The following is a 1,153,433-nucleotide window of genomic DNA, read 5'->3' as shown; positions in this document are numbered from 1 at the left end:
GATGGGATCTGTCCATGCTTTTGAACCTTCATTCATGCTTAGTTTACATCTACTGAGTCAAGTGTACATACCATCTTACTGAGGGAAGTATGTATGTGAGAATTAGTCACGTGATGTTTGTAAGTGGTTTAAGTCCGCTTGGGAGGTAAACCCTCATAAAATGAATTTCGATAAACTTTCTATGGCCATGGAATCGCACAATTCTACCATATCATTATATCATAGAATCTCTTTTTCTATGATATTCTTTTATTTTTTTACTATCATGTATATCCCCCACCATCAAACAAGTTCTTAAGCCACGTTTGATTTTTTAAAAAGTCCACTTCGTTGGAACTAACACATTATATTTAATTTCACACGAGCTGTAGTCCCACTTGTAGACAATTTACCTACTTCCTGAGAGTAAATGCCGCACCCGTGCAAGGTTTAATTGTAACACATTTGTGCCCAGTGTCAGCATTAATAATTCTGGGTAGAGGCCGCAATGAAATGAAGAAATTGCCTGAGCTAGGGACCACAAATGCCTAATGTGTGAGACAGGCATCTCAGTGAAACAAGTGCATGACATACTTTTTCTTTCCAAATGAGGCAGCACTACAACTAAAAAGCCAGCTTGCCTTTCGCTTTCTAAAATATATCTTGCTGGAGACAGCGATTGCTTCATCGGATCCTTCACCCGCGGAGATGCCATTCGGAAAAGTCTAGCACGAACGACAGCCCCTCTGATGGATTTATAAGTGGCCCTCCCACACCGTCCCAGTGTGGAGCCAGAAATATCACCTTCAACATCAAGATTGTTCCAAGCTGTTTCTGTGGTTAGTCTTGTAATTCAGCTCACTGGGACGCTTGTTGCTGTTTAGTCCCTCAGTAATATCTGACTCTTTGTGACTCCATGGACTGTAGCCCGCCAGGCTCCTCTGTCCATGGGATTTTCCAGGCAAGAATATTGGAGCAGGTTGCCATTTCCTCCTCCAGGGGATGTTCCTGGACTAGGGATCAAACCTGTGTCTCCTGCATTGACAGGCAGTTTCTTTACTGGTCAGCCACCAGGAAAGCCCCATTGGAAATCGTAGGCGAAAGCACATTTCTCTTAATCTGAGGAGTAGGGTGGAAAAAAAAAGAAAAAACTCATAGAGGAGGAGGAAGGCAAAGGAGCTGAGTGGCTGGGGGAACGTCACAGAGGACAGCCTGGTGGTCCAAGGCTCTTGAGAATTAGACGTGTTGATCTGGTCTGAATGGAGCTTGGGCAGGAAAAGGAATAGAACTCATCTACACGAAAGTGACTGATGCCTAGGAGAAAAAAAAAAGTATTTAGTGTGGTAGGAAGGGTGATCAGGGTAATGGGGTGAAACCAAAAAAGGACGTCCTGGAATTTCATATTAGAAATTAACTTTCTAACAGGGATGTGTCTGTCAGAGTGTGAAATGGACTTATCAGAAAAAGAACTAGAGATGGGTTCTTCTGACATTGCCCAGAAGGTTAGAAGGAAAAGTTGATGAACAGGATGAACTAGCAAATAAAGCGTGTGTTGGTGGAGCGTTGGGCCAGGTGCGGGCCCGAGAAACTATATGGCTCTTTTGCAGACACCCCTCCAAGCCAAAAGATACTGGGGAAGTCAGGTTTATACTGCACCTCTGTCTGTGAATCCGGAGCTGTTTCTAAAGCTGAGCTTTTTGTCACCTTAACACCCGTCGTCCCAAGCTTGACCACCGATGTTCCTCCGAAAGCCTCTTTATGACTGTTACATCGTGTTATGGAGGTCACAACCAGGAGTGACATGAATGGTCATAATGGTGCACTTTTTCTGTTATTACACCTTTGGACTTTTCAAATAAGTTGCAGAATTGTCATTAATATCTATATATTTTCCGTGATAACAGTAGTTCATTAAAAGTACCCGGAAATGCCCCTGCTGGCTCCTGGCATGTTCTGGCTGGATTTGTTTTTTTTCCCCAGCAGGCACGGAGATTTATTCCCACAGCAGGGGTTTCCGGTGTCATGCTGACAGTCTTGAGACCATTCTCCCTGGCTTCGTGTGTGTACTGACTGGCTTTTAAAACAGTCCTGTCACAATGCGAGGTAGGCAAAGTCATGTTTCTATCACAAGGGAAGATCACCTTTTCCCGACTTGAAAGGATTCTGTGAATCACTCTTAGTTTTGACTATGCTGGGTCTTCGTGTGGGCTTTCTCTGGTTGTGGCTCTCGGGTCCTAGACCGTGGGGCTCAGTAGTTGTGACACACGGGCTCAGCTGCCCCACAGCAGGTGGGATCTTCCTGGACAAGGGATCGAACCTGCATCCCCTGCACTGGCAGGCAGATTCTTAACCACTGGACCACCAGAGAACCACCTACAATTGCTTTTTAAGAACGGCATGGAATAAGTATCTGAATCAGAGAGGAGGCCCGGGCTTCCTTCAGATTCTCTAGGCAGCAGCCTCAGTGTCTGGGTGGATTTTTCCTCCATCCCTCCTTCCCCGCTTGCTACTTTTCTTCCCAGATATCTCCCCTTCCCCTTCCTCTTTGTCCTCTTGCTTTTTCTCCTGAGTCCTCAGCTTCTCTTTTCTCTGAACTTTTTTCTTTTTTGTAGACAATGTACATAACCTGCTTAAAAAATATAAGAAAAATATTTTTGTGTTTTTGCTTAAAAAAAAAAAAAAGACACTAATTCAACAGTGAAACCACCCTGGATATATTCATCTACAAGAAGAGAAGACCAAGGGAAGCAGCAAATCACAGAAACACAATTATTTTATTCTTTTTTCCAATGATGGAGTGACTCAGAGAGGATGTCCCTCCCACCAAGCGGGCCATGTGTGGTCTGTGTTAGGTGGTCCCAGGGAAAGAGATGGGTCAGAGCTCAGGTGAAGGGGAGGAACAGAAAAGCCACGGTGCCCTGGGTGGTCCATGACTGTGTGCTTCCCAGAGCAAGACCGTGGGCCAAGCAGGGGAAGGCTGGTTAAGGAGAAAGGGTCCTCGGGCTCCCCTGGAAGAAATTTTATAAGCTGCCTGCTGCAGGGACAGGCTTGTCTCAAAACCCCACCTTCCCTACTCCCAACTCCCCCAGTTTGCTCTGAAAAGAGGCCTGAAATCCTGCTCTGAGAGTTTTATGAACACATAAGCCTCCTCCAGGTGTGTTCACTGCTGGTCTGGGAGGCTGAGCCCAGGGTCCTGATGCCCACAGGCCACCTCCCCAGTCTCTCCGGAGAAGGGTCAAGAGCTGGGGCTCGGCAGACTGGAAATGCAGTGCAGGTGTTAGGACTCGCAACAGGCCTGGAGGGAGTCCCTGGGGGGCCCTCAGGGACACAGGAGAGCTGAAGGAGGGAGACCCAGGCTCCCTAAAGTGCATGCTGGGGGAGAGGAGCCTTCCCCAAGTGGGAGTCATGAGCCTGCGGTCCGAATCTCTTCCGCTTAGTGTGAGCCCAAACATCCAATACTGAAGACAGTGCCCTCTTGGCTTTGAAAGGCTCCATGGGCAGGAGATGGCAACTCACTTCTTGAACACGGATGAGGTGTCCATGATGCTCCGGACAGGGTGCTCAGGGCTGGGAAGGCAGGTGTCCTGGAGAGCTTACAGTCAGGCCAGACACACACGGATCTGTGGACCAACAACCTCTGTGGAAGGCGCTGCCTGGGCTGTGGGTGGGGGCTGCTGATTTAAACAGTGATGAAGGCGGCGGCGTAGGAAGGCAGCGATGTGGGTTGTAGCAACAGAGGTCAGCCATCCTTCCCGACTCTTCACTTGCTGTCATCTGCAGCCAGTTAACCACCTCCCGCTCTCCACCCCAAGGCTTCCTTCTCCCTCAGTGAAGGTAACAAGAGAAGCAGCCTCAGAAGTTTGAGGCGAGTCAATATGGTACACAAAGCGCCTAGAACGGGACCTCAGCGAATGGTACTGTTGGTCTTTGTCACCTCGTGGTACCCATCCGTGCCTCCCCTGGAACTGTGGTGAGGCCCAAGCTCCTGCTACCTGAAAAGCTGCACACTTGTGGGCCCATCTATCAGATTTTAACCCAGCGCCAACTCAGACCAAACACCATGCTGTGAGAGGATAAGACACAATCGAGCCGGACCGAGCCTGTCTCGACACTGGTCACCCAACTTCTCGGAGGCCTATGTGTCGAGGTGACAACATGTCCCAGGGAGAGGTGACAGGAGGTGACTTTCAAACCGCAAAATGACATTTGAACTTCCATTCAAATGAGGGGTGGTAGCATCTAAAGAGAGAAAGGCTCACTCCATCTCCACCAGTTTGCAGGGCCACGGGCACCAGCAGGGCCCGAACGCTGGCCCCCGGCACAGAAGGCACGCAAGAGAGCTAGGGAAGCCGCGTCCAGGGCACCGAGGTGAGTCTGGGTTTGAGGACAGAGACTGGGCTTTGCTTCCCGTTGGCAAGAGGCAAATATAGATCACTCCAAACGCTAGGCTTCTCACTGAATCTGAGTGAAAAATCACAATGGTTTCCAAGCGACTCCTGGAAATAAACTGTGGGTGAATAGCATCTACTTAAAGCCTGGAAACCCAGCTTCCTTTGGTTTGTGTTTTTAAATGCTTTGTCAATGTGGTTTGCTTCTCTCCAAGAACAAAAAGAAAAAAAATAGTAAATAAAGGCTGACAGCGGAGTGAGATCTACAGCTGAGCTCTGCTAATTGTCCGCCGTCACCTGGGGGCAGGGCGGTGCGGGACGAGGACAGTTGGTGCAGACACGAGATCTGTCACAAAGGCACCAACCCCAGTGTGGAGAAGAAGACGCATCTCATCAGGGGGGAGTACTGCCAGCCTGCGGACGGAAAATGCCAGTGAGGGTGTTTTGAAGGATTGCTTCTGCCTTGTCACCGAATGGAGACGTTTGTGCTTGTTCACTGCCAAGTGTGGACGGCGGCTGCTCTTGTTTCTTTGAAGTGATTAGGGCTCCTTGCCTAGAAGCAGGCGACCGACGGCAGAAAGCAAGCCTGGCGGGAGTGTCACATAATCAACACAGTGGGAACGGCGGCAAGGACAAAGGCAGCCCAGGAGGGAGGCACACGCGGCAGGGCCTGTCACCTCCTGGCCTTTTGGTCTGTGACAAAGGCCACAGGCCACTGGGAAGGGGCCTGCCAATGTGGGAATCCCTCTGATGTGCTGAAATGTTTGAAGATTTCACGTCGGATTTTGCAGGCTTGCCTGCCCATTCTAGAATCGTGCCATCAAAAGTGCTTTAGTGCTGTTCCATAACTCCTTTTTTCTTGATCTGTCCTTCTCAAAACCAGTCTGTAAAGGAAATTGGCTGATTAGCTGTCCCTGGGACCCTTGTGCGCTAGCTTTGAACTTCTGTCTGGAGGTCAAAGGAACAGGCAGGACGAGATCTCTCAGAATCCAGAAGCAGAGGCCCCTGGGTTTGGGGAACAGGGAAGCCCCTCTCTCCCACCCCTCCCCAGATTCCAGCTTTCCTGGTGCTTAGGCACTGGTTTTGGTAATTTCCCAAAGGAAAGCCACCACCCGGGCAAGAAGAGAACTCTTAATAAATGAAGCCCAGTTGTTTTTGAGTTTAGAAAAGGAATCAAATGGCTGCTTCTCATTAGACACAGAGCAGAAGACAGGACACATTCTTGTCCTCTGCTTGTTCCTCAGGGCCCTGTTATGCTTCCTTTTCTAGCTGCTGTGTCAGACCCTGGTGGGGATTTCCTCTGGGCTGGCTCTCCTGGGGTTGAACAACAACCTATATGGACAGATTTTATGCTACATCTTAAAAAAAAAATGATTAACAACAAAAGACTTGGGTTTGGGGAGAAGCCCTTTGTAAAACAAACTATGAAAAGTAATTGATGAGTAGTGGCAGTCTTTGAGAGCATTTTTTCTGTACCCCTTTACAAATTCTGTTTCTAACTGCATGTAAATTCCTGAATTAATATCCTGACGCTGGTACCCTTTGACTTCTACAATGTGAATTAAGGTAGAAAGTTCCTGAGAAACAGAGTTCTTACTTAGAATGTACATTTTGGTCCTGTAACATCAACGACCATTTCCCTTTCATTTTGAAAGATGTGTGTGGTCCCAGGCATGAGGTTGTGTGGTTCAAGCGTGCTGTTGGCTGCAAATTTCACTTGGGTCTGCTACGGCTTCTCTCAAGCTGAATTTGTCTTTGAGCTTAATTTTCATTTTCAACAAATTAGACAAGATGAAAAGTGATCTTTGGGAAAGAGTGAATGAGTGACTAACAGATTCTTTAAACTCATTTCTTGTGCTGGTGCAATGGTGGTGAATCACTAAACCATCTCCATAAAATGTAAAGCACGAATACATGGTCCCCAAACAGACTGACACGACTATCAGACCACGTTCCTGATGTGAAGATGTTTAAAGGCTGATGTTTTTCTGGGATATTTTACTGCTCCTTCGCGGGGACTTTTGCTGAGACAGTTTTCATCGTGGTAAAACTTCTGGTCTCACTGTGGGTTTTCCTTGAAGTGGACACTGTCAGGTGTTAAGCGAAGGACAGTTCTTCTTATCAGAATGTTGTTTCCAAGACATGCTGCGTGAAGCAGTGAGTTAGGGTTGGGACCCCTCTCTATTTCAGGAAGCATCATGCTCCTCTGAGCTCAGTTCACCGTGGTTTGCTGGTTCTGCCACAATCCCTGTAACCCAGTGTGAAAGTGGGCTTCAATTCCACTTTGTCACCCTTGGCCCCACTTTCTTTTTAGTCAGTCTTAAGTAAGGAAGTGAGAGGACACGGAAAGGATCTGTGTTCAGTAAATAAGAGTTAAATCTTTGCAGATTTCTAGGCTGGAAATCAACAAACCAAGATCTGCTCACAGAAGTGGTTACCTCTAAACTAAGTATAGGCTGGAGATAAATCTGACAACCTCTGACATCTTTAAATGTCAAATCCACCGCACGGCATAGATGACATTGTACCTAATGATCGAACTCTCTTTAAAATATACTTCATGTAAATACATTTTTTGTGAAACCACAAGCTATTTCTCTCAGTTTTGTTTTCAGTTGGCTTTGATAAAGAGATTGGTTGGCATCTTACAGCTAATTAAACAGCTTTCAAGCCAACATCAATGAAGGATTTTTAAACTCAAAAATATACTATGCTATTCATGATCCAGGGTTATTCACGATGCTTTTAATGATGCTAACAGACCCTGTCAGAGGGAGAATCATTTAGCTCAAACCTGAGTTTGCAACACACATCATCCTATTTCTGATGCTATAGACACAGGGTCTGATCTCTGTCAATTCACCAACATTTAGGTTGAATTCATACTAACAAGAAAAAAAAATTGTAATGCCTGTGTTCCTTTAGATTTATTAATATTTAACATATTGCATATTTCCAGTACTTGTTACATATTTCATTGGGGACTAGAGAGCTATTTGGTTTTTTCCTTGTGAAAAATAGAAAATGCAATGTGAGAGACCTTTGTTTTCAGGGCAAAGATTCTGAACTTTTTTTTTCACCCTTGTCTGTCTGGTATTTTTATTTTCTTTTTTCCAGAGGCAGTTATTTCTGGATTCTGGAAAATTATTTCTTGCTTTCAAGAAAAAAATGGTTTGGTTTCTAATTTTAATTTTACAGTAGAACCTGTCCTAACTTTTAAAGCCAGATTGCTCTAACAAAATTGTTGTCATTTCATACACAACAGATTGACTCCCAGTAAAAATGTGTATCTAAAAAATGGGGGAGAAAACCCTTACTTACACCTAGGAATGCCTCCAAATATAACAATGGTATTTCAACACCTTGGTGTTAACACATGCATTTTGTAAAAAAAAAAAAAAAAAAAAGAAGAAGAAGAAGAAGTTAGCTAGTTGTAGGTGAAGTAATTGTGCTGAGAACATGAAATTTTCATATGGTAGAGTCTACCTTTTTGATTTTTACACTTGTCAAAAAAGTGGGAGTATTTTTTTAAAAAAGTGCTTTGAATCTTTCTTCCATGAAAGCTTTTGTCCTGTGCCACCCTGCTCATGAGAAATTCCCAGGTTACAGATACAACTGAGGGTGAACTTGAATTTGTTCCGTGAGCACGGCCTTTTTTACTTGTGGTAAAAGAGTTTAAATGACAACGGTTCTGAAGAAAGTGCTTAAAGACCAATGTCATGTTTCACTCTTTCCAGATGACTAAAATCACCCTCATTTCCCAAGTCTTATGTCGGGGGAAGGGGAGATATGTGGTTTAAGAGTGGCAAGTATTGGCTAAGGTCAGGGTTTTTCTGAATGTGAATATTCGATTATGCTGGTTAAGGGTGAGGGCAGATATTCTAGGGTAAAAGACTCATACAGAAAATGTCTGAAAGTAACAAATTCAGGTGATTACCATAGCCTTCTTATTCCCTGTCATCTTTCATCGTAGGGTTCATTCAAGGTTTTTTGGTTTGTTCTAAAATGCTGTTGCCTTACGCAAGTCAGGCTGCTTGCTCTCAAGTATCAGAACAGTCCCATAATACTGAAAGAGCTGGATCATAAAATCATAAAGTGTGTAAATTCTGAATCACATGTTTTAGGTCTGATGTCAAAAAGCCTAACCAGAAAATGTTATTACATTGATACTGTGTTCGCTTCAAGTTTCCCCAAAGCTATGCTGATCACTCTCTGAGAATGCCTGAAACTCACCACAAATGAGTTCATCCTTAAGGACTGAAAATTCCTCCTGTTAAGTTTTCTGTCCATCAGTCTGTGTTCTTGCTGAGTTGTGCTATTTGTTTTTAGTTCTTTCACTGTTTATCTTGCTGCCCTATGTTTTAGGAAGAAATGACTTCTTACTGTCTGTGGGTGTTTACTTTCTTTATTATCTTAAGAATTTTAATGTAGGAATAGATTAGGAGAATATATATTTGTGCAAAGAACTTGGTGAGGGGAGAATGAACTAAGTTTTAAATTGTTTGAAATCAGGGGACTGCTGGACTGGATCTTTTGGGGTTTTTCAAATTGTTCCTCAATTTAATTAGCCAAAGCCCTGAGTAGTATTTCTTTCTGCTATAGATGTTGAAAACATATTAGCTTTTCTAAATGTAAATAGCAAGGACTCTTAGTATTGCTTGCAAAATCTAGAAATATCTGCAGGCTGTTGTGAACAATTCTGTCTCTTTATGGGGAGTTGTTTGGGCTTTTTAGAAACTCATTAAATTGATTGTGAGTGCCTGAGTGTTATCAGGAAAAGGAGCTTTAGAAAATGGTTTCAGAATGTGTCATTTTCTCCTTGGTTTAATCTGAGATAGTGTGTGGGCATGCTGATATTTTAAAAGGCTAAAAATGTACATAATGCTGTGCCTTCAAATATGAGATAGGATTGCAAACAGAGAAGAGTTTTCTTAAGTCTTCTGTCAGAAATTCTGCTTTTCTTCCAGCTAATGCTTCTTGGATTTTTAGCAAGGAGTCTTTCATCCTTGTTTCATCTTCAGTTTGTTGTTGGAATTAAGCAAAAACAAATTTTGAAAAGCCAGGTTAGCTTTCTCTCATTTTGATCTGAATACTGAATGTTTCATCAAGTAAAACCCTGTGTTTTCATTTTAACTAGTTCATTTTTTTTTTTTAATGAAATGATTTGTGGTAGAAGACTGCTCTTTGGTTTCAATATTAATATATAAGATGAACTACGTGGGTGTCATTTATTTTCAGTAGTAAATAAGTGCTTAACCGATTCTTTGCCTTTAGCAGAATTTAATTGACTCCTTTAGAATTTGGCTGTGCAGGTTCAAACAGTATTTGATGTGTGTGGATGTAAAATAAAAATTACCTCTTGTGTCATTAAAAGCTCTTTTCATGGTGTCCTGTGGTCAGAATCGGGGAATGTTGTGTAGTTGGTTTCAAAATCCAGTCAGTAGGTTAATCATTAATTATTCTTTTTTCCAGGAAATTCTGCTTAGTTTATTTCAGAATTTGAATTTGCTCGAATTCTTGTTTTTAATCTTTTATGTGTGTGTCACTTTAACCTTAAAAAGGGGTTAATGTAGCCAGATTAGGTACCTTTCTGTTTGTATTGTGGCTTCTTCAATTTCTCATAAACTATTTGGTAGCTAAAATGTTGAAAGCAGTTTGGGAACAAAATGTCTGCTTCAACCATGACAAAATTGGCCACAATTTGCCGATTGGGCTGATAACAAAAGCCAGCAACACAAAATAGGTAGAAAAACAGTTTGTTCGGTGATGTGAGACCACTGCAGGACTTTTTGCATGTTATTTTTTTCATTCTGCTGTTTATGTTGTGCCGGCAGAACGTGGAGAGAGATTTTTGCTCACCCATGATTTTGATTAACCATTTCATCCAGAGGATTTCTTTGAAAACTTCAGAAAACAAGCTGCTTACCTGGCATCTGAGACCCATTTGAGTTAAAATCCAGCTTTGCATCTCAACCCCAGGTTTCATCCCAGCTCAACTGCTTGGAAAGTATCTCAAGGCTCAGAATTGGATGTTTTCAAGAAACTCTTCAATTCCCCTTTTTTAAAGACTTCAATATGGAAATATATGGCTGGGACTGCATTGCTGCAAGTGTAAAACAAAATCATGAAAGTTTGCAGCTTTAAAAAAATAGTTCTCTACCTGAGCCTACAGTGGACCAAAGTTTTAACGACTCAAAGTACCCATTGCCTCTCATGTAGCTGTTACAGGCTGTAAACAAATATTAATGTTTGACATGAGACAATACATTTTTTCAAGTGATAGGATGAGATAACAGGACCGTCTCTCTCCTCTCTGTTGTTTTGAATTCTCATGACTTGAGTGTGTGTCTGATGCTGTTTCTTTTTTCTTTTTTTGTCTGAAAAATCAGATACTCCAGGGCAATAATTAGGATGAGGTTTATGTTTCTACTTATCTAATCTTTGTTTTCACAAATAAATACAAATAACTCAAACTGAAACTTGATGGCTTTGGTGATAATAAAATAGCAGCCACGGGGAAATTTTCTTCATTTTAATGTTCTTTCACAACCCACATTCAGTTTCGGTAGGAAAATTATTAACCTTTTCAAGAGCATGCTAAAACATGGTTCACAATAGACGCCTGAGTATGATTTGCAGGTTTTGGTTCTATTTTGAGATTTTGGGGTGTGCAGAGTTTTTTTTTCTTTTTCTTTTTCTTTCTTTCTTTCTTTTTTAAATGGCTTTCTTTGACAGCGATAGTCATGACTTGGAGTCATTTCGTTGGTGTATTTCCAGTGTGGGCACATTGAGAGCGTTTGTATTTTTTTTTTTTTTTTTTTTTTATGATGAAGAGGGAAGATTCCTGTTTCCTATCCTCTTACTATTTTGTGCTATGAAAGAGGAAATGTTCTTGAGTCTCATTGTTTTTCCTCATTTGAATTCTTGGGTGGATATTGTGAGTTCCTGGCCCCCATTTGAAAAAAAAAATCCATTTGAGCCATATTCAGGGAGGGCAGATGGCCCGGGTTTAGGGGTCCTACATGAGTCCTGTCTGCCTTGGGTGGCCTCATGTCCATGCCCTTGAAACCAAAACAAGGCTGGCCAGTTTGGGTTTGTGGTCCTGAAGGGGTGCCCAGCCACCGGCTTGGGTGGAAGGCCTGGGATGGTGGGGTCTGCCTAGCTGACTGCTATTAGCTTTGGAAGGCACGTGGGGTGCGGTGAGCATGATCTGGTCTTGACCTGAAACACACAAAGGGCAGAACGTGGGACAGCAGGGGCGGACACGGGGGATGCTCTCGGAGAGCAGTTTCCGTTTTAGGCGTCTTCTTCTCCAGGTCTGGCTGGGACCGCCAGCCCCGCCTGGAGGGCCCTGGATGGGGCGCCGTCCTCCCTCTGTGTGTGGCAAGGCTGTGCCTCGGGCCTCACGGTCCCTTTCTCTCCTGCAGCCCCCCACTTTGTAAGTCCCCACCTTGGCCCAGTGCCCTTCCCTACCTGTTCCCACCACCCCTGCGAAGTGGGAATGGGGACTGCAGGGCCTTCCCTTGGTTTGTATCCAAGGCTGCCACTTTTGGCGCTGTAGCCTGGGGCTGTGTTTTTCTTCTTCTTCTTCTCATACTTCCTGTATGAGGTTAGTTTTTTTAAAATGATAAACAAACTATTTTTTTAAACCTTTTTTTTTGACCTGGTCATGTGTTGCCAGCTACCTATCCGGCTGTGAGCCTTCAGCCGTCAGCCCCCTACCTGTGCACCACCGGGCGTGAGCGGGGTTCCAAAGCAGAGGGGGTCTGTGCTCCCCTCTTCTCTCAGAGTGGCAGTCAGGTAAAGGCACTCTCAGGTCTCCTATTTGAGAGCAATACCGATAGACATCATGGCTCAAGGATTCTCCCCAGGCAGAGAGCGTGGGGGAGAGGAAGGCAATGTGTGGGAGGAGAGGGCTTGGCCAGGAAAGAGACGTGATGTGGTAGGGGATTCCCGGGTACAGGTGTAGAATCCCACGGTGTCAGTCCCACGCTCTGCAGACGCGCAGCGTCTGGGAAGGAGGATTACGGAATGAGCTGTGCCGGCCTTTCTCCCCAGGTCAGCCCAGGCCGTGCTGCCGGTCTCAGCTGGCTTCGGGGCTGCCGGTTCTCTCCTCCCACTGCGGCATCTCAGGGCAGAGCCATCCCGTGAGGAGCCTGGCGCCAGCTGACCAAGCAAAGAGCATCAGTAGACAGCTGACCTGCCGTGGCCATGAGCCCACGGCCCGGGTATCACGTGCCACTGGTGATACTCGGGTGTGTGTCACAGTCACTCGGGCATTTGTGAAAAGAGACATCCCTGGGTTCCATTGCCAGAGTTTCCGATGTAGAAGGGCTAGGGCACACCCTGAAAATCTGCATTTATGAAAATTCTCAGATGATACTTTTGGTCCAGAGGTCCATATTGAGGACCATTAGTTAGGGCCATGGGCCAAGGGTGATTGGAAAACCTAAAGGCCTAAAGATTATCTCTATTTTCCCCTTTAACGCTGAGATTCCCTTCATGTGTTCTAGTCCAACTTTAGTGGTAAAACCAGCTTTAGCAAGGTTACCTGTAACTTTGACATTTTACAATGTCAACCATACTATAGATCTGCTAAAATGTTTTTGAGGTTTAATTCTTTGAAAACAGGATTTTTTTAGTGGATAGAGAAGATGACCAAGGGGAGGGGGTGGTATTGACTAGACCAGGAGATAGTTGAGTGAGGCCCAGTCCTTGGGCTGCCCACCCTTGTCTCCATTCGTGGAAACATTTAGCATTAACAGAGGGAGGTATTTTGTGGGTCCCTTTTGGTACCAGAAGGTGGACAAATTTCCGAGATCTTCGGGGCTCAGGGTGAATCACCAGTGAAACTCCTGTTCATCTTAGAAGGTGGAGGAACATCACGATCAGGATGCTGGACTGGAGGCTGAGTGCTATCAGGTACCAGCTGGTGGCTGAACTTCCCCTGCCTCCCAGGTGAGAAAGATGCTCCTGCAGCAGCAATCTGAGAGGGCAGATGCTCGCAGAAAGCACACATCCAAACTAGTATCTGGGATGGGATGGGATGAGCTCAACACAAGGGATGCTGCTTGTGTCTGGGGCAGCCCTGGGACAGGCTCGCACTCTGCTGATGGCTTTGTTAAAGGCTGAGACTTCCTGAACCATGGGTTGGTCTGTAATGATGCATGGAACACTTCGCAAAAACTGCTTCTCGGGGAGGTCCCCTCAGAAAAGTTTTTATGTCTGCTCGGGGTTATGTGGCTTTTGTTCTAAAAACGGGGCCCTCCCCAGAAACAAGGGGAGGGGGCCTCTCAAAGGTGGCTCCTCTTTCCCCTGCCCTGAAATCTCTCGTAGCACAAAAGCTGAATCATTGACACAGGGGATCCATATTACTTATCCTTAAAATTAGTTTGCAAGAAACAACGATGTCTGCTGAGCGTGTCCTCTAGCTTTTCGTTTTCTGAGAGCGTGCACCTTGGCATTGCCAAGCTTACCACACCCTCCTGGCAACAGTTTCAAAAGCTCAAAAAGTTGGCTTCCAACCCCATCCGAATCCGATATGAATCAACACGAACAGGATGTGAGCGCCTGGCCCATCGTTTTCCCAGGAGCTGACAGAGCCCTTGAAGGCTCGAGTATGTGTTTTGCACCTGGGTGGTTGGGGGCTCTGCTCTGGTGTTTTGGTACTGGGGTTTCGGCAGTGTCAAGGATGTTACAGCAAGTTGAAGTGTGTGCTCTTTGCTTCCCCATTTCCCTGTCCAGGTATTTGTTGTTGTTTAGCTGCTAAGTCCTGTCCCGCTCTCTCTGCTGGCTCAGCGGTAATGAATCGGCTTGCCAATGAATGAGACTCAGTATAGATGTGGGTTTGATCCCTAGGTTGAAAAGATCCCCTGAGGGAGAAAATGGCAACCCAGTCCAGTATTCCTGCTCTATTCCTACCACCTGGGAAGTAGAAGCTTGGACGGAATCGAGGGGAAATGCCCTGACCTGTGACCCATCCAGTCAGGGGGTGGATGTCTGAGCTCTGTCTCCACTTCTCAGTTTCCCAGGCTGAGGACTCTCCTCTGCCATAAGGAGCCAAAAGGGTGTAATCTGGGACCTGGCTTGGGGAGCATCCAGGGAATTGCCTGGGCTGCATCTCAGGTCCCTGATGAGAACTCATGTTCACAATGTGATGTACAGATTTGAGGAAAAGTGGAGCTGGGTACCCACAGTGGGGCGAGCGCATGGGCGTGCCCTGAATGCTGGAGACTGCAGGGAGAACACAGCTCCATCGAGCTGGGAGTAGGAGTAAAGGAGAAACGTGTGACCAGGAGTTTCTCTAGAGCATCCCAGTGCAAAAGAATTGCCGGTGGTCTCTGCCCCATCCCAGTGTGTGCTGGCGTATGGGAAGCCATCTGTGTGGTCAGCTCTGAATTAGGGGCAAAAAGAGTCCCTGGATGTGAAATCTTTAGTTTCTTCAGTGATAACTGGACAGCCCGGTCAATGTGGAGTCACTCAGGATTTGACTTACGCATGCAAAAACTCCCACACCAGCTGGATCAGGTTTTACAGTGGAAAGCTAGAATTCAGAATCTAGGGATGAAGGTAGGAGAGACCCAGGTCTCATTCCCAGCAACGTGTTTTCCAGAGTGACCCTGAAAAGACTGCCAGCTTCCTCACTCTGTGTATCTGTAAAATGTAGGTTGACCAGATGACACCTCTCCCCATCGTTATTTTGGTCCATGTCCACATGGTCAAGTGATGCATACCAAATCCTGCCTGGGCTCTTGCACTTTGGTTTTTCCTTCCCACTCAGAACTGGAGAGGAGCATAGGTTCCTTAGCTGCCTCTCTATTTCAAACTAGAGGAACCAGGTCGCCCCTTCCACCCATGTCAGCCACTGATGCGTGTCATAGTTCCTGTTTCTCTTTGCCCACCCAGGAAGGCACTGCGTATAAAATTTTGGGCCCAGATTCAGATATTAAGTCACATTAGAAAATGCTAGCTCATTGAACACACAGTAGGAAACTGGTATTCCCAACAGGCTCAGGTGGGCAGCATTCTCCCCAGGATATTAGCAAGCACACAGCCAGGTTCATCATCACTGAGAAAGGTCACTAGCAAAGGAGGCTTATGAGAGAGAAAAAAAAAGAGGCTGCAGGAGTTTGTGTGATTCAGTGAACTTGTATGTGGGGGACCTTAGAGGGAAAATATTGAGGAAAAGCAATACAGAGTTCCAAGAAATAGACTGTCACAATTGCCCTGTGATGTCAGGACAGCAAGGACTCGGTCTAAGGAAAGCTCTGCTCTCTGTTGCCCAGTGGAACCCTGTCGGCAGAGATTCCAGTGTAAGAGGGGTTCCACTCTAGATATGTTTGAGAAGCACACAAGAAATTAATTTAAATGGCTTTCTTTGTTTCCTAATTTCTCAGGGTCTTCTCCATGTTACTGTCATTGTGAATGAATCTCTTCCAGAAGGATGGAGCTTTTCCAAAATTATGCAGCGCCCCCTGCTCCCAACCTTTTTTGCAGAAAGTTTTGTGCCATGAACAAAAGTCAGGAAAGGGAGAGGGGCCCGGGCAGCTGGCTTTCCGAGTGAACTCAGGGTTGCATCCAGGAAAGATGGCATGTGGAAGGGATGACAGGGTATGCAAGGAAGTTCTGAGCAGTCCTGGGCAGAGTGCATCCCCTCTCTGACCATCAGGGGTGGCTGGTCAGAGAATGCGATGGGGAGGAGTGGGCAGGTGTGGGTTTGACTTTGCTCCCAAGAGAGTGCTGTCTCCAGTTCTTTCTTCCTCCTCCAAGGTCTGAGCGGTAGATTGAAGTGCAAAGCCCATTTTTTGGGAGAGGTTGGACTGTTTGTAATCATGAATCAAGCCATCCCTCTGTCTGTCTCTGTACCTGTCCCTTCACTTGTGTGGGAGAATTAAGGGTGAGTTTCCACAATGTACTGCTTGGGAGCCAAACCATACCACCAGCCTCAAGTGGACAAAGCAGTTTTCAATAGAATCATAGTGTCTGGAGTTGTCTTCAGCCCTGTGCTGTCCTTCAGGGTCTTTGCTTGGACAAGACCCCCCCTCTTACCACCTTTCCTTCCCCCTACCTCGCTGAGGCTGCTCGGTACAAGCTTGTGTGCTCATAATGCTGTGAGGTCCCTGGGAGACCAGCTGTCTTGAATGGGAAGAGGAGAAGGGACCAGAAGTTCAGACACTATCGTCCGCATCTACCTGCATCCAACTACAGTTCCATGGTGATTTCTTTTAAGTCTCTTTGGACCCCTGAGGAGAGGCTCTCAGTATCACCTTGGCCAACACCAGGGTTGTCCAGGGAGTCCTGTCTGACTTCAGCTAGACCAACACGGGCACATAGGGGAAGGGCCATGGTGTGCCCCAGACTTAGACCTGGACCCAGAGGAGGCAGAATTGACTTCAACTTTTCAGTAAACAGGCAGTGGGCTTCTGGGAACATCTGCCTTTACAGCCTCTTTCTGAATTATTTTTGAACAGATGCTCCGCCCACCCCCATCCCCACCGCAGTTTTTGTTGATTATCACCATTTGAATAGATGCTGATAAATTTGATTCCCCATCTTACTGTGGCATTTACGATCTGTCTTTCCCTTTTCGGTTTCCATGTACTGGAGTGACTGTGTCTCAATGCGGTTGGCAGTGACCTGTGTTTTTCGTGCATGTTTTTGTTTCAGAATAACTGGGAGATGAAACAGGAAACTTTATGACACACTTGCTTGAAAATGACACAGGACTCAGCCCTTCTGCAACACCTCTACCTGCTGCCCACAGCCGAGTGCGGGGGAAGGGCTGGCCCTGGGACCTGATTCCAACCGCCGTGGACTCGCCGTCCAGTGGGATGTGTCTGCCATATTGCGGTCACGGTCTAGTCTGGTCGGTTTCCTATGTAGCTGGCCACCCTTGGTGTATCTTTGCCCCTTTTCCCTCATTAAAAGCATAACTAAAGAAAAATGGATTGCTTGCTTATCGTTGCTGTTCATGCTCTAAGTTGTGCCTGCCTCTTTGAGACCCCATGACTGTAGCACTCCAGGATTCTCTGTCCTCCACGATCTCAATAGCTCTGTTTAAATCTCAATGTGAAGGAGACCAAATAACGTTTGAGAGTCATTTCTCTAGGACCACAGGGAAACCATGTCATAACCACACAGCTCATTATGACAGCTTCTAGAAGAAGTGTGTTGAACTTGAATCACTTATTACTCAGTCTGGTCTGCCCTGCCTTTTCTTCTCTCTCTGGAAGCCCGCTCTTGAATCAGCACTGGCGAGCTGACACTTGAGAAAAATACTGGGAGATATTTGGAAGTCTCTTCCCACACCCTCTCTGATCATGGCCTACAGACGGTGCCCCCGAATCATCACCAGCCTTGAGCTTGCTACTGCACACTTCTGTCTTCTCAGCCGCCCCCTGCCTGCCTCTGCACATCAGTCACCCGTTCACTGTTTCATGCCACAAGGGTTTTTTGGGCTTCTCTGTGCCAGGTTCTGAAGACAAGGGTGATGATGGGGTCAGTCTGCTTGGCCTTCCAACACCTCTAGTCTACTTCTGGGTGAGCCTCTCTAGGCTTCACTCACCAAGTGTAGTGGGTGCTGGACGGTTCATTACAGACCATAGATGCCCAGATTTTTTAAACCCACCCTTCACATTGGAGCCCCTGCAATTGGCAGCTAAATATTCCTTAAAATGAGTAAACATCAGCACGTCCATTCTGCTGGATCACACTCTCTTCCCCAGCTCTTGGTAGGACGTTTCCATGCTCTTGGGGACCTGGCCAAAGAGGCCATTAGGAGTTGCCTTCCAGAAATTCCCGTCAGTCTTTGTGTTTAAGCTTAGCAGACACATAAGAATAATTTGAAATGACTTGTCCTACTGTTTCACACATTTCAGAATTAATTTGTCAGTAGACCATGATGATCATATCAAAACCTCCTACTGCCTTGAACAGTATATACAAAATGTATATCTAGGTCTCAGCCCAAACGTCCCCAAGTCAGGGGGGCCTCTCTGACCAGCTGTCCTGAGAGACCCCATTCCCTCTACAATTACGGGGCTTGTTCACGTATTAGTTAGCTATCACTCTCAGCTGCCCCTCTGGATTCCAGTTCTCTAAAGGCAGCCTCTGATCTGTCTTACCCCTCAGGTTGTCCCCAGCACCTGACACTCTGCTCAGGGACAAGGTATTGACTGGATCCGTCATGACACTGCTTCTCAGAGTGGCCCTGTGAGGTTGAGCACCTTGTATTCTAACCACTGTCTGCTGGACGAGGAAACTGCCAATCCCTTTATTCTGATGAGCTAAGGAGATAAACAGGGTACTCCCAGAGAGGACCCAATCTTCCTGCCAGGTCACTCTGCCCAGCAGGAAAGGTTGATCATGAACCACGTGCCCTCTGGATACTCAGACCCTCATCTGAAACCAATCTTTGCATTTCTTGTGTTGTTTTCCAGTCGCTAAGTCATGTCCAGCACTTTGTGACCCCATGGACTGCAGCATGCCAGGCTTCCCTGTCCTTCACCATCTCCTGGAGCTTGCTCAGACTCATGTCCATTGAGTCAGTGATGCCATCCAACCATCTCATCCTCTGTCATCCCCTTCTCCTCCTCCATTGCTTATGAATATCCTAAAGTTACACTGTGTTCACTCACATTCCAGAAGGTGACAGTGACCTCCACATCCCAGTGAAGGGATGTGCGGGGTGTCTGGAGGACACAGCTCCCATCCTGGTTCTGCCAGCCTTTGCCTTGGGCAAGTCCTCGAACTCGGGACGCCAGTTTCCTTAACGGAACACTAGGAAGAGTGGGTGAAAAGATTCCTGAGGCCCCACCCTACCCTGAAGTTCTTTTTTTCCACCTCCCTCATTACGTTTCCCTGGGTTCTAGAAGAGGGAGAGACTCTGCAGAAAAGTATGGAGCAGCAGGGACAAAGCCCCTGAGAGTGCCAGCAACCCAGGACCATTCATGGGTTTGTGGCTGTGCCCTGTGGGTAGATGTTTGGAGTAATGGTTCTGAACCCAGGCCAGACGTTAGAATTGCCTAGGAGTTTAAAAAAAAAAAAAAACACACACACAAAAACTCAAATGCCCAGGCTCCACCAGGACTAATCACACTAGAATTTGGGGTGGGGGGACTGATATCAGTATTTTTAAAACTCCCCAGGTAAGTCCATAGTGTAGCCAAGGTTCAGAATGATTGGTCTAGGATCGTATGGACAAAAATGGCAGCCACTCACCATGAGAATCCATTGAAAACTTAAAATGTGACTAGTGTGACTGAGGAGCTAAAATTTTAATTTATTTTTGTCTTAATTAATTTAAATATAGATAGCCACCTGTGACTTATGGCTGCTATATTGGACATAACAATAGAACCTTCATATTGTCATAGGAAGTTCTACCAGGCAGCTCAGTCTAGGGCCACTCTGAGGCCTATAACTACCAAATAAAATTATACTGGCCCTCTTGAAAGAAGTTTAAGGTCATTATCCCTGTCTGTGACCTTGACTAAGACCTGCTCTCCTGTCTTTCATTTAGCAACTAAAAACAATGTATTTTTCACCTAACTTGTGAACCGGGGCTTGTATAGCAGCAAGAGTGGTGAGACCGAAAAAAATTTAAAATCGTTGCAAAAGTCTAAGGCCCCAACTGAAGTCATTTGGCATCCACTCTGGCCATTTACCTGGTTACATCTTTAAAGACCCGGCTCTGGAAAGGGAGCTTTCTGAAGGATTATTTAATCAGTGGAAAGCTGATCTTCCAGAAAGAACTTTTGGAAAAGCAGATGGGCAGAAGAGGGGTTTGGAGTCCGAGAGGCATTTAGGCTTTTGAAGCTGGGCTCAGCTAATGCTGAAGCTGAGGCTCTGATACTTTGGCCCCCTGATTCGAAGAGCTGACTCGTTGGAAAAGACTCTGATGCTGGGAGAGATTGAGGGCAAGAGAAGGGGGCAACAGAGGGTGAGATGGTTGGATGGCAATTCAATGGGTGTGAACTTGGGAGAACTCCGGGAAATGGTAAGAGATAGGGTCACAAAGAATCGGACTAAGCGACTGAACAGCAACAGTGGGGCAGCTTGCAAGCTCTACCAATTTGGGGTTAGAGCTGGAGAAACAGAACTCAACGCTGAATCACTTTCTGCTTATCACTTGCAGTCTGTCAGATTTTTTTCTTTCTTTTTTTGGAGGGAAAGCACCTTACAACAAATAATAACACTATTTTGAATTTCAGAGCTTTCCCTTTTTCAAAGCACTTTACCACCTCTGACTTATTTTGTCCTTACAACAAGGTCACCCCGTAAGTAGGGAAGGGATTTTTAGGACTTGTCTCACACACTGAAGAGCTTTAATATTATGGAAAGAATTTACAAGTAAAGATGAAGCCTTTGAGGTGTCATTTTGTCGTTTCTGGCCGCACTCAAGTACGTAGTAGCACAGCTAGAATCAAATGTGCCCTGATTTTGTGCTCCTCCAGTGGATTGTGATTTGAAAGGAAATGTAAGGCTTCACATGGGTTCTCTCTTGTTTCATCCCAGTTTTCCAGCTCATGTGAGTGAGCCATTTTTTCCTCAGAGGTCTTGTGGTCTGCAAATTCAACAAATATGCTTTCAGTGTCTCCCTCCAAGCTATATTTTAATTAATCAGTTTTAATTGAAGCGTACTTGGTGTTGGAAAAGGAGATGGCCGCCTGCTGCAGTGTTCTTGCCTGGGAAATCCCACAGAGGAGCCTGGTGGACTACAGTCCATGGGGCCTCAGGAGTCAGACGTGACCAAGCAACTAAACCCCCACCACCATGGTTGATGTACAATGGTGTGTTAATTTCTGTTGCACAGCAAAGTGATTCACTTATACACACACACACACTCACACACGTGTTTCTTTTTGCTTTATGGTTTGTCAAGGAAGTTGAATATCATTCGCTGTGCTTTACAGTAGGACCTTCTCTTAAGTTGAATGGTGACTGCACAGAGCCCTCTCGGCCTCCATGGGAGCATTTCTGCTCCCTCTAGTAGCTAGAACTGGTGCAAAACCAGCCAGAGACCAGCACTGTCCCCTTGGAGTTTTTAGCCTCCTCTAGGTGAGCTGCAGAGAACCATTTCAAACCACACTTGCCACAAGGGAGAGAACTCTGCAGAGTCCAACAAAGACCTCCGGGGCGGCCGTCCTGGCCATCTCCGGCAGCCGCGGTGGGACAGGAGGCAGCAGGGCTGACATGCTGTGCGTGGGCTCCTTCGGGGTGCTCCTGCCATCAAGCGTGGACTCTCCTGGTCACACCATCCTTTGGACCATTTTTTGTATCTTACGTGCATAGGATCCGATGAGAGGTTTTCAGATGCTTTACTGAAAGCAAGACACACTTTCTGGGGCATTCCCCTAATTGACTGTTCTGGTGAAGCTCGTCAAAACAGGAAACGAGGTTAGCATGGAATGACTTTCTCTTAGAGAACTTGCCCTGCTCCTCTAGAGACCACCACTTTCCTCCAAATGCCTCACGCCTTTCCTGGGTTTGCCTGGAAATTGGAGCAAGTCTGCTCTTCTGGAGTTTTTAGAACTGGTTCTTTTTTTTTTTTTTTTTCTTTTTGTATTGGGATATAGCCGATCAACAGCACTGTGATGGTTTCAGGTGAACAGCAAAGGAACTCAGCCACACATATACGTGTATCCATTCTCCCTCCAATCCCCCTCCCATCCAGGCTGCCACATAACATTGAGCAGAGGTCCTGTACTATACAGCAGGTCCTTGTTGGTTGTCTGTATTAAATATCGCCGTGTGTACATGTCCATCCCAAGCTCTTAACTACCCCTTCACTCCATCTTTCCCTCTGGCAAGTTCTAGAAACCATTCTGTTAGGAAGTGGTGGTGATATTTGCTTGTCCCCGATTTCCAGACCCTCTCCTTTTCACTCCAGGATCTGTAAGATGTTTGCAAGTTGCCCTGCAGTTACATCTGCACAAACACAACCTTAGCACAAACATGACTGAGCGAAGAGCTCCGGGTCCTTGACCAGGATGGATGTAGTCACCCTTGGGATCCTGGGCTGCAGGTGACTCTCTCCTCCTGCTGGCTGGCCCAGGGGTTCCCTTTCCGTCAGAGATGCCAGTAAGAGAGGATGAATCCAGCGGAGATGAAAACTTGGTGTCGGGAACCGATGTTCCTCCCCTGCTCCCCACGTGAGCACCTGGCTCAGAAAGGCACCGTGATTGAAAGGCTCGGCTTGACTCACGTGAATCCCCACATCGGGTTCTGACTCTGTTTATCAAAAGCTGTGAGCATTTCATAGTTTTAGGCGCTCTGCCACCAGTGTATGGAGACTGAGGCTTTCTGATAAACAGCGCTACTTGAAATTTCTAGATTGAAATGTCTTTTTGCTAAGACTGAAGTACTTTCCAATCACGTTTGTTTCCTTTGATCCCGTGGAAGGGAATCTACGTCGGGGGAGGTCTAGACTTGACTACCAGGTGCGTGGGGCGCACTGACGTCTCCAGATGTGGCACTTGGAGCCCCTCAGGAAGGTCTGCCTGTGTGTGATGCTCTCACTACTGCAATCCCGGGACTCTTTCTCTTTCCCCGGGACTTAGCTGGACCTCGAAGCCATCTGAGTCCCCGTGGCTGGGATGGGGCACAGCCGCTGCACGGCCCCTCCTTTAGTCAGGGGTCCCTGTCCCACTCTGCCCAGGTCTCCAGGTACTGCGCTTCCAGTGACGACGGTCCAAATAGACAGATTAATAAAGGGGCACCTTGAGAATAATCCCACTCTTTGGTGATTCACAACATTATTTCCAGTTCTCATAGCCGGCCACAGAGGTGGAATTATCATCCTTTTTTTCAGTTAAGAAAACCGAGTCTCATTTTGCTCCAAAGCACAAAGTTAGGAATGTGATGGCACACCCTAACTGACGTCCAGAGCGGTCTGGCCTCACCTGTCCTCCGCTGTTCTGTCTCTGAGTTTTATGAACACGTGCCGGCTGGCGCCGCTTCTTTCCTTGCGAAGGGCTGTGAACCCTAAGCACCAGCTGGAAGATACGAGAGCACCACTGAGGGCGTCCCTGGTGGCTCCTCAATAAAGAACCCGCCTGCCAGTGAGGAAGAGTTGGGTTTGATCCCTGGGTCGGGAAGATCCTCTGAAGGAGAAAATGGCAACCCACATCAGTATTCTTGCCTGGAAAATCCATGGACAGAGGGGCTTGGCAGGCTACAGTCCAAAGGGTCGCAAAAGACTCGGACACGACTTAGCAACTAGACAACAGCAACAGGGCATCCCTGAAAATGGGGCGATCGGAAGTCAGATGACCCCTGTGAGATCCTGGTTCCCTTGTGGGTGCAGCAGCATCCCTGCAGGTGGGTGGCAGCACCCAGACATTTTCTAGGGTAACTCAGTGACCCCGGGGGAACTCAGTGATGCTGGTCCTGCCTCCTGGTAGATGCAGCTGAGGATGCCCAATCACTAAAGGGCCAGGATGTGGACAGGTCTGTTCTCTGCAAAGTGCCTACTTCTCAAAGCATGGTGGGAGGGTTAGTCAAAAAGGCAGAGGCCCCACCCGGGCCCCTTGGCACCAGAGTCTGCTGTTCAACAGGATCCCAGGAGACCAGGGAGCACAGCTGTTTGCTCTGCTTTCTGGGCCCCTTGAGGTCAGAGCTCTGTGGTCACACCTTTCACCTCCAAAGCCCAACATATGCCTGCCTGACGTAGGTGCTACAGAAGTTCTGGTAAAGAGAATTTGGTCTTTATTCTTCTGAGGAGCTTGTGGGGTGGGCGGAGTGGGGAAATCAGTTAGACAGAAGCTCCTGGGGCCCCAGGCAGACCTCCAGCCCTCAGCTCGTGGCAGCACTCTTAGAGAACATTGAGATGGGCTAAGGAACCGTGAAAACAGCTCCACCAGTAGAAGTGGTCCTCCCTGCCCTTTAAGAAGACAAGCAAAAATGATGGAAATATATCATCCCAAACTATTAGTGTTCTGAATTTGTGGTTGTCAGAAGGGGAAGGATGGGAGGGGGGAGGGGAGTTTGAGATGGACATGGACACACTGCTGTATTTAGGATGGCTGACCAGTAGGGACCTACTGTATAGAATAGGGAACTCTGCTTAATGTTATGCGGCAGCCTGGATGGGAAGGGAGTTGGGGAGAGAATATGTATGGATACATACATACATGGATACATACATATCCATACATACATGGCTGAGTCCCTTTGCTGTCCACCTGAAACTATCACAATATTGCTAATTGGCTATGCTCCAGTATAAAATAAAAAGTTTTGCCATACATTGACATGATTCATGTCAATAATGGCAAAACCACTACAATATTATAAAGTAATTAGCCTCCAATTAAAATAAATTAATTAAAATAAAATAAAATGTTAAAACAAATACCGTTGTGTCTCCAGCTCTTACTGATTCTTATTCCATTAATTTTATCATTTTTTTTAAATCTCTGAAGCCTCTAGAGGCAGCAGAGCACAACTGTGGAATGACTGTTCCTGGTCCCTTTAGGGGAGGAAGACTTGGGTCTGCCCGGGACACCCCCATCCATGCCTGTCAGACATCAGTTAGAGCCTGGTAATGCCTTCCACTCTGCCTTTCACTCTCAAGCGTGTCCTGGTTTGGACAGTAGAATAGTGGTTACTCTTTCTTTAGGTCACATTAGGGCTGCTTTTTCGTTTTCCCAAGAAGTTGCTTTGCATGTGTGCCAACTTGCTTCAGTCGTGTCCGACTCTGCGACCCCATGGACTGTAGCCAGCCAGGCTCCTCTGTCCATGGGATTCTTCAGGCAAGAATACTGGAGTGGGTTGCCATGCCCTCCTCCAGGGGACCTTCCCGACCCAGGGATCAGACTCGCATCTCTTATGTCTCCTGCACTGGCAAATAGCTTCTTTACCGCTAGCACCCCCTGGAAAGCCTAGGAAGTTGCTTTACAAACACTGAACTCCTTCACACACCCATCCTCTCTTCCAGAAGGAAGGCGGTTTGGCAGCTCACCCCTTATTTCTGGTGCCCCTGAATAAGGAGAGTCAGCGACGAGGGAGGATGCGTGTGTGCATGCGCTCTGGTGTGTGTTTGTGTGCTCGCACACATGCGGTGTGGTCATGTGAGCTTTGTGTGGATGGCACGCGTGTGGTGTGGGCATAGGTGTCTACGGCTCGTGTGTGTGTTCAGTGTGCTTGTGTGTGGCGCGTGTGCTTTGTGTGTAGCTGATCGTGGGTATCTGTGGCACATGAGCACCTGTATGTATGTGTGGATGTCTGCACACTACATGTGCAAAGTGGGTGTGGGTGTGTGGGACGGACTCTGTGATGTGTGTGCCTTCTAGTGTCTGTGATGTGTGCGTACATGTGTGTGTGGGTTGTGTGTGTTGGGGAGGATATCTGTGGAGTGTGTGTGCGTGTCCATGGTGTGTGTGGAATGGGTGTGCTTCTTGACCCCTCAGGGGTTATTGGCAGCCCCGCTTCAGGCTCACAGGATGCCACAGAAGGGGAGACCTCTGCCCCTCCTCTCCCCTTGGGGCACTTCAAGGAAGCCACTCAGAGGCGACACGGATTGGAGGCACAGGGACACCTTCTGGGCCTGGTGAGCACAGGCCCTGAGCCATCTTCATCCAGGAGCCTGGGGGCCATCCCTGGCCCCACTGTTCATGCCTGGCTGGTGACTGGCACATAATAGGGCCATAAGAAGGATGTGCCCACAGCAGATTCATTTTGGAAGCCCCTTCTCTCTGCCCTGCACAGGTGCCTGGAGGAGTGTTCCTGGCTCGAGGGTTCATGCCTGCTGCCTGTGTCGGAGGAGAACTGAGCTGCCAGCTCCAGCTCTGCGTCCCTGGCTGGCACCCCAGGACTGCCTCCTCCTGGACAGACTTGCAGAGGCCACACAGCCCAGCCTGGTGGGGCCCTTCTCTCGTTAAGGCCAGGTTTCCACCATGATCAGCACAGCAGCGAGGTGCTGACCACAGGTGAGGATAGCTGGCCTGACCCACGGCTGGCATGTTCCCCTGCCCGGCCCTTACCCACCACACCCTCTGGAAGATCATTGCTCGTGTTAGCAGAGGGACACCTGACTTTCCTTGACCCGTTCCTTCCCGAGGCAAGAAGAACCCAGGAAAGTACTTCTGAAAAGCTGGTCAGTCCTGGGGCTCTTCCTCTAAAGCAGAGAAATGAAGCCATGAATTCCAGCCCTTGATCTGTTGGGTCCCAAGTCTGGTCTGCCCTGGTCTTGGTCTGCAAGTTCGATCTCTCTGAGTCTCGATTTCCAAAACCATCGACTATGGAGAGCAATGCTTCCCAGGCTGGCACACGCGGGTATTTGCCGCAATGTATGAAAGCACTTCCAGACTCAGGCATGGAAGGGACCTGCATCTCCTGTGTGTCCTCCAGTGCGAGCAGATTCTTGGCCTGCTGAGCCATCTGGGAAGCCCTCTTATAAAGCATTTGGCCCAACATGAGGCACAGAGTACAGAATCAATAAACGGGACTATCATCTTAATTATTTTAATACATGAATGTGGAGACTTTTTTTAAAGTCACAGTTATAAAGGAAGTGGTAGAAATAGGCCGTCAGCAAAATTACTGGGATGGGGTCTTAGTGACCCCAGCCATAAAATCATATCCAAAGGAAGAGAAGATCTAGAAAGTGAGAGAAGCAAAGACGGCAATACAGGAAAAGAAAAAAAAAGGAAAAACCCAGTGGTCGACAGAGTGAGCTGGAGCAGTGTGGGGCTGGCCAGCCAGAGTACGGCTTTCCCTGCTGCAGGGGCATGACAAGCAGCCGATCCGAAACCTACAGCGCCAGACGCGGGAGGCAGACTCTGATTGGCTTTAATGTAAATATTTTGATGTCTTTCTTTTTCCTGAACTTTTAACCTTGCTGGTAAACAGGATACATACAGTAAATGAATTGTTTTTCTGAGAACTGCCTTTTGAGGAAATAGGAAGAAAAAAAAAAAGGAATTTTTTTATTAGCTGATTGTCAGTCTCGTGTATGATTGAAAGCCTCATTATTCTGCTTCTTAACTCGGCTTCGGGAGACGCTTGGCCAGCAAAAATTAATGAAAAAACACTTTCAAACTGTCTAAACAGAGCAGTTCAAAAAAGCACAAACCTCACCCAATGAAGGGAGACAAGTCATTCTGTAGAAGGTTTTCTGAGACGACAAAAACAGCCAGTCCAAATTCTGGTTTGTTGTTTATAATTAGAAACTCCCTGACCTTCATTTCCCTGTGGATTCAGGCCCTGGTGACCATCACAGTCCATTTCCAGCCCTTGTAACTTCTAAGACCTTGTGGTTGTTCAGGCTCTCAGTCCTGTCTGACTCTTTGTGACCCATGGGCTATAGCACACCAGGCTTCCCTGTCCTTCACCGTCTCACAGAGTTTGCTGAAATTCATTTCCATTGAGTCAGTGATGCCATCCAACCACCTCATCCTCTGCGACTCCCTTCTCCTCCTGCCTTCAGTCTCTCCCAGCATGAGGACCTTTTCCAATGAGTCAGCTCTTTGCATCAAGGTGGCCAAAGGGTTGGAGCATCTGAGAAGTTAGTGGAAGTCAAGAGGGTGTCTCAAGTCCTGGCAGCTTAGACTGAGCCTTAAGATACATGTGTAATCGCCTTTATTTCTGCAGACAGGTGGCTGACAGCCGTCGTTGTTTACTAACACTGTCCCAGAGGGTGGATTGTGCAAGAGCATTTTGTGATAAAGGAGAACCAGGACAAGGAACTAACCAGAACAAGGAAGACCTGGGTTGTAGCATGAGCTTTTCACTTGAAACTGTCATTTAACCTCTACCCTATAATTTCCTTAACTGTTACGTGAAGATAGGACCTTTGGGCTTTCAAGCCCTGGGGAGATGTGCTCAAAACACCAGATCTGGAAGCTGCTTTGAAATAGAGGAAAAGAGGAGCCCTCTCTGTATCAGGCTGTACTGTGTCTCTTCAGCTGAAGGCTGGTGGAGTCCATCTTTCAAACCATGCTCCCACTGGAAGAGAAACTGAGGACACTGAGAATATTCGAGTCCCCTAAGATATAGAACAGGGTTAAGAGGACCTCTGGGGTTTCCCAGTGGCTCAGAGGTTAAAGTGTCTGCCTGGAATGCGGGAGACCTGGGTTTGATCCCTGGGTCGTGAAGATCCCCTGGAGAAGGAAATGGCACCCCACTCCAGTACTCTTGCCTGGAGAATCCCATGGAGGGAGGAGCCTGGTGGGCTGTAGTCCATAGGGTCGCAAAGAGTCGGACATTACTGAGTGACTTCACTTTACTAAGAGGACCTCTAAGAAAGTTTCTTTCTGCTCCCTTAGAAAAGAATGAAGAAACAGAGGAGAAGGAGGCAGAGAAGATGAAACAAATTGTCAAAGCTTTAAACATATTTGTTTATTTTTATTGACACATAGTTGCTGTACAATATTATATAAATTTCAGGTGTACAACATAGTGATTCACAATTTTTAAAGATTATATTCCATGTATAGCTATTGTAAAATACTGGCTATATTCCCCGTGTGGCACAACATATCCCTGTAGCTCATTTAGTTTATGCATCGTGGTTTGTACTTAACCCCCTACCCCTATCCTGCCCCCTTTCCCGCCCTCTGCTCATTGCTAGCCACTAGTTTGTTCTCTATACCTGTGAATTGGTTTCTTATTCGTAATAGCTTGTTGTTGTTTAGTCACTGGACCCCGTGGACTGTAGCACACCAGGCTTCCCTGTCCTTCACTATCTCCCAAAGTTTGCTCAAATGCATGTCCACTGAGTCAGTGATACTCTCTAACCACCTCATCCTCTGCTGCCCTCCTTTCGCCTTCAGATTTTTCCAGCATCAGGGTCTTTTCCAAGAAGCTGGCTCTTCCCATCAGGTGGCCAAATTATGGGAGCTTCAGCTTCAGCATCAGTCCTTCCAATGAGCATTCAGGGTTGATTTCCTTTAGGATGGACTGGTTTGATCCAGAGGACTCTCAAGTCTTCTCCAACACCACAGTTCAAAGGCATCAATTCTTCGGCACTCAGCCTTTTTTATGGTCCAACTCTCACGCTTGTACACAACTACTGGAAAAACCATCAGTTCAGTTCAGTTTTTATTTCAGTCGCTCAGTCGTGTCTGACTCTTTCCAACCCCGTGGACTGCAGCACGCCATGGCTTTGACTATACAGACGTTTGTGGGGAAAGTGTTGTCTCTGCTTTTTAATATGCTGTCTAGGTTTGTCATAGCTTTTCTTTCAAGGAGCAAGTGTCTTTTAATTTCATGGCGAGAGTCACTGGCCACAGTGATTTCAGGAAAATAAAATCTGTCACTGCTTCCACTTTCCCCCCTTCTGTTTCCCATGAAACGAAGGCACTGGATGTCATGATCTTAGCTTTTTGAATACTGAATTTTAAGCCAATTTTTTCAGTCCTCTTTTACCCTCATCTAGAGGCTCTTTAGTCCCTCTTCACTTTCTGCCATTAGAGTGGTATCATCTGCATATTTGATGACATATCTGTATTTTTAGATTCCACATATAAGTGATATCACAGTGTCTTTCTCTGCCTGACTTATTTCACTAAACATAATGCCCTCGAGGTCCACGCACGTTATTGCAATTGGAAGAATTTCATTCTTTTTTTAGAAAAAGAGAATGAGTAGTATTTCACTGTACACAAGGACCATTTTTCTTTCTCTGTTCGTCTGTTGATGGGCACTTAGATTGTTTCCATATCTTGGTTATTGAAATAGTGCTGCTATGCATGCTGGGGTCCATGTACCTTTCTGAATTCGTGTTTGGGTTTCTGTTGATGTACACCGAGGAGTCGAATTGCTGAGTCATATGGTAGTTCTAGTTTTATTCGTTTTTTCAGAAACCTGCATGCTGTTTTCCACAGTGGCTGTGCCAATCTACATTCCCACCAGCTTAAAAGATGGGGTTGAAACCAACCACAAAATGTGTTAAGAGAGGCAGCCTGTGAAAAATCAATACTTCAGGCTCTGGGTTCCCTTCATTCTCAACTTCTTTTCTTTCGGAATAAAGAATGGGCTAAAGCCCAGGTGTTATATTTTTATCTGATGAATGAGCTCATACATCAGAGCTTATCTGTCCTTATAAAGCACCCCTTCCTGTTCCCCAGGCACCTCGCTTCTGTAAATGTCATGAGCACACACAGATATGAGTCTGCTCTGTAGAAATCATAAAGAGGTTTTGGTCTCCTGGAATCCATCACAGGTTTAGTTCTGGAAGATCTGAGCTGGCATTACCAGCAGGCTGTTTCACACACTGCAATAGCTCTGCGAATCACCGATGTCTCAAACCAAACAAAGGCATGCACTTGTAAATGCTACAGAATGGAGCCTTCGCCTTCCCTTCCTGATCTTTCTAGTTGACACAGGTATCAGTCAGTACAATGTTTGTTGGGACTGGTAAATCTGAAGATTCACATGTAAGACTTTATTTGTAAATAAAATATTTTTCAGAAATTCAGTTGCTGTGGTCAATACTGTCTTCCCCCTTCCTTGATTCATTTCAAAGTATTTATTTATTTGCTTATTGTCTTTAAAAATTTTTTTAAATGTATTAAGCTATAGTTGATTTCTAATACTGTGTTAGTTTCAGATGGACAGCTTCAGATTCTTTTCCATCATAGGTTATTACATGATATTGAATATAATTCCATGTGCTGTATAGTAAGTCTTTGTGGTTTATCTGTTTTATTCATTTTTGTTGTTTAAGTCACTAAGTCATGTCCGACTTTTCTACAACCCCATGGACTGCAGTCTGCCGGGCTCCTCTGTCCATGGGATTTTCCAGTCAAGAACACTGTAGGGGGTTGCCATTTCCTTCTCCAGGGAATTCTCCCGACCCAGGGATCGAACCCCTGTCTCCTGCAATTGGGAGGCGGATTCTTTACCACTGAACCACTGGGGAAGCCCGGTCATTTATACATACCGGACTGTATTAATGTATCTATTCATCCCATACTCTTAACTTATCCTTTCCCCTCCCCTTTCCCCCTTGGTAACGGTAAGTTTGTTGTCTATGTTTGTGAATTGGTTTTGGTTTTGTAAATTAGTTGATTTGCATTGCTTTCATTTCATACTACTGAAATTGGAAAGAATTGTGTGCTGCTTTAAGATGTATCACCTCGAAACAGTAATTTAGCTGCGATGGTGTTGCTGTCCACATTCTAGCTGGTTGGCTGATTCTAGTATTTATAAGGCTTTTCGTCCCTGGGCTCCTAGTAAAGCTCAGGCTGCTGGCTCTCCAGCCAGATGATGAAACAGGAGTTTTTAAGGCCAAGACTGCATGGGTAGTGTTACTAAATATAGTTCCTGTGTGTGTGCCCATGTGTGTTTCTATCTCAAAAGTGCTTTGCAAAATTACATACATACTTGTTGCGTGCACCAAGAAAAGTAGATTCAAAACTATCCCTTCCCCTGGTAATAAATCTTCCCCAACAATTCATCATTACAACTGCTGCTCACATCTGATTCTCCTCTCCTAAACCTCTGCGAGGAAAAAGGGGTTCCCGGATGTGGCAAATCGGGGGGGCTGTTACTTTGAGTCTACCTCTTTTTATACTGAGTTCAAACATTAAAATTCTAGAGCTTACTCGGGGAAAAAAAGCAGTTCTACTTTATATCTGTTGTGCCACACTGGTTTAGATGACAAAACAAACAAACATGGGTACTGGGAAGTCAGGCCTCTCTCAAAGAAAAGGTTGTGAAATGACAGGGTTCAAATGAGGCAAAAGCTTCAAATCCTGTAAGAGTCACATTTTGGGGTGTCATTTGGATCCCCCTCCAGTGCTTGTAAAAACAGAAAGACTTTTAGCTGGAGTTAGGCCAGTGTTTTTAACTTCAGCATAAAACACAATCTCCTCTGATCCCTCCCTAAATTCAAGGAGAAATACATCTTTCCATCAAATTGAGACATGAATCTAACAGTTATTGAAAACCATGAAACATACCTGTTATGAAAAGCACATCCCTCCACTCTTTCATAGCCCATTTCTCCCCATTTTAAGATAGGGAAATGAAGACTCAGAGTGGGCAAATGACTTTGTCCCCAGTGACCCAGTTAGGAAGCAGCAAAGCTGATACTCAGAGTGGGTTTTTCTAACCAAACTGCTTAAAAACGTGAACTTCATTTATGAAACAACCTTACGTGGTTGGTATTATTATCCCCAACTTTTCACCCACCATCAGGCCCAAAGCAAAGTCATATAACTAAAGACCAGCAGGACCAGGGGGCTTCCCAGGTGGCGCTCGTGGTAAAGAACCCACCTGCCAGTGCAGGAGATGGAAGAGACCAGGTTGCATCCCTGTTTGGGAGGGTCCCCTGGAGGAGGGCGTAGCAACCCACTCCAGTATTCTTGCCTGGAGAACCCCATGGACAGAGGACCCTGGTGGGCTACGGTCCATGAGTTTGCAACACGTCAGACACACCTGAAGCGACTTAACATTCACATGTGCACACACAGCAGGACCAGGGCACGGGCGATGAATGCTTCTGAGCACTGTAGGTTTTACATGTCCTTGCCCCTGGGTCCCAGTGTAGGATGGATGCTGCGAGAGCCGCATTGTAAGGAATCCCCTTCTGGAAAGAGGCTCCTCTCTGAGAGCCAATGTCTTTCCCTTACTCTGTGGGATCAGAAGTTTTGTTCTGCCTAGACTGGCAGAAACCTGTGGCTCTTCTTTCTATGTCTTATCACAGGAGGGAGGAGTGGGAACTTCGGAAATGGGAGGCCTCCCTTTTCTGGAGTCATCAGGAATCAGTTCCAAGAACCTGAAGACAAACCCTTGGCAGGGGCGTGGGGGCCTCGACTGGGGATTCTCTGAGTCCCTCGTGCAGTGGCACAGTGGCCAGACGCTCCTGATTCAACGTCAGGCCCGTGATGTTGTTTCAGTCGCTCAGTCAGGTCTGACTCTTTTGTGACCCCATGGACTGTAGCCCACCAGGCTCCTCTGTCCACGAGATTTCCCAGGCAAGAATACAGGAGTGGGTTTACATTTCCTTTTCGAGGAGATCTTCCCGACCCACATCTCCTACGTGTGTGAATGGCACTTAATACAGCTTTGTCCAAACTCGGGCAAAGCAATGTGGTCCTTCAGCCCCACTGTAAACCCTAGCCCCGCTGACATCTCATCCGATTGCTTCTTAGTTCTTGTTGCTGTTCAGTCACTCAGTTGTGTCGACTCTTTGCGAACCCAGGGTCTGTAGCACAAAGACAGGGTCAGGCTTCCCTGTCCTTCACCATCTCCCAGAGTGTGCTCAAACTCATGTCCATTGAGTCACTGATGCCATCCAACCATCTCATCCTCTGTTGTCCCCTTCTCCTCCTGTTCTCAGCCTTTCCCAGCATCAAGGTCTTTTCTAGTGAGTTGGCTCTTCACATCAGGTGGCCAAAGTATTGGAGCTTCAGCATCAGTCCTTGCAATGAATATTCAGAGTTGATTTCCTTTCAGATTGAATGATTCGATCTTGCAGTCCAAGGGACTCTCAAGTGTCTTCTCCAGCACAATTCAAAAGCATCAGTTCTTTGGTGCTCAGCGTTTTTTACGGTCCAACTCTCAGATCCATACATGACTACTGGAAAAACCATAGCTTTGGCTATATGGACCTTTGTTGGCAAAGTGATGTCTCTGCTTTTGAATATCTTATCTAGGTTTGTCACAGTTTTCCTTCCAAGAAGCAAGCGTCTTTTATTTTCATGGCTGCAGTCACTGTCCACAGTGATTTTGGAGCCCAAGAAAATAAAATCTGTCACTATTTCTACTTTTTTTCCCCACCTATTTGAGAGCAAAACTATGAAGGTCAGATAGAGGATCTGAAGGCGTTTAAAAAGGCTCTGCACACTCACCCCCAAATCAGGACCTTGATCACTGTGGACTGACATTGTATTGTGGAAAGACGGAGGGGAAAATCCTTCTTTCCCTGAAAGTTCTCATCCATCATTGAGTAAACGTCCTAAATCCATGGCAGAGCAGGCTGCCTGTACTCCAGTTAGCTCCTGCTACAATTTTAGCTTCAACACTTAATGCTCTAAATGCAAATAACGTCGTAACCCAGCACAGGTCTGGTTAAGGAGGCAGCTTTGCCAGCCTCAGGGTCAGAAAGTGGCTCCCTCATGCCTTCCTATTCCCCGTGGCTTGGTAACCACTTCAGCAAATTTCCGCATTAAATATACAAGGCCATCGAGTGCAATAAAACTGAAAGGATGTGGCAGGTAAACACCAATGTGTCTCCAGGCAGACCTCGCTGGGTGACACAGCAGCTCTGCTCATTTGCCCTCCAGAATCGGAGACGCCCCGTCAAGGATGCCAGCATCAAAGCTGATCTCCTTATGCTTCGCCCACTGCTCACCTCCAGGTGCACTTCTAGGACGAGCTACTTCCCAGGCGGTCTTTTGGTTTATACATGGGGTGGCTCATGAGCCCTGTTCACCTGTGACATGATTGATGCCCACATTTGAGAACCAGGCTAAGGATCACCCTCAGGAGGTGACCTGAATTATTAGCACCTAACACCCGACCAGGGAAGAATGGGGCTTTTGTCTTGCCCAGATAATGCCAACACCCCACGTATAATAAGTTCCCCTGAAGGATTCCTGGGTGGAAACCATAGTTGTAAGCTCTTAATACACACTGGGCACACTTAACAAGAAATGTTGAGTTTCCTGTGAGGTGGCAGAGGGTCTTTTAAAATTTATTTTGGTCTTCTTTGCTGCCCGCAGGCTTTCTATAGTTGCAGCGCGTGGGCTTCGCATTGCAGTGGCTTCTCTTGTTGTGGAGTATGGACTCTAGGCTCGAGGACTCAGCAGCTGCAGCTTGTGGGCTCTAGAGCTTGGGTTCGGTAGTTGTGGTGCATGAGCTTAGATGCTCTGTGGCATCTTCCCGGACCAGGGATCACAGGGGCCACAGTTTGAGATCCCATTCTTTTAAACTCAAGCCATCATTAAAACACCTTAGAGTTTCAGACACTGGGTCCGTCTAAACTATCAGAAAAAAGGCTGGGTGTCAGGGTCCTTGGAGTACAGCAGCACAAATTATCAACTGTTTAAGAAGCACTGTGACCAACATCATTACTCTCCCCAGATGGCTGGACCAGCAGGTCTCAGCATGTGTTCTGCTGGGAGACAGCAACAGGTGTCTTGCCAGAAATGAGTTCTCTGAGTTAGTAAGTTTGGGAAACCTTGAGTTACAGAATTGAACTATTTCCACTATTGCAAGACTTCTCGAGGTCTTCACTGTGCTAAAAATCATGGAAGGGAAAGCAGTTCCTAAAGTCTGGCCTTCTGTCCTGACCCTTGTGGACAGCCCTCCATGCGTACAGCATGTCTACACAGTATCCTCTGGGAAGTCTGTGTACCCACCTCAGTGGCTACCACTCACACAATATATCTACTCTATCGTCAGGGCAACAATGGAGTTCAACCAGGAACTCTGGATGCTGTCTCCTCATGACCCAGTGTAGATGAGCTCAGCTTGGAGGATGTGAGGACAGGGGTGAGAGTTGGTGCATCTCTTTCCTCCATTTCTACAACCAGCTGCTTGAAGGTCTGGTGTTTATGATCTTCTAGAATGTTCCAGAGCCTTACAAGTCTCCTGTGCTCCTGCATTGAGAGACTAGATGGAAAATCTCCATAAGAACACAGGCTCAGAGCTTCATGAAGCCTGATACAGGAGCAGCTGGCTTTAGTCAGGAAACCCAGGGCCTCTGATGGGAGTCTGCATATGGGACATTCGTGCCCAGGAGGTTATCACTTCCTGAAATCTCAGTGAGAAGATAGGAGTTGAGGTCAGGAGTTGCTGCTATTCTGGAGAAACCAACAAGGGAGGGTAGTCTGGGGCAAGACTCTTAGCTCTGAGATGATTTTGGCGTGTGCATGCATGCTTGGTTGCTTCGGTCGTGTCCAAATCTTTGTGACCCCATGGATTGTAGCCTGCCAGGCTCCTCTGTCCATGAGATGCTCCAAGCATGAATACTAGAGTGGGTCGCCATTTCCTCCTCCAGAGGATCTTATTGACCCAGGGATCTCTGAAATAGATGAGAAAGGTGGCCAGTCCAGGCTTGGAGCATGGGAGGTGGGGGTGGGGTATGTGAAACAGCTTCAAAAAGAAGGCTTAGGTACTATTTGGAGGAAGAGTTTAGGGGCAATTCAGACCTTTCTAGGTCCTTCTGAGGAGTGAGGCATTGTGGCAGACTTTGCAATTTGACTTACAGAACATGCTTTTTTTTTTTTTTTCATGTTTAACTAATTCATTTGATGTTTGCTCCCATTTCAATCCTTGATGCATGTTAATCGCCAGATGTGAAATATAGTGGTCAGTTTAAGAGTCCTTAATGAATGACAATATTTTTAAAACATGCTTTATAAATACAAATATCTCCAAAGCAAAGAGAGAAAACCATGCTTCTTTTTTTAATATATTTTTTAAATTGTTATTTTTACTTTATTTTGCTTTACAATACTGTATTGGTTTTGCCATACATTGACATGAATCAGCCACGGGTGTACGTGAGTTCCCAATCCTGAACCCCCCTCCCACCTTCCACCCCATATCATCTCTCTGGATCATCCCCGTGCACCAGCTCCAAGCATCCTGTATCCTGTATCGAACATAGACTGGCGATTCGTTTCTTACATGATAGTCTACATGTTTCAATGCCATTCTCCCAAATCATCCCACCCCCTCCCTCTCCCACAGAGTCTAAAAGTCCGTTCTATAGATCTGTGTCTCTTTTGCTGTCTCGCATAGAGGGTTATCATTACCATCTTTCTAAATTCCATATATATGTGTTAGTATACTGTATTGGCGGAGAAGGCAATGGCACCCCACTCCAGCTCAGTTCTCTTGCCTGGAAAATCCCATGGACGGAGGAGCCTGGTGGGCTGCAGTCCATGGGGTTGCTAAGAGTCGGACACGACTGAGCGACTTCACTTTCACTTTTCACTTTCACGCATTGAAGAAGGAAACGGCAACCCACTCCAGTGTTCTTGCCTGGAGAATCCCAGGGACGGGAGAGCCTGGTGGGCTGCTGTCTCTGGGGTCGCACAGGGTCGGACACGACTGAAGCGACTTAGCAGCAGCAGCAGTAGCATACTGTATTGGTGTTTTTTTTCTGGCTTACTTCACTCTGTATAATAGGCTCCAGTTTCATCCACCTCATTAGAACTGATTCAAATGTGTTCTTTTTGATGGCTGAGTGATACTCCATTGTGTATATGTACCACAGCTTTCTTATCCATTCATCTGCTGATGGACATCTAGGTTGTTTCCATGTCCTGGCTATTATAAACAGTGCTGTGATGAACATTGGGGTACACGTGTCTCTTTCAATTCTGGTTTCCTCAGTGTGTATGCCCAGCAGTGGGATTGCTGGGTCATAAGGCAGTTCTTTTTGCAATTTTTTAAGGAATCTCCACACTGTTCTCCATAGTGGCTGTACTAGTTTGCATTCCCACAAAACCATGCTTCTTTAGGCATGTGCTTTAGTCACCAGCATTGAGCCTACTCCTCAAAAGGAAGCAGTAACTATGAGAGGACTCCAAGGCCTCACCCAGCCCATAGAGGCCTCCAGCCCTCGGGGTGCAGTGGGCAGCTGGGAGGTCCTGTCTGCAGGGCAGTGGTCAAGGGGCTCCTGAGCCTCATTTATAGTGTGTACATGTTACTAGGGTACTGTGAAGTATTTCTGTAAGTGAGAGCTGCATTTTTAAAAAAGACAAAGGGAATCAGGAGAAAAAATGTGACTTTAGGCTCAGACTCACTTCCATCTCAAAAAGATGGGCGAGGTCCATGAAAATGTCCTTAGATTTGTTGTCTGCTGTTATCACCCAGTTTTGCTTCTCTCTCTCTCTCTTTTTTTTTCATTTGGGTGGCCACCTGACTTTCCTAGTGGTGATTACTAAGAAAACTCCTAAACTCAATCAAAACAAGGATGAAAGCTAAAACAACCAACCAAACCAGCCCCAGGACCATCCAGACCCTCTTGGCTGGCGTGGGTTTTCCACAGGCTGGCTTTGTGTTTCAAATGCACCTGCTTCCTTTTTTCTCTCTTATTTCCCTGGGTACCACTGAGAAGCCCTCCCTCTTTCCCAAAAGGATCGCTCCCTGGGGCGGGACCTACACTGGCCTTGGGGCCCATCCTCCTTCCCTCAGCACTCCCCACCCCAGGATGAAGGGCTTTCACCGCTAAGGCTTCCCCTCCCCCCGGGCAGGTGCCTGGTCCTGAAGACAGCTTTCAGAGAAAGCTTCTGTGGCTGTCTCCCTCAACCATGGAATCTTGGTGTTTCAGGGGAGACTTTTTTTTGTCACACCAGGCAGCTTGTGGGATCTTAGTTCTTCGGCCAGGAATCAAACCCAGGCCCCCTGCAGTGGAGGTTCAGAGTCCTAACTACTTGACCCATAGGGCATTCCCCCAGATATTTTATAGCCAAATTGACTCCCTTCTTATGAGAAATCTGTCCACAGGAGATACCACCCGTCAGTGGGGCCCTAGTATTTCCTGCCTAGAAAGTACAGTCCCCGGTTTCCTCCTGGGAAGAGAGAAAAGGGGTTTAAGCCTTCCATTTCCACAGCCTCACCTCCCGTCTCCATTTTACCGGTGAGAGTTTCCGGACCTCTATCTGACCCAGGCAGGTAAGGTGAGCGTGGCCTTGGCCCACTGCACTGAGCCAGGCGAAAGAGCTAGCAGGTAAGAGCCGGACAGGCACAAGATCAAATCCCAGCCCTGACCCTGACCAGCTGTGTGAGCCCAGGCCGCTCACCCAAACTCTCTGAGCCTCAGTTTCCTCATCTGTAAAATGGGAACCCGGCCAGACTGTGGGTTTGATGTAGGGAAGAAGTGAAGCAGTGCCTGTGCAGAGCCTGGCACTGGTGCCCAGTTGAGGGGTTTTCAACCGGGGCCTGACAGCTCACCAGGAAAGCCTGTGGCCCGTCCATCCTGGGGAGGCTGTACCAGATCAGAGGGAAGCTCAATAAGCCACTTGAAAGGGACCTTGACTCATTTTGTGGTAACTGAATGTGCAGTTCAGGAAGTGCTTTGCGAGAGCGAACTGGGCTCCAGCTGCCCCCTCGTCCCCCTGTCCCCTGCTCCGCATCCTCCGCGCCTTGCTGTTCCCAGCAGCGCTCCCGGCTCAGCCGGTGCGCATGCGCAGAGCATGGCCCGCAGGACCCGCGCCTGCGCGCTGAGCACTCACTGAAAGCTGATAAGGGTGGTCCATGGCTAGGCACGCCACACGACCGCCTGGGTCTTTCATGAGGCCAGGTGCTCACTCTCTGGGCCTCTTATAAGTAGTGCCCCAGCATATCAGGCCAGCGCCTTTCAGTTCAGTTCAGTTTAGTCGCTCAGTCGTGTCCGACTCTTTGCGACCCCATGAATCGCAGCATGCCAGGCCTCCCTGTCCATCACCATCTCCTGGAGTTCACTCAGACCCACGTCCATCGAGTCAGTGATGCCATCCAGCCATCTCATCCTCGGTCGTCCCCTTCTCCTCCTGCCCCCAATCCCTCCCAGCATCAGAGTCTTTTCCAATGAGTCAACTCTTCACATGAGGTGGCCAAAGTACTGGAGTTTCAGCTTCAGCGTCATTCCCTCCAAAGAAATCCCAGGGCTGATCTCCTTCAGAATGGACTGGTTGGATCTCCTTGCAGTCCAAGGGACTCTCAAGAGTCTTCTTCAACACCGCAGTTCAGAAGCATCAATTCTTCGGCGCTCAGCCTTCTTCACAGTCCAACTCTCACATCCATACATGACCACAGGAAAAACCATAGCCTTGACTAGACGGACCTTAGTTGGCAAAGTAATGTCTCTGCTTTCGAATATGCTGTCTAGGTTGGTCATAACTTTTCTTCCAAGGAGTAAATGTCTTTTAATTTCATGGCTGCAGTCACCATTTGCACTTGACATTTAATAGTCACAAGCAGCTCCCTTGGGAAGTATTAAACTCACCATTTAAGGATGGGGAAACTGAGGCACCCAGAGGGTATGAAATGCGCAGGCCCGTGGAGAATGATGAGTCTGGACCTGGGGTTTGAACCCGAGGAGCTGGACTCCAGACGCTGCTTCCCACCTAACCCCTGGCATCTAAAACCTGCCACACGGGAGGTTCCTAATAGGAGTGGGGGTTCAGCCATGCCGTGCAATGCACGTGATGTTGTGAGTGTGGTGGGAAAGAAGGATGTGGGGTGGCCTCAACCCCTGCTTCTGCTTCCCGCTGGGCGGGGGAGGAGCTCTGAGTGTGGGGGAGCCTTAGGGCATGTCGCAGGGCTCCCATGTGTCCAGTACCAGATGCCCTGGGAGTTGGCATGGTTACGGCCCCTCCACTGCATTCTTTTGGACCCTCCAGCCCCTCAGGGCCTTTGAACACTCCGTGGACACTGACAGCAGGAGCCCACGGAGCAAGTACTGAGGTCATTGGAGGAAAACCGTGGGGTGACCTGTTGGGAGGCCGCTGCCACTGGAGACCAGAGGCTGGATGGGCTGGGGGGCCTCTGAGAGCAACAGACTGCCTGGCCATTCGCCCGGGTCCACTCCCACCTACCTTCCCCAGGCGCTGGCCGTGTGGGGTTTCTGGGGAGAGGGAAGTGGGCAAGTGAAGTGATGTGGGAAAGTCGGTGGCACAGAATTGCAGCGCTAGCTCCCAGGTCCTGAGAAAAGCAGATCCTCCTCTGGCCCCTGCCTCCCAGGCCTTGGGGAACCAGATCTTTGTAAACTGAGCTGTACGCCTGCTGGGAAGTCAGGGCCAGTCCTAGTTCCTCATTCAAGGCGCACACCCTCATCCCCAAGGCAGTTAAAAGCCCCGAGTTGCCCAATTTGACAAGGGAAGGCTGGCCCGCCGTCCCGCTCACCCTTGGAACCTGAGCCCTGGCCTGCCAGGCCTGGTCTATCTGGCCTCCAAGGCCGGACAGTGACCCTTTCCCTGCATCCCAGAGCCCACGTGTCGAGGAGGAAGCTGCCATTCTGACAGCCCAGACACATCTGTTCCCCATTCATCATTGTCCAGCTCTGATGTCTTTGGGGACTATTTTGAAGGACAGTTTTTACTGTTGTAACCAAAAAAGCAAAAGGAAACAAACAATTGCAGTCCTCCTTTATTTCAGAAGTTTTGTTTTTTCTGTGTTAGTAGAAAACCATTCCCGTAAACAGGAGCTTGGACCAAATTACCCTCCCCCACAGTGTGGCTAGAGAATCTCCCTCCCCCTGCTTCACACCTCATTGTGCTGAGAAATTTTGAGATATAAATACGTTTGGGCTGAGGCTAGGATGAAATGAGCAGCAGAAAACGTTTTGTTCCCACCTGCGCGTGTGTGTGCGTCTTTCAGAGGATATTGATGAAAGCCAGCATGCCTGATGCTTGGTGATCAAAATGCCTTGAGTAACAGCAGCTGCTCTGAGGGCCCTCCCCATCCTCTGCCTTCTGAGTCTGCAGCGACCCCTACTCTGATCTGGATGTTTCCAGTATGCACTTGTTCATACAATGGATGTGCCAGTTCAGACTCATGGAGACCGTGGAGACACCCAGATCAGCCCGGAGAGCTCTTGGGCTGTTTCCATTTTGTGCCCTGGCAGGTGCATTAGTGAATACAGAACAGTCGTAAAATGCCCCGTATGCTGAAGGCTGAGGGTTGGTGAGCAGCCCTCTTGGAGCTGATGAAGGACCACTGCTTTTCCCAGGGCTCTGCTGAGCCCCAGGGCACCCTGAGTTGGGACTCCAGGAGGATGCTACCCAGTTGAAGGCAAGATCTGGATTCCTAGGATGTGACAAGTGAGCCCCTGGATCCCTCTCTATCTTCCTGCTTGTTGCGTAAGATGTTTTCATTTCCTCTGGCTGGTGTAAACACCCTGGGTGACTTAAAACAACACAAATCTATTCTCTGACAGTGTTGGAGGCCAGGCACCCCAAATCCATCTCACTGGGCTCAAGGCAAACCCTCATTCTTTTTTGGAGGCTCTAGAGATACAGGGCTTCCCAGATGGCTCAGCTGGTAAAGAACCTGCCTGCAGGAGGTTCAATGCAGGAGATGCAAGAGACACGAGTTCAATCTCTGGGTCAGGAAGATCCCCTGGAGAAGGAAATGGCAACTTGCTCCAGTATTCATGCCTGGAAAATCCCATGGACAGAGCAGCCTGAAGGGCTACAGTCCATAGGGTCACAGAGTCAGACACAACTGAGTGTGCGCACACACACACACACAGAGATTCCTCTTCCTTGACTGTTCTAGAGGCTGCCTGTACCCCTGAGCGGTACTTGCAGAAGCCCAGTTACAGAGGCAACGAAGCCTTGTCAAGAGAGCTGCAGCGTATCAGGGCTACCTGTGTCTGCTCCACCCAGTTTCCTCTGGGGCCATGCCCCTTCCTTCCATTGTGTGGCATCTTGGGGAGGGAGTGACTCCGAACGCCTCCTCTCTCCGTATAGCCTGGGGATTTGCTGGGGGGTGGGGGTTGGGGATATGCCACCAAGCTCTGTCTTTGGGATGCTGTTGTCTGAGACTTTGGGGCTTACCTTATTCAACACAGCAGTGCCCTCCTGGACCACATTACTCCTGCCTCAGGCCTATGTTTGCCATTCCTGTTCTCTCCCCTGCCCATTCCCAAACCCAGTGATTCGGCTTTCCCCATGATTCATGGAAACCCCAATCTCTTAGCATACAGGCCCTTTGTGATGGAGTTCACAGATGCAGATTCTGTGACTGGTGCCCCAAACCTGTGAGACAAGGACTGTCTTTGTTGCTAAGTCATGTCTGATTCTTTGCCACCCCATGGACTGAAGCCCGCCAGGCTCCTCTGTCCATGGGATTTCCCAGGCAAGAATACAGGAGTGGGTTGCCATTTCCTTCTCCAGGGGATCTTCCTGATCCAGGGATCAAACCCATGTCTCCTGCATTGGCAAGTGGATTCTTTACCGCTGAGCCACCAGAGAGGCCCACAAGGATTGTCAACTGTGTTGAATAAATGGAAGACTTGAAGATTCATTTTGGTGCCATCTTGCAGATGTCTTGATGTATCTGGGAAACCTGGTCCCGGCACCAAGGCTCTGGCTGCTGGTCAGTGAAGCGCGTGCTGGGAGTGCATTGGGGGAGGGGTGGTGATGAAGGATGGCATGGGTTTGACTCATTTTTGCTCCTAGTGCCCTATTGTCCAACAATAGGCTCTTTGATTATCTTAGATGACATCATTATTGCCAGAGCCGTGATGAGGTTCAGAATATACTACCCAAAAATATATGGTAGCTGGGCGTATTGAGTATTTTAAACTGAAGGTACTTGAGAAAATAGCAGCTGCCCTTTTCTACCTCTACTTGCACTTCTTCCCTGAGACACATCGTAAAATCCTTCTGTGAGAGGCACCCTCCCTTTACCTGGAAGATCATCCTTATCTCTGAAGATAAAGAGAAGAATCCTAACAAACAGGCCTTGCTCAGTTTCCCCCAGTTTATTACACTCACGTCTATTCCTTCACCTGTCATATGCTCCACACCTGGGCATCCTCCTCAAACCCAGCACAAAACACTCAGGTCTAACTTTTGCTTTGGGTCTTCATTTCCTTCTGATGGCTTCTAGATCATGTAAAATGTGCTTACTTAATAAACGTGTATGCTTTTCTCCCGTTGAATCTTTGTCAGTTTAATTTTCAGACCCAGGCAGGGTCCCCCATGATGGTCAAAGAAAGACTTTTGCTTTTCCTTCAGCCTTGAACTTGCTCACTGGACTCCCACATACCCTGCTGTGTGAAGGACACAGAAGGTACAGAAGTGAGCACAAGGGTTAGTCACAACAGGCCAGGACCTTAATGAATGCTGGCAGTGTTTTTGTTTAGTTTCATCTCTAAAGCACTTTGACATGCAATGCATATTTGTTGAATGAATGAGTAAATGAAGGTTGTTGCAGTCCAAACCAGCCTTCTTGCCAGTGGACTGCCGTGCCATTTAAAGTTACAGGTACCGCTTCAGCAGTGAGCCCGCAAACTCAGCCGGAGATCAGCGAACGTTGCTCATGTCCTTTTTGTTTTGTCTCTCTATTTTACCACTTTAGGACTCCCATGGACCGGAAACAAGGCAGAAACGCGAATCCCCAGCTCAGGCGTTTACTCGAAGGTAAGAGGGCCCTGAAGCGGGCAGTGAATGCTGGTGTTGTACAGTTTTAAAGCATTTTGAATGGCATAGATCTGAAGACAACAACAACAACAAGTGAATGTTCTTTGTCATCAGAATGGTTCGCTGTGAAATTTACACGTAACTTACAGTTGTTAGTAACTCTTAAATTATGGGTCTTCTGGGAACCTAGCCTTGTGTTCTCGGGCTGGAGGTACCCAGAAGGGCCCAGACAGGGTGACTGTAGCTGAGATCCAAGGAGGCATGGGATGGGGTGGATGACATCGAACAGAACTCAAAGCCAGGAGAAAAGGCCGAAGCAGGCAGGAGTGGGGGGGCATCCATACCTAGAAGCCTTTTGAACAGAGGCTCTAGGACAGGAAGCAGCTGCCCTGGGGAGAGGAGCACAGCCTCCTACCGACCGCTCTTGACCTGCTAGCAGGGTGACTGAGAAACCGCCAGGGATATGGCCTCTGAAAGCTGAAGCAGGGACAGTCGCAGGGCAGCCAGGACGGCTGGTCACTCAGGTTCCAAACGGTCTCTAGAATTCTCTAGTGATGAAAGAGCCTCGGTCCCCTGGGGCCACCGGGATGTCTCTGCCACCCGCTGGTTATGCTCAGGGTGGGTGGTGAGAATAGGGACGGGGACGACCCTACCATCCCCTCCTGGAGCAGAAGCCAGAGCTTTTCCAGGCTTTTGGACTCTGTGGATGGTGAATGCTTCAAAACCTTTAGGATCCCACGGGACTGTTAAGAGTTTCATTTATTAATGACAATTAATTTTAATATTCAAAAAAATTCAGACAAGTTTCTCAGAGTTGGTACTGAGTCAGTGTAGAAAATATCCTTTCTTGGGGAAGGACTGGGAACATGGGATTAGCAGATATAAACTGTTACACGTAGGATGGATAAACAACAAGGTCCTACAGTATATTCAACAGCCTGCGATAAACCATAATGGAAAAGAAAATGAAAAAGTATCTATGTATTTAACTGTGTCATTTGACTGTACAGGAGAGATTGGTATACATTGTAAATCAACTATGTGAAGTGAAGTGAAGTTGCTCAGTCGTGTCCGACTCTTTGTGACCCCATGGACTACATGTAGCCTACCAGGCTCCTCTGTCCATGGGATTTTCCAGGCAATAGTACTGGAGTGGATTGCCATTTCCTTCTCCAGGGGATCTTCCTGACCCAGGGATTGAACCCAGGTCTCCCGCATTGTAGACAGACGCTTAACCGTCTGAGCCACCAAGTTAAATATATATATAGTTTATATATTAAACATGCATTTATAAATAATTCCTGTATTAAATACATATTTATAAATAATATAGAATTTACATATTAATATATAATAAATATAATTATATATTAAATATATAATACATATAATTTATTGTATAAATTTATGCTATATATATAATGACATTGACATTCTATATATATTGAAGCAACTTAGCATGGACACACATACATAAATTTATATATTAAATATATATAAACTTAAATATGAGGTTTCCCTGATAGCTCAGTTGGTAAAGAATCTACCTGCAATGCAGGAGACCCGGATTCAATTCCTGGGTTGGGAAGATCCTCTGGAGAAGGGAAAGGCTACCCACTCCAATATTCTGGCCTGGAGAATTCCAGGGACTGTATAGTCCATGGAGTCAGAAAGAGCTGAACACAACTGAGCGACTTTCACTTTCAAAGTTAAATATAAAATATATGTATATATATGTGTGTGTGTGTGTGTGTGTGTGTGTGTGTGTGTACTGTGCTTAGTTGCTCAGCTGTGTCTGACTCTCTACGACCCCATGGACTGTGGCCCCCTAGGCTCCTCTGTCCATGGGGATTCTCCAGGCAAGAATACTGGAGTGGGTTGCCTTGCCTTCGTCCAAGGGATCTTCCCAACCCAGGGATTGAACCCAGGTCTTCTGAATTGCAGGCAGATTCTTTACTGTCTGAGCCAGTAGGAAAGCCATATATATAAGAAAATATCCTTTCTCTGGAGGTAAAACTGCACAGGGGTTCTATTTGAATTTCAAAGGGAGAACAGCTTGCTTTGAGCCAGTACAGCTCAAAGAAGCTTAGTGTGGTACATCTTATCACCAGGACTACACCATAGTGTAAAGGGCCCCTGGAATCTAGATTTGGAGTCCTTGAGGTCTCCAGACACTGTTTCCTCTTCTTTCTCCCCTAAGGCTGCTTCTCCATGGGCCGCTCCTCACATTTTAATCCTCTAGAAACGCACAAATAACTCAATTGCATGTCAGAAGGGCAAAAAAAAAAATTGACTTTCATTTTCTAAAATATCTAAGTTCATCTTGAACTCCAAGCCCTTTTCCTACTGGTAGCAACCAAATATTTCATTTTACTACCTGAAGAGTCCTCAGTTAGTAAAACTAACTGTAAAACTTAGACAGTGAGATCTAAGGTTTTGATATTGCTCAAGGTTTCTTTTCCACTTTTCCAAGACACAGTCCGGGTGCCAGAGTGGACCTGTGTGCCCTGTCACATTCAGAAATCTTTGTCTGCCCCAAGACTGCAAAGATCGTCCATGGGTTTCATAGCTTCAGGATTTTACTTTTAAGTTATAAATGGTAAGCCTAAATATGTGTTGCTTAATTTTTGTTTGAAGATTTTTCTAGATACTTGTTGATAAGGTCTAATTCCAATTGGTCAGAGATTCATGCGGTATGATATCATGGCAAAAACAATTACTGGCTGTCTCTAAAATAAACTGCAGAAGGACAGAAAAGTAGTCTTTTATTTTGCTCACATATTTACCATTTTTGGTAACTTTTCCCCATGTTGAAGACCCAGGTTTCCTCCTGGTGTCATTTCTCATCAATCTGAATAACTTCCTTTCACATTTCCTGATGAAGAAGTTGCTCAGCTTCAGCTGGCTAAAAATGTCTGTTTCCTGAATTTTTTGAAGAATGTATCTTACTGGATGTAGAACTTTAGCACTAATCATTTCATTATCTTATCATCACATGATCTCTTGCTTCTTTGCTTCTGATAAAAACTCAGATGTGACTCCTGTCATTGGTCTTTTGTATCTGTGTCATTTTCTTCTCTGGCTGGTTAAGACTTCTTATTTTTCAGCAGTTTGACTATGACATACCTTTCTGTGGTGAGTGTGTATGTTTATCTTCTCTGGAGTTTTATTACGATTCTTGAGTTTAGAAGTTAGTGTTTTCCATCAGGTTTAGGACATTTTCAGCCATATTTTTCAAATGCTTTTCCTGCTCATTTTCCCTCTCTTCCTCTCTGAGATTCCAATTACACTTATATTAGAATGCTTGATATTGTACCAAATGTCACTGAAGCTCTTTCATTTTAAAAAATCTGTTTTGTTTTGTGTTTTTAAGACTGGCTTATTTGAGTAAAGATATCAATTAAACCAAGAGAGAATGCTTTTTGACCACATGCTTCTATTTCATAGCCATGCCATGCAGCATGTGGGATCTTAGTTCCCCAACCAGGGATTGAACCAATGACCCCTATCTTAGGAGTTCAGTGGCTTAAACACGGGACTGCCAGGGGAATTCTCAATTTCTTTCTAAAAGAGCTCTTTTTGCTTTAGATTTATCATAGATCACATTGCTCGGGCCCTATGCCTTTATTTATGCACTGAATGGCATAATCTTTTTGAAGGCAGCTTAAAAAAAGATTGGCTTGTTTGTATTGGCCTGTCTTCTAGTTTACTTACCCATTTTTCTTTTTGGGGTATCCACTGAATTTTTCAGTTCTGAGTCTTGTCAGTTCTGGAACTTCCATTTGATTCTTTTTAAAGAATTGTTTCCATTGCTCTGCTGAGATTCTCTCCCTGTTTTATGGCAATGTTGTTGTTTAGCCACTAAGTTGTGTCTGACTCTTTGTGACTGCACTGACTGTAGCCCGCCAGGCTCCCCTATCTATGGGATTTCCCAGGCAAGACTACTGAAGTGGGTTGTCATTTCCTTCTTCAGGGGATCTTCCCAACCCAGGGATCAAACCTGAGTCTCCTGCATTGACAGGTTTGTTTTTGTTTTTTTTTAACCACTGAGCCACCTGGGAAGCCCATCACGGCAGTGTTTTCCTTTAATTCCTCAAATATATTTAGAATCGCTACTATAAATTTCTTATCTGCTGATTCCAGCATCTAGGTTACCTTCGAGTTCTGTTTCTATTGCTTGATTTTTTTTCTTGGGTATGTGCCACATTTTTCTGTTTCTTTGCATATCTAGAAATTTTTTATTATATTTTTTTGTGAACAGCGGGTTTAGAGATTCTGTATCTCTTGTCTGTCTTTAACGGTATCAGGCAGGTAATTATGGCATATCAACTTGAAGTTATGGAAGCTTGATTTTGATTGTTTTTAATTGAAGGATAATTGCTTTACAGTATTGTGTTGGTTGATTTTTACTCTTTAAAATGGGTCTGTTTTGGATAGTTTGCTTAATGTGAGGGAAATATCTTCTGTCTTGGGACATAATCTTTGATTGTCTCCCCTCCTTCTTCTCTGATATCAATAAAATGTTAAAGGTGTTTATGAAGTCTCTCCTGGAAAAGTTGGCAAGATTCAAACTCTACATTCTTGTCTCTCTCAGCATTTGAAATCTCTATTCAGTTTTTAAAATTTTTAGCTTCTTTCAGGATCTAGCTCTTTGATTTTCAGCCACTCTGACAGCCCTGAACTCTGTCCTCTGACACTTCAAACAGTTAAGATTGCAGCTTTCTGTCTGGCAGGCTGAGGAGTGCCCTCATCAGAAAACTGTCTAAACATAGGTCTCATCCTGTGTGGTTCCTTTTTTGAAAGGTCAAAGTCCCCTTTGGTTTCTGCCTGCTTCTGGTTGCTCTCCAGTGCTTTCACAGCTTTCCTTTCTAAAATATTTTGTTTTGAGTTGTTACTTGTTATCTTCAGGAGGTTTGATCTGATAGGAAGAAACCACTCCATCCACCATTATTAGCACTAGAACTTCTTCTATACCCATTTAAGGATTTTAAAATGTATTGCAAAATTGGCCTTGACAAATATTGTCCCAGATTTTATTCTTACTGGTAGTGGATGAGAATTCTTAATATCCATCCTCCCCCTTGGCATCCAGAATATCTGAAGCTAAATATCATGGAATGTTAGAATCTTTGAGACCACCAGATACAGTAATTCCAAGTTCAAGGTCCCTGGATTTCAAGAGGATTCCAGAAGATAGTATACAGTTGAAGGACAATTTTTGTAAGTTATAAACACTGTTTCCAAATATGAAATACATAGTCAACCCATTTTGAGTGGCATTACTTTTGGTTAACTTTTCCCTGGTGGCTCAGACGGCAAAGAGTCTGCCTGCAATGCAGGAGACCCAGGTTTGATCCCTGGGTCAGGAAGATCCCCTTAGAGAAGGGAATGGCTACCCAGTATTCTTGCCTGGGAAATCCCATGGACAGAGGAGCCTGGCAGGCTATAGTCCATGGGATCTCAGAGTAGGACACAACTGAGCAACTAACACTTTTGGTTAAAATGACACCCTATTTTTCATGGAAGCATTGATTTCTTTTGATGACTTTCTGAAGAAGTAATCAACCAGGACTTCTGCTTGATAGTTTAGTTATGTTTTGGGCCAACTCAAACAGGCAAAATGCGTTATTACTGATAAGTGAAGTGTGGCTTTTATGAAATAGGAACCTTGAGGAGAAAGCAAATCAAAAGAATTGCTGGTGGCCCTGGACCCTTTGAGCAGTGATGGGCACTACCTGCCGATGAATTTAAACTTCATCTTTGAGTGTCTCTTTATCTGGATAACTTTGTTGGCTATGGCTTAAGTATCTTTCTTTACTTAGGCCCAAAGAGATCAAGGGCTTCCATGGTGGCTCAGCAGTAAAAAATCTGCTTGCAGTGCAAGAGATGCAGGTTCGATCCTTGGGTCAGGAAAATCCCCTGGAGAAGGGAATGGCAATCCATTCCAGGACGCTTGCCTGCGAAATCCCATGGATGGAGGAGCCTGGTGGGCTGCATTTCATGGGGTCACAAAGCGTTGGACACGACTTAGGGACTAAGCAACGACAACACGAAGAGATAAAGAATTTGCCTGGAGTTCCACAGAATTACTCCCACTGTGGGTGCAGAGATCAAACCCAGCGTCACACTTTCTTCTTATCACTGACATACATCTTAACTGTGAAGGAGTGATTGTTCTATCTACCGTGGTTCAGAAAGAAAAACAGAAAGCAGTGAACTGGGAGAAGAAGAGCTTGTCCTGGGAGCCTTTTCATGGTAGGACGGGCAGCCATGTTCTTTGAAGTGCCCATGACTCCCTTGTCACTAACTTTCAGAAGCAAGAAAATGTCTCTAGAGTCCAGGTGAACAGATATTTGCAGACCCATTGTATCTTACTAGGTTTTCTTTTTTTTGCTGCAATGTTCGTTTCTTATATTTTGACACTGGATTTGGTTTTGTGTGTGTGGATTCACTGCAGTCTTGTTTCCTAGATTTCTAAGGGCAGACACTTCCCATCTTTCGTAATCACCGGAAATGACTGGAGTCATGTAAACACATAGCTTGTTTTTCCTTTTATCACTCCTCCAACATCCAGGCAACTGGCACATATTCCTTAGTGTGTATTTTCTGTAGCTAAACTTAGGTCTATTTCAGCACTTGCTTTTTTCCAGGAAAATCGGTGTCCCTATTGGAGGCAGCAATCATGAAGCCACAGAGACTTTGTCAAAGTCTTATGGGTTTAAAAGGACTTAGATCAACTTTAAAAAAAAAAAGTTTAGTTTGCTCTTTTTACAATTTTTATTTGTTTGTTTAGCTAGGTTTTGGCCGCGCTGGGTGGGTCTTCTCTCTAGCTACGGGAGCGAGGGCTGCTCTCTGCTTGCCTGTGTCGGTTTCCCGCTGCGGCGGCTTCTCTAGTTGTGGCGCGCAGGCTCGAGGGCCTGCAGCTTCAGTAACTATGGCTCCCAGGCTCTAAGCACAGCCCCAATAGTTGTGGCGCATAGCCTTAGCTTCTCTGTGGCATCTTCCTGCACCAGAGATCGAAAAACCGGTGTCCCTTGTGTTGCAAGACAGATTTGTAACCACTGGACCACAAGGGAAGCTGGAGTTCAGTCCTCTTTGATGAAAGGTCCAGGACACCAGCAAAAGGAGGCCTGGAGCCTGTGTCCTCTCCACCCTGAACCTGGTGAACTCAGTCAAATCTTCCTTTTTCAGTCTGGGACCTGGCTTGTCTATCTAGAGAACAAGGCTGGAGGCAGACCAGGCCGGTGGCCTCTCCAGTTGTGGGATGCCAGGCCTGAGGGTGGGGCATTCACAGGTAAGATGAGAAAGGGGTCTGTTCCCTATCCAGGCCCTGCAGTCCTCTGAGCCAGGTAGACGATTCCCATTGGGGCTTCAGATCCACTCGGACCGTCTCTTAAGGAATTATATGTGGGGTAAAAACAGGGCCAGGGCACCTCTTAGACTTCATTTGGGTCTGTGAATTGTGTGTTTTCCCCTCTACTTTCATCTGGGCTCTTCAAATAAAAGGATTTGAGAAGCTGAATGCTTTGGACTGTCGACAGAAATAATTGATAAACAATCTATAATCAGAATCAAAAAGAGTTTTATTTGAGGCAAACTGAGGACTGTATAGCCCAGAAGAAAACCTCTCAGAGGATCTGCTTGGGAGAAGCATGGTTTTCAGCAGTTTAATATGTTGTCAGAACAAAGAACATTAAATGAGTCATGGATACAGTCCTTCAAGGTTTAAAAAAAGAAGATCAGCATGTATAAAGTGAGTCAATATGGCCTTGGCACCTGGGGGGAGAGTCATATCATCAAAGGAGGACCCGCATGGGCATCGCAGGAAGAGGGGTTTGATCTTTATTTTTAATATAGACATGCTTTACTTCTGACCAATGAACCTTTTTCTTTTATAATTAAAGTAGATATACAGTGTTTATCTACCACAAACAGGCTATGATAGTCAGCATGAAATTCAGGTTAACTCATGTATAAGGCAGAATGACCTCCCCATACCTCAATATGTGAAAATGTCTTTTATCAGGACACATATAAAAATATGTGTGGGCCCTGAAGCCAGAATACTTGGCTTAATCCTAGCTGCAACACATACTGGCTGTGTGATCTTGGGTAATTGCTTAACTTGTCTGGTCCTCAGTTTCCTCATCTGTAAAATATGACAATAGTAGTCCCTATCTCATCATCATTAGGATCATATTAGCTATTATGTATGACAGATTCTCCCCCCCTCCCCCACCCCCGCCACCCCTGGCATACGGGAGCTTAGTTCCTTGACTGTGGACCACACCCATGCCCTCTGCAGCGGAAGTGCAAAGTCTTCGCCGCTGGACCATCAGGGGAGTGGCAGCTGTTATGCAAGAAATTCTTCAACAGGACCTGCCATGTTGAAGGAAATGGCAACCCACTCCAGTATTGTTTCTAGGAAAATCCCATGGATAGAGGAATCTGCTGGGCTACAGCCTGGGGGGTTACAAAGAGTCAGGCATGACCGAGCGACTGAGCACATACGCACATTTACAATTGATATAGAAAGTACTATATAAACATGAGCCATCATCATTTTTTACAGTTATTATTTTGCTTCCTTTCTCTGTGTTTATTATACATTTCTAATTGCTAAAAGAGATCCCAATTTTCCATTTATTAAGACAAAAGGAAAGCTTAGCCACCCCCTGCCCCCTTGGCCCTGGCCTGTGCATGCTCTTCATCCAGGCTTTTTTTGCTGGAGCCAAAGACACACAATTCTTGTCCCCATGCCCAGGTAGGGGTGTTGAGACACAGAGCAGATGTCCCTCCTAGACTGTGGTTTGGGTCCCTGTACAGTCTTTCAACTTCTTTTCTTGGTCTTTCAACTGTCTTTTCAACTCTGTAATTTTTTTCATCCTCATTAACGAGGGTAGTCTTTTGTCATAATTATTTCTTGAAAATTAATATATACACATTGTAAAAATCCTCAAGCACAAAAAGCCCCCTAACTCTGATCCAAAGGTTGATTTTCTTCTCCTGTTTCCAGTTTCCTACATATCCTTCCAGGCTGGTTCTAGGACAGCATTCCTTTGTTGTCTTCCCTGCTTACTGATCAACACCATTGGTGCAGGCCTGTAAATGCGTGTGGGTGTACAGACTAGAGTGAGACTGACCTCTGGGCTCACCTGCCCACTTCCCCACAGCCAAGGCTGTCTGTTCGTGCCTGCAGGTCATCAAGGTTATGGACCTCGGGGCAGGGCCTGTCTTAGTCCAGACGAGTTCAAGACCCAGTTTAGTAAGCTGCATGTCATCTAGGTCATTGGCTGGTCTTGCAGCCAAGTTCTAAAATCCACCCTCTGCCTTTGTTCTGGTTCTTGAACCCCTCCAGCCTCTTCCCTTGAGCTTGGCTCTTTGACCTGAGAGCTTGCTCAGGAGCTCACCCTGTCCCCTCCAGTCCTGCCCAGAGCCCACAGAAGAGACCAAGGCTGACCCATTGCAGCCGCAGCCCATTCCTCATGTCTGGTCCCCCTGGTCTGTCTGGGTCACTGGGCTCTCTCTGCCAGGACCCTTGCTGGAACCTACTGACACTGTCCCTGTCCTGCACTGCCTCTGATTCTGTGGTCTCCACACTCTATGGGAAGACTCCCTCTCCCTGGCTGATTCTAATCCCAAGCACCTTAGGATTCAAGACCAACCCATGTGACTGAGAGATTCACTTAACCTCTTATGACCCTCAGTTTCTTTATCTGTAAAATGGGCCTGATAATCCCTGCATAATCCACAGAGTTGGTTAAGAGCCTACTATTAAGCCCTGCCCTGTAGATAGAAATCCCTTTGGCTTCCTTCCACCCACCTCAGTGGAGATATCGAATTTCCAGGTCCCATCAGCTTCCTCTCCAAAGAGCCCTGGCTGCTCCCTGGCTGCTCACCAAGCTCCAAACTTCCACTTTAACTTAAGGCTTGAAACCAATGAATCTCAGTTGACTTAGTTTTCATTCCTCCCAGACTGGTCATCAGAACAGTTCCAGAAGAAGATCATCTCTAAGGTTCTTGAAGGGTGACTAGCAATGACGTCATAATAAAAATGGTGGTCAGTATTCGCTGAGCAGTAACTGTATGCCAGGTATTCTGCCAGGAGCCATACATGAATGACCTCATGAATCCTTTGTGACCAGCTATGGAGGCAACCCCACTGCCATTGACTCATGACTGAGATGCTCGGACAGAGGCTCAGAGTCTGGAAGTGATCTGATAAGGCGGCTCCGCTAACAGGTGGGAGAGGGGCGTTTAACCTGTGGGAAGACTCCAAGATCAGCCGAAGATCAGAGCTTGCTAGAGAAAGGGGGCCAGCCACCATCACTTGCATGTAGCAGAGACTCAAAGGCAGGGTGATGGGAAAGCTTTATAGTAAGGGAGGGGTGAGAAGGGATCAGAGGCTGTCAGCTGACAGGGGATCTGGAGGCTGTTGGCACAGGGGATCTGGAGGCTGTTGGCACAGGGGATCTGGAGGCTGTTGGCACAGGGGATCTGGAGGCTGTTGGCACAGGGGATCTGGAGGCTGTTGGCACAGGGGATCTGGAGGCTGTTGGCACAGGGGATCTGGAGGCTGTTGGCACAGTGGATGTGGAGGCTGTTGGCACAGGGGATCTGGAGGCTGTTGGCATACTGGATCTGGAGGCAGGCTACATAGGACTGGACATCCTGTGTAATTGATTAGGGCTTATATCTGGCTTTCTCGTTGGTCCTAAGTTGGGTGTGGGGACAAAAATTAGAGAAGCTGTCAGTGATTCATCAGCTCCTTGACATTTTGGCTGATGGTTACAGCAATGACTGTTTATCTTCCTGGATTTTCAAGCAAGACAGCAATCTGGGTTCCTGTGAGTCTGACTTAGAGCAGGCTGGTTTCGTGGGCTGTTGGCTATGGATAAGGATTTGGTTTCCTGGGCAGGTTGCTATAGGTTATGGGGCAGAATTCTGCTTTTATTTAATTAAAAAGAAATTTTGTTTATGCCCACAGCATGCAGGATCTTAGTTCCCCGACCAGGGATCGAACCTGTGTCCCCTGCAGTGGAAGCAGAGCTCTAACCACTGGAAATCCCAGAGTTCTGTTTTTATATTAGGCCTGGTCACTGTCCATTTGTATATTCAGTCTCTCAAACCTGAGGAAGTCCAACTCCATATTCTTGGAATCTGGAAAACTCCATAAGGGCTAATTCAAGAGCATCTCAGCAGAGTCCTAGATTCTGAACCTACTAATGGTTTAGTCTGCTTCAGGCTGCTGACCTCTGTGGCTCCCAGGTGGGCCTATTTCTACCGTTTCAGAAGTCTAATGCCTCAGTGGCTCCCAACAGCGGCAGCTGCTGTGTTTCTTGGGGGTCTGAGCCCCTCTCCACCTAGAGACCAGGCACACAGCCGCACCCTGAGCAGACCCCAAGCTCCTGCCCCCACGCTAGGGTCTGCAGAGATCAGCACTCCAGACTGGCCGGCTCGACTCAGCTAAAGCTGCCAAGACAAGTTTCTGCTGGGCACATTTTCTGTGTGGTGTGTTTTTCTTTCTTTGGTAGCTCATAAAATTCCCCTGCCTGCCCTGGGCCTCTCGGTCTTTAATCTTCAACCTCTCTTGGAGCTGTCCCTATTTCTTTTTAATTGTGGCTCTTTTTTTTTTTTTTCTAAATGGAAGTTTCCTATTGACTTTTTATGACAATATAGAGACGTGGACGGACTCCAACAAAAATGAAATCTTTATGGAATAGTCATCTGTCTCCTGGAGCCTCCTGACAAATGTTCCTCCTTGGATACCCAGACATCTGTACATATTGGTGGGGAGCAGGGGGCCGTGGGGAGTCGCTCTGGTCTTGGCTGAAGTATCACAAGCACGGAGGGAGGGGTGTGCAGCTCAGCCAGCGGGAGAGGGGGAGGGGACATGAGGGTGACATGAGATATGGAGCAGGAAAAATAAATCTTTCCCAGGTACAATCCCTTTGCCTTAGTGTCAGCTGGACTGGCACTACTCCCTAATCCCGAACAACCTGGCTGCCTGGCTGCACGTGGGATACACGCAGGGTGACATGTCCGGTGACCCCTTGCTCAGCGTCTCTTGCCTTGGGCCCCCAGCCTGGCCTGGAAAGTTTTTGTCTTTGGGTCCTAATACCAGACATGACTGTCTGGGGTCGTGGGCTCGTTTCCCTTGGGCAAGCTTCCCAGAGTGTGGTCTGGGAATGGCTTGGGACCCACTGATGGTTCTCCTGGGATCAGGAGCCTATGCAGGCATGAGTTACTTGTGCCAGGAGGGGAGGAACAGTTCCCCACTTACAAATCAGTATTAGAAACCACCCACACCACATGCCTGGCCCACATCTGGGCACTAGGTCCGAAAGGTCACGGTCCCTGGTCCCATGGAGCTGATGTTCTTGAAGGAGGAAACAGGCAAAAATTAGAAGCCACGCCCCCCCTTGCCAAAATCAAGTAAATATGTAAATGATGTGACATTGTCAGATTGTGGGGAGTGTGTGGGACAAACAGAGAGGGGAGAGAAGGCTGCTGCAGGGGAGGAAGGGCATCCGTTTTAGACAACAGTCAGGGAAGCCTGCCTGCTGACACTGGAGATGAGCTCAGGTCAAGGAAAGAGCAGTTCAAGCAGAGAGTCAGCAAGTCCAGAGGCCCTGAGGCACTCGTGGATTCGAAAGCCAGAGAGAAAGTGAGGGTGGCTGGAATGGTGTGAGCCCCCAGACGAGCAGAGGGAGAGGGGGCTGGGTCAGGCCTGGGGCTTTGCGAACGAGCCTTCCTGATGAACACGTCTTGTTTCAAGTACAGCATGAGCCACTGTGTGGATTTAGGGAGTGGAGGCCTGACACAACCTGATTTTCGCTTTATTTATTTATTTTTAATTGGAGCGTAATTGCTTTCTTGGGCAAACTCTGGGAGACGGTGAGGTACAGGGAAGTCTGGCATACTGCAGTCCATGGGATCGTGAAGAGTCGGATACAACTTGGTGACTGAACAACAACATAATTACTTAATAATGTTGTGATAGTTTCTGATGTACAGTGAAGTGAATCCACTATAAATACACACATATCCTCTCCCTCTTGAGCCTTCCACCCCACCCACCCCTCTTCCCCTAGGTGATCACAGAGCCCCAAGCTGAACTCCTGGTGGTATACAGCAGCTTCCCGCTAGCTATCTATTTTACACACACAGTGTTAAACAGTGTTAGTCACTCAGTCATAGCTGACTCTTTGCAACCCCGTGGACTGTAGCCTGCCAGGCTCCCCTGTCCATGTGGTTCTCCAGGCAAGAATACTGGAGTAAGTTGCCATTTCCTTCTCCCTTTTACACTTGAGTGAAGTGTGAGAGAAAGTCGCTCAGTCGTGTCCGACTCTCTGAGACCCTGTAGACTATACAGTCCATGGAATTCTCCGGGCCAGAATACTAGAGTGGGGAGCCTTTCCCTTCTCCAGGGGATCTTCCCAACCCAGGGATCGAACCCAGGTCTCCCGCACTGCAGGCGGACTCTTTACCAGCTGAGCCATCAGGGGTGTATATATGTCAACATTGCTCTCCCAATTCATCCCACCTTCCCCTTCCCTCTCTGTGTCCACACGTCTTTTCTCTATGTCTGCATCTGTATTCCTGCACTGCAAATAAGTTCATCAGTGCCATTTTTCTAGCCATAAAAAGAAACAAAAGGGGGTCATCTGTAGAGATGTGGATCGGACATGACTTAGCGACAGAACACGCGTGGATGAACCTAGAGCCTGTCATACAGAGTGAAGTAAGTCAGAAAGAGAAAGACAAATATCATATATTAACCCGTATATACATACCTACATATATATATGGAACCTAGAAAAATGACTTTCATTTTAGAGATGCTATTCTGACTGCTGGGTCTCTAGAATGGACTGTAGAATTGTACTAAAACCAAGCTGCCAAGGTTTTGGAGCTTTGAGAAGGCAGCACAAGGCTTCTACTCAAGGGGTTTGGGGAGGAGGGAGGTGGCAGGGTGGCTGTTTCTTTAGGTGGTTTGGGTCTAGAACTGCTTCCTTAAACTTCAGGGCCTCCTATGAAGCTTGTCCACAGCCTGAGTTTTGAGGACAACTGAGAAGTTATGTAGGGGATAACTGATAGTTATGGTTGCCTCTCTGCCAATAACAGGCTTTCAGGAGAGGACAAAGCACTGTAGCCTCAGATGGGAATTTTGTCAAAGAATGGGATCTCCTCCGTGAGTGCTAGCTGTCTACCCAGTAGGAGGAAAGGTCATATACATCTTAGTAAGGGAGGAACATGTTTCAGCACCTCTGTGGCAGGCTCTGTCCCATATCTTATAACTGCCACCACTGCCCGGAAAAGTACTGTTAAATATGAGATCTGGGACTTCCTTGGTGGTAGAGTGGATAAGAACCCACCTTCCAGTGCAGGCGACACAAATTTGGTCCCTGGTCTGGGAAGATTCCACCTGCCGCAGAGCAACTAAGCTTGTACACAACTGCTGAGCCCACGCACCCTAGAGCTTGTGCTCTGCAATGAGAAGTCACCACAGGGAGAAGCCTGCGCACAGCCAGTGGAGAGTAGCTCTCCCTCACCGCAGCTGGAGAGAGCCCCTGCAAAGCAGTGAGGGCCCACCACAACAACCACGAAAACTATGGAACCTGGAACCAGAGAGCTTACGCAACTTGCTGACGGTCACACAGCACCAAAAGGCAGAACTGAGGCTGTGAGTGGCCTTGGAGAGCATCCACGTGCTGGGGGCTTGGTGTGCCCCTCCCATAAACACTGGTATGGTTCCTCAGGGAGAATGAGGATCATGCCTGGGAGAAGCTGGGGAACCCTTGGGAGACCCTTGTGTCTTCCTGCCATGGGCCTAAGGTCACAGAGCCTGCCTGAAGTCTGCAAGCTTTCAAGAAACATGCTTGACACTGGCCCAGAGAATTAGCTTCAAAGTCTAAGAAGAAAGCTGCAAAGTCACAGCCAGGAATTTAGATCAATAGAGAATAAGAAAACTGAAAGATGTTGTTTTAGCTCCATTTCTTCCTTCTACACTCATCTCTGCCTTTTACAGCTCCAAGTGTCTGACCTCCATCACTTTCCTTCTGCCTCAAAAACCCCTTTTAGCATCCCCTGCAGGGTACATCTCTTGGGAATGAACACCCTCTGTTTCTGTTTCCTGAGAAAAATCTTCCTTTATCCTTCACTTTTTTTTCCCAATTAAAGTTTCATTGTGAGGTAATTGAAAATTCATATGTGTTATAGGAAATAAATCAGAGAAATCCTGTGTACCCTTAATGCCACTTCCCCAAAAGTACCATCTTGCAGACCCATAGTAAGATATCACAAGCAGAATACGGACATTGTTGCACTTTCATGTATATTCATTGGTGTGTGTGTGCACACACAGGTGCACATGCATGCAGTTAGTTCTGTTCAATTATATCCCATGAGTGCGTTTGTGTATCCATCACGACAGTCAAAGTATGTTTTATTTCCTTCACCAGAAGGATCTCTAAGTCTGCCCTTTTATAACCCATGCTCCCTCCTACCCACTCTCTCCTCTCCCTCAACCCTGGCAACCAGTGGTCTGTTCCCTTTTTATAATTTTACCATTTCAAGAATATTTTATAAATGGGGTCATGGTCCATATGTTTTTTTCGCTCAGCGTAACTCTGGAAATTCATCCATGTTGTTGGGTGTATGGATACCCAACCTCCCTCTGGATTGCTGAGGGCTATTCCATGATAGATGTACCATGATTTGCGGTGTTTAACTGCCCATCACCAAAGGACATCGAAGGCTGTTTCCCATTTGGGGGTAGGGAGATCAGGGAGAAAATGGTCCAAGAGAGGATGGAGAAAAGAGTCCCCACCAAACCAACCAACTAACCAACCAACCAACCAACCAAATGAGCTGGAGAAAGAATAAGCAAGCCCGTGCAAGCCCGTGCAGTGAGTGATGGTGGGGCGGGTTCGGGGGGGGGGGGAGTTGGTTGGAGGGAGGTGGAAGTGGCTGCTCCAGGAGGGCCTATCCGGGATGAAGAGAGAATTACAGAGTGGAAAGTCATGAAATAAATTCTCATGCCCCTGCAGGTGCCTTATTTTCAGTAAAACCCGTATTCTCATACAAGAATTTGCATAGCAGACGTTTCTCCTCTTGGGAAGAGGCAGCCCAAGCCAGCGCGGATCACCTGCAGCTCCCAGCCCTGAATGCACACACTCCCTCATTTGCTAACGTGCACATGCTTCTGCACACATGCACACAAGTCCAGGGCTTTCCTGGACTTCCGGGTTGCTCAGCGGTAAAGAATCCACCTGCCAATGCAAGAGACACAGGAGACTCGGGTTCGATCCCTGGGTCAGGAAGACCCTCTGGAGGTAGAAATGGCAATCCACTCCAGTGTTCTTGCCTGGAAAGTCCCATGGACAGAGGAGCCTTGCGCGCTGCAGTCCATGGAGTTGCAGAGTGGGGGCATGGCTGAGCAGCTGAACGACAACGAGGCCGGCCCCAGTGCCGCCATGCTGGGAGGGGCTCCACCTCCTCCTTTCTTGAGGCAGATGTTCTTGCAAACATCAGAGCAAGGTCTCTTCATATATTAATAGCTTCTGATCACCAGCCCCCTTGCCCGCTGATGCCTCTTGTGGGTTGGGGGATGAGGCAGTAAGAGTCATTTATTCTTGGTATCCTGATTAGAACTTGGAATTTAGTGCCTGCTAGTTTCAGATCCTGAAAGATGATGCTGTGAAAGTGCTGCACTCAATATGCCAGCAAGTTTGGAAAACTCAGCAGCGGCCACAGGACTGGAAAAGGTCAGTTTTCATTCCAATCCCAAAGAAAGGCAATGCCAAAGAATGCTCAAACTACCGCACAATTGCACGCATTTCACATGCTAGTAAAGTAATGCTCAAAATTCTCCAAGCCAAGCTTCAGCAATACGTGAACCGTGAACTCCCTGATGTTCAAGCTGGTTTTAGAAAAGGCAGAGGAATCAGAGATCAAATTGCCAACATCCACTGGATCATCGAAAAAGCAAGAGAGTTCCAGAAAAATATCTATTTCTGCTTTATTGACTAGGCCAAAGCCTTTGACTATGTGAATCACAATAAACTGTGGAAAATTCTGAAAGAGATAGGAATATTGGACCACCTGACCTGCCTCTTGAGAAATCTGTATGCAGGTCAGGAGGCAACAGTTAGAACTGGACATGGAACAACAGACTGGTTCCAAATAGGGAAAAGAGTATGTCAAGGCTGTATATTGTCACCCTGCTTATTTAACTTCTATGCAGAGTACATCATGAGGAACGCTGGGCTGGAAGAAATGCAAGCTGGAATCAAGATTGCCGGGAGAAATATCAATCACCTCAGATATGCAGATGACACCACCCTTATGGCAGAAAGTGAAGAGGAGCTAAAAAGCCTCTTGATGAAGGTGAAAGAAAAGAGCGAAAAATTTGGCTTAAAGCTCAACATTCAGAAAATGAAGATCATGGCATCTGGTCCCATCACTTCATGGGAAATAGATGGGGAAACAGTGGAAACAGTGTCAGACTTTATTTTGGGGGGCTCCAAAATCACTGCAGATGGTGATTGCAGCCATGAGAGTAAAAGACGCCTACTCCTTGGAAGAAAAGTTATGACCAACCTAGATAGTATATTCAAAAGCAGAGACATTACTTTGCCAACTAAGGTCTGTCTAGTCAAGGCTATGGTTTTTCCTGTGGTCATGTATGGATGTGAGAGTGGGACTGTGAAGAAGGCAGAGCGCCGAAGAATTGATGCTTCTGAACTGTGGTGTTGGAGAAGACTCCTGAGAGTCCCTTGGACTGCAAGGAGATCCAACCAGTCCATTCTGAAGGAGATCAACCCTGGGATTTCTTTGGAAGGAATGATGCTAAAGCTGAAACTCCAGTACTTTGGCCACCTGATGTGAAGAGTTGACTCATTGGAAAAGACTCTGATGCTGGGAGGGATTGGGGGCAGGAGGAGAAGGGGACGACCGAGGATGAGATGGCTGGATGGCATCACTGACTCAGTGGGCGTGAGTCTGAGTGAACTCTGGGAGATGGTGATGGACAGGGAGGCTGGTGTGCTGCGATTCATGAGGTCGCAAAGAGTCGGACACGACTGAGTGAATGAACTGAACTGAACTGAGAAATAATGCATGGAGCATGGAGTTTTAGAATTACGTCTTTTGTGGAATGTCACAGAACTCTGGTCACCCCAAAACGTTTTTGTCTGTGGGAAAATGTACCTTGAGCTCCATCTTGCCAGTGAATTTTTATGGGTTTGAGTGTTGTGTAAACTCTTCATATTATCCAGCAATATGTGTTTATTGTAAAAAAAAAAAATCATCAAGGATAAAGAAGAAAATAAATATAACCCATGGTTTTTTTATTGCATTTTTTCTTACAAAAAGATTATCATATTGCACATACTATATATCATATCTGGCCTTAGTTGGTAACTATATAATGCAGAATTGTAAAACTGGTCCCCCAAACTTCTATGCCTAAACACCAGAACCTATGAATATCATGAGCTACCATGCCCATGAAAAGATTACCTTATTTGACATAAAAGAACTTGGTAGGTTTAATTTAAGGTTATTAGTTGAGTTTAATATAAGCAGGTGATCCTGGATTGTCTAGAAGATTCCAGGAGGAATCCCATGTGCCCTTAAAGGCAAAAGGAGAAGTCAGAGAGACTCAAATCATAGGAGGGATTTAATGTCCATTGGTGTCTTTGAAGATGAGGCCACAAGCTAAGGAAACAGGGGAGGCATCTCGGAGCTGAGAAAAATTCTAGCTGGCAGCCAGCAGGGAGATGGAGATCTCAGCTCCAGAGTCACAGAGAACTGAATTCTGCCAACTTTAACCTCAGGATAAGTGCATAGGCTAGCTGATACCCTGATTTCAGCTTGTGGGACCCCAAGCAGACACCCCAGTGAGCCTACCTGGACTGTACACCTACAGAACTGTGAGATAATAAATGGGTGTTGCTTTCCACTGCCCACGGAGAAGGCAATGGCACCCCACTCCAGTACTCTTGCCTGGAAAATCACATGGACAGAGGAGCCTGGTAGGCTGCAGTCCATGGGGTCGCTAAGAGTCGGGCACGACTGAACGACTTAACTTTAGCTTTTCACTTTCATGCATTGGAGAAGGAAATGGCAACCTACTCCAGTGTTCTTGCCTGGAGAATCCCAGGGACGGGGGAGCCTGGTGGGCTGCCGTCTGTGGGGTCACACAGAGTCGGACACGACTGACGCGACTCAGCAGCAGCAGCAGCAGCAGCAGCAGCAGTTACACTGCTCAGGTTTGTGATAAATGGCTCAGTTCAGTTCAGTTGCTCGGTCGTGTCTGACTCTTTGCGACCCCATGAACTGCAGCACGCCAGGCCTCTCTGTCCATCACCAACTCCTGGAGTTCACTCAATCTCATATCCATCGAGTCGATAATGCCATCCAACCATCTCATCCTCTGTCGTCCCCTTCTCCTCCTGCCCCCAGTCCCATCAGGGTCTTTTCCAATGAGCCAACTCTTCATGAGGTGGCCAAAGTATTGGAGTTTCAGCTTCAGCATCAGTCCTTCCACTGAACACCCAGGACTGATCTCCTTTAGGATGGACTAGGTTGGATCTCCTTGGTGCAGTCCAAGGGACTCTCAAGAGTCTTCTCCAACACCACAGTTCAAAAGCATCAATTCTTTGGTGCTCAGGCTTCTTCACAGTCCAACTCTCACATCCATACATGACCACTGGAAAAACCATAGCCTTAACTAGATGGACCTTTATTGGCAAAGTAATATGTCTGCTTTTCAACATGCTATCTAGGTTGGTCATAACTTTTCTTCCAAGGAGTAAGAGTCTTTTAATTTCATGGCTGCAATCACCATCTGCAGTGATTTATACAGCATTAAAAACCAATCCTGTCATACAGCACAAGTGTTTTCCATGCCAGTGAGCTTATTTGACATGTTTTGGTGGCTGGCTGCAGAGTATTCTATTACATGGATGCCCCATACTTCAGTGAGTGTCTTTAATGATGGACACTAAATCATCTCTGAGTGTAACACATTCATTTGCAGAGGGCACTCTCAAACCGAGACCTCACATATCTTACTCTTACTTACCAGGGCAGAGGTTTCTGAGAAATACCCTCCGCATCCGTGGGCCTCAGCCAGAGCAGACTAGACTCATGATTTCCGATGTGTGCTGGGTCTTGCTGACACTGTACCCTGACTTCCAACAACCTCTCTCCCCATGCCCTGACTCATTATAGCAGACACACTTTTCCAAAAGCAGAGCCTCCATACTTCTAATCACAGTGAAATGGGGTAACAGGGACCAGATTTATCCTCTTGTATGAAACAAACAAATATGGCAAAACTATATGAATCTGCAAAAACTTACTAGAACTGAGTCCAAAAAAGGGCAGGATCTAAGATCAATATAAGAAAATCACTTGCATTTTTATGTACCAGGAATGGACAATCAGACATTGAAATGAAAAATACCACGGATAGTAATCTAAAAAATAGGAAGTATTTAGGAATAAATCTGGCAACAGATTTGAAAGTATGCTGGAAACTGGGCTTCCCTGGTAGCTCAGCTGGTAAAGAATCTGCCTACAATGCAGGAGACTCCAGTTTGATTCCTGGGTCGGGAAGTTCCCCTGGAGAAGGCATAGGCTACCCACTCCAGTGTTCTTGGGCTTCCCTGGCGGCTCAGACGATAAAGAATCCGCCTGATATGCAGGAGACCTGGGCTCAATCCCTGGATTGGGAAGATCCCCTGGAGAAAAGAATGGCAACACACGCCAATATTCTTGCCTAGAGAATTCCCATGGACAGAGGAGCCTGGCGGGCTACAGTCCACGGTTGCAAAGAGTTGGACTTGACTGAGCAACTAAGCACAGCACATGCTGAAAACTACAAAGTATTGCTGAGAAGAATGAAATAAAACCTAAATACATACAAAGATATACATGTTCTGGGTCAGAACACTCAATATTTTTAAGATGATTTTTCTCTAAGTTGATATATTAATTCAATGCAATCTCGGTCAAAAATCCTCAAAGACTGTGTGTGTGTGTGTGTGTGTGTGTGTGTTTAGAAACTGATAAACTGATCCTAAAATTTAAAAGAAAACCTAATAGACCTGGGATAGCTAAAGGATTTTTGGAAAAGAAGAACAAATTTGGAGGAGTAACACTATCTGATTTTAGATCTTATTGTAAAGTTATAAGAATGAAACAATGTGGTATTGACACGCAGATGAATCAACAGGACAGAATCTGTGTTTTAGAAGTAGATCAATTGATTTTCAACTGGGATGCAAAGGCAGTTCAGTAGAAAAAAGATACTCTTTAAACAAGTGAAGCTGGAACCATCGAATATCCACATGCATGAAAGGTTGAATTTTGATGAATATCTCGCACCATATACAAAAATTAACTCAAAATGAATCATAGGTCGACTTTTAAAACCTACAGCTGGGTGGGATGATTTGAGAGAATAGCACTGAAACGTGTGCATCACCCTATGTAAAATAGACGACCCGTGCAAGTTCGATGCATGAAGCAGGGCACCCAAAGCCGAGGCTCTGGCACAACCCAGAGGGACAGGGTGGGGAGGGAGGTGGGACAGGGGTTCAGGATGGGATGACACATGTATACCCATGGCTACTCCATGTTGACGTATGGCAAAAACCATCCAATATAGTAAAGTAATTATCCTCCACTTAAAATAAATTTTAAAAAAACAACAACCCTACAACTGTATAACTTCTACAAGAAAGTACAGAAGAAAATTCTAGGCAGAAGAGAAAGTCAGAGAGCCTCTGAAACTGAAACTGAAATTCTGGGTTAGGCAAAAAGATTTTAGGTGTCTGACAACAAAAGCATGACATATGAAAAGTTGGATTCATCGGACCTCATAAAATTTAAGGACTTCTACTCTGTGAGAGACATTGTTAAGAAGACGAAGAGATAAGCCATACACTAGAACATAGTTGCAAGTCACATATCTAACAACAGATTTGCATCCAGAATATTTAAAGATGAATTCAAAGTCAGTAATAAGAGAACAACCTAATTTTATAAATGCGAAAAAGAACTGAACATGCACTTCATCAAAGAAGACGTATGAAGGCCAAATAAGCACAATATCGTTGGGAATTAGGAAATAAAGTGTAGGCTACAATGCAAGACAACACTCCACACCCATTAGAATGTCTGAAATTGAAAATACTGATGGAAATGTGGAGGAGCTGGCGCCTTACATGCTGCCAGTGGGCACGCAACATAGCACATCCACTGTGGAAATCAGATGGGCAGTTTCCTAGAAAAATAAGCATACAGTTGCCCTGTGACCCAGCCACTCTACTCTTAGTATTTGCCCAAGAGAAATGAAAGCACATGTCTACCCGGCTTTACTTTTTAAAAATATCTAATTTTTGATGCGGACCATTTTTAAAGTCTTCGTTGTTTCCGTTTCTGTAGAGTCAATGTTGTTTCTTTTATGTTTTGGTTCTTGGGCTCAGAAGCGTGTGGGATCTGAGCTCCCCATCCAGGGGATGAACCTGCACCCCCTGCATTGGAAGGCCAAGTCCTAAACTTGACTGGACTGCCAGGGAAGCCCTAGCAGCTTTGCTTTTAATAACTCAAGACTAGAAACAATCCCCAAATAGAGCGACAAGTAAACAGATGAACAGTGATGTGTCCCTGTAATGGAATCCTGAGATAATAAGAAAGCTGTTACCTGTCGGAGTATGGGAAATGAAGCCCTGAGTCGTGAAATCTGAAGCTGAAGGGTTAGACACACGGATGGCAGATCCTGGGAGCCAGGTTTCTCTTCACTGGAGTGGGAGGGTACAGACAGGCCAGGGGAGAGGCTGAAATGATCCATGGAGAGGTGGATTAGCAATGTAGACCTCCACAGGGACGCATGTTTAGCTTGATATTGATACAGATGGACGCATACAACATATTTATAGACATAAAAGTGAAACTGTTAGTTGCTCAGTCATGCCCGACTCTGTGATCCTATGGACTATAGCCAGCTCCTCTGTTGGTGGGACTCTCCAGGCAAGAATACTGGAGTGGGTAGCCATTCCCTTCTCCAGGGGATCTTCCTGACCCAGGGATCGAACCTCATCTCCTGCATTGCAGGCAGATTCTTTACCGTCTGAGCCACTAGGGAAGCCCACTTATAGATATGGGTTAGTATAAATACCCAAGTTTACGTTTTCTGAGTCTTTTATTTTTATGTATTTTACTGTGCTGAGTCTCAGTTGCGGCATGCGGAATCTTTAGTTGTGGCATGTGGAGTCTCGTTCCCTGACCTGGGATTGAACTTGGGCCCCCTGCATTGGGATCATGGAGTCTTAGCCCCTGAGCCACCAGGCAAGTCCCAATTTGCAGATTTACTTGCTCTGTCAGCTAAGAAGTCCTGAAAGAAATGCCATCCCTGTAGCAAGTGAGCACACCTTGTGCCCAGGACTTAGGCTTTACGACAATTCTCCAGTAAAAGGGACTAGGACTTCTTGGAGAAATGGCTGTTTCTAGGATGGGCAGGATGAGCCTGAAGCATCTTCTGGGGTCAGAGAGTAAGGGCTCAGCACAGCAAACAGCAACAGGCAATGATGGAAGCGCGTCCAAGGAGCACAGCCACTGTGAGAAAGAGCTCCCATTGGCCAAAGTGGAAACAACGTGAGCAATAAAATAGTCTTGGATTATAAATAATCCAATATAAAGTAAATATGGAAAAGTTCATACTGACAATATGAATAAACAGGTGGAGAATAGGTAAATCTCCCACACAGTGGGATATCAGATAATTAACATAGATGCTCTGCCCCAAGGAGGTGGAGCAGAATTCCTGTACACAGAAACTTCCTTTCAAGAGTGCAGTGTGGAAAGGGAGGCAAAGAACCTGAAGGACTTCTCAGGTGGCCCAGCGGTAAAGAATCCACCTTGCAATGCAGGGGACACAGGTTCGATCCCTGGTCGGGGAACTAAGATTCCACGTGCACAGAGCAACAAAGCCCATGCTCCGCAGCTACTGAGCCCACACGCCATAGCTAGAGAGCCCATGAGCTCCAACAAAGATCCTGTGTGCCACAACGAAGGCCCAGAGGAGCCAAGGAAATAAGCTTCAGAGAAACTCAACACACACTACCTTGGCCAGAAGATCCAGGTCAACATCAAGAGTACTAAGGCGTCTTGAATGCATGTGCCCTTGCTGTAATCTGATGAGAAGGGCGCTTGACTTCTGGGTTTTCCTCCCAGAAATCCATAATCCCAGCCTAATCGTGAGAGAACGCCAGGCGAATCCAGATTGAGGAACACTCTGCAAAATACCTGAGCAGGGCTCCTGCAAAATGTCCAGGCCAAATGCAAGGACAGTCTGAGACAATGTCTCAGCGAAGAGGGGGTTTGGAAGACAGGACCACTTCATGCAATATGATGTCCTGGATGGAATCCGAGAAGAGAAGATGGAGACAAAACTAAGGAAATCTGAATAAAGTGTTAGGCACTCGGTCATGTCCAACTCTTTGTGACCCCATAGAGCCTGTCAGGCTCCTCTGTCCATGGGATTCTCCAGGCAAGAATACTGGAGTGGGCGGCCATTTCCTCCTCCAGGGGATCTTCCCAACCCAGGGATCAAACCCACATCTCCTGCCCTGCAGGCAGATTCTTTACCACTGCACCATCTGGGAAGCCCTCAAGGAGTTTATGAAATCCCAAAGAAGTTCCATTCTCTTGGGAAGGTATCTGCAGAGAGGCAGCCATCCAGTTTCCTCCAGCTGTCCTTCTGGACCGCAGCCGATTCTCCACACACGCCCGTGGCACCTGAACGTGTGGGCAGAAACGCGTCTGCTGAGTGGAATGAAACCCTGCAAGTGCTCTGAGGGTTGAAACTTTGAAGAGGTTGACATCTTTGAGAGCTGAAGAACCTTTGAATCTCCCTTCGGCTCCCTCTACCCTGACCACAGCCCTTCTCTTGATGTAAAACACGTGCTCAGACTGACAACAATAAGGCATGTGGCTGAGCCAACAGGTCCGTTTTGCTTTTTGCTTCCTCAGTGGTTGGAAACAGACCTTCCTTGAGGATCTGCAGGATGCTGCAAATGCGTGATCCACCCCCCCACCCTCGATCGTATCTATGGAGTTGCGACAGGGAGCAGGGACTGGCCTCTCTGCAGCTGGGAACAGAGTCTGTGTGGCTGGCTGTACTGGGGTGGGGTTCTCACAGCTTTGGAGAAGATGGAATGAAGGTGCCTGGCCTTTCTTGGAGGCATGTAAAGGTTAAACTGAAATGTCCAGGAGCCCATAGAGGGAACCTTCCAGAACAGGGTATGCATGACCCCCCTCATCCACACCAGTTCTACAGATGGCATCCTTCTCCTTGTGATAGACAGCCTGCCTTCAAACCAGGACACCAGGCTTCCACGCTCCCTTCTGCCGCAGAACCAGCTGTGCCATCCTGGATGAGTCCCATGACCTCTTATCAAAGAAATGGACTGAGTATTTTCTAAAGAATCTTCCCAGTCTCAGAAGCCTACAGGGTCGTTTGTTTCTGAACAAATGGAAAATTGGCTACACTTCATCCTCCTCTCTGTATGATCCAAATTGCATTCATGCATGTGTGCTCAGTGGAGTCCAGCTCTTCATGGCCCAACGGACTATAGCCCTGCCATGCTTCTCTGCCCATGGAATTTTCCAGGCAGGAATACTGGCTGAGTTGCCATTTCCTCCTCCAAGGGATCTTCCTGGCCCAGGAATCAAACCCGAGTCTCCTGCTTGGCAGGTGCATTATTTACCACTGAGCCCCCGGGGAAGCCTTATTGATACTCACTGGGACCTAGTTCCTCACCTGGGTATGCTAACACTAGAAGCATCCTTCATAATGTCCATCGTGTGAAGGCGTTTTCAGGTCTCCTCCTGGAAACAAATTGGGATAACTGGAAAATTCGCAAGAGGCCAGGTCTGTAAGTTGTTTAAATAAGAGGGATTGTTCTACACCATGGTTTCCAGAGAGTCCCACCTGTGCCCAGAAGGGGAAGCAGATGCTTTCATTGCTTTGGAAACCTTATGGGAGAAATAAACAATATAATTTCTGTTGAGAACAAGGCAGCGTAAGGATTCCAAGAAGGAAGTCTGAGCTGAGAACTCCTGAGCTATGCTTGCCTTGCTGCAGTTCATGGGGTCACGACTGAGCGACTGAACTGAACTGAACTATGGAGTCTCGTTCCTGGGCCCCCTGCACTGGGAGTGTGGCGTGTAAGCCACTGGACCACCAGGGAAGGTCCATGATGTTCTCGTCGTGTGCACTTCTCTGTGCCCAGATTTCCCCTTTTAATTTTTATAAGGACATCAGTTACATTGGCTTAGGAGCCCAACCTAATTCAGTAGGACCCCACCTTAACTAATTACATTGGCCATGACCCTCTTTCCAAATAAGATCACATTCTGAGTTTCTGGGGGTTAGGCCTTTAAAATGTGAATTTAGGGGGACATAAAGTTTCCCTGGTGGCTCGATGGTAAAGAATCCATCTGCCAATGCTGGAGATGTGAGTTCAGACCCTGGGTTGAGAAGAGTTCAGTCACTGGAGAAGGAAATGGCAACCCACTCCAATACTCTTGCCTGGGAAATCCCATGGACAGAAGAGCCTGGCGGGTTACAGCCCATAGTGTTGCAAACAGTCAAACATGTGACTGAACAACAAATCAACCCATCACAGCATCCTTTCCGCACAGGGAACCAAGTTGGAGGGCCCATCAAGTCACAGGCAGGGAAAGGGATGTGGTGGGCGCGTCCCTCGGTGTTGGAAGCAGTTCTGGATGCTCTCTGCTTCCCCCTTCCCCTGGGCCAGACGTAAGCTGAGCTCAGGTCCCCGGCAGAGTCCGCTGTGAGCTGACATCAGCGCCCCTGCTGGGGGCCGGCACCGGGGCAGGGCTCTCAGGCCCACCCAGAGGAGAGCAGGCAGAGCAGGATTTGTGATGCTGGCTCACGCAGCCCCACTGTGCCTCAACTTCCCCCTGTGAAACGGGGGTGATGCTACGCCCTGCCCTGCCCACCTAGGCTCAAAGTGTTGATCGCATAGTCGTGTCTTGACACTTTGAGACCCCATGGACTGTACAGCCTGCCAGGCTCCTCTGTTCATGGGATTTCCCAGGCAAGAATACTAGAGTGGGTTGCCATTTTCTTCTCCAGGGGATCTTCCCGACCCAGGGTTTGAACCCAGGTCTCCCACATTGCAGGCAGATTTTTTACTGTGTGAGCCAGCAGGGAAGCCCTAGGGTCAGGCCAAGCCCAAATAGGAAAGCTAGATGGACCGGCTTTGAGAAGACCCCACACCCGGCGACCCAGGGGGCATGCTGACTGTGGATGCTCTGTGCCAGCTGGCTGTCTCATCTCCTCGGGGCATACCCTGTGCCGGCTGGCAGGGGCACTGACTGATGACTAAGACATACCTGGCCTTCCCTGGCCCTGCTTCACACACCGCAGAGGCTCAGCCAGCCCCCATTGGCAGCCTGCCCGCCTGTCCAGCTGCTCAAAGCGGAGGCTGAAACCCCCCTGGGTTGCATTTCAGGAGCCCCAGCCTGCTCTCCCTGGGCACTGAGCGCTGAGCAGCACAGACTCTGGGGCTGCGCTCTGCCCAGGTGAGCCACCTGTGGCTAAGGTTTCTCCCTTGGGGTCCCCCTCTCTCCCCACCAGCCTTTTCCCCCCAAATCGCCTCCATCCTGCAAGATTGACAGCTGACTCTGGGCTGGGAACAGAGGATAGGAAGTGGTCTTTGCCTGACGCCCGTTGCCTTATTTACCCTGGCCACCAGGCCTCTCCCAGCAGCCCTAAGAAAACAGAGGACCGTCCAGAATCAAGTTCTTGCGTGTTTTCTCCCTGGAGGTGGATCGGGTTTTAAAGAAAGGTTTCCTGCGGCCTGCAATACCGTTTTGCTTTGTTTTACCTGTCTCCACCTGCCGGGCAGGGAATTAACCTGCTGGCTGGGGGCCGGGCCGGCAAACTCCATCAGGGTGAGGCGAGCACAGCTCAGGGGTGTGGGTCTGACAACGCGCGGAGGAAGCCTATTCTCCTCCACAGAGCTTTGCGCACAGGAGGCCCAGGCCCCGATCTGAGTGGGGCTGCAAGTAACTCGATATGTTTTCTTACGTTGCTGTGGACACGGTGTGCGAGATTTAAGTCTCCCGCATCTGTGTCTGTCTGTCCGGTTGTTGCAGGGGGAGGGGGCAAGGGGGAGGGTTATCGGGGGAGGGTTATCAGAGGGAGAGGGGAGCGTGTCCCTGTGTCCTTGGTTTTTCCCTATCCGTCTTCCTTTTCTCTTGCCTGCACTGCTCACTCTTTGCTGTATATAACCTGCCACGACTGTTTTCATGTCTCAACCCCTAACCCTTCAGAGACCACTGTGCTCTGTGCCTCCTATAAAGCAGCTTTACAGACGCCTTCAGGGTGTCCTGTCTGGGAAGCCCTGGCGCTGTCAGGGTTAACAGCAGGCCTCTGGAAACTTGAACTTCCCCAGAAGTGCTTGTGCAGCAATTAGCAGAGCCCCACTCAGATACAGAAAAAAAGTCCCCTCGATTATAAATAAACAAGCAGCCAAGGGTATTGGAGCCAAGAGTCACCACTGTGTGCCCCAGGCCTGTGGCGGTTACCCCCTTTGCAGAAAAGCCCGCACCTTCCAGAACTGTGATGGAGAAGCCGGATGCTCTAGCAGGATTCTGAGGAAAGGTGGGAATCTGCTGTCTGGTGAAAACCCATCAGGCTGGGCCTCACGTGTAAGATACCCAAGGTGCACTGGCCTGAGGATGGTAGAAAGGGCCACGCATTGCAGCCTGGGATGATGGATGGATGGCCTTTTCTGGGTGCATAGGAGCCTTGCATTGCTTTGCTTTGCTGGAGGGAGATACCAGGCTGGCAGACTGTTTGGCATTGCCTAAAGAGTGGTGGGCAGAGATAGCGCCTCACCCAGCACCGCACTCAAGGTGGGCAGACGCCATTCCTAAGGCCCCAAGGCCCTGTAGGACCAGGGCACAGGAATGAAGAGCCGGTCTCTCTGTTTATTTCTTCCAGCCCTCACAGAAGTGCTGCAGAATACAGAACCGCAGGTCTCCTTGCGAGGAGAAGATGTCTTGGGTCATCCTGGGCTATATTTAGAATGGAAAATGTGCTGGCTCAGAGAAAACCGATCATGTGCCCTTCTCCAGGATTCATGCTGAGCTGGGAACCCTGCCCCATCACCCGCCCTTCCCATCCTTCCCACAACCCTGCCACCTACTTCCTCCTCCAGGGAGCCCTCCCAGCTTGTCGGGAGACCCTGCAGGGAAAGGCCCAGTTTCTCTTGTGAATAAACTTCACAAGCATCTCCCTCTCGTGAGGACCATGAGGATACTGTGGAGGGCTGTGTGCAAGGCTGGCTGAGAACTCAGAGCTCAGAAGGGGGTGTTTGACCTGATTGTGAGAATTCCTCGGCTTTCCCCAATCCCCACTTCTGCTTCTCCAGGTGTGAAGGCTGGGGACATCGTGGCAGGGAGTGGACCATCCTGGGTCCAGCCCCTCGGTTGTGCTCTGGGCAGTATTGCCACCCTAAGACTCCTGAGAGTCCCTTGGACATCAAGGAGGTCAAACCAGTCAACGCTAAAGGAAATCGACCCTGTTGGCAGGACTGGTGCTGAAGCTGAAGCTCCAATACTTAGGCTACCTGATGCGAGGAGCCAACTCATTTAGAAAAGACCCTGATGCTGAGAAGGATTGAGGGCAAGAAGAGATGGAGATAACAGAGGATGAGATGGTTAGATAGCATCACTGACTCGATGGACATGAGTTTGAGCAAACTCTGGGAGATGGTGAAAGAGAGGGAAGCCTGGTGTGCTGCTGTTCATGGGGTTGCAAAGAGGGGAACAAGACTTAGCGACTGAACAACAGCAACGGGCACGGAGAGCTTCGTGATGGTGATTGTTGGGCCAGTCCCCGTCAGCGCCCTGTCAACTTTTCGCAACCATCAGAATGTTTTTAAGAACCTGGAAGCTCATTGCATCACTGTTTTGCTTTTGGAGCTGCACGTGATTTCTCAGAAGGAGCGGCCCAGACCCGTCCTGTCTCCGATGCTGACCCAGCCACGAATTTCCACTTTACTGGGAACAAGGGGTCAGAAGGGGCACCACTGAAGGCAGCGTTTGCTGCCCGTGCCCATGGGGACAAGGAGGTGTTGGGGACACAGTGACACTCTGAGCTCTTGGGCACATGTTCTGGGCTGGGGCGCCACCTCCATTTCTGATCTCCACAGCCCCTCTGAGAGGTGGGAATTATTGCGTCCATTTTCCCATGGAGGAAACCGGGGGTTAGATGCCTTGTCATGGACCATTCCCCCACCCTTCTTGCCCAGCTCCCCACCATGGTCTTGCTGGTTCTCCCTGTGACATGCAGCCCTTGTTCTCCTGTGACATCACCCACTTGGCCCCCAGTCCAGCCTCTCGCCCCACTGGACTCATTCTCCACACAAACCAGCTTGACCTTTGGGAAAGACTCTGAGCTGTACCCTTCTCCTTCTTAGAACCCAATAGTGGCTTCCTGTTGCCCTGAGAACGGAATTCTGACTCCTCCCTGTGCATGGCCAGCAGCTCCCCTAGGTCTTGGCTGTGGCTCACCCCCTCTACTCAGGCCAGTCCAGCCTCAGGGCCTTTGCACCTGCCGTCTGTGTCCCTGGTGTGGACCCTGGACTCAGTGCATTCCTGTCTCTTTCCAGCAAGGGCTGAGGCCCTGTTCTAGTTGTGGTTAACTCTAAAACCCCCTCTTGCACATCTGTTCTCTCAGGCAGGAAGCAGGCATTCAGGCTCCCACACTGTGAGGCTGGCACCTCCATCCCCAAGATGCAGGCCTTCCCCAGAAGCCTGTAGTCTGCTTCTTTGTCCCAGGGTGAGACAGGCTCCCAAGAATCAAGTCACTTGCTTCCTTCTTGCACAGGTTGTGATGGATGTGATTCTTCCACCTTGGCCCCTTGGCCAGAACTGAGGCTCTGCAATTAGGGTGATATAGCTCCTCGTTCATGGAGCTTTAGGAAATGAACTGACACATTATGTCCCCAAGGTCTATCCAGAGGGGAAGCGGACCACCTCCACGTGCATTAGATGGCCTTTCTTAAACCCAGCACACTGACGTGCTTTCTGCACTTGGATTTTCCTATTCAAATATTGCATCATCTCAGAAGACAACTCTCTTATAACGAGTGAAGCTTGGGCTGGCTTGACCATCCTGCTCCTGCCCACACACCATTTGATCTATTGTTTTTGTTTAGTTGCTAAGTTGTGTCCAATTTTTTGTGACCCCATGGACCATAGCCCTGCCAGGCTCCTCTGCAGGTGGGATTTGCTGGGCAAGAATTCTGGAGTGGATTGCCATTTACTTCTCCAGGGGATCTTCCTGACCCTATTGCTTCAAAATAATTCATTCCCAGTTGTCAGGCTCCTGAGACCCACCAGTCACCTGGAAGCAGTCCCATATTCGTTGCTCAGAAAAACTGGCCCTTTCAAAGGGCTCCTCTAGGGTGGCCTGGGACAGTGGCCACCTGGAGGAGACTCTCTGAGACAACAGCTGATCCTTTGCACAAGGTGGTATTTGAGGCCCTCATAGAGGCTTCCCCAGTGGCTCAGCGGGTAAAAGAATCCTCCAGCAATGCAGGAGACACGAGAAACACAGGTTGAATCCCTGGGTCGGGAAGATCTCCTGGAGGAGGAAATGGCAACCCACCCCAGTATTCTTGCCTGGAGAATCCCATGAACAGAGGAGCTTGACGGGCTAGAGTCCATAGGGTCGCAAAGAGTTGGGCACGACTAAGCATGCGTGCCTGCAAACAGGGCAAATAAGGTTCCCTTTCTCTTACCCTCTGCTGGTTTGACCAGCTTCCCCATCTCTGTGCCTTCTAGCTCAAAACCAAAAATTTCAAATGAAAAAAGAGACAGAAGACAAACATGAAGTAACATTGACCAGTTCGTCGAAGCCATCTGTCAGCCATATTTTACGTCCCTGATTTATTTTATAGCCCTAGTGTCAAACCTTCCTTGTCAGTTTAACACGTGAACATTTTTTTTAATTAAAATTCAGTATCATCAAGCAGGTTATAGAGTGTGAGCAATATTCTCTTTGTTCTAAAAATCCTCATGTAATGAAGCTGCCATTCACAATTGTTTTCCAATGACCTGCTTATTAAAAAAAAAAAGAAGTAGATTTTCAAGGAACAGAAAGAGGTGCCTTTTCGCAGCATGCGGTCCAGCAGGAATGAGAAGCTTACCAAGCCCCTGGGAGATGCCGGGGGTGGGGGATGTTGTCAGATGTCAATTTGGACTGAGTGTTTCTGAATACATGTGACTGCTCTTCTTGGGTTCCCTGTGGTGCATTTTATAGACTGATGTCACTTTTTAAGAGAGAAATTATTAGATGAATGTTGATAAATGAACATACGTTCAGTGTACTGGAATTGAGATGAGAACTCCAGTGAAGAAGCAGGAAAAGGCTTTAGAAGAGAGTCGGGGACCAGGGGGCTGGGCTGGGCTGGGGCACATTGCCCATGACCAGGGCCTTCTGCATCAGAGACAGACCCCTGGAGTCCACCCCCCCCGGTGAGCAAGCCAAGCCAAGGCAGCCTCTGCCGAAAGCCCCAAAGACCCACAGCGAGGGTTGCAGATCACAGCCGGGCCTGGTTTTTTGGGTTTGTTTTCAGTTCCTGAGCCAACATGTAGAAATCTAGTGACTTCTGCATTCGAAGCACTTCAGTCGTGCCCAGCTCTGTGACTCTATAACCCGTAGCCCACCAGGCTCCTCTGTCCATGGGACTCTCCAGACACCAATGCTGGAGTGGGCTGCCATTTCCTACTGTCAGGGATCTTCCCCACCCAGGGATATAGCTCCCATCTCCTAAGTCTCCCACACTGGCAGGTAGGTTCTTTACCACTAGCGCCACCTGGGAAGCGCTAATGACTTCTGGTTCTTTCCAAAAACCAAAGGATCTGGGGACTTCCCTGGTGATCCAGCGGTTAAGAGTCCATGTGTCCATGCAAGGGATGTGGGTTCAATCCCGGTCAGCGAACTAAGATCCTACATGTTGCACATCACAGCCAAAAGATCAAACAAACAAAAAACCCTACGATCTGGGCTCACAATGTCTGTATCCGTCCACTTAAGCCACTTATTAGCCGCCCAAGGCCCCTCACCTCTTAGCTGCTGAGCCCTATAGTTCTCTGAATTGTGGCCTCACCCCAAGGAATATTTAGGCAGGAGGAACAACCTTTCTTCTTTGGAACACCTCACTCCCTCCGGCTAGGGTGGTCCTGGGCAAATCATCGTCAGTCTTCCCATCTCTATAATGGGATGACAGTGGGACCTCATAGCTATGTGGTATGTGTTCACTCGCTCAGTCATGTTTGACTCTTTGTAACTTCATGGACTGTAGCCTGCCACGCCCTCGTGTCCATGGAATTTTCCAGGCAAGAATACCGGAGTGGGTTGCCATTTCCTCCTCCAGGGCATCTTCCCGACCCAGGGATCAAACCCACATCTCTTGTGTCTGCTGCCTTGGCAGGTGGGTTCTTTACCACTTGTGCCACCTGGGAAGCCCGGGCCCTCCTAGAGTGTCAGTTAAAGCCCCCTCCCCTCTGCTGCAGGTCTTTAGGGGCCACCAGGGTATTTTTAGGGAGGGAAGACAATTGGGTGCTCTGTGTGCCAGCAGCCTCCCTGCTGGCCTCCTCTTGAATGTCTTGTTGGAGGAGTGAAGACAGAATTATTCAGAAACAAGTGATTTCCCAGCTGTAGGCTCCTCTGTGATGACAAAGGACTCCCTCAGCCCAGATTGGTGGTGAGGCAAGAATTACATACTGCAGAGAGGCTGCTGGGACCATCTTGAGTTTGTTTGTAACTAATCTCAAATAATTTAGATCTTTTTAATTCGCAGCAAATCCTATTCCCTCAACAACATCTGCGGTAAAATGGCAGGAACATGTGTGGAGACCAAGTGTTGGGGGGTGGGGAGGTGCTTTTTGTTTTCCCACCACTGAATCCATAGTTACCCTCTCAGTTGAAATCTTATCATATTTAACTGGTTCCACATAAACAGATCTGTGTATATTTTCAGTAGTTTCATCTGAAACCGGTTAAGAACAGATGTGCAGAAGGTTGCTCAGCACTGATCCATTTAAATGTATTTTTCCACGAGCAGTGTTTTTCCTTCAGCCCTTCCTTGAGAGAGGAAGACTTAGGAAAGTGGGACCTTTATTAAGATGTATATTACATGCTTCTAAGTCTCAGCAACCAGTGCTTTGCTATCGGTTTTCCAACAGCTCTTTGGCACATGGGGCTGTGAGTACTGGGTGTGCATTGATGTGATGGGGGGTGTCTGCCCCGAGCCTCTGTGGCTGGCAGGATGGGCTCTTAGCTCTTCTGGATGCCGCCCATGTGAAGGTGGGCCAGTCTTTCCCAGCTGCTGCGGAATCAAATAGCCTCTGTCCAAAGGCTGGAGTAAGTTATCCGCTTCTTTGACCCTTTAATTTTTTTAAGCAGGGGGAAAAAAAAAAGAAGAGGGAGAGGGGAATGTAAAAAACTCCTCTAACTCAATAGCAACCCAAACCAAATCATCTGATTTTTAATTGGGCAAAGGACTTGAATAGCTATTTCCCCAAAGAAGACAAGCAAATGGGCAACATGAAAAGATAGTATCACTGAGAATTCGTGCTCATACTCAGTTGCTAAGTCATATCTTTGACTCTTTGTGACCCCACGGACTGCAGCTCACCAGGCTTCTCTGTCCATGGGATTTCCCAGGGAAGAAAACAGGGCTGGATTGCCATTTCCTTTTCCTGGGCATCTTCCAGACCCAGGGACTGAACTCGAATCTCCTGTGTGGCAGGCGGCTTCTTTACCACTGAGCCACCAGGGAAGCCCCACTGAGAATTAGGGAAATGCAAATCAAAACTATAAGGGGATATCACCTCATACCCAAGAGGAGGGTTAGTATTAAAATTAAAAAAAATAATAAATAAGTATTGGCAATGATGTGGAGAAATTGAACCCCTAAACACTGCTGGTAGAAATGTAAGATGGTACAGCTGCTTGTAGAAAATGCTATGGAGGGTCCCCCCCAAATTAAAAATAGGACAACCATGTGATCTAGCAATTCCTCTTCTGGGTATATGGACAAAAACATTGAAAGCAAGAGCTTCCCAGGTGGCTCAGTGGTAAAGAATCCACCCGCCAATGTAGGAGACGCAGGAGACGTGAGTGTGATCATTAGGTGGGCAAGAACCCCTGGAGGAGGAATAGCAGCCCAGTCCAGTATTCTTTTTTTTTTTTTTTTTAATTTTTTATTGGACCAGTCCAGTATTCTTGCCTGAAAATCCCATGGACAGAGGAGTCTGGCAGGCTACAGTCCATGGGGTTGCAGAGAGTCGGACACGACTGAGCCCGCATGCATTGGAAGCAAGATCGCAAAGAGACTGTTTCACACTCATGTTCACAGCAGCCGTATTCACAACAGCCAAAAGGTGAAAGCACCCCAAGCATCCATTGACAGATGAATGGACAATCAAATGTGGTCCATTCATACAATGGAAAATCATTCAGCCCTTGAAAGGGAACTCAGACGCATGCCACAACATAGATGGACCTCAAGGACATCACGCTAAGTGAACTAAGCCAGTCACAGAGAAGACAAATCCTGTATGATCCCACTTAGAGTAGGCAAATTCACAGAAACAGAAAAGGGAGTGGTGGCTGCCACGGGCTGGGAGGTGGGAGGGGGAAATGACTGTTTAATAGGCACAGAGTTTCAGTTTTGTGAGATGAAAAAGTTCTGCAGACCTGTTGCATAACAATATTTATGTATTTACCTTTGAATGTACACTGAAAATGATTAAGATGTTAAAAATAAAGCTGGGGGAGGGAGGATCTAATCACGATACTCATCTTAGGGATGGCGAGAAGATTCTGTGAGATAAGGCACACTTAGCAGGATTTTGCCTTTTCATACTGTAAAAAAAAAAAAGCTGTGACAAAACTAAACAGCATATTAAAAAGCAGAGATATTACTTTGCAGACAAAGGTCCGTCTAGTCAAAGCTATGGTTTTTCCAGTAGTCATGTACAGATGTGAGAGTTGGACCATAAAGAAAGCTGAGTGCCGAAGAATTGATACTTTTGAACTATGGTGCTGGAGAAGATTCTTGAGAGTCCCTTGGACAGCAAAGAGATCAAACCAATCAATCCTAAAGGAAATCAATGCTGAGTATTCATTGGAAAAACTGATGTTGAAGCTGAAGCTCCAATGCTTTGGCCACCTGATGTGAAGAGCCGACTCATTGGAAAAGACCCTGATGCTGGGAAAGACTGAGGGCAGGAGAAGGTTGGATGGCATCACCGACTCAATGGACATGAGTTTGAGCAAACTATGGGAGATGGTGAAGGACAGGGAAGCCTTTGCGTCCATGAGCTCCCAGAGTCAGACATGAGCGAGCAACTGAACAATAGCAAGAAGCAGGGCTTTGTCTTGCGGGCCGTGGAGATGATAACTGAGGTGAGATGAGGTAAAGTGGATTGTTTTCCCGGTTTTGAATTTCTGTTTTCCAGAAGGTTCCTCTCCCACTTCCTACTGCTCATGGGACAGAGTTCATCCAGCCTCCCAGGTCCCTGTCATAGGCTGAGCCCCCTCGAGAAGTGTCCCTGTGGGGCACTGTGGGCCTCTCAGCCCATGCCTCTGGGGCGCAGAGTTCTGCCCCTCCGGCCGGTTTCCTTGCGGCTGGCACTGGCTGTGAGACACTGCCGGGCTCCTTCTAGTGGCCTCTGAACAAGCCGCAGAGCCCCCAGCGCCTCCTGTCTGCAGGCGCTCCTGCCACTGTATTTGCCCTGCGTTGGGAGGAGGGGAAAGAGGGCCTGAGCAGGTGGCATGATAACAGGCGAGCCTCAGGGCTCCGTGCCACCTGCTTGCAGTCCCAGTTCTGCCTCTTGTGGAACCATTGAGCCCCGTTGTGTCGCAGGCGCAAAGGCTGGGGCATAGTGGGGCTTCATCCGCTAAAGATTCCAGATCTTTCAGGGGGCTTTTCCTCCTGATTTCTCTCCAGCCTGCTGCCTTCTGCAGGGCATAGCATCCAACACGCTGGACGTGCCTGAGTTTGCTCGGTCCCTAGCAGGACACTGGGAGCATGTCTGTTTTTTCACAGGAGCTGGGGGTGGTATGTTCTGGGCTCTAAGAGCAGCGTGAGGCTTGGAGGCCCCTGGCAGAGCCATGGAAGGGTGGTCATTGGCAAGACTGGCATTTCTCTCATCTGACTGGAGGAGACCCTCTGGCAGGGCTTGGACTCAGCTGAGCAGAAAGATGAGCAGTTGACTTGGGATGTGACTTTACATTCCTGGCAAAGTAACACCACATTTGTCTTAAAGAGGAGGAAAGAACAAAATCAAACCGTTCATTAACATTTCAAGGAGGTTAAAAGAGCCACTTGGGTTCCCACTTGAGTTCCTCTCCTGGCCAGCTCTATGATGAGGGGATGCCAAGGGCTTCTCTTGCTGGTGGAGAATTGTGGGGCGTCTCTCTGCTACCAGGGTCCCAGCCTCTGATCCATTTAGGAGACGGTTCTGGGAATTCACACTTGTCTTTGGAAAGCTTGATCTTCTCCAAGTTTCTCATATCCCTTCTGTATTTCTTTCCCAAGCAGATTCTCTTGCTGGCTGTTTTTGCTGTTGTTTTCAGAAGTTAGTATTCACAAGCTTTGATTTCTAGGACCAGTTCTGGACTTTACAGAAGTGAGAATCAACAGGCTCAAAACTCGGCTTCGTTACTCATTGGACTCAAATGTGTTCAGGGCAACACCCCGAGCCACTGCCAGAAACGAACGTCCCCAAAGTGGAGCTCTTGCCTGGAATCTCACCACTCAACCAGGAGACCTGAGCACACTTAGCCAAGTGAGAAAGATGCCCGTCTCTTCCCTCTGGAATAGAGATCCCAAGATGGGCCTGGGCACTGTCCCACTCTGCCTCCGTCTTCTCCAGCCTGCTTCCAGATTCCTTTCCTTTATTCACGTTGCTACCCCATCATCCACCAGGATTTTCAGAATCCACACACACATTCATCCATCACTCCCGTTTCCAAATATTATCTTTATCAATACAGTGGTATTTCCCTAAAATGAATGACAGCTCCGTGACCTTTCCTTTCAGCCACAAATGAAAGGGGGCTTAAAAGTGTGTGTGCACGTGTGCTTGAGTGCAGGCCTGCTCCATGCACATAGTGCTAATGGAGACCAGGGTAAATTACAGAGAATGGTCACATAATGATTACAAAAACGTACACGAGGCATAACCCATTAGTGAGCTACATTTTGTTCAAAGCTGAGCTACGCCTTTGTGCCGGAACGCAGTCATCTGTAGCAATGACTAATAATATAGTTGAGGATCTGTTCACATTTTCCCCCTTTTGTGCCTATTTTCATAAGTTAATAACTCAAGCATGAAATTGTTTCAGGCTGAAAACTTGGTGGTGAGAGCACGGCAAACTGTGTGGGAAACAGCTTTGTGTTGTTGTTGTTACTTAATTTAGCTTGGCTGTTTTTTAAGTTACGGGAGTAGAAATGTCCATACGGGTTTTCTTGAGCCGTGTGTGTTTGTGAAGCCCAAGAAAGTCTGGGATTGTGTTAGACAAGGCACATTTTTAATAGCTACAGAGAGAAGCCGTCCTTCGTGCATGTGTGTGCTTTAGCTTAGTACAAGTTGATTTTGTTGAGGTGGGTAGGTTTGGATGATATTCATTCAGAATGCCATGAATGACATCATCCTGGATTCACCTGCCTTCAACGAGAAAACTTCTGTCCTAGATCAAAGAGCCTGGTGAGCACACAGCTGCCTTAAACAGATGAGGACAGGAAAAGGGATGGAACCTACCGCTGGGTCTTATTAATAGTAAATTCCTAAAACAGTGGAAGGAGCAGAAACAAGATGCACGGTCGCTCATAATTGTTCGTCCCTCCTGGCGCTGGATTTGCTGGGCATTGTCCTGTGTCTCCCTGGTGGTTCAGATGGTAAAGAATCTGCCTGCAATGCAGGAGACCTGCGTTCAGTCCCTAGGTCAGGAAGATTCCCCTGGAGAAAGGCACGGTTACCCGCTGCAGCATTGCTGCTTGGGACAGTGACCTCTGTCATGATCCTTTGACAGAGGAGTCTGGCGGGCTACAATCCATGGGGTAACAAAGAGTCAGACACGACTGAGCAGCTAACACTCACTGCATCTTGAACCAGAGAAAGTCCACCTGCTGGAGACCAGAGTTTCTATAAGTCTTTACAATCTTTTTCTTTCCTTCTCTTTTACTGGGGCAGAAGACTGAAAAATGCAGAGAATAATAAAACAAAGGCCTAAGTACCCACATTCCAGAATTTGCAAAGGTTAGTATTTTGTAAGGATGACTCTAACATTGCTCATAAAGTTGTTCCCTTTATTTCACAGATGGGCAAAGTGAGGCGAAGCAGGAGGGGATAGGATGTGACTGAGCCGTACAGCCTCCAGCATCTTGCTCCTGGACGGACTGGATCCTACAGGGAGACTCTGGAGCTGGTAAGACAAGCATTCTTGTCTGACTTTAAAGATGAAGAGCTTGGAGCCCCCAGTGCGTGCGGGTGTGGTCCTCCATGTTCTGAGCCCTGTGCTGGACTAGGAGGACAAAACAGAACGCAAAGCCCACAGCAAGTGGGACCTCCATGATGAGGGCGCAGAGAGTGCCTGCCTGGAGGGGAAAGGCTCCCTGCAGCCAGGGCCAGCTTCCCCAGGCTTCTGATCCAGGCGCAACCCAGCAAATGCTTCCGGAGATGCCCCATAGAAAAACTGTGTACTTCCTGAGGCATATCTTAGCCAATGGCTCAAATTATGGATCATTACTGAAGAAAAACACAATATCCTGCCATCCAGTGAGATGATGTGATGCTTTTTATTTTTACTAGTAGATTGCTCCATTTATAAATCTTTGATAAAATCCTACCCCCACCAAAGAGCATCTGAATCCATCAATTAAAAAAAAAGTGAAACTGACGAGGAATGAGAGCTGGCTTTCTGTGAGTTCCTAGCTTCTCAGGCTACAATTCCGGAGTGGCATCAGTGGAGCCCGTGCTAGGTTGCATCATATTGTGCTAAGCCACCTGCGTTCTGAGAGCGACAGGAGCCGGCTCGGGGTCCACCAGCTGGAATCTCAGAAAGCCTGTGCTCTAAAAATACCCGGCTCTGCAGATTCACCTGGGGCCCAGGGGGCTTCTTGATTGATAGCTCCCTTAGGCACCAACCCAAGTTCAAAAAGGAAAAAAAACACTGCCTTTTCACCTTGATTGATTTTAGCTCCGGAGAGTTTTCACTGGTCCTTTCAAAGGGATAGAAACTCCCCGGAATTATTTTAGGAAAAGTAAAAGACAGCAAAATGAAGCTAGAAGCCAGGCTTCATCAGAGGCTCGGGCTCCAGCGTGCAGGACAAGACGCCCAGCCTCCCTCCCCACAATCAAGGTCACGGTTAGGCGGCACTGGCATCTCCGCAGGGTCTGGCACACTGGGACAGGACGCGAGGCTGGTGGTGGGGCTGCAGCTGGCCCCTCTCCACCCCAGCCTGGAGGCTAGCTCTTCCGCGCATCCACGGAGCAAGAGGAGGGCATGTAACTTTCCAGTCCCATCGTGTAAGGGAGAAAGCCTTGTCCAATTGGTCTGAAATGAAGCACACAGCCCTGGTGCTCAGGGTCTCAGCGTCCTGGTGTGTGCAAATGAGCTGTCCCCGCAGCGATATACAAAGCACTGTTTGGGAAGAAAAGTACCTCCTCCTAGTCTTGTTGCTTCAAAGACAAAAACCACAGGTTCCTGACAAGGGGCATGGGCTTTATCAGCTACAGCAGGCCCTTCCTGGCCTCAGCCTGATCGCTTCCTCTCACCATAGGCAGAGACACAGACGGAAGGCACAGCTCAGGCCCTGACATAGTCGCCGAGTTGTGTTCAATCCTCAAAAAAGCATTCCGAAGAGTTTGCTGAGTCATGATGTAGTCTGCCTTCCTCCCTTCAGTTGGGCTGGGCACTGAGCCGCCTTCAAAGTCACCTCAGTCCAAAGACAAGCAGAACTAAAGAGGGCAGGACAGTTGAAGACACCATACTAACTTCATAGACTCCCCTGGTGGCTCAGCGGTGAAGAACAGCCTGCCAACCCAGAAGACGAAGGTCAGTCCCTGGGTGGGAAGGACTCCCCGGAGAAGGAATGGCAACCCATGCAAGTATGCTTGCCCGGAAAACTCCATGGATAGAGGAGCCTGGTGGGCTACAGCCCATGGGGTCACAGAGTCGAACACCACTGAGCAACTAGACAACAGCAGCATGCTAACTTCATAGTCTGGTGCCTCCAAGAAAACACAGATCTCTGGAAAGACTGTTTCTAGATCCACTCCAGATTGCTTTCAGGTGAGAAGTTTTCTGCTGCTGGAGGTGGCCTTGTGTGACCCTGGGAAACTGGCTCTGTCATGGCCCTGAGAAGAGGCAGGGAAGAAATTAAGACAGTTACTTGAATGGATTCCTTGAACACGGTTTGAAAAGATTTGCTTAACAATTGCCTCATCGTTTGTAAAACTCATCAGCCAAGGGTGAGAATTCCGGTTGCTCCATGTCCCCATTAATGTTTACTATGGTCAGGCTTTTTGTTCTAGTCATCCTAATGCATGAATAGTGAGATCTCTTTGTGATTTTAGATTCCCTGAAGTAGATAACAGTAGCCCACTCCAGTCTCCTTGCCTGGAAAATTCCACAGACAGAGGCGCCTGATGGGCTGCAGTCAGTGGGGTTGCAAAGAGCTGGACACGACCAAGTGACTGAGCACATACACACATAGAATTTAAAGACTTTCATTCAATTAAAAAAAAAAAAACACCTCATTTAAAATACTGAATTTTCTAACCTATGAGCACTGCTGCTGCTGCTGCTAAGTCGCGTCAGTCATATCCGACTCTGTGCTACCCCATAGACGGCAGCCCACCAGGCTCCCCCGTCCCTGGGATTCTCCAGGCAAGAACTCTGGAGTGGGTTGCTATTTCCTTCTCCAATGAATGAAAGTGAAGAGTGAAGTCTCTCAGTTGTGTCCGACTCTTAGCTACCCCATGGACTGTAGCCCACCAGGCTCCTCCGTCCATGGGATTTTCCAGGCAGGAGTACTGGAGTGGGGTGCCACTGCTTTCTCCAACCTATGAGCACAGTGTCTATTTATTTGGGTTTTTTAAATTTCTCTCGGCAGTGTTTTATAATTTTCAGTATATAGCTATTGTCCATCTTTTGTCAGATTTGCCCAAAGTATTTTATGCTTTTTGATACTATTGTAAGAGCTATTTTTAAAATCTCAATTTTCAGTTGTTCACTGAAAGTATACATTTTTTATTCATTAATCTCTTACCCCATATCTTCACTAAAGTCACCATTTACATTCTAGTAACTTTTTGTTTCTATAGGATTTTTTACATAGATTCTCAGTTCAGTTTAGTTCAGTTCAGTCGCTCAGTCATGTCTGACTCTTTGCAACCCCATGAACCGCAGCATGCCAGGCCTCCCTGTCCATCACCAACTCCAGGAGTCCAACCAAACCCATGTCCATTGAGTCGGTGATGCCATCCAACCATCTCATCCTCTGTCGTTCCCTTCTCTTCCTGCCCTCAATCTTTCCCAGCATCAGGGTCTTTTCAAATGAGTCAGCTCTTCGCATCAGGTGGCCAAAGTATTGGAGTTTCAGCATGTCATCTGCAAATGAGGATGGCTTTACTTCTCTAGTTCCAATCTAGAACTTTTTATTTTTATTTCTTGCCATATTTCACTGGATCAAATCTTTAGTACAATGTGGAATAGAATCTGTGAAAGTTTCTCATCTTAGGAGGAAAATATTCCATCTTTCACCATTAATAATGATGTTATTAGCTATTAGTTTTTAGTAGATGCCCCTTATCAGATAGAGAAAGTTCCCAACTATTCTTAATTTGCTGAGAGTTTTTATCAGGAATATTAACTGGATTATATCAAGTGACTTCTTGCATATATTGAGACCATAAATTTCTAGTGTCATCATTTAGCAACTTTGAGTCAAGTCTAGAAGATTTACCTCTTAATATATCTCTTTTCCCTTCCTGTTTATAACTGTCTTAAGTATTTCTTCTATATATATTGTGATTCTCATTAGCAGTGTTACATTTTTTTGTCACAACTGTCAACATAATTTAGAAAAATGAAGAAAGAAAGGAAAGTCCATTGTATTTACCAGTATTACCAATATTTTTGCTTATTGTGTTATTTCTTCCTTATTGGTGTTCCAGAAGTCTTTCTTTTATTGTTTCTTTTTTTTTGTCCAGGAAACTTCTTTTAGCCCCTCTTACATGGTATATCTGCTAGTGACAAGTATTCTTCATTTTTTGGAAATGTCTTAATTTCCCTTTCATTTCCTTCCAGTGAAGGATCCTTCACTGGAAAAGACCTTTCAACTGAATACAGGAGTTCATGCTAACAGTTCTTTTCTACATATATTGGAGCAGTTCTTTTCTTTTAGCACTGGAAAGTACTCTGGCCTCACTGGTTTCTAATGAAAATGTGCTGTCATTCAAATCTTTTCTGCTGTAGGCAGTGTCACTTCTCTGTTTTATATGCATGTATATGTTCTATATGTATGTATGCTTTATATATATCGGAGAAGGCGATGGCGCCCCACTCCAGCACTCTTGCCTGGAAAATCCCATGGACGGAGGAGCCTGGTGGGCCACAGTCGGTGGGGTCGCTAAGAGTCGGACACGACTGAGTGACTTCACTTTCAATTTCACTTTATATATATGTGCTTTATATATATATATATGTGTGTGTGTGTGTGTGTGTGTGTGTGTGTGTGTTGTGCTTAGTCACTCAGTCGTGTCTAACTCTTTACAATGCCACGGACTGTAGCCCACCAGGCTCCTCTGTCCATGGGAATTCTCCAGGCAAGAATACTGGAGTGGGTTACCATTCCCTTCTCCAGGGGATCTTCCTGACCCAGGGATCTTCCTGACCCAGGGGATCTTCCTGACCCAGGCGATCTTCCTGACCCTGGGTCTTCTGCATTACAGGCAGATTCTTTACCGTCTGTGAGCATTTATCAGTTGCTTTCTTCATTCAGTTTGAGATGACCCTGGTTCTTGGTATGATGAGCAATTTTCTACTGCAAACTTGACATTTGGGGTGTTCCATTTAGAGATTCTGTCTCTTATTTCCATCTGTTTTCACTGGCTCCCTCTGACGCTGCAGGCGAATGTGCAGGAGGGTGGGGGTGGCAGTGAGCTGCCGCATTACTGCCTGTGGGGGTGGAGGTCCAGGCCTCTCACTTGGCCTCTGTTGACACCAGAGGAAGGGGTCTCCTTACTGCTGCGTGGGAGTGAAGCTCAGCCCCCTGCCTCGTGCTCAGCCTCCGCTGATAGCGCCCCCATGGGGAGGTGTCACAGTGCTTCGTTGCTATTCTCCACATGGCCTTGTTGCCCCTGAGAGGTAAAGAGGGTCCTGACTCACCAGTGGGCCTCCCAGATACCACCCTCACTGGGCAGGAAGGGGCTCCTTGTTGCTGTGTGTGGGGATGAAAGTCTAGGCTCACGATGAGGTCTCCACTGACCCTGGGGAGGAGCTTGCTACCACTGGGTAGGGATGGAAGTTGTAGCTCCCTGCTCAGCCTTCTCAGATACCACCCGGGGATGGGTGGCAGGTAGGGTGGTTTGGGGCACCTGGTTTCAGCCTGGTCTGACAGTGGATGGACAGCTGAGCTCCCCATGGCCTTTGCTGACTGAACTTGGGTCTCCTGCATTGCAGGCAGATTCTTTACCATCTGAGCCACCAGAGAATCCTGATGATGTAGTTTCTTTGATGCTTGGCAAAACTGGAACAGTTATTGCCTAAAACTTTTATTTCTTAGTGGGCTGCCCTTTCCCAGGCTCTTTGGCTAGAGAGAGCAGTATTTTGTGGGGACTTCTCCTGTGTCTGCTCTCTTTCAGAATTTGAGTTCCCAGCTTCTTCAGTGCGATGTCTAGGATACACAAGACAAAAAGAAACCAGAGATCTCACCTCTCTGTTCCACTGGTCTCAAGGTTCCTATTAGACTGTCTTTTCTCTACTTTCTAGAATCCTCTTAATGTTTGTTTTGTATATGATATTCAGGGTATTTAGTTGTTGAGAGCAGGAGAAATGGATAAATATGTCTGTTCCAACTTCCTGGAAGAGAAAGTGCTCATCTCACTTTTGGGATGCATTTACAAGTAAGTTGCAAAGATTCACTCTTAAATACCTCAGCCTATGTATTATTAATTACAGTTCAATATTCGTAAGAGACACGAGTTCGATCCCTGGGTTGGAAAGGTCCACTGGAAGAGGGCCTGGCAACCCACTCCAGTGGTCTTGCCTGGAGAATCCCATGGACCGAGGAGCCTGGTGGGCTACAGTCTATAGGGTCACAAAGAGTCAGGCACAACTGAAGTGACTTAGCATGCATGCATGCACATTTGCTTATATCTTTCTAAGTTAAACATTGTACATACATGAAAAAGTACAAATCTTAAGTGGACCATTTGATGACCATAGCCCACCCTCCATTAAGATATAGAGTGGATCCATTACCTGAGAAATTCCCTCGTGCTCCTTCTCAGTCAGTCCTTGCTGTCAGTCACCCCCAGAGGCAAACATTGCTGTGCTTCTTTTAACATCCTAAATCAGTGTTATTTATTCTAGAATGTCACATGGATAAAACCATGCATCAGACACTTTTATGTGTCTGGCTTTCTTCTTTCAACATGATATTTTGAGATTTATCCATGTTTCGTCCTTCATTCTGTTTTACTGCTGAGCTGTATTCCATCGCACGAATATACCACAGCTTGCTGATCCATCCTCTTGTTGATGGACACCTGAGTTGTTTCTAGGTTTTGGCTGTTATAATCAAGCAAAGGATAATGCTTTTAACTTGAAGCATATTTTTAAATTTTTTTTTATTTAAAATTTTAATTTATTTATTTTTGGCTTCTCTAGTTGTGGCAAGTGGGGGCTACTCTCTAGTTGCCCCCTGGCATGTGGAATCTTCCCAGACCAGGGATCGAACACTGCATTACAGGTGGATTCCTAACCACTGGACCACCGAGGAAGTCCTGGAGCATATGTTTTAATGGTCTGAATCAACCTTCATCTGAATGCAGGGTCATGTTTGAAAATGTCACCTACAGCTCTGATATACCAATTTTTATATTTTTCTGAAATTGTATAAAGAATCATTCCTTCATTTGTTTGTTGAACCACTATTTAGCGAGCCTGTTCTCGTGCCAGAAATGACAGTAGGCCTTGGGATTAGTGCAGAGGAGGACAGACTCAGGCCTCTGCCTGGTGAGCTGGTATTCTAATGAGGGCAGAGGGGAGGCACAGTAAGCCAAACAACAGATATATAACATCCATTAGCAATGTGTGCTCTGAAGGAAAAAGAAAGCCAGGTCCATGGGTGGAGGAGGCAGACGGGTGGCCCAGGGTTAGGACGGTGTTATTTTCAGCTCTAGGGGTCAAGGGAGGATCTTAGAGGGAGGCAGGGAGGATAGTTGGAGAAGGTGAGGTTTGAAGACACAGGACCTTTTTAAAAATTTATTTTATTTAAATTATTCCTTAAATCTTTAGCCATACTGCGTGGCATGCAGGATCTTAGTTCCCCTACCAGGGATGGAACCTATCCCCCCCTGCAGTGGAAGTACAGAGGGTTAACCTCTGGACCGCCAGGAAAGTCCAAGACTTTTTAAAAAAAAGTCTATGTCTTTTAAGCACATCATGCCTTGGAATTCATGCACTTCAGAAAAGATTTCCCTGTCACCATTAAAGGGTGGGGAGATTCAAGGCCCTGAGGGGGCAGTGGGCCAATTATGTCTCAGGGACTCTGAATCAGCCAGATTATAGGTGCTTGCCCACTGCCTGGGTGTTGATGAGCTGAGCTTCTTAGCTTCCTGAAGGGGAGCTTTCAGTCTCCCCAGCCTCTCTGCCCACCCCCTCCCCACTCCTGCAGGTGCTTCCCCAGGAAGTGCTAGCGTGGAGTGAGAAAGACACCGGCAGGCTGAGGTCTGGGGCTCTCTGGTCTGTGTGTCCTTGAGCAAACCCTCTCCTCTTGCTGGGAGGTTCAAGTCACGTCGGTGGCGGGACACCCCCCTCCCATGTCCTCCTCCCCTTATCACCTTTGTCGCAACATACCCTTGTTGCAGCGCTGCAGCTCCTGTGCACACGAGTCGGGAGCACGTTCTGTTTTATTTCATTTAACTTGCACACCCACCCCGTGGGTAGTTGCTCCATTGTTACCCATGGGAAACAGGAGTGGGGCATTTGCTGAAGCCAAAGCAGAATGCTAAGCTGACTGTGTCTGATCTTAACCAGAATGCTTTGAGCTACTGCGTTTTATTGTTAACTCAGTTCTGAACAGAGGGAACCTGTGCCCTTTGGGCATATGAGTTTGCAGAGGTCAGAGGGAAGGATATGGAAAAAAGCTAAAGGATGTTTCCAGGGGAGGGTTGGGGCGAGGTGGACCTGCGTGGGTCTGAGAGAAGAAGCCTTGTGTGGATGTCCACGGGGAAGGTGGGGAAGAATGGGGAGTTCGATAGGAAGGAGCTGGAATTCAGAGTTGGAAAAGCCTGAATTCCAGCCCGACTCCACACTAATGCCACGGATGGTGGGATTTGGGGCAAATCCTGTAAGTCCTCCAACTTCCCCTTCCACATCTGTAAAATGGATAATGGTATTTCTCTCTCTCGAACCTTGCTGGGTGAGTCCGATGAGGTGACGCATGTAAAGTGCTCAGAAGGTGCCAGGCTTACAGTAAATGCCCAATAAATGCTGGCTGGCTTGTTGTCTAAAAAGTGGCAGCACTACAGACTCGGAAATGTTAGATGCCGGGAAGCAGTGCAGTGAAAGCAGGGCTTGCATCTTACCTGGGAGCGGGGAAGGCTGGCAGCACCCAGACGCTCGCAAGAGGATGCCTGCAGGAGCCTGGGCTTCCTGCGTCGGGGGAATGAGTGTGCTCTGGGTTGTTTTCCAGCTTGAAGTTGTTGCTTAGTGCTCAATCATGTCCAGTTAATTCTTTGCAACCCCACAGACTGTAACCACCAGGCTCCTCTGTCCATGGGATTCTCCAGGTAAGAATACTGGAGTGGGGGGTTGCTATTTCCTCCTCCAGGGGATCTTGACGAGCCAGGGATCAAACCTGTGTCTCCTTCCTTGGCAAGCGGATTCTTTCCACTGAGCCACCAGGGAAGTCCTGTCAAACTTGGAGACGTCCTGTCCTTTCAAGTCTTTCTACTGTAGCAGCGGCAGCTCCAGCAAGGGAGGGTGCAGCACCTTCTGTTGGCTCCCAGACACCAGCTGGGGTCTCTGGGAACGTGTTTATCCAGCCCAGAGGGAAGCGGACGAGTAAGAAGGGAGCACCAGGCTTTCCGAGCCCTGGCCTGTGAGCTCTGCACTGGCGCACGGACACCCGGCCAAAGCAGCGTCACAGCCGGCTAGGGCGCGCTGCGCGCTCACTGCACCAAGATGTGTTTTGCAAACTTATTATAAACATCTTACATTTCTTATCCTAATGTGGCTGTTGGCAAGCTGCCCGTGAGTTTTAGCCTCCGGGAGAAAAACAATTGCTTGAGCCGAGTGTTGGGTACTTTTACTTTCCATACGCTACTCAGGGCTCCTTGGAGTCCCTACTCCAACACACACGCACACACGCACACACAGGCACACACGCACACACACGCTGCCGTTCATATAGACGTGCAGTCGTGGGCCACTGGCCCCCATCTGCTGCTGAGGTGTTCTGCCACCACATGTGTATCTGGGGATCTAGGACCTGCTAATATTTTGGGTTTTTTTTTCAGGAAAAGTCCTGAAAACTGTACATGTTCATATTGAACAAACTCACTGACTTCCGCTTCCAGGCTCTTCTGCTGCCTCAGTTAAGTGCCTGAATGGTCCACTTTGTTGATTAGTGCCTTTTACAAGGAGAAGGTGGGGCCAGGGAAGGGAGATCATTTGTCCAAGGTCCCCAGCCATTCGCCTCAAGGGTTCTCCAGCAGGTCCCCCCATAAACCATGACACTATTGTGAGGAGACCCTTTCAGCCACCACGACTGTCTCCTTGAGGCCGCAGTCCAGAGCCCAGAGCCGATCACAATTAACTGCTGGGGATCTGAGACCTAGCCAGCCAGACATGCTGCAGGGAGCCCTGGGCAGTGGGGCCCCTTGCTCCTTCTCATCAGCCCGCACGCAAGTGATCTTAAGAGAGGAATGGAGTGTGGGTCTGCACCAGGCTCCCCGCCGCCCTCTCCACGCCCCGCCCTCCAGGTCTGCAGCCCCTCCTCTTCCCCTCCCTACCCTCTCTCCCTCCTCTCTCTGTCTCCCTCTCCTTCCTTTCTTCCTCCCTTACCTTGTCCTTAACCAGGAATGCCAGCAGCTGCGCTTCCTGCTCAGCATGGCCCTACATTCCTCCTGAGCCAGAAAAGTGGGCACAGAACGGGTGCCCAGGCTGGGCCTCTGAGAGGCCCCACTTCAAAGCCTCAGGAAAGAAGTCTGTTTCCCTGTCTACTGACATGTCGGCTGATGTCTCGCCAGGCAGTGCCTCTGCCTGAGGAAACAGCCCTGCTGGCCACACCGGGCACCTGGGTGTTTCGGTCTTGCACGGCAGGTGGCCAGTCTCTCTGGGCCTTTCCTCGTGTAAAACGGCTGATGAACCAGAAGCTGATTCTAGTCCTTCAGACCATGGGGCAGACATGTACAACTGCCTGGCGCCCGCGTGGACACGGTGCACACATGTGCACACTCAGCCCGTGTGCAAGGATTCACACACATGCACATGCTCACAGATGCACACGCACCCACACATACACTAGGCTCATCCACAGAGGGGTGGCTTCACGCCTCTTACTCAGCACTTCCTTAGCTCATCTAAAAACAGAAAGACAAATATATGTGAGACCGCTTATATGTGGAATCTAAACAAAAAAAGATACAAATGAACTTAAGAAACAGAAGTAGACCCACAGACATATAGAAAACAAGCTTACGGTTACCAAAGCAGAAGGGCAGGGGGTGGGATACACTGGGAGACTGTATTAACAGATACACGCCACCAACCATACATAAAATAGATAACCAGCAAGGACCTACTGCATAGCATAGGGGACAACACTGAGTGTTTTGTGATAACCTGTACGTGAAAAAACCTGAAGAAGGGTGTGTGTGTGTGTGTGTGTGTGTGTGTGTAACTGAATCACTGGGCTGCACACCTGAAGCTGACACAACATTGTAAATCTAAAAAAAGCCATATAATCTATAAAAACTATAATATATAAAATCTAATTATAATATAATCTAAGTATATAATACATATTTAATATGATATATAATCTAAATATGTAATCTGATTGTATAATATAATCTACATATGATATGTAACATAATATAAATATATAATCTATATAATCTAATTATATAATATATAACCTAAAAGGCCATATAATCTATAAAAACTATAATCTAAAAAAAGATATAATCAAAAAATCCTTTCCTGCTGAAAATAGACAAATGAATGAATAACACACAACAGTCTCTCAGGCTCTTTGTATGTTTTAAGAACTAACCAGTCTCTCCCAGATTCTCTGCTGGAGCCACCTGAAAGCCGGCCTTGAGTGGGGCCTCAGGGAAGCCCTAAACAGAGGCCAGTGCTTCCAGAGGGGTCCAGACAGCCTTCAGCATCTGTGCGCATCCATGGGCAGTCTGCCAGGCCTGGAGGACACCCGTCCTTTGCGGCATGGCCGCTCCCGCCAGCCCCTCAGTGGGTGGACTCTGGGTCCCCGTCCCAGGAGTCAGGGAGCCGACTGCCAAGCCGGGCCTGCTGAGGACTCGGCAGCAAGCCGCCACCCAAAGCTGCAGGGATTCAGAAGACAGAAGCTGAGCCAGAGAGACGAGTGTGGTGACACGGCGACAAAGTCCAGAGCTACAGCACAGCCCTGTCCCTGGAGAAGCTGCAGGGCCCTCCGTGGGCTCACCCCGCCTCGGGGTGCAGCATCAGTGAGAGTTTGCTTCTGCCTGGGGCACAGAGAAGAGCAGACTGAAGGGCTTCATTGGAAACCTGCCCTGGGGAGAGGTCGCATACGGGAACATGGAGCTGTGAATGATGCCTTTGGTCCTGAACTTGTTCCCCATCTGTGGGCCCCCAGTACCTAAGTTGCTCAGTTGACTCTTTGCAACCCCATGGCCTGTAACCTGCCAGGCTCCTCTGTCCATGGGATTCTCCAGGCAAGAACACTGGAGTGGCTTGCCATGGCCTGCTCCAGGGGATCTTCCTGACCCAGGAATCAAACCCTGGGTCTCCTGCATTGCAGGCAGATTCTTTACCATCTCAGCCACCACGGAAGCCGCAGTACCTAAGAGGCACAAGCAACTGCGACATTTTAATTATTTCAGATTTAAAATATGTCCTCCTCTGCCTGCCTCCAAAATAATTTGAAAGGCTACAGAATTCACCACTAATGTGTATGAATTAATTCATAATTAGATGACAACTTGTGAGCAGAGTTCCAGCAGGCCCCACGCATGAGGTGATGGCCACAAGTGAGCGTGGAACACGCCTCCACATAGCACACAGCTGAGGCCCCACACTCACCTTCCACACTGCCGTCCTGACAGCTGGGACACCCGGCCAAGCAGTGGTGACCCAGCCAGGAGACGGGGCACCTAGGCACGCAGCCACTCACCTGCTGACTCTTACTGGAGAGAAAGAAGAACAGAGATATCTTGCCTTTTTTAAATTTTAAAAAGAATTTTAAATCAATAACCATTGCACGTGGTCCAAAATGTCAAAGATTCAAACCAACATGGAGAGAAGACTTCCTCTCAGCCTAACCCCCAAACCTCCCTAGAGGCAACCATCATCTTCAGATCCCTTCATGTAGAGAAGACTCCATCTCAGCCTGACCCCCAGAACCCTCCTAGAGGCAACCATCTTCATCAGATTCCTAGGGATCCTATTTTTTACATGAACCACAGCTTTATTTTGTTACATAAAGGATAGCATACTGTGGTAGTGGTTTAGGTGCTAAGGCATGTCTGACTCTTTGTGACCCTGTGGACTGTAGCACACCAGGCTCCTCTGTCCATGGGTCTTCCCAGACAAGAATACTGGAGTGGGTGGCCATATCCTTCTCTAGGGAGAATCGTGACGTCGTGAAGTCGCTCAGTCATGTCTGATTCTTCGTGACCCCATGGACTGTAGCCCACCAGGCTCCTCCACCCATGGAATTTTCTAGGCAAGAGTACTGGAGTGGTTGCCATTTCTTTCTCCAGGGGATCTTCCCAACCCAGGGATCGAACCTGGCTCTCCTGCATTGTGGACAGACGCTTTACCATCTGAGCCACCAGGGAATTGCTCCAGGGAGAATACTGTACTACTTTTTATGTAACTAATTGCAGAATATTAGACGTTTGGGTTGTGTCCCATCTTTGGCAAATGCAGACCATGTTACCTAAATGTCCTTATAGGTGCACGTGGCTTATACGTGTGTAAGAATTTCTGTAGATGAATTCTCAGATGCCAAGTTCCCAGGTAAAGGGGATAAATGCACTTACAGTTTTGACATATGTTGCAAAATTACTGTCCACCAAAGCTGTACTATTCTACAAATTACTAGAATGAATAAAAGTGCCTGTTTTCAAACATCTTTTTTAATATAGCATGGGATTAAAGTTAGACCATCTGAAAGGTGAAAATGATATCTTGGTGTAAATGTGAATTGCATTTCTCTTTCCATGAATGGTGCTGAGTGTTTCTTCCAGTGCTCAGGGCCCCTGGTATTCCCATTCCTGTGTCTTGTCAGTTCACCTCCTTTGCCCCTTTTTTCTCTATTTTGACCCCACATTATAGCCCACCAGGCCTCTCTGTCCATGGAATTTCCCAGGCAAGAATACCAGAGTGGGTTGCCAGGGGAAGATCCAGGGGATCTTCCCAAGCCAGGGATTGAACTCCCATCTCTTATATCTTCCGCATTGCCTGGCAGATTTTTTACCACGGAGCCACCAGGGAAGCCCTTCTCTGTTTGACTGTTGGTCATTTATTGATTTAGAAGAGTATTTATATATTAGGGGTATTTGCACTTTTTCAATAGTGTTTATCAGTTTGACATTTGCATTTTGAGTATGTCTCTGGTAGGTTTGGCCATGCAGGGAAAACTTGATTTTTATGTAGTTATTTTCATCAAATTTTCTCTTTTTGGTTTTGTAATTGGTGTTTATGTTCATAGAAGTATTCTTCCTTCTGAAGTGAAAAATTATTTTCTTTCAGTACTTTTATGGTTTCATATTTTTACATGTAACTATTGGAGAAGGAAATGGCAACCCACTCCAGTGTTCTTGCTTGGAGAATCCCAGGAACGGGGGAGCCTGGTGGGATGCCGTCTCTGGGGTCACACAGAGTTGGACACGACTGAAGCAACTTAGCAGCAGCATTTGATCTATATGGGCTTCCCAGGCAGCTCAGTGGTAAAGAATCCACCTGCCAAGGAAGGAGATGCAGGTTTGATCCTTGGGTTGAGAAGATCTCCTGGAAAAGGAAATGGCAACCCGCTCCAGTATTCTTGTTTGGAAAATCCCATGGACACAGAAGCCTGGCAGGTTAAAGTTCATTAGGTTCCCAAAAAAGTCAGACATACTTAGCGACTAAACAACAACAGAATTTGATCTCTGTAACTTTTAGCTGGGTATGTAATTATTGTATGGATTCATCTTGTACTGAACGCTAGACCATGTGCCCAACACACAGCGAGGTCAAGCCAAAATGTCAGTTTCGAGCACAGAAGGCTTCGTAGCAGGGCCAGGCAAAGAAAACGGCTGGCTCATGTCCAAAAAACCCAAACTCCCTGAAGGGTTTCAGCAAAGACCTTTTAAAGGCCAGATGAGGGCAGGGCATGGAAGGTTGTTGCAAACTTCTTGGTATAGGAATCCTTTGTTCTTGCAGCTGTCCTTGTAGGTCAGGTCATGATGTTCCTATAAACCTCAACAACTCAAATGTTATTCTCTATTCTGCAACTTTTTATCTCTATGTGAATGGAAAAGTGTTATAACCCTTAAAGGTCAGAGCTTTAAGAAAGGGCTATCCTGTATATTTCAGGCTGTAGGCAACATTCTTAACTCAAAGCAAAGGCTACAGAACACAAAGGTTGAAGTAAAAGACACAGATTAAATGAGTCATATGTGTTCTTCCCTCTTACCGCCTTTTCTCCAGATGGCTGCTCTGTGGTCCCAGCACTATTCCTGAATCGCCCACTTTCCCCGCTGGCTTTGCTTGCCTCTGGCTCTCTCTGGACTTCCCACCCTGAGGAGCAGAGATGCTTGCTTGTAACTGAGCAACAGCTAACACACAGGCTCAGAAGCCCAGAGCAGGACATACCCTCAGAGGCCATCCCTTTTAATCTATGGCTTAAAATACAAAGAAACTTGCTCCTTGCTTTAGAAGATAGAACCTTTTCTGTTTGTTTACCTTTCTATCCTGTCACATTTTAAGCCTTCCTCCGTTGCGCTGCCCTCACCCTACAGGCCCACCGCCGTGGTTTGACGGTGAGCACTCATGCCGCTGGCCCTGTGTGAAAGGTTCAGGACTGGCTAGACTCCGTGACGTCAGCAGGAATGGGTCTTAGTCACTCCATCTCTCTGCTTTGTCTCACTCTTAGCCTCCCTGCCCCCAGAGGTCCCATGAATTGGCTGCCAGCAGTCCAGCCCACAGCCTGATGTGGGCTTAGCAGCCCACATAGCAGATGTTGAGGAATGTCGGTGACTGAACCAGCTGCCCACCCTGGACTGATCACTGGGACTGGATCTTGGAATGTACTGGTATTGGTGCCAGGTCACATGTTCACATTTTGAATCAGGCAACCCGTCTGAATAATGTGGGACTTTGGGGAAAGTAAGTTAGAAATAGCTGACCCAGTTGAGAGCCCCCTTCCTCCTCCTGTGGCACGTGGGTGTGAAGCGGAGCCCCTGCAGCCATCTTGTGCCCTTGAGGACAGAAGCCGGTGCTATGGTGGTGGGGCAGAAGGGCAGGGAGAAGCAGGCCCTTCTATGGGTGTGTCTCATTAGGGGCCCAGACATTTCTATTTATTTGTTTTAAACTGAGGTATAGTTGTTTACAATGATTCAGATGTACAGCGAAGTGATCCAGCTATGCTTTCCCATTGCAGGTTACTACAAGGTATTGAATATAGTTCCCTGTCCTAAATAGTAGGCCCTTATTGCTTACCTGGACTGCAAGGAGATCCAACCAGTCCATTCTGAAGGAGATCGGCCCTGGGTGTTCTTTGGAAGGAATGATGCTAAAGCTGAAACTCCAGTACTTTGGCCACCTCATGCGAAGAGTTGACTCATTGGAAAAGACTCTGATGCTGGGAGGGATTGGGGGCAGGAGGAGAAGGGGATGACAGAGGATGAGATGGCTGGATGGCATCACCGACTCGATGGACGTGAGTCTGAGTGAACTCCGGGAGTTGGTGATGGACAGGGAGGCCTGGCGTGCTGCGATTCATGGGGTCACAAAGAGTCGGACACGACTGAGCAACTGAACTGAACTGAACTGATTGCTTATCTGTTTTACATATAGTAGTGTATATCTGTTAATCCCAAGTTCCTAATTTGTCCCTCCTCCCTTCCCCTTTGGTAACCATAAATTTATTTTCTATGTCTGTAAGTTTATTTCCGTTTTGTAAGTAAGTTCATTTGTAGTATTTTTTAGTTTGTGCATATGAATGACATGAAATGATATTTGTCTTTGACCTGCTTCACTTAGTACAACAATCTCTAGATCCATCTATGCTGCTGTAATTGGCAAAATGTCGTTCTTTTTCATGGCTGATTAGCATTCCATAGTATGCGTGTACCACATCTCTGTATCCATTCGTCCACTGATGGACATTTAGGTTGCTTCCATGTCTTGGCTACTGTAAATAGTTCTGCCACATACACTGAAGGACATGTATCTTTTTTGAATTAGAGTTTTCTCCAGATATATGTCCAGGAATGGGATTGCTGGGTTACATGGTAACTCTATTTTTAGTTTTCTGAGGAACCTCCAGAGGCTTCCCTGGTGGCTTAGTCGGTAAAGAATCCGCCTACAATGCAAGAGACCTGTGTTTGATCTCTGGCTTGGGAAGATCCCCTGAAGAAGGAAATGGCAACCCACTCCAGTATTCTTGCCTGGAAAATCCCATGGACAGAGGAGCCTGGCGGGCTGCAGTCCGTGGACTTGTAAAGTTGGACACAACTTAGCAAGTAAACCAACATACTGTTTTCCATAGTGGCCACCAATTTACATTTCCAACAACAGTGGGGGAGGGTTCCCTTTCCTCCACAACCTCGCCAACATCTATTATTTGTAACCTTTTTAGTGATGGCCATTCTGACCCGTGTGAAGTGGTTCGTAACTGTAGGTTTGATTTGCATTTCTGTAATAATTAGTGATGTTGAACATGTTGTCTTGTGTCTTTTGGCCATCAGTGTGTTTTCTTTGGAGAAACCTTGGATGGAGAGTGGATTCTGGGTGCCATAACTGCTTGCCTCCAATACTTACCATGACCGTTGTGGTCAGTGATGTATATTCTTTGTTGATGATTAATCGACCTCCCACTTGGAAACCTATGACGCAGCCTCTACTCCTGGGGTTAGGTCTGATCTGTATCACTGGATTATCTTCTTCTTTTTAACCCAGTTTTTACAGATCTAATCTACTAAGGAAATGTCTGAATTTTACTCAACCAATGACTTCTGGTCTAGTTTTGTCTCTGCTACGAGATGTCACAGAGCAGCAGGGTGGAAGCAATGAACCCAGCCTTCATTCCTATATGAAACAGACGATTCCTGAGAATGACGTTAGTCATTCCCTCTGGCATACTGTTAGTCTGCTGATAATTACACTGACCATCCTCTTTGTTCCATAATTAATACTTTTATGGGTTTCCATCTTAAAGAGAAAAAAAAAAATTTATCAAATCCAAATCCCCAGAAAAGGTGGGTCCATACCTGCTCTCTTGGACCAAGATGGGATTCTTCCTCAAGGGCCCAAGTATGGTTTCAAGCCCCTTAGGACTCACAGTCCTACTCTCCCCAGGATGGCCAGTCATTGAGGGGCAAGTGACATGCTGTTCCAGAGGGCAAAATCGGGGCACAGGGCTTCCCTGGTGGCTCAATGGTAAAGACTCTGCCTGCCAATGCAGGAGACCCTCCCTGGTCCGGGAAGATCCCACATGCCGCGGAGCAGCTCAGCCCATGCTCTAGAGCTGGGGAACCGCAGCTACGGAAGCCAGCACCTAGAGGCCACGCTCTGCAACGAGAGAGGCCAGTGCAATGGGAAGCCCGAGCACCGCAACTAGAGCGGAGCCCCAGCTCTCAACTGCGGTAGAAAGCCTGCACAGGAGAGAGGAAAGACAGCCCAGTGCAGCCAGAAATGGATAAATGTAACAGAAGCAAAGAAAAGCAGGGCGCACCTCGGTGTGGCATCCCTCTACTTGTGCAGGCAGATGTCACAGCCCCACATGACCTTGTGTCTTGCAGACGGCACATCATCTCCAGCTGTTTCACGTCATTCAAGGTTTCCAGCAATCTAAACTCACCAGTTGACATTGTCAGGGCACAATATATGACACTTTGTTTCATTTTAACTTCGTTTGGTTTCAATACCATCTTTGTCCCTATAGCTTTTGTCTTTACTTTAAAAAAAAGTCACCTATAAAGCTCATTACCTAGAGATGACTACAAGAAAGAAGAAACAAAATGTTAACTATTTTTTTTTCTATATATAAAAAGTATATATGTATTTTACTTTACAATGTTAGGATCATAATATCTCCAGCAGTTTACATTAGGAAATAGTCTTGTATAATATGCTTAATGTCTGTGCAATAGCTCACCTTACAAATATATCATGATTTATTTAGCCATACCCTGCTGCTGCCGCTGCTGCTAAGTCGCTTCAGTCATGTCCAACTCTGTGTGACCCCATAGATGGCAGCCCACCAGGCTCCCCATCCCTGGGATTCTCCAGCAAGAACACTGGAGTGGGTTGCCATTTCCTTCTCCAATGCATGAAAGTGAAAAGTGAAAGTGAAGTCACTCAGTCGTGTCCAACTCTTAGCGACCCCATAGGCGGCAGCCTACCAGGCTCCTCTGCCCATGGGATTTTCCAGGCAAGAGTACTGGAGTGGGTTGCCATACCCTGCTGGCTTGCTGCTAAATTAGAAAAAAATTCCTTGAAGTCTCACCGCTGGGTGAGGGTAATTTCAGTCAATCCTCTTGACAACCCTGTCAGATAAGAATTATGATTATTTCAGTTTATAGCTTGGAAGGTTAAGTAAATTGCTCAAAGACACTCAGCCAGTGAGTGCCCAGGGGAGAATCTAATTAGCACCCCTGCTGATACCGTTGCCTGGTCACTGGATCCTTGTATATGATGGTGCTGATTTAGTTGCTAAGTCGCTTCCCACTCTTCTGACCCCGTGGACAGTCACCCTCCAGGCTCCTCTGTCCATTGATTTCCCAAGCAAGAACTGGAGTGGGTTGCCCTTTCCTCCTCCAGGAGACCATCCCTACCCAGGGATCAAATCTGAGTCTCCTGCACTGCACAGGGACTCTTCACCACTGAACACCAGAAAAGTCTACCCATGTATATACCGTCATTTATTTTTGCCATCTTGAAAGAGAAATGTTACCTTACTGTTTTTATTTGCATTTATTTGGTTGTTGGCAAATCTGAGCGTCTTTTAAATTCTCATAGATCGTTGGCATTAACTTTCCTTTAAAATCTTTGCTTGTATTTTTTAGTCTGTTTTTCTGTTAGTCTTATCCTTGGCACACACATGGGCTTCTCAGGGGGCTCAGTGGTAAAGAATCTGCCTGCCACTGCAAGAGATGCAGGAGACATGGGTTTGATCCCTGGAGCAGGAAGTGGCAACCCACTCCAGGATTCTTGCCTGGGAAACCCCACAGACAGAGGGGCCTGGCGGGCGATAGTCCAAGGCGACGCACAGAGCGGGACAACACTTAGCGGTGAGCCCTTGCACATGCGTGTGTGTCCATATACACACGCACACAACTACCCACTCTCTGATACATATGTTCCCAGTTATTCTCTTGTCTTTTAATTTTATTATGTGATTTAAGAACCTGAAGTTTTAAAATTTTTATGTCTACCGATATGTTCCTTTATGATCATTCCCAGGAATTTTATCTTTAGGGTGTTTTCACACCTCTCAGATGCAGATAAATATTTATTCTTATTTTCTTAGTGGTACAGGCAGTTCACTTCACATTTCATGTCTCCATCTGTCTGGAAGGTATTGTTAATTGTCTTCTCACAAGGTGAGTCCAGAAGTATGTGAGTCAAAGTTTGTGTGGGATAACCACGCCTATGACCTGTTCCATCATGCCTGTTACCTAAAAGATGAGCTCTTAGCAGATTGCCACACCTGGGTACCTGCACTGGCCCCTGAGGGCAGACCATTATAGAGACATTATACTTCTATGGATACAACTGAAGCTACATTGGCTTTTAGCACTCCCATCCAGGACTCACTGACAGTAACTTCACGGCAACACAGGCTGCCAGACTTTCTTTTCTGCTAAGAGGGTGAGGGTATAACTTTCAGAGAAGCATTTCCGCCGATTGCTATAAATTGGCATGTAACACTTCTCCATAACTATATCCATCCAGTAGATAGTATTTGCTCTTTGATTTCTTATCTTGTAACATAATTTCCATTAATATATCTAGGTCAGTATATTCTTCAGAACTGTGCACAACATCCCAGCTCACTTCTGTTCCTTAGCTCTTCCACATGTTGGAGTGCGGGGTTATTCCTTAGATACTGTCACACAGAGAGCTGAGGAAATAACCAGGCCCTCCGGTGCATGTTCTGTGTTGCATTTTTAATACTCAGTGTTTTTATTGACATATATTCTGACTCGATTTTTACTCGTCTTGTTAGTTGGCCTCTTATTCCAACCAGCTGAAATGAGTTTGTGTCATTGGTGATTTGGTTATTTATGATATATATTGTCTTTCTCAGCTTCTGGTTGCCCACATATTTGACACTAGTGCCTTTGACGTCTTTGTTCAAGGCTTTGAAAGCCGTGTCCGTAGACGAGGAAACCGGGGCTCGGACTGGTGGAGTGACTGGACCAAAGTCACATGAGTATGCGACTTGGAGCCAAGGTGGGGATCCAGGTCCTGTGCCTCCCCAGTCGGGCACTGGGGTGACCAGCACTAGGTGTTGTTTAGTCACTAAATCATGCTGGTTTCTTTGTGACCCCGTGGACTGTAGCCCGCCAGGCTCTTCAGTTCATGGGATTTGCCAGGCAAGGATTCTGGAGTGGGTTGCCATTCCCTTCTCCAGGGAACTTTCCCAACCCAGGGATTGAACCCATGTCTCCTGCTTGGCAGGAGCATTCCTTACCCCTGAGCCACCAAGGAAGCCTTGAAATCCTTTGCGGTTACAAGTGATAGAAACCCAAAAAGAGAGCCTACTGGCTCAGGGGATTTTTCCCTCAAGCCAAGTCTGAAGGTCAGCCATTTTCAGGCACAGCTGGATCAGAACCTGTCCGTGTCCCCAGGACTCAGATCTCTCCATCTTTCTCTGCTGCTGCCTACGTTGGGAGTGAGATAGTGGCACAATCGCCTCCTATCTGCTCCCCTTACCCTGTGAGACCCTGGCGCCCAACCCAGCAGAGCCATGTAACATCAGACAGTAGAGCTTGGCTCCTTGCCCTAGGAACTGGCACCATGCCCAGAAAAGGGGGCGCTAGGCTCTGAATTTGGGAGCTGTACTTCCCAGAAAGCAGAGTTCAGGAGACTCCCTGAATGTGAGTGATTTCACGGACACTCCTGGGAAGGCACCTCCTCCACTCTGCAAATGCGGCTCTTTTCCAGCAAGACAGACCCCATCAGAGTGGAGAAAGATGACCCTGAGCCTCGTGTACAGGTCTCACTTTTTACTCCCTCCTTCACCCCACCCCATCCCTTGACGTTCATCTCTGACACCTGCTAGACTCCTTCCTGTCCTCCCCTCTGCTTGGTCCTGATGGCTGGTAATTAATTGACTAATTCTTTGTCCTTTAACCCCATCTGTGCCTTCCAGATGGCTTTTGCACACCTGGTATCTGACCTTCGAGTCACCCTCAGCTCTGCCCAGTGGGCTTACTGGACCCAGTCTTATATTTGTTTGCTTCTTCGCAGTGCACTCTTGGGCTGTCCTGGTACAAGTCTGGTCACTCCATGTGCCTATAGTGTGACGTCTGTCACCTACGACGCCGGGCATCATTGTTTTGTTGTTGTTGTTCAGCTGCCAAGTCGGGTCTGACTATTCATGACCCTGTGGACTGCAGCCTGCCAGGCTTCCCTGTCCCTCACCATGTCCTGGAGTTTGCCCAAGCTCATGTCCATTGAATCAGCGATGCCAACTAACCATCTCATTTTCTGCCACCCCTTTCTCCTCTTGCCCTCAATCTTTCCCAGCATCAGGGTCTTTTCAAATGAGTCAGTTCTCAAATCAGGTGGCCAAAGTGTTGGAGCTTCAGCTTGAGAATCAATTCTTGCAATGAGTATTCAGGGTTGATTTCATTTAGGATTGACTGGTTTGATCTCCTTGCAGTCCAAGGGACTCTCAGGTGTCTTCTCTAGCACCACAGGTCGTAAGGATGAATTCTTCAGTGTTTATCCTTCTTTATGCTCCAGCTCTCACATCCGTACATGATTACTGGAAAGACCATAGTCTTGACTATATGGACGTTGTTTTTTAATAGCCTGGAATCCCTTCCTTTGTGCAACTCCTTGACCCTTTGTGACCTGACCTTGACTCATGTGCCGTGTCAGTGGACCAGAGAGTCCAGGTGCTGTGTCCCTTGCAGCGGAGTAGAAAGGTGGTCACAATCTGTCTGCAGGGCCGTCTCCTCTGCCCTGGAGCAGCCCCAAGCCCAGCTGAGTTCAGCAGCCTCGGAGTGAGCAGCAACAACCCATTCATCTCCCACGGAGACACCCGACAGTGGGAATGTTTCTGTCCTGGACTGCACAGGCTCTGAGCTCAGAATCCAGCTTTCCTGCTGCCCCTGCGAGCGTCTCTGTAGCTTCTAATAACATTTTCCCTTTTTCGCTTGAATCAGCAAGAGCAGTTTCCTTTGCTTTCAAGGACCCTAGCTGATATTCTAGGGCCGTGCCTCATCTTTTCTGGTTTTGTCGATTTATCGGGGCTTTTTAAAAATGCCTCCCTCCAAAGCTTCTGTTCAAACTCTTTCCGGTCACACTGGCAAGTCTCCTGCAGCGTGTTCTCGGATTTGGTTCATACATCTTGCTTGCTGCCAGGACCCCGCTGTTCTGGGGTGGATCTGGGCTGCAGTCCAGGAGACACAATTCTCCACTCTGACACCATCTACATGCCCAGATGTTCCTTCCATATACTTCCTCTCTCCTCCTTTCACTGCCAAAGTCACGAACTTCCAGTGAAAGAAGGAATGAAAACACCACCTGTAACACCAGTTCCTTCAATTTCCTCCCCAGAACTTCAAAGTAAATAGAAATAGATTGGATTTAGACTCATGGGCTCACAGACCATCCCACTTGAAAGAAAACTTAGAAACCATCACAGTCTTTACTCAAGTGCCATCTTCAATGGATTGGTTGTGCCTAACTGGGTTTTACATCTGGACTCTGAAAGGTGCTGTGAGGGATTGATGATGCCTGTCTGGGTGTGGTAATGAAAGTACCAGCCTACAATCTGATGATTTGATGATTCTCTCTCTTCCAGGTACCTGCTCTGCGTTTTACAAACGAGGAAACTGAGTCACGCACATAGTGTACTAAGTTGTCTAAAGCCAGGACATTATAGGAAGCCAGGGCAGATTTGAAGATAGAGTTTAGGTTGTCAGACCTTTCCTATCAATGACAGTGATTTCTCTTCTGGTTGGAGTCCAGTCTCCTGTGACTTTGTCAAAGTCGGCTTGTGGGTTTACATGCTGTGGATTCTATGCTCAGCCACTCCTGCACATTCCAGCAGGGTCTCGTGGGTGCCTATGGGGCAATATTCACAGAATATTTCATAATCTGATGCCCTCAGGCAGTCTAGGGGGTGCCGGGCCTGAGAGCTTACCCATTAAGAGGGGACCTTTTATCAAACCGCAACTGGAAAACTTCAGAAACTGCTGTCCCAAATGAAACATACTCGAGTTCAGTTCAAGTGGGCAGAAAACAAACACCCAGGAGACCCTGGCCCAAATGCTTAAAGCTCATCACACTTGAGACGTGAAACTGGGTCCAAGTCTAGGCCTGGCATGACTCTGGGAGCTTGCTATGGAGAAGGGGAGACAGAAGGTCTTCAACCTTCCTGGGAACACCAGCTCCTTAATTTTAAACTCTTTTTTTCTTTTGGCTGAACTACGAGGCATATGGGATCTCAGTTCCCAGACAGATCTCACATGGCCTCGGCCAGCAACGTCTTGGAGCGGGGCGTGGGTTCCCAGCCAGAGACTGGCCTGGGTTTCAGCAGTGAAAGCACCAGATCCCAGCCACTGGACCAGTGGTCAGTGACAAGTACCGTGGTCCTTCGATTTTGCAGGAAAGAATTTCCACAAAGATGGAAAGTAGTGAAGCAAGTAAAATGTTTATTAAGAGGAAAAAGAGTACAGTAGGTATGGACAGACACACGGGCAGACTCAGAGGGACAGTCCCTGAGTTGCTAAGTCGCACCCTCATGGCAGGTTGAATTGCTTTTATGGGGCATTTCTTCTGGGTTTCTTTTGGCCAGTCATTCTAATTTGCCTGGTTCACAGTCCATATTGGTATACCTCAGAATCTCTCCATGCGTGTGTACACATCTCTTAGCCAAAGTGGGTCTTACGGAAGAGGCATAGGGGTAGAGTATCCCTTGACATGACTTCCCTTTGACCTCCAAGGAGCCTTTTCTATGCATGTGTGGACGGGAGGTCTCCTGACTTCCAAACGAGAAATATGTGGCCTGGGCAGGGTTCAGTGTCCTCCCTTAATTGTCCAGCTGTTCTCATCTTGGAGTTTCAGTCAAGAGAGAATCAATCTCCAATTACTTTACCCTGGGGGGTGCCCATCTGCCTCCTGCCTGAAGACCAGGGATCGAAATCACCCCCTGCATTGGAAGCATGGAGTCTTAACCACTGGACCACCAGGGCAATTCCTAGTACCTTATTTACAAGCACCCATTCTGTTTAAGAGACCTGGGTTTGATTCCTCGATGGGGAAGATCCCCTGGAAAAGGCAATGACAACCTCCCCCAATATTCTTGCCTCAAGAATCCCATGGACAGAGGAGCCTGGTGGGCTACAGTCCATGGGGTTGCAACAATCAGACATGACTTAGCGACTAAACCACCACCACCATTCTGTTGAAATGTCCTAACAGGCAAAATGCACTGCTAGAATTAGCAGGAGGGGGCGCGCTCAAGGACGGTGAAGACCCTGCAGAAGCACTCAGCTCCAGGATCTGGAGTGGCCGCCTGCAAACATTAGCTTAGCAAGCCCCTGGGAGACTGGCTTTCCTCCTGGGCCAGCAGCCCCCAGCGATAAGCATCACAAGACTGATGCTCTGTGGGGGTAGGCAGTTCTGGACTGGGGCCCATTCTCGGGACAGTCGTCAGCGGCCTTAGTAATGGGACAGCATCCTGTTTTATTAAAAGCCTGTTGCTGGCCAGGAAAACTGTCTGCTGTGTGGGCAGCGGCCCAATATTGCTGCGGGCAATTCCAAGTCAGTCCTTTGAGTTGACATCAAACCAGGAAAGAACAGGACTATTTTTCAGTTGATGAAGCAGTACTTTTTCTTTCTCTCTTTTTTCAAGCGGTTCTCTCTCGTGTTCCACCGTGCACATTTTGTCTGCGCCGGACGCACGCGAATCTTCGAGCCGGCTGCAGTTGGAGTCCACCTCCCCTCCCCCTCCTGCCCCTCTCCCACGCCTCCTTCCTCTCCCCTCCCCCAGAGCCCCACCCTTGCCTCCCTGGCCTTCCCAGCCCCCAGCCCCCAGCCCCCCGGTAGACACCCTGAGCGGAGGGAGGCCCAGACGTGGCCTGAGGCTATTTACAGGGTGGGGGTGGGGAGGGGAGGGAAACCGACTGCTTTGTGTATCTTCGGAGTCTGGAAACTCTACAGAATTCCTCCATTTCCAAGGAAGCCCTCATTTGCAGGTTTCCAAAAATAAAAAATAAAAGGAGACGCACTTCAAAAGGAACCAGAGGAAAAGCTGTTTTCTCTGTGAGCCGATTTATTATTATTTTATTCTCTAGCATTAGATTTGTTGAAGGTAGGCAAGGACTGTCATTTTTTCCCCATATTTTTATTTTGCTTTCCTCTTTTTTTTTGCCTTATCAGTGTAGAGGGCAAATAATATTTGAAGAGATGTCTATGAAATACTCATTTCATACATGTCTGTGGGAAACAGGTTTTGTGTAAACTTTTATATTCGGATTTTCAGCTGAGGTTATGGATGACTGGAATCTCCCTTCAGGTTGTAAATTAAAATCGCTCAAATGGTGTCACTTTTACAAATTAGAAGAAATTAAATGTGCTTCAACACAGATTTTTAAAATAACTTCAAGAAAGTTATAAAAGCAGTTTCAATATGCTGGTTAGTTGTGTGTACCTGATTTTGCTGGCTCTTTGGAAAATTTGGAGTGGATAGTGCCCATAGCAATAAAGAGTATGTTAATTTACTAGCTGCTTTTTAACCCTGCATTCAAGCACTAAACTTCATGTAGTGCCAGAAAATGGTACATGTTTTTAATATTTCTAAAGATAGTGGCATTAAGAGTAATTCAGAAAAGAAAAACTATAAAATGCACTTGAAAATGTGTTACTTCACCTGTGAACACTGAATTTCAACTTAAGGATAAACATATGCCATTTTTAAAGTTTCTTTTATTTACCACATTATTTATGAATCACTGTACTGATGTAAGCCCGAAGTCATGTAAACTCACAGGTTTTGCTACATATTTTAATATTGTATGCATTCAATTTAGAGTTGTTTTCAAAATCTTGGGAAGAGATAATATCTGGCACACCAAAAAGAGTGATATAAATCATGTTAAATCTGGTGTACTTTCTCCTAAATTGTGTCTTCAAGATGTAGGAAAGTCAATAGATTGGATTCTTGCCCCCATACTCTCTGGTTACTTAAGAGAAATGAGATTATCTCTATGGTGAGGGAAAAGGTATAGAACACGGTAATTTTTTTTTTTTTTTTTGGAGAGAGGGAAAGGCTTGATCAGCTCACAGTGTACTGGCTACTGTGTCATTGTGGTAAAATCCAAACATTAACTCCAAGCTTTAATAGTGCACTTTCCTGCAGGTCACTGGGCCGAAAGCCCATCCAATATTGTCGGGCAAAGGCCCAAGATGAGAAACAAGTAAAACACAGATGCAGGGTCTTTCCTCATGCAGCTAAACATTTGTAATTAAGAAAACTCCAGTAGTTCCACAGTAATCTCTCTCTAGATAAATGTATTCGTAACCTTCGGCTCCCAAGGGAAAAAAAAGAACCCTTCCTTCTGTTGCAAGAAGGGGGACCCCCTTCCAGGACCTGAAACTGGGCTCTTGCCTAACATTCGGAAATGAATTGTCAGAGGAGACACATGTGCTGACAAAGCAAGAGATTTTATTGGGAAAGGGCACCCGGGTGGAGAGCAGTAGGGTAAGAGAATAGAAGAATAGCTGTTCAGGAGAACAGCTCTGCCACGTGGCTAGCAGTTTTATGGGATTAGTTTCTGGGTTGTCTTTAGCCAGACATCTGACTCAGAGTCCTTCCTGATGGTGCACGCCTTGTTCAGCCAAGATGGATGCCAGAGAGAAGGATTCTGGGAGGTGGTCTTGTTAGCGGAAGCACACTGATTGAAACCACCCACCCTGGCCAGGCACCATAGTAACCATTTGCATGAGTTGTTTTATGACAGGAGATCCTGGTAAGGAATACGGAACTAGTAAGCCACCACCAACCAGAAGAGTTTGGGAAAGGTCTAAAGGAGACACCACATGTCTGTCCACTTCCCAGAATCCCTCTCGCTAGCATCCATCTTGGCTGAGCCATGCATGCACCACCAGGAAACACTCTGAATTAGAATGACTGGCCAAAGACCACCCGGAAACTAATCCCATCACCATAAAACCCGAGACTGCGAGCCACGTGGCAGAGCAGTTCTCCTGGGTTCCCTTACCCTACTGCTCTCCACCGGGTGCCCTTTCCCAATAAAATCTCTTGCTTTGTCAGCACATGCGTCTCCTCGGACAATTCATTTCCGAGTGTTAGACAAGAGCCCAGTTTCGGGTCCTGCAAGGGGTCCCTCTTCCTGCAACAAATGGCGACTCTGGCGGGGACTCTTCTTCGCTGAGACTGACATCCTGACCACTCGGGGTACTCAGGGGCCAGCTTGCTTGCCTGCCAATGGACCAGACCCAGTGGCCACAACTGGGACCCTTTTGTCCCTGGTCTCCTCCTGACACGGACAACTGGCCAGAGTGCCCCGACCGGTAAGGAACGAGAGACTTTATTGACCCCTCTCCCCGTTCCTCTCTCTTTCCTCTCCTTAACCCTTCCTATCCTTCCCTGTTTTTCTAGTCCCCTGGTCCTGAACGCAGGAATCTGGTCGAGGGCCCTCAGCCTGAGCTGAGGATTGGAGACTGATCACCTCCTCTTGGCAGAGAACTCGAATTCTGGTTCTGGTCTGGCCTGATTTCTGGTAGGGCCGAGTTCCAGTCCTCCCTTCTCTGGAGGCCCAGGGAAAAGTCCCATAACGCCTGAGCATCTGTAGGTGGCAGGAGACGTCTGTAAGGCCACCCCTTTCGCCCCCCTCTCCCGCCTCTTCCCCCTTCTTCTTTCAACCTGGCTTCCTTTCCTCCCTTGAAATTTTTGAAGACTTGAGATATTTTACTTGATCAGAAATTCTGTGTCTCTATAGGAGGTTTCTGAGAGACTGTATTCTTGTGTTTAAGGGAGTGTCTGATGAAGACTGCCAGGTTTATATGTGTGTGTTTTAACTCTGTGTGCTGTGTTGTGATCTTTGATGGCCATTTTGCTTTGGCCACCATTTGGTTTAGACCTGCCGCCATTTTGTTAGAACTTGATTTTCTTTCCCTGTGCCTTGAGATGAGGGCTCTCAGGAACACTTACCTAGACCATCTCTAACTTCTGACACTGAGGAAAAAGGGAAAAGAGACTTGAAAATTTTTATTTATTTCGACTTTTTTTTTATAAACTAGTAAATTTTATATTGTAATCTCTAATTCATGACTAAACTTAGAAAATGAAGCTAGATCTTACACTGTGTCTGTCTGAATATGTCTTGGTATGTCTTTGTCTCTGGGTAATATTTTTGAGGTTAATTTGTAAATGAGCTCTATTTAATTGGCTTAAAAAAAGGTAAGCACTTACAAATCAAATAATTCTAAATTAAACAATAAATTCCAGGTTCATGTGAACTGGGAAATATTCAGTATTAAATACCTAATATTAATATTTGTTTGTTGACCTGTCTAATATAGACATGTCTTAAAGTAATTAACATTAAGTAGAATATTTTCATTGTATCTGTTACAAGTTTGTCAACAAGGAAATTACCTCAAGTGAAGAAACTTGTAAAAAATGTAAATGAGATATGAGCTATAAACTCTATTAAGAATAATTATTCTTTAAAAACATCTGTCTAAAATAGTCTCTCCAGATTGGCGTAACTTAAATTTCTAAGGGTTGTGCCAAGTGTGCTGTGTTGGAAGTCTATTGAATAGTTAGGTCATTTCCAAATAAGATAAGATTTTAAGAAGAGATAAGAAAGCCTTCTTCAGCTATCAATGCAAAGAAATACAGGAAAACAACAGAATGGGAAAGACTAGAGATCTCTTCAAGAAAATTAGAGATACCAAGGGAATATTTCATGCAAAGATGGGCTCAATAAAGGACAGAAATGGTATGGACCTAACAGAAGCAGAAGATATTAAGAAGAGGTGGCAAGAATACACGGAAGAACTGTACAAAAAAGATCTTCACTACCCAGATAATCACGATGGTGTGATCACTAATCTAGAGCCAGACATCTTGGAATGTGAAGTCAAGTGGGCCTTAGAAAGCATCACTACGAACAAAGCTAGTGGAGGTGATGGCATTCCAGTTGAGCTGTTTCAGATCCTGAAAGATGATGCTGTGAAAGTGCTGCACTCAATATGCCAGCAAGTTTGGGAAACTCAGCAGTGGCCACAGGACTGGAAAAGGCCAGTTTTCATTCCAATTCCAAAGAAAGGCAATGCAAAAGAATGCTCAAACTACCACACAATTGCACTCATCTCACATGCTAGTAAAGTAATGCTCAAAATTCTCCAAGCCAAGCTTCAGCAATACGTGAACCGTGAACTCCCTGATGTTCAAGCTGGTTTTAGAAAAGGCAAAGGAACCAGAGATCAAATTGCCAACATCAGCTGGATCAACGAAAAAGCAAGAGAGTTCCAGTAAAACATCTATTTCTGCTTTATTGACTATGCCAAAGCCTTTGACTGTGTGGATCACAATAAACTGTGGAAAATTCTGACAGAGATGGGAATACCAGACCACCTGACCTGCCTCTTGAGAAATCTGTATGCAGGTCAGGAAGCAACAGTTAGAACTGAACATGGAACAACAGACTGGTTCCAAATAGGAAAAGGAGTACGTCAAGGCTGTATATTGTCACCCTGCTTATTTAACTTATATGCAGAGTACATCATGAGAAATGCTGGACTGGAAGAAACACAAGCTGGAATCAAGATTGCCAGGAGAAATATCAATCACCTCAGATATGCAGATGACACCATCCTTATGGCAGAAAGTGAAGAAGAGCTAAAAAGCCTCTTGATGAAAGTGAAAGTGGAGAGTGAAAAATTTGGCTTAAAGCTCAACATTCAGAAAACGAAGATCATGGCATCTGGTCCCATCACTTCATGGGAAATAGATGGAGAAACAGTGGAAACAGTGTCAGACTTTGTTTTTTTGGGCTCCAAAATCACTGCAGATGGTGACTGCAGCCAAGAAATTAAAAGACGCCTACTCCTTGGAAAAAAAGTTATGACCAACCTAGATAGTATATTCAAAAGCAGAGACATTACTTTGCCGACTAAGGTCTGTCTAGTCAAGGCTATGGTTTTTCCTGTGGTCATGTATGGATGTGAGAGTTGGACTGTGAAGAAGGCTGAGCACCGAAGAATTGATGCTTTTGAACTGTGGTGTTGGAGAAGACTCTTGAGAGTCCCTTGGACTGCAAGGAGATCCAACCAGTCCATTCTGAAGGAGATCAACCCTGGGATTTCTTTGGAAGGAATGATGCTAAAGCTGAAACTCCAGTACTTTGGCCACCTCATGTGAAGAGTTGACTCATTGGAAAAGACTCTGATGCTGGGAGGGATTGGGGGCAGGAGGAGAAGGGGACGACCGAGGATGAGATGGCTGGATGGCATCACGGACTCAATGGACGTGAGTCTGAGTGAACTCCGGGAGTTGGTGATGGACAGGGAGGCCTGGCGTGCTGTGATTCATGGGGTCGCAAAGAGTCGGACACGACTGAGCGACTGAACTGAACTGAACTGAACTACTAAACACATTTTCTTTTACAGAAAAACTAAAAAAATTTGAGACTATAAATAAATAATGTTTGGTGCCATCCTAAAATGTTCTCAGAAACCAAGGGTTTTAGAAATTATCACTGGTATTTATGTTCACCCATCTATAAAATGCTAATATAAAAGTTAGTTCTTGGTTGCTAAAGAAAAGTAAAAAGTGTTTTCGGTAAAAAAAAAAAAAAAAAGAAAAAGGTATGAAAAAATACTAAAAAGAGTTATGCATGGTCAGGATTTTCTAAAATTGGATTACAATTAGTTAGATAAATGGATTTTGTTGGGAATGACACAGCCATAAGAAAACTAGTTAGAGCCAATTAGGTCCACGATGGCGGAGCTGACTGTGACTAGACCTTGAGCCTTGGTATTTACGCCCATTGTGACATATCAACAAGCTAAATGATACACCCATCAACTAAATCTGACCAAAGTTCTAAACCCTTTTGATTGATCTTTTCGATAAAACTTCCTAAATCGAATTCTTTTGAAGTTCTTTTGACCTCTAGTTAACTTTGAGGTGCTTCAGAGGGCCCCTGAAACATCCCAAAGAGAGATATTAAACTGTGCTTATTTGGTTGGTTAAACTACATGAAAAAGATTATCAAATGAGTAATAAATCCCCTCATGTTAAATGTATGGTAAAATTACTAATACAGATATCCTAGAAATTATATGGAGTTCTTAACATTCTGATATGTCCTGGTATTCTAATGGAAAACCCGATGACTTCACAAAAGTTAGTGGAAGGACTGAATGAACCAGCTAATATGCTTATAACTTTTATGGTTTCTATCTGAAAAATTACAGATTTGAATCTTATGTTTTCGGGGAGTAGGGAAAACCTTCCTCTCAGACTAATTATGACAATACTTTGGTAAAATTAAACATTATAAACAAAACAATTATATTTTCTCCCCATCTGACTCCTCCAAAAATTGGAAATTCTTAGGTTTCCAGTAAGTTTATCAAATGAGTTACGAAGGTTACCTCACGGGTACAAAAATCTCAAGAAATTTTTGAGACTTTAAAAAGGGAAGAATTCACCTAGATTTGTTGGCAAAATCTGTGCTAAGCCTTTGGTGTGAGTTTCCCAGCCCTGTTTCATTTTAAAAGTTCAGTCTGAGACTATAAATGTTTCAGCAAAATAAAAATTCTATGATCAATTATGGTTATATAAATTATCAGACCAAAATTAGTGAGAACAGACCTATTTTGCAAACAAACTAGCCTTAATTTGGTTATATTTGATAAAAATGAGGGCAACTTTAGGGAGAAAAAGATATTTCAAAAAATGTTAAATCCCAGTTTGTTAATGGAGGTCTGCATCTAGTAAGACTCATCTCTTAGACAGTTCTTTGCTGTTATGTGATATTCATGTAAAATTTAATTGAATTCTTAAAGAACACCCTAAGTTTGTTTCTGAAGCTCATCTCAGTAATCTGATGAAGATCAGATGCCTCATGACCTGCAACCAGGACTAGAAAAAGACATAATTTAAGGGGCTGTCTCCAGCCTGGATGGAAGGACTTTTTTATCAGGAGATAAAAAGTCTGAGAAGATGACGACATCAGAGGTAGACAGCTTCCCCAAGATGCTGGACCTGATTCGTATGATCATTTATGTTTTCTTGACTTCTTAGACCTTTGCATATAAATCAAATGCTTTTCAATCATAGGCCTATACTAGTTTTAAAAATCAATCCAATTGTTGGGTTTGTGGCCAATTACCTGTGTCTAGTTCCGGGTTACCTTGGTAAATTTCTCTACTACCAGACTCTAACTGGTTGGCCCTGAGAAAATTTACTTTAAAAAAAATCATAGTCATATTTAGGTCACTGTGATATTACTAGATAGGATCCCCTTACTGGGCCAATTAATAATGCCTGCTCTGACTCTGGCCATAAATTTGAGCTTTTTTCTATTACCCAAGCTCAATCAGAACAAGAAAAGTTTATGCAAAGGAGGGAAAAATCTCCCACAATTATGGTATGGACTTATATAGATAACACCAAGCTATAGTAATTTAGGTTTAAAGTCTCCTCTGTGTTGGAAACAATTAAATCATACTAAAGATAATCAGTCTAGTGACACTAGAAAACTGGGCTATGTGCCTTATAGACAGTGCCAGTATATAATTTCCCTGGAAGATAAAGATTCTACAGAGCAGACTAAGTCAGATGACCTGAGATATTCTGGGCTACATCTAATGCAAGCTCTTAACTTAAGTCTTACTTGTAACTTTACTAATACTGCTGGCTATGTTATTTGTATTTCACTTGATTTACAAAACTGCTGTTTCTTACACTGTCAAATGTGTGTCTGAGGCCTCTAATAGAATAATATATAGTCCCATATGAGATCGATGATGATAACAGTGTAACTCTAGATATGGGAAGAAGCAAAAAGAGGGAATATTTTCCTGGACCAAGAGGCTAGTGGTCCAGAGAATTTTGGATACTATTTTATGGCCTAGTCCAGTAACAGCACATTGAGTGGCCTGTCAACAAAATCTTTGTCAAACCTGAGAATGGACATTCTTAGCACCATGGGATAAAATGGTCATGAAATGCCCCCCTTAAAATCATGGTCAGGTTTATGAGCAAAAAGGGGCTCTGCCAACTGAAGACTGACACTTGCCATCTACATCTACAAAGATTAAATCATGGCCACTGCAACTGCCGACTTTCAACGCCCCTGAAAGGAGTTCAGGGTGAAAATCAGGAATGAGGCATTCTGTGCTCTGGGAAAAACTGGCAGAACAGGCCTTCAGATAGATCTTTTCAGGAGAAGATTTTATGAGTCCCAATTCTTGTATCTTCTCATACCTAGAGAAACACTGATATCATTAACGGTGAAATCTGCTCTGGTTATTAAGGAAAAGTTTACAATTAAAAGTCAAAATAGTGTAGCTTATGGTTCAGATATCCTGGGAAATAACTAGGTGATGCTATGGGTGTACTTTCAGATTAGACCTTGTATCACTAAACACTTGAGTTTTCTGAGTCGTGTCAGGCTTGGATGCCACCATTCTCAAAACAATGTCTGCTGGAAGCTACTAACCTTACTTTTTATAAAACTAGGCAACTGGCTACATGGCTACAAGTCTTCCTGAAGTGCCAGGTCCAGACAGGGTTTCAGGCCTATTCTTCTAAAAAGATATGAGATTTATTTTGTCTAGTAAATTCCAGTTATCACTCCTCCAACTATTTCTAATTGGGTCTGTTACACCAAAATGGCAGACCAAGGGATTGAGATTTTAATCATACAAGACTCAGATGTAGAACTTGGAACTCAGAAATACTTCCAATTCAGTGTCTATACTCCAAGCTGAGGCAGTCCTATGCTCCATTTTGACAGGAAGTTATCTCAGTCATAGTTGCCTAGTTCCCTAAATTAAAACTGAGTGGAACTCTGTGGGGCTCTGGAGTAGAGATCTGTTCTGTGTTCTCCATTGCTTGTCTGTAGGATATGGGCTTCATTCAGCCTCCTTGACCTTTCCTGAGGTCCAAAGGGTGGATTTAAACAATTGCAAATCAGGGAAGGGAGGGGATACAGAAACAGGAGAAACAATCAAAGGTTGGTACAGCCTCCAGACAGAGTCCTGGTTCCTACTCAAAGAAATATGCATAGCAATGTCTTTGAGCCCCCACCCAGGCGGAGGATGGGAACTTCAGACTGAACACAAGATTCCTGGAGCACAGCTCTGTTGCCTCTCCACCAACCAATCAAAAAGGGTCACAAACCCTGCAATCCTCACCCCAAATGTTCCCTTCTGTTTCCGGGGGCCAGAGACGATCATCCTGTTTGGCCCTTGTCTATTTCATCTCTGAGAGGGGCCGACAGTTTCAAACTAAATTGCTGTTACTACAAGGGTGGAAGCTGGTTTCAGATGTGGAACATTCCAACTTAAATCAGGTAGAGACTTCTGTTCTGCTAGGCAGGCCTACGCCCATGCACAGCAGGAAGAAGTTACAGAAGAAAGAGACCTCCGCCCCAATTCCCAAGAAGTATCTTGAGTATGAAGTCTCTCGGGGGAGTTGTTAGGGGAAGCACACTGATTGAGACCGCCCACCCTGGCCAGGCACCATAGTAACTATTTGCATGAGTTGTTTTATGACAGGAGATCCTGGTAAGGAATATGGAACTAGTAAGCCAGCACCAACCAGAAGAGTTCGGGAAAGGTCTAAAGGAGACACCACATGTCTGTCCACTTCCCAGAATCCCTCTCGCTAGCATCCGTCTTGGCTGAGCCATGCATGCGCCACCAGGAAAGACTCTGAATTAGAATGATTGGCCAAAGACCACCCGGAAACTAATCCCATCACCATAAAACCCGAGACTGCGAGCCACGCGGCAGAGCAGTTCTCCTGGATTCCCTTACCCTACTGCTCTCCACCCGGGTGCCCTTTCCCAATAAAATCTCTTGCTTTGTCAGCACATGTGTCTCCTCAGACAATTCATTTCTGAGTGTTCGACAAGAGCCCAATTTCGGGCCCTGGAAGGGGTCCCTCTTCCTGCAACAGTCTGAAATGTGGTGTCTTCTTTTGACCTTTACTGAACTCTTCCGGTTGGTGCTGGCTTATTAGTTCCGTGTCCCTTACCAGGACCTCCTGTCCTAAAACAACTCAGGCAAATGGTTACTATGGTGCCTGGCCAGGGTGGGCGGTTTCAGTCAGTGTGCTTCCCCTAACACTTCAAGACACTGGATGAGGAATGGGAAGAGCTCAAAGAAAAGCCATTTTCTGTGTTACAGGCAAGTATTTACATTACGAACCAACTTTTGATCCAGGAAAGAAGTGATAACCTGTTTGGGTTTTCGAAAGCAATTCAATATCCTGGGGTTAAATACAGAGCAGGTTCTCAGAGAAACCTTGAATAATGCAATTGATCTCTTCCAAGAAAGCAGAGGGTGGCGTTGTGGTCATAGGAAGCACCATTGATAGTTTTTTTTTTTTTTTTTCCTGGAAAATCAACTGGGAAAGAATATAATCTCTGAAACACTTTAAAAATAGGCTGTCTTGGCATCTGGTTCTGCAATGAGATGGTGTAGATTCACTTTCCCTCCTCCGTTTCTCTAAGTTCAACTAAAAACCCTGGAAGCTATTCAGTGTGTGTGTGTTGGTTGCTCAGTCACCTCTAACTCTGCGACCCCCTGGGCTGTAGCCCACCAGGCTCCTGTATCCATGGGATTCTCCAGGCAACAGTACTGGAGTGGGTTGCCATTTCCTTCTCCAGGGGATCTTCTGAACCCAAGGACTGAACCCAGGTCTCCTTTACAGTTTGAACTACCCAGGAAGCTACTTAATAGGCAATGATAAAAGGATTCTGAAAGTTGGAAAAGTAGAAGGTAGACTGGCAGGAATCCTCAAGAGTTGAGAAAACAACTTTTTGAGTTCCCTGAGCTTTTTAATCTTCCATATACCCTGAACAGAGCACCAAAGAGGCACGCCATGTAGAATCACCAATAGGCTCAGACAAAACAAACAAACGAAAAACCCCAAGAGTATCCTGCTATCTCTGGCCAAAGTCCAGGAAAACAAAAACACAACAGAGACCAATAAGAAGTTCCAGCCTCCTCTTTACAACCCAGGGTTCTTGCAGACAGTCCAATCAACCGGCTGCAGCAAAGCCCTGGACACTCCTGGCTCCTGGTTCAAACTGAGATACCATCAGGTGGTTAGAGCCACAAACAGCTGCCACTGCAGTGAAGCCCTCAGTCTCCTTGGCCTCTGTGCAGTGGCATACAGAAACCCGGACCCACCAGCCTCTTCCTCATTCCCAAAGGTTTCCCAGCGGCATAGTCTCCAAACAAAATAATAACCAAGAAAACAATATGAAGGGATACACTGAAAATACAGTTATATCCAAAAGGAACTCTAAAATTGTTCAGGTCACCCAGAGAAAGTCAGTTAAAAAAAAGAAGACTGATGAACAGAAAGAACACACAGAAAACAAATAAAGTATCAGACTTGCTCCTCATAGGCCAGCGCTTACGAGTGTGGTAAGTCGTGTCCAACTCTTTGCGACCCCATGCACTAGCCCACCAGGCTCTTCTGTCCGTGAGATTCTCCAGGCAAGAATACTGGAGTGGGTTGCCATGCCCTCCTCCAGGGGATCTTCCCAACCCAGGGATCAAACCTATTTCTCATGTCTCCTGCACTGGCAGGTGGATTCTTTACCACTAGTGCCACCTGGGAAGCCCCAAGGAAGCCCCATTTAAGGTCAGTAGTTACCTTCAATGTAAATGGTATAAGTAAACCAATTAAAGGTAGAGACTGGCACAGTGGATTTAAAAAAGATAACCTGACTGTGTTATTTACAAGAAACTCACTTCAAATTCAATGACATAGGTAGACTGAAAGCAAAGGAAAGGACAATATATACCATGCAAACATTAATCAAAAGGAAGTGGCTATGTTAATATCAAAGTAGACTTTACAGCAAAGAAATTTACCATGGGCAAAGAGGGAAATTATATGATGACATGTAGGGTTATTCCGGGGTTTCCCTAGTAGCTCAGCTGGTAAAGAATCTGCCTGCTCTGCAGTTCGATTCCCAGTTCGATTCCTGGGTTGGGAAGATCCCCTGGAGAAGGGATAGGCTTCCCACTCCAGTATTCTTGGGCTTCCCTGGTGGCTCAGATGGTAAAGGATCTGCCCGCAATGTGGGAGACCTGGGTTCGATCCCTGGGTTGGGAGGATCCCATGGGGGAAGGCACGGCAACCCACTCCAGTATTCTTGCCTGGAGAGTCATGGACAGAGGAGCCTGGCAGGCTACATAGTCTATGGAGTAGCAAAGAGTCGGACACGACTGAGCGACTAAGCACAGCACAATCCAGGGAGAAGACATAGCCACCCTGTGACCCGAACAACATATTTCACAATATGTGAAGCAAGAAGTAAGACAACTGAAAAGAAAAACATAAAGCCACTGTCGTGGTTGGGAGCTTAAATTTCCATTCACGTCCCACTCTGGACTTCTAGAATTACTAAAGAGAAAATCAGTGAAAACATAGAAAAGAAAAAAATACAGGACTCAACAATACCATCAGCTGAACGGATCTAACTGACATTTATAGAATGCTCTGTACTTCAGCAGCAGAATATACATTCTTTTAAAGGGCCCATGGAACATTTGCCAAGATAAACCATATCCAAACTTCAACAAATTTGAAAGAACTGAAATCATATGGAGCCTGGCCATAGTGAAATTAAACTAGAAGTCAAAACCAAGAAAATCTCCAGACCACTGAAAACTCAATAATAAACTTCTAAATAAGTCATGGGTCAAACAGGTGATGTCAAAGGAAATTTTAACAATACATAGAACTAAAGAAAGTGAAAATAAATATATTGTGAGCTGCAGCTAAAGCAAAGCTGGAAGGGAAATTTATTGCACTAAATGCTTACACTGGAAAAGAGTTATCTCAAGTAACTAAGTTCTTACTTTGGAAAATCAAAAAAGAACAAAACACACACACACACAAAAGAACAAAACAAAATAAACTCAAAGCAAACAAAAGGAAGGGAATAAGGAGCAAGAAAGCTGGAAAATAATAGAAAAAATAACTGGAATAAAAAAAGTCTTCAAGAAAAAAAAAATCAATAAAGTTAACAACCTCTAGGAAGATAGGCAAAAAATAAAAACGGAAGAAGACACAAGTAACCAGTATCAGGAATGAAATGAGATACTACAACAAATTCTGGAACCTTTAAAAAGATAATAGGAAAGTACTACACACAACTCTATGCTTACAGATTCAACAATTTAAAAGAAATGGGCCAGTTCCTCAAAAACCACACAATAGCAAAACGCAGCCAAGATCAAATAGATAAATTATTTAGTCCTATAACTGTTAAAGAAATTGAGTTGTAGTTAAAATAATATCCCCAGATAATCTTCAGTCTCAGATATTTTCCCTGGAAAATTTTACCAAACATTTAAAGAACAACTAGGACTTCCCTGATGGTCTGAATGCGGGGTGTCCTGGGTTTGACCTCTGGTCAGGGAACTAGATCCCACATGCCACAGCTAAGGCCCAGAACAGCCAGGTAAATAAATATTTTTTAAAAAGAACAATTAATGACAGTACACAATCTCTTCCGGAAAATAGGAGATTTTTAAAAATATGATTATCATTTCTGACATCAAAACCAGCAGAGGCAGTTTAAAAAAAAAAAAAAAGCTAAAGACCAATATTTCTCAAGCACTTAGATGCAAAAATTATCAACCAAATTTGACTATCCAAATACAGCAATTTATAAAAGAATAAGGCGCCATGACCAAGATGCGTTAATGACAGGTATGCAAGACAGAGTCAATATTTGAGAATCAATCAATATAGTCCTCTATATAAATAGATCAAAGAAGAAAAAGCATATGATCATATTCATTGATTCAGAGAAATCATTTGACAAAGTTAAATACCCATTAATGACAAAAAGACATCCTCTCAGTACACTAGGAATAGAGAGGACCTTCTTCAACCTCATGCACCCTATATCAGACTTTGTATTTCATAGTGAAAGGCTGCATGCATTCACTCTAGTTTCCGGAACAAAGCAGGGATGTTTGCTCTCACCATTCTTACTCAACTCAGTATTGGAGGTTCTAGCCACTGCGGTGAGGCAGGACAAAGAAAGACAAGTCATACAAATTGGAAAAGAGGAAATAAAACTATCTTTCGTTGCAGGCAACGTGATTTCCCACATATAAAGATAAGCTGTCCTCCTTTCATCGGCTGCATTGGCCGGGAAAGTGTTCCCTCTTGTTCAGCAGACTGGCATAGGGCCTGAGAGCACAGCTTGGGCGCGGCAGACCAGGAGGACCCCAGCACCCCCATTCCCAGCTGCGCACCCTGGGCGCTTCCCTTGACCTCCCTGGACTTTGGTCCCCTCGTCTGAAGTGGAGGTTATGATAGACGCAGGGGCCTGTCATTGTGAGTACTGAGTGAGAGCAGAGCACACGAGACAGGGTGGCATACGTGCTGCAGGTGCTGCCGCTGTTGCGTGTGATCCTGTATCATCCGCTGTGCTGCCCTCAGGACTGTCACTGGAGCAAGAAGCCTCATTCTCTTGCTCAGTGGTCCTGTGACTTCTCAGTTCACTCAACTATTCTGAGCCTCAGTGCTTTTATTTATAACATGGGGAGGATAACCCCTTTCTCATAAGATTCTTGTTAAAACCAGACGAAACAACACATTTTTAAAGTTCTCTGAGCACTTTATAATATTATAATAATATATAATAATGTTTTTAATAATAATATAATAATGGCAGATAGAATTTATTGAATACTTCCTAGCACCAGTGCCATGGTTTGCTTTTCACTTACAATTTTTTACTTAATCCTTATAACCGTGAGTCTTTAGTCTCATTTATGTAGATTGGGAAACTAAGGTCCCCGAGAAGTAATCTGCTCAAAGACACAGCCTGTAAGCAACAGAATCCAGACTTGGACCCCTCACCCCAGATCTGGGCTTCCCAGGTGCCTCAGCAGTAAAGACTCTGCCAGCCAACACGGAAGACACAGGTTCAGTCCCTGGGTTGGGAAGATCCCCTGGAGAAGGAAATGGAAACCTACTCCAGTCTTCCTGCCTAGGAAATCCAATGGGCAGAGCAGAGGAGCCTTGTGGGCTACAGTCCACGGGGTCACACAGAGTCAGACACAGCTTACGGACCAACCGCAACAGCAGCAACCACCCTAGGGTCTGGCTGTGCCCGTGCTTCACAGAGGAAGTAAGCCGGGGAGGGAAAGAGCAGCGTGGCACGGGGCTCACTCCCACTAGCAAGGTGAGTTTAATCCAGAGAGGGGGCCTCAGGAGCAGTGTGTGACAGGCCGTAGGGGGGCCAAGAGTCACCCTTGGCAGGGGCAACTGGCTCCGAACTAACCACCTGTCTGAGAAATACGGTTCTCTCTGGTAGGACACTGTAGCTAGTGCAGGATGTTACTCAGAGAGTGCCTCCATCTCCTTGAAGGAGCCAGTGATTAGACCGAGGCTGACTACGTGCCCAGGTTTAAAAATAACTCTATGACTTCTAATAAGTACTCAGTTGGGACTGAAGTCATCCTTTCAGGTGCAGAAAAGGAAAGCTTGTTTGTACGTCATGGACTTAAAATAGGAGTGGGGTCAGAGGGCCAGCTGGGGCTCACGGGTGCCAAGTGGGCAGTTTCTCAGCTGGTATTTCCTGATATTTCCTGCTTTGGACAGCAGGTTTCTGCCTTTGTTTTTGAGTTGAGAAGGGGTGAAAACGTGCGTCTAAAAGTTCACTTGCTTTTCTTTCTCCTTCTCCACATGTGCCCTTTTCATCCATAACCCACATTCTCCTTGAGCGGTTGTTCATGCATTGTCCTGAAATATACTAGGTACAGAAATTAAAACAGGTTAAAACAGGCTACTTTGCTTCTTTCTCCTTAGCTCTATGCAATGGGTACATGAAGTTTTTCTTGAATATCTTTGCCCAGAGTGAAACAAAGAGGCCACTAGTTGAATAAATCCCACCATCCCATGATGTGCTGAGGTCCCTATGTGTGGGCGGGTGCTCTATGGAAAAACCTCCTTTGCGAAGGAGGGTGGGCCAGAGCCTAAGATCCTAACAATTCTGAGTCTGGGACTTGTTTCCTTTTTATAGTCTGGCTATATTTAGGTCAATGAATTGTAGTGAAGATGGACTCATCAGTGATTTCTTTCATTCATGAAATGAATTGTTTCATTCAGAAGTTATTGAAAGGACTTCTGCTCCAGATAGAATAGCATAAAATGGTTCTTCTCTTCTCTTCTCCCACCTTGGGATAAATGATAAACTCTGGAAAAAATTCAAGCCACCATTAAGAATGAAAAGGCAAGCCGCAGTGGGAGAAGATATTTGCAAATCCGAAAACTGAGAAGGGGCTTGTATCCAGAATAATTAAAAATTTCCACACATCCAAATGAGTCAAAGATTTGGACAGGCACGTCACCAAAGAAGTTACACAGTTTGCCAAGAAATATGAGCAGCAGAGTGCAACGTGAAATCCCAAGGATACACGTCTATGTATCCACCAAAGTGGCTGAGAATAAACAAACTAAATAATACAAACTGCTGGAGAGGATGTAAGGCAAATACACCTGCCATCCACTGGCTAGTAGGGGTGTAAACTGGCACTTACCATCACTTTGGAAAACTGTTTGACAGCACTGAGTGCTAAGCATTGTATATCCCATGGCTCAGCAATTCTACCCCTCTTTATACACCCAACTGAAGTACATACTCGTGCGCACTCAAGACATATACAAAACTGCTCATGACCATCCAGTTACAATAACAAAAGACTGAAAACACCCCAAACATCCACCAGCAGTGGAATGGATGATTCTATTGTGGTGTCCTTCACGATGAAATTGAACAATTGGATGCAACACACAATAACACGGAACTGAAATCATGCTCGATGAAAGAAGACAAAGAAGAGGGTACCGTGCGGGATTCTGCATACTCCAGGTTCAAGAAAGACAGAGTCAGTCAACGAGGACTGGCACCTAGATGGTAGTTATTTGGAGGGTGTGACGGGAAGGAGGCAAAAGGTGGGGTACTTTGGAGGTGCAGCAAATGTCCTGTTTCTAGATCTGGGCAGTGACTTCATAGGTTTGGGCACTGAATATTTGTCAAATTCTTATGCTTATCATTCATCTATTTTTCTCTATGTAGGTTTCACTTCAATAAACAGTTTACTAAAAGAATGTACTTCAGTTTGCCAAGTTGAAAACAGCTACAATATCTTCATTGCCTTGAAAAGAGTTTTTTTGTTTTGTTTTGTTTGCCATTCAAAAACACGAGAAACCAAGATGCTGGTCTCCTACTCTGAACCAATAAGCAAACAAATTAATAGTAAAGTAAGTGGGTTCACGGGCTTCCCAGGTGGCGCTTGTGCTGGAGAACTTGCTTGCAATGCTGGAGACGTAAGGGACTTGGGTTTGATCCCTGGATTGGGAAGATCCCCTGGAAGAGGGGATGGGATCCCACTCCAGTATCCTCGCCTGGAGAATCCCAAGGACAGAGGAGCCTGGCGGAGGCAGTCCACAGGGTTGAAAAGAGCTGGACACAGCTGAAGTGACTTAGCACACGTGCAAGCGGGTTCACAAGTGACTTACTTATAGACAGCTTACACCCAGTGTCCTAGTATCTCCCACCCACAGGCAAGCCAGCCTTCCTTTCAGCAGAGTAGCCTGCTCCCCTCTCAGCCCATCTGCATCACCGAGTCCACGGAAGGTGGTTACCCCCAGCTCCAGCCCTCTCAGCCCTGTGCTGGTCTGTCCACCTGCTCACCAGACACCGTGACCAGTGACAGGGGAGACGGGGCCACAGTCAGCCCTCTTGTCACCATACAGCTCACTGGTGGCCCATTCTTTTCATTCCATGCTGGTGCCCCTGACTTGTAGAATTGGGGATAGAATTTTTTTGGGATTTCCTCTCTCCAGAAACCTCTAGAGAGCTTTTGCTGAGATACTCAGGATACTAAGGTGTCTTTCCTGAGATACTTGGTGAAAATCAGCCAGGCATTTTTGGGGGGGCTGCGCTCTTTGTTGGCGAACACTGGCTCTTCATTGCTGTGCACGGGCTTTCTCTAGTGAGCGGGCTCCCGAGTGTGAACTCAGTAGCTGTGGTGTACGGGGTTAGTTGCCCTGCGGCATGTGGAATCTCCTCAGACCAAGGATCGAACCTGTGTCCCTCACATTGGCCGGTGGATTCTTAACCACTGGACCACCAGGGAAGTCCCAGGCTTTTTTTTTTTTTTTTTTTAATGAGAAGAGGGACTCTAATTTGGAAGCTACATCTGCTGAAGGAATGGGCCCTACGGGGCTGCTTTATTTCATCATGAAATCTTAGGGCCTTCCAATTAATCCCATGCTCTTATCAACTCACAGGGTGAGAGGTGTTGGTATAACAAACTGGACCTTTTTTACAAGCCATCTTTGCGTGGCCCATCATCATCCCTTCCCAATAGGTTGCTGAAGTTATAGTAAAGCAAGCGGGCCTTCGAGAACCCCCAGTATTGCCTCCTGGCTTGCAGAGAAGGACCCGGGCGGAAAAGTGGAGCAGTAGAAGACAGGTCTTTGGGGACACCTGATCAGGGATCCCAGGACAGAGCAAGTCTCATTGTTCCAGAAGTAGCTGTCACCTCCTCTCCTTGATTTGTTTTCTTCCTACCATCAAAGTCAGGTTCCAGAAGCCTCCCTAGGAGGGACCAGGGAGCTGGCTGTGCCTCCTCCTAGGAGCAAATGGGCTCAGGCAGCCTCAGCTGAGATGGGCTGGAGGAGAGAGGAAGCCATGTGGACAAACGGGCAAGAAACGTGCATCCTGAGCCGCCTTGCAGGGGCTGCATGAGGAGTGAGGGTCTCGGCTTCTGCAGGTGAGCCTCATGGGTTGGAACCCCACCCCGCCTCCTGTCCTCTGGGCCCCCGTCTCCCTACCTGTGAGGTAGGGATGGTGGTAGAATCCACTCTGTTGGGTTGCTGGGAGTGATGAAGAGCATGTGAAGCACTTAGAACACCACGAGTGATGCTAAAATGAGGGTAGATGACCACCAGCAAAGGCAAGGGTACGTTCTTCCAACTAATGAGGCAAGACAAAGAGGCAGACCCAGCGTTTGGTACTTGCTTCCCAGGTGGCACAGCGGTAAAGAACCTGCCTGCCAGTGCAGGAGATCCCTGGGTCGGGAAGATCCCTGGAGAAGGAAATGGCAGCCCACTCTAGCCTGGGAAATCCCATGGACAGAGGAGCCTGCCAGGCTACAGTCCATGGAGTCACAAAGAGTCAGACATGACTGAACACACACACACAGGAAGATAGAGCCTGTCTATTGCCCAAGCTAACCACTGTACCACCTGGCCTTAGTGGAACCCTGGCCTCCCAGTAGGACCACCTAGGTATCCAGCGACCACGTGATGTGGCTCCAGAGTTGAAAAAGAAAGAGTCTGATGAGTGGATCACTAGTTGGGGCTGGCAATGGCGCCAAAGGAAAAACCGAGGTCACCTCTTCAACTGGTCAGCTCTAAGGGATATTTCTAATCAGCACCCAGCCTGGAGGATGCTGGCAGCTGGGGGTGGACAGGGGGCCAGTGGGGAGTCTCTCTGCGGAGTGACCAGGGACAGCCTAAGGTGCCCAAAAAGTTGGTGGTGTCTTTCCCCCAGGAAAATAATTCCCTCCTGGGAACTGTCAGTTGATGATTGCAATATCCGCTGTTAGAGAACTATTTCTTTGGCTTAATATTTGATTTTCTTTTAAAAGCAGAACCCTCACTGGCAGAGGAGAAGACAAGTTCACCTTGATTCCTAACTCAGTTGCATGCCATAGGTTTTAAAGAAAGTAAGGGAGAAAGCTTTAGGGATGCCTCCTATCTGAAAGGAAAGAACCATGACAAAACAATTCATAGAGACCAGCCGGTTTTCTGTGCTGCCCCAGTTTTAGCTGTGCTGGACTCAGTCGCTAAGTCATGTCTGACTCTTGCAACCCCATGGACTGTAGCCCACCAGGCTTCTCTGTCCATGGGATTCTCCAGGCAAGAATATTGGAGTGAGTAGTCATTCCCTTCTCCAGGGGATCTTTCTGACCCAGGGATTGAACCCGGGTTTCTCACATTGCAGGCAAGTTCTTTACAGTCTGAGCCACCAGGGCCTGCAAAATGGGGGCAATAGTGCCTCCCACTCTTGGAAAACCTATTGTATTCTCTGGCATCTTGGGAGTTTCCCAGCGTGCTTTGGCCCAGCTCTGGTTCAGTGTGCTCAGCAAATCAAGTGCAAATAAGGCCTGGCTTTCTAGCTCCCATATCCCTACCTTGGAATGGCCCCTCCCCAGCAGCTCGTTGCCACATCTGTTCAGTAAGCTGCCTGCCAGAGGGTTTTCACAAGCTGTCCTGGGTCCTGGGCTAAAGGCACAGTGCCTGACAGGAAGGGCACTCAGTAAACCATAGTTGCCCTGAACTACTTTTCTGTTCCTGATTTACTTCCAAGTCTTGCTTATGTCACTTGCTGTGCCACCATCTAAAGTGACATGCTCCCTCCGAGGAGTGAAAATACAATGAGGTGGGAATTCCCTGATGGTCCAGTGGTTAGGACTCTGCGCTTTCACTGCCAAGGGTATGGGTTCAATCCCCAGTCAAGGAACTAAGATCCCACAAGCCGCATGGTGCAGCCAAAAACAAAAAAAGATAGAAGAGGAAGGAATCCTGTGTCCCAGGCAAAGCCAAACACAGTTGTGCCTCCCTGCAGAGGACTCATGGAGAAGGCGATGGCACCCCACTCCAGTACTCTTGCCTGGAAAATCCCATGGGCGGAGGAGCCTGGTAGGCTGCAGTCCATGGGGTCGCACAGAGTCAGACACGACTGAAGCGACGCAGCAGCAGCAGCAGCAGATGACTCAAGGGCCAGAAGCCTGAATGCATCAGGCTCCCTAGAAGTCTACCTGGCAGAAGAGAAACATTTTGGGCCCCTTTCAGCAGTGTGCGGACAGGGCCCCACAGGGAAAGCACACAGGGCAGCTGGATTCTGTTCTCTCTGAAAGTTAAAGTTGTTCAGTCATATCCGATTCTTTGGAACCCATGTGCTGTAGCCCGCCAGGGTCCTCTGTCCATGGGATTCTCCAGGCAAGAATACTGGAGTGGGTTTCTCCGAGATTTCCTCTCTAGCCCTGAGGTTTCCTCCCTAGGTGACTGTTGGGGTCAATCCTCCCCATGTACTCTGACTCGAGGGAGGGTGGCCTACCACCAGCTCTAACCTCCAGCGTGTCGAAGATTTATTTTCTCCCAACTTGCAGGCAGTCATCAGGACAAAGGAGTTCTCACCCTTCTGCTCCTAACTTGTTATGTAAGTAAGCCACTTAGCCTCTCTGAGACCCAACCTCTCCTGCAGGAGGTGGGTGATGGGCTAGACTTGATTCTAGAACCACAAGACATCAGTCTGCCTTTTAAAAGGGTCGTCTGGGGACATTACTGTCAATCAGACTCGAGACCAATCACAGCCGTCCTTCAGTATCATTGGGGGGTTGTTTTCAGGACCACACTTGCCCCCATGGATATAAGAATCCACGGATGCTCAAATCCCTTATGTTAAATGGCGCAGTACAGTCTGCCCTCCAGATTCGAGGGTCCACAAATACAAGGGTGGGCCAGTTGCCCTTGAGAATCTGGTGGAGTGGGACCAGGGGCTCCTATGTGCTGGGGACAGAAAGGAATTCTGGAATGGATGCCTCCTCCCTCCTCTCCCCGCACTGACCTCAGTAGAGGCCAAGCACCCCCCCCCCCCCCCCCCGCCACTTCCTCTATGCCCACCTAGTCCTGCTTGTTGGGGATTCTTTTCCAGACTCAGGGATGGATGTGTTCAAGCCCCATGTCCCTGAGAGTGGAGGGCTTCTCTGGTGAGTGGTAAAGAGTCTGCCTGCCATTTCAGGAGACCTAGGGTCCATATGAAGGTTGGGAAGATCCCCTGGAGAAGGAAATGGCTCATACCCAAGAATACCCACTCCAGTATTCTTGCTTGGGAAATCCTATGGACAGAGAAGCCTGGTGGGCTACAGTCCATGGGGTCACAAGAGTCGGACACAACTGAGCAACTGAACCACCACCACCACCACCTCAGGAACATGTCAGCTCACTTTCTCCGCCTACTTCCGTGGGGGTGTAGACATAGGTTCCTGCAGGACAGGTGTCCAGATCGCTATGGGGATGACTCAGAAGCTGTGGGCCTCCAGGGCAGTGTGGGCGGGTCCTCAGGACTCTGGAAGTCTTCCCAAAAGACAGTGACAACAGTTCTTAAGAGTTTTGAAAAGGAGGGACCCCTGACTGTCATGAAGGATCCTTCTGATGCTGACAATCTCTTGTTGTTGTTAGATGTGACTATTTCCACACAGGAATGAGAAATGGCCCCCTGCCCTTTCTCTGCTGGCTGAGAAATAGGGCATCAGAAAACACCACCTTTCCAGTACATTATGTTTCTTCTCTTTCCTGATGCTCTCTCCAGCCTTGTTGTTTTCTCCTTCCTTTTCTTATCTTTTCTTTGGGCTTTTCATCTCCTTTCCCATCCTTCTCTTCATGCTTCACACTCTAATCTTTACTTAATTTTGAGTGTTCTGCCTGTGTTGGCTTGGTCCTGACTCAGTTCAGTTCAGTCGCTCAGTCATGTCCGACTCTTTGCGACCCCATGGACTGCAGCACACCAGGCCTCCCTGTCCATCACCAACTCCTGGAGCTTACTCAAACCCATGTCCATAGTGTCAGTAGTGCCATCCAACTGTCTCATCCTCTGACATCACCTTCTCCTCCCACCTTCAATCTTTCCCAGCATCAGGGTCTTTTCAAATTAGTAAGTTCTTTGAATAAGGTGGCCAAAGTACTGGAGCTTCAGCTTCAGCATCAGTCCTTCCAATGAGTATTCCGGACTGATTTCCTTTAGGATGGACTGGTTGGATCTCCTTGCAGTCCAAGGGACTCTCAAGAGTCTTCTCCAACAACACAGTTCAAAAGCAACCGTTCTTCAGCGCTCAGCCCTTTTTATAGTCCAACTCTCACATCCATACATGACTACTGGAAAAACCATAGCTTTGACTAGACGGACCTTTGTTGGCAAAGTAATGTCTCTGCTTTTTAATATGCTGTCTAGGTTGGTCATAACTTTTCTTCCAAGGAGGAAGCGTCTTTTAATTTCATGGCTGCAGTCACCATCTGCAGTGATTTTGGAGCCCAAGAAAATAAAGTCAGCCACTGTTTCCATTGTTTCCCCATCTATTTGCCATAAAGTGATGGGACTGGATGCCATGACCTTCATTTTTTGAATATTGAGTATTAAACCAGCTTTTTCACTGTCTTCTTTCACTTTCATCAAGAGGCTCTTTAGTTCCTCTTTGCTTTCTGCCATAAGGGTGGTGTCATCTGCATATCTGAGGTGAGTGATATTTCTCCCTGCAATCTTGATTCCAGCTTGTGCTTCCTCCAGCCCAGCGTTTCTCACAATGTACTCTGCACAGAAGCTAAATAAGCAGGGTGACAAATATACAGCCTTGATGTACTCCTTTTCCTATTTGGAACCAGTCTGTTGTTCCATGTCCAGTTCTAACTGTTGCTTCCTGACCTGCATACAGATTTCTCAAGAGGCAGGTCAGGTGGTCTGGCATTCCTATTTCCTTCAGAATTTTCCAAAGTTTGTGGTGATCCACACAGGCAAAGGCTTTGGCATAGTCAATAAAGCAGAAGTAGATGTTTTTCTGAAACTCTTTTGCTTTTTTGATAATCCAGCAGATGTTGGCAATTTGATCTCTGGTTCCTCTGCCTTTTCTAAAACCAGCTTGAACATCTGGAAATTCATGGTTCATGTACTATTGAAGTCTGGCTTGGAGAATTTTGAGCATGACTTTACTAACATGTGAGATGAGTGCAATTGTGTGGTAGTTGGAGCATTCTTTGGCATTGCCTTTCTTTGGGATTGGAATGAAAACTGACCTTTTTCAGTCCTGTGGCCACTGCTGAGTTTTCCAAATTTGCTGGCATACTGAGTGCAGCACTTTCACAGCATCATCTTTTAGGATTTGAAATAGCTCCACTGGAATTCCATCATCTCTACTCGCTTTGTTTGCAGTGATGCTTCCTAAGGCCCTCTTGATTCCAGGATGTCTGGCTCTAGGTGAGTGGTCAAACCTGTGGTTATCTGGGTCATGAAGATCTTTTTTGTACAGTTCTGTGTATTCTTGCCACCTCTTCTTAATATCCTCTGCTTCTGTTAGGTCCATACCATTTCTGTCCTTTATCGAGCCCATCTTTGCATAAAATGTTCCCTTGGCATCTCTAGGTTTCTTGAAGAGATCTCTAGTCTTTCCCATTCTGTTGTTTTCCTCTATTTCTTTGCATTGATCGCTGAGGAAGGCTTTCTTATCTTTCCTTGCTATTTTTTGGAACTCCACATTCAAATGGGTATATCTTTCCTTTTCTCCCTTGCTTTTCACTTCTCTTCTTTTCACAGCTATTTGTAAGGCCTCCTCAGACAGCCATTTTGCTGTTTTGCATTTCTTTTCCTTGGGGATGGTCTTGATCCCTGCCTCCTGTACAATGTCACAAACTTCCATCCATAGTTCATCAGGCACTCTGTCTATCAGATCTAGGCACTTAAATCTATTTCTCACTTCCACTGTGTAATCATAAGGGATTTGAGTTAGGTCACACCTGAATGGTCTAGTGGTTTTCCCTACTTTCTTCAATTTAAGTCTGAATTTGGCAATAAGGAGTTCATAATCTGAGCCACAGTCTGCTCCCGGTCCTGTTTTTGCTGACTGTATAGAGCTGCTCTATCTTTAGCTTCAAAGAATATAATCAGTCTGATTTCAGTGTTGACCATCTGGTGATGTCCGTGTGTAGAGTCTTCTCTTGTGTTGTTGGAAGAGGGTGTTTGCTATGACCAGTGCATTTTCTTGGCAAAACTCTATTAGTCTTTGTCCTGCTTCATTCCGCATTCCAAGGCCAAATTTGCCTGTTACGCCAGGTGTTTCTTGACTTCCTACTTTTGCATTCCAGTCCCCTATAATGAAAAAGACATCTTTTTTGGGTGTTGGTTCTAAAAGATCTTGTAGGTCTTCATAGAACCATTCAACTTCAGCTTCTTCAGAGTTACTTGTAGGGGTATAGACTTGGATTACTGTGATATTGAATGGTTTCCCTTGGAAACTAACAGAGATCATTCTGTCGCTTTTGAGATTGCATCCAAGTACTGCATTTCAGACTCTTTTGTTGACTATGATGGCTACTCCATTTCTTCTGAGGGATTCCTGCCCACAGTAGTAGATATAATGGTCAGCTGAGTTAAATTCACCCATTCCAGTCCATCTTAATTCGCTGATTCCTAGAATGTCGACGTTCACTCTTGCCATCTCCTGTTTGACCACTTCCAATTTGCCTAGATTCATGGACCTGACATTCCAGGTTCCTATGCAATATTGCTCTTTACAGCATCGGACCTTGCTTCCATCACCAGTCCCATCCACAACTGGGTGTTGTTTTTGCTTTGGCTCCATCTCTTCCTTCTTTCTGGAGTTATTTCTCCACTGACCTCTAGTAGCATACTGAGTACCTAACGACCTAGGAAGTTCATCTTTCAGTATCCTATCATTTTGCCTTTTCATACTGTTCATGGGGTTCTCAAGGCAAGAATACTGAAGTGGTTTGCCATTCCCTTCTCCAGTGGACCACATTTTGTCAGACCTCTCCACGATGACCCGTCCATCTTGGGTGGCCCTACATGGCATGGCTTACTTAGTCTCATTGAGTGAGACAAGGCTGTTGTCCATGTGATTAGATTGGTTAGTTTTCTGTGATTGTGGTTTCAGTCTGTCTCCTCTCTGATGCCCTCTCAGCGCCTACCATCTTACTGGGGTTTCTCTTACCTTGGATGTTGGGTATCTTTTCACATGATGTATATGCAGAGTACATCATGTGAAATCCCAGGCTGGATAAAGCACTAGCTGGAATCAAGATTTCCCAGATAAATATCAATCACCTTAGATATGCAGATAACACCACCCTTAAGGCAGAAAGCAAAGAGGAACTAAAGAGCCTCTTGATGAAAGTAAAAGAGGACAGTGAAAAAGCTGGCTTAATACTCAACATTCAAAAAATGAAGGTCATGGCATCTGGCCCATCACTTTATGGCAAATAGATGGGAAAACAATGGAAACAGTGACAGACTTTATTTTCTTGGGCTCCAAAATCACTGCAGATGGTGACTACAGGAAAGAAATTAAAAGACACTTGCTCTTTGTAAGAAAAGCTTTGACAAACCTAGACAGCATATGTCTTCCCTGGTGGCTCAGAGGTTAAAGCGTCTGCCTCCAGTGCGGGAGACCTGGGTTTGATCCCTGGGTCGGGAAGATCCCCTGGAGAAGGAAATGGCAATCCATTCCAGTATTCTTGCCTGGAGAATCCCATGGACTGAGAAGCCTAGAAGGTTACAGTCCATGGGGTTGCAAAGAGTCGGACATGACTGAGCGACTTCACCTTACCTTACCTTCACCTTAGATAGCATATTAAAAAGCAGAGATATCATTTAGCTGTATAGTCAAATCTATGGTTTTTTCAGTTGTCATGTGAGAGTTGGACCATAAAGAAAGTTGAGTGCTGAAGAACTGAGGCTTTTGAACTGTGGTATTGGAGAAGACTCTTGAGAGTCCCTTGGACCGCAAGGAGATCCAGCCAGTCCATCCTAAAGGAAATCAGTCCTGAGTATTCGTTGGAAGGACTGATGCTGAAGCTGAAGCTCCAATACTTTGGCCACCTGATTCGAAGAACTGACTCACTTGAAAAGACCATGAGGCTTGGAAAGACTGAAGGCAGGAGGAGAAGGAGAAGACAGATGATGAAATGGTTGAATGGCCTCAGCAACTCAACGGACGTGAGTTTGAGCAAGCTCTGGAAGTTGGTGAAGGACGGGGAAAGCTGGTGTGCTACAGTCCATGGGGTCTCAAAGAGTCGGACATGACTTACTGACTGAACTGAACTGAACTGAGGTTATTCTGATCCATCTTGAAATTTGAAAAACCATTGCTTCCAGTGCCTATGTATCTCAACAATTTTACCACATTTCACTGTACAGTTCAGTGGCATGAAGAGCATCACACTGTTGCGCACCTCTTACATCCATCTCTTGAAGCTTCACCTTCCTAAGCTGAAATTCTGCCCCTATTAAACATGAAGTCCCCATTCCTCCTCCCACCCCTCTATCTCCGGCCCTTGGCATCTACCAATGTACTTTCTAACTCTATGAATTTAACTATTCTAGGTACCTTGTGTAAGTGGAATCAAGCAGTATTTGAACAGTGACAACATTTAGCGTATGGTAGATGATAATATTTTATTATATTGGCTCCAGATCTTTCTAAAGAGCATGCAGTTGGACCCCCCCACCACCAATACCCCCACTGTTTACTAGGTTTAATGGCACCCCAATCCTGTACTCTTGCCTGGAAAATCCCATGGATGGAGGAGCCTGGTGGGCTGCAGTCCATGCTAAGGGTTGGACACGACTGAGCGACTTCCCTTTCACTTTTCACTTTCATGCATTGGAGAAGGAAATGGCAACCCACTCCAGTGTTCTTGCCTGGAGAATCCCAGGGACGGGGGAGCCTGGTGGGCTGCCGTCTATGGGGTCGCACAGAGTCGGACACGACTGAAGTGACTTCACCTTACCTTACCTTCACCTTAGATAGCATATTAAAAAGCAGAGATATCATTTAGCTGTATAGTCAAATCTATGGTTTTTTCAGTTGTCATGTGAGAGTTGGACCATAAAGAAAGTTGAGTGCTGAAGAACTGAGGCTTTTGAACTGTGGTATTGGAGAAGACTCTTGAGAGTCCCTTGGACCGCAAGGAGATCCAGCCAGTCCATCCTAAAGGAAATCAGTCCTGAGTATTCGTTGGAAGGACTGATGCTGAAGCTGAAGCTCCAATACTTTGGCCACCTGATTCGAAGAACTGACTCACTTGAAAAGACCATGAGGCTTGGAAAGACTGAAGGCAGGAGGAGAAGGAGAAGACAGATGATGAAATGGTTGAATGGCCTCAGCAACTCAACGGACGTGAGTTTGAGCAAGCTCTGGAAGTTGGTGAAGGACGGGGAAAGCTGGTGTGCTACAGTCCATGGGGACTCAAAGAGTCGGACATGACTTACTGACTGAACTGAACTGAACTGAGGTTATTCTGATCCATCTTGAAATTTGAAAAACCATTGCTTCCAGTGCCTATGTATCTCAACAATTTTACCACATTTCACTGTACAGTTCAGTGGCATGAAGAGCATCACACTGTTGCGCACCTCTTACATCCATCTCTTGAAGCTTCACCTTCCTAAGCTGAAATTCTGCCCCTATTAAACATGAAGTCCCCATTCCTCCTCCCACCCCTCTATCTCCGGCCCTTGGCATCTACCAATGTACTTTCTAACTCTATGAATTTAACTATTCTAGGTACCTTGTGTAAGTGGAATCAAGCAGTATTTGAACAGTGACAACATTTAGCGTATGGTAGATGATAATATTTTATTATATTGGCTCCAGATCTTTCTAAAGAGCATGCAGTTGGACCCCCCCACCACCAATACCCCCACTGTTTACTAGGTTTAATGGCACCCCAATCCTGTACTCTTGCCTGGAAAATCCCATGGATGGAGGAGCCTGGTGGGCTGCAGTCCATGCTAAGGGTTGGACACGACTGAGCGACTTCCCTTTCACTTTTCACTTTCATGCATTGGAGAAGGAAATGGCAACCCACTCCAGTGTTCTTGCCTGGAGAATCCCAGGGACGGGGGAGCCTGGTGGGCTGCCGTCTATGGGGTCGCACAGAGTCGGACACGACTGAAGTGACTTAGCAGTAGCAGCACACATTAATATAAATGGAGGAATTCTGCAATACGCTTTCTTGTTTCCATGTTGCTGAATTCTACTTTTATTGCTACCCCTGGACATGGCTCATTCTCACCCCTTCTCATCCTGATGGGCATTTAAGTGAGGATCCTGGTCAGTGTTTCCATGTGCTCAGGTGGGAGAGTAAACAATGGAAGTAGGCAATTATCTTTAAATATATTTAAGAAGAGGGTTGTTTTTTTTTTTTTTCAACCAGTTTAAACAGAAAGGCCTTCAGATACACAGCTGGGGCTACTCCATCAGTTTTCCAAGAAAAAAATTTCTTTGTCCATAAGCCCAGACTCTTCTTCTGTGCCTCATTCAGCCAGTCATGGATGAGCAGCTCGCCTGAGTCAGGCGCTGTGCTGGGTGCTGGGGAACAGCGGGGGGCAAGTCCTAGAGGTCTATAGAGACTGCAGGGTCAGGATGCCTTTGTGTAGGTGGCAGAATATCCATCTGGTTGCCTTGGCAACTCCAACCTAGAAAATGAATGAGCCCATCACATCCTGTCCCCCTGTTTCTAGTTTTCCTGAAATCCAAGCTGCTCCATGGAAACAGACGGCCCTCCACCCCAAGTGTCAAAACTGTTCGGACCCACCTGCTCTCCGGGCGTGGAGGACCCACCCTGCCGGGGGCGGTAGACTCCGCCTGCCAGCTACTCCGAGTGAACGACTGACTCCGTCCAGCCGGAGGTCCATATTCAGTAAACGGAGGGCTTCTCACCCTTTGCTTATTTGGTTTTGGCTGTGCTGGGTCTTCGTGGCTGTGCGGGCTTTCCTAGTTGCGGTGAGCATGGGCTACTCTCTAGTTGTAGCGAGCGGGCTTCTTGCTTCGGCGGCTTCACTTGTGGCGGAGCATGCGCGCTAGGGCACACTTGGGCTTCCGTAGTTGCCCCGCCCAGGCTCTAGAACTCCAGTTTGGTCTGTGGCACACGGGCTCAGATGCTCCATGGTAGGTGGCATCTTCCTGGGTCAGGGATCGAACCCGTGTCTCCTGCATTGACAGGCGGGTTCTTTACCACTGAGCCACCAGGGAAGCCCTCATGCTTTACTTCTGAGAGTCCACTCTTTCCAGCCCTGTAGGGGGCACCGAGGATGAATTAGTAACTCAGACCGACTTGGACCTCTCCCACAAGAGGAGAACCCTATGGCGTAATGGAAGTGAGGGAGGACAGGGGCCGGGGGAGCCCAGGGGGCTCCTAACCTAACCTTGCGGGTGCAAGAGAAGCCCCGCAGGCTGGGATGGGAGGAAGGAGGAGACAGGCTGCAGTGTTAATTTTTTGTATCAGTTTGATTGGGCTAACAGATGCACAGAGGCAAAGTCAGTTAAAAAAAAAACACCTACAATGCAGGAGACTGCCTTCCAATGCAGGAGACTTAGGTTCGATCCCTGGGTCCGGAATATCCCTGGAGAAGAAAATGGCAACCCACTCCAGTATTCTTTGCCTGGAAAATCTCATGGACAGAGGAGCCTGGCAGGCTACAGTCCATGGGGTTGTAAGAGTTGGACACAACTTATTGACTAAGTCACCAATGGGTGCCCAGATAGCAGGGGAAACATGTTTGGGGGTGTCTTTCAGGGTGTTTTTTTAAAAGACCAGCATTTCCATCATTAGACTGAGAGAAGCAGAGGTCCTCCCCAGCATGGGGGAGCATCACCCTCGACCCCAGGGCACCCGAATGGAACAAAAGAGCAGAGGAGGGGTGGGTTCACTTTCTCTCTGCTTGAACTGAGACATCTGTCTTCTCCTGCCCTTGGACATTGCTCCTGGTTCTGGGCTTTTCAAGCTCAGATCAGGACTTAGTTCATCTATCCCCTCAATTCTCAGGCCTCTGGACTCAGGTGAATCACACCAGTGCCTTGCCTGGTCCTTCAGCTGGTGAGCGACAGTTCATTTCAGCCTCTGTATCTACATGAGCCAATCCCTGCAATAAATCCCCTCTTGTATATATCGCCGTATGTCTTAATGATTCTGTTTCTCTGGAGACCCCTGACTAATTCACAGGCTGGGAGGGAGGAAATGAGTCCCACCTTGAGCAAGGGCCAGAGCCTGGCCTCTGCAAGATCTGAAAGGAATTCAGGGCAAGGGTCAAAGCCATAACGGTGGCAGGGCAGGAGGAGAAGGGGCGACAGAGGATGAGATGGTTGGATGGCGTCACCGACTCAATGGATGTGAGTTTGAGCAAGCTCTGGGAGTTGGTGATGGACAGGGAAGCGTAGTGTGCTGCAGTCCAGGGGGTTGCAAAGAGTCGAACGCAACTGAGTGACTGAACTGAACTGTCCCTGGAAAGACAGAGAAGCAAAGGCAGAGTGTAAATCAGTTCTCAACCCATCCCTGGGCCTGGAGCTGCCTCCTGGGTGGGGCAATGGCACACAGGACCCTCCTGCTTGCTTGCCTTTTGCACCTTCCCAGTATTTCCAGCCACCGCTGAGGGTGGGGGAGCTGGGGAGGTTGAGGATGCTCTGTTACCTCCTGGCGGAGAGACCCCGTGCTCAGCAAACGTGTGCACACGACCCTCATCCTCTCTGTTTATTTATCAGGCTGTGTTAGACTCTGGTCCATTTGGTGGCCAGACGCTGGGCCCATCCTCCCGTGTAGCTGAGAGCAGGCCGATGGGCAGGTGCTGTGGTCGAGGTTCAGGGCTGCAGACCGTGGCAGCTTTAATCCCATGAGGGGGTTTGAAGCCAAGTCTGAAATTAAAGGACGACTCTTTACTCAACTCACCCTCTTATCCAACCAACCAGTGAGACATTGTGATGTCAGGAAACCTCACAGATGTCTGTCCATCTCAGATTTGATGGAGGCCGCAGGCTTAGGATGTAAACTTTTCACTTTATTTGAAGCCCTCTTTTGGTTCAGGTAGCTGCTCCAATGCCATACTTCCACCTACTTTAAAATGATGTTTACATCTCTGTTTTCCTTGGAGTATGCAGATGAATAAGCCAAGATAGGGTAGTTTGCTAAAAAAAAAAAAAAAACCACCAAAACTAAGATCATGGCATCCAGTCCCATCACTTCATGGCAAATAGATGTGTAAACAATGGAAACAGTGACGGATTTTATTTTCTTAGGCCCCAAGATCACTACGGATGGTGCCTGCAGCCATGCAATGGAAAGATACTTGCTCCTTGGAAGAAAAGCTATGACAAATCTAGACATATTAAGAAGCAGAGGCATCACTTTGTCGACAAAAGTCCATCTGGTCAAAGCTATGATTTTTCCAGTAGTCATGTATGGATGTAAGAATTGGACCCTAAAGAAAGCTGAGCACTGAAGAATTGATGCTTTTGAACTGTGGTGTTGGCAGAAGACTCTTAAGAGTTCCTTGGCCAGAAAGATGATCAAACCAGTAAAATCCTGAAAGACATCAACCCTGAATATTCATTGGAAGGACTGATACTGAAGCTGAAGCTCTGATACTTTGGCCACCTAATGGGAAGAGCTGACTCATTAGAAAAGACCTGATGCTGGGAAAGATTGAAGGCAAAAGAAGAAGAGGGTGACTGGGGATGAGATGAAGGTTGGATGGTATCATTGACTCGGTATACAGGAGTTAGGCAAACTCTGGGAGATAATGAAAGACAGGGAATCCTGGTGTGCGGTAGTCCATGGGGTTGCAAAGAGTCGGACACAACTGTGCAACTGAACATTAACAACAAAGGATGGTTTTCATGTCCAGACACCAGTTTTCATTTGGGGTGAAGCTTCCACTGTGTAATTGCTTGAAGTCCTGCTGAAGAAAATAATCAAAGTTGACACGAAAGCAGCCTTCCTCCCCAAGGGAAAAAGAACCCTTGGTTTGCCGTGGGGCTCGGGGAAAGACTGAGGCCCCTCTGCCATCCCCTGCTTCCCAACTGCCATCCTCCCACCTCCTCCTGTCCAGAGACCTCTCTCCCTGCTGACTGCAAGTTTCTGTCCTATTTATTCCTCTATTTAGAAGTCTGGGAAGACAGGAGGGAGTCGTAGAAATACCTGCAAACCATTGCTTCTGGGGTCTAATGAGGGGAATCTGTCAGCATTCACTGCAAACCCCACTTGGACCCACTGGGATGAAAACTTTCCCAAGGATGGACTGAGAGATGCCCCCAGGGGCGGCTGTGCTCACTGGTGTTGATCAGACAGTCACCAGTCTCTTTCCTGCCAGGATCCTCTCCCTCCACCTATGAGACCAAATATCCCTCGTGTTGGCCCAGATAGGGGTGGTGGTGGGGGCAAAGTGGGAGCTGACTGAGAAGATGGAGAGAAGCTCGGTCCTCTGGCTGGAAGTCCCTGCAGGCTTTGGAGCTTCATCATCCAGTCACCATGTTTTCTCTTTCTTTCTTTAAAGAATTTTTTTGGCTGTGGCAGGTCTTTGTTGTGGAATGCAAGACACTGGGTCCTTAGTTGTGGTCTGTGGGATCTAGTTCCCTGGCCAGGGATGGAAACCCAGGCCTGTGACCCTGGGATCACCCCGTCTTAGCCACTAGATCCCCAGGGAAGTCCCATGCCTTCTCTTTCTTTGGAAAGCTCCCATTCTGTGGGCATGGAGGGCCAAGGGTGGTTCTGGATGGCACTGTGACCCCAAGGCCAGAGTCTGGGGGTGTAGGACCCCAAGTTCAATAGGAAGAGGGAACTCGGCAGTGGCTGTGAATGCCCAGAAAGCCTCCAGGACCAGGCAGGGGCGAGGGCAGGACAGGTGTCAAGACCATGAGGGCAGCCTGCACAACCTTCCCGCAGTCCCCGGCTTCCCTTTGACTCCCAGTAAGCACGCGGGACACAGGCCCAAGAATAGACTCAGAAGCAGCAGCAGGAAGGAAGCTGCCAAGGGGCGACGACCGCGTCAGGAGCCAGCTCGGGTGCAGCTCCGAGCTTCCTGGTGAGGAAAGGGGAGAGCAAAGGACAAACAGAACGGTCTGCAGCCCTCATTGTCCAGCAAAAGGAAACACACCAGTTCTGTGGGGAACTCTCTTTCTCTCCCTGGCAACAAATTCTTGGAAGAATTTATGTGACAGAGCACCCCAGGCGGAAATCCTTGGGTTGTTAAGGAGGCCACCTAGTCTGAGAGGCTGTGGAAATTCCAGCTGCGCACGTGAGAGGTGGACCAGGACGGGCCACCGCGACGGCCCAGCGGGCTCCAGGGAAGGAGGTGCTGGGGGTGGGGGTGCTCAGAGGATGTGCCCTTGGGATGAGGGAAGGGGCTGGCCTGACGGCCCCAGGGACTAAAGGTGGAGAACACAGGACAGGACAAAGTCCCAGGGCCTCTGTGAGATCAACGCTTGGGGAGAGAGTCTGTGCTGGAGCCAGGAAGGCAGGACCTCGCTCCCTGGCCTGGGCTGGCTGGAGCAGGTGAACCACACAGCTCAGGAAAGTGGTCAGTAATTCCCCAAGGCCGGGAGAGCAGCTCTGGGTGTCTGGGAGAGAGAAAGGAGCCTGTGGAACCTACGAGATGTGAGGCCTGCAGCTCCCCGGGCTCTTCCGGCTCAGGGTCCTAGGGCGGGTCAAGGCTGAGCAAGGGACACTTGGAGGAGAGATGGAAGGGGAAAGGCAGGGAAGGGAGCAGGAGAGGCAGGCAGAAACAGGAAGCTGGGAGAACACAGCGCAGAGCAGAGATGCGGCTCAGGGCAGGAGGCTGTGACAAGGCCGTCCGGCTTTCAGTGTTGGCCCAGGGGAATAAAAGCTCAGTGCCACGGGCAGGTGGGGGTGTCAGAAGCTGTCCACGTGAGGGGCCTTGGGAGGGGGCTTCTAGGGAGGGTTCCTGTTGGCCAAGGGAGGAGCAGTCAGGGCCTTCAGGGGAATTATTGTGCATAAAGGGATCTGGGCAGGGTTTCCTGCAGATGTCGACCTGGGTGGAAGGGGGCTTTGCAGAAGCCATGGGTGATTCTGGCTCAGGTTCCCCTCATCCCCTAAACATCACGGCACACTCAGAGGTGATGAAAGTCACACCAGGTTGGGGGAAGGAGGGAAGAGAAATATCTGTCGATCAAAGGGTTAATAAGTGCCTGGGAGACAGAGGGGTGAGAATATCCAGTCTGCGGAGTCTGAGAGGAGCAGCCGTGGCTGAGGTCTCACCTGAGGCTCCCACCTGGCTGGCAGGCCTGCAGGCAGAGAGAAACAGAAACGGTCTGCCTGCTTCTATGCCTCCTGGCTTCTCCACCCACTGGTGTGGCTCAGGCTCCCCCAGGGCACCCCAAGAGGAGCTGGCTCTGGGGTCTTTGTCCTCTCCTGCCTAGGCATTGGAGGGGTGTGGAGGGATTTGGCCTGCACAGAGTGAATGAAGTAGGCCCAGCATCCACCCCAGTTCACACCGCCGGAGCCCCCTGCACCAGGGCAGAGAGCTAAAGAAATATACTCCAGCTGCCCCCACAGATCCTTCATGTCACCTGGACAGCGTAATCCAGCCACCCAAGGCTCCAGAGGACTCAGCATGGCTGAGAGTACTGTCAGCCCTCTCCACCCTAGAAAAAGCAGAGATACTTCAGGAAACAGAAAAGTGTCTCAAGAGATGCTCAGTTTGACTCCTTGGAGATTTCAGGAAGAGGGTCTGTTCCCAAACTAAACAACCCATCTACCAAACTGCACAGAAAAATACCTTAATCACATTTTGTGTGAGCTGTGAAATCTCTCACCCTGCATACTCCCTGTTAACTTGTATCCACTCCTTCCTTCCTACCAAATATAGAGCAAACTGTACTTTGGAAGTAGATTTAGTGGTAAAGATCCCACCTGCCAGTGCAGGCAACACAGGAGATGTGGGTTTGATCCCGAGATCGGGAAGATCCCTGGAGGAGAAAATGTAAACCCACTCCAGGATTCTTGCCTGGAAAATCTCATGGACAGAGGAGCCTGGCAGACTATAGTACATGGGGTTGTAAAGAGTCAGACACAACTCAGCAACTGAGCACACACACACACACACTTCAGATGTTTAAATATATGAACCACCATTTGTTACTTTACCATGAGTGAAAAATAATTTTTTCTGCATTAAACATTTTGAAATTCTTACAGAAAATTACAAATTTTCATCAAAAAAACAAACCAAAAAAAAGATCAAGTTCTACTAGAAATCACATTTTCTAGAAACGTCCAGATTTTTCCCAGACAGATGGCCTCAGCTTCGAGGTTTACCGTTGGTGTCAACAGCTGAGCCATGTCCTTGAAGCAGCTGTGACTCAGCTGGTTCGAAATAAACTTGAGTGTGAATTCTCCTCTCTGAAGATTTGGGAGTCATCCTTGGCAGCCGCCCTGTGATCACTGCGTCACCTCAGTCACATCTGCTCAGGAATGTCGCAAGTCTCCCTGACTCATGGGGGAAGCACAGGCCGCAAACGGTTGAGGAGCTCATGCACGTGGGGTGGGGGGCATGTCACCTGCAGGGTGAGTCAGCAACCTACAGAGGCCGCCATGGAGGGTCAGGAAGAAAAAAGAGAGAGAGTGGCTGGTCCCCGAGAAAATACAATGGCAAATGTGTTTTATGATTTGCGGGAAACGCTGCTGATCAGGAGTGAATTGTCATGTTCTTCCACCAAGCAGTTCAAAACGGGAACAGCTGTTCCTTTGGGCAGGCAGAGGTTTCTGTGTGCCCTTGAGCCCTGGGCTGGGCCCAGGCGCCGTCTGGGGGACTCCTCTGCCCTCCATGGGCTTGGGTCGGCTCCCACCCCTGCAGTTCCTCCTGCCATGATCACAGGGCCCCTTGTGACTGCAAAAAAGGGAAGTCTCAGGCAGGAAACCAACTGAGTGTTTTGTGCCCCCTGTCAGGGGCACAATGACCCTGACCCTATGACCCTGCTCTGCAGACAGTCCCGTCACTTGCTTTTGGAAACGGCTCGCAGGGTCAGGGAGCAGGGCCCCATCCTCTCAGGCCCATTGCAACTCAGAGCTGAGAGAGGTGAGAGTTTGAGCTTTGGTGTTTGGAAGGTCAAGGGTGTACCCAGCTCCAGAGACGTCTGCCCATTTTGTCGTCACGGGCAAAGTTAGGGGAGGACGTTTGGCACAGCTTAGCTTTTGAATACACACACAGAGGAGGGCAACAGGGCAATAGTCCATGTGATGGACAGCCGGTCCTCTGGAGGGTCACCTTCTGAGAATCAGAGGGTCCTTGGTCCTAGCTAGGGAGCCAGGTCCAGCCACTCAGAGCATCTGTTATGTGTCAGAGCCATCTGGCCTCTCTGGGCCCAAAGCTGCTCTGGGGTGGGGATGGAGAGGGGGAGCCCAGGAGGGGAGAGGCTGGGCTGTCAGGAGACCCTGGAGGAGGCTTTGGGGCTAAGGGTCATCACTCGGGCTGGGCTTCAGCCCAGGCCCATCAGTAGGCAGCTTTTGCTCTGAGCTTTCAAAGTTGAATCCAAAGCTCCCCGATTTGAATTCTTTTTCTTCTGTCCTTCTTTCAGATTCTGGGTTTCTCCACCTTGTCCCTCCACAGGCCAGGGCTTCAGCGTGAGTCTCTGACACCCACAGCCTCCTGCCCCTGGTCCTGCGCAGGCCTGCCCTTTAATCCCATCTCTGCCCTTCATTCTGTAGCCACATCTCTCGTGCCTCCTTACTGGGAGAACCTTCTTCCTAGGAGCCCCAGTATTGAATTCTTAGGGTCTGATCGATCATTCTGATCATTTCCCAACTGTGCACACAAATCAAAACACAAAACAAAGCGACTTCCCTGGTGCCCCAGTGCTTCTGACTTCTTCTAATGCGGGCAGCTCGGGTTCGATCCCTGGTCCCAAAGATCTCTAAGATCCCACAGGCCAAAAATCCAAAGCATACAACAGAAGCAGTGCTGCAACAAATTCAATAAAGTCTTTTTTTCTTAAAGCATTAAAAAAAAACCATAAACCAAAGACACAATTTTAGGACATTGAAGGCACCCTGAATCTAGGTTAGGTACCCCTGGATGCATTAACCTCTGATCCATATATATAGGGCTTCCCAAGTGGAACCCACCTGCCAATTCAGGAGTCTAAGAAGAGATGTGGGTTTGATCTCTGGTTCGAGAATATCCCCTGGAAGAGGGCAGGGCTATCCACTCCAGTATTCTTGGCTGGAGAATGCTATGGAAAGAGGAGCCTGGTGGGCTACAGTCCACAGGGTCACAAAGAGTTGGACACAGCTGAAGTGACTTAGTGGGAGAGCATCCACACACACACATGCCGTATGGATAACTTCCCACGTGCACGCTGAGCTTTCTAGTAGCAAGTATGAGATGAGCCCTCATCACGAAGGATCTTTCTTGAGCCTGATAGATGTTTTTGAGAACCTACTGGAAGCCTTGGAATTTTTTTCTCCCATAAAATGCATATATCCAAATACATCTAAATTTTAGCTTTCCTTTTCAGAAATCTCATACTTCTCCTGCGGCCCATTCATGAGAATTTAACTCTGTTTTCTAATGATACTCAATCAATTCTGAGTCTAAGCATCCCCTCCCTTGATGCCCCATTTAGGATGTTTCCTCCTCCATGGGATCTCCTCTGAATCCCCAGCTGGAAATCCTCTCTCCTTCCTCGGGGTTTCCACACTCTGTGGCTCTTCACCCCGTGACCCCCCAGGGGTAAATGCTATGGGTTTCCCGTACCTCTTGCCGTGGCACCTAGTATGGTCAACATTTCATTTTTTCATCCATTCTGTTTTCAAATGGGGTTCAGGGAATGAGGGGTTACGGTTTTCTTCTTTAATACATTGAACATTTGGATCTCTCCCACCTAAATGGCTGGATTTAAGTTTGTTTATTGGGTCAGAAATGTATCCAAATTAGGAGAAAGACAGTGGATAAGACTTGGTATGAGGGGACATCAAAAAGACGGAATTTTTCATCTATGAAGATGACAACTGAAAGGGCATGTATGTAATACAACGGAAATGATGAAAGCTTACAATAATGCATACTGGGATTTGCTCACCATAATTGGAAATGCTTAAATTAAGGCGGTCTGTAAAAAAGGGATACAAACAGCATCTTCTATTGGCTTTAACACTAACTTGTGTAGTGGGGAGGGAAACTTGGCTGTCAGTATCCTGAGAGACTACGTAAGTTATAGACATAAACAGGCTCAAGAAAGATTGGGCAATTGCTACAAGAAGTTAAAGAAGACCTAGGTAAATGGAAAGGCACCCTGCATTCATGAATGGAGAGGCTTAATATGGTTGAGATGTCAACACTACCCAAAGCAATATGGAAACAATCCAAATGTCCATCAGCAAATAATTAGATAAGTTATATATGGTGTATACTTACTGTGGAATATTATTCAGTCTTAAAAAAGAATGAAGGGCTGATTGTTACTGCAACATGAATGAACCTTAAAACCGCTGTGCTGATTAAAGTGAGTCAGACTCAAAAGGGCAAATAGTACATGATTCCACTTACAAGAGGTACCAAGAGCAGGAAAATTCATAGAGAAAATAGAATGGTGATTAACAGGATCTGGAAGAAGAGGGACTGAGGGCTTATGGGTTAAATGCACAGAGTTTGTGTTTGAGTTGATGAAAAATTTTTGCAAACAGATACGGTGATGATTGCATAACACTGTGAGTGTCCTTAATGCCATGAGGCATACACTTTTCAAAAAAGACATGTTTAGAGAATTATATGTCACAGCATAGGTCATCAAGAGCGTGGAGGGATGAACCACTGGCCTTGGCAGTGGCCTTTGGCCCAGAGCTTCATTCCTCACCAGTGATAAGCTCTGGTCTCAGCTGTGAAGGCACCCCTGGGATCCACAGGACTAGCTTGAGGGTGAGCTTTCAGTTCTGCAGGGACCTGTCCTGGGAGGTCCACAGATACGGTGATTGCTGGCATCCCTCAGGCAACATGAAACGGCTTTGTGCATTTCTGAAAGGTCCAGAGCTGCTGGCCAGTGGAATGTTTTGAAGTATTAGATGTTTCGCAGCTAGGGAAGGTCCTCCTGGCATGAAATCCTCACTCCTTCAGGGGAATAACAGCAACAAAGGGAGCGACGTTTTATTAATTTGCTGGAAAGAAAGAAACACACACCAACACACACCCACACATATGCAGACTCTCCCCAAAGATAGAGTTATCAATTACAGATATTAGCAATGACTACTCTCTATTAGTGGGGCTTCCCAGCTGGCTCAGTGGTAAGGAACCCGCCTGCCAAGGCAGGAGACACAGGCAGGTTCCATACCTGGATCAGGAAGATTCCCTGGAGGAGGAAATGGCAGCCCACTCCAGCATTCTTGCCCGGAAAATCCCATGGACAGAGGGGCCTGCCGGGCTACAGTCCATGCAGTTGCAAAGAGTCGGACGTGACTTAGAGACTGAGCACGCATGCTTGAAAACCTGGTTTTAGGTGTAATTTTACAAACCCAGGCTGCTCCAAAGGGCTGGGAAAGCAACAGGCACAGTCCTTTCCTCATAGAAGAGGCTGTCTGTCCCAAGTCCCAGCTGGACCCTCTGCCCATTGGTCCCTGCATCACTGATGCTGATGTCACACTCCGGGTGAGGACCTGATTGTGTCACACACTCCTCTGTGACTGCCCAAGAGCAGAGAGAGAAAGGTTCTGCTTCCCCGACTTCCGTGGTTGATGGTGACACCTACAATATTCTCCACCAGCCCCAAAGGCGATGGAGGAGGAAGTGCCCCCAAAAAGGAGGCTGGGGGCCAACCAGAAGCAGGACTGCATTGGGACAGCCAGAAACCCATTGAAATGTGAAAGTGTAGTCACTCAGTCCTGTCCAACTCTTTGGGACCCCATGGACTGTAGCCTGCCAGGCTCCTCTGTCCATGGGATTTCCCAGGCAAGAATAGAGGAGTGGGTTGCCATTCCCTTCTCAAGGGGATCTTCCCGACCCAGGGATCGAACTTGGGTCTCCTGCTTTGCAGGAGGATTCTTCACCATCTGAGCCACCAGGAAAGCCCTCAGAAACCCAATACATACAGTAAATCATCGCCCTCCTGGAAAAACATTCAGTTCCCACTGGACTAAGAATTAAGGGTCAGGACCCACATGAGGCTTTAAAGATATTTCCTCTCTCGGAGTCCCAGGGTGTATTTGTGCATCTGCAGGAGCTGGTACCTGATGGAAAATTCGTGGGTTTCTGACTTTGGCAGATGCTCCCTCTGCTTTCCCACAAAAGATGATGCCCTGGCTGCCTTATTCTTCAAGTCTTGTTAGCAGGAGCCCCAAGTCCTCCCCGCCAAGGCCAAGGCCCAGCAGACTGCTCCTGGCATGTCAGTGGTGGGGTGGTGCTTCCCCAGGGCAGAGACTGTGGCAGTTTGGTGATATCACCCCCTTTTCTGGAGCAACTGACCCCTGGGACACAGAAATGACTTAACTGGAGAGAGTGACAAGCGTTACTTGTTCCTGGTTGCGGCAATCTGCACTTCTGTGCAGCTGCCAGGTCAGAGGTGGGGCAGGAAGCCAGGAGAAGAGTCAGGGCCCAGTTGGCAGAGAGGGGCACTCCACACCCATGGGTGGCAGGTAGGGTGTGAGAGCTTGTTCACCCACAATAGGGCTGCAGCAGCAGGGGCTGATAAGTTACAGGGGGAGGAATCCCAGAGAGGGGTCGGGCCAGGTGGGCAATCAAGAGGCCTGTGCCAGGCCTGTTACCCGAGGAAATGGGCCAACTCTCAGACAGTCCCTGATGGGCAGATGAGAAAGTGGGCAAGGCATCCTGCTTTCCCAGGGCAGGGCACTTGGCCAGCGAGTGTCAGAGACAAGGTTCAAATCCCAGTCCCTCTTGGTCAGACAGAAAGGCAAGCAAAATACAAACAGGGATTGACAGGGATGTAGGGACAGTGTGTGTGTGTGTGTGTGTGTGTGTGTGTGTGTGTGTGTGGTGGGGGCCAGTAACGCAGTGAGTACCAGGTCTCAGAGACAGATCCTGGTTCTGGTCGAGTCTATTGTGTTGGATTGACCACAAAGTTCATCAGGGTTTTTCCATAAGATGGTATGGAAAACCCCAAATGAACTTTTCAGCCAGCCCAACAGTTCGTGACTGGAGGATCCTAGGAGTTCTGCCACGCGGGGCCCAGAGGACCCAGAATCAATGCCCCCGTGAACGTTGGGAGCTTCCCTGGGATGGGGCTGGGGGTTCATTCCAACGCCACTGCCCTTGGAGGTGCCCCCAGAGCTGCCCCCCAGCAGGGGCTGACAGCGGCTGGGCAGAAGCAGGGGAGGCGCCAGACCCTGCCCACACAGGTTCAGAGGGCCCCCGGAAGGTGTCTTCAGAGTTCCTGTGGCTCCTACCTCACCCCTATTAAACCCCAAACCTGGTTGCTCTCCCTCTCAGCTGCTATAGGCAGAAGTGAAAACCTATAGTCCCAAGTACCCTGGAAAGACCTTCAAGTATCTTCCTCTGACCTCATAAATGTGAGTGAAGCCTCCCGCACCCCTACCCAGAGGGCCTCCCTGTCCCAGAGTGTCCCCGTGCCTACCCCGTGGCCTTCATCTCACAGTCTCGGGGACCTCAAGCGGAAAGCTTACTTTTCCCCCTGCTTGGGTGCCTTTCAGATCATTCTTATATATTTATTTATTTAAATTTTTTATTGGAGGGTAATTGCTTTACAATGTTCTGTTAGTTAATGTTGTGCAACAAGGTGAGTCAGCTATCTTATTGTTCAGTTGCTAAGTCATGTAGGACTTTTAGTGACCCCAAGGACTGCAGCATGCCAGGCTCCTCTGTTCTCCATTATTTCTTGGAGTTTGCTCAAATTTATGTTCATTGAGTCAGTGATGCCATCCAATCATCTCTGCCACCTGCTTCTCCTTTTTCTTCAACCTTCCAGCATCAGGATCTTTTCCAATAAGTTGGCTCAGGTGGCCAAAATATTGGAACTTTAGCATCAGTCCTTTCAATGAATATTCAGGGTTGATTTCATTTAGGATTGACTGGTTTGATCTCCTTTCTGTCCAAGGGACTCTCAAGAGTCTTCTCTAGTACCACAATTAAAAAGCATCAATTCTTCAACACTCAGCCTTCTTTATGGTCCAACTCTCACATCTATACACGACTATTGGAAAAACCATTTATTGGCAAACTGATGTCTCTGCTTTTGAATACCCTGTCGAGGTTTGTCATAGCTTTCCTTCCAAGGAACAAGTGTGTTTTAATTTCATGGCTGCAGTCACTGTCCGCAGTGATTTTGGAGCTCAAGAAAATAAAATCTGTCACTGTTTTCACTTTTTCTGCTTTTATTTGCCATGAAGTGATGGGGCCAGATGTCATAACCTTAGTTTTTTGAATGCTGAGTTTTAAGCCAACTTTCTCACTCTCCTCTTTCACTCTTATCAAGAGGCTCTTTGGCTCCTCTTTGCTTTCTACCATTAGAGTGGTATCATCTGCTTATCTGAGGTTGTTGATATTTCTTCCAGCAGTCTTGATTCCAGCTTGTGAGTCATCCAGCCTGGCATTGTGCATAAAGTACTCTGCATATAAGTTACATAACCAGGGTGACAATATACAGCTTTGTCATACTCCTTTCCCAATTTTGAACCAGTCCATTGTTCATGTTTGGTTCTAACTGTTGCTTCTTGACCTGCATACAGGTTTCTCAGGAGACAGGTAAGGTGGTCTGGTATTCCAAGAATTTTCCAGTTTGTTGTGATCCACACAAAGGCTTTAGCACAGTCAGTGAAGCAGAAGTAGATGTTTTTCTGGAATTCCCTCACTTTCTCCATGATCCAGCGTATGCTGGCAATTTGATCTCTGGTTCCTCTGCCTTTTCTAAATCCAGCTTGAACATCTGGGAGTTCATGGTTCACATACTATTGAAGTCTGGCTTGGAGAATTTTGAGCATAATCTTGCTAGTGTGTGAGATGAGCCTAATTACTGCACAGTAGTTTGAACATTCGTTGGCATTGCCCTTCTTTGGGATGGTTTTGATCACTGACTCCTGTACAATGATACAAACCTCCATCTATAGTTCTTCAGGCACTCTGTCTATTCGTCTCCTCCACTGTATACTCATAAGGGATTTGACTTTGACTTTGAATCAGCTGTATGTATACATCTCTCCCCTCCTTTTTGAGCCTCCCTTCCCCCTCACCTCCCATCCCACCCCTCTGTGTCATCACACAGCACCAAGCTGAGCTCTTGTGCTAGACAGCAGCTTCCCCTAGTTATCTATTTCACAGATGATGGTGCATATATGTCAGCGCTACCCTCACAGTTCATCCGGAGCTTGGCTCATACTTAATACCTTCCTTTTGCTCTTCATCAGCTTCAAATGGATCAAGATGTCCTGGGGGCAAAAGAACTGATTTAGCTCTCTGATTAGAAGGAACACTCTCTGCCTAAGCCTCGCTCATTTTGAAATGCTGACATTCATGGGGAAAATCACTCAAGTTCTCTCTTTACTTCCTGTGCTTAATTAAGTGTCTCTGCAGGTGACTCAAGCCTTTTATTTTGCAGAATGACATCAGACTTATTTTCCATTTTAATAGCCTGGTTACTTCATTGATTTTTAAAAAATCCAATTTCACTTTCTAGTGCAGGTTTTTATCTGTTTTTTTTACCCCCCTCCACCCCAGGACATGTTAACTCCCTCGGTGGCTAAACTCCAACTGTCAAAAGTACCTCCATTTTTTTTTTTTATTTTTGAGTCCAGGGTCCAAAATCAGAATTTGAAGAAGAAATTAGGGCTGTAATTTTTTTTTTTTTTTTGCTGATTACCTACATAATTTCACCAAGTGATGGAGTTATTAATATAATTAACAATCTGATGCTATCTCTGACCGGCCTCCCCAAGTCCTGGGGGTGGCATGTGGGTCCCTGCAAGAAGCTACACCTGCTCTGAGAGCCCTTCTTGCCCACAGGGACCTCTCCGCTCTCATCAGTTGCCCCTATCCATTTTCACAGGATGATCCCAAACTCATACACTTGTTTCCCAGCTTCTTCAGATTTTATCAGGCAGCCATGTGACATTTATTCATCTGGAAATGAATTGTCAAGGCTGTTTGGTAGATTCTGCAGGTTTTTAGGGAGACCCAAGAATTAGTCATCTTACTATAACACCGTTTGGACTCAGGAAAAGCAGACGTCTCTCCTTGGCATGTGGCATTCATTGCCTGTGTATCTTCAGTTTGCGTTTTTATTTGTTATGATCCTCGGGTGAACTGGGTGATTTCATTTTCTGCCCTTGCTGAGGGGTTTTCCTCCATTGCCTCCTCGTGACCTGCTTCAGTTTCCCGAAACAAGCCATCCTGGTGAGAGCCGGGAGGGCCCTCATTCCAGGCCCTGTGGAGCCACCGGGCTCCTCTGTGCATGGGATTCTCCAGGCAGGAATACTGGGGTATGTTGTCATGCCCTCCTCCAGGGGATCTTCCTGATCCAGGGATTGGAAACCTCATCTCTCACAGCTCCCGCACTGGCAGGCCGGTTCTTTACCACTAACACCACCCTGGAAGCCCCATAAATAGTAATGTGTGTCTGTTAACCCCAAATTCCCAATTCGTCCCTCTCCACCTTCCCCCTTTGGTAACCATGAGTTTGTTTTCTAAGTCTGTGAGTCTGTCTGGTAAATAAATTCATTTGTATCATTTTTTAGATTCCCCGTGTAAGTGATATCACGGGGCTTTTTATCTTTCTCCTTCGACTGACTTCTCTGAGAATGATCATCTGTGGCCCACCCACGTTGCTGCAAATGGCATTATTTCATTCTTTTTATGGCTGAGTAATAGTCCACTGTATATATGCACCACCTCTTTAACCATTAGTCCATTGATGGACATTTAGATTGCTTTTGTATGTTGACTATTGTAAATAGTGGTGCAATGAACATGGGGTTAAAATGCTTTTTTTTTCAACCTTGGGTATGGATGCCCAGGTGTTCATTTTATTAATATGATGATTCTTTAAACTGCTCAGATCCGTTTTTTAACACATAATACATTTTATAGCGTATCTGCGTGATGTGTTTCACAATGAAAGCCGTTTATAAGGCGCACTCTCGCCGTGACTACCTCCTCGCCGTTTCTGCCAGGCCAGGCAGCCCTGCGGTCTGAGGAGGGCACCCTGTGCCACTGCTGCCGCCTTCCCTGCCTTCACACTGACCTGAGCCACATCGAGTCCTGACCTCGGGCGCAGAGCAACTTTCCGGACACCCCACTGTCTTCCCCCTTGCCCACTCGTGGAGCACAACACTGTTGCTGCTGTTCAGTCACTAAGTCATGTCTGTCTGACTGTCTGCGACCCCACGGCCTGCAGCACGCCAGGCTCCCTTGTCATTCACTTTCTCCCAGAGCTTGCTCAAACTCATGTCCATTGAGTCAGTGATGCCATCCAGCCATCTCATCCTCTGCTGCCCCCTTCTCCTTTTGCCTTCAATCTTTCCCAGCATCAGGGTCTTGATTGTATTGCAGAGAACTCTGCTTCCAAAATTGGAATCTCCCTTCATCCCAAGTTTCTGCCCAGTCTGGTGAGTCTGTTTAGGAAGGGATGGTGACTTTCTAGAACGTGCATGGGGCCAAATGACCACCCAGAAAGTGCCTGAGGTTGGGAGTCAGGCAGCCTGAGCTGGCCCCTCAGCTCTGCCCCGAGTGGGTGGCACACCTGATTCTTCCTCCGCTCTCCTTGGGTGTCTCTTCCAGGACTGAGCGACACCCTTGCTCTCTTGCACTTGACCTTCCAGGTCATCCCTCCACCTCCATTCAATGTGCCATCCCCTGACTACCTACTCCACCCTGCTGCCGGCTCAGGGCTCCCCTGTCCTCACCTTGGCCCTGACTGTGAACTTGGTGAACATCCCTTGACAGTTGTGGAGTCTTTCTGCAAAATGATCAATGCCAAGGAAAGTCTGGGCAAATGAATATTTAAACTACCACCTCCAAGTTTACACAGTTGATTACTGGGCTGGCCTCAAGAGCCCTTCATGGCCTTTTGGACCCTGAAGCTGGGTCATTGATCCCACTGACCAGACATACACTTTCCCTTTGAAGTGTCTACAAGGTGGATATATTGAACCAAAGCTAACTTATGGATGAGAGGGAGGGGGCATTTGAATATTAGTTGATTGCAGCCAATGCTTAGTTTGGCAAACTTTTTTTTTTTTTTTGCTTTAGTATTCAGTAAGAGTTTATTAAGTGAATTATGTTCTCTCTAGTTTCTGTTCCACAGTTCCAAATAAATGGTGACATGTTGACAAGTGATAAAAGTAATGAAGATATGAGAAAGTGGTCCACAGAAAATTGTGATCTAATTGAGATCACATTAAAAAGTTAACATTTCAAGTTATCAGGACCTTCTAACTGGAATATCTGTCCTGTGTGTCTGCAGATCCTTAATGAGTATCCCAGCTCAGCTAGCAAGGGCATGGGCCATCGGCTTGGACTTGCTCTCCCGTCCATGGGATACAGCCTGGTGTGGATGCCTTAGATGAGCCTGTGTGTACACCCTACCCCTGCCAATAGCTGTGTGCTCTTACGCAAGTTGAGTAGCCTGACCGAGCCTTCATCTCATCACGCATTGTGTGGGGGTAACAATCTCCGCTTCACAAGGTTGACGGGGCTTACACGGGATCACTGAGGTTACCCACCAGCCCAGTGCTTAGCTGGTCCTCAGGCTGCGTCAGCTTTCTCCTGCCGCCCTCTGTCTGTCTTTGCTCTGCACTCCAGGGGGCATTCGCCTGTGTAAAGGAGACTGTGTGCATGCCTGTCTGCTCAGCTGCTCAGTCGTGTCCGACTCCTTCCGACCCCATGGGCAGTTGCCCACCAGGCTCCTCTGTCCATGGGATTTTTCCAGACAAGAATATTAGAGGAGGTTGCCATTTCCTCCTGCAGGGGATCTTTCCAATCCTGGGATCGAACTCATGTCTCCTGCATTGGCAGGGGGATTCTTTACCACTGGACCACCTGGGAAGCCAAAGGAACGTGAAGCTACCAGGACACCCAGGATTGGCCTGTGTCTCTGATGATCCCAGGAACTAGGTAGTCCCAGGCGCAGAACCCATTCTGCTTTCTCACTTGTGGCCTCGGTCAGGGGACTACCCCGTCCTTGGAAGCCTGATCCCAGACAAGTACTTTATCCAGCACCCTGGCCTCATGCAAAGAGCCCCGACTGAGGTCTGAAACCACAGCAGTTGAGAGCCAGGAGCCACTGAGCCTGAACCTAAATTCTGTGGAGGCAGAAATAGACCTCCACTAGCTTTGTTCATAGGAGAAGGCAGTGGCATCCCACTCCAGTAGTCTTGCCTGGAAAATCCCATGGACGGAGGAGCCTGGTGGGCTGCAGTCCATGGGGTCACACAGAGTCGGGCACGACTGAGCGACTTCACTTTCACTTTTCACTTTCATGCATTGGAGAAGGAAATGGCAACCCACTCCAGTGTTCTTGCCTGGAGAATCCCAGGGACAGAGGAGCCTGGTGGGCTGCCGTCTATGGGGTCACACAGAGTCGGACACGGCAAAAGTGACCTTGCAGGAGCAGTTTTGTTCGTAGTGATGATGTGCTGGACGAAGCACAAGCTGGAATCACAATAGCAGGGAGAAGCTTCAATAACCTCAGCTGTTGCAGATGACACCACCCTTACGGCAGAAAGTGATGAAGGTGAAAGAGAAGAGTGAAAACAAAGATCATGGCATCTGGTCCCATCACTTCACGGCAAATAGATGGGCAAACAATGGAAACAGTGACAGACTTGGACTCCAAAATCACTGTGGACAGTGGCTACAGCCATGAGGTTAAAAGACACTTGCTCCTTGGAAAAGAGCAGTGACAAACCTGGACAAAGTATTAAAAAGCAGAGATATTACTTTGCCGACAAAGGTCCATGTAGTCAAAGCTATGGCTTTTCCAGTAGTCATTTATGGATATAAGAGCTGGACAAGAAAAAAGGCTGAGCACCAAAGAATTGATGCTTTCAAACTGTGTTGCTGGAGAAGACTCTGGAGAGTTCCTTGGACTCCAAGGAGATCAAATCAGTCAATTCTAAAAGAAATCAACCCTGAATATTCATTGAAAGGACTCATGCTGAAGCTGAAGCTCCAATACTTTGGCCATCTGATGCGAAAGAGCTGACTCATTGGGAAAGACCCTGATCCTGGGAAAGATTGAAGGCAAGAGGAGAAGGGGACGAGAGAGGATGAGATGGTTGGATGGCATCACTGACTCAATGGGCATGAGTTTGAGCAAGCTCTGGGAGCTGGTGAAGGACAGGGAAACCTGGCTTGCTGCAATCCACGGGGTCGCCAAGAGTCGGACACGACTGAGCGACTGAACAACAAAAGAAAGAGACCAGGGAGGCCAGCACATCTACCCAGGGCTGCCAGCACCTCTGCCCAGGGAGGACAGCACCTCTACCCATGGAGGCCAGCACCTCTGCCCAGGGAGGACAGCACCTCTGCCCAGGGCTGCCCAGTTCATCGGCATCACAGCCCACCTAACGCGACCTTTTGGTCACACTGCCCTGTGCCCTCCTAAATATCCTTCGAGTTGGTTTTTGGTCATTTCCCTTGGATAGTTATTTCCCTATGATAGCGATGAACAGCTTCCTGGGGATCCCCTAAGTAAAGCCAGGTAAATTTTAGAGCTGTACTTGAAAACTAAAGTGGCACACTGTGAAGGGCAGACTGTGGACAGAGCCTGTGATGGCCAAGTGGAAGTGTTAGTCGCTCAGTCGTGTCTGACTCTTCATGACCCCATGGACTGTAGCCCACCAGGCTCCTCTGTCCAAGGGATTCTGCAGGCAAGAGTACTGGAGTAGGTAGTCATTTCTTTCTCCAGGAGATCTCCCTGAGCCAGGGATCAAATCAGGGTCTTCTGCATTGCAGGCAGGTTCTTTCCATCTGAGCCACCAGGGAAGCCCATTGGTGATAAAAGATGCCAGCAAAATGATGGCAGGGGTCTGTTCTGCTGACCGCCAGGCTCACTGCCCGCTTGGGCTGTGCACAGATGAGATGTGGGCCTCTGCACCCTCGGGTTTCCTTCCTACTGAGAAAGTCTCACAGATTCCATTATTCAGTCACAGTTTTGTACAAAGCTTAGGAACAGTCAAGTCAAATAGTCTTCAAGTCGACAGCCGGGATTGATGTGGGAATAACATCCCCAACCAAGAGTTCAGCTCGGGGCTGGGCAGCAGGGCTGTAGCCGATCTGTCCTCAGTGGGGATGAGTGGATGCCCTGAAGGTTCCATCCTCAGACTGGCCATCAGCTATGGCTCGTTTGCTACCTTAGCCTTCGGAAGCTCGTTCGTGCTTCCTGGACTCTGGAGCTTGTCCCCATCATGACCTCCCCAACCAGAGAAGCCCCCTGGCCAGGCAAGTCATCATCTGGGGGTCAGCCATCACCTGAAAAGTTGAAGGCCAAGAACATCAGGTGAGCTTAGACTCATCCTGGACACTGCCTGAGTCCAGGCTGCACAGTGTTTCTGGTACTTGGCACCTGCCACAGTGCCTGGCGCACAGTAGGGCTGTTTCTCTTTGAGTGGCAGAGGGATGGGGCATGTCAAAGCTAGCAGGCACGGGAGCTTTGCTTGGATTTCATGAGGCTAAGAAAGTGACGGTGGGTCACTAATATCACACAGCTGGTTAGGGACCATGCTTGAAGCATTTCAGGATGGATCTGGCATGCAGCCAGCATATTTTTATCGAGCTGTACAAAGTACCAGGCACTATATTTGAGCTGAAGGTCCAGTCCAGAATAAGACTGTCTGGAGAAAGAGAAATCCTGTCTGGAGAAGGAGAGATACCATCTGACATCCTTCATATGCGGGATCTAAAAAGAAACGATGCAAATGGACTCATGAAGTGGCAGCAGACTCACAGACTTAGAGAGGGAACTCACAGTTGCCCAGGCCAAGGAGGAGGGGAGGCAGAGTTAGAGAGTTGGGGGTAGGCACGTATACACTGCTGTGTTTAAAATGGATAACCAGCAAGGACCTGCTGTGCAGTACAGGGCACTCTGCTCCATGTTATGTGGCAGCCTGGGTGGGAGGGGAGTCTGGGGAAGAATGGATACCTGTATATGTATGCTTGAGTCCCGTTAGCTGTTCACCTGAAACCATCACAACATTGTTAACTGGCTTATCCCAATACAAAATAAAAAGTTTTTTTTTTTTTTTTAAGAAAAGAATAAAGCTGTCTGTATTTTGTATTTACAGGGCACAGAGCCTATTATGACAACAAAGGTTAAACAACTAAATAGAAATAAATTGTGTACAGTCAGTGCTAATACAGTGGGTGCCAGGTCTGGAGAGAGTTCTCTCAGGCAGTGAGGTTTAAGAGGCAGCAGTGTTGGCCATGTCGGCAAGTGAGAGGAGGGTCTCTGGCGAGAGAACAGCTTGTGCAAAGGCCCTGGGGAAGCCTGCCTGCATTCTGGGAACTGGCGGGAAAAGAACAGTGGGAAGAGGCAAGGCAGGGAAGTTATGGGCCATGTCACCAAGGGCCTCAGGATGGGCAGGAGTTTGGGTTTTCCTTGGCATGTATCAGGACACTCCCAAAGGCCCAGTGATGGTCCAACTTGAATTTTATAAAGGGCAACCAGCTACTGTGCTGACTGGAGGGAAAGAGAGGGAAGCTGATGGCTCCATAGGAGATGTTTGCACAAGCTGGTGACGGATGGTCCCTGTCACTCACCAGATATGTGATCATGACAAGCAACAGGGTTTCTCAGCTTCCATTTCATCCATGTGACAGGGACGGTCACGGCTCACGGGACTGCTCTAGGGGCCTGCATGTTGGTAGGGGCCTAGTGCCCTGCCCAGTACCAGTGCTGCGTGCCGTCACTTCAGTCATGTCTGACTCTTTGCAACCCTACAGACTGCAGCCTACCGGCCTCCTCTGTCGATGGGATTCTCCAGGCAAGAATACTGAGTGAGTCGCCACTCTCTCCTCCAGGGGATCTTCCTGACCCAGGGATCCAGTCCATGCCTCTTGCGTCTCCTGCGTTTGGCAGGGACTCTTCCATTCTTTCCCACCAGACCCTTCCTCTGGCTTTTTTTTTTTTAAATAATTAATTAACTTGGTTGCTCTGGATCTTGGTCGTGGTTTGTGGGATCTAGTTCCCTGACCAGAGATCGACCCTGGAATCCTTGCATTGGCAGCGCAGAGTCTTAGCCACTGGACCACCAGGTAAGTCCCTCCCCCTAGCTTTCAACAGGAATTATTCAGGACCCAGGAAACTCAGACTTTAGACGCTGGTTTCCCTCTTTGTTTTAAGATGGAGAGAAGCTCTTTATCTTAATGTGGTTTGTGCTTTTTGTGTCTTGCTGGCTCAGATGGTAAAAGATCTGCCTGCACTACAGGAGGCCTGGGTTTGATCCCTGGGTTGGGAAGATCCCCTGGAGGGGGCGTGAAAACCCACTCCAGTATTCTTGCCTGGGGAATCCCATGGACAGAGGAGCCTGGCAGGCTACAGTCCATGGGGTTGCAAAGAGCTGGACACGACTAAAGCAACTTAGCACAGCACATGCGTTCTTTCTTCCCTACCACAGTGCCATGAAGATATTTCTCTTATGGTTGGAAAGTTTCATTTTTACATTCAGTTTTAGTCCCTCTGGAATTTGGGTCTGACTGTGAAAGCCAGCTTCCCGCTGCTTGGCTGTGTGACGCTGAACATCTCAGGATCCCCGTGTCCCCACCTGACAGGTAGGAGGCTAGTTTAGGTCATCTCCGAGGCTCCTTCCTAAAGTGCAGTTGTGAGAACTCGGTCCTCCTCTCTTCAGCCTGAAACCACAGTGATGGTCCAGCCAGTGTGAAGCTAAAATCAATCCACAGATTTCCAGTAACCCTACAAAGATGCGGTAATGGTCACACAGGGTCAGCTGCCCTCCTGTCTCTCTGCCTTTTTCTCCTCCACAAATAAAAGAAAGCGCAACGAGGCAGGTTTCTTAATGCCCACTTCCTGGCTTTTAATCTTTCCTCTTTGACATTTCAGTTTTAACCACACTGCACGTACCAAGCCAAGAATGGAGGAGAAGCCTCCGTAACTAGAATTGTTATGAAAACCAGATATCTGACTTTACTGGCATTTCTGGAAGCTCCAGTTTGCAGGACTTGTAAGTATAATCGTTAAAATCTTTCAAACTTGCCCTGAAGGGGACTCTGAGAGATACCATTTCTGTGCAGGTTAGTGATCACCTCAGTGGAACTATGTCTCTGGAAGCAAGTGTCTGATGATAAAAAATACATATATATATATATATACACACACACACACAAGTAAAAACCCAGTTTCCAGTTTTCACCCTGATTGTTGTCACAAAATGGAAGGTGGAAGACTCTGTGGCAGGCCAGTTTGCTGGGGGTGACCCAGCCCAATGGTAACAGCTCGGGATGCGGGAAGGTCCATGAAGACCCCATGTGGAGGAAGGGCCTGATGGAAAGAAGCCAGTGTTCACAGGGGCTGTGGGGGTGGTGCAAGTAAAGAAATGCACCCCAAGCTCATTTAAGGGAAAAGGGGCCCCCATGATCATAGTACAGGGGCTGAGAAGGATGGTGTCTTGAGGGACTCAAGGGCTGGGAAGGAGGGTGCAAGGGCATCTGGAAAGAAAATCTCCAATCCACTGGGACCCAGATCCTGCCCAGACAGAGACCAGGTGGTCTCCCCATTCTCAGTGGGAAATTCATTTAGAGAGGGAATTTGATTGACAATGGACTGGGCCACGGAGTGCCCAGATGTTCGATCAAACATTGTTCTGAGTCAGGTGTTTCTGAGAGGGCTTCTCTGAATGAGTTCAGTGTTTAAGATTAATAGGCTGAGTAAAGCAGGTTGCTCTTCCTACGGTAGGTGGGCCTCATCTCATCAGCGGAAGGTCGGACTAGACCACAAAGGCTGACCCTCTCACACGGAGGGCACTCCTCCGGCTCCGCTGCCTCTGAGCTGGGACTTTGATCTTTTCCTGCCTTTAGACTCAAGAGGAAGCCCAGCTCTTCCTGGGTCTTGCCTATGCTGGCTTTCACAGTGGCGCTCACACTGCTGAAGCTCTGCTTCTCAGGTTTTGGCACTTGGACCAGGAGTACATTTGCAGCCCCTTTGTCTCTAATTTAGTGAATGCAGTTACTGGAACTTGTCAACTTCTGTAGTCATGCGAGCTGAGTCCTTATAATAAAACACTCTGTGTGTGTGTCCCATGGACTCTGTTTTTCTGGAGAACCAGACAAAAGAAAGAGCCCGTGGAGCATGTGCTGCTTAAGACTCCCCTCTGTGATGGGGAGGCAGTTCTCCAGCCAGAGGACGTCTGAGCTGAGCCAACACAAAAAGAGGCCTACATGGCCATTTCACACCAGAGCCCTCCTCTGTGTTCCAGGAGCATGTTGCCTGGGTACCCATGTAACCTTGCTGCTGCTAAGTCACTTCAGTCATGTTCGACTCTGTGCGACCCCATAGACGGCATCCCATCAGGCTCCCCCATCCCTGGGATTCTCCAGGCGAGAACACTGGAGTGGGTTGCCATTTCCTTCTCCAATGCATGAAAGTGAAAAGTGAAAGTGACGTCGCTCAGTCCTGTCTGACTCTTAGCGACGTGTAACCTTATGTGTGCGTGTATCCAATCTCTGTGCTCCGCAAGGTCAGTGGTTCAGCTCTGGAGCAGTGCTGAAGCCTTTGTAGGTCAAGGCTTAGTCCAAGGCTGAACAAGGCTCAAGTGTGGCTTTTGAGTTAATGGGGTCTGAGGTGGCTGTCAACACACAGGGCCAGAGGACCCCAAGTCCCCTGACCTGTGGTGACAGAAAGGGCCTGCACCCCAGATACTTCTCTCCCTCAGGACAGGCAGAAAGGCCATGCCCTCTGTCCTCACTTTAAGTTAAAGCTTCGAGGTGTCCCCTGCCCCCCAGGCACATAGTGCAGGGCCAGGAGGAGCTGCCCAAGCAGACTGTGCGACACCAGGGCAGCCATCCTCCAAGCCCAGCATCGGGACTTGCTGTTGCTATTTTCAAATGATTTCAAGACTGGTAGAAACTGAAGGGGCCTCTCGAGGGCTGTGATTCTCTTTCACCTAAGACTTACTTGCAGAGGAATGACTCCAGCCAAAGCCCAGGCAGCCGCCGTCAGCCGTGGGCGTCCGCCGGAGGGCCGCCGCTTGCCTTACACTACCCCTGGATCACTCCTTTCCTTCCAGAAATCTTTGTTCAGAGCCCGGTGGGAGGAGGTGTCAGCGGGAAACAAGAGGACATCGCCTCTTGCCCTGCCTGCTGCTCCACGGGCAGCGGCAGAGGGCTGTGCCGCAGCCCGTGAGTCCCCGGGCCTGGCACGTGTCCCCTCCGGCCCTTCCCCTTGTGCTGCTTCCTCCTTCTCCATCAGCGTGCGTTCTCCTCCATGAATAACTTGGTGCCATCAGCTGTGGCGTGGATCCCGGTGGCACTGGGTCACACCTTCCCGTCTCTGTTCTGATGGTCCTGCATGTCCTTGGACACCAGAGCTGCATAGACATAAGACTCTGAAGCCTGAGGACCTTTTGGTGATCTCTGATCTCCTCTCTTGATGCAGGTGAGAAGTTCCAGAAGAACCCAGCAATGAGGGGACCAGAGACACTCTGTGTCCCATGTGTCCTCTCCAGGGTACCCTCACAGAGCTCCCTCTCAGTAACAGGCACCTCTCATGCCCCCCTCACCTCCCAGCACGGCTGTGAGTCACATGTTCATGCACGTGCTCACACTGTCCATGCGGGGGTGAACAGTGTCCCCCTAAATCCATGTCCACCCAGAACCGCAGAATGTGACCTAACATATTTAGTAATAGGGTCTTTGCAGATATGATTACTTAAGATGCATGCACGCTAAGTCGCTTCAGTTGTGTCTGACTCTTTGTGACCCAATGGACTGTTACATACCAAGCTCCTCTGTCCGTGGGATTCTCCAGGCAAGAATACTGGAGTGGGTTACTGTGCCCTCCTCCAGAGGATCTTCTCGACCCTGGGAACAAACCTGCATGTCTCATGTCTAACCTGCATTGGCAGGTGGGTTTTTTACCACAAGCACCACCTGGGAAGATAAGGACTTCCTAAAGTGGCAGGTGGTGTATGCATGATTTTATTTTGACGGTCGTATATATCCAAAATACACGAACAGCTTATACTGCTCAATATCGAAACAAAAACCAAAAACACCACCCAATCAAAAAATGGGCAGAAGACCTAAATAGACATTTCTCCAAAGAAGACATACAGATGGCTGACACGCACACGAAAGGATGCTCAATATTGCTAATTATTAGAGAAATGCAAATCAAAACTACAGTGAGGTACCACCTCACGTCAGTCAGAATGGTCATCATCAAAAAGTCTATAGACAACAAAGGCTAGAGAGGGTGAGGAGAAAAGAGAACCCTTCTAACTCAAAGGGAACCCTGGCATGCTGCCTGGCTCATGGGATGCTCAGCAAATGAGGTGACCTTCACAGGCTCTGCTGGGAGCCCTCTTGTGAGGCCTCCTGCAGGGCCCCCTCCTGTGGTCCACACCACTTCCATCCTTCCTCGCCAGAACTGTCTGCTTCATGGGAAGCAGCAGGCTTGTCCTGGAGGGAAGGCAGAGGCCCTTCAAGGTTGCCTAGGCAACCAGAGGCTGGCTTGTGAGCACCTGGTGATGAACGACAGCTCTCCTTAGTCCCTAACTCCTGGGTCACGGTTCACACCTGGAGCCATCACGCTGTGACCACGCTTTCACTGTTGGAACTTTGGAATAAAGGGATGCTGGGTCACTCTGGGGCTGAGCAGGGCAGAGATACCTGTTGTGCTATGAGATTGGACTGGAGCATGCTCTCTGGAAAAGTCTGGAAAGAAGGCAAGGAGGCCTCTTGCTTTCCTGGTGGCTCAGTGGTAAAGAATCCACCTGCAGTGCAGGAGACCCAGGTTCTATCCCTGGGTCAGGAAAATCCCCTGAAAGAGGAAATGGCAACACGCTCCAGTATTCTTGCCTGGGGAGTCCTATGGACAGAGGACCCCGGCAGGGTCCATGGGGTGGCAAAGAGCCACACACAGCTGAGCGACTAACACACAGGCCTCTTGCCTAGACAACCGTGGGAAAGATCCTCCTCCAGACTCTGTCTGCAAGGAAGGGCTTGTCGAGAGACCCGAGTGCCTTGTCCCCAGGGTCACCAGCATGTCCCTGGTGCAGCCACACAGACTGTATCCCAGAGCCGCAAGCACGCCTGGCCTCACTGGCATCTAGTCTGGACACCTCCCAGGTCCCCAGGCCCAGCATGGCCCCGCTTCCAGTCTCTTCCAAACGCAGTCACCACGCCCCAGACACACGACCTGAGAATCACTCCTTCAAATAATATTCTCATTAAAATATGGGCTTCGTTTGATGGATTCCTGATACTTGTGTGACAAATATCTGATATTCATTTATGGTGGATTTTTTCTTATTGTGGTAAATCTACGTAACATAAAATTTACTATTTTAACCAGTTTAAAGTGTACAGTTTAAGGCTCACTATTTCTTTTAATAGTAAATCATTCTTTTAAAGTCTTTATTGAATTTGTTACAATGTTGCTTCTTTTTTTTATGTTTTGGTTTTTTGGCCACAAAGCCTGGGGGATGTTATCTCCCCCGACTAGGGATTGAACAGGCACCCCCTGCATTGGAAGGCAAAATCCTAACCACGGGACCACCAGGGTGGTCCCAGACCTATGATTTGTAATGAACCTTAATCTGCGGACATTTAGTAAGGCTTGGATAGGTGGAGGAAATTCACCTCTGCTCAAGGGCTGTTAAAGGGCTAGATGGAGATTGAAACCCAGGCTGCCTGATCTCAAAGCTGTGCTTATCACGACGACAATGAGAACCAGAGGAAGGACAAAAAGAAAACCAATTAATATTTATGGAGCCTTCACTGTGCGCCAGGCACGGTTCTAAGTACGTGAACAATTTTTGTCTTCATTTATTTATTTATTTATGTGGCTGCCTAGGGCCTCAGTCACAGCACATGGGGTCTCCCCTTGCGTCGTGTGGACTCTAGTTGTGGTGTGGGCTCGCTTGCTCCACAGCATGTCAGATCTTAGTTCCCTGACCAGGGATCAAACCTGTGACCCCCACATTGCAAGTCAGATTCTTAACCCCTGGATCATCAGGGAAGTCTCTGTTAAGTACTTTAAACAGTATATGTATTTATAATGTCATAGATATTTATATCTAAAATATAATTTATGTATAAATATATATACAATTATATATATATACACTCTTATATAATTCATTTATATTTGTATATATAATTTCATATATACACATGATATGTATATAGATACATCTGTGTATACACTTAAAACCTCATATAATCCTTAGGTCAACTCTGTGAGGTCGGCCTCATTTTCATCCTATTTTACAGACGAGGAAACTGGCCCAGTGAGTTGAGCTGCCCAGGATCACGTGGAGGGTTAGGAGCTGGGAATCTAGCCCAGACTGGCCGGGGGCTGTTGCTGTCGCCTCGCCCAGACCTCCTTCGTCATGGGCTGAGAAGAGCGCATTGATGGTCTCTATCTTGAGACCCTGCCATGGCACCCCCTGCAAACAGAGAGGCCAAGAGACTGCCCACACTGGGCCATGTATGGGACTTGGTCCCTCTCACCTAATGGGAAGCATGGAGCAAACCATGTCTGGCTTAGAGCTGAGCCAGGGCAGAGAGGGAGACGCTCCAGGTACCCAGAGGCGCCGGGCCATGGGCATCTGTATGCCAAGTGCTTTGGGAGGACAGCCATGGGTGTGAGGCTTCAAGGTGCCTCCCCAGAGATGAAAGTATTAGTCCCTCAGTCATGTCTGACTCTTTGTGACCCTATGGATGGCAGCCCGCCAGGCTCCTCTGTCCATGGGATTCTCCAGGCAAGAATACTGGAGTGGGTAGCCACTTCCTTCTCCAGGGGCTCTTCCTGACCCAGAGATCCAACCCGAGTCTCCTGCACTGCCAGATTCTTTACTGTCTGAGCCACCAGGGATGGGGCCCTCACATAAATCAAAAACCAGCTAAACCTTTGGAGAAAGTGGATCTGTGGGTAGCCTGGGCAAGGCAGTGGTGGGGAGACACTGCCAAGAGTCCCCAGGTCCTTCAAGACAATTCTCCATCCTCCCGCAGACCCTGGAGTGAAGAGGAAGCAGGGAGCAGGGCCTGGCTGGGTGCGGCAGACTGGCTTGCCTGCAGCAGCCCCCATGCTGAGCACCGCCAGGCCAGCGCAGCATCTCTGTGAGCTGCGGGCAGCCTGTGAGCAGGGCCTCTGGGGCGGGGGTGGGGAGAGGTTCCTGGCTGGTGTCTGGAGAGACTGCTGCTCCGCAGGGCCCGTGTCTGTTACCTTTCAGCTGCGTCGGAACATGAGGTTTCTGGCTCCGTGTATTTATTTTCTGGTTCTGGCTCCTGGCCTGCGTCTCCATCCGCCGGCAGCACTGGAGCTCTGGGCTTCTAGAAACGTGCACCTGGGAGCAGCCAGGAAAATAAAACACAGCCAGGAGCCAGGCCCTCATGCTCGCAGCTTGCTTCTGCTGCAGGAGCAGCTGCCACAGGGCGCCGTCCTGGGTGCCGCCTGCCTCTCTGCCTGGACACAATGCTGTAACCGTTTAGGGGGTTTCCTAGGGCCTTTACAGAACCTTCTATTTTAATGGGACCTTCTAAGAGTCCCATATGCAGGAGATGTTTTTCTTTGCTCCCTTCAACACATAGCAAGATACAGCAGGAGCAAAGTATCTGCCTTTTCTTCCCTGGTACCCAGGCCTTCACTAGCTTCTATCCAGCAAAGCCCTTGACCTTGAAGCTTCCTCTCCTGGCTACATGGCTGAGAAGCAGGAGATGGGCGTGAAGATGGGTCTGGGAGGGGCCCTTCTCTGCTCTGCCCAGCTCCAGGCCCCACTCGCAGAGAGAGAAGAGCCTGAAGACCCTAACCTGGTCAGCCATGTGGGGGGCTGGCTGTGCTTCACTGCCATAAGGAGGCAGACGGGGCTTAATGCTCCCAGCTTACAGAGGATGAAAGACCCCTGCCCCGATGCTGGACGCCTTTCTGGAAGCATCACATGTTCATTGGGTGTTTGCAGACTGGCGCGGGTAAGTATGGGGTGAGCAAAGGCCCTGTTGTTCCAAGCCCAGCTCAGATCACAATGGAGCTGCACATGGTGGGAAACTTTGCTTCATGCCTCTGGGTCCTCACTTCTAGATCTAAAGAAAGGGCTGGTCTACTGTTTACAATAGCCAGGACATGGAAGCAACCTCAAGTCCATTAACAGAGTAACTGATGTGGTACATAGACACACAGTGGAATATTACCCAGCCATAAAAAAGAATGAAAACAATGCCATTTGCATCAACATGGATAGACCTAGAGATTGTCCTACTCTTTGAAGTAAGTCACACAAAGAAAGACAAGTATCATAGGATATCTCTTATATGTGGGCTCTAAAATATATGGTACAAATAAACTCTTTTTAAAAACATAGAGTCACAGATATAGAAAATAATCTTATGGTTACCAGGGTGGTCGTGGGGTAGATACTGGGAAATTGGGATTAACACATACACACTACTATGTATAAAATAGATAACTAATAAGGGCCTACTTTATAGCACAGGGAACTTGACTCAAAACTCTGTTATATATTGGAAAAGATTCTATAAAAGAGTGGATATATGCATATGTATAACTGATTCATTTTGCTGTACACCTGAAACTAACACATTGTAAATCAATTACACTCCAATAAGAATATATGTTCTTTACATAACAGAGTTATATAAACTCCAAGAGTGGACTCACTGGAAAAGACCCTGATGCTGGGAAAGATTGAAGGCTGGAGAAGGGGACGACAGAGGATGAGATGGTTGGATGGCATCACCGACTCAATGGACATGGGTTTGGGTAAGCTTCAGGAGTTGGTGATGGACAGGGAAGCCTGGCGTGCTGCAGTCCATGGGGTCGCAAACAGTCGGACACGACCGAGCGACTGAACTACACTGATATACACATAAAGGATGGGCTGATCGTGCAGATCCTGGCAGAATGGTTGGGAGATGAGGAGACGAGGCATCTACGGTGGGACTCTGCACAGACGGGGGCCATGGAAGTGCACAGCTCTCTCAGGAAAGAAGCTACATCGGCTGTACTTGTGACGTATGCTCGCCCGCTAGACTGAATTTCAAGTCGGAAACCCGGTCGTTGTCCAATCAACTCAACAGCCCCCCGGAATCCAGAGCAGCCCGGCCTTCTGTGATGTCAGCAGAGAAGCAAGCTGGGCTCTGGCTAGGGGTGTGGACGCCCCAGCCAGTAGCAGCCTGAGGTTTCCAGAACTGACCCCAAGAGAGGGGCCCAGTACCACCCACCTTCCAGCACTGCCAAGTGTGTGCCGACACAGATGAGTGTGTCACACTCATTCACACACACAGACAAATCCATCCATACACAGAAACACACCCACACCCGTGTTCACACAGACATGTGCATAGACACACCCATTCACATAGACATTCACACATGTTCACATGCAAACTCACACACACACAGTGAAAGTGAAACTGTTAGTCACTCAGTCGTGTCTGACTCTCTGTGACCCCGTGGACTGCAGCCCACCAGGCTCCTCTGTCCGTGGGATTTTCCAGGCAAGAATACTGGAGTGGGGTTGCCATGCCTCCACCAGGGAATCTTCCCCATCGACCCAGGGATTGAACCCGGGTCTCCTGCATTGCAGGTGGATTCTTTACCATCTGAGCCATACAGAGACACACTCATTCACATACATATTCACACATGTACACATAGACACAACTGGACACATACATGCACAGATTGACTTTCACACATTCACACACAGAGGCACATAAACAGACGTGCAAATTCACACACACACATATACAGAAACTCAAACTCACTCATGTGTACACATGTACACACAGACACACAGTTCACACATAAACATATCTACACATACAAACACTCAGACACATACACATATGCATAGGCACACACAGACACGTTCACTCAAGTGCACACACATGCATATAGACGCTCACGCACACCATCAACAGGCTGACACACAGTGTTGGCCTTACTTTTAAAAACTCAGACCTCTGCCATCATGCCCTCCTGTTTCCCTCAGATGCCAAGAGGTGTGCCCCAGGGCCGCCTTCAAGCAGCGGAGGGCCCATGTGGGGCACTTCCGGGAGGGCTCAAGGGAGAGCACAGTTGTGGGGCGCTGTCCAGCTTGGCTTCGCGGCATCAGGCCTCTTGCCCTGCAACCACACACATCCCTCCTTGTGCGGCGGGCCCTGTCGCCACGGAGGGCACTGCGGTCTTGGATCCGCTTGCCCACTAGCCAGGCCTGGTGTGGCACTCGTGAGTGGTTGCTTCCTGAGCCCCCAGCTTGGGGCGGCCACTGCTCACCCCTGCCTGCTGCAGGCTCCGGAGCGGCTGTCCGGAGGGCCCACTAGCTGCCGTGCAAGGCCCCTGAAGCTGGTGCAGTGAGGTCGCGGGTGTGATGGATGAGAGACTGGCTAAGGGCTCCTGTAATCTTAGGAGATGAGCCAAAGGGAAAGCAAGGTAAAACCAAGGTGTTTGGGGCCAGGAGCCTCCTTCCCACCCCTGTCCCTACAGTCGTCTGATGCTCTTCGGCAGGGCAGACACATAGCCTGTCCCTCCCTTGGTGGCCTGGTTCCATCCCTGCCTCCCACAGTCTGTTAGATTGGCAGGGTACCTTTTATTCAATGGCTGTTTCACCTTTAATCTCATAAAGCCAGTCCATAAAAGTCGTTACCTGCCGAGGGAGGGACAGAGAGCAGCAGGACAAAGAGACGTGCGCCCAGGCATGTACACACGTGTACACACGTGATCATTCGTATGCTGGGGGCAGTTCATGGCAATGGAGGAAATGAGATGCACTCTTTGGAGAGAAAACCCAGCCGACCATCACCATCATACAAGAGAGGAAGCCCATGGTGGGTGCCCTGGGGTCTGCAGGGGGGGATTCCTGGGGGGCCTAGTAGTAAAGAGTACACCTGCCAAGGTGTACACCTGTCTCCTGCAGGAGACATAGGAGACGTGGGGTCAATCCCTGGGCTGGGAAGATCTCCTGGAGTAGGAAATGGCAACCCACTGCAGTGCTCTTGCCTGGAAATCCCATGGACAGAGGAGCCTGGCCGGCTACAGTCCGTTCCATGCAGCCGCAAAGAGTCGGACACGACTAAAGAGACATCGCAAGCACACACGCACAGTCTGTAGATGAATCGTAAGATCATTTGACTTTACCCCTAAATCATCCTGGAGGGCCACCGGTGCAAGTCCCCGAGCTTTCTTGCAGACTCCACAGATCACCAGAGAAAATAAAATAATCTTTCTCCTACTCAAGACCACAATGTGGAAAAGTCTCTCCCAGTTGGAAAGGGGAAGGGGAGCAAGGGGCAGGAGCCAGGGAAATTTCTTCAAGAGGAAAGAAAAACAGGAACCCTCATAACTCTTTCCCCAAACTGACAAATTTGACTTGTCAGATGCAGGTCCAGCTTATGGACAGCCCACTCACAGCTGATAATCTCCATGGTAACTGCTGTGTCACATGACGCCACAGCAGCATGGAGATGGCCCTGCTGGCAGATCCCCCGAGGTCAGCCTAACTAAAAGTGCGGAACAGAGACCTCAGTTTAGATCATTGGCAGATGTCCTTAAAGAAGAACGAATATGTTCCAGCGTCTTCTCTTCCCATTCATGTGCCTAGATCGGGGTGGGTGGGGTTGCAGGGGCAGAGCTGCAACCTGGTACCCCCTCATCCTTTGTCCTGATCATCTCCCAAATACCAAGCAGCACTCTAAATGCTATTCTTTGTGGCACCCTGTCCGGAGGAAAACTTTAATTCTTCTCTTGAGGCTTTTAAAATATCAGAAATTGTGAGAGAGAGAGTCAGGAATATGCCTCTGAAGGATCCCAATAGCTCTTTTGATTTAAGACGATAAATTTCTACTTCTTTAATTTCCCACTTCTTCTCTGAAAAATACAGATATGATGTATTGAAAGCTCTCCGTCTGTGATGACATTTTGTTCATATAAAAAAATGCTGTCTCCTTCCCAAGAGGTATCTCTTTAATGTAGGTCTGGTGACTTGATGAAAGTGGAAAGAGGTTAATTTCCATAGGCTCAAGGAGTGAGATGCCTTTTGGCTGCTCAGAAGCTCTGTGGCTTCTTCCAGTGAGGAAGTGACCTCCCCTGGAGGTGACCGGACGGCTGGTAGCCCAGCCTGTTTGCGGTCAATGGCTGCCCCTTCCATTGCCAGCCTCGACACGCGGGAGCCTGTGCCCAGGCCACTCAGGCAGCTTCGCTTGTCCCAGACTCCAGCATTTTGCTCTGTCTGCCCTGGGACAATTGCCCCATTGTCTCCAGGTTAATAAAGTTTCTGGTCACAACACAATGATTTCAAACATCCCTTGGGCCCCTTTACCATTCATCTGGGACAGACTGGTCCATCAATTGTCCAAACTGCCTCCTCTGAGTGGGTTCTGCAGTCACTGTGAGCCTGGGGGCAGGGAGGCAACCCCAGCTGGAAATGAAACTGTGTGTGAGGGTGTCTGAGCCATGGAAATGAACAAAAACCTCCTAAATGAGAACAGGCAAAGGCTGTTTGCATGGTTACGTGCTCAGCCACTCAGTCATACCTGACTCTTTGTGACCCCATAGGCTGTAGCCCACCAGGCTCCTCTGTCCATGGGATTCTCCAGGCAGAAATACTGGAGTGGGCTGCCATTTCCTCCTCCAGGGGATCTTCCCGACTCAGGGATTGAACATGCGTCTCCTGCACTGGCAGGCGGATTCACTGCACCACCTGGGAAGCCCCAAAGGCTGTTTAAAGGGAGCTCATCCTAGCAAGTGGGTCAGACACCATCACTTGTGTTTGGCATCACTGAGGCAGGCAGGGCTGGGAAGGAGCTTCATGGAGGAAAAGAGGGAGGGTTCCATGTGTGCCCTTCTTGGAGGCTGTTTTGGGGGGAAGCTGGAGGTGGCAACTAACTGTAGGAGAGACATCCTTATGGGATAGATTAGGGGTTTCTCTTAAAGATCTTAAGTCGGAAGCAGGGACAACAGTTAGGGAAACTGTCAGTTATTATCAAGCCTTGACATTTGGGGCCAGTGGCTATGGTTTAACTTGCTGCAGATGGTGGGTCCGAGTTCTATCTTACCTATGGTCTGGCCATTATCCATATGTATGTTCAGTCTCAGAGTATATACAAGACTGTCTTCTTCCAGAACCTGCTTGAAACTCTTAAGAAGTTGAACAGGTCAAGGGTGGCAGAAGAAAAGTCATCTTTTTGCAAATAGTAGGATGTGGAAATTCAGGATGCTTCTGAGATAACTGAGTTCAAGAGAGTCTACAGCAACTGCTTGGCACAGGTGAAGGCTGCCTCATGGTCAGTGGCCTTTCTCAGGCATTGTTGGGGACTGAGGATCTATGTTAGAGGCCAACTTTGGGTCCTACCTTGGACCAGAATGGAAACCATGAAATAGATCAAGATAGCCTCCAGACACACCTACCTCTCTCTTCGGGGCTCCCAGGTGGAGCATTGGTAAAGAACCTCACTGTCAATGCAAAAGGCACAGCAGACGTGAGTTCAATCCCTGAGTCCGAAAGATTCCCCTGGAGGTGGAAATGGCTATCCACCCCAGTATTCTTGCTAGAAAATCCCATGGACGGAGGAGCCTGGTGAACCACAGTCCATGTGGTGGCAGAGTTGGACACACCCTAGCACACACACACTCTTTGTCTTTCCTCCCCACTCTGTCCCACCCCAGGGAACCGGCTTACCGCCAAACCACCACATGTCCAACTTCAGTACCTTATCTTCAGACTTACTGCCTTTTACCAAGGGAGGAATTATTGAGAAGGCTCCTCTATTTTTAACCAGGAGACAAAGCCCAAAGACAAGAACTCCGTCCCTGGTTCTGGACTGTCACACCCCTGGCAACACTTGGTGGGTTCTGAGCTGCCGTGGTGCAGACAGCAGCCAACTGTGCCCACCTGTCAGGCAGGTGACAGTGTTTCCAGAAGTACTCCTTGTTTAGACAAGGAGTTTCTGTCCCCAGTAACATGCCTTCAAGCAGCAAAGCGATTCTCAACCTTTCCAGAGGTCACAGACTGGAGGCTTGGGGAGCATGTTCAGTCTGGAGATGTATTTTGCTTGGCCCATGTGTGTAAAAGCTTTTAGATTACTTGTCAAGATTTAAAAATCAGGAGCTTGCCTTGCACATGAAAAGAGGCTGTGTTTTCCAACTTCTTTTCGAAAATGGGATGATCTGGCAATGCTGGGTCGTTGCTCTATCCAAGGATGCTTGGCACCTTGGCACCTCCAAGGATCCTATTTTCTTCTCCACCACAATCCCCGTTTGGCCTACCGATTTTCCCTGTTTGTGAACTAGGGGTGTGTGTGTGTGTGTGTGTGTGTGTGTATGTGTGTGTCCGTGTGAGACCCATTCCTCCCATCTGGCCAAATTCATGTTGAAACCCTAACTCCCAATATAAGGAGACGGGGCGCCTTAGAAGCGATTTGGTCTTGATGTCAGAACTCTCATGAATAGGATTAGAGAGACAACACTAGAGGGTCTCTCATCCTCTTTCTTCCCTGTGAAGATACAATGAGAGTACAGCAGTCCAAACCCACTCCTGGACATATATCTGGGAAAAAACGATATATAATTGGAAAAGACAGTGTTCACTGTAGCACTATTTACAGTAGCCAAGACATGAAAGCCACCTAAACGTCCATCAGCGGAGGAATCGATAACGGAGATGTGTACACACGCACAGTGGAATGCCCGTGTGCGTGTGCTAAGTCGCTTCAGTCAAGTCTGACCCTCTGTGATCCTAGGGACTGTAGCCTGGCAGGCTCCTCTGTCCATGCGACTCTCCAGGCAAGAATACTGGAGTGGGCTACCATGTCCTTCTCCAGGGGATCTTCCTGACTGTTCACTTCCAAAGAGAACTTCTGAACAGGTTTGCCCTGAGAGACAGAGGTCTGCTTCCCTCCTCACAATTTAGGCCGAAGATCAAAGTAATAAGGACTCATGCCAAAAAAAGAGAGCCTAATGCAGATGCCTCCTGAGCCTCGGTGCGTAAGGCGAGGTCTTCACACCCAGTCACGGCTTCTCTCAGGGTTTCAGTGGGACCGGCACGTGGGCATATTCAGTGCGCTAGCTTAATGCCGACCCCATCAACAGGCCCTGTCCAGTGGAGGAGGCAGAGCCGACTCAATTCAGTGAAAAAAGTAAAAGTGTGTCAGTTGTGTCTGGCTCTTTGCGACCCCATGGACTATAGCCTAACCGGCTTCTCTGTCCATGGAATTCTCCAGGCAAGAATACTGGAGTCGGTAGCCATTCCGTTCGCCAGAGGATCTTCCCAACCCAGGGACTGAACCCAGGTCTCCTGCATGGTAGGCAGATTCTTTATCATCTAAGCCACCGGGTTCCCCCATAAATTAAAGGTAATACTCATGTTGACTTGAGACTGTTATTATACAAGGAATGCTACTGAATACTTCTCCCAAGGTCTGATGAGAGTTTGCCTCTTTGGGCTGTGGTGTAAAGGCTTCTTTGGGGGATGGTGTATAGGTTCTTGGGGGGTGACCGTGAACTCTGGGGAAGTATAACCTTGGTCTGCTCCCCAGCAGGGAGCAGAGAGTGCTGTTTCCCCACTGCCCCAAGACTGATGAGTGTCCATGGATATGAAAGACCTCTCTGATATCCGTCTTTCAGCCTCAACCTGAGGCCTATCTAAAGAAGACCAGGAAGAGGCAGCTGAGAAGACTGTGCTATAATCACAGAGCCCAGAGACCTTAATCCCAAGGCACTGTGCCTGCTGGTGATCTGATGTCCTTTGACGAAAAAAAAAATGAGGGACTTCCCTGGTGGTCTAGTGGTTAAGAAGCCACCTGCCAACGGAGGGGACACAGGTTGAATCCCTGGTCTGGGAATACTTCACGTACCATGGGACAACTCAGCCCGTATACCACAACTACTGAGGCCCACACTCACAGGCCAAGCTCTGCAACAAGAAGCCGCTGCAATGAGAAGCCGGAGCATCGCAACTAGAGGGCAGCCCCCGCTCGCCTCGATGAAAGAGAGTCCGTGGGCAGCGACCAAGGTCTTGCACAACCAAAAATAAATACATTAATGAATTACTGCATTAAAGAAGGAATGAGAAAATAATTTTGGAACTACTCTTCCCGCTGGCAAAGAGCCCCTGTGGTGATGCTGAGCCCTCATCCTGTCCCATACCCTCTTTGCAGCACTTTCTGGGCTTTGCTTCATTTAATCTCTGCAATAACCTATCAGATAGCTACTATTATGATTTCCGTTTTACAGATAAGGATTATTCTTTGCTCGGAGTAGCCTGAATGTTGTGAAACTCCCTCAAACACTGCAGCACCTCCAAAACAGCCTCACTTAGGGCTGCATACGTGGTAGGACAAAGGTGTCACGCCTCCCCAAGTCCCCTTCTTCTCGGGGGGGGGGGCATCATCCCACTTCCCACTTCCCCCGATAGAAGCTGGGGTCGTCACAAACCCCCTAATCTGTGCGAGGCCCTGATGTGAGGGCTGGACAGCACTCAGCTAAGACACATGGCTCTGTTCCACCCTCCACTCTGCCCCCTCTTCCTCATATAAAGTCATTTAAAACGGCCAAAGCCACACGGAGCTCACAATAGCAAAGCTGAGAGGCAAACCATGCAGAGCAAGCTTTGTGCCACTGGCAACTGCATTGCCTCCTGTTATAATATGATTATAGTGCAGCCCAAATCTGAAAGACCACCCACTGCTTGCTTTATTGGATCCTTCCAACAAACTGGTCATGCTGGTAGCACAGTTTCTGAAGGAAATAGAAAATGACTATTATAAACTCAGTCTGGAGGATACACCCAGCCACAACGTGGGAGGCGTTTTATACAAACACAACCAGAGCCTTCCTCTGCAGCCAATCTGTGCTCAGAGCTAAGGATCCAGGTCTTAGCCACCAAGGCAGAGGGTAGAGGCCGGGGGAGAGGCAAAAAATGCCAGCTGGCAGCAAGAGGCAAACAGGGCAAAGAATGAAAAGGATTTAAAATGCAAATAGAATTCTGACAGCTTCGAATGCCCTTGTGAAGGACTCAGGCTCAGTGGGCAGGGCTTGCGGGGGCCACATTGGGTAGGGCTTGTTTGCATAATACTCCACATCAGCTAGGCTAGAAGTGCATCATTGACCAGCCTCTTTCTTTTTTTTTCTGTTGAATTACTGATTTTTTTTTTTTTCAAGCTTCATATTTTATACTGGAGCATAGGCTTAGCGGTAAAGAATCTGCCTGCAATACAGGAGAAGCGGATTTTATACTTGGGTCGGGAACATGCCCTGGAGGAGGAAATGGCAACCCATTCCAGTATTCTTACCTGGAAAATCCCATGGATGGAGAAGCCTGACAGGCTACTGTCCATGGGGTCACAAAAGAGCCGGACACGACTTAGTGGCTAAAGAACACAGACAGTTCACAATGTTGTGATGGTTTCAGGTACACAGCAGAGCAACTCAGCCACACAGACACAGGCAGCCATTCTCCCCCAGACTCCCCCTCCCCAGGCTGCCGCGTGACGTTGAGCAGAGCTCCGTGTGCTACACAGTGGTCCTTGCCGGTGACCCATTTCCAATACGGCAGCGCGAACGTGCGCACTCCCCGCTCCCATGCTTCCCCCTGGCAGCCATAAGACCATTCTCTAAGTCTGTGTGTCTCTTTCTGTTTGTAAGTTCATTTGTATCATGCCTTTTTAGATTCCACATATAAGGGATGTCACATGATATTTTTCCTTCTCTGTGTGACTTACTTCATTCAGTATGACACTCTCTCAACTGGACCTGGGTCCTAAAGAAAACACTTAACCTCTGATCCTTGGGGACTGTTTCTGAAGACCAGAAATATGTAGTCACAAAAAATGCTAGAAGAATAACATGCATTATTTAAGCATTTTAAGCCATCCCTTGATGCTTGGCTTCCCTGGAACTTGGCCTCCTAGAAACACCTTGACTTAAAATGTGCCATTACAGACAGTGACAGGGCCAGGGGGAAAGGGTTATTTTAACATTTCATTCACAATCCCATAGATTCATCTGGAGAGCACTGTCGGGATCATTTCAAACCTGAGTCTTCTTTCTTAAATACAGCAGTGCGTACATGTCAGTCCTAAACCCTCCCCGACCCTTCCCCTCCAGTTCATAAGTTCATTCTTTAAGTCTGTGAGTTTGTTTCTTCTTTCCTAGTGATCACCATCGCCTGAGAAGGGGCATTATTAACCCTTGCATGTGGGGGAACTAAGAGACATGAGCCTCCTGGCCTGGCCGAATGGGGCAGAATTCTTCACCGGGGCCCGGGTCCTCTGTAGCTGCCACTGTGGTTTGACCCCCCATTCTGGAGACATCGCTTAGATTAGGTAGGGGTGGAGGAGGGAGGGAAAGGATGTGTTGCATGGGAGAGGGGAAATGGGAATGCCAGAGGGGAGACTGGGCAAGAGGAAGCTGGGATGGAAGAAGAAGGAAGCCCCTGCCGAGGCACTGAGGGCTGGGAAGAGCTGGGCGGGGGCAGGGGAGCAGAGAGCTGGCGGGGGCCTCCGTCAGGACCAAAATCACCGTTAACGCCGGCTCAGCAAGAGAAACTGCAGCGGCCTCGGGGTTCCAGAAGCCTCCTCCAGAGAGCAGGGTGCAGAGCCCTTCCCCCTCTACCCTCCCCAACCCTGCTCTCTGCAGAGGCTCTCCTGTCTCTACGCTCAAGACTCTCCTCTCCTCAGCCCCTCTGTACCTGGTGCCCCTCTTGGCTCTAGAAGCTGTGCGTGAACCCCGCAGTCACACCGGCTTCTAGGAGTTACTTCTTTCCCGTTTCCTGCACTGGTTTTCCAAGTCACCTCAGAAATGCCTTTAAAAATAAGGCTCTAGACTAGGAGGGCATTATGCTAAGTGAAAAAAGTCAGACAGAGAAAGACGAGTACTGTATGACATCACTTATATGTGGAATCTAAAAGTACAATGAACCAGTGAATGTGACAAAAAAGCAGCAGATGCACGATACGGAGAATAAACTAGTGGTTACCAGTGAGGAGAAGGGAAGGGGGTGGAGGAGGGGCAAGAGAGAAGCGGGGAAAGGGGGGCCCAGACCCCTGGGTGTGAGCAGGCTGAGGCCGCACTGCTCGACACGGGGACCGCAGACACAGTTTTTAACATCTGAAAATGGAGAGTAACCTTTAAACCTGTATAAAAATTAAAAACATAAAGGAAATCAGGAGTTCTGCTCACCACAACTCCACAGAAAAAGTGGCAGGCTCGGCTCTGGCCGTTCTGACAGTTTCGCTAGACTGCACACCAGGTTAGGTTTCCTGAGGTAAGGGGACCTGCCCGCCCCTCACAGGCCAGGCCTTCCCTGTGTGAGGCTGGGTGTCAGGCAGTGACCTCCCTCAGCCCTGCCTGTGCACCCTCTGGGCCCACGTGCGAGGTACAACTTTCCCCACACACCGCTTTAGAAAACCGGAAACCCTGACAGACAACTCTATCTGAAAGTCGGGTTCAATCTCATAAAGTTCATCAAACTTCTCCCCCCACCTTTTTTCCTGCCAGTGTTGAGGCACAGCTGACACATAGCACTGTGAATGTTGATGGCGCCCAGTACCATGAGCTTTGTAAGCGTCATGTATTGACGTGTGTGACTGCGGGCTGCGCTGGATCTGTGCTGCCGCTCAGGCTTGCTCCAGCGGCACGGAGCAGGGGCTGCCTCTGTTGCGCTGCACGCGCTTCTCACGGCGGTGGCGTCTCTCACGGCAGAGCGCAGGCTGCAGGTGCTCGGGCTTAGTGGTTGCAGCTCTCAGGCTGGGTGGTTGCGGCACACGGGCTTAGTTGCTCCACGGCATGCGGGATCTTCTTGGACCAGGGATTGAACCTGTGATGCCTGAAATGGCAGGTGGATTCTTATACACTGTGCCACCACGGAAGTCCCAGAATCATGATTTAACTTACATACTTTGTGAAACGATGACCATCTTAACTCTAGTGAGCATCCATCGTCTCATACTGCCAAGTAAAAGAAAATATTTTTTTCTTATGAGAAGAACCTAGGATTTACCCTCTTAGCAACTTATATATAAATATAAGTTGTTCTTATATAGCCAACAGCAGTGTTCATTATATTGTACCTGACATCCCTCAGATTTGTTCTTAGAACTGGAAGTTCGTACCTTTTAACCACCTTCATCCAATTTATAAAAGTTTTACAATCTTAAATCCCTAGACTTGTGTTTTTAAAAAAGCAGAATTTGGGGCTTGTCTGGTGGTTAAGACTTGGCCTTTCAGGGCGGGGGTGACGGCTCAAGTCCTGGTTGGGGAGCTGAGGCCCTGCGTGCTTCTTGGCTGAAAACCAGAGCATATAGTAATTCACAAGCAATAGTGCTACAGATTCAAGGATTTAGAAATTCGTTCATTTAAAAGTTCAAGTGAATTCAATTCAAAAGTGGCCCACACGCCCTGCCCCCACCCCCTGAAGCAGAAACTTTAAAAAAAGCAAAACTTGGTAGATTTGGTCAGTATTACGGTATATGAGGAAGCTCCGCGAGACCAGAAGGTCATGAGGGAGCCAGATGCGCGTCTGCGTGTAACGGAGAGCAAAGGCCCTGAGGGGCCGAACGTGGAAGCGCACCAACAGCTACCTCTGTTTCGCTTGGCAGCGCTTTCCCCATGATGACGGAAGTTTCTAGATGGAGTCCTCTCCACTCTGCAGACTGGAACACTGTAGTCCAGAGAGGAACGGGGGTCGCTCAAGGGGCCCCAAGAATGAGAGGCAGGGCAGGGGGGTCGCATCCCTGGCCCCTGACCCCACCTACTGTTGTTCACTTCACCACATTACTCCTTAGGAGGCCAGGAGGCCTGATCCTGGAATTTTACATGAAGAAACGATGTAGAGAATCTGCCTGCAGTTCAGGAGATCCGGGTTTGATCCCTGGGTCGGGAAGATCCCCTGGAGAAGGGAAAGGCTGCCCACTCCACGCTGGTCTTCACACTCAAGGGAGACACGAACCCTAAAGGGAGGGGCAGTTTCTCCTCCACTTCCATATCAAGATCTGTGTGACATCTTAACATTTCCACTTCGCATTGCAGACCTGTAATTAACTCATCATGATCAGTGAGTGGATTTTCCATTTTGTGTATTTTTCTGAAACAGCTGGGGCTCTTTGCTTTTTGTGGTAAAACCAGGAGGAGAAGGAAAGTTAGTCATAAAATGATCAAGATTGGGAGAAAGATGCACCACTGGCCTATCTGAGCACAGCGCAAGTACCCCTGATGTCAGAAACTCAGCCTCAGTGCACCGGTGCCAAACTGAATCTTGGCAACTTCAGGGGGAGTAGGCTTCCCAGGGAGAAGGCGATGGCACCCCACTCCAGTACTCTTGCCTGGAAAATCCCATGGACGGAGGAGCCTGGTGGGCTGCAGTGCATGGGGTCGCGAAGAGTCGGACACAACTGAAGCGACGTAGCAGCAGCAGCAGCAGCAGCAGCAGGCTTCCCAGGTGGCACTAGTGGTAAATGTTATGCACCGAGCCCATATCTCCGACCTGACCAAGAGAGCAAGTCCACCACAGTAATGCAAAGGCAAGAAGGGAGTTTATTTCTAGCGCGCTAGGGCCCAAGTCTCTTCCAGCACAGTGGAATCCGACAAGAGCCCCGAACAAAGGAGTATGGCGGCTTATATACAGGCAGTTCTTTGTCTCAGTTACAGGAGTAGTTGGCGTTACATGACTGGCCAGGCAGGATGATTGCATGTCCTGTCTCTTTCTGGTAAACATGACTCAGGTCCTAGAGCCTGTTGTTTGGTCCCTAACAGTAAAGAACCTGTCTCCCAATGCCAGAGGCATAAGAGACTCGGGTTCGATCCCTGGATGGGGAAGATCCCCCTGGAGAAGGGCATGACAACCTGCTCCAGTATTCCTGCCTGCAGAATCCCATGGTCAGAGGATCCTGGCAGGCTACAGTCCATAGCGTCACAAAGTGTCAGATGCCACTGAAGTGACCTAGCACACACACGCAGAAAAGCTTTATTGCTTTGCCGGGCAAAGGGAGATACAGTGGACTCGTGTCCTGAGAAACTGTTTGTCCCAACCCCGGCTGGGATTTGGTGAGGAGTTCAATTGCAGTGGTTCAAGGGTAGGGTGCTGATAAGGAGCAGGGTGTGTGCAGGCCCTGCATTCCTTTAGTCTGGCCTCAGGAGGTCTCCTGATGAGCTGAATGAAGAATGCTTCATCACGTAGTTAACAACTTGCATTTCTTGGGGTTTTTACTTCTGCTGCTGTTGTTCAGTTGCTCAGTCGTGTCTGACTCTTTGACCCCATGGGCTGCAGTAAGCCAGGCTTCCCTTGCCCTTCACTATCCATCTTGCCCTCTGCTGTCCCCTTCTCCTCCTCCCTGCAATCTTTCCCAGCATGAGGTTTTTGGTTTTTTTTAATCCAATGAGTGGGCTCTTTGCCTCAGGTGGCCAAACTGGAGTCTCAGCTTCAGCATCAGTCCTTCCGAAGAATATTCAGGGTTGATTTTCTTTAGGATTGACTGGTTTAATCTCCTTGCTGTCCAAGGGACTCTCAAGAGTCTTCTCCAGCACCACAGTTGGAAAGCATCAATTCTTTGGCACTCAGCCTTCTTTACGGTCCAACACTCACATACATACATGACTACTGGAAAAACCACAGCTTTAACTACAGGGACCAAAGATACTGTTATGTGTATTCCTTGAGGCAGAGCCAGGATCCCACACCAAGACTGTACTATTGCTTATTGGCAGCCCCTCCCTTATCTCTGCTTTCCCTACCCTCGCTGACAAGCAACTGTTTGAACCTGCCCTTTGGAACTCAGGGGAAGCTCTTGGAGGCTGGAGTCTATTCCCCACAAACAAGAAATGGGGGACACAGAAAGCATTCATACCTAGGAGCTGCAGAGAGTCCTGCTTGGTTTCACCCCCAACCAAGAGAGTTGGATGCAGGATCCATGCTGGGAATGCTCAGATGCTCAGTTGTGTCCGACTGCGACCCCATGGACTGTAGTCAGCCGGGCTCCTCTGTCCATGGGATTCTCCAGGCAAGAGTACTGGAGTGGGTTGCTATTTGCCTCTCCAGGGGATCTCCCCAACCCAGGGATCAAACCCACACCTCCTGTGCTCCTACACTGGTAGGTAGATTCTTTTTTGTTGTTGTTTAATTAATTTACTTTTTTAATTGAAGGATAATTGCTTTACAGAATTTTGTTGCTTTCTGTCAAAATCAAGAAGAATCAGTCATAGGTATACATATGTCCCCTCCCTCTTGAACTTTCCTCCCATCTCGCTCCCCACCCCACTCCTCTAAGTTGTTACAGAGCCCCTGTTTGACTTTCCTGAATCATACAGCAAATGCCCATTTGGTTATCTATTTTACATATGGAATTGTAAGTTTCCACGTTACTCTCTCCGTGCATCTCCCCCACCTCCTCCTTCTCTCCCTCCCCCCACCCCCCGTGTCTGGTAGGTGGATTCTTTACCACTAGTACCACCTGGGAAGCAGGATCCGTGTCCCCTCCTAAAATAACTGTGAGTCCCACATATATGAAACTTACAAGAGGGGAAATAACATGGCTTGTGAACTTGGTCTTAGGGACCATGTTTTCAAGTCACTGTTGAGGCTGAGTTTGTTTTCTGTGGCCTGTCTCCACTGCAAAAAGAGATGTCACTTTTTCTGCTGGTGGATATTTCCCTTGGGGAAATAAAACGTCATGTGGAAAACAGTCACTCCCAGAAATGCTGGATAAACAGAGCGGGCAAATGCCCTCCTCGTTTTCCAAGGAGCAGACTGTGTAAACCAGAAAGGGGTACTTCACATGTTAATCTTTGGCAAAAACTCTCAAATGAATTAGCAAATAGTGACTGGAGATAAAGTAAAACTTGGTTCAAAGGTCAACCTCTGAAATGATTCAGGTTGCTCTCCACTCTCTGCCTTGGCAGGGAAGGGCAGGTCCCAAAGGAAGCAGCAAAGAGTACACTCTTCCAGGAATTTGGGAAGGAGCTCCTGACTCCCCACAGCAAAAACAACCTTGAAGAGAGACATGCGGGATCTGGGGCCAAGGGGGCTTTTCTCAGCCCCGGGAGATGTGCTGGGTGAACTGGCTCTCCACTGAAGAAAGACCAAAGTAGAAGGAGAAAAGCTTAGGACAACATGGTTATGACCTTGGAGCTGGAGTGGGCACGGCCTCAAGCAAACACAAATCACAAAGGCAAACAGAAAGAGTGATGTCAGCCTTTATCAAAACGCAGAACTTCTGATTCAGAATCAGAAATCACTAGAAGCTGAGATAAAAGACAAGCAACAGAGTTGGAGAAGGTGTTTTACAGAGATGTGTGTGCATGTGAGTTCAGTTGCTTCAGTCATGTCTGACTCTCTGATACCTCCGGGACTGTGGCCTGCCGGGCTCCTCTGTCCACGGGATTCTCCAGGCAAGAATACTGGAGTGGGCTGCCATTGCCTCCTCCAGATCTTTCCAGCTCAGAGATCAAATATACATCTCCTGTGTCTCCTGTATAGCAGGTGGATTCTTTCCCACTGAGCCACCAGGGAAGCCCGTAAGCTGTGTGTGCACATGTATTTATGCATATGTGTGTGCACATATGCAGATACATTTATGTATATGCAGAAACGGACACACATACACATAAAAGCTGGATTATTATCCAGACTTTGTTAAAAACTACTATCAACCTGCAGGAAAAAAGACCAAGACCAATAACCCAATGGAAAAATAGATAAAAAGATGAGCAGCCAGTTCATAAGATGGGAGGGTCCAGAGAGACCTTTGTTTTATCTCTACAGTGCAAATTTTTAATACTTCCAGTGAGGGTTTATTCTTACACGAAGTTTATGAAGAAAATAAAGAAGAAAATCATCCAAAGATGAAACCCAAGCCATGAGATGTATTAGCTTGCCAGCATGTAGGGAGCACTTAATCTCTAAAGTATGAGCTCCTTGGCAACTACAGGGCAGCAAAGACCAGAGCTGGACCCAAACAGAATGCTAAGAGGGAGGCCCAGCCACTCTCAGCTCTGTGCCTGGCAGCCCGCAGGGGTCTTGGCTGTGCCAGGGTGCTGAGAAGGATGGACTCCAAATTTAAGACCCTCTGATCACCATTCTTCTTGACATTGTACAGGAGACAGGGATCAAGACCATCCCCATGGAAAAGAAATCCAAAAGCAAAATGGCTGTCTGAGGAAGTCTTACAAATAGCTGTGAAAAGAAGAGAAGTGAAAAGCAAAGGAGAAAAGGAAAGATATAAGCATCTGAATGCAGAGTTCCAAAGAATAGCAAGAAGAGATAAGAAAGCCTTCCTCAGCAATCAATGCAAAGAAATAGAGGAAAACAACAGAATGGGAAAGACTAGAGATCTCTTCAAGAAAATTAGAGATACCAAGGGAATATTTTATGCAAAGATGGGCTCGATAAAGGACAGAAATGGTATGGACCTAACAGAAGCAGAAGATATTAAGAAGAGGTGGCAAGAATACACAGAACAACTGTACAAAAAAGATCTCCATGACCAAGATAATCACGATGGTGTGATCCCTCACCTAGAGCCAGACATCCTGGAATGTGAAGTAAAGTGGGCCTTAGAAAGCATCACTACAAACAAAGCTAGTGGAGGTGATGGAATTCCAGTGGAGCTCTTTCAAATCCTAAAAGATGATGCTGTGAAAGTGCTGCACTCAATATGCCAGCAAATTTGGAAAACTCAGCCGTGGCCACAGGACTGGAAAAGGTCAGTTTTCATTCCAATCCCAAAGAAAGGCAATGCCAAAGAATGCTCAAACTACCGCCCAACGGCACTCATCTCACATGCTAGTAAAGTAATGCTCAAAATTCTCCAAGCCAGGCTTCAGCAATACGTGAACCGTGAACTTCCAGATGTTCAAGCTGGTTTTAGAAAAGGCAGAGGAACCAGAGATCAAATTGCCAACATCCGCTGGATCATGGAAAAAGCAAGAGAGTTACAGAAAAACATCTATTTCTGCTTTATTGACTATCCCAAAGCCTTTGACTGTGTGGATCACAGGAAACTGTGGAAAATTCTGAAGGAGATGGGAATACCAGACCACCTGACCTGCCTCTTGAGAAACCTATATGTAGGTCAGGAGGCAACAGTTAGAACTGGACATGGAACAACAGACTGGTTCCAAATAGGAAAAGGAGTACGTCAAGGCTGTATATTGTCACCCTGCTTATTTAACTTCTATGCAGAGTACATCATGAGAAATACTGGGCTGGAAGAAACACAAGCTGGAATCAAGATTGCTGGGAGAAATATCAATAACTTCACGTATGCAGATGACACCACCCTGATGGCAGAAAGTGAAGAGGAACTCAAAAGCCTCTAGATGAAAGTGAAAGAGGAGAGTGGAAAAGTTGGCTTAAAGCTCAACATTCAGAAAATGAAGATAATGGCATCTGGTCCCATCCCTTCATGGGAAATAGATGGGGAAACAGTGGAAACAGTGTCAGACTTTATTTTTGGGGCTCCAAAATCACTGCAGATGGTGACTGCAGCCATGAAATTAAAAGACGCTTACTCCTTGGAAGGAAAATTATGACCAACCTAGATAGCATATTCAAAAGCAGAGACATTACTTTGTCAACAAAGGTCTGTCTAGTCAAGGCTATGGTTTTTCCTGTGGTCATGTATGGATGTGAGAGTTGGACTGTGAAGAAAGCTGAGTGCTGAAGAATTGATGCTTTTGAACTGTGGTGTTGGAGAAGACTCTTGAGAGTCCCTGGGACTGCAAGGAGATCCAGCCAGTCCATCCTAAAGGAGATCAGTCCTGGGTGTTCATTGGAAGGACTGATGCTGAAGCTAAAACTCCAGTGCTTTGGCCACCTCACGTGAAGAGTTGACTCATTGGAAAAGACTCTGATGCTGGAAGGGATTGGGGGCAGGAGAAGAGGATGACAGAGGATGACAGAAGATGAGATGGATGGATGGCATCACCGACTCAATGGATGTGAGTCTGAGTGAACTCCGGGAGTTGGTGATGGACAGGGAGGCCTGGCGTGCTGCAGTTCATGGGGTTGCAAAGAGTCAGACACGACTGAGCAACTGAACTGAACTGAACTGATCACCATTCTACCATTAATGTTCCATTATAGATGTCGTTTGGTAACTAAGGCATGTTTGACTCTTTGCGACCCCATGGACTGTAGTCCTCCAGGCTCCTCTGTCCACGGGATTCTCCAGGCAAAAATATTGGAGTGGGGTGCCATTTCCTCCCCCAGCGGATCTTCCCAAGCTAGGGATCGAACCCACATATCCTGTCTCCTGCATTTTCAGGTGGATTCTTTACCACTGAGCCGCCTGGGAAGCCTTGAAGTGTCTCTGCCACCCACCTCCATTCCCCTGGCCTTGATTACCCTCTGGCCTCTCTGTGAGAGCTTGGTTTCTCAGCCCCACCAGTACTCAGGGGAGCCCAGCCTGGCACCCGGCCATCCAGTCTTGTTTCAACCAAAGCTGGAGTGGGATTGGGGAGTGTCTCCACCCTGCGCATTGTGGCCAACCGAACTCAGGACTTTCACACATGATCAGAATCTTCTAGCTCAAGAGATTGTGGTTCACGGTGCCAGAGCCTAGCAGGCGGGGTATCCAGGATCATGAGAGTATCCTGCCTTCCCCTCTGTGGCTGGCTGCCCAGGAGGACTATAGATCGGCTGAACACTTCAGAACGAACAATAATGACAACATTTTATTTCAAACACACCTTGATTTTTTAATTTTTCAATTGCAGTATAATTGCTTTACAATGTTGTGTTAGTTTCTGCGTACAAGATCATGTGATTGTATACATCAGCTGTACGTATACCTAGATCCCCTCTCTCCTGAGCCTCCCTCCCCCGCTCTAGGTCATCACAGAGCACCCAGCTGAGCTCACTGTGCTATGCAGCAGCTTCCTGCTAGCTGAAATGATGTGGATGAACATAGAGCCTATCATAGAGAGTGAAGTCAGAAAGAGGAAAACAATACTGTAGAGTAATGCACGTATATGGAATATAGAAAAATGGTACTGATGAGCCTATTTGCTAGGGCAGGAGTAGAGGGGAAGAAGCAGAGAATGGACTTGTGGTCACGGGGTCGGGGGTGGGGGGAGAATTTCATTGACATATATACACAGCTTGAATTTTATCCTATTCTCAGGAGGCCCAAAGGGATAAAGTCCCCTAGTTCCACACCCGAGGTTCAGAATTGAGAACTCACCCTGCCTTGGAACGGGAACTTTTATTTTGTAACTCCTGTCTCTGCTCCTCTGTGCCTGGGGTTCTGTTTGGGAGTCTCCCCAGGGTGATGGTGCCTCCAGATAAAGTCGTAATGAGAGAGGGGGAGGGAGACAGTGAAAAGGCCGGGCAGAGAGCAAACAGACCTTCTCCAATCCAAAGTCTAGACAGCAGGGCACTCAGTAGGTCTACAGAGTGACTCCTGACTGCCTATGAATGCCCTCTATTCAGGAATCCAGGCTTTTGTTTAAGGGTGAAGAGCGTTCTGAAGTGTGGAGAACTGGCCAAACTGGTCTGGCCACTCAGCAGAAGTGAATACTTCGCCCTGGGGCCAGGACTCAGGTGAATGATGTCATCGATATTTTCGGGGCAATTCTAATCTGTGATTAACTTTTATCTCTGCTGTGAAATAATGGCCTCCTTTTCAGACTGCTAACAAGAAGTAAAACTGGCTGCCTGGAGCGGGCTGTTTCCTACTCAGCTCAGACCCTGGAGGGCAGCTCTAAACAGAGGCAGCCTTGAGAAGGCTGATGGGGTACCCCTGGGGAAAGCCTGGGGTGAGGGAGGCTGGGGATGAGGGGGGAGACGGGGACAGGAGTCCTCCAAGTCCTGGCCTTGGTTATTCCAGGATCCTCTGTCCATGGAATTCTCCAAGCAAGAAGACTGGAGTGGGTAGCCATTCCCTTCTCCAGGGGATCTTCCCCATCTAGAGACTGAACCCATGTCTCATGAATTGCAGGCAGATTCTTTACCATCTAAGCCATTTGTTATTCCAGTGTACCCAGCTGTCCTGACCTGATTTCAAAACTAAGCTTCCCCAAAGCAGACAGGCCACTTCCTCCTGTCCTTTCTTCTTGTTTAACCAGGAAGCTTTGCTAGAACCCATCTAGCAATTCTTGAGTCCTGCCTCATTCCGCCCTGTGTTGAATCCCTCTGTGAGCACAACACCACCTCGGAAGGCCTCCGCATGACCTCACCTTTGCTGGAGACTTAATTTTTCAGCCCACATCAGGCCTCAGACAAAAGAAAGCCAGAGTTGTTTTTCTAAAAGACACAGTTGGGATTTCCCTGGTGGTACAGGGGATGGGACTCCGCCTGCTGATGCAGGGGCCACGTGTTCGCTCCCTGGTCCGGGCAGATTCCGCATGCTGCAGGGTGACTGGGCCCTCACGCCACAACTGCTGAGGCCTGCATGGTGCAACTATCGAAGCCCACGCAGCTAGAGCCCACGCTCTGCAGCAAGAGAGACAACTGCAATGAGAAGCCTTCATACTGCAGCTAGAGAAAGCCCACACACAGCAACGAAGACCCAGCACAGCCAAAAATTAAACCAAATAAATAAAATAAAAGATATGCTTGTGTCTGTCTAAAGTTCCTACTATAGGGACACCAGAACTTGGCATTCAAGACCCTTCACAGTCCATAAATGAGAACCTTGGGTTGTGGATCTCAAGACCATTGGGACAATCATGGGTGAATCAGACAAGTGAATCCAGGGCTTTCTTTTAGTCAATATTTTGTTTACTCCATTTTGATGGAGACAAAATACCATATCTATGTGACCCCACATAGATAAGAGGGCAAAGGAGGGGTCTGTTCAGGTCAGCAGGGCCAGTGCAAGGGGCCATGCCCGAGGCCTTGGGGGCTGTGGAAATTAATTACTATACAGCTTGGTGGTGCTTTTCTCCAGAGAGGGGCCTGGCCCACGTCCGTTCCAGTGGGTTAAGTTCCTCTCCAAGAGACCTATTGACAGGAAAAGAATTGAGTCACTCATGTGGGTTGACCCTTATGACCTCAGCACTGAAAACCCTCAGGTTTTCAACCTGTTTCTTAAACGGGGCTGAGAAATGAGAAAAGGACCCTGGGGGCAGCAGGAAATAAGACTGAGATTTTCCACTGGGGTTACAGGTCCCAGGGACTATTCTTAGGACCCAAGGGTTCTGGCAGATGGCACCCCAGAGGGTTTCATGCAGGTGAGTCACTTGGAACAAAATCAGTGCTGTGTTCCTCCCCACCCTCTGCATGTAGAGGAGGAGACCTTTTAGCATAATCAGAGGCATTTTCTTTAAGGACGTTGTTTTCTCTCGGTGGTGATATGAAGCCAGCCAGAGCCAGCTGTTTCTCCATCAGGGCTAGGATGGGCTAGAAAAATATCTGACTCAAAGTGAGTTTATCAACTGGCCACTTGTTAATATTTTTCCTTGTAAGACGCATAAATGCAGTGAATTCTATCTGCTTTGTGAGCAGCGGGTCTCCTGGATAAAGATGGAGCCACATTCAGGTCAGACCTGGGAAGGAGGACATGATGGACCATAAAGGGAACAGGCACCTTCAGTGAAGCCCAATCTCTTGGTCCCTGTCCTCTGTCATCATGGCCTTGTTGATATTGATTAGAAGGCGTGTGTGTGAGAGTTGTGTGTGTGTGTGCTTAGTCGCTCAGTCGTGTCTGACTCTTTGCGACCCTATGGATGTAGCCCACCAGGCTGCTCCGTCCATGGGATTTTCCCAGCAAGAATACTGGCATAGGTTGCCATTTCCTCCTCAAGGGGATCTCTCAGGCCCAGAGATCAAACTAGTATCTCTTGCGTCTCCTGCACTGCCAGAGGATGCTTTACCTCTGAGCCCCTGGGGAAGCCTGATTAAAAGGTGGACATGAAATAAACCCCAGAGGGCCAGCCCCGCCAGCGCCTGAACCGCAAGGTTCTTCATTCTGCTCTTGCCACTCTCAACACCAGTTCTGGGACTTTGCTCCAGCACCAGGAACCCAGAGGCATGACTCAGCAGAAATCACAGGAATATTTGGAGGATAAAGCTGATGATCTCAATAAACTGCTTTGAGTCTGGAAAGAAAGAAGGTGGCTGGTAATAAAGGAGAATGGAGCCTTCCAGGCACACAAGGGCGGTGGAGCTCCAGGCCAGTGCCTGGTCCAAGGAAGCATTCCATACAGATCGGGTGTGGGAGTGTTTGCAATCTCACTTCCGTGGTTGTTGCTGGGCCTCCAACACTCACCACCTGGGCGTCTCCGCAGGCAGCCTCAGGACATTGTGGCTGGCGACCCTAGGCTGTGTGACCCCAGAGGGTGAGAGAGTGCCAAAGGTAAAAGCCACAGTCTTTTCATAGCCCGATATCAGAAGTGGCGTAATGGCACCTTCCTGGTGGTCCAGTGGCTAACACTCCAAGCTCCCAAGGCAGGGGCCCAGGATTGATCCCTGGTCAGGGAACTAGATCCCACAGGCCGCAGCTAAGAGTTTGCAAGCCACAGCTAAAGATCCTGCACACTGCAATGCAGATCGAGGCTCCTACACGCTGCGACTAAGACCCAGAGCAGCCAAGTATCAATAAATAGGTAGATACTAATAGAAAGAGTGAGAGAAAATCATCTGTGCCCTCTTCTACTCATTAGAATTAGAAGCAAGTCATTTAGTCCACCCCACACTCAAAGGCGTAGATACACGGAAGTTTGGATCACTGGGACCGTCTAAGAGCTTGCCAACCACAGGACCCCTAATTGTTTCTCTGAAAACAAAAGGAGAAGAAAGAGAAAGGCCCGCTATTGTACATTTCTGCTTCCCTCTGAATCCAGGTCTGGGCCTGGTGTCTACTTTCTTTCATGGTTTAAAAGCCCACTCCCATTTCGCTGCGAGGTTGTCAAATAATCACAAAGAAAAGGATTACTTTCAAGAAACTCTCAGTCCCTCCTACCACTCCTAGCGTTGTCTACAGCGCTGTTGTGGGGCAGAGGGAACACTCTCTTCCAGGGGCCTCTGTCTGAATCCATATGCTTAAACACAGACAATGAAAGGGCTTCCATGAAAAGCAGTTTGAGTGCCTACTGGACACCAGGCTCCACACTAGTCTGCGGCCAGAGTGTCAGGCTCCATAGAGGAAGCAGTGTGATGCGTAAGAGAAGAGCTGAGAGTCACCTGCTCAGAATGCCACCGCCCCTGTGCTATTACAGGATGAAGGATTTCGGGGGAGCTACTCTGACCCCCTAGTCATTTGGGCTTCCCTGGGGGCTCAGATGGTAAAGAATCTGCTTACACTGCAGGAGACCTGGGTTTAATCCCTGAGTCAGGAAGATCCCCTGGAGAAGGGAATGGCTACTCACTCCAGTATTCTTGCCTGGAGGATTCCAGGGACAGGGGAGCCTGGCAGGCTACAGTATATGGGGTCACAGAGAGTCAGAAGCAACTAATACTCGACCTTCAGGAACCTCAATTTCCAAATCATCTTAACTGAGAGATTGTGTCTGTAATGCCTCAGAGGCACACTGGAGTCAGGGTGCTCCACCTAGGTCTCTGGGAGACGTGGGTACCCCCGACACAGTGGTAGAGATTACCCTGCAGAACCACTTCGCATCCGGGCCAGCCTGAGACTGCACTCAGTGGGTCTCAGTGGGGGTTTGAGCAAATCCATATCCCCACACCATGGGAGGCTCTCAGAGGGGTCACTTCAGGGCCTGATGGTCCTGGTCCCTATTCAGGTACAGGCGGCAGATGGGCCAGGGTGGGCGGGATTCAGGGCCTGGGGGCTCTCTTGGCCAGTTCTCCTAAGACCTAGGAAAGGGGAGCAGCCCAGTTGGAGAAGGTGGTTTTCAATCCTCGTCCTTTCCTAACGCTTGACTCTTGCTTCCTGTAACCCTGCCCAGGGGTGAGTCACCTGGCCCGTTGCTCCTGGCTGGAGAGACCTTTAAGAAGTTGTGAATTCTAGGTGGGTCCGGAGTTAACCTCTGCCACAGGAAGTCTCTTTGGCTCTCTGTGTTCCATCCCCACGCCCACATCCTGCGCTGCAGACTTCACATGCAGGTCTTGTTCACCAAGGGCTGGAATCCCATGGCGGGTGTCAACCTAAGGCCCATCAGAGGAGCCTTCAGCTCGCCTGTCTAGAGGAGACCATTAGGTTCCAAGAATATGGGGCTCCCAGGCCAGGGCAGAGTGGGCGTCAAGAGTGTGTCATTCTGAAGGTCAGCGTCACATGGGGAAAGCAGTGGGCTCTGTGCCCCGCCCCCTTCCCAGCCCCCATACTATCTTGGATAATTCCTTTAGCTTCTTTTAGATGTTTTCCCCATTTATAAAGCAGAAAAAGTATTAAGAATCTGACAAAATAATAAACACAGAGGAACTCTGAAAACAACCTAATTCAACAACAATAAACACAGAGCACATCTGGTAAGTGTCAGGCTGTGTTCTGAGCACGAAGCCAAGACGGAGCTCTTGGTTTAGAGGAGACACAGATGCGAAACAAACACACACACGCAGAGCACCCTGCAAAATGACCGCGCGAGCTGGAGGAGAAAGGAGGGGCTAAGAGATTCAGGAAGGAAGCCTAGACCTGCTCGAGATGAGTGCGGAGCCATGTCCCTACCTGTGAGAAGAACGTTCTAGAAGGAGGAACAGCCAGGTGGCCCAGAAGGAAAGTGTGTATGCTGGTAACAGTGGCCCACTTGGAAATCTGCCTCCAGCTCAGTGATCCATGGAAACAACAAAGCATCTGGGGCAATGCAGACGCTCGCAGCAGCCGTGGCAGCATTCAGGGCGTCTCCAGCTGGGGTTTCCCTGCTGGCCCAGGGGTTAAGACTTCATGCTTCCATTGCTGGGGACACAGGTTTCATCCCTGGTTCGGGAGCTAAGATCCCACACAGTGTGGCTGAAAGAAGGAAAGTGTTAGTCGCTCAGTCACGTCTGACTCTGTGACTCCATGGACAACTGGAGCCCACCAGGATCCTTCATTCTTGGGATTTCCCAGGCAAGAATACTGGAATGGTTTGCCAGGCCCTTCTCCAGGAGATCCTCCTGACCCAGGGACTGAAGTCTCTACCGTCAGACTCTACCGTCTGAACCACCAGGGTGTCTTCAGCTGATTTGTTGAAAATAAGATCTAGAAAGGGCTTCTCTGGTGGCTCAGATGGTAAAGAATCGACCTGCAATGCGGGAGACCTCGGTTAGATCCCTGGGTTGGGAAAATCCCCTGGAGGTGGGCATGGCAACCTACTCCAGTATTCTTGCCTGGAGAATCCCCATGGACAGAAGAGCCTGGTGGACTACAGTCCATGGGGTTGCAAAGAGTTGGACACGACTGATCAACTAAGCGCAAGATATAGAGATCAGTCAGCAAGAATGTGATGCATATCAACAGGACGAATTCCAAGTCCAAACTCCCTCCACAGACCAGCCCAACCCCCTGCGTCTCCCACCACATACCCTTCCAGCCTGCTGGTCTAAGCAGCAGACTCCTCACTGGTCCCCAGCTTGCCTCCAGCCTCGGCTGTTTTGGTTACAACCCCCAGCCCCGCCCCGTGCCTATTTTTAAAGAACCACTGCAAACATCACCACCTCTGAAGACTCTCACCCCCTGGTGTTCACCTAGGCAACTGGTCACTCCACCCAGGCCTGCTCCTGCCCTTGGACATCCCTCCATGGTGATCCTACTGCGCAGGGCCTCTGGGAAGTACCCGAGTACCTTCCCCATCAGGAGTATGAGAGAGTGTTTGTGAGAAGTGATCACCCTAGAGATGGAGCAGAGGTGTCCGCCTGTGATGTGGAACCACCAGAGGACCACTGTCAGCTCAGAGTTACTCCAAAATCCTCCTAGTAAATTTGTTTTAATTTTATCTTTATTATTAGTGATTTTCGCATCATTGCAGAACAAAAGGGTGATCTCCGTTGCACAGTCTGGAACTGGCTTCACACATTCTTCGACTGTCTTGCTGTGTCTCTAGGGGTCACACACCACTGCCTTTCCTGCTGGAAGCTGTAGGGGATGTGTCGTCTCTGGACAGGATCCAGTGGCCGTCTGCTGGGCGGTACATACAGGGCGGGCCTGCCCACCCTCGTCTCACTGAGCACAGAGCGTGGCAGCAAGGAGGGCCAGCGATCATGTATTGAGATCAAACACCTGCCCAGCACTCAGCCTCCTGCTTTCTCCCTCGGAGCCAGCGTCCCAGCTTCCTCAGCAGTGATGGAAAAGGAAGCCGACTCTGACCCACAGAAAGAGTCTACTTCCTTAATTCCAAGGCACACAGTTGTCCAGATTTTAATTATTCTGGGTTCAGGATATGTCTTACAATTAGTCGGTACATTGCATGGGGTGTTTCTTTTTCTTTTTAAAATTCCTCCCACAGACAAAAAAAGGCTGTTCCCAAAACAATGCCATGTCTTACAATTGATGGCATCTTAGAATCAAAGAAAATAGGAGTGGAAATCACGGGGCGGCGGCTGAAGTTCCGCCCGTGTGAGACTTCTAGGAGCCATCGTGAAAACTGCTTTGTTCTGCTGTAAATGTTTCCGGTGTGAGTGCAGGGCGACCAGATTCCTAGGGCCCCAGGGTCCCCTGGCCACGCCAGAATCACGAAGCAGATGAAGAAGAGTGTAGCCTGGGTCCTGCCCACGTGTGGTCAGCCATGCCAGCCTGGCCACTGGGTTTTGTATTTTTCATTCCCGAATTCCTGGAGATGGCTGCCAGGGCCGAGAGGTAATATCGGGACACACAGGCTTTTCTTGGGCCTTGGAATTCCGGAAGTGGGTGGCTAGAGTCTATGGAGCCAGACAGAACACATATGGGAATACAATTACAGGGAAGTCAGCCTGGCTGGAGCGAGGAAGAGGGCCCGGGTGCACGAGGGGCCCGCGTGGAGAGCAGGCCCAGGTCTGGTGCTGGCTCGTGCAACCGCAGCTCCTGGACCACATTTCTCACTGTGCACCCCCTCAGCAGTCTTCTTGAGCAAAGATACCCCACGGTCTCAAAAAGCTTTAGAAATGCTGCAGGAACCGTCACCCTCTGGAGAACCACACACGTTAAGGGTCCTGAGAAGCCTTGCAATAGAGAAACACGAGAAAGGGGGCTTCCCTGGCGGCTCAGTGGTAACGAATCTGCCTCCAGTGCGGGTTCCATCCCCGGTCTGGGAAGATGCCACATACCTCAAAGCAACTAAGCCCATGCGCCACAGCTGTGAGCCTGTGCGCCAGAGTCCAGGAGGCTCAGCTACCAAAGGCCACGCTCTGCAGCCAGAGAGGCCGCCACAGGGAGAAGCTCGCACACCGCAACACAGAGGAGCCCCCGCTCGTTGCAACTAGAGAAAGCCCGAGCACAGCAACGGAGAAATCAATCAATCAATAAAATTATTTTTAAAGAAGAGCTGCATTTAAAAAGAAAAAAACAATGATGAACCTCTGTTGAATGTTCTCCCAATGTCTTTGATCACAGAACACTTTTATTCAAGTCTCATCTTATAAAATCTGAAGATACAAATTGTCTTCAGAGCAGCTGCTGGGCAATAGTTCTGTCTTAGCCGAGCCATTGAGGACTGAGAATACTTTCATCACTCTCCAGCTGATCATGGGAAGGAGAAAGCGGGAGTAGAGAAGTGATGGGCAAGACCCCAGAAGAGACCCTTTCTGGGATCCTGGAGCGTGACCCCACTTGCCCGCTGGTCTCCTCCAGGAAGTCGGCTTTGGCTGTCACAGGTGGCCCCAGGGCAGGACGCTGCCAGCACTGGTCTGACAGGTATGAGAGCCAGGGAGGAGGGCTAAACATGGTCTTGGCACATGGGCGGAGTCACTTTTGGAAGGATTTTTTCTGGAACAGGAACTGGCACACACAGAAACAGCAGCAAGACACAAGGCCACACTCACCTTGAAGTTAGTTCTCTGGTTCCTTGTGCAAACCCAGGACAGACCTTGTAGAATGAGAGCACTGCAGGGCATGGGATTCAGAGCCAAACAGAGAGGACTGTTGCTCTCTGAATTAGGAAACACATCTATTGCCGGGCGCTTCCCAGGTGGCGCAAGTAGTAAAGAATCCTCCTGTCAATGCAGGAGACACAAGAGATGTGAGTTCAATCCCTGGGTGGGGAAGATCCCCTGGAGAAGAGAATGGCAAAGCATTCCTATATTTCTTGCCTGGAAAATCCCACAGACAGAGAAGCCTAGCAGGTTATAGTCCATGGGCCACAAAGAATCAGACAACACTGAGCATGCACACGCCATGCCAGATGCTGCTTGCAGGCCTCTGGAGAGCTGAAAGGACTGATGGTAGGTGACACTGGTTGACGGCCTTCCCCCAGCGGCTCAGTGGTGATGAGTCCGCCTGCAGTGCAAGAGATACAGGAGATGCGAGTTCAGTCCTTGGGTTGGGAAGATGCCCTGGAGGAGGAAATGGCAACCCACTCCACTATTCTTGCCTGGAGAATCCCATGGACAGAGGAGTCTGGCGGGCTATAGTCCATGGGGTCACACACACACAACACTGGTTGATAAGCAAGGCCTGAGCTTCCTAGCTTTTCTATAAGTCCTTGGTGACTACCTCCTGGGTGCAGGATAAACAGAACTCCAATGTGTTGATAGTTTAAGCTGCAAACGGGTCCCTGGTGCCCAGGAAGAGGCTGCAGCCCTGGAGAGGTCACGACAGCAAAGGTAGGAAATGGCTGATGTTAAACCCTCCCAAAGACAGCTGTGATCAGGGAAGGGCAGCTAGGTTTTTGCAGAAGATTCACTGGAAGCTTTGCTGTTCACTCACTAAGTCACGTCTGACTCTTTGTGACTCTTTGCAACCCTTTGGACTGCAGCATGCCAGGCTTCCCTGTCCTCCACTATCTCCCAGAGTTTGTTCAAACTCCTGTCCATTGACTCGGTGATGCCATCCAATCATCTCATCCTCTGTTGCCCCCTTCTCTTCCTGCCCTCAATCATTCCCAGAACCAGGGTCTTTTCCAGTGAGTTAGCACTTTGCATCAGGTGGCCAAAGTATTGGAGCTTCAGCTTCACCATCAGTCCTTCCAATGAATATTCAGGGTTGATTTCCTTTAGGACTGACTGGCTTGATCTCGTCACTGTCCAAGGGACTCTCAAGAGTCTTCTCTAGCACCAAGTTGGAAAAAATGAATTGTTTGGTGCTCAGCCATCTTTATTGTCGAACTCTTACATCCATATGTGGCTACTGGAAAATCCATTACTTGTGCTAAGTTTTGAAGGGTGGATCCTGGGGAGTTAGGAGTCACAGGCTGCAAACACAGCCGAAGCAAAGACAGAGAGGCAGAACAATCAGAATTTGCTCTTCGAGTGGCGAGCAGGTACTTGGCACCCCAGGACACCAGGTGGGAAGGTGCAGACACCAGTCAGGAGTTTGGACTGTTCATAAAGAAATCTCTTGAGTATCAGGTGCCACCAGGGGCAGGGTCTCTTAGCTTCCCAAAGATGGCAGTCAGGAGGGAGCCACTGAGTGCTGGGTTGGAGTTGAGGACCTCTAGGGCAAGGAGAGATGCAAGCCAAGGGGTTTGGTGCAGTGGCCATTTTTTAGTGGACAAGCATGTTCATAGAAGCAGGAGCCCCTAAGCCAAGAGAGTTGAAGTGGGAAATAGTTCAGTATCAGGCCTGGGGCTTGGGCCAGAAGCCCCAGGAGAAGTAGGGGAGATGGGGTGGAGATATATCCCCATGCCCTGGTGCCAAGATCATGGTTATGGCTGAGGCCAAGGAGAGAAGGATGGTGGGGTGGGTGAGGGTGAGGGGGTTGTTGTGGCCCCCACCCAGGATTCCACTGCAGCTGTGTTTTTCTGAGCTGCATAGTGGTTATTAAAGAGCTAGGAAAACCTCATGTAAGTGTCTAGATTTCTGGCTTCCCTTGAAAGCCCTGGATTTCATGGCTCCATTCCTAGAGTGCTGGCCAGAGCTGGTCACACAGCACCTGGGGCTTGGCCCTCCAGCTTCCACATCCCCCCTCTGCTACCATCTCTCACTCGGCCAGCTTCTCTCCTGTCCCTTCTTGGCCCTACTGGGTTCCTGACACATGGATTCACAACCTGGATGCAGGTCAGGGCACAGGAGGCTGCCGTTCACAGCATGGAGCCAGGGGTGAAATCCAGCTGACACCCAGGTCTCCCAACCCTAGCAAGTCCACCCCTCACCCCTAGAGAAGAGGTGCCTAGCCACACAAAGACATAGAGATTAAACCTGGCCCTGACCCCAAATTCTCCCACCTAATCCTGAGTTCCCATTGGACCCAGCGGGTCAGATGGCCGCGATAAGGAGGATAAGGCATGGTGGGGTGGGCGGGGCGAGGCACTGGGACTCAGGAGGGACGAGTTTTCAGAAATCTTTGTCAACTACAAATTGGCACTTGCCAAGAATGTTTGCCACCTGCCTCTGCGGAGACTGAACTCTGTGCTGCGGCAGCTACTGACCTTCAACATTCCTGAGGGGGCTCAGGGTGGAGAGTGAGGCGCTCTGGGCTCCAGGGAATCTGGTGGGACAGGTCTTCAGATAGTTCGATATTTCCAGGAACTGATCTCATGACCCCAGTCCTTGCACCTCTTCACATCCCTTCCTTCGTGGTGACATCAGCTCCTCGTGACTAGCAGGAAACCTGTTATAAAGCAAGCGCTGGACTGCGCTGAGCTTCCCCCCACCAAAGCCTTGTATCCTGACCTCCCCCCACCGCCTCCTGGGAGCAGTCTCTCCGAGCTGTTGAGGTGCTCTATCCCGGGCTGCAGTCCTCGTTTTGCCCCACATAAATCTTAACTTCAACTCTCACATTATGTACCCTCTTAGTCGACACCTTTAAAAATGTGCAGAGATCAGGATACCGATGCTCAATAACTCTCAGCTTTGAGGAACAGTCTGGAAGCATCTAACAGAGCTTGGAGGACATTTGCACTGTTGCTACTACAGTAATTAGTGATCATTGACTGCCTACAAGGATTTTGATTCTGACTTCCGGCTTCATATATCATGGTTATTTTTATTTCTCTGTTTTGTTAATGAGGAAATGGAAGCTCACAGAGGTTAGTGATTGGCCCCAGGGCACTGCCCATCAGGCTAATAGTAGTGTCAACAGTCACTGCCCATGGGGGCTGAGCTGAGCACTTCACATTCCCCATGACATAGCCGATGCTACTCCTCCCATCTCGACAGGGAGGCTGAGGCCTGGAAGGGTCTGTGTGAGTTCTAGGCCACCTCCACTAACAAGCCCATGCCTCAGAGCTAATTATGAAGCACAAACATGGGATTAAAACCTCAGTCTTCAATCAAGACTTTCCTGCTGGCTCAGAGGGTAAAGAATATGCCTGCAAAGCAGGAGACCTGGGTTTGATCCCTGGGTCGGGAAGATCCCTTGGAAAAGGGGATGGCTACCCACTCCAGTATTCTTGCCTGGGAAATCCCATGGACAGAGGAGCCTGGCAGGTTACAGTCTGTAGGGTTGCAAAGAGTCGGATGCGACTGAGAGAATCTCTTTCTGTACTTTACAATGTTGCATTTAGTTTCTGTTGTTCAGTGAAGTGAGTTAGCCATAGCCTCCTGGTATCCTGAGCTGAGACTGTTCATACCGATTACACATTACATGGTTCGGTTCAGTTCATTTCAGTTCAGTCGCTCAGTTGTGTCCGACTCTTTGCGACCCCATGAATCGCAGCACGCCAGGCCTCCCTGTCCATCACCAACTACTGGAGTTCACTCAGACTCACGTCCATCGAGTCGGTGATGCCATCCAGCCATCTCATCCTCTGTCGTCCCCTTCTCCTCCTGCCCCCAATCCCTCCCAACATTAGAGTCTTTTCCAATGAGTCAACTCTTTACATGAGGTGGCCAGAGTACTGGAGTTTCAGCTTTAGCATCATTACATGGTTAGCAAACCCTAAAATCTGAGCATTAACCACACGGTTTCTAATAACTGGGAATCTGTGCCTTTCCTATGAGACAGACCACCCATGTGCAATGCTGGTTAAGCTCGGGCCTGAGTCAGTCCACCTATGTGCAATGCTGGTTAAGCTCGGGCCTGAGTCACTCCACCTATGTGCAATGCAGGTTAAGCTCGGGCCTGAGTCAGTGAAACCTGAGTTCTAGCCCTGCTTTGCACCTCTGGCTGTATGACCGCGGCCAGTCCCTTACCTCCTAAGGTCCCCCCTGTCTCTCCTGGGATATGAACACTGCAGCTCCTGAGCCCTGGGCTGTGAGGTCCGGAGAGGTCCTATGTTGGTGGGGTTCAGCTCTGGCACACGGCTATCCCACTGAGGATGCGGATGCGAAGGAGTGTGTTTCTCATCACAGGCAGAGGGTTGAGCATTGTCCACCAGTGAGGCCGGTGAGTTTTGAGCCATTTCAGAGCAAGGCCACCAGTGGACCCAGGAGCATAAGCCAGCTCCAGGGACAGGGTGGAGGGGCAGCCTCTTCATCTTGTCACACGCAGCCACACCCCCTGCAGAGTTGAGCGGGGGGGGGGGGGGGGGGGGGCGGGGGGGCTCCCAACCACTTCCTGCAGAGGAGCACCGCCCTTGAGAAGGGGGGTCCAGCCACCTGCAAAAAGGTCTGCCCCGGGACCTACACCCTCCCATCCCTCCCCACCTTAGACACCTGGCCCATGTTCCAGGATGGTCCCAGGCAGCAGGTAGCACGTGACCGGCCTCCTAACAGTAGCAGGCATTGAGCCATTATGCTCTTCCAGAAGCTTCTAGGTCCCAGACCAGTCAGTTATTTTTGCTCTGTCCCTGGAGTTGCTGCTGTGTGTTAGTGTTAGTTGCTCAGTCATATCTGACTCTTTGCAACTGTATCCCGCCAGCTCCTTTGTCCATTAGATTCTCCAGGCAAGAATATTGGAGTGTGTTGCCATGCCCTCCTCCCGGGGATCTTCCCATCCCAAGGATCGAACCTGGGTCTCCTACACTGCAGGCAGATGCTTTACCATCTGAGCCACCAGGGAAGCCCATGGTTGCTGCTGGGTTTATGACAAAATCCTCCTGCTCAGGACTCGGGGAGAATAGGAGCCACATGCCCACCTCCCAGCTGCCTTTTACCCGCAAGGCCCTGCAGGTGTAGAGGCTTAGCTCTGCCCCAATGGGAACCCCCTGTGGAGAGGACTATTGGTTTCCCAGCTGTTGAATCATGCTCCAGCATCCTTGAATATATTAAAATCTGCTTAAAAGAGAAGAAAGAGGAACTCTACTGAATATTCTGTAATGATCTATATGGGAAAAGAATCTGAAAAAGAGTGGATATATGTATATGTATAAAATGATTCACTTTGCTGTATACCTGAAACTAACACAGTGCTGTAACTCAACTATTCATTGTTGTTCAGTCACTCAGTCATGTCTGATTCTTTGTGACCCAATGGACTGCAGCACACCTGGCTTCTCTGTCCTTCACTATCTCTTGGAGTTTGCTCAAACTCATGCACATTGAGTTGGTGATGCCGTCCAACCATCTCATTCTCTATTGTCCCCTTCTCCCCTTGCCCTCAATCTTTCCCAGCATCAGAGTCTTTTCTAATGAGTCGGCTCTTTGCATCAGGTGGCCAAAGTATTGGAGCTTCAACTTCACCATTAGTCCTTCCAATGAGTATTCAAGAATACTCCCATAAAAATTTTTGAAAAAGAGAGAGAGAGAAAAAAAACAACTCCACTCCACTCTGTCGTGCTCAAGCAGCTCCGAGTAGCATCAGGTCAGAAGAGCAGGGGTGAGGGCGGAGCTGCAGCAGCCAGAGGCCTTGGCAGTCTTAGATTGCTTGTCCAAGTACATCCTGTGAATATGTGAGGCTCCTGGCCCCTGCCCAAGGCCCAGCTCCCATCCATCATGCATTCAAACACTTGAAAGCAGTTACAGTAGTTGGAGCTGTCGGCCTGGGCTGTTTTTCCCTAAGCAGACAGTGTCCAGGTGCCCATCCCCCCGGCAGAGGGGGAAATGCCAGGATGAGGAACCAGGTCAGAGCACCGGAGTGGGGGGAAGGGAGGGGGGTGAGACTGGGGACCTGGACCAGGGATGGGAGGGGCTCTGGAAGGCTCAGCTGTAAGGAATAGAAAGGCAGTGGTGTTCCCTTCCCTGAGAGCTGAAGAAAGGAAGGGAGCAAGCAGCTGGGAAAAACGTAAAAGAACAGGACAGATATGCGGGGGGAGTGAGAGAGAGAGGGTGGACTGGACAAGAGCTCCAGGTCCAAGGGGGCAAAGTGTGTTTGAAGAAAGAGTGTGCAGATCCTGGAGGAAGGGAAGGAAGTGAGATGTCTGAGGTTTTGCTGAAATTTTCAGGTGCAAATGATCTCTCATTAAAACAGCCGCAAGAGGGGCAGGAGGGAGGTTCAAGTAGGAGGGGACATGTGTATACTTATAGCTGATTCACGCTGTCGTATGGCAGAAACCAACACTAGATTGTAAAGCAATTAACCTCCAATTAAAAGTTAAAACAAACAAACAAACAGCCACGAGAGAGAAGCTGCCACCAACTCATCTTTCTGGGGAATGGGTGGTCGGGGAGGTCTCGGGAGCGAAGATGTCTCCATGGAGACTGAGAACCAACATGGGGTCAGGGAGCTTTTGGAGCCAGAAGGCACCTGTCATGAATGAGGAAGTTGAGGCCTGGGGATGGTGAAGTGACATTAAAATGATTTGCCCCAAATAATCCAGCCTGAATTCAAACACTGAGTCCAAACCAAGAGTATGACACAGATATAGCAAATACAACCTGAAACAAATGTCGTGTGTTAAGTCCATTGTTGTCCTTTACCCTAAGTTGTGTCCAACTCTTTTGGGACCCCATGGACTGCAGCCCACCAGGCTCCTCTGTCCATGGGATTTTCCAGGCGACAGCACTGGAGTGGGGTGCCAGAGGCTTCTCCAGCTTTCAGAGCTCTCCACCCACAGTTCACTCTCATTCCTGAATGCCCATGTAAGCCAGACTCTGGTGTCAGCCATGATACATAGGACAGAGCTCCCGCTCTGTACCTGGTAAGCGCAATGCCAGCTTTAACCACGGTAGTGAAAGGGGGGTCTGGGAGCCCAGGAGGCCAGGACTGCAGCCGAGGGCTCAGCTAGGATGGATGCACGGCAGCTTCACACTGTGCTTTCCAGGGCAGACATCACTAATCAATCACAGCATTCTTTCCCATGGAAGCTGGATCAAGCACAGTCTTTGCCAGCCTGCCTTGTGTCCAGCAACCAGAAGAAAAATTGGGGACCTGGAGCAGGACCTGGCTATGTTCACTGGCCAGGAGCAAGCGTGCCCAGACCTTCAGCCATACTCCCATACTCAGGGAGGCTGTGGGACAGCACTGTAGGACTTGAGTTTTTGACAGGAGAAGAACTGTTGAGTCTCCCAAGTGTTGGGGGAGGAAGGAAAGCCTCTCTGGAGTGCTGAGCGTGGGCCAGTAGGGATGGGCGGGTGGTGGGGAGTAGGGGCGATGCTGAGGAAGGGGCTGAGAATGTGCCATGAAGCAGCAAGGGAGGAGGGAGCTGAAGATTTGACAGAGGGCATGAGGGTTTTCCAAGCAGAAAACCTGGGGAGGAGCAGAAAATTGAGAGAGAAGACAGTTTCTGTGAAGATCCTCCACGGGCAGTTTAAATGTGGGTTGAGAACCTGAGAAGCAGTCAGGGATGCAATGATAGACTGGGAGCCCAGCCACAACAGGAGTCCCAGGGAGACTTCTCTTAAGGCGGTGGTCCCCATCCTTTTTGACACCAGGGACCGGTTTGGGAGAAGATGATTTTTCCGTGGACCAGGAAGCAGGGGGACGGTTTGGGGATGATTCAAGTGCATTACATTGTGCACTTCCTTTTCTGATCTAATGTCATTGCTGATCTGAAAGGAGGTACCGTTGTGTAACCCGGAGGTTGGGGACTCCTCTCTTAAGGGACCTCCACTTGGGAAGACAAGACCAATGAGTAGAGCCATCAGCCCCCAAAGTGTAATTCTACCTGCAGAGGGGCTGAATGGAGGTGCATGGCTGCAGAAATGTAGCTTGGGTACGGGTGGGGAAAGGAGGCAAGGAGGCACTTGAATTGGATCTGAGGGAGGAATAGAACCTGCTTAGAGGCAGGAGATGTGAGCTAAGTTGGGGGAGGGCCCCAAAGACCTAACTGAGCCCCAAGGAACAGAGAAAAATGGGTGGGAAGTTGTGAGCATGGAATACTAGGTCTCAGTGTGGGTGGAATTTAGGAGCAGATGAGTTGGAGACATGGTTCATCCAAGTGCTGAACCACAAATGAGAAGGATGGTGACAGGGAAACGCTTCCTCTACTCACAGTACTTCTCACTGCAGACATGTGGGTTTTCCACAGCAAGAAATTCTTTAATTCTCTGCAGATATTGACTGATGTCCTATACTTCAGTTAGATTCTAACTGCCCAACAGACCCCACTGGTTAAGGGCTCAGTTCCATAAAGCTCTCTGGGTATTAGACACCAGTCACAAGTAGTGGGCCCTCAGGTTACCCACATTTCTGTCTGGTTTGGCTACCAATTAGAGGTTCCCCTGACCTCTTCCTCAGGCTTAACAATTTGCTTTAACAGTACATAGAACCCAGGGAAATAATTTCACTTATTATTTCTGGTTTATTGTAAAAGATATTGCAAAGAATACAAATGAATGACTGGATAAAGACGACCTAGGCAGAAGATCCTAAATGTAGGAGCTCCTGTCCCCCCCCATGAACTTTGGGGGGCCCTACCTTCCCAGCATACATAGGCATTCCCTAACCCAGAAGCTCTCCAAACCTATTCGTTCAGGGTTTTTGTGGAGGTTCCATTATGTAGGCAGCTTTGATTAAATCCTTGGCCTTTGGTGATTAATTCAGCCCCCAGTATCCCTCCCCTCATGGAGGTTGGACATGGATTGAAAGTTCCAACCCTCTAATCACATGGTAAGTTTCTCTGGCAACCAGCACCAGTTCTGAGATAGCGTTATCAAGAACTCATCTCCTTAGCATAAATTCAGATCTGGTGAAAGGGCTTATTATGAATTACTCTCGGTTAGTATAGTGGTTAAAAACATGATCTTGGAGCCAGACAGCCAGAGTTGGAATCTCAGCCCCACCACTCACTAACTGTGACCTTGGTCAGACTCTGGGCTTCCCACGTGGTGCTAGTGGTAGAGAACCCACTGCCAATGCAGGAGCCGCAGGAGATGTAGGTTTGACCCCTGGTTTGGGAAGATCCCCTGGAGGAGGGCATGGCAGCCCACTCCAGTATTCTTGCCTGGAGAGTTCCAGGGACAGAGGAGTCTGGTGGGCTGCAGTCCATCGTGTCGCAAAGAGTTGGATATGAAGAGACTTAGCCACGTGAATCACTAAGATGCTCTTCTCATCCCTACCATTTAGGAAATTCCATGGGTTTTTGGAGATCCTGTGCCCAGAACAGGGGATGAAAATCAAATATCTATTTCTTGTCATATCACAATGTCACAGTGCCAGAGGACTCAGCCCTTGTCCCAGAGCAGATAGGGAATACAGAAGGCTCACTTCCATCTAGAACTTCCTTCTGGTGTTCAGCTGGGGCTGTGCCGAGTCAGTCTCTCACCTTGGCCTCCCAAACAGCCCACCTGCTCCTTCATCAGTCTTTCTCCCATCCAACCCTCCCCCATCAGAGAGGTCTGGTTCTCACTTTTCATCCTCATAGATCTGTCACTTAACTGCATGCCAGGTACTCTGCTGGTTGCAGAGCAGCTCTCCACCCTAGTTGGGACCAACAGAATCATTGCACTTCATTTGGCTGCTAGAGACCTGACTTAGATGTCTGGGCTTTCCTAGTGGGTGTCCAGCTGCCACCTGGATGTCTCCGTTGATGTTAACCCTTTACAGATAATCTCGCGCCGTGGAGGAGGCACCCGCAGGGAGGCCCAGTGTGCATGCCTTCCTTTACGATTCCAGCTGCTTTCTGTTCTTCCAGTTTCAGAAGGAAAGAGCCAGCTGGTCCCTCCTCGTAATAAATGCTTCTGTGTGTTTGAAGACAGTAGTTAAGTCATTCTTGAGCTTTCTCATCTCCAAACTAAACAATCCTGGCCCCTGTAACCTTTCTTGGCAAATCTGAAGGCCCATATGCAGAGAGAAAGCAAAACAAAACCATCTGATGGGGGAGGCCTCCTATGTCCAAGCCAGACTGCGTTTGGAAACTCGGTCTTTAATTACATGTAAATTCAGTAGCTTCTAGCATCTCAGCCAGTGAGAGACCAGGTGCTCATCAAGCCCCCTCATGTGTTTGGCTGCCAGGCTGTCAGCGCCTGGCTGAGGCTGGCATTTCTTCTGTGTTCAGATGCATTGGGAGGATGAAAAGGTACATCGCCCAGGGAGTGAGCTGGGAATACAGACTGCTGAAACTTCCTGCCTCAAGTGCCTAGGATTCCTGGAGAGTCAGGCAGCCTGCTAGGAAGGCTGCCCTCTGACCCCACAGAAGAAGACCAGTTTCCCGGGAACTCTAAGTGGAACTTAGAGTTAGAGTAACCTTAACTTGTCAGCTCTCCCCAGACTTCCTGCTGCTTCTAAATGGGAAAGGCTGACTGTGGGTCCTTGGATCACATTCAAATTCCTCCCCTTGGTGGTATTCCTGGGGGTACTTTTCTCAGGAATTCACTAGGTGTCTTGGGAGACCCCAGGTTGATGTCTCCTGACCTTGGGTTTTACTGGCTGTGGACCAATTGTCCTTTTGGTCTCTGGGGCCTCTTTTTTCCTTCAAAGCCCAGTGTTTGTAGGTCGGGCCCAGCTTCCAGGACACAAGAGGCATACTGCAGGCTCATACCATCACCTAATAAATTCAACACATTTTTCTAAAGAAATAAAAAGTTATTTGGACAGTGGCGATACTCTGTGTGTCCTTCTCATTACACCTGGAAGTGGACGTGGAGGGGAGGGTCCATTAGGGCATCCCTCTGTCTGTCTGTCTGTCTGTGCTGTTCTTCCTGCTGGTTGCTCAAGCTGTGGGCCCCTGGTTTTGCAGTAACAAAATTTACCCATTTTAAGCATTCAGTAGGTTTTTTAAAAAAATTATTTTATTGAAGCATAGTTGATTTACAATGTTAAATGTACAATATGTTAACTTCTGCTTACAGCAAAGTGATTATTTTATATATATGTATATATGTATTTTTTCACACTTTTCCAAAATGGTTTATCACAGGATATTGAATATAATTCCCTGTCCTGTACAGCAGGACCTTGCTATTTATCCATCCTGTGTATAATGCTTTGCATCTGGAAGAACTTTGAGTATTTTTACAGTTGTGCGCTCATCATCACCCCAAAGTGAAACCTTGTGACCATTTGCAGTGACTCCCACCTAGGCAACCGTGAATCTACCTTCTGTCTCTACAGACTTGCCTACTCTTGTCATTTCATATAGATGGAATCATACAATATGTGGCGTTTTGTGACTGGCTTCCATGACACAATGTCTTCAAAGTTCATCCAAGTTAATGATATTCCGTTGTCTGGAGAGACTACATCCTGTCTATCCCTTCATCCGTTGGTAGACATCTCATGGGCACATTTTGTGTGAAAAGGTGTTCAAGCCTCTTGGATATATACCTCACAGTGGAATTACTGGGTCATCTGGTAACTCTGTTTCAAGGACGCACCCACTGTTTTCCAAAGTATCTACAGCATTCTACATCCCCACCAACAATGCATGAGAGCTCCAATGCCCCCCACATCTTTACCAATACCCTTTGTTGTCCATCTTTTTTTATTCTAACAGTCCTAGCAGGTGTGAAGTGGGTTTCGGTTTGCATTTCCTTAAGAACTAATGACAAACAGCGTATTAAAAAGCAGAGACATCATTTTTCTGACAAAGGTCCGTATTGTCAAAGCTATGGTTTTTCCAGTAGTCGTGTATGGATGTGAGAGTTGGACCACTAAGAAGGTTGAGTGCCAAAGAATTGATACTTTTGAACTGTGGTGCTGGAGAAGACTCTTGAGAGAGTCCCTTGGACAGCAAGGAGATTAAACCAGTCAATCCTAAAGGAAATCAATCCTGAATATTCATTGGAAGGACTGATTCTGAGGCTGAAGCTCCAATACTTTGGCAATCTGTGTGAAGAGCCAACTCATTGCAAAAGACTCTGATGCTGGGAAAGATTGAAGGAAGGGGGTGACAGAAGATGAGATGGTTGGATGCCATCACCAACTCAATGGACATGAGTTTGAGCAAGCTCCAGGAGAGAGTAATGGGCAAGGAAGCCGGGCGTGCTGTAGTCCACGGGCTCGCAAAGAGTAGGACACGACTGAACAACTGAACAACAACAAAGAAATAATGATGGGGAGCGTCTTTTCCTGGGTTTTGGAATCTCTGATATATAGATTGCATTTTAATCTTCCAAAGAGGACAGTAGGCAGTCATTCCTAATGCATGGGACCACGGTTCATCCTTGCACAGGGCAGCTCCTGGAATGTGAGCTTTCAGTGCAGAACTAGAATGCACTGCTCCAAAGCTGTCTGTGTGCAACAATGTGAGTTTGGGGACCATCTTTAGGGTATTATTTTTACAAGCTTTTATCAAAGTAGAAAATCCTTAACTCTTTGCCCTTTTACATGGAACTTTGTCAAGGGTAATTTTGGCTAAAACAAAAAGGGAAAAGAAGTGACCTCCCTGGCAGTCCAGTGGTTAAGACTTTGCCTTCTACTGCAGAAAGTGTGGGTTCGATCCCCGGTTGAGGAACAAAGATCCCACATGCCTCATCATGGAAAAAAAAAAAAACCCACATAAAACACAAGCAATATTGTAACAAATTCAATAAAGACTTTAAAAATGGTCCCCACCCCCCCAAAAAAAAATCTTAAAAAAAAGGGAAGGGCTCCCCTGGTTGCTGAGTGGTAAAGAATCTGCCTGCCAATGCAGGAGACATGGGATCATTCCCTGGTCTAGGAAGATCGTGCTGCAGAGCACCGAAGCCCCGGCACCACAACCACTGAACCCTTGATCTGGAGCCTAGGCCCCACAGCTACTGAGGCCCACATAGCTGGAGACTGTGCTCCAGAGCAACAGAAGACCCCGCAAGGAGAAGTCCTCACACCTGACTTAGAGAGTAGCCCCTGCCAGCTGCGACTGGAGAAAGCCCGAGCAGCAACAAAGACCCAGCACAGCCAAAAATAAATAAATAATTGTTTTTAAGGGAAAAGGAGGCTAAAATCTATCTCCTTGAAAAATTATACAATTTCTGTTGTTTGATGGAGAGGGTTGAGGAAGTTGGACCCCCTGTGTCCCTTCTCGCGGCCACCAGTGGCCAACTCCACAAGTTGGCCTCATGCTTTTGCTTCCGAAATGGTTTGGGCACAGCTGGAGACATGGCAAAAGGCAGAGTTGTCTCAGCTTGACTGGGACTCCAGGTTCCCAGAGGTCACTGCACGGAGACTTGGAGGCACACCAGTGCCAGCTCTGTCCCAACACAGGTAGTGGCGAGATCCTGGGTGTCCTGGGCTTTATCAGCCAAGCAGGCCAGAATGTCCCAGGTGCTGGAGAAGCAGCGGCCATCTGCTGGTCTGTCCACTGTTCTGGTGTCTTCTCAGGACCAACTTTTCTTTGTGAACCATGACCTCAGCTGGCCCTATAAGGGTCCATGCCTCTGATTTCTGGGCGTGTCTCTGCTGATCCTGTGATGATGGGCTTTGATTCTCTGCTAGCGCCTTCCTGAAGCTCAGTGTGGTCTCCAGACACGGTACCCATCTTTCCCCACTGTTGACCTGCCTCACAAGCCAGGCATGGCCTTTCATCTGAGCCCCACGAGAAGCTGAAGTTTTCTCCTCAATGTAATTCAAATGTGTCCCTTCTTTGAACATCCAAAACCATGATAGGGGATTGTTTTTTGTTTTGTTTTGTTTTTTAGTAAAGAGATAGGGATGAAAAGGGGGACATTTGAGTTCTTAAATTTTATAGGCACACCCTTGGCTGAACCTACAGGTGACTGGTTTTTGCATAAGCCGCTGTATAACTGTCTTCCTCATCTTCCTTGTGGAGGCAATGACACCTACTTCTGTGGTGATTTTCTTGAGTCACTTTTCATCACGTCTATCCTCTCCCTCTGAAAAATTAGTATAACTGGTCAAGCTGGGTTGTCCAGGCCACACTCTTGGACTCCTGAGTCAGGGTTGCCCTCTTTCTTATCTGTGCCCAGGCAGGAGCAGCCCACAAGGCTTCCCCTCCCTCCAGCCTCACTGCCTAAAGGGACACACGGCCCTCCAGGATCTGGGGACAGGCAGAGCCCAGAAACCTCACACGCCCTGCATTCTTTCATAAAGCAAATTATAAAACTTCTTAATTTACTTTATGATTGATGTTGGTTATTGCTGTAGTGGGGTTGGTGTCCAGACAGGCATATAGACCGATGGGACAGAGTTAGGAAACAGAAATAGAGCCACACTTACATGACTGATTTTTTTCTGGCAAAGGCACCAAGGAAATTCAGTGTAGACAGTATGATCCTCAACAAGTGGTGCTAGAAAAAATGGGTAGCTGTAAGCAAAATAATAATAATAATCATTACTGGACATTATATAAAGAATCAACTCAAAACAGATTATAGATAGAAATAAATGTAAGCGCTAAGGCTACAGAACTCCTAGAAGAAAACATATGATATATCTTAGTTACCTTGGTTTGGGCACCAATTTGTTAAACTCTACATATAAAGTATAAATCATAAAAGAAATAATCTATTGACTGGATTTTATCAAAATTAAAAAAATAAGCTTTGGCCCTTCATAAGACACTTAAGAAAATGAACAGGAAAGCCACAGACTGAACGTATCTGCAAAGCACACACATGACAAAGGACTTGTACTAAAACTTATAAATAAGTTATTTATGAGAAGACAACGTCATGTTTCTAAATGGTCAAAAGATCTGAACAACAAAAAAAAAGCTTCACCAAAGAATGTATAGAGCTGGAAAATAAACACATGAAAAGAGGCTCAACATCATTAGTCACCAGGGAAATGCAAATCACAACCACAATGAGATACCACCACCAACCCACTTGAGTGGATAAAATGAAAAAGACTGGCCATACCAAATGTTTGCGAGAGTGTGAAGCAGTTGGAACAGCCATTCACTGCCGGTGGGAATGGAAAATTGTATGACCACTTTGAAGAGCATTTTGTCAGTTTTTTTTTTTTTAAGTTAAAAATATATCTACCATATGACTCAGCCATTCCACCTCTGTTTATTTACACTCCACAAAAAAAAAAAAAAAGAGAGAGCCTATTTTCACAGTGTTCACAATTGCTTTATTTGAAATGATCAAAAATGGAAAGCAGTCCAGGAGAATCCCAAAGCATGAACAGATTAACAACTTTTGACATATCCGTACGATAGAATGATACTCACCAATAAAGAAAAGGAACAACTGATGTACACAAAAGCATGACTGAATCTCAAAATAATTATGCTAAGTATGAAAAAAGGCAATAAAAAGTAGATACTATGATTCTAGTTGTATAAAATCATAGAAAGTGCAGGTAATCTACAGCAAGAGAAAGCAGATTGGCGGTTGCATTTTGGGTGGAGGGAGTCAGAAAGCTGGAAGAACTACAAAGTGCCAGAAGGAAATGTTTGAGGGTGAGGTATATATGTTCATTATCTTAATTGTGATGACAGTTTCAGAGATGTATAAATATGTCCAAACCATTCAAGTGTACACTTTAATTATATAAGGTTTATTAAGTGGCAATTACACTTCGATAAAGTTGTCACCAATAAAAAGAAAAAAGAGCCCTTATCTTCTAGAGATAGACATTGAATGTGCTACAAACAAAGTTATCTAAGTACTGAAATTTGTTTCAAGATAGGAAGGAGTGTGAAGTAGGTGGTAGATACAGGGTGACATAGAAGATGGACCACCAAATGACACAGGCTGAGGATGGGCTCGTCTGCACGCGTGTTTGCAACATCACATTCAAAAAAACGCTGACTAGAAAATGTGACTTTACCCTAAGAATGCGGGGCAGCTTTCTTTGGCTTTCTTTCTTTAGTCAGAAACCTCATTAGCTTTTATTTAGTTTAATAAAAATGTGTAGGGGTGACATGGTCTAAATAAATTGGTTAAAATTGATGTGAAACAATTAATAATTAATCAAGGCAGGTCTTTAGGCAGGCTGGATTTTGTCAAAGAAGACAAAATCTTCTTTGGGGAGAGGATCTTCAATGAGAGAGGATGAGGTTGCTGAGAGGCCACCCTTTTATAGCAGTTTACAGATTGATAGAATGCATGTACATGGCGGTGTGAAATAATGGAGAAATATGGATAGAGAACCGTGAAGGCTTCCTCGGTACCTAGCTCCTGGGAACCTAATTCCTACCTTCTCCCTGGGAGAAGCATCAGTATCCCAACCCCATGCTCCTGCAGGATCAGCCTTGCGGCCCAGAGTGGAGGGGAAGTTCCAAGCCTGCTAACAATTAGGACAGTGCTCCTCTAATAAAAGGGCCTGTCCATGAAATCTTCTGGACCGCCTGATGAGCTCCCACGTTAAATTCTCAGCGGCTTTTACTCTCTGTGAGGGTTTGGGAACGTGTAACGAAGGAGAAGCATCCAGAAGGGCTCTGGGCTGTTTGATGGGTATCCAGGGTAGGGAGTGGAGACCAAGGCATACTACTGCCTCAGCGTCTGTGACGGCAGCAGAAGAAAGCGGGTCAGAAAAGGTATACTGGTCTCGACTCTACTCAAATCCACAGAAGTTTGCTTATAGGGACCAGGCATATTGTTAAGGTTATCTGACATGTGTTGATATAATTTACGTTTTTAATTTTATGTTGTTTAGTCGCTGAGTCATGTCTGACTCTTTGCAACCCCATGGACTGTAGCCCTCCAGGCTTCTTTGTCCAGGAGATTTCCCAGGCGAGAATACTGGAGTGGGTTGCCATTTCCTACTCCAGGGGATCTTCCAAATCCAGGGATCGAAATGGCGTCTCCTGCAGTTCTCTTACATTGCAGGCAGATTCTTTACCTCTGAACCACTGGAGAAGCCCCTGGATTTGCCATATGTCCCAGCAGTTCCACTCTTGCATATATAGGAGAACTGAAAACTTATCCACATGAACTCTGGTGCATGGATATTCATAGCTTATTCTTTATGATAATGTCCATCAACTGGTACACAAATAAACACAATAATGGGATTCAACATTCACTATAGAAAGGGATGAAGTATTAATGCATGCTAAAGTATGGAAGAACTTTGAAAGCACATCGCTGAGTGAGAGAAACTGGTTTAAAAAGTCCATATAATTTATGGTTCCATTTATATGATATGCCTAGATAGACAAATCCAGAGACAGAAAGCAGATAAATGGTTGTCAGGAGCTGCAGGAGACAGAGATGGAGAATGGCTGCTAATGGGACTGGGTTTCTCTGGGGAGTTATGCAAATGTTCCAGAATGAGATAGTGGTGATGGTTGCATGTGTGTGTGTGTGTGTGTGTGTGTGTGTGTGTGTGAGTCGCTCAGTCGTGTCTGATTCTTTGCGATCCCAAGGACTGTAGCTTGTCAGGTTCTTTCGTCCATGGGATTCTCCAGGCAAGAATACTAGCGTGGGTACTTCCTCCAGGGGGTCTTCCCAACGCAGGTATCAAACCCAGGTCTCCCGCATTGTGGGCAAATTCTTTACCATCTGAGCCACAGAGAAGCCCTGGTTGCATAGGCTTGTGAATATACTAAAAGTCACTGAACTGCACATGTTAAAGGGGTTAATTTTATGATATGGAAAGTAAAAGAGAAAGTCACTCAGTCGTGTCCAACTCTTTGCAACCTCATGGACTATACAGTCCATGGAATTCTCCAGGCCAGAATACTGGAGTGGGTAGCCTTTCCCTTCTCCAGGGGATCTTCTCAACCCGGGGATCAAACCCAGGTCTCATGCGTTGCAGCTGGATACTTTAGCAGCTGAGCCACAAGGGAAGTCCAAGAATGCTGGAGTGGGTAACCTATCCCTTCTGCAGCAGATCTGCCCAACCTAAGAAATGAACCGGCGTCTGCTGCACTGCAGGTGAATTCTTTACCAACTGAGCTATCAGGGAAGCCCATGATAGGTAAACTATATCTCAATTTTCTAAAAAGGGAATGCGATCTAATGATTCAAATTTCAAGACACAAAAGAGTCAGCAATGACAAGTCTCCCTTCTTCCTCTGGGAGCAGCTACCTATTGCCCCTGCAACCCTTTGGATCCATGTTGATCAAGGAATCAGTTTTCTATTATTTGTGGTGTTGTCTTATGCACAACTTTTTTTTTTTTTTATTATACTCACTGCTTTCCAGTTTGCTTTTTCCCTGGTTACAATCTACTAGTCCCTTTTTTTAAAAAATTTTTCCTTGCAGTATAATTGCTTTGCAACGTTGTGTTAGTTTCCGCTGTGCAACAAAATGAATCAGCTGGGGATACATATATCCCCTCTCTCTGAGCCTTGCTCCTACTCCCCAGTCCTACCCCTCTAGGTCATCAAAGAGCACCTAGCTGAGCTGCTTGTGCTATACAACAGCTTCGCACTGGCTAGCTGCTTAATACATGTGTGTGCTAAGTTGCTTCAGTCATGCCTGACTCTGTGAGACCCTATGGACTGTAGCCTGTTAGGGTCCTCTGTCCGTGGAATTCTCCAGATGAGAATACTGAAATGGGCTTCCATGCCGTCATTCAAGGGACATTCCTGACCCAGGGATCAAACTTGCATCTCTTACGTCTATTGCATTGGCAGGCAGGTTCTTAACCACTAGCCCCACCTGCGAAGCCCATTTAATACATGGTAGTGTATATATGGGGCCTCCCTGGTGGCTCAGATGGTAAAGAATCCGCCTGCAATGCCAGATACCTGGGTTCGCAAACCAGCACAGCACACAGTGTATATATATATATATATATATATATATATATATATATATATATATATATATGTCAATGCCAACTCTCCCAATTTGCCCTGCTCTCTCCTTCCCTTATATTAGATGTACTGGGACAATCCGCTGCAGGTGACTATGTCCTGCAGATTAACATGAGATAGCCATCTATAATAATGGTGACGATTATATCGTATCACGAGCATCAGTAAGTGTCTTTATCAAGCCCAGACCAGATTAAGGAGTTTGAATTAAATTTGGTCTCATCTGGGCTGATTGAATCTGGGTCTTGGCCAGGACACCCCGGGGCTTGCCTGGGATTTTGTTTTCAGCAGAGTTTGAGGTTATATGATTTTTGGTGACAATGTGCACAGTCAAATGAGTCTTTACTCTTCAGAACATTTTTGTTCCTGAAGGCTCACGAGGGAACTGCCAAATCCAGTGAAATGAATCAAGAGACCATCCTGCCTTGGGCCATAGTAAGCAAAGACCAAACACGCAATTGAGAGCCACCTTCAGCTGGCTACTTACAGTTACCTGGCCTAGATGCCCACAGACCTCTCAGGCTAGGACAGTTGGAACTGCAGGTACCATCACAAAGTTCCCCACTCACTCTCCCAGGGATCAGATTGCTAATATTGTGCCTGGTCCCTTAACATCTTTAAGGACTGAGGCCTTGGACTTCCCTTGTGGTCCAGTGGTAAAGAGTTCGCCTGCTAACACAGAGGACACAGGTTCGATTCCTGGCTGGGGGACTAAGATCCCACATGCTGTGGGGCAACTGAATTCACCACAGCTACTGAGCTCAAGCATTATAATGACTGAAACTCATTCACCCTAGAGCCCATGCTCCACAACTAGAGAAGCCACAGCAATGAGAGGCCCCTGCACCACAACTAGAGAGTAGCCCTGCTTGCTGCAACTAGAGAAGGTCTGTGAGCAGGGATGAAGACCTAGCCCAACCAGAAACAAATAAATATATGGATCAATTTTTTAAAGAGAATTGAGGGGACTTCCCTGGCGGTCCAGTGGTTAAGGCTTCACCTTCTAATGCAGGGGGTACAGGTTCACTCCCTAGTCAGGGGCCTTGGGGCCAAAAATACCCAAAATGTTGTAACAAATTCAATAAAACTAAAGCTAAAGCTAAATCTAAGTCGCTCAGTCGTGTCCAACTCTTTGTGATCCCGTGGACTGTAGCTCACCAGGCTCCTCCATCCATGAGATTCTCCAGGCAAGAATACTGAAGTGGGTTGCCATTTCCTTCTCCAGGGGATCTTAAAAAAAAAAAAATGGTCCACATTAAAAAAAAAAAGTCAAGGTCTTGTGGTCTGTTTTGTCCATTTGTTCATTAGTAGAGTAGAAATTTCTCTCTAAAACAAATAAACCAGTGAGCTTGAATGGGATTAGTTGTCCCCTCTGCAGTTTTGCTGCTGTTGGCCCTGAAGGTGCTCCTACACAGAGTCCCCGAATGTCCCATTCTTTATGAAGTTAGTAGGACATGTGCCCTGAGTGGTTCTCTCACCACGGTTCCCAGTCACTTCCCAGGGATGATCTCTCTGTGCCCTGATGCCACCTGTGTCAGTAGTAAGCATGAGTGCAGGTCACTCTTGTTAGAGCTGATGAAGCCCCGCGGGTGAGGAATGCAGGAGCTCCCTCCAGGCCTGGGCAAGAGGCATGGAAGGGGACAGGTTAAAGATGCTGTGGGGTTGTAAAGCTGGAGGGGCTGAATCCATCAAGGAGGCACCAAATACTAAGAGAACCTACTCCCCAGCTTTGTGGAGAGGATCCATTGCAATGAGGCACCCAACGTGCTTAGAACAGTTACTGCTCAAGAAATGTTGGCTTTAGCAGGTGAAGAGTAGAGTCAAACAGCTATTTGCCAAAAAGGATGTCCATTGAAGAAACTATTTTGCAGAAACCACAGAGGCCATCTGGCCTTGGATTAAGGGTTTGATGAGGACCCAGGGCAACTACTGTTGGGGCTGTGACAAGGAATCCACGGGAAAGAAACCAGCAGCTCAGCAGCTGTGAGAAATGCCCACTTGAGGATAGAGAATCATGGTGGTGTGAACATGGCTTATTGGCGAGTGATTCTCAGAACTCTTGGAGAAGGAAATGGCAACCCACTCCAGTATTCTTGCCTGGAGAACTCCATGGACAGAGGAGCCTGATGGGTTACAGTCTGTGAGCCCACAGAGAGTCGGACATGGCTGAGCAACTAACTAACTCTCAGAACTCTAGAGTTCTTACCCATTAAGTGGGCATAATTATATTACCTAACTCATGAGATCACTGCAATATTTGTAAAGGTGAGTCCTTTGCCTGACAGAAAATGTTGTTTGTTGTTTAGGTGTTAAGTCGTGTCTGACTCTTTTGAGAGTTGTAACCCACCAGGCTCCTTTGTCCATGGGATTTCCCAGTCAAGAATATTGGAGTGGGTTGCCATTTGCTTCTTGATGACAAAATGAGCATGCGGTAAATGGTGGCAGGGGTGGAGGTGATGTTTCTTGGAAGATTTTATGAGACTCCTTGTAGGGCAGACTCAATCTGTTGGGCAGATGTTTTGAGCTCATGTAGGTAAAAAGCAAGGGCTGGCATGTAGGCTTTAGAGGGGCAGAGGAGCTGCTGTAATTAAGAGAGGAGGGACTCAGTTTTCCTGGGTTGAGGATGGGAATTCTAAGAGGAGGAGCATCAAGGATGAAGTCTCAAAAGACAAAGAACTTTGGGGAATGTGGGGGGCTTTGAAGTCTGCCCCTTCCTTGAGTTAGTTCCTCAACACCATCTGTCAAGTCTATGCATCTCACTAAAAGTTTTGAAGAAGTGGACTCTTTGGTTACCTCGAAGAGAGGTTGAGTTCTGAGTTCAGTTAAGCAGGTGATAAGTCAGACTGACCCACGGACACAGGATCCGGAAGCTAGGGAACTGCTGACACTTGGGGTATATTGTTATAGCTATGATCATGGCGAATCTAGAAGACGGATCAATGGTTGGGGCCAGGAGATGCAGATGTGGGCTAAGAGCATGGCTGGGGAGGTGGGGGAGGGCAGAAACCTAGTGACTGTATGTTCTTTGAACAAATCCCCAAAAGGAATCCAGGAAGAAGAAAGATGGTTTAAACCTCAGAGGAAGGAAGAGGAACATGGGGGTCCAAGTTACACCAGGATGGAGGTCATGAGCCAAACAGCAAACAGACAGCCCCTCCCCCTGTCGTGGAGGTGACTACGTCTGAGAATCTTGGTCTTGGGCTGTAACTGAGCAGGATCCTATGAGGCCTTCTAGAGCAGCCACTCCCTCCATATCCTCCACTTTAGCTCCGCTCTGAAGGACCTAGAAACTATCTGATGCACATTTCCTGAGTTGTTTTATGATGCTAACACCATCACCCAAGGGAAGAAATTAACTACCTGATAATCCTGAGCACTAGCCTCCAGACTTACTGGCACCTAAGGATTGATAATGCTCACTCCCGTGACATGGCCCTATTATCTCGCCGTCAACCAATCAGAGTTGTGCTGGAGCCACCTCACACCCTGGGACGCCCCTCCCTCACCTGGCCTTTAAACATGCTTTGCTGAGGGGACTTCCTTGGCGGTCCAGTGGTTAAGACTTCACCTTCAAACACAGGAAATGTGGGTATGCGGGTTTGATCCCTGGTGGGGGAGCTAAGAAACCACATGCCTCTCAGCCAAAAAACCAAAGCCAAAACGTAAAACAGAAGCAAAATTGTAACAAATTCAATAAAGACTTTAAAAAATTATTTATTTAAACAATAAAGACTACAAAATCGCTTTGCTGAAATCCATCAGGGAGTTTGGGCTTGTTGAGCACTGGCTGTGGTTCGTACCCAGCAACAAATGCTGCATTTCCTTTCTCTGCAACCTGGTGTCAGTAAATTGCTTTTACTGCGCGTGGGTGAGCAGACCCAAGCTTGGTTCAGTAACAGGGTGAGGAGTGGACAACCTTGGACTTGCGTCAGGAGGCACCACGTGCATAGATTGCACTTCTTTTTCTTGTGGTGGTCTTGGAAACGGGCCACATTCTTCAAGCCCTAGTGGCTGAACTAGGCCTTGTGCATTAATGATGTAAGGTAAGCTGACCCTGATGCCTGAAGAGTCAACTAGAACATAAACAGTTTAGGGAAGAGTTTCCAGGGATAAGAAGTGTTGGGGGGGTCTGATTGTCAGGTTTACGGTCCCAGATGAGAAGCATTATTGAGGCCTACTGTGTGCTGAGCATCATCCACTTGTTTCCATGTTGGAAATGCAGAATTCCTTCAATCCAACTAACAAATATTTATAAGTGCTGACTAGGGCTTCCCTCATAGTTCAGTCGGTAAAGAATCTGCCTGCAATGCAGGAGACCCGAGTTTGATTCCTGGGTTGGGAAGATCCCTTGGAGAAGGCAATGGCAACCCACTCCAGTATTCTTGCCTGGAGAATCCCATGAACAGAGGAGCCTGGTGGGCTACAGTTCATGGGTCGCAAAGAGTCGGACACGACTGAGTGACTATACCACCACCATATAGTTGTAGGTCCCACATACAGAAAATGGTCTAAGATGCCTGGGATATGACCTTCCTGTATTAAAGTTTATTTATAATTCCCTCACCATTAATATACAGGCTTCCCAAGTGGGTCATGGGTAAAGAATCTGCCTGCCAATGCAAGAGACACAGGTTCGATCCCTGGGTGGGGAAGATCCCCTGGAGGAGGATATGGCAACCCACTCCAGGATTCTTGCCTGGGAAATTTCATGGACAGAGGAGCCTTTTTGGCTATGGTCCATAGGGTCGCAAACAGTTGGACAGGGCAAGTGACTAAGCATGCACACAACATTAATTTTACCAAAGAGGCGCTTGGTTTAGCCAAAAACAACACAAAACTGCATATACTCTTGCCAGTCTGAGACTGGAAAGTCAAACGTGACCTTCTAGTATGATTTATTATACTTCCCCATCCCAGCCCCACTGGCCCATGAAGAGAATCTGGTTGGTAGCTGTTTTCTCTCAGCAGTACCCTGACCACAATCTGAATTATATCCAATAATGTTGGTAAGATGATTTTAAATTACATTATCTTTAACTTTGTTTTATCAAGGAGGCTGTGAAATCTCTGACCCTGGTCTTGTCTTTTCATTTGGAAAGAGCCAATTGTCCTCTTTGTAAAAAACCTCAAATTCTTACTGGACCCATGGATGGAATTTTAAGCAATAGTGTTAAAGAACCTGCCTGCCAAGGCAGGAGATATAAGAGACTCGGGTTTGATCCCTGGGTCATGAACGCCTTTTTATCAGATTGCGGAAGTTCTCTTCTATTTCTTATTATCTAAGAGTTTTTATTACGAATGAGTCCTGAATGCTTTTTTGTACCCATTGAAATAATTATATAATTTTCTCCATCATTCTGTGAACTGGCTAATTACACTGATCGATTTTTCTAATATTAACTCAACTTTCCGTTTCTGGTATGGAGCTTTCCTAAGTATTATACTTTTTTTTTTTTTTTTAGTATTATACTTTTAACACATGACTAGTTCAAGTTGCTACTATCTCACTTAAATTTTTTGTAGCTGTGTCTCTTTTTTTTTTCCTAATGCCTTTGTCAAGTTTTATATTAGAATTATGCTGACCTCATAAAATCAGTTTTGCCTCCTTTGTTCTCTGAAAGTTTGTGAAAGGTTTGTGTTATTTCTCTCTTAAATGTTAGAACTAATGAAACGATCTTAAGCAAAGTTTTCTTTATGGAATATTTTTAAAATAAATTCTTTTCCCTAAATACAGGGTTATTTAGATTTCTATTTTATCATATCTGTTACGGTAAGTTGCATTTTTCAAAGAATTGTCCATTTCATCTAAGTTGTCAAATTTGTTGGTTGTCATAAAAGTTTTTACATAAGATTTTCTTACCATTCTTTCAATATCCAGAGCATTTTCAGTGTTGACCCCTCTTTTATTCTAATGTTGATAATTTTCATTCTCTCTCCTTTTTTGGTTGATCTAACTAGAGTTGATCTTTTCAGTGAACCAACTTTTGGCCTTATTAATTTTCTTTATTCTTGATTTTTAGGTCATCTATTTCTGTTCTTAGTATCTCTTTACTTCTACTTACTTTAGGTTTACATTTTCTTCTTTTAGACTCATTTTTTAGATTCTCAAATTAGAACATGAAGCCATTGTTTTTGACCTTTGTTCTTTTCTGATGTACATATGTAAAACTATGGGCTTCCCAGGTGGCGCTAGCGGTAAAGAATCTGACTGCTAATGCAGTAGACCAAAGCGACTGCGCTTAATCCCTGGGTCAGGAAGATCCCCTGGAGTAGGAAATGGCACCCCACTCCAGGATTCTTGCCTGGAAAATCCCATGAGCAGAAGAGCCTGGAGGCTTACAGTCCATAGGGCCACAAAGAGTTGTATACAACTAAGCCACTGAGCACACACATACTCACACACGTAAGACTATAAATTTCCCTCTAAATTTTGCTTTAACTACAGTTCATGAATATTACTATGTTGTATTTTTATTATTATTTTGTTCAGAAGTTTTCCTAATTTTTCTTTGGGGTTATTTAGAAGTATGTCATCTGATTTCCAAATATCTAGAGCCATCCTAGATTTCTTATTATTGATTTCTAATTTGATCCTATTGTGGACAGAGAAAATGCTCTGTGGGATTTCAGTCTTATTCTGTTTATCAAGACTTCTTTTGTGGCCTAACATATGGTTTCTCTTGACAAACGTTCTACATGTAACTGGAAAGAATGTGCATTCTTCAGATGCTGGGTGTAGAGTTCTATAATTATCAACGGGTCAAGGTGGTGACGCTTTTGAACAGATTGTCTACGTCTTCACTGATTTTAGGCCCAGTGTTTCTATCAATGAGAGGTTAGCGTTTCCAGCTATGGTGGTGGTATTTTCTACTTCTCTTTTCACCTCTGCCATTTTTGCTCTGGTATTTTGAAGCTCTGTTGTTAGACCCATATATTGTTAGCATTGTAGTATCTTCCTGTAGAATCAATGCCTGTCATTAGGACATGTCTCTCTCCATGTATGGTGTTATGCCCAAGTCTCGAAATCTCCCAATGACCACCAGGGAGCCCGTATCCGATGCAAAAGCAAGAGAGTTTTTATTACCAAGCTCGCGCTGGGGCTCCCACCGATACCGATGCAGCAGCTATAGGGAGGAGCCCTGAGCTCTGGGTTACATTGCTTATATAGGGTATTATCGTGCGAAAAATTCGAAAAACAGGAGTCTCCGGGTCTGATTGGTCACCTTCTGGTGAAGGGTTAGGTGTTGAGTTCTGATTGGTTCTCCTTTCCTGGGCTTGACTCGAATTTCCCAGGCTGGCCAAGGGTTCTGATTGGTTCACAGGTGGTGGAGTGAGGTCAGGGGATTTCCAAAGGCTCTCTTCCCGGAACCTTACAAAATGGAGTAGCTTAGATTCTTCAATGGTAGCACTCTTTACCCTGAAGTTAACTTCAATCTGATACTGATATCACCACTCCAGCATTCTTGTGCTTACTATTCCCATGGTATTTCTTTTTCCATTAATTCTCTCAGTGGACTTGTTTTTTTCTATTTAAAGTCTGCCTCCTGTAGACAATGTTTCTATCCATTCTGACAATCTCTGCTTCTCATTGGACTTTTCAGTGCATCAGCATTCAATGTAATTATTGATATTTTTGGAGACAGGTCTTCCATTTTACTATTTATTTTATGATTGCAGCCTTTACTTTCCACTCTTGTTTTCTTTTAAAATTATGTAATAGATTTTAAAATTACTTCTTAATGTATCTATTGACTTTTTAGCTTTACTCTTTTGCATTTTTTAACCATTTGCCTATAGATTACAATGCATTTCCTTTCCTTTTGCAATCTGTGAGAGTTAAGGTTGTACCACTTTACATAAACTGTAGAACCTGACAATCATATAGAGCCATTTACACTCAACCGTTCTTTACACTATAAATCTCATATGTACTACATTTATATAATTATAAATCTCACAAGACAGCATTATAAATTTTTCTTTAAATAATCATATGTGCTTTAAATAAAGGGGAAAAAAAAAAGTCTTTCTTACTTATCCTGAAATTCACCATTTCCAACAGTATCATTTCTTTTCAGCCAGAAGAACTTTCTTCGTTTTTTCCTTACTGTGCAGTTCTCCGATGATGCACTGTCTTGGTTATCTGAATTGTTTGTAATTTGTTTTTATTCTTGAAGGATATTTTCACTGTGTATGAAACTCTGGGCCAACAACTCACTTCTCACAGCAATTTACGGATGTTGTTTCACTGTCTCCTGGTCCCTGTTGTTTCTTTAAAAAAAAAAAAATTTCACCCTGAGTCTCAGTTGCCGCACTTGGGATCTTTAGTCGCAGCATGCAAACTCTTAGTTGCGTCATGTGGGATCTAGTTCCCCGACCAGGGATTGAACCTAGCCCCCTGCAATGGGAGCATGGAGTCTTAGCCACTGGACTCTGGTGTTTCTGATAAGAAGTTAGCAGGAACTGCAAGAGAAGGTTGGTTCTGTTGCCCACAGGAAGTCGTGTCTACATACATATATGAATTCACACACCAGAAAGAATCTATTATCTTTGCTGACAATGACGTGCAGCATTTAAAACTCTATAGTCAGACCCAGTTCTCAAAAATTTAGACCTAACTTAACTCTGGCCCAGCAAAGATTTTAGTTGGAAATTAAAGTTTTAGCCTAGGAGCTATTTTCCAAAGATCTTTAAGGCTTATCAATGATGACAATGATAACAACAATGGTGAGCATGATAATAGCATCATCACCAATAGCTGCTCTAACCTACGATCCCATAGTACGTGATCACAGGTTCTCTCCATCATCTCAACAACTCATTCTGCAGATGAAGAAACAGACTTATCAGTGAAGTAAGTCCCAAAGAGAAAAACAAATATCGTAAATTAATGCATACATGTGGAATCTAGAAGAATGGTATAGATGAACTTATTTGCAAAGCAGAAATAGAGACAGAGAACAAACAAGGATACCCAGGGGGGAAGTGGGGTGGACTGAGTTGAGAGAGTAATATTGACATATATTCACTACTGTCTAAGCTTCCCGGGTGGCTCAGATGGTACAGAATCTGCATGCAGTTCAGGAGACTCAGGTTCGATCCCTGGGTCAGGAAGATTCCCTGGAGAAGGGAATAACTACCCACTCCAGTATTCTTGCCTGGAGAATTCCATGGACAGGGAAGCCCGATAGGGTATAATCCATGGGGCTGCAAGAGTAGAACATGACTGAGCAATGACACTTTCACTTCCTTCACTCTCACCGTGTGTAAGATGGATAACTAATGAAAACCCACCTGATAGCACAAGGAACTATACTCAGTGCTTCACGGTGACCTAAATGGGAAGGAAATCCAAAAAAGAGGGCACATATGCGAACATGTGACTGACTCACTTTGCTATACAGCAAGAAGCTAACACAACATTGTAAAGCAACTACTTCAGTTGTTTGTCGCTAAGTTGTGTCTGACTCCTTTGCAACACCATGGACTGTAGCCCACCAGGCTCCTCTGTCCATGGAGTTTTCCAGGCAAGAATACTGGAGTGGGTTGCCATTTCCTTCTCCAGGAAATCTTCCTGGACCAGGGACTGCACCTGTGTCTCCTGCATTTCAGGCAGAGTCTTTACCGCTGAGCCACCAGGGAAGCCCCCAAATCCTCGAATTACAGAAAAAAGAAGAAGCAGCAGACTCAGTGAGCATATGATCTCTGCTCATGACTAATGGAGGCGGGATTCAGTCAGTGTGGCCCTAGAGCCCCCCCTCCCCACCTTTTTTCCACTGTACCACAGTACTGGCCTCCTGGGCTGGGATGTTACCTCAGACCAAAACCGCACGATGACAGCCATTTCCTCCAATGGGCCTGAGGATATTGTTTTTTTTCTTTATTTCTCCATCTCACAAGGGACTTGTCTCATGACTCAGAGGTCCTGTGTTTTAGCTCTGAGAGTCGATTACCACCTGGAGGTGTCCTGGGCAGAGGACTTGATCCAGCTCCTTTCTCTCTAAACCCCAGATCTCAGCTGCTGGGTGAAAACTCCACTCTGAGACCCCAGCTACAGCCCTGGGGGAAAGTGGAGAAAACGGCAGGGCGTAAGTTGGAAAGAGAAATAGCTGGCTTGCATGCATGCTAAGTTACTCAGTCATGTCTGACTCTTTGTGATCCCATGGACTGTAGTCCCAGACTCCTCTGTCCATGGAACTCTCCAGGCAAGAACACTGAAGTGGGTTGCTATGCCCTCCTCCAGGGGATCCTCCTGGCACAGGGATGGAACCCATGTCTCTTACGTCTTCTGCACTGGCAGGTGGGTTCTTTATCATTAGTGCCAGCTGGGAAACCCCTAGAGCTGACTCAAAACTCAACATTCAAAAAACTAAGATCATGGCATCTGGTCCCATCACTTTATGGCAAATAGAAGGGGGAAAAAGTGGAAGCAGTGACAGATTTTATTTTCTTGGGCTCCAAAATCACTGTGAACAGTGACCGCAGCCATGAAATCAAAAGATGCTTGTTCCTTGGAAGGAAAGCTATGACAAACCGAGACAGTGTGTTAAAAAGCAAAGACATCACCTTGCCCACAAAGCTCCATCTAGTCACAGCTATGGTTTTCCAGTGGTCATGCACAGATGGGAGAGAGCTGGACCATAAAGAAGGCTGAGCACCAAAGAACTGATGCTTTCAAACTGTGGTGCTGGAGAAGACACTTGAAAGTCCCTTGGACAGCAAGATCAAACCAGTCAGTCCTAAAAGAAATCAACCCTGATTATTCATTGGAAGGACTGTTGCTGAAGCTACAGCTCCAACACTTTGGCCACCTGATGCGAAGAGCCGATTAATTGAAAAAGACCCTGATAGAGGGAAAGATTGAAGGCAAAAGGAGAAGGGGGTGGCAGAGGATGAGATAATTGGATGGCATCACCAACTCAATGGATGTGAATCTGAGCAAATTCAGGAGAGAGTGAAGGTCAGAAGAGCCTGGCATGGGGTCACAGAGTTGAGCACAGCTTAGTGACTGAACAACCAGCTGGGCTAAGCTTCGAGGTTTAGATGTGAAAGGTAGTTAGTTTACATGGCTGGAGTGATGCCTTCAGGGTCCTAGAGGCTGGTCAGAAACCCTGATGGTGCTGGAAACATCTGAGCTGCAGTCCCCTCAGATATGACTGAGACAGGAGCTTTGGTAAACATGTCCCTGAAGAGCTTGCTCATTTCTTGGAAAAGGGACTTCCAGAGAGTTCTCAGAGCACAAAAATAGCAGGGCCACACAGACAAAGGTAACCATTCAAGGAATAGAGAAGTATGTTCTCAAAAATCACACTCCAAGCCAGAGCTGTGGTTCAGAAAGGGGGTTTTATGCTGTTGCTGTTGTTGTTTCATTGGCCTCAGAAACGATGCGCTGGGCTGCTGCCAACAGACTCCAGACAGTGAGAAGGGGTGTGCCTCACGCCGGTGGGCAGAGACACAGGTACCAAGGGCCCATCCCGGCCAGGCTTGGGGTGCCCTTAACGGAGCCCTGGGTCGAGTGAAGAGCATTTCTGTTTAGAAGCAAGCACCTGGGAGATGTTTCTGTGTTACCAGTCATGACTTGTCATGCAGTTTTCTCCCCGCTGCCTTCCAGCTGGGATTGCCATGCCTGTTTGACGAACCAGGAATCTAAGTCTTGAGATGAACTCTCTCAGCTCTGAGCAGTTAACACCCAAAGTGAGAGGGAGCGCCAACGTGGCCAGGGGCACTTGGAGGTGAAACCCTCAGGTCCTCTCAGATCCCGTTGCCTTGTTGGATTCCTAGGTTAATTTCTGCACTTCATCAACATCTACGCCAGGCTACCTTCCACTACATGCCATATTCTGGGCCATGCCCCGTTGACAACCTGCTTATTTCCACTAATTGCTAATGGGAGCCAAAGTCAGAAAAGCAAAGAACCAGCAGAGTTCCTGTGAATGTGTGATAGTCAAACTTCACCTCTCCAATGGGCTCCTTCCCAAGTGGCCATTCCTACTGTCTGGGAAGCCAGATCTCAGAGAAGAGAGCGGTGTGATCAGAGATGACCCTCCCTGTGCTTTGCGGGCAGCCACTGAACCAGAAAATGTGCCTCCGGGGAAAGTCTCATTTGGGGAATGAAGAGGCTAAAATTCTTTATTTTGAAAACAGAGAACAATCTTCCTCACGCCCCTCTTCCTTCCAACCAGAGTATCGGCCCCTCTTTGCCAAATATGAAGCGTTAGTGAAATCTGAGGGACATCTGAGTGATGATGAAAACCAGCTGGAGGATAGACTCTCGTCTATGCACTATGAGTGTCTGAATGGTTGGAGGCAGCTACTCCGCAGGGCAGAGACCAAGCCCTGCCTTCACCCACTGAACACCCTCCGTGCACGGGAGCTCGAAGCTCCCGATGGATGGACGAAGCCAGTGAGGAAGCAGCGAGAAGAGGAAAGGAAAGAATCACAACATGGACTTGCCAGTCCCTATTGTCGAACTGTGGAGAGAACCAGCCTGCCTGCCTTCTACCGCCTCCACCCACCCACACACACACACACACACACACACACACACACACACACACACACACACTCACTCTGCACCCTGGCCCCGTAGTCCCTGTTTGGAATCTGAAAGCCCATCTACATCAGATAGTGCTGAACGGGTCACCAAGTCATCTGAATATATAAGACAGCAAGGGGCACAGGAAATCTAGGGACATATGATACCACCTCAAGGCAGGTGACGACAGGATGGGGATCCACGCTGAAGTCTGGGGCAGTGAGGCTCAGGCAAGGGCTGGACTGGGCTTCACTGACCTTGTGTGTGGTATTCTCCTTGCCGGACAGCAGCTCATTCAAGGGGTTTACAGGTTGGGTCTAATTAGATCTCTTGTTCATGTTCTAGATTGGAGGGACAGCATATGATGATTTCGTTGTTGTTGTTTAGTGGCTAAGTGGCATCTGACTCTTTTGCAACCCCATGGACTGTAGCCCACCAGGCTCCTCTGTCCATGCGATTTCCTAGGCAAGAATACCAGAGTGGGTAGCCATTCCCTTCTCCAGGGGATCTGCCTGACCCAGGGACTGAACCGTGTCTCCTGCATCGGCAGGCAGATTCTTTGCCACTGAGCCAGTATGGAAGCCTATGGTGATTTTAAGATTAACTGTGTAGATAACTTTCTCAATCAGGAGTTTTCTAAGCAGTGCTTTGATCAACCTTTAAGACTGTCAAGAGAATAGTTACAAGTATCTGTTTAACTGGTGAGAGAGTGACAAGTTCATATTTAAAATAAGACATGAGTTTGGAAATGTTTTTTCTATCTTCCCATTCTTTACAGCGCTGATTCTTTACCGTCTGAGCCACCAGGGAAGCCCCTTAGTGACCCTGTCAGCATCTAAAACTAACCTTCTCTGAGGATGTTGGAGCCAACGGTTCTTTCCCAGATATGACTCTGTGCTTCAAACTAAACTGTTCAAAATTATTAAGCAAATTGGTGTCCTCTAATGTGAAAAGCTTTAGGAGAATTTCACTCTAAAGTGACTTCCTCTTCTGCAGTGAGTTCAAAAACCCAAGCAAACCTGGTTGTAGATTTGAATATATCTCAAAAGCAACTGGGGCATGGTTTAGTGTGTTGACAAGCTCACTGTGAAGGTGACCAGTGCCTTAGCAAGTCTGGACCTGAGGGCTGGACCTCTTGAGCCTGGAAGGGCCAACAGAGATGGGCTGAGACTCTGCGGGCCCAGGGGACAGCAGGCTGTCCAAGGCTACACAGCAGAGACCACTAGGCTGAGGCCCAACACAGCTCTCTTGACTCAAAGCCTCTTCCCAGGGCTTGCCCTTCCCCCTAAATATATGTGCCCCAAATTGTCACCAGATCTCAGGAAAGCACTGACTTTGTCTGGAATAAACACTAGCCCCACAGTACACCCAGTCATTATCAGATGGTCAGCTCTCCTCTAGGTCTTGTGGCTTTCTTGGGTTTTCTCGGGTGTCTCTCTCCCAAATCTTTCCCCTTTCCTTTGATTATACTCACATAAACATTCAGCTCTGTAGCCCTTATGCACTCGCAAACACCACTCAGGTTACCCATCTGGAGTGCCTGGTGGGGTCCCCTCTGCAGCTGCCTGTCAGCTGTTGTCCCAGGTCCATCCCCAGGGGCCCGCAGCATGTCCGGCGGCTCCGCCTTCTCCTCTCTCCCCCACTCCTCTCCTGGGAAGATCTCTGCCAGGATCCTGAAGGAGGAGACCTGAGGTCTAGATGGATGACATAATTCCTTTAAGTCTTACAAAAACAACCTTGTGGCTCCTGGCTCTCTCGGCCTCTCATTTTGGTGGCCTCGCGGCACCGGGCAGTGGGCCAGGGCGCCCAGCCCCAGCGCGGAGACTTGCTGAACTCCAGGAGCTCCGGCACTGCGGCAGCCCGCCCCCTCCCTGGGCCAGGACTCGGCCCGGCCCGCAGAAACTGAGGGCAGGCCCCGAGACAGGCCCTGAAACTCCCCTGTGCCTCCCAGCCTGAAGCCGCTTAACCCCACACTGCTTCGTACTGACTTCCCCTTCCCCACTTTGTGTGTTTTCACTGATGAGCTGACTTCATATAATTTGATGTTAGACAGGGATTCAGGTGCGGCTCTAGTCCCGGCAAAGAGCAGGTCCCATAGAAGGCTGAACGCCTATTATTCCGAATCACCTGAAAGAGAAGTGAGGTGTCTTGAAGACAAGATACTGAAGGGTGCTGAATTTGGGTAAACTCCAGGAGTTGGTGATGGACAAGGAGGCCTGGTGTGCTGCAGTCCATGGGGTCGCAAAGAGTCGGACACAACCAAGCCACTGAACTGAACTGGAGGGAAAAAGTCCAAATATTCATAAGGAGTGGAATGGATCAATAAATCACGGCATAGTCCCACAATGAAATACTTGTTATTCAGTTGCTAAGTCATGTCTGACTCTTTGCGACCCCATGGACTGTAGCACACCAGGCTCCCGTCTTCCACCATCTCGCACAGTTGGCTGAAACTCATGTCCATTGAGTCAGTGATGTCATCCAACCATTTCATCCTCTGTTGTTCCCTTCACCTCCTGCCTTCAATCTTTCCCAGCATCAGGGTCTTTTCCAGTGAGTTGGCTCTTTGCATCAGGTGGCTAAAGTACTGGAGCTTCAACTTCAGCATCAGTCCTTCCAATGAATATTCAGGCTTGATTTCCTTTAGGATTGACTGATTTGATATCCTTGCAGTCCAAGGGACTCTCAAGAGTCTTCTCCAGCATCACAGTTTGAAAGCATCAATTCTTCAGCGGTCAGCCTTCTTTATGGCCCAACTGTCACATCCAGCTTTGACTAGATGGACCTTTTTTGGCAAAGTGATGTCTCTGCTTTTTAACACACTGTCTATGTTTCCATAGTTTTCCTTCCAAGGAGCAGGCATCTTTTAATAATGGTATAGATTTAGGTTTAATTCTTTTGCCTCTGTATCTCCAGTTACGCCAGCACTGTTTTCTGAAATGGTTACTTTTGATCCATTGAATTCCCTTTCCACCTTTTGACAAAAATCAGTCGGCCAGGGCTTCCCTGGTGGTCCAGTGGTTAAAAATTCACCTTGCAATGCAGGGGACACTTGTTTGATCCCTGATCCAGGAAGATCCTACATGCTGGGGAGCAACTAAGCCTGTGGCCCGCAACTACTGAGCCTGTGCGCTAGAGCCCACAAACCGCAAACCGCTGAGCCCACAGGCAGCAACTACCGAAGCCCGAGCGTGTAGGGCCCGTGTTCTGTAACAAGAGAAGCCACTGCAGCGAGAAACCTGCGCTGCCAGGGGAGGCCCACGTGCAGCAGCGAAGACCCAGGGCAGCCAAACACAAGTGTCTTTTTACACACCAGTCGGCTCAGTTCTGTAGGTCTCTGTCTGGATTTTCCAACATTGATCTCTTCTGCCAATACCACCCTGACTCGGTCATCGTTACTGTACAGGACTCCTTAACGGTGAGTAGTTTTCTTCTTGCCTTATTCTTTTTCAGAATTGCCTTAGTTATTTTAGTTCCTTTGACTTTCCATATAAATTTGAGAATAACTATCTGTAGCTACAGAACATGTTTCCGGTAATTTTATAGGAATTTTGTTAAAACTGTAATATATATCAATGTAGGAAGAATTGATATCTACTATGTTGAATGTTCTAATCCATAAATGTGATCTGTCTCTCCATTTATTTAGATCATGACTTTGAGTTCTTGTATAGCTTTCAGCATACAAATCCTGTACATATTTTCCTAAATTTCACCTATTTCTCTTTTCTTGTGTGAGTGTGTGATTATAAGTTGTAATATAATGTATTTTATTTTTTAAACATCACTGTCTTTTTAATGCTTCATTTACTTATTTATTTGCAACACATGCAGCATGAGGGATCTCAGTTCCCTGAGCAGGGATGGAACCAATGCCCCTGCAGTGGAGATGGAGAGCAGTCTTAACCACTGGACCACCAATATCCCTCATAAATAGAGACATAAAAATTGTTCATTGCTATTATATACACAAACAATTGATTTTTGTTATGCTAATCCTGCGCCCTTGCTGAAATCATTTATTAGTTCTAAGAGCTTTTTGGTAAATTCCTTAGTATTTTCTACACACCCCTTTAAGAAATCTGCACATAGACAGTTTTATTTCTTCTCTTCTGATCTGCTTGCCTGTTATTTCCTTGTCTTGCTTTATTGCACTGGCTAGAACTTCTGCTGCTGCTAAGTCACTTCAGTCGTGTCTGACTCTGTGCAACCCCATAGACGGCAGTCCAAAAGGCTCCCCCGTCCCTGGGATTTTCCAGGCAAGAACACTGGAGTGGGTTGCCATTGCCTTCTCCAATGCATGAAAGTGAAAAGTGAAAGTGAAGTCGCTCAGTCATGTCTGATCACCAGCGACCCCATGGACTGCAGCCTTCCAGGCTCCTCGGTCCATAGGATTTTCCAGGCAAGAGTGCTGGAGTGGGGTGCCATGGCCTTTTCCCGGCTAGAACTTCTAGTACTATGTTAATTAACTTTCCCTTGTTAATGGTCTTGGTGGGGAAAGCATTTAGCTTTTCATGGTCAAATATGGTGTTAGCTGTAAGTTTTTTACAGATGTTTTTATCGAGGAGATTTCTCTTTATTTCTATGCTTGAGAGTTTTTATTATGAATAGGTATTGAATGGTGTGTGTCTTACGTGCATCAGTTGAAATGATCATGTAATATTTCTTCTTTAACCACACAATGAAGTGGATTACATCTAGAAATCTGAACCAGTCTCGTATCTTTGGGATAAAATTTACTTGGTCATGGAGTATTATTCTTTTTTCATGCTGCTGAGTTCCATTTGCTAATATTTCCTTAATAATTTTTCTGTCTATATTAATTTGTACTTTCTTTGTCTGGTTTTAGTATCAGGGTACTAGTGATCTCATAAAATTAATTAGGATAACACTGTAAAATCAGTGTCACTTCCTCTTTAATTGTTTGATAGAATTGTCCAATGAAACCCTTTGAGCTTGAAAATTTCCTCCAATGGCATTTCTAGATAATGAATTGAATTTCCTTAACAGTTATAAAGCTGTTTATATTATCTACTTCATGTTGTTGAGTTATGGTAGTTTGTGCTTTTTAAGCTTACATTTTTTCATGTAAGTTGCCAAATATATATATGCAGTTATTTATACTATTTTCTTATTAACATTTTAATGTCTACAGGACATGTAGTGATTTTTCTTGCTTCATTCCTGGTATTAGTAATTTGTGTCTTCTCTCCCTATTTTGTTCAGTCTTGCTAGAGGCTTGTTTCATGAATTTTATCTTGTTTCATGAATTTTTCCTCTCTTTGTTTTTTGCTTGCTTTCATTTTCATTGTTTTCTGTTCATATATTTTTCTTTTCTTCTTTTTGCTTGCTTTGAGATTATTATTGCTCGCCTTTTTCTAGTTTCCTGAGGTGACAGGCTAGATTATTGATTTGAAAATGTTCCTCTTGGGACTGACCAGTGGCTAAGACTCCATGCTTCCAATATGGGGGGTTCAATCCCTGGTTGGGAAACTCAGCAAAAAATAAAAATAAAGAAAATGTTCCTCTTTTCTAATGAAAGGATTAGCAGTATAAAATTTCTTCTCAGTATTGCTTTAAAAGCTCCACAAATGTTGATGCAACATATTTTCATTTTCATTCAGTTCAGTGTCTATCCCTTGAAACTTCCTCTTTGACCCATGGATTATTTGGAAGTAGTTGCTTAGTTTCTAAATATTTCAGAGTCTTCTGCTGTATTTCTGTTATTGATTGCTAGTTTGAGTCCATTGTAGTCAGAGAACACACTTCATGATTTCAATTATTTTACCTTTGCTGAGGTTTGTCTTATAGCTAAAGATATGATGTTTCTTGGTATATGACCTGAGAGCACATGAGAAAAAGACGTTTATTCTATTAGTCTGGGGCTATTTTATCAATACCAGTTAGATCCTGTTGGACAATGGTAGGATTTTTAAAAATATTTATTTGCCCATGTCAAATCTTAGTTGCACGTGGGCTCAGTAGTTGCCATGCACAGGCCTTGTTGCTCCATAGGATGTGGGGTTTCAGTTCCCCAACCAGGGATCAAACCCATGTCCCTTGCATTAGAAGGTGGATTCTTAACCACTGGACCACCAGGGAAGTTGATGGTGTTGTTGAGTTCTTCTCTATCCTTGCTGGTTTTCCACTGATTTTTCTATCAATTGTAGAGAGACAAGTACTGAAGTATCCAACTACAATGGTGACTGTATTTCTCTTTTCAGTTCTACTAGTTTTGCTTCACATATGCTTCATTCTGTATTAAAAAGCAAAGACATGACTTTACTGAAAAAGGTCCATATAGTCAAAGCTATGGTCTTTCCAGTAGTCATGTATGGATGTGAGAGTTGGACCCTAAAAAAGGATGAGTGTTGAAGAATTGATGTCTTCAAAATGTGGTGCTGGAGAAGACTCTGAAGAGTCCCTTGGACAGCAAGGAGATCAAGGAGTACGTCAAGGCTGTATATTGTCACCCTGCTTATTTAACTTCTATGCAGAGTACATCATGAGAAACGCTGGGCTGGAAGAAGCACAAGCTGGAATCAAGATTGCTGGGAGAAATATCACTAACCTCAGATATGCAGATGACACCACCCTTATGGCAGAAAGTGAAGAGGAACTCAAAAGCCTCTTGATGAACGTGAAAGAGGAGAGCGAAAAAGTTGGCTTAAAGCTCAACATTCAGAAAACGAAGATCATGGCATCGGGTCCCATCACTTCATGGGAAATAGATGGGGAAACAGTGGAAACAGTGTCAGACTTTATTTTTTGGGGCTCCAAAATCACCGCAGATGGTGACTGCAGCCATGAAATTAAAAGACGCTTACTCCTTGAAAGAAAAGTTTTGACCAACCTAGATAGCATATTCAAAAGCAGAGACATTATTTTGCCGACAAAGTTCCATCTAGCCAAGGCTATGGTTTTTCCAGTGGTCATGGATGGTGTGAAAGTTGGACTGTGAAGAAGGCTGAGCGCCAAAGAATTGATGCTTTTGAACTGTGGTATTGGAGAAGACTCTTGAGAGTCCCTTGGACTGCAAGGAGACCCAACCAGTCCATTCTGAAGGAGATCAGCCCTGGGATTTCTTTGGAAGGAATGATGCTGAATCTGAAACTCCAGTACTTTGGCCACCTCATGCGAAGAGTTGACTCACTGGAAAAGACTCTGATGCTGGGAGGGATTGGGGGCAGGAGGAGAAGGGGACGACAGAGGATGAGATGGCTGGATGGCATCACTGACTCAATGGACATGAGTCTGAGTGAACTCCGGGAGTTGGTGATGGACAGGGAGGCCTGGCATGCTGTGATTCATGGGGTTGCAAAGAGTCGGACATGACTGAGCGATTGAACTGAACTGAAGGGAAATCAACCCTGAATATTCATTGGAAGGACTGATGCTGAAGCTGAAGCTCCAATACTTTGGCCACCTGATGCAAAGAGCCAACTCATTGGAAAAGACCCTGATGCTGGGAAATATTGAGGGCAACAGAGAATGAGATGGTTGGATAGCATCACCAACTCAATGTACATGAGTTTGAGCAAACTCTGGGAGATAGTGGAGGACAGGGGAGCCTGGTGTGCTGCAGTTCATGGAGTCACAAAGAGGCAGACACGACTTAGTGACTCAACAGCAACAACAGTTTTGTTTGCAGGTTGGACTCTGGGCCCTGAGGTATGCAAAGTATTAGCTGGACTGGTGGGGGTGTAGGGGTGGGACACGCTGGGCAGGGGATATGACTTTGAGGAATGAAACTACTCAGCTTCCCAGAGTCCTAAAGCTGGCACTGAGGCAGCAGCCAGATGGGCCCCCGAGGTAAAGCAACAGGAGATTCATTCTCTGTTGATCAGAACTCCAGGACAAAAATAGCAGGGTGATTAGGGGCAAAGGCTGGACCCTGCAAAGACCACATATTTCTCGTTACTGAAGTCAGGAGACCTCCCCAACCACACAAGTGCAGAAAAGGATCCTTGGAGACCAAAGAGGGAGCAATGTCAAGGGATGGTCTATGGCACTTTTCAGTAGGCTGCATCTTGGCTAAGAGCCGCATGCGCACATATGCAAGATCCTGAGATATACCAAGTATGGACTGTGCACCAGGCCAATCAGAATGACTGGCCAAAGCAAACCCGGAAGAAATGCCCCATGAAGGTACTCTAACCTGCCACGAGGGCCAACTCAGCAACTCAGGGATTTTCTCTCTGAGTCTGCCCATGTACACTTTTTCCTCCTAATCAAGACTTTACTTGCTTCACTACTTTCCATCTTTGTGGAAATTCTTTTCTGCAAAGCCAAGGGGCCAGGGCCCTTGTCACTGACCACTGGCCTAGTGGCTAGGATCTGTTGTTTTTGCCGCCACCACCCAGCCCAGTCTTTGGTTGGGAATCCAGGCCCCGCTCCAAGGCATTGCAGGTCGAGGCCACCTGAGATTAGTACCATCAGGACTGTGGTCCTGACACTGGGCAGTGGCACCAGCCAGATCCCTGAGGCCTGGGGGGGGCTGGGCAGCTGGGTGGTATTTGGCCTTTGGTGTGAGGGCAGGGGTACCCATGTAGGCAGGAGAGCAGGGGAAAGATGGGTTGGAACTGTCACTCAGCAGGCCCGAAGCGGAGCAGGAAGCCTCAGAATGGAGGTTCAGGGCTGTTTCAATGTTTTACACCTTCCAGATGCCTCATTAGCATTTTAATAGGGCTTTCCAGTCCACAACCCCCGGCGTTGCTGAGGCACCCCAGGCTGCCTCTTCTGAGCTCTGAGAAGAGGATGGGAGTTGAAGTGGGTCAGAGGCTCCCCAGGGTTGATGCTGCCTCCAGGGCAGACAGGGAGAGTGAAGGCTGGAAAGGAACTTGAGGAGTGTGCAGAGTGGGAGTGCTGTCATCCCCGGGGAGCGGCAGGAAAGACGGACTGGGCATCAGGAAGACAGAAGTAGATTAATTTTATTCTCTCATGGATGAATGACTATGTCTGCCCAGAAACAGAGGCAGGTTCCAGCGCTGTGACTGTGTTAATTGCCATCCAGGCAGGGACAAGGAGGAAGGACATGGGCTGGTTGGGGGGGTGGGGGGGGCTGGGGCTGGGGGAGTGCCTCAAAGCCCTTCTTTTCTCTGTGGGAGAAAAATACTGGTCGTGGGAGAAGGAGCGGAAGCGGTGGTGGTGCGGGTGGCGTGTGTGTGTGCGTGCGTGTGTGTGCGTGCGTGTGTGTGTGTGTGTGTGTGTGTGTTATGTGTAGAAGTGAGGAGGAGCCCTTGGAATTGAGCCTGAGAATAACACTAAGTGGGCTTCCCGAGTGGTGGTGGTGGTAAAGAACCCACCTGCCAAGGCCGGAGACCTGAGAGACGCGGGCTCCATCCCTTTCCCTGCAGAAGGGAACGGCAACCCACTCCAGTATTCTTGCCTGGAGGATTCCATGGCCAGAGGAGCCTGGTGGGCTTCAGTCCCGTGGGCTCGCACAGTCCGCGGAGTCAGACACGACTGAAGCAACTTAGCAGGCAGGCACAGCACAGCACTAAGCAGTCTCACGTCCTCAACTCTGGCAACTTCAGAGACTGGGGCTGACTCAGCCGATGCCATGGCCTCCTCCCCAGATGAGCTCTGGGCCTCTCCCCCACCTCCCTCACCCTGCAGTGCCCCCAGCACTGGTCCACCTTTAAGTCCCCGGTATTTTCCCACCCACCTTCCTCTCCCCCAGCTGGCTCATTCCCAGCCGACCAACTCCTGCACCGCTTGGAGTTCCAGCTTCCGGCCCCGCCCATTCTGTGTTCATGACCATTTTGGCTTTCAGGGCTTCTCATTTCTAGTCCTTCGCTCCATCATCTCTGAATCTATCGCTCTCATACCACCTGCCCAGGAAAGCGCCAAACCTCAAGAGCGATCCAGCTGGCCACGCCCAGGATGCGGAGGGCCGGTGCAGAAACCACCCGGGTAGATAAGGGGTGGAGCTTGGTGGCTCATCCCTGCCGGAGGGAGACGCGGTGCGCAGCGCCGCGCTGCTTCTCCCCAAGGGCCCCGGCAGTCCCCCTCCGGGACTCTTAGCTTCTCAGGTGTTCTCACCCCTTTCAGCAAAAAACCCCGCCCTCCACGCCGCTGGAACGAACTCTTCTCAAGCCCATTCCTGTGCGAAACCTCACTTCCCTCCTTCCTCTCTCTTCCAGCGGAATCTAAACCCTGGGATCACATCCCTCCCCCTTTTCAGAACCAGCTACTCTCCCCATCAGCCTCCCTCTCACCACCTCCCTTTTTTTTTTTTTTAATTGGAGTATAATTATAATGTGTTAGTTTCTGCTGTATAAGAGCTGAATCAGCTATATGTATACATGTATCCCCTCCCTCTTGAGGCTTCCTTCCACCCCCTCATCCCAGCCATCTAGATCATCACAGAGCACCAAGCTGAGCTCCCCGCACTATACAGCAGCTTCCCGCCAGCTATTTATTTTACACAAGGGAGGGTATATATGCTTCCCTGGTGGCTCAGTGGTAAAGAACCACCTAAAATGCAGGATATGCAGGTTCAATCCCTGGGTCAAGAAGATCCTATGGAGGAGGAAGTGGCACCCCACTCCAGTATTCTTGCCTGGGAAATCCCATGGGCAGAGGAGCCTGGTGGGCTACAGTCCAGGGGGGTCGCAAAGAGTCAGACCCCACTTATCGACTAAACAACAACAAGAGTGTGTATATAACAATGGTCCTCTCTAAATTCGTCTCACCCACTCCTTCCCCGACTGTGTCCCCAAGTCTGGTCTCTACTTCTGTGATTCTTTGCCTGCCCTGCAAATAGGTTCATCAGTAGCGTTTTTCTAGAGTTCATGTATCAACCTCTACTTGAGAAACAGCCAGTGGGCGTAGAGCTCAGGGTTAAGGCATCGGACTGCAGAAACACAGTCATTTACCAAATCTCTCCGAGACCAAAAAGCTGACATATTTAAAATCAATTTGCCAAGTGACCAATTCCGCAACTACCTACATCCAGCCCCCCTCAACGTTTTTCTCTTAATTACTTAGAAAATGTGTCATCATAAGTGTTGCATGTGTACGTGCTAAGTTGCTTCAGTTATATCCTACTCTTTTTGACCCCATGGACTGTAGCCTACCAGGCGCCTCTGTCCATGGGCTTCTAGGCAAGAATACTGGAGTGGGTTTCCATGCCCTCCTCCAGGGGATCTTCCTGACCCAGGGATCGAACCCACATCGCTTATGTCTCCTGCACTGACAGGCAGGTTCTTCACCACTAGCGCCATAGGAAGTTTCAAATGTTGGATGATGCTTTTCATCATTTTGGCTCTTGGATTATTTTTTTTAGATTAGAAGTTTTATTTTTGGTTTCACCACCACATTTTATATTGGATTTATGGATTTATGATTCACATTTCTAAAGCTGACTACTTCTCAAAAGTTACTCATAAAGGTTTTGATAATACATGAGCCTTTAAAAAAAATTTAACCTTTGGTTTGCAGAGAAAACAGTTTGACCCTTCAAGTGTAATTTTACACCAATTTGCAACTTCTCTTTCTCTCTTTTTCAGTGGTTTGGCAGTCAGCCAAATAAAAGTTTCTTCTGCATGTCCAGTTCAGTTCAGTCGCTCAATCGTGTCTGATTCTTTGCGACCCCATGGACTGCAGCATACCAGGCCTCCTTGTCCATCACCCACTCCCAGAGCTTACTCAAACTCATGTTCATTGAGTCGGTGATGCCATCCAACCATTTCATCCTCTATCGTCCCCTTCTCCTCCCTCCTTCAATCTTTCCCAGCATCAGGGTCTTTTCAAATGAGTCAGTTCTTCACATCAGGTGGCCAAAGTATTGGAGTTTCAGCTTCAGCATCAGTTCTTCCAATGAGTATTCAGGACTGATTTCCTTTAGGATGGACTGGCTGGATCTCCTTGCAGTCCAAGGGATTCTCAAGAGTCTTCTCCAACACCACAGTTCAAAAGCATCAATTCTTTGGTGCTCAGCTTTCTTTATAGTCCAACTCTCACACCCATACATGACTACTGGAAAAACCATAGCTTTGACTAGAGAGACCTTTGTTGGCAAAGTAATGTCTCTGCTTTTTAATATGCTGTCTGGGTTGGTCATAACATTTCTTCCAAGGAGTAAGCATCTTTTAATTTCATGGCTGCAGTCACCATCTGCAGTGATTTTGGAGCCCTCCAAAATAAAATAAAATAAAATAAACACTGTTTCCATTGTTTCCCCATCTATTTGCCATGAAGTGATGGGACCAGATGCCATGATCTTAGTTTTCTGAATGTTGACTTTTAAGCCAACTTTTTCACTCTCCTCTTTCACTTTCATTAAGAGACTCTTAAGCTCTTCTTTGCTTTCTGCCATAAGGGTGGTGTCATCTGCATATTTCTCCCGGCAATCTTGATTCCATCTTGTGCTTCATCCAGCCCAGCGTGTCTCATGATGTACTCTGCATATAAGTTAAATAAGCAGGGTGACAATATACAGCCTTGCCGTACTCCTTTCCTGATTTGGAACCAGTCTATTGTTCCATGTCCAGTTCTAACTGTTGCTTCCTGACCTGCATATAGGTTTCTCAGGAGGCAGGTCAAGTGGTCTGGTATTTCCATCTCTTTCAGAATTTTCCACAGTTTGTTGTGATCCACACAGTCAAAGGCTTTGGCATAGTCAATAAAGCAGAAGTAGATGTTTTTCTGGAACTCTTTTGCTTTTTCGATGATCCAACTGATGTTGGCAATTTGATCTCTGGTTCCTCTGCCTTTTCTAAATCCAGTTTGAACATCTGGAAGTTCATGGTTCACGTACTGTTGAAGCCTGGCTTGTAGAATTTCGAGCATTACTTTACGAGCGTGTGAGATGAGTGCATGTTAATTTTTCACATATCCATGACAACCTCCCCAATGGCAAAATCCCAAAGTGGGAGCAATAGTTCAATATAGGCACAAGTCTTTAAACTAGAGTTGACAGTAAATGCAGTTGAGGGACAAATCCACCCATTGGCATATATATGTATGTATATATGGTTCCATATATATGGGTTCCATTCCTGGTCTGGGAAGACCCCATATGCTGCAGAGCACCACAACTACTAAAGCCCATAGCTCCTGAGCCCACGCTCCAGAGCAACAGAAGTCACCATGATGAGGAACGTGCACACCACAACTAGTGAGTAGCCCCCACTCGCTTGCACACAGCAATAAAGACCCATTTATTTACTTTTGGGTGGCAAAAAAAAAAAAAAAAATTAAAAAAAGAAGTGCCCTGCTCCTGAAATATGAAAACCCACATAAGACTGACCTTTATCAGAGCTGGACTGAGAAATCCATAGGAAAATATCTGGTAAAAATAGACCTGAAAACCTGCAAACCAAGCTAAACTACTAAACATAAATGAAAAAACAAACCAAACTTACAGAAAAATCTTCAGTGTTGTATCAATCACGCACACAAATTTTTATATTTTTAAAAGTAACTGACCAAAACAATTTTGAGGGGAACTCCAAGGATCACTCATCAGGGAAATGGGTTCTTCAGCAAACTGATTTTCAAGAAATCAGTTTTCAGTTCATTGGACTTTGGGAAGCAGTGATTGGTTATTTGGCAAATTGACCTACTTTTTCAACCTCTCCATCTTTCCTGGGTCTTCTTCTCTGGAAGCCACCATCAGGCTACCCGGGACTCCCATAACTGCTTCCTGTTACAGTCAATAAAATAGGCTGGAATAGGATGTGGCCACATCAGCCTTTAACCTAGTACTTTGTACCCTCTTCTGGGCTTCCCTGGTGGCTCAGATGGTAAAGAATCCGCCTGCAATGCAGGATTCCTGGGTTCAATCCCTGGGTCGGGAAGATCCCCTGGAGAAGGAAATGACAACCCACTCTAGTATCCTTGCCTGGGAAATCCCATGGATGGAGGAGCCTGGCTGGCTGTGGTCCACGGGGTCGCAGAGTTGGACATGACTGGGTGACTTTCACTGTACTCTTTTCTGCTGGATTTGCCCCCTCATGCACACTCTTAAGTCATAGGACTGTTTTCTTCTCTTTTCCCCACGTTGATCTAAGACTCCCAGCCCTGATTAAGCCCCCAGAACCCCACTTTCAAAATTTACTTAGGTATGACCGACTTTTACTGAGGTTTTAGGCCATCCGGCCAAGCAGGTAACTTCAAGTGGATGGCGAGCCAACCCAGCTCTACCAATACCACCTGTTTTCCTCCAGGCATGCTGTGGGCTCCTCCCCTTCTCAGTGCCTCCTTTTTGCTGCTCACACTTCCTCCCTCTCTCTGGTCCTTCTTCAGTCACTCCTCTTGAGTTTTCTTGTAGAACACCACTCATCCATCCTGTTTACTACTTCCACACACGGATGGGAGATATTCACCTTCCAGAACCAAAAAGGAAGCTGCTGGGAAAGAAACCTGACCCTTCCCTCACAAGAGAGAACAGGTTATGTCTATATGTTGCAGTGGAAAGAAACCCTCTAGCCATCTCCATGCACTGACATCTCCCACCCTGACACATCCTTTCTCATGACCTTGTATCCCCTCTCCACCCTCATCCTAATTTCCTTTCACAACCAAGCTTCCTAGACTAGCTAGTGATACCATTTCTCCTTTGTCCCAACCAATAGACACTTCCTGATCTTTTTCTTTCCTAACACCCTTGCAACATTTGACAGAGTAGATACCTCCTTCCAGACACTCTCTTCTGTGCATCTTCTCTGGCCTGGGCTTCTCAGTCTCTTTTGCACCATCCCTTTCCCCTGTTATCATCTTAGAGGGCAGTGAGCCTAGCTTTGGCCTTAAGACTCACCTGTTCTATAAGCGGATCCTGGCTGGTCCCACCGACTCACACTTAACCACCTCTGCTGTGCTGCTGTGGGGTCTCAGGTCATTGTCTTGGGCCATGATCTTAATAGTTCAAGACAACACTTGGATGTCTCCTTGGGGTCTAGAATGAAACACACATGAAGTGAACTTGTTCTCTTTCCCTCAAATATGTGTCTGTTGCCCAAACCAGGAAGTTCCTTTCCCACCATCACCAAATCCAAGTTGGGCAGCACCTCTGCTTTAATGTCTCTGAAAGCCACTTTGGCCTCCTCATTCTATTGCTCCTGGCTCGGCACAGGCAGTCATTACTCGCTTCTTGGGATAAGACCAGTTCCCTTGGCTTTCTGATCTTCTAATCTGCACCCAACATGGTGGCCAAAGGTATCTCCTTAATGCAAGGTTAGTCATACCCTCCCTCCCCTGGCTTGCCTCTATGAGGCTTGGAGCTTTCTTTTATTTTATTATTATTTATTTATTCATTTTGGCGAGGCTGGCTGCCTGGCCTACTCTCCAGTTGCAGTGTGCAGGCTCTCATCGTGGTGGCTTCTCTTATCGTGGGAGACAGGTTCGAAGGGTGTGAAAGCTCCAGTAGTTGTGGCACGTGGGCTCAGTAGTTGGGCTCCTGGGCTCCAGAGCGCAGGCTCAGTAGTTGCGGCTCCCGGGCTCCAGAGCGCAGGCTCAGTAGTTCCGGCTCCCGGGCTCTAGAGCGCAGGCTCAGTAGTTTTGGCTCATGGACTTAGTTGCTCCATGGCACGTCGGATCTTCCCAGACCAGAGATTGAACCTGTGTCTTCTGCATTGGCAGGTTGGTTCTCTACCACTGAGCCACCAGGAAAGCCCATATTTTTTTCAAAAGATTTTTTTTTTTTAAGATGTGGATCATTTTTAAAGTCTTTATTGAATTTATTACAATATTGTTTCTGTTTTATGTTTTGGTGTTTTGGCCACAAGTTATGTGAGATCTTACTTAGCACCCTGACCAGGGATTGAACCCACACCCCTTGCCTTGGAAGAAGTCTTAACCACTGGACTGCCAGAGAAATCCCAAGTCTCAGAGATTTCAAGAGAACACTTCAAGATATGGAGCCTTTTGTAATTTAACATTCTCTCTCCAGCTCCAAAATTCAGCTTAGGCTCCTAGAAAACTTGCCTGATCCCATCCTGCAAGGTGTCCTGTAGAGCAGAACTCTCAGCTCACATTACTCTGATGAGGGTCTTCATTGTTTGTGAGCTTCTAGACAGCAGGCCTGGTCTGACTCAGTTTTGCCTCTCCAGAATCTAGCTTATGGAGGCATTCAGAAGTGTTTGATAAAGAGACCTGAAAAATCTTGGGCTTCTTGGCCCATGGTGTTTGACTTTGACATTGTGCAGGAAGAAGAGACAGGGATCCCTATGGGGAAACCCAAAATTCCAAGTCACAGCTTGACTGGGAGACTTCTGAGGGCAAAGGCAATTGGAGACAGTGCAGCTTTTCCTCCTAATTGCACGCTTGCTCAGTCGTATCTGACTCTTTGTGACCCCATGGACTGTAGCCCACCAGGCTTCTCTGTCCATGGGATTTCCCAGGCAAGAATACTGGAGTGGGTCGCCATTTCCTCCTCCAGGGGATCTTCCTGGCCTCAGGATCGAACCCAGGTCTCCTGCATTGGCAGGCAGATTGTTTACCACAGAACCACCTGGGAAGGCCTTTCCTCCTAACTGGGAAGATGTAATTTCCATCATTCTGCTTCCCTGGGGCTCTGCCCTGCAAAGTGAAGGTGGTTCATTTGGCAAGGTCTGTCCTGCTGTGAAGGCAGTCAGGGCGGCTTGGGCAGTGTAAAGGTGCCACAGGCATTTGCTGACTGCATGCATGAAGTGCTTTTGGCTTAACCTCGAGGCAGGCGTGCATTTTTGAACACCCAGACCTCCCCTTCTGCCCTGTTATGCTTGACTTAGAGGGACTCCGGCCCCCTCGAGGAGTGCCTTCTGAGCACTGAGGTGACAGCATGGCGCCATGGTGGCAGTCAGAGGGGACACGTGCTTTAGAGTCTTCTTTGGTGAGGCCACCAGTCCTCGAGGTGCTTTGCTGCGGGGCCGCTCCTTAGATGCCACTGACCTGGGACCAAACGGTCCAGGTAGATCAAATACGTTCCCAGCCCAGTGGCCACTGGCATCCCAGGTCAAGGTGTCATCAAGAGGGCAGCCAAGAAGCAGGCAGCACCTACCTAGCGCCCGAGTCCAGTCCAACAGGCCAAAAGAGACGGGTGACTAATTCACTATGACAGCACAGAGCCCGTGCCAAGTCCTTCCTGAGCGGGGCGAGAGTCACTTCCAAGGAAGCATAAAGCTGAGTCTATAAAGCATGGCGCTCTTGGCCTCAGTGCTCACAAGTGACAACCCTGCCAAAGCTCTGCGATGCATGGCGTGCCTGGCATCCATGGTTAGAGGCAATGAGCTTGCCAAAATGCTGTGAAAAATCACTTTCCAAGGTAGAGAGACTAAAGGGAAAGACTGTAGGTATTTCACTGGCTTGCAGCCATGGCAGCTTAGCTAGTTGATGGAAAATCAGCCACCATTCACATTCACATCAAATGGAAAGACCCATAAAGCAGTACGCTTTGGTCTAATACACTAACAAAAATGAACATTTTAAGGACAATTCACAGTGTTGAGAAGGGTATGGTATAACTGCTGTCTTCACACACTGCTCTCAACGGCATGTATTTGTACAACCTCCCATAGAGGGCAATTTATCATTATCTGTCAAGAACTGCAAGAGTTCATGACCCTCTCTCCAAAGAAAATAAAGCAAGATATGGAGGGAAGTTCCATTCGAGTGTTAATTGTCATTTTGACAGAGGTTTCAAGTGCTCAAATTGTAGTGCATGACAAACGTTTTAATATTGTGTTCAGTACCACAAGGACGATGGTGAGCACAGCATGACAACATGGAAGAGTGCCTGTGGCAACCACAGGACCCAGCTCCACGTGTGTGTGTGTGTGTGTGTAAGGATGACAAGCGAGTGAAACAGCCTTCACAGGAAAGTGGAGTCTGGGTTGGTCCACCAAAATGATCACTGTGGTTGTGTCTGGGAGTGGGAGTGATGGGGAGTTATTTTTTCTCTTTCAAATTTAGAATAATGCAATAGAACACAAAAAAACTTTTTTAAAGATGTGAGGGTTGCCAAGTAGAGATAAAAAAGGCAACTGAGGGACTCCCCTGGTGGTCCAGTGGTTAAGACAACACACTTCCACTACAGGGGGGCCTAGGTTCCATCTCTGTTTGAGGAACTAAGATCCCAAATGCTGCATGGTGCGCCAAAAGATAAAAATAAATTAAAAAAAAAAAAAAAGGCAACTGAGGGACTTCCTGGTGGTCCAGTGGCTAAGAGTCCTTGCTCCCAATACAAGGGTCCCAGGTTCAATCCCTGGTCAGGGAACTATATCCTATGTGCTATAACTGAAGATCCCCACATGCCACAACTAACCTGATGCGGCCAAATAAATAATCTTTTTTTTAAAGGCAACTGAGAATCCTCATCTGGTGGGCAGGAAGGAGCCTTTCAGGAAAGACAGGGTGCTCGACCTCCCAGAGCTGGGTTTCACTTTGGTTTGGACAGGGCAGGCTGCAGGCTGCCATAAAAGCAAGGACAGGCCTTTGTTGACTGCTTTCTCTTGGAATCTTAAGACATCTAGGGAAGAGACAAGCTGATCTTGATTGGGAAAGTTTGGAGACCTCACACATGGCCTGTGTGGGAAACCTTCTGGCTCCAAGATGAGCAGTCTCTCAACATATCTGCCGTGGGCCCACGAGGACCCCAGGGGAGCCTCAGGAAGTGACGATATCAACTCTGGAGAAGCTTCAAGGAACTGGTGACGAAGAAGACAAAGGAGAAGGGATGGGTGCAGGGTGGCGGGTAGGAAGCTCTGATGCTCTCCAGGGCAGTGACAGTCCCAGTGCCTGGGCTTGGAGAAGCAGGAGGAGGCATCCTGGCCCTCCAATAGCAGGAGGGAGGAGCATGGCTTTGAGAAGTCTTCATGATTGTGTCTTAAGAGAGCAGGCTCAAAGAGCTTATGGTTGCTGGGGGGAAGGGATATTTAGGGAAGTCGGGATGGGCATGTACACACTGCTATATTCAGGGTGGATAACCAAAGAGGACCTGCTGTATAGCACAGGGAACTCTGCTCAGTGTTGTGTGGCAGCCTAGATGGGAGGGGAGTTTGGGGGCGAATGGAGACATAGATGTATGGTTGAATCCCTTATGATCAAAACATTGTTAATCAACCATGCATGCGTGCTGAGTCGCTTTAATCGTGTCCGTCTCTTTGCGACCCCATGGAATATAGTCCGCCAGGCTCTTCTGTCCATGGGATTCTTCAGGCAAGAATACTGGAGTGGGTTGCCATGCCCTCCTCCAGGAGATCTTCCTGACCCAGGGATCGAACCCTCATCTCTTATGCCTCCTGCATTGGCAGAGGGGTTCTTTACCACTGGCACCACCTATTCCAATACAAAATACAAAGTTTTAAAAAATAATAAAATGTATACTAACAGTGTCAGACTTTATTTTTCTGGGCTCCAAAATCACTGCAGATGGTGATTGCAGCCATGAAATTAAAAGACACTTACTCCTTGGAAGAAAAGTTATGACCAACCTAGATAGCATATTAAGAAGCAGAGACATTACTTTGTCAACAAAGGTCGGTCTAGTCAAGGCTATGGTTTTTCCAGTGGTCACGTATGGATGTGAGAGTTGGACTGTGAAGAAAGCTGAGCACCAAAGAATTGATGCTTTTGAACTGTGGTGTTGGAGAAGACTCTTGAGAGTCCCTTGGACTGCAAGGAGATCCAACCAGTCCATTCTGAAGGAGATCAGCCCTGGGATTTCTTTGGAGGGTATGATGCTAAAGCTGAAGCTCCAGTACTTTGGCCACCTCATGCGAAGAGTTGACTCATTGGAAAAGACTCTGATGCTGGGAGGGATTGGGGGCAGGAGGAGAAGGGGACGACCCAGGATGAGATGGCTGGATGGCATCATGGACTCGATGGACGTGAGTCTGAGTGAACTCCGGGAGATGGTGATGAACAGTGAGGCCTGGTGTGCTGCGATTCATGGGGCCTCAAAGAGTCTGACATGACTGAGCGATTAAACTGACTGACTGAATGCTTGAAAAAAATAAAAGCCATTCTTACATGATGGATCTATTAAAAAAAAAGAAGTCCCACACATCAGAATATTTGAAAAAAAGAGAGCCAGGCTCCGGTTGAAGAGGATGCTAGGCCAGGTCCTTAGGGCACACATGTAGCCCAAAGCCTAGTATCAGAACTTTGTATAGAAAGAGGCAGCTGAATAAACGGATGGTTGATTGAGTGAATGTTTGAGGCCTTATGTAAAGCACTGGGACGTGATAACATGGTTTTAATGGGATCTGACACTGTCTGAGCTCAACCCACCATGTGTCACAGCAGCTAGCTCTAAGAAACATCAAAACATGTATTTAAATAATCCCTCTGGAGAAAATGTATCAATCACCCAGGAAGCATGGATGGAGATACTATGAGTTCCTTAGAGCCACGCCTTGCAGGATACAAAAGGAGCCCAAGACAGACTTCTGTCCTACTAAGGGTGCCTCATCACTGTCCTACCCCCATATGTTCTTATTCCTGGGTCCTGTCTGAAATTCTTTAGGGCCAGTGCTACAAAACCAGGGCCATCCTATTTGAAATCAGTAATCTGTGAACTGACTTCCCTGGAGTCACTGTGGGTAAGTGTCTGCCTGCCAATGCAGGGCACATGGGTCCGATCCCTGGTCTGGGAAGATCCCACATGCCGCGAGCAGCAAAGCCTGTGTGCCACAACTATCGAGCCCACGAGCTACAACCACCAGGCTCACACACTGCAGCTACCTAAGTGCGGGCGCCGAGAGCCTGCGCTCTGCAGAAAGAGAAGCTACTTCAACCAGAAGCCTGCGCACTACAACAGAACGGCCCCGCTCGCTACAACTAACGAAAGCCCATGCAAAGCAACAAAGATCCAGCCCAGCCGAAGATAAATATCAATAGACAAAATTATTGAATAAATAAATACTTAATACATGGTGAGGTATATTAAGAAAAATAATCTGTGGGTAACGGAGAAGTGTCTATCTACAAAGTGAGAACCAAATCGGAATGTAAATCAGGTGAAGGCAAATATCTTTCAGACTTAAGCGCAGACAAGAAACTATGCAAAATGAGGGGGAACTATTTCATCTTCACGAGCTCTGCTACACTGGGAGTGATTTTAACTCACCAGCTTATTTGCATCTGGACAAAGAGGAACCTAAATCACTTTCATTATCGTAAGAGGGCGATTAGCCAGCTGAGAAGAACGTTCCTCCTGACAGCAATTAATCTTGGTCGGCCTCCTCTCTGCTCCCAGGCCATTGCCTTGCTGAGTCATTCCACTGAGCTCTGTCCCGGCCACAGCCCAGCTGCCATCTGCTCACCAGAGGCACCGGGGCCAGCTGACTGCAACCACCAGGAACCCTAGGATCTCACTACTGGGGTTGTTTTCATTGCTGTCACTTTGTTGGTTTGTGCGTGTGTGTGTTTAGATAAAAAGTATATTATTTATGTAAAACTATGCATTTAGGTAAAAACCCATAGTTAAGACCATGTCAAATCTTAAAATTTTTACAATGGCACGTTCTTGGAATCCACACAGAAAGAAACTTCCTTTTCATCCGGCTTTATCTTCTGCTTCTAAACAGCTATTTATTCTGTTTTATAAAGATCTTCAAGCAGAATGCATAAGTGAAAAAGAGGAAGCAGCAGGGGCAAAAAGGTATACCATAACATCAGTTTGGTCAACGCACACACACATACGGACAGGCACATACGTATGTGCTTAGACATGAAGAAGCCTTACTAAAAAGCCATACTGAATGCCTCACTAAGCCACCGAGAGCTGTGATCTCCGGGGCTGAGAAGACAGAGGAAGCTCATTTTCTAAAGTTTGCTTTTTTCTGATTTGTGACTATTTTACATTGAGTTTATATTCCTGTTGTAACTAAAACTGATAGAGATCGAATGTTAAAGATGGTCACACACTAAGACTCCCGTTGCATGGGAGGTTTGCCTAGTGATGGAATATCGTCCCAGTTAGACTACATGCTTTCTCTCTTAGAACAATTTATTCTCATTTCCTCCTTGCTTTTGTTTTTTCTAGAAATGAAGAAAGTGACCAGCATCCTCTAGATCAGAGGGATCTATGAATTTGTCTTTCCTTTTTCTTATGAAAATTTCAAACATAACACAAAGGAAGCAGAAGAGCCTAATGAGCCCCCATGTTTATATCACCAGCTTCTATAGTTATCCACTTTCTACTGCTCAGGGTTCATTTTTGTCTTCATCTATCTTCCACCCCCATCTCAAACAAATTAATTTGTATGCATATATTTCTTTTTGGCTTTGAAGTAATAATTTATATACTGTGAAATGAATAAAACAGAACACTTAAATTCTGAAAAGTAAACATGTCTGTGTAACTCACACACCTATCAAGATATAAACAAACTTCCCATCATCCAAAAATATGCTCCTGTACCCTTCATAGTCAATCTCCTCCTCACTTTCTTGACTTTTCACCACAGTTAATTTACTTGCCTGTCCTAGAACTTCTGTTCATTGGTTTTTAATATAATAAAACTATTTTCATTATAAAAGCTGTACATGTTAAAGAAAATATTGAGAGTTAAAAAAAAAAACTACAAAAACAGACAGAAAGGAATAATGAACAGTCCCATGACACAAAAGGAAAAATATTTAAAACTTTTATTTTCTTTTAGGTTTTAAGTAAGTGAAGTGGGTCAGTCGTGTCCGACTCTTTGCGACCCCATGGACTGTAGCCTTCCAGGCTCCTCTGTCCATGGGATTTTCCAGGCAATAGTACTGGAGTGGATTGCCATTTCCTTCTCCAGTGGATCTTCCAAACCCAGTGATTGAACCCAGGTCTCCCGCGTTGTAGACAGACACTTTACCGTCTGAGCCACCTTTCTAGGTATATATTTTTCTTGTTTTGTTTACTTGTGATTACTTACTTCATATGACTTTTCATAATAATTTCATAAGACAAGCATCTCTCCTATAATATTCTTAAAGGAAAAAAAGACCTATCAACTTAGAATTTAATACCCCAACAAATATATCATTCAAAATAGAGGCAAAATAAAGATTTTTGTAGACATACAAAAGCTGAAAGAATTCTTCAGAAGCAGATTCATACTCTGTGTGTGTGTGTGTGTGTGTGTGTGTGTGTGTGTGTGTGTTAGCCACTCAGCTGTGTCCAACTCCTTGTGACCCTGTGGACTTTATCTGTCTACGGGATTCTCCAGGCAAGAATACTGGAGTGGGTTGCCATTCAGTCCATCAGGGAAGCCAGCAGGGAAGCCCCACGGTAAGAATGGTTAAAAGAAGGCTTTTAGGCAGAAGGTAAATGACATCAGATGGAAGGATGGACCTGCACAAAGCAATAAAGAGCACTAAAAACGGTGGGGCTTTCCTGGTGGCTCACTCGGTAAAGAATCCGCCTGCCAGGCCAGGAGACACAGGTTCAGTCCCAGGGTCAGGAAGATCCCCTGGAGGAGGGCATGCCAGCCCACTTCCAGTATTCTTGTCTGGAGAATCCCGTGGACAGAGGAGCCGTGCCGGCCACAGTCCATGGGGTTGCAAAGAATCAGACACAACCGAGTGACTAACACACACACACACACACACACACACACACACAGAAATGGTAAACATGTGAGTAAATACATAGGAATTTTATCTTAGTATTTACTGTCTTTAAAAAACCCTTAAGGATATCCAGTTCTAAGAAGGAGTAGCCCTATTCAGCCCAAGTCCAAGCCTCTTACAATGAAGATTCGCTGGATAGAGCACAGCACAGCCAACAGATGACTCTGACAGGAGTGTGAAAGAATAGAGTGAACTGCCTAAGGGCTGCAGGACTTGAGGGGCAACCCAGCAGTGGCGGCTTTCTTAACAAGCTTGTGTTTGCTTGTTTTGTCTCCTACCTATCCTGATGAAGTACCGAAACTGTCAATAAGCAGATTAAAAACTTTCAGAAAAGTCTGCCTCTCTAGTCAAAGACCCAATAAAGAGTGGCATAACTGTAGAAACTGTAGTTTGATCACACTTGCCCTACTCCAGCCAAACACCAATAGAATTCCTGTGCCCCCTCCCATGATCTTGCTCAAAGAATCCCTCCAGGGAGCCTGTGGTTCACCCCCTTTACGGCAGCGGCAGGTGATACTCCGAGTGCCCCTCTGGGGTTGCACTAGAAGGGTCCAGGAGGGAGCTGAACCTCCTCATCCCCTCACCGGGCACCAACAAGACTGACAAGGCAATGGAGTGAGGCTGGTTAGCACCCTGCTTTTCTACAGATGGTGTCAGCATGACTCAGAGAGGGCCTGAGTGCCCATCCCCACACGGTAGCAGCGAGGTAGAATGAAGTGGTCCCAGGAACACTGTGCCGCCAGCACAGAGAGGGGGCTGAACTTACACTGTACTCAGTGCCAACAGGAGGATGGGAGTCGACGCTCCAGCTTCATCAGGAAGGTGCTAGCTGGGCCAAAAGGGGGAATCTAACATCTGCCCTGACCATAACCTGCTACTCTACCTAAACAGGTGACTGCCTGCTAACAAAGAACATTAACTAGAATCCAAAGTCACACAACATGGTAGCCAAAATGTCAAGGAAATGATTTTTTTTTTTAATCACATCAATAAAAAATCTTGTTAAACCAAGAACCAGGAAAATCACACTTGAAAGAGAAAAGACAATCAATCAATGCTTACACCAAGATGACTCAGTTGTTGGACTATTCTGAAGAGCATTTTTTAGAGCAGCAATTATAAAAATTGCACAATGAGCAAGCTAAAACACTCTTGAAACAGAAGAAAAAGAAAATCTAAGCAAAGGAGTATAAATTATTAAAGAAATAACAAATTGGAAACGATAAGACTGAAAGATCCAATAACTGAAATAAAAACCCAAAGGATGAGCTCAAGAGTAGTCTGGAGATAACAGGGAATGAATGAATGAAGTTGAACACAGATAATTGGAAATGACCCAGTCTTCACAATAAAAAGAAAATAAACTGGGGAAAAAAAAAATCAGAGTCTGAGAGATTTGTGGAATGGTAACAAAAGATCTCTGATGCTGGGAAAGATTGAAGGCAAAAGGACAAGGCAGCCTCAGGGATGAGACGGTCATATATGATAGCATCACCGACTCAATGAACAAGAATTTGAGTAAACTCCGGGAGATAGTAAAGGACAGAGGAACCCAGTGTGCTGCAGTCCATGGGGTCGCAGAGAGTCGGACACAACTTAGTGAGTGAACAACAACAGAAACAACAGAGCCAGCACTGGGATCATGAACATTCTAGAGAGGGTAGAAAAAGTGTGCAGCTGAAAAATGCTCAAATAAATAGTGGCTAAAATTGTCAAGCATCTACAAATAAAATATTAAAAACATGAAAGTATAGCATATAATCGTATTTGTATAAGCCATATAACCAACACACACACACACACACACACACACACACACACACACACACACACACACATTTGGCTGTTTTCTGACCAAGCTGCAAAAACAATTCAATGGAGAAAGAACAGGCTTTTTAACAATTGACACTGAAACAAGTGGATGCTCATGTACAAAAGAAATCAACTTGAGTCCATAAATTGCATTACATAAAAAAATAATTCCAGATGGATTATAGAGCTCAATGTAAAATCTAACACCTAAATCTCTAGATGAAAAACATAAGGAGAGTATCTTTGTGATCTTGAAGTAGGCAAAAAGCTTTTAGATATAACACCAAGTACACAATCTAGGAAAAATAAATTGATAAATTGAACTTTATCAAAAGTAAAACTTCTGCTCTTTGAGAGAAAGAACAGACAAACCAGAGACTGGGAGAAAATTTTGCCAAGCATATACCTGAAAATGCACTTATGTCTAGACTATACAATAAACTCTCAAAACTCAACAGCAAAAAAATGGAAAGTCCAATTAAAAATAAAGTGGACAAAAGATCTGAACAAACATTTCTCCAAATAAGTCCAATGGATGGCAATGAGCATAGAGCATTAGGTTTTGAGGAAATGCGAATCAAAATCAGACTGTGATACCATTGCACACGTTATATTGCTGTTGTTGTTTGGTTGCTAAGTTGTGTCTGACTCTTTTGCAATCCCATGGACTATAGTCCATCAGGCTTCCCTTCTTGTCCCAGGCAAGAATACTGGAGTGGGTAGCAATTTCCTTCTCTAAGGGGTCTTCCTGACCCAGGGATTGGACTCAAGTCTCCTGCTTTGGTAGGCAGTTCTTTACCACTGTGCTCCCTGGGAGGTCCTCACATATATTACAGAATGACTGAAATTAAAAAGATTGATCACATTGAATGTTGGAGAGGATTTGAAGGAACTGAATCCTGATACGCTGCCGTGGAAATGTAAAATGACACAACTACTTCAGAAGTTTAGAACTTCTCAAAAACTTAAACATGTAACCACATGTCCCAGACATTCAATTGCAAGAGAAAAGGAAGCAGATGGCCACACAAAGACCTGGACACAAGTGTTCATAGCAGGTTTATTTGTAATACCCCCAAACTGGCAACAAACCAGTGTCCCTGCACAGATGAATGGAAAAAACAGTTGCGGTCTATCTATATAATGGACTGCTTCTCAAGGGGGAAAAGAAAAAAAAGAAATGATTTACTGATAACACAGTATGGATAAATCTCAAAAATAATTACATTGGTACTAATACCGAATGCTGAAGAGGATCTGGAGAAGAGGGGACCCTCCCGTACTACTGGTGGGATTGTAAGTTGATGCAGCCACTGTGGAAAACAATATGAAATTGTCTCAGAAAACTGAAAGCTGAGTTTCCACATGGCCCAGCAATCCCATTCCTGGGCATGTATCTGGACAAATCTGTAATTTAAAAAGATACATGCACCTCTATGTTCATAGCAGCACTGTTCACAACAGGCAAGAAATGGAAATAACCAAAATGTTCCTTGAGAGATGAATGGATGAAGAGGTGGTTCATACATACAGTGGGATACTACTTGGCCATAAAAAGAACACAATAAAGCCATTTGCAGCAACATGGATGCAAGCAGAGATTATCATACTAAATGAAGTTAGAAAGAGAAAGACAAATACCATATGATATCACTTATATGTGGAATCTAGAATACAACACTGATGAACCTATCTGTGAAACAGAAACAGAATCTTGGACATAGAGACACACTGGGGGTTGCCAAAGGGGGCAGGCTTGGAGGAGGTAAGCAGTGGGAGGTTGGGGTTAGCAGAGGTAAGCTTTTACACAGAGAACGTATAAACAACAAGGTCCTACTGTATAGCACAGGGGACTGTACTTGTTCTTCTGTGATAAATTATAACTGAAATATTATTAAAAAAATATATACATCACATATATGTATGTATGTATAACTGAACTATTTTGCTGTTCAGAAATCATAAAACAACACTGTAAATCAACTGTACTTCAATAAAGATTCCCCTGGTGGTCCAGTGGTTAAGAATCTGCCTGTCAATGCAGAAGACACCAGTTCGACCCCTGGTTTGGGAAGATTCCACATGCCGGGGAGCAACGAAGCCCGTATGCCACAACTATTAATACTGAGCCACACCTACTGAAGCCTGCGTGACTAGAGCCCGCACTCTGCAGCAAGACAAGCTGCCTCAATACGAAGGCTGTGCACGGCAAGGAAGAGCAGCCCCTGCTCTCTGCACCCAGGGAAAGTCCATGCGCAGCAATGAACACCCAGAGCAACCAAAAATAAATAAAAATTTGAAAAACTATACTTCAATCAAAACAACAATAACATTAGTATAAATTAAATAATGATGTCAGGGGATTCCCTGGTGATCCAGTCACTCTGTGTTCTCAAGGCAAGGGCCCCTGGTTCAACCCCTGGTCAGCGAACTAGATTCCAGATGCCTTAACTAAGAGTTCTCAAGTCACAGCTAAAAATCCTGTGTGCCACGTGTCGAATATCAAAGATCCTGCGTGCTGCAACTAAGACCCAGCACAGCCAAATGAATGAATAAATAAAGGTAAATATGAAAAAGAGAGACATTCTTTAAAAAGCATTAATATTGAGTACTAGAAGTCAGACCAAAAAAAGACTACACCCTGTATACTACAATTATACACAACTTTAGAAAATGAAAGTCTTTAGTGACATGAAACCAACAAATAGGAATGGAGAGGAAAGAGAAGGGAGGCCTGGGAGAGAATACAAAGGTTCATGAGAAACTTTCCAGGGGTGATGGAGATGCTCGCTCTACAGACCACTGTGATGGTTTCACGGGTGTATACATATGCGAAGACATATTATACACACTTATGGTTGCCAGGTGAGAGGGTGAGGGAAAGGGATAGTTAGGGAGTTTGGGATGGATACGTACACACTGCTATATTTAAAATGGATGACCGACAAGAACCTGCTGCACAGCACAGAGAACTCTGTCCAGTGTTATGTGGCAGCCTGGATGGGAGAGGAGCTTGGGGGAGAGTGGATAGATGCAATTGGCTGAGCCCCTTTGCTGTTCACCTGAAGCCATCTCATTGTTTGTGAATCAGTTGTACCCCAATACAAAATAAAAAGTTTAAAAAAAATGTGCACAGTGTTTTGTATGTCAATATTGTAATGAACTGCTTCCAAAAAAAATAACAGTAAGGCCATGGAAGGTGTCAAGACTTTACTCTCAATAAGACTGTTCTCTATCTGGTCTACAAACAGGTGCACACAAAATCTATACTTTTGGCTGGAGCCTGCCTGACGACAGCTCTGTAACATTATGCAAATAGCCGTGAGAAAGAGACAATAATTACGTTCAAAACCACCAGCACATGTTTGTTTCCACACATATTTTTTTTTGTTTATTTTCAGATATGGGTTGTCTGCAGCATGTGGCTGTCAGTTAACCCAAGTCGGGGCTTTTCTGTTCAGTTTAGAGAATCTGAAATTGAGCTCTGCTGGGGTTTAGGACCATGTGGTGGTTCATGGGCGTGGAAAGTACCTATGGCTGACCACAGACTAGAGTTCCCTACCACTGCATTAGTCTCAAAACTAACGCTTGTCTTCTAACTTTGTTTTAAAACAATCCTATAGTCTTCATTTTAATTGCTTTTAAATAATCTATAAAATATGCTTCTTTTTCTTGTTCTTGTTTTTTCCTAACCTTTCAGATTTTTCTATTTTCACTCTAGGGGAGATCTTAATCTCACTGGAGAATGATTTCAAGATCACATTCAGTCTCTCCTCTCCTGTGCTTTTCTGAGCAGACCTCCTAACCCAAATGCTGTGAAGGGGCCCAGACTTAAGGATTGTTCTTGGCATCCTAAATATGCCAGGTCTTGTCACTAAGGTGGCCCCACCTGGGTATAGCCATCTAAGAGCAACAGTCTTACTTCTTACCAGAAAATCTCCAGCCTCAGTAAAGCCTTTTCTAGAATTAACCAGACCACAGGGAGATGTGGAGAAGGGGCTGAGCACCTCTGAGCCTGGCTTTACAGAAGCCCTCATTTCTTCAGCTCATCTCTGTTTTGTAATGTGCTCAGGGAACCGCTGGCCTTTGTACTGGAGGGAGAAGGGGGAAAAGGCCACAGACTGCATCTCTGCCCCTGTGCGGGAAAGGATGCTATGTCAGATAATCACATGTGCAAACATCCAAGGTCAGTATCACTCCACGTGACAGATGAAGCCCAGAGAGCCTCGGGGGCTCCCACGCCCCAGGTCTCAGTGGGACGGAGCAGAGCAGGGGCTTGGTCCCGGGACGGGGGACCCATGTCCTTCCCCGGCTCAGCACATTGTCTCACCGTGACTGCCAGGCCACCGTCACTCTCCATGACCACCTGACCGTCAGTCTCTGTCTCTTCCAGGGCACCAGCCTTCACTGGTCTTATCCCCCAGATTTCCCTGTGGATAAACCCATTCATCCATGAGGTCAAGGAAGCAGGCAACGGCCCTTTACACAGAATCTTTTAGGCTGGGTAAAGAGTTTGGATTTTAGCCTCAGAGAGGATTTTTCTCAGAAGGAGTAATATGATCATATCTTTCAAGAAAAGATGCTTGTAAGATATTGAAGCAACCTTAATGTCCGCTGACAGGTGAACAGATAAAGAAGATACGGTACATATACAACGGGATATTCCTCAGCCATTAAAAGTTGGAGTAAAAGGCGTAGCCATTTGCAGCTGCAAGGATGGCCCTAGAGATTATCGTACTAAGTGAAGAAGGTCAGGAAGGTAAAGACAAATACCACGTGATATCGCTTAGATGTGAAATCTAAAACAGGACACAAACGAACCTCTCTATGAAACAGAAACAGACTCGCAAACACAGGGTACAGACTTGTGGTCGCCAGGGGGAGGGGCGGCGGGGAGGGAGGGGCGGCGGGGAGGGAGGGCCTGGAGCCTGGGGTCAGCACACACAAACTCTTATGTACAGGACAGATAAACAGTCAGGTCTTATTTTTATAGCATAGGGCTTCCCTGGTGGCTCAGATGGCAGGAGACCCAGATTCGATTCCTGGGTCGGGAAGACCCCCTGGAGAAGGGAAAGGCAACCCACTCCAGTATTCTTGCCTGGAAAACTCCAAAGACAGAGGAGCCTGGCAGGCTACAGTCCATGGGGTCGCAAAGAGTCAGACATGACTGAGCAACTAACACTTTCACTTTCCCCTTTATAGCATAGGGAACTATCTTCCATATTCTGTAATAAACTATAATGGAAAAAAAAGAATGCTTAGAGATCAGCCCAGTTCCCATTGCAGTAGCCCAGGCTAGAGAGGATGATGACTTGAACTTGAGTGGTGATAGTAAGAATGGAAGTGGGTACACTCAGAAACTGTTTCAGAGAGAGAGTCAAATTAGACTTGTTGAAGAAGCCCTAGATGTGGGGAGCAAGGGTAAAGAGCAGAACCAAGGCTGACTCAGGGGATTTTGTCTTGAGAAACTTTAAAAACCAAGACAAGAAAGAGTCCAGGTTCGATGCATGAGACAGGGCGCTCGGGGCTGGTGCGCTGGGATGACCCTGAGGGATGGGATGGGGAGGGAGGTGGGAGGGGGGCTCAGGATGGGGACACATGTACACCCGTGGTGGATTCATGTGAATGTATGGCAAAAAAACACCACAATATGGTAAAGTAATTAGCCTTCAACTAAAATAAATCAATTAATTTTTAAAAAAGAGTGAGGTAAAATCAGAAGTGGGAAAATCTTGTGCTGCGTTTGGGACAAATTTGAATGGTAAATATCTATTAAAATAGAAATAGGCCACAGAGTATAAGAACATGGACTCTGGATGGATGTAGAAATGAACGAGTCATGAAAATATCGATGGAAACATAAAGCCGTGAGAGTGGATGAGATCACCAAGGGAGAAAGAGGGGTGTGCAATGAGCCCTGAGGACTTCCTTGCTGGTCCAGTGGCTAAGGCTCTGTGCTTCCAATGCAGGGAGACCAAGTTTGATCCCTGGTCAAGGAGTCAGGTCCCATATGCTGAAACGAAGACTGAAGATCCTGCCTGCTGCAAACTGAGATCCAGAACAGTCAGATTAATTAATTGGTGGTGATGGTGTTTTAGTCATCAAGTTTGTCCAACTCTGTGTAGCCCGCCAGGCTCCTCCTTCCATGGGATCTCCCAGGCAAGAATACTGGAGTGGGTGGCCATTTCCTTCTCCAGGGGATCTTCCTGACCCAAAGGGCTGGGATCGAACCAGCATATCCTGCACTGCAGGCAGATTCTTAACTGGAGAGCCTAGTGAGGCTCTCCGAAAACAAAATAGAAAACTCTAAGGGAAACAAAATTAGATTTAACTGGATGGCCATTGTGTCCGAGTAGAAAACGATGCCTAAACGAAATAGCACAGGGACTGCCTGCAGAGTAGGAACTTGGGGGCAGGAATATTTGAATCAGAAAAGACCGTAATGATCTGCTTTTCCTTGTGCAGTTATAAAAGGTTTTAACTGAACACCAGCAAAAAAACGGCAAAAGAAAAACAGACAGCAAAGAAAATCAAAGAAACCCACTGAAGAGGGAACTTGGGGGCCCAGTGCACACTTGGGACCCCTAACCTTCTCCATCCCCTGGAGAAGGGAATGGTTCCCCACTCACTCCGGTATTGTTGCCTGGAGAATTCCACGGACAGATTACAAAACCAGAAAGGAAAGAGGTGAGAAAGGTATACGACTGAGCAGAGCTTTAGGGGCTTCCCTGATGGTTCAGCAGGTAAATGCAGGAGATGCAGGACACATAGGCTCAATTCCTGGGTCGGGATGGAGGAGGAAGAAATGGCAACCCACTCCAGTATTCCTGCCTGAAAAACCCCATGGACAGAGAAGGCTGGCAGGCTATAGTCCAAAGGGTCGCAAAGTGTCAGACACGACTAAGCGACTGAGCACACACACAACCTTCCCCATCAGCAACATATGCAGGTAATGTATGTTAAATAAAAGTGAGGTTGGGAGTTATTTGCCCAAATTTCATTATCTGACATTAAATCTCAGAGTTCTTGTTAATTTTGCTGGAAATACAACTACTATAATGGATTTAGAAAATATATAAATTGTATTTTCTACCTGAACATCATTCTAATTAACTTTTGATCTTTTGTCTAGCTAAAGACTTAAAAAATTACTGAAGTCAAATCTTACTTAAGGGACTTCCCTGGTGGTCCTGTGGTTAAGAATCCTCCTTGCAAAGCAGGGGATGCGTGTCTGATCCCTGGTTGGGGAGCTAAGATCCCAAATGTTGCAAAGCAACCAAGCCTGCAGGCAGCCACTACCAAGCCCACATGCTCTGGGCCTGCACGCTCTGGGGCCGGATCCCACAACTAGAGAGTCATTGCGTTGCAATAGATAAATAAATATCTTTAAGAATCTTATTTAAACTATTTCTTACTTCTTCTCATCATAATAGAAGAAATTTGCGTCTTCATTTTTAATACCAAATCGCCTTGAAGATTTATTTAATACTGAATTTCGATTCTTATCCTTTGGACCAGTTATTTGAAGAATTATGGTTTTAATGCAGAGAATCTGGAAGGGATAAAACTGCAACTCCTAGTAATTGTCATATTGCTGCCAGTAGAAATACACAATGCCAATTTATTTTGGCAAAAGCCATTTCTAATGGACAAAAGATTTAGACAAAAGAGGATGTCTAAATGGCCGATTAGCACATGAAAATGTTCTCAAACCATTATTCATCAGGAAACGCTAAATTAAAAGCATGAATGAAATATCAGCATACCATCCCTCAAATGGATAAAGTCAAAGAGACAGACAACACTGAAAGTCAGCAGAGATACAGAGCAAGCAGAATGGTCGCCGCTGGCAGGAATGCAAAATGCTACAATAACGCCAACACTTTCTTCACATTTTCTCGTAAAATAAAACATTTCCCTTCCAAATCAGCCAGCAACTCCACTCCTAGGTGTTTATCAAAGAGAAGTGATTGTAAATGTTCCCCAAACTGTTTACAAGTTTAATTTGTGATAGTTAAAAATAAGACACAACCTATATATCAAAATCCTTTAAGACAGGCTCTAATAGTATGTGAATCCAGCACTTCCAGATGTACAAGCTGGATTTAGAAAAGGTAGAAGAATCAGAGATAAAATTGCCAACATTCACTGGAACATAGAAAAAGCAAGAGAATTCCAGAAAAATATCTGCTTTATTGAATGTGCTAAAGCCTTTGACTGTGTGGATCACAACAAACTATGGAAAATTCTTAAAGAGATGGAAATACCAGACCACCTTACATGCCTTCTTAGAAACCTGCATGCAGGTCAAGAAGCAACAATTAAAACCGGATGTGGAACAATGGACAGGTTCAAAATTGGGAAAGCAGTCCGTCAAGGCTGTATATTGCCACCCTGCTCACTTAACTTATATGCAGAGTTGCTGTTGTCATTGTTCAGTTGCTCAGTTGTGTCCAACTCTTTGCGACCCCATGGGCTGCAGCATGCCAGGCTTTCCTGTCATTCACCATCTTCCAGAGGACAGGGAAGCCTGGTGTGCTGCAGTCCATGGGGTCACAAAGAGTCGGACATGACTGAGCAACTGAACAACAACAACGCATCATACAAAATGCCGGGCTGGATGTTTCACAAGCCAGAATCGAGACTACCTGGAGAAATAGCAACAACCTTAGATACGCAGATGATACCATCCTAATGGCAGAAAGCAATGAGCAACTAAAGAGCCTTTTGGTGAAGGTGCGAGAGAAGAGTGAAAAAGCTGACTTAAAAACTCAACATTCAAAAAACTAAGATCATGGCATCCGGTTCCATCACTTCACGGCAAATAGATGGGGGAAAATGGAAACACTGACAGACTTCATTTTCTTGGGCTCCAAAATCACTGCAGATGGTGACTGCGGCCATGAAATTAAAAGACACTTGCTTCTTGGAAGAAAAGCTATGACAAACTGAGACAGCATATTAAAAAAGCAGAGATATCACTTTGTCGATTAATATCTGTATAGTGAAGCTACGATTTTTCCAGGAGCCATGTACGGATGTGAGAGCTGGACAATAAAGAAGGCTGAGTGCTGAAGAATTGGTACTTTTGAACTGTGGTGCTGGAGAAGACTCTTGAGATTTCCTTGGACTGCTAGGAGATGAATTCAGTCAATCCTAAAGAAAATCAACCCCGAATATTCATTGGAAGGACTGATGCTGACGCTCCCATTTGGCTACCTGATGCGAAGAGCCGACTCATTGGAAAAGATTGAGGGCAGGAGGAGAAGGAAGTGATAGGGAATGAGATGGTTAGATAGTATCACTGATGCTATGACATGAATTTGAGCAAACTCCGGAAGACAGTGAAGGACAGGGAAGGCTGACATGTTGCAGTCCACGGGGTCAAAAAGAGTTGAACAAAACTGAGAGACTCAACAACAACAGATGTTCCATTTGGGGAGGGAGGGAGCAGAAAGGAGTGCCCTGCTGTTAGGGAGATAGATGGGGGGGAGGGGGGACCCTGGCTGGGAAGGGAGGACAGGGGGTATGCTGCCCAGGCTCTGCTGGTCTTCACTCTCCTGGGAGGAGTTGAGGGTAAGGAGGGAAGTCAGGGTAACTAACTAGAGGTCATATTTGCCCTGTGTTTGGGACACTGCTTGAAAGGGAGCCCCCTCCAGGTGCAGTGGTCTTGGGGATCGGGGCAGAAAATAAGCATCCTGTGTTTGCGCACTTGCTTTTAGGTGTCAATATCAGTAGCAAGTCCCGGGTGTAGATGTCTTTTCCTTCGAGCCTGAGTCCTACAGCCTCTTGGGTTGTACGCCCCCAAACTTCCCGAGGATCTTTCCCACAGGTTGTGACTTCTAGGTTGTCAGCGGTGGGATTAATTCTGCCAGGGCTCATGGGAAGGAGGAAGGATTCAGAGAGTCTCACAAAAGTGGCAACTGCTCAACTGTTTTTTTAAAAACGTTATACCTGGCTGCCTCAGGTCTCGGGTGTGGCACATGGGCGCTCTCATTGTGGCGCCGTCTAGCTGTGGCTCATGGGCTCAGCACACAGGCTTAGCCGCTCTGCCGCATATGCAATCTTCCCCGACCAAGGTTTGAACCCGTGTCCCGTGCATTGGCAGGCGGAGTCCTATCCACTGTATCAACAGAGAAGTCCTGCAGTAACTTTTTAAGGTAAAGATACATGGCAGCTTTACACACAAAAGGCAGGGTGAATTAAATCAAAATCCTTTTATTTAATTTTGTCCCAAATTTCTTAGAACCGAAAACAAAAAGAAAAAAAGGAAAAAGATGGTGATTACTCGTTAATACACTTGTTCTTCTGGAAGATTCTAATTCTCACACTCAGTGAATTTGCCAAGAAGCGCCAAGGATGGGCACAGAACCCTCCTGGATCTGGAGAAGTGGGTGACTTTGAAAGCCATCACACTGTACTGATGTTGCGAGTTTGCTAGTGGTCAGAGACCATTTTGTCACCACAGACAAAAGGCATTCACTCCTTCCTAAATCTTTTTGAGTGAAACAGTGCCTCGGTCTGATGCCCTCTCTCCTTCAGGAAACAGCATCTCTTGATCAGTAAAAATCCCTTTGTGCCTTTAAAAAAGAATGTGACACTCCAATACGAACAAAGTGTTTTGGGTTTTCTTTCAATCTCACCCCAAATGCAAGCATGAAAAAAAACACAAGAATTTAGAATGAGAGAAAAGTAAAGTCGGGGTTTGTTTGGAAAAATACCTTTAAAAGTTAAATATGAGTTTTTGAACACTAAAAGTATTGATAAAATCACACCTCTGAAGTAAAACACTCTCATCCACCTCACCGATGTTTCCTGTTTTGGTTAACACGTTTTAATTACCTTCTTTGGAATTTCCGCTGCAGCTCTTCCACCTACCTTCATGTCTGGACAGAGTGCCACATGTGCTGGCCAGTAAACCAGAGCCCCGGGGGCTCCAGCAGAGCCTGGAGTCACTGCCTGATGTGAACCAATCTTGCTCAGTTATCAATCATCTCAGTCACTTACTACCAGAAGCTGGACACCAGAGAATTCAGCACAAACCTGTCATTTATTTCTTTGACCCTGTGGCTCTTAAGCCTGGGTGCTCACCAGTCATCAGGAGAATTTTCCATAAGTTTGGGACCAGCCCATGTTCCAAGATTGGGCTTCAAAGTGTCTGCTGGGGGTTCCAGACGTTGCTTTGCTTCCTACTGGCTTGACCTCCCTCCATCAGGGCTCTTATTCTGTAATGTGATTCCTCTTCTGGGAGAAGAATGCTCTGTATCTGATGGATCCACCTTTAAGGGACTGTTTCTACGCTGCTGCCAGTTGTCTTTTATAAGTTCCCACTTCTTGAGGTTTTCCTATGGGCGGGCCCTAGACCCTTCAATCAAATGGCACACGGGAACTAAATGAATGGAGGCCCCACTGCAGTAACAATTTTAGTCAAGCTTTTCCATAGCATGCTTTTCTCCTATCTCTACGTGGCTTTTCAGAATCTTTTGTTTTGATGTCAACAGTAGAATTATTGTATTACATTCACTAAAAGCAATTACACACGCTCTTTGCAAGTGGGCAGAAAAAAAACTGCTGATAAAGAAACATCTTTCGGTTCGGTTCAGTTCAGTTCAGTCGCTCAGTTGTGTCCGACTCTTTGCGACCCCATGAATGGCAGCACGCCAGGCCTCCCTGTCCATCACCAACTCCCGGAGTTCACTCAGACTCACGTCCATTTCTCCTGATGACTGGTGAGCACCCAGGCTTAAGAGCCACAGGGTCAAAGAAAGAAATGACATAGGTAGTATTCCCAAATGGACATAACACAGTATGTTTGTTTTTTCAGGGAAAAGTGGGTGAAGTATCCTTGGTGTGGTTGATGGTTTCCTAGCATGGCCACCATCAGTTCATTCCTTCCTCGAGGCACCTACTGAGATGTAGGATCAACTCCCCTCCCCAGTCTGGGCTGGTCCTGTGATTGCCTTATCCAAAAGATTCCTGCAGAAGTGTGTCCTGGGACTTCTGAGTCTAGACCTTAAGTGGGCTGCTGACTTCTGCGTCCTTCCTTTTGAACCTCAGTCTCTATGATATGGAGGGACACAGAAAATTATTTCCACTCAATAGACTGCTGAGTGGAAAAAAGTATATCTCCTAGTGGATACCCTGTGATGATTCTATTTTGCTTATTTCTCTGTGTATCGCTCTCTATGCATACACACATCCACACATACCTTTAAAGGACATATACCAAAATGTCAACAATGGCTATCTCTGATAGTGTTTCATTTTTTTCTTCTTGCATATAATTATTTTTAAGCTTTTTCAGAAGAAAATGTGAATTTTTTTTAAAGAACTTTTTATTTTGTATTGAGATATAGCTTGTTAACAATGTTGTGACAGTTTCAGGTGAAGACTGAAAGGACTCAGCCACAATTATACATGTACCCATTCCCCTCCAGACTCCCCCCGCATCCAGGCTGCCACGTGACAATGAGCAGAGCTCTGTGCTGCACAGCAGATCCTTGTTGGATTTTGTTGTTGTTAGGTCCCTAAGTCATGTCCAACTCCTTTGCGACCCCATGGACTGTCACCCACCAGGCTCTTCTGTCCTTGGGATTTTTCCAGGCAAGGACACTGGATTGGGTTGTCATTTCCCTCTCCAGGGGATCTTCCTGACCCAGGGATCGAACTCATGTCTTCTGTGTTTTCTGCCTTGGCAGGTGGATTCTTTACCACTGAGTCGCCTGAGAAATCGGCTTGTTCATTATGCATTTTAAATATAGCACTGTGTACAGACAACAACAAATTCACTAAGTCTGTGAGTCTCTTCTGTTTTGTAAGTAAGTCCATTTGTATCAAGAAACACATGAATTTTATTAAAAAATAAAAAAAGCAGGGGAATTCTCTGGAAGTCAACTGCCTGGGTTCAGTTCCTGGTTGGGGAACTGAGATGCTGCAAGCTGTGTGGCACGGCCAATAAATAAAATAAAATAAAATAAAATTAGTGTTAATAGGAAATAAAAAAAAAAGACAGTGAAGGAACCAAGAACCCCAGGGGAGTAAATTTGCTTGTGAGTCTATTCAAGACCCAGCTTCTCAGGCAGGGAGCCCACAAGGACAGCCACTTGCTCCCCTGGCCACCCCAAGCAAAGACTCATCCTACTGGCTCAAATGATCAACCTCACTTATTGAGAATGTTCTTTCTTTTAAAAAATATTCTTTCTTTTTTTTTTAACTTTTAATTTTGTATGGGAGGGCTCAGTGGTAAAGAACCTGCCTGACAATACAGGAGACAGTTTCAATCCCGGGGTTGGAAAGATCCCCTGGGGAAGGAAATGGCAACCCACTCCAGTATCCTTGCCTGAGAAATCCCATGGACAGAGGAGCATGGCGGGCTACAGTCCATGGGGTCGCAAAGAGTTGGACACAGCTTAGCGACTGAACAATAGCCGATTAACAGTGTGATAGTTTCAGGCAAGCAGTGAAGGGACTCGGCCACACATATACAAGTAACTTTTCTCCCCTAAACTCCTCTCCCATCCAGGCTGCCACATAACGTTGAGCAGAGTTCCCTGTGCTATACAGTAGGTCCTTATTGATATCCATTTGAAATAGAGCAGTGTGTGCATGTCCATTCCAAACTCCCTTGAGAATATTCTTGATGCTTTCATGGCTCATTTTCTGGAGAGAAAGCACAGCTACAGAACAGGTCGATTCAGAATGAGACACTGAGGTGGGCATCTGCTTAAGCTAGCAGATAAAGAATCTTTCAACCTGCCTCAAGGTAGGTCAGGGTGTGTCCACCCTGGCTGGATAGTTCTTTGGTGACCCTATGAACGGACATTTTCCCCATCACCACCCAGTTTTTATCTGTTATTTCTGAGGCAGCATAGATGGTGGCCTCCCAGAGTGGACAATGGATGATTGGGAGGGCCCCCGGGCACCCTAGCCCTTGGGCACTGGCTTTTCCCCCAGCTCGGCCTGCCTTCCATCTACCAGGAAGGGCAGCCAGTGCCAGAATGGGCAGGGACTTGAAGTCCAGAGAGCTGGGTGGGACATAAGGGGATAGAGGGAAGTAAAGGTAAGCAGGCCTTTACTTATCACCTGCACAAAGGGGTACTGGAGAAGCTTTTGCTCCGCTGGGCTGCACAGACTTAAGATGTGCGTGGAAACTGCCCGAATGCCCAGCCCCTACGGTGACTGAGTCACATGGTTGCCAGAGCCCAGACAAAACAGGAAAACACTCACAAGAAGGTAACTTCCTCACGGGCGGGGGTATTGGCGATACTGGTCTGCTTCCTTCGCTGCTGTCTGCCCAGTGTCTACAACAGTGCCTGGCACAGAACGCACATTGATGAATAAACTCACCCATGAGGGTGTGAATGAATGGAATTTGCTAGTAATCAAAGGAATGCACATGACCACAATAATGCGGTATTGTTTTGTATATTAAGCTGCCCCCAAATAGTGTAATGGAAACACTCAGTCCTGGTGAAATCCGATGGGATCTGCCGTGTATCTACTATTTAAGGCAACTTTTGTTGCTGTTTAGTCACTAAGTCGTGTCTGACTCTTTGCAAGGACTGTAGCCCGCCAGGCCCCTCTGTCTACGGGATTTTTCAGGGAAGAACACTGGAGTGGGTTGCAATTTCCTTCTCCAGGGGATCTTCCCAACCCAGGGATCAAACCTGTCTCCTGCACTGCAGGCAGATTCTTTACCACTGAGCCACCGGGGAAGCCCATAAATGGCAATATGTATTCATATAAATGTTCTGGAAAGCAGCTTGGTAACAGAGTTATTTAAAAGGGGCTACTCAGTAGTTCTAGTTCTAGAAATTTATGTTAAACAGACAAATCAGAAAAAGGACAGAGCTGCCTATATAAACTATCCCTTGAAATGTTATTCATAACTGTAAAGAGATGGGAGCAGTCTGAGGGGCTAGGACACTGGATGATCAGATAGCTTGTGGTTATGGAGGCCCATGAAATAGTGCAGGAAATAGGCAGGGATGCAAAAGTGTCCATGTAAATTGAGTGTGACCATAAAATGTATTCTGGGGGAAAGCCTGGAAGGATAGAGTTTATGGATTTTTTTGCCCCCTCCAATTTTTGTCATCAAAATATTTTTAACCAGAAAGAGCGTACCCAAATAAAACCTTCCTACAGGACACGATGGGCTCCCTGGTGGCTCAGTGGTAAAGACTCTGCTTGCTAATTCAGGAGACACAGGTTTGATACCTGGGTCGGGGAAGATCCCCTGCAGAAGGAAGTGGCAACCCACTCCAGTATTCTTGCCTGGGAAATTTCATGGACAGAGGAGCCCAGCGGGCTACAGTCCATGGGGTGGCAAAAGAGTCTGGCACGACTTGGTGACTGAATAACGACAACAGACACCGTGCACCAGTAAACGCGCACGTGGCACCTGGTGAGCTCACAGCTTACACAGCCCCCCAGCGAGCAGCCTGCCGTCACCCCCGCCCACCCCGCTCGGGCGGGCCTTCAGCCTCCAGGGTTCAAGCCACTGGACAGCAGAGGCAGCAGAGACTTTTTGGCAGAGTCCACCCATCTCTGAGTAACAACCAAGTGCTGCTGTGGGAACAACAGTATTTAGCACCATCTGATCACAGATTGGAGAACATTTGCTAGAAATAACACTTTGGGCTTTGGCAAAGCAGGTATTGAGTTGCGCTTTCTGATGGTGGTTGAATAAGCACTACAGTTGCTTTTTGATGATAAGACCATGCATACATCAGGACACACTTCCCTTCCTACTGCAGGAGGGCTATAGCCAGATCACCTACAAGAGCTATCAGGTTACAAAAATGTAAGAAGGGGGTCACAGCCCATGGAGAGCCTCTGGTTTGTGCTGATTCAGCATTAGGTGAGGGTTCTTAAGTGAACAGAAGCCACCTGGGAAATTTAAACATGGACCCTTTGCTCCCTGTTGCAGAAATTCCGATTGAACTGGTTTGGTGAACCGTCCAGAGCACTGGAAATTTTGAAAGCTCCAAGATTGTTTAGACGAGGATTCAGGGTTGAGATCCACTGTCTTATGGTATCAACAGGTGAGCCCTCTGGAAACATTCAGATGTTCTGAACGGCCATAATCTCTGTGCAAAGATGAGCAAGAATCCATGCCACTTTTTGCAAAGGTTTGCTGTGTGTTACTAGCCAGAGGAAGCAGAGCAACGGGCTGGGAGGCCCAGGAGCTCAAGAATCTCAGACACGGACAGGATGGGCGCTAAGTGTGACTCTATCTTACTGGCTCTGCAACCTCAGGCAAGTTACTCCCCCTCTCTGAGTCTCTGTTTCCCCCTCTGAAGAGGGGATGCTGGTCACCATGCCAACTTCACAGGGTTGTTCAGAATGGGATGCGTCTGTGCAAAGGGATACAGGAGCATAGCTCTTCCCCAGATCACGTGAGCATGTGGAAAGAATACCATTACCGTGAGCTCACAGAACTGCGCCTCCATGGATTTGATGGAGAACCACACACCCCCGGCTTATGTATTAAGTGAGACATACACCTAGTAGACTAGTGGGTGTGTAATTTATAGGAAATAGGGGAAATGGAAATAGGGCAGTTTCACTGCTGTGAAACTCTCCCAGATCTCCACCTTCAGCGTGAATTCAAGTACATTTAGAAGGATCGAAGCCCACTCTCAGCAGGGCACCTGACCGGTTTAAGAGCAGACAGATCTCTCTTTCGTTGTTCAGTTGCTCAGTAGCTCAGTTGTGTCTGACTCTTTACAACCCCATGGACTGCAGCCAAAAGCCTGGCTGCGGTCCTTCACCATCTCCCAGAGTTTGCTCAAACTCATGTCCATTAAGTCAGTGATGCCAAGCAACCTTTCCCACCTGCCCTCAATCTTTCCCGGCATCAGGGTCTTTTCCAGTGAGTCAGCTCTTTGCATCAGGTAGCCAAAGTACTGGAACTTCAGCTTCAGCATCAGTCCTTCCAGTGAATATTCAGGGTTGATTTCCTTCAGGATGGACTGGTTGGATCTCCTTGCTGTCCAAGGGACTCTCAGGAGTCTTTTCCAGCACCACAGTTTGAAAGCATCAATTCTTTGGCACTCAGATCTCCCTTCAGAAGGCAGACAAGCAGAAGGTGCTAAGATTTCTGGCACCCACTCAGGAAGAGAGCTTCTGACCCCATAAGATGTAGGGAAACTGCCAGGAGACCAGGAGGCTGGCCTCAGAATATTCCTGAATCTGGATATGTCTTAATGATGAGATATGTGTGTGTGTTCAGTAACTAAGTCATGTCCGATTCTTTTGTGACCCCATGGACTGTAGCCCGCCAGGCTCCTCTATCCACGGGATTTAACCAGTCAAGAATACTGGAATGGGCTGCCATGTCCTCCTCCAGGCAATCTTTCTGACCCAAGGATTGAACTTGCGTCTCCTGCATTGGTGGACTCTTGACCACTGAGCCACCTGGGAAGCCCAGTGATGAGATAAATGTTCTTGAATCTGCCTGACATGGGGAAAAAAAAAAACCAAGGCCTGAAAGTCCTGGTGGAGGACTGAGCCAGCACTGCAGTGCCGTCCCAGGCCCCTGACAGTCACCTCCCTGGGGAGCCTTTTCGAGGAAGATGAACCTCCATCCCTTTAGTCACTCAGCAGAAGTAGACATGCTACACTTCAGGAAACCTGCGATGGCCCTCGGTCACATGGATGCTAATTACTCCTCCTGTCCCTGAAGCTGGGTTGAGGTTTCCTAGGTGACTAACATTAACTGGAGAATCACATCTCTCTGGCTGGCCGGCCGGGAAGGGGTCTGGCCTCTGGCATCGTACATGTGGCTGCCACTCACTGATGCGGCTCCTGGCTTCCCGGTTCAGCCACAGACGTGGCTCTAGGCTGAGGCCATGGCCCAGGGCAGCCCACCCCGCCTTGGCTGCCAGCCTCCTCTCCCTCCTTGCGGCCTATTTATTGCAGCAAGCAATCTCCAGGTTGTGTTGAATTCTGTCTTGTAGGTTTATTTTTTTAAATCTTTAAAAAAAAGTATGTGTGTTGTAACCATGGAAACTCTCTTCTGCATTCACTTGTGTTTTTAAAAAAATCCTCCTGTGTGTCTGTCTGGCTTGTGCTGTCTGCACTGAACTATGGGCTCCCAGGGGAGGGATGCGTCTTGGCAGGGAGTCTGAGAGAGGCTCCTACCATCTCCATCGGCAGGTGGGGCCAAGGCTCTGGCTTCCTGATCCTAAGGAATCCACAAAGGGCAGCTGGAAACAAAGACATGCCCCTCCCCCACCCCCACCCTTGGAGGCTGAGGTTCTGGTATCACACCTCACTTCATTATTGTGACACTGTGATCACACCCCCATCATTATCTCTATTTTACAAGGTACCTTTTTTTTTTTTGAGAAGCAAAGCTTGAAAATTAGTGTCTCAGTCCCTCTGTGGAGCTGGTTCTAGAAGGAAACCCTCCAGTGGCTGCACATAGAGCCAGAGGGCTCCCAGCTGGACATCTCTGCCTTTGAAGGACCTAGCGCTTCCATTCAGCACACTTGTATTGAGCCTTTGCTGCAGGCCAGGCAAATCAGCCTGGCCCTGCCCACCATGCCAAGGAGGTGGCTCCTGGGCTGGGCATAAAGCCCACACACACGGCTTGGGGGGACCCAAGCAGAGGGTCCAGGCGGCTAGCAGGGCAAGAGACACCCCAACTGGGGACCCAGTCAAGCCTGGGTTTCCTTCTGCATCAGATGTACAATGCGGTAACAATAACGCCTGCCTGTCTCCTTTGCAAAGTGGTACTGGTGGCTCAGACGGTAAAGAATCTGCCTGCAATGCAGGAGATCGGGGTTCCATCCCTGGGTCAGGAAGATGCCCTGGAGAAGGGAATGGCAACCCACTGCAGTATTCTTGCCTGGAGAATCCCATGGACAGAGGAGCCTGGTGGGCTACAGTCCAGTTGTCGGATACGACTGATTGACTCACACACACACACAAGGAGGTGGCCATCGCTGTGAGATGCTCTCCAGAGGCTGAGACCACAGGCTGCGGAGCATTGTCACTGTGCTCTTCTGAGCAGAAGAGAAACAATACAGGCCACAGTGGTGACAGGGCCCGCCCTGGGGGCCCAAGGTAGGAGGGCACAGGCCGGGGAGCTCAGTCGGAAGATAACGCAGTGTGTGTGAAGTCAGGTGTTAGTTGCTCAGTTGTATCTGACTCTTTGCAACCCCATAAGCTGTAGCCCACCAGGCTTCTCTGTCCATGGAGCTCTCCAGGCAAGAATACTGGAGTGGGTTGCCATGTCCTTCTCCAGGGAACTCTTCCTGACCCAGGGATCAAACCTGGGTCTCCCGCATGGCAAGCAGTTTCTTTACCGTCTGAGCCATCAGGGAAGTCAGAGTGTGTGGATGCCTTACTTTCAGTGTTCGATGCTTTCCATGAGAGAGGAGGAGAAAATAACATTTCTAAAGGATCCCCCGCCCTTCCCTGCACATGCCTATTTTTCTTGGTATGTGATTTGACGGTCAGAGTCTGCACTCACTGAGGACTCAGTGTGTGTTGTCTGGGGGTCTGTTTGCACTGAGAGAGCCGCAGGGGACGTCTGGTTGTGCGGGGCAGGGGAGGGGAGGGGATCCAAGCTGGATAGCTGCCCTGGCTGCAGGATGAGCCAGGATGAGGTCAAGACTGAGTTTTCCTGCCCAGGCCACTCTATTCAAGAGACTCTGGAGGTGAGGAGTTGGGTGCGTATTCACGGGTCTGCGTATTAAGGGAGCTGACTGAGCTGGTCAGAGGAGCACAATGGGGAGACGCCTCAGGCCAGCAGGAGCTGTGCCCTGCAGAGTTTGCCTCAGTGGAGTTCTGCGAGGGGGCTGCCCCTAGCAAACCTGCGAGAGCTTCACAGAGCGCCCTGGAGGGGAACGTGAACTGAATGGGGGTGGGACTGCCTAACAGTCCCTTGAGCAGTCCTTCAGTTAAAGCCACTCAGCCCCTATGGCAAGGTGGCCAAGCCAGGCTTGGACCTCTGGAAGAGGCTCAGAATGGGGGAAGTAATTAACAAAGAGCCTGGGCCCATGAGGCATCAGAGCAATCCCCACCCCCACCAGCGCCACCGTCATCGTCATCACCACCATCATGATCAACACCACCGTCCTCAGTATCATCGCCGTCTTCATCACTGCCATCCCTTACATCATCATCATCGCCCTCCACAGCGAGGCTTAGTGGCTAAGAGCAAGGCCTGGGGAGCCTCGCTGGGTCTCTAGCCTAGCACTGTCACTCACAAACACTATGAGCTTGGGCATAGTTTTGAACTTGCCTGAGCTTCATTTTCCTCATATACAAACTGGGGTAATTTTAAAAGATAATAAAGCTCTTAGCATCTAGCCTGTAAGTTGGTTATCATGATCACTGTTGGTGTGTTCGTGTTTTCATCATTAAAGAGCCTTCTAAGTGGAGAGGCTCTGGGTCATTACGGTAGTTCCTGAGTGACAGAGTGGAAATGAGGCTGGCTGGGTCCCACTTTTCAGATAAGGAAAGGGAAGCTCTAAGCAGTGAAGAAGTTTGTCCACGTGGCTCAGCTCACAGCCCGGGCGGTGGATGGAAGCCGAGCAGCCCCCTCCCACAGTGCCTGCCTCCTTCACCCTTGTCCTTGGGCAGAGCCCCACGAGCTGGGATGCGCTCCAAAATGCCCATTAAAACACACAGTTATTTTATGGTTTGTTTGCTCCTAAAGACATAAAATCCAAGCTTATCAAACAAAAGTCACACTTACCCCTGCTGACTTGAACGCTAAAGTCCAGCATTATCTATGCTCCTCAGCCCCCACAGAGAACACTTAGTTCCCCACGGAGCTGGCAACATGCTCCAGGGCTGACCTTTGGCAGTCCTCACCCCTCTAGCCATGAACCAGTCACAAGGCAGGTGGGGTGGGGAGTCAGGCAGGTGGGGAGAAGCCCAGAGATCCCGCTTACCAGCTGGACACCTACAGTAAGTTTTTAAACCTCTCTGAACCTTCCTTAACGTCCTTATCTGTAAAATGGATTTCATGATGGGAACCTCTTCACTGAGACCTTTAAGTGGGAAAGAGCTAGCGTGAGAAAGGAAAGTAAAAATGGAAAGAAGGGTTCAAGAGGGAGGGGACATAGGTATACTGAAGGCTGATTCATGTTGATGTTTGGCAGAAACCAACGCAATACTGTAAAGCAAGTATCCTTCAATTAAAAAAAAATAAAGTTAAAAAAACCCAAAAAAACAGAAATAAAAGCAGTATCTCTGAAGACTATCCTGAGCTGAGGCTACAGCTGTGCTTTCTAGGCTGTGTTAAGTGTGGATTCAAGATATATTAGAGAGCAAGTCCACAAGACTTACCAATGGATTAGATAAGAGAAGATGAAAGAGATTATATAACCTGGAGAGCAGGCACCATTGTCTGAGATGGGGAAGTCTAGGGAGAGACGGGACAGGTCTTGCCGGGGTGGGGGGATTTGCATCCACTCTGGATGTGCTAGTTTTAGAATGTCTGAGATTTCCCAGTGGAGATGGCAGTGGGTGGTGGGAGCTGCAACTCTGCAGGAAGCTCCCAGAAGTCCACGTTGAGAATTCAGACTTGGGATGATTGTCATAAGAATGGTATTCATTTATTTATTTTTTAATATTTATTTGGTTGTGTTGGGTCTAAGATGCAGAATGTGAGATGCAGTTCCTGGAACAGGGATCAAACCTGGCCCTACTGCACTGGGAGTTCAGTCTTAGCCGTTGGACCACCAGGGAAGTCCCAAGAATGGTGTTTAAATCCAGGTGGCTCAGCGGTAAAGAGTTTGCCTGCAATGCAGGAGACAGGTGCAGGAGACACAGGTTCCATCCCTTGGTTGGGAAGATCCCCTGGAGAAGGAAACTGCAACCCACTCCAGTATCTTGCCTGAAAAATCCCATGGACAGGGGAGCCTGACAGGCTGCAGTCCATGGGGTTGCAAAAGAATCGGACATGACTTAGCAACTAACAACACTGAAAGGTATCTCTTGGGAAGTGAGCAGGGAAAGTGAAGAGAGAGAGCCCAAAGGGCTGTAAGGAGGACCACCATTCAGGTCTCAGAAAAAGGAGGACCCCATGAAGGGCTGACCGGTGAAGTCAGAGAAAAATTGGGAAAGTGTTCAGTTTAGGAACTGAGAGAGCAGAGTGCTTCTGGAGGGAGGGAGGGAGCAGCCACCGGTGATGAAGGACTAAGATGACGCTGCAGAGTGGGTGGGGCTGGACGGCAAGAGGGGGTCATGGGTGGCCTTGACTGAGAGGCATCAGAAGAGCGTTGGGAGCAGAGCCAGGCTGTAGTGGGGCTGGGCGTGCATGGGGCTGGGAGAGCGGGGGCCATGTGTGCATGGAAAGAGAATGGAGGAGTCAGGAGGTGGCTGTTGAGGGAAGGAGGGGCTCTGGGAGGAGGAGAGGGGCATGTCTGTGCACTGATGGAAGTCGCCTGGAGAAAGGACCATGAAAGTGAGTGGGAGCTCCTTGCAGAGGGCACCCCTGCAGGAGTGCAGTCCTTTTTTTTTTTTTGGTGGACCATTTTTAAAACCTTTATTGAATTTGTTGCAATATTCTTCAGTTTTCTGTTGTGGTCTTTTGGCCACAAGGCATGTGGGATCTTAGTTCCCTGACCAGGGATCGAACCTGCACCCCCTGCATTGGCAGGCCAAGTTTTACCGACCACCAGGCAAGTCCTGGAAGCGAAGTTCCTGAGTAGCTGGAGGGATGAATCCAGAGTGCAGGGGGAGAGACTTCTCTCCATCCATCTAGGAAGAAGGAAACAGAAGAGGTGCCGGTCTGGGTGGGACTGGTGAGCTTGTTGGTGGGAAGATGAACGTTTGGAACTACGGGGAAAGTTCCGGGCGGAACAGGAGGTTGTGAGCATTGTCGTCATCCTGTGGCAGGGGGTGGGGGGGAGCAGACCTCCAGAGGGAACAGTGGGGTCTCCTGGTGGCACCGATGGCTGCTCACAGACTGAGATCACGAATTCAGAGCCAAGAAGCCAATCGTATCATCTGACGATGTCCAGAAACACTCAGCAGCCCAGCGCAGGCCAGAAGACGGTGGGTGGGTGGGGTTCACTCAGAACTGGGACTTTGCCAAAGGGTTGTAACCTACAAGAGAAAGGCTGAGTTACTGGGGAATTCATGTTGAAGAAGAGGCTGGATGGCAAGAGAAGAGAGGCATGGAATGAGTGGGCGGGGGCTCAGTGCTCTAAAACCAAAGTAATAGGGCAGTGGGCGGGGGGGGGGGGGGGGCGGTTTGAGCGGCGGGGGTGGGAGGATGAGGACGTACTGGAACCCAGATTTGAGGACGGGGCGGTCCAGGTGTGAGATGTCCCGTCTGATGCGACATCACCCTGAATGAGGGCAGAAGGCCCCGACCAGGAGGGAGGTGCGGTCGTTGGTCTGCTGTGCCTGAGCTCGGAGAGCCAGGCCGGGTGCTGCTGGGATTCCCGGCAGGCTCTGCAGCCCCCTGCCCAGATCCTGGCCACTTTCTAGATGCGGGACCCAGAGACTTATTTCCCCTCTTGGTGCTTGAGTACCTCTACTTGTAAAAATGAGGCCAATAATTTGTACTTGTCTCCTCAAGCTATTATGAAGACTAGAGGAGATAATTCAGATAAAGCACCAAACAGTGCTGGGGCTAGTTAAGTGCCAATAAGTGTTCAATATGGAGCTATGACAAACCTAGACAGCATGTTAAAAAGCAGAGACGTCATTTTGCCAACATAGGTCAGTATAGTCAAAGCTATGGTTTTCCTAGTAGTCATGTACAGACGTGACAGTTGGACCATAAAGAAGGTTGAGTGCAGAAGAATTAATGCTTTCAAATTGTGCTACTGGAGAAGAATCTGGAGAGTCCCTTGGACTGCAAGGAGATTAAACAGTCAATCTTAAAGGAAATCAACCCTGAATACTCATTGGAAGGACTGATACAAAAGCTGAAGCTCCAATACTTTGACCACCTGATCCAAAGAGCCGACTCACTGGAAAAGCCCCTGATGCTAGGAAAGACTGAAGAATGAAGACTGAGAAATTGAGGGTTGTGTGCGTGTGTGCTTAGTCACTCAGTCACATCTGACTTTTTGCAACCCCATGGGCTGTAGCCCACCAGGCTCCCTTGTCCATGGGACTCTCCAGGCAAGAATACTGGAGTGGGTTGCCATTCCCTTCTCCAGGGGATCTTCCCAACCCAGGGATCAGATCCAGGTCTCCTGCATTGCAGGCAGATTCTTTACCATCTGAGCTGCCAGGAAGCCCCTAGATGAATGAAGGCGATCAGTAAATATCAGGGTGTCCCTCCCTACCTCCACCATGCTGGAATGTGTACACACACACACGCACATGCATGCACACAGGCACGTTCTTTTGGGATAAATGTTGCTTTGCACCGTAAGTTATTTTCTGAAGCATAGCCTTTGCTCAGTGTCAGTTCAGTTCAGTTCAGTCGCTCAGCCGTGTCTGACTCTTTGTGACCCCATGAACTGCAGCACACCAGGCCTCCCTGTCCATCACCAACTCCCGGAGTTCACTCAAACTCATGTCCATTGAGTCGGTGACGCCATCCAGCCATCTCATCCTCTGTCGTCCCCTTTTCCTCCTGCCTCCAATCCCTCCCAGCATCAGAGTCTTTTCCAATGAGTCAACTCTTCGCATGAGGTGGCCAAAGTACTCGTACTCAATAAGAGATGCCGCTACCAATGGTCACATATGTGCAGATGGCACAAACCCACACTTACGTATGAAACATGCCAGGTTGTCCAGAGCAGCCCTCAATATCAGACACAGTAATGTCAGAGAGGAGGGTGGGATGCCTTCAGACTGTGTCCACCCGGGGGGCAATATGATGGAGGAGGTGCCCTTCCCGGAGGAGGTGCCCTTCAGAGGCTGGGCCTGGGTCTATGAGTTCTGAAGACCTGGGGCACAGATGTGCAGGAACAGAGACTGGCCCTCCTTGGAACTCTGAGTCATCTGCTAGCTTTAACGAGAACTAACCCTCAGAGAGGGGCTTCCCTGGTGGCTCAGATGGTAAAGAATCCTGCTGCAGTGCAGCAGACCTGGGTTTGATCCCTAGGTCGTGAAGATCCCCTGGAGGAAGCCACGGCAATCCACTCCAGTATTCTTGCCTGAAAAATCCCACGGACAGAGGAGCCTGGCGGGCTATAATCCACGGGGTTGCAAAAATTTGGACACAACTAAAGCGACTGAATATGCAGGCAATCCTCAGAGAGGAGCTGGAGTAGGGAAAAGACAGACCGGAAGAGAAAGTATAGGGACTCCAGTCTGTTCCACTGATCAACACAGGTCAGTATCTTGTGAGTTTCAAAGCTGGACCCCTGAGAGGCTGACCCTGTGCTGGGCAGTCCTCATAGCTGTTCTCTGGACCAACATTTGATCCTTCTCAGTCACGGGGCAATGAAGCGTCCTCCTCCACTTACCCGCAAGGTTGACTTCCACTGTGGATATTTTCAGTGAAACTCATGGCCAGCTTAAGGCAAATAACGTTCAGTCACAGAAAACATGAAAAAGAAGGTTCTTGGCATTTGGGAACACGGGGAAAGAATTCTGTCTTTCTGAGACTGGAGTTTTATTTGATGTTTCTTGGAAAGAAACCATCTAACTTGCTTTATATAGTCCTTCATGTCTTCAAAGGGTTCAGAATCAGACCAAAAAAAAAAAAACCATAAATAATCCAAAAAAATGCTGTACTCTACCTTATGAATGCTGTTTCCTTCCTCCTCATAAGGTAGGAATATTTATGAACTCTGAAAAGTAATTTCGGGGGAAGAATGCAACCTTAGTCCAGTTTTATAACAGTGAAAGTGTTTGGTTCTTGCCTTCTGGATTATTTTTAAGGCAGTGCAGTATTATTTATACAAGTTGACATACACAACTCACCGAGGCCAAAGTCCTTCAGATTTATGTCTGCCTTCCTGGGTGTTTATGCTTTTAGAAAAGGGGATTTGCGGCCCGGGGATGTGTATGTTAATCCAAACAGGGCTCCTGCTCACTGCTTCAGACCCCAGATGTAGACTTGACCTATGGGTCCAGCCCTCGGCACCTCCACGTCCAACCCGCTCCCCCGATCCATGTGGAATCACCCACACTGGGCACAAACTGAGTTTCAGCCACAGGAGCAAGCTCTCTCATCTCAGCCTGTCTGTCTGTCTGTCTAGACATTCCGAGCCCCACCAGGCAGGTCAGTCCCAGGGCTTGGACCCAGGTGGCGGTAACAGGGTCACGACCCATGAGAATGGCTCAAAGCCCAGTCTCTCGGATGCTCTGAGGACAGTTCCCTGTGGCCTCTTCACAGACAGCCATCAGATAAGAGATGTAATATCCCCCAGCTCCCCTGGCCGTCTGGTGGGCAAGTATTTTAAGCCTGATTTCTTCTGGAAGGAAAGTTTAAGAAACTTCTGCCACGGGACTTCCTGGACGGTCCTGGTTTGATTTCTGGTCGGGGAACTAGATCCCACAGGCTGAAACTAAAGATTCTGCATGCTGCAACAAAGATCAAAGATCTCACGTGCCACAAGTAAGATCTGACATAGCCAAATAAATAAATTTAAAAAAAGACGAAAAGGAAACTTCTGCCTTGATGCTCTGATCTGGGCACAATAAATGACCACAGGCGACTGGGTCCGTGAAGGGAGCCTCTGAGGTGTCTGGAGGGAGATGAGTCTCTCCTGTTCCCACCCAGTTCAGCACTGTCTCTGCTTTACCTGTTTTTTGTTGCTGCGCTCGGGCTTTCTCTAGCTGCAGTGAGTGGGGGCTCCTCTTCGTGAAGCTCCAGCTTCTCACGACGGTGGCTTCCCTGGCTGCAGAGCAAAGGCTCTCGGGTGCACGGGCTTCAGCAGTTGCAGCACCCAGGCTCGCAAGTTGTGTCTCAGGGGCTTAGTTGCTCCACGGCATGTGACTTCGAGGCATCTTCTTCCCAGACCAGGGATCAAACGCGTGTTCCCTGCATTGGCAGGCAGATTCCCATCCACTGGACCGCCAAGGAAGTCCATTCCTCTCTTAACTTGTCAGGGTGTTCAGGTAGCCATGCTCTTTGGCTAAAGTGAGAACCAGGTCATCCCACACCTACTAAGTGCAATGCTGGAGAAGCAAGAAATGGGACTCCTACACCCATAGTTCTCATGGAACATATAGCCCAGGCCTTTCCAATCACCAGGCCCCCAGAGAAGAGGACCCAGGTCCCTCACTCTTGTCCCACGGCCACTCCAAGCTCCCCAGGTTCCAACACACACTCAAGCTGGGGCTCTGGGAGCATGTGAGAAGACTTACTGCCCAGAGGATGAAACTGAAGGTGGGACTGGATGGGGCAGAGGGGAAGGCCAGGTCAGGAAGGGGCTATTTGAACAGAAACATTAAAATGCCAACCCTGTGCACATCTGAGCATTTTAGGAAGACGGGCAGCAAGCCTGTGATGCGGGAGTGAGCCTGGGGTCATCCAGGAGACAGCCCAGGCTGTTGGGCTTGCGTCCAATTAAAGCGTCATTTTCTTAGAATCAGTGTGAACTTCTGCTTCATGTGCTTAGTTGCTCAGTCGTGTCCAACTCTTTGTGACCCTCCAGGCTGCTCTGTCCATGGGATTTCTCAGGCAAGAATACTGGAGTGAGTAGCCGTTCCCTACTCCAGGGGAAATCTTTACCCTGGGATCGAACCCATGTCTCCTGTGTCTCCTGCCTTACAGGCAAATTCTTTACCCACTGAGCCACCAGGGAAGCTCATTCTGTTTCATACTAGCCACCAAGTTTAGACAGAAACTTAAGTTTTCAAAATATACATGTCATCAGAGTTGCAAGATGTTGCCTTCATCAAGCCATTATTGGTCATTCATTTGCCAGGGAAACTGATTCACCAGAACCCTGCCAGCAACATGCTCCAGCAGCAGCTATTAAAGGAAGGGGTTTAGAGGAACCTAGTGGCCTGGGGACCTGAGTAGGTGGAGTGCGGAAGGAGGAAGGGACCACCTCAAAGCAAAAGAGGGGCCCTAAAAGGAGAACCATTTGGCCAAAGACTGGACTTACCTCTTAAAACGGATGTCTGGGATGTGAATCAGCCCAGGTTCTCACTGCTCATTTTTTAAGTGGGGAAAAGCGCAAATTGTGGTCAGCAGCCCAGAACAAAATCCGGCTTTCAGAAAAGAGGATTTGCCATGAATCCTAGTCAGACATTTAGTTGGCACCCACCCGTCCCATGGTCACCTGTTGAGTGAGTGCCTGGTGCCAGGGACCACGCTGGATAAGAGGGGCTGCCTTGACCCTTACAGTTTAAAGCCCAGAGAGACACGATTGCCATGTCATTATTAAAATCCCCGGGTGGGGACAAGAGCATGCGTGCGTGCTAAGTTGCTCCAGTCATGTCTGACTCTTTGCGATCCTAACGGACTATAGCCTACCAGATTCCCCTATCCATGGGATTTTCCAGGCAGGAATACTGGAGTGGGTTACCATTTCCTCCTCCAGGGGATCTTCCCAATCCAGGGATCAAACCTGTGCCTCCTAAGGCTCCTGCATTACAGGTGGATTCTTGACTGCTGAGCCACTGGGAGAGCATTTACCTGCAAGCTGACAGCAGGTCGGCCCCAGAGCTTGGTGACTGGGGGCCTGAGTTAGGCCCAGAGATGCTCGGGATCGGGAGTGGAGCCCAGGGGAACGCCAAGGCTGAGCCCATGGAGGCTCGCCCAGGGCAGTTTCTGGATGGCTGATGCAGCATCCTTGCAAGGCCCTGAGCAAGTCCAAGTTGACATCTCCTTGTGTGTGTGTGCTCGGCCCCTTCAGTCCTGACTTACTCTTCACGTCCCCGTGGACTGTAGCCCATCAGGTCCTCTGTCCATGGGATTCTCCAGGCAAGAATATGGAGTGGGCTGCCATGCCCTCCTCCAAGTCCCTATTCCAGCTGAGGGGTAACATGGACTGTGATTTCCTTCCCAGCTCAGGTGACCATGTTCCCCCTCTAAGTCCTCAGATCTCATCCCCAAGCACACACTCTCAGGGCAGGCGGTGTGTCCGCCCACCCTGGTTTCTCAGGGGACCAGGAAACATCTGGATTCTGAGACGCTCTCACGTGCCACGCCCACCAAGCTCTGGAAAGTGAGGGTCAAGCACACCGCCATTTACCCCTTCCTTCATGACCTGCTCAGCAAGCCAATTCCATCCCGCCTCTACCCCTACCGAGCCCAGCCTTGGCCCCTTCCTGCCCCTCTGACCTTGCTGAGCCCTTTGGCCTTGTCAGTGGGAGGCTCTGTCCTACTTGATGATGGACGGGGCTCTCCCTGGGCACACAGCCTGGGGCAGCCTCACCTACACCACGCCGTGGCCTTGGCCCCGGGCCCTCCAGCCCACTCTGCCCTCCCACTCATCCTGGATTTGGCAGGACGCATGGACGCCGGTGCCAGGGCCAACTGGCAAAGGGAAACAGAAAGGAGGACTGAACGTTTTGCAACTATAACAGAAAACTAAACAAACAGAAAGCACCTTGTTGAGTGTCGTCTTTCAGAGATTTCTCCCTAGGGTGACGCACTCGCCATATGATGCTGCTGCGGGCCCAGGGTTTCTGCAGACACCTGAGTAAGCCCCCAGTACACCCAAGACATTGTCACACTGGGTCATGTATTGCTAATGTTGCTGAGTTGCTAAGTTGTGTCCGACTCTTTGTGAGCCCATGGTCTGTAGCCCACCAGGCTCCTCTGTACGTGGGATTTCCAGGCAAGAGTACTGGAGCAGGTCGACATTTCCTCCTCCAGGGGACCTTCCCAATCCAGAAACCGAATCCGCATCTCCCGCATTGGCAGGCAGACGTTTTACCACTGAGCCACCAGGGAAGCCTGGGCGCTTTAAAAAAGAGCTTTTATTTTTTTCTAAAGAGAGCTTTAAAAAAATTACTGCACTGGAATCCCACTGGAGTTTTGGAGTGGTTGCTCTGTATGTGGGTATTTTGTATAAGCCCCTGCTAAGTCACTTCAGTCGTGTCTGACTCTGTGTGACCCCACAGATGGCAGCACACCAGGCTCCCCTGTCCCTGAGATTCTCCAGGCAAGAACACGAGTGGGTTGCCATTTCCTTCGCCAATGCAGGAAAGTGAAAAGTGAAAGGGAAGTCGCTCAGTCGTGTCCGACTCTTCGTGACCCCATGGACCACAGCCTACCAGGCTCCTCTGTCCATGGGATTTTCCAGGCAAGAGTACTGGAGTGGGGTGCCATCACCTTCTCCAGTATAAGCCCCTGGTGGAGTCCAGTGTCCTCTAGGGTTGAGGGCTGCCCACCCCCCTCTCCATGCAGCATCCGGGCTGTGTCCAGTAGATGCTCCATATAGTCCTTAAGGGAGGCATGGATGGTCCTCCATCTCGTGATTAAAGACCCGGTTTCCTCCAGTTTGTGTTTTGCAAAAAGTGTTTCATTAAAGCAAATGCCTCAATATTTACGCTGTATCCTTTCTTCAAGCTGCCAACAGTTTACAGTCCAACTGCCTGGGACTGCTCTCCAAAAACCCAACATTTTCCCTTTAAAACGAGCTGATAACACTGTTTCTGGATCAGCCCCTAGCTGAGCTGGCAGCTCAACAGAACAGAACTCTCCATGAGCCCTCCCTGCCTTCCCCCGCCCCTCCCCAGCCTCTTCCTCCCCCACCCCCGTTTCTGGACTCAGGAAAGGCCACCCTTCCAGTTGCTCAGGTCCAAGTCCGCGGTTAGGACTGTCCTGTCTCCCTCCTCACGGGGAGGCCGGGTCTCCTGACTGCACAGCATCTCTCCCTGGGTCCCGGGTCCCCCAGGAGGACTCCTGACTGTCCTCCGTGTGCCCATGCTTCTGCTTGGTGCCACCATTTAGGCATAGCCGGAAGGTCTTACATTTTTCACTTTTCATTTGGACATCCAGATTGCAAAATAGTGCAAACAATTTCCTTAGGGTCCCCACCAGATTCCCCAAAAGTTGACATTTTGCCCCGTTTCTCTATCCTTTTCCCGTGCCCCCAAGATACAACCCACGTGTTTGCCTATGGAGTGTCTCTCTGAAGGTCAGAGTAAACTGCAGACAGCAATGACCCTCATCCCTGACAACTTCAGTGTGTGTCTCCCAAGAATAAGGACATCCTCTCAAACAACCATGGTTCAGTGGTCAAAATCAGGACATTAACCTTGATGCAATCCTACTATCTAATCCAGCAGTACCCAACTTTGTGGCACCAGGGACGAGTTTCATCAGTTCAGTTCAGTTCAGTCGCTCAGTAACGTCCGACTCTTTGCGACCCCATGAATCACAGCACGCCAGGCCTCCTTGTCCATCACCATCTCTCAGAGTTCACTCAGACTCATGTCCATCGAGTCCGTGATGCCATCCAGCCATCTCATTCTCGGTCGTCCCCTTCTCCTCCTGCCCCCAATCCCTCCCAGCATCAGAATCTTTTCCAATGAGTCAGCTCTTCGCGTGAGGTGGCCAAAGTACTGGAGCTCCAGCTTTAGCATCATTCCTTCTAAAGAAATCCCAGGGTTGATCTCCTTCAGAATGGACTGGTTGGATCTCCTTGCAGTCCAAGGGACTCTCAGGAGTCTTCTCCAACACCACAGTTCAAAAGCATCAATTCTTCGGCGCTCAGCCTTCTTCACAATCCAACTCTCACATCCATACATGACCACAGGAAAAACCATAGCCTTGACTAGACGGACCTTAGTCGGCAAAGTAATGTCTCTGCTTTTGAATATACTATATAGGTTGGTCATAACTTTTCTTCCAAGGAGTGAGCGTCTTTTAATTTCATGGCTGCAATCACCATCTGCAGTGATTTTGGAGCCCAAAAAAATAAAGACTGACACTGTTTCCACTGTTTCCCCATCTATTTCCCATGAAGTGATGGGACCAGATGCCATGATCTTCGTTTTCTGAAAGTTGAGCTTTAAGCCAACTTTTTCGCTCTCCTCTTTCACTTTCATCAGGAGGCTTTTCAGCTCCTCTTCACTTTCTGCCATAAGGGTGGTGTCATCTGCATATCTGAGGTTTATTGATATTTCTCCCGGCAATCTTGATTCCAGCTTGTGTTTCTTCCAGTCCAGCATTTCTGATGATGTACTCTGCATAGAAGTTAAATAAGCAGGGTGACAATATACAGCCTTGACGTACTCCTTTTCCTATTTGGAACCAGTCTGTTGTTCCATGTCCAGTTCTAACTGTTGCTTCCTGACCTGCATACAGATTTCTCAAGAGGCAGGTGGTCTGGTATTCCCATCTCTTTCAGAATTTTCCACAGTTTACTGTGATCCACACAGTCAAAGGCTTTGGCATAGTCAATAAAGCAGAAATAGATGTTTTTCTGGAACTCTCTTGCTTTTTCGATGATCCAGTGGATGTTGGCAATTTGATCTCTGGTTCCTCTGCCTTTTCTAAAACCAGCTTGAACAACAGGGAGTTCACAGTTCACGTATTGCTGAAGCCTGGCTTGGAGAATTTTGAGCATTACTTTACTAGCATGTGAGATGAGTGCAATTGTGCAGTAGTTTGAGCATTCTTTGGCATTGCCTTTCTCTGGGATTGGAATGAAAACTGACCTTTTCCAGTCCTGTGGCCACTGCTGAGTTTTCCAAATTTGTTGGCATATTGAGTGCAGCACTTTCACAGCATCATCTTTCAGGATTTGAAACAGCTCAACTGGAATGCCATCACCTCCACTAGCTTTGTTCGTAGTGATGCTTTCTAAGGCTCACTTGACTTCACATTCCAGGATGTCTGGCTCTAGATTAGTGATCACATCACCATGATTATCTGGGTCATGAACATCTTTTTTGTACAGTTCTTCCGTGTATTCTTGCCACCTCTTCTTAATATCTTCTGCTTCTGTTGGGTCCATACCATTTCTGTCCTTTATGGAGCCCATCTTTGCATGAAATGTTCCCTTGGTATCTCTAATGTTCTTGAAGAGATCTCTAGTCTTTCCCATTCTGTTCTTTTCCTCTATTTCTTTGCATTAATCGCTGAGGAAGGCTTTCTTCTCTCTCCTTGCTATTCTTTGGAACTCTGCGTTCAGGTGCTTATATCTTTCCTTTTCTCCTTTGCTTTTCGCCTCTCTTCTTTTCACAGCTATTTGTAAGGCCTCCCCAGACAGCCATTTTGCTTTCATGGAAGACAGTTTTTCCCCGAATGAGGGGTGGATGATCTCTGGATGATTCAAGTGCATTACATTTACTGTGCATTTTATTTCTAATTTAAAGCTGCTGCTGGTCTGTGACCAGAGGTGGGGACCCCCTTGTTTAATCTAAGTATCTGATACAGATGTTACCATCTGTTCCAATCATGTCCTTTATGGCAAAAGGAAAATCCCTCATCACCCAGCAGTCAGCCATCATGTCCCTTCAATATACCTTAATCCGAAATTCTGAGGAGTCTTTCTCAAATAATTCGTATTAGGTTATGTTGGCTCTGTAACAAAAGGCCTTCACTGCCTTGTGAATTTAAAGGGAGCCCAACCAGGAATTCCCTGGTGGTCCAGTGGCTAAGACTCAAAGCTTCCAATGCAGGGCGACCTGGATTTGATCCCTGGTCAGGGAACTAGATTGCACGTACTGCAAGGAAGACTGAAGATCCTGCATGCCACAGCTACAACTCAGTGCAGCCAAATAAATAATAAAGAACATTAAAAAAACAAAGGGAGCCGGTCTCTCAGATGTGACCCACTCGGGCCCTGCGGCCCCACCCCAAACTGCCCCCAGGCCACTTGCTTCTGGACGCAGATCAGTTCCAGCAAGTAACTTTTGAATTAAGTATTCTTTTAACTTTCCACGTTTAAAAATTCCAAAGTTATACACAAGTAGAGACAATAGTATAAAGTACCCCCATGTTCACGTCACCCAGCTTTAATAGTTACTCACTCGTGGCCAGTCTTGTTCTATCTCTACCCACATCTGTTTCCCACTTTCTGTATTACTGTGAAGTTCAGCTGTTACTGCCTCTAGGTTGGGACGGAAGAGAGCAGGGAGGGACTACTGGATCCTGGAGGAGAGAATTCTGTATTCAGTGACACCTTCAGAGGAGCCGTGACCTTCATCAAGGAGCACGGAAACCCCAAGGTGATCTCACAAGAAGGCAGGCAAGGGGCAGGGATATTCCACCTTATTCTTCTCTCTGTCTCTGATCTCTAGGTGGGGCTTCCTATTCTCAGACCCTAACTGGATCCAGAGGGCAAGAATTCCTTCCCCTGATGCAAGGTCAGTTCAGTCAGTCAGTCCTATCTGGCTCTTTGCAACCCCATGGACAGCAGCATGCCAGGCTTCCCTGTCCATCACCAACTCTTGGAGCTTGCTCAAACTCAAGTCCATTGAGTCAGTGATGCCATCCAACCATCTCATCCTCTGTTGTCCCCTTCTCCTCCTGCCTTCAATCTTTCCCAGCATCAGGGTCTTTTCCAATGAGTCAGCTCTTCACATCAGGTGGCCAAAGTGTTGGAGCTTCAGCATCAGTCCTTCCAATGAATATTCAGGACTGATTTCCTTTAGGATTAACTAGTTTGATCTCCTTGCTTGCCAGGGGACTCTCAAGAGTCTTCTCCAACACCATAATTCAAAAACATCAATTCTCTGGCGCTCAGCCTTCTTTATGGTCCAATACTCACATCCATACATGACTATTAGACAAACCATAGCTTTGACTAGACAGACCTTTGTGGGCAAGGTGATATCTCTCCTTTTTAATATGCTGCCTAGGTTTGTCACAGCTTGCCTTCCAAGGAGCAAGCGTCTTTGCTGTCACGATAGGTGACATGGGGGTTCTGGGACCAGGTGGGGGTGGGATGAGACACCCAGGGGAGCTGCAGCCCCCTCACTTCTCCAGGCTCCCCTGCATGGTAAGGTGGATTCTCAATCACCAGACCACTAGGCAAGCCCCTAAGCACATTTGTATTTTCACATGCACCTAGGAGATTGGTACGATCTTAATAAACATACTTGGGTCAAATGAATTGTTTAGGAAAATGACCGCCTAGAGCATGGGTCTGCAGTCTCTGGGACCTAACGCCTGATGATCTGAGGTGGAGCTGACATAATAATAATAGAAATAAAGGACACAGTAAATGTAATGCACTTGAATCATCCTGAAGGCATGCCCCGCCCCCTGGTTCACAGAAAAATTGTCTTCTGCAAAACTGGTGCCAGAAAGGTTGGGGACCACTGGCCTAGACAACTGAAAATGTGATGAGGTGGTGTAAGCTCTCAGAGGTCCTTCTGAGCCAGAAAGTCTACAACGGAACGTGGCATCTCTGGGGTGCATTTTAAGAATGGTCCTCCAAATTTGAGCTTGTTTAGTCAGTAGGGAAGGGGTTGCTATGCTGTGCTGCGTGTTGTGCTGAGGCATTTCTGACTCTTTGCCATCCCATGGACTGTAGCCCGCCTTGGCTCCTCTGTCCTTGGGATTCTCCAGGCAAGAATACTGCAGTGGGTTGCCATGCCCTCCTCCAGGGGATCTTCCCAACCCAGGGATCCAACCCAGGTCTCCCGAGTTGCAGGTGGATTCTTTACCACCTGAGCTACCAGGGAAGCCCAGGGAAGGGGTTCCCTTAGAGCTAAGTGTCCCCAATTCTGCTTTAAGGAGACAAAGATGAGCAGCTATTATAGTTTTGCCTTCTTGAATCCCTTTTGGAAATGCATGTCATATACAGCATTGGGGAAAGGAATGGAAACCTACTCCAGTATTCTTGCCTGGAGAATCAGAATGGACAGAGGAGCCTGGTGGGCCACAGTCCATGGGGTCACAGAGTCAGACATGACTGAGCACGCAATACAGGACAGAACGCTGAAAAGCAGGGCCTTCGACCTTCCACGGTATCTTCTCCTTGGCGACTGATTCTCCTAAGGGCTTAGGCTTGGCTCAGGAAAGTGCTTTCAGGAAAAGGAGACTCAGTGGGAGAAGTGAGAGAGGATGAGAGAGCGTCCTTTGGCCTTGTCATTTCCTGTCTTCTCAGAACGCCATCTGGTCTCACCCAAAGGGGAATTTTAACCTCCAGCCTATCACTGCACACCTTCTGAATGTGTACTGTTTATGGAGGACTCCTTATCATCCTTTGATTCAGCCCTTCCTGACAGGTAGGAATGAGTCAGCGCTTATGGCTGCCAACAACGGCGTCTGACTCCGACTGACTTAGCACAGAGAGAACTTCCAGGAGGGACCCTGAGCTCCAGGAACAAAGAGGAAGCTGGGAGACCAGGCACGAGCATGCTAGCGACAGGGCAGCGGGTACCCCGGCCAGTGGGTGCCACGGCCAACGTGCCCTGTGCCACTCCCCACCCCCTTAGCCACGAGGACGCTGCCCTCCCATCAGCCCCTTCTTGCTCGCTTGCTCCAGGTTCAGGGTGCTGGGAAAGTGTTGGACTGGCCCAACATAGGCCATGGCTGCCCTCGGCTGTCTGGGGGGTGGGTTGTGGGGGGAGAGAAAGTTTTGAGGGTGGAAGGGAGCAGCAAGAGGCAGGCACACAGAGAGCAACTGTGGTGGAAGTAAGGAGGTGGGGAGTGCAGGGTTCACAGCAGCGCCATTTACAACCGCCAGGGCACGGCAGCAACCTGTGTCTATCAGCAGAGGACCGGATTAAGAAGATGTGCTACGTGTATACAATGGAATATTACGCAGCCGTAAAGAGGAACACAACTGTGCAATGAGCAGAGACATGGAGAGACGCAGAGACTGTCCTGCAGAGTGAAGTCAGAAAGAGAAAAGCAACGTATCACTTATATGTGGAGTCTAGAAAAACGGTACAGATGATCTTATTGGCAAAGCAGGAATAGAGGCATGGACATAGAGAACGATGGACACCAAGGAGGAAAGCAAGGCGGGAGGAGCTGGAAGACTGGCACTGCTGGGCTTCCCAGGTGGCATGGTAGAGCGCCCACCTGCCAAAGCAGGAGACACAAGAGAAGCCAGCTCGATCCCTGGGTCGGGAAGATCCCCTGGAGAAGGAAACGGCAGCCCACCCCAGTATTCTTGCCTGGAGAATTCCATCAACAGAGGAGCCTGGTGCGCTACAGTCCGTGGGGTTGTGCAGAGTCAGACACAAGTGAAGTGACACGGCACGCACACAACACACTGCTACGTATTAAACAGACAACTAATCAGAACCTGCTGCGCAGCACAGGGGACTCTGCTTGGCGCTCTGTGGAGATCTAAATGGGAAGGAAATCAAAAAAAAAAGAGACACACGTATACACATGGATGGTTCACTCTGTTGTGTGTACAGCAGAAACTAACACCGCACTGTAAAACAACTATATTCCCCCCATATTTTTTTAAAAGTGGGGAGTGGGCAGACTGGATGCCGGATACTCCCCATTCCTCCCCCTAGACAAAAGCTCACACAAAATGTGCAGGATACGTGGGAAGAAAAGTCACGCACTAACAGCACCAAAAACAAGCCTAATAGAGCAAAATATGACCCACCTTGAAACCCTCTTGGGAAAATGGCAATGCTCCCTCAATGAATATCGTCACTGTGCTTCCAAACCAGACCCGTACCGAAGTTTTCTAATTCCAAAATGCACGTGAAAGACACAACGTGGAATGGCCAGGACAGTCTTGAAAAACACGGACAAGAAATTCAAAACAGAAATCTGGCAATTAGCACAACGTAGAAGAAATGAAAGATCACCGGAAAAGGAAAGAGTAGAGAAACAGAACCACATAATGTGAGAATCTGGTGGATGTGAAAGAGCCACTTTAGGTGAAGATCAGAGGAAAGTGCTGGCTGTCAATGGCGAAAAGTAAAGTTCGATTCATATTGTATCATTAAAAAAATCTGGATAGATTAAAGATGAAAACAAACCACAGCACTATATGAACAATGTATCAGAAGATATATTTAAAACTTTGGCCTAGGGAAGGGCTCTTAAAGTACAAAAGAAAACATCTATGTAAGAGGGGTAAATCTGACTTTCAAAATCGTGACAACTGCGTCAAATACACCACAGCAGTTCAAAGACACGCAGTGGAATAAAACCTACACTCACAAAAAGATGTGTTCAAGAATATTCGTAGATTTATTCAGCCTAGCCCAAACTGTAAGAGCTCAGGTGCTAATTAATAAGCGGAGAAAAGTGTGGTTTGTTCAGACAATAGAACATTACTGGGCAAGAAAAAGGATTACTGTTGACGGTAACATTATGCTGAGAAAAAACGGAATCAGACACAAAAGACCACATTCTGTATGATCCCATCCCATTCAAACTCAGGAACTAATTTATGCTGGGAAAAAAATCGGAACTGAAGTCACCCCTGGAAGTGGGGCCAGCGGCGGGGGTGGGGGGGTGGGGGGGTGGACTGGATGAGAAGGAACATGGAGGAACTTTCTGGAGTGACAGCCATGCTCTTTATCTTGATTCAGGTTTGGGAGACAGCTGCATCCTCGGTCAAAACTTAGCAAATGCACACTGGAGAGTTGTATTATATGCAAATCTTATCTCAAAAGAAGACTGATACAAAATTAATGAACTCTAAATCATATGCATATGGAAGCATAAAGTTGCCAATGACTATGATTTCCTTGGAAATGTATCACAAGGTAAGATGAATGAATGGATGGACAGATATACAATCAAGCAAGTAAAATGAAAAAGGCAGAATCCAGTTGGTGGGTGTTCTCTGTATATTTCTTTCAACTTTTCTGTATGTCTGAAAATCTTCATAATAAAATATTGAGAAAAGACTGGAGAAAATGTATTTCCAACAAATAAAGAGACTTTTACCCAGAAAATACAAAGAGCTAATTATGCTTTTGAATTGTGGTGCTGGAGAAGTCTCTTGAGAGTCTGCTGGACTGCAAAGAGATTCAAACTGGTTAATCCTAAAGGAAATCAACCTTGAATATTCACTGGAAGGACTGATGCTGAAGCTGAAGCTCCAATACTTTGGCCAACTGATGCAAAGAGCCGACTCATTAGAAAAGACCCTGATGCTGGGAAAAAGTGAAGGCCAAAGAAGAGGGTGGCAGAGGATGAGATGGTTAGATAGCATCAGTGGACATGAATTTGAGTAAACTCTGGGAAATGGTGGAGGACAGAGGAGCCTGGCATGTTGCAGTCCATGGGGTTGCTAAGAGTCCACACAACATAGCCACTGAGCAATTATTGATAGGAAAAATTAAAAACTCAACTAAAAATAAGCACAGGCCATCAGAGAGAAAAAAGCAGACGTCAACTATGTCTGAAAAGATCATCCTACACAGAAGTGGAAAATTCACATTCGGCCAACACCCCCACTCCAGGCTGTTGCTGCTACTGCTAAGTCGCTTCAGTCGTATCCAACTCTGTGCCACCCCATTCCAGGCTGGTATCACCCTGCAAAGGCTTGGCAGAGCATTAGCAGGTGGTCGTATGAAGTCGGACAGACAATACGGCAGCATGTGTGAGTCTGTTTCAGCCCATCACCCAGCATCTCTCCTGCAGGCTGGCAAGGTATGGACCAAGCAGAGAGGCCGCAGCAGGACACCAGGGAAAGAGACCTTATTCCTGCTCGCAGTGATCAGAGTGGAGTCACCATGGAAAAACCTACGACCTCTGCTAAGCCAGAGCCACATACTGACAGTACAGCATTTACAGAAAAGCAAAACTGCTGAGTAAGTAAACACACGTACACATGCGCGTGTGCTGTGGAGAAAAAGGGCTGGAGAAACACCAACTCCTGTCTTGGCAAGGAAGCAAGATTAAACAGGAGCCAGAACCACCACTCGATTCGAGATAAATGTGTGTGTGTGTGTATATATTTATCTGTGAATCTGTTTCACAGGTTCGGGAGAGGAATGCACTAGGAGTTAGGGGTTGTGTGTGTGTGTGTGTGTGTGTGTAGATACAAACTGTTACATACAGAATGGATAAACAAGAGTTCCTCCTGTACAGCACCGGGAGTTATGGTCAACAGCCTGTGATAAACTATTGGGCTTCCCAGGTGGTGCAAGGGGTAAAGAACCTGCCTGCCAGTGCAGGAGACACAGGACACTGGTTTGATCCCTGGGATGGGAAGGTCCCTGGAGAAGGGAACGGCAGCCCACTCCAGTATTCTTGCCTGGGGAATCCCATGGACAGAGGAGCCCGGTGGGCTACAGTCCATAGGGTAGCAGAGTGGCACGCAACTCAAGCGACTTCAGTTGTGTGAAGTGTGTGAAGTTCAGTCGCACAAAACGTCAGTTGTGTGAAGTTGTGTGACGTGACTTCAGCATGCAATAAACTAAATGGAAAAGAACATCAAAAAGAATGTACGTATGTGTGTAACGGAGTCACTTTGCTAAAGAGCAGAAATTAGCATAACACCAAAACAACTATAGCTCAATAAAAAACAAACTTTAAAAATGTAGACACATGTACTCACGTAATTGAAAAGCATGAAGCTATTACCTGCTTAAAACAAAGCTCACCCAGTCTTTTAACTTTCCCAGCACTTATTTCAGAGTAGAAGTGGCAAATTATGTAATTTGTTTATAGGATTTACAGGAATTCATAGGATTTTATAAACTGTATCCCCAAAGTAGACCGTAATTTCTCTCTGGCACCCCTACACCAGCTCCCACCTGCCACGCAGCACAGGGCTCCCCAAACTCCACGGCCCCTTTAGAAGACAGCAGTGATGACTTCACCACAGATCGGGGCATTTGTTGATTTCTGGCTTCAAGCAGGTGCTATATAGATAAGCTTAAGAGTCAGACAAGACTTCCATTTTTTGAATGTTCTTCAAACTACCAAGACAGGCTGAGATGGCAGGGTATCTGCTATAATCACTAATCAATATAGTTTAGACCTGTGACCTCATACTCCACAGCCAGCCCAGGTGCTGAGTCATACCTGACTACGTGGGCAGAAAACTCTGCAGTTGCTCTCACCAGCCACTTCAAAACGTTAAAGAGCGGTTTGCTTTTAAGTATACTACACAGATTTGACTTCAAGCGACAATTCACAAAATCTGCATGTTGGTAATACATTCAGTGAATGATAAGGGCAGAGTGTGGGTGTGTACGTATCCATGATTTCAGCTGCTTCTCCACCATTTTGTGAAATAAATCAAACAGCTCGCCAAAACTAGTTGAAAGTTTTATTTATATAAAATTCATTAAGAACATAAAAGATTGGGTTTCTTAAAAAAAAATCTGCAATTATTTACAGCAGTATTGCACAAGTAAAGTGGCAATTACCCTGTCAAAATCCATCAGTGCAAAACACAAGCCAGGGAAACTGCAATACCAATGCTACATACGCTGGGTCCTAGAAAGAGAGTTACAGACAGATCAGTGCTATTTATAAATGAGTACCTGATGAGTTCTGATACAGTAACTAGTGGTCACAGAACCTGGACACACAAATTAAAGAGAGCTTCTAAGGTCTGAAATTCCCAAATCAAAGTAGTCAAGTTATTTAGCTGGGAGCTTGAGGGTGCTTCTTACGCACGATGCCGTCTAGAGCAGGGCAGGTGTTACCCCAGCTGGTTTAGCGACACGTGTGGTCATGTCACTGCACACGGGCATGTGCAGACTGGACACACACAGGCACCAAGCTAAATCAGCAGGGATGACGAAACCATCAACACAGAACCGCTAGAAAATCTTTCAAGCTTTCACCTCTTTGCACCCAGGCCAGTGGGGTCCAGACCCCCGCTTGAAGGCTTTGGAGAAGCAGAAGGAAGGCGTCACCCTGAAGACACAAGGTGGATCGAACGCTGGGACCAAATGGTTCAGGGCTAGGGTGGGGGGCGCGGGCCTGTACAGTTAGTTCCTGAAGATACATAGCAGAGTCTGCACCTCAAAGCATAGGAAGCCACAGAGCACGGTTGGGGGCGGCGGAATTCAACTAGTCACCAGCTGCCAACAAAGGTCAGTACTGTGAAGGTAGTCCAGTAGTCACTTGGGAAGCAGGGCAACTGGTCAACCCGGCCTTCAATCTGCCTGGCCTCTGCCTTCAACAGTCTCATGGCAACACCTCAGAAGTGGACGTGTGAGCCTCTCTAAACACTGAGCTGTCAGGGATGAATCTTCAATGGAAAGGTCTTTCCCACTGCTAACGATGAGTATTTTGTTTTGTAAGATATGGCCTAAGTTAACAGCACTTGTTTCTATGAGAAGCTAGCTGTTCAGGAATTAAAGAGTCACTGGAAAGTTCTAGAGGAGAATCTGATAGCCTATCAGATTTCTGGTCTCTCATTATGCTGTCTAAACACAAACCTCATCATGAGGACAGCAAACCCTAAGAATTTAAACCCACTGGACTAGAACCAGGAAGCAAAGCTGGGGAGGGCCACCCTGGGGAGACCACATGGCCAGCCGAGCGCTGACCAGTCACCACCTCAAGAGTTAAAGCAATTAACAGGACAGCAGGGGGCAAAGGGGAAAGGGAGGTCAACACTTTGCAGAACTTAAGACATTAAATAAGCCAGAAATAAATATACAACATTCCTACAAGTTACAGCATTATGAAACAGTAGGACACATTACATAGAAAAAGAATCTACAATATTTACAATCAATTCTGAAAAAGTTGAGTAAAAACTGATTTTTTTTTTCTTTTACTCATTTAGGCTGTACAAAATTTTACAAGGACACATAATAATTGCACAGACATTTGGCTCAGTTGATAAGTAAAATACGACTTCCTAATCTAATAAATAGTCAAAATATATACAATATTAAGAAGGAGAAACAGGCGAAAGTTGTAGTTTACTATGTACATTTTTTTTTAAACCAAGAAAAAAAAATCTTCATCAATTCAGGTCTAGGGAGGGGTCCAGGTAATTAGCAAATTCACTCATGAAGTTAATTTCACGTGTTTATTGCATTCCTGTGAAAAGTCACAGGCCACTTTCTATAAACGTCACATGAGACGGGGTGATCAAGGCACAAAACCTGCATTAAGTTTCCAACAAGGGACCGAATTATTTTTGCTTTCTACTTAAAGTCAAAGGAAGGAAAAGTAAGACATCAAAGGTACACCCAGCCATGGGCATACCTTCTGCAGGAAGGAGGCATCATGATCAACAGATACGTACAGTACAGGGATGTCTCGTCACCTCTCAAGTCCCGGGGGCAACATCCTCGTTTTAATACTTCTACAGTTCATAGAATCTCTCATTTTCTCACCAGCTGCTTCCACGGCCAGCCCAGGGGGCCTGGAGGCCCCCAAGCCCAAGGTAAGCTTGCAGGTGGGTGAGCAAGCGCTCGGCCCCCCGGGGCACCGGTGCTGAAGGAATAAAGTGCTCCAGTCCAAGAGACTGGCCGTGAATACGGGGATCCTGGGGGGAGCGGCCCAGAACCAAATACGTCTTTGGTGTGTGTGTGCAGCAGGCCCACAGCTGCAGTTCCATGGACCGCCTTAGCCGTTTGCACGGACTAGAGGATCCAGCGGACGGGCTCAAGACAAAGGGTCAAAGGACACGCAGGCTGAGACTCAACACAGCTTTTAGAACAATTCAAGACCCCAAAAAGCTACTTGGGGAAAAGAAAATGTTTAGAAGGAAGAATATTTGGAGTCAAATCTCTCTCTACCTAAGGAAAAAGTACATATGTAACATATATATATATATATAAAAACTATAAAGATACAAAAATGAGTCCACTGTTCCAACCGATAAGGAGAAAACACTGGTCCTCGTTGGGCCCAAAGCAAACATGACAGTTGTTGCTGGCACTGTTGACTTGTTTGAAACATCATGTATGTCTTTTAAAAAGCTGTTTAATCAGTTGAGGTTTCAAAAACTGTAAGAGCGATGGGATTCACAGAATGACCCCCACCTCCCTGCTTGCAACGCTCCCTCATCTGTCTGTCCTGGGTCTCCTCGGGAGTTTATCTGCCTTTGAAAAGACTGAGCAGCTCCTGAGCCTGCATTCTCTGCCTTCCTCCTGGCAGGTGTGAAGGAAGAGCACCCCCAACAAAAGTGGCTGCAGGAAAGGGGGCCTGACAAAAACCCAGCAGTCCAGGAGGTGGACGACTGACACAGACAGCCCTGCGTCTGATGGTATTCTGTATGAGAACTGCTGAGAGCAGAATGAAGCCTTTACTTCAAAGAGCAGTTAGCCAAGAGCCACTGAAGGCCAGAGGGACTCTGAGTTGGATGAAAGGCCAGGATGCCCAGAAAACAGCTGCTTAAAGCCCTGCCACAGCCTCTGCCAATTCCCACGAGGGCTCGAGTGTGGCCCCCTGCAGCTGAACCTGGCCACAGGCGGGCATGCTAGTCACCTGGGGCCTTAGGCCGAGTGCCCACCCTGTGCTATAGGAAAGCCGCAGCAAATCTGGTGTTATGACTGCCCTGAACCTCTGCGGAACACGTCTAAACAAGTCCATCAAAGCAAGCGAGAACCGCCAGCGAGCACTCCCCAATGGGTGAGCTACCAAGAGACAGACAGACCCATGTCTGATACAGACCCGGGCTCAGACCCAACTGCCTTTTACCACAAAAACAGCGGACCAGATGTGTTCCTCAGTGCCCTGACAGGCTGGGAGAGCATCACCGAAGGATGTAAGCAAAACACACACACACACACACACAGAGTAAAATTTTGCCACAGATATAACTGAATTTTAAGGAGGTAAGTAGGTATTTACACAAGGGGAGTGGCATGTCAATACAGGCTGACAAAGGACCTCTCTCTGCCCCTTTTACCAGTTCCATTTCATAAAAACATTTTTGGTATTAATAATAGTGATTAAAAAAAAAAAAGGTCCAAGAGGCAATGGCAGGGAAGGGAGGGGCCATGCCATACCTCTCCCGTTTAAAAATGCTGTATGGTGACCTCTAAAAATAAACTAAGGCAGCTTTATAAATGAGCTGGCTCAGTTTCCACTGCAGAGTTTATATACTCCTCTGACAGCAGGCAAAAGGTTCTTAAAATTTTACTACAAAAATCACTCATGAGTTGGTTAAAAAGTTTCCATTTCCTTTTTGAAAAACCTGCTCTTATCAAAGGTGGGAGAAAAAAACACACACACTGCATGTAAACACCATTCTTGCATAAAATCTTGTTCCAGAGAACCATGATTTGTACATTGTTTTTTAAAAAAAGAGAATCCCTCCCTCATTTACATTCACATCAAGCTTCCGTTGGAAATTCGGCCGCATGGTGATGAACAGACAAAGGTCAGGTCCACGTGCAGCTTGGTGTCCTCCAGGGACATGCCGGCTGGCTCTCTGCCCACCCTTCCAGCAAAGGACTGCTGCACAGCAAGGGCACTGAAGCGCCGCGACCCCGCGGCGAGGGGCTGGTCGGTCTGAGAAGAGCGGAACGTCTGCATGCGCCGTCACTGCATCCTCCACACCAGACGCACAAGGTAGCGCAAGACGCGCAGGAGGACCATTTGTGGGTGGCCCTCAATCGCCTGGTGACGCACGAAGACCTGCAACGAGAAGACAGGAGCTGCTTACTGCCCAGCCCTGACTCGCTTCAGGCGGGACTGGGGGTGGGGGGGGAGGAGGGCACCCGCATTTACGGGAGCGATCGTCCTGTGGGGACCACTGAGAAGGGCGCCAGGCCACCCAAGCGCCAGTTCTTCCCAGAGCTGTCACCCCCTAAGGAGCAGCGGCACTGAGGGATGCTCTTTATAAAATGACTGAAAGGCTGTTTGGAGACTCAAAGAGGACCCCTGAATCTGCTTCTCTCTCTAAACACCACATAATTCTGGAGTACCTCCCTGGTGGTCCCGCAGCTAAGGCTCTGCGCTTCGAAGGCAAAGAGCAGAGGTTTGATCCCCTATCAGGGAACTAAGGTTCCGCCTGCTGCGGTCAAAAACAAAACAGCAACAATAGAAACTGCACATTCTTTCCACAGGTGACGTCCCAGCTGACCAGAGCGGCCTGGACTAGGGGAGGCAGCAACCACTGGCAAGGGACAACCCAGCGCAGGGCGAGAGCAAATCAGCCAAGATGGCGTGGCCAGGCCCTCTCGGCCCATGTTTTGTAAATAATGGCTGTGCAACAGCTCAGACCATTCACAGCGCTGTGGACGTGCGTCACGAGGTGCCCGCTTGGTCACGGGTTGCTGTGCACTGCATGCCTGTGTGAGCTTCACGGTGAAAGCCCTGGCTGCTGCTGCACCAGGGCTACACTGGAGTGGTACCGTGATGTTATATGACGGTACATTTTGGCTATGTTACGGTTATGTTGTGGCTGCTGCGCCAGCCAGGAGAGAAGAAACGTGTCTGCAGTTCCTGAGGCCCCTTGCGTCTCCTTCCAGCCTCTGAGCTCAGGCCTTGCCTGCCCCGGGTTCAGCGAACAGCGTAGAGAGTGTGGACAGCAAGACAAATGGCGTCACGAACAGGATGAAGAGCAGTAACATCCACCACCTCTGCACAGGCGCTGAGAAATGTCACCCCAAGTTGGGGTCCCGTGAAGAGAGGCATGGGTAAAGCAAATGGGAACCCGGTGGCTGCAAGTGACTAACTAAGTCACTGACATTCAAATAGGTTTCAGGCTCCCTTAAGCATGAGTCTCGGGGTGATCTGCCCCAAGAAGCTAAACAAAGTGAAGTGCTGACGCGCCTCCCTGCCTCTGGCGTGCGGCAGCTCTTCTGAGCGCGTGCTGTCAGCCCGGCACAGCCGCCAGGGTCGATAAACAGGTGGACTCAACCCTCGCCCCTCCAGCCTTCACCCCTGAGTGGCAGGCAGAGTGTGACCGAAGATAGAACAGGTCTATCTGCCGGTGACCCCCACAGGTTTAGGACAAGCCGAGATAGTGCTCAGAAGGAAACTGGCAGGCTACTGAACGCCTCAAGGTCCCCATGTCTTCCAGAGCACGCCCACCTTCGGGTCTAATCCATTTTGCAGGTAAGTGCAGGGTGTAAAGCCTTCCCCGATCAGTGGCTCATCAGTAAATAACCCACCTGCAGGAGATGCAGGTTCCATCACTGGGTAGGGAAAATCCCCTGGAGGAGGGAATGGCAACCCACTCCAGGATCCTGGCCTGGAAAATCCCATGGACAGAGAAGCCTGGCGGGCTACAGTCCCTGGGGTCCCAGAGAGTTGGACACAACTGAGCAACCGAACAAGAAGCAGCAAGCAGGGTGCACAACCAGACCAGCCAAAGCTGGAAACAGACGACCCACTTCCAGCCAGGAGCTGTTTCTCTGCTCAGGCCTGAACGCAACACCCCGGGCCCGCTCCCTGTTCTGTCTGAAGCTCTCCATCAACCCCTCTCCTCACTCTGGCGGGCTGGTCTCTTCCGATGCAGAATCGTGGGACCACTGGCCATGGGGCAGGCTGAGGACGGGCGTCCCCTCCCAGACCTAACTGCCGCCTGCAGATGCCAGCTGCAAGCAGGGCTCCCTGCTGGCCACTGTTTACAGAGCCCTCGGGGGCGTGCTGGACGGGATGGGACTGTGATAAGGCCTGAGCACTTCCCTTGCTCCTTCCAGAACCAGACTGGAGGAAATCAGCTTTATGTAAGCGATTCCTGTAGAGGCGTTCCGTAACCACAGTCTGCGATTTTTATCTGCTCGACACACAAGATTGCTTTGTTTTGATTTAACTTTCTAAATTACTTTGCTTCTTTGGGGTGAGAATAATTTAGGGGAAGGTTAATTTTAGTTGAGACTAATATTAACAGGTTGAAAGAGGCTTATTCAAAATAAAACCACGATTTACTAAAATGAAGAAAGTGTACATGGGGCTGGGCTAAGCCACTGCTTCAAGATGGGGAAAGCCGTCTTAAAGCCGTCTGGCTGTCCCTGGTGGCCTTCAGGTGGACCAGAGAATGGAGTCAAGATGACCCCATGAGGGGACCGGGTCACACAGTAGGGATGGACCCTGCTGACCCTTGGCCAATTTTATATTCCAGAAATGGAATTATCTAAGAGGAGAAAACCTTCCACGCACACTATGAGGACAACAGGTGCAAAAAAATTTGTCATTAACAGTGTTGCTTTCATCTCGCATGAGAAGAATATGCGGTGGAGATACAAAGACGTGCCAGGGTGGCAGGGGAACGCAGGAAAAATTTGGCGAAAGGGACACCCAGCCCCTGACCAACGAGGAGATGCTGCAAGGCCTGAGTGAGCGAAGACGGGGCACACCTGGCCCCCCTGACGGCCTGCGGGACAGCCCGGTACACGCCATCAAGCCAGTGAACCACCGATTCTGGACGCCATTCAACGGAGGAAGCCATTACTGCTGATTCCGAGAGCTGTGCCAGCCCAGAAAGCCCTTGACAGCTGGCCCAGCCAGCCAAAGCTGCTGCTGGCTCAGCGTGGACAGCTCACACCTCAGACAGCTGGAGGACGGGCAGCTCCCATCAGGGCGGACACGCTGCCCCTGACACCTGCAGAGGGCACAGACATCATCTCGCCAGGGGGAGTCACCAACACACACTGTCTGCAGCGCGGCGAACGAGAGGCCTTGGCTTCTGGCCTCCAGGACTGTGAAAGAAAGCTGTTTCCGCTGTTTAAGGCCCCCTGCCTATGCTCCAGCCACCCTAGCAAACTAATATACCCGTGCATGCTCAACCATTGCTCCTAAGCCTTTGCCCTTAAGTGAAAACCAGCGCTTCCTGGCTCAAGAACTGCATAGCGCTGCTTTAGTCTAAACCATAAAAACACTTTAAAAAGATATATGACAATGCTACATTTGGAGGGAAAAAGATTAAAAAGCTAAACACGCTCCTAGGTTCAAATCCCTTCTCTCTCTCAGTTTCCTCTTCTGCTCACCCACACGCACACAAAGCACAGCACGCCATCCCACCGGGACGCCTGTCTCCGGGGTCTACACCCAGGTCCCCCTCACGGTCCTCGCTCCTCTCTGGCCGAGGGGCTCTGGCAGCCCTCACATGGGCCCGCATCACAGGACACCTGACTTCAAAGCCTGTCTGCATGCAGGAGGTCTCGCGGGCACTCCCGAGTCACAGCCCACCGCACAGGGCGCCTGCGGCACTGCCATCAGTGGGAACAGCTGCAGAGAAGGCCTGGGCCCCAGCCCAGAAGCCAGGCGCAGGCACGTGCAAGTTCCCGCCCTGCAGACTGAAAAGCACCCACGCGTGCCAGCGAAACCAAGGCCCGCGCAGAACAGAGCCAAGATACGGGAGGTCCTTCCTGTCCAAGGAGCAGACGGGGCAACGCGCTGTGGCACTGATCGCTGTGGCAGGACACAGCACCGGCCACCAGCAGGGCTTCAGCTCTGGGACCACCAACCACGGGTCGGGGAATTTTAATTCCATCCGCAGACCAAACATGCTCTCTTGCCTGGGAAGCAGGCATGCAGGATGCAACACAGATCTGGAGAGACCTCCCTGGTCATCCAGTAGCTAAGACTCTGCTCCCAAGGCAGGGGGCCCTGGATCGATCCCTGTTCAGGGAGCTAGATCCCACATGCCTCAACTAAAGACCCTGCATGCCTCCACGAAGACCAAAGATCCCACGTGCCACAACCAAGGCCCCAGCACAAACAAATAATTTTTTTAAGGGAATTTATTTAAAAAAAAGAGGGGACTTCCCTAGCGGTAGAGTGAGTAGGAATCCGCCTGCCAACACAGGGTACATAGGGTGGATCCCTGACCCGGGAAGATCCCACGTGCCATGGACTCCTGGTCCCGTGGGCCACAACCACGAAGCCTGCACTCTAGAGTCTGTGAGCTGCAACTACTATGCTTGCGTGCTGCAAATACTGAAGCCTGTGCATCCAGAGTCTGTGTCCCAACAAGAGAAGCCACTACAATGAGAAGCCCAGGCACCGTAACTGGAGAATAGGCCCCCTCACCACAGCTAGAGAAAATCTGCTCAGCAACAAAACACAGCACAGATAAAAAATAAATAAATACTTTTTTAAGAAGAAGTCTTTTAAAATACTCTCCCAGCCTGCCTGGGAGAACTGGTCAGGCTGACCACGCACGCCCGCAGAGGGCAACGGATTCTGCTTTCCTGTCCTGCAGGCATCGAGGAGCCCGGACCCTTCGAAGCCCACAGGACACACCAGGCCTTCTGACTTCATGCGCCCGAGCCTGGGGACTCATAGCATCTCCCACTCTCACCGCTCAATGGAACCACGACCTCTGAGCCAGCGTGGCTCTCCTGCGTCTCACAGACCGAGCCTCCAGATCAGGAAACACCAGGTGACCCCACTGCTTGCCTCGAGCTCCAGCACAGCGCAGGACACACTCAGCAATCTGGGCTCCACAGGCAGGGCCAGACCTCACTGGGCCTGATGACTCAGTAAGCACCAGCCGCAGGTTCACTCAGCATCATCACTCAAGGGGGCTTCCCATCAAAACCACAGAGATGCACAAAGCTCAGTAGAAATAAAGGTTGGGTAAGACCATAAACATGAATAAGAGACTAAAAAAAAAAAAAAAAAGGAAAAATGAAAAGGAAAAAAAGGGAACTAGGGAACTAGGACTGAGATTTGGTGCCACAGAACCACAGTTTACTTAGGAGTTTTCTGGCAGGCAAGGTAACAATGGCAACACGACACTATCTTCACCATCTTATCAAAACAGAGCACGATACCAAACTCTTGGAGACAAACCAAAAAGCAAGGTATACCAGAACTCTGAGACTCTGAGTGATTTAACTTGTTCAAAAGCTTCCTTCTTAAGAGAATTTCAACATGAATGCCTAAGACGTCCCAAACTTTTTTTTTTTTAATACAGATTTATCTCTAAGTGGTCATTTGTTATAGGAGACTGAATTCTAGACTCTTGAGACCAGGAAGGACTCTTACAGAGAGAACCTCTGCTCCAGTTTGGGCAAATGCAGATAGAGTGTCTGCCCGGATGTACGGTGTTTGCTCTGCATCTTCCAAAACAAGGCTGAACACTTACCATCGCAGGGGACAGGCTGAGGCAAGGGGCAGAGCGGCCCCACTGTTGGATGGAAGACCCCCTCTGCCCACTCATAACCCACCAGTCTAAATGTTCTTCTAAACGACCAGCCTGTGAGACTACAGGTCAGAGAGAACAGGGCCCGTGCACAATGACTCGACGTGGAGCCCGGAAAGACGACTTGGCCTCTCCACTTTAAGACCAGACTCCAGGGGCGACTCGGCTGGGATTCCAGCACAAGCTCCACGTGCACCGCTCTTCTCAGGTGTCAGACTGATGCTGCCCCAAGGCCAAACTCACTTTCTATCTGTCACCAAGGCAACAAGGGTATTTGCATAGCTAGTGCCGAGCAAGCTTTGTTGTCAACACAGCTGTGGAAAGAGCGCCAGGGGATCCCCTCGGCCGGATGTGGTGCCCCCTCTCACAGCCTCCCAGCACCAGGAGTGAGATTTCCCACAGCACTGCACCCAGCTCCCACCAGGGAGGCAAGCGGTGCCCCAACGTTGCAGGAAGACCGTGTCGTCATGAATCCCACCTTCTGACTGTCAGCATCACTTCAAAGCATCTATCACAGGTGATGCTTTCGGTAGGGCAAATAGCCACTTCCCTCACTGACCTGTCATGCACCAGATTTTCTTAGCTCAGTATCACCCCTACAAATAGAAAACTTGGTTTCCAGGCCCCATGTTGGCTGAAATGAAGAACCCTGGCCCATGACCCTCGAGGGGTATCGCTGTGCCAACCACAGAGAAGCCAGAGATGACAATGAACACTCCAGCACAAGACACCACTTGATGAAATACTTGATTCAGAGCAAGCATATGTGCTTGTGAAAGGCCCAGGCTCCAAAAAATGCTAATGAGACAGACACACTTTAACCACAGCCCAAACCCCTCTGCTTTGGCTCAGCCGGGAGAAATCGAGCGGAGGATGACGTGATAGGCTGATTATTTCTGTACGTCTGCAGGAGGGCTGAGCCTCCAGGGTATCATCATTTCCTCCTCAAGAAATTAAAAAACCCCAGTTAGCCCTCTCTGAAGTCCCCCTCCAGGCACCTGCATCTCCAAATGGTTATGTGCTGACGGCCTCCAGTCCCCCAAGGGCCAGGCAACCGTGCAGGTGTGCCCACCTGCCACAGCACGACGGTGCCCTCACGGGTGATGTGAGCGAGCCCATATCCAGCTTGGTGCCCACCCAGGCATGCACCCACACATCAGCGCCTCAACCCCAGCTCACAGCTGTGTGGCCCAGATACACACAGCACGTCCGGAGTCCCCCCCACCCAGGTCCAGCCCCCCAACATTTCCTTTAACAAACTGGGTACTTATCAGACAGGTGAACAAAGTTACTAGCCTCTCTCCTTCTATAAAGATCAATGAAGAAAAGTCAATTACAGTTCAGAGTGAGAGAGAACAGCCCTGGTGGAAGACAGCATTTTCTAGATCCATCTCTCCACGCTTTAGATTTAACTGTCACTACACATCCCGAAAGATCTTCCCTGGTGGCTCAGAGGTTAAAGCGTCTGCCTGCAGTGCGGGGGACCCGAGTTTGATTCCTGGGTCGGGAAGATCCCCTGGAGAAGGAAGTGGCAATCCACTCCAGCACTCTTGCCTGGAAAATCCCATGGACGGAGGGGCCTGACAGGCTACAGTCCATGGGGTCGCAAAGAGTCGGACACGACTGAGCAACTTCACTTTCACATATCCCGAAGAGACTGACTGAATACAGGGCTCCCGAAGGTGAAGGGACGGAGTCAGGGATCGAGGCCCCTGCACTCGCCCATGAGCTGTTTCTTCCTGCGAGATCACACTTCACCCTCCATAAGAAAGCCCTTACCTAAAAAACCCACGATCCACAGCTGCTGTCTTGATGGAGGTAATCTGAACCTCATGCTCTCCGAGAAGGCATGTGTGCAAGGCTCTAAAATCCACAACTGCCTCATTCAACTCCAAGGAAGACATTCACCAAGCCTGAAGACTGTATCACACATAAACGGTAGACGTCAATTTACGTTTCCTAATCACAGCTGTTTTTGCTACAAAAACTGTCACTCTATCAACGTGTGAGTCAAGTGAGAAGCACCATCTCGTGAGATACCATGGGTCTAGTTTCAATGTTTAAGATGCAGATTTTTCCTTATTCTTTTTTTCAGACAGTAATATAGAGCATTTTATTTTGTTTGACTCCAACATGCAATTAACGAAGGCCTCAAAAGAGAACCGTCTGAGAACATGCATCTCTGCGTGTACATGTGGTTTACGTTATTACCAAACAAGTTGCAATTTTGACCTCTCCCTGTCCACTATCTACAGAAGACAGGAGAATATCACTTTTAAAAATAAGGGTCAAACAGCAGGTTCATGTATCTTACATATGATCCTTGAACAAGATGGCTTTGAACTGTGCAGGTCCACTTACGCATGGATTTTTTTCAATATAGTACCTAGTTTTCATTCTGTTGATCTCTAAATTAGCTAAGTGTGCGGAAAAGTTTGTGTTCAGTTAGAGATTATACTATGTGGAAACAGTTGAGTCCCGATGCCATCCAAACTGCTTCAGCCTCCTGCCCTTGGGTGAGTCGTTTACTAGTTTCTCTGTCTTGAGGCAGAGATGGTAATGATGGATTTCTGTCTGAGTGCAGGGTCGTGCCCCAAGCCCCTCCGATGTTCAAGGGTCAACTAACATGAAAATGCTAATGTGTTGATACCAGTTTTCCTGTTGCTCCCCTCAAAACCAGCCTCTAAGCCCGTTTCTCTTCTCTACTTCGTCTACTTCAGGGATGCACTTCCGCTGGAGGGTTGGGTCAGTTCATGCCGGCACACGCCCAGGACCAAAAGTAGGCTGACAGCCCCAACGAAAGACACACTGTTTCCTGAGATCAAACAACGCAAGGGTTTTCATCCACTTCTGGCCCATCTGGACAGCCTATCCGATGGGCATCAGGTGTAGCTGTCCACTGCAGGCCCCTACCGGGACATCCCCAGGTCACAGCCTACCTGAGCGCAGAGTGACTTAGGCTGGGTCACCTGATGCCTAGGAAAGAAGGTGAACGTCCCAGTCTGGGTACTGGGAAGGGCAGGCACGCAGGTTAGAGAATGGGGGAAGGGGCCTAGTCATCCCAAGAGCACATGTTTTTACATTCCGAAGGGTCTAATACCCCCGTCACAGCCTTGAACTACAACCCCAAACAAACCTGAGAATCCCACCCAAGTGGACGGCATCCTTGAGAACTGGCCATGAGCACAAAGCATCCCATGCCTGCAAGGGACCAGAGTCCCTGCTTGCTGACACTCCCTCCAGCAGAGGATCCTGGACTTGCACTCAAGCAATTTCTGAATTGTGGACGAAGCCAGAGGCAATCAAGAACAACAGGAAAGCAGGCGGCCTGGGGGAGGAGGAGGCAGCAGTGAGCAGGGCGACTGAAGCACACAGAGGTGCTGCTGCCCCCGGGCTTCCTGCCAGCTCCTCGCCCTCTTCAGAAAGCCCCAGAGAGAGATGTGGCTTCCCTGCAGGTCCACCGACAGCCCTGGCTGCCCAGAGTTCCGAAAGAGCTCTCTCCTCCCTCCTCAGGGTCCCAGAGAGGAGGACACGGGGAGCCGTGCAGCCAGGACACTGTGTGGCTGCAGGTCACCCACCAGCAAATCCCAGAGGGACTCCAGAGCTCCATCGCCTCTTCAGCCCCTTAGGTTCTGTCCCACTACAAGTCTGCATGTGACTGGGGTGCCGAGGCACTTCAGTGCCTAATTACGGCATGGAGACACGCCGGAGGCTGCCACTAGCCAAATCTGCCACTAGCCAATTGAGCATCAAATTAGAGTGAGCATGCTCAGTCACTTTAGCCATGTCCAAATCTCTGCAACCCCATGGACTGTAGCCCACCAGGGTCCTCTATGAGAATTCTCCAGGCAAGAATACTGGAGCGGATTGCCTTGCTCTTCTCCAGGGGATCTCCCACCCAGGGATGGAACCCGAGTCTCCTGCATCTCCTGCATTGGCAGGCAGATTCTTTACCCACTTAGCCACCTGGGAAGCCTGAGAGAGATGTGTAATAACCTGCTGAACTGATCAGGGACCCAGGAACTTATTTTGATAAATGAAGCAAACACGGGAAATACACTCATGAAATAACCACACTTTCCTTCCATCATGAATAGGAAAGTACTGATTTGTAGTAGAGAACACCACCTCTGACCAGGGGCTCCGGAATGAGACGGATGGACACCCTGTGCCTCCTGATACAATGCGCGCGGGAGGACACGACGTCACACTGCTGGGACAACCGGCAAGGTCTGCAGGCAGCCCACAGATGACACAGCTCTGTGATGCTATTCATTTCCCAGCCGTGCTCGCTACACTGTGGTTACTGGTTACATAAGAGAATACGCTTATTCATAGGAAGGACACGCTGATGAATTAAGAGAATAAAGGAGTATCGTGCCTGCAACTTCTCCAACAGTTCAGAAAATAGTCTGCACACAGGTAGGTGTGAGAAAAGTGAAAGCCACTCAGTCGTGTCAGACTCTCTGTGACCCCCTTTGTGACTGCAGCCCACCAGGCTCCTCTGTCGGTGGGATTCTCCAGGCAGGAGTACTGGAGTAGGTGGCCGTGCCCTCCTCCAGGGGATCCTTCCAATCCAGAGACTGAGCCTGCATCTCCTGTACTGCAGGCAGATTCTTCACCATTGGAGCCACCAGGGAGCCCAAGGTTTAAGGGAGGAGGATGTTAACCACATGTGGCAGAGTCAGCAGCAGGGGCTTGGGTGGCAGATACAAGCGGGGTCTCTGTACCATTTTGCAACTTTGGTGTAAAACTCTGCAATTATTTCAAAACCAAAAGTTAAAACACAGCATGCATGGAGCAATAAAACTCCCATCAGGTAGGGTGAAGGGTCCCCCTGCCCAGGCAGGGTGGTTTGGGGAGATGACATAGAGTCCCTGGAAGAGAAGGGAACATTCACCTGGGCTTTGAGCTCACCTGGGCCTCTCTCACCTCCTGCTTCAGGGATTCAGCCTCCAAAGCTTCGGCCCACAGCCCGCCCCCCACCCTCCTCAAGGCCACTGACCACACGACAATTTCCCCTAGCGCTCTAACTGCGAAAGGGGAATGCAGCCTGTCAGGCTTTGCAAGGCTTGTGGCAACAAAAGACCAACACTCCACAAAAGGTACTGTAGCCATATTAAGTAGCTAAGGACACCAAATATTTAAAAGGCCATGACCCACCATAAAGTGGCTAAGCGGTAATGGACTCTGCCTGCCAAGAAGTGACACCTCCCGGGGACAGACAGTGCCTAACTTGAAAGCAAAACGCCTCCCATTTCCTGGTAAGATGTCCACCCCCAGCTGCACCCCCCGCCCCCCCCCGCAATTCTGCAACAATGGACCACTCGGAATCTGACAAGTTTCAAGACAGGCGACCACAGGCCTGGGGTCACTGGGTCACCACTCCGGGTTTTAGTCTGCCACTTTGAACCGGCTATTTATAAGATCTGGAGAATATGCTTCATTTTAGAAAAATCACGTTTTAAGTTATAGTCCGTCCCCTACTCTTCCCCCAATATTCCAGCCTTCATAGAAACCTAGTCTCTTAAATGATTAGCAAGTGCATTTTTGCATTGGTTCTTTTTTTAAAAGAGAGATGCCAAGTAAGGTTTATAATTACAAAATATTGCAAGATATTGCAATGAAACTAATTTCTACTTATTTTACCCAAAACACTGAGAATCTGATTTGAATAAAAAACAAAACATGAACACCGTCTATATTAAACCGTGCAATAACACTGGGCAGGGGAGACAGAGCGGGAAGCATGAAGAGTTAGAGGCTGCTTTGCCTTCTTCAATGGAGAGGCAGGTAACAACACGGCCAGACAGCCTGCGTCTCCTTTGCACACGATCAGGACTGGCCACCACCTCGACCGCCTCCATGTGCAGATGGCTGTGCCCCGACCCCACCACGTTAGTCCTTCTCTCCACTGACCACTGAGGGCCACCACGGAGATGCATCGACCAGGCCCATCTGGGAAGGCTCAGGGAGACCTTTGTAGAGTCACCGGTATCTCCTAAGGGCTTCCCCGGTGGCTCCGACGGTAAAGAATTCACCGGCAATGCAGGAGGCCCAAGTTCAAGCCCAACGTCCCTGGAGGAGGGAATGGCAACCGACTCCACGTAAGTTTAAAGAGAAACTTGGGCAAAATCTCCTTAAACCCATCTGGCTCTGTGGTCAAAGGCTCTCAGTCAGCTCCCAAGAGGATGGAGCTGACGACTGTTCTCTGTGTCCTGAGCTTTCCGGACTCTGAAGGCACCAGGGCCCAACAGCCTCACCTCTCCTGGGGAGCCCCACCCAAGCTAGACCTGAGTCCCAAGGCTATCCTCTGCCCCAAAAGATGGGGGGAGGCAAGGCCAGTGTGCTGCTCAGTCACAGCCTTGCCCACCCTGTTCGGCTGCCACGGCCACTGAAGTCACCTCTTCCTGCTGGATCTGTGACACACGCCCGAATCACGGTGGATGCATTTGGCCTACCCCTCGGAGGGACACATGTCCTTCTCCCCTCAGCACCAGGACCAACATCCCAGATACCCTGGGGCCCTGCTTCTGATCACTCTCCAAGTCCAGCGGGAAAGCCAAGTCCATACACACACACAGTAACCCCAAAATTCCACCGGAGAAACCGAGGCAGAGGACTGGGGGAACACTACCTTTTGTGGCCCGTTACACAACAGTGCACCTTGCAAAGAGGAGTGCCGCTGCAGACCTAGGCTGAGAGGGGGTTATGTTCTGTGAACGGGTTCCCATCAGGGTGCGGGGCATTCTGCCCGCTAGACACAGCATCATAAGGAACCCTGAAGCCCGTTCATCCCTGTGACATCTTGCATCTAATGACAGGCTCGTACAGTAGCACGTTTCCCATCAAACACACATATACACACCCAACAGAAGGTATGAAGCAAGTAAGAGCATTCTGAAAGCCCTTAACTCCTTGGTGGAGATTCTATACTGGAGAAATAAATAACTTGTAACTGGAAAACATCTCCATGTATGTTTACAAAAGCTTAGAAAGCATCGTATATAACAGGAAAATAAGAAAGGCTGAAAGCAATTTTACAGGGACCATTCATTTACTCAGCAAAAGCTAGCTACAAAAAAGACTAACATTGAAAACAGGACAAAACATTGGGGTGTCCAAAGCATAAATTCCATCCAGAAGAAAGAAAAAAAAAGAGTCTTTAAAAGGAGTTTATATGAAGCCATGATGTCTGGGAAAAAAGGAGTCAGATGAGAAGGAACACAGAATGACATTAAATTTTATTTTGTAGAAAATAATTAAGTGCTTCCTTTTGGATAAATCAACACAAATACCTTCATACACGGGAAACAGAAAAAATGTTATATTGTCACTGTTTAGTCACTAAATCGTGTCCTGCTCTTCGTGACCCCATGGACTGTAGCCCACCAGGCTACTCGGTCCATCGGAATTTTCAGGCAAGAATACTAGAGTGGGTTGCCATTTCCTACTCCAGGGGATCTTCTGGAACCAGGGATCAAACCCGGGTCTTCTGCATGGGCAGGCGGGTTTATTACCACTGAGCCACCAGGAAGCCCAGAATAAAGGTAAGCAAGCCGAAACCACATTCTCTCACGCGTGTGTTGGTGAACCCCTATAAGAAGCAGTCACACATGCTTCTAGGAGCCTAACTCCCTGAGTTAAAGCCTACACGATTTAACACGTCTTCCATGAGAATAAGATGTCCAAAATGGTCACATACATTGCCACTGAGCAAAACAAATACAGTGTCTGCAGCCCAAGATCTAAGGCTGATTTTTGTTTTTCTTTTAAACCAACAGCACGCCTCAAAAATTCCAGTGCTATCAATTTGAGGTATAAAAAAATTTATACCCCGAATTATAGGCTGAAGGATTGGCCTCTAAATGCATTTCAATAAATGGAGCACTGAGAAGAGCAGTGAGGACTGGAAGGGCAGAAGGCGCTTCTGCTCCGACTCACTGCCTGGCAAACCGCGGGGGAGACTGCTACCTTTTTTCCCCCTCATCTTCTTGACTGCATCCCACAGCAAGCGGGATCTCAGTTCCCTGACCAGGGATTGAACCCGCAACCCCTTCATTGGAAGCACAGAGACTCAACCACAGAACCATCAGGAAAGTCCAAGACTCTTACTTTAAAGCTGGCATCATTCCCTTTGGCTGCGTAAAGATGGAAATTTAAAAATTTCTTTACCTCTGACCCAAACTGCTTCAAGGGAGGACAGAAAGAGCCCCTCTGGCTTGAAGACTACATTAATATTTTTGTGGAAGTATTTCAAACATATAAATACTTCCTTTTCTTCTAGCATGGAGGGTTAAAGGTTTATGCTCCTACAACCCCCCTTGGCTCATACTGTATTTTGTCTAATTGCTATCATTTAAGTTCAGCTATAAAAGAAATGGAAAATGGGAATGGAGAAAGAAGAGGAGGTCACACCTAGGTAATACTGCTCATTTCCAGAATAAGCACAGAATCAAAAAAGGAGGTAAAGAAAACATCATTTACCCTTCTTGGGTAATACGCATTAAACTCGTCTCCGATACGCCGTAGCTCTTGGGCAATCCATATCTCTGGGCGTGTATCTGCAGGTACAGCCTGAGACTGCCTCATGGAAGCTGCATGAAAACAGACAGAACAAAAATCACATTGTTTTCCATGGATCATTCAGTCAGTCCCGAGGTCAGTTTCCAGAAGTCAGCCCATCTTACACATGGGATGTTCCCAGAAGTCAAGAACTACGATCACACATTCAAGATTACAGTGGCAGGCTCTGCTATGTAACCTCTGGTTCATGAATAAGAGATACTGGAGACTCAGAAGTGCCAAATTCACATATACTGCAGCGGATGAATTACACACCTCTATTTCGTGAAGGCAAGGACAGGCGGAAATGGTACAATCAACACTGCCCAAGAGCCTTGACACACGCTACAGCTGCTGTTTAATCACTAAGCCATGTCTGACTCTTTGAGACCCCGTGGACTGTAGTCCACCAGGCTCCTCTGTCCATGGGATTTCTCAGCTAAGAATACTGGAGTGGGCTGCCATGTCCTTCCCCAGGGGAATCTTCCTGACCCAGAGACTGAACCTATGTCTCTGCACTGGCAGATGGATTCTTTACCACCTGAGAAGCCACTTACCCTTGAAACATACAAGAACGTAAGTTAGGCTGTCCAGACAATAACTATATTTTGATCATAAGGTAAGGTGAAATTCCTAGGAAAATGTCAAAACGACACAGAGGAATATGAGATGAAATGGCTGTCCTACTCAAAGTGAAGTCAGAAAAAACCTGAGAAATGAATGAGTTGGTTTCCATGGAAGGAGGCCAAACACAGCCAGTCCACACCAGCACCACTACGGGGCCAAATGAAAGCATAATTGCATGTTTTGTCTTGATATTAATGCAGTTAACAAAGATGGCCTCAAGTGTGCAAACATCACAGGGAGAGAGGAAATGCTCTGGGGGTAAGAGCGAAAGCCCTTCTGGAAGGACAAAGAGGAGGGAGGTCCGCCCTTTCATTAAGCTGTCATTCCCGAACACACCCAGTACATTCAGCTGCTGGCTAATGAGCCCGCTGCCAAGCCAAAATATGGAGCATGCAAAAAAGTGATTTGCCCAGAGATCCCAGGAGCACTAAGGAGATGGTGTCCTCCAAGGATCGCGAGGAAAAGCACTCGCCACACTCAGAGGAGTACAGGCAGGCGACACGGGCAACAGGCAGAGAGAGGAGATCCTTGGATCTCAGCTGCTCTTCACATGCGGCTTCTAACTTCCTGTTAAAAAGGGCATGCTGCACTGGCAATTAAGGCGCACACGCTCCCCTTTGACCACAGGGAAATACTTAAGCACCTATGATAATCAGATTCTGCCATAACATGAGTACAGCTTCCTGTTCTGTGTTTTCGTTAAAAAAATTTTTTTTCTTGTATGTCGTATCTGGAGTTCTATTTATCGTTACAAACAACGGTGGTGTGGGTTCTGAGCTCTGTAAGATAAGTTAAAAGTAAATTTTTTGAGTTTTTGCCATGTCCTCTTAATTTCTTGCCCCAATTTCTCTGTCCCCCAGCCCTCACCCGAGGGAAAGAGATGACCCCGAAGAGGCTGAAAGAAGCAGGGTGCCCTGCGTGTGTGCCCGCGCCATGTGCACAGGAACACTCGTGGATCCTCTCCCGGATTATCCGTGCTGGGCACGAGCCAGAGGGGACCCTCCCCAAGCACCCCGCATAAAGAACACGAACACTGGCGTCAGGGAAGCTTTCGGGAAAAGCCAGGCACGTCCCCTGAATACCTCTCCCGTCACACAGAAAACTGCCTGGCCTACCTTTATCACACACACAGTTCCATCGTTACTCTGTATAAGCCTATTAAAATTACATTTTAAATGGCTAAACTGGCAGAAAACAGTTTCAGTTCAGACATGATGCCAGATGGCAGGCCACAGTTCACTCCGATCTCCTGGGTTTGCAGCTCTTTAAGGATTTTGTCTATCAGAGGGACCAAACCATTACTGTCTTTTTACATTATCAGTGATCATGAGCTTTGCCCTTGAACTTAGAAGCTGCTGTTACCAAGTTAACTGACCCTGGAGGGAAAGGAAAGCCTCTTTTCTGTGAATGCCCACTGTGAATCTGTACCTCTGGGACTATCTCAGGGAGGCACTGATACACCTGAGCAAACCAGCACCCAGGATGCCACGTGGCTGCTCAGAGCCAACCAGCATCCGCCTCTCCGGGATCCCAGCGCCCCGCTCATTTCTCACTATCCTGGGCTCTCTCTGAGAGAGTAAGTCTGCCTCCAACCCTAGAGTCAGAAATGAAGACAGTGCCGATTATCCAAAGAGTCTGTGAAATCTAGACTGCGTGTTTTCCAAAGATGAGAGACTGGTAAAAAAAAAAAAAAAACTGCTGGCAAGTTACCCGAAGTTTAGCAAAGTAAGACACTCACTAATTTACCCAACAAATATGAATGCCCATGAGCTAGACACTACTCAGGAGATGGCCTGGATACAGCAACCAGAGGACCCAGCCCTGCTCCATGGGCTTACACTCCTGTGGATTATAGGCTAAATTTCAACTAAACGCTAAACAACTTCTGGACAGCGATACTCCTCCTTTGTATTTCTGTAACACGAAACAGATGTTTGCTCCTTGGAAAAAACGCTATGACAAAACTATACAGCATGTTAAAAAGCAGAGACATCACTTTGCCAACAAAGGTCTGTATAATCAAAGCTCTGGTTTTTCCAGTAGCTACATATCGATGTAGCTGAGCGCCGAAGACTTGATGCTTTTGAATTATGGTGCTAAAGAAGACTCTTGAGTGTCCCCTGGACAGCAAGGAGATCAAACCACTCAATACTAAAGGATATCAACCCTGAATATTCATTGGAAGGACTGTTCCTGAAGCTCCCACACTTTGGCCACCTGATGTGAAGAGCCAACTCATTGGGAAAATACCTCATGCTGGGGAAGACTGAAGGCAGGAGAAGGGGATGACAGGGGATGAGATGGTTGGATGGCATCACTGACTCAATGGACATGAGTTTGAGCAAACTCCAGGAGACGGTGAAGGACAGGGAAGCCTGGCGTGGGGTCACAAAAAGTCAGAAACGACTGAGCAACTGAACAACACAGAACAGAGGAAGCTCTCTTGGTAAATTTCCCCTACGCAGTAGATGAAATTTATTCAATTCTACCGATATTTAAAACCCCCACTGACGTGTGCGGTTAAGGAGGTTCTATCTGACTCACGTGAGGTCTGGAGGCTGGAAGCACCACGGGAGCCTGTTCAGTATCAAACCGAGCACCCAGTGACTGCATCAACCCAGCACCTGGAACTTTGGGGACCAGATGCGACTTACTCACCTTAGAGATAAACGTCTTGCTATTTATGGGGTAAGGAAATAAGCAGATGCTTCTTCGACAGAAAGAAGAGTTCTGTAATGAACTGTTAGCATCGATAAACACACAGAAACATATCTACCAGGTCTGGCCAGGAGATTCAGGTGGGTTGTGTCTGCAGGTGGCCCCTGAAGCCACATTCTTACATAAGCTCCTGGAACAGACTCCACAGACCAGACCTTGAGAAACACTGAGCAGAAGGGGAAGAAGCCAGGGATCAGTCCTGGGGCCCAGACCTGCGTCTGCAGAGAACACTCAGGAGCTTGAAATTCTTCTTAACCTTAGATAATGGCCAGGTTAGACTAGGCTTAGCACCTGCTAACTGATAACAGATCGGTAAGAGAGCTAGCCACTGTTCTTGCTGCTCTTTAGCTGCTCAGTGGTGTCCAGCTCTTTGTGACCCCATGGACTGTAGCCCACCGGCTCCTCTTTCCACGGGAGGAGCAAGAATACTGAAGTTGGTTGCCATTTCCTTCTCTCACAGGACCTTCCCAATCCAGGGATCAAACCCATGTCTCCTGTATTGATGGGCGGATTCTTTACCACTGAGCCGGCAGGGAAGTCCAGCTACTGTTCTTAGGAGTATTTTTTAAGTTTCTATAGAACAGTGACATACAATACAAATTAACTTTTACAAAGGAGACTGATCTGTCTGGGCTACTCTATCACCATTTGGGGCAGTTTTTTGAGTAAATACTTTCTCGTTGCTTGAATTTATAAACCTAAAGTGTTTAATGACCAACATGCATCCTGCAATAAAGACTAGCCAATGTGTATACAGAGTATTGGTTTTCAAGTAAGACTGTAAGGCAAAAATTCTATTTTAATTATTTTCAGAAGCATCCTATTCCTGTATTTTAGAAAGGTACTGTTAATCTGTAATACGATGGACTTTTCCACCTAAGTTTCAGAGACTATTTCTTAAGTGACAAAAGTCTCCTTTTCGGGGGAGGACGGGAAGCCTTTTCCTAGCTTCCTCACTAGTTTAGTGTCTGTCTGCCCTATGTGGCCTCATGTCACTTGAGAACCTAGCAAGACAGAGAGGGGGTCTGGCTGACCTGAGAGTCAGCTTATCAGTCCCAGGCCAGCACTGGTTGGAGCCAGAACAAAGGTTTTTATTTCCTTTACCATCAGTTTGTGGAATTCTTCTCCACAGTGACCAGAGCATTGACCACTGCAGTGAGGAAGGGATCCACGGCTCTGTCTTCTGAAGGTGAGCCTGGAGCTGGTGGCATTAAAGGCCAGGGGATACTTGGAAAAAAAACAAACCACCCTCAATCCTACAATCCTTTCTAGATACTTTATCTGCCTGCTCCCCTCCGCATGTACTCCACTTATCAAAAAGATAAATTAATATCTCTATAAGAAAGAGAAACATCATTATGCTGTCTGCAATGTGCTTAATAGCCATAAATGTTACCTGGGCTTCCCTTGTGGCTCAGCTGGTAAAGAATCGCCTGCAACGCAGCAGACCTGGGTTCTGTCCCTGGGTTGGGAAAATGCCCTGGAGAAGGGAAGGCTACCCACTCCAGTATTCTGACCTGGAGAATTCCATAGACTATATATAGTCCATGGGGTCGCAAAGAGTCGGACACGACTGAGCAACGTTCATTTTCACTAACAAATTGTGTTTCTACTGGAAACAAAAGCTTTATTACTACGCAAAAAGATCACATTTTAAAATTAGTTTTCTTACATACACATAAAAGCTTCTTCAAGGGGGAAATAATAGTGATGAGGCGTATTTTCACCCACAGAAAATGCAGTTTCAGCATTTAAGAAAGCATTTCATTCATAAAGGTGGGAACTAAAACGGGAGAGGGGGCGGAGGACAAAAAGGCACAGCCAAACAGGAACTGCTCTCAACGTAAAACTGTTGTCCTGTCGCTCAGCTGTGTTTGACTCTTGGCGACCCCATGGACTGTCGCCCGCCGGGCTCCTCTGTCCACAGGATTCTCCAGGCAAGAACACTGGAGTGGGTTGCCATTTCCTTCTCCAGGGGATCTTCCCACCCCAGGCACAGTATCTGCCCTGGCAGGTGGATTCTTTACCCACGGAGCCACAAGGGAAGCCCAATGCAAAGCTACTACTGCCCAAAAGCTGTAGCCAGAAGCCCACACAAGGCCAGCTCTGACCCCACAGCGTCTTCCTGAGCTCGGGAACTGGCTGGGAGCCCAGATTTCCAACCAAAGCCACTCATCCAAACTTGTAAGGCAGGACTACCCTGGTGGTCCCGTGGTTACAGAATCCGCCGGCTGGTGCAGGGGACACGGGTCCAGCCCCTGGTCCAGGAACGAGGGTCCCGCATGCCACAGGTCACCTACCGCTGCCCGAGCATCACACTGCTGGGCCTGCCCACCCTAGAGCCTGTGCTCTACAGAAGAGGCCCCCGCGGCGAGCCTGTGCACACTCTGACCAGAGAAAGCCCGTACACCGTGACGAGGGCCCAGTTCAGCACCCCACAAAGGCTTAGCGCGCAGCTGCGCCAGAGGCGGCGAGCCAGCAAACTGAGACACGCTCAGTACAGCTCATTGACCCTCCTGCAGACAATTTTATGGAATCTGGCACTTACCGGTAACCCGATTTCCTACAGGGAAAAAAACAAACCCACAAGGTGCATGATTAATCTATTTTTCTCTACCAGTGTAGAGGCAGGTAGAAAGCAGGACCTTTTTCAACACCAAAGAACTCTCTAGTTACTGAAAGATGTGCAGTGTTTGATTAACAGACTGTTGTGGTTCAGCTACAGAACTAGTTTCCAGCCCAAAGGGTAATTCCAAATCTTAAAAGTTCAACAACTGAAAAAAAATTAATATCGTGGTTAAGTGGCTGATAGTGAAATCAGGCTGAGGCTTTCGGAAAGGGCTTTCTGTAGCGCTGCCAGCAAGAGTGGGAACATTAAAAAAAAAGAAAACGAGATTGCCACTGCGTAAAGAGCTTGACGTCAGTCAAGCCAAACCTGATTTCTCCTGAATGCTCAACCACCTCACCCCACTGCTCCGAACGGCAGGTGTTCAAAGGCACCGAGGTCCCAGCCTGACATCCACTGCCATCCTTCCACACCCAACCAGGGGGCTGCGAGCATCCGGGGGCGGGGCTAGGGGAGCGCAGGGTATACCTGCGCGCACACCGCTTTGGTCCTCCTTGGGGACAGGATGTTCTCACATCCCTGGGCCAGCAACGGTCTGAGTTCCCAGCATGTCACTACTGGAGCTTCAAGTGCAGAACTGGAAACCAAACAGAAACCCACAGGAACATGCACTCTACACTGTTCTCAGGTGTTCAGTGGATTGCAAGCACTGGGGTAAAATCGAGATCAGATTTTCAGCTAACCAATGTGAATCGAGCTCTGAATCAATTTCCAGCTCAGGGCTGAGAAAGGAGTTCTCTTCCTTGCAGAGATGCTGAATGTATGACTGAAGAGATGATTGTTTTTATTTTAAACACACCACAGCATGTACTGAGGCAAGTAAGAGCTCATTGTGCCTATTTACCAGGGACTATGGAGCAGCAAGCAAGAATGGAAAGACAGTCCCTCCTCCTGGCATTTAGGGGCTGAACCAAAAGCCATAAAAGAGCCACTTTGTAGGCTCTGAAACCAGGGCTAAACCAATTCTGAAACAGATGCTCCAGAAATTCTGAGGAAGCACTGATTCTGCATGCGGCCCCTTAAGATTATTCATTTAAGGAAGTAAAAATTCTGGGATGTTTATCCAACCCAACAGTCTCCTGACTTAGGGGGCTATCTTCGGAAGTACCTTTATTAACGAAGATTTGTCCACAGCTGACGAGGAGGATGAGGAAGTCACTAGCCATCCGGCCACCATTTCCACTGGAAACCCATCTGAGGGGCTGAGCGGTCTCGGACGCTTCTGGATCCCCAGCCCCAGGGTAGAAGGGCTGCTGCCGTGACAGCTCAGCTGCAGCAATGCTTTCAGAAGTCACCTTCCACTCTGATGGTTCTCACAAAGCAAATGAGCCAGAGCCCAATTATCTGCAGACACACACCTCTCTCTGGATCTATTATTTCCCAACTGCCTCATCTTGTTATTGAGACTCCTCTATCAATTCCACTGAGCCACTGGATGAAAATGAAAGGGAACTGAAATAAAGCGATGGCACACAGCATCATTACTCATCAAGTTTTTACACCTGTTTTTCCCTGGCACACATGTAGGTTAACCTCTAAGCAGTTGCATGAATTCAGGATGGTGCTTTATAAACAGCTGCTGGGATCAAAAAACAAAAAGAAAACTTAGGAGCTGCAGCCAGTGTGTGTTGCCCACTGCTTTTACGTGACTGTGAGTAAGAAAATCAAAATAAGCTACTTCAATCAATTTCCAGTCTGACCGTGTGGAAACTGCCAGAAAGCCAAGGCCATGAGGCTGGAAATCAGTGTTTGTATCTTTTCCCTGTGACAGCTACCTGTTTCTTACAATGAACTATGAATTTAAAAGCATTAGGATGAATGTTATGCCTTCTTACTAGCTATGCAACCTCTAATGAACTAGCTCCCCATATCACCCGAGCTGTCCCCCACAATCCATGTTTTTCCAGGAGCCAGTGACATGCCAGAAGCAAACCCCGATTTTGAGTTTTTACGTCTATGTCCAAGGACATACCAGCTAACTCTGAGTCACAGCAGGAGCCAGCAGGTGGGGACGTGGCAGAAGCTTCCTGTACCGCAAGGCCTGCACCCTGGCCTGGGACAGGTGCCCCGCTTTTCCTAAGGCACCGCAGTCCTGCTGACGGGCACTGGGGGCTGCAGAGTTCCTCCTTCTGGGAACCGGAGCTTTCCCTTCTAACCCCAACCCAAATCTAGACTCTGTCCCCTGGGGCTACAAAGATAATCCCTCTCAGTCACCACCCTGCCTTTGAATCATGAAGCTGCTACCATGTGCCCCACATGTGGTCCTGAGTCAGATCCTTCCATGTTCCTTTCGTGGCAAGGTGCTCCATCTGGTCCGGCTGCATCTGTTCCCCAGCACGCGCTGCTCTGAGCAGTGTGGGGCCATGGTCTCACTAGGTCTGGACGGGCGCAGGAAGACAGGTGACGGGACTGTTCCTCGCTTTCCCCGTATGCACCTCGCCCCACTGTCCCCAGGACCGCTGTGTCTCTTATTCCTACAGTCTTAACAATTCTTCCCAGTCAGTCCTAAAGGAAATCAACCCTGAATACTCAATGAAAGGACTGATGCTGAAGCTCCAATACTCTGGCCACCTGATGTGGAAAGCTGACTCATCGGAAAAGACCCTGATGCAGGGAAAGACTGAAGGCAGGAGGAGAAGGGGACGACAGAGGATGAGATACCTGGGATGGCATCATCGACTCAATGGACCTGAGTTTGAGCAAACTCTGGGAGACAGTGAAGGACAAGGAAGCCTGGCGTGCTGCAGTCCTTGGGGTCGCAGAGTCAGACACTACTTAGCAACTGAACGAGAAGATTCCTTCCAGAATATCGTGGAGGACTTGGCTGTGCAGTCTTCTTTTGAAAAACAAAAATAACCTCCCAGATAAATATAGTCCAAGCTATGCTCCTTCCACTGACAGCAGAGACAACTTCCTATCCACAAAATTTATTTCACCACTTATTCCAGCAAAACTACGAAAAGAGAAATGCTTTTTGAAGACCCTTGACAAGTAAACATACAACTCTACATGTTAATTCACTTAAGACCATTCCTTAGAAATAAAGTGTTAAAAATTTTGAGGTTGCTAGCTTTTGGTAACCTGGGTTCCTGGCCCATCATCAGATCTAGGGGAGGAAACAAGAATTTACACTACGAATATAAAAAATTTCTGACTAGAGAGCGCATGGGGCTTCCTCTATGAAATTTAATGCTGGCGGCAGGAAACAGGTGATGAAAATCTCTTCTCCTCAGTTCACATGAAGGTCTTAAGCATCATAGTGTTTTGTCTTAATAACAGTGGAGACCCAGGCAAAGGGGCCAAAACAGAATCCTGAAAAGCTGCATCCGAAACAGCTTTCCAATTAAGACCTGTAAAACCCTATAATTTTATTTATGCACTTAAAGTTTATCAAGGCCATGTGCTAAGTGAAGCGCTTAGCTGTTAATGCAGATATATGGTGACTGATAACACACTCGAAGGATGAGGTATAATGAAAGCTTCCCACTTAAAACAAATTCACAAGAGCCAGCTGCCTCTTCTTATCCCACATCGTATCAAGAGAGAAAACATCACACCTCAATTCCAGACACTGTTTTGCATAATCACAAGGACGGAATCATTGTGTTTGGACATTTGATGGTTTAAGTATTTGGCCTCAAAACACATGTCTGTCTCAGTTGGGCTGTCTGATTCCTCTCCCCTAGAAAATTCACAAAGCTTCTGTGTCTAGAAGACACATTGATGCTGAACGCAGGGGCGGGGGCAGCGAGGAATCCCTCCAAGGGACACAGGCGAACACAGCCCCAAAGCCTTTTGTAGAAAAGCGTTAGTCACTCAGCCCTGTTCGACTCTGTGACCCCATGGACTGTAGCCCGCCAGGCTCCTCTGTCCATGGAATTCTCCAGGCAAGAGTACTGGAGTGGTTGCCATTCCCTTCTCCAGGGGAGCTTTCCAACCCAGGGATCAAACCCAGGTCTCCTGCATTGAAGGCAGATTCTTTACCATCTGAGCCACCAGGGAAGCCCTTTTTATAAAAAATCCCATGATAAAAAGAAACACTGTAAGAATTGAACCCTGCATAAAAAATAAGAAAACCAAAAGGCTCAAGTGAGCAGAGAATCTGATTGGTGTGGTGAGTAGTCCATCAGAAAGATGGTTGGAGCCCAAGTTCCTTCATCCATGGACCAGCCTGTACCAACCCCACTGAAGGCACCACCTAACCTCTACATGACAAGGCAATTCCTGGGGAGGAGGCAGTGACCCTAAGGCCTCCTCTGCAAACCACAAGAATGTCCTGTCAACGGCTGTGCCACGTCCCCATGCAGGACAAGAACGGAAGCCGGTCACTGCTCTACTGCTCCGTGGGCTCCGATCCTGGGCGCAGCAGTCTGGCTGCCCCTGGGCATCCGAGGTGGCACTCGTGGTGAAGAACTTGCCTTCCAGTGCAGGAGACAGAGAGACACGGGTTTGATCCCTGGGTCAGGAAAATCCCACGGAGGAGCAAACGGCAACCCACTCCAGTATTCTTGCCTGGTGAATCTGACGGACAGAGCCCGGCGGGCTACAGTCCATGGGGTTGCAAAGAGTCGGATAAGACTGAAGTGACTTAGCACAAGCTTAGAAACCCAATGTGCAACACCGATTAAACAGGGTCACTCCAGTTCAGTGTAGCCTCCACCAACCAACTCCCTACAGTGCCCCTCTGACCACTGCAGACTGGCTGCGACACCCTCCCGTTTCAGGAGGACACAGGTCCCCAGCCAGCTGGAGAGACCTGCCCCGGGGACTGCACAACATCAGAGAAGGGTCACGACTGGCCTGGGTCACTTGCCGGAAGTGTCCACTCCAACACTTCCTTCCTACCAACTATTAGAAATAAGGACCTGAGAGAGCACGGAGCATGGTTGGTGTGTGCGTCAGGCTTCCCTTACAGAAGGAACCCAGTTCTAAGCTTCCAAGGCTCCCAGGGACAGAATCCACGTGACAGGAGACAGGGAATCTCAGACACTCATCCACGCTTTAATATCAGCAAACTCTTTTTAAACTGACAAGTATATGAGCTTGTTCTCCTTATCACCACAGTTCCTTAGGCTGGCAAGTTGTCTTGACCAGTTTAGCAGAATTTATACTCACTGCAGGCTTCCCTGGTGGCTCAACAGTAAAGAATCTGCCTGCAATGTCGAAATGTCAGGTTCGATTCCTAGATCAGGAAGATCCCCTGGAGGAGGGCATGGCTACCCATTCTAGCATTTTTGCCTGAAGAATTCCATGGACAGAGGAACTTGGTGGACTACAGTCCACGGGGTCAACAAGGAGTCAGACACAAATGAGCAACTACACATCCCCAGAGATCTAAATTCAAACATTTACTAAGATAGCATAGATCCAGAATTCAACTCCAGACTACCCTGCATTAAGAAATTTCTCAAAGGAGGAAAAACCAGACAATAAACAAGAACCCTTTAGTCTCTCCCCCAGCACTTATTCCACAGAAAACTCACCTAAACTAAGGCTGTCAAGTGTGGCTCATCCCATACACCGCCACCCGCCCCTCTAAGACACACATCTGCAAGAGAGAAACAGGTCCCTACCACACAAGCAAGTTGCTGTGAAAAGTCGCAGGTCACTCACTGAACTGATAAATCGCTTACATCCAAATGTTTTAGGAACTGGAGTGGGACGCATGCTCTGGTCTAGGAACGGGACTCATTTTTGGGGAAAAAGGTCCCCAGAGCAACTCAGCTGAGCAGCATCATGTCGAACCAGTATTTTTACCATACACCCTCTTGGACTGAAATGGTTCATTTCTTTTTTTTTTTTTTTTAAGAAATTTTAGCTCCAAAATCATTTTCACGCCTAAAGGCCTCAAAGCCCAAACTAAAGGGAGCGCTGCGTCCTGTGCAGAGCGCCAGGCTCAAGGCTCTGGGTCCAGGACAAGACAGGGCTGCAGGCAGCCCTCCCCCATCAGCCTGCGGGCACGCGTGGCCAGGCAGCCCTTCTTAGGAGCCGGTCGGCTCACCACTGGTTAAACCCTCGTGAACCACCGGGATGTGATCCAGGGTTGCAAACAGAGGAAATGCAAAGTGAATGTGGGGTTACCATAGGACGCCGGGAATACCGACTCACTCTAAGCAAATACTTGAAACCACGAAGGCCTAGCCTCTTACACACTGGGCTTCAACCTGTCCTCCCAGGAACCCGTCAGCTCACAGCGTGTACAGAAAAGTTCTCAAGGGTTCATGACTCATTCACTCAGAAGTAAAAACCAAAATTTAACAATGGCCAAGAAGCAGAATTTGCACAGGGAAAAGGAAAAAAAAGCTGTTTTAAAATTCTCAATTCTATTCATGTGTGTGCACTGAGTCACTTCAGTTTTGTCTGACTCTGTGGGGCCCCATGGACTGTAGCCCGCCAGGCTCCTCTGTCCACGGGATTCTCTAGGCAAAAACACTACAGTGGGTTGCCATTTCCTACTCCAGGAGATATTCCTGACCCAGGGATTGAACCCATGTCTCTTACGTCTCCTGCACTGGCAGATGTATTCTTTACCACTGGGACCAGCTGGTGAGCCCCTTGTACAGACCAGGGGGCACCCACCACAGGCTTCATCTCTCCTGAGATAAGCAGGCCAGTGGCTGGATTCTCTCTCCAGTAAGCATATTTCATTTCCTCCATTGCCATGAACTGCCCACAACACACTAACGATCATGTGTGTGCATGTGTGTTTGTGCCTGGGCGCACGTGTATTAGCCCTGCTGTTCTCTGTCCCTTGGCAGGTAATGACTTTCACAGACAGGCTTCCTGAACCTGGGAAGGAACCCAAGTGTCTCACATCTCCTGCGCTGGCAGGCAGGTTCTCTATCAATAGCACCACAATTCTGTTTAGCCAATGACTACTGCTAACGTTAAAACAGTGAGCAAAATACCTCTTATTTTGAAAAAAGTTGCAATAACTTCTAACTGCAGGAAAAAGCAGTTCAAGCCTGTCTTAAGTGTCCAGATCTTTCTTTCTCCAAATACAAGTCTTGAGCTACAGTCAAGTTTCTGCCTAAGTCAACAGGCCATCCTTCTCAGGTGTCCCTGACACAGACCTGGTTCCAACAGAGCCGGTGCAGTAGGGGTTTCCAGATGTTTCTCCATGGTCCAAATATCTGCCAAGGTTCTTCTCAGGGTGATGTGCAGGTTCATGGGCAGGTCAAGGGTGATTTGGACCTCCCCTGCCCTCTCAGGCCACTTCCTAGAAAAGATTTTCTTTCCTTTTTTGCTTGTTTGTTCTGGGGCCTGGCAGGGTTAGAATTACAGCTCATTTCCAGATGAAATGACTTCCTTGTGGGTTTCCTAAAGTCCTAAAATGACAGCTCCTTCCCATGGAAAGGAGGAAGGAATGTTTCATTCTGTCACGCTCAGGGTCCTGCCGGAGCCTCCACAGTCCCTGAGCAAGGAAAACAGTGACCAAGTCCCTGCCAGCTGCTCTCTGCCCAGGAGCTTATACAAAAGCCCTCAACTCTTGAGATGTGAGCACTTCTGTCTCCATCTGATGGATGAGGAAATCGAAGCTCTAAGAGACAAACAGATCTGCCCAGGCTACTCGTGGGGCTGAGAACAGCTGGGCACCACCCAGACCCCACTCCAGACCCATGTGCAGCCCTGAGACAGGAAGGCAGTCCTACAGGTGCCCAATCAACGCTCACCCTGCCAGCCGGAGCTCTTACACCATGACTCAGGTGGCACCAGAGGTAAAGAATCCGCTTGCCAATGCAGGAGACCTAGGTTTGACCGCTGGGTTGGGAAGCTCCCCTGGTGAAGGGCATGGCAATCGAGTCAAGTATTCTTGCCTGGAGAATCCCGCGGACAGAGGAACCTGGTGGGCTAGAATCCATGGGGTCGCATGGAGTCGGACACGATTGAAGTAACCGAGCATGCACACACTCACTTTGCTAAAATAAAAGGGAGACCCCCAAAGAGAACACTAGGAGGCGAACGTCCACCTGGAGTACTTGTGATGAGCCAGAAGCTTCATCTCACCTGGATCAAATGTTTACCAACATAACGCATGTGGCTGTTAACACTAAGCCATACAAGTTAACGCTGAATTACACACGCCATAGTGACAAGCTGCTGGTCAAAATGCCAAAAGTGAAGGTTAAAAAAATTTTTTTAAGTCTTTTTTAATTTAAAATTAAAAATAATCTTTTTAAGATTTTTTTTTTTGATGTGAGCCATTTTAAAAGTCTTTAATGAATCTGTTATAATATTACTTCTGTTTTATGCTGGTTTTTTTGCCCTGAGGCATGTGAGATCTTATCAAACCCACAGCCCACCCTTCCCCGACCCCCACATTGGAAGGCAACGTCTTAACTACTGGGTTGCCAGGGAAATCCCCCCTCAAATTTTAAATATATACATTATGCATCAATTATATTATAAATGCTACTCATGATGGTTTTCCAAATACCAAAAAAAGAAAAAAAAAAGGTAAGAAGGTTAAGACCACCTGTGAGTTGAATACAAAAATTTTCACTATTAACATTTTCATGTATTTTTCTTCTAATCTTTTTGTTATGCTTATAAACTGCTTGAACACAAAATTACGTGCTATGGGGTACATGTTCATGTCGCCCATAAAATTCACCTCCAGTGTGATGTACATGGAGGTGGGGCCTATACAGGGTTATCAGGTCATGAGGGCGGAATCTTCGTGAGTACAGTTAGTGCCCTTAGAAGAAGGGGTCAAGGAGTTAGCTTCCTGTCTTCCCACCTCGTGACACAGGAGCCACCTACGAGCCTGGAAGAGGGTCATCGGAGCCTGACCATGCCAACACCTGGATCTCAGACTTCCAGCTTCCAGAACTTCAGACAAATGTTTATTATCAAAGCCACCCAATCTACGGTGTTTTAGTTACAGCAGCACAAACTGACAGTAACACTACGGTGTCATCAAGAACTCTGTAACTCTGTAAAGCTTAACATTACGCCAGGAGCATTTTCCATGTGATTATTCTTTTTAGCATCTTTACGAAGACAGCTTCACAATCACAGCCCAGGGATGTGTAGTAACGTAGAGGTTTTCCTATACCATGAGTACTGCCATGGTTTTCCGGTTGGTGTAAAAAACGCCATGATGTACGCTCTGCACATACGCTTCCGCCAGCATTTCCTGTGAAAGGAAGGACTGTCAGGCCCTCTTCTGTGCCCACCGAGCAGGGTCTGCAGGCAGGTGGGTGACACAGGGCTCACAGCCCAGTGCCCGACACAGCACAGCACAAGTCTCTAAGGACAGACATTTGCTTTGTGTCCACAAGAACTCCACAGACCAGGAAAGCAGCCTAAGGCCACGTGCCCTGGCCCAGGTCCTGGCCACTGATGTGAATGACCAGAGGACAGTGACGGCAGCGTGAAAGCGGCTGGGAGTCCGTCTCGGGAGGAGTATGTCGAGGCTGAGGCTGACCCAACGAAGGAAAAGCAAACACCGCTGGACTCTGGTGTGGGCAGTGGGGGTCCATGGGGAGTCCTGCCCAGAACGGGGGGGCGACCACAGACCAGGAGTGTGTGGACACTCGGGCACCGGACAAGTGCTCTGAATCACTGGTTTGAAAAGTAGGTCAGGAAACACTGTGTCAGATGGTCTGGCATTCAACTGGCAATTATGTGCGTATGCAGATCTAGAAATCTAACACTGCCAAGGTCCTAAATATTAACTAAGACAAATCAATGGATGATCAGTCTTCTTCCTGCTTTACAGTAGAGTCCAGTCATTCCAAGAACTACAGGACTTACCATTTTCCTTAATGAGAAGTTCCTCTGCAGCACGCGCTGCCAAACTTGAGTTACCCATACATTTTCAGGCAGTGCATATGAGGGGGGCCTGCTGGGTACCCACTGAGGGTACACTACCAGAGGATTACAAGACTGAACACTGCAGTTAGTAACTGAAAAACATGTCAAGGATTACTGTTCAATCTCTTCCGACACGAAAAGCCTATCATCCCATATAGAGTAAAAATAAAGGGCGAAACACACGATTTCTCATATGTAGTAGTACTGGGTTGGCCAAAAAATTAGTTTGGGTTTTTCCATTAAGATGTTACAGAAAAACCTGAATGAACTTTTTAGCCAACCCAGTACTTTGAAACCAGAGCCAGTCAACATCAGTTGTGAGCACTTGGTGAAAAGAAAATAAAGGTTTCTAGTTTCACGAAGGTGGGGTCTCCCTGTTCTCCAAGGTCCTCCTTTCTCACAACTAAAAACCCTGGATTTTAACAGGCAAGCACAAGGTCTTCCCTGGAGGCTCAGTAGTAAAGAATCCACCTGCCGAAGCAGGGGACATCAGTTTGACCCCTGGTCTGGGAAGAGGCCACACGTGGTTCAGCAACTAAGCCCACGCGCCACAACTAACGGGCCTGTGCTCTAGAGCCCGGGCATCAGTTGCAACTACCGAAGCCCTCTCACCCTAGAGCCTGTTCTCTGCAATAAGCAAAGCCAAAGCAACAAGCAACCCACACACTGCAACCAAGAGCAGCCTCCGCTCGCCGCAACTAGAGAAAAGGCCTGTGCAGCTGTGAAGACTCATCACAGCCAGAAAGAAAAACACAAATAAAATTAACAAAATAAGTAAAATAAGCACAGAGGACTGAGCGGGAAATGAGAGTGGGCTCCCTGGGGACCGCGGGATTTGAGGAATGACGTGGGGGTGACTCTCCTGGATCCTCTGATTACCCTCCATACCCCCAGCCGCAGCACTGCAGACGCCTGCAATGCAATCTCCAACAGGCCGAGGAAAAACACAGCAAGGAGAGCCTGTCTGCCTGAGCCTAAGGACGGGGGATGGGGCTCCCCCAGAGCAAAGTCTCTTAGCCACACCCACCCGACTGCAGAGGGGCACTGCGCGCCACCCATCCCCCACCCAGCAGGAGTGCCCCCTGCTCTGCAACCAGCCAGCTGGTGCGGCAGGTCAGGTGCGGAGCTGGCCTCCCAGGTGATGCGCAGAGGAAACAGAAGGTGCTGCGGTCCCACCCTGGGGGCCGCATGGAGAGCTGACCCTGCTGTTGTTTAGTTGCTAAGTCGTGTCCCACCCTTTGTGACCCCGTGGACTGCAGCCTGCCAGGCTACTCTGTCCTTCACTGGCTCCTGGAGTTTGCTGACCCGCCACCCTGACCAAGCAGCACGGAAGCAGTAACAGGCTGGGGGAGTCGCCACCACCCATGTGTGTGTGAGCGCACACACACACACGCCCACACACACGCACGCACACACACATGCACGCACACACACACGCACGCACACGCACACACAGTAACAGGCTGGGGGAGTCACCACTACCCATGTGCGTGTGAGCACACACACACACGTGCACACACACACACGCACACGCACACACATACACAGTAACAGGCTGGGGGAGTCGCCACTACCCATGTGCGTGTGAGCGCACACACACACGCACGCACATGCACGCACGCACACACACAGTAACAGGCTGGGTGAGTTGTCACTACCCATGTGTGTGTGCGTGTGCACACACACACGCACGCACATGCATGCACACACACACAGTAACAGGCTGGGTGAGTCGTCACTACCCATGTGCGTGTGAGCGTGCGCACACACACGCGCACACACACACATACACAGTAACAGGCTGGGTGAGTTGCCACTACCCATGTGCATGTGAGCACACACACACGTGCACCCACACACATACACAGTAACAGGCTGGGGGAGTCGCCACTACCCATGTGCGTGAGCGCACACACACACGCACACACGCACACACACAGTAACAGGCTGGGTGAGTTGTCACTACCCATGTGCGTGTGAGCGCATGCACACACACACAGTAACAGGCTGGGTGAGTCGCCACTACCCATGTGCATGTGAGCACACACACACACACAGTAACAGGCTGGGTGAGTCGCCACTACCCATGTGCGTGTGAGCGCGCACACACACACACACACACACGCATGCATGCATACTGTCCGTGGGCCCAGCCCCCACCTCCACCTAACGCTGATGAGCAATGAGACAGAACAAGTCAGAGTGAGTCACCCTTACCTGCGTCAGGGGGAGGGCTAGCGGGAAGCTGAACCTGCCCACCCCCTGGCAGCAGTAAGACTGAAGGAGGCAGCAGGAAACCCACTGGCCCCCCATCTCAGCCTTAAGAGTCAGCAGGACCCGGTGGGTCACCAGGTCTCCACAGCCACCCAGCAGGAAGGGGGAACCAGGCGTGGCAGGCAGGGCTGGCGTTCGCCCCCCTCCAGCCTCCACTGGTGTCAACAGGGAGCAGAGAGGAGCTGAGCCTTACCCCCCCGCCCCCGCCCCGCGGAAACAAGGCCTGCAAGTCAGTCCTCCACCTTTTCCCCTCCTCGAATCGGCAGGGCAGGGCCGAGGGAGCGTCCGCCCCCAGTGGGGCTCCGTGAAGCCGCACAGTCAGTGCCCTGCTGCGCTGGGAAGGGATCCGAAGGGATCTGAACGTCCACTCCCCAACCCCGGCAGGAGCAGGCAAAATCTTAGAACTGAAAAATACATTTAGAGTAAAAAAGCACTGGATAGGACCAACAATAAGAGTGGAAGTGACAGAGGAGAGTTGGCTGACATGAACCTGATCAACAGAATTTCATCAGAAGAGAGAGGGTACGTGATGAAAAATGAACAGCCATCTCAGGGACCTGTGAGACCCCAACACAACACTAATACTCTCCTACAGGAGTCCCACAAGAGGCAGGAAGGGACTGGGAAAGTATCCAAAAATGTAACGGCTAAAAACTCCCCAAACTTGGCACAAAACATCAAATCACAGATTTAAGAAGCTGACTGAATCTCAAAAGAGATAAACCTAAAAAATCCAAGCCACATTAAATTTCTAGAAGCTAAACACAAGGAAAACCCCCAGAAGCAGCCAGACAGAAACGACACATCACTTATAGGAAAACAACTTGAGTGACAAAGGATTTCTCACCTACAACCATGAAGGTCAGGAGGAAATGACATGTTTTTCAAGCACTAAAAAAAAAAAAAAGCAAACAAAAAACCAACAGCTATCAACCACAAATTCTATATCCAGTGAAGATATCCTCTGGGGTGCAGGGGAAATAGATTCTCAGACGAAAGAGAACTAATGATTGTTGCTAGCAGGCCTGTCACTGAAGAATGATCAAAGGAGTCCTCTAAATAGGAAGGAGATGATGACGCTCTTGGGACTTCAGAAAGGAAAGAACAGTAGGAAGGGAAAAAAATGGAGGTACATCCAATAAACTAGCCAACTTTTCAGGAGTTTGTTATATTTGATGGTCAAAGCAAGAATAATAATAATAATACTAGTGTCATCTGACATAGTACTCGGTGCATATGGAAGAAATATTTTAAGACATTTAAAAATCAGGGCAGAAGACTTCCCTGGTGGTCCAGTGGTTATCAATCTGCTTTCCAATGCAGGAAACATGGGTTCGAGCCCTAGTCAGGGAACTAACATCTCATATGCTGTGGGGCAATTAAGCCCACATACCACAACTATGGACCCCGTGTGATCTGGAGCTTGTGTATCACAACTAGAGAAGCCTGTGCACCTCAACAAAAAGTCCCACATGCTGCAACTGAAACCCAGAAATAAACTGAAAAAATTTAAAGAAATAATAAAATAAAATAAAAAACAGGGCAGGATAAAGGGACCTAAAAGGAAGAAGTAAGGTACCTATGCTGAGCTGAAGCCGTGTAACAGTGGTGTCACTGAGAGTCGCAGATGGTAGCTACAAGTTACACATGTACAGTGTAACCCCAGAGCAAATTTGACAGCCTCCCCAGTGGCTCAGCGGTTAAGAGTCACCTGCAGTGCAGGACGCTGGGGTTCGACTTCTGCCTCAGGAAGATCCCCTGAAGGAGGAAACAGCAACTGACTCCGGTATTCTTGCCTAAAAAGCCCCATGGACAGAAGAGCCTGGTGGGCTACAGTCCATGGGGTCACAAAGAGTCAGACTCGACTTAAGCGACTGAGTGCGCAGGGCAGTTATGTGTAAAAAGACTACCAAAAAAAGAGAAAAAAACAAGATGGAGTCGTAAAAAGTGCTCAAATAATTCTTAGTAAGACTGAAAAAAAGCAACACAAAAAACGGAGGAAACAGAAAGATGGTGAGCTGGCAGACTCAAGCTCTAACACATCAGCAGCCACCCTGAACGCAAGCGGTCTTAGCACACAGCTGAGAAGACAGGCTGAATGCGGGAGAAAAAACAGGACCGTCTAAAGATACACTGCGTACAAAAAACACCCGTACTGCAAATACAAACACTGCTAACATCTTTCACAAAAAGCAGGAGTGGCTACATTAATATCTGATAAAGTAGACGTCACAGCAATGATAGAAGGATCACTCTAACAGGAAGACATAATTCAAAATGTGCTCACACCTAACAGTGCCTTGCAGTATATGGAAGAAAGTCTGACAGATACGAAAGGAGAAACAGACAAAGCCACTGCTACAGTCGGGGACTTCAACACTGTACTCTGAGCAACTGACCAGACAACTAGACAGAAACTCAGGAAAGATACAGAGGCGCCAACGACACAAGCAGCTGGTAAGATCGAATGGACAGATACAGACGGACACACCATCCCACAGCAGCAGGAGACGAACGCCCCAGCCCACGGGCACTCATGGGCCATTCCCCAAACAGACCATGTCTTGACCCACAAAACAAACCGCCACAAATTTAAAAGAACTGGATTCATTCAGAGTGTGTTCTCTGACCATATTGGAATCACACAAGAAAACATGAGAAAGACAAGACAATCTTCGAGTACTTGGAAATGAAACAACACATGTCTAAATAGTCTAGGGTCAGAGGGTCAAAGGAAATAACACAGAAGTCAATGAAAATGAAAACAGAATATATCAAAACATGTGGGATACAGTTAAAGCAGGGAAGAAGAGAAATTTATGACACTAAATGCTTACAGTAGAAAAGAGGAAAGGGACCACTACTCTCAACTCCTACCCTCAAGAAATTAGAGAAAACAAAACAGACACAAAGTAAACAGCAGAACGATGAAACAACAGAATTGAAGACAGGAAAATAACAGAGGAAAGTAAATGAAACCAAAGGCTGGTTTAAAAAAAATCAAAACAGACACACTCTAGAAAGACTAAAAAATCCAGAAAGATTGAAAAATAGGAAAATACAAGTATCTGGATGCACGCTCTGCTGTGATAGCCCATTTCATCCCTGATATTGGTAGCTTATAGTTTTCTATAAGTTATAACCAGGACCGAGACTAAAACAATATTGGAAAATTGCACACTCTGGGAAACTGTTTGGCAGTTTCTTAAAAAAAGCTAAACTACCATCTGACCCAGCGATTGCATTTCTGGACATTGACCCCAGAGAAATGAAGACTCACGTTCACACACAAACCTGTACAGGAACAGTTCTGTTGTGGCGAACGGCCATCTCATAGGAGGGCGGACAAACAGACACCAAAAACCATTGCGTGCCACCAGCACCCCAGTGTTCCTGCCTGGAGAATCCCAGGGATGGGGGAGCCTGGTGGGCTGGCGTCTGTGGGGTCACACGGAGTCGGGCACCCTGAGCAACTCAGCAGCAGCAGCAACAGCAGCAGCGCTCCAGTGAGCTGTCACCATGCACGCGTCAGGTAGTGGCCAGGCTGGCAGCGAGGCAGCGGCTTAAAAATGAAGGCCGGTGCCCGTGGCTTTCAAATGAAAGCTGCCCAAAGACATACCAGAGGGCACAGTTTGATGTCCAGGGTGAGCTGGCAAATGCCCCAAGTTCCAGCTATGCCAGGTCTCTGCCAAGGCCTGCCAATAGCCAATGTCCCTCAAAAGGCCAACAGGGAAACGGAGGCATGTGCAATACACACAGCGTCCTGGGTGGACCTCAGTGGTTTCATGCTGAGTGAAAAGAGCCAAGTTCCAAGAGCCACTTACGGTATGACATTTTGATAGCATACTTAAAAGGACAGAAGTGCAGACATGCCACTCAGATTCATGGCTGTTGGGGGTTAGGGAGCAGAAGGAAGGTGGCTGTGACTATAAAAACGTGCAAGAGAAACCGAGGGATGGAATTCTTCTGGATCCAGACCGTCCTGGGGGGGTCACTCAAACCTACACATCTGATAAAATGGCACAGAACATACTCCCACGCACACAAACGGAGTCCATGTGAAGCTGCTGAAATTTACAAAAGGCAGCGGGGTTCTAAAATGTCCCGTGCTGGCTATGATGTCGTGGTTGTTAGTCACTCAGCTGTGTCTGACTCTTTGCGACCCATGGACTGTAGCCCGGCAGACTCCTCTGTCCATGGAATTCCCCAGGCAAGAATACTTAAGTGGGTTGCCATTTCCTTCTCCAGGGGATCTTCCAGACCAAAGGCTCGAACCCACGTCTCCTGCATTGCAGGCAGATTCTCTACCGTCTGAGCCGCCGGGGAAGTCACTGTGCTATTTAAACAAGATGCTGCCACCGTGGTAAACTGGGTAAAGGACACCTAGGACCTCTGTTATCTCTTCCAACTGCATGTCAATCTATTTTTACCTCAAAGATTTTGGTTTTTTTAATAGATGTAACTTAAAAATGTCTAGAAAGCTGTAAATTACTAAGTTGTTAGGAACCAGTGAAGAAGCTGTTCACTCTGTCATCACTTTCTGCCCCTACACAGGACACAGTAATACAAACTACCTGTTTCTCTTGGTGTCTGAACCAGAGACCTTGGGGTTTGGAGGCCAGAACCAAGTCTTCAGCAAAGAAAACTATCATGAGGATTTGTGGGCAGACTTATGGTGCCCAAGGAACCAAATCACTCCACCTTCCACCTTCTCAAAACCTGCATGGATCACAGAGTTTAAAGAGGTGAAACAAAACCGATATTTACATTTACCTGGAGAGTAGATCTTACAAAGCTCATCTGATGTTTAAGATGCTTACAAGATTAGGGTGATTACTTTCACTCATCTAAGTCAACAAAAGAAACCAAAGGAGTAAGTTCCATGGAAATGAGGTGCTTTGAGAGCAAGAGTCAGGTCTGGCTGCTAAAGCACCAAGCTGTGTCCAGCTCCCTCATCTGCAAGGCCAACCCATTCTGTTAGAGCCCAATGCTAGCCACAGACCTAATCTGACTTTTTTCTAGCAGTCCCACTTAAAGAAGTAAAAAGAAACTGGTAAGATTAATATCAAAAAATACTTAATGCCCAACAAACATATGAGAAGATGCTCAACGTGACTAACCATTAGGGAGCTGAGAGTCTAAACCACAAGCAGTTATCACCTGACTCCTGTTAGAATGGCTACTGTCAAAAAAGATGACAAATGCTGGTTGAGGATATACAGAAAAGGAATATTGATGGTGGGAACGTAAATCAGTGCAGCCACGGTGGAAAACAGTTATCAGCTCAGTTCAGTCGCTCAGTCGTGTCCGACTCTTTGCGACCCCATGAATCGCAGCACGCCAGGCCTCCCTGTCCATCACCAACTCCCGGCGTTCACTCAGACTCATGTCCATCGGGTCAGTGATGCCATCCAGCCATCTCATCCTCGGTCGTCCCCTTCTCCTCCTGCTCCCAATCCCTCCCAGCATCAGAGTCTTTTCCAATGAGTCAACTCTTGGCATGAGGTGGCCAAAGTATTGGAGTTTCAGCTTTAGCATCATTCTTTCCAAAGAAATCCCAGGGCTGATCTCCTTCAGAATGGACTGGTTGGATCTCCTTGCAGTCCAAGGGACTCTCAAGAGTCTTCTCCAACACCACAGTTCAAAAGCATCAATTCTTCGGTGCTCAGCCTTCTTCACAGTCCAACTCTCACATCCATACATGACCACAGGAAAAACCATAGCCTTGACTAGACGGACCTTAGTCGGCAAAGTATTATCTCTTCTTTTGAATATGCTATCTAGGTTGGTCATAACTTTTCTTCCAAGGGGTAAGCGTCTTTTAATTTCATGGCTGCAGTCACCATCTGCAGTGATTTTGGAGCCTGTTTCCACTGTTTCCCCATCTATTTCCCATGAAGTGATGGGACTGGATGCCATGATCTTCGTTTTCTGAATGTTCCTTAAAAAACTGAAAATAGACCTACTGCAGGACCCAGCTACCCCACTTTTGGGTATGTATCTGAAAGAATGGAAAGTAAGATCTCAAACAGAAATATGCACATCCATGTTCACAGCAGTATTATTCACAACAGCAAAGAGATGAAAGCAACCCAACGTTCACCAACAAATGAATGGATAAAGAAAGTGTGGTTTATACATACAACGGAATCTGATGCAGCCTTAAAAAGGAAGGAATCTGCTTCACGGATTACAATGTGGATGACTCCTCAGGACATTGTGCTAAGTGAGATAAGCCAGTCAGAAAAAGTCAAATACTGTGTGATTCCACTCACTGCTGCTGCTGCTGCTAAGTCGCTTCAGTCGTGTCCGACTCTGTGTGACCCCATAGACGGCAGCCCACCAGGCTCCACCATCCCTGGGATTCTCCACTCACATGCGGTACCTAATTAGAGTCATCAAAAATCACACAGAAGGTAGAATGGTGGCTGCCAAGAGCTGGGTGGGAGAGAGAAACGGGGAGGTGCTTTAATGGCTACCAAATTTCAGTTGTGTATGACGAGAAAGCTCTAAGAACTGGCTACACAGCAATGTGAAGACGCTCAACATGACTACAGAGTATTCTCAGGAACAGTGAAGACGGTACGTTTTGTGTTTATTATGATAAAAAAATATATAATTTAACCCACTATATTCAAGATATCTCAGCTTACAATTCATACAAGAAAGACTGAGGCATTTTACTTTCTTTCTTTGACACTAAACCTACAAACCGCAGCGCTCGCGGACACTGAGTGACCTCTCGGCTGCACTAGTCCCAAGGCAAGAGCTCGATGCTCCCGGGCGGCTTCCCCGCTGGGCCTGTGCTCCCGCCACCCATACCCATCACTCCTGCACGACACACCTGAGAGCTGGACCTAAATAACAAAACCTATTTTTTGACAGGCGTGGGCAAGGTCATCTTCCTGCAAAGACTTTTTGGGAAACCTTATTTGTCCCTGGTCAGCTCTCTGGAAAGGCAAAGCTTGAATGACTCTAAATATCCTCTAAGCACCTCCTCCTCCTCTCCAGGTCTCATCAGGACCTTCGGGATGTCATGTCCCCACTCTGAGAGCTCATAGTTTAAAAGAGGGGCCTGTTACCAGCTATAAGGATCGCAGGCACAAGATGCTGAGGGATGGACTTGAAGAACAACTCAATTAACTCCCACCAATGGATTCTAATGCGCCAGGAACAAGTATAACATTTACCACAGAAAGTATGGGAGCTGTTAATAACCAGCATTCACCTATACTCAGCCTTTCTGAGCTTTGATCTGCAACTTAGACTTCATCTTCAAAGCATATGAACTTATACAGAATTTAGTGCACATCTGAATCAAACACATCCATGGCACACTCTCCAGAAAAGGCACCCTGCCAATCAACACCTCTGCTGGTGATTCTGATGAGAATACACAGCTCACTAATTTCAGATAGCATTTGCCAAGGTCAATCCTCCCAGGGGGTAAAGAGAATAAAAATCTGGTAAAAATGAAAAAACTGTCTCTCTTACAAATATTTTTTGAAGATACCTTCAGAAAAATTGAGGACGAAGAAGACAATGGAAAGACATTTATAGCTCAAACATCTGTTGTATATCCTAGACAAGGCTTTACATTCTCAGGACAAAATCACAACATACACGCTCTCCACCCCGTCACTCAGCAGAAAGCTGTTCTGTGGCCAAAGGAAGCCCTAAGGAAGGACCTCTTTCTAACCTCCCATTTGTGCTGCCGCTGGTTGAAAGCAGTCATAATGACCCCTTTGTGAAAAATGTACTTTGCGACAAATTATCAGAAGCTTCATTGAACATCTTAATGGGTATGGCTGAGCAAGGAGTGCTACTCGTGGCCATGCAGAGAACAAGTTGATCAAATCATCACACTGAAGTGGTCCCCAGGCACTGAAGTATTTTAAGAATAGCCAGGAAAAAAAGTTATGGACTACGAAAGATGCAAGTTTTATTCTTTAACACACTCACATCTTAATCCCCTCCCCCCATCAGTAACTCACTCCAATCCCAATAAATCTCCCAAGAACTTAATACTGAAAACTTGATGCATTATCCTCAGACAAACCCCTCCAAACTTATCATTTAATCCCGTGCATTAACCTCTAAGTTATCACACCAACCTGTGCGAATGCAGTTAATACTGTAAAATCACACCTCAGGATCCATTATTTTATATTTCACAGGTCAAAACCGTAACTTCGCTTAATAATTTAGATTGTGATCTTGCTAAAGCTGTACATCTGTTATCTCAAGTAACAGTGCTTACCTTATAATTAGCTTGCTAAACATCACCAGAAAAAGCACTCATGCCCATCCCTACTTAAACAAAAACACAAAACTACCACACCCACTATTCCTGGTTGAAGGAGGAATATTCCAGGCAATGAGAAACTATTTCCATGCACTAAGCTACCTGCAGAAACTGGTTCAAAGGTCTGCAGGGGGAAACTATAATAGCTTCAGAAGGATCCTTCAAAAAAAAAAGGCATGGTGTTTTTAAACATCCACAAGCTTCCCTGGTGGCTTGGATGGTAAAGGATCTGCCTACAATGCAGGAAACCTGGGTACTATCCTGGGTCGGGAAGATCCCCTAGAGAAGGGAAAGGCTCTCACTCCAATATTCTTGTCTGGAGAACTCAACGGACAGAGGAGCCTGGCAGGGTTACAGTCCATGGGGTCAGCAAGAGTCAGACATCACTGAGCGACTAACACTTTTCACATTTTCACTTAAACATGTACACTGTAAAACCACATTAACTCATTTAGTAACTCATTATGTACCTATAAATGCTCCTACAGTCAAGAGCATTTTCAAGGGCAGAAAAACATATGCGAACACCAAGACCTTCTAAGGCTGAAATGAACTCGGGAATAGCAATAACTAGAATAATAGTAAAACTTCCAGTTCCTTTCCCTAAGGAAGGGGTCCTAATAAAGCCACTCAGCATTCAGCAGGAGGTAAGCAGCAAACACATACAGCTGCTGGTGTTTGTGTCATGTGTCTTGTCACTTCCCAGGTGTGCCCAACTTCTGAGGTTCTTTCTAATTTTGCAACGTGGGGACAGACCTGCACGGCTCATCCTACTGAAGATTTTATAGACAGAGCTCTGTGGTATTTGCAAAACTAAGATTTGTCATTGCGGTCCAGCAGTCACATGTCTACCCTGATGATTTCATTTTAATTAGCTTTTGACATGGTGTCACCTATGTTTTAAACAGAACCTATGCTGGATTTCTTAATCCTTATTGCTGCCAACTTACTTATATCTCAACACAGAAGAGCTAATCTGGATAAATGGTAAGTGAGATTCTGGTGAATCCTAATCAAGATAAGAACCTTTTCTACTACTGAAGAGCAATGATTTGAACCAACCCATGTACCCGCTGATTATTAAACCTTTTCCACTACTGAAGAACAGTGATTTGAACCAACCCATGTACCCGCTGATTAGGGTGGCTAGAACTGCAGATACTCAAAATCACATGCTGGAAGCTCAACTGGTCAAATCAAGGCCACAGATGTTTTTATGTGGCTTGTACTGTGCTTTCAAAGTTCTAAATGAGTTACATAGTTTAATAAGCAGATTACAGACATCAAGCTCTGCATTCTCAGACCATCTGGCCTGGAGGAAAACCTCCAGGGGATCTTCCTCACCCAGGTATCAAACCTGGGTCTCCTGCACTGCCTTCAGATTCTTGACCATCTGAGCCACCAGGGAAGCCCCTTCACATAGGAAAACCTCCAGCTAGAGACCACGCAGCCACACAGCTACACCTGGGGGCACCCAAATGGACAAGGGCAAATGCTCTTCTAGCTGGCACACTCTCCTTCCCTCTGTCAGGGCCCTCACCAAAGGGACTGCCTGACTTTTCTGGGCATCATGCTTGCCACTCCTCCTTCAGACTCTAGACTGCCTTTAACCCCTGAGATAAACTTCCACAATCTAATCTTGTTAGTACTACGTCCAAACCCCTAACCCCTAGAAAACAAAAGAAGTCTAAAGAGAAATCTAAGTAGAAAACAAACTGTTTTCATGGTTCTATGATGGGAAGGCAGATATGAACTAGTTCATCTTTATAAAAATATCATTTTTTAAAATGATGAGCTTCTCATCTCTTTCTCCACAGTTTGGGTTAGGTTCTCACGCTATCTGCCGTAACTGATTGTGGAGTCCCTTTCAAATGGAATGTCATTAATGAGTACATCTTGAGGTGCGTCTTAAGCATGCAGCCGCTAAGACACTTTACAAAGGCACCGTGGGGTATGATACACGATACATACTCCCCAACAGGCTGATGCATGGACATCAACTCACTGCTGCCACAAAACTTAGCAACATGCTTTTTAAAATGTTGGTTGGATGTTTTACTTGACATGTGCTCCATTCCCAACAGAACATGAAACAAATCAGTAAAAGGAGTCTAAGCAGGGGGCTGCTCTAAATGCACCCACGCATGCACAGTCACCTCCCCGGTATTGCTTACCCATTGCACTGAGATAATGGTTGAAGGCCTGGCAAGGAGGGCTTGGGGTCTGTGTGGATTTGTCACAACTCATGGGTGCCGGGCTCCTGTCTGTGTCAAAAGAGAAATACCCGCTGGAGGACCGAGACAGCAAGGAGGATCTTCTCACGAAGATGAAGAGCGGGGATCTGGTAGCGAAAGGGCCGGGGCTGGCCGGTGGGGCCAGCGGGCCTTGCGGGCTGCCTTGGGGGCAGCGGTCCCCTTCTCCTTCAGGATTACCTTGCCGCTCTGTCTGTAAAGAGGTGGGGGCCCCTGGTCTGAGCTGAGGAGGCCTCTCGGCAGGCTGCAATTGTCCACCGTCTCTGTCACACTCAGAACTTACATCGGAAGGTTGCTTTGCCATTTGGTCTTTTTTTCTGCAAGGAAAATTAAAACTAGGGTTATCTTAAGCAAAGTAACAATTACAACGAATACCTAACTGGGCAAACTTTCACCTCTTCATGACAAATTCTTAGAATTAACACCCAATACTTTAACATTGTTAAAGTCATTACTAATAGAGTAGTTCTCCGTAAGACCTTCCAAAATAATAGAAATAACCTTAAAAATAAAGGTATCATTTTGGGGGTGGGGGGTGAAGTGGGGAGAGGGACTAAACTTCCAGCCACCAAACAAAACAGCAACAATGTCAATTACTCCTGGAACCGGTGCTGTAACACACACACACGTTTTAGAAGAGGCTGCTTGTCTGAGATCTATTGACAAGTGTTCTCTGCCCAGGGCCCACTAGAATAAGTCAGAACCTCCCCGCGGGCTCTGGTTTCCCCGGATCAGATACAACACTGGAGCCCAGGAGCGGGCGCAGATGCAGCGATTGCAGGCGGCTGGCCGCGTTCCCCACTCCGGCCCCATTGTTCTGCCGAAAGTGCTGAGGACAGCAAGTCTGGGGAAGGTTTGGCAAGGGCCGTCAGTCGTAGTAAGTGCGTCACAATAGAGTTTGTAACTCAGCGCGGCTCGGCTCGGCCCCGGCTCTCCGCCCGCCCGCAGTCCCTCCCGCTCCTGGTCCGCGCGCCCCTCCTCCCGCGGTGAGGGGCGGGCGGGGGCGCGGGCAGCGCGCCACACCGAACCCGACAGAACTTCTCCGAGGCACACCCGCGCTGTTGGGTGCACACCTCCGAATGGGAGGAAGGTCCCCCAAGCCGGCTCCTGGCGACCCCAGCCAAATCCACAAGTAACTCCGCACGCTGAGCGGCATCAGGGCGCGCGGCTCCCGCACCACCGAAACCCTCCCTTCCTAAGGCAATTAGGCCGAAATTCACGTCCGCCCCTTCCCTTCCGACTTGCGTCCGAGCCCGGGCCCCGCGGCGCCCAGCCCGCGCCCTTCGCCGACCTGAAACCCCCGACAGTCCACACGAAGGCGGCGCGGGAAACAAAGCCCAAGACTCGCGCTCTGAGCTCCCCGGGCAGCGCAGAGCCTGCAAATCGCCGTCCGCCCGCCGCCGCCGCGCTCCGCCGGGCAGCCGAGGGCTCCGCGCGCCTCGCCTGTGGCCCGCGCTGCCCCGGCCGCAGCAGCCGGGAACATCCTCCGCCTCCTCCCGCTCCTCCCCTCGCGCACTGCGCCCGCCGCCGCCGGCACCGCCGACCTCCCCGCGCCGCCGGCGCCGGGTGCCCGCGCTCCCAATTGGCCCTCGCGCGGTCGCTCGGAGCCGCAGCCAATCGGTGGCGGCGGCGGGGGCGGCGCCTGCCAACAGGCCGCCGAAGGCGAGGCGATTGTTGACAAACTCGCCGCCGAACGCGGCTCGGGCCCTGACTGCGGCGGGAGCGGCGGCGGAGGTTTCCGGGGCCTCTGGGACCGGGCTGCCCAGCCAAACCTGCCCCTCCCCTCCGTCAGTCCTGGCGCCGCGCCCGCCTCTGCAGCTCCAGCCGCCCTCAAGAGCCGGTCACCTGAAGACAACAGGACCCGCAGAGCCGACCCCAGACTCCAGCCCCGGCCGCCGACCCCAGTGCAGGCCCGCTGGGGTGGGCACCCTAAAGGCCACCCTCTCCCCAGCCGAAGCCCCCATCCTCCTCCGACTTCCTCCTTCTTTCTCCCCATGCGCCACGGGACACGCACCAAATGGCCACCGACGCGCACATCCGCGACCACCGACAAGAAATATATCCACACCCCCATCGCCGGGGTCCAGTGGGCATTCCACTACCTGCGCCAACCCCGAGTAACAGGCCCCCGAGGGCACGGTACAGCCAGCCAGCCAGCCAGGACTGCGAGTGGATCGAGCGGCGAGTGAGCACACCCGAATCGCTAAGAGGATCGGGCCCCACGGGACCGGGCCGGTCCTACAGCCAGCGGCTTGTCCACCGCGTGCCCCGGCGGTCGGGGGAGGCCCTCTTGTCTCTGGCTGTCTGTGGATCTTGCGTCTGGCATCGTCCGCAGAGCGCCCGCAGACGGGGCAGGACCCCCAAAACGTCCCAGAGAGAGGACGAACGCAGCAGCAGCCCCAAACTTCGGCCTGAATGAGTAAAAAGAAAAGCCGAGTCCCGTCAGTTTAATCACCGTCGCTGTTCCATAAATCCTTCACAACGAGCCTGCGTCCCCAAAAAAAGCCGAGACGCGAAACCGGCTGGTATCTCGCGGCCGCTGCTCAGGACCCGTCGGACCTGGCGGGCGGGCGAGACTTCACGGGCGGGCGGTCAGCCTGGTCCGGCGCGGCTGCCCCCAGCTCCCCAGTCAGCGCGGGGCGCACGCGCTGCCTCCCCCAGTCGACCGGGAGAGGCTTCACCATCCCGGTGCGCCGCATCCCCGCCCGAGCCGTTAAGTGCTCGCAGCCTCAGTGCGGACGACCCTCCCCTGCCTGCGGCACGAACTCGACCCACACCGGTGACCGCCTCCCACCCGACAACACGCGGGACGAGGACGCGCGCCTCTAACCGCACGTGCGCGGGAAGCGGGCTGGAGGTGGCGCCGGGCTGGCTCCCGCGGCAATCTTCCATCCGTACCCGGCCTGCTCCCCGGGACTCGAAAGTATTTACCTTACGTTTCTCAGTTCGTGAATTAGGGTCAGACATTGGGGGGCGAGGGCCAGGGGAACGGCACCGAGGCGGTGGCACCGGCTGCGGCGGCGGCGGCGAGAGCGAGGCTAACCCAAGCAGCCTGAAACGGTGCTGGCCGCAGAGGGCAGGGTGCGCAGGGCGGTTGTGAGAATCCGAGGACCGCGGCGGCGACGGCGAAGTGGGACAGAGCGCTCCTGCAGGACCGAGACCTGGCGGCTGCTCGGAGCGAAGTGAAACCTGCGCGGCTCTGCTGCCCAGCTCTGGCTGGCGGCCCCAGGTCCGGGCCCAATCACCGTGGGCTCCGCCCCCGCTAAGTCCCGCCCGGCGCGCGGGCTGGCAAGCCCCGCCCCCGCGGCGCCGCGGCCGCCCGCGCGTGCAGGCTCGGACAGGTAAAGGCGGGGGCGTCCCCGCCGACTTCCCCGCTGCGCGCGCCGCCGGCCCTGCCCCTGCCGGGCGTGTTTACCCGGGAGACTTGGGCTACGGACTGCTCTGCGCGCCCCCATCCCCCATCCCAAAGTGCACTCTCTCCTCCCCACACCCTCCGCAATTCACTGGTGGCCAAGGCGTGCGAGTGGAACAGAGGGGGCGCTCCGGGCACACTCTGAGCCAGGCCCGGCCTCTGCCGCCCGCGGAAAGCCTCAAGAGGCGCCCCTGAGCCTTGGCTCTGCCTCGGGAGTTTCCCTTCTGAGCTGTCCTGGGGCAGGCGCCGAGACTGGGTGGGTCCTCGGGAACGCGCAGGTCCAAGGGTGAGAGGGGTGTCTCTTTAGTTCTCCTCCCTTCCAGATGAGGGGGCTCTGCGCTGGACCCCCATCTGCCGACTGCTCATCTTCCTCTCTCTCGCCTAACGCGGTACTCTTAGGCGCCCTCTCTAAAGCCACCCCAAGCTGCATCCAGCTTTTCTACCAAGCCAAATCTCCCCTGGTAAGAGGTAAAGCCTGTAATGGGGAGATGAGAAAAGGACCCAGGGCGATCCCCGGATGCGTTTTTCCGCAGCCCCGCTGCGAAACTGGGAGTGAACGCTGAGCAGGTGAAATAGGGAAATGAAAAAATCTTTAAAGATCCTTTTAAGAAAAAAGGACTGGGAAGAGTCGTGGCCTCCAGATGGGAGATGGGATGGTGCCTCCACTTGGTTGGGTCCTCGAGAATTGTTGGGCTCTCAGAGAACCGTCCAGGAATGGTCCCCTGGCGTGTTAAGGTCAGAGAAGGCAGCGCCGAGAGCCTCGGAGGGCTCGTAGAGAGCAGCAGGGAGAGCGCAATATACCCCTCCTCCTCCTCCCTGCGGGTCCCCGTCCCCTTGTCTTTAGAATCCGAAGCCCCACTCCACTCCTTCCCCAGAAGACCAAAGTCTGTGAACGCCGTGGTCCGCACGCCTACGGCCCTTCCAATACGCATTCTGCATCCCCACCTCCGCCCTTCCCTGGGCTCCCCTAGTTTTGAGACGCCCGCAGCCGGAGTAGTGGAGGGCAAATCGGTTACGAGATGGAACATCCCGCCGCGGGAGAGATCAGGCTAGATGGATTACAGACTCAATTTAGGGGCCTCCCTAACCCGAACCCCAGATGAGTGCCTCGGTGCAGAGAAGCAAATCAGCGAGGAATGATCCCGCCGTCTAGCCACCTTGGTCAGTTTTTATGTTTTATAAGCAAATGCGGAACATTAACAGCACAGCCCCAGGTTTGTTTTCTCAGCGCATCCTCCCGCGAGTCCTGAGCGAGGTGAAGGAGGCCGAGGGGCTGGAGGACGCGCGCCGGGCTCCACCCCGGGATTTCGCTGCAGGAGGGAAAGGACGCTCGCGGGTGTCCGCAGCTTGGAACTGCCATCAGTGGCTAACAGGTGGCGGCCGCAGGCAAACTCTGCGCCTTAACCTCCTATCGCGGCACTCGGGGAAAAGAGACCAACCTTCTGTGCCCGAGAGGAGCCCCAAACCCGCTGCGCGCCCGAGTGCTCCGCGCTCTCCGTGGGGTTGGACGATGAAGACAGGGACCGGAAAAGAACCACACAGAAGAAACCCCGATGGTTGTTTTTTGCTTCTGTGCAGCTCCGCCGCCCCCGCGTCGTCTGCTCTGGTGACCCTGTGAACACTTAAAAAAAAAAAAAAAAAAAGGAGTCGGAGAAAGCAGCTGGCTACATGCTCTTATTTGGGCCACAAGCAGGCGGTCGGCTCGGAGGTGGCAGTTCGCGCAACCCAGACTGTGCTGAGGAGCTTCGACCAAGCGCCTGACGTCGGCGCTTCACGCCCTCTCCCGCAGAGCCCCAGCCTAGGGGAGGGCGGGTAGGTGCGAGGTCTTGGCCCCTGTCCTGTGGTCAGAAGCAGAGCGGCGTCCCCTTCTGCCTCCTCCGCGAGATGTGGAGAGGGAAAACGGAGGGCATAGACTGAAAGCAAGAGTGAAGTCGGGCGACATCTATGGCCCTAGCTGGAACCACAGGCGTGTCTCTCCAAGTCCCGAAACCAACTTAACTACTGTGGATCGCCTCGCTCACCTCCCCGTGCTCAGCAACCTGCGGGAACCTTCCCGACGCCTTATTTCATTACGAAACTGTCTCTCTGTCTGTGCTCTTCTCAAGAACACATTACACTTTAATATGGTAAAAATGTTTCCGAGCTTCGTCTGGCGGTCGGTCCGGAAGCTGCCAGCCTGGAGGGACACGCCCGGGTTCATGCTTTGCCCAGAGCAAGACTCCAGGTTCACACTCCCCTCTCCCGGCTCGTGTGTTTCCTCGCAGGGCGCACCGCACCACCCCCCCGCGCCCCCCCCACCCCCCCGGTGGGGACTGGGAAAGCGTCACTTGCTGAATTGAACCTTTGCCTACGGGCGTTTCATTTTTAGACGTTTATTTTTCCTCCAGCACCACAGTCTTCCCAAATCACTGGGAACCTGAATCACCACTAGCAGCGGGAGACCTTGGATGGCAACCGGCTCTGCAGCGCGCCCAAAGGAAAGCCCACTCGGTGTAGTGCCCTAGGCGGCAAAGGGCATGGCCCGGCGAGTCGGGGTTACTTGGGGAGGATAAAAGGCCGCGCGTTCCGGATTGGAAATGGGGCTGCCGCCTCCCAACAGCCTAGTGGCCTGGCCAGCCTCAGCGGGAACCCCATTCCATGACCGAAATCCCTGAGGGCCGCAGCGCAGCGCAGCGCGTGCCAGCCGGCCTCCGGCCCCAGCTCCAGGCGTCTGAGAAGCATTCTGGCAGCTGCGGGGCGGGCCACCACCCTGGCCGCCCCACCCGCTTACAGCTTGGCTCCCAGCTTGGGCCGCGGAGACCGCGCTCTTTCCCCGGCTAGGGAATGCTGTGGTGCTGGGTACAAAACCCAGGCGGCCTTCGGGTTGGCGATTCCAGCGATCGGTGCGTGGAGGGAGGCGTGGGAGATGTTAAAGGCAGAGATCACCCTTAGGGCATCATCCTTCACTGAGTTGCACAAATGGAGCAACTGCAAAAGACAACGGAGGGGAACGGGTCAGATGTTGGCTCACTCCGCCAGCCGCTTTACGCCCACCGCAAGCACCCGCACACCCAGCCGTCGCTGACGCTAGTTTCCCTTCCGATTTCCTGGGACCCAGGAGGGTAGAGGCTGTTGGTCACCGTCACAAGCCTTCTTCATCTTAGAAATTCCTAGCTGTTGACATTTAGTCTGGCAGAAGCAAGCTTATTCCTCGAAGGCGTGGGCGTGGGCTCCAAATTCGCTGGGGGCCGGAGACCAACACCTAGAGAATCCCCCTTTCCAGCCTCCATTCCCCTTCCTCCATCTCTCCTCCGGTTCTTTCCCTTTCCCTCCACTCTACCTCTGGAGTGACTGGGGTGCCACCCTCTGGCACACAGAGGCAACTGAAGAGCAAGAGCATCAGAAAAAGGTGAACCAGTGGAGACTTCCCGCTATTCCACAATGACCAGCACCTCCCACCCCTGGCTGGCAGAGGCCACAGTTCCTGAAACATCTGCACAGTGGAGCTGGGGGACCAAGGCCAGGCATTGGTACCTTTGCGCACCTCCCACCCCCGCTGCTGTGCAGGAAATATACCTGCGCAGGAAATATAACACAAAGGAACCCCACTGACACCCTTGTGTCCTGACAAAAGTTGGAAGGCACAGATAAGCTTTTCCTGCAGAAGAGAAAGGGAAATACAGGCCAGGGATTTTGAAGGAGCTGCACTGAGTGTATTTTTATTTCATTTCCCATGGTTTAGGTGCCAGAAAAAAAAAAAAAAGCTCTTAAACATAATAGATTGTTTTCCTAAACCTTGACAAGGGCAGGGCAGAAGAACTACTTTCCTTTCCCACTTACTAGCTACACAATTTACTCCTCCATTTTTCAAGTTTTCATCCAGCCATAAATTTCTTTCGCTCACTAAATTACAGGTAGCCCCCAGGTTTTTATGGTTTATTTTTATGGTTTTTAAAACATCACTTATACCAACCCCACCTTTGCCCTCATGGTGGCGGTCATCGCTGAGTTACGCTAATGCTGTGAAGATGACAGTTCTTTGCAATAGTTCAAAATGCCTCTTCAGGTGTTCAGAGACAATGAGAGTGGGGAGAGTGGGCTCCCCAAGGGGGGATGGGGAGTAGGTGGGGAAAGAACATGAGTTTTAATAGTCTAACAATCCATCTTCCCTTAAAACTTGCTCTATTACATCAGTATTTTCTAATGAAAACCTTCATTCTTTACACACTGTGGTTAAGCATCATCAAATCAGTACTGAAAAGACTTTGATCACATTCACAAGGTACACTATGATGAACTTTCACTGACCAAGATTTCAAAGTTTGTAATTAATACTCTTGACAAATCCCTGACTAATCTGTCAACTCTGTGTCTGCCCACACAGTTCAAAACCATGAGATGGTGTGCAAGTCCCTAAAGCTTCCACACATTGTAATACCATTACTGGAGACAAATTTTCCTTTCGGTTAGCACTATGAACCTCAACCAATTCTGTAGTATATTCTACAACAGGGAAAAATCAATTATTCCAATGAATATTGCTTGGAAGAGAATATGGGTTTGGTTTGTCTGATGCCGATCACAGAATAAGGATCCAGAGGTAGAAATTATAAGAGGCAGATTTCTTTTCTTTCTCTTTTGGATAGGTGTCGGTATGTGTACGCTTAGTCATGTCCAATTCTTTGCGACCCCATGGACTGTAGCCCACCAGGCTTCTCTGTCCATGGGATTCTCCAAGCAAGAATACTGGAAGGGGTTGCCATTTCCTTCTCCAGGGGATCTTCCAGACCCAGGGATGAAACCTGTGTCTCCTGCATTACAGGCGGATTCTCTATATTAGCCCCACTAAGGAAGCCAAAAAGTGGATTTATTTAGAGAGAAATGCACTCCACCGAGTGTGGGCCATCTCAGGAGGCTAGAGGATGGGAAGTAAGGTGTGGTTAGTTTTTAGGGACTAGGTAATTTCATAGGCCAATGAGTGGAAGGGTTATTCCAGCTATTACAGGGGAAGGGGGTAGGGATTTCTAGGAGTTGGTCCCCCACCCACTTTTTGGTCTTTGATGGTTGGCCTCAGGAGTGTCATGGTGCTGGTGGGTGTGTCATTTAGCTTGTTGATGTATTTCAAAGAACCTGTACTGACTCTTCCCTGATGGCTTAGTGGGTCCTCAATGCAGGAAACACAGGAGACAAAGGTGTGATCCCTGGGTTGGGAAGATCCCGGTGAGGAGGAAATGGCAACCCACTCCAGTATTCTTGCCTGGAGAATCCCATGGACAGAGGAGCCTGGCGAGCTACAGTCCACTGAAGTCACATAGAAGCAGATATGACTGAGCGCCTGAGCACGAACGCAAAATAGCCCTCCTTCTTTCTTTCTCCATTTGTCACAGACTGCAACACAAACCCCAAATGACAAGTGTTCAGATGGAAGGGTCAAGCAGCATTCCTGTTTGACTCTGATCCCAGGCAGCCTCCTACCTCTGGGAGGGATGATAATGATGATGCTCATCCTTCCACTTACCAAGCGTGCACTGTAGTCCCCAGCTGTGTTGAGGACATTCTGTGCTCTAGAGTAGGGGTGCACACTGCAGAGACAGGCTCCGACATCGCGGCGCTGCAGTGTGGTTTTAGACACTTTTCACAAGTACAGTTCTTCATATAACGTAAGCGGTAGCTAATATAGCATTGATTTTTCTTGCGCTTCCCTGCTGGCTCAGTGGTAAAGAATCAACCCCAAATGCAGGAGACATTGGTTCCATCCCTGGTTTGGGAAGATACCCTGGAGAAGGCTATGGCAACCCACTCCAGTATTCCTGTCTGGGAAATCTCATGAACAGAGGAGGCGGGCAGGCTATAGTCCATGGGTCACAAAAGTGTCAGACACAATTCAGCAACTAAACAACAGTAACAACAGCATTTTCATATTACTGTTGCTGCTGCTGCTAAGTCGCTTCAGTCGTGTCTGACTCTGTGTGACCTGATAGACGGCAGCCCACCAGGCTCCCCCCGTCCCTGGGATTCTCCAGGTAAGAACACTGGAGTGGGTTACCATTTCCTTCTCCAATGCATGAAAGTGAAAAGTGAAAGTGAGGTCGCTCAGTTGTCTCCGACTCTTAGCGACCCCATGGACTGAAGCCCACCAGGCTTCTCCGTCCATGGGATTTTCCAGGCAAGAGCACTGGAGTGGGGTGCCATTGCCTTCTCCGATACTTCTATACTATAAGTATAAAATGATACATATTATAACTTCTTTTCCCCCACTCTGTCCTGCCAGTGAGCCAACGGTGCTGGACAGAGTACCTCGAGTCCATTCATCTCTTTGTAAGGAGTGTTGACCAGTTTTTGGAAAAACATCAATGGAGAAGTGCCCTTAAATATAAGAGAATATGGACAAGTTATAAATTCTTGCAGAAATTTTTTAAAAGGACAGGCCAAAAGCAGGGGAAGTATTGGTCTAAAAATAAGAACATAAAATCTGGGACTTCCTTGGTGGTCCAGTGACCAACTAGACCCCATAAGCTGCAACTAAGAGTTCTACTGCAACAAAATGTAAAAAAAAAAAAAAGAACGGAAGATGCATTGAAGTATTGGGTGAGGAGGATTGGAAATATCTACTTTAAAGAAAGAGGAAGCACTCCATAATGGAGGGACAGTATGTGGATATGTGAATATGTGTATTGGAGGTGGGGTTTATAACGTTGATTTTTGCTTTCCACCCCTACCTGGTTGCAGTGGATTAGTTTTTTTCCCTCTCTCTGACTCACCTTGCTTTTTTTTTTATTCCAGCTGGGAGAGCAGGAAGGCCTAGGCTGGGCAGTGACTAAGCTTTATAGTCTTCTAAACAAACTGTATTTTCTATGGTGTTGGTGTTAATTATAGAACAGACACCCAAGTTTCAAAGTGCCCAGTGCACTCACAGTAGCACCCAGCTATTCCTGAGACTCTCTGCAGGCTTGCCTGCCTCTTCCCATATCCCCGTCTCTGTTCCCAGCCCCAGATGACCTCAGACTGTTCTCTGTGTGGAGTCCCTTATCCCAACTTGAAATGTCCATTAATTAGCTAATTTCTTGCTTGGGCTCCATGATAGAGCCTTTTCCTCCTTGAAAATAGAGCCCTTAAACCTGGGCTGCCTTGTGACTTGCTTTGACCAATAGAATGTGGAGAAAGTGACGCTGTGTGTTTCAGAGCCTGGGTTTCAAGAAGGCTTCCAACTTCTACTCTCCCTCCCTTGGGACCCTGAGACCCCTTGCTGTGCAGAGGCCCAGCCCAGCTTGTCAGAGGATGAGTGGCCACGTGGGGGAAGAGCCAGACCCACAGCTAGACATGTGAGTGAGGCCATCTCAGACCCCTCAGTCCTATTAAACTTGGATTGCAGTTATCATACCAAAGGCTAGCTCAAGAATTACGCTAGAACCCAGGTTGCCTACCCAGAGAATTGCAAAGAATAAGCAACTTTTACTTCATGACACTAAGTTTTAGAGATGTATATTATACAGCGATAGGCAACTGAAACAAAAAATTTAATTCAACTTTCCATCCACTGGGGTTATCTTCAGCTTCACTTCTACCTTCCTGCTTTAGTTATCTGAGGACAATTTTATAATTATACAAAGTAGTTGACAGGTGTAGAACTAAAGAGCCTCCTGAAGAAGGTGAAAGAGGATATAGAAAAAAAGCTGACTTAAAACAACATTCAAAAAATTAAGATCATGGCATCCAGCCCCATCACTTCATGGCAAATAGAAGGGGAAAAAGGGGAAACAGTGACAGATTTTATTTTCTTGGGCTCCAGAATCAATGTGGACAGTGACTGTAGCCATGAAATTAAAAGATGCTTTCTCCTTGGAAAGAAAGCTATGACAAACCTAGACATTGTATTAAAAGCAGAGACATCACTTTATCGACAAAGGTCCACATAGTCAAAGCTATGGATTTTCCAGTAGTCGTGTACAGATGTAAGAGTTGGACCATAAAGAAGGTGCTTTTGAACTGTGGTGTTGGAGAAGACTCTTGAGAGTCCCTTGGACAGCAAGGAGAACAAACCAGTCAGTCCTAAAGGCAATCAACCCTGAATATTCATTGGAAGGACTGATGCTGAAGCTGAAGCTCCTATACTTTGGCCACCTGATGTGAAGAACTGACTCATTTGAAAAGATCCTGATGCTGGGATTGAGGGTAGGAGGAGAAGGGATGACAGAGGATGAGATGGTTGGATGGCATCATCAACTCCATGGACATGAGTTTGAGCAAACTCCAAGAGATAGTGAAGAACAGGGAAGCCTGTTGTACTGCAGTCCTTGGGGTTCCAAAGAGTCAGACATGACTTAGTGACTGAACGACAACAGGTGTAGCTGACAGGTTTAATGGAAAGATAGAACATCAGTCCTGAAAGAATAAAGCTAAGTGAGCACCCAGTGGTAGGGTATGTGGGAGAGAATTTGAACAGCAGGCTGGAGATCTCACTGCAGGCCACGATCCAGCCCACTTCCCTCGTGTAGTTTAGAAGGCAAATCACCAGAACCTGCCTTAAAACCATCCTCCACTCCTTCAGCTTCTCTCTGAGGGGTTGCTGTTGTTGTTGTTTTAGTCGATAAGTCATGTTCGACTCTTTTGCGACCCCATGGACTGTAGCCCGCCAGGCTCCTCTGTCCATGGGATTTCCCAGGGTATCTTTGCAATCCAGGGATCAAACCTGCGTCTCCTGCATTGGCAGGTGGATTCTTAAACCACTGAGTCACCAGGAAAGCCGAAGAACCTCCAACAAAAATTCTCAGTACAAGCCAAGTGTCCGGGATGGGGAAAAAAGAAAGTATTTGCAACCAGCGATCCCAAGTCTCGTAACTGCTTAAGTTCTCTTGGGCCATCAGTCAAGGGAAATGGATGGGGCCTGCTCGGGCCGAACCAGAAGCAGTTGGTATGATGGATGGGTGCCTCTTTATCACCTTACTTCAGCAGGAATGTAGGATTTCCTGACTCCCAGAGCTGTTTTAAACAAGGATGGCCCAGGACATCCCCATGTGGTCCAGTGGTTAAGACCTCACCTTCCAATGCAGGAGGTGCAGGTTCGATCCATGGTTGGGAAGCTAAGATCCCACAGGCCTCATGGTCTAAAAAACTAAATACAAAACAGAAGCAATATTGCAACAAATTCAATAAAAACTTTGGCCCACCTCAAGAAATCTTAAAAAAAAAAAAAAACCATTTAAAAAGAACAAAAGAACAAGGATGGCCAGGAGGGGATCATCTCCAAGGTCTGGAGTCTGTCTGTTCTAGAATGTGGATGAGAGGATGGAGTGAGGTAATTATGTGAAGGTCACAGTGTAAGGTGCAAAAGGCAGGAAAGCAGAAACTTGTCAACTGTTTATCCCCAAAATGCCATCGTCAAGGCCTCTAAAGGTTTCTAAGAAACTTCTATCCAGGAAGTTTCAATGCAAACCTGTCCATTTACACATAAAGTCGGGGGCCGACATGACAGGATGTGAAATCAGGCGTGGGTAACTGGATGCATAACTTGCCACTTCTATCCAGATGGATTGCTCTTTATTCTCTGATGCTCAATATTTCTCACTTGAAACCGTTTTAAAGAGCACTCTCCTTAAAGAAGAGGGTCTATACACCAACACGTTGGCCTTTCATCCAAGGCATTGCTGGGCTCCACCTGGGAGGTGATGGCAGCTAGACAGTGACAACCTGGGAAACAGGCGTAGAGACACCTTCTCTTACGAGTCCCCTCTGTGAGATGTGCAAAGCCTTCATCCTGATGTGCGTGCGCAGGTGTGTGCGTGTGCAGGTGTGTGTGTGTGTGTGTGTGTGTGTGTGAAACAATATCAGGTTGTGTTGTTTCATTTCAGAGCAGGAACAACCTGCTCCAGATGGTTGTTGAAAATGTTAAACGAAACAGGGTATCAGCATATATCCCTCAGATACACTTCAAACATTTCTCATCAAAGGAAGGGTCAATTCATTTTTGTTGTCTGTCTTCATCACCCATGGAAAGTCATCCAGGCTTTCTCTGCTCTATTGATTTTTATCCTGGAATCTGGCGTGAGAACTGCCCCCACTCTCCTCTGTAGTCCCTTCAATTCAGACTTTCATTATGTTCTCTAGATATTTGCGGGGCTACCATAGTGGCTCAGATGGTAAAGAATCTGCCTGCAATGCAGGAGACCCAGGTTCGATCCCTGAGTTGGGAAGATCCCATGGAGAAAGGAATGGCAACCCACTCCAGTATTCTTGACTGGAGAATCCCATGGACAGAGGAGCCTGGCGAGCTACAGTCCACGGGGTCACAAAGAGTCAGACATGACCGAGCAAGTGACACACATAGATTCTTGCTGCCCAAAGTTACCTTCCGTGAGTATCTTTCAAAATAATTTTATTTATTGCTTCTGGCTGTGCTGGGTCTTCGTTGCTGCATGGGCTTTTCTCTAGTTGTGGCAAGCGAGGACTCTTCTCTAGTTGCAGTGCGCGGGCTTCTCATTGCGGTGGCTTCTCTTGTTGTGGAACATGGGCTCTAGGGCATGTGGGCTCAGTAGTTGCGGTACACGGGCTCACTAGTTGCAGCTCCCGGGCTCAGTAGTTGCGGTACACAGACTCAGTAGTTGCAGTTCCCGGGCTCAGTAGTTGCAGTACACAGGCTCAGTAGTTGTGGTACACGGGCTCAGTAGTTGCGGTACACGGGCTCAGTAGTTGCGGTACACGGGCTCGGTAGTTGCAGTAGGCGGGCTCGGTAGTTGCGGTATGCGGCTCGGTAGTTGCGGTATGCGGCTTGGTAGTTGCGGTACGCGGGCTCGGTAGTTGCGGTACGCGGGCTCGGTAGTTGCGGTACGCGGGCTCTGTAGTTGCGGTACGCGGGCTCGGTAGTTGCGGTACGCGGGCTCGGTAGTTGTGGTACGCGGGCTCGGTAGTTGCGGTACGCGGGCTCGGTAGATGCGGTACACGGGCTCAGTAGTTGCAGCTCCTGGGCTCAGTAGTTGCGGTACACAGACTCAGTAGTTGTAGTTCCCAGGCTCAGTAGTTGCAGTACACAGGCTCAGTAGTTGCGGTACACAGGCTCAGTAGCTGTGGTACACAGGCTCAGTAGTTGCAGTACACGGGCTCGGTAGTTGCAGTACACGGGCTCGGTAGTTGCAGTAGGCGAGCTCGGTAGTGGCGGTATGCGGCTCGGTTGTTGCGGTACGCGGGCTCAGTAGTTGCGGTACGCGGGCTCAGTAGTTGCGGTACGCGGCTCGGTAGTTGCGGTACACGGGCTCAGTAGTTGCACTACATGGGCTCAGTAGTTGCGGTACACAGACTCAGTAGTTGCAGGTCCCCGGGCTCAGTAGTTGTGGTACACAGGCTCAGTAGTTGCAGGTCCCCGGGCTCAGTAGTTGCGGTACACGGGCTCAGTAGTTGCAGTACACAGACTCAGTAGTTGCAGGTCCACGGGCTCAGTAGTTGCAGTACGCAGGCTCAGTAGTTGCGGTACGCGGGCTTAATAGTTGCAGTACGCGGGCTCAGTAGTTGCGGTATGTGGCTCGGTAGTTGCAGTACATGGGCTCAGTAGTTGCGGTACACGGGCTCAGTAGTTGCGGTACACGGGCTCAGTAGTTGCAGGTCCCCGGGCTCAGTAGTTGCTGTACGCGGGCTCAGTAGTTGTGATTCGTGGGCTCAGTAGTTGCGGTTCGCGGGCTCAGTAGTTGCGGTACGCGGGCTCAGTAGTTGCGGTTCGCGGGCTCAGTAGTTGCAGGTCCCCGGGCTCAGTAGTTGCTGTACGTGGGCTCAGTAGTTGTGATTCGCGGGCTCAGTAGTTGCGGTACGCGGGCTCAGTAGTTGTGATTCGCGGGCTCAGTAGTTGGGCTCAGTAGTTGCGGTACGCGGGCTCAGTAGTTGCAGGTCCCCGGGCTCAGTAGTTGCGGTACGCGGGCTCGGTAGTTGCGGTACGCGGCTCGGTAGTTGCGGTACGCGGGCTCGGTAGTTGCGGTACGCGGGCTCAGTAGTTGCAGCTCCCAGGCTCCAGAGCATTGGCTCAGTAGTTGCAGCACAGGGCTTAGTTGCTCTGCGTCATGTGGGATATTTTGGACTGGGGATTGAACCCATGTCTCCTGCACTGACAGGCTGATTCTTTACCACTGAGCCACCAGGGAAGTCCCGAGTACTCTTTTTTTACCCCCCTGGTCATTCTTCTTCCCCAAAGTCTGGAATCACCCACCTGCTTCTCAGGTTAAGGGAAAATGACCGATTGTGAACTTGAATCCTTTAGCGGTACTCAGTATATTGAGTTCCCAAAACTATGCTAGTTTCATCACGCACTATCCATGCACAGTCTGCATTTCCTACTTGCACCAAGGAAGCTTATCCTGCCTTCCACCAGCTGCTCTCCACTCTCGGGAACTGGGCCACCTTCCCATTCTCCCTCGCCTGACACACCGCAGCTTGACCGGGTCTCTTCCAGGTCTTGTGCACTTAGTTACAGTGTTGTTGCTTCTGTAAAGCCATCCTCAAATACTTGCTATGTTAGTCGAGACAACCTGGACAGGTCATTTCATTTTGCCAACCCTCAGTTTCTGCATCTGTAGAAAGGGAATATTATCTGTCTCGGGGTTTTGTAAGGATTAAGTAATAAACATGTATATATTTATATCATAATAAAGCATTTAGCATGACTGGCTTTGTCACATAGAAGATACTAGCTAGTTAATGATCCCCTCCATTTGCTTTTCTGTCACGTTCAATTTTCCTGAACACCTAGTTCTGAGCTGTATATCGATGTATGACTATTATATATATATGACTGTTGTATGTATATAGATTCAGTTCACAATTTTCATTTGCTCTTCTTTACAAGTTTGATTTCTTTGCTGCATTTTATGATGGCTGCTTTAAAATCATCAAATAATTCCAACATCTCTGTCATCTCAGTGTTGGTATCTATCAACTATCCTCGAGGTCTTCCTTATTCTTGGTTTGATGACTGATTGTCAACTGAGACTTGGACGTTCTGGGGCATGACGTTGGGAGATTCTGGTTCTTATTTCAATCTCTGGCTGGAACTGGTCTCCTCTGATGGCGGTTTGGCAGTGTCAGGCAGCAAAAGGTCGTTATCTTTCTATCAAACTCTTCTTCCAGAACTCACTCTTGGGTCGGTAACAAGACGTCAGGACACAGGAGAAGTACACAGCTGCTCTTGGCAGGCGATACGGCGTCGTTCAGGCTTCTGCTCTACTTGTCGAGGACGAGCAATGGCCGGGTGGCTGCCCGCTGTGCTCTGAGACCCCCTCTGATTTGGGCTACCTGGAAGACTGCGGCCACGACCGGGGGAGTTCCGCCCATCACCTTCGGAATGCCCCCTCCCCACGCCAAAGCTGACCTCAAGAAAAGGACAACCTGCTTTACAGAAGGATAGCAAACCCACTGGATACATATCCATCTTATTTTTAAACTGTATTTTATTTTTCAGTTTATTTGTATTTATTTGGTAAAAACAGGGCTTCCCAGGTGGTGCTAGTTGTAAGTCTATGGGGGCATCTGACCCCCTGTTGCCTAGGAAATCAGGAGTGATGGGTTGGCAGAGAATTCTCTTATGAAAGTACACCAGGCAGCCAAAGTATAAAACAAGACTCCACCACTCTCTCAACCTGTGACCATGAGCAAATAACCTTTCCTGACCTGTTACTTTACGTGTGAGGTGACATCATGTGTGTGTCCTAAAGCTGATTTGCAAGAGTGTCCTTCTTGGTACTAGTCACTATAGCTGGTAAAAGCACAGAAATGGAAACTTCAAACCTTACCAAACCAAACCACAAATATACTTGTTATAATACAGCAATTACACATACTTTTCAAAAGGAATGTCTAAGTAGCCAGCCTTTATCTTCCAAGGCATTGTTGGATATTGATGGGCTATTTGTGTAATTTTCTGCCCCCATTTTTTCCAATTGACTTGATTTTAGATTAACTAGAAAATGAATCAGACACTTTTAAAGAAGGGGAACCTTAAAACAATCAACAAATATTTTTAATCTAAAAGATAGGATAAGGAATAAGTCTGAAGCGGTTGGTGAGATGAGGTCTCCCTATGTGGCTGTCATTCATGGTCTTTGCTGCTGCTTTGACATATAACTGAGATTCTGCCAGGAGTCTCTGGGCATCTGTGTCTGCCTCTAGCCTCCTCTGCTATTCCATGCTTGCACTGTGCAATCCTAGTCCCCAGTGGACAAGTCACAGATCGGTACCCCCACCCTTTGCCCAGGATTCACATCTCCCACATAGTATCTGTGCTCCCCACACTCCATCCTAGATGGCTTAGCATGCAGAGATACAGAAGGAGTCACTTGGCTGCCTTGGTTTGGCAGCTTCCCTGCATCTCCAGCGTCTTTATAACAACATTGTGCAGCGGCTCAGCTGTGTGACCTGGATGTTCTGTGCTCTGCTCCCTGGGACAGCCATTTCCTGAATACCCACCATGTGCCAGGAGACAGACGAGGTCTTTATATTAACGGTCTCCTTCAGTTCTCACAAAAACTCTATCAGGCACCAATCCATTTTACAAATGAGAAAACCAAGGCTTAGAGAGTCTAGGATTTGGCTCCAGATCATATACCTCGTAACTGGGACAACTAGGGCTTTCATCCAGAGCTTTCTGCTGCCACAGCTTCCGGTGTGCCTCCATCTCCCCCTACGTCTCCCGTGCCTCACTGTTTCCAGAGCCTGGAGGGCAGAGGTGTTGCTCTGAGGAAATGCCTGCAGCGTGGCAGCGAGCACGAGACCCGTGCTGCTTCTCTCTAAGTCAGAGCCCATGTTCCATATGTGTCCAGCGTGGAGAGCACGGATCCGGCCAGCCACACTGGGTCCGATTCCCCATGGGGACCAGGGCAGTAATGGCGGCCCCGGGGGCTCTGGGGTTTTACCACTGAAGACAGTGAGTTCAGAGCCAGCCACCATCATGTGAAAGGGCCAGGCTGATGATCTGGGGCTCTTCCCAAGAAGGACAACGCTTCAGCTGTCCAGAAAACAAGCCGGTGAGACTCAGATACAAGGGTCTTCAAGAAACAATAGATTCTAATGGGACTCCCCTGGTTGTCCAGTGGCTAAAACGCCACGCTCCCAATGCAGGGGGCCTGGGTTCAATCCCTGGTCAGGGAACTACACGGCACACGCCACAACTAAGAGTTCACATGCTGCAACTAAAGACCCTCCACATCGCAGCGAAGACTGAAGTTTCCGAGTATGGAGACCAGGACCCGGCACAACCAGATAAAACTAACAAACAAACAAATACATATATATACAAAGGAAAAACAGACTCTCTGAGGGAGGGCCACATGCTCTGTGGATTCTCTTCTCGCACAGGCCTTCCTGCTTCTCTGGCCCGCACCTTAAGCCACCAAACACAGTTCAATCCCTTCAAAGAACAACAGTGCTCAGACGCTCCGTCGTGCCTGACTCTTTGTGACCCCATGGACTGTAGTCCGCCAGGCTCCTCCGTCCATGGGGTTCTCCAGGCAAGAATACTGGAGTGGGTTGCCATTTCCTTCTCCAGGAGACCTTCCCAACCCAAGGACTGAACATCTGGCATCGTCTGCATTTGCTGGGGGATTCTTTCCCACTGGCACCACCTGGGAGGCCCCAAGAGCGCATGCCATGAAGCAACTGAGCCTCTGCACCGCAGCTAATGAGCCTGTGCTTTCGAGCCACGGCCCAGGAGCTGCAGCTGCTGAGCCCCGGTGCCACAACTAATGCAGCTGGCGCGCCCGAGAGCCTGTGCTCTGTGATAAGAGAAGCCGCTGCAACGCAAAGCCCGCACGCTGCAATGAAGAGCAGTCCCGGCTCACTGCAACAACAGAAAGCCCACGCGGCCATGAAGACCCAGCCCAGCCAAAAATAAATTAAAAGAGAAGAGTTCACTCCCTCTATAGGCAAACATTCTCTCAGGAGTCAGAGTGGTAGGCCTGTAACAGCCAATTTGCCACCTGAGCCCCAAATGCCAGGTTGGTGATCAACCTAAAGAGAGACGTACCTGAAGCCTTTGCATGGAGCGTAATTGCGCTGCGTGCTGTGCTTCTAGCTCTGTCAATTGACCTAGGAAAGGGGAGCGCTGCTCCTGTTTCGAATGACCACTGGCCAGGTCCTCTAGGCGGGACCAGACCTTAGCTTTTCAGTCCCCAGAACATACATTCTCATGGTGGCTGTAGCCAAATTTCATTAGCATGGAACGAAATTCTGTGGTTCCATTAAATAATCATGACTTCAGCTTAATATTTTCCCTGAATCAATGTAAAGTATATTTATGCTGATTACTTCTTCGTCTGATAAAAACATTCAGCATTGTCTGAAATGTTAGAATCTTAAATCGCCTTCCTTACCAAACAACAACAAAAGTGCCTTTGCTTAGCCCAACTAGAGAGTTTAGTTAGATGAGAGACAAATCCACCTTCATAGTGTTCTTCCTGTTGCGATGCTTCTCGACCAAAGAGTACACAATTCCATTATTTTCTAAGTGCTACTGACAAAGCCCATTCCAGAGAAGGAGTGGGACTCTGCTGATGTGATGACCTCCTTACCTCTACAATGTTAACATCAAGTGAGTTTGGCAGAGTATTTATAAATATGATTATTACTGTGTGTTCTTAGAAATAAAAAGCAATTTCTTTATAACTCTGGTATTTTCTAAAACCAAGTCTGCTTAATCATCATTACCTAAATCAAGAACGCTGAGACAGAAGTATCAACTTTAACCACTTAATAAGAACTTCTGACATTTATTCATCCTGCTACTGATTCATAAGAGGAAAAGTTTAAAAAGAAGACAAGTGCATATAGCCTTCCCTTTAGAATACAGGAAACCATATAAAAGTATTGGCAATGGAATTAAAGTAACCACAAGGCCGCCCTTGGTAGCACTGTCTACAAAGACATTTACATGAAACGAGAAAGAATATTAAATTAGGTGGTTAAAATAAAACTTCACTATTAGCTTCACACGTTTTCATACATGAGATTATGGCATTTAAATCAGCTTTAATTTGTAAGTACAGACACAAAGACGTGTGAACATACCGAAGAAGGAATAATTTTCATTCAGACTAATTTTGTTTTTTCAAGAAGCGGAAGCTCCACAAACTGCCGGAGCTAAATATACAGCAAGAGTCCAAAGTTATTCTGCAGAAATTCTGTGTCCGTGAGTCCTGGAATTTTGGATTTCATCAGCCAAAGGATTTCAGAAGCAATTTGGGAGGACTTCTAGTTAAGATGTAAAAAGATTCAAGAGAACTTAGCTCTCATGGTAACAACCATAAGTTGAACCCAACATTTAATCAAAGATTTCTGAGACGCTGTTCAACATCCTTCCAACTCAGCTGCTGCTAAGATCAAAAGATAATATGGGAATGTGGTGGGGGTTGGGCTAGGCACAGTGACCTCAATCTAATTAAAGCAGCTTCTGCTCAGCTTGACTCTAGGTGGAATCCTAGGGATCAGTCTCCCACCCTAACCACTGCTGCTGCTGCTGCTAAGTTGCTTCAGTCGTGTCCGACTCTGTGCGACCCCATAGACGGCAGCCCACCAGGCTCCCCCCGTCCCTGGGATTCTCCAGGCAAGAACACTGGAGTGGGTTGCCATTGCCTTCTCCAATGCATGAAAGTGAAGAGTGAAAGTGAAGTCGCTCAGTCATGTCTGACTCTTAGCGACCCCGTGATGGCAACCCACTCCAGTGTTCTTGCCTGGAGAGTCTCAGGGACGGGGGAGCCTGGTGGGCTGCTGTCTATGGGGTCGCACAGAGTTGGACACGACTGAAGCGACTTAGCGGCAGCAGGACTGCAGCCCACCAGGCTCCTCCGTCCATGGGATTTTCCAGGCAAGAGCACTGGAATGGGGTGCCATCGCCTTCTCCGCTAGGCAAAGGAAAAGGAAATACACAAGAGAACATAAAATCTATTATACATCATGTCTGGAATATAATAAAAAGGTATAGGATCTGCAAAGAAGCTGGAAAATACAACCCTAAATAGAATTATCAGTACCATCTTTCTAGATTCCATATACATGCATTAATATACGATATTTGTTTTTCTCTTTCTGACTGGTTTCACTCTGTAAAATAGGTTCCATCTCATTATAACTGACTCAAATGTGTTCTTTTTTTATGGCTGAGTAATATCTGCAGGGCAGCAATGGAGACGCAGACATGGAGAGCAGACTGTGGACACAGTGGGGGAAGCAGAGGGGGGATGAATGGAGAGGGCAGCACGGAAGCATATACGTTATCACATGCAAAAGAGAAAGCCAGTGGGAATTGGCTCTGTGAGTAGGGAGCTCAAACCCAGCACTCTGTAACAACCTAGAGGGATGGGATGGAGCGGGAGGGATGCTCAAGAGGGAGGAGACATATATATACCTATGACTGATTCAGGCTGATGTATGGCAGAAAGCGACACAATATTGTAAAGCAATTATCCTCCAACTAAAAATAAACAAATTAAGATATATATAAAATTTTATATATATATAAAACCCAAAATCCAGAGAAAGCACAATTGGTAAAAACAGACCAGTTATTAGAATTAGCAAATTGTTTTATAAACAGTTATTATATGTACTTGGGCTTCCCAGGTGGCACCAGTAGTATAGAACCTACTTGCCAATGTAGGAAACATAAGAGGCGTGGGTTTGATCCCTGGGTCGGTAAGATCCCCTGGAGAATGAAATCACAACCCACTCCAGTATCCTTGCCTGGGAAATCCCTGGACAGAGGAGCCTGGTGGGCTACAGTCCATGGGGTCACAAAAGAGTCAGACACGACTGAGGAACTCAACAACAGCAACCAATCTACTGGATTTTCACAGACAAACACACTCCTGTAGCCATACCTAGATTAGGAAAGAGAAAACTATACTCCAAGAGGCCTTGCCTAAAGTCATCCTGACTCGAGCTGCCTGGTGTTTCTCACGCTGTCTCAGCAGCAGCCGATGTGGTGAGCAGAATTAATACCTGGTGGTCTGAGGCATTAATCTGTGATGCGAATGACCAGCTGTCCAGGGAAGGAGGAGCCTGAGGGATTTCGGTGTTCTGTAGACCGACGGGTGCTGACAAGCGAGTCCTGTCCCTTCTCTGTCCCTCAAAACGGGGATATCCCTCCTAGCTGGCTTTGTGTGATTTACTGAGTACCAAGGACTTTGACTTGTCCAGAGGAAGGAAGAAGTGGAACAAGACCCAGCAGTATCTAGTCTCTAAAATTAAAGGAAAAGGGCAATTTCCCATCAGACAAAGAAAAATTACACGTTATTTTGCTAGGAGTATTGATTTCTAGCTAGACTATTAATTTCCACCAAAGTGGATACACTGGGCATCATTTCTATTTCCAGGTCAGTAATTCATTTAAATTTTGTTATTATGAAATCATAATAAAACCCACCTTGTCCTTAACTGTGACTCGGGTCTGCCCCATCTGTTTGACTCAACTGAATTCTACCTTCTGGAAGGTCTTTTTAAAATATAACACAGCTACTCTTAGGAACAGATCTCACCAATAGGAAACTTTCATTGGGCATGCAGGAGTGAGGGGATGTCCTCAAATACTCATGGAGAAGGACACTCCAATTAGCCAGTACTTCAGGCGTCTCTCCAAGGAGCCCAGGATAATGCAACTGCTAGAAAAACTCAGAGGCTGGAGCTCAGCAAAACAAGTTACTCTCCCCTGTGGTTATAACAAGTCATCCTTCAGTGAGTGAAACAGAATGAGCATGGCTCTCCCCGATACACAAAGCAGTACTGTGAGGCATAGCGCGAGAGTCGACCAGATGGCTGCCATGCAGAACCCAGGTTGCAGAGGTGGTGACCTCAGGGTCTGTTTTACTGGCCAAACTGAAGAAATACATCCCACTTGTATTTTCTTAACCCCTGTTGAATGGCCTGCACTGATAGGTTCAACAGTGTATTTTATGCCACTGAAGAGGTAAAGGGAAGAGGGAAGGAAAAGAGAGTTTTCTCCTTGTCTTAGTGGACTCTGTTAAGACTGATACGTTTTTTATCTGCTTAGTTTGAGAGTTTTGGGCTCTGGAAATGGAGGCTAGACCAGGATACATCAATATTTTGGATCTTGTCATCTCCTGGAGGTGAATCAGTGGTCTTACAGTGGTAAAAGGGAAGTTAAAGCCAGTTCTGGGGGTATTTTCAAACCAAAGTAGATTTTAAAATTGATGCAATTGCATTCCCTGTAAAACCACTCCATTGTGATATCATTTCAGTGACACCCTGGCTCCTTGACCAAGGACCCACCATCAGGAACCATCCCTCCCCACTCTGATGGAACGGGTATTTGTGGCTTCTGTTCATACCAGCTTCTCCACTCAGCCTGGAGGACACAGCCAAGTGTTCTCAAAACCTCATCACTGACTTGCAGCCAAGTCAGATAGACCATACTAGGTGGGTGGAATGGGGATGGGGGAACCAGAGATCTTTTCCCAAGTTCCTTACAAAAAAAAAGAGAGAGAGAGAGAGAGAGAGAGAGAGAGAGAGAGAGAGAGAGAGAGAGAGAGAGAGAGAGAGAGAGAGAGAGAGAGGGAGAGAGGGAGAGAGAGAGAGAGAGAGAGAGTCTGTAGGTAGTAGGTGAAGCCAAGGGACAGAGAAAGTCTTCCTCCCTTTCCCAATCCAGTGAATGTTTGCAATACCCTTTGCCTAAAATCTCAGTTCATGTTGCATTTGGTTCCAATATCTGAACATCTGTTAAGCTGCCTTGATCCAGGTGTTTGGAGAAATGGAAATAGAAGGATAGGAAATCTGCACGGCCATTTAAATGAGAAACAGTTAATGCAGCACGGAAGACAGCCAACTCTGTTGGTAGGGAGAGAAGCGCACCGTTTCTAAGCCCAGGGGTATGAGCACAGGGTACCTGCTCTTGACGTAGGGAGAAGGGTCAATATCCCAATACTACCTTTCCATCTTGGAACTCTCCTCCAAGTTTTTCTTCCCGTTTTGTCTCTTTCACTCCAAGTCTATGGCACAGGGCAACGACTGCATTTATATTTTGCACACAGTTTGAAACAGTAAATAAGGAGCACCCACCCTCTAAATTCGAAGGAGCCAAGTGGCGTCCTAGTTTGGGGTTTGGTATCTGCCACTCTGCACATTCTTACTCCCAGCTCATTTCCTAAGAATAAATTGATGTGTTGGTGGCTTCAACTCAGGGCTACTTCATCAACTCAGAGCTACTTGAATCTGTCAGCCAACAGGCTTGCATGTTTTTCCTTCTTAACGATTCAGCTGGGAAGCCCAGTAAAGAACTGGCCTGCCAGTGCAGGAGCCTGGGGGGTACGTGGGTTTGATTCCTGGGTTCCCAACCCACTGTAGTATTCTTGTCTGGGACAATGCCACGGACGGAGAAGCGTGGCAGGCTATAGCCCAGGGATCACAAAGAGTTGGACATGACTGAAGTGACTGAACATGTGTGCATGAAACTATCTGATGGACTAAACTGAGCCTAAGACCCAAATCTTAATGGTTGTTTTAGACTTGAGCAAGTATAGCAGAAGAGCCAAGATCACTTGCCATCAACAGGCTCCCCCTGCCCCCCTTGCTGTGGCTGAGTATCCCAGCAGTTCTCATTCCAGGAGGGAAAGAAAGATTCCTTTTACTGGGGTAGACTAAGGCTGTTAAGGGCTGGGTCCACCTCTGTGTCACTTGCTGTTGAGGGTACAGAACATGACTTGGGCTGGTGCTGGTAATCTGGGTTTCACCCTAACACACCAAAATGCAAATGATTGGTCTGGAGGCATGAGAGAAGGACTCAGGTGGGAAGAGGGGCCAGTCATCCACTGCTCTAACAGGAACAGGGCACTTAGGAAGGAAATGGTTGGGCAGGACTCAAGCCGGCCATCAAGGCAACATCTGGGTGAAGGCGTAACAGCTGTGGGTACCGTGTGATCAAATGCTGTGGAGATGTCATGACTGCTTGGCTGTGGTCATGATCAGTATTTATTTTCTTTCTTCCTGAATGAGTTTTGGGTTTTTAGCTGGGTTTCCCTTACAGGCAGCCTCCTGTGCCCTCTGGGAGGTGGAGAGGAGTGCCCCTCCTCATTGCTGTGCTGAGTTACACAGCCCCCCCTCACTTCCCTGAAGGTCCCTTAAAACCTCCTTTCTCACACGGTTCCATGATTTGGGCTCAGGGCAGGAAGCATAACCTGATTCAACATTTTTCTAAGTATTATTTTCACCATGTTGAATAGGGTCTTTTTTGATCTGCAGGCCACAGCTGGGTTGTGGTTCTCTCGACCCAGATAGACTGAAACGCTTCCTCCCATGAGGATTTCCGAGTGAGAGCTGACCACACGTCCACGTACATGCTTCTCTGAACATCAGCAAGAGCCACTGTTCCCAAACCAGTGGGCTTGGACAGAGCAAGACTGCTGTGCCTGGGAGTTTAGGGAGCAAACACTCCAAAGAGAAACACGAGCCAGCTCGAAAACTTAGTTTCCTTTAAGGGCTGGTGTAAAATAAGGTGGAGGACTCAAGGCCAAATATTCCTTTCCATTAAAATACATCATTTTACAGAGTGAAGGAAGTCAGAAAGAGAAAAATAAATATTGCATATTAATGCATATATATGGAATCTAGAAAGATAGTACTGATGAACCTTTTTGCAGGGCAGCAATGCTCAGTGGTAAAGAAACTGCCTGCCAAGCAGGAGACCCAGGTTCGATCCCTGGGTCAGGAAGATCCCCTGAAGACGTATCTGGAAACCCACTCCAGAATTCTTGCCTGGGAAATCCCATGGACAGAAGAACCCGGCCGGCTACAATCCACAGGGTTGCAAAGAGTCAGAACGACTTAGCGACTAAACAACAACAATGGAGACACAGACATAGAGAACAGACTTGTGGACACAGGGGGAAAGGAGAGGGTGGGACGAGCGGAGAGAGCAGGGTGAGACGAGCGGAGAGAGTAGGGTGAGAACATACACGCTACCGCGTGCAAAACAGACAGCCAGGGGAGTCTGTTCAAAGAGCGCAAACTGGGGCTCTGTGACAGCCTGGAGGGGTGGGATGGGGTGGGAGGTGGGAGGCAGGTTCAGGCAGGAGGGGACATATGTGTGCCTACGGCTGAGTCATGTTGCTGTATGGCAGAAACCAACACAATATTGAAAAACAATGATCTTTCAATTAAAAGTACTTTTAAAATTAAAAAATTAATAATAATAAAAAGGAAGACACAGACACCTGTATTCGGGAAAACATACACACAAAACTTCGTCATTTTATAAAGCTGAAGTTTTCGTTTCGTTTCATCTGTTTTTAAGCAACATGAAGTTGGTTTTAGTGGAGATACACGACTGGTAACTTATTTTGAAAGATTTTCCCTCCTGAAAATGAGAGTTAGCTGATAGTTCCTCCTTAATGCTGATAATTATCTAAAGCAAAATTAGTACAAACATCAATGTTAATGAAAACTGAAATGGGATAAGGCCCGGACACTAAGTTTTCCAAGAACAAAGCACACAATTGTTCCAGACACATAAGTACTTAATGGCAAGTACAGAGCTCTTTTCTTGAGGGCCTTGTTATGATGGAGCCCTGAGGGCACCATCACTAGACGCCTTTGAGCCAAAGTCCCTCAATGAGGCACAAAGGTGGAACCACCCCATTCTACAGTTCAGGCCTGCGAATGCTAGAACAGCAGGAAACCCGAGTCTAGAAGCCTCACCTTCCCCTCTCACTACCCCAATCACAAATCAGCCTCAGCTTCCCCATCCCTACAGAGGATTAGCAGCTATTCACACGAAAGCATGTGACTAGGGGATTACACTGGCTCATGAAAGTGGACCATTTCACACCAGTCAGAAGGGCTGTGATCCAAAAGTCTACAAGCAATAAATGCTGGAGAGGGTGTGAAGAAAAGGGAACCCTCTTACACTGTTGGTGGGAATGCAAACTAGTACAGCCACTATGGAGAACAGTGTGGAGATTCCTTTAAAAATTGCAAATAGAACTGCCATATGACCCAGCAATCCCACTGCTGGGCATACACACCGAGGAAACCAGAATTGAAAGAGACATGTGTACCCCAATGTTCATCACAGCACTGTTTACAATAGCCAGGACATGGAAGCAACCTAGATGTCCATCAGCAGACGAATGGATAAGAAAGCTGTGGTACATATACACAATGGAGTATTACTCAGCCATTAAAAAGAATACATTTGAATCAGTTCTAATGACGTGGATGAAACTGGAGCCGATTATACAGAGTGAAGTAAGCCAGAAAGAAAAACACCAACACAGTATACCAACACATATATATGGAATTTAGAAAGATGGCAATGATGACCCTGTATGCAAGACAGCAAAAGAGACACAGATGTATAGAACAGACTTTTAGACTCTGTGGGAGAGGGAGAGGGTGGGATGATTTGGGAGAATGGCACTGAAACATGTATACTATCACGTAAGAAACGAATTGCCAGTCTATGTTTGATGCAGGATACAGGATGCTTGGGGCTGGTGCACGGGGATGACCCAGAGAGATGATATGGGGTGGGAGATGGGAGGGGGCTTCAGGATTGGGAACTCATGTACACCCATGGCGGATTCATGTCAATGTATGGCAAAACCAATACAGTATTGTAAAGTAAAATAAAGTAAAAATAAAAATTAAAAAAAAAAAAAGAAAGTAGACCAACTCTGCTAACACTGATGCTCCAGACAAAAGAGAGCAGGTACATATCACAGCCAGGAAAGGCTTGGGAGGTTGGCTCAGTTTTTTTTTTGAAATAAGTAATTTTTATTGGAGTATAGTGCTCCTGCTCAGTAACTTCTGTCATGCCCAGCTCTTTGCAACCCCATGGACTATAGCCCAGGTGGCGCCAGGGGTAAAGAATCTGCCTGCCAATGAAGGAGATACAAGAGACACAGGTTCGAGCCCTGGGTCAGGAAGCTCCCCTGGAGAAGGAAATGGCAACCCACTCCAGCATTCTTGCCTGGGAAATTCCATGGACTGAGAAGCCTGACGGGATATAGTCCACGGGGTCCCAAAAGAGTCAGACAGGACTTAGCGACTAAACAACAAGAGTTAACTAATGCAGCCTTTATTCAGATTTATCAGTTTTTCTATGAACGTCCTCTTCCTGTCCTAGGACACCATCCAGGTGCCACACTGCATTCAGTCACCACGGCTCCTTCTTCATCTGGCTGCAGATGCTTTCTCAGCCCCTCCTTGTTTTTCACCGACTGACAGTTTGAAGAGCACCAGTCTGGTTCTGTGTGGACCATCCCTCAGTTTGGTTTTGTGTGACATGTTTTTTCATGACTGGACTGGGGCCATGGGTTCTGGCAAGAGAGAAGCGCTCTTCTCATCACGTCATATCAGAGGTCCCCATCACCAACATGACTTATTACTGATGATATTAACCCTAATCACGTGGTTAACGTGGGATCTACAGATTTCTCCACTGTAAAGAAACGCTTTTCCATTTCCAAACTTGATTCTTTAAAATAGAAGAAAGTTTCTAAGTCCAACTCACTATCAAGGGAAGGAAAATGAAGCTGCGGAAGGGGCCATTATCATTTGGAATTCTTTAAGGAAGACTTGGGGCTTCCTTGGTGGCTCAGAAGGTAAAGAGTCCACCTTCAATGCAGGAGACTGAGGTTCGACCCCTGGGTCGGGAAGATCCCCTGGAGGAGGGCATGGAGATCCACTCTAGTTCTTGCCTGGAGAATCCTGTGGACAGAGGAGCCTGGCAGGCTACAGTCCATGAGGCCACAAAGAGTCAGACATGACTGAGTGACTAACACTTTTACTTTATCTCTTTTTCCCATTTATATTACTTGTTTAACTATTTGCTTACATGATTACTGGCTTGTGTTTAGTTACTTTATACTTCGGGTTATAATCCAAAACTACACTATCTATTTTCTTGCTCTAAGTGTTGCAGCTTTGGCCCCTGGGAGCTCTTTCAGTAGGCTCTTTCCCACATCCCTTGGACATATCCCCACGTTTTTCTATTGCTTGAGACTTCAGTTAAACTGGACTTCAATTAATCTGTCCTAAGTACTCCCATTTTTATGATTTTGCTCACTTCAACAACCCCAGGCAGTGCTTTACTCAATATGCCAGCAAATTTGGAAAACTCAGCAGTGGCCATACGACTGGAAAAGCTCAGTTTTCATTCCAATCCCAAAGAAAGGCAATGCCAAAGAATGTTTAAACTACCGCACAACTGTACTCATCTCTCACGCTAGCAAAGTAACACTCAAAATTCTCCAAGCCAGGCTTCAACAGTACCTGAACTGAGAACTTCCAGATGTTCAAGCTGGATTTAGAAAAGGCAGAGGAACCAGAGATTAAATTGCCAATATCCACTGGATCATAGAAAAAGCAAGAGAATTCCAGAAAAACATCTACTTCTGCTTCACTGACTAAGCTTTGACTGGGTGGATCACAAAACAATTGTGGGAAATTCTTCAAGAGATGAGAATACCAGACCACCTTACCTGCCTCCTGAGAAATCTGTGCACAGGTCAAGAAGCAACAGTTAGAACTGGACATGGAACAATGGACTGGTTCCAAATTGGGAAGGGAGTATGTCAAGGCTGTATATTGTCACCTTGCTTATTCAACTTATATGCAGAGTACATCATGCGAAATGCCAGGTTGGATGAAGCACAAGCTGGAATCAAGATTGCTGGGAGAAATATCAATAACCTCAGATATGTAGATGACACCAGCCTTATGGCAGAAAGCAAAGAGGACCTAAAGAGCCTCTTGATGAAAGTGAAAGAAGAGAGTGAAAAAGCTGGCTTAAAACTAAACATTCAGAAAATGAGGATCATGGCATCTGGGCCCATCCCTTCATGGCAAATAGATGAGGAAACAATGGAAACAGTGACAGACTTTATTTTCTTTGGCTCCAAATCACTACAGATGGTGACTGCAGCCATGAAATTAAAAGACACTTACTTCTTGGAAGAAAAGCTATGACAAACCTAGACAGCATATTAAAAAGCAGAGACATTACTTTGCCAACAAAGGTCCATCTAGTCAAACCTATGGTTTCTCCAGTAGTCATGTATGGATGTGAGAGTTGGACCATAAAGAAGGTTGAGCACTGAAGAATTAATGCTTTTGAACTGTGGTGTTGGAGAAGACTCTTGAGAGTCCCTTGGACAGCAAGGAGATCAAATCAGTCCATCCTAAAGGAGATCAATCCTGATTATTCATTGGAAAGACTGATGTTGAAGCTGAAGCTCAATACTTTGGCCACCTGATGCAAAGAGCTGACTCATTGGAAAAGACCCTGATGCTGGGAAAGATTGAAGGCGGAAGGAGAGGAGGACAACAGAGGATGCGATGGCTGCATGGCATCACCAACACAATGGACATGAGTTTGAGTAAGCTCCAGAAGTTGGTGATGGACAAGGAGGCCTGGCGTGCTGCAATCCATGGGGTTGCAGAGTCGGACATGACTGAGCAACTTGAGCAACAACAACAACCCCATCTGAAGGTTCACTTGCATTTCTTCCTCCCCATTTGAATCTCTCCCTCCACTGTGAATTTTCCCCTCTTCAAGGCTGAGCAAAGAACACCATTAATTCCTACTGTTAGCCTCTCAGTCGTGTCCCGCTCTTGGCAACCCCATGGTCTGTAGCCCACCAGGCTCCTCTGTCCATGGGATTCTCCAGGCAAGAGTACTGGAGTGGGTTACCATTCCCTTCTCCAGGGGATCTTCCCAACCCCAGGGATCAAACCCAGGTCTTCTGTATTGCAGGCAGATTCTTTATACTGTCTGAGCCCCCAGGAAAGCCCATTAACTCCTAAGTGTCCACTGAACTCAAATTATTCTTGTGGTCAAGTTCATTAAAGAGCTCCATTTTCTTGTGTTATTTGTGTTAATAAAGGCAGTTTTGTGTCCCCAGCTATAATAGGCTCCCTACAGAGACTGACAATATACTTGTGTGTATTTTTCAGTGTCTAACAGGGGGCCTCGGAGAAGGCAATGGCACCCCACTCCAGTACTCTTGCCTGGAGAATCCCAGGGATGGGGGAGCCTGGTGGGCTGCCATCTCTGGGGTCGCACAGAGTCAGACACGACTGAAGTGACTTAGCAGCAGCAGCAGCAGCAATGGGGGGCCTGGAAGAAAGGGGAAATCCAGAAAATGCTTCTGGCTGATTATGCTTGTTTGATGGCCTTTTTCTAGAGTGGCATCTTGGGGATGATCCGCTGGCTTTATCTTCATTTTCAGGTGCTCTGTGGTTGTCATACTGAATTCCAATTGCAACTACTGACAAAATACCACCAGGTCTTTTTTCCAAATATAAAGAGTGACTTACTAGGCTTTGGTAAGAAGTAAGAAAATGAAAATGATTTCATACCTCTTTTTAATCTTTTTACAACACTTTCGATTCCCTCCTATCCGTTACACATTAGAAGTTCATCCAACAGTGGGAGGGAGGCTCAAGAAAGAGGAGTTATATGTACACTTACAGCTGACTCATGTTGTTGTTCAGCAGAAATGAAGATAACATTGTAGAGCAATTATCCTTCAATTCAAAGCTTTTTAAAAAAGAAAAAAACTGAATCACTTCCTTGTCACTTAAACTCTGAAGTGTAATATGATCACGGTAGGCAATGAAAACACATATGCGAAATCCCAGAGGCATAAAAATTCATGAGTGGAAACCATCAACAAAAGACTGGCAAGAGTGTTTTCTAAAAAAGCAAAGAGCCGACAGCTGAGGTATGAAGGGTTTCTTCTGCACCCCGGGGGGATTCTTACCTGACGCCTAATCCTCATGCTTGTCATGGGAGTCAAATATTTATGTTCCAGATACCAGGCTCGCTCCTGGAACACAAGCTTGGTTCCATATAGCAGACAAAACTAAGGGTTGTGGGGGGAGGAAAGAAATGGAAGAATATGTTAGAAATTGCAGAATCTAAGGAAGTGAATGAGAAAGAACATAATATACTTCCTAAAATCAGAAAAGCTAATACATACTTAATGTAAAATGGTCACATTTAAAAATTTTTTATTTTCTATGGGATATAATTGATTAACTTTGATGTGTTAGTTACAGATATATAGCCAAGTGATTCAGTTATGCCTGAACAAATATCCATTCTTTTTCAAACTCCTTTCCTATTTATGCTCTTACAGAATACTGAGTCTAGTTCCCTGTGCTATACCGTAGGTCCTCGTTGGTTATCTGTTTTAAAGATAGCAGTGTGTACCTGTCCGTCCCAAACTCCCACTCTATCCCTCCCACCCAATGCTTTCTCCCTAGTAACCATAAATTCACTCTCTAAGTCTGAAAATGGTCACATTCTGGACATGCAGTTTATGTTTTATGTTTTGAAACCACTCTATGGAGATATTTGAAGCATAGATAAAATTATTAAAAAATAGTGTAATCAACTTCCATGTCTCCATCCTCCCAGATCAACAAATATAAGCTCACAGCCAGTCTTGCTTCATCTGTAATCTCTAATTCTTTCCTATCCCAGGTTACTTAGAAGCAAGTGTTAGTCACTCAGTTGTGTCCAACTCTGTGATCCCATAAACTGTAGCCTCTCTCCATGGAATTCTCCAGGCAAGGATACTGGAGTGGGTAGCCATTCCCTTCTCTAGGTTTAGAAGCAAGGTCCACTCATAACATATTTTAAAAGATAAATGTAATGTATCTGTTTGCTTTTTTCTTGATCCATGAAAGAATACTCTAAACACACATTCTGAATAATATCATCTTGATATTTTTCATTGAATATGCTATTTGATTCAACCTTCATAAAAACAGCACTCCTCATTTGCATTTTATTTCAGTATATTTTTTCTATCATATTTCTGAAACCTTCACACAGACCTCCTTCATGATATCAGTGGCATCCAGCAATAATAGATGAGTTTTACTGTATCAGCAAGTAATTATTTTATTTTATTTTACTTGGCCACACCATGCAGCATGTGGGATCTTTCCCAACCAGGGATCAAACCTGTGGCCCTGCACTAGGTGCACAGAGTCAACCAATGGACCGCATGGAAGTTCCAGCAAGTAACTTCTGAATTAACTGTTCTTTTAACTTTTCACATTTAATAATTCCAAAATTATACAAAAGTAGAGTGGGGGCATGAGGAGAAGGGGACGACAGAGGATGAGATGGCTGGATGGCACTACTGACTCGAAGGACACGGGTTTGGGTAGACTCCGGGAGCTGGTGATGGACAGCGAGGCCTGGCATGCTGCGGTTCATAGGGTCGCAAAGAGTAGGACACGACTGAGTGACTGAACTGACCTGAACTGAGAGACAATAGTATAAAGTACCTCCGTGTTCACGTCATCCAGCTTTAATAGTTACTCACTCGTGGCCAGTCTTGTTCTATCTCTACCCACATCTGTTTCCCACTTTCTGTATTACTGTGAAGTTCAGCTGTTACTGCCTCTAGGTTGGGAGGGAAGAGAGCAGGGAGGGACTACTGGATCCTGGAAGAGAGAACTCTGTATTCAGTGGCACCTTCAGAGGAGCTGTGACCTTCATCAAGGAGCACGGAAACCCCAAGGTGATCTCACAAGAAGGCAGGCAAGGGGCAGGGATATTCCACCTTATTCTTCTCCCTGTCTCTGATCTCTAGGTGGGGCTTCCTGTTCTCAGACCCTAACTGGATCCAGAGGGCAAGAATTCCTTCCCCTGATGTAAGGTCAGTTCAGTCACTCAGTCCTATCCGACTCTTTGGGACCCCATGGACTGCAGCACGCCAGGCTTCCCTGTCCATCGCCAACTCTCGAAGATTGCTCAAACTCAAGTCCATTGAGTCGGTGATGCCATCCAACCATTTCATACTCTCTTGTCCTCTTCTCTTCCCACCTTCAATCTTTCCCAGCATCAGGGTCTTTTCCAATGAGTCAGCTCTTTGCATCAGGTGGCCAAAATATTGAGCTTCAGCTTCAACATCAGTCCTTCCAAAGAATAATCAGGATTGATCTCCTTTAGGATGGACTGATTTGATCTCCTTGCTGTCCAAGGGACTCTCAAGAGTCTTCTCCAACACCACAGTTCAAAAGCATTAATTCTTCAGTGCTCAACCTTCTTTATGGTCCAACTCTCACATCCACACATGACTACTGGAAAAACCATAGGTTTGACTAGATGGACCTTTGTTGGCAAAGTAATGTCTCTGCTTTTTAATATGCTGTCTAGGTTTGTCATAGCTTTTCTTCCAAGTAGTAAGTGTCTTTTAATTTCATGGCTGCAATCACCATCTGTAGTGATTTGGAGCCAAAGAAAATCTATTTGCCATGAAGTGATGGGCCCAGATGCCATGATCTTCATTTTTTGAATGTTGAGGAACTGTACAAAAAAGATCTTCACGACCCAGATAGTCATGATGATGTGATCAATAATCTAAAGCCAGACATCTTGGAATGTGAAGTCAAGTGGGCCTTAGAAAGCATCACTACGAACAAAGCTAGTGGAGGTGATGGAATTCCAGTTGAGCTCTTTCAAATCCTGAAAGATGATGCTGTGAAAGTGCTGTACTCAATATGCCAGCAAATTTGGAAAACTCAGCCGTGGCCACAGGACTGGAAAAGGTCAGTTTTCATTCCAATCCCAAAGAAAGGCAATGCCAAAGAATGCTCAAACTACTGCACAATTGCACGCATCTCACACGCTAGTAAAGTAATGCTCAAAATTCTCCAAGCCAGGCTTCAGCAATACGTGAACCGTGAACTTCCTGATGTTCAAGCTGGTTTTAGAAAAGGCAGAGGAACCAGAGATCAAATTGCCAACATCCGCTGGATCATGGAAAAAGCAAGAGAGTTCCAGAAAAACATCTATTTCTGCTTTATTGACTATGCCAAAGCCTCTGACTGTGTGGATCACAATAAACTGGAAAATTCTGAAAGAGATGGGAATACCAGACCACCTGACCTGCCTCTTGAGAAATCTGTATGCAGGTCAGGAAGCAACAGTTAGAACTGGACATGGAACAACAGACTGGTTCCAAATAGGAAAAGGAGTACGTCAAGGCTGTATATTGTCACCCTGCTTATTTAACTTCTATGCAGAGTACATCATGAGAAATGCTGGACTGGAAGAAACACAAGCTGGAATCAAGATTGCTGGGAGAAATATCAATAACCTCAGATATGCAGATGACACCACCCTTATGGCAGAAAGTGAAGAGGAGCTGAAAAGCCTCCTGATGAAAGTGAAAGAGGAGAGTGAAAAAGTTGACTTAAAGCTCAACATTCAGAAAACGAAGATCATGGCATCTGGTCCCATCACTTCATGGGAAATAGATGGGGAAACAGTGGAAACAGTGTCAGACTTTATTTTTCTGGGCTCCAAAATCACTGCAGATGGTGACTGCAGCCATGAAATTAAAAGACGCTTACTCCTTGGAAGAAAAGTTCTGACCAACCTAGATAGCATATTCAAAAGCAGAGACATTACTTTGCCGACTAAGGTCCGTCTAGTCAAGGCTATGGTTTTTCCTGTGGTCATGTATGGATGTGAGAGTTGGACTGTGAAGAAGGCTGAGTGCAGAAGAATTGATGCTTTTGAACTGTGGTATTGGAGAAGACTCTTGAGGGTCCCTTGGACTGCAAGGAGATCCAACCAGTCCATCCTAAAGGAGATCAACCCTGGGATTTCTTTGGAAGGAATGACGCTAAAGCTGAAGCTCCAGTACTTTGGACACCTCATGCGAAGAGTTGACTCATTGGAAAAGACTCTGATGCTGGGAGGGATTGAGGGCAGGAGGAGAAGGGGATGACAGAGGATGAGATGGCTGGATGGCATCACGGACTCGATGGACGTGAGTCTGAGTGAACTCTGAGAGATGGTGATGGACAGGGAGGCCTGGAGTGCTGCGATTCATGGGGTCGCAAAGAGTCAGACACGACTAAGCAACTGAACTGAACTGAACTGAGTTTTAAGCCAGCTTTTTCACTCTCTTCTTTCACTTTCATCAAGAGGCTCTTTAGGTCCTCTTTGCTTTCTGCCATAAGGCTGGTGTCATCTACATATCTGAGGTTATTGATATTTCTCCCAGCAATCTTGATTCCAGCTTGTGCTTCATCCAAATTGGCATTTCGCATGATGTACTCTGCATATAAGTTGAATAAGCAAGGTGACAATATACAGCCTTGACATACTCCCTTCCCAATTTGGAACCAGTCCATTGTTCCATGTCCAGTTCTAACTGTTGCTTCTTGACCTGTGCACAGATTTCTCAGGAGGCAGGTAAGGTGGTCTGGTATTCTCATCTCTTGAAGAATTTCCCACAATTGTTTTGTGATCCACCCAGTCAAAGGATAGTCAGTGAAGCAGAAGTAGATGTTTCTCTGGAATTCTCTTGCTTTTTCTATGATCCAATGGATATTGGCAATTTAATCTCTGGTTCCTTTGCCTTTTCTAAATCCTGCTTGAACATCTGGAAGTTCTCAGTTCAGGTACTGTTGAAGCCTGGCTTGGAGAATTTTGAGTGTTACTTTGCTAGCATGAGAGATGAGTGCAGTTGTGCTGTAGTTTAAACATTCTTTGGCATTGCCTTTCTTTGGGATTGGAATGAAAACTGAGCTTTTCCAGTCGTATGGCCACTGCTGAGTTTTCCAAATTTGCTGGCATATTGAATAAAGCACTTTAATAGCATCATCTTTTAGGATCTGAGACAGCTCACCTGGAATTCCATCACCTCCACTAGCTTTGTTCATAGTGATGCTTCCTAAGGCCCACTTGACTTTGCACTCCAGGATTCCTGGCTCCAGGTGTGATACAAGTTATGAAGATCAATTTCCTCGGCCCAGAGTAGGGTTGAGAATGGTGGAGAAGAAGAGATGGAGAGGCAGATGGAGGATGTCTGGCATATGTTCCATCCCTAATGACCGCCACAGGTGGTCATCCAGCCTTAGTCCAGTTCTATCTCAAGTTCAAGATCACTTGGAGCCCCTCACAGACTCCAACTTCTGGCACTATTCCCAGACCTCTTCCTAGACTGCCATCTTAAAAAAAAGTCATTCATGTATAGTTGATTTACAATGTTGTGTTACTTTTTGCAGCATAGAATAGTGATTCAGTTTTATATGAAATGAACTGATCTAATGAATTGTGTTAATCACTTAGTTATGTCTGACTCCTTGTGACCCCATGGACTGTGGCCTGCCAGGCTCTTCTATGGGATTCTCCAGGACAAGAACACTGGAGTGGGTTGCCATTCCCTTCTCCATGGGATCTTTCCCACCCAGAGTTCAAACCCATGTCTCCTGCATTAGTAGATGGATTCTTTGCCACTGAGCTACCAGGGAAGCCCCATACATATGTACATATATCTTCTTTTTCATATTCTTTTCCATTTTGGTTTATCACAGGGTATTGAATACAGTAGCCTGCGCTACAGAGTTGGACCTTATTGTTTACCCATTCCATATATAATAGCGTTACGCTACTAATATGAAACTCCGAATTCCTTCTTCCCCTCTCCTCCTCCTCGGCAATGACAACTGTGTTTTCTATGTGTGTGAGTCCATTTCTATTTTGTAGATAAGTCATTTGCATCATATTTAGCTTTCATAAATAAGTGATATCCACAGTATTTTTCTTTTTCTGACTTACTTCACTTAGTATAATAATCTCTAGGTCCACCCATGATGCTGCAAATGGCATTATTTCACTCTTTTTCGTGACTGAGTAATGTTCCATTGTATATATATGAGCCACATCTTCTTTACCCCCTTACCTACCAGACTGCCCTCTTTCACCAGGGTCACGTCATGCTCCGTGACTGTTCGGCCCTACGGCTGCTCTGCCCTTCTGTCGACTCCTGACTTGTCCTCCTGATGATGGTTCGCGGCTCTGGTGTATCTGATGCTCAGGGCCACTTCTCTGGCTTTGAATTTCTGCTTTTCTCCTTGAACACAGTTCAAACTCTTCTTTGGCTAGCCTCTTGCTTGTCTGGGCAAACAAGCATCCTTGTTCTTGGTTGCCACCAGAACACCACCTCCAAACACCATCAGCCCAGCCTTAGATCCTTAAAGAGAACCTGAGCATATTTCCTTTTATGTTCCAGAGATGGGAGCTCAGTGCCATAGAGGCATCCAGTTCTTCTATCTACTCTTGGAAGAACCATTGCCTACTGAGCATTTGTTTATGTGGAACCTGAATTTATGGAGTGCTGACTCTGTCAGAAAGGGGCCTTGTCCTGCTCATTTCTGTGTGCCTAGGGACTGGAAAAGGAGCTGGTAGACGGTCAGAGACTGGCTGACATCCAATTTCGTATACTTCCTGGCTTTTAATCCTATAACTTTTGCTGCCTAAGGAGCAGAGCAGGAACATACGAAGGTATCCAGACAACAGCTCTTAACCAGTGTAAAGATAAGTTTCACATCCCTACTTAGTCTTTCTCCAGACGATCAGCCTTCACAGACTGTCATTTTTCTCACCTTGCAGCTTCCAGCTCTTGTGCCACCTTGAACCTGCTGGCTTCTTTTAAATGTGTAATTCTCTTCGCCAAGGTGTCTCACGGGATGAGCACAGTACCCAGGTGTTTTCTCATCACTAGTGTTGGGGCACTATTGCTGTCCTGCTCTGGACTCTAAACTTTTACAAGCAAGGTGAACAGAATTTGCTTTTATGAGAGTCACATAATGGTTTTTTGAAGAAATGACTGAAAGAATATGATGCAAATTTGATTTACATTGAATGCTTGCTCATTTGACACTCCTACTATGTCTTATTCTCCATGAACTGTTTTCAACCAACTTATACGTACATATACACATCCCACCTACCTCAAGTCCCCCAAATCTCTAAGAATATTGATTCAGTCACCTCACATGTTTGTATCATTTTACAAATTGTTAAGTCCCACCTATGTCTTTATATGCTAGAACCCAACTGACGGGTCTAAAACTTTTTGTTCAAATATTTGAGAATCTCTTTAATAGACTATCATTTAACTCATATTCCTCTAGCTTGTACATAAGGATATCCTAAGGGTCTGGAAGGTGTTGGCCAAAATCAAGATACATCAAGTATTTAGTATTCCAGTAACCTGATTAAGAAAGGAAATAAGATTAGTTTAGCAAGAGCTTAGCCATAGTGAACACAGACAGGCTCCTCGTGACCATCTTTTTCTCTCTTTCTTTTAATACATATTTAGGAAGGTATAGCTATTTGGCTGAGACAGGTCTTACTCTGTGACATGCAGGATCTTCCGTCTTTGTCACGCCATGCGAGGTCTTTGGTTACAGCATGTCACCCTGGCCAGGGATGAAACCCAGGCCCCTGTATTGGGCGTGTGGAGTCTTAGCCACTGGAGCGCCAGGTAGGTCCTATGGCCATCTTTCTCTAATTGCTCATAAACTACTACGACTCACTTTCCCTCACATTTTAACTTGGATTTGTATCAGTCTTAAGTTCCATAGTTTCCACAGCCATTGTTTCTTTCTTTAAAACGTGGGCATTTGCTTGTTTATGGTTTTCTGACGTCTCTTCTGTCCTCTGTAGTTTCACGTCTCCTAACTGTGTCCTTCCCGATTTAGAGAGAAGACGGGAATTTGGGAGACAGGTAGGACTGCTTTCTCTTTGCATTTATGAACATCAAAGCTTTCTTCCCCACACCAGTCATCTGTCTCCTCAAACTCTGAGCGTAGCTAAAAAGAGACTTTGACATCTTCATCAGAGTATTTGTCAAGCCTCACGTTATACTGGGATTTGAGCATGCTGACATTTATTAAATGCTACCCTTTGTATTTGTCCCTGGACAAGCATTCCCTCATCATCCCATTCCCCATTCATACAGTGTCCTTAGACTTACGGTCATCAGGGTGCCCTCTCTAAACAGCTCTTGGTTTCTTTACATGTATCTCAAATCACACCTTCCCTCATGTATCTACTGTACTGTCAGAATAATATTTTACTGTTCTTACTCTTAAGTACATGTGCCCCTTGGAAATCTCTGTCCGAAGAACAGTAATAACCAGTATTTATTAAGCATCTACTATGTGCCAGGCACTGCAAGGAATTTTACACGCATCTCATTCAGTTCTCACAATAATCCTGAATGTAGCCACAGCTCCTGGACAGAAAGATGGAGAAGTGATTTGAGGCACTGAAACATCATAGTAGGCAGACTGGGGAAGAAGACCAGAATTTAGAGTACCACCAAACAGCTGGTGAGTTTAATTTTTTTTCCTAGTCCTCAAGCTGCTTGTCCTTGGAGTCATATGCAGCAGACCAAGGATGGGAAACGGAGCCCTGAGGAAGCAGAGAGTAGGTCATGGAGAGGGAGCCCCAGAAACGTGCTTATGAACTTCTGGACTCAACCCCAGGTGTGCATACACGGATCTAATGCTCATCAGCACACGAAACATTCTGACCACTGAACTAGCAAATAAACGAGATCCAGGTGTCCGACTGGCCACTGTGTGGTGCGTATGTGGGACAGAACAGAACAGAACTGCAAAGGCTTTGAAGACCAAAGTGACACTGAAACCACAGTGAACGAAAGGTGAGCTGAACACAGCCCCCAAACCAGACATACTCACTGCTGACACGAAAATACTAACATTCTTCAGTGGGGTTCTAAAAAGAGTCTCATAACATAATATTCAAAATGCTCGGGAAATGGGGAATTCCCTGGTGGTCCAGTGTTTAGGACTCTGCACTCTCACCACTCAGGCCTGGGGTTTGATCCCGGGCTAGGGAACTAAGATCCCACAGGCTGTGTGGTACAAAAACAAAAACGTCCGGAAAGTAATTTTTTAAAGTTCAGCACATGAAGGGCAAGGGAAATATAATCTATGTAGAAAAAGACAATTAACACATTCCAATGAAAAATGGCATGGATGTTGGAATTATTTGGCAAAAGCTTTAAAACACCTTTGATAGCACAGAGTAAAGTTAGTCATAAAGAGAACAAATAATGTATATTAATGCATATATGTGAAATCTAGAAAAATGGTAAGTAAAAGTGTTAGTTTCTCAGTCACGTCCAACTCGTTGCAACCTCATGGACTGTAACCCGCCAGGCTCCTCTGTCCATGGAATTCTCCAGGCAAGAATATTGGAGTGGGTAGCCATACCCTTCTCCAGGGGACCTTCCTGACCCAGGGATCAAACCCATGTCTCCTACACTGCAGGTAGATTTTTTACTGTCTGAGTCACCAGGGAAGCCCAGAAAAAATGGTAGAGAGGATTTCATCTGCAAAGCAGAAATAGAGACCCGGATGTAGAGAACAGTCACATGGACACCAAGGGGGGGACTGAGGTTGACATGTATATATACTATTGACATATATATATATATACTATTGACATGTATATATACTGTACTATTGAGATTGACATATATATGTTGATTGACATATATATATACTATATATTGAGATTGAGATTGATATATATATACTATTGACATGTATATATACTATTGACATGTATATATACTGACATATATATACTATTGACATGTATATATACTATTGATATATGTATATATACTGACATATATATACTATTGACAATGTATATATACTATTGACATATGTATATATGCTGACATGTATATATACTATTGACATGTATATACACTATTGACATGCATGTATACTATTGACATGTGTATATACGCTGACATATACATATACTATTGACATATACATATATATACTATTGACATGTATATATGTTGATTGGCATATCTATCACACTATATACTGAGACGGAGATTGACATATAGATATACTATTGATACTATGTATAAAATAGATAACTAATAAGAACCTACTGTATAGCACAGGTAATGCTACTCAGTGCTCTGTGGTGACCTACATGGGTAGGAAATCCAAAAATAAAAAGGAGGGATGTATGTATATGTATAGCTGATTCACTTTACTGTACAGTAGAAACTAACACATTGTGAAATGACTACACTCCAATAAAAATTAATTTTTTAAAATGTAAAAAAAATTCTTTAACAAGTGATCACAAACCATCTTGAAACAAAAGGTAAAGTAATAGGTTTCAGTGCAGAAATAAAAGATACAAAAGAGAATGGAAATTTTAGAACTAAAAATTACAATGATCAAGAGAAAAATCAACAGCATTAGGATGGGGGAAACAGAGGTAAGAGTTAGTGAGCTGGATGGTGGAGCAATGGAAATTACTCTACTTGAACAACAGAGAGAGAAAATAGACTGAAAACAAGAGAGTCTCAGGGACCTGTGGGCCTATGATAAAAGATCTATCCTTAACATCATTCCAGAAGGAGAAAGGAAGGATACAGGAGTGGAAAAATACTTGAAGATTTAATGGCTGAAAAAGTCTTCACATTGCGGGGGCGGGGAACTCTACAGATGTGCAGGTTTCAGAAGTTTAGTGAACTTCAAAGAAATCCATGCCCAGATACAACGAAATCAAACATCTTGAAATGAAAACAAAGCCAAAAAAACCTTGAAAGCAGCTGGAGAAAAAATAATACATTACCTCTAGGAGAAAAATAATTTTAATAACTGGATTTCTTATCAGAAACCTTGGAGGCTAGAAAGAAGTGTTGCAACTTTCTTTTTATGTACTTAAAATAGCAGGTACATCCCAGGAGTGAATAAAAATATTCTTCAGGACTGAAAATGAGATAAAGATATTTTCAAATGAAGAAACACCAGTAGCATTTGTTATCAGCAGACTGCTCTAAAAGAATTGCTAGGAGTTCCTCAGTCAGAACAACTATATGCAGCAAAAATTAACTAATAAAAAATAATAAGACAAAACAAAACAAAAAAAAGAGTTTCTCAGTCAGAAGAAAACAGTAAAAGGAAACTTGCAATATCAGGAATGGAGGAAGAGCAATAGAAATGGTAAATATCCGACTATTTTTCTCTTGAATTCTTTTAAAATGTGTGTAATGACTGAAAGCAAAACCTATAATATTGTCTGATGTGGTTTCCTATGTACGTAGATTACTTACAAGATGCTTATGATACACAGAAGGGAGAGGGTGAAAGAAACTCTATGATGGTAAGGCTTCCTTATTCCACCTGAAGAGGCCAAATATTTATTTTAAGTAGACTGTAAACAGTTTTATAGTTATTTTATAATCCCTAAGGCATCCATGAAAAGGAAAAAAAAAAAACCACTGTACATAGAAATATAGGTAGCTCAAAACCCTGAAGAATGCTCAAATAACCCCAAAGAGGATGTGTATTGTAGGCTGAGTGATGGCCATTTAAGGATACCAGGTCCTAATTCCTAGAATCTGCAAACATTACTTTATAAGGAAAAAGAGTCCTTGTATGTGTGATCAAGTCAAGATTCATAAAATGAAGAGATAATTCTGCATTAACTGGTGGGTCCTAAATACAATCACATGTATCTTTATGAAAGGGAGGCAGAGATACTTCCCTGGCAGTCAGTAGGAAAGGCTCTGTGTGCAATGCAGGGGGCACAGGTTCAATTTTTGGTTGAAGAACTAACATCCCACATGCCATGGAGCACAGTCAAGAAAACATAAACAAAAACAAACAACAGAGAGGCAGAAAGAGGGTCTAAAGACAGCATGTGAGCATGCTAAGTCACTTCACACTCTTCGCGACCCTGTAGACTGAAGGCCACCTGGCTCCTCTGTCCATGGAATTCTCCTGGCAGGAATACTGGAGTGGGCTGCCATGCCCTTCACCAGGGAACCTTCCCGACCCAGGGATCAGTGGCGCATCTCTTTCTCTCTGTCTCCTGCATTGGCAGGTGAGGTCTTCACCGCTGGCGCCACCTGGGGAGCCCCCGACACAAAATAGGAGGAAGCAGTGTGACTGCAGAGCCAGAGACCAGAGTGAATGGCCACGGGTCAAGAAATGCCAGCAGCCAGCAGCCTCCAGAAGCTGAAGATGTGAGAAACGAATTCTCTGGAGCCTCGAAAGGCAGTGCAATCCTGCCGACACCTTGATTTGGCCCAGGGATGCTGAGTGCAAACTCCCAGCCTCCAGAACTACAAGAGAATACATTTCTGCTGTAATCCACCAAGTTTGTTGTCATTTGTCACAGCAGTTAGGAAACTAATTTAACATATAAGAGAAAGTAAAAAATAAGACTGTCTGTGTTTACAGACAACATATTTGTTTACATACAAAAAAACACAAGAGTTCTACCAAAACCCCCCAAATCTCTAGAATTAATAGGGAGCTCAGCAAAGTCATGAGACTCAAGGTTGACATACAACATTTCAATTGTACTTCTAGATACTAGCAATGTACAGTTAGAAGCCAATATTTAATACAATATATCCTTTATAGTCATTGCTCAGTTGCTAAGTTGTGCCCAACTCTTTGGGACTCTATGGACTGCAGCACGCCAGGTTCCACTGTCCTTCACTATCTCCCAGACTTTACTCAAACTCGTGTCCATTGAGTCAGTGATGTTATTTAACCGTCTCATGTTCTGCTACCCTCTTCTCCTCTTGCCTTCAATCTTTCCCAGCATCAGACTGTTTTCCAGTGAATTGGCTCTTCACATCAGGTGGCCAAAGTATTAGAGCTTCAGCCTCAGCATCAGTCCTTCCAATGAATATTCAGGGTTGGTTTCCTTTAGTTCTAACTGGTTTGATCTCCTTGCTGTCCAAGGAACTTTCAAGAGTCTTCTCCACACACCACAATTTGAAAGTATCATTTCTTTGGCACTCAGCCTTCTTTATGGTCCAACATTTTATAGTAACTGCCCCCAGAATGAAATATTCAGGTATAAATTTACAAAAATGTGTACATTATCTTTATGCTAAAAATTAAAAATACTGATGAAAGAAATCAAGGAAGAACTCATAAAGTAAATTGGCAATGTCAACAAAGGACATTTGCCAGTTCTCCCCAAAGTGATCCATAGCTTTTCTATAACTCCAGTAAAAATCATAGCAAACTTTTTTTGTTGATAGAATAAAGCAAATTCTAAAATTTATATGGAAAAGCAAAGAAACTAGAATGACTAAAACAACTGCAAAAGAAAAATAAAGCTAAAGAAATTATTCTGTTTGATTTTAAGACTTACTATAAAGTTAGAATATTCAAGATAGCATGGCTTTGTCCAGAGATAGACACAGAGGCCAACTGGACAAAAGGAAAACAGAGAGAGCCAAGAATAGATCTGTGCAAATGTGTGTGAGTGATTTTGATAAAGATGCAAAGGGGATTCAATGCAGGTAAGATAGTCCTTTCAATAAATGATGTGAAAACAACTGGATAGCAATAGTCAAAAGATAAATAAATCTTGACCTAAGCCTCACACCTTATACACAAATTGGTTCAAAAGGAATCACAGATCTAAATGTAAAACACAGAAGTCTAAAACTTCTAGAAAAAGATATGGGGAGAAAACCTTCAAGACCTGCGGCTAAGCAATTATCCTTTTTTTAAAATTAATTTATTTTTTTATGGAAGGATAATTGGTTTACAGAATTTTGTTGTTTTCTGTCAAACCTCAACATGAATCAGCCATAGGTACACATATACCCTTAATAGCTCCTCCCTTAAAGGAAGCTTCTTAAAAAAAACAATTTTTTTTCAAGGTAAAAAAATGTTTATTTACTTATTTATTTCTGGCTGTGTTGGGCCTTCACTGGCTTCTCTCTAGTTGTGGCGCATGGGCTTCTCACTGAAGTGGCTTCGCTTGTTGGGGAGCACGGGCTCTAGAGCTTCTGCAGCCGTGGCACATGGGCTCTGTAGTTGCAGCCCCCAGGCTCTAGAGCACAGACTCAGTAGTTATGGTACACGGGCTCAGTTGCTCCATGGCACGTGGGATCTTCCTGGACAGGAATTAGACCCGTGTCTCCTGCACTGGCAGGCTGATTCCTCACCACTCAGTCACCAGGGAAGCCCTAAGCAAATACTCTCAGATAAGACACAAAAAGCACAATCCATAGAAAAATTGATAAACTCTGTCAAAATTAAAAAATTGCAAAACACTTTAAGAGAATTAAAAGACATGCCACCAATTGGGAAAAACATTTGCAAATCACACATGCAAGAAAGAACTTGTATCCAGAACTAATAAAGAACTCTCAAAACTCAACAGCCGGAAAAATTATCTGATTTTAAAATGGGCAAAAGATTTGAACAGACTTCATGAAAAAGGACACACAGATGACAAAAAGGCTCATTAAAAGATTTTCAACATCATTAGGAAATGCAAATTAAAACCAGATGAGATATTCCTACACCCCTATTGGAATGGCCAAAAAAAAAATACTGACAATAACAAGTGTTGGTGAAGATACTGAGCAATTGTATCTCTCTACGTTGGGAATGTAATGTTTCTTACAAAATTAAATGTACACTTACGTGTGACTCAGTAAATCCACTCCTAAGCATTTACCCTAGAGCAGCGGTTCTCAACTGTGGATGAATTTTGTCCCCAAGAGACATTTGGCAATAACTGAAGACTGGAATCTATTAATAGTAACTAGATGCCAGGGACACTGTGAAACACTCTACAAATTACAGGACAGCACCCTCAACAAAGAAGTACTGACCCAAAATGTCAATGTTGCTGAGACTGAGAAATTGACTCTAGAGAATACTTGTTTATGTAACATAATTTATGTAATACTTGTTTATGTAATATAATAACATGTACATATATATATACCATCTCTACTCATAATCATCAGAAACTGAGAACAATTCAGTCATTCCCTGGGTGAATGATTAAACAAACTGTGGTATATCCATACAATGGAAAACTGCTCAGCAATGAAAAGGTATAGCTGTAGATGCATGGAATGACTTAGCTGAAACTCAAATAGAGAGTGAAGGAAGTCAGTATCAAAGGTTACATATTGTACGATTCCATTTCTATAACATCCTCACAATGACACAACTATAGTGCTGGACAATAGATTATTGGTTGCCAGGGTTTATCAGAAGAGGAAGAGAATGATTATAAAGCCATATCATAAAGGATTATTTCAGGATGGTTAAATTGTTCTATATCCAGGTTGTGACGGTGCTTATACGATTCTATGTTGTTATTGTTCAGCTGCTAAGTTATGTCCTACTCTTTGTGACCCTATGGACTGTAGCCTGCCAGGCTCCTCTGTCTTCCACTATCTCCTGGAGTTTGCTCAAATTCATGTCCACTGAACCACTGATGCTATCTAAATATCTCATCCTCTGCCACCCCTTTTTCTTCTGCCTTTAATCTTTCCCAGCATCATGGTCTTTTCCATTGAGTCAGTTCTTCATATCAGGTGGCCAAAGTATTGGCGCTTCAGTAACAATCCTTCCAATGAATATGCAGGGTTGTTTTCCTAATTTAGGATTGACTGGTTTGATCTTCTTGCAGTCTAAGGGACTCTCAAGAGTCTTATCCAGGACCACAGTTTAAATTCATAGAGTTACATACACCTAAACGAGACCATTTTGCTGTATAATAATTTAAATATATCATCTTTTATGTATATACCACCTCCTTTTTGTTATGGCAGACTCCAAGCTGAAAAGGCTATATTCTGTAAGTGTTTCCTATATCAAAGTTTTGTCCAAGGACCCTTCCCTGATTTCCTCCCAATGAAAGTTACCCTTTCCTTTCCAGGGTCCTCATAGCACTGTGTTTTTCCCTATTTCATATTCTGCTGTTGGTGTAATTATTTGCCCATTTGACTTTCTCCCTGATCACAGTGTGAGGAGGAAGGCAGGCATTGTGGCTCATGCATCTTGGAATGTCTGCAGCCCTAGCCCAGTATCAGGGTTTAGCATGTGCATTTGTAGAACTGAGACCCTTAGTTCCCAAGAGCATACACCTATTGGGCCAATGACAGAAAGAAGGGAGACTGCCTGCAATTTATGCCAAGTAGGCAGCCTGTATCCATGGCCTGAGATGCATAATAAGCAAAGAAATGAAGCAAAAGGACTAAGTTGGACTTCCAGTGTCAGAGAAGATGAACAAAGCTTATTAATTCACAGTAATACCAGCATGATTTCAGAACATTTTCCCCCAGCAACAACCTAGTTATCTCAATGTGATGTAGTGCTCTGCCTTCTGCCTCAGACTTTAGCCACTTGGGATCTGCATACTGCCTTGTAAAATTGATGGGCAGTGGCATACTCTCTTAGTTTAAGGAATTTCTGCCAGCCTTAGCAAAAAATATTAGCATTGCAATTTCTAAGGGCATTCTTTTGCCATAGAAAAGTGATTAACAATTGGACCAGACTGGAACAATGCCCAGCTCGAATTCGTATAGTTCGCCTGCCCTGTCTGCTTCATGCCATCTGCTCCGGTGTGAGCTCATCAGCTTCCACAGGTGAGGGAGTCTTATTTATATTACACTGGAAAAAGGCTGGAGAGGGGGTAATCAACATTAATGTCTTTTTCTTGAGCAGCCAAGGAAGTTCTTCAGATCAATGTCTCTTTTCCTTCTAAGCTGCCTGAAGATGTTAATTTTTTAAAAAGAAGATCCAATCTGCCAGATGTTTCTTGTGTCTTAAAAGCCTCTCTTTTTGAAAAAAGTGACAGACAGTGGCAGCTGGATCATTCTGGTAGAGCTGGTGCTCTAGGAGAGAAGAGGTAAGGATGAAGGTAATCTTTTCTTTCTGAGTCTTTGCAGACTGAAGAGCCGAGATGCCTCTCTGTCCACCACCACCTTGGGCAGAGGACCTAGTTTAGAAAAGTGATGGTGTCATAGCAGATCAAGGGCAGAGGGTGCAGTAGGAGACAGGGATGGACAGCCAGCCAGACCCAAAGCATGTTCTGTTTTCTGCCTCATTAGGAGACACAAGAGACGGGTTCGAACCCTGGGTGGGGAACCCTGGAGGAGAAAATGGCAACCCACTCCAGTATTCCTATCTGGAAAATTTCATGGACAGAGGAGCCTAGCAGGCTACAGTCCATGGGGTCAGAAAGAGTTGGACACGACTGAGCATACATGCACGGAGAAGCCTAGACTTAGCTCTATTTTTGCTTTTGAAGATGCTGGGAAGTGAAAAGTGCAGAAAATCCATCCACAGGAAACAGAAACTCAGCAAGCCAAAAAAGGAGACAGAATGGAAAGCTCTAGAGAAGGTAACCTTGAGATATCTCTTTTTTTTTTTCAGCTTGCTGCATGTGCATGGACAAAGGGGAGACTGGAGTTCTGCTGCCTCTTAACCCTAAGGGTAGACTGGTACTTGGGGAGTCTTCTATCTGGCTGCAGAATCCAAGCTCTTCTGTGATTGCCAAACCCTGGCAAACCCACTCTCTACTACTTCGTAGCATTGCAGTGCACTGTCCATAACATGTCCAGGAGAGGTAGGAAAATTCAGAAACCACAGCTTTGCAGGTAGAGATGAAGCTATTCCCTCTGGGGCTCCTTACACACCTTCTTACAGACTGACTCAGAATCATACCCTACAGCCCTCCATCCTGGAGGGTAGCCTTCAGCAGCAAACCTCCGTGTGTGCATGCTCAGTCATGTCCGACTCTTTGCAAGCCTATGGACTGTAGGCCACAGAATACTAGAGTGGGTTGCCATGTCCTCCTCCAGGGGACCATCCCGACCCAGGGATGAAGCCTGCGTCTCTTAGGCTCTGCACTGGCAGGCGGGTTCTTTACCACGAGTGCCACCTATTCTTTCAGTGGATACCAAATCCACAGATGCTCAAGTCCTTTATATAAAATTGCATAGTATTTCATATATTCTCCGCTATAGTTTAAATCATCTCTAGATGACTTATAATACCTGCTGCTGCTAAGTCGCTTCAGTCGTGTCCAACTCTGTGCGACCCCATGGATGGCAGCCCATCAGGCTCCTCCATCCCTGGGATTCTCCAGGCAAGAACACTGGAGTGGGTTGCCATTTCCTTCTCCAGTGCACGAAAGTGAAAAGTGAAAAGGAAGTTGCTCAGTCGTGTCCGACTCTTAGCGACCCCATGGACTGCAGCCCACCAGGCCCCTCCATCCATGGGAGTTTCCAGGCAAGAGTACTGGAGTGGGTTGCCAGTGCCTTCTCCAAGATGACTTATAATACCTAATACAAGGCAAATGCTATGTGAATAGTTGTAAATACAATGTAAATGCTGTAAATAGTTGCTGGTGTGCAGCAAATCCAAGTTTTACTTTTTGGAAATTCCTGGAATTTTTTTCAAATATTTTTGATCTGCAGTGGGTTGAATCCTTGCATGTGGAATCTGTGGGTATGGAGGGCTGACTGTACTTTATGTAGACAGTTTGGCAACTTGTGGAGGAGCTTTCAGCCAGGTCCTTCCTTCTGATTTATTTTAACCCAGAACTGATCCCAACTTCCTCCCATTCCTGGTTCCTCATCTGTTATTGGCTTTGCAACCAAAACCACCATCTGTCTCTAGAATTTTTTTCATCTTGCAGAACTGAAATTCTGTACCCATTAAATAATAACTCCTCATTCTCCATTTTCCATGGTCCTTGGAAAGGGACTATTCTATTGTCTGTCTCAATGAATTTAACTACTCTAGGTACCTCACATAAATGGATTCACACAGTATATGTTCTTTTGTGTCTGACTTTTTCAGTTCAGTTCAGTTCAGTTCAGTCACTCAGTCGTGTCCGACTCTCTGCGACCCCATGAATCACAGCACGCCAGGCCTCCCTGTCCATCACCAACTCCCGGAGTTCACTCAGACTCACGTCCATCGAGTCAGTGATGCCATCCAGGCATCTCATCCTCAGTCGTCCCCTTCTCCTCCTGCCCCCAATCCCTCCCAGCATCAGAGTCTTCTCCAATGAGTCAACTCTTCGCATGAGGTGGCCAAAGGATTGGAGTTTCAGCTTTAGCATCATTCCTTCCAAAGAAATCCCAGGGTTGATCTCCTTCAGAATGGACTGGTTGGATCTGCTTGCAGTCCAAGGGGCTCTCAAGAGTCTTCTCCAACACCACAGTTCAAAAGCATCAATTCTTCTGTGCTCAGCCTTCTCCACAGTCCAACTCTCACATCCATACATGACTACAGGAAAAACCATAGCCTTGACTAGACAGACCTTAGTCGGCAAAGTAATGTCTCTGCTTTTGAATATGCTATCTAGATTGCTCATAACTTTTCTTCCAAGGAGTAAGCGTCTTTTAATTTCATGGCTGCAATCACCATCTGCAGTGATTTTGGAGCCCCCAAAAATAAAGTCTGACACTGTTTCCACTGTTTCCCCATCTATTTCCCATGGAGTGATGGGACCAGATGCCATGATCTTCGTTTTCTGAATGTTGAGCTTTAAGTCAACTTTTTCACTCTCCTCTTTTACTTTCATCAAGAGGCTCTTTAGTTCCTCTTCACTTTCTCCCATAAGGGTGGTGTCATCTGCATATTTGAGGTTATTGATATTTCTCCCAGCAATCTTGATTCCAGCTTGTGTTTCTTCCAGCCCAGCATTTCTCATGATGTTCTCTGCATATAAGTTAGATAAGCAGGGTGACAATATACAGCCTTGATGTACTCCTTTTCCTATTTGGAACCAGTCTGTTGTTCCATGTCCAGTTCTAACTGTTGCTTCTTGGCCTGCATACAGATTTCTCAAGAGGCAGGTTAGGTGGTCTGGTATTCCCATCTCTTTCAGAATTTTCCACAGTTTATTGTGATCCACACAGCTTTTTCCATGAGCCAGTGGATGTTGGCAATTTGATCTCTGGTTCCTCTGCCTTTTCTAAAACCAGCTTGAACATCAGGAAGTTCATGGTTCACCTATTGCTGAAGGCTGGCTTGGAGAATTTTGAGCATTACTTTACTAGCATGTGAGATGAGTGTAATTGTGCGGTAGTTTGAGCATTCTTTGGCATTGCCTTTCTTTGGAATTGGAATGAAAACTGACCTTTTCCAGTCCTGTGGCCACGGCTGAGTTTTCCAAATTTACTGGCATATTGAGTGCAGCACTTTCACAGCATCCTCTTTCAGGATTTGAAAGAGCTCAACTGGAATTCCATCACCTCCACTAGCTTTGTTCGTAGTGATACTTTCTAAGGCCCACTTGACTTCACATTCCGGGATGTCTGGCTCTAGAGGAGTGATCACACCATCATGATTATCCGGGTCGTGAAGATCCTTTTTGTACAGTTCTGCTGTGTATTCTTGCCACCTCTTCTTAATATCTTCTGCTTCTGTTAGGTCCGTACCATTTCTGTCCTAGCATAATGTACATAGTTGGGGTTCCTCCATGTTGTAGCCTGTGTTGGAATTTCCTTCCCTTTTTAAGGTTGAATAACATTCTGCTGCATGTATACACCACATTTTTTACTTATCCATTCATCCATCTGTGGACACCTGAGCTGCTTCCACATTCTAGTTGCTATAATTAGTGCTGCTATGAACATGGGTGTGCCAATACCCATTCAAGCCACTATTTTCAACTCTTTGCCCAAAAGTGAAATTTCTGGGTCATATGGTAAGTCTGTGCTTAATATTTTGCCAGCGTTTTCTGTTCAAGAATACTGGAGTAGATAGTCATTCCCTTTCTCCAGAGGATCTTCCCAACCCAGGTCTCCTGCATTGCAGGCAGATTCTTTACCAGTGAGTCAACTGGTCCTGAGGTCTGTTTTCAGAGTTTTACTATGGTTGTTTTTGTACATCATGTCCATTATTTTCACTGAACTTAGCAGAAAGAATAGGAATAAGAACTTTCCCTTCTTCATCTTCCTGGAAGCAGGGGTCTGCATTGTTGTATACGTCGTGCAACTGGGTTTTGTTTTTCACTCCGTCTGAGAGCCTTTCACTTTTAATAGTAGGTTTATCTCATTTATATAATCAGTCTTAATCCTAACATTTAATATTATATTTTCTGTGAAAGTACTTCCAAAATATTATATACTAATCAAACAATTACCGATAGATTATTCCTAGCTGCCCTTCCCATCAGACAAAAGTTTGAAGAACACATCAAGTTGTCTAATCCCCATCTTGTTCTTTTCACAGTCCTAGAAGAGATTAAGATGGAAAGATCTTCCCCAAAGGGAAAACATTCCACCAGGAGACACCTGAGAAGTAGTAGTCAGGTGACTGGTACCTTCATGCTGGCTGTTTTCCTGGCACTTATTCCACAAGTAAGTTTCTCCCTGCTTTCTCCCTCTCTCTTCCCCTTTCTTACCTCTTGAGAGCTGACTGTGTGCCAGGCATCTTGCCGGGTCCTAGGAGCGGAAGGGAGTCGAGCTAACTAATCTTTTTCTTTTTTCCTCTCTCAAACTTGATAACCATGCCGTGTGTGTGTGTTTCAGTAGACTTTTGAATGTAAAGGTAACCCAAAAGAGACCAGCTAAAATTTTAGTAGGACCTCCCAAGTGGCTCAGTGGTAAAGAATCTGCCTGCCAATGCAGGAGACACAGAGACCCAGCTTCAATCCCTGGGTCAGAAAAATCCCCTGGAGGAGGAAACAGCAACCCGCTTCAGTGTTCTGGCCTTGAGAATCCCATGGACAGAGGAACCTAGCAGGCTACAGTCCATGGGATCACAAAGAATCAGACACGACTGAGTGATTGAGCACACAACGTTTAGTAAGGGAAAGAAGAAGAGTTGTGTAGGTCCAGGGAGCAGAAATCTTCAAGTCTCATAACATTTCCGGTTTTCAATCAGAGCACAAGCGTCTCCGGTTGCAGGCAAGGAAGCTGCCTGAGTATGAGAGCCCAGCTCTCCCCCTCCATCAGCTCCATCCATCATGAGCCCCCATATAACCTGAATACAAATGTTGCCTTCACTGTGTGCTGGGAAAGCCACTTGACAATCCTGTTAATGTCTAGTAGCCTCGACTCAGGGCTTCCCAGGTGGCTCAGCGGTAAAGAATCCACCTGTCAATGCGGGAGACATGGGTTTGGTCCCTGGGTTGGGAAGATCCCTTGGAGAAGGAAATGGCAATTCACTCCAGTATTCTTGCCTGGAAAATCCCATGGACAGAGGAGCCTGGCGGGCTACAGTCCATGGGGCCTCAAAAGAGTAAGACTCAACTTAGTTACTAAACAACAACAAGCCTGGACTCACAGCCCTAAAGTTCCCTGATGAAATTTCTCCATATTCTGGGTAAGTCACTCGAGAATTCTCCTGCACACTTCAGCATCTTGATCTCTTTATTTAAATGGCAAAATGACAACTCTGGGGCCAGGCCCTGTTTTCTCCTCCCACTAATTTTAGTTCCCTAGGGCCAAATTTTGCTTTCATTTTCCTACAGATGGCTTTCAGCAGATTTGTCTAGTCTTCTTGTCTCCAGTGATTTCCTCTCCCTCTTTCTCGTCTTCTAGAAAAGTCTGAAATGAAAGCTGTCCCCTAGAGCCGTGCACAGACGATGTGGAGGGGAGAGTGTTCGGGTAGGAGCTCCCTCCGCATGACTCGGGCTGGCTGGCGGAAGCGGGAGTGCCCCCACAATGATGCTCTCTGCACTCGGGGAAGTGCACTGCCGTTCGGAACATGGCTTTTCTGCTCTCCAGCTGGCTTTCCACTTAGATATTGATTTAGACGCTTGACAAAAGAGCGTCAAGGGCAGAGCAGGTGTAATGTCTCACCTATCGCTCCATTCATCCATGCAGCCATACGCTCCTCTTAGGTAATCAGGCACGTGTGCAGTTTTCACATGACAGCGTTTGAACACAGAAAGCCGTCAGTCCGTTTCCCCTGACAGGGGAGGTTTGTGGAGGAGGTGGATGATGGCTTCTGCTACATTCCCTCTCAGAGACACCTGAGTCTGACATTAACCTTCCGAACCAAAAGAAGGAATGCTGAACGCTGGAATTTCAGGATTGCTAGAGCACACAGGGTGGCTCAGTGGTAAAGAATCTGCCTGCCAATGCAGGAGATGCAGGTTTGATCCCTGGGTCAGGAAAATCCCCTGGAGGAAGAAATGATAACCCACTACAGTATTCTTGCCTGGGAAACCCTAAGGACAGAGGAGCCTGGCGGGCTATAGTCCATGGGGTTGCAGAGAGTCGGACACGACTGAGCAGGCACAGAGCACATGGGGGAAAGGTGCATGGCCAACAAGGATAGAAGCTTCTGGAGACCTCTCCCCTGAAGTGGCAGCTGGCTGGGTCCCCTACTGCAGCAGCCAGCTCTCAAGACACACATCGGTGCACCTGAAACACTCTATAAATGGAAAATACAGAGCACAGCTTCTCACACTGACCCCACCAGTGAGCACAGTGGAACCCACACAGCTGGTTAAATTTAATTTCCTGCAGAAACTTAACACAAATGCCACCTCCTCTGGCAAGTCTTCTCTAACCTATGCTGCGTTGGGCACCCCAGCTGAATGCTTTGTTAACACCCCCAGTTTCCTCCCTTGTACCACGTAGCCCACTACAATGTGCTTGCTTATTGGGGAGTCTCGTCTAATAGTCAGGGAGCTGAGGGTGAGGGCCAGGTCCTACTGATTATAACACCCCCAGGGCCTAGCACGTAATAGCCAGCCACTCATGGATGTTTCTGAAGAGGGGCTGTGGCAGGTATGTGCAGACAGCCAACAAAATAACCCTTCCGTTGACCTATCAGGGGGCCTGGAATTCTGCTGGGCGTTTACTTCCTCGAGTTGAAAAGTTACCCCCAGGCACCGAAGATTACTTCCAAAATTAAAATTTCACTAGGAGGGATAAACGCACCTGAGATTTGGGGGCATTGGTTTGAGATGCCCTGCAGAGCCTTGGCATGAACTTGACCTTGTGGGGAGAGAACTAGGAATGAAGGGAAGGAGGCATTCTAGGGCCTTCATGGCATGAAGGTATAGGAATGAAGGAAAATCATTTACGGCTGGAACACTACATCTGAAAGTTGATTTCTATGTCACCTGTAGCTCTTTCCCCTTATTAAATATATATTTAAAAGCCTGAAATACATTCTTCAAATAAGCCAGGTACTAGAAAACCATCACTTGGCCCACGATGGGTCCTCAATGGACATGGCAGAACAGCTGCCTCAGAAGGTTTTCAGCCACACGCTTGCTTCTTTCTGTGTGGCTCTGACTTGAAAGGAGCAGAGAAGGTAGCAGGAAAACATTAGAGAAAAGGATGGGGTTGCACCCCTGCAGACAGCACCACCCTTAATGATCTCGGCTCATGGAGTTTGCAGCACGGACTGACCCTCTTCATGCTGGACTGGGCCTGGAAAATGGAATCAAGCCCCAGATAGGAACTCTCCTTTCTGTGTGGGAGGCCTGAGCCCTTGACTGGCCCCAGATGCTTAAGCGGGGGCTGCGGGCATGCGTGGTGCACACACACAGGATGTTTGCTCTTGTTTCCTGCCCTGGGGCCCAGGACACTTTCAAAGGCAAGGGGCCATGCCGGGGTCCTCAGGTAGGAAAAGGGCCACTGAAGGAAAGGAGGACGTCCCACTTTTCCTGTGCACTCAGAGGGAGGCGCTGGCCATCACCTTTGGCTGCTGGGTTTGGTGCTTAGACCAGCTGCCACCTACACGTGTTTAGAAAAGGAAGAAAGAGCAGTTAGAATGAAGGAAAGAGGGAAAAACCCCACCTCGCCCACTTGACAGGCTCCAACTGCCGCTGCCAGCCGCCTGTGAGCTGGGGACGGTCCCCTGCAAAGCCCCTGCCTGACGCTGGGACTGCCGCAGTGAGCGCTGCAGGAGTGGAGGCCTCCTCCACAGCACAGAGGCAGACAGAAGGCCCCTCGAAGGGCAGTGAGCCATTCCCCAACCCGGACGCTGCTCCCTCAGCCAGCCACACGGAGGGAACAGGCCAGCTGAGGCGAGCTGTGGGAGAAGCCAAGCAGAAAGTGTCACTGAGACAATGACAATTGGAAGAACACATGATAACCAGCTTGCTGGGGTGTTTCTAAGCCTTTGAGGGGAGGTGAATCAGTGGAGCGCTCATGTGGAAAACTCCCTTTCTCCTCAAGGCTCTGCCAGTCCCGTGCTAAAGTACAGTCATCATTTTTCTGTTGAAAACTCTCAACAGTTTCAACAATCCTGGCCTGTTAACATTCCACCACGTGGGGAAAAAAGGCCCATTTCCAGGAAGAACTTGTATTTTGTAAACTTGGGAAATGGAAGGGTCAGGCCATGTCACTCACTAGGGGGCTTCAAATTTCAAGGAAGACTTGTGTGTCTGAGTTCCTAGAACATCATGAGACAGAGAAACAGCCCCATTGGGCCAGACCACAGTGGTGAGGAGAGGTGGAGGAGGAGGGCTTGGCCTTCTTCCCTCCATGTCTGTCTGGGATTGCCTGTGCCTTTAAGGGCAGCGTGAATACTTGGGAGCCGATGAAAGTGCTCAGGAAGCTCGCATGCCTCTGGTCCGTGGAGGCTTCCCTGGGAATCAGCTCTGCGGGTTTTCTTGGCCTGGGCCTCAGCACCCCGAAACTGTGCCCTCCACCATGACGGGCCCCTGCACGTGCCAGTCGGGCAGAGAGCAGATGCTCAAACTGCTCTGCTTGTGTCCAAAGGTCTAGGTATCGTCGGCCTTGCCACAGACGGGCTGTCCGTCTGCCCATCAAATGGAGACTGGCCGGAGCATCACTGCTGGTGTGACAGCCCCACCAGAGGTCTGCGGTTTGCGGAGCAGAGAGTCAAGATGGCTCTATTTACTCCTGAGCAGGCAGCTTGGCTCTTGTTACCATTTTCTATAGTCTATGGGGTATGAAGGGGCTTCCCAAATGGCGCTAGTGGTAAAGAACCTGCCTGCCAATGCAGGAGACATAGGAGATGAGGGTTCAGTTCCTGGTTCTGGAAGATCCCCTGGAGGAGGACACAGGAACCCTCTCTGGCATTCTTGCCTGGAGAATCCCATGGACTGAAGAACCTGGCAGGCTAGGGTCCATGGGGTCACGAAGAGTCGGACACGACTGAAGCGACTTAGCATGCACGCACATGTGGTATGATATCAAAAAGCCAATCTTGAACTTTATACAGTGCTTCCGGCCAGAGCCCAGAGGCAGAGCGGCTGAGGCAGGACTGCGCTGGGGGCTGCAGTGTGGGAATATTCCAGGCACTCACTCAGCATCCCTGGAGTGGGGAGGTCTGGCTCTGAGACAACCCTTCAGTTATAGCAGGTCAAGTAGAAGCTCCTTCGCTAGCTCTGGTGCCCTGGCCCAGGGGGAGCAGCACAAATCAGCAAGGGCTACTTTCCCCAGATCATCCTACTTGCTTTTCCAAAGGGAGGCAGGGAGACCCAGAGGGTTACCATCTTGTGATGTTTTTGTCCCAGTGAGGGTCCTTGCTGGGCTGCTGTCTCATACCCAAATTGCAAACAGCTGCTGCCAGGTGTGGAAGTAAGTCCCCAGGGAACAGACTAAGGCACTGTGATAATTTATATTTGATTTAGAAAATGATGGTCCAGATGTGGACTGGTACCAAGGAGCCTGTCTTATGGCCAGTTTCCATCACTGAAAAGAGGAAGCAATTAAAAAAAAAAATCTTTATTTTGGCTGTGCTGGGTCTTAACTGCAGCATGCAGGATCTTTTAGCTGTGGCACATGGGATCTAGTTCCCTGACCAGGGATCAAACCCAGCTCCACTCTGCTGGGAGTATGGAGTCTTAGCCAGTGGACCACCAGCAAAGTCCCCCCAGTTTTTAAGAGGAGACCATCCTGGAGGTAGGGGGGCGGTGACAGGGACCAGCTGAATCGAACACTGAGAACAAAGTCTGATAGGCAACCTAGAGCCATTTGATGAGAAAGGGATTTTGGACCTGATTCAAAAACAGGCTCATCGGATGCCTGGATTCACCTGGGACAGTCAGGGTTTATGTTCAGTCATCCAAGCTTAATTTTTACCAGTGCCCCCTTTCACTCTCAGAGTCCATGTTTAAATGCAAGTTCTGTGATCTCCCTGTTTCAAAGGATAGAGGAAGTTAGGGCCGGAAACTGATCCAGAGAGGGACACGAAGGCTCATTTGGCTGACCCCGAAGTAGGGAGACAGACAGTTGAGGGCCAGCGCCATTCATTCTCAAGCATGTTTAGAACTGCAAGCTTGTCAACAATGTCCAGGCACAGATTTTCAGAATGTGGTTGCTGGATGGGTCTTTGAAATAATCACATTCAATCTCTCTTATCAGAAGAGGACACTGGGCTGAAAGAGGTCAAAATGACCTGCCAAGGTCATACGTTGGAGCCTGGTAGAGTAGAGACCAGTCTTGCCCCCAATGGACCAGGCCCAGCTGCTCTGTTCTGAGACAGAGGAAAGGGTTAACTCTGAAAGATGCTGCCAAGGGTACGGATGCACCGGCTCTGGCTTGGCAACCCCCGGACAGAGCTGTGAATGGTTCACGGCCCGAGGCTGAGGAGACAGGACAGAGACCAGAGACGGGAGGAGGGTCCAGCTGCTGCATGAGCTCAGGCGTGGGGCTGCGGCTCACGCGCGATCTGGAGCCGCAGGGGAGTGGGGAGTGGGGCAGAGGCGAGGAGCAGATGAGCTCTCCAGGGTGGTGACAGCAAGTAAAACTAGGAATGAAAGAAGAGGGACTTCCCTGGTGGTCTAGTGGCCGTCTCTGAGCTTCTAATGCTCAGATGATGTGGGTTCAATCCCTGGTCGCAGAACTAACATCCCACACGCCAGGGCAACTAAGCTCCACAAAGAAGCCAGCATGCCACAGTGGAGCTCCAGTGAGGCCAAGGTGAAAACAATGAAAAAGAATGAGTGAAGAAACCGTCAATACAGGGACTGAAAGTGAATGGGGTCATAAGTCATCTATGGGATCTAAATCTTTTCTGTGGTTCGAATCGTAATGAAATCTGCCTACGAGGCAAACCGTAATGACAGCCGTCCTACCCTTGGCATCTCTTCTCCAGCCCCTTAATAGGGCCACAATGGTGGGAAAAACCAAGTCATCAATAGCCTTGACCTCTACTTGGCATCTGGAGGAGGAAATGGCATCCCACTTCCGTATTCTTGCCTGGGAAATCCCACGGACAGAGGAGCCTGATGGGCTACAGTACATGGGGTCTCAAAGAGTCAGACACAGCTGAGCATGCACACAGCTGGGGAAACTGAGTCATGGAGGAGCCAGCTTCTTCCTGCCTCACAGTATTCTCAGAAAACGGGGTGTGACTGACAATAAGCCGAGAGAGGGATCCCACGCAGCAGCCACAGCACGGCACCTGTGGCGTCATTGGTCTTACCTCCTGTGTGGCTCTGCTGTGGCCAAGGTGGCAGGTTTTCTGTGAATCTGCTCATCTGGGCAGAGGTCCCAGCAAGAAGCTCAGACTGAGGGTCCACAGCACTGGCTTTGTGGCCCCAAATCTACTGCCCATCAACTAGCAGAGGACCACGGCTTCTCCCCGCCCTGCTCTTCTTGGCTGTCACACGAAGGCTCTGGTTTCTGCCATCTCCAAAGCCTCCCTCTCTGGCTCTGTTTTCCCAGGGGTATCAGACATGGGCTCAACTGCTATGTGTTCATCTTTTGCATCTTCCCTGCACTCTGTTTCTAGAGCAGCCTCACAGATCGTGAAATATCCACCCTTAGGTCTCAAGTGGGGGCTTCCCAGGTGGCGCAGTGGTAAAGAATCAGCCTGCCAATGCAGGAACTGCAAGAGATGTGAATTTAATCCCTGGATGGGTCGGGAAGATCCCCTGGAGTAGGAAATGGTAACCAACTCCAGTATTCATGTCTAGAGAATCCCATGGACAGAGGACCCAGTCAGGCTACAGTCCATGGGGTCACAAAGAGTCAGACACAACTGAAGCGATTGAGCACGCACACACAAGTCTCAAAATATCCGGAATGGTGTAAGAATGTCACAGTACACATGCAAATATAACTTTTAAAAAACATCAGAGCCAGTCTCCAGCTGCAGTTTTTTGCCTTCAACAACTTTCACCCAATGAGGTGCGGGTAAATATTTAAGCTGGTTGCAGAGAATATAGGAAGTGAACAGCTCGCCCAAGTAAACAGAAACTGGACCGCAGGCTGGTTGTAGTTAGAATGATCTACTGTCACCCTGAGCATGTTCTCCCACAGAACCATCTACAAAAATCCTGCACACCACTGTCACGCCTACGTGATGTGCTCTGATATGTGACATTAAAAAACCTCAATCTCCTGAAAAAAAAAATCATAAAACAGTTTCAGTATATATGAACTGAGCACTCATTTTTGTTGAGTGAAATTTCTTTGATGATGCCGGTTCAAAAAACTACAGATATTGAGAAAACAGCCACAGACATCATCCTCGGTTGCAACAGCCACACAGTCTGCAGAGACTAACGGGAAAGACATGAAATATTCAATGTCACTGGAGATTATTCCAGGACACCTCGGGCTATCTGAACCCTCTTCCGCTCCCAACTGCTAGTTTTTTTAAAATTAATTTTTATTGGAGTATAGTTGAATTATAAGGCTGTGTTAGCTTCAGGTGTACAGCAAAATGAATCAGTAATTTTAATACATATGCACATAGTCACCCTATTTTAGAATCTTTTCCTATATAGGTCATTACAGAGTATGCAATTGTTAGTTTCTAGCCAAATGTTCCCAAGGAGACAGCCTGGGGCATTATGTGCATGGCAGTGGGGGGAGGGTGAGAAAGTAAAAGGAAGGGACTTTCCTGGCAGTCCAGTGGTTAAGACTTCACTTTCCAAAACAGGGTGTGCAGGTTCGATCCCTGGTCAAGGAACTAAGATCCCACATGCCTTGTGGTCAAAAAACCAAAACTGTCAAACAGAAGCAATATTGTAACAAATTCAATAAAGACTTAAACAATGGTCCAGATGAAAAAAAGTCTGTAAAGAAAAAGAAAAACTGAGAGAAGGAAGAGGCTTTGAGTGGCATCTCTCTCTATATTCTCTCTATGGATGTGAAGAGAGTGGCCACAGCATCTCAGTCGTGGAGGCCTCGGGGACAGTGAGACGCAAGCCTGGTCTGGTCTCCTGGCACTGGGCTCCATGCTCTGACCTCTCCATCCCCATGCTGCCTCTGAGATACCCAGGTAGCCTCCATGCAGGGCTCAGGAGCAGGATCAAGCGGCACACAGTCGGTTCAGCCCACAGAGGTATGGAGAGGGGAACACAGGGCAAGATGGACATTCAGAGGAGAATAAGAAAGAAACAGGGAGGAGGAGACGGTGGGAGAAAATGCTGGACCAAACAAGAAGAAAGAACCAAAGGTGCTGGAAGGTGACTGGAAGCAACCTAAATGTCCATCAGCAGATGATGGATAAAGATGTGGAACAGCAGAGTATTACACAGACATTGAAAGGAACAAAACTGGGTCCTCTGCACAGACGTGGATGAACCTAGAGTCTGTCATACAGAGTAATGTTACGTCAAAAGAGAAAGACAAATATCATACTAACACATTAATGCATATTTATGGAATCTAGAAGGGCTTTTCAGGGGGCTCAGTGGGTAAAGAATCCACCTGCAGTGCAGGAGACAGAGGAGATATAGGTTTGACCCCCTGGGTTAAGAAGAGCCCTTGGAGGAGGGCGTGGCAACCCACTCCAGTGTTCTTGCCTGGAGAATCCCACTGACAGAGGAGACTGGTGGGCTACAGTCCACAGGGTCACAAAGAGTTGGACACAATGGAAGTGACTGAGCATAGCACACACAGCATGGGATCTAGAAAGAGGGTGCAGATGAACTCATTTTCAGGGCAGGAATAGAGACGTGGGTGCAGAGAGTGGGCACGTGGACACGGGGTGGGGGGACTGGGGCAAACTGAGAAGGTGGAACTGACATACATGCCCCATGGCATGTGAAACAGAGCCTGCGGGAGCCCACTGTGTAACACAGGGAACTCAGCCCGGTGCTCCGTGACGACCTCGTGGGGTGGGGCAGGAAGGCCAAAGAGGGAGGGGATATAGGCACACATAAAGCTGCTTCACTTTGTTGCACAGCAGACACTAACACAACATTGTAAAGCAATTATACTCCATTAATAAAATAACATTTAAAGCATTTACATTTTAAAAAAAGAGGTGAGTGTCTGGGACCCAAGAGCTACTCTACGATCACAGCAATACTGCCTGTACCTGGCAGGGAAGGTGACCCTTGGGGAATGGGCCTCGGCGGGGAGTGCCAAGAACTTGGAGTGGACGATCTTAAAATGCCAAGCAAAGCTCCTGTGCCTCTGTGGAGGCCATTCAAAGTCAGCGTATTAGAACCAGGACTCTGGCGGGTCAGTTCTCCCGGGCAAGCCCAAAGTTTGGTATCAGAACTTCTGTTTATAAAATCAACATTACTGAAAGCTTAAAAAAAAAAAAGACAGACTGAAAATATCACATCTTAGGCAAATGAGTTGAAAATCCCTTTTAGTGACGCCCTCTATTTTCCACCCATTTCTAAAGTCAGAGAACACCTGGCATGGTATTCAGGTAAAGAAATGCAATCCCTGGCACACGTGGTTTCCTGACAACACAGAACTGCAGTGACATCACGGAAATGCAGATGCCTCCTGGTCGGCCCAAGGAGAGTTTCCAGGCAGGAACAGCCTTAGCCTTGGGTGGAAAAGAGTGCTTATTCCTTAGTTATCTGCTGGTGTCTACCGCTTCCTGCCTCCAATGGCCAAGTTTTAATTAAATGCAGGCAGGGTGTTGGTCAGGCTTTCTCACACAGTTGGCTCAACCCAGATGTACAACCAAAACGTAGATGAGACCGCACCTGTTCTCCTTTGTCCATTTGGAAGGAAACAAAGCGACGGTCACCAAGAAAAGAAAAGTCTTCCTCCCACTCGAGAGGGAGGAAGCGATGACGTCGATGCCCCTTCCCATGGCTCATATGAACAGTCTCATTTGTGAAGCGTCCCCCACAGTGGCGAAAGTGAGGATGCGGCAGACTCGGGGCGCACGGAATCCTCTGTCTTAATTAAAAAGTGCGGTGAGAGTCATGGGATTTGGCCAAGCCTCGTAAATCCGCTCAGAGAATCAAGGCTCTGTCAGATAAGCTTAAGCAGAACCCCCTGAGCCCTCTGGAGAACTGCATGGACCCCCGCTCGTGGCTGACACCCACTTCCCCGTCACTTTGCTGTTCTCTGAGGAAAGCGGCCGTGCTCATTAACCAGCAATCCTCCCAGCCGCTGATGACAAGTGTATCCCCGAGGAGCGCAGAATTCAGAGATGATAAATTTACTCCTGCCTGTAAGAGTGAATCTCTCCTTAGGGCAATAAAAGTGCTGCGAGGCTCTCGGGCATCAGGGCTTCCTTTCGGGAACATACCTTCTTTAACAGAGCCTGGTCCTCCTGGTCAGGACAGTTCCTTACAGCCAGGCAGAACTGCTCTAAAGTAACTGGAAAGGAAGAAAAAGAAAGAGTGAGTGGCCTCCCTGTGGGCCCTGAGGCTCTCTGTACAGAGAAGGACATTGTGGTGTTAACCCACAGAGGTGACATGCCACCGTCTTTCCTTGGTGATACATTCGAGGGGAACAGAGCCTGCCCTGGGGAGGTGGGGGGCAAGGCTAGCACAACCACTTCACCCTTGTCAGGTGGGGTTATCACATGAGAGCCCGGGCCGTGACCATCAGCAAAGCTCCATCCTAAAATGGTACCAATGAGCTTATTTACAAAACAGAAAGAGAGTCACAGATGCGGGAAACAAACATGGTTATCAGGGTGGGGGGGAGGGGGAGGGGGATACGTTGGGAGGTTGGGACTGACATACACACTGCTGTATATAAACCAGATGACTAATAAGGACCAAGTGTATAGCACAGGGTGTGTGTGTGTGTGTGTGTGTGTGTTGCTCAGTTCTGTCTCACTTTTTGCGACCCCGTGGACTGTAGCCCGCCAGGCTCCTCTGTCCATGGAATTCTCCAGGCAAGAATACTGGAGTGGGTTGCCATGCCCTTCTCCAGGGAATCTGCCCAACCCAGAGATCAAACCTGGGTCTCCTGCATTGCAGGCAGATTCTTTACCATCTGAGCCACCAGGGTATCCCCAATAATAAATACTAAAAACCAAGCCACCGGGAGGGTCATATGGCCCGTCCTGCCCCCCATGACCACACTGCACGTCCGTTCCCTGTGACCACCATCTAGAGGACGCCACCCGCCTCTGTAAATCTGGCAGCACTGCGTTTTCTGTCTCAAGTTTCCATTGTGATCTCCGTACAACCCCCAGCAAGTCTTCTCTTGGTATGAATGATGGGACCCCAGTGTTGACCTGAGCAAACACCACTAACTCGCCCAAATATTTCAGGTTGAGTTTCCCCAACCATCTTTCTCCAACAAGATGGTGGAGAAAAACCAAGAATATTTGCAAAACAATATTCACAATCCATCTTAGCTGGCCATGAACACTCTAGGAATGTTAACCAAGATGATTTACACAAACGACACTCCCCTTCTCCATGCTGGTGGCCTCGATCTCACTCACGGCCACTCATGTGAGTACCCTTTTTTCTTTCAATCTAAATAAGCACAAAACCACAACTGCCTCCCATGCACGCTGCTTTGACTGTGTTGTTTCACTCTTAAAAGTGCTCCCATGATTCCCTGCCACCCTCAGATTACTTAAATCCACCTCTTTTGACAAGCATTAAAGCTTTAACTGAGTGAACCCAGGTAGACTTCTTTCCAGACTCAAAGCTGTGTTCACTCTGCCTGTCATCTCTCTTCACTGTCATCTGCTGGGCAGTCTCACCTCCTGCCTTTGAGAGCAGCATAGCTTACCCTTCCCATCCAACTGCTCCAAACTACTCACCATCCCTCAGGCCTAGCCCATCCTCCGCAGAGCCCACAAAAACTGGTAGAAACATACCAAGGCTCAAGACAGAGGGACGGTCTGATTCCACTGTTCTGACCCCCAGGTCTAGAAGTCTGTTTAGACATGCAGATATTTTTAAAAGCATTATATCAGCAAAAGTGAATTGTCATCAAGCAAGCAAGCATGGTCTGGGAATTTTTTATTATACTTTTCAATGTTACAATTCTCTACAGAGTTTTCCTCTATGACTACAGTCCTCTGCAGTCGTCACTGTGGTTGGTTGTATCCCATGCTGAAGACTTCTCCCAAGTTTAAAGTTCTGCTCTCATCTGAGTAAAACGTGCTCGGGTTGTGTCATGGGCTCCTCTGTTGTGGTGTGTGGCCTTCTTGCTGTGGCGGCCTCTCGTGTTGCAGGGCAGGGGTTCTAGGGCATGGGTGCTTCAGTAGTCGTGACAAACAGCCTTAATTGCCCCTGGCACGTGGAATCCTCCTGCACCAGGGATCGAAACTGTGGCCCCTGTGTTGGCAGGCAGACTGTTACCCACTGTGCCACCAGGGAAGTCCCAGCTGGGGTTTTAGCCCAAACTTCATTCTTTGCCCATCCTGCCCGACAGGCCTCAAGTCACAGCCCAGTTTTTGGAGCTGGGCAGAAGTACATTTGTGGGGACACAGGGCTCCCCAGGGAGGGGAGTAGGAGGGGAGCTCCTCCTTAACTGGCCGGCTCCATTTCATGAATCGATCACCCCTCACACCTTCGATACAGACAACAAGAGCCCATCCTGACAATGGCAGGTCAGCAGGAGCAGGGCTCACCGAGTCCTCGGCCGTTCCGTTCCCCTCGCCTTAGAGCCAGTCAGGGCAACACGTGCTCTCGTGCCCAATGCTGGATTCTTGCCAGCCTCCTCCATTCTGGTTTCTACTGAGGCCAGCTTGAAAGAGGAAAGAGGGGCAGAGACCACTGAGGGAGTGGGGAGAGGGAGGGCGGGCCTGGGCCCAAGTCATCATTGCAGCATCGCACAGCGACAGACACACGGGGCTTCACTGCCCTCTGCTCCACCTGCCTCCACGTTTAAACAGGCAGAAAAACCCAAACCCTCACAAAGAAAGCAGCTATGGTATCTACTTTCTTCTCCTTCAGGGCTGATTCAAGGAGCTGCCTGCCTCAGGAGGAGGAAAGATGTAGCCAAACCCCACTCAGGGTCACTCCGGGTCTCTTCCTTAAGAGACTCGAGGTAGCTTTCTTCCCGAGCACACATCCATCGTCGTAACTGCTCCTAAGTGTCCCCCTGCTGTTCATTTCAGTGGCGGCCACAGAGGCTCCCACCTATCTGAGTAAGTCCAGCCCTCTTTGGTTCAGCCTTTCCACCTTGTGCGACAAAAAGATCCGCCTGCCGATACAGGCAGAACAGTAGATTTTTAGATAACATACCTGTTAGCTGTGAGGTTGTTAGTTTTGAGGTTGGGGGGTGAGGCGAGGGTGCTGCATAGAAAAAAATGACCAAGTGAAGCAAAAAAAAAAAAAAAAGGAAAATGGTAGTTTGGGAGGAAAAAAAAATGACAGGCCAGCATGAAACACACACGCCTCTTCCTCTATGGGCTGGTGGATAAATTACCTACAATGGCCAAACCTCTGCAGCCCATTTCTGAAAGACAGACAGGACTCTGCAACACGGTGCATACCCTACACCTTACACAAATGCCTCTGCCTTGATGCCATCATTAGGACACGTTTACACAAGCAGCTGGGGAAAGCGAGATGAGCCACACGCACAGCGTCTTTGTCCTTTTTGCAGTCAGGCTGGTGAGACTGGGCACCATCCTCAAGTTCGTTAGCAGGCACAGCTGGCCTGGACATACGACACGTGGGGCTGAGCCGCTCAGCAATCTTGTCTCATAACTCTCTTTAGAGCTCTCTCTCAGTCCCAGCTGGCTGATTCAGGCCTGCCTCTCCCTGAGGGCCCTGGGGGGCGAGGGGGTGGGGGCAGGCGCCCCTGGTGTCCGTGCCCGGGGCTCCAGCACAGGGACCCTCACTGGTTCTGTGGCACAAGGTGGGAGACGGCAGTGGCTGTCCCTCAGCCGTCGCCTCTCACCTGCGCACGACAACGGCGCCCTCAATTCATCTTACAGAATGACTTGTCCCTCCAGCTTCTGAAGTCCCCCATCCACCTCTTCTTGACAACGTTTAACAGGGAGATATTGAAAGGAAAAGAGTGAGAGAGTGGTGTAAAGGCTGCATCTTTGCCAGAAGAGCTCCAGCTCTGCATTCAGAATCAACACAGAGCGGGAGGAGGGATGTTTAACTTCTCGGTATCCAGAAGCTGTAGCAGTTCCGGCTTCCTGCCCACGGGGACGGGCTGTAAGGGCACGGGGTGGGCCTCTGTGCCAGGCAAAGGCCGTGGCTCACCGCTCCCCCTTCCCTGTCCTTGTCGCTGCCCTGCCGTGCCTGCTCACCTGGCTCACAGGATCCACCCCACTCTCCTGTGTCCCACTCTCCTCTCGGACTGTGAGCAAGACAGGAACTCAGAGGTGCCATTTCTCCAGGCAGACAGGCTCCGGCTCTGTGTAACCAAGTCTCACCAGCTCCTCTGCCTGCATGCTGGGGCCACAGCCCTCCCATGGGCCCTCTGCTTCTCCAGGGCAAAGCACCCCTTCAGGCCCGATGACCACTATCTCCCTGCAGCTCCGTCTTCTTACTTGCTGGCCACACTCACTGGTTTTGGGCTCTGTTCTCCACCCATCCCCACCCGGGGCCCGTCTCCAATGCAGGATGTCCCCTGGGACCAAGAAAGTCCCCCTCAAGAGAGGCTGGGTCAGAAGGTCCCTCTCCCCTTTAGCCCCTCCACTGACGCCCTACTGTCTACCCAGGAAAGGGCAAGCTCTCCAAAGCAGCACCCGACCCTTGCAGCCCACTCTCTCAGGCTCTGTCTCTCAATGCTCTCCCCGGCCTTTCCCCGAAAAGCCTCCCTTTCGGAGGCGCGGGGGCCCTGGCACTTCTGGACCAGCCCTTCACTTTATCACCTTCACCTTCGTCGGCACCAGCCTCCTCCCAGAATGCACTGCTACACTCTCGACTCTGGATCCTGCCCACACTTCAGGACCCAGCACCGAGGGGCCCTCTGCGGAGTCTCCTGGGAGTCTGGCAACGTCTGCCCACCCTGGGACCTCTCCCAGGCTGTTACATGCTCCAGGGTGCCTTCATGCCCCATGGTAAGTCTTCTTGGCTAACTTACTCTTTCGGTTTTTGTGCTTTTGCCCTACAGAGCTCAACAGGGAAAGGTTTATGCCTTCTGGATTCCAAGTCCTTTTAGCTGCCCTCTTGGACACAGAACCATATTCACCTATAATTACAGAAATCTGTGGGAATTTGTTTCATTTTCTAGGCTGCCTATTAAAAGAGAATTTCTGAGTAATTTTTAGGGGAAAAAAATCACAATAGATAGCTTTGTCCATCTCTGTTTACAATGATGTTACATGAAGTTTCCCCATCAAGGATTCAACAAGCACTTAGATGGCTCATACTGGGGTCCTGAGTCAGTAAGAGAAGGTAAAATACTGATGCAATACTGATGAAAACCTTGCTTTTAGTTATATTATGATCATTTTCCCATCTAACATTTGATGCCACTTTGAGCATATATCAAATCTTGTTAAGCTACTATAGCTCAAAGGAGTGCCTGCTTTCTTTTTCTGCTTCAGCTCTCACGTTTCTGAGTAAAAGCCATCATTTTCCAGTTAATAAAGTATTATATTTTCTCTGCAAACAAATTCCCATAATTTACAAGCAAAGAGAAAGGGAATTCATGAAGAGGAGACACTGCACTATTTTTCCTTCTGACATTTGGGATCTACCATGGGTTAAAAATGATGGTTTTATCTCTGGTGATTTATCAAACTCCGGATTCCCTAAAAGATGAACAGATGCACTGAAGAAAGAATGCATCACCTTAATGCTTCATTTTGACACTCTGGGTATCTAAAAAGAACGTATTTTGAATCTCCCCCCTCCAGAAACTCAGTCATTCCCATGATTTACACATTGAATTCTTATTTTCCAAACACACTTATGTGAGAACATGCCAGGAGACACACTGAAAGAAAATGGTCACATTTGAAACATACAGATTATTTATAGACAGAAAACTCAAAGAACTGAAAGAAAATCTGGTTGTCAACAGACAGTTGCTTTTTCTATGTTTTCTCTGTAGCTCATTTTGGGTTTTGTGTGGGCGGCTCATGTGAACTCAAAGGTTATTTGCTAAATGTTTGATGAGATTAGGACACGTTGTCTTCTAAAACCTAAATGTAAGTTTGTGTACATAGCACATATGTTTAACTTTAGAATATGGATAACTTTTTAAATATAGAAAGCCATACCTAGAATTGCTGTTATAAGACAAGATTTCCTACACTTCTATTTTTATTCACAGTTTAGAAGGTCTTATTCATATTCCTAGTGGAGTCTCATAATAGTTATGCAGTGGAAATTTTTGGGTTTTTACCTTTTGGGTTAATTTCATCTGCCAACTTGGGCACTCTGTTAGAAAGTACTTAGGTACCAGGAGCTGGAAAGTCAGTGTGGCCTGCAGCTCAGATCTTTGCAGTTCATCATATAAACTACATCTTTGATTATATAGTGTACAAAGGAGGAAAAAAACACACTTTATTTTAAAGGCAAATAAACGAGGGCTTATTTATTTATTTACTTATTTGCCTCTTTAGCAATGCTCAGCCATTAGATTCAGGTCCAGCAAGCACTTACAGGCCCCACAAAGTGGGCAGATGGTAGCACTCTGCCAGGATTTGAACCCCGCTTTCTGCTGTGTGGCCCTGGGCAACTCAGGAAGCCTCTCTGAGCCTTAGCCGCATGGGTGGATGGTGGTCCCTCCCTGTCTGCCTTGGTGGGAGACTAATAAGTGCTCGTTAATCTTACAGAAAGTCTGTGAGATAGCAAACAAAAATAAAAAGCACGATTCGGCGACCAACGCAGTAAGAAGAGTGAAAAAGAGCATAAGCCAAGTTTAACCTCAGAAAGTACGCGCCAAATAAAATACAAAGTACCCCCCCCCCCCGCCTCGCCCCGCACCACTGGAAGTTTAAGAACGCTAGAATGCCCATTCTTTAGGGTTTATCTGTAGGAAGGAAAGCCCTTGGGGAGTTGGGGGTGAGAGGGCATCACTCAAAATCTGATGCTAGAAAGCCGTGGGGGTCAGCCAGCCCCCAGGGCAGAGTTCCAGCCCCACATCTTAGACCTGTGTGGTCACAGGCAACTGTCCACCCCTGAGCGGAGCTTCCTCAAGGCTAAGTGAGGTTGTCGTGGGGACTGAAGAGGGTGACAGGAGCCGGGCACTCAGCATGGCCCTGGCTCAGGGCAGCACTGGAGAGGCAGAGACAGGGGCCATCAGTCCAGTCAGCCAATGTCCCCAGGGTCAGGAAGGTAAGTGGCGTCTTACTAGAGTCTGGGTCAAGTACAGCTGCTGAATTCTGTCCGGAAGCCTGCCAGCGCAGGAGACATGGGTTCAATTCCTGAGCCGGGAAGATCCCAAGCCCGTGCCCCACACTACTGAGCTCCAGCCCCAGAGCCAGTGCTTCACAGTGAGAGACGTGACCCGAATGAGAAGCCTGTGCACTGCCCACGAGGCAGTGAAGACCCAGCACCGCCAGAAAAACCAAAAATTGCTTTTAAAAGTGTAAATCTGCAGTGGCAAAGTTGCACACCTGCCCAGGGTTTCAGTGCTGCAGCGCTGTCAGCTAAACTAATTCTCCCTTTCAGGAGCCAGCATCTACGGGAGCTCCTGCCTGCAACGGCCCCCATCACCAGGGCTTGCCCTCTTCTCTCTCCCATGCTGCTGGTGCTGTGCCAGTCCTCACCGTCTCTTCTCCCTGAGTACTGCCACCTCCTGGGCCGCCAGACGGAGTCTCTCCATTGTTCCAGACTCCAGGCATTAGGGACAGTGGACACTTGCGTGGCCCTCTCCCAGCCGCCACACCCTCCGACACTGACCCATCAACCCGCTTTGCTCTCAGGAGTGATGAGTCTGAGATGTGTCCCCCACGTCAAAAGGACAGAGAAAACGAATCTGAAGACAATCCTTTTTTTTCTCCAGTGTTGAGGTCTCCAAGACGCTGGTCTGCTGGGATCTGGTGGCAAATAGCACCTGCTCACCCTTGGCTCCCCAGACCACATCACCGGCCGCTCCCACCCACATGTCTAAGGGGCGTTAGAGGAAGACGAAGGTCAGCAGCTGGGCAGCGGGACCCAGCGCCCGCCTCCCTCCCTCAGAGCACCGCCTCAGGGGCTGCGCCACAGCTTCTGGGCCAGCAGAGGGCGCCAATGGCAGAGGAAGGCTCACAGGTTGCCACAGCCAATGGAGTAGTACCCGTGTACTCCCCCTCCCCCACCCGCCAGACTTCCCACTTCCTGCGGTAACCACAGAATGTTCCAGAAACTCATCCAAAGAATGAGATGTGCTGCCTTTTGACTTTTAGTTCCACTGCACAGGTCATGTTTGCCCTTCAAGCTGGGAGGACCCAGGGTTCGGAGGGTCCTCTATAGCCTTGAGTCTGAGTTGAGTCTAAGTTTTGTAGTTGACTCTAAGTTCCTTGAATATCTGCAAGTTCATGGTTCCCATGCTGTTGAAGCCTGGCTTGGAGAATTTTGAGCATTACATTGCTAGCATGTGAGATGAGCAATTGTGTGGTAGTTTGAGCATTCTTTGGCATTGCTTTTCTTTAGGATTGGAATGAAAACTGACCTTTTCCAGTCCTGTGGCCACTGCTGAGTTCTCCAGATTTACTGGTATATTGAGTGCAGCACTTTCACACGATCATCTTTTCGGATTTGAAATAGCTCAACTAGAATTCCATCGCCTCCACTAGCTTTGTTCGTAGTGATGCTTCCTAAGGCCCACTTGACTTCACATTCCAGGATGTCTGGCTCTAGAGGAGTGATCACACCATCATGGTTATCTGGGGTCATGAAGATCTTTTTGTACAGTTCTTCTGTGTATTCTTGCCACCGCTTCTTAATATCTTCTGCTTCTGTTAGGTCCAGACCACTTCTGTCCTTTATTGTGCTCATCTTTGCATGAAATGTTCCCTTGGTATCTCTAATTTTATTGAAGAGATTGCTAGTCTTTCCCATTCTATTGTTTTCCTCTATTTCTTTGCACTGATCACTGAGGAAGGCTTTCTCATCTCTGCTTGCTATTCTTTGGAACTCTGCATTCAAATGCGTATACTTTTCCTTTTCTCCTTTGCCTTGAGCTTCTCTTCTTTTCTCACGTATTTGCATTATTTGTCCAGATGTTCAAGCCGGATTTAGAAAAGGCAGAGGAACCAGAGATCAAATTGCCAACATCCACTGGATCATCAAAAAAGCAAGAGTTCCAGAAAAACATCTACTTTTGCTTTATTGACCAAAGCCTTTGACTGTGTGGATCACGACCAACTGTGGAAAATTCTTAAAGAGATGGGAATACCAGACCACCTGACCTGCCTCCTGAGAAATCTGTATGTGATCAAGAAGCAATAGTTAGAACTGGACATGGAAAAACAGACCGGTTCCAAATCGGGAAAGGAGTATATCAAGGCTGTGTATTGTCATCCTGCTTATTTAACTTCTATGCAGAGTACATCATGTATAATGCTGGGCTGAAAGAAGCACAAGCTGGAATCAAGATTGCCGGGAGAAATATCAATAACCTCAGATATGCAGATGACACCACCCTTACAGCAGAAAGCAAAGAAGAACTAAAGAGCCTCTTGATGAAAGTGAAAGAGGAGAGTAAAACAGTTAACTTAAAGCTTAACATTCAGAAAACGAAGATCATGGCATCTGGGCCCATCACTTCATGGGAAATAGATGGGGAAACAATGGAAACAGTGACAGATTTTATTTTTCTGGGCTCGAAAATCACTGCATATGGTGACTGCAAGCCATGAAATTAAAAGACACTTGCTCCTTGGAAGAAAAGCTATGACCAACCTAGACAGCATATTAAAAAGCAGAGACATTACTTTACCAACAAGGTCCATCTAGTCAAAGCTATAGTTTTTCCAGTGGTCATGTATGGATGTGAGAGTTGGACTATAAAGAAAGCTGAGTACTGAAGAATTGATGCTTTTGAACTGTGATGTTGGAGAAGACTCAAGAGTCCCTTGGACTGCAAGGAGATCCAACCAGTCCATCCTAAAGGAGAGAAGTCCTGAATACTCATTGGAAGGAGTGATGCTGAAGCTGAAACTCCAATACTTTGGCCACCTGATATGAAGAACTGACTCATTTGAAAAGATCCTGATGCTGGGAAAGATTGAAGGTGGGAGCAGAAGGGGATGACAGAGGATGAGATGGTTAGATGGCATCACGGATGCGATGGACATAAGTTTGAGTAGGCTCTGGGAGTTGGTGATGGACAGGGAAGCCTGGGCGTGCTGAGTCCTTGGGGTCGCATAGTCAGACACAACTGAGTGGTTGAACTGAACTGAATGAAATTCCTAAACTCACACATGACTTTGGGATGAATTTGTGGCATTTTTATCCTGCACTTGCAGAATACTCATTCAAGTAATGAGCTAAAGTAACGCTCATTCAAGAAGGTGGTAAGTGTAGTTCCACAATTCCCTGGAAAATGAATGCCAAAGCTAAAACTAAATCAAGGTGAATGTCATTTGCCTAAAGAAGAGCCCCATTAACCATGGGGAGGAAAATGGTGATCCCATGAAGAATATTGGGAAAAGGACGCATAGCTAAAATGCAGAAATAATGCTTTAATAATACAAGTGATCACATTTTTATTAACGAAGTCTCCTAAGCAAGGAAGCAAATACATCCTTTAAAGGAGTCTGAAATTAATCTTGATAGGCAGAAATCTACACTACTCAAATATTCTAACTATAGTTGCAATCTGAACTGAATGCCTACATTCTAAACTCTTAGTCACTTTATTAAGAACCAGAAAAGGGACTTGCTGCAATACAATGGGAACTCCTCTTAGTTTTTCTCTGAGAAAGAGAAAAACTAAGAGACAACTCAGCATGGAGCTGAAAATGCTGGATGTGATTTATTTAATTAATTAATTTAATTTATTACATTCATTTCATAAAATTATTCTTTTTGGTTTTTGGATTGGGACACTCTTAAGGATTCAAACAGCACCATGTTTCAGCACTGCTATTTCCAGGGCAAGATCAAAATGCGTATCAGAGGAAAGTAATAATTCATCATCGTAATAGTTACATCCCACTTTAGAAACCACTAGAGACTGCTTAACATTCTTATTTCCAACATGGTCTTCCTGAGTTTTCAGGTGACAACTGGAAACTGATGCCAGAAGGCTTTTTTCCTGTTTGTTCCTGATGAAGAGGGCTAGATGTGGAGTTCATTTTCATCTGGGGTGACACTCAGCTCTGAGCTTCCGCCCGCCGGCTCCTTCCCTTCCCTGTTTGCGCCACTCCTTTGAAAGTCTCCAGGGGCAACATCTGGGTCCAGTCACTGAAAACAGATGGGCTATTCTACCTCCTCTCTGGTCTCCCTGGAGACCTCTGCCCGGCGGGGGGCTGGGGAGGGGGTGGGGGGAGTATGCTCTTGGACCCTAATGACATGCTGACTACATTTTTCCTGTGTCTGTATCTGTACAGCCCTTCTCATTACGGACGGATTTCCCTATTTCAAAATCTTCCTCAGATTTCTTGATGTTGTCATTGGGTCCTATTATTTTTCTTGCTGTTATGATTTTTCTTCTGTGACTTTCTACAGCCAAATCCTCTTCATCTGTCATGGAACCAGAGGCCAAATTTCCTGAAAATCATCACTTTAGCTTACGGTCACTTTTGCTTACCATCATTTATTGCTTAATCAATAGCAGGTTCAGAATCAGTCTGGATTTCTCCAGCGCTGTGGAATATCAGCTCTTTGATGTCTCTTCCTGGTGTTAAGACTTCATCCATTGGCACCAAGCCCCTTTCTCTGTTTCTTCCTCTTAAGGAAAAAGATCTAAATGTTCCACTTTGGTTATGGGAACAAAGGCTTTTGTAGATTAGTAATTAAGAGTAATAAAAAAGTTTTATTGAACACTATGAGTCAGGCTTCTCTGGTGGCTCAGCAGGAAAGAATCTGCCTGCAATGCAGGAGATGTGGGCTCGATCCCTGGGTTGGAAAGACCCCCTGGGGAAGGATATGGCAACCCATTCCAGTATTCTTGCCTAGGAAATCTCCTGGATAGAGAAGCCTGGCGGGCTACAGTCCATGGGGTCACAAAAGAGTCGGCCCTGAGAAGCAGAAGGCATAAACCAAACAGTCTGGGGCGCAGATGAGGCCTTGGTTATCACAGGGTGTGGGCACCGTGTTTAAAGGCTGGCCCTGGGTGTGACGCTCTGGCAGCCTCACTGACCCTGGGAAGAGCCTGTGCTCTTGCCAAGTTCACCTAAGCACCCACGTCCCACTCCTTATTCCTAAGCCCAGGGCCACAGGCTACCCCAGGTCCCAAGCACTGGACTGCACTCAGATGGCAGAGGCCCTGGCACTCTTCTCCTGAATGCCTGGCTAGGAGGCAGGGTGGTGGGCAGGCCAAGATACTGGACAGGAGGCAAGCACTCCTGGGTCGCTGCTGTGACTCTTTCTCTTCTGGCTGTGCTGGGTCTCTGTTGTTCCATGGGCTTTTCTCTAACTACAGCAAGTTGAGGCTATTCTGGAGTTGTGGCATGCAGGTTCTAGGGCTTCAGAAGCTGCAGCTCCTGGCTCCAGAGCACACGCTCCGGAGTTGTGGTCATGGGCCTAGTTGCCTTGCGGCAGGTGGAGTCTTCCCAGACCAGGGATGGACCCCAGGTGTCCTGCACTGGCAGGCAGATTCTTATCACTGAACCATCAGGGAAGCCCAGGCTTGACTCTTAACAGAGCCCATCAAGGAGTTCCATACTCTGGACAGCGCCCAGGGATGTACTAGGGCCATTAGCCAGGCTCCAGAGCTGAGACGGTGGTCAAACCCGCCCCTGCTTTCTGGGAGCCATCAGTGACCTCAGTATGATGGAAAACTCTATGCAGCAAACAACAGTCAGCGCCTCTGCTTTTCATACTTTCCCCCCACGGAGGATGGGGCTCCCTGGTGGCTCAGTGCTAAAGAATCCCCCTGCAGTGCAGGACACGAAGGAGACACAGGCTCAGTCCCTGGGCCGGGAAGATCCCCTGGAGGATGGCATGGCAACCCACTCCAGTGTTCTTGCCTGGAGAATCCCACAGACAGAGGAGCCTGGTGCACTACAGTCCATGGGGTCCCAAAGAGTCGGACACGCCTGAGCAACTGAGCACACAAAATTCAGTAAGGGAAAGAGGAGGAGTTGGGCAGGTCCAGGGAGCAGAAATCTTCATGGATCTCACTCTTGACGTCAATGTTTCATTTTACTTTCTGTGATTTTGAGGCCGAAATGAAATTCACACTTCCTGGCCCTTGGGGGCTAACGCTTTGGCCCGGATCAACTTTTTGTTTCAGAAGCAGGGAGGACTGTCCAGTGCAGTGTCCCTGCCTCCACCTGCTAGCAATTCCTGCTCAGTTGCAACAACCAAGACGTTTCCATCTGTCAACAAATGTTCCCTGGAAGACGCAGTCACCTCTGGTTTAGAATCACGGCTTTAAAAGGCAGAACCAGTCCTTGCTAAATTTGGGGGGTAGGTTTAAGCAGTTTTGGTCCTCAAACTTCTTCAGGTAGTGATTGCATTAAAACATCCTCACTTTACCCACCCCTCATTTGTTTGTTTGGGAATGACAGTCACCACTGGGCTGAGGGCCACTGCTGAGGGACTGCGCTTGGCCAGCTGGATCCTGGCAAATTTAGCATTAGGTTCTGTGGGTGTCATTTGGTCAGTGTAAGTGGGGAGTAACTTGGGGACCCTAAATTCAACACAAGGGCTCAGACCAGAGTGGGGACTGTTCTTTCTCTGCAGAGTCATCCTCCCAGATAACCTGAGAGTCACTCAATCCCAAATATTTGACAAGAGCCACTGACCTTGGTGAATATGTGCCAGAGACAAGCAGGTGATGTGGTGAAGACATGAGTTCCAGGCACTGAAAGAGTCCTCCTTCTCGGTCATCACCTGCCAAATTGACAGAAAAAATAAACAAACAAACAACGGCTGATGATATTCTTAGAGAATAGAACTTATTAGCAAGGCAGATGGCAGACAACGCACATCTCAGTACCACCATTAAGCAGGGGTATGTTGCATGCAAGGCCTACTGTTACTCCTAAAATGCCTGTCACCCCTAAAAGCTTCAGTTAGATGAAGAAATGCCATGACATGCTGTGAGTCCAGTTTACATGTTTCTATTAATCCCTCACTCGTATCAAGCGTGGTGGTGCATCCGCCCTCAGTCACTTCAGTTGTTTCTGACTCTTGGCGACCCCACGGACTGTAGCCCACCAGGCTCTTCTGTCCATGGGATTCTCCAGGCAAGAATACTGGAGTGGGTTGCCAGGCCCTCTTCCACGGGATCTTCCTGACTCAGGGACCAAACTCAAGTCTCCTGCACTGCAGGCAGATTCTTTACCACTAAGCCACTGGGGAGGCCCAAGCATGGCAGTGCCACGCTGCATTTCTTGAGATGTGACCAGCGATGAAGAAACAATTTGAAGGAGAAGGACAGAGAATGTGAGATGGTTTTAGTCAGGTCACTCACTGCCTGGAAAATTCTAAATAACAGAACTAACTAAATCTAGTCTGCAACAAAACCCACCCACCTTTCCACCCTCCTTCCCCATATTGTAGTCACATATTGCCGGGTTTTCAAACTTTTTTTCTTTCCTCTTCTTGTCTTTTTTGTTTTCTTAAGAGCTTTCGCTTGAAATTCATTTCCTGACCATTCTAGAGGCGGGAAGTCCAATATCAGGGTGCAAGCACAGTCAGGTTCCGGGGGGACTCTTTTCCTGGCTTGAGGACGGATGCCTCCTTTCTGTTTTTGCACAGCTGCCCTGCTGCTGCTAAGCTGCTTCAGTGTCCAACTCTGAGACCCTACGGATCTTAGCCCGCCAGGCTCCTCTGTCCACAGGCAATAATACTCGGGTGGATTGGATTGCCATGCCTTCCTCCAACCCAGGGATCAAACCTGCATTTCTTATGTCTCCTGCATTGGCAGGCAGGTTCTCTATCACTAGCTCCACTTGGGATGCAGAGAGAGTGATCTCTCTCTCTTCTTATGGCATCTAATCCCATTATGAAGCTCTCACCTTCATGGCCTCATCTAACCCTATTGACCTCCCAAAGGTGACATCTCCAGATCCATCACATTGGGAATGAAGGCTTTGACATTTGAATCTAGAGGAGGGATGCAGACATTCAGTCCACAACAATATTCCTTTCGATTTTCATTATAGAATTATATGTACTAATTCTTAGAGGAATCTTATAAGAGAAAGGCCATAGACTTTGGAGCTTGAGAAATAAAAATTGAAACTACAGCCCGATTACTATCTACTTTGGTGGTGTGGACAAATTATTTCACTTCTGAGACGTTAAAAATTTTCTTAAAGTCTGTCATATAGAGTGAAGTAAGTCAGAAAGAGAAAAACAAATATTGTAAACATATATGTATATACATACATATCAAATATCATATGTTACCACACACATATATATATGGAATCTAGAAAAAATGGTACTGATGGACGTATTTGCCGGGTAGGAATAGAGTCGAAGATTTAGAGAATAGATTTGTGGGCGTGGAGAAGAAGGGGGGTGGACGAACTGGGAGAGCAGCATTAATATATGCACACTACCATGTGTGAGACAGCGGGCTAGCAGGAAGCTGTTGTACAGAACAGGAAGCTGAGCTGAGTGCTCTGTGATGACCTAGAAGGGGTGGGATGCGGGGTGGGGGGAGAGAGGCTCCAGAGAGAGGGGATATGCGTATAATACAGCTGATTTATATGCAGAAACCAACACCACACTGTAAAGCAATTATACTCCAATTTTAAAAATGCAACACCAATTTTTAAAATTTAGATATTGTTGACAATAATATATTAGTTTCGGGTGTACAATATAATAATCTGATATTTGTGTATACTGTGAAATGACCACCACAGTGAGTCTAGTTAACATCTGTCACCATAGTGACACGTTTCTTTCTTGTGATGAAAGCACAAGGACTAGTTAATAACATAACTGCTTGTATATTTGAAAGTTGCTAAGAGAGTAGATCTTCCAAATTCTCCTCAAACTGTTTCCTGGATACCTGCCACGTCTCTAGCATTGGCATGGGTGGTGGCCGTGTCTGACCTGTGTGAAGAATAAACGCAAAGATGGAAACTGGACTCAGGATGATTATGCTCTTTATTCATTTAGGGAGTATATTTTTCAGCTTTACTCTGTGTGAGATGGTCTTTCAGTCACTCTAACGAAGGAAATGGTTTGCTTTACTTGGTTTTCCAATCAGTGGGAAGTGAAGAAATAGAATTGGAATAAAATAAGAAGGAAAAGGATAAACAGAAAAGAGAAAGATGCCTAATCGCAGAGTTGGCAGTTAGAGTTGTGTCGGTGGAGTTTGGAGGCAGATTCTTATCTGACCAGAGCAGAGTGTGAAATTTGGCACTTCTGGGGTTTCTTTGTTTCTTCTTGCCTTTGTTTGGAAAACCTAAGGGCTTGATATTTAAACTTTCAGCAATTTTCTTTGCTCAGAGAAATAATACTCAAGTTGAAAGCTAGAATATCATTGGAAGGACTGCTGCTGAAGCTGAAGCTCCAATACTGTGGCCACCTGATGCAGAGAGCCAACTCAATGGAAAAGACCCTGATGCTGGGAAAGATTGAGGGCAGGAGGAGAAGGGGATGACAGAGGATGAGCTGGCTGGATGGCATCACCAACTCGACAGACATGAGTCTGAGCAAGATCCAGAAGTTGGTGATGGACAGGGAGGCCTGGCGTGCTGCAGTACATGGGGTCGAAAAGAGTCAGACATGACTGAATGACTGAACTGAACTTGGACTGTGTATATGCTTCCCATTTTTCTTCAGCCCACACTCTGAGTCTTCTGGTTGCAAGGTCATCTGCCTCCCACTGCTTCCCGGTTCCTGCAGGGCCTGGAGGTCAGACTCCTCTGTAAAAACCCTCCTATAACAGAGTGCTTTGTGCTCCAGCAGAAAAGTTGGCACAGCAGAAACTCTCTGTCCATGTATAATTTCGCATGATCACCTGGGGCAGCAGGCATAGCTCAGAGGATCATGTGCGCCTGCGGTCCCCACCCAACTGGGGCATCTCATGAGAGTGGAGGGAGAGGAAAGTGTCTGTCTTGCTCCCTGCACTGGTGTCACCATCACAACTGAAAGAGCACGGTAGAGATAGGTGATACTCAAGCAATAGCTCACAGAGCACCTTTCGCAGAGGTGAGGACAAGAGCTGGCCAAACACTCACGGACCAAAACCGCCCCATCACACTGCAGAGGAAAAGGCCAAGAATCCACACCAAAGCCTGGTGGACAGGCTCTCCTAAACGTGCTCTGGCTGCCCCCACCATCACACGGGAGGGAGAGAGGAATCTCCGTGTATCCAATATAACGTGGATGTGTCCAAATAGAATTGAGGGACAATTTTAGATTTTTTAAGGCGTCAGTGGATAGAGTAAGTTTTCATGAGCCTGGTCAAGAACAAAGCAGAGAGAGAAGACTGGCTGGGCTACACGGAACCCTGAAGGAAGCAGGCACATCAGATGGGAGAAGCTTACAGACGGCCCTGGCAGAGCTGGCTATGGCTGAGCCCTTCCACCAGGATGTTGCTGTTGTTTAGTCGCTAAGTCCTGTCTGACTCTTTGCAACCCTGTGGACTGTAGCCTGTCAGTCTCCTCTCTCCATGGGATTTCCCAAGCAAGAATACTGGCGTGGGTTGCTAGTTTCTCCTCCAGGGAATCTTCCCGACCCAGGAATTGAACCTGCATCTCCTGCATTGGTAGGTGGGTTCTTTACCACTGAGCCACCAGAGAAATCCCCAAGAGGATGAGAGTGAAGATCAAGTTCAAGTTAAGGAGAAAGGCCCCTGGCAGCCAATTCCTAAGTGCTTTTCCTTATATGTCAGCATCATGGTCCTGCAGCAAGACTCACTGGAGAAGGCTCAGAGCAGCCTCATACTTGCTGGCAAGTGGCCCCGGCCCTCCACTTACCAGATGGAAAGGTTGGCACGACTGCCCCCTACCCTCCACAACTACCCCCAGACCTCCACTGAAGGACAGCACCCAGAAGGTGGAATGTGTTGATAGGAAGGCAGCTTCATGAGGGCAAATGCCCAGAAAAGTAACCAACGGAGAAGCCCCTGGTCCCTTGAGTTAGCTGATGGGCGGGAAGCAATAAGCTGAAGCCACACAGGTCCATACACTGAGGCAGGGTGGCCTTTGTGTGTGGGGTGTACTTCATCCCACAATCAGGTGGTCCAAGCGAGCAGACCAGGAGATCAAACTCTATTCAGCCTCTAAGTGTAGACTCAGTGCTAACTGCAGAATATCACTGTCAGCAGCTGTAACCCTGCCGATAACTGTAACCCAACTCCAACGCACAGAATTTTTACATTTACTTACTGCGCAAAAACATGGTAGAATGATAGAAATCAACTATTTAACCCTCCAAAGTTAAAATGTCTTAACCCAAGGTTTCATTAAAGATGGCATGGTGGGACTTTCTGGTGGGACAGTGGTGAAGACGCTGCGCTGGCAATGCAGGGAGCGCAGGTTTGATCCCTGGTGGGGGAACTAAGACCCCTCAATGCAGGGCAGAATGGCCAAAGGATTTTTATTTTTTAATGGCATGGTTGTTCTTTACGTCAAGCAGTAAACCTCCTATTGAAAACTTGTGCATCAATTAACCTTCCCCGTGCTCAGTGGTGTCCGACTCATTGCGGCCCCAGGGACTATATACCCCACTGGGCTCCGCTGTCCGTGGAATTTTTTAGGCATAAATTAGCCTTATGAAAGCAAATCCTTCTTAAAATGCACCAAGCAACAGACACTGTCTCAAACCCTTAAGTTGCACTTGCTCATTTAGCCTTCAGAAGCCCTGGAGATAAGTGTTATTGACATCTTTTACTATCTTCATTTTGCAGATATAAGGTTGAGGAATTTGCCCAAGGTTGCAGACCTGGGTTGGGACTGGGTACCCAGTTTTATGAGCTCATATTTCTAGTCACAGGATACACTGCCTCCCAACAGACTGATGGAGAATTAGCTCCCTGTCCCTCCCAAATGCATAGTTTATAGAAATATGTTGTCACACCTGGTCATGTTTGATGTGAATGACATCCCACATATTCCCTCTAAGGGAAATAAATGCTTACTTCCTAATAAGTCATCATACAGCTAAGATGGAACTGAACTCATAAAGAGACCCCTGCTGCCTCATCTTTGGTGAATACCCATATCCATTCCCCCCTTTTGCTTTTCTAGCTGCTACTGCTAAGTCGCTTCAGTTGTGTCCGACTCTGTGCAACCCCATAGACGGTAGCCCACCAGGCTCCTCTGTCCCTGGGATTCTCCAGGCAAGAACACTGGAGTGGGTTGCCATTTCCTTCTCCAATGCATGAAAGTGAAAACTGAAAGTGAAGTCGCTCAGCCATGTCCGACTCTTAGCAACCCCATGGACTGCAGCCTACCAGGCTCCTCCGTCCATGGGATTTTCCAGGCAAGAGTACTGGAGTGGGGTGCCATTGCCTTCTCCGTTCTTATCTAGAAACACCCCCAAATAGGTTGGGCAGCTATATAGCCAGTTAAAAACACTTAGCTCCCTACAGAGGATCTATTAAAAAAACTCAGCTAACATCATATGTAATAGTAAGTCTTCAGTGCTTTCCCTCTGAATCAGGAAGAAGATGAGAATGTCCATATCTCCACTTCTATTCAACATTACTGCAGGTTCCAGCCAGGGCAATAAGGCAAGAAAAAGAAACTAAAGGCCGAGAGTTTGGAAATGAGTTAGACTGTCTTCACTACAGAAAGATGTGATTTTTACACAGAAAATCCTAAGGAATATACAATAAAACTACTAGAATTAAGAAGTCAATTAAGCAAACTGATAAGCCTTTGATATACAAATCAAAAGTGAAAGTGATAGTCAATCAGTTTTGTCTGATTCTTTTCGACCCTATGGACTACACCCCGCCAGGCTCCTCCATCCATGGAATTCTCCAGATAAGCATACTGACAAGGGTAGCCATTCCCATCTCTAGCAGATTTTCCTGACCCAAGAACTGAACAGTCTGAGTCGCCAGGGAAGCCCATACAAATCAAAGTCAACTGTATTTCTGTATTCTAGGGATGAGTAATTGGAACTTGAAATTGAATCCACTCGCCAACACAGAAGACGCAGGAGCCGTGAGCTGAATCGCTGGAGCAGGAAAGTCCTCTGGAGGAGGGAATGGCAGCCCACTCCAGTATTCTTGCCCAGAGAATCCCATGGACAGAGGAGCCTGGTCGGCTGCAGTCCATGGGGTAGCGAGAGCTGGACACGACTGAGAAACTAAACCATCACCGCTGCCCAGCCACATGGAGATGTTTCCTGTGCTTTCGGCCGTGTGAGGCCTCCTGCTCGCATTCAGCAGGTGCTCTGTGAGACTTGTTCCATGCATACAGCTGTTTGTGATGCGTCTGTGGGTGGAGGTGGGCAGACGTGAGGTCCGTGTCCTTCAACTCCACCATCTGATTAGACCCCCTGGGCTCCTGTCTCTGGCAGCATTTAAAACATTTCTACCTTTGTATTCAGCTCCAAATCTATTTGCTGCGTCCTTTGAATTTGTTTTCCATGCTGTTTTAAATCTGCCCTCTTCCTTTTTGTTTTACTGTGGAGAGAAGGTGGAATCAGTTGGGGCGGGGAGGGCGGGAAAGAGTCTAGGCCTGACCAATAACCATGTAGGCCTTTATAAGTTTGCTAAGCTTGGATATCAGATTCTACAAAACACTTTAGGTACCATATGTCTTAAATTATATCCATCCGATATGCGGAATAATACAACATGCATTTATTAAAAAATTTTTTTTAATATAAATTTATTTATTTTATAGAGAAGTAAAGTAGGTCAAACAATGATTTTTCCTTACTTTCTGCTTCTCCGGCTGTCCACAGAAGCCCACTCCCCTAGACTTGTGAGCCTTTGTCCAGGAGGAAGTAATCTTGCCCAGCAGATGAAAGTGAAACTGTCTGTCACTCAGTCACGTCGGACCCTTTGCTACCCCTGGACTGTAGTCCATCAGGCTCCTCTGTCCAGGGAATTCTCCAGGCAAGATTACTGGAGTGGGTTGCCATTCCCATCTCCAGGGGATCTTCTCAACCCAGAGACTGAACCCAGGTCTCCTGCATTGCAGGCAGATTCTTTACCACCTGAGCCACCAGGGGAGAAGCCGAGTAGATGACCACCTGGTAAAGTAATGGAAATGGTGCACCCCAACCCATACAGGGTTTCTCCTCCTTCTCCTTTAGCTTCTCTTCTTTCCCTTCTCTCGTAGGTGGACCGTGGGGTCTGGTTTCCCCACACTTACCCCACCTGCAGCACACGCTCACCTGGCCTCTCAGCCCTTTCGCTGCAGACTCCTCTGTGGCCCTCTGTAGCCTGGCAGGAGAGGCTGGGGCCTGCCTGGGTCCCGCCTGCATTGCTCTCTGTGACTGCACCCTGGGTGCGGCTGGAGGACGAGTGCCCCTCTAGCACCCCGGAGGCTAGTCCTCGCCCGGTTGGCCCGCGTCTCCAGCTTCCTGCCTCTCCGCCTGTCTGACTTTCTGTGTGGGGGCGTGCACGTACACGCACGTGTTCTTAATATATTTTCCCGCCTTCCAGTATTTTTTATGTCTATCTTTATTTCATTTCTCTGTATCTCCCTCTCAAGATGAGTTCTTTCTTTCTCTCTCTTTTAAAAAAAATTACTTATTTATTTGGCTGCATTGGGTCTTAGTTAACCATGGCATGCGGGATTTTAGTTCCTCTCCCCGGGACTGAACCTACATCCCGTGGACTGGAAGGTGTATTCTCAGCCACTGGGCCACCAGGAAAGTCCCTCTCTCTCTCTTTTTGCAAACTTCCTTCACCACTTTTCACTTGTCTATGTATCTTTAATGTTCCCACAGTTCTCTGCCTTTCTGCATTGTCTTTATTTTTCTGGGTTCCTGCTCTGGTTTTTTCCTCTCCTATTTCTATGTCTGCAGTTCTTGCTTTCCTGCATTGTCCCATCTGTCTTTTCTCCTGTCTCCTCTTTCTTTCTGCTCTTTTGTGCTTGCCCACTACATTATTTCTTCCTTTACTCTTTAGGCTTGCTTCCAGATTAAGCTTGGTTTCCTCTGTGCGGCTTTGGAGAGAGGACCCGTCTCCTGGCCACCAGCAGCCGCTCCCTGAACTCTGCTCTCCCAAAGCTCTGTTCTTGCATCGGCGGGCAGGGGCTGGTTTGTCTGCCGCTAGCAGCTCAAAGAAAGCAAGGTGGCTGGGTCCACCAGCTGTCAGCTCACTGGTGGCTTCCTGAACTGGGAATATGGGATTCTTTATACCATTACCCTAAGCTTTGAACCTGAGCTACAATTCCAGGAGAGCCAGATAAATACATCTCATCCAAGATCTTGCTACCCATGCCAAAAAAAAAAAAAAAAAGTGAGAAAGGACACAAGATGCCCACTGCTCCTGCTTGTTCCCTACGAAAAGGAGAAGTAAATATTCTCCAGATGCCCCAGAGATGACTGTGCCTTGGCTTTGGGGACCCCAGGGGAGGGGCTAGTTGTGGAATTCATGATGATCTCAGAGCTTGGGTCAGAGTTTGAACCCAAGGCCCTCCGCTCTACCACCATCCCAGAGACCCTTGCCAGGCCCCAACTGGGCACCAGAACCTCACTCCCTTCCCTCAGAGGTGGCCAGTGGCTGCACTGCAAGACCGAGGTGGGTGGAGGAGCCCTCCTCTAAGGATATGAGCTGAGGGGGTGCAAGGCTGGGGTTCCCAGAGGAACACACCATCAAAATGATGGCTGGTGTGATGTCATGTAGAGGCCCAGCATCTCGGATCTTCACAGCACACCCATGTGCCCCGTGGCGCTGGCCCTGGGTTTTACAGTGAGTCCCAGGAAAGTCCAGTAACAGGCTCTAAAGCTGGAATGCAGATGTATCTGTTGGCCAGGTCACACCTCGTCCCCCACTGTCAACAAAGCTTGTTCAGCACAGCCACGTGGCTGCAGACCTGCCCGCCCCCCACACACACACACCCTGACTGTTCACACAGGAGCCTCTCCTCCAGACAGCCTGGGCCACAGCAGCAGAGACAGCATCCTCCTCACCTGCGTGGGGAGCAGGTTCTCCATTCAGTTCAGTTCAATTGCTCAGTCGTGTCCGACTCTTTGCGACCCCATGAATTGCAGCCCGCCAGGCTTCCCTGTCCATCACCAACTCCTGGAGTTTACTCAAAGTCATGTCCATTGAATCGGTGATGCCATCCAACCATCTCATCCTCTGTCGTCCCTTCTCCTCCTGCCCTCAGTCTTTCCCAGCATCAGGGTCTTTTCAAATGAGTCAGCTCTTCGCATCAGGTGGCCAAAGGATTGGAGTTTCAGCTTCAACATCAGTCCTTCCAATGAACACCCAGGACTGATCTCCTTTAGGATGGACTGGTTGGATCTCCTTGCAGTCCAAGGGACTCTCAAGAGTCTTCTCCAACATCACAGTTCAAAAGCATCAATTCTTTGGTGCTAAGCTTTCTTCACAGTCCAACTGTTAGATCCATACATGACTACTGGAAAAACCATAGCCTTGACTAGACGGACCTTTGTTGGCAAAGTAATGCTAGCTTGCCTGCAAAGATGCCTGCGCGTGACACACACGGCATGGCTCCTCTCCATCCGGAACCATCCAATCTCAGGACACACGCCCTTGCCTACTTCAGAGTGGTGTATGGACCCTTCTCTCTGCCTTCGCCACCCACTGCTCCCTCCGAGTTTCTCCTGGGAGCTCCCCTCCACATCATGGTCCAAATGTGCACCCTCTGGTCTCCACCAAGCTTGTACATCCATCCATTGGAGCCCTTCTTGTCACACTGCTCTGACTAGAGCAGGACTGAGATTTGCCTGGTACCCAGCCGAGTTGGGCAGGGCCAGTGGGCACATATAAGACTCCCCTCTCACAGATAGGTGGTGGGGGTAGAGGTGGATTCCAGGCGAAGGGCTGGAATGCAGCTGGATGCAGAGGGCACAGAAACACAAGAGGAAATTTTGTAGAGAGGAGTATAGGCGATCAAGATGTGTAGGGCTCCAGGTCAGGCTTCTCACTGCAGGGCAGTTATAGAGACTGCAGCTTTGGGGGGATCTTCCAGGGTCTCCGCAGCTTCTTCTCTCACCAGTGCTGCCCTCCAAGCTCTGGTCTGGATCCTGGCAGTACGAACAGACCTGACTATTTTTGTCCGGGAGTGGGTATGGGGCAGGGGGGACATATGTGCTTGATCTGACCTGTTTCTGAATCTTTTCACCACTCAGGCTTGGCTGAAATTGTTAGAAGATGAAATCAATAGGCTCTTGGCAAAGGGCTGCTATAATTGAATACATTACATCCCAATTTCTCCTCCTTTTCCCTTTTTGTGTCAAATGAAGAGTCTGCTTTTTATTACTGAGTCTTTCAGAACAGAAAACGAATATCAGATGATACAGCTTCTTTGGTCATTTAGCCTACATTTGAATACATGCCCCTGAAATTGATCTTGATCATTTCCAACAACGGATATGTCAATAAACAGATGGATGCTGCCTTCATCCTTTCCTAGCAGTGTCCTCCTCTTGAAACCGCTTCTAACTGTTCCAGTGGAGGAGGAATACAGGTGGGGGTAGGGGGTGGAAATCAGGAGACTATAAATAGATTTTACAGGCACTGAAGCATGCATTTGGAGTACCATCAGCTAGAAAGATCTTGTTTCAAGAACACGATCTTTGCATTTAGCTGAAGACGACGTTATGGAACCTGACAGCCCTTAGTGACTGCCTAAAGCTGTCATAAGGCAGAATAATGTACATTTAATATGGGAAAGAAATCAACCCTCAGGATCTTTGTTTCCTGATTCTCTGCAGCAGCTCAAATGGTGTTTGGCCCATAAGACAGCTGGTGGAGGTGTTCTTGGGACTGTGGGGGAAAGGCCAGGGGTGCGGCATACAGAAAACTCACCCCACGGGGGTCTAGAGTGAACACAGGAAACGAGAGTCTGGGATGAAGAGCACAAAACCCACTGCAATTTGGACTCCACAGGGCTCTGTGCCTCAGTGGCCACCAGTGACATCGGATCTCCCCCAGAAGCCCTGGGGGCACTCCGGACTCCACCTTCTGCGTTCTCTCCATTAAACTAGCCCAAGTCTCACCCCCTACCCCTCACACTCACTGCTGTGCATGCCAAGTTGCTTCAGTCATGTCCAACTCTGTGTGACCCAAAGGACGGTAGCCCTTTGCCACCCCTCCTAGTTCAGATTAGATCCCAACTTCTCTGGGGTGATGGTTTCTGTGACCTCCCAAAGGGCCACCCTCTCATCACTGACTCCAGAATGATCTTCCTGACACCAATGTGCTCCGGCCACTTGCAGGGAAGGTAGGGTGCACAAGGCTCCCTGCAGCGAGGACCCAGCACCGCTGCAGTCACTCCGCCAGTACCATCACCCCACTGCAGTTTCTGCCGGACAACATGAATCAGCTCATAGTGCATAGACACCCCCTCCCTTTTCAGTCTCCCTGCTGCCCCGCCCACCCCACCTCTCTACGTCATCACAGAGCGCTGAGCTGAGCTCCTTGTGCTGTACAGCAGCTTCCTGCTAGCTAGCTATTTTACACATGGTAATGTAGATACTAAAATTAAAAGACGCTTACTCCTTGGAAGCAAAGTTATGACCAACCTAGATAGCATATTCAAAAGCAGAGACATTACTTTGCCAACAAAGGTCCATCTAGTCAAGGCTATGGTTTTTCCTGTGGTCATGTATGGGTGTGAGAGTTGGACTGTGAAGAAAGCTGAGCGCCGAAGAATTGATGCTTTTGAACTGCGGTGTTGGAGAAGACTTTTGAGAGTCTCTTGGACTGCAAGGAGATCCAACCAGTCCATCCTGAAGGAGATCAGCCCTGGGATTTCTTTGGAAGGAATAATGGATGCTAAAGCTGAAACTCCAGTACTTTGGCCACCTCATGCGAAGAGTTGACTCATTAGTAAAGACTCTGATGCTGGGAGGGACTGGGGGCAGGAGGAGAAGGGGACGACAGATGATGAGATGGCTGGATGGCACCACCGACTTGATGGACGTGAGTCTGAGTGAACTCCGGGAGTTGGTGATGGACAGGGAGGCCTGGCGTGCTGCGATTCACAGGGTCGCAAAGAGTCGGACACGACTGAGCGACTGAACTGAACTGACTGAATGTAGATATGTTAATCCCAACCTACTTGGTACATGAAAGGATGCTCCACATCAGTAATCATCAGGGAAATACAAATCAGAACCACTACGAACTGTCACCTCATACCTTTTAGAATAGCTATTATCAAAAAACAAGAGATAAAAACTGTTGATGAAGATGTGAAGAGAAGGGAATCCTTGTGTACTGTTGGTGGCAATGTAAATTGGTACAGCCACCATGGAAAATAGTATGGCCATTTCTAAAAAATTAAAAATGAAACTACCATATAGATCCAACAGTACTACTTCTGGATATTTATCTGAAGGAAATGAAATCACTGTCTTGAAGGGATCTCTGCACTCCTATGGTCATTGAAACATTATCTACACAAGCCAAGATATGGAAGCGATCTAAGTATTCACACACACACATGCTGAAATAGCCATTCATCATGAGAAAAAAGGAAATCCTACCATTTGCAACCACACAGATAGACTTTGAGGTCATTATGATAAGTAAAATAAGTCACACATAGAAAGACAAATACTTTACAATCTCATTTATATGCAGAATCTAAAAAGGCTGAAGTTGGGACCTCCCTGGCAGTCCAGTGGTTAAGACTTCGTCTTCCAATCCGGGGGTGGGGTGGGGGAGTTGGCAGTGCAGGTTTGATCCCGGTTTGGGGAACTAAGATCCCACAGGCCTCATAGCCAAAAAAAAAAAACAATACATAAACCAGAAGCAATATTGTAACAAATTCAATAAAGACTTTAAAAATGGTCCACATAAAAGAAAAATTCTTTAGATAAATAAAATTAAAAAGATTAAGTCACAGAGAGGGAGTAGAAGGATGACTATCAGGGGTTGGGGGCAGGAGAAATTGACACGTGTTGGTCAAGGGGAAAAATGTCTGGTGACCTAAAGTACAGCACGGCGACTACAGCTAACAGTATTATACTATATACATACAAGGTGCTAGAAAGTACATTTTCAATGCCTCACTCTCTACCAAAAATGCAGCTATGTGAGCTGATGAGTGTTAACTAACAATAGTGTGTTAATCAGTGCACAACATATACGAATCATCACACTGTACACCTTGAAATTACACAGTGTTCTATGTCAATTATATACAACGAAACTGGAGGAAAAATAGCAGGAGAAACTCCAGAAAAGAAACAGCTGTTCAGTATTCAGTCATTTACACCAAGTCAAACTCACCAGTAATTAGCATCCCATAAACTAGAAAAGTGTGCTGTCTATGCTCTGCTCTTCAACCATGAGCCCTGAGTTTGCTACATGCACCCATAAATCTGCGTGTCTCTCAGACTAAGCTCTGTCTTGTCCCTTGCCCTGTCTGGATGATTTGCCCCACTGTCCATGCCTGAGCCTTTCCTACCACCTTGGCCAGGGACCTGCTTCCCATGGTCCAGACTCTCAGATGTCAAGATCTCTGATAGAAGGTTCAGAATCTTTAGGCTCCATCTGCCTGACTTTGGGGCCAGCCCTCAATAGCTCACCTCCTGCCAGGCTCCTTTAACTTTGCCCAGACCTCCCTGTCATCTGTCACCATGCTCTGGATTCCATGCTGCTGGCCGGTCCGGGTGCCCACAACTGTGTTTTGGTATGCAACTGAAAACTCTCTAGCACAGAACTGATACTTGGTGAATGTTGTTGCTGTTTGCCATTTCTTCTTTTCCCCAATTAGCATATCAAGATTCAGTGGTTGAATCTTGGAAAGTTCTGAGTCTCCCATTTCATATAAGAAAATATGATAAGTGCCTGCAATGCAAACAACCTAACTGCTGCGAGGCACCACTTAAGCTGTATCTTTAAATATTTTAATCGAAGTATAAAAAGCACACAGTCAGATGCATAAATCTTAAGTTGACAGCCTGATGATTTTTTACATGTATGCACCCATGTAACCATCCATACCAAGATAAAGAAATTTCCCAAACCCTGTACTGTACTCCCTCCCAGCCCATACCACACTCTCTCACTCTCTGATCCACAGATCACCACCAACTAATTTCACCCCTTCTTGAATGAATGTCATATAAATGGAATCATACATTATTAACTTCTTTCCAGGCTTCTTTCACTACACATAACATCTGTAAAATTCACTTATGTGGCTGCATGTAACAGCAGTTTATCCCTTTTCATTGCTGGATACAATTCTCTGGTATGAAGATATTACAATTAGTTTATCTAATTTCATGCAGATGAACATTTGAGTTGTTTCCAGTTTGGGGCTATTATTGATATAGATGCTATAAACATTCTTGTAAAAGTCTTTCTGTGAGCAGAATTCCATTTCTCTAGGTATTTACATAAAAACCTAGGGGGAAAAGCGCTGGCTGTAGGGTAGCTGTGTGTTTAACTTTATACGGAACTGCCAAACTGTTTCCCAGATCAGTTATCACTATTTTACAGCAACGACCAAAGCTCCCCTTGCTCTATACTGTCACCATGATTGACTTGCACCCTCTTGCTTAACACACTGCAGTGGGTGTGTCGTGGTATTTCACTGTGGTTTTAATTTCAATTTCCCTGATGACTAATAAGATTGAGCGAAGTTTCATGTGCTCATCACCATTCTTTTATCTTCTTTTTTGAAATGTCTTTCAAGTCTGTTGTGTAATTTTTCTTAGATTGTGTCTTTTTGTTACTGGGTTAGAGAAGGTCTTTATTTTGGATAAGTCTTTTGTCAGATACATGTGTTACAAATAATTTTTCCAAGTTTATGGATTGTCTTTTTGCTTTCTTACTGATGTCTTTTGGAGAGCAATATTTTAATTTTGAAAAAAAATCTGGTCAATATTTAATTGAATGATTAGTGCTTTTTATCTTTTTTCACTAAAAAATCTTTGTCTACACCAACTCCAAAGAAATAGTCTCATGTTTTCTTCTAAAATTTTAAGTGTTCACTTTAAGTCAATTTCAAGTTAATTTTTCTGTATTATATGAGGAATGAATTTTTTCCATTTGGATATTTAGCTGTTTTTCACACAATTTGTTGAAAAATTTTTTCGTCACTTAATTCCCTTTGTATCTTTGTAAATGAACATATATTTGTGAGTCAGTTTTCTGGACTTTATACCGTTCCATTGATCTATTTGTTTATCCTTATACCAAATCCATACTGTCTGAGTAATTGCAGCACAAACATAAACTCTGAAATCAGGTACTACAAGGCCTCCACCTTTCTTCAGCTTTTTTCAGTCATTTTGGCTATTTCAGATTATTTGTATTTTCATATGAATCGTCACATCCTCTTGTGAGTTTCTACAAAGATGTCTGCTGCAAATCTGACTGAGATGGAGTCAGATCTACAGACCCACTTAAGGAGAATGAACATCAGAGCAATATTGGATCTTTCCATGCATAGATACGATATACTTTCCCACCTATTTAAGTTCCCGTTAATTACCTTCCACAATGTTTTATAGTTTCCTATGTATAGATCTTGCACTATTTGAATTTTTGTTGCAAAATATATTCCTAAGAATTTTATGTTTTCTAATGATGTTGTAAATTTAATTTAATTTTACATTGTGTTTTCTAATTGTTTATTGATAGTGTATAAAAGTAAATTTATTTTGGATATTGAGTTTGTATCTTGTTACCTGTAGTGATTTACTATTAACAGCTGTGTTGCAAATAAATAACATAATCTCACTGAAGGAGAAGGAAAAAAACATACTGAAGTAAATTTGGAAAATACTATTTTTTTAGATACTGTAAGCTACATGCAAGAATACACAGAAGAACTGTACAAAAAAGATCTTCACGACCAAGATAATCACGATGGTGTGATCACTCCTCTAGAGCCAGGCATCCTGGAATGTGAAGTCAAGTGGGCCTTAGAAAGCATTACTACGAACAAAACTAGTAGAGGTGATGGAATTCTAGTTGAACTATTTCAAATCCTAAAAGATGATGCTGTGAAAGTGTTGCACTCAATATACCAGTAAATCTGGAGAACTCAGCAGTGGCTACAGGACTGGAAAAGGTCAGTTTTCATTCCAATCCCAAAGAAAGGCAATGCCAAAGAATGCTCAAACTACCGCACAATTGCACTCATCTCACATGCTAGTAAAGTAATGCTCAAAATTCTCCAAGCCAGGATTCAACAATACATGAACCATGAACTTCCAGATGTTCAAGCTGGTTTTAGAAAAGGCAGAGGAACCAGAGACCAAATTGCCAACATCCGCTGGATCATCGAAAAAGCAAGAGAGTTCCAGAAAAATACCTATTTCTGCTTTGTTGACTATGCCAAAGCCTTTGACTGTGTGCCTCACAATAAACTGTGGAAAATTTTGAAAGAGATGGGAATACCAGACCACCTGACCTGCCTCTTGAGAAACCTATATGCAGGTCAGGAAGCAACAGTTTGAATTGGACTTGGAACAACAGTCCGGTTCCTAATAGGAAAAGGAGTACGTCAAGGCTGTATATTGTCACCCTGCTTATTTAACTTATATGCAGAGTACATCATGAGAAATGCTTGGCTGGAAGAAGCACAAGCTGGAATAAAGATTGCTGGGAGAAATATCAATAACCTCAGATATGCAGATGATACCACCCTTATGGCAGAAAGTGAAGAGAAGCTAAAAAGCCTCTTGATGAAAGTGAAAGAGGAGAGTGAAAAAGTTGACTTAAAGCTCAACATTCAGAAAACGAAGATCATGGCATCTGGTCCCATCACTTCATGGGAAATAGATGGGGAAACAGTGTCAGACTTTATTTTGGGGGGCTCCAAAATCACTGCAGATGGTGATTGTAGCCATGAAATTAAAAGATGCTTACTCCTTGGAAGGAAAGTTATGACCAACCTAGATAGTATATTCAAAAGCAGAGACATTACTTTGCCAACAAAGGTCCATCTAGTCAAGGCTATGGTTTTTCCAGTGGTCACATATGAATGTGAGAGTTGGACTGTGAAGAACGCTAAGTGCCGAAGAATTGATGCTTTTGAACTGCGGTGTTGGAGAAGACTCTTGAGAGTCCCTTGGACTGCAAGGAGATCCAACCAGTCCATTCTAAAGGAGAACAGTCCTGGGTGTTCATTGGAAGGACTGATGCTAAAGCTGAAACTCCAATCCTTTGGCCACCTCATGCAAAGAGTTGACTCATTGGAGAAGACTTTGATGCTGGGAGGGATTGGGAGCAGGAGGAGAAGGGGACGACAGAGGATGAGATGGCTGGATGGCATCACCAACTCGATGGACATGAGTTTGGGTGAACTCTGGGAGTTGGTGATGGAGAGGGAGGCCTGGCGTGCTGCAATTCATGGGGTCACAAAGAGTCAGACACAACTGACCGACTGAACTAAACTGAACTGAAGCTACATTCACAACGAAATACTGTGTTCTAGTTGTAAATGTGTTTCTCACAGAGAGACGGACTAGCAATTCTGAAACTACTTAATGTGTATACTAGGGAAGATCAAATAAATAAACACACTAGACAGTCAAAGGCAGATTTCTCACTTTCTCAGAGAAAGAGGTTACAAATAGGAAAGAGGGAAGGCTTGTGGTTTGGGATTGGAATCAGAAGTACCAGTAAAAACTCGTGGTTTCTAACATAAGTAAGTACAAATCCGTGTGAGAATGTGTGAGTAAACCTCCATCTATTTTCTAGCTCAGAACAAGCCTAGAAATTGTGATATTCCAGTAGCAAATTAGCATACTCAGCAACCAGATACTGGTTTTTAAATGTTATTCTCCAATAAAAGGACCAGGGACTCTTGGAGAAATGGTTGATTACAGGGTGGGCAGAGAAAATAAAAGATGAGCCTAGGACCTTTTGTGGTACGCAAAGTACAGAAGTTCTAAAAAAAGAATCACGGGGACATAACAAGCAGACATTTGGACTAGCTAACGTAAAAGGAGCTCTCAATAGACAAAGTGGAAACAGTCTGAGCAAGAAAACAAAATATGTTAGAATTGGATGTGGCCCAAATATAGAATATCCATCAATCTGAACTGATATAAATAATACTAAATTGAATAAATAAATGGTTGGTGGAGAAGTGACATCTCTTTCTTCTAATAAAGGAATGTAGCCAGAAGGAGGGAAATTGAAAGTCCTCACTAGTAAACATCTCAGGGGGCTTCCCAGGTGGTGCCGGAGGTGAAGAACCTGCCTGACGATACAGGAGACATGAAACATTTGCTCCGTGGGTACGGAAGATCCCCTGGAGGAGGAAATGGCAGCCCACTCCAGTATTCTTGTCCGGAGAATTCCACGGACAGAGGAGCCCGGCGGGCTGCAGTCCATGCGATCACAGACTCAGATGTGACTGAGCACGCACGCACGCACACACGCACAGAACAGAAGCGTTTCCTGTGACCAGGAACAACCAAGACGGGAGTGCCAGTCCACACAGGAGGCGACACAGGCAGCCTCGGATCTTCCTGTCTGCTCACTCGGGGCTCTCTCCAGACCACCATCTGCCCCTCCTCAGCACCATGTCAGCTCACTGTGACAGGGAAGTCAGTTACGCTTTCCCTCTCTTGAGAGTTGCAGGGGTAGAAGCCTTACCTCTCATTGAGAGATGGGAACATGTCCCCCATTAAAGGAATTTCAAGCCCCAGTCAGCAGAGGAGCCTCACTTTTGTACAAGGTGACTATTGCCCAGGCAGCACCCAGTGCTCAAGGACACAAAGACTGTCCATCAGGTGGCCCTGGTCTCCGGCTCATCCTCCCAGCCCAACTAAACCACCGGAGTTAGAAGATGCAAGATCAACGCAGACCAGTGACTCAGGAAATTTAGTTTCTAATCCTGTTTCCTGTCTTTGATGATCTGCCTCTGGAACAAAGCTCTCGGCATTTCTGTACCATGAGATTTTTCGTAAAACATCTGCACTTCAGGCTGCCCTGAAATGCAGCTTTTAAAATGGTAACAAACAGAACCCAGTGGCTGTTACTCTCTATTTCCTGTCTCTGCTCTGAAACTCCCAGAGAAGTACAAGCAAAGAAGATCAGATTTTCTCTCTAGGTTCAGTGACCATGGTGGCTCAGATGGTAAAAAAATCTGTCTGCCATGCAGGAGACCTGGGTTTGATCCCTGCCAGAATTTGTGTCTGGGAAATCTAACGGACAGAAGACCCTGGTGGGCTACAAGTCCATAGGATCACAAAGAGCTGGACACAGCTGAGTGAGTAACACTTTACTTTTTTGGTGATAGTGGTATTTTCCAGCTCCTCTCTGATTTATCAGATATCACTGGACCCACTGAGCTTCGATGGTGGGTCAGATGGTAAAGAACCCGCCTGCCAATGTAGGAGAGGTGGTTCGATCCCTGGGTCAAGAAGATCCTCTGGAGAAGGGCATGGCAACCCTCTCCAGTATTCTTGCCTGGAGAATTCCATGGACAGAGGAGCCTGGCAGGCTATACAGTCCATATGGGGTGGCAAAGAGTCAGACATGACTAAGCGACTAACATTGGACCAAGTTCCTGAAGACCTGTGACTGAGGAGACTGTGGCAGCTTGACCTCCAGCACACGCCATGGGTGTGCCATCCAATCACCGACACGGACAGCTTGCATTTTCCACAGACAGGAACTCAAGGTTCTAAACGCCAACCAGGTGACCTGGGCAAAGAACCTGTTAGTCTAAAAGTATAACAAAATAGTTGGCATCACCTATTAGAAAGATAGTCTTCAGTGGTACAATGATTTCATTATATTTTAAAGATCTAAAGAGTGTTAGAGTCACACACACACACACAGAGCAGTCAGGTTGCACTGACCACAACAATAAAAACTGTAGGTGACAGTCAGAAAGTTCTAGGGACTCCCTGGTGGTCCAGTGACTAAGACTCCACACTGCCCATGCAGGGGGCCCAGGTTCAATCCCTGGTCAGGGAATGAGATCCCACATGCCAACTAAGAGTTCATACACTGCAGCTAAAGGCCCTGTGTGCTGCAATGGAGACCTGGTGCAGCTGAATAAATAAATGAATGAAATAAACAGAAAGCTCTACAAAGTTACATCACCCGAAACCTTATTTCCAACCCCCACTAACTCTTTTCCAACAAAATCTCAAATTCTTAATAAGGAAAAATAACTTAGGGTGGTTGTTCCCAACTTAGATGACAGCCCCGGGATTTTGAGGATGATTCAGTCTTTACTTGTCGGTACAAACCACTTCTCTTTTCCTTTTGACTCAGCCTTGCAGTGGGAAGGAGGGCATCATGAATCAAATTTTTAAAATCACTCATACCTAGCTGATTTCTACACACTCTGAAATGGAAGAACTACCAGTGCAGTAGAGGAATATTACAGGTGATGACAGAATAAACTGGTTAGCCAGAAGGATTTTCATCCCACCTGAATTACCATCCCTCTCCCTGCCCAATTTTTATTATAAACACATGAAAGTCAGCAGTCATCTGTTATATATATTGATTACTGAGGGTATCCATTTGTCTCCTTTAGATTTTTCTTTTATAAAATGACTGAAAGTGTTAGTCGCTGAGTCGTGTCCGACTCTTTGTGATCCCATGGACTGTAGCCCACCAGGCTCCTCTGTCCATGGGATTCTCTAGGCAAGAACACTGGAGAAGGTTGCCATCTCCTTCTCCAGGGGATCTTCCTGACCCAGGGATGGAACCTGGTCTCCTGCATTGCAGGAAGATTCTTTACCATCTGAGCCACCAGGGAGGCCACAAATGATAGAAGCCCTTAATAAAATATTCTCAGGGTGACAAGTTTATTGTCTTCTCCCTGCCCCGACGAATGGGGAAATGATGCAGTGACCTTGATGAGCAATGCTTGCAAGGTGATTTTAGAGAACTGGAGAAGTGGGGCTTCCTAGGGGAGCTGTGGGGTTGGGCTCCCACCATGGTTACCAGAACACAGAAGGACATTTCCTGGTCCCATTGGAAGTTAAATTCTGGCTGCACCAAGGAAGGAAAGAAATGATCGGATGGTAGGGCTCTCTTTTATTTTAATCAGAGCAGAATTACTTAACAGTATTGATACATCAACATGAATCGGCCATAGGTATGTATGTGTCCCCTCCATGTCCCTCCCCATCCCACCCCTCTAGGTTGTGACAGAGCACCAGCTTTGGGTCCCCTGCACTGACAGGTCTTTTGGGAGAACCCGGGAACCCTCAGCACTCATTCCAGACCATGAGGGAGATGGACTGTCTAAGGTGTGTGGGCCAAGGGTCTCCAAAATAAAATGCGCATGTGAGGAAAGTTAAAGTGGGTCAGTGGTAAAGAATCCACCTGCCCATGCAGGAAACGCTGGAGACATGGGCTCACTCCTTGGGTCAGAAAGGTCCCCTGGAGAAGAAGATGGCAGCCCCCTCCAGCATGCTTTCCTCCCTGGGAAACCCACGGTCAGAAGAGCTGGGAAGGCTAAGGTCCATGGCATCGCAAAAGAGTTGGACATGACTTAGTGACTAAACAACAATGACTATGTTGTTTATTTAACTCTATTAAGAATAAAATACTAAAACTTATATTAGCCCGTTATTATATTAACTTATATTAACTCTGTTAATAATAAAACAAATAAAACTATTTAACTGTTTAATTATTTCAAAACACATAATTATTAGCTGGCTGATCCACAGGGACCACCAATTTTTTTATAAATCTTTAAAAATTTTTTTTAAATTTTCAAGTTGGAGGATAATTGCTTTACAATATTGTATTGATTTCTGCTGCACAACAACACAAATCAGTCATAACTCTATGTATATCCTCTCCTTCCTGAGCTTCCCTCCCACCCCCGCCCATCCCACCCCTCCAGGTCATCACAGAGTGCCAGGCTGGACTCTCTGTGCTATGCAGCAGCTCCCCGCCAGCCAGCTATCCTACAAGGCAGTGTACATGTTAGTGCCACTGTCTCAATTCCTCCCACCCTCTCCGTCCTCTGCTGTGCCCATGAGTCTGCTCTCCATGTCTGTGTCTCTATTCCTGCCCTGAAAATAGGTTGATTTCCTTATTTTCAAGTTATTAATTTTGATTCTTTTTAATGTCCTTTTGAGTAGGTCTTTGAATAATTTTCAAGGAAGGCCATGGGAGTAAGGTAAGGTGAAGGCAAAGTCGCTCAGTCGTGTCCGACTCTTTGCAACCCTGTGGACTGTAACCTACTAGGCTTCTCCATCCATGGGATTCTCCAGGCAAGAATACTGGAGTGGATTGCCATTTCCTTCTCCAGGGGATCTTCCCGACCGAAGGACTGAACCCGGGTTTCCCTCATTGGAGGTAGACGCTTTAACCTCTGAGCCACCAGGGAAGTGAATTGCTTCTAATTCTTAGATATTTGAAGATATCTTTCCACTGCCTGTACTCATGGATTAAATCTGGCTTGGAATGGTATGCTTAGATCATGAGGTTTCCTCTTTGTAGGAGCAGGTCTTAGTCCATTTGGAGCTGGTGAATAAGAATTGAAGCTAGTCTTGTCTTTTTTTAATTTGTTGATAAACTATTACTTTCTGTCTGGTTGCTTAAACGATATTCTCTTCACTACAGAATTGCAAGCTATCCTCAGGTTGGGTATTTTTTCCATTAAAATTTTGATTTTTTTTTTACACTAGGGAAGATTCTTTTCTTCTGTGTTGATTATTATGTCTGCTCCTTTGTTCCTGCATTTTCAGGAATATTTCCCCTCTGTAGGTTGCATTTTGCCTGCTTCCACTCTGTTGACTGTCATCTCGTGACCTTCATCCTTTACTTCTGCATTCTTGGAAGGCTCATTCGTAGGTTACATAGTCTCCATTGTTCTGCTCACTAGCGCCTCTAGACCGTCTCGACGGCACCCTCCTCTTATGTTGGCTGGGACCATGTTTGATAACGGCAGGGAATGCGGAATGACTTAAACCCACCTGAATATGCCCTTGGCATCGGCCAGGGCTTCACCTCAGACCTACGCCTGGAGGAAGGACCAATTTGCACAAACTTGGTCCAGCTTCCAGTGGGTATGCATCAGTCTGTCTTATTCCCCCGAGTGGGTCTGGACCACTTCTGCTCCAGGGCTCTTCTGCGGAAGAGCGTTTCCTAAGAGAATACCCATCCCGCAATGTGGCATGCATCCTCCTCCCGCTCTGTGTTATCCTTGGTGATGCTGTCCTGAGAGATGTGGTCTTGGTATTCATATTAAAAGAGATGAACTGAAGCTTGGGGGAAGTTTCATGGGAACCAGTTCTGGTCCTCTTGGAAGCTAATTCCTTTGCAGAGGAGAGCAGTGCTCTGATTCCAGGCTATGGTAGTCCCGAGTCTCTGAGTCCGGGCAGAAAGTAGGTACGTGAGCCTTCTCTTAGGGTCGTCTTGTCTATTCCATGTTGGGACTAGGAGATGAAACAGATATTTCTGGGGTGGCGGTGGGGGTGGGGGTTTCCTCCAATAACCCCACTGGCACCGTCCTTGGCGGAAACTACCTCTAGACTTCCATCCACGCTGGTGCAAGGTTTTATGTTTTTTCAGAACATCATGGGCACGTCAGTAGGAAACAGAGTGCATCTCAGGTGAGCCCAGTGGTTAATTTCCACATGTGCCTGATGTACTCTGCTCCCCCACAAAATAATGTATTTGTTATTACAGACAATGATGCTTCGGTTTCAGTAAGGATTAAAAATTACTCCACTCATCAATTCCCATTCTAAAGATGACACACAGAGTTCATCAGTAGCATCAGGGCCTCTGCAGTAAGCAACGCTGTCATGCAAAACGGCTTATAGAAATTCTAGCTGTTTCCAGAAGCTTGTAATTATTGCCGCATGGGTGCTAAGTCATTTCAGGTGTGTCTGACTTGCTGACTCATCCTCTATTACATTTAGCAGGGACAGGAAGATCCCTTGGAGAAGGGAATTGCTACCCACTCCAGTATTCTTGTATGGGAAATCCCATGGACAGAGGACTCTGGCGGGCTACAGTCCATAGGGTCACAAAGAGCCAGACCCAACTAAGGGACTAACACTTTCACCAGCAAGAATATGCCTTACACACATGTTAGAAGGAAAAATATTATTATAACACAATGTATCTTTACCTTATAATAAATCCGGGCCACCAAACCCCGCTGAAGAGTCCTTTCACGAAAATGCACTGCTTTCAACAGAAAGGTGAGGTTACCAACTGTGTCCATGTTAAATGCCAGGAAACTGAAAAAAAAAAGCACAGTGACCATCATTATTATTTTGTCATCACCAAAGTATTTCAGTTTGAAAGAAACAGATGGGATTTTTTTTTTTTCAAAAAGAACTTCCTCCCGATAGAGAGTGTGAATACACATAATTATCTCCTTGATCTCTCACTTGCTGTATTTTGGGCCTTCTCTTGGTAATTTTGTCGATGAATGCCCGGGTCAAGTTATTCTACGTGGTCATCCTTGTGATGTAAAGATAATTTGGTTTACTGCTTTTTCTACTTAGTATTTTTTAAAACTTTTTTTTTAATTTAACCATTTTTTTTTGGCCACACCTCACGGCATGTGGGATCTTAGTTCTCCAATCAGGGATTGAGCCCTTGCCTCCCTCAATGGCAGCACAGAGTAATAACCATTGGACCACTGGGAAAAATCCCTAAGAGATATTTTTTAATTGAAGTATAGTTGATGTACAATATTATATAGTACAGGTATCCAATATAATGCTTCACAATTTTTAAAGGTTATACTCCACTTATAGCTATTACAAATGGGCTTCCCAAGTGGAAAAAGTTCTGTTTCTCATAAACTAAACACACATAACCTGTGACTCAGCCATTCCATTCCTACTATTTGCCTTAGAAAAATAAAACACGTTCACGAAAACACTTGTATACAAATATATTCACAGAAGTTCTACTCAGAGAAGTGAAAAATTAACATCCCAGGTATCTCTCTGTCAAGAGAAAGGAAAATAATACAATTACACACCAATAAAACTGACAACCCAGACAAAAAGAAAAGTTCCTAGAAACATATAATCTTTGAAGACCAAATGAAGAAGAAATAGAAAATATGAGCAGAGTAATTACATGTAATAAAATTGAATCATTGGAAAAATAAAGATCTCCCAACAAACAAAAGTCCAGGGCCAGATGGTGTCATAGGTGAATTCTACCAAACATCTGAGGAAGTAACACCTATCTTTCTCAAACTATCCCGCAAAAATTAAAGAAAAAAGAAAATTTCTGAACTCATTCTAGAATGCCTGAATTGGGCTGATACCAAAACCAATAAAAATATCACACACAAAAAGAAAATTACAGACCAGTATCTGATGAACATAGATCCAAAAATCCTCAATAAAATATTAACAAACCAAACAAAACAATACACCAAAAAGATCACACACCATGATCAAGTGGGATTTATCCCAGGAATGTAAGGATGGTTCAACATCCACAAATCAGTGTGATCCACCACATTAACAAACTGAAGAATAAAAATCATCTGATCATCTCAGTAGATGCAGAAAAAGCTTCCCCCCAAAATTCAAAATTATGATAAAAACTCTCAACAAAGTGGGTACAGAGGGAACAAACCTCAACATAACAAAGGCCACATATATGACAAACCCACAGCTCACATGTATATACAATTTTTGCCAATTATTCCTCAACATAGAAATTTGAAAAAAAAAAATTTTAAACAGAATGGAAAACAAACCTTAGTATGAAAGTGAAAAAATGAAAGTGTTAGTTGCTCAGTCATGTCCAACTCTTTGTGACCCCATGGACTATAGCCCTCCAGGCTCCTCTGTCCATGGAGTTTTCCAGGCAAGAATACTGAGTGGGTAGCCATTCCCTTCTCCATGGGATCTTCCTGACCCAGGGATTGTACCCAGGTCTCCTGCACTGCAAGCAGATTTTTTGCTGCTGAGCCACCAGGGAAACCCCATGTAACTTCTGCATAAGCAGAAAAAACTGTAACCAAATACTGAAATTTAGTTAATAACGTCCATTCCACATTATTCAGAAATATGCTAATGTCTGTAGTTTACTTTGAAATGCATCAGAGAAAAAAAGGTTAATTGAAGGATGAATTGAGGGCTTGACACATGGATATATATGTGGTACAGTCAGCACAGTCACATGTTACTAGTTGATTCTATGGTGGGTATGTGAATGCTCCCTAATATTATTTCAATTCTCCTGAGCATTTGAAAATGTTCATAATATAAGTGACACAACATTCAAGTACAGTACAGAGACTTGATTTTCCTCCACCCTCACATCCTCTGAGGCATCCATGGGTAGACGAGAGCACTGAGAGGCCCGGTGGCAGCCCCTTAGGGGAGGGCACAGGGCAGCACACACTGGCACAAGAAAGGGCAGAATGGAGCTGTTTGCAGAAGGAAGCTCAGCCCCAATCAGAGCCTAGCCCTGCCCTCCTCACCTGGCCACATGGAGTCTTCCCAGTACCATGACTGACTCCTCCCACAGCTCAAATGAAGGGTAGCCTCTGGGAGTCCATACAAACAGTCACCTACTTGGAGGGATTTCAGGGACCATCGTTCCTCGTGTTCCCATCTGCTCACTTCTCTTGTGAGTTGTCAGTATGACTGCCATCCAGCTGCTTTACCTGCATCAAAGTTTCCTGAAAGCTGAGAACCCAAGGTCACTGCTGTGTCATCAACACCTGAAGTAGTGCCTGGTACAACGTGTGTGCATGGAGATGTGTTGGATGACAAAGGCTTTTCTTAATATACATAAAAGTGAGAGTGAGTAAGGTTTGGGGACATAAGGAGAAAACTGCAGCCAGACTGAACCAGTAAAACCTGGATGTGTGGGAGAGAGGAGTGTACTGTTTTGGAGGATAATAACCGAGACAAAAATAAATGGACTGGAACTTTCGAAACATTTACACTTGGAATACTGCCTTTGGCACATCTCAAGTCTATCTTGGAAGATTTGCTAGGGATATAGATTTGCATATGGGTGAGAATCTGTTTTTCTTTTGAAATGATGGAAACACCCCTGTTCTGCTATCTGGAAGAGAAATGGAGGGGCAGATGGTATGTAGGTAGATGGGGAACTTGTTTCCTGAATGGATGGAACTGGTTCTGGTGGGAATTGTACAGTTCTTTCAACTTATATGTTGTAAATTTTCCAGCTAATAAATTGTGAGGGAAGCTATCAGTTCTATAAAATGCCCATTCAGGGCTGTGTTCTCAGCCGCAGTCAAGTCTGACTCTGTGGCCCCATGGACTGTAGCCCACCAGGTTCCTCTGTCCATGGGATTCTCCAGGCAAGAATACTGGAGTGGGTTGCCATCTCCTCCTCCAAGGGATCTTCCCGACTCAGAGATCGAACCTGCATCTCCTGCACTGGCAGGTAGATTCTTTACCACTAGCACCAACTGGGAAGCCCACAGAAATGTTAAAAAGACTTACTGACTTTGTAGAGTGTGCAAATTGAAATATAATCAAAGAAAATTATATAAAATTAAAAGATTAAAAAACACCCCCAAACAGAGGGAGATTTAAGTGAAACAATCTTCGGATACGGGAGCTGCTATTTCCAGCTTTAAGACAGCCTACAGTTTGAATAAATAGGAACATGAGTAGTAGCTTACAAAACAAGAGAAAAAGGACACATTCATGCCAACCAATGTGAAAAGTCTCAGGCGTGTGTGCGTGCCCGCTAAGTCACTTCAGTACTGTCCGATTCTTTGCGACCCCATGGATGTAGCCTGCCAGGCTCTTCTGTCCATGGGATTCTCCAGGCAAGAATACTGGAGTGGGTTTCCATGACCTCCTCCAGGATTGAACCCAAGTCTATTGCGTCTCCTGCATTGACAGGTGGATTCTTTACCACTAACATCGCCTGGAAAGCCCCCAAAGTCCCATACTGTCATTTAGTGTATTTCCTCTGCCTCTCATCAGGATTGTAAGATTATACTTTTTAATGAATAGTTGCTTGAAAATTAGTTTATTTGGGTTATAAAGACCAAAGTCTTCCTCCAAATAAAAATGATAATTTAAAAATTACACAGAAGGGAAAAGTACAATAAGCGCCTCAGAAGTAGAACGAAGAAGATAATACATTTATGAGCCTCAATCAATGAGGTAAAAGCAAAGGTATGTCAGAGGATCAACAAAGGGAAAAGTTGGTCATTTGAAAAAAATGATAAATTAGACAAACATCTGGTGAGATTAAACAACAACAATAAAGGAGAGGAAAAAAACACCATAAATAATTTTAGGAATGAAAACTGGGACCTAACTACAGATCTAAAGAGCCTCCTGATGAAAGTGAAAGAGAGTGAAAAAGCTGGCTTAAAACTCAACATTCAGAACACTAAGATCATGGCATCTGGTCCTACCACTTCATGGCAAATAGATGGGGAAATAATGGAAACAGTGACAGACTTTATTTTGGGGGGCTCCAAAATCACTGCAGATGGTGACTACAGCCATGAAATTAAAAGACGCTTGCTCCTTGGAAGAAAAGTTATGACCAACCTAGACAAAAGCAGAGACATTACTTTACCAACAAAGGTCCATCTAGTCAAAGCTTTAGTTTTTCCAGTAGTCATGTATGGATGTGAGAGTTGGACTATAAAGAAAGCTGGGTGCAGAAGAATTGATGCTTTTGAACTGTGGTGTTGGAGAAGACTCTTTAGAGTCCCTTGGACAGCAAGGAGATCCAAACAGTCCATCCTAAAGGAAATCAGTCCTGGAAGGACTATGGGCAGAGGTGTGTGGCAGGCTACAGTCCATGTGATCTCAAAGAGTTGGACATGACTGAGAGACTAAACAACAGCAACATGATAAACCTTAGACCAGTAAATCTGAAATCAAACGGACAAATTCCTAGAAAAATATCATTTACCAAAACTGGCAGAAGAAGAGAAAGCCTAAATGGTCTTAAAACAATTAAACTAATTGAATCAGTTGTTTAAATATTACCCAGACCCAGAGAGTTTTCAAATAACTTCTCAGATTCTTCTACAGAATAAGAAACTACTCCCAAAATAACTTCTGTGGCCAGGAAAACTTCTGATTGATATAAATCCAATCAGGGAAGTATGAGAAAGGAAAACAATAAGCTAATAAGTACACAAAAACCCTAAAAATAATACTAACAAGTCAAACCCAGGAAAATATAAAAATAATAATACAATATGACAACCCTAAGTGTTTCTTAAGCACACAAGTGTTATTTATCAAAACAGGATAAGAAGAAATAACATGATAATTTAATAGACAAAAAATCATTTGCAGTAAAATTCATCATCAAATAATGATAAAAACATGTTAAAAATAACAGTAAATGGAGCTTCCTTAGGAGTAAAGTATGCCTATCAAACACTTTAACAAATGTATTCTTAACAGTGAAATATCAAACTAATTCTTTTAAAAATCAGGAATAGGGCACCTTCTCACAAAAACAAACAAAAGAAGCAATAACTGGAAAAGAAGGAATAAAATTTACTATTTGCAGATGGTATGGCTGTCTATGGAAATCCAAAGAATCTATCAGCACATTTAAATGACATTTTTTATGGTCAGGTTTATATACAAAAGTCAACAGTGTGTATAATAAATCAAGAACAAAAAAAAACATAATTTAAAAAATGTTCTTTTTATGGCAACAACAAAATTATAAAGGACCCAGTAATAAATCTGTCCAAAGTTGTACTATGTTGGAAAGAAATTATAAAACTCTGGAAGACAGTTGGGAGGTTAAAATCTTTGAGAGGAAGTTCAGTTTTACAAGCATGTCAATTTTTCTGCAAATCTATAGATTTAACACACTTCCAAAGAAAATTTCAGTAGATTTTATAAAAACTGTGGTAAAATAAACATAACATAAAATCTGCTACCTTAACCTTTTTAAGGGTATAGTTCAGCAGCATTAAATGCATTCACATTATCATGTAACCATTACTATTACTCATCTTCAAATCTTTTTCATTTTCCCAAACTGAAATTCTGCAGCCAGTGAACACTATGCCCATTTCCTCCTCCTACTGGCCCCTGGTAACCACTGTTCTGCTGCTGCTGCTGCTGCTAAGTCACTTCAGTCATGTCCGACTCTGTGCAACCCCATAGATGGCAGCCCAACAGGCTCCCCTGTCCCTGGGATTCTCCAGGCAAGAACACTGGAGTGGGTTGCCATTTCCTTCTCCAATATATGAAAGTGAAAAGTGAAAGTGAAGTCACGCAGTTGTGTCTGACTCCCAGCGACTCCATGGACTGTAGCCCACCAGGCTCCTCCATCCATGGGATTTTCCAGGCAAGAGTACGGAGTGAGGTGCCATCGCCTTCTACTTTCTTCTTTTTAAAGATTTTTTTCCCCTTAAGGTGGGTCCTTTTTGAAAGTCTTCATTGAATTTGTTACAATATTGCTTCTGTTTTATGTTTGGATTTTATGGTTGCTAGGCAGGTGGGGTCTTAGTTCCCCAACTAGAGAGCAAACTCTCACCCCCTGCATTGAAAGGTCTTAACCATCAGACCACAGGGAAGGCCCACTATTCTACTATCTGTCTCTACGAACTTGACTACTGTAGATAATACCTCACATAAGTGCAACCATGTAATATTTGTCCTTTTGCTGTATGTATGTTCTTTTCTTTCTTTCTTTTTTTTTTTTTTGGAGGAATTGGACAAACTTACTCTCACACTTGTAAGGATGTACAAAAGACCCAGAATAGCCACCACAATTCTGAATTATATTTTAGATATAATAGTATAATATGTAATATGTACCACATAATACTATTACACTGTTATAAATCTAGTGGAATTGAGACAGTGTTTTGTTAGATTCCAAATATTCAAACAGGGACTTCCCTGGTGGTCTAGTGGCTATGAGTCCACCCTCCCAATGCAGGGGGCCCAGATCCGACCCCCAGTCAGAGAACTAGGTCCCGCGTGCCACAAATAAGAGTCTGCACTCGCAACCAAAAAGATCCTGTGTGCTGCCCTGAAGATCAAGGATCCTGTGTGCTGCACTGAGACCCGGAGCAGCCAAACTAACTAACCCACTTAAAAAAGCACACACAAGCAGACCAGGAAGAAATGGACTTCCATATATGTAAAAGTTTAATGAATGCCAGCAGGGCATTCCAGATCACTAGAGAAAGGCAGAGAATTCAGAAAATGGGGCTGGAAAAACTGACAATCCCCACAGGAGAAAGAAAATGAAATGAAATCCCTTCCTCACACCACGGACAGAAATTTCTAATGGATTCAAGAATTCAAGGCAAAAGGTGAAACTCTCAAACTCTCAACAATATTAAAACATATGTATTTCAGAAAGTAGACAAGATACAGGAAGTGTGGGATATAAAAGAAAAGATTAATAAATTCAACTGTAATTGAAGAATTTATGTTAATCAAAGACATCATAAAGAAAACAAAAGACAAGCCACAAACTTGGAGAAGATAGCTGTAACATCTAAAAATCAATACCAAGACCAAACAAAACAAAAACAGAAAAACTGACAAAATGCATGACCAGCATTTTGCATAAGAAGAAGTACAAATGGGAAAGAGAATGTGAAAGCATGCTCAACTATAATAATAATAAGAGAAATGCAATTCTCAGGCCCTAGTGAGGGACTTCTCTGGTGGTTCAGTGGCTAAGACTCCGTGCTCTCAATTCAGGGGGCTCGGGTTCAATCCTGAGTCAGGGAACTAGATCCCAAATGCCCCAACTAAAGATCCTGCTGCTGTAACTAAGACCCGGTGCAGTCAAATAAAGAAATAAAAGTAAATATCTGACTAGATTCTAATGAGGTGGACAAACCTAGAGCCTATTATATGAAGTGAAGTAAGTCAGAAAGAGAAAGCCAGATATGCTGTATTAACCCATATACATACATATATATATATATATGGAATCTAGAAAAATGGTACTGATAAGATGGTACTGATGAACCTATCTACAGGGCAGCAGCAAAGATGCAGACAGAGAGAACAGACTTGCACACAGTCGGGGAGAAAGAAGGTGGGACGATTTGAGAGAGTGAACTGAAACATACATGACCGGATGGAAAGCATACAGCCAGTGGGAGTTTGCTGTATGACACAGGGAATCCAAGGCTGGTGCTCTGCGACACCCTGGAGGGGCTGGGGGTGGGGAGGAAGGTGGGGGTGGGGGGAGGTTTAAGAGGAAGGGAACATATGTATACCTACAGCTGATTCACGTAGGGCAGAAACCATCACAATACTGTCAAGCAACTATCCTCCAATTAAAAATAAAATAACTTTAAAAAGCCACAGTGTGAGATCTTTATCTTATACTGACAAAAATTAAATCTGACAATGCCAAATGTTGGCGTCATAAGACACAGGCTGTTAGTGGGGATAAAAAATGTATGCAGTCACTTTGAAAAATAAATCGGCGTGATCTAGTCAAGTTCAATTCTGGCATGCCCACAACACAGCAATTTCACACCTGGGTAATATACGCTATTAAGGAGTGTTTTTTCAGGCAACAGATTGAAAATCGCTAAAAGGGCACATGAAATCAGTTTAACTGATTGAGATCAGTATTTTTAAAAAACAAAATTAAAAAACATCAGAGAACATTCCGAGTACTAGGATGAGCACTGTTTCACAGCATGTTTGTTTCATCTGTGTCTGTGGTGGCGAGGAAGGGAAGGGGACTCTATGGGTGTGTGGGTGTCCATGGTGACATAAAACGTATTTCTCACTCTGAGTCATGGCAACTAAGTTTGAAAGCCCTGTAGAAATTCTTGCCCACGTTCTGCAGAAGACATGTACAAGATTTTTCATAAGAGTGTTGTGCAAGATATCAAAAATACAACCCAAATATCCACTGATATTGGGGATTAGAAGGCATAAGTAACTTGTAGCACAGACACATGATCAAATATTATGAGCAGAGACAGAAGCTCTTCAGCCACACATGATAAATTGGATGAACCTAAGAAACGAAATATTGAGTGAAAACAGGAAGCTACAGAATACCACACACATTACACCTTATTTATCAAGCTTATAGATAACACGAAAGATCCGTGAAAACAACCCGAAGCATGGATCCTGGAGCCCAACTGTCTGGATTCAAATTCTAGCTTTGTCACCCGCTGGCACGTAATCTTGGGCAAAATGCTTAACCTCTGTGTCTGTTTCCTCATCTGTGATATGGAAATAACAAAAACCTGTAAAGTCCTTGCAACAGTGGACGTGCTAAAAGGAACACATGTAGAAGGAGCAGAATCAGCAGTCTTCTGTCCTTAAGGTGGATTGTGGGCACGTGAGTATTGAAATTACGTATTCATATGTATGTTTCCACATATCAGTATTTTTTTAAACACAAAGGTATGGGTTCAATCCATGGGTTGGGAATATCCCCTGGAGCAGGAATGGCAACCCACTCCGGTATTCTAGACTGGGAAATTCCATGGACAGAGGAGCCTGGTGGGCTACATCCCATGTGGTCGCGGAGTCGGACACGACTGAGCAAGCATGCACATAGTCGATGGACAATGTCGGTTTAGTTTCAGGTGTACGGCAAAGTGTTTAGTTATATCTGTTCTTTTTCAGGTTCTTTTCCCATATAGGTTATTACAGAATATTGAGCAGAGTTCCCTGTGCTATTCACTAGGTCCTTGTTGATTATCTGTTTTATATCAATATTCTACATTTAAACAAGAGTGAACTGTACAAGGCTCTGTATACTCAGGCTCAAGAATAAGACTCCAGGTCAAGGATGGTAGCAGCCTGAGTGATCACATACCTGGTTCTCAGCCTGTCACTCCCTGATTCCGCCCAGTTTCGGAGCAAGCTGGAAACCCGTCTTTCTTCACACTGCTTAGTGTACTGAGCCAGCAGTTCCCGAACCACAACCTGCACACAGTATAAGCCAGTTGTCAGCCACTTGTGAAAAATGTAACAAACACCAGGGTGTTCTTAACTGCTGCAGCCAGATACGGTCCAGTGGCTTCCACCAAAATTTGTGCTCAGTGGTGTCAGACTCTCTGCGACCGCATGGACTGTAGCCCACCAGGCTCCTCTGTTCATGGGAATTTTCAGGCAAGGATATTGGAGTGGGTTGCCATTCCCCTCTCCGGGTGAAGCCGACTCTCCTGAATTGAAGATGGATTCTTTACCCACTGAGTCACCTGGGGAGCCCATGTCTTACTATATATATATTTGAAAGTCGCTCAGTCGTGTCTGACTCTTTGTGACCCCACGGACTGTAGAGTCCATGGAATTCTCCAGGCCAGAATACTGGAGTGGGTAGCTATTCCCTTCTCCAGGGGATCTTCCCAACCCAGGGACTGAACCCAGATCTCCTGCATTGTAGGTGGATTCTTTACCAATGCAGCCAGCAGCGAGGCCCAAGAATACTGGAATGGGTAGCCTATCCCTTCTCCAGCAGATCTTCCCGACCCAGGAATCGAACCAGGGTCTCCTGCATTGTAGGCAGATTCTTTACCAGCTGAGCTACCAAGGAAGCCAGTGTTTTACTATATAGTCAGGTTTATTACACATTCCTTTTGTTTCTTTGAAGTATTGTCTTGAATTCTTGAAATCATATCTCTAGATAGATATTACCCATGAATTCATTTCAGGATAGAAAAGGTGTCACAAAATACTGACTATGAAAAAGAGGGCATGAGGATCACTGTATTAGGGGTCAAAGGACATAAATATTTTTGTAGTCCCTGCTGTACACAGTTGGGCTTCCCAGGTGGTGCAAGTGGCAAAGAAACCCCCTGCCAACGCAGGAGACATAAGAGACGTGGGTTTGATCCCTGGGTTGGGAAGATTCTGTGGAGGCGGGCATGGCAACCCACTCCAGTATTCTTGCCTGGAGAATCCCATAGACATGGCAGCCTGGCGCACTATGGTCCACAGGGTCAAGAAGAGTTGGACATGACTGAAGCGAGTTAGCATGCACGCATGCTCTACAAAGTAAGTGTGAAAATCAAATACTGCCAGCAACAGGGAACATGGGGGGGGGGGTGGGGGGGGGTGGGCCGTGGGGATCAACTAACTCTGACTAGAATAAAAATCAAAATGATATGGCCCTCAAGGTCAGTTTCACTGACATCACTGGGATTAAGACATCGTTTGTTTTTGCTCACCTATTAAATTTACAATGGCTCTAACTCCATCACCCTCTTGGTGGACAACAAACAACACTCCCAACGTTGAACATTGCTCTCTGATTCCCACGCCTCCACTCCAGACCTTCACTGCCTTTTTATTTTTCCACACTGAGTTTATTGCTACCCAAGGACATGAAGCGTTACAACTTGCTGCTGTTTTCTCATCCTTCTGCCTCCGGAAGGCAAGCGCCACAAGGTCAGAGTTTGTTCACGTTCGCTCCATCAAATGGCTATGGGAGTTGAGGAATCTTTCTTGAATAAGTGAATGAATAAATAAATCCCTTTTCTGTGTTCAGCATCTCCTCTGATCCACTCAGTTCCTTAACAATTTCCTTTAACTTCTGTCACTATGTCCACCTTTCTGATTTTGTTGTTGTTCGGTTGCCCGGTCGTGTCTGACTCTTCACAACCCCAAGGACTGCAGCACACCAGGCTTGCCTGTCCTTCACTATCTCCCAGAGATTGCTCAAATTTATCTCCACTGAGTCGATGATGTCATCCAACCTCCTCCTGCCCTCAACCTTCCCCAGCATCGGGGTCTTTTCCAATGAATAGGCTCTTACCTTTCTGATTTAAGCAAATTAATTTGGGAAAACAAATGCATTTTAACTAGATTTAAAATTAGAAGAACATCGGGGCTTCCTCCGTGGTCCAGCACTTAAGACTCCATGTGTCTGCTGCTAGGGGTGAGGGTTTTATCCCTGCCTGGGGAATGAAGATCCTGTATGATGCACAGTGTAGCCCAAAAAACTATTAATTTTTTAAAAATTTCTAGAACATAATAATCCAGTTTAGGTGTTAAACTTAAAAGATAGACACACTGGGGCCTGGCTAATATCACAAAATTCCTCTGTTTAGATCTTCACTCTTTTCTTTTTCCTTTTTGCTCCTCGTTTTTGGAATTGTTCCTTTTTTCCTAGGTCATGAGACAAGAAAAGCTGATTTTTTAAAATGAGTCTATTTTCTGCTGCTGATGCACTTTGGTGAAGTTTAGATTAAAGAGTTGGAGCTACCAGCTACCATGGGGTTTGGTCAGGACAGTCTCTACATTCAATACTTTATTTGATAAATGACCTGGAGAGGCAAAGACAGATCCATCAGTCTCTCAACTGAGCATGCAATGAAGACGTGATTTTTTAACTTCATATATGTGTTCCTGAATATGTTATAATATACCATATACTATATATACATTATATAATAAGCAACAAAATGAAAAATATAAATAAATTATATGCCATTATGTAAAATATATAATACAAACACACACACACACACACACACACACACACACACACACACACACACATATATATATATATGAGTGCAGAAGACACAGGTTCAATCCCTAGGTCGGGAAGATCCCCTGGAGTAGGAACTGACAATCCACTCCAGTATTCTTTTTTCTTTTTTTAAAATTTTTCTTTTTTTACATCAGTATTCTCACCTGGAAAATTCCATGGACCGAGGAGGCTGGTGGGCTACAGTCCATGGGGGTCACAAATAGTCAGACAGGACTGAGCACATAACACCCCCCTACACATACATATAATTTTTAATTTTCTACTTTAAAATAATTATACACACAAAGGTTGAAAAATTAAAATGAAACAGAGAGGTTTTGTCGAGCCACAGCCAGAATACCCCCAAAATGATATTTTACACAGCAACGTGTGTGCGTGCTCTTTGTGACCCCATGGACTGCAGCTTGCCAGGCTCCTCTGTCCATGGGATTCTCCAGGCAAGAATACTGGAGTGAGTTGCCATTTGCTCCTTTAGGGGATCCTCCTGACCCAAGGACTGAACCCACATCTCCAGTGTCTCCTGCACTGGCAAATAGATTTTTTTTTTACCACTGAGCCACCTGGGAAGCCCTCACATAGCAATAGTGATGATCAAAACTAGGAGAGTCAGTAAAATTTGTATATACTGAATGTTTGAGTTGTAGCAGAGAGTTCATTACTTAAAAATGAACCTGGTAGTAAAAGAAACCCATTTTATAAAATAAAATATACTTCCCCTCAATACAAATAGTCATATCCTCTAGGTCTGGTGTTTTGAAAACTTACACCAGATTTTCTTAAGACAACTTGTGATGTTATTTCGTTCCAGATGATGGTTTCTGTGGCTTTGGACACAGTTCTCTGGCTCAAAAGATGAAGACTCTTTATTTTCCTTTATCCACTTGATTAATTCCCAGGGCCTGAGTCCCGCTGCACCTGCTCAGGAGTCCCTTCCTTAAGAGAACTCTGGGGAACTGAGCAGCCAAAATAGCTATACTCTTGCCTTTTGTAAAAGACCCCACCTGCAGAAGGAATCAAGTGAATCTACAGCCGACATTTGGAAACCATGAGTCTGAGTAGTTATGCAGAACAATGATGTCACAAATATGCATGTATAATGAATATCCTATGCATCAGAGAACACTGATTATATAGCACAATTACAAATAATTTTCTAGGTCGAATGGCTTCTCAAGGCATCTACGAAGCGACTAGCATGTCTGCACACTGAGTATTTCACTGATTCATGTCAGCTACAGAGAAACTTGGATTAAAAAGCCTAACGAGTTGTGTCTGCTGCCAAAGCAGAAACACTTAGAGTCGATTAGGATAGAAAGCACGCTCTCTAAGGAAAAGTCAGCCTACGTTATCCTCTCTACAGCAGGACAAGCCAAGCAGCAGGCAGCACTCAGGCTTATACTGAGGAGGACAATGGCTTCCTTCCAAGTGGCCGTACCTGTGGCACTGGGGTCCCAGACCATGCCCTTGGCAGGACTGGCCATAGGACCCAGGGCAAAACAGAAGTGCAGAGCACCTTGTTCAGAAATGATTAAGGATCTCAAGACAGTGAGAGCAGAGCAGCAAGCCAGCATAGGCTCTTCTTTTCCAAACATTTCATTTCGTATTAGGGTAGAGCCAATTGGCCATGCTGTGATAGTTTTAGGTGAACAGCGAAGGGACTCAGCCATACATATACGTGTGTCCCTTTTCCTCCATACCTGACTCCCACCCAGGCTGCCACATAATCCTGAGCAGAGTTCCCTGTGCTATACAGTGGGTCCCTGTTGGTTATTCATTCTAAATATAGCAGTGTGTACATGTCCATCCTGAACTCCCCAACTGTCCCTTCCCCCCATGTTTCCCCTCAGTAACCATAGGTTCATCCTTTCCGTCTAAGTACAGGCTCTTCTGACCACAGGTTTCATCCCAAGAAGCTGGATCTGGCCCTCCAGGCCCCGGGAGGATGGGCAGACACAAATGGGGCTGCGTGTCCTGAGTTTTTCTTCCATCCACATCTGGCAACATGAGCTAGCTAAGGGCAATTCAGGTGTCCCCTGGGGAGTGAGGCTGAAGAAAAGGCCAACTGGGCATTATCTCCCACTGAGTATAGTAACTGTTTGCCTCTTTCAAATGCTGGACATCCCATCAAGGTCAGATTTCTTTGAGGAGAATCTGTAATGATTCTCTGGCTAGAAGGAGAGAAAGAAAGAAGGAAGGAAGGAAAGAGACAGGGAGAAAGGGAGAAGGAGGGAGGGAGGAGGAAATAAAAAGGACAAAGAGAAAGAGAGAGCAAGAATGATTTCTGTACAGAAAATGAAGAAGCCACTCTGGCGAGCTCAGAAGTACAGGTAACGGGGCTCAGATTCAGAAGGTTCTCTTTCTACCAAACCTCACACACAGAGTTCTTGAGGAGAGCCTTCAACAGTCAGATGCTGGAACATCTGGCTTTGAAAGAATTAGCACCAGATTTGTTACGCGTCAGTGGATTTGGAAGAGAAAACCAGAACGTCTGTTTAAAACTACCTTGCTTTTCTAAAAGGATACTATCCCAAAGTCCCTTCAAGTTCCCCAGAATGGGTGACCACGTTCTGTAAACGCTCTGCACCAAATTCTACCCCCAATCTTCACGCGGCTGCCTCCCGCCTTTCCAAGGCCATTTCCCTCCTCTTGGCTGAGACTCGGTCCCCACCCTACGTCTGCTCCCCACATGGTGGTCTTCAGCCTCCACTAGGCTGGCCTCTGCCTGCCTCTGGCCCATTCACACATCTCCCTTTCTCTTTGCTTCTGCCATCATCCGAGGTGATTCTGCACAGCTCATCTGTAGATCCCACCTGTAAACCTCCGGAAGATCTGTTGAACTATCTGTCTCTGACTTTGCCGGGTCGGGCAGGCCCTCAGCCCACGCCCTCGTTCTTTCTCTCCAAGAGGCCCTCAGAAGGGGAGGGCGGCTGGTCTTTCAGGATGACTGGCTGTCATCCACAGTCCAGTGACCCCCATACCAGCTGTTCCTCAGACCCCTCCTTGTGCAGCCAGATCTCAGCTCTTTTAGAACTGATGCTCTGAGGCCCTGTGATAGGGTCGCCCCAGCCCTCATCTCTGGTTTCAGGAGTACCTGCACCTCGCTCCTTCTGGCATCTCAACACCTCCACCTGCTGATTGCTAGGACTCACTGATAGCCAGAAGGCTGGGGCCCCAGAGGGGGAACGTTCTTTCAGGTTTTCTAAAGGAACTGTGTGCTTCCTTTAGGAGCAGAAGGAGTCAGGGTTCTACAGCCTGAGGTCGAGTCCTTGCCCAACATCGTACCTGTCCCAACGCTCCATTGTAGCACCTGAGGTCCAGGCTGTCTTGGAGAAGAATCTGGAATTCACCCCAGCGATGGGGATGGGGAGAACAGTAAGGTGTGTGTGCATGTGTGTGTGTGTGCGTGTGTGCATGCATGCGTGTGCATGTGTGTGCGCATGTGCGTGCGTGTGCACGTGCGTGTGTGCGTGTGTGCGTGCCTGTGCGTGTGCGCACGTGTGTGCGTGTGTGTGCGTGCATGTGTGCATATGTGTGCGTGTGTGTGCGTGTGCGTGCGTGCGCGTGTGTGCATGTGTGCACACACGTGTGTGCATGTGTGTGCGTGTGTGCGAGTGCACGCACGAGTGTGTGTGCGTGTATGTGTGCATGTGTGTGTGTGCGTGTGTGCATGTGTGTGCGTGTGCACGTGTGTGCGTGTGCGTGAGTGTGTATGTGCGTGCGTGTGCATGTGTGCATTTGTGTGTATATGCGAGTGTGTGCGTGCGTGCATGTGCATGTGTGCATGTGCGTGCGTGTGCGCATGTGTGTGCATGTGCGTGTGTGTGCGTGTGCATGCGTGTGTGTGTGCGTGTGCGAGTGTGTGCGTGTGTGTGCGCGCGTGTGTGCATGTGTGTGCGTGCGTGTGTGCGTGTGTGTGCGTGTGCGCGCGAGCACTCGCATGCAGCATTTGTTCTCTCAGTGAGGCCTTTCTTTGTTACTCTTCATTCCTTCTCTTCCCTCCTTCATTTTTTATATTTAAGGGAAGGACTATTTCTTTTTTTCTATATTTTACTCATAGTGCCTTTATTTTATATAGTAAAAATTGATTCACACCAATGAGTAAGAATGCAATAAATGTGTTTCCACAAGGGAGGGCCAATTTATTTTAATGGTTTTAAATATACTCAATTTTTAATTTAAAAAATTTTTAATAGGAATAAAACTACCACATGATCTAGTAACCCCATTATTGGGCATATATCCTGAGAAAATCCCAATTCAAAAAGACACATGTACCCCAAAGATCATTGCGCACCATTTACAATAGCTAGGACATGGAAGCAACCTACCTGTCCATCGGCAGAAGAACAGATAAAGATGTACATATGCAATGGAAAATCGCTCAGGCATAAAAAGCAACAGAACTGGTCATCTGTAGTGATGTGGATGAGTATAGAGTCTGTCATACAGAGTAAAATAAGTCAAAAGAGAAAAACAAACGTCATATATTATATCTGGAATCTGGAAAGATGGTACTGGTGAACCTATTTGCTAAGCAGGAATACAGACGCAGACAGAGAGTGGGCAGGTGGGCACAGGGCAGGAAGGAGAGGGGCGACGAACTGGCAGAGGAGGATGGGCATATGCCATTTACACTACCATGTATAAGACAGACAGCACGGGGCGCTCAGCTCAGTGCTCTGTGAAGACCTGGAGAGGTGGGATGGGGTGGGCGGGAGGCTTAAGAGGGAGGGGATACATGTATGCATACGGCTGATTCACTTTGCTGTACAACAGAAGCTAACAACATTGTAAAGCAAGTCTCCTCCAATTTAAAAAGTTTAGGCCATATTAAATAGTCTTAAATAAAAAGTGCAAGTCTCTTACCCAACCCCTTACCTCTAGAACGTCACTTCAGAAATAACCATTCTTAAGCAGTTTTCATTCTGCTAGAGAAGAAGCTTCCAAATGCCAAGGTCAAACATAGTTCTCTTGCTTCCTATTTGGAACATGCTTTTGCCAAGCAGTTTTGTTTTTCCTAGAGTCTTAATCAACTATTTTCCCACTTGTTTCAAGAAGAACCATATGGCTTTTCCATCATGACTAAGCATTTTCCTGCTTCTTAATTATTCTACTTGTTGAATAGAAATCATTTCCTTCTCAAAGTCATTCTTTTGAGCCCTCTGACTTCTTGTCCTAATTTGGACTAACTGTGTTGGCCATGACTATGCAGGTATTTCTTTACACACACTCCTCTTGGATTAGCTCCAGAAAGCATATATGTCTTCCTTTATTAAAATTTATTTATTTTTAATTGAAGGATAATTGCTTTAGAGGGTTGTGTTGGTTTCTACAAAACATCACCATGGATCAGCCATAGGCACACATACGTCCCCTCCCTCCTGAACCTCCCTCCCACCTCCCTCCCCATCCCAGCCCTCCAGGTTGTTACAGAGCCCCTTTTTGAACTCCTTGAGTTACACACCAAAATTCCATTGACTATCCACAAATATCTTTCTAATTATTCACTTGTTTTACACTTTTCCCCACCTCATCTACAAGTAATATTTTTCAGAAAGTGCATGGCAAAGTAAACCTCCCGAACATTTGAATATCTGTAAGTCTGGCTCATATTTGATGAATAATTTAGCTAGCTGTAAAATTTTACATTCAAAGTAATTTTCTTCTGAGTTCTAAAGGCATCGTTCTATTTTATTCTAGACCCTGGCCACTCAAACTGTGGTCTGCAGAGCAGCAGCGTCACCGTCACCCAGGAGCTTGCTGGAAATGCAGAAGCCCAGGACCCACACCAGAGTCCGACTGTGACAAGAGCCCCAGAGACGTGTGGGTGCAGCGGAGTCAGGAGGCACTTCTCCAGCCTCCAGTGCTGCAGCCAATAGGGCTGAGGTCAATCCGACTCTTTTCTTAACAAATAATCTGATGTTTCTTTTCAGTCTAACATCTGGATGCCCTCTCTCTGTCCTTACTTGGTGATCTGAAATTCCCCAGACTGTTTTCAGGCTCTGACTTTGTCTGGTGGGTCCTGCCTGGTGTGAAGAAAGACTTGTGACTTTCTTCAGGTTTGGGAAACTGTCTTCTTTCATTTTTCTGATTTCATCCGCCTCTCTGTGTTGTCTGCTCCCTCTTTGGGGAATGTCATCAGTTCCCTGGACATGATCATCCATGTCTCTTAGCCTTTCCCTTTTACTTCCCTTCGGCTTCCCTGGTGGCTCAGTGAGTGAAAGAATCTTCTTGTGATGCAGGAGACCCGGGTTCAATCCCTGGGTCAGGAAGATCCCCTGGAGAAGGAAATACCTACTCCAGTATCCTTGCCTGGAGAATCCCATGGACAGAAGAGCCTGGTGGGCTACAGTCCATGGGTCACAAAGAGTCAGACAGAACTTAGAGACTAAACAACAACCACCATACATTCGAAGTCTGTGGTTGCACTGGACCGCCAGGGAGGTCCCCGGGATGTTTTTGTTTTATGGATGCAAAGCCATCACATATCTCCAGGAATACTAATTACTTTTTGCTAAGTTACCCTGGTAACTCAGAAGGTAAAGAATCTGCCTGCAATGTAGGAAACCCAGGTTCAATGCCTGGGTCAGGAAGATCCCCTGGAGAAGGAAATGGCAACCCACTCCAATATTCTTGCCTGGAGAATCCCATGGACAGAGGAGCCTGGCAGGCTACAGTCCATGGGGTCGAAAAGTCAGACGTGCCTGAGCAACTAACACTTTTACTTCACTTTCATTACGGTATTCCTGTTCATTTGCTTAGGTGTACAGTATTGTGCTTCTGTAAGAAAATGTCCTTATTTTAAAAAATGAATGTTGACGTTTAATTTAGGGATGAAATGTCTGATGTCTACAACTTTCAAATGGTTACATACACACACACACATAAACACGTGTGCACGCATGCACGTGTGTATACAGAAAATAAGAATGAGACCACTTAAATAAAGCAAAATCTTAACATTTGGAGGTGTAGAATATGCCCAAGTGATATTATACCAGTAGTTCAATTTTCTCTTGAAATTTCTGTTTGAAATTTTCAAAAGTAGGAAAAAAGAAAAACAAAAACAAAATATCCAAATTCTCGGGAAAATACTCCAGAGGCAGGGAGGGGACAGTGAAATCCCTTTCTTAATTCCTAAGAAACCAGATATGTGCTTGGTTTTTAAGCAAGTAGGACTATAGGTCATTTGAATTTTTGCATATATTTTCCTGGAGTAATAAACAATGTATGCAAAGCCTGTGGCTGATGTCCCTTAGAAAATCTGCAACAGTGGATTAAGAAGGGACCTGTCCTAGGGTATCTCTAATGAAGCAGAAGAAAGTTATAATGGGATTTCATGAGTGTGGACAGTAATTGGATTTGGTGGAGGGTGTAATTAAATTTCACCAAGGGCTCACAACCTCTGCCCCAGGAAAATGATGAAAGGTCAGACGACCTTTGATCCCGCTCAAAGGGAAACATGTAAAGCGTGCTAACTGCGAAGCACAGGCCGCTGTGCCCACCTCTCCCCAGTCACGGGGCAGCGGCCACGGGGCAGCGGCCACGGCGCCTTCAGGATCACTAAAGAGATGCACCTTCAGATAGAGGGTGGAAGGCACGTCGGTAACAGAAGAATACTATGAAAAGTATTGACTCCTGGTCTCTGAAATATCCACCTCTACTTTGATAAGTAGATTCAAAGCATAATCCAGTCCAGAGAAGGATTTGCTGTTGTTTAGTCACTAAGTCTTGTCCAACTCTTTGCAACCCCTTTGTAGCCCTCCAGGCTCCTCTGTCCATGGGGATTCTCCAGGCAAGAATACTAGAGTGGGTTGCCATTTCCTTCTCCTGGGGAGCTTCCTGATCCAGGGGTTGAACCTGTGTCTCTTGCATTTCCTGCACCAGTAAGCAGATTCCCACTGCGCCACCTGGAAAGCTTACAAGTTACAGAAATTCCCCTCCATTCCTAGTCTGATGAGAGTTTTTATCACAAACTATTGTTGGATTTTGTCAAATGCTTTTTCTGTGTAAACCAATAAAATCATATAATTTTTTTCACTTGATATGATGGTTTACATTGACTGACTTGAATGCTGAAGCAGCCTTGTACACCAGCGAAGAACTCCACTTCTTCACAGGGTATAATTCTTTTTATACACTGCAAGATTTAATTTGCTAAAATTTTGCTGAGGATTTTTGTATCTAAGTTCATGTAAGTTTTTGATATGTAGCTTCTCCTTTTTTTGTAGACAGTAATCTACTTTTGGTATCAGCGTAATAATAGTTGTATAAAACCAAGTTGGGAAGCATTCTCTTCGCTTCCATTTTCTGCAAGAGTTTGTGTAAAATTATTCCTTAAATGTTTGGTAGAATTCTCCAATGAAACCTAGACCTGAAGATTTCTTTGGGGGGAGCTTTTTTATTATTATTAAACATTAAGTTTCATTTCTATTACAGGACTACATAGGTTGTCTATTTCAAGTGGCTATGTTTGGGTCTTTTGACAGAGGAAAGTGAGAGCACTAGATCTGGGGAAAGGAGCAAATATCTTGACTTCACAGCCACCCACAGCACCTCTGGGTGGCAAGCTGAGGGACAGTCCTGGGTTCTGAGGCTGGAAACACCTGCCAAGCCAGCACCTCCATCAAGCTTTCCAAACCAGCACCTCAGGATGAGTTGAGAGAAGGGACAGTGTGAAGGTCATCGCTGAGGACTGAGCTGTTTTCCTTACTGGCGTACAGTTGCCTTATGATGTGTCAGTTTCTGCTGTACAAAGACGTGAGTCAGCCATATGTACACATCTATCCCTCCCTCTTGGGCCTACCCCACCCCCACCCCTCGGGGTCATCACAGAGCACTGAGCTGAGCTCCCTGAGCTGTACAGCAAGATCCCACCAGCTATTTGTTTCACACCTGGTGGGGTGCACTGATCTTGTGCTCTGAGTTACACAGGAGCACTCACGTCCACGCTTCACAGCAGCGCCTCAGCACCTGGTGGTAGGGATGAGGAAGTTGGACTGGGCACAACAGATCTCTGGGACTTTTTGTTTTCTTCCCCTTTGTTCAGACTGAGTAATTCTACTGACTGAGTCAATTCTATTGACTTTACAGATTTTTTTTTTTTTCGTGATCATCTCTTCTACTGTCATTCCACCAATTTATTTTTTCAATTGTATTTTTCAATTCCACAGTTACACTTGGGTCTCCTTTTATTTCTTCTGTCACTGCTGAAATGTTCTGACACTTTTATCTGTTTCAAGAGTACTTGCAATTACCTTTGAACTATTCTTTTGATGGGTACTTTAAAATCTTTGTCAGATAATTCCAACATCCGATTCTTTTTGGTATCATCATCTGTCGATTTTCCCATTCAAGTTGTGGTTGTCCTTGTTGTTGTTGTTGTTGTTATAATGAGTGATTTTTCTACCGTATCCAAGGGATTTGGATATTTCTTTAGGAGATCGTGTTTAATTGTGAGGTGCTGTGCAAGGTCTGGGGGTGTGAATGCTCAGCTTCCCAGTGAGTGCGGCCTGTACCGCCCTGGCTCAAGCAGTAACTGGCTCACACTGGCTCATTGTGGACAGGTGGGGTGACACTCCAGCATCCTGTTGGTCACGCTCATACCAGAGAAAGAGGGGTGGGGACGCAGACTGCCAACGAGCCCCAATCCCCACTACTTCCTAACTAACTGATGATGGGTGAGGGCAGAGGCTGAACGTCCTCCTGGCTTCTCCTGAAACTAGGGAGACAGGAAGTGGAGTATTAACTAACCCAGCTCATACCATTCCACTCCACCCCGAAGTCAGGGAAGGCTGGAGACTCAGAGTCTACTGAGGTATGGGGGTGAGAGAGCAGGGCGAGGAGGATCAAAGAGCCCGCGAGTCCTCCTTCACGCCGTCTAGTGAGGCTTCTTTTTTTAATTTTATGTATTTGGTTGTGCTGGGTCTCTGCTGCGGCGTGGGCTTTCTCTAGTTGCAGTGAGCAGGGGCTACTTGTCATTGCAGCGTGCAGGCTTCTCACTGTGGAGGCTTCTCTTGTTATGGAGCACGGGCTCTGAGCCTTGTGGGCATCAGTAGTTGCAGCTACCAGACTCTAGCGCACGGGCTCAGTAGTTGTGGAGCAGACAGCTTAGTTGCTCTGAGGCATGTGGGATCTTCCCGGACCAGGGGTCAAAGCCATGTCTCCTGCGTTGGCAGGTGGATTCCTTACCACTGAGCCACCTGGGAAGGCCTCGAATTAGTCTTCCTTTTGCTGGGTACATGTGTAGCTTCAGCTCCTTACTGGGTCCACTGACACCAGGCATGGGGAGAATGTGAGTGGTCACTAACCCTAACTCACACCTCCTGGTTTAGTCTAGTTGATGTCAGGTGGGGGTAGTTATCACTCTCCACTGGACTCTGCTGACACTGGAGTTGAGGTTGAAGGGCACTGGTAATTAGCTTCACCTCGCATCACCTCACTGGGTCTTGATCTTGCTAAGTCAGGTGAAGTCTTATCTCACCTAGGGATCCTGCTGATCTTACCCCAGTGGGAGAAACTGGGCTCTTTTTGCTTCCGCCAGGCTAGGGATGGAAGATTAGTTCCCTGCCCAGCTTCCCAGACAGCTCAGTGGTAAAGAATCTAACTGCCAATACAGGAGACTCTGGTTTGATCCCTGGGTCAGGAAGATCCCCAGGAGAAGGAAATGGCAACCCACTTCAGTATTCTTGCCTGGGAAATTCCATAGACAGAGGAGCCTGGAGGGTTAGAGTCCATGAGGTCATAAAGAGTCAGACAGGACTGAACAGCTGCGCATACACAGCCAGCCCCACCAGCCCCACCAGGCGGGAGAAGGGCATCACTATACCTGTTACCTGCTTCCGCTGATTTCCTCAGACTGGAGCTTAGGGGGAAGGTCAGTGCCTGCCAGGCCCTGGTGAAGCTGGTGTGTGTGTGTGTGTGTGTCGGTCTGGATTTTCTGTTGCATGTAACTGGTGGAGAGGGAGTGTTGCCTGTAAGGTTTTCTATTGTGAGGCCACCATCTTCCGTATCCTTTGACTGGATACACAGGCTTTTCTTGAAGCATATTCTGTTTGTGCCAGTTAGAGATTTAGGACGTGTATATTCTGTCCAGGATTTATGGGAGGCAATAAGGAAACACAGAGAACTTACTTCATTTTCTTCCCCAGTCCCTAGGTCCCTGAGCAGCCTGTCTTCTTTGTTCCCGCTTTATACAATGAAATATTATTCAGCCATAAAGAAGAACAAAATAATGCCATTTGCAGTAACCTCAGACACAGAAAGACAAACATCATACGATACTGCTTATATGTGGAATCTAAAAGTAGGCTACAAACAAACTTGTCTACAAAACAGAATTAGAGTTACAGATGTAAAAAAATAAACTTACAGTTACTGAGGGGCAAGCGGGAGAGGGACAAATTGGAAGATTGGGATTGAGACATACACATTACTGTGTATAAAATAGACACTAATAAGGACCTACTGTATAGTACAGAGAACTCTACTCAATATTCTGTAATGGCCTTTATGGGAAAAGAATCCAGAAGAAAGAGTGGTGGTGATTTAGTCACTAAGTTGTGTCTAACTCTTGTGACAGCATAAACTATAGCTTGCAAGACATCTCTGTCCATGGGATTCTCCAGGCAAGAATACTGGAGTGGGTTGCCAGTTCCTTCTCCAGGGGATCTTCCCGACCCAGGAAAAGAGTAGAAATATGTGTAACTGATTCACTTTGTTGTACATCTGAAACTATCCCAACACTTAAATCAACTGCACTCCAATAAACATTTTTCAAGAAGAATCTCCTATGCTTGTTCACTATGTTCCATGCAGGGTGTTTAACTGTTAAGAGGAAAGCCCTGGGGGGAATGGGGCCATTATATCTTAGCAAAACCCAAAGTCCCTATTCTTCATCTTTAAAAACACCTAACTGGAATCCCATTCTGTATACAGTCTTATATAATTTTTACTTACCATATCATACAAATTTCTATAATAAACTCTTTTTAAATTTCTGTAATAAACCCTTTATAAGTACAATTTTAAAGGCTATAGAATTCCCCATTGATTGGCCAGAGCATGATTTACCTAATCATTTTCCTATTGTTGAAAATTTAGTTTCCAATATTATTGCTGTAATAAATCATGCACTAATGAGAATGTTTGTGACCAAAAGTTTTCTGCAGCTTGGATTATAAGTTTAGACGAAGTCCCAGAAGTAGAATTACACATGGCCAAGAGCAACATGGAAGAAGTTCCTTTTGTTCTGACCAACAGTGGGATGTGAACATACTCTTAAACATCAGGCAACCTGAGATATGAAAGCGATCGGTATTGCAGAGGCCCCAAAGTTGTTTCTCTGGTCACTTACATGGCTGATCAATTGCCCTCCTTTTGTAAACTGGCTCTTCCTGTCTTTTGCCTGTTTATCTTCTGGGTGCACACGTGCTCAGTCATGTCAGGCTCTTCGCAACCCCATGGATGGTAGCCCACCAGGCTTCTCTGTCCATGGGATTATCTTGGCAAGAATACTGGAGTGGGTTGCCATTTCCTCCTCCAGGGGAATCTTCCTGACCCAGGGATCGAACTCATGTTTCCTGAGGCTTCTGCATTGGCCGGCAGATTCCTTTCCACTGAGTCACTTGGGAAATGTGGTCACCTTTTAGGCACCTACAAAGTCTTTGGGAATAGCCTCCCAGGTAGAAGATATATGACTCTACACTCACAAGATGTAACTTTCTTAAGCCAAAAAAGATACCTTTCAACATCAAAAATCAGCTAGGAAATAAATTAATTAATCCCTTTCACCATTCAACTACTGCAAAAAGCAAGTGCCTAATGGAAAACCACCTGCCAATTAAACAAAGACTTCAGATGAAGACATAGGAAAAGCTTCAGATTTCTGCATAACACTTGATCTTGAAAATGTCACTGTTTAAAAAGAATAAACATTTCCCGTGTCTTACCTGCAGCATGACGACATTGTCACCTTCAAAAGTGACAAACACATCTGTGTCGCATTTTAAGCCTGAGATTTGATTTTCCATCATGTAACCCTATTGCAAAAAGAGGGAAAAAGACAAATTTTATATTTTCAGTCCCAATACTATAAAGGACTAACATTTTCTTTCAAATTAAAAACATACAGTTAGAAAAAAAAAAAGAAAATAACTTTATTTCTCCTATCCAGAAAAACTATTCTAAGAATTCTGACCCATCCCATTGGCTTTTGGTCCATAAATATTATTTGTGATGTGGTCTTCATTAGCAGCGAAAACATGTAAAAACACTCATGTCACATTTTTCCAAAATATTTCAACAAATTATGCTAGCTTTTCTATTCCAAATCAAAGTGGGCTTCCCTGGTGTCTCAGTGGTAAAGAATTCACCTGCTAGTGCAGGAGACTCCAGTTCAATCCCTGGGTCAAGAAGATCCCCTGGAGAAGGAAATGGCAATGCACTCCAGTACTCTTCTCCAGGAAATCCCATGGACAGAGGAGCCTGGTGGGCCTACAGTCCATGGAGTCGCAAGAGTCAGACACGACTTAGCAACTAAAAACAAATTCATGATTATATCCCACAAAATGCAGGTGAATGATGCCTCCCCCAACCCAACCCAACTATTGGTACTATGTATAAAATAGGTGACTAATGAGAACCTACTATATAGCACAGAGAACTCTATTCAGTGCTCTGTGGTGACCTAAATGGGAAGGAAATCCAAAAAAGAGGAGACATATGTATACACATAGCTGATTCTCTTTGCTGTACTGCAGAAACTAACACAATATGCAAAGCAACTGCATTCCAATAAATTAAAAAAAAATAAAGCAGAAAAGAATTAGCAAAGCTACCTATGATTCTTAGGCAACGTCGTAAAAATCCTAAATTGCCACTCTGTCTCTTAATGTCCTTAAATACTCTGTATCCTGAGTATACACTGTTTCCAGCCCATTTCTTCTTCTTTTTTTCTTTTCTCACTTCCTGAAATCCTTGTTTAAAGGGCAGCAGCCTGCTGCTCCTTTCCAAAGTTCTGAAGTGTTTCTGCACACACCGTGGGAGAACCAGCTGCCCACGAGAAAGTGGACCAGCCCCAGGCCAGAAGTGGAGGGAGCAGAGCTGCCCGTGTTTGGCCTTGGGCCCATCACCTTCTCAAGGCCCCTCCGCTCTCCTTCTTCCAGCTCACTGTTCTGCCGCTTAGCTCTCAAGATCTTTCCCTCTCTCAAAATCTGCTTCCAGATCAGTCCAGCCACGTGCATTACACCAGAGGCAGCTGTCACACCGCCTCTCCTGGGAGTATGTGCACTTAGCACTTTGGCTCTGCTAGGGAATGACCAGCTTCAGCCTCTGTTGGAATCTTCAAGCCACACGGGCCAGGGAGAGTTACAGAGGGCACTCCCTGGGGCAGCTGTGTATTCCAAACGCATGGTACCCATTATCTTTGGGCAGTGTGTGTGCTCAGTCATGGCCAACTCTTTGCAACCCCATGGACTGTAGCCCACCAGGCTCTTTCACCCATGGGATTTCCCGGGCAAGAATTCTGGAGCAGGTTGCCATTTCCTACTTCTGGCCCATAGATCGAACCTGCATCTCCTGCACCTCTTTCATTGGTAGGCAGATTCTTTACTGCTGAACCACTTGGGAAGCTTTTTCCTGGGGGGCCCAGTTCATTTATGAAAATGGCCACTTGAGTGACAGAAGTGGGCAAGAAGGGGGCACTCTGGGTTCCTGATGCCCATGCGAAGCATGCCTGCTTCCTGCCCCAAGAGTCGTCCTCTGATGCTCCCCTCCCTCTCCTTGTTCCCCTCAGCATCAGCGCAGTCTGAGCAGGCCTTTGCACAATGTAGTTTACAGAAGCAAGGGCCTATTCAACTCTCATTACTTTCATAAAGGTAAAGTGATTGTGTGCGTGTGTGTGTGTGTGTGTGTGTGTGTGTGTGTGTGTGTGTGTGCTAAGTCACTTCAGTCGTGTCTGACTCTGTGCTACCCTATGGACTATAGTCCATCAGGCTCCTCTGTCCTTGGGATTCTCCAGGCAAGAATACTGGAGTGGGTTGCCATGCCCTCCTCCAGGGAATCTTCCCGACTCAGGGATTGGCCCCATGTCTCTTAAGTCTCCTGCACTTCAAGTGGGTTCTTTACTGCTAGCACCATCATGGTATTTATGCATAAATAAATCAGTAGCATTTCCAGTCTGGAGAAGCTGGGCCTCCCCATCCCATCATAGACACAAGGTAAACCCCACTCCTACCCCTCAGGCAAACCACACGAGATCGGGTTCTGACTGAGTGTGATCAGGCCCGGAGAGTATTTCCCTGGCCAGGGAGTAGCTGAGTCAACCTTCATCATCATTGTTCTACCATTTGTGAAGTACCCACCACTAGCCAGATACTTCACTGGGGGCCTGACCCAACTTCATTTATGATGTCACTCAATCCTTTTCTTCCACTCAACAGCCCTGTGAGGTAGGCATTATTCTATTTTACAGATGAAGGGAGTGAGCCTGGAGGGCTATATTCTCGAATAATCCATCAAGTTCTGGTGCGGAAAAGATGAACATAGCATATACCACCTCGGACTTGGGAAGAAGCCATTATACATAAGCAGGACACTGGCTAAAGGCTTTAAATAACAATTTTGAAGAAACAAAGTACTTTTCCCTTGAGCATTGAGCTCTGGTCTCTTCCAGCAGGGGAAGGAGGAACAGGAGCTCTATAGTTCTGACATTTTTGAACTGTTCACACTCTGCCCTGGAAACCAGGCCAATCAGGGCTTTCAAATGGCCAGACCAATGGTCCACTTGGAAGGCAGCAAACCAGCACAGAATCCCACCGACTCTCACAGAACGGGCACTGGAGTTCCACGAACATAAAGACGCCCCATGTTCCTGTGTTAGTTCCTCACACACATTATAATTGATTTGAGGCTCAGGTAATTGATATGAAATTGATGCTGAAACTCAGCTTTGAATGCCTCTCTTCATTTGAAAACTGTGTGACTATGATTCGGATCATCTGAGACTCTCCAGGGTCCTGGCTCGGAGAAGGCGATGGCATCCCACTCTAGTACTCTTGCCTGGAAAATTCCATGGACGGAGGAGCCTGGTAGGCTGCAGTCCATGGGGTCGCTAAGAGTCAGACACGACTGAGCAACCTCACTTTCACTTTTCACTTTCATGCATTGGAGAAGGAAATGGCAACCCACTCCAGTGTTCTTGCCTGGAGAATCTCAGGGACGGGGGAGCCTCAGGGCTGCCATCTATGGGGTCGCACAGAGTTGGACACGACTGAAGTGACGCAGCAGCAGCAGCAGCAGGGTCCTGGCTGAGCCGAGGTGACAGGGCTCATGGCCCTCAAAGAGCTGGTGGACAACTAAAATGAAGCAGTGGAGAGAAAACCCAAAGGCTAACCACGTGCAGGGCGGCACCATGGCCAGCACGTCACCACCAAGCTCCTGAAACCACTGGGGCGGAGCTATGATGCAGTCTCCTTAGAATAGCCTGAGAGGGGCAGAGCGGACCACCCGGGGCGTCATGACACCTCACACTGTCCCCTCCCACAGCCCATCCTCCCCAGAGCCAACACCCGTGAGCCCCGCTTCTGCCCAGAGGAGGAGCGCCTCCCCAGGGCCCAGGACAGAGGGGCCTGGCTTCCTCCTTGGTGCTTCTGAGAGAATACGAAGTACTCTAGCGAAATGACCCAGGCTGCACTGCCTGCTCTGAACTCCTACCCCTGCCCGAGACATTTCCCCCCATCTTTCAGCCACAGGGCTCCCTCGTGCCCTGCTGGGATTCTGTTTCATTTTTCTAAGCCTCAAAATGGTCTCAGCTTTAACTGGGGAGCCAAAGAGGCCTACTCAGCCAGAGAACCGCACGTGACCCACAGTTCTAGGCTCCTGATGCGTCCATGGCTGAAGCCTGGCTGGGGAACAGACTGGGTTCCCACCCTGCCTGTCACATTGGGCATCTCTCCACCACAGGCCTGAAACTTTGGCCTCCAGTGTTCAGTTCAGTTCAGTCGCTCAGTCGTGCCCGACTCTTTGCAACCCCATGAATCACAGGCCTCCAGTGTCTCTCAAGTCAAATCTAAAAATTTACTCAGAAGAGGCCCTATCACAACATTATAGAGAGCGTGTGCCTGAGTATGGAGTGTGTGTGTGTGTGTTCTTGGCTGACCTGTGTCCCCTGAAGTTCCTACATTGACGTCCTAACCCTCAAGACCTCTAATGTGACTGTATTTGGTGATAAGACCTGTGAAAAAGTAATCAAGGTTAAATAAAGTCACTGGGATGGGTCCTAATCCATGATAACGGGTGTCCTTATCAGAGGAGACATTAGGAATTTGTATCAACTGATGCTGAAGCTGAAGCTTCAATACTTTGGCCACCTGATGTGAAGAGCCAGCTCATTGGAAAAGACCCTGATACTGAGAAATACAGAAGGCAATAGGAGAAGGGGGTGGCAGAGGGTGAGATGGTTGGATGGCATCGCCGACTCAATGGACATGAGTTTAAGCAAGCTCCAGGAGATGGTGGAGGACAGGGAAGCCTGGTGTGCTGCAGTCCATGGGGTTGCAAAGAGTTGAATATGACTTAACCATTGAACAACAACAATCCCGCTATTGTGTGAAAACTGTATGAATCTTAATTCTGTTGAACTGGTTCGTGGTGCTTTCCAGGTCTACTACATTCTTCTACTTTTCTGTATATTCATTCTATTAATTTTTGAGAGTTTGATGTTGAAATTCCAACTAAAAAATCTTAATTTATCTACTTAAAAAATAATGGTAATATGTAATGAAATTACATGTTCTGTATTTTCCAAGTCTCCTATAAATGCATCATCATACTTTCATAATTTAAGAAGTAAAGAAAGAGAAAAAAAGTAGAGACCTTGGGACACAGACACAGAGGGAAGAGCATGTGAGGCCATAGGGAGGAGAAGACGGTCACGTACAGGGCTCCCCGGGCGGCTCAGCTGGTAAAGAATCCGCCTGCAGTGCAGGAGACCTGGGTTCAATCCTTGGGTTGGGAAGATCCCTGGAGAAAGGAATGGCAACCCACTTCAGTGTTCTTGCTTGGGAAATCCCATGGACAGAGGAGCCTGGTGGGCCACAGTCCATGGGGTCGCAAAGAGTCGGACATGACTGAGCAATGAAACCATCACCACAGGCCAAGCAGAGAGGCCTTGGGAGAAACCAACACCTGGATTAGGACGTTTGCCTCCAGAATTGTGGGACAATACATTTCTGTTGCTTAAGCTTTGTTACGGCAGCCTGAGCAGTGTCTGTGTGTGCACACGACGTGTGTGTCTGCCTGTATGGGTGCAGTATTCTCCCGAATCCTGCTTGTTCTCCACCAGAGGGAAATCGACACGAACTGTTGCTCCGATGTGAACAGATGCCCTGGAGTCTCAGGAAATTCTTCTCTCCACTATCCTCTCAAGGCACTCCCTAACACTTGGGTTTTCATTATAAAATGAAATGGTTGTTTCCATCATTTTTCTTCTCTTCCACCTTGGACTCTTCTAAGCAAGGGCCTTGGCTTATACATTTCAGGTTGGGGACCGGGGAGATGAGAAAAACAAGGGGGAGTGATGGAAGAAAGAGGTTTAATGCCCCCAAAAAGTGAATAATATTTTCCATTAGCTTACTTCACTGTGAATAAAGTGAGAAATGTGGACTAGACAGAAGGAACTCTAAACGATGTGCTCCCCAAGCCAACAGCACCCTCAGGGGACACACAGGCCAGGATCTGGGAGGAAAGAGCAGGCTGGGTAGACACGTTACTCTAGCCTTGCCTTCTGGGTTACATCGGCCTCTGAGCAAGTAATTGCGAAAGTCATTAAGGTTGTGTCCCATTTCAGTGAGGGCCCCACAAAACATATTTTATGGTTTCAGCTTTGTACACTGAAAAGTTTAATATGTTCCTGCTGCTTTCAACATCTCTGATTTTTTTTTTTGTATATGATTACGTTGAATAAGTATATCAGAACAAAATTAGAAACAGGCTTTCTTTCCCCCACCCAACCCTTTAAACCCACAGAGGGTACATTTTGTTCATTTTTAGAAGAAAAAGATAAAATCAGTCTTATCTTTTTGGCTAAAGGAGGATCAGTGGAAAATAGAGAGACCATCCAGGAGGGACTTCTTGTGTCAATTTTACACCAAAATATCTCTTGGAAAAGACCCTGATGCTGGGAAAGATTGAGGGTAAGAGGAGAAGGGGGCAACAGAGGATGAGATGGTAGGATGGCATCATTGATTCAATAGACAAGAGCTTGACCAAACTCCGGGAGACAATGAAGGACAGGGAAGCCTGGTGTGTCGCAGTCCATGGGGTTGCAAAGAGTCAGGCATGACTGGGTGGCTGAACAACAACAACAACACATCTGTGCCACCTGACCTGGAAGAGAACCCATGTGTGTGGGTGACTGGTGTGTGTGGGTGACTGGTGCGTGTGGGTGACTGGTGTGTGTGTGTCACTGTTCCCTTTCCTATGACAGCTGTGATCAGGGTGGCACCTCCTGACAGCCCAGCAGACAATGGATGTTCTGATGCAGGTAGTGACAAGTCATCCCGCCCTGCCCTGCATGCTTTGGAATGACCCTGAACTCTCAGGGCTTATGAACTGTGAGGGAATTCATCTGTGGGTCCCATCACCAAACGTTTGCTCAGGGTTTGTACTGCAGGCACTGGGCCACACACTGCAAGCCACAGACACAGTCCTCAGAAGACAGACAGGCACCGGTCAAGCAGACAAATAAAACAGGTGATCAAACAATCTGTGGTTGGATAAATGGCGAAAGAAGATGTGGTATTATACACGTACACAATGGACTATTACTCAGCCATAAAGAGGAACAAAACTGGCTCATTTGTAGAGATGCGGCTGGACCTAGAGTCTGTCATACACAGTGAAGTAAATCAGAAAAACACATAGCATATATTAACACATATATGTGGAATCTAGAAAAATGGCACATATGAACCTACGTGCAGGACAGGGACAGAAATGCAGACGCAGGGAACAGATGTGTGGACGAGAGGGTGGGACGAACTGGGAGATGAGCACTGACAGATATACACGACCGTGTGTAACATAGCTGGTGGGGAACTGCTGCACAGTACAGGGGGTCTGTTCCTCACTCGGGGGTGACCTGGCGGGGTGGGGTGGAAGGGATGTGCACATCCAGCAGATCCACTCCACTGTATAGCAGAAACTAACACCACACTGCAAAGCAATTATTTGCTGTTGTTCAGTCACTCTGTCATGTCCAGCTCTTTGCAACCCCATGGGCTGCAGCACGCCAGGCTTCTTTGTTCTTCACCATCTCCTGGAGTTTGCTCAAACTCAGGTCCATTGAGTCAGTGATGCAATTACACTCCAATAATTAAAAAAAATAATCCTCTGAGGTAAGCGCCAGAAAGGAAAAGATCTGGATTCCATGAAGAAAGAATAAACAAGAAAGACCTCTTCTAACCGAGATGCCAGAGAGAATTTTCAGGGCTTGTTTAACTTGGAGCCATAAAGAGGTCAGCCAAGCCAGAAATGGAGACAGCTTACTCCAGGTGAAAGAAGAGCGCATGCAAACACCCCATGGCCAGGAAGGAGCTCGGAATGTTCAGGACTGGAAAGAAGGCTGGACTGGAGGTGGTGTGCAGGGAGGAGAGTGCCCCAGAGATAAGGTTGGAGACAGGTGTCAAGTGACTCAGTACCTCAGGAGGCATCTTGGACATTCGTTTAATTGAACATGTTAAGTTAGGTGCAATGTAAAATCATAAGATAATTTTATTCTTTGGAATAAGATGACTTGTGATTTTTAAAAGACAGCTCTGTCTGCCAAGTGATCACAGCCCACTGGAGGCAAGAGAGAAAGGGTTGGTCAAGATGGGAGACCTGGGTGGCCTGGAGTTAGCGGGAGATGGGCTTGAATGAGCTGCGTGTGTGTGTTTGTGAGAAAGAGAAAGCCCGGGCCACAGGAATGGGAGGTGTACGGTGTGGTGTTTACCAAGCTGAGCATCCTGGCAGGGAGTATGTTTACAGGAAAAGATGAAATGTTCACATCTATAAATGTTAGATGTGAGAATCAGTGAGACATCCAAGGGGCCTGGTCAAAGTGAAGGTTAGATAAAAGACTCTGCAGTTGCAAATAGATGTCTGGGATGGAGATATAGCATCCTCATTACATAACTCTTCAAAACCAATGGAAGGAACAGAATGATCAAGAGTCTAACTACACAGGGGCTTCCCAGGTGGCACTAGTGGTAAAGGACCCTTCTGCCAATGCAGGAGATGAAAGAGATACCAGTTTGATCCTTTAGTTGGGAAGATGCCCTGGAGAAAGAAATGGCAATCCACTCTAGTATTCTTGCCTGGAGAATCCCATGAACAGAGTAGCCTGGTGGGTTTCAGTCCACAGGGTTGCAAAGAGTTGGACACCACTGAAGAGACTTAGCATGCACACACTAACCACACGGAGAAGAGAGGACTCAGGCTCATGTTATGGAAAATGCTAACATTCTGAGGTCAGGTAGAAGAAAACTAGCAGAGCAGACTAAGAAAACAAAGAAGCAGAAAGGAAGTTGACAGCATGGTGTCCTGACAGCTTGAGAGAACGCTGTGTTTGGCAGAGAGGGGTGGACCGGGGCAAAGGAAGCTGGGAGCTCAGGCAGGTGGGGACCCAGAAAGATCCTCTGGTCAGAGTCTCAGGGAGTAAACGGCGACTGGCCCAACACAGTTCAATAAGTATGCAGGCATGACTCAGAAGGAGAACCAAATTTGCTTGGGACATCTGTCCCTGGAAATACAGCAGATAAGACAGTCTTTAACTAAAAATTAAATCACCAGTAGAACCACTGAAAATATGCTTGATAAAATATTTTTTTAAAATCACTTTGATGCATATCAAACTGATAAAGAGATATACTCAGAAGGTAAACTCAGTAAGAAAGCATGACACCTAAAAAAAAAAAAAAAAAAAAAAAAAAAAGAAAGCATGACACCTAAACGGGCAGCAGCTGATGAGACCAAGTGAGAAGTTATATATAAAGAAATTTGTATAATAGTTGGATATGGAAGCAACATAGATGTCCATCCACAGAAGAATGGATAAAGAAGTTGTGGTACATATATACAATGGAACATTACTCGGCCATAAAAAGGAATGTATTTGAGTCAGTTCTAATAAAGTGCATAAACGTAGAGTCTATTATACAGAGTGAAGTAAGTCAGAGAGAGAAAAAGAAATGTCGCACATTAATGCATATATGTGAACTCTAGAAGGATGGTACTGATGAACCTGTCTGCAGAGTAGCCGTGGAGATGCAGACATGGAGAACAGACTGTGGGCACAGTGGGGGAAGGAGAGGGGGACGGACGGGGAGAGGAGCACAGAAGCATCCACACCACCATATGTAAAACAGAGCTAGTGGGAATGTGCTGTGCGACACAGGGAGCTCCAACCTGGGGCTCCGTGACAACCTAGACGGGTGGGCTGGGGTGGGAGGGGACATATGTGTGCCTATCGCTGATTCATGTACATGTATGGCAGAAACCAACACAATATATTGCAAAGCAATTATCCTCCAATTTAAAAAAATTAAAAAAAAATTTTTTTGTATCTTCTAGAGGTTTACATTACCATGAGACATATCCTACAGTATGTCTTTTTTTATCTTGTATATTTCTTTTTAATTTTATTTTTTTACTTTACAACACTGTATTGGTTTTGCCATACATTGACATGAATCTACCACAGGTGTACATGAGTTCCCAACCCTGAACCCCCCTCCCACCACCCTCCCCATATCATCTCTCTGGGTCATCCCAGGGCACCAGCTCCAAGCATCCGGTATCCTATATCGAACCTAGACTAGTGATTCGTTTCTTACATGATAGTATACATGTTTCAATGCCATTCTCCCAAATCATCCCATCCTCGCCCTCTCCCACAGAGTCCAAAAGTCTGTTCTTTACATCTGTGTCTCTTTTGCTGTCTCGCATATGGGGTTATCATTACCATCTTTCTAAATTCCATATATATGTGTTAGTATACTGTATTGGTGTTTTTCTTTCTGGCTTACTTCACTCTGTATAATCGGCTCCAGTTTCATCCACCTCATTAGAACTGATTCAAACGTATTCTTTTTAATGGCTGAATAATACTCCATAGTGTATATGTACCACAGCTTTCTTATCCATTCATCTGCTGATGGACATCTAAGTTGTTTCCATGTTCTGGCTATTATAAACAGTGCTGCAATGAACATTGGGGTACACATGTCTCTTTCAATTCTGGCTTCCTCAGCGTGTATGCCCAGCAGTGGGATTGCCAGGTCATAAGGCAGTTCTATTTATAGTTTTTTAAGGAATCTCCACACTGTTCTCCATAGTGGCTGTACTAGTTTGCATTCCCATCAACAGAGTAAGAGGGTTCCCTTTTCTCCACACCCTCTCCAGCATTTATTGTGGACTTTTGGATCGCAGCCATTCTGACTGGTGTGAAATGGTACCTCATTGTGGTCTTGATTTGCATTTCTCTGATAATGAGTGATGTTGAGCATCTTTTCATGAGTTTGTTAGCCATTCTATGTCTTCTTTGGAGAAATCTCTATTTAGTTCTTTGGGCCATTTTTTGATTGGGTCATTTATTTTTCTGGAATTGAGCTGCATAAGTTGCTTGTATATTTTTGAGATTAGTTGTTTGTCAGTTGCTTCATAGCAAAAATCAACAAAGCCAAAAGCTGGTTCTTTGAAAGGATGTATAAAATTGACAAGCCATTTACCAGACTCATCAAGAAACAAAGAGAGAAAAATCAAATCAATAAAATTAGAAATGAAAATGGAGAGATCACAACAGACAACACAGAAATACAAAGGATCATAAGAGACTACTATCAGCAGTTATATGCCAATAAAATGGACAACATGGAAAAAATGGACAAATTCTTAGAAAAGTACAACTTTCCAAAACTGAACCAGCAAGAAATAGAAAATCTTAACAGACCCATCACAAGCATGGAAATTGAAACTGTAATCAAAAATCTTCCAGCAAACAAAAGCCCAGGTCCAGATGGCTTCACAGCTGAATTCTACCAAAAATTTCAAGAAAAGCTAACACCTATCCTACTCAAACTCTTCCAGAAAATTGCAGAGGAAGGTAAACTTCCAAACTCTTTCTATGAGACCACCATCACCCTAATACCAAAACCTGACAAAGATGTCACAAAAAGAGAAAACTACAGGCCAATATCACTGATGAACATTGATGCAAAAATCCTCAACAAAATTCTAGCAATCAGAATCCAGCAACATATTTAAAAGATCATACATCATGACCAAGTGGGCTTTATCCCAGAGATGCAAGGATTCTTCAATATCCACAAATCAATCAATGTTAATTCACCATATTAACAAATTGAAAAATAAAAGCCATATGATTATCTCAATGGATGCAGAGAAAGCTTTTGACAAAATTCAATATCCATTTATGATAAAAACTCTCCATAAAGCAGGAATAGAAGGAACAAACCTCAACATAATAAAAGCTATATATGACAAACCCACAGCAAACATTATCCTCAATGGTGAAAAACCGAAAGCATTTCCCCTAAAGTCAGGAACAAGACAAGGGTGTCCACTTTCACTGCTACTGTTCAACATAGTTCTGGAAGTTTTGGCCACAGCAATCAGAGCAGAAAAAGAAATAAAAGGAATCCAAATTGGAAAAGAAGAAGTAAAACTCTCACTGTTTGCAGATGACATGATCCTCTAGATAGAAAACCCTAAAGACTCCACCAGAAAATTACTAGAGCTAATCAATGAATATAGTAAAGTTGCAGGATATAAAATCAACACACAGAAATCCCTTGCATTCCTATACACTAATAATGAGAAAGTAGATAAAGAAATTAAGGAAACAATTCCATTCACCATTGCAACGAAAAGAATAAAATACTTGGGAATATATCTACCTAAAGAAACTAAAGACCTATATATAGAAAGCTATAAAACACTGATGAAAGAAATCAAAGAGGACACTAATAGACGGAGAAATATACCGTGTTCATGGATGGGAAGAATCAATATAGTGAAAATGAGTATACTACCCAAAGCAATCTACAGATTCAATGCAACCCCTGTCAAGCTACCCGTGGTATTTTTCACAGAGCTAGGACAAATAATTTCACAATTTGTATGGAAATACAAAAAACCTTGAATAGCCAAAGCAATCTTGAGAAAGAAGAATGGAACTGGAGGAATCAACCTGCCTGACTTCAGGGTCTACTACAAAGCCACAGTCATCAAGACAGTATGGTATTGGCACAAAGACAGAAATATAGATCAATGGAACAAAATAGAAAGCCCAGAGATAAATCCACACACCTATGGACACCTTATCTTTGACAAAGAAGGCAAGAATATACAATGGAGTAAAGACAATCTCTTTAACAAGTGGTGCTGGGGAAACTGGTCAACCACTTGTAAAAGAATGAAATTATAACTCTTTCTAACACCATTCACAAAAATAAACTCAAAATGGATTAAAGATCTGAACATAAGACCAGAAACTATAAAACCCCTAGAGGAGAACATAGGCAAAACACTCTCCGACATAAATCACAGCAGGATCCTCTATGACCCACCTCCCAGAATACTGGAAATAAAAGCAAAAATAAACAAATGGGATCTAATTAAAATTAAAAGCTTCTGCACAACAAAGAAAACTATAGCAAGGTGAAAAGACAGCCTTCGGAATGGGAGAAAAATAAAAATTTTTTAAAGAAAATAAAGGTCAAAAAATAAAGACACCTGTATAAACACAGTCCTCTGGGAAAACAATGTCTACCAAGGATTAAGTGAGAAAACACCACTCCTCACTCAAGAAGGTAAGGAGGAAATTTGCTAGTCTCAGGTCTGGCTGTGGGTGGAGAGAGAGAAACATCTCTGATTAGAATTCTGACCCTGGCCCGCATTCATATGACACTAGGGCCAGAATCCCTACTCTCTATGAGGCCCTCAAAACTACAAACACAAAGACAAAGCTACAAACCAGTTCAAGCGGGTTGTGGTCTCCAGTCCTCTGGCAGAGATAAATGCAGCTCCTTTCCTCCTGGAAAGAACTTACGGAGACAAAGCTCCAAAATTCTAGCATGACCAAAATGCAAGAGGAAGAAAAGGACAATCAGAAGAGACAGATAACAACAAACAGAATCAAAACGTCAGAGGGAGCAGATATTAGCTACTACACCAAGAAGGATAATATAAGAACACAAAGAGACAGTACTGAAAATGACAATGGCCTAGGACTTCCCTGGTGGTCCAGTGGCTGAGACTGTGCTCCCAACGCAGGTTCCATCCCTGGTCAGGACACTCGATCCCACATGCCACAACCAAGACCTGGCACAGCCCAATAAAGAAACAAACAAATAAAAAATAAATATTCAAAAAAGCACGGTGGCCTAAGATTGTCCAAAATTGTCAAGAGACAGAAATCTACATATTTAGCATACACAATGACCCCAAAGAAGGAAACTAAGGTAACAAATTCATACTTAGATACATTACAGTGAAATCATAGATCATCAAAAAATAAAAATCTTTAAAGAAGCAAAGAGAAAAAAAGAGACAGCCATGAAAAATTATAATTAGACACACAACTGATTCCTCAGCAACAAGAGAATCCTGAATAACAGTAAAAACTTCAAATGCTGAGAGAAAAGAACTGTCACCCATGAATTCTATCCTTAACAGTGCTTAACCTTTCAAGGCTGAAAATGAAATAAAGACACATTTACACAGAGAAAATTAGGTTTACTGTCAAAGACCCACACTATTCTGAAGAAAGTACTCCACGAACAAGGAAAATGACAAAAGAAATGCAAGAAGGAATTGTGAGCAAAGAAATTGGTTTTAAAAAAAGTGGTAGTTCTAGAGAAATCCTGATTCCATATAATAATAAATATGATAGCTAATGCCTACAATTAAAAAACATACTACTAAAGTAATGGAAAAGGATGCTATAGAAGATGGGAGCTGATGATTAGTGAAAGCAATTGAAGCTCTCATATTGTTGGGAGAATGGAAAAATAATGATTAATTTTAGACTTTGTATGTTAAAGTACATACTCCAGCTGCCACAGTGACCACAAAATGAATACAATAGGGACTTCCCTGGCAGTCCAGTGGTTAAGCCTCCATGCTCCCAGTGCAAGGGGACAGGTTCAGTCTCCGTTTCCCTGACCAGGGAGGGTACAGCCCCCAAAAAAGAACATAGTAGAATGGAAACGGGAAGAGAAAAGAATGGAAAGGTGGGGATGGGGGTTGGGGAATAACAATAAATCTGAAAGAAAGTAAGAAACCCAAACAGAGGTAAAACACAGCAAAACAGAAAGCAAAGAGCAAGATAGAAGAAATGAACTCAGCTACACCAGCAATGAAAACAAACATTTAGACTAAAGAGATAAAAATGAGCTTGTCAGAGTAAACAAAATCTAAAAGCCAGATAAGTGTTGTTTATAAGAAACATAAGAGCAACACACTAACATTAAAAGGCTGAGTAAAGTCATGTTACACCTGCTGCTGCAGCTGCTGCTACGTCGCCTCAGTTCAGTTCAGTTCAGTTCAGTACAGTTCAGTTCAGTTGCTCAGTTGTGTCCGACTCTTTGTGACCCCATGAATCGCAGCACACCAGGCCTCCCTGTCCATCACCTACTCCGAGATTTCACTCAGACTCACGTCCATCGACTCAGTGATGCCATCCAGCCATCTCATTCTGGGTCGTCCCCTTCTCCTCCTGCCCCCAATCCCTCCCAGCATCAGAGTCTTTTCCAATGAGTCAACTCTTCGCATGAGGTGGCCAAAGTACTGGAGCTTCAGCTTTAGCATCATTCCTTCCAAAGAAATCCCAGGGCTGATCTCCTTCAGAATGGACTGGTTGGATCTCCTTGCAGTTCAAGGGACTCTCAAGAGTCTTCTCCAACACCACAGTTCAAAAGAACCAATTCTTCAGCACTCAGCCTTTTTCACAGTCCAACTCTCACATCCATACATGACCACAGGAAAAACCATAGCCTTGACTAGACGGATGTTAGTCAGCAAAGTAATGTCTCTGCTTTTGAATATACTATATAGGTTGGTCATAACTTTCCCTCCAAGGAGTAAGTGTCTTTTAATTTCATGGCTGCAGTCACCATCTGCAGTGATTTTGGAGCCCCAAAAAATAAAGTCTGACACTGTTTCCACTGTTTCCCCATCTATTTCCCATGAAATGATGGGACCAGATGCCATGATCTTTGTTTTCTGAATGGTGAGCTTTAAGCCAACTTTTTCCACTCTCCTCTTTCACTTTCATCAAGAGGCTTTTGAGTTCCTCTTCACATTCTGCCATAAGGGTGGTGTCATCTGCATATCTGAGGTTATTGATATTTCTCCTGGCAATCTTGATTCCAGCTTGTGTTTCTTCCAGTCCAGTGTTTCTCATGATGTACTCTGCATATAAGTTAAATAAGCAGGGTGACAATATACAGCCTTGACGTACTCCTTTTCCTATTTGGAACCAGTTTGTTGTTCCATGTCCAGTTCTAACTCCTGCTTCCTGACCTGCATACAGGTTTCTCAAGAGGCAGGTTAAGTGGTCTGGTATTCCCATCTCTTTCAGAATTTTCCACAGTTTATTGTGTTCCACACAGTCAAAGGCTTTGGCATAGTCAACAAAGCAGAAATAGATATTTTTCTGGAACTCTCTTGCTTTTTCGATGATCCAGCGGATGTTGGCAATTTGGTCTCTGGTTCCTCTGCCTTTTCTAAAACCAGCTTGAACATCAGGAAGTTCACGGTTCACGTATTGCTGAAGCTTGGCCTGGAGAATTTTGAGCATTACTTTACTAGTGTGTGAGATGAGTGCAATTGTGCGGTAGTTTGAGCATTCTTTGGCATTGCCTTTCTTTGGGATTGGAATGAAAACTGACCTTTTCCAGTCCTGTGGCCACTGCTGAGTGTTCCAAATGTGTTGGCATATTGAGTACAGCAGTTTCACAGCATCATCTTTCAGGATTTGAAACAGCTCAACTGAAACTCCATCACCTCCACTAGCTTTGTTTGTAGCGATGCTTTCTAAGGCCCACTTGACTTCACATTCCAGGATGTCTGGCTCTAGATGAGTGATCACAACATCGTGATTATCTGGGTCATGAAGATCTTTTTTGTACAGTTCTTCTGTGTATCCTTGCCACCTCTTCTTAATATCTTCTGCTTCTGTTAGGTCCATACCATTTCTGTCCTTTATCGAGGCCATCTTTGCATGAAATGCTCCCTTGGTATTGCTCACTTTCTTGAAGAGATCTCTAGTCTTTCCCATTCTGTTATTTTCCTCTATTTCTTTGCATTGATCGCTGAAGAAGACTTTCTTATCTCTTCTTGCTATTCTTTGGAACTCTGCATTCAGATGCTTATATCTTTCCTTTTCTCCTTTGCTTTTCACCTCTCTTCTTTTCACAGCTATTTGTAAGGCCTCCCCTGACAGCCATTTTGCTTTTATGCATTTCTTTTCCATGGAGATGGTCTTGATCCCTGTCTCCTGTACAATGTCACGAACCTCAGTCCATAGTTCATCAGGCACTCTATCTATCAGATCTAGGCCCTTAAATCTATTTCTCACTTACACTGTATACTCATAAGGGATTTGATTTAGTTCATACCTGAAAGGTCTAGTGGTTTTCCCTACTTTCTTCAATTTCATTCTGAATTTGGTAATAAGGAGCTCATGATCTGAGCCACAGTCAGCTCCTGGTCTTGTTTTTGTTGACTGTATAGAGCTTCTCCATCTTTGGCTGCAGAGAATATAATCAATCTGATTTTGGTGTTGACCATCTGGTGATGTCCATATGTAGAGTCTTCTCTTGTGTTATTGGAAGAGGGTGTTTGCTATGACCAGTGCATTTTCTTGGCAAAACTCTATTAGTCTTTGCCCTGCTTCATTCTGCATTCCAAGGCCAAATTTGCCTGTTACTCCAGGTGTTTCTTGACTTCCTACTTTTGCATTCCAGTCCCCTATAATGAAAAGGACATCTTTTTTGGGTGTTAGTTCTAGAAGGTCTTGTAGGTCTTCATAGAACCATTCAACTTCAGCTTCTTGAGCATTACTGGCTGGGGCATAGACTTGTATTACTGTGATATTGAATGGTTTGCCTTGGAGACGAATAGAGATCATTCTGTCATTTTTGAGATTGCATCCAAGTACTGCATTTCAGACTCTTTTGTTGACCATGATGGCTTCTCCATTTCTTCTGAGGGATTCCTGCCCGCAGTAGTAGACATAATGGTCATCTGAGTTAAATTCACCCATTCCAGTCCATTTTAGTTTGCTGATTCCTAGAATGTCAATGTTCACTCTTGCCATCTCTTGTTTGACCAGTTCCAATTTGCCTTGATTCATGGACCTGACATTCCAGGTTCCTATGCAATATTGCTCTTTACAGCATCGGACCTTGCTTCTGTCAGCAGTCACATCCACAGCTGGGTATTGTTTTTGCTTTGGCTTCATCCCTTCATTCTTTCTGGAGTTATTTCTCCACTGATCTCCAGTAGCATATTGGGCACCTACTGACCTGGGGAGTTCCTCTTTCAGTATCCTATCATATTGCCTTTTCATACTGTTCATGGGGTTCTCAAGGCAAGAATACTGAAGTGGTTTGCCATTCCCTTTTCCAGTGGACCACATTCTGTCAGACCTCTCCACCATGACCTGCCTGTCTTGGGTTGCCCCACCGGCATGGCTTGGTTTCACTGAGTTAGACAAGGCTGTGGTCCTAATGTGATTAGATTGACTAGTTTTCTGTGAGTATGGCTTCAGTGTGTCTGCCCTCTGATGCCCCCTTGCAACACCTACCATCTTACTTGTGTTTCTCTTACCTTGGGCGTGGGGTATCTCTTCACGGCTGTTCCAGCAAAGTGCAGCCGCTGCTCCTAACCTTGGATGAGGGGTATCTCCTTACCGCCGCCCTTCCTGACCTTCAACATCATGTCCAATTCTGTGCAACCCCATAGACGGCAGCCCACCAGGCTCAGTCATCCCTGGGATTCTCCAGGCAAGAACACTAGAGTGGGTTGCCATTTCCTTCTCCAACGCAGGAAAGTGAAAAGTGAAAGTGAAGTCAGTCGCTCAGTTGTGTCCGATTCTTTGTGACCCCATGGACTGCAGCCCACCAGGCTGCTCCGTCCATGGGACTTTCCAGGCAGGAGTACTGGAGTGGGTCGCCAGTGCCTTCTCCAATGTTACACATAAAGACCAACCAAAGAGAAGCTGTTACCCTCAAATTAAAACTGGGAAAAATACACTTTAAGGCATTGGTAAAGCTAAAGAGAGTCGCTGCAAGAAACTGAAGATTAAATTCATTAGGAAACTAGGACAATTCTAAATCTGTAAACATCTAATAGCACAATTGCACAACTTCAAAAGAATGAGACCAAAACTGGTACGAACACAAGGAGACACCAACAAACCCACCATCAACAGTGGAAGATTTTAGTCCACTCAGACAGACCAAAACCTCAGGAAGAATAGGGAATACTGGAATAATGCCACTAATCAGCTTGATTGATTGGTCACATTTAAAACCCTCTAGCTCATTAAGGCGGAGAAGGCAATGGCACCCCACTCCAGTACTCTTGCCTGGAAAATCCCATGGATGGAGAAGCCTGGTAGGCTGCAGGTCATGGGGTCGCTGAGTCAGACATGACTGAGCAACTTCCCTTTCACTTTTCACTTTCATGCACTGGAGAAGGAAATGGCAACCCACTCCAGTGTTCTTGCCTGGAGAATCCCAGGGACAGGGGAGACTGGTGGGCTGCCGTCTGTGGGGTCATGCAGAGTCGGACATAACTGAAGCGACTCAGCAGCAGCAGCAGCTCATTGAGGAATGCATCTTCCTTTGAAGATCACATGGAAACTGGCCATATTCTAGGTCACAAAGTAGCTCATACTAAATTTGGATACCTATGGCTGATTCATGCTGAGGTTTGACAGAAAACAACAAAATTCTTTAAAGCAATTATCCTTCAGTAAAAAAATAAATTAAAAAAATAATCTGTATCACACTGGCCATTTTCTATGACTACAGTGGAATTAAGGGAAAAAGCAACATAATAATAATTATTATAATGACAACAAAATAAGAATCAAAGAGTCACTAAAAAGAAGACAATATGTACAGTGGTTGTACTTTGCAGCCAAACTGTCTCAGTTTAAATCTTGGTTCTGCCAACACAGGAGCTCTGTGATCTTGGACAAATTGCTTAAACTCTATATGTGTTCTCATTTTTCACTTACGTCATATTGGAGTCATAATGGTCCTACTTTGTGAAGATGTTGGGAGGATTACCTAAGTTAATATACGTAAAATGTGAAGATTGGTGGCTGGCACATAGTAAGAATTCAACAAAGTTTGGCTGTTAATATCTTTAAATGCTAGACATTAGGAAATTAAAAAAAAAAACCCACTCAGCCAATTCACGGGCCAAATAAATCATTATGGACATTAAAACAAAATGTTTATAATAGAATTGGAGAGAAGGCAAAAATTAATGAGATATCATGCGAGTTAATGTAACAAAAGAAGCTTCTGCTGCTAAGTTGCTTCAGTCGTGTCTGACTCTGTGCGACCCCATAGATGGCAGCCCACCAGGCTCCCCCGTCCCTGGGATTCTCCAGGCAAGAACACTAAAGTGGGTTGCCATTTCCTTCTCCAATGCATGAAAGTGAAAAGAAGAGCAGAAAGCAAATAAACCCAAAGGGAGTAGAAGGAAATAAATAATGAAGATAAAAATCAATGACATGGACATCTCAGATACAATCGGGAGATCAAACAGAACCAAAAGTTTATTATTTGAAGGAAAAAGAAAACAGATCAAGAGATAAGGGAACGGGGAAAACAAACAATATCAGGGTGGCAAAGGCAGCATAATTACCGATACGACAGGGATAACAGGTAAGAGGGGCTTATGCATTTTATACCGATAAACTTTAAAAAGAAGAAATGGACAAACTAATAAGCAAACACAAATTACCAAAACAGACTCAAGAAGAAACAGAAAACCTGAATGGCTACAACTACTCCAAGAAAGAGAATTAATCATTGTAAGCGTCTAAGAAAAGAACTATGAGGCCTGTACGACTTTCCAGGTGTTTGAAGGAAGTATTCAAGGAACAGATCATTCCGTTTCATGCAAACTCTTTAAAAGAGCAGAAAAGAAGAAAGCCTCCCCACCCCCAATCCATTTAATGGGGCTATTATCATTGTGATGCCCAAATTAGCCAAGGGCAGAACTAGGAAAGGACAACACAAGACAATCTCATGACCACAGATGAAAACGTCCTCAACGAGCACTGGCAGACAGAGCCAACAGTGAATTAAAGACACACACAATCTCGACTCAGCTATATTCATTCCCAAGCCCAAGATATATTAAACATTAGAAAATGCATTGATGTAAATTCACCACAAAAACGGATTAAAGCAGGAAACTGTGATTATCTCACTAAAATAAAGGAATATAGATAATTCCATAAAATTTAGATCCATTCATTCGTAATTTTATTTTTATTTTTTAAATTTAAATTTATTTATTTAAATGGAGGCTAATTACTTTACAGTATTGTATTGGTTTTGCCATACATTTAAAATCAAACAAAAAAACTAGCACGTACACAAACACACAAAAGCTTCTACATAAACTAAGGGTAAAACATACCTGCCTTAACATGATAAATATCCACACCGAACACCAACACCAGAACATCCACACCAAATAAAATCCTTAATGGTGAAAAAGTAAGCATGCCCCCATTAAAGCCAAGAATAAAATATAAGTGCCCATTATCAACCTCTTCTTTAACCACTGCATGGGAAGTCCTGGCCACTTCAATGAGATGACAAAGGCATAAATGTAAATAATTGAAAATGAACAAACAAGCTATTTGTGTTTCATAGGGAATATGATTAGGATCTAGGGAAACAAAAAAGAACTAACAACAGCTTATTAGAATTGTCATGACAGTTTAACAAGGTTGCTGGATATGAGATCAATACACAAAATTCAACTCCATTTCTATGTATCAGGCTGAAAGGATTATTGAGAAAGTATTTAAAACCTATCACACATATCCCAACAGATATCTACTCAGCTGCTATCTGACAACTGTCTCACCACCTATACAACTGGGACATCAGCAGGCATGTTCACGCAATGTGACTCCATTCCCTAGCCAAAAATGTTTGGGTTGGGAAGGACGCCAACTCCAACTGAGCCAGGGATTCAGCACGAGCTCTACAAGACCCCATCTCAGACAGTAGCTGGAAAGGAGATGCTATAAGTTCCACAGCCAAAGGGCAGCCACATACGCAGAGGAGAAAGAAGAATGGGCAGACACCAGGAGGCAAAGGCTAAGACTGCCCCCCAAAGGAGGAGAAACCAACGGCAGGGTTGCCGGTACTCTAGGCTCCTTCCCAGTTCCTGGTCCTCACGAGACCTCCCGGACCTCACGAGATGTGACTTCCAGAACACATCTCTCTCTCTCTTAAGATACAGTCTCCCTTCTTGCTTGAGCAAATTTGTAATGGGTCTCTCTTATTTGCATCCAAAGAATCTTAACTAATTCTTAACAAATTTAGAAGTTAGTCTTGCAAAGCTTCTTTCCCTTTTCTTATTTCCTTGATATGATGGACTGAATCCTTCTGGAGAGCTGTGAACCATCTCAAGGGAGGGTAAAACGAAAATATGGTAGATTCAAAATTTGGCAAATTGTCCCAGGATGGATTCCAACTCTATCAATTATTCTCTCGTATGTCTGGATGTTCTCCATCGCGTATAAAATTTATAATTGCCTTCTTTACGCCCTTAAGAAGTTTGGACTGAGATCTTCAAAGGAACGTTGCCAATACAGTGGATTGTCCTTGGGTCATTTTAATAATCTCTCTTTTCTGTATCAGTGACGGGGGTTAGTTTTACTGCCTGGTACTCTCCCCACTCATTTTCCTGACAAGATAAGACCTACTAACATAAGACACTCACAAATATGACATACGAATCTTCTCACTAGGACATTCTTTTTTCCAGGGACCAGAGGTTAACAGCACAACACAGAGACGTGTTTACAAACTGTGGATTATGTTAAATGAGGGCTAAGTGTAGAGCAGTGATCCACATAGGGCCCAGGGGCCAGAGACAGTTGTCATCCCCCTCCCCCAGGAAAAAAGCAAGGTCCAGAATTCAGGACAAAGACCGGAATTAGAGCACTGCGTCCACCTTTCAGGGCTTCCCAGGTAGCTCAGTGGTAAAGAACCTGCCTGCAACGCGAGAGACAGGAGATGCAGGTTCAGTCCCTGGGTGGGGAAGATCCCCTGGAGGAGGACACGGCAACCCACTCCTGTTTTCTTGACTGGGGAACTCCATGGCCAAAGGAGCCTGGCGGGCAACAGTCCAAAGGGGTCACAAAGAGTTGGACATGGCTGAGCGACTGACTGAGAGAAATAGCGACCACCTCCAGTCTTACTTCCTTCATCCACGGGAAACTGCGTAGACAATTACTCCCACTCATAGGACTGTTGGAGGATTAAAGATAGCCACATCTACACAGGTCCTGGCATTTCACCTAGCATGGACTCAAAGAATGTCAGAGAGGCAGGAAGAGAAAGCTCTTTTAAACAATAAGAAACAATTCCTCTAATCTTGGAACGAGGTTCTTTCAAAGTTGAGAGATAACTAATCATCATAAAGCTTTTTTTATTGTGCTGTCTTTCTAAATCCCTACAATCAGAAAGTGATAGCAGAAATAAGCAGAAACCTAGGTTTTCATCTGGGATTCTTCTCGCAGGCTCTCCATCTGTCCAGAGAAAGGGGTCTTTGATACATGAAATCAACAACTCATTGGTTCCCTAGAAAAATTAGGCTGGGGCTGAGCAAAGGTACTGGCTGATAAAGCTGTCCTGGCAACCACTAAGAAGGCCCTTCTATTGGGGTCAACACTTGGGCTCCAGCCAGTCCCTTCTTAGGAGGTTTGCCAGATACAGTCTTGGATCCTTTCTTAGTATGGGCTGAACCTTTTCCACTTTGCTACCCAGTTACTTCATGTTACAGCTTAACTTGCCCCTACCCCACCCACATACGCATTCCTAGCCAACTGGGCCCCTGACCTTCAGACTCAATCCGCCACAAGCATCACTAGCTCCTCATGCCCAGGCACTAGGCAAGACTTTCTGTGGCTCTGTTTCTTCTTACGAAATTAGATGGGGGAGCAAAATCGTCTCTGCCATATTAGATCCAAGTCAGGCTGACCTACTTATCTGTTTTGAGAGATACATGTCTAGGGGATTGCTGTGAAAAGCTGAGCTTTTAAACAAACATCATCTATTGTATTCCGGGAAACAGTAGATCTGTAGCGTCCGGGAGGGAGGGAAGACCTCGAATGACTGTCCTTGCAACAGTCTGTCTCCCACAGCCTGCCTTGTCTGCAGCCCACTTGGCCTCCTAGCAGAGCTTTGATCCTTCTTGTGTCTGGGCACTGGCCCACTAAGCTCTTGAGTCTTTTTTTTTTTTTTTTGGTGGGGGGCGTGCTACATAGCATACAGGATCTTAGTTCCCCAACCAGGGATCGAACCTGTGCCTGCTGTAGTGGGAGCATGGAATCTTAACCACTGGACCGCCAGGGACGTCCCAGAGCTCTTGAGTTTTTGAGTCTAGTTTTTCTACCTCTTCTGGCTCTTGTTTGGCCACTAGCCCTCTTAACTGCCTGCCTCTGGAGACCTGATATCCTCACTGGTCTGCGACACGGCAGGAAACCAGGAAGCACATGCAGGAGTCACCAGGAGCAGGCTCCCAGCAGAGGCCGGCCAGACTCCTTCAGGAGTGGAGTGAGGGCCTGCGCCTCGGCACAGGGACTTTGTGCCATCTCTCTGGGAGTCTCAGAGTTCTGTTTTGCCTATATCAGGCCTCGGCTGTGTTCCAAGTAACAGTGGATGCCAGATAAACAAGGTGATGGTACATCTCCTGAGGAGCCAGTCTTGGGACAGAGCGTACAGAACAACCAGTGAGCTCAGCATCATGTGGCTTTTTTTTCTTTTAATTTACAAACACCTGTAATTGTTTCAGTGTCCTCTTGTGCAATCTTACAGCAATTCTGTCATTGCCCGGCTGGATTGCATATCTGAACAGCAAACAGCAGCTCCATGTCTAACATGAAAGGAACAGTCAATGCGTGTTTGCTGATAACCTTATCATCATGGTGGGTCAGAGATCTCTCCTGAGACTTTATCCTGCTCCAGTCTTGTCTGCATATTTCTTTAGGCTGCTTCAGCCAATTTCGCTCTCTCATGGAATTTGGGAACACACTGAGAAGAAGTGCAGCAGCCAGGGGTGGAGATGAGAAGGCTTCCAGGGAGAGGCCCTGATGGGAGTGGCGGGTGGGGGGCAGGGTGCCTAAAATCCTGCAGTGGAGTCTGATCTTGACCACTGGACCAGAGATCCCAGGGTGGGTATCTCCCAGCGCTGGAGAGCACAGTTGCAGGCCATGGACATCCAGGTACAGATAGCCCTCAAGGGTCAAGGGATACTGTAGAAGTTCCCTGTGAAGAATTTTGCTGGGCAGGGTCAAGGTCAGCAGTTGGGCCGCAGCTCTGCCCCAGTGGAGTGGGGGTGGGGTGCAGAGTGGGGACCCTGCAGCCTATGCTGGCCCCAGGCCTGTCTCTGCAGTCCCTGATGCTATAGAGTCAGATTTGCTGAGAAAATACTTGCCTCCAGAGTCCAAGGCTACCCCCTGAAGAGCCCCACCCATGTAGCTCCCACACAGATCATATGCATCAGGATGGGGTTTAGGGAGGAGCAGAGACAGCTGGGATGCTTCACTGTAACCACAGCCAGGAGAAAGAAAGACAAGGAGAGTCTTTACTGAAGCCTACCATGCTTCCCAGGTGGCGCTAATGGTAAAGAATCTGCCTGCAACAGAGGTGATGTAAGAGACGCAGGTTCGATCCCTGGGTCGGGAAGATACCCTGGAGAAGGAAATGGTAACCCACTCCAGTATGCTTGCTGGGAAATCTCATGGACAGAAGAGCCCGGTGGGCTACAGTCCATGGGATCGCAGAGTCAGACACGAGTAAGAACACTGCAATACTATGCTGTAGGCTTTAAAAGAGAAGGAACCTGAGGCTCCCAGAGGAAAAGCCCAAGGCACAGCGTCCTGACCCTGAGATCTCACCCCTTCCTTGAGGAGCTGCCCCTCCCACCTCCCAGAGTTTCCTCCCCACCAGGCAGCCCCACAAGGGGTACAATGAATTCCAGGGCTCTGTTTCCCACTCCTCACTCAGCTGGTGGTAGGAAATTCAATCTGGGTTTGCTTGGATATGGAGAAAAGAGGCCAATGCAAATCCAGTGAAACAGCAACAGTCTGAAGACTTGGTTTACCCATCAGTCTTTGGAGAAGGAAGGTGAGGAGCTAAGGAAGCAAAAGAACTGAGTCACATGACTGTTCCGAGGGGTGGAGTCTGTTCTCTGAGTTCACATGCAGGCAGGTAAAGGGTTTTCATCACTTCCAAACCAGGCTGGTGGATACTCAGCTTACACACTGAAGTCAGAAGCCACAGTGCAGACCACGTGTGAGCATGAAGCCCCAGCCGTTGGGAACATCAGGGTTGTCCCAGGAATGGACGGTGCCTCCCCAGCCCCTTCTCAGTTATAAACCTCACATCATGTTGTTATGATTTTTGTTTAAACAATTACAAATTTTTAATTAATCAATTGGCTGTGCCAGGTCTAATTGCAGCACACAGGATCTTCAGCTGCCTTCACCATTATATATTTTTATGCTAATCTTCTTGCTCAACTTAACTCTCACAATTGTTACAAAGGAAAGCTTAGCCTCATTTTATATATGTGAAAAATGAGGCAAAGAGAAAGCAATAACTTTCCCATAGTGTTACTGGCTTCAAAGTCAGTAAACGTGAGTTGATATATGTTGTTTTTTTTTTTTTTTTTTGCAAGCAAGACCTCCTTAGACCTATGGGTCACAGAAGTGGTTTTCATTACCATCTCAGCAGCCCCCAGACTCAGCCACACTTCACTCCTGGAGACTTCCTGCCTACAGGAGATGTAGTGTCTGAAAATACAGCTTAAAACAATTAGAAGATGCTCATGCTTTTCTTTCAACAAATATTTGCATATGTGTTAAGTGGCTTCAGTCATGTCCGACTCTTTTCCACCCTGTGGACTATAGCCCGCCAGGCTCCTCTGTCCATGGGATTCTCCAGGCAGGAATACTGGAGTGGGTTGCCATTTCCTCCTCCAGGGGATCTTCCTGACCCAGGGATTGAACACACATCTCTTACATCTCCTGCCTCGGCAGGCAGGTTCTTTACTGCTAGTGCCACCTGGGAAGCCCCTTCAACAAATATTTATGTCTCGACAAACAGTTCTGGGCAAGGTGTTGGGTGGATACGGGGGTGGAGAGGGGAAGGGAAGGAACAAAACTAGAAAACAGGGACCCCCTCCTTCTGTTTCCAAGGAGTTTCTGCAAAGCAAAGCCACTGGAGGCAGCAGTGCCCAGGCTTACAGAGCTGGCATCTGGCACCTTCCCAGCCCAGAAGAGCGGCCCTCCAGGGTCAGCTTCTCTTCCATAGTATGGTGGGTGGAGGGGTCATTTCTGCACTGCCAGGTGATGCTGGACAGTGAAAGAGGAATGACTGGGCAGGATCACTGGAAGGGCAGGAACCAGCCCCTGGCAGGGGTCTCACAACATGTCAGGCCACTAGGAGCCATCACCCCCGGCTGCCTCAGAGGACCCTGGCTCCTGACCCCGCTGCACCCCAGCTCCAGCTGTCACTTTATCCTCCTCCTCCTTCTTTCCTGATGGAGCCCGACACCATTCCCACTGGAAGAGCAAGCATGTCCACCACCATCATGGGTACAGGGTGCAAGCCTGATTAACCAAGGTCCCCTTCACCACTCGCACATCTTCACTCAGTCCCTGCAAGAGCAGTGACCAGGCTGCCTCTCACTCCCATCCAGAGTCCACACGGGACAAACCTCAGGCTGCGCCTGCGGTGAAGGCACAGTCCCTCCTTCCCCCCGCCTGGACCTGGGCTCCGATGCTCTGGGCTCTCCAGAAACTCAACCTCCCCATTTATCTTCTACAGCAGCCCTTGATCTGCTCTTGACCTCTTCTCATTGTGGCTAAAATGCTTCAACCGCCCCTTCAGGTTCAGAGCTGCTGTTTCTAGGCAAACATTCAGCCAAGTTCTAGATGGAACTGAGGCTCAAGGCCCAAGAGGGGCTCCCTCCTCCCCACATCCTCCTGCAGTGTCTGCTTCTGGCCCACATGATGATGAGGTGGGGTGGTCCATGGGTGTGGCCACACAGGACTGTCATCTGGGGCTGAGCTCAGAGGCCACCAGAGTTGATGTGCACAGCTGTGCCATGCTACCAAGTCACAGGTTCAAAACCACACATCCCTCCCATGTGCTGCCCTCCAAGACCCCACTTGGGTCCCCTTTCTCACCAGCTCTGGGCTCCTGCAGGTGCCTCCACTCTCAGGGTCGTACAGAAAGAGGGCATAGATCCAGCTGGTCTCAGAGTCCCCTCGACTCTCCGAAGATTCACATTAGGGTTTCCATACCTCACTGCACAGTCCCGTCTGAGGCCAGCGCCAGGGATGCTCTCAACACGCCCTAAGCACTTGGCATGTCCCCATCTGCCTCGTTCCCAGGGTAGAAACCTGTGAGATCATTACCTGCATTCTCCCCAAGGGATTGAAACACTGGAGCCGGGGGGCGGTCCTAAGATGGCGGAGGAATAGGACGGGGAGACCACTTTCTCCCCCAAAAATTCATCAAAAGAACATTTCAACGCTGAGTAAATTCTACAAGACAACTTCTGAATGCTGGCAGAGGACATCAGGCACCCAGAAAAGCAGATCATTGTCTTCAAAAACAGGTAGGAAAAATATAAAAGACAAAAAAAGAGACAAAGGAGGTGGGGAGGGAGCTCCATCCCGGGAAGGGAGTCCCGTCCCGGGAAGGGAGTCTTAAAAAGAGAGAAGTTTCCAAACACCAGGAAACACTCGCACTGCCGAGTCTGTGGCGAGCCTTGGAAGCACAGAGGGCAACATAACAGGGAAGAAAAATAAATAAATAATTTAAACCAACAGATTACGAGCCCAACGGTAACTCCCCCAGTGGAGAAGCAGCAAAGACGCCTGCATCCGCCACTAGCGAGTGGGGGCTGGGCAGGGAGGCGCGGGCTGCAGTGCTTTTTAAGAATTGGGCTGGAAAGCCCCGAACATAACCAGAGCGAACTAACTTGGGCTAGCATACCAGACTGTGGGATAGCTACCACTCGAAAAGCTCTAGCATGAGACACCGCCAGGACCGTGCACAGAACAAAGGACAGAACAGAAATAGCCGGCTGCAGACCATCCCCTGCTGGTGACAGGCAGCCAGAGCCGTAAGGGCTGGAAGGGGGCAATCGCAGTCCCAGAGAGACTTTACCTACCAAACTGCAAGCAGGTTTCTTTGCTAACTAAGACTTCTTGGGGTTCTGGACAGTCACCATCTGCCTGACAAGGGGCACCAGCAGTACACCCAGAAAACTGAGCAGCAGGGAAAGGCGATAAGTCGCAGCGACTGTGCTCGCCAAACACCTGAGCTACTCGGTCCTGGGAAGGGGACAAAACGCGGGCCCAACTGAATCTGCACCTCTGAGGGCTGCCTGAGAGCCGAGCTTGAGCGGCTTAGACCAGGGAGGTGCATGCAGCCTAGGGCCGGCCTCAAACGGTTCCTGGCAGAGCAACGTAGAGCCTGAGGGGTGTGCGCCGTGTGCAGGGGCATGCCCAGTGTGGCTGAGACACTGAGAGCACACGCCAGTGTCATTTGTTTGCAGCATCCCTCCCTCCCCACAGCGCAACTGAACAAGTGAGCCTAAAAAAAAAAAAGTGTCCGCCACCGACCCCCTTGTGTCAGGGCGGAAATCAGACACTGAAGAGACCAGCAAACAGAAGAAGCTAAACAGAGAGAACCACCTTGGAAGTGACCCCACACTGCCCACAACACCAGAGAAAGTCCCAGAAATATCTTTACTATTTTTACAACCATTCTCTCTTTTTGTTGTTGTTGTTGATGTTGTTTGATTGTTTTTTGTTCTTTTCTTTTTCTTCTCCTTTTTTTTAACTTAAAAAAATTTTAAGCCCTCTATTTCTCCTTTAATTTTAATTTTGATAACCTACTATCACTTTTCAAAAAAAAAGAACCTATTTTTAAAGCAAACGCCATATATATATATATATTTTTTTGAGGTTGTTGTTGTTTTTTAATAATTCTCGTGACTTTTTTTTTCTTTCTTCTTCTTCTTTTCTTTAATATTGTATTTTTGAAAATCCAACCTCTACTCTAGATTTTTAATCTTTGCTTTTTGGTATTTGTTGTCAATTTTGTACATTTAAAAACCCAATCTTCAATACCCAATTTTACCTGAGAGTGAGATCACTGGCTTGACCACTCTCTCCTCCTTTGGACTCTCCTTTTTCTCCACCAGGTTGTCTCTGTCTCCTCCCTCCCCCTTCTCTTCTCCACCCAACTCTGTGAATCTCTGTGTGTTCCAGACGGTGGAGAACACTTAGGGAACTGGTTACTGGCTGGATCTGTCTCTCTCCTTTTCATTTCCCTCTCTTATCCTCCTGGCCACCTCTGTCTACTTCCTCTCTCTCCTCTTCCCTGTATAACTCAGTGAACACCTCTGAGCAGTCCAGACAGTGGAGTGCACATAAGGAAGTGATTACTGGCTAGCTTGCTCTCTCCTCTGTTGATCCCACCTCATCTCATTCCAGTCACCTCTAACTACCCCCTCCCTCTTCTCTTCTCCATGTAACTCAGTGAACCTCTCTGGGTGTCCCTCAATGTGGAGAAACTTTTCATCTCTAACCTAGATGTTTTATCATCGGTGCTGTATAGATGGAGAAGTCTTAAGGCCACTGTAAAAATAAAACTGAAAACCAGAAGCAGGAGGCTTAAGTCCAAATCCTGAGAACATCAGAGAACTCCTGAATCCAGGGAACATTAATCGATAGGAGCTCATCAAACGCCTAAATACCTACACTGAAACCAAGCACCGCCCAAGGGCCAACAAGATCCAGAGCAAGACATACCACGCAAATTCTCCAGAAACACAGGAACACAACCCTGAGCTTCAATATACACACAGCTCAAGTTACTCCAAAACCACAGACGTCTCATAACTCATTACTGGACACTTCACTGCACTCCAGAGAGAAGAAATCCAGCTCTACCCACCAGAACTCCAACACAAGCTTCCCTAACCAAGAAACCTTAACAAGCCACTGATACAACCCCACCCACAGTGAGGAAACTCCATAATAAAAAGAACTCCACAAATTCCCAGAATACAGAAAGGCCACCCCAAACGCAGTAATATAACCAAGATGAAGAGACAGAGGAATACCCAGCAGGTAAAGGAACAGGAGAAATGCCCACCAAACCAAACAAAAGAGGAAGAGATAGGGAGTCTACCTGAGAAAGAATTCCAAATAATGATAGTGAAAATGATCCAAAATCTTGACATCAAAATGCCTGGAGACAAGGACTGAGAAGATGCAAGAAAGGTTTAACAAGGACCTAGAAGAAATAAAAAAGAGTCAATATATAATGAATAATGCAATAAATGAGATCAGAAACACTCTGGAGGCAACAAATAGTAGAATATCAGAGGCAGAAGATAGGATTAGTGAAATAGAAGATAGAATGGTAGAAATAAATGAATCAGAGAGGAAACAAGAAAAACAAATTAAAAGAAATGAGGACAATCTCAGAGACGTCCAGGACAATATGAAACGCTCCAACATTCGAATTATAGGAGTCCCAGAAGAAGAAGACAAAAAGAAAGACCATGAGAAAATACTTGAGGAGATAATAGTTGAAAACTTCCCTAAAATGGGGAAGGAAATAATCACCCAAGTCCAAGAAACCCAGAGAGTTTCAAACAGGATAAACCCAAGGTGAAACACCCCAAGACACATATTAATCAAATTAACGAAGATCAAACACAAAGAACAAATATTAAAAGCAGCAAGGGAAAAACAACAAATAACACACAAGGGGATTCCCATAAGGATAACAGCTGATCTTTCAATAGAAACTCTTCAGGCCTGGAGGGAATGGCAGGACATACCTAAAGTGATGAAAGAAAATAACCTACAGCCCAGATTACTGTACCCAGCAAGGATCTCATTCAAATATGAAGGAGAAATCAAAAGCACAAGCAAAAGCTGAGAGAATTCAGCACCACCAAACCAACTCTCCAACAAATGCTGTTTGTGTTTCCTGTCTAGAGAAAACACAAAAAGGGCATGTAAACCCAAACCCAAAACAATAAAGTAAATGGCAATGGGATCATACTTATCAATAATTACCTTAAACGTAAATGGGTTGAATGCCCCAACCAAAAGGCAAAGACTGGCTGAATGGATACAAAAACAAGACCCCTATATATGCTGCCTACAAGAGACCCACCTCAAAACAAGGGACACATATAGACTGAAAGTGAAGGGCTGGAAAAAGATATACCACGCAAATAGAGACCAAAAGAAAGCAGGAGTGGCAATACTCATATCTGATAAAATAGACTTTAAAACAAAGGCTGTGAAAAGAGACAAAGAAGGCCACTACATAATGATCAAAGGATCAATCCAAGAAGAAGATATAACAATTATAAATATATATGCACCCAACATAGGAGCACTGCAATATGTAAGACAAATGTTAACAAGTATGAAAGGGGAAATTAACAATAACACAATAATAGTGGGAGACTTTAATACCCCACTCTCACCTATAGACAGATCAACTAAACAGAAAATTAACAAAGAAATGCAAACTTTAAATGATACAATAGACCAGTTAGACCTAATTGATATCTATAGGACATTTCACCCCAAAACAATGAATTTCACCTTTTTCTCAAGTGCTCACGGAACCTTCTCCAGGATAGTTCACATCCTGGGCCATAAATCTAACCTTGATAAACTCAAAAAAACTGAAATCATTCCAAGCATCTTTTCTGACCATAATGCATTAAGATTAGATCTCAATTACAGGAGAAAAACTATTAAAAACTCCAACATATGGAGGCTGAACAACACACTTCTGAATAACCAACAAATCACAGAGGAAATCAAAAAAGAAATCAAAATATGCATAGAAACAAACGAAAATGAAAACACAACAATCCAAAACCTGTGGGATACTATAAAAGCAGTGCTAAGAGGAAAGTTCATAGCAATACAGGCATACCTCAAGAAACAAGAAAAAAGTCAAATAAACAACCTAACTCTACACCTAAAGCAACTAGAAAAGGAAGAAATGGAGAATCCCAGGGTTAATAGAAGGAAAGAAATCTTAAAAATTAGGGCAGAAATAAATGCTAAAGAAACAAAAGAGACGATAGCAAAAATCAACAAAGCCAAAAGCTGGTTCTTTGAGAGGATAAATAAAATTGACAAACCATTAGCCAGACTCATCAAGAAACAAAGAGAGAAAAATCAAATCAATAAAATTAGAAATGAAAATGGAGAGATCATAACAGACAACACAGAAATACAAAGGATCATAAGAGACTACTATCAGCAATTATATGACAATAAAATGGACAACGTGGAAGAAATGGACAAATTCTTAGAAAAGTACAACTTTCCAAAACTGAACCAGCAAGAAATAGAAAATCTTAACAGACCCATCACAAGCACGGAAATTGAAACTGTAATCAGAAATCTTCCAGCAAACAAAAGCCCAGGTCCAGACGGCTTCACAGCTGAATTCTACCAAAAATTTCAAGAAGAGCTAACACCTATCCTACTCAAACTCTTCCAGAAAGTTGCAGAGGAAGGTAAACTTCCAAACTCATTCTATGAGACCACCATCACCCTAATACCAAAACCTGACAAAGATGCCACAAAAAAAGTAAACTATACACCAATATCACTGATGAACATAGATGCAAAAATCCTTCACAAAATTCTAGCAATCAGAATCCAACAACACATTAAAAAGATCATACACCATGACCAAGTGGGCTTTATCCCAAGGATGCAAGGATTCTTCAATATCTGCAAATCAATCAATGTAATTCACCACATTAACAAATTGAAAAATAAAAGCCATATGATTATCTCAATGGATGCAGAGAAGGCGTTTGACAAAATTCAACATCCATTTATGATAAAAACTCTCCAGAAAGCAGGAATAGAAGGAACAAACCTCAACATAATAAAAGCTATATATGACAAACCCACAGCAAACATTATCCTCAATGGTGAAAAATTGAAAGCATTTCCCCTAAAGTCAGGAACAAGACAAGGGTGTCCACTTTCACCGCTACTATTCAACATAGTTCTGGAAGTTTTGGCCACAGCAATCAGAGCAGAAAAAGAAATAAAAGGAATCCAAATTGGAAAAGAAGAAGTAAAACTCTCACTGTTTGCAGATGACATGATCCTCTACATAGAAAACCCTAAAGACTCCACCAGAAAATTACTAGAGCTAATCAATGAATATAGTAAAGTTGCAGGATATAAAATCAACACACAGAAATCCCTTGCATTCCTATACACTAATAATGAGAAAGTAGAAAAAGAAATTAAGGAAACAATTCCATTCACCACTGCAACGAAAAGAATAAAATACTTGGGAATATATCTACCTAAAGAAAGTAAAGACCTATATATAGAAAATTATAAAACACTGATGAAACAAATCAAAGAAGACACTAATAGATAGAGAAATATACCATGTTCATGGATGGGAAGAATCAATATAGTGAAAATGAGTATACTACCCAAAGCAATCTACAGATTCAATGCAATCCCTGTCAAGCTACCAGCGGTATTTTTCACAGAGCTAGAACAAATAATTTCACAATTTGTATGGAAATAAAAAAACCTTGAATAGCCAAAGCAATCTTGAGAAAGAAGAATGGAACTGGAGAAATCAACCTGCCTGACTTCAGGCTCTACTACAAAGCCACAGTCATCAAGACAGTATGGTACTGGCACAAAGACAGAAATATAGATCAATGGAACAAAACAGAAAGCCCAGAGATAAATCCACACACCTATGGACATCTTATCTTTGACAAAGGAGGCAAGAATATACAATGAATTAAAGACAATCTCTTTAACAAGTGGTGCTGGGGAAACTGGCCAACCACTTGTAAAAGAATGAAACCAGATCACTTTCTAACACCATACACAAAAATAAACTCAAAATGGATTAAAGATCTAAACGTAAGACCAGAAACTATAAAACCCCTAGAGGAGAACATAGGCAAAACACTCTCCGACATAAATCACAGTAGGATCCTCTATGACCCACCTCCCAGAATACTGGAAATAAAAGCAAAAATAAACAAATGGGATCTAATTAAAATTAAAAGCTTCTGCACAACAAAGGAAAATATAGCAAGGTGAAAAGACAGCCTTCAGAATGGGAGAAAATAATAGCAAAAGAAGCAACTGAAAAACAACTAATCTCAAAAATATACAAGCAACTCCTGCAGCTTAATTCCAGAAAAATAAATAACCCAATCAAAAAATGGGCCAAAGAACTAAATAGACATTTCTCCAAAGAAGACATACGGATGGGTAACAAACACAGGAAAAGATGCTCAACATCACTCATTATCAGAGAATGCAGATCAAAACCACAATGAGGTACCATTTCACACCAGTCAGAATGGCTGCAATCCAAAAGTCTGCAAGCAGTAAATGCTGGGTAGGGTGTGGAGAAAAGGGAACCCTCTTACTCTGTTGGTGGGAATGCAAACTAGTACTGCCACTATGGAGAACAGTGTGGAGATTCCTTAAAAAATTGCAAATAGAACTGCCTTATGCCCCAGCAATCCCACTGCTGGGCATACATACCGAGGAAACCAGAACTGAAAGAGACACGTGTACCTCAATGTTCATTGCAGCACTGTTTATAATAGCCAGGACATGGAAACAACCTAGATGTCCGTCAGCAGACAAATGGATAAGAAAGCTGTGGTACATATACACAACGGAGTATTACTCAGCCATTAAAAAGAATACATTTGAGTCAGTTCTAATGAGATGGATGAAATTGGAGCCTATTATACATAGTGAAGTAAGCCAGAAAGAAAAACAACAATACAGTATGCTGCTGCTGCTACTGCTGCTAAGTCGCTTCAGTCGTGTCCGACTCTATGCAACCCCACAGACTGGACTATGCAGCCCACCAGGCTCCGCCATCCTTGGGATTCTCCAGGCAAGAACACTGGAGTGGGTTGCCATTTCCTTCTCCAATACATGAAAGTGAAAAGTGAAAGTGAAGTCACTCAGTCGTGTCCAACTCTTAGCGACCCCACAGACTGCAGCCCACCAGGCTCCTCCGTCCATGGGATTTTCCAGGCAGGAGTACTGGAGTTGGGCGCCATTGCCTTCTCCACCAATACAGTATACTAACACATATATATGGAATTTAGAAAGATGGTAATGATAACCCTCTATGCGAGACAGCAAAAGAGACACAGATCTATAGAACGGACTTTTAGACTCTGTGGGAGAGGGAGAGGGTGGGATGATTTGGCAGAATGGCATTGAAACATGTATACTATCAGGTAAGAAACGAATCACCAGTCTATGTTCAATATAGGATACAGGATGCTTGGAGCTGGTGCATAGGGATGATCTAGAGAGATGATATGGGGTGGGAGGTGGGAGGGGGTTCAGGATTGGGAACTCATGTACACCCATGGCTGATTCATGTCAATGTATGGCAAAACCAATACAGTATTGTAAAGCAAAATAAAGTAACAATAAAAATTAAAAGAAAAAAAGAAACACTGGAGCCGAGCTTGGATCATCTGGCCCCTGTTGGCCCTTTCCTATATTGTCAACAACTCACCACCACCAAGTTTCATGACAGGTACTGAGGGCCTCCACGGACCCAGTATTTTACAGGCATGGTCTGCATCTGTCTGGCAGCATCAGAGAAGATGGACATGCACAGATGACAAGGCTAAGGGGTGCACCCAGAGTCACAAGGGCAGATGGGAATTTCACCTGGTTCCAAAGCCCACTGGCCACACGGTCCTTCCCCAACACATGCTGTATGTGTAGCCTGTAATCTGTAACCATGCAGGCTCTGCTGGACCGGTGGCCCGAGGGATCCGAGGGCACTCACCATGCCTCCGGTGCATTCGCGACAGTCCTGCAGGCAGCTGACGTTCTCCCAGGTGCTGTAGGCCTTCAGCCCTGCCACCAGCGACTGCAGTGTGCGACTGCTGACAAGCTCCTTCCCACAGAAGATGTCCTCATCCAGAAGGGTGCTGGCATACCTGCAAGACAAGTGGAGGCTGCTGATGGGTGCAGTGTGTCCTGAGCACATGTGCTCATCCGGGAGAGGGGTCTCACAATTTCTTTGGGTTTTGGTGTTGGGATGCTCCTAAAATTAGTTTTCCCTTTTCTGAAAGAATTTGTGTAAAATCAGTATGTTTCCTTTTTCAAGTATTTAATGGATTTCACAAGTAACGTCAAAGCTATTCAGGTTTCTGGTTCTTTTTGTGTCACTTTTGGTACTATGCATCTTTCAAGAAATTTGTCTATTTCATATATGCTGTCAAATGTATTGGCATTATGTTAACATCACATCAATAATAATGATATTTAATTTTATCCTTTCAATGTCTGTGGGATCTATATTAAAGTCCTATCTTTCATTCTAGACAGTGGTAACTTGTGTCTATTTTTCCGCATCAGTGTAGAAAGATGGTACCGATGATCCTACATGCAGGCCAGCAAAGCAGACACAGACATAAAGAATAGACTTTTGGACTCAGTGGGAGCAGGTGAGGGTGGGATGATTTAAAGGTCTTTCAATTTTATTTATTTATTGAAAGAAAAATAGTTTGGGGCTTGTTTATTCTCTATTATTTGACCATTTCTTATTTCATTTTTATTATTCTTTATACTTACTTTGGGTTTAACTTGTTCATCTTTTTATAGTCTCTTAAAATAGAAATTTATTCCAGTGGTTTTAGACCTTTCTTTTGTGTTGTAAACACCTAAAGGAATACATTTTTCTCTGAGTACTATTTTAGTTGCATACCACAAATTTTGATAAACTGTGTTCATCTCCATTCAAAATATTTTCTAATTTCCCTGTGATTTCTACTTTGACCTATGAATGATGTGTATTATTTGGTTTCCTTGTATGTAAGGATTATTCAGGATATTTTTCTGTTATTAATGGTAGCTTAATTTCATTCTAACCAGAGAATATACTTTGTATCATGTCAGTCATTCTAAATCTACATGGTCTGTCTTGACACATGATCTACGTGCCCCTGAGAAGAGTGGGTATTCTGCTCGTGCCCAACAGAGTGATTGACAAACGCCACTGGGTCTGTCAGTAATGCTCGTCATATGATTTACAGCATCACTGGTCTTCTGTCTGTTTCATCGATTACCCAGAGAGAAGGGCTGATGTCTGCAACTATACGTGAGGATTTGTTCCTTTTCCCTTTCAGTGCTTCCCAGTTTTGCTTCCTGTATTTTGATGCTGTTTTGTGGAATTCATACACATTTAGACTGTTTCATCTTCTTGATGAGTAGACTCCTTAGTCATCATGAAGTGATCTTCTTTACCTCTGGTAATGTTCCTTTTTCTGAGGTCTACTTTATCCAATATTAGTAAATCCACTCCGGCTCTTTTATGGTTAATGTTTGCAGGTGTAAATTTTTTATTCTCATACTTGTAACCTATTTGTCTTTAATTTTAAGTGAGTTTCCTGTAGAAGCATCTAGTTCAGTCTTAATTTATCATGTCTGACAATCTGAAAATAGGAGTGTTTAAATCATTTAATTCAATGTAATTATTAACATGACAATTTAAAACTGCTGCCTCACAAGTTTTCTCCTGTTTATCCCATATGTCCTCTTCCCTCTGCTCCAGTCTTCTTTTGATTAATCATTATTAATGATTATCTTTTGAATAATCATTTGTATGCCAGTGTTAGATTTTAAACTGTTACTCATTTTTTCAGCAATTTTTCTATGGCCTAAAACATGCTACTTTAACTTATGACATTTTTCCCTCAAATAGTGTTATACCACTTCAAGGATAATGTAGGACCCTTGTAATAATACAATACATAATTCCTTTTCATTCTTCCATCCATTATGTCACTGCTGAGACAAAAATATGTTCTATATATGTTACAAACTTCATTGCTATTTTTGCTTTAAACAAACAGTTTCTTTTTTTCTTTATCAACGTTACTGAGGATTAATTTATTCGCAACAGATTGAATTATTCAAAGTGCACCATTTAAAGAGTTTTGACAATTCTATGTACCCACAAGAATATCACCACAATCAACCTACAGAATGCTTTCTAAAGAATGCCTCATCCCTTTTTGCAGTCCATCTCCTCCTCCTCCTCCCATCTCTGGACAACCACCGACCAGCTCTTTGTTAGTATGGATTAGTTTGCATTTTATGTAAATGGGGTTATACAGTGCATGTCCTTCTTGCTTTTCTCAGTCAGTGTATCGTCATGAGATCCATCCGTCCATCCATATTGTACCATGTATTAGTAGTTGTTTCTTTTCATTGCTGGCCAGAATTCCATTCTATGAAACACATACATTATATTTCATTTATGCATTCACTTGACGAACATTTTCATTTCTTCCAGTTTGGAGCTACAACAAGTGAAGCTGCTAAGAAACTTCATGTAAAAATCTTAGAGGAGACATATGTCTTTATTTCTCTTGAGTAAACATGTAGGAGCAAAATGACTGGGTCATATGGAAGACGTATTTTTAACTTTTTAAGAAACTGCCAAACAATTTTCCAAAGTGGCTGTGCAACTTTACGTTCCTACTAGCAGTGCAGGGAATCCTAGTTGTTCCAGCCAACAAGCCATCTTTGCAGTCCTTCTCATTTTAGTCATCCCAATGGATATGTCATCACTTTACTGCCAAGAAGCAAGAGTCTTCTGATTTCATGGCTGCATTCACCCTCTGCAATAATTTTAGAGTCCAAGAAGAGGAAATCTGTCATTACCTCCATCTTTTCCCCTTCTATTTGCCATGCAGTAATGTGGCCAGATGCCATGCTCTTAATTTTTTTAATATTTAGTCTTAAGCGGGCCCTTTCACTCTCCTCCTTCACCCTCATCAAGAGGTTCTTTGGTTCCTCTTCGCTTTCTGCCATTAGAGTAGTATCATATGCATCTCTGAGGTCGTCGATGTTTCTCCTGCCTATCTTGATTCCAGCTTGTAACTCATCCAGCCTGGCATTTCTCATCATGTGCTCAGCATATAGGTTAAACAAACAGGGTGACAGCAAACAGCCCTTTTATGACAATTTTGAACCTTTCTCAATTTTGAACCAGTAAGTTGTTCCATATCAGGTTCTAACTGTTGCTTCTTGACCCACATACAGGTTTCTCGGGAGACAGGTATGATGGTCTGGTATTCCCATCTCTCTGAGAGCTTTCCACAGTTTGACATGATCCAGTCAAAGGCTTTAGCATAGTCAATGAAACAGAGATGGATGTTTTTCTGAAATTACCTCATTTTTTCTATAATCCAGTGATTGTTGGCAATTTGATCTCTAGTTTTTCTTCCATTTCTAAACCCAGCTTGGACATCTGGAAGTTCTTGGTTCACATAATGCTGAAGCCCAGCATGCAAGATTTTAAGCATGACCTTACTAGTGTGGGAGATGAGTGTGACAGTCCGATGGTTAGCACATTCTTTGGTATTACCCTTCTGGGGATTTGGGATGACGACGATAGACCTTTTCCAGTCTTGTGGCCACTGCTGGGTCTTCCAGATATGCTGACATAATGAATGTAAAACCTTGATGGAATCATCCTTTAGGGACTTGAATAGTTCTGGAATTTCATCGCATCCATTAGAATTATTAACAGCTTTATTAACAGCAGATGACAAACCTAGATAGTGTGTTGAAAAGCAGAGACATTACTCTGCCAACAAAGGTCCATATAGTCAAAGCTATAGTTTTCCCAGTGGTCACATACAGTTGTGAGAGCTGGAAGCCAAAGAATTGATGAATATGAACTGTCATGCTAGAGAAGACTCCTGATAGTCCCTTGGACAGCAAGGAGATCAAACCAATCAATCTTAAGGAAGATAAATCCTGAACCGTCACTGGAAGGGCTTATGCTGAAGCTGAAGCTCCAGTATTTTGGTTATCTGATGCAAACAGAAGACTCATTGGAAAAGTCCTTGATGCTGGGAAAGATTGAGGGCAGAAGAAGAAGAGGGCATCAGAGAAGGAGATGGCTAGACAGCATCACCAATGAACTCATTAAACATGAACTCAAAAGTGAATATGTTTGATGAGCTCATCAAACATGAACTCAGGCAAACTCTGGGAGATGGTGAGGGACATGGAAGCCGGGCATGCTGCAGTCCATGGGATTGCAAAAAGTCGGACACAACTGGGCAACTGAACAACAACAAACGGATATGCAATGATAATCCTCATGTTTTGAATTTGCATTTCTCGGCTAACTAATGATCATAAAACTCTTTTTTATGGTCTATTGTCTGACCATATCTTCTTTCACTGGGCTTCCCAGGTGACTGGTAAGCAATGAAGAAGATGCAGGTTTGATTCTGGTTCGGGAAGATCCCCTGAAGAAGGAAATGGCTACCCACTCCAGTATTATTGCCTGGAGAATCCCATGGACAGAGGAGCCTGGTGCGCTACAGTCCAGGGGGGGTCGCAAAAAGAGTCAGACACAACTGAGCAACTAACATTGTGTATGTGTGTGCATTACAGTGCTGTGTTAGAGTCTACTGTCCAGCAAAGTGAATCAGCTCTATAAATAAATGTATCCCCTTTCTTGAAGGGCTCCCTTCCTGTTTCGTTCACCACAGAACGCTGCATAGAGCCCCCTGTGCTGTGCAGTGATCCCTGGGTGGAGATGATTCCCTGGGAGAGGGAATGGCCACCCACTCCAGTGTTCTTGCCTAGAAAATCCCACGGACAAAGGAGCCTGGCAGGCTACAGTCCGCAGGGTCACAGAGTCAGACAGGACTGAGTGACTGAGCACACCGTATCTGCTGTGAGCAATGTGCATGTCAGTGCCCAGAGGGAGTGGGCAGCACTCTAACCCTAGGCTGGGGGGCAGTCACCCATGCCCAGGGGTGTCGCTGCAGTGCAGTGACTCTCAGAAAACCTCAGCACTGGCCATTTAAAAAGCTGTACCTGATTCCCCTCTGACCTCCCTAAATATATATATACACACACACACACACACACATCCCTGGATGTTCCCCAGCATGGAAACGGGTGGGAAATACATTGACTAAGAAAAGGAAGAATCACTGAGGCTCTCTTAGAAGAGATTTGGTAAGATTTCTTTGCAATACTAGCCTAAGATTTTTTTCTTAGGGGGGAAGAGGAGGCTCAAGAGGGAGGGGATATATATATGGGTGTGTGTGTGTGTGTGTGTGTTTATATATATATATATGTGTGTGTGTGTGTGTGTGTGTGTGTATATATATGTATGTGTATATATATATATATATATATGTATGTATGTATGTATATATGTATAATTACAACTGTTTCTCATTGTTGTACACCAGAAACCAACGCAACAGTGTAAAGTAATTTTCCTCCAATTAAAAACCTGAAAATAAATGTGAAGAGCCGACTCATTGGGAAAGACCTTGATGCTGGAGAAAATTGAAGGCAGGAGAAGAAGCGGATTACAGAGGATGAGGTGGTTGGATGGCATCACTGATTCAACGGACATGAGTTTGAGCAAGCTCCAGAAGACTGTGAATGACAGGGAAGCCTGGCATGCTGCAGTCCATGGGGGTCACAAAGAATTGGACACGACTGAATGACTAAACAACAAAAATAAAGAGAAGAAATAAATAAATAAAAATTTTAAAGAAAAGGAATTTTAAGTAATGAGATGAACACTGACAGGACACGGGCCCTACTGAGGAAGAATGACCAACTGCCAGGCACAGTGGTTCCCCTAGTGGCACTTAGAAAGTCAAGAAACACCTGGAGTAACAGGCAAATTTGGCCTTGGAGTACAGAATGAAGCAGGACAAAGGCTCATAGAGTACTGCCAAGAGAACACACTAGTCATAGCAAACACCCTCTTCCAACAACACAAGAGAAGACTCCACACATGGATATCACAAGAAGGCCAACACTGAAATCAGACTGATTATATTCCTTGCAGCCAAAGATGGAGAAGCTCTACACGGTTAGCAAAAACAAGACCAGGAGCTGACCGTGGCTCAGATCATGAATCCTTATTGCCAAATTCAGACTTAAATTGAAGAAACTAGGGAAAACTACTAGACCATTCAGGTATGACCCAAATCAAATCCCTTATGATTATACAGTGGAAGTGAGAAAGAGATTTAAGGGACTAGATTTGATAGACAGAGTACTTGATGAATTATGGATGGAGGTTCGTGGCATTGTACAGGAGACAGGGATCAGGACCATCCCCAAGAAAAAGAAATGCAAAAAAGCAAAATGGCTGTCTGGGGAGGCCTTACAAATAGCTATGAAAAGAAGAGAAGTGAAAAGCAAAGGAGAAAAGGAAAGATATAAGCATCTGAATGCAGAGTTCCAAAGAATAGCAAGGAGAGATAAGAAAGCCTTCCTTCGCGATCAATGCAAAGAAATAGAGGAAAACAACAGAATGGGAAAGACTAGAGGTCTCTTCAAGAAAATTAGAGATACCAACAGAACATTTCATGCAAAGATGGGCTCAATAAAGGACAGAAATGGTATGGACCTAACAGAAGCAGAACATATTAAGAAGAGGTGGCAAGAATACACAGAAGAACTGTACAAAAAAGATCTTCACGACCAAGATAATCACGATGGTGTGATCACTCATCTAGAGCCAGACATCCTGGAATGTGAAGTCAAGTGGGCCATAGGAAGCATCGCTACGAACAAAGCTAGTGGAGGTGATGGAATTCCAGGTGAGCTATTTCAAATCCTGAAAGATGATGCTGTGAAACTGCTGTACTCAATATGCCAGCGAATTTGGAAAACTCAGCAGTGGCCACAGGACTGGAAAAGGTCAGTTTTCATTCCAATTCCAAAGAAAGGCAATGCCAAAGAATGCTCAAACTACCACCCAATTGCACTCATCTCACACGCTAGTAATGTTCAAAATTCTCCAAGCCAGGCTTCAGCAATATGTGAACCATGAATGTCCAGATGTTCAAGCTGATTTTAGAAAAGGGAGAGGAACCAGAGATCAAATTGCCAACATCCAATGGATCATCGAAAAAGCAAGACAGTTCCAGAAAAACATCTATTTCTGCTTTGTTGACTATGCCAAAGCCTTTGACTGTGTGGATCACAATCAACTGTGGAAAATTCTGAAAGAGATGGGAATACCAGACCACCTGATCTGCCTCTTGAGAAACGTATATGCAGGTCAGGAAGCAGCAGTTAGAACTGGACATGGAACAACAGACTGATTCCAAATAGGAAAAGGAGTATGTCAAGGCTGTATATTGTCACCCTGCTTATTTAACTTATACACAGAGTACATCATGAGAAACACTGGGCTGGAAGAAGCACAAGCTGGAATCAAGATTGCTGGGAGAAATATCAATCACCTCAGATATGCAGATGACACCACCCTTATGGCACAAAGTGAAGAGGAACTAAAGAGCCTCTTGATGAAAGTGAAAGAGGAGAGTGAAAAAGTTGGCTTAAAGCTCAACATTCAGAAAACTAAGATCATGGCATCCGGTCCCATCATTTCATGGCATATAGATGGGAAAACAGTGGAAACAGTGGCTGACTTTATTTTTCTGGGCTCCAAAATCACTGCAGATGGTGATTGCAGCCATGAAATTAAAAGATGCTTACTCCTTGGAAGGAAATCTATGACCAGCCTAGACAGCATGTTAAAAAGCAGAGACATTACTTTGACAATAAAGGTCTGTCTAGTCAAGGCTATGGTTTTTCCTGTAGTCATGTACGGATGTGAGAGTTGGACTGTGAAGAAAGCTGAGTGCCGAAGAATTGATGCTTTTGAACTGTGGTGTTAGAGAAGACTCTTGAGAGTCTCTTGGACTGCAAGGAGATCCAACCAGTCCATCCTAAAGGAGATCAGTCCTAGGTGTTCATTGGAAGGACTGATGCTGAAGCTGAAACTCCAATACTTTGGCCATGTGATGCAAGGAACTGACTCATTTGAAAAGACCCTGATGCTGGGAAAGATTGAGGGCAGGAGGAGAAGGGGACAACAGAGGATGAGATGGTTGGATGGTACCACCGACTCAATGGACATGAGTTTGGGTAGACTCTGGGAGTTGGTGATGGACAGGGAGCCTGGTGTGCCCCGGTTCATGGGGTTGCAGAGAGTTGGACACGACTGAGCGACTGAACTGAACTGAACCAAGTGGCACTTATCCATTGTCAGACTCTCACGCCTGCTTGCCGAGGAGCTCTGAGAAACCCTTCTGGGTTCAGGATATGTAAGAGTTCAAGGGGCACATGTCTTAAGAAAGTCTGATATAAGAAACTTGGAGGGGCCCGGAAGATAAATTAGGGAATAGGGATTCTGTGGCAAAAACATCCCACATCTCCAAACCTGTTTATTTCACAGGCAATGCCTCTAGAAACATGAAGTATTTGTTTACGGGTTACGTCCACTTGAAGTGTTAGAAGCCACTCTCGAGCAATACTCAGGAGAAGTGCAGATTGAGTATCTCTAAAACTGGTAAGTCAGCAAGAGGGCAGGATTCTGCTTACAAAATCTGTGTTACATAAAAGTAAACAAGACATTTTGGCAATAAGATTTCAGGATTATATTAAAAATGCAGTTCAGCAGTATCATAAACAGTACTATGCACGTTATATACTACACTGTATGCAATATTTGATCTATAGTTATAGGCAGTCTTCATTTAGTGGAAGAACTCTAAGAAGCTTACCTTTCTTGAAACTCCATTTTTTTATAAGGATAGAACTCTGGTGAATTTCTTTTTTTTTTTTTTAATATTTATTTCTTTATTTGGCTGTGTTGGGTCTTAGCTGTGGCATGCAGGATCTTTAGTTGTGGCAAGCGGGATCTAGTTCCCTGAACGGAGATGGAACCCGGGACCCCTGCATTGGAAGAAGAGAGTCTTAGCCACTGGCCCACCAGGAATGCTCCCTTGGGTGAATTTCTGAGACTACGAAGTATCGTTCCATCCATTCATTTATTCAAAAATATTAATGAAATCTTACTTTACGCCAGGCACAGTTTTAGGTGGGTGATATGGAGACATCCATTACAAACAAGGACAGAAACTTGGTCAGTTGTCACAAGGTACTAAATGAGGAAGCGCCCGTCTAGGTTCGATACAGGATACAGGATGCTTGCGGCTGGTGCACGGGGATGATCCAGAGAGATGATGTGGGGTGGGAGGTGGGAGGGGGGTTTAGGATGGGGAACTCATGTACACCCGTGGCTGATTCATGTCAATGTATGGCAAAACCAATACAGTACTGTAAAGCAAAATAAAGTAAAAATTAAAAATTAAAAAAAAAAGACATTTAATGAGTTTACTCCATGTAAAAGTCTTAGGACAATGCCTGGTACATGACAGGCAACTGAATATATATCAAGCTATCATCTTAATTTTATAGTTACAGGTCCTGGACAAAATGAGAAGGCCTGGATTCAGTATAAAGACAGACTCATTTGGTGGTCCAGTGCTTAAGACTTCACCTCCCAAAGCAGTGGGTGTGGGTTCAGTCACTGGTTGCAGAGATAAGATCCTACATGCCTCACAGCGCAAATACTGAAACACAAAATAGAAGGAATATTATGAAAAAAATTTTAAAGGCTTGAAAAAACAAGTGATCCACACTAAAAAAAAAAAAAAAAGACAGCAACACAAGGGTGAAGTGGTCCCTCCTGGCCTGGAACGCAGCCTGGACTGCTGAGCTGCCCATGTGGGCTGGAATAAATAACAGGAGAGGCAAACCTAAAATGCTCCTGCTGCCTGGCACTTCACACCCACTGAGCTTTTTAAGAAGTTGTCAGAGACATTCTAAGCTAGGAAATTCATTTTGTGGCAAACCCCACCAGATGATTCCAAGGAGAGACTTCAACAACCAACTGCCCTGGCCAACAGGCCCTGGATGCCATCCTCACAATGGATAACTTCTGCTTCAAAAACCATCAAAATATTTAATAGCAAAGCTCCAAACAGCCTCATGGCCAAGAGTGATGTAATCACACAAGATAATTTCATTCAGTTGAGCCCAAGTACCCCCACGCAGAAAGTCAGGCAACTCATAGATGTGGCGATGCGAAATTAAGGATCCACAGTTCCTATGCTCAAAGAATTCATGGTGGTAAACCAAGAGTCACAGTGCAATGAGTAAAAGAGCCAGGATGCTGCTCCAAGAGCAATAGTAAGCCCTCCTTATTTCAGGAGAGTGGGAGCAGTTACCGATTTGATTTTCTTGGGCTCTAAAATCACTGTGGATAGCGACTACAACCATGAAATTAAAAGATGCTTGCTCTTTGGAAGGAAAGCTATGACAAACCTAGATAGCATCTTAAAAAGCAGAGATATCACTTTGCCAACAGAAAGGTAAGTATAGTCAAAGCTATGGCTTTTCCAGTAGTCACGTATGAATGTGAGAGTTGGATCGTAAGGAAGGCTGAGTGCCAAAGAATTGATGCTTTTGAACTGTGGTGATGGAGAAGACTCTCGAGAATCCCTTGGATAACAAGGAGATCAAACCAGTGAATCCTAAAGGAAATCAACACTGAACATTCATTGGAAGGATGGATGGTAAAGTTCCAATACTTTGGCCACCCGATGCAAATAGCCAACTCATTGGAAAAGACCCAGATGCTGGGAAAGATTGAGGGCAAGAGGAGAGGGGGACAACAGAGGATGAGGTGGTTAGACAGCATCACCAACTCAGTGGACAGGAATCTGAGCAAACTCCAGGAGGAGTCTGTCCTCAGTGGAGGACAGAGGAGCCTGGTGTGCTGCAGTCCATGGGGTCTCAAAGAGTCAGACATGACTTAGTGACTGAACGACAACAAATTCCAGGAGGGGCTCAGGGAAGAAGGTGAGTTAGGGCACATGACAACCTGAACTGTGTCTTGAAGGGTGACTATGAGCTACCAGGTGATGGGAGGCAAAGATGTGAGAGGTGAGTGGTGGGACGAGGGGGGAGGCTGCCTGTAAGAAAGGCTGAGGCAGGAAATAGGCTGATCCAGGCCTGGGTGAAGGACTGAAGAGGCGACAGGTGGGTTGGGAGTCTTAGGGGCCAGGCAGGTGAAGGTGCCCCGGGCATCACATGAGGGAGCAAGTTTCTTCCAGTGCAAAAGACAGAGAGAACCCGTGGGAGGGTCCCAGCAGGCAGGTAAGAATTCAGATTTCATCTCAGGTATGGAGCTTGTGCAGAATGGATTTGACTGGGGCCAGGCTGGACGTGGGGTGCACAGAGCCAAGAGAGGGATCTGGCAAGATGCTGGAGACGGTGAGCTTTAAGTGATTTCACAGTAGAAGGAAAAATGACCAGAATGTGATAACTGGCAGGATGGGTGTGGAAAGTCTGAGATGTCTTGGGGTAGTGGCCACACAGCAACTAGTTATGGCATGTATTCCCACCACACGGGCTTCCCTGGTGGCTGAGCAGTAAAGAAGCTGCCTGTCACTGCAGGAGACATGGGTTCAATCCCTGAGTTGGGAAGAGCCCCTGGAGGAGGGCAGGGCAACTCACTCCATTAATCTTGCCTGGGAAATCCCATGGACAGAGGAGTCTGGCGGGCTACAATCAATGGGGTCTCAATGAGTCAGACACGACTTAGCGACTAAACACCAACAGAAACATTCCCATCACAATCGCTAATTACTGTCATAGTGAGTGAGAACACAGAGGTTCAGTAAGGCCCGGGCGCCAGGAGCCCATGGGCACAGCCCTGAGCCAGGATGCGTGGAAGACACTGGAGCCCCAGCATAGGAAGGGGCCCCACCAAGGATAAGAAGTGACCCAAGGATGGGCAAGCACAGCCACAGGGACACGGGCCACCTGTTTTCCCGGCCATGGGGCCACCCCAGCAGGGCTGTGACGGTTCTGTTGGCTCTCAAGTCCTCAGACCTAGAGAGGGACCTGCCACACATCAGGGGAGGAGGGGGAGAGGAGGGAGGAAGACATGGCAGGCCCCTCAGGGGGCCCCCATCACCTGGAACAGACACCCCCATTGAGCCAGCCCCCTCCCCATTGAGTCGGCTCTGCCCGGCAGCTGAGCAGCCAGGTGGGAGATGTGTCCTGCCTCTTCTAGAGCAAGCAAGTGCCAAAGGACATCTGGTTCTGTCCCCTCCTTGTCAAGGCCAAGAGGACATGAGTGGAGTGGGCTGGGGGGCGGGGGGCTTGCTAAAGCCCAAGCAGGCCTACCCCATTTCCAGACTTGCAGAGGCAATGGGCAAGGAGAAGGATCTGGGAACCAGATCCGCTTACCAACCCGCTACTGTCAAAACCCAGACGAAGCAGCAAAGCTCCACGTGGCAGGGACCACGTCTGACTCCAGCAAGACTGCCAGATTCGACAAAGAGAAGCAGAGCACGCCCAGGAAAATCTGAATTTCAGATAAACAGTGCTTAATCTTTAGTTTAACAGCACGCTCCCTGTTGCAGTCCTGGGAACACACTGAGACTACAAAACCGTGTGTCAGCCATCTGAATCTCAGAGTTATCTGGGAGACCGCAATCTACCTGGCAGCCCTACTAGCAAGGGGCCATACAACCGCTGATGACATGGACACACGTGATGCGCCCTGCAAGAAGCTGTCCCATTCACTTCCATGACCTGCATTTTACTGGGACGTGAAGCTCTGACTCTTCGCGCTTTGATTACACTAGATGGGAAGAGAGGCAGGGCTGCTGAGCCTGGCTGGTGGGGTGTTTTCCCTGATCACCTAACTCCAGCCACATACACCCGCAGCTCTGGACCCTCACAACTGTTTCTCTACACTTGAATGGAACCCAGTGCACTGAACAAACATCTAACCCATCCAACCTCAGGTTACCCAGACCCTGAAACTGAAGTCAGTTGACTGGTAGAACTGTGCCCACAGGAACTGGAGGAAGGAACCTGTAACCAAGTTTTGATAACCTTAGTTTTTAAAAAGCGGGGTGTTTGGGGAGACTTCCCTAATGGCCCAGTGGCTAAGACTTCACACTTACAATGCAGGGGACTCAGGTTCGATCCCTTATCAGGGAGGTAGATTCTGGGTGGCTCAGTGAAGAATCCACCTGCCAATGCAGGAGCTGTGGGTTCAATTCCTGGGTCAGGAAGATCCCTCGGAGGAGGAAATGGCAACCCATTCTAGTATTCTTGTCCGGAAAATCCCATGGACAGAGGAGCCTGGGGGGTTACAATCCCTGGGGTCACAAAGAGTCAGACATGACTGAGTTCGCAGGCACACACACCCTGCAGCTAAGACCTGGTGCAGCCAAACTTTAAAAATAATTTTTTTTTAAGTAGGGTGTTGGGGAAAGGTACTTAGCATTAAATTTTGTCATGTAACAACCAACTGCATTAAACTATTTCCTCACCAGGAGGAGAAGCAATAGGGTTGGTAAATGAGAGAGAAATAGGAAAGCCAGACTTTGTCACAGGAATGCCACCTTCTTTTCAGCATTGTTTTAAAACACAGACAATCTCTCCCCACAGTTGCAGCACTTTGTCCTGGGGATTCCTTTAACCAGATTTTCAGTGGGTCCACTTCCTGCTGCTACTGGGGGACAGAGAGAAGGAAAACAAGGCTGGGGAAAACAGCCACGCTGGGGACACTGAACTGGACCAGAGGCCACTGAGGGCCCGAGGAGGTAAAGGTCATGAAAATCAGGGAGGCCCTGGGGTCAATTCCCACTCTAGCACTCTTGCCTGGAAAATCCCATGGCGGAGGAGCCTGGTAGGCTGCAGTCCATGGGGTCGTGAAGAGTCGGGCACGACTGAGCGACTTCACTTTCACTTTTCACTTGCATGCATTGGAGAAGGAAATGGCAACCCACTTTAGTGTTCTTGCCTGGAGAATCCCAGGGATGGCAGAGCCTGGTGGGCTGCCATCTATGGGGTTGCACAGAGTCGGACACAACTGAAGCGACTTAGCAGCAGCAGCAGCAGCAGAGGCGATTAGATTGACAGTGTGGTGAGCATGTCTGATGTGCCCTGTTCAACACTACCTCACTCATGCGTGACACGTGGTCCTTTGATTTTTCTATTTACCAGTTAATTTCCATTTATTGGGGTTTCCCTGGTGGCTCAGATGGTAAAGAATCAGCCTGCAATGTAGGAGACCCACGTTCGATCCCTGGGTCAGGAAGAGCCTCTGGAGAAAGGAAGGGCAACCCACTCTAGTCTTCTTGCCTGGAGAATTCCATGGACAGAGGACCCTGATGGGCTGCAGCCTGTGGGGTCACAAAGTGTCGGACATGACTGAGCGGCTAACACTCTCACTTTTTCACTTTCATTTATTATCTCTCGATTCTTCCCTGAAACCTTAAACTATAACTGTGCTCTCTGTTTCTCTGATATTGGCCTTTGAGGAGTGTCTCCCTAAAAATCGAGGGAAATTTTAAACTTTAGTGATAGTGGCAACACAGTTCTTACACAATCAAGGTATATGATGTTTAGTGAAAGTGAAGTCACTCAGTCGTGTCCGACTCTTTGTGACCCCGTGGACTGTAGCCCTCCAGGCTCCTCCATCCACGGGATTCTCCAGGCAAGAGTACTGGAGTGGGTTGCCATTTCCTTCTCCAAGGAATGAAATTGAATCAGCTGTAGTGGTGATGGACCTAGAAACAGTCATACAGAATGAAGTAAATTAGAAGGAGAAGAACAAGGATTGTATATCAGCGCATATATGGGGAATCTAGAAAAATAGTGCAAATGAACTTATTTCTAGGGCAGGAATAGAGACACAAACATAAAGAACAGATATGTGGGCACAGGGGGCAAGGACAGGGTGGAACAAACTGGGCAATCAGGATTGACATACCTACATACACTACTGTGTGTAAACTAGATAGCTGGCAGGAACTTGCTATAAGGCACAGGGCGCTCAGCTCAGTGCTCTGCGGTCACCTAGATGTGCAGGATGAGGGGAAGGGGAAACCCAAAGGGACGGGACATATGTATCCTTAGAGGTGATTCACTTCATTGTAGAGCAGAGACTAACACAACATTGTAAAAGCAACTATTCATGTCAATGTATGGCAAAACCAATACCGTATTGTAAAGTAAAATAAAGTAAAAATAAAAATTTTTTTTTAAAATGAAAAAAAAAATAAAAGCAACTATACCTCAAATAAAAATAAAGTATAACTATTATTTTTATAATAAATAAATAATAAAGATGGAGCTGAAGAAAAAGGAAATATGTAGATACATATAACACTTTTGTTATATATAAAGATGCATGTTTATATGTGTATATATATAAACTTACATACACATGCATACAAATATGTGTATGTGTTTATATATATATGTAAACTTATCAATGTGGACTATCTAGTGCCTATTTGTTATGCGGTCCAGTAACTTCTTTTGTCACGGATTTGTCAGCTGTAGATTAAGAATTTATAGACACCCTTCCCTCTTCATAATATCACAAATCCCACTGGGCAAAAAATTCAAAGGAAAAATTTTGTTTGTTTTTGGCAGGCATGCAAAACATTCTTAGGTTTCATTGTCAAGTTATTTTGATCCACCCATAAATGTTCATGATAACTTAATACTGCTGCTTCTTAACTATTAGTGAAAATTATTTCCAGGTCATGCTAGGAAACTCCCTTAAAAAGTTCCTGCAATTCTCAGCTCTGGTTGCTCATAAGAATCACCAAGGAACTTAAGAGCATAATAACTCTGGATTCCTTAGGATGCTCCCTAGATCAGGTGAATCTGAATCATGGGAGTAGGTGCAGAGAGTCTGTAGTTTTTAAAAAGCACATCAGAGAATCACTGAAAACCAACCTTTGTGTCAAGAATTATCTGGCTCAGTTGAAGCAAGTCAGGAAGTGTAAGATCAAAAGGGGTATGTGAGGTCTTTGAACTGTGCTGTTAGAGAAGACTCTTGAGAGTTCTTTAGACTGCAAGGAGAGCAAACCAGTCAATCCTAAAGGAAATCAACCCTGAATATTCATTGGAAGGACTCATGCTACAGCTGAAGCTCCAATACGTTACCCACCTGATTCAAAGACCTGACTCATTGGAAAAGACCCTGATGCTGGGAAAGATTGAGGGCAGGAGGAAAAGGGGACAACAGAGGATGAGATGGTTGGATGGCATCACTGACTCAACAGACATGAGTTTGAGCAAACTCCAGGAGATAGTGATAGAATGAGAAGAAAGCCTGGCATGCTGCAGTCCATGGGGTCCCAAAGAGTCAGACATGACTGAGTGACTAAACAACAACATTTTGTAGAGAGTTAGTGACAATTTCAGATGACATCAATAAGGGTAAAAGAAATGTCACAGGGCTAAGATATAAAAGGACACCAGAAACTGTTGGTACCTTAATAATAGCAAGAAAGTGGATAAAATAAAAATCATATTTTCCCAAAGTGCCGCCAAAGAACAAAAGCTTCAAGGAGCCTTGATGAACAGAATTCCAGGGAGGGGTCAGCACTTTTTAGCAGATTGGACATTGTGTACAAAAGAATCAGAAAACTTGAAACCAGATCAATGGACATTATCCAAATTGAAGTATCTATTAAAAAAAGAATATAACTTCAGTGACATGTAAGACAATATGAAGCAGGTTAACATCTGTGTAGAGGGAAAGAAAGAAAGAGGCAGAAGAAAAATTTAAAGAAATAATGGCCAAAATATTTCCAAATTTGATGAGAAACTTCAACCCACAGATCCCAGAGGCTCAACAAACTCCAAACAGCACAGACATACAAAACCACAAAACCACACCCAGGCCAACATAATCAAACCCTGAAAATCAAAGAATAAGAGAAACTCCTAAAAGCAGTTAAAGTGGGAATATACTGCAAATACAGGGAAACAGACAGAAAAATGATGGCTGTTTTTTCATGTGAATCAAGAAATCAAGAAGATTATAGAACATAGGAAGTGGGATGGTGGGGTGTGAACAAGGCTCAAGAGGGAAGGGAAATATGTATACATATGGCTGTTTCATGTTGTTGTACAGCAGAAACTAACACAACATTGTAAAGCAATTGTACTTTAACTTAAATAAATAAAATGGAAAAAAATAAGCCTATACAGTGACATTGTTAAGATGCTCAAAGAAAAATGAACTATCAACCCAGAATTCTGGGTATGCCGCTAATGTCTTTTTTTAAAAAAAAAAAAAAAAGGAGAAATAAAGACTTTCTCCAAAAAAATGGGGTGAGTTCATTGCTAGCAGACCTATTTTTACAAGAAATGTTAGAAATTCTTCAGGCAGAACAAATATGGTATCAATTAGAAATTTGGATCTACACAACAACAATGTTGGCAACTGAATAAAGAAAGGTAAAAAAATTCTATTTTACTTATTTTTAATTGATCTAAAACATGACTATGCATAAGAAAATCAGTAGCAATGCACTGCATATCTGCAGCATATTTTAAAGTAAATTATGCGACAACAATAGCAGGAAGAGGATGCAAGGGAGGAACTGGGACTACCCTGTTTAAGGCCCTAACACTACCGGGGAGGCCAGATAATAGTTTAGTGTAGACTCTAACTCACTAAGGATGTGTACGGTAAACCCTGGGTCAACAATTATATTTTCAAAAGAAGTATAAATAATGTCAATCAAGGAGAGAAAATGGAATAATAAGCAATATTCATTCAATGTAAGAGCAGGCAGAAAAAGGGGAAAAGTAACAAAAAACAGATGGAAAAAATAAAAATCAGCTGTCTACTAATCCAAACATATCAACAAATCACTTTAAATGCAATTGGTCTAAACACAACAGCTAAAAGTCAGAGATTTTCAAGTTAGATTTTTTAAAAAAATTCAAGACCTAACTGCTGCTGCTGCTGCTGCTAAGTCGCTTCAGTCGTGTCCAACTCTGTGCGACCCCATAGACAGCAGCCCACCAGGCTCCCCCATTCCTGGGATTCTCCAGGCAAGAATACTGGAGTGGGTTGCCGTTTCCTTCTCCAATGCATGAAAGTGAAAAGTGAAAGTGAAGTTGCTCAGTCGTGTCCGACTCTTAGCGACCCCATGGACTGCAGCCCACCAAGCTCCTCCATCCATAGGATTTTCTAGGCAAGAGTACTGGAGTGGGGTGCCATTGCCTTCTCCGAAGACCTAACTATCCTCTGTTTTATAAAGAAACCCACTTCAAATGGATATCCAGGTTAAAAACAAATGTATGATAAAGATGTACTATGAAACACTAAGTCAAAGGAACATGGAGTAGCTGTAATATGACAAAACAGATTTCAGGACAAAGAATGTTTTCAAGGATTAAGAGAAAAATTACATGATGATAAAGGGATCAAGTGTCCAAGAAAATACAATAATCCTTACATGTATATGCATCTTAAAAATGGCAAAATACTAGAGACAGAAACTAATAAAAACTGAAAGAAGAAATAGGCAAATCTGTATGGTTCTCTTAGAACAAGAGGCAGAAAAGCAGTAAGGACGTGCGTGGTCTGCAGAGCACAATAAACCAACTTAACCTAATGGACATTTATAGAACCATCCTCCCAACTATAACAGAAGACATATTCTTCACAACGTGGAACTTATTAGATTCGTGTGTGTGTGTGTGTGCATCCTGAGCCTCAAGTTTGAAAGAAGAGAATCTTTCATAAGATATTCTTGTACTAGAAGTACTACAATAGCACTTCTAAATAACCAAAGAAGTCAAAGCAGAAGCTTTGAACTGAATGAAAGTGAAAATGAAAATAGAGCATATCAAAAGCAGAGGGATATAGCTACAGTGAGGCTTAGAGAAAAAATTTTGTACTAAGTGATTAGGCAAGAAGGAAGGCCCCAAAGCCTTGGGGGAGAGAGAGAATAAATTAAAGCAGAACAAAGAGAAGGAAAGGAATAATCAACATTGGAGCAGATCCCAGTAAAACTGAAAGCAGAAAAACAATAGAGAAAGTCGATTGCATTCAATCTGGTTTTTGAAAAAACAATGTAATTGATAAACCTATGCAAACTGATGAAGGGGAGAGAAAGAGAGAGAGAGAGAGCAAAACATCAGGAATGTATACGTGCCAATCCTAATCTCCCAGTTCTGCACACCCCCCAATTCCTCCTTGGTATGAAGAAATCCATACATTTCTTCTCTACATTTGTGTCTCTATTTCTGCTTTGCAAATACACTAGTGATGCTATAAGTTCAGTTCAGTCGTGTCCAACTCTTTGTGACCCCATGGACTGCAGCACGCCAGGCCTCCCTGTCCATCACCAACTCCTGGAGTTTACTTAAACTCATGTCCATTGAGTCGGTGATACCATCCAACCATCTCATCCTCTGTCATCCCCTTCTCCTCCTGTCTTCAGTCTTTCCCAGCATCAGGGTCTTTTCCAATGAGTCCATTCTTCACATCAGTGGCCAAAGTACTGGAGTTTCAACTTCACCATCGGTGCTGAATATTCAATGAATATTCAAGACTGATTTCCTTTAGGATGGACTAGTTGGATCTCCTTGCAGTCCAAGGGACTCTCAAGAGTCTTCTCCAAGACCACAGTTCAAAAGCATCCATTCTTCAGTGCTCATCTTTCTTCATACTCCAACTCTCACATCCATACATGACTACTGGAAAAACCATAGCCTTGACTAGATGGACATTTGTTGGCAAAGTAATGTCTCTGCTTTTTAATAAGCTGCATAGGTTGGTCATAACTTTTCTTCCAAGGAGCAAGTGTCTTTTTATTTCATGGCTGCAGTTACCATCTGCAGTGATATAATTATACATAAATATAATATTTAAATAGATACAAATTAGTTACATAAATATACACATATATAAATATGTGTTTATATATGTGTATTTTAATTAGTTATATATATATGTAAATACACATGTATATATTTATATAACTAATTAAAATGCTTGTTTTAATTAGTTGTATAAGTTTGTACATATATAAATATGTATATTATATAAAATATACAAACTACAAAACACTGGAGTAGAAATGTAAGAATAATTTTTAAAACGGAGAGATAACCCAGTGTTCATGAACTGGAAGTCTCAATATGAAGAAGTTAATTCTCCCCAGTCTGATCTATAGATTCAACACAATCTCAAGCAAAATGTCAGCCATCTTGTAGATATTTACAAGACGATTCTAACATGTGTACAAAAAGGCAAAAAAGCATTGAGAAGAGCCGAAACAATTCGGAGAAAGAAAAACTCACATTACTCAATTCCAAGACAAATCAAAATTTAAAGCTATTAAGTCAAATCAAAATTAAAACTATTGCTCTGATCAAGACACTTTTAAGAGGATAAAAAGGAAAGTGACAGGCCAGGAGAAGACACAAATCACATGTGATATCAAAGACTCTGTCCAGAATATATAGAGAACTCTCAGACTTAACAATAAAAAAATAAGCACCCCAATTTAAAAATGGGTAAAAGAACTGATTTTCTTCCACCGAAGAAAATACACAGATGGCAGGCAAGCACATGAAAAGACGCTCAGCATCATTTTGCTCAGTTGTGTCCGACTCTTTGTGAACCTATGGACTATACAGTCCATGGGATTCCTCAGGCCAGAGTACTGCAGTAGGTGGTAGCCTTTCCTTCTCCAGGGCATCTTCTGGACCCAGGAATCAAACTGGTGTCTCCTGAATTTCAGATGGATTCTTTACCAACTGAACTATCAGGGAAGTCCATTATGTACTAAGGTAATAAAATTATACCTGTTAGAAAGACAAAAAAATTAAAACAAAACAAGACAAAACATTAAAATAACAATGGCTGGCAAGGATGCAGAGCAGCTGAAACACTCATACATTGCATGAGAGAGTATAAAATGGTACTAACTTTCTGAAAAACCGGTAACTTCTTATACAGTTAGACACATGCCTACTCACTACCCAGGGATCTTGTGTCTCCTGCACTGCAGGCAGATTCTTTACCACCGGGCCACAGTCTCAGGCAAATCCCTGAATTTCTGATATTCACAAGGTGGTGATGGCATACAACTGCCCAGACAACACCTGGGGCTTATGAGACATAGGTAAGAGCCAGCTGTAGCATGTGAAGCTCTCCTGACTTGATAACATGATTACTGCTCTTTTATTCAGTAGTGATGCCCCCAAGCCCCTGCAAACACATCAGTGTACACACCTTGACCTAGTTTTGAAAATAGTAGTATAAACAGAACCTTTTTCAGAGGCAGAAAAGTTTTAATGGGTTGAGTCTGTTTCTTTCAGAAACTCCAGAAAAACATCAGTCTGAGTCTTCCCAAATTCTTCATGGCTCCTGTTCATCAGGACACACAGACTATCAAGATTCAATGTCAGGTCTAACCTGACACTAGAGTTTAACCACAGACGTTTTGTGTTTGCAGTTAAGAGTGCTGCTGCCGTTCAGCCACCAAGTCGTGTTTGGCTCTTTGCGACCCCATGGCCTGAAGCATGCTAGGCCTCCCTGTCCCTCACCATCTCCTGAAGTTTGCCCAAGTTCGTGTCCATTGCATCAGTGATGCTATCCAACCATCTCATCCTCTGTCATCCCCTTCTCCTTCTGCCCCCAGTCTTTCCCAGCATCAGGGTCTTTTCCAATGAGTCAGCTCTTCGCATCAGGTGGCCAAAGTATTCAAGCTTCAGCTTCAGCATCAGTCCTTCCAATGAATATTCAGGGCTGATTTTCTTTAGGACGGACTGATTAGATCTCATTGCTGTCCAAGGGATTCTTAGGAGTCTTCTCAGTTACAAGTAAACTTTTTAAAATAATACAATTTTTAAGAAAACAGGAAAAAAAGGAAAGCCTCTGCCTACCTCTCCTGCCCCACCTACTAATGAAACCACAGACTCACTTGGAGAGAGGGAAACCCCTGGAGCCATCTCACCTGCCGGCGAAGGTCAGGGCCAAGGCAGTGGCCAGATGAGGCATCAGCCGCAGGGTCTGCGTTTGGTGCTCAATAATCTTGACCTCTTCCCTGGCTTTGGGTCCAAACTGCCTCCGGCTAGAGAGAAGCAAACAAACACAACTTACTGAAATCTAACAGGCAATTTCATCACAAACACTCATTTGCCTTTAAATAATTCAGAATTGATAGTTCCTAACATGGTGCTGGAGAAGACTCTTGAGAGTCCCTTGGACAGCAAGGAAATCAAACCAGTTATTTCTAAAGGAAATAATCACTGTATACTCATTGGAAGGGCTGATGCTGAAGCTCCAATACTTTGGCCACCTGATGCAAAGAGATGACACGTTAGAAAAGATCCCGATGCTGGGATCGTCTCATGAAGGCACCAGAAGAAGGGCGGCAACAAAGGATGAGATGGTTGGATGGCATCACCAACGCAATGGACATGAGATTAAGCAAACTTAAGGAGATAGTAAAGGTGTGTTGCAGTCCCTGGGGTCACAAAGAGTCAGACACGACTGAGCAACTGAATAGCAACTTCAGATAACAGAATGCCTGAGTCTTCTAAAACAGAGTTAAGATAACAAGATATCGAGAGTTTCTGAAGACAGCCCAACAAAAAGCTTGTCACCTCCTCTGGAAATTAACCTTCCCACCATGGAAATTTTTATAGCAAAGTTATCTATTTAATCCACAGAGTAATTTTTACACCTTAACATTTATATGGCATTTTATAGTTCCTAGTGCCTTGTGATCATTAATTATTCAGTTTTACTAAGTTTCTGACATACCCCAGAACATATTTCAAAAGGACTCAACAAAGAGGCAATGAACTCTGGAGCTTCCGTCAGATTCGCAGGCAGGTCATTATTTCAGCCCACTGCATGCCCCCTGAGTTTCTCGTGGGAAAGGCGATCTCTCCATCCTGCTTAAACCCTGTGCACTGCGCACAGCACGGCCTCTCCCTCTCTCTTTTTATAACTTTTTTTTTTTGAGTCTTTATTGAATTTGTTACAATATTGCTTGTTTTATGTTTTGGTTCCTGTGGGATCTTAGCTCCTCAAGCAGGGAGCGAACCCTTACCCCCTGCACTGCAAGAAGTTTTAACCACTGGACTGCCAGGGAAGCCCTGCCTGCCTTTCTCTCTCATGCAGCTATGCAGGGGTGAACAGAGGCCCTGCTTCAAGCTGCTTGTAAAGTGGGGTAGGATGGTCCCCAGACATCGCCCAGCAGTTAAGCATACAGAATCCCACGGCTGCATACGGCAAGAGCCTGGCTTGCCTAGATCACCCCCTGCTCCGTGCAAACTGATGCTCTACAATCTGGGCTTGGCAGCCTCCTGTCTGTGGACAATCCCAACTTTAATGTTATTTTTGAAACACTGCACACACATACACATGCACATGTGCACACAAACCTGTGCACACGTACACAGGAGCAGGAGCATTCATGCTAGGTCATCCAACGGGCAGCCTGCTGCAGCCCCAGAGACATGAAGGTACCCGTCAATTGCTGCTGCTGTGGTCAGTCATTCAGTCAAGTCTGACTCTTTGTGACCCCACGGACTGTTCCCTGCCAGGTTCCTCTGTCCATGAGATTCTCCAGGCAAGAAGACTGGATTACTCAAGGAAAAAGAGGAAACGGCAAATTTTAAAAATTTTATATTTGACCTTTTTAATTATAATTTCATGCCTTAATATTGTTCCCAGGGACACCCCTGGTGGTCCAGTGGCTAAGACTCACTGCTCCCAGTGCAGGAGCCCAGGGGTCAATCCCTGGTCAGGGAACTAAATCCCATATGCCACAACTAAAACATCCTTCATGTGGCAACGAAGATCGAAGCTCCTGTATGCCACAACTAAGACCCACACAACCAAAAAATATATATATTAAATAACAGTAATACTGTTACTATTTGTAATTAAAACAAGGGCACTATACCTCTTTAGTTCATAAGGCACCTAGAATTTACAACCTGACCATGCGTCTGGGTATGAGGCAGTGGAGACAGACCTCACACAGGCACACAGGGGCTCACTGTGAGCGCAGGTTCATCTTCTGTGAGCAGAGCTCCCCAGACAGTCTCACCATCTGCAGATGGCTGTCCGAGGAGCAGGACCCTCCCTTTGCCCATGCCCTCCATCCATCCCGACCACAACAGGGCGCACTGCCAAGCAAGCCGGACAGTCTGCAGGATGACAGCTCTGGCTGGATCATTTTGAAACCAATACATCAGTCATAGACCAAAAGCTGGTACCAAGGTAATGTCAAGTTATTCTACAAATGCCGTCTGTCCCCACTCCTTTAACTGGCTAGAATTAAACATTTAACAGCATGGATAAAATCATATCACGTTAGAATGTATGATCTGTCATTAACTTTGGGGGATATTAAACATTACTAGATACGTAACCAATTTCCTTAAACTTATATTTTACTCAATATAAAATATTAAACTGGGGCTTCCCTCATGGCTCAGTGGTAAAGAAATGGCCTGCCAACGCAAGAGATGCAGGTTCGATCGGTGGGTCGGGAAGATCCCCTGGAGAAGGAAATGGCACCCCACTCCAGTACTCTTGCCTGGAGAATCCCATGGACAGAGGAGCCGGGCGCGCTACAGTCCATGGGGCTGCAAAGAGTGGGACACGACTGAGCGACTAAACAACAACCGTTTTAAAACAGCACCTGCGGCCAGACTCACAGCTCACTGAGGGCAGGCCTGTTCTGTCTTCGGGTGTCCCAGCCTGGCCACGTGCGAGTGGGTGGGAAAGACTGAAAGCGAGGCGACGATGATGAAAGGTCCTGCCATCTCCCAGCAGCAACACCCCTGACTCCTCCACCTCTCATCCCTCCGTGTCTCCTTGGAATGTTTGCTTGTTCGTAGATGATCTGATAAAAGCCCAGCTGGGAGACACTGGAGGACTGGGTGGGAGCCCAGAAGCAGTTACGAGTGTGATGGAGGAAGCAAATAAGATGAGCAATCTGCCCTGTCCTTATGTCCAAGAGCCCACCCTCTGCTGGTTTGGGGTTGGGTTTTCTTCTAAGGACAAGAAAAGAAGAAATGAGGGACTTCCCTGGTAGTCCAGTGGCTAAGACTCCAAGCTCCCAATGCAGGGGGCCTGGATTTGATCCCCAGTCGGGGGACTAGATCCCACATGCCGCAACAGTTCAAATTTTGCAACTAAAAAGATCCTGCATGTCGCAACGAAGATGGGATTCCATGTGCCCCATCTAAGACCTGGTACAGTCAAATAAATAAATATTTTAAAGAAAGAAAGAAAGAAAGAAATGAGTGGGTGGAAAGCAGGCAGCACCCACAGTCTTTCCTTCCCTTTCTCTGGCCCAAGACACTGATAGTCCTCCCGTGCACTGAGCCAGGATGTTCTCACTGGCCTCTCATCCGTCGCACGTGCTCTGTGGCTGCTCCAGGTGAAAAGACGACACTCACAGCTAACGATTCTTCTCCTGCCCAGAGATGCAGCCAGAGTCATCCGTGAGATCACCACCATCAAACCCGGAGCCAGGAGCCTGGCTCCAACACAGGCAGCAGAGAGAGGTGGCCTCAAGACTTTGCGCTCTGAGAGGGCTTGGCGGGAGCTGGAGCCCTGCCTGCCACCCTGCCTCAGGCCCCAGACTACCTCACAGAGGGCCATGAGGGTCCAGGCTGGTCCTCTGGTTGCCAGCATCCTTGGCACACTGCCCTGAACACGGCTCACCAGACCACAATCCCTGCAGTTGGCCAGACATTACTGCCTGCCAGACATTTTTACTCTTCCAGTTTATGATCCATATGGACAAAATTCTTCCTATCCTTTTCCTCCACTGGGTTACTATTTTTCTTTAAAAAGCCAGGTAAAGGCTATATTTTTCTCCATAAACATCATTTTATTTCAGGGCCAGAAAACAACCCCAAAGTCACTGAGCTCAAATTTTTCATGGTCTTTAAAAAAGAGCGTGCATCACAGTATCCGTGTGAGAGGCCTGTGAACGATACCACTTAAAATGATAGATTGGAAAAGCTATTTCTGGATTCCAGCGACTCATAAGGACTGGAGGAAACATTTATTTTGGGGGTTGTTTTATTTCATTCCCACTCGATTTTGAACACAGCCGCTTAAAGCAACATTCATGGAAAGTGACACAGCTATTAATCACCCACGCAGCTACTACATGTGCAGCCTCTGGGGAGACACAGGCTGCCCGCCTACCCAGCTCTCCCTCTGGTCTCTTCTCCCAAAGGAGGCCAGTGACCTACTAAAAAGATAATTGCTTTGCAGGTTTCCTGCTTCTGGAGCATCATTGCATCAGCCTGCTCTGAATGACAGCCGGTCATACTGGAAGAAAGAGGGGAGTTCCATGGCTGGCCCCCGTCCTTCATCCTGAGATTTCTGGGGGTGCAAGCTGGTCACACCCCTACTGCCAGGGGACAGACCCCTGCTTCTCGGAGTCAAAGGCTGACCTCTGCGGACAAAAGCTGGGTAGATTCCTGAGGCCCAGCCTCACTCCCTGTGGCCACCCGCCCTCGTTTAATAACTCAGCCACAGACAGGATTCAAGGCAGCCTGTGAGTGTCCCACAGGTGACCACTGTGCCCCATTTGGCCCCAGTGGAGATCCCAGCCTCTCAGAGAGCCCACAGCCCATCTGACTCTGTTTCTCTCCTTCTTTCTGATGTTTCTGAACATAGGAACCCAGAGGGAAAATATGTTCACAAAGCAGGATTTTTTTTAAATTTTTATTAGAACATAGTTGATTTACAATGTTGTGTTACTTTCTGCCGTACAGCAGAGTGAGTCAGTTGTACATTTATATATCTCCACTCTTTTTTAGATTCTTTTTCCATATAGGTCATTGCAGAGTACTGAGAAGAGTTCCCAAAGCAGGATATTTTGATAGCACCAGTTGGACCTGGCAGATTGAGTTCAACTGGCTGACCAGGATGTGAAAACCTGGCTACATTTTTTAAAAGATTTTTTTGATGTGGACCATTTTCAAAGTCTTTATTGAATTTTTTACAATATATTGCTTCTGTTTATGTTCTGGCTTTCTGGCCATGAGGTATATGGGATCTTAGCTCCCAGATCAGGGATCAAACCCATACCTTCTTGCACTGGAGGGGGATGTCTTAACCACTAGACTACCAGCTGCTGCTGCTGCTAAGTCGCTTCAGTCATGTCCGACTCTGTGCGACCCCAGAGACGGCAGCCCACAGGCTCCCTCATCCCTGGGACTCTCCAGGCAAGAACACTGGAGTGGGTTGCCATTTCCTTCTCCAATGCATGAAAGTGAAAAGTGAAAGTGAAGTTGCTCAGTCGTGTCCAACTGTTCACGACCCCATGGACTGCAGCCTACCAGGCTCCTCCATCCATGGGATTTCCCAGGCAAGAGTACCGGAGTGGGGTGCCATTGCCTTCTCCCAGCAACTTTTTATCTGGTAATGCATGAAATAGACGCCTGACTCCCAGCCCCAAACTTCACCAGACCCAACCCCATGCCAGTGTCAAGTTTGGGATCATGAAAGGGTTCAGACTGCACACAACTCTCACTGGTTTTTGTTTTGTGTGTGTGTGTGTTTTTTATAAGATGAACATTAGTAGTTTGCCTGGGAGCTCTGACAAAGCAATCCTGCCTTGAAATATCAGCCTCTACATGTGACCTCCACCATGTTTTAGGTGTCATTCTTCAAATGGTCAATTTTCAATCCATCTGCAGGAGAGATGGAAAAGGTGCATGTATGTAGTCTATAAACAAGTGCCTCTTTAATATTAGCCTTCGTTTGTTATTATTTAGTCACCAAGTCATGTCTGACTCTTGCCCACCAGGCTCCCCTGTCCATGGAATTTTCCAGCCAAGAATACTGGAATGGGTTGCCATTTCCTTCCCCAGGAGATTTTCCCCACCCAGGGATCAAACCCAGGTCTCCTGCACCGGTGAGTTCTTTCCCACAGAGCCACAGGGAAGCCCCAATAGTAGCCTTGGTTGTGATTAAATATGCAACATGGTCCCAAAGAAGAGTTCTCCAAGTGCCTATCCAATCCTGTAGAGCTCCCAATGAATACCTTTTGCGCCCTCCAGACACCTTTTTCCTCCTACTCTTTAGCAGGCTTTTTGTTCAACCAGAGGAAAAAACAGATGATCCTCAATGGCTATGATGGGGTCAGTGACAATGACCATTTTTAAACACAAGACTGTTTCAGATACAGAAAAAATGAGGGCACTAGGTATTAGGGCCCAAAGGTCTATGGAGACGGATCGCCATCCTCAGTGCACAAACACAGACTCTAGAGCCCATGTTTTCTTGCCGGAAACTGCAGAGATAAAGAGCTTTCGCCGTTACTTTTTTCCGTTTCTCAAAGGTTACATCAAATCAAAACCCAGGAATCTAAAGACCCTCTCCAATAGGAAACCCATGGGTCTAAAGTCATGGTCCATCTAGTCTGGTGGGAACTGACATTCTGCTATCGTAGGCTGCAAAGACTGTCCACCCTGTCCACGAGCACTTGGGAGCGCAGCACCAAGGGGAGCAGGCTGAAGAACCACCCGGGCTTGGAATCAGGCCACTTCTTCCCCTCAGCAGATGGATGACCCCAGTGGAGACCCCAGAATCCCTTTCAGATAAGAGACAACACAAGGCAGGGTAACCCTATGACTCTGCCTCCACGTTTCTGCTGTGTAGACCATTTCTATGGTGGGCTGTAGCCATAGTAACCCTCACTGTGAAGGACCAGAGACAGCCAGGCCTGGGTCACCCTGGATCTGAAGGCTGACCAACTCCAGCTTCTTCTCTGAGGGCTCAACTACATCAGCAAAAGGGGTCTGACCCAACCCACTATAGCTCAACCCCCTTCACAATAAACCCCAGAGAACCCAGCTCCCTCTCTCTGAGTTTGTTTTTATTGCCTTCTGGTGTCTCTGGCTGCCCCTGGGGAGGCCATCATGGGACAAAGTCAACATCACTTCATCCCAGGCATCACAGGAGGGGAGATCGGACACAGGGTTAAAACTCAGGCTTTGAATCAGACTGGTTTCCATACAGACTCTTGACATTTCCCATTTTCTACTGAATGACTTAGACTCACTGAACTTTGGGTTCTTCAGGACTGATGATGACAGTGAGGAGGAAGGGAGAGACACTGTCTTTGCCTGACAGATAGTAGGTGTTCAAGGCGTGGCAGGTGTTATCATCACAGTCACTACTGCTATCCCAGGTTCCTAGGATTACCCTCTATTCTATTCATCCTTGATCTAGGAAAGCCATGTAAAAATTTCCTCAAAGAAACACTCTTTTTTCTTTCACTCAAACAAAGCACCAATCTACTCCTCATCACTAAAACTGTTGTAAAAAAGACTTTCAGGGTGAAGAGGAAAGTCTCCTCCACTCAACATTGAATTAAAGATAATGAAATTTCTGACAGAGAAGAACACAAACTGTCAACTAATTTGCTAGAAAAAATTGTGTGGGTGTATGTGTGTGTGTGTGTGTGTGTGTTGGAAAGCACATGAAACGTTCAGAAAGCATCTGCCCTTCTTATGCATCCAAGAACACCAGCTAATCTTCTTCTTCCCAAATTCCAGGGAGGGACAAGATGGACAAAATAAAGCCAGAGAAGGTGATGTGGGCAGAGCCCTCCGTCACAGCATGTTGCTATGGAAGCAGCAGATTCTTTCCAGAGACAATCAGCCTACCCTAGAGAGGAACCTAAATGTTATTCAGGTGGTTCCCACACAAGGGAAATTAACTTACTTTTCAGAATCACAGCCTTAGTAATATCTATGATTAACACAGTGGTTAATGTTAGTCATCAGAACCGTGACTCCTTATGATTTTTCTCTAAAGAAACTCGCATCCTAATGAATGCAAAACAAAATTACAATGGTGGGAGACACGGGGCCATAAATTATAGCTGAAACTCCCTGGGGTGGCTTAATGATTTCACCGCTATTTTTATATATTTTAAAAGTCATATAAACAGAGAGTGAAATCTTGTATCATCAACACCACTGTGAAGTATTGCAGAAGCCCCCGGCACTTTGGCCATTCTTTGCCCTCCATCAACGTGCTCGCTGCCTGCCCAAAGAGCCGGCCAGGGTCTGCTGTCATCCTAGAAACACAAGTCTGACCATAGCACAAGAAAGGAGACATACACTGAGGCCCAACACTCTCCAGGATTCTCCTTCACTGAGGTTAAGCATGAGGAGATGAAAGCCAAGTAATTGAGGTTCTCTTTAGGGCTGACATTGATTTCTTATGCTTTAGGCTGGCTTTATTTGTAATATATATCTTTATGTATTATTTTTTGGCTGCACAATGTCTAGTTGCACTGTGTGGCATCTTCAATCTTTATTGCATGTGGGATCTTTAGTTGCAGCATGTGGGATCAAACCCAGGTCCCTTGCATCAGGAGCATAGCGTCTTAGCCACTGGAACACCAGGCGAGTCCTCGCCTTAGGCTGGCTTTCACCTGCTCTTGGCACTAGGACATGCCTGAGTAGCTCAAGGGCTGGCTGCTGCTCCCAATTTCCCTCTCCAATCCATAGCCTTGGAAGTAAGGATGCCCACAACATCAGAGTCTTTCAATTCATAGACACAGTAGGTCTTTCCATTTATTTAGGTCTTCAATTTCTTCAATCAGTATTTTGTACCGTTCAGCATATAAGTGTTAAATGCGTACCTAAGTATTTCAATTTTTATGATCAATTGTAAATTAATTACATTTTAAATTCTGGTATCCTTCTGTTCATTGTATATAGACATACAACTGCAGACCTCCCTGGCAGTCCAGTGGTTAAGACTGTGCTTCCACTGAAGGGTTTGGTGCCTGGTCAGGGAACAAAGATTGCACATACTGCCCAGCACGGTCCAAAAAAAAAAAAAAAAAACAAGAAGAAAAGAAATTGCTTTCTGCATGTTTATTTTGCATCTGGCGACCATGCTGAATTTAATTCTCAGTTCTAGGGCTTTTATAAATATTCGGGGATTTTCTATATAACAACCAAGTCATCGGAATATAGAAACACTTTTGTTACTTTCTTTCCAATCTGTTTGCTTTTTCCTTGCCTTACTGTACTGGCAAGAAATGCAGGAAATGCCGGTTCAATCTCTAGGTGGAGAAGATCCCCTAGAGGAGGAAGTGGCAACCCACTCCAGTATTCTTGCCTAGGAAATCCCATGGAGAGAGGAGCCTGAAGGGCTACAGTCTATGGGGCCGAAAAGAGCTGGACATCACTGAGTGGCTAAGCACACAGGCACTGTACTGGTTACAGCTTTGATCTCTATCTTGAATAGCAACAGTAAGAGTGTATACGCTTGCCTGACACCCAGTCTTAGGGGGAAAGCATTCAGTCTTTCCCCATTAAGTATGATGTTGACTATACACCTCGGAGACATTGTGGGTTCAGTTCTACATCACTGCAATTAAGCAAATATCACAAGAAAGCAAGTCACATAAAGTTTTGGTTTTGCAGTGCATATAACAGTTAAATTCACACTACACTGTAGTCTATGACGTGCAATGATATTATGTCTTTTAACATGTTTACACCTTAAAAGCTTTATTGCCAAAAATTACTAACCATCATTTGCACCTTCAGTGGGTTGCAGTAGTAATGTCAAAGATCACTGATCATAGGTCACTATAACAAATACGACGATGATGAAAAAGTGTGAAATATTGTGAGACTTGCCAAAATGTGACACAGAGACACGAAGTGAGCAAATATTGTCGGGAAAATGGTACCAGGAGATGTGCTCAAGGCAGGGTTGACATGATCGTCCAATTTGTAAAAAAATGCAACATCTCAAAGTGTAGTGAGAAGCACAATAAAACCAGGCGTGTGCTGTGCTCAGTCGTGTCCAATTCTTTGTATCCCCACGGACTGTAACCCCCAGGCTCCTCTGTCCATGCGATTTCCCAGGCAAGAATACTGGAGTGGGACTTAGGGACACAGCAGAGGGGAGGTGGGGAAAGAGAGGGGGAGACGTACGGAGAGAGTAACATGGAAACTTACATTCCCATATGTATAACAGAATGACAACGGGAATTTGCTGTATGACTCAGGAAACTCAAACAGGGGTTCTGTAACAGCCTAGAGGGGTGGGATGGGGAGGGAGATAAGAAGGCTCAGGAGGGAGGGGACATATGCACACCTATGGCTGATTCATGTTGGTGTTTGGCAGAAAACAGCAAAATTCTGTAAACCAATTATCCTCCCGTTAAAAAATATATTAATTTTTTAAAAAGAATACTGGAGTGTGTTGCCATATCCTCCTCCTCCAGAGTATCTTCCCAACTCGGGGATTGAAACCGTGTCTCTTTATTGTACTGTACCGGCAGGAGGGTTCTTTACCACTAACGCCACCTGGGATGCCAAAAAGAGCCATGCCTGTATGTACTTTCCAGATGCTCTTTATCAGGTTGAGCAAATAATAAATTAATTCATCTGTTTACATGTTTATTAGCCATAGATATGTCTTTAAAGTGTGTCATATCATGTGCCCATTTATTTATATACTGTGATGTTACTATGTTTATTATTTCTTTAAAGAGGCTTTTTATATATTAAGGAAAATAAACCACTGTTAGTCATATTTGTTTAGACATTTCTTTGTGTCATTTGAAATATACACATTTAAAACACTTTTTATATAATCAATTTACTCTAACAGTTTTGCTTTGGGACTTTTTTTTCTGTGAATGTTTTCAAAAAGGACATGTCACTTTTCCCCTTCATCTATGTGATTTTGTGGTTTGTTTTAACTTTAGAGATAAGCAGAGGTGAGAGATGTAGGTCTACCCCAGAGGGATATGAAATAAATATACCAGCATAGTTAACTGCAGCAAGTGCCACTAGGCTGACCCACGAAGGACCAATGAAGGTGAGCAGACTCTTGTTCCTATCTGCTTAAAATAGCCACTCCCTGCTTTCAGACAATTCCCTTGATCTTCCTCCTTCCAATTCACTTGGCAGACAAGTCCTTGCTTTAACCTCTCTCCTACTTTATTCTCTAATCTGCCAGGAAATTAATGCAAGTCTTGAGCCTCCCTAAACACAGCTTTTTCCAGGCAACCTTTTTCATCTCTGATTCTAAAAACTGAAATAATAAGAAAAAACAAACTTTGCTGTTCTGTTGGCATATGTGCCTTCAAGGAATATTTATTTAAGGGGGGAAAAAAAATCTCTTTGAGTGGGTCTATATTGTCATAATCACCCCTCCCAGCAAAAACTAAACATTTCATCCTCCATCTCATGGCTTCTAGCTACCCAGTCGCTGGGCCTCACTTAGGTCCAGCATCTGGATGTCAGGTGTTGCATGAACACATCTGTCATCAAGGTCTTGAACACAGAAATGCAAAGTTCTCTCAGCTGGAGTTGTCCAGAGAACACACCATCGGTTTGCTGCCCTTGTGACACATGGGCCTATGTGGGACCTATCCCATCTGTGGGTTTCCCAGGGCTTCATTTCCAGACATTCTCCTTTCATTACCCAGATTTTGCTGCCACATTTTGCTCAGAAATATCTGCCTAAGTCTGTTACCTAGCTCTAATCCCTTCCTGGGCATTCCCAAAGGGCAATGCCATCATCTGGGTCAGGACAAGCCCATCTCATTTCTTCCTACTGATGTATTCCTGCAAATACTTGAACATTAGAAAGAAAATAATCTGGCAGTTGTTTTCTTTACAAAAGCCATTTCCAAAATTAACAATTTATTATGCTTGTGACAAAAATAATTCATCTGCTTTGCAGAGATGCTGTCTGGAAAGAAACTTCCACAGGGTCATTCGAGATTTTGTGTACGATCTCGGGATACTGGAAATGAGCCAAATCGTGGGATGCTAAAGAATGCAACACAAGCTGACAGCCTGGGCGAATGGTTTTCCAAGAGGCTTGGGGAGCCTGGTGGAGACTCAACTAGAGGACCTGCCAGTGATCAGGAGGCCAGTGTCTTTGTACCACTTCTATCAGGACCGAATCTGAGAGAAGAGCACACTTCTGAACTTTGCTCCAAAGGGAAATCCAATTTTCATCCCAGGCTGGACTCCACTATTTTTGCTGACCCTGCATATGAAGGTACTGATACTCAAATGCTTCTCATTTAATCACTGAAAATTACCTCTAAAACAACTCTTAAAGGCTCAGGACATTATCTTGAGGGCATTAAGCAAGTGCAGATGCATCTGTTCCAGAAAATCTAAATTTAAATCTCATTTGAATCTCATCTCTCATTTGAACCTGCTCACAACTACCTCATCCCCCCACGAGCTCCCCCAGTAGCTCAGTGTGATGGCAGCTGGGCAGGTAGATGCAGCCAAGAAGATGGGGCTCCCCCTCCCTCTATCTCCCAGTCTATGACTATGGTTTCATGCAGTCCACTGGCACCTCTCATTCGCTCTACCCCTTCACTCCCAGCTCCACATTAGAGAAACTTTATTTTAGGCAGATACAGCCACGAGGGGGGCTTTCCTGGTGGCTCAGCAATAAAGAATCTGCCTGCAATGCAGGAGATGCAGGTTCAATCCATGAGTCAGGAATATCCCCCTAGAGAAGGAAATGGCAACCCATTCCAGCATTCTTGCCTGGGAAATCCCACGGATAGAGGAGCCTGGTGGGCCACAGTCCATCAGGTCACAAAGAGTTGGACATGAGTTAGCAACTAAACAGCAACAGACAATAGGACCACAGCTCCCTTCCCCCATCTGGCCCCCATTCACAGGGCATACGCTTCACTCCAGACACAACAAGTCAAGAATCGTGAATCTTGAGCATCCATGACTTGTCTTGCTTCTAGGATGAAGTTCTCCTGCCAGGAAGAGTAAGCTGGGAAGACCAGGAGCTGCCATCCCTGTCCAGAAGTCTTGCTTGCAGAGGCGCCATATCAGGAGAAGCAAGTCACTGACTCACCCTCAGCTCTGAATATTACAGAGACTGCCCAGGAAGAGAGGCAGGATGTTAGAACAGATAATTCTTCAGTTTTGTGTAGGAGACTAACTATTTTGGCAACAAAATAAGCAAAGATCATGCCTATGAGTGTTGTTTCAAACAATGGAGATCTTGATGGTGACCAGCTAAGAGTCCCTGGTAGCTCTTTTGATTCTTTTAGCAGCAAGCTAAAAGATGATAAGCTCACTGAAATGGTAGATCAGCCAGAAGTTTAACCGAAAGAATCAGGGAAAGAGATAGCTAAGCAGAGTCCTCTCTGGTTGGAGCAGCCTCAGAGTGGAAACATCGTGCCCATGCAAAGGGACCCAACTTTAAGTGCAACAGACTGTGGCATAATGTACGCCTCAGGGCATTGGTTAAAACAACACAGCAATCAGCTAGTGACTAATGAGGACCCAAAACTGGCTTGATACAGATCATCCAGAAGCTTATGGGGGATATATAAATAGCAGCATTATTTACAAACGCCAACATAAGGCAGCAATTCAACTGTCCAAGAGCAAATGAATGGATAGAGAAGATGTGTTACATATATATAAAATGGAATACCGCCCAGCCATAAAAAAGACTGAAATCCTGCAGCAACATGGATGGACTTGGAGGGCATTACGCTAAGTGAAATAATAAGTCAGACAGAGAAAAGCAAATGCTCTTTGCTTCTATGATATCTCTTATACATGGAATCTAAAACATAACAATGAAGTAAGGAGTACAGCATAAAAGAAGCAGACTCGTGAATACAGAGGACAAACCAGCAGTTACCCGTGGAAAGAGGGAAGGGGTGGGGAAGACCAGCAAGAGGCAGAGGCACACACTATCAGGCATGAAATAAACTACAAGGGCATGTTACACAACACAGGGGAATATAACCAATACTTTTATAATAACTAAGTGGAATATAACTTTAAAAATTGTGAATCACTATATTATATACTTGCAACCTATATAGTATTTTATGTCAACTATGGAAAAGAAATGCAAAAAAGCAAAATGGCTGTCTGGGGAGGCCTTACAAATAGCTATGAAAAGAAGAGAAGCGAAAAGCAAAGGAGAAAAGGAAAGATATAAGCATCTGAATGCAGAGTTCCAAAGAATAGCAAGGAGAGATAAGAAAGCCTTCCTCACCGATCAATGCAAAGAAATCAAGGAAAACAACAGAATGGGAAAGACTAGAGATCTCTTCAAGAAAATTAGAGATACCAAGGGAACATTTCAGGCAAAGATGGGCTCAATAAAGGACAGAAATGGTAGGGACCTAACAGAAGCAGAAGATATTAAGAAGAGGTGGCAAGAATACACAGAAGAAAGGTACAAAAAACATCTTCACAACCCAGATAATCACAATGGTATGATCACTCACCTCGAGCCAGACATCCTGGAATGTGAAGTCAAGTGGGCCTTAGAAAGCATCACTACGAACAAAGCTAGTGGAGGTGATGGAATTCCAGCTGAGCTATTTCAAATCCTGAAAGATGATGCTGTGAAAGTGCTGCACTCAATATGCCAACACATTTGGAAAACTCAGCAGTGGCCACAGGACTGGAAAAGGTCAGTTTTCATTCCAATCCCAAAGAAAGGCAATGCCAAAGAATGCTCAAACTACCGCACAATTACATTCATCTCACATGCTAGTAAAGTAATGCTCAAAATTCTCCAAGCCAGGCTTCAGCAATACGTGAACCGTGAACTTCCTGATGTTCAAGCTGGTTTTAGAAAAGGCAGAGGAACCAGAGATCAAATTGCCAACATCTGCTAGATCATCAAAAAAGCAGGAGAGTTCCAGAAAAACATCTATTTCTGCTTTGTTGACTATGCCAAAGCCTTTGACTATGTGGATCACAAGAAACTGTGGAAAATTCTGAAAGAGATGGGAATACCAGACCACCTGACCTGCCTCTTGAGAAACCTATACACAGGTCAGGAGCAGCAGTTAGAACTGGACATGGAACAACAAACTGGTTCCAAATAGGAAAAGGAGTACGTCAAGGCTGTATATTGTCACCCTGCTTATTTAACTTCTATGCAGAGAACATCATGAGAAACGCTGGACTGGAAGAAGCACAAGCTGAAATCAAGATTGCTGGGAGAAATATCAATAACCTCAGATATGCAAATGACACTACCCTTATGGCAGAAAGTGAAGAGGAACTAAAGAGCCTCTTGATGAAAGTGAAAGAAGAGAGTGAAAAAGTTGGCTTAAAGCTCAACATTCAGAAAACGAAGATCATGGCATCTGGTCCCATCACTTCATGGGAAATAGATGGGAAAACAGTGGAAACAGTATCAAACTTTATTTTGGGGGGCTCCAGAATCACTGCAGATGGTGACTGCAGCCATGAAATTAAAAGATGCTTACTCCTTGGAAGGAAAATTATGACCAACCTAGATAGCATATTCAAAAGCGACATTACTTTGCCAACAGAGGTCCGTCTAGTGAAGGCTATGGTTTTTCCGGTGGTCATGTATGGGTGTGAGAGTTGGACTGTGAAGAAAGCTGAGTGTTGAAGAATTGATGCTTTTGAACTATAGTGTGTTGGAGAAGACTCTTGAGAGTCCCTTGGACTGGAAGGAGATGTAACCAGTCCATTCTAAAGGAGATCAGTCCTGGGTGTTCTTTGGAAGGAATGATGCTAAAGCTGAAACTCCAGTACTTTGGCCACCTCATGCAAAGAGTTGACTCTTTGAAAGGACTCTGATGCTGGGAGGGATTGGGGGCAGGAGGAAAAGGGGACAACAGAGGATGAGATGGCTGGATGGCATCAGTGATTCAACGTACGTGAGTCTGAGTGAACTCCAGGAGTTGGTGATGGACAGGGAGGCCTGCCCTGCTACAATTCATGGGGTCGAAAAGAGTCGGACACGGCTGAGCGACTGAACTGAACTGAAACTGAACTGATACTTCAATAAAAATTTTTAATTAAGAAATACAATAAAAAGCTTATTGGAGAGATGAGGGAAGGTGATGAACAGAGCCACAGTCTCCCAAGCACTTAGCCACAGCCACATGCTCAAGCCTGTACCCCTACACACATAGCATCAGAGACTGCACACTGCAGCAGCAACAGATCCCACTTAAATAGTCCATTCAAGTCACTAAACAAATAATCCAGTAAATAACAGCAACAAGCCCCAGAAGGGGGGACTCACTATGCAGTGTTGTTATATTATTCATCCCTTGTCTTAAAAAAATTTTACAAAACGCACAAAGGAACAGGTACGTGTGACCCATAAACAGGAAAAAATGCAAGCCATAAAAGCTGCCTTTGAGGTGACCCAGATATTGGACTTAGAAAAGAAAAAATTCAAAGCAGTTGTTGTAGTATATTCACAAAACAATGAAAGGAAATCATGTTTACAGTGTTAGGAGAAACAGGGGGGGAGGGAGGTGGTCCCAAGATGGCAGAGGAATAGGACGGGGAGACCACCTTCTCCCCGACAAATTCATTGAAAGATCATTTGAACGCTGAGCAAATTCCACAAAACAACTTCTGAACGCTGGCAGAGGACACCAGGCACCCAGAAAGGCAGCCCACTGTCTTCGAAAGGAGGTAGGACAAAATATAAGAGATAAAAAGAGAGACAAAAGAGTTAGAGATGGAGACCCATCCCAGGGAGGGAGTCGTAAAAGAGAAGACGTTTCTAAACACCAGGAAACCCTCTCACCAGCGGGTCTGTGGGGAGTTTTGGAACCTCAGAGGGCAACATAACCAGGAAGAAAAAATAAATAAATAAAACCCAGATTATGCACCTAACTGCCACTCCCAGTGGAGAAGTAGCCCAGATGCTGGGATCCATCACCAGCAAGCAGGGGCTGAACCGGGAGGTGCGCGCCTCAGTGCTCAGGGTAGGGACTGGGCCTGAATGCCCTGAGGGCAATCTGAGGGAGCTAACGTGAGATAGCAACCCAAACTGTGGGATAGCCAGAGAGAGAAAAGAGAGAGAGAGAACTTTCCCGCGAAAGCTCTAACCTAGGGCACTGCCAGGCCCGCTCACAGAACAAAGGACTGAGCGAATACCAGAGGAGAGCTAGCCGTCTGGGGACCGGCCCATCCCCCGCCAGAGGCAGGGAGGCAAGCGGGTGGCAGCCAGAGCCGGAAAAGGGCTATCTCAGCCCCAGAGGCGGCATCCTCTACCAAACTGCCGCAGGCTCCCAGTTGCTAGCTGAGTCTTCCTTCCTGGGATCCTGGACAGTGGACGTCCGCCAGGAGGGTCGCAGCCAGAGATCAGCTCCCCAGAGGAGACACAGGGCACACCCGAGAAACCGAGTGGCTGGGACGGGGAGGCCATACGACACCCCGCCCCATCTGGGGAGAGTGTGCTCGTCAAGCACCTGGGCGCCTGAGCGGCTGGGACCTGGGAAGGGCACAAAACGCAGGCCCAACCGAGTCTGTGCCTTTGCGGAGTACCCGAGAACCTGAACCCGAGCGGCTCAGACCTGGGAAGTGCACGCAGCCCAGGGCCCACCTTAGACAGTTCCCCTGCAGAGCAACCTGGAGCCTGAGCAGTGTAGACCGGGAAAGCACACACACCGTGAACGGGGGCAAACCCAGTGTGGCCCAGACACTGCGAGTACTCCCAACGCCAGTGATACTTGTTTGCAGGGCTCCTTCCTCCCCACAACACAACTGAACAAGTGAGCCTGAGTAAGTGACCACCTTTACCCCCTTGTGTCAGGGCAGAAATTAGACACTGAAGAGACTTGCAAACAGGAGAAGCCAAAATAAACAGAGGGAAGCTGCTCTGGAAGTGACAGGTGCCACAGATTAAAACCCTGTAGTTAGCATTGGCTACATTGGAAGGGGCCTATAGACCTTAAGAAGTATAAGCTGGAACAAGGAACTATCTGAACTGACCCCACACTGCCCGCAACAGCTCCAGAGAAATTCCTAGATATATTTTACTATTATCATTTTTAAATTTTTTAATTAAAAAAAAATTTAAGTTCTTTATTACTCCTTCAATTTTCATTTTTAAAACCTACTATTACCTTGCCCCCAAAGACCCTATTTCTAAAGCAAATTTCATATAGATTTTTTATAACTTTTGCAATTTGTTTTTTAATATTGTATTTTTGAGAGTCTAACCTCTAGATTTTTAATCTTTGCTTTTTGGTATTTGTTATCAATTCTGTACCTTTAAGAATCCAATCTTCAGTAGCCATTTTCACTTAGAAATGTGATTACTGGCTTGATTGCCCTCTCCCCCTTTTGACTCTCCTTTTTCTCCCCCAGGTCACGTCTATCTACTCCCTCTCCCTTCTCTTCTCTACATAACTCTGTGAATCTCTTTGGGTGTTCCAGGCTGTGGAGAACACTTACGGAACTGATCACAGGCTAGACTGGTCTCTCTCCTTTTGACTCCCCTTCCTCTCCCCCTGGTCACCTCTATCTCCTTCCTCCCTCTTCTCTTCTCTGTGGAACTCCGTGAACCTCTCTGAGTGTTCCAGACTGTGGGGAGCAAACAGGAAATCGATTAAGGCTAGCCTGCTCTCTCCCCTTTTGAGTCCCCCTCTTCTCCTCCTGGTCACCTCTATCTCCCTCCTCCCTCTTCTCTTCTCCATGTAACTCTGCGAACCTTTCTGGGTGTCCCTCACTGTGGAGAATCTTTTCACCATTAACGTAGATGTTTTATCATCCATGCTGCATGGATGGAGAAGTCATGAGGCTACTGTAAGAATAAGACTGAAAGCCAGAGGCAGGAGGTTTAAATCCAAAACCTGAGAACACCAGAAAACTCCTGAGTCCAGGGAACATTAATTGACAAGAGCTCATCCAAAAGCCTCCATACCTACACTGAAAGCTCCACCCCAGAGCCAACAAGTTTCAGAGCAAGACGTACCAAGCTAATTCTCCAACAATGCAGGAAAATAACCCTGAGCACAAAAATACAGACACCCAAAAGTCACACCTAACCCATAGGCACCTCAAAACTCACTACTGGACATTTCATTGCACTCCAGAGAGAAGAGATCCAGCTCCACCCACCAGAACACTGACACAAACTTCCCTAACCAGGAAACCTTGACAAGCCACTCGTCCAATCCCACCCACAGGGAGGAACCTCCACAATAAAGAGGAACCACAAACTTCCAGCATACAGAAAGGCCACCCTGAACACAGCAACCTAAACAAGATGAAAAGGCAGAGAAATATTCAGCAGGTAAAGGAACATGATAAAAGCCCCAACAAACCAAACAAAAGAGGAGCAGATAGGGAGGCTACCTGAAAAAGAATTCAGAATAATGATAGTAAAAATGATCCAAAATCTTGAAAACAAAATGGAGTTACAGATAAATAGTCTGGAGACAAGGATTGAGAAGATGCAAGAAAAGTTTAACAAGGACCTAGAATAAATAAAAAAGAGTCAATCAATAATGAATAATGTAATAACTGAGATCAAAAGCACTCTGGAGGGAACCAACAGTAGAATAACTGAGGCAGAAGATAGGATAAGTGAGGTGGAAGATAGAATGGTGGAAATAAATGAAGCAGAAAGAAAAAAAGAATAAAAAGAAATGAGGACAACCTCAGAGACCTCTGGGACAATGTTAAATGTCCCAATATTTGAATCATAGGAGTCCCAGAAGAAGACAAAAAGAAAGGCCATGAGAAAATACTTGAGGAGATAGTAGTTGAAAACTTCCCTAAAATGGGGAAGGAAATAGCCACCCAAGTCCAGGAAACTCAGAAAGTCCCAAACAGGATAAACCCAAGGCAAAACACCCCAAGACACATATTAATCAAATTAACAAAGATCAAACACAAAGAACAAATATTAAAAGCAGCAAAGGAAAAACAACAAATAACTCACAAGGGGATTCCCATAGGATAACAGCCAACCTTTCAATAGAAACTCTTCAAGCCAGAAGGGAATGGCAGGACATACTTAAAGTGATGAAAGAGAACCCAGATTACTGAACCAACAAGGATCTCATTCAAATATGAAGGTGAAATCAAAAGCTTTACAGACAAGCAAAAGCTGAGAGAATTCAGCACCACCAAACCAGCTCTCCAACAAATGCTAAAGGATCTTCTCTAGACAGGAAACACAGAAAAGGTGTGTAAACCTGAACCTAAAACAATAAAGTAAATGGCAACGGGATCATCCTTATCAATAATTACCTTAAATGTAAATGAGTTGAACGCCCCAACCAAAAGACAAAGACGGGCTGAATGGATAAAAAACAAGACCCCTATATGTGCTGTCTACAACAGACCCACCTCAAAACAGAGGACACATACAGACTGAAAATGAAGGGCTGGAAAAAGATATTTCATGCAAATGGAGACCAAAAGAAAGCAGGAGTAGCAATACTCATATCAGATAAAACAGACTTTGAAATAAAGGCTGTGAAAAGAGGAAAGGACACTACATAATAATCAAAGGATTAATCCAAGAAGAAGATACAACAATTATAAATTTATATGCACCCAACATAGGAGCACCTCTATATGTAAGGCACACGTTAACAAGTATGAAAGGGGAAGTTAACAGTCACACAATAATAGTGGGAGACTGTAATACCCCACTTACACCTATGGCTAGATCAACTAAACTGAAAATTAACAAGGAAACACAAACTTTAAATGATACAGTGGACCAGTTAGACCTAATTGATATCTATAGGACATTTCACCCTGAAACAATGAATTTCACCTTTTTCTCAAGCACACAAGGAAACTTCTCCAGGATAGATCACATGCTGGGCCATAAAGCTAGCCTTGGTGAATTCAAAAAAATCAAAATCATCTCAAGCATCTTTTCTGACCACAATGCAGTAAGATTAGATGTCAATTACAGGAAAAAAGCTATTAAAAATACTAACATATGGAGGCTAAACAACACACTTCTGAATAACCAACAAATCACAGAAGAAATCAAAAAAGAAATAAATATATGCATAGAAATGAATGAAAATGAAAACACAACAATCCAAAACCTATGGGATTCGGTAAAAGCAGTGCTAAGGGGAAGGTTCATAGCAATACAAGCCTACCTCAAGAAACAGAAGAGAAATCAAATATATAACCTAATTCTACACCTAAAGCAACTAGAAAAAGAAGAAATGAAGCACCACAGGGTTAGTAGAAGGAAAGAAATGATAAAAATTAGGGCAGAAATAAATGCAAAAGAATCAAAGGAGACCATAGCCAAAATCAAAAAAGCTAAAAGCTGCTTCTTTGAGAAGATAAATAAAATAGACGAATCATTAGCCAGACTCATCAAGAAAAAAAAAGGGAGAAGAATCAAATAAACAAAATTAGGAATGAAAATGGAGAAATCACAACAGACAACACAGAAATACAAAGGATCATAAGGGACTACTATCAGCAACTGTATGCCAATAAAATGGACAACTTCAAAGAAATGGACAAATTCTTAGAAAAGTATAACTTTCCAAAACGGAACCAGGAAGAAATAGGAAATCTTAACAGACCCATCACAAGCACAGAAATTGAAACTTTAATCAGAAATCTTCCAACAAACAAAAGCCCAGGACCAGATGGCTTCACAGCTGAATTCTACCAAAAATTTCGAGAGGAGCTAACACCTATCTTACTCTAACTCCTCCAGAAAATTTCAGAGCAAGGTAAACTTCCAAACTCATTCTCTGAGGCCACCATCACCCTAATACCAAAACCTGACAAAGATGCCACAAAAAAAGAAAACTACAGGCCAATATCACTGATGAACATAGATGCAAAAATCCTTAACAAAATTCTAGCAAGCAGAATTCACCAACATATTAAAAAGATCATACATCATGATGAAGTGGGCTTTATCCCAGGGATGCAAGGATTCTTCAATATTTGTAAATCAATCCATGTGATACACCACTTTAACAAATTGAAAGATAAAAGCCATATGATTATCTCAACAGATTCAGAGAAATCTTTAACAAAATTCAACATCCAGTTATGATAAAAACCCTCCAGAAAGCAGGTATTGAAGGAACATACCTCAACATAATAAAAGCCATATATGATAAACCCACAGCAAACATTATCCTCAATGGTGAAAAACTGAAAGCATTTCCCCTAAAATCAGGAACAAGACAAGGATGCCCATTCTTACCACTACTATTCAACATAGTTTTGGAAGTTTTAGCCAAAGCAATCAGAGAAGAAAAAGAAATAAAAGGAATCCAGATTGGAAAAAAAGAAGTAAAACTCTCACTGTTTGCAGATGACATGATCCTCTACATAGAAAACCCTAAAGATTCCAACAGAAAATTGCTAGAACTAGTCAATGAATATAGTAAAGTTACAGGATAAATTAACACAGAGAAATCCCTTGCATTCCTATACACTAACAATGAGAAAACAGAAAGAGAAATTAAGAAAACAATTCCATTCACCATTGCAACAAAAAGAATAAAATACTTAGGAATAAATCTACCTAAAGAAACAAAAGACCTATATATAGAAAACACTGATGAAAGAAATCAAAGATGACACAAATAGATGGAGAAATATACCATGTTCATGGATTGGAAGAATCAATATAGTGAAAATGAGTATACTACCCAAAGCAATCTATAGGTTCAATGCAATCTCTATCAAGCTACCAATGGTATTTTTCACAGAACTAGAACAAATAATTTCACAATTTGTATGGAAATACAAAAAACCTCAAATAGCCAAAGCAATCTTGAGAAAGAATGGAACTGGAAGAATCAACCTGCCTGACTTCAGGGTCTACTACAAAGCAACAGTCATCAAGACAGTATGGTATTGGCACAAAGACAGAAACATAGATCAATGGAACAAAATAGAAAGCCCAGAGATAAATCCACAGACCTATGGACACCTTATCTTTGACAAAGGAGGCATGGATATACAATGGAGAAAAGACAATCTCTTTAACAAGTGGTGCTGGGAAAACTGGTCAACCACTCGTAAAAGACTAAAACTAGAACACTTTCTAACACCATTCACAAAAGTAAACTCAAAATGGATTAAAGATCTAAATGTAAAACCAGAAACTATAAAACCCCTAGAAAAAACATAGGCAAAACATTCTCCGACATAAATCACAGCAGGATCCTCTATGACCCACCTCCCAGAGTAATGGAAATAAAAGCAAAAATAAACAAATGGGATCTAATTAAACTTAAAAGCCTTTGCACAATGAAGGAAACTATAAGCAAAGTGAAAAGACAGCCTTCAGAATACAAGAAAATAATAGCAAACAAAGCAACTGACAAAGAACTAATCTCAAAAATAAACAAGCAACTCCTGCAGCTCAATTACAGAAAAATAAGCAACCCAGTCAAAAAATGAGCCAAAGAACTAAACAGACATTGCTCCAAAGAAGACATACAGATGGCTAGCAAACACATGAAAAGATGCTCAACATCACTCATTATCAGAGAAATGCAAAACAAATCCCAAATGAGGAACCATCTCATGCCAGTCAGAATGGCTGCTATCAAAAAGTCTACAAACAATAAATGCTGGAGAGGGTGTGGAGGAAAAGGAACCCTCTGACACTGTTGGTGGGAATGCAAACGAGTACAGCCACTATGGAGAACAGTGTGGAGATTCCTTAAAAAACTGGAAATAGAACTGCCTTATGACCCAGCAAACTCACTGCTGGGCATACATACTGAGGAGACCAGAACTGATAGAGACATGTGTACCCCCAAAGTTCACTGCAGCTCTGTTGGCAATAGCCAGGACATGGAAGAAATCTAGATGTCCATCAGCAGACAAATCGATAAGAAAGCTGTGGTGCATATACACAGTGGAATATTCAGTTCAGTTCAGTCACGCAGTCATGTTCGACTCTTTGTGACACCATGAACTGCAGCATGGCAAACCTTCCTGTCCATCACCAACTCACGTCCATCAAGTCAGTGATGCCATCCAGCCATCTCATTTTCTGTTGTGCCCGTCTCCCCCTGGCCCCAATCCCTCCCAACATCAGAGTCTTTTCCAATGAGTCAACTCTTCGCATGAGATGGCCAAAGTATTGGAGTTTCAGCTTTAGCATCATTCCTTCCAAAGAAACCCCAGGACTGATCTCCTTTAGAATGGACTGGTTACATCTCCTTGCAGTCCAAGGGACTCTCAAGAGTCTTCTCCAACATCACAGTTCAAAAGCATCAATTTTTCAGTGCTCAGCTTTCTTCACAGTCCAACTCTCACATCCATACATGACTAATGGAAAAACCATAGCCTTGACTAGACAGACCTTTGTGGAAAAAGAAATGTCTCTGCTTTTGAATATACTATCTAGGTTGGTCATAACTTTTATTCCAAGCAGTAAGCGTCTTTTAATTTCATGGCTGCAATCACCATCTGCAGTGATTTTGGAGCCCAAAAATATAAAGTCAGACACTGTTTCCACTGTTTCCCCATCTATTTCCCATGAAGTTATGGGACCAGATGCCATGATCTCCATTTTCTGAATGTTGAGCTTTAAGCCAAATTTTTCACTCTCCTCTTTCACTTTCATCAAGAATAAGCAATACAGAATGAAGCAGGGCAAAGGCTAATAGAGTCTTGCCAAAAGAATGCTCTGGTCATAGCAAACACTCTCTTCCAACAACACAAGAGAAGACTCTACACATGGACATCACCAGATGGTCAACACCGAACACACTGATTATATTCTTTGCAGCCAAAGATGGAGAAGCTCTATAGAGTCAGCAGGAACAAGACTGGGAGCTGACTGTGGCCAGGATCATGAACTCCTTATTGCCAAATTCAGACTTAAATTAAAGAAAGTAGGGGAAACCACTAGACCATTCAGGTATGAACTAAATCAAATCCCTTATGATTATACAGTGTAAGTGAGAAATAGACTTAAGGGCCTAGATCTGATACACAGAGTGCCTGATGAACTATGGATGGAGGCTCATGACATTCTACAGGAGATAGGGATCAAGACCATCCCCATGGAAAAGAAATGCAAAAAAGCAAAATGGCTGCCTGGGGAGGCCTTACATATAGCTGTGAAAAGAAGAGAAGTGAAAAGCAAAGAAGAAAAGGAAAGATATAAGCATCTGAATGCAGAGTTCCAAAGAATAGCAAGGAGAGATAAGAAAGTCTTCCTCAGCAATCAATGCAAAGAATTAGAGGAAAAGAACAGAATGGGAAAGACTAGAGATCTCTTCAAGACAAGTAGAGATACCAAGGGAACATTTCATGCAAAGATGGGATCGATAAAGGACAGAAATGGTATGGACCTATCAGAAGCAAAGGATATTAAGAAGAGGTGGCAAGAATGCACAGAAGAACTGTACAAAAAAGATTTTCATGACCAAGATAATCACGATGGTGTGATCACTCACCTCGAGCCAGACATCCTGGAATGTGAAGTCAAGTGGGCCTTAGGAAGCATCACTATGAACAAAGCTAGTGGAGGTGATGGAATTCCAGTTGAGCTATTTCAAATCCTAAAAGATGATGCTGTGAAAGTGCTGCACTCAATATGCCAGTAAATTTGGAAAACTCAGCAGTGGCCACAGGACTGGAAAAGGTCAGTTTTCATTCCAATCCCGAAGAAAGGCAATGCCAAAGAATGCTCAAACTATCGACATTGCACTCATCTCACACGGTAGTAAAGTAATGCTCAAAATTGTCCAAGACAGGCTTCAGCAATACATGAACCGTGAACTTCCAGATGTTCAAGCTGGTTTTAGAAAAGGCAGAGGAACCAGAGATCAAATTGCCAACATCTGCTGGATCATGGAAAAAGCAAGAGAGTTCCAGAAAAACATCTATTTCTGCTTTATTGACTATGCCCAAGTCTTTGACTGTGTGGATCACTACAAACTGTGGAAAATTCTGAAAGAGATGGGAATACCAGACCACCTGACCTGCCTCTTGAGAAAGCTATATGCAGGTCAGGAAGCAACAGTTAGAATTGGACATGGAACAACAGACTGGTTCCAAATAGGAAAAGGAGTACATCAAGGCTGTATATTGTCACCCTGTTTATTTAACTTATATGCAGAGTACATCATGAGAAACACTGGGCTGGAGGAAGCACAAGCTGGAATCAAGATTGCCAGGAGAAATATCAATAACCTCAGATATGCAGATAACACTACCCTTATGGCAGAAAGTGAAGAGGAACTCAAAAGCCTCTTGATTAAAGCGAAAGAGGGGAGTAGAATATTACTCAGTTATTAAAAAGAATGCATTTGAATCAGTTCTAATGAGGTGGATGAAACTGGAGCCTATTATACAGAGTGAAGTAAGTCAGAAAGAAAAACACCAATGCAGTATATTAACGCATATATATGGAATTTAGATATATGGTAATGATGCCTATATGCAAGACAGCAAAAGAGACACAGATGTAAAGAACAAACTTTTGGACTCTGTGGGACAAGGTGAGGGTGGGATAATTTGAGAAAATAGCATTGAAACATGTATATTATCATGTGTGAAACAGATTGCCAGTCCAGGTTCAGTGTATGAGACAGGGTGCTCAGGGCTAGTGCACTGGGATGATCATGATGGATCGGATGAGAAGGGAGGTGGAGTGGGGTTCAGGATGGGGACACATGTACACCCGTGGTAGATTCATGTCAACGTATGGCAAAAACCACCACAATATTGTAAAGTAATTGACCTCCAATTAAAATAAATTTTAAAAAATTAAATTAAATTTAAAAAAATAAAGTGTTAAAGGTATGAAGGCAATATTCAATGAAAAAAAGAATTTCAATAAAAACAAAACAAATGGAAATTCCAGAGTGAAAAATAAATAACTGAAATAAAAATATCCACAGGAGAAGCTGAACTATAGATTTAAGATGGTGGAAGAAAGAATTGGTAAGTTTGAATATAAGTCAACAGAAATCATGAAATCTTAAAAACACAGTAGGATGAATGAAAATAACTGAACAGCGCCTCATAGTATTGTGAAAGACCATTAATTACATGAACACATGCACAAAGGTAGTACCAAAGGTTGAACATAAGAAGTGGAAAAAATATATCTAAAGAAATAATGGCAAATAACCTAACAAAATTTGATGAAAAACATAAGCTAATTCCAAGAAGCTCAATGAACTCAAGTACAATAGTACAAAGAGATGCACACTCAGAGAAATAATAAAATATTCAAGCCAAAGGCAAAAGGAAGATATTCACAAAGCAATAGGAATATGATACATCACAAACGAAGAAATACCAATAAGATTAACAGCTGACTTCTCATCAGAAACGATGGAGGCCCAAAAGCAGTTCATAGTTCTGGGGGGGGGGGGGGAAATCAAACAAGAATTTTATATCCTACAAAACTATCTTTCAGAAATTAACGTGAAATAAAGACAGTCTCAAGTAAATAAAAACTGAGAATTAATTTCTAGTAGATCTACATTATACGAAATATGAAACGAAGTTTTTCATGTTGAAAGTAAATTATAACAGACAGTAATTAAAATTCACACACACACAAACAAGGAGACCCAGCAAAGGTAATTATGTAGACAATTAGATAAAATAATATGATTTCATATTTCTTATAGGGTAGACCTACTAAATCTACCTTACTGTAGCCTGCCAAGCTCCTCAGTCCATGGAATTCTCCAGGCAAGAACACTGGAGTGGACCACTATTTCCTTCTCCAGCGGTTACTGACCCAGGGATCAAAGCCAGGTCTCCAAAATAAAATAAATTTTACAGCATTTAAATAGAACTGTGTTGGATATAATTATATTATGAATATAATTGTATGTGTGACCTATAACATACAGAAATGTGATAAAATATTTGACAATAATCACACACAAAAAGAGGCAGATGGGAACAGATCTGTAATGGAGTGGGGAATGGCACAAGCTGATGAGTCATACTGATAGGAAGAAAATAAGAGAGCCAGGAGTGGTAAATAATAGTGTTAGTCACTCAGTCATGTCTGACGCTTTGTGACCCCAAGGACTATAGCCCATCAGGCTCCTCTGTCCACGGGGGTTCTCCAGGCAAGAATACTGGAATGGGTTGCCATTCCCTTCTCCAGGAGATCTTTCCAAACCCAGAGATCAAACCCAGGTCTCCTGCATTGCAGGTGGGTTCTTTACCATCTGAGCCACCAGGGGAGTCCCCAGTATATCTGAAGCGTTTATTTAATGCTGAAATTCACCCTAGGGGACAGGAGGACACAAAAAGAAAAGGCACCGTAATTGAGCCGTCCTTAGAAATGATGAGTTTTTTGTTTTTCTTCTCTCTCTCAAATACCCTCACTTTAATGTAACTTGAAGCCCAAACATCCTGGGAGGTAAACAGTCTGGTAGCTATGAGGGATGAGAGGCAGGATGTACCCCAGGACAAGCAGAGGAGCACTGGGGTCTGGCCACTCCACTGATTCTACACCAGGGCCTGGGACACGAGAGCCCCAAGCAGCTGGAAGACAAAGGACTCCTCAGGTTCCCGCATGAAGGCACCATGTGCGTCATGAAAGGGTGCCCCTAAGAGCATCTCTGAACAGGCTGGGCAGAGCCACTCCAGAGTCTGGCTCAAGACAGTGGCCCAGAGAAGCAGTGCCCAGGTCTCGAGGCCAAAGGGGTCCCTCTTGCCTGGCCCAGCATCTGACACAAGTAAGACATGTGGCCAGTCCCAGAGAAAGAGGGATTTGCCACTGGGGTGAAAACTTGCCACCGGGGTAAATAAGAAGGTTAATATAACAAACTCTTCCCTTCTCCAGGGATCTTCCTAACCCAGGGACTAAATCCTGGTCTCCTGCGATGCAGGCAGATTCTTTACCATCTGAGCCACCAGGGAGGCCCCATACAAATCAGAAGATTTCAATAAATTAAGATGTATATCCTGGGACTTTCTTGGTGATCCAGTGGTTAAGACTCACTGCTTCCAATGCATAGGATGCAGGTTCAATTCCTCATCATGGAACTAAGATCCCACATGCCTTGTGGTATGGTCAAAAAATAAATAAACTAGACAAGCAACAAGGATTTAAAAACTGATGTATGTCCTAAACACTAAAATATCCACAAGGAAATAACAATTTTTAATAATTTTAAAAATTGCTAAAGAAATTAAAATGTTACATGGAAAAATATTCAGTTAATGTAAATTAAGGTAGTAAATGAAGAATGAAAGGAGCAAGAATTACATGAAAAATAGAAGAAAATGAAAGGCAAAATAGCAAATGTAAATCCAACCTGATCAATAATAACATTAATATGAATTGATTAAACATTCAATAAAAAAGGCAGAGATTGTAATACCATGTTTAAAAAATAAGATTCAATAATATTATAAGAGATATAATTTAGATTCAAAATACAAATAAATTTAGAGTAAAATGATGGAAAAAAGATATATCATGCAAACAGCAATATTAAGAGCTGTAGTGAATCAGCATATCAGAGTTCAGTTCAGTTCAGCCACTCATCATGTCCGACTCTTTGCAACCCCATGAACCGCAGCGTGCCAGGCCTCCCTGTTCATCCATCACCAACTCCTGGAGTTTACTCAAACTCATGTCCATTGAGTTGGTGATGCCATCCACCATCTCATCCTCTGTCGTCCCCTTCTCCTCCTACCCTCAATATTTCCCAGCGTCAGGTGGCTAAAGTGTTGGAGTTTCAGCTTCAATATTAGTCTTTCCAATGAATATTCAGGACTGACTTTTTTTAGGATGGACGGGTTAGATCTCCTTGCAGCCCAAGAGACTCTGAAGAGTCTTCTCCTCCCGGGGTCCAGCCCCAGTGGATCCAGGGAATTCGAAGCAGGGACGGAGTTGGTGTCTTAGGAAAGAATTATTTAATTAGAGATATAAAGGGAGATTAGGAAATAATAGTGTAGTAGGAAAATCAGTGGAGAAAAGAGGCTGATATTCTTTCATTCACACGGAAAGCTAATAAAGTCTCAAGACAAGAAACTTGCACCATCTACGTTAGGCCACAGGCACCCGCTTGAATAGCAGAGGGTGCCCCGCCTTGGGCTCCCTCTTGTGTGGGTCTTAGAACCCCAGGCAAATAAGTAGACATGGAGAGCCTCCGCGTTCCAAGGGATCAGCCTGAAAAGCAGAGGGAGGGGGAGGGAGAAGGAGAGAGAGAGAGTCAACACGGGGGAGGCCAAGCTTGTGCAAAAACCCCATAACTTTATTTTTAAAAGGTGTTTATATACCCTAAGTTTTACATAATGGAAGATACAGAGTCTTGCAGGGGCAGCAGTCCTGACCCTTTCTGTTTATCTTTTTTGTATACAAAAGGTCTCAGGTGATTTAGATTATCTTCTGGCCAAGAGGCCTGTTAACACTTTATGGCTCTCTTATTTAATGAATGTTAATCTCATTTCCCCTGAAGTGTTTTTCTTTAATCTGCATCACCCTCAAAGCACTAAAGTTACATCCCTATAGAACAAAGGTGCAGTTGCTGCTGCTGCTGCTAAGTCGCTTCAGTTGTGTCCAACTCTGTGTGACCCCATAGATGGCAGCCCACCAGGCTCCCCCGTCCCTGGGATTCTCCAGGCAAGAAACTGAAGTGGGTTGCCATTTCCTTCTCCAATGCATGAAAGTGAAGTTACTCAGCCATGTCTGACTCTTAGCGACCCCATGGACTGCAGCCTACCAGGCTTCTCTGCCCATGGGATTTTCCAGATAAAATTACTGGAGTGGGGTGCCATTGTGGGTTATAACAAAGGTATTTAACTCAAAGATCTATGTGCTACTTGTTTTTTCTATATACCAACTATATCAACAAATAAAAGTTATGAAAATTTGGCAGCAAGTATTGGCTCAACAATGAAACCCTTAATCAGTCTTATTTTAATAATTTTGACTCCTCAGAAGCCCCTACATTCCTAGGATATTTAAAGCCTCCTGTGCCTCTTGCAGTCGGGAGGCTGCAAACAATCACATGTGCAGCTGTAAGAGTCCTATAGGCAGGCTAGAAAGCCATCAGAGGGGTTTTTGGATTGAAACACTCTTATTATGCCCAGGAGACTTATTATCTAAAAGCTCTAAATTAACTTTTTCCAGAAAAAGGTGGTAGGGGGATAGCCCCTGTTAATGTCAGAAGCGTAAGCGAAAAGCATAATGCAGTACGGCAGGCAGACTCTGGTTTTGGGGGTAGATGCTCGAGAAAATCCAGCGAGGCTCCCTTAAGGCCGGACTCACCTTTGCCGGTCAGACCCCTTAACCTCATGACCTTTGCCATGGGCGGGACTCCTCGTGCTGGCTCCCAGCATTCTCCAACACCACAGTTCAAAAGCATTAATTCTTCAGTGCTCAGCCTTCTTTACAGTCCAACTCTCACATCCATACATGACCACAGGAAAAACCATAGCCTTGACTAGACGGACCTTTGTTAGCAAAGTAATGTCTCTGCTTTTTAATATGCTGTCTAGGATGGTCATAACTTTTCTTCCAAGAAGTAAGCATCTTTTTATTTCATGGCTGGAGTCACCATCTGAGGTGATTTTGGAGCCCAAAAAATAAAGTCTGACACTGTTTCCATTATTTCCCCGTTTATTAGCCATGAAGAGATGGAATCAGATACTATGATCTTAGTTTTCTGAATGTTGAGCTTTAAGCCAACATTTTCCACTCTCCTCTTTCAGTTTCATTAAGAGGCTCTTTAGTTCTTCTTCGCTTTCTGCCATAAGGGTGGTGTCATCTGCATATCTGAGGTGATTGACATTTCTCCCAGCAATCTTGATTCCAGCTTGTGCTTCATCCAGCCCAGAATTTCTCATGATGTATTCTGCATGTAAGTTAAATAAGCAGGGTGACAATATACAGCCTTGGCGTATTTATTCCACTATTTGGAACTAGACTCTTTTTCCAAGTCCGGTTCTAACTGCTGCTTCCTGACCTGCATATAGGTTTCTCAAGAGGCAGGTCAGGTGGTCTGGTATTCCCATCTCCTTCAGAATTTTCCACAGTTTGTGGTGATCCACATAGTCAAAGGCTTTGGCATAGTCAACAAAGCAGAAATAGATGTTTTTCTGGAACTCTCTTGCTTTTTCCATGATCCAGCAGATGTTGGCAATTTGATCTCTGGTTCCTCTGCCTTTTCTAAAACCAGCTTGAACATCAGGAAGTTCATGATTCACATATTGCTGAAGCCTGGCTTGGAGAATTCTGAGCGTTACTTTACTAGCGTGTGAGATGAGTGCAATGTGCGGTAGTTTGAGCATTCTTTGGCATTGCCTTTCTTTGAGACTGGAATGAAAACTGACCTGTTCCAGTCCTGTGGCCACTGCTGAGTGTTCCAAATTTGCTGGCATATTGAGTGCAGCACTTTTAAGATTTGAAATAGCTCAACTGGAATTTCATCACCTCCACTAGCTTTGTTTGTAGTGATGCTTTCTAAGGCCCACTTGACTTCACATTCCAGGATGTCTGGCTCAAGGTGAGTGATCACACCATTATGATTATCTTGGTCATGAAGATCTTTTTTGTACAGTTCTTCTGTGTATTCTTGCCACCTCTTCTTGATATCTTCTGCTCTGTTAGGTCCATACCATTTCTGCCCTTTATCGATCCCATCTTTGCATGAAATGTTCCCTTGGTGTTTCTAATTTTCTTGAAGAGATCTCTAGTCTTTCCCATTCTATTGTTTTTCTGTTTCTTTGCACTGATCACTGAGGAAGGCTTTCTTATGTCTCCTTGCTATTCTTTGGAACTCTGCATTCAAAGGGGTATATTTTTCCTTTTCTTCTTTGTCTTTTGCTTCCCTTCATTTCACAGCTATTTGTAAGGCCTCCTCAGACAGCCATTTTTCCTTTTTGCATTTCTTTTTCTTGGGGATGATCTTGATTCCTGTCTCCTGTAGAATGTCACCAACCTCCGTCCATAGTTCATCAGGCACTCTGTCTATCAGATCTAGTCCCTTAAATCTCTTTCTCACTTCCACTGTATAATCATAAGGGATTTGATTCAGGTCATACCTGAATGGTCTAGTGGTTTTCCCTACTTTCTTCAATTTAAGTCTGAATTTGGCAATAAGAAGTTCATGATCTGAGCCACAGTCAGCTCCCGGTCTTGTTTTTGCTGACTGTATACAGCTTTTCCATATTTGGCTGCAAAGAATATAATCAGTCTGATTTCAGTGCTGACCATCTGGTGATGTCCGTGTGTAGAGTCTTCTCTTGTGTTGTTGGAAGAGGGTGTTTGCTATGACCAGTGCATTTTCTTGGCAAAACTCTATTAGTCTTTGCCCTGCTGCATTCCGCATTCCAAGGCCAAATTTGCCTGTTACTCCTGGTGTTTCTTGACTTCCTACTTTTGCATTCCAGTCCCCTATAATGGAAAAGACATCTTCTTTCGGTGTTAGTTCTAAAATGTCTTGTAGGTCTTTATAAAACCGTTCAACTTCAGCTTCTTCAGCATTACTGGCTGGGGCATAGACTTGGATTACCATGATATTGAATAGTTTGCCTTGGAAACGAACAGAGATCATTCTTTTTTGAGACTGCATCCAAGTACTGCATTTCAGACTCTTTTGTTGACTATGATGGCTACTCCATTTTTTCTAGGGGATTCTTGCCCAGAGTAGTAGATATAATGGTCCTCTGAGTTAAATTCAGCTATTCCAGTCCATTTTAGATCGCTGATTCCTAAAATGTTGGCGTTCACTCTTAAACCATCTCCTGTTTGACCACTTCCAATTTGCTTTGATTCATGGACCTAACATTCCAGGTTCCTATGCAATATTGCTCTTTATAGCATCAGGCCTTGCTTCCATCACCAGTCACATCCACAACTGGGGGTTGTTTTTGCTTTGGCTCCATCTCTTCATTCTTTCTGGAGTTATTTCTCCACTGATCTCCAGAAGCATATTAGTCACCATCGACCTGGGGAGTTTATCTTTCAGAATCCTATCATTTTGTCTTTTCATACTGTTCATGGGGTTCTCAAGGCAGAATACTGAAGTGGTTTGCATTCCCTTTTCCAGTGGACCACATTTTCTCAAAACTCTCCACCATGACCTGTCTATCTTGGGTGGCCCTACATGGCATGGCTCATAATTTTACTGAGTTAGACAAGGCTGTGGTCCATATGATTAGATTGGTTAGTTTTCTGTGATTGTGGTTTTCAGTCTGTCTGCCCTCTGATGGAGAAGGCAGTTCTTCCATAATAGGCTTATGGAAGCTTCCTGATGGAAGAGACTGACTGAGGGGGAATCTGGGTCTTGTTCTGATGGGCAGGGCCATGCTCAGTAAATATTTAACTCAATTTTCTATTGATGGGTGGAGTTGTATTCCCTCCCTGCTATTTATGTGGGGCCAAACTATGGAGAAGGCAATGGCACCCCACTCCAGTACTCTTGCCTGGAAAATCCCATGGATGGAGGAGCCTGGTAGGCTGCAGTTCATGGGGTTGCTAAGAGTTGGACACGACTGAGCGACTTCACTTTCACTTTTCACTTTCATGCATTGGAGAAGGAAATGGCAACCCACTCCAGTATTCTTGCCTGGAGAATCCCAGGGATGGGAGAGCCTGGTGGGCTGCCATCTATGGGGTCACACAGAATCGGACACGACTGAAGTGACTTAGCAGCAGCAGCAGCAAACTATGGTGGAGGTAATGAAGATAATGGCGACCTCCTTCCAAAGACCCCGTGCATGTACTGCTATACTCAGTGCCCCCACCCATGCAGTAGGCCACCACCAACACATGCCTCTGCCGGAGACTCCTGGACACTCACAGGCAAGTCTGGGTCAGTCTCTGGTGGGGTCACTGCTCCTTTCTCCTGCGTCCTGGTGCACACAAGGTTCTGTTTGTGCCCTCCAAAAGTCTATTTCCCAGAAAATAGGTTTAAAAACAAAAATGTTACCAAAGATAAAGAGAAATAGTTATTGTACTTTTTTGTTTTTAAACCTATTTTCTGGGAAATAGACTTTTGGAGGGCACAAACAGAACCTTGTGTGCACCAGGACGCAGGAGAAAGGAGCAGTGACCCCACCAGAGACTGACCCAGACTTGCCTGTGAGTGTCCAGGAGTCTCCGGCAGAGGCATGTGTTGGTGGTGGCCTACTGCATGGGTGGGGGCACTGAGTGTAGCAGTACATGCACGGGGTCTTTGGAAGGAGGTCGCCATTATCTTCATTACCTCCACCATAGTTTGCTGCTGCTGCTGCTAAGTCACTTAATGAAGCAACAAAAGAATCTGTCCGAACTAATAAACAAGTTTACCAAGATACAAGGATACAAGATGAAGACATAAAAACTGTTGCTGCATACAAAATAGATATGCAAAAATTAATTATATACACTAACAATGGGCTTTTCTGGTGGCTCAGCAGGTAACGAATCCTCCTGCATTGTGGGAGACCTGGGTTTGATTCCTGGGTTGGGAAGATCCCCTGGAGAAGGGAACAGCTATCCCCTCCAGTATTCTGGCCTGGAAACTCCACAGACTGTATACCCCATCACACTGCAGAAAATCAGACATGACTGAGTGACTTTCACTTTCACACTAACTATAAACAATCAAACAAAATTAAGAAAATAATTCCATTTATAATAGCACCAAAGTCAGTAAAATACTTAGGAACTGAGTGATCAAAATAAGTTTAAGATTTGTACACTGAAAACTATAAAATACTGTTGAAAGAAAATGAAGATCTAAGTAAATGTGAAGCCATCCTATGTTTATGGATTGGAAGATTTATTATTATTGAGATGGCAATATTCCCCCAAATTTATCTACAGGTTTGATTAAATTCCAATCAAAATTCAAGCAACCTTTTTTTTTCAGAAAATGACACATTTCTTTTAAAATTCATAGAAATAGAAGGGACCTAGAATAGCCAAAACAATCTTGAAAAAGAGTAATAACGTTAGAGAACTCACACTTCTCAATTCGAAAAAACTTACCACATAGCTATTAAGTGTGGGACTGGTATAGGATAGACATGTAGATCAATGGAACAAAACTGAGAGCCCAGAAATAAATTCTTATATTTGTGGTCCCTTGATTTTTCAACAAAATGCCAAGACAAATCAATGGATAAAAATAGTTTTTTCAACAAACAGTTGGGACAACTGGATCTCCACTTGGAAAAGGATGAAACCGTAGTTCTTTCTTACACAAAAATTAACTCAAAACGAATCATAAACGTAAGTATAGGACCTAAAACTAAAACACTCTTAGAGAAAAGCCTAAATCTTCATAATCTCAGTTTAGGTAATAATTTCCTATATATGATACCAAAAGCAAAAGCAACAAAGAAAAAAAAAGATAAGCTGAATTTCATCAAAAATAAAAACTTTTATGTTTCAAAGGGCATTATCTGGAAAGTGAAAAGACAACCCACTGAATGGGAAGAAATATTTTCAGAGCATGTATCTGATAAGGGAATTGTAGACAGAGTATACAAACAACTCTTGCAACTCACTAGAACCGCGTTGGCAGGCAGATTCTTTACCACTAACAACAAGCGCTAAGCCCCTGGAAGCCCCACATTTCTAGAAGAAGAAATCAAATCCAAGCAAAGAAAAATCATTTGCCTGAGGCCATGTTGGAACTTGATCCTCACCTTGTCCCATCCTTCAAGCCCTCTGCTGGGGCACTCCTGTAGTCACATGGATCAGTCACTGATCAGGGTGATGGAGACTGGATTTGGGTCAACCTTGAAGTCATCATCTTTGAGGGGAGTCAAATATTAGAGACTTATTTACTCTAAAAGGTCTGCTCTGAAAGGAAAAAACAATGCAGTCTATTCATTATAAGTTCACAAAATATTTATCAGTAGGTAAGCACTATACACGGAGAAGGCAATGGCACTCCAGTACTCTTGACTGCAAAATCCCATGGACAGAGGAGCCTGGTAGGCTGCAGTCCATGGGGTCACGAAGAGTCAGACACGACTGAGCAACTTCACTTTCATTTTCACTTTCATGCATTGGAGAAGGCAATGGCAACCCACTCCAGTGTTCTTGCCTGGAGAATCCCAGGGACAGGGGAGCCTGGTGGGCTGCTGTCTATGGGGTTGCACAGAGTCAGACACCACTGAAGTGACTTAGCAACAGCAGCAGCAAGCTCTATACAGTCAGCAAAAACAAGACCGGAAGCTGACTGTGGCTCAGATCATGAACTCTTTATTGTCAAATTCAGACTTAAATTGAAGAAACTAGGGAAAACCACTAGACCATTGAGGTATGAATTAAATCAAATCCCTTATGATTATAGAGTGGAAGTGAGAAATAAATTTAAGGGACTAGATCTCATAGACAGAGTGCCTGATGAACTATGAACAGAGGTTGGTGACATTCTACAGGAGACAGGAATCAAGACCATCCCCAAGAAAAAGAAATGCAAAAAGGAAAAATGGCTGTGTGAGGAGGCCTTACAAATAGCTGTGAAAAGAAGAGAAGTGAAAAGCAAAGGAGAAAAGGAAAGATATAAGTATCTGAATGCAGAGTTCCAAAGAATAGCAAGAAGAAATAAGAAAGCCTTCCATGCGATCAATGCAAAGAATTAGAGGAAAAAAACAGGATGGGAAAGACTAGAGATCTCTTCAAGAACATTAGAGATACCAAGGGAACATTTCATGCAAAGATGGGCTTGATAAAGGACAGGAATGGTATGGACCTAATAGAAGCAGAAGACGTCAAGAAGAGGTGGCAAGAATACACAGAAGAACTGTACAAAAAAGATCTTCACGACCAAGGTAATCATGATGGTGTAATCACTCACCTCACACCAGACATCCTGGAATGTGAAGTCAAGTGGGCCTTAGAAAGCATCACTACAAACAAAGCTAGTGGAGGTGATGGAATTCCAGTGGAGCTATTTCAAATCCTAAAAGATGATGCTGTGAAGGTGCTGCACTCAATATGCCAACACATTTGGAACACTCAGCAGTGGCCACAGGACTGGAAAAGGTCAGTTTTCATTCCAATCCCAAAGAAAGGAAATGCCAAAGAATGCTCAAACTACTGCACAATTGCACTCATCTCACACGTTAGTAAAGTAATGCTCAAAATTCTCCAAGCCAGGCTTCAGCAATACGTGAACCGTGAACTTCCTGATGTTCAAGCTGGTTTTAGAAAAGGTGGAGGAACCAGAGATCAAATTGCCAACATCTGCTGGATCATCAAAAGAGCAAGAGAGTTCCAGAAAAACACCTATTTCTGATTTATTGACTATGCCAAAGCCTTTGACTGTGTGGATCACAATAAACTGTGGAAAATTCTGAAAGAGATGGGAATACCAGACCACCTGACCTGCCTCTTGAGAAACCTGTATGCAGCTCAGGAAGCAACAGTTAGAACTGAACATGGAACAACAGACTGGTTCCAAATAGGAAAAGGAGTACGTCAAGGCTGTATATTGTCACCCTGCTTATTTAACTTATATGCAGAGCACATCATGAGAAACGCTGGGCTGGAAGAAACACAAGCTGGAATCAAGATTGCTGGGAGAAATATCAATAACCTCAAATATGCAGATGACACCACCCTTATGGCAGAAAGTGAAGAGGAACTAAAGAGCCTCTTGATGAAAGTGAATGAGGAGAGTGGAAAAAGTTGGCTTAAAGCTCAACATTCAGAAAACGAAGATCATGGCATCTGGTCCCATCACTTCATGTAAAATAGATGGGGAAACAGTGGAAACAGTGTCAGACTTTATTTTTCTGGGCTCCAAAATCACTGCAGATGGTGACTGCAGCCAGGAAATTAAAAGATGCTTACTCCTTGAAAGAAAAGTTATGAGCAACCTAGATAGCATATTCAAAAGCAGAGACATTACTTTGCCAACAAAGGTCCGTCTAGTCAAGGCTATGGTTTTTCCAGTGGTCATGTATGGATGTGAGAGCTGGACTATGAAGAAAGCTGAGTGCTGAAGAACTGATGCTTTTGAACTGTGGTGTTGGAGAAGACTCTTGAGAGTCCCTTGGACTGCAAGGAGATCCAGCCAGTCCATTCTAAAGGAGATCAGTCCTGGGTTTTCACTGGAAGGATTGATGCTGAAGCTGAAACTCCAATACTCTGGCCACCTCATGCGAAGAGTTGACTCATTCGAAAAGACTCTGATGATGGGAGGGATTGAGGGCAGGAGGGAAAGGGGATGACAGAGGATGAGATGGCTGGATGGCATCACCGACTCGATGGACATGAGTCTGAGTAAACTCCAGGAGTTGGTGATGGACAGGGAAGCCTGGCGGGCTGCAATTCATGGGGTCGCAAAGAGTCAGACACGACTGAGCAACTGAACTGAACTGAACTGAAAGCCTTTTGGGAATCATTTAAAATATTTATTTATTCAAATGATCAAACAATTGTTTTTCTCTTCAATTGAATATTGGGAATTCTATATACCTACAAGGAGAGGTAAATAGATGTCTTTTGTTGTCAGCCAGCAAGCAATTAAAACGTCATTATGACAAAGAAAGAGCAAAACTTGGATGTCATCCAAAGTATGTTGGACTTTCAGTGCAAAGCAGAAAGGAAACATAGACTTTTAAAGTCACAGTAAATTAACCCCTCAAGTTGGAATAATAGAAACAACCTCTGGTAACTGGTTAACACAGCAACTGTGTGTCATGGTGGGTGTGAGCCTGAGGCCCAGAGCTGGGTTTTTTGCTCTCTGTTCTCATTGAAAGGTGGGAAACGTGATCAAAGGATGCAGAGAAACCGAGAGTCAGTTCCCTGTGCTTTGTATCAGCTGCCTGGTCCCGGACAAAAACATTTTGATGTGTTTTTATAAAAGAAGCCAAATTTCCACTCCTCACAACAAGACCTGAAAATTCAGCACATGCTAACATGTTCAACAATTTCACTTTCAGATCAAAGTTCACGCATCCCAGATCATCATCTTTAATACGTGGAGGCAGCCATCTGCTTGCAAAAACAACAGTGGGACCTGCTCACACCAGGCCAGCATTTCCCAAACTGCATTCTGCAGATCTCTGTAAAAACAACAATATTCTCAGGGCCATGGGACAGGAAACACTGAAAAACGTTGGGGGCAACACAGTGAGGGTAATACAGCCCACATGAATATACCCTGGGGAAAGCGGCTGGCAGATTTCAACAGCAAGCATAAGAAACATTAGCCCAAAGCCAGTTTTGAAGAGTCGGACACGACTGAGAGACTGAACTGTGAATTGTGTGCCTGGTGGTCCAGTGGTTAAGACTCTGTGCTCCCTGTGCAGGGGGCCCAGGTCTGATCCTGGATCAGGGAACTAGAAAGAGTTCACATGCTGCAGCTAAGACCCAGTGCTGCCAAATAAGTGAATACTTCATTTAAAAAAAACAAACAAAGACAGTTTTCAGGAAACAAGCCTGACTTGCTGCAACTAAGACCTGGCACAGCCAAATAAATAAATAAAAATAAATATTTATTTTTAAAAAAAGGATTAGATGTAGATTTGCTTTTACTCATTCTCTTCAGGTTGGGCTTTCGACTCAGAATTTGTCTTTCATCAATTCCGGAACACTTTTAACCAAGATTTCTGTTATTACTTCCTCCCTTTACTTCTCTGTATTTACTATTTCTGGTGTACCAAATAAACAACAGTGTAAATTTCTCACTAGTTCCTATATGTTTCCTAACACCTCTTATGGATTTTCCACATCTTTGTCTCCATAGAACTTCTCATTTACTAATTTTCTCTTTAGTTGTATCTACTCTACTTAACTGATCTTTTGAGTTTCAATTTCCAATTATTACAGTTTTCATTTCTAAGAGTTCTATTTGTTTTTAGTGTTCTTGGTTGTTTCTGATACCCTCTTATTCCTTGGTCATTGTTTTAATACCTTATTTTATTATTTTTTTTAATTCTTATTTTTACTTTATTTTACTTTACAATACTGTATTGGTTTTGCCATACATTGACATGAATCTGCCATGGGTATACATGAGTTCCCAATCTATTTATACATTTCATTTTTGGCACCTACTGATATCTGCAGTGTTTGTAGGTCTGACACTATTGTTTATTACTTTTGCCAGCTAGTTCACTGTGGCTTATTTCCTCGTTTGCTAGTGAGTTTGGACTGTGAGTCCATGTTCCTTTAAACATTAGCTCTGAAAGTTGAGATTTAATGTGTTTTCTCCAGAAATGTTGGATTGATTTCCAGGGCCTGGGGTGTGTTCTCAACCTAGGATGACCTTCAACTAAGTCAGGATTATAGTTATGGGAACTCTACCCTGGGTCCCATTTGGGTTTTCTGGCCTCTCCATCTATCCGAGGTCAAGACAGGAAATTTCCTTGTCATTCCCATCATTTTCTTTTAATTTTTAAACAACCTTTTGGCTGAGTCTCCCAGCATGTGGGGACTTAGTTCCTGACTAGAAATCGGACCCGTGCCCTCTGCAATGGCAGTGCAGAGTTTTTACCACTGGACCGCCAGGGAAGTCCCTACCTTGGTTCTACTTTTCATTAACAGTGTCACCCTGCCGGGCCCCAGTTTTACAGACAATTTTCAATCCAACTCCTGATCCTATGTCAGCCATGGGCTTTGGATCCCATCCCCTGCGCCTGGGAGAACTGGGATGAGCAGACACCTCCAGGGCATCATTGGTTTCCATTTATACTATTTCTCTGGAGTGGAGTTTCCTTACCACTTCAACTCATGTTATCTGTCAGTTTTCCAAAGCATTTTTCAAAAAAGACATGTTTTCACATTTTATCCAGCATGTTGTTGTTGTTCAGTCACTATGTCCAACTCTTTGTGACCCCATGGACTGTAGCATGCCAGGCTTCTCTGTCCTTCACTATCTCCCAGAGTTTGCTCAAACTCATGTCCATTGAGTCAGTGATGCCATCCAACCATTTCATCCTCTGTTGCCCCCTTCTCCTCCTGCCTTAAATCTTTCCCAACATCAGGGTCTTTTCCAACGAGTCAGCTCTTCACATCAGGTGGCCAAAGTGTTGGAGCTTCAGCTTCAGCATCAGTCCTTCCAATGAATATTCAGGACTGATTTCCTTTATGATGGACTGGTTAGATCTCCTTGCTGTCCGAGGGACTCTCAAGAGTCTTCTCCAACACCACAGCATAGATGTCCACTACTTTCTGGAAGGGCTACGTGAAGTTTCTTATCTACTCTGCACCTGAGAAAAAATGTGTTTTCTGAAGAGAACACACTCCCTGTAAAGAGAGCATTTAGGCCTGGGCACTCTTAGAGTCCGAGCACTAGATCTCATTTGGCCATCAGCTAGGGTAGGGCTGGCCAGCTGGCTGCCCATTTATATAAATTTTCTGTTGAAGCCAGCCATGCTCAGTTATTGGTAGACTATCTGCGACTACTCTTGATCCACAACAGCAGAGCTGAGTAGTTGTGACAGGGACCACTAGGCCTCCAAAGTCTAAAATATTAATCATCTGGCCCTTTGCAGAAAAGTGTACCAACCTTTGAACTTGAGAGTGTCTGGAGAGAAAACATTTCCTCTATCATATGTTTTCCCAATCTGTGAAACAGGCATGTCTGTCATTTCTGCTCCTCTCCGGTCCCTTAGCTATGAAGGATAACTGCCAAGGAGGTGATTATTTCAACATCTTTGAAAATCCAAGCTGAAACTCTTTGTAAAAACCAAGGTCCTTTATTGTCTTATTTAAAGCATAATCTTGGAAAAGACTCATGAGTTTCAAAAAGCGTAGGATTGATTATTTTAAATTTTGACATAAGAGACTCATGACATAGTCAGAATGAGCTTTGATTTAAAACTTTGAGAATTAACCCCCAAAAGTGGCCCTGTCTGGCTAGCCTTCTGATTTTCCCTCACCCAACCTGAGTGCCATGGGAGAGCTTGGAGCAATCTGATCCTCCAGATCTGCGATCCCCAACCTTTTTGGGCCCAAGGAACGGTTTCATGGAAGACGATTCTTCTGCGGATCGAGAGGTGGGAGCTGGTTTCAGGATGACTCAACCACGTAACATTTATTGTGTACTTTATTTCTCTCATTATTACATGAGCTCTACCTCAGATCATCAGGCACCAGATCCTGGAGGCTGGGGACCCCCTCCTCCAGATCAAGGGCGTGGAACACACGCTCAGGAAGAGTCACTGCAGCTGGAGGAGGCAGTGCCCTTTCCAGAGGAGCATCACAGAGCACGGGAGCAAAGGCATGGTCACCAGTGAGCAAGACACCAGCAGGCCCTCTGGTCCCACCTTTACCACCCCAGGAGACAGTCTCATCCCAGGGGGACTTTCTGGCCTCTAACATTTTAGCAAAGGCAGGCACAGCCTCAGTGTCGGCAGAGGGTCTGACCTTTGTCAAGAGGAGATAACGTGGTAACCTTCACTGTCTGTCGTGACTGTGGCAGTCTGTAGGAAAGGGAAATACTGAGTGCTTGTGAGCAGCATCAATGTAGTGGTTATTATCAAAGGGCTAAGTTCTGTCTGTTTTCAGCTAGATCTATGGCATCTGAACAAACAGCAACCAAACAAACACCCATTTGCACAGATCCTGTAGAAGTGTGATTTCTTATTAGAGCAACAGAAAAACGGACAAAAGTTCTAGATCTTTCTAGAAACATCTGAAAAGCTAGTAGGTGAGCCCCCGCAGAAGCCCAGCCTATTGCTGTGTGCGTGCTCAGTTGCTTCAGTCATGTCTAACTCTTTGTGGCCCTATAGACGGGGTAGCCCATCAGGCTCCTCCGTCCATGGGATTCTCCAGGCAAGCATACTGGACTGGAGTAGAGGCCCGTGATCCCAGATCTGCTAGGAGTCCAGGGTAGCTAGCATCAAGAGGCAGAGATGCCCGGCTCCCTGCAGCATAGAGGACGCACAGCAGCCATCGGAGGGCTGACCATGAGAAGTCCCTGAGCAGCCGGTTTTACCTGCTGGTGCGAGACCACTGTCTGGCCTTGGAGGAAGGCACAGCAAGACAGCCACCCCAGGGGGCAGGAGTGTCCCTCTGCCACAAACAACGAGACTCCCCTGATCTCTCTTCCATTCACTTAACTGTTACCTACTGAGGGCCTCCCAGGGTTCTGTGCTGTAGGAGACTATACAGGGTCCACAGGCATGGCCCAGGGGTCCCTGCTGTCAGAGGGAATGCAGCTGCCATGGGGTACCCGTGGAGGGGGCACTCAGCCGGGAGTCTCCGACTCTGGCCTCCTACTCTCAGTTTAAATATCACTACAGACAATTCATCTTCTAATTCACATTTTACTTCTTTATCTCTTCTCTGTTTCCGTCAAGAGTATCAGCTCCAGGAGACAGGGATTTTTGTCTGTTTTGTTCAAGGCTGTATTCCCAGTGACTAGAACAGGGCTTGCCATACAGCAGGTCCTCAACAAAAACGCTGGAAGAGTGAATGAATGAATGAGTCTGTGTGTGCTCAGTCATGTCCAACTCTTTGCGGCTCCATGGACTGCAGCCCGCCAAGCGCCTCTATCCTTGGGATTCTCAAGGCAAGAACACCGGAGTGAGTTGCCATGCTCTCCTCCAGGCGATCTTCCCAACCCAGGGATCGAACCCGTGTTTCCTGCATTGGCGGGTGGGTTCTTTACCACTAGCGCCACCTGGGATGATTCCTAAAGAAAGATTGCATGAATGGACCCAAAGAAATCTTTTAGAAGCCTGTCACTCATTCCGACTTGTTTCTGCCACCATCTTCAACTAATCAGCTGCCGTACGCTGAGACCAGATGCTGCCACCTGGACTGCAGGCCCATCAGGCTGAGACTGAACTCCTGAGTGCAGAGGCCCCCTCAGTCCTCTGGAAAGTTCCCCAGCAGCCCATTAACCGCAGGGCAGGAGTCCTGGGCAAACTAGAGGGAGAAGCTGCACACAGGACAGCCCCCCTGGACCTCACAGAGGCTGGCTCCTGGGTGCACCTGACCGCCATCACCCTGCCTGCTCCTTCCCTCCCAGAGGGCCCCCTGCCTTGGCGGAAGCATCCCATCCCATAGGCCCAGCGCCCCAGCTCCCCTCAGAAGAGCCCCTTTCCATCACAGAGCATGTGCTCCACCCAAAGGACTTTGTGAGGGATGTCTGTCACGGCACCCCAAGGTCCAAGAGGAAGGAGGCATGGATATGAGGGTGCACCAGTCTCCTTGAACAGAGGTACTTCCAGTGGTGCTGCTTTTCTTTGTGGATGAGAGCCGGTATTTTACAAAACGCAGTTGAGTGGGTTTATGCAGGTCTGGGGGGACAGAGGACCCCAGAAACACATTTGCTGTTTCCTCCCCGCATGCCCTAAAGACACCGACTCAGCCACTCTGTGTCCTCATCTCATCTTTTGTAGACAACAAGAACATCTTTCATATGCCTCATTTAGGTACCCCGCAGCTGGAGTTTACTCTGCATTTTACAGATGAAGAACCTGAGGCTCAGAGAGGCCAACCTGCCCTATGTCACACACCCCAGGATCAGCGGGGGACCCCTGCTTGGCCTCAAGCCAGGCTGCAGGAGGCAATGCCACCTGGGCTGCTAAGAAAGAAAAAAACAAGCTTCCCTTTGGAGGGATAAGAGTGAGGTGAGAGGAAAGGGGGTCCCAGAGTAGAGGAAACTCAGCCAGAAGCCACAGCATCACCTACACGTCCGGACCACACACACACCTGCCGGGCCAATGGCTCCTGGGGCACAGCCCCTTACCTGCACCTCACAAGCCAGAGCTGTAAAGAGGAGGGCTGCCATAGCCTTGTGGCTTGTGGTGACCCGGTTTTCAAAGTCACACTCTTCTTTCCCCAAGACTCTAGGAACAAAGAAAGCACCAGTGCTTCGTGACTCACAGAAACCTGCAACCCTGCTCTCGGGGGAGAAGGCCTTGCCATGTAAAGAACCCAGGAAAATATTTCAAAAGGCGACATTTTCAACTAGTTCATTTACATCTGGAGAGGATTCTTGGTCCCATGGAAACTGAGCTCACTGCCTAGTCACCGTAAGTGTCCTAACTCTCTCATCATCGGGGTGCAGAAATGACCCCAGCTTGGAGGCCGACTCCAGGCGCTCCCGGCCCGCGGGTTGAGGGTCATACCTGGGCTTAGAGCCATCACTGTACGTTGTATGAAATCATGAAGGATGTTTTCTTCCCAGGAAAGTGCTAATGCAGGACAAGGGAATGGAGCCGGCAGGGACATAGGAGGAACTCAGCCACCTGCCAGCTTGAGGGTCTGGGGCCCAAAGTACTTTTTTCCTGAAAAGAAGGTTCTCTGACCCCACCCCCAGGGAGGGTGATGCAGGGCAGCCAGGGCGGAGTTTAGACACTGATGCAAATAATAAAATCAACAATGTTATAAGACTAGCAGTTCAGCACCGTGGCCTTCACCGTCAGCCAAGCCATGATCACGACACCATGGGGAGGTGGCATTTATAATTCTTTAATAGTTTCATTTATTCACTTTTAAGTTTTTTAATACGGACCATTTTTTTAAAAGTCTTTATTATTGAATCTGTTACAGTAGTGTTTAGGTTTTGGTTTTCTGCCCTCGAGGTATCTGGGGTCCTAACTCCCTGATCAGGGATTGAACCTGCACCTCTTGGATTGGAAGGTGAGGTCCTAACCACTGGATAGCCAGAGAAGCCTTTGAAACTATAATCTAATCAGTCAGTCAGTTCAGTTGCTCAGTCGTGTCCGACTCTTTGCGACCCCATGAATCGCAGCATGCCAGGCCTCCCTGTCCATCACCAATTCCCGGAGTTCACTCAGACTCATGTCCATCGAGTCCGTGATGCCATCCAGCCATCTCATCCTCTGTCATCCCCTTCTCCTCCTGCCCCCAATCCCTCCCAGCATGAGTCTTTTCCAATGAGTCAACTCTTCACATGAGGTGGCCAAAGTACTGGAGCTTCAGCTTTAGCATCATTCCTTCCAAGGAACACCCAGGGCTGATCTCCTTTAGAATGGACTGGTTGGATCTCCTTGCAATCCAAGGGACTCTTAAGAGTCTTCTCCAACACCACAGATCAAAAGCATCAATTCTTTGGCCCTCAGCTTTCTTCATAGTTCAACTCTCACATATATACATGACCACTGGAAAAAACATAGCCTTGACTAGATGGACCTTTGTTGGCAAAGTAATGTCTCTGCTTTTGAATATGCTATTTAGGTTTCTCATAACTTTTCTTCCAAGGGAAAGTAATGTCTCTGCTTTTCAATATGCTATGTAGCTTGTCATAACTTTTCTTCCAAGGAGTAAGTGTCTTAATTTCATGGCTGCAGTCACTATCTGCAGTGATTTTGGAGCCCCCCAAAATAAAGTCTGACACTGTTTCCACTGTTTCCCCATCTATTTTCCATGAAGTGATGGGACCAGATGCCATGATCTTCGTTTTCTGAATGTTGAGCTTTAAGTCAACTTTTTCACTCTCTTTCACTTTCATCAGGAAGCTTTTTAGTTCCTCTTCCCATTCCATGTTTATTATGACTTTAACGTGCCTCCCTGGTGTCTCAGTGGAGAAGGTGATGGCACCCCACTCCAGTACTCTTGCCTGGAAAATCCCATGGACAGAGGAGCCTGGTAGGCTGCAGTCCATGTGGTAGCGAAGAGTTGGACACGACTGAGCGACTTCACTTTCACTTTTCACTTTCATGCATTGGAGAAGGCAATGGCAACCCACTCCAGTGTTCTTGCTTGGAGAACCCCAGGGACACGGGAGTCTGGTGGGCTGCCATCTATGGGGTCGCACAGAGTCGGACACGACTGAAGCCTCTTAGCAGCAGCAGCTGGTGTCTCAGACAGTAAAGAATCCGCCTGCAAGGCAGGAGACCCAGTTTCAATCCCTGGGTCAAGAAAATCCCTGGAGAAGGGAATGGCTACCCACTCCAGTATTCTTGCCTAGAGAATTCCATGGACAGAGGAGCTTGGCGGGCTACGAGGTGGCAAAGAGTCAGACATGACTCAGCAGCTAACATACACACACACATTATGATTTTAACACCTCTCCCCCATGCTAACCTGGAAAGCCAGAGAGTCACTTCATAAATGTTCATCCGGGCCTCCACTTACTTCCTAAGGAAGACGGTAACGGACTTGCTGGAGGTCACAGTCCCAGAGTGGCGGGGATGGACTCTTGGTGCCTCTCACCCTTCCTTCTTGCTCACTCTTCCCCTAGAGATGTCATCACCCCCTCCTCCTGCCTGCTCCACCCTCTAGCCACAGCCCAGCCCCACCTGGAGAGACACCCAAGTTGCAGCCAGGGTGAGAGAGGTGCATTTTGCAACAAGCATGAAACCAACCATAAAATCAAACAACTTATCTTGCTGATGCCTACCAACCTGGGCCCACAAATATCATGCCTATTCTGCCACCAAGGGGCAGCCCCCTCACCCCCTCGGAGCTTTCTGCGGCTTCCACGGCCTCCAGCTAGCCTTCAGAGCCCACAGGTGGCCTTAGGGGAGGTCTACCCACTGCAGCCCACGTTCCCAAGGTGAGCCACGCCCACCTGCACACTTGAGTGCCCCAAGGCCTTCTTGCTCTGGGAAAGTTTGCTTTTTCTGCCAGGCTCAGAACCTCTCTCACCCAGAAGCGCAGTGCCCCTGGCCTGAGGCTGACCCCCCTACAGGGTAGTCAGTGCACAGATGGGGCCCTGGGGGCAGCTGGTGCCCATGTGCTAGATGCCAAGACCCCGTGCCCTGTCTTCAGCCCGCAGTGCTGGTGAGAGAAAGGGGCGAGAGCCCCGCTGCAGGGAGATGGATCAACAGCAGCACACCACATGCTCTGTGGAGAGCTTGGGGCCACACATGCTGCTCGTCTCAGCCACTTCCCAAGCGCCTCTCCAGCAGCAATAGAGACCTTCCTCATGGACACTTCGGAACTTGGAAGGCTGAGCTGTATTCCCAGTAGGTCTGTCTCCTGTATACAAATCTAACCTGCTGGACAAATGCAGATAATGCATTTGAACAGGTTCAGGCTGCAAGGCCAGAGCTCCTCCATTCCCATCCAGGGGAAGGCTCCTTCACTCCCTCCACTGCATGAGCCAGGGCCACTGGAGGGCTGGGCAGAGGAGCTCAAACAGCCCCTCTGGCCCTGCTTGCCAGCTCTGGAGAGAGACAGTAGGGCTAGTGGTTGAGGGGGCACCTGAGTTAAATCCTGCCCCCCCCACTCACCCTCCAGGCATCCTAAAGAGAGATGAGGACAATTCTAGGATCTCGGTCAGAGGGTTGCAGAGAGGCATAAGTTATCAAGGTCATGTTTTGAGAAGGTTGAAAGGAAAGACTCAATAAATTACAGCAATGGGGACCTTCTAGCATCCTGCGGACCCCATCTGCAACACTGCTCTCCCAGAATCCAGGCCCCCAGCTGTGGCCAAACCTCCTGACTCTGCTGCCACTGGGCTCCCTGGCACCAAACCTGGGTGCCCACATCCTGTCACCACCTGAGGGTCCTCCCAGTGGCTATGAACAGGACCCTAGGAGAAGGTGACCTCCAGTGGACCTGGTGGGGACATGAGAGTTTTGTAACAAGAGCTTCCCAAACTCCGTCACTCTTCACAGGGACATGAGGCAGTCGGGGGTGGTGGCAGGGGGGAGGGGAGGCGGGGGGGTGGGGGTGGACGGGGGGGTAGGGGGTGGGGGGGAGGGGGGAGGGGCGGTGGTGATCGATATGTACCTGAGAAATAGCACATTTGCTTAGAGACAACACGACCCAACAGTAAGGAACTTAGAAACTTGATTTATGTTTTAAACAAATGCAGACAGAAAGGGCCAGAGAAAATGCTACATGGACCTTTACTGGACGGAGAAAATATATTCTGATCACAATTTAGGCAACCTGGAGCTACCCAGCCCACCACCCGCACTCCCTCCATTCTTTGGTGACATCTCTGTGGAACTGCGAACAAGGGACAAAGTCATGCTCTACAGGCGGGTTGGAGGTTAACCAGCCATCAGTCCCCTCCATCCATTCCCTCTCCCACAACATCCACCAGCCAGGGGTTTCCAAATTCCAGGCTAAAGGAAACGTCGCAGCGGTCATGCACCATTTAAGGAACTGAAACACAGGTCTCCGATTGAGCCTTAAAGCAGATGGAGTCAGGCCACTCACTACCTGCAGCCTCCTGGAGCCCAAAGCAATGGGCAGTGACACACTGTTCTCCTCCAGGCCTGAGAAGCTGCAGGGACCACCCTCCCTTCATTCATCAGTGGGGCCAGAAGCTCTCCCTTCATCCATCAATGAGACCAGCAACCAAGTACCTCCCTGCTGCCCAGTCTCACCTGGGGCAGCCCAGGTGAGACCTTCAGCACGTGATCACCCCTCCTCCTCTTGAACCTGAGCAGACCTCAGGCGTGCTTTGACCCGAAGAACGCAGAGTAAGTGGCACAGGGCCAGCGCAGGCCTGTTTCTTCACAGGCCCGGCAGCTTCCCCTTCCTGCCTCCTGGATGAAGCCCAGCTGCCAGGAAGTCCAATGCGGACAACTTGTGGCCAGTCTCAGACTCGATCAAGCTCCCAGCTAAATGCGGCAGCGTGAGGAACCCCTGACGACATTGCCAGACTCCTCACCCATGTTTCATGAGAAATAATGATCGTTACTAGTTTAGGCCCTGAGTTTGGGGTGGTTCATTATGTACCAGCAAATAGCTGAAATGCTCGTCCGTTGATCACGAAAGTCAGGGAAGGCAAAGCAAGCACACAGGGGAGGAGACTTCAGAACTTGGGATAGGAGGAGGGGCACAAGTGTTCCCAGGACAGTCATGAAGCAGGCGACCAAAGCAAGTGTTCCCTCACTCCCAGGTCACATTGAAAGCTGGCCTCCAAAACAGCACCCAGTGGAAGTATTCCAGGTGTCATTCCATGTGCTAACGGAAGACAGAGGTTTATTCTAAATATTAGGTAGTTATGTCACTCGCTTTTCAATAAAACAATGACAGTTCATTCAGATCCCAACGTATCTTTACAACATCAACAGACAGAAGTCATTAATGTTACTTGACATGGTTAAAATAAAGATACCCTGATACCCAAGAAAAGTACTGGAAACTCTTTCTGGAAAAGTCATATAATTCATATATGTCCATGCTTACTAAATAACTAGTCTCTGTTTTGTAAATCATTTAAAAAATCACAATTCTTAGATCATTATATCAGAGAGGTAAAAATGTTTCTGTATGCTTGTAATCTGTATTTTGATCTAGGATCACACAATGGATTGTAAAAGGCTTTATTTAGACTATATGTGAAATTAATATATGCTAATTAACATGCTAAAAACTGAATGGTTTTTAATTGCTACCAAAAAAAGCTGGGGTCAGTGGAGATACCTCAGTGGGCTATAGGGCCGTAATCTGTGACCCCAGGTTAAGTGGAGCTGCTGCTTCTGGCTCCCCTGGAGGCAGAGCTGTTTCCTTTCTTGGCCTTTATCTTAATAGCGATGATCTTGACCCTGAACTTGACTTTGTCTTAGTAAAAACGACCTAACATCTATGGTATGCCCTCACATTAACTGGGAGATTTCTCTTGAGTCATACTCCCAAGGAGTAAGACTGTGACAAGGATCTGACGAGTTGAATCTGCACTCCCCTGAGATGAACGGCAGTCATGACTTTCTCAGATTTCAGCTCTCCACGGTGCAAGCTTCACGGTGTTCGCCCCCTCCCCCCCCCACCCCTGCCCACCCCCCAATCCTTCCCCCACCGCCATCTCGCTGAGACAGAGGTTCATTCTGTTGTGTGGTTGCCTGCTTCTCTCCTGGAGGCTGAATGCTGGCAAGGCCTACGGGGCATCACGGTCCCTTCATAACAAGAACCATTTACAACACTTCTGAGCCCTTCCCCAGACCGCCAAACAAAGCCAGTTCCACATGGATTGCTCTAACTGGGCAGTGCCACCCCACTCCAGTACTCTTGCCTGGAAAATCCCATGGACGGAGGAGCCCGGTGGGCTGCAGTCCATGGGGTCGCTAAGAGTCAGACACGACTGAGCAACTTCACTTTCACTTTTCACTTTCCTGCATTGGAGAAGGAAATGGCAACCCACTCCAGTGTTCCTGCCTGGAGAATCCCAGGGACGGGGGAGCTTGGTGGGCTGCCGTCTATGGGGTCGCACAGAGTCAGACACGACTGAAGCGACTTAGCAGCAGCAGCAGCTGGGCAAAGAGCTAGAAGGGTTCTTTCCAGCCTGTACTATCTCACTCTAGGAATATGAAAAGTTCATCTGCCCAATCAAATCTGCCCATCGAAGAAGTTCTAACCAGCAGTACTGGCTTGATACAGCACTCTCCAACATGACATAAATTTCAAATTCTGGAAGGAATGCAATGAGGTCATTTATTATCCTAGCACTCTGAAGTGGATCCCACGAGGCAGTGAACAGATTTTCCAGCACTGGGATGATTTAAGAGGTGGGTCTGAGCGCCTCCTGAGCTGGCCCGACAGCTCTCTCTTGCCCTTCCCCCACTACCATGACCTCATTGAAACCAAAACCCCACCATTCACATGACACAGACCTGGTATCCCTACATGAGTTCTCCTCCCCAGGATTTCCTAGGAATCAAAAAAAACCCTGCGTTCTGAGATGAGGAGCTCAGTTTTGAACAGGAAACACAGGGGAAGCTCTAAATTCAGGAAGCTTCTAGGCCCTCTGAGAAAGGTGGGGGCCCCCCAGCAGGCACCTGCTCTGGCCAACGGGTGTCAGGAGAGGGGAACACCCCTAAATGTTTGATCTTGCTCATAAGCATGAGGTTGACTGCAAATCAGAAGACCTGGCTCTAGTCCTGATCTGGTTCCTGGCATAACTAGAAGCAAACTAAACGTTTCAGACTGTTTTTCAAGCTTTGGCCTTTATCAAGGGACTTCTTTGGCAGTTCAGTGGTTAAGACTCTGTGCTTCCAATGAAGGGGGGGCAAGTTCGATCCCTGGTTGGGGAACTGGCAATCCCACATGTCACACGGCATGACCAAAAATAAACAAAAAAAAACCTTTAACCTCCATCAGCACCTCCTAGAAGCTTTGTTAAAACACAGATTAATACTCTGCCCATCCTATCCCTAGATTTCGGTCTATACCTGTGGTCTGCCCACATCCTGAGTTGTTTTAAATTTTGGATTTGTTGCCAATTGTTAAGAATTTAAAAGTTTTCATTGAAAGAAAAAATAAGATTTCAAGCTTCCTTGAAAAACAGGGATATTGGGCTGCACAGGGCCTGCCCAAGCATAGCTAGCTACAGCAGCACTGTCTACAGAACCTTCTGCAAGGACAGAAGTGTTCTGTGCTTTCCAACAGCTGAGCACCAGCCCCATGTGGCTACTGAACCCTTGAAAAATGACAGGCATGTTTCAGGAGAACACGCTGTACGGGAGAGTCAGCTTTGAAGTCTTTCTCCTCTCTGGGAAAAAAGAAAAAAATCATGGGAACCACCCTGATTTCCCCAGGCACAAGAAGCCCTATGGGCTTAAACCAGCTGTGAAGGAAATGAACCTAGTTCTCTGAAGGCTCCTAAGAGACCACTTGCTCAGGTCACCTGTTAAAGCCCCAGCCCGAAGGGGCACAGCCAGGCTTTAGATTAGGAAGTTGATTAGGTGCCCCGGTGGTCCAGGGGTTAAGACTTTGCCTTCCAATGCATGGGTTGTGGGTTCAATTCCTGGTTGGGGACTTTAGATTCCATATGCCACGGGTCCAGAAAATCAAAACATGAAACAGGAGCAATATTGTAACAAATGCAATAAAGACTTTAAAATTGGTCCACATAAGAAAAAAATCTTAAAAAAAAAAAAAGTTGAGCCCATCTGATGAATGAAGGGTGCCAGGTCAAGGGCACACAGCAAGGGGTTACATGTGCCCCACCCCGGGGTGTGGGCATCCTGTAGCCAGGAGGTCAGAGGGGCTGGTGGCAGTTGACAGGAGGCTGAGGGTCGGGAGCACCCAGCGGCTGAGGGTGTGGGCTCTGGAGACAGACTCCCTGGGCTTGAATTACTCACGGGTCACCCAAGCTCTCTGTGACCGATGAATATGACCTGGAGGGTTCGCACAGGCCTTGCAGGGTCTCTGCCCCCCACCCCGGTCAGACGATCAGGGCTGGGTGATGGTGAGGGCCAGGGCCCCTCAGAGGGTGACGACAGTGGCCCTGACCTGGTCCCTAAGCATCACTATAGTCCCAGAATGTAGTGCCACCCCAGGCTAGTGGGAACAAGGGGACCCACTGCTAACCAGCCATGTGCACAGAATAAGCTATTTCATTTATGAAAAACAAGCAGGGCTTCTCACCCATGTTATGGAACCAATGCACACCCATTAAACAGGTAAGCGTGTGCCCCTTGCCAGGCATGCAGGAAGCATCATGCTTCATTGCCCAGTTCCATAAAATTGCACAGTACACAGGGGATGTGGTGGGGTGAGGAGTGAGGATTTGGGTGCTGTTAGTTAGCTTCTAAAGTAAACTGTTGTTTAGTCAACAAGTCAACCCCAACTCTTTTGCAACCCCATGGACTATAGCCCCCCAGGCTCCTCTGTCCATGGGGATTCTCCAGGCAAGAATACTGGAGTGGACTGCCATTTCCTTCTCCAGGGCATCTTCCTGACCCAGGGATCAAACCTAACCCGTCTCTTCTGCACTGGGAGGCAGATTCTTCACCACTGAGCCACCAGGAAAGTGCCTAGATGAAGAAAAAGGAAGCAGTAATAATGATGACCCATAATCAAAACTGCCCTTGAACTTATGTTACATCCCTCTGATCTTCTCGGCTTTCAGAAAGTCAAGCATTTATGTAGCTTCTCTGCATTTCCACTAAGACCTTCCTCCTCTTGGACAAAAGGAGACCAAGGGCCAGTTTGAAAGTATGCATGAACTGGTGAGGGATTTTCCATCCTCTTCTTCCCCGTAGCCTCTGGAGTTAAATGCCTCCCAAAGAGGCGTCGCTGAGGTGGGGTGTGACCGCACAGGGTACCTATAGCCCAGGCTCAGGGAGGGTGTGACTCTGTGGCCAGCACGTGGTCATACCACCTGCTGACAGGTGAGTGGTCCAATCCCCTCACTTTGGGATCATCATGTGCTCTATACTTTAAGTCAGACCATCTTCTAAACTAGGTGAAAATGCACCCAGGCATTTTAACGGGATGCCGCAATAGACCAAAGCATACTTTGATTTACACAGATGCAGATTATTTAGAAAGTCACTTAGTTTATTCTTGATGGAGGGTTTCCACTTAAACGGAAACTTCTGGCTGAAGGCGAAGTTCCCTGCACCCAGAGCCTTGATCAATGTGGACCCAGTGTAATGAGATTCACTCAGACACAGTGGGAGGAACGGGAGCCACGGGCCCGGGGAGGCAGGTCCCTGGGAGACAGGCCCCTCTAAAGGGAAATCTGGACAAAAAGCACCCGAGCCCAAAGCCGGCCTCTCACTCACTCACCACCACGGGAGGCTGAAAAACGGCAGTCCACTCAGGTGACCTTTCCCAAAGAGAGATTTAAACAAAAGGCAAAGCTGTTGATCATCAAGGCCTTCAGGGTGACCGACTGCAGAAACGTGTTTTCCTGAAGCCTTCCATCATGCACTCTGGAAGTCTCTGTGGGTCCAGTCCAGGCTTTGAACACCTCCACCAACAACCAGCATTAATAGCTTTCAAGACAGAGCACACAGAGCTGCCCCCAGGGATGAGACTCAAGACGCCAACTGTCCACAGCAAGAGTGGGCTCCGAGGCAGGGGGCGGGAAGCGCTGAGCGGAGGGCACACTCACCATTACAGCTGTGTGACCTTGGCCAAGCTGCCTACCCTCTCTGTGCCTCAGTCACCCGAACTACAAAGTGGGGCAAGGAGTATCTACCCACCGAGTTGCTGCAATGAGAAACAAAGACGATACGAGGGCAGCGTTTAGCACATCACCTGTCTAGGGTGAGCACTCAGTGAAGGCTGGCCGCCACCCTCACTATGCCGCTTCCACAGTGGTAAACGTGCCCTTAGATGGTTGTTCCAGAGGGACCACCTTGGGAAACACACCAGCGCAGCCTGTGGGAAGTATGGGCAAGAAATTCCAGCAGGAGCAAAGGTGAGACAAATGACTAAGATGCGTATGGAGAAGAGGATGGAAAATAGAGGCCAGGTTAGCTGGTTATGCTGAGAAAACTCACAGAAGTAAGACTCCTTTGAGGAGGCACTGGGTCGATACAGAAGAGCATTCTTTTTTTTTTTAGGAATATTTTTTATAGGAGTATTTATTTATTTGGCTGTGGCAGGTCTTAGTTGTGGTGTGTGGGATCTAGTTCCCTCACCAAGGATTGAGCCTGGAACATGGAGTCCAGGCATTGAGAGTCCACTGAGTCCATGCAGTCCATTGAGCACTGAACATGGAGTCTTAGCCACTGGCCCACCAGGGAAGTCCCCAGAAGAGCATCCTCATCAAAGGAAATCAACCCTTTGTTTCTCCTGTTGATGGTTGACTTCTTTTCCTAGCAGGGAGAAGGCAGATCATCACCGAATCTTGAACCAGGAGTCGGAGGCCCCAGCCCCAGAGAAAAGGCTCCAGTACCACCCATGATGGTCTCTGGAGGAATTAAGGAAAATGGCAAAGCCAGAAAGAGCAGCTGTAAGAAGTCAAGCTTTGAAAACAGGCTTACATTAGAAACTCCTTGGGACTTCCTCGGTGGTCGAGTGGCTAAGACTCCACACTCCCAGTGCAGGGGACCCAGGTCTGATCCCTGGTCAGGGGACTAGATCCCACAGGCTGCAAGTACTTGTTTGTATGCCACAACTAAAAAGATCCCACGTGCCGCAACCAAGACCCAGTAAAGCCAAATTTAAAAAAAAATTAGGCAAAGTCAAATTTAAAAAGCAGAAACTCCCTCTACTGTGCTCGCCCTTCAAGGTTCAACTCCTATCCAACACCTCTCTGCCACACACCTGTGCACAACCTCCTCCCTGACCAGATGAGAGGATGGAATCCTGAACTCAGGCACCGCAGACCCCCAGCCCCCTTGCACATGCTTGGAACACAGTGTATGCTGAGCAAAGAGACACGCAAACGAACCTCTGGCTACCTCACCTCAAAGACTGTCACCTCTGCTTGAGCCGCCCCAGGAAAGCCCTGACCCTGCCTCCCAGCCAAGGGAACCCCTGGACCAGGGCTCCTCCCAGTGCCCCCGCCTGGCTCACCCCATGACCACCACATGACCCCCACAGTCCACGGACCGCAAATCAGGCCCCCTGTGCGGCCGTGGGCCCTGTCAGCAGGCCAGCCTGGCCACCTCTCCTCTACTGGTGAGTCATCTTTGTTTTTTGTTGTTTTTTTTTTAATAGTATTGATACCTACCATTCTGGGGAGGGAAAAAGCTGACTTTACTTCTGTCATTGAAACAGAGCGTCACTTAGGCACACTGAGAAATACAGTCATTTTCTAGCGATCAAGAGGGCATAAGTTAAATAAATCTACCATAGGACATGATGAGTCTGCAGTTAAAAATAAGGTAGATCTTTATTTAATGACTTGGAATGGTTTCCAAGATATATCGTTCTATGGGAAACAAAATGAGTTGTAGGACAATGACTGGATTATGCTATCACTTATATGCAAAAATACAAGACAGTACTTTCCTGGTAGTTCAGTGGTAAAGAATCTACCTGCTTATGCAGGGGCGTGGGTTCAATCCCTGGTCTGGGAAGACCCGACATGCCATGGAGCAACTAAGCCAGTGCTCCACAACTACCAAAGCCAGTGCACCTAGGGCCTGTCTTTCACGACCAGAGAGGCCACTGCAGCAAGGGGCCCACGCAGCACGGCCAGGGAGCAGCCCCCGCTCGCCGCAGCCAGGGAGAGCCCGTGCACAGTCAGAACTAACACTGTTTAAAAAATACACGACATGTAAGTAACACTACATGTTCTCCCTCTCTCTCTCCACACACACACACACACACACACACACACACACACACACACACACACATACACACACACACACACACACACACACACATCTGGGAAAGACACCCATCAGACTGTTAACAAAGGTGATCTCAAGGAAGGGGCCTGGAATGTGGCGGGGGGCGGGGGGGCACAAGGATGACTGAATTCTATAAGAATGTGTGCCTGTATCACTTTAAAAATAAATTTTAACATAGACATAACCATTTTGAAATACAGCAATCCCTTTAGTGTGTCTTAGACTGGATTCTTCTCACTGGGTTCAAAATAGAAGGTGAGTCATCACTCCTCTGAAACATCCTTTTCTTCAGAGAATTGAGAAACAGGCTTAGTTTCAGAATGTGAAATCAGGCCAGGGTTCAACCACCTAGAAATGCAAAGTTAACCGTAGAGTGAAAATGAAAGGGTTCGAAAAGCGGATCTGAGCAGGAGTCGGCCACCACCCTGCACTGGGTGCTGTCCTGCTCTGACCCCCACACCAGTCTGGTGATAGGGACACAGGCCCTGTTCCTTCCTTCAGCATTTACAGCTGGAAATGTACAATTAAGTCTAGCTTTTCAACAGGGTTCCCTGATAGCTCAGTTCATAAAGAATCTGCTTGCAGTGCAGGAGAGCCCAGTTCAATTCCTCGGTCGGGAAGATCTGCTGGAGAAGGGATAGGCTACCCACTCCAGTATTCTTGGGCTTCCCCTGTGGCTCAACTGGTAAAGAATCTACCTGTAATGCGGGAGACCTGGGTTCAATCACTGGGTTAGGAAGATCCCCTGGAGACGGGAAAGGCTACCCACTCCAGTATTCTGACCTGGAGGATTCCATGGACTGTATAGTCCATGGGGTGGCAAAGAGTCAGACATGACTGAGCAATTTTCACTTCACTTTCAATAAGCAGACTTAGGTTTGGGGATGCTGGTTCCTGTATTTTCAGCTTGTATTAAAATTTCCCAGCAACCAGATAGTCTCCCAAAGGCCCTGATTTTAGGAGTGTTTTCAGAGACATGGAGAAATGGAAATCATCCACCATAAAGATATCCTTAGGAAATAAAAATCATGAGTCATTGGAGCAGGAAGACAACTGGCCACCTTGCATGCCTTGCCTGCCTCGGGTCCCCTCTTGCTGGACCACCAGGTAGCTGATCAGAGCATTTGTTGGCCACAGGGCTACAGTGAGACACCAGTCCCAGGACTGGGCACAGGGCTGCTCAGGATGAAACTGGCAAAGTCTACCCAAGCCCTGAGCTCCAATCAGTGAGCCACCTTGTCCTGCAGTCCCAAGACCAAGAACCAGGCTGTATGACAGTCAGTGAAAGCCTGACGAACTCTACAAAACTTTCCTAGAAGGGAGATATACTCAGCCTGGAAAACACAGCTGAGGTTGAATCTTGCAGGCAAACACTGGCAGGGCTCCCTCTTTGGGAGACAGTCCTGGCTAGGGGGAGCAAGCTCCTGTCCCCTTGAAAGGGCTATTCCCATGTGGGGAAGAGCATCTCCTCTTCCTAAGTTGAAAGGCACATCTGAAGATCCCATAACTCAGCAAACCTGAGCTCAACTTCCCAAGGACATGTCAACAAGGATGGAATGTTCCAGTGGGTCTGCCTCTGACCTCTGAACCACTGGACAGTTGAATTTCTTGCTGGAGAAATTCAGCTGGGGGTCCCTGTGAGCTTAGTGAAACATGAGTCTGCCCTTAAGAGGTAAAGACTCCCTTGCAAGATTCAGTTCTAGGGACTCCTCCTCCTGGGAACTGGAAAAATCTTTCCTGTCGTCCATCAGACTGTTGCCGCACGCCCTGAAGAAAGTTGTTCACCAGGAAAGATTCTTCCCATTCTCACTGTGGGAGATTCTCTGAGAAAGGACAGAGCTGACCAAGGTCACCTAAGCAGTTAATGACAGGAGTTAAGAGGGGACTCAGTCTGTTCTCAAAGCACCTGGATCTCAAAGCACTTGGTGAAAGGGCTGCCATTCTGGTGCGGAGTCAAGGAGTGTAGTGGGGCTTTCTCTAAGAGCAGCATGACTTCCCCACCCCAGTGAAGGGATCTGAGTTGCTCTGATTTGTCCTCCCTGATGGAGAAGAAGTCAAAGAAGAGGGAGGAAGAGCAGAAACTGAAGAAGATAAAGCCTACTTCTGCCCCCATGGAAACACATCCACAAGTCACACAAATTGTAAAACGACCATCCCATGGAGGGACTCCTAGACCAGCTCTGATTTCTACTCAGGGGCCCAGCTGTTGAGTTCCCAAAGGCTGCTCATTACAGCGAGTTGCTGTTATTGTTGTTCAGACACTCAGTCATGTCCTACTCTTTGCGACCCTAGGGACTGCAACATGCCAGGCTTCCCTGTCCTTCACTATCTACCAGAGTTTGCTTAAACTCATGTCCATTCAGTTGGTGATGCTATCCAACCATCTCATCCTCTGTCGTCCCCTTCTCCTCCTGCCCTCAGTCTTTCCCAGCATCAGAGTCCTTTCCAATGAGTCGGCTCTTTGCATCAGGTGGCCAAAGTACTGGAGATTCAGCTTCAGCATCAGTCCTTCCAATGAATATTCAGTGTTGATTTCCTATAGGATTGGCTGCTTTGATCTCCTTGCTGTCCGAGGGACTCTCCAGAGTCTTCTCCAGCACCACAGTTCGAAAGCATCAGTTCTTGGGCGCTCAGTCTTCTTTACAGTCCAATTCTCACATCCATACGTGACTACTGGAAAAACAGCGAGTAATGAAGGGAAAACAAAAGACCTAAAGGAATAGCTGCCTCCATAGAGACAAGCAGGTCCACATAAGGCGCAGGGTCCTGGGTGAGAACCCTGGAGCCGTCCGTGCCAGGCGCACAGCTGTGGGCATCCTGACCCTCCTGAGTGAGACGTGTCCTCATCCAGATCAGAATCAGGACACTTGCGTTTTGCTTCTGCCCTGTCACCAAACAGCTGGGAGACTCAGAGAAAAACCCCTTAATCTTCTAGGCTTCTGTTTCTTCTCTATTTCCTATTTTGTTCTGAGTATAAAACCAATGTGAGACTTCCCTGGTAGTCCAGCGGCTAAGACTCTGAGTTCCCAATGTAGGCAGCCCAGGTCCAATCCCTGGTCCAGGAACTAGATTCCATATGCCCCATAATGTAATAAAACCAATGTAATAAACCAATGCACATTCAGTGTAGAATATGCAGAAAGCCCAGAGTAAGATAAAGAGGAGATAATCATGGATAATTTCACTGTCAAAAAGCAAGCACTGTTCATGGTTCAACAAATTTCTCTCCAGTCTAGTTTTACACATGTTGACATGGCTTTTTGCCTCTGAGAATGTAACTAGAGCACGCTGTACAACACAACTCGTTCAAGCTTTTTGTTTTAACCCAACATTATATCGTGAGCATCTTTCCATGTTATTAAAAACTGCCTATGCATTACTTTCGCGCCCGTGTAACATTCCACTGTGGGAATGTATCACGATTGATTTAACCCTGGTGATGTTGTTTCCAATGCTGTAAATCATGAATAATGGAGAGAAACTTTTCTGTGGCATCAAATGACTTCTGCAAATAAGAGCATCCATGTCATTTTTCTAGAGGCCACATATATACATTCAGTTCAGTTCAGTCGCTCAGTTGTGTCTGACTCTTTGCGACCCCATGGATTGCAGCACGCCAGGCCTCCCTGTCCATCACCAATTCCCGGAGTTCACTCAGACTCACGTCCATGGAGTCCGTGATGCCATCCAGCCATCTCATCCTCTGTCATCCCCTTCTCCTCATGCCCCCTATCCCTCCCAGCATCAAAGTCTTTTCCAATGAGTCAACTCTTCGCATGAGGTGGCCAAAGTACTGGAGTTTCAGCTTTAGCATCATTCCTTCCAAAGAAATCCCAGGGCTGATCTCCTTCAGAGTGGACTGATTGGATCTCCTTGCAGTCCAAGGGACTCTCAAGAGTCTTCTCCAACACCACAGTTCAGAAGCATCAATTCTTCGGCACTCAGCCTTCTTCACAGTCCAACTCTCACATCCATACATGACTACAGGAAAAACCACAGCCTTGACTAGACGGACCTTACTCGGCAAAGTAATGTCTCTGCTTTTGAATATGCTATCTAGGTTGGTCATAACTTTTCTTCCAAGGAGTAAGTGTCTTTTAATTTCATGGCTGCAGTCACCATCTGCAGTGATTTCGGAGCCCCCCAAAATAAAGTCTGACACTATTTCTACTGTTTCCCCACCTATTTCCCATGAAGTGATGGGACCAGATGCCATGATTTTCCTTTTCTGAATGTTGAGCTTTAAGCCAACTTTTTGACTCTCCTCTTTCACTTTCATCAAGAGGCTTTTTAGCTCCCCTTCACTTTCTGCCATAAAGGTGGTGTCATCTGCATATCTGAGGTTATCGATATTTCTCCCGGCAATCTTGATTCCAGCTTGTGCTTCTTCCAGCCCAGCGTTTCTCATGATGTACTCTGCATAGAAGTTAAATAAGCAGGGTGACATATAGACATTAATATATGATATTTGCTTTTCTCTGACTTACTTCACTCTGTATGGCAGTCTCTAGGTCCGTCCACGTCTCTGCAAATGGCGTAATTTCATCCCTTTTTCTGGCTGAGTAACATTCCTTTGTATATCTGATCCACGTCTTCTTTATCCATTTCTCTGTTGATGGGCATTTAGGTTGTTCCCACATCTTGGCTATTGTGACTAGTGCTGTTATTAACATAGGGGTGCATGTATCTTTTTTAATTATAGATTTCTCTGGATATACACCCAGGAGTGGGATTGCTGGGTCATATGTTAGTGTTATTTTTAGTTTTTAAGTCTCAGCTGGAGCAGGGGAAGCAGCTGTTACAAATGCCTGTTCAGAAGCAGAACCTAAGAGGCTCCTTTTGCTCTCTTCCTCCATCATTCTGCCCTCCCATCCATCTTCAGAAATCAGACAGAAGTCCTGCCTGAATGAAACCCCAGTGATGCACGGAAGAGCCTACTTTTCCAACAGAGCAAGTGGCCGAGCCCGTGGGGTCTGCTGAGGCCAGTCTGGGTGGCCTGGGAGGGACACATGTGTCCCCGAGTAGGTATGTGCGACACACAAGGGCTCTCGGCCTCCCAGGCCTCGCAATTCTCAATGGGCCACATCACAACTCTGCTAGCAATCCCAGACATGCCCCAGAATAGAGAAACGGGGGAGGGGGGGGGGCGGGGAAACAATTCTGAGAACTCAAATCCCTTTTCACAGAGCCCGAGAGGTGCCCTTTATACATCTGCCATCTGTCATCACGAAATTCACAACAGTTCCCCAAGTCTCACAACACGGACATTCCTGACAGGGTCACCAGAGCAGCTGAGACGCCCTGACAGTCAAACAATGGGCAGCAAGGTGAAGCCTGGCGAGAAAATCCCACTAAACAAACACTGAGGGGTCACCAGCTCAGAAAGCAAGATGCACTTAAACCCACTAATTGGAAATAACTCCAAGTGTTTCAGACATTACGTAATGACAATAAGGTGCAAACATGGGATTAGTGACCTCCAAAAGACAGAGAGGGCTTTCGTTCCATCTTTGTCAGAGCAGAAGTCCCCACCCTGTGTTTTGAAATTCCCATCAACTACCCTGTGCCAATTTCCACAATCCCAGTTTAATAATGTGGCCAGGGTTAGACTTTTAGTTTCCCCCATTCTAGGTCAGGAAGCAGAACAAATGTGAGGAAGGGGGAACGGGCAGGGAATCAATAAAGCATCGAAAGTACCAGGGAGGGCGTATCACCCTGGTCTTTCCCAGAGGTCAGCTAAGCAAACAGATACCCTACACTGCTGTCCCAGTGGGAAAAGCCACACACGTTTTCAGAGGTTTGGGTTTTGGTGGTGTTTGTTTTCAAGTCCACCCTGTCAAGCTGTATCTGCCAAGGTTCTTGTTGCTGCTCGGCCGCACAGTCACATCCAACTCTTCGCGAGCCCACGGACTTGTAGCACACCAGGCTTCCCTGTCCTTCACCATCTCCCGGAGCTTGCTTACTCCTAGACTGAGGTTTCTTGGTTTTGTTTTTGTTGTTTCTAGTCTTAATATGCTGCAGAATTTCACTTGAGCTTGGTAAGCAACTAAAAGGAAAGCAAAGGGTTTCTGAAAGTGCCTTATGAGCCTGGAACCTGGTTTGGTTTTGGAGGCATGAACATTTTGTCAAACAATACTGAAACAAATCCATTTCTGAAACAGAATAGCTTGAGACTTCTAGCAACCCTTGTAGAATTTACTGTCAACTTTGGTTCGACAGTACACTCATATCCAGAATCGCTTCCACTGGGAGAATAGGGGAGCCCAGGGGTCAAGGGAGACATTGTATTTTGTTTGATATGGACCATTTTTAAAGTCTTTATTGAATGTTACAACATTGATTCTGTTGTTTTTGTTTTGGTCTTTTGGTCTCTAGGAGTGTGGAATTTGAGGATCTTAGCTCCCTGACTAGGGATCAAACCCACACCCCCTGCATTGGAAGGCAAAGGCTTAACCACTGGACTGCCAGGGAAGTCCCCTCAGGGGGACATTTTCATCAACTAGCTCAATATGTGGTCCCCAAGACGCAGATAAGCCCAGCTGTGGTTTCCTGGGTGCTCTGTGTCAGGCTTGCCCTGCACAGAATCACCCAGCTATGGAGCAGAGGAACAGATAAGAACCCAAGCCTGCCTCTCCAAACTTCCTGGTCCCTACAGTGCAGAGCTGGGTGGAGCTCTAAGCACAGAGGAAGGCTCTTAGGTTCCCCCAGCATCCCACCTTCTGCACTAAGATCCACAGTCTTGAGTTAAGTACACACGGTGGACCAGCTGGGGTCAGAGGCCACATCTCAGCCTAGGTCAGGCTCAAAGTGGATGCCCTGAAAGGGATGATGTCACTCAGGACAAGTGATGTTATTCAAGACACCGCAGCCTCTTACCACAGTGGAGGTGATAAGGGGCCTGCCCCAGCCTTTACACAGGATTACAGAATGGCTGTCTAGGCGACAAGCTCATGCACACAGACACCAGTGGAAAGCCTGCTGCACCAGATAAAAGAACAGGTGTAAAACCAGGGCTGTTCTGTTTGTTTTGGCTGCAAGTTACGTGGGATCTTCGCTCTCCAACAAGGGATCGAACCCGCACCCCCTGCCTTGGAAGGTGAAGTCTTACCCACTGGACCACCAGAGAAGTTCCCCTCAGGAAGACATTTTAATCCACCAGCTCCATTGTCCCCAAGACTCAGATAAGCCCAGCTGCCTCCTCCCAGGGGCTCTGTGCCAGGCGTGCATTGCCTTGTGCAAAAACGCCCCAAGGAAGCAAAAAGACGACGGTGTGTTGAGGGCTAAGCAAGTTGCGTGAACTGGGCTGAGATTGTTGGAACATCCTTGTGGCTGAACAAAGGTTTCCCAAGGAATCTAGAAGTTGCCTCCTCTCTCCTGTCTCTGGTGAGACTGAGGGGCACTCGGGGAGACCCAGCATGGTCCCCAGGGCCAGATATATCACTCCCATGCAAAGGTTTTGGTCAGTGTTCCCACTGGGTGCCAAGCACCTGGGGAGCATTGTGCTAAGTTGTTTCAGTCACGTCTGATGCTTTGCAACGCTATGGACTGTAGCTTGCCAGGCTCCTCTGTCTATGGGATTTCCCAGGCAGGAATACTGGAGTGGGTTGCCATTTCCTCCTCCAGGGGACCTTCCCAACCCAGGGATCAAACTTGTGTCTCTTACGTCTCCTGCATTGGCAGGCAGGTTCTTTACCATTAGCGCCACCTGGGAAGCGCATACGCATAGCAAATAAGAGATCAGCCCAGCCATCCAACCCTCCTGTTTGCAAAGCACCCTAAAGTAAGATTCCACAAGTTGGAGATGCCATCAGGTTTCACATTTGGCCAACCGCTTGGCCATAGGACACATCAGAGGTCAATGGCAGCTGTGTTTCCTGCTCCTGGGAGCCCAGTGGGCCCCCCTCCCTCCCCCACAGGTGAACGCCTGCTCGAGGCTGCCCCGGTGAATCCCCCTTTCACAGTGATCTGATGAATAGATGGTCTGTGTTTTCTTTAGCATTCTCTTTAACGGCCTGCACCATGTGCCAGCAACCCAGCTGTGCGTGTCAAATGAAATGTATTGGGGTCAGATGGATTCTCACATAGCACCGAAATGCACAGCGCACCAAGCAGAGGGCACCCAACCACAACCACAATACTCATATTCTAGAAAGTTCTGCGAAGAACAGTGGGACTGCTCCAAGAGCCAGCTGGGTTACCAAAATATTGAGTCAGGTGGCATCCTCTCATATCATTACTCCATTCTCTTTCTCTTTTCTTTAAGATTTTTCAAATACAGTTATGCAAAAGACTTCTGTTTTAAAACTCACTGTGCAAACACTAACATTTTACCCAGCCCAGGTAGATAACATCAGCTCAGGTTGAACGCGAAGCTATAACTGATTCAGCTTTGCAATGTGACCTTTAATTGTCCTGCAGAAATGAGAAGCGGATTTAGAGAAATGGTGAATTGCTTTTGATGTTATATACACAGGGACTGCCCCCTCTGAAGCATGTGAGCTCTCTTCAAAGGAGCCAATGCTCACAAACCAAAGGAACACCAGAAGGCAGGCTTGCGGAGGAAGAGGGGGTCTTTTAAACCTATACTAGAACAGGTGGGTTCAAGAAATACAGAAAAGGGTACGTGGAAACAGACTCTTACTGACATGGTGATACTTGAAAGAAAAAATAAACACATGTCTTTTGTTCCATAACTAAATGAAATAAGCTAAAGTCATAAGGAGAGTACGTGTGTTTACAACCCAGCCCAGAGTCAACTCGTTACCTCTGACTTTCTGTTCTGGTTAAAAACATCTCTTTCTTTAGCCTGCTGGCAAATACGCCCTCACAGTCAAGAGCAGATGTGGCTCACAGCACCCAGGGAAACACACGCCAGGCGGCAGACCGCTGCCGCGGGCTCCCGCACCTGCAGGTGACGTCACCCAGCTCCATCTCACCCCAGAAGGCTATTAACATGAAGAAACAGGTGCCATCAAACCAAAACCCACTCTTAGAAAGCATTCGCCTCATCCGCCGGAGAGTGGAAATGACAAATGAGATGCTGCACTTCCACTCACCTTCCATGTCTGACAAGGAGGGCAGGAGGGACCCTCCCCCAGCTCCCCCATCTTCCCAGGACACCTGTTTCCTCATTTTCCAAGGACTCCAGATGCAGCCAGAACAAAAGCTGGGGAGAAAACCCTGATCCCTGGATACTGCGTGCTCCTTCGTTTCAAGGGATTTAGTCTTTTCTCTTTAGCAAAAAGGTAGTTAATCCCGGGTCAGTCTTCACTAATCTCTTGTCCCTGAAACAGCTTTCCTCTTTGGTGAGTGACCAAGCATATAGAAAGGACTCAATACATACGAGCTTCCCTGGTGGCTCAGTGGTAAAGAATCCACCTGCCAATGCAGGAGACGCGAGTTCAATCCCTGGGTCAGGAAGAGCCCCTGGAGAAGGAAATGGCACCCCACTCCAGTATTCTTGCCTGGAAATCCCATGGACAGAGGAGCCCAGTGGGCTACAGTCCATGGGGTTAGGGCTACAGTTCATGGGGTCACAAATAGTTGGACATGACTTAGCAACTAAACAACAATATATATACAAAGCACATAAAAATGATATATCTGGAATTCCTTTTAAAGTACTCCAGCAGAAGAAGGGCAGGACAGAGATGAATTAAATTGTCAAAATATTAATAACTAAAAACCAGGAGATGAGTATTTGGGAATTACCTATGCTATACCCCTGGCGTATGAAATTTGCCATAAGAAAAATGTTTTAAATATGCAACATTTCCAGTTGTGGTCCAATTCCTCTTCCGACCCTCCTTAGTATTAGAGTCCCAGTTTTTATTCATGTCATCACCCTCCTCCACGGGGTCACTGTGCTTCATTAAACCAACTCACCTTTTCAGTGATGGCCTTAGGAATGGACAGATACTTAATCTGGCCAATGAGAGATTAGGGGAGGTTTCTTGAAGGATTTTGGGGGAAAAAAGTAACTGCTACAAAGTGACATATAGACACTCTTCTGCAAAATGTTGTTGTATCAGCATGTGACAGCAAGAACCTCAGCAGTCATTTTGTCACCATGAGGGAGTCAGTCAAAGACAACACCAACATGCTGAGGATTGCAGAGAGGAAGGATCAAAGCAACCTTGGTCCCTGAGGATGCCTCGGCACTCATGAATAACCACCCTGAAACTGCCTCATGTCAGGAATCAGTAAGTGAGAAAACAACCCACTTACCACTTAAGACAGGTCAGCCAGGGTTTCCTGTTACTCATAGCTAAAGGCATCCTGCTTGATACAAAATAACTCAGTGCAACAAGACAAGAATGGATAAAGAAGACTGACACATAGGGAGAATTATCAGATAGTCTTAGCAGCATCTGAGTAAAATCAGCATAGCTGTTGTTCTAAGCAAGACTTGAGATTTACCTTGTATATCCCTTTAGCATACAAGGCCTTCTCTCTTATTTCATGGAACATATTGTGTACATCTGGGTTTCCCAGGTGGCTCAGTGGTAAAGAATCTGCCTGCCAATGCAGGAGACACGGGTTCGATCCCTGGGTGGGGAAGATCCCTGGAGAAGGAAATGGCAACCCACTCCAGTATTCTTGCCTGGGAAATCCCAAGGACATGGAGGCTACAGTCCATGGGGTCGCAAAGAGTCAGACACAATTACACATTGTGTACATCCAGTCCTAAGAATCTGCAGGTTCCACGCTGGTGGATTCAACCAACAATAGATCAAAGATATTTGAAAAAAATTCCGTAAAGTTCCAAAAAGCAAAACTTGAATTTGCTGCATGCCAGGAGCTATATACATAGCATGTACACTGCATATAGGAAACGTGCATAAGTTCTATGCAAATACTGTTTACATGGACAGGACATGAGCATCCTTGGATCTCAGTATCCCGAGGGCTCCTATAATTCATTATCTGAGGACACAGAGGGACAGCTGTAGTTTATATCATTGACCATCAATCAGGTGTATCTTGTATCTTCTCATGTAAAGATGCTCTGTGATTTGTTTGGAGCATTTTCTCAAATGGTATATTGTATTCACAGGTTAGTGGGGGTTCCTAATATATCGTAAAGAGCCCGGTCTTTATTAAGTGGCTGTGTGGCCTTGGTCAAATTCCCCAACCTCTCTGAGCCTGTAAAACAGAATCAGTAATACTTATCTTAGGGGCTAATAGACTTAAATGGAGATGTCGACAGTGTCTAAAGCATGGCATACTTCCATTTCATCCATATCAAGACTGGCTTCTAGGTCAAGGTTAACTGCTAGTAACTAGTAGTACCACTTTTTTTTTTTCTTTTACCCTGTTTCAGGTATACAAAAAAGTAACAAGTATAAAGAAAAAGCAACACAATTTCCTTTTCTATGAACAGGCTTAGCTCTAATGCCTAATATTCCTTTCTCCCCATCAACTTTCATCACAAAGAGTATGTGATTAAAAAGAAGATCCTTTAAAAAATGGGGATGACCCACAGAGATGTTATGGGGAGGGAGGTGGGAGGGGGGTTCATGTTTGGGAACGCATGTAAGAATTAAAGATTTTAAAAATAAATAAATAAATAAATAAAAAATAAATAAAAAATGGTACAAATGAACTTACTTAAAAAACAGAAACAGAATCACAGATGTAGAAAACAAACAAACTTATGGTTACCAGCGGGGGAAGGGAAAGGGATAAATCTGGAAATTAGAATTGACATAGACACACACTACTATTAAAATAGATAACTAATAAGAACCTGCTGTATAGCACAGAGAACTTTACTCAGTACTCTGTAATGACAAATACAGAAAAAAAATCTTAAAAAAGTATACGTATAATTGATCAACACATGTACACCTGTGGTGGATTCATGTCAATATATGGCAAAACCAGTACAATATTGTAAAGTAATTAGCCTCCAATTAAAATAAATACATTTATATTAAAAAAGTGTATGTATAACTGATCAACGTTGTTGTATAACTGAAACTACCGCAACAAGGTAAACCAACTATACTCCAATAAAAATTAACTTAAAAAAAGAAAACATGATATGGGGACGGTGGTGGGAGGGGGGTTCAGGATTGGGAACTCATGTACACCCGTGGCAGATTCATGTCAATGTATGGCAAAACCAATACAGTATTGTAAAGGAAAAACAAATAAATAAATAAATAATTTTTTTTTAAAAGAAAATTAATAAAAAGAAGTCACTGAAAGGTTTTCCTTCAGAATGAAAGGCTCCTCGGGGTCAGTCAACTCTCTCAACTGGGAAAGAGTTTCTTGGAACCCAGGTTGGTGGTTCCTCCCCCCAGCTCCTGGCCCCAAGCCCTACATCAGGCATGAGAGATTGGGGTCGGGGAGGCTGAGGGACCAGGTGAGCAGAACAGCGGTCTCTGAATTCATAACACTGCACCAGACAGACAAGGGCCACTGCTCCCTCCTCTTCTCAAGGGACAAAATGAAAACTCAGAAAACCCTGGTCCCTCCTGGATCACGTGAGAAGGGGTCCCCACTCCCCTGGGATTGAGCAGGCTTTCTAGACCTCTAACTCATGGACACCCCTTGTGGATGGCTTCCATGATATCAACACACCACCTGAAGTCTCCTTAACATGCTTCCATAAATCAACTCAGTTTTCACATCAGTAAATTTATTTTAGATGGAAATTTTCTATCAGCATAGCCTGCCCTTCCAGCACAAACATCATCATTTAATTTAATTTAATCATTTAATTTAATTACAAACAAACACCCTTCCCCAGGGGCTGGGGCTGGAACAAGGTTGTAAGCCACATGAGTCATCTCCAGGGACCACCTCCCCCCCACCACCATGCAACAATATGGGCTTCCCATATTGGTTAAGAATCCACCTGCCAAGCAGGAGACTTGGGTTGAGAATATCCCCTGGAGGAGGAAATGGGAACCCACTCCAGTATTCTTGCCTGGGAAATCCCATGGACAGAGGAGCCTGGCGGGCTACAGTCCATGGGGTCACAAAGAGTCAGACACGACTTAGTGACTAAACAACAACCACCACCATTCTCTCCTGATTTAGTTTCTATGTTTAAACAAACAAGCAAAAAGATAAAATAGAACCAAACGATTTTCAGGGAATATTAGCTGGTGTTTCGTCAACACATAAGCCAGCATAGCTCATGGGCCTCTTAATAACAGATTTGACTCAATCTCTGCTACTGGGTACTTGATACCTGCCAGCCCTGAGGACGGGAAGAGGAATGAATACTCTGCTGGCCTTGAGAGGCTCCCAGTCTTTCTCCACCTTGGGACTGTCCACATTTGAGGCCAGACAGCTCTTCGTGGGGAGAGACTGCCATGTGCCTTGTGGGATAATCCCCAGCATCCTTGGCCATGGATGCCAGTGGTACCCCACCTCCTTCCTGGATCAACCGAAAATGTCACCAGATATCCCTGGGAAGTAAAATCACCCCAGTGTAAAACCACTGGTCTTGGGGTGTAAATAAATAACCACACATGTGCTACAAAGTGGGAGACCAACACGGATGGGGGTGAGGATGAGACAGCAGCTTGCTCTCCAGACGAGAAACGCCGTGGCCATCAGGAGACCTCCACACGAGGACATAAAGCTCCTTCCATGCCTCGAGCTCCCATCACCACCTCCACCCCCACAGGCTCCCAGGAGGCAGAGACTGTCTGGCATAACAGAGCGAGCCACTTCGAGCAGTAGTCCCGTCTACCTTATAAAGGATGGGGGTGCATAAATTCACATTCTCACTTCTCTGCATGGCACTTGACGCCCTACCAACCTCAGCAGGAAACACGGTCAAGTGGTAAGACACGTCAGGAAGACAAAAAAAAAGCTGCCTTGGCACAATTCCTCTTGCACTGGGCCCACAGCAGATGGCATGCAGGAGGATCCCCTTCAGGAGGAACCCCAGGTGCCCTGGAGGGCCATTCCCCTGTGCAATTTACAGTCTGCAGAATTTTTGATGTCCACACAGTCTGAGTCACAGAAGAGGCCAAAATGTCATTCACACACAACAGCTTCATAAACAAGGTACCTTGATGACTCAAAGGAGGTGAACCTAGAATTTCTGTGGCTAGCATAACAGTCTCAGGATTACCTTTCGCCAATCAAACTGCATTAAAGCTTGAGAAACAGGAACTTCCCTGGTGGTACAGTGGATAGGAATCTGTCTGCCAATGCTGGGGACACAGGTTCGATCCCTGGTCTGAAGATCCTAAAAGCTCTGGCGATAGTAAGGCCCTGTGCCACAACTACTGAGCTCCTGCTCTAAAACCCCTGTGTGCTAAGTCACTTCAGTCACGTCCAACTCTTTAGGACCCTACTGACTGTAGCCCACCGGGCTCCTCTGTCCGTGGGATTCTCAAAGCAAGAATCCCGGAGTGGGTTGCCATCCCCTCCTTCAGGCAATCTTCCCAACTCAGGGATGGAGCCCATGTCTCTTTTGTCCCCTGCATTGGCAGGCAGGTTCTTTACCACTGGACCCAGGAGCCCCAGCTACTGAAGCCCGCATACCTAGAGCCTGTGCTCCGCAACAAGAGAAGCCCCCACAAGGAGAAGCCCCCACAACACAACGAAGAGGAGCCGCTGCTCCCTGCCACTGGAGAAAAGCCTGCGGGTAGTGATGAAGACCCCAAAATAAAATAAACAGGTTATCTAAAAAGGAGAAAGAAACAGGGTTAAGCTAACAAATATTAACAAGAAAGAAAAAAAAGAAAAAAAGAAACTTGAGAACACCCTTGAGGATGAAGGTGTGTAGAACCTTCAGTCCAGCTTGCAGGTCAAGCCACAGAGAAGCCTCGGGTGTGCCACGCTCCTCAAGGCGTCAGCCTGAACAGAGAACCCCAGGCCCCGTCCCACTTAACGGAAATACTAACACGGCCTTAGCAAACGCTGCTCCCATCAAATGGGTGAAGCATGCCCACTGCCACATGACCCGCTGGACCAGGGCATTAGGGCACTGATCAAAGGAATACATAGAAGACCCTGCATGTGCCCTCATGCATTGGGGCTGCCATAAGCACTGGCCTGCTCAGTAGCCCCAAGCTGGGCAGAGCACCTGTTTCTCTAAGAATGATGAAAATCTCACTGGTGGACTTCATCCAGCTCAGTTCTCTGTGTAGAGGGTGCCCCATTCATTGGGTGCCGGGTGCCCTGCACACCGTCTGGAGCAGTCAACCAAGTGGGAGTTCGGGTGACCCCTGCCACACTCGCCCGAGCAGCTGGAGGTGGAATACAGAGCGGTCTTCTCACTACCTTCTCACCAGCGAGATCTAGAAGCCGCTGCAGCCTGGACCCCAGGTCTCAGCCAAGGAGTTTTGCAGATGGATGAGGTGGGCAGTGCCTCTCGGAACATAACCCCAGGCACCTGCACTGGGGCCTCTGTTCCCCAATGGAGGGAGCCAGCCCAGCCCAGCGTGTCATCCCAGCATCCCTTAGTGGCCAGAGGGCCCGGGGATGGAGAGCGAGCACCAAACCCTGGTGGCCCCTCCAGCGCTCCCTGCCCTGGCAGCAGCCTTGTGGGGGAAGAATGAGGTCAAATCAAATTGCCTCTTGCTGAGCTGCCCCATCCAGCACCTTCGGATCTAAAAAGGCCTGCAGGGACGTGTCTGGTGGTGCAGTGGATAGGAATCCGCCTGCCAGAGGAGGAGACGTGGGTTCATTCCCTGACCCAGAAAGATCCCACACGCCATGCAGCAACTAAGCCCGTGCCCCAAAACTCCTGAGCCTGCGCTCTGGAGCCCAGGTGCCTCAACTACTCAAGCCCACATTCCCTAGGCCCCATACTCCACAACAGGAGAAGCCACAGCAATGACAAGCCACAGCAATGACAAGCCCGCACACCGCCATGAAGAGTGGCCCCTGCTCGCCGTGACTAGAGAAAACCTTTGCAAAGCAATGAAGATGCAGGGCAGTCAAACAATAAATTTTTAAAACATTTTGAAGTCCTGACCACATCTGCGAAACAGCTTTAAAAGACCAGCCAGTTAAACTGCATCTCATTAGAGGTGTCCACTCTCCTTACTGTAGATGGTGACGGGAGCAAAATAAGGGAATGGATGCCTCATTTTGAGCACACAAAACATAGCCTAAATCCAAAGGCAGAGCCCCTGAGACAGCAGCCTGAAGCACGTGGAACCAGGACTGTCCCTGCGGCCTCAGACTCGGTGGTCTCAGCGCTTAGAGGGGCCTGGGCTCTCTCCAACTTTCACTCTCTAGTTCAACGTGAAATTCACACATTCTCGGTGTTACAGTTCTATGACTTTTTTTTTTTCACTGAAAACATTATATTTACTTAGATATAGACTTTTATCATATATCATGTGAGGAAAACTTTAGTTAAGAAAATTAGTCTGCATAGTCCTAAAAGCTTCTTCATAAAATCTACCTGTACTAAATTTAGTTTTTATCCTGGACTTATTGTTTTCCATGTTCCTCAACACATGATTCTCTGTTTCATTCCAGTTGGTTGGTGATGCAGCATTTCTTGAAAGATTCCTCTTTTGTTGCCTCCAAGGTGTGTCTTTTGAGTCTCTGATAACTGTTCTGAAAGTTGTGAGGCTGGTGCTTTTTTCTATTTGAAAGCTCATAGCTTTAGTTTTTTCTCAGCTGAATTAAATTTTGCTGAAACTGAAGCAGCTTCTGTTCAAAAACAACAGGAAGTTTTTAAACAAATTGATGTTTCAATACTCTAACAATACCTTGTGTGATGCATGAATTCGGTCATTCTAACCCCTCTACAGTTTGCTTTATCTATTTCGACGGAAATAGTTCTGAGGTTTGACAAACATGTACAGTCTTGCAACTGCCACCAAAATTTAGAATATCATGTCTACCTTCCCCGCCAAAAATCCCTCATGTCACCTTCTCAACCCCACACTCAACCATGACAACCACTGACCTGTTTTCTTCCCTGTGTGTGTGTGCGTGTGTGTGTGTGTGTGTGTGTGTGTATGCACACACTCAGTCGCCCAATCATGTCCAACTCTTTGCAACCCCAATGACTGCAGCCCACCAGGTTCCTCTGTCCATGGTATTTCCCAGGCAAGAATACTGGAGTGGGCTGCCATTTCCTTCTCCAGGGGATCTTCCTGACCCAGGGATTGAACCCACAGCTCCTGCACTGGCAGGTGGATTCTTTACCTCTGAGCCACCTCAGAAGCCCATTCTTCCCTATAGTTCTCCCTTTTTCAGAATGCTATACAAATGGAATCATACAGTTTGTGCTTTTGAATCTGGCTTCTTTCATTCCACAGGGTGCCTTTTTACTACTGAGTCATATTTCAGGTACAGATGTGCCAGTGAAATATGGGACGTAGAGGTTTGTTTATCCAACTTCCTGGGTGAAGGACAGTAAGGACTGTTTTCCATTTGGGGCTACTGTGACTAGAGATGCTGTGGCCGTGTGCTTAGAAGTCTTGGTGTGGGTAACTGTTTTCATTTCTCTTGTCGCAGTACAGTCTGGGAGTAGAGTCACTGGGTCATACAGTAAGGTAACTGTTACTGTAAAGAATGTGCCTGCCAATGCAGGACACCCAGGTTCGATCCCTGGGTCGGGAAGATCCCCTGGAGGAGGAAATGGCAACCCACTCCAGTACTCTTGCCTGGAGAATTCCACAGACAGAGGAGCCTGGCGGGCTACAGTCCACGGAGTCCCAAACAGGCGGACATGACTGAGCAACTAACTGCGAGAAACTACCGCAGTGTCTTCCAAAACTGCCACACCAGTTTCCTTCCCGCTAGCAAAGGATGAGAGCTGCTGCTTCTCCAAGTCCTCATCAGCACTTTCATATCATCAGGGTTTCTGCGTTTTGTGCTTCATTGTTGTGCTTGTTTCTATTTAAGCCATTCTGATATATGCATAATGGCGTCTCATTGTGTCCTTAATTTGGATTTCCTTAATGACTAATGATGCTGAACTGCTCTTCATAGGCTGACTGGCCGTCTGCAGCTCTTCTGGGGTCAAGTATACCAGTTCAAGAATTTCTGCCCACTTATTAAATTGCTTTCCTGTCAAACACTTGTGAGAGTTCTACATGTATTCTGGATGCAAGTCCTTGATCAGATAAGTGTTTTGAAAATATTTTTTTCTGGTTTGTTTTTCTGTCTTTTTGTTTCTTAGCAGTGGTTTTTCACAGCACAGATGTTTTTAACTTTGATAAAATCCATTTTACCAACTTTTATACTTTATGCTTTTTGTGTCTGAAGCAACCTTTGCCTGGCCCAAGGTCACAAGATTTTCCTACTATGTCTTCTTCTATAAAGTTTTTACTTATTGCTTTTACTTTAGGCTCATGACCCACTTTTGCTCGTTGTTATACAAGTTGTAAGGAACAGGTTGAGACTTTGAGGTTTTGATTTTTCTTTCTTTGTTGGGTTACCTTGGCGCTTTTGTGCCAATCAGTTGATCATTCATGTGTGGGTCTACTTGTAGATGTCACTGTCTTCCATTGACCTATATACCTGTCTTTCACCAATACCACGCTATCTTAACAACTGTAGCTTTAGGATAAGTCCTGAAGTTAGGAAGTACAACTTTTCCAGCTCTGTTTCTTGGCAAAATTGCTTTGGCTATTCTAAGTCTTTTGCCTTGATATGTAAATTTTTGAACTGTCACTTTGGAATGAGCTTATCATTACACAAAACATTTATGCTTACGCTTCTATTTATTTATTTTTGGCTGTGCCAGGTCTTGGTAATAGCATGTGGGATTCTTTCCAATTGTGGTGTGCAGGTCCTAGAGTGCATGTAGCTGTGGCCAATGGGCTCAGTAGCCCCGCGGCACGTGGGATCTTAGTTTCCTGACCGGGGACTGAACCCACGTCTCCTGCATTGGAAGGCGGATTCTTAACCAGTGGACCACCAGGGAAGTCCCACTTGTTTATGTTTCTACATTTTCACTTGAGCTGCGTTGATCAAATTGAGTTGGGTGCCTTATCTTCTTGAAAATAAAACAGTGGTTATCTTTCAGAGACCAACCAGTGCCTCCCAGACCACTCACACAGAATGGTTTTGCCAAATGGCCTTGGCTTTGAGGCCTGGGCTGTGGAGAACACACATTCTGATCTGGAGGGGCACGTGCTGTGAGGAAGAAGAAGGTAATCTGCCTCTCCAGCCTGCTGCCTGAGACAGGAAGGAAAAGACACAAAAAGGAAAAGCTCTGAGAAGCAGCCCTGAGACCTACAACAGGAAGGAATATGGCTCCTTGACAAATCGGTGAAGAGGAGATAACACAGACGGGGCCATTGGAGGGTGCATAGGAGTTCACTGATGCTGGACAGGAAGAAAGTTAATTCTTCAAAGGAAGATGCCAGAGCAAGGGGTGAAGGAGGCAATGGTGGCAAAGTGGCAGGAGACAGAGGCTGGGGATGAGGTCTGGAATCCCCTACTAAGGGTCAGGGGATTCCTTACGCTATTCCACATAAGCAATCCCATGGAAGTTCCTGAGTGGGAAGGGCATTACAGATCTGTATTTGAGAAAGATCTTTTGGGTGGCAGGCAAAAAATTCCCCTAGAGGTCATTTTGGGGAGATGGCAACAGATATGTGATGAGTACGTTTGACTGGGGAAATGGCCAGGATCCTAGACCAGAAGATCCCTAAAAGACAAAAGCACCAGATGGAGAATCAAAAACTGAGCAGAAGATCTAAATAGACATTTTTCCCAAGAAGACATACAGATGGCCAATAGGCACACGGAAAGATGCTCAATATTGCTAATGATGAGAGAAATGCAAATAAAAACTACAGTGAGGCATTCCCTCACACCAGTCAGAATAGCCATCATCCAAAAGTCTATAGAATATAGATGCTAGAGAGGGTGTGAAGAAAAGGGAACCCCCCAACACTGTTGGTGGGAATGCAAATCAGCACAGCCACTATGTAGAACAGTGTGGAGGTTTCTCAAAAAAAGCTAAAACAGAGTTACCGTATGACCTAGCAATCCCACTCCTGGGCATATATTTGGAAAAGATGAAATCTATAATTTGAAAAGATACATGTACCCCAGGGTTCATTGACAATAAACGAGACACAGAAGCAATCTAAGTGTCCACTGACAGCAGAATAGATAAAGAAGATGTGGTGTGTATATAGACATACACATTGGGATACTGTGTGTGTTAGTCACTCAATTGTGTTTGACTCTTTGCAACCCCAGGACTGTAGCCCGCCAGGCTCCTTGGTCAGGGGATTCTCCAGGCAAGAATACTGGAGTGGGTTGCCATTCCTTTCTCCAGGAGATCTTCCTGACCCAGGGATCAAACCCAGGTCTTCTGCATTGCAGGTGGACTCTTTACTGACTAAGCCCTCAGGGAAGCCCAGAAATAGAACACGACTCAAGCATTTAGAAAGCAATGAAACAATGCTGTTCGCAGCAACATGGGTGGACCCAGAGACGGTCACACTAAGTGAAGTAAGTCAGACAGAGAGGGGCAAATATCACATGATACTACCTATATGCAGAATCTTAAAAGAATGATACACATGAACTTATTTACAAAACAGAAACAGACTCCAGACATAGAAAACAAATTTATGGTTACCATAGGGAAAAAGGGGTGACAGAAGGATAAACTATGAGTTTGGGATTAGCAGATACATAAAATAGATAAGCAACAAGGAAGCGCTGCATCGCACAGGGAACTATATTCAATATCCTGTAATAACCTATAATGGAAAAGAATCTGAAAAAAGCATATGTGTGTGTGTGTGTGTGTGTGTGTGTGTGTGTGCATTCTGGTGCACAGTCACTTTGCTGTACACCAGAAACTAACTCAACATTGTAAATCGACTATATTTCAATTTTTAAACAGCGTGGGGATGGAGAGGAACACGCATCTACTCCTTACTCCCCTGGACCTTGAAACGCATCTACCTCTCACCAGGTACATCCACAACCCCCTGCCGAGTTCAGCTGTACAACCCCAGCCCCCAGCATCCTCACTCAGAGCATCTAACTCAGACACCCTCTGAATATTCATATGCTGCTCTTCAGGGGGCAATCTTTTGTGCTAAGCTTGTCTAAAGAAGGAAGCTAAAGCGGCAGCTGGTGCTCTGGGACCACGCAGAGGGAGTGGGTTTCAGGATGGGGGGAAATGTGTGTGTACCTATCGCGATTTATGTTGATGTGTGGCAGAAATCGTCACAGTTCTGTAAAGTAACTGTCCTCCAATTAAAATAAATAAATTAGTTTTTTGAACGCATGTACACCCGTGGTGGATTCATGTCAATGTATGGCAAAACCATTACAGTATTGTAAATTAAAATAAAGGAAAAAAAAAAAAAAGAATGCAACCTTCCAAAAGATGGCGTGGCTTTTAGGATAATACCATGGGGGCTGGATAAATTTCTTGGCAACTTTGAGTATAAATCTAGTTGGAGCCTCAGTGCGAAGTCTGAAAACCAGACAAACGGGACAGTTGGACAGAGAGTCCGAGTGACAGGAACAACTATTCCCTAGAAGGGAGAAAAGGCCAGAAAGGCATCTCTGTTTATTTTCACAGAATGCGGAGAATAAGCGTCTCCATGAGATCAAACCAGCTCCAGATGGGAGTCGCTAGGTGTCTGAAATCAACGTCGGGGGGCCTGATGGCCCTGTTTCGGTCCTCTGCTCTCTTTCCATCTCAAGACGACAATTTCATCTGTTCATGGATGCAGGCTGTCCGTTCAATAACCACTCTGCTTCATCTACAAGCTTCAAACTCTTCTTCTAATCTAAGTCAGAACACAAAAGTACAGGTCTCCTTCACTTCCTGCTTGGCCCACTTCCCCCTGGGCTCATTCAAAACCAGTACCTGGAGGCAGTCTCAGAACAACCTATAATCAGGGGGTCTGGCCTTTTCTGTGAGAGGCCGCGCCCACCTTAGTCCAGCTCTGAACTGATCAAGCTGTCAACTCGGCCACTTCCCTGGGACTAATCACAATCAAGTCTCCCATTCTCCCCACCCTCGCCAGCCCTCAGGGGATCTCAACGCCTTTTAGGGGGTTGGTACCTTCAACTCTAAGATTAGGCTTAGAGCACAGGCCTGAATGGGGTACTGATTCTATCAAAGAAATTGACGGAAAGAAGTCAGCTGTGAAAATGATACACCTTTGGAAGTGGTTTAGTGTCTAAGTCGTGTTTGCCTCTTTGTGACCCCATGGACTGTAGGTCTGCCAGGCTCCCCTGCGCATGGGATTTCCCAGGCAAGCATACAGGAGAGTGTTGTCATTTCTTTCTCCAGGGGATCTTCCTGAGCCAGGGGTGGAACCCGTGTCTCCTGTACTGCAGGCGTATTCTTTACCACTGAGCCACCAGGGCAGCCCTACGATACACCTTTAGTCTTCATCTAAAAGTCGAAACTCTGTGGCTTTCCATTTAACTAAAACAAGACAAGTGAAAACTTCCCTTCCTTCCTCATTTATTTCTTTATATTGAAGTAGCGGTTGGTTTCCGATGTTGTGTTGGTTTCTGGTATGTATGCGTGTGTGTATATGCATTCTTCTTCATATTCCTTTCTATTATAGTTTATTACCGGATATTGAATACAGCTTTCCTGCGCTATCAGTAGAAGCTTGTTGTCCATCTATTTCACGCACAGCAGTTTGCCTCCGCTAACCCCAAGCTCCTCGTTTATCCCTCGCTTACCCCCTGGTCCCCGTGGTAACCTTACAGGTCTATTCTCTATGTCTGTGAGTCTGCTTCTGTTTTGTAAATGGGTTCATTTGTATCATATTTGAGAGTCCACAATGAAGTGATATCATACAGTATTTGTCTTTGCCTGACTGACTTCACTTCGTATAATCGTCTCTAGATCCAGCCACCCTTCCTCATTTATTTAAAAACGAGAAAATATTAAAACAAAACAAAACAGTTCTGCCGGGGGTCACTTTGCTGCCCTCATACCGTCTTCATGAGCCTTTCTCAGAAATATGGTCACGAGAGCCACGTGCAAAACGTCCCTGCGGCTGGTGCACGTGACCTCGCCATCGTATCAGAGGACGAGAGCCAAAGGCGAGCAGGTCCCCTGGTTTACCCTGGCCCAGGGGTTCCCGTCAGGAGGGAGCAGGCGTCCTCAGGTTGCTGCCCTGTGACAGGCAGGAAGAACATCTAAACCCTCTTACAATCTTGTAGGAAAAGAAAAAACAAAACACCCACACAGTGGGGGAACAATTTCCCCCACTGTGTGGGTGGTGGGGCCCCTGAGCTGTTATCTGCAAAGGGCACTTCTGGGGGTTACCCAGCTGTCACCACTGTGTGGATTCCACCCGAAAAACCTCAAGCCAAACAGTGGGGAATGAACAGCAAGACACAATTTTCCACTCTGTGAAAATGACATGACTTTACACAAATAAACTAAAAAGCCATGACAATAAATGAAGTGAGCGCCGGATCTGCCGTCAAAGGCACGGTCGGTCACAGCTGATGGTCCTCCTTGCTCGGGACATTATACGGAAGGAATACGATGAGATCACTTTCCACCCTCCTAGCTCCCTAGGCCTCTATCACACACACACACACAGGGACACGCTCGCACTCCTCTGCCACACACACAGGCCTAGAGTAAGAGGTGTGGCAGGCGTCTGAAGCTGAACGATGCCTGGGGCAGAAGTGGGGATGGTTGGGGTGTGCGTGTATTAGCATAGAGCTGGGGGTAGGGTTGAGGGGTCCTAACTCTGAACACTGTGCATGGTATTAATAACAAGAGAGATTTGAGAGCCGAGGCACCAGCGCAGATGCATGCAAACAAAACCAGCATCCTTTGAGCCTCAAGCCCCTTTCTTACCACACAAGAGCCCCTCTGGCTCCAGGCAGCTCTGCCCCCGTGCGTCTGCAGCAGCCTAAGAGGTTCTGCCCGTTCACAGGGTTATCGGATCTTAGCGGGCCCTTCCCCTCCCACACTCAAATCCTTTATAGCCCCCCAGCCTGTTCCTCTTCATAATGAGGAACGTCCTCCCAAGAGCAGCCTCGGGGAACTCTGCCTCCTCTCTCCCCTCTAGCTCACCTCCATCCACTGAGGTTGTCTGCTGGGATTTCTCTTCCACCTCGCTCGGCCCTGGCTCTCCTGTTGCGTTTGTGTGTGATCAGCCTCCCAGCCATGTCCAAGTCTTTGGGACCCCAAGGACTGTAGCCTGCCAGGCTCCTCTGTCCATGGAATTTTTCAGGCAAGAATACTGGAGTGGGTTGCCGTTTCCCACTCCAGGGAGATCTTCTCAACCCAGGGAGGGAACCCATGTCTCCTGCATTAGCAGGTGGCTTCTTTTCCAGTGAGCCACATGGGAAGCCCCCAAATGGCTCTCCTGTTAGGATTCTGGAAAGAGACCTGGTGATTAGAACCTAAAGTCCCAAACCTTGTTTCCCAAAATATCCCTATCCACACAAGAAAGACCAAGGAAAACCTCAATTCTGTCATCTGGGTTCTGGGCCAACGCAACAAGAGAAATGGAAATCATTTCTCAGTAGCAACTATGAGCTCTTGAAGTGACCAAGAGCTGTACAGACACAAGCTACATACAACCCCACGAATATATGTGTACATATAGCTGGATCACTTTGCTGTACTCTGGAAACTAACATGACATTGTCAAACTATAAAATAAAATAGAAATTAAATTGAAAATAGGATAAACTACAAGGGATATATTATACAACACAAGGAATACAGCCAATATTTTATAATAACTATAAATGGAGTGTAACCTTTAAAACTTACGAATCACTATTTTGTACACCTATAACTTACATAATATTGTACAGCAACTACACTTCAATTAAAAAGATAAAAACAAAAAATGTAAAAAAAATCAAAAGTAATAAGCAGGAAAACAGTATAGCAGCTCTTCAACAGTCTAAAAATAAAATTACCAAAGGACCCACCAATTCCACCCAAAACAACAGAAAGCAAAGTTTCAAAGAGATATTTGTACTCCCGTACAAAAAAATGAATGTATTTGCAAAACACACTCAAACATAGAAAACAAACTTATGGTTACCAAAGCAGGGGAGGGATAAATTAAGAACGTGGCATTGGCAGATACAAACTACTATACATAAAATAGATAGCCAACAAGGTCCTACTGTGTAGCACAAGGAAGTATACTCAGTATCTTGTAATAATCTATAGTGGAAAAGAATCTGAAAAAGAACTATATAAACATATGTATATACAACTGAGTCAATTTGCTGTACACTTGAAACTAACTGTAAATTAAGCACACTTCAATAAGTAAATAAATATATAAATAAAATGGCAAAATCTATCTTAGATATAATTTACACACATTAAAAAAGTGATCAACAAAAGGATAGAAGTTTCAAGTACTCTAAATAAGATAGTGGGATTTTCAAAGAAAGGATTCAACCAGAAACCCACTCCCTTCATCACCCTCCACCTCCAGAGGACAGAGGTGGGTAACAGAGCCAGGTTGCTGGAGGAGCCGAAGAGACATCACCAGGCAGCATGGTGACCTGCAGGCATCTGGGAGGGAAGGCTGGTCCCTTCTGCGCCCACTGGCCCCAGAGACAGGACAGAGGCAATGAGACAGGAGGCAGGTTGTGCAGCCTTAACCTCCAACCCCATGAAGATGTGATAGGGAAGAGCAAATCTGACTCCATACTGGATCTGTTTCTTTAACTTTTGTATCCTGCTGCTTTTGCTACAAGTTAATCATTAAAAGAATGTTGCTTATAGCCTGAAATATACACAGTAGCACTTTTTTAAGTCTCTGACCTTTAAAGGTATAACACTTTCCCATTCCTATAGAGATAAAAAGTTGCAGAACAGAGAATAACCATTTGTCTTGGAGGTTTACAGGAACATTGTGCCCTGACCTACAATGGACAGCTGCAAGAACAAAGGATTCCAGCATCAAGAGGCTTGTAAAAACCAGCCACCACCACCCTCCAGCCCTGGGCTCCTTTTAGTATTAAAGACTGAATTCTAACCCGGGTAAATGATTCTTTGGGACACCAGTCCACCATCTTGGCAGTCTGCTGACTTTGAATAAAGTCACTGTTCCATGCCCAACAACTGGTCTCAATGGACTGGCCTGTCATGTGAGGAGCAATAGGGATGTGCTTATTGCCTCTATTAATTCAGCATCTTAATCCATTTTGAAGCATGCAAAGCGGAAAGGTTAATACATGTATAAGAAACAAACGTTTTTGATAAACATGATGCAAGCTGAGACAAAGGCAGAATCACAAAACAAAACAAAAAGAGGGACTCTGACTCATTATCCGATGGACCCAAGGCAGGAGTCGGCGAGCGCTGCACTGAGGGGCAAGGACCTCATTAACAAGCCCTCACCTGGCTTTCTGGCCTCATCCCTCATCCAGGAACCCCTGTCTCCAGTTCTCACCCTTAGAGTCCACTACCAGAAGTCACCTCTGTATCCCAGCCCTAGCGCGTTACACCTTTGGTTTTGAAAGAAATGACCTATCTACCACCACTTTTACATAAAAATCTTACTCCTCCAAATAGTGATAAACTCTCACCGATCAGCAACTAGATCAATTTCATCTAATTGCTATGCTACTGACATTGTGGGTAAAGCAGCCAACAAAATTAAGCTCAGAAACATGCAGACTCAAGCAAACCAAAAGCTATAAATCAAGAAGGATACTCTTTTAAAAGAAAAAGATGCAACTTTACCTACCTGTGGCTATAGCGAATGGCTATTGTCAGCCCAAGCTGCAATTTTAAAAAGAGAGGAATACATATTAAATAATACCAAGCATACGCTGAATTCACAAGAAAACTAACTTAACATGGCCAGTTTTTAAAACATTTCTTAAAACACCCTCCTGCTAATGCTTCATAATAACATGCTTTTGTTGCCGCTGTTTTTGAATAATTTTATTTTTTCTAATCTTGTGTTAACTTTAACTTTCCACAGCACCTTGGCAATGTTGAAAACAAAAATACAAATACAAGCATGTACTCATTTTAAGATAAAATGCATGAGCGCTGGTGACATCATTAGGAGGGGGCAGCTCTGACAAGAACAAACATAAGCAAAGAACAAGAGAAACTAAATACCGACTTCTGACTCCCAAGCCCAAACCTTTAAGAGCTGTCACTCAAGGGACATAGGAATCAGGCAAAAACCGAAAAACGAAACTCAGGAATGATGTGGATTGCTTCTCAATCAGTGTTCTGTGCTACAAAACTGAAACCAAAACAATTTTATTTTATAGACAGCCTGTTGATATCTCACTTGTACTTTTGTTATTTTTAATAACACATTTTAATGATTGACCTTTAGTTTCAACTTAGTTCTTAAAAATAATTGTATTTTGAAAGGGTCTTAAGGAGGCTACACTATTCCACTGTGGATTAGACAGAAGGTGTCTCTTATCAGGAAAGACTTCTAGACAGGGCTCTTACCCGCCCCCCTTTTAAAAAATGTTTTAATGTTTATTTTTTGTTTCCTACGAGGTATAATTGACAAGTGAAAGTGTATCTATGTAAAGTGATGACTTTAAATATATATATATATACTTTGCAAAATGGTTACTGTACATTATCACTTTAACATATTCATTTCCTCACAGTAACTTCTTATTTCTTTTTTCAGTGAAAACACTTAATATCTGCTCTCTTAGCCACTTTCAACTGTACAATACAGTATTGTTAACTACAGTCACTCCACTGTACATGAGAGGCTCAGAACTTACTCATCTTAGAACTGCAAGTCTGTCCCCTTTGACCAGCACTTTCCACTTACCCCCACCCTGCAGCCTCTGGCAACCACCATTGTACTGTCTGTTTCCAAGAGCAAAACAGGGTTCTTTCAGCTCTGAGACAAAGCCACGAAAGGATGGGATGGCAGAGTGCAGCTGATTCTGAGGCTCACATTGGGAAAGCATGGCCAAACCTGGGTCCTGGAAGGTTCCCCTGACTGCCCCCACCCCAGGGGGGTGATGACCTGGGCCAGGGGCTCCCTGGGCAGGGGATCGGCACAGACTTCACAGCAAGCCTGTCAGCTCAAGGTCAGCAAGGCAGCTCTGAAGACCGCAAGGAAATCGCACCTGTGATATACATGTGACATCAAAAGAAAGTGTGCACGATGCCGGGCACAACCACAAGCAGAGACTCCAGGTGACAGGGTGATTTCCTCCCTACCTTGTGGGGGTGCCAGGGAAACCTCTCAAGCACCACTAGGGGTCGAACCGTATGTGTGGGCTTCAACCAGTTCACAGCAAGGGATTTCAACTCTCAGAGCCTCAGTGTTCACAACTGCAAAATGGGCCACTTAACAACGTTGTCACCAGGTTAACGTAAGGACAAAGCAGCTTTTCTACGTGTTTCTCTCTGGGTGTATGCCCACACGTGTGCCTACTGACGGACAGGGTGGTGCGTATGCTTGGTGCTCAGTCGTGTCCAACTCTTTGCAACCCCCTGGACTGTAGCCCGCCAGGCTCTTCCATGGGATTTTCCAGGCAAGAATACTGGAGTGGGTTGCCATTTCCTTCTCCAGGGGATCTTCCTGATCCAGGGATCGAACCCTCATTTCCTGTATTGTAGGCAGACTCTTTACCATCTGAGCCACTAGGGATGGATGGGGAAAACTCTATAAATAAGCAATACCACCATTTATAGGCAATACTCCCTGGGTGAAAATGTCATCACATTTCAAAGTTTAATTCTGAAGGTTTTTAACTTTAATTTTTGGAATTTTGTTTCATCACGGCTTCCCAGGTGGCCCTAGTGATAAAGAATCTGCCTGTAACGCAGCAGCCACAGAAGATGCAGGTTCCGTCCCTGGGCCGGGAAGATCCCCTGAGAAGGAAGTGGCACCCCACTCCAGTGTTCTTGCCTGGGAAATCCCACAGGCAGAGGAGCCTGGTGGGCTACAGTGCACGGGGTTGCAAAGAGTCGGACACGACTGAGCATCTCAGCATTCCCATTCCATCGTGTAAAATACACAGTGCTCAGCCCTAATCATGCTATGGAAGTCTCATTTACCCACTTATGGCTGAATTACTACATGACTAAGAATCCCAATGGCAGTTAAAACCCAAAGCACCAGCTATAATATCATTTCTGGCAAAAGAAAAAAGTCTGCCTAAGTTGGACGTTACATCCCCAAACATATCACTGACAGTTCCCTTGATGTCAGCTGTCACAGAAGTAGGGGTGGGGAGGTGACTTTTGGGGTGCTCTCTTGGGTGCTACAAGATGACAGGAAGGTACCTGGGGAAGCAGGAGGGTGGATGGGGTGGGGAAGAGCCAAGAAGAGGAAGAGTCAGGAGAAATTTTAGGGCTACAAAAGCCCAGTGCTTCTAGCCAGCTCTGTTTACTGCAGAATCCCCTAGCTACTCTGGGAATAGCTCAGCTCCAGAATCGTTCAGCTAGCTGTTACCACTGATTGCCCTGGAAATATGGAACCAGTGACAGTAAGGCTTCATGTTACCAAAAGCATATCTAAAAGTGAAGACATAACATTGAGTTCACACACCCCTCACCTGAAGGGACTCAATTATCTATCTCACCTCAGCCAGGAGGGCATCTTCTTTGAGATTTTAACAGACAGAAGAGGAAGACGCCTGAGGCACCATCAAGAATTTAAAGAACAAGGAAGAACGAAATATTTGGGGGAACAAAATAAAAGTAGAAACCGCAGCCCCCAAAAGGTCAGGATGAGCCAGTTACCAACTTCACATGCTGGGTAGCTTCACATTTCCTGGGGTGAAAAAGTTCTGGCTTCCAGTTAGGCTAATGATAAGATAATGTGACTGCCTGAATATTTTGATAAGCTTTGGAGTACTGTTTAATTGGTAGCTTTTCCACAGTTAAAAGATAAGCCCTATCTAGAGCAGGGTGAGGAAACAGGACTGGGGAGGGACAAGAATAAAAAAGAAGCAGAAAAAGTTCTTACATGACAGCTGTGCTGGTTAAAAGGGGCTGGGAGATAAATCCTTCATGGCGGTGAATTTCGATTTAACGTTTTTATTAGTCTTTTCCTGGCTTCTGAATCAAATATGGTTTACAGTCTTTTTTTTATAAATATACTTTTAAAAATTAATTTTATTGAAGTACAGTTGATTTCCAATGTTAAGTTCTGCTATACAGCAGAGTGATTCAGTTATATGTGAATACATTCTCTTCTTTTTGGCCACGCCATCCAGCATGCAGGATCTTAGTTCCCCAACCAGGGTTCAGACCCTCCACCCCACCCTGCATTGGAAACATGGAGTCTTAACCACTGGACTACCAGGAAGGTCCCTACAGTCATTTCAAAGAACACTTTTGCTAAGAAAGAAACAGTGAGTCTTGGAATCATACAGACCAGCCGCAGAATGCTGCAGGTCTTTGAAGATGCGCTCAGGGGCTCCTCTGGCAGCCCAGCAGTGAAGATTCATGTTCCCAGTGCAGGGGGCCCAGCTCGATCCCTGGCCAGGGAACCTGATCCCACAGGCTGCAATTAAGCCCGGCATAACCAAATAAATAAGTTTTGTAAAAGATGCACTAGGAAATAGGATGACTGGAACCTGTATGAAGGTCCCAGAGCTATTGATGGGGGTGGGGGGGTAGATGAGAACAGGCCATTGCACAGTCCTTCTGGAAACCTGTGTTAAATGCCACATAGAATGCACTGCATCTGATTAGGCAGTCCTGAGAAGGTGCTGGAACAGTGTAGAAAGTTATGTGGGCCTTGCCATGAAACCCCCATGTGGAGCAGGCAAACAAGGCCAGTGAGCTGTGTAAAGTGAAAGTGAAATTAAACGGTTGGTTGCTCAATCGTGTTGCTCTTTGTGACACCATGGACTGTAGCCCGCCAGGCTCCTCCATCCATGGGATTCTCCAGGCAAGAATACTGGAGTGGTAGCCATTCTTTTCTCCAGGGGATCTTTCTGACCCAGGGACCGAACCTGAGTCTCCTGCATTGGCAAGCAGGTTCTTTACCACTGAGCCTCCTGGGAAGCCTAATGTTTGCATGCACCAGGACATATGCACACAGACACACATTTCTACAGCTGTGCACACGCCCTCACACACACACACAGACACTCTAGCATCTGGAGAGGCCCCTAGAGCCTCTGAGACAAAGGGAAGCTCAGACAATTGACCCTTTTGTGGCTGATCTCAGCGGGGGCCCTGGGGTTGGAGGGGAGGGAGGCCCCAGGGTCGGCCCCTGACCCAGCCCCGCCTGGGCTGAGGCTCGGGGACACAGAGGTCATTGGAGTTCTGTGCAGCCCCCTGCCCTGGAGAACACCCTCCTCCTCAGGACATACTGTGGGTATTACCAGGGAGCACTTAACAAACTCCCATTCAGAGTACTTCTTTCCTCGTGGTTTAGTCGCTCCATCGTGTCGGACTCTTTGCAACCCCATGGACTGTAGTCCACCAGGCTCCTCTGCCCATGGAATTCTCCAGGCAAGAACATTGGAGTGGGTTGCCATTTCCTTCTCCACTACTTCTTTCGAGATTTCCACAATTTGCTAATACCAAAATTCAATCACCGTTCAATGACCAGGAGAGAGTAGTTTAACTTCCCCCCCCCCCCCCGATCTCCACCAACAACAAAAACCTTTTTCCTGCTGCTTCAGCCCCCAAAACACTCCTTTTTTGGAGCACCTGAGCCAGGCAGCTGTTTTGTATCAAGGCCAGGGGTTTTCTATATGACCCAGGGAGCTCAGACAACTGGCAGGCCTTCCTGCATTAAAAGGTAATCTGAGAATAATTTGCCATAAAACACCCAGAAGTGCCCCAGCTGTAGCCAGATACACCCTAGAAAGCACCACTTACACTGTGCGGACTTTATAAAATAATCATAATTTTAGAACACACGTTTTTTTAATCCATTTTTGGAAACAATTTTAAAGGAAAGAAGTAGCTGGCACCATCTGAGAAGAAGGCCACAGGGAACTTCCCTTACAGGTACACAGACTGTCACCAAGCACCTCTTCTCAGCAGCTCAGTCAGTGCAGATTCTGCCTGCAACACAGATCTGGTTCAGTTCCTGGGCTGGGAAGATGCCCTGGAGAAGGCAATGGCAGCCCACTCCAGGACTCTCGCCTGGAGAATCTCAGGGACAGAGGAGCCTGGTGGGCTGCAGTCCAGGGGGTCGCCCAGAGTCGGCGCGACTGAGTGACTAACACTTTCACTTTCACCTCCTCCCTAACGCGCGCCGGCCCGCGGGGTCCTGTGTTGCTAGGACTCCACTGGGCTCCATGTTCACAATGTGCTCTCGCACACAGGCTGCCGGGGCAGGTGAGAAGGAAGAGCCAGTAAGCGCAAGCCTCCAAGTCACCCTGCTGGTGAATGCTGTTCCTTCCTGGGTGAATCCAGAACCTTCTAGACTAGGGGCAGGCTGTGATCAGGAGTCAAGTCCCTTCACAAGGTCCACCACCGACCAGCCACAGATTGTACAACAGCGCTCCCTGCTCCTCAAAAACGAAGCTGGACACCAAGCGTTTCATTATGAAAACTCCTACGTCTGAGACTGATTTGACTATTTTTCAAATACTATGGGAGCCAAACAAAACATGTCAGTGGAATTTGGCCAGGGGGCCACTGATCCGCAACCTTGCTTTCCAGCTTTCCGTGCTGCCAAGCCTCTCCTCGGGTTTTCCAAGCTTCCAATCTGAATTCACAAGTTTGTGACCAACTTGGAAAAAGCCTCCCCACTACACGTGACTCTTCCCTCCCTTTCCTATACTTCAGGGGTGATTTTCCTGTAGTTTATTTTTTAATTTCAAGAGTCCAAAATTTATAATGTCACAAAATAAACTCAAGAGAAAAGGCTGTTGTTTATTTTGCTCCTGTATTTTTTTTTTAATGATTCCCTCCGCCTTTCCTGGGAAAGGTGGTAGGAGAGCATGAAGAGAAGACCAAGGGCCATAACACGGACAGAATCCCACAAAAACAGAGCCACGGTGCACAAGCACCGTGGATGGGGAGCAGGGAGGGAGAGACCCACCAAAAGCATTCCACTGGGCTGGGGGCTTCCCTGGTGGCTCGGATGGCGAAGAATCTGCCTGCAATGCAGACGGCCCAGGTTCAATCTCTGGGTCCGGACGATCCCCTGGAGAAGGGAATGGCCACCCACTCCAGTGTTCTTGCGTGCAGAATTCCATGGACAGAGGAGCCTGGTGGGCTGCAGTCCACGGGGTCGCATAAGAGTCAGACACGACTGAGCAACTGACACTTTCACCCTTTACCTGGCTCTCCTTCCAGCACTGTTCTCCCCTCCTGATGGCCAGGCCCCCAGGAAGCACCGTCCACGGCTGGTCCTTCCTGCAGGCCTCACCTCCAGACTTCCTGTTCCTCCATTCCTGACTCTGATACCCCACCACACATGCCACAGCCCACCCGTCCTTGGCCGTGGACGTCCATCTAGGGCTCTCTTAGTCACTCACTACTTCCTCTGAAAAATTAACTACTGTAGGTCAACTGATGCTCATGGTCAGTCACAGTGAGCTTTGGGGTCCAGTACCTGGCCTTCTCTTGCCTGCTTCCTCATTATAAAATCGTGCCTGACTCTTTGTGACCCCATGGACTGTAGCCCACCAGGCTCCTCTGTCCATGGGATTCTCCAGCCAAGAGTACTGGAAGGGGGTTGCCACGCCCTAGATCACTCCGACCCAGGGGTCAAACATGCATCTCCTGCATTGGCAGGCGGGTTCTTTACCTGGAGTGCCACCTGGGACGCCCCCGAAACGGGAATAATTTTACCTGTTTCGTGGGGTTGTTTCAGGCAGATTACCGTAGATCTCAGAGAAGAGGAGCAGCAGTGCCAGCATCTCCTGCAAACTCATGATGAATGCAAATTCCCAGGCCTTGGCCCAGACACACCCACTGAACCGGAAACTCTGCTGGGGGTCAAGGTTAGGAAACACTGAATGAGGTGATGTGTGGAAAGAACTTAGCAACAGGCTTGGCACACATGAATTCTTAGTGACTATGCTAATAGTGATGATGATGAAGATACACCTCATAGGAAAAAAAACTGCTCTTGTCTTATGCCCTCTTAATATCATGCTAATGTCCTACACTCAACTTCAGTGATTACAGTCACCAGCTGGCAGCCTTGGGGTGATGTCTGGGGCGATGAGAACTCCTGGTGCTCACAGGTGATCACCCGCTCGGCAGGGAGAGGTGTCCTTAGCCTGCTGAGATCCACTCTGTGCTGTCCACAAACAAGCTCAGGGCTGGCTTCATGGAGGCCCATGGCAAGGCTCCAGAGGCTGCAGCCCCACTCCTCCCCCAGCTGTGCCTCTCTCGGTCATTCCCACCAAAAGGCGGGGAGGCATCAAGAGAGGGGGAGGAAGAAGAACGACGTCACACTTTCCATTATTGAGTTTATTTCACGATGTTAGCCCTCCCTCGTCCTTTTAAATTAACAACAACCAAAAAAAAAAAAAAAACTAAAAAAGCTAAAGTCCCACTCAACTTTTTAAAAAGGGGATATATATATATATATATATATATATATATATGCACACATATATATAACATAAGGCTCCTTCCAGCTTTGTCAGAAACCAAGTAATTCAGATCTGAAACTTTCAAAACCTGATATAAAAGACAACTTGCTAAATCAATGGAAATTCACATTGAACCAACATCAAAACGTAGGCGTTGATTGTTTTAACCAACCTAAGAAGACAAGTTGTTTTTAAGCCGCTAAGCCCCACAAGAGTGAAAAGGTAAGACGGGTGATATTGCTGTTCTGCCCTGCAGTCCCCACGAACCTGAGCCAGGCAGCATCTTTTTGGACTGAAATTTACACAGCTCTGCTTGGAAAGCTTGGAGATGAGTTCTCACAAGGACTTGCTTTGTCCACCAGTTCACACAAATTAAAAACATCTGTGAGTCTTGAGTTGCTGCCTGCCATCTCCCCCACCAGCAACAGCACCTGGGCCCCTTCTGCCAGGCATCTTCCAGGGACTGAGCCCCATGAGTCATGGGTCGAGGAACCTGCCCCCGCCCCCAACCTCGGTGCCACCCTCTGCAGCCCCTCCCCAAGAGACAGGGGAGCAGACTCACATGGCCTCAGTGGTGAGGACACCAGGAGGCCAGCTGTCACCCTTGTCACTGTCAACAAGTGGGCGTAACCTACCTACCTACGTCACCGCTTACTCATCTTTGTGTGGCTGGGACCTAGAGCCGGACAAACAACTACCAAACCACTTCACAAACCACTTAATCCACTCCAGGGAGTTCTGACACTTGTACCTTGTCAGTGACCCTACTTTTTTTTTTTAAGGTTTTAGGTTTCCAACAAAATAATTGATGATTTTGGCTTCTTAGCTTCTCTTGATATGAACAGTTGGCTATTCGATAATATGAAGAAACCACACTCTCTTTTCCTAGAGACTGTAACTTGCACGTAAAAGAAATCAGCTTGATGATGAACGTGCATTCTGTGTGCAGCTTACATCACGGAACACCTAACCCGGAAAATTCTGGAACTCTGGGTGGCAAACACTACTTAAGTGAAAGCTTGATCATGAAGTCAGAGTCGGCCAGGGCAGGAGGGACCGACAGAAGAGGAAATGTATGAGGACTGAAGGGGAACAGGCGGCACCTCGTGTGCATCAGTAACAAGTCGCTAGGGCATTCTTGGGCGGGTTTCGGCCTGTTAAATACAAGAGAATGAAAGGCCGTTCAGAGCCTGTCACCGCAGCTCAGAGACTCCAAAACAGCTCATGGACCCACTCCCACTCCCAGATCCTCACCAGACCCAAAAGTGAGACTTCCAGGAAAGGAAATTCCTTTTTAACGTAAGACACAAAAGTACTTTTAAGGACCCTGTTTCAAAGAAAGAAAACCACTTTTCTTCCTTCCAGCTTTTACCTTCTTTCTCCTCTAATCAAATTCTTACCAAAAAAAATTCACAGAACAGACAAAAAGCCCTCCACCCAGGCATATGGGATACAAGCGAATGTGAAGCCCTCCATGAAGCATGACAGGGACTGTCAAGAGAAGCGCAGCAGGGGACTTCCCTGAGGGTCCAGCGGTTAAGACTCCACGCTTTCAATGCAGGGGGCACGGATTCGATCTTTGGCCAGGGAACGAAGATCCCATATGCCTCGTGGTGTGGCCAAAAAATAAAAATTTTTCTAAAAAGTGTAGTAGATCCACTCTAGAAAAAGAGACACTATATTTTTAAAAAGGAAATTCTGAATTATGCGATAATTGTAGATTCACACGCAGGGATCCAAAATTATATAAAGAAATAATAGAGGAAGCCCCATGTACCCTTCGCCCAGTTGCCTCCAGTCTTCGCGCAGCATCCGTGAGCACAGTGACATCGATCAGCCTCGTCTTCACGCAGCATCCGTGAGCACAGTGACATCGATCAGCCTCATCTTCATGCAGCATCCGTGAGCACAGTGACATCGATCAGTACAGTTCAGCCACAGAATGTCTCTGTCACCTTGTGCTGCCCGTGTATAAATGCAACCACGTTCTTCCCACACACATCCCAGTTACGCCACTGGTAACCATCCATCTGTTCTCCAGTCCTGTGATTTTGTCATTTCAAGAATGTAACCAAAATGGAAGCCTACAGTATGCAACCTGTGGGGCTCAGGCCTTTTCGTTCAGGACCATTCTCTGGAGACTGATCAGCTGGCTGCACACCTCACTGCAGAGCAGTATTCCATGGCGTTGGGTGCACCACAGCCTAGTCATCTGTTAAAGGACATCTGAGCCATCCTCAGTTTGGAACTAGTATACATGAAGCTACAGCGGACATTCATGTATTTGCATGAATCTAAGTTTTCATTTCTCTGGGATAAATGCCCAGGAGTGCAACTGCTGGGTTATATGATAGTATAGTTTCAGAAGAAACTGCCAAACTAGTTTCCCAAGTGATTGTCCTGTTTTATAATCCCACAAGAAACGTATGGATGATACTGTTTTTCTGCATCCTTACTAGCTTTTTGGTGTTATCACTTTTTTAAAAAGTTTAAGCCATTCTTGATAGGTATTATTTAGATAGCCACTGTGGTTTCAATTTACATTTCCCTAAATGTCTAATGATGCTGAACATCATCTTTTCATGTGTTTATCTGCCAACTTCAGATCCTCCTCAGTGAAACATTTGCCCATTTTCTATTTGGATTCATTGTTTTTCACTGTTGAGCTTTGAGAACTCTTTATTACTCCTTTGTCAGATATGTGGTTTACAAATATTTTCTCCCAGTCTATAACTTATCTTCCAAACAAGGTCTTTACAAAGCAAAAGTTATTTATTTTTATGAAGTCGAACCTATCAGCTCTTTCTTTAAGGGATTATGCCTTGGCGTCTATTCTAAAAACCCTTTGCATACTCTTAGAGCCCAGAGATTTTCTAATTTTTCTGAAAGTTATATAAATACGTCTTACATTTAAAACCATAATCTATTTTGAGCTAACTTTTGTACAAGGTGTGAGACGGGTTTTAAATTTTAATTTTATTGGAGTCTAGCTGACTTCCTATGTTGCACTAGTTTCGTGTGAACTGCAAAGTGGCTCAGTTGCACCTGCACATGTATTTACCCTTTTTTAGATTCTTCTCTCATATAGGTTATCACAGAATATGGGCAGAGTTCGCTGTGCTAACATTTGAGGTGGGGGGGGGGGTGGTTGTCTGTTGGTCTATAAATGTCCAGTTACTCATTTGTTGAAAAGGCTATCGTTCCTTCCACTGATTTTCTTCTGCACTTTTGTAAAGAATCAGTTGGGTATATTTATTGGGGTTTATTTCTGGGCTCTCTACGCTGTTCCATTGATCTATTTGTCTATCTCTCTGCCAAAACCACTAGACTTGATTACTATATGTCTTGAAATTGAGTAGACTGACTCAATCTACCTTGCTTTAAAAAAAAAATGTTTATTCTGCTTCCTTTGCCTTTCCATATAAACTCTAGACTAACTTGTGCATATTCAACAAAAAAAATTTTGCTGGAATTTTGATAGAAATTGCATTAAACCCATATATTGATTTTGAAGAAAACTGGCATCAGTATTATCATGTGGAGTCACCCAATCCATAAACATGGTATATGGTTCAACTCATTTAGACCTTGTATTTCTTTCATTGCCAGTGTATAATTGCATAATTTTCAGCATATACAAATCCTAATACATGTTTGGTAGATTTACTTCTGAGAATTTCTCCTCATTTTCAGGCAAGTGCAAATTATTTTGGTGTCCACATGTTGCTCTTAATATACTGAAGAAAGCTGAGCACCAAAGAATTGATGCTTTTGAACTGCAGTGCTGGAGAAGATTCTTGGGAATCCCTTGGACTGCAAGGAGATCAAACCAGTCAATCCTAAAGGACATCAACCCTAAATATTCATTGGAAGGACTGATGCTGAAGTGGCAGCTCCAATACTTTGGCCATCTGATGTGAAGAGGTAACTCATTGGAAAAGACCCTGGGGCTGGGAAAGATTGAAGACAAAGGAGAAGGGGGCAGCAGAGAATGAGATGGTTAGATAGCATCACCACCTCAATGGAGATGAGCCTGAGCAAACTTGGGGAGACAGTGAAGGACAGAGAAGCCTGGCCTGCTACAGTCCTTGGGGTTAGAAAGAGTCAGACACAACTTAGCAACTAAACAACCACCAAATGTTGTTGCTAATATACAGAAATACAATTTATTTTTGTATGTTTATCTTGTGTATTGGGACTTGCTAAATTCACTTAGCAGGTTTAGGAGATTTTTTTGTAGGTTCCTTGGGCTTTCTATATAGATAAGCATCTTGTCCACATGGAAAGGCTGGTTTTGCTTCTCTTCTCGTCCAAATGCATTTTCTTTTCTTGCTTTATTGCACCATCTAGAAGACCCAGAACTATGCTGAGTAACAGCAGTGAAAGCAGGCACCCTTGCCTTATTCCCAATTTTAGGGGAAAAACATACAGTCATTCACCATTATATATACTGTTAACTATATGGGGGTGGGAGGTTGTAGATGCTCTTTATCAAGCTGAGGAAGTTCCCTTCCACTTCTATTTTTTTCTGACAGTTTTATCATGAATGGATGTTGAATTTGTCAAATGCTTATTAAAAACACTCATCTTCTTTTTAATTGTCCCCTCTCTTCTCTGTTTAGTTTTTTAAAAAATATACAAAACAAATGAAAAATCAAGCCCGTCATCCAGGTATATAGAGCATAAGCTAAGATGAGGCTTTCTGCAAAACACAATCATACCCGTTAAAAAAAGACTGCAGCAGGGACTTCCTCAGTGGTCCAGTGGTTAAGACTCTGAGCTTCCACTGCAGGGGCACGGGTCCAATCCCTAGCCAAGGAACTAAGATCTCACATGCCACAGGGCATGGCCGAAAAAAAAGGTGTGCCGTAGATCCACTGTGAATCCACTGCGAAAAGTGACACAACTTACTTTTTATTTCTCCTTTTGTGCCTCCTTTCCCTTTACTTTTTAAATTTATTTATTTTAATTGGAGGCTAATTACATTATTGCAGTGGTTTTGTCATACATTCACATGAATCCGCCACAGGTGTACATGTGTCCCCATCCTGAGCCCCCCTCCCACCTCCCTCCCCATCCCATCCCTCTGGGTCATCCCAGTGCACCAGCCCTGAGCACCCTGTCTCATGCATCGAACCTGGACTGACGATCTATTTCACAGATGATAATCTACATGTTTCAATGCTGTTCTCTCAAATCATCCCACCCTCGCCCTCTCCCGCAGAGTGCAAATGTTCTTTACATCTGTGTCTCTTTTGCTGTCTCATATATAAGGTCATCATTGCCATCTTTCTAAATTCCATATATATGTGTTAGTATACTGTATTGGTGTTTTTCTTTCTGACTTACTTCACTCTGTATAATAAGCTCCAGTTTCATCCACCTCATTAGAACTAATGCAAATGCATTCTTTTTAATGGCTGAGTAATACTCCATTGTGTATATGTACCACAGCTTTCTTATCCATTCATCTGCCGATGGACATCTAGGTTGCTTCCATGTCCTTGCTATTGTAAACAGTGCTGCAATGAACATTGGGGTACATGTGTCTCTTTCAATTCTGGTTTCCTCGGTTGTATATGCCCAGCAGTGGGATTGCTGGGTCATAAGGCAGTTCTATTTCCAGTTTTTTAGGGAATCTCTACACTGTTCTCCATAGTGGCTGTACTAGTTTGCATTCCCACCAACAGTGTAAGAGGGTTCCCTTTTCTCCACACTCTCTCCAGCATTTATTGCTTGTAGACTTTTGGATTGCAGCCATCCTGACTGGCGTGAAATGGTACCTCATTGTGGTTTTGATTTGCATTTCTCTGATAATGAGCGATGTTGAGCATCTTTTCATGTGTTTGCTAGCCATCTGTATGTCTTCTTTGGAGAAATGGCTGTTTAGTTCTTTGGCCCATTTTTGGACTGGGTTGTTTATTTTTCTGGAATTGAGCTACAGGAGCTGCTTGTATATTTTTGAGATTAATTCTTTGTCAGTTGCTTTGTTCGCTATTACTTTCTCCCATTCTGACGGCTGTCTTTTCACTTTGCTTATAGTTTCCTTCATTCACAACATACTCTTAAACAAAAATTTTAAAAATTGCAGGTACAGTGTATAATAGATATATAGATATATATCACATAATATAATGATTATAAATATAATCATTAGGGAGGAACCCTGGAAGACTAAGGGCCAGCTGTTGGATGGCAAGGGTGAGGCAGACACGGATTTTCACTCTCCATCACTTTATAATCTGTAATTTTTAAAAGATCTAATAAGGGGGAAATATGGAAAACAATTACCTTGCAAAAATGCTATGGACCATAAGCTTTTGGCATACCTGAGTGCAAGTTTTCTCTTAGGGTGCTGTCTTTGTCAGCCTGAAACATAGGTACCGTGACACAGACATATTATTAAACTATGTTCTACCTGCATTCACGTTCACATTAAATAAAAAGAACAAATTTTTGAAATAAAGATTCAAGAAAGGGAGTAAAAACATGAGGACACATCTCATAGAAATAAAGTCTTTCAGCCGGACTCCAGGAGATTCTCACAAGGCCTCCCTTTCACGACTGGAATCTTTAGTCCGTGTAATTTAAACAGGGTCACAGAAAGCTGGACACAGCTGAGCATGTAAGGAGAGAGTAACCTAAAGGCGGTAACTTCGCGCACTGACGGGAGGGGAGACAGCTCATCTGCACTGGCGGGCTGACAGAGGCGACGCACACACACTCAGCAGGGAGGAGAAGGACATGGCCAGACCAGCGGGGCCCTGCTGAAGTGCAACTGTGTGGCCACGGGGGCTCGGAGAAGAAACGAAGCGAAAAGCACCTTCACTGGTCTACAGCCTCTGCTGCGACTCATCGCTGCCTCCTCAGGTGACAGCAGAAACAGTCTGAGTTTTCTCCACACTTCCAGAACGATTCTCAGCGGTGCCTTCTCTTCCTCTGAAGAGAAAAACCCACTTCCTAAGGAGTAATCGAATCAAGCAGTCTTCACAGGGGAGTTGGCACTTGAGCGAGGCCTCAAGGGACTGGCAAGAGTCAGTCTGGTGAGATGAGACCATCACATGGGGACCACAGCATGAGTAAGGACCACAGCAGTAAGGACCCTGAGTCAGGCAGGAAGTCTGGGCAATAATACACCTGTGGGTGGAAACCACCAAGCACTTTCTGCAGGGTGAATATGGTGCCAAGCACAGCAGAAATGTCACTTCATCTAAGCCTTGTAAAAACTCTGAGAAGGACGCATAACTATCCCCATTTGGGGATGGGGAGATGGAGACTCAAGAGAGTATGCTACCTTGTCTAAGATCACATAGCCACAAAGTCACTGAATCCCTGGGGATATTTGGACTGAAGTACTGAGCATCTTTTTTTAGATTAAACAAGTAAGTTTCTTTTGTTGTTTTTTATAAGTCGTCTAAAGGTGGGTGAATGCTGATGTTAAGTTTAGTTGCTCAACAATGTCCTTAGGGACCAAACCCATGGACCAAGTCCATGTTTAGCAACTAGCTGCTTATCCTTGTGCTCATTGCCTGATGGTCACAAAGTGGCTGCTGCAGCCCCAAGCATCATGCCATATTGAGAGTCCTAAGTACAATGGAAAACGTTGGGACTATGAGCCTGGAGACACTAGAGAGACGCAGAAGGTGTGTGACTAAGGTAGACATCCTCAGCAATGCTTCTGCAAGGCTCACCTCGGCCTTTGCATAAGAGATACTGGAGGAGACACAGAGAAAAATTCCCTTTGGTGTGCTCTATTTTTGTCCAAAGATGCCTTTCATTCTTTGTTGGTAAGCAACCAGTTTGGTAATGTGCAATTAAACGAAACATCCAGTTTTGTGGAGATCGTGGAAGTTTCAGGGGCTGTCTGTCCTTTCACATCAGACTCCCCTAACTCCTCTCAGCCAGGTGCTCTGAAGCATCTCTAGGTCTTCTTGAATATTCAGTGCTCCTCACTCTCTCTCCAACCCTTCACGCTTTTCTGCTACCAGTTATACTCAGAAAACCAGCCCAGACCTTCAGTCAACCACAGAAGGAAGCACAAGTCACATCAAAATGATGAAAATGAATATTTTTTCAGAATTCTAAGAAAAACCTCCACTGTGGCTGGGGGCCCAAGACATTTCTCCACGAAGATATCAGAGTCATGTCTAAACAGGAAGGACATCTGATGCAGCGCTGTCTCCTAAAAGCAAAGCCTGGGGAACAACATAAACGTCCTCTAGGGGAGGGTTCAGCCATAGTGAATCACTATACAGGGTTTCAAAGACGGAGAGAAGCTTCTATATATTGACTGGGAAAGGTCTCCAGTCAGAATTTCACCTCTCGGGACTCCCTTGATGGTGCAGTGGCTAAGACTCTGAACTCCCAATGTAGGGGGCACACACTCAATCCTTGGTCAGGGAACTAGATCCCACATGCCACAACTAAGAGTTCCCATGTCACAGCTGAAAAAGAGCTCCCATTCCACAGTGAAGCCCCATCTAAGACCCAGCACAGACAAATACGTTCCTTTAAATGATTTACTTATTCGTCTGCCAACGCAGGAGAAGCAGGTTTGATTCCTGCGTCAGGAGGATCGCCTGGAGGAGGAAATGGCAACCGACTCCAGCATCCTTGCCTGGGAGATCCCATGGACAGACGAGCCTGGCCGGCTACAATTCATAGGGTCACAAAGAGTCGGGCATGACTGAGCAACTGAGCATGCACGCAATGAGTGAAAGAGGCACACAAGGTGCTAGGTAAAGGCAGGGTTGTGTCCGAAGAAAGGCCATACTTAAACAAATTCCTCCTCTCCCTTTCAAAAATTCTCCTTAATTAAAAAACGGAGTATAGGCAGAGTGTACACTTCTTATGTTAAGCATCTCTAGTGATCTGAAGCTCAGTCACACGGAAACTTTGACAAAAGTGTCCTTTAATCTCAGATGTATTTCGTGGCAGTGGAAGGATCTCGTTTGGGTGACAAAGTGAGTTCCTTTCAAAGACAAGTCTGGAGAGTGGATTGAAGCAAAGCCTGGATGAGACGCTAGACACGAGAAAGGGGGACCGGCCCCTCAGCGCCTCACACCGTGACAGTTACACACTCAGGCATGAAAACTGGGCCATCATTCTTGCCACGCTAATCAGACAACGAAATGAGATATGCAAATATTTTTCAAAAGTCGACTCATGACAACATTCTCATCAGGCAAAAAGTTAATAAAGAAAATAGAACCCTGTAGAGTCAACCCGGGGCCAGGGCCTATCATTCTGACTTCCTGACCTATGATACCCCTGGGAACAAATGTCAAGTTCAAGTCTAGGGCTGTCCCCAGAACCCTGGGGACAGATGGGATCCAAGGCTCAGAATGGCCTCGGCTCAAAGGTCAGAGGTTGCCCACGCAAGAGGCAGGGAAGTCGCCAGCAATCTAAGATGCTGCACTTGGAGGCCCCATGTCTAGTACATTCTCCAGGGCAGCCTCAAAACCAAGCCACTGGGGTGTCCCTGCTGGCATCGTGGGTGGGGGGTATGGACTGCGTCCCTGGTCAGAGAACTAAGACCCCACACACTGCAGAGCACCTGAGCACGTGTGCTGCAAATACTGAGCCCACGCACTCTAGAGCCCAAGCTTGGCAACCAGAAGAACCACCGCGGCGAGAGGCCCACACACAGCAACTAGGGAGCAGCCCTCACGGCGGTGATGGCCCAGCCAGCCAAAACTAGATAAAAGAAAGAAAGGAAATAGCCTTTGGCAAGAGGAGTCCAGGGGGGACCCGCTGGGGTGGGGTGGCACAACACTGCCCCACTCCCCATGAATGTTTGCCTTTGCCAAGCTGCTTCACTTCCCAGCCTCTGTCTTCTCATCTGTAAAATGGACATCACCACAAAGCTGCCGCGCACACTGGGTGAGAGAAGGCACTCTGAGCATCGCACAGCTGGCCCACTACGGGCATTCAGCATGTGCCAGTGCCCCCTTCCTGGCTCCTGGAGCCCGAGAGCATGAAGATGCTTGTGATGGGTGGGGGAGGTCACAGGGCTGGGCCAGTTCACAGGTATTTATTGAGGGCCTGCTAACAGGGCAGCAGCTGGTGCTGCGTGAAGCCCCTGCCCTCCAGGAGCTCACAGTCTAAAGGGCAATCAGAGAAGAGACAACAGTTTGCCGGGAGCCGGCACGGGAGATCCCACCCATGACAAGGTCATGCGGAAAGACCTGACGGGCAAGGCGAGTCAGGTCTCAAGGGGTCCTCTGCCTGAGCATCTACCCCAAAAACAAAATCTGTCTGTTTACTGTATGCTATACTATACTCTTCTGACGTTACAGGGGGCTATCCCCGATCACTTTTCTCTGGAAAAAGCTAACTTAGAGCTCCAACTGGTCTTCTGCATATGAAAGGAATGTCTCAGCTCAGATCCCTCTGATGGCTCTCTAACTTGCCTGACAGGTTCCCCTGGACTTTTACAACTACGCATGTGATTGTTTATGGCCCCTCAACCGCGAGAGGCACGAAGCTTAAAATGTCTTAAAGATATAGAGCCTTTAAGAGCTAAGAATTATATCGGTGTAGGTTTTCATTGTTGAGTTAATGACTGCCGCCAGGCCTCCATATCCTTTATCTTTTAGGCACCTGGGAGGACATTAATCAATGTAATCAGGATGCAGAAATAGGAATACAGTAGTTTTGATATTAGCAATACTAGACTTTTGAGTCAATGAATTTTCTCTTTGTTATAAATCACTGTACTCCTCTTTACTTGTTATAAATTGTTGTGTCCTTGCTATGTTAGAATGTAACCTTAATTAGTGCTTCCTGAGAGTGGCACCAGACTTTAGTAAGAACAACACTCTTAGGGCAAGTAAGTTTTCTGGTTGACAGACCCTTATCAGAAAAGGGCCATAAAATGCTAATAGGCCTCCTGGCCAGAAGATGATGTAAATCACCTAAGACCTGTGTATACAGCTAAGTATGCAAAGAGAAAGCCTGGTCTCGATAAGGGTCAGGGCTGCTGACCCTGCATGACTTTGTATTATCCATTGATATCTAGGTACAACTCAAAGTATAAAAGCTTTTCCTGGAAAATAAAGGATGGACCAGTTTCTCGGGCCAATTCCTGGAAAGACTGGTTCCCCCGTGTCTTCTTTTCTTTCTTACTCTATTTTCTGGCTGATTCCCGTCTGAGGCATAGAGGCTAGCCGTGTCTACTTATTTGCCCGGGCTTCTAAGACCTACGCGAGAGGGAGCCCAAGGCGGGGCACCCTCCGCTATTCAAGCAGGCACCTGTGGCCTTATGTAGATGGTGCAAGTCCCTTGTCTCAGGGCTTTAGTGGCTTTCTATGTAAGCAAAGGAATACAGCCTCTTTCCTCCTCTAAATTTCCCACTACACTATTCTTTCCTCATCTCTCTTTATATCCCTAAATCTATATATCTCTCTTGCCACGCCGTCCCCGCTTCGAATCACCCTGGATCCAACCGGGGCTGGTCTCCAACAACAGTTAACACCAGGGCTGAGATAAAGCAGGTGCTGCAGAAGCTCTATACCCAGAGAGGCAGCCACAAGGGCCTGAGGTCTCCTAGAGGCCTAAAAGAGCAGGTGAGCAGGAACGGGAGAGCCTGGGAGGGCCAAGGGCACAGAAACGGTTTGTGCAGACCCGGGAGGCGGTGGCAGGTCAACTGCTGGACACTGAGATCAGTTTCTCTCCCTCAGAAAGAGTTCCCTAAACCCAGCCCCTCTGCAGTCTGGGGCCAGGGCTGCTCTCCAAGCTTTAAACCTATCACACGACCTCCCTTAGAAACCATCCTCAGACCTGTGGTCATATACCCAGAACAGCACTACCGTCACACCGACAGTGTGCGGTCAGCCCCATGAGCCTCACCTGTGAGCAATCTGCAAGGGTGAGCTAGGGAGCGAATGAGCGCTGCAGGAGACAAAAACAGTCTCTGCACGGATACACGCATGCCTGGGCTGCAGGCAGCCTGGAGGGCAGGTCCCACAGTCATACAACAAAGATCTGGGTACACACACAAGAAATGGAGAATGTCCACTTTTGCTGCTTTAAGACGCAGATCAGAGTTCCTGTATCCACAATACAGCTAAAATACAGCATCTGATCTCCACAGAGCTGTCATTTGGACTGATTCATTCTGCACTAAAGACACCTTCCCTTCGCCACAATATTCGTCCATCCATCCATCCACCAAGTGCTTAACCAAGTCCAAAGCAGACAAGACATAGGTCCTAATCAATCTCTGGAGGCTGACACTCCCGATGACCAGCCTGAAACTTTGAGGACCCTAGACAAGACCTACTTGCCCACTTCATGGCAAATAGAAGGGGAAGAAGTGGAAGCAGTGACAGACTTTATTTCCTTGGCTCCAAAGTCTCTGCAGACAGTGACTGCAGACATGAAATTAAAAGACGCTTGCTCCTTGGAAGTAAAGCTATGACAAACCTAGACAGCATATTAAAAAGCACAGACATTCTTTTGCCAACAAAGGTCCATATAGTCTAAGCTAATGTTTTTCCAGTAGTCCTGTATGGATGTGAGATTTGGACCATAAAGAAGGCTGAGCACTGAAGAATTGATGCTTTCAAATTGTGGTGCTGGAAAAGACTCTTGAGAATCCCTCAGACTGCAAGGAGATCAAACTAGTCAATGCTAAAGGAAATCAACCCTGAATATTGGTTAGAAGGACTGATGATGAAGCTGAAGTTTCAATACTTTGGCCATCTGATGCAAAGAGACAACTCACTGGAAAAGACCCTGATGCTGGGAACGGATGAAGGGAAAAGGAGAAAGGGGTAGCAGAGGATGAGGTGGTTAGATAGCATCACTGACTCAGCGGACAGGAATCTGAGCAAACTCCTGGAGATAGTGAAGGACAGAGGAGTCCTGTGGTGCATTCCATGGTATTGCAGAGAGTCGGGCATGCTGAGCAACTGAACAACAGCAACAAAAGGAAGTGTGAACACCTTTGGCTTGCTCAGCTTCACTGTGGTAGACAGAGACACTCAGAAATCATCCTGCTGGACTGAGCTCAAAGGTGAACACACTCAATGAATGAAGGCACATGGTAAACAGACCTTCTCCTCATCAAAGGACATTCAGTGGAAAGTCTGGAGTGGCCCATCTCCCCTCCCTGCTCCTGCTCCCCATACACAGCTGCTCAGAGCCACAGCGACACAGGGCCACCAGGCCAAGACGGCGGTGCCCCTTGACAAAGTCAGGTCCCGGCTCGCAGCGGGGAAGGGAGCCTGGATTCTGGCCCCACGGCTGACCGTTCAGCATCTGCCAAACCCCAGTTTGGGAGGATTCTCCGTGTTCTTCGATGTAGTCAGTGAATTGCTTTGCATCTTGGGTTTGGTTTACCAAAGCAAACATAACTGTGAGCCAAAGTGGTCCGAAGATGACAGGGAGCGCAGCCTAAGCTGAACTCAGAGGACCTCTTGCTTGAGGATGACTAAGCAACCCAGCCTGAGTCAGGGCTGGACTCCAGCACCAGACTGCTGCAGCGGGGGGCCCAGAAAACTCCAGACAAGCTGTCACCTCTTTCTGCATCCCAGTTTTCCCAACTGGAAAATGGGGATCACAACAGTATCCATATTACAGGACTGCTGTTTCAATTTAACAAACAAACAATGATGGGGCTTCCCTGGTGGCTCAGAGGCAAAGTTTCCACCTGCCAATGCAGGAGACACGGGCTCGATCCCTGGTCACGGTAAATCCCACACACTGCAGGGACAGTTAAGCCCATACACCAGAACTACTGAGCCTGCGCCCTGGAGCCTGGGAGCCGCAACTACTGAGCCCGAACATTCTAGAGCCTGTGCTCAGCAAAAAAAGGATCCCTAGAGAGTGGCCTGCCCGTGCTCTCCACAATTAGAGGAAAGCCCTCTCAGTAATGAAGACCCAACACAGCCATATAAATACAGAAATAAAGCTATTAACAAAAAAAAAGACGTATAAAAGGCTCAGAATATGTCCTTCAAACAGGGAGGCACTGGATGGATTCCTCAGCTGGGACAAGGGAATGAGTGATGACACCTGGTGGGAGGGAAAGGCATGCAGTCCTAAACCAGTGCCTGTGCTACAGGGGGCATCAAGTTTCAGGTGGAAAATTTCCTAAGGACAGCAAACCATCCATCCATCATCCACGTCTGACCTTCCAGGTGACACCAACAGTACTCCCCAGAGGCAGACAACAGGGCTTCCGTGGAGAGATGGGGCTCCCTGCAGCCGCGGCCCTAGGTGAACAGGCTGCTGCGAAAACCGAGGCAGGCAAGCCCCTCTCAAGCAGGACCCATGCCCAAGCTGGGATCGGTCTGCACTGACAACAGCATCCCTCATTCCCTCACAACTCCCACAGCCACACCCAGGGTTTGAGGAGCCTGGGGCTTCCCACAAGGCTGACTCAGCCTCTGATGACTTAGTTGAAGGGAGCCCTGTTCCTTGAAGGCTTCCCTCGTGGCTCAGTGGTAAAGAATCCAGCTGCAGTGCAGAAGATGCACGTTGGATCCCCGGGTCGGGAAGATCCCCTGGAGGAGGAAGTGGCAACCCACTCCAATATTCTTGCCTAGAAAATCCCATGGACAGAGGAGCCTGGTGGGCCACAGTCCATGCAGTTGCAAGAGCTGGACACAACTGAGTGACTAAACCACTATACACACATAATTTTACACATATATTACACACATACACACACACACATATAACGGCAACCAACACTGTAAACAAACACTGTACACCAACTACACTTCAACCTTTAAAAATAAATTTCTTAAAAAAGATAATCCACATCCTATTTATAGTCTTGATCTTGAGTCCAACGATTATTAGGCTGATGAATTCCAATTCTCCTTATATTGACCACTTTGTTAAAAAAAAAAAAGCAACACTCACAACTGATAGGAAGCTAAACTAATGAGAACAAAAAGTCCCAGCCAATTCTTAAATAGAGAAGTAAACAAAATGCAAAGGGGAGACATCTGCAAATCATTATTGGTATCTGTCGTCCTCTGGTGGTCGGCCTCAAGAAGTGTCCACGTCAGAAAATCCTGGAAACTGTATTTTACAGATAGTCCCTGTACCCATCATTCAGGCCAAAGCTCTCATCCCATGGGACTTCCCCAGCATTCGAGCAAGTCCTGCTACTCTGCTCCCCACGCCACGTGTGTATGTGAAGCGTGAGGATGCTAAAGAAAGGATAACTCCAACCCGTGCAGAACAAGATGAGCTTACGACCCTGCTCCCTCGGGACACATAACACGCATCTGAAAGACAGACAGCTGGCACGGAGGCGCCCTTGTCTTCACCTCTCCAGCACCACTCTTTGTGTGAAGACAGACAACTGGCACAGAGGTGCCCTGTCTTCACCTCTCCAGCACCACTCTTTGTGTGAGGAGATGACTGGACCTCCCTGGTGGCCCAGTGGCTAGGATTCCACACTCCCAGTGAAGGGGGCCCAGGTTTGACCCCTGGTCAGGGAGCCAGAGGGGCTTCCCAAGTGGCTCAGCAGTAAAGAACTCGACTGCAATGCAGGAGATTTGGGTTCGATCCCTGGGTTGGGAAGATCCCCTGGAGAAGGAAATGGCAACTCACTCCAGCATTCTTGCCTGGAGAATCCCATGGACAGAGGAGCCTGGCGGGCTGCAGTCTGCATGCAGGGAGCTAGATACCACGAGCTACAACTAAGACCCAGAACAGCCAGATAAAAAATTTTTTGAAGTGCCAAGAGAATAAACATCCAGCAACTTCGGTTTACCAGTTCCAACAGAACACACATTTGTGGGTAGCACATATCTTCAAAACATTACTCCAGGGAACCCATTTCTTCCTCTCTATTCCACCCTCTTTATGCCACACTGTTTGAAGGGGCAGAGGTCTCACCATGCTCATTATCACAGTGTTTCCACCTCCTTCCAAACCTATTCATTTCAGTCCCCACCCTGAAGCTCTTAGACTCACACGGCTCTACAGAAATGCCCCTTATTCTAGCCTACTGCTGGAAGAGAGCTGGCTCTGCAGTAGGCTGTATGCTTCTGGCCTCTCCCGACACACCTCTGCCTGGGGAGGTTTTTCTAATATGTGATGTTGATTCAGTGAGCGGCTGCTTTTCTCGAGAATATTCCACAGCTCCCATTAACTACTAAATCACAGGGGAACTGATCATCACTGTGTTCAGAGTCTCTGTAGTAGAATGGGTGAGTTGGCGGATGATGGATGAGCGGATGTTAGTGCGTGCTAAGGCACTTCAGTCGTGTCTGCCTCTTTATGACCCCGTGGACTGTAGCCCACCAGGCTCCTCTGTCCATGGGATTCTCCAGGTAAGATTGCTGGAGTGGCTTGCCATGTCCTCCTCTAGGGGATCTTCCCAACCCAGGGATTAAACGCGCGTCTCGTGTCTCCTGCACTGGTAGGTGGGTTCCTTCCCACTAGCACCACCTTTCTTCCTTCTTTCTCCCTCTCTCCCTTCCTTCCACCCATGCGTGTACTCATACATATACCTATCCACCAACACACTCATACATTCACCTGTCCATTCATCTGTCTGTCTGTTCATTCCTTCATCCACCCACCCACCCATCCACTCATCCATCCCTCCATCCATCCATCCTCCCACCCACCCACCTATTTACCTCCCACCTTTTCACTCATCTGGGCTTTCCAGGTGGTGGAATTAAACAGACAAAAATCTGATAGCTTCATAGTGCTAAGCGTAAGTGTTAGTCACTCAGTCGTGTCTGACTCTTTGCAACCCCACGAACTATAGCCCACCAGGCTCCTCTGTCCATGGGGATTCTCCAGCAAGCATACTCCAGCCACACCCTCCCCTAGGGGATTTTCCTGACCCAGGGATTGAACCCAGGTCTCCTGCATTGCAGGCGGATTCTTCATCATCTGAGTAGTAGCCACAGAAATTAAAATTATGAATATAAGAGGACTGAGTGAGCTTCACCACAGGGAAGGGAGTCACAACATCTGGTTTGAGGTCAACAGAGCAGATAGGATGTCAGTTACACTCTGAAATGAGCTCCCCAGCCCTGGCCCATGACTGAGGCACACAAGCATGGCACTACAGGGCTGGATGCAGGAACCAGACACGGGGGAAGAGAACCCTGATGTCGGGGATATTTCTGGGGATGGCTTCCCTGGTAGCTCAGCTGCTAAAGAATCCACCTGCAATGCATGAGACCCCAGTTCAATTCCTGGGTTGGAAAGATAACCTGGAGAAGAATAGGCTACCCATTCCAGTATTCTTGGGCTTCCCTGGTGACTCAGACGGTAAAGAATCTGCCTGCAATGTGGGAAATCTGGCTTCAATCCCTGGGTTGGGAAGATTCCCCTGGAGGAGGACATGGCACCTCACTCCGGTATTCTTGCCTGGAGTATCCCCATGGACAGAGGAGCCTGGCGGGCTGCATTCCATGGGGTCACAGAGTTGGACACGACTGAGCACAGACATCAGAACCTGGGGGGAGTGAACACCCCAAGACCAGACCAGAGAGCAGCAGGAGCCCAAAGCCTGCTCTGCCTCATGCTCACCCAAGTGACGGCACCACCTCACCCTCGTGGATCAACAGCCGCCTCCGTCCCAGGAGACTCAGCGGCCCCCAGCCTCCTCCTCTTTGCTGTTGCAATCCCCCATGAACCATCAGAAGGTCTTGGAAAGGTCGTTCGGGGACACAGGGTCCCAGACTCCCGTCAGTAGAGGAGAGGGGCTCTTGCAAAGGCTTCCCTGGTGGCCCCGTGATACAGACCAAAGGAGACCAGGCAGGAGATGCACGTTCAGTCCCGGGGCCGGGAAGACCCCTGGAGAAGGACACGGCAGCCCAGTCCAGCATTCCTGCCTGGGAAACCCCAGGGACAGCGGAGCCCGGTGGGCTACGTCCATGGGGCTGCAAAAAGCTGGACGTGACTAGCAGACTAAACGACAACAACTCCCTGAACAAGAACCACCACAATCAAAGGCAGCGTAGTGGATGCCCACCTCAGACAGATCCCTTTACCTCCTCAGTTTCCCCATATGTAACCTGAGGAGATGGCTGGAGCCCTCTCAGAGTTGTTTGAGGAGAAATGAGTTAAGCCCTGTGAAGCATGTATCGTGGGCATGGCTTATAGGAAGCAAGGGGTTTGGGGGGCATTGCTTTTGTTTATTTGGCTGTGCCAGGTCCTAGCTACGGCATGTGGGATCTTTGCTCTCCACTGCAGCATGCGAACTCTTAGTCATGTGAGATCTAGTTCCCCGACCAGAGATCAAACCCAGTCCCCTGCACTGGGAGCTCAGAGACCTAGCCACTGGACCACCAGAGAGGTTCCAACACCCGTCTGTTCTGGGCAGCCACTCTCCAAGTGTGGCTCTGGACCAGTCACCGCAGCATCACTTGGGGCTTTGGTGGAAAGGCAGATTCTCTGGCCCCATCTGGTGCTGCGGCACCAGGAACCCTGAGGGTGGGCCCCAGCTGCGGAGTAACACCTACTTAAAGGATGAGGGAGACTCTTCTGAAAGTGGGGACCAGCTTGTCTTATGCTAAAATATTGTTGTTGTTGTTGCCAAGACTGACTATTCACAACCCCACAGACTGCACCACAACAGGCTTCCCTGTCCCTCTCCCAGAGTTTGCCCAAGTTCATGCCCATCGCATGAGGGATGCTATCCAACCACCTCATCCTAAAATGCTAAAATACTACTTCCCTGCAAAATCAACCCAAAACTCTGAGCTCGATCTCACGTGTTTCTCACTCCTCCTCTGCCTCCCAACTCACAGTGACTTTCCCTAGATTCCTTCCTCCTTCAGAAAAGGCTCCCCAGCATCCCCTCTACTTCAGCTGCAGAATTCAGTCCATGTGCCCTCCCCAATCCCTGCCAAATGTCTTAGCCTCCTTTCCTCTAGTCCCTGCTAATAATTTAATCGGACATGGCATCTGGGGGCACAAATGACAGCATGGCTATTGCAGCAAGTCTTTAAGAGAAGATCAGAAAGGACTGAGAAATGTGACAAAAATGAGAGACACCACGGGAGGGGGAAAAAGACACCTGGGCAGAGTTTTAAAGCAGCAGGCACGCCCGGCCTTGAGCAAACAGGGAGCTGTGGTGACAGTTTTCTAACACAGGTGGAATGAGCGTCAGAGAAAGTGACCCATTCTCTACTCATCAGCAAGTGCAGGGCAAGCAGGACCGTCTGAGGTTTCCCCTGAGATAGCATCTGCCCCATGGCTGAGCCGTGAGAGAGGAGGAGCTGCCAAGAGAGGCAAGGTCATTCTCATCCAAGAGGCTCGCGATGAGATCACAATGGCCCGGGTCCATCAGGGACAACACACGGGCAGCATCTGGACCCCTCGGGGCGGAGCCCATCCAGCTCTGCAACGGGCCTCCGCTCACCTGGAAAACCTGCCTCCTGCACAAAGCAGGTGCCGGCTCATCACCGCTGCGGCACATCACTCACACGTCCTCACGCAGGCTGCAGTATGATCAGAAGGCCCATTTTACAGATGGAGAAAGTGAGGCTTAAAGCGGGCTACCAGGACTTCCCTGGTGGCTCAGAGGTTAAGAATCCACCTGCCAATACAAGAGACTCAGCTTCGACCCCTGGTCTGGGAAGATCCCGCAGGCCAAGGAGCAGCTAAGCCCGAGCCCCACCACTCCGTCGCATGTGGGATCTTCCCAGCCAGCGCGCTGGAGCCAAGGAGCCTACTCAGGCCACTGCTGAGCCCAAGCACTGCAACGGCTGACGCCTGCTCGCCTAGAGCCGATGCTCAGAAACAAGAGAAGCCACCGCAGTGAAAACCCCATACACTGAAACTAGAGAAAGCCTATATGCAGCAACAAAGACCCAGTGCAGTCAAAAATAATAAATACATCAAAATTAATTTAAAAAAATTTTTAAGTTGATTCTCTCCCAAAAGCACCCCTCCAGTGCCCCATCTCCACCACCCTATGCCAGCCACCCTGGGAGTCCACCACTGGCCTGGGTGAGCTGACCGGCCCCTGGCAGTACAGACATCCTTCCCACGGCATCGCCCGCTCCAGCACAGGGCTTCCAGAGCACCTTTACAGCCACGAGCCAGTGTGTGGCTTTAATATTCAGCAGCACGCCCCTCCGAGGGGCCCAGAGGCTACTGCGATCGAAGAGCTCTCGTGCAGCCACAGCAGCCGTCACAGCACCAGGGAGCCCTGAGCAGACTTCTGCCCCGTCTTCTCTACAGTGCAATTCTAGGTGCATCTGCTTTCTCAGCTTTTGCCTTCTGGAGTCTGAGAAGTGGCTGAAACGGTGTCTATCCCAGACGCGGGAGAAGTATTTATTTATTTGTATCTGACAGCACGGGCTCTTTGTTGCTATGTGCAGGCTTTCTCTCGCTGCAGTGACTGGCGGCTCCTCTCCAGCTGTGGTGCGAGAGCCTCTCCCTGCAGCGGCTCCTCTCAGTGCGGGGCACAGGCTCTGGGCGCAGGGGCTTCAGCAGCCATAGCTCCCAGGCTCTAGAGCACAGGCTCGATCACTGTGGCACCGGGCTTGGTTCCCGAGGCATGTGGGAGCTTTCCGGAGCAGGGATCCAACTCACGTCTCCTGCACAGGCAAGCTGATTCTTTGCCACTGGCCCACCAGGAGAGGTACCGGGTTGGCCAAAGGGCCTTTCAGGTATTTGTGTAACATCGTACAGAGTGAACTTCTTGGCCAGCCCAATTTTCCCTCTGCACTTTGCTGCTGGACCTGCGCCTTGGAGTCACTCCTGGGCCCACATCCTGAGGTTCTCCTGGAGCCTTACCAATTCAGCTGGTTCGGCTGAGACCTGCCAGGCCACTCCAGACCTGGGTCTTCAGAACTAAACACGCACCTCACCCACTTTAAAGAGCCAGCGAGAATAAGCATAGAAGCAGTACCCACAAGCAGGCCGGCAGTCACCAGCTCAGGACTGATATCACAGCTGCACCCACGGAGGGGAAGAGCACCACGGGGGCAGAGCATGGGCAGGCAGGCTTGTGAGCCACACAGATCCAGCAGAAGGGAGGAAGGGAAGGTTTTCCTGCTATTCCTGACGCCAGGCCTGGGGTCAAGTGAACGGAACTTATCCCTTCTCAGTGGAGAAGCCAAGTGCCAGCCACACATGGATATTCACTGGTATCTCAATGCTCTGTCCAACTTCCCCCTGCTCAGTGGAGCCTAAGAGAGGAAAGAAATGGGAAGGAACCAGAGAGCAGGCAGTGCTGCACTCTGAAGAGGAGGCAGCTTATGGAGTGCTCTCTCCTGGCTGCTGTTTCCAAGTCAGAGTGGAGCAGGGGTGGGGAAAGGGGGGTGGGATTGGCTCCTGGAGGTCTGACCTCATGGTCCTGCCTGTGACAGTGAGGGTCACATGCCAAACAGACGTGCACACTCAACACTCCCCGATGGACTCAGCCACGACACGCAGGCTGTTACCCACTAGTCAGCTCTTAGCTGCTTTTCCAGAAGATGTGCTCCTTCCGAAGGACCTGATCTCCAGGCACCCACCTTTAGTGGCCTGTTGCTGTAAGGACCGGGCTCTACCCACTGTGGGGTTTTAATTACATGTGTGCACATAATCCACAGCACACACACAGATGTAGAGGGATGGTGAAAAGGCTGCAGAAAGTTCTCTGTGTAGAGCTTACTGGCACACACCAGCATTTAACCAGCAACCCAAGCCACCTTGCACCCACTGTGGCTCAAGAAGCTCAGCTCCTGACATTGTTACCCAGCTCTGGATCACGTGGAGAGCAAACACTGAGAGAAACTAGTCAGTTACCTTCATAGAGCCCATGGCTTGGAAAGTCACAGCGAGTCTGGAAGGGGTCAGCGCCGCCAGCATCGCATTGAATCTCGCACTCTTGTCCTTAATGGGGGAGTGGTACTGGCCATCTGGAGCCACGGAACCAAACCTGCAGTGGGGCGGGGAGTGGAAAAGAGAGGTGGGGTGAGCGTAGGAGGAGGACATCGTGCCTGGAAATGAAGGCAGGTGGCTCCCACAGGCACACACAGGGAAGTCACACAGGGCTCCCCGTCCTGGAACCTCCCTCCCAAGACAGCAGAGTAGGGGGCAGGACAAGTGCCTCCCCAGGAGATGCTGAGAGAGGCTAAGTCACGGAAAGTAAGAGCCAACATCCTGCCACTACCATTCTGCGACTCAGTGGTGGCCCCAGACAAAGAAAGGCATGAGGACTGCCATCATTAACCCAACTCTGGAGCCTGGTAGTCAATCCACAATTTTGTTGTTGAGATATAAATCAATACACCATAAACGTCATCCTTTTAAACTGTTCAATGGTCTTTAGTATATTCACAAAGTTGTACAACCATGACTACTATCCGGTTCCTAAACACTTCATCACCCCAAAAGAAACCCCAAGCCATTAGCACTCACATCCCAGATTCCCTACCCTTTCAGGCCTGGCTGCTATTCACCTATTTCCGAACTCTCTGGATCTAACTCCGGACGTTTCCCGTAAGCAGTGTCGCGCACAGTGTGCCCCTCGCGCTGGGTCCTCACTGCTGCACGCAGGCCTCCTCCAGTTGTGGCAGGTGGGTCCCCTCTCTGGCTGTGGTGCCCAGGCCTCTCTGCAGGGACTTCCCCTGTTGCAGAGCACAGGGGCGAGACCAAGGGCTCAGTAGCTGTGGCGCATGGGCTCCGCTGCCCCGTGGCAGGTGGGATCTTCCCGGACCAAGGATCGAACCCGTGTCCCCGGAATTGGCAGCCGGACTCTTTACCACTGGGCTACCGGGAAGTCTGACTTTAAACTTGAAGAGCTGACAAGCTCTTTCCCCAGTTGACACCACCAGTTTACATCCCCCCCAGCAACACATGAGGGCTCAAATTTCTCTAAATCTTTGCCAACACTTGTTATCATCTGTCTCTTTTATTATAGCCGTGAAGTGAGTACAAACTGGTACTTCACCGTGGGTTTTTAATTGGCATTTCCTTACTGACATTGATATTGAACATCGTTACATGTACTTATTAGCCATCTTCTGTATCTTCTTTGGATAAATGTCTGTTCCCATTTTTGCCCATTTTTTTGTTGGGTCATTTGTCTTTTTACTGTTGAGCTGTAATATGGTTCCTTTTATAGTCTGGATATTAGGTTCTTATACATGATTCTTATATATTTTCTCCCATTCTATGGATGTCTTTTCACTTTCTTCATACCGTCCTTTGCCGCACAAGGTTTTCAAATTTGGATGAATCCCAGGTTATCTATTTTTGCTTTGGTGCTCTGTGCTTTTGCGGTCACATCTCATAAATCATTGCCTAAACAAGGTCACAAAGATTTACGCCTGTGTTTTCTCCTATGAGTTTTACAGCTTTAGCTCTTATATTTAGAGCTGTGATCCATCTTCTGTTAATTTTTGTACATCATATGTGGTAAAGGTCCAAGTTCATATATTTGCATGTGGATATCCAGATGTTCTAGCGCCATTTGTTGAGAAGACCTTTCTTTCCCCATTAAATTATCCTGTCGCCCTTGCTGAATATCAACCGACCATAAATACTGGAATGCATCTCCAGATCCTCTATTCTATTCCATTCTCCATGCGCCTAGCCTCATGCCCATACCACAGCGACCTAGTAACTGTAGGTTTGTAGTAATTTTTCAGATCAGGAAGCTGAGTCCTCCCACTTTGTCTTTCATTATCAGGAGTATTTCGGCTACTCTGAGTGTCTTGCCTTTCCATCTGAATTTTAGGACCAGCTTCTCAATTCCTTCAAAAAAAGGCAGCTGAAATGTTGATAAGGATTTCACTGAATCTGTACATCCATTTACAAACCCATTTTTGATCAAGTGACAAACCAACACCCCCAAGTGTGTTGCCTCTGCTGTTTCGTAGTATTTGGGGGGCTCTACCAATGGAGGAGCTTCCAATCAAATCTTATCAAAGAATGTTCTATACACTCTCATACCTTCTACAGACCTTGGAGCCCTCTATCGTTTTTCTTTCTGATTGAATCTGACTTTCTAAATAAATGCTAAACCAGCTGGTTGAAGCTCTGATAGAGGACTGTCCAGTCCACTAGAGCCCATGTGGATGAGAGACAGGGCACACCTACAGCTTCTCTCACCTCTTCCCCATCTCTGAGAGCCGAGCGATGCTGGTGAGCGACGGGAAACGAGCAGGGAAGGCTGCTGGTCCCCAGGCCTGCTGCCATGGGCACTGGTTGTTTCTGAGGAGGCCTGGGGGCTTCATCACCTACTAGGATACCTACAACATGCGCCTGCTGTTTACATTTTGTGCGTGTGTGCTTAGTCACTCAGTTGTGTCCATCTCTTTGCGACCCCATGGATGTGTCCCACCAGGCCCCTCTGTCCCTGGGATTCTCCAGGCAAGAGTACTGGAGTGGGCTGCCATTTCCTCCCCCAGGGTATACTCTTCACCCAGGGATTGAATCGGGTCACCTGTGTTGCAGGCAGATTCTTTACTGTCTGAGATACAAGGGAAACCCCTGTTTCGATTTTATTTTCCTACCAACTCACAAGGGGAAAAAAGTTAACAAACAGAATTTGGTTCATTTTAAGTTTGTTTCACCCATTATTTTATTTAAACTTTTTATATCTATGACATATATTTGCTGGCAAACTTGAAGGCAACAGAAAAGAGTAAAATGTTCAAGGAAAATCTATAGGAAAGCAGGGAGCAAGACTGATGGCTTGCCTTTTCACAGATTTAAATATCACTGTAGTTCAGCATTTTTATTGGATGCATGGAAAGATGCTGAGAAAAGTAAAAGTGATTGGTGTTTCTTAGGCTGCATTAAGCATTGTGAACGCCTGGGCTCCGCACCTGGAATGCACCTGTGGAAGTGCATTCACCTCACTGGAAGGCACCTTGATCTCACTGAGGGATGCTGGGAACTGACACTAAACACTTGCAACATTGGGCTTCCCTGGTGGCTCAGCGGTAAAAAAAATCTGCCTGCCAAGCAGGAGATTTGAGTTCAATCCCTGGGTCAAGAAGATGCCCTGGAGAAGGAAATGGCAACCCACTCCAGTATTCTTGTGTGGAAAATCCCACATACAGAGGATCCTGACAGGCTACAGTTCATGGGGTTGCAAAAGAGCTGGATACAACTTAGCAACTAAACAACAACAACCTATGACATTATTCACCCAATCAGTTCAGTTCAGTCGCTCAGTCATGTCCAACTCTTTGCGACCCCATGAACCATAGCACGCCAGACCTCCCTGTCCATCACCAGCTCCTGGAGTTTACCCTAACTCATGTCTATTGAGTCGGTGATGCCATCCAACCATCTCATCCTCTGTCGTCCCCTTCTCCTCCTGCCCTCAATCTTTCCCAGCATCAGGGTCTTTTCCAATGAGTCAGCTCTTTGCATCAGGTGGCCAAAGTATTAGAGTTTCAGTTTCAACATCAGTCCCTCCAATGAACACCCAGGACTGATCTCCTTTAGGATGGACTGGTTGGATCTCCTTGCAGTCCAAGGAACTCTCAAGAGTCTTCTCCAACACCACAGTTCAAAAGCATCAATTCTTTGGTGCTAAACTTTCTTTATAGTCCAACTCTCACATCCATACACGACCACTGGAAAGCCATAGCCTTGACTAGATGGACCTTTGTTGACAAAGTAATGTTTCTGCTTTTGAATATGCTGTCTAGGTTGGCCATAACTTTCCTTCCAAGGAGTAAGCATCTTTTAATTTCATGGCTGCAATCACCATCTGCAGTGATTTTGGAGCCCCAAAAAATGTCTGACACTGTTTCCACTCCTTCCCCATCTATTTCCCATGAAGTGATGGGACCAGATGCCATGATCTTCGTTTTCTGAATGTTGAGCTTTAAGCCAACTTTTTCACTCTCCTCTTCCACTTTCATCAAGAGGCCCTTTAGTTTTTCTTCACTTTCTGCCATAAGGGTGGTGTCATCTGCATATCTGAGGTTATTGATATTTCTCCCAGCAATCTTGATTCCAGCTTGTGCTTCTTCCAGCCCAGCATTTCTCATGATGTGCTCTGCATAGAAGTTAAATAAGCAGGGTGACAATATACAGCCTTGATGTAATCCTTTTCCTATTTGGAACCAGCCTGTTGTTCCATGTCCAGTTCTAACTGTTGCTTCCTGACCTGCATATAGGTTTCTCAAGAGGCAGGTCAGGTGGTCTGGGATTCCCACCTCTCTCAGAATTTTCCACAGTTCTAGTTATAACAGCCTCCAAAGCTGAAAGAGGGCACCTTATCTCCTGCCATCCACAAAGGAGGCAATAACACTGTTTTATGATAACCAAACAAAAAAAAAATTTAAGGGAAATAACCTAAATACCCAACAATAAGGGACTAATTATATAACTTACAGATAATTTATTTAACAGCTTATGATGGTAATATTAAAAATGGTAATGCCTATGTGTATTTCAGGCTTCCCTGGTGGCTCAGACAGTAAAGAATCTGTCCACAATGCAGGAGACCTAGGTTCAATCCCTGGGTCAGGAAGATCCCCTGAAGAAGGAAATGGCAACCCACTCCAGTATCCTTGCCTGGAGAATTCCATGGACAGAGGAGCCTGACAGGCTACAGTCTATGGGGGTCTCAAAGAATCAGACACAGCTGAGCAACTAACATTTTCTATGTGTTTTTATTGTTGCATAGAAACTTTGGACATATTTTGTTAAACAGAAACCGCAAGTTATAAAAAAAAATAGAACTTCTAAGTGGATCTCATTCAGTAAAAATCAAACATCTCTCTCTCTCTTTAATATCTACTCAGAGAAAAGTCTAAAATGTTAAACAGAAAAGTGTAATAAACATTGTGGCTAGATGATCAAACCAGTCCATCCTAAAGAAAATCAACTCTGAATATTCACTGGAAGGACGGATACTGAAGCTGAAGCTCCAATACTTTGGCCACCTGATGCGAAGAGCTGACTCATTGGAAAAGACCCTGATGCTGGGAAAGACTGAGGACAGGAGAAAAAGGGGACGACAGAGGATGAGATGGTTGGATGGCATCATTGACTCAATGGACATGAGTTTGCGCAAACTCCCAGAGATAGTGAAGGAGGGTGAAACCTGGCGTCCTGTAGTCCATGGGGCTGCAAAGAGTTGGATACAACTTAGCGACTGAACAACAACAACAAAGGTGATAGTATTAGGGATGATTTTAAATTTTATTTGTTTATCCACCTTTTCTGATTAGTAAAACTGTAAAAATGGTTATAAGGAGACAGCTGGACATAAAGCCCATGAGACCTAGGAACCAGGCCTGGGAGGTAAAGAGCTCATAGCTGCAGCAAGTCTGAGTTAAGGAGGCAGCTACTCACTTATCCAGCAGGTTCTCCCTCGGTATCCGAACATTGTCAAATCTCAGAATCCCGTTATCCACACCATGCAGACCTAGAGAGAACAGACAGGAAATGGAGCTGCAGATGAGACAGGCTTATGAGCATCAGAAACACTGCCCCATGGGACTTCCCTGGTGGTGCAGTGGCTGAGTCTGCATTCCCAGTGCAGGAGGCTCGGGTCTCATCCCTGGCCCGAGAACTAGACCCGGCATGCCACAGCTAAGGGTTTGCCCGTTGCTGGTGCTATTCAGTCATGAAGTTGTGTCCGGCTCTTTGCGACCCCATGGGCTGCAGCACACCAGGCTTCCCTGTCCTCCACTGTCTCCTGCAGTTTGCTCAAGTGGAATTTGTATGCTACAGTCAAAAGATCCTACATGCTGTAACTAAGACCTGCTGCAGCCAAATATATAAACACATTTCTAAAAACATATACACCAAGACAGTTTTAAAAACAGTTAGACCATCGCTGCCACTTTCTAGGTTGGACATCACTGAAACGCAAAGCCCTTCTTTCACTTCCAGAATCGTGGCTGCTTTCTTATCTGGGGTGAAGATGCTGTCTGCTTGTTTCCACGCAGCGCGGTGCCTGTCTCTCCAGCTGCCTGCTCATTAATGAGCACGGAGGAGGAAGTGCTGGACCTTCGAGGGCTCAGCTGGGGCCACAGCTGTCTGCCTGGGCAGTTGCTGAGGCTGGAGAGGGGAGAATTCTAGGCAGCCGAGAGAATATCTGCCTGAACATACGGAAGCAGCAAAGCTCATTAAGCCCCGCCAGTGACCCCAAACTCAATTTCTCCTCCTTCCCAGTGCTTCCTCCTCAGAACACAGGATGAATTTGCAGTGCCACTGCTGCTGCTGAGTCGCTTCAGTCATGTCCAACTCTGTGCAACCCCATAGACAGAAACCAGCCAGGCTCCCCCGTCCCTGGGATTCTCCAGGCAAGAACACTGGAGTGGGTTGCCATTGCCTTCTCCAATGCATGAAAGTGAAAAGTCAAAGTGAAGTCGCTCAGTCGTGTCTGACTCCTAGCGACCTCATGGACTGCAGCCTACCAGGCTCCTCCATCCATGGGATTTTCCAGGCAAGAGTACTGGAGTGGGGTGCCATTGCTGCAAAGGCCTAAAAGACACTGGCAAATGGCCAGAGGGTCAGCAGCAGGTGGGTAGAGTGGCCCCTTCAAGACTAGTCTCTTCTGCCTTCATGGCTTTGATGAGTTAGGCTAGACTCAGTTGGGGAAAAGTGGAAACAATGACAGATTTTATTTTCTGGGGCTCCAAAATCACTGTAGACAGTTATGCAGCCATGAAATTAAAAGATGCTAGCTCCTTGGAAGAAAAGCTATGATAAATCTAGACAGTATATTAAAAAGTAGAGACATCACTTTGCCAACAAAGGTCCCTGTAGAGTCAAAGGTATGGCTTTTCCAGTAGTCATGAACAGATGTCAAAGTTGGACCATAAAGATGGCTAAGTGCTGAAAAACTGATGCTTTTGAACTGAAGTGCTTGAGAAGATTCTTGAGAGTCTCTTGGACAGCAAGGAGATCAAAACAGTCAATCCTAAAGGAAATCAACCCTGAATATTCACTGAAAGGACTGATGCTGAAGCTAAAGCTACAGTACTTTGACCACCTGATGGGAAGCGCTGATTCTTTGGAAAAGATGCTGTGCTGGGAAAGATTGAGGGCAGGCGGAGAAGGGGGTGATAGAGGATGAGATAGTTAGATGGCATCACCAATTCAATGGGCATGAGTGTGAGTAAACTGCAGGAGATCGTGAAGGACAGGGAAGCCTGGCGTGCTACAGTTCACGGGGTCACAGAGAGTCGAACTTGACTTAGAGACTGAACACCGACAGCTGGCAGGGTCGGGTGGGGAGGAGGCGAAAGTGCAGAGGAGGGTGGAAGAAGGCCCACCTGCGAACTCACCTTCTTTATGCATCATATCAACAACCGTCACTCCTGGGTTCCAGCTTCCGTTTTCATCTCGGACAGGAACGATGAATCAGTGGGGCCCTAAGGATGGTGAGAAGACGCTCACTAAAGCCTCTACAGATATGAGCAAGGCTTCCCTAATTTCCAGTGTGCAATTATGTTGGTTCTGAAATTCATTCTGTTGTATGACTGTGCACTGTCCATAATCGTGTATAATGTTGAATGTAATGATGAATTGTCTCATCATGTATATTTAGGAGACCAAGTGCTCAATTTTTTAAAAGACAAATAACTCAATTTCTTATGTAGCTGTGCCACACTGCATGTGGGATCTTAGTACCCCGATCTGCAGTGGAAGCGCAGAGTCTTAACCACCGGACTGACACGGGAAAGTTCCACTGTGAATTTTTTACAAGATAAAAACACCCCTTTGGAGGGGGAAGGATTCTGTGTAAAGCACTCATGGGAGAATAGTACTAATAAAGAGAAACAGCCTAGGCTTCTGTGTTGGTGACAAACCTTGAGATCTTCCGTTTATGATGAGCTGGGCAAAGACTGCTGCATAATTCCCGTACATCGCATTTCCAATGTACATCTTCTCAGCATTTTTACATGGTGTGTCAATGACAAATTCCTGCACAGAAATACCAAAGCAACAGAGTTTTCTTCCTTATGGTTCTTTTCAACCCCTGGGCTCAGTGCAATGAACACCGTGAAACAGACTCACGTTGCATAGCTGCACCCACTTAGGCGACCTCACAGAAAAGGCGTAGATGACCCAAAGTCGTTTAGTTCACCCTCAAGTTCCTTCCCTTCTTGCTGGCCGCTCTTCTTTGTAAGGTTGGACTGGCACGTATCGCATTCGTCCGAGCCTGTGGCTTAAACGTATGAATCCTTCTTCAGTGAGCTTCTTTCTCTCTAAGCTACTCCACACTGAGGTTTTGACTTTTAAATAATCCAGCACCCAAACCCCGAAGAGCCCTGGTGATCTGTATTCAGTTCTCACCACAGCCCTTGCTCCCAAACACTCTGCCTGCAGGTTTCACAAGAAACGATAGAGTACCCAACGATCTGGGGCCCAGTTCGATGAGTCCATGTCTGTGTATTTCGTTTTGTCTACTGGACATGGTCCCTCCTGGACCAATGACATGGTTCCTCAGGTCCTCCACTGATCCCTGGGCCTCAGACATTCCTGCATCTAAGGTGTGAGTCCATTGTTTGAACAGCAACTATCTAACCAAAGGTTAAACGTGTAGGTGCACGCGTGCTAAGTCACTTCAGTCATGTCCACCTCTTTGCAACCCTACGGACTTAGCCCGCCAGTCTCCTCTGTCCATGGGATTCTCCAGGCCAGGATACTGGAGTGGGTCCCCATGCCCTCCGCCAGGGCATCCTCCCCACCCAGGCACTGAACCCACGTCCCTCATGTCTCCTCCCTCTTTACCACTAGTGCCACCTGGGAAGCCCTTAAATGTGTACACCTGAACACAAACAAGACTAATGAACAACCGTGACCTAGTCCCACCATTGCTTAGAATCTCATCCCAGACAATTCTGATTTTTATAAAAAGAAATATCTAATTTAAGCCTTGGGATAACTGTTTCAAAATCTCTCTCCATTTTCTTGATCAATGAATATGATAATGAAAGTTTCCCTCAAAAGCTCATGTGAATAAGCCCTTAAAAGCGTGTGTCAACAATTCTCCATCTTATAAGGGAATGAATCTTAGAACACACCATCTATCTTGTCTCCAAAATATGACCAAGGATTCTAGCTCAAAACAGTGTGAAGTTAACACTGGTCAGGAAAAAGCAGGGGGAAAATAATTAGCTTTTTGTTTTCAGTCTCTGCTCAAAACTCTGCCTCCTTTTTCCTCCTCTCCAGGAACCAGAACAGGCTCACCATGGAAACACCTCTCTTCCCTTCTTGGTCCTCTCTCGTGCGGCTTGCTACCTGGGATACCCTTCAGCCTCTTGTTAAGGAGAGAGACCATAACTGCCAACTCTGGATACTGGGCACCTGGAACAGGTCAAAGAATCCAGGGAGTGGGGGGAAGGAAAGGGGAAGCCGGGGCGGGGCGTGATGGCAAAAAAACAGAACCTCAAATTTAATCGAAGCTGACAATTATCAAAGATGTAGCTGAACCAAACCAACAAGCTATTGATCATGTAAAGATCATCTCGGATTTCAGAATTTCAAGTATATGGACTCTACTTTCCCTCTGGCCAAGAAATACAGTCTTGGAGCCCAAGAAAACATTCTCTGACACGTGCACACAGGGCCACTTTTAACATAGGCAAGGGCTTTTCAGAAACATAAATGGACGAGCTGATCATTTTTAAGTCTCTGGAGGCTGCTGCCCTTGTCTTAAGGGGCCAGCCAGGAACTTTTTAAAGAAAGGCGTTTTTATGAGGCTGGTGGGTGCAGTAACAAACAACACGTGGTGAGGGGATGCATTAAATAGCACCCCACGGGTGGGAAGGGAAGTAGCAGAGAAAGGCTAACCTGGCAGAAACGATCTGGTCGTGTGGGGAGGAGACAGGAGGCCATTCGTCCCCATCAACATTTGATCCTCTCTGGGAAAGGAGTTTTGTCACTTCTGGCAAAAACACTTGATTGGGAAAGTCTGCCTCAGCCAAAGCGCTGGCATTTAAAGCTGGATCTAAATAACGCACACCATGTGTGTTGGTTCCCATTATAATTAGTCATTGAAGACCGACAAAACAGTCCTGTAAACACTCATAGAGATGGCTTTGGCCAGAGAGCTCTTAAAGCCTCATTTATTTTTGTGATTTTGCATAAAGGGTAACTCTCTCTTACCTCAAAACCCTCCATGCCGCTACTCAACCTACCATCGAAAAATAAAAATAAAACAGCCAACCCACAGGAATGAATAATAAAAAGATGGGAGAGATTTAAAACTGCTCTGGAGGGAGAGAGAGCTCATTTGATATGCTCTAACATTTGAAAAGGGAAATGAAGGGGAAAACACAGAAACCAATGGAGGGGAAAGCCATTCTCAGCTAAGCCAGCCCTCACTGGCCTGAGCCTATGATAGGCTTATTCCCTCCCTCACTCCCCCGGGATGCAGCAAGTTCATCTTCTCATCATTACGATTCCAACTCTGCAACTCCCCTGCAGAGAGCAGCAGCTGCCGAAGCACACCAGGTAGCTGAATAATTTATACTGGCTGTTTGGGGAAAACAGGACCAACACAGGGAAATCATTTTTGTGCAAAAAAAATAATAATTATAAGAAGAAAACAAATAAATAATAATTGTGGCTGGATTTCTTTTCCCTTAAAGGACAGCAAGGTGACCTCAATACTACAGTTTTGGGAGAAAAACCTGGGGCAGGCAGAACCCCATGATGTTTGGTCAATGTGTGTGCCATCTCTGACAGTAAAGCTAAACTCTTAAGGGCAATCTCCTTGAACCTGAGATTCACTTGTTAGTTTCATAGCCATAGTTTCTCCTCCTGAAAAATAAGGACAAAAATATGTTCCTATAAGATTATAGAACATTTAACACAATGTTGCACGGCAGAGTGCTTGGCTTGGTGCCTAGCACACACACAGTAGCTTAACCATTACATCTATGGGACTGCCGCTGCAAGAGAATGTGCATGAGTGCTAAACCGCTTTAGCCATATACAACTCTTTTCGACCCCATGGATCATAGTCCTGTCAGGCGAGTCCATGGGATTCTCCAGGCAAGAATACTGGAGTGGGTTGCCATGCCCTCCTCCAGGGGATCTTCCCAACCCAGGGCTCAAACCCACGCTTCTTATGCCTCCTGCATTGGCAGACAAGTTCTTTACCACTAGCCCCACCTGGGGAGCAGATGACTGTGGTAGTATACTATACAGAGAGAGCTTGAGGCAGAGCCTGGCACACAGCAAGCACTCAATAGGCGACAGTCCTTATTCTGGCCCTTATTGTGACCTTAGACATCACCAGCTACTGCAGAGAACTAGCACTGCGGCAGGAGACAAGGCAGGACATCCTCTCATACAACCCTCACCTGCATCCGTCATTCTGAACGTTGACCGCCTCCAGCTAGCGTCCTGGGGTCAGAAAAGCCTAGGAACAGAACTCCAGATTCCAAAGGACAACAGCCACAATGAAGAAAAGGCTGAGTCACCACATGCACAGGCAAACGGCCACACCCACAGCACATGGCCACACCCACAGCACATGGCCACACCCACAGCACATGGCCACATTCATAGCTTATGGCCACACCCATAGCACATAGCCACACCCACGGTACATGGCCACATTCATAGCTTATGGCCACACCCACAGCACATGGCCACACCCACAAGCACATGCCCACACCCACAGCACATGGCCACACCCACAGCACATGGCCACATTCATAGCTTATGGCCACACAAGCTTGTACACTCATTCACACACACATTTCTAGAAAAACTGCAAAATGTATTTATCCCTTTCTGGTTTTTAGGAACACCCAATATCAAACAAGAAACTAGAAAGGAGAATGAAATGAGTAGATCGTTGCTTTCTTTATTTGAGGACAGGAAGTAGGAGCTAAAGAGATGGGGGCAAGATTTACAGAACAGGATTTTTGCTGTGACCCACTCATAAAGAGCTATCAATTTAGAGGGTCTTACTGCCAAAGAATGCTCAAACTACTGCACAATTGCACTCATCTCACACGCTAGTAAAGTAATACTCAAAATTCTCTAAGCCAGGCTTCAGCAATACGTGAACCGTGAACTTCCAGATGTTTAAGCTGGTTTTAGAAAAGGCAGAGGAACCAGAGATCAAATTGCCAACATCCACTGGATCATCGAAAAAGCAAGAGAGTTCCAGAAAAACATCTATTTCTGCTTTGTTGACTATGCCAAAGCCTTTGACTGTGTGGATAACAATAAACTGTGGAAAATTCTGAAAGAGATGGGAATACCAGACCACCTGACCTGCCTCTTGAGAAAACTATATGCAGGTTAGGAAGCAATAGTTAGAACTGGACATGGAACAGACTGGTTCCAAATAGGAAAAGGAGTACGTCAAGGCTATATATTGTCACCCTGCTTATTTAACTTATATGCAGATTACATCAAGAGAAACGCTGGGCTGGAAGAAGCACAAGCTGGAATAAAGATTGCTGGGAGAAATATCAATAACCTCAGATATGCAGATGACACCACCCTTATGGCAGAAAGTGAAGAGGAACTCAAAAGCCTCTTGATGAAAGTGAAAGAGCAGAGTGAAAAAGTTAGCTTAAAGCTCAACTTTCAGAAAACGAAGATCATGGCATCTGGTCCCATCACTTCATGGCAAATAGATGGAGAAACAGCAGAAACAGTGTCAGACTTTATTTTGGGGGACTTCAAAATCACTGCAGATGATGACTGCAGCCATGAAATGAAAAGACGTTTACTCCTTGGAAGAAAAGTTATGACCAACCTAGATAACATATACAAAAGCAGAGACATTACTTTGCCAACAAATGTCCGTCTAGTCAAGGCTGTGGTTTTTCCAGTGGTCATGTATGGATGTGAGAGTTGGACTATGAAGAAAGCTGAGCGCCAAAGAATTGATGCTTTTGAACTGTGGTGTTGGAGAAGAGTCTTGAGAGTCCCTTGGACTGCAAGGAGATCCAACCAGTCCATTCTGAAGATCAGCCCTGGGATTTCTTTGGAAGGAATGATGCTAAAGCTGAAACTCCAGTACTTTGGCCACCTCATGCAAAGAGTTGACTCACTGGAAAAGACTCTGATGCTGGGAGGGATTGGGGGCAGGAGGAGAAGGGGATGACAGAGGATGAGATGGCTGGATGGCATCACTGACTCGATGGACGTGAGTCTGAGTGAATTCCGGGAGTTGGTGATGGACAGGGAGGTCTGGCGTGCTGCAATTCATGGGGTCGCAAATTGGAGTTCATCCCATACAACAGGGCTTCTCTGGTGGCTTAGAGGTAAAGAATCCACCTTCCAAGCAGGAGACACAGGTTTGATCCCTGAGTCAGAAAGATCCCCTAGAGAAAGAAATGGCAGCCCACTCCAGTATCCTTGCCTGGAAAATCCCACGTACAGAGGAGCCTGACAGGCTACAGTCCATGGAGCCACAAAAGAGTCGGACATGACTGAGCAACTAAACAACAACAACCCATGTAATAAAGTCAGATTGTTTTGTCAAATTTTATTTTGGTTGCCTTGTGGATTTTTGTCCATATGACAGTTAAAGATGGAGAAGGCAATGGCACCCCACTCCAGTATTCTTGCCTGGAAAATCCCATGGACAGAGGAGCCTGGTAGGCTGCCATCTATGGGCTCGCACAGAGTCGGACACGACTGAAGTGACTTAACAGCAGCAGTTAGAGATACTGCCTCATGCTGAGACAGACCTGGGACCTGGGCCCCTTTGCTGCAATGCTTGCACCTGTCTACACCTCTCCTCAAACAACACAGTATATAAAGATACAATACTGAACTAAAAATAATTGTGTGCATGCTCAGTTGGGGCAAAATTATAGAGAAAACATACAAAGAGACCAAAAAACCCAACTGCCAATTTTGAAGAGCCTGGAGAAAAAGCAGGGTGTTGGGAGCAAAAACAGGATACTGAGCATACCCCCTGCACACACCACCTCACGGGCAGGCAAACCGTCTAAGCCATCCCTCTGGCCTGACCCCTCGACACACCCGTATACTCACCCCATGTAAGGAATCAGCTCGCCCCCACCCAGGGAGTGAGCAAGCAAGAGAACCTGATGCCTGCTCTCACCTCCCCCTGCTGCAGCAGGGGCCCCAGTAGAGCCTTGCCTGAATTTCTTGTCTGGCCTCTGGTCAGTTCCTACTGACTGGGGAAGGTCAAGAACCCTGGTTGGCATCAGTGCCAGCACCAAGGACTCGGCTCCCAGAAGGAGGTCCAGCAGACACAGTGCCCTCCTGCCCCATGGGGTGATGCGCCAACAGAGACCTCTCTTAAACCCATGTGCCTGCTACAGTTCAGAAGGACCACAAGATGGTGGAGGTCCTGTTCTCACCAAGCTTCCCCAAAGCATTAAGTCAATAAGTGCACCTCAAATGTCTCAGCAGCGTCCTCCCAATGTAGGTGCTGTGCAAGTGTTGGTATAGACTCAGGGAGGCTGAGCATACATCCACCTCCACTAAAACTCAGACACTTCCAAATCCGAGCACCTCTGGCTAGAGAGTGCACACAGTGTGGGTGAGCATGGTCTCGGGAGGAAGAGAAAGGAGGGTCTGCTGGGTTCAAGTCTTCTGCCCACAGAACCGCAGAACCACAGGAAGAATCCTCACCTGTGCAGAGAAGTCAAAGGTGGCTTCGGTCTGGATCCCTCTGACGTTGCTCCCGTGGCCCCTCTCGGTCATTGCAAACATCCCCATGTGTTTCTGCTCCTGGAGTTGACCGGGTGTTAGAAGGGAATCAGCTAGTCAAATGGCTGCTCTAACTGCCGACCTCTCAGATCATTCTCTCAGAGGACAGGATGCCTGGATGGCATCACTGACTCAATGGATGTGAGTCTGAGCAAACTCCATGAGATGGTGAAGGACAGGGAAGCCTGGCGTGCTGCAGTCCATGGGGTTACAAAGAGTTGGACAGGACTGAGCGACTCAACAATTGAACGACAGATCATTAAGAACACCGGCAAGAGAGGGAATAGTAAGTTGGAGTTGGAGATATTATAAAAAGTCTGGTGACAACTAGGGTGATAACAATATGACAGTCCTGTGCAATCTAAAAAAAGGGAGTCAGGATTCTCATTTCAAAGCTCTGGCGGACACTAATTCTATATTTCATTTTCTTTTTCTGCAAACACACACCCCTAACTACTGTGAAGTTTTGCTACCCACTCCAGTATTCTGGTCTGGAGAATTCCATGGACTGTATAGTCCACGGGTCGGAAAGAGTAGGACACGACTGAGCGACTTTCACTTTCATCTTCATAGAAACTGTCTAAGGTGGCCCAAGCCATACCTGGAGAGGCTGAAGCCACTGAGTCACGTGTGCTGGGCCTCCAAGATTTCTGATGGCCCCACCGAACAGCCAGTAAATTATTCCACACTGGAAGCAAGCACAGTACAGACCACTGTTAGAAACAGTCAACAACTTAATGACGACCGAACCCACTGGGCAAAAGCCATTCAAGGAACACCGATCAGCTCATCAAGCTCTACCTGCGCCCCACAGGCAGCAAGGCATCCACGCCCTCCCCCTCGCGGCCTGGGCAGGCACGGCTCTCGGTTCCCCTTTGTGCAGTGGCCACCCCAGCAGCACAGCACATCCGTCCCCCATCCTCAGGGAGGCCTGGTTCACCCCATCACTCTGCCTTGTCTGAAAAAGGGAAAGTGTTAGTCACTCAGTCATGTCTAACTCTTGGCAACCCTACAGACTGTAGGGTCCATGGATTCTGTCCTCTGTCCATGGGACTCTCCAGGCAAGAATACTGAAGTGGGTTCCCATGCCCTCCTCCAGGGGATCTTCCAGACCCAGGGAATATAACCTGGGTCTCCCTTACTGCAGGCAGATTCTCTACCATCTGAACCACCAGGGAAGCCCCTGCCTTGTCTGCTCAGGGTTTAATTTGGTGCCTGGTAGGTCGAAGATGGGCAACAGCCTTTGTGCACTGATCCCAGCTGCTGACCGCAGCCTGGAGAGTCCATGAGAAACAGTCTGCAAACAGGAAGGTGGATGAAAGAGGTAAGGCTACAGCATGAGCAGGCACTGGGCTCAGATGAGGCAGGCTAGACTGTGGGACCTTGCACACTGACACAATGCCTGAGTTTCCCCATCTGACAGACGCAGTGGATGGTGAGCCCCCACTTACTGTGCCCTCCCGCCTTCCAGGGTCTGAGCTCCACACACTCACTGCCTATCACAACCATCCCAGGAGAAAAACACAATTCCCCTCACTTGATAATTGGCAATTCCCCTCACCAGGCTTCCCTGGTGGCTCAGACAGTTAAGACTCTTCCTGCATTGCTGGAGACCCAGGTTCGATCCCTGAACTGGGAAGATCCCCTGGAGAAGGGAATGGCTACCTACTCCAGCATTCTTGCCTAGAGAATTCCATGGACAGAGGAGCCTAGCGGGCTACAGTCCACGGAATTGCAAAGAGTCAGACATGACGAAGCAACTGACACTTTCACCTCCACTTTCGCACTTGACAGATGAGGACAGTGAGGTTCAGGAGAAGGAAGTGACCTGTCCACAGCTGCACCTGAGGAAGCACGCAGGGCTGGGGTTCAAATCCAAGCTGCCTGACACCTAACAGCCCTTTGTAGCAAGGTTCAGTAAGAGGCAACTGCCAAGCACTTTGGTCAAGAGGAAGAGAAAGAAGAAAAGGAAGGGTGGCTTGAGCAGGGCTGTTTGAAGGGAGCAGGGGACTGAGGGCAAAGACAGAAGAGCTCAGGCGTTCAGACACTTGCTGTGCTTGCCGTCCAGCATCCCTTCATAGGAACACAGCCCCAGCTTTCCTCTTGGGAGCCCTCTTCCCCCAGATTCAGTCCAAGTGGCTCGTGGCTAATGTCAATCTCCAGTCCAGCTTTCAGATGAGCCTGGGACCCAGGACTGGCCACTCTACATAACATCGTGGCCAAGGGGATGCTTTGGGATGAATCCATGATCTGAGTGGGTCCTATCAGACTGGCCACTGGACACAGGAGTCAGCTATTAGAGAAGAGAGACTTCTCTTTTATTGGAAGTAATGGAACTTGTAAGAAGGGAAGGTGGGGATTGCTCTTGCCATCAAGAGAGCTGGTGAAGGAAGCCAGTGGGTGGGGGTCAAAGTGAGGAGAAGCTGAGAGATGAGGGACCAGGTCCCACACACCCACATCTGAAGCGAGCTGGACCCTGGACTCTTCGACTACAACAGCCAATAGGTGACTTTTTCTGGGGTCACTGCAATGGAATGCATCCCAGTGGACACAGTGACCCCAAGGAAGACCGTGCAGGTAAGTGGCAGAAACAGCATCTTCACATGCTCCCATCTGAGAACTGTCATCAGCCTCTGCTGGGGCCCATACCCTGCACCACACGGGTGTAATCAGCCTTACGCTAACTTCCAAAAAGGCCACTTCATCAAGTCGAAGTGAACCACTTGACCAGCTGAAATGCTCTGACATCACAACGGATGAATTTCACTAATTACACGTGACACGTGAGGCGCTTTACATTTGGAGAGTAACCAAACGTCCTTGGAAGAGGCTGAGCACCCTGATTTCCCAGTTCCCTGCTCCTTGGAATCACTGCCGACCCAGCAAGCTGCTTTTCCAACTCCAACCCAGGAAAATGGAACCCATCCAAATAGCCCTTTTTCCCCCCAAACCCTCTTGGAAATCAAGTTAAAGAAAAATATTTTTCTAAAACTAAACCAGGTTGAATTTTCTGCCCTTAAGTCTCTTTGGCTGGTGGCTAACGTGTTCTTTATGGTGTATTGTTTTCCTAGGTTTTACATTTTTTCCTCCTTTTTAGAAAGACAGGAAATGAGTCGGCTACCTTTTGAAAAACTCCATTCACTAAACGCTCCTAGTAGGAGCACTGGGCTGGGTGAGTGAAACCTGCAGGCTTCTGGAAAACCATAGGAGTTGGGCTTCCCTGGTGGCTCAGTGGTAAAGAATCGGCCTGCCAATGCAGGAAACAGGTTCAATCCCTGATCCAGGAAGATTCCACAGGGCGTGGGCAACTAAAGCCTGTGTGCCAGTACTACTGAGCCTGGGCTCTAGGGCCCAGGAGCCGCGGCGACTGAAGTTCGCGCACCCTAAAGCCTGTGCTCCGCACCGAGAGAAGCCACCACAAGGAGAGGCCAGCACACCGCAACTAGAGGGTCATGCCCGCCCACCGCAACTAGAGAAGGCCCTCACAGTGACACAGACCCAGCACAGCCAAAAATTAAAGAATGTTCTTAAAACTGCAGGAGTTAACTGAGGCATTACCTGCGAGACCCCAACCCACACAGTCTGTTCAAACACGGGCCTCTTCCCCACGTGCTGACCAGCACGCCGTCGCCAAAGCCTCAGTCTCCAAAGAGCAGGGAATCTGACAGCTGGGGAGGCCCTTGGGGGACTCTCACAGGCAGCTCCCAGGCCTGCTGTACTCTGAGCAGGGCGCGGCACCCAGCCAGGTGGGCAGGCCCGGGTACCTGGCCAGGGCATGGTGGTCAGATCGCAGTAAAGGGCACGAGAAATGGAGGTGTTTGGGGAGGATTCTGGAGACAGAGCTGGTGGGTTAGACTCGGGAGGTGGGGGCAGTGTGATACCTGGTCTTTGACCCGAGTCTTCAGATAGATGGACGATCATCCATTGCAAGGAAGGAGCCTGCAGGAGAAGCCAGGCAGGAGGGGGTGGATTCCCTAAAACAGGGATGCTGAGCTGGAATGGAGAAGGACGCGGAGCCACCACGAGGAGCAGCACCAGGTGTCCCCGTGACAGGGCACCAGCCCACTGCTGCCAACACTGCCTGTGAGAGTCCTGCTCTGGCTGGACCCCAGCCCACCTCAGGAGGCAGGATACAAAGAAATGCTGGGAAAAGCAGAGGCTAGGAAATAAATCAGGGAAGTGGGAGGCAAGGGACACCTAAGGAAAACCCTAACTTTAAACACATGTACACGCGCCGAAGAATTGATGCTTCTGAACTGTGGTGTTGGAGAAGACTCTTGAGAGTCCCTTAGACTGCAAGGAGATCCAACCAGTCCATTCTGAAGGAGATCAGCCCTGGGATTTCTTTGGAGGGAACGATTCTAAAGCTGAAACTCCAGTACTTTGGCCACCTCATGTGAAGGGTTGACTCATTGGAAAAGACATGCTGGGAGGGATTGGGGGCAGGAGGAGAAGGGGACCGCAGAGGATGAGATGGCTGGATGGCATCACTGACTCGATGGACATGAGTCTGAGTGAACTCCGGGAGTTGGTGATGGACAGGGAGGCCTAGTGTGCTGCGATTCATGGGGTCGCAAAGAGTCGGACACGACTGAGCGACTGAACTGAACTGAACACCTTGTACCGCTTGTTTGAGAAAGACCCCTCTCTCCTTTCTCACTTCTCTGGAGGACCACAGACACAGCTCCAAGGTCAAGTGCAGGAAATCATGAGCACAACAGGCCGAGGGAGGGCTGGTAGCAGTCTCCAGTGGCCACAGTTGGGAGCTGGGAACTACGGTCAGGACAGGCTGACGAGCCCAGGGATATGGCCTCCAGCAAAGCCCTCTAGCTCCCAAAGAGTGGCTAGGAGAGCCAACCCCTGGGCAGGGAAAGCTGAATGAGCTGGGTCTGGGAACAAAGGTTGGTCCCTGCTCCACCCACTAGCTGAGCCACCATCTGGCAGCCCACTTGGGGAAGGCCCATGTCAAGAGCTGCAGCACCCCCACCACCACTTACATAGCTCCTGCAACCTGCAAGGCGTGGCCTGGGGCTCCTCCTGGGCACCATCGGCTTAAATCTGAACCAGCCTGTGACTGGGCATCAACACCAGCTAGCATCACCATCCTCATAGAAAACGAAGCTGCAGGAGTATGATGGGACATCTAGGGCCGTGATGGAGATGTCTTGGAGTTGGGACATGAACACACATCATTCTGACCATCTCCCTGACACCACGGACCTGCCAGGTCTCTGATGTGTGCGAGAATCCAGGTCCTCCCTACATGATGGTCAGACAGTAGGTCCCCTAAAGAGTGCATTCAGATTGTTTCCATTTCAAAAGCAGATGGGAGGAACTTATCTGGTGGTCAAGTGGCTAAGACCCCATACTCCCAATAAAAGGGGTAGGTTTGATCCCTGGTCGGGGAACTAGATCCCACATGCCATAACTAAAGATTCCACGTGTCACACAACTAAGGACTGCCATAGTCAAATGAATAAATATGTTTAAAAAAGAAAACAAAGAGTAGATGGGCTATACCGAGGCACTGCAATCGGTTTTTGAAACAATGGTGACCCCACAAAGGATAGTGCAAGGTCTTCACCCAAAAACCCCTCTATTTGTTGCTGTACAGTCGCTAAGTCATGTCCAACTCTTTGCGACCCCAGAGACTGTTACCCAAAAGGCTCCTTTAGTCCATGAGATTTTCCTGGAAAGAATATTGGAATGGGTTGTCATTTCCTCCTTCAGGGAATCTCCCTAATGCAGGGATGGAACCTGCATCTCCTGCATTGGGAGGTGGATTCTTTACTGCTGAACCACCAGAGAAGCCCAGAATTCATATGCAGAAGCTTTAATCCCCAGTGTGGTGTTAGGATATAGGACCTTTGGTAACTGACCATATTTAAATGGGATCTTTAGGATGGGGCCCTCATGATGGGATTAGTGCCCTTACAAGAAATACCAGAGTGCACTCTCTCTTTCTCTCTCTTTTCTCTCTCTCTCTGTCTCCGCCACCCTGCTCCTGAAATGTGAGCACACACAGAGAAGGTGGCTGGCTGCTTACAAGCCAGAAAGAGGGCCCTAACCTGGAACTGAATCAGCTGGCAGCTAGATCTTGGATTTCCCAGCCTCCAGACCATGAGAAAGTTAATTTCTGTTGTTTAAACCACCAATTCTGTAGCTCTTTATCATGGCAGCCTACGCAAACCAAGACAGAGTGAGATGATTCAAACAAGGGGAAACAGGAGCCGTCATGGGAAAGAAGAAAAGGAAGCAGGTCTCGGTTCTTTTGGCTGTAAGTTCATCCAGATTGCATCAGCCTGTTTGGCGGGAGACCTTGGGCTGGCTCCCAAGTCAGAGTGAGATTCAAAGCCCTCAGCAGAGAAGGTCTCTCTCTCTCTGGCACCCCTCTCCCTTTCCCCACCCCGTCACTGTGAGTCGCTCTCCAAGCAGCCCTTGGCTCATCCAGCACTTGGCTGTGTGAGTACAACTGTGTTTGTCCAAAGCACTTACGGACACTTGGAGCTGCTGGATGATACAGACTCAGAGGAAGAGAAAGAGGCGCTCAGGTCTACGGGGTGCAGATAATGCTGATGAACTGATGTTCAGGTTGACGGCCAGCTCAGGTGACCAGGAGAGCCACAGGGGCCTTGGGCTGGCAGTGAGATGTGGGGAGGTCGTGATCAACCCAGGACTCACTCACCCATTCACCATGCACTGCCTTCCCCTCACCCGAAGTCTCCCTCCATCACCAACAGGAAAGGCAGATGGGCTGGACCAGGTGCACAACCTACACCTTCCGCTAACTGTCTAGGGTGTCCGAGCACAAAGTAAAAAAGATTACCCTGTATGCAGCGCTTTCCTGGTGACTCAGCAGAAAAGAATCCTCCTGCCACTGGCTGTCACTGCAGGAGACCCAGGTTCAATTCCTGGGTCAGGAAGATCCCCTGGAGAAGGGAATGGCAACCCACTCCAGTATTTCTGCCTGGAAAATCCCATGGACAGAGGAGTCTGGCAAGCTACAGTCCATAGGGTTGCAGAGTCAGACATGGCTTAGCAACTAAACGACAGCAACAAACAACTCACGTGAGGGAAAAGCAAACAGGGTTCATTGTCATTATTTTTTTCACATGGACCATTTTTAAAGTCTTTATTGATTTGTCACAATATCGTTTTTGTTTTATGTTTTGTTTTTTTTTTTTTTTTTGGCCATGAGGCATGGCTTCCTGACCAGGGATTGAATCCACACCCCCAAAATTAGAAAAGAGAAAGTCTTTACCACTGGACCACCAAGGGGAAGTCCCTAATCATCATTTTCGTTCAATTTTCCAAGTCTTTTTATTATGGTATAATAATAACATACATGTTATAACATGTATAAAGCTTGCCATTTTAGCCACGGTTATGTGTACAGTTCAGCAGGATAAACTATACTAACAGTATTATGCAACCATCGGCACTGCTTCTAAAACTGTCTCATCCTCCCAACAAACTGCCCATTAACCAACAACTGACCCCATTCTCCTCTTCCCTCAGCCTCTGGGAACCTGTAATTTACTTTTTATCTCTATAAATTAGTCTATTCTCAAATGTTCATATAAGTAGAATCATACAGTATTTGTCCTCATGGATCTGGCTTATTTCACTTAGCCTATTTTCAAGATTCGTGTTGTAACATGTACCAGAACTTCATTCATCTTTATGGCTGAGTGATATTCCATGGTACATTCTATATATTAGACAGTATTTTGCTTATTCATTCATGCATTGATGGACACTTGTTTCTTTCAGCCTATGAGGCACTGTGAACAACGCTGCAATGAACATCGGCATACAAGGATCTATTTAAGTCCCTGCTTTAATTCTTCGGGGTACATTACTAGGAGCGGAACTGCTCGATCGTGCAGTACTTCTACATTTAACCTTTTGAGTGACTGCCAAACAGCTTTGATTCTATGCATTTATTTAATATTCATGTCTTGACACTTCCTCAGTTCAGTTCAGTTCAGTCGCTCAGTCGTGTCCGACTCCGCGACCCCATGAATCGCAGCACGCCAGGCCTCCCTGTCCATCACCATCTCCCAGAGTTCACTCAGACTCACGTCCATCGAGTCCGTGACACTTCCTATATAGCAAGAACGTAGACAGAGACAGTCTCCAAGGATTTTGCCCTCTAGCGGTGCTAAGTGACATACAGTAGACATGTGAATAAATACATCGATCCAAAATGGGTGCACACCCAGACAGACGCTGTAAAGTACAAGGACAGATGACAACATGTAAGTGGGCTTTAAACTTCAGGCTTGGGCTTCCCTGGCAGCTCAGTGATAAAAGAATCTCCCTACCAATGTAGGAAACAGGGGTTGCAGCCCCGGTCCAGGAAGACTCCACACGCCGTGGAGCAACTCAGCCTGTGTGCTACACTACGGCGCCTGTGCTCTGGAGCTGGTGGACTGAACTGCTGAGCCCACGCGCAGCAAGCACGGACGCTCAAGTGCACCCAGAGCCCACGCTCTGCAAAAAGAGAAGCCCCCGCCAAGAGCAGCCAGGAACCAGGGCAGCCCGCGCGCACCACAGCTAGAGAAAAGCCTGCGGGGCAGCAAAGACTCGCGCGGACAGAAAGAAAGAAAGAAGCTTGAGGCTGGAGGGAGGTTTCCCTGAAAGAAGGACACTCGAGCAGGGACTTGAGAATGAGCGGCAGGCAGGTGAAGGAGGAGAAAGGATCCTTCTAGGATGACAGCGTGAGTGGTCCAGATGTGGAAACATGGGACCAAAAGAAGGCCAAGATGGCGGGTCTCCCGGGCGGGACCATACGGCACAGAGGCGTCTGGAGAGATAAACGTCGGCCGGCCATGTGAAGACCTGCGAGCCAGCTCAAGGGCTGCAGGCCTTCTCTAAACCACAAGTGGAAGAGGTCCTCAGTAGAGGACTGATGTGATCAGAGGAGCACTTTTAAAGGTCTGTTTCTTTAAATCTATTCAAATTTCCTTCTAGGATACTCAGGAGTAAAACTTTTTTTAAAAGTCTTCTATTGTGGGAAAATTCAAACAAAATAGAAGGGTATCATGAACTCAACAATGCCCAGCTCGCGGACCATTTTATTCATTTTTCCCCCATTCTACACCCCAGGTGATCTCAAAGTTTATCCCAAACATCCTGTCACTTCATCCCTAAGTATCTCCTAAGCCTCTGTCAAAGGTAAGGACTCTTCTTAAAAGCATGGTCCTAAAACTATTATTTCACCTCAGATACAATAATAATCTTTTAATACTGCCAGAGAGCCAATGTTCAAATCTCCCCAACCGATTCCTAGTCTTTCTTTACAGTTTGTTGTTTGAATCAGTGTCTACTTGGTTGGCCAAAAAGTTCATTCGGATTTCTGTAGCATCTTGTGGAAAAACCCTAAACGAACGATTTGGCCAGCCCAAGAAGTAAGGTCCACACATTGCAACGGGCTGAAATGTTTCTTCGGTCTGCTGGACACCAGAAGCTGCCCTTTCCTCATTCGCTCAAACATTCCCTAAGCAGCTCTGTGCGCCTGGCTCCGTGCAAGACCCTGCAGGTGCAGACAAGCAGGTGTCCTACCCAGAGAGTGGGGACGGCCTGTGGAGGCTTCCCCATAGAGACCTGCCAGACAGAAGTGGGGGCCGTGAAGCAAAACGACCAGCTGAGGCTCATGAGTCTTGAGCAGGATCCTCTAGGATTTCTGAGAGGAGGATCTATTTGAGCATCTGAGCTGACTTTCTTCACTGCGGAAGCCACAGCCAAGAGAGAAGAGACTCTGCCTGGCTGAAAATCGTAGAGAAGCCAGCTTCCCCACAAACGTCCTCACCTTGGGATGGCATTCACAGAAGTCTTCATTTTTAATTTCTGCTGCTGCATGCTAAGTCACTTCAGTCGTGTCTGACTCCTTGAGACCCTACGGACAGTAGCCCACCAGGCTCCTCCGTCCATGGGATTCTCTGGGCAAGAGTACTGGAGTTGGTTGCCATTTCCTCCTCTAGGGGATCCTCCCCACCCAGGGATCGAACCCAGGTCTCCTATATTGCAGGCGGATTCTTTACCATCTGAGCCACCAAGGAAGCCCTTTTATTCCTACTCATATAAACGTCTATACCACAGAAGACACAGAGCTTGCATCTTGGACTCATCAATGGCTTCTTGTTTGATCACTTCCTCTTCATGTTCTAATCATAACTTCTCCCCTTTGGGGACATCAGAACTGGATGTCTAATGCAGACACTTATTTGGAGATGCAGTGGCATCCAGGGAGGGAGAGAAGATACATGCAGAGACACGTGCCTGCTGGGAGACTTAGGGCATCAGGAGAGGTCACGGCACTCATGCCTTTCAAGCTATTCTGTTTACCATCCTTGGTGAGCTGGTACATGCAAAACAAGTCTACAGCACGATGCCATTTTATACCCATTTAATCAGCAAACATGGAGAAGTGTATAAGAAGTATATAAGAATTCCAAATGTTGTTCCACCCAAAGGAGTATTATTCAGTAGTTGAAGACTCAGGAGGATTTTCTGGTGGTCCAGTGGTTAAGAATCCATGTGCCCGTGCAGGGGGCATAGGTTCAGTTCCTGGTCCAGGAAGATCCCACATGCCAAGGGGCAACTAAGCCCATCACCACACCTACTGAAGCCCAAGTGCCGAAATCCTGTCTCCACAACAAGAGAAGCCCCGCCACGAGAAGCCCGCGCACCACCACCAGGGAGTGGCCCCATGCAGCACAGCTGGAGCAAGCCCGAGCGGCAACAGGGACCCAGTGCAGCCCACGTAACTAACGACAAACATAAAAGGAAAGGAAAGGAAAATAACTGACTGGCATAAATGCAGTAAATCAACTGCATCAACTGGCATCAATGCAGACCCAGTAAAACTGTACAGAAAGAAAAGCAAAGAAAAACAAATACGGGATGGAATACAATGGCTGAAGAAGAGCTCAAGATGTCTGGGCAGGTGTACCATTTTATAAACATCTCTTGTAGGAACAGACTGACACCTGTGGAACTGTTTTGTTTTCACTCCTTTTCATTCAAAATTATCAGTTCATGGGACGCCCCTGGGGGTCCTGTGGTTAAGCCACTAAGCTCCCAACGCAGGGGGCCCAGGTTCAATCCCTGGTCAGGGAATGAGATCCCGCACACCACAACTAAGACCTAGCGCAGCCAAATAAATAAAAAATATAGTGAAATAAAACAAAACTCGCAGTGCATGAAGGGAGGGCAACCCAGTGATTTTCACCTTCACTCCTGTGGCCATGTCCGCTATGGAGAGGACTTCTCCTATGACCAGGCTCCGACTGACAAAATTCCTTGTTTTCTCCACCTGAAAACATGACAGATCCAATGTCAAGATATCCTTAAATCCTGACCATTTAAATTAACATTTTTAAAAATAATAAACATGTTACTTTTACAATTTAAAAACTTCAATACTTTTATTAAGCAATTTTTAAATAAAAAATAATCCTATCACCCTACAGAAGTCAATGTTTTCATCCTTATAAATTTTTTTTTAATTTAAGTATAGTTGATTTACAATATTGTGTTAGTTTCAGGTGTCCAGCCAAGTGATTCAGTTATACTTATATAAATGTATTGTTGTTGTTCAGTCGCTAAGTCATGTCCAACTCTTTGTGAACCCATGGACTGCAGCACACCAGGCCTCCTTGTCCTTCACCATCTCCTGGAGTTCGTCCAAGTTCACGTCCATTGAATCGGTGATGCCATCCAACCATCTCATCCTCTGCCACTCTCTTCTCCTTTTGCCTTCAATCTTTCCCAGCATATACCTCTACTATTTTCCCTCACTGTTTATGGTAAGGTATTGAGTTTAGTTGCTTGTGCGATATGGTAAATCCTAGTTGTTTCTCTCTTTTATATATAGTAGTGAGCATCTGTTCATTGGTTTTTAATGCGATCATCTGGTCTCAGACCACAGAGCGGTTAAAGAGTCCTTTCTCACATAATAGGAAATCAACTACCCCTGCATGGAGGCCAGCCCTGACTGACTTGCCTTTGGCCTCAAGTGGCCTTAACCAAGTTTGTCCCTGGGCCCCCCCTCAACAATTCTCCATGACAACTCACCAATACTCCCACCAACAGCGAGAGCCTGGCACAAGTCCAGGCTTCATGTTAAAACAGAGGATTCAGAAGGCTTTGGAATATTCTGGATATAGGAAAAGCACTATTCTTCACTTTTGTTTCTAACCACAGGCCATCCTTGGGCTTTGATCAGTTAAAAACCATGACGTCTGGTCCCCGTTTGTGACCCTGTCTTCCACTGCTGTGCACAGCAGCCTTGAATCCCAAAGCTACACAAGCATGCTCTTCTCCACCAGCAAGAAATGCAACAGGACAAGAGCACGATTGCTGTTTCATTTTAAAACTTCAGAGGCAGGTGGCATTTCTGCCAAAAGTAATGGGCCCTTGCCTGTGTAAATTCCAATTACCGATTCTTAGAATTAATGCTTTTTTTTCCTGGCCGTGCCCCCACATAATGTGGGATCTTAGTTCCTGGACCTGGGATGGAACTTGTTCCCCATGAGTCGGAAGCTTGGAGTCCCGACCACTGGACTACCAGGGAAGTCTCAATGCTAGCCTTTTTGACTCACCAGTCTCTTCTGAGTTGCACCCCACAAAACTCGTGCAAGCTGCCCACGTGCACGAGTGTATACATGTGTGCTGTGTGTATTTGTACATGTGTGTAAACTACGCCCCACCAGGGCAGGAGGAGCCTGTCTTCCTTGGATGACTCTAGGTTTCCACACTGGCTTAAGCTCTCTCCCCAAACATACTATTTTCCCTCCTACAGGTTTTCACAATGTTCCTCTCAAGCTTTATTAATTTCCTCAAGCAGCAAACTGTGAAGACTTATGACTCCTAGCATGGCTGCTACCCAGTGCATCTTGGATTGATTATTTCCTAAAATACCTCCAAGGCTGGAGCACGTACCAGTGCCTGGCTCCAGCACCACTCACACGGGAGGGCTCGTTCCCAGCAAATAATAAAAAACAACTGTAGTGGATATTTGCGGGCTTTTTCAGAGGGTCCCTAGGTCCTCTGTCCTGTGGGTCCCCACAATGACCCTTCATAAAGGGCTGAATGGGGCAAGACGTGCTGACCCCATGTCATGGATGGAAGAGTCTAGGCTCAGGGAGGTCAAAAGACTTGTCCAACAAGAATCATCTAGTAGGTGGCAGAAGAAGGGCCAGAAACCAGATATTCAGTGTCCTCACAGGGACCTCTTGCTCCCAGTCCTCAATGCCCCTGGAGGGCATTGGATGAGCTGGAGGAAGCCCGGGACTCTGGGCAGCCCAGTCCCAGTCACCAATAAACTCTCTCCTGTATCACCAGCCTCATCTCTGGGACATGACACCAACATGTCCCAGTCCCCAGGTGACTTTGCTAAGAATCACCCCACTCACTTCATTACAACAGCCCCTTCTTCCCCTTAAACCACGTGCTCTGCTGGAGGTTAACCTAAGCCATCAGGACCAGGGAAATCCCTCAGCATCTCCAACCAGGCAAGGTTTTCGTCATATTTCATTCTCTCCGTTTCCACCGTGGATGGGGCAGCATGACTTGGCCATCGGTGGGATCCAGCTATGGTCACTTTTACACACATAAAAGTGAAATGAATTACCATCATATCTCCTAAAGAACCAACCCCAAATGTAGCCATCCTGGAGCATAATAAATCGATTGTGACAGTTCTTTTCCCTCTCAAGTCTCTGCCAGGACAGAGATCTTTGCTGTCAGATCCTATGGGCAAAGCCATAGAAGTCTGCCATTAATGCTCTGATGTTCACTCAAGCGTTCATTTCGGCTGGTCCATTTCAAGACATCAAGCAAAAGTTTCAGAATGAAGACGAGGCTTAATTTGATGAATTTCCTTACTGGCATACACTTTTAACATCTTCTCCATACATAAATTCTCCCTTTTCTTCAGTTCTTCTTTCATTTTCCTTTGATTTACTAATTGTTCTTAAATAAAGAATGTCTAATATTTACAAGGTCCCCTGCATATTCAATTGGCAGCATACGGAACTGCCCATGCCAGTAATGATCAATCAAATAATTAATGCATTTTTCGACATACATTCTTGCAGTATTTCTACTGTATCTATATATTCATTTAGGATGATTGAATATATTCAAGCCAAACTCAATTCCCATATCAGACTATTACCTTATAGTAATTTTAAATTATAATTGTTCCATAAATGTACAGAGAATATACTCAAACTTCTAATTTATCCTAAATTATACTCTATGATATTTACATTTCTGCTTAATAAATTCAGTCTTAAATAAAAGGAAGGCAATTTCCCCTAAAATAACCTTCATTTCTTTATAAAGCACTTGATATATCAGACCTTCGTGATACAATATTCTATTACAAACCAAATTCTGCAAAAATGTATATTTTTGATTTTATAAGCCCAGAGAGTCTCCAAAAGACAAATATTCCTTCTTCTTTAACTAAAATCAACTTGATCCAACACTGCACGGGTGTCTATAATCTGAGCTTTCTTTCCTCTGATATTAAAAGACCCTTGCTGTCCCCTTCATAACCCATTGGCAAGCCCTGTTAGGAGCCGAGCCAAGAGGACTGGGCAAAAATAGGTTCCTGATCTTAGTTTTCTAACATCAGTCCCCAAACTGGGATATTTGCTTATTCTATCTTCTGGTTTCAATTTCCCTAATTTAGTTACATTTAATCAGTCTTACTGAATACATAGTCAATACCAAATGGTCAATACTGAAATCAGGTTGATTATATTCTTTGCAGCCAAAGATGGAGAAGCTCTATACAGTTGGCAAAAACGAGACCAGGACCTGACTGTGGCTCAGATCATGAAATCCTTATTGCCAAACACAGACTGAATTGAAGGAAGTAGGGAAAACCACTAGGCCATTCAGGTATGACATAAATCAAATCCCTTAGGATTATACAGTGGACGTGACAAATAGATTCAAGGCATTATATCTGATAGACAGAGTGCCTAAAACTACAGATGGAGGTTCGTGACATTGTACAGGAGGCAGTAATCAAGACCATCCCCAAGAAAAAGAAATGCAAAAAGGAAAAATGGTTGTCTGAGGAGGCCTTACAAATACCTGAGAAAAGAAAAGTAAAAGGCAAAGGAGAAAAGGAAAGTATACCCATTTGAATCTAGAGTTCCAAAGAATAACATAAGAAAGCCTTCTTCAGTGATCAATGCAAAGAAACAGAAGAAATCAACAGAATGAGAGATACTAGAGATCTCTTCAAGAATATCAGAGATACTAAGGGAACATTTCATGCAAAGATGGGCTCAATAAAGGACAGAAATGGTATGGACCTAACAGAATACAAGATATCAAGAAGAGGTGGCAAGAATACACAGAAGAACTATACAAAAAAGATCTTCATGACCCAGATAATCACGATGGTGTGATCATTCACGTAGAGCCAGACATCCTGGCATGCGAAGTCAAGGGGGCCTTAGGAAGCATCACTACGAACAAAGCTAGTGGAGGTGATGGAATTCTAGTTGAGCTATTTCAAATCCTAAAAGATGATGCTGTGAAGGTGCTGCACTAAATATGCCAGCAAATTTGGAAAACTCAGCAGTGGCCACAGGACTGGAAAAGGACAGTTTTCATTCCAATCCCAAAGAAAGGCAATGCCAAAGAATGCTCAAACTACCACAAAACTGCACTCACTTCACATGCTAGCAAAGTAATGCTCAAAATTCTCCAAGCCAGGCTTCAACAGGATGTGAACCATGAACTTCTAGATGTTCAAGCTGGTTTTAGAAAAGGCAGAGGAACCAGAGATCAAATTGCCAACATCTGCTGGGTCATCAAAAAAGCAAGAGAGTTCCAGAAAAACATCTACTTCTGCTTTATGCCAAAGCCTTTGACTGTGCGGATCACAACAAACTGTGGAAAATTCTTAAAGAGATGGGTATACCAGACCACCTGATCTGCCTGCTGAGAAATCTGCATGCAGGTCAAGAAGCAACAGTTAGAACCAGACATGGAACAACAGATTGGTTCCAAATTTGGAAAGGAGTATGTCAAGGCTGTATATTGTCACCCTGCTTATTTAACTTATATGCAGAGTACATCATGAGAAGCGCTGGGCTGGATGAAGCACAAGCTGGAATCAAGATTGCTGGGAGAAATGTCAATAACCTCAGATATGCAGATGATACCACCCTTAAGGCAGAGGGTGAAAAAGAACTAAAGAGCCTCTTGATAAAAGTGAAAGAGGAGAGTGAAAAAGTTGGCTTAAAACTCAACATTCAGAAAACTAAGATCATGGCATCCAGTCTCATCACTTCATGGCAAATAGATGGGGAAATATTGGAAATAGTGAGAGACTTTATTTGGGGGAGGGGGCTCCAAAATCACTACAGATGGTAACTGCAACCATGAAATTAAAAGACCCTTGCTCCTGGGAAGAAAAGCTATGACCAACCTAGACAGTATATTAAAAAGCAGAGACATTACTTTGCCAACAAATGTCCACCTAGTCAAAGCTATGGTGTTTCCAGTGGTCATGTATGGACGTGAGAGTTGGACTATAAAGAAAGCTGACCGCCAAAGAATTGATGCTTTTGAACTGTGGCGTTGGAGAAGACTCTTGGGAGTCCCTTGGACTGCAAGGAGACCCAACCAGTCAATCCTAAAGGAAATCAATCCTGAATATTCATTGAAGGACTGAAGCTAAAGCAGAAACTCCACTACTTTGGCCACCTGATGTGAAGAACTGACTCATTGGAAAAGACCCTGATACTGGGCAAGATTGAAAGCAGGAGGAGAAGGGGATGACAGAGGATGAGATGGTTGGATGGCATCACCAACTTGAAGAACATGAGTTTGAGTAAGCTCTGGGAGTTGGTGATGGACAGGGAGGCCTGGCATGCTGCAGTCCATGGGGTCAAATGAGTCGGACATGACTGAGCGACTGAACTGAACTGAATACATGTCCTGTATTATAATATACCTCCAATTATTTTAGAAATAAAAGAACCAGAGTAAAACATACAAATAGAATAAGTAAATGGGCTTCAAGGATTCAGTCCTCTGGGGCCTGCTTTAAACAAGACTCTTGCCTACTGGGCCACCTAGTCCTGACCCTCCCTCCAAAAGGGGCCCCAAGTCTGTTCACGTCTTACATCTCCCATCACCATCTTAAACCTGGACTATTTTAACAGCCTTTCAGCTGGCCTCCTGTTGCACTCTGGCTGAAATATCACCAGGATGATCTTAGTATTAAGGCAAAATTTACATACAGCAAAATGCAGAGAGCATAAGTGCATGAGTTCTGGTCCATTATCTACCTGTGTAACCATCACACCAATTAAGATCACACAACGTCCCTGTGCCACCTAGAAAGTGCCCTCATTCTCCTTTACAGGGTCACCACCACCCCCAGGGGCAACCATTGTTCTCTTTTCATCAATATTCACTAGCTTCTCCCATTCTTGAACTTACAAGAATGGAACTGTACAGCATGTACTTTCATATCTGTCTTCTTCTGGGAAAATAAGGCATCCGTGTTGTTTTGTGTATCTGTCATTCATTCTTTTTTATGGCTGAGTAGTTTTCCATCTGCAAATGTTCCACCATTTGTCCAATCCCTTATTGACGGACATTTGTGTTCTTTTCAGCTTGGGGTTATTTCAAGTAAAGTTGAGGTAAGCATTCATGAACAAGTCCTTGTGGGGATATGTGTTTCCATTTCTCTGTTGTAAACCCCTAGGAATGCAACTGCTGGTTAAAGGGTTGTAAGGAAGTGCTGAACACTTGTGCAAAATGACTATACCATTCTCCACTCCAACCAACAGTGTGTGAGGTTTCTAGTTTCTCCAAATCCTCATCAGTATTGTCTTTCCCTAGGGTCAGCGACTCTCGAGGGCTTGTGATGCGTCTCACTGTGGGCTCTTTGGTTTGCTGGCTGGCTGGCTGCCTTTGTTTGGCTGCACCAGGTCCTCACGCCCAAGTGAGAACTCTTACTTGCAGCATGTGGGATCCTGCTGCCTGGCCAGGGATTGAACCTGGGCCCCTACACTGCAAGCTCAGACTCAGAGCCACCCACCACCTGGAAAGCCTCTCATTATGATTTAAATGTGCATTTCTCAGATGACTAAAGATGCTGAGCACATTTTTCTATGCTTATTAGCCATTTGGTCCCTTTTATAAAGGCTCTGTTCAAGTCTTTGGCCCAGTTTTTACATTGAATAGTTTATCTTTTTAGCATTTAGCTCTAAGAACTCTATATGTCCTGGGTACAGGTCTTTTGTATCTGGACATAATTTTTTTCAGATATATGCATTGTAGGCATTCTTTCCTGGTTTGTAGATTGTCTTTTTCTTCTCTTCATGATGTCTTTTGATCAACAACAGCTTTTAATTTTGATAAAGATCAATTTATCAGTTCTTTTTCTTTGATGTGTTTAGCATTTGACATCCTCTCTAAGAAACCTCTGCCTTCTCCTTTGTTCTTCCACCAACGTTGTAATTGTGGAATTTACGTTTAAGTGTATAATACATCTCAAATTATTTGTGTGTGTAGCGTGAGGTAGGGATCAAAGCTAACTTTTTTCCTATAAGTTTATAAGTCACTCCAGAACCATTTATTGAGAAGACTTTTATTTTCCCATTGAATTGCCGTGGCAACACTGTCCAAAAATTTATTGATCACACATGTGTGGATTTATTTTAAGACTCTCTATTCTGTCCCATTAATTTATGTGTCTAACCTTATGCCAATACCACATAATCTTGAGGCACTTTGAACAAGTCTGGAAATCAAATAGTGACAGTCCTCCAAATGCGTCCTTTTTTAGAACTGCCTTAATGATTCCAAGTCTTTTGCATTTCCATATACATTTTTTGAATCAACTTGTAAATTTTGATCAAGATACTATAATACTTTCAAAATAAGCATTACAGGACTTCCCTGGCAGTCCAGTGGCTAAGACACTATACTCCCACTGCAGGGTGCATAGGTTCAATCCCTGGTCAGGGAACTAAGATTCCATGCTGTGCTGCATGGCCAAACACCAGAAAAAGAAAAGAAGCATTAAACTGTGCTTCCCTACTTCCTCTCCCCAATCCAGCCTTGAGAAAACCCTCCTATGACTGCAGTTACCTCTGCAAAACAAATCCAGGATTCTCACTGCGGCCCCCACATCTGACCCTTCTTGCTCTCAGCTGTTCCTTATTCTTGGCTGATTCTCCCCTAAGGCCACAGAATGGGGTCGCTGAGCACAGTGCTGGGGGAATTCTGTAACAAAGGCTGCCTGTCGCCACTGTGCTTCTGTCCTCCCCAAGGGCCTTGACTACCCCAGGAAAGCCCAGCAGAGGAATGACGGAAAATGACATTCCCATGGCTCTGTCCAAAGACATTTTTCACCTGTCACAACATCACTGCAGCATTTGGACAGCTTCAGATTTTCCAAATTCTTGCCTTAAATTTAATGCCTCTTCTCTTGGCAGCATATCCTTTCTACCAAACTCCTAGCTGCCTTGGAAATTTTTATGATGATTAGTGTAATCATATAATTTACCAATACTGACAGCACCCACTGAAGAATGTACCGTATTGACATTACCAGCCTGATTCATGAGCTTACTTAGCTCTTAATGGGAAGTGCATTATTTTATATGAATTTTAACGGAAAAGAGTGATGGATTGTGTACCTTGCAACTTTACCAAATTTGTTTATCAGTTCTAACAGTTTGTTAATGGAATCTTTAGGGTTTTCTACATTAAAAAATCGTATCATCTGTGGACAGAGATAGGGTTCTTTTCCAGTTTACCATGCTCGATTTTTATCTCTAACATTGACAACCATCTGACATAAATTTACTTTTTTATTAGTTTGCTGCCTAAAATGTAAACTCCGTAATGCAGGAATATTTTTGCCTGTTTTGTTCACTGCCTCTCAAACTACTTTGTAGTAGGTATTCAATAAATGATCGTAAAATGAATGACTCACCTCTCTTGGCACATAGCAGGGACTTAGCAAATGATAACAGATAATCACTACTGTTATGTTTAACATAATAGTTCAATGCAAGAAGAATCATTGTGCCTTAAAATGAGAAATTTCCAATATGCAGGATGGTTTCCAGTGCAATAAATAAATAGGACCAAGCCCACAGCTGCAGTGGAGTCCCTGGGCGGGTCCTAGCTCACCCCCGGCCCACCCTTGCAAAGAACCCCTGCAGCTGTCACAGATGACAACCCTGTTCAAGTGCCAATCTACACAGAGGAACTTCTGTAAACAGGCCCTCACTCTGTCCAGTCATCTCTGCTCAAATCCTCCAGGGCTTCCCACGGGGTCAGGGGCTGACCCAACCAAAGTGCTGGCCAGGTGGCCAGGGCCCAGGTCATGGAGTTGGAGCTGGGACAGGGCCTCCTGCCAGAGACAGCACGCAAGGCCCAGCACACGGCAGCCTGTCAGGCCCCCACGTGCTGGTACAAATAGAAGCCGGGGGGCAAAGGGCAGAGCCAAGGCCAGGGTATGGGAGCCAAGAGCACAAAGGAGTCAGGGACCAGTCCCAGGGTGGGTGGAGCAGGTGTGCCTGGTCGTCGTGATGGCAGTGGTGGGCAACAGAGTGGGCCTGGGTGGGGCCAGAGGGGTGGTGGACAGCCTCAGCCCCCTGGCATATCCCCTGCTCAGGTCCTTTCCTGCAACATGCCGACAGCATCAGTGTACTGGCGTCCTGGAAAAGACTGCTCCTTTTCTCAGGGTTCATGAAGAAAGCAATAGTGATCCCCACTCCCTGATGCCTTCTAAGGGGAGCTGACTTTTGAAGCTTATTCCACTCCAGATCTGACCACCCCTTGCCCCAGATATGTCTGTAAATATAAAAACCCAAACCATACCAAACAGACACTATCTAAAATCCTGATTGAAATAATAATTACAGTATGGTGGTGGTTTAGTTACTAACTTGTGTCCGACTTTTGTGACCCCATGCACTGTAGCCCACCAGGCTCCTTTGTCCATGGGATTTCCCAGGCAAGAAGAGGCAAGAATACTGGAGTGGGTTGCCATTTCCTTCTCCAGGCTCTCCAGGGTCCTTCTCCAGGGTTTGCCATTTCCAAACCTGGGTCTCCTACACTGCAGGCGGATTCCTTACCAACTGAGCTATGAGGGAAGTCTCTAAAATTCTCGTGGAAATAATCATTACAGTATAATAAAGAATAATTTCATTAGCCACATATGGATGTGAGAGTTGGACTGTGAAGAAGGCTGAGTGCCAAAGAATTGATGCTTTTGAACTGTGGTGTTGGAGAAGACTCTTGAGAGTCCCTTGGACTGCAAGGAGATGCAACCAGTCCATTCTAAAGAAGATCAGTCCTGAATATTCATTGGAAGGACTGATGCCGAAGCTGAAGCTCCAATACTTTGGCCACCTGATGTGAAGAGCCGATTCACTGGAAAAGACCCTGGCTGGGAAAAACTGGGGGCAAGAGGAGAAGCAGGTAACAGAAGATGAGATGGTTGGATGGCATCACCGACTCAATGGAAACATGAATTTGAGCAAGCTCTGGGAGATAGTGAAGGACAGGGAAGCATGGTGTGCTGCAGTCAACGGGATCGCAAAGAGTCTTGGCAACTGAACAACATACTCTTAAAACTTATCTCAGATTCCTGTCAATGTATGGCAAAACCAATACAGTACTGTAAAGTAAAATAAAGTAAAAAAAAAAAAAAAAACTTATCTCAGATTCCAGAGAGCTTTTGTTTACACAGGTTGTATCTATCAAGTTGCCACACAATTAAAGCTGAGAATTTCTAAAATATTTACTCATTTAAAAACAATAATGAACCTATTACTTGTTAATGTAAACGACAAAATTCTTACGAAAAACAACCATCATTTTCAAGCCAAAAAATAATCAATGAGAAGAATGGTATTGTTTTGCATTTTTACAAATTGCTTTAGCATCTGTCTTAATAAAGGCCAGCAGGCCTCTCAAGCCTGCTTCTGCACTCCGTGTTCTGCCCTATGCTGTTTCAGTTGCCGTTGATGATGAAAATCTGCTGTCATGCTTGCAGGCAACTGACGTCTACTTTTCAGGTAGAATCAAGATGTGAAAGGGTCTGGAGTAACCCCAAGGGGTCCTCGGATTATGCTTTGAGAATCACTGGCTTAGATACTAAAGATGCTACCACACCCACAGCCCACGAGGCTCATGTTAGGATGAGAAGAGCTCAGGTGGGAGAGAAGACGGCTGAGGTGGGGGTGGAGGAAGCACTCACGGGTGCAGTGGGGCTCCATTATCAAGACACCCATCCCCATTCCTCCTACACTCAGGCCAGGAATAGCCTGAGTCCCACTGGCTCCCTCCTGGGAAAAGGAAATATTAAGATGAAGTATCCCTGAGTCAGCCCTGAACCATGATTCAGTTCAGTCACTCAGTCATGTCTGACTCTTTGTCACCCCATGGACTGCAGCACACCAGGCTTCCCTGTCCATCACCAACTCCCAGAGCTTGCTCAAACTCATGTCCATCGAGTCAGTGATGCCACCCAACCATCTCATCCTCTGTCATCCCCTTCTCCTCCTGCCCTCAATCTTTCCCAGCATCAGGGTCTTTTCCAGTGAATCAGTTCTTTCCATCAGGTGGCCAAAGTACTGGAGTTTCAGCTTTAACATCAGTCCTTCCAATGAATAATCGGGGTTGATTTCCTTTAGGATGGACTGGTTGGATCTCCTTGCAGTCCAAGGGACTCTCAAGACTCTTCTCCAACACAAAACTTCAAAAGTATCAATTCTTCAGAAGTCAGCTTTCTTTATAGTCCAACTCTCACATCTATACATGACTACTGGAAAAACCAAAGGTTTGACTAGATGGACCTTTGTTGGCAAAGTAATGTCTCTGCTTTTTAACATGCTGTCTAGGTTGGTCATAGCTTTTCTTCCAAGGAGTAAGCGTCTTTTCATTTCATGGCTGCAGTCACCATCTGCAGTGATCTTGGACCCCAAGAAAATAAAGTCTGTCACTGTTTCCATTGTTTCCCCATCTATTTGCCATAAAGTGATGGGACCAGATGCCACGATCTTAGTTTTTTGAATGTTGAGTTTTAAGCCAGCTTTTTCACTCTCCCCTTTCACTTTCATCAACAGCTCTTCAGTTCCTCTTGGCTTTCTGCCATAAGGGTGGTGTCATCTGCACAACTGAGGTTATTGATATGAACCATGATTGGCAGGGACCAAATGCTGAATGGGAACAATCTAGAGAGACAGCATGGGGTACCAAGAAAGAAGGTCAGTGCTTCAGTACTCAAGCCAGGATGCAGCCTGCATCACCTGAAAGATGTAAATGCTGATTTGATTGGCCTGGCCGACATCCTGGGTGGCAAGAGTTTGGAAAGCTCCTTTAGGGGATTCTAAGTGCACCCTGGGGTGAAATCACCAGATCTGAGTGGGCTCAGGAAGCAACTGCCCTGGCTCTGAATCTGGGCCCCACTAGTTACACATACAGCTTGCTCCTTGCGTGCGTGAGCACATATGCTCCGTCGCTCAGTCGTGTCCAGCTCTTTGCGACCCCCTGGACCATAGCCTGCCAGTCTTCTCCATCCATGGGATTTTCCAGGCAAGAATACTGGAGTGGGTTTCCATTCCCTACGACCTCTGGTCAATTCCTCAGCCTCAGTTTACTCATCTGTAAAATGAGACTACCTTTAAGGATGTCAGGAATACTAAATGAGATCATCCATTCAAAGTTCGTAGAGCTGTAACTGGCACAAAATACGAATTTAGTAAAAGTGAGCTGCTGTTACTAGTTATGGTGATTTGGGTGCAGATCACCAGCCTCCATGGACAAGCGTTTGAGGAGATGGGACCAGGCACCCAAGGAAGGGGACAGGGTCCAGTCCCAGTGCGTCCACAAAATAGATGTCCCAACAGGGTCCTCTGCGTCTTCATCCGGAAATTCTGGGAGCCAGGACTTCCACCACCCAGGACCTGGTTCTGAATTCTCAGGGAGAGAGGAGACAGTTGACTGAGGGGCACAAAGACAATGTTGCTGGAAACGGGTGCAGGAAGAGTCAAAAAGGTGCAATGAGATTATTCACACTGTGTGTGTGTGTGTGTGTGTGTGTGTGTGTGTGCACGCACATGTGCAAGTGTATACGCTCTGTAGTCAAGGTCAGATACTGTTTTCCTTTTTAAATTATCGAAACATCTCTAATCTATTGCAGATGACAGAGGGGAGAAGACAGTGTGGAAACATTTTAATGGCTTCTTCTCAGCCTGTGGGCTGTCTGCCGAGACTTGAGACAAATGCGGCTCACTACTCGTTCGTCCTCAGGAACATCATCATCACATGTAACACGCCGCCCTCTGCCTGGGTGCTCATGAGATCGTCCCCAAAAGTTAAGAGTAACACGAGGGCCAGGGAAAGATGGAAGGACTTGGACCACTCTCTGAACGGGCAGTGCAGCCATGACTCAATAATTTCAGGAAGTGGATAAATCATGGATGAATCATACAACACTTCTTCTAGAATTACTGGCTGTGGACAGCTACTCCAGCTGTTCACGGGGTGGAATTTGAGTCTTTACAAACAGATCTGCTGCTGAATCTTTGGACACCCGTCCCCCAAGAGGAGCCTGTACCCTGGTGACCGATGACCGACTAGTTTAATTTCCTTCAGGCTTTTTGACTTTTGCTAATTCACACCAAGAGAAGTGCCAAACAGCTTGAAATAAGTAACAGAAATGAACTGGAGGGATCATCCAAGGCCAATCCTGTGCCTCCCAGAGGAATCATACCTAATCATCCAGGACAGAGCTGTCTGGCTGCTGAGGACCTCAGAGGGAGCCAAGGAAACAGGAAGGTAATTGGATGCAGGCCTTCACATGCTTCATGGGGAGCAAGAGTGCACAGGCTATGCCTTCAGACATGGGGGTTGGGCTGAAACTGGCAAACCTCATTACAGGATCAACTCTCACGGCCGGGTCTTGAATTTTGACACTAAGTTAAGCCTTAGACATAATGGGCTAATTAAAGGGGCAGGAGACTGGCCCCCATGTCAAGTTCTTACCTTCCCCCCAGCCCCAGGCTGGATGCATTTGGAGGCCAGGCTGTGATGGAGAAAGCAGCTAAAGCAAAGAGGAATTAGGGTTTCTTTACGTTTGGTTGGTTCGTTGGTGGGCTGTTTGCTTGGTAATTTGGTTGGCTGTTTGTTTTGTTGGTTAGTTGGTTGGTAGGCTGGTTGTTTATTTTATTGGTTGGTAGGTTGGTTAGCTGGTTGGTTGGTTGGTTAGTTGGCCGGTTGGTAGGTAGGTTGTTTGGTTGGTAGGTTGACTGGTTGGTTGGTTAGTTGGTTGGTTGGTTGGTTGTTTTCTTGGTTGGTCATTAGTTGGCAGGTTGGTAGGTTGTCTGGCTGGTAGGTTGGTTGATAGGTTAATTGGTTGGTTGGTTGGTTGTATTCACTTCTAAATGTATGTTCCATTTAGAGGCAATTCACCAGTTTGGACATCTACTTTGCCAATATGTTCTGATTGGTGCAAAACTATTTTCCAGGCTTTGCCCAGCGTGTGCCACCCTGTTCTGTGGGTGTTTCTTTGCACATGCTCTCCATCTAAGGGTGGCAATGCTGTGCCCCGTCACCTCAGAGGGACTGCAGGACCTCACCAGGAGATACCAAAGCTCTGCCTGTAACTCCCTCCTGATGAGAAGATGCTGACTTCTGTCCCTGCCTCCCCAGGACAGAGAGCCAGCCAAGGTGGGTGAGGGGGTGGGATCTGGTCTCAACCAATGACCTCAGGCCCTCACTGGCTCTGATTCGCATTCCGCAGAGAATCAATGCCCCGTGGTCTCCCGAATGGGCAAGACTCCCACCAGTTCGGTCCTCAGCCTCTCCCTCTACAAACCACGGGGGGCAGAAAGGGGGCCGGGCTCACTGCAGAATACATTCAGCTTCTCAGCAGCCCCAGTTCAGGGCCCTCCCCCAGGGGTCTCCCCAAGAGGCGTATTGTTCCTGTATAAAACGTTAGGTTTAAGGAAGCTATGAAGCTGCATGAACGGACTCTGTTGTCGCTGTTCAGTCAGTAAGTCGTGTCCAACTCTTTGTGACCCCATGGACTCTAGCACACCAGGGTTTCCTGTCCTTCACTATCTCCCAGAGTTTGCTCAGACTCATGGCCATTGAGTCCATGATGCCATCCAACCATCCCATCCTCTGTCACCCCTTCACCTCCTGCCCTCAATCTTTCCCAGCATCGGGGTCTTTTCCAGTGAGTCAGCTCTTCGCATTAAGTGGCCAAAGTTTTGGAGCTTCAGCTTCAGCATCAGTCCCTCCAATGAATATTCAGGGTTGATTTCCTTTAAGATTGACTGGGTTGATCTTCTTGCAGTCCAAGGGACTCTCAAGAGTCTTCTCCAGCACCACAGTTCAAAAGCACCAGTTCTGTTGGACTTGGCCTTCTTTACGGTCCAACTCTCACATCCATACAAGGCTACTGGAAAAACCATAGCTTCACTATACGGAATGAACTTGATGGACTATATGGAACGGACTTAAACTTGGGCAAATACAGAGCTCCTACTGCCAGCCTCACAAAGGAATCCTCCCCTCACATTTTCTTCGCTTCCTTCCTTCTCTCTTTTTAGCAAGGCTAAATTGACTGAAATAATTTCACTGCGTTGAGAATGGCAATTTTTAGACAAACAAGACTCATCCATTTTGGACAAGATTAAAATGCTTGAAGAGCCTGTAAAATGGATCTATTTTTATTATTTTATCTATTATTATATTTCTCAGATATTTGAATTTGCAACCCCAAATCATATTTGTTTCGTGAACAAATATTTCACTACCTTTGCTGATGCTCCTACTTCCTGGCCTGTTGGCCTGAGAGAAGTGAATGTCAATCAGATTAACAGGAAGAAGGGAGAAAAGGAGGCTGAGGGAGCCACTCCCACATCGACCAAATTGTCTGCTTCCCCCAGGACAAAATTAATGTGCTTCCTTCCACAAGTCGCAAAAAGCAAACAAAGCAAAACAAAATCTTTTTCTCTCTCTGTCTCTCTCATTCACTCACACACTTAACACCATAATAACAGTGAGACTCACCTGATCCTGAACTGCACGTTTTAACAGAGGTAGACCCATGGTAAACGTCACTCTCTGAAATGTCAAAGTTCTCATTTCGTCCAGACTCAAATCATACCTGTGACAAATGGATACAAAATAGGTGTGAAGAACTTGAACGGACCGTGAACGGAGCCTTTGGACCCAGGGATCTATCAGAACAGACATCTTTGCTGGGTCTCCCTGTAGCTCTTGTTTGACACTGTGCATCAAAGGAGGCCAGTGTGTGTGTGACACAGGCTGTGTGGTCAATACAGGGGGTCAAAATGGAAAGAAAGGAAGGGTTCGTATTTGCAGAAATGCAGAGTTCGAGATGGACGTGTGGACGGGGTGGGGGGCGCGGAGAGGGGAGGGCAGGACGAGCTGGGAGGTTGGGACTGGCATGCATGCACCCCCACGGGTGAGACAAAGGGCCAGTGGGAACCTGCTCTATCACACAGGGAGCTCGGTCCAGTGCCCTGTGCTGACTTAGAGGGATGAGGTCGGGGGGAAGGGGGAGGGAGCCTCAGAGAGAGAGGACATATTTATTCTTACAGCTGATTCACACTACTGTACAGCTGAAATTAACAACATTGTAAAGCAATTATCCTCCAATGAGAAAGATGATTTTCTGGAATCCCCTTGCTTTCTCCACAATCCAATGAATGCTGGCAATTTGATCTCTGGTTCCTCTGCCTTTTCTAAACCCAGCTTGTACATCTGAAAGTTCATAGACTGCTAAAAGTCTAGCTTGAAGGATTTTGAGCATAATCTTGCTAGCATGTAAGTTAAAGGATACATATTCCAAAATGTTTTATTATTTTGACCTGTACACTTAAATATAACCACTAGGTGGCGCTTGTTCTTCACTTCAACAGCCACCCCAAGGAATTACTATTTAACAAAGACAGTACTCTTGCCTGGAGAGTCCCATGGACGGAGGAGCCTGGTGGGCTGCAATCCATGGGGTCGCTGAGAGTCCGGCATAACTGAGAGACTTCACTTTCACTTTTCACTTTCATGCATTGGAGAAGGAAATGGCAACCTACTCCAGTGTTCTCGCCTGGAGAATCCCAGGGATGGCGGAGCCTGGTGGGCTGCCATCTATGGGGTCGCACAGAGTCGGACACGACCGAAGCGACTTAGCAGCAGTAGCAGCAGCAGCAAAGCTGGATGAAAAAAATCTTAGAATCTGTCCTCCTGAAAGCTTGAACATCTGCTTATCATAACATGAATGTCTAAATTCCTAATGTTTTTCAAGCAAAAAGGAAACTATCTCTGTGATGGAAAAGTCAGGGTTTCAGAAACATCTCAAGCTCTCCCATGAGACATACATGTTTGTTTGTGCACTTTATGCTTTTAAATATCAGTCTCTACACTTAGCAACCTTAGTCTTTCTGTTTGTTCTTATGTTCAGTCATGTCCGACTCTTTGTGACCCCATGGACTGAGGCCCACCAGGCTCCTCTGTCCACAGAATTTTCCAGGCAAGAATACTAGAGTGGGTTGCCATTTCTTACTCCAGGGCCTCTTTCTGACCCAGGGATTGAACTCGCATCTCTTGCATCTCCTGCACCGGCAGGTGGATTCTTTATCACTGTATCCCCTGGGAAGCTTTGTTATACAAACAGTATTTAGCATTTAAGGTGGCCTACTAAGATTACTGGGCTTCCCAGGGGGTGCAGTGGTACAAAGAACCCACCTGCCAGTGAAGGAGACTGGGGTTCAATCCCTGGGTCCGGAAGATGCCCTGGAGGAGGAAATGGCAACCCACTCCAATATTCTTTCCTGGAAAATTCCAGGGGCAGAGGAGCCTGGCAGGAGACACTCCATGGGGTCACAAAGAGTCAGACAGACTCAGCACACATACACACACAAGGTATATATCATAAATAACAATGGTTTTTGGTACTTTAACAGATATAATTTCTCTCTTCTGTCTTCTTGGGTAAGATATGAAGATTTGGCAAATATTTTTATGTCTGTGCCTTAAGTGGCAGAGAGAGGTCCTATGGGATTAAGAGAGCTGGCAGGTCCTGGGTAGATGGCATGAGAGTTGAGTAAGAGCTGGGACTCGTGTGCTGGGCAGCACCTTGGGGACAGCTGTCGGGGTGGGGATGGGGTCCAGAGAGGGCCGCCTCTACTCCCAGCAGCTCCACCATCTGACTTCTCTATTGGTGGTCTGTGTAGGACTTATCTTTTTAAACATGGTTCCATTATTAACAGCGAGCTTGAAAACCCCTGAGCTAGGATCATTACAGGCAAGAACAAAAGCAAGCAACAGGAGTTTCACTGTTCCTCAGAGTCATGTGGGGATGGGCGTCCAGCATAAAGATTAGTAAGACAGTGCCTCGCTGGGCAGTTCCACCTGTGGAATCAGGACCAGACTATGAGACACTAATTTAAAAGCTGAACCATAAATAAAAAACACTGAGAATATCAAGTTCTTGTTAAGAAGACAGAGAGTAACTGGATCTCTTGTTCACTGGTAGTGGGAATTTTGAAAAAATTGCTACAGCGTCTCTGGAAAAGTTTAACAGTGTCTTAGGAAGTCAATCCTAAAGGAATTCAACCCTGACTATTCACTGGAAGGACAGATGTTGAAGCTCCAATACTTTGGCGACCTGATGAGAAGCGCTGACTCATTGGAAAAGATCCTGATGCTGAGAAAGATTGAGGAAAGGAGGAGAAGGGGACAACAGAAGATGAGACGGTTGGATGGCATCACGAACTCAATCACCACGAGTCTGAGCAAACTTCATGAGATAGTGCAGGACGGGAAGCCTGGCATGCTGCAGCTGATGGGGTCAAAAAGACTCGGACATAACTTAGTGACTGAACAACAGGAACATGAAGTTAAACATACACCTGATTTTACAACTCAGCAATTCCACTCCTAGGTATTCACCAGAGAGAAATGAAGTGCAAGGGGCCCAGGTTCAACCGCTGATCAGAGAGCTAGACCCCCGGTGCACATCTAAGAGTTTGAAGGCTGCAGCTAAAACCCCCACACGCCGCAACTAAAAAAGCCACACGCCGCCACGGAGATCAAAGGTCCCAAGTGCTGCGACTAAGATCGAGCCAGCCAAACACATAAATAAACATTCTTTTAAAAATTCTTGTAGAAGAATGTTCGTATCAGCTTTATTCATAAGAGCCCCAAACTGAAAAGCATCCAGACAGCCATCATTCACTAACAGAATTGATAAATTATGATCTAGTCACAAAATGGAATGTTACATAGCAATAAAAAGGATGTGCTGTGTATGCGCTTCTCTGTCCACGGGATTTCCCAGACAAGAATACTGCAGTGGGGAGCCATTCCCTTCTCCAGGGGATCTACCCGGCCCAGGGATCGAACCTGGGTCTCCTGCATTGCAGGTAGATTCTTTACCGCTGAGCCACCAGGGAAGCGCAAGGAATGCACTACTGATACGTATAAATGGCGTGTATTAATCTAGAAAACACGGTTTCAGACTCTCTGGGACCTCTCACTCTGGAGGAAGCCAGAAACCATGATGTGGACACTCAAGCAGCCTGATAGAAAACTCCACCCGGGGAGATGCTGAGGCCTCCAGCCAACTAGCCATGTGAGTGCCCCGCCTCTGAGGCAGCTCTGCCAACCCCAGCCAAACCTTTATACACCTTCAGCCCCAGCCAAACCTTTATACACCTTCAGCCCCAACCAACACCCTACATGCAACGTCACGGAAGACCCAGCTAAGATGCTGTGAAATTCCTGACCGACAAAAACTGGCTGCTGAGTTTTGAGGTAATTTGCTATGCATCAGTTGGAGAAGGCAATGGCACCCCACTCCAGTACTCTTGCCCAGAAAATCCCATGGGCGGAGGAGCCTGGTAAGCTGCAGTCCATGGGGTTGCTAAGAGTCGGACATGACTAAGCGATTTCACTTTCACTTTTCACTTTCATGCACGGGAGAAGGAAATGGCAACCCACTCCAGTGTTCTTGCCTGGAGAATCCCAGGGACAGAGGAGCCTGGTAGGAGGCCGTCTATGGGGTTGCACAGAGTTGGACACGACTGAAGCAACTTAGCAGCAGCAGCTATGCATCAATAGATAGGGAATACACATGGCCTCATCAAATACACTCACATGCACACACACACACACACAACTGATGGGCATAAACTAGTATATTATATTATAAGCATTTTAATAATATGTAATACACCAAGAACAAAGCAACAGTCATAAAAGTATAGCCTAATGAATTCTCACAAAGATTACACCCCCCTGTATAATCCCAGCCAAGTCCATGGAAATCACAGCACATCAGCTGACTCCCTCCGTGGCCTCTCTCTTGAGCACGCCCTCTCTCCTGCCCAGGCTAGCTGCCCTCCTGACCTGTAACGCCACGAATTATTTTTGACACTTTTGAATATTAAAGAAATGGGATTAGTCACGATGCCATCTCTTGTGTCTGGCTTCTCTCACTCAACGTGGCTAATAAGATTCATCCTGAGTGTCTACTGTAGCTGTGGTTCATGCATTTTCATTGCTTTATGGGATTAAATTGAATTATTATACCGCAAAAAATATGCTGTGTGAACACATTGTAAGATTCCATTTCTATTAAATTCTAAAACAAACAAAACCAACACACAGCAGGAGCAAAAGCAGAAGAGTGGCTGTCTCCTGGAGGGCAGGGCAGAGGTGGGGAGGGCATGAGGGGGCACGGGGGAGCTTTCCAGGCTGATAGTGGCGGTGGTGTTCAACCACAAAGTTGTGTCTGTCTTTGCAATGCCACGGACTGCCGCACACCAGGCTTGCCCGTCCCTCACCATCTCCCACTGTTTGCTCAGACTCATGTCCATTGAGTCGGTGATGCCATCCAGCCATCTCATCCTCTGTCATCCCCTTCTCCTGTTGCCCTCAATCCCTCCCAGCATCAGGGTCTTTTCCAATGAGTCAGCTGTTCGCATCAGATGGCCTGAACTTCAGCTTGATAGTAATGTTCTCTACTTTGATAGAGGTTTGAGTTGCCTGGGTGAACGTATTTGCCAAAATTCTGAGAGTGTACACTTGATCATTTTGTATTTCATCGTACTTTACAGCAAAAGGGAAAAATCCGAGCCACACTGACAGGATGTATACCATGGTGTGGTATGATGTGGTGTGACTGGTGTGATGTGATATGATGGTATCATATCAAATCATATGACCTGACGAGAAGGGCACTCCCCCTCACACACTTTTCCAGAACTCATAACCTCAGCCTAAAGGTGAGAGAAACATCAGACAAGCCCAGAGGAAGGGACATTCAACATAATATCTGATCAAAACTTTTCGAAAGTGTCAGGTCATGAAAAACAGGGAAAGAAGAGGAATTGTCTTTCTTTGTCTCTCTTTGTCTTCTTCCAACAGCCCAGAGGAGACGAAGGAGCTATGGCAATGAAGCACATGTTCTGGAAAAGAAAGAGGCCACCATGCAGAAACGATGGAACCTAAGCAGTCTAGGACTGAGTTCACGGCAACGGACCAAGGCTGCCTTCTTCATTTCGGCAAATGTCCCATGGTTCTGTAAAATGTTAACAGGGGAAACTTGCTAAGAGGGTGATGGGAACTCTCTGTATTACATCTTCAACTTTCCTATCAATTGAGAAGTATTTCAAAATGAAAAGTCCATTTTAAAAGAGACAAGTGTTAGATACATGAAAAAAGAAGGGATATATATATGAAAGAAAATAAAAGTGTTAGTCACTCAGTGGCGTCTGACTCTTTGCGACCCCATGGACTATAGAACCCGCCAGGCTCTTCTGTCCATGGAATTCTCCAGGCAAGAATACTGGAGCGGGGCTTTCCTGGTGGCTCAGTGGTAAAGAGCCCACCTGCCAATGCAGGAGACACGGGCTCAACCCCTGATCCAGGAAGATCCCACATGCCTCGGGTAGTCCACCACCACAACTGGGCCTGTGCTCCAGAGCCCAGGAACTGCAGCTACTGAGCCCTGCGCCCCAGGGCCTGTGCTCTGCAACAGGAGAAGCCACTGCAATGAGAAGCCCGCACACAGCAACAAGAGAGCAGCCCCCGCTCGCCACAGCTAGAGGAAAGCCGTCGCAGCAACACAGACCCAGCACAGCCACCAACAAACACATTGTTAAAGAAAGGATACTGGAGCAGGGAGCCACTCCCTTCTCTGGGGTATCTTCCTGACCCAGGGATCACACCCAGGTCTCCCGCATCGCAGGTAGATTCTTTATCGTCTGAGACACCAGGGAAGCCCTGGTGTGTATGTACAGACGCATGTATGTGCATATACATCAGTTCAGTTCAGTTCAGTTGCTCAGTGTGTCCGACTCTTTGCGACCCCGTGAATCCCAGCACTTCAGGCCTCCCTGTCCATCACCAACTCCCGGAGTTCACTCAAACTCTTGTCCATTGAGTCAGTGATGCCATCCAGCCATCTCATCCTCTGTCATCCCCTTCTCCTCCTGCCCCCAATCCCTCCCAGCATCAGAGTCTTTTCCAATGAGTCAACTCTTCGCATGAGGTGGCCAAAGTATTGGAGTTTCAGCTTTAGCATCAGTCCTTCCAAAGAACATCCAGGACTGATCTCCTTTAGAATGGACTGGTTGGATCTCCTTGCAGTCCAAGGGACTCTCAAGACTCTTCTCCAACACCACAGTTCAAAAGCATCAATTCTTCAATGCTCAGCCTTCTTCACAGTCCAACTCCCACATCCACACATGACCACTGGGAAAACCATAGCCTTGACTAGATGGACCTTTGTTTGCAAAGTAATGTCTCCGCTTTTGAATATGCTATCTAGGCTGGTCATAACTTTCCTTCCAAGGAGTAAGCGTCTTTTAATTTCATGGCTGCAGTCACCATCTGCAGTGATTTTGGAGCCCAAACAAATAAAGTCTGACACTGTTTCCACTGTTTCCCCATCTATTTCCCATGAAGTGATGGGACCAGATGCCATGATCTTCATTTTCTGAATGTTGAGCTTTAAGCCAACTTTTTCACTCTCTTCTTTCACTTTCATCAAGAGACTCTTTAGTTCCTCTTCACTTTCTGCCATAAGGGTGGTGTCATCTGCATATCTGAGGTTGCTGATATTTCTCCCGGCAATCTTGATACGTACATATATATGTATGAGTGATTAATTTTGCTGTACAGTAGAAGCTAACACATAGCAACCCACTCCAGTGTTCTTGCCTGGTGAATCCCGGAGACAGAGGAGCCTGGTGGGCTGCTGTCCTTGGAGTCTCACAGAGTCAGACACAACTGTAGCAACTTAGCATGCATGCATGGCATTGGAGAAGGAAATGGCAACCCACTCCAGTGTTCTTGCCTGGAGAATCCCAGAGACAGAGGAGCCTGGCGGGCTGCCGTCTATGAGGTCGCACAGAGTCGGACACGACTGAAGCGACTTAGCAGCAGCAGCAGCAGCAGCAGCAGAGCTAACACGACACTGTAAAGCAACTGGACTTTAATAAAAATTAATTTTAAAATAGAATAAAAAGAGACAAGCAAGACAACACCGCCACCAAAAAAGACCTTTGTGGATTAAAACACATATACACACACAAATCATTTTTTAAAAGCAGTGGTGGGTGTTTTTCTCCAACTCCAAATCAAAATCAGTTTTGGTCTAAGGGAAAGCACACCTTCAGATACCTAATTTGAATGCTCATGACAAAGGACATCCCTGGTGCCTGGAGATCACCATGTGTCTCCACGCAACACAGACGTTCTAGAATGAAAAACTAACAAGAACTTGAAAACCAACGCTGGTTTCCCAGCAGTGCTCTGCTCCAATAATCCACGCCTTTATCCTGATCTCTTTGGCAATCTGCTTCTGGAGACACCTCCAGCTCAGCCCCGAACAAACTCCCTCTCCTCTCTGAAAACAGCAAGAATCAAAAATGCTTCATCTTGGAGAAATCAAAAGCTTTCCAGACAAGCAAAAGTTAAAGAGAATTTAGCACCATCAAACCAGCTTTACAACAAATGCTGAAGGAAATTCCCTAGACAGGAAACACAAGAGAAGGAAAAGACCTATAAAAACCAACCCAAAACAATTAAGAAAATGGCAATAGAATCACACATATCAATAGTCACCTTACATGTACATGGATTAAATGCACCAATCAAAAAACACAGACTGGCTGGACAGATGAAAGCACATGCATGTATGCCCTTCCACTTACCACATCACTCTGCTTGACTCCCTAAATTGTATGTAACTGTTTTATATTGTTAAGTTACTCATGTTCCTGTTATGGCTTGCAATTGTAATTATCTTTTATTTTTTGTCTGGCTGATAAAAATATCACTCCAACTGATATTCATCTTTCACTATTTAAAAAAAAAAACACCAAAAAATGCTCTATCTCTATTAAAAATCCAGGTGTACCCCACTGCGAGCACACAGGACCCCCCCAGAGGCAGCCAGCACAGGGCCCATCCGCCTTCTAGCAAACAACGTGATCACAACTCGACCTCCGACCCCCAAACCTGGGCACCACCCCATGAACCCCACACACAGCCTGGTGAATGAGTAGACTGGTGAATGAAAAAGAAACTGTTGAATCATCTTGTGGTAACTGTCAAAGGCTGAAGGCCCGGAGCCAGCAGGCGCCTGAGAAGATGCAAAGGGGGTGGTTTCTAAGTGCTGCGGTTTAATGTAGGCCATGAAGTTCCCTCAACTGGGAAGATGTCCAAAAGTTCGTTCTGATTTTTGCATAACATCTTATGAAAAAACCCAAATGAACTTCTGGCCAACCCAATACCTTAGCTGATGAGCAAAGCACAGAGGCTGCAGGTAGGAAAAAAAGGCTATGAATATTGAGAGGAAAGGGAAGAAGAGGAAGGAAAGTCCTTCCTTGAAGACAAAAACCTCACAGGAATTCCTGAAGGAGGCAGTTCTAGACCCCATCCTTGCATCCTGCCACCCCCCCAAGTGACCGAGGAACTGAGTGACCGAGTAACTGATGGAAGGGAACCTCCCCCTCCATCCTGGCTTTTCCCCTTCCTTTCTGAGCTTTTGCTAAAGCGTCTGCTCCATCTCAATGCTCAAAGGAAGCCAGGCCAGTTCCCACGCTCAAAGGGCTTGGAGTCCAGCATGGAAGACAAAGCAAGAGGAAGAGGGGCCCTGCAGGCAGTTCACCTGTTATCATCAGACTTCAAGTGGCTGGATGGGCGTTCCCTCCCTGGGATGGCCTGGTGGTTTTCTGGAATGGGGAGCCTTGGGTTTGGCAATTACCTTTACTTGGCTTGGTCGGGAGGAGCTGAGAGAAGGCAGAGCAGCGAGTACCCAGTGGCTGTGCAGGGTAGGCTGAGAAGTGGGGTGTCTGTGGGCAGAGAGAGGAAGTCCCGGGGAGGGAGGGGGAGGGAGGGGAGGGAAGGAGGAAAAGGGAGGAAAGGGTAGGAAGGTGAGCAGGAAGGGAGCCGAGGGGAGGCAGTGCAGAGGGAGCGGGGGACAGGAACAGATACGGTCTCGCAAGATGAAAATACAAGCTGTCACCAGACTCGGGCATGTCTGTCATTAGGTGAAGGCACATGGCGCAGACTGCTGCTGGCTCTTCCTTCCCCACCAGGATCCTGGGGAGGCTGTGTCAGCCCTGCCCGAGGGTGGCTTCTGATTGGTCCGGGTCACCACTCGATCTCAACCTCCAGGATGGCGATTAGCTGAGAAATGAGACTTGAAGCTTCAAACAAGAAGGGTTACTTCTTAGGGTTCATGTGAGAGGTGCTGATGGGAGTGGCCCCTGTTGTTGTTCAGTCGATCAGTTGTGTCTCTTTGTGACCCCATGGACTGCAGCATACCAGGCTGTCCTGATCTTCACTGCCTCCCAGAGTTTGCTCAAACTCATGTCCATTGTGTCAGTGATGCCATCCAACCATCTCAACCTCTGTCATCCCCTTCTCCCAATCTCAGTCTTTCCCAGCATCAGGGTCTTTTCCAATGAGTCGGGTCTTTTCCAACGAGTCAGCTCTTTGCATCAGGTAGCCAAAGTATTGGAGCTTTAGCTTCAGCATCTGTCCTTCCAATGAATAATCAGGGTTGATTTCCTTTAGGATCAGTTTAATTTCCTTGCTGTCCAAGGGACTCTCAAGAGTCTTCTTCAGCATCAGTCTGTAAACATCAATTCTTTGGCGCTCAGCCTTCTTTTTGGCCCCTGAGAGATTAGCTAAGAAAGCAAGGATGGGTTTGTGGCCAACAGGTCAGGGTCTTGGAAGATGCCCAGCCCCATGGTCTACAAGTATAATCAGGCCTGACTCCCTCCTAAGGTCTACTCTGACCACAGGAGGGTGGTGTCCGCTGGCTTACGGGGCGCCTTGTGTCCAACTACAGTGAAACCTTTGGTGACTCAACGGGTGTCTCTGGAGTAGCCTTGTGTGCGTGTGTGTGCCACATGCCCAGTTGTGTCCGACTCTTTGCGATCCCAAGCACTGTAGCCCACCAGGCTTCTCTGTCCATGGGATTTCACAAGCAAGAATGCTCGAGTGGGTGGCCATTTCCTTCCCCAGGGGATCTTCCTGACCCAGGGATCCAACCTGCACCTCCTGCATTGGCGGGAGGATTCTTTACCACTGCGCCACCCGAATATCATTGTCATCGTTCAGTCGCTAAGTTGCATCCAACTTTTTGCAACCCCATAGACTGCAGCACACCAGGCTTCCCTGTCCTTCACTATCTCCCAGAGTGTGCTCAGATTCATGGCCATTGAGTTGGTGATGCTATCCAAAGATCTGATTCTTGCTGCCCTTTTCTCCTGTGCCTTCAATCTTTCCCAGCATCGGGGTCTTTTTCTGAACATTACGGCACACAAACTCACAGTAGAAGATCCAGAGGGAAAATCCATCATTTTCAAAAATAGATCCATTCGCCGAGTGTGCAGGAGGTACCCTTAGGGAGTCAAACGTGCACAGGAGCCAGGGTCCCCTGCTGGACCCTGAGAGCTACCTGTCCACCCACCTGTCCATGTACAGGTAAAAGGGAACTTGGAAAATGGCCACGGAGATTCCCTCAGGGCCCAATGATCCCCTGGACTTTAGGGCCTGGGGTCCCCAAAGGGCCAAGTGGAGATCAACACTCTGCCATGGCTGCCAGGAGGGGCTGGGGAGAGATCCCGGGGTTCTAGGGTCTCCCATGATGTCTAAGTTCTCACAATAAGCCCATGTGTGAATATTCCATCACTCAGGCATGTCTACCTCTTTGTGAGCCCATGGCCTGTAGCCCACTAGGCTCCTCTATCCATGGAATCCTCCAGGTAAGAATACCGGTGTGGGTTGCCATTTCCTTCTCCAGGGGATCTTCCTGACCAGCCACGGATCGAACCTGCATCTCCTATATCTCCTGGACTGGCAGGAAAATTCTTTACCACTGTGCCACCTGGGAAGCCCCACAGTAGGCCAGTAGATAGTGTCAAAGAAACAGAGGTTTGCATGTGGTCCATAGAGCTGTTGCTGTGAAGAGAAGGGTGAGTGATCATTAATCAGCAGTGTCGTCTCCTTTTGTCACAGCCAGGATCCCCCTTGTCACAGTCACAGCTATGTAAGAATCAGTCTCTGCTCCTGGAATCAACCCACCAGCAAAGCATTGCTCATGGAGAGAGGACCGAGTACAGACATTGTCACTTGGACATCGTTGTAAAGCAGAGGATGGACAGAAGGGAACTTAGAAAGACAAGGGATGCCACTGAAACTCAGTGCAGCAAGGTAAATAAGAATAAAAACATATCCACACCGACACAGAAGAATCTCAGCTCTCTAGGAGGGAGAGAAGGGGGCAGAGGATTGTAGGAGGGCCTCCCCCCCAAGAACAGCATCAGTTCTGAGGTCTCTAGACATAGTCAGAATGACCTTGGTTAGAAAATAGGCCTGCTTCCCTCCAAAGTCGCAGCCCCTCCGAGGCAGCAAGTAATGAGTACCCATGACCCTAGCCTCTCTACACAGACATGGGTTTCTTTCATGCAAAACACCCTTTTGGAATCAGTCAGCAAATCTCTGCCCAGAAAAGCCAAGATATTGCCCAACTTCAGATCCAACTCACGGCCAGAGGAACATGGAAGGAACTTAACAGGCAGCACTAAGTGCCCTACTCAAGGTGAGAATGCCTGACCCGGCTTCCGAGGTGCCCTTCCCAGCCACCCTTCACTCCCTGCAGTGACCCAGGGGCTCAGGAGGAAGCCGAGGAGGGGTGCCCAGTGCTGTCCATCCCACACGGGCTCTCCCTTTCCTGGGCCACATCCCCCACCCTGTCTTTAGCAGGCTCCCACTCCCACTCCCACCCACGTGGTTCTGCTGGGTGACCCAGCCCAGTGGCATGTCAAGAAAAGGCAACAGCAGTGGCCAGATGGGCCAGTGAGGGTGGCCTGGACCGGGCCAGAAGCCAAGAAGAGCCCTTCTCTTCCAGCCTGGCTGCTGAGCAGTGGGCCATGCACCCAAAGCTCCGAAGGCCACACGGTGGCCAGAGTTCATGTGGACACGGGGCAAGCAGAGCCACGGACTCCAGCCAGCATCGCCCCGGCTCCTGCCTTTCAGCCTCTGCACCCGAAACCAAGGTAAGCTGTGTTTTCCTGTCTCTGCAACTGAAACTAAAGTGAAAGAAAAGCAAACGAATTGGGGTGCTTTTGCTTAAGGACCACAAGTTTGGTTGAAACCCAACTCACAGTGACCTGGACCATAAAGGGGACTTACTGCTTCATGGAGCTGGGGATGAGGAACACAGCGCAGGCTTCGGGGCACATGGACTCTGTGGCTTATTATGTTACCAGAATGTGGAGTCTCCACTTTGCCTCTCTGAGTCATTTCCTCCAAGGGCTGGCTTCCCTGTTGGTGATAAAATGGCTGCACACCTGTCAGCCTCACATTCAGACTCCACTCTACCCAAAATGAGAAGGTCTGCCCATCCAACAGAGCTCTCAAATAAGCAAGGAAGCATCTTTTCCTGGACCCCTCAGAAACCTCCCTTCCCATTTCAGTGGCTGAAATCAGATCATGTGACCATTCCTGAACCAACTTGAGGAGTAACACTGTGGCAAATAAGGAAGGGCTTCCCTGGCGGCTCAGACTGTAAAGAATCTGCCTGCAACGTGGGAGACCCCGATCCCTGGGTTGGGAAGATCCCCTGGAGGAGGGCATGGCAACTGACTCCAGTATTCTTGCCTGGGGAATTCCATGGACAGAGGAGCCCAGTGGGCTACAGTCCACAGGGTCACAAAGAGTCTGACACAACTGGGCAAGTAATAGAAATGAGGAAGCGGAAAACGACTTCTGCACAATCTTCTCTAAGGAAATTTCTCACGTTAAATTAGTATACGGGATTTATTGACTGTAATTCAAACTCTGCAGATCCCACCTCTACACTCTCTCTCTCCTCTCCTCTCTAAAGAAAAGGAAGCTAGGACTATGCCCTTTTTGTTTAAGGACTTTTTAATATGATCCATTTTAAAGTCTTTATTGAATTTCTCCCAATATTGCTTCTGTTTTATGTTTTGGTTTTTTGGCCACAAGACATGTGGGATCTTGGCTCCCTGACCAGGGATCAAACCCGCACCCCCTGCATTGGGAGGCGAGGTCCTGACCCTTGGACCACCGGGGAGTCCCCGTCTCTGCCCTTTATAGGGCTCCCTGGTGGCTCAGACGGTAAAGAATCCGCCTGCAACGCGGGAGACTTGGGTTCAGTCCCTGGGGCGGGGAGATCCCCTGGGGGAGGGCACGGGAACCCACTCCACAGAGGAGCCTGGCGGGCTACAGTCCGTGAGGTCACAAAGAGTCAGACACGACTGAGTGACTAAGCACACTAGCATGCCCTTTCTAAACTTCATTATTATCACCTTTGAGAGTCAGATGAGCAATCGAATACGAAAAGCATGTCGCCAACTGCAGTCCTTGAATAGAGCCCGGAGAAGGGAAGCGGGCCCACTGAGCCGCCTGACCTTCACCGGCACGAGCTGTAGTGCCTTTCTCTAGATCTCTCTCAGTCTCTCCCGGTCACTGCCTGTCTTTCTTTCTGCCAGGATCCTGAGGACACACTCTTGGTTATTAATAGTTCTTTTTTTTTTTTCTTCCAACTGTTGGTCCAACCAGAAAACAATTCTGCCTTTTACAACCATAACTGGGAGGCAACACAGTCTAAATCATTATCTTAAAATTGTGATAAACACCATCATCCAGTCAGAGAAGGAGCCAGTAACCAAAAACCACGCCCATGTGTCCCCCTCCCTGCCCCCACCCTCACCGCTCATCTCTCAGCCCTCACCTGCCAACCCTTTTAAACCTTGGTTTAGCAGTCCTTTACTTTCATTTTATAGAGTTTCTCACATATCCAGGTATGTCTAAAGAGTGTGTGCTCAGTTGCTAAGCTGTGTCTGACTCTTTGTGACCCCGTGGACTGCAGCCCGCCAGGTTCCCGGGCCCATGGGATTTTCCGGGCAAGAATACTGGAGTGGGTTGTTGTTTCCTCCTCCAGTGGTCTAAAGAGTATACTGTTAGCACAATTTATGCTAACTTTATAAAAAAAGAAGGCGGGGGTGGGAATCAGCACCCCAACGTTCATAGTAGCACTATTCGTAGTCTGGACACCAAAGCAACCAAAGTGTCCATCAGCAGATAAATGGACAGAGAAGATGTGGTCCATTTACACATATGGCCATATATGGATGGACTCGGGAATTATCACACTAAGGGAAACAAGTCAGAAAGAGAAAGGCAAACATCATGTGATATCACCTCCTAAACAAAGACAGGCTCACAGACACAGAGAAGAAATGTATGGTTGCCAAAGAAGAAAAGGGATAGGAAAAGGATAAATTAGAAGTTTGGGATTGCTGCTAAATCACTGCAGTCATGTCTGACTCTGTGCGACCCCAGAGACAGCAGCCCACCAGGCTCCCCCGTCCATGGGATTCTCCAGGCAAGAACCCTGAAGTGGGTTGCCATTTCCTTCTCCAATGCATGAAAGTGAAACGTGAAAGTGACGTCACTCAGTCGAGTCAACTCTTAGCGACCCCATGGGCTGCAGCCCACCAGGCTCCTAGGTCCATGGGATTTTCCAGGCAAGAGTATTGGAGTGGGGTGCCATTGCCTTCTCCGAGAAGTTTGGAATTAGCAGATACAAACTACTATATATAAAATACATAAACAACAAGGCCCAACGATATAGCATAGGGAACTATATTCAATCTCTTGTAATAAACCATTATGAAAAGAGTATATATTAACTTGGCTGCACACCAGTAACTAACACAACACTGTAAATCAACTCTACTTCAATAAGAAAAAAAACCCTCGTCTTTAGCACGTTTGACATTCATGACACAATATCACCGTCCATCCTCGCTGTACTGTGCCATCTGTCGGCCACAGTTTGTTCCTTTAAACATCCCTCTTATTCCCCCTACCACCAGTCCCTGCTAACCACAATTCTATTCTGTTTTTACGAGTTCACAGCTTTTTAAAATTTCATACAGAAGAGAAGCTTAGTTTTCCAATCAGCCCAAAGTCACATATGGAGGAGACCAGCTCACCAACCATCTTTTCAGGCACCCGGACTTTTCACCTGTCCTTCATTCTCTATACACCCATTCTCAGGGACTAACCCTGACCAAAACACAACACTAATGCTAACCTGCCCTGGAAAGGAAGGTCCTCTCTGATCAAGAAAGTCTTGGTCAGGGGCCAAGAACCCTGCTTGTTTATAAACCAGTACTTATTCATATTACTCACTTCACTCCGATTTTGAACAAACACCCAAGGTTGACTAGACATTTAACAAAAGCCTCAAACATGAAAAACAGAGGTCAAAAGTACAAAGGGGGAAAAAAGGAACTCAAGAAACAGAGACAAGGCAGAAAATAGAAAGAAACATCTCAGAACTTACCATCAAGTATTCCCAAGAAATAAGACATTTGGCAACCAGAAAACAGGAACAGATGTTCTAGAAAAGGAACAAGAGACTTAGAGAAACTTTGAAAATTATGACAGTAGTTATTTTAAATGACTCCAGAGAAGCTGGAAGATAAAGTTGAGAAAGTCTGCCAGGAAAAAGAAATGAAAAGGTAAAGGGATGAAAAACAAGAAAGAAAAGATTAGGAAACTAGAAGACAAGCCCCAGAGGTCTGACATCTGAATCACAGATCAGATAAGGTAACAGTGCAAAGAGCTGAAGAACAGTAGTTTCCAGATTAAAGGAGCCCCCGGCATGCCCCCAACAATGAAAGAGAAAGAGACCACCATCAAGTCACAACACAGCAAAATGCCACAAAGCCAGTGCTAAAAACAAAGTCTCAGAAACTTCCAGGCAAGAGGAAGAAAAACAAGTCATATGTTTACATACTACGATGCCAAGGTGCAGGAGGCGTCGGGCTCCTTAGTAACAATGTTGGGTATCTAAAGGGATGATGCCTTTAAAATTCTGGGGGAGATTTTATTCCCAGTCTAGAATTCTACACCTACACAAGTATTCAGCCAATTTTGAGAGTAAATATTTTCAGACATGAAGATCTCAAAAAGTTAATTCTCTGGTATCCTTTCTCAAGAGCCTATTACATGAGAGACTGTCCTGGTTCCGATGGCTATGGTAACAATGTACCCCAAAACGTAGGGGCTTAAAACAACAATTCACTGACACTCTGCCTCCTACTGCCAGGAACCTGGGCACACAGGATCAGGTATTAACAGAGATGGCCTGTGTGCTCCTCACAGGTCTGGGGCCCCAGCTGAGATGGCGTGAACAGCTGGGGGCTGGGGCAGTCAGGAATGGCCAGCATCTCTCTATGGGGCGTCTCTTCAAGGACCAGCTTGGGCTTCCTCACAGCATGGCAGCCACAGGCTGGTGCAGAACTTTCCACACGGAAGCCGTGGCCTCAGGAGACAGAGCAGAAGGTGCCGGTCACAGTCACGCAGACCTGAGCCTAGACACTGGCGCCCTGTCACTCCAACCATACCCGTGGGCCAGAGCAGTCCCCGAGCCACCCAGACTCAGGGGAGGGGACACAGAGGCACCCCTCTCAACGGGAATGACGAAAAGAGCCTGTGGCCACCTCTAATCCTCCACAAAGAGCGACCAAGAAAGAGAAGGGCTGGGAAAACAGAAGCTTGACTTTAAAGGAGATGCAAAGGAAACTCCCCAGGTGACCGGGAAGACGATGGTAAAGCCAGTCCAGGCCGACGCCCCAGAGGGAGACCTCCTGGATGGATTTGTCCACGGGGAGGGAAGGGAACGGCAGATACACGACAGGTGGGACCAAACCGCTGTTTTGCTGTTGTTTAGCTGCTAAGTCCTGTCCAACTCTTTGCAACCCCATAGACTGTAGCTCACCAGGCTCCTCTGTCAATGGGACTCTCCAGGCAAGAACACTGGAGTGGGTTGCCATTTCTTTCTCCAAGGGGATCTTCCTGACCCAGGGATGGAATCTGGATCTCCTGCAAGTCTCCTGCCCTGCAGGCAGGCTCTTTACCACTCAGCCACCAGGGAAGCCCTTGACCAAACTGAGAGGACTGGAACTCTTCCGTCTAGGAGTGCACAGGCCAGTGAGTGACAATTTTACATAAAACTAAGCAAATGAATAAAAGTAGAAATTGTTATCCCAAGAGAACACCAAAAGTTGTCAAAGAAAGGAAGTGAAATATGTTATCCTATGGGGCGTGGCAGGGAATAACACATGTAGTCACAGCAGTGTGAACCTGGCTACCAATTGAAGTAAAAATGGGGACGCACTGATTTGCGGGAGTAAGGAAAGAAAGTGGGCAGTCATGGGAGTCTTCATTTTCTATACTGCTAAGTCACTATACGGGCTTCCCTCGTGGCTCAGACAGTAAAGAATCTGCCTGCAACGCAGGAGACCAGGTTTAATCCTTGCGTCAGGAAGATCCCCTGGAGAAGAGACTGGCTACCCACTCTAGTATTCTTGCCTGGGAAATCCCATAGACAGAGGAGTCTGATGGGCTACAGTTCATGGGCTTCCGGGAGTCAGACACGACTGAGTGACTAACACACACGTGCGCGCGCGCACACACACACACACACACACACACACACACATACACATCACTACATAATCAAGAAGTAGCTCTGTTTATGAATGTTTTAAAGGAAAATAGAGGTAAATGACATAAGAATCCCCTGAAAGACGTGAAAGTGGTTGCCAGTGAGAAAAGGGAATGAGAGGTGAAGGGGGTGGAATAGGGGCAGATTTTTCACTCCAAATCTCATAGTGTCTCTTTTGTATTAAGTGGGTTCATACACTGCATTATGAAAATAAAACTAAATTTTAAAAGAGAAAGCTGTAGAACACACAGTATGATTCTGTTTATCCAAGAAAATGTTCACATGTCTATGTGAACTCATAGAAAAATCGGAAAAGTAGGAAAAAACAAACTCTACAACACTAAAGTACTCAAAGTGGTTGGACAAACAAAATGTGACATATCCATCTAATGAAGTATTGTTGTTGTTCAGTTGCTCAGTCGTGTCCAGCTCTGCGACCCCACGGACTGCAGCACGCCAGGCTTCCCTGTCCCTCACTATCTCCCTGAGTTCGCTCAAACCCACGTCCATCCAGTCAGTAATGCCATCCAACCGTCTCATCCTCTGTAGCCCCCTTCTCCTCTTGCCCTCAGTCTTTCCCAGTGTAAAGAAATAGAGGATAACAACAGAATGGAAACGACTAGAGATCTCCTCAAAAAACACTGGAGAGCCGGGGAACGTTTCATGCAAAGATGGGCACAGGAAAGGATGATGGAGTATTACCCAACCTTAAAAAGGAGATTCTGTCACCTGTTGCAACATGAAGGACATTCTGCTAAGTGAGAAAAGCCAGACACAAAAGGACAATGATGGTATGATTCCACTGAGATGACATCACTAGAGTAGTTCAAATTAATAGAGACAGAAAGTAGAGCTGTGGTCGCCAGTGGCTGTGGGGAGGAAGGAAGAGGGAATTAATGTTTAATGGGTACAGAGTTTCAGACTGCGAGGACGCCAGAGTTCTGAGATGGATGCCGGCGATGGCTGCACAGTACCGCGGATGTACTTCGCGCCACTGTGTACTCAGTTCTAGTGAGCTGGGCGAGCCTGGAGCCTGTGACACAAAGGGAAGTCAGAAAGAGAAGAACAAACGGTGTCTATTAACCAGACATGTGGAATCTAGAAAAATGGTACTGATGAACCTATTTGCAGGCAGGGCAGGAATAGAGACACAGATACAGAGAAGAAACGCTGGACACAGTAAGGGGAAGGAGAGGGTGGAACAAATTCAGAGAGTAGCACTGATACATACACTGCCATGTGTAAACAGACAGCTAGTGGGAAGCTGCTGTACAGCACGGGGAGCTGGCTGGGGTCCCCGTGATCACCGTGGGGGTGGGGTGGGGGTGGGGTCCAGGAGTAGGGGGACATATGTGTACTTACGCCTGATTCGCATTGTTGTATGGCAGAAGCCAGAGGAATACTGTAGAGCAATCATCTTCCGATTAAAAATAAATTTTTTTAATTTAAAAGTAAAAAATGTTAAAATGGTCAATTTTATTTCCTGTTTATTTCACCACAACAAAAATAAGTGGCTGGGGACTTCCCTGGTGGTCCAGCAGTTGAGAATCCGTCTGCCAATGCAGGGGACACAAGTTCAATCTCCGCACCAAGAAGATTCCACGTGCCACAGAGCAACGAGGCCCGAGCACCACAACCACTGAAGCTCATGTGCCTAGAACCTGTGCTCTGCAACAAGAGACACCACCGCAATGAGAAGCCCACACGCCTAACTGAAGAGTAGCCCTTGCTCCTGGCAACTAGAGAAAGCCCACATGCAGCAAGGAAGACCCAGCACAGCCAAAACTCAATTCAGTTCAGTCGCTCAGTCATGTCTGACTCTTTGTGACCACCACGGACTGCAGCACACCAGGCCTCCCTGTCCATCACCAACTCCCAGAGTCCACCCAAACCCATGTCCATTGAGTCAGTGATGCTATCCAGCCATCTCATCCTCTGAAGTCCCCTTCTCCTCCTGCTCTTAATATTTCCCAGCATCAGGGTCTTTTCAAATGAGGCAGCTCCTTAAATCAGGTGGCCAAAGTATTGGCGTTTCAGCTTTAGCATCAGCCCTTCCAATGAACACCCAGGACTGATCTCCTTTAGGATGGACTGGTTGGATCTCCTTGCAGTCCAAGGGACTCTCAAGAGTCTTCTCCAACACTACAGTTCAAAAGCATCAATTCTTCAGTGCTCAGCTTTCTTTACAGTCCAACTCTCACATTCATACATGACCACTGGAAAAACCATAGCATTAACTAGACAGACCTTTGTTGACAAAGTAATGTCTCTGCTTTTTGATATGTTGTCTAGTTGGTCATAACTTTCCTTCCAAGGAGTAAGAGTCTTTTAATTTTATGGCTGCAATCACCATCTGCAGTGATTTTGGAGCCCAGAAAAATAAATAAAATAATAATCAATAAATAATAATTTAAAAAAATAAGCAGTTGGGGGAGGGGACAGTTTGGGAAACTTTCAGGTTTTCAATATTATCTGACTGTTTGCAATGAGAAGGTCTTCACCATATGCTTGAGTGCATAAATAAGGCTGTGGGGGAAAACCAAATCTCTGCAAAGGTTAGGAAGAGAAATGTGCACTGCTCCAGGGAAAGAAAGAAAAGGCAGTGAAGAGAAAGAAGGGGGACAGGGAAGCAGTCGGCTCAGCACAGCCAGGCCAGGGAGGGGAGTCCTAAGGACGGATAGTGCGGAGGTCCCGTCAGTCTAGAGACTTCTAGTGAGGCTTGTGAGCCTTACAGAGCTTCCTAGGTGGCGCTAGTGGTAAAGAACTCACCTGTCAATGCAGGAGACAGAACAGAGGAGGGTTCGACAGCTGGGTTGGGAAGATCCCCTGGAGGAGGGCATGCCCACCCACTCCAGTACTCTTGCCTCAAGAATCCCATGGACAGAGGAGCCTGGTGGGCTACAGTCTACGGTGTCGAAGAGTCGGACAGGGCTGAAGCGACTGAGCACAGAAGCCTTACCTGTGCACACCCACTCACCAGCCTGGCGCCCAGGAGAGAGCCCCGCTTTGCCAAGAAACAAACTCAAAAACGTGTGAAAAGCTTATCACGTTTCAGATGTTGCTCTCTTTTTTTTGATGGGGATCATTTTAAAAGTCTTTATGGAATTTATTACATGATTGCTTGTTTCCTGTTTTGGTTTTTGGCCACGAGGCATGTGGAATCTTAGCTCCCTGACCAGGGATAGAGCCTTCACCCCTGCATTGGAAAGCGAAGTCTTAACCACTGCACCACCAGGGAAGTCCCCAGAGGTTGTTTTTAAATATTCTCTGCAACCTCAGGAAGGAGCCTCAAGTGGCCCAGAATCCACTGCTGCCCCAGCCAAGGGCATGCTGTCCTATGGACCTCGGGGCAGGTGGGACCCTTAGACATGGGGACATTCCCAGAACCTGGGGAGCCCGCCATCAGAGTGAGGACAGGGAGGACTCAGCCTGGCAGGCTGGTCTTGGGGAGAGAGGGGGGAAGCTGGGCTGCACCCACACCACACCTGACGCAGTACCCCAGAGGATGAATCCCTGCACAGAGGAGGGCAGTGGTGATGTGCTCAGAAAACTGCAAAATCAGGATTTGGGTTTTTGGGGGGAAGCAAACTGTTTCCTGGGCTCTATGTCCTGGGAGTGCCTGACACTGTACAAACTACCCACTATACACACAGCACTCACACTCATGAACCTCGCCCCCTCCAACACCTACTTGAATTTCAAGGGCCTGGGGATAGGGGACTGGCTACAGGAGGCCTCATATTGTATCTGTGAATCCATGTCTGGTGTTAGTCAGTCAGTCACATCTGACTCTTCGCCACCCCATGGACTGTAGCCCACCATGCTCCTCTGTCCATGGGATTCTCCAGTCAAGGATACTGGAGAGGGTTGCCATGCCCTCCTCCAGGGGATCTTCCCAACCCAGGGATCGAACCTGGGTCTCCTGAATCGCAGGCAGATTCTTTACCATCTGAGCCACCAGAGAGTTTTATTTCTGGCCTCTCATGGAGCCTTTTACTGTGGCAGAAGGTTAAAAACATCAAGAAGTCAGGTCACTGTCTTCGAACACAGGATAAGATCAAATCTGATAGTACAAGGTGAACTTTCAAGCAGATACTAAGATCTTTAATCACTGGGGATGAAAAAAAAAACAGTATGACATTTAAGCTATTACAACTCTGAAATTATTAAGTCAATAAACAAAAACTGGAGAGAATGGAAAAGTGTTTGTTAGAGTAATGGGGTTTGTATCTCTTTCCCCCGACTTGTTTTCTTAGGTGTCATACCACAGCCAGCATTAATGAAAAGCCACTCAACAGTTTCTCATTTAAACCAGCAGCACAGATGTTATCTCCTTTCTGCAGATGGAAGCTCAGGAAGGTAACATCTCACTTGATAACAATCACACAGGTAATGTGCTGCTGGCTGCTGGTTGGCTCTCCAACTCCCGCCTGCCTTTCCCTCTGTCCCAAAGCAGACTGTACAGTTCACAGCAAAGAATCTTCTACTTGGCCCAAATCAGTGGTTTAGATGTTAGCATTCTTTTCCATCATTTAAACTGCAGTTATCTAAATAAGAAAAGACAAAGAGATGACAGGCCAGGAACTAAACTGAAAAGACACAGAAAGACAGGAAAAGGGATGTGTATAAGGGCAGTGGTACCCAAGCTTTTGGGCACCAGGCACCGATTTCATGGAAGGTGATTTTTCCATACACTGAGGAGGGGGATGGTTTTCAGATGATTCAAGGGCATTATGTTTCTTGTGCACTTTATCTCTATTATTACTACCTCAGCTCCACCTCAGATCATCAGGTATTAGATCCCAGAGGTTGGGGACCCCTGTATAAAGGGTTGTGACAGAACCTAGTATCACTTAAAGCAGCAGGACCTCCTTGCCCTCTTAAAAATTCTTGAGGCCTCCACACAAAAACCTGTACATGGATGTTTATAGTTGCTTTACACTTAATTTCCAAAACGTGGAAGCATCCAAGGTGGACTTCAGTAGGTGCCTGGATAAATAAACCGGTTCATCCAGACAATGGAGCAGCATTCAGCACGAAAAAAGAGATGAGCTCTGGGGCCATGAAAAGACACGGAGAAAGCTTACACACATATTACTAAGTGAAATAAGGCAATCTGAAAAGGCTACATACTGTATGATCACAACTATATGATTCTAAGAAGGCAAAACTGTGGAAACAGTGGAAAGATCAGTGGTTGCCAGGGGTGGGTGGTGAGAGAAACACAGCGTTGACAATGTTTCGGGCGGTGAAAACACTCTGGACGACACCATAATGATGGGAGCGGCGCTGCGCTCAGTCGTGCCCGACTCTTTTGCAACCCCGTGCACTGTAGCCCGCCAGGCTCCTCTGTCCACGCAATTTTCCAGTCAAGAATTCTGGAGTGGGTTGCCATTTCCTCCTCCAGGGGATCTTCCCAATTCAGGGATTGAACCCACATCTCCTGCCTTGGCAGTGGATTCTTTACCACTGAGCCACCTGGGAAGCCCCTACAATGACGGGTACGTGTCATTAAACATCTGTCCAGACCCACAGAACGTACAATGCCAAGAGTGAACTCCAACGTAAACTGTGGTCTCTAAGTGACTATGATGTACCCACGTAGATTCACCTTTGGCTGAAAAAAAAAAAGAAAAGTCCATTCTGGTGAGTGATGTTGATAATGGAAGAGGTTATGCCTGTGTGGAGACAGGAGGTATCAATATATAGGAAATTTCTGTACCTTCCTCTCAATTTTGTTCTAAACCTAACACTGCTCTTTAAAATTGTCTTTTAAAAAATTATTGGGGTCTGCAAATATCTATGGGTATTTCTGGTATTAATCATACTAGAAATTATAAAAGAAAAAAATGTTTAAATATTTATATCATTGGAATGTAACAATAATAAACTCATTAAATGTCTACAAAAAGAACTACATTTTTAATTAGAAAAGTGGCATTGTTCTGCGTCTTTACAAGTCTGGTTAACGTCTGCCTTGAAATAACTGGATGCTGCTCTCTGCTTCTGCAGATATGTTGGTAAAGTATACATCCTGTAGTTTCTGGGAACTACCACTGTACCTTCATGAGAAAATGAGGATGAAAGGGTCAGTAACTGCTTCATGTTATCACTAAAATAATTTCTAACTTGTGAAGCTCCTGAAAAAGTCTTGGGTACCCCCCAGGAGTCCCTGGACCATGCTTTGAGAAAGATAACATAAAGAAGACGGTGTGAGAGAGAAGAGGAAAGGACAAGTTGGGGAGACAAGGGCCCACCCACCCTCTCACCTGTCACCTCCTCTAACCCCTGCTCCCCCCCACCAGTTACCTCCAGTGCAGAAACCACAGCTTCCTCCCCAGGGATGACCTGCTTTTATTCCGAGCATCTCCTCCTTCAGCCTAGCTCATCCTTGAGACAGAAACATATGCTAACTGGTTAATCTTCCTTCAGAACATACTGGTGTTTTTTAACTGGGGCTCTCTTAAATTAAAACTCCGAAGCCTGATTCTAAAAATGGGCTTATCAGAAGACCTGAGATGGGGTGAGACCCCAGCAGAGCGCAGGAGAAAGTCCTCAAGGAGACACAAGGGCTGCTCCTTGGGTTATTTTCTCCGTCTGCAAACAGGCTGCACCAAGCCCTCTGTCCACTTTTCTGGGCTGTGCTGCCATCAAATGACTCTGGGCCTGAATCCACCTTGCAACCCAAGCACCCCAGCCGCTGTTCACCCGCCCCCACGCACACCTGGACTCCGCCAGGCCTCTGGGAGTCCGCAGCATGTCAGCAACCAGATACGACCCCGGGCAGAGCCAGTCCATCCCTGTGCGAGGAAAATGCCCGCACTTCTCTGCAGGCACGACCCGGGATAACGCTGTTCTGCGCCGCTTTCCGCGCTTCTGTTCCGGACCAGGCGACACGGTAGCCCTGGGGGCGCTCCACGCCCGCTCCAACCCGGTTTTCTGCCCCCTCTCCCAGCAAGGGGTGACACCCAAAGTCGGGGACTCAAGAAACAGGTTAGGAAACAGGTTTAGAAGCTACCGTTCTGGGCCGAGCATCCCGTCCGCCGCTGCGGGGCGCGCCGGTTCATCCCTGCTCTCCGTGCAGGAGGGAGCGCGGTGGGCAGAAGCCGCCTCCTGAGGGCCACGAAGTCGCCGGCTCTGCGGCGTCCACAGGACTGGGGCGGGCAGCCCATCTTCGTCAGGTCGGGAGGGACCTGTTTTCGGGCGCAGCACACACACCCCAGCCCGCCCTGCCCGGGGTGCAATGCGAGGTGCCCTCGGGGACCCGTACCTGGGCCGGAAGAGCGGACAGCCGCCCAGGAGCCCGCGCAGCTCGTTTTTGAGGCTCCAGAACTCGCCGTCCAGGTAACGGTGCAAGGATGAGTCCCCGAGCCCCAGGTCCGCCGGCTCCATCGTGCTGTCGGGCCTCTGGCGCGTCTCCGCGGCCGCTGCCCCGCGCGCCTCCTCCCGCAAGTGGCCCGGAGCGCACGCCCTCTCCTCTCCACGCCGCTGGCCCGTCTCCTCCCTCCTCCGCCGCCTGCCCCGCCCTCCTGCGCGCTGACCCTACCCCGACGCGGCTGCCTGGGCGCCCAGTGAAGAAAGGTCCCAGGACTCTGGGCTCTTAGAATGGTCTCCCTCCCCGCCTTGCCCCGGGGCTTGAGTTCCTGCTCCCTGTGCCCTCGGCTCAGTTGTCCCTCCAGTCGGTGGCTCACAAGAACCCTGGTATTAGAACCCTAGAGGGGAGGTTGGTCTGTAGACACCGGGGCCTGGCTGCTCAGAGCTGAGGCATCTCACAGAGCAGACCTCTTGTATCAGCAGCCTCTCTGCGCCCAAGATCCAAGATGGCCTGGCCCATGCTCTGGCCCCAGGTCAGCTGCAGCTTGGCCTTCCAGCGAACTTTAACATTACTGTAATCTGGGGGAGTGGCCTGGGGCTACAGGGTAGCTGGGAGATGCAGACAGAACAGACAGTGAACAAACAGGAACTCATCTCCCAGAATCCTCCTTCTGTTGTTCTAACGAGTGATAAACATTCATTCCTTTCCTAAGTCTCATTTACTTTACTGATTCTCCATCTAAGTAGAAAGGGAATGTTCGTTGTTTCCTTTCAAAGACCACTGGGCTGGGGAGATGACTTGGGGAGTGTGCTGTAGTTGGCCCTTGGGTCTCTGTTTGCTGTCGTTAGGTTAATGAATATCATCTGTATTAGTTTCCTTCTTGTTGCTCAGTCCTAAGCCTTGTCCCACTCTTTCCGACCCTATTTGACTGCAGCAGGCCAGGCTTCCCTGTCCTTCACCACCTCCCGGAGTTTGCTCCAACTCATGTCCGTTGAGTCGGTGATGCCATCCAGCCGTCTCATCCTCTGTCACCCCCTTCTCCTCCTGCCCTTAATCTTTCCCAGCATCAGGGTCTTTTCCAAGGAGTCAGCTCTTCACATCAGGTGGCCAAATTATTGGAGCTTCAGCTTCAGCATCAGTCCTTCCAGTGAATATTCAGGGTTGATTTCCTTTAGGATGGACTGACTTGATCTCCTTGCTGTCCAGCAGGTTTTTAGCTCTGTATTTTCATGGTGCTGTGTGAGCCAAGGACTGTACTGAGGCATAGAGCCCCCGTGCCCCTCTTCTCCTGAGGATTCTGGAGCCTGGGCAATCCCTGGGGCCTGCCTGGAGCCACAGCTCTGCTTTAGCTGATGGTCTCCCCCTTCTGGGGCACCAGAGCCTATGTTTGTTGTGAGAGTTGGTTTGTTGTGAGGGTGTTGTCAGGAGGGGCACCCCCAGTTGCACATGAGCCCTTGCTGTGAACCTGCTTCTGCCCAAAGGCCTGCCCTAGAGCCTGACCTGCCCCAAATTTGTCTGTGACTGATCTTGTGACTTTAGATAAGAATCTTCATCTCTCTTAGTTTCAATTTCTTCATCTGAAACTTGTGGCTAATATGATCTACATTTTTTTAAAGACTATAATTATGTATACATAATATTTGCCTCATATTAGGTGCTCTGTGATGGTCAGTGGGATGTTCTGTGGGATTATTTAAATTGTGGACATATTCCACAGTGACTGCAGGAAATCTGAATATTCATTGTAGATTTCTCAAAAAAAAAAACACACACACACACAAGAAAACTTCCCTCTCCTTATAAGGATACCAATCAATGGGTTGGGCCCCATCCTACTCCACTCTGACCTCATCTTAACCTGATTCAGTTCAGTTAAGTTCAGCTCAGTCGCTCAGTTGCGTCTGACTCTTCTGCTTACATCTGCAAAAACCCAGTTTTCCAATAAGGTTACATGAACTTTCAATCCAGTATGTGCATGTGTGCTAAGTCACTTCAACCATGTCTGACTCTTTGAGACCCTTTGGACTGTAGCCCCCTAGACTCCTCTGGCCATGGGATTCTCCAGGCAAGAATACAGGCGTGAGCAGCCATTCCCTTCTCTGGGGGAATCTTCCCAATCCAAGGATCAAACCCGGCTCTCCTGCTCACAGAACAGCTTCTTTACTGTCTGAGCCACCTGGAAAGCCACCTGGAGAAGTCAGAGAACACAGGCTAGATGTGCCAGTTACAGCATCAGAAAACCTTCCGCAACAAGATGCCTGCTAGAGGAGTTAGGCATGTCCTGGAGAAAAAGGCTGGGCTCAGAACCAGAGTGCCCACAGCAGGACCTCATAAGGGAAATGCAGGAATCCAGCAGCCCAGGCCTCTGAGAAGGGTGTCCAGTGGCCCACAGTGGACCAGGCATGGCATCCAGGTTTGTGCTCAAGGGTCATCCTGCAGCCCTGGGCTCTCCATAGAAGAGGGAGGCTGTGATGGCTGCTGGCTTCATTTCGCACTGCCCCAGCCCCTCAGTCCTTGTAGGAGAGGCAGGCCCTTGGCTTGGACATTGAGAGAGCATTCTCCTGTGTGGATGGTGGCAGGCAAGAATCTTTTAAGCTCCTTCCATAGATGAGTGGCCGGGAACGTTAATGACTTGCCCAAGGGCTCCTGGCTCTCCAAGGCAGAGGACTCAGGCCCTAGAGGACCCACACCAGATCACACTCCCCTGCAGGGCTGGCCTGGGGGCCTCGGTGAACTTTCTGGAGGCAGCTTTCATGAGGGCCTGGGGCACGAACACTACAGCCCAGGGCTTAGGGTTCCGTGGTGAGGCACAGACTGTTCTCAGGGAACTTTGGTGTGTTTGTAGAAAGCAGAGAACCAGAAAATAGAGCAGGGAGAACCCTGGAGTATTTTCAGTCAGTCCTTTCTTTTCAGATGAGAACTCTGCAGGGCATGGCCTCTAATGGCTCCATCTGACCACTGTGCTGGGTTTCAGGAGGCAAATGGGGCAACTTAGGAAACTATAATGTTCCTCGTGTATGGATGTGAGAGTTGAACCGTAAAGAAGGCTGAGTGCCGAAAAACTGTTACTTTCAAACTGGGGTGCTGGAGAAGACTCTTGAGAGTTCCTTGGACAGCAAGGAGATCAAACCAGTCAATCCTAAAGGATTGCCAGCCCTGAATATTCATTGGAAAGACTGATGCTGAAGCTGAAGCTCCAATACTTTGGTCACCTTATGTGAAGAGTTGACTTATTGGAAAAGACCATGATGCTGGGAAAGATTGATGGCAGGAGGCGAAGAGGGCAACTGAGGGAGAGATGGTTGGATGGCATCATTGACTCAACAGACTTGAGTTTGAGCAAATTCCGGGAGGTGGTGAAGGACAGGGAAGCCTGGTGTGCTGCAGCTTATGGGGTTGCAGAGCTGGACACAAGTGAGAGACTGAAAGCAACAATGCTTCCCAGACCCCCCGGTACTTTGAGAACCCCAGTAATGATACTAGCTCAGGTTTACCTAGCCCTTGCCTTATAACATTGTTATAAGGTAGAGAGGCTATAAATGCTAAAGAAATTTTGAACTAATGCTCAGAGATGCAGGTATAATTTTGTAAAAAGAAATTTGTCTGGGGACCTCCCTTGCAGTCCAGTGGTTAAGACTCTACACACCCAGTGCAGGGTACATGGATCGGATCTCTGGTTGGAGAACTAAGATCCTCCATGACAGTGAGCATGGCCAAAATAAATTTCAAAAAAAGAAAAGAAATTTAGTTGGTTTTTGACTGAGTTCCTGACACAGAGCCTTCAAAAACTCTGAGCATTTCTTAAGGGATCGGTGTCTTTGTTGTGCTATTGAATAATGCCTGCAGTGATTTTGGAGCCCAAGAAAATAAAATCTGTCACTGCTTCCACTTTGTCCCCTTCTGGTTGCCATGATGTGATGGGACTGGATGCTATCTTAGTTTTTTGTATGTTTCACTCTCCTCTTTCACCTTCATCAAGAGGCTCTTAGTTCCTCTTCACTTTCTGCCATTAGAGTGGGTATCATCTGCGTATCTGAGGTTGTTGATATTTCTCTTGGCAATCTTGATTCCAGCCATTAGTACCAGTGCAGCCATTTATCAGGATGCAAAAATGAGCTCATAAGATTAGATGCCTCTAATAAGGGAAGAATAGGAAAGAGAAAGGAATAGGGTCTCTGGTCTCTAGAAGCAGGCTAACATGTAAATAACATCTGGGCATCACTTGTGTCCATTATACCAATACCAGGATCGCACATAGGACTGAACATTCCATGAGAGATTCTTGGGGAGACTGATGGCGGCAGAGAGCTGGGATTCCCATCCTTCCTTCCTTCCAGGCTGCAGTGATATGAAAGTCCATCCTGGGTTTTGACCTCACAAGGGATCTTCAGAAGTAACAAAACACCCTCAGGTGAAAAACATTTCTAGAATAGGGCTTTATATTTTTTCCTTTCTTCACATCAACTTTATTAACGTTCTGTAGTCCCTGAAATCACTTGTCAGCTTTCTGTCACTACTTTAATTATGAATCTCTAATCTTATATGATGTTTCAGCAACACAGCTAATGCTGCTACTATAAATTACTTTAAATTTCCCAGTGGAAGGAAGATATATGTGTGTTTGTGATTGTCTGCATGTGTCAACAACTGAGCGACTTCACTTTCACTTTCCACTTTCATGCATTGGAGAAGGAAATGGCAACCCACTCCAGTGTTCTTGCCTAGAGAATCCCAGGGACGGCAGAGCCTGGTGGGCTGCCGTCTATGGGGTCGCACAGAGTCGGACACGACTGAAGCGACTTAGCAGCAGTAGCAGCAGCAGCATGTGTCAAACAGGCAGAACCTAGAGAAGAATAATTGTTTTCTTTCTCTTTTAATTTTGGCTGCGCTGGGTCTTCGTTGCAGTACGTGGGCTCTTGGCCGCAACAGGCTTCTCTAGTTATGCTGCACACAGCCTTCTCTCGCTGAGATGCACAAACTCTGCAGCATTCAGGCAGACTAGTTGTGGCACCTGGGCTTAGTTGCTGCAAGGCTCATGGGACCTTAGTTCCCCTACCAGAGATGGAACCTGAGTCTCCTACATTGGGAGGCAGATTCTTTACCACTGGGGCACCAGCAAAGTCCCCGTCTTCCTTTTCTTCACAGAGCACTGACTGGTATCATGGGACAACCCAAGAAACTGAGTGGACGCTCTAGGAGACTGGAAGTCAGAGAAACATTATGAAGAGATGGAGATAGCTGTCATTTTACAGATCAGGAAACTTACACCCAGATTCAGGGTTTTAAGTCCCATTATCTGCTTCTTTGGCTTCCCAGGTGGCTAACTGGGTAAAGAATCTGCCTGCAATGCAGGAGATGAGACTCAGAAGACACGGGTTCAATCCCTGGGTTGGGAAGATCCGCTGGAGGAGGATGGCAACCTACTCCAGTATTCTTGCCAGGGTAATCCCATGGACAGAGGAGCCTGGTGGGTTACAGTCCATGGGGTTGCACAGAGTCAGACACCACTTAGTGGCTGAGCACAGCACAGCACACCTGCTTCTTGGGAAAGTCAAGTCTGAAGCTCATGTTCCCTGATGCAGTCTGGTTTTCCATCTCCAATAAGTTTGGAAATTACTATTTTGGAATAACAAGTCACTGAAAGCCCAAATATGAATAAAAATGCTTTACCAATTTAGGGAATCTATTAGTCATTTTACATAGATGGACATTTAATATTGAAATTAGCAGATAAACTAATTTAAAGTTTTAGAGGAAGAGAGAGTTGTAACTGCACATTTCTGCCTCAGATGTAGGAAATGCAGGCCTTGACACGTGTGGACCCACTACTCCCACTCAGATCAGAACAAGCCTCCCCACTCACATCCTCAGGTGGGTCTAGGGAGATAAGGTAACAGACCCACCAAGGAGACAGCAATGCCAAAAATTAAAGGGATGGCTAATCAGTGAAGCAACGATTATTATTTAACAAACTTTCCGATATGCCATGGCAATCGCTACACTCTCAACACAAACCTGAGGAAAAGAGGGCAGAGGGAGAAGATGAAAGAAGATAAGAGTTGGAGTAGATGGGATTTGAAATGTTGTCAGTGGCATGAACTTCCAATTAGTGAATTTTTTTAAAAAACGAACAACGTATTTGCCAGCTCTTCCGGATTTTCTGCTTATATTGATTTATGTAAATTGCCAGCATTTGGGGGTTTCTAGGTCTTCATCAAAGTAGCAAACTATTTTTCATCACACTCTTTGGAAGCTCTTCCTTTACTCCTGACGTGTAGAGATGATGTGAAGCTCTGAGAAAAAGTCATTCTAGACTTAGGAAACAGTTCATGAGACTTACCTCAACAAGCTCCTGAAGGCTTTGAACCAGGCCAGTCTCTGCTTTCCTTCCGTGGTGCTTAGTCCTGTTACATAGGAAGGTCAAACATGTGGTGAACCCTCCAGCTCAACACATCTCTACACAAGTAGCAGCCTTCCCCAGCTTCAGTGGCCCATTTCTGTAAATTCTAGGCCATCAAATTATCTTTCTCTTTTTTTTTCTTACATATTAAAGATATCTTTGTGTTCTGAGAACACTCCCTCCTTGAGATCTGATTCCGTCTTACCTTCTTCTGCCTCCAATGCCAGCTTAGAGGCTGTAAATTACTGATCTTGGCCTCTCCACCCCGCCTCTCCCTCCCTGTCCCCCTAAAATCCTGATTTATTGGGAACTGGGTTGATTAACCTAATAGGGACACTATGATGAACACAGTGTGTGGGAGGATCGTTATATTGGGTTGACCAAAAAGTTTATTCAGGCTTTTCCATGTTATAGAACATCCTGAATTTTGGCCAATCCAACAATTTTCCTACAGAATAAGAATCATAGCAGAGAGGGATGTCCATAATTAAGGAAAAAGAGAAGGCACTGAGTAAGCCAGGAAATTACTCCCAGAAACACGTAAGATTCTAATAATTGCTGATAACTGTAATACTTATTACTGCTACCTCTAGCTATACCCCAGTGTCTGGCATCAGTGGGTCAGTATGCCCTTTTTAAGGGGCAGTGTGGGAAGCGGCATTCACAACAATACTTTACTCCACAAACAAGCCTGGTGGGAGAGAAGCTCCTAGCGGTAGAAATAAAGGAGGGCAGACAAGCTCTGCGGCCTCTAGAAAACAGGGTCGAGCTAAGTATACCTACCATGAGGTCCTATGAGCACAATGCTACTCATTCCCCAAAGGCCCAGTTTATTGTCAAGATCAAGTACAAACGCCGTAATCTAGCATGTAAGATCAGACATTAAACTATCAAATTCGTCTTTCATACAGACTTTCCACTGCTCATTAACAGAAGTCCTCAAGGGTTATTTCTTTCAGTGATCTTTATTTACACCAGGAATGACGTCCCCAGACTCCCCCCAGCCCAGATCCACCCCACCACGTTCAAGGCCCAAGTCAAGCCCTCCCTTCCCCAGGAAGCTTTCTTTGACAGACAGGCCCCACGTCCCCTCCCTCCTCTAGACTCCCCTAGCAGAAATCATATGTGTATTAATTTAGCACTCAATCCTGCATTGGCAGCCAGATTCTTTACTAGCTGAGCCACTAAGGAAGTCCCAAACATTCATTTAGCACTTAATATTATTTATGTCTATACAGGCTTCCCAGGTGACTCAGGGTTGGGAAGAGCCTCTGGTGAAGGAAATGGCAACCCACTCCAGGATTCTTGCCTTGAAAATCCCTTGGACAGAGGAGCCTGGCAGACTACAGTCCACGGGGTCACAAAGAGTTGGACACAACTTCGTGACTAAACAACAACAATGTTTTATGTCTGTATCTCCATCTCCCAGATAATACCACTAGTTTCTTAAGGACAAGATCTGAGTCAGATAAGGTTACAATTAAATCCAATAGCACCTAGTATATGAGAGATGCCTGATCAACATTTCCTGACTGGTGACTGAGGTGGAATCAGACATGGGTTGAAAACTTGAGTTAGTGAGAACAAAATTGTGTTAATTCCTGTGATAATCAGCAGAACCTAAACTTGTCTAAAGACTCCAGAGAGAGCACCCTGAGTTAACAACCCCACAAATTGGATACTTGCATAATCCAAATCAGTCATTTCCCTGAAAGAAATTCTGAACTCTGAGAGCATCAGGATTTCCAGAAGCTGCTAATTTTTTTAAAAAGGGTATTTAACTTAAGGGCCCCAAGACAGCAAAACGTGCACACCGCTTCTCTAAAAGGAAGGTAATCACATGAATAGCTCTTTATATTTGACTTGCACTGTCAAGCAGCTCTTGAAAGAACCTCGAGAAGTAGAATGGGAAGTTATTAAAAGATCAAGGGGTTAGGTAAGGTTAGGCTGACTCTTCCAATTCAGTTTCAGGTAGGAAGCATCAGAGTATTACATAATTCTTCTTAGACTTCTGGGCTCCTTTGCAAAATGATCTCATTTTTGGTTTTCTAATTCCTAAATCCATGGTCTCCACAGCTTCTAAGTACCACAGAAGATGGTGAAACTTTTCCTGCCGCCATTCTGTACTCTATTCAAACTTCTATTCTTTTAATTACCAGTTGGATGTAGGAACTGCCCAGTCCCTTGAGCTTTCATTAGATATAGAGCACACACAGAGCATTTCATCAGTTAAACCAAGCCTGGAGGTCTCCCAAGGTTATCAACCTATCGCTTTATTTGCCGTGTGTAACTTACGTAACTAACCCTTAAGCGCCTACAGACGTGATGCCCTCACGTTGTAACCACTAAGCTAAAACCCACTTAGGTTTTTCCCTGGGCTTTTGATGAATCACTCTCTAACTCTCTGCCACAGCTTTTTTGGATCTGGAACCAAAATTTAACGGACTTCAGCATCTAGGTTCTTTACTTACAGAAACGCGGAACAAAAAACTGCGGGAAATGGAGAGGCGTGCCACTCGGCAGGATTCCGTTTTTCACCCCATCAGCCTCTCCTAAGCCAGAGGTAGGCATTCCCCCCGGACTCTGCGACCTTAAACAAGTCTGAACGGTTCATTTTTCTTCTTTCAATAAACCAAGAATAACGACTCTGATTTATATTAAGTAAGCACAGCGTCGAAGTGGCACAATTTTTTCAACCTCAAGAAACTTTTTCTCCCAGATTGCCTTCCTCAGGGTGATGCCTTAATCATGGAATTTTGTAAGCCAGCTGCAGCTTGGACGGCTAAGGAAAAAAACTCATTCCCTACTCCTGAGCCAAACTAGGTGGTCCCGGTCACGCCGCACCCTGAAACCTTAGCCCGCCCTCCGCTCAGCTTGCGCTTTTGATTCAACTGGGTTGCCGGAAGTGGGAGGAGCTGCCGGCGCACCAGAGGGAGGCGGACCTTGGTCTCCAGGCAACGGCCCAGGCGATTGGCCAGCTCATTTGCAACCGAGGCCAATGGCCAGGCGCCTTGCAAACGGTCGTTGCGGCGACTGAGGCTGCGCGGGAGATTCAACTTGGCGGCGGCTCCTACCCGACAGTGCGCTGGGACTGCTGCTGGCCTGGATCCTCTCGCCATGGATAACCCGGAAAATGTGTTTCAGTAGGTGTGGGTCTGGTGGGAGGGAGACGGGTGGGCGGGGGCGTGATCTCCGGCTGCAGGCCTCCGGGGGCTGGGGTACCTGAGTTCGGGCCTAGTGGGCTGCAGGTCCCGGGCCCGCCCCAGACCTGCCTCCCTTGGCCTTCCCGCCCCTTTTCTTGGCCCTGGAGTTTGTCCCCTCCCAGCCTCACTACCCCCATCCCTCCCTGGCTGCGCTGCGGGCCACCGCTGAGACCCCGGGCCTTTGACCGAGCTGCCGCTAGGGTGGCAGTTTGACGGGAGTGGGGCGTTTGGATGAAATTGAGGCCCCCAGAGCTCCTTGATTGTAAGGAATTCTCTGGGCAGATCGCCTCGATGGAATTAAAATGTCTAACCCCCAAAAAACTAACACTTGTCTGTAGGTTTCATGAGAAATTTTCGAAACCACTTATTTTAAAATTCTAGAAAGGGAAAGAACTTAAAATGGCACTATCTCATAATCCCACAATTATTAAAAATCGTTGAGTAATGTGCACTTTAAGGGAAAAAATGTTCCACTGTTTGTCATTTATGTCCACCTGCTAACAATTTTTAAAATTCCCGTGTCTTTGCTTTTCATGACTTAGGTGATTTATCCAGACTGTTAAATGCATTTAAAACAGTTAAATCTTGTGCTATGGAAAGTAAAACTGGTTAGTTTTATTAGCACCAGTGTAATATTAACTGTCTGGGATCAAAAGACTCAGATCCTTAACTCTGCCTTCAGACTTTTTCTGTAGCCCAGACTGCAAAGGATTTCAATTTTACAGACTCCTCTTCCCCCATTTTAAAATAGAAACCAGATATTTCTGACCTTATTTTGACATTCCAAAGGCTAATTTGCACTGATGAGCTGAGTGTTTTAGTATTGCTTTAGAGTGTATTTAGACCATATTACTAGGGAAGTGTGATTGGTATCAGACAGGCATCTTACTTTGGGCTGCCTATTACATATGTTTCTGGAGAAAGTTGTTTCATAACTTAAATTAGGAACTTTTAAACTGCTTATAAATTGTGGAAACTTATCTGCTATGATGCACAAGAGGGAGTTTCAAGATGTAGGAATATTTTTTAACTTTTAAAAATAAGTACTATGTTTATGTGGTTAAAAAAGATTTAGTTAAGTCTTGTTCACTGAGATCTTTATCTGACGGCTCTCCCAATGCCTTGTATGTAACCATTTTTCTAGTTTATTTTTCAAGAATGTAAATATTTATAATAACATGAACATATGTATGTACATATGTGTACAATTCCTGCCTTTATTAAACATAAAAAGTAGCAGAGCAGATGCACTTTTTTTTTTAATGCTGTCCTTGGAGATTTCAGTCTGTCATTCCATAGATTCTTTTTTCTTTCTTTTTTACAACTGCATGATATTTTATGTGCCATAATTGACCTAAAAAAGTACCCCGTTGTTGGACGCTTGGAATGTGGACCTTCTTTGCCATAACAAATAGTGCCATGGCGAAAAATCTTGTACCCATGGTGCTTTTCATGTATCTGTCCTCTAGATTACTAGGAGTGGGTTTGCTAGATCAAAAGGAAATCCATCTGTCATTCTGGTGATATTATTACCAGTTTCCTTGGCAGGGATTGAGCACACTCCCACCTCCAAGCAAGTTGTAAGTGTGTCTTTTTCCATTACTTCCCCTCTACATTGTTGTCATATTTTTGGAGTCTGGTAGATGAGAAGTTACCTCAGTGAGGCAAATTTCTCTCCTGAGAGAGGTTGAGTATTTTTCTGTGCAATGCCTTTTGTTCATTTCTTAAATTGGATTGGGTTTGTTTTTTCCCCTAGTTTCTAGAAGCTCTTTTCGTCCTCCTCATTTAGCATTTCTCTCTTAACTCTGCTTGGTGTTTTGTTTATTTGACATAGAGAAGCTTTTTGTTTATAAGTAGTCCACTTACCTAGCTTTTTCTTTTGAGGCTTCTGGATTTTGAGTCATAAGAAACTTTGATTTTATTTGTATTGTGAGGTGACAGCTAGAAGAAAATATTACTTTCAAATTTTTTTTTCCCCTCGAAAAGATCATCGAACTTCTTTGATAGAAACCTGAAAGTCTTCCTTACTTTGGCTCTCTCTCTTACCCAGTGTTCAGTCCCATCCGCAAGTCTCATTGTCTCTTTCTCCAGAACACCCCAGTTCCACATTTGAACAGTTCCCATACTGGTTGGGGCTCTGCAATAGCTCTGCAACTGTTCTCATCCCCCACCCGCTTCCTCACTTAGAGACAGTTTTAAAATACACATTAGATCTTGTCACCCCTCACCTTTCTCCTAACTTAGCTGCTTGGTTCTGGCCCTGTCAGACGTTACCCTCTCAGAGAGGCAGGCTTTCCCTGACCACCCTACCTGAAAATAGTAAGTCCTGTCGCACTCTTACCCCTTCTGTCCTTTGGGTTTGTTTGCTTGTTTTCCCCCTCTGTGGTCTTTCTTTTTGCTGGTTTCTTCATCCTGCTAGCACCTGGGGCCTCTTGGAGAACTTTCTTGGCTCGGCTGGTTTGTTTTTACGCTGTGGCTGAGTGTGCAGAAGTAGGGCAAGTTCTCAGGCAGCTGCAGCCACTGACTTCCGAGCGCTGTCATCGGGTAGTCCCCCTCGGGATCCTGGTGTCCCACTGAGGCCCGGAAAGCAGACTATGTCCTGGAAGTCCCGATCTGCTGGACCCTGGGCTGTCATGCACTTCCCTGGTGACTCAGACGGTAAAAAAAATCTGCTTGCAATACAGGAGACCCAGGTTTGATCCATAGGTTGGGATGATCCCCTGGAGAAGGGAATGGCAACCCACTCCAGTATTCTTGCCTGGAGAACCCCACGGACAAAGAAGGCCGGCAGGCTACAGCCTATGGGGTTGCAAAGAGTCGGACGTAACTGGGTGAATAACCGTGGGCTGTCATGCACCTTTCAAGAGCTCTCTTCAAATCTCCAGCCAAATTCCTAAGCAGCAAGGCGAGGGGTCCTGGTCAACGCCACGCCTGGGTCCCAACACTAGAAGGAGGAGCAGCAAGGTTCTAGTGCCCCTCATGGTGGCAGTGACATCGGAGCTGGAGACCTTTTATTAATAGCTGCTTCCTGTAGAGCTACCTCAGCGGCCTTGCGTCTTGCTTTCTTCTGAAAAAAACACTGCTTTTGAGTTTCTGAGTGAATACTGTTTTCATTTTTATTATAGCATTTGAATTGATGTCTTAAGTTTTCTATTTTAAGGTATATTCATGATAAATATGAAATATAACTTTTGCTTTTAGGAAGTATTCCTAATAATCCCATGTACCTATGTTTCTCTGTTCTAGAATGTTTGAAGCCCATATGCAGAGCTACAAGGGCGATGACCCACTTGGTGAATGGGAAAGGTTAGCATTTCGTTTATTTATTTTTTCTATAAACAAACTGTATGCTGCCCTGAAAAATTAATACTATCCATATTTTTTCTAGTTATATGCGATGGGTAGAAGAGAATTTTCCTGAGAATAAAGAATACTTAACAACTTTATTAGAGCATCTAATGAAGGAATTTTTAGATAAGAAGAGATATCACAATGACCCAAGGTTCATCAATTATTGTCTACAATTTGTAAGTATACTTTCAGAGGTATAATCACACACTAGTCATGTTGTACTTTTGCTTTTTACCCCAGATTTTAGGATCATTTTTGGGGTGTTTTTTATTTGATTCCTTATGTTTCTAAGTTATAACTTTTTATTTTTTTTTAAGTTGTGTGGCCAGAGACTTGTATTTTACAATCTTCTGGCTTCTGTCTTGTGGAATCAGTGATTGAATTTTAAAACCCTCCTTCTCTGTAAAGTCTGAAATGTGACAACAGAAGCTAGAAACCAGGCTTCCCTGGCGGCTCAGGTGGTCTAGAATCTGCCTGCAATGCAGGAGACCTGCGTCGACCCCTGAGTCATGAAGATCCCCTGGAGAAGGAAATGGCAGCCCACTCCAGTGTTCTTGCCTGGAGAATCCCATGCACAGAGGAGCCTAACGGGCCACAGTCCATGGGGTCACAAAGAGTCGGACCCAAGTGAGCGACTGACACTTTCACTTTTCAAGGTAGAAACCTTGAAAAGAGGGTTTGTTGGCTGAGAAGTGTGTTCAGGGAAGAGTAGATAAACACCACTCCCTGGTGCTAAAGAGGGTTCCTTGAGTAAATTAAATTCATTGTGAATAATTAAGAAAATATTAACTCTCAGAAATGAAATTTAGCGCTAAAAGGAGAAAGCTGCCTCAGGCTAGTCTTTCAAAGGGTGGATCTCTTCAATCTTGAGCTAAAGGCTTGGGGTACAAGTTGTGGTCATAAAATCATGAATGGAATAGATAAAGTAAACAGGAATTTGTTATCCATCTTTACTAAGCTTCAAAATGTGAGGATTAGTCACACCCTGAGGAATTCAAACGTGCACAACTTTATATATTAATATTACGGCACAGAACCTACTGTCTTGGGAAATAGTAGGGGATGCTGAATGTCAAGGAAGGGGATGAGCTGACTTTGAGGCTTGCCATCAGAGGACCACACAGGCCTTCCCCTGCCAAGTACATCGTGCTGCCTCCTTGAGGACGAACACTGAGTGTTGTTTGGACTGGGAGCCACGCCGTGCCTGGCAAGCGCCCTTCTTTCATGTCTGTCTGCTTTGGATTTCTGCAGGCCAAGTGCAACAGTGACCTTCACCAGTTTTTTGAGTTTCTGTACAACCACGGTATCGGAACCCAGGCAGCGCCTCTGTATGTAGCCTGGGCCGGGCACCTGGAAGGCCAGGGGGAGTGGCAACACACCAATGCCGTTTTTCGGAGAGGAATTCAGAACCAGGCCGAACCTAGAGAGCTGCTGCAACAACAGTACAGGTAGTTTGCCAGTGAGACTCCACACAGTGGTTCCTACCTTGAAAGGTAGTGGTTTGCTCTTTAAAGATTTTTATTGTTATATTTGTACAGGGAAATGCTTGTCATTGGGGAAAATGTGGAGTTAGTATAAAGAAAAACTGTCCAGAAATAGTACCATTAATATTTTTGAGCACTTCCTTCCAGTGTCTTTTCTGATGCCTGCGTGTGCTTAGACCCTCTGTATTCCAGTAGTAAATTGTACTGTATGTCTGACTGTATATGCTGAGCTTTATACTGCTCTTAAGAAATTAGGGACTTTTATACCACTTAGAAAGTGGTTGTGAAGTCTGTCCCAGAGCAGTGTCATAATTTCATTGTTCTCGAATGGAACATTTGTTTCCAACATTTTGTTTTTCTTCACAAAGATCAGCACATGCTGTGTGCTAAGTCACTTGAGTCGTGTCCAACTCTTTGTGACCCCATGGACTGTAGCCCACCAGGCTTCTCAGTCCAAGGGATTTTCCAGGCAAGAATACTGGAGTGGGTTGCCATTTCCTTCTTCAAGGGATCTTCTCGACCCGGGATCGAACCCGAGTCTGCTGCATTGCAGGTGGATTCTTTACTGCTGAGCCACCAGCGAAAGCCTACAATATGTACATGTTGTAACGTGTGCATATTGATACCCACAGAGGAGGGTACATTTGTTATGTGAATTTATAAAATACTGACATAAATGAGGCAAAAGGAGGAATTTTTCTAATTAAGTGCATCGGGTGTGAAAATAAGCCCAGGTTTTTTTTTTCTTAATTTTGAAGCAAATCTAAAATTCAACTTTGCAATCTGTCTTAATCTCAGTCTTTATTAGATCACAGTAAGCTGTCTATCCTGTTTAGTTTTCACTCTTAACATAAATGCATATTGAACTGTGAATTGTAATCTATATTGATGCCTTTACTGTTGTCTTTTAGGATGTTTCAGACACGCCTCACTGAAACCCATTTGTCTACTCAAGGTAAAATAACACTTTCTAAAATATCCAAAGTATCAGTAACTTAGTCTCTGATTTGCACTGCCTTTTTCCCCTTAAAAAACAAATCCATCCAGTATTTATTGATTATATTATCTTAGTAACGGGGAAGACCCTCTGATAATAATAATGCCTGCTTCATAGCCCTGCATAGCAGGGACTCTGTCTTAGCACTTTAAAAGAAAAATTCTCCAAAAAAAACCAAAAAAGCTTGGTAATTTCATTGTAGTTTTAGGATTTTCAAAAAGTAAAAATTACCCCAAATTGAGTGACGATACTTATTCTGGAGTACATCTGTTCTGAATTAAATTAAAGGTACTTAATGCAACTTTTAAAGAAATGGATTTTTTCTTTTCTTTTTTTTTTAAGAAATAAAGATTACATTTCAGCATTAAGCACCGACTACTTATCCTGTTGTTTAAAATAGCTAGAGTTTACGTTTCTTTCAGGGACTTCCTTGGGCATTTTGAATTGATTAGAAAATTGTTTCTACAACATTACTTTTATTTATTTATAAGGTGCTTTAATTATGTTTTTGAGATAGTGTGAGTGAGTTCATTTTTCAGTGCTAGTTATTGAAAGCTTAGAGGAGTGTATTTGTATTATATTCACTTAATATGGTTTTAGCCTCATTTCTTTTCATTTCATACATTTCGTGTCATAGTGAGAACCTCAGAACCTCTGCATGATGCTCAGATTTTAAATCAAATGGTAACATCAAACTCAAATCCAGGAAGTAACTCAGCCTGCATTTCTAAGAATCAGGTAATAATGACAGCTGTAGTCGCGTGGAAACTGGGAAGGGTGTTGAATGGTGTCACTCGGGCACCTCGTTTCTTTGACCTTGTCTCCCAGCACTGACCTCCACGTCAGCCACCTGTGCTGTGGCGCCTTTCTGGGCCTGCCCACTTCCAGTATTAAATGGAAAATCACTCCCTCTCTGACCGTAACTTCTGCACTCGTCTGACCTGGTGACACCGCTGCACGACCTCCTGTCTTCGCCTGCTCCCCCGCAGCAGCCTCTGTCCTTTGCTCTGCGGGGCTCCCCTCCCTGGCCTCTCTAGCTTAGGTCACACCCATCTGCAGACACCTGAGCATACTTCAGATGCTCTGATCCTGGAACCATCACCTCAGCCAGAGCTTTTCTGTTTCCTGGCAGTTAGGCTTCCAGTTTCCCCGTTCACACTTTATGTTTTGCACATTGCCTGTGTTTCCTTTTCTACTCACTAATGCCAAACGATAATTTTTAACTTCTTTTTACTCTCCTCAAACTTGGGGCCTGACTATGTCTAACCTCTCTGTCAGGAACTGGCAAACTCACTGTATCAGTGAGGCAGCGGAAGCCCTAGATGACAGCTCCTGTCTGCCACCAACCAATAAATACTGGGCCCTTGCTGCCGTGCCAGGGGCCGGGGTGACTCCTGCCCTAGCGACTCACCTGCATGTGCACGTTCTCTGCTTTCTCCCAGCTTCTTTCCTCCTCAGGGTACCAGTGCTCTTTCAGAGTCTGCTATGGACCTGCTCTAAGCTAAATCCTGTGGAAACGCTCTGTTCCAGGGACACGTGTATTAAGTTTCATTAATGTAACACCTTCTTAGAAGGAGACTATGAATTCCAACTTTGACCAATACTCACACTATCCCAATTTACATCCAACTCATGCGTGCCAATGGCACCCCTCTCCAGTACTCTTGCCTGGAAAATCCCACGGGCAGAGGAGCCTGGCAGGCTGCAGTCCATGGGGTCGCTAAGAGTCGGACACGACTGAGCGACTTCCCTTTCACTTTTCACTTTCCTGCATTGGAGAAGGAAATGGCGACCCACTCCAGTGTTCTTGCCTGGAGAGTCCCAGGGACGGGGGAGCCTGGTGGGCTGCCGTCTGTGGGGTCGCACAGGGTCGGACACGGCTGACGCGACCCAGCAGCAGCAGCATGCGTGCCACCTTGTCTTGTCTCCTGTTGCCCCAGCTCCAGGTGTCTGGGCAGCAGAGATGGATCTTTTCCACAGTCACTGCTCAGGACCTGACACGACACAGATGAGAGATCCAGTAAATACTTGTCTAGTGACTGAACGCTAGCACTGTGGACTCCTGAGCAGAGAACAGTACCAGAAGAAAATGTTCAGATTTTTTTTTCTAATGTAGCCATTTGGAATATTAATCTCATTACACTTAGGCCCTGTGGCTCAGCCCCTAGACTGTGGGCCTTTCTTATTGGAAGAAGACCCACAGGCGCAGACACTTTCTTATTGGACTCTAGTTGTAAAACCTGTCATAGAAGTGATCATGCAAACCAAGGCTTCAGCTGTTGATGGTGACTTGAAAGAGCACACATAAATCTACTTGATGATTCAGAGGCCCCACAAGTGTTTCCATGCTGTTTTCTGCAGTCGTCTGGATGACGGATTCTTCTCAGATCAGTGATTATTTGTGTTTCTTTTCTGTCTCCTTAGGGTCCACAACTTTCTGGAGCAACACCTGCAGCTGGTGATAAAGGGTCAGACATGCAAGTACAATCGGTGTCTTCATCTGTGACTGATTTTCCTTCCAGAGCCGTTGCAGTACACTGTCTTAAATGATGTATTTTTCCCCATTTTAGGGAACAAAGGGTGATCACGATTTCTAAATCAGAATATTCTTCACACCCACCTGTGGCAGACAAAGCTGATGTTCAGCAGGTTGTCATGTATTGCAAGGAGAAGCTTATTCGTGGAGAATCGGAGTTTTCCTTTGAAGAGCTGAGAGCCCAGAGATACAATCTACGGAGAAAGCATGAACAATGGGGTACTTGCAGTCTTAAATTTGAGATAGCCTAGGTCACTTAACATGATTCTCATCTCTGAGTAATTACATTTGTAGTAGATAATTGATTGTCCTGAAGGAATCTCAAAAAAAATCTCTAGCTCATTCCATCAGAAGCCTAAAACCTTTGTTAAATACTGGGGTAGCAGCCACGTTTGTCCAGAGCCTAAATTGATGTCTTGACAGCAAAGCTTAGAGCTGAAACAGCACTAAAGGAGACGTCCATGCCAATGCAGTAGATACTTTCAAGCTTTCAAATAGCCTCTGTATGGATGTGAGCTCCTGTATCTAGCGATTGTAAACCCCTGGGTCAGTTATTTATACTGTAAAGAATTAGTTAAGAACTAGAGTTGAGAAGAGATTCTTCAAAGTCTGCAGCTGTTATAAATAGGACATTCAGGAGTCCTCTGATCAAAGTGCGGTGTTACTCATGGCTGTGCTGTACAGTGGGTCCTGATTCTGCAGCAAAGACTGAATGTTAACAACAACGTTGGCACTTCAGTTTTACAGCACGTGTTTGCTGTAACAGCAGAGACCTCAGAGGAAAAAGAACCTCTGTTCCTCTCAAGACTTCGACAGCATCTGACTATTTGTGCTGTGCACCCTACGTTGGCCAATCTTTGTTTATTCATTATTTCTCGTTTGGTTAACAACCGAGAGGACAGTCAGGTGACACTCGGGGAGGACCCTTTCGTGGCTTGCACAGATGCTAAACCTGAGCTGGACAGTTTGATTGGTATGTGACGTGGTTATGTTAGCCAGTTGCTGGAAATGGGACCGACAGCAGTGTCCTTGACATGCTGGCCTTTCAGTGCACTTTACTCTTACTCCTTAGGAAGCAGCGAGAAACTTCTATCTTTTGAAAACACTTCCATTTTCAAATGATTTGCACAGTCGTGATTGTTAAAAGTGCTTAGTATCATACCATGCTATTACCAAGTATTTTTGTTGCTCATCATGTACATTTTTATAACGTACGCACCCTGAACTTAAAAGTAACTGTACTGAGGATAGGTAAAAATTATAATTGAAAAGTAGATAGTATTTCAGTTCTAAAAACCTAATACTCTTGGAAAAAGACTAGTAAAAAATAGTTGCCATCTTAAAAGTAAACTTTTGCTGATTTTGCACAGATTCCTCTGTTGACCTGAGTTTAAATCTCACCTGCAAACTAAACTTTGTCTTTCCTAAAGTAAATGAAGAGAGGCATTATATGAAAAGGAAAGAAGCAAATGCTTTGGAAGAACAACTATTGAAACAGAAAATGGATGAGCTTCATAAGAAGTTGCACCAGGTGGTGGAGGTGTCGCAGGAGAACCTGCCCTCTTCCTGGGGGACGTCTGAGGTGTGTGGCTCCTCCCCGTCGCCTCCCACGCCCGCTGCAGTGCTTTCTGTTTCTGTTCGTCCCTTCCATGCTGTATTTGTACAGTGAATTCTAATGTCAGTTTAGTTACTAGCCTTCCGAATTATTTCCCCCCCTCTCCCCACCGAGAACTGGGGGAAAGGCAATGACACACTTCCAGCAAGGATGGAAATCGCATTTAAAGAGCCAGGAGCCAGAGTGACACTGGGCTTCTCGGTACCAGCCCAGAAGGACACTCACAGTGCAGGATGAGAGAGGGAGTTAGAGAACAGGGTGTGTAGTGTGTGTGTGTCTGTGCATTAGTGTATATAGTCCTTTATCTGATTTTCCTTTTGTAGGGGAGGTGCAATGACTTACAGAATGAAAATTCAAATATAATGAGTAATTTGTATTGAGAAGCTGGCAGCACCTGCAGGAACGGGTCTCAGAGCTTGCTTTTCCTATAGACCTACTGTGGCCATATTCCTGTTTTCAGCTCCACCTTCACTTCCGACACGTTCACGTTTCTGCGCTTCTCTGGAGATCACCTCCTCTGACTGCTGTTTGAGGTGTTAGGATTCCTCTACTGTCATTTTAGTGAGGTTTTGGGAGGATGTGGATGATAAAACACATGTTTAAGCCACTGTCTTTAACCAGAAGCCTCTCTTAATGAACTTATTTCTGTGTATAAGTGGTCTGAGGATGTATTTTCCAAACGGATCTCCAGTTGTTCCTAAGTCATTTATTTATCAGCTCAGCTTTTCCCTATTGGTTTAAAATATCTTTGTGCATGCTCAGTCACTTCCGTTGTGTCCAACTCTTTGCAACCCTATGGACTGTAGCCCGCCAGACTCCTCTATCCATGGGTTTTCTCAGGCAAGAGTACTGGAATGGGTAGCCTTTCCCTTCTCTAAATGGAGATCTTCCCCACCTAGGAATCAGCCTGCATCTCCTGATCTGCGGGTAGATTGTTTGCCACTGAGCCCCCGGGGAATCCCTTAAGATATCTTCATCATAGACTGAATTTTTTATATATGAAAGACCCATTTCTGAAATAACCATCTCTGCTTTGGTCAGTAGGCTTCTTAAACCTCTCTTCTTGAGCCTCCCATAAGGCCATGGTGTTTCTTACAGTAAACACCATGTTGTGTGTTTACTATAACTTTGTCGTGTGTTTTGATATTTGTGGAGAAAGTCTGATTATTGTTTTTTAACATGTTTCTTCAGAAATGAATATTATGATTATTTTTGATCTTTACTAATTCAGTAGATAAGAAAATTTAAATTATCTCTTTTTTGATGACTATTGAGAATAAACTTTATATTTTGTCCATTTGTTTGTGAAATAACTATTCTTGCCCTAGCTATTCAGTGTTTCCTTAACAATTTGTGAGAATACTTTTACATGCTGAGGAATTAATTCTTTGTCTTTTAACTTGGTAATATAAGAGTGTACATGTGCAGTCTAAGTACATGTGAGTAGAAAAGCAGAGATTTTAATTAAGTTAAAGGCCTGTGTCCATATCCTTCCCATGATGAGCCATGCTTTTGTGGCAGTTAGTACAGTTAATATTCATGTTTCCTATTCATTGAAGAGGAAATGGTCACCAAGGGTATTTTAATGGGAAGAACACCATTATGAGCATTTGGTGACATTGATTTGTTAGTATTTTCCTGATGCACGGTCGTGGCTGGTATTTATTGGTTAGAAATAGGAAGCACCAGTTGAATCTGTGGTTAAGCTACAGAAGCATCCGGCATGTGGTGTGGCCTTGTTGTTGTTGACTGTTCATTTCAGAATACCTAGGGAGGTAAGAGGCTGCCTCGAGAGGCAAGGCATCTTCTCAAGACAAAGCTGTAAGACCTAACTGGTAGCCTCATGGCTTTTTGTCTGTTTGCTTACTGTGAAAGGTCAGTCCAGCGTGTTTGGAGGCACACACACACTCCCAGCAGGAACTAAGAGCTCCGGGTCTTCCAGCCGTCCCTCAGCAGACCTCGAAGAACGTGGACGAGAAGCCCAGGGAGGCACCTTCTGTCCCTCTTACAGCAAGTGCTGTCGCCACTGCTTTGGTGTCCCCGGCCACCAGCCAGGGTGTGGCTTGCCCGGCTCCTTTGGCAGGACCACCCGTGATGGACGCCATGTTTTCAGGGGGCAGCAGAGATGCCAGGTGAGCCAGAGGTGGCCCTAGAGATGGTGGCAGTGGCAGTGGTGTCTGGTGAATTCTTTGTGTGACCTGCAGTAGTGAGGGCAGCGTGTAATTGATGGGCGAGGCTTGTTTTTCAAAATGATGTTTAGGTGGGCATGTAGTGGGGAAACCACATTGCCAAAACATTAGCCCCAGATCGTTCAGCCGCACTCTGTTTCTTTTAAGAGTATTTGTTCTGCTTTCTACTTCTCTCTTAAGTTAAAAATTCTGATACCCTGAAACTTACCAGTCTTTCTGTAACTGAAGAGTATACAGCTGCTAACCTGAAATTGCCTCTGCTCACCAACTCTGACGGACCATAATGCAGGGGTATTACAGTCCAGATAGTTACTTGCCTGTCGGATTGTTACCTGAATACTTGACAGTGTGTTCTCACGGTCCTTCTGTCTTCCCCTGGGACACTTTGGGATTAATATCCATAATGCAGTTTACCAAAATCTCTCATACACTGCTGTGGAGGTTTCTCCCCCCAGTTCTGAGCAGTTTTCCTAGATGGCAGAGATTATAATTATTGTCGTATCACTTGTTCTGTTTATATTTTTATCTTCAGTCACTTTGGTGCTCTCTTTTTTTAAACATAAAAAAATTTTCTTGCTCTTTCAGGAAAAATGAAAGTGAGGCTCCCATCTTTCCCTTGGGCTAAAACCCTTAGCACAGATTATGGTTCTTAAGGACTGGTTCTCCTTGGTGTCTGAGGTTAACTTCACCAGAGATTTCCCTTGGAAATAAGACTTTAAAATGATCCTGCTTTTGTAGTCACCTTAAGATACTAATTCAGACCTGTGTCCTGTATTGAACCATGTATGTGAAAAGTAAACTGCTGGGACCTCCCTGGCAGTCCAGTGGTTAGGACTGCCCTTCCAGTGCGGCGGGTGTGGGTTCTATCCCTGGTCTGGAAACTAAGATCCCGCAAGCCATGTGGTGTGGCCAAAAAAAATTTTTTAAGAAGAGAACTGCTGTGTGTGGGCTGTGACTTCATTAGCTCTTCATAGTTAACTCTCGTGATCGTAAGATGGTCACAACCGCAGTGACAGGCCCTGTAGGCATGCTGCGTGTCCAGCCACCCCTTACAGAAGGGTGAGGCTCTTTAACCCAACGAGCATGCGGATCCCAGAAGCACTGCGGTCTGCCCGTGACCCTGGCCCAGGCAGGGACCGAGGGGACCCCTCACTCTCAGTGGCCTGGACAGCTGGCAGAGAAGAGGCACCTTCCCTGGCACTGCATATGCAACTCCGGTTTTCATGGCAGTTTAATGGGGATTTGTGGAATTGAGGGTGCCTTGCACCTTTTACTTTGCCTCTTCACAGGGTTCATTAAGGGAAGCAGTGTTAAACAGGCAGATGAAGTCCACTGTCCCCACTGGACTTAAACCAGGCTGTGATGTGAGTGCCTCTAGCATTTTTTCCATTCTTGATAACTGAAGTCTAGAGAACAGGGCACTGCGGCTCCACAGCAAAGGCACCAGCGCTTTCCCATGCCGTAACTCAGAAGAGCCACGCTGGGCACCCAGACCCAGAGCTGCCAGTCAGCCCCCTGGCCTGTGTAACAAATGGGATCGTTCGAATCAGGGAGACCCTGAACCTCCCTTCCACGTGTGCACATGATTATCAGGTGTTCACGTCTATAATCACTATGTCAGGCAAACATGAATGCCTGGCCTTTATCTGTAAGAGTTATTGTCCTCAAAAGGACATGAAAGGAAACATAGTCACTTACACTGTAGGCAGTCCCGCCTGTTTCTCTCTCTTGGCCATGCCACGCGCCATGCAGGATGTTCTCGAACCAGGGATCAGACCTGTGCCCCTGCACTGGGGGTGCGGATTCTTAACCTCTGGGCTACCAGAGACGCCCCCACCTTTATTTCAAAAACAGGCTGGCAATCGCCAACATTTTTTTTGCTGTTCTTGAGAGTTAGTGTGTCTCAAGAGTTTTCTCTTCCAGGTGTGTGAACAAAAGTACTCATGAATTCAGGCCACAGAGCGGAGCAGAGATAAAAGAAGGTAATGTTTCATTGTAATACGCTTGTGTCTGACCTCTGCCCAGACTCGTTCAAGTTACTCAGGAATCTGTTAGCTGGCCACAATTTATGGGGACTCTAGGCCTTAACGAACCTGGTTGTCAGCTCTCCTGTTCTCAGAACGCAGGGGTTAGATCAGCCCTGGGCCATTTCCAATAAAGGGGGAAATCTACTTGATAGTCACAGATTATTAGTTAGAATCCTTTGGAAACTTGATTTGTGAAAACTTTCCCTCTTAAATTTCCCAGTAGGTTACTCTAAAACAAGAGTCGTCTGTAATATGTTGTGAGGAAGCCACGGTGGTTATTTGGGAGTGATGTGTGATATTTCTGTTTTATACTACTTCGTTAGAGGTACTTACATAACAGTAAGTTTTATAAATAAACTAGGACGTGGATGGGGCAGTCACTTCCCACCCCCATGTACCGTGACATTCTTTCCAGTGACAGTTTAGTGGAAGCAGAGCTACTCCAAACTGCAGGTGCACCCACAGACAGAAAGGACAGAGAACCCCCCCACTCGGGGGGCAAGGAAGCGTGGCTGTTAGGGGCCCAGGAAAGATGCTCACGACGACAGTGCTATTTGGGTAAAGACAGAGCCAGCCTGCAAAGCCCGTTTCAGGCGGAGCTACCAGCAGGGCAGAGTCCTTGATGTCCCTGATGTGTTCTGAGCACAGCAGAGCAGCCAGCGGCCTCCAGGGGTGGGTGTGATGAGGAAGATGAGGTCAGAGCTAGGAGGGCTTGGGCTGTGCAGGGCCGTACCTGGACTCCAGCTGAGTGAGGTGGAAAACCGGTCCTAAGATTTACACCGTAGCTACTATTTCTTGGGATACAGTGGAGCAAAGGGTGCTATTGATGACTAGGCTGCTCATTTGATATAGTTTTAGACCAAGCTGCTTAATTAACTCTTTTGAGCTTTTATTTCCTTTTCTGTTAACAGATAATTCTTACTTTACCCACCTTGTGGGACTATTATAAAGATCAAAATAGAAGACCTGATAGTACTAGAATAATGGAAATTCCTAGTGAGAATTGGCTTCCCAGGTGGCTCAGTGGTAAAGAATCCACCTGCCAATGCAGGAGACTTGGGTTGAAGCCCTGGGTCGGAAAGATCCCCTGGAGAGAGAAATGGCAACCCACTCCAGTATTCTTGCCTGGGAAATCCCATGGACAGAGGAGCCTGGCCGGCTATAGTCCATGGGGTCAGTGAACACGATCTAGTGACTAGACAACAACAAGTGAGAATTATCAACAATAATAAAATGTATACTAAGTTTCTTAAATTGTGTGTCTTCTGAATTATTCTGATTACTGACATGGCAGTTTGTCCCCATTTCTTTAAAAGGGTGTGAAACACAGAAGGTTGTTAACACAAGTTCCTTTCACACAACTCCAAACACATCTCTGGGACTGGTTCAGGCAACACCATCCAAAGTGCAGCCCTCACCCACTGTGCACACCAAGGAAGCTCTCGGTACGTAAAGCCTGCTGTGTGAATATGTAACATCTGACTGTGACTTAGTGAGAGCTCTTTTGCAATCATGTTTACGGTTATTCTTCTGTTCTTTTAAGGTTTCATCATGAATGTGTTTCAGGCTCCTACACTTCCTGATATTTCTGATGACAAAGAGGAATGGCCATCTCTAGGTCAAAATGAGTTTGAAGCCCAGTTTCAAAGTAATAACAAATTATTTAATAGCTACTAAATGGATAACATAGCAGGTGGTTTGCCTGTGGAAAAAGCAAGGATTATGCAAGAAGTAGGCCTGCCCTTGGTTAGCTTGTCAGATGAGTGCATGTTGTGAAGTAAAACGTAGAAGCGTTTTGCCAGGTGCTCAGTGTGTGTCATGGACTTGATTTATTTCTTAAAAAATAGTAAATGCTAAACGAGGGCAAAATAGGTCTCGGTAGGAGTGGCCAGGAAGGACAGTGAGTTGAGGGGAACTTGAGCCTTGCCGGGCAGAGGGGTGTTCAGGGCGAAGTGTTGGGCACCAGGACTCGCCCCACCCCCCACCTCCTGTTTTTCTTGAGTCAGAGGATTTTTGCTGGAAGCCAGAGAGAGATCACAATGAAGACACAGAGTTAATTGTAGAAAAGACATAGCATGTAAGACATAGCTTAATTGTAGAAAAAGTTGTGGAGAGCTGTGTTCAGTGTCAGTGCCCGTAGCTGTGTGCTAGGAGCATCGTGATTGCTGCGTTAGGTGTGGCAGGGGCTCGAGGCCTGGAGGCTTGGGTGCCAGCGCCTGTGACAGTCCCTTCCTATCAGCGCAGAGGGACTGCCGCATGGCCTTAGAGTTCCAAAGCTGACGTCAGTTAGTTATTCCATTTTCTTACTTGTAGTTAAAGTTACGACTAAAGGGTGGTGTTTTTGTCCTGTTACACTAATTAACTACAGTTTTTGTACTCCTGCAGAAAATGCACCATCTTCTGGGGCTTGGGGAGTCAATAAGATCATCTCTTCTTTGTCATCTGCTTTTCCTGTATTTGAAGATGGAAACAAAGAAAATTATGGGTAAAGACATATGTGGTTAAGATAACTCTGAGTGAAAAGCATGTTGCCATAGTGACGGGTGGTGTCGGGTCCAGGTGGGGCTGTTGAGAGAAGACCACCTGCCAGTCAGACGGGCTGGGTTCAGCCCCAGCTCTGCCAGGGATGAGCCTTGTGACCACAGGACCAGGAGACTGTGGCTGAAGTTCTTTTCCACATTTTCAGCGTTAGAAGAAAGCAGTCCTCCCATGACAAAAGCATGTATTATGAAAGGAAACAGTGTGGTTGCAAAGCATCAGAGAGCCGAGGTACCCTGTAGATTTGAAATTGTGTTAGCTGTGAATGAATTCATCAATACAGGTATCCATACATGCTCTGTATGTATTTGCAGGATTGATGACGTAGAAAGGGACGTGGCTTACATTGGCAGAGAACGTTTGTTTTAAGGCTGAGCTGCATTACGATAGCGTAGGGTAGCACCAGGAAGTTTCACTGTTAGTCATTTAAATCATGAAAGAGAGGTGTGAACTCAAGTGTGATGGTGTGGAAGAGATCTGTATTCCGTGGCTAGACCACGCACTGGGGAAAGGAAACACGCGGCATCCACGCCGTCCTGTTGGTGACAGCCCTCACTCTTGTCCTTAAAACTCAGTGCAACAGAAACTTCCGTATTTTCCACCCCTCATACAGTGACTGTAGATCCTCTTGTATATACCTACTCAAGTTAATTCAGCTTGCACTCAGATTTGCTGTAAAGGTAGGAAATATGTATATAAATATTAACTAATTAAATAAGTGGAGAATGTTTTTTAACACTGTGACTTAAGTGGTAGAATTTATTTCCTTAGGGTATTTTGCTGTTTATAATTCTGTCAATTTTTCCTTAGATTACCACAGCTGAAAAATAAACCTGCAGGAGCCAGGACCTTTGGAGAACGTTCTGTGAGCAGGTTTCCTGCAAAACCAAATGTGAGTCTCTGCTTCATCCATGAAATGGTTGTGCAACCCTTTTCGCTTTCTTTTACCAAACAACTGTGCCAGTCAGATGCGACGGCGTGTTTAAAAAGCGGTTCTGGAAAAACAGAATATTATGTGAAGATCATGTTTTTAAAATATTATCCTATAATTATTTGCAGTATGCACAACACATACTGACAGATGTGGAAATTGAAAAATGAGGTTGATGCAATCCTTGCCCTCTGAGAGTCTTCCCTGTAGACAAGAGGAACCACTGGGGGCATATATATTTTTCCCGGACCTAAGAACCTTGATAAAGGCTAAGTGGGAACTCCATAATATCTTTGTTATTCCTCTGTAAATCCAGACTTCTCTTTTTTAAAAAAAAAAATTGCTAAATAAACTGTGACTCTTGCACGTGATACAATTCCATTGGCGTGTGTTAAAGATGAAGTGTACCAGTTCTGGGGAGAAGAACCAGACCCTTGATGTCCTTGGCTGTGTGTAAGCCAGGGGTTACATCCATTCCTTTGAAAAAATCAAAATTCGTTTTTTTTTTTAATCTAAAAAAAGTATCAACGTGTTAAATTTCATCTGCAAAACAGGGAACCTACTGCCTTGTTTCCACTTCATCTTTCGTTGTAGGAAGTGCCTCACGCTGACGAGTTTCTGGATGATTCAACCGTGTGGGGTGTCCGCTGCAACAAAAGCCTGGCACCCAGCCCCAAGAGCCCAGGAGACTTCAGGTCCGCCGCGCAGCTGGCGTCTACGCCCTTCCACAGGCTTCCCACGGACCCCGTGCACCCGCTGGAAGATAAAGGTGCGCATTGCACTCTCTGTCCCACCTTCTGCCAACTTCACTTCTACTACTACCATAGTCGTCTTCTTGAAAATTCTAATTGGGACATTGGAAAGTCATAAAGAGGAAACTTAAAATCCATTCATGGTAGTATTACATAAGTATAATGTCCTCGTAAAGTCTCTGTGCCTTTTCAAATTCAATAGTGTTAGGTTATAAGTAGAACGGAAGAAAAGACTGCAGAAGTATTTAAGGGCAAATGTCCCACCCATTTGCATAGGACAGAGGTTTATTTCATGATTTACAGTAAATAAAATAGCCAGGACAGACAGATTAAATTACTTGAATGCTAACATAGTAAACATTTTCTAATTTGATAAGAATAAGTAATAGCAAGTTTAAATCCTTGATATGTATCTACAATTTTATTACTTTAGAGATGTAGCAAATACTATACTCAGAAAATCATATTTAAAACTTTTTTTAGTGGTGTGATAAAACTCACAGATAGTCCTATTTTCCCCAGACATAACACTCTCATATCAAAGATCTTTATGCACCTGAAATGAAGCTTAATAAATGACATAGTTATTGAATACAGATAATTATTACCTATTAAATACCAGACCTGCAAAATAATATGGGCATACCTCATTTTTGGCACAGTGGTAAAGAATCCACCTGCCAATGCAGGAGACTCAGGAAGATGCAGCTTCAATCTCTGGGTGGGGAAGACCCCCTGGAGAAGGACATGGCACCCCACTCCAGTGTTCTTGCCTAGAGGATCCCATGGACAGAGGAGCCTGGCGGGCTACACTCCACGGGGTCGCAAAGAGTCGGAGACGACTGAGCGACTAAGCCCTGTACCTCGCTGTATCGCACTTCACTTGGTTGCATTGTGCAGATACTGGGTTTTTTACAAATTGAAGATTTTTGGCAACCGCGTGTCAAGCAAGCTTACTGGCGCGATTTTTCCAGCAGCGTTTAGTCACTTGATGTCTGACATTTGGTCATTCTTGCAGTATTTCCACCTTCTCCATTATAGTTACATTTGTTATGGTGACCTGTGATGGGTAATCTTTGGTGTTACTATTGTAACTGTCGTTGGGTGCCACAGACCTCGCCCACTGGAGACAGTAAACCTAATGGGTATTGTGTGTATTCTCACTGCTCCAACTGGTTGCTCCCTGTCTTTCTCACTTTCCTCGGGCCTCTCTCTTCCTGAAAAAGGAGAATATTGAAATTGGGCCAATTACTAACCTACAGTGGCTTCTGAGTGTTAAAGCAAAGAGAAGAATGTCATGTCTCTCACTTCAAATCAAAAGCTAGAAATGATTAAGCTTAGTGAGGAAGGCACGTCAAAGTCCAGTTAGGCCGAAAGCCAGGCTTCTTAGCCAGTTAGCCAAGTTATGGATGGAAAGGAGGTTTTTGAAGGAAATTAAAAGTGCTCCTCCAGTGAACACATAAATGATAAGAAAGCCAAACAGCCTTATCGCCAGTAATGGAGAAAATTTGAGTGGTCTGGAGAGAAGAGCAAACCAGCCATAGTACTGCCTTAAGCCAAAGCTGAACGCAAAGCAAGGCCCTAACTCAGTTCTATGAAGTTAGGCTCTTCTAATGTCATAAAAGTTCTATGAAGGCTGAGAGGTGAGGACACTGCAGATGAAAAGTCTGAAGCCAGAAGAGGTTGGTTCCTGGGCTTAAGGGAAGAAGGTATCTCTGTATCAGAGGTGCAGAGGGAAGCAGCAAGTGCTGGTGGGGAAGGTGCAGCAAGGTACGCAGATCTGGTTAGGCCATTAATGAAAGGGGTTACTCTAAATAACATGTTCAGTGTAGACGAAACAGCCGCCGTCTAGGACTTTGCCAGCCAGAGAAGTAGAGGTCCGGTTTTTAGGCTTCAAAGGCCAGACAGACTCTCTTATTAGGGGCTAATGCAGCTGATGACTAAGTTGAAGTCAGTGTTTATTTGCCATTCCAAAAGTCCTAAGGTTTTTAACAGTTATGGTTAGTCGGCTCTGGCTGTGCTCTATAAAAGCTGGATTACAGCAAATCTGTTTACAACATGGTTTACTGAGTATTTGAAGCCCACTATTGAGAACAACTGCTCAGAAAAATAGATTCCTTCCAAAACAGTACTGCTCGCTGACAGGGTACCTGGTCACCCAGGAGCCCTGATGGAGACATATACAATGAAATTATTTTCGTGGCTGCTAACACAGCATCCATTCTGCAGCCCATGGACCAAGGAGTCCTTTCAACTTATTGTTTAAGAGCAACATTTCATAAGGCCATAGCTGCCATGGATAGTGATTCCTCTGATGGATCTGGGCAGAGTCAACTGAAAACCTTCTGGAAAGGATTCACCCTTGTAGATGCCATTAAAAACATTTGTGATTCATGAGAAGAGGTCAAAAGATATATCAATACTAACAGGAGTTTGGAAGAAGCTGATCCCAACCTTCATGGATGACTTTGAGGGGTTCTAGACTTGAGTGGCAAAGGCGATGGCACCCCACTTCAGTACTTTTGCCTGGAAAATCCCATGGACGGAGGAGCCTGGTGGGCTGCCGTCTATGGGGTCGCACAGAGTCAGACACGACTGAAGCGACTTAGCAGCAGCAGACTTGAGTGGAGGAAATAACTAGATGTGGGACCAGCAAGGGAGCTAGAAGTGGAGCCTGGAGGTGCGACTGCCTTGCTGCCATCTCGTGGTAAAACTTTCATGGGTAAGGAGCCTCTTCTCCTGGATGAGCAAAGAGAGCGGTTTCCTAAGACAGAACCTACTCCTGGTGCAGATGCTATAAAGATTAAGTGACAAGAACAAATTTAAAATATCCCATAAACTTAGTAGATAAAGCAGCAGCAGAGGACTGACCTCGAGTTTGAAAGAAATTCTGTGGGTAAAACGCTATCAGACAGCATTGCCTGCTGCAGAGAGATCATTCATGAAAGGAAGCCAATTGACCTGGCAGAGCTCATGGTTGTCTTATTTAAGAAATGGCCGCAGCCAACCCAGCCTGCAGCAACCACCACCTTAGTCATTCAGCAGCCACCTACATCGAGGCAAACCCTCTACGAGCCAAAAGATTATGACTCACTGAAAGCTCAAGTGATGGTTTGCATTTTTTAGCAATGAAGCCTTTTTTAATTAAGGTGCACACATTGCTTTTTAGACATAATGCTGTTGCACACTTAAGACTCCAGTACAGTGTAAACGTAACTTGTGCATGCACTGGGAAACCAAAAAATTTGTGTAATTGCTTTATTGCAGTGGAATGGGTCCAAATCCACGGTTTCTCAGAGGCACGCTTGTGCTGTAAGATCTGGGACCACTAGCCAAATAATCACTGCTGGCACTTTTTCTGTTTTTTAAGTAGCATTTGTTCACTGAAGGAGATGCCAAAGAATTCCATTCCCCTGGATGAAAAGATGAAAACTTATTTTAACATGAAGTCTGAGCTTATAGGCCTAAACATTTTTAACTAAGCAGTAAAAATCTTTTCTTACTGTACTAACCAAATATATTTCTTACCTGAATTTTAAAGGATTTAGTTGACACTTGGACAATTGCCAAGTGCTATCACAGACTTGATACTTTTTTTTTTAATTTAAACGTTTCAATTTGGAGAGCTTAATCTGTTTTAAGTCAAGCGTCTTTCATAACGTCAGTATTGTCCTTTCTTAGTGTATTTGCCGCTTTGGTCATATGAAGGGAAGCTAATGTTCTAGTACTAAAGAGTATTATTTATTAGCACCTGCTCAGTGAGGCAGTAGCTAGTCGAGTTTCACCTGGCTCTATATTGTGTTAGCGTCACTTGGTAGAAGTCGTCTCTGTATTTCTACCCTATCTCGTTTACCTCTCCGTAGATTTTTAATAGTTTTATTTGTTTGTTTCCTTGTTTTGGGCTGTGAGCTCTTCATCGCCCTGCGGGCTTCTCCCCGGCCTCGGCGAGTGGGGGGCCTCTCCCTGGCTGCCGTGTGCAGGCTCCTCGCGGCAGTGGCTCCCCTTGCTGCAGGGCACAGGCTCTGGGAGAGCGGGCCTCAGCAGCTGGGGCTCCTGGGCTCTAGGGCACAGGCCCAGGAGCTGTGGCGCACAGGCCTGGTCTGCCCCGTGGCATAGGGAATCTTCTCAGGTCAGGGATCGGATGTCTCCTGCACTGGCAGGTAGATTCTTCACCACTCAGCCACCAGGGAAGTCCCATCTGGACTGTTTTCTCTTAAAGGGTTGTGTGGATTAGATGTATAAGGTAGAAAATACAATACAGTAACAGAAGTTTTCTGTTTTTCCCCTCATTTTAAAAAATACACTGCTTTTTACCATGGAACATTATTTTGAAACTGTAATAAAAGTCAGTGCAAAAAAGGAGTCCCAGACTTCATACCATTTAGTCATACGTGTGTGTACAGTGTCCATCTCTATTTTCTTGTGTGTTTCAGAAAATATGGTGGCAAGCCAGCACACCCATGTGGCTGTGGATCCTTGTGCAAGAAACAAGGTGGAGCCCTTGAAAGAGAGAAAGTTCAGGTATTGTGGGGGTGTGTGTGGTTCTGTCTGTCTCCATTTTCATTGTGGTGTTGCTTTTTAATCTGTAAAGGAGGACCTCATTCCTGTCTTTAAGGGCTGCCAGAGTTTTTATTAACTGAGAGCTTTAAGTCAGAAGGTACTCTGTAGATGTAAGTACAGTGATTAGGGACTTCCCTAACCACTTCCAGTGGTCAAGACCTCACCTTCCAGTGCAGAGGATGAAGGTTCGATCCCTGGTTGGAGAACTAAGATCCCACATGCCTTGCAGCCAAAAAAACCAGAACATAAAACAACAGAAGCAATCGTAACAAATTCAATAAATATTTTGAAAGGATAAAAAAAAATTAAATGCAATGATTAACAGGCACACTCGGTTTTAACACATCAGGGAGTGAGAGAAGCGGCTGGGGCAGCAGAGAGTCCCTGATTTCTGCTGACTGGGGAGTAGAACTGCATGGTGAAATCATGGGAGGAAGGAGAAGGGCATGTCTTCCCATACCAGGACAGTCCTAATTATGATGAAGACAGAGAGGCCCAAATCAAGGGACAGACTACAGAATAGCTGGACTGACTAAGGCCTTAGGGAACCAGGAAAGACCGAGAAACTCACAGGAGGAGAGTAAGGAAGGTGACAACTAAATGCAACACGGTGTCCACAAATGGATCCTGGAGCTAGCACGGTGTCTTGTGGAAAACCTGGCAAAATCCAGATGAGGTCTGGAAGTTTGTCAGTGGTAGTGCGACAGAGGTTGGTTTACTGCTTTTGACAAGAGAGCCACTTTAATGTGAGATGGTAGCATTAGAGGAAATTGATGAGGAGCTTATGGGAATTCTCTGTTATCTTTGCAACAGATGATTAAAATTACTCCAGAATTAGTATTTGCATGTAGGTGAATTTACAAATATGGACTCCGTGAGTGATGAGAGTCAACTGTGTCCATGTGTGAGCGTCCCCAGTGTGTGTGTATGTGTGTGCCTAAATGTCCCCCAGTGTGTGTGTGTGTCTGAATGTCCCCCAGTGTGTGTGTGTGTCTAAATGTCCCCGTGTTGTGTGTATGTGTGTGTGTCTAAATGTACTGCTGTTAGGTTATCGAATTATGGCTGACATTTTCTGTTTGTTTCAGTGTCATAAAAGAAGCCATTTTTGTAATAAAGTTAAATATTTAACCTCATTCACAGTACTGATGCTTAGAGGACAACTCAGGGAAATAAACTTCCCAGCATATCCTGCTAAAGAATATCCAGTGTCTCACCTCACCTATTTATCTAATATTACCATGTTTTTTATTTCTGTTCATACTGTATGAACCATGTATTCACATATATTTGTACAAAGAAAGTGCTTTAATCAACTTTGTGAAGCAGATTTGAAATGTCCTTCATAGAATGAAAAGGAAACTGTTCTGTGGGACTTTGATGCGATCAAACCCAGTAAGCTTGTAATCACGTGTTTTGCTTCCTCTGTCCCTTTATCATATCCAGTCCAGTTGAAGAGACACGCCCAGACCCAGTGTGCCCCACAGATGGCCCTTCGGCATCCTTGCTCCGTCTGGGCCAGCCTGCTGCAGCCGTGCTGACGAGCGAGGCAGAGCAGGGTCTCAAGGCCTGTAAAGTCACAGACCCCGACTTGGCCACTGCAGAGGATCCGGCAGAAGCCAGCACTGGGCTCCAGGCTGAACTGATGCAGGCTGGCCCGCTTGGGAATGTCGACGCTCCAAGTATGAACCGATGCTCAGTCTTAACTGTTCCCTGAATAAGGACATTAGCCTGGTAAAAGCTGCTTCATGAAAGAAACTCAAAAGAGTAGGAACTTGAATGACGTTGAGCAGAACACAGACGTGCGGGTTACCTCACTGTGCATACAACAGCAGCCTCCTTGAAGGAATAATTTTAATTTTAAAATATCAAAATAACTACTGTTGGAAAAAGCAAGTGGAATTGGGGGGGCCCACTATGTGCCAGGCATTTAATCTGACACTGTTAGCTCCATTTTACAGAAAAGTAAATGGGCTCAGGATCGAAGGACCCCTATCCTTACCCCAAGGCTACACAGAAATAGTCTTAAATAGTGGTTAAGAGCACAGACTCTGAAGATAGACTAGCTAGATTTTTTTAAAACACAGATTTACTACTTTACATAAGTGGCTGCGCTGGATCTTAGTTATGGCGCGTGGGATCTTCAGTCTTTAGTTGCAGCATGAGGGATCTAGTTCCCTCAGCAGGGATCAAACTTGGGCCCCCTGCATTGGCAGCATGGAGTCTAACGACTGGACCACCAGGAGGTCCCCAGACTAGCTAGATTCTCGTCCTAGCCACCCCCTCTTAGGCTGTCGTTTGATCTTGGCCAAGATCATTTCAATTCTCTGTGGCCCTCTCTTCCGTAAAGTGGAGGGGGTGGCAGTACCTCCCTTAGCGTCTTACTGTAAGGGCCATGTGAGTCACTAAACATGAAGGGCTCAGAACACTGTCCTGCATCCACTCAGCACTAGTGTCAGTCATGTTGGATTAGACTGGTAACTGCCACTAATGGAATTTGTTAGAGCATTCTAAATTGGGCAGAAACTTTTCTTCCCTTTAGAAATGGTTTCTCTCTGTAGATCTAAAGTGTTTCTCATACAGATAAATTGCAGATAGTACAGTCCACAGGGTCACAAAGGGTCGGACATAACTTAGCAACTGAACAACAAGCAAGAGTGCAAGTGTTAAAAGGCAGCATGTTTTCTAGGTAGAAGTGGACAAGGGGCTTAAAGAGTACATAGCTGAGCATGTCAGTAAGGAACCCCCAAGTCTGCCTTTAAGGTGTGCACCCCCAGTTCTGTTAAGGCAGAATCATGAACAGATGCTCCTGATTTGGATTTCCTTTGTCACAACTGAACACGCAAACTTGTGGGTCTGAAAATGACCGACGATGAACTGCAGGACTACCAGTTTTGACTTTTGAAATGATAATTTATTATTTGAATCAATGCTCTTTAGAGATAAGACTTAAAAGGTTATTTAACGAAGGGCTCCACTTGCTTTGTCTTATGATTTATTTGGTAGGTCTTGCCTACTGAATTCATTTCCTTTTTTTGTTCCCATTCCTTCAAGACTTCACTGTTGAGAACCCCTGGGATGAGGAGCTGATTCTCAAACTTTTATCCGGGCTTTCTAAACCAGTGAGTTCCTATCCAAATACTTATGAATGGGCATGTAAGCTTCCAGCCATCAAGCCCAAGACTGAATTCCAGTTAGGTAAGCACCATATGGGTCATGACACTTTAAATTCTCTTTTCCCTACGGGAGTTGATGCTGACTGGTGTGTGTGTGTGTGGTGTTTCTCCTCCTGTCACCTCCCCGCCCCTCCCACCAATAACAGGTTTCACCTGCAGTTTCACCTGTAGTAGTAAGACGAGAGCATCTTGTTACGGCATAACTATAGGATTTGATTGCTGCTGTGACTGTGACTATAAAGGGCAACTGGGCAGTTATCTGTCAAAATTAAAAACACATATACGTTTAGACCCAGACACCCACTTTTAAGAATTTCTGCAGATAACACTTGCATACCTTCAAAGTGATGTGTGTGTGTAAAGCAGCAGGTTGGAAGCAACACAGACAGCTGTAGGCACTGCTTAAATAAATGATGGAACATGCACGTGTGCTCAGTTGAGTCTGACTCTGTGACCCCATGGACTGCAGCCCACCTGGCTCCTCTGTCCATGGGATTTCCCAGGCAAGCATACCATTTCCTTCTCCAGGGGATCTCCCCAACCCAGGAATCAAACCTGTGTTTCCTGCATTGGCAGGTGGATTCTTTACCACTGAGCCACCAGGGAAGCTATATTATCCTTTTAATGTCCACAGGATCTATAGTGATGCCCCGTCTTTCATTTCTACAATTAGTGATATGTGTGCTCCTTATTTTTTCTTATCCTGGCAGAGGCTTATCCGTTTTATTGGTATTTTCAAAGAACCAACTTTTTTTTTTCCACAGAATCAACTTCTGTTTTCACTAATTTTCTGTATTGATTTTTACTTTTAAATTTCATTGATTTCTACTTTAATTCTTATTATTTCTTTTCTCTTCCTACTTTGGATTTAATGTGCTCCTTTTCTAGATTTCTAAGGTAGAAACTAAGATTACTGATTTTAGATCTTCTTTTCTAACATAGACATTCAGTGCAGTAAACTTCTCTCTCAGCCTGCATTTCATGCATCTCACCATTTCAGTAAAGTGTGTTTTCGGACTGTGTTATTTTGGCTCCAAGTGTTTGAGGGCTCTCCAGCGCTCCTTCTGTTATGACTACTAGTTTAATCCCGTAAGTGCGTGATTTCTTTTTTTTAACTGTATTTTATGACCCAGAGAGTGATCTTTACCGGTGACTATTCCACGCAAGCTTAGAGAATGTGCGTTCTGCTGTTGTTAGATTACTCCGTAAATGTCTGTTAGACCCAGCTGGTTGGCGGTGCTGTTCTGTCAGCCACGCCCTTTCTGACTTTCTGCCTGTTGGCTGTCAGTTGCTGACAGAGGGATGTAGGAATCTCCAACTGTGATAGTGAAGTAATCTGTTCTCCTTGGAAGTCTGTCAGTTTTTTTCGTCACTATTTTGATGCTCTGTTCTTCGGCTCGCACACTGATGCCTTCCAAACTCCTTATATGCCAGCTACAAACGAGAAAGCGACTTCTTTATATTCGATTTTAAACGTGATTTTTTTTTTTTTATAATCTATTACAACTTGACCTCTGTGGTCTTTCTCCCAAAATGAATAACTCCAGTGTCACTAAACAATATCAAAACAAATCCGGGTGAGAGGCATTCTACAGCTCATCAGAAAAGTGCTCCGTGGAGCTGCCACTGCTGTCAGAAAGTTAGGACTGCCACAGCCAGCAGAGGCCGAGGAGGCGTGACCACGCCCGAGGACAGTAGGCGAGGACTAGTGAAGTCTCAGTAAAGTGTGCAGCTAGGCAACAGTAACCTGCCAGTCTTGGCTCTTGTTTGTTACCAGTGTACCTTGGTGATGTAAAAGTTAACAAAAGGGAAACTGGATGCAGAACAAACAGAAACTCTACCGTCTTGGCAACGTTTCTATCAATCAAAAACTGTAAACAGAAAGTTTACTGCAATAAAAATTTTAAATTACCTGTTAGAAATATCGGTACAATTATACTCTGTCCCTTTTATTCTGATGTTAAAACGCTTGCGTTTTTCGTAGGCATGGTAGACCTTTGTTTAGCACTTTGCGGATGATGTTTACGTGTTCTTTGATGTCACAACAGTCTTGCCAACTAGGCAGCACAGGTATTTCCCCTTTAGACATGAGAGCATGGGTGACGAGGATGGCTGCCCGTCCCCAGCCATGCTGCCCTGGCTCCCATCACTCCATGGAAGACTGGCCAAACACTTCCTAAGGGAGCTGTACCCACGTTTATTTATTAAAGCAACTCAAGCACCAAGAATAATTTACAAATACTTCGTTTTGACAGTCTTTAGTGTTCTGAGCTTCTTTTTTGTTTTTTCATTTTGACTTCTCTCTCTCCTCAGGTTCTTTGCTGGTCTACGTTGATCACTTTATTGGAGAAGGGGCTTTCGCCCAAGTCTATGAAGTTACCCATGGAGATGTGAACAACAGCAAAAATAAGGAGAAATTTGCTTTGAAGGTAAATGATCTAAACAATATAGAAATGCATTTTAGAACTTGAGATTGCCGGTCTCTCTTTTTTTTTTTTTTAAGATAGTGGTGGTTTCAGGGACTTCCCTGATGGTCCAGAGGATAAAATTCCCCACTCCCAACACAGTTCAAATTCCAGTTCAGTCACTCAGTCATGTCCAATTCTTTGCAACCCCATGGAGTGCAGCATGCCAGGCATCCCTGTCCATCACCAACTCCTGAAGCTTACTCAAACTCAAGTCCATCGAGTCAGTGATGCCATCCAGCCATCTCATCCTCTCTTGTCCCCTTCTCCGCCCACCTTCAATCTTTCCCAGCATCAGGTCTTTTCCAGTGAGTCAGCTCTATCTACACATCAGGTGGCCAAATTGCTGGAGCTTCAGCTTCAGCATCAGTCCTTTCAGTAAATACTGCAGGACTGATTTCCTTTAGGATGGACTGGCTTGATCTCCTTGCAGTGCAAGGGACTCTCAAGAGTCTTCTCTAACACCACAGTTGAAAAGCATCAATTCTTTGGTGCTCAGCATTCTTTATGGTCAAACACTCATATCCATACATGACTAGACGGACCTTTGTCAGTAAAGTAATGTCTCTGCTTATTAATATGCTGTCTACGTTGGTCATAGTTATTTTTCCAAGGAGCAACTATCTTTTAATTTCATGGCCGCAGTCACCATCTGCAGTGATTGTGAGGCCCAAGAAAATAAAGTCTGTCACTGTTTCCATTGTTTTCCCATCTATTTGCCACAAAATGATGGGACTGGATGCCATGATCTTAGTTTTTTGAATTTTGAGTTTTAAGCCAGCTTTTCCACTCTCTTTCACTTTCATCAAGAGGCTTTTTAGTTCATCTTCGCTTTCTGCCATAAGGGTGGTGTCATCTGCATATCTGAGGTTATTGATATTTCTCCCAGCAATCTTGATTCCAGCTTGTGTTTCATCCAGTCTGGCATTTCACAAGTTAAATAAGCAATCTGGCATTTAAATAAGTTAAATAAGCAATCTGGCATTTCACAAGTTAAATAAGCAATCTTGATTCCATCTTGTGTTTCATCCAATCTGGCATTTCACAAGTTAAATAAGCAGGGTAACAGTATGCAGCCTTGACGTACTCCTTTCCCAAGTTGGAACCAGTCTGTTGTTCCATATCCGGTTCTAATTGTTGCTTCTTGACCTGCATACAGATTTCTCAGGGGGCAGGTCAGGTGGTCTGGTATTCCCATCTCTTTCAGAATTTTCCAGTTTGTTGTGATCCACAAAGTCAAAGGCTTTGGTGTAGTCAATAAAGCAGAAGTAGATGTTTTTCTGGAACTCTCTTGCTCTTTCGATGACCCAACGGATGTTGGCAATTTGATCTCTGGTTCCTCTGCCGTTTCTAAATCCAGCTTGAACATCTGGAAATTCTCGGTTCACGTATTGCTGAAGCCTGGCTTGGAGAATTTTGAGCATTACTTTGCTAGCGTGTGAGATGAGTGCAATTGTGTGGTAGTTTGAACATTTTTGGCATTGCCTTTCTTTGGGATTAGAATGAAAATTGACCTTTTCCAGTCCTGTGGCCACTGCTGAGTTTTCCAAATTTGCTGGCATATTGCGTGCAGCACCTTTACAGCATCATCTTTTAGGATTTAAAATAGCTCAACTGGAATTCCATCACCTCCACTAGCTTTGTTCGTCGTGATACTTCTTAAGGCCCACTTGACATTGCACTCCAGGATGTCTTGTTCTAGGTGAGTGATCACAGCATCATGGTTATCTGGGTCATGAAGATCTTTTTTGTGTAGTTCTTCTGTGTATTCTTGCCACCTCTTCTTAATATCTTCTGCTTCTGATAGGTCCATACCATTTCTGTCCTTTATGGAGCCCATCTTGCATGAAAGTTCCCTTGGTATCTCTAATTTTCTTGAAGCGATCTCTAGTCTTACCCATTCTGTTGTTTTCCTGTTTCTTTGCATTGATCCCTGAGGAGGGCTTTCTTATCTCTCCTTGCTATTGTTTAAAACTCTGCATTCAAATGGATAAATCTTTCCTTTTTTGAAATCAAATCGCAACACAGGGTGCCTGCATTCAAGCCCTGGTCAGGGAACTGGACTCCACTTGCCACAACTAAGACTTTGCATGCTGAATCTAAGACCCAGCATAGCCAAATAAATATTAAAAGAAATAGTCTTTTAAAAAAAAAGATAGTAATGGTTTCATTTAGATCTGTTGTCAGCACTTAGGAAACAAAACTATATCCCACAGGGATTCAGAACTGCCTTGCTGCTAAAATTACCTTGCAGCAATCCCCATACTGCAGCAGCGATTCATAGCTTGTCATCACTTTTCTATCCCATGCCCCCTTTTTTTGGATGAAGTTGCTTTCTTGCAGTCATTTTCCAGAACACGAGCTGGATGTGAATGTTATGTTACCTGCTTTGCAGGTCCAGAAGCCTCCCAACCTCTGGGAATTCTACATTGGGACCCAGCTGATGGAAAGACTGAACCCAAGTGTGCAGCACATGTTCATCAGGTTCTATTCGGCCCACCTGTTCCAGAATGGCAGCGTGTTAGTAGGGGACCTCTACAGCTACGGCACGCTATTGGTAAGTGTGATGCTTTGATGACACAAGCATGAAGGGGTTTGCTTTGCACATCCCTTCTTGCACTTGAAGCTTTTATTGGAGTGGTGCAAGGGGCAAAGCTCTTGGTTTGAAATTTCATTAATCATGGGCAGCCAACTCAGGACATTCCACTGTCCATTGCTTCTAGAATGCCATTAATCTCTATAAAAATACCCCTGAAAAAGTGATGCCTCAGGCACTAGTCCTCGCTTTTGCCATCAGAATGCTCTGCATGATCCAGCAAGTCCATGACTGTGAAATCATCCACGGAGACATCAAGCCAGACAATTTCATACTCGGAAACAGGCAAGTGTTGCACTTTGAATGGGTACTTCTCTGACCATCTCCCCCAGCAGCCTTTTATTTTCTGTGCTTACACAGCCTGGTACTTGTTTGTGTTTAACACAGATTTTTGGAACAAGACAACAAAGATGATGACTTATCTGCCGGCTTGGTCCTGATTGACTTGGGTCAGAGTATAGACATGAAACTTTTTCCGAAAGGAACTGCATTTACAGGGAAGTGTGAAACTTCTGGTTTCCAGTGTATTGAGATGCTCAGTAACAAGCCATGGAACTACCAGGTAGAGAGCTAGAGAGATCTGAAAACGTTTCCTGGATTACATTCACTGCAGTCTCGACGTGAATTTGGGCATCCAGATAGTTTGAGCTGGTGTAGACCTCTTCTCAGAGAAGGCAATGGCACCCCACTCCAGTACTCTTGCCTGGAAAATCCCATGGGCGGAGGAGGCTGGTGGGCTGCAGTCCATGGGGTCGCTAGGAGTCGGACACAACTGAGCGACTTCACTTTTGCTTTTCACGTTCATGCATTGTAGAAGGAAATGGCAATCCACTCCAGCGTTCTTGCCTGGAGAACCCCAGGGACGGGGAAGCCTGGTGGGCTGCCGTCTATGGGGTCGCACAGAGTCGGACACGACTGAAGCGACTTAGCAGCAGCAGCAGTCCTCTTCTGGCCCGGGGGATAGACCACACTGCAGAGCTGTTTTCAGTCGTAGGCACGTCACACTTTGTGAGGCTTGGGGTGCAGCTCGGAAACGACAGCTGGCCCCTGGGGAGGAGGGGGCACGTCTACCGGGCTAACCCTGCACTGGCTGTGTGACAGGGAACAAGACAGTGGCCCGGGAAGAACGGAGCTTCCTGAGATGCTCCGGCCGGGGCGGGTGATCCGCCATCTGTGGAAGCCTCCAGCAAAGCCTAGACGGCCACTCATAGGGCACGTCAGTGTGAGGGCTGACGTGTGGCTTCCAAAATTCTTTAAAACTGAAATCCTGTGACTGTTTCCGATGATTTATTGTATTTGCTGCATAACTTGGACAGACATGATAATTTACTCACGTGTAAATTACTATTTTAATCATTGATACATACCCATATTTTCATTTTCTTTTATTAAAAAACTTGATTTTGTACTGGAGTATAGCCAGTTAATAACATGGTGATAGTTTCAGGTGGACGGCGAAGAGACTCAGCCGTACATACACGTGTGTCCTTTCTCCCCCGACTCCCCTCCCGTCAGGCTGCCCGATGACACTGAGCAGAGTTCCCTGTGCTGCACAGGAGGTCCCTGTTGATACCCATATTTCTTTTTAGATTGATTACTTTGGAGTTGCTGCAACCATATACTGCATGCTTTTTGGCACTTACATGAAAGTGAAAAATGAAGGGGGCATCTGGAAGCCTGAAGGTCTCTTTAGAAGGTGGGTATTAACATTGGGCAAGTGTATGAGGGTTCCCTTTTCTCTGTATCCTCACAAGATTTGTTATTTGTGTTCTTTTTGATGATAGCCATTCTGACAGGTGTGAAGAGATATCTCATTGTGGTTTCGATTTGCATCTCCATGATGATTAGCGATGTTGAGTGTCTTTTCATGTGCCTGTTGACCATCTGCGTTTCCTCTTTGGGGCAATGTCTATTCAGTTCTTCTTCCCACTTTTAAATTGGGAGAATCAGTTGTGTTTTTGACAAGGATGCCAATATAGTTCAATTGGGAAGAATAATCTTTTCAATAAATATTACTGGGATATCTAGATATTCACGTGCAAAAGGATGAAATTAAATTCCTACCTCACAGAATACACAGAAATTAACTTAAAATGGATCATAGACATGAAAGTAACAACTAAAATTATAACAGTTTTAGAAGAAAACTCTGTGTTTCTTCTAAACAGGAGTAAAACTCTGTGACTTTGGATTAAGCAGTTTCTTAGAAAAAAATACCAAAAAGCAACAAAAGAATAGACAAGTTGTTCTAAACCAAAATTTTAAACTTTTTTTTCTGCAAATGATACTGTCAAGAAAGTAAAAAACAACTCAGAACTGGAGAAAATATTAGCAAATCATGTATCTGATATAGGACTTGTGTTCAGAATATATTAAAAATACTTGCAGTCAATCATATACAGATAAATAGCCCATTTTTTAAATGACCAAAGGATCTGAATAGACATTCCTCCAAAGAAGTTGTATAAATGATCAATATACACATGAAAAGGAAAATGTAAATCAAAACTACAGTGAAATACCACTTCATACCAGCTAGGATGGCTGTAATAAAAAAGACAGACATTTATCAGCACCACTAACAAGAGGACAGGGAGAGATTGGAATGCTCATACGTAGCTAGTAAGAGTGTAAGGTGGTGCAGCTGCTTTGAAAAATAGTCGAGCAGGTCCTTAAAAGTTTAAATATATAAAGTAGATGTAGCAAGTCTGCTCCTAGATACACCCCCAAGAGAAATTAAAACAGATGTCCATACAAAATCCTTTACGTAAGTATTCCTAATAGGCAGAAAATGTGGAAGCAACTCAAATGTCCATAAAATGCTGAGTAGATAAAGACGTTATGATGTATCCATACGATGACTATTATTCAGCCATTTAAAAGGAAGATGTACTGATACATGCTATAAAATGGGTGTACCTGAAGACATTATAAATCATATGGTTTGTAAGTTATATTGCAGTAAAGCTGATTTGACAACATAATCAGCTTGGATACTGTTGTAAATCTTTATGCCCAAGCTGAACCCAGATCAATGAGATCATTCTCTTACGGTGAAACTCAAGCATCAGTATTTTTTAAAGTTCCCCAGGTGATTGCATTGTGTAGCGAAGACTGAGTATCACAGCTCTAGAATCAGCTCTAATCTAAATGAGCTTCTAATTTAGGAAACTGGAGAAGGCGGATGGCACCCCACTCCAGTACTCTTGCCTGGAAAATCCCATGGACAGAGGAGCCTGGTGGGCTGCAGTCCATGGGGTCGCTAAGAGTCAGACACGACTGAGAGACTTCACTTTCACTTTTATGCATTGGAGAAGGAAATGGCAACCCACTCCAGTTTTCTTGCCTAGAGAATCCCAGGGACGGGGAGCCTGATGGGCTGCCATCTATGGGGTCGCACAGAGTTGGACATGACTGAAGCGACTTAGCAGCAGCAACAGCATTAACATTGGTGCTACAGTGGATGTTGCCTTCTGTCTGGTGGAAGATGGACCTTTGCCACGAACATCCATGCCTTGGGAAGCAGGGTGACATAGCACAGTCCTGGCCCTCTGCACTGAGAAAGCTAAGCGGTTCTATTTCTCCATTCATAACTTGTTCAGCAAGGTGTGTGTAGACATTTACCTGAAACTCTAATTCCTCTTAGTTATAATAGAGTCAGCATTTTCATTCTTGATGCATTAAGCTGGCTTTAGGTGAGAGTGAAGTCAGATGCAAGAGTGGGGTTGCCAGGCGTGTTGAAGGCTACACTTCATCCTTCTTTTACGGCTTTGTCTCATCAGGCTTCCTCACCTGGACATGTGGAATGAATTTTTTCACGTAATGTTGAATATACCCGATTGTCATCATCTTCCATCTTTGGATTTGTTGAGGCAGAAGCTAAAGAAAACATTTCAAGAACACTACACCAGCAAGATCAAGACCCTGTGTAATAGGCTAATTGTATTGCTCTTAGAATATAAGCGTTCTCGGAAGTAAAATATGGACACTCCCTGGAGATCACTTTGTAAATACCTGCCCGTTCACTCAGTCCCTCGATGTCTACATTTGCTATTATTGTCAATGTTTCTTAAAAATAAAAGCCCACAAAGCACATCCATGTGAATAGTTGTTACAGACATTTCAGTGAAATACTCAACAGGATAAGGTCCCTGCCTAGCAGCCGAGTACACTGCTTTTGGGGTGGATGCGAGCATTTATGAGGGCAGTCTGCACAAGGACGTGCTCTGAAAGCACTTAAGACACTGACCGGTTTACTTTCAGCCAGAAAAGAGACACGTCTGGTTTTTTCACCCAAATTTAAAGGTTTATATTTGCATAAAACAAGCAAAATTTCCCCAGATATATCCAGCGAACTTCATGTTTTTATGAATAAAATGTGCATGTCCTTTATATATATAACTGTGTGTGCATATAAATGTATAGCTTCCCAAGTGGCGCTAGTGGTAAGGAACCCGCCTGCCAGTGCAGGAGACATAAGAGACGGCCTCAAAGCCTTGGGTCGGGAAGATCCCCTGGAGGAGGGCCTGGCACCCCACTCCAGTATTCTTGCCTGGAGAATCCCATGGACAGAGGGGCCTGGCGGGCTACAGTCCATGGGGTCACACAGAATTGGACACAACTGAAGTGATTAGCACGCATACATGCCCTTTGTCATACCTGTTCATTGCTATCCACGGGAAATAATGCAGGTGTCTGTTTTTTTAAAGTACCATGAAAAAGACTATCCCAGAGCTTGAAAATGGTCATATAAACCCCATACATCATTAATGAGCTCTGAAATAACAGCAGCCAACATCATTCATTGACCGGCCCCTGCATTAGAAGGTGAAGTCTCAACCACTGGACCACCAGGGAGGTCCTGCAAATATGTTTTTATTTTAAAAATAATATAACCTACATGATTGATCAAACGTATCCTCAAATTAGAAGGAAACCAACATTAGATTTACTGTGTCAAAACAACAGCACTGATAAAGACATTTGTGGGGTTTTTTTCTTTCCTCTTAAAAATGTTTTCAGTGGTAACGACTAAAACAGATAAGGGTGCTGTTTTACTAAAGTGAAAGTGTCAGTTACTCAGTCATGTCCAACTCGGCAACTACATGGAGCCTGCCAGGCTCCTCTGTCCATGAGATTCTCCAGACAAGAATACTGGAGTGGGTTGCCATTCCTTTCAAGGTATTTTCCTGACCCAGGGATGGAAACCAGGTCTCCTGCACTGCAGGCAGATTCGCCGCCTGAGCCACCCCGGAAGCCCCCTGTTGTACTAAACTCAGAGCTAAATGAGTCCATCTGTGAAAAACAGCTGTGGTGCCTTCTTGTCTTGGGCAGGGAGAACCCTTGGCCTCTGCTTCCATCCCATCAACATGTCCTGCCTCTCTGCCAGCCCATTTGCTGTTACTCAGTCTTCAGCCCCATCACACCCAGGACACCCTCTGCATCCTTCACACCAGCAACCGCAACCTGACCAGCGTCATCTCAGTGCTGCTGCCACCCACCTGGTGCCCAGTCTGTGCCAAGGACTTCACTCACCACCTGCACAGTCAGCTTTCCTAGCTACAGCCTTGTCCCCAGGGAGGAAGGCTCCGTTGAAACAAAAGAAGTCATTTTATTAAATACGCACTTTAGGAAAGTAGATTGTTTTTGGTGGTGGTGGTAGTGATGGGTTTTTGGGTTTTTTTCTCCATTTCATGGTACGAACTGTAGCAGTTATCTTCATTTCATTATAAATTAGTTGTCTGGATCACATACACGGTTTATCTGCACAAGGACAAAAGCTCTGCATCCAGGGGGCAACTGAGGGACTTCTCTGGTGGTCCAGTGGTTGACCTCACCTCCCAGTGCAGCGGGTGAGGGTTCTATCCCTGGTCAGGGGGCTAAGATCCCACAGGCCTGGGGGCCAAAAAAATCAACACATATAAAACAGAAGTAACATTGTAACAAATACAATAAAGACTTTAAAAATGGTCCTTATCAAAAAACTTAAAGGTGGGGGCAACTGAGATGGACGCCACAGACAGCAGTGTTGGGGGCAAAGAAACCTCCAACTCACCAACGGAGACTGGAGTTCCCTGGGGACAGAGCTGGGTTCCATTTACCCCATGTCTCGAGTTGAGCAAGGGCCCAGCTCATCCTAAGTGCCCAGTATGGGCTGGATTCACCAAGGTTCAGATTTAATATCTACTTGGGCTTCCCTTGTAGCTCAGTTGGTAAAGAATCTGCCCGCAGTGCAGGAGACCCGGGTTCGATCCCTGGGTTGGGAAGATCTCCTGGAGAAGGAAATGGCAACCCAATGCAGTATCCTTGCCTGGAAAATCTCATGGACAGAGGAGTCTGACGGGCTGCAGGCCATGGGGTCACAAAGAGTCGGGCACGACTGAGCGACTAACACTCAACTTGCACTTGGGTCGAGGTCTTTCCCATTCATTCTCACTCCCTACCGCCGCCACCTGCTCCACTTCCCAGTCCCAGCTGAGAACAACGCTGGTTACTCCAGAGACTCAAGAGATCCCTGTTACCAGTGCCTTTTCGCTTTGGATTACATCTGCGTCTAAGGCAATAGTTCTAAGAGGTACTTTTCCCTAAGATGCACCCGAGAAGCCGCAAGTGTGGCCCAGGCATATCAGAGATAAGCGCTCAGAGATGGTTGGGCATCGGCACGGCACATAAACACACGTACAACGCTGCTTCTCCTCACCTTCTCCGTCTCCAGTCCCGGGAGCCAGTGTCCTCGGTCCTCCTCCCTCATCGAGTCAGTGCATCTGTCCCACTGGCTCTGTTCTGAATGGTTCCAGTGAACCCCTCTCTGGGTCGGTCCAGCTGCAGGCAGGCTAAGCTCCAGTAACAGAGCGCCCACATAAGGCAGCTTAGGGAAGACAAAGGTGACTGTGACCTCGTTAGCCTGGGCTGGGCAACCCTGTGCTAATGCTGACCCTGCCATGCTGAACAGGAGGCTTCCAGGATGTTCTGATGGCTGCCATTTCCCAGCAGAGGTGGGCATTGTTCCCAGGGGCAAGACCTTCAAGCTGTGGACCCCAGCTGAGCTCAGCCCACAGACCAGACACAATCAAGTTGGTTGTGTCTCTTGCCAGGGAGATGAGGAATGACGTGTCCAGCTGGGAGCCCAGGTGCCAAAATGTGGGGGTGACTAGTCCCCTAAAAGGCAGAAGAAAGACCTGGAGAAAAGTGGCCACAGCGGCCACCACTCCCGCCCCACGTCCCCTGCCTTACACTGCAGGCAGCTGCTGGGGCGGGCTGGTGCCCCCCTGGCTGCTGCAAGAAAGTGGCAATCCGATCCTAGGCGTCCGACCCCGAGACCTGCTTTCCTCCCGGGGTGGTGGTGGTCGGGTCGTTAAGTCATGTCTGACCCTTGCGAGTCCATTCCTCCGGCAGGGCTCACACTTGAAAAACAGAAGTTACACAGCAAAGCTTCCTCCGCTGTTAATACTGAGCAGGTGAACAAGTCAAGAGACGCAAATGGTATGGAGCCGCCGACAGCAGTGTGTGTTACCTGCGTCTACACTTCCACAGGAAACAATTACTAGTAAGTGAGAAAAAGCAAGATCTTGAGCATGATAAATGTCATCCCCATTTAGGATAAAAGATGCAGTGATACAGGGGCTTCCCTGGTGGTCTAGTAGCTAAGACTTCTCGCCCCCAATGCAGGGGCCCAGGTTCAACCCTGGTCAAGGAACTGAGATCCTGTGTGCTGCAACTGAGACCAGGCACAGCCTAAGTAAATAAATATAAACTTTAAAAAATGAAATGATATATTAATACACATGATATCCATGACTGTAAATGCGTAGATTTACTTCCAGAAAGATAAGCACACATTTGGCAGTTACCCCTGGAAAGGCGGGGGTCAGATTGTGAGTGGAAGAATGAAAGAGAGGGGCTGAGGGGGAAGGATGGGGGAAGGGATAGTTAGGGGGTTGGGGTTGGACATGGGTACACTGCTGTATTTAAAATGGATAACCAGGGACTTGCGCCTCGGCCGCGGAGATGTGAAGGCCTCCTCGCCGCGCCCCCCCACCCCCTGCCAGCCCCCCGGGTCCGCGCTAGACCTCGCTGTCCGCTCCCCCGGCCCCCATGGAGAAGACGGAGCTGATTCAGAAGGCCAAGCTGGCCGAGCAGGCCGAGCGCTACGACGACATGGCCACCTGCATGAAGGCCGTGACGGAGCAGGGCGCCGAGCTGTCCAACGAGGAGCGCAACCTGCTGTCGGTGGCCTACAAGAACGTGGTCGGGGGCCGCCGGTCCGCCTGGAGGGTCATCTCCAGCATCGAGCAGAAGACCGACACCTCGGACAAGAAGTTGCAGCTGATCAAGGACTACCGGGAGAAAGTGGAGTCCGAGCTGAGGTCCATCTGCACCACGGTCTTGGAATTGTTGGATAAGTATTTAATAGCCAATGCAACTAATCCAGAGAGTAAGGTCTTCTATCTGAAAATGAAGGGAGATTACTTCCGGTACCTTGCTGAAGTTGCTTGTGGAGATGATCGGAAACAAACGATAGATAATTCCCAAGGAGCTTACCAAGAGGCTTTCGATATAAGCAAGAAAGAGATGCAACCCACACACCCCATCCGGCTGGGGCTGGCTCTTAACTTTTCTGTGTTCTACTATGAGATCCTCAATAACCCGGAACTGGCCTGCACACTGGCTAAAACGGCTTTTGATGAGGCTATTGCAGAACTCGACACACTGAATGAAGACTCGTACAAAGACAGCACCCTCATCATGCAGCTGCTGAGAGACAACCTCACATTATGGACATCAGACAGTGCAGGAGAAGAATGTGATGCGGCAGAAGGGGCAGAAAACTGAGTGCATACAGGGTGTCACCTTTCTTCCCCTTGAAACCTTTTTACTCATCTCCATTCCTTACTCCATTTGGATTTCCTATAGCAAAGAAACCCATTCATGTGTATGGAATCAACTGTTTATAGTCTTTTCACACTGCAGCTTTGGGAAAACTCCATTCCTTGATTTGTGTTTGTCTTAGCCTTCCTGGTGTGCAGTTACTGCTGTAGAAAAGTATTAATAGCTTCATTTCATACAAACATAAGTAACTTCCAAACACTTAACGTAGAAGACTAAAAATGTATCTGGTATTTAAGTAATCTGAACCAGTTCTGCAAGTGACTGTGTTTTGTATTACTGTGAAGATATGAAAATGTAGCTAATTACAATTTAAAGAGTGTTCTACATAACTTCTTAATTTCCACATTCCCTCCCTTACTCTTCTTCAGAGATTTCCTTTCAGTAAGCAACTTTTCCATCCTCTTAATGTATTCCTTTTTAGTAGGAATCCAGAAGTATTAGATTGAATGGAAGAGCATTCTACATTTTGGGGCTGGGGGATCACAGATTTAAATGCCTCCTGTATCATATGTGATGGAGGTCTTGTGTATCTGTGACAACAGGGAGTTTCCTTCTTCACTCTTCATTTGCTGCTGTTTAAGTTGACAACTTCCCTTCCCAATAAAAACTCACTCACAAAAAAAAAAATAAATAAAATAAAAAATAAAAAATAAAATGGATAACCAGCAAGGACTTGCTGGACAGCACAGGGAACTCTGCTCAACGTTATGTGCAGCCTGGATGGGAGAGGAGTTTGGGAGAGAATGGATCCATGTAAATGTACGGCTGAGTCCCTTCACTGTTCCCCTGAAACTATCACAACATTGTTAACCGGCTATACCCCAACACAAAATAAAACCTTTATAACACAGAAAAGAGCAACTTTTCCTTTTTGCTATAGTTCTGTATTGAATGTTTTACAATGACTGCATCGTTTCGAAATAATTAAAAGAAGAAATGGCCAGCATATTTTCAAATTTAAAAAATTAAGTTGCCACTAAGCACATTTAGCTTAATCCTTTACAGAATGATAAATGTTAAATATACAAAGAAATAAGAGAGGTCTGGATGGATGGCAGGACTCCACAAATCCCAACAGATGGGTCAGCGAGGCCCTCATCTCCTGGGAATCATGGTGGTAATGGAATTCCAAGTACCAACGCCGAACACCAGCTTTCTAGGTTTTAACCCAGGAGGTTAAACGCCATCTGGAGCACACAGTCAGCATTCCAACCACCATCCACACAGTGCACACAGTCTGGGAGGCAGGTGCCATCTGCCCCAGACTTGCAGGTGAGGATGCGGGGCCCAGAGAGTTTAGGTGGCATGGTCAGTGGGGAGCCAGGCAGGAAACCAGTCTGGCCTGAGAGTCCTGGTCCTGAAGCCTTCACTTTGCACCACGTCACCCTCAGAACAAGGAAATGTCCCTCCCAGGCCAGGCTCAGCTGCCACCCTGACATGTGACACGTGACCGAGCCCTCACTGCATTCAGAGGCCTCAGGTCAGGAAGCTGTACTGCTCGTCGGCCAATCCCCTTTCTCAGGACAGGGCTAGTGACAGAAAAACCAAGAGTCCTGCCCTGACGCCTCTGGAAAGGGCTGACTTACTCAGGACGCAGCTGTGATCAGCAGTAGGTTCAGAGACAGAAAACAGAATGGTGGCCAGTGGGAGCTCGGGGAGAGGGGCGAGGAAGTTACTGCCTCACAGTGCAGAGCTGCCTTCCGGGTGATGAGAAGTTCTGCAGGTCTGCCGTACAATGATATGAATATACTTAAAATTACTGAACTGTACACTTAGAAATGGTTATGGTGGTAAATTTCATGTTGTCTATTTTACCATAATTAAAAATGTTTTAAATAAAATGAAAAACGTTAGTCGTTCAGTCACGTCTGACTCTTTCCGACTCCATCTGCAGCCCGCCAGGCTCCTCTGTCCACGGGATTCTCCAGGCAAGAATACTGGAGTGGGTTGCCATTTCCTCCTCCAGGGGATCTTCCCGACCCAGGGATCGAACTCAGGTCTCCTACTTGGCAGGCGGATTCTTTACCATCCGAGCCACCAGGGAAGCCCTTTAAATAAAATAAATCCTTTAATTTCCCAGAAGGAGTAGGTTGCTGTATTGAGAGATTTGAAACTGGGGAAAATGGCCTTAGGGAGCAACTGACTCGAAATCTTGCTATCATTGCAATTTAATTCAAGAAACTTTGAGAGCCTCCCTTGAAAAAGAAGCAATTGTGACAGAATTTGATCTTCACATTCATATTGTTCCTCATTTCAAATAAACACCGCATCCAAAAGCTACCATGCTAGGGCGTGTTCCTTTAGCGTATTTCGGTGCTTTAAATTCATTCAGTAACACCACAGCACAGTATTCATTTAGCAAAGTACCATATAAAAATAAAGAAAGCCTTTTCCATATCCATCAAAAGTACTTACATGTATGAGCAATGCCCTCCACAAACTGCTTACAGATATTCCTCTCCTTGCTTCTGTGGTCAGCTCTAAGCATGACCCCAGTGGGACCACACAGAGCCAACAACTCAGGACGGGCAGGGCGATCCACAATCTTATCAAAACACAGATGGGAGCCCGGGCTGAGAAAGTAACCTCTAGGTAGGAAACGCGAACAATAACGATAGCTTATCTTGGTTTCCAGTCGTGGACGATTCCCAGGCTCGGGATCAGGCACTGTTACCAAAATTGATTTTCTTGGGTGAGAAGTTCAGAATCTCCTCCAAGGAAGGGTCTTTACCCTCTGGAGCTATTTCAGACTCAAACATCTGCTGCAACAAAGTGTCCACCGTCTTGTACTCTGGGAGGAAGGAAAAAGGACACATGGAACCAGACTGTGGGGGGAGGAGGGGAGCATCCAGCCCCTCAGAGCTGGGCTTTCCCGAAGGAGGACCTCGGAGGCCATCCCACAGAGCTCCCAACCCCCGCGGAGGCTCTGCAGACCAAGGAGAAGGTCCTCCTTGAAGGAGGCAGGAGGCCCACCTCTGGGGTGGCGTGCCCGCCCCACTCCTCCCTGCATCTATGCTGTGCTGTGTCTAATTGCAAGAGACGGTGTCCCCGCCAAAGCCCCAGCTGGAATTCAGACAGCTTTGCATTCACTCAATGTTGTTGTTTAGTTGCTAAGTATGATCAACTCTGTGTGCCCTCATGGACTGTAGCCCACCAGGCTCCTCTGTCCATGGGATTTCCCAGCCAAGAATACTGGAGCAGGTTGCCATTTTCTTCTCCAGGGGATCTTCCCAACCCAGGGATCAAACCCACATATCTTGCACTAGCAGGCGGGTTCTTCACCGCTTGAGCGACTGATCTAGCTGAACTGAACTGAGCCACCAGGGAAGCCCCCCTGGGTTTACTCAGTCAATCCATAATTCACTGCAAGTCAGTAAAGTAATTAAACAGCTGATGGTAATGACCGCGTGTCCCAGGCACATTGTGAGGCCCTGGGAATACAGTTCAGTTCCGTTCAGTTCAGTCTCTTCATTGTGTCTGACTCTTTGCAACCCCATGGGATGCAGCACACCAGGCCTCCCTGTCCATCAGCAACTACTGGAGCTTGCTTAAACTCACGTCCATTGAGTCGGTGATGCCATCCAACCATCTCATCCTCTCTCGTCTCCTCCTCCTCCCACCTTCAATCTTTCCCAGCATCAGGGTCTTTTCAAATGAGTCAGTTCTTCGCATCAGGGGGCCAAAGTATTGGAGTTTCAACTTCAGCATCAGTCCTTCCAATATTAAGGACTGATTTCCTTTAGGATGGACTTGTTCGATCTCCTTGCAGTGCAAGTGATTCTCAAGAGTCTTCTCCAACACCACAGTTCAAAAGCTTCAATTCTTAAGCACTCAGCTTTCTTTATAGTCCAATTCTCACATCCATACATGACCACTGGAAAAACCATAGCTTGGACTAGATGGACCTTAGTTGGCAAAGTAATGTCTCTGCATTTTAATAAGCTGTCTAGGTTGGTCATAACTTTCCTTCCAAGGAGTAAGCATCTTTTAATTTCATGGCTGCAGTCACCATCTGCAGTGATTTTGGAGCCCCCAAAATAAAGTCTGACACTGTTTCTACTGTTTCCCCATCTATTTGCCATGAAGTGATGGGACCAGATGCCATGATCTTCGTTTTCTGAATGTTGAGTTTTAAGCCAGCTTTTTCACTCTCCTCTTTAACTTTCATCAAGAGGCTTATAGTTCTTCTTCTCTTTCTGTCATAAGGGTGGTATCATCTGCTTATCTGAGGTTATTGATATTTCTCCCAGCAATCTTGATTCCAGCTTCTGCTTCATCCAGTCCAGCATTTCTCATGATGTGCTCTGCATATAAGTTAAATAAGCAGGGTGACAATATACAGCGTTGACATCCTCCTTTTCCTGATTTGGAACCAGTCTTTTGTTCCATGTCCAGTTCTAACTGTTGCTTCTTGGCCTGCATACAGATTTCTCAGGAGACAGGTTAGATGGTCTGGTATTCCCATGTCTTTAAGAATTTTCCACAGTTTGTTGTGATCCACACAGTCAAAGGCTTTGGCGTATTCAATAAACCAGAAGTAGATGTTTTTTCTGGAACTCTCTTGCTTTTTTTATGACCCAGCAGATGTTGGCAATTTGATCTCTGGTTCCTCTGCCTTTTCTAAAACCAGCTTGAACATCTGGAAGTTCACGGTTCATGTCCTGTTGAAGCCTCGCTTGGAGAATTTTGAGCATTACTTTGCTAGCGTGTGAGATGAGTGCAATTGGGCGGTAGTTTGAGCATTCTTTGGCATTGCCTTTCTTTGGGATTGGAATGAAAATTGGCCTTTTCCAGTCCTGTGGCCACTGCTGAGTTTTCCAAATTTGCTGGCATATTGAGTGCAGCACTTTCACAGCATCATCTTTCAGGATTTGAAATAGCTCAACTGGAATTCCATCACCTCCACTAGCTTTGTTCGTAGTGATGCTTCCTAGGGTTACTTGACGCTGCACTCTAGGATGTCTGGCTCTAGGTGACTGATCACACCATCGTGGTTATCTGGGTAGTGAAGATCTCTTTTGTGTATTTCTTCTGTGTATTCTTGCCACCTCTTCATATGTTCTGTTAGGTCTATACCATTTATGTCCTTTATTGTGCACATCTTTGCTTGAAATGTTCCCTTGGTATCTCTAATTTTCTTGAAGAGATCTCTAGTCTTTCCCATTTTATTGTTTTCCTTTATTTCTTTGCATCGATAACTGAGGAAGGCATTCTTATCTCCTCTTGCTATTCCTTGGAACTCTGCATTCAAATGGGTATATCTTTCCTTTTCTCCTTTGCATTTCATTTCTCTTCTTTTCACAGTTATTTGTAAGGCCTCCTCAGACAACCATTTTGGCTTTTTGCATTTCTTTTTCTTGGAGACAGCCTTGATCACTGCCTCCTATACAATGTCATGAACCTCCATCCATAGTTCTTCAGGCACTCTATCAGATCGAATCCCTTGAATCTAATGTCACTTCCACTGTAAGGGATTTGATTTGGGTCATACCTGAATGGTCTAGTGGTTTTCCCTACTTTTTTCAATTTAAGTCTGAACTTGGCAATAAGGAGTTCATGATCTGAGCCACAGTCAGCTCCTGGTCTTGTTTTTGTTGACTGTATAGAGATTCTCCATCTTTGGCTGCAAGGAATATAATCAATCTTGTTTCAGTGTTGACCATCTGGTGATGTCCATGTGTAGAGTCTTCTCTTGTGTTGTTGGAAGAGGGTGTTTCTACGACCAGTGCCTTCTCTTGGTAAAACTCTATTCGCCTTTGCCCTGCTTCATTCTGTTCTCCAAGGCCAAATTTGCCTGTTACTCCAGGTATTTCTTGACTTCCTACTTTTGCATTCCAGTCCCCTATAATGAAAAGGACATCTTTTGGGGGTGTTAGTTCTAGAAGGTCTTGTAGGTCTTCACAGAACTGTTCTGCTTCTTCAGCATTGCTGGTCGGAGGATAGACTTGAATTACTCTGACACTGAATGGTATACCTTGGAAACGAACAAATGTCATTCTATCATTTTTGAGATTGCATCCAAGTACTGCATTTCAGACTCTTTTCTTGACCATGATGGCTATTCCATTTCTTCTAAGAGATTCTTGCCCACAGTAGTAGATATAATGGTCATCTAAGTTAAATTCACCCATTCCAGTCCATTTTAGTTCACTGATTCCCAAAATGTTTACTAAAATGTTCACTCTTGCCATCTCCTGCTTGACTACTTCCAATTTGCCTTGATTCATGGGCTTAATATTCCAGGTTCCTATGCAATATTGCTCTTTACAGCATCGCACCCTACTTCCATCACCAGTCATATCCACAACTGAGTATTGTCTTTGCTTTGGCTCCATCTCTTCTTTCTTTCTGGAGTTATTTCTCCACTGATCTCCTGGGGATACAATGGAGAACAAAAAAGACACAGCCCTGCACCTGTGGAGCTTTGAGTCTGCAGAGAAGACAGATGGTGACCAGGCAGTCACTCAGCAGTGACTGTGCAGCTGACCTGTGCTAAAAGATGGGGGAGGAGAGCTGGGGGAGCTCCCAGGAGCACCTGACTTCTTGGGGAGCCCAGCGTGCTTCCCCAAGGAAGCAGAGACCTGTGGGAGGAGAGGCCTTGATTAGGCAAGGAGGGGTGGACGGGATGAGAGCATGGGAGAGAGCAGCATGTGCAGGATGGAGCAAGAGAGCCCAGGAAGTGGGGCCAGCAGGACTGAAGGGCAAAGGCACAGGGGGTCCTGGGCTGAGATATTCAAGGGAACCAGATATGGGGCCCCCAAGCCCATGGCAGGTCTTTACCCTTGACCCACAGAAAGCCCCTGAAGGTCAGGTTTGCATCCTGGAAACATCACAGCAGCTGCTATGAGAAGGATGGATCAGAGGCAGCTTCGGGTTGGGTTAAACTTACTTTTGGATGCAATTCTGAAGTACAGGCCTCTCAAGTCCTGCTTTTTGTTGCCTCCTTCGTCCGCACTGAAGCCACTGTCCTTGGTGTCCACGTTGTCAATGAGCCCCCCGTCCTTCATGTCTTCCCTTCAGGGAGGAAGACGTGTGTGAACACGGCCAAGTCCCTCAGCTGAGCCCCTCTCTGTCCTCCCAGCCGTGGCCCCACGCCACCCGTGCAGCCAGTGAGGGTCTCTGAGAACTGGCACCTAGGAGCCAGCTGGCTGCCATGGGACCTTGAGGGTTAAAGGTGGTCAGGACCCTGCCAAGAACACCCCACCTCCAAAGTCCGCGAGCCATGTCAGGAACTGCTACTCACTCTTGGACCCCCACTCCAAGCTCCTGAATCTTCTTCTCAATGGCAGTTTCCACTTCACTCTTTTCTAACGAATACGCCACAAAAAACGCCTCCAAGATGAATGCTATGAAAATACTGAGAAAGAATAAAAGGCAGAGGGTGTTCTACTGAGTCAGCCACGGTCTAGATGATGGGAAACCGTGATGCCAAAGGGTTTTCAAGCCCACATGAGAAAAAGGCTGCCCATCTTTGCAAAGAAAACAGAACATGAAGAAGAAATGACAATATGTCTTTCAAGCACTGGGCACAACTTGCTTGCATCTGGAAAATCATTCTTCCTCTACATCCTATCTAAACAGTGACTATTAAGAAAATGAGGGCTTTCTTAATTCACAATTTTTAAAGGTTATATTCCAGTTATAGTTATTATAAACCACTGACCATATTCCCTGTGTTGTAGCTGATGATAAGTCACTTCAGTCATGTCCAAGTCTTCGGGAGTCTAAGGACTGTAGCCCACCAGGATTCTCCAGACAAGAATACTGGAATGGGTTGGCATGCCCTTCTTCAGGGGATCTTCCTGACCCAGGGATGGAACCCGAGGCTCTTATATCTCCTATACTGGCAGGCAGGTTCTTTACTCCTAGCGCCACCTGGGAAGCCCATTCTTGTATCTTATTTTATATGTAACGGTTTGTACCTCTTAATCCCCTGCCCCTATATTGCAAAACTATGAAATGAGTCACCAATTTGTGTGTCATCCTTGTGCAGGGGCAATGTAAATCTTCTTTGTATATGGTTCCAACTTTATCACAAGTGTTGCCAGACCAAGCACAAAAATACAGTTTAAGGGGAAGCTTAGGCCAAATAATGGTTGATAGACAACTCTCCCTGAATGTCTCATGTTTCTGCACAGTCTGGATCCTGGAGCAAAGGCACTGAGTCAATTTAGGGATGTATTAACTGTAAAAAAAAATTCGCTTATGGAAAACCCGAACTTTTTGACCAGCCCAGTACACTAGCCTCCGGAGATGTCCCATGGGAGTAAAGCTTGGCGCTGCCTCCTCCCCAGAGATCACTGTGGCTATCAAAGACCTCTCCTCCCCAGAGACCTGCTTACATTCAAGAGTGAAAACACGGTCTTTCTTGAACTTACTTACAAAACAGAAACAGACTCACAGACTTAAAGAATGAACTTATGCTTGCCAGAGAGGAAGAATGGGGGGAAAGGACAGTTAGGGAGTCTGGGATGGACATGTACACACTGCTGTATTTAACATAGATAAACTTTTTGAAATTTAGTAATGTTTATCTTTTTGCCAGTTTTTCTAAATGTCCTCTGGACATCTAATAACAACTTATGAGATACAAAATTTTTTATATGTTTGTGTAGGATATGACTACTATAAATTAAATATAAATCTATTATATTTAAATTATTAATGATGTCATTCAAGATGCTCCTATTCTTATTTTTTCTGCACTTGATAAAATATTCTCAGAGAAATGTTAATATGTCTCTCTATGATTATATATTTTTTCTTTTCCCTTATATTTCTTCTGATTTTGCTTTATGTACCTTTGTTTCTTTGCTGTTAAGGTGTCTAACAGTTTATGATCTCTATCTTCTTTGGGAATTGTACATTTATCATTAAAATTTTTCACCTTTGTTTCATTTAAAATAAATTAAATTTTAAAAATAAAACAGAAAACCAACAGAGGCCCATCTAGTACAGGGAACTCTGCTGAATGTCACACGGCAGCCTGGAGGAGAGCAGAGTTTGGGGGAGAATGGACACGTGCATATGTGTGGCTGAGTCTCGCCCCTGTTCACTTGAAACTATCACATTGTTAACTGGCTATACTCCAATACAAGGAAAAAGGTTTTTAAATAAGGTATTTCTGTTTTTCTCTCTCTCTCCAGAGGGGAGGATGGGCAGGTCTTCCCAGATATACAGATTAGAGCTTCCTCATTTTGAATTTCTCATTCTACAATCCAGCCCGTCCAGCTGGCCCTCCTCTCGCTGCTTAGTGGGGACTGGGGCTCAGGGAACAGACCCAGGTATTGCTCCGGCTGCAGCTTCTGCCATGAGGAATGAGCTCTCTCTGCCTTGGGCCCTAGGTGTCACGCTCAGTCACTACACACACACAACACACACGCACAGTGGCCCATCAGTTTGTGAGCAGGGAATCCCAGCCCCTCACCACCCTGACGTAACACAGTGCTGCCAGAGCCCCGGCTGCCACCACCTCCTCGTTACCTTGGGGAGGAGAGCAGCAGAAAAACCCCCACAGCTTTTCACGGTGCCCCGGCCCACCCCAGCATTCTGAAAATCTCTCTTAGAGCCACTCGGAGGCGTTTTTCTCTTGTTCCTGTTGTACGTTCTGTCCAGACTGTGCAGGACCAGCAGCGCTGAGCGGTTCTTCCCCTCCCGTCCCGCTACCAAAACTAGTGGGTTGGTGGCCAAAGCAGCCTTGAGGTAGCAAGGCCCGGGGCTGGGCTGTCATGCCAAGAGTTGTGTGCCCTGGGCGCTGAGAAGGGTACAACAGCCACATAACATCTCCGGGAAAAAACTCAGCGATCAAGGGCCTCCCTGGTGGCTCAGTGGTAAAGAATCCATTTGCCAATGCAGGGAACACAGGTTTGACCCCTGATCTGGGAAGATCCTATATGCTGCGGAGCAACTGCTGAGCCTGTGCTCTTGAGCCCATGGGCCACGAGCACTGAAGTGCACGCACCCCAGAGCTTGAGCGCTGCAGAAGGAGAAGCCACCGCAATGAGAGCCCGCACCCCAGCACGAGAGTGGTGCCCACCTGCTGCAGCCAGAGAAGAGCCTGAGCAGCAGTCAAGACCCAGCACAGCCAATGAGTAAACAAACGACCAAAGTTACTTAGAAAATGCAAACCCGTGATCAGGGAGACTCAGATTCCCACAAGGAACTGGAATCAGAGAGATTGGCAAGCCTGAAGGAAAGCCCTCTGAAGGGCTGAGATGTCGTAACTGCTTTCAAAGAGTGGCTGAGCTCCCCCACCCCCAGAAGACAGATCAGGACAGAACCGGAACCAGTGAAGAGAGTTAACCAGTGGCACCTTTCCATTCTACCTGTGCAAGGACAGGTGAGGACCAGAGCTGGACAACAAGAAAACTAGCTCGTTTAGGTTCTAACAAGTCCCAGGAGTTGGGCAGATTTCAGCAGAGGGTGGAGGCAATTCACAAGGATGTTCATCCCAGTGGGGAAGGGTAGGGGGACCCACCAGGACCCCAGAGCCCTTGTGACCCAACCAACTTGTGAAGCTATGAGATGTATATGACATATTGATATGCACGGCTGGCTGACGCTGAGGAACACAAGTGTGAATAGAAGTTAGACGCCTCCTTTCTGGTGTCCTGGGCATCTAGCAAGGGAGAGATGACCCATCCTCAGGGAACTTCAGGGTGGAGCCAGGGAGGAGGGAGGTGCAAGCGGCTGTAGGTCTGAGGGTGGTGGTGGTGGGGTAGATCTGGAAAGGCCCACTGGCAGGAGAACACTCACTTCACAATGAGAATGACGACCACAACGTGGAAGCCGATGAAATACAGCTTTGCTGCCTGGTGTGTCACGAGGGCAAAGCCGTCCGCGAGGAGTGCAAAGCTAAGGCACCAAACCTGCGAGGTCGTAGCTCAGTTGCTCAGTCGTGCCCCACTCTTTGCGACCCCTGGACTGTAGCCCGCCAGGCTCCTCTGTCCACGGGATTTCCCAGGCAAGAATACTGGAGCGGGCTCCCACTTCCTTCTCCTCCCAGAAGCTGCTCTGAGCAGCCCCCACCACGCCCCCTCCTCAGAAAGGATATCGTGCCACTGGTTAACCACGGTGAGCTCCGTCAGCAGGATGAGTGAGGACGCCAGGTCGTTGAAGTTGTTTTTGCAGTACCTGCCTCGGGCAAATGCTGAGTCTTTTAAGGCTGGGTTCCCACACACCGCGGCATCAGGACTGCCAGAACTGGGGTCCAGGAAGTGGACTTTGCCGTGGAACGCTTCCATCCCAATGATGGCAAATGCATAGTAGACCACCTAGGGCGGGCGGCAGGGTCATGGGGTGGCACGCGGGGTGAGGGGAGGCAGGAGGACATGGACAGGGGTGGGCCACGTGACAACAGCCAGTAGGAAAGGCTGCTGCCCTCATTCCAGGAACGGCTGCCCCCTAGCCATGAGTTCCAGCAACATCAGCAAAAAGGGTGGCTGGGGTTTACCCACCCAATGCTGGGGTGTTCAGGGACAGGAGACACACTGGCTGGACCACACCTTGACCTCTCCCAGAGTCCCCATTTACAAAGTCAAAGTGATGCTGCTAGCAAGTCAGGGCATTCAATTTGCTCTTGCCGTTCACTCCTGTCTGACTCTGTGACCCCATGGCGTGCAGCCCACCTGGCTCCTCTGTCCATGGGAATGTCCAGGCAAGCATACTGGAGCGGGTTGCCATTTCCTTCTCCAGGGGGTTTTTCTGACCCAGGGATCTAACCCACGTCTCCTGAATTGGCAGGTAGATTCTTTATTGCTGAGCCACCAGGAAAGCCCAACTCATTAGATTTCAAATATTTGTCATACTGTATAGCGATTTCCCACTGGAGTTTAAAAAACAATCCAGATACGAGAGCCATGCACTGGAAGGAGCTTAAATCCCTGAGAACCACCTGGTGGTTAGGGCTAGGAATACCTCCCTGGACTGCGGGTGAGAAAAACTGTGACGAGATTAACCCGCGGAGGCTGGGGTGTTCATTACAGCAACCAGCGTAGCTGAACCGTTTGCAGGTATAAAGGCCGGACATTTATACACACTTGATATTTTTAAAAATGGCTCCTAGAAACCACTGACCTCATTGATTTCATCTCTCTTTCTTTCCCTCACTTAAAATAAGGCTCAGAGAGAGCTGCTAAGAATGAATCTCTTAGACTCCCCTGGTGGTACGGTGGCTAAGAATCTGCCTGTCAAAGCAGAGGACACAGTTTGATCCCTGGTCCAGGAAGATTCCACACGCCCTGGGCAGCGAAAGCCCGTGAGCCACAGCTAATGAGCCCGGGTGCTGCCACTACCGAAGCCCTAGAATCTGCGCTCTGCAGCAAGAGAAGCCTCCACGATGAAGAGCCCACCCACTGCAGCGGAGAGTAGCCGCGGCTCGGCGCAGCCAGAGCAAGCCCATGCAAAGCAACGGAGGCCCAGTGCAGCCCGAAATGAGAAAGTAAGTTTTAAAAGACGAACGTCTTACCACTTGCTTCACGTGGATCAGAAAGAAAACACTCACCAAGACCAGGCCGCCGAATGTCAGCATTGTGGGGCCAATGTTAATTAAGGTGGTCACGATCACCCGGAACCTAGGAATAAAATGAAGTTTCTGACACAAGGAACAGGGCACGTAAGAATAAAACTGACAGCATCCTAGCACCTTTGGTTTTAATGCCTCTCCCTCCCGTCCTGGATCTGTTCTCTAAATGCCGCTAGGAATCTGCCTTTACAATTTTGTCAATGTCAGTCCATCTACTGAACTGGGTGGGAGGGGCAGCAGGTGGTTAACTTGTATTTCACCTAGAGCAAAGCAAGCCAGTTAAAAAAAAAAAAAATGAGAAAGATAATCAGTTTCACCAGTAAGACAAAGGCTGAAACCCAGCCTGGGACTTCCCTGGTGGACCAGCGATTAAAATTTTACCTTTCAGTGCAGGTGGGTGAGGGTTTGATCCCCGGTTGGGAAGCTAAGATTCCACGTGCCTTGTGGCCAAAAAAACAAAAAATAAAACAGAAATAATATTGTAATAAATTCAATAAAGACTTTAAAGACGGTCCACAACAACAAAAAACTTTAAAAAAAAAGAAAAACCATACAGTCTCATCTGATTTTTTTCCTCCACCTTTTTCTACATCAAAAATCCAGTCTGTATTAAAGCTTCCTTGGAGACTTAGGTTGAAAGAGTGAGTATTTTGTGGGGTAGCAGGCCAGTCCTGGAATGGAGGCATCCCCCTATACTCCTAGGAAGGAACCTAGCCTATCCAAAACAGAGTGGCTTTTCCAGGCTTGGGGAGCAGACTGCTAGGTCTGTGCCCTAGTTCTGTCTCTTTCTAGCTGTGCATCACTGGGGAAACCTCTCACTCTCTCTGAGCTCCAGTGCCATGACCCATGAACTCAGGATCATCAAAGCCCCTACATCAAGCATTGTTGGAAGGATTTAACAAGCGCCAATACTTTGGCCACCTGATGCAAAGAGCTGGCTCACTGGAAAAGACCCTGATGCTAGGAAAGATTAAGGGCAGGAGGAGAAGGGGTGACAGGGTGAGATGGCTGGATGGCATCGACTCAATGGACATGACAATGAAGGACAGGGGAGCCTAGAGTGCGGCAGTTTATGGGGTCACAAAGAGTCAGACACGACTTAGGGACTGAACAACAGTAAGACAATGGTTATCACACTGTTAGCATTAGCTGCCAGCATTAGCTGCCGTCATGACACGCAAGCACAGTTGGGGGACCAGGTCACGTGGATGAAAGTGATGGACTGACTTCCTGCCCTCAGGGAGCTGCCACGGGTCCCCTTCAGCATCTTCACAGGCTCCCTGCCCCTGCCCACTGCCCCCGCCCACTGCCCCCGGAGAACCCAGGTCCTCTATACAAGTTCCACCCTGGGGACACAGGTGGGCATGTTTCTAGCTCCCAGGCAGGATGGTTTCTGTCGAGCCCCAGAGAAGGGAAACCATTCAGGTGCAATGGTTCCCCATGGTTTCATCCTTACCTCTGAATGCTGACGATGACCCGTAGGAGCCGGAGTATTCTCAAAATCAAGACAATATCCAGTACCTGCTGACTGTTGTATTTTCTCGCTGGAAAAAGAACACAGTCAACTCTCATTGTTCTTTCTGAGCCTCCAGCTTGTCCCTTAATTCAGCGACGCCTGAGACTCTGGGGGTCCTGGGGAAATATGCACTTCACTTCAAGAACAGGGTGATGGCTCCAAGCAACAGGAAGGGAGGGCTCTGCAAGCTGATCAGAGCGAGCTGAGCAGCCCTGCCAGCCCTAGAGCAAAGGCTCATGAGCGCAGGACCAGACTGCAGACCATCATTAAGAAGTGACTGTGGGCCCCGTGCTGTGGAGCACATTTCAGCAAGCCCTTTTCCCCCAGCATTCATTTCATAGTCAGGTTAAGCTACTCTGTCTGGAATTCCCTGGTGATCCAGTGGTTAAGAATCTGACTGCCAATGCAGGGGACATGGGTTCAGTCCCTCGTCTGGGAAGATCCCGCGTGCCACGGGATGACTAGGCCCATGCCAGAACTACTGAGCCTGTGCTCCAGAGCCCGGGCTCTGCAACAGGAAAAGCTACTGCGATGAGAACCCACGAGCCTGTGCACTGCAACCAGCAAAGGCCACGCACAGCAATGAAGACCCAGCACAGCCAGAAATATAAATAAATAAGCATTTGAGAAAAAAAGAGAACCTGCTTTATCTGTAAATAATCTTCTCTGCCTCTACAGGAAGGAGGGTGCGGGTGCTGAGGGCACATGTCGGGAAGCCAGAGGAGGGTGGAAGGAAGAGGGTGGGAGGACAGTGGGCAGAGGCTGACGCCACATCTGGGTCCGGGGCCAGGGGCCAGCATGGGCAGAAGGTCAAGGGTGAGCCCTGAGACCAAGGGCAGTTTTGGAGAAATAACCAGGTGAGTGTTTGGTATGATGACGCCTGCACGTGAATCTCTACATAAAGAAGCTGAGCACCGAAGACTTGATGCTTTTGAACTGTGGTGCTGGAGAAGACTGTTGAGCATCCCTTGGACAGCAAGGAGATCCAACCAGTCAATCCTAAAGGAAATAAACCCTGAATATTCATTAGAAGGACTGATGCTGAAGCTGAAGCTCCAATACTTTGGCCACATGATGTGAAGAACTGACTCACTGGAAAAGCCCCTGATGCTGGGGAAGATTGAAGGCAGGAGGAAAAGGGGACGACAGGATGAGATGGTTGGATGGCATCACCGACTCGATGGATGTGAGTCTGAGCAAACTCTGGGAGATGGTGAAGGACAGGGAAGCCTGGCGTGCTGTGGTCCATGGAGTCGCAAAGAGCTGGACACAAATGAGCAACTGAACAACAACAACCATACAGCTAAACACAGACAAAGCTGCCATCCCTCTCCAGAACATGGAACATTCTTACTGACTCTCCTTCATCCCCTCTGCATTGCTCCAAACACCCCAAGAGTGCACCATGGATGTTCTACAAAGGTTACTGACTGAACACATGATCCAGGAAGCAGAGAAGCTGGGAGTGGGTGATGACACTGACCTTGAATGGTGGTGTTGGCCACAGTGGCCAGCAGGGCTGCGATGATGATCAGCGTATCGAACCTAACAGTGAAGAAGCAACATCAGTAAGGAATCAAGGGAAAGGTCTGTCAAGCTCAGGATACAGTGAATCCTAAGAAAATGCTAAATCCAATCTCCTAGGGAAAGCCAAGATCCAGCCATCAGACTCATTTCCATGATTTTTAGGACAGCAGGTACAAAGAAAGAAAGACTGTGTTTGACCATTGACTGGCTGCACCAATGAACCATTCCAGGCAATCTGTAGAAATCAACTAATTCACATCACTCTGCCTTCCAGCACAGCTACATACTTGCAAGAACACTGACACATTTTCAGAAGACACAGTATAATTTTTCTTGGCATTAATTTTACTAAATGCATTGTAACTTAAATTTTTTTTTCTTTTTGTGTTTAGGCTACACTGAGCAATGTGTGGGATCTTAGTTCCCTGACCAGGATCAAACCCACATCCCCTGCATTGGAAGCATGGAGTCTTAACCACTGGACCACCAGGGAGGTTCTGCAACTTTCTAATTAAAGATGAAATTCATTGTGCCATTACTTTTCTTTCTGACATAAGTGCCGTGGTCCTGGACAACACTGGTCAGGTCCCTCCTGTTGGGCCACACAAGAACTCTAGTGAGTTTCTTGGCACTGAAAGTAGTGACTACAGAGATCCAACTTTCCAAACTGTGTCCTCCTAAATCTGGTGTTCCGTGATGCCTGACACTCGGCGGCACCCGAGATGGTGTGCAGCACGCGGGCAATCATTTGAGGCTGGGAGGTACACAGCCTGGAGGACAGAAGGTCACAGAGACACATCCAGCCCAGCAAAGAGCTCGCTAAGGTCCACATCATTCAGCCACGCAGGCCATGTTTTCTGATAATAAGACTAGACGAGCGTGGGGCCTGGTAGTTCTGGAGGGAACTGTCTCACTGGGTGTGTGTCCTAAGATTTCTGTTCAAATTCAAGATGTGGTTCTAATTTTAGCCAGTCATTTGAACCGACATCATAAATCACAGCTCTGACAACCAGATGTTCCCATGTCCTCAAGACTTCATTATAAGAAGCCTGGGGACTTCCCTGAAGTCCAGTGGTTAAGATGCCACACTTTCACTGCAGGGGGCACAGCTTCGATTCCTGGGAGGACCAAGAACCAAGATCCCTCGTGCTCTGTAGCATGGTCAAAAAAACAAAGCAAGACTAATGAGCAAAAAGCAACAAAAAAGAAACCTCAAAACTAGGCAGACGAAGCTGCGTTCCCACAGTGTGACAGGAAGCCCTGTCTTCACCCATGGTCCCCCGGCCACCCACAGAAAAACACACAGACTCACCAGTTCCAGAACTGCTTCCTTCCAAAATAAGCGCTGGGTTCATACGTGTACAATTTCAGGAGAATCTCAATGATATACAGAGAAAGGAAAAGCCATTCTGCGTAGGAAATTAAGGAGTCTTTCTCATCCAAAGCAATGAATATGGCATTTATTAGAATGATGACATCGTAAACCCAGACAAAAATCCTGGCAGGAGGGAAAAAAGAAGAGATTCTGTCATATTTTGCAGTTAAAAAAGAAAAAGGCAGTTTTAGAGCCCTCCAGGGACAGATGTGTTTCCTGTCAATGTGATGAATGTGATACACTCACCACCTCCCACTCCACCAACACACACACACACACACACACACACACATTCACCCCTCATGGAAAGAAAGGTTCCAGCATGGTCAGGGCCCTGAAATTCACCTGCCTCCCAGGCTTTCCTGCCAAGCAGAAAATGAAGACAGAGCGAGGGAGCAGGATGAAGGCCTAGTGTTCCCAAGTTCGCCTTCCGGCACAGCAGCTGGGTCAGAGGAAAGGTTCAGTAGAATCAGAAGGCAAGGAGAAGGTTTAGGAACCACTGTATCTCCAGTGCTTGTCCCTGGAAAACTGCAATCTTTTGCTAAGAAAGCTCCTGAAAACTTCTTTTTCTTTTTTAAAACCAAATTCTCTTTTATTTTTCTAAACAGGTTAAGATTATTTTAACAATATTTTCTATTTAACACAGTACATCCAAACTACCACCTGCTTAACATGTAATGATCGTAAAAATTACAAGCGAGATATTTGGCATCCTTTTTTGGTATAAAGTCTTTGAAATCCGGCATGTATGTGTGTGTCTTCTTGTGTGTCTTTTTTTAAATTGGGATATAGTCGCTTTATACACACACAAGACTTCCAGGGAGTCAACATGTCCTATTTTCTCACCAAGTCAGGGGTGAAAAGGGATTAAAAAAAAAAATGTGCTATTTGGGCTCAGCATCAACTTTTCAACGCCAGAGCGGGTTGCCCCAAGCAGACATCTGTGTGCTGTGCTCCTGGGTGAATCCTGGACGTGGCTGCAGGAAGATAGAGTCCTAGCCCACTGTTCTGGGGAAGCTTCAGACTCTAGGGGCCAGCCCTGGATGCCACTTGTGGACACACAAACATCCATCGTGTGAAACACATCTGTAGCTCAATGTGGAGATGAATGGAAGGGACCCTTTACATGGAGGGTTTTGGTTAATACAGAATATGGGCGCTGAAAGGGATATTTACCTGCATCATAGGCGGGGCTACTTTCAAGGACTTCTGAACCATTTACTTTCTTAAAAAAAAATATTTATTTGCAACAGGTCTTAGCTGTGGCACGTGGGATCTTAGATCTTTCTTGCAGCATTTGGGGTCTTTAGTCATGGCATGTGGGATCTAGTTCCCACCAGGGACAGAACTCGGGTCCCTTGCACTGTGAGTGTGGAGTCTTAACCACTGGACCACCAGGGGCATCCCATCATTCACTTTTACGAGACAAGAAATTCAAAGACGGCAAGAGGGGGAATCTCTGCTGATAGGAGTATTCCAGGCAACACGTAGTAAAAATAAGGTCTCCACCCAGGATAAAGGACTCTTGCTGGAGTCCATTGTGCTGTTCAGTCACGTCTGACTCTTTGCGACCCCATGAACTGCAGCACTCCAGGCTTCCCTGTGCTTCACCATCTCCCGGAGTTTACTCAAACTCACGTCCACTGTATCGATGATGCTATCCAACCATCAGTCTGCCCCCCATTCTCCTCCTGCCCTCAGTCTTTCCCAGCATCAGGGTCTTTTCCAATCAGTTGCTTTTCACCAAGTCCATCTACTTGAGAATAAAAGATTCAGCTGACATTCTTAACAGTCATTCTAGTGATGCTAACTCATGTCTTCCTACCACATACTTTACAGAGTCAGAATACACTTGCCATCAACTTCCTAATGACTCTGATAGGGCTGGAACTTTCTGAAATCAGAGAGTGATTCGCTTCACTGACTCAGGAAACACAGCCAGTCTGTGGCTCTTGAGCATTAAAAAAAAAAAAAAATTTGAAAAAGGAAGCGAAATCTAAAAGCCTGGCCTCTGGCTAAGGTTAAACACAGCCTGTTCAAAACCCTTTCCATGCCTCCCTGAAAAAACAAACACAGCGAGCAGGGGGTGACTTATAGCTTCAGTAGTGAAATGTATTCAGTCCAGAAAGCACTAACTGATTCCATTACTTTGAAAACAACTTGAGAGAAAACTGGCCCCATCTCACTTGCCTGTGTTGAACCATCTTCTGGACCAAGAGGCTTGTGGACGACTGGTATACCCGAGGCATCCAAGTTTCCAGTGGGTGTTTCTTGATGTTGATGGCGACCACCCGGATGTTGAGGAGGTCAGCCAAGCGTAGAAAGTTCATTTTGTCTGCAATGAAAAGACGACCCCCCAATACGGGGCCGCTGTGACACTAAGGTCCAAACAGTGACACCGAGACAGCACTCTTGGATCTGCATTTCACAGATGAAGACCTGAAGCCTCAAAGGCCAAGGCCACGGGGCCAATGAGTGGCCCCGCCTCCCGCCTGTCCTCACGCAGACCCTGAGCCAGCCTAAAGCAGCCCGACCAAGCATGTGCTGGTTCACAGACGCCACCGCCTCCCTCCCTGCCTCCCTCCTCATGTCCCTCCTCCGTGAAGACAGTCGCTGCCGCCCACATCTGCCTGACCTGCGTTTCCAGCCTCAATCCCATGCCCCATCCCAGCCTCAAAACCTCCAAGGCAGGTATAACCCTTTCCCTTCAACCCCTACCCTTTTCTCGGCCCACTCTCCTCTCTGCCCCTTCTCAGGGACTCACTCAGACCCACAGCCTCCACAACACACTGGCGCATCGTCCCAGGCCACAGCACAGTGATCACTTTCTTTTTAAAAATAATTAGGTAATGAATGCTTGGCTGCGCTGGGTCTTCACTGCTGTGCAGGCTTTCTCTAGTTGCGGCGAGCAGGGGTGCAGCGAGCAGGGGCCGCTCTCTAGATGCAGCGGCTTCTCTTGTTGCAGACTATGGGTTCCAGAGCACGGGCTCGTAGTTGTGGCACACGGGCTCAGGCACCCCTTGGCATGAGTCTTGGAATCTTCCCAGACCAGGAATAGAGCCTGTGTCCCCTGCGTGGTCAGGTGGATTCGTAACCACTGGACCACCAGGGAGGCCCACAGGGATCACTTTCCTGACGAGCCTGGACCCGCCCAGCTGCTGAGCCAACGCCCTCAGGACCTGCTGGATGCCCAGGGCCAGCAGGCTATTCTACATCACCCCGTGCGCCTCTCCCCGACCAGGCATGTGGGCTGCTGACCAAGAGTCCACTGGGCTGCACGAACAGGAGTCCACTGTTCATGTACGAACCTCCGGTTACATACACCTTCAAGAAACATCACATCGATGGATGAAATCAGATTGTACACAAGAGTGTTGCTGCTTTTTTGAAAACCAAGTTGAAGGCTTTGTTAAGCTTTAAAGAAAGTTGTAAATTGCAGGTACAGATTCAGGTAGAGCTAAGATAGTTGTTAAAGAGTGGGATGGATTTTTTTTTAATTTTTTTAAAGAAGTATTTTTAAAAAAATATTTATTCATTTGGCTGTGCTGGGTCTTACCTGCAGGATCTTTTATCTTCGTTGTGGCATGTGGGACCTTTACTTGTGGCATGCAAGCTCTTGGTTGTGACATATGGGATCTAGTTGCCTGACCAGGGATGGAACGCAGGCCCCCAGCCTTGGGAGCACACATTCTTAGCCACTGGACCACCAGGGAAGTTCTGAGATAGAGGTTTTAAATTCTAGAATGCTTCTCAGTTAGAGGCCTAGATGATGGCCAGGTCCCCACGTTTTCAGAAGTAAACAACCAGTCGTGGCTCTACAGATGTCACCATAATGATTAATTTAAGACGATCAACACCCAGGCAAAGAGAAAGCCCCAGCCATGCTCAAAGTATGGCCTCATCTGAGTGAGCAGCCTGAGTCAGACGAAACACCGAGTGATACTCCACAGTCATGTTGCCTATATTCTCTAGGAGTGCCACAGTAAAGAAGCTGCCTGCACATGGAAGATCCAGGTTCAGTCCCTGGGTTGGGAAGACCCCCTGGAGAAGGAAATGGCAACCCATTTCGGTGTTCTCGCCTGGAGAATCCCACGGACAGAGGAGCCTGGCAGGCGATAGTCCATGGGGTTGCAAAGAATCGGACATGACTAAGAGATTAACACTACACACTCAGTGATCCTAAGAACATCAAGGTGGATGAAAGCATTCTTAGATATCTTAGGATATCTAAGGATATCTTATTCTTAGATTCGATTCTGGGTCTTTAGAGTTAGAACCAAAACACATATATTTGTCTTAACAGCCAAAGGCATGTAGTACCCAGTCAGGGGGAAGGGCAGCCTGGGAAAATTAGTTGATGTGATAACTTGAGTTCAGAGACTTGGGCTATGTGAGCTCCACCATCAGAGGGCAGGGAGACACTGACATGACAACCGCAAATAGGGTTCCAGGGAACCTACTGATAAGAATCCAGCCAAGGGACTTCCCTGGTGGGAGTGGCTAAGGCTCTGAGGTCCTAATGCAGGGGCCTGGGGTTCAGTCTCTGGTGAGGGAGCTCGATCCCACACGCTGCAACTAAGAGTTCGAAGGCCACAACTATAGAGTCCACTGTGGAGAACAGTGTGGAGATTCCTTAAAAAACTGGAAATAGAACTGCCTTATGACCCAGCAATCCCACTGCTGGGCATACACACCGAGGAAACCAGAATTAAAAGAGACACATGTACCCCAATGTTCATCGCAGCACCATTTATAATAACCAGGACATGGAAGCAACCTAGATGTCCATCAGCAGACCAATGGATAAGAAAGCTGTGGTACATATACACAATGGAGTATTACTCAGCCATTAAAAAGAATGCATTTGAATCAGTTCTAATGAGGTGGATGAAACTGGAGCCAATTATAGAGTGAAGTAAGCCAGAAAGAAAAACACCAATACAGTATACTAACACATATATATGGAATTTAGAAAGATGGCAATGATGACCCTGTATGCGAGACAGCAAAAGCGACACAGATGTATAGAACAGACTTTTGGACTCTGTGGGAGAGGGAGAGGGTGGGATGATTTGGGAGAATGGCATTGAAACATGTATAATATCATATAAGGAACGAATCGCCAGTCTAGGTTTGATGCAGGATACAGGATGCTTGGGGCTGATGCACTGGGACGACCCAGAGAGATGGTATGGGAAGGGAGGTGAGAGGGGGGTTCAGGAGTGGGAACTTAAGTACACCCGTGGTGGACTCATGTTGATGTATGGCAAAACCAGTACAGTATTGTAAAGTAAAAAAAATAAATAAAATAAAAATAAAATAAATAAATATTAAAAAAAGAATAAACTGCAATGATGAAAACACCAAAAAAAAAAAAGAGTCCAGGTACTGCAACTAAGACCTGACAAGTCAAATAAATAAATAAAACTCCGTGTGTGTGTACAGAATCCAGCCAAAACCTCAGTCGTCAAATAACCTCAACCAACAGGGACTCTATCAGTGTCACTGGGCTCACATCTTTTCATCCAGAAGATTCTGTAGAACAAGAAAGGACAGGACTTCCCTGGTGGTCCACTGGCTAAGACTCTGTGCTCCCAGTGCAGGGGGCCAGGGTTCAATCCCAGGTCAGGGAACTAGATCCCATGTGCTGCAACTAAAGATTCCATATGCTCCATCTAAGACCCAGCAGGGCCAAATAAATAAATAAACATTAAAAAAAAAAAAGAACAAGAAAGGACAAAGAGAATCCAAATTATGGTAATTTTGTGTCAAGAAATTTGTGCCCCTCTGGTACTATATGTTGGAGATTAGGGGTCAGCAAATTCTTTTCTGCAAAGAGTAAATATGTTAAGTTTTGTGGACCAACTGATCCCCTTTCAACTTGTCAATTCTGCCACTTTAGCGTGAGAGCAGCCATAAGCAAAACCCAGCTGAATGAGCCTGGCTGTGTTCCAGTAAAATGCGTTTATAGAAACGGGCAGTGACCACATACAGCCTGCGGATCACAGTCTGCCAACTCTAGTTGTGAGTCTATTCTCTATACTCTCTGTTAACAGTTCTATTCAGCTCTTTTCTTTCCATGTCTATAAGTTTCACCTTTCTCAGTTTAACACCAGATTTAAGTCTAACCCTTTTGGCACTAACGGAATTCCAGCCTTTAACCTTGGAAACCACGCATGCCCATAGTTATAGATCAAGGGAGAAAGCGAGCATGCCTCACAGAACTACTGGTCTCCCTGCTTGTACTGAGTGGAGACCACAGTGATGTACGAAATTCCGTTTGTCTTTCTGTTATTAAAACTGTCTTTGAAAGTGTTGCTTAGGGACTTCCCTGGTGGTCCAGTGGTTAAGACGGCACCTTTTAATGCAGGAAGTTGGGGTTCCATCCCTGGAGGGGGCCTAAGATCCCACATGCCTTGAGGCCAAACATCAAACAGAAGCAATATTGTAACAAGTTCTATGAAGACTTAGAAAAAGGATCCATATCAAAAAAAACCTTTAAAAATTTTTAAAAAAAGAAAGTGTTGGTTAACCAAAGGAGTCTTTGCACACCCTCAGAAATAATTGCTATCTCCCCTAAAAGATAACCTACGCTCCCTAGATTTTAGCAAATCTAATTGGCTGTCTTCCTTAAGGACATGTTTGCCCTGGTAACAGTATTTAAATTGACATCCCTGTTTTGTGAAAGGCAAAATACTGGGGAAGTCTGCTAAGCCATGAGTTCATGGGCACCTTCTTGCCACTTCCATGGAGCACTCATAAAATCTGTGACTCAGATGGACTCCTTTTTTTCAAACTAGATGAGTCCTGGTCTCATTTAATTTACAGATAGGATCATGACTCAGGTGGCAAAACTGAGCAGGGCTTTCTGGGCAAAAATCTGGAGAAAAACATGATCCCAAAGGATACCTGCCTCCCAGTGCTCATTGCAGCATTGGTTACAACAGCTAAGACGTGGACAACCTAAATGTTCATGGACAGAAGAATGGACAAAGGCGATGTGGTGGATGTATACAGTGGATTACTCAGCTGCTGCTGCTGCCGCCAAGTCACTTCAGTCGTGTCCGACTCTGTGCAACCCCACAGACGGCAGTGCACCAGGCTCCCCCATCCCTGGGATTCTCCAGGCAAGAACACTAGAGTGGGTTGCCGTTTCCTTCTCTAATGCATGAAAGTGAAAAACAAAAGTGAAGTCGCTCAGTCATGTCTACTCTTCGAGACCCCATGGACTGCAGCCCACCAGCCTCCTCCGTCCATGGGATTTTCCAGGCAAGAGCACTGGAGTGGGTTGCCATTGCTTCAGCCATTAAGAAGAATGAAATAATGTCATTTGCAGCAACATGGGTGGATGGACCTAGAGACTGTCATACTGAGTGAGGTAAGTCAGACAGAGAGGGAGAAATATTATATGGTACCCCTTACCTGTAGAATCTAAAAAGAAATGATACAAATCAACTTATAAAACAGAAAGAGACTCAGACTTACAGAACAAACGTTGCTAGAGGGAAAGATTGGGGGAAGGGATAGTTAGGGAGTTTGGGATAGACATGTACACATTGCTATAATTAAAATGCATAGTGAATAAGGACAGGAACACTGCTTGACGTTATGCGGCAACCTGGATGGGAGGGGAGTTTGGAGGAGAATGGATACATGTATATGGATGGCTGAGTCCCTTTGCTGTCCACTTGAAACTGTCACAACATGGTTAATCAGCTATACCCCGGTACAAAATAAAAAGTTTAAAAACAAAAAACTGAGCAGGGCTCAGAGCTGAGGACCGAGGCCTGCTGACTCCAGCCATGAACCAACCAATGGCTGCCAAGGTCATGGGTATGTATGTCTCAAAGGCATCTGCCGACCTCCTTTGCCCCCCTCACCTGCTCAGAAGGCCGCACAATGTCCTTTGCTGAATCTCCCCAGGGCATCAGAAAGTCAGGGCACTGCCTGGGTGAGGTCTGGCTGCCATCATGGTGCAGCTTTGCAGCCTCAGACCAGCTGGACTCACATCATGTGAGGGCGAAAGCCGTGGATAAAGCAGAACCACGGCAGTGCTGTGCTTTGAGTAAATGTTCAAGTCGGAGGTTTTGATAACCTAAGGCTATAAATCCAACACAAGCTTTCGAAGATTAGCAGTGCTAGGGCGTGGGGGATGGTAAACCGGAGATAGAAGAAAGTTCTAGAGAAGGCAACAGTCTAAGGCCAGAACCAGCCAAACAGGAGTTATGGGCTGATCTGTGTCCCCTGAGACTTAATACGCTGAACGCTTAGCTCCCAGCACCTCCGAGTGTGCCTGTATTTTGGAGATGGAGCCTCTGACGAGGTAATTAGGCAGAAAGGAGGTCATTAGGGTGGGCCCTGATCTCATATGACTGGTGCCCTTAATAAGAAGAGCAGGGACTTCCCTGGCAGTCCAGTGGTTAAGAATCTACCTTGCATTGCAGAAGATGCAGGTTCGATCCCAGGTCGTGAAACTAAGATCCCACATGCAGCACAGTGTGGACAAAAAAACTTAAAAAGAAAAAAAATATCCACCCAGGTGGGAAAATTTAATAATGAAAAATTGGGACTTGAATTTTACATGTTTTTTTTTAATTTCACCTTTCTAGGCATTCATCTTTGCTGTATTTTACCCAAGTATACAGATCCATGGCGGGCTAGAAATTTTAAAGCTTCATGCACTTTCCAAAGACCTTGGAAAGTTTGGTGCTTCAAGGGTTACCCAGCCACTCTCCCCCCATCATTAGCAGAACCTTAAGTCTGACATGAGGACCCACAATGTATCACTGCCAATCGCTAACAGGGCCACCAAAGCCGACTCTTCAGGGTTTGAGAAGCCTGGCTTCTGAGCCATCGAGTTGGGTGGCTGAAGGCACATGCCCACGGCTCAGCAAAGACGCCTGTCAAACCCTGCTGACCTTGCCTCCGGGATCCAAAACCCTCACTGGAGGATGCTGGCACTCCCCGTTCAACAGTGTCTTGCCACACAGTTGCCTCTTTTCCCTGGACACTCTCATAAGTTCCAGAGGATCACTGCCACTGGTTCCTTCTTCTCACACAGGCAACGAGTCCTAATAAAGCCCTGGCTCTGCTGGACTGGTTTGAGACTCCTTGTCTCATGTAAATTTACATCCTCTCAGACTTACCACTCCATTTGGATGTGTCTCCCCCTAGACTCTTCCTGAAACTGGTGAACTGAAGTCGGGGTGTACTGCAGTCATCATATATCTTTCCCCATTGCTACCTCATCTTTATGGTCATTTTCAAAAGCATCTTTTAAAATGTATTTATTTATCTGACCACACTGCACAGCATGTGGGATGTTAGTTCCCCAACCAGGGATCAAACCCATGGCCCTTGCCTTGGAAGCGTGGAGTCATAGCCACTGGCCCACCAAGGAAGTCCCTTCATGATCATTTTTGATGATGATGTCACCAACATTTCCTGTTAAGCGACCCTTAGAATTTGGGGCAGTTTAGAATAATGGAAAAGGCAGGGGCCGTGGAGTCTAGATAGCCTGTGCCACACTGCAGCTGTGTGGCCCTGGGCAAATGACTTGACCTCCCTGAGGCTCAGTTCCCATACTGATAAAAGAGGATAACAAGACCCCCACCTCAGTGAGTTTGGGGACGATCACACACAATCACAACAGTGGCACACACAGCAAGCATGCTACCAGTATCAACCGTTACTGAAAATCACTATCAGCCACTTATACATGAAAATGGAGGTTACTTCCAACTTCTCACTTGGAAATGCTAAATGCACTTCAGGCGTTTATTTGCACAGCCGTTTTCCATGTTTTAGATGTGCTCCTTAAAGCAGGATCCCAGACAGGGAATGGTATTACCTTTACCGTGTTACAAGGTAAAGGGCATCTGGAAGGCTCATCACATGCTGACAACATGCACCCTGGTCAGAACACAGCTGCCGCCACCACCGCCAAGCCACCTCAGTCCTGTCTTCATGACCCCATGGACTGCAGCCCACCAGGCTCCCCCATCCCTGGGATTCTCCAGGCAAGAACACTGGAGTGTGTTGCCATGTCCTTCTCCAATGCATGAAAGTGAAAAGTGAAAATGAAGTAGCTCAGTCGTCCGACTTTTAGCGACCCCATGGACTGCAGCCTACCAGGCTCCCCGATCCATAGGATTCTCCAGGCAAGAACACTGGAGTGGGTTGCCATTTCCTTCTCCAATGCATGAAAATGAAAAGGGAAAGTGAAGTCGCTCAGTCGCAGCTCAGGACCCTCGTTCCACTGTAACACTGCCAGCCAATACACATCCCTATTTGCAAACGTGAGAAAATGAGGGACTTCTCTGGTGGCCCAGGGGTTAGGAGCTTGCCTCCCACTGCAGGGGCTGAGGGTTTGATCCCCGATCAGGGAACTAAGACCCACAGGCGACTAAGCCCACATGCTACAGCTAGAAAGAAACCCATGTGTCCCAACCAAGACGGGACTCAGTCAGATAAATGCACAGCTTTTTAAAAAAGAAAACGAAAACAACATCCCATCCCCCCATGTGTCCCAACCAAGATGGGACTCAGCCAGATAAATACACAGCTTTTTTAAAAAGAAAATGAAAAAACATCCCATCCCCCCACTTCTCACTGAGGCTTCTTACCCACGTGCCCCGTCTGTCCCTCGTCGGAGATCCTCAACAGGAGCTCCAGGTGGGAACTGCTGATACCTGGTGCTACCACCTTGACCAGCCGCCTCCACCGGGCCTCCTTCACCACAAACTCTGTGCCCACCTTGACTTTCAGGATGTTGAAAGCTTCTGTCATTTTGTGACGTTTCAGGTATGCCAGCGTGTGGATCTCATTCTTGAAAAAAAAAAAAAACCAGAAGTGTGTGCATTTTTTTTTTAAGAGGAAGATTCAAGGAAGCCTCATTTCTTGGCCTTAAACATTTCACAGTAATGGAAGAGTTGAGATGAGTGCGTCCTGGGGACCACGTGTATCCTTTCTGGATGAGCAGGAGATACCCATGTGTAAAGGTCTCACCATGCCTAATGAAGACTCCTAATATTTCCTGCTCCTGGGTTTACAACAATAGCAACCCAGGAACTCATGCCACAGGAGGAATCGCAGAGAGAAGTCACTGATGAGTCTGTTAAATCGCAAGGTACAAAATCCCTTCCCCGCTCCAGATATGGGCAACCACCCAGTGTCTGAAGAAACACAACTCCACTAACCACGTGCAAGTGAACAAACGCATGAAGGACAATCAGAACACCGAGAAACAAGGTAGCAGGGAGCAGACAGGCCCACACTCCGCTCTGCCCAGGAGGCAGATGCCAGAAAGGAAGGAGATGAGGCGTGCTGCTGAGAGGGAGGGAGCCGCCAGGAGGGAGAAGCCAGATCTGCCATTAAGTCGATGAAGACACGGGGGGGCGGGGGAGCAGCGGAGTGAAATGAGGCTGGAAGTGGCCTGGAAGGAAGGGGTCCAGGGCTGCCATGAAGCCTGACTGTGCACAGAGAATCTTCCAGAAGAGGAGAAGCCCTCTTCATGTTATAATGGGCCATGTGACGCCCATCCCTACTGCCCCCTGTAAGCTGATAACATAGCTAGACCAGAAACTCTCTTTTTCAAATTGAGCATAGTTGATTTACAATGTCGTGTTCGTTTCAGGTGTACAGCAAAGCGATTCAATTATATATAGATAGACAGGGAAGATAGATAGGGCTTCCAAGGCAGCACTAGTGGTAAAGAATCCGCCTGCTAATACAGGAGACAAGAGATGCAGCTTTGATCCCTGGGTCGGGAAGATCCCCTGAAGGAGGGCATGGGAAGCCACTCCAGTATTCCTGACTGGCGAATCCCCATGAACAGAGGAGCCGGGGGGGCTACAATGCATAGGGTCACACTGAGTTAATCTGAAGCAACTCAGCACACACAGTTGCATATATGTACACACACACATACACACACACACACGTGGCTCCAATCATGAACTCCTTATTGCGAAATTCAGACTTAAATTGAACAAAGTGGGGAAAAACACTAGACCATTCAGGTATGACCTAAATCAAATCCCTTATGACTATACAGTAGAAGTGACAAGCAGATTCAAGGGATTCGATCTGACTGACAGAGTGCATGAAGAACTATGGATGGAGGTTTGTGACATTGTACAGGAGGCAGGGATCAAGACCATCCCCAAGAAAAAGAAATGCAAAAAAGGCAAAATGGTTGTCTGAGGAGGCCTTACAAACATCTATAAAAAGAAGAGAAGCAAAAGGCAAAGGAGAAAAGGAAATATATACCCATCTGAATGCAGAGTTCCAAAGAATAGCAAGAGGAGATAAGAAGCCTTCCTCAGTGATCAATGCAAAGAAATAGAGGAAAACAATAGAATGGGAGAGACTAGAGATCTCTTCAAGAAAATTAGAGATACCAAGGGAACATTTCATGCAAAGATGGGCTCCATAAAGGACAGGAATGGTACGGACCTAACAGAAGCAGAAGATATTAAGAAGAGGCGGCAAGAATACACAGAAGAACTGTACAAAAGAGATCTTCACGACCAAGATAATCATGATGGTGTGAACACTAACCTAGAGCCAGACATCCTGGAATGTGAAGTCAAGTGGGCCTTAGGAAGCATCACTCAGAACAAAGCTAGTGGAGGTGATGGAATTCCCGTTGAGCTGTTTCAAATCCTAAAAGATGATGCTGTGGAAGTGCTGCACTCAATATGCCAGCAAATTTGGAAAACTCAGCAGTGGCCACAGGACTGGAAAAGTTCAGTTTTCATTCTAATCCCAAAGAAAGGCAATGCCAAAGAACTCTCACAGAATTGCACTCATCTCTTTACTTTGAGTAAAGTAATGCTCAAAATTCTCCAAGCCAGACTTCAGCAGTATGTGAAACATGAACTTCCAGATGTTCAAGCTGGTTTTAGAAAAGGCAGAGGAACCAGAGATCAAATTGCCAACATCCGCTGGATCATGGAAAAAGCAAGAGAGTTCCAGAAAAACATCTACTTCTGCTTTATTGACTATGCCAAAGCCTTTGACTGTGTGGATCACAATAAACTGTGGAAAATTCTGAAAGAGATGGGAATACCAGACCACCTGACCTGCCCCTTGAGAAACCTGAATGCAGGTCAGGAAGCAACAGTTAGAACTGGACACGGAACAACAGATTGGTTCCAAATAGGAAAAGGAGTACGTCAAGGCTGTATATTGTCACACTGCTTATTTAACTTATATGCAGAGTACATCAAGAGAAACGCTGGGCTGGATGAAGCACAAGCTGGAATCAAGATTGCCAGGAGAAATATCAATAACCTCAGATATGAAGATGACACCACCCTTATGGCAGAAAGCAAAGAAGAATTTAAGAGCCTCTTGATGAAAGTGAAAGAAGAGAGTGAAAAAGCTGGCTTAAAACTCAACATTCAAAAAACGAAGATCATGGCATCTGCTCCCATCACTTCATGGCAAATAGATGCGGAAACAAGGGAAACAGTGTCAGACTTTATTTTGGGGGGCTCCAAAATCACTGCAGATGGTGACTGCAGCTGTGAAATTAAAAGACACTTACTCCTTGGAAGGAAAGTTATGACCAACCTAGACAGCATATTGAAAAGCAGAGACATTACTTTGTCAACAAAGGTTCATTTAGTCAAGGCTATGGTCTTTCCAGTGGTCATGTATGGATGTGAGAGTTGGACCATAAAGAAAGCTGGGCGCCGAAGAATTGATGCTTTTGAACTGTGGTGTTGGAGAAGACTCTTGAGAGTCCCTTGGAGATCCAACCAGTCCATCCTAAAGGAAATCAGTCCTGGGTGTTCATTGGAAGGACTGATGCTGAAGCTGAAACTCCAATACTTTGGCCACCTGATGCGAAGAGCTGACTCATTTGAAAAGACCCTGATTCTGGGAAGGATTGAGAGCAGGAGGAGAAGGGGACACCAGAGGATGAGATGGTTGGATGGCATCACCGACTCAATGGACATGAGTTTGAGTAAACTCTGGGAGTTGGTGATGGACGGGGAGGCCTGGCGTGCTGCAGTCCATGGGGTCGCAAAGAGTCAGACACGACTGAGCAACTGAACTGAACTAGCTGAATAGACCCCTCCCTGCTTTTCCCCTTTAGTAATCACAACTCTGTTTTCTATACCTGTGAGTCTATTTCTTTTCTGTAAATGAGCTAATTGGTATAATATTTCAGATTCCGCGTATCTGTGACATCATATGATGCTTGTCTTTCTCTTTCTGGCTGACTTCACTTAGCAGGACCGTCTCGAGTTCCCCCCGTGTTGCTGCGAATGGCTCCCTTCATTCTCTTTACACTCTACTGTAAATATGCACCACTTTTTGTTTATCCGCTCTCCTGCTGATGGACATCTAGCTTGCTTCCATGACTTGGCTGTTGTGAATACTGCTGCAATGAACATGGGAGTACAGCTATCTTTCTGAATTAGTTTTTCTGAATATACATCCAGGAGGGGGATTGCTGGATCATAAGGTAACTCTATTTTTAGTTTTTTAAGGAACCTCTGCACTGTTTTCCATAGTGGCTACGCCAGTTTACACTCGCATCAGCATGTAGGAGGGCTCCCTTTTCTCCACACCCTCTCTCAGTTCAGTTCAGTCGCTCAGTCGTGTCCGACTCTTTGCGACCCCCTGAATCGCAGCACGCCAGGCCTCCCTGTCCATCACCACCTCCTGGAGTTCACTCAGACTCATGTCCATCGAGTCCGTGATGCCATCCAGCCATCTCATCCTCGGTCGTCCCCTTCTCCTCCTGCCCCCAATCCCTCCCAGCATCGGGGTCTTTTCCAAACACCCTCTCTAGCATTTATTATTTAAAGACCTTAAATTCTTAACGGGTGCAGCTATGTCTTCATCAGCTTTGGCTCCTTCATGCTTCGTATGAAGTAAGTCAGACAGAAAAGGACAAATATCATATGATATTGCTTATATGGGAAATCTAAAAAAAATAGTAAAAATGAGCTTATTTACGAAACAGAAATAGAGTCACAGATATGGAAGACAGGGATGGTTACCAGCGAGGAAGGCCAGGGAGGGATGAATGGGAAGACGGGGATTAACATATGCCCACTACTATATACAGCTGGACTTCCCCGGCAGCTCAGATGGAAAAGCGTCTGTCTACAATGCGGGAGACCCGGGTTCGATCCCTGGGGTGGGAAGATCCCCTGGAGAAGGAAATGGCAACCCACTCCAGTACTGTTGCCTGGAAAATCCCATGGACAGAGGAGCCTGGTAGGCTACAGACCACGGGGTCGCAAAGAGTCAGACATGACTGAGCAACTTCACTTTCACTTTTCACTGCTGCTGCTGCTGCTGCTAAGTCCCTTCAGTCGTGTCCGACTCTGTGTGACCCCATAGACGGTAGCCCACCAGGCCCCACCGTCCCTGGGATTCTCCAGGCAAGAGTACTGGAGTGGGTTGCCATTTCCTTCTCCAATGCGTGAAAGTGAAATCACTTTTCACTACTATATATAAAATAGATAATGAAATACACCTACTGTATAGCACAGGAACTCTGCTCAGCACTCTGTAACGGCCTGTATGGGAAAAGAATCTAAAACAGAGTGGATATATGTATATGTACAACTGAATCACTCTGCTGTACACCTGAAACTAAGGCAACATTGTAAATCAACTAAAAATCTAAAAATGAAAACACTAAAATAAAGATTTTATTTTAATACTCAATAAAAATTTAAAACTAAGTCCATAAAAACACTAAAATAAAGAAGAAAAGATTTCAAGGAGCCATAGACAACCAGATGCATTAAGAGTGAGGGACAGGGCACCTCCCCGGTGGTCGGGGGGTTAAGACTCTGCACTTCCACTACAGGGTTCAATCCCTGGTCGGGAACCAGGATCTCACATGCCAAGTGGCCCAGTCAAAAAGAGACAAAAAAAGAGTAAGGAGCAAATCCGGGATCTGCCCTGAAGCTGGGACACACCGTCAGAGCCACACCAGACTGACAAAGAGCCACCTGGCCCAGCAGAGTTCAGCAAGGCAAGTGAATCTTCAGATTCATCAAAGCAAAAGGAAAATGAGCACGTTCAAGTTAGCAAGTGCACAGGCTAGCCTCCCAGTTCCCACCCCAGCCAGGTGCCGGACCCCCACTGGACCCCCAGCTCAGGCGTCTTACCTTCAAGTGCTTCCTGTGGCCTCCCAGCTCCCGCCCCAGCCAGGTGCCGGACCCCCGCTGGACCCCCAGCTCAGGCGTCTTACCTTCGTGCTTCCTGTGGCCTCCCTGCTCCCGCCCCAGCCAGGTGCCTGGCCCCCGCTGGCCCCCAGCTCAGGCGTCTTACCTTCAAGTGCTTCCTGTAGTTGTTGTAGACAACAGCCAGGAAGACGGACATGAAGATGTAGGTGTTGATGATGACGTAGGCTATGAAGTACAGAGAATACCACCAGTTGAGCTCGTAGGCAGGCATCCTAGAAGGAAAAAACCATCTCTCATGGTTTTCCGTGCCCTAGGTCCACAGTGCATAGAAGGCTGACCATAGGTGACATCCCACATGGACAGTCCACGTGCATGGGGCGAGGAAAACCTTGTCTCAGTCTAAGTCTCCCCCAGACAGTGCAATGGGGCCTCAAAGCCATCACCATGCTTCATGCTAAATGTCTCACTCCAGACCTGCCTTCTGAAGTTCTTAGTGCCTTAGAGAGGTGCCAACTTCCAGAGCAGGCAAGATCTGGGAAATGCCCCCATCCCACTCCCTCCCTTCCCAATGAGAAAATCCAAGCCCAGAAAGGAGATCCACTTGCCCAGAATTATAGGAAGAATCTGAAGTGTGACCTGGGTTTACACTCAAGGCTTTTCAGGGACACTAGAATGCCTTGCCAGGATGCGGGGAAGGCAGATAGTTTTCTATCCACATTCAGACTATAAGAATGAAAGAAGTACCCTTAATAATGGCACTGGGCCCTTCCCTGGAAGCACAATGGATAGGAATCCGCCTGGCAATGCAGGGCACACGGGTTCGATCCCTGGCCCAGGAAGATTCCATACGCTACAGCGCAACTAAACCTGTGGAGGACAACAACCAAGGCCGTGTGCTGAGACTGCTGAAGCCGTGAGGCTAGAGCCAGCGCTCCGCAACAGGAGGAATCACCACGATGAGAAGCCCACGTCCCACAGTGAAGAGCAGACCCCACTCGCCACAACCAGAGAAAGCCCCAGTGCAGCAACCAAGACCCAGCATAACCGAAAATAAATAAAAAGTAATTTAAAAAAATAACAGCGCCGGGACAAAAGGCATCGATCAGGATGCTTGCTCACACCCCCGTTCATGGAAACTGGGTTTTGTACAGCAGGGGACACGGAGGGAGTCCGCCGAGGGAAAGAGCCAAGAAAAAACAGGAGGGCCAGGAGCTTCACCTCGCTCACTTTTTGCTAGAGACACGCCTCGGAGTGAGCAGGAACCCAGGACAAGTTGACACAACGGTCCTAAACACAACTAGACAACAGGAAGCCCGCCCTTCCCCAACAGCGGACATTCGCAGTTAGAGCTCCAGCCACACTCTAGGACCCAGGAGTCATCTACTCAGGGGGCACTGTTGAATAATCTTACCTCCACAAACAAGGCAAATCCATAATACACAGGATATTAGGGGGAAAAAAAAAGCCTGATTTTTTCTCCTAAATAATGTCCACACGTGTGGAGAATTGGCACTGGGGGAGAGGACAACTCCTAACCTTTACATTTCTTTCCTGTTTCATTTAGCCAGAAAACCACATCAATGCTTAGGAGAAAGCTGTGGTTCCTTTATGAAAATGGCTTAGGTGTTTCAACTCAAGACTCAAAGAACATTCCAGAGCAGAGTTGAGTTCAAACACTTAAGTGATGTCTCCAGAGATGTCTCCTGTTGCTTTTGGTTTTTTTTTAAAGGTCATCTAAATTTAGTTTTAATTTAACCTTTTTTTTTTTTTTCATTTTGGCCATGTTGTTCAGCATGCAGGATCTTAGCTCCCCAACCAGGGATCAAACCAGCGCCCCCTGCAAAGGAAGCTCAGAGTCTTAGCCACTGGACTGCAGGGGAAGTCCCTCATAAAATTTTTGAAGAGTGCCAAGTGTTGGCACTAACCTACCCTCTCTATTTAAATCTAAATTTACATAGGGACTTCCCCTGAGGGTGAGGGAGCCCTGGTGGGAGAAATAAGGCCCTGCATGCCTCATGGTGTGGCCAAAAAAAAAAAAAAATACTGTATAAAAATTTTACAACAAATATGAATAAACAGAAAATCGCCATTTTTTTCTCCTACAGTGGCTTTTAAGCAAGTGGATTCTGTTATATAACAGATGTCAGTGGATATGAACTGGTGACTCACGTACATGACATCAGGGCTGTTTGCAGTGGTGACCAGCACATAGAGCTCAAACGCTATGTCCAGGATGTTGGTGAAGTACGGCGACCCTTCCACCGTTCTGAGATCCCTAAAGAGGAATCAATGACACAGAGTGAAAAAAAGCCCACAGACATAAATGAAGCTGTGATTTCCGACACCCTTTTCCCCTTGCTGGAGCCCTCCTGCAGGGTCTGAACGGGGAAGACAGCCACTGCCGACCGATTCTGGCACCGGCAGGCTGAACACACACACGGGAGAGATCTCTGGCAGCAAGCTCCGGAGTAGCCTGCTCACCTGTCCCCGAAAAGCTTCAAGGCCAGGAGGGAGAAAATCGTCATACTGAAGAGGAGCAGGAGGGACACGCAGAGGATGTCGGGCAGCGTGTTCCGGATGCTTCGGAAAGCCCTCCGGATCTGTGAAGACAAAGCTTTGTTTCATTTACACACAATCAGCGAATTTTCTGCTAAAACAGAACCCCACTCGCTTAGCAGATGCAGACTGGGATATGTTGAAGTTTTAGTCGCGAAGTCGTATCCGACTCTTTTGCAACCCCATGGACAGTAGCCCCCCAGGCTCCTGTGTTCAAGGGATTTCCCAGGCAAGAATATTGGAGTGGGTTGCCATTTCCTTTTCCAGGGGATGTTGCCAAACCAGGGATCTAACCCACGTCTCCTGCATTGGCAGGGGGATTCTTTACCACTGAGCCTCCAGGGAAGCCAAACTGGTGTGCGGAGAATGGATAAACAAGGCCCTACTGCATATAAGGAATTATACTCAGTATCACATGATAGCTGTGCTCACACCCTACCCATGGTGGAAAAGAACACGAAAAAGAATGTACATATAAATGTGTAACTGAGTCACTTTTTTTTTTGAGTCACTTTATTGTACAGCAACAATTAACACAACTCTATAATTCAAGTACACTTCCCCCCCCAAAAAAAAAAAAACCACCCTCTTGTGTATCCTAAATCATATCCTTACCTGACGACTTTCAGGGAAGTTAATGAGGAAGACTGGCCTCAAGGCCCTTGACCATCGAACTCCTCGGATGTTAACAGCTTCCAGGGACGCATAGATGACCAGATCAATCAAGGTCAGCTGTGACAGACATGGGGCGGAGATGTCAGTACTGCGAGAGGGCTGAGGAAGTGCCATACAGATGCATGTTCACTGACCCAGGAGGAAGGTCACAATGCATCACAGGAAAAGAACCCCATTCATCAACAGCATAATCCAGTTTCATAGCAGAACATTAACAGCAGCTGTCATCTGGGAGTTCACCATGTGCCATGGCCTCAGAGAGTGAGTTCACCATGTGCCATGGCCTCTAGTGAGCTTTGCACAGACTATTCCACGCCCCCTGCAGAGGGTACCACTCCTGGATGGAAATGTTTGACACACAGACAGGGAGATCATGAGGCCCCAGTCACACAGCCAGCAAGAGGGGCAGGCCTGGGACTGGACCCCAGAAGGCTTGGTAACAGAGCCTGGCCAGTTACCAGCACTACCACGTGTCCACACCATGTGGTACTTTCCTTCAGTTCCACATATGAGGCAGGTTTTCTAGCCCAGTTCCCAGGTGGCATCCGTGGTAAAGAACCTGCTTGCCAAGGCAGGAGATGCAAGAGACGTAGGTTCGATCCCTGGGTTGGAAAGATCCCCTGGAGTAGGAAATGGCAACCCGCTCCAGTAACTTTGCCTGGAGAATCTAGTCTACTGGCCTACAGTCCAGGGGGTCGCAAAGAATTGGACAAGACGGAGCATGCACACACACAACAGGATGAAAATATCCAGATTACAGAAAACTCTTATCAATCCTTATTAAGGTGATCCTGAGGATGGACAAAGGAAGAAGGTCCCAGAGCAGCTTAGAAAAATATAAGTTAAAAAAGAATAATCTACCATCATCAGAAATATTAGATCAGTCCCTTTGGAGGCAAGGCAACGAGGACTGAGAAAGCTCAATCACAGTGGGAGAGAAAATACAGACTCAGAAAGAGGCTGGTGCTGGCCGCTGCACGGAGCACCACCTGGAGGGAGTCAGAGGGGTTATTCCAGGGCAGCAGGGATGGACGGACAGCTCACCAAGGGTCACGGTATCTGGGGAGGCTTCCTGGAGGAAGCACTCCCTGATGCAATCTTTCGTTGTTGTTGTTAATTAATTTTAAAATTTTTGGCTGCACAGGTCTTCGCTGCTGTGCTCAGGCTTTCTCTAGTTGCAGCGAGCAAGGGCCTCTCTCTAACCGTGGTGCAGGGGCTTCTCACTGCAGCGGCTTCTCTAGCTGCAGAGTCCAGGCTCTAGGGCGTGCAGGCTTCAGCAGTTGCAGCACGTGGATTTAGTTGCCCCACCTTATATAGAATCTTCTCAGACCAGTGATCGAACCTGGGTCCCCTGCACCGGCAGGCAGATTCTTAACCACTGGACCATCAGGGAAGTCCCCTTTGATGTAATCTTAAAGCAAATAAAAGCTTTAAAAGCACACAACTCTGAGAAGTCAAGAGCCGTGGCAGGCAGACACAGCAAAGGGATGCTCAGGAAGCAGGGACTCCTGGCAGTGGGGGCAGAGGGGAGCAGGAAGTGACAAGACCTCAGACTGAGGGCAGGTGAATTTGAGGATCAGGCTAAAAAGGTAAGTATTATTCCCAGAGCCTGGGGAGCCCAGAAAGTATTTCAAATAAGGGTGATGGAGGTGAAGGAGTGTTATAGATGCAGGACAGACCTGGACGGGGCACCCTGTACCCTCATCCGGTTCACTCCATACACCTCTGAGGAGTACCTCTTCCACGCAAGGCATTGTCCCAGCTCTAGAGAGAGAAAGCTCTCAGAGCTCTCCGGAGGAAACCTGGATGAGACAGGGGCTGAGGGTGTGCGGGGCGGGGCTCTGAGGAGGTGGCGTGGCAGGGATGGCCGTGCAGGTCTAGGAGGGGAGGACCTCCGGCGGGAGGGACACAGAGCCTCCGACACGGACTTTGGCTTTTCTCTGGTGGGATTCGGGACGCTCTAGAGAAGAGAGCACGGTGACCAGGTCGGACTTGGGCTTGAAAAGTGCTCATGTGTCCATCATAGTCACGGCTCCGTGCTGGAAGTCTTAGGAGATGAGGACGGACTTCCGACCCTGTCCCAGGAGGGGGTCATGCAGCAAACACGGCCATGAAAGATGTACATGCACTCCCAATTCTTCCCTTTTTTTTTAAGTTTTCCATCCGTCTCATCCTCCACCTTCCTGTGTCAGGCAATACCATGTTATGGACTGAACTGAAGATGTCGTCATAAGTCCCATCTCAGACCTAGGGTTCTTGTACAGTAAGACACTCATATATGAATATGTTATGTCCCAAGAGTGCGTTTGTAACTCCAACAAAGTTAGCCTAGGTACCCAATTATACACAGTACTTAACTAAATAGTAATTTACTTTACAGTATTTTACTGTAATGGGGCTTCCCTGGTGGCTCAGAGGTAAAGAATCTGCCTGCAATGCAGGAGATGGAGGTTCGATCCCTGGGTCGGGAAGATCCCCTGGAGAAGGGAATGGCTACCCACTCCAGTATTCTTGCCTGGAGAATCCCATGGACAGAGGAGCCTGGCGGGCTATAGATCATGGGGTCGAAAAAGAGTCAGACGCAACTTAGTGACTAAGCAACAGCAACAGCTTTACTGTTGTAAAGGCTTACAATACTTTTCACATAAAATACATTTTACATAAAACACACACAAAAAAATAAAAAAACATTTTTAATCTTAGAGTACAGTACCTTGAAAAGTACAGTAGTACCAGTTACATCACTGCTGCCTTTACGATTGCTCATGGACATCTTGGAATTGAACTAAAGATACGTGCAGAGGTACTCTATATAATCCTGTACAGAAAGGTACACAAAAGCACAGCGACTTGCAGAAGACGCACGCACATGACAATATACACACCAGACACGTGAATGACTCTCACGACCCGGCATGTGAACACAGGTCACATCTTTGAAAGTTTGCAAGTTGCAGGTTCGTATGCAGGGGACTTACTGTGTTCATTTTTTAATAATAGGAAGTGAAGATATTTCTAAAAAAAAAAAAATGAGACCAGAGAGACAACTCTGTGTATTTCAGGAGTTCAGCAGATGTATGAAGGAACTCAAAACAAATTGAGAAAGGGTGAGAAAAGAGCGTGGACACTCTAGATTGAGGCAGGCTGGCTGCTGTGCTGAGATGCTAATTATAAAGTGCCCTCAGCTAATCACCACCCAGGACCACTCCCATCACAGCAGCATTTCAGAATACATCACCCTGCCTCACTTGGCATAACCCCTTAGCTGGTGTCCTTCCAGATCATTCTATGACGCTCTATTACTCTTTCTTCTTTTCCTTTAACAAAGATGTGTTCCAACTATACTGTAACCTGCTCTTTTGACCTAATAAACAAGAAGCAATCTCTCCTTGATCATAGACACATAAGTGCATACAAGGCCATTTTAACAGATGTGGATGTACCATATTTTATTTATCTTCTATTGTCAGGAAAAGAAGAGAAGTGAAAGGCAAAGGAGAAAACGAAAGATATAAGCATCTGAATGAAGAGTTCCAAATACTAGCAAGGAGAGATAAGAAAGCCTTCCTCAGTGATCAATGCAAAAAAATAAAGTAAAACAATAGAATGGGAAAGACTAGAGATCTCTTCAAGAAAATTAGAGATACCAAGGGAACATTTCATGCAAAGATGGGCTCCATAAAGGACAGAAACTATATGGATGGACCTAACAGAAGCAGAAGATATTAAGAAGAGGTGGCAGAATACACAGAAGAACTGTACAAAAAAGATCCTAATGACCCAGATAACCATGACAGTGTGCTCACTCATCTAGAGCCAGACTGAACTGCAAAGTCAAGTGGGCCTTAGGAAGCATCACTCCGAACAAAGCTAGTGGAGGTGATGGAATTCCAGTGGAGCTATTTCAAATCCTAAAAGATGATGCTGTGAAAGTTCTGCATTCAATTTGTCAGCAAATTTGGAAAACTCAGCAGTGGCCACAGGACTGGAAAAGGTCAGTTTTCATTCCACTCCCAAAGAAAGGCAATGCCAAAGAATGCTCAAACTACTGCACAATTGCATTCATCTCACGTGCGATCAAAGTAATGCTGAAAATTCTCCAAGCCAGGCTCCAACAGAACATGAATCGGGAACTTCCAGATGTTCAAGCTGGATTTAGAAAAGGCAGAGGAACCAAAGATCAAATTGCCAACATCTGTTGGCTCACTGAAAAAGCAAGAGAGTTCCAGAAAAACACCTACTTCTGCTTCATACCAGACCACCTTACCTGCCTTCTGAAAAATCTGTATGCAGGTCAAGAAGCAACAGTTAGAACCAATGGACTGGTTCAAAATTGGGAAAGGAGTATGTCAAGGCTGTATATGGTAACCCTGCTTATTTAACTTATATGCAGAGTACATCCGGAGAAGGCAATAGCAGCCCACTCCAGTACTCTTTCCTGGAAAATCCCATGGACAGAGGAGCCTGGTGGGCTTCAGTCCATGGGGTCGCTAGGAGTTGGATACGACTTAGCGACTTCACTTTCCACTTTTCACTTTCATGCACTGGAGAAGGAAATGGCAACCCACTCCAGTATTCTTGCCTGGAGAATCCCAGGGATCAGGGAGCCTGGTGGGGTGCCGTCTATGCGGTCGCACACAGTTGGACATGATTTAAGCGATTTAGCAGCAGCAGCGGAGTACATCATGAGAAACACTGGGCTCGATGAAGCACAAGTTGGAACCAAGACTGCAGGGAGAAATACCAATAACCTCAGATATGCAGATGACAACACCCTTATGGCAGAAAGTGAAGAGGAACTCAAAAGCCTCTTGAAGAAAGTGAAAGAGGAGAGTGAAAAAGCTGGCTTAAAACTCAACATTCAGAAAACGAAGATCATGGCATCTGGTCCCATCACTTCATGGCAAATAGATGGGGAAACAATGGAAATAGTGTCAGACTTTATTTTGGGGGGCTCCAAAATCACTGCAGGTGGTGACTGCAGCCATGAAATTAAAAGACACTTGCTCCTGGGAAGAAAAGCTATTACAAACCTAGACAGTATATTAAAAAGCAGAAACATTACTTCACCAACAAAGGTCCATCAAGTCCAAGCTATGGTCTTCCCAGTAGTCATGTATGGACCATAAACAAAGATGAGCGCCAAAGAATTGGTGCCTTTGAACTGTGGTGTTGGAGAAGATTCTTGAGAGTCCCTTGCACTGCAAGGAGATCCAACCACTTAATCTAAAAGGAAATCAACCCTGAATATTCAATGGAAGGACTGATACTGAAGCTCCAATACTTTGGCCACCTGATGCAAAGAACTGACTCATTTGAAAAGACCTTGATGCTGGGAAAGATTGAAGGCAGGAGGAGAAGGGGACAACAGAGGATGAGATGGCTGGATGGCATCACTGACTCGATGGACATGAGTTTGAGCAAGCTCCGAGAGTTGGTGATGGACAGGGAGGCCTGGCGTGCTGCAGTCCATGGGGTCAAAAAGAACTGGACACAATTGACTGAATAGAACTGAACTGATTGTCAGGAAATCCAGTTGTTTCCAATTTTTCAATACTAAGAACAGCTCAGCCATGACCAATCTTGTGGATAAATCTTTGAACACATCCTTCTTCCCTAAATATCAAGTCCCAGGAATGGAAATATGGAAGCAAGCACTTGCACACAAAAGGCTTTTCCAAAGGGATTGCTAACCAGCCTTCCAGAAGAAACAACTGATTCTTCCCTCGAGTAAGCGATGGCAAAGTTGAAGGGATGAAAGGACTGAACTGTTTTCAATCTTGCTATGATTGCTTTACAGGCAAACGCATGGCCTTTTATTGTTGCTTTCATGTATAGTTCTCTTATGGGGGGGGGGGGTACAAAGAGTGGCCGGAGAAGGCGATGGCACCCCACTCCAGTCCTCTTGCCTGGAAAATCCTGTGGATGGAGGAGCCTGGTAGGCTGCAGTCCATGGGGTCGCAAAGAGTCGGACACGACTGAAGTGACTTAGCAGCAGCCGCATAAAGAGTGGCTTTATTTCTTTTCCAGGAAAAGGGGGAACACAGTAGGCTAGCCTCTCAAGAACCATGCCCTCCCATAGATATTTCTTAATTAGTCAAGTTAAACACATTTTTCATATTTGCTAGTATTTACTTCCTCTTTTAGGAGATGCCATCACCAATTTTCAGCACATACTTTTCATAGAAAAGTTGAGCATTTTTATTTAAAAAAATCAAAACATCTATTTGGTCTTTATGCTACACTGAACTATGAAAAAGCTAACAAGCCGTCAATTAATACATTAATCTTTCAATCTCAATGACTGAGCAGCATTCATACAGATATACTATGTACAGGTATATATAATACAGGTATTATGTTCCTGAACTTCAGTATGAAAACACAGCAGGAAACAGAATAACCATGTTCATATGTGTAAATGCAATTCAAGGAAAAAGGAATGGAAGGATATATGCCAGAGTTGGAACTAGCACTCTGTTCTGAGGCTGCCCTGCAGCACAGTTTTTAAAACTGTAGTTTCCGTTTCTTTTTCCTTTAATTTGGAAGTGCCCTTGAAACAGTAAAATACTCCCACCGTCACTTTTTGCCCAATGTGCGCTTCCCTTGTGGTTTTCTGGCAGTTGTGCTGCTGGTGCTTGCTCTCCCAGCATCTGTCATTTTCCTGAACCCACTCAAACCTACCGCGTCTTTTCATACTTTCTGCCTTTGACTCTCGAAGGCTCTGTAACGAGCACTCACCACTATGGTTACCATGACGCAGATGTTTTTTGTATCCTTCCAGAAGACCTTCTGAGGAGTGACTTTCGCAAAGTGAACCAGTCTCCCGAAGAAGGCAGTCAGACAGAGCACTTCTGCTATCGAGGTAACCTGTGGCAAAAAAACAGAGCTATGGCTTCATGCTCTCTTACTCCCTGACACCGCCCTGTGAGACTTAGCAATGTCCCTCAGTTTTGCTTGGGCTTCCCTGGTGGCTCAGATGGTAAAGAATCTGCCTGCAATGCGGGAGACGCAGGTTCCATCCCTGGGTCAGGAAGGCCCCCTGGAGGAAGCAATGGCAACCCACTCCAGTGCTCTTGCCTGAAGAATTCCATGGACAAGGAACCTGGAGGGTACAGCTCATGGGGTCACAAAGAGTTGTTGGACACAACTGAGCAACTAACACTTAGCTTAACATTGCTGAAAGTTACAGCAAAATTCTTACTGGTTGGAATATTTTCTTTCTCTTAAAATGAAACATGCCTCTCAACCACGAATCCCATGACCCAACTGACAGGGTTTCCTGGAAGGGGTGGGGTGCGGTGGGTAAATTAGCATGCAGAGGACCCCCAGAGGGCATTTCCTCAGAAAAGCTGGGGTCAGGGATTGGCAGAAATGGGCATCTGCTATGCTCTCAAATTCCCCGTGTTCATACTCAGAACAGACACCTAGAAGTTCAGTGTCTCTAATAACAATGCTCCAGAGATGTGTTTTGAAATGCCGGACCATTCCTTAGATTGCTGCCCTCCCACCCTGCTGCCCGGATTTCGCTGGATGCTACCAGACCCACCTCGATGTCCTGACCATCTCCTCCTTGAGCTATGGGTATCAATTCCAAACTCCCACAGGCAGCTAGCTTTGCAGTCTGTGAGTGCAACTCATATTAATACTTTGCCTGCGGTTGCCAGGAGACAGTAAATCCTCCCTAACAGGAGTACTTCTCTCCACCAGTGGGGAGAGAAGAGCTCCGTGAGGGTGGAGGGAATGAACCTCTCAAGGGAAGGAGGAAGGGGCTGGCTCTGGGCCCTGAAAGCAGCAGGTGGCACAATTTCTCCACCCCTGACCCCAGCCCTCATGAGCCCTGGGCTCGGATATGGGCTGCAGCCCCTTCGAACTTTCTAGCTTTCAGCCTGTTCATCCTTGAGGGGCTGTAGAGACTTACTGTCAAGACCAGGCTTACACAAGGGCCAGGGGCATTCCAGGACACCCTGGCTCAAGATGAGATTTTCTTGGTAATGCTGTTGCTGTTGTTCAGTCACGAAGTCGTGACCCCACAGACTGTAGCATGCCAGGCTTCCCTGTCCTTCACTATCTCCAGAGTTTGCTCTAACTCCTGTCCATTGAATCAGTGATGCCATCCAGCCATCTCATCCTCTGTCGTCCCCTCCTCCCCACCCATCCCCCGTAATTTGACTTTAGAGACGTGAAGTGCAAACACTGGCTGATCAGATAGCCAAGCCCAAGCTGTGTGTGAGCAATATAAACAGCAGGGTGGGGACACAGAGAGACGCAAGGGGCTGAGAAGAGATCCACGGGAGCGCACCTCGTCCAGGGTCGGGCGGCGGGGGCGGGGACCAGCTCTGTTCAGGTCTGTGAACACACAGCTCTGCTTCTTCAGGTTTGGTGTTTGTTTTGACAGACACTGGGCTAAAAGTTTTCTGCCCAGAGACGTCATTAATTGTGACATCCTCATCAAATGGATACCACCAACCTTGGAAGCACCCACGGAATATTGCCAACTTTGATGGCACCCAACAAACCTCCCTTTTTTACCTCCCTGTGCAGGGTCCTCCCCTGTTGACTCAGGGCTTGGGCATGTGATGGGCTCTGGGCACCTGGGCATTGGCAAATATGGTGTGAGCGGAGGTTGATGGTGCTTGCATGTTAGGATGCAGCTTCTTAGACCCCCATCCATAGGGAGAGGCCTGAGCCACGGGGAGAGGCCGAGAGAGAGCAGAGCAGAGAGCAGGGGCTCTCTGTGAGCCCCCAGCTGGCCATCAGACCCACTACCCCAGCCAAGAGAAAAATCTGCCCAGTTGAGCCAGTCACCCGCAGACTCATGGGAGGCAGGAAAACCTTGTTCTTTAAGGCAAGGGTCAAATGAACTTTATCTGTCAAAGGACCAGACAGTAAATATTTTAGGCTTTGCAAGTCATACAGTCTCTGTCACAGGTACACTGAGAGGCGAGAGCAGTGTGAGTCGGGAATTAATGTGAGCAGGTCTTCAATTTATTACTTGGAACCCATCTGCAGTAGCTGGGTAATCTGATGCTTTACTTCAAAGCACCTATAAATAATAACTTATGACTATGAAAAAAGCTGGAAGTGTGGCAAGTACAAGACACATATTACACTGTATGGTCACAGTGTCTACTCAACATTAAATAAACATGCCCTCAAACATCACTTGTCTGTCCAACGTGCCCTTGTATGCAGAGAGGACCCAAAACCGCCACTTTGTTTCCAACGTCTACTGAGGAAAAGCATCAGCTGGGGAAATAGACAGAATTCTTCCAACCCCTTCCCCCGGAAAGAAAAATGAAACCAAATTCATACATACTGAAAATCTGAGGGGAAAAATGCAACTGAATTCATCTGTGACAAAGTCTGATTAGCCATTCTGTGCTGAGAGCTTACCAAGAAAGGGAGCGGGAACACGGCTGGTTCCTCAAAGAGGGCAAGCGCAAGGTCGACCCAAATGAAGAAGTAGGTGGCTGCCCGCATCGTCCAGTGGTTATAGAAGTGGTAAAGTCTGGAGCGGAGAACAGAGGAAGTTACAAGCGAGGAGCAGGAGTTAAACAGCTACCCCGAGCCCCATTCGAAGAGGAGGAATGGGACGTAAACTGCAAAGGCCAGGCTCTGACCGCTCTTTCAATCCTAGGGAGCGAGGGGTAGCGTTTGACTGAGCGCGCACTACAAAATGTTCACAGCGAGAAATCTCACCAGCTCTCAAAGTGCAGTCTCTTAACAGTCTCAAGCTAGGATGAATACCCTCCTGGTGGGGTGTTGGTGACCCCCGAACCCTGAGATGTACTTTTGGAGGGCTGACACAGAGCAAACCTTCAGTCAGGGTGACCTGTTATTAATATTACATGGTGCAGGAGCCTAACTGATTTATAATATGTATCAGCCCATGTCGGCATGGTGGACCCAGAGAGATCCCGCGGTCACACGGTTCTCTTCCTGTAGCGGGTATCCCCCAAACCTGCCAGACAGCATCCAGGCATGAGGCATCCGCTGCTGCCTTTGGAGGTACTGACACCTCAGTCCTGATGGTAAGATTTTTTTTTTTCTTATTCTGAGCTGAATCTTTGATTTTAGTTCAACCTTTAGGGGCTTAGGGAGAAAACGCTGAATTGTCATGAAAAGAACATATGAGTCCTGTCAAAAGGCAATCGAAAGTAAAAGAACACGTCTTCTTTTCACGTGGGAAGCTCCAAGAGGACAGCCCGGTGAAAAAGACGCCGCGTTTCCCACTCGGATGTCTCCCTGTCCCGGTGTCACCCGCTTATCTGGCCTTGGCACGTGCGCTGAGTGCCGCCCTAGCGCGAGGCACCGCGCTCCTAAAACGTGGAAGAGCACCAGCCCTGGGGTTTGCCCGACGTCACGCGCCAGACCCCAAACATTGCTCCAAATATTAGTCGATTCAGTGACTTTAATTTGGGCTCAACTTCAAGAACATGAAGTGCTAAAGGGCAGGCGACTCTAGGTTTAACACTGTTTCAAGCGTTGCCAGTTGGACACTTGAATTACCTGATGGCTTGAGGGGATGTCTCAAACGGGACGTTTCTGTTGTACTGGGCGTCCGAGACGTAGGCAGCGGCCAGGAGGAGCTCCCGGTCCTCAGTGGGAGAGAGAGGGGAGAGCAAGTCAGGGCCAGAAGGGACACCGGCGTTTCTGTTCGGAAGTACTGAGCGTGAAAGGAAAGCCCTCTTCTCCTCGCCCGCCCCCGACCCCCGACCCCCCTCGCAGGGAGGAGCCAGCACCAACGCTGCCGCATGGTGGCCTCCAGGTGCTTTCTGGGCAGCGAGAAGCCTGCTTAGCTTTTGGGAATTCAAATACAGGCTCTCAGAGGAAGAGATGAAAGCCACCTGGGTAACACCGCAGATTCTGTACTGTCTGAGCCACCAGGGAAGCCGCATAGATCTATTAATAAATGTGTTTAAACGGTATATTTCTACGTTCATATTGGGCTTCCCAGGTGGCCCTAGTAATAAAGAACCCGCCTGCCAATGCAGGAGACCTAAGAGATGAAGGTTCAGTCCCTGGGAAGATCCCCTGGAGGAGAGCATGGCAACCCACTCCAGTATTCTTGCCTGGAGAATCCCACGGACTGAGGAGTCTGGCGGGCTGCGGAATATGGGTTCACAAAGAGTTGGATATGACTGAGCATCTGAGCACATTCATACACCAAGCCTCAAACTATAGACTTTAAACAAGTATGGTTTGGTGCATATTAATTATAGTTCAATGAAGTTGTTAAAAATTGTCCTCCCCCCGCCAACAACAACAACAACAACAAAACATTTGGATTAAAATTTGATGTGGAACAACACTCTCACGGGTGAATTAACTGCTATAAGAATATAACATCTACTGATTCACATGCATTCTCAGGGGTCTTAAACACAGGTCATTAAAGCCTAAGAAACATCATATAAATGTGTTAAACAATTACTACATATTTTCTTTTATGTAGTTAAAAAATATTTTAGCTAGAAAACCTAATATCAATTATTGTTCTGTGGAATATCTTGAACCTTTAGGAACACTCGAGTTCCCCAGGGCATGCTTAGACAGCTATAATATTTTAGTTACAAAATAGCTGGCATCAACAAAAGTTGATTTTTTTAAATGAACACATTAAATTTAAGAAAATTCCATTAAGCTCCTAAAAGATCACACTGGGACAGCAAAGAATTCTGATACCGAAGTTTTTTTAAAGAAAATATTTAAAGTGAAATCTCTTTAAGGCATTAGTTAGTTAGTTCTGGAGAAGGCAATGGCACCCCACTCCAGTACTCTTGCCTGGAGAATCCCATGGAGGGAGGAGCCTGGTAGGCTGCAGTCCATGGGGTCGCAAAGAGTCGGACACGACTGAGCAACTTCACTTCACTTCACTTTAGTTAGTTAGTTCATTCGCTCAGTCGTGCCCGACTCTTTGCGACCCCATGAATCGCAGCACGCTAGGCCTCCCTGTCTATCACCAACTCCCAGAGTTCACTCTGACTCACGTCCATCGAGTCAGTGATCTCATCCTCTGTCGTCCCCTTCTCCTCCTGCCCGCAATCCCTCCCAGCATCAGAGTCTTTTCCAATGAGTCAACTCTTCGCATGAGGTGGCCAAAGTACTGGAGTTTCAGCTTTAGCATCAGTCCTTCCAAAGAACACCCAGGGCGGATCTCCTTCAGGCATTACTATTTCCAAGAGGGACTTCCCTAATGGACCAGTGGCTAAGACCCTGTGCTCCCAATGCAGGAGACTGGGGTTGATCCCTGGTCAGGGAACTAGATTCTACACGCAGCAACTAAGAGTTTGCATGTCACAACTAAAGATCCTGCATGCCACAACTCAGACCCATTGCAAATTAATTAATTAATTATTATTATTATTATTATTATTATTTAATGATGAGGGAACTCCCTGGGGGCCCAGTGTTAAGCCTCTACACTTTCACTGTTCAGGTTAGTTCTCTAGTGATCACTGGTCAGGGAACTAAGATCCCACATGCCACACACACACATACATACAAGAAAATCTTTCCAGTCCTGGGGAAACCATTTGTCCACAAATATAAACAGGTGGACAGCTACCAATTTGAGGGCAATCATCCACACAGCCTCCATGTGGAGAATGGGGAAAAAACACTGTCACTGTTCTCAGTCGTATCCAACTCTTTGCAACCCCCTGGACTGCAGCTCGCCAGGCTTCCCTGTCCTTCACCATCTCCTGGAGTTTGTGCAAACTCATGTCCATTGAGTCGGTGATGCCATCCAACCATCTCGTCCTCTGACCTCCCCTTCTCCTGCCCTCAACCCTTCCCAACATCAGGGTCTTTTCTAATGAGTCGCCTCTTCGTATCAGGTGTCCAGAGTAATTTCTCAGGCAATTGGCCCCTGGGTGTCTGGGGCTACCTCCCTCAGACCCCACCCAGACTCCCTGTATTGAATAAGTAAGCATCATGGCACCCCATCCAAATGACCCCTTGCCAGCCAAACTCATGCCTGTCATTTTTAAATAGGCTTACACTTTCACAACAGCTAACTTACATTAATATTTCAAAGCCTTCCCATTCTTAATGGCTATTCTGTTTCTGACACCTATCTCTTCTTAGGATCCCATCTGCTCTGTCCTCTGGTTTTTCTTTTCTTCCTTCCCTCCATCCCACGTGTGTACAACTTCTAAGTCTCCTGCCCATTTGAGCTTGGGAAGAAGTACTCTCAACAGGCAGAGTTATGGTACATGAGCTCTCTCACCTGTGTTAAGCCCATTTGTATCCTCCTCGTAAAATGAATGACTTTTCATCCAACCCAAGAAAGTGGCTTATGTTAGACACGCCATTCCAGAACTGCATATACTTTTCAAGTTTACCTGGGAATCACTACCCAGTGGCATTCATGGTAAAGAACCCGCCTGCCAGTGCAGGAGACATAAGAGACGTGGGTTCAACCCCTGGGTCAGGAAGATCTCCTGCAGGAGGGCATGGCAACCCACTTCAGTATTCCTGCCTGGAGAATCCCATAGACAGAGGAGCCTAGCGGGTTAGAGTCTATAGGGTTGCAAAGAGTTGGAAACAATTGAGCCAACTTAGCACGTATGCACGCCCATGTCTACTGTGAAAATGGCAAAGACTGGATATCAGGCATTCCTCCAGACATAGCTGAAAAGTGGCTTCATATCTCAAAACAGCAGCCCCAGTCTAGGGGAGACACTGCTGACTGCCTGGACAATAGATCTTACCTCCCAGGCACAATACAATCACCTTCAGAGCATTTGCTTGTAAAGACCTTGCAGCCCAGACAAATTACATAGTTATCTGGGAGGTGGGACCCAGCGCTGAACTTTTAAAGCTGCCAGGGGATTCCAATGTGCAGTCAAGATCAAAGCATCACTGGTCTAAATATGGCCATTTTACTACTGTTTCTCATAGGTTTTGTATTTTCATGGCACTTGGACAATGATTGACTTCTCCTGATTTTTTTTTTCCTTCCCTTTTCTCAGAGCCATGACATTTCCTTTCCACTTCCCAAGACTTAAAAACAAATGTAAGAGTTCTGCATTTTCTCCTCCTACCCTCCCCACTTTGTAAGCCTTCATTCTGAGGAAGGTGAATAATTTAAATCCCTCAGGGAAAGAGGGAGGAGGGGGTCCAGGAGGGAGGGGGAGATGGAGTCCAGAAGTTCCGGTGGAATGAACAACTGTAAGCTCCAGATACCTTTAAGTTCAGAAACCCTGAGAAAACCGAAGCTGTTGATAAAGGTGCTTTGAAAAATGCCAAGGGATTTCCCTGGCAGTCTAGAGGCTAAGACTTCACCTTCCAAGGCAGGGGTTACAGGTTTGATTCCTTCTTGGGCAGCTAGGATCCCACATGCCTCACAGCCAAAGAAAACAAAACATAAAAGCAGAAACAATACTGTAACAAGTTAAATGTTGTTGTTGAGTTGCTAAATCTAAGTCAGGAGTCTGACTCTTTTGTGACCCGACTGTAGCCCACCAGACTTCTCTGTCCACGGGATTTCCTAGGCAAGAATAATGGAGCAGGTTGCCATTTCTTTCTCCAGAGGGTATTCCTGACAACAGAGCAAACCCAGTCTCCTGCAATGGCAGGTGGGTGGTTTACCACTGAGCCACCAGAGAAGCCCCAACAAGTTTAATAAAGACTTTAAAAACGGTCCACATTAAAAAAAAAAAAAAAAATTCGAAGAGAGAAAAAAGCCAAAATGTCTTATTTAGATATAGAAGAAAATTTATAAAACTTAAAGTAAAGTTACCATAAATTTCAAGCAACATGCTTCTCCTTGTCAGTTTCCCCATGTCATTAGAAACACTGTCCCCTCTCTCTGTCTCTCTCTCTCTGACTCCCTTCTCTCCTCCCATAGGGCACTCTGATGTCCAGAATACAGCAGATCATTGCTTCCCCATGCACCTCACTCAAACCTTCAGTCGACAACACTTTGCCTGGCGTGCCCACAAAATCAAACGTCAACCCCCCGGCTTAGCCCTTAGGGCCTCTCCCTCCTGCCTTGGCTCCCCCACTTTCCCTACAGGAATCCCCTTCTCTGGCCCAAACTGATGGACTGACTGTCCCACTCCCAGCTCCATGCCCACGCCTGATCCCTTGCATGGCTAAAGCCAGGAATATCCTTTCTACCCTCCTCCATGGAGACCCATCTCAAATTTCACTTTCTCCTTGAGGACTGCCAACGCCAGCAACTTCCATTTCCATGTGGGAAGACAGCCAAGGGATGCTTTCGAAGTGTGTGGTGAGTATTCCATACAAAGAAATGGCTTCGGAGGCTAACCTGGGCAGGAAGGGCGAGAATATCAGTGACCACTTGGTGTGGGTATAAACAAATCGTGTGCCTCCATGCAGAAAGCAGCAGCCTAAGGGCCAAGGGCAGCCTGAAGATATGTTTTGTTCGGCCTAGAGAGTGCTTTCTGGATGCTGGCTACTGACTCAAACTTTTTACAAAGCTGGAGCCAACACAGAAATGTGAACTTCTGGTTTCTCTTCAAAAGATCGTGACATCTGGCCAGGCTGGGTTGCACTGCAGTAAGTGTTTGCATCCCGCCCTGGTACTCAGTCACCTGAAGGGACGCTTAGTATTTTCCCCAATTTTATGGGTTAGCCCGGCAGTCCTTCCAGTCAGGTCAGGGCCAACTTAGCCAGTCTCTACGGTTATCTGGGGCTAGATGGTCTGGAACCAGCTGCGCTCACACGTCTCGGCTGTGTGCACCACGCAGCAGGCTGGCCAGGGCCCTTTGCTACGTGGTCAGTGGGTCCCCAGAAGCATCTGGAGGACACACACCAACGCTCCAGTAATTTCCATACCTCTGCTTGCATCACATCTGCCAGCCTCCCACTGGCCAGGGCAAGTTTCACGGCCAGTGGTCTCAAGGGCTGGAGAAATAGACTCCACCTCCTGATGTAGGGGGTTGCAAAGGCCCGTTGCAGAGGGGGAATAGATCCAAGATGCAGTGTGTGGCCATTTTTGCAATTGATAGCCCACGTGGTACAACCAACTGGAGGTGGGTAGCTGTGGTCTTCATTGTCCAGAGGACATGCCCTCCAGGTCACAAGCCCCAGTCCCCTCCCCAGCTGGATTATTCCTATCCAGGTCACTACTTTTATGTTGCTCCCTGGCCCCTGTGGACATTTCAGCTTGTGACCACACCTGATTTAGGGTTTCCCAGGTGACGCAGTGATAAAAAATCTGCCTGCCATTTCAGGACCCAAGAAATGCACATTCAGTCCTTGGGTTGGGAAGTTCCCCTGGAGGAGGAAATGGCAACCCACTCCAGTGTTCTTGCCTGGAGAATCCCACGGACAGAGGAGCCTGGCGGGCTGCAGCCCATGGGGTTGCGCAGAACGAGACAGGACTGCAGACACGTGCATGAGTTGATCTCTACCTGATTTAATTAACACCTTCTCAAGCCCTCCTGGTCACTGCCCTTTCCTCCTGCAAGGAACCTCTCTGAAAATTGCTATAAGGGAACACCAGTGAACCAAGAGCCCCCAGACAGGGTGATCTAAGAGTTGGACGAACAGGTTTAAGAAGAACACAAAAAAAGAAGCACAAGATTACCTTTTGATACAAAACAAGTATCAAGAGGTAATCACATAGAGTCACAGGGAAACAGCCTAGGACATGGGCCCTCAGCCTTGGCTGCCCCGTTCAATACTTAGTAGCTTTAAAATTACTGTTGCTGGGACTTCTCTGGCAGTCCAGTGGTTAAGACTCCACAATCCCAATACACAGGGTGTGGGTTTGATCCCTGATTGGGAAGATCCTGCATTCTGCAAGGTGCAGCCAAAATCAGGAGAAAAAAATTACTATTGCCCAGGCCACACCCAGGTCAATTAAATCAGAATCTCAAGGTAGAGTCTAAACCCAGATAATTTCTTTTTTTAATTAATTAATTTATTTTTAATTGGAGGCTGATTGCTTTACAATATACTGTTGGTTTCTGTCATCTATCCACACGAACCAGGCATAGGTATACTTATGTCCCCTACCCCTTGAACCTCCTTCTCACCTCCCACCAAACCAAGAAACATTTCTAAAAACTCCCTGGGTAATTCTGCCCAGCAATAAGGCAGAAAATCACTAGCATCGGATTATTTCTGTTTCAAAACTGAAAGTATTGGTCAAAGCACCAGAATGGCTTGCCATCTCACTTTAGTCGCTCAGTCGTGTCTGACTCTTTGGGACCCCATGAATCGCAGCACGCCAGGCCTCCCTGTCCATCACCAACTCCCAGAGTTCACTCAAACTCATGTGCCATCGGTGATGCATCCAGCCATCTCATCCTCTGTCGTCCCCTTCTCCTCCTGCCCCGAATCCCTCCCAGCATCAGGATCTTTTCCAATGAGTCAACTCTTCACATGAGGTGGCCAAAATACTGGAGTTTCAGCCTCAGCATCAGTCCTTCCAAAGAACACCCAGGACTGATCTCATTTAGGATGGACTGGTTGGACCTCCATGCAGTCCAAGGGACTCTCAAGAGTCTTCTCCAACACCACAGTTCAAAAGCATCAATTCTTCGGCGCTCAGCCTTCTTCACAGTCCAACTCTCACATCCATACATGACCACTGGAAAAACCATAGCCTTGACTAGACAGACCTTTGTTGGCAAAGTAATGTCTCTGCTTTTGAATATACTATCTAGGTTGGTCATAGCTTTTCTTCCAAGGAGTAAGCGTCTTTCAATTTCATGGCTGCAATCACCATCTGCAGTGATTTTGGAGCCCCAAAAAATAAAGTCTGACACTGTTTCTACTGTTTCCCCATCTATTTCCCATGAAGTGATGGGACCAGATGCCATGATCTTCGTTTTCTGAATGTTGAGCTTTAAGCCAGCTTTTTCACTCTCCTCTTTCACCTTCATCAAGAGGCTTTTTAGCTCCTCTTCACTTTCTGCCATAAGGGTGGTGTCATCTGCATATCTGAGGTTATTGATATTTCTCCCGGCAATCTTGATTCCAGCTTCTGCTTCCTCCAGCCCAGCGTTTCTCATGATGTACTCTGCATATAAGTTAAATAAGCAGGGTGACAATATACAGCCTTGACATACTCCTTTTCCTATTTGGAACCAGTCTGTTGTTCCATGTCCAGTTCTAACTGTTGTTTCCTGACCTGCATATAGATTTCTCAAGAGGCAGGTTAGGTGGTCTGGTATTCCTATCTCTTTCAGAATTTTCCACAGTTTGTTGTGATCCACACAGTCAAAGGCTTTGGCATAGTCAACAAAGCAGAAATAGATGTTTTTCTGGAACTCTCTTGCTTTTTCGATGATCCAGCGGATGTTGTCAATTTGATCTCTGGTTCCTCTGCCTTTTCTAAAACCAGCTTGAACATCAGGGAGTTCACGGTTCACGTATTGCTGAAGCCTGGCTTGGAGAATTTTGAGCATTACTTTACTACTAGCATGTGAGATGAGTGCAATATCTACTACTGTGGGCAGGAATCCCTCAGAAGAAATGGAGTAGCCATCATGGTCAACAAAAGAGTCCGAAATGCAGTACTTGGATGCAGTCTCAAAAACAACAGAATGATCTCTGTTCGTATCCAAGGCAAACCATTCAATATCACAGTTATCCAAGTCTATGCCCCAATCAGTAATGCTGAAGAAACTGAAGGTGAATGGTTTTATGAAGCTCTACAAGACCTTTTAGAACTAACACCCAAAAAAGATGTCCTTTTCATTATAGGGGACTGGAATGCAAAAGTAGGAAGTCAAGAAACACCTGGAGTAACAGGCAAATTTGGCCTTGGAATGCGGAATGAAGCAGGGCAAAGACTAATCGAGTTTTGCCAAGACAATGCACTGGTCATAGCAAACACCCTCTTCCAACAACACAAGAGGAGACTCTACACACGGACATCGCCAGATGGTCAACACCGAAATCAGACTGATTATATTCTTTGCAGCCAAAGATGAAGAAGCTCTATACAGTTAACAAAAACAAGATCGGGAGCTGACTGTGGCTCAGATCATGAGCTCCTTATTGCCAAATTCAGACTAAAACTGAAGAAAGTAGGGGAAACCACTAGACCATTCAGGCATGACCTAAATCAAATCCCTTATGATTATACAGTGGAAGTGAGAAATAGATTTAAGGGCCTAGATCTGATAGATAGAGTGCCTGATGAACTATGGAATGAGGTTCGTGACATTGTACAGGAGACAGGGATCAAGACCATCCCCATGGAAAAGAAATGCAAAAAAGCAAAATGGCTGTCTGGGGAGGCCTTACAAATAGCTGTGAAAAGAGAGGCGAAAAGCAAAGAGAAAATGAAAGATATAAGCATCTGAATGCAGAGTTCCAAAGAATAGCAAGGAGAGATAAGAAAGCCTTCCTTTGCGATCAATGCAAAGAAATAGAGGAAAACAACAGAATGGGAAAGACTAGAGATCTCTTCAAGAAAATTAGAGATACCAAGGGAACATTTCATGCAAAGATGGGCTCCATAAAGGACAGAAATGGTCTGGACCTCACAGAAGCAGAAGATATTAAGAAGAGGTGGCAAGAATACACAGAACAACTGTACAAAAAAGATCTTCATGACCCAGATAATCACGATGGTGTGATCACTCACCTAGAGCCAGACATCCTGGAATATGAAGTCAAGTGGGCCTTAGAAAGCATCACTATGAACAAAGCTAGTGGAGGTGATGGAATTCCAGTTGAGCTGTTTCAAATCCTGAAAGATGATGCTGTGGAAGTGCTGCACTCAATATGCCAGCAAATTTGGAAAACTCAGCAGTGGCCACAGGACTGGAAAAGGTCAGTTTTCATTCCAATTCCAAAGAAAGGCAATGCCAAAGAATGCTCAAACTACCACACAATTGCACTCATCTCACATGCTAGTAAAGTAATGCTCAATCCATACATGACCACTGGAAAAACCATAGCCTTGACTAGACAGACCTTTGTTGGCAAAGTAATATCTCTGCTTTTGAATATGCTATCTTGGTTGGTCATAACTTTCCTTCCAAGGAGTAAGCGTCTTTTAATTTCATGGCTGCAGTCACCATCTGCAGTGATTATGGAGCCCAGAAAAATAAAGTCTGACACTGTTTCCACTATTTCCCCATCTATTTCCCATGAAGTGATGGGACTGGATGCCATGATCTTCGTTTTCTGAATATTGAGCTTTAAGCCAACTTTTTCACTCTCCTCTTTCACTTTCATCAAGAGGCTTTTGAGTTCCTCTTCACTTTCTGCCATAAGGGTGGTGTCATCTGCATATCTGAGGTTATTGATATTTCTCCCGGCAATCTTGATTCCAGCTTCTGCTTCTTCCAGCCCAGTGTTTCTCATGATGTACTCTACATATAGGTTAAATAAGCAGGGTGACATTATACAGCCTTGACGTACTCCTTTTCCTACTTGGAACCAGTCTGTTCCATGTCCAGTTCCAACTGTTGCTTCCTGACCTGCGTATAGGTTTCTCAAGAGGCAGGTCAGGTGGTCTGGTATTGCCATCTCTTTCAGAATTTTCCACAGTTTATTGTGTTCCACACAGTCAAAGGCTATGGTATAGTCAATAAAGCAGAAATAGATGTTTTTCTGGAACTCTCTTGCTTTTTCGATGATCCAGCAGATGTTGTCAATTTGATCTCTGGTTCCTCTACCTTTTCTAAAACCAGCTTGAACATCTGGAAGTTCACGGTTCACATATTGCTGAGGCCTGGCTTGGCAGCCAAAGGCAACACCAGGTTGAAAAGGGTTTTAAAAAACTGCTTCAAAGGAGAGGGCAGAAATGCTTTTCAGGTGACTATGCAGTTTCTTATTAAGTGACCCCAAACTAACTTTTAAAAAGGTTAACCAGGTCAGATTGGTACCAAGTGGCTGAGGGCTGAGCTGCAGTTCAATGACTTAGTCAATACTGTTATCTCAGAAGCTAGGGTTCTGCTGACAGTGACCTGTTGGTACCAGGCTCTTCATCCGCTCCGCCTGCTCCCAGGCTGGCCCCTGCAGGCATGCATTAAGCTTACGTCTCACTCAGGACTCAGCCGGGACTCTGGGCTGTTTTCAGCCCTCCTGGCATTTCTGGAGGCCTGCAGTGACTTTTCTACATTCTTTAATTTTGACAAAGAAGCGTTAAACACACAGTGAGACACCTGACAGTCTCAAAAGATTTTCCTGCCACAGAAGACTGGTGCTCACCGCCAGTGTCATCAGTTTGCAGAATGAGGGGAGCAAGACCTGGGTTGGGCTGGAGCCAGGGACCAAGAATCCTTTTCCTTCTCTTCCTCCTTGACCTGCTTTTCTCCGCTTAATCCTTTAAGGGACAGGGTCCATGGTAGAATCTGCCTGTTGGAAGTTGCCAAGCCCCTTCGGGAGCCCAGTAACAGCACTGGGGGAACAGAGCATTTAACCCCACCCAGAAGCCTGCCCCTTAGACCACCTGAGCAGGTTGCAGGGGCCACATAGCTGAAGGGGGGAGGAAGGGGAAGACTTCTCCATACACTCAAGGAGACAAAGGACTACAACACCTATCACCTCCCACACACTTGCAGGACTAAAGGAAACGCCTCCGTGCGCCAAGCAAGGTGCCCTGGGCCCCACCGACACCGTCTTCTGGAGACGGGTGTGATTTATCACCGCCACCCTTACAAACCAGAGGCTTCCAGCGTCTTGTCATTCGCAGCTAAAATTTCCTGAATCAGAGCCGAGGCTCTTTCCATTGGCGCCCTGCCTGCCTCTCCACTGAGTTCTTGTCCAGGGAAAGGAAACAGCCCGAGAAGAACTCTTTCCAGTTCCCAGTCTTCCCAAGCTCAGGCGGTCTGGGTGAAAGCGGAGCTGAGCGACTGCGCAGCGCGTCTGCCCGGCCGCAGGGATCCGAAGAGCCAGGGAGACAGCAGCGCTCCCCGCCCCACATCCTCCAGCCTCCCGGGCGTTTCCCTTGAGTGGGACCCTCCGCCATGGAGCGCCGTGCGGCGGGCACGGGCCACCCAGACCCGGGGGCGCGCCACAGGGAGACAGGACCCCCAACACGCAGCCGGAGCGCCGATCCCAGCTTGGCCCCCGCCTCCTTGACAGCTCCAGTAACGGCCCGAACGCGCGGGGCTGCGGCCAGGGGCACGGCGCCTCTGCGCTCCAGCGGCGGTGCGCCTCCCGCACCCGAGCGCCCAGAAGACCGAAGAAGCCCGGGGGCGGCGGGACTCTGCAGCCGCATCTCCACCTCGGGGCCCTCGTTCCCAGCGGCTGGCACTGGCTGGGCTCGGGGTCGCTCTCCACCCAGGAGTCCCGAGGACTGCGGACGCGGGGCTGGGGGCGCTGCCGTCCGCGTGCAGCCACCAGCCCTCGGGGCGCCGTTACCTCCAGGCCTGGCGGCTCCTCGGACGACGACGGGCGCGAGTGATGCGTCCCCGCGGCTCGGCTGTCCCCGGGCATCGCGGCGGCGACGCGCGGGGCGGGGATGGGGCAGACCGGGGCCCCGGGCAGCGGGCTCAGCCCTCCGGCTGCTGGAGGCCCGGGCTGGGCGCGCTCCGCGCGGCCCTTCGTGTGACTGCGGCGGGACCTCACCGGTGGAGGATTGGCGGCGGGCGCGGCGCGTCCCCGGCTCTGGCCCCTTCCCGCCCTGCCCCTGGCGTGGTGCTGGAGCCGGCGGCGGCGACGCGGTCTCGCCCGGGGCGGGGGCGGGGGCGGCAGAGGGCGGGACGCTAGCGGCTGAGCGGATCCGAGAGGCTAGAGGCCAAGCTGGCGAAGGGTCCCAGCCGTGCGCCCTGGGCGCGTGACTGCGCCTAGCTTTCTGTATCGATAAAATAGGAACAAGACCTTCCTCCCAGGGTTGTTGCGAGAATTAAAGGACTTACTGTATTCAGTTGCTGCCATTGGCAGGTGCCCGGTAAATTATGTTTCCTTCCGAGTGGAACCCCCTGGAGAGCTGGGTGTGGGCCCAGAGAAGGGCCTCCTGGGGCAGATACCTCTGAGAAGGGGTGTGCGAACCCTCCTCCCTTCCCTGGTGCATCCCAGTATCAGCCTGGACAGGAACTTGGGGTTACTAGAGCCGCTGAATTTGGAAAGAAAGCAGATTAGATTTTCATGAGACTATTCCTGATATTTTTTAAAGTTGGAATGAATTTAAAAAATAATAATAAACGTTTACATGTGTTTAAAAAAATTTTTTTTTCTTGTAGGGCAGGCGGTGCTGGGCTTCTGCACCAATGAACTTCACTGAAAAGTGAAAGTGTTAGTTGCCTGACTCTTTGTGACCCCATGGATTGTAGCCTGCCAGGCTCCTCTGTCTATGGGGTTCTCCAGGCAAGAATACTGGAGTGGGTTGCCATTACCTCCTCCAGGGGACTCTTCCCGGACCAGTGATCAAATCCCTGTCTCCTGCGTTGGCAGGTGGATTCTTTACCACTGAGCCACCAGGAAAGCCCATGAAATCCACCTACACCTCTCAAAGGAGGAAGAAGCCTGGCAGGGCAGGGACTGACCCTGGTCACCTAGCAAGAGGCACAGTGTTCCTCTGGGCTCATCAGGACTACTCTGTGCTTGGTACTGATGGATGCCAAGGTCCAGGTGGGGTACTGTGGTGGGCAGAATTATCACCCACCCACCCCAGGATTCCAGATCCTGATCCCTAGGACTGTGAATCTGTTACTTTACTCCTCTAAAGCAGGAGTCCCCAACCTTCCAGATGTCATGCTTGATGATCTGAAATGGAGTTGATGTAATGATAATAGAAATACAGTCACAATAGATGTATCCCCAAACCATCCCCCTCACCCCATCTGTGGGAAAGTTGTCTTCCATGAAATTGGTCCCTGGTGCCAAAAAGTTTGAGGACAACTGCTCTAAAAAGACTTCACAGTACTGTTACTGATCAGCTGATCTTAAAATACAGATTGTCCTGGATTATCTAAAGTGACCCAGTGCAATCACGTGAGCCCTTAGAAGCAGAAGGGGAGGTGAGAGATGATGGTTCTGGAAGGTGTGCCTGGTGGGAATGCTGCTGTCTTGAAGATGAAGGGGAGCTACAAGGAAGCGAATCTGCCATCAGCTTAAATGGGCCTGAATGGGAATTCTCCCCAGAATCTCCAGGAAAGAACACAGCAACTTTATTTCAGTGGTTTGAGACTCAGGGCGTAGAATCCAGCCATGCCTTCCTGGACTTCTGACCATAGACCGCACTAATAAATGGATGTTCATTTAAGCCCCTAAGTTTGTGGAACTTGGTTACATGCAAGAGAAAATGAATACAGGACCCTAGACTGCTTTTCAATGCCAGAGTCAAGTTCTTGCGGTGCGGCTGCCCTACACTGAGAAGGGCAGGTGGCCCCAGGTCCTTAGTAGGCATGCTGGGCACTAGATTTGACCCCATCTGCCTCTTCTGGTTGTTCCCCCTCAGTTGAAGCTTTACACCATCTGGGAGGCCCTTCCTCAACTTCTCCCAGCCAGTGGATCACTTCCCCTGTGTGGTCCCATGCTCTTCATGAAAACAGCCGTGTGGTGCCTCAGTTCTTCTATTTGTATATGCCGTCACACACCACTGGGCCACCAGCACCTGGTGGAGGAGGGACTGGGAACCATGATGTCTGAATCTCCAGTTCCTGGCACAGAGCAGACACGTGGTAGTTAAGTGAAAGGCAAAAACGGAATTCATACCAGCTTGTGGCCAGTGGTTCTTATCTACAGGGTGTCTGCAATAATGAGTTATTGTCACTGTTTATTGTGTGGATTACCCTAAAACTCTCTACATGCTCTTGAGAAAAGACAGTGATTCTGTTTCTATCCAAAATCATGACGTATGGAATGGTTGTGTTTTATGGTGGGGTCTTTTAAAATGGCTTTTCATCAGTACAGTATAAATGCGTGCATTGTAAAGTAGAAACCGCTCATCAAAGATAACCACAGTTAGTGCATTTCGGCGAGCAGCCTTCTCCACGTCTCTACCTGTGCACACAAACATACATGCATGCAGTTCTGTGTACATGAGATTATATTCTACCCTGCAGATGCTGTTCATCTTCTATCTATATCCTTCCTACCCAGGAACCCAGAATCAGGCCAGGCTTCCACCCTCACTAGAGGAGAATCTATACAGGCTAATCTATACAAGGTGTTTCCTGCCAACAGTTACCAAGGGAAGAATGTAACTTCTTAAGGTAGCTCAACCCATTTTTAAAAAGCCGTGGGCTGGGCTTCCCTGGTAGTTAAGAATCCTCCTCGCAATGCAGGGGACACTGGTTTGATCCCTGGTCTGGAAAACTCTCCCATGCTGCCAAGCAGCTAAGCCCGTGTGCCACAACTGCTGAGCCTTTGCTCCGGAGCTCAGGAGTCACAGCTTCTGAAGCCTGCCCACCCGAGATCGCATGCTCCACCACAAGAGAAGCGCCAAAGCTGGAGAGAAGCCTCTGCTCGCCACACCTAGAGAAAGCCCACTCTCAGCAATGAAGAACCACACACACAGCCTGAAAACACTTTTTTAAAAAAGCTATTGGCTTGAGAGCAAAGACTTCTTCTCTCTCTTCCCTCCCTTTCTATAAATGTAAATTTTTAAAACTCAAGAAACACATTTTCCTAATGGCCACTGACAACCATCTTCCAGCCAGCCTTGGGTAAGGATGATGCTGTGGATGGTAGAGCAGAGAGATACATACAGGCATCCAGGTCTCTGAGGACCTTGTGGAGAGATTGCTTTTTGGTACCTCCCTCCTTACAACTGTCTAACTGTTGCAGGAAGGTGGGCCCCGGAAACTGGGCTCTTGTCTAACACTCGGAAATGCATTGTCCAAGGAGACGCCTGTGCTGACAAAGCAAGAGAGTTTATTGGGAAAGGGCACCTGGATGGAGGGCAGTAGGGTAAGGGAACCCCGGAGAACTGCTCTGCCACGTGGCTCACAGTCTCGGGTTTTATGGTGATGGGATTAGTTTCCCGGTTGTCTTTAGCCACTCATTTGACTCAGAGTCCTTCCTGGTGGTGCATGCCTTGTTCAGCCAAGATGGATGCCAGAGAGGATTCTGGGAGGCGGTCTGACATGTGGTGTCTCCTTTTAAACTTTCCTGAACTCTTCCGGTTGATGGTGGCTTATTAGTCCTGTGTTCCTTACCAGGACCTCCTGGTAAGGAGGTCATAAAACTCATGCAAATGGTTACTGTGGTGCCTGGCCAAGGCTGGCGGCTTCCGTCAGGCTGCCTCCCCTAACATGACCTTTGCCCTGAAAATTATGTGTGTGTGTTAGTCACTCAGTCGTGTCCGACTGTTTGTGACCCCATGGACTGTAGCCTGCCAGACTCCTCTGTCAATGGAATTCTCCAGGCAAGAATACTGGAGTGGGTTGCCATTCCCTTCTCCAGGGGATCTTCCTGACCCAGAGATCGAACGTGGGTCTTTCTCCTGAACTGCAGGCAGATTCTTTACCAGCTGGGTCCCCAGGGAAGGCCAGGCCCTGAGAATTATGTGAGCTGTATCATAGGACCCAGGAGACAAAATGTGGTAGACCTCTATGGCTGATAGGGGGAAAGAAAAAAAAAGCAAGATAGTTAAGGGTTGGCAGTATGCTGCAAGGAGTTTGATCTCTTTTGTATACAATTTTAAAAGGATGCATATACCTCTATTTTCTGATAAATGCATAAAGTATTTTCCTGAAAGGATACATCAGGGAACTGTAATCAGTTTGCCTTTGGGCACAAAACTGAAACAACAGGGAATAGAAACATGAAGTGAGAAGAACTTATTTCCTCTCATTTTACACTTTTCAATAAGGTTTCATTTTCACTCTATTACTATCATGTGTTTGCACATCATAAAATTCACAAGGATGAGGGATGGAACTTAAGTAGCAATTTTGGATGTTTAATGAAAAAATGTTTTCTGTAATGGAAAAGATTAAAACTGATGATTATGTCTGAAAATGCCTGTTCCTGGCAGCATCTCTGCTAGTAGGAAAATATACCTTTGCAGGGTAAGAAGGAATTCAGTTTAGAAAGCACTGCTTTTAGAGGCCAGTTGAAACAAAGCACACTGTTACAGCCTTTTGGAGTACTGAATTGGTTTACCAATTCTGGCGGGGAGGTGGGGGACTTCAATGATAGAAATGTGTTTTCCCACTGTCCTAGAGGCTAGAACTTCAAGTTCCCGGTGTTGGCAGGTAGGTCTCTTCTGAGGCTTCTCCCTTTGGCTTGTAAATTGCCGTCTTCTCCTCCTTGTGTCTTGACACAGGTCCCTCCTCTGCCTGTCCCTGTCCAAAGTTCCCTCTCTTATAAGAACAATGATTACTTGCAAGCTGTTGATGGAAACCACCCCACCCCACTTCCAGAAATTTCCATTCAACAAATACTTACTAGAAACCTTTTATTTTTCAGACACTGTATGAGAAGCTGGCAAATATCCACCCAAAATGATTTCATTTTAACTTAATTACCTTTGTAAACAAAACAAAAAACAAACCCTAACTCTGGAACTTCCCTGGTGGTCTAGTGGTTAAGAATCTGCCTCCAAAAGCAGCAGATGTGAGTTCCACCCCAGGTTAGAGAACTAAATTCTCATATGCTGCAGGGCAACTAAGCCTCAACTAGAGAGAAGCTCATATGCTGCAAACGATCACGCAGCAAAAAAATAAAGTTCACATTTGGAGGTGCTGGGGGGTTAGCTCTTCAGCATATGAATTTGGAGTGACGGGGGACATAATTAGGCCCATACAGGTATTGGTTACAGTTCCCTGGTGGCTCAGCGGTAAAGAATTCGCCTGCCAATGCACAAGACGTGAGTTCGATCCCTCGGTCAGGAAGGCCCCCTGGAGAAGAGAATACCAACCCACGCCTGTATTCTTACTTGGAGAATTCCATGGAGAGAGGAGACTGGCGGGCTGCAGTCCGTGGGATCACAGAGAGTTGGTCACAACCAAGCGACCAAGCGTGCCAGCACCCCACTTTAGAATTAAGAAAAAAGAAGCTCAGAGAAGAGAATCAAGCTGTCCTAGGTCACACAGCGTGGAAGTGTAACACCAGGATCACAAACCCAGAGCTACTGGCATTGTGGAATTTCCACTCCACTCACTCTGCTCTGTCCAGAAATAGCTCCTGGGGAATTTCAGTTGAGAAAATGAAAAAAGTGCATATTTTACCAAAGAAGTCTGCCTAATTCTGCCTAAGCAAAGAATCTGCCCATTATCCCCTAAAATCCCATGAGATTTGTAGCAGTATTTTGGACACTGCAAGGCAGCCAGTTAGGACACATGGTTGACAGGTGGTCATGGTTGACAGGTGGTGGTGCTTCAGTCGCTAAGTCGTATCCAGCTCTTTGCGACCCCAGGGACTGTAGCCCCACCAGGCTCCTCTGTCCATGGGATTTCCAGGCAAGAATACTGGAGTGGGTTGCCATTTTCTTCTCCAGGGGATCTCCCCAACCAGGGATCCCACCCACGTCTCCTGCGGATTCTTTACTGACTGAGCCACTAGGGACAGTAGGGGGCAAACCTCAAACAGGACTTCCCTGCTGGTCCAGTGGCTGAGACTTTGCACTTCCAATGCAGGGGCTGTGTGCTCAGTCCCTGGTCCTGGGAACTAATGTTCCACATGCTGTGCAGCCCAAGTGAGTGAATAAGTTGTAAAAGAACAACAACAGCAAAAACCCTTCTCAAACATATGTCTCTGGCAGCACAGCCCAGCTGCCATCCTGCTGTCGTGGACTCCATCCATCTCCTCCTTCTCACGTGCTCTGCTCCAGCCTCGCTGGCTTCCCTTCTGTTGCTCAAACATTCCTCAGGGTCTTTGCTCCAGCCGTTCCTTCAGCCCAGATGGCTCGTTCCCCCACACCCACCTGCCCAGCTCCCTGCCCCTCTTTGCTCAGCCCCCACCTTCTCGGGGGCCCTGACTGTCCCACTTAATTCTCCATTCCTGTCCTTCTGACCCCTCTTCCTCGTCTCTTACTTTCTTGCATTGCCCTTATCACCTTCAACCTTAGGACACAATGTCTCATCTCTCACGTGAATTGTTTATTATCTATGAGAGAGAGTGAAGTCGCTCAGTCGTTTCCAACTCTTTGCGACCCCATGGACTGTAACCCACCAGGCTCCTCCCTCCGTGGGATTCTCCAGGCAAGAGTACTGGAGTGGGTTGCCATTTCCTTCTCCAGGGGATCTTCCCGACCCAGGGATTGAACCCTGGGTCTCTTGCATTCCAGGCAGACGCTTTACCCTCTGAGCCACCAGGGAAGGGGCTATGCTGTAATGTAATGTCCACAAGGGTAGAAATCTTGATCTTGTCCACAGACAGTTCTCAAAGCATCTGATACAATATCTGGAAAATAAAAGGTTTTCAATAGTGTGTATTGAATGGAAATTTCTGGAAGTAGTGTGTAATGGCTTCCATGAAGACCTTCCAATTAACCACAGAAAAGAGGATGTGGGAGGTTATTCTGTGCTTTCGGTTCCCAGAGGACACAGTTTTCTCAGGGCTCCCTGGCCCCTCCCTGGGCCCCGTGGGAAGCCCACAGCCCCGTTTGGCATCTTGCCTGTGTTCTCACTGGGGATGATGGCTTGTTTCCCCCTCCCCCCGCCCCCGGCTGAAGGCTCAGGGCCAGAACTCCAATCTGAACTACCTAGGTATCCTTTGAAGCCACATGAGAGTCCAAAAATAGTTCTCAGCCTAAACTGCTGATCTAGTCCAAGTTGAACATTTTATAAACAAAACCGAGTCATTAAAGCAATGGATGAAATGAAGCATCACTGTGGATGATTTCACATAAAAGCTGTTTATGGTTCCATTTTGCTGGAGTCATTTCTTCTTTTGTGAAGTCTCTGCTTTTGAAGGGCTTCCCTCATGGTCCAGCAGTTAAGACTCTGAGCTTCGACTGCAGGTGGGGCCCGGGTTCAATCTCTGGCCAGGGAACTAGGATCCCACATGCTGTGTGGCCACAATAAATAAATAAATTGTAAAAAAGAAAAACAAAAAGAAAAACTTCTTTATATTAAAAAGAGGAGTTCTCACCTTAGTTTCTTGGTATGAGAAGTGAGCCAAATTGCCAAGTCTAGGAAGCATTCCCCAGAAGACTGCCATCACTTCTGACACCAATCACAAATTTGGGGCATTCCCAAGGCCACCAGTAATTTGCTGTAAAGACTCACAGAACTCATTGAAAGCTGTTATGCTCATAGCTATGGTTTATTACAAGGAAGGATACAGATGAAAACCAGCCAAGGGCAGAGTGCATAGGACAGAGTCCATGGAGCAGAGCGCTCTGCGACGCAGAGCTTCCAGTCACCTGATCTGGTGGAGTCCTGGACGGTGGCCTCCTGGCTGCGATGCGTGGCAATGAGCACGGATGACTGAACAGTTCCCACTGGCCGACAACAGAATGATCTTAACACTCGTGAGGAATACAATGCAATAGATAGAGACATATTATGTGTGTTAAAATCTCTGCGTTTCTAATGATCCTTTTAAAAGATAGCTACAGAACACTAGGAAACTAAATCGTTATTTGGAAAACTGGTAAACAGAGGGGAAGATGCAAGCCCCTGTCTCACCTTTCTCTGTCAAACGATACTCAGAGTAATTAAGAGTGAATGACTGGGACTTCCCTGGTGGTCCAGCGGTTAAGAATCTGCCTGCCGATGCAGGGGATGCAGGTTCAATCCCTGGCCCAGGAAGATCCCACGCGCCGTGGAACAACTCAGCGTGTGTGCCACAACCACTGAAGTTTGCGTGCCTAGAAGCCCTGCTCCACAACAAGAGAAGCCACCACAATGAGAAGCCCTCGCACCACCACTAGAGAAAGCCCACGTGTGGCAACAAAGACCCAGCACAACCAAAAATAAATTAAAAAATTTTTTAAAGAGTGGCTGATGGGAAGTTTCTCTTTATTGAAGTATTACAGCTGAATAATGAAGAAGAGCAGAATTAAAATATGACAATTTGCAATCCATGATAAGTCAATGAATTCAGGCAACGATTATCCATGACTTCTAATGTAAAGAGAGAGAGAGAAGCGATGTCTTTTGCATCCTTATAGGAGAACATACCACTGCCTATGGCATACTCTTGCCCCAAACTAGAACCTAATATGATCGAAACTCTAGATCAGACTATTAGTTTTGAGGAATACAGGCATAGTTCAATACTGCAGGTTTGGTTCCAGACTCCTCAATAAAGTCAATATTGCAACAAAGCAAGTCACATGAATTTTTTGGTTTCTCAGTTATGTTGATACTGTAATCTATTAAGTGTGCAATAGCACTATTTCTCTAAAAAATGTACATACCTTCATTTTAAATTGTGATATTGCTTAAAAAATACCAACCATCATCTGTCAACGCAGGGTTGCCACAAACCTTCAACTTGTAAAAAATACAATTTCTGCAAAGCAAAATAAACCGAAGCACAATAAAACACATTCTGCCTGCGTAAAGAACTAAGGGATGTGTTGAATGACACCAAAGGGATTGACTCATACAATTCTGATTTTATTAATATTTCTGTATTAATATTAGGTTATTTCTATAAACCACCTGATTTCTTTCACAAATAGATTGAAAAAGAAAACGATGAAACAGAAATTTGAACTGACTAGATATTTAGTCATATAAAGGCATTATTCAATTTTTAGATGTGACAATGGTGTTTAGATTATTTTTCAGAGTCCTTATACCAAAATGTTGATGGATAAAGTAACAGGAGGTCTGAGATTGCGTTAAACTGATCTAGGCTGATGGCAAGCAAGTAGGCGTATGCTAGGCTTCCCAGGTGGCGCAGTGGCAAAGAATCCACCTGCCAATGCAATAGACGCGAGTTCAATCCCTGGGTCAGGAAGTCCCCCTGGAGAAGAGCATACCAACCCACTCCAGTATTCTTGCCTGAAAAATTCCATGGACAGAGGAGTCTGGTGGGTGACTCCATATATATATGTAAATAATACATATATTATATTGTATATATAATATAATATATGTTATAATATAATATAATATATATTATTTGTTCTATGCTAACAAATATAATTTACAGAATGAGTAAATATAACTCATCCTGGAAATGAGTTTGGAAATTATATTTGGAAATACGTATTTGTTAGAATATACTGAAATTTTTTTGAAAATGATATTTGTTAGAATACATTTCTTACAGGAAATTAAATGTATTCACCTATCATGTAGCAGCAGCTGCTGCTGCTGTTCAAGCCCTAAGCTGTATCTGACTCTTTTCAACCCCATGACTGTAGCCCAGCAGGCTCCTCTGTCCATGGGATTCTCCAGGCAAGAATACTGGAGTGGTTGCCATTTCCTTCTCCAGGGGATCTTCTCAATCCAGGGATTGGACACTTGCCTCCTGCATTGGCAGGCAGGCTACAGTCACCAGGGAAGCCCCGTGTATGGGGGACGTAGGAACAAATTACGTATAAGCATAAAAATACATATTGAAGTAAGATCAAATCTGGGAAGACACTGTTACTGAAGGGCTTGTTCACATAGTTTTTGAATGGATGACAGATGGTAGTATTTGAATGCCAATGAATCCCTCTGAGAGAGGGATTGGTATGGTAATTTGATTTTAATATGTCACTTTGCTTCTGGCCGTGGGTTGTTTCAGGCAGACTTCCCACTGAAAATAACTAGAAAATCCTGACAAAAAGATTTTTTTTTGATCTAAGGCAGCAAGGAGCTACAGGGAACCTCAGGGAGCCAGCATCCTGGAAAAAAGGAACCTAGAGAGTGAGCTTGAACTTGGCTCAACTTCTCCCTTCAAGGCATTTGCCAATTGGCAAGTGGGGACTGACAGGCTGAGCCAAGAGCAGCAGATGAGATGCTGAGATGCTGAAGGCAGAGCTGGTGATGTGTCAGAGCTGGCAGAACAAACACTCGGGGGCTTCCCGGGTGGCGCTAGTGGTGAAGAACCCGCCTGCCAATGCAGGAGACGGAAGAGACAAGGGTTTGATCCCTGGATTGGGAAGATCGCCTAGAGCAGGGCATGGCAACCCACTCCAGTATTCCTGCCTGGAGAATCCCATGGACAGAAGGGCCTGGCAGACTACAGTCCATGGGGTCACAAAGAGTCGGACTCAACTGAGGCGACTAAGAACACGTGCACCAACAAACACTCGGGTTCAGGACCTGCCAAACGAAGAACACCTCAGGCTTTCAGGATGGACCCTAAAGGCATACAGTCTATAACGAAGTATGAAGTAGAAATAGATCCGCCTTTATGAGGACTGAAGCCTACCTTCTAACTCAGTCAGTCCCTAACGGGACACAGTTATGTCAGTCTCCAGTAAGTCAAAGAGGATGTCATAATGTCTAGGGAAAATATCAAAAGTAAAAGAATGCATAATTAATGAACTAATAAAGATGGAAAAGGGAATAATAAGTTCTACCCTGGAAGCAAGATAAATTCTCTCTGGATTATGACATTGTCCAAAGATTCAAATTATCATGAATTTTCTTTTAGGGAATTCCCTGGTGGTCCAGTGGTTAGGACTCAGTGCTTTCATTGCCGGGAGTCCTGGTTCAATCCCTAGTAGGGAACTAAGATCCTGTAAGCTTTGTGGTGCTGCCAAAACAAGACAAAGGACAGCAACAAGTCACAGATCCAAGAAACTATGAACACAAGATGGATCAATACAAATAAAAACTCCCTTAAAAACAGCATATCAAATTACCAAAAATTAAAGGAGAAAATGCTAAAATTGGCCAGAAGAAAGGTAAAAATTCATGCTACCATGAAAGACACAAAAGCAAACCTTATGATTGACTTCTCAGCCCGAAGAAAAGGAAATGATACCTTCAAAGCAACAAAGAAAAATAACCGATAACCTAGAATTCTATGCCCTGAAAATTATCCTTCCAAAGCAAAAGTGAAATAAGGATAATTTGGCAAATTACAATTGAGAAATTTCTTTAGCAGCAGATTTGCTACAGAATATATTAAGTGGAGTTTTTAGGTAGAAGGAAAATAATTCTACATGGAAGCACAGAGACACAAGGAGGTATGAAGAGCAATAAAAAGCAATTTATTCACCCCAATTAAAATGTGGGTGAATCTTAATGAATATTGGCTGTGTAAAACAACAATAAGAACTGTTTGTGGGATTAAAATATATACACAGAATTTAAATAAAAGTAACCAGGACTACGAACAAAGCTAGTGGAGGTGATGGAATTCCAGTTGAGCTATTTCAAATCCTGGAAGATGATGCTGTGAAGGTGCTGCACTCAATATGCCAACACATTTGGAAAACTCAGCAGTGGCCACAGGACTGGAAAAGGTCAGTTTTCATTCCAATCCCAAAGAAAGGAAATGCCAAAGAATGCTCAAATTACCACACAGGTGCACTCATCTCACACGCTAGTAAAGTAATGCTGAAAATTCTCCAAGCCAGGCTTCAGCAATACGTGAACCGTGAACTTCCTGATGTTCAAGCTGGTTTTAGAAAAGGCAGAGGAACCAGAGATCAAATTGACAACATCCGCTGGATCATCGAAAAAGCAAGAGAGTTCCAGAAAAACATCTACTTCTGCTTTATTGACTATGCCAAAGCCTTTGACTGTGTGGATCACAATAAACTGTGGAAAATTCTGAAAGAGATGGGAATACCAGACCACCTGACCTGCCTCTTGAGAAATCTGTATGCAGGTCAGGAAACAACAGTTAGAACTGGACATGGAACAACAGACTGGTTCCAAATAGGAAAAGGAGTACGTCAAGGCTGTATATTGTCACCCTGCTTATTTAACTTATATGCAGAGCACATCATGAGAAATACTGGGCTGGAGGAAGCAGAAGCTGGAATCAAGATTGCTGGGAGAAATATCAATAACCTCAGATATGCAGATGACACCACCCTTATGGCAGAAAGTGAAGAGGAACTAAAGAGCCTCTTGATGAAAGTGAAAGAGGAGAGTGAAAAAGTTGGCTTAAAGCTCAACATTCAGAAAACAAAGATCACGGCATCTGGTCCCATCACTTCATGGGAAATAGATGGGGAAACAGTAGAAACAGTGTCAGACTTTATTTTGGGGGGCTCCATAATCACTGCAGATGGTGATTGCAGCCATGAAATTAAAAGACGCTTACTCCTTGGAAGGAAAGTTATGACCAACCTAGATAGTATATTCAAAAGCAGAGACATTACTTTGCCAACAAAGGTCTGTCTAGTCAAGGCTATGGTTTTTCCAGTGGTCATGTATGGATGTGAGAGTTGGACTGTGAAGAAAGCTGAGTGCCAAAGAATTGATACTTTTGAAGTGTGGTGTTGGAGAAGACTCTTGAGAGTCCTTTGGACTGCAAGGAAATCCAACTAGTCCATCCTAAAGGAGATCAGTCCTGGGTGTTCTTTGGAAGGACTGATGCTAAAGCTGAAAATCCAATACTTTGGCTACTTCATGAGAAGAGTTGACTCATTGGAAAAGACTCTGATGCTGGGAGGGATTGGGGGCAGGAGGAGAAGGGGACGACCAAGGATGAGATGGCTGGATGGCATTACCGACTTGATGGACGTGAGTTTGAGTGAACTCTGGGAGTTGTTGATGGACAGGGAGGCCTGGTGTGCTGCCACTCATGGGGTCACAAAGAGTCGAACACGACTGAGCAACTGAACTGAACTGAACTGAAAACTATACAATTCTTAGAGGAAAACATAGGGAAACACTTTCATGACATGGGACTTGCAACGATTTCTTGGTATGATACAGAACACACAGGTAATGACAAAAAGAGTTGTAGAGGAAACCAATTCTATTTACATACATACATTAAATGAACTTACAACAAATGTAAGTCTAATACTGTAAGTGGTAATATCTTTCGCTTGGCAAGCACTTTGAAATGCAGACTCAACAGTGGTAGTTAATGTATCACTCAAAATACACTCTTGTAATCCTTTAACTCATTACACTTGACTATTCAGCCTGTAAATCCCCAGTAATCATCACCTCAAAGCCAGTTGACCATTATCAAGTCTACTAAAATGCCCCAATGAAGCAATGTACCCTGGAGAAAAATACAAAATCTCAAGTCAGGGGCACATTAGCTTTTTAAGAGGGATTTAAATCTTATACCTCTGAACTCCTTCCCATCAGCTCTATTCATCCTTCTGGCCCGAGTTACCTCCTGCTAAAACAAGAAGGTTTGGGGACTTCCCTAGTGGTCCAGTGGCTAAGACTCTGCATTCTCAATGCAGGGAGCCTGATCAGGGAACTAAATCCCACATGCTGTAATTAAGATTCTGCATGCCTCAATGAAGATCAAGGATCCCACATGCCACACTAAAACCCTGCATGGCCAAATAAAAAAATAAATATTATGAAAATAAAACAAGGGCAATTTTCTACAGTCTCTGCCAGGTTTATGTGTCTAAGCTTCTCCCATATTCAAGGCACCCGTGTATATGATCTGACTTATTTTTAACCCAAGGGCCACTTAGGGTGAGGCATGGATTCCAAGAGAAGTTGAAATTGCAATATCAGCAGTGGCCCAAGTACACAATGTCAGACTGCCAAAACTGGCTTTTAAACATGCCTCAGAGCTATTGAATCATACCAAACTGCTCATTTTACAACTGAGAAAACGAAGATTCAGGGAAATTAAGTTTTTTCTTTGGATTATCCTACTTATCTATCCCACTTAAGATTTAGTTCAGTCACCCACACATAAGCCTCTTGTAACCACTCCTCGCCTGTCACTCAACACCAAATGTTTACTGAGTGTCTGTTATGTGCAAACCTCAGACACTAAAAAATCTGCTGGCAATGATGGAGACCCAGGTTTGATCCCTGGGTCAGGAAGATCTCCTGGAGAAGAGAATGACTACCCATTCCAGTATACTAACCTGGAGAATCCCATGGATGGAGGAGTCTGGCGGGCTACAGTCCATGGCTCACACAGAGTCAGACATGACTGAGAAAATAGCACCATGTGCCAGCTAGGCCTGTGGGACTCATCAATATACAAACTGAGACCAAAAAACCCACCCTCAAGTAGCTTACGTAGTAGCAGGGGAGCTGGAGATAAACAGTTTTTGTATTAGATAAGTATTGGGTTGGCCAAAATGTTTGTTTGGATTTTTGGTAAAATATTATGGAAACCCTGAATGAATTTTTTTGCCAACCCAATAAATTCTACAGCATGTGGAGGGTGGTAAGGATGGAGTAGGAGAACAAAGCAGGAAACAGAGAGCAGAAGTAGCAGAGAGCGGGGATTTGTTGGGCTTGTGACTTTTAAATAGGTCCCGTTGAGAAAGTGACAGTTGACAAAAACCTAAAGGAGGTGAAGGAGTTAGTCCTGAAGGTATCTAGGGGAAAGTATATCAAGCAGGAAGACTGCACCTGGAAACGTTCTCCCGTAGCACCCTGCCTAGTGAGCGCAATAAACAATGAGCATATGTCTGTTTGAATTATGGTTTTCTCAGACCCTTGCACTGCAAGGAAATCAAAGCAGTCAATCAGAAAGGAAATCAACCCTGAATATCCATTGGAAGGACTGATGCTGGAGCTGCAGTTCCAATACTTTGGCCACCTGATGTGAAGAGCTGACTCATTGGAAAAGACCCTGATGCTGGGAAAGACTGAGGGCAGGAGGAGAAGGGGACGGCAGAAGACGAGATGGCTAGATAACATCACTGACTCAATGGGCATGAGTTTGAGCAAACTCTGGGAAACAGTGGATACAGGTGTGCTGCAGTCCATGGGGTCCAGGAGAGTCAGACACAACCAGCGACTGAACAACAAAGCCGCCTATGTGATTAGCGTGACTGAAGAACCAATGTTTGAATTTTTAAAAACAGTTTAGGGTCTTCCCTGGTGGTCCAGGGCTAAGATTCCAAACTCCCAGGGCAAGGAACCCAAGTTTGATAGCCGGTCAGGGAACTAGACCCCACAGGCTGCAATTAAGAGCTCAAATGCCACACCTAAAAGCTCACAAGTGAAAGTGAAAGTCACTCAGTCGTGTCTGACTCTTTGCAACCCCATGGACTATTCTCCAGGCCAGAGTACTGGAGTGGGCAGTAGCCTATTCCTTCTCCAGCAGGGTCTCCTGCATTGCAGGCAGATTCTTTACCAGCTAAGCTACCAGGAAAGGCCAAAAGCTACCATGCCACACCTGAAAAGATCTTGTGTTCTGCAACCAAGACCTGCTGCAACCAAATAAAATAAATCTATGAAAACAATTTAATGAATTTAAATATAAAAACCAATATTCAACTCAGTCATTGGAGAAATTTTTACACGTATTTGGAACGATGTGTGTATATGAATCTAACTTTTCAACTAACTTTTACAAATTCTAGAAAATGATCATATATCTGCACTAAAAATTTACTGTTCAAATTGAGATGTTCAGTTAATTATAACATCTACACCAGATTTCATAGACTTTCAATTTAAAAAAAGAATTAAAAAACCTCATAATAACTTCTTCTATGTAAACTAAGTAAAATGCATTATTAACAATTTCATCTGTTTGCATTTTTAATAAGTTACCAGAAAATTCATTTTTTTTTCCAGAAAATTTAAAGTCACATCCTTGGTTCACATTCTACTGCTTCGAGAAAATATAAAGGGGTTGAACTGCCCATGGGGTTAGAAAGAGGCACCACTGAAGTTAGGTAATAATGCAAGGAAATATCTGATGAACGCCAAACAACATGCGCAGTAAGTGCTCTGAGGAGGGAAACATGGGATGTAGGAGAGCCAAGCAAGTCTTCAACAGGTGGTGGTGGTTTAGTCGCTCTTCTCTGTCTGACTCTTGCGACTCCATGGACAGGCTCCTCTGTCCATGGGATTTCCCAGACAAGAATACTGCACTGGGTTGCCATTTCCTTCTCCACGGGATCTTGCCGACCTCGGGATCGAACTCGGGTCTCTTGCATTGCAGGCGTATTCTCTACACACCCACGAGATTCAAGAGCCGCGCCGCAGGATGTGCCCCGCCCGGCACGCGCTGGGTCTTTTGACCCCGCCGCCCCGCCGTAGCCGCGCTTCACGCCCCGGGTTCGCAATGGCGGACGTGTCCGAGAGGACGCTGCAGTTGTCTGTACTGGTGGCTTTCGCCTCCGGAGTGCTCGTGGGCTGGCAGGCAAACCGGCTGCGGCGGCGCTACCTAGACTGGAGGAAGAAGAGGCTGCAAGACAAGCTAGCGGCGACGCAGAAGAAGCTGGATCTGGCCTGAGATCCCCGCCCTGTTGGTCCCCGCCGACTCCCGCGCGACCACCTCGAGGGCATCTACCCTGTCCCGTGCGGGGCCTCGGCCATAGCTAGGCCCGTCTCACGCCCTGCGCGCGCAGTGCCAGGCTTGTCTTGGAGTTGGTGAGCAGTATTTATAGCAGCGCTTTAAGGGGCGATTTTGGGGATAGACCAATATCTTGCGGCAAGGGGGTTTCAAGGGCCCCAGAAAGAAGAGAAAGTTCTGTTTTCCGTGGTAACGCACACTTTGGTGCCATAGATCAGTTCCCTGCGCGTGTTTAATGGGACTGCCTTAACCACGTGCAAAGTCATTGCACCTTGACAATATTAAGCTTCTAAATGGAAAACACTCGAAAGAATAGAAAAAAGACGGACCGTGGAGGTGTTCCTACCACTCTTCTCTCCCTGATCAGTTTATATTTAAAAATATCTTTGATAGCACCATAGTACATCTTTGCGTTCATGCTTTGTCATCTGCAGTCTAAATTCTTAGCTTTTTGGCAGGCTGGGAAAGTGGAAAGAACAGTGGCTTGTAAGTCAGGAGCTTTGAATCTAGTCTTGGCTTTTTCATTAGAGCTCTGCAGACTTCCAGGGTCTCAGTTTTATTATCTGTAACACCAGATCTTGTTGGTCATGTTTTAAACAGTAAAAATAATTTGAAGTTATCCATTATGTATTTCTAATTTTTATTTTTCTTTTATGTTTCCAACAGCTCATTGAAGGTGGATATGGAGAACTGGACAGAAATAATTTCTCCTTGCACTTTATGAATCAATTTTATTTTTAAAATAAAAAAATGTAAACGTATTTGAACCTTTTATTAAAAGGGAAAAGAGTATCATTGCATTAAGAGAGCTGGAGCCTCAAAACTGATAATTACTGTTTTTGATCACATGCCTTGTTTTCTAAGGAATCTGTGCTGGTTCGTTGGTACAACTGCAAAGCAAAGTTGGTCTAGGAACCATTACCAGTCCCTTTGCTCAGCAGATTTGCTGGAGCTATTCTGGAAACCAAACAACTGTGTAAAAATACCTGAGGTAAGGGAATATATGTAAGACCTTTACACTTCTGAGGGTAACAACATACTCCAAGCACAAAGTATAAGTTTTTATTGACAGAAATTTCTTTTGTAGCGTTATCAAAATATACATGTAAAGGAGAAAACTCACTGAATAGAGCTTAGTGATAAATCCCAAATACAGTTGACCGTTGAACAACATGGGTTTGAATTGCACAGATCCACTTATGTGTGGATTTTTTTCGATAAATCTCCATGTAAGTGAACCACTATCCACTTACTGTCCATGGTTGGTTGAGTCCATGCATGTGGAGACGTGGACAGGAATGGTCGACTATGCCACTTGAGCATCCTTAGAGCTTGATATCCGTCACAGCTCCTGGAACCAGTCCTTCAGTGGTACCAAGGGACGTCTGTGTCTAAAAATCAAGAGTGAGTGACCAAGTCCCTATGTGCTAAGTTGCTTCAGTCATGTCTGACTCTTTGCGACCCTATAGACTGTAGCCCACTAGGGTCTTCTGTCCATGGGCTTCTCCAGGCAAGAACACTGGAGTGGGTTGCCATTTCCTCCTCCAGGGGGTCTTCCCGACCCAAGGACAGAACCCAGCTCTCTTACGTCTCCTGCACTGGCAGGCGGGTTCTTTACCATTAGCACCACCTGGGAAGATGGTGGTGCCTCCAGACTGTTGGTGTGTGCCCAGTTAAGCATCTGGGTTATGACTGGTTCTCTCTGGGGCTGGTCTTGTGCCAGGTGCCTGGTGCACCTGGTCTTTCCAATGTTGACTCCTTTTCTAGTACTGATGTGTAGCCCCTGGACACACTCGTCTCCCTCTCCTGTCTCACCTCAGTGTTCATATCCCTGCCCCCCAGTGCCTGTGCTGTTCAGCCCCCAGTTTCGCCTCGCCCTTACGTGGTTTTTAAGCCGGCGCACAGCACTCCTTATCTGCCCCTTGATTTCCGCCTACTGCATCTTTACCCCGTGCCCCGGTGTTCCCATCCCTGTGGTGGACAGCTGCCTCTGACATTGCCTCTCACTGTTTCTCCTCTATGTCTACCCCTTGCCCTACTTAAATGTGTTTTGGTTTTTTTTCCTTGAAAATACTGCCTTACTTGGAGATGTTACTTTTTTCCTGTTAGCCACTGCTTCTGCTGCTGCTTCGGTCGTGTCCGACTCAGTGCAACCCCATAGACGGCAGCCCACTAGGCTCCTCCATCCTGGGATTCTCCAGGCAAGAACAGTGGAGTGCGTTGCCATGTCCTTCTCCAGTGTATGAAGGTGAAAAGAGAAAGTGAAGTCGCTCAGTCGTGTCTGACTCTTAGCGACCCCATGGACTGCAGCCTACCAGGCTCCTCTGCCCGTGGGATTTTCCAGGCAAGAGTACTGGAGTGGGGTGCCATTGCCTTCTCCATGTTAGCCACTAGTTCTTCACTATGAGTCTCTCTGAAGCTGTTAGATTCTTTTTCATCTTTTTAAAAGTGAGCTCAGATCATTGGTGTAGGGGGAAGAGTCTGGGAATTGGATTTATAGGAATGACCCCCAGGTGGGGAAATGTTATTACAAACCTCCCTGAGAGATGTAAAATTTTAAGTTTCAGAGGCTCATAGTGGACTAGTTCTCCAGCAGAAGCCTCTCCCAAAGCTGTTAAATTCTTTTTCAGTAGCTCCTATGAGGAAGCCATACAAGGTTGATATTCGCTGTAACACTCTGATGGAAGAAAATCATAATGAGTTTTATGAAATAGATTGTTTTCAGGAGAAACAATGGCTGTGGTTTGCTTTGGTTTTGGCCGCCTCACTTCAGAACTGTCTTGTCTTAACGTTACTCTTGGTTTTCATAAGGGCATTAAGAGATGACAGTGGAGAAGCAATGACTAGCGTTAAAGTGACTATGCTGAGGGTTACAAGTGAAAAAATGTAAATTAAAACAACATAGCTGAGTAGTCGCATTCCTTACAGCATGGTGAATACTGAAGTGGTTTTTCTCAACCTTGAATGTGTGCATAAAGCCATGGAGTATTATTACAGTGCACATTCTGATCCTGTAGTTCTGGGCTGAGGCCTGAGAAGAGGCGTTTCCAAGACTTCCCAGGTGATGATGATGCCAATCTGAGACTCAGGAAATGCTTGTCATTCTGAGTAGGGTACAGAAGTGTATAAAATCTGTCATCTTTCCACTGGAGGTAAACGAGTAATAAACTTTTTCATCCTTCCTCATTCCTCATACATGGAGAAGGCAGTGGCACCCCACTCCAGTACTCTTGCCTGGAAAATCCCATGGACAGAGGAGCCTGGTAGGCTGCAGTCCATGGGGTCGCGAAGAGTCGGACATGACTGAGCAACTTCACTTTCACTTTTCATTTTCATGCATTAGAGAAGGAAATAGCAACCCACTCCAGTGTTCTTGCCTGGAGAATCCCAGGGACGGGGGAGCCTGGTGGGCTGCCGTCTCTGGGGTTGCACAGAGTCGGACATGACTGAAGCGACTTAGCAGCAGCAGCAGCATTCCTCATACATGTACACATATGTAAGGGGTTTATTTGTTTATTTTTACCAACATAGAATTGTACCATCTTCATGACCCTGTAATGTTTTTCATTTAAAATATGGAGCTCCCTATATAAAACAAAGTTGTCCTAATTTATTTAGAGACATATATGTAAAATAAATAAGGATTTCCTAAATGACAGATTGTTTTTAGTGCAGTTTTTTTTTCTTTCTTCTTATTTCTTACAAGATCATTAGAAGTACTGATTTGTCAGTCCATCTGACAATATAACACTACTCAGTTGCTGGATTTTTAGTGGAAAAACTGGCTAAGTGAATTTTAAGTATCATGAGCTGTAATGAAGTTTATTCAAAATAAAGACGAGCTATAAATAAAGCAGAGCAACAGTAGACTAGTTGAGTATACTAGAATATGTCACACAATGAAATGTCAAAGAGCAATGAGAGGGAACAACCTACAGCCTACACGATGATATAGATGCATTGCACCAACAGGTTGAGTGAAAGAAGCCTGAGAAGATGCCAGTACACTGTGTGAATCCATTATTCAGTTCAAAAGGAAGCAAGACAAATTTTTACAGTTAGAAGTTGGGGTCAGTTCAGTTCAGTCGCTCAGTCATGTCCGACTCTGCGACCCCATGATTCGCAGCACACCAGGCCTCCCTGTCCATCAACAACCCCTGGAGTTCACTCAGACTTAAGTCCATAGAGTCAGTGATGCCATCCAGCCATCTCATCCTTGGTCGTCCCCTTCTCCTGCCCCCAATCCCTCCCAGCATCAGAGTCTTTTCCAATGAGTCAACTCTTCACGTGAGGTGGCCAAAGTACTGGAGTTTCACCTTTAGCATCATTCCTTCCAAAGAACACCCAGGACTGATCTTTAGGATGGACTGGTTGGATCTCCTTGCAGTCCAAGGGACTCTCAAGAGTCTTCTCCAACACCACAGTTCAAAAGCATCAATTCTTCGGCGCTCAGCTTTCTTCATAGTCTAACTCTCATATCCATACGTGACCACTGGAAAAACCATAGCCTTGACTAGACGGACCTTTGATGGCAAAGTAATGTCTCTGCTTTTGAATATGCTATCTAGGTTAGTCATAACTTTCCTTCCAGGGAGTAAGCGTCTTTTAATTTCATGGCTGCAATCACCATCTGCAGTGATTTTGGAGCCCCGCAAAATAAAGTCTGACACTGTTTCCACTGTTTCTCCATCTATTTCCCATGAAGTGATGGGACCAGATGCCATGATCTTCATTTTCTGAATGTTGAGCTTTAAGCCAACTTTTTCGCTCTCCTCTTTCACTTTCATCAAGAGGCTTTTGAGTTCCTCTTCGCTTTCTGCCATAAGGGGGGTGTCATCTGCATATCTGAGGTTACTGATATTTCTCCCGGCAGTCTTGATCCCAGCTTGTGGAGTTGGGGTGGTGTTTACTCTGAGTGGAGGAGTGGAGGTCGGCGAGGACTAGAAGAAAGGGAAGACTGCTAGGATGTTGGATACTATCAGTATCCAAATCTGCTTGATGTTACATGGAGCTGTGTTCAAAGTGAAAATTAAGTGAGGGGGTTCTTGTCCCTTCTCCCTTGTTGAAGAAAGAACACGAATAGCATGGCTTTTGGCCTGTGGGATTAATTTGTAAACAGGTATCAATGTGGTTCATCTTTTAAAAAGTGAGCTTCCGTGTAGTGTGAAGAGTTTGGGAACTGGATTTATAGGAATGAGTCCCACTTGAGGAAATGTTTTTACAACCTCCATGAGAGATGTAAAATGCAGCGCATAATCATGGTTTATAGACTTCCTGTAGAACAGAATGACCATCCCTAGACCATAGAATTCAGGATGCAAAAACTACAGTTAAGTGATACTCCAGCAATATCCCAAATAGCAAAGAATTAAATACTGCCTTTGTTGAAGTGAGAGTATGCAGCAGAACCACGTATCCTGTATAAGCCATGTAAGAAAACGATCTGGACATTTAAGATATTAAGAAGCTTCAAGGACCTTGGTGGTTCAGACGGCAAAGAGTCCACCTGCAATGCAGGAGACCTGGGTTTGATCCCTGGGTGGGGAAGATCTGGAGAAGGGAATGGCAACTCACTCCAGTATTCTTGCTTAGAGAATTCCATGGACAGAGAGGAGCCATGGGATCGCAAGAGTCCGACGTGACTGACTGAGCGACTAACACAAGATTAGTTTAGCAAAACTGGTACGTGCAGGCTCAGTCGCTTCAGTCGTGTCCGACTCTTTCCGACCCTATGAACTGTAGCCCGCCAGGCTCCTCTGTCCATGGGATTCTCTAGGAAAGAATACTGGAGTGGGTTGCCACACCCTCGTCCAGGAGATCTTCCCCACCCTGCTGGCTTCTGCATTGCCGGCGGGTTCTTTACCGCTGAGCCACTGGGGACTCCGAGGAACCCTGCAGGAACGTGGTAATACTGAGTATTATGGGACTTGTAGTTTCGGACGCAGCGGCATATTCTCCCCCACCTCCACCCCAATCCTTCGGGACTGGCCAGGAAAAAGTGACTTGCTGGGCAGTGGACCTGAGAAGCGCGCTCCGGCCCTGTGGATTGAAGGAGCCGCTTCCTCAGGAGAGGACCAACCCCACACTCCTGCAGAATCAGCTTCCCGGCGGGCTGCAGGGCGCTGCGGCGGACGCGTAGTGATGGCGTCACGTCCCGGTGCAGCCGCCATGGTTTCCCTGGCGACCGCTGTGCTCTCCGCGCCTAGGTGGCGGAGATGCTGGCGAGGCGGCAGCGCGACCCACTCCAGTCCTTGCAGCGCCGCAGTCAGGAGCTGAAGCAGCAGGTACCGTCTGGTGAGAGACCTGGGCTCTGGCGGCGGGCGAGCTCTGGGGCGCACCCTAACTCTGAGAGTCAACCCCAACCCACCCTTTCCAAGTTGTAACCTCCCTCACCCGCAACGTACCGGGACCAAACCCTGATTCTAACCCCTCACGCTCCCAACCCAACCCCGGGGAGGCTAGAAAATGGGATCTTCGACTAAGTGCTGTCCTCCTCTCCCTCCACCCCACCTAACAGCAACCTAACAACTCCTCTATCCCATCTCACCTCCAAATCTAAACGAATAATAGCATTCCAACCATCTCTGCACTCAACATCACTTTCCTCCATTCTCCATGCTTCCTTTCCTTTATCTCTCATCCAGTGGAGGCTCTTGAGTGTTTTTGCTTCCCATAAAGCCAAGCCAAATATGCATCAAGGAATAATATATAAGAAAAATGTTAAGACCTGACAAGTGAGCAAAGGACATGAACTAAAGAAGAAATACTAGTCACATAAACATGAGAAAAGTTGACTTCGAAGATAAGCAATTGCAAAGAATATAAGATACCACAAACACTTTAAAAATCTTGATGCTCAGTACTGGGGAGGCTCTGAATGAAACAGGCACTTTTACTGCCCCAGGGTATAAGGCACAGCATTTCTGGAAAGCACCTTGACAAGATGTAGAAGATATTTATGCTCCTAGACTGTGTAATTGCATTTCCAGGAGGAAGCACAAGCTGGAATTAAGATTGCTGGGAGAAATATCAATAACCTCAGATGACACCACCCTTATGGCAGAAAGTGAAGAAAAACTAAAGAGCCTCTTGATGAAAGTGAAAGAGGAGAGTGAAAAAGTAGACTTAAAGCTCAACATTCAGAAAACGAAGATCATGGCATCTGGTCCCATCACTTCATGGGAAATAGATGGGGAAACAGTGGAAACAGTGGCTGACTTTATTTTTCTAGGCTCCAAAATCACTGCAGATGGTGATTGCAGCCATGAAATTAAAAGACAATTACTCCTTGGAAGGAAAATTATGACCAACCTAGACAGCATATTAAAAAGCAAAGACATTACTTTGCCAACAAATGTCCATCTAATCAAGGCTATGGTTTTTCCAGTGGTCATGTATGGATGTGAGAGTTGGACTATAAAGAAAGCTGAGGGCTGAAGGATTGATGCTTATGAACTGTGGTGTTGGGGAAGACTCTTAAGAGTCCCTTGGACTGCAAGGAGATCCAACCAGTCCATCCTAAAGGAGATCAGTCCTGGGTGTTCATTGGAAGGACTGATGTTGAAGCTTAAATCCAGTACTTTGGCCACCTGATTTGAAGAGCTGACTCATTTGAAAAGACCCTGATGCTGGGAAAGATTGAGGGCAGGAGGAGAAGAGGATGACAGAGGATGAGATGGCTGGATGGCATCATCCACTCGTTGGACATAGGTTTGGGTGGTCTCCGGGAGTTGGTGATGGACAGGGAGGCCTGGCATGCTGCAGTTCATGGAGTCGCAAAGAGTCAGACATGACTGAGTGACTGAACTAAACTGATCTGTTAATATTACCAAGTATTATTTCCACTAAATAAAATGATTTTTATAATCTTTAGCAGACAGAAAATGTACTGAAGGCTCATATTTTATCCAGTTTTGGACTTTCATTTTAAAAGTACAAAAGATTGGGTAGATAATATTTCTTAAGGAACTCTATTGGAATTATATTGGTACAACAAAATAGAATACTCTTCTGGTAGAAATAAAAATAAAAGTTAATGAGACACTAACTTAAGCTGAGCTTTGGCCAGATGCTTTATATTGCATTGAATTTTAAATTTAGTTGGACATTGACAGAACCAGGAAAAGTTGTAGAATTAAGCCACAACAATTGTTACTGATATAAAGATGAAACAAAACAGTCACCAGGGTTGTTCAAGCTGGAACCCAATTGGCTCCTGAGCCTTTTGGTACCCTGTGTGTCTGGGAAGGGCTGTGTGATATTGTGGGGTCCTTCTTCCCTGACCCCATATAGAATGTACTTCTGTTCATGCTCAGGCATGTCCGACTTTTCAGGATCCCAAGGACTGTAGCCCTCCAGGCTCCTCTGTCCATGGAATTCTCCAGGCAAGAATACTAGAGTGGTTTGCCATTTCCTTCTCCAGAGGATCTTCCCAACCCAGGGATCGAACCCACGTCTCCTACATTGGCAGGCAGATTCTTCCCTGTCTGAGCCACCAGGGAGGCCTCCACAGAGGACACGTGAAGCAAAACGAGGCACAGACTTCCACCCTGCTGTCCATGGGACAAGTTACGAAGGACCCATCTGGGTTATGCCCATGATGACTGACTGTCACCATGTGTGTAAACGTTGTGAATAACAGACGCACAATGGCAAGAGTAGAGAATTTTTATTTCTTTTTTTTCAATCACTTTATCTTTTCCACATCTACAGAACCCGAAAGATATATGTGCCTCTTTTGTGGGTATGTTGGCAAAGTTACAGGTAGTATTTGGAAATTGCTAAGTCACAGTATAAGATATAAGAATGAGGATAAGAAAGAAAAAAACCTGTGGTTTATTCATACAGGGAGTATTAGCAGTAAGAAAGAATAAACCAACGATATAGATAGCAGTGGATATGGAAGTATCCTTCCGATATGGAAGTATCTCAGAAATGATTACACAAAAGAGTACATTCTAGGAACTTTCTGGAGTAATAGTAATTTTCTATAGGTTGATAGGGGTTTGGATTACATGGCACTTGCCAGAACTTAGCAACCACAGTCTTAAGATGAAATGTATATTTCATTGTACATAAAATTCACACCAAATACTGCACTCCAGTTAGTGATACCCATGATGTATTGTTTAAGGGAAAATATACTGATGATTGTAATTTTCTTTGTAATATGTAAAAAATTAGATGGGTTGATGAATAGATGGATCAAAAAAGTAGAGTAAAATACTAGTAGTCGAATCCAGGTGGTGGGTGTATGGATGTTCACTGTACGATTCTTTCAGCTTTATCGTGTGTTTCAAAGTGTTCATTATAAAATATTTGGGGAAAAATTAAAAGTTTCTGTCCTAAGGTTATATGGTATTTAACAATGTGATACTTTAGACAGTCTCCATTTATTGTAGGTCGATGGGTTGCTTTTTGAGAGTCAACTGAAAGGAGCTCTAGAAGCAAGTAAAAGGAGAGAGATGTACCAAAGGTAAAGTATGCTAAGTTATGTAAGCTTTGTCGAGGCTGTGCTTAGATTTCAATGAGCAGTATTTACAGCATAGAAATTGAGGCACTATATTTTTTTAAATTAATACAATTTCTGAAAAGACAGAGTAATAATAGGAAATAATATTGAGGTAAAAATGAATGAAATTTTCCAAAAGTATTTTGAAATATTTCTTACAGTTATCTACATCTACCAAGCCTAAATATTGGAATAAGGTTAAATAGAGGATGACAAATGTTAAAAAGAAGTAGCTTACATTTATTTTGTTCTTTTGTATATACCAGACAGTGTGGTCCACGCTCTAAGAATTTTTTCTTAATTAACTTTCATAATAACATCTGAAAGTTCCTGAAAGTTAGTGAGCTACTTATTAATATAGATGAAAAAATTAAGGTTTGCAGTGATTAATTAATATGTCTAATATTACTCAGCTATAAAACATCAAAGTGGCAAGGCAATAAAAATGTTTTAAAACCAACAAGAAATGCAGAATTTATTTATTTCAGTACAGTTGATTTATTAGTATGATGTGTTAGTTTCTGGCGTAAGGCAGAGTGATTCAGTTATAAATACATATATATTCTTTTTCAGATTCTTTTCCATTATAGTTTATCACAAGATATTGGATAGAGTTCCCTGTGCTGCACAGTAGGACCTTGTTGTTTATCCATCCTCTATATAACAGTTTTCGTCTGCTAATCCCAAACTCCCAATCACCCTCCCCTCCCCGCCCCGCCCTTGGCAGCCACCAGACTGTTGTTTTGTTTGTGATTGTGTCTCTGTTTCCTAGAGAGGTTTATTTGTGTCATATGTTAGATTTTACACGTAAGTGATCTCATATCATGCCGATTGTCTTTCTCTTTCTGACCTACTTCCGTTAGTATGATAATCCCAGGGCCATACGTGTGGCTGCAAATGGCCTTCTTTTCTTCTTTTTAGTGGCTGAGTAGTATTTCATTATATTAACGTCCGTGTGCCACACCTGCTTTATCCATTTGCCTTTTAGTGGGTGGTCAGGTTGTTTCCATGTCTATAGTGCCGCTGTGAGCATAAGGTGTATCTTTCCAAGTTCGAGTTCTCTTCAGAAGCATACCCAGGAGTAGGACTGCTGGATCAATAGGCCAGCTCTAATGTTAGTTTTTTTGAGGAACCTCCGTACTGTTTTCCTCCGTGGCTTCACCAGTTTATATTCCGACCAGCAGTGTAGGAGGCTGCCCCTTTTCTCCACACCCTCTCCAGCATTTGTTTTCTTACAGGCTTTTTAATGATGCCCATTCTGACCGGTGTGAGGTGATACCTCATTGTAGTTTCGATTTGCATTCCTCTAGTAATTAGCCATGTTGAGCATCTTGTCATGTGCCTGCTGGCGATCTGTATGTCGTTTTTGGAGGAATGTCTGCTTATGTCTTCTGCCCATTTTTTGACTGAGTGCTTGTTGGTTTGTTGCAGTTGTTGCTATTGAATTGTATGAGCTGCGTGTATATTTCGGAAGTTAAGCCCTTTGGGTCGCATTGTTTGCAAATATTTTCTCCCAGTTCATATGTTATCTTTTCAGTTTGTTTATGGTTTCCTTTGCTGTGCAAAACCTTATAAGTTTGATTAGGCTCCATTTGTTTATTTTTGCTTCTATTTTCTATTGCCTTGTTGTTACTAGACTGACCTAAGAAAACATTGGTATGGTTTATGTCAGAGAATGTTTTGCTTATCCTCTTTCCTAGGAGTTTTATGGTGTCGTGTCATATTTAAGTCTTTAAGCCATTTCGAGTTTATTTTTGTGTTTGGTGTGAGGGTGTGTTCCAGCTTCACTGATTTACATGTGCTGTCCAGCTTTCCCAACACCACTTGCCGAAAAGACTGTCTTTTCTTCATTGTATATTCTTGCCTCCTTTGTCAAAGATTAATTGACTTTAGGTGTGTGGGTTTGTTTCTAGGTTCTCTATTCTGTTGCATTGACCTATGTCTGTTTTTGTGCCAGTACCATGCCGTTTTGATTATTGTAGTTTTGTGCTATTGTCTGAAATCTGGGAGGGCTATGCCTCTAGCTTTGTTCTTTTTCCTCAGGGTTGCGTTGGCAATTCTGGTTCTGTATAAATTTCAAGATTATTGGTTCTAGTTCTGTGAAAAATACCATGGGTAATTTGATAGGGATTATATGAAATCTGTAGATTGCTTTGGATAATATGGCCATTTTGATAATAATAATCCTTCCAATCCAAGAACCTGGAATTTCCAGGTGGCTCAGTGGTAAAGAATCCACCTGCCAGTGCAGGAGTCACAGGAGACGCAGATTCCATCCTTGGGTCAGGAAGATCCCCTGGAGGAAGAAATGGCGACCCACTCCAGTGTTTCTGCTGAAAAAATCTCCTGGGTCCTGGCAGGCTACAGTCCGTGGGGTTGCAAAGAGTTGGGCATAACTGAGCAGCCAAGCGTGCACGCTGTCCAAGAACATGGACCATCTTCCCATTTCTTTGAATTATCTTTAGTTCCCTTTATCATTGTGTTACAGTTATCAGCGTATGTTTCACCTCCGTGGCCATTTATTCCTAAGTATTTTATTTTTTTAATTTTATTGAAGTATAGTTGATTTATACTGTCGTGTTAATTTCTTCTCTACAGCAAAATGACTCAGTGTCTCACACACATACACACACACACACACACACATTCTTTTTCATATTCTTTTCTGTTACGGTTTGTCACAGGATATCGACTATAGTTCTCTGTGCTATACAGTAGAACCTTATTGTTTATCCATCCTCTATATAATAGTTTGCCTCTGCTAATCCCAAACCCCCAGACCTTCCCTCCCCTCATCCCTTGTCAACCACAAGTCTGTTTTCTTTGTCTGCAAGTCTGTTTCTGTATCATAGATATGTTGATTTGTATTATACTTTAGATTCCACATAGAGTATTCTATTTTATTCTGATGCAGTTTTAAAAGGAATTATTATTTTTACTTTCTCTTTCTGATATTTCATTTTTAGGATAAAGAAATGCGACCAATTTCTGCCTGTGAATCTTGTATCCTGCTACCTTGCTGAATTTATCAGTTATAGTAGTTTTTGTGTGGAGTCTTTAGGGTTTTCTATATATAGTATCATGTAATTTGCATACTCTTCTCTTCCAAGTTGGATACCTTTTATTTCTTTTTATTACCTGATTGCTATGACTAGGACTTCCAGTACTATGTTGGAGTGGTGAGAGTGGGCATCCTTGTCTTGTTCCAGACTTTAGCAGGATGGCTCTCAGCTTTTCAGCGCTGAGTATTGTATTGGCTATGGGTTTGTCATAAGTAGCTTGTATTATGTTGAGATATGTTCCCTCTACACCCGCTTTGGTAAGCGCTTTCATAGTGAGTGGATGTTGAATTTTATCCAATGCTCTTTCTGCATTTGTTGAGATGATCACGTGGTTTTGTCTCTTCTTTCTTTGATGAGGTGTATCATATTGTCCTCTGGGCTGAATCCTGGGTTTATGGAATTTCAGAGCTATGGAAGCAGTTAAAAGCCCAGTGCTTTCCTTATTTTAGAACTAGGAGACTGAAGCCCAGAGTCACTTGTCTTCTGAGTTTTGATTATCATACCCCATACCCTAGATCTTGCTGTGAGGATCACCCAAGCTAATGAGTGGAAAGACACTTACATATGAGTTTTTAAACATCATTCATACAATAGAAATTGCCTTGCCTGCTTAAAGACTGAACATATGATTTTATAAAATAGCTTTTTTGGTTATGACACTTAAAAAATCAATTTTTCTTTCTTTTTGAAAATTTAGATGTATCCAATTAAAACAGGCAATAGATGAAAATAAAAATGCTCTTCAAAAATTAAAAAAAGTAAGTATTATAGTTGGTCACATTACTATTTTTTTTTAAATCTGTTTTTACCCAAATATTTTATTAAGTCGGAGTTCCTACCCCTAGAGTGGGTAGGTTCCTGGGTTCATATAAGTGTTAAAATGTGAACCAGGGCCCCAAATACTGATAAAAGTTCAGCTGTGATGAACTCACCCAGCACTGAGGACTCGGAAGAACTTGGAAGAAGCTATTTTTATTATTGCATTGTGTAAGTTTTATGTTTTACAGTTTAGAATTATTTTCATTTTAATCACACTGTGGGGAAGTAGATTATTTGGCCCAGAGGGTACAAGGTAGAGAAGCTTCCTGAATCACACAGCAGTTCTGAGATCGGTGACTCTGCAGAAATGGGGGGAACTAACCCCAGGGACAGGGGAACCGGGTGGGCTGACGTCTATGGAGTCGCACAGAGTCGGACACGACTGAAGCGACTTAGCAGCAGCAGCAGCAGCAGAATTTTCTCTTGGCAATTCCATCAGGATCTCCTGTTTTAATATGAGCCTGAACTTGAGCAAAGTGTTCAGGGCCAGAGACTCAGGCAGCACTTAGGGTGGAAGGCGCGCAGGAGTCGTCGCCCTGCCCGTGAGTGAGTCTCTTTTACTCAGACAGCACTTAGGATGGAAGGCGTGCAGGAGTCGTTGCCCTGCCTGTGAGTGAGTCTCCTTTACTGCATTGGAGACAGGTGGTTTCTAAGCATCTCTTCCGAATTTCTCCAAGGATGAAAAACTGTAATTCAGGAGACTGACTGACCCTAAATTGGAAACCCTGACCGCTGGGGCTTGCAAAGGAGTAGCAGTTTTCCCAGTGTCTCACTGCCAGCAGGCAACAGAACCTGGACTTGGCACCTGTCTTTTTAACTCCAAAGCCAGTCCTCTGTCTGGAACCTGTCCCCTACTGGCTGTAGAGGGTCTGCAACATCTAGCAACAAAGCAAAACAAATTAGAGGTATAACTTTATTATGCCATTTGATTCATGTTCCAGCATAATCTACATTTCTTTTAAGCTTATTTATCTAAGATAGGCATAGTCTCATATTGATATTTGCTTTGTCTTATATCACTTATTGGAGTTTTTTTTCTATTACAATAAATGCAATAAAAATGGAATTTTTTTTTTTTTTTTTAGTGAAGTAGACTTTTATTCTCTCATAGGCTGATGAACCTGCACCTGTGGGAAATTACTATCAGAAGAAAGAAGAGGAGCACAATCTTTTGGATAAGCTTACCCACCAACTGCAGGAGCTTGCTGTGTCCATAAGCAGAGAAAATGTCACTGAGTATGCGCCCTTCCTTTCTTTCTTCCTTTCAAATATCATATCACCAACAGTTTAAATGTTTTATTCAGAATAAAGTTGCATATAGATAAAACTGTAACAGTATAATCTGTCAACAGTTACTTATTGTACACAGAAGAAAGTGTGAACTCCCAGGAGAGATGTAAAGTAGAAGCCGTAATCTCTCAGGTAATTCATAAGCTACTTGGGGGAGCAAAATAGAGATGTGAAAAGCTCGGGAAACAGACGTTAGAAAGTAAGGGTCATGCCTTTAATGTCAGGGTTGATGTGTAAAAACAAAATTATCTGAATTATCTATTTGCTTATTTCCTCCTTTTATAAATATTCTTTTACAAATGGAAGCAGAAATATGCATTCTTTTCCTGATGGAGTGGATGTTAGTAATAGGCTTTGTAAAGTGGAAAGAAAACTTGATAGTGTAAATGAACCCAATTCATAGGGAGATAAAAAGGGAAAAGTCAACTATTTAGACTCTTCAAATGCTGTTCCCATACTTTTGCACTGTATTCTGGGGAAAAAAACACCAAAGAATATATTATTAGAAGGTTTCTAGAATTTCCATTGATTTCCAGTGCTGAGAAAGACAAAGTGGCTGGTATTGGACTTAACCTTCCTACCAAAGAAACACTGTAGAATCTGGACAAAATATACAAAATGGCTTTCTGAACTCATTGAGCAGCAGCTGAGCAGGGCTGATACCCTTAATACAGAGAGGCACAAGAGGTGACTCCTCTATTCACCCAGACCCTCTCCTTGGCAATAGTTTATGGGCTCTGTGTGATGCAGGAAAGTAAATCCCAGACAGGGAGCAGCAGTCTCTCTGGGCTCCAAAGATCAAATTCTGGAGTTGCTGGGACCTAGTGGTTCAGTGGTTAAGACTTTACCTTCCAGTGCAGGGAGCTGAGATCCCACATGCCTTGGGGCTAAAACCCCAAAACATAAAACATAAACAGTATTGTAACAGTTTCAGTAAAGACTTTAAAAATGACCCACATAAAAAAGAAAAGGTCTTAAAAGTTCTGGAGTTGCTGAGGCTCCTGGGACATGTGGGGAGAGGGAAAAGACTTGCAGAGAGACCACTCCAGAAATCTGAGGGGACTCCTGGGCTACACAGAGCTAGAATCCAGAAGGCCTGGCAGGAAGCACCTGCTGGGAAACTGAGAGCTTAAAAGACTCTGGAGGTCACAGAATCCGGGAAAAATGCTGGGGTTTATACCCAGCTAGAGCAGAGAGACCTCGGTGAATGCTTCATGCATCTGGCTAGAGAGCACGTAAGACCCATGGCTAGGAGCAAGGAGTACAGAGCACACGCTGGTATTCAAAACTGTGACCTTGAAATACAGACAAAACTGAAGGGACTCTTTCCCAGCAAAACCTAAAGCCAGACCTGAACAGGAAAAAGATAACAGGACAAAATTCACTACTCATTAAAAGATGACAACATAATCCAGAGTCTCTAAATATATCATCCACAATGTGCGGTAATTATTAAAAATAATGACTAGAAATGCAAAGAAAGTAGGGGAAAATAAATAATAGATAATTAAGCAGTGACAGTCAATAAAAACAGACCCAGATCTGAACTAGATAGTAGAGTAACCTGACTGGGATTTTTAAACAATATGATTAATATGTTAAAGAAAATAGAAGAAAAAATGGATGAAATGGGAAAAAAAGAATATTTTGAGAGAATTCAAATGTAGAAAATAATCAAATGAACATTCTACAACGGTAAAATGTAATACCTGATAGAATAATGGCTGGGAGGTTTCTAAGTCTGATTCAATATATAGCTTCAAAAAGGTCTGAAAATGTCTTCTAATGAAGAGAAAAAATAGTCAGTGGAAACCTAGGTGACCCAGATGTGAAAATTAGCGTACCAGAACTATCAAAGAACTATTTTCAGTGTGTTAAGGAATTTGTTGGAGAGATAGGCAGATTGGTTGATTAGAGAGGATCTTAAGGAGAGAAACAAAAACTAATACAGACCAAAAATGGAAACTCTGAACCTAAAAAACACAGTATATTAAAAAAATTTTTTTAATTGGTGGTTTGACAGATAATTAGATACAATAGAGGAAAAGATTAGCGAACCCAAACACTGAGCAATGAAAAACTTTCAAACTCGTGCACAAAAAGAAAAAAAGAATGAAAAGAACAGAACATAGGAATGGTTTAGGACATGGTCAAAAGTTACAACCCACATGTAACTGAAGTCCCAGAAGGGGCAGAGAAGAGGATGGAGCACAGGAAATATGTAAATAAAATTTTAATTGAGATTAAAAAAAAAAAAATTATTGATTCAGTGATCCAAAAACCTCAGACAACCCCAAGCAATAAATATATAGAAACTACACATAGGTGTGTCAGTTAAACTGCTGAAAATTAAACATAATGGAAAATCATAAAAGCAGCCAGGGAAATAAACATGTACAGGCAAACAATTCAAATTAGAGTTGACATCTTGTTAGAAAAAAATACAGGTCAGAGGATAATGCAGTGACATCATAAAAGAATTGAAAGGAAAAAAAAAATCTGCCAACCCAGAATTCTGTATAGAGCAAAAGTATCTTTTAGAAATTAAAGTGGAATGGAGACATTTTCAGACAACCAAAAGTTGAGGAAATCTGTGAGGCAAGAACTGAGGCATTTGCTATAGGAAGTCCTTCAGGCTAGAAGGAAATAATCCCATGTGCAAACTTGGATCTGCAAAAAGGAGTGAAGAGCCCTGGTATGTGGGTAAACAGAAAAGACTATTTTTCTTCTCTAAATGTCTTTTTAAAAAACACTTGATTGTGTAAAGCAAATGTAAATTTGAGAATTTATGATATACAGTCAGTTTTCGTTATTTGCAGTAGTTATACCCCACAAAATTGTTGCAGACCCTGAATAGTGAGCACTGGCCTCTAGCTTCTAGGAGAAGCTAGGTTCCTGTGAAACAGTGAACAAAATGTTTTTTGTCAACTGAGTAATATACGTCCTTGTTTTTTGTGTGTTTCTGTGTAAAGATACCTTATTTAATGTATATTATTGATTCATTAATATTGAACTCAGCCAACAGCCCTGTAATTTATGCCTGAAGAAATCTAATAATAACACACTAATTTTCTCCATTAGGTACATCACAGCTTTCTTCTGCTTGGGACCACTACATACCATTTCAGCACTGTGTTTGGGGGCCATTTAAGATAGCATAAATGGGTTGCAAGTAAAAGATTGGAAAAAGATATTCCATGCTTACCCTAACCAAAACAAGGTGATGCAGTTACAGTAATATCAGGTGAGATAGACTCTAAGGTCAAAACTAATTTAATAGATTAAGACATTTTATAGTAATAAAAGGACTGCTTCAGTAGGAAGAAATTATCCTTAATGTGTAGGCATCTAATAGCCACTTTACAACATATGAAGCAAAAATTGTCAGCACTGCTGGGCAGCTGACAATATAATCCACAAACCTTAACCCCCTAATTAAAAATGTATTTGTAGAACACTGTATCCCACTAGGTAATGCACATCTCTTCCAAGTGCGTATATAACAGTAACCAAAATGAATCTTAAGGGACCATGAAGCAGTTGTCAACAAATGTCGGAGGACTGAAACCATGCAGCAGTTTTGGTGGCTTGGAATTATGTTAAAGCTCAGTGACGATCCAACACTAATGCCACGGTGAATGCCAACTGCATCTCAGTTAAGGAAGGAAAACTCAAATGACAGAGAAATCAGTAAGAATCTCCAAATGTTTGCAAGTTAAATCACACACTTCTGGGACTTCCCTGATAGCTCAGTGGTTAAGAATCTGCCGTGCAACACAGGGGATGTGGGATTAATTCCTGGTCGGGGAGCTAAGATTTCATATGCTCCAGAGCCCATGTGCCTCAGCAAAAGGTCCCATATAGCATGACAAAGTATTCCATGTGCCTAAACTAAGACCCAATGCAGCCAAATAAATAAATAATTAAAGAATCCCATACTTCTATATAACCTAAAGATCAAAGAAAATATTACAATGGAAAACTAAATATTTTGAATAATAAAAATGCAGTTGTGGGCTGCAGCTAAAGCAGTGCTTAGAGGGAAATTTATAGCTTTAAGTGCAACATTTAGAAAAGAAGAAAAGTTGAAAATCATCTACTAAAGTTTCCAACTGAAGAAGCCAGAAAAAGAACAGCAAATTAAACCCAGGGAAAATAGAAATAAGGAAATAATAAAAATAAGAGAGAAAACTGAATAATATACTGACATATAGTGGATAAAATCAATAAGCCAAAAGTTAGTTCTTTAGAAAAAGTAATTAAATGAGTAAATTCCTAGCAAGACTGATCAAGAAAAGAGAAAGGGAAAACACTCGCAAAAAACAAGGATGAAAATTAACCACTCAGAGCCTACAGAAATTTAAAAGATACTGTGAAGATGCTATGAAAAACTTTATGCCAATAAATTTGAAAATACAGATGAAATAAGTCCCTTGAAAAATAAAATGTACTCAAATTGACACAAGATGAATAGAAAATCTTAATAATCCTACCAAAATATCTACTAAAAAAGTTGAATGCATAATTAAAACCCTTTCCACAGAATAAATCCTCAGGTTGTTTCACTGACACAAATTTCTGCAGCAATTCAGTAAGACATAGTACCAGTATTATGAAATCTTTCCAGAGAACAAAAAAAGAAACATTTCCAAATCATTTTATGAGCATTATGAGAAGTGAAAGTGTTAGTCGCTCAGCTGTGTCCAACTCTTTGTGACCCGTTGGACAGTAGCCCATCAGGCTTCTCTGTCCACGGGATTTCCCAAGCAAGAATGCTGGCTGCTGCTGCTAAGTCACTTCAGTCGTGTCCGACTCTGTGCGACCCCATAAACGACAGCCTACCAGGCTCCTCTGTCCCTGGGATTCTCCAGGCAAGAACAATGGAGTGGGTTGCCATTTCCTTTTCAAAGAATACTGGAGTGGGTAGCTATTCCCTTCTCCAGGAGATCTTCCTGACCCAGAGATCGAATCTGGGCCTCCCACATCACAGGCCGATTCTTTACCATCTGAGCCACCAGGGAAGCTCAATATCAAGACATGATAAAAATATTATAAATAGAAAGCCATAATGAACAAATGCACAAACTCAATATAAAGTGTTAGCAAATAAAATCCAGGGCACATAAAAATGACGGTACATCACGACTAAGTGGGATTTATTCTAGAATGCAAGATTAATTTCGTATTTCTTTTTACTTACTTGCTGTGCTGAGTCTTGGTTGCAGCACTCGGGGAGCTTTGGTCTTTCTTGTGGCGTGCTCTCAGTTGCAGCGTGTGAGAGCTATTACTAGTTCCCCCACCTGGGATCAAACCTCGGCACCCTGCGTTGGGAACACCCCAGTGGACCACCAGGGAAGTCCCTGCAAGATTAGATCAACACTGAAAAAATCAGTAATTGAAATTTACTGTATTAGCATAATAAAGAAGAGTCAGTTGGCTAGTTTTATGGTTAGCAATGACTGTTTGCTTCAGAGTTTTGTTAGTCGCTCTGTCCTGTCCATTGTGTCCGTCTTGTCCAGACTCTTTGAGACCCCACAAACTGTGGCCCACCAGTCTTCTCTGTCCATGGGATTCTCCAGGCAAGAATCCTGGAGTGGTTGCCACGCCCTCCTCCAGGGGATCTTCCCGACCCAGGGACTGAACCCAGGTCTCTTATGTCTCCTGCACTGGCCAGCGGGCTCTTCACCACTAGCGCCACCTGGGAAGCCCTGTCCTTTTCTGCTTCGCCCAAAACTCTGTCTTTCCATTTGGCACCGATATACAGAGAAGCTGAGCTTGAGGCTTCCTTAGTTTATACTATTTCATGCCTCACTTTTAATAACCATCTTTGTGTTTAGCCTTTCTTCCAGTCTCCATGGAGCGTGATTATCTTTCTCAGAGCAGGTCAGACCACACCCTTCCCTGCCTTCATTTTTAGGGAACACCTTCAAGATAAAGCTCACATGGGCTGCATTTTGCTCGTCTCTTGTCTACCTCATCTCTTGCTCATTTCTCCCAGGCCTCTTCCCACCATTCATGAGCTACTTGAGGTTCCCTCCTTTCCAGCCTTCCTCCACTCCTTTCCCTACCTTCTTACCCACCCCCCGCCCCTTTACCTGATTAACTTCAGCTCATCCATCAAGTCCTAATTCTCAGCCTTTGCTGATCCCCACCCGTGCAGTCCTGGTTAGGTGCCCATCTTGTGTGTTTCCTCAGCACGCCGTGTTTACCTCTACCGCCGTGTCTGTTGAACTCTATTGAAAGTATCCGTCTGCTAGGTTGCCTCACTGTTCTCCTGGAGGACAGAGAATTGTCTGATTTACCTTTGTTTCCACTGTGTCTGACGTGGAAACTGACAGCTAACATCATGATCATCGTCACTGCCAACTTTTATCGGGAGCTTGCTGTGGTCAGACACTGTTGTAAACACTTTGCAAGTCTGTAACTCCTCTAATCTTCGTGAGGACCTTATGAAGCAGGTTCTGTTATTATCTCTACTTTACCAATGAGAAATGGAGAGTCTAAAAGAAATGTACCCAAGACCAATCAACGAAGAGGAGATAGAACCAGAACTTCATCTCAGAATCCATGCTCTGACCACTGTGCAATGACGCTCAAGCAGCATTTGCTGAACGGATGAATCCAGGACTGAAATTCAAGTCTCCTGGCCTCAAGACCAGCACTTGCTCCACCATGTCAGCACACTCCTCAGATATTTTAACTCCTGCATTACTCTCAGGTCGCATGTTCTTTGCTAGATGGTAAAAACTGTTAGTTGTACTTTCCCTTTTTTTTTTTTAATTTGCCTGTTATAAATATGGGCCAGTTCTTCGGTATGTAGAAGTTATACGTGATCTGTTCTTCTGCGTCATTTCTAGTGATGCTCATCGATTATTTTTTGCAGAGCTGGGGCACTCACTGAAAGAGAGGAAGAGGAGAACTCTGCTGAGGAAGATGAGGAGGAAGACGACGACGACGACGAAGAAGAAGAGAGCGAAGAAAGTAGGGGCGAGGATGAAGAAGCGGAAGAGGAAGAGGAGGAGAAACAGGAAGGTGACTCTCACCCAGAGGCCGCGAGCGGAGAATACGTCGCTCTTGGGGATTTTACGGCTCAGCAAGTGGGAGACCTCACGTTTAAAGTAAGTGGGAACAAACCGGTCGCGAACCTGAGGACAAATTTGCATACCTAACTTATTAACATTTTTCAAAGGCTAACATATTAACTTTTTAAAGACTCAGTCTGTTTAAATAAAATCAGTGATAATTACGATTTACAAGCAGCAGTCATAAAATTCTGTCAGCAAAGTTACCTGGTAGTAAAATGGTAAGAAAGCAGAAAAAAGAGTAGATGCTCCTCTGATTTTGAAAATACAATAGTTTTAATGTTGATCATTCTGAGCTTAGGGGTAAATTCTAATGAAAGCATTTTACTTTTATTTTGCCTTAAGAAAGGAGAAATTCTCTGTATAATCAAAAAAAACCCTGATGGTTGGTGGATGGCTAAGAACGCCAAAGGAAACAAAGGCCTTATTCCTAAAACCTACTTGGAGGTCAGTCTTTTTTGTTTATTCCTTCCTTTAAGACTTTTTTTCCATTCATAATAAAACACTAAGTTGTACTCTTTGATCAGTTGGCTAGTGAATGACTTAAGATATAGAATTTGCTTCAGTTTTGGAGGATCAGAGCATGAGAAAAATTGGGGGCTTCCCTGGTGGCTCAGTGGTAGAAGAGTCTGCCTGCCGACGCAGAAGACACGGGTTTGATCCTGGGTCGGGAAGATTGCCTGGAGAAGGAAATGGCAACTCACTCCAGTGTTCTTGCCTGGGAAATCCCGTGGACAGAGGAGCCTGGCGGGCTGCAGTCCATGGGGCCGCAAAGAGTCGGACGCGACTTAGTGACTCAACAGTGATTTCAGTGGTCCGCTCTTACGCAGGTGAGCTCTAGCACGCTGAGTGACTGCGCAGTAAGCGCAGTGGTCTGCTCGTATGCCGGTGAGCTCTGGAGTGTCGTCGCACACTGAAGATGCTCTGTGGGTTCGTGTCGATCATAAAAATGAGTAGACATATATTTTCTGCTGTGAAAGAAAGCTGCAGTTAACTTTGTCTTACGTTCCACACATACATGATCCTTTACTAAGATGTGAGCCTAGTGTATATGCGTGTTGGCCGTCTAGTTCTTCCTTATTTCATAATTTGGCATGGTCACTTGCTGTCCAGTATGTATAGATCAGTGCTGCTCAGGAGAAGTACAGTGCAAACCACAAGTGTAATTTGAAATTGTTTAGTAACCGCACTGAGATGTCTTGTTTTTCCTCATACCACTTCTGACACTAGCTGTGTGAGGGGTTTTTTTCTGACAGCAAATACATGTTGTTTTTCACACTGTTTCTTTGAAGCCAACCAGGTGTCCAACAATGCAGTTCAACTCTAGCATTAACTCCTGGACTTAGCACAGACCCCACAAGATAAGGGCACAGCCCGCAAGACTGCCCTACCTTGGGGACTTCCCTGGTGGTCCAGTGGTTAAGAGTCTGCCTGCCAATGCCGGGGATGCAGGCTCAAGCTAAGCCTCAACTTATATTTAAGTTATATATAACTTATATGTAAAGTAGACCACAACTACTTAACCCACACTCGTGAACCTGGAAACCGAATCTGCCGAGGGCCCGTGCCCTGCAACGAGAGGACCCACCAGTGAGGAGCCCGCGCGCTGCACGGAGAGATTAGCCCCCGCTCACAGTGAAGACGCAGCACAGCCAAGATTCAGTCAATCGATGAATCAATCAGTAAATAAAATATTTTTAAATTTGCTTGGACGGAGGAGCCTGGCAGGCTCCTTCATGAGGTCGCAAAGAGTTAGACACAGCTGAGCAGAGCAGCAGCAGCAGTCCATACCTAGAAGTGACATTCGTGGGAGCTCAGGTTAGCTTCCATTACGAGCTAAAGATCTCTGAAATCGCGGCCCACGTAAGGTCGACGCACGTCTCTCTTGTGTGTGGAGGAAGTGCGGAGATGGGCAGTCAAGGCATGGCAAGGCCCTGCCTGCTATTTTACTCGGGGCTTCCCTGGTGGCTCAGTGGTAAAGAATCCACCTGCCAATGCAGGAGACACAGGGTCGATCCCCGGGTCGGGAAGATTCCCTGGGGAAGGAAATGGCCACTCACTCTGTCCGTGGGATTTTCTTACCTGGAAAATCCCACGGACAGAGGAGCCTGGTGGGCTACAGTCCGTAGCGTAGCAAAACACTCTGACATGACAGCGATTAAACAACAAAGCAATATTTTGATCTGTGGTTAGGTGCCATCAGCTCTCCTGAGGGCTGTTATCTCTTTAGGTTGGCAGCTATATCTTTTAACAATTCCAAGCAGAGAGAGAGAAGTGAGGAAGAAGTCAAAAGGCAAGAGCTGCAGTCTTTTATAGAAGGTTTCCTGGAAGTTACACAAAAAGCTTCCAGTTATATCTCCTGGACCAGCATTTAGTGTCTTGACAACACCTAGCTGTGAGGAGGGCTTGGAAAACGTACTTTTCTTAGGTTGCGTGCGTGCTCAGTTATGTCTGAATCTTTGCAACTCCATGGCCTGTAACCTATCAAGCTCCCCGTCTGTGGGCTTTCCCAGGCAAGGATACTGGAGTGGGTTGCCATTTCCTTCTCCAGGAGATCTTTCCGACCCAGGGATCGAACCCACGTCTCTCCTTCATTGGCAGGAGGATTCTTTACCACTGAGCCACCTGGGAAGCCCCTTTTAGCTTGATTCATTGCTGTAATCAGGGACTCTTGGAAAAGAAGAACCTGCATTGGGATCAGTCTGCACGCAACCTTGTCCCATTATTCCCCTTAAATAAATTCCTAGATGCTCATTGCTTGCCGACAGGGGTTTACACCTTGGTATTTTGGTCAAATTTGCCATTTTGCAAATTAGGAAAGTTATTCTTCTTTGGACTCCCACCTGCAGCAGCTGAGAATGTCTGTCTGTCTGCACACTTGCCACTGATGGTTGTCATCAGTCTTTCGCCAAAGTGACGACCGAGAACAGAGGGGCTCACGATTGTTTTTTACTGGCATTTATTGTATTGCTAGTGAGGTTGAGTGTCATCTCATTTGCTTTATTTATTTCTATTTCTATTTATTCTTTGAAAATTGCCTTTTAAATTCATTTTTCAAAGGGATTTTTGAAAATTGTATTGCTTTGGAAGAGTTTTTGTATTATCTTAATAATAAGGATATTAAGCCTTGGAAACTTGAGGCAGATACCATCTTTGTTGACTTTCAACCAGACTTAACTTTTAGGTAGTTAAATCTGTCAGTGTTCCATTTATGAGTTGTAATTTTGCTATCGTGAGTGGGAAGGATTCCCCCATCTCAAGATTTTTTTTTTTTCTAACACTTCTGTAGTTCTTTTATTTATATCTTTTCTTCTTTATTTACATTTGAATCAGTTCCATCTGGCACTTATGTTGAGTCAACTTGTTCTCTACCTTTATCCTTGTACTTTTTTCAAATAATGACATCATTATTTGAGCTTTTATCCACTGATTTTTGATACGTCTGTCATACACTAAACCCCTGCTGCTGCTACTGCTGCTAAGTCGCTTCAGTCGTGTCCGACTCTCTGCGACCCCATAGACGGCAGCCCACCAGGCTCCCCCATCCCTGGGATTCTCCAGGCAAGAACGCTGGAGTGGGTTGCCATTTCCTTCTCCAATGCATGAAAGTGAAAAGTGAAAGGGAAGTCGCTCAGTCGTGTCCGACTCCCAGCGACCCCATGGACTGCAGCCCACCAGGCTCCTCCGCCCATGGGATTCTCCAGGCAAGAGTACTGGAGTGGGGTGCCACTGCCTTCTCCGATACGAAACCCCTGCTTACACTCAGATCTTTCTGAAAGTACATTTACTGGTTGATTTTCCCATTAGGTAAAAGGCACTTCACACTTCACGTTATTTTTCAGCCCTGTAATAAAGAAGAAGGTCAAGCATCAAGTGAAGAGGGCAGTGAAGAGGATACAGAGGTAGGGGATGAAACGGCAGGAGCAGAGGTCAAGCCAAGGTAAAAGGGCGTGAGGGGGCGCAGCAGTGGGTTCACGAGATGCTTCATCTGCTTGCCTTCACTGTTACAAATAACGGAGGACTTTCTTGTAATGGAAACAACTTACAGTTTGGGAGCTTCTTCATTAGCATTTGCTTAAAGGTTGTTACAACTTTAACTTTGTGGTGACTTTGAGCAGTGATATTATTCTTAGTTTCATGTAGGCAGTGTTAGATTGACAGAAGATACAGTGATATACTTTGTTCTTTGATTAATGAAGTTCTCTGATTGAGTGAGGAGAAGGCGATGGCACCCCACTCCAGTCCTCTTGCCTGGAAAATCCCATGGGCGGAGGAGCCTGGTGGGCTGCAGTCCATGGGGTTGCTGGGAGTCGGACACGACTGAGCGACTTCCCTTTCACTTTTCACTTTCATGCATTGGAGAAGGAAATGGCAACCCACTCCAGTGTTCTTGCCTGGAGAATCCCAGAGACGGGGAGCCTGGTGGGCTGCCATCTATGGGGTCACACAGAGTCGGACACGACTGAAGCGACTTAGCAGCAGCAGCAGCAGCAGCAGCTGATTGAATGAACAGGCATAAACTTTCTGTGCACTCACCTACCCACTCTGTCTCCCTAGAACCGATTCTCACTGGAGTGCTGTCCGGAAAGCCATCTCAGAGGTTGGTATCTCCTGTCTCATTAATGGGGCTTCCCTGGTGGCTCAGTGGGAATCTGCCTGCAATGCAGGAGACGTGTGTTCTATCCCTGGGTTGGGATGATCCTCTGGAGAAGGGCATAGCAACCCACTCCAGTATTCTTGCCTGGAGAATCCCATGGACAGAGGAGCCTGGCGGACTGTAACACTTGCCCTTTCCACTTCATCTTATTAATAACGCCTCATTTTGTTACCTAATAGTTCTGATAAGAGTTCAGAATCAAAACAACTTTAAATGAAAGCATTGGATCTTAAGTGGGTACAGGGCCTGGAATGTACAGAACATGAAAACGTTCCTCTGGTTTAGTAAGTCTGTACTCCGAGTAACATTTCCCATTAGGTCTTTTCTGTTCAGAAGGGTAGATTTGAGGGCTTGGAAATGTCTCACTTTGATTCTGCTTGAATTTTCTGTCATTTGGGTAAAGACAATTGTTAAATTTTAGTTTTGTAACATTTAAAAATTCCAAAAAACTCAAAAAAGTAAGAAACTACCCATAATCCTATCATTCAAAAAGTTACATAATGAAATGAAACTCCACTCCTTCCATAAGTAATCACCACTAACCATTTAGTCAATGTATCCTTTCTGGGATTTTAACTTTATTTATCATTTATGGACATGGGTGCGTGTGCACATGCATGTATGTTATTATTGTTTATGGACATGGGTGCACATGCATGTGTATGTATGTTATGTACATACACACACACACACACACACAAAGCCATTCGCTCTTCAGCGCACGTCAGCTCATGGTGTCAGCTCCTCTGTGACATGGCACACTCCCTTGTGGGGCAGGACAGGCCACTTTGACAGGCACCACGCAGAAGCAGCCAGTCTAAAGCACAGAGCTCGGCACCCGGAGCACTGCATGGGGCTTGGGAAGAGCCAGGTATCAGCGATGGCATCTTCTCATAATTGGGGGTTAAACTGCTGTATTCTTCCACTAAAGTCTGGACACTTGTATTTTCGTTTTGGGACTTGTAGTTGCTATAGTGATAAAGAGAGTATTCTAGAGGTGAGAAAACCTGAATGAACGCAAACAAGTCAATTTTGTTTTACTCTCTTCAGCAGATAAACACCGTTGACGTGCTGACCGCGATGGGCGCTATTCCTGCCGGGTTCAGGCCTTCCACCCTCTTCCAGCTCCTGGAGGAAGGTAGCAGGTGTCCATCACCCAGCACAGACTTTTAGTGAAGCCATCATGGTTTACATCTGACTTTTCTGGCACAGCCAGAGAAGGTTGTTGATAAAGATGTTGAATCTCACATCTCTTGGATGCTCATCTTGCCCCTCATCTTGCCTGTGACAGAAGGAGGGAGCCTGATCCTATTGGACGCCAAGCGCCCTTTCGTTTATTTCGGAAGCAGGACTCTCAGCGATCGCCCCTTTGCTGTGCTGCCCTCCCCTCCCGCGCCGGCTCATTGCCTCACAGTAGTTCCTAGCACCAGCCCCCCTCAGCCCTGCCCCTCTCTAGCTGAAGCCTCCCTTTCTCTGCTTTTCTTCACATCAAGACTTTCCCCAAGAGTTATCTCTAGTCACTGTTTCTATTTTCTTTCTTGGATTGCCCTGTACTTGTCACCATTTGTGCATAAGCTCATTTTATTTTATTTTTAAATATGTATTCGTTTATTTGGCTGTACCAGGTCTTAGTTGCAGCATACAGGATCTTTGATCTTCATTACAACATGCAAGATCTTTTTTGTTTCGACACGTGAGACGTTCAGTAGCAGCATGCAGAATCTAGTTCCCTGACCAGGGATTGAACGCAGACTCCCCGCGTTGGGGATTTGGAGTCGTAGCTCATTTTAAAGAGTAGCGATTTTGGGGAGAGGCTCACCTGTATTCTCTGAGTTGTTATCTATGTAGGGACTGCTTTGAGGCTCCTCTGTTGGGAGGCTCTCCCCAGTGCCCCCTCAGCACCCACCTCTTCCTCATGCTTCTGTCTCAGGATAAAACGCCACCTTCCCAGAGACACCTTCCTTGTAGGCTCTCCTACGCTCATCCATGTCGGTACCATTTGTAGGTCTAAGCTTATATTCATTTTATTTAGTCTTTTGCCTACTTATTTTTCTTAATTACTTTCGTCCACTGAGCTGTAAGCTCATGGGGGCAGGGCACGTATTTCTCTGATTCACGTTTGTGTTTCCAGTTCCTAGCAGATTGGTGGTTGTTGTTCAGTTACTAAGTCATGTCTGACTCTTTGCAATCCCCTGGACCACAGCATGCCAGGGCTCTCAGGTCCTTCACTGTCTCCTGGAATTTGCTCAGATTCATGTCCATTGAGTCGGTGGGTGATGCTATCCAACCATCTCATCCTCTGTCACTCTCTTCTCTTGCCTTCAGTCTTTCCCAACATCAGGGTCTTTTTCAGAGAATCAACTCTTCGTGTCAGTTGGCCAGTGTATTAGGGCTTCAGCTTCAGCATCAGTTCTTCCAGTGAATATTCAGGGTTGATTTCCTTTAGGACGGACTGGTTTGATCTCCTTGCTGTTAAGGGACTCTCTGAGGAATAGATTTTGTAATAAGTATTCATGACTAAATTATGGAAAAACAGCATTAAAATACTTTCATGTAAAGAAGTAAAATTAATGATGATACAGTTTTTCTAGAATGTCCAACAAGTGGTTACAGATTTTCTGCATTTTACAAAAATATTCGAATGGGTCATCTTCATCAGGGGGCATGTCACCAGCCTGACAGTCTTTAAGGTCTTTCCTAAAGCCGCTTGAGATCAGCTCTTACGTGCTTCCATCTTTTCGTTTCCTCCTGTTGTTCTTATCTCTGCTGGTATGTCTGTCTTAGGAAGCAAGTTTCTAGCAAACAGCATGCATGGTATTTTCAATCTCTGTTTCCTAAGTTTGTACCATAACATCATGGATTTGGGGTTTTGAACTTCATGCATTCTTAGTAAGAATATAAAGGAAAAATTGTTTTTGCAGGGAATCAATTTCGAGCAAGTTACTTCTTACAGCCAGAGCTCACACCTTCCCAGCTGGCCTTCAGAGATCTGATATGGGATGCAAAAACCGGCTCTGTAAGTATGGTTACTCTTTACAAAAGGTGGTCGGAAAGTGGATTTGTCTCATAAGTCATAAAAGCAGACCTTCCTCGAAACCGATTGTTCTTGCAGATTAGGTCAAGACCGAGCCGTGTCTCCTTAATTCTGACTCTCTGGAGCTGCAAGGTGATTCCTCTTCCAGGGGTGAGCATCCAAGTTCTGAGCAGACACGTGCGCCTCTGTCTGTTTGACGGCAGTGAGGTGAGCTTGCTGGGGAGTCCAGCTATTCCCGCCACAGGCGTTTTTTTAATTTAATTTTTTTTAACACCAAAAACATTTTGTAGTGGGATATAGCTGATTAGCAATGTTGTGATAGTTTCAGATGAACAGTGAAGCGACTCAGCCATGCATATACATGTACCCATTGTCCTCCAAACCCCCCTCCCAACCACATATTAAATGCATGCTGTGTAGGATCTGTCTGTCTCTCTCTCTCAATCTCTCTGTGTGTGTGTATAAGTATCTAGATAAAATAATGTGTACCGGTAGTGTTCGTTGCTCAGTTGTGTCTAACTCTTTGAGACCTCATGGACTGTAGCCTGCCAGGTTCCTCTGTCCTTGGGATTTCCCAGGCAAGAATATTAGAGTGGGTTGCCATTGCTTTCTCCAGGGGATCTTCCCAACCCAGGAATCAGACCCAGGTCTCCTGCACTGTAGGCGGATTCTTTATCATCTGAGCTACCGGGGAAGCCCCAAATAATGTATGGTAGCATGCAAACAGCAAGGGTTCTGATGATACAGGTTTATTAACTCCAGACTCTTTCGCTGGCTAAATGTATGACATTTATATATCACAGTTAGCTCCCCTGAGCCGCAGATTTTTCACTTACAAAAAGGTCCTGATGCCTACCTCCTAGTACTATATACAGTTCAGGTTTTAAGTATAGAGGACTGCATCTTGAAACATTTGTTTACTTACGGCTGTGCTGGACTTTTGTTGCTGCACTGGGCTTTCCCTGGTTGAGGCCCGTGGGGGCTACTGTCTAGCTGTGGTGTGCAGGCTTCTCCTTGCAGCAGCTTCTCTGCTGCAGAGCGTGGGCTCTCGAGCCCAAGGGCTTCAGTAGTTGTGGCCCCCTGGCTTAGCTGCTGTGCAGCATGAAGAATCTTCCGGGGGCAGGGATCAAATTCGTGTCCCCTGGAGTGGCAGGTGGATTCTTATCACTGGACCACCAGGGAAGTCTGAGTATTGCGTTTCTGACAGGTGTACACACCTGTGTAACCAGCATTCCGGTCAACCTGTGGAGCATTACCATCACCTGACAGAGGTTCCTTGTGTCCTCTTCCACCCCCTTTCTCTCTAATTCCTAAGAGAATATTTTCCACCCACTACCCACCAAAGAATTTGAATGACTCTTCGTTAATTGATTTGTTTAGGAGATACAGCTAAAACAATGCTGAGATGGAAATTTATGACTGAATATACTCGGCAAGAAGAAAGATGTTAAATCAGTGATCTAAGCTCGAACTCAAGAGTCTAGAAGAGGAGGGTGAGTGAAACCTGAGGAAGGAAGAAGGGAGGAACTAGTAAAGAGCGGAAACTAAGGAAATAGGAAGCGGAAGAGAAAGTCAGAAAAGGCAAAGCTTATTCTTTAACCAGAGTAATAAAACTGAGCCTGATCAAGAAATTTTAAAAAGAGAGACTTCCCTGGTGGTCCATTGATTAAGGCTTCACCTTCCAATGTGGGGGGCAGAGGTTTGATCTCTAGTTGGGGAACCAGGATCCCACATGCCTTAGTGGGACCAAAAATAAATAAATAAATTTAAGAATACATTTTAAAAAGAGAGAAGGAAAGAAAACAAATGATTGTTGCCAAAACTCAGCCTCTGTTCACTGGTGCCGAACAGGAACACGGAGACAGTTTTGGGTGAAGTAGAAAAGAGTAGCTTTTATTGCTTTGCCAGGCAAAGGGCTCCACAGCTGGCGAAGGCCCTCAAAACTGTGTGTCCCGCCCTGGAGGTGAGGTGGTGAAGAGGGGCAGTGAGAAGTCTTACAGTGTTAGAGGAGCACGGCATGGCCAGCTCGTGGACTGCAGCCCGCCAGACTCTTCTGTCCATGGGATTCTCCAGGCAAGAATACTGAAGCAGGTTGCCATGCCCTCCTCCAGGGGATCTTACCCACCCAGGGATCAAACCCATGTCTCTTGTGTCTCCTGCATTGGCAAGTGGGTTGTTTACCACTAGTGCTACCTGGGAAGCCAGAAAGAAGAGAAGGGTGATATTATAAATAACTTTATGGCAATAAATTTGATAACATCGCTAAACAGAGGAATTCTTCAAAAACCACAATTTAATGAAACTGACCTGAGAAGAACTAGAACAATTTGAATAACCCCTGTTAAAGATATTGAAACTGAAATTAGAACTCTTCCAGCTGAAGAAACTCCAGAACCCAGATGGTTTTACTTGTGGTTTCCGCTGAACATTTAAGGGAGAAATAATACCACTAGTACACAAACCCTTCCAGAGAACAGATGAAGAGGGAATGCTTCCCATCTTGTTTCATGAGGCTAGGAAAAACATGCTACCAAAATAAGACAACACATTTCAAAAAGGAAAAATTACAAGACCAGTACTCCTCACGAATATAATGAGCTAAAATCCTAAACAAAATATGAGTGAATTGAACCTGATTGATGATTATCCAGCTCGAATCTATACTACACTTAACTTACCTGCTCCTCTGTTGACATTAGTTAGCGTTGTTAGCATGCAGCTCTCCCTTGAAGTCCAGGCGCATGTGCGTGCTCAGTCATGGAGACTCTTAGCGACCCCAAGGACTGTACCCTGCCAGGCTTTTCTGTCCATGGGACTTTCCAGGCAAGAATACTGGAATGGGTTGCCATTATCCTACTCCAGGGGATCTTCCCAGCCCAGGGATTGACCATGTGTCTCTTGAGCCTCCTGCATTGGCAGGAGGATTCTTAACCACTGTACCACCTGGGAAGATAAAAAAGGACAATATGTCATGATTAATTGGGATTATTCCAGGAACTCAAAGGTACCCTCCTGTGTAGCCAGTATTTAACATTTGAGAATAGATCATTGTAATTTGCCATATTAACATAACTAAATAAGAAAAAAAACCATGTGATCATTCAGTAGACATGGAAAAAGCATTTGACAAACATTAACACCCATTTACGATTCTTTAAAAAGTTCTCACCAAATTAAGAACAGAAGGGAACTTCAGGTTGGTAAAGGGCAACAATTCAGTTGCTCAGTCATGTCCGACTCTTTGCAACCCCATGGACTGCAGCACACCAGGCCTCCCTGTTCATCACCAATTCCCAGAGCTTCCTCAAACTCATGTCCATTGAGTCAGTGATGCCTTCAAACCATCTCATCCTCTGTCGTCCCCTTATCCTCCCACCTTCAATCTTTCCCAGCATCAGGGTCTTTTCAAATGAGTTAGCTCTTCGCATCCAGTGGCCAAAGTTTTGGAGTTTCAGCTTCAACATCAGTCCTGTCAATGAACATTCAGGACTGATTTCCTTTAGGATGGACTGGTTTGATATCCTTGCAGTCCAAGGGACTCTCAAGAGTCTTCTCCAACACCACAGTTCAAAAGCATCAATTCTTCAGTGGAGCGACTGAACTGAACTGAACTGAAGCCTTCTTTATAATCCAACTCTCACATCCATACGTGACTACTGGAAAAACCATAGCCTTGACTAGACGGACCTTTGTTGGCAGCAAGGGTCTTTTAATTTCATGGCTGCAGTCACCATCTGCAGCAATTTTGGAGCCCAAAAAAGGTGTCTCATGTTTCCACTGTTTCCCCATCCATTTGCCATGAAGTAATGGGAGCGGATGCCATGATCTTAGTTTTCTGAATGTTGAGTTTTAAGCCAACTGTTTCATTTTCCTCTTTAACTTTCATCAAGATGTTCTTTAGTTCTTCTTTGCTTTCTGCCATAAGAGTGGTGTCATCTGCGTATCTGAGGTTATTGATATTTCTGCTGGTAGTCTTGATTCCAGCTTGTGCTTCATCCAGTCCAGCATTTCTCATAATGTACTCTACATAGAAGTTAAATAAGCAGGGTGACAATATACAGCATTTCCAAATACAGATTTGGAACCAGTCTGTTGTTCCATGTCCAGTTCTAACTGTTGCTTCTTGACCTGCATACAGATTTTTCAGGAGGCAGGTAAAGTGGTCTGGTATTCCCATCTCTTTAAGAATTTTCCACAGTTTATTGTGATCCACACAGTCAATGGCTTTGGCATAATCAATAAAGCAGAAATAGATGTTTTTCTGGAACTCTCTTGCTTTTTCGATGATCCAGCAGATGTTGGCAATTTGATCTCTGGTTCCTCTCCCTTTTCTAAATCCAGCGTGAACACCTGAAATTTCACAGTTCACATCCTCTTGAAGCCTGGCTTGGAGAATTTTGAGCATTACTTTGCTAGCGTATGAGATGAGTGCAATTGTGCGGTAGCTTGAGCATTCTTTGGCATTGCCTTTCTTTGGGATTGGAATGAAAACTGATCTTTTCCAGTCTTGTGGCCACTGCTGAGTTTTCCAAATGTGTTGGCATATTGAGTGCAGCACTTTCACAGCATCATCTTTTAGATTTGAAATAGCTCAACTGGAATTCCATCCCTTCCACTAGCTTTGTTTATAGTGATGCTTCCTAAGGCCCACTTGACATTGCATTCCAGGATGTCTGGTTCTAGTTGAGTGATCTCACCATCGTGGTTATCTGGGTAGTGAAGATCTTTTTTGTACAGGTTCTTCTGTGTATTCTTGCCACCTCTTCTTAACATCTTCTGCTTCTATTAGGTCCATACCATTTCTGACCTTTATTGAGCCCATCTTTGCATGAAATGTTCCCTTGGTATCACTAATTTTCTTGAAGAGATCTCTAGTCTTTCCCATTCTATTGTTTTCCTCTATTTCTTTGCACTGATCACTGAGGAAGGCTTTCTTATCTCTCCTTGCTATTCTTTGGAACTATGCATTCCAATGGGTATATCTTTCCTTTTCTCCTTTGCATTTCACTTCTTTTCTTTTCTCAGCTATTTGTAATGCCTCTTCAGACAACCATTTTGGTTTTTTGCATTTCTTTTTCTTGGGGGTGGTCTTGATCCCTGCCTCCTGTACAATGTCACGAACTTCCATCCATAATTCTTCAGGCACTCTCTCTATCAGATCTAATCCCTTGCATCTATTTGTCACTTCTACTGTATAATCGTAAGGGATTTGATTTAGGTCATATCTGAATGGTCTAGTGGTTTTCCCTACTTTCTTCAGTTTAAGTCTGAACTTGGCAATAAGGAGTTCATGATCTAAGCCACAGTCAGCTCCTGGTCTTTTTTTTTGCTGGCTGTATAGAGCTTCTCCATTTTCAGCTGCAAAGAGTATAATCAATCTGATTTTAGTGTTGACCATCTGGTGATGTCCATATGTAGAGTCTTCTCTTGTGTTGTTGGAATAGGGTGTTTGCTATGACCAGTACGTTCTCTTGGCAGAACTCTATTAGCCTTTGCCCTGCTTCATTCTGTTCTCCAAGGCCAAATTTACCTGTTACTCCAGGTATCTCTTGGCTTCCTACTTTTGAATTCCAGTCCCCTATAATGAAAAGGACATCTTTTTGGGGTGTCAGTTCTAGAAGGTGTTGTAGGTCTTCATAGAACCATTCAACTTCAGCTTCTTCAGCATTACTGGTCGGGGCATAGACTTGGATTACTGTGATATTGAATGGTTTGCCTTGGAAACAAACACAGATCATTCTGTCGTTTTTGAGATTGCGTCCAAGTACTGCATTTCGGACTCTTTTCTTGACTCTGATGGCTACTCCATTTCTTCTAAGGGATTCCTGCCCACAGTAGTAGAGATAAAGGTCATGTGAGTTGAAGGGCAACAAGAGAAAACTAAAGCAAAGCTAGTATCATCATAGTTAATGTAAAATACTGAACACTATCCGCTGTGGTCAGTAACAATGCAAAGATACCCAAGAAATAAGATAGCTTAGGGTTTTTTTTTTAATTGACAAAAGACTTGAGCAAGCACTTTAAAAAAGAATATGACAGGCCAACAGGCATATAAAAAGATACTGAGCACATAATAAGTCATCTGTGAAATGCAGATGAAAACCAGAGTGAAAGAGATCCAAGCATAGACTAAGAAACCACCTTACACATAGTAACACAGGCAGGTTAAAAGCTGAAGAGCAGAGAAAGACACGCCATTCAAAAGATGCCAATATCAGACAAAGCATACTTCAGAACAAGGAACGTTATTGGGAACAAGGTGGTACATTACATGATAGGGTGGACCATTCCACAAGAAGATGCCCCAGTCCTCAGTGTGTATACACTCAACATCAGAGCTTCAAAATGCATGCGGTAGAAATGGATAGAACTAAAGGGAGAAATGGGCAAAGCCATACTTATAATTACAGATTTTAATACTTCTTTCTATAATACTGTAACAGAACAGGAAATTGACCACCATATTGTGACAGAGCTTCCAAATGGTCTACTGGGGTCCCTCTGGCCACGCCTCCAATCCATCTCCAGGGAGGAGCCAGAAATCACCCCCAGATGTACATCTAAGTCATGTCACTCCGTCATGGCAAACAGAAGATCAGTAAGATTATAAAAGAACAGAATAACACCAGGAACAAACTGGATGTAATTTGTAAGTTTGTAAAACACTTCACCCCCAATTGCATTCTTTTTAGTGAATATGGAACATTCACCAAAATAGATGGTCCTGAACAGATTTTGAAATCATGCAGTGTAGGGTTTTGATCACAGGGAGTTGAATTAGAAACCAAAAACAGAAAGAGAACACGAAAAAAATCCTTGGAAATTATGCAACTGATTTCTAAATAATCCATGAGTTAAGAAAAGCGTTGCTTAGAGGGAAGTTTGTCACACTAGAAAAGAATTCTCACTTCCATAATCTAAACTCTGAAGGGGGTGATGCTTGCCGTGAGATCTGAGGGGTGAAAAGACTGTAAGGAGACGGCAGTGTGTTCCTGACTGAACAGGAGCACAGGCAGGGCCTTGAGGGGAAAGGTGTGGGAAGGGGCGCTGGCGTGGCTGAGCAGAGGGAGCGAGGAAGTGCAGGGTGGACGACCTGGGGGATGCCGTGTAAGATCTTGTAAGCCGCGAGTTTCGAGTTTCGTCTTTGTCCTAAAAACAGGAAAGCTGTTGGAAGAGAGTGACATGACTTAGATGTACATCTGGGGGTGATTTCTGGCTCCTCCCTGGAGATGGATTGGAGGCGTGGCCAGAAGGGACCCCAGTAGACCATTTGGAAGCTGTGTCACAATATAGTGGTCAAAAGGCAGCAAGTGTCCACTCCTCCGAGAAAATGAAATCTGAAATCTGGAGCCATTTTGCCTGGAATTAAACCCAGGCTCCACCAGCTGAATGTGGGATGCTGACCAAATGACTCTACCTTGCTCTCTCTGGTGCACCTTCCTTAGGGTCAGTGTGAAGACTAGATAAGTTAGTGTAACTAAATCACTGAAAGCTAGACATCCTGGAGTGTGAAATGAAGTGCTAAGCAGTGGAGGTGATGAAATTCCAGCTGAGCTATTTCAAATCCTAAAAGATGATGCTGTTAAAGTGCTGCACTCAATATGTCAGCATATTTGGAAAACTCAGCAGTGGCCACACGACTGGAAAAGGTCAGTTTTCATTCCATTCCCAAACAAGGGCAATGCTGAAGAATGTTCAGACTACCGCAGAATTGTGCTCATTTCATGTGCTAGAAAGGTTATGCTCAAAGTCCTTCAAGGTAGGCTTCAGCAGTACATGAGTCAAGAACTTCCAGATGTACAAGCTGGATTTAGAGAAGGCAGAGGAACCACAGATCAAATTGCCAACATTCGCTGGATCATAGAGAAGGCAAGGGAAATCCAGAAAAACATCTGCTTCATTGACTATGCTAAAGCCTTTGATTGTGTGGATCACAACAAACTGTGGAAAATTCTTAAAGAGATGGGAATAGCAGACCACCTTACCTCCCCTGAGAAACCTGTGTGCAGTCACCAAGCAAGTTAGAACCAGACATGGAACAGCAGACTGGTTCCAAATCGGGAAAGGAGTATGTCAAGGCTGTATATTGTCATCCTGCTTATTTAACTTATATGCAGAGTACATCATGTGAAATGCTGGGCTGGTTGACTCACAAGTTGGAATCACGATTGCCAGGAGAAATATCAACAACCTCAGATATACACCTGATACTACTCTACAGGCAGAAAGTGAAGGGGGACTAAAGAGCTCTTGATGGAGGTGAAAAGGAAGGTGGAAAAGCTGGCTTAAAGCTCAACATTTCAACAACCACGATCATGGCCTCTGGGCCCGTCACTTCATGGCAAATAGAAGGGGAAGAAGTGGCAGCAGCGGCAGGTCTCATTTCCTTGCCTCCAAAGTCACTGCAGACAGTGACTGCAGTCATGAAATTGAGACGCTTGCTCCTTGGAAGGAAACCTATGGCAAACCTAGACAGCTCATCGAAAAACAGAGGCATCACTTTGCTGACAAAGGTCTGTTTAGTCAAAGCTACGGTTTTTCCAGTAGTCGTGTATGGATGTGAGAGTTGGACTATAAAGAAAGCTGAGCGCCAAAGAACTGATGCTTTTGAACTGTGGTGTTGGAGAAGACTCTTGAGAGTCCCTTGGACTGCAAGGAGATCCAGCCAGTCCAGCCTAAAGGAGATCAGTCCTGGGTGTTCATTGGAGGGACGGATGCTGAAGCTCCAGTACTTTGGCCACCTGATGCAAAGAGCCGACTCATTGGAAAAAACTGCGATGCTGGGAAAAATTGAAGGCAAAAGAAGGGGGCGGCAGAGGATGAAATGGTTAGATAGCATCACTGACTCAATAGACATGAATCTGAGCAAACTCTGGGAGATAGATAGTGATGGACAGGGAAGGCTGGCGTGCAGCAGTTCATGGGGTCGCAAAGAGTGGGACACGACTGAGCGACTCAACAACACAACGAAGCGCTTCCACCAACCCGTGCAACACCGTGAGATCACCAGAGAAGAGTGATGATGGAGACTCGATGAGAGAAGTGGAGATGAGGGCTGCGGCTGGAGGCACATTCAGGAGGCTCCGCTTGTCACGGGCTGAGTGTGGGGAGCGCGGGAGCGTGGGGCGTCAGGCGTGAAGCCGAGTCTCTGGCTCCTAGGTCTGGGGGGATGGCGGGGACCCGCCATGAGGTAGAGAGCAGTGATAGCAGGCCAGGTGTGGAGGAGTTCTTGGGTTTATCTTGGTCCCTGCTGAGTATACTTACTTAAAAAAAAAAAACTTTTTTATTTTGTATTGGGGTATAGCCAGTTAACACACAATGTTGTAATAGTGTTAGGTGAACAGCGAAAGGACTCAGCCATGCACAGACAAGCATCCGTTCTCCCCCAAACCCCCTTTCCATCAGGCTGCCGTATGACATTGAGCAGAGCTCCCTGGGCTGTACCACGGGTCCTTGTTGGTGATCCATTCTAAATACAGCAGTGTGCACACGTACCTTCCAAACTCCCTAACCATCCCCTCCCCCGCCCTTCCCCCAGCAGCCACAGCTCGTTCTCGAAGTCTGTGAGTCTGTTTCTGTCTTGTAAGTTCATTTGTATGATTCTTTTCAGATTCCACATAGGATGGATGTCACACACTTCTCCCTCTCACTGACTTCCTTCCCTCAGTGTGACACTCTCTCGGTCCATCCATGTTGCGGCAGATGGCATTGTTTCATTCCTTTTCGATGGCTGAGTAATATTCCATTGTGTATATGTATCACATCTTCCTTATCCATTTCCCTGTGGCTCCCCGGTAAATAATCTGCCCGCAATACAGGAAATGCAGGAGGACTGGGTTCAATCCCTGGGCTGGGAAGATCCCCTGGAGGAGGGCATGCCACCCACTCTGGTATTCTTGCCAGGAAAGTCCTGTGGACAGAGGAGTCTGGGGGCTGCGGTCCCTGGGGCTGCGGACAGCAGGCTGTAACTGAGAGACAGCACTGCCCTGGGCATCTGGTTGCTCCCGTGTCCTGGGTATTGCAGACAGCGCTGCAGTGAGCACTGGGGTGCACGTGTGTTTTCAGATCATGTTTTTCTCTGGATATATCCCAGGGGTGGGATTGCAGGGCCATATGGTAGCTCTGTTTTTAGTTTTAAGGAACCTCTATTATGGCAGAAAGTGAAGAGGAACTAAAAAGCCTCTTGATGAAAGTGAAAGCAGAGAGTGAGAAAGTTGTCTTAAAGCTCAACATTCAGAAAACGAAGATCATGGCATCTGGTCCCATCACTTCATGGGAAATAGATGGGGAAACAGTGGAAACAGGGTCAGACTTTATTTTGGGGGGCTCCAAAATCACTGCAGATGGTGACTGCAGCCATGAAATTAAAAGACACTTACTCCTTGGAAGAAAAGTTATGACCAACCTAGATAGCATATTCAAAAGCAAAGACATTACTTTGCCAACAAAGGTCCAGCTAGTCAAGGCTATGTTTTTTTCTGTGGTCATGTATGGATGTGAGAGTTGGACTGTGAAGAAAGCTGAGTGCTGAAGAATTGATGCTTTTGAACTCTGATTTTGGAGAAGAGTCTTGAGAGTCCCTTGGACTGCAAGGAGGTCCAGCCAGTCCATTCTGAAGGAGTTTAGTGGGATTTCTTTGGAGGGAATGATGCAGAAGCTGAAACTTCAGTACTTTGGCCACCTCATGCGAAGAGTTGACTCATTGGAAAAGACTCTGATGCTGGGAGGCATTGGGGGCAGGAGGAGAAGGGGACGACAGAGGATGAGATGGCTGGATGGCATCATTGACTCAATGGACATGGGTTTGGGTGGACTCCGGGAGTTGGTGATGGACAGGGAGGCCTGGCGTGCTGCGATTCATGGGGTCGCAAAAAGTCGGACACGACTGAGTAACTGGACTGAACTGATACTGTTCTCCATAGTGGCTGCACCAACTTACATTTCCACCAACTGTGTAGGAGGTTCCCTTCTCTCCACACTTTCTCCAGCATTTATTGGGCTTTCTAGGCAACACAGTGGTAAAAAATCCACCTGTCAATGCAGGTGACTCAAGAGACGTGGGTTGGATCCCTGGGTGTGGAAGATCCCCTGGAGTAGGGCATGGCAACCCATCCAGTATTCTTACCTGGGAAATCCCATGTATAGAGGAGCCTGGGGGGCCCCAGTCCAAGGGGCTGCAGAGAGTCAGACACGAACACACACACCTCAGCTAACAGTATATTCACTCACAGCAGGAGGAAAGCACCTTTGCTTCATCTGAACCACACAAAACCACTGCCATGAGGAACCACTAGGTGTCATCAGTGTTCAAGAAGAGATGAACCACTTTCTTCTAAGATCTGGTTCCAAACTTTTTGCTCTCTCTCTCTCTCGCTTTTCTTACACATGACAACATAAAATAAAGATTGGAATTTTATTTTGACTAATATATCAAAATCATAGAAGTTATTTTATATAAAAATAATAGAGGTTGGTTTATGAAGTGAGTTTATGTCAAATTTTCCAAATCATGGAGTTATAGAACGTATTTAATAGTTACATGCTCATTCTATTTATTTGGGCTCCCCTGGCAGCTGGTAGAGAATTTGTCTCCAATGTGGGAGACCCAGGTTTTATCCCTGGGTTGGGAAGATTCCCTGGGAAAGGGAATGGCTACGCACTTCAGTATTCTTGCCTGGAGAATCTATTTACTTAAGAAAACTTCTTTAGTAAATTTAAGCCAAGTCACAAATAGAAAGCACTGCTTCCAATAATGACTGAATAAGCTCCTCTCCAAATAACTAACCTAGTGAGAACAGCTGTAAATTTTGGGTAATATACAAAACGCCACTCCCTCAGGTCTCTGACAAGCATCCCAAAGCAGGTGGATCCTGGAGGGGAATCTTAACTCTTGGGCCTGCTGTTTTATTTTTTCCCTTCCTTCCCTTTCTTTTTCGTTCCTCTGTTTTCTTTTTTCTGTCTTCCTGTGTGTTAAACATTTTTTTTAGAACTCCATTCTGAAGTGCCTGCGGTGTTATTGAGTGGCTCTCTTTGTACAGCTTTTTAGTTGAACTAAAATAAGTAGGTATTATTTTATATCTACATAACTTCCTCCAGTCTGCTTGTCAACATCCCAGTTCAAGTGATCAGGAGAAACTTTAACCCTCTCACTGCTTTATAATTATCTTAAGAATTTCCTCCGCATACATTGAGAACCGCATCACACAGTATGATAATTTTGCCTCAACCATTAAGCTTTTCCCCAGTTGCAGAGAGCAGGGGCTACTCTAGTTGCCACGTGCGGGCTTCTCGTCGCGGTGGCTTCTTTCGTTGCAGAGCACAGACTCTCGGCTGCGGGGGCCTCAGCAGTTTCCGCACGGGGGCGCAGTAGTCTCGGCCCCCGGCCTCTGAAGCTCAGGCTCAGGAGCTGTGGCACGTGGGCTTAGTGGGATTTTCCAGGATCAGGGATTGAACCGTGTCTCCTGCTTTGGCAGGCAGATTCTTTACCGCTGAGCCGCTAGGGAAGCCCTACCCTTGTTTCTACTCTTTCCATGGTTCTTCCTTCCTTCCTGATATTCAGAGATTCCTTCTGTTACCATGTTCTTTTCTATTTAGAGAACTTCCTTTAACCATTCTTTTAGGGTAGGTCTGCTGGCTATAGATTCTCCTAGTTTTTCTTTATCTGAGAAAGCCTACTTTCCTTTTCTTCATGGTGGGTATTTTCACTAGATATAGAACTCTAGGTTGGCAGGTCTCTTCTTTAAGCACTTAAAAAATATTGTTCCGCTTCATTGGAGTTGACTTTACCCTTAGGGGTGAATCTAAGTGGTGTTCCTCTCTCACTGCTTTCAGGATATTGTGTTTAGTTTTTAGAAGTTTATATACTTTGTCATGGGTTTCTTGGACTCAGGCTGTTTCAGGTTTTCTCAGCTATGACCATCTTCTTTCCCTCTATTCTGTTCAGTTGTTCAGACTGTAATTTCTGTTTGCCTGTCTTCAAGCTCACTGATTCTTTTTCCTCTTTTCTGCTCTGTGGCTGAGTCTATTCAGTGACTTGTGTAGGCGTGTGTGTGTGTCTGTTTTCAGACTTGAGGTTCTCTGGTGGCTCAGACGGTTAAGAATCTACCTGCAATACAGGAGACCCAGGTTCAATCCCTGGGTCGGAAGATCCCCTGGAGAAGGAAATGGCAATGCACTCCAGTATTCTTGTCTGGGAAATCCCATGGACAGAGCAGCCTGCTGGCTGAGTGACTAACACTTTCACTTTCATTGTATTTTTCAGTTCTAGAATTTCCATTAGGGTCCTCTTTCTTTTTCTTTTTTTGTTAAAATTTCCTTATTTCTTTCTTGAAACTCCGTATTTCTTTCTATATTTTAAATTTATTTTAAGCACCTCCATAGTTGTTTATTGAAGTATTTTTAGATGACTGCTTTAAAATGCTTTTCAAATAATTCCAACATCAGTCATCTTAGTGTTGATATCTTTTTTTTTTAACTTTTAACTTTATATTGGAATATAGCTGATTAACCACGTTGTGATGGTTTCAGGTGGATAGCAAAGGGACTCAGCCATACATACACATGTCTCCATTCTCCCCCAAACGCCCCTCCCATGCAGGCTGCCACAAGACACTGAGCAGAGTTAGTGTTGTTACCTTTTGGTTCTTTTCTCACTTAAGTTGAGATTTTCCTGGTATTTAGTGTAATGAATGATTTTTTCTTTAACAGTTGTATCCTAGACATTTGAGAGTGGCGAGTCTGGATCTGATGAGTTTTGCCCCTATTGTAGCGCACACAGTGACGCCACTCCTGCCAGGTGAGAGCGAGGCCGCCTCCGGGCCTCTGCACACACCTCTGGGGAAAGGCGTGTCTCCTTACGTGGGGACCCTGATGAGGCTCAGGTTCCTCTGTAGGCCTCCAGTGACAGCACTTGCCATGTCATTCCTTCGGACCTATGGTCCCTAGCCAGTCCACTTTCCTTTCCCCACTCTGGACATTACAAGAGGATAAAAATAAGGTTTCTGAATTTCACTGTATTAAATTTTCCATCAAAAAGAGAACTGTGAACAAATAATGAACCCTATGCTATGCATGTTAACATATTTAGAGAAAAGTTTACTTATGTCTGCAAGTTTGTAGTGTATCAAAAACTGAGATGAATTGATGGATGGCTAGATGGTATATGTGATAAAGCAAGCGAAGTGAAATGTTGATGGCAGAATCTAGGTGATAAGCTTCGGGTGTACTGTAAGTTTCTTTTAACTTGTCTGGTATATTTGACATGTTTTATAATCAACCATCATTGTATGTTTCATCCTTAAACAGTGATTGAAAAGCCTTAGGAACTCAGTAAGAAATAATACATCAACAAACTATATACCTATTTTGCCAATAATTAGAGAAATAGAAAACAAATCTAAATCTCACATTTAGACTTTTATCTTTGAACATTATACTTCCAATTTGCTTATTCTTTTTCCTTTTACATGCATTTTATACTACAATCTGACTTTTATTGAAATTAGCAATATTTGTTAAATTAGGAACTATTTCAAATACATAGAAACATGCAGAAAAAAAAAAAAAAAGCTATCCATGGCCTTGTCTCCTAGTTCTTTTGAAGCCTCTAAGTTTGCAGTATGTAAATTTCTGGCTTGCTACTTAGTTGTAATTATTCTCATAAATCTAAAATCAGGCTGTATTTCTGTATTCTTCACTAACACACCAAGATACTCACATGCTTTAACTCCCCACTGCCCCATCTTGTTATCATTGCACATAAAATGCTCCTCTCGGCCATATTTCTTGAAAGGTCAGTTATACCTAAAGTTTCTCCTAATTTTCTGGTTAATCTCTCTCAGATATGAAGCATTTCACTTAGTACCGCTGATTATTAATGCAGAAGTCTGAGTCTGAATTCGTCAGTTCTTTTGTTGTTCTATAAGTGCTGTGACACTTGGCTTTGTTACTCACTGTTCCCCTGCCCCCGAGCACACTTCTTACCCTCCTCCCTCCTCCTCAGCCTTTGCTTGGTGGTACTCCTCAGCGCCAGGCAGATTTGTTCACTTTTCGTGAGTCTGTTTGGTTATTTCTCTTGCCAGTTCCATGAACAAGGGATACTTGTCGGTTGTGTTCACTGCTGTATATTTCCAGTGCCTAGAACAGTACTGGTTTACAAAAATATCTCAATCATATGTTACATGAACAAACAAATGGGTATTTCCAAGGGATAATGAAGTGCCCGAGGATGATGGCGAAGCTTGGAGCAGACGGGACCGCTCACGAGGCTGCTTATATATGTTTCTGTATAAGGATATGTTTGAAATAGCACTATTAACGTAATGAGGTGTGTAGAGGATTAGTGTGATTTACTGCTGGCTTAGTTCCTTCAGCTGGTAAAGAATCTGCCTGCAGTGCAGGAGACCCCGGTTCAGTTCCCGGGTTGGGAGGGAATTGGTCCTTCCACTGGGGAACAGATAGACTACCCACTCTAGTATTCTTGGGCCTCGCTGGTGGCTCAGCTGGTAAAGAATCCGCCTGCAGTGAGGGAGACCTGGGTTTGATCCCTGGGTTGGGAAAATCCCCTGGAGAAGGAAATGGCAACCTACTCCAGTGTTCTTGCCTGAAGAATCCCATGGACAGAGGAGCCTCCTGGGCTACAGTCCATGGGGTTGCAAAGAGTCAGACACGACTGAGTGACTAACCCAAGTTTGCTCCTCAAGGAAGCCCTGCCAGGCTCATCTCCTCCCATCCTTCTCCCTTGTTTCCCTCCATTGGGCCCCTGCCCCGCCTGGTCATCCAGCTCTTCAGCCCAACATATTCCTTTTCATGAAGATGTGGGATGGTCTCAGCGATGGGACACTTAGGGCACAGCCCATGGGGCCACACTTCAGCTTGCCGGTTACCCAAGGCCCCATGGACCCACCCACACCCCATCCCATTCCAGGAGCATTCACATGTTCCCTTTTGTTAATCATTTAAAAAGTTATGTATGTAGCTGATATAAAAAGAAAAAAAAAGAAATACAGAATCGCCCAAAGAAGCTCCGCTGTTCACTGTTTGGAGCATGGAGGTGGTGAAGTTCCAACAGTATGATTCCAAATGGGAAAATCTCATTTCAGGTTCTGAGCAACATTCACACAGTCAGGGCCACGTGGCAACCTAAGAAGCCCCAAACATGGACCTTTTCTCCCCAGGTAAGGAATCTGCTGAGTGAATTGAGTGAAATATGAGTTTCTTTTACCCATTAAGTATTATGCAATTAGTTTCTAAGGTAAGATTATCAACATGTATTTGGTAATGCACTTTGGTGTGTTTGGTGTTGCTGGAGAAGACTCTTGGGAGTCCCTTGGACAGCAAGGAGATCAAACCAGCCAATCCTAAAGGAAATCAACCCTGAATATTCATTGGAAGGACTGATGCTGAAATTAAAGCTCTAGTACTTTGGCTACCTGATGCGAAGAGCTGACTCTTTGGAAAAGACCCTGATGCTGGGGGCAGGAGGAGAAGGAGGTGACAGAGGATAAGACGGTTGCATGGCATTACTGACTCAATGGACATGAGTTTGAACAAACTCCGGGAGATAGTGAAGAACAGGGAAACCTGGCATGCTGCCTTTCATGGGGTTGCAAAGAGCAGGACACAACTGAGTGACTGAAAAGAACAACAGATTCCTGAAATTACGTGTTTTTATCTAACACAGAATATATGGTGCCAGGCTTGAACCTTTAGATTATTTAATGTTCTCGGAGGACTTTGATAAAAATCACTCAAGTTTCTGCCTCACCAAGGTTACCATGCCTATGAATCATCTCATTCAGTGAATCACAAGGTTCAATTTTAGAAAATTCTGTCTGATGGAAAATGAAAACAAAAAGAGAAACCTTAAAAGGGACTCTTAGCATTTCTTAAGAAGTGTTTTTTTTAAAAAAATGCAGTCTCCAGCTGTGCTCAGGAGAGCTGTGCTTTCTTCAAATAAACTCATGGGTGACGGCTAGGGAGCCGATCATCCCTTGACATCCAGGGACTGTCAAGATTGAAACAAACAAAGACAGGAATGAGATTAAGTGGCTTCAAGCCACTGAGTCAGTGTCATATAGATGCCGGGGAGATGAAGTTGTCTTTATGTTCTTTTAATAATATTAGTTGTCTATAGCTCTGTTTACTTTTTTCCACCTCCAGTTTCATTGCGTCCTTCCCACGGTTCACTCCCTTGTGTGACTGACCCCAAGAACCCTTCATTAAACTTCTGTTGCATCAAGAGATCTCACAGCAAGGTAGAGGCTCACCATGTGGGCACAGCACGGGGAGGAGCCCGGCCACCTCGCCTGTGGGCTGCACAGGTCCACACTTGTCCACAGCACCACCCCCCCAAGTCCAGTGGGATCTTTTTTTTTTTAATGTGAACCATTTTTAAAGTCTTTATTGAATTTGTGACAACATTGCTTCTGTTTTTTGTTTTGGTTTCTCGTCGAGAGGCATGTGGATCTGAGCTCCCCCACCAAGGATTAAACCCACACCCCCTGCATGGGAAGGTGAAGTCAACCCTCTGCACCACCAGAGAAGTCCTCCAGTTTGGTCTTTTAAGCATCCTTCTGCATTCATTTTGGCCCAACAACTTTTCTAATGTTCTCCTCGATATAAAGATGAACTGATGGAAGGGATAACTAGTACGATAGGTTCCTTTGTGAGTGAAATTAACCGTCCGTCCTTTAGGTGTAAGGCATGCTTCCTGGACACTGTGGGAGCTTCTGTGTTGGTGCAGAAGAGACAGACACATATACAGCACCAATATCCTCTGTGTGTGGAGCTCTGACCGTGTGCTGGGCACTGAGGCAGCTGCTAGGTGCGTCTTCTCATTGAACCCTTAGAGTCACTCCGTCCAGTGGGTGCTATTGGCAGCTATGACGTAGGCAGAGTGTAATGGTTGTGGGGCTCCTGGTACTGTGGAACCATAGAGAAGCAGGCTTTATAGAAGAGAAACTGATCTTGTAGGATGTGTGGGATTTTATAGGCAAGGAAGAGGGATGCTGTGGTCCGGGGCGAGTGAAAGGAAAGGAAAATTTCCAAGGCCTGCCTCAGGGAAGCTGGGCATGTGTGTATGGAGGTTATAATTTTAGTCCTGTCTGCAAAGGACAGTGGTTAATATAAATATCTCATCAGGAACTTGCCTGGTGGTCCAGTGGTTAGAACTCCAAGCTTCCACTGCAAGGGGCACAGGTTTGACCCCGGGTTGGGGGTCTAAGATCCCACGTGCCATGCAGTATGCCCCCTCCCCTCCAAAAATCTTACCGCGTATCACACTGTGTTTGTAGCACCTCCGAAGACCTCGGGACAGTGCTTGTTTAGCATTAGCTTCTCTAAGCAAAGAGTAAGTGAACGTAAAGGTAGTTTTTTTAGCACAAAAATTACATTTTAAAATTTCAAACCTTTGGTATAGATGAGTCCAATCCATCTGCTTTTTGTTTCCTTTAAAAGACCTTGAGGACTTTGCTGATGGTCCAGTGGTTGAGATTTGGCCTTGCAATGCGGGGGCTGTGGGTTCAATCCCTGGTCAGGGAGCTAGGACCCCACAGGTCTCGCAACCAGAGAAGCAAAACATAAGACATAAGCTATATTGTAACAAATTCAATAAAGACTTTCAAAGTGGTCTACATTTTTTAAAGATCTTAAAAGAAAAAAGACCTTTATTATGGTACAGATGATAGAGCTGAACTGTCCTGCCATTTTAAAAAAGTTTATTTTATTGAAGTGCAGTTGATTTACAGTGTGTACCAGTTACTGCTGTACAGCAAAGCAACTAGGCTACACATGTATGTTCAGTCTTTCTCACACTCTTTCCCGTTATGCTTTATCACAGGGTAGTGACTCGGGCACCCTGCCCGACAGCAGGACCTCGGTGTTTCTCCCCGCTCCGTTCTCCTTGTTTCTTAGTAACCTCCGTCTTTTGCATTGTTTCAGGTTACTGGCATCTTGCCCTGCCTGCTTGATGGCGACTGTTTCATCAGATCCAATTCTTCCTCTCCAGATCTTGGAATATTATTTGAACTTGGAATTTCTTATATTCGCAATGTATGTCACTTGAAAGATAAAGCTTTCTGATTATCAGTCAAAAGGGAAGTTTTTTTCTAAATGTCTGTTCTTAGTAACAATAATTGAGATTTTTCTGTGTAATAGAATATTAACCTCTTGAGGAATGGGGATGGCAGTGATTCTAATTTTATTTTTATGATGCTGCTTTTTCAGCAGCGTTTAAAGCAAGTCTTTTTCTTTGTATTTTTAGCTGGAGTGAACTCCAGTGCTTTGTAAGAATGATTTGAAAAAGATGGGACTTTACAGGAAGTGATAGATGCTCAGTGGCTTTCCAGCACAGAGCTGTACCTCTGTCCTTGAGGGTCAGAGTGCCCTTAACCTTGTAAATGGGGGTTCTAATGAAAGGACCTGGCAGAGAGGTCATTTTATTAAAGGAACATCAGAAACTTGGATTAACTTACATCATATAAACTCTTGAATCAGTGGATGTGGGTCTGTGGTAACATGTTTCCATATTTTAATAATAGCTTCACAGGTGTGGTATGTGTGCTTGGCTTCATGGCAACCCAGAGAGCCGGCTGTTAAATTCCATTAATGGTGTTACGCTGTCCTTTCGTTTCTTTTTTAAAAACTTACTCACTCATTGTTTATTTCTGGCTGCGCTGGGTCTCCGGTGCTGCGGGCGGGCTTCCTGTAGTTGTGGCGGGCGGGGCTGCTCCTCCTTTGGTGACCGGTCTCTCACTGGGCGGCTCCTCTTGTTGCGGAGCACGGGCTCAGGGGCTGCAGCGCGTGGGCTCAGCGGTGGGGGCGCACGGGCTCAGTTTCTCCGTGGCATATGGAATCTTCCCGGAGCAGGGATCAAACCCATGTCCCCCGCGTTGGCAGACGGGTTCTCGCTGCGCCACCAGGGAGGTCCTACCCTTGCATTTCTTTGAGGCACATTCATCCGTGAGTGTTGCTGTGTAGGACAGGAGCGAGGAGCAGGACCCCCAGGTGAATGCACTGACCTCTGACGATTGACGGGGGCAGGGGGTGAGGTTCTGAGCAGGGAGCCCCTTCAATGACTTCATTGACTCATTCCATTTCTCACTGAGGCCCAAAGCCCCCTGCTCGCACGTAGCGTTGATGTGATCTGGGATCATTTCCCAGCATATTTGTATCACTCAAGAAGCAACAGCAGCAGTCGTCCTAGCGCCAGGCTTAGGGTTTTTCAGGAGCGACTTAACAAGGTAAGATCTTCACCTGACACCCTGCCTTTACCATCTGCCCTGCAAGTCCAGCGGGCCTCCCCGGCTTTCCCTTTGTTTTCTTGTGAAGAACTTTTTAGTTCTAAAGGCAAATACTAGTTTTATTCCTTTTAGGAGAACTTGGTATGTGCTTATAGGTTTGACTGATTCAGACATGAAGGTTCATACCCAGTTTTATTTTCTAGTCCACTGGTGAAAGAGGAGAGTTGAGCTGTGGCTGGGTGTTTCTGAAACTTTTTGACACCACTGGAATTCCTATTCCAGCAAAGTAAGTTGGGTTTACATAGTCCCTCCAAGTGGATAATTTTGTGGAAATTCATTTTTTAGAATCTAGACACCTCAGGTTTCCAGAGGTTTCACATTTCAGTAACTTGAGGGGAGAGGGCTTCTTAATGTTGATTTTAATGTTTTTTGGGGGCCTCCCTGGTGGCTCAAGTGGTAAAGAATCTGCCTGCAATGCAGGAGACCCAGGTTCAATCCCTGGGTCGGGAAGATCCCCTGGAGGAGGGCATGGCTACCCATACCAGTATTCTTGCCTGGGAAATCTCCTGGACAGAGGAGCCTGGCAGGCTACAGTCCACGGTCTTGCAAAAGAGTCAGACATGACTGAGCGGCTAACACTTTCACTTTCACCTTAATATGAAAACAGCGCACGTGATCTCATCCTAGGAGGGGGAGAATGACGCACACAGCAAAGGTACTTTAAGGATGTTTGCCCCAGTCGTCTGCCGAGAATGCTTCTTCAGCAGTTCCCTGTGGTATTAGCACACTTCACGGTGCCGGGATGGAGCCTATGTGTACACACACTCAGTCCACCTCCGTCCTGTCCGACTCTGCGACCCCGTGGGCGGTGGCCCACCAGGCTTCTCTGTCTGTGGGCTTCTCCAGGCAGGAACATGGTGTGGGTTACCATGCCCTCCTCCAGGGCCTCTTCCTGACTGAGGGTTTGAACCCAAGTCTCCTTCATTGCAGGTGAATTCTTTACCCCTGCGCCACCAGGGAAGCCCCAGATAGAGCCTAATTCTCACTAAAGAGTGGGAAAGCTCGGTGAGGGGTCCCCAGGTCTTTGTGACTCCACCTTTCTTCTATAGGTGGTAAGTGGAAATTGTAGCAGCAGCCACTGTAAACAAATTTAAAATTGAAGACCAAAAGCAAATGTTTGTAATGTATTTGCAATATATCCAGTATTTAACAGTCACAAGATTATTATCTTTAATATAAGAAGAGCTCTGAAAAACTAAGAAGAAGAGAATCCAAATTTGAAAGTGGGTGCACACACACAAGTCTTAAGTCTAGGCTATAAACAAGAAACTCACAGAAGGGATGCAGATGGGCAGTCAGTAGGATGATGATGGAGGCCCTAGATTTGGAATGATAGAATTCAGGGCCATAGCCTGGACTCTGTCCGTGTAACTGTCAATGGGTGCTTTAATGTCTCCAAGCTTCAATATCCCCCAGTTTTAAAATGGGATTATGATAGTTCCTATCCCAGAGGTTTAATTCAGATAATGCTGCCCCCTTCCTCCTCTACTGACCCCACAGGGGTGGGCGTGACCTTACCACAGAACAGAGGTAACAGTCCTCCTGCTGGCACTCTGGTGGGAGGGGGCGGGCACCTATCACCCCTCACCCCCTAACCCAATACTGCCTGTAGATGTAGAAGCCCAGGCTTCCTGTGGGCTTTTTGTTTTTCTGTTTTTAATAATGTTCAGGGTTTTTAGTTGTGCTTACTGGGAGGGAAAAGTGCATCTATCCAAAATCTTTCTTAAAGTCTTAAACTATTTTTTTAAATGAGATGGAGGCCTGGGTAGTGATGCAAAAACATCTCCAGTGTGTGTTATTAGCTGAAACTGGCAAGGTGTGGAGCCATGTGTGTGCTGACGCCCCTTCTTTTCACAGAGCGCTGTGCTTGTGTGCCTGTGGAAACTGTTCCTGGAGGTTGTCTCTGGGGACAGAATTGGGGAGGCAGTGCCACAGGGTTAAAGAGGCAACTTTAGAAGGAAATGTGTGTCAGTTTGAGATTTATTGTGTGTATGAATTTGTTTTAAAATAATTTGTACAGAAAAAGATAGGACAAGGGGCTTACCAAGCTAGGCGGGAAAGGACAGGGAGGGAGTTTTCGGGGTTTTATTGATTGTTTCTATGTCATTTGAAGTTTTTACAACAATCTACATGTTACTTTTGCATTTTAAAAGTAGTATAAATTCATAACAGCTTTATTTCCAATGATGATTCAAAACTTTTGAAAAAGACATTTAAATGGCACAAGTCATTAAAGTCTCAAAATGACATCAGTTAATCTTTCTCATTTTAAAGTGGAAAATGTATTTTCTATAGTTCATAGTTAAGAAGGAGACTCAGTTTACTGAGAGGATACCCCTAGGGAAGGATACCAGCTTCCGTCCTCATTTACCAGTGAATGAGGCGTAAATAAAATGTCTGTGGATGTGCTTGTGCTGAAATGGTGCTCCCCCGCCGCCTCCACTGTGGCAGCGCCGCATGCACACTGCGTGCTTTTCTTTTGTAGGACTTACAAGCTCTTCTTGAACGGAGGCACCCCCTATGAAAAAGGCGTTGAAGTGGACCCTTCAGTATCCAGAAGAGGTACCACTCTCTTGCTGTTGCTTTCTTCCCTTTCCTTAAAGATTAAACAAGCAGACGATGCATCAGAGAAGACAGCTACAGTCTAAAAAGCCTAACGCTTTTCACCTGAATTCACATTTTTAAAAGTATGTCATTTGATATGAAAATCTCAGTCATTCTATTTCCTCGGTGGCACGTGTGAGGCTTTAACATGGGAGATTAGGAAGCGTGAGGACCCTGTATTGGCTCCTTTTCATTGAGCACACGGCCTCAGAACTGACGGAACAGGCCAGTTCAGTGATTTCCTATTGCTCGGTCACTGAGATACATGCCAGGCTGCCCTCTAAAAGCACTGAGCATCTCTCGATGTGTCCGTGGACCAGGCGATGTGCTAGATAATGGGAACATGGAGAGTCAGGCAAACAGTTACGGTACTTGCCTCTCGGATCTCAGAGCCTGGCAGATCTGAAACTCCCCTCTGGCTCCTCAGACAGCTGTCTCCTTGTTTCATGATTTAGGACACGCAGCAATGCCAGCCCCACCATCTTGGAACAGGAAGGTCCTGGGGTCTGGGATACAGTTAGTTCCGCTTGAAGTGAGAGATGCTTTTCAGACTCCCCTCTCCTCTGTAATCTGGCAGAATGATGCTAAGAATCTGCTGTCGTGGCAGCTCCAGGGGTTGGCCAGTTGGGAACCTTCTGAGGGTCTTTGAAAATGAAAGTGAAAGTGGCTCAGTCATTTCCCACTCTTTGCAACCCCATGGACTATGTGGTCCATGGAATTCTCTAGGCCAGAATACTGGAGAGGGTAGGTGTTCCCTTCTCCAGGGGATCTTCCCAACCCAGGGATCAAACCCAGGTCTCCCACATTGCGGGCAGATTCTTTACCAGCTGAGCCACAAGGGAAGCCCAAGAATACTGGAATGGATAGCCTACCTCTTCTCCAGGGGATCTTCCTGACCCAGGAATCGAACTGGGGTCTCCTGCATTGCAGGCAGATTCTTTACCAGCTGAGCTATCAGGTAAGACCTCTGAAGGTCTTTAGGGTATATCGTACTTCATTAGTTCATTTAGGGTGTATGGGCAGCTGCTGCCTTTCATACAATTCAGCGCTCCTGGTGCTGAAAAGACTTTGTCTTATTTTTATTATAAAATTTTATGTAAAATACTGTTTTATCACATTCACCGCCTAAGCACTAAGTTTTGATATTTATTTTCTCTTTTTTAAAAGCACATGGTAGTGTTTTCCATCAGTTGATGACAATGAGGAGGCAGCCTCAACTTCTAGTCAAACTGAGATCTTTGAACAGAAGATCACGGAACACGCTAAGGTTAGTACCCGCTGTTACCTGTCTGGTGAACTTGGGCTCATTCAGCATTTATGGACCTTCTCTGCTTCCAGCTTCTCTTCCTGCTCAGTCACCATTTGTTAGTTTTTTTTTTTTTTTCCCCTCACTGATTCTTCAGCCAAGGATCAGTAGGGAAATGGAATAATAATACATTTCAGATTAACTTACTCTTCAGTTTACCAGTTAGTACAAATGGTAGACGTGGTCCAAAGTAGTATAGAAGCTTTTGACTAAGCAGGGCTTATCATCCATGATCCTTCCCTTAGGGAACTTTGGGGAACTTTTCTAAAAAAATCATCATGAATTTTTTTTTTTTTTTTTGGCCACACCACCTGGCTCGTGGGATCATAGTTTCCAGACCCGGGATTGAACTTGTGGCCTCAGCAGTGAGAGCTCAGAGCCCTAACGACTGGATTGCCAGGAAATCCCCTGGGGAACTTTTTTAAACGTCAGGTCTATTGAGGTATAATTCACACGCAAGTAAAATTTACCCCTCTTACTTTAAGTTCTTTGAGTCGTGACAAGTGTATACAGTCATGTAGCTAGCAGACAGCCAAGATAAAGACTACTTCTGTCACTCTGCAGAGTGATCTCACGCCCCTTTGTAATCAGATCTCTGGCTCTGGTCTCAGGCAACAGGTGACCAGTTTTCTACTCCCAGTTCTACCGTTTCCGGAACGGTCTGCTCATGGCGTCACACAAGGTACAGCCTTTTGAGTCTGGCTTCCTCATTTAGCATAGCATAACGGAGATGCATCCATGCAGTTGCGTGTGTTAGCGTGTGCCTGCGTGCTCAGTCGCCAAGTCGTGTCTGACTCAGGTGACCCCATGGACTGTAGCCCACCAGGCTCCTCTGTCCATGGGGTTTTCCAGGCGAGAATACTGGAGTGGGTTGCCATTGCCTTCTCCAGGGGATCTTGGAGATCCCCTGGGATCAAACCCAGTCTCCTGCATTGACAGGATTCTTTACCACTGAGCCACCTGGGAAGCCCCATGTGTCAGTGGTTTGTTCCTTTTTGTTCTAACTAGTATTCCATTTGGTGGATATACACAATGTGTTTATTTATTCACCAGTTCAGAGACATTTGGGTTGTTTCTAGGTTTGGGCAATCATGAACAAAGCTGCTCTAAATATTTGCATAAGAGTTTTTGTGTGTGTGTGTGTGGACTTATATCTTCCTTTCTTGTGAGATTACTGGATCATCTGGCCTTTGCTTAACTTGATAAGAAATTGCCAAACCGTTTTCCAATATGACCAGGCTATTCTATACTCTCTCCAGCAACGTATGAGAGTTCCAATTACTCCAATATTCTTGACAGCATTTCGTATGATTGTTTTTTTTTTCTGTTTTGCCCATTTTAATGAGTGATCAGTGCTATCTCATGGTGGTTCTAGTTTGCATCTTTTTTAGGGAGTTTTTACATGGGTAGCATGCCAGGTCTATCCATGTCCAACCCAGGAGTCTCCTGGACAAGCCATTTACCGCCTTTCTCAGGGTCTCAAGGTCTGTGTCTTTTAAATGGACATAATGACATCAAGCCCATCAAGCTCTAATGGGGTTTAAGGAAATGAAAACATATAAAGCGTTTGCCTGGTATTTACAGTGCGTGCCTCACAGTAAGACACAGTAAGTATCACAGTGATTGTTACTCTCATCATCATATGGGCACATGTGCACTCAGCAGATCAGTCATGTCCATCTCTTTGTGACCCTGTGAACTGTATAGCCCGCCAGGCTCCTCTGTCCATGGGATTTCCCAAGCAAGAATACTGCAGTGGGTTGCCATTGCCTTCTCCAGGGGATCTTCCTGACCCAGGGATCGAACCCGGGTCTGCTGCATCAACTGTGCGAGCCACCAGGGAAGCCCTGGTTTTGTCATATGTGTAAATAAATGTAAATATCATGTATGCAGATAAATGTAAATACAGTAGCAGATAGCAGCGCCGTCATGAGGATGCGCTGCATAGCTGGTAAGATCAGAGAAATTCACATCAGGCTTTGAAGTTTGGAAGGAGGTGCCATGTGACGATGTGGGGCTGTGGAGGACACAGGGCACAGGAGGTGGGCGGGAGTGCGTGGCTCGCGAACAGGGGCGGAGGCGGCCGGGCAGCCCCGCCGGGACGCTAACTGCTGGGGATGCCCAGGCTCAGGGAGACTTGGAGCTCTCTGTGAGTGGTTGCTTTCCTCGCCTGAGATCATGCTCCCAGTTTAAATATCCCTGGCTCTTATCACTAGTACTGAAATGTGTTTTATAATGATAGTGTTAACAGTTCAATCTTTCAACAACCATTAATTGTGTACTCATGGGTAGTATTCACTCTTGGCTGCCCCCGACCCTGCCCGCCTCCCCGGATGTCCATAGAGCTTATAAACTCCCCCTTTCTGGCCAATCTTTTCTTGGACAGTTTTTATTTTTCAAGATAAAAAAAGAAGCAGGAGCACAGGAGCGGTCTTTGTAAAAGGAAAGCTAGAATCCTGTTCAGCCTCATTCTTCCTACTTCTTCAACCACCTGCTGCTTCTCTGGTTGATAAGCTTTCCAGAGTCTAAAGCACTTCCAAGCATATCTTTCAAGTACAGCTTTTAATAGTGTTCTTTGGCTTCAAATACTGGCTTGGAGATATGCTTTACAATCTGGATCAATCTGACTGGGTGAGCAGTGGTCAGATCAATGGGCCCATTCTCCCAAAGCCACTAATGTTCTTCTGTGTACTGGGTTCTCAAAGAAGGGCCCCCAGCCCTCAGCCCCGACCTCAGGAATAGAGGCCCTTGTTGGTTGCAGAACATAGTAGGCATCCAAAAAATGTTTGTGAAGTTATTTCAAGGTAGAGGTCTTCCTGCTGGTGTAAAAGCTCTGCCCTGCCACCTGTGGTCCCTGGCCTCCCTTGTCTCATCTCTGTGTGCACGCCACTCTCCTCTCAGAGCCCAGAGAGAGCCCTGAGGACCATCATGAACTGGGCTCCACTTTGAGGATCCAAGGGACACCAAGGGATCAGAGATACCAAGGGAACACTTCATGCAAAGACGGGCTCAGTAAAGGACAGAAATGGTATGGACCTAACTGCAGAAGATATTAAGAAGAGGTGGCAAGAATACACAGAACAACTGTACAAAAAAGATCTTCATGACCCAGATAATCACAATGGTGAGATCACTCACCTAGAGCCAGACATCCTGGAATGTGAAGTCAAGTGGGCCTTAGGAAGCATCACTATGAACAAAGCTAGTGGAGGTGATGGAATTCCAGTTGAGCTATTTCAAATCCTAAAAGATGATGCTGGGACGGTGCTGCACTCAATATGCCAGCAAATTTGGAAAACTCAGCAGTGGCCACAGGACTGGAAAAGGTCAGTTTTCATTCTAATCCCAAAGAAAGACAATGCCAAAGAATGCTCAAATTACCACACAATTGCACTCATCTCACATGCTAGTAAAGTAATGCTTAAAATTCTCCAAGCCAGGCTTCAGCAATACATGAACTGTGAACTTCCTGATGTTCAAGCTGGTTTTAGAAAAGGCAGAGGAACTGGAGATCAAATTGCCAACATCTGCTGGATCATGGAAAAAGCAAGAGAGTTCCAGAAAAACATCTATTTCTGCTTTATTGACTATGCCAAAGCCTTTGAGTGTGTGGCTCACAATAAACTGTGGAAAGTCCTGAAAGAGATGGGAATACCAGACCACCTGACCTGCCTCTTGAGGACACTATATGCAGGTCAGGAAGCAACAGTTAGAACTGGACATGGAACAACAGACTGGTTCCAAATAGGAAAAGGAGTACGTCAAGGCTGTATATTGTCACCCTGCTTATTTAACTTATATGCAGAGTACATCATGAGAAATGCTCGGCTGGATGAAGCACAAGCTGGAATCAAGATTGCTGGGAGAAATATCACTAACCTCAGATATGCAGATGACACCACCCTTATGGCAGAAAGTGAAGAGGAGCTAAAGAGCCTCTTGATGAAAGTGAAAGAGGAGAGTGAAAAAGTTGGCTTAAGGCTCAACATTCAGAAAACGAAGATCATGGCATCTGGTCCCATCACTTCATGGAAAATAGATGGGGTAACAGTGGAAACAGTGTCTGCCGGGGTCCAGCCCCAGTGGATCCAGGGTAATTCGAAGGGGAGATGGAATCAGCGTCCTGGGGAAAAACTTATTTAATTACAGATATATAGAGAGATTAGAAACGGATAGTGTAGTAGGAAATATTAGTGGAGAAAAAGAGGCTGAATAACTTGGTTTACGTGGGATACCAATAAAACTCCAAAACAAGGAATTTGCGCCATCTACGTTGGGCCACCGGCTCCCCTTTGAATATCGGAGGGGGCCCCGCCTTGGGCTCCCTCTCTCATGGATCTTAGAAGCCAGGGCAAGTAAGTAGACGTGGCGAGCACCCACGCTCCAGATGGGAATTCAGCCAGAAGGGGAAAGAAAGAATGACATGGGGGAATCAGTCTTTCCAGAAACTGATCCGATTTCTTTATTTTTTAGGTTTGCTTATATACCCTGTGTTACACATAGAGACAAATGGAAATTTTAAAGTCACAGGGGGGTCAGCAGTCCTGACCTTTATCAAAATCAGGTGCTTCACATAAATGTATAAAAAAAGGTCTTAGGGGTTTTACATCATCTTCTGGCCATGAGGCCTGCTTATATTTTATGACCCTTTCTTTATGATAACGGTCAGTTAACCAGAAAACTTATTTTTTCCAAGGGTGTTTTTTCTTAAACCAGGCGCCACCCTCTGAAGGTACCAGATAAAGTTGCATTCCTATAGGGTGAGGGTGTAGTGGGTTACAACTAAGAAAGGAATTTATGTAACCTAAGGTTAACATGATTAATCTTAAAGGTTAATACTTATTTCTCCTATATGCTAGTTATATTCATTATAAGGGCAGGGAATATGGAGATTTAGCAGCAAACATTGGCCCAGTAAATGAAAACCCTTCACCAATGTTCCCCTTAAGATCTATTTAGTCTTAAGATAGTGATAAAGTTACATTTTTACATAGCAAGGACACAGTGATTTATAACAAAGTACAGTGGTCTATAACAAAAGAGAAAACTCATTAACTCAAAAAGTCTAGTATTGCTAACATCAAAACCTACTATATTTCCTTTTCTGTATTCCAAATACATTAATACAGGTGCCTAAGGATATGGAGGCCTGGCGGCAATCATTGACTCAATAATGAGAAAAGCCCTATGCTAATTAAGATTTTCAAAGTACTCCAAACTCTCTGTGCTGTTTATGGTTGAGAGGTAGTAAACAATCATGTGTGTAGTGGCAGGAGTGTGGATAATCATGTCACACAAACTAGTCTGCCAGCAGAGAAGTTTGACCTGAGATACCCTTGTCCCACCCAGGGCAGGGAATATGGAGACTTAGTGGCAATTATTGGCACCACAAATGAAAAACCCTTTACCAATATAATTCCTAATCAACCCACTATACTAATAATTTCTAACTTCCTAAAAGAATCTGCCTTTAGTAAGTCTAAAATATCTCGTGCCTCTCACGGGTGGGAGGCTGTAAACAATCACATGTGGCCGGACGAACCTGTACAGGCAGGCTAGGTAACCTTCAGAGGAGTTCGTAAGTCGAAACACTCTTGTCACGCCCAGGAATTTTTATTGACTGAAGCTGCAAGTTTACTCCTTCTCCGAGAGAACCGGTGGGGAACAGCCCCCCCGTAAAGTCAGAGGTGTACGTGAGAGCATAAAATAGTAAAGTAGGCACTCTGGTTTGGGGGGTAGATGCTCGGGAACGGGGGTCTCCTGAGGCTCGATCCCGCCTTTGCGTACGCCGAAGCCTCCTTCCTCATGACCTTTGCCATGGGCGGAGTTCCTCATGCTGGCTCCCGGCAAGTGTCAGACTTTACTTTCTTGCACTCCAAAATTACTGCAGATGGTGATTGCAGCATGAAATTAAAAGATGCTTACTCCTTGGAAAAAAAGTTACGACCAACCTAGACTGTATATTAAAAAGCAGAGACATTACTTTGCCAACAAAGGTCCATCTAGTCAAGGCTGTGGTTTTTCCAGTGGTCATGTATGGATGTGAGAGTTGGACTATAAAGAAAGCTGAGCACCGAAAAATTGATGCTTTTGAACTGCGGTGTTGGAGAAGACTTTTGAGAGTCCCTTGGACTGCAAGGAGATCCAACCAGTTCATCCTTAAGGAAATCAGTCCTGAATGTTAATTGGAAGGACTGATGCTGAAGCTTAAATCCAATACTTTGGCCACCTGATGTGAAGAGCTGATTCATTTGAAAAGAGCCTGATTCTGGGAGGGATTGGAGGCAGGAGGAGAAGGGGACAACAGAGGATGAGATGGTTGGATGGCATCACTGGCTCAATGGACATGCGTTTAAGTGAACTCGGGGAGTTGGTGATGGATAGGGAAGCCTGGCACGCTGTGGTTCAGCATCACAAAGAGTCAGACACGACTAAGCGACTGAACTTACTGACTGACTGACTGACTTGCATGATCCAGAAACGTGCACTCCTTGTAGTGTCCCATGTGGGCCTTGGGACCTGTCAGTAGGACTGTGGCCTCAGGCAGTCTGTCCCAGAGACAGGCCGTGGGCACGGAGAAGCCAGAGGCCCGGGCCTTGCTGCAGAGCCATGGGCTATGGTGCAAGGGCTGTGCTGTGGGTTCAAGGTGAGAGGCTGGGTTCAGGTGCGCCCTGGAGGTGGACCTTGAGGTGGGGCTAACCCTGCTCAGTCTCCTCTCCCTGACCTGCCTCTCATAGTGGGTGGAAAAAGAAGGCATTAATGTTACCAGCGGGGCTTCCCCAGTGGCTGAGCGGTAAAGAATCTGGCTGCCATGCAGGAGATGCTGGAGATTTGGATTCTGCCCCTGGCTCGGGAAGATGCCCTGGAGGAGGGCATGGCAATCCGCTGCAGTATTCTTGCAAAAAAAAAAAACACCTCCATCTTTGTTTAGTCAGATTTCTCTGCCTGAAACAGAAAGGACAGGGACTCTTTTGGAGTATGCCAAGGGCCATACACCAATGTGGGTAGAGCCAAGGGCAGGAAGCCCAGTTATCATCTGCATCAGTGCCCAGGTTCCCCAGTAGCCTCGCGGGCCAGCTTCATCCTGCCCTCTCACCAGCCAGCAGTGTTCCCTGGGTCAGGGGCAGGTGAGCCGATGTGGACCCGTCTTGTTTGTTTGGCTGGTTTTGGCTGCGCGGGCTCGTCATTGCTGCGCACGGGCTTTCTCTTCTCTAGTCGCAGTGCCTGGGCTGCTCATTGCTATGGCTTTTCTTGTTGCAGAGCAAGGGCTCTGGGGCGTGGGCTCAGCAGACGTGGTTTCGGGGCTCTAGAGCACAGCTCAGTAGTGGCAGCCAGGCTCAGTTGCCCCGCTGCACGTGGGATCCTCCCAGAACCCATGTCGCCCGCGTTGGCAGGCGGATTCTTCACCACTGAGCCACCGGAGAAGGCCGGGACTCATTTTCTTGACCAGAGAAGCGGCACCGGAATCCTGGGCCTGGATCTCCTTTTACAGAGGCAGCTGTGATTGTGTACACCCTCAGCTGAGACAAAAGAGGGAGCAAGCCGATCCTTGCCTTTCACCAAGACTTGGCTTTCTGATTCTGGAGCTGTTTTTTGATGGGATGTAACTTGATACGATTTGACCAAATGCATGCTTTTTCTCTCTCTCTCTCTGCTTTATGCCTTTTAATTTTTTAAATCACTTTTTAATTTTTTTTTTTTTACAGTAAGTCCTTGTTGGTTATCCATTTTAAACACAGCCATGTGTACATGTCAAATCCTAAACCAAAGGCATGTTTTTAAACTCCTGATGAGGGAAAGCCCTAAATTTAGACCCAGGCTCCCAGTGCGAGGGTTCTGAATCCTGAGAAACCCTGGTCTATGGGAGTAGACTATGTGCCTGGGTATAAATTTGCTATAAATTTATTTTCCTTTGCCTGTTTGATGTATCTCATCTTTTTTTTCTCCTTTACTTCCATTGTATTGTTGCTAAAAATGAAGGAAATAGTAGTGTCACTTGTGTGTGTTAGTTGCTCAGTCATATCCAACTATTTGCAGCCACGTGGACTGAAGCCCGCCAGGCTCCTCTGTCCATGGAGTTCTCCAGGCAAGAATACTGGAGTGGGTTGCCATGCCCTTCTCCAGCAGATCTTCCTGACCCAGGGATCAAACTCAGGTCTCCTGCACTGCAGGCAGATTCTTTACCATCTGAGCCCCCAGGGAAGCACCAGGAAGTTACTTGCCCGGGGCCTGTTATCATGTTTATTGTACTTCTGCTGGTCTGTGTGTGAGGTCAGAAAGGTATATCTTTACTTCTTCAGCTTAGAGCTTTCTGGCCATCTTGGGTTTGGGAAAAATCAAAGAATTTCCCTAAAGGAAACTCTGATAAAGAGCCAGCAGCATTGCTTTGTGTCATGGTGAGGTGCCAGAAGGAAAGGAGTGCCCACACAGTGGGCGCTGAAGGCCTCTCCTACAGGCTGGCTGCGGCGCCTGCCAGATGGAGCGGGCTGGTCTGGGAGAGAAGGGGAGGGGAGAGTGGAAGGAAGGTTCCACCCCTTCCCCTCGCAGAATTAATGGCTGTTTTTCAGCATGAGACGAGTTTGGGCATGCATCTGAAACACTGCCCGCATGAGCCACAGAGCAGAGGGTGGGGGGTAGGACAAGCCTTGGGAATCACAGCGTGAAAACAAGAAGGCATGTGGTGGCATCGAGGCAGCTGCCATGTTCTTCTGCAGCCAGTCCTTGAAATCTAGGTCGGGTATATACAAGATCAGAATTTTAGCAGGGTTGGAAAAAGATGACTTCTGACTCTGTGTACCAAATGTGGTGTATGAATTTAAGTGTGGTAAGAGAATCTATCTTGCATTTTTGAGATTTCTAGAAATGCAAGGGTTACGGAGTGGTCAAGATTTCTTATCTAAATTATGTGAAACTCCCCGTGGGGGTCACATTCATTCTGTTCTCTTCCAACTGGCTGGAAGCCTGGATGTTACCTGTGTGATTAACTTTCCCTTCTAAAATTCTCATCCTAGAAATTAGAATAAAGGATTAATTTCTGAAAGTAAGATCTGCTCTGTAACGTGAAGTGGTTTTTCTTAGCTCAAAGACGTCTTCCCCTTTGAAGAGAGCACATTGTTTGCCAGGTTTTTGAGATTTCTTCTGTGGTCATTCTTCATGCTTAGTGACAGAGTTCGTGTGTTTCTAAAAATAACACTTAGAAAATGTATGTTTGGAGTGACTCAGGACGTCTTCCTGAGTGTCTGCTAAGGTTGCCTCCGGTGCTCAATGTCCCCACTGAGAGCCTAGTGTGCAGCAGGTGTCTGGCTTTGAGATTGCCCCTTCGGCTCTGTCATGCTTGCAGCATCTTCGTTGTCATCTGGGGTCTCTGTGGGCCCCCCAGTTGTGGCCCAGGCTCCAGTAGTTGTGGCACGTGGGCTTAGTTGCTCCTCGGTATGTGGGGTCTTAGTTCCCTGACCAGGCATTGAACCCACATTCCCTACATTGCAAGACAGACTCTCAGTCACTGGACCAGCAGAGAAGCCCCAGGCTCCAGGTTTAATATCCACATAGCTGTGAATTTTCCAGTTTTCCTTCTGCTGTTGATTTCTGCCTTCATTCCACTGAGATCAGAAAAGATACTTTGGAGGCAAAAAAGAAAGCCTACTTTATATAATTTGTCTTTTAAATTGTTAGGACTTATTTTGTGCCCAGCATATGGCTGTCTTGCAGAATGTTCCTTGATCACTTGAGGAAAATGTGTATTCTGCTACCGAGCAGTGTTCTGCGCATGCCTGTCCGTTACAGTTGGTCTGCAGCTCGTGCAGGCTCCCTTTCCCTACTGATCTGTCTGGCTGTCCTCCAGGCAGGAGAAGCCTGGCAGGCTGCAGTCCCCAAGGTCTCACAGAGTCCGACACGCCTGCAGCGATGCAGCATGCGCGCTGGCTGTCCTGCCCCTTATTGGAGGTGGAGTCCTGAGGTCTCCTCTGTGACTGCGGTCTTTTTCTCTCTCCACTCCTGTCGGTGGTCACGGCATATATCTAGGAGCTCTGATGTTTATTGTATACGGTTGTAATTGCTATGTTTTCTTAATGAATTGGCCCTCTTACCTTCATATAACATCTTTCATTGTCTGTTGTAACAGCTTTTTGGTTTTAAAGTCTGTTTTGTCTGATATCAGTATATCTGAGCAGTGTATCTTCTCTCTTTGTTTACTATTTGCACGGAGTATCTTTAACTGTCCTTTTACTTTCAACCTATGGATGTCCTTACATCTAAAGTGGGTCTCTTGTAGATAGAATACAGTTGGATCCTGCTTTTAAAAAAATCTGTTCTGCCAATCTGTGTCTCTGGACTGAGGAGTTTAGCCCACTTACATTTAAAGTAATTGCTAATGGGGAAGGACTCAACTGCATTTTGTTATCCATTTTCTGTACACCTTAAGTTTTTTCTTCTTGTCCCTCTTTTCCTCCCTTACTGCCATCTTTTGTTTTTAATTGATTTTTTCACAGTGATCCCTTTTCATTACCTTTTGTGTATAGATTTTTTTTCTTTGTGGTTACCATGAAAATTACATACAGCATCCTAAAGTTCTTACGGTCTATTTTAAACTGATGTCAACTTACCTTCAATATTGAAAGTTTTTTGTTCTCGAACACTTACTATGTACCAGGCATTCCCTTAAGCTTTCCACATTTACCTCATTTTAATCTTTTTAGTAACCTGAAATGCAGGTATGACTGTCTGTATTCTACAAATGAAGAAACCAAAACTCAAGGATAAAATTAACTCCAAAGCACATAGCTTGGAAGTAGCTAAGTGAGAACTCAGTCTGATCTGTCGCACCCTCCCCTGTTCCACCCAGCACTGCAAAAAGCCGGAACTCATGTTTCCTCTGCATTCATCGCATTGGGTGGGGGTGGCAAGATGGCTTTGTTAAAACTTGCAGCTGACTAGTCCCGTTCTTTCTAATTGATGACTTTTATTTTTTATTTGACATTTGACATGGATGTATATGCAAACGTGGAACAGAAAGTGTAACTCAAAGTTGTGGCTTGAAAGTATCTACATAAAATAGAAGATTTTTGAAGTTTAACATGGCCAACTTATAGTTAATGTTATAGTTAATTTATATAACATTAGCTTATACTTAACATTAGGGACATTTTCCTTAACATTCTTTTCAATAATTAAGCCAAACTCAGTACTCTTCATTAGAGTGATGAGTATACATTTAAAAAGCACAGTCAGTTCAGTTCAGTCACGTCCAGTCGCTCAGTCATGTCTGACTGTTTGTGATCCCATGGACTGCAGCACACCCGGCTTCCCTGTCCATCACCAACTCCGAGAGCCTGCTCAAATTCATGTCCATCGACCTGGTGATGCCTCCAGCCATCTCATCCTCTGTCTTCCCCTTCTCCTCCTGCCTTCAACCTTTCCCAGCATCAGGGTCTTTTCCAGTGAGTCAGTTCTTTGTGTCAGGTGGCCAAAGTATTGGAGCTTCAGCTTCAGCACCCTAGGTTGGATCATAGGGGATTGTTTAATGAGTACATTAAACAATGTGTTCTTTCTTCTTTAATAGTCTGCTACCAGAAACATTAATCGGAAGCATGTGCTGCGTCCATTTGTTGATATTTTATCGCCAGATCCTTGGAGATGTTCTCCTGAAAGACAGGATGAGCCTGAACAGTGCAGGTGAGACGTCTTTGGCGTTCCCCTCCTTGTAACAGTGCCCCATGCCCTGAGTGACCGTGGCCTCTGCCAGCCTGTGTCTTCTGCTTCTGATGGTGACAGCTGGGGTGAAATATTCAGGAGAGCACCAGGGGCCGCCAGTGGCTTCATATGCTGAGTCTTCTGCTCAGCGTGCGCCCAGCGTTCAGTGTGTGTTCTGTTCTTTACCATATTCGCTTTTCACAGCTTAAATTCTGGAGACTTGAGATCCAGATTTCATATATAATCATGTCTTTCCCTTAATGTCTTTAGTAATGTTTTTACTGGGTGTTTGGTATACATGTCCTCTTTTGGGGAAGAGAACAAATTACCCCCAGATAACTGGTTTTAATGCAAGAAGTTTAAACATCAGTAAAATTGGTGAGACCAAGTGAGAGGTATTCAAGGGTTCTATATTGCAGCTTTTTCCATCAGCTTGAAACTCTTCCCCAGTAAAATGTTAAAAAGTAACTTAAAAAAAAATCAGTGAGTTGTCATACATGATTGAAGTTGGTCAGAGATTGGCACGTGTTGTAAGAATTGCCTCTAAAAACGTTTCGTTTTATTGGATATTCTTTATTGAGTGGGTACTATACACCAGGGCCCTGTCGTGAATGAGACAGGCACTGTCATCCTTATCCTGGTGGAGCCACAAACTTCAAACACAAAACTATGTGAATAATCCTTTTTAACCTTAAATGTTCTGAAGGGAAATACACAACAAGAGCGTACGCTAGGAAAACCTGAATTAATGTGTGGGATGGAGGAAGGCTTTTCCAAGCAAGGACTATGTAAGACAAGGCCTGAGACAGGAGTGAGACATACAGGGGACATGGGTGGGCTTGGGTCCCTTCTGGCTAGAAAGACCAGCACGTCTGAAGGCCCAAGGCAAGAAAGTGCTGAGTGCACTGGAGGAGTCGAGACTGAAAGCAGGCCAGTGTGGCCGGAAGAGAGTAAGGAGAGAGAACCCCAGGGTGGCTTAGCACTCGTGGACAAACGAAGCTCGCGCTTAGACACGCGTTCTCTCCTGGAGACGCACTACCTGGGTAGGCAAGGAGAAATGGGACTCAGAGAAGCACCAGCATTCCTCAAGGAATAATTTTAACTCTGAAGGAGGCACAGTTTAAGCCTTTCGGTCACCACACGCCTTTGAATTTGTTTTGGTGCCTCTAGAAAAACTTCCTGAATGACATGACACCTTAAAGAGGATAAGGCTTATAGGTTTTTTAATAGGTAAGAAGGCTACTCAAAATTGTTGACTTTACTTGGATCTGAGCATCCGAATAAGCCTAGTAAGACCTAGAGGAAGGATTTTTCTCAACTGAGAACACACGAGTGTTGAAGCCACTGCCCTGGCCGTTGGTGGCGTGTCCTTCCTGGCGTGCGTGGCCTTCTGGGCGTGCATGTCCTTCCTGGTGTGCATCTTGGCACGCACCCTTATGGACTGTGAAATATCAGTATTCTCCTGTATAGTATGTAGGCACATGGCCATCTCCCGAGTCCTTTCAACGTCACCAGCACCGTCTGTTGGCCCCAGGCTGAGGTCCTCCCCAAGCAACGGGGAACTGGAGTCAGGCCTGACCTGCCCGCCCTCTGCCACCTTTACCTTGGTGCCTCCTGGTTCCCGCTCAGCCTTCCAAGAGCATGGGTGCCTTGTAATTGGAAGATTCCTCTTACCACACCACACTTCAGGAGGAGAAAGGGCGGTAGGGAAAAAAAACACAGAAAATCAGGATTTTCCAGTCTTACTCTGTTCAGAGCCACCTTACTCCCATCCTGAAGGCTCTACTTGATACCAGACTCATTTCAGAACCCCCGGGGTGTGGATGTGGAGACAGGTGGGGATGAGGAGGGGACAGCTTCCAGCCCCCCAAGAGGTTGAAGTGGGTAGAGTGTGTAATCAGCAAATCATCTGGCACAGTAATTTCAATCTGAATGAATATTTGTATGTCTATTGCCATAAGTTGCGTTGGATGAAGCTTATATAAAATCCTTCCCGTTCTTTTGTATTTCAGATTTAATTAGTAATCCAGTGCTGGCCACCTTCCCCAAGCTCTTGGAGGAGTCAGACATAATGGATGCACTCAGGGTGGGTAGTGTGTGTCATGGTGGAGGCCTGCTGGGCCCCAGAAGGTCTTCATTTCATCCTTTCATGGGGCTAGTTGAACTCCGGGTGTTTTATTTCTTTAAAGACACTTTTCTGAAACTTTGTGCACAGATTAGAAATATTTACTTGCAAGTGAAAGTGAAAGTGTTAGTCACTCAGCCGTGTCTGACTCTTTGCGACCCCGTGGACTGCAGCCCGCCAGGCTCCTCAGGCCATGGAATTCTCCAGGCAAGAATACTGGAGTGGGTGGCCATTCCCTTCTCCAGGGGATCTTTCTGACCCAGGGATGGAGCCCCCGTCTCCTGCACTGCAGGGGATTCTTTACTGTCTGAGCCCCCAGGGGAGCCTGCCCTTCATTCTGTCTCTCCCTGGCCATTTCCTCACCTCAGCAGATACAGTTGTACAAAAGTGTGGTATTTGGCAGAGTCTTCTGTTTTCTGACTGTCTCACCTTAAAAGCTTAATGATATCTTCCTGTTCAAGTGCTACGTTGGTGCAGCTTGTATGGACGTGTTAGCGTTTCACCGATTCTGTTCTTAGTTTTTCATTTTGCCTACTTGTTTATTTTTGGCTGGGCGGGTTGCTTGCATGGGCTTTCCTCTAGCCGCCGTGCGCAGGGGCTGTTCTCTGACCGCAGCACCCTCTAACGCCTGAGCTCCTCGCGGCAGTGGCGGCTCTGCTGCCGAGCACAGGCTCCGGGTGCACGGGTTTCAGTGGCTGCGGCTCCTGGGCTGCAGACACAGGCTCAGGAGCTGTGGTGCGCAGGCTCAGTGGGTCTGGGCACGTGGGATCCTCCCGCAGCAGGGATTGGACCCCTGTCTCCTGCACGCCTGTGTTGGCAGGCGTATTTGTTATCACTGAGCCACCAGGGAAACGTGTTAAGTTAGTTCTGACTTGTAGCTTGTGAAGGATCGCTTGCTGATCCGTCCGGCCTACTCCATCTGGTTCTGGGTCCTTAGGACTTGATGCCTCACTAGAGACCCACTTCTTACCTGTGCCGGTCCTATACATCGTGTTTAACCCTGATTTAAGCTTACTTACAGAGATGTGGCAAAGACCTGTGAATACTCAGATTAATCTAGTACTTCTGTTTGCTTTTTAGAGTTCCTGGGCTGAGAAAGAGAGTACGTTAAAAAGATCAGAGAAGGTAACGTGACGGTCTGCCCCGAACTTCACAGTTCCGTGCTCCGTGTTCACTACACGGCCTAATCACACATTTTCTTTAGCTGGAGTAGCTATACTCATCATCCCTGTTGACAGTTCAACCATGTTATTATGGTTCCAAAGACTCCTTCCAAGAAGGGCACGGGTGATCGATTCTAAGCATTAAAAAAAAAACTTGATCAACACAGTTATTTCAGACACACTTTTTTTTTTCCTTTCAGATTTTAGTGTCTTTTTCTTTTCCCATGTTCCTTGGGGAGATTTTTTTTTTCTGTTTCTTTTTTATTTTTTAAATTATGAAAGTGTGATAAGACATTTACAGGAAACTTGGAAATATAGAGCAAAGTTACATACAATTTCACTGTATATTACAGTTATTTTTTTAAGTAGATAAATTAAGATTTTTAGTTGGTGTTTTCACTATCAAGCTCTCAAAAATTAATAGAATGAATATGCAGGAAAGTAGAAGGATATAGTAGACCTGAAAAACACCATGAACCGATTCAACATAATTAAGAGGTATACAATTTTCCCACAACAGTAGGCTACAAATTCTATTCAGCTCCCCATAGACTGTAGGAGACACTGGAACATACCCAGAGACATAAAGCAAGTACAAAAATGTGATGGTCTAAAGGTATTGAAATCATACAGACTCTGTTCTCTTATGTTTCTAACTGTGGAATTATATTAGAAATCAATACCAAAAATCTTTGAAAATAACCCACATATTTTCAAGTGCAATGTGACATTTACCGAGAGAGTCAGACCACTGAGTTTTATTGAATTGAGGGGAAGTTCCTAAGCCAAAATGTTCCAGCTGCCTATCAAATTACTCTCATTAAAAGATAAAAGATCCCTAGCTCTCAAAGTCCACATCAGGTGTGGAAAAGTAAGGAAAATCGGCATACGCTGCACCTCACACTGGGAGCGCGCGTGACTGTGCGTCCGTGGCCCAGCGCGTGTCGTTACCAGACTGACTTGCAGCGATCAGTGTGCAGCGGCTTGACTACTCCAGTCCAAGACTGACAACCCTTTGGTAAAGGGCCAGAGAGTAAATATTTTTGGCTTTGCGGGCCACATGCTCTCTGTCTCAAATACCCAGCTCTGCCTTTGTAATGCAAGGCAGCTGCAGGCAGTATGAAACACCCGAGTAGGGCTGGTTCTACGAGACTGTTTATAAAAAGAGATGGAGGTGAGCTGCATGGGGCCCACGGTCCATGGTTTTTGGACTTTTTCCTCAAGGAACATGGGAGAACAAAGAAAGACACTAAAAATTGAAAGGAAAAACAAAGGTGTATATATTGTATCCTCATTTGAGCTTCCATTCCACCCAGATTGGCAGCTTTAATGCTGCTCTTGGTCGGTAGTGGACAGGTGCTGGGCCTAGGGCCTGCAGAAGCGGCCTCTCTAGCTCCCCCTGGAGGGGTCGTATCTCAGTGCAAACCGCCTGCCTCCCTGCAGTGCCCACCTGAGCTGTGGAGCTGGGCTGCCTGCCCTTGGGATGCCACCTGGCTCCTGTTCCGGGGGAGGTGGGGTTGACGACACACCCTTTACTCCTTGGGCTCCTTCTCTGGATTTCAGGCAGGGCCCTTGCTGCCCTTCTGTAACACCCTCAGCTGATTCAGCTGGCTTTGCACTGTGTCTTACCTGGAACCGCACCCTTATCCCCAGAATTAGACTCCAGTGCCCCAGTCTCCTTGATGGAATGTGCGAGATCCTCAGTGGAGCTCGGTGGGCGCCCTGGCTTCAAGGAGTCCCTCTCAGACCCTCAGAGAGAACCTCTCGTTTGTCCCCGAGGTGACTCCTGCTGTGTCCACGTCCTGACTGAACAGCTGGTTCAGAGCCCGTTACCTGCCAGGCATCCCTGGCACCTCCATCCCACCCCCTCCCTCGACGGCTTCTAGTTTGCAGAAGCCCTAGAATGTAACGCTTGAGAAGTGACAGCCTGGGTCCGCTCGCAGTGACTGCTGTTGCGGGTGTTTTCCCAGGGAGACAGGGAGCTCCTGAAGGCGGCGTTCCTGCTGGTTTACCACGACTGCGCGCTCCCCCTGCTGCGCTCTGCGCTCCTGCCCCCGTCTAGATGGGCAGAGGAGGAGACTGAGGCTGCCCGGTGGAAGGGCATCGCCGACTTCCTCAAGCAAAACCAGGAAAATGAGGGCGCCCTCCAGGTTCTGCTGTCACCAGAGGGGGTCCATGAACCTTTCGACATTTCCGAGCAGACCTATGACTTCTTGGGTGAAAGAAGAAAGAACCTAGCCTGACAGCAGTGGCCTTTGACCCTCAGCTCCCCGCTGAACCTGATAGACCCTCCACGATGCCCTGCATCACGTGGCCAAACCGGAACTAACGGCCCTGTCGCTTTTCTGTACAGGCCACATTCTATAGGAAACATTTATCTGATAATTTGAATATGTGTCAGTACAATAAAACAAGTTTTTATAAGTAATATTGTTTAAGTTTAAAGAGAATTTTTTTTTTTTTTTTTCAAAAAACAACTGCTACTTTTCTTTTAAAATTGAGTACAGTTGAGTATAGTATATCGAGGATGAGATGGTTAGGTAGCATCACTGACTGAATGGACATGAGTCTGAGCAAACTCTGGGAGACAGTGAAGGACAGGGAAGCCTGGCATGCTGCCATCCATGGGGTCGTAAAGTGTCAAGCACAACTTAGTGGCGGAACAACAGCAACATGGTTGATGTGAAATATGAACGTTTCAGGTATACAGCATAGTGATGAACAATTTTAAAAATTATGTTCTCTTTAAAGCTTTGTAAAATACTGGCTCTATTCCCTGTGCTGCACAATATACCCTTGCACTGTTTATTTTATACTTAATAGCTTTACCTCTTAATCGCCTACCCCTATCTTTCCTACCCCTGTTTTCCTCTCCCCACTGGTAACACGTTGTTCTCTGTGTCTGTTTCTTTTTGTTAATGGAAGTACAATTGATTTCAATGTTGTGTTAATTTCTTCTGTAGAGCAAAGTGACTCAGTCACACATACGCACATACATTCTCTTTTAATATTCCTTCCCCTTACAGTTTATCGTGGGATACTGGATACAGTTCCTTGAGCTATACTGTAGGACCTGTTGTCCATCCGTTCTATATGTAATTTGTTGTGATTTACTCACTAAGTCATGTCTGACTTTTTGTGACCCCACGGACTGAAACTCCAGTACTTTGGCCACCTCATGTGAAGAGTTGACTCATTGGAAAAGACCTTGATGCTGGGAGGGATTGGGGGCAGGAGGAGAAGGGGACAACAGAGGATGTGATGGCTGGATGGCATCACCAACTTGATGCACATGAGTTTGAGTGAACTCTGGGAGTTGGTGATGGACAGGGAGGCCTGGCGTGCTGCGATTCATGGGGTTGCAAAGAGTTGGACATGACTGAGTGACTGAACTGAACTGAACTGAACTGAAAGACTGTAACCTACCAGGCTCCTCTGTCCATGAGATTTCCCAGGCAAGAATACTGGAGTGGGTTGCCATTTCCTTCTCCAGGGGATCGTCCTGACCCAGGGATTGAACCTGCATCTCCTGCATTGGCGGGCGGGTTCTTTACCCCTGAGCCAGCAGGGAAGCCTTCTATATGTTACACCAACTAACATCTAAGTTGACTCCATCTATACATCTGTATGAAAGCAAGATTTTATCAAAAGTCAAATTTATGATTATTCAAGAAAGCGAAAATATAATCCACAGAATAGGAGAGGATATTTACAAATAATGTATCTGATAAGTGTCTAGAATCCAGAATGGGGATTCCCTGGTGGCTCAGTGATAAAGAATCCGCCTGCAATGCAGGAGATGTGGGTTTGACCCCTGAATTGGGACGATCCCCCGGAGGAGGGCATAGCAACTCACTCCAGTATTCTTGCTTGAAAAATCCCATGGACAGAGGAGCCTGGAAGGCTGCAGTCCATGGAGTTGCAAAGAGTTGGACACAGTAGAAGTGACTGAGCACGCACGCACGTGTGATTTTTGCTAATAAAATGTACGTTGTGAAATGAGGAAATCAGGATAATCTGTTTGAACAAGCTGTGTCATTGATCACTCACTTGAGTCTAACATTTGAACGTGCTTTCTTTTGCTCAGTGGCTCAGGCATGTCCGACTCTTTTCCAACCCTCTGGTCTGTAACCCACCAGGCACCTCTGTTCACGAGATTTTTCAGGCAGGAATACTGGAGTGGGTTGCCATTTCCTCCTCCAGGGGGTCTTCCCCACCCAGGGATCAAACCCGAATCTCCTGCATTGGCAGGCGGATTCTTCACCCCTGAGCCACCTGGGAAGCCCAGGTTTATTCTAATTAGATATAAAAACAAAATCCAGGTTTCCTTTTTCAAGTCCGTATAATTAGTGCTCATTAAAGAACAAACAAACAAAAACACTTCCAGGCTTTGGACAGTGTGCTGACTTACCTCTGTGTCGAAGAACAAAGATTTTGTTGCCTTTCAAATAATCCTGTGACTGCTGGTGAATCGTCCCAAGCCTTTCATGTTAATGATAACAGTACAGCTGGCATTTGTTGGGCGCCTCCTGTGGGCGTCCTCTTTTACGAGGTTACCGCTCACAAGTGCTATAGGGGGCCAGTGCTGGTTTCCAGTGTTATCAGTACTGCTGCTGAAGAGACAGGCCAAGCAGATTTGGTAATTTGCCTAAGGTCAGAGGTAGTAAGTGGCACAGCTAATACACTGCATAGAGACGTCAAGTATAACTTTCTACAACCGAAGACGTTCCCCTCCTCAGTGGAGACATTTAAAAATTGTACGTGAAATATAACATGAGAAGTCTGTTGGAAGAAAAATACAATCAAATTAGAGTTTAATCTAAATTATCGGAGTGCTGACTGAGGAACTTGTCTTGAAACGTACTGCCTTAAAGGAAGCATTTACTTATTTTATTTTATTTGGCTGCACCACGCAGCGTGTGAGACCTTAGTTCCCTGGCCAGGGATCGAACTCAGGTCGCCTGCATCGGTCTTAACCACTGAACCACCAGGGCAGTGTCCTAGGAAGGGGTTACTTTTAGAGCCCCATTGTATTACAAAACTCCTGGGCTGCATCTCACTTAAGTTTAGTCGCTCAGTCATGTCTGACTCTTTGTGACCCCATGGACTGCAGCATGCCAGGCCTCCCTGTCCATCACCAACTGCTGGAGTCTACCTAAACCCAAGTCCATTGAGTCGGTGATACCATCCAACCGTCTCATCCTCTGTCATCCGCTCCTTCTGCCTTCAGTCTTTCCCAGTGAGAGGGTAACAGGCAGGAAGGCCAGGGGTCTCCAAACGGAGGAAGTAGCCTGCAAGTGTCAGACATTTTTATCTCTCTTAAGCGGCAGGAGGAAACAAACTAGCGATATTTTTTCCTTTTCTATACAAATTTAAAAGGAGATTTCTCTTAAAATTCTGTGTTGCCATAATGACACCTGGTTTCACCTAAAGTTAACTATTCTCAAACCTAGAGATAACCAATGCCTTTTTCTTATGGAAATGTTTATCTTAAGCTATGCTAATGTACTATGCTGCTGCTGCTGCTGCTGCTAAGTCACTTCAGTCGTGTCCGACTTTGTACGACCCCCGTAGACAGCAGCCCACCAGGCTCCCCCATCCCTAGGATTCTCCAGGCAAGAACACTGGAGTGGGTTGCCATTCCCTTCTCCAATGCATGAAAGTGAAAAGTGAAAGGGAAGTCGCTCAGTCGTGTCTGACTCTTAGCGACCCCACGGTCTGCAGCCTACCAGGGTCCTCTGCCCATGGGATTTTCCAGGCAAGAGGACTGGAGTGGGGTGCCATTGCCTTCTCCAAATGTACTATACATTTACCCCAAACTCTGTCTTCAAGTTGGTTCCGCCTTTTGGCTCAGAACCTACTTGACAAACCAGTATGTTATACTCAGATACTGTTTCTCTAATCTATGTGAATGAAACTATTTGTATGGTGCTCTGCCCTCCTTCAAGATTCAAGCTAATCATTTTATAGCCCAGGATGAACCATTTGGTGCCAAGATTATCCCAAAATGCATCTTATGGGTGAGGGGCCTGGTGCCATTCTGAGTTTTAAGACATTCCTTTCTTTCACTGACAGACTGCTAGTGACTATTCTCAAACCTAGAGATAACCTAGTTATAACATCCAGCTGAAGACTAGCAGGGGGGTACTGTTTCTGCCCCCTTCTGATGCCTATGTCAGAAGCTTTCTCTATCTCCTCTATACTTTAATAAAACTTTATTACACAAAAGCTCTGAGCGATCAAGCCTCGTCTCTGGCCCCGGATTGAATTCTTCTCCTTCGGGGCCAAGAATCCCGGTGTCGTGATTCAACAACAACCTTTCACCAGCATCAGGGTCTTTTCCAATGAGTCAGTTCTTCCGATCAGGTGGCCAAAGTACTGGAGCTTCAGCATCAGTCCTTCCAATGAATATTCACGGTTGATTTCCTTTACAATTGACTTGTTTGATCTCCTTGCAGTCCAAGGGACTCTCAAGAGTCTTCTCCAACACCACAGTTCAAAAGCATCAGTTCAACTTTCTTTATGGTCCAACTCTCACATGCATACATGAGTAGCTTCAACTAGACGGACCTTTGTCGGGAAAGTAATGTCTCTGCTTTTTAATATGCTGTCTAGATTGGTCAAAGCTTTTCTGCCGGGAGCAAGGGTCTTTTAATTTCATGGCTGCAGTCACCATCTGCAGTGATTTCCTTCTGCTAAACCCTTAAGAGAAACAATCTGGGCCTTCATCTCAGATGTTCACGTGTGAAAGGGGCACAGATGTCATGAGAATGTGGCCTTGGAAAAGAGATTTCACTATGTCTCCAGCCCCCAACCCCACCCTCGGTGGTGTGTGGGAAGCAGCGTGTCCAGGCACCACTCAGCTGTCTAACATAACGAGCTGCCTCTCCAGTTCCCTAGGCTATGCCTGCCGCGCTCTGAGACTATGACCCTCCCCAGCTCCTCTGACAAGAAGGGGCTCCCACCTTTGCAAATGGAGGCGGTGTACAGAGTTTTCCCATCCTGTCGGTAGTCTCAGCTTAGGCCCCTGTTGTATTATATGCAAGAACATGAAACCCCATCACTCCCCATCGTGAAGGTCATTTTTCTATAGAATCTTTCATTCCTAATGGCCACATTTTCATCTTTCTAATCATTTAGGTTATTGTTAGCATCCAGTCAAAGGTGGGGCGTTTTATGAAAGAAATGATGGCCGGTGAATTCCTTTCAATGAATGCACAGCGTAGAGAGAGGGAGCTTTCTTTAGAGGGTGTTTTCACAGGCCGTCTTCTGTGTTCATTTGAAATGTGTCATGACTGACGAATGTAGCCAACTTTAGTGTTTCTGACACATAAGAAAAACAGAGGAGAGCAAACAGTTTCAGGAAGGCTTGGGCCCAGAAGCGAGACTCAGGGGCGGTCAGCCTGCGCGGAGGTGCCTGTTCCGCAGGGGCGAGGGCGGCTGTGCCAGCGAGAGGCTGAAGTTCTCGCTCCAGTCGGCGGAGGATTCTTAAAAAAAGAGAACAAAACAATGAAACCGCTCTGGCTTTCCAGTGCCACTTTTTAGCTTCCAAAACAGGAAGAGGTTGTCAAGGAGCCAAAAACATCCTGGAAACGAGCCCTGGGGCGGGGGGTTGTGACCAGGAGTGTGATTCGGCAACACAGCGACTCAACTGTGAACCCAGGTGGGGGGACGGTGGAGGGACACCCAGTGCAGGGTGCCCTGTGAGCCGAGTCCCCGCATCAGAAACGCTGTGGGGGAGCAGGGTTTAAACTGTAAACGATGCGACCCGCCGCCCCCACCTCCAGCCTCAGATGACAGATGGAGCGTCACGTCCAACGGGTCTGCTGGAGGTGCTGGGAAATACTTCAATGCCCTCGCCTGGGCTGCACGGTGATGGGTGGGGCACCTCAGAGCAGGTACCACCTCAGTCCCAGTGGGTTTTATGGTCTAAGATTGAGGCCAGGACAACTCACCAGGGGCTGGTTGAAACACGTGACACCACATACAAACGGAGCAGGTTTGACTGGCCAAGGCAGTCAGCATCTGGGTAACCCCAAGGGAACCGGGTGGGCGCTGGAGGTGTCAGCTGCCAGCCCAGGGCTTTGTCAGTTCGCAGTGCTACAGGACATCCTTCACCGTGAACTCGCTCACTTCCTCTGGCATGAAGCACTCCAAGTCGGGAGGTTTATTCGGGGCGTGGAAGTGACTAGAGCTGGCTGTCACCTAGCTGCTTTGTGTTCTGTTTCTTCAAAGCCGAGAATCAGAGGCAGAAGCCTACTGACTCAAGACACCTCGTGTCTGAGGTTTACAATCGGCCGTTTGTTCATTTGTAGATTCAATCATTCACTCCGTGTTTGCTGAGCGGCTACTAGCTGCCTGCAATGCAGGAGACCTGGGTTCAATCCATGGGTCTGGAAGATCCCCTAGAGAAGAGACTAGCAACCCACTCCAGTATTCTTGCCTGGAGAATCCCATGGACAGAGGAGCCTGGGGGTCTCCAGTGCATGGGTTGCAGAGAGTCGGACAGGACTGAAATGACTCAGCACACACTACCCTCCAGGCCCAGCATTTGGCTCTGACGACGTGGTGGGAGCAGCCCCCAATGGGATCCCTGTCCTGACTTGACTATGCACAATGTGGAAGTGATCGTGCGTGAGAAGTGAAGAAGGGCACAGGCTGCCAGAGAGCCTCCCGCTGTGTCTTTCTGTTGTCGCTGACACATTAAAATCCCAGCAGTCCTGTAGCTGGGGTGTTAAGAGCCCTGCGACAGGCGCTAAGTAAGGGTCAGCATAGGTGATCCTTCTAAGCTGCAGCCTCGCTCTCCAAACACCACCATCCCATGTTGGGGACCACCGTCTGCTCAGTTTGAATGAAACCCTCGCTCTCTGAACTCCCACCATTCGCTGTCTGAAATTCAGGAATACATGGATTTAATAACAGGAGCCAGAACTGCTGGCTGAAATTCTCTGATTATTGCTGTTGAGTCACTAAGTCGTACCCGACTCTGCGACCCCATGGACTGCAGCAGCGCATCAGGCTTCCCTGTCCTTCACTCGCTCCCTGAGTTTGCTCACTCATGTCTGTTGAGTTGGTGATACCATCCAGACATCTCATCCTCTGAAATTCTGACATTTGAAGGCAGTAATTGAGTAATCGTTCAGATTTGGACAGGGAGGAGTGGGAGAAGTGATAAATGAACCGTGAGTGAAGGGCTGTGCTGTGTCGGGTAGGAAAACGGAAGCGTAGGATTTTACGCCTCAGTGGCCGACACTGAATGAGAGTGTGTCGGGGTGCAGACAGTGTGTGAGGTGGGGATCAGAAATCACTGGGGGGAGACAGTTTGAACTCGGGACTTTGGAAACACGGCTAACATGCAGTCCATTTCTCATGCTCTGGAGACAGTCTGAACCTTAATCTCATTTGCGCCTGACTTTGCCAACGAAGATTAACTTTGCAGACCTTTGTCCTTTTGAAGAGGCCACTTGGGGCGATAACAAAAAGGACTCAAGGCTTTCTGAGCTCTTCACCGGGCAGGGCTCTCTGGATGACCCCAAAATTGTCCCATGAGTCTGTCCTCTTCCTGCCAGCTGCCCTCTGACCTTGAAGAATTCTGTGCCTGCCCAGACTAAAAGGGCTCTGGGAACCAGATGGCCCCAGACAGCAGTAACCACAGCCTCCTCGCAAGCCTGACCCTTTGGGCATGTGTATTCTAACTCCCTCATTGGAAGGTTGAAGTGACCTTGACTGGTTGAGAGAGTCATTGCAATGCAACTGTGTCTGAGTGAACAGGCCAGAGCCTGCGGGACATGAGTGTCCCTGCAGCAATTTCACTTCCAGAAATCCAGAGCCTAGAGCTGTGCTTATGGGAGGTGCGCCGAGTGAGGTCAAGAAGAAAGCCAGCGGTATGACAGCAACAGGCAGGGTCGACAAACAGAGAAGATCTAGGTCCTCTGTAGCGTTGTTTAGCTGCTGGATCAAGCCTCACCTGAAGCCAACACTTCCTCAACTTCTCACCTACCCAAGGTAATAAGTCTCCTTGGTTGTCAAAACCAATTGGCATGGATTATTCTAACATTTGTAGTAGGAGGAATGGGTGCAGTGTCTGTTCTTTCCCCAGGCATCTCTGGCTTTCTCCTGACCTGCCCCGTATCTGTTGGGCAACCAATAAATCTTTTCTGAAAAATGTATAAGGTAACTTACTCACAAGGAGACAGTTTAAGGAAGAAGAGACCAAAAAAGAGAGAGAAGCAGTAGTCTTCAAAGTCTTTCTGACCAAGAGGGTAGGGTCAGTCATTTGAAAGCCTTTATTGAGTGCTTGCTTTGTGCCCAGAAATATTCAATATGAATAAAGTCATGACTTCTCTGAAGCTAACATCTTAGGAAGGGGCAGGTTGGGAGATAAGCAATAGGCAAATGAATCAATAAACAAAAATACGAGGGAGTGGGACTTCCCTGGTTGTCCAGAGGCTAAGACTCCGAGCTCCCAATGCAGGCGGCTTGGGTTCTATCCTTGATCAGGGAACTAGATTCTCCCTGCTGCAACAATGCAGCCAAATAAATAAAAACATAAATTTTGAAAAAATTTTGAGTAAGTGCTATGCAGAGAATCAAAACAGGTTAGTGGAGTTTGGGTTCTGGTCAAATAAAGATGAGTATTTCAGCGTTTTCTTCCCACTGAATGCAACAGAATTCCTGGACACACTGCACGGAACAGCCTTCTGAGGACTCTGAAAATAAGTAGAAGTGGGAAGATTTGGGAAGGAAAAAAGAACTCCAAATACTACCAAACTAGTGGTGGGTAGTATCCCCTTTCTTTCCCCCTCTAGTATCTCCAGGCCTGGGCTCAGAGCAATATGAAGTCCAGAATGTGCGTGGGATACAGAGAAAACACATCTTCAAAAAAGTGCTCCAGTTCTGGGCTGAGGACTGGGAAAGAGAGCCTGTGCTGGTCAGACGGGGGCTTCCCTGGTGGCTCATCGGTGAAGAATCTGCTTGCGATGCAAGAGAGCCAGGTTCTATCCCTGTGTCAGGAAGATCCCCTGGAGAAGGAAATGGAAACCCACTCCAGTATTCTTGCCTGGGAAATCCCATGGGCAGAGAAGCCGTGGGGTCACAGAGAGTCAGACATGACTTAGCCACTAAACTACCACCACCACCACCACTGGTCAGAGTACAGAAAACCTCTGTTTATTTGTATTTTTCTCCCATTTTCTCCTGCCCTCAACCGTAGGCAATCTAGTGACTGTTGGGCAGTGGCAGCCAGACAGGTGTCTAAACTTTGAGGAGGAGAGCCCTTCTCTCTGACCAAAGGGACCATGGTCCTAATAGCATGATGGCAAATCCCTCTTTCTCCCACTCTCGGTTTCTCTCTGTATAAATATATCTTATTGCTTTTTGGCCTGCATTGCAGGCAAATTCTTTACCAGCTGAGCAACCAGGGAAGCATAGCTGCCCCTAAACAACGCACCAGAGGACTTTATAACTGAGCAGCACGGTCCCAGACTGATCCCAGGTCCAAGACTAGCACACACAGCAAACAGATCTGAAATGCACTACACAGCTTTAAAAGATAAACTGACATTGCTCAGATGTCATACCAGAGAAGGTAGGCAGGAACTTGCAGCCTACATCTAATCAGGCCCGTTGCTGCTAAAACAAACAAAACAATATATTTAAAATTAATTACTTTTTGGCCCCACTGGGTCTTCATCGATGCGCACGGGCTTTTTCTAGTTGAGGCGAGTGGGAGCTGCTCTCTAGTTGCAGTGTGAGAGCTGCTCATTGTAGCGTCTTTTCTCGTTGGCGAACACGGGCTCAGCAGTTGTGGCGCATGAACTTAGCTACCCTGTGGCATGTGGGATCTTCCCATTCCAGGGACCAAACCCATGTCCCCTGCATTGGCAGGTGGATTCTTAAGCACTGGACCACCAGGGAGGTCCCAACATTTCCTATAGGATTTAAAGAAGACCCGTAATCCCATAATACTCGAATTTTCCAGGATACAATCCACAGTGACTTGATATTTGAAGACCTAGGAAAATCTCAATATCTTTCAAAGGGAAGCAACGAAAAGTAAGAGACAACAGCTCTGAGATGACACAGTCGAGTTGAGACACTGAAGTAGCTACTGAGAATCGTGCGCCAAGAAGTCAGAGCAAAACCCCTCAAAATGAATAGATGGATGGACAGTCTCATTGGAGAAACATTTGATACAAAAAGAACCAAACTGAAGTTTTAGAAATAAAAAATAAAACCAAAGTGAAAAAATCAGTTTGGATGGACTCAACAACAGAATAGAGACGATTTTAAAAATTCAGTAAACTAATAGTTCAATAGATCAATATAAATCAGTATAGATAGATCAATACAAATTGTCCAGTTGAACAAAAGAAAGGAAATATATTGAAAAAAATAAACAGATCTTTAAGTATCTGTGGGACAATTCCAAAAGGTCTAATATCCTCATCACAGGAGTCTCGGTAGAAGAACAGAAAGAGTGTGGTGCAGAAAAATAATTTTTTTGAAGAAATAATAGCTGAAAACTTTTAAAATTTGGTAAAAGACTTAGAGTTATGGATTAAAGAAGGTTAGTGAACACCAAAACAAGGTAAACTCAGAGAAAGCCATGCCTAGCCATAACAAAATCAAAGCATAAAATGAAAGACAAAGGAAAAACAGTCTTGAAAGCAACCAAAGGAAAACAGTGCTTTCAATATAGGGAACAACAGTTTGAATTACTGAGAATTTTGCATCAGAAACCAGAAGTCAGAAGGTGATGCAACATTCTTTAAGTGCCGAGAGAAAACCTAAATCTGACACCCCAGAATTCCATATTCTACAATAATACTGTTTAGGAACAAAGATGGAACAGAGGCATTTTCAGATGAAGGAAGACCAAGGGAATTTATTGTCAACAGACTTGCTCTGAAAGAAATGCTATTAATAAAGAAACTTCTTTGGGCAGAAGGGCTTGGAACATCTGCAATGAAGGAATAGCTGCAGAAATGGTAAACATCTGCTGCTGCTGCTGCTAAGTCGCTTCAGGCATGTCTGACTCTGTGCGACCCCATAGACGGCAGCCCACCAGGCTCCCCCGTCCCTGGAATTCTCCAGGCAAGAACACTGGAGTGGGTTGCCGTTTCCTTCTCCAAGGCATGAAAGTGAAAAGTGAAAGTGAAGTCTCTGAGTCGTGTCCAACTCTTCGCCACCCCATGGACTGCAGCCTACCAGGCTCCTCCACCCATGGGATTTTCCAGGCAAGAGTACTGGAGTGGGGTGCCATTGCCTTCTCCGGGTAAATATCTAGGTAAACACAATAATTTTTTTCTCTTAAAATATGTATGATGGTTGAAAGCAAAAATCATAACATTATCTGATGTGATTTTCAACATATGCATCTGTAATACATATAATCCCAGTGAGTATGCCATACTTTGTTGCATATAATAAAACATGACTTGGCTAAATATAAAATGTTTGTGGGTGGTGGTTTAGTCATTAAGTCGTGTTCAACTCTTTGAAACCACATGGACTGTAGCCTGCCAGGTTCCTCTGTCCATGGGGATTCTCCAGGCCAGAATACTGGAGTGGGTTGCCATCTCCTTCTCCAGGGAATCTTCCCAACCCCAGGATCTAACCTGCGTCTCCCGCATTGGCAGGCAGATTCTTTACCACTGAGCCACCAGGAAAGCACTATAGAATATTTTAAATATGCCTTTTTCTTTTTTTTTACAACTTTGCATTGGCACATCTTCACTTCTTAACATACAAATTGTCTCTGAAGGTAGAAGTGGCTCAGGCTCTGTCAACCTCTCAGGAGCTCCAACCTCAGGTATTAGCTTCACTTTGCAGATGAGAAATGAGCCGGAGAAATATTTTTATCCTTCTTGCCTTCCCTGAGCTGTTCCCATGAATGCTATGCTGTCACTGGCCAAGTACAAGGTATCCTGTAGCCGAAGACAGTGGCCATGGTGCATTACAGCAGTCGGGAGAGGTGGCAAGAGGTGGGAGTCCTAGGCAGCACCTGCGTGCTGCATCCGTCCTGCAGACGAGCTGGGGCTGGAAGGCCGGTGGGATCAGGGCCTCACTCCCCTGCCAGATCCCCGCAGGCCTGGAGGAGGGCACAACCAGACTGATTCGACGTTTGCTCCACGAACACTTTGCCTGTCTTTGCAGCGCCTTTGCTGTAGGCTCGCTCGTCCATCTCCCCTGTCCCCTGGCTCTTTCCCAGCTCTCCCCCACCAGGGGAGGTGGGGGGAGGCAGGCCCCAGCAGGCACTGTCCTTGCTCAGGAGCTAGCCTTTTGTGGCGGGCACCTCCTGACCCCAGCACGCAGGGTGGCCCTCTCACATGCCCTCCACTCCTGTGGGAAGGAGCCTCCCACCCCAACCTTGAGTGTCCCCATCGGACTCTGGGGCGCTAGGCCACTCTCCAGGGTGGCCGAGTGGAAGGCAGACAGGCGAAGGGCCCACATCTCCAGGCCCTGTCTTTAGTGGGGAAGGAGCCTCTTGGCCGCTGGGTCCCAGCCCTGGAGGCAGGCAGGCAGGCAGGAGACAGGAAGGAACTGGCCTGGTTCCAAGCCTGGCTCCCGGGCACCGGCTTGGTGGGGGGTCCAGGGCAGGGACGGGAGGAGGGCTCTGGTGCCCACTGGGGTAGATTCATCCCAGAGACGGAGGCTTCCATCTGCTGGGTGAGAAAACTAGGAGAGACGGACGGTGCCAAAGAGTCCAGACAGAGAAGGAAGCACCACATTGCCGGGGCTGGGCAGGAGTTGGACGGGCGTGGGGTCCTCAAGGATGAGCAGGGACAAGCAGAGCAAGCTGTGACCTTGACCTGACAGGGCAGAGTCTGGGCCTCCTTGCTTGGAAAAGAAGCAAAGCAGCCATGAGTCGGGCTGTAGGGAGTCCCAGAGGTGTCTGAAGTTTTCGTGGTTCCTGGGAGGTCCTCAGGGCTTCCCTGGTGGCTCAGACAATAAAGAGTCTGCCTACAGTGCGGGAGACCTGGTTTGATCCCTGGGTTGGGAATATCTCCTGGAGGAGGGCATGGTAACCCACTCCAGTATACTTGCCTGGGAAGTTCCATGGACAGAAGAGCCTGGCAGGCTAGACTCCATGGGGTTGCAGAGTTGGACATGACTGAGTGGCTGAGCACAGCACACAGTAGGTCCTCAGTAAACGGTCCTTGTCACAGCAGGCAGCTCAGCCTGTCCTGGGCACCAGGTGGAAGCAGCTACTGCAGCTGGCCTCCCCTGGAATAGCATGCCTGGGATTCAGAACTTCCTTGGAGGAAAAAGTCTAGGAAGAGGCTCCTGCTCGCCTTCCTGAGCGGCTCTGCCGCAGCTGGTGGAAGGCCCGTCTGATGCACAAACTGCATTTCAGTGAGGATTCTCTTGGCCGCAGCCAGTGGAAGGACCTGCTTGGCTGGAACTTTTTTTTTTTTTTTTTCCCTTCCAGGCGACGTCTGATGGGTGTGTCGGGCAGGAGGTGATATTTGAAGGGCTGCGGGCACGGGCTGCCAAGCCAGGGCGCCAGGCAGAGGGTGAAAGCATGGCCTCCCGGGACCCGCCCGCCACCAGCCATGCCCCCCCCGACGTGCCCTCCGGGGTCTCGCTGTTTCTCACCATCCCCTACGCCTTCTTCTTGCCCGAGCTGGTGAGTGTGGCCACGGGGGCTACCTGCACAAAGTGTGGCCGGGTGAGGGGTGGGAGGGAGCAAGGAGGGGCTGGCCTGGAGCTGGAAGCAGGCCCCTGGGGGCTGCCGTGGCCTCTGGTCTCCTGTGGAGCTCAGGGCCTGGGGTCCCCTAGTCGCTCCCAGAGCGCCTCTGGGCTTCTGCAGAGTGAGTGGGTCTCCTCCTCCCAAAATGAAACCAGCTCGGGTAGTGGGCAGGCCACCTGGTGATCGGAGGCCTGGAGGAATCGCTAAAGTGTCCTGGATCCTCAAGAAGATGTTAGGAATGGACTTCTATTTTGTGGTTTCTTTTCTCCAACTACTCGCCTTCTGTACTTTCTAAAAGTTCAAAACAGGGAGGAGCACTCTGTCTTTCCTGCTGAGAGTAACCCTTCCAGTATTTTCCTAATTGACACTGAACTTTGGCTTGCGTGGACTCCCCAGGGGAGGTTGCTCATGACAACATGGGCCATAAAGCAGTGAGACACCCTGGGTGCTCTCTGGACCTCTCACTGCCTTCCTTTCCGGGTCTCTATGGCCGACCTGGCCCCACGCCTGCCGAGTGCAGCATGTTCATCAGAACCTGAGTCCACTCTGAGCCGGTTGTCACCACGTCCTTTTCACTGACGGGGCCACAGGCCTGGTGAGCGATTTAGGGCAGAGTTTATTTCAGTCTTTGAACGCCTTCTGAAACGTCTAGCTTGTGGGAGGTATTTTCTTTCTTTCTTTAAATTTAAGAATAATTGCTTTACAATATTGGGTTGGTTTCTACCAAACATCATCATGAATCAGTCACAGGTTTACCCACGTCCCCCCTCACCTGAACATCTTCCCACCTGCCTCCGCATCCTACCCCGCAGGTTGCTACTGATTTGAGTTCCCATTGGCTATCTATTTTACATATGGTAATGTATGTTTCAATGTATGTTGCCGTGTTACTCTCTCCATACCTCTGCGGTGCTGCTCTGAATTGGCAGCACTGGTCTTAGGCAGGGAGGAAAAGACCAAGAGTGGTTCCAGCCTCCAGCTGGGCGGGAAGGTCCTCTCATCCTGTCGTCTGCCCAGAAGGCCAGCCTGACTGAGCACCTTTTGACATACACTGGCTAAAGGATGCCCATTGGTGGCAATAAGAAAGGGAAGCCAGGTGGGGTGGGTCCGGCGTTTGGGTGGCTCCAGCTGAAACCCCAGCCAAGAATAGGTTTCTGCCAGGCCTGGGTGTACAAGGGAGGGCGTCCTACCGGACTCATGCATCTTTGTGCTCCCGAGAGTTCTCTGGACCGGGTGAGCCCCTCACCTTGGAACAACCACAAGAATGGCCACGGTGGGGGTGGGCTCCCCGACTTCTTTGGAGCCCGTGTTCCGTGTCAGTCACACCAGCCACTGGTGACAGGACCACTACCCTGCAGGTTCCCCATCTGCCTAGGAAGGCCCATGAGCGCTTCCACGATATAGTCAGTCAATGCTTGGCAGGTGGCCGCTGTGCTGGGCCGGGTACAAGTAAGAAGAGGCCGTCCAACCTTCTCAAGTCAAGGAGGAGTCCCGGCCTATCCCCTGGGAGGAAACTTTGCAGTTAGACCTCAAAGGACAGGCTGAATCTCCAGGCTGGGAGGCAGGAGGGGGATGGGCCTGGACTCCAGGAGAGGCCAGCTGGCAGAAGGCTGGAGGGATGGGATTTCCAGAATAAGGAATGCAGGGCCATCTGGTCAGGCCCCCATACTGGGCCCCTGAAGATGGAATTTCTGGGGAGAGAAAAGTGCTGGGCTCTAGGGCTTTAGGTATCTTAGGGGGTGGGGTACTGTCACTGATTGCATTTCATTCATTTTTTTTTTAAAATAATTTTAGATTTATAGCAATGCTGGCAATAATAGTACGAGTGCTCCCAGGTACTCCCTACTTAGCTTCCCTTCAGGGCCTCATCTTACACAGTCCAACTGTCAAAATCAGGGGATTAGCATCAATGTCAGACTATCAGTTGTTCCGATTGTCCTGAACTCCCCACAAATGTCTTCTTCCTGATCCAGGATCCAGCTCAGAATTCCGAGTGGCACTTGGTGGCCGTAATTCCTTCATCTACTCTTTTATTTTTATTAAGTAGATTTAATTTTAACTTGATTTTCTGATTACATTTCATTAAAAAAAAAAAACTTTTTATTTTGTATTGGGGTATAGCCATATACAAGCTATAAGGGACCCAGACCTACACGTACATGGATCCATTCTCCCCCAAGCCCCCTTGCCACCCAGGCTGCCATATAACGCTGAGCAGAGTTGCGTGTGCTACACAATAGGTCCTTGTGGTTATCGTTTTTTAAACATAGCCGTGTGTACATGACCATTTCAATACTTTTTTTCTAAGATTTTTTTTTTTTTGGTGTGGAGCATTTTTAAAGTCTTTATTGAATTTGTTACAATATTGCTTCTGTTTTATGCCTTGGCTCTTTGGCCACGAGTCATGTGGAATCAGTCTCCCTGGGATCACACCTGCACCCCCTGCATTGAAAGGTGAAGTCTTAACCAGCAGACCACCAGGGAAGTCCTTCCTCTACTTTAATCTGGGCCAGTTCCCACCATCTTCGTCTTGAGTATTTTGAAGAATACTGATCATTATTGTGTACCAGGTCGCTCCATTCAGCCTTGTCTGATGTTTCCTCATCACAAATTTAGTTTTAATTCTCAAGGAATCCTTATGCATTATTGAACACTTAGAAGGTTACAGAAAGAAATATAATCCATATATATGCATGTATGCATGCGTGCTTAGTCATGTCTGACTCTTTGTGAGCCCATGGACTGCAGCCCACGAGACTTTTCTGTCCATGGAATTCTCCAGGCAAGAATACTGGAGTGGGTTGCTATGCCCTCCTCCAGGAGATCTTCCCAACCCAGGGAATGAACCCATGTTTCCCGCATTGCCGGTGGATACTTTACCATCTGAGCCACCAGGGAAGTCCAAGAATACTGGAGTGGGTACCCTCCTCTAGGGGATCTTCCCGAACCAGGGTCTCCTGCATTGCAGGCAGATTCTTTACCAGCTGAGCTACCAGGGAAGCCCATTTATACGCATATGTGTGTATTTAATGGATTTATTCTGTACATGCTCTTCTACATCTGCTTGCTCCTTAAATGAGTGCTCCTAGCATGGAATTTCGGAAAAGGCAATGGCACCCCACTCCGGTACTCTTGCCTGGAGAATCCCATGGACGGAGGAGCCTGGAAGGCTGCAGTCCATGGGGTCGCTAAGAGTCGGACACGACTGAGTGACTTCACTTTCACTTTTCACTTTCATGCTTTGTGGAAGGAAATGGCAACCCACTCCAGTATTCTTGCCTAGAGAATCCCACGGACGGGGGAGCCTGGTGGGCTGCCGTCTATGGGGCCGCACAGAGTCGAACATGACTGAAGTGACTTAGCAGCAGCAGCAGCAGCATGGAATGTAAGACCAAGCATGCATCATATCTGGGGCATGGATGGAGAGGTAAACAGGAGAGGAGGGGAGAATTCCAGCTGGTGACTGATTCTGTTTTGTTTTGTTTTGCTCATGCCAAGCAGCTCGCAGTATCTTTGTTTCCCAACCAGGGATCGAACCTGAGCCCCCCTGTAGTGGAAGCTTGGAATCTTAACCACTGAACGGTCAGGGAAGTCCTTGGTGGTTGATTGTGATCTCCATGAGCAGATGTGCTGGGCTAGAGAGGAGAGAGCAGGGTCAGCCTAGCAGAAGTTCCTTTGTCCTGGGCCCCCTGACTATGCTGGCCGCTTCTACTCCCAGAGCTGGCCACTTAGCCCCAGGCCTTGGGGCCCCAGATTCTCAGTCTGGGGACCTAAGGGATCACAGACAGCCATGTGCTTTTCGAAGGCAGAGAGCGGATTTTTCCAGAGAGTGGATTCTAAAGCTGGGAGCTCAGGACAGCAAAAAGGGGCAGAGAAGGCCAAATTCGTGACCTGGATTCACAGGTGGTCCATAATGGGGTCGCCAGGGTGTACACTTGTGGTGACTGCAGGCATATTTCCATCCAGCTACTGTACCCCAAGACAGCAAGGGTCTTCCCATGGAGTGAGGGGCCAAAAACTCTAGGCATGCAGAGTTCAACAAGGGTCCTTGAGTCCTCGCACCACCTCTGTGGCCAAGAATCTCTGGCTCTTCTGTATCAGTGATGATGACAGAGCAGGATAGTGTGGACGCTGGGGGTCGGCATGCTTCCTGCTAGCTCTGCTCCCCGAAGACTGCTCTTACAGATCTTTGCCTAAATAACTTTATTTTAGAGTCTTCCACACTAAAATGCACATTTTAAAACTTCCATCATGATTATAGATTAATAGGCAGATGCAAAAACATTTCAGAGAGGTCTCCCACACAGTAGTCACAGCTTTCATAATAACTCTCTACTATTTAATACAATGTCGACCAGGTAACTAATGTTCATAGGCTATGTCTATATTCCATGCAGTTTTCTCACATGTGTAGATTGATGGAACCACTACCGTCAAGACACAGAACCATCCCCTCACCATGAAGACCTCCCTCCTGCTTCTGTTTTAAATTTTGTTGGCCACGCTGGGTGGCATGCAGGATCTTAGTTCCCTGCCCAGGGACTGAACCTGTGTCCCCTGAAGTGGAAGCATGGAGCCTTAACCACTGGACCACCAGGGCAACCCTCGCTTCCATATTATGGTCACCCTACCTTATCCTCTCTCACCACCCTTCCTCACCCTTAGAAACCACTAATTCCATCTTTGTAATTTTCTTATCTCAAGAAAGTCACAGAAATGAATAGAATCATACAGTACATGGTCTTCAACGATTAGCTTCCTCCACTCACCATAATGTCTGCATGAATGCTTCAGTTGCCCAGTTGTGTCCAGCTCTTTGTAGCCCCATGGACTGTAGCCCACCAGGTTCCTCTGCCCATGGGACTTTCCAGGCAAGAATACTGGAGCGGGTGGCCATCTCCTCCTCCAGGGTATTTTCCTGACCCAGGGATCGAATCCGGGTCCCCTGCATCTGCTACATCAGAAGGTGGATTCTTCACCACTGTGCCACCTGGGGAGCCCCACAATGCCTTTGAGGTCCCTCCAATCATGTGCATTTCTGTTGTGGGTCCCTTTTCATTGCTGTGTGATATTCCACAGTGTGGATTTACCACAGTTTGTTTAACCACTGACGCAGTGAGAAACATTTAGGTCTTTTGCAATGTTTAGCTATTCTGATAAAGCTGCTATGAGGGTGGATGTAATTTTCACTTTTCTGGGTAAATGCCAGAGTGAGTATGATTTCTGTAAGTGTCTGCTTTGTTTTTTATTAAGCAATGGACAATCTGTTTTCCAGAGTGGCTGGACCATTTTGCATTTCCACGGGCAACGGATGAGCCTTTAGAGAGTTTAATGTTTAAGTTTGCATTTTGTTTGGTTTATGGTTGAATTCAGATTTCTCATCTGAAAACAGTGTTAATTTCAAAACCTAAATTCCAAGCTTGAGGAGGCTTTGAATCAGGGCATTTTAAGGTGAGAGCAGACGTTGTTTATTTCCTCTCTCCATCTCTCTGTTAGTGTGGGAGTCTCCTGGTGCCAGCGCTGGGTGGGCAGGGGACCAGGTGACTCACAGTCTCGCTGCCTGGCTCTTAAGCGCAAACACTGGGCCTGTGTCCGGCCTGGGGCAGGGAGCACGGGGCCCCCTGAGTCCCTGCCTGCTCTAAGCTGGCTCATAGCTTTTTTTTAACAAGATGAAAGGGTGAACATAGAACTAACCCCAGCGACCACAACTGAGGGAGAGTTTTAGGAAGTTGTTCAGCCTTTCCACTAGTTCACTTATTAATTAGATACTTGACTAATTATAAAAAAACAGCTGAGAAGGTTTCTAGAGTCAGCTGATTAAAAGGAAAGATGAACACTCTGTTCGGTGGTCAATGTTTTCAGCTTTTTAACTTGCCTGCACATGGTCAAAAGTAAATATTCTGACATCCTCACCCCCTCTCCCAACCCACACTCCCCCACCTGCCCCGCCAGAAGCTCATTCCAGAACCTTCCAGCTGGGAAGCTCACCGTGCTGTCGTATCCACATCCCCAGTTTCACCTGCAGTTCAGCCGGTTTCTTTTTCTACTCTGTCTATACGTAAATGGGCCTTCCTGATGGCTCAGCCAGCGGTCAAGGATCCGCCTGTGATGCAGGAGATGCGGTTGGATCCCTGGGTAGGGAAGATCCCCTGGAGGAGGAAATGGCAACCCACTCCAGTATTCTTGCCTGGGAAATCCCAAGGACAGAGGAGCCTGGAGGGCTACAGTTCGTGGGGTCACAGAGGTGGACACGACAGAGCAGAGCACACACGTAAGGCAAGGCTGTATGTGAAAGCCTGTTTGGGAACCTCCTGGACCCTGGAGCCATCTGTCAACTGCGTGGGGCTGAGACAGGGAGCTAGGGCTCAGCTCAGGCCCGGCTTAGGACAAGCAGGTTCCTTCCTCTTTGTTGTAACACTTCTTCAGAAGCTGAGTTTTCCAAAAGGAAAAGTCGTTCCTCTTGCTCCCTTCTGCTCCGCTCTCAATTCTCTATGCCTCTGGGAAGCAGCAAAGTAAACTCAGGTTGCCCCAGCTTCTCTTCATCGGCGGGGCGTCTGTCCTTCACTTCATTCCATGCCTGGTCCCCGGCCTCGCCCCCTCTGATCTCACCCAGCCTCTGCAGGACCCAGGGATCAAAGGCCTCCGTGGCCAGGGCACCACTGAGGCTCCGGGAGGCTGCAATAGGAAGAGAGAACAGGGAGGAAAAAGTGTGAGGCTGGGGGAGAGCAGAGCTCCTGAGAAGAACGGCGCAGGAGCAGGGCAGGAGCAGAGAGGGGCCATGTAAGAAGGACCCAGGTTCCAGCCTCCCCAGGGGCCTGGACCCACTCTGGCTTCCTGGCCCCAGGCCCAGCCCTTACCCTCGGAGGCTCCTGATGTGTTCAGGTTCAGTCACACAGAGTCAGTTGAGAGGGAGAAGCCTGGCTCTGTTGCCTAGTGGCTGTGAGACCCTGGGCAGGTGACTTAACCACTCTGAGCCTCAACGGCAGGGCAGCATCAGCAAAGGTCTCCTCAGACAACTCCGGGCTTGCAGTAAGGACCTTCCTGGAAGCATCTGCGTAAGAACTGTGAGCACACACCACACTATTGTTGGTGGTTGGCTAAACCTCTTACGAAAAAGTGCGGGTCTTCGGGCTTCCCTGGTGGTCCAGTGGCTAAGACTCGTCACTCCCGGTGTAGGGGGCCCAGGTTCACGCTCCAGTCAGGGAACTAGACCCCACACACCACAGCTAAGAGTTTGTGTGCCACAACTAAAGGCCTGGCACAGTTAGATGAATAAATACAGTTTTTTAGAAAGTGTGAGTCTCTCATGAGCGAATTTCAGTTGCAAACCAAGAAATATCTACTGAGGTGTTACTATTATTCTAGACCCATGCTTTGCTCTCAGGGGGTTACAAGAATAAAAAGACAATAATAAAACAGATATGGTAAGTCATGGATCCTGTCTTAAAGGGGCGATGCATGAACACTAAAGAGCACCCCGAGACAGGGGAAAAGTAAGGGTGCACAGCCTCACCTGTTAAAGGCTCCTGGAGTTTAGAGACACTGTCAGGACAAGCTTGCTCGGGGTGAGAATTTGGTATTCTTTCCGGGGTTTGGATTAAGGGATTAGATATTCGCTTGTTCAGACCAGGGCTTCCCAGGACTCAGAGGAGTGTATACACTCAGACTGTAAGGAAATGTATACAAATGTGTACACTCAGACTGCAAGGAAAGAGGAAGACAATCCCACTTAAATCCCGTGTATTCACTCAACAAATATTTATTGAGCCGCTACCGCATGGCAACCACAGGACTGTAGAGAGGCAGAAGACGGCCCCCGCCTTGGGGGATTTGATGCCTGACGGGGGCAGATGGAGACTAGGTGGGAAGGACCGTAAGCGGTGCCCGTCGTGCTTGGGAGAGAATGGAGTGCCCAGGAAGTTCTGCCCACAGATAGGCTGCGGCGCAGGGGATTGTTTGCACCACTGCTGCCAAGGCTGAAAGGGCAGAGAGAAGAAGCTGAAGCCCCAGAGGCTGAGGAGTACACGAAGCGACTGCCACGCACCAGGAGCCCCGTGAGCGGGGCCCCGCCCAGTGGGGCTGCGGGCCTTCTGGGGAGGGGCTGTGCTGAGGCCAGTGGTCTCCCCAGAGCAGAGGCACGGGGACCTGAAGGTTGGAGAAAAGCCCAAGGAGGTATGGTGACAGGAACCCCCTCGAGTCCTCCCAGTGCCGGAACCTCGCAAGAATCCAGGTTCCAGACTTGCCTGGTGGTCAGGGGCTGACTCCACGCTCCCAGTGCAGGGGCCCAGGTTCCATCCCCGGTCAGGGAGTTAGATCCCAAATGCCGCAACTAAGGACCGAGGCAAATTGTGTGCGTGCATGCTCAGTCGTGACCGGCTCTTCGTGCCCCATGGACTGTAAGTTGCCAGGCTCTTCTGTCCATGGGATTTCCCGGGCAACAGTACTGGTGCAGGTTGCCATTTCCTACTTCAGGGGATCTTCCTGACCCAGGGATTGAAGCAGCCTCTCTTTCATCTGCATTGGCCGGCAGATTCTTTACCCCTGTGCTACCTGGGAAGCCCCTAGCTATGACCTGGTGCAGGTAAATAAATAAATAAATATTTCTTAAAAACTGAAAAAGAATCCAGCTTTGGAGGGAGCTGGGAGCTGTGGCTGGCAGAGTCCAGCCCGCTTGGCAGAGCGGACCACAGCAGGACAGGTTTGAGCTGAGGGACCCTCGGAACTAACAGCCCATCGTCAGTTCTGCACACACCCCTCCTTCAGGCCCTGTTCTTCCTCCAAGAATTCAGCTGAACCACATGCAACCTTCCCTGAGCTGATGGCCTCTCTCAGTTCGGACAAGACAGGCCGCCAAGCCTGCTGCTGGAAGGCCAGTCCCCAGAGAATTCCTCTTGCAGCAGGTGCCCTGAAGGAAACAGCTGGGTGCCCTGGCACCCCGAGTCCCCTGGACCGCGGAGCCCCAGATAAGAAGTCTCAGCGATAAGCAGGCCCCACCTGCAGCCAGCGCCCTACCGGGGGTGCTCTTCCTGGAGGACTTGCCCCGGGGCGAGGAGAGGTTTCTAGAGTGTTGTCTGGACTGGCAGGGGCAGGAAGTAGACCAGAGTGGGGCGGGATGGAGGAGCCCCCCGCGGGTTCCCGACCTCGACTGCTCTCACCAGCCCTTCCCTGCTTCCTCCTCCACCGTGAGCCGCCCCGCCCCTCAGCTGCCGCTACCTAGTCAGATGTTCTCTGTCCCGGCCAGCTCTACCGCAGCAGACCACAGGCCCACAGCTCCTTGGGTGCCCAGCTCTGTCACTCCTGCCGCAGGCTGGACCCAGAGTGCAGCCCAGGGTGGGGTCTCCATGGACTCCCACCCAGGGGGGCCAGATAACACAGGTGTGGGGCTCTGGAGTCCTCTGATCTATTTCAAAGAGGTCCCACACACCGCCTCCCCCAACCCCTTCCCTTGGAGGGATTCCCTGCTCCTACTTGCCCATCTGACTCTCTCTCTCTGCCCACATGATGCTGGGTGGGAGAAGTGATGTGTTTATTTGAACATCCTCCCCTCTCTCTTTTTTTAAATTTATTTGGCTGCGCTGGGTCTTAGTTGCAGCATGTTGGATCTAGTTCCCTGACTGGGGAGCAAACCCAGGTGCCCTACATTGGAAGCTCAGAGTCTCAGTCACTGGACCACCAAGGAATTCCCTGAACACTGTCCTCTTGGACAGCACGTTCTTGGCTAGTCCTTCCTGTGTGTGAGGGTATGGGTGACGATGAAACAGATGGGTGTTTGTTCCCATTTGGTCCCAGCTCCTGGCAGAAACGGGCAGGAGACTCAGGTTCCACCCTTGGGTCAGGAAGATCCCCTGGAGAAGGAAATGGCAACCCACTCCAATATTCGTGCCTGGGAAAGCCCACTGACAGAGGAGCCTGGTGGGCTACAGTCCATGGGGTCGCAAGAGTCAGACACGACTTAGGGACTAAACAACAGCAACCTGGCAGAAATGCCATTCCATGTCAGGGCCAGAGGCGTCAGGGGCAGCCAGCTGGGTGGGCATCAGGCCCACAAAGGCGAGCCTGAGCTGCCGGTGAGTGGAGAGTCCAGCAGGCTACCTCCTGCCTCCTGCTCAAGGTGATCAACAGCACATGCTGGGCACCTGCAGGTCATGCCAGGCTCCCTGCCCCACACCAAGGACTCGAAGACCACAGGGCAGCGTCCTCCCTCCAGGACCTAGGGAGGCGTGAACAAGAGCAGCTTCCTGGAGGAGGCGACATCGGTCCAGCACCTGTTTTCGAGGATCTGGTCTTAGACTAGCAGGGAAGGAGCAAGCTGGGCAGGAGTCCCCGGGGGTTAGAGTGAATGGTGACATCCTTAGGTCCTCGGTGCCTGACTGAGGGCAGGAACACGGCCACTGGTCACAAGATGTCTGCGGTTCCTGGGGGAGGGAGGAGGTGGGGACCTCTCCTGAGCCCAGGGGCTCGTTGGGGGACTTCCTGGGGACAATGGAAGGGTCACAAGGTTAATAAGCATAGTGGGGAGCCAAGAAGAGAGGTGGTGGGGCTGGGGAACGGGCAAGTCTGTCTATGAGGCCGCTGTGGGGAGCAGTACGCATTTATACTGCTTCTTTACATCTTTCCCCTACTTTCTAACTTTTCTAAGGTACACAAGCTTTTTTAAAAAGGTGGGGGAGAATGCATTCCCCAAAATGCTTAGGTTTTTTGGGGTTTTTTTTGAGACTGGAGGGAAAAGCCCTTTAGACTTTGGAGGAATAAGAATGTTTTTATTATCCTAGTTCATGTTACATTGTAAATCTGTGCTGTTGAGTCAATGAGAAGCTGGGCCAGTGGGAAGTGGGGCGGGGGGCTCTGAATGGGTGGGTGCGGTCCTAGGGGAGGAAGCGATGGAGGGAGGGGAGGAAAGCAGAGGAGGCCTGGCCACTGACTCACCAGCCCCTCCCTCCGGCATCCTGCCCCTCCCGGGCTCACACCCCAGGGCAGGCACCAATTTCCCTGGCGCAGGGCCAGCCCAGGCCTGAGAGCCCTTGAGGGTACCAGGAGCTCCTAATATGGCTTGTTCTGCAGGAGGCGGGTGGATGGAGCTTTGGCCCGCACCATTGTTTCTGGAGTGGACCGGATAAGACAGGGGTCCTCGTGGGAGTTCAAGGGGCCTGGGCAGGCACTTTCCTGTTACCCTTAAAGCCACAGAGAGAAAATTCTCACTGCAAGAGTCAGTACGTAGTGACTGGTCTTTGGAAGGATCCTGGGTTGAATTATGGCGCCTAGAGCTTCCACATAAAGCTGGTGGTTTGGGAGTCCCAGATTACAGCCCAGGCCTGCCACATGCCCCTTGCTCATGGGTACTTGTGGAAAGTCGCTTGATCTCTCAGAACCGGCTTCCTCCCCCATCAAAGGAGGTGACATGCCAGCCCAAAGAGCTTCACTGGCTGCAGAGATGGTGGTAATCAGAATCCACATGGGCGCTGGGTTCCTGAGCCGCCCACAGGGAGGGCCGCAGCTAGGTGAGGACTTCAGGGGTGCCCGCCCCCACCCCTGGGAGGGCCTGAAGAAGGCTGGGCCCCTACCCTCCAGCTGTGGAGGCCCTGGTGCCTTTATGCCAAGTTCCATCAGCGCAGACGGAGGACATTCCAGGAGCTCCTCCGAGTGTCTCACAGCCCCTCGTCCCTTCTGGCTTCCTTTCAGAGGCTTACGCTTCCCACAGACCTCAGCGTGATCCCCCAGGACCAGGGCTGAGGCTCCTGCTGCCGTCTAGCTGCGAGCTGACGCCAGGGAGGGCACGGGGGGCTCTGGGAGGCAGGGGGCCCGCACCAGCCTGGACTGAGGCTCTCGGACAGAAAGAGGCAGACTGGAGCTAGGGGTCCACTCCTGGCCGTGATGCACCAAAAAAATGCGTTTCCGTGGCAACTTTGTGTGTGTCTGTGTGTGTGTGTGTGTGTCTGTGTGTGACTAATTAGAACAAAAGATTCAGGAAACAGTATTGCCCTTTCCTATGAACAAGGCGCTGTATTTCCTTCACTAGCCTACTTACCTGTTTGTTTCAAAACAAACTACTTTTTATTGAAGTAAAGTTGATTTACTATGTTGTGTTAGCCTCAGATGTAGGGCAAAGTGATTCATATATATTCTTTCAGATTCTTTCCCATCATGTTTTTTTTTAGATAGAGTTTTCATCTATTTCTGGGTGAGCGGGGTGTTCGGTGCTCTGGTGGGCTTTCTCTAGTTGCAGCGAGCGGTGGCTCCTCTTGTAGGGCACAAGCTCTCAGCGAGAGGGCTTCAGTAGCTGTGAGCACTGGCTTAGCTGCTCAAGGCATGTGGGATCTTCCTGGACAGGGGATTGACTCCATGTCCCCTGTATTGCAAGGTGAACAGTAGCCACTAGACCGCCAGGGAAGCCCCCCTCCATCATAGGTTTTCACGAGACCCTGCATATAGTTTTTCCCTGCGCTATACAGTAGGCCCTTGTTGTCTATCCGTTTCATACATAGTGCTGTGTATCTGTTTATCCCAAACCCCAGGTGTATCCCTCCCAACCCCTTTCTCCTTTGGCAGCCATGCGTTTGCTTCCTATGTCTGGGAGTCTGTTTCTGTTTTGTAATAGACTCGTTTGCATCTTTATGAGATTCTACGTGTACGTGATACCAGAGGACATTTGTCTCTGTCTGACGCTCTTCACTTAGTGTGACCGTCTCTAGGCTCATTCATGTTGCTGCTAGTCTATTTCACTTTAAAAGCATATATATTTGTTTGTCTGTTTATTTGGCTGCTCCAGGTCTTGGTTGTGGCATGTGGGGTCTTCTGTCTCCATCGTGGTGCAGGATCTTTACCTTCCTGACCAGGAGTCGAACCTGGGCCCCCTGCCTCTGGAACACCAGGGAAGTCCCTACTTAACCTTTTAATGCCGGTAGTGAGCAGGTGGACTTCATCAGCCACTAACAGATCTTAGCCGCCGTTTGGAAGGCTGGGCGCTGAGGGCACTGCACAGGCTCAGGAGACTGCTGGGTGTTGGCCGAGTTTGGCCTGGGGATTCCAGGAAGCCAACTGCGGGGGTTCTAAGAGGTGGTGAAGGACATAGGTCATGTGAGCAGACTCTTATCCCAGGTCCTTAGCAGTGCTGTGACGAGGGCTGCAAAACGGCTGGAACGGAAGGGAAGTGGAAGACCTCACATCCCCGTAAGCCCGGAGGAGCTGGCGGGCTCTGCCTGGCCTGGTTCTTTGGCAGCACAGTTGTGTCATCCAACCCAGCCTCTTCCCATCTCTCCTCTTCCTCATCATAGCTCCAGCCTAAACCCAGACAAGCCATGGCCAGAGCAAGGGCAGAACTGTCTCATCCCCAAGGCAGGAAGAAACCCTTCCCAGGACCCAGAAGCCTTGCATCTCGTTGTCCAGGGTGGTCACGTATGTGTCCCAGCCAAGACATACGTTGAGCCTAAGGGATGCTGGAAAGTTACCTGCTACATCTCCTGCCCCACCCCACCCCACTGCCCACCAGTACGCCCAGCTGGGCGGTTTATTCCATGGGGAGGACTTGCTCATTTGTCTTGTCTCTCTTCCGGCTTTTCTCTAGTTGCAGCAAGCAGGGCTACCCTCTTGTTACGGTGCTCGGGCTGCTCTTTGCAGGGGCTTCTTTGGCTCTGGAGCGCGGGCTCAGTAGTGGTGCACGGGCTTAGCTGCTCTGCAGCCTGTGGGATCTTCCCGGATCAGGGATCAAACCCGCGTCTCCTGCCTCGGCAGGCAGATTCTTCACTACTGAGCCACCAGGGAAGCCCCGTGGAAGGAATGAAAAAAAGACAACTCTCTGCAATGTTGCCTGCTGTGGCATCATCTGTAACAGGGAAAATCCACACCTCTTTGCCCTGGGGCCTCATTGACTAAATGAAATGTTATCATCGTGATGGAATGTAATGGTGCCATTGAAAGTACAGGCGGGCCTCACTACTCACGGATTCTGCGTTTCCAAGTTCCCTTGCTCACTAAACGTTATTCGTAAGCCCACAATCCATAGTTGAGGTGTTGTCACGCAGATTCGAGGACGTGTGCCATTGTAGGCAGTGCAGACAAAACTTCGAGTCACAAGTCTGAGACACGCACATTTCAACCTGAGGTCAATCCCTGCCGTCTTAAACGCACGCTTAGTTGTTCAGTCATGCCCAGCTCTTTTTGACCTTTTGGACTAGAGCCTGCCAGGCTCCTCTGTCCGTGGGATTTTGCAGGCAAGAATGCTGGAGTGGGTTGTCATTCCCTCCTCCAGCAAGTCTTCCAAACCCAGGGATCGAAACCGTAGCTTCTACATCTCCTGTATCACAGGTGGACTCTTTACCCACTGAGCCAGAGGGAAGCGCTTGCCTTCCTACAGCGCATAGCGTTAACAGGGCCCTTTCCCAAGTCTGTTTAGTGCCCCGTCTTGCTAAGTTTTGTGCTTGGCTTTTTGTTGGTGATTTTAGTATTCAAAATAGTCCGAGTACACCGCTGAAGTTATGTCTGGTGTTCCTAAGTTTGGCAAGGCAGTGACTTGCCTTACCTTGAAAGTCAGTGTTAGGTAAGCGTATAGTTAGAGAGCTGTCGGTGACAGCTCGATATTAATGGATTAACATTACATATTAACTATACTGAATGATGTGTCTTTAAACAGAAAGATACACAAAACAAAGTTATTTGTTGATCAGTTGATGATGATATTTTGACCACAAGTTTGTAGGAATGTAGTCTGTATTTCCCAAGGAGCGATGATTCACGATTCACACCTAAACGCGCCAGTGTTCAGGACAACTTGACAGAACTACCTCGAACAACAAGAATCGACTGTATCATTAAGCCATGGAGCAAAATGGAAAAATACCCCCAAAAAATTGAATACAAAATGTATGTTCCCCACAGTTTGCCACCAGCACTCGGCCCCAAAAGGAACATAATAAAAGAATTCCTCTGCTGATAACATTAACCTTAATTTTACAATCGACTTAAAATCTTAGGATTGAAAAAATGATGAACAGATCTAGGGACTTCCCTGGTGGGCCAGTGGTTAAGACTCCACGCTTCCATTAAAGCAGACACGGGTTTGATCCCTGGTCTAGGAACTAAGACTCCACATGCCGCACGATCAGAAAATAAGACACAGATCTAATTCCTGGTTTGCCATTTAAACCATTAAATTACCCTGGGGTTGAGCATTCTGAGTGGGCAGTACCGAAGTCCCGAGGGATGCCCGTGCTGGCCTCGGTGACACGAACGGGGTGCTCTGTTTGCAGGGGCTGTGACTCTCTGGGCGTTTTGTACCAGAACCTCCAGATGGGTTCCAAACAGCAGCTCCTGCATGGGGCTCGTCTTATTTTTCCCTTCTAAAGGATGTGCATCAAACACACAGTTGTCCATTCATGTTCACAGCAGCACTACCCCCAGTAGCTGAAAGGTGGAAGTGGCACCAAAGGATGAGTAAATAAATAGACATGAGGGGACCTCCCTGGTGGTCCAGCGGTTCCATCCCCGGTTGGGGAACTAAGCTCCCACATACCGTGGAACAACTGAGCCTACACTCCAGAGCCTGAATGCCGAAACTAAGGCCTGGCACAGCCAAAAATAAGTAAGTAAATACATATTTTGCAAATAAAATAAAATAGATATGTGGTATATTCATATAATGGAATGCTGCCATGCTCAGTCACTGAGTTCTGTCTGACTCTTCGTGACCCTATGGACTGTAGCCTACCAGGCTCTTCTGTCCATGGAATTTTGCAGGCAAAAATAGTGAAGTGGGTTGCCATTTCCTTCTCCAGGGAATCTTCCCGACCCAGGGATGGAACCCGAGTCTCCTGTGTTTCCTGCATTGGCAGGCAGATATATATATACTTTTTTACCACTGAGCCATCTGAGCAGCCCCCATAATGGAATATTATTCAGCTTTTAAAAGGAAGGAAAGTATTCTGAGTGCAATAAGCTAGAAACAAAGGAACAAATACTCTGTGATTCCATTCATACAAGGTAGAGTAGTCAAACTTTTAGGGACAGAGGAATGGTGGTTGTCAAGGGCTGGAGGAGGGGGTATAGTAAGTTAGTGTTGAATGGGACAGAGTTTCAGTTTTGCCAGATGAAAAAAGTGTCCTGGAGATGGATGGATGGTGGAGATGGTACACAACCTTGTGGATGTTCGTAATACCCCTGAGTAAGGTAAGTGTTGTCGCTCAGTCGTGTTCAACTCTTTGCGACCACATGGACTGTAGCCCGCCAGCGTCCTCTGTCCAAGGAATTCTCCAGGCAAGAATACTGGAGTGGGTAGCCATTCCCTTCTTCAGGGGATCTTCCCGACCCAGGGATCGAACCCAGGTCTCCCACACTGCAGGCAGATTCTTTGCAGTGTGAGCCCCTAGAGAAGCCTCTGAACTGTACATTTAAAAGCAGTTAAAATGGCACGCTTTGTCCAGTGTATTTTATCACAATTTGGGAAGGTAAACAATGCCCAAGGGACTTGGACTCACACAGTGTGGGCCGTGGCTACTGGAATGTGTGAGACAATAGTTTTCTTCATCTTGAAACATCTGAGCATCGGAAGGGGCCCCGAAATGGTCCTGGTTCCCATCATGCACAAGCCAGACCTTGTTCTTCCTTCAGCTCATTCTTCCCGGGCCGTCAGAGGGAGCAGGAGCCCCCAGTTCTCTTGGCCCCACTGACCTCCCGGGCCTCCCTGTCTCGAGTCTGGCCTTCTCGTTTTCGCTTTGTGAACCTTTGTTTCTTGATCTGGCCTTGTTGGGTCTTGTTGCAGCACGCAGGTTCAGTAGCTGCGGTCCTCCAGAGTGTGCAGTTTGAGCAGCTGCAGTGTGTGGGCCTAGTCGCTCCACGGCATGTGGGATCTTAGTTGCCTGGCCAGGGACTGAACCCTCGTCCCCTGCATTGCAAGGTGGATTCTTAAGAACTGGACCGCCAGGGAAGTCCCACGAGTCTTTTTCCTGCAGCTTGTGTTCACCTGAGTCCCAGTGAAGGGGAGGAGGGGCCACCAACCTTTCCTGAAGATTAAGCCAAGTGGTAAGGAAAGGAATGCAGGCTCGGTGGTGAGTGGACCAGCCAGGCTGAAATAACGCCCAGCTATGCAGAAAAACCTGCCTCTGGTATCAGCCAGAGTATCGTATGGCCAGCAACTCCCCCTGTTCCCAACCCCACAGCTGGCCCCACCGGGACCACGCCTCCGGGGAGTGGCCAGGAGCCCAGTCCTGAGCCTGGCCAAAAGAACAGCCGCTCCCTCTTCAGGAGGGGTCATTGCGAGGGCAGCTGTCATCACGGGTGATCGGGGCGATCCGAGTGAAGTTCCCATCCCCGGGGCAGTGCACCCAGCCCCTGCCCCAGCCCCTCGGAGGCCCCCTGGCTCCCCTCCTGCTCTGTCCTCTTAGGACAGACCCTCTCTCCCCAAAGGAAAGGCAGTTCTCTTCTTGTCACTCCCATTCAGAATCTTTTCAAAAGTCCCTGTTGAAGTATAGCTGACTTTCAATGTTGCCTTAGTTTCAGGTGCACAGCCAAGTGCATCAGTTATACACAGCGCATATCCACTCTTTTCAGATTATTTTCCATATAGGTCATTACACAGTGTCGAGACGAGCTCCCTGTACTCAGTCGCTCAGTCGTGTCTGGCTCTTTGCGACCCTGTGGACTGTAGCCTTCCGGGTTAGCTGTCCATATATGGTAGTACGTATGCGTCAACCTCAATCTCCCGATTTATTTCTCCCTCTCCCCCTTCTCCCTTGGTAACCATAAGTTTCTTTTCTACATCTGTGACTCTATTTCTGTTTTGTAAATGCATTTGTACCATTTTTTTAAGAGTCCACATATAAGTGGTATCATATGATATTCGTGTTTCTCTCTCTGACTTACCTCACTCAGTTTGCCAGTCTCTAGGTCCATTCATTTTGCAGCAAAATCTTTCGACTTTTGAAGTGAGCCCCCATCATCCAGCCCAGTGTCTTTCTTCTTTCTTTTTCAATGTGTTTGTTGGTGATTTGGATTCATTTAAAAGATCTTGTCTCTGAGCCAAGAAATTCTCCTCCCGGGAGGTCAGGGCCTGATTGGTTTATTGGGTCTCATTCCAGAAATATTCAAACCAATGCACATATATACATACATAAGCTTATACATTCTCTTCTTCTATGTAAGTCATAGCACACCTGGCACACTGCTCTCTGCCTTGTACAATTCTAGGCTCTGTTCTATTCTGATACACAGTTTTTCATTCTCTTTGAAGGCTGCCGAGTTTTCCACTGTATGACATAATTGCTCTCACGACCCCCGCTCACACCGGGCGAAACATTCGGGATGCTTCTTTATCTTTCTGTCACCAGCAGGCTTCAACAAACAACATTGTGCCTTCACCGTTTCGTGCATGTGTGCTGTCTGTAGGACAGACTCCCAAACTGAAATTACTGGGTCGAAGAGTATATGCATTTAATATCTTGATCAACATCATCAAAATAGTAGACTGGCTGATGGCACCATTATCTATCCTGGAAATGGTAACGGACTTCAACCTGGGGGCTGCAGGTGGGCTTGGAGGGACTGTGAGTTCCCACATCTGTAGATAAAATCATGCGTGTGCGCAGGTACATTTTTCTAGCAAAGCTTTCATTAACTCCTTAGAAGGGTCTGTGCCCCCTCATTGCTATCTCATCTCCTCGCCGATTGGTGTCCCGGCTCTTCCAGAAGTGAACCTCCTATCTCTCAGGAAGACTGGCCTTGGACTTTCCCTCTCCTGGGTTTTTCTCGGGGAAGATTCCCTCCCATGTCCTTGTAGCCAATAACACGGCCAACAATGGTTGCTCAACACTCACCGTGTGCATGAGAGACTCATCTAATGCTCACAGGAACCAGGAAAGAGGAGTCCTCCCCACCTCCTCTGTTTGATGAACCAGCACATGGATGCAGAAATGGGTTAAATAATCTGCCCCTTTAGCAGAGCTAGGATTTGGACCCGGAAGCCTCAGTACTGCTTCTGCATGAACTGGAGTGAAAGAGCCTGGAAGCAACAGGATGGGCCCTGGGGCTTCTCAGTCTTCACTGCTTCACCTGGGAAATTTTTAACAATGCAGCCTCCCTCACCATCTCTGGGGCAACGTCCGGACCTTGGGGCTTCCTCAGAGTCCCCAGAAGGTCCCAGGAGTAGCAGGACTCAGGGTGTGGTGAGGGTTAAGGCTCAGGAATTTACATATTTTAAAAGCACCTTACCCTTATGCCACGGTTTTGGCATAATTCTTTTCTTTATTAAGCATTCTTCAAAGTAATAATTATTGGCGGTATAGTGGTGAACATGGCTGCCTTCCAAAATAATAAGCATCCTCCAAAAATGACCAAAGTAGGGCTTTTAAAAAGCATCATTTTCAACTCATGGATTTCAGCTTGCTTGATACAGTCCAATCCACTGGGTGCAGTGATAAAGAACCCGCCTGCCAATGCAAGAGACACAGGTTCGATCCCTGGGTCAGGAAGATCCCCTGGAGAAGGAAATGGCAACCAGCTCGAGTATTCTTGCCTGGGGAATCCCATGGACAGAGGAGCCTGGCGGGCTACAGTCTATGAGGTCACAAAGAGTCGGACAAGGCTGAGCGACTAGGCGCAATCCACAGTAGTTATTATATTTATTTGAAGGTCAAATTGCCCCATCTTTAGTCAGCAGCAGCCTTCTGAATCCTTCTGACCTAACCCCAAGAGCCTTTAAAAATATTTTGCTGTCTGCTCTGATGATATAGCAGCTTCCCCAGCCCCGATCTGGAATTGACTATTGCTCCTGACTGCATCTGGGCGCTGTTCTCATCCTCTAGCTGTATAACCAGCTCTCTAAATGTGAGGGGCCTATTCTCCATGTTTCAGAGAAGAATGAGTAATAAATAAACTTATTGTTAAGCTCTACCCTCCCTTAAGTGATCCCTTCCAGTTTCAGTTCAACCTTTAGAAAACACACAGGTGAGTAATCTGTGTTTGCTCTTAAGAAACAGACTGCCAAAATCGTACCTGAAATACACTTGCTTGAAATATCTGCCTTTAATACAATCTTCTTCCACGTTGAAGGCCAGCCCCCAACATCTAAAAATATCTCCAACTCTTGAGATAACAAAAAATGAGGGTTAAAAGGAGAGAATGATTTAGGTTGCCAAGCCAATTTGGAAAGCTAAATATGAATTTAGAAAAAAAAAGTCAAGACAAATATTCAAAATTGTTTTCCCTGTAATGAATCCAACCGAGGCTGCTTGAGACAGAAACAGGATAGCAAACTCCACTGGTTTTAAATTCACCAGGAGTTTGGCCTTGGCCTTGGTTCCCTTCTAATGTTCAGAAGATAGAGGGTGTGGAAATAAAAAGTAAATAACATTCCTTTGCGTAAAGCTGATTGTGCAACCTTTATGCCAAGAAGAAGGGGCAATTTGAGTAGATTCTCCCAAATGCTCAGGGGCCCCCCCTTGGGGCATGGAATCTGGTGAGGAGGAGAGCCCTACCCGTACCCCACTCTATGTCCCACGCGGTCTCAGACCTCAGTCCCTCCTTCCATTTCCTTCTCCAGATGCTCCCAGGAGGGCAGCGTCTCACACGCTGCGAGAATGAAATGCGGACACATAGATGGTGTGCGTGTGGTAGTGTCTGCCCAAGGCGGCCTCTGAGGGCAGGAGCCGGGGTGGGGAGACCCTTGCCAGCACTGATGGGCCGGTAGGGCTGAGGCAGGGAAGCTGGCAGTAAGAGGCAGCTCTCTGTAGGAAGCCCCTGGGAGTTTGAATTCCTGTACAGATGAAATGAGGCCATCTGAGTGAATGCATTTTATTAATGATAAATTTTTTTGGTGCTGGGTCTTCATTGCTGTGTGAGGGCTTCCTCTAGTTTCAACAAATGGGGGGCTACACTTGTTGCGGAGTGCGAGCTCTAAAGATGGGGCTCAGTAGTCGCGGTACTCAGACGTGTGGGTGGGGCCTTCCTGGACCAGGGACGGAACCCATGTCCCCTGAATATGCAGTTGGGTTCCTAACCACTGGACCACCAGGGGTGAATGCACCTCTGTGAATGCACGTTATAGACTCTGAAGCCCCTCGTGAACGAGAGGTAGTGCTGGTGGGGTTATCATCATGGGGGTTTAGTTGCTAAGTTATGTCCGACTCTTTGCAACCCCATGGACTGTAGTCCACTAGGCTTCCGTTGTCTGTGAAATTCTCCAGGCGGGAATACCGGAGCGGGCTTCCATCTCTTTCTCCGGGGGGTCTTCCCACGCGGGGACTGAACCTGGGCCTCCCGCCTCAGGCGCACTCTTTACCAGCAGGGAAGCCCCTGGGTTTATCACTGAGTCATTCCAAGGAATGCTCTTTGACACCCTCCCTGCCTGCTTTTCTCCAGGCCCTGCGCTGGACACCGGGAATACATCGGTGAATGGCACAGACCATTCTCTGCCCTCAGAGGTCTCCTGTGAGCGTAAAGTTTGATAGGTTCCACAGTCACTAAGTCCTGAATGCCATTGCCGCTAGCAGCCAGCATTGTTTGGGTGCTGGCAGTGGGCCAGCATCTTCAGGCGTTTCTCAAGGCTTGGTGGGGAGGGCGCTTGGCAGGCACCCGCAAGCCACGCTCTGGCCCCTCCCCCAGCATCAGCCACCTGGCCACTGTAGCCGACACGCAGGAGCCCGGCTCAGGAGGGCAGCGGCTCTTGCTCCTGTGCTCTCCCTGCTCGGAACGAGGCAGCCCCAGCTCGCTCGTGGGCAGTCCCGGGCCCAGCCTAGGGCTTCCACAGTTCACCTGGAGGTTGTTTCTGAGGCCTGGGGCAGTGTGCGCTCAGAGGCAGCCAGGCTTCCGGGGATGTTCCCAGCCCTGCACGAGGCCGGGAAGCTCTGCCCTGTGGCCCACTCCCTGGTCTCTTCTGGCGTCTCCTCCTGTTGCCTTTCGCTTTGGAAGAGCCTGCGAATTCTCCATAAATTCAGAAGTGCTTCTGCCTCCAGGACAATGGCAGTGGGACCCCGTCAGGGACGGGGTGACTTGCTTATGTCTGAAAGTGAGAGCGTTAGTCGCCCAGTCAAGCCCCACTCTTTTGCAACCCACGGACTGTAGCCTGCCAGGCTCCTCTGTCCATGAGATTTCCCAGGCAAGAATGCTGGAGTCGTCAGTTATTCCCTTTTCTAGGGAATCTTCCTGATCCAGGTTTCCTGCATGACGGGCAGATTCTTTACCATCTGAGCCACCTGGGAAGCCCATATCTGTGTCTATGTGTCATTTATTTGTAAGATGAGAGCTGCTAGTCCCAGGAAGGACCTGAAAGCTGTGTATCTTTCATCCGAGCTAGACAGAAGTAAGTGGAGCCCTTTATACAGAAAGTCTCTAAGAGAATCATTTAGAACTGAGCTAAGCCTACAGTTATGATCACAATCAACCTTCAACAAATATAGGAGGGAAAAGGTGAACAGGAATGAACACTGATAGAAGCCACAAACTGCAGAATCAGGCTCTCAAGACCAAGACAAAGGGATCATCAGATTGAATATAAAATGAATACAAGCGTATTTAATAAAAAGATGTCCATACCTCAGCACACTGTATCACCTTTGCACAAACTGGAGAAGACCAAAAATGAAAGTGCCAGTGTTAGCCACTCAGTCATGTTCCACTCTTAGTGATCCTGTGGACTGTGGCCCACCAGCTCCTCTGTCCATGGGATTCTCCAGGCAAGAATACTGGAGTGGGTAGCCATTCCCTTCTCCAAGGGATCATCCTGATCCAGGGGTCGAACCCGGGTCTCCCAAATTGCAGGCAGATTCTTTACCACCTGAGCCACAAGGGAAGCCCCTGAAGAGAGCTTAGCCAAAGCCAGAGGAGGGCAGAGGTGGGAAATACGCAAAGAGCATCACACTCAGCACCAGCCAATAACGCGCCTTCTTCCGTGCTTGTCTCTTACAGATATCTGGGGTCTGGGTCTGGATCCTGGTGGCAGCCACGCAGGTAGCAAGCCCGCTGCTTCAAGGATGGGTGATGTACGTCTCGCTCACCTCTTTCCTCATCTCCCTGATGCTCCTGTTGTCTTACGTGTTTGGATTTTACAAAAGATACGAGTCCTGGAAAATTCTGGTAAGAATCAGGGAGAGAGACCCAGGGCCTGAGGCTCCTCCCAGACCAACGTCCTGGGCGTGGTTGAGGACAAACATGGGTGGGAGGAGGAACCAGAGACGCTTCCTGGGCTGAGCCCCTAGGGAATCTTGACATTTCATCTGAATGTGTTTGCTATAAGATCATGATGCTGGGAAAGAACCGGGGTCAGGAGGAGAAGTGGGCACCAGAGGATGAAATAGTAGGATGGCATCATCGACTCAAAGTGTTGTAGCCACGCGTTCCGGGAAACAAACTTGCTCAGAAGGACAGTGCAGATAGTGGAATCCAGTTTATTACACCAGCGAGCCCAAGGCAGAGTCTCCTCTTAGCCCAGGACCCCGACCAGTTTTTGTAAAACCTTATATACCCTAAGTGTACGTGCTCAAACCCACCTCCCCAAATTTCCTGAAACTAGTCTGGACAAAGTAAAAGTGAGACACGATCAAAGTTAACCCATGATTCATGTGTCATAAGCCTAGATAGTTAAACAGTGGACTTTTATCAATAGGCCTGTGGTGATACCCCAGAAGCATAATGGGATTTACGACTTTGTTCTGTTACAGAGATAATTACTATACTCTTTTAGGTGACAGAGAGTCTAGGTATGAGTCCAGAGGCTCCTTCATCCGGGGGCATCTGGTTTTCCATTGGCTTGTCGTTTCCATAGATACTGGGCGTATAGCTCAAAGTCCACAGTCCAGCCCAAGATGGAGTCCTGCTTTCAAGGTGGAGCCTGTTCTGTCTGTTTCCTCCGTCAAATGGACATGAGTTTCAGCAAACTCCAAGTGATAGTGAGGTACAGAGGAGCCTGGCATGCTGCAGTCCAAGGAGGCGGACATGACTTAGCAGCTGAACAACAACTATTAGAGAGGGCTTCAGTAGTAAAAGGGGCTTCCCTGGTGGCTCAGACGGTAAAGCGCCTGCAATGCGGGAGACCTGGGTTCCATCCCTGGGTCGGGAAGATCCCAAGGAGAAGGAAATGGTAACCCACTCCAGTACTCTTGCCTGGAGAATCCTATGGACAGAGGAGCCTGGTGGGCTACAGTCCACAGGATCGCAAAGATGCGGACACGACTGAGCGACTTCACTTTCACTTTCAGTAGTAAAGAATCCACCCGCCAATGCAGGAGATGCAGGAGACAAGGGGTTCGGTCCCTGGGGTGAGAAGGTCCCCTGGAGAGGGAAATGGCAAGCCCACTCCAGGACTCCTGCCTGGGAAATCCCATGGACAGAGGGGTCGGGTGGAGTACAGTCCGTGGGGTTGCAGAGTTAGACACGACTTAGCTACTAAACAACAGCAACTGTTAGATGGGAATAAAAGCATTCCTCTGCCGGAATCCATCCTGCTTTGTATTCCCCTCCATTGCCTCCCTTTATAGGTGTATACGCGCAGCCCAGCTCCTCCCATAGCAGGCACATCCTGACGCATTTCCCCTCTAATTTTAATTTATGGTAAAATAATTTGAGCAGTATTGAAAGAAATATAGTAGGAAAAGAATAATCCCGATCTCAAGGTCTACCCACAATCACCTATCACAATTCATTCTTCCCTATTCCTGGCAAATTTCATATAAAATGTATAAATCTCACTGAACCAATCATTTTAGATGTAGAGTCTTTCATTTATTATTATGCCATCCATTAACTATTTTTCATGTCATCACACCATCCTGATAACCATTGAAATATTTCTCTATTGAACAATTCAAAACAGAAGTAGGGAGGATTGTATTGATATTATGGATCCTCATGTAACCCTAACCCAGATTCCAGCATTTTCAAGACTTTATCACATTTGCTTCACCTAGCTTTTTTTCCCCTAAAGAATCTTGAAGTAAATCCCCAACACCACGTCATTCCATTCTACATGTTGTAGCCACGCGTTCCGGGAAACAAACTCACTCAGAAGGACGGTGCAGATAGTGGAGTGCAGTTTATTACATGGGCGGGCCCAAGGCAGAGTCTCCTCTTAGCCAGGGACCTCGACCAGCATTTGTGAAAATCTTTTATACCCCATGTGCACGTGTCTGAACCCACCACTCCAAATTCCTTGAGACTTACATAGACCAAGGAAAATACAATCCCAGTAAGTCCATTATTCACGTACTATGTGCTCATGTGCTCAAACAGTCAAACAGTTAGCCAATAATCAATAAACCAGGGGTTACACTCTGACAGATACAGAAAAATTTATGGCCTGTCTGGAGGAAGGGGTGATTAGTGTATGTTTTCTCTTGGGCGATGAGTAACCTAGATCCGATCTTCAAGGTTCCCCTGTCTGGAGGGGGTCTTATCCTTCTGCTGTTGTGTTCATAGGCACTGAACACAGAGTTCAGAGTCCACTGGAAAGGTGGCCGAGCATGATCAGCATGAACAGGCCTAAGATGGAGTCCAGGCCCTACGAGTTCCTTCTTCATTCACACTTCACTGTGGAATGCCTCCAAAAAATACACAAGCTTTCTTACATTACCAAACTTACTTAAAGTCAGTGGTAATTCTTCATTATCATCAAAGGCACAGGTCACAGTTCTGGAAAATTATAACTGTCCCCCATTATAACACAGTCACTACCCTGGTGGCTCAGACGGTAAAAGCATCTGCCTATAATGCTGGAGACCCCGGGTGGATCCCTAGGTCGGGAAGATTCCCTGGAGAAGGAAATGGCAACACACCCCAGTACTCTTGCCTGGGAAAATCCCATGGACGGAGGAGCCTGGTAGGCTATAATCCACGGCATTGCAAAGAGTTGGACACGACTGAGTGACTTCACTTTCTTTCCCATTATAGCTGAAATATGTTTTTGCAGTTGGCCTGTTTGAATCAGGGTCCTCACCAGGCCCACTTGCACTTGGTAGTGGTGATTCTTGAGTACCTTTACTCTATTTTTCAATAGGTGGTTGCCGAACCACGAAAGACACCGGGATTCTTGGCCTCCGGGGAAGAAGAACTCAATCCGAGGCCAGTGATGAGGCTTGATCGCTCAGAACTTTTGTGTAATAAAGCTTTATTAAAGTATACAAGAGATAGAGAACGCTTCTGACATAGACATCAGAAGGGGGCAGAAAGAGTGCCCCCTGCTAGCCTTTAAGTGGTATGTTATATACCTATCAGCAAGCTGTTAATTAGAGAAAGGAGATGTCTTAAAACTCAGAGACTGGCGCCAGGCCCCCCACCCACAACATGCATTTTGAGGGAACATTGGCACAACGTGAGTTGTCCCAAGCCGTAAAATGATTGACATGAATCTTGAAGAAAGGCAGGTTTCCAACCAAAAACCGTCTCAGTAACATAGCTTAAGAGAACACTCGCATGAGTAAAACATTCTTGTTTGTCAAGTCGGTTCTGAGTCTTAGGCAGAACCAACTTGAAGACAGAATCTAAGGTAAATAAATACATAGCTCATTAACATAGCATAAGACAAACATTTCCAAGAGAAAAAGTTAAGTTCAGGTGGAGCCTGGTGTCTTCATGGTGGCAGAGAATTTTAAGAGAAACCTCTTTTTAAATTTGTATAGAGAAGGGGGAAGAATCTAACACTTGTCTGTTTGCTCCTGCCGCTTACTGCTGCTGCTAAGTCAATTGTGTCCGACTCTGTGCGACCCCATAGACGGCAGCCCACCAGGCTCCCCTGTCCCTGGGTTTCTCCAGGCAAGAACACTGGAGTGGGTTGCCATTTCCTTCTCCAAGGCATGAAAGTGAAAAGTGAAAGTGAAGTCGCTCAGTCGTGTCCGACTCTTAGCAACCCCATGGACTGCAGCCCACCAGGCTCCTCCGTCCATGGGATTTTCCAGGCAAGAGTACTGGGGTGGGGTGCCATTGCCTTCAACTGTCTGACACTTGCAGCCTGTTTCCTCCGTTTGGAGACCCCTGGCCTTCCTGTCTGTTACCCTCGCACTATCATGGTTCTCCCTGCCAGTGACTTGCTGAAAAAACTGGGTGGTCAGCTGTCCTGTAGGCCAGGGGTCCCCCACCTTCAGGATCTAATGTCTGATGATCTGAGGTGGAGCTGATGCAATAATAATAGAGATAAATTGCACAGTAAATATAATGCACTTGAATCATCCTAAAACCAACCGTCCACCCACGGTTCTTGAAAAAAAATTGTCTTCCACAAAACCGGTCCCTGGTGCCGAAAAGCCTGGGGACCACTGCTGTAGAAGGTCCCACATTTTGGTTTGTTTGCTTCTTCCTGGTGTGATTTGCTTCTCTAGTCCCTGAAGTTTCTGTAAGCCAGAAGTTAGCATCTAAAGGCTAAACCGGAACGGGTTAAACCTTTCTGGCAAGGATGCTTCGTAAGTGTCTCCAAGTCACATCACACATGGTGACTGGTGGTCCTTCTTTCACGGTGACAACCTTACCCCATCACTCTTTTCTCCAATGTCCCCTTTCATCTTCTGATGAATATTCTTTAGGGGTTGCAAAATGCCAATTTGCCTATTATGATATTCCTTCCAGAATACTGTGGTATTCTTATGATGTTAAAGAACACTGCTGAGAGGTTAGCACAAAGGTTCAAAGATGGACGGAAATCTAGAGTCAGATTAGCCCGACTCTGCCATGTGTTAGCTAAGCCTCAGTTTTCTCATCTTTAAAGTGGGCATGTTAATAGTAGCTGCCTTATGAAATTAGCTGTGAAGATGAAACGACACAAGTGTGTACAGTTAGGAAAACACCTAGCAAACAGCAGGCCTTCATCGCACTAACAGTTGGGGAACACAAGCTTGGTGTTAATGTGGCCTGGTTTCAAATCCTGGCTCAGCCTTTAGTCACTAACTTTAACCTTGGACTTCTATTTCCTCAAAATGGCATTAATGATAAATAGAACCAACCTCATAGTTCACAAGGTTCCATGAGATAAATGAGGAAAAGATTTAGCCTACATTTTGACCGGGAAGAAGCACTCAATAAATCTTGGTTCATCCTGGTACTGACATTTATTTAATCCACTATTGCTCACAACCTAGAAATTGCACTAGGAACACTGTGAAAGCAAAAAGCAGGAGTTTCGGGAGCAGGCTTGTCGCTTTGGCCCTCTCTGGCCAGAGGCTGAGTCAGAGGAGAAGGTGTTACCGCTTGCGTGCCCGAGTGACAGTGGCTGTGCCCCCGCCGCGTCTTTCCAGGACAGCCTGTATCACGGGACCACGGGCATCCTGTACATGAGTGCCGCCGTGTTACAAGTGCACGCCACCATCGTGTCAGAGACCCAGGACCTGAAGAACTACTATATAAACACTGCAGCCTCGGTGAGTGCTGGACAAGGGCACGGCAGGCAGCACCAGGGAGGGAAAGCCAGGGGCTCAGTTCTGTCTCCTCTGGAACAGATGACCCCACATCCTCAGGCTGAAGGAGTCCTGAGGGAAGGGAGGGGTGTGTGTGCGTGTGTGTGAGAGTGCCTGCGCACACACAGATGCGCTGGCAGTCAGGTGTGCCCAAGCTCACAGGGTGCCAAGCCCACGTGTAGGTGTCATCTCTCCTCCTGGTGGCTCAGACAGTAAAGAATCTGCCTTCAATGCAGGGAGACCGGGGTGCAATCCCTGGGTAGCGAAGATCCCCTGGAGAAGGGCATGTCTACCGACTCCAGTATCCTTGCCTGGAGAATTCCAGGACAGAGGAGCCTGGCAGTCCACGGGGTCGCAAAGAGTTGGACATGGCTGAGGGACTAACACTTCACTCACACCAACTACGCTGCCCTCAGAATGTTTTTCCAAAAGATAAATTTTCCAAAATGCACATCTCTTATTGAAAATCCTTAGGCCTTCCCTGGCAATCCAGTGGTTAAGACGTCACCTTCCAAGGCAGGGGGCATGGGTTCAATCCCTGGTCGGGGAGCTAAGACCATCATGCCTCATGGCCCCCAAACCAGAACATGAACAATAGAAGCAGTATTGTAACAGATTAACTAAAGATTTTTCAAAATGGTCCACATAAAAATTTATTTAAAAAATGAAAGGAAATCCTTCAGTGGCTCCTTTTTCTGGTGGAATGGACCTCAATTCCTCATCACGACTCAAGTTCCTGCGTCCTTCTATTTCAGTCCCCCTATTTCCACGGGGTTACATATTGGCTGATGGAATCCAAGGCAAGGTGGTCCAGACGAGTTGTGGCCCGAGCGGGACTTCTGGACCTCGGGCTCGCTGCCTGCCTGCCCAACAGCCTTTCCAGGCCCTGAGTGTGGCTGCTTCCCTCTCTTGGGGGGATGGCGCCCTCAAGTGACAGGTGGCTCACATGACAGGTGGTGGGTTCCTCCAGTGAGAGTCTGTGTGCCCACATGGGCTCCTAACCCTCCTCACTCCTTCTCAGGAAGATCTAAGGCCCAGGCTGGGTCCCACCCCATCAGCTCCAGTCTCTGTGGCCAGAAAAGTGCTGTGTCAGTCGGGTTCCCCAGGGATCGGGCAGCAGCAGGAGGGGGTGTGATATGGGGTGCTGCCGCCCTTGTCAGAAAGATACCAGGCCAAGGCGGTGACCCTCCAGGACGCCTTTCCTGCCTGTCTGCCTCCTTGCCCCCCAGCCCAGCACCTCTCTGCCTCCCACCACTCGGGGTGCTGCTCGCCCTGCTCAGGGGCCCCTGTCACAGCCTCCTTGCTGGCCCTGGACCCCTCTCACCTGGGCCTCGGCTTCCGGCTCCCTCACCTCCTCCTGTTCTTTTCTCACCTGTCACCTCTCGGTGAGGCCGCCACTCAGCCCCACTCAGAGCAGTAGCTCCTGCTTCTCTCCTGGTTTATCTTGGGTCTTTTCTGCATGTGCCACCAAGATGCAAGTTCCACGAGGATAGGAATTTTTGAATTTTTGTTCACCATCAGATTCATGCCTGAAGCATGCGTGCTCATGCTAAGTCGCTTCAGTCTTGTTCGACTCTCGCGACCCCATGGGCCCTAGCCCGCCAGACTCCTCTGTCCATGGGATTCTCCAGGCAAGGATACTGGAGTGGGCTGCTATGCCCTCCTCCAGGGGACCTTCCCGAACCTGCGTCTTCTGCTTCTCTTGCGTCTCCTGCGTTGCAGGCAGACTCTTTACCACTGAGCCATTGAGGAAGCCCATAGCAGATGCTTACAAGATATGTTGAATGAATGAATGAAACAGAGTGTGATTGGACAGGGTGGGGCAAAGGGAAGATGGAGTCCTCCGCTGGACTGAGAGATCATTAGACAGTGCAGCCGGGTATCTTTGGGAATGGCTTTGGACATGGCCGTCGGGGAGGGAGGGGTCGGGGGGAGCACAGGTTTTGGGCTTGGGTAGCTGGACGATATGAGGATCCTGGGATCAACTGGGCTTGTGAGGGAATCTCAGGAGTTCAGTTTGACCAGAGAGCTGGTGGGGCCTCTGAGCCTCTGAAGATCTAAGAGGTGGTGCATAGAATCGAGTTCTGGACCTGTGAGTGAAACTCTCATTTGAGCACAGACTGTAGCTGAAGGCGGAGGAAGGGGAGAGTGCCCAGAAAGAGGCGAGGGCACCCAGGGTGGGCATGGACACGGGCCCACTTTATGGCAGGTAGAGGGGCCCAGGTCTGCAGGTGAGAGTGCTGCTGCACAGCCACCGTGCGACGAGGGGGTGGCGTGCTTCAGGGCGGGTGGAGGGGCTGCCCCGTGGCTGCTGCCCTCAGGCCAGGCAGGGCTCAGGCAGACAGTGGGTGAAGCAGGGACAAAACAAGGGCCATCCAGGCTGCCATGGGCCTGTGTGGGGTTGCGGGGGGTAGTGATTGCCAGCATCTCTAAGGCAGTAACTCCCCGGCTCTTCCAGTTCTTTGCCTTCATCACCACCCTGCTCTACATCCTGCATGCCTTCAGCATCTATTACCACTGAAGAAGCAGGGGGCCAGGCAACGTGGAAGATGCTCTTTCAAAACCAGGAGTGTCAGCTTCCAAAACTGGTTTTCAACCTTCGCCATCTGGATGATAAGCAGCTCACCAACGATGACATCACGGCATCCACAGACCATCTTTTCAGACTGAGCGATGAAATCACGCGCTGGCAGATGTTTGGACATTTTAATTCATTGTGATGAATATGAAAAGGCTGGTGGGGGGAGGACTTTGTTGCTGTTCTGTTTTGTTTTGTTTCGCCCAGGGAAAGCAATTGTCTCACGGGATTATCTGACAATGACCCTCACCCTTCTAGAAAGCTAACATCTTATGTGGAAAATTCCAGGTCTACCACCATCTTGCCCATTTGGGGATCTGCCTCGGCAACGAGCTTCCCCACAGCTGACTGATGAGAACCTTTATCATTTTCTTAAAATCAAAATGGTGCTGTCAACGTCTTCAGTTCTGAAGAACCACAGACCTTGCTCCTGTCCCGGGATCCTGCCTCTTCATTGCAGTAGTGGTACAAACCAGCTACCCCCTCCCACACTGCCGGAATCCAATTCATGTCCCCTTCCTCTTTTCTCTACACTTTTAGGAGCCAAGGGAACTCTGAGGGCAGATTTGTGGGGAAAATAAGGGACTGACCGCAAAATTGTTCTATACAAAGACCAGGGAGGGGAGGAGGGGTCGGACAGGGAAGGGTGTAACCCATTTTTCTGATTCTCAGTAAGTCAGGCTGCTCAGAGAACTTCAGGGCTGCAGGACGCCTGGGTCAGGCCTCCAGACCCAACTCCTTGTCCCTCAGAAAAGACCATCAAGGAAGCAAGAAGGACAGTACGTGCCAGGATTCTCCTCTGGGCTCCGGTTACACAGAGGATATCAAGGAGGCTGGAAAGGACCCCATCCCAGGGTCCCTGCTCTTTCACGAGGCTCCTCCCCACAGTGGTCCAGCTGGGTGGGGCCTGGACCATCCAGCCAGCCTCCTGCAGTGAAGGGCTTCCAGGGGGCCGGGAAGTCCAAAGGCATTTGTGCTCCAGGGCATTCTCAAAGAAAAGGCACAGAGACACGTAAACTCACGTGCTGGATCCCTAAACTGAATCGTTTTCAAAGGAAGGCTGTGCTGTCTGACGGTTCTGGCCCTGAGCTGGGGGTCCAGGCATCTGTGTGGCTCAGTCTCTGAGGAGAGTCAGTGCTCAGCCCCCAGCTGCGTGGACCTGCTGCCATTCTGAAATGCAATAAGTTATTATGTGGGAGTGCTTTGTCTGAGCCGGTTCGAGGGCTTAAAGTTTTGGATCGACTTTTTTCTGCTTCTGGGGGAGAAAGGGTCAGGAAGGCCGGGGGATCACCAGAGAGAAAATCGGCTTCAGGCCTTGACGACTCACCTTCTAATCACCCCATAGCTTTCAAAGTCACCATTCATCTGTGACTTTCCGGCCTGTCATCTGTCTGGGATGTTCAGTATTTCCTGAGCAGTCACATCCAAATAAAAGTGGTTTCTACAGTGTAACGGCTGGAGCTCATCTCTTTTGTGGCCTCACCACTGGGGCTGGCCACCATGGCACAGGTCTCAGTAGCAGCTGTACTGAGACCCCCACATCCCCGACCCGTGGGAGGGGTACAAGGCCCAGCCCACCCAGCCTTGCCTCACGGCCAGCTGCCCCGAGATGCCACAGCTGGCCCCAGAACTTGGGTCTGTGGCATCATTTCCACTTCAGTAAGAATGGTTTCCCTCGTGGCTCAGTGGTAAAGAACCCGTCTGCCAGTGCAGGAGACACAGGTTCAGTTCCTGGGTGGGGAAGATCCCCTGGAGGAGGGCATGGCAGCCCACTCCAGTATTCTTACCAGGGAAATCCCACGGACAGAGGAGCCTGGTGGGCTAGAGTCCATGGTGTCGCGGAGAGGCAGACACGACTGAGTAACTAACACGCACACACAGCTGGGCTAAGGTGTAAGCATGCGGAAGTGGGGTAACATCAAGGTGCATCACGTCAAGATGACGTTACGCAAGACTTAGATATGTCAAGAGGTCTTATGTCAAGGTGCTGTGGATTAAGAGGAGCTGTAGCAAGATGTACCTGTGTTCAGGGGTACTTACAGCAAGTTATTGCAAGGTGTAGCTCAGCTCTGGGCACCTGTAGACGCAGTGGCAGCAGCCGATGGACCCTGTGATCCCTGTAAGTGGGATCATTAAAGACTTGTGTCATCAAACTTGGCAGGAATGCACCAGGGCCCCCTTGAGTTAAGGTCCTTTTCTTCAGCAACCATGGGAAATGACTCCACCACCATTAAGCTCGTGAAGTTATTTCTCTTTTCAGTGTTAAGACGCCTTTTGTGGTGGTGGTGTCTAGTCACTCAGTCGTGTCCCACTCTCGCAGCCTCATGGACTATAGCCTGCCAGGCTCCTCTTTCCGTGGGATTTCCCAGGCAAGAATATTGGAGTGGGTTGCCGTTCCCTTCTCCAGGGGATCTTCCCAACCCGTGATCGAACCCGAGTCTCCAGCGCTGCAGGCAGATTCTCTACCAACTGAGCCACCAGGGAAGCCCAAGACGCCTTTTAAGGGGAGATAATTAAGGGGACAGATACAGGTGGGAAACTGAGAGGTCGGTGCAGTTATCCAAGCGCTCCACTGGGTGGCGCGCGGGCTCCACTCCCATGCGGAGACAGAGGGCCTTCCTGGTGGTGGGAGGTGGTCAGGGCGGGAGGCGGCAGAAAATCCCGATCGACCCCAGTGGCGTCCTTGGGGATTTTGCCAGAGAAGGCTGCCCCTGCCACAGGGGGAGACAGGGATGTTCGCTGTCCTTGGAGCTTCAGTGGAAAAAGAGGCCAGGGGCCCTGCCTTGGCACAGTTTGCCTGTTGGGTTAAGGCTGAAGGTGAGGGGGCGGGTGTCACACGCAGGGCCCCTTGGTCCATCCACCATCGCTGCGGCCGGGTGATGGCTGGACCCGAGCCAGGGGAAAGGTCCCCCTGAAGGGGAGTGGGGTAGGGGGGAAGGACTTCTGTCTGATATCCTTACAGCCGTCACTACCCACTGTACCCTCTCTGCCTGGCCGAGTTCACCGGGACACCCAGACTCCTGGGCCCTGGAGTGATGCACCTGTGCTGGGGAGGGGCGCACGCTGGCCCGAGCTGACCCAGGACTGCTCCCAGGGACCACTGAGGGAGGCGGGGCAGAGCGTGGGGGATCCCAGGCTAAGGCACAGTGTTAACACCCAACCTCTCCTTTCATCAGCTTCTGCCCATCATGTATATGCCCAGGTTTCCAGAAGCTTTCAGGGAGCACCGCTGACCCTGCCCACCCAGCTCCCCAGCTCCCTCCAGCACCCCAAACTTTTATGTAGGGGTTTTGGGCCCCAGTGAGTTTGATCCTTGGGTCGGGAAGATCCCCTGGAGAAGGAAATGGCAACCCACTCCAGAAAATTCCATGGACAGAGGAGCCTGGTGAGCTACAGTCCATGGGGTTGCAAAGGAGTGAGACACGACTGAGTGACTAACACACACACACACTTGCTATGTAGCCCCACCTTTGCTGAAATTCTACAGCTGCATCCGAAGAGGGGCCCCCTGAGTGCACTAACACCCAACAACCCTGGACGTCTGCCTGCTCTCTGGGCCTTGGCCTGCTTCTCTGTGGCAAAGATGCCCTCGAAGACCCTCTGGGGTCACTGCTTCCTCCTAGAAAGATAGGGAAGGCGGAGTAGAAAATCGAGGAGGGATTCGAGGAGGCCACTTTTGTGCAGTGGGAGGGTAGATCACAAAGCCCTCCCGTCTGAGCCAGGCTCCTCTGGTGCAGACGCAGCAGACACCGGTGGGAGCAGCGGAGAGCCTCGCGCCAGGGCACCTGCCTTCTGCAGGGCAGCCTCCATGTTTGCCAAAAGCATATCTCACAGGTTTGGTTCTGTTGCCTGAGTGTTTGCTGAGCGTCTGCTTTGTGCCTGGGTGGGGCTCTGCTCTCAAGGACTGGGAGTGGGGTGTGTTGCGGGGAGAGGGTTCGTGTCTTCGGGCAATGGGGCACTGACCCAAACTGGAAGAAGCAGGGAGGGATTTACAAAAGGCCTCCCAGGAAATGGGGCCTCCAGGAAGTTATCAGAGCCATCAGCCACCTGCCCTTCCCCTGCCTGGAGTCACAGCCTGGGGATCTAAAGGGGAGATGCAGTCATAGGCGGAGAGGGCAGTCAGTGTAAGGAAGAGCTCTGAGTCCAACAGCGGCCATGGTTCAGGAGCCAACAGCAGCCTGTCCAGGGTAGTATCAGCAAGCCTGGGCTTGCAGATATTAGCTGTGACCTTGATTCTCCTGCCGAGATGAAGAGCTGGGGGAAGAGCTGGGGGTTAAGCAAGGAGTACAGATCCTTGTGTCCACAGTGGCCACCTCTCAGGAGGCGACCAGAGCATCTTTGAAGATGTGTCTTCATTAAGAATCTATATCCTTGAGAATGGAGCTTCCCTGGTGGCTCAGTGGTAAAAAATTTGCCTGCCAGTGCAGGAGACCTAGGTTCTATCCCTGGGTCAGGAAGATCCCCTGGAGAAGGGCATGGCAACCCACTCGAGTGTTCTTAAGAACATTGGGAAATCCCAGTGTTAAGACCTGGGAAATCCCATGGACAGAGGAGCCTGGTGGATGGCAGTCCATGGGGTCGCAGAGTCAGGCACGACTTAGCAACTAAACAACAACATCCTTGGAAATTCCCTGGCAGTCCAGTGGTTAGGACATCACACTTTCACTGCCAAGGGCCTGGGTTCAACCTTGGGCAGGGAACTAAGATCCCACAAGCCACAAGGTGTGACCAAAACAAAAAAATAATCTGTATCTTTGAATTTTCCAAAAACAAAACACTACTACTACCTTGGATTCCCCATCATGGTACAACTACAAGGAGGATCACACTCTTCATACTAGTAATGAATTGGTCATTTATACCAGTAATTAAGAATAATGGCCAACACTCTCATGGAAGCTGGTAGACCCAAGCCCTCACATGGCTGCCTCTCCCTTGTGAGGAGACCTGACAGGTATTAAGTGCCACCCTCACTGCAAGTGAGTGGGAAGTCCCATCTCCTGCCTGGGGATTCCAGGTAGGGTTGAGGGCTCACACCAGGGCCACACCACCAAGGCCCCCGGATGCACCCCCACATCTGAGCTCCCAGGAGGCTTCAGCTCAGAAGGGGGTTGGGGGTTGCTCCGAATATGGCCCTCTCCCAAGTCCACTTGGAGCCTGAGTCTCCAAGGAGGCTGGGAGGCCTTGGTGCTGTTCAGTCACTCAATAGTATCTGACTCTTTGTGACCCATGGGCCACAGCACGTCAGGCATCCCTGTCCTTCACCATCTCCTGGAGTTTGTGCAAATTCATGTCCATTGAGTTGGTGATGCCATCCAACCATCTCATCCTCTGCCATCCCCTTCTCCTCCTGCCCTCCATCTTTCCCAGCATCAGGGTCTTTTCTAACGATTCGGCTCGTCGCATCAGGCTCTGATTGGAGGTCACTGGAGATGTGAAGGAGCAGAGTGAGAAGAGTCTGAATCTCAGGAAGGTCAAAGCACTGAGTCAGGACCATCTGTGTTCCCACCAACCCAGGACCCTGTCTCAGATGCTCTTAGACAAGTTTGAGGCACCTACGGCATCCAGTCTGGGCACTGGATGCTGAGATGAATAAAAAATGGCCTCTGCTATTGAGGAGCTCACAGACTCTGAGAAACCAGGGAAAAGACACTGAGCAAGGAGCTAGGGGTTTGCTCTGAGGAGGGCACCAGGGTGGAAACTTCCCCTGACCAGCATGCTCTGGACCGCAGTGAGCCCTGTGACCATTCCAGCCATTTGACCGTTGGCCGAGTTTGTCTTTAGCTGGTATCTATACTGCTGTGGATCTTGGAGTTTCTTAGAAGAGCCCTAATTTCATGGAAGGTAATTGTTTCTTCTTTTTTTTTCAGAGGCAATCCACTGGAACTGTAGCTAAATATGATTTCATTTTTATGCTTCTGTAAAATTTTTTCATCTAAAAGAATGTTCCAAGAAGGAAAAGGTCCACTTTAGTTTTGGAAATTACAACCTGCATAGCTCACACATACCCACACGTACACACACACACCCCTGCACACATACATGTGTGTGCATGCATGCTCAGTTGCTCAGTTGTGTCTGGTTCTTTGTGACCCCATGGACTATAGCCCGCTGGGCTCCTCTGTCCATGGAATTTTCCAGGTGGGAATACTGCAGTGAGTTGGCGTTTCCTCCTGCAGGGGACCTTCTTGACCCAGGGATCAAACCCACGTCTCTTGTGTCTCCTACATTGGCAGGCAGATTCTTTACCACTGTGCCATCATGGAAGCCCACACACTTGCACACAAATACACACCTGAACAGACACACCCTCAGCATGGGGTGCTGCCCACAGAGAGATCTCTGAGCCTGAACTTGCACTTGTAGACACCTTTCTTCCTCTGTTTGGCCCCTGAGCAAAGGCCCCCAAGCAAAGGAGAGCTGTCACCCAGTGCTGTGTTGTGGGGACTGGCTGGAACCTGCAGGGGAAACCTGCAGGGGCTGAAGGAAAGCGCTTCCACCTGCAGCGGCATCTGTTTGAGAGGTAGGGGCCGGGTGGGCCAGGTGAGGAGCAGTGTGCAACCTGGAAGAACATCGAAATCAACACACAGAAATCCCTCGGATTCCTATACACTAATAATGAGAAAATAGAAAGAGAAATTAAGGAAACAATTCCATTCACCATTGCAACAAAAAGAATAAAATACTAGGGAATATGTATACCTAAAGAAACTAAAGACTTATATATAGAAAACTATAAAACACTGGTGAAAGAAATCGAAGAGGACACTAATAGATGGAGAAATATACCATGTTCATGGACCGGAGAATCAATATAGTGAAAATGAGTATACTACCCAAAGCAATCTATAGATTCAATGCAATCCCTATCAAGCTACCAACAGTATTTTTCACCGAGCTAGAACAAATAATTTTACAATTTGTATGGAAATACAGAAAACCTCGGATAGCCAAAGCAATCTTGAGAAAGAAGAATGGAACTGGAGGAACAAACCTGCCTGACTTCAGGCTCTACTACAAAGCCACAGTCATCAAGACAGTATGGTACTGGCACAAAGACAGAAATATAGATCAATGGAACAAAATAGAAAGCCCAGAGATAAATCCATGCACTTATGGACACCTTATCTTTGACAAAGGAGGCAAGAATATACAATGGAGAAAAGACAATCTCTTTAACAAGTGGTGCTGGGAAAACTGGCCAACCACTTGCAAAAGAATGAAACTAGAACACTTTCTAACACCATACACAAAAATAAACTCAAAATGGATTAAAGATCTAAACTTAAGACCCGAAACTATAAAACTCCTAGAGGAGAACATAGGCAAAACACTCTTCGGCATAAATCACAGCAGGATCCTCTGTGACCCACCTCCCAGAATATTGGAAATAAAAGCAAAATTAAACAAATGGGATCTAATTAAAATTAAAAGCTTCTGCACAACAAAGGAAACTATAAGCAAGGTGAAAAAACAGCCTTCATAATGGGAGAAAATAATAGCAAATGAAACAACTGAAAAACAACTAACCTCAAAAATATACAAGCAACTCCTGCAGCTCAATTCCAGAAAAATAAATGACCCAATCAAAAAATGTGCCAAAGAACTAAACAGACATTTCTTCAAAGAAGACACGCAGATGGCTAACAAACACATGAAAAGATGCTCAACATCACTCATTATCAGAGAAATGCAAATCAAAACCACAATGAGGTACCATTTCACACCAGTCAGAATGGCTGCGATCCAAAAGTCTACAAGCAATAAATGCTGGAGAGGGTGTGGAGAAAAGGGAACCCTCTTACACTGTTGGTGGGAATGCAAACTAGTACGGCCACTATGGAGAACAGTGTGGAGATTCCTTAAAAAACTGGAAATAGAACTGCCTTATGACCCAGCAATCCCACTGCTGGGCATACACACTGAGGAAACCAGAATTGAAAGAGATACATGTACCCCAGTGGTCACCACAGCACTGTTTATAATAGCCAGGACATGGAAACAACCTAGATGTCCATCAGCAGACCAATGGATAAGAAAGCTGTGGTACATATACACAATGGAGTATTACTCAGCCATTAAACAGAATACATTTGAATCAGTTCTAATGAGGTGGATGAAACTGGAGCTGATTATACAGAGTGAAGTAAGCCAGAAAGAAAAACACCAATACAGTATACTAACACATATATATGGAATTTAGAAAGATGGTAATGATAACCCTGTATGCGAGACAGCAAAAGAGACACAGATGTATAGGACAGTCTTTTGGACTCTGTGGGAGAGGGAGAGGGTGGGATGATTTGGGAGAATGGCTTTGAAACATGTATAATATCATATGTGAAACGAATAACCAGTCCAGGTTTGATGCATGATACAGGATGCTTGGGGCTGGTGCACTGGGATGACCCAGAGGGATGGTACGGGGAGGGAGGGTGGGAGGGAGGTTCAGGATGGGGAACACGTGTATACCTGTGGCAGATTCATGTTGATGTATGGCAAAACCAATACAATATTGTAAAGTAATTAGCCTCCGATTAAAATAAATAATTTTTTTTTATTTTAAAAAGGACACATGGCCCCCAGAACAGCCCCGCCCCCAGCAGAGCCCCACCCCCACCACAGCCCTGCTCCACACGGCCTTGTTCCCAGGACACCGGCGGGATCCCTGCTGAGTCAGTCACCTGTTTCGCTGGAAAGGAGGTTGGGCCTCACTCAGTTTGCACTGAGGGCTCATGGGTGGTGTACGTGTGTGCTAAGTCACTTCAGTCGTGTCCGACTCTTTACAATCCCATGGCACTGGCCCACCAGGCTCCTCTGTCCATGGAACTCTCCAGCCAAGAATGTTAGAGTGGATTGCCATGCCCTCCCCCAGGGATCTTCCTGACCCAGGGATCCAACTCGAGCCTCTTATGTCTCCTGCATTGGCAGGCTGGTCTTTATCACTAGCACCACCTGGGAAGCCCCATGGGTGGTAGTAAAACCACGTAACTCTGATTGGGACTTGAACCCACTGTCTTTTAACTGAGATCACACGTGGTCTCAGGACTTAATGAAGCTCAGTTTCTTGATGTCTCATTGCAGAAAGAATTCAGTAAGAGACAAAGTGATAGGTAAGAAGTGGATTAGATTAGTGGATTTAGAGAGAAACACACTCCACAGACAAAGTGTGGGCCATCTCAGAAGGTAGGGTGATTAGTGTTTATGGGCTGGGAATTTCATAGGCTAATGAGTGGTAGGGTTATTCCAACTATTTCAGGAAGGGGTGGGGATTTCCAGGAACTGGGCCGCTGCCCACTTTTTGGCCTCTGATGGTTGGCTCCAGAACTGTGTTGGCACCTGTGGGTGTGTCATTTAGATGGTAATGCATTACAATGAGCGTATGCTGAAGCTCAGGGTTCACTGGAAACTGTGTCTTCCGTCATCTTGGACCATGTTGTTTGGGTCACACCCTATGGCTATGTCATTCTTTAAAGGTGTGCCCTACCGGCTTCCCTCCTGGATAAGTGGGAGAAGGGACACAGCCAGCCCACAACCCATGACCAGTGGGGCCATGGGGTTCTGCCTCGGTCTGACCAGTGTAGCCACCCCCCACCAGGGCTGTTCCCAGAGGGGAAGATGGAGAGGGGCAGGACTCCTCCGCTCACCTCAGACGGCTTGTGTGAGAGATGGGCTAGTGGTCCCTGGCATACATCCCAGAAAGGCAAGAGAGAGCAGGGCGTCATAGGTTATGTTGTCTGTTTGAGATGCTCCTTGTTTCTTGAGTTCAGCCTGTATCACTATAAACTTCCCTCTGTGAATTGCTTTTGCTGAGTTCCATAGATTTTAGATTTTTTAAGTTGTGTGTCATTTGCAATTGTCTCAGGCTGTTTCCTGATTTCCGCTTTGGTTTCTTCCTTAACCCACTTGGATTTTTAGTAGCATGTTGTTTAGTCCCCACGTGTTGATGTAGAATCTTAAAAAATAAAACAAATGCAGGAACTTCCCTAGAGGTCTAGTGGTAGGACTTCACTTTGCAATGCAGGAGTTGCAGGTGAGCTAAGATCCCCACATGCCTCAGGGCCAAAAAACCCAAACATAAAACAAAAGCAATATTTTAACAAATTCAATAAAGACTTTAAAAATGGTCCATATTTTTAAAAAGAAAAAATAAAGGATGTATCTAGCAAGACAGAAACAGACTCGCAGAAGTAGAGAACTAGTGGTTACCAGTGGGAGAGGGGAGTGAGGAGGCACAAACTATGGTATGGGATTCAGTTCATTTCAGTCGCTCAGTCATGTCCAGCTCTTTGTGACCCCATGGACTGCAGGAAGCCAGCCTTCCCTGTCCATTACCAACTCCTGCACAAAGATTCCCAAACTTATCCCAAACTCATGTCCATTGAGTCAGTCATACCATCCAACTATCTCATCCTCTGTCATCCCCTTCCACTACTGTGGGCAAGAATCCCTTAGAAGAAATGGAGTAGCCATCGTAGTCAACAGAAAAGTCCGAAAGGCAGTACGTGGATGCAATCTCAAAAAAGACAGAATGATCTCTGTTCATTTCCAAGGCAAACCATTCAATAGCACAATAATCCAAGTCTATGCCCCAAACACTAATGCTGAAGAAGCTGAAGTTGAACAGTTCTATGAAGACCTATAAGACCTTCTAGAACTAACACCCCAAAAGAGATGTCCTTTTTATTAGAGGGGCCTAGAATGCAAAAGTAGGAAGTCAAGAGATACCTGGAGCAACAGGCAAATTTGGTCTTGGAGTACAAAATGAAGCAGGGCAAAGGCTAACAGAGTTTTGCCAAGAGAACACACTGGTCATAGCAAACATCCTCCAACAACACAAGAGAAGACTCTACATATGGACATCACTGACATATGGACATTGACATTTGGTCAATACTGAAATCAGACTGATTATATTCTTTGCAGCCAAAGATGGAGAAGCTCTAGACAGTCAGCAAAAACAAGACCAGGAGCTGACTGTGGAAGTTCATGGTTCATGTCCTGTTGCAGCCTGGCTTGGAGAATTTTGAGCATTACTTTGCTAGTGTGTGAGATGAGTGCAATTGGGCGGTAGTTTGAGCATTCTTTGGCATTGCCTTTCTTTGGGACTGGAATGAAAACTGACCTTTTCCAGTTCTGTGGCCACTGCTGAGTTTTCCAAATTTGCTGGCATATTGGGTGCAGCACTTTCACAGCATCATCTTTTAGGATTTGAAACAGCTCAACTGGAATTCCATCACCTCCACTAGCTTTGTTCGTAGTGATACTTTCTAAGGCCCGCTTGACTTCACATTCCAGGATGTCTGGCTCTAGGTGAGTGATCACACCATCGTGGTTATCCAGGTCATTAAAATCTTTTTTGTATAGTCCTTCTGTATATACTATGTTGTATAATATACATTTATTATAATAACTTTTAATGAAGTAAAATCTATAAAATGCTGAATTACTGTGCTGTACACCTGAGACTAATATAATTTTGTAAATCAACTATATTTCAATTACAGAAAAGAAAGAAAGGGAGAAAAAACAAGGGAGGAGAAACCTTGTCTGCAAAGTGCTGGACTTCCCACACAGAGCTGCTGGTTTCCTTCTGGCCTGAAATGCAGTCATGAGTCCCAAGGCAGGTGGAGTCATCTGCCCCAAATCAACAAACTTTCTGTTTTTGGTGCTGAATCAGTTCAGAGTATTCTGCAGCTCTGGGTCTAAGCTAAACACTTGTGTGATTGAAACCAGCCAGCCCCACAGGCATCTCTTACTGGTGCAGTGTAAACAGAACCTTTGGCTTTCCTGTCCCACTGAGAAGTGAAATACCACGTTATAAATAAATTCACACTAAAGAAAGCTGAGAGCTGAAGAATTGATGCTTTTGAACTGTGGTGTTGGAGAAGACTCCTGAGAGTCCCTTGGACTGCAAGGAGGTCCAACCAGTCCATCCTAAAGGAAATCAGTCCGGAAAATTCATTGGAAGGACTGATGAAGCTGAAACGCCAATACTTTGGCCACCTGATGCGAAGAACTAACTCATTAGAAAAGACCCTGAAGCTGGGAAAGATTGAAAGGAGGAGGATGAAAGCAGGAGAAGGGGATGGCAGAGGATGAGATGGTTGGATGGCATCACTGACTTGATGCACATGAATTTGAGCAAGCTTCAGGAATTGATGATGGACAGGGAAGCCTGGTGTGCTGCAGTCCAGGGGTAGAAAAGAGTCAGACAGGACTGGGGACTGACCTGACTGGCTGAAAGTGTAAATGACAGAGAGAGGTCCTTCCTTCCTTAGCAAATATTGACAGCCAGGTGTTCAGCTGTCAGGTGAGAAGCAAGGTAACATGCAGTTGACAGGCACACAGGCAGAACCTCCTTACATTTTACTTCCCAATCTTTTTTAAAAGACTTTTTGATGTGGACCAATTGTACCGTCTCTATTGAATTTGTTACAATATTGTTTCTGTCTTATGCTTTGGCTTTTTGGCCAGAGGCATGTCGGACCTTAGCTCCCCTACTAGAGATAAAAACCACATTCCCCAAGTTGGAAGGCGAGGTCCTAAAGGCTGGGCCACCAGGGGAGTCCCACATGACGGAACACAGAAAATAATACAACTTTTTGCACATTGGGATAAACTGAATAACTATATAGGGCTTAGTGGAAAAAAAATCATTACGTTATCTTTATAAACAATTATGATAAAGATAAATTTGGAGGAGATATTAAGTGTGGAATTGGTATGAAACATCAGAATATGTTTTCCAAAAAAACCTTGCTCTTGCATTTATGTACATGCTTTGTGGGGTAAGCTTGTTTGTTTGAACTGGCTACAATCAGCTCCTGATCTAGGCCGTTAATTGATTCCTCGGTTGAGTGACTGCATTTGCCCCCAAGGTCTGCAGGTAACTGGGGCAGGAACTGTTCTTCCCAGCAGGCACCCAGATACTCAGATCAGAAGGACTAGGCATGAATTCAGAAATGGTTCAGTATTAAGGTCTGGATGTCAAAAACGGATCACATGTCTGGAATTTTTTTTTGCAAGTAGAGACTGGAGACTCACAGTCTGGTGTGTAGTTGCTTTAAATTTGTGGTTTAGGCTGAAATCTAAGTTTATAAACAGTGCTGGAACATTTAAGAGAATAGGTTTCATCATATTCCAAATTCATTCAAAATGACTTTGTTATCAGACCACTGAAATACTTAAGGAAAACACATCTGTTAAACTTACAAACGCAGTTTTCAATGCCAGAAGATGGTTCCTTACCTAAGTTTGCAATTGAAAACACATGCTAATCAAAAGTCCATTAGAAGTGATTGCTGGCTGTACCCTAGCAATTTACAATCCAAAATAAAATTAAGAAAACAATTCCATGTAAAATAGTATCAAAAAGGAAAAAAATACTTAGGAATAAATTTAACTTAAAATTGCAAGACTTGTACACACTGGAAACTACCTTTTTTTTTTTTAATTTTACTTTATTTTACTTTACAATACTGTACTGGTTTTGCCATACATCAACATGAATCCGCCATGGGTATACACGTGTTCCCAATCCTGAACCCCCCTCCCTCCTCCCTCCCCATACCATCTCTCTGGGTCATCCCAGTGCACCAGCCCCAAGCATCCTGTATCCTGCATCGAACCTGGACTGGTGATTCATTTCATATATGATATTATACATGTTTCAATGCCATTCTCCCAAATCATCCTACCCTCTCCCTCTCCCACAGAGTCCAAAAGACTGTTCTATACATCTGTGTCTCTCTTGCTGTCTCGCATACAGGGTTATCATTACCATCTTTCTAAATTCCATATATATGTGTTAGTATACTGTATTGGTGTTTTTCTTTCTGGCTTACTTCACTCTGTATAATCAGCTCCAGTTTCATCTACCTCATTAGAACTGATTCAAATGTATTCTTTTTAATGGCTGAGTAATACTCCATTGTGTATATGTACCACAGCTTTCTTATCCATTCGTCTGCTGATGGACATCTAGGTTGCTTCCATGTCCTGGCTATTATAAACAGTGCTGTGATGAACATTTGGGTACACATCTCTCTTTCAATTCTGGTTTCCTCAGTGTGTATGCCCAGCAGTGGGATTGCTGGGTCATAAGGCAGTTCTATTTCCAGTTTTTTAAGGAATCTCCACACTGTTCTCCATAGTGGCCGTACTAGTTTGCATTCCCACCAACAGTGTAAGAGGGTTCCCTTTTCTCCACACCCTCTCCAGCATTTATTGCTTGTAGACTTTTGGATCGCAGCCATTCTGACTGGTGTGAAATGGTACCTCATTGTGGTTTTGATTTGCATTTCTCTGATAATGAGTGATGTTGAGCATCTTTTCATGTGTTTGTTAGCCATCTGTATGTCTTATTTTGAGAAATGTCTATTTAGTTCTTTGGCCCACTTTTTGATTGGGTCATTTATTTTTCTGGAATTGAGCTGCAGGAGTTGCTTGTATATTTTTGAGGTTAGTTGTTTTTCAGTTGTTTCATTTGCTATTATTTTCTCCCATTCCGAAGGCTGTCTTTTCACCTTGCTTATAATTTCCTTACATTGTTGAAAGAAATTTTAAGAGACCTGAAGAAAAAAAAAGATAGCAATATTCCTGCAATTAACCAACAGACTCAGTGCAATCGTTATCAAAAATCCCAGTGGCAGTTTTGTAGAAACTGACAAACTGACCCCAAAATTCATACAAAAATGTAAAGGACCCCAAATAAGCAAAACAACTTTGAAAAAGAAAAACCAACGCTGGAAGATTTACATTTCCCAATTTTAAAACTAAATGCAAAGTATAATAATCAGTACAGTGTGGGTAGGCAAAAGGTTAGACAAGCAGATCAAACTAACAGGATGGAAAATCCAGAATTAAACCCTTACATTTATGGTCAATTGTTTTTTGACATGAGTGCCAAGATAATTCAACAGAAAAAGATTGTGTTTTCAACAAACAGTGCTGACCACTGATCAGTCTGTTCAGTTCAGTCACTCAGCTGTGTCCGACTCTTTGAGACCCCATGAACCACAGCACGCCAGGCCTCCCTGTTCATTACCAACTCCCAGAGTCCACCCAAACCCATATCCATTGAGTCGGTGATGCCATCCAACCATCTCATCCTCTGTCGTCCCCTTCTCCTTCTGCCCCCAATCCCTCCCAGCATCAGGGTTTTTTCCATTGAGTCAGCTCTTCGCATCAGGTGGCCAAAGTATTGGAGTTTCAGCTTCAGCATCAGTCCTTCCAATGAACACCCAGGACTGATCTCCTTTAGGATGGACTGGCTGGATCTCCTTGCAGTCCAAGGGACTCTCAAGAGTCTTCTACAACACCACAGTTCAAAAGCATCAATTCTTCAGTGCTCAACTTTCTTTATACTCCAACTCTCACATCCATACATGACCACTGGAAAAACCATAGCCTTGACTGGATGGACCTTTCTTGGCAACGTCTCTGCTTTTTAATATGCTGTCCAGGTTGGTCATAACTTTCCTTCCAAGGAGTAAGTGTCGTTTCATTTCATGGCTGCAATCACCATCTGCAGTGATTTTGGAGCCCCCCAAAATAAAGTCAACTACTGTTTCCACTGTTTCCCCATCTATTTGCCATGAAGTGATGGGACCAGATGCTATGATCTTCAGTTCAGTTCAGTCGCTCAGCTGTGTCTGACTCTTTGCAACCCCATGAATCACAGCACACCAGGCCTCCCTGCCTGTCACCATCTCCCGGAGTTCACTCAGACTCACGTCCATCGAGTCAGTGATGCCATCCAGCCGTCTCATCCTCGGTCGTTCTCTTCTCCTCCTGCTCCCAATCCCTCCCAGCATCACAGTCTTTTCCAATGAGTCAACTCTTCGCATGAGGTGGCCAAAGTACTGGAGCTTCAGCTTTAGCATCATTCCTTCCAAAGAAATCCCAGGGTTGATCTCCTTCAGAATGGACTGGTTGGATCTCCTTGCAGTCCAAGGGACTCTCAAGAATCTTCTCCAACACCACAGTTCAAAAGCATCAATTCTTTGGCACTCAGCCTTCTTCACAGTTGAACTCTCACATCCATACATGACCACAGGAAAAACCATAGCTTTGACTAGACGGACCTTAGTCGGCAAAGTAATGTCTCTGCTTTTGAATATACCATCTAGGTTGGTCATAACTTTTCTTCCAAGGAGTAAGCGTCTTTTAATTTCATGGCTGCAGTCACCATCCGCAGTGATTTTGGAGCCCAAAAAAATAAAGTCTGACACTGTTTCTACTGTTTCCCCATCTATTTCCCATGAAGTGATGGGACGAGATGCCATGATCTTTACTTTCTGAATGTTGAGCTTTAAGCCAACTTTTTCACTCTCCTCTTTCACTTTCATCAAGAGGCTTTTGAGTTCCTCTTCACTTTCTGCCATAAGGGTGGTGTCATCTGCATATCTGAGGTTATTGATATTTCTCCCGGCAATCTTGATTCCAGCTTGTGCTTCTTCCAGCCCAGCGTTTCTCATGATGTACTCTGCATAGAAGTTAAATAAGCAGGGTGACAATATACAGCCTTGACGTACTCCTTTTCCTATTCGGAACCAGTCTGTTGTTCCATGTCCAGTTCTAACTGTTGCTTCCTGACCTGCATACAGATTTCTCAAAAGGCAGGTTAGGTGGTCTGGTATTCCCATCTCTTTCAGAATTTTCCAGTTTCTTGTGATCCACACAGTCAAAGGCTTTGGCATAGTCAATAAAGCAGAAATAGATGTTTTTCTGGAACTCTCTTGCTTTTTCAATGATCCAGCGGATGTTGGCAATTTGATCTCTGGTTCCTCTGCCTTTTCTAAAACCAGCTTGAACGTCAGGGAGTTCACGGTTCACGTATTGCTGAAGCCTGGCTTGGAGAATTTTGAGCATTACTTTACTAGCATGTGAGATGAGTGCAATTGTGCAGTAGTTTGAGCATTCTTTGGCATTGCCTTTCTTTGTAATTGGAATGAAAACTGACCTTTTCCAGTCCTGTGGCCACTGCTGGGTTTTCCAAACTTGCTGGCATATTGAGTGCAGCACTTTCACAGCATCATCTTTCAGGATTTGAAACAGCTCAACTGGAATTCCATCACCTCCACTAGCTTTGTTCGTAGTGATGCTTCCTAAGGCCCGCTTGACTTCACATTCCAGGATGTCTGGCTCTAGATTAGTGATCACATCATTATGATTATCTTGGTCATGAAGATCTTTTTTGTACAGTTATTCTGTGTATTCTTGCCACCTCTTCTTAATATCTTCTGCTTCTGTGAGGTCCATACCATTTCTGTCCTTTATCAAGCCCATCTTTGCATGAAATGTTCCCTTGGTATCTCTAATTTTCTTGAAGAGATCTCTAGTCTTTCCCATTCTGTTATTTTCCTCTATATCTTTGCATTGATCGCGAAGGAAGGCTTTCTTATCTCTCCTTGCTATTCTTCGGAACTCTGCATTCAGATGCTTATATCTTTCCTTTTCTCCTTTGCTTTTCACCTTTCTTCTTTTCACAGCCATTTGTAAGGCTTCCCCAGGCAGCCATTTTGCTTTTTTGCATTTCTTTTCCATGGGGATGGTCTTGATCCCTGTCTCCTGTACAATGTCACGAACCTCATTCCATAGTTGATCAGGCACTCTATCTATCAGATCTAGGCCCTTAAATCTATTTCTCACTTCCACTGTATAATCATAAGGGATTTAATTTAGGTCATACCTGAATGGTCTAGCAGTTTTCCCTACTTTCTTCAATTTGAGTCTGAATTTGGTAATAAGGAGTTCATGATCTGAGCCACAGTCAGCTGCTGGTCTTGTTTTTGCTGACTGTATAGAGCTTCTCCATCTTTGGCTGCAAAGAATATAATCAATCTGATTTTGGTGTTGACCATCTGGTGATGTCCATGTGTAGAGTCTTCTCTTGTGTTGTTGGAAGAGGGTGTTTGCTAGGACCAGTGCATTGTCTTGGCAAAACTCTATTAGTCTTTGCCCTGCTTCATTCCGCATTCCAAGGCCAAATTTGCTTGTTACTCCAGGTGTTTCCTGACTTCCTACTTTTGCATTCCATTTCCCTATAATGAAAAGGACATCTTTTTTGGGTGTTTGTTAGTTTAAAAGGTCTTATAGGTCTTCATAAAACCGTTCAACTTCAGTTTCTTCAGCATTACTGGTTGGGGCATAGACTTGGATTACTGTGATATTGAATGGTTTGCCTTGGAGATGAACAGAGATCATTCTGTCGTTTTTGAGACTGCATCCAAGTACTGCATTTCGGACTCTTTTGTTGACCATGATTGCTACTCTATTTCTTCTGAGGGATTCCTGCCCGCAGTAGTAGATATAATGGTCATCTGAGTTAAATTCACCCATTCCAGTCCATTTTAGTTCGCTGATTCCTAGAATGTCGACGTTCACCCTTGCCATCTCTTGTTTGACCACTTCCAATTTGCCTTGATTCATGGACCTGACATTCCAGGTTCCTATGCAATATTTTTCTTTATAGCATCAGATCTTGCTTCTATCACCAGTCACATCCACAGCTGGGTATTATTTTTGCTTTGGCTCCATCCCTTCATTCTTTCTGGAGTTATTTCTCCACTGATCTCCAGTAGCATATTGGACACCTAATGACCTGGGGAGTTCCTCTTTTGGTATCCTATCATTTTGCCTTTTCATACTGTTCATGGGGTTCTCAAGGCAAGAATACTGAAGTGGTTTGCCATTCCCTTCTCCAGTGGACCACATTCTGTTAGACCTCTCCACCACACCCATCTTGGGTTGCCCCACGGGCATGGCTTGGTTTCATTGAGTTAGACAAGGCTGTGGTCCTAGTGTGATTAGATTGACTAGTTTTCTGGGAGTATGGTTTCAGTATGTCTGCCCTCTGATGCCCTCTTGCAACACCTACCATCTTACTTGGGTTTCTCTTACCTTGGGCGTGGGGTATCTCTTTACGGCTGCTTCAGCAAAGCGCAGCCGCTGCTCCTTACCTTGGACGAGGGGTATCTCCTTACCACCGTCGTTCCTGACCTTCAACCTGGGATAGCTCCTCTAGGCCCTCCTGTGCCTGCACAGCCAGCGCTCCTGGGGTTGCTCCTCCTGGCTGCCGGCCCTGGCCTCGGGCTCCGGGTGGCTCCTCAGGGTCACCGCCCCTGGCCTCGGGCGCGAGGTGGCTTCTCCCGGCCGCCCCTGACCTCGGAGGCGGGGTGTCTCCTCCCGGCCGCCGCTGACCTCGGACGCAGCGCAGCTCCTCTCGGCCGTTCCTGCTCTGTCGCAGCCTGGCACTCTAGACCGCTGCCCCTGACCTCGGACGTGGGGTAGCTCCTCTTGGCCGCGATCTTAGTTTTCTGAATGTTGAGCTTTATCTACATGCAAAAGAATGAACTCGAATCCCTACTTTGCACCGGATACAAAAATTAGCACAAAATGAATCAAAGACTTAAATATAAAAGCTAAAACTGCTAAAGTCTTAGAAGAAAACATAAGTAAGTAGTCACTCAGTCATGTCCGACTCTTTGCGACCCTGTGCACTGTAGCCTACCAGGCGTCTCCCTCCATGGGATTCTCCAAGCAAGAATACTGGAGTGAGTTGCCATTTCCTTCTCCAGGGGATCTTCCCGACCCAGGGATCGAACCTGGGTCTCCCGCATTCCAGGCAGACGCTTTAACCTCTGAGCCTCCAGGGAAGCCATAGGAGTAAATTTTCATGACCTTGAATGAGGCAATGAAGTTTTAAACATGTTACCAAAGCTACAAGCAAAAAAAAGAAAGAGAGAAACTGGCTTGGCTAAATATTAAACACATTTAGGCTTCAGAGGATTTTATTTTTATTTATTTACTTACTTTTGACCGTCCTAAGTCTTTGTTGTTGCCCAGGGGCTACTCTCTAGTTGCGGCTCGTGGGCTTCTCATTGCAGTGACTTCTCTTGTCGCCGAGCACAGGCTCCACGTGCTAGGGCTTCAGTAGTTGCAGCCACGGGCTCAGTAGTTGCAGTGCTAGGCTCTAGAGCAAGAGCTCTCTAGAGCAAGAGCACGTGGGCTTAGCTGCCCTGAGGCACGTGGGATCTTCTCGGACCAGGGATCGAACATGTGTCCCCCGCGCTGGCAGGCAGATTCTTATCCACTGGACCTCCAGGGAAGTTGCTGAGGACAACTACTGAAAGAGTGAAACGGCAACTCACAGAATGGGAGAAGGTATTTGCAAGTTATATATCTCACAAGGGATTCGTATCTAGACTACATAAACTCATACTACATAACTCAATAGTAAAAAGACAGAACTGCGTTCAAAAGTGGACAGAAGATCTGAAAGAAAAAAGGAATTCTACACAAGTGGCCAATAAACACACGCAAAGTTGTTTTTCTTCATTCACCAGTGGAAAAATGCTCATTAAACCCGTACACCTATCAAGATGGCTAAAATTTTAAACAATGACTAACACCAAATACTGGCAAGGATACGGAAAAACTGGATCACTTACACATTGTTGATGGGAGTGTATGTAAAATGACTTAGCACTCTGTGAAACTAAGTGTGCAATCACTTTATGATTCAGTGATTGTACTCCTGGGCACTGGTGCCAGAGAAACGAAGGCTTACATTCACACAAATCTTTGCCCATGAGTGCGCACAGCAGCTTTATTTGTACCAGCCGCAAACTGGAAACCACCCAGATACCTTCAACGGGTGACTGGTTATACAAAGAGTAGTACATCCATACCATGGAACACTGCTCAGTAATTAGAAAGAAGGAAGAATTAATACACACAACAACCTGGATAAATTTTCAGAGAATTATGCCGAGTTTTTAAAAAATCCCCAAATATTACGTATGATTCTATTTAAAAAAATCTTAAAATTACAACATTATAGAAATAAAGAACAGATCGGTGGACTAGGGGCTGAGGAGAGGGTGGGGCAGTCAGGGAGTGAGTGTGGTTATAAAGGACTCATAAGTCAGGTAAACCATTTATTTCATAGTAAATGAGTGTGCTAAATTTAGAAGGCAGTAAGGCAAAGTTTCTATTGGTCCACTTAGAAGTATTTATTAGAGAATCATATTTTTTGTTTAAAAATTTTTTATAGTTGATGTAAATGTGTTGGTTTCAGGTGTACAGCAGGGTGATTAGTTTTGTATATATACACATAAACATTATGTTGTTTTTGTGATTTAGTCACTAAGTCATGTCTGACTCTCATGACCCCACGGACTGTAGCCCACAGGCTCCTCTGTCCATGGAACTCTCTAGGCAAGAATACTGGAGTGGGTATCCATTCTCTTCTCCAGGGGATCTTCCTGACCCAGGAATTGAACCTGAGTCTCCTACATTGCAGGTGGATTCTTTACTGTCTGAGCCACCAGGAAAGCCCCTATCTACATATTCTTTTCCAATTCTTTTCCATTGTAATTTAAATCATGCACAGTCAGTTGCTTCAGTCAGGTTTGACTCCTTGTGACACTATGATTATACCTTTGACTGTAGCCCATCAGGGTCCTCTGTCCAAGGGATTTCAGCGTGCCATGTTACAACCACACACCTGGTCCCCCCGGGCAGTGGAGAACCCAGCCAGGAGGTACAGAGTGGACCGTGATGGTGCATTCACGTAGCTTCATGGGCTGATGATGGGAAAGCACTCGGCTGACTGTGGAACAGCCAGAGTCCAGTGCGGAGAAATGAAGCCCTGCCAGGTGTTTCAAAGAGATGGGATTTAACTCAGGAAAGTTTTTCTGTCAACTTAAAAAAATGCACAAGAGTTGCAAGTTAATTTTTATTTGGTGCTAAATGAGGACTATGGCCAGGAGACAGCACCTCAGATAGCTCTAAGAAACTGCTCCCAAGAGACAGGGAGGAAATATCAGTATATATCTGATTTTGGTGAAGGGGAAGTGTATGCAATCAAGCACGTATTTTGCAAAAGGTTTCTGCTAGTCTCATGAAGCTTCTGCTAGTCAGGAGAAACATCATCATGAAGGATTTAGAGCTTTTCTAGATATGGGGCAGGGAGATGGTGAAGGGCAGGGAAGCCTGGCGTGCTGCAGTTCATGGGGTCGCAAAGAGTTGGACACGACTTAGCAACTGAACAACAACAGATATGGGGAGATATAAGAACTGGGCTCATAAAATCAGCTCCTGAAAGTATCTAATTATCTGAAGACCTGTCCTGCCAGTTTTTCCCCGAGTACAGAGTGCCTCATTCCTGCTCTCCACCTTGAACTCCCTTCAGGGGGTGTTGAAAATCAGCAGCTGCGGCAGCTCATGATTTAATCCTTGTAGAGGTGGATGGCAAGTGCCAGTTTGGAGTTGACATTGCACGTGGTTTAAAGGGCTGAAGAGAGAAAAGGGGAATGAGAGGTAACTCAGAGACTATAACTGCAGGGGGCAAGTGCCAGGGGAGCAGAGAGGGAAGGTGGCCACGCCAGGAGGCATTGCTGTGGACGCTGCTGCAAGGGGACCCCTGCTCCAGGGGAACCCCTGAGGCCCCTGGAGTGCTGGGCTGCAGCAGCAGCCGCACAACCGCTAGACGCAGAGGTTAAAGAACAATCCCTCTTTCCTTGCATCACCTTCCAATGTCCGGCCAGATTCTGCCCCTGGAAAAGGTAACAAAACAGTAGCAGCCAGCGAGGAGCCTGGGAGATGACGCAGAACAGAGTCAGGGAGGGGAGCAGAGAAGCTTTCCTCTCCAAATACACAGCATCCTGTTTACACATTGCGCACAGACCTGGAACACAAATGCCTGATATGCACTTCATTCTTGATGTATGCTTTCTTTAAATATTCATAGTCTTATCTTACCTAACTCCCAGAGTCATTGGTTTTCTCAAAAAATTATAATAAATTTAAATTATAATTTAATTATTATTCTATAATCTCATTATTATGAGTTTTAAAATTATAATAAAATAATAAACTTCAGGCATTTATATAATAAGAAATTCCAAGATGCAAAAATGAAAATCCTTTGGAATGTTTATACCTGGGGACTGCCAATGTTAATATTTTGGTGCGGGCGCACCCTTCCTGACTGTATTTGTAAATGTCACAGGCTGATAAGGGGGTCTTGGCGTCTCCATAGAGAGACAGGAAATCCAATCATGTAGGTTTCAGCAAGGGGAGGCTCTGCCACTATTATTCTCTGTTATCCACTTTGAAGGTAGAGGGTAAGGGAGGACAGTGATTGCAGACCAAACAAATGGGCATCAAGGGCGTCGCCAGGGAACTTGGGTGGGTCCCCTGGGGGTGGGGGGTGGGCACCAGGGAGCAGCACCAGATTTGTCCCTGGAGCATCTAAGCAAGAAAGGGCTGGCGCTGCTCCCGGAGCAAAATGGGAGAGTAATGGCAGGGGTGCACTGCCCCGCAGGCGGGCCGCTGGGGCAGTCACAGGAATGGGCATCTCTGAAGGGCTCGGGAGGCCTGGAGAGGTAAGGTGACCTCCCCTAAGGGAATCCAGGAGTGGAGGACAGCCAGCAGCCCAGAGCTGAGTGCAAGCATCGGGGAACCACAAGAGACTGTTCCCCAGCATAGAAGCTCAGGATGGAAGAAGGCAGCCTAGGATGTTACTCCGGCAGGTACAATGTCAGAGAGACACTGTCCAAGATTCTGTCCTTAACCTCTAATCATCCCTGGCCCCTAGCCCTGGGCAGAGGAAGAGGGATGGAGCAAAGGGGCAGAAAGACCACCTATCAGTGGAAGACCACCTATTCTCCCCATCCCCGACACACACACCTTCTTCTACTGCTGGTTTTTAAGCCCAAATTTGTCCAGGGTGGGGAAGGGACTTTTGAATTGAATAAATCACAGCTTTAGTTCCAGACTGGACCGGATTTTTTTAAATACCTGGGAACAAAACCATTCCTTGATATCTGAGAGTCAGATGAGGCTATTGCACTCTTGAAATGAGGCCAGTCTGAATAAAGATAATCTGGAATTGTAAAATACATACTGCACTTCATTTTGTTAATTGACATGAAACTGATAGGAACATTATATTAGCTTCAGGTGTACAACATAACCGTTCGACATTCATGTGCACTGCAAAGTGACCACCACAAAAGTGTGGCTCCCATCTGTCGCCGCACGACTGGCCCCTTTTGTGCGCCCCATAGGCCCGGGCTCTCTGATAACCACCCATCTGTTTTCTGTGGCTATGAGTTTTTTGTTTGTTCATTTGTTCTGGTTTCTTTAGCAACAGACACATGGATCAACAGAATAGCATAAAGGCCTGACATAAATGCATAAGTTTATGGTCAGTTAATTTACTACAAAGGAGGCAAGAATGCAAACCAGGGCAAGGACAGTCTCTTCAATAACTGGTGCTGGGAAAACTGGAGAGCTATGTGCAAGAGGACCAAGCTGGATCCCTGCCCCACACCACACACACGAGGCTAAGGCAAAATGGATGAAGAAACCATAAAGCCTCTGGCAGAAATCATAGGCAGTAAGCTCCTTGACCTTGCTTCTGGCAGTAGTTTTTTGGATCGGACTCCAAAGGCACTGGCAATGAAAGCAAAAATTAACAGATGGGACTACATCAAACTAAAAAGCTTATGTACAGCCAAGAAAACCATAAAAAAAATAAAGTGTTTAAAAACACTGCATTTCAAAGGCTTAGTATGGGGAAAAAGTGTAAAACATCTCCTATTTTACATTAACTGTTTAAATGATAATATTTTACATATACTGGGTTAAATAAAATACATTGTTATCATTGTTCGATCACTAAGCTGTGCCCGACTCTTCGCGACCCCATGGACTGCAGCATGCCGGGCTTTCTTGTCCTTCACCATCTCCTGGAGTTTGCTCAAACTCATGTCCATTGAGTCGGTGATGCCATCCAACAATCTTGTCCTTTGTCGTCCCCTTCTCCTCCTGCCCTCAATCTTTCCCAGCATCAGGATCTTTTCCAATGAGTCAGCTCTTCACATCAGGTGGCCCATACATTATCCATTATAATAAAATACATTATTAAAATTAATTAACTCTACTTGTCCCATTTTGCTCTTTCTACTGTGGCTACTAGAATGTTAGAGTTAAGCATGCAGCAATGTGGCTTGCTCATGTTATCTGTTTGTTGGACAACAAGGCTGTGAGGAGAGAAGCTGAGATTTCAACCAGGAGTCAGGAGAAGAAGGACTCTGCGTGGTGTTTGAAGGGCAGGGTGAGGAAGAAGGAAATAAAGTAGCTTCTATATCTCCTAGCAAGCCCAGCCCTTCCCACAGACTGACGTTCACGAGCGTTTGTGCAAGGCGATTGAAAAGCAGCTGCATTCTAATCTTTTTTTTTAATGTCTGTCTATTTATTTGGCTGTGTCAGGTCTCAGTTGCAGCGTGTGGGCTCTAGCTTCCTGACCAGGAATCGAACCCGGGGCCTCTGTGTGGGGAGCACAGAGCCTCAGCCGCTGGACCAGCAGGGAGGTCCCTGCATTTTAATTTTCCTCTGTCCCTTCAATTCACTCTTCACCCCCCAATTCAAGGGCTTTGCAGCGCCTACGACTCGCAGACCCTGCGTGAGGAAGGTTGTGTTTCTGTCTGCCCTGCTGCTTCCTCTGCTTACTAAGGGAGCCTGGGCAGCCAGCCTGGCCGCCAGTCCTTCCAGGCCCTCAGGGTGGGCCCTTCCCACCCGAGGCAAGGCCACCCCAGGGCCCTCGCTCGCTGACACCCCCACCCCCTACCCCCTTAGCTGCCATCCCCCCAGATCCCTACCCCCCACACCCCACAGCCCACACCGCCCGTACTTGGGCTCCAGCAGGGGAGCAGGCCACCAGCCAGTCCCTCCCTCACTGGACTTTCCAGGCTCAAATCTGACTCCAGCTCCTGTGTCCCTCAGACTGTGCGGTCACAGGTTGGATTCTTCAAGCAAGCTCCAAGGCCTGAACTTGAAGTAGATTGTCCCCACTCCCTTCCCCTGGAAATCAGCTCTGGGTCCCCCCAAACTCCTTCTCATTTCCAAATCTCAGCCTGTTACCCTGAGATGTGAGCCCACAGTTAGGGTCTTGTAACTGATTTCCACCACTGTGTCACCAAGCTGCAGGACATGCGTGCCTGGGGGTTCACATGAGAGTCTCCCTGTCTGTCCGGCCAAAGTGTCCCTCAGCTCAGTTCCGTTCAGTTCAGTCGCTCAGTCGTGTCTGACTCTTTGCGACCCCATGAATCACAGCACGCCAGACCTCCCTGTCCATCACCAACTCCTGGAGTTCACTCAGACTCACGTCCATCGAGTCAGTGATGCCATCCAGCCATCTCATCCTCTGTCGTCCCCTTCTCCTCCTGCCCCCAATCCCTCCCAGCATCAGAGCTTTTCCAATGAGTCAACTCTTCACATGAGGTGGCCAAAGTACTGGGGTTTCAGCTTTAGCATCATTCCTTCCAAAGAAATCCCAGGGTTGATCTCCTTCAGAATGGACTGGTTGGATCTCCTTGCAGTCCAAGGGACTCTCAAGAGTCTTCTCCAACACCACAGTTCAAAAGCATCAGTTCTTTGGTGCTCAGCCTTCTTCACAGTCCAGCTCTCACATCCATACATGACCACTGGAAAAACCATAGCCTTGACTAGATGGACCTTTCTTGGCAAAGTAATGTCTCTGCTTTTGAATATACTATCTAGGTTGGTCATAACTTTTCTTCCAAGGAGCAAGCGTCTTTTAATTTCATGGCTGCAATCACCATCTACAGTGATTTTGGAGCCCCAAAAGATAAAGTCTAACACTGTTTCCAATGTTTCCCCATCTGTTTCCCATGAAGTGATGGGACGAGATGCCATGATCTTCGTTTTCTGAATGTTGAGCTTTACGCCAACTTTTTCACTCTCCACTTTCACTTTCATCAAGAGGTTTTTTAGTTCCTCTTCACTTTCTGCCATAAGGGTGGTGTCAATCTGCATATCTGAGGTTGTTGATATTTCTCCCGGCAATCTTGATTCCAGCTTGTGCTTCTTCCATCCCAGCATTTCTCATGGTGTATTCTGCATAGAAGTTAAATAAGCAGGGTGACAATATACAGCCTTGACGTACTCCTTTTCCTATTTGGAACCAGTCTGTTGTTCCATGTCCAGTTCTAACTGTTGCCTCCTGACCTGCATATAGGTTTTTCAAGAGGCAGGTCAGGTGCTCTGGTATGCCCATCTCTTTCAGAAGTTTCCACAGTTTCTTGTGATCCACACAGTCAAAGGCTTTGGCATAGTCAATAAAGCAGAAATAGATGTTTTTCTGGAACTCTCTTGCTTTTTCCATGATCCAGCAGATATTGGCAATTTGATCTCTAGTGTGACCTAAAGCCATGACATTGCTGCCAAGCTGACCTCAGGAGCCCTTTCCAGGTTTCCCCATCAGGTACCCATGACCTCACAGTGCCACACTCACTCCTGTGAAGTTGGTTCCACTCTGGTCTCTGTTCTTGAACTTTTTAGAACATTCTCCATCTCGCACAGCTGCGTATCTGCACCCTAACATCCTCCAAGTCCTCAGTCAAGTGCAGAACCCAGCCTCTCGACTTCTACTAGGTTGCACTCGGCCCCTCCCCCTAACAATGCAGGAGATGTAGAGACACTGGTTCAGTCCCTGGGCTGGGAAGATCCCCTGGAGAAGGGCATGGCAACCCACTCCAGTATTCTCATCTGGAAAATCCCATGGACAGAGGGGCCTGGCAGGCTACAGTCCATGGGGTCACAAAAGAGTTGGACATGACTGCAGTGACTTAGCACACATGCACCTGGATGGGCTCCAGGTAGGAAAGGCTGGCTTAACTCTCTAGCAGCCCAAGAGGTGGAACCACAAGTGTGTCTACTTGACAAGTGAGGAGACTGAGGCTTCTGGGGGTGGAAGGAGGCAGAATGACTTGACACAGCCTCCAGTGACAGAAGTGGGCCTGCACTCATGATGTGTGACCCACATCCAGCAGCCCTCCCAGCGCTGGCTGAGGGCCCCTTCCTGAGATCCCCAGATACGACAATAGCCACTCCAGGGACCAGGAGCTGGGACACACCGCCCCGTAACCACTTTGTGCAACGTTGCTAGAAACAGCAGAGCTTCGGGGCTGAGGGCCCAGCCCGCCCTGAGTCAGTCCCTCCGTGGGCTCATGGGCTCCAGTCCTCCACCCGGAGGAGGATTAAGGGCACCCAGTGACCAGTGGCACAGCCCAGCACATGCTGACAATGGCCAGTCCTGTGCCAGCTGTGGAGTATTGGAAACCCAAACCACATTCCAGGGTCTCTCATCCAGCTGTGCACCCTGGAGCCGGTCGCAAGAGGTGTGTGTGTACACCCTTGTGTGTACATAGTTGGTACATGTCCAGTTCCCACACATCAGAGGCCATGGTGGTGAAGGGGGGTGCTCTGCTGTGGGAGAGCCAGGACGGTGGGGTCATCGTGACTGTGATGGGAAGCCTAGGATTTGACTCCAGAAGAAACGAGAAGTGACTCAAGCTAGCCCATCCACAGGGAGCCTGAGAAACCTAGGTGACCCTACCCCACTTGCCACACCCGAGTGGCCTCTGCAGCAACGGTTGCCTAGTCCCTGGTCCACGGGTGTGAGCGCCTGTGTGGCCCTGCTGGCAGCCTGCTCTGGTTTGGAGCTGTAAGTAACAAAGAGTCTGCCTTTCATCTATCTGAGGACCTTTGTGCTGGGCACCATCAAAGGGACCTTTAAGTCTCAGAGAACAATTGGCGCTGTGAGCAGGATGGCGTGGCCGTGACCGCTGGCCCTTGGACAGCTCTGTAGAGAGGCCGCTCTCGATTTATTTGTTGGTTCTAGACCACGGTGAGAGGAGAGGGCTTGAGACAGAGCTGGGGCTCCTGGGTTGGGCTTGCTGCTGCTCTGTGATTGTGACTCTCCCCTCGCCCAAGCATCCTTAGCGCGAGAACGTCCACGTGAAGGGTGCTCGCTGGCCAAGCGCCAGGACCGCACGTGCCTTCGGGCGGCCCTCTTTAGAGCCACAGGGGAGATGTGGCTGACCGAGCAGCACTCTCTGGGTTGGTCGTTCCTCTGTGTCTCCAGAAGAACCTGCATTTATCCAGAACCTCGTCCTATCTCCAGAGTCATTTGTTTTAAATCGTCCTTTGGGGCAGGACCCTGATTTCTCTGTGTGTTTCGGGCTATTCCCGAGGAAGGAGGCGTTGGTTGGACCTCCCGCCCTGAGGTAGAAAAACGACCCTCGTCTCACTGTCCCTGCGGCTCAGGTACTTTATGGCTGCATAACTCACTGTGGAACTCACATTAAAGGGCTCAGTTGCAATAGAGCTTTGTTTTGAACACTCTCTTTACCCACTTTTGAGGCCGTGGTTAGAGGCTTGTCATTTCACTTTCTTGAGCAGCTGATCAAGTCCACACTCCAGCCACTTCCCTTATCAGGCTCTGCCTCACGGCCTGTGACCAGGTGCCACACGTACGGGACAACCAGGGGTAGGCCCTAGGCCCTGGGGTTTATAATGCCAAGTCATTCAGATTACCAGTCCATGGGGAGCCTGTGAAATCTAGTTAGCCCCACCCACTTGCCACACCCAGGCTGCTCCCACAGCTCCAGCTGACTGTTTTGCTACCCCTAGGTGCTGGGTCCTCCAGACTGGCCCTGCCTGGAGGCCTTGTCCCATCTGGAGCTTTAAGTAACAAAAAATTCTGCCTTTCATCTACCTGAGTGTGTGTGTGTGTGCGCGTATGCATCCATGTGTTGTATCCACGCTCAAAAGAATCTTTAAGGACTCCCCTGGTGGTCCACTGGCCAAGACTCTGTGCCCTCAAAGCAGGGGGCCCAGGTTTGATTCCTAGTCAGGGAACTAGATCCCACATGCCTGCAACTGAGAGTTTGTATGCCACAACTAAAAGTCCTGGATGCCCCAACAAAGACTGAAGCTCCCATGTGCCGCAATTAAGACTCAGCACAGCCAAATAAATAAATACTAAAAAAGAATCTTTAAACCTTGTAAAACACCAGCAGACCAAACCCTTTCTGGCTCAGGAAAGGTTGGGAAGCACTAAGCCTGCGTAGGTGTCACGGAGCTTTCAGGGACCTGGGACCTGACCAAAATCTGGGTCTTGAGCAAAGAAGAAGGTGTGTGGGGGTGAATGTGGGTAGGCTGCCTCCAGCATCAGCCTCAAAGGACAAAGGAAGATGCTGCCCACCCGCATCTATTCCCCTGCTTGTCCTGGGTCAGAACCACCAGAGGGACACCATGACAGCCAGGAAGACAGATCATTCATTCACTCCCTCACTTATCCACACACTTGGTCATTCAAGCATTCACTCACTACTTGCTCATCAAACATGTGCACTGTAGGCCCTAAGGATAGAAAGATGATTAAGATTGCTCCTTCCTGGAAAAGCTCCTAGACCTGTTCCATGGGTAATAAATAATTACTGTGGGAGACATAACGTGCCAGGAGAGCCCTGGGAAGAAGCCAGCCTCAGAGTGCAGGAAGGAGAGGTGGTGGGGCCACACAGGTGTGTACCTGGAGTTGAGAGGCACCAATTAGAGAAGAAGCAGAAGGTGAATGCACAGACACAGACAAGGGCAGGGAAGTTTCTTGCCACGTGTGAGCATCACATCAGACATCACTTCAAGGGCAAAATGAGAGCCTGTGGATGGAATTCTGGCTGATCTCCAAGGATGAGGAAAGGTACATCAACAGAGAAAATGAAGATGCCAATGGAAGATTTTAGAAAGTAGGGTAGCCTTGTGTAGGCAGCGCACACCATGAAGCAGACTTCAGATATTTCAGAATGTGGCACTTCCGGATCCTGTTCAAAGGCCCAAAGTTTCCAACCCAGGGCGCAGCTGCAAGCACTTGCTCTAAGGCAGCTCCAGCATTGATAGCGTTAACTGCAGACTAATTCGCGCATGTGTGCGTGCGTGCGTGCTTGCGTGCGCACGCGCACATGTGTGGGTGTTAATCACTCAGTCATGTCCAGCTCTTTGCAATCCCATGGACTGTAGCCTATCAGGTTCCTCCATCCATGGGATTCTCCAGACAAGAGTACTGGAGTGGGCTGCCATTCCCTGCTTCAGGGCATCTTCCCAACCTAATGACTGAACCCAGTTTTCCTGCTTTGCAGCCAGATTCTTTACCATCTGAGTCACTGGGGAAGCCCAGTTCTGGTGTGTCGAAACATGAATGACCAGTGACGCTTTGTGAATTGGGCTGGCTTCTCAAAGGATCTCACCATGTTACCTGCTAAGATTCCTTTACTCACTCAGCAACTATTACCTCTCCGTGCCAGCGGTGTTGCAGGCTTGGAGAACAAGGCAGGCGTCCCAGAGGGCAAATGTTCATTAAACAAGTAATTAGTAATGCATGCATGCTAAGTCATGTCCAACTCTTTTTGACCCCATGGACTGTAGCCCACCTCTGTCCATGAGATTATCCCGGCAAGAAGGCTGAAGTGGGGTGCCATCCTCTTCTCCAGGGGTCTTCCTGATGCAGGGATTGAGCCTACATCTCCTGCAGCTCCTGCTTTGGCAGGTGGATTGTTTGCGCCACTGGGGAGGCCCTGTAAATAGTAATCATATTCATTAAACCAGTAATTTTATTTCTGAAAGTTTTTTCATGTGTACCATTTTTTAAGACTTTATTGAATTTATTACAATATTGCTCATGTTTTGTGCTTTTTTTTTTTTTTTTTTTTTTGGCCCCTTGACATGTGGGATCTTAACTCTCTGACCAGGGAGCAAACCCACAGCCCCTGCATTGGAAGATGAAGCCTTAACAGCTGGATGGCCAGGGAATAAGTGGCTGATTTTCAATTGAAGAAAGTGAAAAGCCATGAGAAATGAAGGGGGAAAAAATAAGTGAAGTGGGGAGGCGGGTTTCTCAGGGAAAGTCTCTGAGAGATCAGGTGCCTGAGTCCCCAGGAAGAAGTGTTCAGGTGGGGAGAGCACACAGGCCCGGACGTAGGAACATACTTCCTCTGCTCAAGGAGTGGAAGGAAGGGTGGTGAGACCCTGAGATGAGGGTAGGGTGGGTAGGGGAGCTGGGCAGTGCTCGGGAGGAGAGCCCACCAGAAGGCTGTAAGTGCAGGCTTGATGAGCCTGAGCATGGCTGGAGAAAGCCACCTCCAGACCCGCATGGAGGCTGCATCGTGGCAGTGGCGACGGAGGCCTCGGGCTTGGACCAGGGCGGTGGAGGAGAGGGAGAAAAAGGACCGTGGGCAGAACCTTTGCAGTCTCCATGGGCTGTGGTGTCAGGATGATGAGCGGGAAGTCAAGCTGCCCAGGGGATGTCCACAGACCCGGGGTTCCACCAGGAGAGCAGTGCCTTCTGGTTTCAGTCTCACTTCTGCTTTCTAGGGCTCTACATTGCCAGGGTCCAGCCCCCGCAGGATCCAGGGAAATCTGAAGGAAAAATGGTGTCTGCGATTGATTTAGAGAGAGATAAGGAAAGAATGTTGAAGATAAGAAAATAGAGGAGGGAAAGAGGCTGATATTCTTTGGTTTACATAGAAAGCCAATAAAACTCCGAGACAAGAAGTTTGCCCTCTTCACGGAGGCCACAGGTGCCTTCCTGGTCTCCTGAGGGAGTGAAGACGCAGAACGTCTTCCCGTTCAGGTCTTAGAAACCCAGGCAGATAAGTGAACGCAGGGAGCCTCTATGCTCCAAGGGATCAGCCTGAAAAAGAGAGGGAGATGGAGAGAGAGAATGATTGACACAGGGAGACCAAGCTGCTTCGGTGAGCGAGGCCCAATAGCTTTATTTTTAAAAGGTACTTTTATACCTTGCCTTATACATAGAGGGAAAGGAAAGATGCAAGGTCACACAAAGTCAGCCCAAACATTCCAGCAGTTTTGCCCTTATCGAAACCAGGACTTTTTCTGCATACCTTTCCCACAAATGATGTTGTACAGTATCTTCTGGCCTTGGAGGCCTGTGGACATTTTATGACACTCTTTTGATAAAGGCTGCTCAACCAGAAAACTTATTTTCCCTCAAAGTGTCTTTTCTTTATATTTCTAATCTATGTCAGCCTCAGAAAATGCTAAACAGAGTTACATTTTTCACAAAAAGGTGCAGTGAGTTACAAGAAAGAACCGATTAGCTCAAAGGTCTGATGTGGTTAATTTCAAGGCTACACTTGTTTTTTTTACATTCCAACTATGTTAACTAATGCACTCCCAGGTGCACAGTGGATGAGAGATACGGGAACTTAGCAACAAGCATTGGCCGAATAATGAAATCCTACACCAGCGTTACTCTAATAACTTTTAACTCTTTAAAAGGCTCTATGTTTTAGGCTTTCCATGCCTCTCACAGTTGGGAGGCTGTGAATAATCATATGCGTAGCTGCAAGAGTCTGGATATACCTGCCAAGCTAGAATGCTAACAGAGGGGGTTTGATTTGAAATATTCCTCTCATGTCCAGGAGACTTATTAGCTATAGCCCTAAGTTGATTTTCTCCAGAGAAAGGTGGTCAGGGATAGCCCCCTGTTAATGTCAGAGGAGTTGGTGAAAGTCATGAAATAGTAAAACAGACAGATTCTGGTTTGGGGATAGATGCTTGAGAAAGCCTAGCGAGCCCTTGAGTCCTGAAGCCTTGCCTAACAGTTCTCTTACACATGACCTTGTCATGGGTGGGCTCTCCCATGCTGGCTCCCGGCACTACATGCCCTCCACCGATTTATGCACTGGTCCTGCCCTGCCTCCATGCCCCACCCAACGCTGAGGTGTCTACAGTTTGTTCAAGGGCTGAGCTCTCTTCTCTGCATTGTCAGCTCTGTCCATCAGGCCACAGCTGATAAAAACAAACCCAAATTGTTACTTTTCCCTAGTGGATGTACTGGCAGACAGAATCCAGAACCAGGAGCGAAGATTGCATACATCTTCCCTTTTGGCCCCAGGCTGTGGGCTTTTGAACCAAGAGTTGTGAAGTTTTTAGTGGCCAGTCACCAGACCACCTCCTGCTTTCCAATGCAGGGAGAACCTGGTGGCCACAAAGACCACAACACAGTGGAAATGATGCATCGGCCCACGAGCAAAGCAATCACGGGAGAAAGCAGTAAATTATCCACATTCACTCACTTAAGACGCTCAGTCGTGTCCGACTCTGTGCAACCCCATGGACCATAGCCCACCAGGCTCCTCTGTTCATGGAATTTTCCAGGCAAGAATACTAGAGTGGGTTGCCATTTCCTCCTCTAGGGGATATTCCTGACCCAGGGATTGAACCCGTGTCTCTTATATCCCCTGCACTGGCAGGCAGATTCTTTATCACTGCTGCTGCTGCTAAGTCACTTCAGTTGTGTCCAACTCTGTGCACCCCAGAGACAGCAGCCCACCAGGCTCCCCCGTCCCTGGGATTCTCCAGGCAAGAACACTGGAGTGGGTTGCCTTTTCCTTCTCCAATGCATGAAAGTGAAAAGTCAAAGTGAAGTCGTTCAGTCGTGTCCGACTCCTAGCTACCCAATGGACGGCAGCACACCAGGCTCCTCCATCCATGGGATTTTTCAGGCAAGAATACTAGAGTGTTGCCATTTCCTCCTCTAGGGGATCTTCTTGACTCAGGGATTGAACCCATGTCTCTTACATCCCCTGCAGTGGCAGGCAGATTCTTTATCACTACTGCCACCTAAATTACTCTAGTGTGTGTGTGTGAGTCTCTCAGTCGTGTCCAATTCTTTGCAACCCCATGGACTGTAGCTCACCAAGCTCCTCTATCCATGGGATTCTCCAGGCAACAATACTGGAATGAGTTACCATTTCCTTCTCCAAGGGGATCTTCCCAACTCAGGGACTGAACCTGAGTCTCCCACATTGCAGGCAGAATCTTTACTGTCTGAGCCACCAGGGAAGCCCAAAATTACTCTAACACTGTATTAATTAACACAAGTATAGTAGCACTTGAAAGTGGAAAGTGAAAAGTGAAAGTTAAGTTGCTCAGTCATGCCCGACTCTTTGCGACCCCATGGATAGTAGCCTGCACCAAGCTCCTCTGTCCATGGGATTTTCAAGGCAAGAGTACTGGAGTGGGTCGCCATTTCCTTCTCCAGGGAATCTTCCCAACCCAGGGATCGAACCCAGGTCTCTCACATTATAGACAGACGCTTTACCGTCTGAGCCACCAGGGAAGTCTGAAGCACTTGGAACCCATGAGAAGCAAATGGGGTGACTCGTGGGATATGGTGACCTTGCTCCAGGGCTTCCCCAGTGGCTCAGTAGTGAAAAACCCACTTGTCAGTGCAGGAGACAAAAGAGACCTGAGTTCGATCCTCCGGTCAGGAAGATCCCCTGGAGAAGGGAATGGCCACCCACTCCAGTGTTCTTGCCTGGAGAATCCTATGGACAGAGAAGTCTGTCTCAAAGAGATGGACACGACTGAGCAACTTGCACACATATGGTTAGAAAGGTATTTCCTTTTAAGTCGTTTAAATAAACCATTCTTTTTATTTTACTGATTAGTTCAAATGAAATTCAAAAGGCTCAGAAGGGTGAACGGAGGAAAATAAGTTTCTTTTCACATCTCTCCCTCAACCAGCCAGCTGACCTCCTGGGAGGCAAGCATTACTACCAGGGCCTTGTGCACATGTCCCAGATATCACAGTCAGCGAAAAGCAGGTGCAAGAACAGTGGCGAAAGGCCAGACAATACACTGCGTGTTGCTGGGACAGTGACCCATCACACAGAAAGATGAAATTGGCTCTCTACCTTCACCATGCAGAAATGTCACTTCTAGATGGGTTAAAATCCTAAAGGAAAACAGGAAAAGCCACACTCTTGGGATAGGGATGAATTTCTTGAAACACAGAAAACATGAACCATAAGGGAGAAGGCTGAGAAAGTCTATCTACTTCATTAAAACAAACAAGCTGTGCTTTCCGGGTGGTGCAGTGGATGAGATTCTGCCTGCCGATGCAGGGGACACAGGTTCGATCCCTCGTCCAGGAAGATTCTGCAGCCCATGAAGCAACTATTGAAGCTGAGCTCTAGAGCTGGTGCACCACAACCACTGAACTGCATGAGCCTAGAGCCTGGGCTCTGCCACAAGAGAAGCCACCGCATTGAGAAGCCCAAGCACCACACAGCGAAGAGGAACCCCCACTCACCGCAGAGAAAGCCGGCGAGCAGCAATGAAATCCCAGTACAGCCAGAAATAAATAAACAAAAGCTTTTGTTAGTTAAAGACAAGTCACAGTCTGCGGAAAGACATTTGCAAAGGATAAAACTGACCCAGGACTAATACTTGAAAAAAAAAAAAAAAACCACCTACAAATACCTTCTCAGACTACTAGCTTGGCAAAATTTAAAGAGTTTGAGAATGCTAGGTCTTGAAGACAGGAAGTTACAGGATTGCTACTCTGGGGGACAGCCACATCAACAAAACAAACAGGGAGAAAACCATATGATCATCTCAACTGATGCAGAAAAAGCATTTGACAGAATTCAACAACCTCCATGGTAAGAACACTTGACAGATTGGGAATGGAGGGAAACTACTTTAACATGATAAAAGCACGTATGACAAACCCGTGATGAACATCCCACTCAGTGTGAAATGCTAAAGGTGTGTCCCCTAAGATCAGGAACAAGCGGAGGTGCCCACTTGCACCACTTCTCTTCAACATAGTGCTGCAAGTTCTAGCAAGATCATTAGGCAAGAGGTAGAAACAAAAGGCATTCAGACTGCAACGAGGAAGTAAAATTGTCTCTGTTTGGAGACAGTCTGATCTTACACGTAGAAAACCCTAAATCTCCCACCAAAAAAAAAGCCACCAAAAAACTATTAAAACTAATATAGAATGTAAAATGGTTCAAACCATTTTACAAGAAAAACAGTATAGCGGATTCCTCAAACAGAATGAAAATGACCACATGACCCAGCAATCCCACTTGCAGGTATACATCAGAAGAATTGAAAGTAGGGTCTTGGGGAGATATGTGTACACTCATGTTCATAGCAGCATCCTTCACAGAAGCTAGATGTGGAAGCAACCCAAGTGTTCATTTAAGGATAAATGGATAAACAAAATGTGCTATACATTAATACGTACAGTGGAATAAATATTATCCAGCCTTTGAAAAAGAAGGGAATTCTGACGCAAGCTACAACATGGATGGACCTTAAGGACAGTGTGCTAAGCAAAGTAAGCCAGTCATGGAAAGACAAAATGCTGTATGATTTGAGGCACTTAGAGTAGCCTAATTCATAAAAAGAGTAAGTCTGATGGTGGCTGCCAGGGGCTGGGGATAAGAGGGGTGGGGAGTTATTGCTCAGCAGGTTAAGGAACGGCAGTTTGTGAATGGACTCAGTACCACTGAACTGCACACTCAAAAAATGGTTAAGATGGCAAATTTTAGGTGAAGTGTATTTTACCACAATTAAAAAAATTATTTTCTAAGTAGCAATTTTGTTGGGCAGTTAATGAGAGAATGTATGTAGAATAGTGAGCCCAGGAAATTAGCTGAGCTGATCCCTCGTGGTTCGCACAACTAGGCCTGTGAACACCCACACTGTGTCACCAATTTTGTGAGCTACAATAGATCTCTGGAGAGGGACAGAGAGACTGTGACTGGGCTGGGCCTGGGCTGGTTTGGAGGAGGGGCCTGGGGGCAGGGAGGGGCTCCTGAAGATGGGGGGGCTGGAAAAGAGTGAGGAGAACGTGGGGGTGGGGAGCCCAGGGGTTAGGAGAGGGGAGGGTGTCACGCTTGCCCTCACCACCTCCGTGGGCCAGGACTCAGACACTAGCTGGATGCAGGTGTGCGGAGGGGAGAGAACCCAGGCCCTCTGAGCTGGAGGTGCTGGACCCGAGGCCTGAGCTTTCCATGGGGGAGAAATAGAACCTTCTGGGCTGAAGACAGCTGCTCAGAACCCCAGTGACCACGGCTGACCCCAGACGGAGCCCAAAGCGGCTGCTGCCTCTGCACCTACTTCTGAGCTGGGCGGGCCTCATTCACCCCACAGTCCCAGGAGGCCACCCGAGAGCGGAACGTCCACAGCAGGCCGGCTGGGCGACTGAGGTGGGGAGAGGGAAGGGAGGCTCTGCCCGCTGCAGCCCTGGGGGCGGGGAGAGCGCCTGGTTCACATCCTGATGAGACGCCAGCTGACGGCACAGTGGGCACCGTGGGGTGAGCCACGGGGGAAGCATGTCCATCAAGGATGGGTTTCTCCTGGGCTAAGAGATTTTGTTTGCTCATGAAAATTCTAGTTTCCTTTTGAACCTGTTTCCTTCCCTGCGGTTGCAAGGCCAGGAGGACCCCTTTTAGGAACACAAAGTTAGGCAGTGGTGACGCCCACGGATCACCCCTTGGTTTAGGTCTCAGAGGTCCGTGTGGATGGACTCCCATAGCTTTGGCATCTTCTGAGTTACAGGAATTCACAGCTGGCATCTCCCAAGTGACGAGTACAGAAACCCCCACTTGCAGAAAGAGGAAGGGACAAAAACAGCCTCGGGCACAGGAGGTGACCGCCAGGAACAGAGGTGGGGCTGCAGGTATGTGAGTAACAGCCAGAATGTTCTCTAATGGAATCTGGGTCCAGTAAGGGAGAGAACGTCTCCGCGGAGAATGAAGGTGTGTGAGAGGGCACACAGGTGACAGTGACAAATCCCAGTGACAAATTCTGGTGAGCGTTGGTTCATACAGGCTTCCAAGTCCCGAAGCTGACCACGTGGCAGGCACCACAAAGGGCACATGACACCCATTATCTCATTTAATTCACAAATATCCCTGTGGGAGGGGATTGCTCTCATTCTGTAGACAAGCAAATCAAGACCCAGAAATCAAGTCGTTCATCTGAAGTTGCTCAGTGAGTAAACAGGAGAGAGTTTTTTAACCCAGATATACCAAATTCACTCTCAACAAGCTGAGGGTTCTCCAAGGTGTCTGGTTAGATGTCTGTTGTATATTCAATGTGGGAGAGAGAGGGCCATAACTGTGATAAAATTAGGGGTGCAACCCTGACGCAATATGTGGCTGTTTTTCTTTTTTTTTTTTTTTGGTGGGTCTTCTTTGCCTCACGCGGGCTTTCTCTAGCTATGGTGAGCGGGGCTACCCTTTGCTGCAGGGCACAGGTTTCTCACTGAGGTGCCTTCTCTTGTTGCAGAATATGGGCTCTAGGCATGCAGGCTTCAGTGGCTTCAGCCTGCAGGCTCAGCAGGGTTTTAGAGTACGGCCTCAGTAGCTCTAGTACACCGGTTTAGTTGCTCCAAGGCATGTGGGATCTTTTCAGAGCAGGGATCAAACCAGTGTCCCTTGAATTGCAAGATGGCTTCTTAACCACTGGACCATCAGCGGAGCCTGTATGCGGCTGTTTTTGTGGAAGATGCTCTGCAGAAGAGAGAGCCAGGGGCCACAGTTCAGAACAACCAGATTCCTGGATGGTAACGTGAATGATCAGGTCCTTTTTGCGGGAAGGAAACCCGGGGCAAGGGGACTGCCACACCAGCCCAGGCAAGCAGAGAGCAGAGCCGTTCATCAGCGGGGACTCCACGGCTCCCTGCCCACGGCCTCAGAGGCGCAGCTGTCTCTGCCTAGCCACACTTCTAGCCTTCCTGCTAGAGGGCAGGACCATGTGAGGGCAGAGAGAAGGAAGATTGCGTTTCTGAAAGTGGGGAGCTCTGAGGTTCAAGATCTCCTGTCCCCAGCTGGCTGGGCTGCTGTCACCAGCTCCTGGTGGGGCAGAATGCAGAGCCTCCCCAGGTCAGCAACCTGGAGCCAAGATGCTTTCCTGAATGGGATTTCCAACAGCAAGCCCTCTGTTCCTTGTCCGTGCATGCATGCTCAGTCATGTCCGACTCTTTGCGACCCCATGGACTATAGTCTGCCAGCCTCCTCTGTCCATGGAATTTTCCAGGCAAGAATACTTGAGTGGGCTGCCATTTCCTCCTCCAGGGGATCTTCCCAACCTACGGATGGAACCCAGGTCTCCTGCATTGCAGGCGGATTCTTTACCACTGTGCCACTTTGGAAGTCACCTGTTCTGTGTCCACTATTCATGAAAAACTGACATCTCTCTCTTCCCCTCAGCCTCCCCATTCCCTTACCCATCAATCTTGTCCCCAGAGGGATCTACTGTGAAAAGTGTGGCTTCTGTCCTACCAGGGAATCATTTATCTACATATTTACAAATTGATATTTTCTTAAAAGAAGATTGCGCCCAGTGTGCTGGCCGGCAGCTTCCCCATTTCATCTCCAAATGATGGGTTTTCCTGGCCATGCTCTTCAGTCCACACATGGATGTCTGGTGTCCTTCTCCAGCACAGACGGCATGGCATCCCACAGTACAGACACAGCCCTTTGTCTCGTGCTGAGTGGGTATAGTCACAGGCCTTCTTGAGAATAGGTTTCGCATAGAGTTGCTTCTTCCCATCAACTAACCAGAGGTGGGGAGAGGGGAGCTGGGGAGGTGACATCTTGCCCCAGAGGATCTGGTAATCCCAGGATTCTGGTCCCTCTGATGTTTACGGGATTTATAGGAGATGACGGACCCGAGGGGTGACGAGGCTAGGGGCCTGATGGTTGGGAAATGGATGAGGTCTAGAAAGTCTTTTGTCTAGGAGGGGTGGGCCTGTGAGGCTAGGGGTCTGAAACACCTCCCGTGGTGCAACGGTAGCGCCCCACAGTCAGGCCTGCTGCCCTCAAAGAGCTGAGCTGCGGCCTCCTCCTAGGGGCTAAGGTGCTATCCACCCTGGGCAGCCAGGCTGTGTCCTGCAAACCTCTGGGTGCAGTTCTCTGGAGCCTCCATCTCAATCATCCAGGTGAAGCACTGGCAGTTCCCCTCCCTTCCTTACAAGAGCTCTGCTCTTCTGAGTCATGGACCAAGAAGTGGGGCAGCCAAAGCCCTTCCTTTCTTTTTTTTAAGACCCAGAGCTGGAAAAACTGGTCTGTTTATAGTGATAGAAATCAACTTACCCAAAGGACACGCTTCCTGACAAGTCCAGGAGACCAGTGGGACATAGCCGCCATGGAGCCTGAAGGGTCCTGGGTTCCCCAGAAGCCCGCCGGCACGCGTAACTGTCGCCCTCCTTTCTCACTGCCTTCCCTTCCCCACCCTCCCTCCCTGTCCTTGAAGAAGCCGTCACCACTCCTCCCACATTGCAGGCACTGTGTTAAATATTAGGTATTGAGAGGTGAGGGTCATAGGCTTCCCTAGCAGTGGCAAAGAATCTGCCTGCTAATGCAGGAGATGTGGGTTTGATCCCTGGGTGGGGAAGATGCCCTGGAGGAGGAAATGGCAACCCGCTCCAGTATTCTTGCCTGGGAAACCCCATGGACAGAGGGGCATGGTGGGCTCCAGTCCGTGGGGTCGCAGAGAGCTGGACATGACTTAACAACTAAACAACCAAACCAAGGGCTGAATAAGCAAGTTCCTACTACCCTTCAAAAGGACATGCCATTCTTCTGCACTGACTTTCATAATCTGCTTGGCTGAAGTTTTACGGTTTTATTATGATTTCTGATTTTATGCTGTCCCAGATCTCCAGGGTCCCTACGCCAATGCATAGAATTACGGGCTGTTCCCTGGACCCCTGTTTTTGTCCCAAGCGCTTGGCACTGACCAAGCCTTCCAAGGACTAGAGACATGGGCACCTGCTGGACTCCCCTCTCTTCCCTGGAGAACTCACACTGGCCTTGGCAAAGGCCCTCATGGCTGCCACGTGGATGCTCCCAGGGACAGTGGCCCCCTACACCTCCCAGGCTCTCACAGGCCTCCCTCCTCGGCCCGGTCACCTGTGCTCAGACATTGCGGGCGTGGCGCTTGGAGGGTGTGTTTGAGATTGACTGAATGAACAGGTCACCAGGTGGAAACAAGCTCAGAGAGTTTCTGCCTCTGAGTTTCAGGTCTGCCTCTTCATGAGTCCTAAAAGGTGATGTGCAGGGCTTTGCTCGTGGTCCAGCGGCTAAGGCTCCACCTCCCAAATCAGCAGGCCAGGGTTCAAGCTCTGGCCAGGGAACTGGATCTTACATGCCACAACTAAAAGAATCACATGCCAAAATGAAGACTGAAGACCTGTGTGCCCCAACTAAGACCTGGACGGCTAACTCGATCAATCGATATCTTAAAAAATAAAACTAAAAACAATGTACAGAGCTGAAAACAGTTACCTTGATTTGGAAGAGACGGGTGGGGGCGTTAGTACAACTTTCCTTACTAATATACATTAGTAAGTGTATTTTTCCCCAGAGAAAACAAATGAAGAGAACAGTCAGCAAAAGAGGGCCCACTAGCCCAGTAGGTGGGAAGTTAAAGGCTTTCCAGTCAAGTGGTTTCTCTGGGAGTGGGTCGTCCAGAAGAGGTCAGTTTCCATAGGGAGGCCTTAGGAGGAAGTCCAGGTAGAAGTGTAAGTCTGAGAGCAGAATGCCTGCGATCAAGGCTGTTCCAGGATGCACCTGCGAAATTCTAATGTTTACTCAATTCTTCAGAGTCTGAAATGCATGCTGTGTGGCAAAGGCTATTTGAGTGAAACCTGGAAGAGACAAGCTTAACAGGGAGTGGCCGGTCCACCCCAACCTGCTTGGAGGGTGAGTCGGCCTCTGGGGGCCCCCCAGCCCAGGCCTCCCTGTGCGTCGAGTGCTTCTTGACGTTTTGGGTGACTTAGGCCAGATTCCAGCACAACTTGCCGGGCAGGGGGTGAACTCTCCTGCAGAGGTGAGGATCCCGCCCCTCTCCAGGGCAGAGAGATTGAGTCGGATTAGTCTCAGGGCTGGGTTTCCCAGGTGATGCTAGCAGTAAATAACCCACATGTCAATGCAAGAGATATAAGAGACGTGGGTTTGATCCCTGGTTCAGGAAAATCCCTGGAGGAGGGCATGGCAATCCACTCTAGTATTCTTGCCTGGAGAATCCCATGGACAAACAAACCTGGGAGGCTACAGTCCATGGGGTTGCAGAGAGTCGGACACGACTGAAGCGACTTAGCACGCGCATGCAGCAGTCTCAGGGCTGAACAGGAGAGAAACGACTCAACTTGAGGTGTGCTTCATGCTCTTTAAATTTTGCCTCTTTCCTCCTGAGCCCAGCCTGCCCTTGGCCTTTCCAGCTCTGCCCCAGGAGCCACTCTGCTCCCCACAGAGATCAGAACCTTTCCAGCCTCCAGGACCCATGTACTGGGTCTCGCTTGGCCTGGCACACCCGTTTCCCCCTTCCTGCTCAGGCTTTCCTCAGACTCCCCTGCCTTCTTCTGCCAGAACCCATCTGTGCTGTTTCCTTCTGCCCTGGATGCCTCGGCTTCCCCCTGCTCCCCCAGCAGAGTGGCTCTGACCCCCTCAGGGATTCCCATACCTATCCTGCGACCTCGCAGCACGAGGAGCAGGGCCTGACCATCCTCCAAGGCCCGGTGCCTGCTGCTCCTCTGCAGGGAAGGCTGCCTCCTCCCTCCAGGTAACCACTGCTCACCCCTCGAGGGTCCCTTTCTCCACAAGCTCCCTGGACCCCAAGCCCAAGCCGGCTGGGCTGGAGGGTGCTCTTGGGTCTGCCTGCACTCTCCTCCCAGCACCAAACCCTTTACACATTTATCATGCAGTGTTTGATCGACGACCTCACTCTCCTGTTCTCTAGGGTGAGCTTCAGAAAGGCAGGGATCCACACCCTTGCCAACATTTGTTATTTGTGTTCTTTTCGATGATAGCCATTCTGGAAGGTATGAGGTGAGACCTCAGCATGCTTTTGATTTGCATTTCCCTGATTATGTTGAGCATCTTTTCATGTGCCTATTGGCCATTTCCTCTTTGAAAAAATGTATATTCAATTCTTCAACCCATTTTTAAATTGGGGTTTTTTTTATGTTGAGTTATAGGAGCTGTTTAGATAAGTTTTATCATTTGCAAACATTTTTCTCATTCAGTGGTTTGCCTTTTCATTTGTCAATGGTGGCCTTTGCCGGGCAAAATCTTTCAAGTTTAATTAGGTCCCATTTGTTTATATTTGCTATTATTTCCTTTGCTTTAGGAGACAGATCCCAAAAAGTACTGCTACAACTTCTTTCAAAGAATGTCCTGCCTATGTTTTCCTCTAGGAGTTTTATGGTTTCTTGTCTTACATTTAGGTCTTTGATCCATTTTGAGTTTTGTGTATGGTATAGTAGAATGTGTGTGTATCATTCTTGTACATATGGCTATCCAGTTTTCCTAGCACCACTTACTGAAGAGACTGTCTTTTCTCCATTGTATATTCTTGCTCCCTTCATCCTAGATTAATTGACCGTAAGTGCATGGGTTTATTTCTGGGCTCTCTAGTCTGTCCCACTGCCAGTTTTTGTGCCAGCACCGTACTATTTTAATGACTAGCTTTGTAGTATAGTCTGAAGTCAGGATGAGTGATTCCTCCAGCTCTGTTCTTTCTCAAGATTACTTTGGTTATTTAGGGTCTTTTGTGTTTTAGTACACATTTTAAAATGATTTGCCCTAGTTCTGCAAAAAATGTCATTAGTATTTTGTTAGGGGTTGTATTGAATCTTTAACAATATTAATACTTTCAATTCATGTTGGCAAGAATGTGAAGAAAAGAGAACCCCCGTACACTGTTGGTGGGAATGGAAACTGATGATGCAGCCACTTTGGAAAATAGTATGGAGGTTCTCAATATACTGAAATTGGAGCTATCATCTGACCCAGCAATTTCACACCTGCGTATATGTCCGAGAAAACCAAACCACTCCTCTGAAAAGATACATGCACCCTGATGTTCACAGCAGCATTATTTTCAATCGCCAAGATATAGAAGCAGCCTAAATGTCCATCAACAGATGAGTGGATAAAGAAGCTGTGAGATACACATACACACACACACACACACACAATGGAATACCACTAAATCATAAAAAAGGAAAAAATCTTGCCATTTGCAGCAACATGGATGGACTTGGAGGGCGTTAGACTAAATGAAACGTCAGACAGAGAAAGGCAAATGCTGTGTGATATTCATATATAAGATCTAGAACTATGCAACAAACTAGTTAATATAATAAAAAAGGAAGCAGACTCATAGATAGAGCTTTCGAGTGTGTGGGTCTTATGCAAGGGGCACAGAGGCAGTGAGGACTGTCAGCCATCACCAGTCAAGAGGCCCAATTGCCCTCCATGTGGCCTGGGCATGTCCTTCTCCACTCCGAGCCTGGAGGTGGGGTGACACCCGCTGGAAAGGCTCCTGCAGATTAAATGAGGTCACGTGGGCAAAAAGCCGAGGGGGTGCTGGGCACTTAGCAGGCCCTCAGCAGTGCTGGCTCCCTCCACGGTGCAAGATTCAAGGCAGGTGTGATTGCCTAATCCATCGCCCAGCAGTTCCGGCGCCGAGTGGTGCGGAGCGGGGGTGGTGCAGAGTTCCAGGCTCCAGGCTCTGAGGGCGCAGGGAGAAGGCATGGGTGACCGTACCTGGTCTCAGCAGTCCCTGCAAGGCAGGGAACTAGTCCCACGGTGAACTTGGATGCATATTAACGCACCCGGCAGGAAGATAAAAGAGCCCCAACTTAAGAACAGTTTGCACCATGCTGATCCAAGAGATGCCACGGTGCCTGCGGGGTTTGGGGAGCCAACTGTTGATGGTGATCGCTCTTAAGAAATGCCGATCACCTGCAAAGAGTGTGAAGCGCCTCACCGAGGCTTCCGATGGAAGGTGGCGCCCAGACGTGGGGCTCAGGAGTCAAACCCCAGTCTCAACCTTGGAGTGTTTCAGGGCTGTGCCCATGACGCTGGGCAGGGCCCTTGGGGCGCGCCCCACGGTTTCGGGCGGGGACCGGGCGGCGGCGGCCGGGACTCCTCCCTCTTCGGCCAGGGCGCCCCTGCTCTTAACCCGCGCGCGGGGGCGCCCGGGCCACTGGGCTCCGCGGAGCAAGAGAGCGGCCAGCGCAGAGTCAGAGCAGCGCTCGTCCCGTCCGGTTCCGAGGCCATCGCCAGCCCGCCAGCATGGCCCCCTCAGCGGCGTCGGGCGTCAGCAGCCTGCCTAGCGGTTTCGCTGTCTTCACCACCTTCCCGGACCTGCTCTTCATTTTTGAATTTGTGAGTGTCTGGCGCGCCTGGCGCCGGCGCGGGCGCCGGAAAAGGCCGGTCGGGATGGGTCGTGGAGTGCGCTCTCCTCTGCTGCAAGCCGTGAGGGTCCCTGAGCCTCTGGTAGCCGCAGGAGGAAAGGCTCTCCCCAGCCCCTACCCCGCGATGCTACTTTGGCCCCTTCAAGCCCACGATAAACCGTCTCCGAGATTTGGGTGGAAAAACCAAACTCGCAACACGGATCAAATGTCGGAAGCTGGCCCGGGTCCACTGGGAGCGCACCGGGTCCAAAGCTGCACTCCCAACCTGCTTCCCATGGGCTTATTGGCGATCGGCGTCCTTGTAGATGCACCCGGCTCTCCCCAGGGTTAGATTTTGTTTTAAAGTTTAAAAATCAGCAAAAGACACCTGCGTATTACCAAGCGAAGGGTGGAGATGGGGTTAATGTCATAGGAGGAGCCGAATCTGGGTTATTTTCTCTTGAACGTTTCTGGTGAGTGAAGGAATTGGCCACCACTTTGATCTGGAAATAACACAACAAGCTGTGACTGCTCTGCCAGTCATTGTGGTCATTGTGGAGTGTGGGGGAAGGAAGAGGGACCTGAAAGCTGGGCCCTGCCTTGGCTGACCTTGAGCATCCAAGGACTTCTGCACCTGGTGTTGGTCCCTCCTTACACTGGAGCCCCAGCCGGAGGCTGTGGGAAAGCGCTTCCTCCTGAGGGTTCCTGGAAAGCGCTCTCTGTGGCGAGGCTTCAGACCACCCTCAGCCTAAACCCCCCAGGGTGCCAGGCCCTCACCTGGCAAGGGAAGGGCTGTACTTCTTTCCTGAGTGTGGTTCCATGAGCCAGGAGACTCCTGTGCCTGCACCCCCACCGCAGTAGTGGCTGCCTGGAGAGTCAGCTGGTAAAGAAAACATCCAACCTGTTTAAAAGTGGGACCTCAGCTTCTTACCTCCTGCTCGGCTGGGGAAGGCATGAACAGCAAACCCAGCAGGTTCTGTTACCCACAGAGGGTAGAGGGGGAGCACCTGTGGGGAGAGGGCTGAGGGGGTCGAGGTTGCCTGGTGGCGCCGTATCACTGAACTTCAGCCCAAACCTGCTTGTATACAGAGCAACTTTAAATCCTGGGGCTAGCCAGCGTCCAGGAAGGGACGTCTCGAAGAAGCTCTAGACACCTGTAATCTCAGCCACACCATTTGTAGGTGGGGACACCCAGTCCCAAAGTGGAAGGGGTTTGCATTCACTGGAAAATTCCTTCCCCAAAAGGCTGTCTCTGTGCTTCTATTCAGCACTTAGCCTGAAAATGCGCATGTATAGTAAGCAACAGGTTGTTCCTTCAGAGGCTACTGTATTTACGCGACAGAATTTGTTGATTGTAAGTGATGAAGGCTAAAGGTGAGGTGTGTGCTGGGGCAGAAAGATCTTTAAGCCACAGAAGGACTTGCTAGTATCTCTTGAGTTGCCCTAATGACTTGTTTACTCTGCCTTTGTGGCTGTTTGGGAAGCATTATAACAAGAAGCATAAGAAAATGCGTTGAGAATTCCTTGGTGGTCCAGTGGTTAAGAATACACCCTTCTACTTCCAGGGGCCAGAGTTCAATCCCTGATCAGGGAACTAAGATGCCACAAGCCATACAGCATGGGTAAATAAATAAATTTTTTAAAAATGTGTTCACTGGGCTTCATACAAAAGACTCTGGGACACCTTCCTCCTCTTGCCCTGACTTGAATAGGTGTGTGAACATGCAATAGTCATAATAGTCAACCAGTGGAAACAGCCCAAATGTCCCATCAACAGGTGAACAGATAAACGAATAGTGATATTCCATGCAGTGGAATATTACTCGACTGTAGAAAAGAATGAAGTACTGGTACAGGGTGATAAACCTGAAAACACTATGCTAAGTAAAACAGCCAGATACAAAAGGTCACATAGTATTTGGTTCCACTTATATGAAATGTCCAGAATGGGTAGATCTCTAGAGACAGAGCGCAAATTGGTGGTTTGCCAGGGGCTGAGAGGAGAGAGAAATGGGGAGCAACTTAATGGGTATGGAGTCTCCTTTGGGGGTGATGAAAATGTTCTGAAGTTAGATCGAGGTGGTGAGTGCACAACATCGTGAAGGTATTAAATGCTATTGAACAGGTCAATTTCAAATGGTTAGTTTTCTGTTGTGCCAACTTCATTTTCACTTTTTAAAAGTTGAAAACTATTTCAAAAATGACAGAAAAGTATACATACTTTAATAGGCATTCATGTAACTATCACTCAACTTTGTTATATCTTAATATTTTTCCTTATTTACTCTCAGTAGTAAGGAAATAGGGCTTTCAGATGATATCTAAACCACCTGGGTATTCTGCTATCATCTTACTCTCTTCCCTTCAGCCTCAGGACCACCACTGGGCTGAACATGTGTTCAGTGTTAGACTTTTACTGCACCCCTAACTATTTATGATTACACCTGTGTGGTTTCATATTTTCCCGCTTTATAGAAAGGATGGCACACATTCTTCTTCAACATGGGTTTCATACAACCTTGTTCTGAGGTTTATACACACTGACACTCTTTATTTGGTCTTTTATTGATGGACATTCGGGCAATTTCCAAATGTGATACAGCAGACGGCACTGCCAAAGAACATTCTTGTGTTTGCTCCCGTACTTTGGGGAATTTCTTTCAAGAACACAAAGAGATTTGACTCACTGGGTCATAGCGATTGCACACCCTCATTTTCCCAAATGTTAGCACACTGATGTCCAAAATGGTTACTCCAACTCATAAGTGGGGTTACCAGGAAGCTGATGGAGCTTAATTAAGCTCTGGACCCCTTCTTGCTCAGGCCCCTTCCAAGACTCTGGCTGACTTCGCATTCCTTTAGAAAGAAGGTCTCCATACTGTATAACCCTCCTGACTCCCACCAGCAGCTTATGAAAGTCCCCATTGTGCTTCATCTTGCCTCACTTGGTAGAGTCAGACTTCGTAATTTTCTGCTAGTCCAATGGGCGTGAAAGGCTTGATTATTTTTTAAATCTGTGGTCCAGCAAGTTGTTGATTACTCACAGTCCATATTCTCATGCTTGACCTCCCAATAGCCTGCGAGGTGCTGCAGTAAAACTTTCCGCCTCCAGGTCTGCAGGGTGGAGCTCTGCTGAGCTCGCCCAAACCAGGAAACTGCCCAGGAGCAGGGAAGGGTGGTAGCTTGGGTGGAGCAAGGCAGCTCTTCCCTAGGCCTGCACCCCTACCCTTGGGCTCCTGACCTCTGAAGGCTGTGCAGACCCTGTCTCCATAAGCACCCCAGAGCCACAAGGCCCTGCTGCTGCAGCAGGCAGCGGGTCACAGGTGTACACCCCCCTTCAGGCGCAGGTGGAATGTCAAATGTCCCCCTCCCTCAACAGCTCCCAGGGCTGTGCTCTGGCCTGTTCCCCCTCACCCACCCGAGAGAATTTTTCCTTTTGGAGCCAAGGCTCTGGTTTCCCTTCCCCTGCCCCACCACCGCCCTCGCCTAAGCCAGGGGCTTCATGATACTGGGACATGTTCGGAAAACAGGATGTTAACATAGAATGCTTTTGTCTCAAGCTCCAGCCAGGGTCCCCAAAGGAAACTTCTTTCACAAAGTGTTGAGAGGGACACCTCCCTTTCAGAACTTTTGGAGGGGTTGCCTGAGAACAGGTTATGTAATCATCTTTAACCCAACTCCTTCCTCCGCAGCCTGCTGGAGGCAGCACCGCTGACAGCATGGCCGGACGTTGAGAGAGAACATTTGTTTGGAGAGTGTGCTGGGGGTGCCACCCACATCTCAGGGACGCTGCTGCCCCCCACCCCCGCCTGCACACCTCAGGAGCCCGAGGGCTCAGAGAAGGTCAAGTGATGAGGGGCAAAGCCTGTAGTGTGCAGTTTTAGGGGGTGAAGGTGGGGAATCACCTGGAATCATTGGCAGTGTCGACACTTACAGTGAACTGAACATGTGCTATGCTTGAGCTTAGTTGCTCAGTCATGTCGACTCTTTGCTACCCCACGGACCCGCCAAGTTCCTCTGCCCATGGGATTCTCCAGGCAAGAATATTGGAGTGGGTTCCCATGCCCTTCTCCAGGGGATCTTCCCAACCCAGGTCTCCCACATTGCAGGGAAGCCTGAACAGAGTAGTTGTTGACACTAAAGTGAGACTTTCAGGGACCCAAAGTGACTGGGGGCTTTTTATTATTTGACGGTGACCAGAAAAGTCCTAGGACCTCCCTGGTAGCTCAGCTGTTAAAGAATCCGCCTGCAATGCAGGAGTCCCCCGTTTTATCCCTGGGTCAGGAAGATCCCCTGGAGAAGGGATAGGCTACCCACTCCAGTATTCCCAGGCTCCTTGATGGCTCAGATGGTAAAGAATCCACCTGCAGTGCAGGAGATCTGAGTTCGATCCCTGGGTTGGGAAGATCCCCTGGAGGAGGGCATGGCAACCTACTCCAGTGTTCTTGCCTGGAGAATCCCCATGGACAGAGGAGCCTAATGGGCTACAGTCCATAGGGTCTCAAAGAGTTGGACATGACTAAGCACAGCAGAGAAAAGTCCTGGCACTTACCCTAGAGCTTCACCTGTCTGGGGAAAGGCTGAACCACAGAATGGGAACTAGACAGTGGGGGTGGGGTGGGGGCAGGATAATAAAGCAGTTTTTAATGGGAGGCATTCTGGCTCCATGGGGAAGGCAGCCTGGAGACCCCTAGGCAATAAGAGCTGTAGAATCCCAGAAACCTAGAGTTTCTAGAGCTGGGGAAAAAATAGGCTCAGAGAGGGGAGGCACTCGTTTGGGAACTCCATCTCCAGGATGGGCCTCCTTGCAGTGACAGCAGGACCTGAATTCACCCCAACACCCATGACAAACTTTTGCCTACAGGAAATGGGATCATTCTGCCCACCTGGCAGCCCTGGGTGTGGCCTGGTTCCTTCTTCTCCCCCAGCTCCCCCAGAGGGTGAAGAGACAGTTCAGAGATCTTGGGGAGCCCACACCCGCCAAGGCCTTGTTGCTACAAACACCCTGGAGGCTCTGAGCTGCTAGCTCCTGGGCAGGTCCAAGAGTCTGCATGTGATACCACTGCATGGCCCCCAGTGACCCAGCTGGGTCTGGAGTGGTCCTTGGGAGGCCAGTCTACACCCTGAATGTTTAAGGTGGGGACAGTGAAAGGCTTGGGCGGGGAGCCGGGTGCCCTGAGGTTCCCCTGGGCTCCTGGCAAGCACCTCTCTGCTCCTGGGTTAATTTTCTGTTACCCCAGCCACCTCCCCTCCAGTCAGTCACCAGAGAGTGGGGGCCGGCCCTGCTGGCCAGTGCTGGCCAGCCTGGCTTCCCCGACTGTGCCCTCTGTCTCCCGGCCCTGGGCCTCTCCGCTGTTGCAGGCCCCTCCCTGCAGCTGTTGAGGGCACAGCTGGGTTTCCACCTTTCTTCTTCTCTAAAGGGAGGGGAAGTAGAAGTCTCTCGGGGGTTTGTCCTTGGAGCTGAGGTAAACTTGACTTTTCGAGTTTTTCAAGAACGGGAAGGCTACTTTGATCAGGAAACAGTGACTCTGAGCTGTCTTCTGGAAAATGCTCAGGGTGAAGATGCGGCTTAGCTCCCAGACCTGTGCGTGCATGTATCATCACGGCCAAGCCACCTTGACAGAGATTACTTTTAAGTCTTCCATAAGTCACCCCCACGTCAGCGCTGATGGGGCCCCCTTCTCTGTCTGAGCGCTGTCAGAAGAGAGGAGGCAGGTTCCAGACGCCCCTGCAAAGGCACAGCTCACACTCAGGGTCAGGCTGGCTATTTGTACCCACAACCTCCATGCCCCCTGCCACCTCCCCCCGGCTGCCAGAGAGCATGGAGGAGGGTCACACTGCCTGCTGAGGCTAACTCTGTGCCGCTGTAGGAATAGCTTGGCTTTTTTTTTTTTTACTTGAAGAACAGTTGATTTGCAGTGTCGTGCCAATCTCTACTGTACAGCAAAGTGACTCAGGTTTACATGTGTATACATTCTGTTTTTATTTATTTATTTTAATTTGTTTATTTTTAATTGAAGGGTAATTGCCTTATGGTATTGCAGTGGTTTCTACTGAACATCAATATGAATCAACCGAAGGTTTGCATTCTGTGTTTCATATTCTTTTCCATTATGGTGTATCCCAGGAGATTGGATATAGTTCCCTGTACTGTACAGGAGAACCTTGTTGTTCACCCATTCTAAACGCAGACGTTTGTTATCTACTAACCGCAAACTCCCAGTCCGTCCCTTGCCTTCCTCCTCTCACCTTTGGAAACAAGTCTGATCACTGTGTCTGTGAGTCTGTTTCTGTTTTGTAGCTAGGTTCATTTGTACCATATTTTAGGTTCCATGTATAAGCGATATCAGAGCTTCCCAGGCGCTGCTATTGGTAAAGAAACTGCCTGCCAATGCTGGAAACATATGTTCAATCCCTGGGTCAGGAAGATCCCCTGGAAGAGGGCACAGCAACCCACTCCAGTATTCTTGCCTGGAGAATCCCATGGACAGAGGAGCCTGGCAGGCTACAGTCCATAGTGTGCCAAAGAGTCGGACACGACTAAAGTGGCTTAGCATGCGTGAATCGACTTAGCTCACACGCACATACGTGGTATCGTATGGAATTTGTCTTTCTCTTTCTGACCTCCTTCACTTAGTATGCGATTCTCTAGTTCCATCCATGTTGCTACAAATGGCGTTATTTTGTGCTTTCATATAGCTGAGTAATATTCCGTTGTATCTGTGTGCCGTGTCTTCTTTATCCAAAGGCTTTGCTCTGCACTCAGGACACATTGTCTGGGGGAAGGGCTGGTATGGGGACTGGGCCACCTGGGGCCGGCCTCAAGGTGGGATGGGGCCAGTCTGCACCTAGCTGGGGGCTGGCTCTTTCTGGATTCAGTGCTGAACCCCAGCTTCCAGCCCTCATACAAGCCTAGCTGGGCTTCCTCCTGGCTCTCACTTGGGACCTGGTCTTGGTGCTTTGGACCAGGGCCCTTGGGGTTAGGCATTCAGGAGATATCCCAGAGGGTGCTCTTTCTGGATGCTGAGGGATGTGAGGACAGCAAGTGACACCCCTGGGCCCTGAGGCACTGCCTTGAGGAGACGTGGGCCAGCTCCTCACAGCTTCCAGACTGTCCCATGGCGCACAGGGCGGGGCCCTGGTACTCTGTGCATCATGGGACTCTGACTTGCCTCCTGCATCCTGGTGGGAAGTGGTGGTTCCTGGTAGCTTCCGGGCGGGCAGTCTCTAGTGGTGTAACTAGTTCTGAGGGTAGTGTAGCAGCCTTGCCTCTCCGCCTCGATTCCCAGGCCCCCGTCCCTCCCTTGTTGTTGCTCAGTTCCTGAGCCGTGTCCCACTCTTTGTGACCCCATGGCGCAGCACGTCAGTCCTCCCTGTCCCTCACCATCTCCCCGAGTTCGCCCAAGTTCATGTCCACTGCATCCGTGATGCCATCTGACCACCTCATCCTCTGCCACCCTCTTCTCCTTTTGCCTTCAGTCTTCCCCAGCATCAGGGTCTTTTCCAATGAGTCCAGGTGGCCAAAGTGTTGGCGCTTTGTCCTCAGCATCAGTCCTTCCATGAGTATTCAGGGTTGATTTCCCTCAGGGTTGACTGGTTTGATCTCCTTGCCGTCCCAGGGACTCTCTCCCTCCCACTATGTGATTGAGCTTCATCTTCAGCATCAGTCCTTCCAATGAGTACTCAGGGTTGATTCCCCTTAGGGCTGACTGGTTTGATCTCCTTGCTGTCCCAGGGACTCTCTCCCTCCCACTATGTGACTGAGCTATGTCTTCAGCATCAGTCCTTCCATGAGTATTCAGCGTTGATTTCCCTCAGGGTTGACTGGTTTGATCTCCTTGCTGTCCCAGGGACTCTGTCCCTCCCACTCTGTGATTGAGCTTTGTCTTCAGCATCAGTCCTTCCAATGAGTACTCAGGGTTGATTCCCCTTAGGGCTGACTGGTTTGATCTCCTTGCCATCCAGGGGACTCTGTCCCTCCCACTCTGTGATCAATATTGCACTCACACTGGGGCAGAACGACCCGTACTGAGTCATTTTAATCCACCAAGGTCCGAGGACCTAAAAACATCTGTAGGAACTAGAAGAAAAGCTGTCACACAGTGATGGGCAGTGGGAAGAAAGGCCACACAGCCAGTCTCAGCTGACCTGAAATTCCACACTGGAGCCTTGGTTCCTATTAGAATGCAGTCAGGCTAGGAAGGGAGGGGCAAGAAGAGAGGAGCAGGAAGGAGGGGGAGAAGTACCCCCTCATGCTTATGACCAGTGCCGTGGAGAGAGAAGGGTTCTGGGAAGGAGGAGATTTCCCTGCAACCCCCAGGAGGAGGGACTCCGGCCTGGACAGGGGCCGACAGTCCACACTCATCCTGTTAACATCACTGCAGACCTGAACTCACAGCCTATCTCTGAATCCCAAACCTCTCTCCATCTCCTCACCAACAGACTCAAGGCCCCTGGGTCCTGGCCTCACCCTCAGATTAGAGGGGCCCTAGTGCATGCATGCTGTTCATGCTGCTCATGGGGGTCTCAGGGCAGGAATCCTGAAGGGGTTTGCCATCTCTCCTCCAGTGGACACATTCTGTCAGCCCTCTCCACCATGACCTGGTGGAGAGGGTGGCCCCAGGGCCATGGCTTAGTTTCATTGAGTTAGACAAGGCTGTGGTCCGTGTGATTAGATTGACTAGTTTTCTGTGATTATGGTTTTAGTGTGTCTGCCCTCTGATGCCCTCTTGCAACACCTACCATCTTACTTGGGTTTCTCTTACCTTGGACTTGGGGTACCTCTTCACGGCTGCTCCAGCAAAGCACAGCCGCTGCTCCTTACCTTGGACGAGGGGTATCTCCTCACAGCCACCCTCCTGACCTTGGACGTGAGGTTACTCCTCTTGGCCGCCGCTCCTGGCCTTGGGCGGGGGGTAGATTCTCTCGGCCGCTCCTGCACTGTCACAGCCTGGCACTCTTGGCCCCTGCCCCTTACCTCAGGGGATAGCTCCTCTTGGCCGCCCCCCTGACCTCAGATGTGGGGTAGCTCCTCTTGGCCACCACCCCTGACCTCGGATGTGGGGTAGCTCCTTTTGGCCACGCTTCTGTGAGGATACTGAAAGAGGAACTCCCCAGGTCGGTAGGTGCCCAATATGCTACTGGAGATCAGTGGAGAAATAACTCCAGAAAGAATGAAAGGACGGAGCCAAAGCAAAAACAATACCCAATTGTGGATGTGGCTGGTGATAGAAGCAAGATCCGATGCTGTAAAAAAAAAGATTGCATAGGAACCTGGAATGTTAGGTCCATGAATCAAGGCAAATTGGAAGTGGTCAAACAAGAGATGGCAAGAGTGAACATCGACATTCTAGGAATCAGCGAACTAAAATGGACTGGAATGGGTGAATTTAACTCAGATGACCATTATATCTACTACTGTGGGCAAGAATCCCTTAGAAGAAATGGAGTAGCCATCACGGTCAACAAAAGAGTCCAAAATGCAGTACTTGGATGCAGTCTCAAAAACGACAGAATGATCTCTGTTCGTTTCCAAGGCAAACCATTCAATATCACAGTAATCTAAGTCTATGCCCCAACCAGTAACGCTGAAGAAGCTGAAATTGAACGGTTCTATGAAGAGCTACAAGACCATTTAGAACTAACAACCAAAAAAGATGTCCTTTTCATTATAGGGGACTGGAATGCAAAAGTAGGAAGTCAAGAAACACCTGGAGTAACAGGCAAATTTGGCCTTGGAGAACAGAATGAAGCAGGGCAAAGGCTAATAGAGAGTTTTGCCAAGAGAACGCACTGGTCATAGCAAACACCCTCTTCCAACAACACAAGAGAAGACTCTACACATGGACATCACCAGATGGTCAACACCAAAATCAGATTGATTACATTCTTTGCAGCCAAAGATGGAGAAGCTCTATACAGTCAACAAAAACAAGACCAGGAGCTGACTGTGGCTCAGATCATGAACTCCTTATTGCCAAATTCAGACTTAAATTGAAGAAAGTAGGGGAAACCACTAGACCATTCAGGCATGACCTAAATCAAATCCCTTATGATTATACAGTGGAAGTGAGAAATAGATTTAAGGGCCTAGATCTGATAGATAGAGTGCCTGATGAACTATGGATGGAGGTTCATGACACGGTACAGGAGACAGGGATCAAGACCATCCCCATGGAAAAGAAATGCAAAAAAGCAAAATGGCTGCCTGGGGAAGCCTTACAAATGGCTGTGAAAAGAAGAAAGGTGAAAAGCAAAGGAGAAAAGGAAAGATATAAGCATCTGAATGCAGAGTTCCAAAGAATAGCAAGAAGAGATAAGAAAGCCTTCCTCAGTGATCAATGCAAAGAAATAGAGGAAAACAACAGAATGGGAAAGACTAGAGGTCTCTTCAAGAACATTAGAGATACCAAGGGAACATTTCATGCAAAGATGGGCTCGATAAAGGACAGAAATGGTATGGACCTCACAGAAGCAGAAGATATTAAGAAGAGGTGGCAAGAATACACAGAAGAACTGTACAAAAAAGATCTTCATGACCAAGATAATCACGAAGGTGTGATCACTCACCTAGAGCCAGAAATCCTGGAATGTGAAGTCAAGTGGGCCTTAGAAAGTATCACTATGAACAAAGCTAGTGGATGTGATGGAATTCCAGTTGAGCTATTTCAAATCCTGAAAGATGATGCTGTGAAAGTGCTGCACTCAATATGCCAGCAAATTTGGAAAACTGAGCAGTGGCCACAGAACTGGAAAAGGTCAGTTTTCATTCCAATCCCAAAGAAAGGCAATGCCAAAGAATGCTCAAACTACCACCCAATTGCACTCATCTCACACGCTAGTAAAGTAATGCTCAAAATTCTCCAAGCCAGGCTTCAGCAATACGTGAACCGTGAACTCCCTGACGTTCAAGCTGGTTTTAGAAAAGGCAGAGGAACCAGAGATCAAATTGCCAACATCTGCTGGATCATTGAAAAAGCAAGAGAGTTCCAGAAAAACATCTATTTCTGCTTTATTGACTATGCCAAAGCCTTTGACTGTGTGGATCACAAGAAACTGTGGAAAATTCTGAAAGAGATGGGAATACCAGACCACCTGACCTGCCTCTTGAGAAACCTATATGCAGGTCAGGAGCCAACAGTTAGAACTGGACATGGAACAACAGACTGGTTCCAAATAGGAAAAGGAGTACATCAAGGCTGTATACTGTCACCCTGCTTATTTAACTTATATGCAGAGTACATCATGAGAAACGCTGGACTGGAAGAAACACAAGTTGGAATCAAGATTGCTGGGAGAAATATCAATAACCTCAGATATGCAGATGACACCACCCTTATGGCAGAAAGCGAAGAGGAACTCAAAAGCCTCTTGATGAAAGTGAAAGAGGAGAGTGAAAAAGTTGGCTTAAAGCTCAACATTCAGAAAACGAAGATCATGGCATCTCGTCCCATCACTTCATGGCAAATAAATGGGGAAACAGTGGAAACAGTGTCAGACTTTATTTTTTTGGGCTCCAAAATCACTGTAGATGGTGACTGCAGCCATGAAATTAAAAGACGCTTACTCCTTGGAAGGAAAGTTATGACCAACCTAGATAGCATATTCAAAAGCAGAGACATTACTTTGTCCACAAAGGTCCATCTAGTCAAGGCTATGGTTTTTCCAGTGGTCATGTATGGATGTGAGAACTGGACTGTGAAGAAAGCTTAGTGCCGAAGAATTGATGTTTTTGAACTGTGGTGTTGTAGAAGACTCTTGAGAGTCCCTTGGACTGCAAGGAGATCCAACCAGCCCGTTCTGAAGGAGATCAGTCCTGGGTGTTCTTTGGAAGGAATGATGCTAGAGCTGAAACTCCAGTACTTTGGCCACCTCATGTGAAGAGCTGACTCATTGGAAAATACCCTGATGCTGGGAGGGATTGGGGGCAGGAGGAGAAGGGGACAACAGAGGATGAGATGGCTGGATGGCATCACTGACTCGATGGACATGAGTCTGAGTGAACTCCAGGAGTTGGTGATAGACAGGGAGGCCTGGCGTGCTGCAATTCATGAGGTTGCAAAGAGTCAGACACTACTGAGCAACTGAACTGAACGGAACTGAGTGCATGCATGTACGCTCAGTTGTGTCCAACTCTTTATGATGCCATGGAGTGTAGCCCGCCAGCCTCCTCTGCCATGGAATTCTCCAGGCAAGAATACTGGAGTGGGTTACCATGTCCTTCTCTAGAGGATCTTCCCAACCCAGGGATCGAACCTGAGTCTCCTGCATCTCTTGCATTGGCAGCTGGATTCTTTACCAGTTGAGCCACCTGGGAAGCAAAAGGGACACTATCTAAGTCTATATTGGGAGGGTGATGTCATAATGGGTCCCCCAGAAAGAACAAGGCTACTGACAAAGGGGCCACAAGGGCAGAGCACCTGGTAAGTAAACTGAGTCACGAAGCCTTAGCAGTACTCCTAGTGTTCCCCATGGGAGTAGCCTCAGAGGCCAGAGTTCTCAGTTGGTAGAGGAGGAGAGGGTTCCCACACAGAGAATCTCTGACCTGTCCCCAGACACCTCCATAGGGTCAGAGGAGGGGACCTTGTGCAAATTTCTGGGCGCTGCCCCTGTCCTGGGCAGCGGTGCTTAGCTGGACCTCTTCACTGGGGTCCCGACACTTTCCCCAGGACCTGACTCTGCCCTCGGTGGCCCCAGAGCTGCTCAGGTGGGGCTTGGAAGAGAGAGGACAGGAAGGGAGAGGCGGGCCCCAGGTGCTAGTGTAGCTTTGAGTAAAGTCTGCCTCCTTGGCCGGACCCTGTCCTGGGGAAGTCCTTAGTGCTCTGCCCTCCCTTTCCATGCTTCCTCCTGCCGTCTGATGCTCCCGTCCTCCTGACTTGGTGACTGTTCTCTTCTCTGCAGCTTCTGTTGCTGTTCAGTCGCTCAGTCGTGTCTGACTCTGCGACCCCATGGCCTGCAGCACACCAGGCCTCCCTGTCCCTCACCATCTCCCTGAGTTTGCTCAGACTCATGTCCTTTGAGTTGGTGATGCCATCCAACCACCTCATCCTCTGTCATCCCCTTCTCCTCCTGCCTTCAATCTTTCCCAGCATCAGGGTCTTTTCCAATGAATCAGGTCTTTGCATCAGGTGGCCAAACTGTTCTTCTAAGTTCATCCTTAGCCAGCCTCTACACAGGTGCACACGCACACACACACACACGCACACGTGTGCACACATGCACACGCACATGCACACGCACACACACACACAGGAAAATGCCCTCAACTCTACCTCATGGAATGATTGCTCTTTTCAGTCAACCAAGACTTAGAGCTGGGACTGCTGCTTCGCCAGGAACATGGTTTCTCTACAGGTCAGGCCACCCTCACAGGCCTGCCTGGCATCACAGTGATCCTTGACTGCCAAAAGAGTTCAGTGAGCACAGACACTTCCAGAAACAGGAGCTGGAGCTGCTGTTCCTGGGAGAGCACCTGAGGGCTTGGGGGTCCTGGCTGGCTGTGTTCTGTAGCCAGTTCCCTGTAACCCTCCAGTTAGAGGCACAGGCTCCTGTCCACACATGCCTTCAGGACCACCCCCTACCCTGGGAGCTTGGGAATTCTGACCCTGAGCCCCTGGAAACCACGCTGTGTGTCTGAACAACCTTGCATAGGACATCCTCTTTGGGAAACGTTTTGCCTTGTTATTGGAAGAGTGCCTGCTCGTGGTGGCCTTGACAGAGTAAAATGGAACCCCAGAAAAATATTCAGAGAATTTGAGCAATTCTGCCTTGTCCTCAGTGAACCGAGTCCTGCAGTAAAAACACTGGATGATTGTGGACCCGGAGCTCTCGGCCTTGCACAAGCGAAGGAGGCGGTCTGCCAGTCTCAAGAATGTGCCGATGGAATCCTTTTCCCTCTCTTGTAACCAAAGCTCATTGTTTGAAGGAAGGCTTTCTCATCTTTTTATGTCCTTTCTGTTCCCTTTTGCAGAAGCAGACAAATTTCCCCCAACTTTTGATTTCTGGGAGATGGTAAGGTTTTCTCTTTTCGATGCTTTTGGAATTTTAATTTTAAAATTCTGGGTCCCAGCAAGGTCTAGCGGGGATAAGTGCATGTTGCCATCCTGACTGACTGGGGTTTGCACGTGGCTACAGGTGAGGCGTCCCCCCATCATATGACAGTCGTGACAGCGAGTATCCAGAGCGCTTAGTGTGCGCTGCTCCTGCAGGTATAGACCCATTTCACCCCAGCCCCATGAGATGGGACCTGCTGCTGTCACTGTTTTTCAGATAGGGACCAGAGAGGAAGGAATAAGCCCAGGGACAACCAGTTGGCAGCAAAACATGGCAGAGCTGATTGGAACTCAGTAGTTCTGAAATCTACACCCTTAACCACCTTCGCCTGCCTCCTCTCGATTAATTCAGAAATGAAAAGACAGAAGACTTCTCTGGTGGTCCAGTAGTTGGGACTCTGAGCTCCTGATGCAGGGGCCACAGGTTTGATCCCTGGTCAGAGAACTAAGATCCCGCATGCTTTGCAGCGTGGCAAAAAAAAAAGAGAGAGAGAGAGAGAGAGAAAGGACCTACTCTGAGTTCACATGAGAGCCTTCCCTAAGACCACCTGCTGAAGAAATTTTATTCACAAAAATAATCTGATGGGGGTGAACATCCAATAAAAACTTCTTGGCAATTTTTTGTCTAGCTTTGTAGAACGCCCTTGGCTCTTACAGCACTTCACCCCCGCTCAGCATCTAAAACCAGACAGAGTGGAAGATGGCAGTTTCCAGTCCCAGAACACCAGGGTGGCTCAGATCCCCAGCTCCACTCCATGCACACACACAGGCTATGTCCTTGCATCCAGAGGACACCCAAGGAGGAGTGACTCCCACGTTCAGGGCAAAACAGGGATGGAAGCTTAAGAAGAGGAAAGGAAACTTCGCACTGGAGCCACTTGGGAACTGGAGCGGCATCTTGGCCAGCATTGCTAGACACTAGAGACAGGAGCCATTTCTTCTGGTTTGACAAGAGTTACCGGAACATCATCCATGGACCGACTGTGTTATGGAAACACATTCCAAAGCCTTGGCAAAGAGTTTGGCATGTCTGCTTCTTGTCCTAGAACTCCTCTCCTGGGCATGAGGCCCAGGCCCTGGGGTTTGGAAGGTGACCCAGGCAGTGTAGACTGATGGTTAAGCACCACAGTGCCTTAGCCCAGGCACCACCTCCATTGTCCAGCATGGGGATCTGGGACCCAGAGAGAGCTCAACCCTGGTGACTCTCAGGCCACTCAGCTTAGAGACATTCGTCTGAGACCGCCCCTGCCGGCTTCACCATCCCTGTTATGGAGGATGATGTCCAGGGTGCAGGCCAGGGGTGACAGAGATGACTGGAAGCTGGGGCCATGTCTCCACGGGTGTGACTGACATTTCAGAACCATTGCCTCTCAGTGTGCTTCCTGGGAGCTGGGAGCCCCCTCCGGATTTTCTTTAGGAGGAGAAGAGCTTGAACCCTCACCTACCCCTTCGGTCTTGACAAATATTTGGCCGGTGGGGTGCTGAGGCCAGGGTGGGGTGGAGTCCCTGCCCTGGATGCCTTATCTCCTGGGTGTGGGAGTTTGGCTTGCTCTGTTTGCTCTCTGCAAACATTGCAGGTGGAGTGTGGCCTGGCACCGGCTCAGCCACACGATTTATGTTGAATCTCGGCTTTCCACTGAGTGGGGCCAGGGAAGCCTTCGAGGTGGCCCAGCAACTCGTGTGGAGGTCACACTGCCTCCAGCCACAACTTCTCCCACCCCTGTGTCCCAACCTCTTGCCTTCCTAAGCCATCCTTGCTGCTCCAGCAGCCTCTGGGTCCTGAGGTGCTTGTTCCTCCCCTGGAAAGCCTTGTCCTGACCACTTGGCCAGGCACAGTAAAGAATCTGTCTGCCAGTGCAGGAGAGGCGGAGATGTGGGTTTGATCCCTGGGTCGGGAAGATCTCCTGGAGAAGGAAATGGCAACCCACTCCAGTATTTTTGCCTAGAGAATCCCATGGCAGAGAAGCCTGGCAGGATCACAGAGTCAGACATCACTGAGTGATTAAAAACAAATGAAATCAGCCAAGTCCACCTCCCCCTTCAAACCTCTATTGGGGCCATGTCCCAGTTGGTGCTACTCTGCCCGCTCAGGGCTGGTAATTGTCTTGAGTTGTCACTGATTGACTCGGGGTCCATATGCCCCAGGCTGCTGGCATCCTGGGTTAGCAGTCTTCCCCCTGCCTGGGTGATGCCAGGCACAGGGCCAGAAGCTTCACAGGCATGCCCACAGTTTCAGGCAGTTCATACCACCCTAAGTGCCATTTGCAGTGGAGGAAGCCGGGGCCTCCTCCAGAGGATTTGGTGGGGAGGCCCTCCCACATTATGTGCCGGCAGGGCCCTGCTCATGTGACGGGCATGCCACATCCACCCTCTTCTCCAAGCCATGCTCTCGTGCCTTCCAAGTCCGTCTCACCCATCGGCACACTCACATCCTTCTGTCCCTGTTCCTGTGAAAAAGGCCTAGCAGTCTGTTTGATCTTGGAGGCAGTTCTGGATGAGTCTACACACACATCTCACCCTGGCAGTCTGAGGGCTTTACCTGATGGACTTTGCTCCACTGATTATTGGAAAGTGTGTCCCACTAGCTCCAGTTACCACTAGAGGGATTTTCTGGTGAGAGCTGCCTGCATCTGACTCACTGGGCCCACCTTGGCTTTGATAACTGCAGATTCTTCACTGCACTGATTTTTCTACCCAGATGTGATGGTCCTCTGGTGCTTCTCAGCTAAGAGTCTCAGAGGACACCTGTGAGGAAGTGCTGCCTCTCACCCAGCAAGCGGGCAGCAGGTTCAGGGAGACAGGGTCGAGGTGTGGCCGTGTGCAGTCACACCACAGGGGATGCAGCGCTAGGAGGGGGCCCGTCCTCAACCCTCAGACCCTCAGGAGGATGGTGCCAAGCTCTGCAGCTCCGTGGGCCCTCTGACTGCAAAGCTGTGTGCACCTGTGTCCCAGCCCAGGCCTTTTCTGGCTAGGGACGCTGGGGGAGGCGGAGGCGACCTCACTGGGATGGAGAGGGACAAGGAGAAGGGAAGGCAGGCACAGAGACTCCCAGCATGACTGTGCCTTGTCCACAGAGGGAGCTAGACCAGGGCACTGAGGCCATGCCCCCTATGTCTGTCCTTATGGTCCTGGGGCCTCCCTGACCCTGAGGACGCGAAGCAGGGTGTCTTCTGGATAATGATGGCAAGGAGGGGTGTTCCTCTCATGCCTGTCCTAGGAAACCTGAGATCCAGCTGGCCTGGGCCTCCCCACTCCACCCCTCCTCCAACAGTCAGAGAACTTCTGAGACTTGGGGATTTCAAGATCAAGTTTTTTATTAAATGCTAATGATACAGTGTGGCTAATTTGTTCAGCCAAGACCAACAGAATCTGCTGCTCACTACCATTTTACAGAAGAAAGACTATTTGGGGGAGTTCCTGGGCAGTCCAGTGGTTAGGACTTGGCACTTCCACTGCTGTGGCCCTGGGTTCAGTCCCTGGCTCACAAACTGCACAGCATAGCCTTCCCCTCGCCTCGACTAGAAGGATGTTTTGCTATAAGAAATAGAATTTGCCCTTTACTGATAAAACTGGACGGTATAAATCCCTTCTAGGGATAACATTTTTAAGTCACACACGCCTGTGTTTCTCCATCTCACAAATGGGTCGGGCCCACACTTGGGACACTGTGACGATGAACTGAGTTAGTATTTGTGAAATGCCCCTGGTTCCCCAGCGTGACCTTGGGGTCTGGCCCTTCTGGTCTGACCGTCAGTCTTTCTCTCCCTCCCTCTGCAGGTCTTTGGAGGGCTGGTGTGGATCCTGGTCTCCTCATCCCACGTGCCTATTCCCCTAATCCAGGGCTGGGTCATGTTCGCATCTGTGTTTTGCTTCGTAGCCACCACTGTCCTGGCCTTCTTGTATGTAATTGGCGCCCACGGCAACAGAACATCATGGATCACCCTGGTGAGTCCAGCCCTGCATGTCTGGGGCAGGGGGTAGTGATGGACGCTCTCCCCCGGGAGGCGGGCTTTCCCAGTGCTGGGTGAGGAGCCCTGTTGGTGTCTCCCGCCCACCCTCCAAGGCCGAGCGGCCCACAGCAGCCCAGGGCTCCCGCGGCAGGAGGCTGACTGACGCTGTCCCTGCCTGGGTCTCCAGGGGCTGCTCTGCCTTCTCCTCTGCCATCACCCCTTTCCTGGAAACCAGCAGCCCAACATCCCTCCCTGTCCCTCCTGCACCTGCCAGGGGTCGGTCGGCCTCTCCCACCACCCAGAAGGGCTGGCTTTCGCCTCCGGGGAGGGGCCGGGGCTCCGGGGGTGGGTCCCGCTGCCCAGTGTGAGGCGTGCTCACTGCCCCGCTCCCGTCCCCGCCTCTAATGCGGGGTCACCAGAGAGGAGCCTGGCCGGGGAAGAGGGATGGCCTGTGATCTCCCTTCCGCATGAATTCTGCCTTGAGGGCCGTGAAGAGGGGAAACTGACACCTGGGCCACCTGCCCTGACCTCCCCTGGATGGGGGTGGGGCCGTTAGCCAGGCCTCTTACTCTCCAAAGGCCTGCAGCCTACACTTTAGAAACCCCCTGAAAATTATAACTACTCAAAAGCCTGCTCTAGTGCTTTTTTGCAAAAAAAAAAACAAACATAAAACAACATATTTACTTGGCCGTGCGGGGCCTCCGCTGCTTTGCTCGGGGTTGCTCCAGTTGGGGTGAGCAGGGCTCTCTCCCTTGCGTTGCCCGGCTCGCCCCTGCAGCGGCTCCTCTGGCTTCCTCTGGCTGCGGCGTACGGGCTCTTGAGCTCAGGCTCCGCAGCTGCGGCGCACGGGCTTAGTTGCCCCACACCATGTGAATTCTTCCCAGACCAAGGATCGAGCCGTGTCTCCTGCACTGTCAGGTGGATTCCTGCCCACTGTGCCACCAGGGACATTCCTTTTGTTTTGCTTTTAAACATAACTGGAGCCCCCATCCCTGGTCATCCTTCAAGAAAAAGGCTAACAACCAAACAACAATACGAATGGCCTGAGTCTTTCTTTCTGAATTGAGCACCGAGGCCACATCCAAACTGGGGACTGTGACCACAGCTGACACTTCTCGGGCCCAGAACTGATTTCTACCAGTTGCAGCGGAAAGGGCCGCTCCCCGACCCACGACTAGATCCCACCTCACGGGAAAGCAGTGCCCCTCCTCCACCAAAGTCCTTACTCTGCCTCCAGACCGGTGAGACCGAGCTCAGCCCATCGACCCTGGGCGATCAGTGTCTCTGAGGAGGGGGTGGGGCGGGGTGACAAAGGAAGTGGCAGAGGCTGGTGGAGGCGCCTGGCCCAGGCCAGGCAGGGTCAGGCAGGGTGGACAGGCCCTGCTGGGGCCACAGCCGCCCCAGGCCTCCCAGCTGGCCGCCCCATCTCTCTGACGGCTCTTTCTGACACCGCAGGATGCAGCCTACCACTGTGTCGCCGCCCTGTTTTACTTTGGCGCGTCTGTCCTGGAAGCTCTGGTCACCATCCAGCTGCAAGACGGCTTCGTCTACAAATATTACCATGAAAACATCTCTGCTGTGGTGAGTCCCCAGTCAAGGTGCCCTGTTCCCAGCTCCCACTGCTCGCTGTCACAGGTACTGAGTGGAAGGCTGCCCAGGCCCTCCCTGTTATTTTTTAGTTCACTAGACTTCAATTAAAATAAAACTTCCCCTCATTTCTGAAGAAACAGAGCCCCAGAGGAGGAAACTGGTGTGCCCCGGCTCCCATGACTGCCAGTCAGCGTGCACTGCCCAGGCTGGGCGAGCTTTGAGAAGGCAGGTGGAGGAGGGTGCGTGACCGCGGGGGCTGGGCAGTGTATGAGCCCCTATGGACAACCTTATTTACCCCCCGAAGCTTCCCAGTGAACAACGGGTAGAACAGGTGCTGGAACCACCTTCCCCCGCCGTTAGGAGGACAGAAGGGATGAGATTATGTATCTGAGGGGCACCTTGCCTGCAAGTCTCTGAGCTCTGAAGGGAACATCCTCCGCCTGGGAAGCCAGACCCTCTGGCAGGCTGTGAGGTCATAATCTGAATCGTCTTGTTGCTGGAATGGGTCAGGATAACAGGGAATAAGAGAATATATCATTTCATAAAACTCTTTTCCAGAGTTACACATGTGTGGGCTTGCCCCAGTATGCTGACTCGTTATATCAGATACACTTCTAACTGTGGATATTATTTAAAAACCAAGAAAAAGCTTCAGAAACAGCGCTTAGATTTCCAGTGAGCAACCTATGAATTAAGTAAACCCCAAGGTCAGATGTGATGACAGGTCACAAGATGCCCGCCCCAGTGCCAAAGCTGTGCTGCCCCCACCCATTTGGGGAAAGGCAGGACAGAGGCTGAGAGAAAGCCCACGGGGTGGGCGCCGCTGGGCTCTGGGAAGGGGGTTAGTGCGGGTGCCCTTCCTGCTCCCAGAGGGACGGGTCTCGGGGGAGAGTGCCTCGAAGCCTGTCTGCTAGCCTCCAGGGGCCCATCCCCTTCCCTGGGGAAGCCACACACTCCCCTCAGCTCCCAGCTGCTTCCCAGTGCCATAAGCCAGGCCTCCTCGTGGTCCCTGGGACCCCCTCAACTGTCCCACAGAGTGGGAGCCTCTCCCATACGGGTGCATCTCCCAAGCTGGCTGGATTCTAAACAGAATCACAGCAGGCTCTCTTTCCCTTGAGAAGAGTCATTCGCCTCCTCCGTCACCTTCAGATGACTGTTTCATTGCCCCCGCACTAGAGAAACCACAGGTACCGCCCCCAACCCGACCCCAGAAGCCTTCTCTCTGAACAGACATCAGCCAGGCATCTGACAACCAGTTCTGTAGAATTACTGAGGACAAGGGCAGTGAAACCTAGATGGAATGTGGATAGTGGGCCAGCACTTAACTAGCAATCCAAGTGGGGTGAGTTAATGACCCTGTCCACTGGTCTAATCTTTAGTTGAAAACCGCCGGGCTTTACCACATTCTGACTTTTTTCCTTTCTATCAAAATACAGCATAGATGTCTTGGGTTTTCCTGGCGACTCAGCCGTAAAGAATCCACCTGCCAGTGCAGGACACGTGGGTTTGATCCCTTGGTCAGGAAGATCCCCTGGAGAAGGAAACGGCAACCCACTCCAGTATTCTTGCCTGGGAAACCCCATGGACAGAGGAGCCTGGTGGGCTTCAGTCCATGGGGTCACAAAAGAGTCAGACACGACTTGGCAACTAAATAACAGCACAAATAGGCTTCTTGAGGGGTGAGGACACAGGGGTACAGCTTGATGAATTTCCATAATCCATCCATTATTCATAGTTCACAACCCTCTGTGTAACAAACATCCAGACTGAGAAGCAGAACATAACAAGCAGCTCCCAGAAGTCCCCTTCGTGCCCTGCCCAGTCATCGTGCCCCTTCACTCAGGATAAGCCCCGTCCTGATGTCTAGCTTCTGGGGCCCACTCCACCTGCTTTGGTCTTCATGAGCACTGGGTGCCTGCTCCCATGTCTGGCTTCTCTCCCCACATCAGGATGGTGCGGCTGTTCCACACCGCTGGGTGGGGACGTAGAGGTTTGTTCTCTGTGCTGTTTACTGTTCCACTGATGACTACGCCAGCATCATCTGTCTATCCTTTTCATGACTGATCCTGTCCCCATATCTTTGTGAGCTCAGCTGGAGAGCGGTGTGAAGACTCTGGCAAAGTCACGAGGGCAGAATCAGGAATCTAAATGCTGCCTGCGGGCAGATACGCTGGGCTGAACACACCCCTCTCCCCCACCAACCAGGGGAAATATGAGCCCATTTTCATGTAAAGTCACATCTTTGTATTCAAAATATCAGTTGTGTCCATGCACAGGGGAGAAGGGATCCTGAATACAGGCTCAGGATTTAACCCCAGACCTTGCCCAGACTGCAGACACCTTTCCCACGATCTGGGGTGGGGTGGCGGCGGCGGAGGTGGGGGCAGTCTGAGGATGTGAGAAGGTGTGGCCAGACCCTCTCCCCCACGCGCCGGGCCTTCACGAGCATCTGACCACCCCTCACTCTCTCCGGTAACTCCACACCTTCCTCAAGCGCTCAGCTTCCCCCTCTCTCCTGGGCTGGCAGCAGACAGCCTGCACCAGAGGGATCCGAGGATTGGTGAGAGTTGCCTGAAAGTAGCTGGAAATTTTTTGGAGAAATCTGGTGGTTCCGGGGTCTTAACCGTGGTGGACAGCAATGGCCATCGCTCATGGAGAGGGGTTTCTGAGGGTCTGAGTTCACCTACTCCTGGTCCTGGCTCTCACTCTCCCCAGTCTGCCGCCTTCCTGCCCCTCTTCTGAGGAGCTCCTGCCGAGGGTCTCTGCTGGGCCTTGAGTCCCCACACGGGACACTGCTCCTGCCTGATAGGCAGAGGTCTCTTTTGAGGGGCTTCTCACTCATCTGTGACTGCTCCCTTTGGACAGGGTATCTGATTCCCAGATGGATTTTCTTCCCTGGTTATTAAATAACTCAAGTTACTCACTGCCCCTGGCAATGAGGGTGAGGGTTCGCCCAGGTGTGCAGGCAGGGCGAGGGAGGGCACCGTGACTGCTGGTTTTATGAGAATTTTCAAGTCACGGGAGTGCAGCCAGTCGGATGCTGTGCCTGGGTTGGAAACTCTTGACCCTCACACCCAAGGTCACAAGCCAGGTGCAGGTATTTGCTAAGGGGCAGGAAACCTCTGGGGACCAGCCACCCAGAGCTGGGTGATACTCTCCAAGCGAACACAACAGATCGGGGCCTTGAAAGGGCACGGAGTGACCTTTCTGCTGCATTTCCTGGCCTCTGCTCCCAGCAGCTCTCTCAGTAAGCCCCATCCTTTTGCCAAAAGCTCAAAATCCCTCCTCCCCATCTCAGCCCCTCACTTCCCATGGCCTGGCTCCCTCTGAATAAAATTCTGGTCGGGGTCAGAAGATACCCAGGTGTTCAAACTCTCTTGGCCAAGGCCACTAGGATCACAGTGGCGGACTCTGGTCCTACTGGTGTGCAGGAAGGAAGTTTCCATGAAGAGCAGGACATAATCGCCTGCAATTATCACTGGAGGGGTCTCTGGGGGCCCTCGTTTCTAGTTAGGCAGCACTGACGTGATGACATGTGCAGACAGAGGGTTGACCTTGCACGCCAAGTCCAGTGTGTCATGAGGTCACCTGGAGTCTGTGCTCAGGGCATTCTGGGTCGCGCCCGGGCTCCACAGGAGAGCACGTCTGCATGTGTGATGGCAAGCAGTGGCGTCCACATGCTCCAAGGCTGCCAACCCCGAGCACCGCGAGAGCGGCCAGCCCAGCATGGACAGCCCATGGCTTTCCGAGCTCCCCCCGTGAACAGCCAGTTAATCGTCACTTCTCTCGATTGCAGGTGTTTTCATATGTAGCCACTCTGCTGTACGTGGTCCATGCCGTGTTTTCCTTAATCAGATGGAAGTCTTCCTAGAGCAGCAGAACTTTAACTGAACACCAAGTGGGTGTTAACCGATCTGCCGGTCTTCCAACACAACACTTTAGGATGCAGAATGTTCTTGAGAACGGATAAAGAGAGAGGTTTATTCTCCCGTATACCTTCATGTCAGAGTAAGGGGGCTTGCTACGTTTATCCTCCAACTGTTGAGTTATCTTCCCAAGATCGTTTCCTATTTGAAAGGGGGCAGTGGGGTGGGAAGTGAGGACTGACCGTGACACCGGACTGCTGGCCCCTGGACTGGATCGTGAGGACTGCCTACTGGAATTTTCCTCAGGCGCTTCTGAGGGTCCATCTTGCAGCAAGTTTCTCCATCTTCATGGATATTCTGCATCTTCAAGGATAATCTACCCGTTGTGGGGAATAAAAGTCATTCAGCAAATATTTGCAGATGTCCACGGTGGGATGGGATAAACCCTTGAAATACTTTATAAAGTGTCTTTATGTTCAATACTTTTGTGGGAGTTATTTTTTAATTCTCCAGCATGGGGACACCATCATGTCAGCCTACTTTCTGAGGACTCGTTGGGTTAGATCAAATTTCAGAGGCAGCTGCAAAGGGCACTTCAGATGACAGCTGTGTGTGCCTGGCCCCTGCATCTCCAAGAGCCCAGAGAGGGTATCCCATTCTCCCCAGCTAACAGGGAGGTCAGATGGCTTCACTCTTTCTAGAAACTCACCAAGCTATCAGCCTGGGGGACCCCTTCTTTTTCCTACAAAACAAAGGGGCCTGTGCTCAATGAGAAAGTCCTTATGCCAAAAGAAAATGGGCAGACGTTTCTTCTCACTCTATACAAAAACTGATCAGAAATTTTCTGGGCAGTATGTTCTATGTCAGGCTTCCCTGGTAACTCAGTGGTAAAGAATCCTCCTGCCAAGGCAGGAGACACGTGTTTGATCCCTGGGTCAGGAAGATCCCTTGGAGAAGGAAATTGCAACCCATTCCAGTATTCTTGCCTGGAAAATCCCATGGACAGAGGAGCCTGGCAAGTTACAGTTCATAGAGTCCAAAAGATTAGGACACAACTTAGCGACTAAACAACAATGTTCTGTGTTCTATTCCCATTAGGAACGTGAATTAGAAACTGCTTTTGGAATTTCCTTGGGCCACTCCATAGGAGATAAAGGGGACTGGGCTACCATGTGAAAGGAAGCATGATGACAAATGGCAGTGCCATGCTGGGTATGAGTTGTCTGGGTCAGAAGGAAAGAGGATGATGAGGAAGGAGGGCCCTCAGCTAGAAATGCTAAAAGCTCAGCTCCTGTTTTGAAATGCTCCATTATCACTTCAATCAAAGATGTTAATGATGTTCCTGAGCTGGGACACCAGAACAAGTGCCTCAGAGGCTGGTCAGGTTCCAGCGTGGAGGTGAAGGGGCAGAGGCTGGACAATCGCTTCCACGTGGGCACGCAGAACAGAGTCAAACCTCAAGCAGAGGTTTAACCAGCTGACATCTTACTCCCCTTCTGGAATAGGGACCTGTGACTAAACTGGGTCTCAGTGGTGTCTTCAGGAGCTATTATCCCATGTAATTGTACCAGAAAAGGCCATTTTCACTGAGTCCATTTAAGTTAAAATTTTATAGTATTAGGAACAAAAGGACAGGGGCTATATCCTGAAAAATACAAGTACAGGTTAAGAAATGATAGGAAGTTTGACACATATTTAACAAAATTTCCAATTAAGTGTTGACTGAGGGAAGTCTCATTTTTCTCATGATGTGCCAAGATGCTAATAGGCGCTCACATTCAACCCCATCAAAAAAAGAAAGAAAGAAACCAGAGGCTTAACTGAATGCTTTTTCAATTACCCGGTTTAAAGGAACTTGGACATGCTCTCTGTTTCCCCCTTCTCAGCTGCCAGTTGTCTAACTCTACCCTTCATTAGTCCCAAGCTTTGCAGAGGATTCTCTGACACGACTTCCTCATCCCTCCTATCCTGAGTCATCTTTATCACCTGGAGTTTCATTGAGCTTTCGGTTTGCCTCCTCTTTGCAGTGGGTGTAATAAGGCTCTTGCCCTGGGCCAGGCAGCTCCCGTATAGAGCACCTCCTGTCATCCTCCCCATTGGGCACAGGACACAGCCACGACTGTCCTTTCACAGGCAGGGAGATGGGTGCACTCGCTGGTGAGAACTGGAGCTGGTGGGGCTGGCCTCCTCTGCCCCTGAAGCTCTCTAGTCACTCCCTGCCCTCAGATGCCCAGACCTGTCCCCACGAAGGTCTGTCCTCTGGCTTCTCAGGAAGTGACAGTGAGACAAGATCTTGTAGTGGACCTGAGGCAGTGGGCACAGGACATTGGCGGGGGGGGGGGGGTGACACCGGGCACAGGGGCAGCCCTAGACCACCAGCGGAGTCTGCAGGCAGCCATGCAGCTGGGTCCCAAGGACCCCAGTCCAGGTGACACTTTGGGTGTCTTTAAGTTCATAGAACAAAGAGCTAAGATCCTCCACGGACCTGAGAAAGGGGTAAGAAGAAGCCAGTGTCTGTGCATGACCGAGTGCCAAAGCTTGCAACACAGAACAAACCACGGTGACTATAAACGAGGGTGAGGGTTGCATCACGAACCAAAGGAAGGAGACGCTGCTCTGGATCACATCCCAGCCAGATATTCTGGAGGCTTCCACCTGTGACTCCAGTCTTGTGGACCCCGTGTTTCTCGGGGACTCTGGGGGACATCCGGAAGGTGTTTCTTATGGTGGGCAGGTGGCCTGGTAGGGGCTTCAGCCACATATAGCCCCCTCTGGGAACTATCTTCTAATACCCTTCCCTTCCCCCACCCCCTTCTGCTCACAGTTGCAACAGATCTGCCCTTCTCCTGGGGAGGACACAGTTTAGAGGAGTTGAGATTCACGTTACATGCCTGGTTTGTGGTGGTTGTTGTTCAGTCACTAAGTCATATCTGACTCTTTGTGACCCCATGGACTGCAGCACACCACGCTCCTCTGCCCTCCAGTATCTCCCAGAGCTTGCTCAAATTCATGTCCGTTGAGCCGGTGATGCCATCCAACCATCTCATCCTCTGTTGCCTCCTTCTCCTGCCTTCAATCTTTCCCAGCATCAGGGCGTTTTTCAGTGAGTCAGCTCTTCACATCAGGTGGCCAAAGTACTGGAGCTTCAGCTTCAGCATCAATCCCTCCAGTGAATATTCAGGGTTGATTTCCTTTAGGATTGACTGGTTTGATCTCCTTGCTGTCCAAGAGACTCTCAAGAATCTCAGAATCCCCACAAAAGCCCAAATGAGGGATTGAAGTCCTCTTCATGATGACCTTATCGGGACAGAGGGTTCCCACTGCCAGCCGTGGGCCGTAGGCTGGTGCAGCCTTCAGGCCCACACAAGGGATTGTTGTTCACGGAATTACTCAGGGCAGCTCGGGGTCACAATGGGGCCTCTGAGGGCACAAAGCGCCTGTGGGCTCGCCAAGTGTTCCTGTACACATGGGCATCTGCCCAAGGCATTTGAAATAGCATGACTTGAGAAAAAGATTTAAAGTGATTTTCCCCACTCTCTCCACACAATCCACGGGCTTTGTTCTGTCTCCATCATATGGTCCTGGCGGCATCTAAGAACTGGGGTGCTGAAGACAGATGCCAGGGCTTCTCTCTGTGACCTCTCTTCTCTCACAGATGACCTGGGACAATCAGAGTGCCAGGCTCTCTACATGGTACCCAGAGAGGTTTGATACATGCAGGGAGTTCAACTTCCAAGATGTCCTTCGGTCGGTTTACAGTCAAGGAGAGCCTGGAAGGAGGCAAGCACCCGGGGACGTGATGGGACAAGACACGCCAGCAACACGGGGTGCCCTGTGCTGCCTGAAGCTCTTTATTTAGGCAGTTAGCCCTCATGACAACCCCATGCGGCAGACACTATTCAGACGAGGACTCTAGACACAGAGAGGTTAAAGGATTTGCCCAAGGTCACAGATGAAGCAGGTACTCCGAGGACCTAGCTCCACATCCCCGGCGTCACCTGTCATGTACTGCGTCTCACAGGATCCGGGCATGCAGAGCTGCCAGGCAAATCCCTCAAACCCACAACACTGACCGGCGACAGTGAAGCTTCCAAACCACACACGGGGAGTGTCAGGGAAATCCAGGGGGAAGCCCAGCCTGCCAAGGAGGTGTGTCTGCGACAAGAGCACCTGGAGGCAGGGAAGCTTCCCCAGGCAGAGCCAGGGCAGTGATTCTCCAGGTGAGGTGGAGGAGGTGAGGTCTCAGGAGGTTAGGAGGGCCAAGGCATGGCCCTGAAGGTGAGCACCCACTGGACAGTGGCCGCTCTCCTGGTGAGGGATGCTGTGGGTCTGGGCAGTCGAGGGGGTGGTAGGAGAAGAGGGGTGGACAGGCAGGCTAGGCTGGGAGAGTGATCCCATGGAAGACAGTGGCTTACGGCATGGATACTGAGCCAGCACACGAGTATGGCCTCTTACTCAGCCTCACGGCCCTTACCTGCAGAACAGGAATATTTGTCTTTCCTCACAGGTTGTTGGAAGGATTCAAGGACTTGGTTCAGCTAAGCACCTAAAACCAAGGAAAGCTGAGGGAAGTGCTAGCTGGGCTCATCATGATGGGCACAAAGGAGGGAAAGATCTAGAATGATCCTGTTTCTAACCAGGGCAGATGATGGTTATTGGCATTGTGCTTATTAATTAACCGTGTTCCCCTGACATTGTCATAAATTTGGGTTGATACTTTTGCTTTTCCCCACAAAAGTGAATATTTAGTCAGTAATGACGCACTTTAAAATAGCTTCACCTAGTTTATGACAGATTGAAATCATAAGGAAGTAATCACAGTTCAGCCACACAAAATAGGGCCCATGGCCATCAAGGATCTGGTCTCAGACACAGCCTTGCACCACTGACAACTTCAACTTTTTTCTGAACTATATCAAACCAAGGACACCAGTTGTTTTTAAACAGTATCTGCCAGCTGTGAACTTGTGGTCTCAAGGTTGTTCCCCCTTCTAACTACACAATAATTTCCGACTCCAGCTGATCCTTACCTCCTGCCAGCTCCAATTACAATTCTTGATCAGCAACTCACGTAACTAAACTGTGGCCTTGCGGGCTTTCCTTTATAAGTTCTCTCCATTTTGTGGTCTGACACAATTCAACTGCTTCTTGAATCTGGGTCTCCTGGGCTGCAGTCCTAAAAAAAAAACCAAATTAATGCCTCTTTTTCCCAATTCACTCATGGCTCAGACAGTAAAGAATCTGCCTGCATTGCCGGAGACAATGGTTCAATCCCTGAGTTGGGAAGATCCCCTGGAGAAGGGAATGGCTACCCACTCCAGTCTTCTTCTCTGGAGAACCCTATAGATAGAGGAGCCTGGTAGGCTAGAGTCCATGAGGTTGCAAAGAGTTGGACACAACTGAGCAACTAACACACATTTTTCCAATTAAGTCTTCATTCCCCAAATTTTGGTTAACATAGTAAACCAGATTTTAATCCCTTGGGAAGGAAGTCACTTCTGCCAGAGCCCTCTGACCACTAAGTGAAGGGCACTGGGAAGGCCAGAAAGGGTCACAGTCATCTGACCAGACCCTTCTGTCCCTCAGTTGCCCTGGCATGAGTAGCCAGACCTCAGAAGCCTCCCTCCTTCGTCCTGGGGGCAGTGCTGGGAGGGGTCTGGGACATTACTGATGCAGAATGGGGGGCTGCAGAAGCCAAGAGACTGGCCAGTGCACCCAATGAGTTGGCACTGGAGCTGGCAATCGGCCACAAGCCTCCCAGTCACCTCCTCTGCCAGCCGCCCACCTTGTTTCCTGCCTCTGCTGCCCGCCTCTTCTCCCTTCCAGTTTTATTAAGATACAATCATCATATAACACTGGACGAGTTCAAAGTGTACAGCATAATGACTGCTCTATATATATGCTGTGAAATGCTACCACGATTAGTTTAATTAACATCTTAATGGGCTTCCCTGGTGGCTCAGAGGTTAAAGCGTCTGCCTCCAATGCAGGAGACCGGGGCTCGATCCCTGGGTCGGGAAGATCCCCTGGAGAAGGAAATGGTAACCCACTCCAGTATTCTTGCCTGGAGAATCCCATGGACGGAGAAGCCTGGTGGGCTACAGTCCACGGGGTCGCAAAGAGCCAGACACGACTAAGCGACTTCACCTTCACCTTCACTCACACAGTTAACACACTCTTTTCTCCTGGGGATGAGAACTTCCAAGATTTACTCTCTTAATGATTTTCAAATGTACAGAAGTGTACTGTCATCTATCATCATTATTCTGTACAATACATGCTTAGCACTTATTTATCTCTTGAGTGGAAATTTGTTCCTTTGACCATTTTCACCCAGTTCTCCCTCCTCTGCCGCTCACAACTGCTGGCAACCATAAATCTGATCTCTGTTTCTACCATTTCCTTTTCTTTTCCTGTTAGTTTCAACATAGAAGTGAGATGATACAGATGTGTTCTTCTCTGTCTGATTTAACTTCGCTTAGCATAAGATAATCACTGTCTCAGAGAGATCCCGGCACCCACCTGTTCACAGCAGAAGCCAAGACACAGAAACCATCTAACTATCCGCTGCCAGGAAACTGAGGGCATTACACCTTCCTCTTTTAGGATCCCGCCACTGCTTTCTCCCATATGCACCGCGGCAGGACAGACAGGGAGGAGCTGAATTCACAACCTGCACTGAAGGCAGGGCCAGAGGTCAAAAAGAGCCATCTCTGTGAATGTAGGAGGACAGTGCCCAGGCTCTGGGGCCACTAGCAGACCCTGCGGCCTTCAAACTCTGGGATGAGAACCGATGACAACCTCGTGGATCACCTAAGACCACGTCCAGCAGCAGCTGGTGGAAGGCATGGGTGTCCCTGAGAATCATGTGCAGATCATTTATCTTCCTGTATGATGACAATGTGTCCCCACACCCAGCCAGCTCCAAATTTTGGGTGTCCTTCATTCTATACCCCCAGCCTCTGCTTTTTAAGCCAGCAAGCACCTCGCCCAAGCAGACGCCCTGACTGGTTGCTTCTCTGCAGAACCAGCCCGCAACAGGACACAGTGAGGCTAGAAAGACTGAGGGACTCTCACCAACTCCTAGGAGACCAAGTGGCAGAGGGAGGCAAAGGCCCCGGAGGCCCCTCCTATGACTCATTCCTATCACCCAGGCCAGGAAGGGCTGGGAGGCAGGGGGAGTGCAGGTAGACAGACCACATATTTTAGCCAAGCCCTGACTCCTGAAAGCGGGGCAGGGGCCTCCAGCCTCGGCCTGCACCCTGCCTTGGGCAAACAATGACCAGAATGCACCCTGAGATAGCTTGCCTGGGGAGCTGGCCTTGTCGCTTAGATGTTCAGATAGGGCTGCCTGCCCTTCACCCTACTCACCTGAGTCAGGTGGGTTTCCAGCCTTTGATTCTGAGGGAGACCCTCTCAGGGGGTCTCCCCACAGGATGTCCTGTATGCACAGCCCCCTAATTGTGCTGGAAGGAACAGGGGTTTCTGGCCTCACCCCCAGGCAGGTGAGGAGGGGTGATGGATGAGAAAGCTGCCCTAAGGTCACCTTAGGGCCCTTCCTGCCCCTCACCACCTGCTCAGCTCTGTCCTTCCTGTGTTAAACACGAGAGACCCGAGTGGCCAGCATGCGTTCTCAATGGGACTGAAGCTAAGAGCTCCCCACCACTTCTCTGCTGTCATCTCACAGCGATCCTACCAGGCAAATGCTATTACCACTTCCACTGTTCAGACTTTGGACTACAGCCCGCTGAGGTCACTGCTAAGAGGCTGAGACCAGTCCTGACCCAGGCAGGTTGAGCGGGTGCCCAGGCAGGGGAACCACCCCTGCAGAAATGTTCCACCCCCCACAGTCCCATGTCCCCTCCAAGATGGGTCTCCCCAACTCCCCCAGCTGCATACAGGTTCTCAGATGCCCCTGTTCACCTTTGGAGTTTCAAAGGGCCAGTGTCCCCTGAAAATGCTTGCATTTCAGCACATGCATGCATGTGCCCTCAGTCATGTCTGACTCTTTGCTACCCCATAAACTGTAGCCCACCAGGCTCATCTGTCCATGGAATTTTCCAGGAAGTAGGTTGAAATTTCCTTCACCAGAGGATCTTCCTGACCCAGGGATCGAACCCAAGGCTCTCCCATCTCTTGCACTGGCAGGTGGATTATTTTATCACTGTGCTACCAGAGAGTATGTGTGGGCACCAGGACCCCATCCTTCCCACCCCGGATACACTTCCCTCAAGGAGATTGTTCTTCCAGCTAGGGTGAGAGAACAGACCCCCAGGGAGTGGACACCCCCTCACAGTCTGGCTAAAAGGACCTTGTGTTTTATTTGACACAGCCACACCATCAGATGTGTTCTTAAGTCCCGCCGACCTGCCTGGATCCAGAGTCACCAGGGCCTCAGCCAGCCATGGTGGCTCCTGCACGAATTGAAATTGATTTGAAACTCAGGTCTCTTCTCACCTCGCTGTTGGTTACCCACTCCAGTACAGTGAATGACCTCACCTATTTCTAAAAAAAAATTTTTTTAAGTACTAAAAATTTAAAAAGGGAGGAGGAGAAGGAAAAAGGGAAGAAGTTTATAGGAATCTCCTGCTTGGTTGTCCTCGCTGGGTTCTTTGCTTTCTCCTGGTCCTTCCCATAATACAAACCTACCTCCATCCTCTTGGGCCCTAGGAAGCTGAGGGAGGGGGGGAGGAATGGGGGAGGGGGGAGGAATGGGGGGGAGGAATGGGGGAGGGGGGAGGAATGGGGGGGAGGAATGGGGGAGGGGGGAGGAATGGGGGAGGGGGGAGGAATGGGGGCGGGGCCTTCCCTTGCCCAAGCCCCGTCCTCCTCCCAGCATCCCTTGCAGCCCACAACCTTCCGCCGCCACCTGCTCCCTGCTGGGTTACACCTCAGCTCCTGCTTGGGTCCCGCCCCTCCAAACAAGACCAGGGTCAACACCGATGGAGCCACAGAGTAACAGCAAGACCCAAATACAAGAAAACAGCAACAGCCCCAATCAAACCAAAAAGACCCCAAAGCTCTCCGCCCACTGTGCTCTTCCCCTTCACAGCCAGACTTCCGGGAGAATCGTCTCCAGGCCCGTTCAGAGCTGAGACACTTAGAGCACGACAGTGGTCACTACCAACCTATGAGCTCCCCAAGGCAAATAAGCTGGAATTCAGGTGATAGGACTAACCTCTTCTTTTGTGTGAAACCTAGTTTCAGTGGCCTACGGGGAGCCGTGTGCAGATGCCTGGCACCTAACACCTCACCAATACCCTGATTGGCAGCCACCTTGAGGAGAAGCTGCGCCCCGCAGTCAACCCAAGATGGCAGTAGTGGGCCGTGTGCAGAGACGCTGCCCCGCCCATCAGTCTGAGGTTCAGGGAGCAGTGCGCCTGCGCCAGACCGCCAGGAACACATCACACCCTCCATAGCCCAGAACCTATAAAGTAGTCCCGCCTTTATTGAAAATTATTTCCCTGCAAACATGAAAGAAATTGCAACTCTGAAATCTTGAGTGCAATAGGACAATGCTTCAGACACACACACACACACACACACACACACACAATCAGATATATATTTGAATCTCATTATTTGCAGTATTTTGGTAAAGTTACCACAGATACTGGCTTAGTAAATAGTGAACTGCTTCTCCTAGGGTAAATACAGGATCGGGTTCTGTAAGCCTGTGGTCACTACATTTTCACCAGCTGGCAAATACATCATTTGTACTATCTGTTTCTATTTAAAGGTACCTTGTTTAATGTAACTTGTTGATTCATTCACATTGAACTCATGGGTCAACAGCACTCTAATTTATTCTTGAATGAACCTTATTAACACAGGCATTTTCTCTGTAAGGCACATTGCAGCTTTTTGGTACTTAGTCAACAGCAGCCAGGATTATGCTTGGGCACTATTTGAAAAAGCAAAATAACCAACACAAGGCACAAAAATGCAAAACACATGGCACTAAATGGACCATAAAAAGGATGCTTGATATCAGGACAAGGGCTGAAACCTGAAGGCAGAGCATCACCTTGTTCAACCTCAGCCAAAAATTGTATATCAGGCAAGTCAAGTTCCTAAGTAGTCTGCACATGTCCACAAACGGCTGTAGAAGTGCCATGAGGGTTGATTTGGGAGTTACAGGTAAATATTAGCAAGTGGGTCATCTCACAGTACAGAACCAGGATTAATGAGAGGCAGTTGCACATATGGCTTCCTTGGTGGTTCAGTGGTAAAGAATCAGCCTTCCAAACGAGAGACACAGGCTCGATCCCTAAGTCAGAAAGATCCCTTGGAGAAGAAAATGGCAGCCCCCTCTGGTACTCTGGCCTGGGAAATCCCATGGACAGAGGAGTCTGGCAGGCTACAGTCCGTGGGGTCTCAAAAAGTCAGACATAACTGAGCAACAACAACAATAATTGTACATATCGTTGAGGAATACATGACTGAAGTTGGATTCAAGACATTTGGCAGATACAAGACCTTTGTGAATTTATCCTCCCAGCTTGTGGTTTGGCTTTTTGTTTTCTTAATATTATCTTTTGAAAGGCAGAAGATTTTATATTTATGAAGACAGATTTACCAAAAATCAATCACCACCTGCTCCCTACTGGGTTACACCTCAGTAACGGCACATTTTTGTGCCGTTTGTGTTTCTAAGACACCTCAGTCTTTGCCTACCCCAAAGTCTTGAAGATTCTTTTTCCTACACTATCTTCTAGAAATTCTATTGATCTAAATTTTATGTTTAGATCTACGTTCAATTTTGAGTTAATTTTTGTGTGTAGCCTAAAGTGAGATCGATTTTTTATTTTCCTGTACAAATATCCAAGACTTCCAGCACTACGTGTTGAAAAGACTATCCTTTTCCTCATTGAATTAATTACCTTGGAGCCTGGGTCAAAAATCAGTTGGCCATATTTGTCAAAAATGTTTTCACAATATGCTTGTAGGTCTATTTCTGGATTCTTCTTTGTGTACCCCCTGACTTGTGCTATCTTTTAGTCAATACCACACTGTTGTACTTTTATAATAAGCCTTGAAAACAGCTATTGTGAGCCCTCTTTTTCCTTCTTTTTCAACATTGCTTGACTCTTCTAGGTCTTTTACATTTCCATATCAATTTTCTGCCTAAGGAGTCTATGATTGAGATTGCACTGAATCTACAGATCAATTTTGGGAAAACTGACATCTTAACAATAAGAATCTTCTAATCTTTAAATGTGGCATATCTCTCCATTTATTTAATCTTCTTTAACTTCTCAGTAACTATTTTTTCTTTCTTTTCTTTTCTTTTTGATGGTACTGAAGAATTTATTTGCAGGGCAGCAACGGAGAAACCGACATAGAGAACAGACTTATGGACATGGGGAGAGGGAAGGAGGGGCTGAGATGTATGGACAGAGTAACATGGAAACTTGCATTACCGTGTATAAAATAGATAGCCAATGGGAACTTGCTGTATGTCTCAGGAAACTCAAACAGAGGCTCTGTATCAACCTAGAGGGGTGGGATGAGGAGGGAGATGGGAGGGGGGTTCGAGAGGGAGGGGATATACATATACCTATTTGGGGGCTCCAAAATCACTGCAGATGGTGACTGCAGCCATGAAATTAAAAGACGCTTACTCCTTGGGAGGAAAGCTATGATCAACCTAGATAGCATATTCAAAAGCAGAGACATTACTTTGCCGACTAAGGTCCGTCTAGTCAAGGCTATGGTTTTTCCAGTAGTCATGTATGGATGTGAGAGTTGGACTGTGAAGAAGGCTGAGCGCCGAAGAATTGATGCTTTTGAACTGTGGTGTTGGAGAAGACTCTTGAGAGTCCCTTGGACTGCAAGGAGATCCAACCAGTCCATTCTAAAGGAGATCAGCCCTGGGATTTCTTTGGAAGGAATGACGCTAAAGCTGAAACTTCAGTACTTTGGCCACCTCATGTGAAGAGTTGACTCATTGGGAAAGACTCTGATGCTGGGAGGGATTGGGGGCAGGAGGAGAAGGGGACAACAGAGGATGAGATGGCTGGATGGCATCACGGACTCGATGGACGTGAATCTGAGTGAACTCCGGGAGTTGGTGATGGAGAGGGAGGCCTGGCGTGCTGTGATTCATGGGGTCGCAAAGAGTCGGACACGACTGAGCAACTGAACTGAACTGAGCTGATGGCTGATTCATGTCGAGGTTTGACAGAAAACAACAAAATTCTGTAAAGCAATTATACTTCAATTTAAAAACAAACAAATTTTAAAAAAGAGAGAGAGAGAGAAACCTGAAAGAGGGAGGGACCCAAGAGGAATTTCCATGGACAGAGAATGTAGAAAGACAGCCACAGTGTCTGTTTCATGCACCTTCCAGCTGCCCTCTGTGGACTTGGAGGGATGCAACTAGAGGGCAGACAGCAGAGAGGGCAGGGCCTGGGTCATACCAACTTGGCATCCATTCTGGTATTGTCCCCCAAAACCTGGAATGATGGATGCCTGCTGGGATCTTGCCAAGCAAACCACAGTGGCTGTGCTGTTTTGGGGGAGGTGAGTGTCATCCTTGAAAAAAAAACTTATTTTGAAATAACTTAAGACTCGAAGAAACTGCAAAAATAGTGCAGAGAATTCTCACATTCCCTTCTGTTACGGGCTGACTTGACATGATCTTACACACATTGTTAATATCCTTCCTTTTTATGCTACTGTACATGACATTTTCATTTTAAATGTTTGGTGCTATGTGTGGAAATGTAATTGATTTTTGTATACTGATCTTGTATGACCTTGCTAAGCTCATTTAATAATTCTAGTAGTTTTTCATAGATTCTGTGGGCTTTTATATAGATACAATCATGTCATCTGTGAATAAAGACATTTTATTTTTTCCTTTTCAATTTGGATGCCTTTCACTTCTTTTCCTTGCCTTATGACACTGTCTAGGACCTCCATTACAACACTGAATAGTTGTAGTGAGAGTGAGTATTCTTGCTTTGTTTCCAATGTCAGAGAGAAAGCATTCTGTCTTTTACTACTGAACAAGATACTTGTTGGAGGTATCTCACAGATGGTTTTGGTCAGGTTAAAGTTGTTGAAGTTTTTGTTTTTTATTTTCTGAGAGATTTAATCGTGAAAAGTTGCTGAATTTAGTTAGATTTGTCAAATGCTTTTTCATCATCTGTTGAGATAATCAAATGGGTTTTCTTGAGTCTGTTAATATGGGGAATTACATCAGTTGAGTTTTAAATGTTAAACTAACTTCACATTGTAGAATAAGTATTTTTAATGGATTTGTAGAAAAATGCTTTTTGTTGAATTCAACCTTCTAATATTTGCCAAAGATTTTGTGTCTTTTGTGTTTTGGCTTATAAGGTTTGTTGTTCTATAATAGTCTTGTAATGTGTTTGTCTAGTTTGAATATTAGGGTAAGGCCTGTCCCATAGAATAAGTTGAGAAGTTTTCTCTCCTTTTCCATTTTCTGAGTTCTGCAGGATTAGTATTATTTTCTTTTTAAAATGTTTGGTTAAATTAATCTGCACCTGAAGTTTTATTTGTGTGATAGCTCACATCTATCTGTTCAGTTCAGTTCAGTCACTCAGTCGTGTCCAACTCTTTGCGACCCCATGAATCACAGCACGCCAGGCCTCCCTCTCCATCACCAACTCCCGGAGTTCACTCAGACTCACATCCATCAAGTCCGTGATGCCATCCAACCATCTCATCCTCTGTCATCCCTTTCTCCTCCTGCCCCCAATCCCTCCCAGCATCAGAGTCTTTCCCAATGAGTCAACTCTTCGCATGAGGTGGCCAAAGTACTGGAGTTTCAGCTTTAGCGTCATTCCTTCCAAAGAAATCCCAGGGTTGATCTCCTTCAGAATGGACTGGTTGGATCTCCTTGCAGTCCAAGGGACTCTCAAGAGTCTTCTCCAACACCACAGTTCAAAAGCATCAATTCTTCGGCGCTCAGCTTTCTTCACAGTCCAACTCTCACATCCATACATGACTACAAGGAGGTCTAAAAGCTGCTCAGAAGTTCTAAAATGTGGTCTAGAAATTCAAATGGGGAATCCCCTGGAGGGTCACTAAAGGATCCTGTGGATGGGCTGTTTGGTGAAGGAATCTCAACATCACTATCTATCCAAAGAAAGCTACTCCTTTGCAGGTCACTAATTAACTCCTCCTTACTGAACGTAGTTGACCTGAGGTCAACCCCTGTCTTCCTCGACCTCTCATCAGCAGGTGATACCACTGGGCCTCCTTGCTTTGACACTGCTTCCTTCCTGGGCTTCAGTGACTTCACACTGTCCTGTCTCCCATCTATTTCTCTGGCTTGGTGACCTGCAGCATTCCATGTGAAGCTACCTTGCTTTCTGCTCTGTGTCCACATTCTTCCTTGAAGAAATCACTTACACCCGTGGGAAGGATGCCTTAGTCCATTTATCACCTCCCTTTATCTCAGCTCCAGATCTATGGACACAACTGCCTACAGAGTCTTCTAACCCCTGAAAGTCATGCCTCCATTTGATTGAGCTGTTTGTATCTTTCAGTAGAGATTTATTGTTTTCCCCTTAGCAATTTTGCACATTGTCTCCTATGTGTGTTCCTGTGTTCTTTGTAATTTGTGTTGCTATCATGGCTAGAATCTCTTTTATGTTACTGGTCATTCTGGGACACTGGCCACTTGACAATTTCCTATGGGGTTGCCTGAATCTGGCCATCCTAAGCCTCCCTTGTATTTGCTCTAAGAGTTTGTCCACTGATCTTCTTGGACTATGTCGGAGGATCATGTCCACTACAAATGAAGACTGGGTCAACCCCAGAGTCAGAACTAAGGGTGGACAAGTGGGCATGCATGTCCTATTTCATCCTTAAATGGAAGGAATGTTTCTAAGCCTTCACCCTTAAGTTCCAGGTTTACTCTGGTCTGTACGATGAATCACATTAAGGAAATTCTCTTTCCTCCTAGTTTGCCAAGAGATTCTTTTCAAGAGTGTGTGTAACTTTGATCAGTGTTTCAGGCCTCTCTTGGAGCAATCGCAAGGTTTTCTCTTTTAAGCTGTTACTTGTTACAAAGAGCTGGACACGACCGAAGCAGCTTAGCATGCACACACTACTAAATTAAACTGATAGACCAGTGAGCCAATTCAGAAGCCATTGTTCTGGCAGCCTCCTGGACACCCTAACCCCATCATGTGATGCTTTCTCCCTCTCAGGGGATCAGACAGAGAGAATAAACCAGGGCTCATGTTCTCAGGCTGGTTTCACCAGGATCTGTGGCACTCACATAGCAGCATTGCGTAGATCTGTGCACTTTCCATTTCTGACCAGTCTTTGAAGATCAGTCTTGCTTATTGTTTAGAGAACAGTTTCATTCCTCATGTTCTGAAGGAGGAAGGAGCCAAGGTAGGCTGTGCTCCAGACCTGTGATTTCTCCTTTCAGAAAGCTAGCACTCAGAACACCCCACCCCCACCCTCAGTCATGCCCTTGAGACCTGCCTATGGATTGTAGGCAAACCCCTCCAAGTCCACCTCTGGATCAAGGGTGCCACCAACACTGGAGCCCAGGACATTCAGGCTCAGGAGAAATTGCATCTTGGGTAGAGAGATGGTAGGGATGAGCAGTCCTTTGGCCTCTGTGTCGTGTTGTCTTGAAACTTTGCTCCCAGACAGCAAAGGAATCAAAGTAAAGCTTTACCCAGAACGAGGAATAATTCTAGCAGGAGCCAACACACTAATGCTGTAGTGTCCTTTATGTAAGCCATAATTTATTTGGGATTTTTCTTTGGATGCACATATGGGGTTGATAGAGTTGTCTTTTTGTGTGTTGCCCAGACTTGGGAAGCTTTAAAGAAATACAGCCCTGGGCCCAAGTCCTGGAGATTCTCATCCATTTGCCCCAAGGTTGATACAAGAATCTGTACTTTTAAGAAGCTGATTAGAGTGTTATTATCATTTTTTAACCATTTTTAAAATGTTATTTTTCGTGGCTCTGGGTCTCCAATGCTGCGTGTGGGCTTTCTCTAGTTGCAGAGAGTGGGGCTGCTCTTCATTGCAATGTTCGGGCTTCTCCTTGTGATGGCTTCTCTTGTTGGAGAGCACAGGCTCTAGGCCATGCAGACTTCAGTAGCTGCAGAATGTGGGCTCGGCAGGTGTGGCTCTGGGGCTCTAGAGCACAGGCTCAGCAGTTGAGGCACATATGCTCAGCTGCTCGGTGGCATGAGGTATCTTCCCGGACCAGGAGTCAAACCCCTGTCCCCTGAATTGGCAGGCGGATTCTTATCCACTGCACCACCGGTGAGGTTCATTTTTTAACCACTTTTAAGTGAAGTATAGTTAATTTACAAAGTTGTGTTAGCTTCAGGTGTACAGCAAAGCGATTCGGTTATATATGCATTTGTGTGTGTGTAAATGGCACCCCACTCCAGTACTCTTGCCTGGAAAATCCCATGGATGGAGGAGCCTAGTAGGCTGCAGTCCATGGGATCGCTAAGAGTCAGACATGACTGAGCGACTTCACTTTCACTTTTCACTTTCATGCATTGGAGAAGGAAATGGCAACCCACTCCAATGTTCTCACCTGGAGAATCCCAGGGATGGGGGAGCCTGGTGGGCTGCCGTCTATGGGGTCGCACAGAGTCGGACACAACTGAAGCAACTTAGCAGCAGCAGCAGTATACATATATATGTGTGTGTATATGTGTGTATATGTGAAGTTGGGCAAAAAGTTTGTTCGGGTTTTTCCGTAAGATATTACAAAATGCTTGAACAAACTTGAACTATTTGGCTAACCCAATATATACTTTTTCAGATTCTTTTCCATTATAGGTTATTATAAGACACTGAATATAGTTCCCTGTGCTAGACAACTGGTCCTTGTTGTTTACCTACTTTATACATAGTAGTGTGTATATGTTAAGACCAAACTCTTAATTTTTCTACCCCCTACCCTCTTCTATCCTCTGTGATAACCATACATTTGCTTTCTATGTCTGTGAGTCTACTTCTGTTTTGTAAATAAGTTCACTTATATCATTCGTTTAGCCCCCACATAGAGATGATACCATATGACATTTGTCTTTCTCTGTCTGATTTACTTGACTTAATATGATAATCTCTAAGGTCATCCATGTTGCTGCAGATGGCATGACTTCATTTCTTTTTATGGCTGAGTAATATTCTATTGTGGGTGTTTGCATATACATATATCTCACATCCTTTTTGGAAGGCCCTGATCTCAGCATCATTATCACTGAAACCTAGAGTTTCACAGAGGGTCTCAGAGATCACCTGGACACCTTACAGCCTGATACTCTAGGGCCAGCTCTAGCCAGAGTGAAGCAGGAATGTGTGTGTGTGTGTGTGTGTGTGCACGCGCATGCACACTGTCAAGTCCAGCTCTCCTAGAGAGCTGGGGGACTTTCTGATTTTATAAACCTATGGCCCTCACCCTGAGGACCCTGGGGACTGGATCTGAGCATCATCTGTAATTCAAGCTCCTACATGGCCTTCAGCGCTTTTTTTCAGATATGTGTAGATGTGTTTGTGATGCTAACAAGCATCATTTAAAAACGTAACGAAATTCAGAGCAGCTTTCTGTTGGTTTTTATTTTCTCTACCAGCAATCATTAGAACTGCATCTACTCTTAGATATATCTCGGGGAAGGAGCCAGTATATGGTTTTTATTTTTTATTTTCCAGATTCTAAATAGAGATCTTCATCCATGGAAAGGCTGGGGATTCAAGGGAAGAAGATCTCCCCAGAATCAGCAATGGCCTTTGAGTTAAGGAGCAGCTGTGTGGCCAGCAGCCATCCCCCCCAGCTCCGCCCCACTGGGGTGACCCACTGGCCAGATGCCATCAGGGATTTGAGCCACACCAGTCTGTGACAGTGAGGGCTTCATAGGAAGGGAGGCTTCGGAAGGGAGGGAGCCATTTGACCCATGCAGGAGAGGGAGGCAACCTGGCGGCCATCCAGGTGGATGCCTCCCCACCCCACTGAGGCTGACTCACATTCTTAGGGGTTTCTCAGCACGCCCAGCTTCTGGGCACTAGCAGCCTCAGCCTGCTGTAAGGTCCCAACACACCGGAACAGGCCCTCACTGCCGAGCAAACTCAAGGCCCCTCTCTAGGTGTGACTGAGCAGTGAATGTGGAGAAACCCAGTGAGCGTAGACTCCCAGGCTCACATCACATGTCCTGGCCACTGGAAGTCCCACGTGGCTTCCTGCTGAGGGGAGGGCAGGCTTTGTTCCTATGAGTTCCAGGACACAGAAGCCCAGACAATGGTGCCATTTGAGAGTAGGCAGCAGTGTGAGTGCGTGTGTGTGTGTGTATACGTTGGCACACATATGTGTAAGTAAAAGACTGTATTTTCCTGAACTATCTTTTTTCAAAAATACATATTTATTTATTCACTTATTTGGCTATGCTGGATCTAGGTTGTGGCATGCAGGATCTTCCAACTCTGTTGGGGCGTATGGGATCATTTGGCAACCCACTCCAGTATTGTTGCCTAGAGAATTCCATGGACAGAGGAGCCTGGCAGACTGAAGTCCATGGGGTCGCAAAGAGTCAGACATGACTGAGTGACTGAGCACGGGATCACTGGGCTTCCCAGGTGGCACCAGTGGTAAAGAACCCGCCTGCCAGTGCAGAAGACGCAAGAGACCTGGATTTGATCCCTGGGTCGGGAAGATCCTCTGGAGTAGGAATTGGCAACCCACTCCAGTATTCTTGCCTGGAAATCCTGTAAACAGAGGAGACTGGTGGGCTACAGTCCATAGAGTCCCAGAGTTGGACACAACTAAGTGACTGAACACACACACACATGGGCTCATTAGTTGCAGCATGCAAACACGTAGTTGCAGCCTGTGGTATCTAGTTCCCTGACCAGGGATTGAACCGCAGCCCCCAACATTGGGAGCACAGAGTCTTAACCACTGGACCACCCAGAAGTCCCTCCTGAACTGTCTTGAATCTCCACCCTATTCTCACGGCTTTTCCCCCAAGCTCATTCGCTCCAGCTAGGAAATCCTATTTGTCCTGCTGAGCTTCTGAAAAGTCATCCCTCCGACCTTCTCAAGGGAACCTCAGGCCTTGTTGTTCTCGCCCCTGCCAACCAGTGCTCTGTTTTGGGAAAGCTGGCACGACATATGCTCAGATCGCTGCTCTTGTGTCCACTCTCAGAAGTCTGGTCTCCGAGGATCTCCATTTCCAAATCCTGAAATACTCATTCTTGCTATAGTACTTTGGAGCAGTTTCTTTGGAAGCTGCCTTCCTGCTGTACAGCTTAATAACAGGAATTCTCTCAGGGTTCTTTTTAGCTCAGTAGAAGGGAAGGAGGGACTGGATGGGACCCAGTGTTGGGAGTGGTTTCTTGCTCTGTTGGAAGCCGCCAGCTTTGGGCAGAAGCTGCCAGGGAGGGCTACCAAGAAGGCTCTGAGTAGGAAGGAGGCTCTCACCAACCCTGGGAGCAGAGGGTGAGGGCTCTTGGAAGTCTGCTCACAGCTGGTGGGCTTGGAGTAAACAGAAATAAAACCCCCAGGGTGGTGGGTGAGGACAGCTGGAGGTTGGAGAGAAGTCTTGCTCCCCACTAACAGCTTGGGACTCAGAAGGGGAGTGCTACTCACATTCCCGTGGGGCCTCTGGAAAGGGCAGGACAGGTTCAGGAAGGAAGAGACTGCAGATGGCCAGAGAGCACGTCACCAAGCGGGACTTCAGGAAGGGGTGCGGCTGTGGGGGTCTCTTCTGAGGACTGCTGTGGTCCCAGCATTGGCAGAGGGCCTGAGGTTAAAGTCCCCTTTAAAAGGACACACACGGGTTTCCTGAGGGCCACAGAGAACATGGCTCGTGGGCTTCAAGGAATGACCCTGGCTGCAGGGATGGCAATCCCCCTCACCCATGATGCTCCCTGGTAGCTGCCCAGAAGACGTGTCCCAGACCCAGCTCAGAAGGCAGACGGAACATGTACTGGGCCTCTCTCCCTGGCCTTCAGGATGATATGCTTTTAAGAGTGTTTGTTGGTGGCTCAGTGGTGAAGAATCCACCTGCCAGTGCAGGAGACACAGTTTGATCCCTGGTCTGGGAAGTTCCCACGTGCTGTAGAGCAACCAACCCCGTGCACCACAACTACGGAGCCTGTGCTCTAGAGCTCTGCAAGAGGAGAAGCCGCTGCACTGGGAAGTCTGTGCACCACAGTTAGAATAACCCCCATCGCTGCAGCCAGAGAAAAGCCCGCACAGCTACGACCACCCAGCCCAGCCGCAAATAGATAAATATTAAAAAAAAAAAGAGTATTTGTCAACATGAATCTTAGTAACTGAGCTCCTATGAACCAGAGGTCATCACCACTTCCATAGCAACAGCTCCATTTGTAGGATGAAAAATCTTACCCTGATTGTTTGGTTATATCTGCGATGCTCCCAAAGAGAGAGACTCCTAGTTTAAGTTTACCAGACACTGAGCTCATCCCCAGGAATGAGATGAGACAAAAATACTACCACCCTGCTGTGTGGGCCCCTACAGATCCCCCCAGAGGCAGGGACAACTTTCTTTCTAAGAAATCACCATTGTCCAAAGTGAAACTTAACCTCAGGACTTACAGCTGCTTACTCAGGCAGGGCTTCCAGTGAGGGTCTCATGGCTGTGTCAGTCTCCTGAGTGAGGGACCCGGGGTTCTGCGTACTGAGTGTCAGGAACTGTTCCCCATGAGCCTGGAATAGCAGTCTCAGCCCCAGTTAATGAGCCACTTGGTCTACCCTTGTTTTATTTTTAATTTTTTTGCTTTTTTTTAAAAAAATATGTATTTATTTACTTTTGGCTGCACTGGGTTTTAGTTGCAGCAGGTGGGATCATTCCTCGTGGCGTGCAGGCTTCTCTCTACTGTGGCATGCCGGTCCAGAGCACGTGGGCTCTGCAGTTGCAGTGTGTGGGCTTTGGTGGCCCACGGAAGGTGGGATCTTAGTGCCCCAACCAGGGATTGAACCCATGTCACCAGCATTGGAAGGTGAATTCTTAACCACTGGACCACCAGGGAAGACCTATCTCCTTGTGTTAGACCCTGAGAAGTAACAGCAACCCCAGCCCACACAGCTGGCTTTTTCTGACTTCTTCATTGACCATATGGCAGAGGTTGGACTGAGTCTTCCATCAGTTGAACAAGGAAAAGTTGTTTTCTTTCTGCCCCTTAGCCCGTAGGCTCTCTCTTTGCATCACTAATCAAAGAAAGAACCTTCTGAAGATTTCCAATGCCACCTAATCACCATTTGCAAGCCCTGCATGAGAGGAAGAGAGGCAAATGGGCTTCTTTCAAGACTAGCCTTCGTAGTCTTCCAAACATATTCCAGATCTGAAATATGTTTAACTTGAACTGGGATGCTGCTGCTGCTGCTGCTAAGTCGCTTCGGTTGTGTCCAACTCTGTGCGACCCCAGAGATGGCAGCCCACCAGGTTCCCTCATTCCTGGGATTCTTCAGGCAAGAACACTGGAGTGGGTTGCCATTTCCTTCTCCAATGCATGAAAGTGAAAAGTGAAAGTGAAGTCACTCAGTCGTGTCCTACCCCTGGCGACTCCATGGAGTGCAGCCCACCAGGCTCCTCCGCCCATGGGATTTGCCAGGCAAGAGTACTGGAGTGGGTTGCCATTGCCTTCTCCTAGTAGGGGACTATAGCTCCTAGGAATCCCACATCTAGCAGTTCAAGTTGGAACGATTTGCCTGTGTAGTGGGCAAGCATTTCCAACTGCACAATATTTCTTTGAGAAGAGAGATACTTTCTACTAGAATGATCAGTTTCTACAGCGTAGCAGGTACTGCCTCGTTCAGTAAACAGAACAGGGACTATTGAGGGAGCTCTGCCTGCCCCCTGGTGGTTGTAACTATAATTTCTTAAATGCATTTTTATTCATTTCGTTTAGTCTGAGCTCGGTCTTTGTTGCTGCGCGTGGGTGCTGCCATGGGCTTTCTCCAGTTGCAGTGCACGGGGGTCTGGTTGCAGCGGCTTCTCTTGGTGCACAGCGGGGCTCCAGAGCGCAGGCCCAGCAGTTGTGGCCCAGGGCTTAGTTGCTCTGCAGCATGTGAGAGCTTCCCGAACCAGGAATCAAACCTGCATCCCCTGCATTGGCAGCCGGATTCTTGACCACTGGACTACCAGGGTGGTCTCGTAACTGTAACTTTTTAACCATTTTAACGACGTTTCAATAACAAAGGACACATGTTTAAAGTATACACTTTGGAAAATGTTGACATTGCATGTACAGTGAAACCATCACCCAAGTCAAGATAATAAACATACCTGTTGTTCGCAAAAATTCCTTATAACCTTCTGTCATCCCTCCCTCCACCCTCTCCTATTCCCAGGCAACCACTGATCTACTTTTTGTTACTATACATTAACTTGCACTTAATAGATTATTACAAAAAAGGAATCATACAAGGAGATAAATCTCGTCTGGCTTGTTTTACTCAACACGGTTATTTTGAGATGCATCCATGTTGGGTATGTATCCTGCTTATCTCTGAGCAGTAATCCTCATGTGGACATAGTCCAGGGCGTGTATACTTTCACCTGTTGAAATATACCTGCATCGGTCCAGGTTTTGCCTATTATGATTAAAGCTGCTATGAACATTTATACTCCAGTCTTGGTAAGGCTTGCTTTCTCTTGAATACATGCCTAGAGGGAGAATGGCCAAGTTGTAAGTGTATCTTTGACATTTAAGCTGTCAAATTGCTTCCAAAGTGGGTGTGCTAGTCTGCATTCCCATCAGCAACGCACAACAGCTTCAGTTGTCCCAGATGCTCACCAACATTTGACAGTAAATCTTAATTTTGGACATCCTAATTGGGGCATAGTGGTAACTTAGTGGTTTTTATTTGCATTTCCCTAATTATTGATAAGGGCTTCCCTGATGGCTCAGTGGTAAAGAATCTGCCTGCCAATGATGCCAATGCAGGAAACGAGGGTTCGATCCCTCGACCGGGAAGATCCCCTGCAGAAGGAAATAAGCAACCCACTCTAGTATTCTTGCCTGGAAAATCCCATGGACAGAGGAATCTGGTGGGCCATATAGTCCATGGGGTTGCAAAGGGTTGGACACGACTTAGCAACTAAACAATTTTTAATAAACATCTTTTCAAGCCTGTTTACCAGTGCTATATCTTCTTTGGTGAGGTGTCTGTTCATGTGTCTTGTCCATTTTTTATGTTTCTTTTATGTTTTTTTTATGTTTCTTTTCTTCTTGCGAGTTTTCATAATTCTATATGTATCTGAGTACAAGTCCTTTATTAGACAAGTGATTCATGAATATTTTCTCCAGCCTGTGGCTTATCTTTTCCACATCCTCAACAGAGTCTTTGAGGAGAAGAAATTCTTAAATTTGATGCAGCTTAATTTACCAGTATTTCATGGATCATGTCTTTGATATTATATCTGAGAAATCTTTGCCTAACCCATGGTCACAAAGATTGTTCCTCTCTTTCCATCTGCAAATTTTGGATTTGGGTATTACAAATAAGTCTAGGAAATATTTTCAGTTAGTTTTTGTATATGGTTTGAAATATGAATCAAAGTTCATTTTTTGTATATGGACATCCAACCATTGTTGGAAGAGAGTGTTTCTTTCAACAGTGCACTCTCTGGGCAAAACTCTGTTAGCCTTTGCCCTGCTTCACTCTGTACTCCAAGGCCAAATTTGCCTGTTACTCCAGGTATCTCTTGACTTCCTCCTTTTGCATTCCAGTCCCCTATGATGAAAAGGGATCTTTTTTGGGTGTTAGTTTTAGAAGGTCTTGTAGGTCTTCAGCATTACTGGTTGGGGCATAGACTTGGATTATTGTCATATTGAATGGTATGCCTTGGAAACGAACAGAGATCATCCTGTCGTTTTTGAGATTGCATCCAAGCACAGCATTTTGGACCCTTTTGTTGATTTATTATTTTCAGCCAAAGATAGAGAAGCTCTATACATTCAGCAAAAACAAGACTGAGAGCTAACTGTGGCTCAGATCATGAACTTCTTATTGCAAACTTCAGGCTTAAATTGAAGAAAGTAGGGAAAACCACTAGACCATTGAGGTATGACCTAAATAAAATCCCTTAAAATTATACAGTGGAAGTGACAAATAGATTCAAGGGATTAGAGCTGATAGACAGCATGCCTAAAGAACTATAGATGGAGGTTCATGATATTGTACAAAAGGCAGCGATCAAAACCATCCCCAAGAAAAAGAAATGCAAAAAGGCAAAACGGTTGTCTCAGGAGGGCTTACTGAGAAAAGAAGAGAAGCTAAAGGCAAAGGAGAAAAGGAAAGATATACCCATTTGAATGCAGAGTTCCAAAGAGTAGCTAGGAGACATGAGAAAGCCTTCCTCAGTGATCAATGCAAAGAAATAGAGGAAAACAATAGAATGGGAAAGACTCAATTTCTTCAAGAAAATTAGAGATAACAAGGGAACATTTCATGCAAAGATGAGCACAATAAAGGACAGAAATTGTATGGACCTAACAGAAGCAGAAGATATTAAGAAGAGGTGGCAAGAATATACAGAAGAACTACACAAAAAAGATTTTCAGGACCCAGATAACCATGATGCTCTGATCACTCACCTAGAGCCAGACATCTGGAATGCAATGTCAAGTGGGCCTTAGGAAGCATCACTACAAATAAAGCTAGTGGAGGTGATGGAATTCCAGTTGAGCTATTTTAAATCCTAAAAGATGATGCTGTGAAAGTCCTGCACCCAATAAGCCAGCAAATTTGGAAAACTCAGCAGTGGTCACAGGACTGGAAAAGGTCAGTTTTCATTCCAATCCCAAAGAAAGGCAATGCCAAAGAATGGTCAAACTACTGCACAATTGCACACATCTCACACACTAGCAAAGTAATGCTCAAAATTCTCCAAGCCAGGCCTCAACAGGACGTGAACCATGAACTTCCAGATGTTCAAGCTGGATTTAGAAAAGGCAGAGGAACCAGAGATCAAATTGCAAACATCCATTGGATCATCGAAAAAGCAAGAGAGTTCCAGAAAAACATCTGCTTCATTGACTATACCAAAGCCTTTGACTGTGTGGATCACAACAAAGTGTGGAAGAGATGGGAATATCAGACCACCTGACCTGCCTCCTGAGAAACCTGTATGCAGGCCAAAAAGCAACAGTTAGAACCGGGCAGGTTCCAACAACAGACTGGTCCCAAATTGGGAAAGAAGTACGTCAAGGCTGTATATTGTCACCCTGCTTATTTAACTTAAATGCAGAGTACATCATGGGAAATGCCAGGCTGGATGAAGCACAAGCTGGAATCAAGATTGCAGGGAGAAATATATATAACCTCAGATATGCAGATGACACCACCCTTAAGGCAGAAAGGGAAGAGCCTTGATGAAAGTGAAAGAGGAGAGTGAAAAAGGTGATTTAAAACTCAGCATTCAAAAATGAAGATCATAGCATCCAGTCCCATCACTTCATGGCAAATAGATGGGAAACAATGAAAACAGTGACAGACTATTTTGGGGGCTCCTAAATCACTGCAGATGGTGACTGCAGCCATGAAATTAAAAGACGCTTGTTCCTTGGAAGAAAAGCTATGACCAACTAGACAGCATATTAAAAAGCAGAGACATTACTTTGTCAACAAACGTCTGTCTAGTCAAGGCTACGGTTTTTCCAGTGATCGTGTATGGATGTGAGAATAGGACTATAAAGAAAGCTGACCGCCGAAAAATTGATGCTTTTGAGCTGTGGTGTTGGAGAATACTCTTGAGAGTTCTTTAGACTGCAAGGAGATCCGACCAAAGGAAATCAGTCCTGAATGTTCATTGGAAGGACTGATGCTGAAGCTGAAACTCCAATACTATGGCCACCTGATTTGAAGAACTGACTCATTTGAAAAGACCCTGATGTTGGGAAAGACTGAAGGTGGGAAAGAAGGGGACGACAGAGGATGAGATGGTTGGATGGCATCACTGACTCAATGGACATGAATTTGAGCAAGCTCTGGGAGTTGGTGATGGACAGGGAGGCCTGGCATGCTGCAGTCCATGGGGTCGCAAAGAGTCGGACATGACTGAGCAACTGAACTGAACTGAACTGAACTGATCCAACTATACCAACACTGCTGGTTATATCTTTTTCTCACTGAATTGCCTTTATATCTTTGTTGAAACTCACCTGATCACATTTGGTGGATGTATTTTTATACTCTATTCTCTTCCATTGATCTATTTGTCTATATTGATGCCAACACCATACATCTCAATTTCTGTAGCTTTTTAGTCTGTGCTGTGTGCTATGCTGAGTCACTCAGCTGTGCCTGACTCTTATAGCCTCCCCAGGCTCCTCTGTCCACGGGGATTTTCCAGGCAAGAATACTGGAGTGGATTGCCATGCCCTCCTCCAGGGGATCTTCCCAACCCAGGGATTGAACCCAGGTCTCTCACACTGTAGGCAGATTCTTTACCATCTGAACCACCAGGGAAACCCAGCTTTATAGTCTACTTAATCCCAAATATTTTCTAATTTGCCCAATTTAATTTTCTCACAGCCTTGTGCTATTTACAATATTTTCCAAATATTTGGATTTTTCAGATATTATTGATTTCTAATTTAAAACATTTGATCATAAATACACTTTGTATGACTTGAATCCTTTTATACTGATTGAAACTTGTCTTCTGGACCATAGTGGTAAGTGTCCTAAATATTCTTGAATCTAAATGTAAAACATAAACCTCTTCAGTTCAGTTCAGTTCATTTCAGTCACTCAGTCGTCTCCAACTCTTTGTGACCCCATGAATCACAGCACACCAGGCCTCCCTGTCTATCACCAACTCCTGGAGTTCACTCAAACTCATGTCCATCAAGTCAGTGATGCCATCCAGCCATCTCATCCTCTGTCATCCCCTTCTCCTCCTGCCCCCAATCCCTCCCAGCATCAGGGTCTTTTCCAGTGAGTCAAATCTTCTCATAAGGCGGCCAAAGTATTGGAGTTTCAGGTTCAGGATCAGTGCTTCCAATGAACACCCAGGACTGATCTCCTTTAGGATGGACTGGTTGGATCTCCTTGCAGTCCAAGGGACTCTCAAGAGTCTTCTCCAACACCACAGTTCAAAAGCATCAATTCTTCGGCGCTCAGCTTTCTTCACAGTCCAACTCTCACATCCATACATGACTACTGAAAAAACCATAGCCTTGACTAGACAGACTTTTGTTGGCAAACTAATGTCTCTGCTTTTGAATATGCTGTCTAGGTTGGTCATAACTTTTCTTCCAAGGAGTAAGCGTCTTTTAATTTCGTGGCTGCAGTCACCATCTGCAGTGATTCTGGAGCCCCAAAAAATAAAGTCTGACACTGTTTCCACTGTTTCCCCATCTATTTGCCATGAAGTGATGGGACCGGATGCCATGATCTTTGTTTTCTGAATGTTGAGCTTTAAGCCAACTTTTTCACTCTCCTCTTTCACTTTCATCAAGAGGCTTTTGAGTTCCTCTTCACTTTCTGCCATAAGGGTGGTGTCATCTGCATATCTGAGCTGAACAGGCCTCATTCACCCCACAGTCCCAGGAGGCCACCCAAGGGTGTCCACAGCAGGACTGTATGCACAATGGGGTGATCCACGGAGGAACGATTCCACCAAGGATGGGTTTCTCCTGGGCTGAGAGATTTTATTTGCTGATGAAAATTCTAGTTCCTTTTTGAAACCGTTTCCTTCCCTAGGATTGCAAGGCCCCTTTCAAGAGTTCAAAGTGAGGCAGCGGGGATGTACACAGATCATCCTTTGGGTGCATGGTGCTCCAAGCATTGGGTGCTAAGTCGCTTCAGTCACTTCAATCCCACCCTTTGCAACCCTACGGACTATAGCCCACCAAGCTCCTCTGGCCATGGGATTTCCCAGGCAAGAATACTGGAGCGGGTTGCCACTTCTCTAGAGGAACTTTCCAACCCAGGAATCGAATCCTCATCTCCTGTGTCTCCTGCCCTGGCAGGCGGGTTCTTTACCACTAGCGCTTCCTGGTAAGCTCAGATCAGCCTTTGATTTGGGTCAGATCCCAGGTGCAACTTGCTGGGCAGGTGGCAAATTCTGCTGCAGAGCTACAATGTCCCACCCCTCTTTGGGACAGGGAGATTGAGTCAGATTAGTCTCAGGGCTGAATGGGGGGACAAGACTAAGTTGAGATATGCTTTATACTATTTAGTTTGATGTAGTTACTTTAAAAAGACAAAAGAAGGGGAAGTATTTTTAATCTTAAATGAGAAGAGGAAAAAACTCTTGAGTTTTTCTTTTTCTACATCCAGAATTCAAACCACCATGGCCTGTGTTTTTTAGCAGGTTTGTCTTCGAGGCAACTAACACCAATTTTTAAAGTTCTGATTCTATGATGAGGCTCATTAACACATACAAGAGAGCAACAGAAGATGAGATGGTTGGATAGCATCACCTATTCAACGGACAAGAACTTGGCAATCTCTGGGAGATGGTGAGGGACAGGGAGGCCTGGCGTGCTGCAGTCCCTGGAGTCGCAAAGAGTTGGACACAACTTAGCGACTAAACAAAAACATATACACAATTTTGCCTCTTTCCTCCTGAGCCCAGCCTGCCTTTGGCCTTTCCAGCTCTGCCCCAGGAGCCACTCTGGTCCCCACAGAGATCATAGTCTTTCCAGCCTTCAAGACTCTCCAGGCGCACCTTGCCCCCCTCTTCTTGCTCAGGCTCTCCTCCCTGTCCTCTTGCAGAACCCATCTGTGCTGTTTCCTTCTGCCCTGAATGTCTCGGCTCTTCCCCCTGCTCCCCCAGCAGAGTGGCTCTGACCCCTTCAGGGATTGCCATATCTATCTGGCAGCTTCCCAGCGTGAGGAGCAGGGCCTGACCATCCTCCGGGGCCAGTGCCTGCTGCTCCTCTGCAGGGAAGGCTGCCTCCTCCCTCCAGGTAACCACTGCTCACTCCTCAAGGGTCCCTTCCTCCACAAGCTCCCTGGACCCCGAGCCCAAGCCAGGCTGGGCTGGTGGGTGCTCTTGGGTCTCCCTGCACTCTCCTCCCAGCATCAAATGAGGTCATGTGAACAAAGAACCTATGGGGTCCTAGGCACTTACCAAGAACTGGGCAGTGCTGGCTTCCTCCCGGCTCCAAGGTTCAAGGCCGCAGTGACTGCCCTTAATCCATCACCCAGCAGCTCCAGCGCACAGTGCAGGGACCACGGGGCAGGGTTCCCAGTGCTGGCTACTGGGGCTCAGGGAAAGGGGATGGGAAGCCAGAGCGAGTCTCAGTACCGTCCCTGCAGCTGTGGGCAGGACTGGGAACTGGCGCTTCCTGGAGCCTGGAACCAGAGGTCACAGATGCTAACTCACCCAGCAGAAAGACGAAAGAAGTCCGCCCTGAGGACAGCTGGAGCAATGGTAACTGGAGGAGTGCGAAGACAAGGAGTTCTGAGTGCTGGTTTTTGAGAGATCATTCTTAAGGGATGGTGACCATCACTTGCTAAGACCCAAAGTGTGCGAAGCGCCTAGCCTAAGTGGTTTTGTTAGGCTCGGGTTTGGAGGTGGAGCGCAGACCTGGGACGCAGGAGCCGAGTCCCCGCCCCTACTCCCGGGTGGTTCAGGGCGAAGCCCGACGGTCTAGGGCGGCAGCGGCCTGGGGCTCCTCTTTCCTTGGCCCCGAAATTCCGGCCTCAACCCTCGCGGGTGCACCCGGCTCCCGGAGCAAATGCTCGGTCAGCGCGGAGCCAGAGACGCGCGCCTCTGATTCCGAGGCGGACACCCGCGCGCCTGCATGGCCACCGGAACGGCTTCGGGCGGCCGCAGCCTGCCCAGGGGTTCTGCGGTCTTCACCACCTTCCCCGACCTGCTCTTCATCTTCGAGTTTGTGAGTCGCGGAGGACCAGGGAGGGCGGGCTGCGACGGGATGGGGTGGGCAGTGCCGCGCGCGCTCTCCCCTGGAGAGCGCCCTGGTCCGGGCACTGGGTTGGGTAGAGAAGGAGAGTGAGGACTGTCTCTTCCCCACCGCCACACGCAGTCTTCTGGCCCCTTCTAGCCCCCGGGGAGACCGTCACCGGGGCCTAGGTGGAGAAACCAAACACACGGCTCAGTGGTCGGAAGCTGGCCCGGGTCCACCGGCAGAGCGCCAGTACCAAAGCTGCGCTCCCAACTTGCTTCCCATGGGCTTGGCGATCGACGTCCTTGTAGAGGCGCCCAGTTCTCTCCATGGTTAGGAATTTGTTTTAAAAATATAAAAATCGGCAAAAGAAAGATTAAGTATTACCAAAAGAGGTGTGGAGATAGGGCTGGTGTTGGAGGAGAAACCGAATCCGGATTATTTTCTCTTGGACGTTTCTGGCGAGTGAACGGAATTTTGGCAATCTGGAAATGATAAAAGCGGCCGTGGTTTGCTCGCCACAGTCATTGTGCCCAGTGTGAGGGATGGAGGGAGGGAGAGGGGCCTGGGAGAGCCGGGTGACCTTGAGCACCCAAGGACTCCTTCCCCTGCAGCTGGTCCCTCCTTACACTGCAGCCGCACAGCCTCAGGCTGCGGGAAAGCACTTCCTCCTCGGGGCTCCTGTGAAGCGCTCCCTGTGGGACTCAGCCTAAACTTCCCAGGGCCTCGCCTTAGGCGGTGGAGGGGTGGCAGGCAGGCTGTATTGCTTCTGCGGCTTTAACGCCAGAAGCCTCGAGTCTCATTTCCCTGCAACCCCACCGCCGAAATGGCCGCCTGGAGAGTCCGTTGGTAAAGAAAACGTCCAAACCTGTTTAGAAACGGGACCCCAGCTTCTTGTCTCCTGATTGTCAAGGAGATGTGAACAGCAAAGGGGGCAGGTTCTGTCTTCCCTGGAGGGTTGGGGGAGGTGGCAGAAGGGGTCAAGGTAGCCTGGTCAAGGAGCTGACATCTAGGAGAGGCCCTGGACACCTCTGGAGCTAGCCAGCCACACCATTTGTAGGTGGGGACACTCAGGCCCAGCGTGGAAAGGACTGGCATCCACTAGAATGTTCCTTCCCAGACCACTCATCTCTGCTTCCAGTCAGCACTGAGCCTGTGCTTGCTCAAGGTTTCTGGAAATGATCCTGTAGAACCTAAGACCAGGGAATAAGTAGTGAATGGGTGGTTCCTTCAGAGCCTACTGTATTTACAAAGGCAAGTTTTGTGACCGAAAGAGACGCTGGCTAAAGGTGAGGGGCGGCGGGGCAGAGAGAATTTTTAAGCAACAAGAGGACTTGCTAGTGTCTCGTAGGTTGCCCTGATGAGCGGCTTGCTCTGCCTTTGTAACTGTTTGGGGGGCATTATAACAAGAGCCAGGAGTGTGTTAGTTGGGCTTCATGCAGAAGACTCTGGTGCACCCTCCTCCTCTTGCGCAGACAAGGTCTGGCTCAGGTGGCAGCAAGTGTGTGTGCTGGGGGTAGGGGGATCCTGGCATCACAGAAGGGACCTCCCAGTGCCCTCTGCCGCCTTTGTCATCACAGATTAGTGGATGGAGTGCCAGAGTGAAGGATGAGCCCAGCCTGCTGGGGGGAGTCCTAGGTGATGAGGAGGATCTCCCTAAATCAACAAAAGTAGAAAACCAGGTGTAGGAAATCTCAGCTCTATGGACTACCTGAAATGCGTCATTTTGATGCCTGCAGATAGTAGCGGCTTCTAAGAAAAATGTCTCCTTTACCCCAAATACTTCTCTCACACCTGTCTTAGAAGTAATTTTTTTCTCTTCCTCATCAGCCCCTGCTTTCAGGATCACACCCCTCCCACTTCTAGAGGGCCCTGATGCCTCAGTGCCATCCCAAATTTTTTACTTCCTCCTTTAATTGGGGATGGGTTCACTGGGTGCCTGGGAGGGCAGAAAAGAAAGCAGATGCCCGTTCTTTATATTTTCGTCTGTACAAGTGGTACACATACAAAGCTGTACGTGTTTTGATGTGTGGAAAGAGAACTAAAGGGCCTAGGAAGGAGCTGGCCAATCTGGGAGGGTTGTTTATGTTTTTTTAATTATGAACTGTTTCAACAACAAAACATATACAACCCAGTTAAGAAGATGGACAAAGGACTTGAATACACAGTACTCCAAAGAAGACATGCAAATGGTCAATAAGCACGTGAAAAGATACCCATCATCATTCATCATTAGGAAAATGAAATCAAAGCCACAGTGACTACTGACCCGTTGTGCGACAGCTACTGAGCCTGCAGGCCCCGGAGCCTGCGCTCCTCAGCTGGAGGAAGCGCTGCCAAGAGCAGGCTGTGCGCTGCAGCTGGAGAGGGGCCCCGCCCCACAACTAGGGAAGAGCTTCCGCAGCAGTGAAAATAAAATTAATAAGTAAAATATTTTAAAAGCACAATGAGCTACTACTCCACGTGAAATTAGGACTACTGTTATCAAAAAACGGGAAAATACGTATTGGCTAAGATGTGGAGAAATTGGGACCCTCAGACATTGCTGGTGGGAATGTAAATTTGTTCACCTGCTATGAAACACACTTTGGTAATTCCTCAGAAGTAATTACCAGCCATCATCACGAAAATCTACGACAATGATGGAGAGGGTGTGGAGACAGGGAAATGCCTCCTGCACTGTTGGTGCAAACGTAAATCGGTACAACCTCTATAGAGGACAGTAGTATGGAGACTCCTTAGGAAACTAAAACAAAGCTGCCGTATGATACTGCAATCCCACTCCCGGGCGTATATCTGGAGAAAAACATGGTCTGAAAGGAAATGTCCACCTCAGTGTTCTTTGCAGCACAGTTTAAAATAGCCAAGAAATGAAAGCAATCTAAATGTCCATTGACAGATGAATAGGTAAAGAAGATGAGGCAAATACATGCAGTGGAATATTACTCAGCCATTTAAAAGCATGAAATAGTGCCAGCTGCAGCAACATCAGTGGGCCTGGAGATGACCATACGAAGTGAACTAAGTCAGATATCCCATGATATTGCTTATGTGCAAATCTTTTAAAAAGTATACAGATGGACTTATTTATAACAGAAACAGACTCACAGAGAATAAACGGCTACCCGGGGGAAGGGTCGGGGGCAGGGATAGATTGGAAGTTTGGGATAGACATGTACACACTGCTATATTTTAAATAGATAACCAACAAGGACCTACTGTATAGCACAGGGCACTCTGCTCAATATCATTTAATAACCTAAATTGGAAAAGAATTTGAAAAAGAAGAGGTGCATGTGTATGTATAGATGAGTCACTTAGCTCCACACTCGAAACGAACACAACTTTGTTAATCATCCATCCTCCGATGTAAAATTAAAATTTCTAATTAAAATTTTAAAAACATAATAATAATCACCACATGACCCAGCAAGTCCAAACCTAGGTTTATGACCGAAAGAATTGAATACAGAGAGCTGAATAGGTTCATAAACATGCATGTTTATAGCAGCTCCATTCACAATAACGAACAGGTGGGAATAGCCCAGATGTCCCATCAGCGGGTGAATTAATAAAGAAACTGTGACATTCCATGCAATGGAATATTACTCAGCCTTAGAAACGAAGGAGGCACTGATCCAAACTGTAGAGTTAATAAATCTGAAACCGCCATGCTGAGAAACCGACACAAAAGGTCACATGGTGCAGGATCCCATTTATATGAAAGGCACAGAATAGAGAAAGCTATAGACACAGAAATCAAATCAGTGGTTTCCCAGGGCCTGAGCAGAGAGGGAAACGGGGAGGAGTTTAATGGGCATGGTGCTTCCTTTTGGGGTGATAAAATGTTTTGGAGTTAGAGATGGCGGACTGCACAGCATCATCAGTGTATTAAATACCACCGACTGGTCAAGGTGAAATGGTTCATTTCCTGTTGTGCCAATTCCACGTCTGTTTTTTCCAGGTTCGATGCATGAGACAGGGTGCTCGGTGCTGGTGCACTGGGATGACCCAGAGGGATGGGATGGGGAGGGAGGTGGGAGGGGGGTTCAGGATGGAGAACACATGTACACCCGTGGTGGATTCATGTCAATGTATGGCAAAACCAATACAATATTGTAAAGTAATTAGCCTCCAAAAATAAATAAATAAATAAAAAGCGAATCTAAAAATAAGAAGAAGAATAATTTATTTATTTGGGCTGAGCTGGGCCGTCGCTGCTGTGCGGGCTCCTCTGGTTATGGGAGCGGGCTGACTCCCACCGTGGTGTGTGGGTGCCTCCTCTTCTCGCCACGCACAGGCTCGAGGGCAAGCGGGCCTCAGCCGCACGGGCTCCAGGGCACAGGCTCAGTAGCGGCCCACGGACTTAAGTGCTCCGAGCCACGAGGGCTCTTCCCAGACCAGAGTTCAAACCGGCCTCTCCTGTATTGGCAGGTGGGTTCTTTACCACTGAGCCACCAGGGAAACCCCTCCACTTCAGCTTCTTAAAAATTAAGAACTATTTCAAACATTATAGAAAAGTATATATAATATTTTTGGAGAAGGAAATGGTAACCCACTCCAGTATTCTTGCCTGGAGAATTCCATGGAAAGAGAAGCCTGGCAGGCTACAGTCCATGGGGCTGCAAAGAGCTGGACACAACAGAGTGGCTGACACTACACCATATACAATACTTTAATGAATACCCTTGTACTTATCTCTGTTTTGTCAAATCTTAATGTTCCGCTCAGTATTAAGGGAATAGAACTTTCAGATGACATCTAAGCCCCCTGGCTACTCTGCTTATTACTGTCTCTTCTTCCAGCTACAGAACCACCCCTAAGCTGAATGTGTGTTCAAGGGTAAAACTTGACTGCACCCCTGACTCCCTATGACACACGTGGTGTGGTTTCATGTTTTCTCACTTTATGGAAGTTTCGTTGCCCTCTACATATCCTTCTGCAACAGGCTTTTCATGCAGCCTTGTTCTGAGGTTCACACATGCTGACGCTCTTTATGCATCTTCTGTTGATGGGCGTTTGGGTGATTTCCAATCTGCTTCATTTTGATATTGCAGACGGCACTGCCAAAGAACATTCTTGGATGTTGGGAATTTCTTTCAGGAACACACACACTGGGTCATAGGGGTTGCACATCCTCCTATTCCCAAATGTTAGCACATCAGTGTCCAAAAGGGTTATTCCCCCTTCCACAGCCCAGGAGCAGAGTTACCAAGAAGCTAACAAATATTAATTAAGCTCAGGACCCCTGCTTGCGCAGACTGTTTCCAAGACTCTGGCTTGCTTTGCATTCTTTTAGAAAGAAGGTTCCCATATTGTATAACCTTCCTGACTCCCACCAGCAGCTTATCAAAGGCTCCATTGTTCCCGGACCTTGCCTCACTTGGTAGAGTCAGACTGTAATTTTCTGCTAGTCCAACAGGTGTGAAAGGCTTGATCAGCTTTTTAAAATCTGTGGTCCAGTGAATTGTTGCTTACTCCCAGGCCATACTCCCATACCTGACTTCCCAATAGCCTGGGAGTTGCAGATGCCAGACCTTCAGCCTCCAGGTCAGCAGGGTGGACACCACTCCCCCCACAAGACCAGGAAACTGCCCAGGAGCAGGGAAGAGTGGTATCTTGGGTGGGGAATGGCAGCTCTCCCTGGGCCTGCACCCCTACCCTGGAGCTCCTGACCTCTGAAGGCTGCAGGGCCGTCACAGGAAGAGGGAGACAGGCACGACAGGGTGGTGTAAGCCTGTCTCTCTGAGCCACACACACCACGCAGCTGTTGCCAGAAGTGGGGTCACGGGGCGGGGGGGGGCGGGGAATGGGGGAGGGGCACTTCCTCTGCAGTTCCCCAGCCCCAGGGCCGAAGGACAGCTGGCAGCAGGAGCAAGGCTCGTGAGGCAGTCTCCTCTCCACCACTGTGGCTCTTCTCCCGGCCATTCTAGAGCCGACCCTACATACGAGGGCAGTGTCATGGTGAGCTGCCCTTGTGTCACCTTGTGTAAAAGTCACACACACGCAGGGGTGTGTGACCTGGGCTCCACAGCCAGCCTGTCGAAGCTGGCACTCAGCAGCTGTGGCGATGTGAGCAGGCAACTGTGCCTCAGTGTTTGCATCAATAAAATGGGGACATGGCAATATAAACCTGTGGGATGCTGTGAGGAATAAGTGAATGTCATATACACAAAGCTCTTAAGACAAGTGATGCACACAGTTACTGCTCAGTAGCAATCAGGTGCAATTATTAATTTATTAATGCCTCAAATGCATGGTCTGAGATCACCTGGCTAGTGTGTGCTGAAAGGGGGCAAGTGGGGAGAGGGCAGGGGCAGTAAGAATGATCCACACCACCTTTTCTTTAGATGCCCTTCTCAGGCAGAACCCTGAGTAGATTTGGGGGTGGGTGAGGCTGTTGAGGGAACATTCAACTTGTCTCTGGGTCAAGTACCACACAGATAACCTATCTCAATTAGGGCATCCCAAAGACTCTTCTCCCCAAAGAGGGGAAATGGAGGGCAGAAGTGGGCATGTCCTCTGCCAGGAGCTGCTCTGGCCAGCCTGACCAGGGGTGGTGACCAAGGAGAAGAGGATGCTGTGGCTGCCCCTCCGGTCTTGTGCCTTCAGGCTGGCACCAGCACGGTGCCAGGACCCTGGGGAAAGCTCTGTGAATTCTGAGCATGTATTAATAGCAAATTGCTATATCTGCCAGAAGGCGTAGGAGCAGTTACCACTGGGCCTGTCGTGTCAGTTTATCACTGTCTGGCAGGGCACTGTTTCAGGGCGAGGGCACCCCTGGCACTAAACCTTGCCCCCAATCTCCCAGAGCCTCCGTCGTGCCCTCCAGCTGCCTGCTGATAAGCCAGACACTGTGGATCGAGGGACCTGGCCAGAAGGGGGCCACCCAACCAGCTCTTACGTCTTAGGACTCCTCCCTAAGACAGACCAGCCCTCAGTGGTCTCCATTCACGGTGCCCCACTGTGGGTGCCGGTGCGGCTAAGTCCTTCATACCCCGCTGACCTGGAAGCCCACTCTGAGAGCACCCTTTCCTGTACTGCAGGCCAGTCCTGGGGTCTGTTCCCTGCCTGATGCGTGACTCTGCCCATGTCCCTGGCACACACACACGGGGCTCTCTGAGACACTAGTTCTCAGCATGCGTCCACAGGGAAGGGACTGGCATTTATCTCCTACCTGGCCAAGGTGTATGAATCAGAAGAGAATCCTCGACCGCAAGGGCAGAAGGGTAAAACCGACGCCCACACCCTTCCCGAAGAGAGAGCCTGGGGCCCTGCAGAGCAGCGCCGTTGGCTGGGGCGCTCTGCTCACTGCTGCAGGCGCACTGCTGTGAGCTCACCACGCTGCCGGCCCCCTCGGTGCCTCCCATCAGATCTCCTGTTTCACTTGCACAGAACCCACTCCTGTCTGATCTAAGCGTCCAAGGATTTTATTTTTTTTGTCTCTTACGGCTGACATTCATATTTTTCATGAAACTTCTTATTCCTCTGTATCCTGCTGGGTAAAGCCAGTGGGCACAGGAAGGGAAGAAGGTCCATCCAAACGAGGGCAAGCCTGTCTACAAGCCCTTGGCTTTGTGGATCTGAGGTCATGACCTCTACATCTGTCCTTACGCTCCTGGAGCTCCCTGACCCTGAGGACAGCAAGCAGAGTGTCATCTGGATAATGACGAGGAAAAGAGTACTTCTCTCATGCCTGCCCTAGGTCATCCAAGACCAGGCCCTCTTGGGTCCTTCCCACTCCTGCCACGCCTCCAGTAGATAGAGTGCTTCCTGGACTTGGTCATTTAGGGGCCAACTTTTTTTAATGCTAATAGCATAGTGTAGCTAATTCATTTTGCAAAGTAAAGACCAAAAGGATCAACTGGTCACTACCATTTTATAAAAGAAAGGATATTTTTATATCAAAAATACTGGCTGTTATTCAGTTGCTCAGTCATGTCCGATTCTGTGACCCCATGGAGTACAGCACACCAGGTTTCCCTGTCCTTCACCATCTCCCGGAGTTTGCTCACACTCACATCCATTGAGTCAGTGATGCCATCCAACCACCTCATCCTCTGTCATCCCCTTCTCCTCCTGCCTTCAATCTTTCCAGCATCAGGGTCTTTTCCAATGAGTTGGCTCTTTGCATCAGGTAGCTAAAATATTGGAGCTTCAGCATCAGTTCGGTTCCAGTGAATATTCAGGGTTGACCTCCTTTAGGACTGACTGGTTTGATCTCCTGGCAGTCCAAGAGATTCTCAAGAGTATTCTCCAGCACTACAATTCAAAAGCATCAAGTGTTTGGCACTCAGCCTTCTTTATAGTCCAGCTCTCACATCTGTACAGGATAACTGGGAAAACCATAGCTTTGACTATATGGGCCTTTGTCAGCAAAGTGATGTCTCTGCTTTCTAATACGCTATCCAGGTTTATCATACTTTTTCTTCCAAGGAGCAAGCATCTTTTAATTTCATGGTTGCAGTCACGGGATTTTGGAGCCCAAGAAAACAAAAGCTACAACAGTCTCCACTGTTTCCCCATCTATTTGCCATGAAGTGATGGGACCGGATGCCATGGTCTTAGTGTTTTAAGTTTTAAGCCAGCTTTTTCACTCTCCTCTTTTACCTTCATCAAGAGGCTCTTTAGTTCCTCTTTGCTTTCTGCCATCCAAAAATTAGGAAGGATATAACCTCAGAACTAGCTCTTCTAATGATAAAACTGGATGGCATAAATCCTTTCTAGTGCTAACAAAATTTTGCCTTGTATATGACTCAGTTTGCCCATCTCACAAATGGTTCAGTATGAGGATTAACCGAGTTAGTATTTGTGAAGAGCCCCGGCTCCCCAGAGTGACCTCTGGGCCTGGGCTCTCCTGGTCTGACCGTCACCCCTTCTCTCCCTCCCTCTGCAGGTCTCTGGGGGGCTGGTGTGGATCCTCATTCTCTTGACCCAGGTGCCTGTCCCCCTGGTCCAGGGCTGGGTCCTGTTCGTGTCTGTGTCCTGCTTCGTAGCCACCACTCTCCTGCTTTTCCTCTACACTGTTGGTGCCCATAAGAACTGGAATTTCTGGATCACCCTGGTGAGTCCAGCCCTGCATGTCTGGGGCAGGGGGTAGTGATGGACGCTCTCCCCCGGGAGGCGGGCTTTCCCAGTGCTGGGTGAGGAGCCCTGTTGGTGTCTCCTGCCCGCCCTCCAAGGCCGAGCGGCCCACAGCAGCCCAGGGCTCCCGCGGCAGGAGGCTGACTGACGCTGTCCCTGCCTGGGTCTCCGGGGCCTGCTCTGCCTTCTCCTCTGCCATCACCCCTTTCCTGGAAACCAGCAGCCCAACATCCCTCCCTGTCCCTCCTGCACCTGCCAGGGGTCGGTCGGCCTCTCCCACCACCCAGAAGGGCTGGCTTTCGCCTCCGGGGAGGGGCCGGGGCTCCGGGGGTGGGTCCTGCTGCCCAGTGTGAGGCGTGCTCACTGCCCCGCTCCCGTCCCCGCCTCTAACGCGGGGTCACCAGAGAGGAGCCTGGCCGGGGAAGAGGGATGGCCTGTGATCTCCCTTCCGCATGAATTCTGCCTTGAGGGCCGTGAAGAGGGGAAACTGACACCTGGGCCACCTGCCCTGACCTCCCCTGGATGGGGGTGGGGCCGTTAGCCAGGCCTCTTACTCTTCAAAGGCCTGCAGCCTAGACTTTAGAAACCCCCTCCATTCACAACTACTCAAAGCCCGTTCTAGTACTTTTTTCCTTTTAACTATACCTGGAGCCCCACTAAACTACTCCCCAAAACGAACAACAAAACAACGGACACGGCCTAACCTTTTCACTCTGCACTGGCGCCAAGACCACATCTGAGCTCCGGACTGTGACCTTGCAAAACACATCTCACGTCCAAAACTAATTTCCAACAATCCAAGAGGCCCTCTCCCAACCCTTACTAGATCTCATCTCAGGTAAAAGTCCCTCCTCCTTTAAAGTCCTTAGTCTGGCTCCCAAACCAAGGAGCAGCCCTGGTTAATCAGTCCTTGTGAGGTGGGGGCTGGGGGTGGATCGGAGGTTGGGCGGGGAAGGGGCAAAAGGAAGCCACGGAGGCTAACAGAGGGGCCTGGCCAGGCAGGCACAGGCGGGGCCAGTGGGCCCCCCGGGACCATAGCTGCCCACGCCACCACTGGCACCCCATCTCTCTGATGGCCCTTTCTGACCTGCAGGACACAGCCTACCATTGCCTCGCCGCCCTGTTTTACTTCAGCGCCTCTGCCCTGGAAACTCTGGTCACTATCGGCCTGCAAGACGACATATACAGACATTACAGTGAAAACATCTCCGCTGTGGTGAGTCCTCAGCTCAGCCTCAGTGTCCACAGCTCCGGCTGCCCACCGACGGGGCTTCTGAGCAGAAGGGTTCCTGAGTCCTCCCTGCTGGTTCTTAGTTTGCTTGATTCTCAACCAAGTAAACCTTCCCCCTCGTTTCTGGAAAAACAAAGCCCCAGACGAGGGAACTGATGCGCCCAGACCCCCTCGGGCACAGTCAGAGCTGCAGTGCCCAGGCCCGCGCTAGCCGGGGGTCTGAGCCTGGGCGGGCTTTGACGGGGCAGACGTGGGAGGGGGCGTGACCGTGAGGGCCTGGCACTGTCGGAGCTCCTGTGAACAATCTCATTTTCCCCTCACAGCAGCCCGAGGATGCGGGTGCCGTTATCACACCCATTTCACAGACGGGGAACCAGGGCCCCAAGAGCTTGCACAACCCTACCTGGGGTGACCAGGAACTGGAGGGGCCGGGGGTCCAGGCCAACTGCTCTGTCACCCACACCGTTAGCACAGGTGTGAGCACAGAGTCTGCCCACCTGGGCTCCAGGCTGTCCCTGAGGGTCTTCCAGGGAAGCTTGTGGTCAGGGCGGGGGCAGTGTTGAGGCCAGGGATGGGAAACGGAGTGGCCAGTGCCTCCCAGGCCCTGGCTCTGGGGCTGCAGGGAGGCCCCTCCAGGCACAGCGTGTCCAGACCTCCAGCTGTGGGTGTCTGCTTCTGGGATTAGACCTTTGTCTCTTGTCCACGGTATCTCCTTCCTGACTTCTCTGAGAACCTGTGCAGTAAGAGGGTGTGAACTTCACACTCATTCTTTCTGCAAGTCTCTTGCGCCTTCTGGGCCTGAGTTCGCTCGCCTATAAAATGAGACAGCAATTCTTTTTGTTTCCCTGGAGGATGAGAGAGCTATTAAACCACTTCCTCCCAAGGCTTCCCAGGTAGCAATGGGTAGAACAGGGGCTGGAACCTCCCTCACCCCATTAGAATAGATGGGGTGAGACTGAGTCTCAGGGGCACCTTGCCTGCAGGTCCCTAAGCTCTAAAAGGAACATCCTCCCACTTCGGGGACAAGACCCCTTAGTGGGCCATGAGTTCATGACCTAATTTTCTCGTTGCTGAAATGGATCAGAATGACAGGGAGTTCAAGAGAGAGGGGACATATGTTGACGTATGGCAGAAACCAACACAATATTGTAAAGCAATTACCCTCCAATTAAAAATACATAAATTAAAAAAAAAAAAAGAATGGCAGGGAAGGAGAATGTATTGTTTCCTAGAACTCTTTTCCAGAGTTGTGCTTGTGTAGGCTTGCATCAGGGTGCTAATTCATATGAGACGCATTCCTAACCATAAACATTGTTTAAAAAGCAAGGAAAAGTTGAAGAAACATTACTCCTTACTTAGATTTCTAGGAAATCCTAGGTCAAATGTGATGACAGACCACAACATGACCATCCCAAGTGCCAAAGCTGTGTCCCCTCACACCTTTTGGGAAGGGTAGATGGGAGGGCAGCAGAGGACGAGATGGTTAGACAGCATCACTGACTCGGCGGACATGAACTTGAGCAAACGGGAGATGGTGAAGGACAAGGAAGCCTGGCGTGCTGCAGTCGATGGGATCACAGGGTCGGACACCACTGAGAGAACAACAGAACAGAGACTGAAATAAAACCCACGGGGTGGGCGCCGCTGGGCTCTGGGAAGGGGGTTAGTGCGGGTGCCCTTCCTGCTCCCAGAGGGACGGGTCTCGGGGAGAGAGCCTCGAAGCCTGTCTGCTAGCCTCCAGGGGCCCATCCCCTTCCCTGGGGAAGCTGCACGCTCCCCTCAGCTCCCAGCTGCTCCCCAGTTCCATTAGCAGGGCCCTCTCATGGTCCCTGGGACCCCCTCAGCTGTCCCACAGAGTGGGAGCCTCTCCCATATGGGTGCATCTCCCAAGAAGGCGCCCAGCTACAGCAAGGCAGCACCTGAGCTGCTCCTCCTCCCCTTGGGAGGGTCATCCGCCTCCTCCGTCATCCTCAGATGACTGTTCCCACACCCCACAGTAGAGAACCCGTAGGTACCTCCCTCATCCCAACCCCAGCAGCTGGAAACTCTTGACCCCACACCCAAGGCCAAGCCAGATGAAGATGTTTGCTTGTGGGCAGGCAGCCCTCGGGGCCAGCCGCTCCGAGCTGGGTGATAGGATAGACGGGGCCCAGGTGAAAAGATGGCAGGTCAGGGCCTTGACCAGGCACAGTGTGACCGTTTGCCACATTTCTCAGCCTCTGCTCCCAGCAGCTTTCTCAGTAAGCCCCTTCCTTTCAGTAAAAGCTCAACAGTCCTCCTTCCCGTGTCAGTCCCTCACTTCCTGTGTCCTGGCTTCCTGGCCTATGCTTGTGAAATTCAGGATCTTAGCGTAAAATTCTGGTGGGGGTCTGAGGATGTCCAGGCAGCAATGAGACCTTAACCAGAGCCAGCAAACCCACGCACACGGTCATATTCTCTGGGCCAAGGCTGCTGGAATCAAAGCTGGTGGACTCTGGTTGTCCTGGTGTGCAGGAAGGAAGTTTTCCATGAAGAGCAGGGGATATTTGCCTGCAAATATCTTTGGAGGGATATCTGAGGGCCCTTGTTTCCAACTGGGTGGCACCAAATGGAGACATGTGATGGCAGATGGTTGACTTTGCATGCCAAGGTCAGGAAATGCAACAGGCCACCTGGAGTTCGTGCCTAGAGCATTCTGGGCTACACTTGGGCTCTGAAGGAAAGGATGACTGTGTGAGTGACGGGAAGCAATGGCTGTCCACATACTTCAGGGCCAAGTGTCATGCAAGCAGCCAGCCCAGCTTGGAAGGCCCATGACTTGCCCTCTCACCAGGCACCCCCATTAATGGTTATTTTTCTTGGTTGCAGGTGTTTTCAATCATAGTCACACTGCTGTACATGGTCCATGCTGTGTTTTCTTTAATCAGATGCAAGGTTTCCTACAGGAACAGAGAACATTCCTGAAAACACAGACAGTGGTCACTAATCAGGCTGTCTTCCAGCATAACATTTGAGGCTGCAGAATTGCTCTCGATTGTGGAAAAATAAAACAAAAAGCGACGTTCTCTCTCTTTGTGGGTGCTATGTTGACTGTTCATGTACCTTAGTGTCAGGGTAAAGGGCTTGCTACCTTTAGCCTCCAAGAGTTGAGAAGTCTTTCTAGGGTCATTTCCTATTGAAGCAGGTGGTGGAGTGGGAAGTGGGGACTGTGATCTGAGAGACCACAAAACAAGGATCCCCCAGTGGTCTCAGGACTGTCTTTGTTACTGTCAATTGCAATTTTCCATGGGCTCTTTTGAGTATTCATCTTGCAGCGTGTTTCTAGGTCTTCAAGGATATCTTACCTCTTCAAGGATATTCTAGTTGTCCCAGAGAAGAAAACTCTCCCAGCAAATATTTACCGATGTGCAGGAAGAAACATGATAAACTCTTCAGATAATTTATAAAGTGCCTTTATGGTCAATACTCTCATGGGGTTATTTTTTGTTTTTTTTTTACTCTCCCATGTGGGCAACACCATCATGTCAGCTTTCTTTCTAAGGAATCCTTGCTTAGACCAAATCTCAGAAGCAGCATCAAAGGGCAGTTCAGATGACAGCTGTTTGTTATTCCAGAGTAACTGTACCAGGAAAGGCCACTTTCACTGAGTCTACTTAAAACTTCAGTTAAAATGTTCCAGTAGGGACTTCCCTGGTAGTCCAGTGATTAACACTTCATGCTGTCAATGCAGGGGGCCCAGGTTCAATCCCTGGTCAGGTAACTAGATCCCACATGCCACAACTAAGACCCAGCACAACCAAATAAATAAATTCTTAAAATGTTGCAGTAAATTAGGGGCAAAAGATTTGATCGGGGCTTATCCTGAAATTTTTAAATACAAAGAAATGATAGGAAGTTTGTCACATGTTTAACAAAATTTGCAACCAAGTGCTGACCGAGGAAGTCCCATTTTTTCATAAAGTACCAGTGATGCTAACACAGGCTCATGTTCAACCCCAACAAAAAAAAGAAACTGCAGGCTGAGCTGAATTTCCCAAGTTTTCTCAAGGTTTTGAAATTTCAGTCATTCTCTTTATAAAGAAGCTGTGACATGCTCTCTTTCCCCCTTTGCAGCTGCCAGTGGTCCAACACTAAAGCCTCCTTAGTCCCAAGCTTTGCAGAAGATTCTCTGATGTGACTTTCTCATCCCTCGTATCCTGAGTCATTTTTATACTGTGCAGTTTTATTGGCATTTGATTTGCATCCTCTTCGCACTGGATGTAATGATGGGAAGCCTCAGAAACTGCCCTCCCTGTTTCCCTTCACCCAGACCGCTGGCCTCCCTACCCCCAGCAAACCTTGGTCCAGTCTTCCTGCTGGTGCATCGCATTGCTCAGCTCTGTCTGCATCCAGCTGTTTAGGAAGTGTCTGCAGGTACAAGTTCTGGCCAGTGGGCCGTCCTCCCTGCTAAGTGCAGTGCTCCCAGGAAACCCATGTGGCCTGGCGAAGAGGGCATGTAAGAAGCTGGGCAATAGCAGAAAGGTCCTCAGACCACAGAGACTGATGCGGACGGAGCACCTACTCTGTGCTGGGGCCTGCAGGTGCGGGGTGCTGTCTGCTCCCCAAGCCCCTCATGGCTAGCATGCCTCAGTTCTTCAGTTCTGCCTCTGGGTCTTGAGCAGGAGGGAACTTCCTCTGGGGCGAAACTCGTTGCCCTCCCCAAGGACAGTGGGACATGCCTCAGAGGTTGTTTTCTTGGTCCAGCCCTGTCCTGGACCAAAGGGCCGGTCACACCAAAACTCAAACACAACTGCCCAAAGGACCCACAACTGCACTGTGACCTTGTTGCCTGCCACATTTGGAGCTCTTGCCCTGGGCCAGGCAGCTCCCGTATAGAGCACCTCCTGTCATCCTCCCCGTTGGGCACAGGACACAGCCACGACTGTCCTTTCACAGGCAGGGAGATGGGTGCGCTCGCTGGTGAGAACTGGAGCTGGTGGGGCTGGCCTCCTCTGCCCCTGAAGCTCTCTAGTCACTCCCTGCCCTCAGGTGCCCAGACCTGTCCCCACGAAGGTCTGTCCTCTGGCTTCTCAGGAAGTGACAGTGAGATAAGACCTTGTAGTGGACCTGAAGCCAGTGGGCACAGGACATCGCGGGGGGGGGGGGGGGATGACACTGGGCACAGGGAAGTCCTGGACCACCAGCAGACTCTGCAGGTGGCCATGCGGCTGGGTCCAGGTCCTGGGCACAGTGCACTTCCTGAAAGGGCTGCCTGCTCTGAGCAGCAGTCAAGGCCAGGCCCATTCAGGCAACCACCGAGCTCCACACTGCAGCCCCTACGAGGCCAAAGGCCCCTGTTCAACCAATGCTTTAACCAAGACCTAAGACCCTCCTTGGGCCAGAGAAAGGAGTCAGAACCTGATGTCTATATGTGACCAAGAGTCAGAGGTCCATATTGCAGCCCCCCAAAATCAAAGCCCCCACCCCCAGTCCAGCTGGTGCTTTGTGAAGAAGGTAACTGAGTGTCTTTAAATTCATGGAACAAAGAGCTAAGTCCCACCCAGCCTGAGCAGCCAGGCCTCAGCACCCTCAGTCTGCCCCACACCCGCCCTAGGGGACAGCAGTCCCAGGAGGGGCTGGGGCCACTACAGGAGGCTGCGGGGCACCAGACTGGCCAAGTGCGCCCACTGGGTCGGTGCTGGGGCTGGCACTCGCTGCGGGCCTCCTGGGCACGCTCTGCCCGCTGCTCCCTTGTCTTCCTGCCCTCCTGCCCTCCATTTGTCCCCTCGTTTTACTAAGATCCAGTTGTCACGTAACACTGGAGAAGCTTAAGGTGTACAACATGAGGATTTGCTCCAAAGAAACCAAAGGCCTAAATGTAAGGCCCAAACTTATAAAACTCTGAAGAGAACACAGGGCAAACGCTTCATGACACTGGAGTTAACAATCATTTCTTGTACAGAATGCCCTGCTACTGCTGCTGCCGCCAAGTCGCTTCAGTCATGTCCGACTCTGTGTGACCTCATAGACAGCAGCCCACCAGGCTCCTCTGTCCCTGGGATTCTCCAGGCAAGAATACTGAAGTGGGTTGCCATTTCCTTCTCCAATAGAATGCCACAGATACATACAATAAAAAACAAAACTAGACTTTATGAAAATTAAAAAATTTTGCACCTCTCCCATCTGGAAATTCATGTGTACCATTTATCATATCCTTTTATACCAAACTGGCAGGCAGAAAGTCAGAGCAACTTCTGATTTATAGTTATCAGTCCGAAGCCTAGTAACAACCAGACTTGCGACTGGCTATGAAGTGGGGTGGGCCAGTCCTGGGGAACTGAGCCCTTAGCCAGGGGAGTCTTGACGTAAGCTCCAGGTAGGCAGTGTCAGAACTGAGTTAAACTGTAGGACATCCAGCTGGTGTTGCAGAGGATTGCTCGGGAAGGAAACACCCCTCCACTCCACCCCCACATCTGGTATCAGAAGTGTGGGGAGTGTGGCCAGCATGCGAGTAAAGGGGATACACAGGAGGGCAGCTTGGCTTTGCCCCACTCAGAATGACAAAAGGACTCTAGGAATATCAGGAAAGAATGATTGGAAGAGCAAAAACACGGGTCAATAAAATAGGCTTTTCTTCTTCTTGAGTTTTGATATTATGTTTGATGGTTGAAGCAAAAGTATAATGTGGTCTAACGTGGTTCTCAGTGTACGCAGAGGAAGTTCTAAAACAATTATACAAACAGGGGAGGTAAAGGGATTTGAAGACAGGTAAGGTTCGTATCCTTCACTTGAACCAGTACAAAGTCAACACCAGTAAGTGATATAAGGATAATGTAATACCTAGTGTGCGCACACTAAGTCGCCTTAGTCCTGTCCAACTCTTTGCCACCCCTTGGACTGTAGCCCGCCAGGCTCCTCTGTCCATGGGATTCTCCAGGCAAGAATACTGGAGTGGGCTGTCACGCCCTCCTCCAGGGGATCTTCCCAACCCAGGGATCACACGGGCATCTCCTGGAGCTTCTGCACTGCTGGCAGATTCTTTATCGCTGAGCTATTAATAACACCTAGAGCAACCACCCAAACACGGATACAGAGGTTTACTAAAAAGAGAATTTCTAGAGTCAAAAAGAACTAAGCTTGCATGTTTTCCTCAGCTTTCTAACTGTGTCACAGTCAAGTAACTGGCTGCACATTATTTTTTATCAGGTCAGACTAGAAGCCCTGCCTCTCCAATGCATTTGATTTTTACTAGTTTAAATAAGTATTTGAAGTAGTTTTTAACTAAGACACATATGTAAAGTTCCTATCACAGTGACTGGTATATATGATGTGCTCAATCAATTACATCTGCATTTTTTATTATTTGTAAATAAAGAAATGTAAGGTTGGCCTTTCCTTTTGCAAAAAAAAAACACCAACAATCTCAAGTGTGAGAGAATGAGTCTCTCCCAGGTGCGGGAAGCACCCAGTGCCAGGCTGGCTGAGGCAGGAGGGAAGCCTACATGGCAGCTCTCTTTAAACCTGACCACACAGAGCGCTTCATTCCCTGCATGGCCTGGACGTCGTCCCAGTCCAATTTGATGTCTGGAACCTCATCTTCCGGCTCCGGATCCTTTCTCAAGGCCCCCTGTGGTGAGGCAACCACGATGGGCAGAGGGCCACATTCCTCCCGGAATTCCACAACATGGAGACTCTTCTTATCAGCCAGCTGTTGATGGGTTTCCTGGGCACAACCAGACGGAGAGAACACCAGGTTAGGTCTGGGAGGCTGGTGTTACGCGGTCTGCCCCTGATGTTCACCCGGCCTGGCAGAACTGTCTGCCTGATGAAAATGTAGCAACTCTTAAGAGTTCATTAACTGAGGGTGATTAATACAGCAGGAAATGTGGCCCAGGTAATATAATTTCAGGTTTATTAGCTAACTGAATACATGTAAGAGTGATTGAAGGTAAGATTTTACTTAAAAAAAAAAAGACACAAAAAAATCTGAAGTCTTTAACTCAAACAGCAGGAACTCCCTGCGGCTATACCAACGGTGACCTGCTGGGGGCAGCAGCAGCCCACCCCACCTCCCCACCCCCAAGGGGCATGAAGAAAGGGCCTTGGCCTCCGGTCTCCTGTCGTCCCCACCCTCCCAGTCATGTGCCATGCTGCGCCCCAAAGTGAACTTGAATCTCATCATGCCCCTGCTCTAGCTGCCAATTTACAGGACATGCAGGGAGAGAGGACGTCAAGTATCCTCAGATATCCAGCACCAGACTGGGACAAACAACCCGGTTTCTTCAGCAACAAAAAACGTAGAGAAAAAAGAAAAACAGAACTTCCAGATTAAAAGTGATTTAAAAGACACAGCAAAGATTTTAAATGTATTGATCTTTTCTGCCATCTGATTCAATAAACTATATAAAAAATGTTTTTTAATCTGACATGGATACATTTCTATGAACACTGACTAGATGTTTGATATTGAGCTACTGGTGATTTTTTAGGCATGACAGTAGTACTGTCCGGTACTTTTTAATCCTTATCTTTTAGAGATACATGATGAAATATTTATGTGTGAGATAAACTGATGTCTGAGATTTGGTTCAAAATGACTGGGGGTGGCTGGGGGTGCACGAGCGGCTAACTGTTGGTGTGTAACAGAGCCGTGAGGATTCGTAACAGACGGTAGCCATAAAAGTCTGGACACAGGGGAGTAAACTCAATAGATGGTTTACAGATAGCATATTAAAATATCTAAAATACCGTGAGGAAAGTGCACCTTGCACTATTCTAATTCTGCATATATTTGAAGTTAGAAGAGAGAAGTGCTAATTCATAAATAAATAAATAAACTGGAGTGTCTTATAATCAGTGGCACGTCACTTACACTGGTGTCATTTTCTTTGAGTAGCACAACGCAATTTTTTATAGCTGACGCCATTTTAGAAGAGAGGATACGTAGTCACTGTAGCCAAAGATTCAAAGTACCAACACAAAACAAAGTATCCCATAGAAGAGCAGGTCTGCTTGACCATAAATATAACCCAAAAACAACGATTTTAAGTTACACCCAACAAGTAAGTCTCTAAAAGTAAGTTTAAATTTAGAAGTGCTTTTGAAAGATGTTTTCAGATAGTACTAACACACAGCTGATCAAAAAAGTGCTTTTAGGCAAAACTTTTCTTTCAATTAGTTTTCCTATTTTAAACAGTGACCACTACAATTACTCCATGGATCACTTTATTCAGAAACAGCCAGCGCACTCTGTCCCCCTGCCAAAGTCTGCAGCAAATGGAGGCCCGTGAATGCCTCTTGAACCTGGCTGTCTTTCTGCTCACTCAGCTCTGCTGAGGTCCACCCAGCCCTTCTTTCAAGGGACAAGCCGGCCCTGCAGAGCTGGAGGAGGGGCCCCTGCAATGACAGCCCTCCCTCCCTGCCACTGGTGCAACTGTGAGCCCAGCCCAGGCTGAGGGGTAAGCTGGGCAGGGGCCCGGGGGCCCCATCTATGTGGAGAAATAACCTGAACTAACGCGTGCACGGCTCCTACTGACTCAGATGTCGCCCTGAACAACCTCTGCCGGCGACATGAAACTGACTCGGGACCACTCTCGAGTGCAAGTGCCCAGGGGTCTCCACCCTAGTTCCAGCTGAAAGGACAGAATTAGCAAAGGGACTTTCTCTTTTTATTTAACATTTTTATGTTGTTGGAGTTTTTGAACAAGCACATATTCTTTCCATAATAAAAGCAGATTATAATTACTGGCTTTTAAAAATACTTAATTTTAAAACTTCAAAAACCCATGCAGCTTTTTTTAAAAGGATAATCCTCATGAATTACCTCTTCAGTTGGATTAATTAACCTGATGCAGCCAGAGACTGCCTGGTCGTCAGGTGGCCCAAGAGCAACTCCAGGACTGCCCAGGAGATGCTGGTCTCAGAGCACGCCACTGAAATACAAACTGGCTCCTCAGTTTCCGAGCGCAGGGCTGACTTACCTGGTGCGAGAGCCCCTGGAAGAGGCCCCGGGTGAGGTTGAGCATGTTGCCGGAGCCAGAGACCTTGGCATACATGTCTTTGATGCCGATGAGCCGGCAGATGGTGGTGATGGCTCGGTGGCAGCGGAGGCCATAGCCTGCAAAGAGGAAAATCAAGTCAAACGCCTGCTCACTCGCCCACGGTGCAGGTGGCGCCACCTGCTGGCTGCACATGGCTTCCAGCTCTGGGTTCAGATGGTTCACATTCTGGGTTCATCACTTCCCAGCTGGGTGACCTTTCACAACTTCCAGAACTTCCAGGATGACACTGATTTAAACGAGATGCTATAAGGACCAAGTAAATAATATATATGTTTCTGGACTTCCCTGCTGGCTCAGTGGTGAAGAATCTGCCTGCTAATGCAGGGACCGTGGGTTTGATCTCTGGTCCAGGAAGATCCCACATGTCTTGGAGCAATTAAGCCTGTGCCCCACAACTCCTGACTGTGCGCACACCGCAGCTAGAGAAAGCCCATGAGGAGCAACAAAGATCCACACAACCAAAAACTAATTAAATGACTAATTTTAAAATATACATACCTATAAGTTTGTTAAACACATGGACAAAAGATAGGGCTGTTAAGACTAACAGAGAGCCTGAAGTTTCTTGGCACCCCATGTCCATGTTAGCTAAGGCTCACCAGGCACACCTGTTCTCACCCTCCTTGAATGGTCAGCTGCACTGAATAGAGACATCATCCACTTCCTCCTTCCGGAAAAACTCTTGGCTTCAGTAACACACCCTCCCCCAGATTGCCTCCTAGTTACTGGCCCGCCCTTCTCACCTCCGTGCTGGCCTCTAAATCTTCGGTGGTTTCCTCTCCAGCCACTCACCCTACACTTGGCTACCTGTAATCCCTTCCCATGTTGTTGCTGGTTAGCTGCTCAGTCATGTCCAGCTCTTCATGACCCCATGGACTGTAGCCCAGTCAGGCTCCTCTGTCCATGTGATTCTCCAGGCAAGAACACTGGAGTGGGTTGCCACTTCCTTCTCCCAGGTATCTTCCTGACCCAGGGATCGAACCCGCATTTCCTGCGGCTCCTGCACTGACAGGCAGATTCTTTACCACTGCACCACTTGGGAAGTTCTCTAGCACTCTGATTAGCCAGGCATAAAACTCAGCACATACCTTAAAGCTGAGCTGAAAAATACAGCTTTAATCAGAAGACAGCAAAGATTAAAAAAAAAAAAAAAAGAGTAACTTCTGCAATTAGAACCAGCAGTCTTTCAAAAATCATTCAGATAAAGATGTATCCAAATAACAAGTCTAACAAAAACATTACGCAAGCCACAAATGCAAGCCATATATATGTTTCCAAATTATCCTGCAGAAACATTTGTACTTGAATTACATTTTTACTCCTCAATTACTTGAACAGCTTATCCGGGAACAAAGCCAAAGATTTTGTTTATTGGTGACGTGATTCATAATGCTGGACCTCATCCGGATAAGAAACTCAAGTACTACATCCCGGAAGTTGTTTACACTGGCGTCTACCCGCCTTATGCAGGAGGAGGCGGATTCCTCAAAGAAGCAGATTCCTCTACTCTGGCCACCTGGCCCTGAGACTGTACAGTGTAACTGACCGGGTCCTTCTCTACCCCATCGATGATGTTTATACTAGAATGTGCCTTCAGAAACTCGGCCTTGCTCCAGAGAGACACAAAGGCTTCAGGACATTTGATATAAAAGAAAAAAGCAGGAGTAACATTTGTTCCTATGTAGATTTGCTGTTGGTACATAGTAGAAAACCTCAAGAGATGATTGATATTTGGTCTCGGTTGCAGAGTGCTCATTTAAAATGCTGAATTATGTGCAAACTATATTTTACATAGAAATGTATCTCAAATAGTTCCCATTTGTGTTCTCTTCCATTAGAGGTCATTACTATGTAAAACCATCAAAATTGCCTTTATAGGTCATGTCCATTTGACGGCCTCTAAACCCTTCAGTTCAGACAGTAAAGCATCTGCCTGCAATGCGGGAGACCTGGGTTCGATCCCTGGGTCAGGAAGATCCCCTGGAGAAGGAAATGGCAACCCACTCCAGTATTCTTGCCTGGAGAATCCCATGAATGGAGGAGCCTAGGGGGCTACAGTCCACGGGCTTGCAAAAGAGTCAGACACAACTGAGCGACTTCACTCACTCACTCACTCACATATTTAAAAGATTTTTTCAAAGGAGGTATGTCCAAAACATTATCATTTCAATATGTCATCAATACCATAATATTTTTGAGCTATTCCTTTTTTTTTTTTTTTTTTCATATGGAGTCTTTGAAATCTGGTGGTATCTGACACAGGGGCTCCCAGAAGCCACCTTTCAAATACTCAAAAGCCAAATGGAACATGAAAGGTTTAAACCTTAATGTCCAAGTGCTCACCTCAATACTTTTTCTAATGATACATGTTTTTATTACCTGGCATATGAATGATTACTCATGATTTTGAAGAAGAAGGCAAGTTTAGGTGCACTAATATAATTGGTACTACATTTGATTTTTTTTTTTTTCTTTCTTATTTCCATGCCATGGCTCTAGCAAAGTTGTACTAGAAGCTTTGGCATGAAAAATTTAAATACTGTGTACGTTCTATCTTCTGAACCAGACTTTTTAAGATATTACCTAGAGTTATACAAAACCATTTTTACTGTAGAACCACAGGTGAAACACACATCAGAATGTTTAAGAATTCTACTGCCTGAGTATACTGGGCATAACTGGCATAGCCCCATGACCCTAAATTCTGACTGACTGCTCTTCCCAAGACAGGACAAGGGCCCATCTCCAGATCCTCAGAGCCTGGTGTAGCACCTGGCTCACCAAAGTTGTTTAATTCACACTTAATGATGAGAGTAAATTAATGGAACTGAATACACTATTGGAAAAGAACCATCTGTAGCATCCATCAGTGAATTCTCTAGGAGTAACCAATGCTTTTGAAGAACTGTTGCTTTTGAACTGTGGTGTTGGAGAAGACTTTGGAGAGTCCCTTGGACAGCAAGGAGATCCAACAATCCATCCTAAAAGAAATCAGTCCTGAATATTCATGGGAAGGACTGATGTTGAAGCTGAAACTCCAATACTTTGGCCACCTTATGTGAAGAACTGACTCATCAGGAAAAGACCTTGATGCTGGGGAAGACTGAAGGCGGGAGAAGGGGACAAGAGAGAATGAGATGGCTGGATGGCATCATCAACTCAATAGGCCTGAGTCTGAGTAAACTCCAGGAGTTGGTGACGGACAGGGAAGCCTGGGATGCTGCAGTCCATGGGGTCGCAAAGAGTCGAGTCTAAATAGGTTGACTACTTTTTTTAAAAAAAATCACTGAATTATACATTTAATTCATTTGTTTTCTGTCGTGATTTACAGTACGTGGGATTTCAGTTCCCCAAATGGGGATCGAACCTGAGCACCCTGCATTGGAAGCTTGAGGTCTTAACCACTGGCCCACCAGAGAAGTCCCAAGGCTGACTGCTTTTTACTTCCCCAAAAACCTAATCTACTTAAATCTAACTTAGGCCTGTCCATTTTGGTGTTTTCAAAATGAGTTCAGGCAAAGGTGAGCAAAAACAGGGGTCAGGATGAAACTGGTACAGTTTCTCTGCTTTCCCTCCAACACATCATAAGAATTTTTTTAGTTACCTCTGGGCTGTTTCTTCATCTTGATATGCGTCCTTTTAAATGTTAAGGAAATATCATGGTATACTGGAGGGTAAAAACAGAAACATAGGAAGGGTTAGGGGTACAGCTTTAACGCCCTTGCAAACACCACAAAGCAACCGACACGGCCCTAAGCAGCCATCATGCACCGGCCACGGATGAGTACCCAACTCTGGCTTCACTCATTACTAACCTTCTCATGAGAGCAATTTTCTCTCTGCATTTTATGTATTTATATGCAAGAAGGTAGTAACATGCAGAGAAACACAAAAATACCCACAGAGACATATTGCCACACATAAAGAAACAAGTATAAGCCTGAAAATTTTAAAAGAAAAGATAAACACTCACTGGTATGGTCTTCATATCGTTCTATATAATGCAAATAGTGAACGGCTCTATTCTTTGCCTGAAAGAAAGAAGGAAAACAATTTTCTTAGATCTCTTGTTGGGAATTCACATTTTCTCAGAGATTCAAAAAATACCTTTTATAAAATATTTTATTATGGAAACTGCAAATTTACACCAAAATTTCAGTAGATGCTTCCAAAAGTCAAGGATTTAATTTTGAAAAAAAACTAAAATAACATCACTACCACAGCAAAAAAAAAAAACAAACCCCAAACCAAAACCAAATCAATAATTCCTTAATATTGTTTAACATTCTGTCAGTGTTCAAACACTCCCCACTATCTCATAGTCCCAGTAAGCAAGCACAAGGTTAGAAATGATGCAAGAACACAGGCCCTTCTGAAATTGCCTTTTATGAAATCAGAAACTTTTGACAATAAGTATTTTTCTGTGGTTCCCACGAAGTCTAGCACAGACATTATTGATCTTTTACTGTCAACAAAGAAAAAATGTACATACTTTTCTGAAAGCATCTGTCCGTTCAGCAGCTTTCCCAATGGCAAAACCTTTTAAAGAAAAAGTAAAAATATTTGAGGTGGCAATTTCACTGCAAGAAATTTCCCCTATCAGTATACTTGCAAAAGTACAATAAATGACATGCACAAGAAGCTCACTGTTGGGTTTCTCCGGTGGCCCAGTGGTAAATAATCTGCCTGCAGAAGACACAGGCATGATCCCTGATCTGGGTAGATCCCACATGCGGTGCACGGGCACCACAGCTACTGAGTCTGTTCTCTGCAGCCCGGGAGCCACACCACTAAAGCTCCCGCACCCAGAGCCTTCTCTGCAACAAGAGAAGCCGCTGCATGAGGAGCTCGTGCACGGCAACTAGAGAGCGCCCCGCTTAACACCGGCAGTGCAAAGCCCGCGCAGCAGCAGAGACCCAGGACGGCCAAAATAAAGAAACCAGGTCATCTCTACAGAAAATATATGGTGGTATAGGACAAAGAATTTCTGGGAAGAAAAGGAACTGTTCAAGAGTCGTTTCCTTTGGCAACATTCTATCTACAGGTATTATAAATACCTGTTTTATAAAGTGTCAGTATGAAAAAATAAATAAATAAAGTGTCAGTATGGATGTGAATAGGCAGTTTTCCAGTTTTCTTTCCCTTACACATTCAGGTCTCCATTTCAAAAACAGATGTTCACGGTGGAAACTTTACTGAAGAGTGTCAAGAAGAAACCTGAAGAACTGGCAAACATACAAACTAAACATTCTTAATCTTTCCAGTGCATACTCTTCCAATCCTTAGAGGCTTTTCTTTGCATATAAACAGACTTTTTAAAAATGGGATTATGTTAGTCTTATATGAAGTGGTTTTCAGTTTGTCTGTTTGACCTAATGATTCTTTTGTAAGTAATTTCCCATAATTGTTTAATGGCTATAAAGTATCACAATGCTTGGTTACATATACTCTTCTGGTAACTGTGTCCCTATTGTGGAATATTTATTGTCTCTCTCTCCACCCCCAGTTTTCTTTCACTATTATACATAATACACCCGTGTGTCTCTTAAGCCTTTTAAAATATTCACTGTCCTCATGGGAAAAAGCAGGTGTAGGAAGATCTCTCTTTTCCCTCTAAGGCATTACTTGGGCTCACCACAAGGTCTGTGAGCCTAAGCCACTAAAAGACAGTCAGTGGAATAAGCCTGAAGCCACTGAGGGCACAGCTGAGCGCAGGCCGTGCCTGAGCAGCCCCAGCACCAGCTCCTCATGCCCTACCCCCCTCACCTGCGGCTCCCCGGCCGTTCCCCACAGCGACCAGGACGCGGACGGATTTCTTCCTTCCCTCTTTGGCGGTCATGTTGAAAACATTTCTCACCTAGAGGACAAAATGGCCATAAATGTTACCCCTTAAGGAAATTCTGGAGTAGGAAACCAGAGGAGCCTACAGACACACAGACACAGACACACACACACACAGTGAATAAACACACACAATGAACACACAGACACACACACAGACACACACACAGTGAACACACACCCAGTGAACACACACACACAGTGAACACACACACACACTGAACACACACACACACTGAACACACACACGCACACACAGTGAACACACACAGTGAATACACACACACAGTGAACACACAGACACACACAGACACACACACAGTGAATACACACCCAGTGAACACACACACACAAGTGAACACACACACACAGTGAATACACACACACACAGTGAACACACAAACACAGTGAACACACACACGCACACACAGACACACAGTGAATACACACACACACAGTGAATACACACACACAGTGAACACACAGACACACACACAGTGAACACACACAGTGAACACACACACATGCACACACAGTGAACACACACATACACACAGTGAACACACACACGCACACAGTGAATACACACACACATACGCACACACACACACAGTGAACACACACACACGGACACACAGTGAACACACAGACACAGACACATGCACACACACACACACAGTGAATACACACACACAGTGAACACACAGACACACAGACACACACACAGTGAACACACACACAGTGAACACACACAAGTGAACACACACGCACACACAGACACACACACAGTGAACACACACACACGCACACACACACACACAGTGAACACACACACACACGCACACACAGACACACACACACAGTGAACACACACACCGTCCCTCACTCCCACGAGCACATTCAGCACACTTCCTCCACAGGAAACCTCCATCTGGGCTCTTTCTTCAGGAGTAAAATGGAAATAGGACTTTCTCTTCTTATTTTACAAGCTGGTTAGACGATCTGACTGAGATAACTTCTAAAGAGATTTGAAACTGTAAAACACAGTCTATCTTATTTTAATGAAGGCACCACAAGAAAGAAAAAAAGTTGCTGATTAAACTTGAACACAGTTGGTAACTGACTGACTCACACATCCCAATAGCAGAGATGCTAAAATATGAAAAAGTGTCAATCTTACAAATGATAAAACGCAGGGTTCAGAAATAACCAGCACAGAAGTGGATCTCTATGGATCAGACTCAAGAGAAGACAGAAACTTCTGAAATACCTGATTGTTATGCACTGTAGAAAAATCTACATTTGGGGGCATATTTATACATCCACCAAGAACTACGAAACTGTTAACTGCTTACGTGGTGGCCCCTTTCCCATAAAGTGAACTTAAAGAAAAAGGGAGCTCAAGGAAATCCCCCCCACAGACAAAATTCTTCAAAGGAACCAACTTCCACAAGGGGTACACCAAGACCCAAAGACATAAAGTACTTGTAAATATATTTTAAACTTGAATGTAATTGATACTGAAGAAATAATGTACACAATCACAAACTCAACACACTCCATATGGCATTTAATACCAAGTGTGAGCTCCAAGAGAAGTTGACGATTTCAGGAAATGCCCTGGAAAAAGCGATTGAAATTGACCTGATACAGACTTCAGTTTCAAGAGCCTATAAGCAGCCCAGCAGAACCTTTCCTCAGCAAGAGCTGGACATTCACAGTAACTCCAAGCTTTCTACCCTTCCCCATGTCTCCCCTCAACCTCTGCTTCCTGAACTAAGTGTCAGATACAGTTGATTCTGAGAGAAGTTGCTACTGCAACCTTTGCTTTAAGGAGGAAATTTAATGCAATCTCCCAGTTCTGCTATCAACAATACCACTGAAGTCACCTTGCCACGAGACCCTGATGAGCAGCCCCCCGAAGGGGCAGCAGTCAGAAGAGAACTGAAATTGAAGTTTCATCATTTCCTCACACAAAGCAGCCCTATAGCTCAGAAAGTCACACATCAAAGGCTTTTCTTCACTGTTCCTCCTGCCGCACCCCCTCAATATCTACTACCGTTAACTTCTCCGAAGGCTTAACTCGGTATTTAGTTCAGCACGCCTACCTCAAGTATCCTGGTATCGAAATCATCATACGTTTCTGCAGGGAGAGAAAAAAACAGGAATATAGGTAAATGTGTCCATGTAATTAGTGCACGACAGCATTTTTTAACAGCGGCACCGTCACTGACGTTTCACTAAGAATCTCAGATATTTTGGCGCCACTCTCAAGGCCTGGTCCTCTTCACTGTTCCACCCCTAAATTCATAAACCCGGCCACCATCTTCCTGACTGCTTTCTCCTACCCCTCCAGCTCGCACTCAGTGACTCAAAGGTACTGGTTCTTGGGGCTTGGCCAGCATCTCCAGACTCTTGACCCCCGCTCCCCTTTCTCCATCACCCCTCTGGTCCTCCAGCCTCTGCCACTCAGTCAAGACACTACCGTCCACCACTTCCGCTAGGTCTTGTGAACGTCCTCAACTCGCTCGCCTCCTACCCCCTCCACCACACCATCCAGGATGCAGTCAGTGCAGCTGTCTGGCCACACCTGACCTGCTGGGTGCGGCAACAGAGAAGTCAAAGCACGGCACACACTGGGGCCACTAAAAACTCACGGTCTCCAACTCAGCTGAGTGCTCTCTGCTGTCTGCGGGCCTTCTACATCCTCTTACTTAGGTCTCTCTTCTCACCACAGCAGCTATTTCAAACACTCCCTGTTCTTTTATTTTGACTATAGAAAACCTACATCCATAGACAATGGAACAACCAGCAAAATGTATGTTTATGTACCATTAGCTGGCTTCAGTGATTATCAACTCACGTCAATCTCCTTTCCTCTGAGCTCGGTCCAATTCCCACTCCACTGGGTAATTCTGAGGCCACTCCCAGACACGTTACGTTTGCATCAACACACTCTGGTGGCCACACTTGTCCATGTTCCCATCTCCTTCTCAAAGACTCAAGGAAGCCTCTGGAGAGACGACACTCACACTGCCAAAATACAGCTCACCGGACTCTGTCCACTGCCCTTTCTTCTGTCACAAGTTCATCCATTTATCTACAGGCTAAATCTGGACCCCCAAGAGGGACTTAAGGTCATGGGTTTTTCCCTCTCCCCCCAAATCGTCATTCTCCCAGTGGAAGTATTCTTCTAAGTCCTCAGTGTGCTGGCCTGAGTCCCTCCATCTCAACCTCTCCTCTCCTCTCCTCTTTAAGCCAAACTTAAGAAAGCAGCCAAACTCTTGCCTGCTTTCTCATCTCCTATTCATAGACACGAACAAAATTTTCAGATGGTTTTTACTTCTTTACATACTCAGGAAACAGTTGTTTTCCAATTTCATCTGATAAATATTATCAACTTTCATTTCATGTGTTGTTTTAGGATGCTTAACGACAACTATCTGGTTTCTTCTGTTTTCAAAATAGCACTCCCAAGGCATGTTGCTCCATACCAACAGCACTTGGGAAACTGCGTGCTATGGGTGACTCGGAATAGGCGTAATGCACACCACCACACTCAAAGGCTCTGAGAAGCCACACAAGGAAGACACCAGAACCCAGTGCTCTGCATCCTATCTGTGCAATACTTCTTGGTTTACAGGCCTCTAGTGTTTCATAAAATACAGTTGGTTAACAATGTGAAGTTATTCCAGTGATATTCAAATTCTTGTTTTAGAAAAGGGCAATCTAAACAGAGGAGTAAATAGAAGCCTATTGAAGAATTCCAGAAACTACCGGTGCCCTCTCCATCACAACATAAATGAAACCAGGACTCTGCTACCTCCATTGGGACCGGGGTCAGGGGGGCCAAGACTGACGCCCCCCCACGAGTTTCCGCTCCATCCTCGCTCCCGTTTAACCTTCATCTTCCTCTTCCGGTCCCACTCTTCTCTCTGTTGGACCATATCAGCCTCCACCTTTTTTTGCTCTTCCTTGCTTCTTTGAGTGATGGTCTGTATAGCTCCACTTTTCATAAGTGGGGCATTCAGACCAGGCCATAAGAAGCCACAACGCCCTGAAGGTTTAAAAACACACAGAAATAATTCTTTTAAAAGCATTCATTTCTTGAGTATTAAAATGCCAGGCAATGGGCATACAGATAGACACTGGTGGTGGGAGCTTAAACTAATATACTCACTCTACAGGCCACTTGGCACCGTCTACTAAAATTTTAAACACGCCCATCGTAACAGCCAATAATTCCACTTAATGGTACTGCCTAGAGACACACTGCCACTCAGTTATGAAGCATATGTGTGCTTGAACAAGGGTGTCCACTGAAGTGTTATTTGTAAAGGCCAAAAAGAGAAACAATCTAACTGTCTAGCAATATTGAAACAGCAAAATGAACTGTGGCTTATCCAACCTATGAAATGCGCTGCATTAAACTCAAAGAATAAGGCAGCCCTGTAGGTCCTGATATGGAATAACTTCTAAGACCTATTACTGAGTGAAAAAAAATGAAGTATAAGAGAATATGTACCATGTGATATGATCTAATTATTTTTAAAAGAAAATGTATATTCCTCTTAGGTTATGTATACAAAAGCATTAGAAATGTCAGGATTGTTAATCGGCTATAACCCGATACAAAATAAAAAGTTTAAATTAAAAAAAAACAGAAAATGTCAGAAGGAAACACATCAAAATGAAATCAGTGGTTTCCTTAGCAGAGGCAACTGAGATTAAAGAAAATAAAAAAGGCATCAAGGGACTTCCCTGGTGGTCAAGCAATTAAGACGCCTCACTTTCAATTCAGGGGATCCCCAGCCCACAAACTAAGACTCCCACATACTTGTTTTTGTAAATAAAGTTTTATTGGAACACAGCTATGCCCATTCGGTTATGTATTACCTATAGCTGTTCGTCTGCTACAAGAGCAGAGTTGAATGGTTGTAACAGGGACCATGTGGCTCACAAGGCTGAGAATACTTACTTCCTAACCCTTAGCAGAGAAAGTTAGCTAATTCTAATTTTCTACCACTGAACTGTAAATTCTTTGAGCACAGGGCCTTTCGCAGCAGATGCCGCACAAGGGCACTTGAGGCCTGTGGAATAAATAGCTCAATGAATGAATCTCTTTTCTATGGGATTTTCTTCCCCTGAATCATGGGGCAATAAGCCATTTCCCTGGACTCTAAAATCACATTTCCTAATGCCCTTCATGAGAAATGTTTCGATGTTTCTAGTTCGTAAAACATTCTATCAAGTTTTGGAGAGAAAAAAAAATCTTAGAAAGCACAATAGCTGTTTTCATAAGTAAGTTTACCTTCACCAATGATCTGACCCCGGTTCAAGTCCTTCCTTCTCTTTCTCTTGGTTCTTTTGCCTCTTCCTTTTCTTGCTCCGGCACCAGTTTCTGCTAAAGCACCTTTCCAGAGCTCGTCTGCTGTCACTGTAAAGAGACAGGTGTCACAGAATTTCTTCAAGCAGTGGTTCAGCGCCTACTGACTTACTCCTGCTGAGTAAAAAGGGCTGGAAGAAGGTGGGTCACCTGCATCATTATGGCAATGAAAGCAAAATTAAAACATCCTTTGCACATTCCACGATTTCCATTTGAAAAACCCAAGATTTGACGCTACTCCTTTTACAGAATACGGCCTCCCCAGCACAAAAGACAACCAACATTTATATCCCAGTTACTTTCCTATAGATGTGTTCCCTGAACATTTTATCACCTGTGTGATAGGGCTCTTCCCTGCCCTCTTGCCTCCACTGTAACTAGCCTAGAGGCTAAAGCGTCTGCCTCCAATGCGGGAGACCTGGGTTCGATCCCTGGGTCGGGAAGATCCTCTGGAGAAGGAAATGGCAACCCACTCCAGTATTCTTGCCTGGAGAATCCCCTGGACGGAGGAGCCTGGCGGGCTACAGTCCACGGGGTCGCAAAGAGTTAGACACAACTGAGCGGCTGCACCTTCACCTTCAGCCCAAAGAACCAACTCTACAATTTGAACCCATAAAACTTAATCATTTATTTGTCTGCTCTATTCTGAAAATGCCCTAAATTTCTGTATATCCTTCAAAACAAGATGCCCAAATTCGTCTTCAACTCTAATGAAAACCTGACCAACACTTGGGAAGGATGAGCATGCATGGGGTCTGACAGTTAGTCCTCGCCCATGGACGTCTGTACTTCTTAGGTGATTATCTTGTACTGTGATGTACAGACCCTGACACCACTGATTTGTTTCCATCTGGGAATTTCTGGGCTCTGCCAACCTTTCCTGCCATACATTGCAGAGAGTATTTTCCCCTCTGTACTTGTGGAACATTCAGATTCTTTACTTCTGATTACTTCTGAATTTTACTGGTATAGCCACGTTGTTTATTAGATTTAAACTGTCTTCACAAGGACTCTGCCTTTCACGTTATCACCAACTGATTTTATGACGACCAATTATTCCACTACCAATTTAATAAAGAATCAGAGCCATACAAACGTTGTACTAGTCAAAAATCTAAGACACATATATCTACATGCCGGAAATACTAAACACATTCTAGAAGTCAAATAGCATCTTCATTTTCCTTTTCTTATGAGCCCTTAGGCTTCAAAGGTTCTACCTGCTTGCTTCCTGAAAGGCCTTACACTTTGATCCTTTGGTTTGATAAAATGAAAAGAGGAAAATGTTTTGGATTTACAGTATTTTTTAATGTTTTGCATCTATCGAGTACCCTGTTTTTCAAAATACACATATTATTAGAACTAATCTTTGCAACCAAAGCTCAGAAAAATAGGTCAGTTTCCACATCACATGCTGCTTTGTGTATTCCTGATCAAAGCAAAGAGTTAAACTCAGACTTTAGATTGACACTGATTCATTTAAGAGAACCACAGGTTTGAAATAAAATTACCAACCTCAAACTAAACTCTCACTAAACACTGACTTTCTTTCTTTATTCCTTGAAAAGGATGGTCTATAAATGTCATCAAAAACTTGAAAGTTCACCGTACAAGCACTTTTAATGGAGATAAATCAGGATTCCTGAAAAACACCTACTTCTGCTTCACTGACTGTGCTAAAGCCTTTGACTGAGAGGATCACAACAAACTGTGGAAAATTCTTCAACAAATGGAAACACCAGACCACCTTACCTGCCTCCTGAGAAACCTGTATGCAGGTTAAGAACCAATAGTAAGAACAGGACATGGAATAATGGACTGGTTGCAAATTGGAAAAGCAGTACATCAAGGCTGTATATTGTCACCCTGCTTATTTAACACACATCATGCAAAATGCCGGGCTGGATGAAGCACAACCTGGAATCAAGATTGCTGGGAAAAGTATCAATAAACTTGGATATGCAGATGGCACCACCCTTATGGCAGGAAACAAAGAGGAACTAAAGAGCCTTTTGATGAAGGTGAAAGAGAGAAAAAGTGGGCTTAAAACTCAACATTCAGAAAATGAAGATCATGGCATCCAGTCCCATCACTTCATGGTGCATAGATGGGGAAACAATGCAAACAGTGACAGACTTTATTTTCTTGGGTTCCAAAATCACTGCAGATGGTGACTGCAGCCATGAAATTAAAAGATGCTTGTTCCTTGGAAGAAAAGCTATGACCAACCTAGACAGCATATTAAAAAGCAGAGACATTACTTTGCCAACAAGGTCCATCTAGTCAAAGCTATGGTTTTTCCAGTAGTCATGTATGGATGTGAGAGTTGGAGCATAAAGAAGGCTGAGCACCAAAGAACTGATGCTTTTGAACTATGGTGTTGGAGAAGACTCTTGAGAGTCCCTTGGACTGCAAGGAGATCAAACCAGTCAATCCTGAAGGAAATCAGTCCTGAATATTCATTGGAAGGACTGATGCTGAAGCTGAAGTTCCAGTACTTTGGCTACTTAGACGCTGGGAAAGACTGAAGGCAGGAGGAGAAGGGAACGACAGAGGATGAGATGGTTGGATGGCAACACTGACTCAATGGACATGATTTTGAGCAAGCTCTGGGAGTTGGTGATGGACAGGGAAGCCCGGCATGCTGCAGTTCATGGGGTCACCGGACATGACTGAGCGACTAAACAATACAAGAACCATCTGGATTTGGCCCCAGACCACTGCAACAAAGTGACCAGCACAGTCAGGTGAGCCACACAAAGTTCTGGTCTCCCAGTGCATACAGAAGTCACGTTTACACTATACCGTAGTCTTTCATACAAAAGTCACATTTACACTATACCATAGTCTTTAGCATGCAATAGGATCACGCAGAGTCGGACACGACTGAAGCGACTTAGCGGCAGCAGCAGCAGCATTATGTCTAAAAGCATTATGCCTAAAACAACAGTATACACTTTAATTTTAAAAATATTCTATGGCTAAAAATGTTCATCTTTAGCAAGTCAAAGTAACAACATCAAAGATCACTGATCTCATATCACCATGTCAAATATAATAATAACTCAAAAGTTTGAAATATTGCAAGAATTACCAGAATATGACACAAGAGACACAAAGTGAGCAAAGAGTGTTAGAAAAAATGGTGCAGACAGATTTGTTCAACACAGGGTTGCCACAAATGTTAAATGTGCAAAAAATGCAATATCCTCAAAACACAAAAAAGCAAAGTGCAATAAAACGAGGTATGCCTGTACATCATATGTTAACCTCTGAAGTGTAAATTCGTTTAAGCAGAAGAAAAAGGAGAAAAATTAAGATACCAAAGCACCTTTTATTTTCCTGTTTCATGAAATGGGAAGTTTGTGGCCAGACTACGTACATTTAGTGAAGAAACTGTAGGATCTGTACTGCTGGGCCGTCAAGTTGCTGGGAGCAGAAATGCAGCACTGTGTCTGTAGCACGCGGGCCAAGCGGGTAAAATGACAGCTGTCTCCGGTTCCTGCAGATGACAAAGGGCCTGTAGGTAGACAAGAGTAAAACTTAGATGCTCCACGCCTGCGCAGAAACACTGCCAGCACCGACAAATTAACTCATACTGATAAAAACAAGTCACTAAAATGCTGAACTTTTAAGAATCGTATTTTGAGGACAGTTCTTTCTTTAAAAAATAAAAGCAAACTTTTGGACACTGGCTCGGATAATACAGGGAGATCTCTCTGGACCTGTCAGCTTGCTGAGTAAACGGTTCAATTAAAAATAAATAGAAACTAGTGGCTTTTCATTTTAAATAAATTCGGGTCTTCAACAATCACTCTAAATCCCATTACGTTGGACACATTTTAGTTTTTCTTGTAACCCCCTCAACGTTCAACAGAATACCAAGTACACATTAATTTATTCTTGCTGTTCTATGTTGCAATCCTTGAAATACTCAGCTCAGCTCAGCTCAGTCACTCACTTGTATCCGACTCTTGCAACCCCATGGACTGTAGCCCACCAGGCTCCTCTGTCCACGGGATTTAGATCGCATCAAAACTGTGCTTGCGTCTATGCTCAGAAAAAGCAGACATGGGGCTTAGTTAAATCTTCAATTAGCATAACGATGTTAACAGGGAAAAGAATAATATGCACTATCTATTTGGAAATACAACCAGGTAGAAGTTAAAATAAAGTGTCACTGGAAAATGAGAAGGCCTAGCAAAGGGAAATGGTTTTAAGGTATAAACCTTTTGGTATTCCTTGCAAGTGTAGTATTTTAAGATAGCAATCTTCAAAGTAGGAGCTACTCTCCTCATTTTACACACAAAGAAACTCAGGGTGTCGTTTGGTCGTGGCTGCACAGGCAGAAAAAGTGAAGGACAACTGTGTCTTCATTCCACCAGTCATTACTTTCCTCGCCCCAGAGTCTCCTGTGGGACTGTCCCCCTAGCAAGAGTGCTGCTTTCTGGCCTTCCTCGCAGAACCCTTCTCCAGGTCCTGTATCCACTCAGGTTGGGACACTGCCGGGCTCAGAGTCAAGGGCAGGGTAGGTAGTTTATGACTGAACGCATCACCTGAACAACGAAGAAACAGATGCAGGACGGGCCACGCGCTCGGACCACTTGAACAAGTACAAAGGCGTCTCAACTGCAGGGCTAACAAGATGAAAGGAAGACTAAAGGCAAAGTCCAGCCTGGGGAGGACACAGCGAGATTTCAACTCTGCCCTAACCAGAGACCACGCAGAAGAGGCCATAAGCATAACTGGCTACAAGCATAACATGATATTCCCAGGTGGCTTGCTCAGGTGTAAAGAACCCGCCTGCCAATGCAGGAGGTGGGAGGTCAATCCCTGAGTCGGGAAGATCCCCTGGAGAAGGAATGGCAACCCACTCTAGTATTCTTGCCTGGGAAATCTCATGGACAGAGGAGCCTGGCAGGCTACAGTTTATAGGGTCACAAAGAGGTAAGGTTCGTACACTTCACTCAAACTAACACAAAGTCAACACCAGTAAGTGATATAGGTATAATGTAATACCTAGTGTGTGCGCGCTAAGTCGCCTCAGTCCTGTCCAATTCTTTGCAACCCCATGGACCATAGCCTGCCAGGCTCCTCTGTCCATGGGATTCTCCAGGCAAGAATACTGGAGTGGGTTGCCATTCCTTCTCCAGGGGATCTTCCCGACTCAGGGATTGACCTCCCATCTCCTGCATTGGCAGGCAGGTTCCTTACAACTGAGCAAGCCACCTGGAATATCATGTTATGCTTATGGCCAGTGGTCAGAGAGTCAGACACAACTTAGTGACTGAACAACAAGAACAAAGCATAACACGGGCTCAGCAAGCACTAGCTTCCTTCCTTTCTGCAAAGTGAGTGAAGAGAGGGCCTGGCACTGTCAGGAAAGAACAAAAACCTTCTGCAAACACTGTGTTTCAAGGAGGCGTCACAATATTCAAAACACCTCAGGACCCAGTCCTGCCACTACTGTCTGTGTGACCTGAAGCAAGTCACTTAGCCTCTAAGAGACTCATTTTAGCATCTGTAAAATGGGAATAACAACTCCGTCACTAAAAACTGGTGTGAGGATTAACCAAGATAACATACTATTAACCTGACACACAAATCATTATTCAAAAAATCATGTCTGTTATATCTTAGAGCCTTGAATTATAACAGCCATTATCATTAAAAATTTGAAAAATACTCTTTAGACCTTACCCATTTCTATTATAAAGAATGTACTTCATTCACTTACATTTTAGAAACTACACAAAGTACTCTTAACATCCGATCTTAGAAGAAAAGGTAGTTAGATAAATAATCTCACCATTGCTGGGAACAGCCTTCAACGCCCAAATGGAAGCTGTTGGAAAGGTGTTTAGGTAAAGCTGCCTGGACCATAAATGACCTGTAAATTAAAAAAAAAAAAAGTTAAGATATCTTTCTACATGAAAAGGAACATTTTTAACACCTAAGGAATAGCAACATCTATAGTACAAAAGAACCAAAACAAGTAAATGAAGTTTCTGGGCACCATGACCACTTGCCCAAGCAGATGACGTCACACCACACTGGCTGCTTCACACTCACACCTGACCTGTTACCAAGCCTCACACAGTCTCCTCAAAAAAGGGCATTCGTTAACCATCAGTTCAGTTTAGTCGCTCAGTCATGTCCGACTCTGCGACCCCATGAATCGCAGCACGCCAGGCCTCCCTGTCCATCACCACCTCCCGGAGTTCACACAGACTCACATCCATCGAGTCCGTGATGCCATCCAGCCATCTCATTCTCGGTCGTCCCCTTCTCCTCCTGCCCCCAATCCCTCCCAGCATCAGAGTCTTTTCCAGTGAGTCAACACTTCACATGAGGTGGCCAAAGTACTAGAGTTTCAGCTTTAGCATCATTCCTTCCAAAGAAATCCCAGGGCTGATCTCCTTCAGAATGGACTGGTTGGATCTCCTTGCAGTCCAAGGGACTCTCAAGAGTCTTCTCCAACACCACAGTTCAAAAGCATCAATTCTTCGGCGCTCAGCCTTCTTCATAGTCCAACTCTCACATCCATACATGACCACAGGAAAAACCATAGCCTTGACTAGATGGACCTTAGTCGGCAAAGTAATGTCTCTGCTTTTGAATACACTGTCTGGGTTGGTCATAACTTTTCTTCCAAGAAGTAAGCGTCTTTTAATTTCATGGCTGCAGTCACCATCTGCAGTGATTTTGGAGCCCCAAAAAATAAAGTCTGACACTGTTTCCACTGTTTCCCCATCTATTTCCCATGAAGTGATGGGACTGGATGCCATGACCTTCGTTTTCTGAATGTTGAGCTTTAAGCCAACTTTTTCACTCTCCTCTTTCACTTTCATCAAAAGGCTTTTTAGTTCTTCTTCACTTTCTGCCATAAGGGTGGTGTCATCTGCATATCTGAGGTTATCGATATTTCTCCCGGCAATCTTGACTCCAGCTTGTGCTTCTTCCAGTCCAGCGTTTCTCATGATGTACTCTGCATATAAGTTAAATAAGCAGGGTGACAATATACAGCCTTGACGTACTCCTTTTCGTATTTGGAACCAGTCTGTTGTTCCATGTCCAGTTCTAACTGTTGCTTCCTGACCTGCATACTGATTTACCATCTGGCAAGTACAAATCAAAACTACAAATTTAGACCACGTCACATCCACTAAGATCACTATAGTTAAAAAGACAGAAAATAAGTGTTGACAAGAATGTAGAGAAATAAAAATCCTCATGCTGGTGGGAATGTAAAAAGGAATAGCTACTTTAGAACACAGTCTAGCAGTTCCTCAAAAAGTGAAACATGGCAGTTTCCATTCCATCAAGCAATTCCACTCCCAGGTACACAGACATGAGAAATGAAAATAGACACACAAAAACACTGCACACAAATACTTACAGCAACACTACACATAACAGCCAAAAGGTAGAAACAACCCACATGCTCAAGTGTGAATGGATAAACAAAAATGTGGTACATACACAAAAGAGAGCATTATTCTGCCCTAAGAAGGAAGAACTGATTTATGCTACAACATGGACAAATCTGAAAAACGCTATGTTAAATGAAAAAAGAAAAAAGTCAAAAAAGATCATGTATTACATGATTTCATTTATACGAAACATCCAGAACATGCAAACAATAGAGGAAAAAAGTAGATTAGTGGTTTCTGGGGGCTGGGAGAATAGGGAACTGGAGGACATGATGGGTAAGGTTCTTTCTGAGGAGATTACAATGCTTTAAAATTGATTATGGGGATGGTTACACAGCTCTGTCAGTCAGTCAGTGCAGTCGCTCAGTAGTGTCAGACTCTGTGATCCCATAAATGCCAGCACGCCAGGCCTCCCTGTCCATCACCAACTCCCAGAGTCCACCCAAACTCATGCCCACTGAGTCGGTGATGCCATCCAACCATGTTATCCTCCACCGTCCCCTTCTCCTCTTGTCCTCAATCTTTCCCAGCATCAGGGTCTTTTCAAATGAGTCAGCCCTTCGCATCAGGTGGCCAAAATACTGGAGTTTCAGCTTCGACATCAGTCCTTCCAATGAACACCCAGGACTGATTTCCCTCAGGACTTGTTGGGCCTCCTTGCAGTCCAAGGGACTCTCAAGAGTCTTCTCCAATACCACAGTTCAAAACCATCAATTCTTCAGCACTCAGCTTTCTTTATAGTCCAACTCTCACATCCATACATGACCACTGGAAAAACCATAGCCTTGACTAGACAGCCCTTTGTTCACAAAGTAATGTCTCTGCTTTTTAATATGCTGTTTAGGTTGGTCATAACCTTCCTTCCAAGGAGTAAGAGTCTTTTAATTTCATGGCTGCAGTCACCATCTGCAGTGACTTTGGAGCCCAAAAAAATAAAGTCTGACACTGTTTCCCCATCTATTTGCCATGAAGTGATGGGACCAGGTGCCATGATCTTAGTTTTCTCACTACTGAGCTTTAGGCCAACTTTTTCACTCTCCTCTTTCACTTTCATAAAGAGGCTCTTTAGTTCTTCTTCACTTTCTGCCATAAGGGTGGCATCATCTGCATATCTGAGGTTACTGATATTTCTCCCAGCAATCTTGATTCCAGCTTGTGCTTCATCCAGCCCAGCGTTTCTCATGATGTACTCTGCATATAAGTTAAATAAGCAGGGTGACAATATACAGCCTTGATGTACTTCTTTTCCTATTTGGAACCAGTCTGTTGTTCCATGTCCAGTTCTAACTGTTGCTTCCCGATCTGCATACAGATTTCTCAAGAGGCAAGTCAAGTGGTCTGGTATTCCCATCTCTTTCAGAATTTTCCACAGTTTATTGTGATCCACACAGTCCAAGGCTTTGGCATAGTCAATAAAGCAGATGGTTTTCTGGAACTCTCTTGCTTTTTCAATGATCCAGCAGATGTTAACAATTTGCTCTCTGGTTCCTCTGCCTTTTCTAAAACCAGTTTGAACATCTGGAAGTTCACGGTTCACATATTGCTGAAGCCTGGCTTAGAGAATTTTGAGCATTACTTTACTAGCGTGTGAGATGAGTGCAATTGTGCGGTAGTTTGAGCATTCTTTGGCATTGCCTTTCTTTGAGATTGGAATGAAAACTGACCTCTTCTGGTCCTGTGGCCACTGCTGAGTTTTCCAAATTTGCTGGCATATTGAGTGCAGCACTTTCAGAGCATCACCCTTTAGGATTTGAAAAAGCTCAACTGGAATTCCATCACCTCCACTAGCTTTGTTCGTAATGATGCTTCCTAAGGCCCACTTAGCTTCACATTAGAGGATGTCTGGCTCTAGGTGAGTGATCACACCATCGTGATTATCTTGGCCGTGAAGATCTTTTTTGCACAGCTCTGTAAATACACTAAAAACCACTGAACTGTATAGTTTAAGAAGGTGAATCATATGGTGTGTAAGTTACATCCCAATAATACCACTACAAAAAAAAAATTTATACACTATAAAAAAGAAAGAAAAAGGCTCTGGAACCAGGTGGTATGGCTGCAAAAACCTGACGTCCTTCCAGTCTAACCTTGAACAAGTTTCTCAACCTGTGTGTCCTAATTCCCTAATCTGTAAAATGGGAATGTAAAGGTATTTATCTCATACATTGTGAAGATGAAAAAAAAAGCATAAAGAGCTTAAGACAGACCCTGCTACACCTAAGAACTCACGGAGGAAAGCTGCAGATGCTAGGTGCTATTTGAACAGGACTTTGAAAAAAGAGGAGGTGGTCACAAACATAAACAAAAGTAAAAATATTTCTCAGGTCAGATTTTCCGACAAAGGATTTCAGGTCAAGTTTCCTAACAAAACAAGTTACAAAAAAGAACTTTTCGATTTTCACAGATCTTTAGATTTCACAATTACGAATGCTGGACTACAGGTTTATAATAAAATAAAATAGAGCGATCAGAGGTCAGGTCAATTGTATACTGGTTCCTAGAGATAAACGTTGCGCTGAAGGATAGCAGGCTGCCTCTCCTCGGGCTGCAAACAACGAACATGGAGTGGGGGACACTACCAACATCCTTCTTTTTAATAAAGAGCATTGATCAGCCCGAAATCTAAAAGAACTGACACTAATCCTATCCGACTCAAGCTGGAGGACAGCCTATTTCCCTTTCGAGCTTCTCTGGCCTCGATCTACCCGCAAGTCGCGCCCGCGGGGAAGGCGATGCTGGCTTGCAACTATCCTCCTCACTTAGCCGAGCATGCACCAGCCGCCTGGTGAACTGGAAGGGACCCTGGACCTCGCGCAGTCCATCCTCACTTTACACACCCAGGCCCTGTGCGAACGCACGCAAGGTCACACAGCAGACCCCAGTGAGCCGGTAACCCGGCGCGAGGGGCCAGGAGCTGCGGCTTCTTGCTTTTCCCCGCCCGGGCGAATGCAGGCCCCGGGAGAGCCGCCCCCACCCCCGCTCCCGCTCGGCTCAAAGCTCCGGGTCCCAGCGTCCCGGCTCTCACCCGCCGAAGCGCCGCACAGAGCAGGGAGGAATCCCGCAGCGCGTACAGCCGCCGCCATGGTGGAGGCCCACGAGCGCCTCCGGCCGAGCAGCCTTCCTACCGCCTGTCGTGACTGCTCTCCATCCACCGGCCACGGACCTCGGCCCAAGACTGAATCCCCAAGGTCCGGGGGCCGCGCCGCAGCGCAGGCCCGAGTGAGCGGGTGTCCGGACAGGCAGCGGGGTGGGGCGAACCCGGCCTCGCTGCGGACAGCCCCCCGCGGGGTCCTCGCGTTAGGACCCAGGGGCGGGGCTTGGGCCGGCCGCCGGGGTGGGCGGGGCTGGCGCGCTGTCTTCTGCCGGCGGGACCCTCGGGATTTAAAGAGCTGCGAGCGGCGTGGACCGCTGACAGAATCCTCTCACTGAATGAAGTTGATGCTGTGGACTCTTCCCAAACCGAAATGAGAGGTACGGACGAGCACGGAGCGGGGTCTAAGTGAAGGTCGAAGCGGGGAATGGTGCACACGGAAGAATAAAAAAGCCGTTCATAGCCAACTCCAGCAGCGCTCTGGATTTGGAAGAAGCACTGCGGGCAATGAAGGCGAATCCATATCCAGAGTGTCAGAAGAAGCGGCTGCTCCTTTCTTAGTAGAACTGGCCCGATGTGGTCAGTCTGCAGCAAGTTAGCTGACTGAGCCTTCGGAGTGTTCTGTCTTACTGAGGCCTCAGTGTTGGTCTCTGCTGTTAGGATATTGAACGCTCGGCAGTGGCTATAGCCATATTGGCCCTAGTAAGGGAAAGTCTGTGTTGTTGAGCTCAAACATAACTTCCATCCCTAGTGCTTTGCCCTTGAGTCCATTTGGCTGGGGGAGGAAGCAGACTGACATTCTCGGGTTGGTTATTCTGTCCACCTCATTAAAATCCTCCTATTTGGTAAGCATTCATATGGAACATAAGTTCACGTTCTGTGCCAAATTAGAGAAGTCTGGCCACACCCTCTTCCCCACATCTCCTTGAATTTTCTAATCCCATTCCTTTCAAGTACCTGATCATCCAGCCCAGCCATTAGCCATGGTCCATGAAAAAGTATGGATCTATACATCTGATCGTGCAAAATGAACAGCCAAGTGCACTGCTCAAAGTTCTGTCCACTGAGAGGATTTTCCTCCACCTCTGTTCCTCAGAGCTTTCCCAAAGTGGAATGTTGTGCAGCTGTGTCCTTTTAGGCCATGCCTACATACCTTGCAGAACCTAAGAATTTTGTTCTTCAGGCACCTGGTTGCATGGAAGTTACCGTGAAGCTGTAGGTGGGGGTTGAAGGGAGAAGATAATATAGCAAGAGTAGAGGCCATGGCACTCAAGAGTAGAGGGCCCCAGTTCATGATGCACAGCTCAGATTACAAGGGAATTTGACCCGTAGCCAAGCATTCAGGTTCTGCTTTGTTTTTTCTTTTATTTTAAAATAATGATAGATTTATAGGGAGCTGCAGAAATAGTACAGAAAGGGCTCCTGCACCTTTCACCCAGTTATTTCCAACGGTAGCATCTTCTACAGTCTCCCTCAGTAGCCACAGAGGATGTGTTTAGAACCTTCCATGGATACCAAGACCCATGGGTGCTCAGGTCCCATAGTCGGTATTCTGAATTCATGGTTCCATATCCATGGATTTAGCCAACTTCCTATCATGTTTTTGTTGTTTAGTCGCTAAGTTGTGTCCCATTCTTTTGTGATCCCATGGACTGTAGCCTGCCAGGCTCCTCTGTCCATGGGATTTCCCAGGCAAGTATACTGAAACAGGTTGTCGTTTCCTTCTCCAGGAGATCTTCCCGACCCAGGGATGAAACCCACATCTCCTGGGTTGGAGATTGGCAGGCAGATTCTATACCACTGAGCCACCAAGGAAGCATATCATGTAGTACGACAATATTTATTGAAAAATGGTGCATATAAGTGGACCGATGCAGTCCAAACCCATGTTGTTCAAGGGTCAACTATGATACAGTATCAAAACCCTTGTACGTATTGATAAAATTCACAGAATTCGTTTGGATTCTATCAGTTTACATGCATTCATGGGGTGGGGGTGATGTGGGGGTGTATGTCGTTCTATACAGTTTTTGTCATGTGTGGATTTCTGTAACCACCACAATCATGGTAGAACTGTCATCACAAAGATCCTTATGCTTTCTCTTAAGAGTCACTTTCTCCCTCTTCTGTCTTCCTCCACCATCCCTAACCCTTGGCAACCACTAATATGTTCTCCGTGTTTAAAATTTTGTCATTTTGGGAATGTTATGTAAATGGAATTAGTTACATGTCCTTTGGAGATTACAGCATAATACCCTTGATGTCTTTCCAAGTTGTTGAATGCATCAATAGTTTCTTCCTTTTTGTTTAACCATTCATCATTATAGAATATGTATATAGTTTATCTTCCGTTTTTGGCTATTTCAAACAAAGCTGCTATGAACATTCATGTACATTTTTGACATTTAAAAAATTTTGTTATAAAATATGCATAACATAAAATTTACTATCATAACCAAGTGTACACTTCAGAGGCATTGAGTCCATTCACATTGTTGTGTGGCCATCCCTATGATTCATCTCCAGAACTCTTTTCATCTTGAAAAGATGAAAAACAGGAACTCTTTACCTATTAAGCAGTAATTCACCATTCCTTTCTCTCTCCAGTCTCTGGCAAGCACCATTCTATTCTTTGTCTCTATGAATTGGATTAATTATCTCATATAAGTGGACTCATACAGTGTTTGTCCTCTTGTGACTGGTTTATTAAACTTAGCATTATGTCCTCAAGGTTCATCCATGTGTAGCGTGTGTTAGAATTTCCTTCCTTTTTTAAGGCCAGGTAATGTTCCACTGTGGGGCTTCTCAGGTGGCTCAGTGGGTAAAGAACCTTTGTACAATGCGGGAGATGCTGGAGATACAGGGTCAATTCCTGGGTCGGGAAGATCCCCTGGAGGAGGGCACAGGAACCCACTCCAGTATTCTTGCCTGGTGAGCTCCATGGACAGAGGAGCCTGGTGGGCTACAGTCCATGGGGTCACAAAGAATCAGACATGACTGAAGTGACTGAGCACAGCACAGCATAATATTCTACTGTATACTGTATTGTTTATTCATCTGCCTCTGGACAGTTGGGTTGCTTCTACCTTTTCGCTCTTGTGAATAATATTACTGTGAACATGGGGTGTGTGTTCGGTCATGTAAATACTCGAAAATAGCTTTTCTAGTCCCTGCTTTCAATACTTAGAGGTATGTACCCATCATGTGGGCTTCCCTGGTGGCTCAGTGGTAAAGAATCCCTGTCAATGCAGGAGACATGGGTTTGACCCCTGGCGAGGGATCCCACATGCCACAACTAAGACCCAGCACAGCCAAATAAATAATTTTAAAATGAACTACAACCTAAAGAACTTAAGTTGCTCCTGTTGCCTAGAGAAGTAGCTCTTATAAGGGCCTCGGTTCATGTGAAAAAGATAATATGGACGTGAAAGGAAATGCTCTAGCAGATCATGATGCCAAACAGACTGCCTTAACCTAGGTGAGAGTCCTAAGTGAACCCTCAAAGGGTAAATCTCTGGAGGAATTCAGAGAGACCATTATGAAACAGCAGCATTTATCCTCAGATTCTGAAAAAGAAGGATGTTTTTTAAAAACTGTAACCTTCACTCATGGGCTTCCCAGATGACACAATGGGAAAGAATCCACCTGCCAATGTAGGGACGCAGGAGATGCGGGTTCGATCCCTGGATCAGGAAGACGCCCTGGAAGAGGAAATGGAAACCCACTCCAGTATTCTTGCCTGGAGAATTTCACGGACACAGGAGCCTGGTGGGCTACTCTCCATGGAACTGAGACAGAGGAGCCTGGTGGGCTACACTCCATGGAACTGAGAAAGAGTCAAGTTTCAAGTCATAACTGAGGATGCAGGCAACTTTCACTCAGGTCATTAATGGCGCTCCCAAGATGGCCACTTGGAGGCGCCAGATGATTTCAGATGGATACCAGCTAAAAAATTTTTTTCCCCCATAAAACTTTACATCATGATACAGACAAATTGGTTACTATCTTAAATTAACATTGATAAATAAACTTAAAAAAACAAACTTTTAACAACTTATATTTAGGTCATGTGTCACGTGTAAATATAATCTTTGAGGAACTAAAAGTGGAACATGGCCAGCAACCAAGGCCTCAAAGATCCCTGAACACTTTCAGATGGATTTTATCCAGCTTCTACCTTTCATGAAATTAGAATGAGTTTTACTTTTTTTTTTCGGTTACAGCTCAGTTTTATTTGGCAAGCAAAGGAAAATACTTCCTCAAGGCGTGAAGGCAGGCCAACCCAAAAGAAGTGCGGCTCAATTTTGGCTCCTCTTTTTCTGTTCTTCTCCTTCCCCTGAGCCTGCCCTATGTAAATTGGGCTAGCCTGGAGGCCTCTTTGCTTCACCTGAAGTTCTCACTCTGGTCCTTGGACCTTCCTTCTTCTACTTTCGTGGGCTTTTTCCTCTTTGTCTTCTAGCCACTGCGATTTTGGACTCCTTTTTCCTATTCTATGTACCTAACATTCCCTGCTTAAGAGAGGGGAGGCCCAATTCTTTGGCAGTAGGGGTGTTGAGGTCTCTCTGGCTTCTTACTGCTGAACTGGGACAGCGAGGGCGTTTGGGCCTCCCCCTCTTGCTAATCTCAAGCCTCAGAGTCCTTATGGCGGTGTTCATCTACAGGTGAGTGACATTTTCCATGGTCGACTGTTTTATATATTCTTGTTGAACTGGCACTGCATGTTGTAGCTTGTTGTAAGCAGAGACAAAACAGGTTAGACAATTGATAATACATGGAGCAATCATAAGCAGCATCAGTATGGTGATAACAGGGAATAGTAGGGACATTCAGTTCAGTGCAGTCGCTCAGTCATGTCCGACTCTTTCGACCCCATGAATCGCAGCACACCAGGCCTTCCTGTCCATCACCAACTCCCGAAGTTCACTCAAACGCATGTCCATCGAGTCGGTGATGCCATCCAGCCATCTCATCCTCTGTCGTCCCCTTCTCCTCCTGCTCCCAATCCCTCCCAGCATCAAGGTCTTTTCCAGTGAGTCAACTCTTCACATGAGGTGGCCAAAGTATTGGATTTCAGCTTTAGCATCAGTCCTTCCAATTTATACCCAGGACTGATCTCCTTTAGGATGGACTGGTTGGGTCTCCTTGCAGTCCAAGGGACTCTCAAGAGTCTTCTCCAATACCACAATTCAAAAGCAACAATTCTTCGGCGCTCAGCTTTCTTCACAGTCCAACTCTCACATCCATACATGACCACTGGAAAAACCATAGCCTTGACTAGATGGGCCTTTGTTGGCAAAGTAATATCTCTGCTTTTGAATATGCTATCTAGGTTGGTCATAACTTTCCTTCCAAGGAGTAAGCGTCTTTTAATTTCATGGCTGCAATCACAATCTGCAGTGATCTTGGAGCACCATAAAATAAAGTCTGACACTGTTTCCACTGTTTCCCCACCTTTTGGCCGTGAAATGATGGGACCGGATGCCATGATCTTCGTTTTCTGACTATTGAGCTTTAGGCCAACTTTTTCACTCTCTTCTTTCACTTTCATCAAAAGGCTCTTTAGTTCCTCTTCACTTTCTGCCATAAGGGTGGTGTTATCTGCATATATGAGGTTATTGATATTTCTCCCAGCAATCTTGATTCCAGCTTGTGCTGCTTCTATCCCAGCATATCTCATGATGTACTCTGCATATAAGTTAAATAAGCAGGGTGACAATATACAGCCTTGATGTACTCCTTTTCCTATTTGGAACCAGTCTGTTGTTCCATGTCCAGTTCTAACTGTTGCTTCGTGACCTGCATACAGATTTCTCAAGAGGCAGGTCAGGTGGTCTGGTATTCCCATCTCTTTCAGAATTTTCCACAGTTTATTGTGATCCACACAGTCCAAGGCTTTGGCATAGTCAATAAAGCAGAAATAGATGTTTTTCTGAAACTCTCTTGGTTTTTCCATGATCCAGCAGATGTTGGCAATTTGATCTCTGGTTCCTCTGCCTTTTCTAAAACCAGCTTGAACATCTGGAAGTTCATGGTTCACGTATTGCTGAAGCCTGGCTTGGAGAATTTTGAGCTTTACTTTATTAGCGTGTGAGATGAATGCAATTGTGTGGTAGTTTGAGCATTCTTTTGCATTGCCTTTCTTTGGGATTGGAATAAAAACTGACCTTTTCCAGTTCTGTGGCCACTGCTGAGTTTTCCAAATTTGCTGGCATATTGAGTGCAGCACTTTCACAGCATCATCTTTCAGGATTTGAAATAGCTTAACTGGGATACCATCACCTCCACTAGCTTTTTTCGTAGTGATGCTTTCTAAGGCCTGCTTGACTTCACATTACAGGATGTCTGGCTCTAGGTGAGTGATCACACCATCGTGATTATTTTGGTTGTGAAGCTCTATTTTGTACAGTCCTGTGTATTCTTGCCACCTCTTCTTAATATCTTCTGCTTCTGTTAGATCCATACCATATCTGTCCTTTATCAAGCCCATCTTTGCATGAAATGTTCCCTTGGTATCTCTACTTTTCTTGAAGAGACCTCTAGTCTTTCCCATTCTGTTGTTTTCCTCTATTTCTTTGCACTGATCACTGATGAAGGCTTTCTTATCTCTTCTTGCTTTTCTTTGGAACTCTGCATTCAGATGCTTATATCTTTCCTTTTCTCCTTTGCTTTTCACTTCTCTTCTTTTCACAGCCATTTGTAAGGCCTCCCCAGACAGCCATTTTGCATTTTTGCATTTATTTTCCATGGGGATGGTCTTGATCCCTGTCTCCTGTACAATGTCACGAACCTCCATCCATAGTTCATCAGGCACTCTCTCTATCAGATCTAGTCCCTTAAATCTATTTCTCACTTCCACTGTATAATCATAAGGGATTTGATTTAGGTCATACCTGAATGGTCTAGTGGTTTCCCCTACTTTCTTCAATTTAAGTCTGAATTTGGCAATAAGGAGTTCATGATCTGAGCCACAGTCAGCTCCCGGTCTTGTTTTTGCTGACTGTATAGAGCTTCTCCATCTTTTGCTGCAAAGAATATAATCAATCTGATTTTGGTGTTGACCATCTGGTGATGTCCATGTGTAGAGTCTTCTCTTGTGTTGTTGGAAGAGGGTGTTTGCTATGACCAGTGCGTTCTCTTGGCAAAACTCTATTAGCCTTTGCCCTGCCTCATTCTGTTCTCCAAGGCCAAATTTGCTTGTTACTCCAGGTGTTTCTTGACTTCCTACTTTTGCATTCCAGTCCCCAATAATGAAAAGGACGTCTTTTTTGAGTGTTAGTTCTAAAAGGTCTTGTAGGTCTTCATAGAACCGTTCAACTTCAGCTTCTTCAGCGTTACTGGTTGGGGCATAGACTTGGATTACTGTGATATTGAATGGTTTGCCTTGGAGACGAACAGAGATCATTGTGTCGTTTTTGAGACTGCATCCAAGTACTGCATTTTGGACTCTTTTGTTGACTATGATGGCTACTTCTAAGGGATTCCTGCCCACAGTAGTAGATATAATGGTCATCTGAGTTAAATTCACCCATTCCAGTCCATTTTAGTTCGCTGATTCCTAGAATGTCAACGTTCACTCTTGCCATCTCCTGTTTGACCACTTCCAATTTGCCTTGATTCATGGACCTGACATTCCAGGTTCCTGTGCAATATTGCTCTTTACAGCATTGGGCCTTGCTTCTATCACCAGTCACATCCACAACTGGGTATTGTTTTTGCTTTGGCTCCATCCCTTCATTCTTTCTGGAGTTATTTCTCCACTGATCTCCAGTAGCATATTGGGCACCTACTGACGCGGGGAATTCCTCTTTCAGTATCCTATCGTTTTGCCTTTTCGTACTGTTCATGGGGTTCTCAAGGCAAGAATACTGAAGTGGCTTGCCATTCCCTTCTCCAATGGACCACACTGTGTTAGACCTCTCCACCATAGGAGAGGGTGGCCCTATTGAGTTAGACAGGGCTGTAGTCCATGTGATCAGATTGACTGGTTTTCTGTGATTATGGTTTTAGTGTGTCTGCCCTCTGATGCCCTCTCGCAACACCTACCATCTTACTTGGGTTTCTCTTACCTTGGACGTGGGGTATCTCTTCACAGCTGCTCCAGCAAAGCGCAGCCGCTGCTCCTTACCTTGGATGAAGGATATCTCCTCACGGCCGCCCCTCCTGACCTTGAAGGTGGAGTAGCTCCTCTCGGCCCTCCTGTGCCAGAGCAGCCACCACTCCCTGGACATGGGGTTGCTCCTCTTGGCTGCCTCCAATGCCAAATTCCCCATTGCGAGAAGAAGGATCCCCCAAAGAGAGACTGTAGCCACCCTAAGGACTCTCCATCTCGTTCCTGTAGATGTGCATGTTTCTCTTGAGATTGTGAGACTTAATTTAACTTAGCTGGAGGTATTTACCCGGGAACAACACGTCTCATTCAAGATGGATCAAGTCCCTCCTTGTACAGGGGTCAGATCTATCTCCTGTCTATTTTGGGGTACAACCCCTGCCAAGCTGTGTTGGCTCTTTAGAGCTATCCTGAGAAATCCTATCCCCAGAAACTTGATTTTGGGGATGGCACTCATTTGTAGTCCTGAATAGGTATCTGAGACCTCCCAGGGGCTCACAGGTGTATCGAGTATCCTCTTCGGTTTTCTTCCATGGCTTGACTCATGAGTAGTGAATCCAGGAGTCATGTCCTGGTACCTTGACTGCTATGGGGGTAGAAAGTATTATAGGGTAGGGGCCCTTCCATGTGGGCTGGAGTTGGGCCTTTGGGGACCCATCTTTCCAGACATTAATTAGGACTTGAGTCCCTGGAGCATATACTGGTGGCTCTTTAGAATCTTCTGGGTCCTGGCTGACATCCTACAAGCATATATCCTGTTGGAATTGCACAATGGCCATGGCATAAGACCGGAGGGTCTGAGCCTCTGGATCTAGGAAGAGGTCATTGACATCAACAAAAGGTCTGCCATATAGCATCTCATAAGGACTAAGACCAACCTGTTCCTTAGGGGCAATGCGGGTACAGAGGAGAACTATTGGTAAAGCCTCCTTCCATCTCAGGGAGGTCTCCTGGGTTATCTTTTTTATTGCTGATTTTAAGAATTGGTTGGCTCTTTCTACTTTTCCTGAAGAATGAGGCCTCTGGGCACAATGGAGATAAGAAGAACTGTACAAAAAAGATCTTCATGACCAAGATAATCACAATGGTGTGATCACTCACCTAGACCCAGACATCCTAGAATGTGAAGTCAGGTGGGCCTTAGAAAGCATCACTAGGAACAAAGCTAGTGGAGGTGATGGAATTCCAGTTGAGCTATTTCAAATCTGGAAAAGATGATGCTGTGAAAGTACTGCACTCAATATGCCAGCAAATTTGGAAAACTCAGCAGTGGCCACAGGACCAGAAGAGGTCAGTTTTCATTCCAATCCCAAAGAAAGGCAATGCAAAAGAATGCTCAAACTACCACACAATTGCACTCATCTCACACGCTAGTAAAGTAATGCTCAAAATTCTCCAAGCCAGGCTTCAGCAATACATGAACCGTGAACTTCCAGATGTTCAAGCTGGTTTTAGAAAAGGCAGAGGAACCAGAGATCAAATTGCCAACATCCGCTGGATCATGGAAAAACCAAGAGAGTTTCAGAAAAATATCTATTTCTGCTTTATTGACTATGCCAAAGCCTTTGACTGAGTGGATCACAATAAACTGTGGAAAATTCTGAAAGAGATGGGAATACCAGACCACCTGACCTGCCTCTTGAGAAACCTGTATGCAGGTCAGGAAGCAACAGAACTGGACATGAAACAACAGACTGGTTCCATTACAAAAAGGAGTATATCAAGGCTGTATATTGTCACCCTGCTTATTTAACTTATATGCAGAGTACATCATGAGAAACGCTGGGATAGAAGAAGCACAAGCTGGAATCAAGATTGCTGGGAGAAATACCAATAACCTCAGATATGCAGATGACACCACCCTTATGGCAGAAAGTGAAGAGGAACTATAGAGCCTCTTGATGAAAGTGAAAGAGGAGAGTGAAAAAGTTGGCCTAAAGCTCAATAGTCAGAAAACGAAGATCATGGTATCCGGTCCCATCACTTCATGGCAAATAGATGGGGAAACAGTGTTAGACTTTATTTTCTTGGGCTCCAAAATCACTGCAGATGGTGATTGCAGCCATGAAATTAAAAGACGCTTACTCCTTGGAAGGAAAGTTATGACCAACCTAGACAGCATATTCAAAAGCAGAGATATTACTTTGCCAACAAAGACCCATCTAGTCAAGGCTATGGTTTTTCCAGTGGTCATGTATGGATGTGAGAGCTGGACTGTGAAGAAAGCTGAGCGCCGAAGAATTGTTGCTTTTGAATTGTGGTGTTGGAGACGACTCTTGAGAGTCCCTTGGACTGCAAGGAGACCCAACCAGTCCATCCTAAAGGAGATCAGTCCTGGGTGTTCATTGGAAGGACTGATGCTAAAGCTGAAATCCAATACTTTGGCCACCTCATGTGAAGAGTTGACGTGAGTCTGAGTGAACTTCGGGAGTTGGTGATGGACAGGGAGGCCTGGCATCCTGCGATTCATGGGGTCACAAAGAGTCGGACATGATTAGCGACTAAACTAAACTGCGTGACCTTAGAAGTAAGTGATGTCCCATTGTCCCTTTGTGTTGACCTGGGAAGACCAAATCTCACACTGATTTCATGGAGCAATTTTTTTTTACCACCTCCTCGGCCTTCTCCAGGTGGGAAAGCCTTCAATCCATCCTGTGAATGTATCTATCATGACTAATAGATATTCATACCCTTGAGAAACTGGCATCTGGGTGAAGTCCCTCTGCCAATCCTCTCCTGGGTAGGTCCCACGAGTGTTTTACTTTTTAATATGTCTGTTTTAATGGTGGACTGAAGGATCTAATTGCCATGAAAAGCTGTAGTCCTTCCTAAAAACTGCTTGATTTTGTGTTTCCAACCTAGGACATCCCATTTTTTATATCAAGTGGTCAAGGCACACACTTTACAGAAATCAGTGGCATTATTAACATTACCAAAAATCTCGGAACTCATTTGCTGCCTGGTGAAGGGTACTCTCACAAGCACCTTATGGCCATATGGTTCACTCCCTTGGGAATACATCAGTTGTCTAAATGAACAGTTTTTTGGAAATTCCACTTCCAATACTAAACTACCCTGCTGCATGCAGACATGGCAAAAATATTACAGGGGATTCATATATATCCAGTCCTGTCATCAATAGGTTAAGGACAGCTTCCCACAGCCTCTTCCTAAATAGCCTCTTTGTGATCCTCAACCATGAGATTTTTTTTGTAAGACATCAGAGAAAAACTGCTCTTGAGCATTACTGTATGGAACCTTATCAGATACTGTTAACTAATGCAGCAGTGAACCTCCAGAATGTCAGATCTTCCATACATATTTTACAGCTAAAGAAGAGTCTCAGAAATGACACAACTGGAAGTCTATTCCAGCAGAGGACTTCAGACTGAGGATTTTCCAAGGTGCTCTAAAGCAGCTGGTCTCCAAACCAGCTGACCGAAGACCTTCGGAATAAATAGAGGACTTCAGATAAGGGATAGCTTCTGCCCAAGATGTCAGACCAACACCTGTGGTAAAGCCCTGTTTTGTCTACCATGATACTGTAGATCAATTTTATTTCCAAAAAAAAAAGGAATCCAAAAAACCCCTATTTTATTTTTCATCTGCTTGCCCATAGTTACTCTTCTCATTTCTATTGATCCCTAGTTGTTATCCATCCATAATGACCTGTTTTCTCTTTTCTTTCCTCTTTGTTAGGTCAGAGCATACTCATTCGAATACCATTTTTCATGCTTATATCATGCTCACACGCTCAGTCATGTCTGACTCTTTGCAACTCCATTGATGGCTCCTCTGTCCATAGGGTTCTCCAGGCAAGAAGTGTCATTTCCTCCTCCAGGGTATCTTCCCCATTCTTAGATTATCCTAAATAATTGCCACTGCTTGAAATCTTACCAACTTCTGGGTATGCCATCCATTGGCAGATCACCATGACAAATATATTTGAACAGTTCTAGTCTCACCAAATGACACAATGGAGAATTAAAGCCAGTGGCTTTTCCATTATCATCTACAGGGACAAATTATCTTAAACAAATCAACCTGTGACTTTGCTAATGTCCCTCTCTCCCAGTCTTGAGGGGGACTATATCCTTAACCTGTGGCATTTAACCCAACACTGGTAGTTGGAATGAGATTTTATAAATAAAATTGCAATAAATTTTCATGCACAAATCCAACAAGTTACCCACAAAATGCAGAACAATACTAACATATACCTGAATTTGAAAAATAATTACAGGAAGCAATATTGTATTTTTTTAAGAAAATATTTAATTGGTAGTTTTCTAGAAGGAAAGATTTTTATCTAGTACGAAAATTTGTAGTCGGAGTACCAAGAAAACATGGGCAATACAAGCTGTTTTTCAAGTTAACACATGATTAGTAAGCATCTATTGGGTGCTCATTTCTGAGAAGTATGAGAAATGACCTGAAGCAGCTGATAATCTGGTTCAGGAGACAAGAAAATGGCAAGATAATAAACAACCAATGATTTAAATAGATTAAGACACTGATAAGAACTACTCCAAGTCGAGATATCTTTCACTTGCAAATATTATGGAGGACTAACCTGGTAACACAGTGGATAGGAATCTGCCTGCCAGTACAGGGGACACAGGTTTGATCCCTGGTGGGAGAAGATTCCAGTTCAGTTGCTCAGCTGTGTCCAACTCTACGACCCCATGGACTGCAGCACGCCAGACCTCCCTGTCTATCACCAACTCCCAGAGTTTGCTCAAACTCTTGTCCATTGAGTCAGTGATGCCATCCAACCATCTCATCCTTTGTCATCCCCTTCTCCTTCCACCTTCAATCTTTCCCAGCATCAGGGTCTCTTCAAATGAGTCAGTTCCTTGCTCAGGTAGCCGAAGTATTGTAGTTTCAGCTTCAATATCAGTCCTTCCGATGAATATTCAGGACTGATTTCCTTTAGGATGGCCTGGTGGATCTCCTTGCTGTCCAAGGGACTCTCGAGTCTTCTCCAACACCACAGTTCAAAAGCATCAATTCTTCGGTGCTCAGCTTTCTTTATAGTCCAACTCTCACATCCATACATGACCACTGGAAAAACACAGCCTTGACTAGACAGACCTTTGTTGGCAAAGTAATGTCTCTGCTTTTTAATATGCTATCTAGGTTGGTCATAACTTTCCTTCCAAGGAGTAAGCATCTTTTAATTTCATGGCTGCAGTCACCATCTGCAGTGATCTTGGAGCCCCCAAAAATAAAGTCTGACACTGTTTCCACTGTTTCCCCATCTATTTGCCATGAAGTGATGGGACCGTATGCCATGATCTTAGTTTTCTGAATGTCGAGCTTTAAGCAAACGTCTTCACTCTCCTCTTTCACTTTCATCAAGAGGCTCTTTAGTACTTCTTCACTTTCTGCCATAAGGGTGGTGTCATCTGCATATGAGGTTATTGATATTTCTCCTGGCAATCTTGATTCCAGCTTGTGCTTCCTCCAGCCCAGCGTTTCTCATGATGTACTCTGCATATAAGTTAAATAAGCAGGGTGACAATATACAGCCTTGACGTACTCCTTTTCGTATTTGGAACCAGTCTGTTGTTCCATGTCCAGTTCTAACTGTTGCTTCCTGACCTGCATACAGATTTCTCAAGAGGCAGATCAGGTGGCCTGGTATTCCCATCTCTTTCAGAATTTTCCAGTTTGTTGTGATCCACACAGTCAAAGGCTTTGGCATAGACAATAAAGCAGAAATAGGTGTTTTTCTGGAACTCTTGCTTTTTCAATTATTGAAGCAGGAGATGGCAAGAGTGAACGTCGACATTTTAGGAATCAGTGAACTAAAATGGACTGGAATGGGTGAATTTAACTCAGATGACCATTATATTCACTACTATGGGCAACGATCCCTTAGAAGAAATGGAGTAGCCATCATAGTCAACAAAAGAGTCCAAAATGCAGTAATTGGATGCATTCTCAAAAATGATAAAATGATCTCTGTTCGTTTCCAAGGTAAACTATTCAATATCGTGGTACTCCCAAGTCTATGCCCCAACCACTAATGCTGAAGAAGCTGAAGTTGAATGGTTCTATGAAGACCTATAAGACCTTCTAGAACTAACACCCCAAAAGGATGTCCTTTTCATTATAGGGGACTGGAATGAGAAGATTCCACATGCCAACTAAGCCTGTGCGCCACAACTACTAAGGCCATGCTCTAGTGTCAACAACTGTTGAGCCCAAGCACTGCAACTACTGAAGCATGCATGCTCTAAGGTTTGACAGCCACAATTAATGAGCCCCTGTGCTTCAGCTACTAAAGCCTACATGCCCTAGAACCCTCATAGCACAACTACTGAGTCTTCACGCTACAGCTACTGAAGCCCATACCCCTAAACCCTATGCTGCACAATAAGAAGCCACCACAATGTGAAGACCGTGCACCACTAGAGAGTAGCCCCCACTCTCTAGGACTAGAGAAAGCCTGTGTGCAGCAATGAAGATCCAGCACAGTCAGAAATCAGTAATTAAAAATAATACTTAGGGAAAAACAGATGCTTTTACAGTTGCAATTGAGTAAGATCTGGTTTCCCATCAGTATTCAAGAGAATTCTTCCCAGATGAGGGGACATTTGAATAGGGTTCTGACTGCTCACCAGGCTTTAGACAGTGGAGAGGGCATTCCAGGCTGGTGGAACAGCTTAGGCAGAACAGCCCAGGCTAGGAAGTGTGGACGCATGTTTGAGGTATGGCAAGCAAGCTAGTTTGTCTGAAATGGAGGTTCTTGTCAGGAACAGCAGGAGGTTAGGGCAGACTGAAGAGGGCACTGAATGTCAAGCTGAGAGGTGAGCCTTTATCCTATAGGCAAGACAGAGGCTTTGGGGACAGGATGGGGTGGCAGGATAGGTGCCCACTGATGAGAATGATTAACATGGCCAGAGATACATAAGAGAAAGGGACTATGTTAGGCAAAAACCAGCTACAAAGTTGCAGGCATCCAGGCATATAAAGTGACCTGAGTGAGGGTTAGAGAAGGACAGTTGGGGGAAAAAAGATATATATATGGGGCTTCTCTTGTGGCTCAGTTGGTAAAGAATCCGCCTGCAATGCAGGAGACCTGGGTTCAATCCCTGGGTTGGGAACATCCCCTGAAGAAGGGAAAGGCTTACCCACTCCAGTATTCTGGCCTGGAGAATTCCTCACAAAGAGTCAGACACGACTGAGCAACTTTCACTTCACTTTGCCCTTTAAAAGAAAACCTGTTACTAATGTAAAATATGTATGAGTTATCTGGCGTTGTTTCAGGGATTTTCGTTTGCTTTTGAAACACTATGTGACTGAAGCCTGTGCTATACTGATTACACTGATGAGGCTTCCCCCCAGTATAAATTCTCCCATGTATGGAGACTTCCCTGGTGGTCTAGTGGTTAAGACTTCATCTTCCAAAGTAGGGGGTGTGGGTTCGATTCCTGGTCAGGGAGTTAAGATCCCACATGCCTCATGGCCAGAAAACCAAAACAGAAAACAGAAACAATACTGTAACAAATTCAATGAAGACTTTAAAAATAGTTCATATAAAAAAAATCTTAAAAATAATAAATTATCTGATGTTGAATGTGTGACCCACTAACTAAAGCCTTTCCAAATCCATGATATTCACATAGTTTCTTACTGGTTTGAATTCTCTCGTGTTTGGTAAGGGAGGAGGTATGATGAAAGCCCACCCACTCTTAATAGAGCTTCGGTTTGGTGTGTCCTGTCTGATGTTGAACAAAATGTGTCCTGTGTCTTCTGACCAAAAGTCTTCCCACATCCATTGCACTCCTAGGATCGCTTTCTAATATATAATTCAGTACATCCTCTGAGGTTTAGTGGTGTGTGTTTTCCAGCTGAAAGCCTTCGTGCATTGGCTGAATTCATAGGGTTTTTTTCCCAGCATGACTTTTCTGATGTTTAATAAGGGAGGCAGTGTGAGCAAAGGCTCTCCCACACTCATTACATTTGTAGGGTTTCTCTCCAGTATGGTGTCTATAATGCTGAGTGAGAGAGGAACTCTGGCTGAAGGCTCTCCCACACCTGTTCCATTTGTAGGGTTTCTCTCCTGTATGAAATCTGTAGTGTACAACGAGAGAGGAACTCTGGCTGAAGGCTCTTCCGCATTCGCTGCATTCATAGGGCTTCTCTCCAGTGTGAGTTCTCTGATGTTTAATAAGGGATGAAGTATGACCAAAGGCTCTTCCACATTCATTGCACTCATAGGGCTTTTCTCCAGTGTGACATCTCTGATGGCGCTGAAGTTCTGACTGGAAATGGAACACCTTCCCACATTCACTGCATTTGCAAGATTTCTTCCCTGGTTGGGTTCTCCGAGAGTTACTTCTCCCTGAAGTCTGTCTGAATTCTGTATCACAATTATAGTATCCTTCTCTTGTGGGAACATGGTGTTGGTTAATAGGGACTGATCTTAAACCTGAACTGGTCCCAAATTCACTCCATTTATGACCTCTCTTAAGGGTGGGAGGAGATTTTTGAGTGAGTGACGTTTCTTTCACATGTCTCTCCTGTTTTTTGGGATGCATCTCTACCTGGTCATCCCAACCACAGGTTGCTTTCAGTCTGGAGGTCCTGAGTTCATCGCTAATGTGTTTCTCCACTGATGCTCTCTGAAATAATTCTTCTTTGGAAAGTCCCTGACTTCGCATAGGTTCCTTGGCTTGAGGCCTCCTCTCCCAATCTGGAAAAAAAACAAAAAAGACAGGCTGGTATTACCTGTTCTATGTGCCAAGAGGAAGTAAAGTCCTATGATAGACGTAAGATAATTAACCTTTAAAATAATACCTAAAAGAGGGTACAGTCTCTTCCAAGAATGGTGTATGTCTGAAGAACATTTTGGAAGTGCCAAGAATAAGATAAGCAGGTAACTGGAGATTAGAAAAACTTGAGAGAACAGTGTTGGGACTCCAGTACACAAGGTAAGGGCTTCCCTGGTGTCTCAGTGGTAAAGAATCAGCCTGCAGTGAAGAGATGCAGGTTCAATCCCTGGGTCAGGAAGGTCCTCTGGGAAGGAAATGGCAACCCACTCCAATATTCTTGCCTGGGAAAGTCCATGGACAGAAAGGAGCCTTGAGGGCTATAGTCCATGGAGTTGCAGTCGGACATGACTTAGCTACTGAACAACAGTAACACAAGGTAAATCCAAAGACTGTAAAGATGAGAGGAGGGTAGGAAGATGCCCTCTACAAAATCTTCCCTCAACACCTCAGTCCACACCACACATTATTGTGTATTATATAATAGTATAATATACATACTGTATACATTAAACATCTATTACTGCATGGAACTGTGATAGCAGAATAATTATCCCCCAAAGATGTCCAAGTCCATCTGAACATATTTATGTATTCAAATCCCAGGAACATATAAACATGTTACTTTAAATGGCAGAAGAGACTTTGCAGATGTGATTAAAGGCACAGATCCTGAGGCCAGGAGATTATCATGAGTCATTCAGGTGGGCCCAGTCTAATCACATGAGTTCTCAAAACCAGAGACAGTTCCTGGCTGAGTCAGAGAGATGTGGTGTGAGAAAGACTCGACCCATCACTTCTGGCTCTGAAGGTGGAGGAAGGGACCCACAGGCCAAGGAATGTAGTAGTCTTTAGAAGCTGGGAATGCTCCTCAGCTTATAGCCAGCAAGAAAATGAGAAACTCAGTCTGACCACTGTAAGGAATTGGTTCTGCCAACAACACAGATGAACAGGAAACAGACTGTCCCCTAGACACTCCAGAAAGGAACTCAGCCATGCTGATACCTTGATTTTCACAGTGTGAGACTCATACTTGATTCTGAGTTGTGAACTATGAGATAATAAACTTGTGTTGATTAAAGCCGCTAAGTTTGTGACAATTTGTTTCAGCAACAATAGAAAGCTAATGCAATAATAGTGACCCTTCTGAACAGAGAAATGACTGGCAATGCTTAAGCAGGGCTCCCACAGGCCAGATTTTAAGCCAGTAGGTCTTGTGGGGATCCTGAGGATCTGAATGTTTAACAAGCTCCCCTAGAGATTCTGAAACACACTATATTTGTAGAACACTGTAAACAGACAGATACTGATGATGAGACTAGATCCAGATGCCAGACCCTTGCCCTCATTCTGGAAGGAAACACGATCAAGAGAGTACCAATACAGAGATCAGCATCTTCTCTGTCTGTCCTCTTCTGAAGTCTTGAGGCCCAGACTGCGCTCTCAGGATTTGAGCCCTGCTTTGGGGAGCTTCAGCTCTGGCCTGAGGCTGATTCTGTTTCAAAGATGGACACGGACACAGACTGTCATCTCCTGCAGTATGCTTGGGTTGCACATGGAGGCAGGAGAGCTTTGTGTCCGGAATTTTGTCCCAAGGGGTGGAGCCTACCACCCCGAGGACTCAAGTCACCTAGGAATTCAAAGAGATGCCATCAAGAGCCGGTAAGACGTGGTCTTCGTTCTTAGAACCACCTCTGTTGTAGTTCAACTTAATAAAGCCTGAAGTGTCTTCACCTTGATCTTCCTGACGTCATCTGTCAGGATGTCCTTGCTGGTAGCCCTCTAGTTTCTGGGCTACTTAACCGTTCTGTTTGATCTGCTGCTAACTCTTTGTTATCCTTGCTGATACAGGGCTTAACAACTGTTGGTCCTTAGACTCCATCTAACACTGATGGTGTGACATCTACTGATGACGCATAGTCCCAAGAACCCTGAAGGGTGGTCAGAGTTGGGCAGATGTTTATTTCTTATCCACATTACTCACAAGAAACAAAGGAAAGATAAACACTAGAGAAGAAAATGGACATCTTTTCATACCAGAAAACATTATAGAAGCCTACAGGTATTCAGAATACTGGAGTGGAGGGCTCTTGGCAAGCAACTTCACCTTTTCAAAGAAAAGGGCTCCTGGCAAGTGACCACACCTTCTCAAAGAAGAGGCCCCTGACCAACGGTTTAAAGGAACTTTCCAGTCACAGTTGGCCCTTATGATGTGTACTCTTGTTTTAGCCTGACTCTCACCTGAGTGGACACCTGTTGAGATTGCTCTTTCTAAAATACAGGGCTCTTCCCCTTCCTCCAACTGGCAGATCATATATGGTTTGGACACTGGAAACCCTGGTGGTAGAGAAGGAAAAAGATCATGGTATGGGTATGTAAGAGGCCAACGCTTGTGGACAGCCTGCAACTAAGCATGGTGAAGTCATAAAGCTTCTTACTCTGATCTCGCATACAGCGGGACTTTCCTACGAGGAGAAGAAATACTGAATCTCCTGGGCCCCAAGAGAAAATAAATGTCTAATTCTGGAATTTCAGGGCAAAAGCCAGCCAACAGGCCCAGACACCCCTAGCTTTTAAACACCAAGGAACTAAAGATGGCCTGATGGGCAGGCTCTGGGCTTTGGAGGAGCTGAGCTCACCCAGGGAGGCCAGGTTCTTGAAATTCTCCAGCATCACCTCCCGGTACAGGTCCTTCTGAGTAGGGTCCAACTGCCCCCACTCCCACCAGGTGAATTCCACAGCCACATCCTCAAATGTCATCAGGCCCTGAAACACAGAAGACAATCTTGCACCCTCAGAGAGTACACTCATGGCCCTGGGAGGAGAGGAGACGGGTGTCTGAATAGAACCTTAGGGTGTACAAAAAGGCCAAGAGTTCCTGGCTATCACAATGCCAGGTTTTATCACCTGAAAAATATTTTAAGCTGCTCCAGGGACTGTGTCATCCTTACTACTCAGTATCCCACGCAATGCCCACAGATCTCAACATCCAACTGCTTAGAAATATAATCAGGGCCTCAGGAGAATCAAACCTTTAGGGACACCCCACTTATGTGAGAGAAATAAATACAACCCATTTCCTCAGTTTTCAGAATGTCTCACAATTTAGTGACATTTAAATAGAATCAATAAAAATAACAAACTGATTAAAATAAAAAAAACAAACTCTGCATTCTGAGTGTATTATAGTGTCAACAGTCTTCTAATTAAGTATTTTTGAAACTTGTGGCCTAGGATTTCGATGATAATTCTTACTAAGGCCAAATAAAATCATTTGGGGCTTAGAATAACTTATCCCATAACAGCTGCCAGCATACAGTTCAGTGAAAGTATGTAAAATGGACTTACAGTGAATTAGTAAGTCTTTTGTGAGTCTGATTAATATAAATCATCTCCCCAAAAAGCCTAATCATTTTTCAGTTTCTAAATGTGCAAAGTTGAGAGTGAGAACCCCAGATCTCAGGGCCTCACAAGGTACAACCATTCTGTGGGTCCGAGCCAGAACTATCCTGTCAGCCTCTATAACGAAAATACTCTCAATTGACTTACATTGTACAATAAGCTATAAATTATGAACTAAAAAGCAAATAAGTGAAGGTAATATAAACTCCTTTTACTTTCCCCTCAAAATGTTTAAAAGTCAAATCCCATTTAGATACTGATTCCCCAGAATAAGCCAAACTAACAATTTTATATTAAAGGCAGTCCAAAATAATCAAATGTGGAAAACTCACTACCTTAGTGACCCAAATGATAGACTGTACTATTTGTGCAAAATATTCATTGGCCCTCCCTACAGAATTGATTTTCCTACCCCACTGACTCAGGTGTAGTCAAGTCATTCACTTTCACATTTGGAATGTGAAGCAAGTGACATGAGCTACTTATGAGCAAAAGCTTTCACAGTCAGCTTCTACAACTGCTGCGCTGAGAATGGCAAATGATCCCAGAGTGAAGATGTGGGGCAAAACCATAGCTTGCATGTAACGTGGACAAGAAATAAACCATTGTTGGTGTAAGCGTCTCAGGATTCGCTGTGTTATCACAGTATAACTAGCCTCAACTGACTCATTTATAAAGCTGGTACTCCAGGTGTTCTGCCATAATAAAAAAGCCTAAAATACGTAATAGTGGCTTCAGGGCCAGGCAGTAGAAAACACTGGCAAGACGGCAACCCATATAGTTTGGTGGTGAACTGTGTGGTAAAACTTGATGCAATAACTTGAAAGAGGAACAATGCAAGCATGAGCAGGTGATGTGATGAGACAAGGAGGGAGACATAACATCAGTGGTATGAGCTGGTTGTCACTGGCTACATGTGGCAAAAGTATGACACGCACAAAAGAATTAGACTAAGAGTTTGCTGATTTGCAAAATTAAAATGTAAGGCAAAGAAAGTGTCCAGAGGGGCTTCCCTGGCTGCCCAGTGGTTGAGACTCCGGGCTTCCAATTCAGGGGAAGTGGGTTCAATCCCTGGTTGGGGAACTAAGATCCCACATGCCACATGGCCTAGCAAAAAATAATATATATATATATTTTAAAATATTTTAAAAGAAGAAGAAAGTGTCCCAGAAATTCCAGGACTTGCAAGGTTGGAGACTTAATGAATACTCATTTCCAACTGGTCGAAGACAAAATAGATATAGCTTTTGCATGACAAAAGATGATTAAAACCCAGCCTAATGGCAAGGACTAAGTCATGAGTGTGATTGTCAGACCTTTTGTTTCAGTTCAGTTATGGCTCCCAGTAAATCCTCTCAGTGGGACCAAATTGCTCAGAGTGACTAAAAGTAAGGTTTTGCCAAGGAAACCCCAGAAGCTCCACAATTAAGTCTAAAGAGAGGGGCATATTTCAATAACAACTGTGGGAAAAGCTGCTGATATACGGAGCTAATGGAAGCAAATGCACAAAAAGCTGGTCAGGTTTTTGAGAGTCACACTGAAGGTGCAAGACTTGAAACAATCCTTGGGCCATCAAACTACTTAGGATAAAAAAGCTGCTTAGCCCTCAAAAAAAGTTCAGTATCATCTTCATATGCAACCAAGGAAGATACTGCAAAAGGAAGAAACTTCTGGAGGGCAGAGCCAAGAGCCAAGGAGAACACTGGACTGGGAGCTATACTCAGACAGCAAAACCAGGACACATAAAAGACCCCTCCCCCCCTCAATCCCAAGGCCAGGGTCCTCAGTGTGTCACCACACTAATCCAGGAAGATAACAGGTACACAGGGGCCCAGTCTCACTCAGCAGAGAGCCCTGGGGCAAGGAGACCAGCAAAAGCCTTGATGGGCTCTGCCTCCTGCAGAGCAGGAATTGGGTCCAGTTCCCTTTGGCTCCAGAGAAAAGGAGGCAAAACTCTCCACAGTTCAGACATTTGAGAAAAACTTAAAGAGAACCCCAACTCACCTGTGGTCTGGCTTTCAGGAATAAACTGGCTGTTCCCTTTTCTCCTAGGCATCTCTCTGGAGGAAGAGCAGGGTCCTGAGAAGGGAGAACTAGGAAGGTAAAAGGAAGGTAATAAGGCTAACCCTCATGAGATTTACAGCTCCCAGACTCCCCCAGTCAGTGTGTCGCCCCCGTGGTTTCTGGGGATAAGGCTGGACCTATGGGAGCTGAGGGACAGGCTACAGGCTGCCTGTGCACACTGCTGCATGAGGCCCCCCCTTGTCCATAGGCCACAACAAGCTGTAGGTAGCTGGAGAGTGACCAGTCTGGCCACTCTTTTGTGGTCACTGGATCTCCAATATGCAGGTCCTATATTAGGCCTTTTGAAAATATAAACATGGAGAAGTACTTCAAGGAACTTTAAATGTCACCTGAGGGTATAAGACAGGTTAACAAGACAAAATAAGGCCTAGGACAAGACCACATAAAGATATGGGACTTTGCGGAAGTCACACCTCTCCTTGGGAAGTAGTGCAGAGGCCAGGTCATCCTGAGACACTTTCCTGGGTGTTCTAAAGCATCATCAGGTCTCTGAAGCATATTTTAAGAGCCCCTTTATTATAAGGCCAGGGCTTCCCAGGTGGCTCAGTGCTAAAGAATCCGCCTGCCAATGCAGGAGACTCGGGTTCAACCCCTGGGTCCGGAGAAGGAAATGGCAACGCACTCCAATATTCTTGCCTGGGAAATCCCAAGGACAGACTCTGCCCCGCCAGTGGGACTCCCTGCCCCCATCCTATGGTCCTCCTTCTCCTCCTGGACCCAGACTGACTCCCCAGAAGGGTTCCGGCCCGCGGCACCCTCGAGAGCCAAACCTGAAACTCTGGAGTCCATAGCTGGGGCTGGTCCTTTCACTAGGCCCAAATCTCTGTCATTCTGCGGCGGCCCTGCGATCCTCCCGGGGCTCAGGGAGCGGGGAGCGAGCCGGATGACACCGGGCTTCCCCACTTCGCGCAGGGACGCCCAGCCGACCCGCAGGACCCAGAGCTGGGCTGTCAAACCCAGACTGGCGTCCCAGCTGAGCGCAGTGCGGCTGCGGCTGTGGCTGCGGGGGGGAGATGCTCTTTCCCCTCTCGGACTCCCAGACGCCTCAGAAGCCCGGCCGCCGCCTTCCTTCTGGAGACCGGACTCTGGGACCCAGCTCCCACGGAGACCACTAGGAAATGGCCACAGCCATACCCTAGATCTCGGTGCCCCGCGCTCCTCCAGAATTGCTTCTGCAGAGCTCACAGGGAACCGATGGGCCCTGCAACTCTGCGCCCAATTCCAGGCCTCCTCAGCCCCTCGCGGGCGGGCAGACGGAGGAACACTTCGCACTCTGTCACCGGCTCAGGGCGCAATGCCCATGGCTGGCCTGCGCACCAGGAGTAGCTGAATCCACAAAGATCCAAGCAATACCCGGATTCCAGCCCCGCCTCCCGAGACCCGTCCTGAGCCTGCGCGAGAGGAAGGCCACCAAGCCGGGGTCCCCAGAACAAGCGTCGGGGGCGGGTCTGCGGGGGGAGGTCGAACGAGCGGCGCCTGCGCACTGGCAGCTTGGGAACCTTGGGTGCTCTGCTCCGGCAAATTGCAGGCTGGGCAAGTGCGCACCAGCTACCTGGACAGAGGTTTCACTCTGCCCCTAACTCCTTTTCACCCCGCCCCCCCCCACTTCCCGCTACGGGCTAGGAACCGGAAGCAATCCCCTTATTGGAAGTGCCTTTAGTAACTGGGCCCAGCAGCCGGGTTTGGGGCAGTTCAACAGAAGCCACTGGAGTTAAAAAAAAAAAAAAAAAATCCTGGCCTAAACACCGAGCCTGCCAAATAAGAATTTCTAGGAGGGTCTCCAGAAATGTGAATTTCTTATAAAATGTCCAGGAGATCCTGACAGGCTGTTCCCTACCTCTCCGTCTTTCTCCCACTGCTCCCCGCCCGCCTCCCCCCAAGTTTAGGTTCAGCGAAGGATGAACCCAAAGACAGAACTTTGGACATCTTCCTCCTCTAGAAGCGAGGATCATTTCGGACCTAAAAGAAATAGAGACATGATCTGGATATTAAAACGATGTTTCTCCGGGGGCACTTCGACCAGAGAGGAGACTTGAGGACTGAGAGGTTGGTGAAGGAGTCTTTCGGCTTAGAAAGAAGATAAAGACCTCAAAGGCCTCGGGCCTTTGAAAAGAAGATAAAGACCTCAAGGGCCCTTGCTGAACCACCTGACTTCCAGGATGATAAAACTGAACTTTAAGTTCCACCCCATACTCCGGGCAGATTGCGTTATCCTGGGACCCTCCACCCCCGGCCGGGACCCTCCACCCCTGTTCATTCGCCTGACTAAATCTTCCCGTATCGCTTCTGCAAAACTTCCCCTTAAATATGAAGCTTCCCTGATCCTGCACGCGCTCAGCTTGGTCGTTTGACCGACTGTGGCCCCTCCTTGCCTGAATAAAGGTAACCTGTCTCCGTTGAGGTCGTCTTCCTTCTTCATTGCCTCGTCTCTAACTATATCTTACAGTTGGGACAAATAACCTATCAGGGCAAAAGGCCTTTTCTCCTTTCTTGCTCTTTTAATGTTTCACCTTTCTGCCAGCACTTCTGGTGACACAGATGGCCAAGATGGTTCAGCAAGTGTCCAGCAAGTAAGCCCTCCTACTCCGGAGCCAGAGTGAGGAAAGAGGGGCAGCGCTGCCTGGGAACCATGGCTGGCACAGGAGTTTCTGTTCTCTTCTGTGCTCTGGAACCAAAAAAGGTGAGGGTATGAACACATGAGAAGAGTGTCATCTCATTGGTGGCTGACATAACCAGAAATTAAACTGCTTCAGATTCTTTGTACTTTTATCCTCTAGCCTATATCTTTGCTGGTCCTATACTCTCTGCCTAAGTTGCTTTTTTTCTTAAAGAAAAGTAAAAAGGTAATTACTTTGGAAAACTCAGCAGTGGCCACAGGACTGGAAAAGGTCAGTTTTCATTCCAATCCCAAAGAAAGGCAATGCAAAAGAATGCTCAAACTACCACACAATTGCACTCATCTCACACACTGGTAAAGTAATGCTCAAAATTCTCCAAGCCAGGCTTCAGCAATACATGAACCATGAACTTCCAGATGTTCAAGCTGGTTTTAGAAAAGGCAGAGGAACCAGAGATCAAATTGCCAACATCCGCTGGATCATGGAAAAACCAAGAGAGTTTCAGAAAAACATCTATTTCTGCTTTATTGACTATGCCAAAGCCTTTGACTGTGTGGATCACAATAAACTGTGGAAAATTCTGAAAGAGATGGGAATACCAGACCACTTGACCTGCTTCTTGAGAAACCTGTATGCAGGTCACGAAGCAACAGTTAGAACTGGACATGGAACAACAGACTGGTTCCAAATGTGAAAAGGAGTACATCAAGGCTGTATATTGTTACTCTGCTTATTTAACTATATGCAGAGTACATCATGAGAAACGCTGGGCTGGAAGAAACACAAGCTGGAATCAAGATTGCCAGGAGAAATATCAATAACCTCAGATATGCAGATGACACCATCCTTATGGCAGAAAGTGAAGAAGAAGTAAAGAGCCTCTTGATGAAAGTGAAAGAGGAGAGTGAAAATGTTCGCTTAAAGCTCGACATTCAGAAAACTAACATCATGGCATCTGGTCCCATCACTTCATGGGAAATAGATGGGGAAACAGTGGAAACAGTGGCTGACTTTATTTTTCTGGGCTCCAAAATCACTGCAGACTGTGATTGCAGCCATGAAATTAAAAGACACTTACTCCTTGGAAGGAAAGATATGACCAATTTAAATAGCATATTCAAAAGCAGAGACATTTCTTTGTCAACAAAGGTCTGTCTAGTCAAGGCTATGGTTTTTCCAGTGGTCATCTATGGATGTGAGAGTTGGACTGTAAAGAAAGCTGAGCACCAAAGAATTGATGCTTTTGAATTGTGGTGTTGGAGAAGACTCTTGAGAGTCCCTTGGACTGCAAGGAGATCCAACCAGTCCATCCTAAAGGAGATCAGTCCTGGGTGTTCATTGGAAGGACTGATGTTGAAGCTGAAACTCCAATACTCTGGCACCTGATGCGAAGGGCTGACTCATTTGAAAAGACCCTGATGCTGGGAATGATTGAGGGCAGGAGGAGAAGGGAACTAGAGAGGATGAGATGGTTGGATGGCATCACTGACTCAATGGACATGGGTTTGGGTAGACTCCGGGAGTTGGTGATGAACAAGGAGGCCTGGCGTGCTGTGATTCATGGGGTCGCAAAGAGTTGGACACGACTGAGCAACTGAACTGAACTGAAATAATGTTACGGTAATTAATCATCAAGTGTACCAATTAGAGGAAGCCTTTTCCCAACTTTCTCAGCCATAATTTATTGCTTCTTCCATTCTACTCCCATAGTGTCTTGGACATGACATAATTGTAGCACACACTGCTTTGTGTTGTAATAATTCCAAATTCTGATTTGTCCATTGGACCATGAGTTCCTTTGGGGGCAGTAACTGTGTTTTATTTGTACCAATGCCTTGACTATTGTAGGCAATTTAGGGGTTTTTTTAGTTTAACTGTAGACTTGTTCCTGACTGTAGACTTTATCACATTTTTTGGGGGTATAATTCAAGTCTTCCCTGGAGCTATAGATCAGTGGTCTTAGCTTTGGCTGCACATTAGGATCACTTGCATACAGAGAAATTTGTATGCAGGTCAAGAAGCAACAGTTAGAACTGAACATGGAACAACAGACTGGTTCCAAATTGGGAAAGGAGTACATCAAGGCTGTATATTGTCACCCTGCTTATTTAACTTATACACAGATTAGATCATGAGAAATGCTGAGCTGGATGAAGCACAAGCTGGAATCAAGATTGCCAGGAGAAATATCAATAACCTCAGATATGCAGATGATACCACCCTTATGGCAGAAAACAAAGAACTAAAGAGTCTCTTGATGAAAGTGAAAGAGGAGAGTGAAAAATTTGGCTTAAAAATTAACATTCAGAAAACTAAGATCATGGCATCTGGTCCCATCACTTCATGGCAAATAGATGGGGAAACAATGGAAACACTGAAAGACTCTATTTGGAGGGGGGGGGGGCTCCAAAATCACTGCAGATGGTGACTTCAGTCATGAAATTAAAAGACGCTTAGTCCTTGGAAGAAAAGTTATGACCAACCTAGGCAGCATATTAAAAAGCAGAGACATTGCTTTACCAACAAAGGTCTGTCTACTTAAAGCTATGGTTTTTCCAGTAATCATGTATGGATGTGACAGTTGGACTATAAAGAAAACTGAGCGCTGAAGAATTGATCCTTTTGAACTGCGGTGTTGGAGAAGACTCTTGAGAGTACCTTGGACAGCAAGGAAATCCAACCAGTCAATCTTAAAGGAAATCAGTCCTGAATATTCATTCAGGAAGGACTGATGCTGAAACTGAACTTCCAACTTTGGCCATCTGATGCAAAGAACTGATTCATTGGAAAAGACCCTGATGCTGGGAAAGATTGAAAGCAGGAGGAGGAGGGGATGAGAGAGGATGAGATGGTTGGATGGTATCACCGACTGGATGGACATGAGTCTGAGTAAACTCTAGGAGTTGATGATGGACAGGGAAGCCTGGTGTGCTGCAGTCCATGGGGTCGCAAAGAGTCGGACTTGACTGGGCAACTGATCTGAACTGAGGATCACTTGCAGATCTTTTCAAACTCTCACTCTTCAGAAGGAGGCCCAGGCATCAATAAGTTAAAGCTCTTCAGGTGATTCTGGCATGCAGCTACGGTTGAGAATCCCTAAGATGTCTCCAACGAGGGTCCTTCCATTAGTACCATGGAAGGCTGGCTTGTATGCTCAAAATGTAGGGAGTCCACACTGCTGCCCAATTAAATACACGTATATCTTGAGTTCTCTCTTAAGCAGAAAAATGTGCACATGCGCAGCCCCATCCTCAGACCCAAAGTCTGCGTCTCTCCTGCCCAAACTTTATAACCGACAGTTAAAAAACAACCTGAAGCAGAAACAAGGCCCTTCGGAGGGTCAGAAGACTAGAAATCCTTCTCGGTAGGGATGAGTCCCAAGGCTGAGAGACATATTTCCTTAGGACGGCCCTCCCATCGGAGGTCCAGAGGGACGTGACATCACACATAAGCAGTACTTCCAGGGGGAACACAAGCCTCACAAGCATCCAAGACCGGTTGCTTTTTCATGACCAAGCTGCCGCACTAGCACGTAGGATTCGGTCCAGCGCCGCCAACTCGTCTCAGAAGGGTACGCTCGCGCAGATCTTTAAACGTCATATTAAAGCGCTCCCACCGCTGAGACTTCTGGGAAATGGAGTCCCCAAGGCCAAACTATGGTTGGGAGCGCGGGCGTCAGAACTCTCTGCGCAGGCGCACTGGTCTCCCGACCCGAAGAGGCGCCGTCTTCCTGGGTCCTGAGCAGTCTGTGCCGGAGGTGAGAGCTGCGGGTGTGTGCTGTTGAGCCGCCGAGAGAGCGCAGCGGCAGAGAGAATGGGATACTGAGAACTTGGGGGAGGTGCAGTAGGAGTAGAAGAGGTGAAGCGGGCGGAGCCAGCCTGCAGAACGTGTGTGTGTTTGTTGTGCGTGCGGCGACGTCCCTGCTCGAACAAGTGCGGACTAGGAAAGTTGTACCCGCATCCCAGTATGTGCGTGTTTCGTGTGGGCACTGTTAGCAGTGGCCTTTCGGCGTGCCCCCACTATATGTCAGATCCCGGCTCTGCGGTTGGAAGTTTGGAGGCTTCCTTCGCCCCTCCGGTACCTTTTTCTCATAACAGTTGCTTAATAAACGTGGGTGGAATTGACACTAAACCTAGTGTTCCGCCCACTCCAGTTCCTCTCTTTTCCAAAAAGCGCCTCAGATTGTCTCGTTTAGCTCCCCTCCCTAGACCTCTGTACGAGTGATCAGAGGGCCTTCGTGGCGGAGGTAGGATTTGCTGTGGGGAAAAAAAAAAAATACGAAAGAAGTAGAGAAGTGATAGGCAGATTTGAGAAGGAAATGCTTTTTATAAGAGTGAAGCGTCGAGGAATAGTGGGAGACAAGGATGGGGAAAAGCACACTGTGGTCAGGGCATAGAGGATCAGGACAAGACATGGTCAGCAGGATGGATTTTATGGGGCTGATCGGGGATTGACAGGAATAAAGCTAATTTTGGTGCTTTTATTCTAGAGGTCACATTCATAATTAGAGAGCGGAAGGGACTAGTGTAGGGAGCCAGTCAGGAATGCTTGGTAGTGGTCATAGTCCTGAATCAAGCTGTCGTGAGCCTGAATTATGATGGTGTCAGTGGTAGGGAAAGATACAAATGACATTGCAAAAGAAGAGTCTGAAGGACCTGGTAACTTTGGGAGTTAAGAGAGCCAGGAGAGAGTTTGAATTTGGGGCACCTGGGAAAATAATAAAACATCTGCTGTAAGTGTAAGGGCTTCCTTGTGACTCAGCAGTGAAGAATCTGCCTGCCAACACAGAAGACGCAGGTTCAATCCCTGGGTTGGAAAGATCCCCTGGAGGAAGAAATGGCAACCCACTCCAGTATTCTTGCTTGCAGAATCCCATGGACAGAGGAGACTGGCAGACTATAATCCATGGGGTCACAAAGAATCAGACTCAACTTACTGACTAAACAATAAGGAGAACTGTAAGGGCAGGGAAAGGAATTGATGTGGGGAACTGCATAAGGATAGATGGTTTTAAGATGCTGACAGAATGCCTGACTCGAAATACTTAGTCATTTGGAAATGCAGGATGAGTTTGGAAGAGAGATTGGGACTAGATTCAAGAAGCATATCTGTAGAGGTGGAAAATTAAGTACCAGGTGTGCATGGACTTTCTGCGAGACAGCAAGAACACTGTACACAGTCTGAGCGCTGGGCAGCATGAGAAACTTGCCAAAACAGTCAAAAAGCTTCAAAGAAATAAAGAGAAGAGGATTATTGGAATCAGAGCTCATAAATGCCTTGGCAGTTTTCAAGCATACAGTTTCAGGTGTGTGCAGGGTTTGTCCAATACTCTGTGACCCCACGGACTGCAGCACACCAGGCTTTCCTGTTCTTCACTGTCTCCTGAAGTTCGCTCAAACTCATGTCCATTGAGTCAGTGATGTCATCCAACCATCTTACCCTCTATTGCCTCCCTTCTCCTCCTGCCCTCAATCTTTCTCAGTATCAGGGTTTTTTCCAGTGAGACAGTTCTTTGAATCAGGTGGCTAAGGTATTGGAGCTTCAGCATCAGTCCTTCCAATGAATATTCAGGACTGATTTCCTTTAGGATTGACAGATTTGATCTCCTTGCAGTCCAGAGGACTCTCAAGAGTCTTCTCCAGCACCACTATTTGAAAGCATCAATTCTCCAGCACTCAGCCTTCTCAGTCGGTAAAGAATTTGCCTGCAGTGCAAGAGACCAGGGTTCAATCCCTGGGTTGGGAAGATCCCCTGGAGAAGGAAATGGCAACCCACTCCAGTATCCTTGCCTGGAAAATCTCATGGACAGAGGAAGCTGGTGGATTGCAGTCCATGGGGTCGCAAAGAGTGGGGCACAGGTGAGCGACTAACACACAACACACAGCCTTCTTTATGGTCCAACTGTCACACCCATACATGACTACTGGAGAAAGCATAGCTGTGACTTTGCAGACTTTGTCGTCAAAGTGATATCTTTGCTTTTTAAATATGCTGTCTAGGTTTGTCATAGCTTTTCTTGCAAGGAGCAAGCATCTTTTAATTTCATGGCTGCAGTCACCACCTAGAGTGATTTTGGAGCCCAAGAAAAGAAAATCTGTCATTGCTTCTGCTTTTTTCATCTTCTGTTTGCCATGTATCTTAATCAATGTGTAAATACTCAAAACACACATATATAAAATTGCAATTTATCCTATCAATGAACATGCAAGTTGTTTGTAGTTTACCCTAGTGATCTTTTCCCCACTTCAGATTTGTGTTGCCACTGCAGTCATATATCAAGGTTTCCTACATACTTGGATGTGTTTGGGGATTTTCTAGTTTATCAGTCTGTTATTTACATGGCTATCTTTTTCATGAAAATAAATCATTATACTGTAGAGATTTAAAAGTGCTAGCTGTTCCTGGGTTCAAATTCTGCCTCAGCCTCTTACAAAGCCTAAATTTCCTAATCTGTAAAACAGTACCTACCTTACTAATTTACGAACATGCAATTCAACTGTTCTTGTAAAGAGTACTTAGCATAGTGCCTGGTAAGTAGCCAAAGTTCAGTAAATGCTAGTTATTACTAATATATCATAAAATAATATTTTAATATGATACCATTACTATATTAACATGATAATATCAGTGGTATTCCATTGTGTGTATGAACTGGACCATACACACAATGGCATCAAATCCTGTATTTTAGAAACTTAAGATATTTCAAGTTTTTGCTCTTCTAGGACTTCCCTGGTGGTCCACTGGTTAAGAATCCACCTTGCAATGCAGGGGACACCAGTTCAATCCTTGCTTCAGGAAGATTTCACATGCCATGGGGCAGCTAAGCCTGTGCACAACTACTGAGCTCAAGCTCTAAAGCCCATACTCCACCATAAGAGTAGCCCCCACTTGCCACAGCTAGAGAAAGCTCGTGCACTGCAACCAAGACCCAGCGCAGCCAAAAAAAAATTTTTTTTTCTCTTCTGTAGATTAAATGAGATGACATATAGAGTGCTTAGGAGGTTGCCTCACATGGCACTCAGTAAAGGTTAGCATTAATGATAGTTAATAAAAAGCTTTGCATATGTTTTTCCTTAGGAAAGACTCCAAAGAAGTTGCTGGGTCAAAAGTATGTGTTTTAAGGCCCCTGATAGAAATTACAAATTCTCCAGGCCAGAATACTGGAGTAGGCTTTCCCTTCTCCAAGGGATCTTCCCAACCCAGGGATCGAACCCAGGTCTCCCACATTGCAGGCAGATTCTTTACCAACTGAGCCACCAGGGAAGCCCTTCTGGTGGGGTCAGAGCCTTATGGAATTCTAAGAATAAATACAGCTAGTCTACATGCAAATTGGGGTCCAGGCTGATGCTGGGGTGAAGTAGGGTTTCAGGGGCCAGGGATTCTTGGGGCTTTGCTTTCAATGCTTCACCACCAACATACCTTCCTGTGTTAGTCCATTACAGCCTGTTCTCTACTCCGTGCCCCCCACATACTCATGGATTCTGCCTCCTGGTACCTTTGGTTCCTCTGACCCTCATGGCTACTTCTGTCCCTCATGATATACTTTCAGCTCATTGCCCACTGGTGGAACTAGGTTCCTTTTATTTTGTGAAAGCCTCTTAGGCTTTGTGTGAATCTTTGTAATTAAACTTTACTTGAGTTAACTGAGTATATCTCAGTTTCTCACATAAAGGGTCTAATTAAGACATAGTCAAATCAAGCATTTGGGGGATTCATGAGTGGGGCGTGGGGATTGTGTGGTCCTGAGAAGGAAGAGGGAAAGATGTGTCTGAGGCTTGCCGAGTACTCTCCTGCAGTGGCAGTGTATTCATTGATCCTTGTTATGCATTCGCCCATCTAACTTGTGGTCCTGGCATTTCTTAGTTCACGATCCTGAGGATGGATGTCATCTTTTGAAGCCAAACCACAAATCAGTCCACAGGTCAGCCTCTGGACTGCCCACCTGTGGCCTAATCAGCATGGCCCCAGGATTGAGACTCAGGATCATGTGGAACAAGCTGTGGCTGCCCCAGTGTTGCTCCATTAGCACCGGGTGTTGCTGTGAATGGGGTATTTTTCTTTTGACGAGGCTGTAGGTGTTTTCTTGACAGGACTTACCCATATAGCCATTCATAAAACTTCTTATACTTTTTGTCTGATTAATCATGATGAACAATCTGATCTGATCTCAGATGCTCAGTCATGTCTGACTCTTTGCAACCTCGTGGACTATAGCCGGCCAGGCTCCTCTGTCCGTGGGATTCTCTAGGAAAGAATGCTAGAGTGGGGTGCCATTTCCTCCTCCTTCAGCACCACCTGGGAAGCCCCATGATGAACAATATTTAATGTGAATTTATAAAGACAATATGAGCCTTAATATATTCTCAACTGCCAGGAATAGAACTTTACCTCTAAGATCATGGTAAAAACAAGCACCACACTGTTTTCTGCACAGCCTTGCACTCCATTTCTGGGATGGGGTGGGCTTGCTCTTGGCCTTGCTTTTCTTTGCTTTCCCTTTGTGTAGGGTGTTGAGGATGAGGGTGGGTACATAACTCACTGGTGAGTTGAGATTTCTTGCTTCATGGGTCATAAAACTACTAAACGAGACTGGTCTTTCTCACATCCTGCTTCTCATCCCACCTCTCTACCTCATTAGGACTCAGCTCTTCTCTGCAAGGAGAGCACGCTGGAGGGAATGGCTGCTGTGTCTCCAACGAGATGCCAGGTGAGGCAGACTCTTGTGTTTCTGAAATACTGTTAGGCTCCAGAATGTAACCACTTTTCTTTCCGTCTTGGGGCTTCTGGGCTTCTTTGCTCAAACCCAACCAGGTGGAGAAAGGACTCCATAAGGAATGTCTCCTTCCCATTTGACTTGTGTTGGTATCTTTCAGTGACCCCTTCTTGCCTTGAATATGTGCCTGCTAGCCTGTCACCAGGGACACAGCCCCCATTGCCTTCACTCTGATTTTGCCTTAAAACTGGTGGTAGGGGTCTGATGAGAAGGTCTGTGGAGCAGCAGGCAGTTTCTAGTTCTGATTTCCCTTTAGTACATCCACAAATGGACTGAAAGTAGGCCCCCATATTCCAGGGAGAGTTGGGTTAGGCAGAGAATGTGACACATACTATAAAGCACCCCAGTGAGGTTGAAATAGTCCTAGAGAGAGAGTTTTGGTGCGGGTAGGGACACACAGCTTACCCCCTTTCTGCCCCAGGGCAGAGAGTTTTTAATTCTGAGCTCTGCTTAGAACCTCTGCAGACACTCTGGAAACTCATCTAGGTTTTAGACTTGGGGATAAAGATGGAACTTACAGAATCAAAGAACATCAGAGTGAATTGAGAGAAAGCCTAGAGATGATCTAATCAACACCACTATTTGAAGGATTTGTCCACACAAACATATACATAAGGGCTTCCCAGATGGCTCAGTGGTAAAGAATCCGCCTGCCAATGCTAGATGCTGGAGATTTGGGTTCGATCCTTGGGTCAGGAAGATTCCCTGAAGGAGGAAATGGCCACCCACTCCAGTATTCTTGCCTGGAAAATTCCATGGACAGAGGAACCTGGCAGGCTACATTCCATGGGGTCACAAAGAGCTGGACACGACTGAGTGACTAAGCACGCATGTACACACACTCACATAAAGACAGTTGGTGCAACTGGACTAGGTTTATAGATTAGATAATATCACTCCTCTCCTGATTTTTACAATTATACTGTCATTATACAAGAGAATATCCTTATTTTTACAAAATATACACTGAAACATTAATGAGTAAAAAGGCATCATGTTTACAAGTTACTTTAAAGAAGTTTGGAGAAAAGATAGGCAAATGTGTATATTCTGAGACAAAGATAAAACCAATGTGGAAAATGTTAACATTTGGGGATGCTGGGTGAAGAGTCTTTGTTCTATTCTTCCAAGTTTTCTGTAAGTCTGATAAAAGAGCCCCTGATACTCCGAGGCTCAGCTAGAAAGGTGGTGTGGGGTTATGCCCAAAAAGTCATGCCTCAGGGCTTTATGGCACTTTCCCCAAATGCTTCAAAACTGTTCTTGGTCAGAACCATTTTCTTTCCACTCCCCCAGCATCCTCCAAGCTGTTGTCATATATGACAGTTTAGTCTGGTCCATGTAAGAGAAGGATTATGAATAAGGGAGAACATGATTGTGTTTCCAGGACCCAGTGACATTCGAGGATGTGGCCGTAGTCTTCACAGATGAAGAGTGGAGGAGTCTGGTCCCTACTCAGAGAGACCTCTACAAGGAGGTGATGCTGGAGAACTACAAGAGCATCGTCTCATTGGGTAAGGAGAGCTTTCCACCAGAAGTAGACCCGGTACGGAGTTGATGTGGAGTTGAGAGGCTAATATATTGACATCGCTTCTTCTCCCACCTGAGTTGGAAACCCTGAGAGACAAGATGAAAGAGCAGAGGGATGTAACTTAGCAGTTACAGTGACAGTGGCTTTCTTAATCCTGAACCCCAGCCTGCAAGAGGTCCTTGAGCTGTAAGCAGACTGGACAACCACAGGCCCCCCTCACTGAGCAGCCTAGCCATGCACCACAGAGGGCTCACCACAACTAGAGAAAAGCCTGCACAGCAATACAGACCCAGCACAGCTACAAATAAATACAATTTTTTTTAATGGTGAGGCAGAGCTGTGCTAATTAAAATAATAGTTTAAATTTATTACTATGTGAAAAAAATCAAGTTTACAATTCAGCATTATTTCATTATCCAATTTTTTTAAACCATCTGAGCCACCAGGGAAGGCCTCCAGTTTTAACTTTTGTTTTTTAATTGGGAGACTTCTGCCTAAAATGATCTTTTACATATAAAAGGGTCTGGCGTGTATTACATACAATAAGTCATGATGGATTTAGAAATTATCAGCCTGCAGATATCAAAATAAATCAAATAGAAATTATTTTAGATGGGGTAGCCTTATTTTCCAAATAATGCTCTCCAGTAGTTTTTTTTCCCCCAAAATTGAGATATAATTGTCATTATTCAGTTTTTAACAAAGTGTATCTATAGGTATCTTTCTGTATTACAGTGAATAGAAAGAAAGAAATAGGGACTTCCCTGGTGGTCCAGGGGTTAAGATTTCACCTCCCAAAGCAGAGGGTGCCAGTTCAATCCCCAGTCCGGTTCGATCCCTGGTCTGGGGGGTAAGATCCCACATGCCTCAAACCAAAACACTGAAACGTAAAACAGAAGCAGTACTGTAGCAGGTTCAATAAAGACCAAAAATGGTCCACAGCAAAAAAAAAGAAAGAGATGAATACAAAATACAAAAGGTGATTTTTTCTTACTGTCTATGCCTCTAGTTTTCCTACAGTGAACACAATCCAATTAAGTAAAATCATACTTAATATGTTTATGTTAGTTGCTCAGTTGTGTCCAAAAATAATTGTACTAAAGCATAAATAAGCAAAAATGGGCACCTACATTACACATTCTTATTCAAGGTAATCTTTTTTCATTCTTACCTTCCCTGAGGTAAGGACTCTTCCTGCCATCCTACCAGTGCTAGAGCTAGAAGCATCCCAGTCACTTCATGGGGGAAGAATAAACACATTAATTCAAATAGAGTCTATCCACTCTGACTAGATGCCACTTGTTCCCTTTTAGAACCTTAGTCTTGACCTCCTTTCAGAGGTTCCTGCACTTCTGCATACCTCATGTGCACTTCCTGCCTTTTGCATTTTCTCTCTGAAATACTTAAGAGGCTGGAATTTGCTTTGGAATCGTTGTGTATTTTCATCACATATGACCACCTGGCTTGTTTCTTTCTCCACAAGCAGGACTTCCAATACCCGGACCTGATGTGATTTTTCAGTTGAAGAGAGGGGACGAGCCTTGGCTAGTGGAGTGTCATGAATTTGAGGGAAAAGAAGGTGCAGAGAACGTCTCTCTAGGTAATCGAGTATGAACTGGGCAGGAGAGTTTTGTTTTGCTTTGTGTTTGGTATTTGGGTGCATGTGGGAGGGAGTATTGAGTATCATATTTTTCCTCAAATTCAAGTCTTCTCGTATATTTTTTATTCTCTGTCACCCACAAGTTTTCTTTTTTCCCCGTCTATACCTTGAAGTATTGTTCACCTTCATTCACCAAATGTTTACTTTTTCAGACCTGTCATGTTGTCCATTCAAACCCCTCCACTTAGCTGACACTCCTGATTAATCTGGCTCTTTCCTGATGGAAATTCTCCTCTTTTTTGAGATTTTTCACTACCAGTTCTATTCCTTGTTTCAGTCCCATGTCTTGGTTTCTCCCTAGAGTGCAATACTATTTGTGGAAGCAAGCAAAGTGACTGTCATTACTTTTCAGATTTATCACAGTAGCCGTCCTTTCTGTGCTAACATTTCCTAACCCAGGAAAGAAACATGCATCTGTATTTTCTATCCATTCCAGATTGGGAGACTAAGCCTGAGATTCAAGGTGCTTCAGAAGAAGGAAAATCAGAAGGATCATTGAAGGAAAAGCTTGGAAGAAAAGGTCCTCCATCTCCTAAATTTGAAGTTTATGTACTGGATGGCAGGTTGGGAACAGAGAAGGAAAGCCCTACAGTTGAGGCCTGCAAGAAACCCCCTTCTCTGGAAGAAAGCTTGCAGCACAGGGCAAACCCCAAGAAATTTCTCACTAAAGAGAGAGACCAGGAATGCAGCAACTGTGGGAAGACCTTTTTTGACCACTCCTCCCTCATCCGCCATCAGAGGACTCACACTGGTGAGAAGCCCTATGACTGTCCCGAGTGTGGGAAAGCCTTCAGCCACAGGAGCAGTCTCAGTAGACACCTGATGTCACACACAGGAGAGAGCCCCTACGAGTGCAATGCCTGTGGGAAAGCTTTTTTCGACCGTTCGTCCCTGACTGTACATCAGCGAATTCATACTGGAGAGAAACCCTTCAAATGCAGCGAGTGTGGAAAAGCCTTCTTTGACCGCTCATCCCTTACCCGCCACCAGAGAATCCATACTGGAGAAAGTCCTTATGAATGTAACCAGTGCGGGAAAGCCTTTAGCCAGAAAAGTATTCTTACGCGACACCAGCTAATCCACACAGGCCGGAAGCCATATGAATGTAATGAGTGTGGGAAAGCCTTCTATGGGGTCTCGTCACTGAACAGACATCAGAAAGCCCATGCTGGAGAGCCTCGGTACCAGTGCAGCGAGTGTGGGAAGGCTTTCTTTGACCGCTCCTCCCTGACTCAGCACCAGAAGATTCACACTGGAGACAAGCCATACGAATGCAGCGAATGTGGGAAAGCCTTCAGCCAGAGGTGCCGGCTCACCCGACACCAGAGAGTTCACACAGGAGAGAAGCCGTTTGAATGCAGCGTGTGTGGGAAAGTCTTCAGTTCTAAATCATCAGTTATTCAGCATCAACGGCGTTATGCCAAACAGGGAATAGACTGAGTGGGGCAAAAGCTTTAGTCCAAGGATCTCCACGAAAACTCAAGATAGGTCTTCCCCCTCTTAAATCCATCACCTGGTCGTCACACCTATGCTGGCTACCCCTCTCCTTTTTCTGCCTCTCTGCAGCCACAGTGTTTGAAGAAATACTGTCCATCCACTGTGTTACAGAGGTGATGTGGGATGCCAGAAATTAGGATGTGACTTTAAAGAGTCAGCATTCTGAAGACATTTGTCAGACACTAGGGACAAAGGTTAGGAGGCTGTCCTCAGACAAACCTCTTGTCCAAAGCCCCAGGCATCTCTGCACTTTATATAACTGGAGGCCACAGCTGGACAGGAAAGGCACCCTTTATGTCAGAGCAGCACTGTTGTTTCCAGAAGTTCTTTTTTTCATAGCCGTTAGTCCCTCTCTCAGAGGATTTTGGGCACTGACCTTGTCCTGTTGTGTCCCATCATCTAGATCTCTTAATACTACTACTAGTAGCTAGCACTTATTGAGCGCTTATTATGGATTAAGCACTCAGCTGAGAGTTTTGCAAGAAGTAAATTATTTGGTCCTTTCAACAACCCTCTGAAGTAGGTACTGTTACTCCCCACAATTTACAGATGAACAAACTGACGTTTAAAGAGATTAAATAACTTGTCCAACGTAACAGCTAGTACAAGAAAAGTCAGGTCTTGAATACAGGTCTTCCTTCAAAATCTCTTTACTATAAGGCTATAAGGTTTGCTTTATAATTTATGTATGTGTATTATCTCCTCAACTAGATTGTAAGCAGAGACATGACTTATATGTCTTTGTATCTCACACAGTGCCTTGCAAATAATAGGTGCTCAATAAATATTTATCTGAATTAATAACTTTTTGACTACCAAATTCTATTTAAAACACCTCTTAGAGTCACAGCCTTTCTCTGAATTTCAGTCTCACCTGTACTTTTGTCATCTTGGGCTTCTATTACTATAGTAGTCACTCCCTGATCTGAATTCTTTCCTCCTGTTTATTGAGGAGGGGGATATCAAGCTATGTCCCAATAATAGGCAAACCCCAAATAAACCAAGATTCATTTCTCACATAAAATCAGATGTGAGTCAGTCTTTCTTCCTCACCTTCATCATTTAGAATATGTTGCCTCCAATGTCCAGAGAAGGCAATGGCTCCCCACTCCAGTACTCTTGCCTGGAAAATCCCATGGGCGGAGGAGCCTGGTAGGCTGCAGTCCATGGGGTCGCAAAGAGTCAGACACAACTGAGCAACTTCACTGTCACTTTTCACTTTCATGCATTGGAGAAGGCAATGGCAACCCACTCCAGTGTTCTTGCCTGGAGAATGCCAGGGAGGGGGGAGCCTGGTAGGCCGCCGTCTATGGGGTTGCACAGAGTCAGACACGACTGAAGCGACTTAGCAGCAGTAGCCTCCAATGTCATCATGGGGTATATTCTGGGATATTTTTAAGGGCCATCACTTATATCTCATAAATCAGAACCCAGCACCAAAAGGCTAGAAGGTCAACAGGCACCTCAGTAATTGGTTAATATCAACAGCCCCTGTCACAAGTTACATCTTTCCATATCACTGTTAGGTCAGCCTTTCCAAGTGACCCCCTTCCTGCCCACCATTGCCTTATTCAAGACCTAAAATAGCTCCCTGTTTAATGAAGGTCTCTCTGAATATTTAAAGTCTGCCCTGATATGATCCTGCATTACTCAACTTGAAGCCCTGACTTCCCAGATCCTTCTGTTCCCTGTTGTTTAGTCACTAAGTCATGTCTGACTCTTTTGACCCCATGGACTGTAGCCCACCAGGCTCCTCTGTCCATGGGATTTCCCAGGCAAGAATACTGCACTGGGTTGCCATTTCCTTCTCCAGGGGATCTTCCCAACCCAGATATAGAACCCATGTCTCCTGCACTGCAGGGGGAGTCTTTACCACTGAGCCACCAGGGAAGCTCTATTTCCTGGGCCCTGCCCTATATTTTTATTTTCTTGAAGGGGAGGTACCAGGCAACTTTGACTCCAGGCATCTGCATTCCCTTTCTGTTTACTTAAGGTGAAGCCCAGAAGACCTGATTCTGAAACACTGTCTGGAATGTAGCTACCCTGCATGAACCCTAATGGACCAAGATCCATTTCTCCCTGGGAGTTGAAATCTAGTTCAAGAAACTGGATTGCCAAACAGACCCTTCCCTAATCTGCTCAACCCTACTGGTCTACCTGTCTTAAAGCAGATGAGCAGCAGGGAAGACTTTTCACATGCGGACTTTCAAAGCAACCAGAGTGCAGAATCTGTTGGAGTGGATAATATGTGCTATTATTTAATAATGTCAAGTAGAAAATGAAAGGAACTACTGCCAAACTTTTGGCTGGTGACTGTCTCTGAGAGTTCTGAATCTTAACTGCCTTGTTAAAAGTAAGCTGAAGGTCCAGTATTTCCCTAAGATGCTCTGCCATTGTCAGCAAGATTAGACAAGAATGAATTCAGAATTCTAATCGACATTTGGGTAAAGTGATCATTGAAACAGAGTGGGAACATAAATTCAGCAGTTCTCCTTTTGTTACCTTTTAAAACTTGGGAGATGTGCAGAGCATTTTTAAAAGGTAAAGTACCTTCCCATCTCCTGCCAACAATTCTGAGGAAAGGGCCATTTAGCTCTTAACTGATACCTCCCAGTAAGACATGGAGTAATGGAGGCTTTCCATTTTGAGGTTTTAGCTTCACCGGATGGCCACTAATAAGATCAAATCTTGGAATCAGAAATTGGCATTCTGAGCATATAAGGCAAAAGACTTGGTAGTGTTTGTAGGGTTTTAGCCTAAGATTTTAAAAGTGGTTTTGAAGAAATGAAATAATTTCTCTGGTGCTTAAATAAGCCCTAAGTTTTAAGAGAGAACTGAAAACTTACCATACAGTTTACCAGAAGCACTCCAGGAATCAGCTCTTCAAAGAAAAGGATGAACTCTGAGATGAAGTGAATATGGTAGAGCAAACCTGTGCAGCAAACCCTGGGGCAGATAACTGGTGGGACTACTAATCCCAGAAATTTATCTGGGATGCCAGGATGGCCAGGTTGGCCAGCTTTTGAGCTCTGCAGCACTCACTCCCTCACTCATCCCCAGGCCTGTGCTACTAAGAATACATTAACCCCCACAACTCATATGAATAACCAGAGGTGAGGAGGAGCTGGAGAGCAAGGTTACCCGGTGCCAGTCACTAGGTAACATGTTGATAAAGCCAGAATCGTGATTCCTCAAGAAGTCGAAGAGAAAAACAGCTGTGGATGTTAAATTCCTAAGTGGTCTCTGCTACTGAGGCGGGACTTCAATGGTAAAAAAGCAGAAAGTAGTTGAAGTGGCCCATGTTGAGCTGAGGTGATCCTTTCCAGTTTTTCCCTCTTCCATGGTGATTCACTGGTTCCCTGTTTACCTCTCTTAATATCAACTTTCACGTCAAAGTTACTGGCCTCTGATGGCACTGGAGCCTCTTAAGGAAGACAGGGATGCTTTACTGGAACGATGTTGTGCTAAACACAAAGACTAGAAGGCAACAGCGACCCTCAAATTTAAATTTAGGAAATCTAATAAATTTAGGAGAACTCAAGGTCAATCCACCCTTAAAACAATGAGGACTCACTGGGGACCAAGCGATTCCAACTCCACTCTGCTGTTTTGTGAGACCAAGATCTAATTTTTGAGATTCTACTTTTCCTTATTCCAAGGTGCTGCCTGGTTACTTGAGGTAATCGGTCTCCACCCCATCCCCACCCCAGGCCGCAATGGTGTGGAGGCGCTGTAGAGGGGAAGCGACGGAGTGGAGTGAACAGCCGTTGGGATGCGGGCGCCTACCCTCCGACGGAGCACAATGGCCAGAGAGAAATGCTGGTGGGTGGGTGGCGCCCTCTGCCAGTTACAGGTGCGGAGCGAATGTCCCTCTCGAGCCGGGTTTTGGCTCGGCAGAGCACGTCCTCCGGGGTCGGAGCCCAGAGTAGGCACTGAGGAAGCGGCGGCCCCTGTGGCGTCCAGGAACGAGCTCTCCGAGGGGCTGAGCACCTCTAGAGACCCAGCACAGCCGCGAGGTTCCACGGACGCCCAGCCCCGAGCGCAGAATGAAACCTGGCCAGCGGCCCGCAGGGTCCTCTGGGAAGCAGCATCCGGTAATGCGCGCCGCGCCCTGCGGAGGATTCTGGGAATTGTAGTTCAGCAGCGAGTTCGGGCCGGCGCGACTCAGCCCCGCAGGCTCCTGGATGCCTTTGTCGCCCGCCGAGCTTACTCAGTGTTGTTCATGAGGTCGAGCCTGGGGTCCAGGAGGACTGAGTGCGTGTTCTCTTGAGTCTGAGTGCCCCGAAGGAGGGCCGGGGAAGGCCCCGGGGTGGAGGGCGCCGAGCTGCCCAGCGAGGGTCGCGCGAGCGTTCCCGGGCCTCTAGGTGGACCGGCGCGGTGGACCCCAGGCCCCTCGCGGCTTCCCTGCTCCCTCTTCCCGCAGTCGTCACCAGCGCTAGCGTGGAGGGAGTCACCGTGGAGCCGAAGGGCAGAGGTGAGGATTTCAGAGGGATGCCGCCTGCTGGAGAGAAAAAAGGAGAAAGGCTGCCCTCTGGCTGGGGCAGGCTCAGTAAGAACGCACAGAACGTCTCCTACGAGTTGATCTCACTTTGGGGTTTAAGGCCCCGACCCGCATTGCCCTCCCGGTCTTTCGGGTGCCCTGCCGTCTCTAAGTTGATGTATGCCTTCTTTGCCCACGAAATCGACAGATCTGAACATTTGGCTTTTTGACAATGACATTTGTTCTCACAGGAGCCCCGTAAGGCTGTTGTAGAGGAAGGAGAATATCCAAACGGACCCATTTGGCAGATGGGGAAAGTGAGGATTTGAGAAGTCGCAGGATTTGTTTAGTTTGCTGGATTTTTTTTCCACATGGCCTATTGCTTTTCTGAGAAAGCCAGTATCCAAAAAGAATTTAACTAGTCTTTCATCCTGTAAACCTGGAATAGAACAGGAATGACTCATTAAGTGAAGCAGGGATTGACATAAGCGGGACTCCGCGTTTATTTTGACTGTCACTCAGCAGATAAGAGATATAAATAAATATGTCTTTAAGTGTCCAGGATCTTACAGCAACGTTCTGCTGGAATTTAAAGGCAGAGTAGCGGTTTCATGCATTGGAGAAGGAAATGGCAACCCACTCCAGTGTTCTTGCCTGGAGAATCCCAGGGACGGGGGAGCCTGGTGGGCTGCCGTCTATGGGTTCGCACAGAGTCGGACATGACTGAAGCGACTTAGCAGCAGCAGCAGCGGTAGGAGATTCCTGAGGCAGCCATAGTCATGGCTGTCTTGCTTCAGAGATGTTGTGGAATTGTCCGTTGGTTTCCTGTGTTGATTCTTCCTAGGTAACAAGTAGTTGTGTCTGGCCGTTTCTGGGAGTTTACTGCAAACAAGAGTAGTCACCCTGGTTCCTGTTTCTATTTATAGGGTCACTTTCTGAGGATTCAGACCTTCCTCAGGCTGGAAACCCCTAAGAAAATGGCCTGACCACTGTGCTGCTGACCCGGGCATCCCAGGTGGGTTTAAATTTCTTATTTTTTTCTATTCTCAGGACATGAATATGACTTCCAGCATTGTTATGGATTTGCTCAGCCCTGATTCCTCGCCCACTGGCTTCATCCTGATAAACTGATGAGTGATGAACCTGATAGTAATTGCTCCTGTCTTATGCAGAACTTTCCCTCCTGGCGTGACTTCTCTGTCTGCTTAGTTCTAGATGTGCACATGCTCTTCTGTGCTGTAATTGGCCTGCTGGTGAGATGCAAAGGAATAAAAGCCAGTTGCCTCTGCCTCCTGAAGTTTGCTGAGGAAACAAGGTATAGATAAGGAAGACAGTTAAACAGGGGCTTCCCTGGTGGTCCAATGGTTAAGAATCCACCTTGCGATACAAGGGACACTAGCTGAATCTGTGGTCAGGGAAGATCCCACGTGCCTTGGGGCAGCTAAGCCCTTTGCACTGCAACTAATGAGCCCATGTGCCACAACTACCGAAGCCTGCACACCCTGGAGCCTGTGCTCTGCAACGAGAGAAATGACCACAATGAGAAGCCCTCACACTGCAACTAGAGAGTTCCCCTCGCTTAACACAATTAGAGAAAGCCTGCATGCAGCAACAAACACCTAGCACAACCAAAAAAACAAATAAATATTTCTTAAAAAATAATTAAACAGCAAGAAGAAATATTTATTTTTCCAAATGCAGAAAATTGTTAAATACTGAAATTACTAGTACAACAAAGCATTAAGCTCCAGTTGAAAATAAATTAATCAATTACAAAAAATTTCACTTCTGACCACGTGTAAGAGTGGTGGCCACCAAAAGAACATCATTTCCTTTCATTAGTTGTATATAAGGATTTAATTCTTGACTGTAAGATAGTAAGATTTTTAAATAAAGAAACTTTTCAAAATAAAAAAAAAGAATAGAAATAAATTACTAGTACAGACAAGTCATCATAGGCCTTGAAGAGGTTTTCCGTCCTCTATTTAGGGGGGGAAGTGCTGGCATAAAAGCTGCATGTTGAAAGACAAGAGAGAGTACATAGTTGGAAAATAGAATATAGGAATATTCCAAGAGAGAGAACAGCTTTGGATAAAAGTCTCCAAGTGATGAGAGAGTCAGAGATTTTCAGAGGAAATGTGTGTCACTGTGGAGTAAGCTGGATGGAGTGTGGTGAGAAAAGCACATGCCTGCTGTAGCCAGACCACAGGAAAGTCTACACAGGATCTTTTTTTAACTTTTCATTTATTTTTTGAAATTTATGCTTGGTTGTGCTGGGTCTTTGTTGCTGTGCTCGGGCCTTCTCTGGTTGCCACAGTGGAGGCTGCTCTTTGTCGTGGCGCGCGGGCTTCTCATTGTGGCGGCTGCTCTCGTTGCAGAGCACAGGCTCTAGGTGTGTGGGCTTCAGTAGTTATGGCTCAGGGGCTTGGTAGTGGTGGTGCACGGGCTTAGTTGCTCCTTGGTGTGTGGACTCTTCCTGAATCAGGTATCAAATCCGTGTCCCCTGCATCGGCAGGCAAATTCTTAACCACTGGAAAGGGTTAACCACCCTTCCTAACCACCAGGGAAATCTCACACAGGATCTTATTCCAAAGACAGATAAAGCCCCATGAAAGTTTTTAGAGTCCCAGCAAGACAAAGCATGCCATGACTGATTAAACAGAGAAGATGAGTCAAGGTGCCCTGTAGGATCTGAAGCAGGACCCTGGGAGAACAGCAGACCTTGCGGTAAAGGCACTGGGACTGCCCGTCATCCTCATACCCGCCTCACAGCATCCAGGTGCTGACGATTTATGCAAAACTCTGGGAGGAAACACCAGTACTGATTCGGACCTGAATGGGTAGATATCTTTCAGAGGAGGAGAAGTAGGTGACAGAGGATGAGATGGTTGGGTGGCATCACCAACTCAATGGACATGAGTTTGAGCAAGCTCCAGGAGACTGTGAAGCACAGGGAAGCCTGGTGTGCTGGAGTCCAAAGGGTCCGACACAACTGAGAGACTGAGCAACAACAGCTTTCAGAGGAAAGAGAGGAGATCTGCTGTCTACTGGACAGTGCGTGATTGGTTTACTTACCCTGCAGGCCCCACACAGGCACACTGAGCAGCAGTTCCCTCCAAAAATGAGTTTGGTTGCTGAGGTTTTCTCAGAACTAAAGCCTGAAAGGAAGTGCTAGGTAGTCTGTCCCTGCTACTTTGCTTGTAAAGAAAAGACACTGTACAAATTATATTGCCTGTGCTGAACACTCCTGAAGCATATGACCTTAAGGGACCCTCACTTAAAATGGGAAGTGATTTCATAGTTAGAAAATAGTGTTAGAAAAATAGTTCACTTATTTTGAGCAGAGAATATTCAAGTAGGTAGTTCTTTTAATTTTATTTCATTACGTGAATTACTTTACCAGTTGTTTTTAGAGGATATATATACATATGTGTGTGTGTGTGTAGTCATAATTGGGGCTTAAAATGCTGTTTTATAAATAAATCTATATGTGTAGCAAACATCTTAATATTTTTTAATATATACACACTGAGCAAACTTTTTAGCCAGTCCAATACATTTATATTCAAGGGGCTGTGGCAAAAGTGGTGTTTCAGAGAAACCCATAACTGGTTCATTTGCTAGCATCCCAGGGATTGGTCTGTTTCAATGTGTCTCCTTTAACTTGAAGTTGTATAAAAAAAGTTTTAATAGAATTAGAAAAATTATGAGACATTTGTCGTTCATGAACAGATTCAGGTATAGATTCAAAGAAACATTACCCACCCTGCTCACTCTCCGTACATTTGAGTGAACAATCTAAACTTTTTGCCTGTCATCTAGGTCAGTGGAAGGTAAAGTAAACACTTCTGCAGTGTTTTCAACATTTAATAAACTTCCGTTCCCCTCCCACCTCTGTCCCCATGCACACTTTCATAGAACACCCCATTTAAACTTGTTTCTATTCCTTCTTGTTCAAACGTTCCTCCTTTCAACTCATTGACAAATATTTACAGTGTTCCTGCTCTGTGCCAGAGACTAGGGCTGCTTCATTGAGCCAAATTAAACCTGGTCTCCACTCCTGTGGAGATTAGTGTCTAATGGGACAGACAGATGTTCATCACAGAGTCCTTTCACCATGTGCATAACCCAGGAAAAGGGAAAACCCATGGTGCTAGAGAGTCAGGGAAGGCTTCCCTGAGCTGAGAGCCAAAGTGTGAGTAGGATCGAAATAGCTGAAAGGGGGACTTCCCTGGTGATCCAGTGGTTAAGACTCCATGCTTCCAAAGCAAGGGGCACAGGTCCGATCCCTGGTATGGAAACTTAAGATCCCCCATGCCACATGGCATAGCCAAAAAATTTAAAAAATAAATACAATTTTTTTAAAAAACAGCTGAAAGTATGGGGCAAAGGGGGCACTTTCAGGAACAGGAAGCAACGTGTATAAAGGGGCAGAAGTAGTTGTGGTCCACATTTCAGGCAGCCACCAGCTGGAGCACAGAGAATATAGGAGGAGGTGAGTGAGATGGGATAGAGAGTAGATGGTGGGGCTGGGTGGCAGAGTAGTCAGACTGATTGGGGAACAATGGCGAAAACACTGGGAACTCATCATAATTGGGGCTTAAAATGCTGTTTTATAAATAAATCTATATACTGTGACACGTGTAGCAAGCATCCTAGTTTTTTTTTTAATATATTGGACTGATTATATTGTCAAAGGAAAACTAGAAGGAAAAGTAATTCCTATTTATTGAATCTCTTGTATTTTTAAACCCTACCGTAAAGAAAGTGCTTAATTTATAATTATATTTCCTCTACTCTCCCACGTCTACATAGTAAGGATTTCTATAGTTCTGTCATTTAACTTGTCGATACATAAACTAGGAACTTGGTATCCTCGGATTTTACCCTGAAGATGTTCCTTCCCCGCTGCAGGTTATATTCGATTCTGGTGCATGGAGGTCGGGAGTGAGTCTGTGGTTGTAAATACAGCAGTGTTGGAATGGCAGAGGCCATTTTGCCTCGCCTTCCTGTTCTCCCTGTCTTCCTTCTCCTGTGCCATCTTCTTGAGTCCTGCCCAGAGGCTTCTGGTAGGCGGTCCCTTGGTGAGCACTGATGTGGTTGGTTTTCAGGGATCGATGATCAGGGACATGGCCGAGGCTCTCACCCAGTGGGAACAGCTGAACCCGCCGCAGGGAGGTGAGCCTGAGAAGCCTAGGAATCTGGTCTTGCTCGGTAAGCAGCACTCCCACCCCACCCCCACCCTGTGAAATTACCCAGTGTGGTACCTTGGCTTCCTCAGTTCCTAGGAGCTCTGAGGTTCTTAGATGCAATGATTCCTAATCCTGGTGTAAGGCAGGTATCTGCTACTCTTTTGTTTCTGAACACAAGCTTAACACTTCTAGAATCAGAAATGAACACCTTTTAAAAATTGTATTTGCCGAGGCAGTAGCCATCCTTCTTCCCTATTTCTTGACTGAGGATGCTGAGACCAAGTTCTAGGAGAAACACATCTTAAGAAATGGGTGTGGAGAAGGAATGGCAACCCACTCCAGTATTCTTGCCTGGGAAATCCCATTGACACAGGAGCCTGGTGGGCTATAGTCTATGGGGTTGCAAAGAGTTGGACACTTGGCAACTAAACAACAGCAAATACTACCAATTAGATTGTGATCTGGGAAGTATTTCTTCATGAAAATGGTACATAAAATGGAGAGTGAAGTGACCTAGTAATATGGAATATAGAATATTATAAGAAATTTGTATAGAATAATAGTTGCAAATATTCAAATAATAAATCTGGGGCTAAAGGGGAAAAAAAGGAAAGGGGTGCTTATTCTTTTAATAGGGAGAGGTGAAAACAAGTGATTCACTGGTTCTGAACTCAAGCAGACCCCATATCAATCTTCCTAACTTCTTCAGAGAAATCCTGTCTTATCCTGTTCTCTCTGACAAGCAAGTCGCTAACACTGAACATATATACTGAGACTCCTTTTTCTTTCCCTGTAAACAGGGCTTCCAATTTCCAAGCCTGATGTAATCTCTCAGTTGGAGAGTGGGGAGGTGCTGGAAAGAAAAGTCTCAAAAGCAGCTAATCCAGGTGAGTGACTGTTGGAAACCATGAACAGAAAACCCAGATGGGAACAGCATCTTAGAAATGCTTGATTTTGCTAGACCCAAGGAAAGGTTAAAATGCCATTCTCCTGGGCCTCATTGTATCTCTGTGGATAATGATCTGTTATAAAATCGTAGGTTTATTTTTTGGAAAACAAATACTTTCCATCCTTTCAAATTAGTTCTCTTCTCCAAATAAGGTGAAGTGAAATCAACTCTTAAATATTTATTAATAATTTGGGTACAAGGCTCTAAACCAGGCTTTTTAATATATGCTATTTTATTAATATCTCTTCAGGATAAGTTGACTTTTTGTCTCAGACCAGTGACCATAAATTGGTCTCTGAGTTTTCCCTTGCCTTACTGTCTATCTAAATGGGGGCAGCATAGCATAGTGGTTAAGAGTGCAGACTTTGGAACCACTTTTCCTGGGTTCAAAGTCAATTTGAACTACTCATCAGCTCTAACCTCTAACAGGTGAATTATCCATTTGTTTGTTTAATCAATAGGTTGTACTGAGCTCTTTTGCTACCCATGGACTATAGCCTGCCAGGCTTCTCTGTCCATGGGGGATTTCTGGACAAGAATACTGGAGTGGGTTGCCATTTCCTTCTCCAGGGGATCTTTCCAACCAAGGGACTGAACTCATGTCTCCTGCATTGGCAGGTAGATTCTTTGCCATCTGAGCCATCTGGGAATTATCCATTCTGTGACTCAAATTTCCCAACAGTAAAATGGGGAATATGTAATGCATATAACAATAGCTTTTAACTCATAGGGTAGTTGTGAGGATCAAATGAAATAGTCTAAGAGAAATGCTTAGAACAGTGCCTGGCTATATGCTAAGCAAATGATAACTAAGGATTAAGTCCTGCTAACTCTTTAAAAGATTTGAGCCTGTCTCTTCTATCAAACTGGATGCTGTGATAGACCACCAGCTAATTATACTTTCTTTAATTTTTAATTTTATTTTCTTATCCTTGTCTACTTAGGCAGCATATTACTGCCAGATTACCCACTGTGAGCTACTTAACTCTTCCAGTTCTGTATTCCTCTTCCTGCCCTCAAGACCTTTGCTAATCTACCTGCCTAGTCATTGTACCTTCTCTCTTCAACTTGAACCCTTAACACCAGACAGGCAAGTCTCTGACTACCCTGCACTAACCATGTGTTCTCTATGAATGTTTGGGGCTTCGGTTCTTCCACTCCCCTTAGCTGAAAGTCCGTTTGCCTTTAACCTGTTTCTACCTACTTGTCCTTAAAAATCCCAGCACTTCCCTGATTATATGTCATTGAGAACATTGTATTGTATTGATTTATGTCATGTAAAGTCTTGGTTGGAATGGATACTGATGACCATTTAAGCCTGGAATATTTAAACATTGCTAGCGGTGCAACTTTCCCTGTCCCCTCCCCCAAACTGTTACTAAAAAGTCTAGAATTTGAGGCTCAGTCTGGACTAATCTGAGTCTGTGAGGGGTTTGAACTTCCCCTCCCCACACACTGCTCGTTTTTTGAAAAAACTTGGTTCTGGCTTACTCTTTCAAGTGTTTTCAGTGTGGAGTGATCAGAGCAGCTAATTTGACTTTCAATTACTAATTTAATTTGTAGATCTGGACTACCTTGAATGCTAGCTTCTAGGATTTGTGTCACACTCTGAGACAGTGGAACCAACAAAGATTTTTGGGTTAAGAGGTATGGTTTTAGAAGTTCAGTCTGCTAGCAGTGATTGGGACCTACTAGAACAAGAAAAGATAGGTGGGAAGGTCAGCTGACAATGGACATTCTCAGAACGTGATGCTCTGATAAGGCTGTGACAGTGGGCAGTCCCTGGAAGACCATCCCTCTCTGATCCCAGCCCAGTCTCCACCAGACCATGTTTCTTGCTGTTTTCCGCGTCACCTCTGTTTCGTCTTGTTCTATTTCTCTTTCTCATTTCCTCCCCTGCTAGACACAGGACTGTTGAGTACCTGCTCACCTCTCCCTTTATGCTTCTGCACCCCTTTGCCCAGTCATCTTTCTTTTCTCATACTCTCTCAAGATTGCAAGGCTATTTGTGAGAACTTCCAAGCTCCTCTGTTCCCTGTAAGCATTTTTTGTTTGCTTCATTATTTTCCTTTCACAGCAGTTATTTTTCTCCCAGTGTAAGAAATGATAACATTGTAGTTTTGTTTATTTCAGACTGGGGTACAGGACCAGAGAGCAAGGAGGTAACCCCAGAGCAGGATATTTCTGAAGAAGGATCCACCCCTGGGGTGTTAGTAGAGAGATTTCCAAAGGAAAGTTCCAGTGAATGTGAAGATTCTTTAAAGAATCAGCAGGAAAACCATGAGAAACATTTAATACAAGAGGTTGGCCCTCAGACGAAACCTTCTGGGGAGAGAAGCTACCAGTGTGATGAATTTGGAAGAAGTTTTAGTCGGAAGTCATTACTCGTCCAACAGCAAGGAGAGAGACGACACAGCCATGATTCATTTAAAAAGAACTTGAAGCAAAATTCAGATCTAATGAAACATGAAAAAATCTGTGCAGGAAAGAAACCTTGGAAGTGTAATGAGTGTGAGAAGGCCTTTAGTTATTACTCAGCTTTTGTCTTGCATCAGCGAATTCACACAGGAGAAAAGCCCTATGAATGTAATGAATGTGGAAAAGCCTTCAGTCAGAGCATACACTTGACTCTGCACCAGAGGATTCACACAGGAGAGAAACCTTACAGATGTCACGAATGTGGGAAAGCCTTCAGTCACCGCTCAGCCCTTATTAGGCATCATATAATTCATACTGGGGAGAAACCTTATGAATGCAACGAATGCGGGAAGGCCTTCAATCAGAGTTCATACCTCACTCAACATCAGCGAATTCATACTGGAGAGAAACCTTACGAGTGTAGTGAATGTGGGAAGGCCTTCAGCCAAAGCACATTCCTTACCCAGCATCAGGTCATCCACACTGGAGAGAAGCCCTATAAATGTAATGAGTGTGGAAAAGCTTTCAGTGATCGCTCAGGCCTCATTCAGCACCAGAGAACACATACCGGGGAGAGGCCTTATGAGTGTAACGAATGTGGGAAGGCCTTTGGCTACTGCTCAGCCCTGACTCAGCACCAGAGAACTCACACTGGAGAGAAACCCTACAAGTGCAACGATTGTGCCAAAGCCTTCAGTGACCGTTCAGCCCTTATCCGTCATCAGAGAACACACACTGGAGAGAAACCTTACAAGTGTAAGGACTGTGGAAAAGCCTTCAGCCAGAGCTCATCTCTTACAAAGCATCAGAAAACTCACACTGGAGAAAAACCCTATAAGTGTAAGGAATGTGGAAAGGCTTTCAGCCAGAGTTCATCCCTTTCTCAACATCAGAAAACTCATTCTGGAGGGAAAGTCAGGGAATATGGAAAAGCCTTTAGTGAGCATTCAGCCTTCAGCCAGCAAAAGAGAATTGATACTGGATAAAAGCAATGTAAATGCAATACATTCAGAACATCCTTACTGAACAATTACTATAATGCTGTGAGGGCTACAAAGGAATTAAGAATATGTTACAAAAGAGATTTAATTGAGAAGTCATTGGTGATATGGGACACAGCTTACTCAGAATGTGAGAAAAGGGTTTTGCATTTTTAAAAAATATCCTGACAGAGGACACTGAATTTCCCTAGGGAGAGAGGAAAATTATTTCCTATGTAAGCTACCAAATCCTTGCACAAGAAACAGGGTGTGCCATGATGGAAAGAGGACATCTTGACTGGGCTAGATGTTCTCCTAATGCTAAGGGGATGACATTTTAAAGGGATAAATGGTCCTTTTAGGCAAATTGAAGGGGTAGAAATCAGAGGTTGGCGATTTGCATTGTCTGTCCAGAGTTGACGGTGGTGGAAGAGATGTTGTCCTTGATCTTAAATACAAGAATTAGGTGTGTGCTCAGTTGCTAAGTCGTGTCTAACTCTTTGCAACCCCTCGTACTGTAGCCCGCCAGGCTCCTCTGCCCGTGGGACTTCCCAGGCAAGAAGACTGGAGTGGGTTGCCATTTCCTTCTCCAGGGAATCTTCCCAACCCAGGGATCAAACCTGTATCTCCTGCATTGGGAGGCAGATTCTTTACCACTGAGCCACCTGGGAAGCCGTATCTAATATATAGTCAGTTTTATTTCATCCACAGTTGTCCCAAAATGTCATTTACAGCTCCACCATCCATTTTCAATCAATGATAACACATTGAATTTCTTTGCCCTACCTCTGTAGGCAGCTTCAGTCTAGAATGATCTTTCAACCTCTTTTTGTCTTTCATGACATTAACATTTTGAGGAGTCAAGGCCAGTCATTTTGTGGAATGTCCCACAATCTGTATTTTCTGATTATTTTCTCATGATTAGAACCAGATTAAGCATTTTTAGCAAGAAAGCTACCTGGCTTGTGTAATCCTCAAATCATATCAAGAAACTCAAAATGCCAGTTTGTCCTGCTGTTCCTAATGCTAAGTTTGATTACTTTGTTCACATGTTTGTCCAAATTCCCTCATTATAATTAATCATCTCTCCTTTTCGACTTAATAAGGCACCTGAATGTATTACTTCCCAACAAAAGTTCACCTCGTGTTTTGGACTCCATTGAAGATCCTTGCCCGAATCAGTTATTACATTGTGCATCAGTGCGAAGTCCCTTCAGTCGTGTCAGACTGTTAGTGAGCCCATGGACTGTAGCCTGCCAGGCTCCTCTGTCCACGGGACTCTCCAGGCAAGAATACTCTAGTGGGTTGCCGTGCCCTCTTCCGGGGGCATCTTCCCGACCCAGGGATCGGACCTGCATCTCTCATGTCTCCTGCATGGGCAGGCAGGTTCTTTACCCCTAGTGCCACCTGGGAAGCCCCACTATCTTGCATGCATCAGTAATTTGTTCTTTTCCACTGACAGTATAGTATTCCATTGTATGAATATACTACAGTCCGTTCTACTGTTGACAGATATTCGAGTTGTTTCTAGTTTGGGGCTATTATAAATATAACTGCTATGAACATTCCTGTTAGGCCTATGCTTTTCTGTTGAGTGTATACCTAGGAGGAAAATTCCTGAGTCATGGAGCAGACATATATTTAGCTTTAGAAGATAATGTCAAGTGGTTTCCAGACAACTTTTACCAATTTAAAACACCTCTGTCATTAAAGCATGAGCATTCCAGTTTGTCTGCACTCTAATTTTAGTCTTTAAATTTTTTAACAATCTGGTTCATGTGTAGTGGTCTCTCGTGGTGGTTTTAATTTTCATTTTTCTGATAACTAATGATACTGATCACTTTTTCAAATGCTAATTGAACATTTGGGTATCTCTTTTTTTTTTTTTAAGTGACTATCTTACCAAGTCCAAGCTACTATGACTTGCCAAAATGACAGGGAAATAAATCTAGAGATGAGTTGTTGGGGCAAGGAGTAATGACTTGTTCAGAAAGCCAGAAGACCAAAAAGATGGTAGACTAACGCCCCAAAGAACCACCTTCCCTGAGTTAGAATTCAGGCCTCTTTTATACTAATAGGCGAGGATGTAAAGTCCTGATTCTGGCCAGACTCCAGCACAGACTGTTAATTTCTTCCTGCTTGTAGCCATTCACAGGTGAGTATGGTCAGGATGTTTACTGTGAGCTAAACAAAGGTATTTTCATTGAAAACTCATTATCCGGGAGGCAGGGTTCTCAGAGACTGTTGTTTAGTCACTCAGTCGAGTCCAGCTCCTTTTTGACCCCGTGGACTGTAGCCCTGCCAGACTCCTCTGTCCATGGGATTTCCCAGGCAGGAATACTGGAGTAGGTTGCCATATCATTCTCCAAGGGGTCTCCCCAACCCAGGGATCGAACCTGCACCTCCTGCCTTGGCATGTGGATTCTTTACCACCAAGCCACCTGGGAAGCCCCTCTCAGAGATGGACCAGTAGATACGATTTAATTTATAGGCAGTATCCCTTTAGTGATTGACTTAATAACAGAACACAAAGTTTCCTCCCTATTACAACTATTTAACTCATTTGCTCATTTAAAAAGATTCTGATTCATTGGTGGAAGTTCTTTATATGTATTGTTGATATAAGTTCTTTGTTAGTTATCTGTATTAGGAATATCTCCCATCATTTTGTTATAATAAAATGTGGAAAGTGAGAATCCTTCTTGCTGGCTCCTCCATCCTTAGTCTGACATGGAAGGGGTTCCAGGCTTACTTTTTTTTCTTTCCTTGTACCAAATCAGAAACCAGCCTTTCTCCAAAGATCCTTGGTTTCTTTTAGTAAGAAGTCCTTTTTCTTCTTTTGATTTTGATGTCTGAAGGTAGCTCTTACATTTTTATAAGCAGACCTGTGATGTTTTAATCCAGCATTTCCATTTGTGTAGGGATTTTATTTTTAAAACATCTACTTATCTATTTTTGACTGTGTTGGGTCTTAGTTGCGGCACAAGGGATCTTTCTTGTGAAGTGAAGACTTCTCTCCAGTTATGGCCTGTGGGCTCTGTAGTTCCCACATGCAGGCTTATTTGCCCCATGGCATGTGGGATCTTAGTTTCCTGGCCAGGGATCAAACCCATGTCCCCTGCATTAGAAGGCAGATCCTTAACCAGTGGACCACCAGGAAAGTCTCTGTGCAGGGAGTTTTAGAAAGAACAGCTGCCTCATCAAACCTTAATTTAATAGTTTACATGAACGCTCATTCTCCTTGTTTTGCTTCTCACGTAGAACTGGACTTCTCCAAACTAGAAATAAAAGGAAACTCATATACTGTTGATGGGAAAGTGAAAATGCTACCACCACTTTGGAAAAATGGCTTAGCAGATTCTTAGAAAGTTAAACGTGTACCTACCCATTGACCCCGAAATCTGACTCCTGAATATTTACCCAAGAGAAATGAAAACACTTGTTCACAAAAACACTTACACAAGATTGTTCCTAGTAGTGTTATTTTTAGCACTCAAAACTGGAAACAGCCCAAATGTCACCATCAGTACAATGGAAAACTAAAGGCTTATTCACACAATGGACTACTGTTCAACAATAAAAAGAATGAGCTACAGACGTATGGGGGCTTCCTAGGTGGCTCAGTGGTAAAGAATCCACCTGTAATTCAGGAGACCAACTGCAATGAAGAGACCCGGTTCAGCCCCTGGGTCAAGAAGATCCCCCGGAGGAGGAATTGGAAACCCACTCCAGTATTCTTGCCTGGAAAATCCCATAGACAGAGGAACCTGGTGGGCTACAGTCCACGGGGTCGCAAACCAGTCAGACAGCACTCAGCCACTAAACTAAAACCACTGTCCTTTTAAGAACTTCCCTGTAGTTCCCTTTGTCTTCACCGGGTGGCAGTGTCTTACCAACCAGTCTGGAGCTGGGACAGGTCAGCTCACTGGAGACACCTGTGGTCTCCCGAGCCCCTAAGAACCTTAGAACAGGTTTTGTTATCATCATCGTCCACTTTGGGGCAGATGATATTACTCATCCCGACTACCTATTTAACTTACCAGCCTCAGCAGAAAATGCCTTTCATCTTTTTCCAGCCTGCGGAGGAGTCTGAAAAACTATTTACCTTCACAGAGCCATGCCCCTGAGATTTTCAATTTATTAATGAGCCCCAGACTCATTATACTGGTAATTACCAACCTTTGTTGAGCGTTTGCCACGCGGCAGGGACTGTGGAAGTGCTGAATATACATGAAATCATTTCTGCTTTCAGAGGGAGGGACTATTCATAGACCACACTTTCAGGTTACAAAACAGATGAAAAGGAGTCCTTGTGATGTCCCAATGTTGGGAAGAGGGGAGCTGGGCGTGGCCCCAGCAGTTGGGCTCCAAGTGCATGGTCAAGGCCTGGGCCTCTCCAAAGCAACAAGAGAAAGGTTTTAGTTGGCGTTCCTATGACGGGACTTGCCTTTTCATCCCTTCCAAACACTGGGGTGGCCTCCCCACTTCAATGCTTGTCAAGGTTAGTGCTTCCTGTGGGCTTGCCAACAGGATTTTCAGTCTGTCTGCTTCAAAGAGGAATAAAGTGGTATGTCTCTTTAGAAGCCTTGTCTATGGAGAAACAGCATCGAGAAAACTGATTCTCTCTTGTCATCACAGAGCACACCTCCTCCCTGCTCCCTTCCCTCCACGCCCTGTATTGCAGAAATATTCCCCACATACCCGTGCTTCCAGCTCTCAGCACAGTGGCAGGTACACAATGGGTACTCAGCGAAGGTTGGTGGACCGAAAGGGCTTTTGGCAAAACACACCTGAAATTATTTTTAGCTCTATAATTCTAGCTTGCCTCATTATGTGGGATGTCCTGTTCTCTGTTGGACTAATTGGGTTCGAAAGATGCATTTTTCTCCGGGGACGACTTCAAGTCACATTTAGGACTTATGGTTTTAGATTTTAGAAGCACAGCTTTGTCCAAGGTTTCTGTTAAGGACTCTAAATTCTAGCTCTTTGTTTCAGCTTTTTACACACACACACACACACCCCAGAGGTTGTAAATGGTCCTTTTCCCGTTCAGTACACACATTTGTTCAGCCGGGGCGGGCTGCTGCTTTCTGCTCCTGCGGCCTCTCCAGGCCAACAGTGGCTCCTGGCTCATCACCCAGCCTCCCACAGAGTCAGGTCTGTAAACCTGTTGCCATAGAAATGACTGGAGGCCCCAGGAGAGGGGGCAGAACACAACCTGCAGTGGGGAGATGGCTCTGGCCCCGGCGTTTCAGTGGGGAAGAATGAGGCCCCTGTGCCTTGAGCTGAGGCTCCTTTTGACTGTGCGTAGGAGGGAGGCCCAAGACCCCTTGCCTGGAAACGGGCCCCTGAGTGGTTCTGCCCCCAGCAAACCCTTCCCATGGAAACCCAGCCCAGCCTCCCCGTGAGCCTGCCCTGAGTCCTCCCGGTGGTGTAGACTCATGTCTCAGGAACATGAGTCAAGTGGAGGGAGGAGCAGAAACAATCGCTCTCAGGGGAGAGGTCTGGCCATGGACACTCGGGCCCTGGCCTCGCTGGGTGACGCAATCGACGCTTGGCTGTTGTTTTTAGTCGCTTGGTCGTGTCCGATTCTGTGACCCCGTGGACTGTGGCCCCCTAGTCTCCTCTGTCCATGGCATTCTCCAGGCAAGAGTACTGGAGTGGGTCGCCATTTCCTTCTCCAGGGGATCTTCCTGACCCAGGGATTGAACCCATTTCTCCTTCCTTGGCAGGTGGATACTTTAGTACTGAGCCACCAGGGAAGCCCGAGTCTGAGGCTTAGCCACTGAGAACTTCAGGAGGGCGCTAGTTCTGGGACACAGTCTGTTCATCGGCAGAGAAACAGGCACAAAGCCCTGGCAGGTTGGGGGCAGGGCAACTTCAGTGAGGCCGTCTGGGGATGCAAGGGCACAGCAGATGTCACTGGAGATAGTAGTCCCCTGGGAGAGGTCTGACCAGCCTTCGAAGAGGTGGGAGACTGCCTGATCCACTGGGGGCTGTATTCAGTAAGGAGCCTAGATCTCAGTGCTTAATCTAACAAGGATGCGTTTTTCAGGCTGGTGGCTGAGGTTGGGGGTATGTGGTCTGGGGCAGGAGTGGAGGGGTGTTGGGTTTGGCAGCTCTGGTATCCAAACTGATGGAGGGGCCACTTGCGTGTCACACCTCCTTCTCAACACCATGTGGCCGAGGGGCCTCACCCGGTGAGAGAGTCTTGGGACCTGCCCTCCTGGGCTGTGGCCAGGAAGTGACTTCCTCTGCTTCTGCTCACAGCGCGTCCACCGTGGCCCACCAATCACATGGCCTCAGCCCAGCTACAGGGGAGGCTGGGAAATGCAGTCTTCCCAGAGGCCTCCAGGAGAGGAGGCTGAATGGGGCTGGTGAACACAGAAGTTGTGTTTGGTGCAGCATCTGACCAGCACTGGGGACAGAATGTTATTAGGGGCATGAGCAGCCCTGAAGTGTTGCAAGGAGGGAAGTGCTGTGACCAGATGGGGTCCCCGCTGGGCTCAGCCAAGGTCTGGGTGGTCCTCCTCTGCCTTTGGCCCCGGGATGAGCAGAGGGTATGCAGGTGCTGCTGAATCACAAGGATGTTCACCGGCCAGAGAAGCAGGACAGGGATTCCCGCTGTTCCCACTTCCCTGGGCAATCATGCTGATGCTCATGGACTGTAGCCCACCAGGCTCTTCTGTCCATGGGATTCTCCAGGCGAGAGTACTGGAATGGGTAGCCATTTCCTACTCTAGGGGATCTTCGCAACACAGGGATTGAACCCAAGTCTCTTGCATCTCCTGCATTGGCAGGTGGATTCTTTACCAACTGCCCCACCGGGGAAGCCCCTCTCTGACCCGAAACAAAGGCCGTGTCTCCCTGAAAGTGTCCAGGTGCTTCTCGTTGCCCGACATCTACCCAAGAGGAGCCCCATTGGGCCCGAGGCTTTTCATGAGGACTTGGGTTTGGTGGAACCTGGGTTCTTGAGCTGACCCTGGAGGGCTCTCCACAGGCTCCAGAGTCACAGCCTCCTTCTCCCTGCTGCCCTGGGTCAGCTTTCGTGCCCTGGATGCCTGCTACCTGCCTGCTGAGACTTGCGTTCGCCTGCCAGAGCCTTGATACCTGCGCTCACCTGGGTGCCCCCTGTGTATCTAATTCTTGCTGTGCTTAGCCTGATGCTACTGTGTTTTACCTGTTTTTGTTTTTTTGACTGCACCCTGCTGCCTGCAGGGGATCTTAGTTCCCTGACCAGGGACTGAACCTGTGGCCTCGACAATGAAAGTGCAGAGTCCCAACCACAGGGCCGCCGGAGAATTCCGTATTGCCATCTCTTGATGCCCAACTTCTGCCCTTCGCTGGTTGACCACCTCATTGTCTCACTGACTCTGACTCCACACGTCCTGCCTGGCTCCCAGTTTAACCTAGATCCTTGGTTCCAGAGCATTCCCTCAGCTCTTCCTCTCGTTGCACCCACACCCCCACTTTCTCCCACCTCCTTTTCAAGGACCAGTCTGCTCTGGGGCACAGCATCCCCATCACCAAGGTGCACTCCCGACCTGGCCCCCCTGCAGCAGTCCCAGTGTGCAGTCATTTATCCCACGGGTCACAGGGCTTCAGCATTCAGCCCCTCCTTTGATGCCCTGATGTTCTCTGTCTCTTGGGCTTTCACCCCTCCTCCAGGAAGACCCAGGCTCTGTCCCCTTCAGCCCTGAAAAGGAGTGTCCTTGCCTCTAGCCTGCCTCCTCTTTGGGATGATGCTCTCTGGGCCAGGACTCACCCTCCTGGCCATCAGCAGAAATCAGCCGTCAGTCAATTTGTCAGGCTGAAGGGCCAACCTCAGCAATCAAGCAAGACCAAACCTCCCTTCTGCGTTTGAGATCCTTAGAGGTTAACGAGGCTGTAGTGAGAGGCCAGGACCAGAGTCAGCCTCTCTGGTGTGATGTGCCCATGAAGTGTCACCCGCTGTGTACACAGAGGGAGCCTGAATTCCAGCCTGAACGAAACCTTGACATTAGTACCCTCAGGTTACAAGCTGGGGTTTCCAATACCAGGGTCTGAGGCAGGAGGAAGACATAAGGGGACACAGAGGGGGAGGGTCCTGAGGGCAGAGAGCCCGGGAGAGACCCCCTGGAGAGAGCCGAGCTGGCTGCTAGGAATAATGACGGACATTTCAATTTGAAGTCTGTTTTTTTTCCCTTCCTCTGCTGCAGTCACCTTCCTTTACCCCCTAGCTATTAGTCAGAGATCCTTACATAACTGTTTAAGCGGTGAGTCAGGGATGAAGAAAAAGGACCAGCTTCCCAGATGCCAGGTGGTGGCCAGCTGCAAGGTGAACAGGGAACCCGAGATAGGCCTCCTTTGCTCCAAGACCTCCGCCACAGAGGTGACCTTGAGAGGAAGTGGAGGTGGGTGGTGCGGGGTGGGCACTGAGCTATCTGAGTTGGACACAAATGGAGAGGAGGAGTTGGGGACCCTCCTTCTCAGAGGTCCAGGCCTGGGGGTGCAGCTGGCAAGATGGGCCCCAAGGCAGGCCCTGCAGCTCCCCTGTGCCTTGAACATTTTGCCTGGAGCTGTTGTACTGGTCACACATGCTGTACAGCATCTGAAAAACAACACAGTCAAATATGGACAGAGGAGCCCGGCAAGCTACAGTCCAAAGTGTCGCAAAGAGTCAGACACAAGTGACTAAGCACATCAAACATGAGTGAAAGGGGAAAAGGGAGACATGAATGACATAGCTTGAGCTTGACAAACACAGGATTCTTTTTTGATACAATTTAGGGATGATTGTTTCCCCACTCCGGTATTCTTGCCTGGAAAATCCCATGGACGGAGGAGCCTGGTAGGCTGCAGTCCATGAGGTCGCACAGAGTCGACCTTCATCCCTGACAACTGAGCGACTTCACTTTCACTTTTCACTTTCATGCATTGGAGAAGGAAATGGCAACCCACTCCAGCGTTCTTGCCTGGAGAATCCCAGGGACGGGGGAGCCTGGTAGGAGGCCGTCTATGGGGTCGCACAGAGTCGGACACTCCTGAAGTGACTTAGCAGCAGCAGCAGCAGCAGGGATGGTTGTTTATGTTTTCTTTGTGCATGCCTACTCAGTCACTCAGTCGTGTCCAGTTCTTTGCGACCTTATGGACTGAAGCCCACCAGGCTCCTCTGTCCATGGGATTTTTCAGGCAAGCATGCTGGAGTGAGTTGCCATGTCTTCTTCCAGGGATCTTCACAACCCAGGGATCAAACCCACATCTCCTGTGTCTCCTGCATTGGCAGGCAGATTCTTTATCATTTGAGCCACTTGGAAAGCCCGTATTTTCTTCAGTGCTGCCTCATTTGGCCTTAAAATACTTTCACTACCCAGGAACTAGGAGGATAGAACATAAATGTATTGGGCAGCTAGACATAACACAT

At 46.7% G+C, this 1,153,433-nt stretch overlaps 14 protein-coding genes and 1 non-coding gene across 28 annotated transcripts; 9 read left to right on the top strand and 6 right to left on the bottom strand.

Annotated features, from left to right (window-relative positions):
• Window positions 1-300,235: 300,235 nt before the first annotated feature.
• BCL2L11 (BCL2 like 11) lies at window positions 300,236-346,045 on the bottom strand. Of its 3 annotated transcripts, XM_068975801.1 has the most exons (5): window positions 345,979-346,045; window positions 343,228-343,364; window positions 342,970-343,059; window positions 314,349-314,458; window positions 300,236-300,400 (listed from the first exon to the last, which is right to left on the bottom strand). In XM_068975801.1, exons 2-5 carry the CDS (start codon window positions 343,349-343,351, stop codon window positions 300,305-300,307), a joined length of 420 nt encoding a protein of 139 aa, XP_068831902.1. In that variant the 5' UTR covers window positions 343,352-343,364; window positions 345,979-346,045; the 3' UTR covers window positions 300,236-300,304. The 3 variants fall into 3 exon arrangements, with proteins under 3 accessions (XP_068831902.1, XP_068831900.1, XP_068831901.1); XM_068975799.1 differs by having other exon boundaries at window positions 342,970-343,364; XM_068975800.1 differs by lacking the exons at window positions 300,236-300,400; window positions 314,349-314,458 and adding an exon at window positions 338,860-338,928 and having other exon boundaries at window positions 342,970-343,364.
• Window positions 346,046-349,225: 3,180 nt separating this feature from the next.
• On the bottom strand, window positions 349,226-709,895 carry ACOXL (acyl-CoA oxidase like). The gene is given in 19 exon segments (XM_068967451.1): window positions 349,226-349,426; window positions 375,178-375,279; window positions 407,444-407,514; window positions 420,926-421,013; window positions 445,292-445,403; window positions 454,942-455,051; window positions 506,859-507,012; window positions 528,745-528,861; window positions 613,039-613,073; window positions 642,548-642,680; window positions 648,068-648,140; window positions 650,011-650,097; window positions 650,536-650,650; window positions 657,311-657,409; window positions 657,990-658,076; window positions 668,625-668,708; window positions 709,327-709,451; window positions 709,522-709,640; window positions 709,774-709,895. Coding segments are annotated over 19 exon segments (2,034 nt in total).
• A 9,408-nt stretch (window positions 709,896-719,303) lies between these two features.
• On the top strand, window positions 719,304-754,613 carry BUB1 (BUB1 mitotic checkpoint serine/threonine kinase). 3 transcript variants are annotated; one of them, XM_068973902.1, is made up of 25 exons: window positions 719,304-719,361; window positions 722,668-722,727; window positions 722,810-722,948; window positions 724,024-724,220; window positions 725,168-725,211; window positions 725,891-725,991; window positions 727,678-727,730; window positions 727,824-728,008; window positions 729,220-729,371; window positions 731,280-731,536; window positions 733,517-733,575; window positions 734,937-735,065; window positions 735,164-735,268; window positions 736,006-736,105; window positions 736,969-737,050; window positions 737,684-737,858; window positions 742,275-742,362; window positions 743,845-744,080; window positions 745,453-745,596; window positions 747,888-748,003; window positions 750,435-750,596; window positions 750,763-750,920; window positions 751,023-751,197; window positions 752,225-752,331; window positions 754,418-754,613. In XM_068973902.1, the coding sequence occupies exons 1-25, from the start codon at window positions 719,336-719,338 to the stop codon at window positions 754,611-754,613; spliced, it is 3,246 nt and encodes a 1,081-aa protein (XP_068830003.1). In that variant the 5' UTR covers window positions 719,304-719,335. The 3 variants fall into 3 exon arrangements, with proteins under 3 accessions (XP_068830003.1, XP_068830021.1, XP_068830012.1); XM_068973920.1 differs by lacking the exon at window positions 750,763-750,920 and having other exon boundaries at window positions 750,435-750,600; window positions 751,037-751,197; XM_068973911.1 differs by lacking the exon at window positions 722,668-722,727 and having other exon boundaries at window positions 719,336-719,361.
• A 4,082-nt stretch (window positions 754,614-758,695) lies between these two features.
• Window positions 758,696-759,858, top strand: LOC138081111 (14-3-3 protein theta). Its single transcript, XM_068974196.1, has one exon. The coding sequence runs from the start codon at window positions 758,730-758,732 to the stop codon at window positions 759,465-759,467; it is 738 nt and encodes a 245-aa protein (XP_068830297.1). The 5' UTR covers window positions 758,696-758,729; the 3' UTR covers window positions 759,468-759,858.
• Window positions 759,859-762,184: 2,326 nt separating this feature from the next.
• Window positions 762,185-818,242, bottom strand: LOC138092050 (two pore channel protein 2-like). Its single transcript, XM_068987938.1, has 19 exons — window positions 818,168-818,242; window positions 806,372-806,460; window positions 805,256-805,370; window positions 802,601-802,729; window positions 795,800-795,916; window positions 795,110-795,228; window positions 794,802-794,903; window positions 792,774-792,900; window positions 787,091-787,292; window positions 778,656-778,800; window positions 776,403-776,588; window positions 775,047-775,108; window positions 773,504-773,591; window positions 772,027-772,096; window positions 770,578-770,797; window positions 770,280-770,370; window positions 766,768-766,881; window positions 766,414-766,538; window positions 762,185-762,315 (listed from the first exon to the last, which is right to left on the bottom strand). Exons 1-19 carry the CDS (start codon window positions 818,240-818,242, stop codon window positions 762,185-762,187), a joined length of 2,307 nt encoding a protein of 768 aa, XP_068844039.1.
• Window positions 767,473-767,581, bottom strand: LOC138093528 (U6 spliceosomal RNA). Its single transcript, XR_011146112.1, has one exon. It is a non-coding gene; the product is annotated as a U6 spliceosomal RNA (small nuclear RNA).
• A 16,542-nt stretch (window positions 818,243-834,784) lies between the features above and the next one.
• MTLN (mitoregulin) lies at window positions 834,785-835,770 on the top strand. The gene is made up of 2 exons (XM_068974620.1): window positions 834,785-835,092; window positions 835,682-835,770. Exon 1 carries the CDS (start codon window positions 834,785-834,787, stop codon window positions 834,953-834,955), a length of 171 nt encoding a protein of 56 aa, XP_068830721.1. The 3' UTR covers window positions 834,956-835,092; window positions 835,682-835,770.
• A 5,438-nt stretch (window positions 835,771-841,208) lies between these two features.
• NPHP1 (nephrocystin 1) lies at window positions 841,209-905,962 on the top strand. Of its 3 annotated transcripts, none has more exons than XM_068972814.1 (20): window positions 841,209-841,299; window positions 844,417-844,490; window positions 848,286-848,346; window positions 849,519-849,643; window positions 856,581-856,815; window positions 857,125-857,226; window positions 860,622-860,719; window positions 861,337-861,379; window positions 862,490-862,574; window positions 864,358-864,452; window positions 864,549-864,677; window positions 880,571-880,645; window positions 883,410-883,520; window positions 884,914-884,996; window positions 887,256-887,332; window positions 888,542-888,641; window positions 900,238-900,350; window positions 902,381-902,454; window positions 903,574-903,618; window positions 905,627-905,962. In XM_068972814.1, the coding sequence occupies exons 1-20, from the start codon at window positions 841,231-841,233 to the stop codon at window positions 905,897-905,899; spliced, it is 2,067 nt and encodes a 688-aa protein (XP_068828915.1). In that variant the 5' UTR covers window positions 841,209-841,230; the 3' UTR covers window positions 905,900-905,962. The 3 variants fall into 3 exon arrangements, with proteins under 3 accessions (XP_068828915.1, XP_068828907.1, XP_068828923.1); XM_068972806.1 differs by having other exon boundaries at window positions 862,487-862,574; XM_068972822.1 differs by lacking the exons at window positions 848,286-848,346; window positions 849,519-849,643.
• A 13,220-nt stretch (window positions 905,963-919,182) lies between these two features.
• Window positions 919,183-950,226, top strand: LOC138088989 (MAL-like protein). Of its 2 annotated transcripts, XM_068984305.1 has the most exons (4): window positions 919,183-919,287; window positions 942,238-942,405; window positions 947,547-947,669; window positions 950,164-950,226. In XM_068984305.1, the coding sequence occupies exons 1-4, from the start codon at window positions 919,183-919,185 to the stop codon at window positions 950,224-950,226; spliced, it is 459 nt and encodes a 152-aa protein (XP_068840406.1). The 2 variants fall into 2 exon arrangements, with proteins under 2 accessions (XP_068840406.1, XP_068840414.1); XM_068984313.1 differs by lacking the exon at window positions 947,547-947,669.
• A 45,845-nt stretch (window positions 950,227-996,071) lies between these two features.
• LOC138085476 (myelin and lymphocyte protein) lies at window positions 996,072-1,019,634 on the top strand. Of its 4 annotated transcripts, XM_068979893.1 has the most exons (4): window positions 996,072-996,164; window positions 1,014,001-1,014,168; window positions 1,015,629-1,015,754; window positions 1,019,560-1,019,634. In XM_068979893.1, exons 1-4 carry the CDS (start codon window positions 996,072-996,074, stop codon window positions 1,019,632-1,019,634), a joined length of 462 nt encoding a protein of 153 aa, XP_068835994.1. The 4 variants fall into 4 exon arrangements, with proteins under 4 accessions (XP_068835994.1, XP_068836011.1, XP_068836001.1 ...); XM_068979910.1 differs by lacking the exon at window positions 1,014,001-1,014,168; XM_068979900.1 differs by lacking the exon at window positions 1,015,629-1,015,754.
• A 29,737-nt stretch (window positions 1,019,635-1,049,371) lies between these two features.
• Window positions 1,049,372-1,062,731, top strand: LOC138075583 (myelin and lymphocyte protein-like). Its single transcript, XM_068967438.1, has 4 exons — window positions 1,049,372-1,049,464; window positions 1,058,370-1,058,537; window positions 1,059,651-1,059,773; window positions 1,062,636-1,062,731. Exons 1-4 carry the CDS (start codon window positions 1,049,372-1,049,374, stop codon window positions 1,062,729-1,062,731), a joined length of 480 nt encoding a protein of 159 aa, XP_068823539.1.
• A 4,445-nt stretch (window positions 1,062,732-1,067,176) lies between these two features.
• Window positions 1,067,177-1,091,651, bottom strand: MRPS5 (mitochondrial ribosomal protein S5). 2 transcript variants are annotated; one of them, XM_068978461.1, is made up of 12 exons: window positions 1,091,493-1,091,651; window positions 1,086,844-1,086,924; window positions 1,084,417-1,084,554; window positions 1,080,960-1,081,085; window positions 1,079,472-1,079,705; window positions 1,077,757-1,077,791; window positions 1,075,574-1,075,664; window positions 1,074,300-1,074,346; window positions 1,073,781-1,073,838; window positions 1,073,412-1,073,474; window positions 1,069,727-1,069,863; window positions 1,067,177-1,067,469 (listed from the first exon to the last, which is right to left on the bottom strand). In XM_068978461.1, exons 1-12 carry the CDS (start codon window positions 1,091,548-1,091,550, stop codon window positions 1,067,245-1,067,247), a joined length of 1,293 nt encoding a protein of 430 aa, XP_068834562.1. In that variant the 5' UTR covers window positions 1,091,551-1,091,651; the 3' UTR covers window positions 1,067,177-1,067,244. The 2 variants fall into 2 exon arrangements, with proteins under 2 accessions (XP_068834562.1, XP_068834571.1); XM_068978470.1 differs by having other exon boundaries at window positions 1,084,417-1,084,536.
• Window positions 1,091,652-1,107,551: 15,900 nt separating this feature from the next.
• Window positions 1,107,552-1,114,721, bottom strand: ZNF514 (zinc finger protein 514). The gene is made up of 5 exons (XM_068986881.1): window positions 1,114,703-1,114,721; window positions 1,113,852-1,113,940; window positions 1,111,085-1,111,211; window positions 1,110,687-1,110,782; window positions 1,107,552-1,108,369 (listed from the first exon to the last, which is right to left on the bottom strand). The coding sequence occupies exons 1-5, from the start codon at window positions 1,114,719-1,114,721 to the stop codon at window positions 1,107,552-1,107,554; spliced, it is 1,149 nt and encodes a 382-aa protein (XP_068842982.1).
• A 10,509-nt stretch (window positions 1,114,722-1,125,230) lies between these two features.
• Window positions 1,125,231-1,130,234, top strand: ZNF2 (zinc finger protein 2). Of its 3 annotated transcripts, none has more exons than XM_068973344.1 (4): window positions 1,125,231-1,125,260; window positions 1,126,711-1,126,837; window positions 1,128,341-1,128,454; window positions 1,128,951-1,130,234. In XM_068973344.1, the coding sequence occupies exons 1-4, from the start codon at window positions 1,125,231-1,125,233 to the stop codon at window positions 1,129,952-1,129,954; spliced, it is 1,275 nt and encodes a 424-aa protein (XP_068829445.1). In that variant the 3' UTR covers window positions 1,129,955-1,130,234. The 3 variants fall into 3 exon arrangements, with proteins under 3 accessions (XP_068829445.1, XP_068829436.1, XP_068829453.1); XM_068973335.1 differs by having other exon boundaries at window positions 1,128,341-1,128,462; window positions 1,128,914-1,130,234; XM_068973352.1 differs by lacking the exon at window positions 1,128,341-1,128,454.
• Window positions 1,130,235-1,133,813: 3,579 nt separating this feature from the next.
• On the top strand, window positions 1,133,814-1,144,110 carry ZNF892 (zinc finger protein 892). Its single transcript, XM_068967424.1, is given in 7 exon segments — window positions 1,133,814-1,134,105; window positions 1,134,435-1,134,485; window positions 1,135,418-1,135,506; window positions 1,139,603-1,139,705; window positions 1,140,484-1,140,570; window positions 1,142,376-1,142,378; window positions 1,142,766-1,144,110. Coding segments are annotated over 7 exon segments (1,896 nt in total). The 3' UTR covers window positions 1,144,037-1,144,110.
• The last annotated feature ends 9,323 nt before the right edge of the window (window positions 1,144,111-1,153,433 follow it).

Source organism: Capricornis sumatraensis, chromosome 1 (assembly GCF_032405125.1).
Source record: "Capricornis sumatraensis isolate serow.1 chromosome 1, serow.2, whole genome shotgun sequence".
NCBI classification, from domain to species: domain Eukaryota; kingdom Metazoa; phylum Chordata; class Mammalia; order Artiodactyla; family Bovidae; genus Capricornis; species Capricornis sumatraensis.
The sequence above is the reverse complement of the archived record's forward strand: the minus strand, read 5'-3'. Positions and strand labels throughout refer to the sequence as shown.

What these genes read in the sequence shown, in the direction of transcription:
- BCL2L11 (XM_068975799.1), bottom strand. Translation starts at nt 343,351, where the DNA reads ATGGCAAAGCAACCTTCCGATGTAAGTTCTGAGTGTGACAGAGACGGT. An exon ending in CCATTATCTCAGTGCAATGG is followed by an intron (nt 314,459 to 342,969) that starts GTAAGCAATACC and finishes GTTTTCATGCAG; the next exon opens with CTTCCATGAGGCAGTCTCAG. An exon ending in ATGCGTATTACCCAAGAAGG is followed by an intron (nt 300,401 to 314,348) that starts GTAAATGATGTT and finishes TTCTCGTTGCAG; the next exon opens with GTCTTCGTGCGTCACCAGGC.
- BUB1 (XM_068973902.1), top strand. Translation starts at nt 719,336, where the DNA reads ATGGATAACCCGGAAAATGTGTTTCA. An exon ending in TCAATTATTGTCTACAATTT is followed by an intron (nt 722,949 to 724,023) that starts GTAAGTATACTT and finishes GGATTTCTGCAG; the next exon opens with GCCAAGTGCAACAGTGACCT. An exon ending in GGAAACAAAGAAAATTATGG is followed by an intron (nt 736,106 to 736,968) that starts GTAAAGACATAT and finishes ATTTTTCCTTAG; the next exon opens with ATTACCACAGCTGAAAAATA.
- LOC138081111 (XM_068974196.1), top strand. Translation starts at nt 758,730, where the DNA reads ATGGAGAAGACGGAGCTGATTCAGAAGGCCAAGCTGGCCGAGCAGGCC.
- LOC138092050 (XM_068987938.1), bottom strand. Translation starts at nt 818,242, where the DNA reads ATGCCCGGGGACAGCCGAGCCGCGGGGACGCATCACTCGCGCCCGTCG. An exon ending in GCAAACAGCCCTGATGTCAT is followed by an intron (nt 792,901 to 794,801) that starts GTACGTGAGTCA and finishes TTTTCCTTCTAG; the next exon opens with GATGCCTGCCTACGAGCTCA. An exon ending in CGTGGTTAACCAGTGGCACG is followed by an intron (nt 770,371 to 770,577) that starts ATATCCTTTCTG and finishes TTAGCTTTGCAC; the next exon opens with TCCTCGCGGACGGCTTTGCC.
- MTLN (XM_068974620.1), top strand. Translation starts at nt 834,785, where the DNA reads ATGGCGGACGTGTCCGAGAGGACGCTGCAGTTGTCTGTACTGGTGGCT.
- NPHP1 (XM_068972806.1), top strand. Translation starts at nt 841,231, where the DNA reads ATGCTGGCGAGGCGGCAGCGCGACCCACTCCAGTCCTTGCAGCGCCGC. An exon ending in CTCTTCAAAAATTAAAAAAA is followed by an intron (nt 848,347 to 849,518) that starts GTAAGTATTATA and finishes ATTCTCTCATAG; the next exon opens with GCTGATGAACCTGCACCTGT. An exon ending in GGGATGCAAAAACCGGCTCT is followed by an intron (nt 864,453 to 864,548) that starts GTAAGTATGGTT and finishes TTGTTCTTGCAG; the next exon opens with ATTAGGTCAAGACCGAGCCG.
- LOC138088989 (XM_068984305.1), top strand. Translation starts at nt 919,183, where the DNA reads ATGGCCTCCCGGGACCCGCCCGCCACCAGCCATGCCCCCCCCGACGTG. An exon ending in CCTTCTTCTTGCCCGAGCTG is followed by an intron (nt 919,288 to 942,237) that starts GTGAGTGTGGCC and finishes TGTCTCTTACAG; the next exon opens with ATATCTGGGGTCTGGGTCTG. An exon ending in ACGAGTCCTGGAAAATTCTG is followed by an intron (nt 942,406 to 947,546) that starts GTAAGAATCAGG and finishes GCGTCTTTCCAG; the next exon opens with GACAGCCTGTATCACGGGAC.
- LOC138085476 (XM_068979893.1), top strand. Translation starts at nt 996,072, where the DNA reads ATGGCCCCCTCAGCGGCGTCGGGCGTCAGCAGCCTGCCTAGCGGTTTC. An exon ending in TGCTCTTCATTTTTGAATTT is followed by an intron (nt 996,165 to 1,014,000) that starts GTGAGTGTCTGG and finishes CTCCCTCTGCAG; the next exon opens with GTCTTTGGAGGGCTGGTGTG. An exon ending in ATGAAAACATCTCTGCTGTG is followed by an intron (nt 1,015,755 to 1,019,559) that starts GTGAGTCCCCAG and finishes TCTCGATTGCAG; the next exon opens with GTGTTTTCATATGTAGCCAC.
- LOC138075583 (XM_068967438.1), top strand. Translation starts at nt 1,049,372, where the DNA reads ATGGCCACCGGAACGGCTTCGGGCGGCCGCAGCCTGCCCAGGGGTTCT. An exon ending in TGCTCTTCATCTTCGAGTTT is followed by an intron (nt 1,049,465 to 1,058,369) that starts GTGAGTCGCGGA and finishes CTCCCTCTGCAG; the next exon opens with GTCTCTGGGGGGCTGGTGTG. An exon ending in GGAATTTCTGGATCACCCTG is followed by an intron (nt 1,058,538 to 1,059,650) that starts GTGAGTCCAGCC and finishes TCTGACCTGCAG; the next exon opens with GACACAGCCTACCATTGCCT.
- MRPS5 (XM_068978461.1), bottom strand. Translation starts at nt 1,091,550, where the DNA reads ATGGCGGCGGCTGTACGCGCTGCGGGATTCCTCCCTGCTCTGTGCGGC. An exon ending in GAACGGCCGGGGAGCCGCAG is followed by an intron (nt 1,074,347 to 1,075,573) that starts GTGAGGGGGGTA and finishes TTTCTTTAAAAG; the next exon opens with GTTTTGCCATTGGGAAAGCT. An exon ending in GGACAGATGCTTTCAGAAAA is followed by an intron (nt 1,073,839 to 1,074,299) that starts GTATGTACATTT and finishes TCTTTCTTTCAG; the next exon opens with GCAAAGAATAGAGCCGTTCA.
- ZNF514 (XM_068986881.1), bottom strand. An exon ending in TCCTGAAAGCCAGACCACAG is followed by an intron (nt 1,111,212 to 1,113,851) that starts GTGAGTTGGGGT and finishes TCTGTGTTTCAG; the next exon opens with GGCCTGATGACATTTGAGGA. An exon ending in CAAGAACCTGGCCTCCCTGG is followed by an intron (nt 1,110,783 to 1,111,084) that starts GTGAGCTCAGCT and finishes CTCTACCACCAG; the next exon opens with GGTTTCCAGTGTCCAAACCA.
- ZNF2 (XM_068973335.1), top strand. Translation starts at nt 1,125,231, where the DNA reads ATGGCTGCTGTGTCTCCAACGAGATGCCAG. An exon ending in TGTCTCCAACGAGATGCCAG is followed by an intron (nt 1,125,261 to 1,126,710) that starts GTGAGGCAGACT and finishes TTGTGTTTCCAG; the next exon opens with GACCCAGTGACATTCGAGGA. An exon ending in ACGTCTCTCTAGGTAATCGA is followed by an intron (nt 1,128,463 to 1,128,913) that starts GTATGAACTGGG and finishes TTCCTAACCCAG; the next exon opens with GAAAGAAACATGCATCTGTA.